The 1,148,438-nt window shown below is 45.5% G+C and overlaps 9 protein-coding genes, 6 long non-coding RNA genes and 2 other non-coding genes across 24 annotated transcripts; 8 read left to right on the forward strand and 9 right to left on the reverse strand.

Moving 5' to 3' along the window:
* Nucleotides 1-26,800: 26,800 nt before the first annotated feature.
* On the reverse strand, nt 26,801-385,649 carry LOC135387608 (uncharacterized). Its single transcript, XR_010421233.1, has 6 exons — nt 385,317-385,649; nt 267,589-267,683; nt 226,105-226,157; nt 134,639-134,705; nt 66,357-66,457; nt 26,801-26,847 (listed from the first exon to the last, which is right to left on the reverse strand). It is a non-coding gene; the product is annotated as an uncharacterized LOC135387608 (long non-coding RNA).
* LOC135387606 (uncharacterized) lies at nt 211,920-215,584 on the forward strand. The gene is made up of 3 exons (XM_064616720.1): nt 211,920-212,034; nt 212,843-213,097; nt 214,920-215,584. Exons 2-3 carry the CDS (start codon nt 212,854-212,856, stop codon nt 215,525-215,527), a joined length of 852 nt encoding a protein of 283 aa, XP_064472790.1. The 5' UTR covers nt 211,920-212,034; nt 212,843-212,853; the 3' UTR covers nt 215,528-215,584.
* LOC135387607 (uncharacterized) lies at nt 242,528-245,945 on the reverse strand. Its single transcript, XR_010421232.1, has 3 exons — nt 245,825-245,945; nt 245,685-245,724; nt 242,528-243,223 (listed from the first exon to the last, which is right to left on the reverse strand). It is a non-coding gene; the product is annotated as an uncharacterized LOC135387607 (long non-coding RNA).
* On the forward strand, nt 383,110-383,181 carry Trnas-gga (transfer RNA serine (anticodon GGA)). The gene has a single exon. It is a non-coding gene; the product is annotated as a tRNA-Ser (tRNA).
* A 2,232-nt stretch (nt 385,650-387,881) lies between the features above and the next one.
* Nucleotides 387,882-689,841, reverse strand: LOC135389091 (kin of IRRE-like protein 1). Of its 2 annotated transcripts, none has more exons than XM_064619056.1 (5): nt 689,487-689,841; nt 461,222-461,412; nt 399,144-399,354; nt 394,178-394,471; nt 387,882-388,939 (listed from the first exon to the last, which is right to left on the reverse strand). In XM_064619056.1, the coding sequence occupies exons 1-5, from the start codon at nt 689,605-689,607 to the stop codon at nt 388,812-388,814; spliced, it is 945 nt and encodes a 314-aa protein (XP_064475126.1). In that variant the 5' UTR covers nt 689,608-689,841; the 3' UTR covers nt 387,882-388,811. The 2 variants fall into 2 exon arrangements, with proteins under 2 accessions (XP_064475126.1, XP_064475127.1); XM_064619057.1 differs by lacking the exon at nt 387,882-388,939 and adding an exon at nt 393,098-393,289 and having other exon boundaries at nt 689,487-689,840.
* Nucleotides 416,411-416,483, forward strand: Trnat-ggu (transfer RNA threonine (anticodon GGU)). Its single transcript has one exon. It is a non-coding gene; the product is annotated as a tRNA-Thr (tRNA).
* LOC135387609 (uncharacterized) lies at nt 621,874-627,457 on the forward strand. 2 transcript variants are annotated; one of them, XM_064616723.1, is made up of 3 exons: nt 621,874-622,001; nt 623,370-625,250; nt 627,377-627,457. In XM_064616723.1, the coding sequence occupies exons 1-3, from the start codon at nt 621,927-621,929 to the stop codon at nt 627,392-627,394; spliced, it is 1,974 nt and encodes a 657-aa protein (XP_064472793.1). In that variant the 5' UTR covers nt 621,874-621,926; the 3' UTR covers nt 627,395-627,457. The 2 variants fall into 2 exon arrangements, with proteins under 2 accessions (XP_064472793.1, XP_064472791.1); XM_064616721.1 differs by lacking the exon at nt 627,377-627,457 and having other exon boundaries at nt 623,370-625,431.
* LOC135387610 (uncharacterized) lies at nt 632,523-633,654 on the forward strand. The gene is made up of 2 exons (XR_010421234.1): nt 632,523-632,665; nt 633,304-633,654. It is a non-coding gene; the product is annotated as an uncharacterized LOC135387610 (long non-coding RNA).
* A 24,267-nt stretch (nt 689,842-714,108) lies between the features above and the next one.
* LOC135387611 (uncharacterized) lies at nt 714,109-818,681 on the reverse strand. Its single transcript, XR_010421235.1, has 3 exons — nt 818,582-818,681; nt 817,829-817,895; nt 714,109-714,180 (listed from the first exon to the last, which is right to left on the reverse strand). It is a non-coding gene; the product is annotated as an uncharacterized LOC135387611 (long non-coding RNA).
* A 130,654-nt stretch (nt 818,682-949,335) lies between these two features.
* Nucleotides 949,336-951,185, reverse strand: LOC135387612 (uncharacterized). The gene is made up of 3 exons (XR_010421236.1): nt 950,682-951,185; nt 950,265-950,380; nt 949,336-949,696 (listed from the first exon to the last, which is right to left on the reverse strand). It is a non-coding gene; the product is annotated as an uncharacterized LOC135387612 (long non-coding RNA).
* On the forward strand, nt 950,138-952,288 carry LOC135387613 (uncharacterized). Its single transcript, XR_010421237.1, has 3 exons — nt 950,138-951,226; nt 951,709-951,796; nt 952,219-952,288. It is a non-coding gene; the product is annotated as an uncharacterized LOC135387613 (long non-coding RNA).
* Nucleotides 952,289-1,041,529: 89,241 nt separating this feature from the next.
* LOC135389781 (globin-like) lies at nt 1,041,530-1,042,225 on the reverse strand. The gene has a single exon (XM_064619811.1). The coding sequence runs from the start codon at nt 1,042,223-1,042,225 to the stop codon at nt 1,041,530-1,041,532; it is 696 nt and encodes a 231-aa protein (XP_064475881.1).
* Nucleotides 1,042,226-1,050,627: 8,402 nt separating this feature from the next.
* On the reverse strand, nt 1,050,628-1,086,429 carry LOC135389092 (angiogenic factor with G patch and FHA domains 1-like). 2 transcript variants are annotated; one of them, XM_064619059.1, is made up of 13 exons: nt 1,085,986-1,086,429; nt 1,085,766-1,085,812; nt 1,085,543-1,085,662; nt 1,083,529-1,083,669; nt 1,081,129-1,081,243; nt 1,080,176-1,080,330; nt 1,079,855-1,079,956; nt 1,079,606-1,079,747; nt 1,077,611-1,077,696; nt 1,077,366-1,077,493; nt 1,055,120-1,055,219; nt 1,054,121-1,054,242; nt 1,050,628-1,050,907 (listed from the first exon to the last, which is right to left on the reverse strand). In XM_064619059.1, the coding sequence occupies exons 1-12, from the start codon at nt 1,086,314-1,086,316 to the stop codon at nt 1,054,126-1,054,128; spliced, it is 1,584 nt and encodes a 527-aa protein (XP_064475129.1). In that variant the 5' UTR covers nt 1,086,317-1,086,429; the 3' UTR covers nt 1,050,628-1,050,907; nt 1,054,121-1,054,125. The 2 variants fall into 2 exon arrangements, with proteins under 2 accessions (XP_064475129.1, XP_064475130.1); XM_064619060.1 differs by lacking the exon at nt 1,081,129-1,081,243 and adding an exon at nt 1,081,300-1,081,396.
* On the reverse strand, nt 1,069,417-1,073,003 carry LOC135389093 (phospholipase ABHD3-like). The gene has a single exon (XM_064619061.1). It carries the CDS (start codon nt 1,072,966-1,072,968, stop codon nt 1,071,514-1,071,516), a length of 1,455 nt encoding a protein of 484 aa, XP_064475131.1. The 5' UTR covers nt 1,072,969-1,073,003; the 3' UTR covers nt 1,069,417-1,071,513.
* A 220-nt stretch (nt 1,086,430-1,086,649) lies between the features above and the next one.
* On the forward strand, nt 1,086,650-1,096,213 carry LOC135389095 (uncharacterized). Its single transcript, XM_064619063.1, has 6 exons — nt 1,086,650-1,086,947; nt 1,091,039-1,092,102; nt 1,093,090-1,093,240; nt 1,093,655-1,093,744; nt 1,093,808-1,093,888; nt 1,095,667-1,096,213. The coding sequence occupies exons 2-6, from the start codon at nt 1,091,056-1,091,058 to the stop codon at nt 1,095,777-1,095,779; spliced, it is 1,482 nt and encodes a 493-aa protein (XP_064475133.1). The 5' UTR covers nt 1,086,650-1,086,947; nt 1,091,039-1,091,055; the 3' UTR covers nt 1,095,780-1,096,213.
* On the forward strand, nt 1,087,375-1,090,737 carry LOC135389094 (myotubularin-related protein 12-like). Its single transcript, XM_064619062.1, has one exon. The coding sequence runs from the start codon at nt 1,087,642-1,087,644 to the stop codon at nt 1,089,802-1,089,804; it is 2,163 nt and encodes a 720-aa protein (XP_064475132.1). The 5' UTR covers nt 1,087,375-1,087,641; the 3' UTR covers nt 1,089,805-1,090,737.
* Nucleotides 1,096,214-1,096,691: 478 nt separating the features above from the next.
* On the reverse strand, nt 1,096,692-1,117,168 carry LOC135389096 (zinc transporter ZIP1-like). 5 transcript variants are annotated; one of them, XM_064619065.1, is made up of 6 exons: nt 1,117,070-1,117,168; nt 1,105,620-1,105,966; nt 1,100,992-1,101,330; nt 1,100,312-1,100,524; nt 1,099,006-1,099,180; nt 1,096,692-1,096,862 (listed from the first exon to the last, which is right to left on the reverse strand). In XM_064619065.1, the coding sequence occupies exons 2-5, from the start codon at nt 1,105,938-1,105,940 to the stop codon at nt 1,099,028-1,099,030; spliced, it is 1,026 nt and encodes a 341-aa protein (XP_064475135.1). In that variant the 5' UTR covers nt 1,105,941-1,105,966; nt 1,117,070-1,117,168; the 3' UTR covers nt 1,096,692-1,096,862; nt 1,099,006-1,099,027. The 5 variants fall into 5 exon arrangements, with proteins under 5 accessions (XP_064475135.1, XP_064475137.1, XP_064475134.1 ...); XM_064619067.1 differs by lacking the exon at nt 1,117,070-1,117,168 and adding an exon at nt 1,107,689-1,107,780; XM_064619064.1 differs by lacking the exon at nt 1,117,070-1,117,168 and adding an exon at nt 1,107,509-1,107,676.
* Nucleotides 1,117,169-1,148,438: the final 31,270 nt, after the last annotated feature.

The following is a 1,148,438-nucleotide window of genomic DNA, read 5'->3' on the forward strand; positions in this document are numbered from 1 at the left end:
GGAGTGTGCTATGTGGTGAAGTTCATTTCTAAGAGTGTAGTTTTTGAATGCGGTACTTCACCACATAGCACGCTCCTAGCCAACCATCATCCCGAATGACAACGTTCTCGCCCCTGGTTTTCTTGAATACGGGAGGCGGAGCCTATTCTGTGTCGTGCATAATGGCACAAAATAGGCTCCGCCTCCCGTTTTCAACAAATCAGGGACGAGAACGTTGTCATTCGGGATGATGGTTGGCTAGGAGTGGGCTATGTGGTGAAGTTTATTTCTAAGAGTGTATCTGTTAAAAGTGTTTTGATTGAAATGCATGAATCGAGGAACCGAGAGATAGAAACCGCTCATCGAATGGCCTGTTTCGAGATGCCTGATCAGGGTGCAGTCAAGCGGAAGGAGTGTATAAATCTTGACATATTTTACTTCTATTTTTGTCTGTATAAACAGAATGTTTGAAGAATGTTGAGTGCGGCGGACTGAGATCGTTCAAACCGAAGGTTGAACCAGTGCGACTTGTCGGCTGAGAATTAAACGCAGTTTGTTCGCGAAGTGCTTCACTGCATTTAGGATGGCAGCGTAATGCTGGCTGAGGATGAGAATTAAGTTTCACATCTGTGCGTTCGCTCAAGTGCTGTAAGAAATATATTTTGCGATTGTAACTGAAATACGTAGGTGCTACGTGCAGTTTAGAAATATAGGAGTAACTCGGGTATGTTTTACACCGTGTGTAATTTATGTTCGATTGAACCAAAACTGTGTTGCAGACAGTTTCGTGTCGAAGTAAAATGGGGAGCTGGCGCGACGTGCTGCTCAAAAGTTCAAGTGTCGTCGCAATCAATGATAATGCTACACTGGTATTTTGTTCATAGTGTGCGAAAGTCAAGCGCTTATCCCCTTGTTTATCTTCGAATGATTTGAAATGAGCCAAACGTTGTCGCTAAACGACTATAGTACCCCTGCCACAGAGTAAATCCAATACCATTTCCAGCGAATGATACTCACGCTGAATACCATTCGTTCGTTGCCACACGGGGAGACTATGATGACTATGACTGATGACTATGACTATGATGACTGATGACTACAGGAAAATCAGATTCGCTTACCGAATAAGTTTGGGGGCTCATTCGCTCTTGCTCTTGCATGAACTGTGTATTCTCGATGGCAGAGGTTCAGGGAAAAAAAGAGCAACGTCGAACTGACATAAGAAAAAGACGCAAATCATAAAATTCAATGTATCTGTACATTGAAAACGACCATTTTGCGCAGTTTACAAAGCACTACCCTTTTTCCCAGCCAACTTAATGGACCGAGCCCTTCTGCTGCTTTCAACTTAATTGACCGTCCGAGTTTCTTATTGGCATTATTTCTTTGTTGAGGATGCTTTGAACCTGCATGTATATCATCACGAACGAGTTATTGTAGACAATTTCGCTTCCACTCTGTTTTTGAACAAACAAGAAAAAAAAAAAGAAGAAGAAGAAGATACATGCATAAGAAATAGACGCATATACTCAGTATAATGCGTTCTTAATACCTCGTGTATCGTTGTCGCCACCATTTACGAATAACATCTTTGCCCCTGCGTAGCTCTACGCAGCAGAGATCAATGCCATTCAGTGTGAATGTAATTCCTTCGATATGACATTCGATTTGCCGTGTGACCGGGGGTGTAACACCAGGCTGACGAAATCAACGACCAAACTCAGTTGTAAATATAATGTAAATAAATCACTCGAACGATTATCTAAGTGTTGTCGTGTCTATCTGTTATGTATAAAAAATTATGCTGCGAGGCTGAACGGGAAAAGCTGTAGTTGTGGTCACGTGGATGCAACCGATACGCCAACATATAGTTGCACCCGAGTGGTTGCGCCCGGGTCCCTGGTCCAATGAGGAGACGCCAAGTGAAGACAAGACAAGCTTAATGTCTCAAGCAACGTCATACACTGATAGCATAAAAAAAAGAACAAGAAGAAGAAGGAGGAGCAGCAGCGACATCACATGGCACTAGAGATGCGAAGCCCCGAAAAAAAAAACTCTCAGAAATTTTGAAAAAAAAAAGTTTTTTCGGTTTTTTACTTCGTCTCCGGAAAAATTGCCCAAATTTCCTTGCGACAAAATTCAAAAATGTAAATTTTTTCGTGCCTTCGATGCCTTCCAACCCGCCAAGAGTGCCTTAGGTGCCTCTAATCCGCCAACAACCACAAACTTACAGCTCCGTCTGGCTGCTCCAAGCTATCGCCATCGCGTTCACACAATGTCGGAGTTCTAGTCGGAGGGAACGGGTTGTTCCAATTACCTATCGCTCAGTAGACAGCAGTCTCATGGGATGCTCTGCTCTGCATTTATGCCTAGAAGGTGAACACTACTGAAGTTTCTAGCTCATTGTATGCTGTGGCTTGGCCGGCAATGCTTCGAGTCTGCAGTAACCGCGTTTCTTTCCATTTTTTCCAATTTTTCGGAAAAAAAAACGCGAAGAAGAACCGTTTTTTTTTTCGAGCGATTCAAAATTTCAGGAAATTTTGCATCTGTAATGGCAACCCACCCTCGTGCCTTTTATACGTAACAATAGTGAGTATTAGTGCATTGTACGCTATCGCCATTGCGTACGCAAGGGGTAGCGTGGTGGTTCTGTCGCACTGCGCGAAGCTCTCTTTATGTTTTGCGCGTGCGCAGAACCACCAACGCTATCCCTTACATACGCAAAGGCGATAGCGAACGATGCACCAAAAGCCACTAATATGTACCGAAGTGCCGGTGTGTGAATGCCGGCATACCATTTTTAATACAAAAAATAGAAGATCCTCAACTCACGAACAATAGTGTGAAACAGAACTCCTCCAGATCAAGACCGCCCACAAATCTGAAAACGATACTCCTCGATTGGCTTAGGTAAGTGCGGGACGCTTCCGTCTCATTGATTTATTAATTTTTAGTGCGTGAGCATTTGAGTCCACTCTACGAGAGAATCGCTGCGTGGTGTGTCTGTAGCCACGGCGCGGCGCGCATGCGCGGTGAGTGGGAGGGAAGGAGGAAGGAGAGGGCGCATGGAGAGCGCGACGCGCCGCGTCGGCAGTGCAGTTGTGTGGGTCGACAGGTTCAGACGTGCCTGCATGGGCGCGCCAAGGGTTATGAAAGCTGTGCGGAGGACCGGCGTCGAAAGAAGGCTGAGGCTGCGAGACGGCGCCGCCAAGCTCAATCGGAGGAAGCCCGAAAGGCTCGTTTGGCTGCGGATGCTGTCTTGCGTTAGCGTTGTGTAGGGTCGTGTGCATGGGGGCTGTCACGGGGGGGGGAAGAGGGCCGTTGCCCCCCTGGCTTTCAGAAATGTAAGGTTTCTGCGTGAGTTTCTGAGACAATGTAGCTCAGTTGACAGTAGCGCAGTTGACATACTACCACCCCAAACGTTCTGCCCTGCCCCCCCCCCCCTGGAAAAAATCCTGGCTGCGCTCCTGGTCGTGTGAAGGGTTGTGTAACGCTTAAAGCGTTAATGCTGACGCATTTTTACGTTACTTTGGCTTATCGAAATGAGGCGTCAAGCAAGAATGTTTACGTGCAATGCCTTGTGTGGTAGAACACGAGCATCAGATTCATGAAACCGAAATCAGACTGGATAGCATGTATGCTTTGTTGAATGGGCAGATGAGTAAAGCACGACAAATATAGATCCTCGTGACTCATGGCGTATCGCTGGCAGCTGCACTGACCACCGCCTTCTAAAGCCGTCGAGAGTGAGGGAAACGCATGTATTTCCTCCTTTCCTTTCGCTCTGGTCCCCCTTAGATCTCAATGGTATTAGTGCAGAACCATACGCGAACTTGTCCCCTTACAGGCATGGTGCAGAACAATCACCTAGATATTAGCAATCATCCCGTTGTTATGTACGCAATATCAAATTTTCTACTCACTGTTCCTCCTTTCATGTTTCTCGACCCACTTTTTTTCTTAGTCACCGCTTTGCTCTCCCATTCTGTGGATGTCATTCCTGCAAATAGAGGCGCAATGAGGTGTTTCATAACTCATAAGCGATGGTCTGCGTTTATTCCACCTGAAACTCAACCTGCCGTTAAGCGCCAGTAAACAGAGAAAGATCTCCAGGGAATCCGCAGAAGGAAATATTGGAAGCGTCAACGTTACATAAATCGCACCGCGGGTCGTCAGCTCGCTATCCTCCGAATACAGCTTTTGTGTGAATACCGCCTTAGAACCTACTTCATAACATATCAGATTCAAGCTCGGCACGCGATGAACCAGAGAAAATACGCCTTTGCTTCTTCTGAACCCCAGGACCCCAGGTGGTCGAAATTATCCGCAGTCTTACCCTGCGGCACGTGCAACGTGTCGCCGCACAGCGCAGTCAAACCTCACCTGTAACATCACGGTACCATGATGATGATGATGATGATGATGATTACGCCTTTGCTTCCAAGGTACTGAAACAGTAACACAGTATCTTGAGAGGAGAAGCTTGAGAGAAGCTCTTTTTAACGTGGGAATTGAATCTTCAAAACCAAGTATTTGTCACTGAAATTCGCTTGGGCTGTGCGTACGAATCCATTGATAATATGGTATGAACAAGGGGACCCTTAACGAACATATTTTAATCGGTAGATACTAAACGGCACGGTGAATGTTGCCGAATGGAGGGGGGGATACGTTCAATGCTGATAAAGAAAGAAGGGAAAGGTTAGCTATGATGGAGGCTTGCCGCTTGCGCACTGCTCACACAGACGAAGTTCCGTCCTGTGTTATGTGAGCATTCACACGGCGCGGAATACTGGCAGTGGCGTACTGCGCGCATAACAGACGACACTTAGCAGACGACACCGTCAGCGTCTTTCCTGTCGTCTGCTACAGAATATCTTGTGACTGTGTTGCAGGATATTCCCCACGGTGAGCAGTGTACGTGAACACTGGACGTTGAGCGTTCGCGCTCAGAAGACTATGACGTTTTTCGTGTCTTCCGTTTATGCAAGGAATGTCGCTCGTGTGAATACACAGTGACACATGGCAAGAGCGAACTCCTTTTGGTGTTCCGTTTGAAATATATTCTCAAACATGTCGCGCGCTAGATATTTCCATTAGAACCAGCCTACACGCCCCGACATGGTGGTGGGAGTTGTGGTGACGAAAACATAGTAAACATAACAATACGACCAATGAATTCAAAATACGTACTGCAACTGCGTCTGCACGCGGACTTCAAGTACTTGAGAAATGAAAACACAGTCTGAGCTTCGTTCGAGAGTATTGTCGTCGTATCGCCCTTCGTTCGAGGCTACGCCATACGCCTTTACAAATGAAAAGGAGATCGCCGATCTCAGCTAACCGCTTCGTAAAAGGAGATTCTCCTTTGCCGTGTGCCACGTCACACATCGCCTTTCTGTTAGGTGTTCCTCTGTGTAAAGGAGTTTAAACGTGCCCGCGTGTCAGAGGTATTATTCTGATTCGCTTGTTCGGAAACGTGTCAACAGCCTCCGCCCTTGGCAACTGCTGGTATTGGCACTGTACCCAAGGGGTGTCGCTACCCTACTAAACCGTACTGCGGTTTGACACCGTTCTTGTAAGACGTCAGTCACTGGAGACTGATGTGGACAGGCAGTAGTGATAGCTAGAGCACTAGAACGAAAAAAATAGCTTTATTCTGAAACTTGTTTTTCTAGTCCCCTTGTGATGGCTCCCGAGAGGGGCAAATAAGAGGTGTCCAATTTCTACGCGTCTTATGCACAAAAGGTCTATATGCGGGCGTCGGCATTCCCAAGCACGGGAAAGCATTTTTAACCTCCAAGCCTGTGCTAAAGGTGACTGTTATATTGCAACGGTCTAGCTGGCTCAGAGTATACAGGATGTCCCAGAAAACGTGTCATTGAATTATAATAAAAAAACTACACCACCTAGAGTCATGTGGTCAATGGCATTTGTTCTTACTGGGTTTCTGCTACCTCCTCGTGTGAATGTCGTGTAACGTAAGTTTAATTATGTAAATTTTTGCGAGCTTAAGTCGGAAATTTGCCTAGTAAAGGTCACTTTTTTACCCCACCAATGTGAAGAGCGTGTCTAATTTAGTCAAATTAATGACAATTGACAGGGATATTCAGAAGCTATCCCATCGGAAAAAAATAGCCGAACATCATGCTGTACGGAGGTCGCACAGAATAGCGCACGATGAATTTTTCAGCGCAATCTTTGTCAGTCCGACGAAAGGAGGTTGGAAACCCAGCCCTCCCCGACATCGCAGAGGGAGATAAAACAGGCACGGATAAACCGGCTTATCACGTCCGACTTTCGCTGGGATGATGCTTTCTCTCTCCCAATTTAGGAACTCTTACTTTTTCTACTATCACTCTGTGGGCTGGCTTCGGAACCTCCTCTCGTCGCACTGAGAGCGATTGCGCTGAAAAAGTCATCGCGCGCTATGGTCCGGTGCTCCGAAAAGCATGATATTCGGCTATTTTTTCCGATGGGATAGCTTCTGAATATCCCTGTCAATTGTGAATTATCATGAATTTGAGTGAATTCGGCACGCTCTTCATATTGGTGGGGTAAAAAAAGTGACCTTTATTTGGCAAATTTCCGAGTTCAGTTCGCAAATATTTACATAATTAAACTTGGAGCACATGACATTGACATTAGGAGGTGGCAAAAACCTAATATGAACAAACGCTGTTGACCGCATGATTCTAGGTGGCATAGTTTTTTTATTATAATTCAATGACACGTTTTCTGGGACACCCTGTATAGCGCTAGTAGACCGTTAATAACGTGGCTTCTGGAGCACCGTATTTACGTATAAGATCGTATAAGATCCTCAGCCATGCGCTGTGCCATTGGTTCCGCCATACAGATAACTTCACGGTGATGTTATCAACGTTCCGACAGCTGCCCGGTTGCCGTCGGAACAATCATTTTGAAGGTCGAACGATTATGGCTGTTTCACGGCCTCCAATGCGTTCGGATTCGGCAAACGGGAATGGTGGGTATGCAGCAGTGCTGTGTATGCACACGCTTAGATGCAAGACTGGCTGAAATACCGGTACGATTGGTTCAACGCGCCAGTCCAGACTAAGCATTGTGCCTCGAAAACCATTTAATTGTTTTGCTCCGCGTTAGCGCCACGATGCAACTGTGGCTATGAAAGTCGTAAGGGCGTGGACAGGTGCAGAGATAACTGTAGAAAGGAGTGGGGGACAGGGGTCAGTGTGCATCCGGGGTCTCCGATGGAAGCAGAGGCTCTGGCGCTTGTTCTAAGCTTTTTGCGCAGGTTTGACATCCGCTGACTGTCTTGGCAAGATGCGCCGATATTCCTGGCCACCATACTCTCGCGCGCGCAAATGTCCTGCAGCTGACTGTGCCCTGATGTCCTTCGTGAAGAGACCTTAGAATTTGTCGCCTCATATTCTCAGGGACGGTTATTCGTGTGCCGAAGGCCAAAGTATCTTCATGGACAGTGATGGAGCCTTGGTCTTTCGAATACGATCGAAGTGCCAAGGGAGTTGACGACCCCCACGGCCACCCTGTTTCACAGTACCTTCTCGAGGTTCGAGAGATCTCGTCTTCTTATTGGACCGCCAGGATGCGCAGCAGTTGCGATGGTTGCGAAGAGATGCCCATCACTGCTCCGCTTGTAAAACTCTGTGCTTCGCCAACTGCGAGACACCTAGTGTCCAGGCCCTGCTGCTATGGCGCTATTGACAAAGTGTCTGCGATGACCATGTCCTTCCCAGGGACGTAGACAATGTCGTGGTGGAAACGCATCAGCCGGAGCCGGAGCCGCTGAATGCGTACGAGGAAGTAGGTCCACAGGAGTCATTCCTAGTTAAGATCGTTACGAGAGGACGATGGTCAGCCTGAAAAGTTGACTGTAGACCTCTCAGAAAGTCTTCGAAAGGCTCTGCTGCCCATGTCACAGCCAATGCCTCCTTCTCGATTTGTGCGTAATGCTTTTCAGTACCAGCAAGAGACGTAGATGCGAAGGAAATTGGCCTGCGCTTCCCAGACGACTGAACTTGCAATAGTACAGCACCCAGGCCGTACGATGAGGCGTCTGCAGAAACGATGATAGGAAACTTGGGATTGTATTTTGTCATAAATTTGGCTGAGCAAATCATCTCCTTCACCTCTTGGAGCGCGTTCACGAGTGAAGACTGTACTGCGTTTTCCTCGATACATTCCATTGCAAGGTTGGCTGTGGTTACAGATATTGATGCACCCATCGCTGTGGTTGGGTTGGGTTGGGTTGGTGGTAGGTGAAATAACCCAGGGAGATTGAATTCGCCCAAGCGAATTCTGCTACCCCAAAAAAACAAACAAAAAAAAAAACAGGAAAACTGTACAGTACGGTACGCATCGCCGTACAAGTGCTTTGTTTATAGTATTCTCCGTTGAACGAGAAGCACGTGGCGTTGAGGCAAAAGTCAAGAAGACGACGTAGTTCGTCAGTGCTAAGTTTTGCCCTAGAACTTTAAAGACTGAATGTTGCCACCAAGAACTCCTGTTTTCTTTTGAACTCGTCCGCGAGTTTGCCTTTCACGTATCCGAGCGTTAGATCTATATCCGGACATCCATCACGAGCTGCCACGAGCGCCTCGTACGTCTCAGACAGACAACTAAGGAGCAACGCAGCTACTTGCAAATCTGCAGACTCCTGTCCAACACCTCGGAGGCGTTCCACCAGTTCTAACGCACGCCGGATGCAACTACGCATATCCTCCTCTGTACCGAGATGTGTCTGATCAGCAGGTACAAGTTGTTGCTGAGGTCTACCCGCTCCCGTACGTACCTGCTTTCACTTCAGCTGTTGTTGTCGTGATAATGGTAGTGTGTATGACACGTAACGTTTGTCTGCCTGGCGTTCTTTCGACGTGCGACACACGGTGCTTGAAAACAATGTTTACCCCCATCCAAATACTAATCCCAAAGTCAATACTAACATATTGAGCTCCAACTTACAAATAGACAGCCTGTTAATCCTGAAAATACAACGGGAGGATAACGAATGGAGGTATACCTATCTGAATTGTGAGTACAGCATCGTCTATCTGCAGGCGAATCTCCATCTAACAACGCGGAATGCGACATCCCCGATGCAGGGAATTTATTCGACGTCAATTGGGCTCCTATTGTTGAAGTGAAGCGGCTCTTTGAGGACTGAAACGTACGTGTGGAATTTCACGGATTCAATACAGAGATATTTAACTGCAGCCGTAAGACGCGCGAAATGCGAAGACGTCAATTGAATTGCGCTTCGTAATGGAAAACGGGATTTGCCATCTCCTTCGGAGGAACTGATCGAAAGTTCCAGTTGGTTCGAATGTAAAGCATTCGGTTTCGCCATAACAGTGCGCGATGAAGCATGTCTATTGGATGGTCCGAAATTAATTGCTCTGAATGGTACATTCACTATTTTTCATATGTGTACGCGTACCCGGGTACCCGGGTTCGAATCCCGGTGCCGGCTGTGCTGTCTGGGGTTTTTCCTGGGTTTTCCTCAGACGCTTTCAAACATATGTCGGCACAGTTCCCTTAGAAGTCGGCCTAGGACGCACATTCCCCCAGGGCGTGAGTCGTGACGTTGCCCACATACGTGAGGCCGACAACAGCAAGCCCTATCACCACCACCAGCACCAGCACCACCACGCGTACCATTTCTTTTGGCTAACTATACAGGTACACCAGACCAGGCAACATCAAACTTCTTTTTTTATTCCGCGTTAGCCCCGCGAAGGAACTGTCGCTATGAGCGGCGTATAGATCTGGAGAGATGGAGAGAGGATAGCAGGAACGAGTGGGGAGAGGGGGTTAGTATTCGTCCTTGGCTGACTTCAGGGGGAACTGTGCCGACATTCGTCCTCAAAGTCTTCGGAAAACCCACGGAAAACCCTCAGACAGCACAGCCGGTGGTAGGATTCGAACCAGGGTCCCGGAGTTGCCACTCCGGAGTTGGAATGATTCCGGAATGATTCCAGATTTCTTTCTTTTTTATCACAGCTCAGAATGGAATTGGAATGGAATGGCGGAAACTGGTCCTAGGAATGGAATGGGAATGGAAGTATAGGCAGTTTTTTAGCAGGTATGGAATTGGAATGGAATGGTCTGGGCTCCCCGGTGGCTGCTGGGCTAGCCGGTACGGTTACCGGTCCCATTTCTTTTATTGATGGAATTAACGGAATGGAATGGGGTTGCCACGTCCATTCCAGGAGTGGGAATTGGCCAGACCTTTTCATTCCGAGGAACTGAAAGGAATGGAACTGTCACAAATATCCATGCTTCGGAATGGAATTGGAATGGAATGGCGGAAACTGGTCCTAGGAATGGAATGGGAATGGAAGTATAGGCAGTTTTTTAGCAGGTATGGAATTAGAATGGAATGGTCTGGGCGCCCCGGTGGCTGCTGGGCTAGCTGGTACGGTTACCGGTCCCATTTCTTTTATTGATGGAATTAACGGAATGGAATGGGGTTGCCACGTCCATTCCAGGAGTGGGAATTGGCCAGACCTTTTCATTCCGAGGAACTGAAAGGAATGGAACTGTCACAAATATCCATGCTTCGGAATGGAATTGGAATGGAATGGCGGAAACTGGTCCTAGGAATGGAATGGGAATGGAAGTATAGGCAGTTTTTTAGCAGGTATGGAATTAGAATGGAATGGTCTGGGCGCCCCGGTGGCTGCTGGGCTAGCTGGTACGGTTACCGGTCCCATTTCTTTTATTGATGGAATTAACGGAATGGAATGGGGTTGCCACGTCCATTCCAGGAGTGGGAATTGGCCAGACCTTTTCATTCCGAGGAACTGAAAGGAATGGAACTGTCACAAATATCCATGCTTCGGAATGGAATTGGAATGGAATGGCGGAAACTGGTCCTAGGAATGGAATGGGAATGGAAGTATAGGCAGTTTTTTAGCAGGTATGGAATTAGAATGGAATGGTCTGGGCGCCCCGGTGGCTGCTGGGCTAGCTGGTACGGTTACCGGTCCCATTTCTTTTATTGATGGAATTAACGGAATGGAATGGGGTTGCCACGTCCATTCCAGGAGTGGGAATTGGCCAGACCTTTTCATTCCGAGGAACTGAAAGGAATGGAACTGTCACAAATATCCATGCTTCGGAATGGAATTGGAATGGAATGGCGGAAACTGGTCCTAGGAATGGAATGGGAATGGAAGTATAGGCAGTTTTTTAGCAGGTATGGAATTAGAATGGAATGGTCTGGGCGCCCCGGTGGCTGCTGGGCTAGCTGGTACGGTTACCGGTCCCATTTCTTTTATTGATGGAATTAACGGAATGGAATGGGGTTGCCACGTCCATTCCAGGAGTGGGAATTGGCCAGACCTTTTCATTCCGAGGAACTGAAAGGAATGGAACTGTCACAAATATCCATGCTTCGGAATGGAATTGGAATGGAATGGCGGAAACTGGTCCTAGGAATGGAATGGGAATGGAAGTATAGGCAGTTTTTTAGCAGGTATGGAATTAGAATGGAATGGTCTGGGCGCCCCGGTGGCTGCTGGGCTAGCCGGTACGGTTACCGGTCCCATTTCTTTTATTGATGGAATTAACGGAATGGAATGGGGTTGCCACGTCCATTCCAGGAGTGGGAATTGGCCAGACCTTTTCATTCCGAGGAACTGAAAGGAATGGAACTGTCACAAATATCCATGCCTCGGAATGGAATTGGAATGGAATGGCGGAAACTGTCCTAGGAATGGAATGGGAATGGAAGTAGACAGTTTTTTTAGCAGGTATGGAATTGGAATGGAATGGTCTAGGCGCACCGCTGGCTGCTGGGCTAGCCGGTACGGCTACCGGTCCCACTTCTTTTATTGATGGAATTAACGGAATGGAATGGGGTTGCCACGCCCATTCCAGGAGTTGGAATTGGCCAGACCTTTTCATTCGGAGGAATTGAAAGGAATGGAACTGACACAAATATCCATGCCTCGGAATGGAATTGGAATGGAATTTGTGGCCCCATTCCGCATCCCTGATTCGAACCAACTTCACCAACGAGCGGGACGTCTTAACCCGGTCGGCCATGCCGCTGGTAACATCGAACTGAATGAAATGTTTGACGTAACCAACAACAACAACTTTATTTTTGACCTTGGAGGATGGGGAGTTTCATCGCCACAGGCGATACTCTACCCCACTGCTGGATGGAATAGGGGGAATAAAATAACGCGCCCCTTCACAATAACGGTCGAAGTCCGATGGTGTCCCGAAATGTCAGAAGAGCTTTGAGCGCAGAGCGTTGCTGGGCTGGATTGGGCCAGGGACCAAGCAATTTCGATAGGGAGAAAGGGCGAGAGTCCAGCTGACGAAGAGACTCGGAGAGTGTAGTTCGGGAAGGTTCGTAGTGAGGGCAATGAAGAAGAATGTGCTCCAGATCCTCAAGAGCACCACAGTGGCAGCAGGTGGGAGAGTCAACTTGTCTCAAGCGGTAACGCCACTGAGCTGTAAAGGCCACATCGAGGCGCATTCGGTGGATTAATGCAGCATCTTGACGAGAGGTGTTTCGTGGCATGCGGACCAACCACCAAACCAAACTATTACCAAACTATAGGAGAAAGTAATCTATTAAAGCCTTTTTACTAAAGTCGTCGGTCTTTTAAAGGGATCGTGACACTTCGCCCCATCTTAATGTTATTTACATGGCTGCGAATCTGCATTCCAGGTTTTCCAGCATAAGGCGTATAATAGACGGCTAGAGAATCGGCCCCGGCGAATATATGCCGAAAGTCATCCGACTTTGCCATCACCGAAGGCACCACCACCAATGGGGCGACAGAGGGAGAGGTGACTTGCTTACAAGAACCAATTGGAATAGCCGAGGCTCTCGCTGCTCTGACGTCAGAGTTGTACACCCAAGCTTGTTCGCGGAATTGCATCTCGCCAAGTACGAGATGTAGAACAATAATTCTTTCTTTTTTCTTTTTTTTTCGTCAATGCCCTGGTATGCACTACAATGCGATCACGATAACAATACGTGAATACAGGGTGTTCAAAAATGAAGCTTTCACGAGCGCTACGCAAACAGAGCAATGACAGGAAACCGGATGATAACTTTACGCTACTTGTGTAAGAACCAGGTGCTGCTAATTATGTAGCATCTGTTTCTTACTCAAGGAACAAAAAAAAGTAGCACCAGTTTTCTTTTGTTCGCCTATTTATAAAGTGATAGTGAAAACTTAATTTTGAACACCCTGTATATTCTTTTTCTTTTCTTTTTTTATGCAGGAGATATACATTTGCCTTATAGGTCATAAGTGGTGTGAACACTTTTCACTCCTTTTAAACACACATGTCCGTGAGTCGGCTATATTCGTGTGATTTGAATACAAATGACATATTCGCGCTTTAATTACAAATGATTGGTTAGGCCCAATTTATAATGACGCGGTACAGCTCCACCACACACGGGATGATGACGATGATGATGATGATAGGAGAGAAAATATGGAGAAATGAGCCCGGACATGCTACAAGGGAAATGGGACAAGCTACTTGAGATCTCAATAGAAAAAAAAGAAAAAAGAAAGAACAGGAGAACTTCTAAAAAGACGAGAGCTCTGCTATGCTCTTAACAAAGGCTATAAGTGAGCGCTCTGCACCCTGAGGATGAATCGCGGGCCATTCGCCCAGCACTTTCACGACGTCAAAGGGTCGGCTATCAAGACGGTCCAGGGATCTCTAAAGTTATCAACGGGCAGTGTGAAACCGGGCACATTCGAGAAGAATACGTTCCGAATATTCACGCACTCCACGTGTTGAGCACAACGGGGGAAAAACGTTTAACCCCAGCCGCTTCACATTCATTTTGCCGGCACTCAGCGTTCCTCATTCGCTGCCGCATCACCTGTTTACACGCCCTCTCGAGCGTGATCGCCTCACCACTAATTTCGCCGTCCCGTCATCTGACCGGAAATTGGGTTTACCATCTACCTTTTCCTCTCAGCGTGCACTGCAAGAGGGCGCTTTTAATAAAGGTGGCCTCTCCATTTGCATAGAAAGTCCGACACGGAGTTCCTGAATGTTTTTGAAAGTTTATTTTCATTTCCGCCGCGCGACAGGGTTTTCATTTAAACGCAAATTATTTGCAGGACTCCACAAGTCCCCTCCCTATCCTATGGGAGGAAGGATTGTCGTTCGTTGGCTGCGTGGACGCGTTGAGCGCGCCGCACTTTAAGCACCTCATTTCTGTAGCCTTCTCTGGGAAGAAGATAAGGCAGGCCGTTGAGTCCGTTCAAATGAAGGCTCCTGCCGTTCAGAATCGAACGCCCGCAAAAAAAAAAAAAAAAGTGTTCTAGATAAAAGTGACAAAGAGGGAGAGAGTGCAAGAGAAGTAAATAGAAGGAATGTTGGTGCGGAAAGCGAGATTTCGTATGTTTTCTTGCGCGGAATCAGTCGTGTGCTGCACGCCTATTGATGGAAAGGTCATTTTGGGCTGTGTTTCGGATACATTGTGTCTGGCTATTGTAAAATGAACAATAACGGATGACGGTGGTGAGTCTACAGCACGGATTTTTATGCAAATGCGTGTGTTTTTGTTATGTTTTTCTCGATATGGTTTCGTATCTGGACGACGAAAAAACACTGTTGTTCTTCGTTTGGGACCAATCAGACGGGTTCTATGGTGCATATAAATGCACGTTTTCCAAGTTGTTGCATATTTCGTACGAAAGTTCAAGAAAAGTGCATATTTTGTCATATTTTAAGGTACGAGACCTTACTTCTCTCTTACATCTTTTTTATTTATTTTTTTTTTCATGTATGGTATTGCTGGTGTCGTCACAGCGTTGGATCGTCTTTCGCGAATTTCCTCTGTGAAGTGGGGTAGGGTCCTGAGGCTGTCACAAGGAATCAACCCATGTCATCATCACTTCTCGGTCATTTATTGTTGTTGTTGTTCGCGAAATGCTCCGCGACTGAGGGATAATCTGATGAGCGCGTGACGTCAGATATTCCTTGAGGTCCATGGGCTGCTGCCAGGTGAACGTGATAAACACGACGAATTCGAAATAACGCCTCAAAAGTTTCGATTCGGAGATCTCGTGGAAGACTGAAGGCGATATCTCCGATGAGAGATGGATTCGTACCCTATGTTTCTTTTTCTTCTTCTTTTTTTCTTTTTTTTTTGCAGAGGGAGTCAGACGTACGCCGAAACGCCGAGTGGAGCTTGGAGATTTGTGCCTTCCATTTTCGCGAAAATACAGAAGAGACCGCTCCTGCTTTCAGCCTGATGTACTTCGTCGACAAGTCAAGGCTAACGAACACCTCCGTAGTTGTTTTGAACCATTCGTCAACAAAACGTGCTGCACACTACTCGTCCTGTTTCACCTGTTTCCAACTAGGCATAGACGGATTCGCGGATTCACGGCGAGGATAAGTTTCCCGTCTTTAGGAAACAATTGAAATATGACAGCCATCGAAAAATAATTTGAACTACGCATATATCGATCACTGGTCGAGCGCGCCGATTACCAATTCCATCACGGAAACAACGGCAGACTAGTAGAGCGTATAATGTTCTTCACCAGCTCGCTTGCTTCCTAGCCATTTTTTCATTGTAGTAGAGCGTGCTGGTTTTGAAACATATTCTGGCCGAACGCAAGGTGAAACAGCCAACGATGTGAGCAGAATGACTCTCACCCTTAGAGAGAGTAGAGTGGTCACCTTCCTTCGGAAAGATTTGGGGGCCAGAGTCGGTAAGGTTGTCTTTGCAATAGACGTCACTTGATGTCTGATGCCGTGTTAGTGCTTTCTGCCGGTGTGTCGTTCGTCCAAGTAACACTCAGACTCTGTCCTCGCGTTGCCGAAAGGAAGTCGGCATCACACATGAAACAGCTCACTAGCTTGTACAATTTCTTGTCCCGAAAATCACCCTCCTATTGCAAAATGAACATCAGGAACTCCAACAGGAGGAACAATATGCTTCACTTCCGCGGATTCGCGGCGAGAATAAGTTTCCCGTCTTTAGGAAACAATTGAAATATAACACGCGCAGTCTGCTACGGCGGCGCGGCGACGATCACCAGGGGCTCAGAGCGCGCCGCGGCAAGATTTTATATCGCGGTTATGGCGGCATTTCAACGAATATCCGGAAATCTCAGCCGAATTCCGCATTGTTCTGGTACACACCGCAATATGAGATAAACAGCTTTGTTGCTTATTTTCGCTTTCGTCGTCCTTTAACATGAAAACCAGAAGGTAAAACGCAACGTCGATACTGAAACCAAGGAGGAGGCAAGGCGTGTTGGTTATACGTAAACAGTAAAATACCTAGGTAGAGGAGTGAATGCTTTGCTGTCAGGGTGCGCATAAAACGCATTTCTTGCGCCCTGTTAGTGACCTCACGCGCATTGGTTGGTTTTTCATTATGTATGCCACCAGACCAATGCAATAAATTTGTTACTATATATTTGAGGTACCCCGTGTCTAGACAATACATGCGAAACAGTTTTTGTATTAAATAAATGCAGGCGTTTTCATGACGATCAAAGGTTTTTCTATAATCAGACTCAAACTCAAGATCAAAGATGGAGAAACTGTCGATCTTTGATCTTCATGAAAACGCAGGGCAGGGCTTGTTCAGCAAGCTGTCCAGTGCATCTGTGCAAAACACGGAACACATCGTTATGCATTGCACAAGATATGCATTCCAAAGAGCCATATTGAAGTCTGCTCTAGACCGGTTGGAGAATAGAACTTTCGATATAGCCAAGGTGCTGGGTGTATGGGAACCTAAGAAGAGAGATGCGGCGTTATCAGCGCTTGTCAACTTCATAGTGAGCAGTGATATGGAACCTGCATTTTAGGACCGCATTCTAGGCATGTGTCGTCGAGTTCCCCGTTCCTGTTAGTTTCTTGCAATTCAGTTCACTTGTAGGGGATGTAGCTACGCATGTACACGTGCAGTTCGGTGACTGGGGGTGGGGGGTGGGGTGGGGGTGGGGGGTGATGTTTTTCTATTTTTACCTTTTCATCTTTTCAGTTCTCTTTCTCCTTTCATTCATTTCATTTCCTTCGTAGCAGAAGCAGAATTCGCCAGGTGACGAATTCAATATCTTCCATGTTTTTTTATTGTTTTTTTCTATAATCAAAAAGTCAAACTCAAACTCTTAAGATCAAAGATGGACTAGCCAATCCTGACTGGGTCGGGACTAACATCCCCATATTTTTCTTTCATTTCCGGTTCCAATTCCGTATTTAAAAATGGGGTCCGCTTCATTTTAAAAGAAAGATAAATTCCTAAAATAAAAGCAATAGCCTAGAGCTCAGTCGGAAGATACGCACATGAGGGCTACAAAAACATGGCGGCGTCTGTCGCGTGTGTTGCAACACACACAGCCCGTGTGTATCTGGTAGGAGTGAAGACGGCTTCGGTAATTGCCTCGTGGATCCCATTTCGGAGGACAGATTCCCCGTCGTCCATCTTAGCATCGATTGCTGTCTGTTTCCTTTTCCCTGGAGGAAGACTGCAATGCGCTGTGGTCACAATGAATGTCGATAGAGTGACCACCCTTAGATACATCCAACCGTGAGCCATTGTGTCGACACTTGCTGGGTCCGCTGCCTTGCTGGCTCAGGATTTTTTTTTTTTTTTTGTATTACAGTGAACCCTCGTTAATATGACCCCCGATAATGTGACATAAGCGCTTTACGACCATACTCCTGGGGAACAATGCAGTAAAACCTCTGCAAATCCCCCCCGTTTATATGACAATTCCGCATTATGGCCAAAATTTTCGGGAACGACCATGGTCATAATAACGAGAGTTCACTGTATTATTATCAGGGGCTGTTTGTTACGTGTGGGTGGGTGGGATGATACCCTCTTGAAGGAGTGTATGTGTTCTGCTATTTTCAAGGGAGTGTCTCGGACTTTTCCAAGAAAACGTGCAGGGCATCGTCAAAGGCGGAGCCGTATACTAAACGAGAGTCTGGTTATTGGGAGGAGACTCAGAAAACGTTCGACCTCTCAGACAGAAAGTTGCGCGCCTCTCATTGGTTTGCTTTCTACCACCGGAGGGCTGCCATGACACCTGACTGACACCCAAAATGGCGACGAAGGCAAACACTGAGAAGCGGGAATTTCGTGATTTTTTTTTTTTTTTCACACACTACACGATTTTTTTAGGCTGCAGATATACATCCTCTTGTACTTTTCTCGAAATTCAGTCTCAACCTATACTCCGCCATCGATTTCTAGCAAAAAAAGAAAAGAAGAAAAGAGTGAGAGAGAGAGAATTGTCGTCGTTGTTAGGCGTAGTTAACGCAGCGATCACAACAAAATAATAAGAAAAACGGTGCTATGCTGTACAACAACAACAACAATAAAAGATGACGATGTGCTGTACAATATTGAATTTACGTACTGAATTTTGTGGATATAGGCATTCTTGCCCTTTTCACCTTTTTCACCTGATGAAGTGCAGGTTGTGCTCGAAAGCTTGTGGTTATTAAACATTAATTCCATAGAGTGCTTCATTCCCTGGGTGTTTTCACTACTATACCGGACTGGACTGTATATACAGTGTTGGACAAAAGTTTATGGAACACGCTCCGGTGCATTCCTCCCTCAGAGTGACACGCTAGCAGCGAATGGGACCGTACGAACTTACAGACATGTGCCTACGTAACCCAGTGACCTGTTTGCAAGTACGTACGGTACTATTGGCTGCTAGCGCGTCACACTGAGGAAGGAATGCGCCGGAGCGTGCTCCGCAAACTTTTGTCCGCCGCTGTACATTCTTTGCCTTCATCGCCCAAGTGCATTTTTTTTTCCAACTAGCTGCGTTGTTTAATTTCAAAAATCATACTGACGATATACCAGCAGGTGTGTATACAGTGAACCCTCGTTATTATGACCATGGTCGTTCCCGAAAATTTTGGTCATAATGCGGAATTGTCATATTAACGGGGGGGGGGGGGGGGATTTGCAGAGGTTTCACTGCATTGTTCCCCACGAGCATGGTCGTAAAGCGCGTATGTCAGATTATCGGGGGTCATATTAACGAGGGTTCACTGTACCAGCAGGTGGTTCTGCAGGCAGCGGAGCAACAACGGATTGGCACTTCCCGACGTGCCTTACGTTGACAAAAATCCACAAGCTTTGCAAATCGCAAGGGCTATCTATTTCAATCCTATCCGATCTACTTGTCACCCAAAATGGTGCTGCCCATGTAGGACAGGAGGACAGATAGTGAAGATAGGACTGATTCATAATATCCCGTATTTCAAGACGTACACTGGTGAGACGGCTGAGAAAGTGGGTGGAGCTTCATGTATGGGTAGCTCCTATGAATGGCCAGACTCCTTTTTTTTATATACACGGCTCTGCTTAAATGAGGAATGTCATCTCCCAGCATTTTTCTTTCTTTTTTTTTTTTTTTTTGTCTGCAACAGATAATGTGCGCTCTTGCTGGAGAACAATTCTCGTAGCTGAACTCCGGTGCGTTCAGAGGAGTCCTTGATCCGTACATCCAATGAAGCCGTGAACTGCTTCAGAGAACCCATAAGTGAATGAGTGACGTTGATGTCACATCTCGACTCGGAGACGGACGAGTGTTGCGCTGTTGAGAGGATACCGCCGTTCCATTCTTCGACGCCTCGTGACACCCACGGCTTCCCGCCAATGGACAACGGACATCCTCCTATGCTAAGACGAGTTGAGCCAACGCTCGCTTTCCGCATGCCACAAAACACTTCTGGTGAGGATGCTGCGTTATTTCATCTGATGCGGCTTGATGTGGCTTTTACAGCTCAGTGGCGTTACCGCCTGAGACAAGTTGACTCTCCTATAACTGCTCTCACTGTGGTGCTCTAGAAGATCTAGTGTAGAGCAGATCTAGAGTAGATCCAGCGCCGTAAACCTAGTGGTTGCGGGAAACTAAACACAAGCCCTCTTCCTAGTTTTGTGGCGACAAGTGAGAGCCTCAACTTCGTGACCCCTTTGATTACAGCGCCGCTTTTGTATGTACGGAAGCTTAATGTCTCCTCAACGTATACCACGTGAAACTTACCGTATTTCGTCTGCAACCATTAAAACCACCGTTTTTCTTTTTGCGTTATTCCAGTGCCAACCTTCCGTACTGGTCGAATTGTCGAGCGCAAATAAAATTTTCGAAAATGCCTTACAGGCATTCGGTCCCGTGAAAGCCATGATCCTCATATTTGGCGAAAAGAAAACCCCTCACGTTCCTGCGAGTGTTAGTGCTAATCTAATAATTTTAATCCGATAGCTTCTAAAAAAAGAAAAATAACTTCTAGAACTTGAGAAGCTTAATATCCCCCCACTGTGCACGTTCCATAACATCGAACTGCTATGCCCGATTTCCGCCCCACGTGCGACTCTTCACGTCAACAGCTCAGCGAGTAATCTCCCGCAGTCGAGAGCATAAAACGATCGTTATCAAACGCAAAACTAAGAGACGACGAACCCCTTTTAGTCAGCGATATGTAAATTCAGAACGCATCGCAGAGCACGGACGAATATTGGCATCAACCGGCGATGCTTCGCTAACGCAGGGACAGCCGCGCTGTTTCATCCGTGGTCCGATGAGCAAGTTCAACGAACGTCTGACACCGTAATGTTAAGCTCAAATATTTGATAGCACTGGCGTCGCTTCGATGAACAGAGAAAGTCCGCTGTCAGCACGTTTCATCGCTATAAACGGGTATCTAGGTGCGCTGAAAAAAAAAAAAAAGGTGTTTTTAAGCAATAACTTGGGATGTTTGCTGCATTATACGCAACACTGATATGCAACGAGCTATGTGAGACTGGAAAGAGAAAATGAACCGCTCAGGTAGACCAGTGGCCTTAGCCAGAGGGGGGAGGGGGGTTTAGGGGTTTCAAACCCTGTGCATTGCACATTGTGCAAGTGCACAGTACCGGAGAGGAAGTGCATTCCATTCCTCAGTGGTCCGCGGCAAAAAAAAGAAAAAAAAAGAATACTATCATGATACTGAAGCAAATATCAGTGGATGCTTTATGAGGAATGATTGGTTTTGAGTGATTGAATCTAATTGACTGGCGCACAGGTTGGTTAAGATAAGACGTAGGATCAATACCTAGGCAGCCATTGTACACTAAGTAGAAGAACATCAGCATGTACAATTTCCTTCGGACGTTCAATGGCTCTACACTCTTAAAAATGAGTTTCACCGCATAGCACGCTCCTAGCCAGCCATCATCTCGAATGATATTGTTATCTGCCCTGGTTTGTTGAAAACGGGAGGCGTACGCCTTTTTTGTGACACTTATGCTCGTCATAATTGTCACAAAAAAGGCGTACGCCCCCCCTTTTTAAGCGAACCAGGTCAGATAACGAAATCATTCGAAATAATGGTTGGCTAGGAGCGTACTATGCGGTGAAGTTCATTTTTAAGAGTGTAGGTTCGCCCTATTTCCCCATTCATTATCATTAATTTATTTGTTGTTATTAGATTCGCCCTTCGGAGAAGTTCCGAACAGCAGCTTCGATACAAGCTAACAATAACGATAGATGATATAACATTAATAGTAACAACCGCGTCAACGCTGACATGTCTCCCACCCACTGATTTGTAGGACGTTTCATGTACGATGTGACACCCTCGCGTCGAGACGCAATGTGCGTAGATTACATTAACCCTTCTCATTGATTCTCGAAAAGGCAATTCACAAATTCCACCCATCACTTTAAGGAAGCGCACAAACACCATGATAGAATCCATTCTCAAGCTGATGCCGATCTCACCCAGCATACAAGCCTATACATTCAGGATCTCCAGTACATGAATTGCGACACACGTCAGCACTCCCATTCGAGCTCCTGAATAACAGTAGTCGAATATTCACGCAGCAGCAGAAATCGTTCTGACACGGCTTGAGTATATTTCACGGCTCGCTCTCACAAGATGTCAATTCTGGACGTGAAAGAGGTTTCCTCCAGAGTCTCGAACTTCAGCAAACGCGCTTTGATGGGTGACGCAATGCAAGCAACGCATATGGTGTTCTCTTGTTGGTGGTGTGTTGTCAGATTCTGAAGTTCTCTCACTTGGAGCCGCTAGGCAGAAAAGGGGGCTCGTGTGTGTGTGATGCGCAGCTGCATGATTCAGACAGGATTGGTGACCGAGAAATGCCAGCGTAATACATGCATTGACGCATTCTCCGTCTCAATTCCTACTCAAAAGAGACACGTCACGATCCTTTAGCGTCCTTTTCATGCACCTGTTTTAGATGCAAAAAAAGAAAGAAAGAAACGCATATCGCGTGACATGGCAAAATATGTGACAATATCGCGTAAATTACCGTGTGGAAATATCCCATTTTGTGTGATACAGAATTACGAAAGAAACAAAGAATTACGAAAGAAAGGGACGGTTACGACTCGTGTAACGCGAAATTCAGCGTCAGTATTGATGAATATTGATGAGATTGAGTATGAGTATAGCTAGTATGAGCTAGAAACTTTAGTAGCGTTCACCCTCTGGGCATAAATGCAGAGCAGACCATCCCATGAGACTGCTGCCTAGTTAGCGATAGGTAATTGGAACAACTCGTCCACTTCGACCAGCACTCCGGCATTAAGTGAACGCGATGGAGATTGCTTGGAGCAGCCAGACGGAGCTCTAAGTTGGTGGTTGTTGGCGGATTAGAGGCACCTAAGTCACTGTTGGCGGGATTGGAACGCATCGAAGGCACGGAAATTTACATTTTTGAATTTTGTCGCCTGGAAATTTTGGACAATTTTTCCGGAGTCGAGGAAAAAAACGAAAAAAAAAACTCTTTTTCCCAAAATTTCCAGTTTTTTTTCGGGGCTTCGCATCTTTACAGAGAACAGGGAGGGTGTTTCGACAAATTCGCTTTGCCAAACCACCTATTTCGTGTGTTATCCCTATTCCTTCCCACTCTCCAGAAGAAGTTATCGCTATTCCTTCCCAGTCTCCAGAAGAAGTTATCCCTATTCCTTCCCAGTCTCCAGTAGAAGTTATCCCTATTCCTTCCCAGTCTCCAGAAGAAGTTATCCCTATTCCTTCCCACTCTCCAGAAGAAGTTATCCCTATTCCTTCGCAGTCGCTATAGTTAAATGGCAGACAAACCCGAGACATCCTCGCTGCCAGAGTCGTGGTCCGAGTAAAGACGATTCACGAGAGCGGGCAGTGGCGTCAAGAGTACTGAGAGAGTGGCGTTCCTGTTGTTGTTATTGTTTCTGTCTTCAGTGAGAAGTAGAACTTCAATGGGGAAAATGTGATGTAATCGACTCAAGCCTTAGAGCGGAGCAGGAAGCACATGGAAATGTAAAAGAGCGGTAGTGTGGATAATACAGAGAAACGAACGCTGATTATTTCCTAAAATGCAGAGTAATAGAAGCTACACGTCTCGATTGGCTGGTGAATATAAGGAACAATAGGATTCCATGATGATGATGATGATGATGACAGATAGAAGTACACAATGGGGAGGTTAGTCTCCTCGCTTCAGTCGGATGACTGGCTACCCCAATACACCGTAAAGCAAAAAGAGGAAGAAGAAAAGACGAAGGGAACGGCGGTAAGAAGAAAAGTTCCGTCGGTGAAAGAAGAAGACGAAGGGCCCTAGTCATAGCAGAGAGTCAAGCACCGCACTTATTTTCCCATTTTCCTTTTCTTTTCCTTCTCTTTTCTTCCCCATTTTTGGGATAGCAAGCGGACCTCCGTCTGGCTGACCTTTCCTTTTTTTATTTTTTTATTAATAAACATATCCCGCCCTCCCCCTGTGTGAGTCACAACACAGTGTCACAATCGTCGGTCACAATCACAAGGCAAAACGTACAGACGCAATAGTCCTGTAGTCCTAAGGTATATTCTTAGGGATCTTCGTTTTCAGGTTAAACCCGATTTTTCGCGATAGTTTCCCCCCGAAACAAGTTTTCAAGAGTTGGGGTAAAATCCGATATCTATACCCGAAATGTTTGCTGTCCTTCAACTTGTTGTTCTAGGTAAACCGTCTGTGAAGCGAATCACAATATCAGAAAAGAGCTATTTGTGACAACCTAGTTGTCCTCCTTTTACGATCCCCTCCTGCGGGAGTCAAAGACGAGCTTTTGTGCAGCTCGGAATTTGCTCGCTGTTTGAATACCGCGGTCACTCACTGCCCCAGTTTCGAACGGAAATTTAAAGGTTCCCGTTTCTCGTCTCAGTGTCACAGCAGTGGGTTCTTTAACGTGCCTGTCGTATCACTCAAAAATTCCCCCCCCCCATGACATATCAAACAGAGATCGTAGTGCCAGATTTCTGCACAAATTCTCGTGTGTAAACAGCACCCGATTCCCCCCCCCCTCGAATTTGAAAATATAATAAAGCCCGAAATCGAAGAACCCTACACTCTTAAAAATGAACTTCACCACATAGCACGCTCCTAGCCAACCATCACCCCGAATGACAACGTTCTCGCCCTAGATTTGTTGAAAACGGGAGGAGGAGCCTATTTTGTGCCGTGCATAATGGCCACAAAATAGGCTCCTCCTCCGGTTTTCAGCAAATCAGGGGCGAGAACGTTGTCATTCGGGATGATGGTTGGCTAGGAGCGTGCTATGTGGTGAAGTTCATTTCTAAGAGTGTAGGTATTCTGTCACATTAGACTAATCAATCAATCAATCAATCAATCAAACTAATCAACTTCCTTCCTTCGTAGGCTGTCCTTAGCCTTTCAGACTTGTTTTCTTTATTCCGCGTGCTTAGAGACACCTCCATTCAACCCCCGAGCAAAATACCCAATCACCATTCTAGCTACAACCTCCCAGGCGCTCCCCTTCAATAATATTATTCTGCTCTTGTTGAACAAACACCAACCAACCCTAATCAATGCTAATTAACCGAAACTTCCACTTATCTAACACACTAACTCTTCCCAACCCCACAAGGGCAACCTTGAACCCCAAAGCAGTCATGCCAATCACTATACGCACTCAAAACAAAAAGGCGTAGAAGCGCCGCTTCCTCAACGCCTCCTCGCGCCCCTATTAAACGCAGATAAAAAAAAAAAGCCCACACAGAGAACAGCGTGTCGACACCAGTGTGAACATTATTGTTGCTCTTCATTTCATGTAAACACATAATAACACAACTGAAAATCGATGCCCAACATCGCGTGTCAATAGGGTTGCTAGAAGAAAAACTTGGGTGTTAGTCGACGAGTTTCTATGTAGGTCATAGCCGGGAGGCGTTCTGGCGTCGGGCCCGATCGAAGGCCCGCCCGGCTGGATATCGGGATCGAAAGACGCGCCGACCATAGCGGCTGCCTTTTGTACTCATCCTCGCCCGACACGGGGACGCTTCGTTAAGTCTGTGACGTATTACGGAGCGCGCGCATAGCAGCAGGCGTACAACCACAAAATGTTGCGCTTCCGACGCCATATCTAAGCGAGGGTCCGACCTTCACGGCTTGTTGCAGTGGTCGGGATCGCACGCTCCTGCACAGGTCCAATGAGAAAGAGGCGGGTCCACAAAAATTCCGCTACGTAAAATGTGTGCCCCAAGACTATCATGACGGGCATCATTCATGACCACATCATGGAGAATCACGTAATGTTGAGTGGTTGGCTGTGACGCGATGTGACGTTGCGGCTCATGTTGAATGATGGGATGCGAGTCGATATCCAATTATGGTTTATGATTTTCAAGTCGAATGATGGGTTATGATGTTGATGTGATGTCATGGGCTGTAGTAAGCATGTGATATGGAATGAACATAAAGGCAGCGGCATAGGCATCATCACAGAGGACTTGACAGGACGAGCGCTTCCGCGATGTGGAATGAGTTTCTGGAAAAGTGCTGACCTATTTGTGGTACCATTGTGGTACCATATTGATACCACGTATCGCAGCTTTTTTCACTGGGTCTCCCACACTGTATTGCATCGTCATACAATGTGAATAAAAGCGTTCATCTCTATTCAAGTGATAGTGCCAAATGTAGTTATGGTTCCAAAGTAAGGAACTACCCGAACTGCACGTATGAGTTGACACGGCTGCGTTCCAGAACTTACTCGGGTCGACCCGAGAGTAGAGAATAGCTACTCACCGCGTTCTAGAACCTACTCGATGACGCCACGACCCCCGTTTCAAAAGCGGATCTCCTACTCGAGAGTAGCTACCCGAGATCGACTCGCTCTACTCCCTATCGGACGGGGGTATATAAGAGTAATGACGTCAAAGCTGTCGTCTGCATAGATATCGTTGGTCGTCTGCTTTTGCTGCTGCTCGTCTCAGCTGCATCATAGAGGACGCAGGAAAGTTCCAGCGCGGATTATGCGATCTGATGTTTTCTTCGGGGCATGCGCGGAACCATACATACAACACACATCAACTCGTTCCATGTGAAGGTCGAAAGCTACTTCTATGCGCTTTAAAGTTAGCTGCGGACCAGACATTCGAACATTCCCACCATCACGATCACGTTCAGCATCGCCATCGCCGCTCCGATCATTCCCATCATCTCTCATCGTCATCACTCATCATTGTTGCGGACCAGAACAGCGCTACCCTTTCTCGGAATGTGCGGTAGATACCCCTAATTCACGCCTTTATACTTTACGCATGAATACTTTATGAACTCACACCTATGTCAGCACTGTCACAGCAAAGTGAAGCAGCGGCCAGCGGTGCTGATATCCCGGAACCCAAATGTCACCGTCGTCTGCTGCAACCAACTCGAGGATCGCCTACTCTCTTGGTCACGTGGCACAGCTCTGTCACGTGACTCTACCCCACTCTGGGGTTTGTTTTGGAACGCAGCTTGGTAATGCTCTATAATTCTTACAGTGTTTCGGATCGTTACATCCTGGTTCCACTTGGCTCTAGGATTCCACATCGCATCGCACACTGGACAATCTGGAAAGATTCAGATGACGAGTCAAAAGATGCAAAGAGTGGAGGATTCCTTGTACATCATTATTCTATACTGCATTCTGCCCAGTGATATGGCCCTTTTTTGCCCCCCTCTCGTTTTACCCACCATTGACACACTATTACCAGAGTGAACGCAGAGCCGCTTTAATAAATCTCAGACGCCATTGCGCACGCATCGATCTCGACGAGATAATTGCAAACGAAACGCAGCGTGAAAAAAAAAAAGCTTGCGCATAAAATATTTATACCCCCGGCCTCGTGGTGCCATCCTATTATTTGTGGCCAACGCTAGGGCATCTGCATCACAAGCGAGAGGAGAACGAATATTGCTCCTGCCAGGATACATCTAGAGGGAAATGCGTAGGTAGACCTTCACGAGTGGTTGCAATGCTCCGGTACGTGGGTAGCCAGGGAATATTGCGAAAGGTCAAAAGAAGCTAAAATGATTGAACTAGACAACGCGTTCAATGAAGAGAACCCCGATCGGGTAGCGTTTTGTCAATGATTGAGAATGTTGCTTTGGCGATGTTCCTTTTTCTTTCTCTCTCTCTCTTTTCGAGGTCGAGAAATAAGTCTATGAAGATTCAAAATAACATACTTTAAAAGTATGTTTTGAAGCGTTGTTCTAGATTAACTATCGTCCAGGGTAGGTGCTGGCGGCGTCCTAGTCGGCTCCCTCAGACCAGGCGCTCATGACCTACGCTCACAGTGACCTGGTTCGCAATTGTGGGCAAAAAGATGCGAGGTAACACTGACAAAAGCTGTATAGCATTGTTACAACAACAACAACAACAACAACAAATAAGTGAATGATAATGAATGGGATAGCATTGTTACGTAGACGTCGAAAAGATACCATTATCGATTTAAACATCAGGAAAATCCCCAATTTTCAATCTAAAATGAGAGGGAGTCTCGGAATAAATATTTTCTGTGTGTGTGTATGTGCTTGTGTGTTTCTTTCTTTCTTTCTCTTTTTTTTTTTTTTTGCAAGTGTATCATGTAGTAAGATACAGCGACTGCGGGGATGGTGGGGCAGGCTTCTGTAAAGCGTGCTCTGCCGCAATAACGTAAAGCGTGCGGGGAAGCTCGCTTTACACTTCTTCCAATATTTGCGGGACAACAGCAACAACAACAACTTTATTTTCGACCTTGGAGAGTGGGGAGTTTCATTGCCACAGGCGATACTCTACCCCATTGCTGGATGGAATGGGGGGAATAAAATAACGAGCCCCTTCGCAATAACGATCGAAGTGCGATGGTGTCCAGAAATGTCAGAAGAGCTTTGAGCGCAGAGCGTTGCTGGGCTGGATTGGGCCAGGGACCAAGCAATTTCGATAGGGAGAAAGGGCGAGAGTCCAGCTGACGAAGAGACGCGGAGAGTGTGGCCTTTACAGCTCAGTGACGTTACCGCTTGAGGCAAGTTGACTCTATCACCTGCTGCCACTGTGGTGCTCTTGAGGATCTGGAGCACGTTCTTCTTCATTGCCCTCACTACGAACCTTCCCGGACAGCAACGGTTACTTGTAGCTTCGAATAACTGCTTTTGTCCTCCCTATCTTTTTCTCTTCCATAACACACACACACACACACACACACACACACACACACACACACACACACACACATACATTGGATGGTAACGCTTTCCATAACGCTTTCCGCACAAACCCGCAATGTTGATCCTGACCATCAGTAGGAGTTTTACGGTGCAAGAAAATATCTCACGCTTTATTGAGCTAAACAATAGTAAATTGATAAGTGAAAGCTCGTTTGCTCGTCAGCCATTCTTTCCGAGTGAATGAGTTTACAACAAAAATGGGCACACTGAACGTAAACGGTAAGCAAGATATATCTGAACTAAAACACCATGTAAAAGTGTGTAACGATTACATAGTTATAAGTCCCTAATGCCACAATGTAGATGGGTAGAAATCCAGCGAACCGGTAGAGATGGAAGGTACACTCTTAAAAATGAGCTTCACCTCATAGCACGCTCCTAGCCAACCATAATGTCGAATGATATTGTTATTTGCCCTGATTTGTTGAAAACGGGAGGCGTACGCCATTTTTGTGACACTTATGCTGTTCATAATTGTCACAGAAAAGGCGTACGCCCCCCGTTTTCAACAAATCAGGGCAAATAACAATATCATTCGACATTATGGTTGGCTAGGAGCGTGCTATGAGGTGAAGCTCATTTTTAAGAGTGTAGTTGCCTCAGGGCAGGAGCCACCGATATTTCGAACAGAGACTGTTCTTCTTCTCGAACAGTCTCTGTTCGAAATATCGGCGGCTCCTGTCCCGAGGCAACTCCCTTCCTAATGCCACCAGTATCATTAAAACTACACTCTTAGAAATGAACTTCACCACATAGCACGTTCCTAGCCAACCATCATCCCGAATGACAACGTTCTCGCCCCTGATTTGTTGAAAACGGGAGGAGGAGCCTATTTTGTGTCGTGCATAATGGACACAAAATAGGCTCCTCCTCCCGTTTTCAACAAATCAGGGGCGAGAACGTTGTCATTCGGGATGATGGTTGGCTAGGAACGTGCTATGTGGTGAAGTTCATTTTTAAGAGTGTAGGGATGTGCCAATAGAATTCGCGAATCCTCGAATCCTCAAATCCTAGGCAGGGATTCGAGATTCGGGAATCCTAATCCCAGTGGCCAAAACGGCGAATCGAATCTTTCGAATCCACCAAACACTTTTTATTCTTTCTTTTTCAAATTGCTGCCCCCCGGAGTCCGTCGAAAGCCTCATTGACCGACGGGTGTTTTCTTGTTTGTTTGTTTGCATTGCTCTATAGACTGAAAGCGTTCAGGCAGGAACAGTTACATTACAAGTTTAAAAGTAACATGGTTTTGTTTTTGATTGTTGCTTAGTTTTACGGAAATAATTCAGACTCGAGAAGTTATCTATGTATTTCTTGTAGACCTTGAACAAGTTACGTTACATTACGTTTAAGAAGAACGATACGGGTATATTTTCTCCTGAAACTGCACTATTATTTAATTTGTTTTTCATTAAAGAAATGTATCATATTCTGCTTCAAAACACTTTTCAGTAGAGGTGTGTTTTTTTTTCTTTTTTTCTGGCTTATTAAACTCTTTTTAAAGAAAGGATTCGAAAGATTCGAGATTCGTTAGATTCGTGGATTCGCAGAAACTTGCTTGGATCCGGATCCGGATCCGGATTCGGATCCGGATTCGTAAAATTCTGGATTCTTCCCATCTCTAATTAAAGGAGCTACACTCTTAAAAATGAACTTCACCTCATAGCACGCTCCTAGCCAACCATCATCTTGAATGATATCGTTATCTGCCCTGATTTGTTGAAAACGGGAGGCGTACGCCTTTTTGTGACACTTATGCTGTTCATAATTGTCACAGAAAAGGCGTACGCCTCCCGTTTTCAACAAATCAGGGCAGATAACGATATCATTCGAGATGATGGTTGGCTAGGAGCGTGCTATGAGGTGAAGTTCATTTTTAAGAGTGTATGAACTATACCAAGCGAGCCCGCCGACTGTGTCGGCTCCAAACGGCGGTTTCAACGTGTTGTCTGCGACACCTTTTTGTATAGGTGAATTTGATAGGTGCGTATCTTCAGCACATAACATGCTCCTAGCCAACCATCTTCCCGAATGACAACGTTCTCGCCCATGATTTGTTGATAACGAGAGGCAAAGCCTATTATGTATCGATTATGCGCGGCTACAAAATGGGCTACGCCTCCCGTTTTCAACAAATCAGAGACGAAAACGTTGTCATTCGGGATGATAGTTGGCTAGGAGCGCGCCATGTAGTGAAGTTCATCTTGAAGACATATGTCGGCACAGTTCCCCTAGAAGTCGGCCCAGGACGCACATTTCCCCAGGGCGTCAGTCGTGACGTTGCCCACATACGTGAGGCCGACAACGGCAAGCCCTTTCACCATCACCACCACCACCACCACCATCATCTTGAAGAGGGTAAAGCATAACGGTGTGTGTACCTACGCGTTGGCGTCTGATTGGGTGCTACAATTCTTCAGATGACGTAACGATGGATAGAGGTATCTGGACGGCGGTGCGTGTACTCGCCCGAATACGAAAGAGAGTGCGTTTTCGTATTAACGTTGCACAAGTTATGAAGGAGAAGAATTGAACAATAGATTGTAAATAGAATTACGAAGCGTAGAAGAACAATATTACATCTATTAAACCCGTAACTAAATACATGCAGATAGGAGTTCTTACCTCATTTAAAACAGTTGCACGCATACCCTCATCGTCCATACCTGCCGTCAAAAAAAACAAGACAAATTCTCCAATTATTCAGGGCCAGGAATCGGACTGACGCCGATTAACGGTGTGGCGTGCCAAAAACTCCACTTCGCGGTGAAACGCTGAGATATAGGGAAGGCAGTCATTATACGCCGCCTCAAAACGGGAGAGCCGGAACATCCGTCGCAGGAGCTCCTCGGCATGTTAATGCGGGCTCGCCGAGAATAGACAGCTGCCGTGCGTATAAATCAAACCCTTTCAGCAACGCCGCTGTTTAGCACCTAACGGGGGAACGCGTATTGCGCCGGTATACAAGAGGCCGCTGTTTTCAATGTGGGGATCAAAGAGTTTATTTTATTTATTTTTACAGCTTTCTGTGTTTCAACAACAACAACAACAACACAGATGAATTGTTGATGATGTGGGATGTTTCCCTGCGTTGAGCGCAGGACCCTAGCCCGCAGTGCGCCCCAACCTCGGTTTTGTCCGAGTCTCACACACTTAAAAATGAACTTCACCGCAAAGCACGCTCCTAGCCAACCATAATCTCGAATGATATCGTTATCTGCCTTGATTTGTTGAAAACGGGAGGCGTACGCCTTTTCTGTGACACTTATGCTGTTCATAATTGTCACAAAAAAGGCGTACGCCTCCCGTTTTCAGCGAATCACGGCAGATAACGGTATCATTAAAGATTATGGTTGGCTAGGAGCGTGCTTTGCGGTGAAGTTCATTTTTAAGAGTGCAGGACTCGTGAACGGCAGGTAACGTTGCGCTAGCGTTTATTCTCTTCTTTCTTCCCTTTTCCTTTCTTTTTGTTTGTTTTTGTTTTTCTTTCATTTTCCATTCTTTTCGTTCCTTTTTTCTTTCCTTCCTTGTTTTTTTTTATTCCCCCGTTTTTCTTTTTCCTTTCCTTCCTTTGTTTCGATTCCCCTTTTTCTTTTTCTTTCCTTTTCTTTTTCGTTTCCTCCTTCCCCCTTCGCTCCTTTTTTTTCGGAATAGCAAGCCGGCTCTTTGTCTGGCTAACCTTTCCTTCCTTTTTTTTCATATATTCATATATTCAACATATTCCCCCCTACCCCCACCAAAAAAAATCACATGAAAGGATGAAGGGGGAAGGAAAACAAAAGAAACCCCTACCTCTGTGTTTCAAGATTGCATGGAAGCCTACGAAATTTTCTTGGTTATTGCAAATTTGGTGTCTGATGACTTTATTTATTTTATGTTTACGATCTTCATTTAGCGTCTCGTGTATTTGCGTGTTCAATATTTTGATCTCTACTAAAGTATAGTGTCAATTTTCGATATAATTTCATTTTCAGCATCGATATTGCCGGGAACACCTTTATTTTTAAGTTCTCCACCGAAATAAAACAGGTCAAACCAGAGATAGTGATATAAAGACAAGTTAGATAGGAAAATACAGTGCAATGCGGCGATAATTTATTTCGCGTGAAGCTTTGTCCTTATCTTTAATGTAATTAATCCTGTTCGCTAGGCCAACTGCTACCTTACCACCATATGCGTATCTGCACAACCCTCAACCACAGAACTAGTCTGGTAGTCGTTCTTTTTTGTAACACGAGAGTGCCTATGCCAAAATAACGAATGATATGTGTGAAACAGAAGAAAAACAAAATAAAACAGGCACTCTCATTTCCGAGAAGAGGGCGGAACGTAGTGCATTAACGTTTCATGTATCAGCAATACAAATGAGAGTCTCTGCTTTTTTACTTTGTAATAATAATTATCATTATTGCTACTTCCGTTCGACGAAGCAAAGGTAACTCAATCTCCTCAACAATGCTGGCGCTAACGGTGTTCCAGAAACCACCGTTATTAATTTTCTGGAAATCAAAGCGGATATATATATATCTGATACTGCGTGACAGCATTAGACTTGTAAAACTAAACCACGCGCCGTCCTTTTAATAAGTTTGTTTTAAAAACTTTGCGAAGGATACCATGAACCTCAGATTGATGAACATTTGATCTCGAGTGCTGCGCAGAGAAGCCTGATATTTTTTAAAAATATGTTTCATGCATTTAGCGTAATTTCAGAGATTAACGCAGATTGGATGCGTCGTTCGGATAATGGACTGCACCGTCACCGTCGCCACCACCACCACCACCACCGTTGCATTTTGGAGTCCACTTCTGGTTGGGGTTTGTCGGTACGGTTCTAGGTTCACCTGTATTACAGCAGAAAAGTTTCGAACTGCTTTAGGGAAGCTAGGTTTTGAGTTTATCGATATCACCCCACCCCACCCCACCCCATCACCATCCAATGTATGTGTGTGTGTGTTATCCATATCTTTGAAATTATTTAATTTGAATGAATATATTGAAATTCTTATGATCTTGCTCGCATTGCCTAACAAAACAATATTTAAAAAAATCTATGTTACTAAAAGGTAATTGACAATTGTATACAAAATGATATTGGTTGGGGAAACCATCAGTGCGCATATACTGGACAGCGCGAGGATTTTACACACACACACACAAATAGAGATACGATGATGAGATGGTGCTGATGCCGGCCAGCAGGCTGGGCGCTGCCCCAGTGCCACTTGTACGTGATGAGAGATGATGATGGATATGATAAGGGGTGCGGTAATCAAAGCAGGGTGGAGAGGCCTGTTGATGACAAGAAGTCCCAGAGGTGACGAAGACGGTGAGGATTTTACGAGTTACATTCGGCTTGCCTTTTTCTGTTTCTATCAGGGATAATATACCTACGGGTATTTCTTAAAAGAAACAATACACTGGAAGGTATGCGATCCAAGGTCAGTATTTTTTATTAAGTGCTCTAAAAATGGCTTGGTCCCAGGCCAAATTCAGCCCAACAATGCTCTGCCCTCAAAGCTCTTTTGACCTTTTTGGACACCATGGGACTTAGATCCTTATTGTGAAGGGGCTCATTATCTCATTCCACACATCACCACCAGCAATGGGGTAGAGCATCGCCCCTGCCGATGAACCTCCCCATTAATCATATCATAATAAAGTTGTTGTTTAGGTGCTTTGATGGAAAGTAAAAATGTGCATGTTACCTAGATATTCCTGAAGTATCACTACGTAAAACTATATGCCAATCTCCATTCTTTCGACTGCATGGCCAGAAATAAAAAGAATAGGGGAATAAAATCTACCACCAATTCTTTTTTTTTTTCTGTGCGGCCGGGACAGAATAAAAATCAACGAAAGTAAGTTCTACTCACTGTAGTTAGCCACATCCTTGCTATTCCAAAACTATTCGAAAAACGAATTGCTGAGCGTCCGAGCTTCGTGTTGTTCCACCTTAATCTCCAATATTTATAAGAGTCTATGCAATGTCTATGCTGAACGATATTATTAAAATGCTGTCTCCAGAGCAATGTATAGAGGGAGGGCAACTTTGGGTAGGCAACAAGACTGCAGCCTCTGCTTTCCTGAACTGGAGGACGGCACGTTGCTCGTGGGAGAGGGAAGGCCGCGAAATGGGAAGGGATGGGCCGTTAACAAAATAAATAAATAAAAAGGACAATAAACAAATAAACGCATTCGCTTTTTAGCAGCGTAGCACGGTCTTGTGACTCTTATCCAACCTTGAGGGTGGACATCTTCAAACAGGTCAGTCTTTTTGGACGACCTTCTGACGTTGGACGTTGCCACAGCTGTAGACTACGAGTATCTCGTCGAGTTGCGGTTCGCGATCAGACATGCTGGTAGCCTGCAGAGCTTGGCCACCTCGCGTTTGCCTCGCCTGGAGCGTCCCTAAGAACCTCAGCGGCTGTGTGGTTATTCAGGATTGGTTATTCACGTTTACCACATTCTCTGCCCAAAAATGTGCACATTAGTATGTACGCCGACGAATATGCCTATGGTCTTCTGGAGTACAATTACCAGCGTTGTAGCATCGCCTCCAGAATGCGTTAGATTGCACATTTACCTTTTTAACCGAAAGGGTCATGGATGTATCCGCTGAGAAGACTGTTTTCCTTCGCTTTACTCGAAAAAAAAAAAAAGGCACAGTTTCAACTGAGACTTAGTGACCAGGCGAAGAAGAGGGTGTCCCATCAATCAGAGTGTGTGTGTGTGTGTGTGGGGGGGGGGTCAATCTCTTCATATTTTTTTTTTCGTCAACATCAACTATCGCATTGGCCTTTTCCTGGACGTTTTCTTCGTTATTTTCTAAATATTTTTTGTTGTTGTTTTGATGTGTTCGTTTCTCTCTTTTTTTTTCTTTTTTTGCGAAGCAACAGACACGTGGAATTTTGCACGCATAGACGCGCAAGGTAACACCTAATACCGTATTTTGGTCGTTCGCGGTATTTATTGGCTGAAAAAAAACGAAAAAGAAAAAAAAGAAAGGGGAAAGGTCAGCCATGCAGCACGCCGTCTTGCTATTCCCTAAACAAAAAGAAAAAAAAAGAATATAAACAAGGACAAAAAAGAAACAACGAAAAGACAAATAAATAAATAAATAAACAAATAAAAACAAGAAAAAAATGAAAAAGACACTCGGCTCACAGGGAGCCCAGGAGGCCCGTATCACGCAGAAAGCGGAGCACCGCTTTTGTGACACTCCACTGGCTATAGCTCGCTGCACAGGGCCAAGGAGTATTGCGAGGGAAACGTCTGTCCGTCCGTCCGTCCGTGCAACACGTCTGGCAACACCTGAGAGGTGTTGCCAGAGCACGGCCCGATGATGGTGGTGACGCTGGCAGTGGCTGTGCCTCGGGATTGACGCGACTCTTCGAGATATTTACTCCTCCCGCTTTCCTTTCAAAGAATGCATATGGCACCGGTAGTGGCGAACAGTTCCTCTCTTTTCGATGCCTCTCCAACATCAGAATGGGAATTTGAGAGAAAGGGAATCAAACCAGCAACACAGCCGAAACTTAGCAGGCGGAAAACGAGAAGGCGTTCTTTGGATACTGTTATCTTATTGGTGAAGTTGGGTGAAGCAAAAAACCGGCGTGATGAAAGTTCTGCTTGTCAAGCGTACAGTTGTGCAACGCGGGCTACGCCACAGTACTGTTCGCATAGAGCTTCGCTTCGCTTGTTTCTGTTTTTTTTTTCTTATTATTTTTCTTATTTCTCGGTATCTTAATTCCGATCCCCGTAATTTGTCAGGCAACTAAAATCAATGACAGCTTTTCAACGAGCCCTAACGCAGCTCCGCATATTTTTATTACGTGAAAAATAAAACACGATGATAATGATAGATGATGATAGATGATAGACAGACGATGCCCATCTTAGAATCAGCATGTTGGCTGGAAACCCCTGTTTGCAATGTTGACGTTGATAGCCTTTTCTTTTCTTTTTTGCACCATCACCACCAGCCTGCGTGATCATATTTGGTGGAGATCGCAGACGAAACCGACGGGCATCAGGAAAGCTCAGCATCTTTTGAGAATGGCGGTACGTGTTTTTTTTTTTCTTTTTTGCGTAGTTCTACTTGCACTCAAATGTTCTGATGTTCTTAGAAATGCTGTGATTGGTGCTGGATCTTATTTGTAAGACGTTTAGTCTTTCTGGAGCGAGTGTTGTAAAAGTATACGCTGTAATCTGTGTGGTTGTCACTGAGTTACCGAAGCCAATTCTTCATATACTCTTTACAAACCCACTTGCTTACTTTTCAAGCACCGACAAAGAGATGCGCAAGTTCGACGCTACAGAAAGTAAATTCAAAGCATGGCACTAAAAGATAAAGGTTGGTAAATTATTATCTGTGTCCTATGACTTTCTGCATTTCACTTTACGGCCCAAAAACGCCAAGAATATCTTAATTCCTTTTTACGAGGCTCATACACACGGTGTATAATTTCTGACTATTATCTGTCACCTTGGGTTACACATCGTCCACAGACTTTCTACAGGAAAACGCGTACCGGCTACACAAAGGGTGCACAAAATCTGTCTGCATCAAGAACAGGCGTGTAGTGTTCATTTCGAAATTCTGAGTATTTTCTGTCATCTTGGGTGACAATGGTATGTAGACAATCTATAGTAAAATGTGTACCAGTTGCCTACAGAAAAGATCAGGGGTGATAGAAAGGACATAGAAAGTATGTGCGTATTCTGTTCTGAAAATGGGAGGAGGCGCCTATCTGGAACACATTATCTTGTCCCAGATAGGCACCTCCCCCCTGTTTTGAACAAATCAGGACACAGAATGATATTATTTGGAATGATGGTTGGCTATGAGCGTGCTATGTGGTGAAGTTCTGTTTTAACAGTGTGCAGGGTAACAGGAGGTACACAGACCTTCTACAGAAAGCGTCAAACTTTCTTTTCTCTTTTTTTTTCTTTTTTTTTAACGTCCACGACTTTATCTTCTTCTCTTAAATGCAGAAGCTCGAGTACCCAGGGGAGGGGGGGGGGATATGTTTATTAAAGTAAGAAAAGAAAGGTTAGCCAGGCAAAGAGCTGGCTTGCAATTCAAAAGAAAAAATGGAAAAGAAACACACACACACACACACACACACAAAACGAAAAAGAAGAGAAGAGGAGACACTATAACAACGTGACAAAGTCACATACCGTATCCAGGTATCCAGTATCCAGGTTCAGCCGCCGAGTCTGCCTTTTGCTCTTATCGGACAACCCGGCCCATCTAAACGACACGAGCAATACGCAACTACAAAGAAAGTGAATTTGGAAGACTCAACATACGTAAGAGAAGCGCAACAACCACAGAGAGACGGCAAACAATGAGGAAGAAAACAAACACAGAAGGAGAAGAAGAAGAAGCAACACAGAGGTCAGGACTAGCCTGGCCAGCCGGCTTTAGTCGCTGCAGGTGCAAAGCCACAAACAGATTAATCCGTCATAGGTGACCATTAATCCTTCCTTCCCTTTCATTTACTTCTTCTGCCTCCAACAGGTGGCGCCCAGAACAGATTTGCTCTCTTTCATCTTTATTGGGCTTCCCATGGACGTCGTTACTCTTCCTGTTTATTAGTACGAGTTCTCCTATTACATTAGAGGGCGCTACCTGTGCGCACCGGTCGACTACTTTGTCAATAAGAGCGCGGAGGAAAGAAAGTGTGAGATCGGTACGTCGATTTCGTTTTGCTTCTGGAAGTATTGGAATGCAAAGGAACGCGGTAAGCTACACGGATTAGGGTATGTGCCAGAAACTGATGAAACTTGGAGTGTAGGGTGTTATGAAATTTAAATTATCAGATCCGTTAAATGAATTTAGAATATGCTAAAGCCGCAACACAGGGAAAGGATATATCGGAAATTTAGGGTGAGTTAGTTTAAAGCACAGGAGTGTCGGTGCTCTTCTGAAGCACGTGATACAGTGTTATACTCAAGTGCAAAAGCAATGGGGCAGAATTTTAGAACTGGCCTCAGTTGCCGACTTCTTTGGGGAAATAAAGCGAATCAGTAAATTAAGGGTATAGGGAATAGTACATAAAAACGATAAGGAAGATAGGCTCACTAATTCTGTGACCCACCTAATCGGTCAACAATACAAAAACTTATTTACGAAAAATTGAAGAAACGCGAACCAAATTTTGTTACAATTAAATACTTAGAGGCAGAAAATATGAAGCCAGTGAGAGATATAGAAAGGGGGCTATTCGTATCTTATATAATAACAGAAAATTACGAATTTGAAAAGGAAAAGTTATTCAATGTTAAATAATCTTAAAATTGCTTGCCCGCAGTGGCCTTCTGTAAGCCAACGTGAAATGTACGTACGCTGAGTCAAGGAGAAATTGAGTCCGTTTGGATTAAAAAAAAAAAAAGCTTTGAGAGTTTCTTTATTGCTTTTTGGGTCAAACCTGTAAATCATTTTGTTCTTTTTGCTGTTCCGACTACTGTTGTTTTCCTCCAAACATGAAAAAACGATTTGCTCAATACATCATGAATATAACGAAACCTCAACAACGAAAGGCCTTGAAAAGCCAGGCCTTCTGCTTGGGACTTCCACGATATCTCACGCAGAGATCCCTCTATTCCTATGTTTGGGCAACGCGCCACTATATCTGTTTCTGCTACTATAGCTGTTTCTTCTGTATTTTTTTTCAGAATTTTCTGTATCCCAGCTGTTTGTATCTTCTTTTGTTTGCTTGAAAGCTTTAGGGAATAGCAAGCCCACATCGTGGCTAACCTTTCCTCTTTTTTTTACTTTGCACTAAACATATCCCCTCCCCCTACTATATCAATATATTTAAGTACGCACGCAAAATAATAAAAAAATAAAAAGATTATTCTCTTGTTTCATTTCATTCCAGGCATTTTATCATTTTAACACCACCCTTGTATTACGGACACTCAAACTACCATTACAGCAGCTTGCGTAGACAATGATGATGTTTGCAAAAATCAGACTGGAAGGACCTACGATCCTACGATTGAGAATATGACAGACATACAGGCTGAGCTAACCTCGCGAACTTCCGTGTACACATCAGCAGGTGAACGTACACTCTAAGAAACAAAAACAGGAAACTTGCTTTCCTATAGCCATCGCGCAGGTCTGGGAAAATTGCCAGGTGGCCTATTCGGAAGAGATCCCAGAAGCGCCGAGATTTCAGATTCGTCTCGGGCAGGCTCTTCTGAGCAAGCCGCTTATAAAGCGGCTAGTTTCGCACAGGTTGATGGTATTCGAAGGACATACGGAGGAACGTCCTTGTTTGACCTTAAAGAAGTTGTAGAAGAAAGAGATTTGATGATAGGAAGTGATGGGTTAAGGAGGATTCTCTGCAGTATTTTTAGGTGCTCCACCCAACCGTTTTTAATTTCTTTAGTCTTTGTTTCATTTATTATTCGTGATGGAAGACGGGGATGCTGTTCAATAAATATGACATTGATTTGTTTCGGCTCAGTTCGTTTGGTGTCGCTTTTACCTAACTTTTTGTTGTTGTAGGAAAATTTAATACGACGTGGAACGGTCAGTACATGGACAGCGCATCAAAACAATATTTACAATGTATGAGCCATGAGGCTATGAGGAGCGATATACACATTGCTACGCTTCATGACACAAAAGGGATATGCACTATTTACATTCGATGGAACATGAGACGAGTGATGGGAGAGATGAGTGATGGGAGGGGTACTGTTCACGGAGGGACACCTCGGACAGATACGGAGCCCCCTTGCACCAAAAGCGAAGGGTGGAACCGCCACCGCTGCAGAAACTCGTCGCCGCCGAGTGCAAAGAGTTCTTGTTGCAAGCTATTGGTCACGAGAATACGCAGTTGACGGACCAGCAGGAAAACGGGGATGTTCCGCCGCCGTTGAGCGACAGCCTTGCAACGGGCCTTCCACAACACTGCAGCGCCACACGCAGTGAATAGCACACTCAGCCTGTTTGGGCGCCTTTGATCACACTGCACGGGACAAAGGACATGCGTGCAATGTCTAACCAAGTGCCAGAAGACGCGGGAAATGCGGCACTCGTATAGCACGTGCTAGTTTGTTTCTGCCCTGCCGCAGTGCGGGCAGGCCTCAGTCGATGACCTAACTTTTTGCCTCTCATATGGCAGCATGGAGGGAGGGGAATCGTAAGGCCCGGACAGTTTTCACGGGAAGCTGTGCCAACGTGTGCCTTGGAGCTTTCGAGGGAAACCCATGGAGACACCACAGCCGGTTCACCTCCCAGTGCTCTAGTCGATCGTTTCGTCGAGGGCGACACGACTATCCTGCATATCATGATTGGTTTGTTTTGGGTCGTATTCTTTATGACGTTGACTGATATCGTACACCGTATCGTAAACGTTGATATCATGACAGCTGCATGTTCTCAGGCCGTTTTGTGCACGGCACCATTAGCAGAAAATAACTACACAAGCAGAGGGAAGGGACACGATTTTGGGTTAGTACAAACAGTGTGTCTCAGCGAGACTTCAGTCCCTGCGCTGGGCTGACCAGTCCCAAGTATAGACGAAACAGCTGTACTCGGCTACGAGTGCATGATCAATTTATAAACATATTCTCCATGTGCAGTCACAGAGCTTCGGCTATTTTCCCTTCGTATCCGTACTTTCTGGCTTGCACTGCGGCCGTCACAGATGGTGCCGTCACTGTGGAACACTGATGACTCGTTGAGACATACTGTTTGTGCCGACCCAATATCGTGCCACTTCCCTGCGCCAGTCCCTGACCAGTCCCAAGTAAGACGAAACAGCTGTACTCAGCTACGAGTGCACGATCAACTTATATAATATATACAACGTATAGCTCCGGCTAATTTTTTACCTTATATACAACTTATATATGTATTATTTACTATTTAGCAGTTTGTAGCAAAACAATAAACAAACAGACAAACATTTAACACACTCGAGAAGACTACGGGGGCGTAATTTCTTTTCCTGCGAACGCGCAGTAAAAGAAACAAGACAGTCTCCGTAGGTGCAATACACGGGAGATTCCGCGCAATCCAAGTTCCTTGTCGGCTGCGAAAATGAAGGCGATTGGATCTCCACAGAGCTGGCGCAAACTTGCTTTATCATAGCAGTGACCAGACGTCTCTGTCGATGCGAATAACAGCGTGAATAGAATAGAATTCTGCCGAGGAGCTCGAAACACATTGAGGGTTTTCTTTCGACGACAGTAGCATACCTTGTGATTGAGGGAACGAGTGGACGCACCATTTCTCCACCTCGAATGACTTTCCAACTCAGCGATATGCCGACTGCGCATGCGCCGGTTAAGTCGGAGGTAGTGCTCGTGTGCGACGAGTTTCGGACGCCTACTCATTTGGGATCTATTTTGCCGGTTTCTTCGCCGCTTCCATATTCATGAAGATTAAAAAAAAATGTCGGTCGAGGCATGTAGTTTGCAAGTTCCGTGGTGCATGCAAAAAAGTTCTCCCCAATGTTCTCGATAACAGGACAACATCGTTTATTGTGCTTCCCATTGTGTACCAACACAAGGCAAATGCAAAGCCGTTTAGATGTTTTCTTTACATCCGAGCACTTGTACCCATATGTTGGAACCAAAGTGACGTGCAAGTGAATTGTTCGCTTTTTGCACAAACAAGTGAGTCATATTTAGCACTCGCACATACATTCAAACTTTCGTAACATTCGAAAGTTTTCTTCAGGGACATCGTGGGGACACGGATTTATGCGCTACTGCGATTCTAACGTCTACTTCGTAGCGAGGACTCCCCCGAAGTCCCGCAGAAAGATCCAGGCCATTCCCGCACCCCTGCCACAATTTTTCTTACACTCGGCCCACGAAGAGAACTTGAAACTCTCCCTCGAAGAGGAGCGGATCAATACCAATAAGACCGCCGCCAGAACTATACACACTCAAAATTCCTATACCTCCATTACGAGGGTATCCCACCCCTACATAAAATGACGAAATACCCATCAGAATCGTCATTAGGGTGACGATGTATGTCTGAAAGGTCTGACGCCTTCACGCATCCAGCCACTTCGATAGAACCGGGCGCGCGAATAACTTAATGGATAGATACACGCAACTGGCGTTCCTATACAAAATGGGGGCGCTCGCATTATCCTCGCTTTTGGATTCGTGGGCGGCTTCTTAGTCGTCTTTTGAAAAGCATTCCGCGGCAGAGCTATCTATTGAAGGTCAGCGGAGCGTGAAGAGGGGGAGGAAACCGATGTGGTGCACAGAGATGGAGATGGAAGAAAAATGGGGAAACCAGAAGATGGGATGTAGTTCGTTTGGATTGCCGCGTCGCTCATTTGCTCCTTGGCTGTGGAGGCACATTTCGTATTTCTCTTTTTCGACTTTTTTCGTGTGTAATCTTGCTTCAATATCGAGGGAGTGTGCGCACTCGCGCAAGATGTGATGCGGGCTGTGAGGCGGTGTACTCAAAGATAAGAGATAAAGTTGTAACGTGGCATAGGAAAAAAAAGTAACTTCGATGGGAGTGTTGTTTGAAAGCCTGGGGACTGAAATGTGTGGCATTTACCAGAAGATTGTCTCGAGATGATCCTAGTAGCGGTCCTACACTCTTAAAAATGAACTTCACCGCACAGCACGCTCCTAGCCAACCATAATCTCGAATGATATCGTTATCTGCCGTGATTTGTTGAAAACAGGAGGCGTACGCCTTTTCTGTGACACTTATGCTGTTCAAAATTGTCACAGAAAAGGCGTACGCCTCCCGTTTTCAACAAATCATGTAAGACAACGATATCATTCGAGATGATGGTTGGCTAGGAGCGTGCTATGAGGTGAAGTTCATTTTTAAGAGTGTAGTAGCGGTCCTAGAACGGGTGATGCTACACTGTTAAAACAGAACTTCACCACATGGCACGCTCCTAACCAACCATCATACCGAATGATATCATTCTGCGTCATTATTTGTTCAAAACAGGAGGGAGGCGCCTATCTGGGACAAGATAATCTGTCCCAGATAGGCACCTCCTCTCATTTTCAACAAATCAATGCACAGAATGATATCATTCGGAATGATGGTTGGCTAGGAGCGTGCTATGTGGTGAAGTTCTGTTTTAACAGTGTAGGTATCCATAATTTTCTTACCTATTCACTTTCGACCCTTCAGGTCCTCTGTCAGGGGTACTTCCCTTTAGCTCTTGGTCCTCATTTCCTATGGAAGTAGAATTAAATAAAGCAAACAACCCCCTGAAATCTCAATCCCGTGTTCGGACACGGCCGAGGATGGCAGCAGTCTTGGTGGTACACTCTTAAAAATGAACTTCACTGCATTGCACGCTCCCAACCAACCATCGTCTCGAATGATATCTTTATCTGCCCTGATTTGTTAAAAACGGGAGGCGCACGCCTTTTTTTGTGACACTTATGGTGTTCAAAATTGTCACAAAAAAGGCGTGCGCCTCTCGTTTTCAACAAATCAGGGCAGATAACGGTACCATTCGAGGTTATGGTTGGCTATGAGCGTGCTATGCGGTGAAGTTCGTTTCTGAGAGTGTATAGAGTGTATGTTGCTTAGTACCAGTTGCTTAGAAAAAGAACCCTCAAGTGGGTAAAATGCAACAACGAAAGTTCATTCTGCGTCACATGATCACACTTGTCTCGTGACGCAAATCCACCAATAATCAACCAACTACAAGGATTTCGAGCAGCTCAAAATGCTTCTTGAAAATGCGAGCTTCTTCCTTTCGGGTTAAAGCTCGTTCTCTGTCATGCACTCTTAGAAATGAACTTCACCACATAGCACGATCCTAGCCAACCATCATCCCGAATGACAGCGTTCTCGCCCCTGATTTGTTGAAAACGGGAGGAGGAGCCTATTTTGTGCCGTGCATAATGGCACAAAATAGGCTCCTCCTCCCGTTTTCAACAAATCTAGGGCGAGAACGTTGTCATTCGGGGTGATGGTTGGCTGGGAGCGTGCCATGTGGTGAAGTTTATTTTTAAGAGTGTGTGATATCATATCGCACGCGAGTTAATTATTCGACAACGTCTTCCAGCAGAGAGAACGGTTTCATTTTTGAGCAGAGATATTTCGCAGTGCTCCTTTTCGCGCAGCGCGATCACCCAGACGAGAAACAGTCTATGTGTGAAATATCGGCCGCTCTCGTCCTGAAGGGCTCCTCCCATAAGATTTCCTCATCAGTTCGCTGGATTTTCTATCATTTTAACATTAACAGATTATTCCGTTTATTACGAAACAGAGACGACGTAATTCCCCATTTAAAACATTGTAGCGAGCTGTGTACCCACAATTACAGATTCCAATGCCAATAAATACGATGTTCCTTCCTTTAAAATCGAGCAGGGATTTAATTACGCTTCCACTTAGCCGGGGCAAGAGAACGACATCTGGCCCTAATGCGCCGAAATGCATTGAAGCATTCCAATTAGTTCCGCTGTCTTTCTTTTTCAATGGTTACTCGTTTTTTTTATAAGTAATCCAGCTGCTTAGAAACATAAGACGGAGCCGTTTTTCTAATGAGGATCACTCTTTGGCAAGAAGCTCTTTTCTGCCCCGTGTGATGGTAGTTGAGCGTGGACAATCATTTAACTGATACGAAATTCACAAAGACTAAGCTTTGGCGTAAATATTTTTAGCGTTTCTTACACGCATATTTATTTCATTATACATCGAGGGTCCTTTCGTGCATTGCCTACGGGGTGAGAGTTTATTTATTTATTACACGATTTTAATACCAAAAACAGTTCAGGTAGGATTGTCGTGAGAGACTTCAATACGGATAAGACAAGCCCCAGCCCCAGCCCTTTCATCCCTTCGCCGAGCAACATGCCGCCAATTTAGGCAGGTAGATCGCTAGATTCTCCACGTAATCCCCCCCCCCCCGCGAGAACAGCTGGTTCGCGGACTTTATGAAGGAAAGCTTCGACTAATCAGTGACGATAAACAACAGCAACTTTATTACGGGACGATGCCAAAACCCGTACGAAGAGTGTTATTCAGGATGTTTCCTTTCATCTGCAACAAATTTTCATAAAAAGGGGAGTTGCCTTAGGGCGGATTTACTTTTGCCATTGGATTATTGAACGGGGCTGCAGCTAGGAAACCAATATGCCCGCTATGAGCTCCTAAATGCTATCGCATCTCAATGACAACCTGCACAGCGATTTCTGCCGTGTTTATTTATTTTTTTTATCACTGCTATGTTTCAATACCCATATAATATATGTGGCAAGTATCTCTGGTTTCGTCGTGCTAGAATATGAACGTGACAAATGAAAGTGATGAATGTGCAACGTAGTTGTTTTTTTTTTTAACTGCTATCCATACAGCGAACGCTCCGATCCCCGGATGTCTTCAAGCTGCGGACTAGCGACATTTTATCCGGGGCTGCCGCCATCTTTGTAGACGGACTCGGATTTCAATAAAAAATAAATACATATTGTGTATACATACAATAAACCATCTGCCTGCGGAATGAGTAACGACAATTTGCGATTCCAAGCGTTGTTTTAAGATTCGAATCGATGGCCTTGGAACGAAAGAACGATGGACGTGCAAAACGAGTTAATAGGGCATTAGGCAAACAGACACGACACGGACGCCACATGGGGACGCCGTCTCCGCCGCTGCCGCTGCCTCAACCAGCCTTGACTACAAGCCTGGATAGGGGCGGACACTGACAAAATATGTAGCCGATGGAAGGAGCAACCCAGTAAGAGTTGCAACAGTTTTTCGAACTATGGCTGCTTTCACGGGCTGGAAATACACGACGTTTCCTCGGCTGATTCAATATGGCTGCCTCCGAGAGAGGGAAGAGCCCCGTTCAAGTGCTTTGCTTTCCTCCGATCCCCCTCCCCAGCTTCCCTTCTAGCCTCTCTCCGTATGATTTCTATGCGTGGCAACACAACCCCAGAGGGATAAATTGGGCAGTAATCTGTGATTGGCATCGTTCGGTTATCGGCAGGTTATTAAACAGCTAACTCGCATAACGGTCGACACCTCAAATACCTTTGACATGTTGCTTACAAATGTCCCTGATACTGCGCAACAGATAACGGTAAGCGGTACGGTAAACGGTAAGTTATATTTGCGCAATTTCGTCCGTTACGATAGCGTTAAACAAAAAAGATATGCGTCTATACTCTCGGGCTGACTACCACTCGTTTAATTCTGAATTGCTGCAATATTACTATACTTTCAGTGAGGGTTTCCATGAAGGGACTGTAGACCGCAAATGGATGTTCTTCCGGACAAAAAGCGTCTATTTAGGGTTGCCTACAAAGCTAACAGTGAAGAAAGCTGGGCCAGGTATAATAGGTGCCAATTTGAATATAAATCGTAATTACGCCTGGCGAAAGCAAAGTTCTTTGGTCAAGAACTCGGCGAGATACTCAGAAGCAATCCATGCACGTTTTGACAGATCATCACTCCTGGATGTCGTAATAACACAGGAAGACAGAAAAAAAAATGCATTAACCTCCTGCTCTCTTTTACACTCATTTTTAGTAGGCCTCCCATAATCACGGTTGCTCCGCGGCTCCAACATCACATTCAAAAGAACAAAAACCTGAAAGTTATTCAAGCCAGAATTACAAAGTATGCCACAGGAGGAAAGAAGAAAAACAGAAGAAAAAAGAAACATGCCAATAATGCAAAAAGAAAAAAATTGAGACATACCAATAATGCTCCAGTTGCAACACGAAATAAAACACCTCACATGTCACTTTCTGAAGATTTTGCAAACCTCGTCGGTCCTACGGGAACCCTTCCCTCTGGCTCCCTCCTCCTGTACTGAATGTTGTCTAAATGTATTACTGCTACGAAATCGCACGAACTGAATGAAATAAACTTTGACAACTTGAATTTTTGTGTTCCCGAAGATGGCTCTAGTACCCGTATCTTTCAGCATGCGCACCAGAGAGGGGCAAAGCCTGCTTACCACTATTATTGCTTTCCAATGCGATCGTCATTCTGATACCTGAAACGTCACGTTTATTATTATTATTATTTTTTGTATCAAAATGACTATCGCATTGAATGTAGCAATGAGAAAGAAGAATGGAAAATGCGTTCCATATCTGTATGCAGCGAAAGCTGGGGATGCCATTAACAACGAGTCCATTTTCATCAGACGAGTGCACGTCGGAGCGCCCTTCAAAATGCAGGCCGCTTGACATTTTAGCTAATTGCGGCACACTTGAACTCGTAAAGAACTTCACACACATTAGGGCAGCACCGTTGCAGGAAAGTGTTATTACTCGTGCAGCACGTGCCGCTTGCGTTCATGCAGATGCTCGGAGACAGTTTCGAATTTATGGTTGTGTTTCATGTCACCCCCGTTACACCCACGGGGGTTTCCAGGAGATCCCTGGAGTGAAAAGTCAGAATTGCTTCTATTCACATTTTTAGTCTGGCAAGGACGGATTCGATGTGTGGCGGGGGGGGGGGGGGGGATATGTTTATTAAGAAAAAGAAAGAAAAGGTCAGCCAGACGAAGGTCGGCTTGCTATTCCAAACAAAAAAAAGGCAAAAGAAGGGGAAGGGGAAGGAAAGAAGAGGGGACGAAAAGAAAAATAAGAAAAGAAAAGGGAAGAAAGAAGGAGAAAAGGGGAAGAAAAGAAAAATAAGAAAAGAAAAGGGAAGAAAAGAAGAAGAAAAGTAGAAGTGTGGCGGGAATGTTATGGTACGATTGTGGGGTACGATGAGACAAGAGGAAACGGCATTCTTCACAGTAATGTGATGGAGGTATGCGGGAAGTTAAGCTCGAGCATTTTCAGGACATTGATGCGTCCTATAGGAGCTGAAATATAGTGTAGTAACGAATAGGCAATAACCTAAAAATATATACGCGGCGAGTCTCCTTTTATTTATTTTTTAATCAACAACAGCTTTATTTTTAAAAAAAATAAAGCTATGACAACAGCATGGATGCGGTTTCCGCAGCTTGGTTATACGACCAGACGGACATCCTAAAACAGAGCATGCAATTACTAAATAATTAATTACCCACAATTACTTAATTACCTTCGTAATTAGAGACTTTCTGGCAAAAGTGAGATATCAGAAAGGGGGATAATCCTCGTCGACGGCTATTCTATTTTCCCAAAATTCCGAAACAAGCACTATACGTTGAAATATTCGTGGCCGAATTTTGCGTTGCACATAAAGTCGAAACCGCGTGGATCAGAAGCGCAGGGGACGATCACAGGCGTTCATTCCAAATCAGAGGGACACGTGCTTTAAAGCGATAGAAATGATTGGATGGACTATAACGATCCATGCTATAGATATCAACGCTATAACGACGATCCCTGTGTGAAAGTTGAAGATTATCGCTACATTTAAAGTTCGCGCGCTTCAAAGCCGCTTTCGTTGGCTCGCGCAAGAGCTCATGGCGAATTCTCCCAGGGCGTCAGTCGTGACGTTGCTCACCTCTGTGAGTCCGACAACGGCGTGCCTCTTTCACCTACACCACCACCACCACCACGAGCCGAAGTGATGCATTTAACGCGCGTTCCCGGATAACGATATAAGATAACGGATAAGATATTTTTCGCCGGAAGTGCTTCATGGCGTGGCACGCGCGTTCATGAGCCGCATGGACAAAAAACACCCGATGCAGACCCAATGCTCGGGCTGAAGCGGCATTCACTGCGTAGTGCCTGCGTAGTTCTCCCTGGTTTTCTTTTAAATAATCAATCAATCAATCAGTCTGGCATAATTCTAATTGTAGCTTCGTAACGGAATCGAAGTTTTGAATTACGACAACAAGTGCGATTCTAACATAGCGTGAAACGTAATTTGGAGTGAACTTGTGGCGGCATTTTAGTGCCTCTTTAACATTAGAGAATTTTAGTACATCGTACGCTACCGCCTTTGCGTACGTAAGAGATAGCGTTGGTGGTCCTGCGCGAAGCGCTCTATCCCAACGCTATCCCTTACGTGCGCAAAGGCGATAGCGTACGGTACACTAAAACTATCTACTGTCGCAAGACAGCTACAGACTGCGCCCCGTCTTACTATTAACGTTGCAACAACTGGCAGACTTTTCAAGAAGATTTTTGTATGCTTGAATATTTTTTGTATGTATGAATTTATATGCTACCTGTGCTTCCTTGTCTATTTGAGGAGGAGAGTTAAGCATGATTCACAGGAAACGGTAAACTCTAGGCGTTGGATGTTTTCCAAGTACACTCTTAAAAATGAACTTCACCGCATAGCACGCTCCTAGCCAACCATCATCTCGAATGATATCGTTATCTGCCCTGATTTGTTGAAAACGGGAGGCGTACGCCTTTTCTGTGACAATTATGAACAGCATAAGTGTCACAAAAATGGCGTACGCCTTCCGTATTCAACAAATCAGGGCAGATAAAGATATCATTCAAGATGATGGTTGGCTAGGAGCGTGCAATGCGCTGAAGTTCATTTTTAAGAGTGTAGAACTGGAAAATGACTGAGTTGAGTCATGAAATAGGGTACCCTATTGAGGTGCCTCTAAGCAAGGATGAAGTTCATCTCGGATGAACTGGCATTACACAGATGATTCGCACACTGTTAAGTCAAAGACTGCTGCTGCGTATACTGGGAAGCGGAGTTTTGCGGACAAATCCGAATTGCTTTAAAGTTTGCCGGCCTAAATTTTTCGAAACTCCGATTGTAACCTACACTCTTAAAAATGAACTTCACCGCATAGCACGCTCCTAGCCAACCATCATCTCGAATGATATCGTTATCTGCCCTGATTTGTTGAAAACGGGAGGCGTACGCCTTTTTTTGTGACAATTATGAACAGCATAAGTGTCACAAAAAAGGCGTACGCCCCCTATTCATAAGTGTCACAAAAAGGCGTACGGCTCCCGTTTTCAACAAATCAGGTCAGATAACGATATCACTCGAGATAATGGTTGGCTAGGAGCAGGCTATGCGGTGAGGTTCACTTCTAAGAGTGTACACTCTTAAAAATGAACTTCATCTCATAGCATGCTCCTAGCCAACCATTATCTCGAATGATATCGTTATCTGCCCTGATTTGTTGAAAACGGGAGGCGTACGCCTTTCTGTGACAATTATGAACAGCATAAGTGTCACAGAAAAGGCGTACGCCCCCCGTTTTCAACAAATCACGGCAGATAACGATATCATTCGAAATGATGGTTGGCTAGGAGCGTGCTGTGCGGTGAAGTTCATTTTTAAGAGTGTAGGTTCTAATTCTGCGTCGTTCTGTTTCCAGCTAACTACCACCTACAAAACAAAGACGCAAGTCATCAGTATAATATTCAACGACAGTTGAATACAGGGAGAAAGGGTACGAATGCCGGGACAAGAAAAGCTCACCCGTACGGAAGAAATAAGAAAGGAAGTATACAAAACAAGGAAATCATTGCGCGTTTTTATATATCCTCTTTCTTTATTATCTATATTTATATCCCCGCGTCGCGGACAAGAATCCCTCGGGAAATCAGGCCCTGCTCCCGTCGGAGTGTTTAGGGCGAGAAAGGAAAAAAAAAAAAAAAAAAGAGGGAGCTCATAAGGAGTTCGGGACAGAAGTGTGTTTCTGAAGAGCGCCGGTGGTGGCGCTGGTGGTCTTAGGTCCTCGAGAAGAAAAAGGAAAAGAAAAAAAGTGAAGTTGCAAGCCACTTAGCACTATGTCAAGTCAATGAAGTGTGAAGTGCGTGAGGAATCAAAGGGGGCCATTGTTGCTGTCGGTGGGATTCTATGTTGTCGACAGGACGACAATTTAATCGCCTCGCTGCAACGCAGCTGTAATTGGCGGGAGGCAGACCTTGTTCGCGAGTGCTTGTATACATGCGTTTAGCTTCCTATTCAGTTAGGGACTGATAGTACGAGTGTGGTCGACCTTTGCAAGGAAACAAAAAACACCCTGTAGACCTTTTATGCATATACTGTTGAAGTCTGATGAAACCAACCCTGGATTTTAGTGCGATCTTTTGGCTACGAAACGCACATATTAAACTAAAGCTGGCTTCCAAAAACAGTTACTAAAAGAAATTTGAGCGGCGGTCATCATGTGTGACAGTACGCCTCAGTAGCGGGACAAGTTGTTGCACGGGCTGAGGCAGGTTGTCTCCGCTGAATTTTCTCCTAATGTCTATTGTGGAGGTGTACCGAATGAAATACCATTGCAAACGCACATGGAAAACAAGCTAACCGAGCAGAGAAGAACCTATTATCTTAAGCCTAACGTTTGATATTTCCACATCTGTCATAGCTGTACAGGATTCATGCAAGCTAGCCATTACTGGCTGGTAGACCTGCACTGTAAACGTAAAAAGCGGCACTAAATTATTACACGATCTCTAAGATGTACTAAAAAAGCTACTGAAGCACTTTCTCGCGGATATAGTTTGCGGTGTGAGTTGCTCTACCGGTTGAAACACGCGACAACTTACCCCGCCTCGTATGGGACACTGACCCCTGTGACACCTACAATGACTTTACCTCCGCAGTCGACTTCACTGTGGAGCGTATTCCGCTGAAAATTCGTGAAAAGATGTCCGAAAGTTGAATAAACATTACGAACTCGCGCATTCTTTAGAGCTTTAGTTTGTGTCGTGCAAAATTTGAAAATCGAAATGAAATGAAAGTTTCTTCAGGTATAGTGGTTGCTCCTGCCGCTAACAAACAGCGGGAAAATGGCTCAGCTGCTCTGCTTCGTTTTCTTTAAATGGCGAGTGTGACAACTGACCTGTGACAACTCTCCTCGGTCTCCCCTACCAATATTGCGTCGTTGTGTTAACTCAGAGTGACTGTCGCAAAATTCGCTAACACGCTTAATTTTTTTTTTAAATTCTGTGTTAGCACCGCGAAGCAACTGTGGCTATGAGCGACGTACAGACGTGGACAGATGGAGAGAGGACAGCAGGAAGAAGAGGGGAAGGGGGTGTTAGTATGCGTCGTGAGCCGACTTCAAGGGAAACTGTGCCGACATTCGTCTCGAAAGCCTGCCGGAAAAAGTCAGGGAAAACCTCAGACAGTTACAGCCAGTGGTAGGATTCGAACCCACTACTTCCCAGTCTTCAGGACGACCTTGGCTACTACCAAAGAGCGGACGCTTTTGCCAGCACGGCCACGCCGTTGATGTGTCGAAACAAAGATGGAGACACTATATTCACGGCGACAAAACCCGAGACTATCCGTGTATTCGCACGAGCGACATACTCACGGAAGATTCTAGCGGAAGAAAAAGCGAAAATACTACTTACAGACCCGAAGTTCCATCCCGTGTTGTGTTGAGCATTCGCACGGCGCGGACCACCGGGAGTGGCGTATTGCGCATTTAGCAGGCGACACTTAGCAGACGACACTTAGCAGACGACGCCGTCAGCGTCTTTTCCTGTCGTCTGCTACGGAATATTTTGTGGCTGTGGCGCAGGATATTCCCCATGGTTAGCAGTGTACGTAAAGACACGACGCTGAGCGCTCGCGCTCACGTGACAGCAGAAAGCTATGACGTTTTTCGCATCTTCCGCTTCTGGGAAAAATGTCGCTCGTGTGAATACACGGTATAGGGACGACTGTCTTCTGTTTTAAACATGTACAGGGTGTGTGCAGAAAAACATGACCCGCATTTTTACATGTAACTCGTTGTCTACTTAGCCGAGGAACTTCTGGCGGTTCACGACGGCGTATTTATGCGTGCGAAAGCTACAAAAAAATCCTGGAAGCCATACTCAGTGTAAAAAAATAAACAGAGCGCGAAAACATGGGCTTCCATGCATTAGAATAGGGCGGTCATGACAGTGCATGGTAATGTATTTCGGTCTCATGAGAGTTATGTGCAGGCACCGCTAGGGGTACTGCCGATGAGCATCCATGTGGGACATCGTTTCGATTTATGCACCGATAGCTCCCCTAGCGGTACTTGAACACAACTCTCCTACATGCACCATGTTGCCCTATTCTGATGCACGGAAGCCGACGTTTTCGTTGTTCGGTTTATTTTTTAAGCTGGGTATGGCTTCCACAATTTTTCTACAGATTTCGCACGCATAAATGCGCCATCGTGCGCCACCGGAAGTTCGTTAGTTAGGTAGGCAACAATCTATGTGCCTAAATGCGGGTCACGTTTTTCTGCACACACCCTGTATTACTTCAGAAGACGATCTTACTGGAAGTTGGAGTGTGCGTGCGTACCATCCTGGGTAAACTCTGTCTTACGGCATTTCCGCCTTGGTACCCCTATTCCGTTGAAACGATTTCAGGCAACGTACAGTGCTGTACAAATGTTTACCCTGAGTGTCCTGAACGCAGTGTTGTTATCTGAATCTGTTTACGAAGTTGTACACAGCTGTTTATTACACTGCGTGCCGGTACCTCACACCGGCGTTGTTCAATGTGCAAAGTAAACCTCAAAATGGCAATCACCTTTATGGAAGGAAAATGATGTGCACCCGTTTTTTCCAAGGCATCGTTCTTTCATTAGCGAAGCAGCAACATATGTTATCCGAACCTAGCGCCAATCTCGGAAAATAAACCAGTTCCCGTAACGTCTAAGTTTCAATTTCGACTCCGCAATTTCGCCTTCCGAAAATGATTTCCTCGCGACATTCCTTACGAGCGACTGACGGGTTTACTTTGAGCTTACGTGAAGTAACCACACATATTGTTTGCTCTGGACATGCTGAAGAAGTCGTATATGCTTTTTGCGTGTTTTTCGTTTTTTAGCTGAAAATGAAAAAAAAGAAAAAGAGGAAGGCTGTCGTATAGCGGTATAAAAAGGAAGTTCGTGTTCATTGCGGCTGCGAAATATAGTACACTTCAAAAGCGTCGTAGTATGAAATATCCAAGCTTAGCTTTATCGAAAGTGCGGGGTTGTTGTTGTTGTTGTTCCTGTTTGCATCGATTTCGTTATTTTCGATGTATAGCTTGAGACATGTATGTCTGTCATGTTTGTGAAAAAGAAAAAAAGGCAAATCTCTGTATGGCACAAACTACCGAGGCAGGCTTTCCCTTCATAAGATGCTTTGTGCGGCAGAGCACGCTTTACAGGAGGAAAGCTTCTTGCCGTCATAATATTCGCTTCGAAAAACGCTACGAAAATACGAAAAACACTGAAGCTCCCCCGATTTATTCGGGTTCACGATTTCGTGTAGCAGAGTACGCTTTATCGGGTAACTGATCACTCAAACAAGTATCAAGGCACTCAACTTTTGATATTCTTCCCATAATGCATCTCGAAACATAGGCAAGGCCGTGCCTTTGAGATGCAGTGCTTAGAACGGTAGCCACCTGTGCAGCTCAGCACTCATAACTATAACGTTTATTGGCAAAGTTTTGGGCAGGGTCGAAACCGTAACTAAACTGTAACCGAAAACAACAACAACAACAACAACAACAAAATAAACGTTATTTTTGCCGAAACGAGCCCGAACCGAACCGTTAACATTTTTATCTTCAATGGAACGAACCGGAAGTGACCTGAAAAAATATGACTCGGTAACCGGTTCGCCAGACGGCAAAAACGCCTATACCTTGCCACTCGACTGCCGCGGTGCAGTTTCTAGCATCGCTCGTAATCTTGCCGAATTTATAATGCGGACAAATTGATATACCAAGAAGTGGTGAGTTCATGCACCTGGAGACTGAACGGTGGACGACATCTCTGGCTCAATCGAGACAGACGTTAGTCGTTGTCTACACTCTTAAAAATGAACTTCACCGCATAGCACGCTCCTAGCCAACCATCATCTCCAATGATATCGTTATCTGCCCTGATTTGTTGAGAACGGGAGGCGTACGCCTTTTTTGTGACACTTATGCTGTTCATAATTGTCACAAAAAAGACGTACGCCTACCGTTTTAAACAAATCAGGGCAGATAACGATATCATTCGAGATTATGGTTGGCTAGGAGCGTGCTATGCGATGAAGTTCATTTTTAAGAGTGTAGGCGTAAGGCCGTCAACGGAAGACGTACACTCTTAAAAATGAACTTCACCACATAGCACGCTCCTAGCCAACCATCATCCCGAATGACAACGTCCCCGCCCCTGATTTGTTGAAAACGGGAGGAGGAGCCTATTTTGTGCCCATTATGCGCGGCACAAAATAGGCTCCTCCTTCCGTTTTCAACAAATCTAGGGCGAGAACGTTGTCATTCGGGGTGATGGTTGGCTAGGAACGTGCTATGTGGTGCGTGTGGTGTGGTGGAACGTTGGCGAGCCTATCCTGCCATCGCCCCCCCCCCCTCATTTTTAAGAGTGTAGCCACACACTGAACCTCGTCTGGAGGTGCTCTGTAGAACTCAGATTGATGGTCTTCTTGTACTTTGCTGTAACCAGTAGGATATCCAGTAGGAAGGAAGGCTTGACAGCAACCGGGTTCCACATTAACATCTGAGGATTGCGGTTCAACAGGATCCTACACTGGCTGAAGAGAGTGGATACCATCATCAGACGTAACAAACAGAGCGAATTCATCCTTGTGGTGGGATGGTGTGAGTTCACGAAGCTCTCTTGTACAGGGTGTGTGCAGAAAAACATGACCCGCATTTTTACATGTAACTCGTTGTCTACTTAGCCGAGGAACTTCCGGTGGCGCACGACGGCGTATTTATGCGTGCGAAAGCTACAAAAAAATCCTGGAAGCCACACTCAGTGTAAAAAAATAAACAGAGCGCGAAAACATGGGCTTCCATGCATTAGAATAGGGCGGTCATGACAGTGCATTGTAGTGCATTTCCGTCTCATGATAGTTATGTGCAGGCACCGCTAGGGGTACTGCCGATGAGCATCCATGTGGGACATCGTTTCGATTTATGCACCGATAGCTCCCCTAGCGGTACTTGAACACAACTCTCCTACGTGCATCATGTTGCCCTTTCACATACACCCTGTTGTCCACCATGTTGCCCTATTCTGATGCACGGAAGCCGACGTTTTCGTTGTTCCGTTTATTTTTTAAGCTGGGTATGGCTTCCACAATTTTTCTACAGATTTCGCACGCATAAATGCGCTATCGTGCGCCACCGGAAGTTCGTTAGTTAGGTAAGCAACAAGCTATGTGCCTAAATGCGGGTCATGTTTTTCTGCACACACCCTGTATGACGTGCACAGTTTCCATGAGCTTGCCATCGGATGTCCTTCTCAGAAAATGCTGCTTCCTCTCGATCTCACTCTCTATTCCCTGCAGATACAGCTTCAGTAATGAATGGGAATAGACTGCTCACAGTGTCTGCTATCATAGGTTCGTCATGCAGATGCATGCCTTGTAACGAAGCAGAATCCCGTGTTGCTGTGAAACCTTAGGACGAGGCGCAGGTTTTAACGTGTGTTGTCGGAATTTCCATCCTTTCATTAGGCGTTGTGCCTACCGTTCTGATGTCATACTGACTCCACTGACTATCCCTATTTAGCATCGTTCATCACCTCATTCACAGGACACATCACATCCTGCCCCATTGTGCCTTGGGGTAGTGGGCCGCACCTCAAGTGGCGAATTTCCCCATTGATTGTCATTAACTTATTTGTTGTTGTTGTTGTGCCTGTAAGTTCCAGAGTCGCACATGAGCTTGTCGAAAACGCATGATCCAAGCTTTGGTCGATTACTCCTTCTTTCGTCTCACATGTATCTTTTTCGTTCCCTCCTAACTCTGCAGAATTGAACTCCTCAAACTGGTTCTTTCCAGATCCTGCTTTCTCGTGTATTCCGGACGCCAAGTGATCCCGAAATGACTGCCGTGACGACAATTATTCAGAAGACGGTACAATATGCAGGCGTTCGCCTTTTTTGTGACAATTATGAACAGCATAAGTGTCACAAAATAGGCTCCGCCCCACGTTTTCAACAAATCAGGGACGAGAACGTTGTCATTCGGAATGATGGTTGGTTACACTCTTAAAAATGAACTTCACCGCATAGCACGGTCCTAGCCAACCATCATCTTTAATGATATCGTTATCTGCCCCCATTTATTGAAAACGGGAGGCGTACGCCTTTTCTGTGACAATTATGAACAGCATAAGTGTCACAAAAAAGGCGTACGCCCCCCGTTTTCAACAAATCAGGGCAAATAGCGATATCAGTAAAGATGATGGTTGGCTAGGAGCGTGCTATGCGGTGAAGTTCATTTTTAAGAGTTTAGGAGCGTGCTATGTGGTGAAACTCATTTTTTAAGAGTGTAAGACATATCCTTAATGCGACGCAACCCACTCGGCTAATTATTCCCTAACTCGCAATCTGATCCACCATAGTACGCAGGGTCGACCAAATCCTTTCCAACAGCATATATCCCGCGCAATCGCTCGAAGTCACGTCTTCCCTTCACCAAAATAGCCCATCCCGGAACAGTGACACGTTTGACCGCCACGGCATTTCTCTTCCCAGCGAAGGAGGCTTCCCTACAAAGCCTCTCGCATTAAGCCATTTCGTATTCATGCAACCTCGGCTTCCGCCACGCATTCGACGCCCACGTCTATGCCCCTCGTGACCGCCGTAAAGCCCAGACGTGACGGGCCTACAACGGCGGGGTTCATCCGTTATTTTCACGGTATCCAATGGACGGACGGCAAAATAAGAAACTAGGTCGGCGTCAGAGATAATGCGAAGACATGTGGGTGACTTCCCGACGGAAGGTCGCCAATACGTGGGCGTCAAGTAAGAACGCTATGCCAAGTGATTGTTCGAGATTTGTCTCTTTCGCTCGGTGTGTGTGTGTGTGTCGGTTTCGTGGTCCTGAAGATACTGCACTAGGATTGGTGGGTCGATGAATATCCTTAGACGTGGAAAGGGGAAGCTTTTCAAGGTTAAACAGGAAGCATCAGTATTATTTCTGCAATATACGAACGTAATTTATGATTCAAAAATTTAATCTTGCTTTGAACAAGAGTGAACTGATGTTCTGAGGATGGAACAACATAGAAGGGACAAATACATACAAAGCCTTAAATCCAGAAGATCCAGAATGAAGATCCGGAAAATCCAGAAATCCAGAAGACGTGGGTTCGAGTCCTACAGCTGGCTAACCTTTTCAGTGACTTTCATCTTTCTTCATCTTCTTTGCCGCAAACGAAGATTCAAAACTCGAAATTTATTAACAAATTGTATGGGGGGAGTGGTTACGTGCACATGGAAAAAGAACTGCAGAAAAAGACGAGGCCAACAGGTTAAAAACAGCGTAGACACAACGACTGCAGACGAGAGGAAGTAATTTACCTTTGATTAATTATATAAGTAAACCTGTCTGTCAAATAAAGTTTCAGTTTCGAGTCTGCTGTCGCCCTGTCTACGTTGTTTTGACCCTGTTGTCCTCGTGTTTTTGGTGCAATTCCTTCACCGTATATGCTCTAAATTTATTTTCTCTTTTCAGCGGATGGATGGGCCCGAACAGGACGTGAATGTGACTTCATGAAACAGAATCGAAAGAAAAAAAAAGAAAAGAAAAGACATGCATAGATACTCCTCCTTTCCCTTCTTTCTTTTTCTTTTGCTTTTCTAATAGCATTAAATATATCCCCCACTCCCACCCCCCATCCCGAAGAGATCCGTCGCATAGATTCGGGGGAAGAATAATCTTTCTACTTTTACCTTGGCATCAAAATATTAGTCCGCATCGCATCTTAAAAACCTCAACACAGTAAGCCTATTACTGTATAGATGTCATTTCATGATTACTTGTGCTATCCGTGGAGATGATAAAAATCAGAATAGAGACAGAAGTGATATATTGATAGATAACCGTTAAAGTGGAAGTATATAGAGATATGTCAGGCCTCGAAAAGAAGCGCATAACGGGCTTTTCTTTCTTCTCGTCGGCGTCACATCCACCTGCTGTGTCCTCTGAGATTTTCTCGATGTTTTCCATACATACAGTTTGTCAACTTGTTGCTTGTTCAACTCAGTGGTTGCTGTCACTGGATGTCCACTTCTTTGTTTGTCACCCAAGTCAGATTTCCCACCTCACCACTGCAAACTTGCTGCCCCAACGACGCACAATGCTCACATCAACACAATCACCATAAATGGCTTGCATTCTCTCATGAATTTTCTTGTGGGTGACACCTCCTGCCGTAAAGAATTCAGTGACAGCACGTTGCACAATCGCATTGACAGACCATCTGCGCAGGGTTCCATTCTTTACGCTGTCGCAACACAACCGTTGACTACTAAGGCTTCCTGCTTTCTGGATCTGAAGAGCAGAGTCTACAGAATACTCCTATACCTGCTGCACAGTGGTGCTGCCATCTGTTGGGGAGTTATGAAGGTGGAGGCATTACTTCTCAACCTACCCTCGTACTTTCCACCGGCTTAAGTACTCTGGGACACACACAAGTGACCGACACGTGCTTCTATTTTTCGGCGCGGCCCGGGCGGCAGACTTAAAAAGGACCGAATCCGGCCCGGAACCTCCAGAGAACGACTAGGCCCGCGCGTTACGCAGATGCAAATTGCCGAAGTCCGTCACAGCTAAAACTGCGAACAGCCAAAAGATCGTACCTCTCAAATATCACAAAACCCCGTGAGTTTATTCGGCTACACATTTCTGGTACATGTGGACAGATCCATAGATTAGTCTTTATTCGCTGCTAAAGATTATGACTGACTGACTGACTAATCTCCTCACTGTGTAGATAGATTTTATCATTGTCATTCCTGTGTGCATGCTATCGTTGTTCATCTGTATATATTTGCTCATACATGTGTGTTCTCACGTGTTTGTGTGGCGCTGGGAGTGTATGCGTGTGCGTTGCAGAGTTTATTGCGTCAAATAAATCTTCCCTTTACAAGATTATATTTAAGATTATTATGAAGATTACTATTGTGGAGAAAACCGTAAGGATACCGTCAACGGAAGGGAGACAGAACCTGGTTCGCAATACCTGAAGTATACATACCCAGCACCGACTTTTTTTCCTCCCCCCATTTTTTTTTCTTGTTCTAATAAATATATCCCCCCCCCCCCCAGCGGCGCAGAAGCTCATTTCGCTGTTCCTGCTCTTTGCAAGGCATTCTGTAAACACAATGCGAACCAGCTTTTCCTTGGCTTTTGGAATGTCATCGTCATCGGTCATGCTGGACTCCGTATCAGGATTATCAGGGCTCCATATCCTAGAAAAGCAGCATTTTTTAATCGGCGAAGTGCACAGCCCGTCTCTCATCTTCACCGAGAATCCGAAGCTAGCGTGGGCGACTCTCTGAAACCAGAGAAGGGGGGGGGGGTAATGACATGATCGGCTCGCCGTTGTTGACCACACAGAAGTGAGCGTCGTCACGACTATAGCAAAAAAAAAGGGGGGGTAGAGGATGAAGCGTGGAGATGAGTAGAGGGTGCGTGAGTTCGTCGGAGAGAGCAAAGTGTTAGAGCGGTCGTTGAGCAACACCCACCTCCTGCAGAAAGAGAACGAGGTTTCTTGCTTTAGCGGAACTCACTCTAAAACACACTCTAAAAATGGATGGTGGCGTTCTGAAAGAGCTCGTCGTTGTCGGCCTCACAGAAGTGGGCAACGTCACGAGTAACGCTCTGAGGGAATGTGCGCCCTGGGCCGACTTCTAAGGGAACTGTGCCGACATATGTCTGACAGCCTAAAACAGACTCTAAAAACAAAGGGGGGGGGGTGGCAGGATAGGTTCGCCGTTGTTGGCCACACAGAAGTGGACGTCGTCACGACTATAGCAAAAAAAAAGCAGGTAAGAAAAAGGACGCAAAGCAAAAAAAAAAAAAAAAACGCAAAGGAATGACGGACGGATGGAGGATAGAGGAGGTTGAAGGATGGGGATGCGGTGAGGGTGCACGAGCTCATCGAGGAGAGTAGAGTATTAGATGGGTCGACGAGCATGGCCTGTCTTCAGCAGGAAGAGAATGAGGTTTCTTGCTTTGGCTCTAAAAACAGAACTACACCACACGGCACACTCTTAGTCAATCACCATCCCGAGCGACATCGTTCTGCGCCCTGATTGGTTAAAAATGGGAGGCGTACGCCCTTTTTGGAACACTTATGCAGTTCGAAAAAAAAAGGCGTACGCCCAGCGCTTTCCACAAATCGGAAGTGGTAACGGTATCGTTCTGTGGAATGGTTGGCCTTCGGCGTGCTATGTGGTGAAGTTCCCTTTTTAGAGTGTACGTGACCTTACTGTTATTGGGTGTAGCAAATGTAATCGTAATAAAGGCTGGTGAGGTAGAACGCAGTACCGCCCGGGGTAGAAAGCTGTGGGTAGCCGGTCCACTCCCTAACGCGCACCAACCCTCAGCGGACCCTAAAACTCGTCTCTGTCGCGTAATACCGTCCTTATGCGAATGAAGTACTACACTCTAAAAACAGAACTTCACCGCATAGCACGCTGTGCTAGATCCATTGACAAGAATGATAGGGTTATCGCGCCTGATTGGAGGAGGCGTACGAAGGAGGCGTACGAAGAGGGCGTACGCCTTTTTGTGGCAATTTTCATATATCCAAATTGCCACAAAAAGGCGTACGCCCCCCTCTCTCGTTCAATCACAAGCGGGAACTCTATCACTCGTGGCAATGGTTGGCGCACAGCGTGCTATGCGGTGAAGTTCTGTTTTTAGAGTGTAGACTACCTGTCCAAGCACAGAAAACGGCTTCTGTTTCAAGCGGAGGCGTTTCACAGTACCACTGTCCAGGTGCCATTTCGTTTACGAGTATTACCAAACCAAATCGGGGTAGTCCCCAAATGGTAACCGATCTGCGTGTTTTGGAATATAACTTTCTCTGTCCCACCCTTGTATAACCAATCCAAACCAAAGAAAGCTTCTAATATTTATACTAAACACTCTGAAACAAAGCAATAAGTTGGGATAAAAAGAAATTGTTCGTCTATCGATAAAACGGTAAGAAAGACGCGAAACGGAACATCTGCCCTCAATTACGGGGTTTTCAACGTGCCTTACCAAGTGCCACAATTCGACTCTAGTGCAGACACAAAAGAAGAAAAATGTGATACGATGCGAAAGACACGTAATTATCAAGAAAAATTTAAAAGAGCGAAACGAAACAGAAGCTTGCGGACGCCAAACTACAAAAATCAACACAAAAGGTTTTTCTTTTCTTTTCTTTTTGTTCCTGGTGGTATCTCATTTTTCAACACTAATGTCGTGGCCACAAAACTTCCAGCATTCTACCATTTCCTTCCTACACACGCACAAATATATAGTAACGTTCCTCCTATAAAAAAAAATACGACTATTTTATTACAGAAACTTGCGTCTCAGGAAGAAAAGAAACATTGGAAATATTTGTCCGGTTAAGAACGCTCACAAGACGTCGCCCCTTTCTCATTTTTTTTTTCTCCTTCTTTTTAATGCAGACGTTAAAGAGGACTGTGGGAAGAAAAATAGGATCTGGAACGTGATCAGGAGGAGGAACATTTTTACGAAAGTAAACTCGCACAAACGAGATGTATGAAGGAAGGATAGAGAGGGAGAGTTAATGTCCTCGTTCGGGGCTATCGATCCTAATTTAAAAGGTGTCACATAGCTGTTCTCTTTCCTTTTCTTTTTTTTTTTGATAACGCCGAATGGAAGAAGAAGAAGGGAAAACGTGGTGAAATTCCATCCGCTTGCCGTGTCCTTAAACGCCAAATAGGACGCTATCCTAGTCAAGATAAGTCGTGAAAAATGGCGGGGGATCGCCTTCCAGACGAGCACGCAGGAGACGGCGATAGAAAAAAAAAAAGAAAAAGAAAAGAAATGAAGAGAGAACAGCGATAAAGCACGGAGATAAAAATAAAAGCGGAACCGGAAGCGCTACGATTACCCACTTAGCATGCCACCGTCGACACCAAACTTTTTTTTTTTTTCTGTTTTGCTATAGCTATAAAGGCTAGAAAGGGTTAGTAGTTGCATGGTTGGAAACAATACCATCGATAACGTACAATCGTTATAATGTCAGGTGTTTTCAACAACGTGCATGCGATTGCGATAGGTTTTAGTTCTTTACCAGTGACGCCATTTTCGGTGCGCAATGCATCCTACACTCTTAAAAATGAACTTCACCGCATAGCACGCTCCTAGCCAACCATCATCTGGAATGATATCGTTATCTGCCCCGATTTGTTGAAAACGGGAGGCGTACGCCTTTTTTGTGACAATTATGAACAGCATAAGTGTCACAAAAAAGGCGTACGCCTCCCGTTTTCAACAAATCGAGGCAGATAACGATATCATTCGAGATGATGGTTGGGTAGGAGCGTGCTATGCGGTGAAGTTCATTTTTTAGAGTGTATCCCTTCCTGAGAGATATAACAAGCGGCGATACAGCGAGATGGAACAGGACTTATCCAGAACGCTGTTCACTCTTTGGTTGGTCTCGATATTACACTGTTAAAACAGAACTTCACCACATAGCACGCTCCCAGCCAACCATCGTTCCGAATGATATCATTCTGTGCATTGATTTGTTGAAAAGGGGAAGGAGGCGCCTATCTGGGACAGATTATCCTGTCCCAGATAGGCGCCTCCCCCCTGTTTTGAACAAATCATGACACAGAATGATATCATTCGGCATGATGGTTGGCTAGGAGCGGGCTATGTGGTGAAGTTCTGTTTTAACAGTGTAGAAAAGAAAAAAAAAAGTGGACATGTAAGCTTCATTAATATAAATGCTTGCTACTCAATAACATTTATGGCTCGTGCTGCATGCTAATGAAAGGTAATGAAAGCAAATATGAAATGAGCCTAGAAAGGTGCGTGTTACGGTGGAGACAAACTGACTGTCAAAAGACTGAAAAATGTCACTGAAGGAAGAGAGAACCCAAGAACGCGGAGATAAAATGTCTGCCTCCTTATATTGCACAAAGGATACCAGGACATCCAGAGCATGCCGCCTTTGGGGTTAGGGCCCAAGTTTTCAGAACCGTCAAAATGTTAAAGGGACGGCTAGTGAGTGCGAGTGCCATACTAGTAACAGGCACATTTTATTCTGTAATTCATTGGTAGCATCTTTGAAGTTTTTGGTCGGCTTTTCAGTAGTTCGCGCGTTGCGATTCATTGTTTGGACTGACTTTTGCGTTTCAGTTGGTATAGCTTGTCCTCATACTGATCTCAGTGTTATGTTATGGAACATCAGCCGGTGAACGCCAGCAACGTGGTGGAGTAGTACAAATTGTTTAGAAATGGCATCGTCGATATCAGACAGCGTACCGTGTGCAGTAATTTCAGCAATATCAGATGAAAGAGCAACGGGAAACACCTACACTCTTAAAAATGAACTTCACCGCATAGCACGCTCCTAGCCAACCATTATCTCGAATGATATCGTTATCTGCCCTGATTTGTTGAAAACACGGGGCGTACGCCTTTACTGTGACAATTATGAACAGCATAAGTGTCACAGAAATGGCGTACGCCCCCCGTTTTCAACAAATCAGGGCAGATAACGATATCATTCAAGATAATGGTTGGCTAGGAGCGTGCTATGAGGTGAAGTTCATTTTTAAGAGCGTACGTAAGCTTTTCGTTTTGGTCAGCGGCGGGCTCTCCCACAAATATACCATGCGTTCTTGCACAAGAATTATGATCCTAGTTAATCTGAGACGAGTTTTTTTGTCTCGGTGACCTCTACCAAGCTAGCCCGCCGGCAGTGTCGGCACCAAACAGCGATTTTAACTTGCTGGCTGTGACATCTTTTGCATAGATGAATCTGATACGTCCGTATATTCACCACATACAGCATGCTGGTAGCCAACCATCATCCCCAATGACAACGTTCGCGCTCCTTATTTGTTGATGAAGGGAGACGGAGCCTATTATGTATCCATAATCTACGGCATTATGGCTACAAAAAATAAGCTCCGGCTCCCGTTTTCAACAAATCAGGGACGAGAACGTTGTCATTCGGGACGATGGTTGGCTAGGAGCGTGCTACGTGGTGAAGTTCATTTTTAAGAGTGCTGAGCAGTACCTCTGCGTTGGCGTCTGATTGGGTGCTACAATTCTTCAAATGACGTAACAATGGATAGAGGTTTCTGCGTCTACTCGCCCGTATCCGAAAAATAAGTGCGTTTTTGTAGTAGCGCTGCACACGTTTTGAAGGAAAAGCATTGGACAATGAATTGCAAATAGAATTACGAAGCGTAGAAGAACAATACTACACCTATTACACCCGTAACTATATACCTGCAGATACGAGTTCTTACCTTTCTTTAAACATTAGGCTCCTAGAGCATAAAAGGAATGCTGACAGCCTTTCATTGAATTCTGAATAGATTGAACACTTGAAAGAATGGCGCAATTGGATCCCGCTATTCAAAGATACGGCTGTTTTGGAAAAGGTGCGTGACCCGGTTGGACGAGTTTGAGCTGAATTTAAGGAGATTAAGTCCAAGGCCAACTGTGTTAGCTTTCCTTCTGGTTCCCCCTTTCCACCAATCAGGAGGTTATTGGGAGTGTAGGTGTTTTGCGTGATTGAATTGTTTGCCGCGCTTGACAACGTGTTGTGTGTGTTCCTTTTTGCTCCTTGTCTCACGTTTTCGTCGTTTTTCACAAGGCTCTTTGAGTGCCTAAGGCGCTAGGGCTTATTGGTTAGGATTTACGTAATATCTGACCACACGAGTACATACAAACATAATATGTACTGGTATTTTATTCTAAACTTAAATCTTATATATCGATTGTATTATTCATTCCTTAGAAAGCCGTTACAGTTACTAATCGATTTTATTTTGATTAAGTTTACCTTATAAAACAACACTGCCACCTGCGGTCAACTTTCGAAACACTTTCCTTTCGCTTTCTCTACACATGAGATTATATTAGATTTGATACACTAATCCCACTACCTCGCTACCAAAATGGCGACGGACGCAACAGAGCCTAGCTACGCCTGGAAAATTACTCCAGCCACACTATTTCCTAAATTAGAGCCACTGAAACAGGCGGCTGTTTTACCTTGGTATGTGCCGTTGGTGTTGCCAATTAGCCGCCGTTAAAGCAGGGTGTCAGCGTGGCGGAAGTGAACGCACTTCCACGGAGTACATTTCGGAATGGACCTGCGAGGAGAGGCGAGCTGCGATTAAACCAGAGAAGCTTATGGAACAGAAACGAGCAGACGTTGTTGCGCAATTCAACGAATACGATTAAGCTGTTAGGCTGAGTACTTTTCTTTTTTTTTTATTCCGTGGCCGCACAGCGAAGCAGCTGGGGCTATATGAGCAGTCCATAGGCATGGACATGTGGTGGGTGCACAGTAGAACGAAATGGATGAGTGGGGGTGTTAGCTTGCGTCCCGGTAAGACTTTCGGGGGAATTGTGGCCGAAATATTAGCGGTTATTAATACGTATTCGTCGCTAAGACGCTAGCAATGTTGTTGTCGATGTTGATATTGGCTAGCAATGTTTCTCCTGCCTCATCCATAGTTGCACTGACATTGGGGCTAGATCATCCTTTTAAGGCACAACCGTCTTACATCAGTCTTAACTCCTGCTTGCAATCTTTTTTTGCTTGTTTTGTTTTTCGAAACACTCATTCAATGCACGTGGCGACTGACCACAAGTTTTATTCGTATATATCACAGGAAAAAAAGTTTATGCCTTCCCGTGTTACATAATTTTTTGCTGTGTTTTCGCGATACGTGGCAATGCAAATATGCAAATCACAGCAATTTTTGCTGGACTGGAATTACCTTCCCAATTACATTGCTGCAGTAACACGCCCTCATGAATTTCATCGTATGTGTGTAATCAATTCATCCCTACACTCTTAAAAATGAACTTCACCACATAGCACGCTCCTAGCCAACCATCATCCCGAACGACAACGTCCTCGCCCCTGATTTGTTGAAAACGAGAGGCGGAGCCTATTTGTTTCATTATGTACGGCACAAAATAGGCTCCGCCTCTCGTTTTCCACCGCTTCCAATCTATTAGCTTTTACGTACTTGGTAATCGAAATATGCTTTCATTGCATATATATGTAGGTCCCTAAAAATTGTAACCCCACTCTTTGTCAGTGGTATCGTGGGGCACGCAGAAATTAAAAAAAAAATCAGCATTCATCATGTGTAGAAGGGTAGTATACAGCAGAGAAGAGGTACGGACAAGCAATGCACATAAGCTACCCTTCGAAAACATGCACAAGTGTCCCTTTCAACTCATTCAACGTCTTGCGAACCGTTTTAACGCAACATTTAAATTAGTCCACCATCCAACCTTCCCTTTTTCACATACGCGTCACATTCTAGCGGCTATCCAACGAACCATGTTCGGCGCACGTCAAAACAAATCCACGTGGATAGCACAAAGGACCAAAACCGGTCCGGAGTGGGACCGACAAGGTCGCGCCATTCGTGCGGTCTCCCCACCTGTCCCCACTTCTGTCGTCCCCGTAGTGCGCCATCTAGTGAATGCGGAGATAACCCTTTTCCGGCGCCTCAAGGTTATACGCATGCGCATAGGCCATTGTGAAAAAGGTCCACTGAGTGAGGCCTGCGCCCGGTTGCTGGCGTTGCTCCTCATCACATCCAGAGCCGTTTATAGAGAGGGTTTGGCCATTAGGAGGAGCCTAACGTGAACCGCGTCATGCGACGTCACGGCTGAACGACCTCCCTCGCCGCGCTCTATTGTTGTCCAGTCGTCAACCGGTAGCCCGACGCCATGTTGATGCAAAGCGTTGTTCGCGATGCAAGGGTGAAGACACGTGCGAACCGCGTCCTTCGAGACCCCTTCGTCCTTGAATCCTTTGAGTTTGATAACAAAGCCCCCATTTCACAGGCGCCTGTGCACTCTTAAAAATGAACTTCACCACATAGCACGCTCGTAGCCAACCATCACCCCGAATGACAACGTTCTCGCCTCTGATTTGTTGAAAACGGGAGGAGGAGCCTATTTTGTGCTCATTATGCAAGGCACAAAATAGGCTCCTCCCCCCGTTTTCAACAAATCTGGGGCGAGAACGTTGTCATTCGTGGTGATGGTTGGCTAGGAGGGTGCTGTGTGGTGAAGTTCATTTCTAAGAGTGTGGGTCATAAGCCGGCGACCCTGGTAAATCACATTGAGCGCGACAAAAGCACATGTCGATTGCATCAAGATGGCGCCTACCTGCTGGCTGAAAAGCGGATTTCGTTTGGATTCAGGCTTTTTGGGCTGTGCAACACGGACTCTGACGTCAAAACAGGCTCCGCCCGTGAAGCGGAAAACGGTCAAAAGATGGCCGAACCCTCTCTCTATATATACGGCTCTGATCACATCCTGTCTTGCTTAGCTGTTGCTCTTCGTCTGCCCAGTACATCTCTTTTATCGGGGAACGCTCTCGCAGACATGTAACACGAGAACTCGGCCGTGTAGCGACGCGAAATGATAAAATTTATGGAGGCTTACTCCGAAAGGCTTCCTGCATATTGGATTTCAAAATTGAGATAGAAAGCTTATTTCTTAAAGTATCTGATGCCCGCGTAGGTGTTTGTTTACAAATGTGGCAATTCTGGGTCATGTTTCCGACTCTGAAAAGCCTTCCTGCAACGTTACTTGATACGCCCATTTGTCGGACAGATTAACTCGATGAACGTTGTCGTCGTGGGCGGTTGTGTTGGTGTCCAAGAATCTGTGAGATCGCGTATAGCGTCGAGCGGCATAGAAAAAAAAAGAAAAAACGGTAAAGAAAGAAGAAAAATCAATCACTCACTGCCGAGGATGCTTTTGTAGTCACTGCTTTCGCCTTTAGTAGAGAAGAATATAAAACGAGGATAACAGATTTCACATTGGGTGTTACTTGACCCCGAGAGACTCAGTTATGCCTACAGTCCATTATTTATTCACTTATTGTTAGTACAGTGAAAAAAAAAAAAAAAAAACAGAAACGTTGCACAACGGAGGTCTGAGTACGAAACTAAAAATACAATAACATAGAGACTTGGGATTATAAAAAGGAAAAAGGTACTACTAGTTATAAATACACAGAGACAAATTACATGCACCGTTATGTGGCTCACTATCGCGCTGCCTCAAGATGGTTACAAAATAATAATAATAATAATAATAATAATAATAATAATAATAATAATAATAATAATAATAATAATAATAATAATAATAATAATAATAATAATAATAATAATAATAATAATAATAATAATAATAATAATAATAATAATAATAATAATAATAATAATAATAATAATAATAATAATAATTCGGGGCTTTACGTCGCAAGACAACTGGGATCATGAGCGACGCCACAGTGGTCGGGTCTAATTCGGGTCGGGTTAATTTTGCCCACCTGAGGGTTCTTCAACGTTCGCCGAAATCTCGACAAGGGCACACCACATTTAATGTCCTTCGAGGAAGACGGCGTGTCTGAGCAGAGCAATTTGTACCCTTCCACCAAGTTGCCACCCACCTCGGCTGGGTTCGAACCCGCGATCTTGGGATCAGCAGGCGGACACGTTACAACATACAGCTGCAAACACAGTTTCATGTGTGGCATTACGGACTGTAACAACAACAACAACAGGAACAGCAACAGCAACAACAACAACAAAATGCGATTGTGTTTAAATGAACGCGCATAACTGCTCAGGTTTAATGTGAAAGTCATTTTTTCCAATGTCCTTAGGTAGAATCGGTCACGGGCAAGTTACGCAAAAAGTAACTAGGTTACAGTTAACCTCGAAAACTAGTAACTGAGTCATAGTTACAGTTACTCTTCTTGAAATGTAACTATAAGTTATATGACTATATAATATAATATAACTATACAGTTATCACGTTAAAGTAACTTAATTATTCTGCAGTTACCTTTTAAAGAAAAATAAAGAGACGAATAAATGTAGCCTTCAAAGAATTTGTGCAAGCAGTTGGACCGTCCAAGCATAGTTATACCGGGTTATAAACAGAGGGTTTCCCATGGGCATGGTGGGAGCTAGTCAAAGGCCATCCTGGCCGTGTATGAGAATTCCTGGTTGGGAAAAATGGCGATGGAAAAACTGAAATTCCACCTTGCACGCACAATCTCGGGAACTGAAGCTGCAGTAATACGGAGTAGTCTTTAGTTGAGTCAGTCCATAATCGGCGCGTCATGCGGCACATCTCGCAGACTGTGGATAATTTCTACCCCTGAAACCTTCGACACGCCGTGCTGGAAGCAGACTTGTACGTATTTGGAGTATTGTATTTAAAATACTGTATTTTAAATACAGTTTGCGGTATTTTGGTACTCTACTCAATACTTTTTGTTTTGTGTATTTGTACTCTATTTAAAATACATTTTATGGTATTTTCTACTCAATACTCTAATTACATATTTTGGATCTCCCCCTCAAACACTCTGTGTCACGTCTTTCCATTATCTTGCTTGTTCAGTGGAAATTCCCTGAATCCCTCGGACTTGACCCGGACATTGGCCCTTCTTGAAAGTCTCCATTTAGAGATCTTGCCCCGTATGTACTAATCCTGGGCGGGTGAGGGTTCTATTATGTGTGCCCTGACGTGGTAACGCCGAATTCTGACTTCCCCAAGCAGGGACCTGCTAGAAGTTTGCTTTGTTCTGGGTCACATATACTTAGTGGAGTTATGTGGTATCTCTTTGTCATCTTTTTGGGACTTCTGTTTAGATGACTCCTATCACACAGCGGCGGCTAGCGTAGTGCGCGGGGTTTAGGTAATTCATGTGACATAGCGGGCGATTGCCGCATTGACCAGTGGCCGGTGACTTTTTGCGTTCAAGGATAAATAGTATCTTAATTGTATTTCAAATATTTTTTAAAGTATTTTGTACTCTATCTTAATTACTTTAATTTTCATGTATTTATACTCTATCTTAATTACATTCTAACGTTAGTATTTATTATCTTATCTTAAATATATTTTTGAGTATCTTGTACATGTCTGGCTGGAAGTCAACTTTACTCCTCCCACCGAAGGTAGACTTTTTGCGACTCCGTATCCAGTATTGCTTTTATAACAGAAATTAATTTATCAACAAACAAACACACAAAGACCTAAACTTGACTTTGCTACAAAATAACATTATACGTAATAAATTATACGTAATCCCGTAGCACCAGGAGGTGAGCCACCGTGGGACGTATGTCATTTTGCCAGGTTTGTACTCGTTGCGAATACCTCGTTGTATTCGAGACCAAAATGATCCTCCAGTCGGTTCGTGGCCTTCAGGAGGTCGTTGTGTAGGTTTCTCCTCTCCCGACTAGGTAGTGTGGAGGACCCCACCTGGCTCACAGTATTTGAGCTTGTTGTGTCAAGCCGACCGAATATTGAGTATTGGTCCTCAAATCACGTCCACACTTTTGTACATACTTCATCACAAGCGTGTATGTTCTTCTATCATTGAGTTAGTTGAGTTAATAAGAAAAAAAAATATGGAGAAATAGGCACTCATTACGAGAGCCTATTCCTACTCCAGACCACTCCAGGCTACTCCAGATCACTTAGGAAAACAAAAATGGAAAACAAAAGAAAGGAAAAAAAAACAAAGAAAAGGAAGACAAAAAAAAAAAAAAACCAGCAAAACCAATGAGTGACAAAGACACTCAGACACTCTTGTGTCATTCTTAATCACATACTGCATCTTGCAATGTTAGTGACATCTACGTCTTGAACTGTATGTGAAATAAAACGTTCTTGAAGAAGAAGAAGAAGAAGAAGAAGAAGAAGAAGAAGTGGCTGAGTATGTTACTCTCATACACTTTCACGTATACAGCCATCCTTTTGGCCCTGTATAGTCGCCACACGCATATTCCTACATACGGGCATATTCAGTTCCTGAATTAGTCATCACATGTCATATATGTCATAAGTTACTTGGATCCGACTTGGCCTTAGTCCCCATCATTACTGCACAGACATAAACAAACACCTCACGCCCCTTTTGTCCTGGCCAATCTCCCTTAGTGGCTCACGGCCATTATCTCATTGGTAGAAGAAGAAGAAGAGAGGGTAGCTAGCCACGCTATGATAGCCGATAGCATATCTGACTAGAAATAGGAGGGTGTGGGCTCAGATCGAGCTACTGGTTCCTGTCATTCTTTAATCTTGAAAATTTATTGTAGAACAGCGACAAGCCGCATGGCAGAGCCGGTTAAGCCGTCCCTCTCGTTGGTGGTATAGCCGATGTTTTCCCTGGGTTTTCCGCCGGCAGACGAATGTCGGCACAATTTTCCCCTGAAGTCGACCCAAGACGTACACGAATCCCCCTGTCCCCCAATCCTACCTGCTGTCCTCTCTCCATCTGCCCACGTCTGTACGCCGCTCGTAGCCATAGTTGGTTCGCCGGCGCTAATGCAGAATAAAATAATCCCACTTAGACTGGTACGTTATCGCTCACGTTCAAAAGAACAAAAACAAAAAGTGCGCCTGTCCAGCGCGATAAACCTATCGTCCATTCCAACTCCGATATCTTTTTCCACTCAGACTTTCCAATTTAAAATATTACTTAAGTCACCGTCAACCCTTTCACGTCGCTGCACTAATGCCTCCATTTTCCCGTTATTAACGACACTTTACGTAAATTCCCTTCATTTGATTTTAATTAAAAAAAAAAAAACGTTACAGCGCCGAAGAGATAGGACTCGGTTCGATTCAGACTCAGTATGGAAAGTAGATATCGGACGGTCGTCACTCTTGCAGAAGGTGAAGAAGTCAGCGTGAAAAGGAGATATCCCACCTAATTAAACGGTCCAATCCTCTCGCTATCCTCGCACATTTCGATTCTATTGACTGCCATCGTTTTTCAATTTCACGACCGCGATGTTGGTCCCGTGCGCGCTTCAAAGCCGACATTTGCAAATAAATTGAAACTCGAGTGAATTAGGAAAAGGCTTAAGGGTGTCCGTAGAGGTTCCTCGTAGATTTCTGCTGGAGTGTCTTCAGCAAAGAGTTACACTGTTTCAGAGCCTAACAGCGGGCGAGTGTGTGGAAATTGGTAGCTACGTCGACTGATTTAAAATGCGACAGACAGAAAGAAGTCTTTCATGGGCGCCACATTCTTCATTTTATTTTTTTCCCACTACAAACCAATCAGAAAGAAGTCTGTTTAAGAGAAAGACGGAGTTGTTCAGGCGACCTGTATAGGCTCGGACTTAACTTCGGATATATTTGCGTTGCGCGCAAACGTTTAACGAAAGTGCTCACAAAATTACGTCGAATCAGCAAATTACGTCCTTTCTATGTGTTCCAGCCTCAGAACATCAATTGTCTCACGATTGCGAATTTGGTGTTATTTAAAGGAACATTTATTTGCGCGTGCAAATGAACTGTCGTAACCCTAGCGTAACACATTTTGTTGCGCGCGCGAGAGAGAGAACCAGCGGACGCTTTACCTGGTCTGCACCCGCTTACCTTGACATGTAAGTTGGCAACAGTGATACGGTGTGAAGAATGCCGGATGGGTAGCGCTACGGTGCAGAAACACAGCAGGACGGCACAAGCAGTAGTGTCAACTATAAAGAAGGCTGTGCGATTGGCAACGTTATTTCGTGTCTTTAGTAGTGAAGAGGGAAAAAGTCATTGAGATTCATCGAGAGACAGAGCGCTTTTCTCCAGCGCCGCCATTTTTACACTGCTGCTGGGCCGCCTCGTCAATTGCAATCCACTTTTCAAACTCTAAGCACTGTTGCCGTCAGCGAACTTCTATTACGCTTCAGATGTTTTCGTGTAAATCTTCATTGCGCATGAAACAACAACAACAGCAACAACAACAAAAAATAGAAAAGGAGGATGAACGCAATCAAAACATCTACACATTAAGGCAGCAAGTCATCCACGAGCAATGACTGCTTCCTCTTGATCGCAACTTTTTACTTTCGCAGTCGTGCACTGCACACTCTGAAAGCTAACAGATGCACGCAATAAATATTGTTCAAAAACATCGTACTCATTCATATCGTACGGACGCAAATATGCTTCTGCTCTCTTCTACATAGCGAATCAAAGAGAGAGGAGGAAAACGATGAAGAAGAACCCTTTGAGACGAGACGACGCATTCAAATCTGAGATCGTCTATGCGTTGCAATGCAAATGAACCCCGTTTATGCTTGGCTGCGCTCGGTGGCCGGCATCACAGGGGAACGATTCCTGAGAAAGTGATTTGCTTTATAAGTTTTCTATTTCCGGGAAGTGTTTTAACCTGTCGCTCAACAATCGCGATGCGCATTCAAAAACTGCGAAGCCTGCATTTCCCTAAATTCGTGACGCACAGTGAGATGAAGTGCAACATGTACAGGGCATTCAAAAATAAATTCTACGCAGCGTTTACACAGACTGCGACGGTCAAATTCGATCGTCCCACTTTACTTTGAAGGAATGTGTTCTGGGTTGGCGTTATTTCCATGTAGCATTTCTATGACAAGTGTACTTCTGAGCTAACGCTGTTTCTGTTGGCAATATTGAGTTTTAGAATATCACAAGCCGCAACCGAATCGATCCGGTGAATAGTGCTGTGAAATCAAGGTTCAGCAGTGTGATGTCACTTGAAAGCAACAGTGCAATTGGTTTATCCCATTTTTCGGAACCGCTATCGTGAGCGTTCTCGAAAATTTCCGCCCATCGCGCCGTCCGGATGCATTTGTCGGACGCTACGCCACCTGCAGGATTTTTTCCCGCGAAAGTTAACCAGAAAGTGAAAGACTCTGTGTCGAGCTTGACAGTTGAGAGGCACATACACATTGAAGGGGGCGCTGGAGGAAGTGTACAGGTCATTTTCGGAGTACACTGCTTGATCACTGCTAGTACACTGCTTTTACCTTGTACTGCAAATTGATATTCGCAGTGCAGTCCAGGCAAATGCCAGTTTTATTTTCGCAATATAAATGGTTGCTGGCTTCGCGCCGCGAGATAATTATGATCATGAGCGACGCCATGATGGTTGTTCCCTTGATTAAGCTTTCCCACCTGTGGGTTCTTTAGGTTGCGGTGAAATCTCAGCACCAGTGATGGACAAAGTATCTCATAGTTGTACTTAAAGTAAAGTACTTCGCACTTCGCGTCGCTGGTACTTTAAGTACAGTACAAAGTACCGCAGTGCATATCTACTTAAAGTAAAGTTTAAAGTACGAGGTACGTCACTTTAAAGAACTCATAAAGTACATTAAAAATTAAATGTACATTACTTGGCGCCTCACCGTTTGGCGCCTCAACCTTTTCAGTGACTTCCATATTTCATCATTAATTTCTTAGGCACTCGAGGCTTTGTATGTATTTGTCCTTTCTATGTGTTCCAGCCTCCGAACATCAATTGCCTCGTGTACAAACATGTTTCTTTTCCTTCATATGCCGCGGCGACGAAAAAGGGAAGACCAACTGCTCTCCCAATGAATCCCATCTCGATCCCCCACTTAAAACGACCCATTTTCTGATATACAACAAAAAAGCCAGCTTGCAACTGCCCCGTGGGCAAAGGGAAAGAAATAAGTTGAATTAAGAAATAAAAGCTCGGGGGCCATCGTTGCCGTAACGACATGACCATTCCGGTTGTAACAAAGAGGTTATCTTTATGGCTACGGGGATATCTTTCTTCGTGAAACAAGCCATAAGCAGCGCCCTTCGAGGACTCCCCGGAGGATCATTTGGCAAATGCACCTACAGAAGTCTCGAAGAACGGTTGCGACGAGGCTTACGAGAACGTACGCCAGTTTGTTTTCTTTTCGCACGAGAAAGTGAGTTTCTCTTCGGCAAGCCATTTCTTTCTTGGTTCATTACGTACTTTTCACGCTTTTAATTGACTTACGTAAGACATGCCGCCTATACTACGTGCAAGTTGAACTTCTGTGCAGGAGAGGAGAAAATAGGGGGAGAAATCACATGGGCAGCGTTCCTCCACTCAGCGGTCGGCGCGCAGTAACCAACGTGCTCGATGTTGTGGTTGCGGTTACTTCGTTCCTTCCTTCCCATGTGAACCGACCCACGTGGGCTCTCCGCGTCCAGTTTGTTGTGTTGGGGGGCGGCCAATCATGTGCCGCGTTAGATTACGTCAGAGGCTGAGGGAAAGGGGGAACTGAGGAGCTGCGCGGAAGCGTGACCTACTTGCACAGCGTACACGCAGCTCAGTCGGCAGAGTGCGGACATACTGAACTCAAAATCGCCGCTGAAGACGGCAGAAATGTGGCGGAGGGAGGTCAACGTTACTTCCAGCGCCTTGTATAGAAGGAACTGTCCGCGTTCCAATCCTGCGGAACGTGCAACACGGTTGTTCTCTTCCAGCGCAACGTTGAGTATTCATGCTCCTCTATTACCGAGCGATCTGTCTGCCGGTACAACACGGTAACACACAGATCAGCAGGCCTACTTCCGTTACTCGTGAGAACTGTCCCTTTATCTGCTGTCTTAGACTCTGGTCTTTATCATCACGTATTAGAGTTACAAAAGGTAAAGCTTCAACCGGATGGAATCTTTAATGAATACAGTGGCCAGGAATTTTTTCATCTCTCTGTCCCCCTCACAACACACTATCCCGAAAACACTCCTATCCCGAAATTTTCAGTTATAGATTTCCAGCACTTCTTATGTACGTGCACGGCAGCATCCAGCGGGATACGGGGGGTTTCTACACCCATACTGACTTTTAACGCTCCACCCCCACCCCCGAAAATACTGCGCGAGCCTCTCATTGTGGTTGGTTGGCTTTGAAAAAGAAAAATATGGAGATGTAGGCCCGACTCTAAAGGGTGCCGGTTATTCCAGCCCGCTTAGGGTGGCGAGGTCTCGCTACCAAGGACGCAGACAAAACTAATCAGGAAGGAGATCACAGAGAGAGGTGACACTGATATAAACCATTGAAAAATAAATCTATCAAAAATCCAACTTCGAAAATAACCTTTTAAAAATAAATCACAACTTCACAAAAATCACAAACTTCACAAAACCAACATGCTGTTACATCCATTGTGCCGTTACATCCACACACACACACTAATCGCCTGCGGGTTGTAGTCGTCTTGAACACAGGCGGGTCACCGGTTCACTCTTCCTGTTCCTAATCCGGGCCTCTCCTTCCGTCGACCTTCTTACCTCCCATCGCCCCAATGACGACGCAGATTTTTTGGCCGTTACGTCCATCGTGTCGTTACATCCATTGTGTCATTACATCCACCATGCTGTTACGTCCAACGCGTCGTTACATCCATACCGTGCTATTACATCCAACGAGCTGTTACATCCATCGTGCCATTACGTCCATCGATGGATGTAACGACACGATGGATGTAACAGCTCGTTGGATGTACTGGCCCCGTACCGTCGGCGTGCTGCCTGGCTCACCTTTCACCTTTTATCTATCTTTTTTTCCCTTTTTCTGTCAATAGATCCCCCCCCCGTATTCATACGAGTCATATCCTATGCACTTTAAAACTGGATATTCCGATTTCCTCAGATATTATTGAAAGAAACATGCTTAATTATGGTAGTGGTATGATATGAATAAAAACGATAGTATTGCGGGTTTCATTGAACGGAACGTAGTGTCGACCATTAACTAACGTACGACAAAGAACAACCCTAGGCCTAACTATTATTTATTTTGACAGTACGGATTTTAAGGCCATGAATTCAAAAATGGTTTATTTCAGCGGATAGGTTTTCACGGGTGGGATTTTAAGCGTGCATTTTTAATGTTTTAATGTTTTACATTTAAGCGTTTATCTCAACGTACACCCGTCTGCGTGGTTCTCGCGGAAAAATTAGATATTCGGGGTTTTCATGGCATTCTTTTCTCCTCTAATCAGCACTCGACATCAGGGCAGCTTAACTTTCTAGACTGGTGCGGCAGCAACGCGCAAAATCGTTATTGGCGGTGAGACCGGCATGGGGGTATCGCTCGGTACTGAGGTCGCCTTCACCACTTGCCGAAGTGCAAGTCGCTCTGGGGAATGATTTTTTGTTTCCTTTTGTTTTCTGTTTTTGGGTGGAACAAACACAGAAAATATTTCGCGAGGTCTTAAATACATGAACCCCGTCAGCGCTAGTGTACCATTTTCAATTCACACCAGTTTAGAAGTCGAGGTAAGTGTTTCGTTCTATAGTGTGCTAACGCATTTGTGTTCACGTGAATCCGTTGATGTGGTGTGAACACATGATGTGTCTGTTTATAGCATTCGAATCATGGCAAAATGGACCAGATGTCGAGACGTCTGGGTCCTGCAAGGTTGGAACGCTTTCACAGACAAACATGACGTTTTTGAGTGCGTGATAAACAGCATCCAGGGGCATTCCGAGCTGTTTCTGTGTACCGATTTTTGACGCCCCTGCGGCGTCATCCGTTTACTATACGACCTTTTAACTCATAGAAGGACGAAGATAGAAAAACAAGGGACCATGATGCTGACTTGTACGTAGCCCGTGATGACAAGGGTCTATACTACGGTGCAAAACGCGAAGACAAGACAATGAAAGTATTTTTCATTTATTTTTTCTGTGACTTTTGTCTTGGCGTCAAAGTCGAATTTAGGCTACCCCTTTCAGCGTTAATACACCTGTCTCGTATGTTCCCCGCTGCAGAAATCTTCCGCAACTACCATGTTGAAAGAATCCACGAAGTACACATAGCTTTATATGGTATGCGAATTCAATTGTTCTACTTGTAAGAAAAGTACTACTGTTGTGTCGGAACAAGCTGCAATGAAACTTGTTTTCTGTAAGAAAAATGGAGCAGGAGGTTACCTACACAATATTAAAAACTATCGAATATTGTAAAGAATACACGTGGTTTTAGATTAAATCATGACGGCGCACGTATTCTTATTTCAAGTATTCAAGTGCCTATGCATCGTCTCTCCCGCAATCTTGGAAACATATTGGCGTGGAACACGGTACGTCGACGCCACGTGCTACATTTTAAATAAAAAATAAATAAAAATGAATCTGTTTTCATCACGGGGCATCTTCCTCAAACTTGTTCCAGTTCTTTCGTCTGCAATGGCGGGTTTCGCATTCCCCGAAAAGCGGTTCCCTTTGTCGTCGAGTTTTCCGCTACCGCGTGATTCCACGTGATTCCATCCACTTCCGCAAGGGGGCCGCCCGCGCATAACGACGACAGGGTTGTTGTTCGTTTTGATGCTCCTTCCGCTATGTCTCCCCATTTTGCAGTGAATTCCTCTGGCTCCAAACTCCGGGGGATGCCGGATGTTTTAATAGTCCGCTCAAATGTTTCTGTGCTTATCTTGGGGGCTGAAAATATTTTTGCAGACGGTACAGGTTGTGTGATAGCAGCGCTGGTTCCAAGATTTGTTAGGGTTTGTTTGCGTTCATCCTTGTGGCGCTCTGCAAGTGGCTCGTCCATTCCATTTTAGTGCTAAGTGTTAGGCGTTCATTATAAGGTAGAAAACAGACATAGAGGAAACAGAATTGTCTTATTTCTAGAAGCAAGCTTTCTCTACAAATTTTAGTTTCTGCGAATCTTCTTTGAGTGTGAGGTAGAATTTTTTAATTAAGTGCTTGGTTGTGTTACAGCTGGTACCAATGCCAATGTTAGCCGATATCTCTTTCCAGCGCCCATCAACTGTCCCTTACAGGAACACTAAGGTGACCGCCCCATTGCTTTTTTTTTTCGCTGCGGCGTGTTCTGCAACGAATGAAAAGAGCGCCTGCGAAAGAACGAGTGTAGGTTCGTTCTGTTCCGCACTCCTTTAAGAAATCTCCACTCACAAAAAGAGCGTATCGGAGAACGAGGGAAATTCGTGAGGCAACTTGGTCCCCGGGCACGTGACTCGTGATGAATAGAGCGGAACAGCTATACACTGTCCTCTCGTGGACGCCGCCATATTGAAAGCGCAGCACCGTCTAGCCGAGGGAGCAAGCTGAAAACAGTTGACCACACAAGCCAGAGAGAAGGAAAGCTTCCTCTCTGATATCGCTTTGCTCCTCTCTAGCATGTGCTGGCTGGAAAAGCGCTGTGTATGAGGCAGGATGGAAAACGATGTGTAAGTGTGGTGCGTGAGCTGAGAAGAAAGAAACAAAGAAAAATGGCGCGGGGACTTGCCTACGTCAAGCGAGGGTGGTGTCGCCCGTCCGCGGCAGCTTTTACCAATTTTTTTTGTAAATTTAATTGCGTAGTTATAATACACCACAGAGCGAAAATATTTTGCATGGTGGCTCCTCATGGACAGCTTGACGAATGAAACCGGGTTTCGAGCTCAGTTAAATCTAACCCCTGTTGCTGCTTAGATCTATAATACGACATAATAATAGCGTAAGCTTACGGTATAATATGCGAAAAAAAAAAGCGTTCGACTCACTTGGGCTAAGAAAGCTTGGATTAATTGAAGCTGAATCTCCAACTCATAATCCGTCAGGACCTGAGACATCTGCTTCAATCTACGTAAACTGGGGTTTGGCTCTTTTTTTTTTTGTTGTTGTTGTTTGAGGGGGGGGGGGGTACGTTAACCGAGTTGTTGAATTTTGAACTCTTTGATGAAATCTCAAGATAGCAGTGCAAGGTAAATCTCTGTCGCGTTATCTTTATCACGAACCAGCGTTCTCAAGTAGAAGGCAACCATTTTCTTCTTTATCCTTACTGCGGTAGGGGTGGTGGTGCGAGTAGGAGATGGTGGATGAATCTGGGGCCCATACAGATACAAACCAAAGAAGACGAATCAAGGCTAAAAAATTGCAGTTTCATTACCTGCTTACGTTACTAGAAAAGGGATCATAAAAGTGGCACGCAAGCACTCTTGTGTAAATTCGAAGAACGTAACATTTCCTTGACTCTCGATCGAGGGAAAGAGATTTAAAAACAATAAAGCTTATAACATGGTATTCAAAAATCCACGCTTAAAATTCCACCCCTCAAAATCCATCCGTTGAAGTTAACCGTTCAAGAATCTACGCCCTTGCTTTATTTTAAATGGTTTATATCAGCGTCACCCCGATGTTTCTGAGGACGCTTCAAGTTTATTTGCCGACTGATTTTGCTGATTCCGTCCGGCCCTTAGTGTATCGCCACCTTGCCACAATAAACTTTTAAGGGGCAGTCGCATCCCTTCCAGTCGATTTCAAAACTACAGTGTCATCTTATTCTTCGTGGATCACTGATGCGAAAATCCCAGACTATATAGTGGCGTAGTTTGACAGTTATTCGACGGAATACATGACAAGACCAGACGCCTGATGTTGAGAGTATTCCGGAATCCCCACTCTGGAAAAAACGAGAAAACGTCGCCTCCCAAGAACCAATGGGGGCGGAACATTGAGAAAAGGATTGACATGGGCGTGCGGCGTCTCATAGAGTTACGGGGCGCGTGGGAGGCGCCTTTCCTCCTCTGAATAACGCCCTCTCACTCCTTCGCTTAGAGAGTGACGTCACGCCACCGGAGCTTTTGCAGCGATTGTCTGCCGATGCCGAACATAGTGGTATCGGTTTCATAGATGGGTTTTCCGATGAGACCGTCCCTTTAATTGCTCGGTGATAAGACCTGTCCTATGCAGGTTCGTGTTCTGTTTTGTGTCTCTCTTTCCCCTTTTCTCTTCCCCTTTCTACTTACTTACAATTACATTTCGCGCAAGAAGCAGACGAATCACCTGAATCAAAAAGGTTTGTAAACGCGCCGATCTCTGGCAATGCAATCGAATCATAGTAACGCCATATCATTTCAACTTAACGGGAGCTGACAAATTCCCACAGAGAAGCCTTCGTAATTCAATTTGTTAAATCTCCGCTTTTAAAATTACATCACGGTTTTTGGGGGCAAATTAAATTATCAGACTGATCGGATGTTGAGCCTTCAAGAGCTGCTGAAGCTGCGCGGTGAGATATTGGAGGAGCTGCAAAATTCAGTTAGTCTTGGATCATAAGAGGCTAATTTGCATCTTTGGCTCTTCGCGGTTATTCGATTAAAGTTCCAACCTATTTGCCCGAAGGGTCGTGAAATGCGACGAAATCATTCTGCGAATGATGGACAGTTTTTATTGCTGTATTGCTTTTTTTAAATGTATCCGGGACTGTGAATAGATGATTATTCTATATTGTTATTCGGCGATAGCAGTGGTGAGCAGTATTAATTTGCACACAAGTGCACTCTTAGAAATGAACTTCACCACATAGCACGCTCCTAGCCAACCATCGTCCCGAATGACAACGTTCTCGCCCCTGATTTGTTGAAAACGGGAGGAGGAGCCTATTTTGTGCCATTATGCACGGCACAAAATAGGCTCCTCCTCGCGTTTTCAACAAATCAGGGGCGAGAACGTTGTCATTCGGGACGATGGTTGGCTAGGAGCGTGCTATGTGGTGAAGTTCATTTTTAAGAGTGTGCTACCTGACAGAAGTTGCACTCTTAAAAATGAACTTCACCACATAGCACGCTCCTAGAGCCAACCATCATCCAGAATGACAACGTTCTCACCCTAGATTTGTTGAAAACGGGAGGTGGAGCCTATTTTGTGCTCATTATGCATGGCACTGAATAGGCTCCGCCTCCCGTTTTCAACAAATCAGGGACGAGAACGTTGTCATTCGGGATGATGGTTGACTAGGAGCATGCTATGTGGTGAAGTTCATTTCTAAGAGTGTACAGTTGGCAATACAACGACTGTAAGGAATCTAGTTAGAACCTTAGGAACGAGTCCCCGCTGTGTTGCTCCAATACGCCATAACCCAGTCAAACTTTATCTACCTGTCTGTCTGTCCTGTCTTATCTTATCTCTGTTGCGTGTCTCCCCCCTTCCCCCTACTTCTCTTTAATCTCCTTCGTCCTCCTCGATACCCCACAATGATAACTAACAGGAACACGCAGTTTCTGTTACGCTTTTAGGCTTATAATATCTCAAATACAAGTAAAGTCGAATTGAATTGACGCAGTAGTGATATCCTGCGATGTGCCGTACTGCATTTTATAATACACGCTTAGAAATGAACTTCACCGCATAGCACGCCCCTAGCCAACCATAATCTCGAATGATATCGTTATCTTCCCTGATTTGCTAAAAATGGGAGGCGTACGCCTTTTTTGTGACAATTATGAACATCATAAGTGTCACAAAATAGGCTCCGCCCCACGTTTTCAACAAATCAGGGACGAGAACGTTGTCATTCGGAATGATGGCTGGCTACGAGTCTGCTATCTGGTGAAACTCATTTTTAAGAGTGTACTTCTAGAGGTACTTAATTTTTGATCACATTATATCGCACCAACGGTATTCGCTATAGGCACGTGTTACGTAGCATAGAAGCATTATTCAGCAATTCGCAACAATTTTCGGAGACGTAGAAAGTAATGATGATTCATAGGGATTACTACAGAGATTCTTAATAAACATACCCTCCCCCTCCCCAAAGAAAAACGCAAAAAGCCAGCAATTGCGCCGTGCTATTCAATGAACCGTGCGATTTTTGTTTGTTTGTCTATTCAATTCAGTTAAAACAATACACAACCACCGCGATAGGGGTCCAATAGCACGTCCAGGGACACCAATAATACGTGGTGTAAAAAAGGAGGTAAAAAGGAAAGCATGCAGGATTCAAGAGCCCTCATATCAACTGAAATACAACGACGAGGAAATAATGCAGCGTCTAATGTCTCTAGTAAAAAAAAAATCTACTATTTTTTAGCTCGATTGGCAAAACGTTCCAAGGCTTGGGGCCAAAAGACGCAATTAGTCGCGTACGTAAAAGCGTATACTGGTACAATACCACACTTCTATTGCTTCTAGTACACACCCGGAACATATCATTTTGTTATATGGTGCACGCCTGACGTGCTCATCAGAAATTCTGAAAATGGAGAAAGGAAACTCGAAAAAAAGTAGAGAAAAGAAAAGAGTGAACTGCTTCTGTCGGAGACGTTTTTAACGACTTCCTCATTGTAACACGTGGACACCTCGCCCAGGAATAAGAAAACCCATATGTTGAGCATAAGAAAACGAATTTATATTTGAATACTGAAGTACAACAAGGAGTGAAAAAGAACGGAAGCTATATACGTAAGGAAATCGTGTAACAGAGGAAGGAAGCTAAAGATAACTGACGAAGAGCCGGATTAGATAGGACAAAGAAAGATAAAGAAAATGAAATAGGGAATAGATATTGGTAAGTAGGGAAACGACAGATAGGAAGCAGAAAAACAGTGATAAACGAAATATAGAAACGATAAATAGGAAATAAGCACGTATGGAACAAGGACTAGAGAAACAGATAAGCGTATGATATAACTAGGAAAAATTGAAAATCTAGAATAATTGAAAAGTGATAGGAACCGTCGAAATTCTAGGTTGTCGAGCAGGCATTTGGAGGAACGTATCCTAGTCGAGAAGCTCCGTGTTAGTCATGTCGCTACGCTGAGTTACCAATTCCGTGATTTTCTCATTTTGAAAAACAAATCGAGGCGAAACGCCCCACGGAACGCTAAAATTCAGTTGAAATTGTTATTTATTGTTACTTTTCGGTACTGCACTATAATTTTGATTACTGGGTGTCATTAAGGAACAGAGAAGTTAATTATTCTACAGAACTAATGCCCTAAAGATATCCCACAAAAAAGAAAGAAAAAAAGAAAAACGCAATCAACTGAACTCGAACATAGACTCGACCTTGACGTCCATTGTTTTGGGACCTTGACATTAGACAACCTCTTCATAACATGTTTCTCCTCCCTCTACCCCTGAAAAGTCAGGTCTCCAATAATACCCCTATCACCCGGGCAGCTTTCAATGACCATCGAAACTAACGGCCATTGAACATACGCGTAGCGTCACCTAGCGTGTTACGTGTCAACTTCTCAAACAGCATTGGATTCAATGCTCTCTGACAGGTTGACGCATTACACTCTAGATGGCGCTACGCGGATGTTCAGTGGCCGTTGGTTTCGATGGTCGTTGAAGACTGCCCGTGTGACAGGGGTTTAAGCCAGCACTTCGAATCCCGCAGGCATGTCGTCCATGCAGGGTGGAGAAAGAACGGCGTTGAATGACCCCAATCATAACAACACAAGCAGAGGAGTCAGTTGGTGGAGCAATTTTTCACCCTGGACGGGTTGAAATTCCCCCGGCGTCCGCCAAACAAGCTACAGTTGCGTTGGAGGTCGGCAACTCTCGTTCGTTAGGCCTTTGTTCATTACTTGGCCGCGTTGGCCTACATAAACTAAATTAATGATGACCGCATTGATTGAGCTGAAAGTGCCCGTCCCAACCAATTACGTGTTCAACTTCCATAATTAATCATTCTTAACGCAGCCCAGGCTTTGATGGGGCTCCGTGAAAAGTTGTTTTGTATCCTTTAGTGGGAGTAGTAGTCGAAGAAAACTGTGTCTGTTGGGAGGCTTAACGAACGACAAAGGAAGACGACAGCTGTGTAACGCACCTACTTTCCCAAATTAAGTGATATGATACTTCGAAGTTCACAGTTATTTGTGAATGGGAATCGTTCAGAATAGTATGTAAGCAGTGCTTTGAACTTCAATGAATATGTTTCTTCTATTCTTTTCTACCGTTTCCCCTTCTAGAAAAAATTTATCGGCGAAGCCAAGGTGCTGTCTTCAAGTGTCTAATGAAAGTGAGGCCCAAGCTTCCTCCGTTCACCATCCACCCAACAGTTCCCACAACGCCTCCGTGGTCGTTTGCGCTCCCCTCACTCTTCCTATCTGTCCCTGGCCTCAAGGTGGTTCCAAAGCATCAAGTGCCACCTTAAGTTCTTCAGCAGTTGGCAGCGGACATGATGCACCTTAAATACCCTGACCACACTGCCGTCTTCACTGATGGTTCTTCCACGCGGGATGGTTCGTCGTGTGCTTTTGTTGTCCCATCTAATGCAGTCGCACGTGGGTATCGTCTGTCACATCGTACGTCATCAACATCGGCGGAGCTGTATGCAATTCTACTGTTTCTGCGGCAGACCTCCCAACTTCCTCCGCGTGCCTGGGTGGTCTACATCGATTCGCGGGCTGCTCTGCAATGTGTGGCAACCATGGGGTTCGTGGGTCTCTAGCCTCCATCGTAGTAGACATTCTCCACCAAGTTCAGCGTCTACATGATGAAGGTCATCATATATCCCTGCAGTGGATTCCAGGTCACTGCTGTCTAAGAGGCAATGAGGAGGCTGACAGAGTAGCAACATCTGCCCCGACAGCCGACAGCCTTGCCCATTGTGCTGTCGTGAGGTGACAGAAGGACCCTACTAACTGCGTGGTTTCAACCGTTGGCTCTGCGGCAATGGCGCCGGGACATCACGGCTCAATCTCTCATGTATTCGGTTGACCCAAATTTGTCGTTTTCTTTCCCTGCCCGTCTATTACGCCATTTTACCTCCCTCCGGCGTAGACTCCGGCTCAATGTGGCTTTCACCCCGCAATTCAAGTGCGTGATCAGAGGCTGTGACACGGGCCTCCGTTCCACCTGCGGTGTCGTGGCGACCGCCCAGCACATTCCTATGGCATGTTCACTCTACTGCCCGCAAAGGCGGATATTGTGTGATGAGTTTGCCCGTATCAGCAAGAGGCCGCTCACATTAGCTGCACTCATTGGCCCCTATGAAGATCCTGTGCTACATCGCCGGATTCTTCACCTGTTCATGGACTTCCTGTCGTCCACTGGATTGCTCCACACGCTTTAGTTCTTTCTTGTGTTTTCATCCTTCCTTCATCATCTTCACATAATGTTCCACGTGCAATGGGGTAGGGTACCGCACCACCGCGGTGAAACACCACATCCCATTGTCATCATTTATTGTTGTTGTTCTTGTGAATGGGAATCGTTCAGAATAGTTTGTAAGCAGTGCTTTGAACTTCAATGAATATGTTTCTTCTATTCCTTCCTACCGTTTCTTCGCCCATTGGTACAATCCAAGTGTAGCTTAATAGAATTTAAATGTGTCGAACTCTTGATATAATGTTGATTGAACAGTACGCATTGAACGTGCTCACTCTTGGGCGCACTGTTCATGTGCGAGTGGGCGGTGGTGATTTAAACAGCTTGCCCTTGTTGGTCTCGCGGCTGTGGGCATCGTCACGACTGTAGCTGAAGATCATGATGAGATCATGACGACGAGAAGTTGAGAGAGTGAAGTGTGCAGGCTCGGTGGTTTTGTGTTAATGCCCGAGTAATAAAGTAATGACCGTGACAAACACCAATCTGAGCAAGTAAGATCAGGAACAAACGCGAGAAAAGAGAAACGGAAGGAAAATCGCAACCAAATGTTAACTTAGCGCTGCCGCTATGAAACAAAAATGAGAGCTTCGAGCGTCGGAGGAAAGCTACACGAATAACTTGAACCCAACAACACCCTTCAAAAATCACCCAAAATAAGTTCACTCCCTACACGAAAGACGGCAATAATCTTCAATAAGGAACAGCCCAATAAATCTCCTTCCAAACTTTTTCCTTCGCAAGCACGCTAAGAAAAGAAAACGTACGAAAAGAAGGAAACAATGCAACACTTCACAATGCCTAACGCGCCGACAAACTGCACAGATATTAAGAAAAAAAAGGTTTCCCGTATTATTTATTAGTTTATTATTACTATCAGCTTCTGTGCCGAGCACATTTGAAGTAGAACCTCGCCTGCAGCCCAGAGAGCTGCATTTCGATGAGCTCTGTAGCTCCGACTGAACAAGTCATAAATTTCACCCCAGAAAATTGCCTTTGACCCTGGTGGTGGCTTCGGAATCATTCTTGGGCCGTTTCTTTTTCGATATACTGGTGCTTTGTTCGGAGCTCCTTTCTTCGTTCATCTCTAAAGGCGGAAATGAAGTGGCCACTGATGAACAGCTTCTCCCTGCTTCTTAAATAAGTCCGTTACTCTTAATAGCCATCTTTGTTCAACGGAGGAAGTTACGTGTTCTTGTTTCTCCTTACTTTCCTCAAGAATAGGTTAAGAGCGTGCGATGTGCCCTTTGTGCTTTGTTGATGGCCTATGCGCCATGATTCGCGATAAAGTAATGAACTCTGGGTGCGTGACGAAAGCTTCCGAGAGCCATAAAAAGTGAATACAGAGACGTGTACTCTTCCATAAAGTGTTATTTTAGAGCAATGCATAACGATTCCAAGCGCCACAATTACAGCGTTACAATGATTCACACAGAAAAGCCGAAGTTTCCAATCTGGTCATTTGGCCTGGAGGCACTTCGACGCTACCCTTGGCAGGAAAAGTCAGCCGGAAAAGATAGCTTGCTATTCCTTAGTAAAGAATTCCTTAGTGGGTAATCAAGCAAGTTGGAGTAGTTGCTGAAATGACCCCTTGAGGAGTATAGCACCACGAAGGAAACAACGGACGAAGAAGCAGGCACAACAGCATCGAATATGGTAACAGTAAAACGTTTGGGATATTAATGAATTACGGGAACAGAATAAAACGATAAGATAACTGTGCGACGAATGACTGGGTTAGATTAACAGCAACATGGGCAATTGACTGCGCGCTGCCCACCGAAATTTGAGTTGCAGAACCTTGGCTGTAATATTTCTATTGATATAACACAGTTGAAGCGATACTTTATTCGATCCACATCTTCCACATTCCACACATCGACCACACATCTTTCCATGCTCGTGCTGTATCAATGTTATGCTAACGTGCGGGAATATTTGCAAACAGGTACCTCCAACATGACCCGCGCGTATACTGATCTGCATATCGCGTGTGTGCAATTTCTATCTTATTGCGGACGGCATGTATATTTACGTAAACTGTTGAAAAGGAAACCAGATTTTCGTTCATTTCTCGGTGTGATGTGATGTAATGTGATAAAGAAAAAAATGGGGATGTGAGTTTCGAGTTTCTCGGTGTGATACCCAGCCGAACACATTGCCAGTATCGAATCACTGTTTCACTCCCGGCGAACGCATTCGTACATCCTGAGTGGAGCAGTATAGACGAAGCTGTAAACAGTCATCTGTTAGTGTACACTGACACGTAGCCAATTCCAATCGACCCAGTTATCCAACGTACATCCGTTCAATATGCGCTTTCCATCGCGGATATCGCTTCCAGGTAGGCTTCATCGAATAGCAGACGACGCACGCGCTCATGCAGGTAACGCGCCATCTGCTCATCATGTCGTCTGCTTTAGGTTGTCGGCATTGCGCGAGTCAATGATTCGAGTGCTTCGAGTGCTTATCTGCGTCAGCCGTGTCTTTTAGTCCTGTGTGTTTCATCCTGCATTCCAGCATGGCAACGTGCTGCATCAATACCACTTCTTGCACAAGGCACACAGTCTCTCCCCGTTTAACTAACAGTTTTTTGAACAGGTTTGAATCATAGAAACCACGCGAGCTCGTTCCTGTATTTGCTCTACCCGTCCGCAATATTCCGTCGCCAACCTAGTTTTAATTGGCTGCCCTTATTCCACTCTCTTTAATTGTCCCGCATCGCAGTAACACTGTGCTCATCGAAGCAGACGACTTTCTTTCTTCCTTATTGTTAACATTTTACGACCCTCATTAACCCGTAATTACCAATTTAAAGCGGGTGCATTCGAAGGTTATTCCCTAATGGCCACTTTAAATGTCACCCAGTTCAGGGAAGATTACCTTTTTTTTTTTCTTCAGGGGATCTAATCGTTATTTTCCCAATCCGTTGAATGGCAGTACACGAAATGTGGGCCTGTTTAGTTTCTGCTCTTTTTTTTTTTTTTAATCAATTGCGTAATGTTTCGGCGAAGGCAAAGTGGAGACTCTTCTACTGATGCGTTACGAGTGAATCGCGGTTCCTTCCAGAATACCGTTCTTTCCCAAATGATTCACGATCTCGTTTTATTGGGAATTTATTCGGAGGTTTCGCGTTCTGCGTATTTTCTTTTGGCCCTGTCTAAATCGGACAACACTGTACTCGAAACAACTTCGAATTCAGCGTCGTCGATTTCACTATATGAACTCAGAACGAGGATAACGTGCGAACTTACTAAACTAACAGAACTGTATCCATCGCGTACACTCTAAGGAGTAACAGGAGTAAAACGGGGAGTAATTGCATCTTCTACTCCCCTAGTCTGCCAATAACTCCCCATTTTAGTCCCCTAACCCGGCATTTAGTCCCGGCATTTACTCCCACTAAACTTCGCGCATGGGTCTCCTGAATGAAACAGTCTACGTATATACAGGGTGTCCCAGAAAACGTGTCACTGAATTATAATTAAAAAAAAACTACGCCACCTAGAATCATGCGGTCAACGGCATTTGTTCTTATTAGGTTTTTGCCACCTTGTAAAGTTAATGTCATGTACCCCAAGTTTAATTATGCAAATATTTGCGAACTGAACTCAAAAATGTCCAAGGGAAGGTCACTTTTTTGCCCCACCAATATGAAGGGCGTGCCGAATTGACTCAGATTCATGATAATTGACAGTGATATTCACGAGCTATCCCAACGGAAAAAATAGCCGAATATCATGCTTTTCGCAGCTCCGGACCATAACGCACGATGTCCTTCTGAACGCAGTCGCTCGCAGTCCGACGAAAGGAGGTTCCGAAGCCAGCCCACAGAGTGATAGTAGTTCCTAAGTGAATAGTTCCTAAAATTGGGAGAGGGAAAGCACTATCCCAGCGAAAGTCGGACGTGATAAGCCATGCCTGCGTTATCTCTTTCTGCGATGCCTGGGTGGGCTGGGTTTCCAGCCTCCTTTCGTCGGACTGACACCGACTGCGCTGAAAAATTCATCGTGCGCTATTCTGTGCGACCTCCGTAGAGCATGATGTTCGGCAATTTTCTCCGATGGGATAGCTCCTGAATATCCCTGTCAATTATCATTAATTTGAGTAAATTAGACACGCTCTTCACATTGGTGGGGTAAAAAAAGTGACCTTTACTAGGCAAATTTCCGACTTAAGCTCGCACAAATTTACATAATTAAACTTACGTTACACGACATTCACATGAGGAGGTGGCAAAAACCCAGTAAGAACAAATACCGTTGACCGCATGACTCTAGGTGGTGTAGTTTTTTTTATTATAATTCAATGACACGTTTTCTGGGACACCCTGTATGTGCCCTTGGTCAATCTGAGCTGCATAAGACTGTATAACGCAGACGACGTAGCCATTTTCCAGCCACACAGAGTAAGTAACAGTTAGAGCACCTTTCTCCGCAAATTGTGCCCTATGTAGGGCGCAAGATTTTATATCACGCGATATATCACGGTTGACGGTTTGCTTCAAAGTATTTTCATGCATGCACACGAATTGTGTACTTGGGACTCTTACAACAGCGCGGGAAATGCAGTCTCCACTCTCTAGCATTCATTTACTCGTGTGCATTTACTCCCGAAAGGGACTATTTTTTTGTGGCAGCGCATTTAGACCCCAAAAGGAGTAAAAGTACTCATTTTTTTCTTAGAGTGTACCAGCATGGCTCAATGCAGAGTTAGCAACAACAATGATTACAACGACATAAAAACACTACGTATCTTAGGCCTATTTCACCTTGTTTCACAGGTAAAGTAACCACATTTACTTTATGGTGTTGGATTCCCTGTGTTTTATGCAGACTCTGTAAGAGAGAAAGATAATTGTAGTGAAGAATGGTGGCGAAGAAAGACATTATTGCAAACCAGCCGAAAAACGTTTATCATCTCACGCGAGCTATAAGGTCAACATCCAAAAGCATCTAATAAAACGCGACTCGTTGGCATTTACTAAATTCGATATGCATGTTTTTCGTAATGTTCAGTGTGTCGCGCACTTTATCACTACGATATTGGGCAAATATCGAGAGGGCGCCACATTTTGAAGGTGGTGTTGGCGCCACGAAGTACCCGTGACTATGGACCGCATTCAGATGTGGAAAAATGAAGAGACAGCACGTGGAAGGAGTTGGAAACGGGGGTGTTACGACGCGTCCGGGGCAGACCCTAGAGGGAACTGGGCTGGTATCCGTCTTGAATGCCCGAAATATTCTACACCAGAGCAGAATCAACCGTTGCATTCACTCACCAAATAACCGTTGTTTTACAAATGTTTTACATCTTCATCGCTAACGTTGGATCAGACGCCTGTAAAGTTTCAGATTAGTATGAAGGACTTCCAGAACTTTTATGTGAGTGGATTATTTTACTTGCTATAAAATTAACGTTTTTTTTAGCGTAAACAATCTTCTCTCTCTCCACATGCGACAAAAAAACTGTATATTGCGCGTGTGATTAACAACTTAACGGTTGCTGTATTCCTCGATGTAAAGAGGGCATATGATACAAGAAGTCACAGCCGCATCCTGCATACCATGGTAATCACAGGGCGGGCAGTTCCTTCAGATAGCCAATGCCCCTCATTTTTATGTAAAAGTTTAAGAAGGGCAAACTAAAATTAGGTCTCTAGGTTGGTAATGGGCGGAAATAAAAGTTAATAGACGGTGTTAACTCGTCGACGATTCCCAATGAACTCCGCGGCACACTATAGTTGCTGCTTTGCTGCCACGATGGTCATGACGATTTGTCTGCCGAGGTGATGGTGATGACGCTATTGCTCACAGGGTACAGAGGTGAAAACTCTTAAAGGAGGGCTTACTACTAAGCATTCTAAGTACATTTTGGGTTCAGATATTTTCTGAAAATAGTACTAGGGATCTATCACTCTGTCATAAACCAGATTATAGCATACTACATGCAGGTGCTTCACAAACTTTCCGGCACCTGAGATCGTGCTTTCGAGACCATACTAACGAGGAGTGTTACATTGTATCCTGGCATCCCTACAACTGTGGTAATGAACGGTCTACAGACATCGACGGATGGGGAAAGAACAGTAAAGCTCTGCCGGAACATGAATTATTCGTAGCTCTACGTCGCGGGCCAACTATGATCATGAGCGACCCAACAGTGGGCAATCAGTGCCCACCTGTGTGGGCACTGAGTTAGGCACGGAGTTCCTTAACGTGCGGTGAAGGCTCAGCACACGGCACACCGTAGTTAACGTCCATCGCGGAAGACGGCGTGTCTAAGCAACTTGTAACTAGAGATGCAAAATTTTCGGAAATTTTGAATCGCTCAAAAAAAAAAAAAAATAAACTGTTTTCTTCGGGGGTTTTTTCCCCGAAAAATTGGAAAAAATCGAAACACACGCGGTTACTGCTGAGTCGAAGCATTGCCGGCCAAGCCACAGCATAAAATGAGCTAGAAACTTTAGTAGCGTTCACCCTCTAGGCATAAATGCAGAGCAGAGCATCTCATGAGACTGTTGTCTACTCAGCGATAGGTAATTGGAACAACCCGTCCACTCCGACCAGAACTCCGACATTGTGTGAACGAGATGGCGATCGCTTGAACGAGCCACACGCAGCTCTAAGTTGGTGGTTGAGGTGGTTGAGGTGGTTGAGCGCTAAGTTGGTTGGCGGATTAGAGGCACCTAAGGCACTGTAGGCGGGTTGGAACGTATCGAAGGCACGAAAATTTACATTTTTGAATTTTGTCGTCTGGAAATTTTGAGCTATTTTTCCGGAGACGATGAAAAAAACCGAAAAACAAACTTTTTTTATTTTTTATTTTTTTTCGGGGCCTCGCATCTCTACTTGTAACCTGCCACCAAGTTGCTGGTGTCCTCGACCGGGTTCGAACCCGCGATCTCGGGATCAGAAGGCGGACACGCTATCTGCAGGAACGTCCAGGGAAAACCTCAGGCAGCGGTAGCACACGAACCCACCTTCTCTCCTCGTTAGCGTGACCTTGGAGCCACCACTAACGAGTCATAACAAAGCAACGAACGACTGGTTCATGCGAGACTCTCCTTATTGATCGAACCTAATTTACCGGAAAGAACGCAATATGGATCTATGGGACTCTATGTTGTCCGTTTTGCTTCAAGTATACGAGCCCAACATGAGGATGTAGATTCTCGATCCCAGCAGAATCATCGGAAAACCGCTATGTGCTGCGGGCAATGTGCACACAAATGACGCTACTGCGCAAAGAACCTCGAAAGAACACATTGTACACAGTTTGATCTCGCTTCGGATCGATCTCGTCTTTCATTGTTAGGCAGCGCGTGCTATCTCAGTGTAACTTGGAAACAAAGTAGAAATCTGTTTCTGGGAAGATGCCGCGCAAATAGGAATCTCATCTATCATCCTCCTGGACGCACAATCAACCTGTCAGGGCGTCACGAAAAGAATGATATGGAAAGCGAAACGCAGACGACCCGTCAGCAGGGACCAAGTTGTATTTTCGTCTGCCGTACGTCAACAACCCTCCACCAGGTGGCACCACCTCACAGCTTGCCTTCTATGCTTTCCTCTCCCCTCCCCCCTTTTTCTCGCTTTGCCCCCTTTTTTTTTCGCCAAATCTGATGTCGACAGCTCGCGCAGTGTGTGCCTGCGTCTATTATCGCGATAAGAAGATTCAGGTGAAACTCATTGGAATGTCGAATAGGATAGTGTTGAATCCTGTAGCAGACATTTTTGCACCGTGAGCCGTCGTCTGGCGACGACCTCTGAGATTCTCACCTGATAAAGGACGATAGATGCAAGTAAGCGACGGAGCTAAAATATAATGATGAAAGCGATAGAACACGCTTCCGTGTCAATTTCTGTCGTGGTGGGACCGATAGCTTCAGCCATTGCTATTGGTCCTAAGATGCACGCGGGGACCGATCTTCAACTTGTCGTTATCCCATAACGACACTATAACGAAACATACGAAACATAACGAAACATAACGAACATACGAAACACTACGACAACATAACGAAATTATTTTATAGATTACACGAAAACAAGCATTATTTTTGGCAAAATGCCTGGCGTTGTTAACGATTTTTTTTTTGCATATTTGATTTTGGCGTACACTGCCACCTGACAGTTGACAACAGTTTCCCGACATAGTACAGATCATCTATTATGAAATAAAGCAAATTTTCTCATGTTGCGGATTATTATGGGTATTTTCAATCTTACTGAACACGTTTACGCTCTTCAAGTACCGCATCTCTTATACGTGGCTAGTGGGAGACCCACAATGTCGCTGCAATCTGACGCACGACCATCGTAAGAAATGGCATTCGGGACCGGACTGACATTACACGCTGCCATTTTTTTTTCTGCCCGTGTGGCAAGGGTATAGGTTTACTGTTTGTAAACAAATGACGTCATACTGTTCGACAGCTCCACAAATTTGGTAGAGTTGAACTACGCTCGAAGTTAGGGGCGAGCAGAGTTGCGCCGGAAAGCCTTTTATATTCATGTATATCGATCACCTTTACCTATTGTGTGTGTTCTTTCTGTGCGTCATTGAATCAGCTACTACTGCATTGGTGAAGAATTGAAACTTTTTTGTTTGTCTCTTTCGTTTCATTTTCGAGGTTTTACTTATGTTATGTCAGCTATACGTTAATAGTTACGTTAGTTTGTTGGCCTGCGTTACTCATAGCAGATAGAGACAGGTAACCTCCGTACCTCCCGGTAACTACCGTTCCTACCATGCAGAATGCCATAGCAGACGTCCAGTTTCGAGCGAATTGATATTACCATGCGAGTGGGCTAAGGCGTCCGCTCGCTGGTGGTAACCAAGGTCGTGCTGAAGACTGGGAGGTGGTGGGTTCGAATCATACCACAGGCTGTGCTGTCTGAGGTTTTCCTTGGGTTTTCCGAAGACTTTCCAGACGAATGTCGGCACAGTTCCCCCTGAAGTCGGCCCAGGACGCATACTAATCCCCCTGTCCCCCACTCCTTCCTGCTGTCCTCTCTCCATCTGCCCACCTCTGTACGCCGCTCATAGCCACAGTTGCTTCGCGGCGCTAACACGCAATCAAAAAAAAAATATTACCATGTCATGTGTATCAAAACCGAAATCAACCGAAACCGAAATCAACATGCCGGAATTGTATCCCGAAATAACCACTAAACCACAAGCAATATGTATCCCCCGTTACTCTGCAGTCCGCAGAATGCAAGGCACCGAGGAGTATAAATTTCGAAAGCAGTTATACGGGCCTTCCAACAAAAACTTCGCAGACGATAGCGCGCAGAAGACGTGGCAGAAACCAAATTGATCTTCTGACGGGGACGATGAGAAATACAACGAATTGGCTGCTTCCACAACAACACAAGGCTGGTAAGAAACGTGTTCCTTTCCATTTTCTAAACAAGAAGAAAGAGGAACACGGCAGATTTTTTTTTCCCTTCGTGCGCTGTGACACGAAAACGAAAGAGATGAAGTTGCGTCTGCCACACGGCACAATCGTTGTCTGCTGTCGAACTCGCAGTTCGCCCGTACGCAGCGCTGTTGTCTGCGAAAGTGAAACGACTTTGTCGCCCGTCCGCTCATCCATTTCTTTTATCGGCAAATGTTTAGCTTGTCTATTTTCTTCAAGTTTCAAAATAGTGACAGCGATGAAACGAATAAAAAGAAATCAAGGAAAACGAGATAAGTGAACCGGTGTTAAATAAGAGCCAGCCCTCTAACAGACTCTACATAAATATATATAGGGACCTGCTTAAATATTCTCTTTGTGCGACGATCGTTTTATTTCATTTTCATGTAGCGCTTGTGCCTTCGTTGACGTTCACGTCTTTTGCAGTGCATAATCGACAAGGAGACATTCACGGAAAGAGCAGGTGAATTTTTCTTTTTTGAAAGCTAAATTGTGTTGAAAATGAAAGGAGTGAACAGTAATAATTTATGAGTCTTCAGAATGATCACTGCTTAAACATTGATGGCAGGCTTCGCTTAGTCAAAACAGCAGAACAAGTATATGTATTATGCATTCCAGTGGAATACTATGGAATGGAATAGCGTACCAATTGTGAATTATTAGATTTATATACTGCACCGGAAGAAGGAGTAGGAGACGAAGTTGAAATTATAAAGGTACGTACTAGTATACGCGGGAAGGTTCCTGCAAATTTGATGCAATTTTGAAAGGATGTACATGCATAAACTATACGATATAGTCTCAAAAATAACAAGGAGTAGCACTACGTCGAAAAGTGCACACAATCAGCAGTAGGCTATCCCGAAAGTGGTTTCGAGTATAGTTGACGATTTTTAAAGTCGACCTACGACTTAGAAACTCACTTGCACTCGGAAGCAGACGAAAGCAACTCGGTGCACGTCTGAGTCGAGTTTGCGTAAAGTGATGTTATTGTAGCCACCGGATGCTTTTAGGGCCACTAATATTGACACCAGCTCCCGTGGCGGTTAGGATGGCCTCTTTCCAACGCCGAGGCTGGGAGGTGACATCCCCTGGGGGTTCGAATCCCCTCACCAGCTGTGCCGTCTCAGGTTTTCCCTGGGGTTTCCGGCAGACTTTCCTGACGAATGTCGACACAGTTCCCCTTGAAGTCGGCCCAGGACGCATACTAAACCCTCTGTCCCCCACTCCTTCCTGCTCCCCATCTGTACGCTGTTCATAGCGACAGTTGCTTCGCGGCGCTAACACGGGATTAAAAAAAAAATCTAATATTGATACTGAAAATGAAGTCAGTTGTGTGAACTCATGAAACTCAACAACAACGGACATGAACGTGAACATGCAGCGACCTGTGGCAGTGTATGGCGATGCAGCAGCAATATATAGCCTGGAAGCCCCGAGGCAGGTTCGGAAGGTTAGTGAATCTGTGACACGCGAAACCCACTGGCCGGGAATGGCGTCATTTCCGGAAAGGCGATAAGAAGGGATCGATCGCACGTTTGTTTCTCTTATTATGTCTTTTGTTCGGCCTTGTTGGCCTGATCTAAGGAACGGGACCAAATGAAATATGTATACGATTAATGAGTGTGACATGAAGGTCCATTTGAATGGAAACCATATTTTCCGTCGAAACAGTTGGAGACGTTGAAACAAACAAATCAATAAAAAAAAAAAAAAACTAACACTGATTTCTTTTCTGTCGGCAGCATGAATTTGCTTCGCATTATTTATTTCATTTCATGGTAGTTCCACCTTTTGCAATAACACAGGCATTTTTCGTGGTGCTCTCGAGCTCCTACACTGTTAAAACAGAACTTCGCCACATAGCATGCTCCTACACTCTTAAAAATGAACTTCACCGCATAGCACGCTCGTAGCCAACCATCATCTCGAATGATATCGTTATCTTCCCGGATTTGTTCAAAACGGGAGGCGTACGCCTTTTTTGTGACACTTATGCTGTTCATAATTGTCACAAAAAAGGCGTACGCCCCCAGTTTTCAACAAATCAGGGCAGATAACGATATCATTCGAGATGACGGTTGGTTAGGAGCGTGCTATGCGGTGAAGTTCATTTTTAAGGGTGTAGGCAGCCATCATACCGAATGATATCATTCTGTGTCGTGATCTGTTCAAAACAGGGGGGAGGCGCCTATCTGGGACAAGATAATCAGTCCCAGATAGGCGCCTCCTCCCATTTTCAACAAATCAATGCACAGAATGATACCATTCGGAATGATGGTTGGCTAGGAGCGTGCTATGCCGTGAAGTTCTGTTTTAACAGTGTATATTATCACGTACTATCAAACACAGCCCTCAAACTGTCTCTTGAAATACGATAAACCATAGATTACTGACCGCAATGAAACTTTCTTGCGCAACATGCTACATTCAATATTTGGACTAATGACGCTCATTGCAGCTGAACTGCATGCGACTTGTCTGAAATCTCCAACCCCTGGCACAGCCGTTCCCGTATCGACGGTGTCGCGCGCGAAGGAGCTGTAGTATCATTATCGCCTCCGAGGGGAAGCCGCGTATCAGACAATGCCACCAATCAGGAGAACTCATCTGTGATACTTGGGCGTCGTCTGCTAGCATTCTTCCCTCCATGCGACGGGCTCCCCTCGGAGGCGATAATGGGCATCATCCCGTGGGCATCTCGTTGTCCAATGTGTCTAAAGACGGTGCAATATCTATGTTCCCTCGCTGAGCCAGCATGAAACACAAAGTATACCACTACAGGCATTATACGGACATAGCCAAGTCATATTATTTCACATCGATCTCGACATTGAGACGATGCGTATTTAAGAGATAATTTAATGTATATAGCGCATGTGTGCATTTGATAATTATCTCGTCAGAATGTTTACGAGACTGTTTTTCAGCAATAACAGCATTTTGTTCGAGATATCCGCTAATCCCAACCTCAAACTTGCTGTCTGTCTGCTTACTGTTGACGGATTGGGCAGTTCTGCCTGCGGTCAAGCAGACTTGTGCCCGTTACCAAAAAATAGGAACTAAATACCGTTACCCGTTACTTCAGAAAAAAGTAACTAAATACGTTACTCGTTACCAACATAGAAAAGTAACGAGCTCTCGTTACTCAAAGGTAACGAGTTACTTTTACGTTACCACCGCATAGTTAAAGGAGCCAACAAACATCCCCTCACTTGCCTTCAACTCATTATTAATGAGAAATTGCACTTCGCAAGAAGCTGATACTCGAAATTTACATCAAGTGATCTTCGTTCTCTTTCGTGTGAAGACATCTGCTGCCGAAGTGGGGGTGATCGGAGGTTATGAAAACACAAGAAAAGGTTTTCGTGCCACCGATCACCAACGGTTCCAAAAAACAGACTAGGGCTGCACCATAATTTAAGGCGCTCAGAAGCTTAGCAAAGACAAGAAAATGCTAGAAGTCGAAAGGCGTTTTTTGTAGCCATAGCACAATTGGTGCCCATTCTTGGGAAGGAGTGATGGTCGAAGATTACGGAAACAAGAGAAAAGACAAGGGCCTTCGTTTAAGACGATTCAGCACGTCAACAACACATCCAATGAGGGACTGCAATGAGTCACACGTGGTCGTGGCTCGTGGGTGACGCAGGTCCACGCATTGCGCCACACGGAGTGCCAAAATGCGCTCCCCCGCGCTGAAGAAAAGGAACGAGTAACGTCAGTAACGAGTTACCAATTTTTGTAACTGATTCCGTTACTATTACTATTTTTTAAAAGGTAACTGAATCGTTACTTCGTTACCAAAAAAAGTAACCGTTACCAAGTAACGAGTTACTTGTAACGAGTTAGGCACAACTCTGCGGTCAAGTGGCGGCACTGCCATCATAACCGACCACTCATCGAGTCATCAGTAAGTAGCTACCAGGTGGTAAAAAGATAAAACGAATGGCATAATGTTTGCTCATGCTTTCGCCAGGGCCAATGTCCACATAAAGAATAGGCAGCCTTCTGAGTGCTAGAGATAAACTGATGTTCTGAGGCTGGAACAACATAGAGGGGACAGATACAAACAAAGCCTTCATCGTTGATTTCTGAGTGCTGTTTGCGTACCGCACCAATGACGTAGGTCTTACAGTAACTAGGAGTTACTGTTGCTGCCTAGTCCCTGCTTCCATTCGTCCAGCCACACGACAGGTTCTCTTTCAAAAACAACAACTTTATTTGAATGATGATGATGAGTGAGGAGCTTCATCGCCATCACTCCTCTTACAAAGCGACTGCTGTACGAAAACCCTCCTTTTCTTTCTATTAAACATATTCCCCCATTATTACACTTTTTCCGGGAGTATGCGTTCCTCAGGAAGAGTCTACCCGTGTGAGATTACCTCCGTAATGAATTTGCAGAAAAAAGATATGTAACTTGTTTCTGAACATGTCAAACGCTGTAAACAACCAATTACTTTAAAGTTAATCGCCTCTGTAACGCCACCAAGCAAGTGTGCAAAGAGCATTAATAAGCATGCTTGCATGCACTGACTCCCGAATTATATTATTATTTCTTCTGTAACGTATTTGATGTGAGAAAGTAAATATATCGCGTTCGGCAACCTGTGTGAGCTAAGGTAATTCTATCCCGCCAGAAATGCTTCGCCTGTAGGTGGCACTGAGACTTTGTCCGTGTGTGTCTGTTCCGTACTTCCCTAATCTCGGGACTTTTTAATATTATGAGTTCTAATTACCAGCTCGCTTGCTTTTTAGCCATTCTCGGTTAAAGGTTAAAGGTCACCCAAGGTTAAAGTGGGTCGAAACAGGAAATTGGCGGAACCTCCAATCTCCTGTTTCGATCCACTTTAACCTTCCTCTCATCACAACATAGATAACGACTTGAAAATTATATTATTAGAGTGTGGTTTCATTTCAGACATTAAACGTAGAAATCCGTGAGTCCTACCTGATAAGCAAATTCAAATTTCTGCACCCCCATGTTTTGAATGTAAGTCCTGGCTCCCTTTATCAACTCATCTGGTATACCACGGTGACATGTTTTATTACTTTTTTTGTTTATTTTTATTTTTTCATACCTCCCGTGGATCCCTTGCAGTCCGCTCATTCCCAGGGAGCCTTAGTTTGGTCTAGAGTCACTAAATAAGCTTCGCTTCAGGGTATCGACACTGAGTTCCAAGAGCGAGCATGCGCCATCTTGTTCCCGCGCCACTTTAGTTACGCGCACGTCAGGCGCATTTTAGCGGACGACGCCATCTGTCGTGCGCGGATGAAATGTTCCTTTCTCTTGGAAGCAGCTCATCAAAGCTGACGGCCTTGAGTTCACCTTGACATCCTCGGGACGTTCTAATGGACAATACATGGATTATCGCACATACAATCAAACACTCTCTACCCGACAGCGAGCATTATGTTAGCTGTCTTTGATCCTCAACTGGCGATGGTACCGGTGTGGTGCGGAAACAAGATGGCGCTTCTGCTCACCCTTGGACCTCAGTGTCGATACTCTGAAGCGAAGCTTATTTAGTGACTCTAGTTTGGTCACCACCGTAGGTCGGCGCGATAATGATCGCGGCAGCCTTGCCAGTGCTTCGTGATCGCACTCATGATCGCGATCATCAGGCTTTGATAAGGCATTGCGATCATGATTGCGCCGACCTATTGTCACCACTGTTTCACAGACGCCTTAAGAGGGTAAATCCGACTCCCAGCCACTTTGGCTGTCCGTCGTCCTCTTTGAGCCCGTCTTCCCCGAACTTCCTTGCAGGCAAAGGTCACACTGCGCGACAGAAGCTTCCTTTCTTGTCTTCCCTTCTTCTTTTCCTTTACTGTTTCTTTTTTTTCACAGTATCTCCTTCTCACATCGGTTCACTCTCACCACTTACAGGTCACATGGTATATATTCGTGTATCATATGTTTTACTTTTACACCTGATGAAATGTAGTCTGCTACATGAAAGCTAGTGTCCATTAAAGAAGAAGTCTTCATCGTTTGTTTTCTTTAGTATTGCCTCTACCTGGATGCTGACTGTTTCCCCTCATCTACATTCTTAAAGTACAAGTTCTGAGAAATGTACTTGTACTTATACTTGGTACAGCTTGGGACAAAAGTTTACGGAACACAGCACAGCCGTGTTTCTGCATCGGAGCGGCCTCGTGCAAGCTGTCACGAAGAGGTCGAATAAGAAACGCGTGACCGGCTATTCTATCTCTCTCTCAGTATACATGTCACCTCCTGTTTCCTGATGGTGTTTTGCTCCAATTGAGAAATGCGACACCCCGGTGTTCCGTAAACTTTTGTCCCAAGCGGTACTTCAAGTACTTCCCATCACTGCCCCACGCAGACTGCAAAACATCAAGGCTGGCTTGATAAACCTTAGTTTTCATGCCATTGAAGCGTCCGGACATCAACCTGCTGGGAGGCTAAGTTCGTTCATTGTAGAGATAACTTGATGCGTCGAGAAAAATTATCGGAACGCGTTTATTGGACAGCGGGCACCACCGCGCACAGCGCTGTGCAATACGCGCGTTCAGACTTCTTATCTCAACGCATCAAGTTATCTCTAAACTTAACGAACTTAGCCTCCCTGGCTGGGATAACAAACAGATAACGCGCAGACAACAGGTTTCAGAAACGTGATCCAAGGTACTCAAGGTGCAACGCAGTGTATGAAAAAAGAATGAAGTCCACCCTCTTCAGCTAATGGCACAGGAGCTGTCACGTGATCAGTAGTTCGGCAGAAATCCGCAAGAGGCGATTCAATCGCGTGCTGACCAGACGTAAGTGGCGCTATCTAGCGGCAGGAACATCGAGGGGCACCCCAGCAAGCCTCCGCTCCGCACACACCTCGCTCCAGTCCACCATACTCATGCAGTGCAGCCGACTGGAGGCTACGATTCCACCGCTCATCAGACTTTTGCGTAACCATGGTGCAACCAAAAACGAGCGGATAATGTAACTAACTAACTAGCTAACAGTAATTAGCATATCAGAAGACTTTGTTGGAGGTTTCGTGTGCAGTATTACTGTTTCTTTTCGCGAGATTCATTGCGGAATTAAGTATTCCTCGTTGCCACGGCGCACCCGCCATCGCGTTGCAAGCCACGCTTGTAGTTGTACAACGTTAATGCGACTAACACGACTAAACGCGCCGAATCAACAGAAAGATACAAGCTGGCGGAAAGTCAGATTGACAACAAAGTCGAGGCAATCGGCTCTGCAGGATAAATAATCCCAGAGTCAAGGCGTCGTGTGGCGTCAGAACCAAAAGCGAAAAGAAAAGGCAAAGCAAAGAGCGAACAGAAAAACGAGTACAACTAAAAGAAGGAAACATTGTGAAAAGAAAGCGGACTGTTTCATTAATCTTTAACTAAAAAAAAAAAAGGGTGAAGAAAGCAAGACAAGACGTGTGAGAAATTCAGCTTATCGTTCTCCGTCTTGTCGCCAAAGCCACGACCATTAATAGAACAGCTGCCATCGAACATGTCATCGGCGTCTCTATTCTTTCCATTGTTCGGACCTCCGAGCAGAAAAAAGTGTAATGTAGGGCTGAATTAACGATGAGCTTCAGTATTGCTGAAATGAGAAAATAGAGGGCCCATGTAGCACACTGCGCTTAAAGGACGGCGCGACATCCAGTCTCACGTCACACACTTGAGTCACAGATATGCTACCTTGCTAACTAGCCTTCAGCACACGATGTTACGTTCTGACGCGCAATGAGGCGCACTGACACTCTTGTATATACTCCATATTGCTCAATTGTACCCACAAGCGCGCTGACGGTGCAAGGCATCCGTCTCAACCAGTGATGGCCAGTAGTTAACTACATGTAGTTAAACTACTAGTTAAACTACCTGATTGGAGTTAAGAAGTAGTTATCAACTACTTGCAGAAATGTAGTGGCAACTACTAGTTAAACTACTATTTCGAGTAGTTAACTACAGTAGTTAGGTTACTGCAGGGGCCAACTACTTCCGATTTTGCCGCAAGCTTTACGGCACGATTGGGCTTCAGACTTTTACCTTGAGCTACTTGTGTGATGAGAACGGAGGTGCAGAGCAATTGTGCCGTGCATGTGTACTAAACCTTCACTTTTATCACTGCTTGTGATTCGTATTTAGGTGTCCAAGAACACTATAGAACGGGATTGATGTTGATGGACAACGTTAAGTAGTTATAAATGTACTTAAAATACATTGCAGTAGTTAAAGAAGTAGTTTTAACTACCTCCCCTGAAAAGTAGTTGAACTACTAGTTAAACTACTCCATCGCGAAGTAATTAGTAGTTATAGTTAAACTACTGTAGGAGTAGTTAGTGGCCATCACTGGTCTCAACTACCGTCGGTTAATCGTAACATGGAACTACAAGCGGCACTGACGAATGGATACAACATTTGCTCTTTTTTGGCTTCATGGTCATTCTGAAATCTGCTAGGTGGTGGGTTCGAATCCTACCACAGGCTCTGTTGTCTGACGTTTTTCCTGGAGTTTCCGGCAGAATTTTCAGAGGATGTCGGCAGAGTTCTCCCGTAAAGTCGCCTCAAGACGCATACTAACCCTCCAGTCTTCAGTCGACCTTGCTGTCCACTTTCTATCTGTTCCATCACAGCTAGGGTTGTTTCGATGCCAACACGGAATTAGAAACAAAAACAAAAAGAAACACGTAATTTTGAACTCCCGTTATAAAGGTTGGGTGTCGTGTCCCATTCTCTGCGTGCTCTGCTTTCCTGAAGCCAATGGGCTCAGAGCCTTCCACGTAAAACTATCCCTGAATTCTGCAACATATGTGCACTTCGTAGGTTCACGACAAATCCTGCCGTCGATCTACAGTACAGGTTGGGACAAAAGTTTACGGAACACGCGAGCGGCGTTTTTTTTTCGTCGGTACGACACCCTAGCGGCTGGCGGAAGCGGGTGAGTTCACTGCTTCGGGGGGGGGGGGGGGCGATGCCAGAGACACAGCGGTAGTTCCGGTATCGCCTGGTTGTGTTTGGGAAGTGGAAGCTACCGCTGTGTGTCGCTAACAGCGTACCCTTCCACCCCTCCGAAACAGTGAACTCACCCGCTTCCTGCAGCCGCTAGGGTGTCGCACCGAAGAAAAAGTACGCCGCTCGCGTGTTCTGTAAACTTTTGTCCCAACCTATACCATATAGTTTACAAAGATGGACCTGTAAGCACAATGCGCACGCATTTTTGACGCATCCCTATTAGTAGAGATGAGTGCGGGTATGAAAATTCGTACCCGCATTCGCACCGCACTCGCACCGCACTCGCACCCGCAGTAATGTCGTTGGTGCAACCCGCATCCGCACCCTCACATCCCGACGCGTACCCGCATACCCACAGATGTACCCGCAGCCCAATGCGTACGTCGGTATCAGTTATTTATGCCACATGATCGTCACAGCACGAAATGATTTATTGATGCTTGAGACACCGCCCGTTAGTGAGCCACTTTTCCAACGCGCCAGACGCTGTGGCGACTGCTGACAAGGTTGCCAGCTTACTAACGCGAAACGTAACAGTCGTGGTGCGGAAAGATAGCGAAAATTAGCCCGATGCGGCAAACATTTTCAAAGACTAAGCATAGAACGAGGTACCAGTAAATGACAAAGATATCATCATCTCACACACCACGGAAGGTCTGGATATGGGGCGAAAGCTAAGAACATATTTGAAAGTATTTTGGGCCAAATGTTCGCAATGAATCGGGTCGTGCACCAAAATTCGACGGGCTGGCTTTGCGCCTGCGGGTATTGCTGGTACACCCGCGTAATCCGAGGATGCGGTGCGGGTCTACACGCGAAGACTCGGAAACGTTTACCCGCGAATAACAAACTTGCGCGGGTATCAGCGGGTATACCCGCACCCATCTTTACCTATGAGCGAGTTTAGTGGGCGAACGCAATCGCCTTTGGTACGCGATGAAATAGCGTGTTCACAGAGCGCAAGCACTATGTCATATCAGGGACTATGCACCTGATATTTTCTTGCGCACGCAAAAGCGAATGCGTATGCAGTACTAAAGCTTTATATTGACAATGTCGTCTGTTACCGAAAACCTACTTTGTACTTTAACAGAATAACGTCCAAAACGTATCCCTGGAAGCCTACTTAATCCTCGGTTCTAGATCAGAAATAGCATTGGCGATATTGACTTCAGAGTGAAATTTAACCCGAAAGAGTCAGACTCTAACATGGAGGAAAGACGAGGAGGAGGCGCCCTAAACGTATTCAAGAGAAGAAGAATGCGTCGGACAACTGATGCATGGATAGGGAACAATTATTTTTAGTTTCTTCTTAGTGTCTTGCATGTTCCACGTTAGCTGAGAAGGCTTTGTACGCGCGGCTTCGGGTGGCGTTTTCACACGCTACGAGCACACTTATCCAGGAATCCGTCACTCCTTGAGTCGCTGTTAACTAACTGCTATGCAGATAACTGCAAAACTGAGACCGGATAAATAGCGGTGACGTCATATGGTAGCCACCGAATTCGTCGTCGTCCTTCCCTCATGGTCTCCAAGCAGGTGGAGTAACACAGACACGACAAAATCGTTTTGGATTACCGGCGACAATAGATATAACAATACCGGTTACATAGCAAATGATACTTCTGATACCATCGGGCGACCATAGATATAACAATACCGGTTACAGCAAATGATACTTCTGATACATCGTTTCACACAGCAGGGAAAAAGCAAGTGATGTAGCCGCAAACGAATTGTACGAAGAGCATTAGTGCCATCAAGACCAAGTAGGAGATGCCTGCTGGCTGGCTATGTGGCAGAAGAGATCTGCGGAAAGGGCGCCGGGAAAGGACGATTATTCAGAAGCGTTCCTGCCTGGCTTGATGGAGCCCTGGCGATCGAAGCATGCTTTGCTGGATCGCTAATGCATCCATGCCAGCGGCCTTGTGTTATTTGCACCGAACTGATTTTCCCTTCTCCCCTGTACTTGCGCTCTTTCGCCATGACGTAGAGCTAGATGAAGATGCCAGATATCGACTGTAACCGAAACTCAAACGACTGATTCACAGTGGACGTTAATGCGTATAGGGGTGGCTTCTAGATGGTAGGTGTCGATGTATATCTATTTCTCCTTTTCTCGTTGTTGTTGTTGTTGTTGTTGTTTTTGTTGTTTTGGGACCGTCAAGAGCAATGCTTGCACGTCATATATGTTCCACGTCGTCCCGCATGTGTTTGCGCAATTAATGACGGGTAATTTATATTAGTGACGTCATATTCAGCTTCCTATTACTTCACCATGGCAGTCGGCAACCTCAAACCGGTTACAATCACCTCTTACGATGACGGGACCAGAGATTTTCGCACCCCCCCCCCCCCCCACCGTCGGACATACCCCTAATATACCTCCAAAAATCTTGCAACACTCCCCCCTCCCAAATACCTGCCAAAAGGACAGAAATGTTTCCAATATTGATGAAAGGTGCCCCCCCCACCCAAGAAAAAACAAAGTAAATACTAGTCTCGCTGCCCCCCCCCCCCCCACCACACACACAAATCATTAGATGACGGACTGCGCGTCTCAGCATCGGAAATGGGGCGTGCACCCGCAAAGGCTCGTTCACTTGTGTGATGTCTTATGACTACAGGTTGAACACCTTTCACAGAGGACTGTGCAGAAGTGTCCTTGACACTTGCACCGACCGCAGATTTGTAGCCATAGAAGTTCACAGAAAGTTCGGAAACGGAGTTGTTTTCTCGCATGCGAATGATTACGATTCGGTGCTCTCCACTTCGTCGACTGCCACGTTTCAATTGTTCGATACCCGTTTCAGGTAAACCTTTTTAGACGATATCTGCCTCCTGCGGAAGAGCCCTGTCAAGGCGCCAAACAGCTTGCTGATATAGTGGTGGAAACTTCACCTCCGAAACTAAAATAGCTGCAGGATGGTCAATTACATGGTCCGTGCTGACAAGAGGTTTAACGTGTTCACACGAGATTACGGTGGAACACACTTTGTGTGAAACATAGGCTCGGTCTACACGGGTGAGCCTGACATCCACCGGCTTCGTGTAGCTTTTATATGAGCTAAAACTATTTCCGTCAGCTTCCCCATATCTTTTTTCGTTACTATTTCGCTTACCTTGTTCTTTCCCATGATGGCGTGGCGTGCATTTTGATGTAGCGCCCTTTACACTGACGGAAACTATGCTGCATATGGGTCACAACGCTCCCAAGAGGAGATTTCGTTTTGTACACGCCCATATCATGCGGACAATTCTACGAAGGTCAGGGTAATCCCCCCCACACAATACAGTCAGGTGACAAAGGCACTTGCCCAGTTTCTGCGGTCCTGTGGCCTTCTGGGTGAACTGTGACCAGTTTCATGTTCGTTTTCCCTCTTTGTTCTTTTGTTTTTCTATTTATTTATTTGTTTTCCTTTTTCTTTGTTTTTCTTTTTGTTTGCCTTTATTTTTCCCCTTTTTTACTGGGAATAGCAAGCCGCCATACCGGTGGCTAACCTTTCCCTCTTATTTTTTTTATATAATAAACATATTCCCCCCCCTCAGGGTAATCCTAGCGTGCTTACAAGAACTTCATTTGCCGCCCACCTTGATCACGATCAAAGAGCCGTGGCATGGCAGAAAGCAAAGATACGGCTATGGCCCCATACATATTACACATACCCTACTTATCTGTCTTTTATATATATATATATATAACCATCAATGCAGGCCAATCGGTAATATAAACTTGGCCAAAAACGACTTCACAATAATACTCACTCACTGCGCCATATATTTCCAGAAACGACCGACTTCTATTACTACATATAATTCTGCGCGGGATTCGTTGAAGGCTTTGCTGCCCGTCCAAACTTGGCGACGCGGCATTGTTGGGTGCAGGCTCGGAATGGGACTCGCAATCGCATATATCCCATCCCCGCATTTCGCCGATGGGAACCTTTTTTTTCCCCTAATACTTTTCTTCTTCTTCTTCTTCTTCTTCTTCTTGAGAACGAGGAAACGAAAAGGCTTAATGCGAAATTCCTGAGGATTTTCTTTCGGTAAAGCGTTAAAAGCTGAAGATAAACTGGGGGATGGACGTCCATATAAACTACTTAGCGAAATAATGATACGGGAGCGCATTTTCGGGAGCTAGCCTCCGCCATGTTTACTTTTCTTTTTCGTTTTGGAATGAGGTCAACTTTCTGGGCCGTTTGCGGTGATTTAGAAGCTTAGCCTTGCGGAATGTATGGGCGTTTTGAAGAGTCGTAGATAAATGGGCTTTCCGCGCTCCCGTGTTTCCGGGGAAAAGAGACGCTGTTTACAGGAGGGAGGGGGAGCCCAAATGAAGGGGGAATTTTATTCCTCCCTCTCTGTCAAGTGTAATGGACTCATACTGTCAATAATCGCTTTAATGGCTCCACAGAAAGGAAGAACCTGTGTGACGCGAAGCCAGCAAAAGAGAAGGGAAGGCCGGGTGGCATCCCCCCCCCCCCACACACACACACACATGGGGCCGATACTACTTAATCATATTTTGACGCGCTCGACTTGACGTCTCGTGTTTTTTTTTTTTAAATTTCACAACTTATTCGGTAAGCTTTTAATTTTATGAAGTATTTTATTTCACCATTTGCCTTACCCGGTATCTTAGTACATCCTTATTTCGCCATTTACCAACCCAAGCAGCAAAATGTACTGAAAGTCGAGTGCAATAGGGGTGGACGGGTAGGTGGAAGGCCTTGAACTACTAAAGAAAACTGAAACTAACTACTAAACTTGAAACTAAAGAACATTGATAAGACACATACCGCCCACCCCTATTGCACTCGACTTTCAGTACATTGTGCTGCTTGGGTTGTGCTGCTTGGGAGCATGGTGATGACGTGATGATGGTTTTAAAGCGATTGTCCTGTAGGACCAACCGAGGTCAACAGCTGTGTATATCTGTCCGCGACAGTTGTGTAGAGAGAAGAACTAAAGAAGAGAAGAAAGAAGAAACATTCCGAGTAGATGTGCCCTTTTGGTATGTACTCGCAGCTGAAATACAGCGACAGCTGTGTCGCTACGCACTGTGGCCAGACTTTAACACGATTCTTTCTCTGTGCTTGAGAGTTCTTAACATATACTATGTTAATATTTAGAAATCATCTCTTGCAAATGCGTTTCAACTCGAAGTAAGCAAGGAGAATTAGCCGAGGCAGGCTACAAACATAGACGACACAAACACGTAAGCCTCCAATCAGCATGAATCAACCCCGTAAGCCCAGAATCAACCTGAGTTGTTTGACTGCAACTCAAACGCTGTTCAGATGCTTAGGAAGCTTTACAATATTTTCTGAACGAGTCGTATTGCAAGTACTAGGGAGTACGAGGAGTACTGCAAGTAGCAAGAACCTTCACAAGGGACCTTTCTCGGCGGTCCCATCCAGGCGAAAGGCCGGGCGTCTTGGCTTTCCACTCCCGCCACCTGCATCACCACACCTCACGTGACACCCAACGTCACATCGCGCCACCTTCGCAGCGCGCTTCTTCCGTGACTCACCGCGCAGCGATACGTGGGACAGACGGCGCACGCACGCTACCCGATGCTTAACTCCACATATAGAGCGACACCTGACCCTAAAATACCCTATAAAGACCCTAAAAGACCCTATAAAGACCCTATAAAGTAATTGAATGCTTTTGGCAAAATACCCAAAGATGCGACCATTCATTTGTTGTTGTTGTTTTTTTGTGTTTTTGTTTTTTTTTTTGGGAAACGCATCTAATTTCCTACGCCAAGCACTTTATTTCCTCTGGTGCTCGATATTATGACTATCCGAGTAGATCAACGAAAACACGCACACCGAAACACGAAAACTATTGCGTTTACAGTATTTCACGAGTGAGTCAATACTCAAACGCACGTTCCCCTAGTAGCTAGCACAGCTATTACTTGGTGGAGTTCTTCGCAACCAAACATCGAGGTATGGGGTCCATACGTACAAATCTTTGTTGCTAAGCGCTAACAGCAGTCATAATTCCTACATAACCCACGCGGCCTTCGTCGCTTATGCGCCAGGAAAACCTGAATCATCATCATCATCATCACACCACGCATCACTGCACAAATTCGCCGAGCTGTTGAAATCCATCCACCAAAAATTATTATGGCGCTAACGATGACTGATGCTCGGCAGACAAACCAAAAAGTGAAAAGAAAAAATGCAAAGTGCAAGAAAAAGGGTGAGAGAAAAAAAAACTCTGTTTGTACATCAAAGCGTGCAAGGGTTCGTTAGTGTGTTCCCCGCAGAAACAGCGAAAAGAAGAAAAGTATCGGAATGACCTCCGTTTTCCGCCGGGTCAGGAAAGGGAAGAAATAGCAAGTAGGATTAACGAAAATCTATCAGCTGAAAATGAGGATAGTTGCATCGCCAAAAACGAACAAAAAAAAAAGTTGGATCAAATTGCACAAATACGCCGCATATAAAAAGTACAACATTACGCGAAGGAAAAAGAAACAGACAAATGTGTAGCTGAAAGTGAGTGGAAAAATCCCTATATGAGATACTGGTTATCCCTTTTCAGACTTTTTTTCTTCATTGGAGGGAAAGGGTGGCACAAGCAGATTGGAAGATCGGCAGGGTAGATTGCGGCCATCGGCAGAGGAAATGGTATTGACAGGCTGAATTAGTGTAGGCGGTTATGATGTATTGGGTCCGTTGAATTGCAATTTCTCTCTTGTGTTGCGTCAAAAGCACTTGTTACGGGAGAGAACCGAAAGTTTTGCGGATCCATGAGTATGCTTTCGACACGAAGTGTGGCGAGGGTTGTGAGGAGAGGTTGTCCTGAGACAAGTAGATGTTTCGAGGGATTATCTAGAAAGGGGGCATAATTGGAGGCTGAGGAGCGAAAGTGTGAAAGAAAGTAAGTGAGTGAAATATGAAAGTGAAAGACTTGAGACTGTTGCAAGCTGGTGAAGTTGTAACGGTGAATGTATATCGGAATGAATATGTATGTATGCTCTCGATTCTCATCACTTGAACTTCAACTACACGAACTGCAGAGACTACTTAAACTTTGAATTGTACATTGATAACTTGGTTATGATAACTGCCTCGGTAACTCAGTGCTTTACATCGCGAGACAATCATTATCCTGGACAACGTCCTGGTCGGTTTTCGGATTGATTTCGCTAAACTGCGGCCCTTGAAGCTTGAACAAACACTCTTTAACACAGCGCGATCGCGTCAGAACATTTCGACGTATGAATGCACAGGGTTCGCAAAGATAAACTCCGCGGTTTGTAACGGAGATGAAAGAAATATAAACAGTGTCGGGAAGCTAAAGTAGATGTTAGAGGACGTATGATGTCCCAAAACTTTATGTCAGTACTGCCACTCAGTCCGTTTCTCTGCGGATAAATCGTGAAAAATAAAAAAGCACCGCTGCCTAACCTTCCCCGTCGGCTATGGATGATTTTCAAGTTGAGAGGTGCCGCTACGCATGCTGGGTCTTCGAACTTCCGGTCCGAAATGTCGCTCATTTGGAGCAAAGCGAGACATTATAAACTCTGGCTTAAACGACAACCAAAATGAGTTCTTTGCGCGTTCTGAGCGCTTTGAAATCGAAATCTTTTGTTGTCCGAAATGTTCTGTTACAACGCGGTCAATTTGACGCTTAAGATAACAAAGATTACAACCAAGATTTGAGATATGACACAACAAAATGTCCAGGCAGTATTTCACGCAGAATCTTCCGCACTCAGAGGATCATACGCATGTAGTCGTTTCCCTTCAGTTTGGGACGAAGCCGTGACTTTAGTGATATTCTTTTCACATTATGAGTTGATGATGTTATCACAGCCACGTACAATTCAGCATGATATGTACACAGCACAGCTTTTGGTGGCAAGTGATGCCTACACCCCTTAGTTCAATTTTCGTTTACGCTGCCAACATTTTTCCGAAAGCGCCTGGATCCAGGGGTACGCGATACGTTTTATGTCCTTTCTCCGCAGAATTTCCGCAGTTAAGCGCTGAACATCCGCTAATGTTTGCATTGAAAATCCGCTGACGCAATACGACTCCAACAGAAGTTCGGACCGGAAGCGTACACTCATGTGACATTGCAACTTCAGAAACGTCATTTTGACAGGGAGTTGCAAAGCACCCATACCTGTGTTTCAGCTCCTTCCCCCAGATGGCAAAACGATCGATCGTGGTGTTGCAGACGACTTCGCACAGCAGTCGTTCAGTTCCACTTGTTCACTTGGTTTCGATATCGCCTGCAACACCGCGTTCGACCGTTTTGCCATCTGAGGGAAGGAGCTGAAACGCGTGTATAGCCGATTGGAAATGTTTTTGCAGCGGCGTTTTTTTTTAATATTTACGATTGTGGCATTCACGATTTTCGATTCACGATTTGAATTCACATTTCACGATTTTTGTCATTCTTTTTACGTTCATAACTACACCGATCACATAACGCAGCGGAGCTTACGGTACGTTATGTCGTCAATGAGGACAGGATAAAGAGGTACCAGCCCGTTACAATACTATACTGATATCAACAAAAGCATTAATACTTTGTCGTATGAGTGGTGCTACAGAATACCAGCATACCAATATACTTGTGTACGTCCCACGAGACGTCCACGAGAGGCACACGTGTACATTACACAAGAAAAGCGTGGTATCCCGAGGCCTGCATATAGGGAAAGTCCTAAGTCGCGTTTTCCATCATTTTCTTCCTCGGAGAGTCTCTTTTCTGCAATTCTTTCCTTCGTAATGTTCCCTCGGCGCTCTCATTGTATATGTGCTGCGCAAGCAGCATTTTAGAAATTCCGATCAGTTATCCTTCCATGGTAACTCCGGCTCTCCCAATGTGCATACAATGACTCTTGGGAGGTTTTACCGCAGAGGTTCCCATTTTGTCCTTCACGGAGGTTATGCTGCGGACATCACAATAACTTGCGCTCGCTTAGTTTCTGTGCTTTTCATGCCTTCCCCCCTCCGTGGATTCTCAAAAAGGAGGACGCCGTTATATCGTAGCTGCCAGGCAATAGAGAGACCTCGTAACTTTGTATAATTCTACTTGAAGTTAAAAAAGCAGTGAAATCCTCCCGAATTTTTTTCCTTTTTGACTGCTCCGACGACGATCGTAACTGAACTCTAGCGCGCGCGAGAGAGAGAGGCCCTTTCATCTGCACACCCTTTCCCCTTCAGACAGCCCGTGACGTCACTTCGGGACACATTGAGCCCGTCGCAGGTGGCGCCGCGCCCGTACAACGGAGGAATGTTCAGTGGTAAATGAGACATCGCGGCTGCTCATATGATCACGTCACCTCAGGAGATCGTGCTGAGCCTCCAAGTTTACGCCGCACTGCTCACGGCATGTTTTTGAGGGCGCCCTCTTGTATATTAATCTGCGCAGCGACGGGAAACAGTTCAGTGAAAATATTTTGCACCGGAAGCTCTTCGGGACCTGTACGCCCGTCCTTCCGGCGGCCCTCAAAGGGCGTTCCCTGATTGGACTTGTTCGTGTGACGTTTTCCCCGATTTCCAGAGAGGGAAACTCGGCAAACGTTCATCATCCGGCGTCTGTCTTGACATGCATTACATGAACCAGATGTCGACAATTGACCCTGGAAAAGCTACGTTTTTCTTTTTTTAAATTCACTGCTAGCGCCGTGAAGCAACTGTGGCATAAGCGGCGTACAGATGGACAGGAGGCAGCAAGAAGGACTGGGGGAAAGGGGGTTAGTATGCGTCCTGGGCCGACTTCAGGGGGAACTGTGCCGACATTCTTCTGGAAAATCTGCCGGAAAACCAAGGGAAAACCTCAGACAGCGCTGCTCGTGCCGTGATTCGAATCCGCATCATCCCCCAGGTGTACTGCACTGTAAAGCCCGGGCCCTCTTTTCCGGGCCCGACCCGCTGAGGGTGCATCGAAAAATGGCCCGGTCCGGCCCGGGGCCGGATCTTCACGTTTTTATGCGGCCTGGCCCGGCCCTGTGGCCCAGTGATTAGAGCTCGGCCCAGTCCGTGGGCTGGGTCGGGGGCCCAGGCCCGTGCAGGGCTCTAGGCTCTGGTGCTGGCGTGTATTTCAAAAAACCACAGTGAACTATATCGGATGCCTATAGAAAATCTACTGTGATACATCGAATATGCGAGGAAAAAGAAAACATAGTAAAAACTAAGTGGTCCGATACAGAAACGTATTTGAAGCTTCGCTTTGCCTATTGGAAAACACGGATATCGGTTCATTATGTCAACCGAAATTGAAACAAAAATTAAATAATCCTTTCTGGCTGTTAAACAGAGGACCCGAATATCACGCTGATGCGATATCTGCTTCCGCACCCATCTGCACCAAATTGAAGTCTGACATGTCCGAAATTAGCGTCCGCCTCAACCTTTCTAGCCGCAAAGTGGAGAATTGAATTTCTGAATAATGATTCTCCGCAGAGGTTCCTTATCTTCCTCTTTTACCATCACGAGGGAACGCGATTGTTCTGCACTGATTCCCGGAGCACGTCAGGGCGTATATCATCATTAGGAGAAATGCGTTCGCCGTTCCCATGTGCATAGCAACCCAGGCATAACAGCGACGGGAGCCATGTTTCAACCTTGCCAATAACCAACTCCATGGTATTCCGCCAGATCTTATGTATCGGTGTCGTTTATTAGGGAAATTTATTTATGACTCCTCATAACCCCTTTATTTTCTGGGTCCCACATTTTTCTGTTTTTCTCGATCTCGGTACCTGAATACAACCAACGGGTTCATAATTACTTGTCTGTTTTGGAAAGCATGATCACAACTGCCGTCTAAGGCTTCATTCGCAGGAGACAACAGCAAATTTTCATGTTTTATTTCAAACGCAAACGCAGGCAGGCAGCAGTCTTATCAGATGGTAATGTCGTTTGCAGAGGCTGAATAGACATGTCGTCATTTGTTTTTCCAACCCTCCGTCCTCGAATATCATTGCAATATGTACGTTCTTGAGGCTTAAAGGAGCACAGAAAGCTATCCCAAAGGTTTTTTGTTTCTGACACATTATGAAAGGACGTGACTTGATTTTACGACTAACAAAAAGAAAATCTCTTTACGATGTATTTTTTGTATAAAAAATACACCCGAATATCGACGCGCGCGTGCCCGCTAAACTGGCTCTGTAGGTTGAAACGAGGAGAAGGAGGAGGAGGAGGACGAAAACGTCACCAGTGATGTCATTACGGTTCGAAGGGCGACTGCACCACAATCGGGGTCGGCGTTTCCCGCCTTTCTGTTCGTTTCTCTCCCAGTTCTCTCTATACGCAGCAGACGACGTTTCTCGAAACCAGTTAGCGGGCTGTACCGTAGTGACGTCAAAGCGACACGGGCGGCTGGTTGCGGACATTCCCACCGTTGCGCACGGTCGCGATTTTAAAAATCGAATTCTGCGGTATTTATGCATCTGTGGAATGAATCACTTCGCATGGTGCATCTTAATTGGCAGGATAACCGTTTGGTTTACGAAAACGGTAGTGACTGAAGTTTTTTCTGTGCTTCTTTAAGTGTTGCGTTAGTCGTAATTGTCGTGTCAGCTTGTGCAGTTCACGTTAGTTCATCCCTCACTCTTAAAAATGAACTTCACCGCATAGCACGCTCCTAGCCAACCACCATTGCGAATGATATCGTTATCTGCCCTGATTGGCTGAAAACGGGAGGCGTACGCCTTTTTGTGACAATTATGAACAGCATAAGTGTCACAAAAAAGGCGTACGCCTCCCGTTTTCAACAAATCAAGGCAGATAACGATATCATTCGAGATTATGGTTGGCTAGGAGCGTGCTATGTGGTGAAGTTCATTTTTAAGAGTGCTGTATTTCTTCCTTTCCAACACAAAAGCCATAACATCAATTCCGCTCTCACTTCCACATTCAATGACTCGACTTATGACGTCACGTTCCCGCAGTGATTCAAAACGCCAGTCTTTGATTCACGTCAGTGATTCATGAACGCCAGTCATTCAATCCCAACGCTCCATATAGGGAAACATGACGATGCATATGCCGCGTGAGGGATAACGCCTTGTCTCTTTCTGTAAATATCGTTTGTAGGTAATGTCACTGCCCACTTAGCTGTAAAGCCTCTGCTGACGATGCCTGCATGCTTATAAGCGCGTGCATCAGTATTGCGCCTTGGTGGGAGATTTGCGTAACCTGACACGGGCATGATTGGCTGGGAAGGCAGGGCAGTGAGGTAAAGGTTATGACAGCTCCGAAGAAGAGTGAAGTGACGTGTAATAAAGTGAGTGCGGTGTCGAGAACATACTGTGAGGCAAGGCGTACCGCGAGGGAGGTGGAATTTCATACCCTGTCCCCGTGAGTCTGAAGGTAGTTCAGGAGCTGAATTAATGTTTACAATGACTAAACGACGAGTACTACCCTTAATAAGAAGCCCACATAAATAATAAACAGTGAAATACGACTACACAGTTTTGCATAAAAGTACATATATATAATTTGTTCATGCAATGCGATTAACGTCAATAACCTAAGCATTTACAAAATATGATTGCGAAACTTTTGAGCAGACAGAGCTTTCGTGAAACTATGTACACCTCCGTTCTTCAGTGAACCATTTCGATACCAAACGGCGTTGAAGTCCGCAAGCCAACTTGTAGACGAAGATGAGGTTTGGATGAATAGATATTCTTTAAAAAGTACTTAAATGCTTATATACTTTTAAAAAACCAGAGCTGGCAGCTCCCCAAAAGTAGGTTTAGCTGCTCCTCAACGCTTAAAGCTAACTTCTACGCGACAGCTTCTAGCATACACATTACTTCGCCTATAGATCCCTGTGCTGCGTACCCGCCATAGTGAAAAGTTCGTTCACAACGGCTATTCACAGTGACTTAAGCGTGAATGAAGTGCCTCAAAGCATCGCACCAGCTGAGATAACGCTGTAAAGAACCATAGTTTACCTTCATAGAGAATTATCGAGAATTTTGTTTTGACGGACACAAAAAACTTTGTTTTCGCCTCGCTGCCCCCGGAAACAGCACTCGAGTAGAACATTACGAAAACGCCGTGAACACCAGATGACGCCGTGCCCTCTAATCTATCAAATCCTGCCACTGTTATTAAGACGTCGGACATCCGGGTTACCAGAGAGTGCGGAGAGGAAAAAAAATCGCTTCTTCTCAGCTCGTAGTGACACGTGTCATTTTTCATAGACCTCGACATCTTTCAACTCACAGTTTGATTTTTGCTCATTTTTCATCTTATAAAGAGTAAAAAGGGGAAAGAGACAAATAATAAAAGATACGTTGTCGAAAGCGACGAAGCGCGGACAAAAACACGAGCAGTGAATGTCCCAGGATAACATTTATTCGTTATTTATTGCGGTTGCGACGTAACCTTTTGTCGGCTATACGGTCGAGGGTAAATTATGAGAACCGTTTACATGAAACCTCCGGTTGTGTTCCCCGTATTTTCCCTCCTTCCTTATCTATCTCCATATACCGATAGGCTTCGATACATTAAAAGAATGAAAAGAGAAAGAAAAGTACACTTTTTGTTTGTTTGTTTTAGAGTCAAGTTCAACCCGATTCCTTACTGAATTATTTTTCGACACCCACGGATACAGATATGATAAACTTGATGTCCGTCTCATCGCTGGCCGCTGCTGCAGAGCTGTCGGAGAGGCGATGGCACAATGATTACAAAGCGCACGGTTATGGGACCACAAGCACGGTGTGGAGACTAGTCTGTGCAAGGAATCATGCTACTATGGAGATAACGTGTACGTTCTTTGCCTTCGAAATTGAACCACGCTCCGTGAATCCGTGGATATAGTAAAAATCGAGTCGCTGATTATCGCTACCAAGAAGGGCCGCCTCACACTCTTCTGCTCATCTATGGTAACCTATGAGATTGTGATGTAGCTCGCGTTAAATGCTGCAGGTGTTAGGAAGCTTTGTCGCTCCAAAGCCGAGACGTTGTCCTTCTAGTGGAGTACATGGAACAGCATGCGGTTCAAGAAAATAATTTCCAAACACTCGCCGCAGCCCCCACTCCGGAGAGCGAGCGCTAAGGATAAACAAATGATGTGACGGGATGTCACTCTGCCATTCTCACAACATTTCCGAACAAGACTGGTTAAACCTCCATGACTTGAAAGCGTAAGTAGCAATCGGTTTCTTCTGAAGCTAAAGATCGATAGCACTCCTCAAAGTTTCCCTCCCAAAAACAAGATAGAAAATATTCCCCGTACACACATAGATCAAAGCCTAAAGTGAGAATACGTGCGCGCTCGTGGTGAGTATGTTATTTTATTTTTTATTTTTTTTTTCGCAGCAGAGCCATGGGGTCATTAAACTATGAATTAAACTCATCACCGCCCCTCAACCCAATCAAGCGATGAATGAAACATTTGGTTTTGGAGGAGCTAAGCACACGAGAGCGAAAACGAGAGAGACATTTGTCTCAGTGAGGCAGGCAAGAGTTCTTTATATTTATGTGTATTGAAGGCCGTTTGGAGAAACCGCGTTACTCGACGGGATCCTCTGGGGAAATCAACTGCTTTTCCCTGGGGAGTATTTAGGGAAAGAATGGAAGGGGGAAAGGACGGAAGAAGCGCCAAGATTTAGATGTGGGAGGATTCCTCCTTTTTCTCATGATGAATTCCTCCGCGGTTTATTGGGCCAAAGAACGAGAATTGAAGAACATCTTCCGATCGAAGTGCTCGCTAGTGTCTAGGCGAGTGCTGATGTCGCCATGTTCATTTCAAAGGATTGCAGCTGGTGAGAGTGAGGGTCCCTTTGTTTTTATCTATCTAAAGGCACCCTTATCTATCTTGTGTGAGAAAGCGAAATCAACCCCCCGTCGGCATAGCATGCGGCCGTCACACAGGGTGCATTCTTTTCAAAACCCCGCAACACATTTTTTGTTAAAGCTCCGAGAAAAGCATGGATGGCGTTTTTCCAGTTGAGTTATACGGTCAGGTGGATATCCTCTCCAATTAGCGATTATTACCTAATTACCTAAAATTCATTAATTAACTCTTCAATTACGGGCTTTCCGGCAAAAGGTGAGATAGCTGAATAGAAGATAATCCTCGTTGAAAGCCTTTCGAGCACGTACGTTGAAATTTCAATCGCCGAATTGTGGTACGCAGCGCAACAGTTCCAGAATTTCTATCTTCAGCGCAAAGTGCTGTAAGCTCCATTCATATCGTGCCCCTTTTTTTCCAACCGCCTGCCTGTATTCAAGCGCAGCAACACATTACAAAGAGGCTACGATAAAATTCGTGGATATTCGACTTCATTGAACGTGCTTTTTCACATTGCGCCGCAGTTCTGCAGGCAAAGCACGCTTTACAGGGCTTGTAGATTCCAACTGGGAGTAGATTCACGAGCACATTTACGCGAGGGAGCTTGGGTTCGTGTGGCGACATGCCGCTCGTGCCGCAGGGTAGGACTCCGGGTAATTTCGACCATCTCGGGTTCTTTGAGGGGGATATTCGAGATACCTTGCATGTCAGTGGGTTGCATTGATTACGCGTTCATCCTAATGTATCCTATGTTAATCATGTATCTTATGGAGTCACTTCACTGCGTGACGTCATAGCGATGCGGCGGCGCTAAGTCCTGTGTGGTGGACAAAAATCGTGCGGTCATCAAGTCACTGAGTGTTTTCGGTCGTTGTTAAAGGCACGCCGCGAAGTGCTGCAGCTGTTGGATGGGCTGCGCGGTACAGAAAGGCCAAATACGCCGTACACGTCATGCGGTTTCCCACTACCTTTTACCCACCAGCGACGTCTGCTCTATGCGCATGCGTAGATGCGCCCTTTTGTTTACAATCTGAAGTGAGTCTATAAGGTAAGGTTGAGTAGCTCCGTGGTGGCTTGCTCAGTCCAAGATCACCGTTTCGGTCCCGATCGAGGACGGTAACAGTGTGGGCGGAGATAAGCATTGCTTTTAGCCCCATGTGTCAGGGCATGGAACGACACGGAAAAAATATGAACGAGTAGAAATTATGACTAGAAGCTCTGGGATTTACAGGGCGTCTTTCTCCTTCTTCTTCTTCTTCTCAGAGATTTTCTTACGAAACAGCTGTGAGAGCAGCATATAGTTTTTGCAACTCTATTATACGGCCAGCCGGACGTCCTCTCGAAGAAAGTCTGTAACTAGAAGATGACTAATTACCTAAATTCATTAAGTAATTTAACTAACTAAGCAGAAAAGCAATCCGCGGCGACCGAGACGCAGGGAGCACAGCGCTCGTTTCACGTCAGAGGTCCACGTGCTTTGGGGCGAAGGAGATCATTGGAGTAGGTGCTGATCTGATCAACCGCTTTCCGGCCCAGAGAAGCCTCCGTCGGCGCAGGTGACGCACTCCCTGACCCCGCGGTTTCGGCTCATTTGCATACGACGATGGATATTTTAACGCACATGCACGTTGTAGGATTTTTTTAGAAATAAATGGCTTCCAAGAAGAATTGGGCTCTGCTGGCTCGCTTTTTTCGGAAATTCCCCGATTTAATTGTAAAATTTGAGGTAATTAGCCGTCTTGTAGTTACAGACTCTCTTCGCTAGGACGTGCGCTTGGTCATATAACTCGACTGAAAAAACGACATCTATGCCGCTCTCATAGCTTTTTTTTTATTAAAGAGTGTGTAAGGGATAAAAAATAAGCTCTGTGGCACAAAAGTATGACAGCAGCGTGCAGCTTTGTTGAGCAAGAGAGACCTTTAAAACTCGCGGGTCAGGAGAGTTCTTTCACTCTACGGTGACGTCATGTCAGTCACCCAATAGTGACCTTTCTTTTTCTTTCTTTCTTTCTGCTGCTTTTGCATTTCGCTGCGCCCCTTTCGCGGCTCGACTGGTTGTTCTCGCTAGCAGACATTTCCCTCCAGCTAATAAAAAGTGCTGTCTGACTTGATGTCACCAGTCACCACACGCCAAGAGTAGCATAAGCGAGATCGCCGTCGCTGCGCAAGTTCTTATCAACTGATTTTCTCAGGAAATTCGCACTTCCCAAGAGAGGTATCTTGCGTGATGGACCCTGAAGGTATTGCACTATGTTCATACTACGAGATTAAATATATATATACATATATGTTCCATATGCCTTTAAGTGGAACGGAGACAGAGCAGAACAATGAGAAGTTGCTGAAGGAATAATACTGCAGATTTCACATTATTTCTTAAGCGGTCCATTAACTATACAACTATAATGGAGCTCTGCAACCTAAAAGGCACTGTCACTGAAAAAAAAGAAAAAGAAAAGTATTTTTTTCCTTAAAACAAACAAAAAAAGAAGAGAAGAGAAAAGTCGCAGAAAATGAAGACTCTACAAACTGCACCGCTTGTCACAATACTTTTGTCTTTTGCAATCCTAAATCCGTTTAGATCTTCATGAGGGTACGTAAATGTAACGAAGAAGCATTTTCAATCTCCTTTCACGAAGGACGGATCCATCACTTCGAATCACCCTCTATGAGTCGGATTCGTAATGACACTTTCGTTTTCAACTTTTTAGTGCACGAGAGAAGGAAAATGTCGTCCTACACTACTGCAGCAAATATCTGCCTCTCGCAGGAACAGTTCAATTAGCAAAAACGCGAGAAGGAAGATCGTTTGCGTAACGGCCCTGCTGGCCATTTGAGTTTGCTCAAAGTGGTTATCTTTATGGCACTCTGAGTACAATGTGTCCTCCTCCTCCTTCTTCGTGACGTTATAAAGGCCCTGTGGTTGCCACAAGAGGTCTCTCGAGCCTAATTTTAGAACGAGGCTTTGGAGAGGAGCAGTTTTCCGCCAGATGAGCGCCATGCAGCGCTCCGATCGGCGCATCTGCTTCAGCGGAGTGTCTCGGGTACTTATGACCCTTCCCTTTCACAAGTACAATATCATTCTAAGCTTCTGTCGACGGTTCCATAAAGGTATTACCCAAAATTAGAGCAACAAAATAAATCAACTTGATGTGCGCCAAAGACACACGTGATTAGCACGGTGCACGTATAGCACAACGATCACACACGCTCCTCTATTCCACAGGGAGCATTATGTTATCCGTCTTTGATCCTCAAAGGTATTTCGTATCGTATATCGTAGTATGCCGGTGTGGAGCGGAAACAGGATGGCGCTTCTACTCTCCTTTGGACCTCAGTGTCGATACTCTGAAGCGAAGCTTATTTAATGACTCTATTGAGGGCTACATTTGAGAACTCTTTGTACTGACAATGAGTACAATGCGCTTTCACTCCTTCCGCATTCTTCTTTCATTCTTCTCTTGCTACTTTCCCACGCAACGTGCCAGTCCGGAAAGCGTCACCATGTTTATTGGGGGGGGGGGGGGAAGACACGTCGTTCGCCATTCCGCCGCCAGGGGCGACGCGAATATGAAAATGGTCCATTGGAGGCGACCACTATTTGAATCCACCCTCTTTCTCAAAAATCCTGAAACGAGCACGTGCTTCGAGATATGAATGGCCAAACTTTGGCATACAAATGAGGTGAAATCAGAACTACACACTTCTCGACCGCAAAAAGAGGGAAAGAGGGAGTTCGCGTCGGAGAGCCGCATGTTTCGTGGCGATCGAGCAGGTAAAAATTGAATAAACTGAAACTGAAGTGTCATCCCCCTTCATGCTGAGGATATCCGACGCCGACAGTAAGCAATCACGGTAGTACCGGTCCATCACGTCGCAATGAGATATCCCGTGACCCCAGCAGGATAGCGCTATGTGCTGAGGTTGTATGTGAGAACGGCAGGCGGAAAAACAGCGCAAGATTTCGAGGGCTATTTTCTAGCGCTATAAAACGAAGCGCTGTGGGAACTGGCCATAAGTCGGTAACCAAGAGAGAAACTGATGTTCTGAGGCTGGAACAACATACAAGGGACAGATACAAACAAAGCCTCAAATTGCCTAAGAAATCAATCCCTTCAGATGACGCACCCCGAAAGTCGCTGGAAAGGCGTGTTAGCTTAGCTCAATTGGTAGAGCCCTGGACCGGTAATCCAGAAGATGTGGGTTCGATCCCTACAGCTGGCTAACCTTTTCAGTGACTTTCATCTTTCATCGGTAACCTGTTTGCCTGCTGAGCTCAAGATTGCGGTTTGGGCCCAAGCTGAAGACGGTAGTAACGTGGGGGAGGTAAACATTGCTTCGAGCACCGTGTGCCGGAGATTTCAGGCGCCAGTCAAAAGAACACCAGGTGGTCCAAAGTATCCGCAGTCCCACCCTGCGGCACGTGCAGCATGTAACCACGCAATTGTGGCGTAATCATCAAGCGTGTAAATCCGCTCCCAATTATTACTAGGAAAGAGAGAGGTCGCCCCGTCGTCGTCCAAGGCTACGTGTTCTTCGTGCATCGCCATCGTATTCACCTAAGGGAGAAGGTGAACGCTCAAGAGCATGACCGAAGCTCAAGTGCTACGCGACCCGCAACCGACCTCAAGTGCTCCGCGTCCACATAAGAAAAGTCACGTCCACGTAGTCAGAGAGTACAGGCAGCGGAAAAAGACTCGAACATTAATCTATGTTTGTATTGAACGCCTGTCGTCCAATATGTTTTTACTACGGTCAACACACATTTACTTTACTAGGAATTGAGAGGTGCAGCCACCTGTCCAGGGGAGGATCTTACTTCGTAAGCATTGTATAACAAATTCGTTTTTCCTGCATTGTTGTTCTATGTCTTTCCTCCCGCTATTACACGCTGTAAAAGTGTGTTGCTCGTGTATGCAATACGATTTTGTGTTTTTCTTTTTGTTTCTCACTTGCCCTAAGTTGTATTACCGCCTGAACCAAGCTGCCGCCGTCCTCGGACGGGTTCGAACCCGCGATCTCGGAATCAGTAGGCGGACACGCTAGCGACTGAGCCACCGAGGGCCGCGCACACCAGGAAGGTGTGGGGGACAGATAATTCCACGTCAAGAGATCCAACGGGTCAAGAGATCCACCGAGTCAAGAGATCCACCGGTGGATCTCTGATGTGCTGATGTACATTAAGTATAAATATATCTACCAAGTGTTCAATGTATCGCACCTGAAGAAGGACGGACTCCGTCCGAAAGCTTGTTTTTCACTAAAATAAATGTTTCAATCTCTTTAAATACTTATTTTATGCAGTGCACATGAAGAGACGTAAGAGATAGACTTCCTTTTCTGTCGGGATCCCGACCAGTATGACGCTTTGACTAGTTGGATCTCTTGACTCGCCTGTTATGTGACCGGTTGAATCTCTTGACTCGATGGATCTCTTGATCAGGTTGGAACTCTTGACGCTTTGGATCTCGCGACTCGCCTGTCACGTGACCGGTTGGATCTCCTGACTCTACGGATCTCTTGACCGGAAGCGAAGCGGGGACAGATGGGGATCTGAGGAAGGAGGGAACACGGAACGAAGTGGACGACACGGGGCTGAAACCCGCAATGAGAGTTTATTCTTCAGACTGAAGGAAACGTTGCCGCTCTCATCGTTCTACTTGCCTGATCGATCTATTCTATGCTTAAAAAGGAGAGGGAGGAAAAAAAAAATGTAAGTGACCTATCCATATTTTTCTTTATCACGGTGTCAATGCTTAGAGTACGTGACGCATTTTACAGGCAGTGTGATCACATGGGTATAACACCGGTATTCTGCGTAGGAAAATCGTTGATAATGGAGCTCGGATTTTAGTTCAGTCACTGTGAAAGAGGGTTACAAATTTGACTGTTTGGTGTAATATTGTAAAAACGACAAAACCCCATGCCGGGGAAACACAAAAGACGAGAGTCAAGACGACAGCGTGTGATTGGCTGAGTGTGAGTAACGCCAGTGTTGTCTCGCCTTTTGTGTTTCCCCGGTACTGGGGTTTTATAGTTTTGAGACAGTCACTGTGTCCTGTCTCTCTCTCTCTCCTTCTCTCTCTCTCTCTCTCTCTCTCTGTTCGTGTATTCTGCTACTGCTTGCGTATTGTGACAATGACTCTCCTAATAACAATATTTATCCTTGGCTTTAACTGGCTTGTTTGTAAATCCCAGGCAGTGGCTATTGCGTTTGTGGCGGCCCGTGGACGACGTGCCGCGCGCCAATATGCAGGCTTTCTTCTATCGGCATCGGCATATTCTATCGGCAACGTCCTCCAGGGGACATTCCGGGACATTCCATCATTATCCCAAATTTTCATAACGACCGCCATCACCAGGCACCAAGATCCGCAGACCTGCTCAGGAAGCAGACAATGACGCGGCAGGGTCCGCCTCGTCGGCTATCGAGCACGTCTTTCCACTCGAAGTGGGAGGTCACACTCGCCTTATTCCGATCCGCCACACTTCGGCTTCGAATAAGCCCCGTACCGGTCGTCAGTCCTGCACTCTTCAGGCCTCTACCTACTTCACGATGTCACTCCCCGGCGTCATCATCAGCGTGTCGCTGAAGGGTCTGCAATGATCAACGCCGGTACCCGTCTCGGTACATCAGTGATGTAGCGCTATCGGTACATCGCTGACGTTTCGCCCTGACGCCGCGGATGTGTCAGCTCGGCTTCGCATTCTCGGAGACGCTCGCGGCCATGCCGTATCCTGCACTCACCTGACACGGTGCGACATTTTCATTGGCGTAGCATCACGATGCGCTGCACACTACATCGCCAAGAAACATCGACACCCGCTATCCCACTGCCACGACCACAGGCCGTAATGTCCAGCCATCGACGTGGACCACAATCGCAACCCGCCTCTGAGGTTGGGGGAGTGATGTGGCGGCCCATGGACGACGACTAAACAACAACTTTATTGTGAGATGATGAACGGGGAGTTTCATCGCCAGGGGCGATACCCTACCCCACTGCTGGTGGTGATGTGGGTGGGTGGTGGTGCGTGGTGACTACGTGCCTTTGCTGCCACGCTATACTACGCCAGCTCGTCAGTCATATCGGCAACGTCATGGAGTGAAGGCACGTGTTGAGGATCACCCCAGCACGTCTGGCACTCGGGGGCATTCCATCATTGCCAATCAAGACTCATATGTAGAGGGACACCGCTTTCTCTACGCAATCGCATTCCAACCAACAAGCCTGCATTCCTGCGTTAATGGCTACTTTCAGGTTGAAAATTTCACGCTTATAAACGCAGTAGTGCCTCGATATCACTTGCTTCCACTAGGGATTGCAGGCAACTTCAGTGCTTCTTGAAGGGCACTTCCTCAAATGCGCAAAACAGAACCTTCAATATTTCGCAGCACCATGAAGAAACTGACCCTGGCAAATGCTGCAATCCTTATTGAATTGCACACCCTGAAATCCCCTTCGCCTTGGAATAATTTACCTACGGGTTACGATATTCTCTTCAACGCGAACCCGAAATGCTTTACTTAGACCCGACATCTACGCGGGCTGCGAGTGTATTCCCGCGATCTGACTTGAGAGAATCAGCTCTGTGCAGGAAAATTGAATCGAGATCTTTCCAAATAGGTTTGGATCTCCGAGCTTTTTCCAGCATATTCGCTACTCGTTATCCCATAGTGTTCATTTTTTTTCCGTAAATATTTATGGCACCTCTCAGATTCTAGAACGGGATTCGAGAATAACACGCTGCCGTGTTCGTACCTTGCTGGGCGAGAAGAGGATGGCACTCTCTTTTGTTTTTCTTGCCCTTTCTTCTTGAAAATAAGACTTACGAAAGGGGAATAAATGGCAGCGTTAGGTTATACAACGCGCTGTTCGCGAACGATTTCTTTGTTGTGTCGTATTTCTTTTGAACACCATTGTTGGTATGGAAAACGTACAAGAAATGTACTGTGCCTGATGCAAACACATAAGCTAGCTGAAGAGCTGCGGTACACAAACTGGGGGAGGGGGGGGGCGATCATGTAAACACCGACACGAGAAAGCCGACAACTGAAAAAACAGATGGAATTATTCCAATCTTTGATGTCGGAAGGCACATAGAGCTTACGTTGTGTTTGTGAGTTTGTGTGTTCCAACCTCAGAATAGTTACTTTCGGTAATGAGAAACAAATATTCATGAATCAATATACTCTGGTACTTTTCTACTGTTTTCGTGCAAACGTAGTTTCACGGGTGAGTAAAAAAGCGTTTTGAATATTACGCATAGCATGTACTTCTAAGGGATTAAAAAAACAACCGAAAGAAGGGAAACGCGTCTTGAGAGGTATGTTTTTATATATAGTACAGGTTGGGACAAAAGTTTACGGAACACGAGAGCGACGTACTTTGTCTTCGGTGCGACACCCTAGCGGCTGCCGGAAGCGAGTGAGTTCACTGTTTCGGAGGGGTGGAAGGGTGAGCTGTTAGCGACACACAGTGGTAGTTCTGGCGTCGCTTGGGTGTGCCTGGGAGGGAAGCTATACCGCTGTGTGTCGCTAACAGCGCACCTTTCCACCCCTCCGAAACAGTGAACTCACCCGCTTCCGGCGGCCGCTAGGGTGTCGCGCCGAAGAAAAAGTAGCCCGCTCGCGTGTTCCGTAAACTTTTGTCCCAACCTGTACAAATACAGGGTGCCCGCCGTAACTATTGAAGTACGTTTTAAAAATAGAAAAATCGATTTTCCCAATTTTAAGGCGGACTCGGGCAATTAGGTTGAATAAATGGTACAGTGCCGTCACACGTAAGGTTTGTCTGCGCAGTGCGACGACATGTTGCACGTGTGGCAGGGTAGGACTGTGGATAATTTGGACCACCTCGGGTTCTTTTGACGTGCGCCGCAAATCTCCGACAGACGGTGCTAGAAGCAATGCTTACCCCCCCCCCCCACACACACACACATTGCTACCGACATCACGCTTCCGGAGACGGTTGGCTCTACCATCCCAAAATTGTTTTCTTCGCTTTGCTTTTCTCGCGCGCTATAAGGAAGTAATATAATCGGCGCCGGCGTGCAGAACACTATACAAACGACAAAGTCATTATTTTCGTTCGCAGGGATCTGGAAAACTGCAGGAAGCTTGTCGAATTTGTTGATTGTAAACAATTCCCAGACTGCTACTCTAGGGAATGACATCATTTTGGCCTAAATATCACGGGCCGGCCGGCCGAGAGAAGCGATTTTGTTGCATCTCCCATAGACTCCCATGTATTGAAAATTTGAGAAACTTTGATTCGCCAAAAAGCAGGCCTTCAAAAATGTGTCATTCCCTAGATAAACTCGAAGAGGACACACAGCTGCAATAATTAACTTCCGTTAGTTATCTTTTTAATTATCAAAAATAGGAAATTTGACCCAATCCGGTCATCGAATCCCTTGGGGTCACCGGTAACATTATCGTTTTCATAACAAAAATTGAGACAGTTCTAGCGCGAGTAAATAGGGCCTAGAAATAAGGCGATCTGGTGGTCAGTTTTCGACGCTCAAGCAGAAGCGCTCCCGTTTTCCTTTCCTCGGCATGCGGGAGAGGGAAAACGCTGTTGGGAGGGAAAACGCTCCTCTGCGACAGCGTTTTCCCTCCCCCGCATACAGAGGAACGGAAAACGCGAGCGATTCAAATTCAGCGTCGAAAACTGACAACCAGGTCGCCTTATGTTTAGGCCCTTTCCTGGCGCTAGAACTCTCTCCATTTTTGTTCTGGGAACGGCAATGTTACCGGTGACCCCAAGAGATTCGATGTCCTCATTGGGTCAAATCTCCTATTTTTCATAATTAAAAAGTTCATTGACGAAAGTTCATTACTATATCGACCCAGATGCTTATGTGCCCTCCAAGATGGAAGGAGGGGAAGGTGCCCTCCAAGGAGGAATCACGTGCTACGTGACCTTCTGACGCCATCTGCTCAAACGTTGCCTGCCTGCGTACAGCTGATGATGGCCGAATAAGGCCGAAACAGCTGTCCAGTACTGGCGTGGCGAAGTTCGAGCACTGGCAAACATATGCTATACGTGCAGCCAAAGAGCTCCGGCTATTTTTTCCCCTAATATACTTCACTGGCTTGGCACTGGGCTTTCAGTGGTGAGTTAGCGCACCCTGACGGGAGGAATCACGTGCTACGTGGCCCTCTGACGCCATCCGCTCAAAAGTTGCCTGCCTGCGTACAGCTGATGATGGCCGAATAAGGCCGAAACAGCTGTCCAGTACTGGCGTGGCGAACTTCGAGCACTGGCAAACATATGCGAGCAGCCAAAGCGCTCCGGCTACTTTGTTTCCTTATATATATATATGTGATGAACACTGGAACATCCGTCCCGAGCAATATCAGTTTAATGAATAATCCTGCCCATGCACGAGCGTGAGTTAGGTCTCTTCGTCGTTACGTCACACATATAAATATTGGTTCGAGAGGTTCATATATCATACGGTTGCGAAGTTGAATAAAAGTCAAATAATAAGACGTAGACGACAGATTACAGGAAAGTTAACAAAAACTAGTTTATTTAGTGGGTAATCTAATACAAAGACAATAATATACTACGAAACGTTGCAAACGTTTAAACGTTTCATAGTATATTATAATGTTTGTGTTAGATTACCTAGTCAATAAACTAGTTTTTGCTAACTTTCCTGTAATCTATCGTCTACGTCTTATTATTTTACTTTTATATATATATATATATATATATATATATATATATATATATATACATATACACATACATATATATTCAATAAGAATCAGAAGTGGAGACAGTGCTTCTACAGGAATAATATAAAGGGAGGACTTTATTGGAAACTAAAAGGGGGCGACGTTTCAACAGCAGCGCAATCTTCAACAGGAATGGGGTATTACAGTATTCCAAAGAATTAGAGGGGAGGGCAGCACACAAGTTTACACACGTATGTTGTGCTTGTTTTTTTCTTTGTTTTTTTTTTTTTTCGCGGTCAAGCGCGTTCCTCGGTTCTTGTACAGCTACATGCTATTTTATTTCCTCGGTTTGTAATTTTAATTTGCGAGATACAAATACGTACGAAAAACAAACTTGGCAGCCTTAGAGGTAAACGTCGCCCACTAATTGCGTATAACATGTTTCACAAAGCCCGTGAAAGAGGACTAAACTTCGTGCCTTCAGAAAACTACCTAATAACGGCACTGATATATTGTGCTCGCGACATACTTCTCTGAAATCCTCATTCAATGGTCCAACAGCCCGTATAGGGCTTTGTCGCCTTCGTGTGAGCTGTATGCCCGTATTGTGTAGTAATGTGGGCGTACACCACAGGATTCTATTAGTCGTGAGACGTAATCTTGCAACAGCTGGAGATTCTAGATAGGATAGGCCATGAGCTGTCGATCTCAGACAAGCAGTCTCATGTCGCAAGCAGCACATGTCTCGTGTTGTGCTCTCGCCGAATACTATCTTTGCGTGTAAAACAAAAACTAGACACAGTTTCCAGTTTCGATACAAAAGGTACGTAAAGGTACGTGTCATCTGGTTCTCGCTGACGATACCCTGAAAGTTCGTGCCAGAACTGCTGCTACTGCGAACGAGGGAAACAAAGACAGCTGTGCCCAGAGGGCAAATGCTCAGCACGCGTTCGTGGTGACATCACCTACCTCTTCGTCAAATCGAAACTGTTGAAAGCTTTCAACTTCCTTCAAAAATCGCTAGTACGTTCGCTAATAGTCCCGTTATTGATATTGCCTATACAGTCAGGGACAGTCAGGGAAAACCGGAAGTTGATTTTTTCCAACTGTCACGGAGGCTTACATGCTGCGTGGAAAGTTTCAGCTCATAAGATGGCATGGTTTTCGAGACACCGAATAAATACTATTCCTCTGAAGAGACCCGGTTTTGTTTTTCTCCCTCGCATACTCCTTGCCCCAAGGATTCTCATAGGTACGTCATCCGTCACGTCAGCATGACGTCCTCAATAGACACAGTGGGGCGCAGGACTGCGCCGTTGCTGGGAATGCAGAGAGGCGTTCTTTTCTTTTTTTCTTTGTGCGTGTACTGAACCGTAGGCGGCGGCGTGACACCTGTGTTTACATTGAGGCTGCTCGCATACTCTGCGTAACGTGTTACTGCTACTCAAAATCATCATAATGGGCAAAGGCTAGCACGCAACAACCAACTATCGCGCAAACAGGCATGCGCAAGTCATGTGCGGCTTTGCTCTTGAACACGTCACGCGAGAGCTCGCTGCGGTCTTTACTCAGGACCACCTGCGGCATAGAAAAAAATCGATTATAAATCGCGCGATACGATTTCTTCCGAAATATTTTTGCACTGTGGTTGTGAGGAGTATTAGAAATCATAAGAGGGTGTTTTCTCAGACCCATGTTTTCGACAGGACTGTCACGGACCGGACGTCGGTTTGTACAAATATACAAATGGTTATTGGTAAAAAACGCACACTGGCACTACAACATTAAAAACAAGTAAAAGCTTGACGTTTCGGGTCAGATAACCCGTACATTTTAGCACGTGAAGAACGATGGGGAGTAGGTAAACAACTCGAATCTTGGCTCATCAAAAAGATAAGCAATTCTGTCAACAAACACCCAGGTCCTCTTCCGGACTGCTACCTACCGTTAATAGATAAACTTAAAAAATAGATAAAATAGATAAACAACTCCGCCGATACACTTGTTTCTGATGATGGGAACAGTACTGTTCCCGAAACATCAAACTTTTGCTTGTTGTTAATGTTGTAGTGCCAGTGTGCGTTTTTTACCAATAACCATAACTCCCCCTGGCCTTTGGACTATAATCAAACATTTACAAATACCAAAAAATACAAATCGTTTCAGTCTATCTTGGCCGTTTAAAAATTTTGGAGCGACAATGGGGCCTAGGTTTTAAGGAAATGCCTTGGATGACCTTAGTGCACTTCCGTAATGAAGAGAAATTTAATTTTTCAAATTGAATTCTGGATTGCGCCGGTGGTGCTTTCTCGCCAGGAAGCGGAAGGGCGTGACGACGCACTTTATAGCACACACAAATGAGGCTGGAACTGGAAGCCCATGTCCTTATAACGCCGCAAAGTACACTCTGTATAGCGCCACGGTAATACCTTAGAAATATTTTTTTTGATTGCGTGTTAGCGCCGCGAAGCAACTGTGGCTATGAGCGGCGTACAGATGTGGACAGATGGAGAGAGGACAGCAGGAAGGAGTGGGGGACAGGGGGATTAGTATGCGTCCTGGGCCGACTTCAGGGGGAGCTGTGGCGACATTCGTCTGGAAAGTCTTCGGAAAACCCAGGGAAAACCTCAGACAGCACAGCCGGCGGTAGGATTCGAACCCACCACCTCCCAGTCTACAGCACGACCTTCTTAGAAATAATCATTCCTTCGAAGCTCTCAACTTTTGTAAGGCATGCTGCACAGCACGGCTGCACCGCACAAGTAAAAAGTGAGAACAAGTTTAAAGGAACTCCCATACCTCTCGGAACACGGTACACAAAAGGACACCCTGCTGAACTTCCTCAAGCGCTCACCAGTCTAATTATGCGTTCCTTGAACCCATTTGGCGATAGAGACCCCCCCTCCCGCAGACAGACTTCTTCTCACATACTCGCAAAGGGGCAATGAACTTGTGAACGTTGCTCTTCGCGAACCAACTCGTAATACGCGTTCAGCAATGTCATCTTTTTCTTCCCAACTCATTTTAGGAATTCGCAGTCCACTGTCTATATTACGGCAGTGTTACTCACTCTTAGAATAAGACCAGTTCTTTCTTAATAAACGTAACACTTCCTTCGCTTATCGACTTTGAAGGACGCGCTCTTCAGAAGCGTGATTTATGACACGACGCGTCGGCGGTCGGAGAGAGAGGCTCCGGCGCAGAGTGCAGCGGGAGGAGATGTTACATTGTGTTCGATGCGTAAGAATGGGGCCTTATTATTGGGGCTCGTTTGGCCCAAAAATCGATTTTATCATAAGGGGGAGGCCCTTTCTTTTGTATCTTTTGGCAGAAGAGTTTCACTTTTACGTTTTTCTCGTTTGTCGCCTCTATGATTAATAACATTCGATTGTCGATTATAGCGGTTATCATCGCCGACCATAGAGAATGAAATATGTTTTCTGATATTTCATGAGCTCTGATATAGGAAGAAATGACGCCGCGTTTAGGATGTTTCGCTGGGATTCTTGCCTCCGCAAAAGTGTTGACGGGACATAACTTTTCATTACCTCTTGTTTTTTGTTTGTTTGTTTTTTGTCTTTTTTGCTTTAGAGTGCTGCTCAAGGTTATTCCCTTTTCTCAGGGTTATTCGTTTTATTTTTGTACGCGAAGTGGTATTCCAAGTGATGCTATCTTTGGAACTTGCGTAGATGTGACAGTCATGTTCGTTATGAACTGATGATCTCGTTCTAATATTTACTCAAAACAGCCACGAACCCGCTGGTGACGCTCATCTTCACCCTGGTGGCGGTGATGAGAACCAGAAATCAGGGGTGTGTCCGTGCTGTGGGTGACACAAAATGAACGGCGAAATCAGCAGTTTGTCGATGGAAAACACACTCACGTAAAAAAAAGAAAAAAATCAAGATCGCATATACTCGAAATGCAGGCTTTATGCACAGTAAAAATTGATCGCTTTGCGGTATAGACCAAGGCACGCAATTTTCTGTACAGGACACGCTTAATGAGACCTTAACGTCGTTATTAACTAACCCATTCCTCACCCCATTAGCCACGTTCCTCAATCAATTCGATATCGATCCTATATCGCAATCATAGTCATCACACACACACACACACAGGTCCTAAAGCCACGAAAGCGTAAGAGGTTCCTGAATCAGTCACGTCCAGGATGCCGCGTATGTCACCTGTAGCGAAGACTGGCTTCTCTATCATTTATCTTGCACATCATTTTCGGGTGCAGGTGAGACTTTCCCGCAAGAAGCAATAAGCGATGCGGAAAAATCTCGATACGGACAATGCCCACGGTCAGGATGATAAGTGAGGCAATCGTGCGATTGGTTCAGTGAATAAGGATCTGAGTGGGGAGATTTATTGGTCGTGTTGGTGGGTTCCTGTTATGGCCTACTCACGTGGCACAAACTTACCAGCAGCTTTCTTCCAGCAACGGTTACGCGTAATTTAAGTTGTTTTATTATGCGTTTTCCTTTCACACAGCGCGCAATTCGGCGCATGCTTTGCACGCTGCTACACATGCAGTCGTGTTTCTTGAAGAGTAAAGAAAGGACTCTTCTCTGAACAACGGTTTGTCCGTCGAAAAACACTCCAAAACATCCGATTGACATGCTTCCCAAATAATGATGGTTTTCCACATTTTCAACTTTTGTTGCCATATAGCTTCCGTGCGTAGGGTTCAGTGACTAGCGTTCAAGTTACGCCCCAGACGCATGACACTGAAGCGGCTGTTATTGCAGAAGCGCGCACTACGATCCCAAACGCTTACTTTCCTCCCATTTTTTCCCTCTGTTCTAATAAATGTACCCCCCCCCCCACCCACCCACCCAGCCGCTTCAGTGTTGTGCGTCACGACGCCATCTGTAGAGCCGTGTCCCAACTGTTCCAACACTGCCATTCGTTCGTTTCGCATTAGAACTTTGCACTACTGTGTTCGGTCCCTTTGAAATATACCAGGACTGAATCGCCTTCAGAGCTTTATTTGTGGACAACCATTTGCGTTTGCTGAACACGGCAAAACTTTTACATGTCGCTACTCTGAGCTTTAGATTTTGTTGAATTTATTGTACCTCGGGGTCTACATAAAGCACTACTCCATAATTAGGGTACGCACGTATGGTAGTTCGCTCCCATATAGTTGTGGCAACTCGGGCTTTGGAGACACGCAGTTGAAATCGATCTCCAGGAAACCATAGCAGCCGTATTCGATTCAGTTAAACACCAATAAGTTAAAGGACAACGGAAGCGAAATTTGTCAGCTGCAAGAAAAGGTCCGAAAAAGGTGTAGATTACGTAGAATTATGGTGCAGTTGTGGCGCCAAAGAGCAGCTCTACATTGTCGCCTGCAGTCGATCACGGCCGCACCACTCACATTGGCAACCATTCTCGGCCCTGGGTCTAACCAGACTGACCATCGTCAAGTTCTTGAGTATTTCAAGATTTTTCTGCGGGACACTGGTCTCCTGTCTACCCTATGATCTGCCTGCGTACCTGTGTGCTGTGTGTGTAGTATTTTTGTGTGCTGTGGTTTTGCCTACCGTTCTGATGTCATACTGACTCCACTGACTATCCCTATTTAGCATCGTTCATCCCCTCATCATCAGGACACATCACATCCTGCCCCATTGTGCCTTGGGGTAGTGGGCCGCACCTCAAGTGGCGAATTTCCCCATTCATTGTCATTAACTTATTTGTTGTTGTTGTTGTTGTTATGGCGCCATTTCAACGAATACACTTAAATCTCAGTCGAATTCCGCATTTTTTGGGTACGTACCGCAATATGAGTTAAACAGCTTCGCAGCTTATTTTCGCTTCCGTCGTCCTTTAACTATGCAGCAGAATATGACGGAGTGTCTGGGAATGAAGTCCCATTAACAAAATAAAGACTACTTTCAAGTATAGGAGTGGTTTCATGTTTATAGTTTCATTTACTATACGTTAGCAGAAATGTATTTCTGTGTTAGAGAAATTTTTGTGCAAAAATTATTAAACCAGAAACTGCGCAGAGGCCGGGGCTAATCTTCTGCAAACGAAGTGTCGCGGCAGCGGAAACGTTTACCGGGTATTTGGGATTCTGCCTGAAAACCTTGAGGAACGAAAAGACGCCCTCGGCATCGTTGAGCCTCTATTGTCTGTGACATCATTTTATTTGTCAACCGAACATTAATCTCTAGTTCTCATTACGTGTTGAATCCGCGCTATCTATAGACTACTTCACCTAGAGGTCGTTTGCTGAACTAGGCTGCGTACATCCAGTACACCAACATCACCGTGTCTATAGAGGACTACGGAAGAAACGTTGTACTTTCACTATTATTCGTCCTGCAACGGACGGTAGCATCAGCCGACGGAGACATTTGTGTGCACATTTACGAATTTTTTTTTTTTCAAGCTACTTCTGCATTAGAACCGCTTTCTATTCACAGACGCTATAAGCCTTCACGCACAGCCAGCCAGAATATATTCTACTTCCCTCTTTACTATCTCGACCGCCATTGTGCGTACGGAGTGCAACGCGCCGTGGATGTCCGAAGACGGACCACGATACGAACTGTCTTGCACCGGGGGATATGGCGTAGCAGCGGTTTTCATTAGAGCACAATACGCGGCCGATATATCGGCACGACTCCCTCCATTGTTGGCTGGATGCTGCGGCCGGAAATGACGGGTCATTCTCAAGGCAGAAGAAGCATGGTGTATGTCTGTGTGTGGTGGTGGTGGCGGTGGGGGGGGGGGGGGAGAGATCGACGGACGAATGGGCAGTGGCACGATCCAGGGGATAACAAAAGGAAGCATATACGCGCTTGGATGCGATGCTCAGCTATTGAGAAGAAAAATCTGCGCGGAGGCTCCATGTCCCGATTCCATATAGCACGCGAGTTCTGGGAATGGGCGTTATTCACTGTTGAGAAAGATGTGAGGAGTAGCGGTCCTGCGATAAAGGACGCAAGCATTGAGAGGAGGCGGACAGAGGAGCCGGGAGACAGTCCAGACTTGTGCCCGTTGCTTGAAAAAAGTAATTGATTACCGTTACCGTTACTTCTACGGAAAAAGTAATTGATTACCGTTACCAATTACTCGACTCCAAACGTAACTGAGTAACGAGCAGAAAAGTAACGCGTTACTCCGGTCGTTACTTTGCAATCACGCAAATTATACCCGTCTTTGTACGCCTCAGAAAAGAAAGAAAGAAACAAAATAGAGGTTCAACAGCGTAACAGCCGAAATAACAGGAACAACAAAAACGTGTAGGACAAGTAGATCTTTAGGTCTACTGTATTTATCGCCCGTGAAGACGTTGACCCGATTGTGGAAGAGCATTGCGTGGAACTTCCCCATGACTCACTAAACCTCCAAAGCTTCAGGTACCACTAGGTACCACCTTCAGGTACCCCCACACTGATGTAGGAAGAGATTAGGGAGAGCGACCCTGAAATTCCAGAAAGTCAGCACAATGACCTCCGCTTGCTATTCTAGAACGGCCCAAGAAGGCTGACCGCATGAGGGGCTTGACTTGGGGCAGAGCATCTGAAAGATAGGTTAATCTCTGCCGGAAAAATAATCAGTTACTGAGTAATCGGTTACTCAGAAAGGTAATCGATTATTCAAAAAATTACTCAAAAGAGTAATTGATTACAAGTAACGCAATTACTAGTAACGCGTTGCGCACAAGTCTGGGAGACACGCACACACACATATAAATGGGATAATGATGTGGTGGGTAGATTTAAAGTTGCAGTTTTTGTGTGATAATGTGCGAGTGACGGATTTGTGATATAATATGGTCTTGTCTCGTCAATCGCATATTCCCTAAATTTACGCTCACAGGTGATAGAAAGCGCTGAAAAATTTTTAAAAAATGCTGTACTCTTTGGCTCACTGCGAAACGCGTATGAAATGCGATAGCATTGCAACAGACGAAGGATGACGGCTCCATTTCGGATGCGTAAGCTAGAAGCTCACTCTCGGGAGTTCAAGCAGATCGGCAGCGCTCTACGGAAACGACACGGTTAAGGAAGCTGTCAAATCAAAGATCAACAACATGATGTAAGCCACTTCAAAGGAATCATACCGAGCGGTTACTTGGCATGTGACCGTTTTTGATAGAAAAAACACGGGAAATAAAGTTTTGCACCAACGTTAGTTGTTTTTGCCACCCCGTCAAGTTAAACGGGCTGTCACACTTTGATAGACGTGGTTCATTACGTCATACACACGTTGTACTACACGTCGGAGTATTGAGAAAAACTAGTTAGTATTAGTTTTCACGCGTCGTATTTGGTGTCTCCCCACAGTTTACGCCTCACTTGTCACGTGTGCTTGTGTGTGTGCTCAATCCAAGTGAATGCCACATCACTCATGTAATAAACCACAATTAGAGTACCGCAACTACTGCAGTGAAACGCCTTATGTCATATCTGTTTCAATTGTCCATCATATTATATTTTCTTCGTCATCATGTCACCATCATTATATATGATACGCTGCCATTACCCCTCAATCTTTATATTAGTACCATTAACATCAGAATTTTTGTCACTATTTTATCAATTATTTTTCAACACGATAACTATCTAGACTAACATGAACCAACTAAAAAGAATACAACACTACTGGTTAACCGGCGCACCTACATAGAAACGCCTTCCTTTCACAAAAATTCCTTCCAGCAACGACTCTCCGTAATTCAAACCCGAAGACCTCTTATTCATAGGACCCGTGTAGCATTTTCAAAATGCGCGTGTACCGTCAGAGATATTTCAGCTCATGAAAGAGGCATAACATGGCTATTGGTTCCTCACGAAGTGCAGCTCACGAACCCAACCCCAGAGTGAAAAGCACTTGGACTACGATGCCCGTTGGTGCATGAAATGAAAAATGGCCGCTCTTAAAACCATCCGCTCGATTTGCGACGCTTGCGCAGTATATACACATCCTTATATGTGTTGCAGGAAAGGACTGACGACCAGCTTTACGGCTGAGTAAATTCGAAGACTGTTGAACGGTTCTGAATGAAACGCAGTGGAAAAAGATACTGTTCGCGGGAAACTTATATGCGGTCTCGAGTGCTTTACTTTGCGATAGCCGCCGGGGTGGTGTTCAACGCAATTGCTTGCACAGCGAAGGTTTTGGACTTCTGAGTAGCATAATCATAAAACGTCATAAAGCCAACAGAAGAGTCTCGTTGGAGTTCGTCTGGTATCAGGGCGCCCTCCTTTATCGGGTTGGAACGCGAAGAAAAAGATATGCAAGCATAAGTTCGAGCCTAAGCAAGTAATGACGTAATGTATTCGTATTGAACAACAGTGTTTATTATGCAGTTCCTGTAGTATGCATGTTACGCGTTCTAGGCGACTTTTAGTTACCATCAGAGGACCGGCCTCAGTGTCTCAGTCGGTAGTAACGTGTTCGCCTTCTGATCCCGAGATCACGGGTTCGAACCCGGCCGAGGACGCCAGCAACTTGGTGGCCGGGTACAATTTACTTAGACACGCCGTCTTCCGCGAGGGACGTTAAATACGGGGTGCCGTGTGGTGAGCTTTCATCGCACGTTAAAGAACCCTCAGGTGGGCAAAAGCAATCCACAGACCTACCGCTGTGGCGTAGCTCGTGACCTCAGTTGTCTTGCGACGTAAACCCCCAATTATCAATCAATCAGTACATCGGAGGAACGTTACGAAAACGATACGATAAAGGTAGTTATCAAATCCAAGCTTAGAAATGTGATGTCACTCGCATCAAAGAAGTAGGGCGATTGGAGTATCATATTTTCGGAACCGTGAACACCTTCCCATGTACACTACTAAAACTCGCTATTGTCGCTTAAATCGAGGCGCGCGTAGGTAGCGCTTCGTGTCACGTGGTACACTTTCGAATTTCGGGCGCGTTCTTTCTTACCAAGAGAAAAAATCCACGCAAGGCGTACACTGTAGGGTATACAATTGCGATGGGTGTTTCTCGACACGCTCAACAACTGTCCAATTCATATCTCGGCTCTATAAGACGTATAGCTAAAAATTTGGTTAGTTAGCTGCACCTAATTAATTTATCAACCACCATGAAAAATACGGGCGATTAGAATAGACGACTCCTCACGATATTCTGCATTTTTGGTTCTCTAATGACGCACCGTAATTTTTTTAGACACCGGTGCACATTAGCTTGGACATACATTGCAGTTCAAGTCAAAAATCAAGTGCTGTAACGGTTAGCGCACGATAGCGGTAATGAGGAAGTGTGAGTTCGAATCCCTCCGCTCACTGTCTTTTCCAGCACGTAATATCCACTTACAGTAGATCGGAGGCGAGCAACGAGAACAACACGATAAAGAAAGCTGTCATATCCTGGCTCAAGAGCGTGATGTCAGTCCCATCAAAGAATCAGCGCGACTGTCTCATTGCGTTTTCGGAACCTTTGTCGTGAACATCTTCTGATGTATATACTAAGACCCGCTAATAGGGAGCTTTAGTAGACGGCAAGCCATCTACGAAAACAATACAACGAAGGAAGCTGTCAAATCAAAGGCAAGCAGTGTAATGTCTCCAACTACAAAGGAATAAGGCAATTGGCAATGTTTTCAGAACCTCACTGGCTCATCATCTTATCGTGATAGCCTTCCAATCTACTAATAATGGTGCCGTGGTGTTACACACAGGGTTTGTCTGCCCAGTGCGGTGTTGCGATAGCGATAATCTACTGAAAGTTACTAATCCGCCTTGAACCTGTTCTGATACCTGGATCTTTGTGCTTCAGTGAATGGTGCGAGCATTGTAGGGCGAGGAACAAGGATTATTGTTCAAAGTGACGTAGGTAATATAGTACAACACCTGAGGAAGCTACAGTCACTAAGTACGACGTGAGAGACACGTCAGACTCATTGGTCAAAGATAGTTCTCAAATGCAGATATCGGAGATAAACTGTGTGTTCCGAGTAAATATGTAGCACATCGCTGTTTTCGTTTGTTTCTTTCTTGATTTTTTTTTCGTGTTAGCGCGGCGTACAGATGTGGGCAGAGGGAGAGAGGACAACAGGAAGGAGTGGGGGGTCTATGTCCACGTATGTACGTCACTCATAGCAACAGTTGTTTCGCGGCGCTAACACGAAACTATAAAAAAAAACACACACAGGTCAACACGCTCGTGGCAGGCGGTGTTCTCTCAAACGTCCCAAGACGCCTTGCGCCGCTCACTTGGGGGCGCGGGCGCTTTTCTCGACAGGTCTATTGCAGCTTCTACTCCCCTAGACTGCAATTACTCCCCATTCTAGTCCCCTAACCCGACATTTAGTCCAAACATTTACTCCCCAGGACTGAATATTGTCACTGAACTTCGTAAATGGTCTCCTGAAGGCAACAGTCGAAGTAAACATGTGCCCTTGGTCAATTTGATGGCATAAGGCTGTATAACTCAGCCAACGTAGCAATTTTCCAGCCACACATAGTAAAAAACGGTAGCGCATCTTTCCTCACAAATTGTGCACTATGTATGGCGCAAAATTTTATATAACTCGGCATATCACGGTTGACGGTTTGCTTCAACGTATTTTCATGCATGCGCACACGAATTATGTACCTGGGACTCTTACAACCACGCGTGAAATGCAGTGTCCACTCTGTGACATTCATTTACTCCCGTGCATTTACTCCCGAAAGGGACTATTTTTTGTGGCAATGCAATGCATTTAGTCCCCAAAAGGAGTAAAAGTACTCCTTTTTTTTCTTAGAGTGCAGATCTCTGTCGTGCGTCTCTACGGCGGCTGCCCTGGCGATGCCCTCACCTTGGCTGCTTCACACCCCACGCTCCGAAACACACGATCTTCCCCAAGTCTTGTAACAACGTAGGGTAGAATATCACTGCTGCCTCCTTCTCATCAATAACTATTCGTTAAACGAAGTATGCAATTGAGCGTTACGATCGTCTTTCTGCGTTTCATTGGCCCCCATGCAGCTACGAATACTACCGGTTTTCAGATTTCAAACCCAAAAATTCATCCTGGCCCCGAGAAGGAGGCACGGCCTCCCAACTACGGAAGCAGAGTTCATTCATCCTCCCTTCAGCGCCGAGTATTCCAAACTTTCACACTCACTCAACAACCACACAACAGAAAGGAAGCAGCTTTTTCGCCGTATACACTCAAGGGGTTGAAGATCAACGGCAGGCACTTCTTGCGATTACGGTTTCATTCCATTGAGCCCCGGGGAAGCTCTCTTTTGCATTATTCTTCCCTGATTGCACTGGCAATTGCATTTCGTATTCCAGAGAAAAATGAAATGGCGGTCGTTTCCAGAATGGCACGGGGGGAGAGAAGGTGCAACGGTGATACGGCTACGTTTTCCAGAAGTTTTGCCTGATGGACGACTACCATGCTTTGCGGTTATGCGTCTGCTGTTATGGGTAGTAGATGTACATAAAAGTAAGTGGAGTTGTAGATAAGATTACAGAACGACATGGCGGCTGCTATCAGTCGTAAAGAAGGGGACGAAGTGTCGGACAGAACGTGTTCTAATAAATTACATTATAGCATAAAGTGAATGGACGTGGCCCGCGTGAAAAGCTTTGTGTGTGTGTGTGTGTGTGTGTGCCTGCATGCATGATCCTTATTGGTCTTCTCGAAGAATGTTTTTGTACCCCGATCGTTGCTGTGAAATGATGTATTGAGGATCAATATGTAATATGCAACAATAGGCCACAACAACAGCAACAATAGGGCATTATTCTAATGATGATGACTGAGGGTTGGGGGGTGCGTCACAGTCAACGCAAGAGGGCGCAGGGACTGATGGGGTAGGAGCAGGGTTTCAGCTTCTAAGGGCTACGTTCACTACCACAAAAGCTGAGTTGAATTTAGTTGGTAAGAAAAGAAAAAAAAAAGGAGAAATAGGCACTCATTATGAGAGGCCGCTACTCCAGATCACTTAGGAACGCCCCTTATACAGAAGGCCTGTAATGCCTGCTCAATGCCTCCTCCCACTCCTTCGCACGTAGACGTATAAAGTCAGCCAATCGTCAGCCAATATCAACCATAACGCAATTAGTCGAAACAGTTCACCGTTTTACTGATACATTGAATGACAGAGGACAAGTCGACGCGTTCGACATTCAAAAGCGTTCGACAAAGTTTCCCACGCAAAACTACTAAGGAAGTTGTTCGCTATTACACAACACGATGGTCTCATACATTGGCGTACATTCTATCTTCAGAACAGATTGCAGTATGTTTCATTGGACAACTATGTATCCCCAAAAGTGTCTGTTACATCTGGAGTGCCCCAAGGGGTCCGTCCTGGGCCCGGTCCTTTTCCTTATATTTTTGAATGATATTGCGGAAATTGTGTCTGTACCATGTGGGCTATATGTTGATGATTGCATTATTTTTAACGTTGTGAACAACACAAATGATCAACTGCTATTAAATGAATCAGATGGAATTAAACGTTAAAAAGTGCGTGCAAATGACAATATCCCGAAAAAATAGGCCAGTTTCTTTCGCTTACTCATTGGACAACGTGCGCCTCCGCACCGTAGACGGATACAAGTACCTTGGAGTTACATTAACATCCGATCTCTGTTGGAGCTGTCACGTCGATGAAAGATGAAAGTCACTGAAAAGGTTAGCCAGCTGTAGGACTCGAACCCACATCTTCTGGATTGCCGGTCCAGGGCTCTACCAATTGAGCTAAGCTAACACACCTTCTCAGCGACTTCCAGGGTGCGTCCATCTGAAGGGACAAACCAGCCACTCTCTCTCACTCATCCTCCTTTCACTCTTACATTTTTGGTCACTCATACACACATTCATATGACGGGATCGACGCAGGCGGCAACTGTTGAACATGAAAGAACTGATGTTTCTTAGGCAAACTGAGGCTTTGTATGTATTTGTCCCTTCTATGTTGTTCATGTTCTTTCACATCGATGAAGTTACAAGAAAGGCCACCAGGAGGCTGTGGTTTTTGAGGCGTTTTATGCGCAATAGCACCCGTAAAACTAAGCTTGCAGCTTAACTTTCCCTTGTTCGCCCAATTCTTGATTATAGAGACGTAGTCTGGGACCCTCACACAGCATCCGACATAATTAAGTTAGAACGTGTTCAGAAACTAGCACTTCGCTTCATCTGTGGCGTCCGTGATTCATCCTCATCAGTATTAGCTCTCTTTAGCGAAGTCTGCGTTGAACGGCTCGTTCAGCTCTTCCAGAGGGAAGTGAGGATAGACTATAAACAATTATTTCGCTACTCTGGTCTGTGCGAGTCTAGGACACGACACAGCCGACACATTTATCTACCTACGCCTCGCATTAGAGCTTGTCAGCTTTCTTTCGTTCACAGAACCTCAGTTGAGTGGAATTTGCTTCCTGAATCAGTCATATCTTTACATGATACAGGCACGTTTGTTTCAACTATAACAAGTAAGCTTGCATAGTCTCTCGCACTCGTCGATATTACCATGTTGCCATGCGTATTGTTACCACCGAATGTTAACAATCTTGCTTGTTCATGCTTGTCGTGTTTATTGTACGGCCTAGTGTCTTTTTGCTTAGGCTGCCAAGACGATTTTGAAACACAATCTTTCTGTGGCGGCTATTCAAGTATCCATGCGGCTCATGGTGCGGCTGACCGGCATAGCTATACGGCCACTGAAAGCACGGTCTTGATTGGCGGACGTCAATTGTTACGTCACGTCGCTCAAGCGATCAGGCTTTGTCTCAAGGATGCTGATGATGACGATGATGAATTGGATTTTTCTGGCGCAAAAGCGCTTTGTCTCTAACAGATGTTGGCAGTGGTAGTGGGAGAGGTCACGTGCTTATGAGAGCCAATATGGATGACGGAGCTCGTGGCTCGTCATAACTCGAAGCGGTAGTGTGTTCAACGGTTCGCATCACGTATCGATACAACATACACAATAACAATTCATTGACTTTTTACGAGCCATATTTTTACAAAACATTTATATTTGCAAAACTTTTTTTCTGCGTTACACACACACACACACACATAAATGGGATGATGATGCTTTACAAGCAGTGCAGGATGCTATGAACAACAGCTATCGAAGTGTCAAAAACCCTTTAGGAGCCCCTGAACCCCAACACATTGTAACTTTCCGAATCGAATAAATAAATGGAAAATAACTGAGCTAATTGTAATTGTCGTCTACGACTATTTCGAATCAAATGCACAAAACAACCCTTATATTTCTATACGACTTTGTGCTTCCGATCTAATCGACACACAAGAGACTATATTCTAAAAGTGCCCGCAGTAGTTTGCAACACATGCTTTCATGGTTTCACGCGTTTTGCTTTCATGTAAGCCACTGGAATCCTCGAAGAGCTCTAAACAGAACTCCGACCTGTCCAGAACTTTTGCCAGAACTCCTCCTTTTGCCAGAACCCCGACCTGTCGTCGCTTCGCGTTCGCCATAATTCATCCTCTCATATTGATATCTGCGAAGCTACCAAGGGGAAACATTCCATGTCATCATCACTTTTCCTTCATTTACTGTTGTGGTTGCGACACATGTAGTGTAGCTCGTAACCTCCCCTCCCCCATTTCGAAACAACAGCGTTTCAAACCGTCCTTCAATTCACTTCGCAGAAGACACATGTGACCTTCCCGGTGTTATGTACCGTTACAGCCCTTCTTGTTTTTTTTTTCATTTTTTTTTCATTTTTTGATGTGATTGGACGGCGTGAATAATACGGCGTAAAAATCAAGATAAATTCATTTGCGGTGCGTATTCCTTCTGGGCGAAACGAAATTGCTTGGCTCACTCGAAGCGCGCTAGGGAAGCACTTGAGACCCCTTGAAAAAAAAAAAGAAAAAAAAAACAGGAGACGAGTGGTGATCCTCATTTTTACGGCCATGAGGGGTTTCGTCTCGGAATTTACCTTAACAGCGGATAAACAGTTTTTCTCCTTATTATTTCCGAGAATACAGACGCTTAGGAAAACATTGCGAAATTGTCTCCCTGTCTCTGTCTCGCACATCACAGGATTCAGTAGAGTGCTATTACAGAGCCAAGTCATTCCAATTTTTCTTTTGTCTCGATCTTGGTTGCGTATAGGTCTGGCAATGAATTAAACTCTGCAGGACGGCTGGTGAAGGCTCATGTTAGATGTAAAATAACTGCGGCTGTATTCTAATTCTGCCGCAAAATGATCCATTGTGCGAATGGCAGTTTACTACGGCACGTTTCTTCGTTATTTTATCTACCATCAGGGTGTGACAATGTGTGTGCACCCTGGCAGCACAATGTACTGAAAGTCGAGCGCAATAGGGGTGGACGTGTAGGTGCAATGCCTTGAACGCACTCATGAAGCTAAAGAACATTGATAAGACACATACCGTCCACCCCTATTGCACTCGACTTTCAGTACATTGTGCTGCTTAGGCAGCTCCCCTGGCATGTACCGGCACAATGAGCAGGAGACAGCTATCCTTCAAGTGGAACTCGAAGCAGCCATATCAAAGAAGCGTACAGCTTGACCATAGCACAATGAGACGCGTGCCAAGTCTCCACTTGTTTGTCACGCGCCGCGTCTTACGGCTACGGTCCCACTCATCACCTGAAAAGTGTCATTTTCAGTCAAAGGTTACACGGCTTCTCGGCAACTTACGTGAAATATGTTGGTACCGTTGGAAAGCTTGTTCTTTGGAAAAGCTAAGCCAAGAACTCGTTTTTTTTATGTGATGATCAGCTGTGGCGTTATAAAGCGAGAAGGACGCCCATATCTTCCATTTTTGGTGTTTTTCAGTCAAGGATGATGCGAACACGAAGACCGTAGCCTGGGGAACGTGAGACCATGGCCTGGGGAAACTGCGTTTGACTGTTGCCGGCGCATACGTTGCCCCAAGCGTCTGTGTTCAAGAGGGGAGAATGCAAGCCTTCTTCAGGGCATTTCGATGGATAGTCAGTTATCTAAGCGGACGAACGGTATTCGACGAAAGATGGAAGTCACTGAAATGGTTAGCCAGCTGTAGGCCTCGAACCCACATCTTCTGGATTTCCCGTCCCGGGCACTACCAATTGAGCTAACACACCTCCGGAGCGACTTCCAAGGGCGCGTCATCAGAAGGGACACGTCAACCACTCTCTCTCATTCATACCCCTTTCACTCATACATTTTTCTCACTCATACACACAATCATACGACGGGATCGACGCAAGCGGCAACTGTTGAACATGAGAGAACTGATGTTCTGAGGCTGGAACAACAGGGGAATGAACATCGCGTATGACAAGAGTATTGTTTTCATTTAGTAGGAAACGACTCTCGGATTTCCTTATTCACATCAACGGCCAACGCGTACGAAGAGCGTCTCGTCACCATTGGAGACAGATCCTGGTCAGCAGAAGGACGCCGTGTCAAAGAGAAATGCATGCGCGCCAGTGCGCTACCAGTGCTATGCGCTACCAGTGGCTACCAGTCATGCGCTATAGTGGCTATAGGTGGGGTGCATCATTGAAATATTTGCTGGGTCTATACTGTTCACTGATACGTCGATTGGTGGTGTATCACCTCCCAATTGTCTGAGAATGTGTGCCGGCGGAAAAACAATCAACAACAACAATAAATGACAGAGGAGTGTTGATGACATGGGATGTTTCCCAGTGGCATGGCCACATGACTAACATCAAACATCAAAATATGCTCATTACTATGCAAGGTCAAACAAGTTGGCGATTGCAGAGGCTAAAGAACCACCGGTGGCGGTGGCAGCCCTTCGTGTTCAAGAGTCGCCTTGGAATTCCATCCGCCTGTCCGCGTGGCACCACAGTCATCACCCAGTTGAAGCTGCATGTAGAAGGACTAGCTCCACTTTCCACCAGCCTGTCCCTCCATACCGCAGCTATATGCCCAGACGTAAAGTCCCTTTACGTCTCTGGAATATGGCGACTTCCAACTTGATGTTATGGTTCCAGGTCTATCGGCAGAGAAACATGTGCCTATACTTGTGTCCAACAGCAGCCTTATTGATTGATGGCTGCGTGTGTGTGTGTGTATGAAATGGTGAAGCCTCACCGAGGCAGAGGTATAAGTGGGCATGTGAAGGGGAGATAAGAGGGTAAATGCAAATGAAGTAGTTGAAGGTAACTAGGAGTAAGAGGTATGCGTAATTAAAGGTAATTAAGAGTAAGAGATAAGGGTAATCGAAGGTAATTAAAGCAAGAACGTTGAGTTTGAAGGTGATGAATGTAAGATAGAGGAAGATTAGATGAAATTAAAGGTTACCGAAGCTAACCGCAGGTTAGCGGAGATAATCAAATGTAAATAAAGGCAAATAACGTCAATTAAAGGAAAATTTAGAGTAATTAAAGCAAGTAAACGTAATTAAAGGGAATTAAATGAAATTCAAGATTACCGCAGGTAACCTGCGGTTACTTCAGTAATTAAAGAGTAACTGAAAGTAATTGAGGGTAATTAAAGGTTAATTAACTGGACTTACACATAGTAATTGTAAGTGTCGAAACGGAAGTCAAGTATAGACCGGAGGTGGGCAACCGGAAGTCGAGTTGGACCGGAAGTGGACAGCGGAAGTCTGGTTAGACCGGAAGTGGGCACCGGGAAGTCGAGTTTAGACCGGAAAACGCGCTTAATGCTAACGCATTTCTCTCGCATTTACCAGTAAAATGGCCACACTGATGAAATCCGAAAATGCGCTTGCAGAGATGGCAAATTTTCGGGTGTTAAGTAATTGGGGAATAGTTGAAGAAACTTTAAATGACGATTGGAATAACATGTTGTGGCCACGGCAAAATTTTGAGTTCGATTAAGATGATGAGCCCAATTAATGACGTGCACTCATGCGAACCGCCTGTTTGGGTGGCAAAAACCTTCAGAAGTGTCATGGAGAAGGTTTCCCATTTTTATCTCACGCATACTTTTTTTTTTAATAATTAGGGGTCACTCTCTCGCGCAACACCCTGTGCAGTATCGACGCGGCCACATATCAAGTAAGTAATATTGATATGAAAAGCACAGCGTATAGACAGGAGACGTGGTTTGTGTATGTCCATATTCAACTAAGCAGCAAGAGACAAGGAGCTTCGCTTCCAGGTACCTCCGTCGTTTCCTCGACAAGCAGCGTGTCTCCTGCATAGGCTACGGCCAGACTTGTACGTATTTGGAGTATTGTATTTAAAATACTGTATTTTAAATACAATTTGCGGTATTTTGGTACTCTACTCAATACCTTCTGTTTTGTGTATTTGTACTCTATTTAAAATACATTTTGTGGTATTTTGTACTCAATACTCTAATTACATATTTTGGATCTCCCTCTCGACTCTCTGTGTCTCGTCTTTCTATTATCTTGCTTGTTCAGTGGAAATTTCCGGAGTCCCTTGGACTTGACCCGGACATTGACCCTTCTTTGAAGTCCCCATTTAGAGATCTTGCCCCGTGTGTACTAATCCTTGGCCCGTTAGGGTTCTATTATGTGAGCCCTGACATGGTGGTGCCGAATTCTGAACTCGCCGCGAGCAGGGACCTGCTAGAAGCTTGCTTTGTTCTGGGTCACTGGAGTGGAGGGCTCTGAGTGGAGTTATGTGGTGTCTCTTTACCATCTTTTTGGGACTTGTGTTTAGATGACTCCTATCACACAGCGGTGGTTAGCGTAGTGCGCGGGGTTTAGATGATTCACGTCACGTAGTGGCGACTTGTCGCATTGACCAGTGACACTTTGCGATCAAGGATAAATAGTATCTTAATTGTATTTCAAATACTTTTTGGAGTATTTGGTACTCTATCTTAATTACATTAATTTTCGTGTATTTATACTCTATCTTAATTACATTAATTTTCGTGTATTTATACTCTATCTTAATTACATTCTAACGTTAGTATTTATTATCTTATCTTAAATACATTTTTGAGTATCTTGTACATGTCTGGCTACGGCTGAATGTCCTGCACAGCGCTCGGTTGCTCTACAAACTCGCCAAGTCATCATCTCCAAACTGCAGTGAATGGGATGTTGTCGAGGAAACAGAGCACAACCTCCTCAGGCGCTCCAAGTATGCCGACAGTCGCAGGACACTAGAAGCAAGTCTATCTCGCCTGGAGGCTCGGCCATTTGACCTAGTAAAGCTCCTGGGTCCTCAGCCATGCAATCATGAAGCAGCTGCATTGAAAGCGCTCCTACGTGTCCTTGAAGAATCGCATCTGAATGACATTTTGTGAGACTTTCTGGTCTCTCGTTTGTGACAAGTGTTCCCACTAGTTCGGGACGTTTGTCTCCCGTCCCCCACCTACTGAGTTTTCTCAGTTTTTTTTTATTTATTTCAACTAACTGCGGCTAAGTGGCCCGGGGTAGCCAGTCTGACTTTGTCGTGACTTAAATCCCCATCTTTCACATCACATCACAAGAAGACGAACATTTTAATTTGCAGGCACAATACAACACAAACCAATCAAAAGACGAACAAGAAAACAAAGAATAGAAAAGAAACAGGAAAAGAAGAGGAAAAAATATCAGGCTGCCAAAACAAGCACAAAAACAACGGTTCGGGGCATGCTGTGAGGGCGTCGTCTTCAAGATCCCCTTAGCATGTGAGAAGATGTACATCGGCCAAACTGGACGTTGTATAAATACGAGGCTTTGGGAACATTCTTATTCGGTAAAAAAAACAGCACTCCGTCCTGCAATTTGTTGTTGCACTGCCAGCCTCTGTTTGCCGATACGTCAGTTGAAGGTGGTTTCAGGGAGTAACAAGAGAAGTCAGGAAGTCCCAAGAGAAATTTGAGAGCCATTTTGAGTAGAACAATAGTGACTTTTAGTATATTGCACGCTATCGCTGTTGCGTACGTAAGCGATAGCGGTGGTGGTTCTGCGCACGCGCAATACATAAACAGAGATTTGCGCATTGCGCAGACCCACCACGCTATCCTTTACGTACAAAAAGGTCAAGAGGCCAAGGGGAGTTTATGTCGGATACATCTAACAGGCTTATTTCCTTTTCATATTTGACTTCGACACGAACCTACATTTGAAGTTTTACCGCAAAGAGGGTAATAGCCGCGTATACCGTAATTTCACGCGTATGAGCCGCAGGACCCGTTTTTAGGAACGGTTCGAAAAATTTCGGGCAGATAAGCCGCACTCGCAGATAAGCCGCGGGCAATACGAGACGACTGATTTGTGCGACAAAGGAGACCGTAGAGAAGGCCATAAACCCTGTGGCCCATACTCCGTGGTCGGCGTGGTGTACAACAAAGGAGGTCGGTTCCAGTGTTCTACCGTGATCGGATTGTGTCCTTGTTGTGTGTTTTTCATGGATCGATGAGTCAGTGGCCTTCGAGAAAACATGCATTACTGTCTCCATTGTCGTTAAAGCTGCTTGGGCGAAGGCACCGGGAAGGTCAGTCTACTCGAAGTTGAACGCGCCCCTGTCCACGCATTGTTCGTGCATTGGGAGGGCGGTGCTGTTCCTGAGACACTGTCGGCTCTTTCGTTAAAACCTGGGTATGAGGAAAATACCACGGCAAAAGACGGCCCAGGACGCACATTTCCCCAGGGCGTCAGTCGTGACGTTGCCCACATACGTGAGGCCGACAACGGCAAGCCCTTTCACCATCACCACCACCACCACCACGGCAAAATAGTCATCAGATAAGCCGCAGAGCGCCCGTGAGAAAACAAAAAACAAAAAACGAGAGACATCGCGCATAAGCCGCGGCTAATACGCGTGAAATTGTGGTAAATTCGGCACCGCCATTACTGAAACTGTACACTCTAAGAAAAAAAAGGTAGAATTTTCTACGCGTCTCGGTAGAGCTGTATTGCAACCACATTTCTACTAAAACCAATTTTACCTTTTGGGTATAACTGCAGAGTGGAAACAAACTACAGAGTAGAAACTGTCTTTCTACCAGCTTGGGATAGAAAATTCTACACTTTTTTCTTAGAGAAAACGTGACAGGCAAAGGGACGCCACTGCTTATACCCGCGGATGAGAAGGCGCGCGTGGATTGGTCCGAAATGGTAGAATTACTGTCGTTCTACTAGATTGGGTAGGAAATTCTACTTTTTTTTTCTTATACGTCGAAAAGGGGAAAAAAATAAAACACTGTCAAGGAGCCCGCGAAGAGGGAATCACACACGTAACATGAAAAACGGTTAGGAGCAACTAATATTTATTCGAACCATATTTGAACCGTTCGAATAAATATTAGTTGCTCCTAACCGTTTTTCATGCTACGTGTGTGATTTTTTTTTTCTTCTTAGAGTGTAGTCTGACTGTAGCATCTCTGCTAGTGAGACAAGTGAGGAGCTGCCGAAGAGAACACGTACGTACGAGAACCAATGGGTGTGGCGGGATGAAGTACAATGCGTGCACGATGCAGTTAATCGCATTTCTCAAAGTGTCACAACGTCTTTAAGCGCTCCACTCATAAGGTTAGGAAAAATCTTTCCCAGAGCAGCACTGCATGCAGTACTGCCCCGCGACTATTTGGCCGTATTCCAAGACTCACAAGATACAAGCTAGTCCAATGCACCTCAAGTTTCAGTACCTTGCTCTGCGTCCGTGTGCTACAGCAATTAAGGACACATTTATACGGTGTTTAAAGAACGCGACGAAAGATAAGGGTAAATTGCACAGAGACCGCGTCTCTGTCGTCTGTGTAGCCCGACCTTGTCTTCTCTGCGTTTAAACATGTTCCAGAATAAAAACAACAAATACATGAAATGACGAAGCATGAGGAAATTTTCCACTTAACCTACCAGAATAGCCAACGCGATCTTCTGGTCCTATCTTGACCAGGGACTGAAACCGGAGAGAATGACGAATGGGAAGGGGGGTGAGAAGTGGGGTAAGATAAAATTACGTGTTGCTTAAGAACATTCTGGGAGGGATCGGGCCAACAGAACCTGATTACCGGTAGGATGCCTACAATTTAGCAACTGCTAACATCTTCGATGATTGATTTTCGATGCACCGAAGTGAACATAAACGTCCAGGGTCACAATTTTTGAATAACTAGATGGCACCACGTTCGCCGTGCCTTGTCACGCCTTTCGCGTCCGACAAGGCAACTGCCAGGAGTAAAAGCAGAATAACACGCGTCACGTGACCGATCACTTTGTCCACCGTCCTTAATTGTTCAGCCAAAGTCGACTTCTTTCTGCAAGCACAACAGCGAGACGAGACACGAAAGAGAAAAGTCGTCTGGGCTAAATATAACAGTTTTCCATCTGTGAAAACGTGCAAGTTTGACATTGATCCAGGCTAGCCTCCAACATTATGAGTGGAGCTTTGGAGACAGTTCCACCCCGCTGTGAAGCCCTTTAAGGCGTGGTAATATTACGCGCGTACATGATAAAGCCAGGCAAAGCTAATGGACGAGGAAAAGTAATTAATCCTCCGGACATTTCCAAAACGACAGGAAGAACATAAGTAGAGGACCGTTATGAAATTTTGTCTACTTTCTCTTTTTTTTTTTTTTGCATCTCGTTGTTTGGGGGCTGAGGTTGCAGGGGAGTTAATAAGTGACTGAAGTGATGAATTAGCCTTGGAAGTTGGCTAGCGAAAGAACTGGCACATTGTTTTGCGAGCACTGCTTTCTGCTTTGTGGAAAGAAAAGATGACGCAGGGGTTGAAGTTCGTGTGGAGGTCAAGTCTAATGACGGTACAGAGTTTTGGCATGTTGACACGAATGTAAGAAGATAGACTGGCTTCTGGAAGGCGTAATTAATGTAAGCTAGATTTTGGTAATTAGGAGAGACTAGTAGCCTCTGACGTTGTCTCCTCCTTCCTTTTTTTACGGGACGGTTAAGCGTAAGTTCGGGGTAAGTTTGGGAATAGTGGTAAAGGAGAGTTGACGTGGTTTTCGTATTATTTCTTTCAGTCCCGTATTCACCCCACGAAGCAACTGGGGGTATGAGCGGTGGACACGACAAGACAAGTCCCCCAAACTCGCCTCGGAAAAGCGTGCAACGAAGATGGCCGCCACTAGATACCCCACTGTTGCCGTTCCGGATCACTTCAGCGCGCTAAGTTTAGCGGCAAAATGTTTTTGTTGTTTCTGCGAATGAATCTAGTCTTTATATGTCCAAATAAAACGCGTATAACAACTTTCTCTGTCGTGTTTCACTTTTTGGTCCCGTTTTTAAACGTGTTGAGCGATCGGAAGGATCTAGTGCACGGCTGCGTGCATCACATAGCGTACCTGTCGTACCAGGCGCCGCAGGCGCTGCAGTCGTCCATTTCTCCTTCGGTGACTTGGCCTGGCTTGGATTGTGCTTCAACTGGATCTTTAGCGCGCTACAATCCACGCAAGCCAACGTCTGGTAACAATGGGGTATCTAAGGGCGGCCTCCGGCATTGCACGCGTCGGGATAGGAACAAATACATGGGAAAATGGCGACCTTGGGGGACCTGCCACAAGACAATAGAGTCAATGTGCGTGCGTCCTGAGCCAATTTCATGGGGAACTGAGCCAGTGAACAAACTGTGAAGAAAAATGTAACCGGAAAATCACACAGAGTTCAATTACCATAGGAGAGGCGCCATATGAGAGGAATCGATGTGCATACCATGTTCTAGGGACCAACTTCCTAATTGGAAACGCACATCCGCACCGCGTCTACGACCTCAGAGTTTCGGATGAACACTACGCGCAGTCGATAGATAGCGCTCTTAGATACACGTATGGGGCCAACAACGACGAGTCCCCCTCCCCCGCCTCTGTTTTAAGAGTGCAGGGTATTCGGCAGCACTTAGATCCCCTAGCCGAGCCTATACACCGAGACTGTAACCGGAGCTGAACGTTTTGAGGTAAGCCCTGCCATCAATAAAACCTCGCAGTGATAGAGTCAAGGCCGCATAAACTTTGTCACGATGGGCAACGATAGAAGTCACTTGATAATCACTTGGCGTTCTCAGAGGTTGTCTGTTCTCGCAACGACGTCAGATAATGCCTTTTAGAAATAAACACGCAGTATTAAAACAGGGCGGGGGAATGTCGAAACTGGCCTGCCGTTGTTTACCACACGCGAGTGGGCATCGTCAAGACTATAGCAAAAAAAAGAAAAAAAAGGATGAAGATAGGGGGTTGAGGATGAGGTATGTACAGCATCAATGAAATCGATGAGGCCGAACTGCATTGTGAATGGGAGGTAAGCGTGAGGAGTCTTTGAGCAGGGCCCGTTTCTTGGAGAAAACGCACAAGGTTACGAGTTATTATTATTTTTTTAGATCGTTCTGGGCATAAGAACCTTCGGGGTATAGGATGTTCACCAATGTGCCACTCCTGGAGTGTGCAAAGTAGGTTTTCCGCATAGTGTTGTATGCGCGGCATTAGGATACGTTGGATGGTTTCAGGTCGATGACAGTGACCGCTGCTGGCATCATGCCTAGAGCCGGTTTTGCATAGTTGCGAGTTGGTGAACGCAGATCCCGTGCGTAACCGATGCAGCATGGTTTCTATGACTCGCGGAAGGCTTTTCATGGGGAGAAAGGGTCGGTCATCTTGTATGATGTCCCGTATCCCTGGATGACGCACTTCAAAAAGCTGTTTAACGGCCATTTGTCTGTCGGTGTCGTCCGGAGCTGGTAAGGAAGGGATGCAGTTAAGGTGTGTGCTCAGGATGGTAACTGGTCCGCTCTTTCGAATTGCCTCTGATGCCGACATGAGACGGGATCCACTGGAAAGTTCTCCATCCATTGAAAGATCACCCCCCATTATTATACGCTGGGCACACGATCTTCTTACAACGGACTAAGGTGCTGCCGCACATATATAGGGTTCATCACGTTAAACCGGGCACTTCTCGAGTCCGTGAGTAAAACAGAGGGGGGGGGGGGGGTCGAAGTAGACTACTTTAAAAGTAGACTTTACTGTTTGTCGAAGTTGCTTGCCGTCGTTGGCCGTTGGCATCGTTGGTGGGCATCGTCACGACTATAGCGAAAAAAAAGCGGGGGAGGGGGTAATGGCAAGATCGGTTCGCCGTTGTTGGACACACAGAGGTGGGCGTGGTCACGACTATAGCCAAAAAAGAAAAGAGAAAGACGGGTGGAGGATAGAGGATGAAGGGTGGAGATGCGTAGAGGGTGCATGAGTTCGTCGGGGAGAGCAAAGTGTTAGATGGGTGGTTGAGCAAGACCCGCCTCCTGCAGAAAGAGAATAAGGTTTCTTGCTGTAACGGAACGTTCAACGGCAGAATAACCACTGGGGTAGAGGATGTCCGCTAGCGCTCCCGAGCTGGGGCGAGGGAGATGGGCTTCGCGCGCAGAATGGTACGCTCGGCAGTCTCTCAGGATGTGGTCGATTGTTGCAGGCTGTTGACAGTGTCCACAGCAGGCGTCACCCCTAGAGCCGATCTCAAATAGCTGAGAGTTGGTGAACGCAGACCCAGTGCGGAGCCTATGGAGCATGGTCTGTATGCTTCGAGGAAGGTTTTTCATGGAAATTAAGGGGGGCGATGATGGTGCATGATGTCCCGTATCCCAGGGTAAAAAAATAAATAAAATAAAATAGAACAGAGGGGGGGGTTCGAGGTAGCTTGTGAACAGAACTTCACCACATAGCACGCTCCTAGCCAACCACCATTCTGAATTATATCGTTGTGTGTCCTGATTTGTTCAGACCAGGAGCAGGCATAATGCAGTCGTGACGATGCCCAACGGCAAACCTATCTCGACAGTCCCCCCTCCCCTCCCTGTTTTAACATTGCGCGGCTGCGTGCGTAACCTCAATGTAAAACATATTTTTTCCATGTTTTTTTTTATTTGCTTTTCTAGCTAAATGTAAGCTACAAGGGGAGAAAGGTGACGTTCACTTAGGCTGAAATCAGATCGTCACGTGTGCATATGATCTTTCTTCTATGTTTTTAGGATCACGTGGGTTCGGAATTATTGACGAAGGGTTATAAGAGGGTTGCAAATACTTCCGAGGTCGACTCTGGACATTTCGATCGTGTTGCAAGATTCAATGCCTCCTGGCTCTTGGCCTCCGGTGTTATCCTAGTCATCTTTAATGGACGATGTCTAGAAGAAAACCTCCGAAGACGGTGGCTTTGACGGGGTAGCCGGCGAAATTGGCAAACATCAGTTTACATTTTTGTTACCTCGTTCGAGTGAAAACTGCCGTCCGTCTGGTTGATTAGAGGAAGGAGACGTTGAATATTTCGTGAGGTGGATCGATGTTTCGGCATCGCGTGTTGAGTGCTAAGAGGGGTAGGGACAAAGACGATAAAAGAAGGGTGTGTCATCGTGGTTCTTTAAAGCATTCATAAATTGCCGTTACAGTTGAACTAAAATTTAAACTGATTTTAGTATGACTGATATAGCTGGATCCACTCCGTGAACGGGCACATGCACCAACGAGCCATCGATGCAGGTAAATTATAAACTATCAAACGAACTCGATGGCTGATTCGGTGCCATTGGGACCCTCATTATCAGCGCGTATGTAAGCAACGTTCGAGAAAGCGGCGCAAAGAGGTCACTTACCGTGTATTCACACGAGCGACGTCCTCACGGAATATTCTAGTGGAAGAAAAAGCGAAAACACTGCTCACAGAGCCGAAGTTCCATCCCGTGTTATGTTGAGCATTCACACGGTGCAGAATATCGGGAGTGGCGTACTGCGCATGTTAGCAGACGACACTTAGCAGACGACACCGTCGGCGTGTTTTCCTGTCGTCTGCTACGGAATACCTTGTGGCTGTGTAGCAGGATATTCCCCACGGTTAGCAGTGTACGTGAAGACTCGACGTTGAGCGCTTGCGCTAACGTGACAGCAGAAAGCTATGACGCTTTTCGCATCTTCCGCTTCTGGGGGAATGTCGCTAGTATCGGCTTAGAGGTGGTGAACTCACCCTGATGCGAGGACATCACTTTCCACGTGACCTTCTTACGCCATTTCCTCAAACGCTGCTTGTCTAAGCAGTAAGGATGATGCTCCAATAAGGCCTAAACAGCTAACAGGCGTCGTTTTATATCGCTGTTCAAGTCATAAATTCATTTAATATTTACAGCCATTACACTTCTGCATTCTTTTGACCGTATAGAATATAATTTGGAGTAGATTAACAGATAAGGTGAGCCTCCGTATAGTATTATTATGCTCCTACGCAGTTCACGCTCGTCGCACAAGACGGCACCCCCCTTCCTTAAAGTAAAGAAACACAAGTACACTGGCAGAAGACAACACATACAACTCGCAGGCAGGCAGACAGAGACAGTAATGCGTTAATTTCGCTTTTTACTTCACACACAAGTACCATCCCCGCCTCATCTCCACAAATGCTTTTCAACCTCCCAGATACAAACCGTAGCCTTCGCGACTTCCCCGAATTATTATTGCTCATTTCTTTCGCCGTATTTTCGCTTTATGTCTAGCTTCTCTGTAGCTATCCCCTGATACACCGAAGCCCTTGTATTGAACATCATTCCAGCGCAATACAAGGAATCCACTAAACTGCAACGACGGAAAGGTTTCCCCCCCCCCTCCCCCTTTTTTTATTGGTACCCCCCTCTTTACGTATCTCATTTTGGTGGAGAATCTTCTCTCATCCGAAGCCACGTTCTTCCGTGCCCTGGGTGTGTGTGTGTGTGTGCCGTTGCTCTTCGCGCACCGTTATTTATTGCATCGAACCAAGGTGGATTCATTGTGGAAGGCTTTATTGGGGGTTGTAAAATATATACGCGTTCTTTGAAAGGGTGAAACGTTGAGAGAATCTTCGGCACGATGTTGCTCAAGTGCGATGAGATATTGCGCGCAGTTGATGTGGGAATTGGAGAGATTGTGGTGTTATTTTCTGTGAGAATCAGGCTGGATGATGGTGATGGTGATGTTGGAAAAAGAATGAGGCTGGTGTTATATCACAGGCACGTGTTCGGTTTCTCCCAGAGAGCTCAGATTGCGCGCGAACTGATGTGCATCTCGTTAACAGAACAATGAAATTGCGCTCAGAATTGCTGGAAACGCTGTTTGGGTCATCATCGGTCAATCAGGATACATCATCCAAATATTTTCGATTTCAGGTGTCATAACACCGTGCAGTTTAATTTATAAGAATGCCGACGTACTTTGTACGTCACGGGATAATGACGTCAGCATTACTCACGGAATGAGTTGAGGGGGTTTCTGAAGGGTGAAACGCCTCTGCGGCACGGCACGAATCACAGATGATCGTTTTCTGCTCGAGAGAGTTTGCTATTTGTTGCGCAAAACCGTCGCTGCCGAAATCGAAAAATTTACGGAGGAGGTTTGCAATGCTCTTTTAATATATACACTCTTAGAAATGAACTTCACCACATAGCACGCTCCTAGCCAACCATCATCCCGAATGACAACGTTCTCGCCCCTGATTTGTTGAAAACGGGAGGAGGAGCCTATTTTGTGCCGTGCATAATGGACACAAAATAGGCTCCTCCTCCCGTTTTCAACAAATCTAGAGCGAGAACGTTGTCATTCGGGGTGGTGGTTGGCTAGGAGCGTGCTATGTGGTGAAGTTCATTTTTAAGAGTGTAGGGCTAGGTACTCGTAGCAGTTCATGCACGTAAAAAAAAAAAATCGTCGAAAACTCATTCACAACCTGTCACAAGCATGCAAGTAAGATATGTCTTTGAGGCTGTGACAAGGAATCGCATGTTAATTAATGGGAAGACAATGGATTGTTTGAAAATGTCACCCTTACCACTGCAACACTGGATCAGTGTACTGGCGACTGGAACAGCGATAGTTTCATGATTCTTTTCTTTTTTTTGCAGAGTCTGGCGTATTACGAAGTCTTCACGTTACCGCCCTGTAAAGTGTTGCAAAAGGAGTTTTACAGTTCTGGGAAGTATTGTCATAATAATTGGCAGTTGATTTACACGCAATGTGAGTCATCCTATATTTATGATATGCTGCACGTGGATAGGAATGTCAATAATTTCGACCACCTGGGGTACAATGTTTACCATCTCTATACTGCTACCGTCCTCGTCCTGGATCGAACCTGCGATCCTGACCTGCGTAACGGCTCAGCAGTATTCTCATGCTGTTGTCTTCGTCACTTGTCTGAAGTCTACAAAGAGGTCATTTTGTACGCGAAACAGTTAACAAGAAGCTTTCTTCGTCAGCGTCAATTCATAAAAAAAAGAAGAGAAATGGGTCGCTAGCACGACTTATACCCCTGTCACACGGGCAGTCTACAATGATCATTGAAACCAATCGTCATTGAAAATGCGTGTAGCGCCACCTTGCGTGTAACGTGTCAACCTGTCGGGGAACATTGAATCCAATACTCTTTGGGAAGTTGACACGTCACACGCTTGGTGTCACTACACGCATTTTCAATGGTCATTGGTTTCAATTATCATTGAAGACTGCCCGTGTGACAGGGGTATTAAATATTCTCTAGAGTGCTGAGCTTCCTTGCAGTGCTAACGTTCCAGCGAGCACTTTACTTCTTCGTCTTCTTTTTTTTTTTTTTTCGCTTTTGCTGAAGACTAATGAGCTCAAAATTTGCAGATCACGTGCCTTGTGTGGACACTATGTCAGTTGCAGCAATCGCCCCTAAGAGCATGTTTCGTCAAACAGAGCCATACGAAGCAATATCTTCGCTGTAAACCTACTGAGCAAACACTTCAGCGGAACCTCGATGTCTCAAGCCCACGAGAGTACCTACGACCAACCCCAAGATAAGCAATCCGGTCGTGCGCCTTGTATCCCGAAGGAATCAACGTGCATAATGAATGCCAGGATCCTCCGGATGACAAAGCGAAAGGAAAATGGCTACTTACCGATTCTACCGCCGAGAGTCTACAGCCCACAATAGGTGTGTTGACCTATGCCTTCAGTGCAGTGTGTGTACGCATCCAATAGGACAAGTTGTGTGCAGACAGCATGCATATTTAAATATGCGTGCTGTCTGCCGTGTACTCGGCTAACCATCTCGAAACAGATGGCATTCTCGGCAGATGACTCGTCTGCCATGCGACGGCAGGATGTCTCCGCGGCGTCTTGGGGACATCGATAATGCATTATCGCGGGTCAAACAGTGGCAGAGATAGCGTTAATTACACATTATTAATTGAATTTTGTTGGTTGTTACATCCACATTGTTCATTGAGTGTCACAGTTGACGGGATGTTAGCCGAGACATAATGAGGAGTATATAACATTTTTGCAATAGCGGTCCAGAAACCAAATGTGAAATTCGCATAGTGTTCGCGTAAGTTCGCGTAAAGTTCATTATTCATCTTTGAGCGTCTCTTTGCTGTTTATGCGGGTCAAAGTTTTTCCGATCGGTAATATTCCGTGGTGTATGCATTCCAGATGGCTTGATTTGCACTCGAATGATATATCCGTAGCTAGTGTTGAGTTGAGAGAGGCGAGTTTGAGAAGCAGGTTTTAATGCGGTTAAAGGATCGCCAAAGAATGAGTCCGCGAGGTATGTGGCGGAAGAGTAAGGTGAAGAATAGGATGACGATGATGTTGATGATGCAGTGAAGATGAGGCAATTCCCTCCTCACACTATAGTTGGTTGGATTGGATTGGAAAAGAAAGAAAAACACTATAGTTATAATTACCAATATTAGTGTAAATTATGTTAACATTAAAGCAGGTAGTAGGAGTATGCACACTGGCCTTACAAAGATAGCTACACTCTTAGAAATGAACTTCACCACATAGCACGCTCCTGGCCAACCTTCATCCCGAATGACAACGTTCTCGCCCCTGATTTGTTGAAAACGGGAGGCGGGCCCTAATCTGTGCCGTGCATAATGTGCACAAAATAGGCTCCGCCTCCCGTTGTCAACAAATCAGGGGCGAGAACTTTGTCATTCGGGATGATGGTTGGCAAGGAGCTTGCTATGTGGTGAAGTTCATTTTTAAGAGTGTATATTGGAAAGTTCAAGCAGTCACGATCAATTTTTCTACTTGCGTAACTTCCCCCTTACGTTTTATCAGGATAAATCAAATAATACATACACTGATATAACAAACTGCAGAACAAAAAAGCGGACATGCCGGTTAAAGAGAATAATCGAGTGCTGCAGTTTATTATATCAATATGTACATGCCCGACTACCCCGCTGCAATCCACCTGTTATTAAAGAATTCTACTAATCCACAAAATGATGTAACACATCAAAGGAAGGAAAGATAACTTACGCTTCCTCCAAATCGGCATAATAATTTATAAAATTCCCTTATTTCCTCGTGATCTTAAATACATAGTTGAACAAATGTCCGTCGGCAAATTGCGAATTCATAACTGACACACAGTGTCGGTTCGATACGGCAGTAGCATGAGATATTAGCTTACCTTGCCCTCTCCCTTCCTCTTTAACCTTAGCCTGCGAACCTACTCCTCTGGGAGCTCATTTGATACATATATATAAATACTGTAGGTTAAAGAAGTTTATATATCAGACGATAATTGAACCCAAAGATTTTAATATACTATGAGACGTTTAAAAGTACTGTCGACGTTTCGATAGCGGCACTGTCATCGTCAGGACTAAAAAAAAAGGACGCTTGAGGACATGTGTTCGGGCGACCGCGAAATTTTAAATAGGTAGTTGAAAAAAATTGGAGGCAGACAACGAAGGTGTAGGAAGTAAGAAAAGAGTGGGAGGTTATTTATTTACAGGTGGAAAGTTAAGGGGTAACGTCAACGTTGCGGCGGAAGCTCCGCCTTCGTCAAGACTAATGGGTGACAATGGTTCTTGGAGCTTTTGCACGTGTCTAAAATGGCGTCAAAATCTGACGTCATTCTGACGTCAGATTTTCCTGACGAAGGCGGAGCTTCCGCCGCAACGTTGGCGTTACCCCATAACTTTCCTCTCTTTCTCAATGACAGCTTGAACGAAAGGTAAAATGTTTCTACCTTCGCCTTCCGTGGGAATGAGGTTCGCTCATTCCTTCATTCATTCACCTATATGGGTGATGAGTACGGGAAGAAGCCTGTTATGATGAGACTTCAGTGTGTATATGGCACGAAATATTCGTGCCGCACAAAGAAATCCTTATGCCTTCGCGTCCTTCATAACGAATTTCATTTCGGTGCCCCTTGTTCGGGAAATATCGTGATAAAAATTAATGAGCACAAACTAGAAGAAACCTAATGAGGTAGAAGGCCCGTATTGTTGCGAGCTGAATATTCGTAAGAATTATGGAAAAAGAACCTTTGTGTTATTATCGCTTTATTGTGAAGAACGTCTCGTGCAAAATTCATTCAAACTTATCTAAAAAAAAATCACGAACCAAATGACGCTTTTGTAGAACTTTCTTTTAAAGTCCATTTCTCCGTCAACATGAAGAATCTTTTTTAGGGAAAAGAAAGTGATCTTCCTCATCATACGAAATCAGGCATTCAGAACATGCAGACATATGGGGCAAATATAGCGGCGGCGCACTAATTAGTTACACTTACATTTACATTGACAGTTACTTTCACCTAAAGTGGTAACTATAGTCTCATTGGAAGCAAGCGCGAGTTGTCCCACTACTGAAGACGGGAAAATTGCCCTCTCAGCCCTCTTCTTTCAGGCCATCACACAGAAAAATAACCGTTCTTCGAGAGTTCTTCGTAGTGCAAGAACCTTTTTCTGAGCCCTTCCTATATTCGAGAACAACAGAACGGCTAAGGATATCCAGCTGTCCTCCTTTTGAAGAACCTTTTAAAGGTGAAAAATAGCTGAAATAGCTGAATAGAAAAAAAAACAAGCTGAAGAACTTTAAAAAGTTCTTTCTCGAACGGTTATTTTTATATGTGCAGTGAGCTTGACTAGCTGCCTTGGCAAGTTGTTGGAGCGCATGATCCTCCACAGAATCGAGTGGTGGCTCGACAGGCACTCCTTCTTCCCGCAGGAAATGACTGGATTCCGCCAGCACAGGTCTTCCGTGGACTCTTTTCTTAACTTCGTTACGTCATGGAAGAAGCAAAGGCGCGTAAGAAGACAGTGGCGGCTGCGTTTCTTGATGCTAAACGCGCTTACGACACCCTGAGCCACGTCTCCGTTCTGCATCCCCTCACCCAAGCCAGTCTACCCTCCAGAGCTCTCGTATGGGTTAAGGACTTCCTCCATGGCAGGCAAGTATCTGTTCGCACCCGTGAAAGGGATACGGAGCGTGTATCGATGACTCATGGAATCCCACAGGGGGAGCGTGTTGAGTCCAATTCTGTTTAACGTGGCCATAGCGGGTCCTCGGGGCTGCATTGGAAAGAAACTGTCAATTTCGATCTACGCGGATGACATCTGCATTTGGACCAGCGGCGAATCCCGTCCGGCCATCCAGCGGCGCCTGCAACCCGCTTTGAACACAATTGAGCAGTACAGCTTACAACAGCTTACAACAGCTTACTAGAAAGAAATGGGAATAAGACGCGTTGTTGACGCGCTGTTCACGCTGGAAGCTATGTGTGTGTGTGTGTGTGGGGGGTATGTTTATTAAGAAAAAAGAAAGGAAAGGTTAGCCGTCTTCGGTGTCCGTGAACTATCCTACTAGCACCACTACAACATGTATCAAGTTGCTTCTAACTCAGTTACAACCCAAGACTGGCGAACGGCATCGACATGTTCATGCAGCGTTCCAAACATCTGCATGTTTGTATGAGTCAAGATGGAAAACATACGAGTCACTAGAAGAGAAAAAAATTCCTCGGAACATGGTTTCCATCAGGTAGCGTATACTGATGGGCCTCTCTTATTGCAACATCACAATGCCACAATGTCTCACGAAGACGGGGAATAATGGGTATAACGTCGCTCTCGGTTGATGCAACAGAGCCGTGTTGTTTCAGCGCTAATATACTGCACAAGGTACGGCCATTAGGCGGTTCATGTTAGAGATATCAGGATAACGTTATACCCTAAGAAATGATCCAATCCACTGTGCATAACCCGATCTGCCGTGTGCTGACGCTATAGTGCTCCGGCACGCTGTGTGCACAGAAAGTTCTACGTGCCTCCGTTTCGAGAAATAGTACACTGATAGGCGATATGTTGTATCGCGTCTACAAATACAGCACCGACGGTTTGAAGACTAATACCCTGGTCAGACGGCAAAGTTAAGGCCGTTAGCGGAACGGCCGTAACTTCACCTGTGGCCCCAAAAAGGTGTACGGTTTCCATTTTCAACAAATCAAGGCGGAGAACGATGTCATTCGAAATGATGGTTGGATTACAGGCGAAGTAACGGCCTTTCCGCTAACGGACTTAAGTTTGCCGTCTTACTAGAGTATTAATCTGCACGGAATCTGTAGGTATATGCCATGCATTATGAGTACCGTAAGCAAACGGGGGGGGGGGGGCATATATCTAATAGAGTGGGAAAAAAAGAAGAAAAGAGAAAAAGGGAAATGTCAGCCAGGCTATTGCCAGCTTGCTATTCCGAAAAAGATAAATAAAGAAAAAGATAAAGAGGGAAACTGAAAATAAATAAAAAGAAAGAAGGAAAAGGAAAAATGAAAGAAAAACAGGCACGCAGTGCAGTGCAGTACAGCACGAATGTCCAGTCAGAGGGCAGACGCAAGGCCCGAGTCTTTCAAGAAGCGGAGCAAGGGTTGTAGTTAGGGCCCACTGAGTAGGCCGAGTAGGCCGTGCACGCACACATACAGTTTTCTTTATTATTGCGTCCATTTACTTGCCGTTCAGGCGGCCCTGTCCTATATACGATGTCCTCAGATTTCGACTACTCTTGCGAGAGAGTTGAGTTGAGTTGATAAAAAAAAGAGAGAGAGAAAGAAATCACTCACAAAGAAGTCACTTATTCACTCCGTTCTCTGTTACTGTAACCTGGTGTGGTGTTCTACTGGTTTGGTTAACTTAAAAAAGATACTCATATTACAAAAGAGAGCCGTTAGGATCATAGAAGGTGTCTCCGTTTACACACACGCTGAGCCCCTATTTGAGAAGCTAAGGATTATGAAAATTGACATCCTCTCTAATTACACTCTCGTTAGGTCGTACCTAAGGGCCCTTCGCTAAAACAATAGCAGATGGTTGTCGCTGTGCAACCTTGACAGAACTACCAGTCGGCAGACACGCCAAGCACATCTGTGGCAGGTACCGCCAATAAGAACAAATTACGCCAAACAATCCTTAACTTACAGACTTACCATTGTTCTAAATAGCTTCTTGAATTCTAGTATTGATGTTTCACAGATGTCCTCAAGAAATCTGAGAAATATGTTTTCAAGTCAACTGAATTGATAAACTTGCATTTTGTCGTTCTGCATGTGTGTAATATTATTCCTTTTCCTTTTTCTAAGTGAATTTCATTGATAGCCTTGTATCGGTTATCTCTACTGCGCATGTTGTATCATGGCTTTCAAATATTTGCCTGTATTATTTTCTTTTGTTTGACTCCGCTGTTGTTTGCACCAAATGTAGGGTGGTACCGCCCTAGTCAAGCGGCTTCTGCTGCTTTTTGGCGTACCACCTTGTTTTGTGTTTGACACAAACAGAAATAAATGAAATGAAATGAAATGAAATAGGCACTCATTACGAGAGCCGGCTACTCCAGATCACTTAGGAAAACAAAAATGGCTATCTACAATAAAACCAATGAGTGACAAAGACTCTCAGTCAGTCACTCACACACGCTGTCCGCCTCCACACACACTGTCCAGAAGCATTCATAAGTTAAGCGTTTACTTGACATTCTCAAGATAAGCGGTGACGTAAACGTCATTTTGCAAAGACCAAAGACTGCTGCTAATTATGAGCGGGGTTTCCACTTTTAGCCGTGCACAAAGAGCCCAAGGTGCTGACGTGTGCAGCCTTTCCCGTGACAAGCGATAGCTTGCAGCGACAAAGCGAAATATCCTCCTTGCAATCTGAAACGCGGTTCGCCCTGGCAACACCGAATGTCACCGACGTGTCAACGAACGATGGCCAGGGAAGGGAAGAATCGAGAGAGAGGAGGACAATGTGGGAGTAAAGTTACCGGGCTGCGTGAAACGGGAACCCGCACGCGCCACTCTACCGAATGGCTTTCTCTTCTTCTGCTCCGTTTTCTCTTTGAACATTAAAACGCACTGCATGAAACGCAATATGAGACTGCATTAGAGAGCACACAAAAAAAAAAGTGAGTTATGAACGATAACATTCTATGCTTCCGTCAGATATTCGAAGACAGCACGCCATAAGTGGAGTGTTGCAATACGGCTTGGGATATTGAATGCAGGCGAGTACCGAGCTATACCCATACACAGTATTACTCTGCGCAGAAATGCCGGATGTTTTGAACGTGAATGTTGACGATCAAATCGAGGCGGTTTATGTGCGCGTTTTACTCTGTAATGTTGTCATTACTACGTACTGGTATATGCTTCGTGTTCATGAGATCATAGTCATGATCTATTTGTTGTTGTTGTTGTTGTGTTCATGTTCCATGGTTTGTGTTTTCTTTCCCACGCTCTAGTGGTGCTTTTAAATCGACAGCAGTGTGTATCAGACGAGCGATATACCGACGTTGCAAGATACAATAAAGTAAAAAACTCATAGAAATATATGTTCTTCAAAAGAAAGAAAGAAAAAAAAAAGAAGCGCGTGGTGGTAATGGAACTGCTTACAGTAATCGGCCACGCTCAAGCCGGCAACGTTACGGCTATCAGGGGCTATCGTGCGTCCTTGGCTGACTTCACAGAGAACTGCGCCCAGATTCCTCTTAATGCGTTTTGAGGAAAACCAAGTGGGAACACCCAGTACAGCTCAGCCGACGATCGGATTCAAACCCGGGTCACCTTCCAGACTGTTCACGCATCAACGAAATAAACGCATAGCCTACAAATAACAGAGTTCTTTACAAATGATAGATAGATAGGTAGATAGATGTAGAAATGAAAAAGAAATTGAGACATAGGACTCCGGTACTCCACAAACCATCTACAAACGAAGTATCCGTTCATTCATAGTAATGGTTATTTTGTTTGACACTCAATTATGGACGTTTTTAAAGGCATTCTTGATTCTCTACTTGGACTTTGTGTGTACTGGAAGCGTATAATAAGCACGCTTACTGTTTGTTGTACGTTGTCCCGTACATCCCACATCATCATCATCATCCATTCATCTATGTTGTTGTTGTACGTTCTCACGCGGCAACCACCAAAGTGTTAACATTGAAGTATTTTGCGTTACTGCGGAATTTGGTAAACTACGAAGATCTCCATCACGTCTCTGACATTCCCGGTATGAGCATTCGGAAAATTGCAACGAAATATGTCCTATTCCGGTTTTTACGGAGCGCGAACAATACGCCAGCGCTGTTTGATGAAGCGTATGCATTTCGGGGGCCACAAAAGCCGGCTGGTTCGACTACGGCGATTCTATCATGTTATTATGCCCCTGCTGCACGAATTCCCTTTAAGAGGTCCTAAAAACATACAAGATTAAACGGCGTCTTTCCCGCAGACGATTTCAAAGCCAGAAAGCTACGCTTTTACGGCAGAAAGGGGGCTCCCCTTCTGTATAGCTACGGTCTCCTAGCATCGTGTTTCTATAGCAACAACGCTAAAAGTGTAGTTCTGATCTGCGCGTCTGCTAACGACATGCCACGTTGAGAGGCGAGCAGGCCTCCTTAGCTGAGATGGCGTTGGTACCATTGTCAAGATTCGTCAGATGCAAAGCTCACTATAACACTTACGGGCGAACTGGAGTGCGTCGCTTCGTCGTTTTTCTGCGAAGTAGGCCAAGGACTCTATAATGTAAAAGCCTGAGTTTTGACTCAATTGAGTCGTGCGTTCCTGTCGTCCTTCTGTGTACCCAGGCACAGGCTTTTACATTATAGAGTCCATCCACCAGCTAGCGTGCATCTACGCCATTTTGTCAGAAAGGCACCAGGACGCATGCCGACATATCAAACTTCATTACTGAAGCGGCAGTTAAAAGAAAGTTTTAGTACAATATTTGAACGGAAGCGATGACCGACACCAATACCTACAGTTCACAACTTTAGGGCGATCGGGAAATCTCGAAACTGAGTCAAGTACCGTCAACACAAGTGATACGAGGATAAAAAAAGAAGCAGGCGATAACGAAAAGTGTTGCGATTTGCAGCGGCAGCTGTAAAGGCTGGTTTAGAGTCCGACGTAGTCTTCGTCCGTTGCCGCCCGCGTTCCGCTCCGACAGCTAGCGTTAGTTAGGCCACGCTTCCTCATTTTTACATGGGCGCATACGTCGACTGAAAGCAACAGTCGACTGATCGCAAAGATCGACTTGGGATGGTTTACATGGCAGGAAGCGATGCGCCTTAGTCCGCCGGGCAATTCAGTCGACTCAGTCAATGACAGCGCCATCAAGGCACTAAAGTGGTCACTTTGCAATTGCGTACTGTTTTATCAGTTTGTGACTTCCTTTACTGCTCCCATAAACATTAAAGCCTTCTACCAACGGCCCAGTCGATGCCCAATGCTGTTGGCTGGAAACGCTTTGCACCGGCGGGAACGTCAACCGTGTCCGTCGCCATGTTTATTTTCTGTGTTGCGGGCGGAGCACGGCGGCAGATGCGGTTGTGACGTAGCGGAAACCGTCGGCACGGGTCGACTTGCCCGGTTTACATGGCAAGGGCGAGACGACTCCAGTCGTCTGATCAACCCCAATGTAGCGACTTATTTCTGCTACGTCGACGTCCCCTTTAGGTCGATGTAGGCGGGTTTACACGGAGAGGGGAGATCGACCTATCTCGCCCAGTCGACTTATGTCGCCTTCATGTAAACGCGCCTATAGTCTGACGCGATTCGGCACAGTGCAGCGAAAATACTACCGGATGTTGTCACATTTCGTTGTGGGAAAGCAGTCATATCTGGCAACTGTACCCGCTTGTTGGAATCCGGTTAATGACAATCAGGTTCCCATTGTTTGTACTGCTATGTATATACTACTGTGGTACGGTTGGTACCCTGAAACGTGGACACTGAATTAAAGAAGAAAGTCGCACGTCTTCCCAGCTGTTCTCCTCCTTTTGCTTGTCTCTATAGTCCGTCCATCCATCCGTCGTGTATTATGTAGGTCGCGGATGTTCCTTAACAGCTCAGATCAAAAGCTCAATGGGCGGCGCCATGTTGGGAAATGCGAGTCCGCCGGTGCCCACGACGTGCACAGCTCGTTGGCCACCGCCAGATGTAGGGCATTGCTCTACTCTACTGACTGATGGCTGACGTATCGTGCGTCGCCGCCGCGCTGCGCTTCGCCGAGTGTCGTCGAACTATTAACTCACCAGCGGTGGCTCGCGATGCGCGGTGGTGTGCTGCGCGTCGTTACGCCCAGCTCCGCCGGTCTCTAAACCAGCGTTGACTTCAACAGCGACGAAGGACAATTCAATTCAATTCAATTTAACTTTATTGCAATGCAAGTGTAAGAGATACATAGGGGTGGCCAAAAAACAGCATCATGCTGTTTGACGAGGGCGCATCCCCCTGATTCGGTGCAGCAACAGCGAGCAATATATACTAATTGTGATCATCAATCTTAAGCGTGTCAAATACTACAATGAAACAAGGAAAAGAGATAAATATACGTATGTACGTCACAGAAAATTAGACATCATCGCAGACAAAAAAAAAAAAAAAAAGAAGAAGACATAATTAACCACTAAACATAAACATCGCCCGTAGCGCGACAGCTGACATGGATTCAAGATGAATTCCCTTCTTTAAATAGTAATCCAACAGCTTTACGATGTTGTGGGGGTAGCGACTGATCTCCGCATATTGTTCGCAATGATCGCACAATGATCGTACGTACAACGCAACAGAAGGTGCACAGAGCACGGCGCAAAACGGAGCGTACGGCTCTGATTGATTGATTGATTGATTTTAAAAGAAAAAAATGGAGATGGTAGTCTCGAGCCACTCGGGACTGGCTACTCCAGGACGCGTTATTAATAAAAGAAAGGGAAACTACACTAACCTCGACGCTTTGAAACGCTTTGAAAGAATAAATGAGAACATCATCACCGAGCTTGTCACCAAAAGCGAAGTCTCAAGGCACTAAAACCAAAGAGTGTCACAATGTGTCAACGAGGTCCGTCGAGACGAGAAATTGCACAAGGGCGCGCATGGCAGGTATGAGCTGATTTGCTGGCCAGCACCCAAGAACCTTTTCGGTGGAGTATGGCCGATTATCCAGGCGAGACAGGGACGACACGGCCGACGTACGGCTCTGAAGTTCGCACTTCTTCCGCACTTCTTCCATTTCTTATCTCCGACACCAACCCGACGTGTTTCGTGCAGATTCTGATGATCATTCGCGGCTTAGACCGACAAGCGCACAGCATTGTACTCGACGCTACCGCCGGCATCCCGCCACGTTTCGCTTCATACCGCCGAGCTACCATACCGCCGAACTATAAACTGAACGACGGCCGCTGGCGTCGCGCAGCGGCCCGCTGCGCGCGGTTCCGCGCCCAGTGCCGTCGGACTGTAAACCTTCCTTTAAGGAAAGAGATCGAAGCGCCTCCGATGCCTACAAGGTGTGCGACATACCAGCACCACTCTATTTACGCAGTAGCTATGATGACTTTACGTTCTCAGAAATGATTGCTAATGATGTTGATGTTAGCCGCTAGGGCCGTTAGGAAAGTTTAAAGACCATATTTTGTAGCGAACTGCCTGACGGCAACAGTAAGGCCCATTATAATAATGGCCCGTTGATAGTGCTTTAGCTTTCGAAATTCATGGAATTTGCTTTCCGTGTTCAGAATATTTCATTAACATAATTATGTAATTACTCAAGCAACAACAACAACAACAATAAATGAAGAAGTGATGATGACTGACCAAAGCAACTTACCAACTGACCAAATTACACTTTGCTTTTCACTAACACCATGACAACGTAAATGTTCTACGTACAAACTATCGTTACAAGTATGTACAAAGCGCTGTACTTATAAGCGCTCTGCCATGTGGTTATGTGGATGTAGTCTATTCTTCTATGGTATGGTGAAATTTGGAGCTGATGCTGATTTCTAAATAGTGCGGAGCGGAGTGCGATTTTGCCGGAAAAACGAATATCCTGCACGGGCGACGGTGTCGTCGAGAGTATCCCACTTCGTCTGATTTCCAGAGTAGACAGTTCGGAGGTTACGAAGTTTTTGGAACTCCGTTCCATTTGTATCTCATCTCCCTTTCTCGACTGCCGTCTAGCATGGTATTTTTAGATTTCTTTTTTATTATTTTATTTTACGACCACCGCATATTCAGCCGTTAAATCTTCGCGTCTTGCTAGGGTACCAGTTGTTCAAGACACTAATCTCTGAACCTTAATGCTAATACAGACGTCATTACACGTGACACAACACTTCTATGATGCTCCTGACAATATGTTTATTCGCACATAAGTCGGCAGCCTTTAATCCATAAAGCCCACATCTGAAGCACCCGACATGGTGGAACGCGACCTTGGAACTCGTTGCACAACAAGCATGAAGAATGACCCTGAAGGGTCATAGATAACCAGGCCGGATATCTGGCCAGCCCAAGAGGGCTTAACTGGGAACGGATTAATCTGTCACAGGTCAGCCGTTTATCCCCGGAGGCGCTCAATCTTGCTCATGAACACCAACAGGTGAGGCGGAAGTTTCTCTTGATCCCCCCCCCCCCCCCGTGACTAACTACGTGCTTCGTATAGCACCCGGTTCTTATAACGTTGGAGCTTTTCGAACGTCTCCTTCCTAAGGCCACATGGACCCCACGAGCAAGCCAAAGTGACAAATTGTCTTCATCCTAACCAAAACCACGTAACATTCAAGCGAAGCTAAAAGCATCGGGTTGTGCAATCGGACAGCCCCCCCCCCCCTACCTGACACGGACCGACCCACGCAAATCGTGCAAATCCGAGGAGAAAATAATATATGGGGGGGACCAGTGTGACGATCGCGAAAGTTCTTGCAGTTCCATGGCGTCTATCTAAGCAGCAGCCCTGAATGGTTGTCAAATTATATGAGCTTTTGCAACTACTTCCAATCTCGTGACACCGCCTCATTGCTCATGACAGGCTACATGTAATCGTATCGTGAACGTCCGAATCAATTTTTTTGTTCTTCCGCATTTTGCGGTGTGCACGAGTTGCGGTTTGTTGTCGTATCCCGGATCAGACTTGGGGGGGGGGGGGACTTTCCGTATCAAGCACCCTCTTCCCCCCAAACACACACACACACACACACCTTGGAAGTCTGGCTACGCCACTGCCTCGAGGACCCTCCGAATTACTTTGTAAATATTACAAATTCGCCAACTGTGTTTAGAAAGCGGACAGATAGACCTACGAAAAACGCGGGGAAGTAATTTTGCGTATTGAGAATGAAGGGTTGATTTGGTAGTTTGAGGTTCATTATTGGTTTGAGTGCCCGCGAACGGCTATGCAATAGCCTTCTGGATTAGGGCATAGCCACCAGGTTAGTAGAAAACGAAAAGATAGTAAAAAAAACTATTGCTGCTACTCCGTCTGCTGGTGGCTTTTCACCAAGTGCCATTACTTATCCCAGCACAGATCATTGGATCGGAGCCACCCTGAAACAACTCGTACCCGAGGAGACCGTAAGTCGACGTGTACCCACATGCAAAGAACGCGCGCGGAAAGGCGAACGCAGCGGGGTGAACTCTCGCCGCGGGCGGGAAAAGCCGCTTTTCGTCGACCGCGCAATACCAACGCCACCTAGATGCAGAAAGCCTGCTCATTGCCTCCCCTCCCTCCTTCGCTACGTAGACATTAAGAGTCAGAATATTCGTCCGTTACTGCGATTCACCATTCTGCGAATTCAAGAGCTCGCAAATGACTGCGCAGCTCACCTAGAACCTGCAGACCTAAATATTTAGACAAAAAGCGCAAGACGCGTTCCGGAAAATCCGTTTTGAAAAATATTGAGACCATTTTGCGCTTTATTTCCAAGTTTTCCCATTTAGCACGCGGGAACGTTCAATCACAACTCGCAGACGACGGTGGTTCGTCTTCATAGACACGACCGCTGATTGGCTGCCGCCGCTGAAACCACCGTCCTGATTTGCTGACTCTTAAGTGTTACGTCACGTCGACGAATACGCAGGCTTTCTCTATCTGGGTGGTGTTGGCAATACACGACTTTTAGCGGTACATTCTCGACCAATCAGGAAGTCAACGGAAGTTGCGTCACGCTATTGCTTCCTTCCGGCCTCCCACGCGGTCAGTAGCAGCATGTGACAGCAGCGAGAGGGCATGGCGCAGCGGGGATAAACGTTATTCAGTCGGCGAATTTAAAGCGGAAAGAAAAATGTCATTCCTGCCTATGTGATACTCGTTGTAGTCGTGCAAATACACTGCATTAGAACGGACTCTTCGGTCCGAAATTTGAATAAACTTCGGGAGTGCATGTAAGTAAAGTGCAACGCGATGATTGTCACAGTGTCCAGTGACCGGAAGGCGAATGCTAACAACACTTTAGTCACCTACTACATGCAATTGTACCAACCAACCCTGCACCTTCATCCATCGAACGCTAACGACGTGAGAATGTTTACCGCGGTTATTAACATGGGCTTCGCTGTCGTTCCCCATCTTCTCAGACGCGGTATACGAAGCTCTCGCGTTTACCGAGATCTTCCCTGTGGAGAGCGGCATGCATGAGCACAGCAAGCCGCCGACGGTTCCGCACATGTTTACCGTCACCCCAGTGGCGTATCTAGAGCTACCTGCGCCCATGGCAACATGGTTAACATGATGTCCTTGGGGATGCGTATTCGTGTGGTCCGCACTAGGTTTCACACTACAACCTCCCTAATGGCGGGTGCTTTAGATCATTTATGAATGTGCCAGGTTGAGTGCCCGACCTGGCACATTCACACCCGACCACATAATGGCGCCCCTGTTCACCTGGCGCCCATGGCACCTGTCCACACCTGCCACACCCTAGATACGCCACTGCGTCACCCTAAGACAAAAAGGAGTAAAACGGGGAGCAATTGCAGCTTCTACTCCCCTAGTCTGCAATTGCTCTCCATTTTAGTCCCCTAACCCGACATTTAGTCCCGCCATTTACTCCCCGGGGCTGCAAATCGTCACTAAACTTCGCGCATGGTCTGCTGAATGCAACAGTCTACGTAAATATGTGCCCTTAGTCAAATTGAGCTGCATAAGGCTGCATAACTCAGACAACGTAGCAATATTCCAACCACACAGAGTAAGAAACAGTTAGCGCATCTTTCTCCGCAAATTGTGTCCTATGTATGGCGCAAGGTTTTATATCACGCGATATATCACGGTTGACGGTTTGCTTCAAAGTATTTTCTGTGGTTCGTCTGCATGAAAGCACGTTCGTGATTGGCTACGGCCGTTGAAAACACGATCCTCATTGGCTGACTCTTCAACTCATTCACACATTCGCAGCCTCCTCCGCTTTGTCGAGGAACCTGGCCTCGTTCACAAAGTTATGAGCATAGCTCGGACTTCTCGCCAACTCTGCAGTGACTGCCCTAGGTCTTAACTTTCGGTCGTCATCATTCCTTCATCTGTTACCACACCATCTCATCTCATCCTGGTTACAGTCGTGATGTAGCCCACATACGTGAGGCCAACAACAGCAAGCCGGTTTTCGTCAACACCACCACGACCACCACCACCACCACCACCACCATTGGCAGACTCTTAATTGTTACGTCACGTCCTCGAGCAATCAGGCTTTCTCTGTCAAGATGGTTGTTTTCACTGAGGGCATCTATTATCAAGATGCGTGTCATGCCGCGTGACATGAGAGAGCCAATCGGACGGCTCCATGGATTCAGAAATGAGTGTAGAACCATATGGATACGGTTCCAAGCTGTTTCCGCAGCAACATAACGATGTCCCTGTCAGCGTATATCGTGCGCTGGTTGTCCAATCCGACCTAATTCGCTGGAAGTACATTTAAGCGTGTTTTCTGCGTCCGGAATATTCCTACGCGGCAGCATTCTGAAAGAAGGTTACGTGATAAATGCCTTTATAGGCTGTCGCTTCATGTTTCAGCTTTCTCCTACATTGTGGGGTATTACTGTGATTTCAATATACAGAACACACCCGCAAACCTAATTTCAATTTCTCTCATTACCCCGCCGTACATTTCGTCACTTGACAGCCCAGAGCGAAGGGCCGTTATTTTTTTCCCTTGTGATTTAACGGCGAGATTTTTAATTACGCCGCCACCCTATGCAAACCGCGTGTACAAGAACGCCAGCTGCTTCCGCGGGCGTCGATATCACTGCGCTACGCATTTCTTTCTCGTATTCTTCTCATTCTTCTAAACGAGATTTATTTGCACGATGTCATTCCAAAAGAAGGGAACTTGAACAATTGCACTAACATGCCCTGTGCGCTTCTATGACTTTTTTTTAATTGCCTCGGAATTATGCGTGTTTCTAGCTGAGCAAGGAGTATCGATTGAAATGCCGCGGACACCTAGAAATCCAAGGAAAGGAGAAAGTGACCACCCGTCACCCCAGCTAGTGGAGGACTGCAAACTGTTTCATTCATTACAATTTTTTTTTTTTTTTGTCGAGCACTCAGATACCGTACTTCAGACCCTGAAAACAAAAGAGAGAAACACGACAAGAATCTCAAACACAACCGCAGGTTACACAACACACAAATTACATACTCATAGTGGAGAGAGCGAAAATGAAAGTTTCTAACCGCCCAGTGTAGGCGACAGATGGTTTGCTAATATCTAGGCTAATTCTAAAGTCCTGCAGTTCTGAGAACCTTTATTAGTGTGTGTGTTGTCTCCCCTCCCCCCCCATACAATAAGGGGGGGGAGAGGACTCAATACCAATGATAAGCACTGCACATTTTCTCAAAGTATGTTTCGTGAGTGGGGAATGAGAATAAGCCCTGAGGTAGCGTCATCTGTAGTAAACACGGTGTTTGTGTGTTCTTCTTGCCGGCGTCCAAACTGGCGGTTTCATACGCTCCTGTAAAGCGTGCTCCCCTGCACGAAGTGTTACATTGAGGTAAAGCCTACTATACAAATGACCATGTGGAGCTCAGCAGGTCGATTTGTCACGTAAGCAGGGCCGGTGCTAGGGGTGTGCGGTGCCCGAGGCAGAGGCACATCGCGTGGCTCGTTTCACACCAGCAGTATTGAAAAGATAAGAAATGATAAGATTTTCGCAGTGGGAGATTTTAGCAGTACGGGAAATGGCAGCAGGAGAGAAGGGCGCGAAATCCTCGATGTAGCTTGCAGAGTTGGCGGATTTTTCTTAAAAGTGGAACTTTTTCTCATCGCATGACGGAATGACACATGACACATTCTTCTCTCATTTCTGTTTTAGTCGAAGATCCCGCGTGGGACTAAGCTCATGCTTGATATATATATATATATATATATATATATATATATATATATATATAAAAGTAATCCCTGGTCGAGGGCTGCGTGCGCGGGGCCTAAGGCGGTCGCCTTACTCCCTCTATCGCCGGCCCTGCACGTAAGCAAGATGTCGCTCTGCCCACGGGGGAAAACAAGCAGAATAATGAAGAGGGACTCAATTTTGAAGCAGTCGGCGTGTTATTCATCGCCACATCGCTTGTTTTCTCGCCGTTCTATGCGTAACATCGATTCGCGTGCACGCAACCTGATCAAAGTAATCGTAATAATTCAATATATAATTCGCGGTTTACGTTGCGAGACAGCTATGATCATGAGAGACGCCTCAGTGGTCGGGGTGAGGGTTCTTTAACGTGCGGCGACAACACAGCACAACGTCCTTCGCGGACGGCGACGTATCTGAGCAACTTGTACCCTGCCACTAGTGTCACTAAATAAGCTTCGCTTCAGAGTATCGACACTGAGGTCCGAGGGGGAGCAGGAGCGCCATTTTGTTTCCGCACCATACCGGTACCATCCCGAGTTGAGGATCAAAGACGGCTGACATAATACTTCCTGTACGATAGAGAAGCGTGTGTGATTGCTCTGCGATAATCCATGTATTGTCGACCACCATACCTGGCTAGTAATGTCATTACTGTCATGAAATTACAGTAATAAATTACTTTTTCTGGTAATTTGTAATGTAGTGCATTACTTTTGATAATATGTAATTTGTAATGTAATTTAATTACATTTTGTCAGTAAGTTTAATGATATTACTCATTACTTTTTACAAAAGAATCGACCGTGTGTTCTGTGTTGGCACTTGGCAGAAAGAGAGTTGCCGACTGGCGAGTTAAAAGAATTCCAACGCTCACTATGAACGGTGACGCACTCAATCGGCACAGAATAAGATATGTCTCGTTTTTACAACGTAGTGTTGTCTGACAATGCATTTCCACATTCTCAATATCATTACGATTATACTCGCAGTAATGACTTTGTAATGTCATTACTTTTTCGTAGTAATTCTAATGTAATTTCATTGCATATCAATTGCAGTAATGAGTAGTGTAATTTAATTAAATTCTAACTGGACTAATGCGTAACGTAATTTAATTACATTTTAGAAGTAATTTACCCAGGTATGTCAACCACAGCGTCCAGAGGATGCCAAGGTCAGCTCAAGGCCGTGAACCTTGATAAGCTACTTGTAAACGAAAGGAACATTTCACCCGCGCACGATAGATGGCATCGTGCGCTAACGAGCGCAGTGCGCGTGGGTAGCGTGGCGCGGAAACAATATGGCGCATGCTCGCTCTTGGAACTCAGTGTCGATACTCTGAAGCGCAGCTTAGTTACTGACTCTACACTCTTAAAAATGAACTTCACCACATAGCACGCTCCTAGCCAACCACCATCCCGAACGACAACGTTCTCGCCCCTGATTTGTTGAAAACGGGAGGAGGAGCCTATTTTGTGCCGTGCATAATGGCCACAAAATAGGCTCCTCCTCCGTTTTCAACAAATCTAGGGCGAGAACGTTGTCATTCGGGGTGATGGTTGGCTAGGAGCGTGCTATGTGGTGAAGTTCATTTTTAAGAGTGTACCTGCCACTAATTTGCTGGCGTCCTCGAACCCACAACCTTAGAATCAGTAGGCGAACGCGCTACCAACTAATCCACCGAAACCGTTGGAAATCATGGATAAGTAACCAAGCCGAAGCACGCACAAACGGACAAGGTGGTGGTGGTGATAGGGCTTGCCGTTGTCGGCCTCACGTATGTGGGCAACGTCACGACTCACGCCCTGGGGGAATGTGCGTCCTGGGCCGACTTCTAAGGGAACTGTGCCGACATATGTCTGAAAGCGTCTGAGGAAAACCCAGGAAAAACCCCAGACAGCACAGCCGGCACCGGGATTCGAACCCGGGTACCTCCCAGTCTCGACGTGACATGGCCAGCACGCTAACCACTGAGCCACGGGAGCTGGTCACAAACGGACAAGCACAACACTTAACAGCTTGTGTTTGGGCCACAGAGGTTCGAGTGTAGTGTTTCTCCAGCTGTGAGTGCTATAAGCCTTGTTTACCTGGGTACTAGGGTACCTGAATACGCCTCAATAGCGAAACAACTTCTTTTTGCATTTTATTCCAACTTAAAGTAAAGTAAAGAAGAAAGCGCCTGCCACATGTGGAATTCCCGCTCAGCACCGATGAATAAATGAAGGAAGTGCCAAGGGAGCTCTGGCTTAGTGAACACATATCGAGTCGTCCAGCACGTCTCACGTTTCGCGCTCTAGTCAAATACACCCGGGACTATTTTGGCAGGCATCAAGTTCTAAAGGGATCCCAGTGAAGCAAAGTGGCCATGTTGGACGCTTTATGGCCTAACGCTGACTTCAACATTTTCGTCCTTCATTTCTTCTTCAATCCCAAGTAGTCGCTAAGCACTTTTAAGTGTTATTGATTAGGAGAATTCACGTTTGCGGAGCTACCAGCGTCATATATTTCTTCAAGTTTCCACATTCATCTAGCGAAGTAAGAAATAAAATGAAGCTTGACAATGAATAATGTGAAACTTGACGCCGCGAGACATCTAGGATCATGTTCGTGGCCATAGTGGTCGGTGTAGGAATTAACGTTGCCCACCTGAGACTTCCTTAACGTTGAAAGGTGAAAGTCACTGAAAAGGTTAGCCAGCTGTAGGACTCGATCCCGTCGTATGAGTGTGTGTATGAGTGAGCAAAAATGTAAGAGTGGAAGGAGGATGAGTGAGAGAGTGCCTGGTTTGTCTCTTCAGATGTTCGCGCCCTTGGAAGTGGCTGGGGAAGTGTGTTATATTAGTTTAATTGGTTGAACTCTGGACCGGTAATCCAGAAGATTTGGGTTCGAGTCCTACAGCTGCCTAACCTTTTCAGTGACTGTCAACTTTTTCATCGTTAATTTCTTAGGCAATTTGAGGCTTTGTACGTATTTGTCCTTTCTACGTTGTTCCGGCCTCAGAACATCAGTTCTCTCATGCTCTTTAAAGTGCGGCGAAACCTCAGCAGAGGGCTACCGTATTTAATGTCCCTCGTGTATTACGACTTGTCCAAGCCACTTGTATACCAAGTTACTGACGTCCTCAGCAGGACACGAACCTGCATCCCTTGGGTCAGAAACTGCGAAGAATGCGCATCCTGAGGTGCGATTCGTATATGCAGCCCTTACTGGGACCCCTTAAAGTTTCCTGCCGGAAGAATGATGCCGTTATTTCTCTTTCCGGTATCCGTGTGTACCATCTATCTTTTCATACCGTATGCTATTAGAGAGGCTGACACACCGTCAGAAAAGGGTTGGTCATTTGTCTTTGTACACATGGCTGGTGACAATGTGACGCCGAGAGAAAGAGATCTTCTCTTTTCGCGTTACAATGAAATATTGTGCGAGTGATGCAAAAGTCCCTTCCTTATCTCTTTCTTTCGTGTAGAACAGTCATGTTTCCTTTCCTGCTTAGAGCAGACGACAAGCCACCTTGTTCCGATGCATGAAACGAAATATTTGAAATAGATGTCACTTCACATAGGTGCCTTGAACCAGTGAAACATTCGATGTAGCGGAATAGAGGGTTTAGTGGGATATTCGAACTACTGAACTGGTCGAACAAGTGGAATATTAGGTAGTGAGAATAGCGAACAAGTTGGTCGGGTGAAATTACGAACATAATTTCTTTCAATGGAAGGACGGCAGTTGAAGAAAACGCGTCAGCAGTAGGATTCGAACCTGCGCCCTCTGCAACTCGGTGTTGTGAGGCTTGTGTTGTGTTTGTCCTTCTATGTTTAATGGCCTCATACACTACAACATTATTTTCTCGAATCAATTCGAGTACAAATGAAGCGACGTGAAATTTAATTCGTGAAGGAGTAGACTTCTAACTGCGAGCGATTTGCGGGTATGTATTTACAGTGAACCCTCGTTATTATGACCATGGTCGTTCCCAAAAATGTTGGTCATAATGCGGAATTGTCATATTAACGGGGGAGATTTGCAGAGGTTTCACAGCATTGTTCCCCAAGACTATGGTCGTAAAGCGCGTATGTCAGATTATCGGGGGTCATATTAACGAGGGTTCACTGTATACAAGTATCACTCTCTGCCGTCAACTACAATACGCATTACAAAACACCGCGGTCACAATGGATTTTTCGTTTTCGTGTAACTTATTTTTTGATATGGCGATGCCTATTCGTACAAAAGAAATCGTCAGTGTTATCACGAGACTGATTGATTGCTTTGTAAAAGAAATAGCGTAGAAATAGCAGTAGCAATAGCAATAGCAACAAAAATAGCAGGGGACTGAAACAAACCAAATCAGCACAAAAGTCCGCGATGCAGCGTGGTGTTCCGGAACGGCTATAAATTTCCTAGACTACATATAATATCTTGTCTACGAAGAAAAATGAAATCAAACAGTACTAAGATGCGAGAAGTTATAGATGCCGATAAACAACACCCGGATAAGGGCCAAAATAGGTGCACGGAGATACTAAACACTACAAATAACAAGCAAGAAGATGGGTGCATATACTCCACACTATAACAAGCCAGAGCTAAATATACAACACACAACACATTGTTGTATATGGTACATGTTATCAGAGGCCGACAGCGCTGCTAAATGAATAAATAAAATAAATATTTCGTGCGTCCACGATCAGACATTAGATTAATATGAAGGAAGATGTTAACGTTCGCAACCGACGCAGCAACTGATTAGAAAAATCGTTGTCATAGTTACGGTTTGTAGCAAGAAGCTCGAAGATGTTGCAACGCGGCGGACGTCACTACATTTCGAACAAGCCGGCAACATCAAAAACACATTTACTAGTTTCCTCAGCGAAAGTGCCTGGTGGTAATCGATGCATGCATTCCTGGTAAGGAAGGTCGGCGATTTAGATGATGCTAAAACCTTTCCAATCAGGCTTATAAAAGTTGAAAGCTCAGACCGTGAAACAGTTGGCAAAGCTCTTTGGGAAGCATTTTATCACCAGCCTGCAGGGCAGACACTCCGAGCATGGCAGTTCACGAAATAGTTAATAGCGCTCTTTAGCTGGCAGTCTATCTCCATTCAGCGTGTCAAGGATTCAGTGCATGGCAGCAGTTTCTCCAAGCGGAGCTGAATCTTTATCTAATCAAAGATCGCTGAGATAAAAATTCTTCAAACGGAATTTTGTTCAAGTCTAAACATATGATTTTTTTTTTTTTGATTGGGTGTTAGCGCCGCGAAGCAACTGTGGCTATGAGCGACGTACAGATGTGGACAGACGGAGAGAGGATAGCAGGAAGGAGTGGGGGACAGGGGGGTTAGTATGCGTCCTGGGCCGACTTCAGGGGGAACTGTGCCGACATTCGTCTGGAAAGTCTTCGGAAAACCCAGGGAAAACCTCAGACAGCACAGCCGGCGGTAGGATTCGAACCCACCACCTCCCAGTCTTCAGCACGACCTTGGTTACCACCAACGAGCGGACGCCTTAGCCCACTCGGCCATGCCGCTGGTCATATGATATACGAAGCGATGAATTGAAAAAAACAAAACGAAACAAGCTTACTCTAAGTAGCATTATAGCGTTTTTGTGAACGGCTCCGGAAAAAGCTACTATAAGGTAATTTTATTCCATTTATAAAATATCGTTATAATGGTGCGACTATCATTGCACTTACATAAACATACACCATGCTTCCAAGTTCCAACTAGGTATCTCTCAACGCTACGCATACTGCTTATGCATTGAGCACACATAACGAAGACATTTCAGTTTTTTAAGCTTTTACACCGTCTTACTGCTTGTTATTTATGCCGCTTCGAAAGGTACCTGAAATACGGGCACTGTGAGAAAAACATAAAGCGAGTTGCGTTCAACTTGCTCCCCAAAAGTTGCGTGGTCTGAAAGTCAATGTCGTAATCCTGTTCGAAATGTGGTTTGTTATTACAACCTAGTTCGCGCTTGCTATGTATAGAGACACCAGGTGCGCTCCGAGAGAAACTCGTGCCCTTCAAGCTCCTGAGGATGGAAGAGGCCGGCAGCCATCTTCAGAAAGAGGGCTACTGAAAAGATAGGGATACCGGTATAATGGAGCAGAACAACAACAACAACTTTATTGTGAGATGATTAATGGGGAGTTACTCATCTACCCCACTGCTGGTTCGGTTTTTTTCTTCTTCTTTTTTTTCTGCTCCACCAGGGCGTAGCAAGCCGACATAGGTCTGGCTGACCTCTCCTTGCGTGGACGCCACCTCCTGTTTATTAAACTTATATATACCCCCCCCCCCCCCACTGCTGGTGGCAATGCGGGGAATGAAATAATGAGCCCCTTCACAATAAGGATCGAAGTCCTATACAGATTAAGACCTATGCAGAATAAGGCCATGCAACTAATAATACGTAAAGAATTTTAAAAAAAATCTGTGAATGAGAAGCCACATTTAAACGTCGCTTTCTCGTGACTTATTGATTTTTTTTTTTTTTTGCTTTTGTAGTTCCAGTTTACCAATTTGGCGGCGCTGTTGTACCATCTGACGTCATTTGTTCCTAAATAGGGATAGGTCTATTCAATAATCACAATTTAAAGCTCGTAAGACATTTCAAAACAAGTTTGCCTCGGAGTCGAGGTCGATATTCCTTCGACTATCTATCAAAGAGACATGAACGGATGACCTGTAATCCCGAAAATAAAGTTAAAGATTCCATAAATTACGTTGTCACGATGGCTCGCACTTAGCAGAAGGTCATAGCTCCACACGCTTCAGCGACTGTATCATCTTTGAGCGATGCAACAGGTTTCGAGCTCTGTCTGTGCCCTGCGTAATTTATTAAAACGTCAGTCTCCCTCCATACACAGCGCATAATACATATGCAAACTACTTCCGCTCTGCAGTTGGGAAATGTGGCTCTTTTTGCGATACGTATATATCAGTTTTAACAGTTTTAAACTTTCACCTGGAGAAATGTCAGAAATATTCTCGCCGGTAACTTTAAAAAATAATCAGCTGCTTTCAACGTAATGCTGGAGCTTCCTAATCCGGCCTGAGAATTCCAAATTGCCGTCTGGAAGCTGAGATAACTGTCGGTATTACTTCTGAAGAGGACGAACGTTGAGAGTGCAGTGTGTCTCACACATAGTTGAAGTCGTCTGTAACGTTAATGAAGTACAGTGTTATTCACTCTGGGCACACACATTCATCTTGCACGCTCGCAAGTTGCTAGACGTTATGCAGTAGGACGCACTCTTTGTGCATGAAAAGCGCGCCTCTTGTACTTTCATCGCGATAACGGTTTGCCTTACAAATGTAAAGCTTAAAATCTACGCAAAACCTTGAAGGCTAGAAGTAACAACAATGTTGCAAAACCTTGGGTTGTACACTGTAAACTTTTTCACACCTTTAAAGGTGTGCGCTATGCACATTCAATCTGGTAGCGTAACATTGCATCTCCAGGATGATATTTTACAAAATTCGGAAAGCATTACTAAAGATCAAGTGTCAGTGCAAATCTCGCTTTCATTATGTCTTGGATATAGTAGGTACGAGCTAATGCATATATGCATCGCTATCGATAATCGAGCACGCGCAAGTGTCTACAATACTGTTGAACAATGTTGAAATGTTGCAAGACTGAATTTTTGGAGGACAGACAACACTCGAGTAAAGAAAATTTGTGCGAAACTGTGCTCCATTATGATGTTACCGAAATTACACCTAAAAAGGCGTGCGCCATGCACGCTATTACACCTTTAAAGGCGTGAAAAGATTTAGAGTGTAGCGTAATTGCGCGAGGGGCTAACGAAATATTCAACTGGACAAAAAGTAAAACATGAAGTCATCCTTTGTTATTCGCACTAGCTTCGCACTATAATTGCTATACTGCCATTCCGTACTTTATAGCTGAATCAACTGCACCCTGGAGGGAGCGTCACTTGTTGGCAAACGACCTTGCGCGGATTGACAGCCGACCCCTTGACCTCAGACTCATTTTGGGACCATGGGACACACGAAAGCAGATGTCCGTCTTACGACCCTTCATCAAATTCCTGCAAACTACCGGCCTGATCGACTCTCTCTAAAACCCTGTCAGCGTCGTCAGCATCATCCTCATCACCATCCTCTCATTTTCCCCCAATAGCAATGGGGTAGCATTCTGCTCAATGAGCGGAAGTCATCCCCATATCCTCGTCATCATGTATTTCTCTCTCTCTCAACTGCACCCGTCTCAACCATTGCACGTGAAAACAAGATGGATTCTCATCGCTCTCAGATCCAAGCATCTTTTGAAGAATTCAGTAACACGCGTACAACACGGCAGTTTCTGTCGAAATCGCCGAACTCCCAGGAGAGAGATGCATATTTGAAACTCTCGTGTTGTGTTTTGGGGACACTACGCAGCAGCCGAACACACTCGTAGCAACTTATGCATTCTTTTGCGAAGGTGCTGTTACTCTCCAAGGAATTTCCCTTGTCTTACGAGTCTTCGTTAAATTTGCATAGCAGTTAGACTTTCCCGCGAAACGCGCATCACCTGGCAGTTTGTCCTCTCCGTTGCTTGCGTGATTTATCTGTGGCTCGGTTGATGGGTGCTATTTCGTGCTAGTGTTTGTGAGAAGTCAGAAAAGCGATTAGTATGGCAATCCGGACCCTGTTCTTGTCCGGTTTCCTGTCTACAGTTCACAGGTTCGAAAAAACGGGGCCAAAGTTACGACGCGGAGCAAATACGGAATACGTGTTTGTTGTGCACCATTGCTTCGGAATGACTTGGTTCATTACTTCGATATTGCATAACCTAAGAGACACGGCTTAAATGTTTTTGGTGCTTCGCTGGCTGCATTCAAGTCACCACAGCATATATCTTTTTGACGCTTAAGTCCTCTTGTGTTTTAGATCCCTCTTGAACCATCTTCACCGGTTTCGTGTTCTTTTTCATTTCCATTTCCCAATTTTTTTCTTCTATCTGTCATCATTATCAGCATCATCTGTTTCATTTTTTCCCCTATGATTTGTACTGCACCATTATACAGGCATGCGTGATTTATGAAACGTGCGCACAAAATACCTATCACATGATGGGCATGAAAGGTCGAGGCTTACACAGCTCGTCCAAACGCAGTCTTGTCATTTGTTTCAGTAAAGTATCAAACTTAAGAGTCGCTGTTTCTTGTGCATTGCCAATATCCTATCCCTTTATTTTTCTCGAGCTGTCTGGGCATCGGTGATGCTTTGAACTTAATTGTAGAACGCATATACGCTAGAAGTGTAATAACATAAGTGGCAGGTTATGCTTCTCATTCCCTTCCCATTCCCATTCGAATCCCTTCCCTATCCCGCAAGACTGCCGCCGGCACACTGCCAGATCCCTCATACAGACATCTCGTCCAGTCATCAGACGCGCAATATCCCCTCCCCCCCCCCCTCTGTTGTCGCCTAGCTTGATGTTGATTGTTGTTGTTTCGCAGCCATACAACTCTGCCGAAACAAAGGGTCACAACATCATCCAGTGGATCCCAGGGCACTGCACTCTTAAAAATGAACTTCACCGCATAGCACGCTCCTAGCCAACCATAATCTCGAATGATATCGTTATCTGCCCTGATTTCTTGAAAACGGGAGGCGTACGCCTTTTTTGTGACAATTATGAACAGCATAAGTGCCACAAAAAAGGCGTACGCCCCCCATTTATTTTCAACAAATCGGGGCAAATAACGATATCATTCGATATGATGGTTGGCTAAGAGCGTGCTATGCGGTGAAGTTCGTTTTTAAGAGTGTAGGAGCTGATCTGACAGCCAGACAGACAGCTTTCCGGCCTAGATAAGGCGAAGGTCGTGTCGTTTCTGCGCTCAAGAAGTGCGTAGTTGTGGTTTCGGCTCAATTGCATACCAAAGTTTATAGATTTATATATTGAAGACTGTATGTTTCTCTTCACTATGTTTCTCTTTGCTACTGTACAGCTACATACAATAAGAAATGATGGAGAAGTGATGATGACATCGGATGTTTCCCTGTGTTAGCCACAGGGCACTACCCCTCAATGATTAAATGGACACCATGTTGATCTCAGATTGCTACGTGGGATTGCTGCTGCATGCGCTCGCTGGGGATAATGCGGTTATCAAAAATCGTAATTATCGATCGGAGTAAGATTGCAACATTAGTGTAGATTGCGGGTATGTCGCGAGTGTAAGTGGTATGCGTGGCTAAGAGGACTATACTCGCAACGAGGAAAGCAATTACTTGAAGGAATGCAAAATGATGAAAAATGTACAGGCGAAGGGGTTGTACCTCTCGCACGTTTCAGTCGCTGACTGATGCCGCGAAGGTTGATTGGTGATGTAGTGACGATCGTAACTCGTGGGTTTACGTAGCGATACAGGATCATGAACATGATAATGGACATTGTAATTCCTCAAGTTTTTAACTAAATAAGCTCGAAATGCACTTGATATGTATTTCTTTTCTTTTATCGCATTCAAAATTGTTTCTTACGAAATCACCAAACTGCGCACGATAAAGAATTCTACACGGACCACTGTGGTGTCATCCATGACCATATACAGTGAGCCCTGACTGACCCTTTCTTTTTGTTTCTTTTCTTTTCCTTCCCTTTCGTTCTGTTTCTTGTTTTCTTTCCCTTTCCTTTCTTTCTGTTGCTGTTGTTTTTCTTTCTTTCCTCTGTTTCGATCCCCCTTTTTCTTTTTCCTTCCTTCTCTTTTTCGTTTGCCCCTTCCCCCTTTTTTTTCGGAATAGCAAGCCGGCTCTTTGCCTGGCTAACCTTTCCTTTCTTTTTTCTTAATAAACATATCCCCCCCCCCTGCCTGACCTTTCCTTTTTGCCTGCCTCTCTTTTTTTTTCGTAATAAACATATCCCCGCCCCCCTCCTCGTTAATATGACCACGGTCGTTCCCGAAAATTTTGGTCATAATGAGGAATTGTCATATTAACGGGGGGATTCGCAGAGGTTTCACTGCATTGTTCCCCAGGGGTACGGTCGTAAAGCGCGTATGTCAGATTATCGGGAGTCATATTAACGAGGGTTCACTGCACATCATCATGGGCGACACCACAGTGGTCCGTGCAGGATTCTTTCGGCGGCCCCCTCGCATTGTAGACGAATTTGGTGCTGTTCGTCATTTTCGCGAGACACTCTCGCCTGCTAAAGAGAGGGAGGGGGGGATGTAATGTTGGACAGACGAGCGACCCGCCTGCCTAGGCTGGCGGCACGTTGCTTGAATGGAGAGAGGGCAGTGGGATGGAGGGGAAAGGGGAGGACCGTCAGCTTATTTGGTGGTGAGCACAATCTCCTAGAGTTGGGGTTCAGATGTGCAGGGTGGGCTGTACAGCTCGCTGCCAGTCAGCCTCTTGCACCCGTCTTGCGTCGCCCGCTCAGACTGTCGCATTTCGGACAAACGCGCTTCGCTTTGGTCGGAAGTCTCCCAACAGACTTACGCTTGAACTGGAGAAGTTCCTCCGTCGACAACTGCTTTTAGCTGCCGTTCGTAGCGTCGAGTCGGCATCGGGTCGTCCTCAGCGTGACATCTGAAAGCGCGCCCTCCCTTATGGCAGTTTTATATCCGCGTTTGAGCACGTTTAGGGGAATTCCACCCGAAAATAACACGGCGACCTGTCTGATCGCTGCCCCCCCCCCCCCCAGGAAACACAGCGGCGTAAAACGTTAACGAAAAGCAAAGATGTTTATTTGCTTACATGCAATTCTGCCGTATGTGTTTGAGCTCTGTACTGTTTGTTTGTTTGTAAGAAAAAAAAACAAGGAGAAATTGAACTCGTCTTCCGACTTGTTCTGCTACTCCTAACAAAAATTCTCACCCCACCCCACCCCCACCCCCAAAAAAGTACTTCTCAGGTGCTCTACTCGCAAGTTCGCTATTCACTATTCAGGAGTCCACTCTGTACTGTTCTCTATGCGCTCAGTGCAATGCTCCTGTTGTGAATAGGCCACTCCCTTCACCTTCGTCTTGTATCTCCTTTCTCTCTCTGCTGCGTGCTGCTGGCATGCACTGCCGCATTTAACGGCTTCGCTGCCTCGGCACTGCGAGAGAGTTTTCCCACGTTTTGTGGCCACGTTTGTTATCGCCTGAGAACATTTCTGCGTCATCACAACACACGTGGTCTCCAAGCAACAGCCAATGATGCAAGTCTTACGCGGCGACATACCCTGCCTCAAGAAAACGGAGTGGGTTCGCTATCGGATTTAAAAACGGTACTAAAGGATTCAAAAGCACTGTGAATACTACTTGGACGTAATACAATTCCAGACGTTCCTAAATAGCACCTTTGTCGCCGCACTACTCTACGAAAACCACGTCTCAGCTGCGACCTCAGCGCCCCTAGCTGCAAACAGACGACAAAAATGCGCTACTGCCTAGGGCTGCCGATGGCGAAATTACACGCAACACAAAGAAACAAATGTCATTGCAGCAGTGGGGGGGCTGCAATGTCCATCTCACGGTGCTCTCTCAACTGTCCTGAACGGCTGGTCGGGTACAGCTGCAGTGTCATCATCTCTTCGCTTGACATCTCAATAGTGTGTCAGCGTGCTTTTCTTGTTCCGTTTCCCTCTGACACTGAGAGGGCGGCCAGCTGTTGAGATCAGATATCGGAAGAGACCCGTTTTGTCTCCGTGGAGGATCTTTTCTTACCATTTCCTTTTCTACCATAGTGGCGGTTTGCTTCGTGATGAGCTGTTCTGCAACTGACGCCAACAAAAAAAAAAAAAAAAAAGGAGGGGGAATGTGGGTAGTAGCTACTATTAAGTAAATGTGATTGCCATATTGGCATTTTAGTGTTGGAGTTTCGATGTCGTATATTAGATAGGTAAAACATACGCCCAACTGTTTTCCTAACGAGTGCTGATGACAAATGTTAATGTAAGCAATCGTTGGGTGAATCCTGCGTTGCTCTTTCTCACTTCTCGAAAAGGAGAAAATTTGACAGGAATGTGGCGATGCGATCGATGTTCCTCGTTTCGTTTGTCTCGTTGTTTTTCCAGAGCCCTCGACGTCCAGAAAGAAGCTGTCACGAAAGCGAATGAAATGCAATGTGCACAATTCTTCAAATAAAATGGCCGGACTGGACTGCGTCTCCTCGCCACTCCTCTACTCTTCCAAGCTCTCTCTCTCTCTCTCTATTTATTCCGTGTTATGCGCTCACAGACATGGATAGATTCAAAGGGGACAGCAGGAAAAAGTACGTTAGTATGCGTCCTGGGGGACGACTTCTTAGGGGACTGTGCCGAGATTAATCTCGAAAATCAACCAGAAAATCCAGGGAAAGCATCAGACAGCACAACTGGGCGGTATAAGATTCGAACACACCACCTCCTTCTCAGACAACAATAACAACTACTTGAATGACGATGGGTTGAGACGTTTCTGAGCCCTGCAAGCGTGTTATTTAAGTATCTAGTGAGCGGAAGGGCTTTCTTTGAAGAGGTATAAATCTAGTTTGCTGCTCGGACGCCAGGTGGATCTACGCTACAGAAATATTATCACTGCGAAACACCATTCGGAATGAAATCTACATCGTACATTTGCCGAAAATTCCCCCTTACACTCCCTGTACCGCTCCTTCGCGTGTATAAAAAAGTACCGACCGCGGAACAAGAAAAAAAAAAGCAAGAAAAGCAAACCGGGAGTCGGCAGAATCTGCTAGGTTAACACTTTCGGAGCAGAACTCCTTCCAGCGCTATAACGCAATCTTCAAACATCCGCTACCATTTTGTGACCAAATTCGATTACGAGGCAGACGAACGGGGCTTCTTACGGTCAAAGCGGAATACTTGGAATGAAAGAGACAAAAAAAGAAGTAAAGAAAGAAACAACCACGTGCGGGTAAAAGAGAGAGAGAGCACAGCCCGAAAAGAAAAGAATGGGAGGAACACACAGAACGCCGAAGTCCCTTGGGTTTCGCAACGCACAGAGTAGAAGCCACTATTTCCCTTTCTCTGGAGTGCTCGTCGGAATTCCCCGGTGAAGCCGCGCACTGCAAATCACTGCATGCAAAGAATAATTAGCAGCCAATGCTTAACACCAACTCTTTTGTGTGACGCTCTTGGACACAGACCGAGACAGGCGGGCGTAGAAGACCGAGTGATTTACTCTACTCTAATACTACTACTACTACTCTAACTGTGTAACACGCGAGTTTAGACGCGGGGGAATCGCACGAAGAGTTCCTCGTCAAGCTACGTATATTGTTTAGTTACCTGTCGTTCCTGTTGCACAGATTCTGTGCCATAGTTGCCTAACATGTTCCTGTTTCAGCTCCCTAGCACGAGGAAAAGTTTCAACTCCCTAATACACGTAGCACGAGAGAAAGTGGTGATGTAAGAGGCGCCCTGTTTGGCAATGGAAGAAATTCATTCCGCTCCTTCGCAGATGTATTGTGCGCCAAACAAACTTCGGTAGTTAAAGTGCTACGACACGCAATCTCGGCACAATGTAGCCCGCTTCACTAAACTAATCGATGTCGACTCTAATTCCTCCTCTGGGATATTTAACGTGCTTATTTGCGTATATATATATTCCTGTTCGCTCATGCCGGTCAATGTTGGTTGTCAATATTTGTTTTATATTTCTATTTATTTTTCAATACCGCTGATACATGCAGTGGATCGCTATTCGTTCGTTATGCTCTATTTATGCTATTATCACTGAAAAAAAGAAGAAGAAGAAGAAGAAGAAGAAGAAAAAGAAAGCGCTATTGCGCAACGGAGAGGTACATGCGGCCTTGCTCCGTGACACGTACATCATACGGGGAACAAAAGTGTTTCTGTTATCACGCAAACAACACTTTATTTGATGATGATGATGATGATGATGATTGTGGAGTTTTGAGGACAGAGCGTTGGTGGCAACAAGCAATTTTGACAAGGCGAGGGGGCGAGAGTTAAGCTGACTGAGAGACCCGGAAAGTGTAGTTCGGGAAGGTTGGTAGTGTTGGCAATGAAGAAGGATGTGATCTATGTAGATCTTCCAGGTCACTGTAGTGACGGAATCTGGGAGAGTCAACTTGTCTGAAGCGGTAACGCCACTGACCTGTAAAAGCCACATTGAGTCGCATCCGACGAATTAGTGCAGCGTCTTGACGAGAGGCGTGTCGTGGCGTCCGGAAAGCGAGCGTCGGATCAACTCTTCTTAGCATAGCTGGAGGAGAATGTCAGTCGTCCATTGGTGGGAAGCCAGGGGTTCGACTGGACGTCGGAGAATGGAACAGTGATCTCTTCTCAGAAGTGCAATACGTGTCCGCTTCCGATATGAGAGAGCTGCTGGCGCTGTCAGCCTGTCCATTCCCCACGACACCACAATGGGCAAGGACACAAGCTGGTAAGCCATTAACATATCCGTCACTATGGGCGCGGACGGGCCTTGTATGCCTGTTTTCGATAGCTTGCAGTGCAGATTTTGAATCAGTAAACACTGCCCATTTACGGGGGTGAAATCAACGACGTGCTGCAGAAAAAATAGGAAGGGAGTTGCCTCAGGATAGAAGCCGCCGATATTTCGAACAGAGACTGTTCTTCTTCTGTGCACCGTCCTCATCATTGGCATGGTATTTAAAGGGCATACCATGCCAATGATGAGGACGGTGCCCAGAAGAAGAACAGTCTCTGTTCGAAATATCGGCGGCTTCTGTCCTGAGGCAACTCCCTTCCTACATTCTACCGGTTCGCTGGATTTCTACCCATCTATGCAGAAAAAATAGAATGTCATGGCGTTCTGCACCTGCTGATGAGGTTAGATGCGAAAGGCGTCGTCTTTGCGCCATGCGCCTCCTTCTGATGGTATTACGAATGCCGAGGCAGACTTGCCATTTCTAGGAAGTGCCATCCGTGTATACTGCCGCAGCAGTGAAAAATTTCTCTTCTACCAGAGCATAAAAATGGCCCCGACGTATTTGAGGTGGAAGTTGGCTTGGGTTATCATGCCGTACGTCTGTTGAATGAATCTGGATGTTCAGTAAATGCTCCTACACCATTGAACATGAACTTGAAATCATTATTTTGGTAACAGGGGGATTGTAGTGTTACTTTGTTTTTGTCTTGCTTTATAGTACCGCTTTGAGATCCGTGCCCACGTTGCTATGTCTTTTACGGTACTTTCACTTCAGGTGCTAAAGTGCGTAATTATTGTTCCTGTATGTATGCTGCTTGTACTGTACGTGTCACGGGCGTTTGTCGAGCTCTACGTTAGCTGTTTGCTCGTGACATCACCACCGTAGTGGAACTAAAACATACATAAATACAATAAATGAGTGCACCATCTTTGACTTTGACTTTATTTTTTAAGTGCTCATAACAGCTGCCAGGCCTTTTGATGATGCACAAAATATAAGAATATCACAGTATAAAAGAATATATATATATATATATATACATATCACTGCCAATCTAGCATAATCCCGTAAATGCGAAATGGGCAACAACAGACCTCTTAAACGTCATAAATTAGCAGACAAGTCAACATCGCTTGATAATTTGTTAAACGCTATTTGTAACCTAGAAGATGGGGAAAAACGGGAGTGGGGAACTTTGAAACTTCGAAGGTGTTTATTTGAAAAGATAAGAGGGCTGCCCATATGTAGGTAAAGTGAAGCCATATAATGACATAACGCGACAGAGCTGCTGATGTGTGACCAGTATATGGTCTGCAAAGAAGCGAAAGGGACACAGTGCCACAGGTAACTCTTGAGCTCAATTCCATTATTAAGCACTGTACAGGGCGTTTCCCGTACGTGAAAAAAAAAATCGTGTTAAAAATCTATTTGTCTGAACATTATAGGGTCAACGCTCTATATCTCGGGGGAGATTTTGCCATTACTTCTGGGAGCTTTGATCAAATTTAAATTCGCGTGAAACTGAATTTTCCGAATTGATCTCCGAAATTTGCCAGTTTATCCTGTTTTCCGAGTTTATCGTACTGCGATGTAGCGTAGATGCATACCACACGAAGAGTACGGTTGGCGCGATCCGAACAATGCTATGCGACCAGCTGTCGCTCTCTCGCACCTCTTGCCCTTTCCACAGCTGTGCACGCACTTTTCTCTCTCTGCTTCCCTCCTCTTTGGCTCGGATAGGCGAGGGGGGTTTTGTTCCACAGACACGGCGTCTCCTGAAAAATTTCCAGTTAACAGTTACCGCTGTAAAAAAACTGCTCATCTCATACGTTCCTGTAAAGCGTACTACCCGGCATAAAGAGACACATTGAGGAAAAGCGGCCTTTATGGACGACCATCTGCACTACTGCAGGCCGATCTGTCGCCACAAATAAAACAAGAAAGTGTGTGTTCTGAAAATCGCGTTGTTTCTTTCTTGTTTATAACTAACGCATTTTTGCTGTAACTAATGCATTTTGAATAGTTTAAGTACGCATCGATTAGAAAACAATTGCGAGAACCGCTCCGTACCCGTCTTCGTACCTATACCATATTTTCATCGCGCCGGAACAAACGTGAACATAAACCAAACGCGTCTGCTCGGAGCGATCCCAAACCGGACGGCGCTTGGTTTACCAGCACGACTTGTCGGTTGTCTCTCTCTCCATTTCTTTTTTTCTTCTTTTTTGACGCCCTAAATTGTCTTTTAACGTGACGGGACGGAACGTAATCTTAGATGCAAAACACACTCTGCGAGTGCAGACATTTATTCCAGAAACGTACATGACTTCAATGGCTTTGCGCTCCGAATTTACGCGAAGTCGCTCCATTCCCAGACGGCCATAGCACAGAGGCAATGGCACGGCACCGGCTGTGTATCTGTACTTTAAACATTGTATACGACCGAAGTTATGAGGCTCCGTAAATTCCGCGAGAGGTACACGCCGAGAAATTATACCCTTAACGTCAGCGAAGATGCATTTTGTCTTTTCCGTCTTCGTTTTTTTTTCTTTTTTTCATTGTCTCCCAAGAGTGCCTTTAACGTCAACAACAGCGATGTGAAATTGCTATGCGATGCTAAAGTTAGAAAGTGACGCTCGCAGTATTTTGTTTGCTGCGTCCAGGTTCCGCAATGTCGCCTTTCGAGCGCGTATTCTTTTATACGTTTTATTTGTTCCTGGCGCTATACGCGAAAGCTTACTTGTTAAGTTTTGTTTTAGAATATTATGCGCGTTCCATTTTTCACTGTCCCGCATTCTTTGGTTAAATGGTGCAATGCTGCTCCTGGGAATATACGGGAGAATATTTGAAGCTGTATAAATAAAATAAGATACCATGGAGGCGCTTACGGTACACAAGGCCCTTATTTATTTTTCTTTTTTTCTTTTTTTTTACTGATTCTGAGGATCACCCAAATTCTACCCTGGCTTGGCTGAGTTATTGCATTTCGCAACTCTCTTAGAAACCAGAGAGAGAGAGGCAAACCAAAGGCATCGACGCCACTCTATCTAAAACTAAAGAGAGTTCACACTTCTGTCGAGGTTTCTAGAGCTAGAATGGACTAAGCGTCTGTACATAACGCGTGCATTTTACTGCACGTTCATTGGCCAGTTCACTAAGTACTTGTAAACAGTCACGTATTAGATTTCGTCGTACATATACTGTTACCAGTTCGCGTGGCTCAGTGGGTAGCGTGCTGGGAAGTAACCGGGTTCGAATCCCGGTACCTGGAACAGTTCCCTCAGAAGTCGGCCCAGGACTCACATTCCCCCAGGGCGTCAGTCGTGACGTTGCCCACCTCTGTGAGTCCGACAACGGGGAGCTCTTTCACCACCACCACCACCACCATTCTACGTATCGCAAAGAGCCATGAACGGGAACCACACATAGTTTGATAACTTATAATAAACACTGGCTGTACATAAAACATAAAAACCGCGTTAGTTGGTGTAAGCCTTGTATGATGGATGCAGTGCACAAACTAGTCTTACCATTGCGACACGGAAAGGATCTGGCAAAGCTGTCTCTTGTTTAGTTTGCATCTCAGCGCTCTGCACGTTCCCTGTCATAGTTTCTATTTTGTCATTAGCCTTTTAAAGGAGAGCGGTGATAACGTGCAGCCTATGGCGACGAGCGCGCGGCGCCGGGTGTGCAGCAGAAAAAAAGTTATTTCTTCATTTCAACAAAAAGTACTTTTCTGATTTTCTGATTTTTGGGTGTGTATTCTCAACGTGTTCCTCTACATTTCTGTGCAAGGCACAGCTTTCTAGCTTGATATCGCCACAACAAATGTGCACCCTGCACTCTAAAAACTGAACTTCACCGCATAGCACGCTCTGTGCCAACCAGTGCAAGGAATGATAGGGTTATCGCTTCTGATTCGAAGAGAGAAGGGGGCGTACGCCTTTTTGTGTCAATCTGGATATATGATAATTGACACAAAAAGGCGTACGCCTCCCTCTCTCCTCGAATCAGAAGCGATGACCCTATCATTCGTGGCAAATTCGTGTGCAACTGATTGTCTTCCTTGCCTTGTTCTCTGTAGATAACGAAATAGTTATCTACAATCAGCGTTTGTCCTCGTCGTTCTTCTCGATGTTTTCGTTTTAGTTTGTGCGCAGAAACCCATCATGCAACACTCACTGAACCACTCATAATTTCTAAAATGATTATTCATTACCAAAACAGCGTCGACTATGGTACGTATCGTTAGGACATCATCTGCTGGCGTCAGGAGTGTTGCAAGAACAAGATATGTCGTGTGGTGGGCATGGCATCGGTTTACAATGTCGCATGTTGTTCCCTGCGTTGCATAAGAATTTCCTTCTCAGCTGCGCTAACATGGCATTCTGAAGATAAGCAGCACAAGCAACGCAATTCCGGAAAGAACGCTCTTAAAGTTTCGCTTGAAACGAATAAAAGAGATCTCCCACTTCTAATGTGGGAAGACAATTAAAAACATGGTAGGTCAACCTTCTGCTGTCTCATCTTACACGTCAATAACACAAAGTTACACGATACTTCGGAGCCATATTATTCCGCGCTGATATTAGACACCCGTCCTGTCGACCAAGTAAGTTCGAGATGAAGACTTGCTGTTGCAGTGGAGCGCCACTCAAAACTTCAGCAATTTGTGTTGTTCGCAAAAAAAAAAAAAAGAAAAAAAAGAAAAAGTCTATTCCACTACTTATCTTCAGGATGTCAGGAGAATTCACTCGAAAAAGACAAAATTATTGCGTAAAGTAGGAACAAGACGCAATATTGAAACAAATACCAAATAACCGTTCGCGATGCTTCTTCTTCTGCCAGACTGATGACGTCAGAAAAATAGCGACGACGATCAAGTGGATCCAACATTTTGTTGTGTGTGAGAGAGGGGGGATATGTTTAATAAAAAGAAAAGAAAAGAAAGAGGAAGTGTCAGCCAGGCTGATGCCGGCTTGCTGTATAGGGTTCGTGCGCGGCAACGCGGCACGAAAACATAGGACTGCTTCACTTTTCGAAATTCCGTGTTAACACCGCGAAGCAACTGCAGCCATAAGCGGCGGACAGAGAACAGCAGGGAAAAAGTGGGAACAGGAGGGTTCGTATACGCGTCCTAGTCCGCGCTTCAGAGGAAACTGTACGACACCTATCTGGAAAGTCTGCCGGAAAAGCCGAGGAAAAGCTTAGAAAGCACAGCCCGGTAGAAGGATTCGAACCCACTACCTCTCAGTCCTCAGCGTGACTTCAAGGCTACCACGGACAAGCGTATACAGTATGCACTCTGCCACACCGATGGTAGATTTCACGCGACCTCAGACTGACATCACCACGGAGTGATTCGACTCTGATGAGTGTTTTAGGCCCGGTTAACACTTGGACCGAGCTCAACGGTCCCTTAACTTGAATTTAGCACATAACTCTGCTTAACTAAAGGGAGTTATTGTCACTGAAACATTCATCACGTCAAAAGAAGGACGCAAGCGTTTGTAAAAAATATTCTAGTGTTGACTTCAAGTTTTAGCAACCCTTGATCTCGGTTCAAGGTTAACCAGCGTTGGTGAAACCGGGCCTCAGACACCCAAATTATACAAGAAATCGTAAAACGTTCTGGGGTGCGTACTCCAAATATTAAAAAAAGGAAAACCTTTCGATTCGAAGCTTTTTATTCCACACACTTTCTCCGTAAAACTTATGGCATAGTTTGGTTCGCGCGATCCCGAAAACAAAGCAAGAATGAAACGATCCGGAGATCGGGTTTGACATTAAAAAATATCGTTTAGTTTCGAAAACCATCGTTAATACCCCCTTACTAGCTAAACCTTTAACAAGCAGAACCACAGAGCAAAGAAGTAAAAGCTCTACAGGCAACATTTATAAACGATAGGAAATCAAAGCCACACAGAGAAAAATATTTCGAGCGGAAATATTGTTTGCCTTTCCCATAGTTTATGTTGGGCATCTTCTGCGTGGAGCAATGAAATGCCGTTTGATGGGCGTCGACGGTTAGGAAATAAAATCTCGGCTATCTGCTTTTATTGCACTCTGGATTGAATGCATGGCTCTGATCCGCGAATAAAGCTTTTGGTAGGATATGAACGGAATCTGGTGGGGTCGTCATTCCTGCTTCAATGCTTCACTCTCGACAAACCGTTCGACCTACCGCAGGGGATTTCAATGACGAGTGGATATTTCCATAGGAGCCATCGTCAAGGTATGGCAGCGAGGAAACGGTTCAGACGGCGAAACAGTTTTTGCTCCTGTTCGTTCCTTTTCTCTCTCTCTCTCTCTCTTTTCTTGAAAATTTTTGTATGTGAAGCGGTCTTGCAAAAGACAAGGGTGAACGGTTTTTTTACTGGATTTGTGACGTCGTACTGAGAGGAAACGAGAGCTCAAAAAATGAAAAAGAACGGGAAAGCGTTGAGAAAAGTTCTTGTTCCACAATAAACTTAGCAGATGGCGTTTACTGCAGCGTTTATTGAAGGGTTTACTACATCGTCGTCTCGACAAAGCACGTATTTCAGGATCAGTTACGTCGGTTAAGGCTGCAGTTAGTGCAATGTCGAATGCTTCTTGTTCTTTGTTCTTCTTCTTCTTCTTCTTCTTCTTATCCTTCCGGTTTCGTACGGAAGAAATGCGTGAAAGGGACGAACGAGATTTTACGGCTCGGGGAACCGGTCGGTAAGTGTCATCAGGATTACGGTATTTTTTTCTACTTTACTTTTAACATGTACAACGTCAGTGTTCAATTAACGCTGTAACGTTGTTGTTGCTTCAGAAGACATCAATGCAAATCAATAAACAGCAAATACTGTAACACCAACCAGACATTAACAGCATTGTTGTTTTTCTTTGGTTTCCTTTCTTTTAAATGTAGTGGAGCAGATTTGCCTCTGTACTTCATGAGTATCAATTTTCCCATATTTCTATCAAGGCTGTATTTCGATGTCCGTAATTTAGTTTTTCTTTCTCTCCACCTTCCTACCGTAATGTTTTTCTCCTCTCTTTTCTTCTGCATGTAGGTAAAAAAAAGTGAAGAGGTTTCGAACCCCCCCCCCCCCCCCCCCCTATTATGCTCTGCAGAGATAGATACAGAAAACTGCCACGAAATATTTGCTGTTTAACATACCGAGCATTTCAGTTTCGACTAAGTTGCAGCAAATTACTGAGGGCTCAGCGTTTTTACTGCCTGACTGTGTCGTCCAATAGAGTTACCACAGTTCCTGTCATAATCACTTCTCCTTCAGTTATTGTTGTTGTTGTCACCTAAAGTGCCACGCGAATAAAGTGTGGCTCGCGAGTCATGGTAACGCCTCTAAAGACGTAAGCAGACCACAACTTATCGGTTGGTTGCGTCGCGCCTGAATACGTCAGAAACGAAGACAAAACTCGCCAGGCATCATTCACGCTTCCCGCAAACTCGCGAAATGAAACAGTGCATAATAAAAAGGATTTGCGTCGAAGGCGCTCAGTCAACTGTTCTTTCCTATGAAGAAAAGCAGATGAACAATATGAGTCATCATGGTCATGCCCGTTGAAGAACCGGTGGAAGGCCCCCCCCTCCCCCCCACACACGCACACGTTGCAGCTAAACGTAAAGCTACACGTCAAGGAAAGTAAGCTCACATTTTTGTCGTATATCTAATAAATAAGTTAACAACACCAAATAACAGGGAAAAGAAAGTGACCGAGAAGGAATTATCAAGCGCATACTGAATCATGTGCCGTTTCGTTACGAATTACTGTTACGTTACAAAAGTACTACAAATTTACAGTTACATTAAAATATTACTACAAAAATTACAGTTACACACACACCTACACTGGATGGTGTTGGGGTGGGCGATTCACCGCCGCTGAGGCGGTACACTGCCCTATTTCGCGTTGGGGGTTGGTTACACAGATTACAATGTACCTAGGGTATATCCGGGATGTTGCACTACTGTTATACTTGATCTGCATCGAAGGATGTCAGCGAATAATAAGTGCATATGCGTATGCAGTGCTCTATTCACGGTCAAATCAAATAATGAACTCGTGTTAAGTCGAGATTTAACGTCTTATAACTTATCTGGACGCGTGAATGAAGCTCCCTAACGCGTCGTCAAAGCGCGGAGAAATTTACGTATGTGCGAACGGAGGCTAGTTGAAAGACATCCGAAGCAATGCTGATAACTTTTAAGTACACGAACATGTTAAGTGCTGACGTTTACAGTTAACGTAATATTAAAGTTATACAACCTCAAGTTATTGAAGTAATCTTTTCCGAAAGAGTTTCTCTTTTTTTTTATCTTTTGTCGGCATTGTGGTTGAAATATAAAAGAGCCTAATGAGATTCCAGCAACAGCTGAGCAATTCATTTATTCATTTCATAATTTCATCATGCATTGTTCATTATGTATTATTTCATTACTCCTTATCGTCCTCTCCCTTGTCATTTTCCTTTTGCTGTCCTAATTGCAAGCTGCAAAATATTCACATTTATTTGTACAACATTAGAAAAATATGCGTTGAAGAGCAAGCCTTTTCAAATGAACGTTCCATAAAGGGACTCTCGAAAGAAGCGGAGCCGGTGCTGCCATCTTTGAGACCCCACCCAAACTAGCTCCGATCAGCAGTTATTAGTGTTCAGCGATGACTTGTCAGCTATGTAGTGTTCCACAGAAAAGATACATCGTCCCTTTTTGCGGAGACATAGGATGAACCTGGGCGGTTTGAACATGCGCGTATTGCGTGTAGCAGAAAGCACGCTTCTAGTTTCAGTCATGGGGTGGCGCTAGCAGCTCATGTCCAACTTTTTATTTTCGGGGAAAGACGAATATAGGGCAGAGGAAGCAGGTCGAAAAAAACTTTGTAAGCGGGCGGGTGGGTGGGTGTGACGCCCATATCAGCTGGCAACTGGTGACTTTCAAAATCTTGATGTTTTTTGTAGGGATGTCTAGTAAGGTTTTGGGGGTTCGGGGAATATTCCGGGTTCGCCAACACCAATATCGGAAGAGAAAAAAGAAAGGCGTTAACAGGCAGAGAGAAAGTTAAAAAAGTTGAAAATGTCTATTGTCACTCACATGATATCCATACTTGGAAATCTGATACAAATTTCAATTCGATCATCACATCATCGTATCTCTATGTGTATGTGTGTGTGTGTGTCAATTCGACGGTTCCATACGCTGCACAGGCAGCCCAAGCAGCACAATGTACTGAAAGTCGGGTGCAATAGGGGTGGACGGTATGTGTCTTATATCAATGTTCTTTAGTTTCACGGGTCTGTTTAAGGCCTTCCGCATACCCGTCCACCCCCATTGCACTCGACTTTCAGTACATTGTGCTGCTTGAGAAAGCTCTCTGAGTGTTTGTTAGTTTTGCACCAGTCTCTCTGTGATAAGAACGATAAAAACGATAAAAGTCTCTGTGATAAGGTTGGGAACACCGAGAGGTGAAACAAGAGCCCGGATCTTCACACCAGGGTCCCTGATCTTGAACTCGTACATAACGATTGATGTTCTTTTTTCTTTTTTTTTTTTTTTTTAAGGTTGGCGTGCTCCAAATGTCAAATGACTGCAAGTGAAAACCGTTTTGGTAGGCTAGGATTCGGAATAAAACGGCATTGGGTTCGCTCTTTACGCCTCGCTTTATGGTACTGACAAGCCCCCGTGGCCTTGGCTACGATGATGGCATTGCAGATGAGGCAAAGAGGCTTAGAGGTGACCTGGGTACGAATCCGGGCGCAGGCTATGCTGTCTTGGTCTTTTCCCTTGGCTTTCCTCAGACGTTTTAAGACACATGTCGGCACAGTTCCCTGGGAAGTCGGGTGAGCGGGTACCATGCAAGTCTGGGGTCCTATATTCGACACCTCTGACTCGTGGAAGGCAATACATATCGGCGAAACAGGTGGCTACATAAGGTAGCATGATAAGGGAGGATAAAAGAGCATGAGGTTAAGAATAAAGACCTATACGCTTCGCATTTTGCTTCCCATATTGGCATATGTGCTGTCAGAAGTAGTTCTCCTGCACTGAGGTATTATTTACATCGAACGACACCGACGTAAGACAGGTTGTGGAAGACTTGCCATATCACGCAGCAAGGGCAACGTTTTGTGTTAGCACACCCACTGCCGTTTTGTCTAGCAAAGCCGATGGCACTTGATTGCCAGAGGTACGCGGTTCGGTTAATTCTGGTAGAGGTCTCCCTATAGTCCCGTAGTGTAAAGTCGCCAACAGTGAGCCCTGTGAAGCCGGCCCAGGACGTACGATCCTCCTCGCGATGGTCGTGACGTTGCCCGTCTGAGCTTGGCGAACTACGGCAAGCAGTTCCATGCGGCGAATGTCGGCACAGCCCCCCCCCCCCCGAAATTGGCCCAGGACGCATACTAACCGCCCTGTCCCCCACTCCTTCCTGCTGTCCTCTCTCCTGCTGTCCACGTCTGTACGCCACTAAGAGCCACAGTTGCTTCGCGGCGGTAACATGGAATAAAAATAAACGAAACTAAATTACGGTTACGGGGTTCGTCCCAATATTAAGAGAGTGGTTTTGAAAGCATTACTTTTATTCAAAAACGTACAAGCGGACTGTATCACCTTCAAAATGCGTTCAATGCAACCGTACACAGCGATTCTAGCGAAGATGCTATTCTTCATAACAGTGGAGGAGGTCCTCAGTTGAGATGCTGTCCAGAGCCCTCGTCGCAGGTGACTGGGATGGTGCCAAAATGGTTTGATTTCAAGAGCTTTTTAGATTTTGAGGAACAAGAAGAAAAAAAAAAGAAAAACCCCACGCCAACAAGTCACGGCTCTGGGTTAGGTAATGAAGGGTAAGGAAGTTTTTCTGTGCGAAAAATTCCGTCACAGCCAATGATGGGTGACCGGGCGCATTGTCGTGGTTGGGGGCCCACGTGGTGGTAATGACAGGGTACGCTCCCAAAGCCATTCTCGAACACTCGAGGATCTGTATCTAAAATGTATCTGTCTGAAATTTAAACGTCATCTCGAGCCAGAGCATTTGTGACAGCTGCCACATTTTCATCGGTTCATTACGTTGAAAGCCACCCGGAGCGCTGTTCATTTTCAGCGACTTCCGTTCCATCTTGGAAGACCTTGTGCCACCTGGCAACTTAGGACAAAGAAGTTTCCCCTATGCCGTGTTCAACATTTCTAACGTTTCTGAAGGTTCTCCAAGTTTAACACATTTTTTTAAAATTAAAATTTAAAATTTAGTAATTGCATGACGCTGCTCGGCTCCACAGCATTTTCGTCCGTGACGTCGTTGAAAAACAAGAGTGCAGTTCCGTACCGTGCAGACCGTTCCGATGGCTCGGGCTCAACTGAGGAGGGCCGATACTGCGAAGCTCAACCGGATGTGACATCACGGCAGGCATCTCTGCCAATGAGGCAGCGGCAGAGAGGGCACGTGATTATGGACACCAACAGGAATGGCCGGAGCGCTGGCTTCTCGACCACGGAGTGTGTGTCAAAGGTCTGCATGTCGCTAATCGTGGCACGCAAAAAAAAAAAAAAAAAAAGATAATCACCTGAACACACTGGCGTGCATAGCGTATAATGAATCACGTACACGAAAGTCAATCAGTGATTTCATTGGCTGGGCCATGCTAATCACAGGAAGTGACAAGAGCTACTTCAAAAACTTAGCCTACTTAGTCTTGTGCGCGCAGTGATCGCGCAGGTATTGGAGGGCACCAATTTATAGCGTTACTAGCGAATACTCTCTCCCTCATTGCACGGTTCAATAAAACGCCATTTATAATCATGCGCAGCTGCATAATACATACACATAAAACAGACCACTGTGCGCGGGGAGTAGCCATAAAATGCGCGAGTATAGTATTCATAGCAGTACTTACTCTAGATTATAAGGTTATAAAAGGATCAGCGTCAATATCTGAAGGAAGCATTGGACGTGCTTCACGATCGCCGTTCACATGCGCTCGTAAAACGCGACTGGCGATTTCCTCGATGGGCGGTTGAGAAATTCCATTACATCGAAGAATGTCGGAAAAGGAACGAAAGTGAAACATTGGCCAATGTCAAGGGCACGTTTTATTTTATAGGCATTTAATTTGCTTCGAATATGCAGGCTATCTCAAGGTGTCCAGCGGTAGTATCCTGGAAAACTGTTTTTATTGTTGTCTCACCAAGACGCTTGGCCTCAACCAACCTTAGAGCTAGCATCGTTTCTTGGGTGACACTCAGGTTCCTATGGGCTTGTTTCACGACGTTTGGGGGCACTCCGAACCGCATTCTGCAGCGCCATTTGTGGTCGTGTAGCCGGTGGTTTTTCTGTACATAGGCATGTATCACCTACACTGCGGCTCTGAAAAATGGGCGCGCAAGGATTTCTAAGAGATGACGTTCCCGGTACGGCAGTAAGGCAGGGACCACGCAGACTTGTGCCCGTTACCAAAAAAAAAAAAAGGAACTAAATACGTTACTCGTTACCAACATACAAAAGTAACGAGTTCTCGTTACTCAAAGGTAACGAGTTACTTTTACGTTACCGCCGCATAGTTAAAGGAGCCAACAAACATGCGTCACTTGCCCTCAACTCATTATTAATGAGGAATTTCACTTCACAAGAAGCTGATACTCGTAATTTACATCAGTGATCTTCGTTCTCTTTCGTGTGAAGACATCTGCTGCCGAAGTGGGGGTGGTCGGATATTATGAAAACACAAGAGAAGGCACCGGTTTTCGCGCCACCGATCACCAACGGTTCCCCAAAACAGACGAGGGGCTGCGTCATAAGTTAGGGCGTTCAGAAGCTTAGCAAAGACAAGAAAAGGCTAGAAGTGGAAACGCGTTTTTTGTAGCCATAGCACAATTGGTGCCCCTTCTTGGGAAGGAGTGATAGTCGGAGATTACGGAAAGAAGAGAGCCAACAACACCTCCAGCGAGGGACTGCAATAATACTTTGAGTCACACGTGGTCGTGGGTCACGCAGGTCAAATCTGAACGCATTGCGCCACACGGAGGGCCGTAATGTGCTCCCCCGCGCTGAAGAAAAGGAACGAGTAACGCCAGTAACGAGTTACCAAGTTTTGTAACTGATTCTGTTACTATTACCATTTTTTAAAAAGTAACTGAATCGTTACTTCGTTACCAAAAAAAGTAACCGTTACTAAGTAACGTGTTACTTGCAACGAGTTAGGCACAACTCTGGGACCACGCCGCACACGACCGTCTAGTTAGGACACTCTACACTAGAGGAGGGCAGTTGGCGCTGCGGTCGCAGGACGAAGCTTTAGTGCAAGAAGCCCACAGACGACCTGAGCCCCTACGTCATTGATTACGTAACGCCACCGAGCAAAGCATGCTGGTGGGCACAATCAGCTTTATCGGCCCATCAGCCGATGCGTTTTTCCCGCTTCTAGCCCACCACAGCAGAATATAATCTCGAACCGGCCTTCTGTTGACGTCACATGTTTCTAAACAGAGGGTCGTCTATAGGCAGCACCTCCTTGATAGTAGAAGGCCTGCGCACTGCCCAACTCACGGAGGCCTGCGTGAGCTTTGCGAGCTGCTTCGATCTTTTCTCTTGTTCGCTCTTTCATTGACGTCATAGCAGCATCCACAGCAGGCCTTCGTGTGTGACGCAGTGTCACGTGGGGCGCAGGCCTGATGCTATCTAGGAGGTGTTGCTATAGGTTACTGTCCCTACGGTGCCATCACTAGTGTCTGATCTCCGTTTCTACTCAGACCGGCTACCATCCTTCTTGTCTAATAATCTTTCAAACGGACTATCGCATCCGGAAACGTGTGTGTGACACAAGAATGTTTGGCACTGCCTTCAGATTCTACTTGGCCAATAGACGACCTGCGCCCCTACGTCACTGATTACGTAACGGCGCCGCGCAAAACATGGTGGTGGGCACTAGCAGCTTTATCGGCGTATCAGCCGACGCGTTTTTCCCGCTTCTTGCCCGCCACAACAAAATATAACCTCGAACCAGTCTCCTCGTGACGTCACATGTTTGTAAACATAGTGTCGTCTATATTATATTCCGAAAACAGCTTACATATTAAATAAACGGGTTTTATAGATTCGCACTGCCTCTGCACCTGAGGGAGCCCCAGTGATAGTAACATCATGATAACGAAGGCCGGGCACACCAATGGGAGCGTAGCGCACGCGATTGTGTCCGAACTCATCGGCGTCGCGTTCGCACCGCAATATACTCCGAAAAGTGAAAAGTCATTTCTAAATACGCGACCATATCGCATGGACACGACGGAAATTGATGTTCTGAGGCTGGAACACAGAAGAAGGACAAACACACAAAGCATCAAGTGGTTAAGAACAATGTCCTTTCTTCCTTCTTCATGTCGCATGGAATGCGGTGTTTGTACAAACACGTCCTGCGCTAACCCAGAAACATCATTCTGACATTTCACAAGCCGATCCCAGATCTCCTCGACTTGCAGACGCTCGCGAGCCCGCCGGTCGTCAAAGGGCGCATCCTGATTGGACTTGCCCGTGTGACGTTTTCTCCTATTTCCGGAGAGGGAATGCCGGCGTGCCCTCAATATCCGTCGTTTGCTTCTGCCATGCATTACTACGCTAAATCGCCTCGGATTTTCGGCGTTATTGTCGGTGATGAACGAGGAGTAAAACGGCACAGTAGTTTCGGAATCGACCGCGGCGGATGCGATACACAGGGTGGATTTTGCCTTCAAGATTTGATTGGTTGCAGTATGGGAGAGGATTGTCAGCGACGAGATCGAAATATCAAGGAATTGAGTACTGTTATGTGTCGTTCAGAGAGGGAGAGAGAGAGAAATATGGCGAAATGAGCGGCTCTCGAATAACTGCAAAGACAGATAACGTGTGTGATGCGACCCACTATTTAATTTCGCCACGCCGCCGCCAGCAACGGGGCACAGTATCGCCCCTGGCGGTATGGAATTCGCCACTCATCATTGTTCACATAAAGTTGTTGTTGCGTGTCTATTTGTATTGGTGTTACAGAACAAAACGAAAACACACAGAATTCCATTTCCTTTCTTCTTTCTCCCTACACTTAGTAGATCGCAACTTCAAACGTGCATTCCTCCTTTTCTTGACTTGCGTTAATTGTGACGTTACTCATTTTGGACGCCAACTGCGGCAGGCAGTTTGGGCACTACCACCAGAGGTGGTTCCTTTTTATATTACGAATATTAGTGCTGCGTACTCAAACGTGCACCTGACCCGAATCTATTTTATGATATGCTCTTGTGATATGACGCAATGTAGACTCAATGAAAGTTGAACTGGTGGCCATTAATAGTAATAATTTGTATTATAATAATATCACTGTAATATTTTTGAGAATTTGTAGTAAGTGTTATAATACTCGTTCTCTAAATGTATTTGTATCTGTATTATAATACACAAAATCGAATTTCTGACAGGCTTTCAGGACAATGATGGCTATAGCTCAATGTCCTTGGCGACTTTATTTATTTATTTATTACAGGCATTACAGTAGGGGGGGGGGTGTTACAAGACAGTAGAAGGGAAAAATTTTATAAACGCAAAAAATGAATAAACAGAATTACCAGTAGGAGGGCATAAACGACAAGCGCAGCAATGCACCTTCTAATAAAACAAGTTAGCGTTCGGTGCAGAGACAACACCATTAGACAGACTTTTCCATTGCGATATAGTCTAGGAAGGATATTTAAAAAACATCTGTTGGACAAGCGTATTCACGAACTTGTTTTTGGCCGAGCGGGGGCGTCGCGCTCGTTGGTAGGTAGCCAAGGTCGTGCTGAAGGCTTGGAGGTGTTGGGTTCGATACCTACCACCGACTGTGCTGTCTGACGTTTTCCCTCGGTGTTCTGGCAGACTTTCCGGACGAACGTCGGCACAGTTCCCTTTGAAGTCGGCCCACGACGCATACTAACTCTCCCCCCCCCTGTCCCCCACTCTTTCCTGCTGTCCCCTCTCCGTCTGTCACCGTCTGTACGCCGCTCATGGCCACAGTTGCTTCGTGGCGCTAACACGGAATAAAAACGATTCCGTGTATACCTGTGCAACCTTTGGCACTCGCAACAGATATACAGCGACAGCTACTTGCAGCGGCGAAACGAGAAAGGAGATCCCGGAGGACCGAAGAGGAGAGGGCACGGCAGGCACAGGCAATGCAGCGTAGATAGTGTCCGAATGAGTGTAGAAAACAAGGCTCGACATGCAGAAGAGGAAAGAGAAAGCGAGCGAGAAAGGTGAGCGAAGAACAGAAAGCACACTTGCACTTGCAGAATGCACTTGTCCATGCATAGTCGTCATAAGCACATTCCTACATACATACATTCATGCATAGGCGTCATACGTCATGTATATGTCATTAGTAGGCGCGTCTAACCTGACCTTACATCCCATATCTATGACACAAACATAATTACGCTCCTTTGTCCTGGCCAATCTCCCTTAGTGGCGAACGGCCAGCGTTTGATTGGAAGAAGTAGAAGGAGAAGAATAAGAAAGCACAACTATCCACAATGACGAGAAGAGGAAAGCGATATCTGTGACGGACAGTGCACGCACGCTATCAGATGCTCAACTCCGCATACACAGCTGTCGCTGTAAAATTGACATTTATCGAATGATCCACTCTTGAAGATACGTAGCTAGGAAGTGATAAATCTCGGGAAGGATATCAATCACATTTACTTTAACATTCATTACGGCGCTAAGAAAAGCGCTTCAGCGAAGCCGAATGATACATGGCCAATTCAATTCTATTCAATCATTTATTTTTCCTCGGAAGGTTAGGAAGCCTTGGAAGGCTTTCCCGGAAGGCTACGCGAAACGGAATGTTGTTCAAGGTCTTTCCTATGTCTTCTGGTTAACTTCTGTCATTCCCACTTACAATGTCTCAACTCTAACGACGCACGCTAACCCCTCCATCCCAGCATCTGTCCCCACGTGCGCACCGCGCTGTTAAGCGCGCAGCTGCTTCACGGCGTTGACGCGATATAACGACGAGAGGCGCTTCTAAACAATGTTAATGAAACACCAGAGCAACACGAAACTTTGAAACGTCATTTGCTTGCTGTTTTGTAAACAAGAAGACGGTCGGCCGGGAAGAAAAGCCGTTCGCATTTTGAGTTCGTGGTTAGAATTCAGCACATCAGGACCAAAGCCCACGAAAGTATGTGAGACATTGGAAGCGAAAACTTAAGGCTTTTTCTTCCTGCCTTCCAATGAGACGGCCCGGGAAAAGCGAGTGCTACTGCGGGTGACAAGTTTAGACCCCTGTCGAGAAAAGTTCGAAACCATTCCTTTTCTTTTTTTCTTTTTTTGTCGTCCTGTCTTTGGCTGGGCTCCGGTGTCGAAAGAGAGTAAAATAGAAAAGGTGATTCTTTCCTTGGATAGATTTTTTTTTGATTGCGTGTTAGCGCCGCGAAGCAACTGTGGCTATGAGCGGCGTACAGATGTGGACAGACGGAGAGAGGACAGCAGGAAGGAGTGGGGGACAGGGGGATTAGTATGCGTCCTGGGCCGACTTCAGGGGGAACTGTGCCGACATTCGTCTGGAAAGTCTTCGGAAAACCCAGGGAAAACCTCAGACAGCACAGCCGGCGGTAGGATTCGAACCCACCACCTCCCAGTCTACAGCACGACCTTGGTTACCACCAACGAGCGGACGCCTTAGCCCACTCGGCCATGCCGCTGGTCCTTGGATAGATAGGCACGTTAGTGCAAATATCGACTCGTAATTTCTGTAATCCTTTTACCTCCCGCTTGCTAGAGCTGAGCGCGGGTGCGGGTATACCCGTTGGTACCCGCAGTTACCCGCACATCGTCACGATTTGCGGGTAGGAATTCGCGATCGCTGCGGGTAGCGGGTAAAATGCGGGTGCACCCGCAATGCGACCGCGAGTAATGCGGGTGTACCCGCATTACTCGCACTCCATGGCCAACTAAGTGATCCCTCTCTGTCACATGCGAGCTCAGCAGTGTCCTATGTCGTTGGCCGTATAAATCCAGGTGCCAGACCGCAGTAGGCAAGTGCTGGCGGGCGAGTTCGATTATTAATGCGGGTATATATGGCTCTCTGTTAAATTGCAGTTTTATTGGCATACGGTTGAAGCCGTCCGAGACACGTAGCCAACACTCAGAATTTCCATTGTTTTAAAATAGAAACAGCGGTAAAGTGGACGAGGAACACTTCCCCCTGCGTGTCCCAATGCGGGTATACAGACAGCACTGCGGGTGCGGGTCACACACGCGCGGGTACTGTGTGGTTGCGGGTCCAAGTTTGCTTAACCGCACTCACCTCTACCGCTCGCCTGGTATGTTTTGTGCGAGTTTCTGTTTACAGCGCTGTTGACGAAGGAAGTCAACGATACGCGAGATCACGTTCAGAGAAGAAGAAATCGTTCCGGTCAACGTTCCAACAATCTTCTCGGCTTGCAACAGACCCAGGTTGACAGCGCTATCATCCATCACTGTGACACAAATTTTGCTGTGAGTATTATAAGAACTGCCTTGCCAACATGGCGCTGCGATGCGTTTTATATCTAGCGTAATGTGTTATATCAACAAGTAAAACGCATGTCTGCAAAAGGGGAAATGACATCCTTTCAAAATACATATTTTTAAACTTTTTAGAGTAGAGTACAGTAGAGTACAGTATTCGCCCTCTAGGGATGGACATAAGTACGGTGTCACCATAGGCGGGGTTGTACTGGTTGAGTCTGTTCTGGCTTCTTCCTTGAACGCATTTGTCAATTATCTGTGGTTTCGCTGTCTAATTATTAGACGCACAATTACAGCATGTACGTTAACATGTAACCATTATAACATAAGAATATCGGATGTTTAGTATGCTCATCTTTGCACCTTCGAGGCACATGTAAGTAATTTTAGTCAAAGCAATGGCACGTATAAGCATGCTGGCGTAAATCCTGCTAACCTGCATCTTTCTGAAAGAAAAACAACAGACTTGGTCTTATAAAAAAAAAATTATAGTCGTTCCACTGATTCCATGTATACAGACTACAAATCGCGAGACGAGAAGGAATAGAAGTCTCATGCAAAGGCACAGCAGCCTCGAAATGTTAAACCCAATCTACTTCTGCGCACTAAGCACACCATAGTCAGAACGTAATGGTGATGATGCTCTTATCATGCCTCCCGTCAAAATGCTTTTTGATCGAAGGCAGGTATCCATATCTGGTGTTGCCCTCTCCTGATGACGTCTAGCTGATGACATCTAAGTGACTTGATGCACATGTATCAGCACAAAAGTGCGCAACATGCTATCCCTTTACAGGTTTCACGGGCATGACGTCCTGGCAACCGGCAGAGAAAGTAGAGTACGGAATATCCCGTACCAGTCGCGTTCTTCTGGCGTGCACCTTTTTCCTCTTCGTGCTGGGGGGCGTCCTATCCGTCGTGGGCGTGGCTGAGATGGAACCCATCAAAATCTACGGAGGACTCATCGTCACCGTCATCGCCCTCGGCATGTACACTCTCATCGTTATGTACACCAGGGTCTACGGTCCACCCTCAGGGTTCCAACTCAAAGGTAACGCAATTTGTCTGATTCAGTCTTTGTGTTACTGGAGCAAAGTTAGGTCAGCGTGATTCCCTCCCATGTCAGGAGAAGTTTCTTCAGTACCAGAACTGGAGCACCGCTGGACGTTTATAGAGTCCGTAGCGAGACATTCCAGAGACCTATTGCTGTTGGCTCGTTACCCTTTCATGATGTTCCCAGTGACCTTTCTTCCTCCTCGTTCTTCATCGTTACTCTCCGTGTGCAACGCGAAAGAGGAACTCTGTTCGTTGTTGTAGCGTAAAATTCGATCCTTCTGTAACTGCTGCACTAAAAAAAAATACCGCCCTAGCTCACCTGCTGAGAGCGCATGGTTAGGTGCGTCAAAATGAGACGCAGGGCCAAGACTCGACATTTGTTTACTTGATGTTATCTGTCTTAGAAATACGGTGGCTGATGAACTTCACACTTTACTTACTGAGTGGTGTGTATACGTGTACTCTTATTTTCTCACGGAAATGGTCGTGATTGGAGCATGCGCTGAAGAGAAAAAAATCGTCTCTGTATGCCTGGAGGGCGTAGGCTAGCCAACAAAGCGGAAATTTCTGTAGTTATTTTTAATTTCATGAGCCCAGCGGCTCTTTGCAAGCATACTACGCCAAAGTGAGTTCGCAATCTAATTATTTAGCTAGCTAGGTTTGCATAGAGTCACTAAATAAGCTACGCTTCAGAGTAGCGACACTGTGCCGCCATGTTGTTTCGGATGACCTCCAGCGCCATCCATTTAGCGCTCTTCGAAGTGTCGTCTTCTTCCACTGCTGAACTTCACCTTCATATATTTCTACTGCCAAAATAGAGGTGGGGCTGGAGGTCATCCGAAACAACATGGCGGCTCAGTGTCTCTACTCTGAAGCGTAGCTTGTTTAGTGACTCTAGGTTTGCAGACTTTGAGGAGGACGTGACTTTTAGTAAGGACGTGCAAGGGGGGGGGATAACATCAGAGTACTTTATTTAGACAATCATAGGCCAACAATCAAGTAGCGTTATGTCCTGATGTCGTCTCTCCTGTCCTGATATCGTTGTGTTCCTGATGCTTTTTATTTTCGCCCATTGCCTGGGATGCTTCGAACGTACGATAACAGAACAGATTTTGCGATTCAAGCTATGACGATGAAGCAAAACAAGAGGGCACCGAAAAGCAAACCACGTGCGCCACAATATACTGGCAGGGCCTTATTTGCAAAGGACCAGATTGCCGCATGTGAAGTATGGGCGCATAAATTTTGTATTGGGAAATGGGTCGATTGCGACTTTTGAACTCCACAGTACATTGCTTAGTGTTAGATCGCTTTAATATACCAGTACACAGATTGGAAGCTGAAGACCACTACGAACGCCCCCCTGATTTTTTTTTTTATATATACGCATAGAAGTACGTAGAAAATTATGCTTAATCAACAAAATTTTTATCATTTTGTTTCATCGTACCTTAATTCTCACCAGCGGCACAGCTGACGTCACAGGTCACATGCGAAAACGTCCCACTGTGACGAAGAACGTGAACAGAGGCGGTCACACGTAACCAGACCTAACGTAACGTAGCCTCAGGTCGTGAACCGCCGATATTTCCAACAGGTTTGTACTTCTACTGGACCTTAAAAGTACTCCCTAGAAGATCAATCTACGTTCAAAATATCGGTGGCTCACCTGGCGCTTCAGCTTCAATCGCTTGTGTGTATCCTATGGCAAATATTTTGCGCAGGATTGAATGATAGCTTGCTTCCGGCATGGTAGTTTTTGTTGAACCCTACGTGTGTTTCTCAGTCCTTAAACATCTTTCTTTCTATCCATCCAGGTCTAGAAACCTTGGCCAAAGTGAAACCCGCCACCTTCAAACCAGCACCCGAATCCCAGTGCCTCTTGATCCTGGCGTTCGGTCTCTTTACGTCTGGATGCATATGCGTCATCATGGGATTCAAATTAGCCGTTATTTACATGTGGATACCCGGATACTGCCTGTCCGTCGTCGGCTTTCTCGTCTACACCGCCGCAGTCGTGTACGGCCCGCTGACCATCAAGCCCGGCGCTCTCGTGGTCGCGTTTCCCGACGACAACCTTCCCATTCCCGGAAACGCGAGCGTTGAGACGCCGCCGGAAATGCGGAAACGACGGGAAGGACGCAAGGAGTCCTTGTACGAGACCTCCTTTATAGGAGACTCTAGGAAGAGCAGTAGGAGGAGCAGTATGATGACTTCCATGTTTGAGACCGAAACGTCGGTTTCGCCACCTCGCAAGAAATCCGACAAGAAGAGGAGTGTCGTGCCGGATGTTGTTGTCAGGCGGCCGAGTGAAGCGGTTAGAGGTCCGATGAAGCCACATGGTGTTCCACGGCCGACAGTGAAGCCGCTGCTCAAGAAGCCGCCACCGAAACCACAAGCAAAGAAATTCTTGGGGCTATTTTGAACGGACGTTGCTTATGTTTAGATAAATATAACAGGATTATTATATAATTGTGCGCAAGGCAAATGGATGGTGCGTGGATTTTCTGTCGCAATGGCTGGAAGGAAGGTAATGCTGCAGTTCAGCAGTGACCGCGAGCGTTTACACGCAGGTGACACGTGGTAGTAAGTCCTAAATGTATGGTATGTCCATAAGCGGAGTAATTAACGTAAGCGTGAACAGGAGAGACTGACATTGCGCTTGTGAAGAAGGGCGTGCGGTACATCCCATTTGCCTCGTTATGTGTGATATAATATGTATCAAAATTGTCTGGTTGCAGGTATCGAAGCGTTACCATGGCAGTAGGAGGTTGCGTGGCCACACGACAGGATTCACTGTGCCGAGGTTTTCGTGCACGATGAACCCTCACGTAGGAGGAAGCCACGGGTGGCCTTATAGGCCAGATCAGAGCCATTTATAGGGAGAGTTTGGCCATTCTCTGATCTTTTGCCGCCTCGTGGGTGGAGCCTATTTTGACGTCAGTGTCATCGTTGCGCCGCCCAAAAAGACTGAATCCAAGCAGAATCCGCTTATCAGCCATCTGATGCGCGTCATATTGATGCTGTCCGTCAGCTTTGTTGTCGCGATGAATTCAATCTACAAGAATAACCGACTTATGACCCACAGCCGCCTCTGATAAAGGGGGGTTTTGTTGCCAAACTGAAAGAGTTCAAGGACGAAGGGCTTTCGAAGGACAATGTACGCACGTGTCCTCCTTGCATCGTAAACAACGATCAGCATCAATATGGTGAGGGCGAGCGGCTGACAACGGGACAACAATAGAGCACGGCGGGGGAGGTGGCTTAGCCGTGACGTTGCATGACGCGCTTCAAGTTAGGCTCCTCCTAATGGCCAAACTCTCCCTATAAACGGTTCTGGGCCAGAATGTAATCAAGCGACTCCTATACGTTTCTAGTGCGGAAGTGAATTGCAGGGAGAAAGTTCATGGACTGCGCATTGCTGAACGAATGTAGTCACCCTTTCTACTTTGGTGTGAAGTGCGGTCGTAAAATTGTAGACTCCGGCTGTTAAAAAACAGACACGCAAAAATGCATGCTCCAAAGTAGTTCTTAATGAGCGTGCACTTGAGAGAAAAATATTGAATGGTTCTCGAACGCGCTTCAGAGTATTCCCCCAATCATAATGAGTTCGAACATTACGCCAATGAAAGTAGTCACCACGTCGACGGATACTCCTTGATTGAATGCCAACGAAAATGTGTTTGTGAAGTGTAATTCATGTCGACAGGGACCCTTCGGAAGATTAGCGGATTTCATTGTAGTGCGTTAACTGTGCACGTTATGTTACTTTTAGAGCGCAGGCCTTAGGAGTCGGTTACTGCGTTGAGCGGCGTCAGCGCTGCAACCGGCAGAGCGGACAAGGAGCGAAGCGAAGGATGAAAGTACGGGAGAGCGTGAGGAAAAACGACGATAAAACCAGAGACACGGAATAGAACACGTACCACCTCGCCTGCACCCTCGCACTTCTACCAGAGCGGAGCAAAGCCACCGGGAAGCGTACGACCAGAGGGAAGAGGGCGCGAGGAGGAAAACGAAGAATAAATGCACGCTTGGGATGCCGGAACGCGTTCGGTCAGTTTGGCTCCAAACTTGCGACAGAACAACAACATATATATTGTGATGATGAAGTGGGGAGATTTTCCACTCTAGGAGTGGAACGCTACCCCATAGCTAGGGGTCTAATATGAGTGGTGACAATGATAAGTGATGACGATGAGAGATGACGGGAATGATCGAAGTGGCGATGACGATGCTGGACGTGATCATGGTGGTGGGAGTGTCCGAGGGCGCTGCTGGGGTCATAGTGAGTCCTTTAGGCCTGTCGCCTCAAAGAAGTCAACCACGTGACGTAAGGCCGTCCTGGAGTCGGCCGCGGTGTCCCAAGGGCCGAGGATGGTCGACAAGTTGAAGGGGCGGCAGCCAAGGGTGGCAAGCTGCGACTGCAGTGCACGCCTCTCGTTGAGATAGGCCCGGCAGCTGAGGAGTATGTGCTCAACGTTGGCAAGTACGCCACACTCGTTGCACATAGGGCTAGCCTCACAGCCTAGCTGGTATCGATCTTGCGACAGAAACCGCGGCGGCCGCACAATCGCAGCTCAGTTACGCGCGCTCAACAGATACATTCAGCAAAACTGGATACCTATCGCGAGGCGCACAGTCACCTGGCGCATTATCGATTATAAGACGAAGATATCCGTGAGGTGATGCCAGCTACACGTTGTATACAGGCGAGTGCCATCACCATTGACAAATCGCAAGGAGGCACTCAAGAATAAGTCATGTACTCCTATGGCAAGAGTCATACGCAACAGTTGGTATACGTGGCACTGAGTCGCGCTATGGACATGTACCTCACCAACATGGGCAACGACTCTTGCAACAATTTCACAACGACTTCACGATGACTTCACGAACTGGGATAGGACTGCTACCCGAAGAAAGTACTATGTGTGGAAAATAAAAACAGTGGCGTATATAACTGAGCCTCAACAACTGCGCTGAAATTTCGCATTACCGACAACCGTAATGGTTCAGTGATGGTCCCATCGCTGATGTGATTAAACAAATAAATAAACTAATAATAAGTAGAATAACTAAAAAACTGTTAATAAAAAATTGCTACTAAAATACTAACGCACTCTGATGAAGAGGAGAAAAAAGAAAGAGAAGGCAAAATGAGAAAAAAAGTAGTGACTGGGCGGCATATAATGCAGGAAACGACGACAACGTGACCGCCCATACTACGGATACGTATAAGCAAAGCTTGGATATTGACCATTCCAAGCAAACTAAGTTATTCTTCTTTGTGTAACGAGAAGTGCTTTGCAGGAAACCGGCCGATTTCTTCCTCAAGAAATTTTATATTCTCTCTAAAACTAAGCCTTCGAAAGCCCTTTTTTAACTGTTAGTAACGACACGAGGCCATAAAATATCGCCCCATAAACCATGATCGCCTAAAACGGAAAGTAAAACTGGGAATAATGTGCAGTCTGCGAAACTGCGGCTCGTTTCAATGTCTGGAACATGACTGCTTTCTCTTCGAAGATGAATAGTTTAACGATTTGAAAAATAATTTGGAACGGTACTGTTGAACGGGCACTTGAACATCTCTTCAAGTGCGGTTTGCCTACAGAAGCTATCAGATTTTGTTTTAAAGCAAAGCAGTAGGAAACTAATAACGTGTATAAAAAGCCTTTGGCCATCAGTGTCTGCCTTGGGCAGACACAGATAATGACTCCCGCATAGGGGACGAAACGTCTGCAATAAGTTGTTTTGTATTGTTTCGTCAAGTCGGTGTATACCCCTTTTTTATGCTCGTGATGAATCCCGCTTTTGGAACATTTGGAGTCCGTCTAGTTCTTTTCCACAACGCTTGCTGTCTCAAAACATCTCGCAACATCGCGGGGCCTGTTCACTTTGAAGCGCGTTTAAGCACTGACGCAGTAAAATGGGTCTAGGAGAACTCGTCACAAGCCCGTAGGAAGGAATAGATCTTTTTACAAAAGCAAGCGCCACCTGTGGCACGCAAGGGCTCATGGGAACTTAGAGCGCCTTGGAGCATTACGAGACGGACAGAGGCGGAGGTAGAAGAAGAACAACAACATTCCCGTGAGCGCAGCAGCAGCGTCAGTCGGGGTAAACCATAACCCAAGCAGACGACGGAGCAGTGTCGCTCAAAGTTCCCGTGCTGCTTTGCGACGCGCGCTTGGTGGCGCGCGCATCTTTGTAAAATCGTCTATTGCCTCAGGACGAGAGCCTTCGATATTTCGAACAGAGACTCTTCTTCTTCTGGGCACCTTATGTTTTTCTTCTTGTGGGTCAACAGCCCAGGGGGTTGTTGACCCACTATTCGCATGAACCTTTATGGCGTCATACCTAATCCTTTCTACCCGTCTTCGTCACAAGCCCGGCCGTCACAAGCCAACTGGTCATAGGTGAACTCGTCAAGGCGGCCGACTCGTCCCAGGGTATCTCGTATGAAGAACTGTCGTCACGCCGGAATAATCGCCACAATGAACACTCGGGTCACCGCGTGCATGTTGACTGTAGAACTACGAATTTACTTTTGTTTATTCGTACGGATTATTCAATGCACCGTATAGCGCGACAGGCGAGTTAAAGAAAACAAATGACAACTGCGGTTTTATTGAGCTTGCACGGGCCTATACAACATGAGAACCTTCAGTAGTTTGGTCTCAGTTGGATCTCCAGCGTGTGTGTGAGTCCCAGTTACGGCCACTACAACACTAATGGACTCCTCAGTACTTGTCTATCTATCGGTTTTATATCGGTTATCTCGCCTGCCGCAAGGCTTCTGCCATGGCGCAGCAACCTAACCAACGGCTTCGCCGTCCGTTAGCCTAATCAACCTAACCTTCTAGCGTACGCGCGACTTCCGGTTGGCCCAGGATCCCAGGATCCCAGGATCCCAGGATCAAGATTGCGGCTTGCTCTATGTTGAATCTGTGTGATTTCCCCGTGCCCCAAGAGAAGACCTGAAACTTGTAGCCGGGGTGCAGCCTTTTTAGAACCCGCGTTCACCGGTCAGTCCTAACGGGATGAAATCCGGGTTCGCGGAAGCGCGGGTCTTGCACTGGACTAATCTTTTTGTGTAAAACAAGCTCTAACGCATTCCCTCAGAAACGGTGTCAACCTTATAACCAGTGTTCCGATGACGAAAGGGGACCTCGTACGAGAGGACCGGTGTGACCAGTCTTCTTGTGACGAGTTTTCCAGTGACGAATGGGATTGTGACGAGTCCCTCCTTGTCCGTCGTCTCAGTCGGTAGCGTGTTCGCGGGTTCGAACCCGGCCGAGGACGCCAGCAACTTGGTGGCAGGGTACAAGTTGCTTAGACACGCCGTCTTCCGCGAGAGACGTTAAATACGGGGTGCCGTGTGATGAGCTTTCATCGCACCTTAAAGAACCCTCAGGTGGGCAAAAGCAATCCACAGTCCGACCGCTGTGGCGTCGCTCATGATCTCAGTTGTCGCGCGGCGTAAACCCCCAATTATTATTATTATTATCCTTGTCCGTCGTCTTTCGCTATCATGGATGATAGGCATTCATACTTGCTCTCCCAAACACCCAAAACCACACATTGGGTTCTGAGCATCCGCAGCGACGACTCCCGACTTCATTGGGACCACAAGGCGCTTGGGCACATTGTTCTAGAACTCTTCATTGTCTTGTTTTACTTTCACTGTGCTTCGTAACTGCGTGTGTTCCTTTATTGGCCCCTAGGGGTGGGTTCGTAATATGTCTGAATAAATTCAAAAAAAAAAAAAAAAGAGTGTACCTAACTTATGATGGAACAAGGCTTCAACTTCATGAAATCAACATCCGAAATTGCGCTTTAGCGAAGGTGGCAAAGATTGGAAAAGCTAGAGTACCGCCGTTGCATGCGGTTACCGACCGCAGACGGTGCCTTTGCGGTGCCTTTTGTCTATCAAACATGTCACACACGTACAGAAAAATTCCTTGTTGTGCTTGCCGACATCTCTGATCCGACTTCTAAGCAGAAGGACGCGAGAATCCGCCGGATACGAAAACAAGGGGCGGCTAACAAGTCCCTTCGGATTCTGCGGAACAAAATGCATACCGTACTCTGAATACAAAGGAAGGTTGCTTTCCGAAGCATTCTCTTCCAAAGTTTGGAGGGAAAACGCCCAGCGTGTCTGGCACACAAAGTTACAGGAAATGGCAAGGTGCCTTTCGAGAAAGGTGGCGCTGCTGCGATTCCGGAAGCACGTAAGTCGGAAGCGCAGACGAACGCGCCTAATAGCCACCTCTTTTCGGCTAGTGGCTTCATCGGTTTGCTTTTGGATCGGTGCATTTTGTTTTGTTGTCGCGTTCCCCGGAACTGGTGGACTCGTGAACTAACTATATTGGAGCTTACCGGGCTTTAACGTAGACCTGCAATCGTGCCTAATGCCACGAGAAGATGGGCAACACAAATATCGCAGAAGCTGGAAGCGTAATAAGAGAGGCGAACAGGCGGGAGCACTGTTGAATGGCTGGAATGGACCACTCCATACCTGATGCGTGATTGTATACAGTAATTGCACTCGATGGCACAATATCCTCTGAGACCTGGTACTCAATACGCACATGTGCTCCCGCGTACCTTACATACAATCGCCGACTTTTTCCTTTTACATTTATTTCGCAAATTGGAGGGACGATAAAACTTCCAGCAATGTGTGTAATGTGAATAAATGTGGATGCCACTGCGTGAAGTTCGTTGCTGCCGGGTTCTATCGGTATCGCTGACGCGAAAATGTCGAATGTATAACGTTCGTTACGGTACTTTCGGGTCAAAATCTCGACAATCACACACGCAAGAGGCCATTAGTGGAAGAAGAGATGCAATGCGAACTTATCTCTTTCTTCTTACGGGTGACGTGCGGTGCCTTTACTGTCGGTACGATGTTACCGACGCGACGAATTGCGAGAGAAAAATAGACCCCCTTTTCTGCTCCTCCGGGGTTGACCGGAGTGCATGGGAATCGCGTATTCGCCCTCTACGAGTATAGCATGGGACAGAGAAGGAAAGACATTTCGGAGGAAAGAGGGAAGGGAGCGTCTGTAGTTGCATGACCATCACGTGGTGGGAAGGTACGGGGTCTCGTTTATTGGAAAGAGCGGGCTATGTTTGCTCGTCTTTGACGTGGTCTGGTATTGAGGTTAGGGGGATGTACAAGATCATTCCGACCCAAAAACGTATATATATATAGTGTGCATCTGTGCATCACTGACATATTTTTGTCCTGACGAAGGCGGAGCCTCCACCGTAACGTAGACATCCCTTTTACCATTTCAAGTGTCTTAAATGTAAATAAATTATTTCCCTTTTTTCATACTTCCCGTACCCCTTCGTAGTCTGTTCATTTTTCGTTTCAGCTACACATATTCGTGGTCGTCCGAACCCTTTCACCTTAGGGAAAAAATAGCCTTAGGGAGAAAATAGAATTTCGATAGCAAGTGATGAATTTAGGAAAACGAGAGCGTCAAGTTTAGCGTTCCCTGTCACATGTATAATGTTTTGTGCAGGGTTTACAAGCAATACGCTGTCAAACTACGTTGCCAACATAAATTTTCTGTCTGCTGCTTTAACTGCCACCATGGAATAAATCTCATGTCCTCAGGATCTTACCGAGCTTACGCCATCGCAACTCATGTGTCTCACACTGTATTCACAGAAAATATAGTTTCTGTATGTGAAGCGGAAGTACCGTAAAAATAATTTGCAGTTTGGATATGTATGACGTCAAAGGTTGCCCAATCTTCCAAGGCGTCTGGCAACAATGCTCCCCAAAGGCCGATTTCCGTGACCGTCTGCTCCCTGTAGCTATCACGCTAAGAAAAAAAAAGGGTGTGAAAAGGTGGTAACTTCTATAGTTACCACATAGATCAACATAGCGTCTGTTAAAGGGTGTAAAAGGCTGGTAAAAGCAATTATCATATATCGAAATTGCAGCAAAAAGGCGTACGCCCCCCTCCCTCACCGAATCAGAAGTGACAATCATATCATTAGAGGCAGAGAGTGATGTAGCAGGTAGAACTTTGCAACCTTTTAGGCACAACATATGCGACAAATATTACCTCTTAAAAGGTTGAACTGATTCACCCTTTTTCTGAGACTGTACTGGCAACAATGGAGGAAAGAAGAAATAGAGCCGTACTACGGGTATTCGAGAGGAAGGAAACGCGTCGGGAAAGGGGAGTGAGTTTTAGCTCTGTCGAAGCCCTGTGAGTGTCACGTTACCTGAGAACGCCAATGAGGAGGCTCCGCACACGCCACTTTGAGCAACACCTCCTAGAGACAAAGCCTGATCATTGGAGCGACGTGACGTAACCATTAAGAGTTCGCCAATCACGACGTTGCTCTCAGCGGCCGTATATACGGAAACGATTCGCCATGAGCCTTCTGTGTCTTGGTGGCGTTGGTTTGGTGACCACCTCGCCCCGTCTCGACACGCTCTACGATCACACCTCGTCACAGGGTTGGCTTCCAATTCCACCTATGCTCGCTCCTCCTACTCCTTCTTCCGCGCTTCCAACGTTGGATGAAAAGCGGATACGCTCCCGCTGTTGCTACAGAGACGCCAAGTCTCGATGACGTCACCTACTGTCCAACAGTCCGAAACTACGAAGTTTCGCCGGTGCTTTCGAAAATTCGTGGAAGCGTGCATTGTAAGTCCTTGAGTGGAGTTGATTGAAACGAATGAAAGAAAATAACGATGTTTTTTTTTTTTTCTTCTGCGTAGTGGTGCCTTAACGATATCTTTGTATTTATGTGCATATGTGTGTCAGTACATGTAATGTATCTCAAATGGAAAATATATAAATAAATAAAATAAAATAACAATATATGTGCGTTCCGCTGCATATCATCCACTCCACCGTGCAACATATTCTCTGTCACCGAAAGACAGGGTAGAGCAATGAAACAAGCTCACTGAAGACCGGTAAAAAAACAGAACTTTTGTAAGCAATGAGAATCCTCTATAACAGCACTATTCCGCTGTTCCTCAACATGTCATGTTAACGCTTTCTTCCATAACGTATTACGTATAGCCCCTTGGCTGTATGAGCCAAAATCTCCATATTTTTTCTTATTATACCTTACCTTATCCTACCTTCCATGTAGCCCGTGACATTAATGATAATATTCCTATATCGTCAGCATATTACTATGTCTCCTTGCATACTCTCTTCTCTTGGCATAACGTTGCACAGCTGAGTTATGCAACAGAGTGCAATAATGTTATGCGCATTCGAAAGCAGGCGAAGAGAGCTCGTTTTCTCTCGCTCGGATGTCTTTTCTTGCGTCGCATTCCAGCTGTCTGCTCGAAGGAGCCACGAGGTGACATTCAGCATGACTCAAATCCCTGTCTGATTCGTCAAGCTGCCCATCCGGAGACACCATGCAAAAGATTTTCGCTCTGCGGTGCACTGTCACTGCGTAATTAAATTTACCAAAACAGTCGCAGAAACCAGTCGCGGACGGCGGATACGATCAACACCACCTAGATTCAGCCAATGAGGATCGTGTTTTCAACGGCCGTAGCCAATCACGAACGTGCTTTCAGCGGTCGTGGCCATGGAGAAGAACCACTGTCGTCTGCTAGCTGCGATTGAACGTCCCCGCGTACTAAATGGGAAAACTTGGAAATAAAGCGGAAAACGGTCTCAATCTTTCTCAAAATTGATATTCTGGAAAGCGTCTTGCACTTTTTGTCTGAATATTATTTAGGTCTGCGAGTTCCAGGTGAGTTGCAATCATTTGCGGGTTCTTGAACTCGCAGAACGGTGTATAGCACTAGCAGAGGAATTCTGGCTCTTAATTGAAAGAGGGAGTGGAGGCAATGCGCATGCTTCATCTATCTAGGTGGTGTTGACACGATCCTCGTGTGACGTAAGGAAGTCGAATGATGACAGCAGGAAAAACAAGCACCAAGAATGAGATTCAAACCCACACCCTTTGATTGCTGGTCAGAGGTGCTACCCATTACAGTTTGTACAATTTGTAATTGCTCAGTTGTCTCGCGACGTAACCCTCAATTATTATTATTTGTAATTGACAACATCTCTGACCGGCCAATCAGAGGTTATGAGTTCGAACCCAACTGCTGGTGCCTTCTCGAAATATATTTCTAACGAACTATAGTATTTCTTTTTTCAAAAGCGCTCCAAAACATACCGTACCAATTAAACTGGACTTGATTTTAGCTCCCTATAACACAGCCGTTCGGACTAAAACGCTATAGTACGCTAAAATGGTTGCTACGAATAACGAACATATTCTACTGACAAGTTTATTAATTATATTCATTCTCTATGACAACTGCACAGATAAACGGCGGCGCTAACATTAAACGATGCAGAACGGTGCGCTCTATACCATTTAGCGTATTTAAATCAATCAAAAAAAAAATCAAAAATCAATCAATCAGCGTATCTAACAAAGTCCGAGGAGAAACCATAATAGCAGCCTACCGTTTTTATATAAACATATCCTATTAGAAACGAAGTTTAAAGTACAAACGACACTCCGACTTCAAAGCGAAACTAAAAGAACCGCTCTTACGCGGTTGCTCATGAAAGGTAGGGTCACCGTGCGGAATATTTCAATAAAGTAGTACAGCAGTCGATTACTGAACTGAATTTCAATTTCGCGCTCCGTGAAGGTCATTAATCTGCGTAACATTTAAGCCTCCAGTATGACACTAAACTTGCTGAATGTATTTAAAAAAAAAACGACCCCCTCTCTTACAGGCTTACAATATCCCTCGTCTTTATCGGTCGTTATACTAATCATTATATGTACTTGTAATAGTTTAGTGAATGGGAGTTGCTGGCCCTCTCCACAAGACCCATAGTTGTCATTTAATAAAAAGCGCTAAAAGCCCAGGTACTTTTAAGATGCACCAAGCAGTACAATTTTTAACTTTGTTGAACGTATTGTCCTTTCATTCTCTTTTAAACTAGACCGAGGAGCTAAGCTACGTTGGCCTACCTAGAGTAGATCCTGCGTGTCGTGCAGCACAGTCGGCTTTGTCCAGTGTATACCTGCAAACACCACAAAAGCAGTCTCGATTACTGTCGCATACGGTACATAGTTAGTGATATTTCATAATGACCGACTTACAGTTTAGGGAAAACAAACCAGAATGAACAAAGATGCAGCAGATACAGTCCCACTACAATAGGTCAGATAAAGCCTGGTTTACTAGGACAACACATGCCGACACAGCACATACCAACACATATGTCGTAAGACACTAGGGAACCAAATGATAGGAAAAATCAAAATATCGGTTTCTTTAAAAATATCACAAAAGCAACGCTACAAGATATAATAATTGTAGTGTATAATAATAATAATTTTTGGCTTTATATCGCGAGACAACCGTGCTCATGAGTGACGCCACAGTGGTTGCTTTGTTAGTTAATTTTTGCCCACCCGAGGATTCTCTTAACGTGCACAGGAAGCTCAGCAAACGGCACACCGTATTTATCGTCCATCGCGGAAGACGGCGCGTCAAAGCAACTGCCACCAAGTTGCCGGGTTCGAACCTTTTCAGATAAGTAGGCAAACACGCTACCAACTGAGTTGTGGGGACCATTTTTTCAGGGGCCATTTTTTCCTACACCCCCAGACCCGGAAAAAATGGTCCCGACGGCAAGAGTGGAAAAAATTGTCCCATTCCAGTCGCGCGCGGGAAACTGCCAACGGGGAACTGAGACTAACCTGAATATATAAATAACCTAATAATAAACTAACCAACATGCTGCGCTCTCTTTGAACTGGTTATGTCGCAAGCAAGAGAAACTCCGGACGCGGGACCATTTCTTCCCGGGCCATTTTTTCCGGAACCCGTTTTAACGGGCCGTCAGTGCATGCGCTTCCGTAAATGTTATTTGTGGGAGCCGTACACTTTTCTTCAGTATAAGTCGCACTCTGCGGCAATTTTTTTCTGAAAGGACGTTTCTCGGGGCGACTTGAATTGAAATTACTTCTGACAGGTACAGGTTGAACGCGGTATCTGTTGAGTGCGGTACGAGTTTGCATGGTATGAATTGTCCTGGTATGCGCTATCTCGGCATCAGTTGTCCCGGTACGACTTGCCCCCGTATGTTTCGTCCTGGTATGAGTTGTCTTTGTATGAACGGGGTGATCTCTTTGACCTCGCTGAATGAGGAGCCGCACTAATCACCCGAGGCGCCATTTGGGCATAAATTATCATTACAAATAAACAGATCGGTTGGAAATGTGTCCGCCCGCTGATAGGTGCCAAGGTTACGGACTCGAACCCGGCAGAGGATGCGAGTATTTCGGTGGTGTCGTACATGTAGCTTGAACACATGGTTCGATGCGAAGAACCTTGAGTACGGTGTGCCGAATGAGAGAGCCCATGCACTGAAGTATGCAAAATGAATCTGTTGTCCTTGTCGCACTAATCTCACGAGGTAACGCGTTCCTTATTCCCCGTCTTGGGGTCTTGGGGACGTGGGACGCCAACCAGAGAGACGCCGCATTCAAGGCTCTCGTAGGCTTCATCTCAAGTTGTTCTCTTGATGCGCAGTGCTAGTTCATCTGTACGTGACGCCCTGGTTCCTGTGTGGCGCGGTCCTCTAACGGTCATGTGCCCGTGAACACTGCGCCGTACAGCCTAGCCTAGTCATCTCTCTCTCTCTCTCTCTTTGTTTTTGTTTTGCTTTTTGTTTTGTTTTCTCGGGGTAGCAGAACTTGTCAGGTGACAAGTTCAACCTCTCCGTATTATTTTTAGCCCGTCCAACTCCAACTTATTCACCGCCTTTCTCCTTTCTCATGCGGTCACGCAACGCCACCATCCCCGATCCTCCTGCTCACATCGATTCAACCAAACTTCACCTGTCTTCTTGCACAACTGTTTTCTACATTGCTACAGAGAGCTGCTCCCTTCGACTGCAGCTACCCCTGTCAGACGTCCCAAGAAAGATTGCCGGACGTCGAGCCCTCGCAGAAGACGCTTGATGAATGATGTGCCACATAACGGGAAGGGGGCCCCCCGACTTCACTTCTTGGTTACGCAGTGACCATTTATTGAACGTGCGTTATACAATGTAATGGGTGTTCGTACGAGGTGATGCTATGGGAAGTTCAGAGACGGGTCATTTGTTCACGTCGACCAGGTTGGAAGCTATTATCCAGTTTGTTGATGTAAATAAAGAGAACAATATCGATATTAGTCTGAGACGGGCAGTAGGACTCATATTCTGTATTGTAAGACAAGTACGTCCATGGTATATTACGTAGTAAGGTTCGCAAATAAGCCTGTTTCAACGGGCTCAGTGGGACAGTATCATTTCGTACTGAGTAAAGACAGTTTTAACGGGGGAATAATTATGCAGCGTTGACAACGAAGCGCCTGTCGTTTGAGGCACTCAGCCACATGAAAATTCGCTTCGCTTTAAATTTTACTAGTAATACTTGGCCGTCTGGCACAAGGTATTACACGTTTTACAGTACCATGATGTAGGTAGTAGATCTATTTCATGTACTGTAATGAAGCTACGGGTGTGTTCAGGAGAATAGTTATTTTAACGCATAATACAACTGAACTGAAGTATTACGCCAATAGTATTACGTTACAACTCACAATGTAAAGACTTCGTGTTGTGTCTGTCCTTTCGTGCTCCCTAGTCTCGGGGTTTTACAGTATGCAACACGAGTACTGGTATGCCGTCTCTGAACTCCATCATTTTAACTCGCTCACCTATTTGTACTTTCTGTGTGTAAGCGGATTCCGTGCCACTACATCCATCGTGTCGTTACATCCATTGTGTCATTACATCTATCATGCTGTTACGTCCAACGCGTCGTTACATCCATACCGTGCTATTACATCCAACGAGCTGTTACATCCATCGAGCCATTACGTCCATCGATGGATGTAACGACACGATGGATGTAACAGCTCGTTGGATGTACTGGCCCCGTACCGTGTAAGCGCACTTTGGTAGCCAGTTCGACTTCGTCGAAACTCACATCCCCATTTTTGTCTTTATGACATCACCATCACCATCTCTGGCGCACATCATGACTTTGTCGCGTCTTCAAACTTGTCAGATGTAGTGTGACGCGAAGGTTATTTCGCTGCATGCCGCAAACCTTGGATTACGAATTGTAACCAGAGGTAGCAAATTGCCTCTCTGCGAGTAATAATGATGTATCGACCACACACAGAAGGCGCGGTCGTTTAATAGTTTTAATAGTTTTTCTATAATCAAACTCAAACTCTTTTGCGGGCCTACGATGGTCGCACGTCGGCACACTAGCGCATAGTTCGTATACGCCTAAACAGACTTGTGCCCGTTACTCGAAAAAAGTAATTGATTACCGTTACCGTTACTTCTACGGACAAAGTAATTGATTACCGTTACCAATTACTCGACCCCAAACGTAATTGAGTAACGAGCAGAAAAGTAACGCGTTATTCCGGTCGTTACTTTGCTATCACGCAAGTTATACCCGTCTTTGTATGCCTCAGAAAAGAAAGAAAGAAACAAAAAAGAGGTTCAACAGCGTAACAGCCGAAATAACAGGAACAACAAAAACGTGTAGGACAAGTAGATCTGTAGGTCTACTGTATTTATCGCCCGTGAAGACGTTGACCCGATTGTGGAAGAGCATTGCGTGGAACTTCCCCATGACACACTCCACTCCAAAGCTCATGACTCCAAAGCTTCAGGTACCACTAGGTACCACCTTCGGGTACGACCACACTTGTGTAGGAAGAGATTAGGGAGAGCGACCCTGAAATTCCAGAAAGTCAACACAATGACCTCCTCTTGCTATTCTAGAACGGCCCAAGAAAGGCTGACCGCATGAGGGGCTTGACTTAGTGCAGAGCATCTGAGAGATAGGTTAATCTCTGCCGGAAAAGTAATCAGTTACTGAGTAATCGATTACTCAGAAAAGTAATCGATTATTCGAAAAATTACTTTGACAGTAAAGTAACTGATTGCTCAAAAAATTACTCAAAAGAGTAATTGATTACAAGTAACGCAGTTACTAGTAACGCGTTACGCACAAGTCTGCGCCTAAAGCATGAACCGCATGGCCCGAAAAGCGTTCGAATTCTTTCGGAACCGAACTTTTTTCGGAGAATAGAATTCGGGGCCCCATTCGGCCCGATCTGGCCAAGCGAGATTTCTCCTCCGAAATGGGAAGTGACGCCAACCGAAAAAGTAGCAAGCATCCAACGGCTATTTAGCCGGAAGGAGAACCATAGCAACAGTGACGTAGCAATCGGGTCGACTGTTGCCGTGTGCTCGACTTGTAAACCCATGAATACAGGGATTATCTCATTGAGCTGGATGGTTGAAAGGCGATGTGCCCCAAGGTCAGGAGTTTTCGGCCTGTAGATTGGTGCCATGCGGTGATGATGCACGGAAAAAGTTGGATCCGTATTTCGGTTCGGAGAGTTTTTGGATCGGATAGTTTTTCGAGCCACGCGGTCCAGATATGAAACTCAAACTCAACTCAAATGAAATTCAAATATGAAACTCAACTAGTTCCCTCACACTTTTCTGGCTGGTACCTAGCTGTAAGCAGAAGCGACAGTACATTTCGCAGGCGTTTCCCGCGGGAGCCGCTAGGGGAGCACGGTAGAGTCTTGCGGCCTTTCCTGGGCACGAAATAAATAAAAAGGCGTTTGATAAATAAAACAAATCAATTTCGAAAGATGGCTCGCCGACGTTGCTTCAAAAGCCTGCACGTGGCAAAAGCACAAGTCTCACGGATAATATAAAACCGCCAAAGACGCATGTCGCGCAACAATTCCTACACAAAGGGAAAATACATTTCAACGAGACAACTCTGCAGACGAGAGGAAGCAGACGACGACCCCAGAGGCCTCTCACAATGGTCCTGTCTGCCATTCGCCAGTGAGGTTTGCGCAACTGCAGGAAATGGGTGCAGAATACGTATACAAACTATTGCTGGAAAGCCCTTCTGCTATCCCTTTGGTACTGTAGAGAAAAAATAACGTATCGAAACTTCCGGCTGCCCCTACTGGATTTTGTCAGACTCACGCTTTCAGAGCGCCTTGACAACGCCTTAGTGAGGGCGCAGGTGCAGAACGTTTAACAACGCTGCACACTTTTGACTTCAGTTCGCAAAGCCGAATGAGCCCAGACTGAAAGAAAGGGGTTCTTAAACAGGTCTACACACTTGGTCTCGTGTTTTTTTGTTAAATGTGCATTTTGCGCTAAAATAAACAACAAAAAAGATAGAAAACGTTCACAGCGCAGCACTGCGAGAAGTTCAATAGCACACAGCATTAAGACAGCTGTACAATCAAGTTCCTTAACTTGACGTGGACACTGACCTTCCTTCAATGCTGCACAGACCAACGCTTCCACTGCCACGGTTCAAACGGTTCCAAGTTGACTACGAGCCACGGTTACAGTCAGTGCACTTATGTATACCTAGTGCAATATCCACTAAGCGCTTGTCGTTCGTGCTTATCTACGTATCTTATCAGATCTTTCAGCAAAGGGGGGGGGGGTGCGACGAGTTCGAACCTTGTTTTTTTATTTATACACAGGGTGTTTTGTTTTAGGCGATACAGATTTTTCATTAAACAACTATAAGGGTTATAGACATGGTGTTTTCACGTCTCTGGGCCGGCGGACGCTCTTGGCCACATGTTACTCAACCGTCAAATCACTAATTACCTAAAGGTCGTTAATTAACTTTTTAATTATAAAAGCTACGAAGTTGTCCCAATGAGAACATCTGTTCCTTTCGATGACCCGATATCGTAGCCGTTTTCAGAACAAAAATCCGTTCGGTAGATCGTCCGCAAAAAATTCGTGAAGGAACACCATTTTTTCTTTCTTTTTTTTTTCTTCATTGCGCATTTTCCGAGACGCGTCTTTCCTTCACCCCCAACGTGAGATGGTGAAGGAGCCTCATGCATCGAAGATGAGCTTTAACTTGCGGAAAGAAAACAAAAACACATGTATCGTGCGACGCTATCGGAACTGCCCTTATCTTGGGCTGCATTTTCTGTTAATCTTTTTCCAGGACGCAAGAGGCGACCAGTGTGTTCTTTCCCCCTCTCACATTGGGGGTGAAGGAAAGACGGGTCTCCGAAGATGCGCATTGAACAAAATCAAGAACAAAATGGTGTTCCTTCACGATTTTTTTGCGGACGATCTACCGAACTGATTTTTGTTCTGAAAACGGCTACGATATCAGGTCACCGAAAGGAACATATGTTCTCATTGGGACAACTTCGTATCTCTTATAATTAAAAAGTGAATAAACGATTTTTAAGTAATTAGTCTTTTGACGGGCGAGCAACATTTGGCCAAGAACGTCCGCCGGCTCAGAGATGATGGAAATGAAAACAGGATGTGTATAGCCCTTATAGTTTTTTAATGAAAAATCTGTATTGCTTAAAAAAAAGACACCCTGTATATACATATATATATATGCTGATGATTCAGGGGGTACGGATGAACACGTAAGTATATAAGTACAGAAAAGGTAAAGAAGGGATTCAGAAGCCTTGACTCTCCCTCAAGGCTTCTGAATCCCTTCTTTACCTTTTCTGTACTTATATATATATATATTTGTTTCTTTTGGGGGTGCAACCCCTCCGACCCGCTTTGGGACCACCACTGATTCTTCCTCGACGCTTTCCACTTGTCCAAAAAAGACCGCGAAATGATTTGTGCAGCAATTGTACTAGACCGGTATGCTGAACGTCAACGACGCTTCTCATCGATCGGGTCTAAACGACGATGTGTCTCAATTTCTGTCCAACTTTTCCCGAAGCTTGTAGTTGCACAAACGTAGTGAATATTGATTTCAATGATTGTTGTAACTGATTGTGATATATGATACTTCTTTCCCGATCTTTCACATTATTTGTACAGTGAAGCGTAACTGTGCTCACATGTGATATATACCCCCTTTCAAAAGACCCTACGCATCTGATCTGTATTTTGCTGTATTATATTAGACTCAAACGCGGTTTCGTAGATAAACGGAGCCTATCATTTTAAAGTACACAATGATAGTTTTAGATATTGTGTTTCGTAAGGACTACGCATGAACGTTGAACAGGACTAACCTTATAGGGTTCTCGAACACATTACGGTCGGAAGAAAGGGTTCATGAAACGATGCTTGTGTAATGCATCATCGCCAAGGACAGCTTAGATAGGTTTGAGATTAATGGTGGAGGAGGGAAACGTAGTAAAAGTGAACGAGAGGAACAGTAAAAAAGGGGGAAGAAAATCGTGCACGTGGTTTATCAACTTGTGAAGGTACACGTCCTGTACAGCTCCGGTCAACCTTAATAATAACACTGGAAAAAAATGTGGTCTCGTTCCCGAGCGCGATTACAGAAACCCTTGGGGACACCAGGAAGTCTTAATTGAATAAAAATTATTCTGTTAGTTTAACGCAAGGATTTTGTTCACTTAACATTCCCCCCAGTGTCGGGGAAATGAGACCGGATTTCTTCCAGTGTTACTATTAAGGTTGACCAGAGCTGTACATCGGTCTCGACCAATACGAAAGAAAACGTGTACAAAGGTAGGGAACTGTGCTAGTTGGTAAATGTTACTCGTGACCAAGAAAAAAATCAGTGGAAAAATCAGTAAATGCGAGAGAAATGCGTTAGCATTAAGCCCCTTTTCCGGTCCATACTTGACATCCGGGTATGCACAAAACCCAACTTCCGGTAGACCCGACTTCCTTTTGTCCACCTCCGGTCCATATTTGACTTCCGGTTCGACACTTTCAATTACTATATGCAAGTCCATTTAATTAAGCCTCAATTTAGCCTCAATTACTTTCAATTATACTGTAATTACCCTTTAATTGCCAAATGTAACGGCAGGCTACCTGAGATAATCTTGAATTTCATATAATTCTCTTTAATTACGTTCGCTTCCCTTAATTACTCTCAATTCCCCTTAACTGACGTTAATTACCTTTAATTCCTCCCGGTATCCTGCGGTTACCTTCGGTTATCCTTAATTTCATTTGATCTGTCTCTTAATTACATATAACCTCCATTCATTACCTTTAAACACAACTGTCTTGCTTTAAATGCCTTTAATTATCCCTAATTACCTTCAATTACTCCTGCCTCTTACTCTTAATTATCTTCCACTACTTCAGTTTCAAATCATTTACCTCCATTTACATTTACCCTCTTATATCTCCTATACATGTCCACTTATACCTCAGCCTCGAGGGGGGGGGGGGATATGTTTATTGAGAAAAAAAAAGCAAGGAAAGGTTAGTCAGGCAAAGACCGACTTGCTATTCCTTTCATAAAAAGGGACGAAAAAAAAAGGAAAAGGAATGGAAAGATAGAAAGAAAACGAAAAAAGGAAAGAAACCAAAAAGGAAAGAAAACGAAAAAAAAGGAAAGAGAATGAAAAATAAAGAAAACGAAAAAACAGGAAAGAAAACGAAACAGAAAAGGAAAGAGAACGAAAAGAAAAAAGAAAACGGTGAGGCTTCACAATCTCATACACGGACGCAGTAAGCACGGACATATATACAGTAACAAAGACAACACAAACACGTAGTACATGTATATTGTACATGGTACATCACATGTGTTTTTTTTTTTGATTCCGTGTTAGCGCCACGAAGCAACTGTGGCTATGAGCGGCGTACAGATGTGGACAGATGGAGAGAGGACAGCAAGAAGGACATCACATGTAGTGCTCGTAAGAAAAACAAAGAGCAAAAAAAAAAAGAGAGGCGATCCCTCGGAACATCGTGTAACAGGGAAGGAAAGATAATTTCCACTGCTGAAGATCCGATTTCTCCCCTTTAGGTTCTGCGGCTGGAGAGAAAATCGTTCGGAACTCATCAGCAAATTGAAGTTGTGTTCAGCCGCCCGATAACGACTGCAACGGCGCGCAATTGTTCAACGAAGTGACTGCATTTCCGCGCCAGGTATGGAATATGTGGCTTGAAACAACGCAAGTGATTTCTCGCTCCGAAATGTGAGAGCTGCGTCCACAGTCTATAGAGTTTCTTTCAGCCATTAAACATATCCCCCCCCCACGCCCCCCGTACGGAGTGGTTTGAGAATGAACTGGCATTACATGTGTGTGCACCTATATGTGGTGAGGTGAAAGAACGGGTGATTATGCTGCAGACTAGTACAGCAAACAGTAAAATCGAATGTAATTAAGAGCCAAACTGCTTCGTAACCGAAGACTAATTACAAAACTAACTACGACGGCTGTCAGCATTGCGGCCGGATCTCCGCCTTCTCCAGAAAAAAAAACAAAAAAACAAAAGAGAAAAGAAAAAGAAACTCCGTTTGTTTTGAAACTATTCTTTTACTGAAGGCAGGGGAAATGAAGACGTCAAGCAAGCAACGTATTTCTTCATATATTTCTGTTACCCCCAAAGCCCGTCTCGGCAGGCAGACAGCTCTCGCGTTCTTCTTTTTTTTCTTTGTCTTTCTTTCGATAAACAATATCATATCATCGATAAACGATATCAGAGAGCAGTGAGGGAGAAGAAAAGTTATACAAAACCTTGTATACACGGTATATCCAGGCACGCTAGAAAATAAAATATATTTATATTACGAGTGCTGTGACAAATGAGAGTGGTCACACAATGCTTTTTTGAGCTGTGAAGTATTGGTAATGGATTAAATGTCGCTGAAAAGATGATTCTATTATAGAGGCATTGGGTAAAAATGACTCAAAGCATGATTTAGTCGCGCCAGGGGGAACGTTAACTCTCTGTCCACACGGTACAGTTGTGAATAAGTATGCGATGGGCTTGAAATTAAAGAACGCCGGTGATGGTCGTGGTGGTAATATATTTTTCGGAACAAAGGCGAGCAGCGCCGCGCCGTCATGTGGGATCAATTGCATAGTTTCAGAATAAAAATGGCGTACGCCATACGCTCTCACTCACCCACAAAACCAACCCATTCACTCAAACTCGAGAGACTGCTCTTTTCACACGACGAGAAAAAGAAAATGTTCCTCACCAAGGGACGCTGCATAATCACTTTTGGTGGGCCGTACAATTTAACGTTGCTCGCGATATTTTCTACTTCGAGCTCTTAAAAGCCGAATCTGCCCGTTAATCATGACCTAATATGCGATCAACATTCAGAAACTTTCAGTGTGGTATCCCTGAAAGATCTCACCCCATGTTTTTACAAAATAGAGCTCCCGGTTATGCGGATATGGCTTTCTTTTCAATTTAGAAACGCTAGGCAAAGAGTTAGTCCTCTTCAAAGCGTAGGTGAAACCACTATGGTAGTTTGCAGATGGGTGAAAAGCATCGACGGCTACAAAGACCTTTCATCCATCTTAAAGGGAAGCTTCTGTGGTAGTTTGGAGTGTGAAGAAGTATGCCGCAAAACCTTTCACGGTTTAAATTCAATGCCGTTATTTCCGTCCCCCCCCCCCATTTTTTTTTCTTGTATACTAGTAGAGGATATGAATGGATGTGGGCGAGAAAACCGAGCGAACGCGCCCCACTCCATCGACGTCTTTGTGGAGGAGACTTGCAGCAGGGTACGGAGACGAAAGGGAGACGCTGGAGGTATCGAGGGTCTGATGAAAGCTTTTTGTGTTGAATGTGGTGGGGTAACTGCTTTTTCGAAAATTGCAGTAATTTAGAAAAGTTGGGCTGGAAGGGCGGGAAGGATGGAGCTTTTCGTAAATTACAGCGAAATAAGTTTCACTTGAATGCCATTTTTTGTGTGAATGATATGAAAAGAACACGGAAAGGGTTTCAGGAAATCCTGGAGTACTGTGTTCAGTAGAAGTGTAAGTCGGGCTCGTGTCTTTTGGCTAGAAGAGGTAAAACATGGCCCGAGGTAGAACATGGCCCGAGGTAGAACATGGATTGTTGCGGCGACTAAAACTTCGATGCGTCAGAGACTCAAGTTACTGGGGGGACTTAAAAGGCTTTTGACACTTGCCCCAAAGTACAGGGTGTGTGCAGAAAAACATGACCCGCATTTTTACATATAACTCGTTGTCTACTTAGCCGAGGAACTTCCGGTGGCACACGACGGTGAATTTATGCGTGCGAAAGCTACAAAAAAAATCCTTGAAGCCATACTCAGTGTAAAAAAATAGACAGAGCGCGAAAACATGAGCTTCCATGCATTAGAATAGGGCGGTCATGACAGTGCATGGTAGTGAATTTCGGTCTCACGAGAGTTATGTGCAGGCACCGCTAGGGGTACTGCCGATGAGCATCCATGTGGGACATCGTTTCGATTTAGGCGCCGATAGCTCCCCTAGCGGTACTTGAACACAACTCTCCTACGTTCACCATGTTGCCCTTTCATATACACCCTGTTGTCCACCATGTTGTCCTATTCTGATGCACTGAAGCCGACGTTTTGGTTGTTCCGTTTATTTTTTAAGCTGAGTATGGCTTCCACAATTTTTCTGCAGATTTCGCACGCATAAATGCGCCATCGTGCGCCACCGGAAGTTCGTTAGTTAGGTAGGCAACAAGCCATGTGCCTAAATGCGGGTCATGTTTTTCTGCACACACCCTGTATATGTCGGATATATGCAGGTAGAGCGCAGTTATTCGTTCCAATATGAACTTGCAACGAAGGTTTTACAGAGGTGAACCTTTAAAAGCCTCAATCCTTTTTACCTCCAGACCTTTTTACCTCAATCTTTTGCGCATGTATCTATTGCTTTGGAGTTAATATGTGGGCAGGGGACGCTTTGATGAATGGCAAAAGGAGTGCATGAAGCAATAATGGTTGAGAACCACTGCCTTAGAGGTATTGGTGAACAAACACAAATTCGCTCGAGCACCGGTTTCATATTACCGAATTATGATCGAGTAGTAGTAGTAGCAGTAGTAGTAGTAGTAGTAATAGTAGTAAATACCTGCAAAACAAAAATCCACATGGGCTTACATTAAACATTACAGCGCCTAGAGAATTGGTAGTACGAAAACCGAACCTCATGCAGCTGTCAGCTCACGGCAGGCATTTCGGTCTGTTGGTTCCAGCCGGCAGCGGTTGCGCGAGAGACCACGTGCTTAGAAGAACCAATTGGAAAAAGATGGCCCCCTTCTCTGACCTCAGAGTCCGAAGCGGAAGTGTACCCCATTGTTTGTATCTCATAACTACGATAGAAAAATAAACCGTTGTAGGTGGTACTCTAACTTACAGTGGGATGCGAAAATAAACCACAAGTGTCGTGGTGTTACAAATCTGAACAAAAAATGGCAGACAAAGATTAGTTGTTGTCAACTTCTTTGTAGTTTTATCTTTTCCTACATAACTACAATACTTTCGGAGCGTCATTACACGAATGGTGTACTCATGAAAGACCAAAAGAGGAATTTCAACGGATCTTCCGCGCCAGCGGCTCGTTCTCTGCAATGAAGTTCAATGGACGATGATAAACGAGAAATGCGTCAACGGCAGAGGACGCCATAAGTTGTGGCCGCCCTAGGACGGGCGTTGAACATAAAAGTGTACCTTAACACAGAAGGCGTTTGCATGGATTTCAGAGGAGCATACTATCTCCCATTTATCATCTTTTCATTTTCTAGCGGCAGGGGGCGTCTCCAAACTCCGTGCTGCACGTACTCTCAGAAGCAGGTTGCGCGTAAAATGTTGCGCATGCGGCGGGTGGATTGTTTTGTACGCGAAACTCCTTTCGGAGAGTTTCCAGTAACTCGCCCTCAGGCAATGACCGTGACAACACTGAGCGTAGCTCGGGCCACTAAATATAGGGGAAGTGGTATGCACCTACATGAGTTCATATCGGCGGCGATAGGATACCCTAGACACGACCTAATATTACAAATAGAGACCTGGACGTACGCGGATCTTCCGACCTATCTTCTTCTGAGCTTCCAAGCTAGTAGTTCGCTCTGCCTCCGCTATGAATGACATTGAATTAGTTCACATTATTCGTTGTTAATTGATTTTTCGGGGTTGCGCGTGCATAGCAAACAGTAGATCAATGATGTCATTCGTTCTCCCAAATAACATGAAATATCGTTTCTAGCGACCACTGTCGTAACTAATCCTTAACCAGGATATCCAGTTCAGTGCAGGACTACAGTATGTTTAGGGATATATCAAGAGTAGTAGGTCGTGGTCCTGAAGACCGGATGTTCTAGGGAAGTTTTTCATCCGACCTCAAGAAGGGGCGATGCAGATGGAACTGAAGCCTGTGCGTTCCGGTGGTCCTCCGGTGGTTCCGGTGGGACATATGATAGGTGTCAGCAAAAGTAAAGGAGCGAAACTGTGAAATTGGTACTACATTCAAACCTTGAGGCACCCCATCAGCCACCCCACCTTGAGAGCCTTTGAGCCGCCCTATCAGCAACCCCATCGTCCCCTGCCACCTTTTTATTTTCCTTTTCCTGCTTCTTCTTTCTTTTTTCTCCTTTCTTTCTTTCTTTTTTTCTCTTTTCTCTTTTGGGAATAGCAAGTCGGCCTTGGCCTGTCTTACCTTTCCCCTTTCTTTATCTTTAATAAACATATCCCCCCCGGAAAACTCAGGGAAAGCCTAAGAGCACGTGGCAGGATTCTAACCCTACCAGCACGACGTTTTCGGCACGACTTTGGTCCGGGGTCACTGCAAACGAGCGGAGCTTTCACCCGCGCGACTGCGCCGCTGGCGCTCGTAAAGGTCATTTCTAGAGCCACGTTGAGAGGCACCACAGTAGCTCTGCCGTCCGGGTACACTCTTACAAAAATGGTGTAATTTAACTCTATTTTTAATCTTATCTATTATCTATTTTATCGGAGCTTATCTTTGCGCATGCATTGTCGCAATATTTTAATTGCCATCAACACCACACCACGAAGGAATAGCGATATATTCTACACTCTTACAAAAAGGGGTGTACTTTAACTCCTTTTTCTTGCCACATATATTACTCCGTTTTGGAGAGTAGAATTACTCTCAAAAAAGGTGTCTCCTCACTCTCTCAAGCGAGTAGCATAACACCTTTCTCTCTGCCGGATAGTAATATTACTCTCCAGTAGGGGGTTAGAGCGTAACCCCCTCTAGAGCGTGACCCTCGAGCGTGACTCCTTTTTTTTTTTTTTTTTTTTAGAGTAACTGTACTCTCCAAAAGGGAGTGATATATGTGACAAGGAAAGGAGTTAAAGTACACTTTTTTTTTTAAGAGTGTAGAATATGTCGCCATTCTTTCGTGGTGTGGTGTTGACGGCAATTAAAATATTGCGACAATGCATGCGCAGAGATAAACTCTGAAGTTGAGAGTTCAAGCATCGTGTACTACAAGGCAATGTGTACGACGACAATTGCAACGCGGAAGTGATGGCGCATAATAGATATTTTGTGACGTCGCTCATTGCTCATAACTGCAGAACAAACTTGAGCAGGGCGATTGATATATTTAATATTAAGAACGAAAGACTGTCCAGATGAGGGCTGGCTTGCTATTACAAGAAGTAGAATAAGAAGAAGAGTAAAAGAAAAGAAAATGAGCGTCAGGAACCAACTAGGAAACGCCTGGAAAAAAAAATCACACTGGCCTCCAAGATTTTCGTTTTCGTTACGATTAGGACACGAAGTCCAATTATTCGTCAATTAAACCGACACGCTACACCTACATAAAGAATAACGAATCTTTATTGTGGTGACGATATATGTATGCTCTTGAGGTGGCTTGCGGTAGTTTGGTTAGAATATATGATGAACCTCATAGAAAGGACGGAACAACAACAACAACAAAAGATGCTGACGATGACATAGGATGAGATGAGGTGGGGTGGGGTGGGGTAGGGTAGGGTAGGGTAGGGTAGGGTAGGGTCAGAGGACGGAAGTCCTGCATTGTCCATAAAGGTAAGCAGCGGTTTTAGGGCAATGTGTTGTGATGTAGAACGAGATTTCATTATGGCAAAGCAATTTGGACAACGAAGAACATGCTCCGAAGACAAACAACGTTGGGCTAGTTGGTAAGTGTACCGTAACGGAAGAAGTGCAAGGGCGCAGGCGAGCTGGTACATGATAATACGAAGGGAACTCAGAGACAGGGGAAAGAAACTTAAACTTAACTTAGTTTGTATGTTTTCGTGTTTTCTTTCCCCTGTCTCTGGGTTCCCTTCGTATTAAGTATACCGTGCTTTTTTGTTAATGTTGGTAAGTCCGTGTTTTTGTGCGCATTCTAACATGTCGTATGCTGCGAAGAGGAACGTGAAATAGAGAGAAAGAAATGTGAAGAAGAGTTTGCAGGTCGTCACAGTGACGGCAGCGAAATATTTATTATTAGTAATGACGTCATAAATATACTCACTCGTTTGTTGTGGCAGCTAGGTGGTGCCTTCGTATTGCCACTGCCGAGAAAAAGAATGGGCGTACAACGTTTAGCACCAAGCAATAGCAATAATCCGTTAGGCAGAGGGTAGCCTCTGTAAGTTAAACAGGTTACCTTACCTGTCAAAGGAAGACAGCACCACCAGAAGTTATTTAATTGTATTTTAATTGTAACACAATTGCGTGGAAGGGAGACATCATTTAGCCTTGTGCCTTCAGCGTTGTAGCAGGTTACTGAGCGTGACTATATAGTCTATAATGTATGCACAAATTTATACACCGCTCTTTAAAAAATAAAAAGAAAAAGAAAGGAACGCGGTTTGCACGAAAATTGAGTACTGTTAATCGATACGTGATACATGGCATATTTATAGTGTATCAGCATTACATCAACCAATATTAAATGCCACGCACAACGTAATGGAAGCAACAGCAACAATAAATGATGGAAAAGTGTTGATGACATGGGATGGCATGGATAGTTACACCCGTCTCCTTACGTTCATCTACACAATACATCTATAAAGGTCACCGCCCCTCTCATCTAGGAAAGTAAGCTGGTCTATCTCAAGATACATATGCAACACTTTCTTCGTTGCATGAGGGAATGGGCAAAAAAGGGGGGTTAACGATTGGTCTAGCGAAGGCCGGCTTGCTACTTCGCAAAAGCATATAAATAAATAAACAACATAAAAATAAAAGCAACAGTGAGGGGGGGGGGGCGAGGTAATGACAGAATCGGTAAGGATGAATGGAAGGGGCAAAAACACGATGAACCATAAACAGGGTGTTTCACTTAAGAGGACCCCTAATTAGTAAAAAAAAAGTTTTTGAGTTAAAAATTAGAAACCTTCTGCGTCATACTTGTGAAGGTTTTTGCCGCCCAAACTGGTGGTTTCCATCAGTGTACCTCATTAATTTGTCTAATTAGCTTAACTGAACTAAAAAAATTCACAGGGAAAGGTAACGTTTTTTTTTTTTGCACTAATTAGAAAGCCCATGGCTACAACACTCCATTTCAGTCACAATTATAGGATCTTTCACGATCTTTCCACAAAAATTTGACACTCTGTGCTGTACTTTTACTAACAAGCGCTATTGGCCACGTGCCATATATGCTTCGTATTTATTTGTTTATATTTTGATTTCAATAGAGAAATAAGTGTGGATGGTCAACAACTTTTTTCCCAACTTTATTTTCCGAGAACACGCGATTGACATTGGCCGTTGTAGTGTTAGGAGGAGCTCCCTATCGTTACCGAACATTACTTTTTGTTGAAGCAAAAGCCTTAAGTCGGAATCCGCCGATATTGTCGTCCATTACTTTTTATTTCTAAACATCCGAACAATCTCAGCTCCAAACATCTCAGTTGCAAATTATTTGTAACCGATAATTTCGAAATATTGACAAATTATACTTTAAGAACTCTCACACATACAGAATCAATCGTGTTAAAGTCTGGCCACAGTGCGTAGAGTCACAGCTGTCGCTGTATTTCAGCTGCGAGTACACACCAAAGGTGGCGCATCTACTCTTTTTTTTTTTTCAACTCTCGTGCGTTGTTATAAAGCTTTTTCTGTATAGTGCTGCAAAAATTCACGAACGTGTTGCGTCCTCCACCGATAGGGAAATGTTTTGTCGAAGGGCTGCTGTTGCCGTTGACCGCCGACCTTTCATCACGGTCTTCTTTTATCGTAGCATGTGTAGGAACGTTGGTTGAGCCAGTTGTATGATTCTACGCAGTCACATTCTGTTCCGCAAAACCCGGGTTCCTTTCTACCGCCAAATGAGCACTGGAAAGAAAAGATTGGGCACAAGTGGAAAAATATCGAACACACTCAAATGTCATGGTTGTTTTATTCTATTTTAGCGCCGCGAAGCAACTGTAGCTATGAGCGGCGTGCAGTCGTGGACGGATGGAGAGAGGACAGCAGGAATGATGGAGAGGGGGTTGGCGATAACGCTGTAACGCATCCAATGTGAATGTGTAACTGGACCATAGTGAGTGAAGAATGAGACAGACACGAAATCAGTACTGCTTGCGAAAAGTGTAATACCCCTGCCACTGGGCAGTTTTCAATGATCATTGAATTCAATGGTCATTGAACAAGCGCGTGGGGCCACCAAGCGTGTAACGTGTAAACTTCGCAAAAAGCACTGGATCCGATGCTCCCTGAAAGTTTGACGCTTACACCCTAGATGGCGCAACACGCGTGTTCAATGCTCATTGAAGAGTGCACGTATGGCATAGGTATAACATTTATTTCCGCATGGTTAGTACACGCACAATGAAGAAAGTAGACGAAGAAATCAGCACACACATATATAATATGGGTGCGTTTTCTTATTCAACTCTGGCAACTCCGAGTTACTCTCAGCCAGAGAAAAATAGCCAGAGTAGCCAGATTAGCGGAAATGACGTCATAACTCTGCGGCGCCAGAGTAGCCAGGGAGTGACATTCTGACGACACACACAAGCTAGCAGACGACGATGCGTCGTCTGCTACCAACCGTCCTGTTGACAGACAATATGGGTGGTGTTCAATTTCGCAATGTAGGACTCGTTAAAAACTGTCGAGCATTTCCAAAATCTGCTGGAGTGCACGCATCTGCGTTAAGTTGTTAAACAGAGTGTCTGCCAGGTGCCAGCACTTCCACATTGTCTCGCCCGTCAGGTCAGTCCGCCATTTTGAGCGCAGAGTAACTTTAGCCGTTCGAAAATTGCGGTCAAAGGTGACTACTCTGGAGTCACGTGATGATAAAGGCTCTGACGTCGTTACCCAACTCCAGGCTACTCGAGTTGAATAAGAAAACGCACCCTATGTTATATAAACGTCGTCCTAAAATACAATTTCAAACGTGTTTTCTCTACGTGTTGCGCGTTTGAATAACTCGTTTTCTACAGTATTCAAGTCGACTTCACGAGCAAGCTCATTTCGTAAACAAGTGAAATAAATATTCTATTCAGCTCTTGTGGCGATTATGTAACGCTGTATGGTTTGGTTGGCAATTGATGTTCTGGGGCTGGAACACATAAAAAGGACAAATGCATACAAAGTCTTAAGTGCCTAAGAAATTAATGATGCTGACGCACCCTTGGGGAAGTCGCTGGGGAGGTGAGTTAGCTCAGCTCAACTGGTATAAGAGCCCTCGGCCGGTAATTCAGAAGATGTGGGTTCGAGTCGTACAGCTGGCTAACCTCTTCAGTGACTTCCTACTTTCATCAGGTATATGGTTTAGTCTGGCCTGCCCCACTGTTGAGCGTAAGTAAGTTTTGACCCATCGGAGGTGTGATAAAGACGTGCAGGAGGTCACAGGTATTGTGAGTACAATTCGAAAATGTTTATTAACTTTTGGAGATAGCGTCCTTAGTAGTTCGCCTTAGGTGGACCTGGCGGGCTGGGAGTTTCAGACGCTTCAGCAAACAATCGTGATCTCTTGATGAGATATTTGTTCATTGCGGATGTCAGGCTGACTGTCCCTGCTCGTATAGACTGAAATGTCAGGCACAGGGTGTCTACAGCAGACCAGACGAGCATGCGTGTCTGCTTCCCTATGAATCGTCATCTCTAGAAGCTGAGCTGTATGCTATTCCAGCAGCCTTGAAGCTTGTGTCTGCTTCTCCGCCTAGTGCCTGGACGGTACTGACTGACAGCAAAGCGGCCCTTAGCTATCCTGGTATCTTTCTCTGTTAAGATAGTTCTGCGACGTGCATACCCTGATCCTCGTAATCTATAATGAGCTCCTGTCCTCGGACCACACTGTCTGGTTTCAATGGGTTCCGAGCCATGTGCACCGTTATTTAAATTATTTTTCATTCACACTGAATGTATCATACTCTGCTTCAAAACACTTCTCGGTAACTTTTTTTTTTTTTTCTGTTTAAACTTTTTTGAAAGAAAGGATTCGAAAGATCCGAGATTCGTAAGATTCGTGGATTCGTTGAACCGTCCTTGGATAAGGATCCGGATTCGAATTCCTAAAAATCTGGATTCGTCCCGTTTCTAAATATAATGATGAACCTCACACAGAGGACGGAATTCCTGCATTGTCTACAGAGGTAAGGAATGCTTTCGGGGCAATCTGTTGTGGAGCCGCATTTCCGTATGGCAAAGTAATTTGGACAACGAAGGACCCGCTCCGAAAAGGAACGTAAAAGGCAGAGGAAGAAACGTGAAGAAGATCTTTCAGGTCACCACAGTCACAGCAGCGACATAATTATTATTAATTAATGGACGTCATAAATATACTCACTGAATATCTGTGGCACCAAGCTTGTCTACGCGTATTGCCACTGGGGAGAAAAAGAATGGGAGTACAACGTTTAGCACCAAGCTACAACAATATTCCGTTATGCAGAATACAACTTCAGCGAATGCAGCACGTTATCTTACCTTTCAAAGGAAGACAGCACCACCAGAAGTAGCAGAATTACGTGGAAGCGAAACATGTTTTAGCCTTGCGCCTTCAGCGTTGTAGCAGGTTACTGAGCGTGAGTATTCTATAACGTGTGCTCAAAGTTATACACCGCTCTTTAAAAGAAAAACAGGAAAACGCGGTTTGCACGATATTTGAGCATTGTTTTTCGACATGTGATTGATGACATAATTACAGCATATCAGCGTCACATCGATCAATATTAATGGCCTGTACCACACAATGGAAAGCTAGAAACTGTTCACCCGTGAAGTTTAATACATTACAGAGATAACATTACATTACATATAACAATACATGAGTTTCATTTACTCGCTTCTCCAACGATCTACAGGTGGCGCACGGAACTTCGAAGAAGGCGGAGGAAAACAGGTCTTCCATGCGAATCGGCCGTATAGGGACTGCAGTGTCGGCCGCATTATGATCACCCTGGGGGCTCTGTTTCAGTTTTTAATACGCACAAATTGAGATGCTTCAGGAAAGCGAAATTAATTTTTGTCCGCGGGTCATCTTAAACTGTGCAGTTCAACTCAGAGAAGTAGGCAGAAAGCTTCCGGTCGTCGGAGTTTGTTTACATATGCCGGGAGTCGCGCGATATTTATCTTCTACAGCTGTCCATTGTTTGGTAGGTTATACCCATAATTTCCGATATGACGGCATGTTGTTCAGAGGTATCGTACGTCCAATGTCCGATCTCGGCCTTAAAACGTCCGAAGGAAAAAGACAGGGGGAACAGCCGGTGCCACGATTCGAGGACGTCTTTCGTGACGAGGACGTGACGAGGACGTGATTCGAGTCTCCTTCGAGCCAGCTTCGTCGGTAACCACTCAGCTGTGATTACACATCCACTTGAGTTTGTGAGCAAGACGGCGCATATGCGCATGCGCATGGGGCAGACATCCCTGGTGGGCAAAAGGGAGCAGGAAACCGCATGGCGTGTACGGCCTATTTGGCCTTTCTGTGCCGCGTAGCACATGCAATAGCTACACCACTTTGCCACATGCCTTTAATAACGACCGAGAACACGCAGTGACTCGATGATCGCGCAACTTTTGCCCAACAAACAGGTAAGCAGCGCCGCCGCATTGCTGTGACGTCACGCACTGAAGCCAGTCTCAAAAACACCGAGTACCAATCCTACAGTTTCGCGCTTGAAAACGGTTAGATACGAGACAGCCTCAACTGTTCTGCGCATGCGCACTGAGTCTGAATATTTCTCCCTGCTCGTTTTTATCGATGAAGAAGACATAAAATGACGAGACTAAATACCGCGTTTTCAGTGAGTCCCAAGGAGGTCTTTCAGGTCAAGGATGAACCAACGATTACGTGCGAAGTAGAAAAAAAAAAGAAAGAGAGAGAGAGAGAGAGACCAAAGCAGAAGTACGCCTGGAATGTTCATTTGCTGGGCGTCTCGATTTCCATAATAACCCTATTTCGACAGCGCACTTGCTAATGGAGCCTCCATGGGACAGATTACTTTCAGAGAGGAAAAGGAGGGCTCGGTCGATGAGGAAGAAACGTTGGCCCATGACAGTTACACATCCTAGTATCTGGGTCATATATGACGTTAACTGCTGTTTACACGAGAGACTTCCGCTCGTAACGTCGTCATGGTGCGTACGTATTCTGCGAATACGAACATTTGTATCAGGCAGCCAAAGAAGCGAGATTTCTGAGGTCATACGCCCACTCGTTTTCAGTGAGATTGTGATTACTGTGTCAACCTTTCTTTCTTTTCTTTTTTTTCAAGACATAGCGTCACTTTACCTGAATAACGATGTAGATTTACACGAAACAACGATGAGTGATAGTTAGAAGCGTGCGCGGTTGCGGTTCTAGCCGCGGATCCGAGCGGATATCTACGTGACATTCTGGATTGCAAATGGAAACGAGGGCTTTGAAACCAGCGCGGATAAAATACGGATGCAATCGCGCGACACTGCGGTACACGCGGATACCAGCGTAGTTACCGCGGATAAACTCTAGTGAGCGTCTTTGAGCGCTTGTCCGGTCCCCTCTCTCTGTGTCGTTACGTTCGTTTGCGAGGGGTGGGGGAAGGGTGTATATTTATTAGAACAGAGAGAGAGAGAAAAAAAAAGGAGGAAAGGTCAGCCCAACGTTATGTCGTCTTGCTATTCAAAAAATAAATACAGAAAAGAAAAGGATTAGGAAATAAACGCTAAACTAACAAAAAGTGAAAGAACGATGAGATATATTAAAGGGAAATAAGATTTAAAAAAAAAAGATGAGAGTAATGTGTATCAGGGTGAGATATGAGGCTGGTGCACTGACGAATGAGATGACAAGACTAGAGATGCGAAGCCCTTAAAAAAACCCGAAAATTTTCGAAAAAAAAACATTTTTTTCGTTTTTTTTTTCTAGTCTCCGGAAAAATAGCCCAAAATTTCCAGGCGACAAAATTCAAGAATGTAAATTTTCGTGCCTTTGATGCGTTCCAACCCGCCAACAGTGCCTTAGGTGCCTCTAATCCGCCAACCACCATCAACTTAGAGCTCAGTGTGGCCGCTCCAAGCGATCGCCATCGCGTTCACATAATGTCGGAGTTCTGGTCGGAGTGGACGGGTTGTTCTAATTACCTATCGCTGAGTAGACAGCAGTCTCATGGGCTGCTCTGCTCTGCACTTATGCCTAGAGGATGAACACTACTAAAGCTTCTAGCTCATTGTATGCTGTGGTTTGGCCGGCAATGCTTCGACTATGCAGTAACCACGTTTTTTTGTTCAATTTTTTACAAAAACCCGAAAAGAACCGTTTTTTTTTCTCGAGCGATTCAAATTTCCGGAAATTTTCCATCTCTAGACAATACTTGAGTCTGCGCTCGACGTTCTATTAAACGTCAGTGTTTCTGTCGACGTCCCTCACGTGCAATCACAATGAAGTGTAGTACCCAGTGGATCCAGAATGGCATGTCATCCATCCATTGCGTTGCTTGTGCAGTTAACGCCTTTGCTGGAAGTCGGTGGATGACACGACGTTCTTATAAACAGTTTGTGTGCTTACGGAAATAAAAACGTTCATTACGTACCAGCTTCAGTATGCGGATCCCCCCGCCCTACAGATGCAAAGATCACGGATGTGCAAATATACTCCGTACCGGCACGGACGCGGATGAGGTACCGCATCATACAAGAGTGAGCAATAAACGTTTTGCTGGGTTTGAGACTTTGTGTGGGGGAATCCGTTGTCTGTTAGCTCTCGCGGGGTTTTACTATCAAATATTCTTGTCAGCCAGTTCGCTTGCTTCGTAGCAGTTCTTTCAGTGGGCACCGTGTTGATACGGGCGACGTCAATGTTACCCGTGCTCACTTCTAGTCATTTTGTTCTTTTAATTCGCAGAAATTTTCCATAGCGACGCTACCGTCTTCATTTCGGAGACCTGCTATCGACCTGATACAGGACCCAGCAAATAAAGCGCACAAACGCAAGCCTCGTGTCCTTCATAAAAGAAGAAACTGGCCATCTGCAACGCGCAACTATGTTTGCCATGCTGTTTACATGTTTACATGGTGATACTATGTTTGCCTGCGTCCGCGCGGTCTCTGATATTATCCACCAATGAGTGTTTCTCAGTACACGTCTCCCCCTCTTTCCTTTCTCTTTTTCTTTCCTTTATGCATTCTTCTGCTTGACCCACTCTACCTCTTTCATCTTTGTTTGTTTTGTTTGTTTTACACTCTTTTTTTCTGGCTCTATTGTTCCACCCACAAACGCGTTTTGAGGTAGCCAGTCCTGACGGGGTCCTTTCCACATTTTTCTTCATATCCAGATAGAGACAGCCTGCGCTTTGCCTCCTCTCCCTCTTGGAATTAAGAATCAGAACTCGTCTGCTACTGCGATTCACCGCTCTACGAATTGAAGGACCCGCAAATGATTGCAGCTCACCCGGAACCTGAAGACCAAAATATTTAGACAAAAAGTATAGGACGCTTTCCAGAAAATCAGTTTTGAGAAAGGTTGATACCGTTTTGCGCTTAATTTCCAAGTTTTCCCATTAGTACGCGGGGACGTTCAATCAAAACTCGCAGACGACGGTGGTTCTTCTGCGGGGACACGACCGGCTGAAAGCACGTTCTTGATTGGCTACGGCCGTTGAAAACGCGATCCTGATTGGCTGACTTTTAGTTGTTGCGTCATGTCAACGAGCATGTCATCTTTGTTTGTTTTTTCTTCTCTCCTTTTTTCTGGCGGTCCAGCCACAAACACATTTTGGAGTAGCCAGTCCTGACGGGGTCCTTTCCATAGTTTTCTTCATATCCAATCCACTCCAATCCACTATGTTTGCCAAAAGACAATCTAGGTCTGTTTCGTACAGCGCTCGAAGCTTGAACATCTTTCTTTCAACGTGGCACTAGAACATAAAGCGGAACACGACCTACTCTCCTCAACCAAGCAAACGTACGAGGAATGACGAAAAAAAAAAAAAAGCTTCCATTCAAAGATTCAGCAGCAGACGCAGTGGAGAAAAACCTAGGCCAAGCTCGCAACGGCAAACATTTTGCGTACTCTCTACAAAGAGGAATCGCGGAGATCATTTCTGCTCAGCGCATTCACGAGGACATCTTTTTGAAATCGAAATATATGCGGAGCAGACGTTATGCATCTTGCGTTGTGACGAAGCGGAAGAAGTGAGGTAGAGAAAAAGTGCTGGAGAAAGGAAGAAAGGAAGAAGCGAAGCTGATGATACTGACGACGAAAAAAGGGGAGAGCCAATCTGAAATGCAAACGACCGTGGATTCTTCTCGTCTGTTCTGCAGGACTGGCTCCACTTCGAAGCAGACGCAATTTTGAGCAGAAGCCTCACTGAGTTAGAAGGAAAGGGGAAAGGAGAGTAACGAATGGGAAAATACGTGTGTGTGTGTGTTGTGAGGAAGGAGGAGATAGAGGTTGGCGCGGAGGGGAAACGTAAGGGAGAGGGAAACGGAGAGGAGAGGACGGGGTTCGAAGTATTTCATGGTGTCGTACACGAGGCTAATTTAAGTAAATCTTCCTTCGCCCATTTGTATTTCGTGGCGCAGAAGTTTGGGTAGTTCTGGGAACAGGCGTGGGAAATAACAGGTATTTACCATCTGTTACGTGGTGATAAACGCTAAGAAGACACGCTCTGCCTCTTCTCGCACCCATTTCATTCGTTACGTACATCACAGGGGTGGCATCCAATGTATTGCTACGAAAGCGTGCTAGGCGAACACAATGCATCCTGGACAGGTCCTGGACGCGCGTCACAGTAAACGTCAAGGCACACGTGACCTTAAAAATGGCGGCGCCCGTGATCGCCGGCCAAATCTTTTGTAAAGCAATGCGATTGTTGTTTCTGCACTCCGTTATGGATGTCTTTCGATCACAGTAATTCTTTTTATCCGATAATCTCGCAGTAAAACGTGCAGTTTTACACATAACGCCTAGTACGGTTGACGACTTCCAAAGATGTAATGGCGACCACGCTTTAAGACTCACTGAGCCGACGCGATTTACTTTAACTATGGCGAAATGGGCTACCATGTTGCGGAAGAAGCACCGCATAGTTTACGCTGGCAAAATGCGTTCATCTCTTGGCTTTATGACGACGAAAGCATGTCGGTAAGCGGCAAAACGGCATGTAAACGAAGTCACATAACCTCAAAATGACGTTCTCTACGACGTGCGACCAGGACAAGATGGCAGTTATGCCAAAGGCACCCGCTTGAGGGTAGTTACAAGAATGGCTGGTTTGGGTCATCTGTGTGACGTATACATGAGTGAACATGTTAGCGTCGAGTGAAGGATTTCATGAACTCTAACCTAAAGCACAAACAAAAAACACGAAGGCTGACATTGCATTTCAAATGAAGTTAGTTAATTAGTTAGCTAGTTAGTAAATTAGTAAAATAAAGTAAACCTTGGAGCTATCAGCAACCCTCCGTGGGTGCTGCCTGCTCCATTGCAAGATCTGTATAGCTATTACACCTTCTGATTCAAAATACACACAGATTTTCGGTAGCGGTTTCTGTTTCCGTTTCGTTTTAAGAATTTCGGTTCCGTTTCCGAGGTAATTTCGGTACTAGTTTCTGTTTCTCATCCGAAACTCGTACTGTCTGGTTTTGGCTTTTTCATGTCAGATATTCTAGTTACATAATGGATGCAAGAGCACAGCCACACTAAACACAAACACTAAAGATATTTATGCAAAGTTCGTCACGAATGTTATACACAGCAAGTATTTGCCTCTGTAGGTTACGGAAATACATTCCTTTAAGTTTCAAAAGTCTCCGCTCGTGCGCAAAAATAACATGCCATCCAAAACTTTCGCGTTCATCTTGCTGCGTAGTGGGCTCAACACGACAGAAAGTCCCGAAAATATACGAATTAATGAATGATAACTGAAAAAATAGTGCGGATATATACAATTTTCATATTAACGCGAAAACACTGCGCGAAACGTGCTGCGAATTTGGTTTCCGTTAACGTTACCATTTTTTAATTTCGTTCCCATTTGGGTTTCTGGTAGTGGAAACTAACTGATGAGACAGGACTAGAGTCAGACAAAAGGCATCGTTACCTAACAACGAGGATGGCAACACTAACAGAACAATTTTATTTCCTGTTCAATTTTATCTCCGTTCATTTTCGTTTCCTGTTGAACTTCGGTAATTACCGTTTCTCGTTTCGGTTTCCGGTAGCCAACCCTGGTTTTAGGAAATCGCAGAAGTTTCACGATAACGTATCCGACAACATCATAAGCCAATCGCATTCAATTCAATCCCACTCTCATGTAAAAAAGTGTATATCGGACAGACAGGTAGATGTGTCAATATTAGATTAAGAGAACACCAGTGTACCTTAAAAGGTACGCCTTCTGGGAACTTAGCGGTTCACTGTAGCAGATGTGGATGTAAGCCTGACTTTGGAAGCACCACTGTTTTGGGGAAATCTAGATTGCAGACTACTCGGGAAATTATTGAAGCTTACTGTATAGCTGAAGCTTTGATAATAGAGATAATCGTGTTAGCAAGCCCTCGATTACGTTATCTGAGCGGGAAATAGAATTTCTTCAAGGTGGGCACGGGTGAACCTTCATATCTTTTCACGTTTTTTCCTTGTATAAGATAAACAACCCAAGCAGCACACTGTACTGAAAGTCGAGTGCAATAGGGGTGGACGGTATGTGTCTTATCAATGTTCCTTAGTTTCACGAGTCTGTTCAAGGTCTTCCACCTACCCGTCCACCCCTATTGCACTCGACTTTCAGTACATTGTGCTGCTTGGGAATATTACTCGTGTACTTGAACCTGTGAGTTCTGTGGCGCTGTTTGTATTTTCCTTTCTTTTTGCCTACCTATTGTGTCAGTAAAGTTGGAAGTGACGCTCGTCCTGTTTGCTCCTCCGTCCTTCTGTCTTTTGCGTCGTGTTTACTTCATTACGCAAACTATACCCGTTTCTGTGTGCCTCAGAAAAGAAGAAGCATAGAAAAAGTTCAATAGCGGAACAGCTGAAATAAGAAACACGAAAACAAAAACGCATAGGACAGGCAGATGTAGATCTGTATTTAACTAAGGTCTATAAGGCTTAACTGTATTTATCGTCCGGGAAGACTTTGACCCGATCGCGGAAGAACATTTCCTGGAACTTCCCCATGACTCACTAAACCTCGAAAGCTTCAGGTACCACCAACACTGGTGTAGGAAGAGATCAGGAAGAGAGATCCTGAAATTCCAGAACGTTATTACAATGCTATAGTAGAACGGCAGAGCAAAGGCCGACGGCAGGAGTGGTTTGACTTGGTGCAGTACAGTCAACCCTCGATTTATGAACCTTCGATTTATGAATTCCCTCGTTTTATGAACAGGAGCACGAGGAACCAAACTTTTTACATGCATTTTTCCCTCGTTTTATGAACCTCGATATCTGAATAATGAATGAAATTTCTGGGAACCAACTATGAGTTGCCCACCGTTTTTGCCCTCAATTTATGAACAGATCGTTCTGAGGTCAACAGAAATCTTCAAAGTTATTATTTTGTGGTCTTATGAATGATGCCGGAACGGACGAATCTTTTTCCAGATATTGCACCCTCGGTTTTTATCCCCTCGAAATTCGAACACCAAATTGCTTTTCCGTGGACGCATTAGGGTCGACCAAGTGTACAGCAGAAGGCATGGTCGAAAGCAAAATTACACAATATATTGTATTATAAACACAATCCCAACTCGCAAGTATTGATTCGTCAGCTCGATAGTACTGACTTAACGGAATTTTCGGTTTATGAATCCCTCGATTTATGAACGATGTTTCCGGGAACCGAGGGTGTTCATAAATCGAGGGTTGACTGTATATGTGAAAGATAAGTTAATCTCTGCCTGAAAAGTAATCAATTACTGAGTAATCGATTACTCCGACAAGTAATTGATTGCTCCAAAATTACTTTCACAGTAAAGTAACTGATTACTCAAAAATTACTCTAGAAGTAATTGATTGCAAGTAACTCAATTACTAGTAACGCGTTACGCCCAAGTCTGTACTGCGGGTCAACGACTCCCTGTGCGTGAGGTGGAACCCCGTTTCCGAATCAGACTCGGGAAATCAATATGGCGACCTGAGCCGAGGCGAGCCGAGGCTCGACCACAGTTTCGGGAACCTCAGGAATTACATGCAAGCTCTTAACCTGCTATTGGTAAGTTACTACAAAAGCTGCTCAGCTACTAGTCAGGAGACAGGTTCAATTTCTCCCTGGTTTTCTTTTAAATAATCAATCAATCAATCACTACAAAAGCTAACTAAGTTACAGTTAGCCCTAGCAGCACGGTGGAATCCCGTCTAGAGGTCATCCCGGCTGCGTATGAGATGACAAAAATCATGAAATTCCTGGTTTGAAAAACGGTGACGTATATTTGAAGCCTCCGCAGAGCGACGTCAGGGGACTTACGCGTGGAAAATGCTGCGATACATGTGTAACTTAGTTACAGTTACATTTGGAGTTACTTAAACCAAAAGTGGTAACTAGTTACAATTAGAAGTTACCTTTCCAGAAAAGTAACTAGTTACTGCAAAAAGTAACTAGTTACAGTTATAAGTTCCTTCTAAGTCCACGTATGGGCATAAATGCATTTTTGATGTATTTAAATATAAATACAAAATACTTAGTTGAAAGAGGTATTTAAATGCTTAGCACAAATACTTCGCATTGTAGTATATTTAAATATGAAATATAAGTACAGTATTTAAGTACCCTAAATAGCTTTATAAGTACACTGAATGATCAAGCAATCAGACTAATATAAATATATAGAGTGAAATCCCACCGGAGTTCGCTGATTGGAGAACAGAAAAAAAAAAAGAAAGCCGTTAGCCCGATGTCTTGCATATTTTTAGTGGGACTGTGCAGTATGGGACGTCCTGGGAGCAAACATCATCACATGCACCAGAACTCTTGCTGGTATTTCACGGATTCACGTTATTATCACGACAAGCTGGGCCATGCGACTGGAGCGCAAATTAGCCGCTTTGCCGCAGAAAATTTCCGGTAAAAAATAATTCGCAATTTTTTCCTCGTCATTCCTGCACAATTTCCGCCCTTTCCATCAGGAAACGATTCGATTTTTTTTTTTTTGCGTATAACGAATAATAAGTAAAAGGGCCTAACACATAAAGAAGCTACAACACTCGAATCTCAAAGCGAAAAGTAAACAATAATTAGAAAAAATGCGGAGCAGGCGCGGAAAGTCGAATTGAAAGCCTACAGTTTGCCGGAGCTGAAGCATAGATCGGCTTGATGTCCCATAGTTCTGGAACGATGAGCCTTGTTACCAGTCCGTAATTGAGAAGGATGTGGAAGATTCGACGTCGCGAATTTCAAACAGGGGACCGATCCCGTGTGTGCGCATGTGCTTTCACGACTTTGTATGAGCTGCGCAGTGATTTTTGGTGATTAGGAGAACTCATTGGAGAATTTTCATGAAGTTGATAGGTAATGAAGAATATTATGGAGAACACTGAAGACTTCACGCGAGTCTGTATAACTTTCCGTGAACTGGTATCAGTTCTCATTACTTGGAGTTGGAGTTGGATGGACTAAAAATAAGTTCTCATTACTTGTTTATGATGTGTAGAACTCTTCATTAATTTTTATGACGTTGTATGGGTTCTCATGACCTTTTTTTTTAATTTTCATAACTTGTCATGGCTTTTTGTGACACTGTATGTGCGACTTGGTCATGACTACACAAAGTTATGTTGTACAAGAAAAATTTTTCAGTGTTTGCATCGCCCCCATGAAAACGCGAAGAAAGAAAATAACTAAAACCAAGCAATAAGAAAACACTTATTCCCATACTTATCACCACAGTCCTGACATCGCTTGTTATCGACTAGAACAACCGCGTCCAAACTGGTTAAAGCCCTTCCGAACAACAAATGAATATTTGTTGTCCACAACCGACGACGTGAAACGACAAACGCAACGTTACTGTGGAAAGTCGCTGGAGAGGCGTGTTAGCTTAGCTCAATTGGTAGAGCCCTGGACCGGTAATCCAGAAGGTGTGGGTTCGATCCCTACAGCTGGCTAAACTTTTCAGTGACTTTCATCTTTCAACATTACTATACAGGGTGGCCAAGCTGCAGTGCACCGTGGTCTAAAAAAAAAAAGAAGAGAGAGAGGGGAAAAAGAAACATCACGCGTCATAATGAAAACGGAAGTGAAAACTTCAGAATATAGTGAGCAGTCTCGTGTTCTATTAGCCTACACACTACATCCTGGATCGCCCCCGGCGCTGAAACTCCCCACCCATTATCCTGAAATAAAGTTGTTGTTGTTATTAGCCTGTATCTGTTCATAGTGGCTGATTAATTAATTAGGCGCAATTAATTAGCTAACTCCTTTTTAATTAAAAATAACAAAGACGGTTAAGAGCATCAGCTGTTTACTATATACACGTACAACTCCGACGTACAACTCCGACTCGTCTGTATGTCTGTCTGACCTTGTCGAGCCACCTCCTACTGATTGCGTTTTGTTTTTCATTTTCATTTTTTTTGTTGATATTTGTATCGCGTTTGTATTTCTCTTCACCCTTACCCTTTTCTCTTGTACCATGTGACTGGTTTTTGATATATGCTTCACCACTTGTAACAGGTCCTCAAACCTGAAGAAGTGCAGCCTACTGCACGAAAGTCTTGTTTTTAATGTATATAGTAAACAGCTGATGCTCTTAACCGTCTTTGTTATTTTTGATTCTGCATCGCCGGAAACTTGCACATTGTTTTTCTTCACGTTCTACGATGTCTTTTTTAATTATTCGTGTTAGGGGCGAGATGCGAATTGGAAAGTTGTACAGCCCATTGAGTAACGCCCATTGCAATTGTACCCTACAGCGTACACTCTGTGTGGAGCTTTTTTCCTGGTAAGAAAGAAGGCGCGCGAAATCAGAAAGCGTACCAGGTGACATAAGGCGAGCACAGCTACTCGGACGCGCGCCTCGATTTCAGAACTCTCAAGCGTACAGGAGAACTACTGCCGTCCGTTGCCTCTTCCGTATCATCTTCATTCTTATCACTATATCACGATCAAATTCTTATCATCTGTCAGCCCTGTCCTGAAGGTGGCTTCTCGGCAGATAACGGATGTAGTATAAGCAGGAACAGAAAAACTCCACGGAAGGTGTATAATGCTGTACAGGAAACAACTGCGATGGGTGTTTCTCCCCCGACATGCTCTTAAACTTTCCAATTTTACATCTCGGCCCTAAGACGAATAATGAAAAAATGGCTAATTAATTGCGCATAATTAATTAATCGGTCACTACTAAATAATAGAGGCGATTCAAAAAAGAAAGAAAACAGGAACCTACGGCAGGTTTGGTGGGCAAAAATCGCACGATCATCGGGCCACTGGGTGTTTTCGGTCGTTAATAAAGGCATGCCGCAAAGTGGTGTAGCTGTTGGATTTGCCGCGCGGTACAGAATGGCCACATAAGCCCGTACACACCATGCGGTTTCCTACTACCTTTTGCCCACCAGCGGTGCCCACCAACGCAGGAACACATCATAATGTTGGGTGTTCGGCTACATCGGGCGTCAGACGGGAACTCCAAAACTCAGTGCAGCACCCTGGAACATCAGAGCTGCAGATTGAGGGGATCGTCCATCCGCGCGGCAACCTCCAACGCCGCAAGGTCGTAGAGAAAGCCCTGCTGAACTTTCTGAAGGAAGCGGACCTTCACTGTCGGTTGTAGTGCAGGAAACTGTAGAACCAGACGTGTGAGCCTTCGTCTTCGTCGACCCCCTCCCCCCACCCCCTTTCATCCTTTCCCCGAGCAACGTGCCGCCAATCTAGGCAGGCCAGGTCCCCCAAGGTCGCCATTTTCCCATGTATTTGTTCCTATCCCTATGCGTGCAATGCCGGAGGCCGCCCTTAGATACCCCATTGTTACCAGACGTTGGCTTGCGTTTGATTGTAGCCCGCTAAAGATCCAGTTGAAGCACAATCCAAGCCAGGCCAAGTCACCGAAGGAGAAATGGACGACTGCGCCTGCGGCGCCTGGTACGACAGGTACGCCATGTGATGCACGCAGCCGTGCGCTAGATCCTTCCGATCGCTCAACACGTTTAAAACCGGGACCAAAAAGTGAAACACGACACATAAAGTTGTTATACGCGTTTTATTTGGACATATAAAGACTAGATTCATTCGCAGAAACAACAAAAACATTTTGCCGCTAAACTTAGCGCGCTGAAGTGATCCGGAACGGCAACAGTGGGGTATCTAGTGGCGGCCTTCTCAGTTGCACGATTTTCCGAGGTGAGTTTGGGGGACCTGAGGCAGGCAGACCGCTCGAAATCCCCCCCACCCCCCACCCCCACCCCTAGCGATGTCTGCTCCATACGCACGCGCAGATGCGCCGTTTTGCTTACAAATGCAAGTGGGTCTATATTCTATATCGTGTTTCGCGGTTTTCCCCCCTCTAGTTTTCAATATCAGTTTTTCTCCTTTTATGTACGTCGGTTTATGTACATCGTTTGTGTTCCTGTGCAGTACTTGTAAAAACGGAAAACATTTCCAAACACTCCGAAAACTACAGTTTCGTCCTAACAAACGGTCAAGCTTTCGCTCTAAACACACGAAGCTGGAATGCAGTCGTTCGCGCGCAGAATAATTCAACGGGATAAAGGGATTGAAGCCTCTAGTCAACATCGCACAGCAGGTTTTCCAAATAAACAGTTCAAAGTGCATGACGCGTTTCCTTTTTCGCATTGTCTATACTCCTTTCGTTTTGTGCAGTCGAATATTGTGGGCATCCAGGTTTTTCTCTCAAAATTCGCTGTTTTACACATGGCGTGGTTGAAATGGGGTTTATCGGGCCGTATGATCTGCAATACCGCTGTAAACTCAAACAAGGAGTCATGACGCTTGTTCCACGTCGCTTTCGAAGTGGCCTCGCAACGTAAAGTCACAAATTATTATAATTATTGTTATTATTATTATTACTACTACTACTACTGGTGGTGGTGGTATTGGTATTTATGGTGATGGTGGCGGCGGCGTTCCGACTTCACAGGGAAGTGTGACTGAATAAAGATCAAAGGGAACACAGTATTACCGAACTGAGGCACTAGATTTTACTTTAAAGTTAACACGATGAGTTTTATGGCGCAAGACCATCTCTTCCGTTCACGCACGGCTTTTCCTAGTCCTTTTTGATTGATAAGCGGTTGTACTAGTATTAGCATGCTCTTTCTAAATCCATAAATATGACGCCTTTCAAACACGCTTTTCAAAGCTTTTCAAGGAAACAGGGCTTCAAAAAGAGTAGTATACGGCGATTTTAGTTTATACGTTGACACACGCACACAACACAACACACGTGGACGCGCACACGCACGCACACACACACACAACACACGCACGCACGCACGCACAAGAGGGACGACGTGTGAGTGACGATGGTGATGGGTCATCCACCGCATACGTTGAAAAATGCAAAGACATAAGGAAAAACGATTGCAATGTACATACTTCAACGGATAAACCATCGGCATGTACAACTTTCACGGTGGACATATTTAAGCAATGAATACAAGATTGAACAAATAACGCAAACCAACATCGAAGTCCAACGAGGTCTCAAAACAGAGACTGAATCTCGCTGGAGACCAACTGGACTCAAAGTACTCGGTTTTTATTGTGTCTCATTTTATACAGCCTAGGAAATACGATACGGGCACACCAATATCACAACGTGATCGCAACACCGAAAAAGTCAACATATACGCGAAGGCGGAGCTAAAACCCGCAGACATCAACGAAAACAGTCCGGCAGACACTGAACCGAAGTTGAGCCTATTTCATGACATAGTGAGCGCCGATATGAAATGTTTGCTCAACCGGAAGGACGCAGAGTGCACGATACAAAAGATATGACCAGCACAGTGAACATCCCCCTTCAGTCAGCACTGTTATTTCCTCAAAGGTGCCTCACGGGGATCACAAAGTCTCTCTGCGCCGCCAGTGCAACATAGTAGAAGATTGCCTGGACGCCACCTTTTCTTTCAAAGGGAGGAGAAAACGCATTTGTGGTTAGAAACAGAATTGAAGTTTTGGTTGCGTCCGATAAAAAGAGCTTCAGAATGAAATGGAGTGGATATGCCTTCCCGAGGATAATGTCAAAGTCCCATAAGATTGCTAGAGTAGGTTTTTTTGTCAGATAGACAAGATCAATGTAAAGAAGACTAAGGCGGTATTATTTAGGGCCAAAAATAAGACAGTAACTCCAACCGCTGACATAATTATCAATTCTTTTTCCTTTCCAGGGGGAAAAAGCCTCAAGGCTTTTTCCCCCTCATTATAATTTACTGGCTTGCACTGTGGCATTGAGGAGTGCTCAGTCACCCTCCCAGGTGTATATCGCTCGCTGAGAGACCCCTGGTTTGCCAATTCCGAACGATGCGCAGCTACCCAGAGCTGACGAGCCGCAAACACGGCGAAACACGTGTCCTCTGGTGCTGTCGCATCGTTGCATGAGTATCTGTTTCTCTGCGTGCAGCCATAGAAGCCATCTTAATCTGTAATTTTGAATTTCAAACATGTCTAGTGTCATTTACTTGTTTCTTTAATGGCTTTTTTCCCCTCATTATAATTCACTGGCTTGCACTGTGGCATTGAGGAGTGCTCAGTCACCCTCCCAGGTGTATATCGCTCGCTGAGTGACCCCTGGTTTGCCAATTCCGAACGATGCGCAGCTACCCAGAGCTGACGAGCCGCAAACACGGCGAAACACGTGTCCTCTGGTGCTGTCGCATCGTTGCATGAGTATATATATATATATAAGCAGGAAAAATTAAGATGAGAATTAAATTCTAATGAATAAAAAAGAACACTCCGTATTTTAAAAATCTACCGGACCAAAAAGTAGAATAGGCTCTGCTCGAATTATCGGCGACTCTCTTCCTGAATCTCTGCCCTTAACGTTGCCTTACCCGTCCGCTGAATTTTCTACCTTTCTGCATAGTAAGTCGATTGTAAGTTAGTTCAAGTAGGTTGAATGAATTATTTCTAGTTAGGCTGAGAAGGTAACGATGCGCGACACAGAAGGGGCAGCTCTGACGACGCTGTGGCTGTAGAGTGTCGTAAACAGAGAAAGAGAGGCTGTTTTCAGAATTTTTTTTCCCCACGTCTCTGGTAAAGTGTTCTCCTTCCTCATTGGAAAGGATCGTGATTTCCACATGTTCTGAAGAGTTTCCCTGGAGTGCGTGGAAAGATTGCCGAGAGTTACAAATTACTCTTCTAACAATTTCAAATGAATTAAATGAAAACCGCGCTCGCTGCAACAAACACGCTACATCATGTAGCTCTTAGGTTCCCACAGGCTGTCGCTACAACGGCGAGATATATAATTCTATGTTTCTTCGCAGATTCCCACATTACCGCTTACAAGTGTTGTTAGGTGTGTCATGCACAGTAATTTAGCACCTGGCCATTTATCATTCTCGTTATAACGGTCGCGTGTTGCCTCGAAAACAAAAAATGGTAGCCGTTTACATATGACGTGAATGGCGCAGCAGTGAAAATTTAATGGCTACCGCCTTGTGAGGAGTATCCTGTACCTTTTCCGTCCCTTCTGCGTTGTTGCAACAACGTTGTAGTTCTGATAAATCGTGGTAGCTGCGAAAGCTACACGGACGAACCAGCTTGAAGAAATTTAATTATACGCTCAGCTCTCATTATTTTCGTTTCGCAGTGGTACATTGTAACTCTTATAAGCGTAGCAGCGTAGTACAGTACAAAATGTGTAAATAAAACACACGCGTATTGCAATACTTGCGCTTTCCACGCGGGTAAAGTTATGGCACCACAATGCGGCAATGGTCCTTCTGCTATATAACATGATTTAAGTTTCGTCTCTGTTATGTTTTACGATGCTCTATGACACTTTGCTTTCTTTTTGTATTGTTCGTCTGTAACGTTTTCTTAATTTCTTAATATTCTTCTTTAGGCTCGAGTTCTCGGCGGGCACCTGAACACAAATAAATACATAAATTATTTATTTATAACAAATAAATAAATAAATAACAATAATAATGAATGAGTGAGTGAGTGAGTGAGTGAGTGACACATTCAAAGTGAGAAATATCGAAAAAACCGGGAAATAAAATATGTTTCCGACGCAATTTGTCCAGATCACTTCTCCATTTGTGTTTCCCCAGCCCCCTTTTTTATCACATCACCATCATCTGGCAGTCTCCTGGATATTCGAGAACGAAGAGGCCAAATTTCCTCTTTACGTTCTTCACCACCATTTTTACACTCAAAGTGTAGAAGGTAAATTATCTGCTTCTGTAGCGGTGTTCGTGAATGGAGCTTCAAAAAAAAAAAAAAAGAAAGAAAAGAAAGGAAACGTTATGCTCTTTCGTTCTTTCTTGTCCAATACACAGTCAATCATATAGCCCCCATGTATGGACAGCGTGCACCAACACGAAGCCTGCGCAGCAAGCCATTGCTTATCGCAATCTTAAGACTTATCTAGCGTTATCTTATTTATCTGAAACCGTAAGTGGGAACTGCACGGGGAAACTGCCATAGCTGGGGAGACTCTCAAAGTACATCAATTGTTGTAGCTCTCCCTTCGAGGCAGTATTGATTCAATACGGGCAGTATTGACCACGTGTCGCAAGGCGCGGAGATTTTGAAGAAAAAGCGCAGTTTCGAAAGTCAGTAAGAATGACAATACATTGCTTTCCATTGGGAGTCAACAAATAAACATAAAACGACAAAAAAGGCAATCTCTAAAAGAAAATCGAGTTTAGAAAAGCAATGCTCAAATATTACTTGCTCTCCGCGCAGCGTCTTCAGTCCGTAGGGAATTAAAGTTAAAGAATGGAGTGGACGAGAAAGTACACATGAAACAGGTCAGAAGTTCCTTTCACACGCGTAATATTATTACCTTTGAGTACTGTTTACTTTGCACCAGTATCTAAAACCAATATGTACGGTCACAAAGATGAAAAAGCGAATAGCTGAGAGAAGGAGGGATGGAAAAACGAAGAGAAGATATTGATCTCGTCAACCAACGGCTTCTGCTGTTCCGCAAAGGAGCAAAGGGGCGAAAAAAAGAAAGGCTCGGCTGTCTTTCGTACTAATTTATGAAGATCTCATAACCCAATAGAACAGGATTGAAGCAGCGACCGGACTGGCAAACAACACGGGCGGGTAGCGAAATCATTACTTCTTTCTGCTAGGCGTAAAGGAATCGAATTTACGGTGAAAGCCCCGCGAATGGAAAGGAACCTCACGTATGTTCTCGCCTGCAAGGTCGATGCAGGGCGGGATTCTTCGTGAGATTAAAGCAGCAAAAGGCTCATAGCGGACGTAGTGATGCCTCCCATTCTTGAGAAGATGGAACCTCGACATTAAAAGAAAAGAAAACGCTAACCAAGGCAGAAGCACAGGGGCCGGCAAAGCGGAATATAGTTCGCGTGCAACAGCACAAAATTGATCAAAATGCCACTCATTAAATTGTCGACGACACAGTTGGCAGGATTTTCGGGGTTTTTTTACAGTTGATCCTTGGCAATGTGCATGCTGGTGCTGACCTCTTTCTCGAATAAAACCTCATTTTACTTAATATCCACACCATGAATCGATTTTCATCTCGATGGGGCTAGACCCGATGTTTCCTGAAAACACACTTTCGGTTTAGAAGACTAGTGCACCATAAGAGCACAAAATCGCAGCCTCCAACAGCACCTTGTGCTACGCGGAGCTGCGGAAACGCGGATGGTGATAGCAGAAGCCCGCGAAATACCCATTGAAGTCTTACGGCAGAGGGAGACCATTCGCCATTACTTGCGCCTCAGAGCTCACCACCGCCGCCATCCACTAATAGCAAAAGTTTGTCGCGCCGGAAGCAAAGTAATGCATAGAACTGTTTCATGGAAGTGAAACCTAAGGTTCCCCCGTTATCTGCAAAATCAGTGGTGTCCACGACGATTCCGTGGTCGCTTCCAGTACCATCGATCGCATTGTCAATTCCTGGTCTTAACGTCAAACGAAACCAAGTGCCTACATGAGTTCTGAAACAGCTTGCAGCGGATATGATGCATAGTCGATATACTGACCACACTGCAGTTTTCGCTGACAGATCCACCAGTCATGAATGTTCACCGTCTGCATTTGTTCTCCCAACTGACGGTGTGTCGCATGGATACCGTCTCTCACACCGCACATCATCAACGTCGGTTGAGCTATATGCTATCCTGTTGTTTCTGCGCAAGACGTCGTGTGACGATCCGCGGACCTGGGTCGTCTACTAAGATTCAAAGGCTGCTCTTCAATGTATAGCCAACATGGGGATACGTGGACAGCTCGCCCCAGTTGTCACTGATATACTCCATCAAATTCAGCGTCTAAGCGATCACGGTCATCATATATCACTGCAGTGGTTACGAAGAGGCCGACAGAGCGGCAACGGCTCCCGAACAGTCTCGGACGGTTGTATCAATAGAGTTATCAAGAGGAGACAAGAGATCACTTCTGAATGAGCTCATTCAGCCACTAGCTCGCCAGCAGTGGAGTCGGGACATCACTGACTTGTCTCTCATGTATTCGGTGGATCCAACTTTGTCCTTCTCAGTTCCAGACCGTTTGCCACGCTATTTTACGTCCCTCCTGCACAGGCTTCGTCTCAATGTAGCCTTCACTCCCCAATTCAAGTACCGGATCGGATACCGTGACAGCAGCCTATGCTCCACATGTGGCGTCGTAGCAAGCATTGAGCACGTCCTAATAGAATACAAGCTCTACGAAACGGAGAGACGGCAACTCCGTGCTCAGCTGAGTGGTGCTAGCCGACAGACGTTCAACCTGGCTGCAATTCTTCGCCCATGTCAGAACCATGTGCAACACCGTCGAGGTCTTCTGATGTTCTTGGAGTTCCTCTTGTCTTCTGGCTTGCTCCAGACGCTGTAGGGTCCTCCCCTGCATCTCAAGGACCACTGGCGCTTCTTTCATGTGTTTCTTTCTCCACCTTCCTTTTGTGCGACGTAGCGCTGCGCAGCCAGTGGAGGACAGTTCAAGTGTTGTACTTGCACGCAACTTCGTTTTCATATCTCACATGTCATGTTTCGCGTGTAATGGGGTAGTGTACTGCTCTCCAGCGGTGAATCCCCCCAGGCCATAGTCATGATCTATTTGTTGTTGTCGTCGTTTTTGTTGTTGTTGTTGTTGTTGTGCCACGCGCGTGCATCGCATCCGCTAAGGTCAAGTGCAGTAGCATCCCCACAGGACAATAAAGCTTGCCAACATTCACCCGCGCACGAACATACACGCATCTTTCCTCATGCAAGTATTGTTGGAATGCTCTAGCGCGACCATGTTGGACAATGATTTTTTTGTTTCAACCTATTGGCACACGAACAGCGCCCGAGCTAACTCTACAAGTGGCGAAATCCTACATAAAATGTATGACCAGAAATGACCAAAAAGGAGCACGTGCGTCAGAGACTTCCCCACTCTCTCCCCTCTGGTTTTTGGCAGCCCCCTGAAATATCTGAGATTCTCCAGTACAGCACGGTTACCCATGCATACACCCACAAACATGTGTCCACCTATACATATATCTCTTCCCCCTTGAAAGCTCGGTACTCCCCTATTCTTGGCTACCCTCACGTCACTTTGGCCACCCTGCTGGGCCGGGTGGATCGTTGGCAACAGTGGTTGGCAAAACAAGCGCACGCCATAATCGGAAACAACCATCAAAACAACGCGCGTGTCGTCGGTGGCCGCAAAACGCACATAGCTTTCTTCGGGTGTGCCTCGAAATCAAATGATCGAAACCCCCGTTTCAAAATAAACTATACTGTAAATAAATGTTATCTGACTATAAAATGCATAGTCACGCGCGGGAGACTGCCAACAGCGAACTTAGACTAACCTGGACATAAATATGGAAACACCGAACTTGGACTAACGTAATAATAAACTAACCAACGTGCTGTTCCGTCGTGTCTGCCCAGCTAAGCCTAACGGCCGCTAAAGTGTGGCTTTCGTTCGCAAAAAAGACTTGGACAGACATCGAAACCCTACCAACTGTCATACCAACTGGCCCACTCTTGCCCTTTCCCTACTTTTTTTAAAGATAATAATCATATCCCCCTCCCACTCTGCGTTAATTATCACACATCGAATGCCCGTGAATTTGAGTGGTTAAATAGTGATATCGTGTTTTTAAACACGGCATATCATCTTGCGAAGCAATGGAACATTCTCCTTGATTTTCCTTGTTTTGAGAACGTGAATTTTGAGACCAGGGATTTCGCAACCGGGAATATCGAGGTCCTTCCCTTTCTTTTGCCAGCGGCGGGTCGGGACATCTGCCGTTGTGACGTATATCGTTTGCAAACAGTCAGTCGTGTACTGAGAGTACATTGCGAGTCCGAAATGGCGCGTCGGACTGTGTCATCCGTAGCAGCATACCGGAAGAACCAGCAGCGTTTTGATTTTTTATTGTTCGTACTCTTGACCATTTCATTCGACACCTGCTCATCTCGGAAAAATAGAGAAATATATAGAGAAATAGATCTAGATATAGATATAGAGAAATATAACATATAGGAAAGAAATATATCTAGCCCAGTAACGAACAGGCGTCCCAAGCGGCAGGATCACGGCACTTAATTATCTTTCTCCGTTCGGTTCGTAAACGCATCAAATCCGATCTGCCAGAAACTGTTCTCGCGTCTCGGACGGCAAGCTTTTTTTTGTCGTTCGTGTTTCGTGGTGGCGCACAGAACTATGCATGCGCAAACATACACAACAACACATACACTCCAACAAAAGAGAACATGTCTTTCCTTTTCCCAACCAATACCGAGCTGCCTCGAGGATGGTGAGATGTGCTGCATGGCATTACTTGCGACGTTTCGTCGAGGTCAGTACATATACATATAACCTATATCTAAAGAAGAAAGAATAAGTATAGATAAACGAAACGGCGAAGAAAGAAGGCATGCGACGTCAGAAGGAACTGAGCAAGGTCGATGGACCGTTTAGACATCTCATTCGAGCGCAAAGATACGGGATCATCCCTTTCGCCTCTAGTCTGTTTCTCCCTCTCTTGCCGTCTCTCTTTTTCGCGTGTCTCGCAGTTTTCATAGTCACAGTCTCGCATTCATTCGTGCACGACTGTCACGCGACATTTGAGCAGCTTCCGATACATCCCTTTGTTAAGTCACTTACATTTTTCTTTCGTCCTGCCGTCCTGTTGGAAGCATGTTTCTTGCATGTCGCCTTCTATGCCAGCTGATGGTTAATCCGTATACTGAGTAAATTTCCTGCAATTAGGAAGAGCGGGGATTAGTGGGGTGCTACGACGTTTATGCAATTACATTTTATTGCGAATTAACGCACGTCGTGTGAACATTTCGTTATTAATTGTTAAAATGTTAAATTGTTTTAATCAACTGGTCACTTCAATTATGAACATTTATTGCCACCCTCGCTAACAATGACTCTATGCTCTCCCCTGGCTTCTATTGGCCACGAGCATCCACCAGCATTCCCTTCACGCCGACATATTGTCCTTCTGCCACTATGCACCTAAGCCGCAGCCCTCGCTTGTGCGGTCTATGCCGCAGAAGTGCAGAGGTACCCCGGCATATCTTAGATTAAATGCACGCGCATGTAAGTCACATAACGCCCAGCCAAAACAGGCAGTTAATATTCTTCTCGACCATCCTGTCTTCCGAAAAAAAGAGAGAGAGAGAGAGAGAGATGAAACTGCGTATCTGAGGAGTAAATGAAGAAATGAGTACAATTTACTGCCAAAAAGGATACCAAATACTGACTTTTTAAAAAGTATTTTAAGGTACCAAATTACTCCCAAAAAGTGTTTAAGATAGAGTAACTTGAGTAGAAATACCTTAGTCATATACAAGCCTGCTTGAGGGGCGACAATATTTCGCTCCACAAAGCATCCGTACCCATTTCACAGTGTTTTATCGAGTAAGGCCCAATGTTTTCGCGTGGATTGATCCAGTATGTACACCCGTTATTGATTTCGGTATCATCCGCGCTCGACATCACAAAAAGACACACACACACAAAAAAAAAAGAACAGGTGAACTGCATCTAATATATGCAGTATATACTTGCGAAAAAACGTCATGCTATCCTTCCCCTTCCCCCAACTTCCCTCTCCCCCGAGCAACCAGTCTACCCAACGTTACCCCCCCCCCCCCCCCCCCTCTATCGCAGGAGAACACTCTACGTTGTAGAACTGAAGTCATACACAGAGCACATGCGTATTTCACCCAGAATCCATGCATATGCTTATTATGGCGTTGTCTGCGGTGCGATGTTCACCAGAAACTTGTAATTGTTGTTGTGGTTGGTTAAATAACAAGGGGAGGTTGAATTCGCGCAAGGGAATTCTGCTACCCACGAAAAACCAGAAAAATAAAACAGAAACAAAAACAGAAAAAAAAACCCACAGAAAACAGGAACAAACACACACACACACAAAGAGAAGGTGCGAGCGCACCGCAAAAGTTTACCAAAAGAAACTTCTAATTACGGCCGATAACACTGATCCGTTAGTCCCGTAAATCGTGCAGGATTTCAAAACAATTTCCAATTCTTAAAAAAATAGCTCTCTATTCGCGTTCACATTTAATCATCAACGCATGAGACTACATTATGTGGATGTACCCACTTTTGTAAAGATATATTTTATTCCATTCTATTCACCGACCTTCTCGACGGCATGATCAATCCTTATCAGTTTTTCACTTAACCTCCGCCGTCTTCTAACGGCAGGTGGCGTCGCTGTCTCTCGTAGGAACCTTTGTCTCCCCCTTTCAACCTTTTTCTTTGGCCCGCATCTAATTGATGCCATTAGAGGGAGAGGCGCGAACACCGGATGTTCCTTGGCAAGGGGCTGTTAATTGATTTCGAAACGAGCGCCTGTTTTGTACGTGATTGTCTGGGCAAAAGGGCTTATCGGCTTGCCAGCCAGTGAGCCGTGAGATAAGGCAAAATGAGATGCAGCGAGGGATAGCTTCAAGCGTGTACAACGCGCTGACTCAAAGCGCTCATTGTGGGGAAGAAAGTCAGTGGAGGTCTCGCTGATTGGCTTGCATGATGAATTCGCCTAATGAACTCAGTAGTGACAGCCCCCTATATGCAGAGTGGAACCCTTCTGTGTCTTGTGTACCACTCAACAAGCTCGACGCGTTTCTTACGAAAACTGTTCGGTACAGAGTGACTTTATTTACTTTACACTTATTTTGAAATGGATGTTGTGCCCCGCCACATGGGAAATTAAATGAATTTCCAGCAAATACCGTTCATGAATGTCCCAGCTTACAACTTCGCAAAGTTGCCCCGTCCTCAGCCACGCCCGAATCTGCAGAATTGAGAAAAGTCAGCAGAGATGCTACCACATTTTTTTGGGTCAAAATGCCCATGTTTTACTTGGGGTTCATCTACAAATGGTGCTTCACGTAACCATACTACGTCCACCACACAGGTATTGTTTGGGACACGGTTGTTTAAAATCTCCAGCCCGTGGTCGAGCAGTCCCCTATAGGCGATGTCTCGCACGAAGGAACTATACCAATACAGTCTCCGAGGGGAGGCCACGCTCTGCTTCACGCCAGAGGCCAAAGGCGACTCCAAGAGCAACACCGACAGCGAACTCCAGCACAATACTCGGGAAAGCACCCATCACAACCACGCCACCAGCTCCGGTGGCGCAGCGGTAACGCGTGCGCTTGGAGACTGGGAGGTCCGCGGTTCGAATCCGCGGGCCGGCTGTGCCGTCTGGGGTTTTTCCTGGGTTTCCCTCAGATGTGTAATAGGCGTATGCCGGCACGGTTCCCCTGAAGTCGGCCCATGGACGCAGCTATCCTCCCCCCGAGCGGATTCCGCTCGGTCTTCCACTTCACCCTTTCCTCTCCTCCTCTCCACCAGCTTTCCCTTCCCGAGAAACATGCCGCCTAATCAGGCAGGCAGACCTCTCGGGTTCCTCCCAACGACACTCCTCCTCCTCCTCCACAACCACGCCATGACGCACGAGGCAGAGCCAGCAGCAGGGATCGGAACCGGTATTTTTTTCGGTCCGGTTCAGGTTCGGGTTCAGGCATATTGGTTCGGTTCGGGTTTAGCTATACTGAACCGAAATTATCAGCTTGAACCGGTTCAGGTATATCGGTTCGGTTCGGGTTCGGCTCAGGGAGAACACCCCTCGCACATACACAAACAAAAAAAAATCGGTCAGCGGTCGGGACATTTACAGGGATTGGAACCATTACTTTTTCGGTCCCGGTTTAACCGGTTCATGGGCAGTAATTTTGCTACATGAAAGCGAGATTACGCTCCCCGTACCCGGTTGAGAAAGGCGTGAGATACCCGTTTCAGGTGAGTCAAAAAAGGGTCGGTCAGTAGTACAATTATTTCACCTCGGAACCGATTCCATGAATCGGTAGCCGTATGAATTTTTTTTTGTTCAGTTCCGGTTCGGTTCGGGTTCGTCAGAAAATAACGTTTTTTTTCCGGTTTTCGGTTCGGGTTCAGTTCCGGTTCCGATCCCTGGCCAGCAGTGCCCAGGAGAGCGGAAACGGCGGAAGTGGAAATCACGAAGCGCCGCCTACTGGGTTGGAGAAGGCGCAAGGAGCGCAACGTGGAGCGCAACCAGTGAAAACAAGAAGAGATACAATTTTTTCTCGATTTTTTTTGTTTGTTTATGTTTTTCGTTTATTTTTGTCCGACTCCTGTGAAGGTGAAGTGCCAAAGCCCACCCTGACACAAAAGGGATAGGACGTGACAACTATAGCATACTCGACGTCATCTAAACAGGGAGAGCAGTTGAGCGCGGCCTCCCCTCGCGGAAGGTATTGGTATAGTTCCTTCGTGCGCGACGTCGCCGATAGGGCATCGCTCCGCCGCGGGCTGGAGATTTTAGACAACCGTGTCCTAAACAATATATTACCATCAGAATTCTTTCTCTACATTAACAACGCTTCCTTTTATTTTGTTCGCCAGCATCAACCATCTGAATTATGTGCACGTACGCAAATACGTTGCCACCTGAACCACCGAGATCGGTAGTAGGACTTTTTTTTTGCTTTGGACAGGTTAGGTTACACCATTACACTATTTAGTTGGATCTTCAGTACATCTATTTAGTACATCTTCAGTTTCTGCCTTAGTAATGACAGTATATATATATCTGGGTTTGACGCTACTTGCTGTTCTGACCAGAGTACCCGTATTTTCACGCGTATTAGCCGCGGCTTATGCGCGATTTTTTTTTCTCACGGGCGCCCTGCGGCTTATCCACCGGTGCGGCTTATCTGATGACTATTTTTTCCTGGTATTTTCCTCATACGGCGATTTTAACGAAAGGGCCGACAGTGTCTCTGGAACAGCACTGCCCTGCCGATGCACGAACAGTGCGTAACAGGGACGGGTCCACATTCGAGTAGATTGATCTTCCTGGTGCATTCCCCCAAGCAGCTTTAAGGAAAGTGGTGACAGTGATTCACGTCTTCTGGAAGATCACTGACCCATCAGTCCACGAAAAACACCCGACAAGGGCACAATCCGATCTTGGTAGAACTCCAGAACTGACCTCCTCTGTTGTACACTGTGCCGATCCCGGAGTATGGACCACAGGGTTTATGGCCTTCTCTATGGTCTCCTTTGTCGCACAAATCAGTCGTCTCGTATTGCCCGCGGCTTATCTGCGGGTGCGGCTTATCTGCCAGAAAATTTTCAAAACGTCCCAAAAAACGCGTCCTGCGGCTTATCTGCAGTGCGGCTTATACGCGTGAAATTACGGTACTAGTTTTTGTGTTCATTTTTTCTGTCACAGTTAGTACTGTGTGCACAAATACTAGGCAAGTGAGTATTTTGACCGCATCATTTTTATGCATATTTTCCAACTTCCGATAAGCAACTTCGACTTCGAACTCTATAAACCTGAATGCTTATCGGATTTAAGCTTATCAGGTGATGTGTATTTGTACAAGGGTGTGTGTGTGAGGGAGAGCGTGGCCTAAAGAGATGCACGTCTTATATGTCAAGGTGTGCACAACTTGTTCGCAGTGTGTTAGCTTCGCTCAATTGGTAGAGCCCTGGACCGGCAATCCAGAAGATGTGGGTTCGAGTCCTGCAGCTGGCTAACCTTTTCAGTGACTTTCATCTTTCTTCGTTAATTTCTTAGGCAATTTGAGGCTTTGTATGCATTTGTCCCTTCTATGTTGTTCCAGCCTCAGAACATCAGTTCTCTCATGTGCATAACTATTAGGCAGCTTCTTTTCTTCGGGCAAAATACACACACACACACACACACAAAAGAGATTTAACTGACTCTGAAAAGTCGAATATGGTTTGGTTTGGTTTTAAGAAAAAAGTAAGTCGAATATTCTAAAAAGCCTTTCATGGGGATGCAGCACTCTTGAAATTGCTAAGATATTCGGACGTAATCACAGAACCATCAAACATTTTGTTACAAATAGTCAACAGGATCGCAAGAAACGTATTGAGAAAAAATATGAAAATTAACTGCAGATCGAAGATTTGACTAGAATGAAACGTGAGGCTACCTGGAACCCATTATCCTCCAGTGTTGTAGTAGCTCAAAAATAGGACTTGACTAATAATTGTACACACAGTATTTCGAATAAAAAGATAGCCACGCACGTTCTTTGATCTTGCCTCGGCCCTTCACCCACACATGCATCCCACGAGCACTTAAATTCGATTTCAGCTGCAACTCATTCCCCGCTCATCGACTCAAGGAATGTCCAGCAAACAAAAACGAGAAAGAGAGAGAGAGAGAGAGAGAGAGAGAGAAAAAGAAACAAGAACCTAAAAAACCGCGGACTGCCAATTTCAACTCCGCGCACAACAATAGTACACGGTTCCCAAACTGGAAAAATAAAATATAAAATGACAACAGCGCTTTCCTTCAGTCCAGTAACACACAACAAAAAAACTAGCAAGAGTATGATTTATACTGAACCACAGCACGGCATGAACGAAGTTCAAAAACGGACACAACCATTTTTCTTTGCAGGGCAAAAAAATACCGTCCGTGTTTTAGCTCCCTCCTTATTTGTTTTATTCGTTTTTTTTTTCTTATTCTCCATGAAGGTTGGCTTTGAACCGTCCAGCCAGTTCAGTAGCGCTCGCTTCGCGCAGAACGGACATCTAACAAATGTTTGAGGCCCATCCATCCGCATGTGAGAGCGCAGCGGACGGCTACGCTGAAGCGGTTGTTTTGCACTGCGTGACATACAGGGTGTTTCACTTAACATTAAAAAAAAAAGTCATTAAAAACTACTTGTCAGAAAATTATGGAATCGGCGCTCTGTACCTCGGGGAAGCTTCTGCCAGACTTCGTTGCACTTCTGTCAATTTTAAGTGGCGATAAATTGAATTTTCTAAATCGAACTCCGAAATTTGCCCTCATCCTCACGTCTAATTTTTTTTTTAGAAACTGAAAGCACGTGTCGGATTTATCACCCTTGTATTGCAAAACAAAGTACACTTTCTACTACAATGGTAATAGGTAAAACAAAATGCGAAAACTGTCGTCTCGAGGCGCGCACAGTGTCGGCAGAGCTCGGCTCTGCGTGAATTTAATGCAAGATGAAGCAGAAGAAAACGGTGACTCGCCTCTTACTGTTTCCTTCTCATTGTTGTTTGTTTGTTTATAAACAGAAGGAGAAATTGAACCTGCCTCACTGTTGTGTGGGATAACTTTGCGTTATAACCATGCTATTGCTACTAGCAGAAGCCTGGAAAAGTAAAAGTGAAAGGGCATTTCCACGGCGTCCTCGCATCGCTCCCTTCGGAAATCCGAATGAGGCTGATAATTTGCGAGCCTCAAAACTATGGTGTTCGCTTCTTTCTTTTTTTCGTCAGCTACTACCATTCCAGTAGCGAATGTATTTTGCAACAAAATGGGGTAAATCCGTTAATTCGTTAATTCGTAAATCTGTTTCTGGCAAGAAAAAAAAAACGCGAGGTTGGCTTGACAAATTTCGGAGTTCTACTCAGAAAATCGAATTTCGTGACATAAAAATTTATTTAAAAAAGTGCTCAGAAGTCATGACCAAAGGTCCCTGGAGATGAGTAGCGTTGACCGCGTGATTTTCAGACAAACGTACTTTTCCATACTATTTTTCGAGGCGTTAGGTGAAACAACCGGTATAGAATGCCGCGAGACATCGCGAGATATAAATGCGAGGCAGGTGCGGAGCGGGTTCATCGCAGACCTGAACCGGAACCTTATTTCTTGGAGGCCAGGCTGAAAGAACGTTACGAATAAACCTGACAGACATAGGGGAAGGGAACTCTCCCATTAAAGAGGCACTAAAATGCAAAAACAACTTGCTCTCTAATGAAAGTTCGTGTTTCAATTAGTATAATACAAGCAATATTAGTTTACACAGCGCTACCGTTCAGAAGAAAAACGCAGTGAAAACAGAGCCGTCTTTGGCGTCAACGAATGGGATCCCCAGGAAGCAAAGATTGACGGCATCCAATGAGACAGCAGGATAAGCGCGCGCTTATCTATCTTGGCCGTGTGGATCTGGAACGGGTCCGATCGTAGTGTTCCGTATATGCGCGGCATGATGCGCACTGCTTCATTTTTCAATACCGATTCACTGAATTGTAGCCTACAACAGTTCTCGCGACAACATCTATTTTCACGTCCTTCGGACAGCGACGCCAGTCCGCTTCGCAACGCGCGCTATGTTTTTCACCGGGACTGCTCCATGGCGTGGTACGCGCGCGCGCGCGCGCAGCATTTACTAAAAACACCGATGCACAAGCTGTAACGATGTTCACTGCTTAGCGCCGAAGCAAGAAAGAGTCCGGTATAATTTCGATTGTAGCACCGTAACGGAACCAAAGTTTTGAATTATGATAACAAGCACGAAATTAACATAGCGTGGAACGTGATTTGAGGTGAACTTGTTTTTGCATTTTAGTGCCCCTTTAACACCTCACCGAGGAGGCCTGCTAAGGCTAAGGAGGCTAATAAGAAGCCTGCTTGCGCTGTTTCGGCTTAGCTACTTTCCGTGCCATTACGGCGACAGTCAAAGTCTCATCAGTCATCACTATACGACTATGCGTTTTAAAATCACGTCAAATATTTCTGTTTGGTTCCATAATCAATATACATATAGCAAAGATAGATTTCGTGCACTCCAATGCACTGTCCATACCCTACCCAGTTTCTTCAGCTATCGGGTAATAACTTCCGTTTTTTCGGAACTCGAACTCATACGCAATGAAAAAATGGCTAGGAAGCAAGCGAGCTGGTGAAGATGATGCATAATGTAAAAACCCAGAGAATAGGGAACACGAAGGGACAGACACAACACGAAGTCTCGAAAGAGACTTCGTGTTGTGTCTGTCCCTTCGTGTTTCCTAGTCTCGGGGTTTTTACATTATGCATCAAAGTACGCGCCCTGCTTGAAAATTGAAAAGCTGCAGAATAGAAATTTGCGTAACAATATACACGACGCTACGAAGCTCCAGGCTAATTATGGTGCGTATGCTACTTATAAATTCTAAAGAGCTCAACGGATTTCTGTTCTTTTTTTTTTTGCCTTTTCACGATTTGCTGGAAGTGAACTGATACATGGTGAAATTGTCGTGCCATTTTAAGGCCTCTAGTACGTCCTCCAATAAAAGTGGCTAGCAGCCTTCATATCATCATACCTATTGTCCCAACTGACATGCAGCAAGACGGAAAATAATTAAAAAGTAAAAGACACACAGAGCGCATCTTGTTGGAAGTACCTCTGTCGAAGTACCAATATCGACACCTGGGCCGTTGCACCAAGAATTCGATAATTAGACTTATCTAATTGGTTAGGAACAATGGGTAATGCGGAAATTGCGATACACAACTGCGAAGAACATACATGTTATGACAGCTTTTCATTTCTTTCGTATAACAGCTTTTCTTCTCGCTTTTTTCATTTAGAGAATTTTTATAATCAATCTATGAGTGGTACCTAGATGCCGTTGTCACAGTCATGAGGATTGTGCAGCCAGGCGACAATCCTGTGGGAAAGAGCATGTAAGTACTGGACCAATAATTAGCTAAAATTCATTAATTAACTTGTTAATTCGATGTTGTTGAGGTATGCGAGATAGCCGAATTCAAGCTAGCAGTTATTAAAATCAATCCTCTTTTTAAACATGCTGAAACGAGCACGTACTTTGAGATATAAGAGGTATCTTCGATTTGGCTGCACTCGTTGAACTAGTTCAGGCGGTGCAGCAGTTCTGTATTCGTTTTGTCAGTGCCGCTCGTGCCTTCTGCACTCTCGTACTCGTTTTGTAACGGTGCAGCACTATTTCTGTACGAGTTCACGGCCGAGCTGCACTTGCTCGATAGAAAGTGCACTACGAGCGCGCGCGGAGCAGACGACACGTCTGTAACGCTGACCGTTCCTTGATATGTGTGTTCCAGTTGCATTGTCGCGATAAACACGTGGGTAGCGATAATGCGGTCATATCTGAGACCTACCGAACGGATGATTCGAATTTTTGACTGCACGGAAAGCATATTACACTCGTCTTTACTGCGTTGGAAAAAGGCGCAAGCTTTGGAGCGGCCGAGAATCGTTCTTTTTTTTTTCCCCGCAAACAAATAGAATGCGATTTAACGGAAACATCTCCTTGAGTCTGAGGAGCAACGAAGGGGGCAACTAGACAGGACGGACACGGGATAAGAACCGACAACGACGACAGTTTCAACGGAAACATCTCCTTGAGTCCGAGAAGCAACGAAGGGGGGGAACTAGACGTCGTTGTCGGTTCTTGTCCCGTGTCCGTCCTGTCTAGTTCCCCCCTGCGTTCTTGTTCCTCATACTCAAGGAGATGTTTCCGTTGAATCGTATACACCCAGCTCGCTTGTCTCCTCTACTTACTCGTAATGTTCAAACAGAATGCATACGTCGTCAACTCGTTGTTACTGTCAGAACCAAGCAGCTCCAATTCTGCTTACAGGCATACAGAGCCATAACAAACGCTTATACCAATGACTAGTAAAGCGAATGAAACACAAGACAGACAAACAGTATACATGAAAGGAAAGACAAGCGTAAAGAACATGACAGTGACCGCGGTGCTGGCAGCAGACCACACCTGCACTCGCTTGTTCGATTTGGAAGTGCTAGTGCTGACCCTACGCTTGCACGGCGGCGCACGCGCTTGCACCACATCGGCACTCCACTGAACTAGTGCCGGAGGTGCAGGCCAAATGGAAGATACCTATACATCGCCAAATTTTGATATGGATATGAACCGAAACTGAAACCACGCGCTTCTCGAACGGAAAAAGAGAGAAAGGGCGTGCGCGTCGGACGGTCACGTGTTTTGTAGCGATCGAGCTGACTGGAATAAAACGCTGATCCGTTGGCTCCAGAGGGACCGCTTTCCGACCCAGGTAAGCCGAAGCGATATCGTTTCTGTGCTCAAGAACTGCGTAGTTCTGGTTTCGCCTCATTTATTTACTATTTTTTATTATTTATATATTTATTTATTTACTATTTGCATAGCAAAGGCTGGCGATTTATATCTCAAACTACGTCGTTGTTTCAGGAGTTTTGGGAGAGAGAGGATTTTTGAGAACTCAAATAATGGTCGCCTCCAATTCTGCTGTCTAGCATTTTCGCAAAAACATCTAATTGGAAAGTCAATTAATGCATTTTAGGTAATTATTGGTCCGGTACGTAGATGCTGTTTCCCACACGATGCCCGCCTGGTCGCGTAACCAGCCCGCAAACATGACGTCAGGTGCTGCTGTCACAGTTTTTCTTTTTTTAATCTGTTAAATATAAAATAAATAGCCCTGTAGAAAGTTGGTCTTTAACGATGAAACATCATCTTTAACATCAGTTCTTTAAAGTTGGTCTTATTCGCCATGGAGCTTTCAGTCTTCAGTTAAAATTTTCTCATCGCAAAATCCATTCCGGTTCTTAAAACGCACGGCACAATATATGAGAGGAATTTCATAAATCAAGCAAGCAGTGACCGATGCACCTCGCTGCAGTCATTCACCCCTAAAGAGAGGTATTCAGAAATTCTTTACCGCAGCCTTCTTACGTACCCATCGTATCTCCGCACCAGTTGTTAAAAGCCCCCATAAATTTGTTCCTATTCAAAATTCTCGGCGAAAGAGAAAGCCGTAAATTTTATCTCGCGCAACGGGCTACCTTTAGCGTTAATATGAGCCTATGGCGCTAAGATTTATTACGAGTTAAGCCTTACTTATGGCGTCGTAATACATTTAGAACACATATCGGGTGTTCTTTGCGTTACCTGTTCCGTCTAAAGGTACCACAAAAAAGGCAATCATAGCAGTTTCGCTTTATTTTGCAGCCGTATTACTTCGCGCCAGTTATAAATAGGGAGTGACTTTTTCGGGTTGAATGCCCTTCTCAGATTCGGGGGCTAAAAATCGGGCGCTATTTTTAAATCTGTAATTCGGGGAAAAATCGGGCGATAATTGTGCCTTCGGGTGTCATCGGGTGTTTTTGTTTCTCCTCTTGTCTATTAAGTCCTTTCCTAATCTCTCTTTTTTGTTTTTTGTTGTTGTTGTTGTTTTTGTTTGTTTTTTGCGGGATCGTGACCCTCCAGCGGTAATCCCCGAAGGCATAGACAGTGTTGACACACATGGGTGTATTGCTGGGAACGTAAGCGACCCATTCTTACATGTGTTCCACGTGGCGACCTTTGTTCGCCCTCAGTGGAAACGTCACTTGAGGATTTCATAGTCATTCCCTAGTTATAAATCCGAATGGACAAGAATATACTATGCGTGGGCGTTTCCCAAGCGTTCGATTGTGTACTACCTTGTTCAAACTCTTCTTCAAACCTTCTGCAATATGGCAAAATACTGAACAGGTTAAAAGATTTCTTTCGTGTGAGAAAACAGTAAATCTCAGATTAGAACCTTTCATCTGATGTATTACCTGTTATATCGGGTGTACCTCAAGGGACACCGCTTTTGTGTTCTCCGCCACGGGGCTTATCTCAGCTGCGAATTCAGCTGGTCGTTTTCGTGCAGTGTAGCCTAGAAACCAGGGATCGGAACCGTTTTTTTTTGTTCGGTTCGGTTCGGGTTCGCCCCACAGCAGCGCAAAAATATCGGTTCGAACCGGTTTAGGAAAGTGATTTTGAGCAGATTGCCATGGGTTAAAAAAAGCACATCCTTGCGATTCTCAAATATAACGCAGACGTACTTTCGTTGTTGTCGACACAGCAGTGGTCCACTGCAACACTGCGTGTTACAGATCTGCATTTCAGGTGCAACATTACGGTGGCATATTGTACTCTCTATGTTCCCTCATCGTATATACCCTGTTACGTCTTGCTCAGGGACTGGCCGTTATTTTCACAACCCAAAATCAAAAATGGGGGTTGCTGGACGACAGAAATCGCATACAAGGAAGCTAAGAACTGCCAAAAGGAAGACAAAACAAAACAAACTAACACGACTGAATGAACGCAATAGCTGCTAGAAGGAAATACCTCGAGCACTTGGGTTGCAGTTTTTTTGTTTCGTTCAGTTTCGGTTTCGAATTTGTTTGCAACGCGGCTCAATCCACTGTGTCAATTGTAGTTCCAATCTCTCACAGCGCACACTGAGTCTGAACCGTTTCGCGAATCGGTAACCGCCTAAAGTTATTTCGGTTCAGTTTCGGTTCGGCTCAACGCAAGAAAAAATATTTCGGTTCTGGTCCAGTTTCTGTTCCGATCCCTGCTAGAAGCGAACGAAGAGCGTACGGAAGGACCAATGAGACGCGACGCAGCCCAGGCAACACGCCAATATTGGCCCCAGACTGGGCCAATATTGCCAATTAGTAATGCCAATATTGGCCCAATTTTGTAAATGCAACCCGGCCCAATGTTGGATTCCCGTATTACCAGTGCGCTTCCCATATTGCCCATATTGTGCCAATTTTCTCGTGATAACGCCAATGATGAGTGCCGACCTTCCTATCTTCCAGACAATATGGGTTCGTTCTTGGCGGTACATGTTGGCCCAACATTACCCGTTTATAGCCAACATATGCTGCTAATTGGCAATGTTGGACAAATATTTTTATGCTGAAACCATTATTGGCTGGCTATTGGCAAAGCTGGTCCAAAATTCGACCAATCCTTCCAATGACCAACCAATATTGGTCCAAGATTCAGTGCTGCTTGGGAGGCTGAATTGAAGCGGCTGTGTGACATGTGCACTCGAGCCAGTGCAAGTTTTTCTGCACTACAACGACCAGATGAATTGGCTATTTTTCAAACAGCTCCTTTTGCGTTTACAGTGTTAACAGACTAGAGGATCCACCTCCTGAGCGTGAATGACCAACACATTTCGAAACGTCACATGCATAAACGGTGGACGCAAGGCTAATCGAACTTGGACTCGAAGCGTGATTAAATTAATGTGGTACCCTCCACACACACCCCCACACACTTTAGTTGCTATTTATTGGAAGCTCCGGCCAGTGCTGCAACCCCTTATCTTTGCTTTGCAGTCGAGGCTGCTGAGACGTTTTTAAAGATCATTTATCATGCGATACTCGTTATCTCGGCGTGCTTACGCGTAATTTACTTTATCTTCGTAATTTGATAGGGAGCATTTGAGCGGAAGAACGCTTATGCTAGAACAAAGAAAGGACGGCAGAAAGGTTTCACTAAAAAGAGAGGGAGAAAATATTCCAGGATCGCTTATGAAAATATTACAGGAACGCTTACTATTACAGGACGATTATTATTCAAGTAACGCGAAATTCAGCGTCAGTTGTGGGTGTGGTGAAATGAGGCCCGATGAAAGCGTGTAGACAAATTTATTTAAACGTGATGAGTGTGGATTTGTGGCCGCTGAAAGGGTTGGCAGATTGAGTGGTGGCGTCCTGAACGAGTGCTGTGATGTCACTGTTGCCAGGGTCTAAGGTGAAAGCTTAGTGAAGTCAGTTGCTCGAAAAAGTGCATTTCATGTCACAAATTTGCAACTAAATCCAACAACTGTCTGAAAAGATGTGCCCAGTAACGTACCGAAGGGCATATTCACTACTGCGAAAGGAAAACACGTTTCTTGGCGGAGAATGCCTCACGTTCTAACGATGCAGTTTGCGAAATAGCGAGCAGACGACAGCATCCAGTTGCAAGAAGAGGATGATTCTCGAGAGCAGACGACCACGTGCAGACGATCTGGCGTAGATTCGTAGCGGAAGAGCACTTTGATTGGTTCATCTGCAGTTGACGCTTCCGGAATCCAGTGTATTGCTCCGTAGACGAAAGCGTGCTGGGCGAACGCAATGCATCCTGGACAGGTCCTGGTCGCACGTCACAGCAAACTTCAAGGCACACGTGACCTTAAAGATGGCGGGGCCAGTGATCGGCGGCCAAACCGTTTGTAAACAATGCGGTTGTTGTTTCTGGACGACGTTTTGGATGTTTTTCGATTACGGTAATTATTTTTATCCGATAATCTCGCAATAAAACGCGCAGTTTTACATATAAAGCCTCGTATTGTTGACAACTTCCAAAGATGTGATGACGACCACGCGTTAAGACTTACCGAGCCGATGCGATGTACTTAAACTAAGGTGAAATGGACTACCATGTTGCGGAAGAAGCACCGCATAGTTTACAGCTGGCAAAATACGGTCATCCGTTGGTGTTATGACGGTGAAAATATGTCGATAAGCGGCAAAACGACATGTAAACAAAGTCACATGACCTCAAAATTACGTTTTCTATGACGTGCGACCAGGACAAGATGGCAGTTTTGCCAAAGGCACCCGCTTGAGGGTAGTTACAACAATGGCGGGTTTGTGTCACCCCTGTGATATCTGGCATGGGCAGATCGGCGGCGCGGACGCTCACATTTTTGACGCCTCGCTGAGCGAAGTTCGCGGATGCGTTCCGGCGCCGCGCGAAGTAGCACACCGACCACGGACGCGGCATCTGTCAGGGGCACGTCGGCTCTAGCCATGCAAGCTCGTGTAGAGAAGGACATGTTCATGCGCCAGGGAAAAAGCGGTATACATGAGGTACACATCTCTTCGGTGTGAAACTAGCAGGTACTCGCTCTTGCACGCGTTGTTCCAGCGGCTGAAGCTCGTTTCGCTTGTGGGCTGTACTATACCTGTCGCGAGAAGTTCGTAACACATGCGTACCGCTTGGGCGTAATGGGTGGCCTATTTCATGCGGTAGTGATCCGTTACAAGATGTTGAGTGATAATCACAGCCGCTTCGTGATGACAACGGTGCATAAAAAGGTTTCACTTTCCCTCACGCGGCGTTTCAAGTAATGGTGTAAGGATAAACTTATTGTTGCGGGTCCACGTACAACTATTTGAGAGGCACGTTTTGTTTATTTGCCGCGCGAGTCCTCTCTGATGCCCTGTACGGTGTCATCATTCCCTAAAAAAAGAATGCGTTTCCATCCAACAAAAACTTCACGCGCATCACAAGATAGATGTCGGTGCTACGAATGTTTTAATAGCATAGCAGGCCTAGAAGCATACGAAAGGGCCTCCAATGCGACATCCAGAGGAAACGCTCCGGGACCTTCCATTTAACGTGAATGGATAAAGCATTTCTCTGTCAACACGGTTTTGGCGGAACGTGAGGGAAAGGAGGAAGTGATGTTCGTAGTATGGCACAATGTCGGAGTAGAAAGGCCAATATGAAAGCGAGGAAAGATCAACGTTTGCATAGAGACTGGCCGCTTTATGGGAATAGAGAGTCCTTTAAACGTAACGTTAATGGCATCGCGGATGGGCCGTGTAGAAAGCAAGGCCTTGAGCCGCGAGGGTTGTTGATAATGGTGGGTTGACGGTGATGAGCCGTGACGGTAAGTTCTGACGGAGTACAATCATAACACATGGAAATGTCGCATATGTCCATACGGGTTACACGAATAGGATTACCTGAAATGGAACGTGTGCTTTTTGCTGTATTTTACTTCGTGAACGGAAGAAAGCATCAATCTTATGGTGCTCTGCTTATTCCTACACTGTTAAAACAGAACTTCACCACATAGCACGCTCCTAGCCAACCATCACCCCGAATGACAACGTTATCGCCCCTGATTTGTTGAAAACGGGAGGAGGAGCCTATTTTGTGTCCATTATGCACGGCACAAAATAGGCTCCTCCTCCCGTTTTCAACAAATCAGGGGCGAGAACGTTGTCATTTGGGATGGTGGTTGGCTAGGAGCGTGCTATGGGGTGAAGTTCATTTTTAAGAGTGTACACTGTTAAAACAGAACTTCACCACATAGCACGCTCCTAGCCAACCATCATACCGAATGATATCATTCTGTGTCATGATTTGTTCAAAGCAGGGGGAGGCGCCTACCTGAGACAGACTATCTTGTCCCAGATAGGCGCCTCCTCCTATTTTCAACAAATTAATGCACGGAATGATATCATTCGGAATGGTGGTTGGGTAGGAGTGTGCTATGTGGTGAAGTTCTGTTTTAACAGTGTAGTATACGGTAAATAATTTCTGTAGCCAGCCACGTGATGACAACTACTACTCTTCTTTCGCGACATGCAGCCACTGAATGGATATATAGAAAAATATGGGGATGGTGGTTACACAAATGCGGATTAGTCTAATTCAGGGCACTTAAAGCAGAGTGCTCAGCGACAGTGTGGGATTGTAGGAGGAATTAATCTAAAAACTTTAGGATATTAATCATTAAAATGTGAACCAGTAAGACCAAAGCAAAGGCAACGAAGGAGTAGAGTTACTGTCGCACGAGTGTGCGAAAATAAACAGTGAGGAAATCGGATATCACTATTTAACCAGTCAAGTTTTCGATATCTGTCCGAATAGTTTTAGAGAACAAAAGCCACATTTTAGCGGCCGTTAGGCTTAGCAGGGTGGCCACGACGAAACGGCATGTTGGTTAATTTATTAATAGGTTAGTCCAAGTTCGGTATTTGCATTCGTATGTCCAGGTTAGTCTAAGTTCGCTGTTGGCATTTTCCCGCGTGCGACTGTGCATTTTATAGGCGGATAACATTTATTTCCCGCAGCTTATTTTACATCGGGGATTTCGAACAGTTTATTTCCAGGTACACCCGAAGCCACAAAATATCAGATGATGCTATGAGTTCCACTGTTCTTCACTGGGTTCCGTAAGCTCTCTAACTTGGTGTCCGTCTCAAAACGTCCTGGGGATATTAGATAGGGCACGAAACGCCTCTTGCTTGAATTGTGGGCCGCACGGCCACGTCGAAGGGCAGCTCGTCCACCGCTGCCAACTCCGACACTAGGCGGCGATACGTGCTTCAACGTTCACACCACTGCCTACTTTATGATGACCCATTTTACACCCTTTCCCAGCGCCGCATTTGGAAGCTATAGCGGTGGCGCCACTCATCGACCCGTTTAATGCTTCCTCAGTTTCTACGAATACTTTGTACCTCAGCTTACCGTAGTATATTTGTAGTGGTGGTGGATGTCCCACGGGAGGTGCTTCTTTCTAAAATGGATTATCATCATCATTATACGCGTTTGTTGTTGTTGTCGTCTGCTACGGTAGTCGTATGGTGGTGGTGGTGGTGGTGCTAATGAAAGAGCTCGTCGCTGTCTGCCTCACAGAGGTGGGGCAACGTCACGACTAACGCCCTGGTGGAATGTGAGTCCTGGGCCTACTTCTAAGGGAACTGTGCCTACATATGCCTGAACACATATGACAGTAGTCGTATGTCCACTTCTGCACGTTCAAATTTCCATTATCCAATCATGATGTAGATCTCCTATGTGTAGCACGGCTAGCGGATCGTGCGAACGAGCTCCTCTATAGGACAGTTGCGACATGGTCGGTATAATCTGGTAGGCCGTGGTATGGTAAGCTATAGCCATAGTCGTGGTTCACACACGTGTAGGATGTCCTCGAAGACGGAATACTTCTAAGAACACTTGTTTCTCTCCACTGGACACTCGCCGAAAAAAAAAAAAAAATGAGGGCGATTAATGTAACTAATGCGAACACAATGCGTTAGCATTAGACGTTCGGCTTGCTTCTGATTGCTTCTCTTATTACTTTTTTTTCTGCTTCTTATATTTTTGTATACCTTGACTAGTATTTTGACTAGTAGAAGGTCCGGGAAGTTTAAACTGCCCACACGACATGATACACAAACTCAGCCTCTCACGAAACTATCGGAGAACGCACGACACACGTCTGAACACGTCCAGAGACGAGGCGCAACTGACGACGGCTCCAGCTGACGAGCTTCGCGCTTCCACGTGACGGAAAAGAGCGAATCAGCTTGCGGAACGCAGCCTGATTCGCTCTTCTCCGTCACGTGCCGCGCTGTACACGGACACCACAGCCACCCCGCTACGACGCTGGCTTTTCTTCAAAATGGGGCTTCTAGTGCTAACGCATTAAAAGAGAAGACGTAAAAACGGAAGATGTCGTTGTTTGTCGATGTACCGGGAAATTAAACCAGAAGGGGCAGCTGGCGCAAGGTCAGAAACTAAGCGATAAGGGCGATAAGAAGAGGAACTCAGGAAACACTGTGAGCGTTATATCTGCTCCTGTGTCTTCGTTCTTCCTTGTTTCTTCGTTCTTCCTTCGTTCTTCCTTGTTTTCTTCTTTGCGGCTCTTTTTCTTTCACTCAACTTACGGCCCCTCTGGAAGCTGTTGCATAACGCGCGAATTTCGTTTATTTCTTTATGCTTCTCTCCTTCACTTGCTGTTTTTGTTCGTCCCCAGGGGTATAAGGATTGGCGTGATCAGGCCTAACCCCGCAGCAGAAAGAGAGGTCGTATGTACACCACTCATTTGAGCGCTCAGTGGACCTCTCGAGGAAGGCAAACACGGAGAAGCAAGATGCCCGAAAGGAGTGACCAAGAAACGCTGACGTTAGCTGTTTCTTCCGTCTGAGGAAGAAGTAAGAAGTTGTTACGGGCTTGACTATAAGGAAGGTCGATTAGGAGAGGATGCCGAAGGAAGGAAGTCGATCCTGCAGCTAGGCTAGAAGCTACTCAATCCTTCTTGCTAGTATCCAGCCCAAAGACGCAAAACTCGAGCTCAATTAATTTACCGACCGCGCTGAGTGTCACGGTCTTCATCCAAATTTTCATTTTTGTAGATGGTGTTTGGGACATCCTTAATGTAGGAGGAGATGTATAGAGTGTGTTGGTTGAAACAGAACACGGTGGGAGTGCCAAGAAACTCCTCCTTTTCTTCTTTTCCTTTTCTTTTCTTCTCTGTCTTCCCTTTTCTTTTCTTTCCAGTTTTCTCCTTTTTTCTTCTTTCTCTTTTATTTTCTTCCCCATTTTCCTTTTTTGAATAGCAAGCCGACCTCCGTCTGACTGACCTCTCCTTTCTTCCCCCCTCCTCCTTCCTCTCCTATCTATCAATGTTTGGGTACGTCTCATATTTGCTCGCTTAGACGAATGTCGGCACAGTTCCCCCTGAAGTCGGCCCAGGACGCATACTAATCCCCCTGTTTCCCCACTCTTTAGTGCTGTCCTGTCTCCAGCTGTCCAGGCCTGTACGCCACTCATAGCCACAGTTGCTTCGCGGCGCTAACACGAAATAAATAAATAAATAAATACATAAAATAAAATAGTTCGCGTTCCCATCATGCTCAACCTCAACGAAGGGTACGAATTGTTTGGAATACGTATCTTCCACGAAGTTCGGGAGGGGACCGTTGGAATATTCCAGGAGAAATCAGCGTTTAGTGCGCATTCGGGTGAAAGCAAAAAGTAGGCCTCGTCAATATCGCTGCGGAGCACACGTACAAATCAGTGTGCGTTTTATGAAGAGCGTCAAACCGAAATTTTTTCCGGCTCGGTTCAGGTTCAGCTCCAACAGGACAGATATATCGTTTACGAACCGGTTCAAAATGCTCTAAACCGGATCCGAACCGGTTCATTGCAGAAGATATATGCGCTAAAATAAATGGTAGGAGAGTTCCGAAAGCTTTGTCTTCGCATGTCCTAGCGTGACAGCAAAGAGAGCTAGCAATAGACCTCTACCCGAGAAACGTCATCATGACGTTGGTAGACACTCTGAAACCGAAACAAATCGGAAGTGGAGGGCTGGGTTCCACGAATGGGGACTTGTTCGTCGCCTCTTTTTGAAGGAAAAGTAAGACCGAAGGTCGCGTCCCTTTCAGGGACCATCGTAATCCCCTCAAGATTCCCCCCCCCCCCCCCCTGGCTTTCGGGCGCGGCCTTGTTCGCCCCTAGCTCCGAGCGTAGTTCAAGTCTACCAAAGTGGTGGCGCTGTCGAACACCACGACGTCATTTGTTTACAAACAGGGAGATGTCTATCGTATCGTACAGTCTCTGTTATATCCCCAACTGGCCTTCAACGAATGGCCTTACTTTACAAACAGTTCAGGTATGAGCTTCCCTATCCTTCCAACGTGCTGGCCACAAAGCGATGCGGGCGTCCAGCTATGCATTTTCGGTTGTATTGGAGACTCGGGTTGCAAAAATATGTCGCATGAACACGTCACTTTTGGAACAGGTTGAGGAACATAAGGTAGGTATGATGTAAAACGGTCAGTCTCGAACTCTCGATGCTTTGAAACCGGTTCTGAAACGGTAACCGAAATTTTCTAAATCGGTCCGGTTCCGGTTCGGCTCCGAGATGGTGGCGACGTTTTCGGTTCGGTCCCGGTACGGTTCCGGCAAAAAATAACGGTTCTTTCCGGTTCGCGGTTCGGTTGGACGCTCTGGTTTTATGGACACATTCTATACTGCTTATTCTCGTGTATACAGCGAACGTAGGATTTGTTGCAAACATGTCATGCGGACGTGTCTTGCAGGAGGTGCAGCTGACAACTCCCTGTGCTTTCTTGTCTATCACGAACGAACGGCTAAGTCCTCCCCCCCTTTTTCTTGGGCCAACAACAAAACCGAAACCACAGTGTTATCGGCTGGCTGCAACCGGCCCTCTCTGCAGCCCGCGCTGTCCTTTTTCCTTTTTTTTTGGCTCCACCAGGGCGTAGCAAGCCGAGATAGGTCTGGCTGACCTCTCCCTGCGTGGACGCCACCTCCTGTTCATTAAACTTATATATACCCTCGCCCACCCCCCACCCCCCCCCACCGGACTGCAAACTGTTTTCTGCCCCACTGCGGCTCTGTGACTCCAGCAGTAACGTAAACAATTACACTGTTATCTCTCGTAAGCATTTTGCACACAGCTTCATCACCAAGGAGGAGACCAACACAAATCCCGCCACAAGCACGTCCTGCACATCTCATCTCATCCCCTCTTATCTTTCCTGAACAATGCCCAGTCTACTCCCACAATATTCTTTTTATCTAGCCCTTCTCACACCTATACCCGTCATCTATCATCGCAGAAATCCTCAAAACTTTCTTCGTCTCGACAAAGAAGCAAAGCGAAAAAAAATGTGGCTGTGAAGAACAACAAATTACTTCAAATAAAATGAAGAGAGTGAGAGAAAAAAAAGATATGGAAGATTTGAAGGCGCAATTTCACGGAAGACGAAAACCAGGATTTGTTTGGGATTGAGAGAATAGGGGGGATTTAAAACGTGCTGATAGAGCTCTAGGAAGAACGTACATGGAGTAGAGGTATATTTCTTTGCAGTGTTGCCAGACCAGAAATTTTTTTCCACCTTTGGTGTACGCAATATTTCTTGGACGGCACTTTCTGAATGTCAAAGGAACGTTCTCGCGTGAGACAGGGGTGGTTCGAAAATTGCACGAAAATTTTATTCTCGAGTACTGTGGATGCAACGAAGTAGGTTCCGAGAAATATGCAGAAATATTCCGTAATAGCAGACGCTGAGTATTGCTAGCGTTCAACAACTCTCCCACAATACCACGAAAAAGTCGCTTTGACGCTTGGCCGATTATGATTGGTATTGTGCTCTAGAATTACGCCGGAAGTACATCGCGTCAACAGATTGTGCTGCATTGCAATTCACGCGCTTACACATATGAAAGACACACCGTTCACAATCCATTTGCGTACAAAACCTGCCTCCCGCTCCCAAAGCATACAACGCTCCATCATCCACGTATACCTCGCCCCAACACCCGCATCATGTATTGCTTCCGCCCGCGCCAGTTTCCGTTTCCGAATCGCTGTACACATAGGATTACATTTCGATTACAAAAAAAAAAAAAAAGAATCAAGAAAAGCAGAAAGACGAGTTCACATACATCATAAAGCGTAGGCCCGTAACGGAGCCGGAAAAATGGTTTTCCCGAACGGAAGGCCATTTTTCGCGCTGCTTCCCGCCTGCCATTATCTGCGAGTTTACTTTGCTCTCGTATTCACCTTCGTTCTCTGCGATTTGGACTGCTGTGCCATTCGTCAAGCGCAACGCGAAATGCAGCAGTGTGGTGATTCACTGTTATAAACTGCTGCCTTCCATATTTGGCTCTCTATTCGTTCCTACCGGATTTCTACTTACGTAATAGAACCGTCGGTGTACGTATGAGCGTTGTGTAAGCGGCTATTCTTCCTTTAAAACGGGTTACATATTACGCGGCCCTTTGCTTGTTCCTTTGCTCCAACGGAGCAAGCAAAGGGCCGTGCGTACTACCTCGAGCGGGTCTTATGCCGAGAACGACACTATTACGCAAAACGAAACGGGCGTTCCAACCGTTCGATTATTTTTTTTTCTCGTATTCTGACGTTTCATACTTTTTATTATACAGTGAACCCTCGTTAATATGACCGCGTCCGTTCCCGCAGATTTTGGTCATAAAGCGAATTGTCATAATAACGAGAAAGCGGTCCAGTGGGGACCAGAGGGCATGCACGGCAGAACAAAACGTACGCATGATGCTGTACAGCAATTTATTTAAAAAAAATCTGTCAGCAATGACTGCTTGGAGTTGCTTGCAGTGATCAGCTTTTCTAACTGTACAAGAGTATTATTGATCACGCAAACATTATTAATGTCATTGTGTTGCTCAAAAAACAATAAGGCAACCTTCAGTGCTTCACTGCTTTAGCAATCCGAGAAGAGGTATGAGTAATCTTGAGGACAACAACGCCTCGAGTCACCCTAATCCTTTGAGCCCCACTTTAACTGTGTCACTTTGTTCCTGAGAAACTTAAGCAGCCACTCAAAGGGGTGCGTGACGCGGTCATAATAACGGGAGGATAATACGTGTCTTTGACCCCAGCTGTGCCCAAAAATCTCGGTCATAGTCCGATAAGCGGATTGTCATATTAACGGGAAGGATTTAAATGGGGAAAAAACCGTTCCCCACGAATTCGGTCATAAAGCGTGAATATCAGATTAACGGGGGTCATAATAACGAGGGTTCACTGTATATACTTATATCTTCTTTTATGTTTCGGGAACAAGCGATCGTCTAGAGATATGCAGGTTAAACTGTCGTTTCTTAAAGGCTTTTTTTTTTCAATAAGCGCGGGTGAAAATTAAAGGAAAAAGATATTTAGCTTTACGACTCTAATGGGATACACCGTACAACCATTTCATATGCGAACGCTACCGAGATTATAAAAAGATACTGAAGTTACTGATTCACTGATGAGGCTCTCATTCACCCATTTCGCCTCAACGTTCCCTATAGTGGTCGTCTGCTGTACAAGATAGGCAAGGCGGAGTCTCCAAATTGCGCGGAATGTGGTGTAGTGGAGGACACAGAGCAGATACCGGTGTCGTGTGTGCGCTATGCTGCTGCACGTAGTCGCCTACACGCCAGGCAGCACGCCAATATTGGTCCCAGATTGGGCCAATATTGACAATTTTTCATGCCAATATTGGCCCAATTTTTGTAAATGCAACCCGGCCCAATACTGGACCAATATTGGCATGTCAATATTGGATTCCCAAGCCTGCACACCAAAGTCGGAGTGCACTGCAGGCCCTGGTGACCTTTTTGAGGGACATTGGGCCGGGAGACAATTTCTAAAGTTCCGTGCTTCGCCGTAACGAGTGAGAGAGTGACGATTACTGTGACAGCCTTGTCTGTGTTGTGATTGTTTCTGAAAGAATTTTGGCGGCATTTGTGACTGTTATTGTGACAGCCTTGTCTGTGTTGTGACTGTTGGGTTGAAATTGTTTCTCAAACAATTTTGGCGGGGTTTCGTGACTGTTTTGATGGGTGGGTGCTTTTTCCTCTGGGTCTTTGTTTCCTGTATGTTTGTTTCCTCCTGTTTTTTTTTCTCTTTTCTACTACTTCCCCTATCCCCCTTTCATCATTACTATTGCTATCGTTTACTTTTCCGTTACGTCATGTGTATACATACACCGTAGTGTCTTTAAGAGAGTATGTGCCATGGGGTAGCTGGTCTTCATGTATGTGGAGCCAGTTTTCTCTTTTTCATTTTCATAATCAATCAATCAATTATCTTTTTCAGATTCACAATCTTCGCCGTGATCTATACTGCTATAGTATCACCACAATCTTTGGCATCGTTATGTACACGTCAATACTACACGCTACATCACACAAATACATTAAACAGGAAGGAGCCAAAGCGTATGCACAAGCGCATGCCACAATAGAGTACGGCAACATACAAACGCATGCCGCTGTTACCTACTGCACGTACTATTGTATGCTGCTGTAAAATTCCGTGTTAGCGCCGCGAAGCAACTGTGGCTATGAGCCATAGCTGTACAGACGTGGACAGCAGGAAGGAGTAGGGGACAGGGGGTTAGTATGCGTCCTGGGCCGACTTCAGGGGGCCGACTTCATTGTTGCGCGAGTGTTCCCGTAAACGGTCATTGAGGCCCTCAATGACCGTTTACGGGAACACTCGCGCAACAATGAACGGAGCTTTGTGTCGAGCGAACTCGTGCAGCATCTCCGTGAATGCAGAGGCTGTAAGCCGGTTTTCCCCGAGACCCAAGTTTTGTGCAAAGAAAAGAACACTTGGCGTAGGTTGCTCAGGGAGACCTGTGAGATTAGTACACGTGGCAACTGCGTAAGCAAGCCTTCCCTCCTTCCTCTTCCTCCTCTCCGGAGGTTTTTGAATATATAGAGCTCTGGTAAATAAAATTTTTGCTGTGTTCGAGAATTCTTGTTGTGTCGTCTCTCTCCCTCCCCGTCTCGGGTACCGCCTCTCTCATCATGCACCAGCTTGTCAGCGACCTGTCACTTCTTTCGAACTGATGATATTTCCCGCGTGAATTTGTTTGGACCTAATATGTTATGATATGGCTGTAGCTTTCAGCGAGAGGCACAAGTATATATAAGCTTTCGAAGTAATCTGACATTCTATTTATTTTGAGACCTAAGGACTTCGAGATCGAAATTTCGGGAGAATTCGAGCCCTCTCCTCCTGTCACTCTCTCCCTCTATTTCTCTCCTGAACTCCTCTCTAATTCCTTCATTCCTCCGCGACGTAGAACATCGACTCGTACGTTTCCTGCCGAAAAAGCAACGTCAGCAGCCTCGGTCGTTGCAACGCACAAGCCTTTCAGTCTTTCCGTTACGTTGGCGTAATGATAATCTTCAGACCTTGGGAGAAGACAGAAAAGGCGGGTCTAATCCCTTCATTTTGCACACAATACCCCGACCGAAGTAGTCGAAAGAATCATCTTGGGGGGACAGTCCAATTTCTCCGTGACATCTCTTTTCTGAAAAGAGAAGGTTTTATCACAAAATGGCTAACCCTAACAGTCTTGGCGAGAGCACAAAGGCGGCTCCTGGGGCCGACTTTTTTTCCTTCTCATTTTAGAGCTTTCTTTCGTGAGAAATTCATCACATTTTTTTTTCTTCTTGTAACATGTATTATGCATAGGGAAGACCAGGACGGAGTCGAAAATGCACGATGTCGACCGCGCATGCCATTTATCATTCAAACCAATAAAGTTGGTTTCGACCGAAATTGAACTAGCGTATAATATTTATGATATAGAGAGGCGACCAAAGTCTTTCCTATGTTGTTTAATAGGTTTTGGGATTGCGATACGTCTGGTTCAGCAAGACGCGTGCCATGTTTAAGCTGGAAACAAAAACAGCGGGTGTAAAACAGGGTGTCGAACCGAACCCGAACCGAAATTTTCATGACACAGTTGATCCAGAACCAGATCTGAACCTGAAAAAAATACCGGTAGCCGGTTCGCAACAAAACGGTTCGGACATAAAAGAAGTCAGCATAAGAGTCCAAGTGCCTCTCAATCCCGGAACTAGGACACGTTTGGTCTCCATATGATGGATTTCGCAAATTTTCACCTAGCAGTCAAACGAGGACGTATAGTAAGTATCCTTTCAGCGACTTTTTTTTAACACGTTCAAGCGCAGCTGTCCTTGTGAGCTCCGCGGCTAGCACCCCACGCACGCGCTGTGGCGTCGGCTCTTCAGAGAGGAGGCGCCACGCGGACGAATGGAGTAGGTCAGTTGTGTAGCTCTATAGGACGAATAAGTGATTAAGCAAACGCCCAACATTACCCTTTACAGTATTGAGCAGTAAAAATTAAACGAGTCAGAAACATGAGATGTGGAGAAGGAGCGTACGCACAACGGTGTCAGTTTGATTGAAATTGGTTTGAAAAGTAAATGTAGTTCTGTTTACTGGTAGTGAGATTGTGTCGTGACACATTGCCTTTTGTGTTGCGGATTAACTGGTACACTGCTGTGAGATCGGACAGAGCAATGGTGGCAGACTTATTTACGACTTGCTTCATTGCGGTTCCAGATCGATTCACCCTGCGAATGCAGTGTGCCGGAAAGTACCGTCCTTATGCCAAATGCTGTTCATCTTATTAGGCATCCTTTAAGTCTATCTTGCTGGCACCGTGGTGCGAAAAAAAAGAAACGAAGAAGAGAAGAGATTATGAGAACAGAAAGCAGGCAGGACTAGACCGCTTCCTCAGCGTGGACGCTACTTGCAAGTGTTCATCCATTTCTCCTTTCTCTCAGAAAAACATCAATGCAGACAACAGCGTGATGTGATGTGATGTGATGTGAATAAAGAAAAAAATGGGGATGTAAGTTTCGACGAAGTCAAACTGGCTACCCCAGTACACTTAATACAGAAAGTTCAATCTGATGATGAGATGATGAAAACGCAAAAGGATGATGTCCAGAGACGAACAGAGATGATAATTGAGTTCAACATGTAGGTCAAAAGTTCAAGAGCTGCGCCCAAGCAGACAACAGCAGTAAGATGTTAGCCATGCATTTCCTGATAAAAGCAGTTTTATGTGAGATATAAAATGAAAGCGTTGAGCCGGTTTGCGAACCGGTTCGATTTGTGGCGTGGCCAAACCGGAACTCAACCGGAACGGAAATCCAAGCAACGCGACCCGAACCGAACTCGCATTTTTTGCGGTTCGACACCTTGGTGTACAACTACGTGATCGCTTCTAGGGCGAGTGCCCGTAAAGGCAGAAAGGTCGTCTAGAGGACATCGAGGCCCGCTTTCCGATACGGTCCAAGAAGCAGCGCGTTGCGCGAATTGTGGTGCTGTTGGTATGTGGTGACGAGACCGGCTTGTCATTGTTGGTCTCACTCATGTGCCATGCGCGAGTGACGACCGCAGGACGGCAGTAACCGGCCAATCAGAGTGCAAGACAGAGTCATGACAAGTGCAGATTCATGATAGAGTGCAAAGACGACATGTCCCCTCACGAGCCTCTTTACACCAGTGGTTCACCGCGTGGTACACCAGTGGTAGGCTTTCTAGCTCACCGTATCCTACTTGTACAGATAGGACCTGGGACCCGATGCTTAACTTCGTTCGTTTTCGTCATTCTTTTCTTTTTTTAAGTTGGCGGTCTCCACGACGGCACGCGAAAACCGTTTCGTTAGGCTAGTATGCTGGGATTGGCTTTTCTTTTTTTTTTCATTTATCGTGCGTTACGGAATAATGAAATGTTCAGTATCGGTCCCTCATCCTACCATGTTTATTTCACACTAACTAAATTGCTGTTTACCCAAGCAGCACAATGTACTGGAAGTTGAGTGCAATAGGGGTGGACGGTATGTGTCTTATCAATTTACTTTAGTTTCACGAGTCTGTTCAAGGCCTTCCACCTACCCGTCCGCCCCTATTGCACTTGACTTTCAGGACTTCGCTTGGGTGCAGTCATTCTTTGCCCATTCGTTTGATGCTGGGACGCTAAAGAACTATGACCACCTTACATCATATCTTTTCAACGGCGTCGCCTCTGAAGATTTGAAACAATTTTTTTTATCGGATCTCTCGTGAATATATTCATACGTAACGAATGTTGTTGTAGGCAAACAAAGACCGTTTTATGGTATGGTGATGTTGTTAATGTAATTCGTTTATTGAATAACCGTGGCGTGTTGCGACGAGAAAATTCGCAGTGTTGCATTTTTTAAATTCCGTGTTAGCGCCACGAAGCAACTGTGGCTATGAGCGGCGTACACACATGGACAGATGGAGAGAGGACATCAGGAAGGCGTGGGTGACAGGGGGGTTAGTATGCGTCTTGGGCAGACTTCAGGGGGAACTGTGCCGACATTCGTCTGGAAAGTCTTCGGAAAACCCAGGGAAAACCTCAGACAGCACAGCCGGTGGTAGGATTCGAACCCAGCACCTCCCATTCTTCAGCACGACCTTGGCTACCCTAATCTAATCCCCTAAGCTAATCCCCTAAGCTAATCCCCTCGGCCACGCCGCTGCTAGTGTTGTATTATCGACGATCGAAAATAGGTACGCGTTCTGGATACGTCATGTGCTACAACACCGTCCTTCAAACGAGTGAGATTCTCTAGGCATGCTCTTCTGTGATCTTGAGAGCACAATTTCACTACCCCAATACTACACAACAACAACAACAACAAAAACAACAAACCCCCTCGCGCAGAAATGTGTAGGAAAATTGGTTTGGTTTGGTTTTAAGGAAAAAATAAAATGGAGATTTTGGCTTCACTAATGTGAGGTCCGCAACTCCACATCACTTGCACCAGTTACTTTCTTGTAGGTAAAGATAGCACCCCTAGGTAGAGGGCCTCTATACTTCTGTGACTTCCGGCCATTCGGTCGGTGTTGCGAAACCTTTGCAGTAGTTGCACTTCATAACTAGAGCCTGAAGTTTTCGGGAAATATTTTTTCCTACATTCGGGGGGTAAAAATCGGGTAAATAAACATGTGGACTAATTTCATACACATTCGGGTGAAAAAACTTCCAGTACGCTAAAATTGAGGAGAAATCGGGCTCAGTTATTCAAACTAATTGTAGCGGTTTGGTACAAATGGTGATGTAACTGCATTTTTCTGCCAAACAAGTAAGTTAGCGCATTCCTACAGACATCCCAGTGAGGGAAATTTGCCGGGTAAAAATCGGGTTTCACCCTAAAGAGGCAACCTTCAATTCGGGGTGCAAATTCGGGGAAGAATCGGGTAAAACCCTAAAACTTCAGGCTCTATTGATAACCTGGGGAATGGATTTGCTCTGTTCATTCGCTTGGTCATTACGTTCAACGTACATTTAAATGCCGTAAAGCACCCATATATTTATACTATACCCCTATATCATCCATTTTCCCAAGTGTATTTCGCCTTAAAGGAATTTGTGTCATTAACACAGCATGAGCTGTTTATATTTCGTTTTAAGAGCTGTCGATGTCCCTTTACAAATAAAGAAAATCCTATTTGATGCTTAGAGGTTAGCCCTAGCGGTGCAATCCCTTAAAATTCCTGCGTTTCAGCCTGCCACCGGCGTTATGCGAAATATACTGAACATTCGCTGCGCTGCACTGAAAACATATTATTCCACTTCATCACTATGCACTTGCTCGTGTAGCACTTGGCTGCTAATGTCTCCTCCTCACTCAGCATGCCGCGATTTTCCCACCATGCCAATATGGATCGACTGACTCGAAAGACTGCCACTGCGTGCCGCTATCATCACGCCATCACGGGCAACTTGCAAGGAGCGGTAGGCGCACCATGTATTCTCTTATGGCAGCGTGGGCGTCCTGCTGGGGTTGCGAACTGCTCATGCATAATTCGCCCCATTATGGCTTCACGGTTTTAAAACGGCGTTAAATGCAAATGCTTTCACCATAGTACGCCGCGGGGTGTCCTTCCGCAGAAGTCGCTTGGGGGCCGGACGGGTGCACGGTAAACTCCGGACAGTGAACATGAAAGAACTGATGTTCTGAGGCTGGAACAACATAGAAGGGACAAATACATACAAAGCCTCAATTTTGCCTAAGAAATTAACGATGAAAGATGAAAGTCACTGAAAAGGTTAGCCAGCTGTAGGACTCGAACCCACATCTTCTGGATTGCCGGTCCAGGGCTCTACCAATTGAGCTAAGCTAATACGCCTTTTCAGCGACTTCCAGGGAGCAAAAATGTAAGAGTGAAAGGAGGATGAGTGAGAGAGAGTGGCTGGTTTGTCCCTTCTTCTTTCCGCATTTCTGTCCACGCATCTGTACACCGCTCCATAGCTATACGCTTCAATACGATCTGGAAACAGTTGATGCACTCGTCGATGTCGCCATCCCGATTTGACGCGATTCGGGAATGACCTCCCTTTGAGGCCGCTTTCACACTCACGTTGTTCACTGAGCCAGAACAGACCTATTACAACCGGCCTACTAGATTATAACGACCATGTCACAATCAGCAAACCCTATGAGGAGCCTGTCCGCATGATCCGCCAGGGGCGCTACTGATCGGCACGCCACGATTGGACGATGGAAATTTGAATTCTGAACGCGCAGAAGCGTATGTACGACTACCGTAGCAGACGACAGCGATAGCTCCTATGAAAACGCGTTGAATGATGATGATAATCAACTTCAGAATAAAACATCTGTGGAACGTCCACCGCTTGTGCAGAAATACTAAGGTAAGCTGAAGTACAAAGTATTGTAGAAGTTGAGAAAGCAATAACTGGGACGATGAGAAGCGCCACCGCTACCTTCCAAAAATGCGGCGCAAGGAAGGGGTGCGCACGACATGGTCGTTATAATCTAGTAGGTCGTGATTACAACCTACGGGTCTTGATTGCCCTTAGCGTCTATTTTTGTAGCAAACGGACCAAAAATGCGCTCAGCTATTTCAGCTCAGCAAGCTCAACTCTGACTGGCTGATAGCGATATGGGACGCTCTATCCGGTACACTTCATGCAAAATAGGTTTTCCCCTCGCCCTGTAATAGGATGCGCAAAGGCCGCGATTTTCGCTATGTTTGTCATTTTTTTACCGAATTCATGTTAAGAATTCACCGGTAAAATAAACAGGATCTCATGCTGTATAGTGTTCCAGGTGTTCAGAAAAAAAAAAAAAGTTTCCTTTTTCTCTGAGCAGTACCACCCGCGCTAGTGAAACTTCAAAAACGAAAGCTTCGCAAATTTGGCAATTTGTGAACTTTATTTTCGGAATGTGGCGGTCCCAATAAAAATAGCGCCATTGTGTGATACGATTGTAGAATGTTGCTGCTATGTGCTCCCAAGAAAATAGAAGGCTACTATTCATGTTTGTATGTATGCATGCATGCATGTATATATGAATGTATGCGTGCGTGTGTGCGTTTGTGTTTCCGTACGCAAGCGATACCGTTGGTGGTACTGCGTACGCGCAAAACAGAAAGATAGTTCCGCGCATTGCGCAGAACGTCCTATTCCTTACGTACGCAAAGCCGACAGCGTACAATGCACTAAGACTCATTAATATCTATACCGCTTACTCTGCCCAACAACTTCCGCTGGAAAACAAAAATCACTATCAACCACTCAAGGTGGTACATGTTAACTTGAACGTCGAGTCGAATAAGTTTGAAGAATCTGAAGCTTCCGGCTGTAGCACTCTGAATGAATACACATCGATCAACGGAACGGTGATTGAGTCTGCTGTAATCAAGAATTCTATTGGTCAACGGAAGTTAAATCTGGGACTTGATTGGTTCGTCCTGCCGTCGTCGAAATTACTGCTTCCGACTTCGAAGAAGTACATTCTTGCTCAATTTGACTCAATTTGAACACTGTGATTATTTCCTCGAATGGGTTCCGCTTTATATTCTCGTCCTTTGCCTTAGGCGCCGTGAGTGTCTTTTTTCTTCTTACGAGCTGTCTTATCGCTGACATTCAGCGCAGTGGGCGAAACACTTATTTTACTTGGTGGATTCCGGAAGCAAGCACTACAGGTTGTGTTTACATTCAGCTTGAAAGAGTCTGTTTATTATTGTGTGTATATTAGAGTGTTCACTTGACCCAACGAGTCTTGACCCAATGTTCAAAAACTATTGGTGTACTGGCAAGGTTCCACTTCTTTTCGTTTCAGTAATTTTATTCAACGTCAACACTAGTACACTATTTTTACCGCAACAACAACAACAACAACAATAGGTGATGACGATGAGATGGGGTGTCTTACCTGCAAGGGTTAAACTACACATAAACAATTCTGTTTCTCTCGAAAATCTACTATTGCCTTTTCATATGGGGTAACACTACAGCAACAAACTTAAGGAAGTTGTGGATACTTAATTAAAATGCACGAAGTAGGCGCAGAATATAACGCACACACTGGACGACTTTTTAAACAATTCCATATAATTACTCTACAGAATCTTTATAGATACAACTTGGCAATAAGATATCCCTACGAATTAAAGACTCCCGAAAATATAATCTGCTCATTAGCATAATTAAAGAGGTATACTAGTGTTTACCCATCACGGTCAAACTTAGAATGGAAAGTTCCTGTCGGAAGGTCCACTTTCGGAAGGCAATTAATCATGTACACACTACCTTCACTATTAAAACTTTTAAACTAAAACAACGTAAATGAAGGCATCTTCACTTACGCGGAAAAAGTTCATCGTGTTAAACTGGTGCTTTATTGATGTATCGACAACTTGTACGTAGCTGTATGTAACCTGCCTGATAACATGTAACTTTCTTTCTACATGTATAAAGCCCATTCTTTTTTTCGTCATGTTTTCGTACATTTTGATTTATCTCTGTGTCTATTTAATTTTCACGCAGGATTGTGTTCCGTTGTAGAGCAAAGTTTTCCTGGCTAATTTCTCTCTTCGAACATTGTATAAAAATTACGTTGTTCTGGCTAGCTGCCTTGTCTCTCTCTGATCTCCTTTCAAATCCGCGTACGCGCTGGAGAGATGCAAAATGGAACCGGTTTTTCATATATTGGAGAAGGGCCCCTGGATAAGGCGGTACGCCTCTGGGCGGGTTGTGTCTTTGAATGCGCGGCCTATAAAACGGTCGTATGCATGTATGCATGTATGTATGCGTGCATGCATGTCTCTATGTGTGCATGTATGTATGTATGCATGTGTGCATGTGTGCATGTATGTATGTATGCATGTGTGCATGCATGTATGCATGTATGTGTGCATGCATGTATGCATGTATGTGTGTATGTATGTATGTATGTATGTGTATGTATGCATGTATGCATGTATGCATGCATGTATGCATGTATGCATGTATGCATGTATGCATGCATGTATGCATGTATGCATGTATGTATGCATGTATGTATGTATGTATGTATGTATGTATGTATGTAGCCACAGTTGCTTCGCGGCGCTAACACGAATGTTAATAAAAATAAATAGAATAAATAAAATGGGGGATATGTTAACAAAGAAGAGGAACGAGGGAAAGGTCAGCCAGACAGGGTGTCGGCTTGCTATTCCCCCCCCCCCAAAAAAAAATCAGAGGATGTATGTATGTATGTATCTATGTATGATGTATGTGTGCGTGTGTGTGGTGAATTCAATTTTCCCTTTTCCTTTTTAAACAATAAAATTAAATAAAAACTATAGAAGATGAATCTAATAAGAGTTTGAGGCTCTACATCGCAAGAAACGCAGGTGATTAACGATGCCATGGTGTTCTTACGCGAGATTTATTCACCGGATGAATGTGCTGGTTGTGGGTGTGCAGTACCCGTTTCATATTTTGTCAGTAAAACCCCCGGTGCTGTAATGACACCAGCGGATACTGTACTAAAGCACACACGAATAATGGCCGCAACAATCGTATTCTGTGAACCAGCATGGTAACGGAACCCCACCATCATTCAGCCTAAATATGTGTTGTTCTCTTTATTTCTCCGCATAGTTCATGATCTGAAAAACCGCAGCCAACTCTCCACAACGGCCCTTCATTCCATCAGGACGTGAAGGATGGGGAAAATCTCATCGGCACAGCGAGAGGATTAAGAGAAGTGGAACGTCACTAAACGAACTTTTAATTAAAATCGATGCCAGCCGCCACTTCGCTCTTGTTCAAGATGAGAACGTTGGCGACACACGCCATTAACGGCGAACGAATCCCAATTTAATTCGTCTTTGACTCTCACAAACTCTGAAAAGGATTATGGAATGACATCGGCTAGCCGGACGAACGTTTCCAGTGAGAAAATGCCTAACGGCAGGTATTAGCGAGGACCTTCCTGCAGTGCATGCGCCGTCTGCAGTTGTCCAAACGGTGAGTCAATAACCGCGTAGTGCCTCTTTTCATGCATGCAATATAGATTGGATTGGATTGGATATAAAAGTGATCTAGAGAAGCAACGGGCAACTGAGGGTTAACGAGATACCGACTTTTGTGACGACACACATTATTTCGGCAAAAAACTGCACCATTACTTCGGGGAAGCATGTAATATGGATTGGATTGGATTGGATTGGATACACAAATGATCTAGAGAAGCAATGAGCATCCAAGGGCTAGCAAGATACCGACTTTTGTGACGAGAATACCCTACCAGGCACATTCTTTCGGCAAATAATTACACCATTACTTCGGGGTATTAATCTCGCAAAAGCGCACTATGTATGTAAATAGCAAATTAAAAATCTTTGACTCCAAGTGCACCCTCATGAGTACTACATAGTAACAGTATTATGCAGTATCACTTCGTGAATGTTAATGAAGTCTATCTTGCCATAACTATATGCATATTTCATCACATCATATCCGTGTCTACGCCGGCGTTTGTCGGGCCCACTGACAATTTCATTCCAGTTTTTTTAATTGAATATCCACTAAAAGCTCAAAGGCCTACTTAAATGCCTACTACAATAAAGGGGAAAAATACTGCGTAGAATTTATCGTGAACACACAAAGGACAACTCGTAATATCATTGCGTGTAGCGTATCCGCACATCCACGGACCGCTTGTTAGAACATGAAAAAGCTAAATTTAACGTCCGTTAAGATCACACCCTTAGCGTCGCATCCTCCCATGGGATTCGACGGCAAGGAAAGCGCAGCGTTATCATCCGGGTTAATGCTTACTCTAACATAAACCATTGTTAACGCTAAGTTTAATTGCGTCCTGTGTAAGCAGCAAAGCAAGCGGTACGACAGAAGGTCATTTCATTTAAAGACATGAAACTTCGAGGGGGAAAAAAAATACAACAAGAAAGGGAACGGGCAGGTGCGGATTCGTTCGCTGCGCGGTTCAATTCCAGTTTAATTAGACGTGCTCGTGTGCTGCCGTCAGCTAGAATTAAAGAGTTTTTGCTACACGTTCCCGTTTCCTCAAGACATCCGACAGCAGTGATACCAGATGAAAAGCAGAAGGGCATCTGCTGCTTCGCCAAATGATACGGAACCGCTTCTGTCTGGAAGTCCAGCACGTCTTAAGCCAGGAACATGGCGCACGTGCCATGTTTTCACACGGTAGACGCAGCCTCATTGAGGCTTGTGGAGTGACGTCACGTTTGGTCACGTGACATGGGAAAACACATTGTCGCACCGGTGTCACAGTATATAGGAAGTTACGCCCTCAGTTGTTGCGGTATGCGTGTGCAATTACGGGAGGTAAATATAAAAACACACGCCGCCGCCTCATTCGGCCCGCAGTATAACGCCTGTGACGCATCCCCATGTTTTTCCGTGTCACGTGACTCCAGTGACGTCATATGCACGAGCCTCAATGACGACACCAGTGTGGCGGGCGAGGTTTTGTTTTCGCGGTTGTTACTGCTTCTGCCCGTCCTTCGTCCGTGTCGTCGCCTCTGACACGAGAATGGAATCGGCATTCTCAGACGACATCGCTGCGCGTGTGTCGTGTCTGCGTTCCCTTTTCTTCATGCCAAGACAACATGAAGAGACAACATGAGACAACATGAACATAGGCAGTGACAACAGACAACATGAACATAATTGTGAAAAGCACAAGGGCTACTAAAATCACGAACGGTGATCCATTTCCGTGTTCTAGCTAAGTTATCTTGAGCGTTACTTAGAGTTACATGAGTTCGCGCCAGGTCGGTTTTTGTAACACTTGTAATTTGTTGTTTATTCCGTGTTAGCGCCGCGAAGCAACTGTGGCTATGAGTGGCGTACAGTCGTAGGCACATGGAGAGAGGACAGCAGGAAGGAGTGGGGTGACAGAGGGGTTCGTATGCGTCTTGGGCCGCCTTCGTTAAGAATTGCGCTGACATTCGTCTGGAAAGTATGCGATAAAACCTCCACAACACGGCCGGTGAGAGGATTCGAACCCACTACCTCTCGGTCTTCAGCACGACCTTGGGTACCACAAACGAGCGGATGTTTGTCCTTGCTCGGTCACGCCGCTGCTAACACCTGTAATACTTTTGCATTGTGTGTAAAACACATCATGCCTTCCCAGGCAGCACAATGTACTGAAAGTCGAGTGCAATAGGGGTGGACGGGTAGCTGGAAGGCCTTGAACACACTCGTGAAACTAAAGAACATTGATAAGACACATACCGTCCACCCCTCCCAAGCAGCACAATGTACTGAAAGTCGAGTGCAATAGGGGTGGACGGGTAGGTGGAAGGCCTTGAACAGACGCGTGAAGCTGAAGAACCTTGATAAGACACATACCGTCCACCCCTATTGCACTCGACTTTCGGTACATTGTGCTGCTTGGGCTATTGCACTCGACTTTCAGTACATTGTGCTGCTTGGGTTCCTTCGTATTGAAGCCTGTCCCGTTCTTTTTATTTCCTTCCTTTCCTTTTTGATTCCCGCTTTTTGTTTTTTCTTTCTCCTTCCATTTCTTTTTCGTTTTCCCCTTCCCCCTTTCTCTTTTTTTTTTCGGAATAGTAAGCCGGCTTTTTGCCCGACTAACCTTTCCTTTCTTTTTTTCTTCATAAATATATCCCCCCCCCCTGTCCCGTTCCAGAGGTATCCTCTTGTAAGCAGTGTTGTTCAGGTTTAATAGTTTGTATAGGCCTTAACATCTACACTACTCAGAAATCGGAAACCGGAACATTTAAACTGTACCGGTGTTCCGATAACCTCATTCCACACAGAGCCACCACACTGCGAGAATGACTTACGAATGCAGATTGATTTCTTAAGAACAAAGACCCACGTTTCGAAAAGTTAGAGGACAAATTGCGAAAGAAACCGGCTGAGCCAATTACAAAGGGCGTGTTTCGACGTTTACCTAATTGGAAGCGCTGAACCTAATTAGTAGGCGCACACTTAAAGGTCTGCAAGCTCAGCCTAACAGACCGTTAATCACTGTGCATTCGTGCATCCGCTATATCTAATCGCTCTTCTTTGATGATACCTAGATTCTCTTATCACTTCCTTCGAACATTTCGGAAATTATTCGTTCTCGTATACAAGTGAGTGTCACTGCTCGTAAGTTTGCAATAAGGGTAGAGGGGAAGCTCCCCATTTAAATCGATAATTGATAATTGGGGGTTACGTCACGAGACAAATGAGGCATTTAAATTTGAGTTAAAATCAGGGTTGCCATCTTTGGTTTGACGTAAAGTTCGGCACGGAGCGATGTTTCGCGAGACGTCAAACATAGAGACGTCTCACTTATCAACATTTGACACTGTGCATTGCCGCATTTTTTGTAAAGCGCCGCCAGGTGGAGTGATCAGAAGCACAGGAGGCTTGAGAGTGAAAATGCTAACCACGACAAATAACGGATAACCTAAATCTCTTGGAAGGACTCAAAAAGTTGCACGGATGGTATACAAAAGGGTGTGTGTCCCTAACAAAATTTCCGAGAGCGGCAATACGGGCGGCCACGTCTATGGACGTCTACTCCTGTGGCACTACCAAACGGAGCTTTTCACAATCATTGTGCTGAATGCTGTTCGAACCAGCTTCTTCTGCTTCCAACTCATCTTTCACCTTGTTAAAGCGAAAACCCTCCTCATAGTTTCAGAAGTTGTTTACAAAATCGCGTTGTCCCACTTCCTTCTTTACAGGTTGTCGAATGAATTAACGTGAAAATTCAAAGGGAAGAAAACACTCGCCACGTTAACTTGACACGTGACACTTTCGCTTTAGCCGCACTGAGGATGTCGGGAGGACGGCGACGACAGAGCGGAGAGCATGTTTTTCGTTTTCCTTTCTGTGTTTTTTTTTTTTTTTGTAGGGTGCGCCTGTAAGTAGCGCACGTGCGTCGTAACGATCACGAGCGGACTCTGTGGACCAACTGGCAACGACGGTTTCGAACCTGGCCGAAGGCAGCAATATAGTACCTGTTGCTTGGACACGGCGCCTCCCCAAGGAACATTAAGTACACTTTGGCAGTGTGTTGAGAATTGAGATCGCATCGCGCGTTAAAGAACCCTGGGCTGGACAAGATTAATCAACAGAGACTGTGGAGTCACCCACAATGATCAGACCTGTCCATGGACATTATCATCCCCAGTGTTACTCGCGTCACGTGAACAGATTGTCCACTGGACGATGTTGATGATTATCCCCCATTGACGGATTGGTTCATGTGGCATTGGTTCATGTGTCATTGGTTCATGTGTCATTGGTTCATGTGTCATTGGTTCATGTGGCATTGGTTCATGTGGCAGTGGTTCATGTGGCAGTGGTTCATTTGGCATTGGTTCAAAAGCAGCAAACCTATTCCACTGAAAACTTCTTTGAGAACTGCATCGTACGTATCGTATCGAAACGTTCACGTGATGCGCACTCACACAAAATAAATGTGCGGACCATCGCTTTACAAGCTTTATACAAGAAAGCAAAACGCGCATATTTTAATACCATTTCCATCTGCTACGTTGATTTAAAAGACGGCCTATATCGAGTAAATTGCTTCCAAGATGGTTCTCTTCCTGAAACTCTATACTGGAAGATATTGGAACACATAATACAGGGCAGAGACAGACGCACGCAATATTCAAAATGAAACGGGACGAGAGACAAACAGGTGGTATGGGTCTGAAGAACAGAAATGCTGATCATGCAGGGAGATTATTTTCAGCAATACAACACCGTATCGGAGACGCGAGGTATATTGGAAGACTCATAACATGGTGGATATTGTGCGTTACGAAACTGATGCGGTGCCATGGAAGCCTCGCTACCATTTTATTTTATTTTACCAAGTCGGAAGACGACTCCAGAATCAAACCACGCGACGACGCAAAATTTTGAAAGGGAGACGGGATACGTAAGGAGACGGAGTATGGAGGATGTGGTCTGTGTGTGTGTGGGGGGGGGGTATCTTTTTTTTTCCTGGAGGAAAAGACAGCCAGAAATGTGGTGGGTTGATTTGTGCAGGCGTTGACGTGCTTTTCTGATCGCTTTTGATATTTTAAATTAAAATAGTAGCAAAATATTTAAAAGGCACACTGCCCATCTTCCAGACTATCTCATGACTCGCATGGGTATAGCGGCACTGGGAGAAGTCACGTGCTCTTATGAACCAATAGGAGTTATCAAATCTCTCGTTCTTCTGACAGCAGTGTTCGCAGCGCGCGTAAGAGTCAGCATCGCGTTGTTCACTAGTACTGAGAATAAGTATCTTCATTGCTCCGGCAACTTGAACAGTACATGTATGCTATTTCCTATAATGTCATAAACTTGAGCCTGATGCACCACAATAGAACAACAACTTTGTTTCGAGATGATGAATATGGATTTTGATCGCCAGGGACGATACCCTACACATGCACACAACGACTCAAAACCAACAAAAATGTTTAATGCTATGCGCAGACAACATTATAAAAGTAGCGGTTCAAGAAAGGAGGTTACATAGTGAACCATGAATGCAACAGACGGATTGCTGATACACTCTGGAATGCTCTTTATCGCTGCCGCGTCTAAAATCATGCGTGTGAATGCGTCACATGTTTGATGGATGCGTCTAGTTTGTTCAAAAACTGGGGTGCAGTCCTGACAGTGTTCGTATTTGTTTAAGTCAAAATATGGGAAACCGGCCCATGTGAACCTCTTAATAATAGAGGGTTTTAGTGCATCGTACACTATCGCCTTTGCGTACGTAGGGGATAGCGTCGGTGGTTCTGCGCACGCCCATAACAGAAAGAGAGCCTCGTGCAGTGCGCAACCGCGATAGCGTACGGTGCACTAAAACTCTCTAATGCCCTACGCGCTCCTACACGCTGCTGCCTGTAGAGTGGCGGAAAAGCAGAGAAGGAAAGAGATATCTATTAGTGTGGCATAAATTCAACGGACTTACTTTGCGCCAAAACTTCTATTTTTCGCATCAAAATGAATAACGTGGCTAGACCGCGATAGAACTGCAAGCGGAAGATCTGGGATGGGGTGGGGTAACATTATTCAAAAACCTTCCCGCGTTATCTTCATTTGCGCCCGCCGCATGCCCAGCTTCTTGGGTGGGTTCAAAGTGCTTCCCTGTTCTAAAACTCCGTATGAGCGTCGTCCAGATTAAACGTACACAGGTGTTCGAAAACCCTAACCACTCTAAACTACGTCGTCCGCAATGCCGAAAGAGAATCGAAGGAATTGCTTCCTCATTTCCTCGTTACCAACGTTGGCCCAGACTGTAGCACATTTCTACCAAATTTATCTCTGCCGTTGTTCTCTTCTAGCAGCGAATTTAATGGAGGCTCGCCCGTTCTCAGTGGCAGGCGTTAGTCCGGCACATTGTTTCACAAAGTCTGCTGCCGTTGGCAGACCCATACTTCACTTACGTTGCAAGGAGGCGTGCCGCTATTAAGGAGAGCATGCGCCAGTTTACGGCTACTAACAAGAAACTTGGCGAACGAACAAGATAGTGGCTCGTTTCGCGAATGATTTTTACGAAGCGCACAGTCCATAACTGCTCGCTCGCTCGAAGAAAATTGTACCTTCCTTAGACAGACAAAAGGTTAATGAAGAGTGGATTCGTAAATGGTTGTCGATTTTGCTTCACGGTTGATGAGATCATTTAATGTTTCCCTCAGGGCATTGTTCTTTGTATTGACGACATCAACGCGAACGTACTACGAATGATTTCCAGACAATGAGTTACTTTATATTTCTGCTTGAAATTAAATAAATATTTAGAGAGATTGAAACATTTATGTTACTGAAAGACAAGCTTTCGGACGGAGTCCGTCCTTCACCAGGTGCGATACATTTTTATTTATGTAATAATACTACTAGCACCCTAGGGTGCTGTCGTAGGAGTGGAACAAACAGAGCGTACAAGAGAAACTCGCACAACAAAGCATACAGAATTACAATCATTTACAATCATGAATTACATCAATAATCCAAAGTGTATTACGCTGGACTCATGCAATATCACCAAAATAATTTCTTACCGACAAACAAACAAAAAACAAAAAAGTTACATATTATTGGACTACTTCGTTTATTTTACCTAGGAAATCAGGTACATTGAACACTTGGTAGAGATATTTACACTAATGTACACCGACGAAGGGGGACAAAGAAAGTGGTGAGGGGCAAATACAAATTCTTATTAGAGAGGACCGAGGGTGCCAAAAAGAAAATACAAAAGAAACACTCACTCCTCTCTAATAAGAATTTGTATTTCCTCCTCACCACCTTCTTTTTCCCCTTTCTCTGATGTACATTAGTATAAGTATCTCTATCAAGTGTATAATGTATCGCACCTGATGAAGGACGGACTCCGTCCGAAAGCTTGTTTTTCAGTGAAATAAATGTTTCAATCTCTTTAAATACTTATTTTATTCACTTGCGAGTTCTAGACTTCTCCCTTTTTTTTTTTTTTGCTTGTTAATTTATGTTTGAGAATGATAATATTACTGCTGAAGACTCGAGCGCGAAACATGTGGAGTCTGTAAAATTGACATATTATTTGATTTGTTGCATCAGACGACGACCTGCCAACGTATGTAATTCCTGTCATTAAAGAAACAACCTGCCCCGAAGTGGTTATAACATTAAAGTGCAAAATGTTCACCTGGTGGAATGAAAGCTGTCGTTACCCTGACAGCGACGCAAAAGGAACATTATTCACCTGTCGCGTCGCTTGCGATTTAAGCGCAAAGCAATCTATTACTTCCCCCGTCTCTCCTTTTATTCCACTTTATAAATTTTACCACTTTAGTGCCCCGGGTCCTGATGTACGTTAAACACTCTAGAGCAGTGATGGCCAGTAGTTAACTACATGTAGTTAAACTACTAGTTAAACTACCTGATTGTAGTTAAAAAGTAGTTATTAACTACTTGCAGAAATGTAGTGGCAACTACTAGTTAAACTACTATTTTAAGTAGTTAACTACGGTAGTTAGGTTACTGAAGGCACCAACTACTTCCGCTTGTGCTGCACGCTTTATGGCACGATTGTGCTTCCGACTTTTACCTTGAGCTACTTGTTTGATGAGAACGGAGGTGCAGAGCAATTGTGTCGTGCATGTGTACTAAATCTTCACTTTTAATGCTTGTCTAGTGATGCCTCATTTGCTGTGAAATAATTCTGCAACTTAGTTTATCGCGTAGGCACAGAAACAATCCCGCCGCAAGCTTTGTATTTGACGATCGTAGCCATGGCTTGAGCCAAAGTTTATTATTGCTTGTGATTCATATTTAGGTGTCCAAGTGCCCTACAAGGGATTGGTGTTGGTGGAGAACGTTAAGTAGTTATAGATGCAGTTAAACTACATTGCAGTAGTTAAAAAAGTAGTTTTAACTACTCCCCTGAAAAGTAGTTGAACTGCTAGTTAAACTACTCAATCACAAAGTAGTTAGTTATAGTTAAACTACTGTAGAAGTAGTTAGTGGCCATCACCGCTCTAGAGAAAATGCTACTCCGCAAACCCTCGATATTTTCGAAGTAAACAAGCAAAGCAAACCGCACATGTGCATCCAGCTTCGGTTTCGGAGTAACGTAAGGTATTAGAAGAGGGATTTCGCCAAACGTCACAAAGGAATGTGACCGAAATAAAGGCAGTCAACCGCTAGAACATAAATGATAATTTTTGCCTATACGCAACAAAAAGAAAGTAGATGATAGTAGCAGTCAACCAGCACGAGTGACTCTAAGATCATGCTGCTCATAAGTAAATAAGTTCACGAGGCATCCCTTTCCTCCTTCCTTCTTCCTTCTACACCGAGCAACATGCCGCCGGTCTGGGCATGAAGATCCCTCGTCTAACCAACGTCAGCACACTCCAACCTCAGCTGATACTCAAATCTCGCTTGGGATAAAATTTTATTACAAAGCATTTTGTTCGGTATTATTATTTCTAGCATGCTAAAAATGTTGTGGTACAGCAGTTTTGTAGCCGTCGGTCGGATAAAAAGGACCATACAGAAAGTAATCCCTCTGACATTACCCGATCACACATCTCTGGTGTTGTTATCGTGCTTTCATTGTTTCCTTTTACCGCTACAACAATAATTTTACGCGAGCAAGTCTCATTTTAACGTTCCAGTCGAAACCTTGAACCGGCAAGGGATTTCGCCAATTACAAGCTGACATCCTGCGCGCAGTTCTGCTATTTCACTTCAAGAATCCGCCATGAATCCTGAAATTTCTTTGTGAGATGTACATCCTCATTCTTCTTCACGCCAATTTGATGCAAAGCAAAAAAGAAAAAGAAAAGTGTCGGCGAATCTGCGCCGCAGTGTTGCTAGAGTAGAGACGCCATAAAAAGCCGTAAGCGAGATCAGAGCGCGAACAGCGTGCGCTGCTTAATGGCACCTGGCAACCAGGAGGCCCGTTTTCTCGCGGGCTGTACATTACAGGTTAATTGGCGAGACCTCGGTCGGCGCTCGCTTGGTTAATGGTAAATCGAGTTTACTGCCACCCGTTCTAGCTGTACAGGAGTAATTTAACGCCTGCGCTGGAATGGCGTGATAAGAGCGTTACCCACGACGAAGTTGAGCAGTCCCATTGTTGCCTTTCCGCTACGTCTCGCACATAGGGTTTAGCTGTCACTAACATGCTTCATCGCGTCTATGAGAAGAAAAAAAGGTGCTTATGAAAAAAAAAACCTGATGGAAAAAAAATCAAACTCAAGTTGGTGTAAACGAGACAGTGTCAATAGACGATTTTAAAAAGATGCGCGCGCCACCAAGCGCGCGGCGCAAAGCAACATGGGAACTTGGAGGGGCACTCCCCTGTCGTCTGCTTCGGTTATGGTTTATCCGGCTGGGACACTACTGCTGCTGAGCACACCGGGAACGTTGTTGTTCTTCTACCTCCGCCTCTGGTCGGCTCGTAATGTTTTAAGGCGCTCTAAGTTCCCATGAGCCTTTGCGTGCCACCAGGTGGCGCTTGCTTTTCTAAAAAGGTCTATTGAAGCGGACACAGAAAGCTGATGCTGTGGACGAAGAAGACCTGACTGGAAGCAAGTCTGGAAGCACGAGCGCGAGACACCGCCCTTTCTGATCTCGAACAACGTGACAGGCGACAGATCATGCAATATGATAATGACTCAGCCACAACGTTAATGATGAGGATGTGTTGGAGTTATGAGCGACTATAGTCGTGATGCTCCAAACAATGGTGAGCAGTGAACGGAAGCGACGTGATGTGACACAGATCCCTTGAAAGCTAGACCTCATTACAGACTAGACCTATAGACTAGACCTCTTCAGAAAGTATGCCTGGCATAGGGGTTGCTACAACCGGGTGAAACCTTATCCAACAATAGCTCCTCACACATTCCAAGCGTTGCTTGCATTCCAAATGAAACTTCTATTGCGTAAAATAGAAGTTGTCTAAAATAAAAGTTGTATTAAAGTAGATAAAATAAAGTAGATAATAGATTACAGTAGATAAAATAAAGTAGAAGGGAGTTCAGTTACATGTTCCATTTCAAATGAACACATGTGCAGCAAGTTTTCTTTCTTACAGAACTCAGGTACTATGCAGACAAAGCACGCTTTACAGGAGCCACACTTATCGCTTCTGAGAAAACTGCAATTGAACCCGCCTTCGTCGTCTTTTCTTTTTAGTGCGTTACTCACTGCAATTTGTAACATTATATAGGATTTCATTCGAACTGTTCTGCACTACTTCTTTCTACACTTCTACTTACACCATGTTCGTTTTATCTATACCTGGTGCGTTACGTAGGAATAACCGGAATTTTCTTAAATTTGCACTTTGTTTTTCTTTCGGAAAAGTCCTTGAATGTATCTGTTCCGGATAGGGCCTGCTCAGAGGTGGTTGCGTATCAGTAATTAGTGCAGCCCCTAATGATCTTTCATAATTAATCTTCATAATTAGTGAAAATAGGTTGACCGCACAATTGCGCAGTTGTGGGGCAGAACCATGAGGAGTCTTGTCCGCTAGAATCAAAACCGCAGCTCTTTTCTGCACCATAGTAAAAACTATGCGAAAATGTACAATTTTATAGCTTTGCGCGAGTTTTGCGGCCGCTATTTCCTACCCCTCTCTCGCTGTCACCCTTTCACAGCTGACATCAGGCTGTTCCTCAAAGCATGGGGCACCCTCCGCTTTCTAGTGTCCCAGTCGATAGGGATATGCTTTGTTTTGTTAAAACCTGGGAAAACGTACCACACTTATTGAGCAGCGGAATCAGTGATTTTATTTTTGTTATCTGCGTGGTTTTTGGAAGTTATGGATTGCCAGCTTCATTGCGTGACATTATCAGATGAAATCGCGAACTGTGTCTTGGGGCGTGTTGAGCAGGTCAAACCAAATAATGGAGGGAACAAAATGAAAGGCGGCATTTTGGCACAACATAGGCTGAGAAACGGCATTGCTATTCCCCCTCCCCCACTCACCCCTGGAGACAAAGCGGGGTGATCGATGCTTTGAGGAACAGCCTGATGTCAGCTGAGAGAGGGTGACAGCAAGAGAGAGATAGGAAAAAGCGGCCACAAAACTCTCGCAACGCTCTAAAATTGTGCATTTTCGCATATTTTTTTACTAGGGTGCAGAAAAGAGCTGCGGTTTTGATTCTAGCGGACAAGACTCCTCAGGGCTGTTCCCTGAAACTCTGCAATTGCGCGGTCAACCTATTTTCACTAATTATAAATATTAATTATGAAAGTTAATTAACGGCTGCACTAATTACTGATATGCCACCACCTTTGAGTTGGCCCCATCCGGAGTAGATATATTCGAGGACTTTTCCCAAAGGAAACACAAACTGCAAATTTAAGAAAATCCCGGTCAGTCCTACATGACGCACCCTGTATATTAACATACTACAAAATAAAAATCAAAGCTCAACCAAGTTAACTAACAAAGCTACAGAGTAGCCCTCCACCTCAAGATGTATAAGCCTTCGTAGCTTCACGAAGCACTTGATCCTTTTCTGGTCAAAATAATACTAAATAACGAAGAGCATCTGTTGTGGGCATCACGCCAAAAATCCGGTACACTTAGTCAGGTGCAACTAAGTGCAGCTCACTCAATGATACATCATCCCCTCCCCATGTTCAAAAAAAAAAAAAAAAAGAAGAAGAAGTACGTTCCATTTCTGGCCCACGGACGCTATCATTCGTCCAACGCAATCTCGTTTTCCCCGCTATGTTGACAGCAGATTTACTCACGACTTCGATAAAAAGAACCGAAAAAATATAAAAAATGCACCCCAGCTGTCCTCAGTACACATTTACGCTTCTCTTGCTTCTGACGTAATGGCTCGCGTCTTCTCCGTCTGATTATGCGACGCTTCGTCCGCAGTCGTGGAAGTCCGCCAACTACAGCGGGAAAAAGCAATTTGAGTCGCGAACCCTGAACTGTCGTCTGCGAAGACTAGAGGGGACCGCCATTTTGTGGTCGGCTGCCCGCCTTTGTAGTCGCCGGCCAAAAGCTTCGTTTGTATTTGTAGCTGCGTCCCAAATGGATTTCTGCTTCCCGTGCATTTCTGTTGACATTTGCTTTTGTTGGTAGAAGTGTAGCTGCGGTCGCACTAAAAATAAATAAATAAGGGGCCTACGAATGTGATCAGCGTAGGTTAACCAAAGATGTAGGTAATCTTGGGAATACGTTGAGTGAGAGAGACCGAGGCTTCATATAACTACGTAACGTTAAGAAATTAGAATAGATGATAATGATTTTGATTCTTGGCGCATCAACAATATGCGTCACAATGCGCCATTTCTGCGATAGTAGATCTCTGTGGTCTTGTTAACGCTGTGGCTTTTGTTGTTAGATAGTTACGTTGGTGTTAGTAGGGTAAAAATGAAGTACATTCGTCGAGTACTGTAACGAACAAAACATTGGAGAGCCGCACCTGAGCTGTACTCAGCCTGTTCATACAGCAGTGTTTTTTTTTTTTTTTTCTCAATCTCTTGGTAAACCTTTCTGTAACTAACTGTAGCTGGGGATTGATGCGCTTGCTGATGTAATACTGAGATGGGACTTTGCGACAACCCCAGGTGAGGGAGTCGCCAATCCCCCTCTTTGAAATTAGAATAGGTAGAGTTTGCAAAAACAAGGATGGTATGTCAGAATCGAAATCTTTTTGTCAGGTGAGGTGACGAGAGGTAAAGCTGTTTTACTTTAGGTAGGAATAGCATACATTAGACGGCGCTGCAGAATAACGTCAGTACAGTTCTAATTAGATCATGTAACGTTACGTGAGGCGGCAATAAATCATATTAAGTTACGTTAGGGGAGATTAGATTAGGAATAATTAGGTCAAGTTAACATAGGCGTGAGTAGACATCCAAAATTATCGGAAATTTTGAATTGCTCGGAAAAACCGGGAAAAACCGGGGGGAAAACCGGAAAAACCGGGGGAAAAAACATGGAAACAAACGTGGTTACTGCTGAGCTGAAGTATTGCCGGCCAAACCGCAGCATACAATGATCTAGAAGCTTTAGTAGTGTTACTCCTCTAGCCATAAATGCAGAGCAGAGCATCCCATGAGACTGCTGTCTATTCAGCGATAGGTAATTAGAACAACCCGTCCACTTCGACCAGAACTCCGACATTATGTGAACGCGATGGCGATCGCTTGGAGCGACCAGACGGAGCTCTAAGTTGGTGGTTGTTGGCGGATTAGAGGCACCTAAGGCACTGTTGGCGGATTGAAACGCATCAAAGGAACGAAAATTTACATTTTTGAATTTTGTCGCCTAAGAATTTTGGGCTATTTTCCCGGAGACGAGGAGAAACAACAACGAGGAGAAACACCGAAAAAAGTTTTTTTCCCAAAATTTCCGGGTTTTTTTTCTGGGGCTTCGCATCTCTAAGCGTGAGGATACCATAGCGAAAAATGCACTGTACTGTTCGAGGCACAGCCAAACGCGTACGGAATGCTATAGCATTGCAGTGGACGAAGGGCGGTCCCATATGTCCGCACATGAGTTGCGTGCGGTGCAACGGCAAACCGGACCATAGGTTACCATGGGCCTCGTGCAGAAACATCTGCCAACTCCATACTTCCGCGAATGCTCCGCAGCCCACCGCCTACGCTGTAACGAGCTCGGAGACAGTCGCCTGCGCTGCACTCCCATTCGTGTACCTGGTTGACGTAATCGTGATGTTACTATCGCTGGGGCATCTGCAGAGGGAGTGTGAATCTTTAAAACGCGTTTACTATTTAATATGGAAGCTGCTTACGGACGAGAAACTTGGTCAAGTAAAGCGTAAAACCATGCCGAACATTACCGTATCAGCCTCGTACACACGTTTGGGGATGCGACAGTCACTTTAAAAACCCAAGATAGACGGGGAACTTCAATGAAATATGGTGTCTGATGTGAATGCTCCAGCAGTGGGATGCCAAACCACACTCTCCGAATCCCTTTATTGATTACTATCTGATTATTATCTGATTATTGGAGTATGCAACTGGGTGTTGTGAGGCTGTGTTCGTCCTTTATGTTTGATTTGTCCCAGCCGTACTATATGCTGCGTTAGACGAGGAACTATCGCGTTTGTGGCAAAATATAAGGCGCACCTCCTCGATCATAAAACTGCCTCCTTTGTAATGTTTCCTTTCACGAAACACACCTTCCTCCCTACACACACACAAAGGTCGAACTTGATCGAGCTTTACTGCCTCTGCCCCCAGAGTCCTCGTGAATGCACGATGATCAAAGGGCAGAATAAAGGACACCGTTAAAAGCCCCAACTTGGCTAACTCTACCTCGGCGACCCCTTATCCACATCATCAGCCAGCTTAATGCCTACTTTGGTGAGTCGTAAAGTCTAAGAAGGTTTTCGGTCCTTCCACAAACCAAAGACCGCGAGTAGCACGCCGCAGATGAAGGCGCTGGATGCCGAAATAAAGCGAGAAAAGTGGCAGAAAATATATACGGTCGGTAAATTGGCTTTGTGTTGGCTCCGTCAAAGACGACGCCGTCGACGTCAAAGCTCCTTTGTTGGACGCTCGAAAAAAAACTAAGTGAAGGCCGAGATGATTACCGTTGAGGTACGCAACGACACAATACTTTTGTACGGTGTCATCTCAACAGGATGGCGTGGGCGTTCAGAAATATGTCATTCCACACTTTTAAAACAGAGGTGGTGGTGGTGGTGGTTATGACGATTCCAGCTTGGCCGTCTCTTTTGAAACAGGGTGAGGGGGAGCGTAATGCCGAGACTAGCGTGTCGTAGCTGGCCACACACGAGTTGGCATCGTCAAGACTATACAAAAAAAAGTGAAGGATTTGACACAGGGGGGGGGGGGGGGGGAGGTAGCTTGCCGTTGTTGGCCGCACTCAAGTGGGCATCGTCACGACTATAACCAAAAAAAAGGAAAGGGGGAGAGGGGAGTTGAGGATTTCAAAGTGATGTGGGCAGAGCATAGGCAGGATGACCGACAAGGACTTCACCACATCACACGCTGAGGGCCAACCCTAGAACATTACCACACAGCCTACAAACCTAGTACATTGTTCTTTCCCGCTATGACTTTAGCTTATCTTCACATTCCTTCTTGAAACTCATGTCGGGTGTTATTTCAGGTTATCTTGGCAGAATACTTTCACTAAGCTTCCACTGAGGGCTCAGAGGGAACGGAAGACCTAGATCACAAAGCTGCACAGCCTTGCAAATAGGAACTTCTTTTGTGAATCCAGAAAGCCGAACAATCCCTGGTGAAAATGGCGGTACTTTGTGACCTTCCAGCAAGAAAAAGACAGCGAATACACGGGACACGAGAAACAACAAGACTAGTCGCATTTTCAACCAAAGACATATTCATCCTTCTGACCTCGATCTTCATTGATATATGAATTCTCTTTTCCTATACCCCTTATCCACACGCCTATATTCCCATTTCCCTCATCCCTATATTATCGTTTGCAGTATGTTCAAGAAACAGCCATGTCACGTTTGGCGAATATCCTTTAAAAAAAGAAAAAACCGCGCTGACTCTTCAATCGATCTATTTTCCTTTAAAGAAAACATACACAAAGCTAAAGCCTGCTCTCTGCAAGTGACATAAAACGCGTATCAAGTTATATACTCTACGCTTTGATCTATTTTATAAACCATTAATTAATACGCTTTCGTCCTTACACAAAGCTGGTACCGTAATTAAAACTCCCAGGGTGGCCAGCATGTGCCTTCGCGCAAACTTTAATTAATCGCATATGTTTTCTCGTTTGTGCAAAACTAAAACTTCGAACGCATGCAACGAAAAACCCCACGCAGAAATAACAACCCAGAAACCTGTGACAATTACAAGTCCCGCCTTTCTCTTTTGCTATTCGTCGCGATTCTCTGGAAGTAATTACAGCAGTTGTTACGATAACACGACGTGCCTTGTGCAGAGCACGGGGGATGTTTTGCTCAGATCCGCAGACACTGTTCGATGGAATCATGGAGACGTCGAAGGAGAAAAAGGGATACATATTTATGAATTGGGCGCACTTAGCTTGTTTGACGAGGGATTGGGTAACTTGCTTCCTGCGACGGAAGCATATAGTTTTTGGAGAGTGCGTTAAAAAAGAATGTCAATTAATTTCGCACGATTAAGTCGGGGTCACACGCACTCGACAATATAGAAAGGCGTAGCTATGTGGGACTTTACGGGCGAATAAGAGTTCGAACGTCGACGCATCAACAAAACACGACCAACTTTGCGGGTTAGCAAGCACGGCAGTTTATCACTAAATACACTATGTATAAATTATTAGAGGTAGAGCTAAAAACGTCACTACAAATCGTAAGGAATGAATGTCTTCAGAGTTAAGACCCCGAGCGTACTATCAACTTCTCACAGGGAAGTTTAGCCATTTCGTCGTTGTAACAGGTGATAGTCTACAAAGATTAAAATAGAGGGATTCCACTGGATGTCCTGGTCGTTAGAAGAAGCTCCTTAAAAAAAAAGGGCGGGGGTCATTAGAAGATACACAAATGGCGTTCCCAGCAAGAAAATAAGTTAACAGGAAAGTCTACATTTTAAGGTGAAGGTCAGAAGAGGTCAGAAAAACTAGAAGCCAAACACCCGCTAACTTGGGAGTAACGACAAGGAAAATGATTTATTGCAACGAGAAAAAGAAGCTTTTGGGTCTTGCTAGAGCAGGCAAAATGAAATCCCGCCGAAAAATAGGAACGGAACTCAGACAAAACACCGTAACTGCCTCGTTACGTTTCACGTTTCGTTTCGTTTGGCTAGCGCGCAGTCAGACCTAAATGCATGAAAAAGAACGTCAAACGCTGAACGTTCAAATATGGGTGAAACACTTTGTTCAGCCACCGCAAAAATTGTTCTGCAAAGACACTAAGATAATCTACTGTCCCTACATCACCGCGTGAATTCTCTCTTGCGCGAACGCAGTTCAGTTCTAGCCATGAAACTGCGCAGCACGCTTTTCATGAGTGTCTCGTTCCCGACATTTTGTGGCACAGAGTTGAGGAGCTGTATGGGGTTCCACGGATTCACTGGGGCACCATTCAAACGCTCCTTCAACCACCCGTTCCAATCCGGGATAGACGGCAGTTCATTCTCTTAGCCGTAGAGATAAATTACCAAGTGTGGATTGCGCGCTGCATAGCAGTACACGGCGGTCGCGCTCGGGGGCCGTGGGCTCGCGCCGGGGGCTCACACGTTCTAAGCCTCGTTCGAGCGGGTGTTCGCAGAGTTTTACAGAGGGAGAGAGCAGTCCTTGGTGCTATGGAGTTCGGAAGACGCTGGCTAACTTCGCCTGTGCTATTCGAAGAAACGCATGGAAGGTACGTTGTTCACTACTAAGCATTACTTTCCTTCGTGCCGTTATCTCGTAAGCAACTCTCCGCAGTCTTGGTCTGTTGCATGGCGACGACAAGCACGAACAGCAATCCTTACCGTGACGTGATTTCACAAGCAGGAGTTGGCATTGCCCTAGTTCTAGTTTTAGTCCTAGCTTGTTGAGATAGTTATATGGGAGCCAGTCCTTGTGACTGGTCTTCCGCCTCGATGTCAATGTGGCTGATGAAATACAGCAGAAAACAGCGAAATAACTGAAATAAATGCTGGAAATAACTTATCCTTGCCATTGCAGGTGGCACTGATGGCAGTGAGTGAGCGCGGCCCTGGGCAGCCGAAGGAGCCTATAGTCTGGGAAAAGAGAGCGATATGTGCACTGACACAAAGGAACATGTTGCTGACCTTGAGAAGGCTGTAGATTCGCAAAAGACAAAATAGACTTTCGGCCAACACCTCCTAGAGAGTAGAAGGCCTGCGCACTACGATCATATTCTCTTACATCGTTAATGATTTTAATCATTGTATTGGCGGATTATGGTCCTGGTTACCTCTGCGCCAATAAAACACGAATCATCATCGCCTGCGCACTACGTCGCACAGGGAGGCCTGCTCCTACAACGGCTGATGCTGCTATCACATCAATAGAGAGTTCTAGTAGACCGTTACGTAACGCACGGAATGTTAACGCAGACTACGTAATTCTCTACCGTGAAACGGATAGCAAGAGAGTTTTAGCAGATCGCCAGGCAACGCTACGAACGGTACGGTAAGAACTGTGTTGCCATCCAACGGCGATAACGTGAACCACCGTTCCCAAGTTGTCTAGGCATCTGTTTCTGAACGAATTGCCTAAGATAACTACGTGTTCATGCTCTGTTTTTGTTTTCTTTGCGTTCGAAAATTAATTTGTTGTTTCACCAACAAACGAAAGGACAACAGACACCCCCTGCCGGTCAGTTCATCGCTATCACTCTCCGTCAGACGCTGCTGCTCACTCGGACTTGGTTGGCAGCATCAAGAGATCAGAAGTTCGTGTTTTCGAATGGTACAAGGTATACGGCTTCTTATAAGAAGAAGATGTAGTCCCTCGTACTGAAGCGCAGTCTAGTGGCCACTGTACCTAGTGCTAGAAGAAGAAGCGCAGTCTCGTAGCCTTCACTTCGGACACAGTCGAGGAGGTGTTGCATGCAGCCATGTTGTTTTGTGCAACGAAAACAACGTAGAGGACGGAACGCAAAAAAGATGAGCGTGAAACGCGGAAGCTGAGTTTCCGTTCCCGCGCACGCGCTCTTGCTCACGTGCTCACAAAAGCGTTCCTTCCGTTCGCTGCGTAACGGTCTACTAAAACTCTCTATTGAAAGAGCGAACAAGAGAAAAGCTCGAAGCAGCTCGCAAAGCTCACACAGGTCTCCGTGCGTGCCGTAGGGTGCAGGCCTTCTGCCATCTAGGGGCTGTTGTTTCGGCACTGCCCCTAGTGTGCAAGATGTGGACCGAACACAATGGAACGATCTTGTCTTGAAAAACGATGAATCTCTTGATCGCGTCGACTGCTCCATGTCAGGCATAAACGGGATGACGACGTGGATCTGCTGGACACTGATGGCCGGCGATGGCGACAACGGTGGACCAGATGACGTAACCGTTTAGCCAGACGGAGGAGGAGGAGGAGGAGTGTCGTTGGGAGGAACCCGAGAGGTCTGCCTGCCTGATTAGGCGGCATGTTTCTCGGGAAGGGAAAGGTGGTGGAGAGGAGGAGAGGAGAGGGTGAAGTGGAAAACCGAGCGGAATCCGCTCGGGGGGAGGATAGCTGCGTCCATGGGCCGACTTCAGGGGAACTGTGCCGGCATACGCCTATTACACATCTGAGGGAAACCCAGGAAAAACCCCAGACGGCACAGCCGGCCCGCGGATTCGAACCGTAGCGCACGCCTCCGTAGCGCTCGAACCGTAGCGCTCCAAGCGCACGCGTTACCGCTGCGCCACCGGAGCTGGTCAACGCTGGTCAAGCCAGACGAGATGTTGAAATAGAGGATCGAACCAGAAGTCGAGTTTATGAAAAGAGAGAGAGAGAGAGAGTCTTACTAGAGTTTTTGCGTGGTAAAAGGTCGAATGAAGAGTCCATGAAATATTTTTAGTAGTCGACGACGCCCGATGAACTTGCTTGCGTGATGAAAGTGCTTGCGTGGCGCTCGTTGCTATTTACTCGTGGCTGCCACGATGTTGATGATGATGATGGGTCCGCGAAGGTGATGGTGACGACGCTGTCGCCCACACCATGGAGCCGATGGATAGAGGCAGGCGCGGGTGCGGTTGTACTGCGGATCCGCTCGCCAACCTGATTTCCGGATGGATGTTGAACGTTTTGAAATCCGCGCGAAAAGTGCGATGCAATCGCACTCCTCCGCGTGTCCAATAGCGTGTCCAGTTATGTCATCCGTTGCATGGCTGTGCGTGTAATTGCTATTCATGGAAGACTGTGGAAGAAGTAAAAACATCTTTCGCGTATCATTTTCTTCATGCAGATTTTATCCCCACGAATGCAATCATCGCGGATATGTGAATATACTCAGTATCCCCGCCCGGATGAAGATGCCCCTATATAAAGTCACGTGGCAGCGTGTTCGACAAACGGCCTATGGTGCTCCTAGAGTGACCATAAGGTCATCCAAGTAACCTAAAACATATCGTGATTTGTTTTAATTGGAAAAAGAAAGCCTGTATTTTTTTTTATATACAAAATTCTGTTCCTAGTTACCGCGGATGCCCCGTATTATTTCCTCGAAGGAAATAAGGTGACCTTCGCGAGAAAGACATCAGAGAAGCACGCATTATACGAGAGGATTCGCTCCGTGATTCCCATCTTGGATAGCTCCGTGTGCATCGAGGACTGGATGAGACTCCGGCGAGCACTGCAATTAATGAGATAGAGCACAAAGTGGAAGAACGTTTGCTCTGCGTGTTGTGCGATATCCAGAGTGGCGCTGGGTGATGACAGGCAGAGGTTCTTCGGGGATTTGAGGGAACGCGCATGCGCGTTATATGATCTCTTCACTTCTCCGAGGTGGTGATCGAATATCGCGGTTACAGTACGGGAGACTGTGACTCAAAAGGCAGTTGCATTATACATTCTTTTTTCGTCGTAATAGCAGAAAAAAACAAAACAGCGCTAATGGTATCTCAATCTGTATTACTTATCTCAAACTCATACTTTTTGTGATACTATTAGAATCTAGTGTATTGCGTTCGTCTTTGAGAAGAGAGAGTGAAGCAGGGTAAATACTTGAGATAGCATATATCGATCATATTTTAAGTTCATTGTGAGCACCGCGATGCAACTGTGGCTATGACCGACACGGAGGAGGGCAGAGACGGCTGAAAGACAGGGCTATAGTAAAGATGTATAGTGTGGTATGGTATAGTATAGTATAGTATAGCACAGTACAGTACTGTACTACAGTGTACTGTACTGTACAGTATAGTACAGTACAGTGCAGTACAGTATAGTATAGTATAGTATAGCACAGTACAGTACTGTACATTACAGTATAGTATGGTATAGTATAGTATAGCACAGTACAGTACTGTACTACAGTGTACTGTACTGTACAGTACAGTATAGTATAGTATAGGAAAGACGAGGATATAGTAAAGATGTATAGTGTGGTATAGTACAGTACAGTACAGTATAGTATAGTATAGTATAGTATAGTATAGGAAAGACGGGGATATAGTACGTGTCCTGGGCACCCCGTTTGGAAACTCTTCCCAGTGAGACCCTGGGATTGCACAGCCGGTTGCAGCACTCAACCCCACCCCCTTCCCCCTCTCAGTCTATATCATGACTTGGACGCTTCCAGCAGGCAGGTTCTGTTCCATTTGTGTCGCTATTGTCGGGAGAGCCTATTAGCATGCACCGTGACCAATTCAGCGAAGGCCAGCATACCCCGTATTCATCATCTCAGTCCAGCTCCCGTGAATTGGTGCCCGTGGCTTCTTTCGGATCGCCGACCCACCTCGTATTAGGCGTTTCCAATCTGCCTGGGTGCGTTTTAAATTACAGCGTAAAAGCGTGCTATTATGTTTCGCAATTTCGTCCCTGGGTGAGCTCTATTCACATCGCCAGTATTGAATGGCTCCTATTAAAATTTGGCACTTCGTTTACCGGAAACTATATGGTCCATTGTGAAGAGCGCGTCATTTGTATCTCAATTGTCTGGAAAGCAGCTCGTGCTATCCCAGTTTTGAAGCCAGAGAAGTCGCCAAGAGAGCTGACTTCATTTCGTCCCATTAGCCTCACCAGCTGCTTGGGCAAAGTAATGGAAAGGCTAATATTGAACCGCCTTGACTGGTTTCTGGAGTCCCGGACGCCCCTACACCTCGAGGCAGGAGGGTTTCAGGAGAGCTCGTTGCACAATGCATTGTGTCTTGAATGTGGTAACCCACGTGGAACAGTGTAGGTCTGAAGGTCTACTAACCGTGGCGGCATTCCTTGACATTAAGCGAGCCTATGACACTACAAGCCACGGTCATGTACTTCATGACCTTTCGGATGGTGAAACGTTCCATCACAGCACAACAGCATGTGTCCACAGGGCGGGGTCCTCAGCCCACTCCTCTTCAATGTCGTGATGGCCGCTCTTACAGCTCTCTTGCCACGGGGCGTCAACATCAGCTTGTACGCTGACGATATATGCATATGAACATCCGGCAAGCAGTGGCCGGCGCTACAGCGCCGCTTACAGTGTGCCTTTGAAGTTGTTGCTGCTTTCCTGGTAAACAGAGGCATGGACCTCTCTCATGAGAAGACTGTATTTTTGCCGTTCACTCGCCGTCATTCGAAGAACTTTCAGTTTTATAAGTGGGCATGTCGTGCGGCGTGTTACACACCATAAGTTCCTTGGTGTGGTTCTTGACCGCTGTCCGTCCTGGAGAGCGGAGGTTCCTTGTCTGAGAGGTAGAGCTGAGTCTCGGCTGAATGTCCTGAGATACCTCTGTGGTGCCAGCTGGGGACTTTCTACAAGGGCATTGCTTGGTCTACACCGGTCCCTCATACAACAGATGTTGATGTACCATCTTCCAATGTTGCATAACCTTTGTCCCCCGTCCGAACAAGTGTTGGAAACCGTCCTTGCAAAGAGCATGAAACAGTACCTTGGTGTCCACAAATCAACGCCAACTGCCCTTGTCATGGCTGAAGCCAAGGAGCCTTCGCTGGTCTTTATGCGGACGGCACAATCTCTGGGGCACTACTTGAGGCTCTCCACTCGCCATTACCGTCACAAGTTAGTGCGCGACATTCTTCAGCGACCAGCATCCGGCTACTGCCAAGCTGGTTTAGCTCACCGCAGCCTCATTCTCAAGTATAAGAAACTGACTCTACCCGCAGTTCCACCATGGGCCCTTCAGGCACCACCTGTGCATGTCAATGTCCCTGGCTTGGCTTCCAGAAAATCAGCTACAACAATTGTTCTTCGCCAACTCAGTCTGAGCCTGCTCCATCGCGATGAAGCCAGAATTAAAATATTTACTGATGGCTCATCGACACAGACCGGCTCTACCTGTGCATTCGTGATCCCTGAGCTGTCGATTGAAAGAAGCGCAAGGCTGTCTCACCCGACGTCGGTTGCTGCGGCCGAGCTACATTCAATTCTTATGGCGCTTTCCTTCATTGTATCCCGTCAACCACCGATGCACTGGACCATATACTGTGGCTCCAAAACCGCCCTCCAAGCTCTGCAGTGCACCATGGGCTCGAGCTCCCTCGCTCCACTGGTGCGTGACGTCCTCAGGGAGTATTCCTGTGCCGTCACACAGACGCACAACATCACTTTGCAGTGGATCCCAGGTCATTCTGGCGTCCCTAGGAATGAGGCTGCCCACCTACTTGCGAGACGGGCTCATGTGGCATGAGGCATGCCGATGCAACCTACGTATTTCACCCAAGCGGACGCGAAGCAAGCAGTTGGTACCCTTATGAGACGTCTGTGCAGTGAACACTGGCGACGAAGTGTCCCTTCTACGTCGTTCCTGCGCAACGTGGACCCAGATCTTCGTTTTTATATGCCGCCAGCGCTTCCTCCACCAATCACTTCGCTCATCTACAGGCTTCACCTCAACGTGTGGACGACATTTGTTTAAGCTCGGCGTGGTCCCGTCCCCCAACTGGGGTCTGTGTGATGTAGTTGAGGACGTGGATCATATGCTCCAAGGCTGCCCGAGGTACAGTGCACACCGTTGTACCCTTGTGTCGTCGCTGACCGCCTGGATAACCGCCCATACTCCACCGAAAAGGTTCTTGGGTGCTGGCCAGCAGATCATCTCATACCTGCCATGCGCGCCCTTGTGCAATTTCTCGTCTCGACGGACCTCTTTACCACATTGTGACGCTCTTTGTTTTTAGTGCATTGAGATTTCGTACGTGTACTCTTCTGCACTGTTGCTTTTGGTGCCAAGTATTGTGGTGATTTTTTCATCCATTTCGTTTCCACTTCATTTCAAATTGTATGATTGATTGATTGAAAAAAAATTGAAAAAGAGTTGTATGAATTTGGGTGGTTTCCCTCTCTTTTCTCAATAACGCGTCCTGGAGTAGCCAGTCCCGAGTAGCTCGAGACAAATATCTCAATTTTTTTTCTTTTAAAAATCAATCAATCAATTGTCTGACCAATGAAAACCGGGCGTTGATCGCACTGAGAAACGCCCAGGCAAAGTATGACTTCCACTTCCACTTGGTTTACACCCCGTTTATAACTGCTCGAACACCGTGAACGCAGGGAAAATTTACTTGTACAATACTGTGCGTGACCAATCAGACTGGAGCTGAATTTTGTTTAATTACCTTCTTGTTACGCGGTTGTACATGGATAACCATATCTACCTAACCCTAGACTCAGCCCTAACCCTTTAAATGCCATGCTAATGATGAGGACGGTGCCCAGAAGAAGAACAGTCTCTGTTCGAAATATCGGCAGCTCTCGTCCTGAGGCAACTCCCTTCATATTCAGTGTAAATGTCATTTGCTGGAAATAACCTCCAATTCTCCTGTGACCAGGGTGTCGAACCGAAACGTTTTCTTCCGGTTTGCGTACCGATTTTAGAACAATAGCTCAACTCCTGATTAAAACAAAAAATAACGTCTCATACCGGTTCGGACCTGCTCCACCTCTGACGTCAGCACTGGTGCCCCCTACGATAAGCTCTGTGAAGCGGTCTCGGATCGCCCTCTCTGCGCGTAACAAAAGTAGACGGGAAATGTGGGAGGCTTCTCTGAAATCGTCCATTTTTTTCTACACTCTAAAAACAGAGCTTCACCGCATAGCACGCTGTGCGCCTACCATTCCCAGGAATGATAGGGTTATCGCTTCTGATTCGAGGAGAGAGGGGGGCGTACGCCTTTTTGTGCCAATTTGGATATATGGTAATTGCCGCAAAAAGGCGTACGCCTCCATCTCTCCTCGAATCAAGAGCGATAACCCTATCATCCGCGGCAATGATTGGCGCACGACGTGCTATGCGGTGAAGTTCTGTTGTTAGAGTGTAGTACTCGCCTTCCAAAGGTGACACTAAACACCACACATAGCTGTGAATGGGTGATCTTTCCTCTGACTATTTGCTACTGATAAGATTTTCTGAGCAATCACATTGGGATCTTCATAACCTCGTGACATCATCATTCACCATTTAATTGGTGGCGTTGTGGGGTTCTCGATAAAAGGTTGTGCCGAATTTGGGGGTTTCTCCAAGAAAAAAAAGAACACGAAAAGAAGCTAGACTCTGAAGAAAGCAACCTGGTTGCGCTCTGGAGGAGCTTTACTTGGAAACCTGCAAATGGCAGAGTGAGGTAATACTTAAGAAGGTGATTATGCGGGTTTCTTCATCGAGTAAAATTTTGTGGTCGGTAAAACCATGACCATACTCCCCTAAGCGACGTGCCCCTCAACTCGTCGAATATATCGCTTCAGAACTTATCCTTAATCCGCTGTCTACACAAACAAGCTTCATGCAACCCCTACAAACGAAAATTGCGCCAATCTCCGCAAAAAGTGGAAACATCATGCCCACTGCGACATGCCTCGCGGCCCACAAAGCCTTTCCTAAATAACGACGGAGGAGAGCGGTCGGTAAACTTCCAGGGAACTAAACCCCTTTTCGTGCTTCGATACAAGTATTACAAGAAAAGAAGAAATGCCGTCCACTCATTTGTATTGAGGATTCCGGTCCCCCGAGGGAAGACTTTACTACCTGAGTTGTTGTTGTTGAGGGCCAATTTCGCGGCGCCTGAGTATCCCTCGGGAGCGGGAAACGACATGAGGCTGCCGACATCGGTTAGGCCTACTTTTCGGGAAACGACGAGCCTGCCGGAAAAAAAAAAGAACGGGGATTCCAAATTGACACCATTAGCACCTTGGCTTTCCTTTCCCATTCGGGAGAGAGACGTAGTGTGAATCAGAACCACGGAAATGATTAAGAAATGTGAAAGGGGCAAAAAAAAATTCTAGCCAGTTGGCGGTACTGATATAACGCAATAACGAGCTATAAAGATCGGTTCTGAATTTTGTATTTGGTGTTTTTTTTGTTTTTTTTTGTTTTTCAATGCAATCTAATCCCGTGGTATTTCCAGTTTCTTCGTTACGCGAAAGCAATGATCATCAGCGACGTCGCAGTTGCCTATGTTAATATTACCCATAATAAATAAATAAAGAAGAAGAGTACCACACCAATTTCAAAGTGAATACGTTCATGTGTGTTCATACAACATGGTGTTAGAAGCGCACCTTAACAGGGACAAAGGTAACACGATGTTAATGTACCAACAAGCCCAAATTGCTGCATTCATAAAAAACAACTACGCATTTTCTGGGGAGAAGCCAGTGTGGTGTAAACGACTTGACTGACAATCACGAGGTGTAGGTTCGTGACCCGCCGCTATCTGGGGGGGGGGGGGGGGGGGATATGTTTATTAAGAAAAAAAAAACGCTATGTGGCTTTGTCGAGGATTGCCTGCTCTCAATATATCAATGTTGCTAAGCGTTGGAGGCTTTGCGTTTTTTCTCCTCTAGTTGTGTTCCAGCTTCAGCTTCGTTAATTTCCATCATTTCATTTGCTACTTACGAAAAAATCTGCCGACGTCGAGGCCCCTGTTTATTTTATTTTCACGCTTTTCGCTCGTTACGAATTACAGCCGCCGTCCGTTTCTTTCTATCCGCATTTCACCTAACGCTTCTGAAATACGTTCGTATCTTTCTTGTCTCTCTCTCTTTTTCTTCTTTTCGTTTTCTTGTCTCGTCAAGCGCGAAACCTAAGTTAACTAGCCTCCGTTGCCAAAGGTAATCTCGCCGCGTCTCTCAGTTTGCCGTTCAGAGCGATCAACCTAGCAACCCTTTCCACCTAACCAGATTTACTATTCCTCCCTTCCACACCTAGGTGACCTTTCTCCTCGCCTGAGTTACGATTCTCGCATCGTTCGGCGAGGCAAGGCTATACAGAGCAAACACATAAAGCTTCCGAATCTCGCGCTATCCGATGCACACGGCGAATTAGCTTTTTTTCGCATGCGCGAAAACCGATATATGGAGGAGTACATTTTCACGGCGAGCCGGAAACGATCCTCCGAAGCAGGGAAGCACACACTTCCGGTCCTCGGGGCAATATTACGTGGTATATGATGACCATCCGACGCTCCCAGATAGCCGCGAAAGAAAATGCTTAATGCGAGAAAGAGCCAAGTGTCCTTTATTGGACCCGGAGGGATAATATCATGAGGCAAAAATTATCCTTCATAAATATTCGGCGCTCTCAGCTCTAGGGAACCGAGCTGCGATCCGGTACGAGTCGTTTGCGTCCAGCTAAGTTGGGCACCGAGGGAAATGGGCAGAGTGCACCGCATTCAATGTCGTGGCGTGCCCATACGTGTAATGCACCCGGTCCGTTCAGCATAGGCTGTCAATTAGCGGTCTGTTTGTTAGCCCGGAGAAAGGTTCTTGGCGTTCAAATATGGCGTGATTAGAGTTTGATAGGAGTTCGCGAGACGAATAATTCTTGAATGAGGTATAACGCTAAGACGCTAAGGGAAGACTTGAAAAAAAAAAAACGCTTATAATAGCAAGAACGTGCAAAACGTCAACGAGTAGTTCACGAAAAAGCCATGTAGAGTAGATTAGGGTAGAGTATTCGCTTCTAGTCCCCTTTTGATGCAGTGCAGTATTCGAGATGGAGACACAAGAGCTAGAAATAATATATGCACATAGATAAAAGAGGACATTGAGGAAGGAAAGAAAAACACACAGGTAAGGGAAAGAAATTGAAGTAATGCTTGCAAGAATATTGAGGAAAGAGAGAAAATAAAGGAGAAAAGGCGACGTTGAGTCATGCAGAGAAGAACGAAGGTGGCTTGTTCTGGGATATCTATCTTTTCCACTGCTTGTTGTTTTTCAGTCGTTCCCATGTCACCAGTCGGCGCTGTACTTGGTTGTGTTTGTCCCCAGATGGCGCTGGCCTCGGCTCGTTTGCCTAACACGACGATGAAACAGAGAAGACACACGGACCGACTCGAACACCTTCACTTGTCCCTCAGTCCTTAAGAAGCTCACGCTGGCACATATCACAAGGTACGCAGAAGGGACGATGATTTTCACGGATGCCTCTACCAATACCGCAGGATCTTCTTGTGCGTTCGTCGTCCTGGGTTCCAGTGTCCACCATGCTGTCCGCTTACCGCAACGAGACGACTTCTACGGCTGCAGAGCTGTACGATGTTCTCAATGCGGTCCAGTACATTGCCAACCAATCAACACCTGGTGACTTGTCAATCCTCTCTGATTCCAAGAGCGGCCTTCAAGCGCTACGCGCACCTGTGTCCTCCAGTGGTCTTGTGGCCATAGTGTACATCATCTTATCGTAGAATGCCGCCGTCGCAAAAGGGCACGCAAGCGTACTCCAGTGGATCCCCGGTCACATGGGCATTGCTGCGAATGATGCTGTTGACAGAGAAGCACGGGACGCTCACCAACGCGGTCCCACGCAAAAGATATATTTCACTTCTGAGGATGCAAAACGTATGTTGTGCGACATTCAGCGTTGTTCAGTTCGGAGCCAGTGATCGAGTTCCGCAGAGCCGACGTCGCTGCTGCGCAGAATTAACCCGAACCTGTCTTACATAACCACCCCGATGTCCCGGCCGCTCGAAATTTTGCTTCACAGACTTCGACTCAATGTCCCATTGGCCAACTCAATTCTGTTCAAGAAAAGGTGCTCAACCTTCGTCGTTGTATTCAACATGTGTCGTGCGTGAAGATTCGGAACATATTCTTCTCGAATGTGCGCGGTTTCACACTGCCAGTTTGCAACTTCAGAGGTCCCTGGACCATCTTGATAGCCGACCCTTTGACGTCGTGAAAGTGTTGGGCGAATGGCCTGCGATTCATCGTCAGGGTGCACAGCGCTGACTTATCGCCTTCGTTAAGAGCATAGCAGAGCTCTCGTCTTTTCAGACTTCTTTTTCCCTTTTTTATTTCTCTACAAGGTCTCTAATAGCTTGTCCCGCGGTGAGCGGGCTCACATCTCCATTTTTTTCTTCTCCTACCATCATCATCATCATCACTTTCACTACAAACACACGCACACATACATTGTATGCTGACGATGAGCCACCTTGACGAGAAGGTGGTAAGAACACAGCTATGTCTCAATGTTCGCCTTCGCCAACATACAAGTAGAATCGGGTTACCCTCGGACGATACGCTGCAGTCCCTTAATTGTGAACCTAATTTTGAGAACGCCATGGTCAGTTAGAGGCCTCTTTCTCGGCATCTGTAATGTCATCCTGGCACACCTCCCTTATCTTCTGCCCAAGCATATCCATATTACCATACATCGAGAAGTTACCCGTCAAAAAGAACCCGCTTCGAGTTAGGTGTGTCTTATCAATGCTTTTTAGTTTCGCGAGTATGTTCAAGGCCTTCCACCTACCCGTCCGCCCCTATTGCAATCGACTTTCAGTACACTGTGCTGCTTGGGAACGTACGCTGTCTCCTCTGCGTACGTAAGAGATAGCGTGGTGGTTCTTCGCAATGCGCAAAACTCAACTTGTGTCTTTTGCGTGCGCAGAACTACCAACGCTATCCCTTACGTACGCAAAGGCGAGAGCGTACATTTTACGAAAACTCAATATTGTCATTTGTCAGTATTCATTACGGGGTAAAGGCGCTAAAAGAAAGACGATCACAAAACGTAAAGACAGGGCGCTCACATTCCACGAAGTTTATCTCACAAAGCCGTCATTCCCTTTCCCTGTCTGATATATATCTTCTTTCACAGCTAACGCACGCTTCACCGTGCTTCCCCGTGAGATAAAGTTCTAGAATTTCTCTCTGCACCTCATCTGTGTATCTGCCTATCACCAATATCAGTATTCAACCGAGGAAGGCGAAGTTAATATGCAAAAGAAGCTATTTTTGCTTTCATATCCTAGCCTATCCCATGCTGTGCTATGCAAAAGAAGCAAACGTTTGAACGTTGAAGGCAAACTATGCAGGCAAACCTCAAAAGTATCTACGAAGGTCATGTTGGCAACATGGAACTTGAAATGGCTGCAAGAGGGCCCCCCGTCTCGAAATGGAGCCATATTCGTAGTTCACCGCGCGATAGTTGCGCATCGATTTCTCAGATGTGTTTGGGGTGACGATGAAGAGATACTGTGACCTCCATCCATCCATCTGGGACTGGGGGAGTTGCCGCAACCCATAGATTTCGGCGTTGCTACTCTCCCACAAAAGGCGGTGCACACTGCAGAGGCGTCTTCTGTCTACTTCTTGCACGCGTGGCACGAAAAGAAGGAAAAAGTGGTTCCTTTTGTATCTCTCCTTCTTTCAGAAGAACGGGTCGATGTCCCTCCTATGGCTGCGAATAGGAGCGGTAAACGTGCCGTTATTTCTGCTGTTAGCGCTTTTGTGTAGGACACAATGATGGAGCGCAAAGGCTAGACTGCACGCACACTGGGCCCTAATGTTCACACCGTCGTGTAACATGGTGCTCGCTCGTTAGTAGTCATTAGAGTATCTTTTTTTATTCCGTGTAAGCACAGCGAAGCAACTGTAGCTATGCGCGATGCACAGACAGAGGACAGACGAACAGAGCATATACAGCAAGGAAGAGTTCTGGGCATACTTCAGGAGGAACTCTGCCGGCATTGATCACTGCTATTGGCTCTCAGATGCACGTGACCTCTCCCAATACCGTTCGTTGGCAAGGTCTGCATGCAAACACACGGAACAACTCAGACACCATAGCCAGAGATAGGATTCGAACGGGTCACATCCACGTTTCTTCTGCATGAATTCGAAGCTACCACAAAAGCAGAAGTCAAAGTCCAAAAGGAGTCGTTGGTTTTTTTTCGACTGCTTTATATTTGATCATTCGATGTTCTTGTGAGCTTGAGGGCTTCTGTGACAGTGTCAGCTTGTTTTATTTGCAGCGGCAATATGGTGTCGCATATCAGGCTTTCGACCGCCAATGTTACAGCTTTAAACTGCTATCATCATCCCTTGATCCTCCCCCAACGCGAAATAGGGCAGTGTACCGCCTCAGCGGCGGTGGATCGCCCACCCCATCACCATCCAATGTGTGTTAAACTGCTATAAACAGCAAACGCACACATTCATGTGAATGAGGGCAAAAAATAAATGTGCCAATATCCACTGCTCGTAGCCGCTGATCAGAGACGCCAGCATATGCTTCACGGTTACGCCGCGTGGCGGCGCCACCTCTGAGTGATCCAACTAAACAATGATCATCCGCGAAGTTGAGCAATGTGACGACGTGGTACAAGATACTTGGGTGCTTATATTGATCTCACTGTAGTTATGTCTTTGCGAATGTTGCACGGAAGGGTTTATCTTTCTCGCTAATCACGCAAAGTCAGTGCCCACGATAGACGCAAATATGTAAAGGCTTCTGCTGTCAAAAGCGAACCTAACACGTCCGGAGATCGCGACGACAAGGACAACTTTCTCCAGAATAATTGTTGAAAACTCATAGTTCGTAGCTTTACATCTCGAGACGAGGCGACGCCCCAGGTGTCGGTGTCTAGGTGATATTGCCCACCTGATGATTCTTTCGTGCGGACAAGTCTCATCACGCGGCGCCGTATCTGACGTCATTAGCGACATGTATGACGTGTGTGAGCAACTTGCACCTTGCACCCAAAGAGTCACCTTCAGGGTTCGAACGCGCTACCAACCGATCCCTTCGGCGAACGGTTCTCGAACAGCGTAAAGACCAGAACGTAAAGCGTCCACATCCCTCCCACAGTTACCCCATGGCACGCGCCCCATATGTTAGACAAGGCAACTGGCAAACGTGATACAAACACACCAAAATGAAACGGCAGTCGGCGACGTGTTAGAAAAAACTAAACCCTTCCTCCCTTATTGTTAGTCTGGGCGTGTTTTCACCAAAATCCCGACGGCTGCGAAACTTCTCTGCTCTCCAGTCTTTTACAAAAAGGGTCGAAATCCCGGCGGTGAACGCAGCTGCCGCTGGCAGATCGGCCAACCCTAATTTCCCCATCTTCCCTCCTTTCGATCCTGTACACTCTGTTGCCTTTTGGCCCGCGCTTTTTTCTGCAAGACAAACTGCGATCGGTGCGCCAAGCAGCAAATAAGTAACCGAGCAAAACCTCCAAGTGCTGTTGCAGTTTGTTATGGGCACCACCTTTAATTTGTGACTTTCGCTTTATTCTTTTTTTCTTTTGTCTATTTCAGCACCATTCAGCGGGAAAATAGGTGGTAAGAAATACGCCGACAGTCTTTTCAATCGGGGGTCACCAAGCAGTTTTCCTTCTGGTGCTCTTTTTCGTTCGTAAGTTAGTAGTGTTCTTCTAGCAGTGCAGCTCTCAATTTATGAGTCAAGTGATAAACATTTCGTAGCTTTAGCAGCGGAGTGATTATCACATGGTTCGACAGAAGTTGGATTTGAGTTCAACGACTGATTTAAATCGCGGTGAGAACTGAAGAACGTTTTTCTGGCTGGCTTGGTTTTCTGGTTGGCTTGTTGGTAAAAAAACAACAACTTTATTGTAAGATGATGAATGGGGAGTTTCGTCGCCAGGGGGCGATACTCTACCCCATTGCTGGTGGTAATGTGGGGAATGAAATAATGAGCCCCTTCATAATAAGGATCGGTGTCCTATGATGTCCCAAAAAGGTCAAAAGAGCTTCGAGGGCAGAAGGTTGGTGGGCTGGATTTGACCAGGGACCAAGCAATTTTGAAAGACGGGGGGGGGGGGGGGGGGGGCGAGAGTCCAGCTGATTAAGAGACCATTAGAGTGTGGTTCGCGAAGGTTGGTATAGTGTGGGCAATGAAGAAAAATGTGCTCTAGATCTTCTAGAGCACCACAGTGACAGCAGCACGCTTCACCGTGAACGCACGCTTGTAAGTACGCTTGTTGGTATTTTTGTATCTGGTACTTAGCAATCTTTGTTACTATAGCTAGCGCTCGTTACTTTTTTTCAGTGAACAGTAACATTTCTATAGGAAAGTAACTTGAAAGTGTACCAAGTTACCACTTTTTATGAAAATAAACTGTACAATGTAACAGTTATTAATGAACTGAGGAAGTGCCACAGTTCTCTACGCAATCATTTCTCAGGCGTCGTTCCTGTCGTCCTTTAGAACCTTATGTGGAGAAAGCTCCTGTTGTGCGACTTTTGAGTGTGGGAAGGGATACAGTTGGGAACAAGTGATGGGAGCTTTCTGACGACAACTTGAAAAACGAGTACTGCTTAAATGTAACGAGCTTGAGATGTAATTGGTGTTGAATTGTAATTGCGGAAAGTGCTACATTGCTCTTGAGGACAGTTTTTCTGAGTCGCATTTACGTGGCTTTTGTTTCTAAAACGGCGATTGTAAATTATCTGACGTACTTCAACGTCCTCACTGTAGCTGTAGCTTGTTACATTAAAACACACACACACACACACATGTCTGTGACTCAACAACTACTTCCACAAGCTCGCTGTGACTGGAACTTAGTCATATTTTATGTAACTTGCTATAGCCGACTTGATACATGTGCGCGTTGAAAACTCTGTACGAGGGAGTTGCTCCCAGTCTATAGCTCTCCCCTTTATCCCAATCTCTTGTTCGTGTACAGCAACACGTCTTTCTGAAGGAATAACAGATTAAGTAGTTTTCAGAGCAACTTCACGCGCTGCCAACACACTCTGAAACAACAAATTCTCTTCAAGGCGTTCGCTAAACGGAGCGCTTTTTCGACGCTAAGTAGCACAGAAGATAATCCGCGTCTAAACAGCACGTGGTACCACAAGCTACAAACAACAGCAAGCGCTGTAGGCGGAGCTCGGAATTTTCAAAACGCAAAGAGCAGCACAGACATGCCACGAGTATACATCCCACATGGTATGGGCGTGCGCTTCGTCCATTTCATTTCCATCTCACTCATACATCTCTAGTCAGGGGTCGTTAATGTAAGTACGAGGGGGAATCAAAAGGTAATGCTTCCATGTCTGTACTCTCCTACGTACAGCAGCGTATGGAAGGGTTCATGTACAGATGGTATATATGGTTGCTCCTACCCTACAAACTCACGCTTCTGCTTTTCAAATTGTATGAGTGCAACCATGGATCGGACACTGAAACAAAGAGTCGCCATCGAATTTTTGGCAAAAGAGGCCTGTGCGCCTCAGGAATTCCATGGTCGGTTGAAGAACGTTTGTGGAGAGACCGTTGGGTTAAGAGGTTTGAACGCGAAGAAATCGAATTTGAGGATAAGCCGAGGAGTGACCGTCCACCAGCATCAGTGACAGGCGATAAGCGACAACCGTGTGACAACCAGGACATACAGGGCGTTATTCCCGTTGATTTTTCTGAACTGACCTTAGCAATCGATCCTCGGCAAAACCTACATCCTTAGAAAAAAGCGAACAGCGGGGGAGTAGCTTGCAACTCTTACTCTATTTTCACTCCTCCCCTGAGTCGCTTACTCCCTCTTTCTTGCTGCATTTGCCATTAACTCCATCAGTGTAAATAGTTACTCCCTCTTGCCGTCCAAGTTTTAGTCTACATGACGACATGTGACGTCACCCTCCTTCTCGTCGGGTGACTTTTGAGTTATAAACTTGTGCACTACAGTGCTGCCATTCAGGTGCTGTATCATTTTTGTTATGTATTCCTTGCTTAATACCTTTATATATTTAATTAATTTAATATGTGTCGATAAATATTTTGTTATATATTAATATTTCATTAAGACAATCAGTAGGTGAAGGGATCACCCTTACGTGAGGATATATCGTGACACGTGACCTCCTGACACACCAATTGCGTTGAATATACTTATCCAGGAGTTTACCCAGTTTGCTGGAGCTTCCCAGTTAAGGTTGCTGGGGTAAGCCCGGATGTTTTTCTTTTCTTTCTTTTTTTTTTGTTAGTAATTCTGGTGGACTACTATCCAAAGTTTAGACAAGGTGTCGCACCCCACCTCTTTCACGCACAACTTTTGCCATCTCCATCGAGTATGTACTACGACGTAACAATTGAGCTTCGGATTCGACTTGCTTATAAGCAGAAGTCAGAAATTTCATAGCGGATTCCAAAGCAGCTGCAGAGGTACTAGCATAAATACGTTTTATGGTGTATGCACCTATACAAGTAAGTCAAACTCCTTTACAACGAAACTCAGGGGACAGCAAAAAAAAATTTGTAGTAAAGGTATTTTCGTTAAAAAGGATGTCCATTATTGGACCTATAGGGCTCCAGCGGGACCGCAAAAAATTTGCTGTAGTGGTATTTTCGTTAAAAAAAGTGTTCGCTGTAAAGGAGTTTGACTGCCTATAACTGGTGTCATGGTTACTCCTGGGAAATGGAGTAAAGTGGAACTTCCTATTGGAGGTCGTAAGTTTTACTCCAAAAAGGAGTGTTCTACTGGACACGCAGTTTACTCCCCTAAAGGAGTTGTGACGGCAGCACTTTTTCTCAAAGTGTATGTCAGCACACTCTAGGAGCTGAAAGAGGCCTTTAGGAAGAAAGTACCACATAAAAATATCCATTCCACACAGATTCATCAGGACCAAACACTTCACTATTCACGATCCAGGCGATTGTCAAAGTGGGATGGTCCGTCGTGCCTCATCCACCAAACAACCTAGATTTGGCATCCTCAGACTCGTACTTATTTGGTCCGATGAAGGATAGCCTACGTGGTTCACCGTTTCAAGGCTTGGATCGAGTTAAATCAGCTGTAAAGTCGTGGGTCAGAATGCAACCTCCAGATTATTTCCAAGCTGGATCTGACACTTGGGTTCGACAGTGGGGTAAATGCATTGGAAGTAACGGTGATTATGTGAGCAGTAGCTTCATGTAGAGTTGCGTTGAGCAGTAGCTTCATTTTTGCCTTGATCCGTTTTTAAGTAAAGATGCAGAAAACGAGGAACCGTTATTTTTTTACTCCTCCTCGTAAATATGAATAACCCACGAGTCATGAGGCAGGGCACCGCGGCTCATGGGGTGAAACACCCTATGTCATAGTCATCATGTATGTGTTGTTGATCCATATAGGGTTTTGAGGACAGAACCCCAATCTTCTCATGCCGTGTGCGCGGTACGGTGTTGCTCGCAGCCGCCTTCAGATTACCTTAGCGGCGCTGGGTAGTCAAACATTGGTTTTGGGCGCTAGGGACTCACTCGTTAGGCGGTATGCACTGGACGCTCTGATATCATTTCTTGTAGATATCGTGTCGGAGAAACTAGTTTGACTGCTTGCGTTTGATTCGCTTTTCCGTATGTACTTCGATGTTCTCGGTTCGGTGTCTCTAAGTGATCACGGGAAAAAGAAATCACTAAGTAAATAAGTCAGAGTCCCTGACATATATACCTTCGCTCACTTATTTTGGCTGCTATTTTTCTATTATTTTTACTTCAGTAGCTTAGCATGCAGTCAGAAGCACTAAGCCTGATCCCTGTTGACGAAGCCTATAGAAGTACGTGTTTCTTTCCTTTTTATCTCAAGTTTTCCTTGTATGGTTGATAGCAGCATGCTTGCCGGCAGAAACCCCTCGTTAGCACACAGATGTCATACTTCCAAATCGGTTTAAATCTGTAATCTCATAATCTACAGAGACACAGTTTGACGTAGCCAAATCAAAAGAGGTGAAGCAGGAATCAGCTCATAGTCTGAACAAAACTTTATAGAGAAGCAGTCGAAGTGTGTGCTAAGTGCTCGGTCTAAAAGCAAGTTTCGACGTTGGAAACGTGCTTTTAGTCCTAGCACTTAGCACACACTTCGACTGCTTCTCTATAAAATTTTGTTCAGACGATGAGCTCTTGAGAAGACTAGCGCCGTTGGAGCACTTACTTCGAGCGTCGGATAAACCTGCGGCATGTTTCTCATTTTTGAAAAAGTCCCGGAGGGATATTTTTACTTGCAATAGTAACACGAGATTTCAGACACCGGAAAATAGTTCTCGGGGGTACCTTAATAAATTCTGCGTGCGCTAGTTTTATCATGAATAAACGGAACAACTTTACGAGAACAAAAGTTACTTGCTAAAACACAATTTTATAAGTGCAAGTTCGCACGGAGTCATCCCCATATCATCGTCATCATGTATTTCTCTCTCTCTCGCGCGCGCGCGGAGAACAGGATGAAGTACTGCTCAACACGAGCGCTTCGCGGCAAGTCGCGAAGTGTGACAGTGGTCATCGCATGTGAAGGAAATGTTCGGTGAACGTGATAGAAATTAACCGCGCTGTGGCTGGCACAGAAATGGATAAACACAAAGCGTTCATCGCCTAAGAATACTGTTCTGCCTTCGTGGCTATGTATCTCACCGTAACCAGAGCTACTGTTTGAACTCCGTCTCGGCCGTCCCTTACGCGGTGCCTCTTACGCGGTGCCTCTCCGAGGTGTAAGATGCCTTCATGGTCATGCTCCACCGTAACTGGAGCCACCTTTTGGACCCCGTCTCGTAGACAAGACCCCTTACACGGTGCCTCTCCGAGGTGTAAGGTGCAAAAATTTCAGTTGTGTTTTGTGAGGCGTGGCAGTAAACCGCTTCCGAATGCTACAGTCTTTTTACCGCGTTGCAACGCATTGCATCGCGTCGTACATCATATTGCATAGCTGGATATAATCACATGTACGTATGCTTACGTCCGTTTAAGCTGTCCGATTAAACGTGTGTTTTGCAACAAACCTGTGTTGAGATCGGAATAAACACTGAAGAACAATAATGACATTTTGCACGACAACTTTATTTCCGTCCTCCAGTATACTCGGCGAATGTCCTGCCGAGTATATTGGTAGGCCGTTTCTCACGGTATGGCTTTCTTTTTTAGGGCTATACCTGTGACAGATCTCCCAAGAAATACCTATAACAGCGCTCTAGAGCTTGTGAACCGAATCAGCGCTCACCAATTCGCACCTGCACAAAACCAGCTTCGTAGATGACGGCAGGTATAGTGTCTTCAGCAAAAGACCGTTCAACGATTCTACGGGGACCGCTGCTCCAATGATAGCGCGACCCCAAAACACCGGGTAAACTGCAAGAGAGCCCAGAATCTTATTTTGTCGAACAGGGCGAACATGGAGACCTCTATGGTATGCTAGGTGAAGTTTTTGGACTTCCCATAGCTTGAAGTAGCTTTGACTTTGACTCAATCATCGATAAATCCTTCCTACACTCATCTCCTCACATCGTTTATCTATGGTCGCGACACTGCACGCAATCCTGAACAGGAGCTCGATAAGCTTGTTCACACTACCACTGCCTTTTTTAGGACTCTCGTGGGACACCCATCTTTGTAAAAACCAATATCTCCATATTCTTCTTTTTTGCGACCAAATCAAACCAGCATGTCAAAAGGTGTGGCGATATTTAAGACAGCTATACCGCAATCATTTTAAACAATGTCAGTGATGATAGATTAAGCTACAGGGTGGAGGATAAACTCCGTGATCAACAAGCCTGAGGTGTAAAGCCGCATGCAAAATGATGAAGACTCGAAGTAGCGAGCCATCTAGGCCTGCGTGATCACTCAGTTAGTGGGCTGGGCCGTATGTTGAACATACCGCGACACTAGCATTCTGTCTTCTTTTTTTTTTCTGTTTTTTTATGAAGAACGTTCGCTCGGAACGTTAATTCTTATTTTTTCACACATACAGGGTGAATTTAGCAAAGGTTACACATCTCGATCGCGTCGTAAAAATAAAAGGTGACGTCTCTGGCGCTTCAAATATTGCACACTTTAGGCATTTGTCTCAAGGTCTATCGATATTTGTTTTTTCAAACGTTATCATTTTGTTGAAAAAAGTTCGAATTCAAGCAAGTTCTCACGTCATGCATTTCCTATGGTCTCCAGGCAGCGCCATCAATACGTGGTGATATGAACGTGAAGCAGACAGAGGAAAAATGGCGGTTTGCTGGCGGCATAGGCCATAGGAAATGCATGGGGGGAAAATTTGCTTTGCTTCCAAACTTTTTCCTACATAGTGATTGCATTGAAAAAAAAATACAGGTAAAACTTCGAGCGAATGACTATGAGTCTGCAAAGTTTGAAGCGCCAGAGACGTCACCTTATATTTTTACGACTCGATCAAAATGTGTAACCTTTGCTAAATCCACGATGTACATCGTTTTTCCCCTTCGAACACACCAGCCCGAGTTTTTGCTGAGAGTTTTTCATCATAAGGTTTCGTATGCCGCGTACATTTGAGTATAATTCCCGCTACCGATTCTGAAGAATAGATATGGTGATAATGTGGCAGACCATCACGCAGTCAAATAAAAATCGTATCTACGATTGTCATAAGGAAGAAAACAAAACGCAGACGAGGAAGAGGTGTGTCTAATAACGCTGGTTCCGTTGCCATGGCGCACATAGTGTGCATAAAGAGCACAGCTCGACCGGGTTACACTATACGGGAAGCTCTTGTTCTCCGCTATGGCATCAGACTATCGAGCACGAACGCTTATTCCTTGTTAGTGCTCCTGTCCCTTCCCCCTATCAAAGCAATCGTCCTTGCTCGTATGAAGGAGAACTGGAGTGTTTGCGGCTGCCTTCAGGAGGTAGAGCATCTCAATAGGAATCAATAGAAAACCTTTGAAAGGGTACGACGATCTATTGTAAGTACCCGGTTGGTAGCTGGAAAAAGGAGAAATGGAAGGAGCATCTGGTTGCCATGAGGTAATGAGGAACGATCTTGTACTACGTTGAGCTACAAATACATCGATAACCATCGATATCTGAAATATAATATCTATAAACATCGCTCGAAATATCAATTAAGAACGGCAAGGCCTTATCGATATTTCATCAACATGCATTGATCATTAACGATATTCGCGTAAAAAAAAACATCTGTTTTCTATTAATATTTACCTCGATATTTCAGACATTTTTTTAAAACCTCTATTTCACAAAATTTCGAGGATTATGCTATATCCAGCAATATCAACAACAGAATGCACTGATACGTAAAGAATTGATATTTCGCTTGAAAATGTTTATGTTCGCTCGTTTATGTTTCAATCCTTTCTATTGTTTTTCTTCAGTATAGTACAGCTCCTGTCAACGTTGATAATAACACTGGAAGAAAAAAATCTGTCTCATTTCCGAGCGCGATAACACGTTCCAGAGTTATTGAGGTTGACGTGAGCTGTACCAAGCGACACAGCAGTACTCGAGCTTTTCTATGTATGGACACCTTCGATAATTCACTATCATATCATCCAGGACCAGTTTACAGTTGTACCGCATCTGCAAGGTGGCGATGAACATTATTAATACGTCAACATTACGGAAACCTCGTCGCGAAAGATGTTGTATATACCCCAGCCCCACTGGGGCAGTAACACGCGTACACTCTTAGAACAAAAAGGAAGCTAAAAAGGAATCAAACGATGTTCGAACACCCTCGGGAACTGAGAGGGCGTTGCAGCGACACCCCTCTGTGACCGTATTTAATGCGGGGTGTATTGCGCGCACTCCCCTCATGGAGGGGTGTTAATAGCCTCACTCTCCAATGTTTATGACGAGGTTCTTCCAGACTATGCAGCAGTGCAGTCTCGTACTTTGATTCACTTGTTAAGATTATCGAGACACACCTGCACATAATGAAGAAAAGAGATGAACAAGCCTGTGTCTGACATGGCCAAAGTAGTTGTATCCCTGCAGAGGACATTTACTTTTCGCAACTCCTGGATGCACAAAAAAGAATGCGTTGGTGGCAGATATTCTTGGAAAGTACACAACATTACGCACTGAGGAACAGCTACTGCGACTTTCCAAGCATGCTGATGCCTACATGTTGCTTAGTTGTGCTTATAAAGATGCCGCCTCTATAATGCAGTCTTTCTTGTTACCATTGTAGTTGACTCTCGGATCGGTCGTTTCATTCGAGGGAAAATCTCCGTTGAAATATTCTCTAATGACAAGGGAAGCGGCAAGTCAAGTAAAAAAACGTAATGTCCGATAGAAAGGGATATCTGTTCTGTAACGCTAAGCGCCTTGAATTTGTCGCAGATGCACTGCGAGTTGATGAGGCGTATGTCCGTCATCGTTAGGAAAGTATTGAGCTCCTTTATACTCTAGGAGCGGGTTGTAAAGCTTGGGTATCGTGGGTAGTATAGCAATAAAAAGACGGAGGGACACTGCACCTGTTCGTGTTTTGGGGCGAGGGCATTCTTGTTTTTGTAACGTGATGCAACGAAGATCGGTATCTGCACAAAAGAAAAAAGAAAAAACTGAACGAAAAGAGACCAATGAAGTAACATCACTTAATGACAGAGTGGAAAACAGAGTGCTTAGTGTCCTCTGCAATGTGCTTGGGTAGGGCAATCAAGGGAACACGTGCAGGAAGGGTATCAGGGGGACACCCTCAGGGATGGGAGTCAAGAAAACACCCTCACAAGGGGGCATAGCCTAAACACCCCAAAGGGAGTCATATGTGTGACCAGCGTGAACACTCCCAAGGGAGTTTCCCATACTCCACTTTTTCTGAGGGTGCATGTGTAAAGGAGTGCATCGTTCGATAACAAATACGAGGCGCCCTCTCACCTATCGACGCACATCCGCCGAAGATATGCGCCGCAAATCAAACAATCAATCAATGAATAAATAAATAAATAAATGCGTGGATGAATGAATGAATGAATTTCCACATCATATTGGGGTGCGAGCTGTGAAAAAGAAAAGAAAAAATCGCAGTGACGAATGTTAGGAAAGTAGTGGTATCCAGTGCAGCAAGTGCAGCATCCAGTGCAGCAGTGGTAGCAAGTGCTGTTGTGGAGGTATCAATTTTTCAAGTAACCAATTATGAGTAGGTACATCTGAAGCCAATCCGCTACTTGGTCGCTCCAACCACTCATGCAGAACTTTCTAAAAAAAGTAACGAAATTACAGTTAGCCTACGAGTATAGTAACTGAGTCACAGTTAATATTTTTAAAATTAAACTAAGCTACAGTTACCACATTAAAGTAACTTGGTTACTAAGCTACTTAAGACACTTAAGAGACTTAAGTTACACTTAAGACAAACTGACACTATAGAGAACCGACGCTTGGAAACTATTGGAAACTATAAGAAAAACCCGAGTACTAACTTTGTTATAGTTACATTTTACTGTTACTTTAACCAATAGCGGTAACTAGTCGCAGTTACAAGTTACCTTCGTAGTAAACTAACAGTTACAAGATATTTGTAACCTACAGTTATGATCCAAGATTATTGGTCTCAATGAAATGATCAACTACCCCGTGTATCGCACATGCTCGCAGCAGCAACTAACAAAGGTACATTCCACCACACATCAGGAAGTACTCACATAGATCCTACAACATTTCGAAGCATGGCAGCCACTATTGAGGCTACGCGATACAACGATAAAGCATATTCATTTTCGGGCACAAAAACGTGAGGAATGCGACGGACGTGAAATTCGCGAAATATATCAACCCCCAAAGCAAAGCCTTCGCAATACAAACAGACGAAACGAAGAACACTGTGTGTGGATTTAATACCGGCGCACAATCTTTTTCTATTCCTTTTTTTTTTTTTTTTTTTTTTCTAAGGAGTCTTATTTCTTTGCCATCGATCTTTCGAAGATTTTGTAGTCCGCCCTGCATTCTATTGAAATGCACTCTTTTGTAATGTTGTGATAGAAAAAAAAAGAAATAAATAAGAAGAATAAGTTGCCCACTGTGTCGCGATGCGGGCGGGACGTGTGGTTGGTGACCGAAGCCTTGGCATGTGGGCGCATGTCTTTGAATGCAGAGTAGGTCTGCAGCGAGAAACAATCTGAAATGCAAACGATGCTGCCATTCTTCATTTTCTTCTCCTATTGGAAGAAGAAACCGAATTCCAAAGACGGGGTTATTGGAATCGCTGTGGGGACTTTAGGGAACCTCGACATCGATAGGAGAGAGAGAGAAGAACCCAGAGGAATCCCTACGGAATTCCTTTCGGAATTTTTCGAAGATGCCTTTCCACTTGCCTTTTTCGTTAGGTGTGCGTTCTTGCTTAAGCATGTGTCGGGATCGATGTTTGGCAGATTTCAAAGGGTTTCGAGGAATGTGGGCTCCTCTTGGTAGGGGGCAGGTGACTACTACTGATATTTAGATGGAAGAGGAATCGCGTGCAGTGTATAGTATGCATCATTTCCCCGATTGTTGGAAGTTTTGGTTCTCGTATCTTCTTAGATCAATGTCGCCGAGGGTTATCCCTCATAGACGATCTATATGCTGGCGATTTGAATGATCTGGTAAGGAGCTTGCCTATCTAAAACTGTAGCGTCATAAGGCATGCAAGCTAACCGCAAGACTGGTTTACTTGAAACGCACGTTTATCTTCTTCATTTTGTTGGAAGTAAGCGCGTGCGCGTTAATGATAATAATAATTATTGATTGAACCGCTACAAGCCACTGCTCGTGACTTGACGAGGTCCGGTTTTCTTCTTTTCTGCGTCGTCTGTTGTCAAAAGTTCTATGCTTTGTCACGATATTTCGATTGCGTGCTGTGTTTGTAGACTACTGTATTATGGTATCGTATTATTTGTTATTGCCCATCCGAACGACAAGATATCTACTTCCATATTGCACCTCCCACCATCTTTTTCGTTGTAATGCCTATCTATTTATTTCCACACTGATTGCCCACAAACAGCTGTTAGGCCTTAATCTATTTATAAATTAAATTATAGCTTGAGTATGTCTAATGAGTCTAATTCACGATCGTACGAAATGAGTTGCAAGAGAGAATATACATATAAATACAATTAATTCATAGCACTTGGAATTGCTATGACATATCCCTGCAAGTGAAAACGCCGATAATACGCAACATGAATTGCTATACGAGATTCTTCAACTATAGTACCGAGCCAAACGTAAAAGTTAAACCACATTAAAAACAAAAACTGGACAGTCATTGCACAGTACGGGCTTTCAAATCATAGGATCTACATTGGATTCTATCTGCCCCACTCTCACCCTCAACGCATTAACCTCATGCTTTTCTTTTAAAGTCATCTTCTGTAATCCATCTCATCCTTCTTTCACCGTTTGTTAGTTTATCCTTTATTTCCTAATAATTTTCTTTTTTATTTATCTTATTCTTTCATTATTTTCTTTCTTCGCGGAATAGCAAGCCGACGTCCCGTTTGGCTGACCTTTACCCCGTTTTTTTTTCCTTTCGTCTACTAAATATATCCCCCCCCCCTCTATCTCCTCATTCCCCACCTCCCCTTCCTCCTCCTCCTGTGACACATCTTTCCAGCCCTCTCTTACAGGACGCATATGTTTGGACCTCACCAAAAAAAAAAAAAAAAACTTTCCCAAACTTTATTACCTCTCGTGTTGACGCGCGCGGAGCTTAGCTTATAGCCATGCACTTAGCTTAGTTACGCACGAAGTTCTTCATTCGCCCAGGGCCAAGAACCGCTACAAGGAGTCGCTACCTTCGCAGGTAAACTTCCCGCGCTAGCTTTCACTTCAGTGTGCCGCGTGGTAAACATATTCTCCCGTGTCGTCTCATTAAATGAATGATGGAAGTTCTCCGAGGAGCCTAGTTCTATACGAATGAGCGTCGGTGCCTTCGGTTGGCTCGTTTGAAACATTGGGTCCCGGCAGATTTCATGAACGCCGTGTGTCTCGTGGCGTTGAGAGCACGGATCGTGGTTATTATAGTGTCTTGAATGGTGGATATAGCGAAGAATACATCAATTGAAGTACGAATGTGCTGGCTAGCGGAACAAACAAGTCAGTCGCGTTCCTGCAGCTATACAGGGTGTTCAAAATTTTTTTCACTTTATAAGCTTTCACTTTCACTAGCACTTTATAAATAGGCGAACAAAAGCAAAACTGGTGCTATTTTTCTGTTCCTTGAGTAAGAAACAGGTGCTACATAATTAGCAGCACCTGTTTCTTACACAAGTAGCGTAAAGTTATCATCCGGTTTCCTGTCATCGCTGTGTTTGCGTAGCGCTCGTGAAAGCTTAATTTTGAACACCCTGTATAGCTATACTTTAAAAACAGATGGTGGCTGGAGACTATGGTAACCGGCTCGCTATCCCGATCCATGAGACATTGGGGAGTTTCAAGAAACCGTGAGCATACTACGCTCCCTTTTCTTTTTACTATTCCGGTTTGCGTAACGACGACAGAAAGAAGTTTAGGAGAGCCACCGAACCACGTAGTCCATGTTCCCTTTCGCTCTACGACTCCGTAACATGAACGGCATGCATCGGCAGGAAAGTGGCTATTTCCGTCTATGCTGATGATGTCTGTCTCTGGACCAGCGGTAAATCCCGTCCTGCCCTCCAGCGATGCCTCCAACTCGCTCTCGACGCTATCCAGCAGTTGCCAGCCGTCCCTGGCAGGGTTGGACATCTCGACGGAAAAGACAGTACTACTCCCATTTAAAAGATGAAACATGCGGCCCTTCCAAACTTTCAGTTGCTGCCATTGAAGACATGCCATTTCAGTACGTGTCTCAACATAGGTTCCTCCGTTTTACTGTGGATGCAGGGCTGTCTTGGCGGAAGCATATTGCAAGCTTGGAGGTCAAGATCACCGTTGGATTGCGGTGATCAGTCGCTTGGCAGGCATGAGATCGGGCAGCGACACGAGATCTCTCTTGGCCGCCCACAGGGCTCTGGTGCGAGGATCGCTCCTGTATAGTTTGCCGATGCTTGATGGCCTCCCACCACACTTGGATCATAGGTTGCAGTGCTTCCTGGCGCGAAGCCTCCGTGTGTGCCTCGGAGTCCCGCGAGCAGCAGAGACCCGAGCAGTTTTTGCTGAAGCGTAGGAGACCCCACTGGACGTTCTTCGCTACGGTGAGATCTGCCGATTTTTCCTCCGCCTCTTATCTCGTCATTGGCGACGCCCGCTCGAACAAGCACTGCAAGGTCTACCCGGTGGTTGCTCAGCTGAAGCCAAGCGTTCTGCGTTTCGTGGTGACGACAGTGGCTCACAGTACCCCTGCATGGTCTCTGCGAAAAAGAGATACAGCCCCGTGTGTCGCCAAGCAGCTTACCCTGGCCTTTATAAATGATAGGTACACAACGTCAACGTCGGTTTTCAGTGACGGGAGATCTAATCGGGATGGCTCGTCCTCGGCGTTTTTCATTCCATCTCGGTCAGTCTCCTGTGATTACCATCTTTCGCACAGAACATCATATACATCTGCCGAGCCTTACGCCATTCTCTTTGCTGTGCAAAAAATATCAGCCAGTTCTACTCATTTCTGGGTCGTCTTTACAGACCCGAGACCCGCGCTCCAATGTGTAGCCAACTTGGGGATACGCAGCTCCCTCAGTCTTGTTGTCTTTGACGTCCTGCAAGTTTATAAGAAGGCGGCGGCGGTTGCAGGGCTCTCGCATTGCAGTGGGTCCCCGGACATGTCGGCATCAGCGGTAACGAAGAAGCAGACATAACCACCTTGAGCACCCATCAGCACGCAGCTCTTTCCCCTATAATTATGTCTCCGAGCGACCGTAGATACCTACTTTGGACACTCGCAGGCACCAGGATGCAGGCCCAATGGCAACACCACGTAACCCATTCCCTTCTCTCTGCTGTAGACCCCACGCTTTCTCTTGAAATTCCTCCGCGACTGCCGCGCCCATTTACTGCACTCTTCTACCGCATGAGGTTGAACGTTGCCTTTAAACACCGTCTCAGCTCCGTGTACTCTTTCTTCTGCCCCTCCTGTAGAGTGCATGGCGACCTCTGCCACGTCATCCTGGCTGGTGGGCAACATCACCAACATCCTGCATTCATGAAAATTGCCATGGACGTGTTGACTGTTCAGCCTCTCGAATATTCTTGGACCGTGGTCGAACGCTGCAACCAGATACAAGGCCGTCCTGTTCTTGCAGCGTCCTTGCGCTCCACCGGTTTGGCGACGGATCTCTAAAAGTGCTCGCCTCATCATCCCCTCATCCGTTCCCAATGAGTAATAGGGCAGTGTACCGGCACAGCGGCGGTGAATCGTCCACCTCATCATCATCTAACTGTATGTGTGTGTGTGCTATCTTTGTCATCCACCCGACGTGTTTCGTGCACGTTTTGAGGATCGTTTGCGGCTTCGAACGACAAGCATGGTGCATTGTAGTCTATGCTACCGCCGGCCGACACCAGAAGCAGCGACGTGCTCTACTCGTTGGACGACGGCTAGCGCCGTCGCGCGCCGCAGTCCCGCCACGTTTCGCTTGACACTATGAACTGAACGACGGACGCTGGCGTCGCGCAGCGGCCCGCCGCGCGCCCTTCCGCCCAGTGCCGTCGGACTGTAAACCAGCCTTTACGGGACAGTTCGGAGAAAATGCAGGTCTAATAGGGTTGAAACCAAAATGGATTCCGGGCATAAACAGAATCGTCTTTTAGTCATGAAAAATACAAACACTAATTACGAGGCAGCCTCAGATGAACTTTCGTGCCGTGCGGTCATGAGCGCATCAGATACGTGAGTATCCATAACGTACCATTTCTTTTTGTGTTTCCTTTGGACTGCGTCTCGTCCCACGACCTTAAAGTCATGATCACCAGAGGGAGACATGGCGCAGCTTCATCAGAAACCGTTTAAGAGAAACGACGACTCGAACTTTCCGAACGCAATTTTGAAAAATGCGCCTATTCCTAGACATCATTAGTTAAATGTTCGAGCGCACAGACGGATCGCGGGAACTGGAGGAAATCCCACCCAACCATTTTCAATTTGGCGGAAGCTATTTTCGGAGAAGTCATCGTTTAGGACTTGGTCCCCAAATTACCAATAGAATGCCTAAGCGACGCGAGCAATATAATATACTTTAATGGTAGAACGCGATGGTTACTTCGCCCCAAAAGCGCAGCAGATTCGAATTGCAAATGCTTTTAAAGAAAAGTATACGGAAACTTAAATTAGAAAGTGCGGTTATTTGTTTGTTTAATTTTTTTCAGAATGCTGAATCGCGCACAGGGCGTGGCTGTTACGGCACTCAGTTGGAAGACTCTAACATTGTTTTTTTCTTCATTTCTTTCAGGCTGGAGATAATGGTAATAATGTTAAGATTAGGAGGCAGTGGATTCAAATCCCACGACCGGATATGCTGTCTCAGGCTTCCCCTAAAGTTTTCTGCAAGCTTTCCGGACGGATGTTGGCGCAGTTCTTCTTGCCCGGGATGAACACTAACTCCCTCTGTCTCCCACTTCTTCCTGCTGTCGTCCTTCCATCCGTCCACGCATCTACACAGCTCATAACCACAGTTGATTCGCGGTGCTGACATGGAATTGAGTGTCACGGAAACACTTGGGCACATTTCATACGAAGACGTTTGACGTAAACACGTTTGATGATGACGATGATGAGTTGTACTATGGCGCACGATCGACTCTGATAATCATGATCCAAACATTTCAACAACTTTGGTGTAAAAAGCCAGATTCACCAACGGCTAAGTTAGGGTCTAATTTACACAGCGGAGGTTTAGGCGCAGCTGGTTCCAAACTGATACCCTCCTGCATTTCTTCATTCGTGTGTATAAGTCTGTACGCCACTCCTATTCACAGTTGCTTCGCAGTGCGACGCAGAATTTAAAAAAAAAATACGTTGTAGCAATTGTAATATTATTGGTAAGGAAAGACATCATCACGGCATTGTAACACTCGTGAGATCATTTGACCGATTAAGCCATAGTTCAGCTTACACTGGCATTCTCGGCTTCTTGTACAATTATATTTTCCAATAATCATTATTAAAATAAAGTTGCTGTTTATCTTTGCATGTGCGTTCTACAAAAAAGTCACACCATGTAACGCATTTTAAAATAACAGCGCTATTTTTTGTTCCCTTCTCCTATGCTTCTGTTCTCCTCGCCAATGTTCTCCCTTTGATACCTCATTTAAAAGTCCGCTGGTATCTCCACTACTTTTCATCGATCACACATCACCCGCCGCCGCCGTCGAAAGTAGAACGAAAAGCACGTGCAGAATGGCCCCATCAATATCGGAATGGCTCCCAGACTTCCACTTCGTCTAGGAGAGCGCAGTGGAGCGTGTTCTCGGCGAGTTCCAGTCAAGGGTTACACGGAGATGACGGACTCGCTTCAAGAGGGACGGAATTTATGGCAGCCAGTGGAAAGGGGGGCGAGGAAAATCACGGCCTCCAGTACCCATGAGGTAACGCTGCACGCTCACGACGCCAGGAGACGTTCACGCGAGGTTTCGCTGTGCAGAAAAGTCGAATCAGAAGTAGAAGTGTCGGGTCTTTGCCACAAACAAATGAACTCTGCCTGGAACTCGAGCGAAAAAGTTCGATTCTTCTGTCCGAGGACCGGTATTTTCTGTTTCTCGTTTCATCAAAATATCGATGAGTAATCAATAAAGAAATTGATTAAGGTATCACTCTAGCTGAGGCAATCCTGTGGTAGACAGATTACACAAAATGGTTTTTAAAAATCATTCGGGAGCAATAGCGGCAACATCGGCATCCCGTTAAGCAGAGTTCATGGAGGAGCTGCACAAGTGGAAAGCAGCGAACATCAAAGTAATCCATTGTTGCCTTCATCTTCACAAAGGACGCGTTGAAGCATAAGCCTTCTGTTTTTGTTTAGAGAAACAGTGCAGGGCCCCTGAACAACCCAAGTGTTGTTCTTTTTTTCTTTTTCGAATGCATGTTCGGTGAGTACAGAACTGTACAAAACATATGAGAGTTGTGCACCTGCATCGTGCAGAGTAGTAATCTGGGGAAAGTAAACAGTGCTTCCAGCACCGCGTGAAGTGTGAGTGCTTTTAGGAGGAGCCGCTCGGGAAACCTGAGTACTGTGTACTGGGGGATATAACAGCGAACGTCCTTGGGGAGTTTGTGTCGTTTTTGCTCTGAATGTACGCTGCGCTACGCTGGCATGCACGGCTGTAGGCCTTCCGTAATAAAGTATGTATGTTTGCACTTCAGGCTTCGGACTTCTCGACTGAATGAATCAATACGACAGCGCGTATCGGAGATTTCAGGCGCACGTTAGAGTAACCCCAAGTGGTTGAAATTATCCCTAGCACCACCCTGCGACACGTGCAGCATGTAGCCACGTACAAATATCGACAGGCTCACGTTATGTGTAAATCTACTTCCAATTATTATTGCTTATTATTAGTGCGGAGCATGGCGACTTGTCACCACTTTCCTTTCTTCGAACTGCTGACGTCACAGGTCACGAGTGGATACGTTACTACGCTACCAAGGACGCGAACACAGTAGATGACCTGCGCACAATTATTACGTCATGGTGGCCACAGCAGAGTCACCCATGACCTCAGGATGTCGCGGACGAGTGACCACGTTGACTGCAGCAGATACCTCGCTCAATACTCTTGTCGTCTCAATTTCGAGGTTCTCGCTAGAATTCTTAAAGCAGTTGTGACACTTTGATATATATTGTTCATTACATCATGCACACATTGTATTAAACTCTACAGTATCGGAGAAAAAAAATAATTATTTTTCTGCGCGTCGTGCTTGGCGAAATACACACCCCTGAACGCACGTGCTCGTCACCCTCTGACATTAGAGCTCCGGCCATTCCCGTTGGGATATTGTCGTAAGCACGTGACCTCTCTCGCGCTGCTTCATTGGCGGAGACGCCTGCCGTGACGTCAGAGCTGCATAAGCTGCACAGTTCCCCTAGAAGTCGGCCCAGGACGCACATTTCCCCAGGGCGTCAGTCGTGACGTTGCCCACATACGTGAGGCCGACAACGGCAAGCCCTTTCAACATCATCACCACCACCACCATAAGTTTCGGTATTCGCGGTGCCGGTTTTCTACGCTACGTCTAAGCCTTTGCAGTAAAACTTGGAATGCAGGTTTCCAGCGATGCAAATAATTGCAGTTTACATTTGTCCGGAATAACTTGAGACGAAAGCGTCGCAACCCCTTTAACAGTTGCGCACCTAAGTAAGGACAATGTTGGTTTGGGACTCGTAGCACCTTCAGGGCTCCTTTAAAGAAAGAGGGCATCCACAATCCTCTATTTCGAACGTACGCTTATCAACAACTCAAGCATGGCTTACGTTACAATAAGAGCAAGCAACTCAAAGCTAGGCGAAACCGCGAAAAATACATCGTAAGAAATATCTGCCGCCTCGTGATTAAATTTAAAGTAACTCAATATACGCTCGTATCACGAGGCGTGTTCCGAAAATTAGGAGATTCCCTTATCCAGTTTGTTCACTTGTTCATAACACACAACTCTGCATATTATCGTTCAAGACGTAATTAGCCGCTATCTTGTCGGCGCTGCCACGTGTCGTTAAGAGCGTTAATCATTCCCAGGTGCGGGACCGAAAATAGAAGAAAAAAAAAAAGCCACAAATCCTCCTCGCAGTTTCTAACTTCCCTGCAACGTCAAACAATAATTGCGACCTGCTCAGTTCAGCTTAGTTTAATCCGTCATTGTTCCTTATCTTACGCAGCAACGTCTTGCCTGCTAAGGCGCTGTGACAGAAACATTAATAACTGGCGCACTGCGCCTGGAACAAGGGGACGAAGAGTACTTAATTTGCTACTTCAATAAAGAAAAAAAGTATGTGTATAGGGAGTGCTTACGGTTCAAAAGAATATCTCTGGAGTTTTATCATACTCTACTGGATAATGCCCTCGGTATGTGCCAGTGAGGATCCGCGCCAGCGTGGTTGAATGGTAGCCATGCAGTGAATGTAGCAAGTAGCAACGTTTAACAAACTAATTCTAATCAGTTGGGAAACTGATGTAATGGTTGATGATAACGATGATGATTTTGTGTGACGCCAATAGAGTTATAATGCGTCGGGACTGTGACAAAATGTGGACAAAATATATGATTCACTCTGATTTTTCGCAGTTCATTTAACGACATAATGTGGTGACTTGTAATGTGCATTGGATCGTCAAGACACAATGCGTTCGCACGAGAAGAGAACGCGACGTTTGAGCTAAGCTCAAAGTTGTCCATATTGCAGGGAGTGTGCTGCTTAGTCGTCCTGGAAAAGCAGGTGAGGCTAACTAAAAAGCCGGCAGAAAGGCAGGACTTTCCAGGAGACCCCAGACAAGGGAGTCGAGAATCCTTCATTGTCATAAAGACTTCGGGAAAGCCCCAGGATACAGTACTTCTTCAGTACACTTCTACGCCCTCATATTCGCGCTCGAGACATATGGTATTTCCCCTGCATACTACGAATCTTAACCTCTTATTCTTGACCCAGGAACGAACCCTGACTAGTATTGTTCCTTTAGGCCCTCGGGACTGAAATCATGTATGCATTTTCTGTCTTTTCAATATTTAACGTAGTATGCCATTTCATTTTCTGAGATATAAAGTTGTTGCTCAACGTATGCATGTTTTTTTTTTTTTTTTCTGTACGTCAATATGGAGGTATCAGATACAGTAGCAGGGGCAGACAGAACAGGACGAAATGACAATTTCTACATGCATTTCTTACGTATATGATGTCCTTCGACGCATAGTACAACATTTAAATGGTTTTTGTAATCATTTTCGCTTGATTACATGCCCTGTACTCTAGATTCGAAAACCCTCTATAGACAAGAAGGAAAAATACACATCGTTATGTACTTTGAAACAATTTATGGTAACAAGCTAGCAACCACTTTCGTAGCAAATCCAAGGAGCCCCCCAATCCACTCAACTTAGTGTCTCCTTTACAATTCCGTATCCCGCGTGGGCTTTTTGTACTTCAGCGCAGCTCATACTTCTTGGCGAGGTCTCGCAAAAAAAAAAAAAAAAGAAAGAGAAAGAAAACAAAGGTACTTTATCCACGCCCGTTGGAAGCCAGGTGGCAGCACTGCCGAGCGTTATTCGCTTCAGATGCTCCTTAATTGACGCGATTAAGGGAAATCTTCCTCCTTTGGCCCACGTTAATTGTATGCAGGCTGCATGTCGTTATATTCGTCGCGCAAGGGAACGCGGAGGTCGAGATAACACGGGAGAAAATGACTCAAGAAAAGCTACTAGAGATTTGACCAAAGAGCACGCAAGCTGTGCGGCCTTTTCAGCCTTTTAGTTTTTTCTCATTTTTTTGTATTTCGCTTCCGTGTACTTTCTCCGTTTAATGAGGTTGTGAGTGGGAGAAAAACGTCGCTTAAAGGAATAGAGGGCCATAAAAAAACATGACATTAAGTCGTCTGATGAAAGTGTGTGTGTCAATTTACCGAATAGCGCGAAACGTTCTGATGTGTGCAATTTGTTTCCCAGAAAAAAAAAAAATAAACTCACATAAACATACCTCCGCGCGTTCACCCTTAACTCGTCACTCCGGGTATAACGAGGAGGAGAAGTATGATGCCACGTCATCGATGACGTTACGGTGTCCACGCGTTCTGGTTCGCTGGTCAGTGGGGGTCAGCGCCCTGCCCCTTTGCCGCCATAAACCAGTTTTGCCAGTTCCCCCAGAGAATTGGGGATAGAAGGAGGGGCCGAATCATGACCGAGCCAGGAGCAACGCTTTTTCAGAGCCCCGAACGGCCGAGTAGCAGACGACAGCTAAGTAGCAGACGACATTTCTCTGAACCAATCAGCGAGCGCGGACTCTCTTGCGTCAGCGCGAGGTCACAGGCAGATCACAGACGGGTACTCTCCACCACAGTCGCGCACAGTCGCTTTTTGCGGCGTTCTTTAAATTCAATTTCTGGGATAATTATGACTCTGTGGTGTGAATTACCTCTCATGGTGCATATTACTGGCCCACTTACTTAACAGTTTTATAGGAAGAAAACGGGGTGTCAAAAATGACTGTGCTACTTTAAAACACTTGAAGGAATATACGAACTGTCACCCGGCCGGCAACTCTGAAATGTGGGACTCCGCTCTTAATTTCTACTACCTTTTTTGGTCTTTGTAAAATGTGGTTGACTGCGTGACTTATCATGAGAACATCGAGAAAGTTCACTTGATAAATTATTATTCAAAACTTTAATAATGATGTTCTGTTTTTTTTTTGTTTTTTTGTTTTTTTTATGCGGAGCTAAATACACCAGCGACTACAGAGACATAAGGCCGGACACGGAGTGACGATCTTTACTAAGAACGAAGAAGACGCATGAGCAAGATCCGGAGGATCTTCCTCTTTCTGAATTCCGAATCTTCCAAATAATAATTTCAGATTATATAAATTCACAATTATTCGAGTAATTTCAAATATGAATTCAAAAGAAGGAACAGCACAACGCATTGAGGATCGCAAGCAACGAGCCTCTTTCGTGCGATTCGGGAAATATCTTATAAGAAAGTGTAAATATTGTTACACCTAACAGCGAAAATATAAAAACAAAGTGGCGAAAGTATTCAAAGCGTTTCGATTGGATGATTGATGACGGTGATGATGATGATGCATAGTAGAAGAAAAGGCATCGATTACAACGGATCAGCGATTATGATTCTTGTATGCTTTCAGCTGTAACCGACAACTGGATTAGCTCTTTCAATACATCGCATGGACACGATTATGCAAGCAAAAATTCACTTTACTTGCTTCCAATTTGCTTCGCTTTCTAAAAACTTGCCTAGACATTGACGTGAACATCAACAAATATACAGCAAAAGACAAGCAATATATTATTGCTAAGATATTTCGCGCACAACGATAATAATGGAGTTACCATTTAGTCGTTCGGTCGTAGCCTCCTTCGGCCGACCTTACTTCCTACGTCGATAAATTCGATTACGCGACATCTTTGCCAATCCTGCCATTGTTCCGGACGTATTGTTCACCCTAAGCGAAGCTTGGGGGACTTTTCTCGTCGTCTTCGCTGATGAAGTTGATGCACTCACTCAGAGAAGCGTCTGACAAGGCACGAAACAGAATTGTTTGCACAGTCAGGGTAAGAGTAGAAAGTTTCCCACGTTAGAGTAGATCGGGGTCACGTATAATTTGTGATGTCGACGTCGTGGCTCTTCGCCATGTCACAAGTTGAATATTTAGTTACAATTAAATTCTGCTTCCATGAGCTCACCTATTCCCATGACTTCTATTCTAAGCCACTGTGCTGCTTCTCAGTCGTACTGCGTGTCTCAACAACAACAGCATCAACTTTATTAAGAGATGATGAATGGGGAGTTTCATCGCCAGGGGCGATGCTCTACCCCATTTACTTTTCCCCATTACCCCATTTACAACCCCATTACTCCACCCCATTTACTACTGCGTGTCTCGAACGTCAATAAGCTCTTAATGCTCTGTGACCAGGAAATGGCGTTGCCGTCAGATGATCCCGTGCCCGCTCTGATCAATGTCGCAACCTCATCTAATCAAATCATCTAATATAATTCACACGATGTAACTTCGGAGGCGCGCACCTATTGGTTGCGCCCTGTGAACCGGTTGCGCAATCCGGTTGCTAGAGCAGCCCCAGCACGGATCGCCCCACGAGCGATTCTTCTCGCAAGGCTCGTTCCGACATACAGCGCTTTGCTCCACAGCGCTGCACCACAGCACTGCAAAACAGCGCTGTATTTCCACTGTGGGGCTCGCACTTGCAGCGCTTGTCCCAGCGCTGTACTTGGTGATCTCACGTGATCGCACGTGATCGTACCGTCACGTGAACGCGGCTCCGCGTTCTCATTGGTTCAGGGAGCCTATCGCTGGGAGACGGCGATGGGAAAGTTCACCAAAGCTCAACTTCGCCAAGCGCTGTTTTCCATCGAGTCGCAGCCGAGAGAGGAGGGAAAAACAGCGCTGTTTTTCAGTGCTCTGGGGCAAAGCGCTGTATGTCGGAACGGGCCTTCAGGCGCAACCTACCGATCACTTGGCTCGTCCTCCAAAGGCATCTTATCGCAATGGCTGGCTGTCGTGACGTCGCTGCCGAAAAGTAAATTCCGCAGCCCAGCCGGCGCTGGTTACGGAGGCCACGCTAGCAGAATGGCATCTTTTCCGGTGGTCATGTTTCACGAGAATGGGTTCTTGAGCACGCCCTTGCAAGCGTGTCAACCGTATTTTCAGTTCTCGCTCTTGCGCTATTGGACGATAGCCATGATGATGATATTTTATGCGCCATCTCACGAGTTCATTCAGCACTACGATGTGGTAAGTTGCTCATCCAACTCACCGTGTGAAAGGAGCTCACTTTGCTGGAACGAAGTTGCAGTACAAGTAGCATCGTGGGAATCGACCTGATGATTGATTGATTGATTGATTGAAAGAAAGAAAAAAATGGGGAATCGACCTGATCTGCGGTATCATTATCGGGTTCTTTTTTTTTTCTCCCCACACACGAGGAAAAAGAGCACGACGTTCCTTCACAATATCAAAAGACCTTAGTCCAATATCGATGTTAAACGTGGAAACATGAAGGGACGTGTGAATCTCTGACGGAATTTAATAGTGCAACCGGATAGCGCATGCGCTTAAATCGTGTTTACAAATTCGCAATCATTTAAGGTGTGCTTCGCGTGTGCATATTTCATTAATTGTTGTTTGCTAGTAAAGCGTGCTCCATTTTCAAAATATGTTTTTATGCGTCCCACGTTATGCTTTACATTCAGACATGCACGAGCCTGACAATATTAGTATTGAGTCTAGGACTCACGACACATGGCTCCCTCTGACGTTGCGTAATTCCCCTACAATGTATTGATATTAAATTAAAAAGTAAACAATTCCTAGAGTACATTCCAAGGATCCCATTTACGATTTTCTTCCCTTAACCATCTGCCCAAACATCATTTACTATCATCCTCATTTCCTCATCTCGTCGCCCCACATCGACGACAAAGGCCAAAATTTGCAATTCGGCGAAAACCACATTTCCAGAACCCTGATAACTTGGCATAAGCTCATTCGGCTGAGTCCCCAAACCCAACTCGCGCAATAACGCTGGGTAAACACAGATTCAGAGCCCTCGAGCGCAGATTAGGCTGAACTGGAAAGCAATTTTCGCAGCCGTACGTTCACCATAAGTAAAAAATTGTTATATATTGCGACTTTCATTCGGCGAGCGTATAGAGCCAAACGGAATAGGTATTATTATTACTTTTCCTTATTACGTTTTCCGCGTGGTACTCTTCTCAATGCGTTCTAAGCTCACTGAACATGACGACGGTGCAACGTAAGCGGAAATATTGTGGTCGGAGAGCAAAAGCTGTCGGGAGAGCTTAAACGTACTGTAAAGCAGTAGACAAGCATGATATGCCGGTGATGTGACTAGAGACTTTGTTGCTTCTAAATACCATATACGGAACCATAAGACCGACGACGCGCTATAAATATTTTTAATTTGCCATGAAAAATGCGGCGTAGTGGAGCGGTGCGACGTCTGGTGTCAAACAACACCCTGTACAGCGGGCAACACTGCAAATTGGTATTACACACTATTACATGGGAACTTTGTTATTCTAGTAACCATATTATTAGTTTCCCTGTTTACCTATGCATTCGGAAACCCCTGATAACAGTGTCTTTTGCTAAGTAACCCAGCGCTGGCCGCTGTTCGATGGAGGCTCTCCCTACTTCTCTGCTGCGCCTGCGCGCTCCTTCTGTTCGCGGCCTCTTTCGAACGAACAAACTCTCTCTGTGAACCTCTGTGAACAAACAAGTCCCGACGTCTGTCTGGCTTCTTGAACGTCTGACACATTTTTTTCAACGGCTCAGCATTTCATTTCAGTTCGCTTATCGGTTTATCCTCGGATGTGGATCGTTGTGTGGATTGCAAGGGCGGATTTTATGGTGGATTGTGGTGGATTGTTATGTCGGTCCCACACTCAGAGAAAAATCTATACCTTTAGAGGTATAGGTCGCCTGCTCAATAACTTAGCCCATCTTAGGTATTATTTTATACCTCGGTTACAGGTATAAAAATAGTCCTCAACAAAGGGCATTATGCCATACCTTTAGGGGTATAGCTCTATACCCCTGTGAAGGTCTGCACGAGTACCATCATGGTGTTACATCACACCTAGGCATAGGTATTTTTAGAGGAAGGAACTAGAAAAATCACCTTTGGAGGGAAGAAACGTTTTTGACACACACACACACACACACACATACTACAAACACACGCAAACTCATGGTTGGCACGCACGCAAACGCATATGGTTGTGAAGTAGGACGAAGACCTCGTGCACATTACTCGGCACCAAAAAAAAATAAAAAGATGTGGAGTTGAAATCTAAAGAAAATTTTCAAGGAGCAAGACGCTCTGCGCAGTCATCATGTGTGTATCACGATGTATCGTGAGACAGACATTTACAGAGCAACATATACTGATATACTAGTGGCGACTTGACAAACTGTGGAGCGGCTTTCGTCTGGTACGCAACCCTAAGGGTGAGGGCATCTAGATTCAACATTCCAGCAATGAAGATTTTATGCAGCCATAAACTAACTATGTGGATTTAGATAGTACTGTACTGATGTGTATGTTTCTTAGTTAAATATCCGTTTAACTTAGCTGATACCGTCTCAAGAAAAAATGATGATGTGATACAGCACGTTGCGGAAATAAATGTATAAAAAACCATAAAGGTATAAAGAAACAGAAGGAATAAGCAGCCTCATCGTATCCGTGAAAGGCATAGCCTGGTGATCTATTGCTGGTACTGGATATGAACGCATGGTGATGAGGTATAAATATGGTACGTTAGCTCTCCTTTATACCTCTTTCATACCCTCGAGAAGGGTTGGAGGTATAAATAGGAAATGTGTACCTCTTCTATACCCTCCAAAGGTATATATGTGAAGCAGAAGGTATAAAAGAGGTATAAGAGCACATTATTATACCTTATTAATACCTTTTTTTCTAACAGTGCAGTGTTATACGCATGCAATGTGGTTGCCGCCGTATGTGGCAGGAGTACGGCATCATTTCGAATACCTAGTACAGTGTTGCCCGTAATCTTCAAATTGTAATTTTCTAATTAATTGCACCGTCGATTGGAATGAAACTTGCGCAGTTTTTGTCCTGGTGGCTTGGACTATCGAATAGCCACACTAAATGACATTTGATCGGTGCTGCATTACAGTATACCTTTAAAGACGCAGTGAGATCCCCGACCACGTGATGTTTCCTGTTCTTCCTTTTCGTCTTTGACTGTGTGTCCTGGACTTTGAGATTGTGTAACGATTAACGTGCACTCTTCTGCAAGAAGGAGGTCCATGCATCCTTTTCGCCCCCTTCAATGAGCCCGGAAGTGACGTCACTCCGTGACGTATACAGAGTGCGCTGCAAGTACAGCATCGCGTCGTGTCCGTAGCAGATCAACTTTCAGTGGGCAATAAGAACTCGCAGCTGCTCACAACGCTGATACTACGTCACACTGATCTAATTACGTCCCTACAGGATGTCGGGCCTGCCTCCAAGTTAACGCCACTCACTTCGTGGCTAATTTTTTGAGGACGGTGCTGTAAATTGAAATGCGTCGTGACGGAGGCAACCGTTCGGAAAGAGGAATATTTTGCGTGGCGGCTTCTGATACGCTGCTTCATGGGTGAAGCAGGGCTTGGAGCAATAAGAACGTTCGGCCGAACGTTCCGCTATAGCAAGAAACCTTGGCTGCGTTCCAATACCTCGCGCCTGCGAAGCCGCCTGACTACGCAGCTGAGTAGACCCCTTAGTAGACCCCCACCATCGCACAATTCCGCGATATTCAAGTTGACGACGTCAAGATGTGCCTGTTACTTTACCGCCGTCGGCCGAGGAAGCGCTGTCGTCTGCTTTCGTACTCCATAACATACAAAGTATGGAAACAGTGCCGCATTTCTTTCTTTTCTTTCGTTCTTTTTGTTTTTGCCGTTCCACCACTTGCACCACATTGCACTGTACGGGACATTTCTGTGTGTTGTGTACGTATGTTCAACTCCGTTTTCTTTTAATTTTTTTTTTAGGGGGGGGAGGGGCAACTTGCCGCTCTTTCCGTCAGGCAGACCACCTTTTCCTTGTGTAAACAACACGATGCTGCCAAACAAGTAAGCAAGAAAGAAAGAGTGGAAGGAAAAAGGATACCGGCATTCAGAGGGTAGCGAGTCGCAAGGATATCAAACGACATATCTGCATGCGTAGACACACACCAATTCTGTTCTTTTACCGCGCACTAACTGTCGAAAACGAAAGAAAGTCTCCAAGAAAGGAGCACGAAACCGTTTGCTTCCTCGCACACATAGACCCTGGCGGCGCAATTGTACAAACTCTGATGATGTCGATAACACTACGGACGTGCGATTCTGTAGAATGGCTACATCTTTCTTTTATGGGACCGAATGAAAAGGAAGTCCATTGGTGACCCAATGCACGGGCGGTTTATCGCATATCCACATCTGAGCCACAGTTCGTCGTTGCCGATATAGGTGTCGCTTCTGCTCTATTGTCTGGGAGCTGCGATGGTCGCTGCGCTGCTGGTGGTGATAGAACTGTTTGCCGTAGTCGGCCACGCTCAGGCGGACAACACGACGACTACCGCAGGGGGACTGTGCGCCCTGGGCCGACTTCATACGAATATCAAACAAATTGAATAAGATATTCACTCACAGAACAACGCAGTAATCATTGAATTCAACGACGAGATCGATAATAAATTCGGGGCATCAGCAGGGAATCCATTAAACACAGGCGGTAGGTATGTACATGGTAATCTCGTTTACGTTTTCCATAGGAATATACCATTAATGTCTGAGGAGTTTGTATTTTAAGTGCCTTTCCTTGCACTACGTACAATCGCACTGACGTGATAGGCGAAGTTGATGTATTTTTGAGTAGGTAGACGTCTTATCGAACCATGTAGTCTGACGGGTAGATGGTCGATGTGTTACATCATCGCCCATGTTATTATTATTTCAGCGCACGTTAAAGGACCTTCAGGCGGGCAAAAATAATCCATCGATCACCGTGCCCTCGGACAAAATGGCATAAAGGCAAGCTGGTGGACCATATCCATGAGCTGTTGATGCAGTGTCGTCTTTTTTTTTTTTGTGCCCAAGCTCAGGCTTCCCCTCTCATGTACCATGACGTCGGTCATGATACTAATATTTGCAAGAAGCAAATTTATTTATTTTTTCACCAGGAAATTACTTCTTCACCCAATGTCACCTGATTTTACCTTATTTTACAGTTCCTGAAGTGAAATCTAATTTCTGCCCCCAGATTTACCAAACATCATTGCAGCAGAGAATGTAAGAATGAAAAAAAAAAAAAATTCTATACACAACTCAAATTCGCCAGCTAGTCGACACGAAATGAGCAAGCATAACGCAACATATGGGGCCGGTTTCGTACACGTGTCAGGATTGCGGCGTGAAAGTACTTAAGTACATTTCCAGTTGTATACGTTGTATAGAACTTCAAGTACTAAAAATTGCTCCTCTGTTGAACATTGAACTGTCCCTTCTCGGCTCGCACGGGCGCGCCCATGAAATCAGCAATAAGCTGTTCTCGCTTTGTGGAGCGTACACTAAGGGTGCGTTTTTTTATTCTACCCGGGTAACTCGGGGGTAACCCTTACTGGGCGAAAAATCGAGGGTGACGGAAGTGACGTCATAACCTACCGGCGAAAATTCAACTCTCGTCGCTCGATGGTTACTCTGGGTACCTACTCTCACTGACCCAGCTCAGCAGGTGGGTAGCAGAGGGTTATGACGTCACACGACGTCAAGGGAGAGTCCCGCGTCTTTTAACTTTCGGATTCCGAGCATATTTCGGTGGCTTAAACGGGCGTTCACACGGGCCAACTTTCTGCACCAACTCGGACCAACTTTGGAGTTGGTGGCAGTCGGCCGACATCACCGACCATGACCAACTCGAGTTGGTGGGAATCGGTCGCCGAGCGATAACTTCGGAGAGTTGGTGGTGGTCTAACCAATCAACGTGACGAGAATTGCCACGTGACCCTCGAGGGCGTCAAGCGATTTCGTTCCTGTCGTACTGCCTGGCATGGGTTCAAATCCTACAGGGGTACATTATAATTTTTAAATTTTTTTTGGTTGCTAGCGCCATATAAACATATCAATAGGCATTTTTTGAGATACTGGTGACCTTCTGGCGAAATAAAATGACTTCGTTTTGATTAATGACAGTTAAAAAAATGTCACCAGCGGTGGGACTTGAACCCATACACCCCGATTGCCGTAAGGTTGGTTGTGGGCGGAGCTAACGAGTTGGTACGTGTGAACGTGGAGACGGTACCGTCTTGAAGTTGGTCCAAAGACGTTGCTTCGAGTTGGTCTGAGTTGGTGCTGAAAATCGGCCCGTGTGCACGTCCCCTTAGCACGACTGTTGTTTCGTTGGATGCATGCCTTTTTCTTCCTTCGTCAAATGCGTCAAGCAGCACGAGTGCCGCAACTTCTACAATCATGTCCTCGTCAAAAACGTCGTCTGCCTCTGCCGCCATGTTCGCTGAGACGGGCGTAACTCGTAATGGGCGAAAACTTCTAAACGGGGGGTACCTACCCACAGGTCACGTGACATCTCACTCGGGTCACGTGGTGCGTAACCCGGGGGTTACCGGGGTAGAATAAAAAAACGCACCCTAAACTGGTTACAGTTCAAGGTACAGGTACTTAATGCGAGTGGGAAAGCCTCGGCAGTCATCCGTCTCGTGGTGCAAACTGCAAAATGGCTACATCATTTACTGTTATCCAAATTTACGATTACGACGTTTGTTTAATCAGAGTCCATGATGTGCTGCCCGACATATAGTGCATGAGCACCCGCACACGAGACACCATATCATGGCGGGGTGGATGTTTCATGATAGTTGTACATTGAATCGGAATTCGACATTCAGATATCAAACGACAAACAACGACAATCAACAGATATCAAAGCAACGCTCAACATATTTGGTACATGGAGGTGTATGGAGGTTTTCAAAACGGAGCGGTATACAGAAATTTAAAACGTTTATACTAGCCGCATCAGGCTCACAGGGGGGTAGACTTCTCCCGTAACGCTTCGGCTGATTGCACGCAGCAACCTGACCTTGAGAAGAAGTTTACATAAACCGAAGTGTCGGTAGCACGTGACAAAGTCGAAGATGTTCCAGACACTAATTCTACATCTTGATCTATCAGGCTATATATACTTGCAGCAAGACAAACGGGGCGAGGTCCCGCTATATAAATCGGCAAGGTCACTCATGATGACGCGATGGACATCATCACATGATGGAGAATGATCTGATGTTGGTTAATGTGTTGTCATGTGGTGTGATATTGAAATGCAACTCGTTTACGATGCTGATGGGAGTGAGGCCCACCATGACATTATATTGAAAGAGTTTCTATAAAACTGAGCACTATGTCTCTCGCGTCTCAACTTACGCAAATCCTGCACTCTCCTATGGACACCCTGTTTGCGGTCTATTCACATCTTTGCAAGCACGGTGACCTTATCGTTACCCCTTCCTACAACTCTCAATTAAATATCCGCCGTGAAATACGGCGGGAATCTATAGGACAGTAAATACGAATTAAACATCTCAAAAGGATGATAAAGGACGTCCGATATGGAGAAGTCATGTGTAACAAACGTATTAGCGCAATACGTAAGCCTGAAGCCAAATACCAGCGGTGGTGGACGATGTGGACATTCACTTTCAAACACGTGACGTCACAGAAATACTCTGCTTTGCACGAGACATTAGCAGTATGGTGAAAAATATCCAACCCTATTTATTTCGATGAAATAGGCACGCAAGTACCCTTTACTAAGAGAGAACTGATGTTCTGAGGCTGGAACAACATAGAAAGGACAAACACATACAAATTCAACAGTTGCCGCTTGCGTCGATCCCGTTGTATGTATGTGTGTATGAGTGAGCAAAAATGTAAGAGCGAAAGGAGGATGAGTGAGAGAGAGTGGCTGGTTTGTCCCTTCAGATGACGCACCCTTGGAACTCGCTGAGAAGGGGTGTTAGCTTAGCTCAATTGGTAGAGCCCTGGACCGGTAATCCAAAAGATGCGAAGATGTGGGTTCGAGTCCTACAGCTGGCTTACCTTTTCACTGACTTTTATCGTTCCCTTTACTACCCACTTCCATTTCTCACCACGGCGTCTCGACGTAGGAGTGGCGTACGAAGTCACTGCGACCACATGACAAGATGACAACAAGTTCACATAAAGTTTATATAGATTATCCGTTATGTTGCGCTCTAGCTCAGTTCATAAACGTTGTGTACCGCTACAATCTTTACTTCGAAACCCCTATACACTTCCGTCCGACTACTTGTAGCCTGTAAACCGATGTTCGAATAAACTGAGATGCTGAACAGGAACGAACATTGTAGGATGGGATCTTACCTCTCAGTAGATATCTGTTACTGCTCAGACACGGTTGAAACTGCAACTGAGTACTACAATGGAACGAAAGACAAAAATGACTAGAAACTCTATACTAGACGGAGCGTGGACATTGCTATGATCCTTGATGTGAACGGCGCGCTCGGTCCTGCGTTGTCGCGGTCGAGACGCTCACCCCGGTGAACTTTTGCGGTGCGCTCGCACATTCTGTGGTGCAATCGTACCGTTTCCTTTCTTTTCTTCTGCTTTGGGGTGTACCGTCTTTCTTTTTTTTTGGGGGGGGGGTAGCAGAATTCCCTTGCACGAATTCAACCTCCCCTTGTTATTTTACCTACCACCACCACCACCACAAAAATGATTATTATGACGCACTTATGTCTACACTTTTTAATTACAGCAATGAAATAGGGGACAGATAAATCGAGAGAATAATATACTTTTCAGAACATCACCCATCGCATTTTTTTCTTTTTTTTTCTTTTTTAAAGTCGATCAAGCCCACACCGATCTCCCGAGAGCCTTAATATCTGGTTGGCGTGAGAACACACTATCACAGCACGTTACTCCCTTCCGGCAGCGTAGAGTACATGATTGAGCTGCTACCGTCCATTTCTACCGCAGGCACATCTTGAGAAGAACGCCAGTCCATTCCCAGCTGTTCTGTCAGAGACATTGTTCAATCTTTTTTTTCCCTTCGAGCGCCGTTATGTCATAGCTTTGTTTCTTCTGGTACCGCGGCTGTGCGTGTTTGTCAGGATGGTGTGGGAGCTGGTCACGCCAGCTCTCGTTGCACCACGGGATATAAGGAAGTGCGAGATGGTTTCGAAACATGCACGTTTGCGGCGAAAAAAGGCGTTACGACTAGGTTTGGCGGGAAAGAGGCGGGTAATGGAGGTAACAATGGGGCACTCGAAACGAAACGTGTTTCCGCAGCTGCGCATGTGAACTCAGTAATGATATTCAAACCGCCGACGTTCATTTTTCCTTCTGTTGATTTTCATGACCAAGTATTATGCGCGGACATGCGCAAACATGTTTCTGGAGGGTTGTTCAGCTTGTGTTTATTGAAGGTTAGCTGAATTGCTCGTATTAAGTCGCGAGGCAACTGATAGCGTGTCATCTAAGCTCTTTTTTTTTCTCTCTTTCGTTAACATGTAAAAACTGGTACACGCAAGCTGACCGTCATTAACAGGTTGAACTAAAATGCAGGAATTCTGGCACGGTTCTCTTGCACTGATGGTCTACCGATCAATCCTTATGAAACTCATTACACGTGCGTTGCTTGCTTTTAATCTTATTCATTTTTCCCTATTTTATTGTATCAATTATTTTCGCAAACTATTTTCAGGTACGTGGGCATTCAAAACCGTGCCCACTTAATAACAGCAACAACCGCATAAACACGCCTTCTCCGCGTCAGTAAGTCGATGGCCATATACAAGACTGGAAGATGGTGCGTTCGAATGCTACCATCAGCAGTGCTGTCTGAGAATTTCCCTGGGTTTTCCTGTAGAATCTCCAGATGGATGGTAGCACAGTTCTACCTACAATCGGTACTTTGCACGCATACTAATCCACCTGTCGACGCACTGCACGCCGCGTCATGGCTACAGTTGTGGCTACACATGGCTACACGTGGTGCTAGCACTTGATTGCGTTCACTTAATTTCCTTAAACAACACTTGATCAAAAAGCAAAGAAATACACAATGAAATTTAAAACAAAATGGCTGCGTTTTTGTGCATTGTGTGAAACGTGTTCAAACGCGGTACCTTTGTGGCGCCCTCGTTGGCGGTAAATTTCTGGTCACGTGGTCCTATAAAGCTAAGGACCGACTTACACGCACTTGTCTCTACAAAGCTGTCGCTCCAATGGGCGTAGATTGCTCTTTCAATATCGAGCCCTCAAACTCTACCTAACAATTTTGGCTGAATTCACTCGACATGCTAAAGATAGGCTGCCCAGTTCCCTCGAGTTTGCACAGAACTCGGATTGTTTAAATTATGAGCGAAACTGAATAGAGCACCGAAGTCACTCTACAGCCCCAGTGGAAAATTTGAACGATACACAACTCTATCACGCTATTAAGTGCGGAACATTCCGTCTGAATTAACTATTTACAGGCGAGAAAACGATGGCATCAAAAGAGCACCACTTGCGCTGTCCTGAAGACTTGTGGCGTAGGATGTGCGTGCGCAGAGCGCGCGTCCGCCATTGAAGAAAGAGGAGGAGAATGTTTCAGAGAAAAGCGTAAATGGCAAGTCACTGCGCGCTGCGGAATAGTCCTAGCTTCTTTGAAGCCTTGTACCGGTCATGCTAAACGCCGAGAAGAAGGCTTTGCACACGCCACTTTGGGGGATCATTCTGACACACTTCGGGCAACGAATCGGAAAGCTAGCGGTGCCCATCACGTGGCTGAACCCAAGTTGAAGCAACACCACCTAGAGACAAAGCCTGATCGCTTGAGGCGACGTGATGTAGAATTAAGAGCTCGCCAATCACGACGTTGCTTTCAGCGGTTGTAGCTATGGAAACGATCCGCCATCAGCCACATGGGCAGCCACTGGTAGCCACAGAAAGCCCGTGTTTCAAAATCGTCTGCGGCGATTGGTTGACATCTTGACTGGCTGCCGTGATTGGAGGACTATGTCTCTTCGTGCGGAGGAGTGAGAGGAGGCATTAAGCAGGCCTTCTGTATCTAGGTGGCGCTGGCTGTAGCAAGGGAGCGTGGTTGTAGCCTCACATTTCCGGTGGAGCAAAGCGCCTCCTCTCATTCCTTCGTCACATCATGGTGTTCACACTTATCACACGTACGGGGGCGAGTGCGGTTCGTGCGCCCGTGGGGATCAAACGTCTGTTGCACGATGAAACATGAAAGTCACTGAAAAGGTTAGCCAGCTGTAGGACTCGAACCCACATCTTCTGGATTGCCGGCCCAGGGCTCTACCAATTGAGCTAAGCTAACACTCCTTCTCAGCGACTTCCAGGGTGCGTCATCTGAAGGGACAAACCAGCCACTCTCTCTCACTCATCCTCCTTTCACTCTTACATTTTTGCTCACTCACACGCACATTCATACGACGGGATCGACGCAGGCGGCAACTGATGAACATGAAAGAACTGATGTTCTGAGGCTGGAACAACATAGAAGGGACAAATACACACAAAGCCTCAATTTGTATGTATTTGTCCCTTTGTTCCAGCCTCAGAACATCAGTTCTTTCATGCTCGTCTGTTGCACGTTCAGCAGGAGCGCTGCGCTCCTATTCCTCGTGTGAAATGTAGTGATCGAACAATCGATCACAATAAAAAAAACACGTTTCTTTTCGCTTCAACGCGTGGGAGGGGGGGGGGGAGGGGGTTGTAAAGACTAACGAACTGCCAACAACGAATTACTTTGATGTTGGCTGCCCTTCGTTGATGCAGCTAATCCAAAGGCGCAGGTTAACAGGATGCCGTATTAGCCGCTGTTGCTCCAGGATGTGTTTTTACCGTGATGAGATGGGAAATCAATTATAAAAGAGCGGGCTGTTTGATATTCAGGTGGATCCATCAGAATAAATAACCCCAGGCTGTTTCGGTACTTTTGATGTTTGAGTTTTGCTGCTGCTCTTTGTCTGCGGAAGGGCAGGTTTAAAGAGGCTGAGAACTTTCAAATTTTACTCACATGCACTTCAATGAACGTTTGGCAGAGGAGCCTGCCTAGTCTTCTTGAGGTTTTTATGAATTACTATAAATATTTTGTGGATGACGTGTTCGGGACGATTTAAGCGTCCATGCATGACATATCTCGTATGTTGAATCTATAGTATTATTCGGGAAAGGGCCGCGGTTGGGGTCCTAAAACACACACTTTATTCTGATGACGATGGACGACGATGATGGGGATGAAATCCCATTTCAATCTCCCAGAATATACGCTTAAAAATAAACGCACAAAATTAATCGCCGAAATATCCCCGTTTAAATATAAACGCTAAGGAATCCACGGTTAAGAATATATCGTTAAAAATAAATCGTTTCAGAATCCCCCGAAATCCACCCTAGAGTTGCTAGAGTCATGTGGTATGGCCCAAATCAAGGGAACTGCAAGCAAGGGGCTTAACCTAACCTCACAGGGCCAAACTATCCCAAACTAACCGAAACCAAACTAAACTAACCTAACATAACATGATATAACCCGGCGTAAATTGCAATCAGTCCGCCTCCGTGCTAGATGGTGAGGGGATTTTGAAACAGTTTATTTTTAATGGTGAATTATTAAACGGTGATCTCTAAGCGGGGATAGTAAGCGGTTTATTTTAGGAGATATATTTTTAACCGTGTATTGTTGAAGCGAATTATTCTTGAATGTTTCATTCTTAAACGTTTATTTTTAATGGTGGATTTCGGGGACCCCCCAACCTACTCTCTATCCGCCACGTGGAGCTTCGTTATATGATCTTGGAACTAACCGACGGAACGGTCTTCATATACATCACGATATGGCGGCGGGTGCACAAACTGGCCGGGAGACCTTCCAGCCCAAAACGTTTTGCCGGTGCCAGCAGCCCACTGCCAGAAGCAGTTGACCCGTTATCGGTGATGGTCGGGCAAAGTCGTCGGCTTCGAAGTTCCGGATTCCTTGAGGAAAGGGATTCGTTTGCACATTCACGAACATATTATGGTTCAAAAACGCAAGCTTTATTGTGATGACGATGTGGATGACGATGATGAAGATGAAATCCGTCTCACAGCATTCATTGTGTTAGTTGTCACACGTTTAACTTATCAAACAAAGAAATAGGCTCTATTATTATCATTTCCAAGATAATCTTAGCGTCTGGATGAGGGTGGATCCCGGAGTCACCGTAGTAATGATTCGTGAAACGATAAAAAAAAAAAAAAAAACGAAATTAATAAGAAATTTGAAGCGTGACTGTGACGTAGTATTCGTTCGTAAATAATTAGCGTGGTTTCAACAATGGAAACTAACATTAACGGAGCAGTGAATGTATTCTTCATTTCTGTAAATTTTTTTCTGCGACATATTTGCACGATAAACGACGTACGTTCTTGCACAAAAACAATGATCGCAGCGGGCCTACAGCGCTCGAGAGAGCTAGAGGTCTTTGATATGTACGTACCCTGGAACCCATCAACTCCGGTTGACGACACCTCGTGACGCTATGGGAACTGGATCTCGACAGGAGCGCTGATTGGAGGGCACGATGACTGAGAGTATACGACCGTGTACTCCCCGAAAAGTGAAGCTGGAAATTGGGGGGCAGCCGTGTGACGTCACCACTAGACTTCCGGTTTCGGTTTTACAGTTACCTGGAGTGCATAATCTCGGAATTTCTGGATAGATGCGATCATAGCGTCTCGAGGTGGTTTCCGACGTGGCGCTGGTGATGCAAAAATATCCATAGTACTATCGGCACAATCGATAGTCGTATGAAAATCGATCTATCGAAAACTATCGATAGCACTATCGATAGTCGGCTATATAAAAACTATCGGGGAGCAGATGAGGAAAAAAAAAGAAAAAGGAAACTGCCTCACTCTCTATACAAGTTTTACAATACAAGTCAGAGCAGCTTTCCCTCCGACGCTGACATTGAGCTTCTCATGCTGCTCAAAGCAACAGCAAGGTCACGTGATACTCTCTGCACTGGACTGACTGGCATTGCAGTCTCATGAGTGCGTACGGTTTTATGATGAACATCTTCTTTCGCAGCTTGCAGTGCATCATTCATGTGTTACAGCTAAATTCACGGAAAGAACCCGTGTCGCACGTGATCCCGTTTTCGTTGTCGCAGTGCCCAATGCGAAAACGGAGACGGCAACGGAAGCATCGATAGTGAGAACCAAGCTATCGACAGTAAAGAAAAACAAATGAACAGTATTATCGGTAGTCAATTATCGTAAAACTATCTATAGCTTTTCAACACTATCGATAGTACTATCGATAGTCAACAATCAATAGTTTTTAGACTATAGATGGTTTTTGACACTATCGATAGTCAATTTATCGATAGTTTTGCATCACTAAAGTCTCGGAGAAAACCTCTCTCCTCCCTTCCTTCTGCGCGCGTGCTGCGCATGCGCACTGGTAGAGGGAAGGCCTCTCTCTCTCTCTCTCTCTCTCTCTTCGGCAGCGCGGCGAACGGGCAACTCACCGGGGAGCAAGAAGGCTTTCGCAGCTGTGGTGGCTGTGTAGCTAGTTAGTGATAGTTAGTAACAGTTAATGATAGTTAGTGATAGTTAGGGGTGGATAGAGGTTACGATAGATTCTTTCGAAGAATCGTGCTTAGCGGTGATACAGGAGCGACCATTCGCGCACTTGAACATGGATTTTTTATTATAGTTTTTTCGCCTTTTATCGAAATTCATCAATCAAAACCATGCCGAATACTTTTGCAAGTGTAAAACTCAGAATATATAGTAAAATATAGAACATGGAAAATTAAGCTGTTTATCTAGATAGTACGAGCGTTTTAACGACACGGCTGGCTACAGCAGCCAAGAAACAGGTCACTTTCATCTGTATCTAAAGAAAAGGAAAATAATGGTACCTGTTGTTCCATCCAGGTTAATAAGTGAGGGCTTATGCTTGGTGTATGTCATCCTGAGGACCAATACTACATGGTGGTACATAGGAACTGCTTTGTACTAATAATAATTGTGCTATAAAAGGTATAATAAACCATTTCAGGAGGCTGACATCATGTAGTACACACGATTTTTCCGCTGTTCAAACGAAAAAGGTTACTTTGCTGTGTCCGAAAAATGCTCAGACTTCTGCCAAGACGTCCTCGCTGATGATGACATAATGATACTCGATAATGGAGCTCAACCTAAGCCAATGGAACCTACGACACGGCTGGCTGCAGCAGCCAACAAACAGGTATCTTTCATCTGTTTATAAAGAAAAGGAAAGCAATGGAACCTACTGTTCTTTCATTAGAAACTTTCCTGCTTCTACAACGACGCTTCCTTGCACAGCTGCAATATTCTTTCGCGTTTTAGCGGAGCCCTGTTTGCGAGTGTACATCGTTAACAGAGTCGTAACCATAACGTCATTCCGTTTATAGCGTTCTTTGTTTCTACAGGTTCGATCGGAATGGCCGGAACATACACATGTTTGCGCTGCGTAAGCCGCGTTTGCTCTTTGCTCGTTGAAATGCAAACATCCTGTCGTCGTGAGCAGAGATATTTCAGTCTTGAGGAGGGCCATTCGTTGAAAAGCGCGTGCGAAAGCGTGAGAGTTTACACCTGTGTTATTGTAACGGCAAGAGAAGAAACAGATGACGGGATTGTTGGAGAATACGAGCCAAAGCAAGGGGGTGGGGGTGGGGGGGTATATGTTTATTCACGCAAAAAGAAGAATGCAAGGCAAGGCGAATTATCAGACTTCCGTCTTTTTTGACATCGTTTTTTATCAACATATAAAATATGGAGGATGGCTTTCACGGTTCCTTTAAAGACTTTCTGCACTAAATCGACCAATGTAATATGCACATTCAAGTCAGGGCAAGGTTCTCTGCACTAGGACGCCCAGCGGAATTCGCGTTGAATAGTTCAGAAAACGTTGCCTGCAGCAAACAATATTTGCGCAAATCCTATTACAGTCTGCCTCGCAGGACGGAATACCAGACACCCTGTCAAAACTTTGTGCCTGTAAGGGGCGATGTCCTATAGCAGCCTGATCTTACGGAGGACGCCCTGCTCCAAGCTTCCGACACGTAAATAGACTTGTGAACAGCAGTAAAAATGAGAGAGAGAATAGAAAAACGTCGGCAGCTCTGGCGAGAGTGTGCTTGCCTACGAAATTAGTGGGTTTGGTCGTCTTTGTGGGGACGATGGACAAATAGACCTCTACCCAAGAAACGTCACCGTGACGTTCAGATGACGTTGGCAGACATTGTGAAACCGAAACAACGTGGACGGAGAACGAGGCCTGCTTGCGTGGGCCTTGTTGCGCGAGTGAGCAGCAACGTCAGCGCCCAAAAATATGCAATGCGCGTTAGTTTAGCAGACGACGGCGGCACTTTCAAATACATAGTCTCGAGCTGTTCGCACTTGGCAAGATGCACCGTTTTCTCTGTGGATTTCCTACAGGTTTTGTAGCTTTCCTTGGCGCCATACCGCTTGAAACCCCATGCAGAACCTGCTGATGGCACTATACTGTTGGTTGGATCGGTGGCCGTTTGGGCCCGAAATGGCGCTACGATCGACCTCGCACACTTCCCAGCATGCGCTTCGCGCTCCCACGAAACTACCGCGGAAATAAAAGAAGGGTTGGTTGCATAGTCTCGAAAGTGATTGTCGTAATCCTGTGCGGAATGTAGTTTGTATAGTACGACTTAGTACGACGCTTGCTTTGTAGAGAAACACCACGTGTACTCCAAGAGAAACGCGTACTGCTCAGGCTCTTGAACATAGAACTGCCCGGTAGCCATATTTAGAAAGAGCTACCGAACAGATAAAAGTCCTATACAAGTAATAATATGTAAAAATTACTCAACATTCCTCAAATATCCGATGTTATAATGCGGCTTTCCTGTAATTTATTTATTTATTATTTATTTTGCTATAGTGGTTCCAGTCAACTACGAATTGGGGGTGGTGTTGTATCATTTGACGGCATTTGTTTGTAAACAGTGGCGGGTGAGTCCGTGGCGAAGAGGTAAACATTCCTCCCGACGATATGCGTCTCGAAATTCTCCTGCAGAACATCGTCGCATGTACACGCAGATTTGCTGCACGTGCAGAACTACCTCTTATTATTGCTGACAAAATGGCGTAGACGCAGGCTATAGTTGGTAGATGAGCTCCATAATGTAAAAGCCTGAGTCTGTGTGGTGTGTGTCGTCCCTGTGTATATGCCGAGACCCAGGCTTTTACATTACGTAGTTCCTATTATTTTTATTATGGTTACCTTAGTCTCTCGTCGCCGCTTCGGTACCTCGCAAAATATATGCTAGCCGAAGAAAGAAATGGAAGTAAAGACGTGCAAGTCGTGGACTCGAATAAAAATATCTTATTTGGACACCTTGCCGAGCATTACAGTAATGTCCCTCGGGGGACATTTAGAGGTATATTGAAATAAATAAATAAATTACAATGTTCACGATGAAAGTCACTGAAAAGGTTAACCAGCTGTCTGACTCGAACCCACATCTTCTGGACTACCGGTCCAGGGCTCTACCAATTGAGCTAAGCTAACACGCCTTCTCAGCGACTTCCAGGGTGCGTCCATCTGAAGGGACAAACCAGTCACTCTCTCTCACTCATCCTCCTTTCACTCTTACATTTTTGCACACTCATACATACGACAGGGGTCGACGCAAGCGGCAAATGTTGAACATGAGAGAGGCTGGAACAACATAGAAGGGATAAGCGGCGCGGTTCATCAACGTTATTTCTTACGCTGTTTGTCATTACAGGCGCCCAAACGACGGTCACAACAAAATCTTCCAATTCAAGGGACGCTTTATTCCATTTATCGATTCTCGCGACAACATGGCTGAAAACTGTTCGCAGTTGTGGCATGTTTCTCATCGATTCCGAAGTTTTAGATCGGATAATAAAAAAAAAAGAGAAAAAGAAAAGGAAAGAGTTGAATGCTGCGGAGTTTATTCGCGACAAGAGTGTGTTTCTTTCCTCAGTCACGAGTTTATCCCCCGAGTATGTATTGACGAATTGATCCGAAATGTTCGTTGCCCGAGTGGAGCACACTCCTTGTGGCTGCTGCTTCAAGTGTGCACTTTCAGTTGAGAAAATGGATTGAAGTGTGTTCGTGAATAGGGAGATGATAGCCGTGGACAGCATCGATTGATTTATTCCGCTACCCTTTTGCATCGACCAGTCATGGACCTGGCAATGTCCAGCGAACGGTATACTCCAACAACGATAAGCCAATTTCTGCGTTATCCTCTTTTTCGCCCAACACCCGCATCCGGGGCACGTTTGTAAAAAGAGGCGTTCATTCAGCTTCGGTCTCGGAAACACATCGACAGAAAGTGTAGCACAGACGCTGAGTCGCGGTTTCTTTCTCGCCATGTTTCAATGCACCGACACAGGTATTTTTGGAGTCCACCATTTATCTCAGCATTACACTCTGGTCACTGCTTTATCCAAGTTCTCCAATACTGTTCAATAGTGTTGACGTTTCCTGTTTTTTTTTTGTTTTTTTTTTTTTATTAGGATGTACCATGACTGACTAGTATTGCGGTCGCTCAAGGTACACGAGAAGTGCAAGCGTGCTGCAACCGATAATCAAACAATTCTCTCTACAAGGTGTTTTTTTTTCACCTGTACCAAATTTAAAAAAAAGAGGAATTGCATTAAGACATTTTTCAATTTTGTCATTAGCTTGCCCCACTTGGCGGCCATTAGGAACGAGGTTGCCTGTGCAGTGAGAGGGTGGGCAAACAAACAGCAATATCGTAATTATTTTTTTTTAAATTAGATAGTTTCAGGGAAATGTGAGATAAGTAAAATTGGAGGCAGTCATTAATGAAAGCGTCCCTGTTTCCTTAAAATTTTGAAACGCACATGAAGATTGCGACTGCAAAATTCTGCTATGCAAATGAGCCGCCACCGAAATCACGCACATCAGAAGCGCAGAAAAAGACTTCGCCTGGAGCTTATGTGGGCTACAGATCAGTTTATCTGGCCGGCAGATCAGCGCCTACTCCAATCAGATTTATTGCTCCAAAGCACGTGACCCTCACTCTGACGTAGAATGAACACTGCTTTCCCCGCGGCTGAGACGCTCTTCGTTTCGGTTTCGGCTCGTTTGCACAGCGGAACTTGGCAATTGATATCTCAATGTGAGGGGGGGCGTTTCAGGATTTCAAAGAAACAGAGTCTCTTTATTTAATGACTGCCTCCAATTTTGCTATCTCAGATTTTCATGAAAGCAGCTAATGGAAAAGTTAATTAAATATATATGTTAATTAGCCACCTCACTGCACAAGCAACCTTATTCCTAGTGGCCTCCAAACAAGGTGCAAAAGCTAATGACAAAATTGAAAGTGTGCTGATGCAATTATTCTTCCTCGGAAATTTTGGTGCAGCTTAAAAAAAAAAAGAACAAGAAAGAAGAAAGGAAAACAAATTGTATAACAACAGAACACTAGGAGGGCAATTTGTTCGATCCATTGCAAACAGCTTCGCAGTTGTATCTGGCCTCGAATCATCATCATCATCGGCATGCCACTGCAGGAAATACAATCAGATAAAACATTGCAAAACGGCTGATAGAGCAGCTGTTTCGTAAGACATCTCCCACAGTTCAGATACGCGCGTGTCACAAATTTGTGACGAATGCCGGCGGAACTCTCCAAGGAAAAATGATGTAGCCCCAACATGGGAAACCTCTCCGTTTCAACATGGACGGAGCCTTTTTTGACGGCTTGCATGCATCATTCGGGTCCCGGGAGTGCTGTGGAAAAGCAAATATATGTGACAGGGATATTATGCGCGACCTCTATACACAGTCTTGCAAGGTCGACTGGAGAAGAACATTTGTCAGAGTTAAAGTCAGGCGGAGAATATCGGGTTCCTCGCGTCTAAACGATGTCTTTATAGTACCCGCGCGCTATTATTGTAGAACAGTACGAGAGGGTCCCGAGACGAAGCATCGATGAAGTCGCTACACAGTAGATTCATTACGACTTTCTATCACTCGTTTGAAGCTTCTGGACGTCGTGTCATAGCGAGTTTAAGTTTCTGACACGTCCCTTGAAGCCGTCATAATCATAATCTGCTTTTTAGCTAACGTATTTCGCTGGTTCTGTAACTGTCCATGCGTCACCGGTCCCGCACACTAATTGCTATGCACAGTGTAAGCGGCAAATTCGGAAGCATTAATACTGGAGATAATGTGTACATACCGAACTGTGATGCAATACGCGAGACTTTGGAATGGATGGCACATTAAATTGCCGCGGGGAGCAAGGGGGCTGCATGAACGTGTTCATAAAAAATGCGGCTTTTACTAGCACGAATAATAACTGTCTTTAGGGACCGCCGCAGCGTACAGCGTTAGGTCCGTGAGTGAATTATGTTGTACTTGCGTATACTTATGTAATATACTGGTGGGGGCACGGTTAGTTAAAATCTCTTGTCAGTACTTAGCCGGCCCGTATTACCTCGATTGCGCTTGAAAGTGTTGCGATAATATTGTATTTGAAGGTAGACCATGGGTACTGCACGTGTTTCTTACTCAAAAGAAATAGTCTTGCAACACCTGGAGATTTGAGATGCGGTAAACCACGGGGTGCTGATGTTAGACAACCGTGTTCCCTACCGTACATTCAATGCAACCTAATTAGCTTTTGTAAGCTAATGTAAAACGCGAAGCTAATGTGTTAATGCGAAATGTATAACGTATTTAGCTTGAGTCGCGGAGGACCAAGTTATAAGATTCTCAACCGTACACGAAACCACAGACACGACACCAACCCAAACGTCGTGGCAGCAGAAATCCCGTTTGAGTGACCTTTCCTCCCTTCGTTTCTGTCTTCTAATAAATAGATGCCCCCCCCCCCCCCCCCGTGTACACACAGATCGCCTACGGATCTCATGTACCCCACACAGTTCTGCTTTATCACTGGGTACGCAGTTACCATAATAATAATATTGCGATATGCCAAATCACTAGGCGTACTATAAAATACCAGTCAATAACAATTTGAGTACCGTATCGACGTAGCAAAAGCCATCAAGCGCAGAACGCCACGCGCGCAATAAAAATCTACGTTTCCGCTTCCAGCTCATGGCTGGCCAGGCCCATAACAAAGCCCCCCCCAAAAGTAACCACCTTCTTCACTTGCCTCAGATAAAGACAGTCCCTATAACCTGGCACAAAGAACGATAGAGACACGATACCGTTTCCTTCGGAATGGTTGTGATCTTCCGAGACATAAAGAGCTTGCTTTGGTATTGCATCGTATCCGGGAAACTCTAACGGGTTTGGAACTTCTTATCCCCAGTAGGGCATCGTTATCTGGGGCTAATGTTTTCGCCTGAATAGCGACGCTGTTCAAAGCTCTGCGTTGATGTTCATTGAGGTGGAAAGGTTTAGGACCGTAGATGATGATTTTTGGTCGCAGCAAATAGTGCGGTCATTCCGTCTGGTTGGCCATCCCACCCTGGTTGGGTAGCACCGACTTACCTTAATCGTAGCCGTAATTTGTGAAATCGATGTTCGCGTGTACCTATGGAAAAGTGGCCGCTTCAAATACTCTTGTCCAAAGGTAGTATTCGAACCAACGGATAAGACGATAATTACGTTAGCTTTTGTCTTTCTTTCTTATGCCGTGTCATCATGACTAAATAGCTGTGGCTAGCCGTGAGCGGTGTAGAGACGTCAAGAGATGGAGAGAGAGAGAGAGAGAGAGAGAGAGTATAGGAAGAAGGAATGGGAGAAAGAGAGGACTACAACGCGTAGACGACTACTATTGTCTTGGAAGACAAGGGCACACACAAAAAAATAACGCTTCTTGCGTGTACCTGCATTCTGTTGCACATCTTTGTTTTAGCGCTTTTACCCTTGTCATTATACTCAAGCCAGCACAAAACCTGACACGAACAGCCTGAGACATTGTCACGTTGTTGCAGTCACATTACTTTGGTTGTGTTCTTGTAAGATTTCATTTTATTCTAAGGAATAGCAAGCCGGCTCTTTGCCCTGCTAACTTTTCCTTTTTTTTACCTTTCTTAATAAACATACCCCCCCCCCCCCAAAAAAAAAAAGCTTTTCTGCTCTGCAACGAGCAGTGGAATTCGCCATGAGTGTCATGCAGGTGATTCGATGTTTCAAACGAAATCTCTTTGTCATGAACAGACTCGAAACTACTTGATTTTTTCGATACGATCAACCATGTTTCAGCGCTTTTATTACTGTCGGTTGTTCTTTCTTTCGCTGTTCCGCATGGTATCCTATGCGGCGATGAGGTCACCGGTAATGCTCATGTGAGATGTTTTCGTCGCCATTTCTAGAAGTCACCACAGTGTCAGGGACAAGAAATTCCTCATATTTAAGCAAAATATGAGAAACAGCGAATTCGACATTATTTTCACGCAGAGGCGCATTTATAGGGGGGGGGGTCAGGATGTCCCGGCCCCCTCCGCAATTTCTGTCTTCACATGGTGTTTAATTTACCTAGATGGTGTATCTACGATGTTGGCCAAGGCTGAAACCTCCTCTCAGAAAAATCCTGGATCCGCCCCTGTTTTCACGTATCTCCATGTCACATCGCCATTATCTCCTGACCAGAGATCCTCCCGGAATCATTCTCAGAAAGTTTATGAACGCATCGTGTCGAAACATTGCGACGAAGGTGCTCAATTCTCGGTTCTGCTTTCGCTTTCGACAACAGTAACGCGTAATCTAAGTTCCAGCGCCCCGTCGGAGGAGAAACTGTCCCAAGGTAATGTACTGCAGCTGATATGATCTGAGCTAGCTGATTTCTAAACGAGGGCACGTCCAAAGTCCCGTCAACAACATTGGGGGACCGTCTGTTTACACAGACCAGTTCTGTCTTTTGGTTGGTGCAGCCCTCGCAGGGCTGGTTGTTCAAAGCAAACGGTTTGTACCAAGACGTGAGCTGGGTCAGGAAACGCGCCTGGGCTTTCCTTGGCCGAACGAAATTACGGTTTAGTTTCTGCTTCTCGCCTGCTGATCCTTTGGTTTTGCTTTCCACGCTTTTGTAACTGCTCTCTTCTTTGAGAAGTTACAGCGGTCGATGAGTCGGCTTTGGTCGCGATGTAAATCAAAGTGATTAGTAATACATATATGTAGATAATGTGATATTTTGACATTGAAACAGTAAGACATATATATTCCTCATGAACACAGAGTAGATATCGATTCATACTCGCATGTGGCAAATTCGATTGAAGGATTGAGACGTACACTCGTCATCATCTATTGTTGTTGTTGTACACTGGCTGAACATGACATAAGAACAAGTTTACTGCGACGTTTGGACGACCATGCGGGCGTCATCAATCTTGTTCTTGTTCATCAACTTTGTCCTCATGTTATGTTAAGCCAGTGTATGACTCAATCATTCATCATGTCTCCTGGCTTTTGGTCGATCTTCAGAAATTCGATTCTTAGCGCAAACTGGGAGAAGCAGAGAGTTCAGAGATAATTATCGCGAAGCAAGACCCGAGACAAGGAGTACAGACAAATTCTGTTTTTTTTTACTTCTTCTTACCCGGGTCTTATTTCGCAGTCATGCACCAGCGTGTCAGCACCATTTCGCTTTTGTCGAGATAAATATCGTTATATTTGTTTGTCTCTGCTAGACCTTTTAACGTACTGACAGTAAATATATAAATAAACGGAAGGATCACGCACAATGTAAAACCCCCGTGACTAGGGAACACGAAGGGACAGACACAACACGAAGTCTGTCTGTCATTCTCTGTTCCTTCGTGTTCCCTGGTGTCGAGGTTTTACATTGTGCGTGATCTTTCCGTTTATTTATTTATTTACTGTCAGTACATTAAAAGGTCTAGCAAAGACAAACAAATATAACAATATTTATCTCGATAAAAGCGAAATGGTGCTGACATGTTTAATGAACAGGAGGTGGCGTCCACGCAGGGAGAGGTCAGCCAGACCTATGTCGGCTTGCTACGCCCTTGTGGAGCCAAAAAAAGAAAAAGAAACAGCCAGCTTCGTCGCAGTGGAGGCGAGTGCCCAGGGTCGCAGTTCTCAGGTTACAGAGTAACCCTCAGCTGGGCGTCCTGTATAGGTATTGCAGGAAAGCCCTTGTAACGGCTCCCACAGGGTTCGGTACTAGGGCCGTTACTTTTCGTAATATTTTTAAACGATCTTTATATACAACTCAATATAGACAACTTTATAGACAACTCTATCCTACAATGTCGCTCTTCTGCAGACGATTGTATGGTGCACTCTAGAATTTTTGACGAGGGTGATCAGGTGAATATGAACATCTGTCTGCGTTTGATCTCCGCTTGGTGCGAGTGGCAGATGGTTTTAAACGTCGCTAAATGCGTCCAAATTAAAATCACGACCAAGAAAACACAATTTTTCTTTACATGTAAGATCAGTGATACAGCGCTCAAAGAAGTCCGAGAATATCCGAGTACCTTGGGGTTATTATTACGTCAAACCCCAAGTGATCCATGCATACTGAAGCAATTCTAAGGCATTGCGCAAGCTTTGGTACTTGCGTAGAACGATGAGACGTTCTACTCCTCAGACGAAGCTCACTGATTACATGCCATTGGTACGTCCTCTACTAGAGTACGAGGACGTCTTCTGCGATCCCCACCAACTTACATATATGTAAGTACTTACAGGGCATGTGCAGAGAAAACCTTAGTTAAGATTGACGCATAATTCGTATGCCAAAGACTCATCAGCGCTGTACGAATATGGAATTCCGTAAACAACGAGATTTGGCCCAGGCAGACCAACAATTAGGGACGACACAGACAAGTAAGCCTCAAACGCCCAGACATTAACGAATGCAAACAACTCAGGGAAAAGAGGTGCTGACGCCAGGAATCGAACCTGGGTCTTCTGATTGTTTACGTCGTTTACAATCGCCCTGCCTCGTGTCTGAATGAGAGAGTGAGTGAGAAAGATGTAAGAGAGAATGGGAATAGCGTGGTTGGTTGTCCCCCCCCCCCCCCCCCCGTACTTGAGGCACTCAATGGCTCAAGGGGAACGGCGTGCTGGTGTGGTGTAGCGGCTAGCATATCTGACCGGAAATCAGAAGACCCGGGTTCGATTCCTGGCGTCAGCACCTCTTTTCCCTGAGTTGTTTGCATTCGTTTTATGGATTTCCCTCGTTGGTTCTTCCGAGAAAACTCAAGCGACTGAAATTCTTGAATAGCATTGTTTACGATAAGGTGGGGATACATTTCGACGATCATTTGGCATATAACTCCAGTCGCTAGACAAGACAGAAACACGGCAAGTTCATCTGTGAGCTTCGTTCGAAGAAGAATGTACTGTATTTCTCATTTTTCCCTCGCACAGTGCAAGAGTGGAATGATTTGCGAGCAGATGTTACAGAAATTTCTTGTTGCATCCTCATTTTCATTGGCTATCGAACCTTATCTTAGTATTCTTGCTGAGTGAGTTTAGGTGTCCCGTTTTCGTTCTGCCCTGAATAGTATTCCTGTTGAGTGAACTTACGTGTCGTCTTATCACCATGCTAATGGTTCATTGTTAAGCTTTTTCTTATTTTTTTCCCCTGCAGAGTTGTCGTTGACTATGTCTATGTGCATATCTTGTTCTTACCTAGCTGCATTGGCTGTCAACTGACTGCCGGCAGTATTCACAAATAAAAATAAGCGTGATTGAGAATGGCTTTATGGTACAAAAGAAAGCAACTGGTAGCGCAACAATGTTCATTAGGTCTGTTCACAGACTATGGATTTTCATCCGGTTAATTGGTGGTATTTCATGAATTAGGGTGTTGCTAATTCTACTAATGATTCGATGTCCAAGGATTATGTCTTCTTCTTTGCATGAGCAGCCGAGATGGAGTTACAGCGGCGTAGAACATCCTCAAGCCCGTTCCAAGCATTAGGGAATAGCAAGCCCACACCGTGGCTAACCTTTCCCTTTCTCTTACTTTGTATTAAATATATCCCCCCCCCCCTCCATCAATATACACAGCGTAAAGCCCGAGCCCGTGCAGAACCTTACCGTATGACGCGTAAAATTCCGCTCAAAATCTTAGAGGGATATCATAAAACAAGCAGTATACTCAGTGCTCTTGATCTTTACGGCCGTAACGCCTAATGTTCTGGAACATGCACCGAAGGAACATTCAGGGTCACTGTATGTATAGGATTCTACTGCTTGAAGAAAACGACGGCAAACGGAGACACGCTGAAGCAGCGAGAAATGGTTTAGTTGAAATCAATAGTTTTATTTCGAAGGTCATTCCAGGGCCGTGAACCCCTATGTCTGCAACTGCTGTACACTGCCAAGTCGTTACTACGTCTGGTGCGTCAATACTTTCAGTATAGTGCATGTCTAGCTTTCGAGCATGCAAAGCCCCAATTATGCGATATGCGTGTGCAGTAATGAAGATTTCACACACGAAATCCGCATTTCAGAAATAGATGATGAACAACAATTACAGATGCACGGCCTATTTTGCTTTCGTGATGACGTACTAGTCTCGACACAAATTTATGGCACGCGCAAGCGGTATACGTCATCGTTGGCGAGCCCTAGCGCCAGGAGGAATTGCGCGAGCTCATGTGCTATACACGGAGAGGTGGACGCACGATATCGCACTCGTGCGATACCGAAACTACCACGATGCCCCGCGAGAGCTCACACTTCCACCCCTCCCGAAGCAGTAAGCTTTCGCTAGTTGAAGAAAAACGAAGACCGTTTCCGTAAGGGTTTTGCTCAGACCTGTACCATGAGGTGAGGCTCATTCATAAGGGTCGCAACAGATAGCTGCAATGAGCCTATCCCAAGCAGCAAAATGTACTGAAAGTCGAGTGCAATAGGGGTGGACGGGTAGGTTGAAGGTCTTGAACAGACTCGTGAAACTAAAGAACATTGATAAGACACATACCGTCCACCCATATTGCACTCGACTTTCAGTACATTGTGCTGCTTGGGTCTCGTACTTCGAGGACAGATAATACATGAAAGAGTGCGACGCTGAAGTTCTTACGAAGTTATCAACACGTTGTTGGAATAAGCAATCATATTTCGTAACACGAACAGCAGTAAAATAGCAGAAACGCAAGCAGGCCACCGAGCGTGCTTCAAAAGCCTGAGCATGGGAGAAGCCGGGCGGACGGCACAAGCGGCTTGTGTCATCCGTACCGATTCGCTGCCCCAGGTTCAGGCTTTTCTCCTCAGAAAGCGAGCGGCATGTGACGCATAATATAGGAATAACCTTACCTTATTCGAAACCATGATATCCGGAATAGATGAACCGCAACACTTTTACAATGCACTATCCAATCTCACTTTCAGGCACACACAATAAAGTTCCGGCGCAGGGATCCCACCCGTCGCACAACGTGACCTGAATGTCACCCAACATAGCGGCTCATGGATGGCAACACTGGCAAGAAAGACCTTGAGGAAGACGACATACATTCCTCTGGAAGCTACGTGACGACTATGAAGTTTCATATAATCCTTGAGCGCAATAGGCTCCTCAAAATTCAACACCAGACGCCACACACGCGCCGACATAACCGCTTCATAACTGCGAGACTGAACAACCAGTTCGAGTGCACGCTTCTTTCTGGACGCCACTGAACCAGAGATAAGCGAGTATTCATCGGGGAATGCCGTCTGGGGGGGAAATGGTTGCGATAAGATTTTGAGTTGATGCTGACTCAGGGAGTCTGCTGCTCGAGCCTACTCACAGCCTTCCAAAGTCGAAGAGGAGGAGAAATGTTTAGGAGAGAGACGTGCTGAATCATTGCTGGAATACCACCACGATAGGTAGTTTGTGGATATTGGTATAGCCTATAAGAGCATGGGGTATTGCTATCAGGTGCGTTCTTTTCGCTTGCAGCTCCTGCACCAAATCTGAACTGGGTCATTTGCGTGCTGCACTTCCCTGTTCAAAAGAAAGGCATTACTAAGGGTACATTTATGCTGCAGCATCGCTGCTCGCTGCAGCTTCAAGCACATCGCTGCTCGCATAACCGCTAGGGTGCGTTTACCCTGCAGATTGCTCAAGATGCTGCTCGCTTTCGCTATATCAGTCGCCTAGCAGCGTTCACTGTGGAAGGATGGAAACGAGGAAAAGTGGGAAGGAGGAAACCGACTTCATCACAACCAATCGCAGGTCGGATTTCAAGACGCCAGTCATCAATGATACCAGGAAGACAAACATGTTTACATTCCTAGGTGCAGCGAGCAGAGCGGCAAGCAGCGGCGAGGATAAGCGAGCAGCCAGGCTGCAGGGTAAATGCACCAACAGAAAGCTCTGTGTTTGACCTGTCATCGCCAGAAGTCAGGTAGTCCCCGGGCATGTTCAAACATGTTTGGCAGCATTGTTGTGGCGATGATCATGGCGTGCATCTTTGGCAAGCAGCGATGCTGCAGCATGAACGCGCCCACAGAGATACATGTGTTTGTTTCGTCATCGCCAAACAGCGATGTGCCATGTGCCAGCAGCGATGCTGCAGCATAAATGTACCCTTATAAAGTTCCTTTCAGCTGGAAAGTGCAGCTCCCGAAAACCCGTCTTGCGTGGAGTCCAAGAGAGTGCAGTCCAGTGCAAGTGAAAAGAATGCGCTTATCATTTATCGGAATACACCAGCGGGAAATTTGAAATGTGGCTGGAGCGTACTGTAGTAATAAAAGGCACTCCAGGTCGGGAAATCCTATTACGTGGGAGCGGCTCTCGCTGTTATGTCACTCTATACTACTGAACAGGAAGTATTCTAAGGATGAGACTTGGCTCATTTCCGAGTCCGTGGTTCAAATCCCTCCGCTGTCTGGCTTTTTCGTTAACTGCCATATTTCTGCTGCACACAGACCCTTGCATTTCTGGATCATGTTTCAAGTAAAACAACACGCTCTGCATCTCCTTTCACTTCCTTAATCTTCCACTTTCTTCTCTGATATCACAGAGCGTTCGCAGAATACCTTTTCTCTTATTTTTTATCTTAAATGTTATAGCAGTTGAATAACAGGATACTTTTGTGAAACATTCCACACTCTTTTCTTAGAACCCGCATGGTAAGTGTTAGCATAATGGCCACGTTATGCAACGTGTTGTTCGAAGGATCAGACTCCACTATTGCGGTTGTTTATGCAGCTGGATTAAGCTGAGATGGAGGTTTGAAAGTGGATAACAAGCCGTCTTTTTAATGTACTTACCTGTTGCGTAATTCCAGCGGTTCGTAACCGCAGTACGGTGATGTTACAGCCAAATCTGTAGCATGCTTGCTTTGCGTGCCATCTGCTGACTGTCGTCTGTTACCTGTCGTCTGCGCCAGACATCCTGCATTTACCACGATTTTAGCCGCAGCTGCGTAGTTTTGAAGCGGCTACGACGTTCGCTCGTCCTGTCTACTTCCCCCTTGCGTCATCGTCTCAAGTTTAGCGCGATTCGCATGTACTTAGATGTGTAACAACTACCCCAACAACGCGTTTTGTTAGAAAACGACGCGTAGAACGTCGTCACCTTCCACTAGAGTTGTTGATTCCCAACGTTGAAGGAGCAGTTTGTAGTTTTCTAGTGCACACATGACCAATTAACTTTACTCACCTTATTCCATTGATTCTTTGAGCAGCGTCGTGCACTTGTATCGTTGCCAGATGGTATCAGAGCAGATGTCGCAGGCTTCGTCTGTCACTGTGAAGACGAGTAGACACGCCGTGGTGCGCGCATGAGTTGTCTATCTGGTGTTTTAGCGGCCTCGAATGTAGTCCTGGCGCCAGTACAATTTGTTTCTCTCTTTTCGTTTTTCAGAACCAACAATGACAACGTGAGAGAAGAACGGTACCCCAAACATATTTTATTACTTACAGACTTTACGATCTCTCTTTATATATTACATGAACTACAATGTAGTTGCTCGCGCAGAAAGATGTGCACAGACTAGAAGTACGGAATCATAAAAATGGATCGCGGGCAACGTCGAACGAAGAACGATGAAGTTCACCTCAAGGTAGTAAACAAAATATTCTCTTCCTCATCTCTCCCTTAATGGTAGAACTGACCAGCAGTGTCGTGCCCTTGACACTCGCGTAGACAAAAAACGAAATCTCGAACGAATACCTTACATTGAAGATAAGAAACGCGTTGGAACGACAAGTCGAAATCTTCACATTCAACGAGGACAAAAAGATGTGGTCTTAAAAAAAGATATGACAGGTAATTGTCATAGAAAGTCATCTGACGCCGCGTACGTGAGGAACTATGGCATCGTCCTTTCTCGTTGGCTGTTTCTCAACAACAGTCTCTCTTTCCCCCAATCATAATCAACGCTACTACGCGTGTACTGGTAAACTACGGGTAACGTGTTCGATCACGTGATTCATGTCTTCCCTCCATTAGACAAACTCGCACTCTGCAGAAAGGAATGCCACGATGAGGGTCTGTCTCGACACACTTGATGAAGACTTGATGCACCTCTAGTGCACCCGATGCATTCACTGATGCTCATGTGACACACTCACGATGCACGCTGATGTTCCGTGATGCACTTGCAGCACGTATGATTCAGTTCATGGAACGTTGCTGAAGTCTTGTTCACACTATTGCACACTAAGTTATGTACAGTATCACACAAAGGTGATGAGAGTCACTGCTGAGTTTTATAGCGACACCTGGTGGTGGCTGTTCCAGCATGACGTCACTACAGCAATGATTGGCAACTGTTTATGTTGATCATGTGCCCCAGGAAGTGACGCTCACCCACCATGTCACCGTTGTTGCCAGACTCTTTGTAAAATCACGATGAAGACGGCTGAGTATAGAGCAAGAGGAGAGCAGGTGTTGAGCATGGCGTTTGATGTGCGTTTGCCATGTTGCATGGCGGCCGGATTCTCACCTGCGTAAGGCAAGGGTAAAGAGGGTGGAGGATAGAGCTATTTGATTAGATCATATAAAATATATGAACATCAGTCAGGGTTGCGAACAATTGTTTACGAGTCGGCGTTTTTTTACATGCCTATGCAATCCTTATACAGTGTACTTTCTATTCCTGTCTTATGGCGAAATCACTTCTTCAGAAATCTATGGGCGATTTTCGTTCGCACAAGACCCCTGAATGCTCTAAACGATCATCATGAGATTGGTACTGGCGTGTTCTCTTAGCTTTTCTCTAGCCAATGACGTATTTTTAGAGGACAGCGTTGAGCCATTGATTTTTAATAAATTAAAGTTTGGTGCGTCTCGAACATGTGCTGCCATCTCGATAGAATGTCGCACTCTAAAGTATTTGCGAATTCGGGCTCAATCCAAATCAAGACCCGGAATTCTACAAAATGTGTCATTGACAAGGGTAATACAAGGAAAACAGGCCAGTAATTCTGTTTTGACAATATTTTACGCCGTTTCTGAGCGCTGTGCGAACGAACTTACTCTATTGTCTCGCGAAGAAGTGATTCCCTATTTATTACTTATTATGCTGGAGCAGCTTCCTCATAATAGAGAGCTTTAGTGCATAGTACGCTATCTCCCTAGCGCACGTAAGAGATAGCGTTATGGTTTTGCGCAATGTGTCAAGCTCTCTTTATGTTCTGCGCGTGCGCAAAACAAGGAGATCCCTATCCCAAAGCGCGCAAAGGCGGTAGCGGACGATGCACTAAAAACACACTATTAGGTGTACAATAACTTCATTTCTCACCAAATAGTTGCGAGGGACATTTTCTTAGAAACCTTGACGCAAAGTTTGAGATCCCACGTTCACATATCTGCCGCCGCGCTAGAAGATTTTACGGGAGCATCTTGCAGGGTTTCGATTTCTTCGAGATTAAACATGGCGGCGGCAGAGCACAGCAGTTCTAAGTACAGAATAACCTCAAACATTACAAAAAATACATCCAGACATCTCGTTTAATAGCGTATAGCCAGTTCTCATTAGATATCGTCTGTCTGCGTCGTGCGACTGAGTTACAAAAAAACACCGCTTGGTGGCTCTTGCGTCGACAGCGTTCGCAGAAAAAGAGCTTGCGGACGGGAGCATGGTCCCGTTTGCATATTAAGGTTGAGTACGGAAATAATAATGGTGCCGTGATGTTACACGTAAGCTTTGTATCGACATGTCGCACGTACCGCAGGGTAGGACTGCGGATAATGGACCATTTCCATATTCGCGTCGCCCCTGGCGACGGAATGTCGAACGTCGTGTCTTTCCCACCAATAATGGGGACGCGCTTTTCGGACTGGCACGTTGCGTGGGAAAGTAGCAACGGAAGATTGGAAGAAAAATGCGGAAAGAGTGAAAGCGCATTGTACTCGTTACCAGACCTCAAACGTCCGCGTAACCTTGAAACCGATTATCTCCCCACAATGAACATGACAGTTCCATAGCGATGTTTTCCACTCAAAGATGTCGGAGTTCAAGGGCTGGGCATGCGCATACGCGTTGTCGGAAATGGTCCATTTGGACCACCTGGGGTTCTTTTGACCTGCGTGAACACGCTACGACAATAAGTCTCTGCGCATGAGAGAAAGAAAAGCTTCTTCTTCTTCCTTTTTTAACAGGATGAATGCCGGATCTATGTGGTGACTTCATATGTCGCCTGCAGCTCCATTTGTTGTAGGCGGTATAGGTGATACCCATGGAAAAGTCTTTAGCATGTGCCACTCTTCAGCGATGACCATGACACGTGACATCTTTGCTTTGGGTCTCACGTTCTTTTGGTTCAGGTTTAGAAGCGGTCTGCGATGCCGCTTCCTTTAATAAAAACGAAGAGGGCTTTCTCCGCTTTCTTTCGCAATTTTGAGCAGGGCCATTTACCTAGCAGCTTACATAAACGGAAGGGGGCGCGAGTCGAGCTCGCTTAGGACAGCTTCCAGCCTTTCTCGGTGCTGTTTGAAGGCGGAGCATTGGGTGATCACGTGGAGCGTATCTTTCCGCGTCTTACATGTTGCGCATAGTGGCGATACTGATCTCCTCATTCGGTATAAAGAGTCGCCTGAGTGTAGAGTTGTCCCAGGCGAATAGACGAGTTCAGAATATCCCAGAGTGCTTAGCGCCGCTTTGAACTGTGGGAGTTTACTAATACGAAAGAAACGACGGGTGGCCCGATTTCTTCCGTACCAGTCCATTGTCCACGACCTGTCAAGGTCAGCGAAGGCGAAATGTAAACGATTATTATTCGTTTCCCCGCTCAGCAAACGCCCAGAATGCAATGCGTGCGCAAAGAGCACTGGGATTTTCGGAGCTCGTCTATTCTGTGTCCACGTTGCTTCAACGTGAAGCAATGTGGACGTGAACGCAGCTTACGTGCTGTTGTTGTGGCACCTTATATTTTAGAGCGGATCCAATGAGACCGCTCTACGTGCACGACGCGAAAGTGTAAAGATGCGGGGCTGCGGACGAACATAATGCAGACAAGAGAAAAAAAGAAAAAAGAAGAAGGATGTACAATGCTTGTTACACATGAACCACTATAGACAGTAAAACATAAGTCAAAACAGAACATCGAGGAATATAAGGCGACAATGTACAGAAAAGAAAAAAAAAGAGGAAGGAGGTACAATACTTGTTAGACATGAACGACTAGTTAGTAAAACATAAGCGAAAACAGAACACGAAGGAATATAATGGGTATACGACGTATAGCCAACACCAACTAGACACAGAAGGCCTGCGTATTACCTCCCCTCCAGCCTTCGCTACGTGGATTTTTCTGCTACTAGGAATCGCCGTTCTGCGAATTGAAGAACTCGCAAAATGATTGCGACTAACTTGAAACCTGTGGACCTGAACCCGTAGACAAAAAAGTGCAAGACGCTTTCCAGAAAATCAGTCTTGAGAAAGATTTTTTGCGCTTTGTTTTAAAGATTTCTCATTTAGTACGCGGGGACGTTCAATCACCATACTCGCAGACGACAGTGGTTGATCTCCATGGCGACCTCTGAAAGCTCGTTCGTGATTGGCTACGGCCGTTGAGAACACGATCCCGATTGGCTGACACTAATACCCAAAACGCACCGATGCAGGATCCACATCGCGCGCAATCGTGACTACACTCTTAAAAATGAACTTCACCACATAGCACGCTGCTAGCCAACCATCATCCCGAATGACAACGTTCTCACCCCTGATTTGCTGAAAACGGGAGGAGGAGCCTATTTTGGGCTCATTATGCACGGCACAAAATAGGCTCCTCCTCCCGTTTTCAACAAATCTAGGGCGAGAACGTTGTCATGTCTGTGGATGGTAGCACGCTCCTAGCCAGCCATCATCGCGAATGATATCGTTATCTGTTCTGATATGTTGAAAACTAGGGGCCTACGCCTTTTTTTGTGACAATTATGAACAGTATAAGTGTCACAGAAAGGCGTACGTCTCCCGTTTTCAACAAATCGGGGCAGATAACGATATCATTCGAGATGATGGTTGGCTAGGAGCGTGCTATGCGGTGAAGTTCGTTTTTAAGAGTGTAGGCAGCGCTTGTGATCGTGCTCTCAGGTGCGGACAAAGCGCGTCTTGGCGACAGAGATCAACAACGCAGACACTTTGTCCCCCGTTCGCGAACATGATTACACACTTCGAGGATGGTTGGCGCAGGCGCAGTGACTTCCTTTCGCCCTCGCCTTCTCGTTACTCGCCCTGCCGGTTCCGGGTTGGCAAGATGGCGGCGATAACAGCGGCCCGCACGAAGAAAACAACGTCGACAAACTCCGAAACAGACGAAATCGCATTTGTATTAATGTAGACTTCTTTAAACTAGACATCCTGGACCAGTGTTTTCTTTTAATTTTTAATTTCTGAGGGCATTGTATAAATATTCCACCAGACGGCTGCAAATGAAAACCAAGATCACGAACGTGAAGTGCGGACGGTACGGCGTGCTCAGCGGGATCGCGCCGACTAGTGCGTTTTGGGTATTAGTTGTTATATATCACGTCGACGCGTACGCAAGCTTTCTGTATCTAGGGTTGTGTTAGTACAGCATACAGGTATAACTCAAGAAAACAGCAATAATTCTTACGACGTGTAGCACAACGAATGCAGTCAATGCTAGAAAGGACAGCCAGGGTTCATGCAAAAATTTATTTTCGATCATGCGTCGCAAGACAAACCCAAATAGCGGATCATGCAAAAAAAAAAATAAAAAAAGGCTCCAGATTCCAATGGGGTGCAGGACTGGGATCTGTTTCCCTCAGTTAATCTACTCCACAGGAAGACGTTCCTTGTTGTTGTTGTTATACTGTGGATCTGGATCTAAAACAAAACAAGCGCGAGCAAAGATTACTTGGACAGGTAAGAAACGCGATTGTTTTCTCCTTTAGAAATAAAGAAGCAAGAACGAGAACGCATAGAAAAGGAATACGGAGCAATGAATCTCATACATGCACGCGTAGGAAGTTTTGACACCAAACGGTACGAAGAAATCGTCACACGAACATGCTGGATAGAACTGGATTCTACATCATGCATAGCAAAGGATGCACTTTGTGCAAGAAATCACTAACGCACGCTTTATCACTGTTTCTTTTTGTGTGTTTTTTTTTAAAGGCATCTGCTGCAAATAGAGCGAACTGAACTGAGGACGAAAGCACATGAACACCACATACAAAACTAAAAAAAGAAAAGAAAGAAGAGAGAGTGAGAGAGAAAGAGGAAGATTTCAGACACACCACGTGAGGCTTAAGGAGGGATATGCTTATTATGCAAAAGAAAGGAAAAGGTCAGCCAGGCGAAGGTCGGCTTGCTATTCCAAATAAACAAAAAGAAAATGGAAGAAGGAAAGAAAGGGGACGAAAAGAAAAGGTAAAGAAGAAAAGGAGATGAAGAAAAGAAAATGAAAAACAGAGGAGATAAGGGGGAAATTATAACTGCTAAGCATGAACGCGCATCTCAATGCACGATTGCGTTGCCAACTGGCATGCACTCGATGACAACTAGAACAGCATCTGCAGGTATATACATGCGCTTACAAGAGTATTTGAATTCCGTAAGTAGCGATCAATTCGAAAAGTATAGATAGTATGTGCACACTACTCCGTATACGTAGTAGATTACTCTCTAAATAGCTAATGCTGATGACTGCTCGTACGTGCACCGTGCTGTTTGCGTTCGTACGAGGAACGTGAGGAACGCGATTCTTACCATTGAGTACATGTACCGAGATGTCGGCTGCGTCGGCGTTTGATGGAACGCACGAATAGTTTCCAGAATCGGTTGGCTGAGCGTTGCTGACTAGGAGCCTGCTGCGAGTGTGCGGGCTTTTCTCCGTGTGCACCGCGATGCCCCGGTTGACGTCGTAGTTGATCACCTTGCCGTTGTGGTACCAGAACACGTAGTCTGGTGCCATCGGGCTCTCCAGGACTTCGCACGTTAAGTTGAGCGTACTGCCACTGTTCAGATAGAGGGTTGGGCCGCCCGGAATCTCAGCCTTGCTTACTGTAATGCACAAGGTGAAAGATAGTTAAGTCTACTATGGAGTCTCTATTTGAAGCCGAAAGCAAGGAATGCTTCCTGGAAACAGACATGTGCGTGTGGCATTTTATGTTGATGACGTCATGTAAACCTTCCGCTGTATTCTCCCCGCCCGCAGGGGGCAATTAGGGATCCCTTAGGGATCCCTAAAGGCGGACCGAGAATATGACAACTTCTCACCTTATGTCTGCACGCGTTACTGCGAGAAATGTACGCTATTTGCCCTAAAAAGAAGTCAAATGTTACTGCGATATTTTTTTTTCCATTTTGTGTTAGCACCGCGATGCAACTGTGACTATGAGGAATGTACAGGAGTGGAGACGTGGAAACAGGGTAGCAGAAAAAGCGGAAGGCGTTGTAAGCGTCATGGATCAACTTAAGAGGAACTATGACGCAATCTATCTGGAAAGTCTGTGGGAAAACCCAGAGAAAATCTCCTTTGCTCAAGAAAACCTCAGTCGATTGTATAGGATCTGGTTCCGGCAAGCCTCAGCACGGCATTGGCTCTACCGCAGAAGAGGAGAAGCGTACCCACTGAGCAACGACGCTGGAGAATGGTATTGGGTATGGAACAAAAACGGCATGGTGTTAGTAGTCGCGAGAATAAAAGAGGACACTCGAAATTCGTTCAACAGTCGATAAAATTAATAGCGATGCCTCTCCTCACATTGTCTGTATTGCCTCATAAATTTTACTGACGCATTGCCAGCGCATCGAACACGTCCCCCCGCACTACAATTTCCTTTTTTTTTTTTCGTAAGTCAAGCTTGTTACTGCATCCCACTTCCACCGTTAACACCATCCCAACACAATAAAGCATTTTGTAAACAATACCACTATCCATTTTCGCGTCAGGAACAAAGACACATACACAAGTTGCCACATCGCTATACCAAACGCGAAGACGCGACCGAGCCAAGGCCGCAGTTGAAAACAACACTTTAACTACACCATTAAACTGCGTAAACATTCCCCAAACTTGCATTCCCCGATTTTCCTGAAGCCACAAACAAAAGCTACACTCGGTGCAGCAAATTTCCAATTCTATCGCCAGACTCCGCTGCTATTTCTGGTCGCTCGCACATCTAATGCCATACAGCGACTGTCTTCGCGCGAAACAAGCGCGCGCGCGCGCGTAGCAAATACCAAAGACGCGAGCGAAAAGCAGCGAAAGCATCGCGCGCACCGACTCGACCGTCTGGTAGTTGGCGCTCTGTCGTATAGCGAAAAAGGTTTTTGTTTCCAAGCTTTCGTGCTGCGTAAGCGCTTCGTTCGTTCCCGATGTTTTGCTGCCGTTTTTTTTTTCCCCCTGTCTACGAAAGGCGATCAGGCGAAAATGGGGAATCGGAGCGAAAAAGGGGAGAGGAACGAATTGGGGATCAAGCGTGCAGATATTAAGTAGGGCTCTGTGCTCGCTGCTGCTCAGAGGAAGTAGAACTAGCTGAGTTGTGTGTTTGCGATGATTTCAGGGTCCGTGTACTATTTGTGAGATACCGTGCTCGGCTTAGCGCTGTGTCGCAGCTTGTTTGTTTGCGCGCATCGCTTGAGAGGAAAAGACACCGCATCGTAATGAGGTGGGGGCATGCTAGAAACGCGCTTGTTAGCTGCAGGAAAATGTTTTTTTTTTGTTTGTTTTTTTTTGCGACTAAATGAGACTAGATATTCTGAGCAGACGATGCTCTCTAGCAATGATGGCCACTAACTTCTTCTTTAGTACTTTAACTACTAACTACTAATTACTTCGCGATGGAGTAATTCAACTAGTAGTTCAACTACTTTTCAGGAAATGTATTTAAAACTACTTCTTTAACTACTGCAACGTATTTTAACTACATCTATAACTACTTAGCGTTGTCCATCAACACCAATCCTATTCCATAGTGTTCTTGGACACCTAAATATGAATCACAAGCGGCGATAAAAGTCAAGATTTAGTACACATGCACGGCACAATTGCTCTGCACCTCCGTTCTCCTCAAACAAGTAGCTCAAGGTAAAAGGCGGAGGCACAATCGTGCCGTAAAGCTTGCGGCAAAATCGGAAGTAGTTGGCGCCTGCAGTAACCTAACTCTTGTAGTCAACTACTTAGCCACTACATTTCTGCAAGTAGTTGATAACTACTTTTTATCTACAATCAGGTAGTTTAACTAGTATTTTAACTACATGTAGTTTACTACTGGCCTTCACTGCTCTCCAGTACATGTTCGCCTCAGGGCTGTTGTGCCTGAGAGACTTGTCCCAATACACAAGCACCTTCCCAAGCAGCACAACATCTTGGTACAATACTGGGCCCATATTGCAGTCTACTAAGTTACTTCTCACTTATAAATGTAACTAGTTACTTTCGGGGGTAACTAGGTACAGTAGCTAGTTACATTTCCAGAGGACTAGCTTTTAACTGTAACTAGTTACTATTTCTGTGAATGTAACTGCAAAATGTAACTACTCACTCGAATAAATGTGGTTCCTTTTTTTCTTTACCCTGGCTTCCCCTACTTCCCCCTAACAGTGTCTTCCTTCCTTTTATCCGTAATTGGTATGTTCCCCCTTGCCTTGGGCTCTTGACCAAGCAACGGTATTCCAGCTTTGCGAACAGAAATTGGTGAAGTTAGTGACCCTTAGTTAGTTAGTGGAAGACAATTTTTACCGCATTTCAGTAAATGTAAATAAATGTATGTTCTTAACAATTGTATCAACTTCTCATGGTCATTTTTATAAAAAGTAGCTGTAATGTACCTAAGTTACTTTCTTTCAGTAACTGTAACTGTAACTAGTTACTCGACTAAGAAAGTAACTATAACTGTAAATTAGTTACTAAGTTAGTATTAGTTAGTTTTGGAGAGATAAACTGTAACTGTAACTGAGTTACTTTTTAGAAGTAACTTACCCATGACTGTGCTAACCCAAGCAACACAATATCTTGGTCCAATATTGGACCAATATTGGAAATACCGGACCAATATTAGTCCAATCTTGGTCCAGTATTCGTCCGATATTGCCAATATGGCAGTCTTGGGTAAGTTACTTCTAAAAAGTAACTGAGTTACAGTTACAGTTTATCTCTGCAAAATAGTGACTAAGTGACAGTTATAGTTACTTTCTTTGTCGAGTAACTAGTTACAGTTACTGAGCTAAAGTAACTTAGGTACATTACAGCTACTTTTTATAAAAATGACCATGAGAAGTTGATACAATTGTTAAGAAGATACATTTATTTACATTTACTGAAATGCGATAAAAATTGTCTTCCACTAACTAACTAAGGGACTCTAACTTCACCAAGTTCGGTTCGCAAGGCTGGAATACCCTTGTTTGGTCAAAAGCCCAAGGCAAGGGGGAACATACCGATTACGGATAAAAGGAAGGAAGACACTGTTAGGGGGAAGTAGGGGAAGGCAGGGTAAAGAAAAAAAGGAACGACATTTATTCGAGTAAGTAGTTACATTTTGCAGTTACATTCACAGAAATAGGAACTAGTTACAGTTAAAAGCTAGTTCTCAGGAAATGTAACTAGCTACCAGGGATGGGCAGTAATACTCATATTTTGTATTATAATACTAATACATAATACTTCCTAGAAATCGGTATTATAATACAGATACAAATACATTTCAAAAATGAGTATTATAATACATAATACTAATACTTCTGTGTATTACACGAGTAATACTTGTAATACGCTTGTAATATACTTAACTTGGGAAGAAAAAAGGAAAAGAACAGAAGAATTACTTAGATATATGCCCATTACTTATCGAGACAATCATTCTCCAATGACGTTTTATTCACGCTTACATTTTTGCACATGGCCTGATCTTTCTGAATAAGATCAGATAGCGCTGATCAATTCGATCGCAGTGAACAACTTGCTCTCACTGTGGCAGAGCCCTGATTTCATCCACTCTGGACGATAAAATGTGGGCCGTTCAAAAACCTGTGACTGCCCATAGTGCAACCACGTACAGGGGTGACTGGCTGCACTGGACGCACTCTTTCATAAGAAAAAGGGCTTTTACTGGTATGACTCATCCTTACGGATTCTGAAGTAGAAGGAATGCGAGGAAACCTCCAGTAACCTCTGGCCCCAAAGTCACTTGCTTTGGGATAATTTGGGGCAGGGGAACACTGTAATAGGAGCCTTGTTCGTGTTCAAATGTTTGTGGGACCCGAAAAATTACTGATAAAGTGCACGGGTGACACTTTGCAGGTCGAACTTACGACCTCTGGGAAAGTATTACACCTTCAAAAGTATTATAATACATGTAATACCTCGTTTTGTGTATTATAATACAGATACAAATACATTTCAAAAATGAGTATTATAATACATAATACAAATACTCAAAAGTATTACAGTAATAGTATTATAATACAAAGTATTACTATTACTGCCCATCCCTGCTAGCTACTGTACCTAGTTACCCCCGAAAGTAACTAGTTACAGTTATAAGTCAGAAGTAACTTAGTTACTACCCAAGACTGGCTAGCACTATGGCCACAAGTCGACACCCAGGTCTGGAGTAGCTTGTCCCGCGGTGCTGACATCTCCATATTTTTTCTTCTATCATCATCATCATCACCATCATCGACACCAGTAGCACCGGCATCTTACACACTATCACAAAGGTAAACTCACCAATGACGTTGAGCGTTATGAAGCGCGATATCTTGGGCAGCGTGCTGACCTGACACTCGTAGACGCCAGCGTCCCTCTTTTGCGGATACTGGATCTGGAGTGTCCACGCGTCAGTGGAGTCCAAGTGGATGGTCTGGAAACGCTGGTCGGAAGTGTATGTAAACCGACCGACAGTCAGAACGTGCAGGTCCCGACGACGTATCCACGACACCTGGAAGCATAAAAAATGAGAGGTTGATTGGATTTGAGAGCAGAAGAGAAGACAGAAATATGTTACATTACATCACGTGGTATGCCCATACGTCGCTCAGAGATATCCGATAGACAATTCCATTTCCTTGTCAAGAAGAAATAGAAGAAGTACAAAAAATAATAAGAAGAAGAACACGAAAGTCGTGTCATTCCGTTCTCTAAGTGTGCGTGAAGTTCAGCGTTATACTGTAAAACAAAAAAACAAAAAAAAACACCTTACATAGAATTAGAAATGAGGCAGGACACCAGACGTACAATAATAATTGCTAAGCCGCATGCGAAAAAAAAAAAAAAACAAACGTTTAAACAGGAGGCAGCAGAAATTAAAGGCGTGCCACCTGTCGCTTATTTTCCCCTATTAGCTTGGAAGAAGCCCCGCCATGGCTGACCTCTCCTTTCTTTTTTCTTAATAAACATATCCCCCCTCCCCCCGCCATGGGGATGTAAAAGTTTGGAACAAACGCGGCCGGCCTTTGGAAAAGCGAGTGTCATCACGAGTAGCAGCATAAAAATGCGCAACGTTGTAGCGTATACTCTCTGCGCACGCGATATGAAAATGGCATTTTTTTTTGTTGTAGATTTTTGGGGTGACTGCAGCTGATGATCCAGAGTCTGATGACATCTGCTGCTGCATCACCGTACGTGTAGCTTGCTGATTCTTCTGTTTGCTATTGCGAGTATTCTACCTCAGGTGAGCTGATGCTGAGGAACGAAGTGTATGACAGGCATAAGTGTTACCGGGAGCAGCTTGGTATACCTCCGAATCCGGTAATAAACCGGTCCTGGTGGTTGTTATGATATCATACACTTCATCCGTTGTCTTCAAAATAAAGCCTCGTTGTAGTGGTGCAGTGAGCACCATCCGTGTCCGTTGCTTTTAAAAGTCATGGAATATTTAATTTAATGTCCCATCTCATTGGGTAGAATCAGGTCCTGCTTCATATATCCCCCGATTATGGTAAGAGACGCTACAAGCCCAAACCAAACCAACCTAACACACCCCAACCCAAAACCAACTCAAATTCAAACCGTCCCAAGCTAATGTAATCCAACACAACTAACCAAACATATAAGCAGAAGGCGGTTTCACACGGAACCACAGAGAAAAAAAACGACTCGCGGTATATACCACAGAAGTTTGTGAAAAGCATTTATCGCGAAAAGGGACGATATTACACCTTATTGCGTGCCTCTGTAGTTCGGTTATAAAAGACTCTGATTAAAGAAAGCGTTCCTCTTGCAACTCTAACTGCTCTTCGTGACGAAATCCTAAATAGGGTTCGTTGAGGTATCCAAAATGGTGAACAATTTGCACAAACAAGGGGAACCCTTTGAAGTTATTTTCCAAACTTCTATTTCTTAAAGCATAAGGTGGCGCTCGTCCCACATCATCATCATTCATTCATCTATGTTGTTGTTGTTGTTGTTGTCGTCGTCGTTAAATGCTGTCTTATTGGTCTGTTATGAATGCTGAGTCGTAGTGATGGATACCATGGATAATAAATGTGTTTAATCAATCAATACGAAACGCAAAAGTCTGAAATGCGCGCGCTCGAACTAAAACGCGATGTTCCTAGAATAAAAATAAAAAAAGGAAAGGACACACATTCAACTACTGATTAGCCCACGCTCTGGACATATCCCAACCTCTTCAATCTTCTAAAATAAAAAAGCATCAACTGTTGAAGCGCCCTCGAGCGCATTATCGAAAAACTCATCAAAGTACAGACTGCATTAAACTGGCGCAACCCATTCGACTGTCGACCAAAAGAGAAAGCACAAAACGAAGAAAAGTGAGCAGTCGCAGCGACATCATTGATTTCATCGACATCACAGCGAGCGCCATCTATTATGGTCCCTTGTTTATATGCATTAATGCCGGGCCTCAGCATAAATATAAATAACTGAACACGGAGGGCAGCACGTATCGCGTCCAATGAGATCATCTGTCAAAAGCCATCTTTATTTCCCAAGGGTATCGTCCGCGATATTTTTTCTCTTATTTCCAAGTGTAGTGAAACTGATGTTGTTTTTTTGTTGCACCGTAAAGGAAGTGTACGGTTTTGCGTTTCGCTGGCAGAGCTCTTTAGGTTCATAATTTGTTGTCCTCGTTCGTTCGCTTTTGGGGTCGAACTGCCGTCGGCATGAGTTTGTCCAATGAAAAATTATCCTTTTGAATTACAGTACGCATATCCGTTTACCGGAACATTAAAATAATTATTCGAGCTTGCCATGTCAATTAGTCTCATGATGAAAGAATCAGGGGCAAAGCAACAGACTTGTGCCCGTTACCAAAAAATAGGAACTAAATACCGTTACCCGTTACTTCAGGAAAAAGTAACTAAATACGTTACTCGTTACCAACATACAAAAGTAACGAGCTCTCGTTACTCACAGATAACTAGTTACTTTTACGTTACCGCCGCATAGTTAAAGGAGCCAACAAACATGCCCTGACTTGCCTTCACCTCGTTATTAATGAGAAATTGCACTTCACAAGAAGCTGATACTCGAAATTTACATCAGTGATCTTCGTTCTCTTTCGTGCGAAGACATCTGCTGCCGAAGTGGGGGTGATCGGAGGTTATGAAAACACAAGAAAATACACCGGTTTTCGTGCCACCGATCACCAAAGGTTCCCAAAAACAGACGAGGGGCTGCACCATAATTTAAGTCGCTCAGAAGCTTAGCAAAGACAAGAAAATGCTAGAAGTCGAAAGGCGTTTTTTGTAGCCATAGCACAACTGGTGCCCATTCTTGGGAGGGAGTGATGGTCGGAGATTGCGGAAACAAGAGAAAAGACAAGGGCCTTCGTTTGAGACGATTCAGCACGTCAACAACACATCCAATGAGGGACTGCAATGAGTCACACGTGGTCGTGGGTCACGCAGGTCCACGCATTGCGCCACACGGAGTGCCAAAATGTGCTCCCCCGCGCTGAAGAAAAGGAACGAATAACGTCAGTAACGAGTTACCAATTTTTGTAACTGATTCCGTTACTATTACTATTTTTTAAAAAGTAACTGAATCGTTACTTCGTTACCAAAAAAAGTAACCTTACAAAGTAACGAGTTACGTGTAACGAGTTAGGCACAACTCTGCAAAGCAACAGTTCTAACAGGGGAACTATGCATCATAAGGCGTTTGCCGCTGCTTATTAATTGTCGTTTCGCGTTCAGTGTCGTATGCTCTTGCTCTTCAATGTGGTGTGACGCAGTCAGGCGAATATTTCCTTCTGTCAATACGCGGCATGTGTTTGTCTTTTTTTGGGGAACGCGCAGAATTAGCTCTGATTGGATTTTCTGACATCAATCGATTTACGAGACACCTCCAGACGGCCACTTGGAACAGTGATATAAATAGTGCGGGCTCGATTCTAGACCGGGACGTTAGCAAGTTAGAACGACAGACCAAGAAAGGAGCTCTGAAGACAACGAACAATTTGCTAATTAGGATTAAGAAATTTCAAACGAGAAGTGAGACCCCCATATTTTTTTCTTTCGCTTTTTGGCAGCTGCAGATTGTATGACAAATACCGTGCGTTGACCTGTTGACCTGTAGCGCGTGCAGGAGTGCAGGATCTGTATGATTCCTCGCCCTCCTTCCGTGCTCCTGTAAAAGAATGAGTGAGGTCGTCGTCACTCCGTGACGCGGCAGGAAGCCCGATGGGGTCGCCTATCGCGAGGCTCGCTACGCTACTGCCCCGCTGGTGTCGTCATGAGCTGACGCTGGACTAGCGTCGCTGGAGCGAGTCTTTTTTTTTTTTTTGTTCTTGAGATTACGCAGAGATAAACCAGCGTTGAACGAGAATATATTCCATGGTCGTTCCTCGTAGACTACCTGATAACCTAGGCTAGTTTTCAAACAATCGCAAATCTTATATATTTGCTCCCCAGAAGAACCGTTACGTCTGTGCACTTTCCGCCAAAGAATACGAGCATGCACGAAAATAATTATTTCCAGAGACTGCGTAGCGTTAATAACATCGCTTCGAAACTAACGCGAGTGAGGCGAACATACGTTCGCACGTAATAATTCATCAAAAATCAATTAGAGCCCTGCAGATATTAGCCCTTCTGCGCCTACAGACTACCTGTAATTACGTTCAAACAGAGCTTGCGCTCCAGGACTGATGTACCGGCCAATCAAGCATGTGTTAGTTAACTTCAGTACTGTTTGGCGAGCTGTAAGAACAGGAAGCCCTTCTCCTTCCTATTCCATGTAAACAGGTGCGTGTTCGCTAACAAGCGACAGTGCTGAATACCATTGCAACGCCCCCTATCCTCATTAGCGACTGCAGCGCCGCCGGCCATTCAATCTGCGGAAGAGAAGAGGGCGCCACGGAAGCTTTGTGTCGTCTGCTCTGTTTGACGAGGCGGAAGGAAGAGGGAACGAACTTCCGGTGACTCCGCTAACAAGAGTTACTTACTTCCTTTCGGCATTTCTCGCTTACCTACCAATGCGAAGGAACTAATATCGAGCGGCTGTAATTATATGCGGTTGAAGCACAAGGCGGTTCCTCTCTACGTTTGGTTTTGATTTTCCAAAAGAGAAAGCCTCGCATTCAGGAAGCGGTTTCCAAAAAGGGATGTAACCGGCAGTGACACTGGAAGCGATTCTTGAAGGGGTTGAACGGGGATCGATTTTGTCTTTATTTCTAACACGAGTTTTGAACTGGCGAGGAAGGAGGATTTATTGTACGACAGAAAGTTTCTGGTGGAAAAACCGGGAAGGTGAAATCGCAACTCCATGGTAACCAACCGTAGAAGGAAAGTGAGAAAAAGTAATGCATCAATTGCCTATTTTTGCTAAACTGCCTGTTTTGACAGTATGCCTTCAGTTATGCCGTCGGATAAATGGAAAACACGGTTACATGCGACCAAGCTGTATAGCAAATGGTGTAGCTCCGAACGTCGTCTGGCTCTGATATGAGGGCTCAGCCAGTGAGGGAGAGGTCACGTGCTAACGGGCATCAATAGGAATGGTAGATAGACCCTCCCAGAAAATAATGGTAGAAGACCTAGAGAGGCCGTCGCTTCTCTGGTTGGCCTCAGTTTGACGCCGCTGCTTGTTCGAAGGTCTGTATCTCACCAACTACCACACGTCGAAAAATAAATATTTTTTTTGCGCTTGCGTACACGTTTCAATGAACCACATACATATTTATGGTATCGCAGCCCCTTTAGGAATCGATTCAACCGTGACCCAGGTAATATCCACGTTAATATATTGCATATGGCCAGGCGATCTGTATTGCACTTGCAATATATTAGCGACTCTCTACTATAGCATAGTGACACATACGCCAAGTACGTGGATAGGTGTCTTTCATTATGATCTCGCGTGTAAAGATCTTACGGCATGCCCGTGAACACTCAGTGAATACAGTAGCAAAAATATTATATATTTCCGCGTGTATGAGACAAAAATGACTTGTCATAAAAGGATATATAGTTTATTGAGGGAGGTAGCAATAAACAAATAAATAGGCAAAAAGGGCAAAAAAGGTAAAAATAAATAGGTAGCAGCCAACATAGCAATAAAACAACAAGGAAGGTAATAAATGACTTTTTTTTTTCACCTGGTTCTCATGAAAATGCTCTTCAGCCCTGCCCGTTCTTCCCACAACGATCTACATCGCCTCGCTCTTCGTTTATTAACTGTATTAACGTTAATGCAGAGCCCTTAAGGTGGGCAAAATTAATCAAGAAACTATGGCACTGCCCATTATCATCGCGTAAAAACCAGAATTATTATTGGTAGCGTTAATACTTTGCTCAACCAACCATTATAAATGACTTCGAGTTCGACGTCTTCAGAGGAATCAGAAACCGTAAAGCTTAACGTTCCTTCGAAAATCCCACGGAAGTTTATAGGGGAAGCGAAAAAGGAAAGAGAGGTGAGGAGAAACGATAGCGACGCCTAGAGGAGAGTTGAAACGTGACCAGGATGACCGGAGGAAGAAGCGATTGATTTTGTAAGAGTTGCTCTCACTTTTAAACGTTTTGTTTTCGTGGTAAACGGACACGCACGGCTGCTGCCAAGTTGGATCTATTCGTTAGCGCGTCGTTCAAATTTGTCTTCCGTATGTCTTTTGGACCGCTGTTCGTATTTCTGGAACAAGCTACTTTGTGATGGAGCCGAAAGAAAGAACGTCTGGGGTTGGGGGCTGGACGCTGTTTAAATGTGTACAATGGAGAGCGCGAGATGCTTAGGTCTTCCGAAAGGGTACTGTTGAACATGAAACATTTAGGCGAGTTTATAAATCCTTTATTTGTAGCCTTTAGTGAGGAGCGTTTGCACGAGCAGTAAGCTGCAATTCGGGGCACACAGTGTGTATACCTGTGATTGTGTCCGTACCTTGCGCGTACCTCTGATTAGCTGTATAATTCGTAAACCTATAAGAATGTGAGCATGACTACGTCATCTGCTTTTCCAATTATACCCTGATATCCTCTCATTCACGAATATAGATCTTTCTACGGAGTAGATGTAATTTCGTCTGCTATACGCAAACAATGACTGCTGTCGATGGAGAGTTAAAAACTGCGCCATTCTTTCGGAGCTATTTATTTACAGAAACTCCACATTGGCACTCAGTGACGTATAAAAACATAACAAAAACAAGAAAAACATGTAGTGACCACGAGTGAGGAAATTTGCACACTTAATCTGTTCACGATAATTCGTGGTTTTACGTCGCGAGGCAACTAACTTAATTTCTGGCTCGCTACCCCTCCCCACACTTGTTGGTATGAAATGTGAAATGATAAGGTGATGGGGGGATAATGATATTACAAAGCACAGTCTTAGTAGAATGCATAAGACGAGGACCATCTTCCGAGATATAAAGTTTTTCATTATTAGTGAGTTTTGGTTCAGCCACGATAAGCCAATCGTGTTATTCGTTCCAAGTGGATGACATCATTTTGCTGATATATCATTTGATGGCTTCGTTTATCGTACCGTTTTCGTAGACTGCTACTGCACTCTTAAAGATGAACGTCACCGCATAGCACGCTCCCAGCCAACCATCATCTCGAACGATATCGTTAGATTCGTATATAGATTTGTTGAAAATGGGGGCGTACGCCTTTTTTGTGACACTTTCTGTTCATTCTTGATTGTTCTTGTTGTTGATTGTTCTTGTTCATAATTGTCACAAAAAAGGCGTACGTCCCTCATTTTCAACAAATCGGGGCACATAACGATACCATTCGAGATGATGGTTGGCTAGGAGGATGCTATGCGGTGAAGTTCATTTTTAAGAGTGTGCTCCCGACCTACTAAAATTCCCTATCCTTTATGATCGTTTTATTCCTGAAATCACCCTGACTTTGCATGATATGCCGCAACATCGAAATTATCCCTCCCTTGGAACCACAAAAAACAACACTCTTCGAATCGAATACTGAGGTAGAAACCCCGCTGCATTGGTCCATCTACCACTCCACGTCCATCTCCCACTACATCTCTCATCCATCAGAAAGTTGCGTGATCTCTTGACTGCGTGAGCACATAAGCTACACACAGCTTGAAAAGGTCTCCCAATATCGCCCGGTTGGCCCAATACACTCGTCGGCTCTTTCGCTCTTAGCCCTGCTGACTGCAAGGCCACATCCGGCGTCGCGTTGACATCGAAACGCTCTTTGCCTGGTCGCTAATGGAAGCGTTCATTGCAAAGGGTTCGAGAGGCAGCCTTTTGTGCAACCCGAATTTCAGGTCGCACTCTAATCCCTCGCTTTTGCGGCACTTTCTCTCCCTACATCAGTAACGAATTGTGCTCCCGTGCATGTTTGGGGCGGAAATAGTTGGGGCGGCAGAGAAAATAGTGTACGGTGGATATGTTACATGTCCATTTAGAATAATAATCATAATTCGGCGAATTACATCCGCGCTATAACTCTGATCATGAGCGACGGGTTATATTTCAATGCATCACGCGACAAGATAACAGCAAGATAGGACGAAGTCTAGTTTGGTATTCGTTGTAGACGTCAGAAATACGACAGCGGCGTGGAAACCACTATCATAGTTTTTATATGGCTAGAAGGCCTTCACCTGGGAATTACGAAAACTACACATGGAAGACATCAAAATAAAACGTATAAAGTGGAGAGGGAAATTACGAATCAAAGCTCCATGTCAGTCAATAAGGTATATGCACAGCGTAGAAAAAACTTCAGAGTACTCGTTATTCAATCAACTTCCTTTCAATTCTGTGCCGACACCGCAAGGCAACTGTGCACTTTTAAAAATGAACTTCACCACATAGCACGCTCCTAGCCAACCATCATCCCGAATGACAACGTTCTCACCCCTGATTTGTTGAAAACGGGAGGCGGAGCCTATTTTGTGCCATTATGCAAGGCACAGAATAGGCTCCGCCTCCCGTTTTCAACAAATCACGGGCGAGAACGTTGTCATTCGGGATGATGGTTGGCTAGGAGCGTGCTATGTGGCGAAGTTCATTTTTAAGAGTGTGGCTACGAGCGGTTAAAGACGGAGAGAGATGGATAGAGGACAGCAGAAAGGAGTGAGAAACAGCGAAGGGTTATTACGCATCCTTGGTCGACTTCAGAAGGAAATGCGTCTGTGCGAAAGAAACTGCTCAAAACCCAACGAAAACGTTGGAGAGCTTAGCTGGTGGTAAGAATCGCTTTCGGCCGCCTTATATCACGTAGTACGACCTCGGAGAGGATGCTGTGTCGACCGTCATGTTCAACCAAAGCAACATGTGTTTTAGGCATTTACCAAATCCTACAAAAATACACGAAAAACAGGCTGTCGGTAAGTGCTTTTAGATTCGATGTATAAGGTGTATTGTATCAAGCGTATCAAATGGGTAATGTATTAAATGCGCAAGGAACATACTGACGAGCATGCAGTCGGCATTCTGTTGGACCAAAAAGCGACGACACATCAGAACCGAACCGAAGGTGACCACCAGATGGCACAGCCACCGAACTTTGCGCTGAACGGATCATTGCTATGTGTCGTGTGTCTTGTTGGTGTGTCCCGTTTTGTCGTTTTTCCCTGTCGTTTCCCGATTTCCTCTTTTTTTTTTTTTCCTCTCTGTGGCAACTGCCCTCTCTTTCTTATTTTTTCTTGCTCCTTCTTGCTTTCGATAAACGATACCCCCCATCAGAGTTCTTCTCGCTCCGACATATTCGCACGAATCACGTAAGACAACAATTTGAAGATGGTCATCTGTATACGCACATGTCTGCGTTTCACTCCACACATGGAAGTTCTCCATAGAAATCATGGCGTCAATGCGCTCTATTTCGCAAAAGTAGTCACCCACAATTCAAAGCTGACGAAGTCGTTCATCCTCGCAAAAAATACATACTTCAAAGCGACAAGAATATCGTGCTTAAAAGTACCCAGCGAAAAAAAAAAAAAAAAAAAGAAGCGGCCAACTGTGAGCTAGATGAGAAGCGACAGGGAAAAGGATAGAGTAAGTGAAACCTTGACAGCGAGACTTCGCGAGCGGACGTCTCCCGTGAAGTTTCGCGAAAAATTCTCTAGTTCAATTATAAACGTCATACGTCACACGGGAAGGATTACGATGGAAATTGTATCTCACCTTTGATTCTATGTATCATTGTGTCCTAGATACCATTTTACTGGAGTTTGTTTCCGCGTGATGCGGTGGACTATGGAAGTTTTGCCTTCGCCCGTGACTGTAAAATTCTTATCGTGAGAAGTCACGTTTGTTTACTCGTAGCTGGTGCTAGGTAACGAGTACTGGCAGCTTTAGAAAAACAGTATTAGTGCTTGCTTTGTGATGCCGTCTGGTTATGACTTACCGGTGTCATGAACAACTAGAATTTGCATAGTCTCTCTCAGTCAAGATTACGCAAATATGTGCAACAATAACCACAGCCAGACATTATTCGGTGGACGAATACAGAGGCAGTATCAGTCTGCATCTCGGAAGACACAATAATGTTAGCTTCCTGTAAAGCGTGCTTTTGCTGCACAGCTACGCTGCATTGCAGAGAAATGTTGTTATTCAAATACGCGCCGGAGGAGTTTTTGCATGTAACGGCTATCAGGGGCAGATCCAGACCGTCGGTTTGGAGGTGGGGCAGCGGTTTCTTTGTCGGAGCGCGTAGTGGGGGAGGGGAGAGAGGGAAGTCCAATGTATATAAACTGACGTTGGGAGGGGGGGGGGGCGATTGCACAATTGCCCCCGCCCCCGCCCCTGGATCCGCTTCTCTGGCTATGGCTCTAGGAGATACGCACTAAAAACACGGAAGTAAGCCTGAGTCTTTGCTCCTGGTCTGTGGTAATGATGATAATTAATGATGATGATGATAATAATGATAATTAATCCTGTGGACTACAACGTTTCAAATTGGTAACACCACCATCAATCTATCTACATCTGTAAAGATCTTCGGTGTGAGGACCTCCGAAAATTTATCATGGAATGAACACGTTGGTGACGTATACGGAGATAAGTGTCGATGGAAATAGGGCTCTTGACAAAAAATGGGTACTTCCGACATCAACCAAAATTGTTCATATATAACTCAGTCGTTACGTCCAATGTAACCGATTGTCACTCTTTGGGGTAAAAACATCGCAAAAAAAAAACATCGCAAAAAAAAAAAACTATTCAATCATTGCTTGTGCATCAGAAAACAGCAGTTCGAGCTATCTCCAATGTTCGCTTTGACGCGCACACAAATCTACCTTTCAAAAAGTTTAACATAGTAAAAATGAACCACGTTTACCCGCTCTTATATATATACTTTGTAAGCCATACAGTAAAGCAATCAAGCAAAATACCATATATTTTCTCGATTTAATAAATCTAACCCAGTGTACCCATCCGTGTCCTACCCCGTGATACCCGGTTATACACCATCTCATCATTTCGTACATCTTACAGCATCTTACATCCCTAACTGTGACGCTCCGACTTATCATGAACGAACTCACTAAACAGGGTATCGATCCAAGTAATAGAACTTTTAATGTCATAAAAAGCTATTTTATTAGCACATATCGGTCTCCTCATATGAATTTGTTATTGCATTTTGTTGGTAGTCAGTGTATTACTGCCCTTTCATACTACATGGCCCAATATAAGTTGCCCGAAATGACCATGTTTCCGTAAGTGACGCTGCTTGATGGCAGAAGGGCAAGGGCGCATGCGAGTGGGTTTCACTGTTGTAATGACGCAGCTTGCTATGTGTGCGTGTGAAATTGTATATGAAAACGGCGGTCCCTATGTTAGTTGTTTTTAGTCCGTACGTGAAGTGAACTATATGTTTGTTTATATTACCTGTTTATGTTTTAGTTGTGTCTAGTAAGTAGTTTTCGTTTAGTGTTTTAGTACGAACAGTGTACTGCTACTGCATACCGGGGGTTTGTGGCCTACGTCAAGCAGCACAGCTGCTTTTTGCCAGGCCCTCGGCTGTCATGTACACCCATGGTAGAAAAAAAAAAAAAAGAAACACAACGTACTAAAAGCTTCCAAAATATGCATGTGCTTATGTTCTGTAAACAATTGAAACACAGTCAAAACTACATAATAATAATCAACTCCGGGTCTGAAAGGGGTCCTTCTTGGAAATCCACGATGATCTCGCGCAAATCACGCAGTCTGGCATCGAAATATGTACTTTTACTTAAGGGTAAGTAATATCCAGGGTCGTAGCGAGTGGGAGACTTGAGGAACTAGAGCCCCCCCCCCCCCCCCCCCCCTGTGGGAACAAATGTGGGAGCTAAGATCTATAGACTACTATAGACGACCCTCTGTTTACAAACACGTGACGTTACGAGAAGACCGGCTCGAGGATATATTTTGCTGTGGCGGGCAAGAAGCGCGAAAAACGCGTGGGCTGATAGGCTGATAAAGCTGATAGTGCCCACCAGCGTGCTTTGCGCGGCGGCGTTACGTAATCAATGACGTAGGGGTGCGGGTCGCCTATAAATAGATTTTACTTTGTGACACCCCAGCTCGCACCCCCCCCCTCCCCCCACAAAAAAAATATTTCCGGCTACGCCCCTGATAATATGACAACGTATGCCCAAGACGAGGGACACGATGGTAAACCCAATATCTAATTACATATTCGGAACGAAATTGTACCTTGTCACAATCGAAGTTCAGAACGCGATGTTGTTTAGTCCTCTCGGGTTCAGATTTCACCGTTGCAATTTCCTACTAGCCTTTCGTAGCTTTCCCGTCGCCCCGTATGACCTCTTTTGCTAACGTGAGGGGAAACTATATATTTTTGCCTGTCTGGCGGTGTCACATCAACCACGGAAGAAGCCAAGCTGCATAAATCTCTTACTTCACGACGTACGAAATACGTTCTTACACCAAGTTTCCAGAAATCTCCAATTTTCCGCGTCATGAACGAGCCCAGGGTGGGCGAGAATGCATTAACGCATTAACACAGCGCTCCGCGTGGAGCGACACTCTGTCTTCGCGTGCTATCAGCTATCCAGGCGCCAGGGTGATGAAGTATGACATCCAAAGTGACGACGGCCTTTGTTCTAATTCACAAGCGGAGGAAACAAAGCTGCTCTCTGTAATAAATGGCTGGTCCGACGCAGGCCTCCATTGAATTCCACTCCCGAGTTAATAAAGCCGTCTTTCAGGACGTCAAAAAGCTCGCCGAATGGTGTCACACTCTGAATGACACCCCCTTTCTGCGTTCCTTCCCTTTTTTGCTCTTAAATTTTATGTAAGGTGAAAATGGCACCTCGTGATCCAGATACGTAGTGCTTTGTGTTACGAGTGGCATACCCGGAAGTGTATAGATATATGAGCCTCGGGACAGTCGACTGCACTTAAGGGGTTTCCCCTTCCTGTTCAATCACACGCCCATCGTACAGTCTAGATTTATGGTCCGTAATTAATTACCAAACAGGTAGAATCTTTGAACTACGGAATAATCTGAGACGTAGGCAACATATCCGTAAGTACGGAGAATTAACAAAGGAAATGAACAGCACAAAAAAAAGAAAAAAGAACGAAAAAAACAAGTCAAGGCTGAATAACTCTCTGGTGCCTCTTGCACCAGCCAGAATGTTATTATGCATTAGTAGTTTTTATGTTCTTGGGTGTGTCTTAATGGGCGTGCAAATCAGGGGTGGACATTCTTAATCGACATAATCTTGAGTTCGCTCATGAAAAATTCCTATCAGGGTATTAGGGTATATAGTTATTGCATTTATATTTTTAGTTAACGTGTTTCGATTCTCAATTGCTGCTGAGCTATAGATATGCGGAATATTTCAAGCATGACTTTTGAAATATGGCAGACAGCGGACGCGGGGTATCGAACGTCCCGATTTCCGGTCCAGAGCCCTAACCAATTACGCTACGCTGAGACTTGTTTGTGTGCTTCAGCTCCGCAACAGTTATACTTTCCATTACTTTTGTATTTGTGTCTAAATAAACGTAGAGCATACCTTTCGTTATTCCTGTATGGGTTTTGACATTTTGCGCGATTACAGTGTATCTCTGATGTTTAGCTTTAAAATGGCACCGCGAAAGTAACGCATACAATGCTTTTCTTCTTCTTCTTCTTTTTTTCTTTTTTTTTTTGCAATTCGAGTTGTGAACAAAGAAACGCTCCGCAAATAGTGGAAATTGACGTGGGCTCCCTACGAAGGGAGTGTTGTGATGATGATGATTGCAGTTTTTATGGCGCATGAGCAACTAGACTATAATGCGCCAAAACTGTGATGTGTGTGGAAAGGTAAAACTAACTGTTCAATTAAAACCGAATTATCTCAGAATTTGAGATGTAAACTACGGTAAAAGAGAAAGTCATTCACACTATAGAACATTTAAATAGCCGATATCTCTAAAAAAGTTGAAAATTCTCATGTAGGGTAAAAGCGGCTCATCCCCAAGCAATAGAGCAGGGTGAAAAGGCACATGATATTGGTAAAATTCTTTAAAATGGCGACGACGGTGATTTTCCTGTAATGGGCATGTAATGAGTAGGTGGAGTACAGTCAGCTGTACCCCACAATGCATGCATTCTGGTGGCTCTTCGCCACGCAACAAAAAACCGTGTGTCAGATGTGTATGACCAAGCCTTAAACGACTTAAAATGATACCCTGTAAGCGGTTTTCGACACTACAATAGGAGTATTCGATTGACTGCTTAATGAGCCTAAGCTTATTTTGATGCTGGGTGTCCCAGTGTTGCTGCCATGTGCTGTTTATTTTCATCCTCAAGACCCTGCGAAGGTCCTGAGAAGGGACATCAAATGAGCTAATGTAAGAGGAAAGCGCGGCTGTCGCAGCAGCATCTGCATGTTCATTCCCGGGTATCCCAACAGAAGGGAGTGTTGTATAGTATACGGTACTGAGTAGACATTTTACGAAATTGAACGTCTCAAATGTGCAACACATAATGGCATAACAGAGTTTGGCCGTGGCTGAGTTTGGTTGTGACCTTACACGCGTCTCTTCGTTCTTACGTTCGGAATGCTCCAGGCGATTTTGCGTGGAACTCAGCTCTGAAGCTGTCGTGGGGGGCGAAATTTGAACAGCTTGGCTTCCATAAGAGTTAAAAAAAACAGTTATAATCCAACAGTGTAAATTTGGACGAGTTCGTGACGCAGTAGAAAATGTTCGCGTCTGTTTTCTGTACTTTTTTGCATTTATTGTTGGTTCAAGTAAAAAAATAAATAAAAAACTGCATTTACTCACCCGAGGAGTAACCGTTCCTCCATATATTCCGTGTCCTTTTTTTCACGCTTCCTAATCCGGCGCTCAACTAGCTCTATATTTCTACCCATATTTTCTTACAACCCTACCCATTCTTCTTATTTCCCACATATCATCCTGAGTTCAAGTCCAACGAACAGTTTTCCCAGACATTCCAGCAATCCTTTTCAGAAAAGGGGACCACAAAACTCTCCCCATTATTCCCTATTCATTAAAAGAATATATTCTCCGCGGCGTGGCGCTACTGCAACCGTACCGAAAAAATGCTCCATCGATTTTGGCGGCGAAGGTCGCAAGGGCCACAGCGCGAGCCCCTGCCGGAATTTCCGTCGTGCAGACGAGGAACCCTGGCTGGGTTTCAAAATTCTGAAGCGGGCTCGCATTATACGCGCGCTGCATTGTTAAACGCCATCAACGGTCGCTCTGTGCTCGAAGCTCGTGTTGGGAAGTAAGACTTAGTTTAATTACATGCCGTAGAATTTTGAGATGTTAGGGCATAGAACTTGGAGGTTGGCTTGTAGTCCAGCGCGCCCTAATGTCCAGGAACAATGCGTTGTATTCTCGTGAATTGCCTACAGATTGGGTTCCCATTTTCTGGTGGATACAGGCCGAGACAACGTTGTCATAACTATGCAGCAGGTTGGTAAGTCCATGCACACACACTGTATGGGCGCAGTCCTGTCCTAAGGCGAAACTGTCATCGAAGAGTGTCGAAATATTATAGGAATGTAGTTTGTCAAACGGATCGATAATTATTTGAACGCGGGTGCAGCAGGCAAGCGAGATGATGTAATGTACATTTCCTTTGAGCATGAAAAGAGACACCGAGATGAGGGGACGACACTCTAAAGGTTCGTTTCTCTCCGTGCGTACATCTCCCCATACTGAGGGTAATGTTTCCAACAACTAGCCTACATCAGTTTACATGCATTGTGTTTCTATGTTCTCAAAGAGTCCCATCGTACAGACCCCGTATTTCGCCTCCTACTCAAGGAAAGTGTGCACCTACAACGATATAGTATTTTGCAAGATGTTAGTACTCATTCGGGCGAATGAATTCAAAAAGTAAACAAAAAAATATCAAACAATAAATAAAATACAGTCCAGTCGAGTGGTAGTGAAATACAATGAATACAACGAATGAAGCACTCCGAAGAGTTTAAACCCATCTGAAACCCAACTGTGGCCGTTAAGCGCAATGTAAACATCATTTCACTGAACTAAAAAAATAATAATAATAATTCGTGTCAGCAGCTTGTACATCATGGCAATGAGCGGTGTACATGTTATGTATATATAGAGGAAAAACAAGCGGGAGAGAGTGGAAGAGAGGGTTAGCGTGGGTCCTGGGCCGACTTCATAGGGAATCGTGCCAACATTTGTTTGGCAAGTATGTCGCTAAAAGTGAGGGGAAATCTCAGCCAGAGCAGTCTGTGGCCACAATCGAACCCTCCCGGACTTTAGCGTGACTTTTATGTTACCACCCACGAGTAGATGTCGACCAAGCTGTTGCATTATAACTAGAGGTGTGCGTGCGTGCGGTTATAACTGCGTATCCGCGCGGATACCCGCACGACATCCTTGTTTGCGGATAGAAATATGACGTTTTGAAATCCGCGCAGGTAAAATTTCTTCCGTGAATAAGCATTAGTGTCTCTGGCGATCACTGCCCACGTCACCTACAGGGAGCCACAATTCAGAAAACGCAGTGAATTCGAAATGGCGTCGAAGTGTGCCTTTAACTAAATATTTGATAACTGTGGATGATATAGCGTTCCTTCAAAGGCAATAAATGCGGATCTGCGGTTATATTGGATATCCGCGCGGATGCGGTTATATAAGAGAGAAACTGATGTTCTGAGGCTGGAACAACATAGAAGGGACAGATACAAACAAAGCCTCAAATTGCCTAAGAAATCAACGATGAAAGATGACAGTCACTGAAAAGGTTAGCTAGCTGTAGGGATCGAACCCACATCTTCTGGATTACCGGATTCTGGATTACTTCTGGATGTGGGTTCGATCCCTACAGCTAGCTAACCTTTTCAGTGACTTTCATCTTTCATCGTTGATTTCTTAGGCAATTTGAGGCTTTGTTTGTATCTGTCCCTTCTATGTTGTTCCAGCCTCAGAACATCAGTTTCTCTCTTGTTCAACAGGTGCCGCTTGCGTCGATTTCCGTCGTATGAATGTGTGTATGAGTGAGCAAAAAATGTAAGAGTGAAAGGAGGGTGAGTGAGAGTGTGTGGCTGGTTTGTCGTCCCTTCAGATGACGCACCCCGAAAAGTCGCTGGAGAGGCGTGTTAGCTTAGCTCAATTGGTAGAGCCCTGGATCGGTAATCCAGATGATGTGGGTTCGATCCCTACAGCTAGCTAGCGGTTATATACCTGGGTTGATATAATAATTCGGGGCTTTACGTCGCCAGACAACTGCCTATACCTACCTGGTACGGTGGCGGATCTTACATGCCCGGGTACCGCGCAGATACAGATTCTGCCAAGCTTATCCCATGCTCACCTCTACTGATAACACTTCTGGGAGGTAAACTTTTTTTCTCATACTCTATGACAACGACATTTTTCAAACGCGACTCACACATCCCATAACGAGATATCGAACTCTACTCCAATACCTTTCCAATCCTATTTTCACAAAAAAATGATAAAGACGTCAGGACTCCCTAAACACTCTTACCCGTACATCTCTTCCCGGATCTCACCTCTAACGACAGCTACTAAAGCCCGGTTCAAAATGTGATCACGTGCCGGGTCAAAGCAGAGGGCATTGTCTCACCCGAGGGACAAAAGGCGCAAATGGGAATGAGACTGGGCCTAATCTCGTTGCCACGCAAAAGGGAGCGACGTGCATGCCCCTGGCGGACATTGCGGAAGTCATAGCACCTTCGGTTGATGCCATTATGGATGTGAGTGGCGTTATGGGTATAAGCTTAAATTAATTGGATGGAAATATCTCGTTATAACCTCCCGACGGGTGTTCACTCTTGGAGAGTGCATGACGGCTTATATTAGAAGAAGTTTTATGCAAATCCGCATATGCAACTGCAATAGTGTAACCTGGACGAGAGTTGACAGTGGCTTAAAGTGTCCGGACCCAAAACAAAGCGAAAAAAAGGCGTTTTCTTACAACGTACAGAGTCATCATGTAACACATTTGAATTAAATTCGCAGTCAATATGGACTCTGTTATATGCTTATGTTATGCGATATGGTAAATTGTAATTAGCAAACTGTCTCTTCAATCTGTGCTTAATTGCTTCACAGAACAGCAACCGGAAGCTGCAGGCAGTGAGGTCACAGCAGCGAAGCGCTGGCTATACAGTTCAATTAAATGTAATTTGCTACAAATTTAATTGAACTATTTTGCACCGCGAAGCGGAGCAACACTAGACAGCATACGACAACTTTGTTTGCCTAATGCTTGGGTTTGATCGTTGCTTTAAGTAACCGGTTCCATCTAAATTAACGCTCCGAAAGCCCCATTTCAATTATAATGAAATTCTATATAGTTTTTCCAGCCGTCTTTCGTCCCCGATAACTCCCTATCGTCCTCCCCTGCTGTCAACCTTGACAGTACGCGTGACACCCCACGTAGCTCACAACCCTTGGACAAGAATGATACCGTGTTATCAGACACTTTTAACAACCCTGCACGTCTTTCTGGGGGATTAGTGTGTCACTCAGAGCAAAAACAAGCTCTTTTCATTGCTAATCCCGTTATCTATTCTTCGACAGAGCTAGGATCAAAAAGATGGGTAATTAACGAGTCTTAAGATGATAAAGGGAGCAGTTCAGCGTAACGCGCCCTCCGTAATAGTGGCAAGCCGTGCCGAAGCGCTGCTCATGAATAAAGTGGCTTCGTGGAACTGTACATAAAAGACAAGTTTGTTTATACCTATGTGAGTTTTAAAGCAAACCGCAAGCAGGCAGCTCATTATGTTGTATTGAGATACGTGGCTTAGCATTACTTCCTTGATGCGCAGCTGAACAGCTCAGCGCCCACGCCCGCCTATAGATAAATGTCTTCCGAAAAACCTTCATCAGCAAAAGATCGCGCCTATACACCATTTTCTCGTGGACACCGCCATATTGAAAAGCCAGCGCCGGCTAGCGGGGTGAGCACGTTGAAAACTGTTTACCGCCCAAGCCCGAGTGAAGGAAAGCACACGGGATGTGTGCTTTTTCCCTGGTATAGCTTTCCTCCTCTCTGGCTTGTGCTGGCTCCAAAAAGCGTTGGGTGAAGGCTGCCTGGAAGACGGTTTACGCGGGTTGTTTGAAAGCGTGCGATTTTCCCAGTGTATGATGCGTATACAGTCAAACTCCTTTACAACGAAGCTCAGAGGACAGCAAAAAAAATTCGCAGTAAAGGTATTTTCGTTAAAAAGGATGTCCATTATTGGACCTATAGGCTCCAGCGGGACCGCAAAAAAAATTTGCTGTAGTGGTATTTTCGTTAAAAAGGTGTTCGCTATAAAGGAGTTTGACTGTATACGTATACTACAGCGTATACTACGATTTTCCCATCTAATAATCTAATACGCAGCAACAAACATTCATGACACGTTTACTCAATATGAGCATAGTGCCAAAGGCGTGTGTTTTGTGGCAGCGCAATGCAGTTATGCAGACTAATGCAGGATGTGCCTTTCACACAGCGCATTTAAGATCTGATCATTTCTACGCGGGGATCATTTTAGTTTCCAGGCAGTATCTAATGGTGAACTATCTAATCACCGACACCAGAATCTTCGGCGATGCGTTAGTCTACCATCTGCAACACCTCCTTAGGTTTGGTGGTGGTGGTGGTGGTGGTGGTGGTGTGGTGAAAGGGCTCGCCGTTGTCGGCCTCACGGATGTGGGCAGGCTTCACGACTAACGCCTTGGGGGAATGTGCGTCCTGGGCCGACTTCTAAGGGAACTGTGCCTTAGGTCCGGCGATGAGGCTAGATGCACGAGATAACACAACACAAGATATTGTACGAGTGTTGCGTAGTGTTGTCGAAATGTTGCGGCAGCGTTTTATCCACAAATGCAACGTTAACGCAATGTCCCTGTTCCAATGTTGGTGCAATATCTTTTTTTTCAATTCAGTGTTAGCGCCGCGAAGCAACTGTGGCTATATGAGCGGCGTCCAGACGTGGACAGATGGAGAGAGGACAGCAGGAAGGAGAGGGGGAAAGGTGGTTAGTATGCGTTTATGGATCGCCTTCAGGGGGAATTGTGCCGACATTCGTCTCAAGTGCCTGCCGAAAGACCCAGGGAAAACCTCAGACAGCACAGACGGTGACAAGATTCGAACCCGCGTCACCTCCCAGTCTCGGCGATCATCCTAGCCACTAGGGCACCACCGCTATACCCCTTGCGTACGCAAAGGCGATAGCGTTCGATGTACCAGAACTGATGCTAAAACAAACACGATGCAGAGACGGAACGTTGTAATTAGGCTGATGAAGCGATGCTCTTGAAGAAATATCGCGGCAATGCTATGACAACAACGCAGTCATTATTGTAAAGAAAAAAAGGAAAATATAAGACGCCTCAGAATGTTTAGTGCTGCCGTTAACTCGAAATTCATTAAAATGCATTCTTACGCACACGTGAAATCATGTTTCGGATCGTCGATATGGCGTGAAGAGAGCTGTCTGGCAGCATCGCCAGCGATTGCGGCAAAAGACCAATAAAAAAAAAATCCAATCCAATCCGGGTCCTTTGACTTTGCGAATGGAAACGCAATGGATCTACTGAACCTTCTGACCTACTGAACGGGAAGACCGTTTGTTTCCATGCGGTGATTGTCTCTGTGATCACTTTGTAAAGGTAATACAGCTTGCTGTTCACTATTGTAAGCGTGCACGGACTACTACGCTGGTGGAAATGGTCTGCAATCCCAAGTGGTTTATGAAACCTTTTCCATTTTAAACCACTTACGTACAACGCGGTTCAAAGTCGTTTCAAGTGGAAAAGGTTTCATAAACCACTTCGTATTGGAGACCGGTATGAGCATGCGTAATGAAAGGAGATGTCAGGCTCAGCGCAACACTTGCAGAAACGAACGACGGAGAGCCAACATATCGTTAATGTTGCATCGAAGCGTTCCTATATAGAATATTGCGTCTGCATGATTGCTGCTGCATAAGGCATATATCAGCAGCAGAACAACAACATGACAATGCAATGCTTCTGCAGTGTTGCTTTCGTAACATTGCTACACTAGCGGTCACTAGCAATGTAACATCAACATTGCAATGTAACATTTTTGCAGTGTGTTTCTGTAACATTGGTGCAACGTAACGGCAACATAACATCAATATTGCATGACGACATTGATGCAACGTTACTGGAACAATTTTTGCTGACTGAGATACAGTATCCACACAACCAACGGTGTTACCTCTAAGGCTATTTGGAAGATTGAGAGGTGGTGGGTTGGAATCCTACCCCCTAGCTGTGCTGCCTGGGTTTTTCACTGAATTTCCTGGCACCCTTTCCAGACAGATGTCAGCCGAGTTCCTCTTGAAGTCGGCCCGGGATGCATACTAACGCTTCCACTGTTTTCTACTTTTCTCTTCCCATCTGCTGTCCACGCCGGTATAGTGTTCATGGCCACAGTTGCTTCGCGGTGCTCGCACGAGGCAAACTTGCGCTCTTGCATGCATGATAAAAATGAAAACCCCGACACAGAGCAACTACACAGGGGACGACGCAACAAATTCGCCTTCCTCTTTGTCTCCACACTTTCCTTTCTATCATGGTTCTGCAGTCAGCCTGCATTTTGTGTCTTCTCCTCGTATTGCACGAGTGCTACGACAATGTTCCAAAATGACCACAAAATTGTCTCGGTTGCGATTAAGATGCTGGTTCAGTATTGCGTGATTGGAGCTGATAATCCTCGTGGCAGCCTTCGTCTTCGTGCGAACGACCGGAGACTTCGTCCACATGTTTTCAGATCCACTAACACAATCACTACGAAACGAAAGAAACATACGACGGGAAAAGGATTCCAAATTGCATTCCCTCTGCGTCGTGTCGTGTTCTTATGTTGGGACGACATCCCCGCTTATTCCATCTGTCTTGGGTACCTTTTTCTTTCTTTCTTTTTATTTTGCGACTTTGTTGCCGCGATTGTATCGTTTACCAGTTGTTTCTAATCGATTTCCCCCCGAAATGCGAGGCATCCAGCGAGCTGGGCACCTTCGTGGCAGCCGAAACACATCACTTTATTCATCTTTTTCTCCAAGACCTTGATGAAGCTCGTAAAGCTTCTCGAACGCGAGCGGCATGTGTACGGCCCTGGTGCACAACTCCTGCTCCAGAAGCGACAACGCAACGATCTGTATGCACTAATATTATGCGTAGTTCAACAGACTACGACGCAACAATGCTTCCAAAGGCGCACGACCACAATGCTATACGCGACTGGTTCACATTGCTGCATTTACGCTTGCGTGCAGCGGTTCACGTTTACGCACGTTTCCACTCTCGCGCACGCCACCCCGTTCACATTTCTGCCACATTTCGTTTCACATTTCTGCGTTCTGGCCGTTGTGGTCCTCCAATGAGCTCTTTCTCCGCTTCTCTGCTCGAAGCAGCCCGCTGCTAGCGTTAAGTGCGCATTTCTCGAATTCGATTGGGCAGATGCGTTGCGCTTGCGTTGCTTGCGTCAGTAAAGTTGAAGTTGGCTCAGTTGCTTACGGTGCCTCAACAAAGTGGGCTTGCGGAGAGCGTCTATCAGCTTCCATGGCAACGGTCCGTCATAAGCTGACAAAACACGTAAGCGCAAGTATCAACGCAGCAATGTGAACCACCGTGTGAACACTTCCTTCTCTCCCACTTTGTTCTGAAAATTGCCTTGGCTTGATCACTTCTCGGGCATTGGTGTGACCCAAGTGTTGTGCACGTGCGCAAGATGCTTACGGTTCGGGTTGCTGTAGAGAAACCCTATTTTAAAGGCGAATTCCATTGGGAGAGCAATTTTCGCCCCACGAGGGGTGAGCTCTAAGTTCATGCCTCCGGCGGTGTCGTACTGGTTTGCTTCGTTAATGGAATGCTAGCACACGTTCAAAGTGCTCTGTGCAGAGCGCGTGACCGGCGTGCTTTTTCCGAGTATTTGGCCACGTGGTGCTCAGCAGACTGTTTCGGAATCGCGCCATATAATTTGAAGTACACACAGTGGGGTGTAGGAAGGGAGTTGCCTCAGGACAGAAGCCGCCGATATTTCGAACAGAGACTGTTCTTCTTCTGGGCACCGTCCTCATCATTGGCATGGTATTTAAAGGGTTAGGTGTGACGTGTTTAAAGGGTCATGCGAATTGTGGGTCAACAGCCCGGAGGGAAGAAAGGTTCCGTACGGGTTTTTACGGCCGGAGTGAATGGCTGCTTTGTTAGAGTGTGGAGGGGATTATGTGAACGTAGTGATCTAGGCTACAGACCGGTCACAGAAAAATGGAAGGTTCACGAACACGTGGACGAAACGGGACAACAGGCAAGAATTGGCAAGCATAGCGAAAGATAAGGAGGTTAGTGGTTACGTGGGGAAAATTCCAGAACCAGCAAAGGTTTTTTTTTTTTTTTTTTTTTAATATTTGTAATGCAAAGTTGTGGCATGCAATAAAGAAAGTAGAGAGCAGTGGCCATGCATAACATAACAGATGATAATGGAGGTAGAAGGGAAAAGCATATTTTATTTGTGAAGTGTTTCTAGGGTGCCTTGTGATTTGTTGATACCGGACGGGTGAAGAGCGTTGAACTTGTATATGAGATAAGACTCCCTATCACGTCTGTCACGTGTGGATCTAAACCCGGTTTCTAGAATATATAGTTTAATGTTGTCAAAATTGTGACCAGGAACGTTAAAGTGTTCGGCGACTGCTTTGGGGAGTTTGTTGGACGTGTCGGTTCTGTGTCCGGTAAGGCGGTTGTTCATTTGTTGGCCGGTTTCACCAATGTATTGCATAGAGCAGTCGCCGCATTCAATGCAGTATATGACATTGGAGCTTGTGCATGTGAATGCGTGGTTAACGGGGTGGGTGTAATTGCTCGCAGTGCTTTTGATGGAGTTAGCGTGTTGAACGTGCTTGCATGTTTTGCAGCGCGGGAGGTTGCAGGGTCGTGTTCCCGTGTACGGGGTGCTTGTTTTGCTGATTTTGGCATTGACCAAGGAGTCTGCCAGGTTTTTTGCACGTCGGTATGTCACCTGTATATGATTTGTGAATATATTGCTAAGTCGGTCACTGCTTTGGAGGAGGGGCTCGTGCTTCTGTAGAATGGCTTTGATGTTTGGAAGTGCGTTGGAATATCTTGTGATGAAGCTTATTTGGCACGCGTCAGGATTTTTTCGGTTTTCCAGAACCTCGTCTCGATCGAGTGTAAGTGCCTTGCGACGGAATTCGGTTAGGAGGGAGTCTGGATAGTCCCTTTGGGCAAGTGTACTGCAGAGTTCGTCAAGCTTCTCAGCGTAATCTGTGTCGTTTGAACAAATTCTGCGTAGTCTTACACTCTGCCCATTAGGAATTCCAACCTTACAGTGACGCGGGTGGTGACTCTTGAAGTGAAGGTATTGTTGTTTGTCAGTTGGCTTTTTGTACAGGGTTGTGATGAGGTTGCCGTTGTCTAGTGATATTGTGGTGTCGAGGAAGTTAATTAAGTGAGTTGACTGTTGTGATGTGAACTTTATGTTGCTATGCGCGGTGTTCAGTAGATCTATGAACTTTTGAAATTCATGTTCCCCGTGTTCCCATATTATCAGTATATCATCGATGTATCGAAGGTACACCGTGGGTTTCAATGAGAGGGCGCTGAGAACTGTGTTTTCTAAGAACCCCATGAAGATATTTGCGTATGTGGGTGCAACAGGTGTGCCCATACTTGTACCGTGTACTTGTAGGTAGTGTTCGCCATTGAACTCGAAGTAGTTCAGTTTAAGGACCAAGTCCATTAGAGCGAGTATGGTTTCCGTGTCTTTTCTGGTGTTTGTTGTAGAAAGGGTATTGCAGAGGGCTGTGATTCCGTCGTTGTGTGGGATGTTAGTATACAGTGATGTCACATCCAGCGTGGCTAGTATTGTGTCCCTACCAAATGTACGAGTGTTGTTTATATCTCTGATTATTCTGAGGAGGTGGGGTGTGTCTTGTACATGCGATGGCAGTGTTGTCGGAATATGGTTTAAATAGTGGTCCAGGAATTTCGAGAGTCTTTCTGTTGGTGTGTTGTTATTAGATACAATTGGCCTGCCGGGGATGTCAGCCGTATAGAGCTCGTTGGCGTGTACCTTGTGGATTTTGGGCAGTAAATAGAAACGACCTGCGCCTGTGTTTGATGGGGTGAGATATCTGAGGTCATCACGTGTGATGAGCTTTCGTTCGTGGAGGTCCTGTATGGTATGGGTTATTAGCGCCGTGTACTCCTTTGTTGGGTCATGGTCCAGTTTGATGTAGTGTTGCGTATTGTTGAGTTGCCTCTGAGCTTCAGAAACATATTTATCTGTGGGCCAGATGACGATACTCCCACCCTTATCTGCGGGCTTGATAATGATATCATCTCTGTCAGCTAGCGCTTTGATGATGTCACGCTGTGTTTTAGTGAGGTTGTGACCACGCGAGCTTTGGGAAATACCGCGAAGGATGTCGTTGCTTACTTGTTTAATGTACAGGTCTAATGCGGGTTCTCGGCCGTGATTTGGTGTCCAGGTTGATGGTAGTCGGAGGTCGTTGTTGTTTTCTTGTGTTGTATGAGCGAAGAATTCTCTAAGGCGTAGCCGTCTCGCAAAGTCTGATATGTCTTTGTGGATTTCGTATTCGTTAACAGAATTGAGTGTAGGGCAGAATGTTAACCCCCTAGAGACGTAACCACGTAACCACTACCGTGTACCACGTAACCCCACGTAACCACTAACCTCCTTATCTTTCGCTATGCTTGCCAATTCTTGCCTGTTGTCCCGTTTCGTCCACGTGTTCGTGAACCTTCCATTTTTCTGTGACCGGTCTGTAGCCTAGATCACTACGTTCACATAATCCCCTCCACACTCTAACAAAGCAGCCATTCACTCCGGCCGTAAAAACCCGTACGGAACCTTTCTTCCCTCCGGGCTGTTGACCCACAATTCGCATGACCCTTTAAACACGTCACACCTAACCCTTTAAATACCATGCCAATGATGAGGACGGTGCCCAGAAGAAGAACAGTCTCTGTTCGAAATATCGGCGGCTTCTGTCCTGAGGCAACTCCCTTCCTACATTCTACCGGTTCGCTGGATTTCTACCCATCTACACAGTGGGGTGTGCCATGTTTCCAATGTTCAAGAGACGCACCACAATCTGCGCGACACACGAGAAAAAAGAAAACGAAACAAACTCCAACATCACTGGCCTCACTTATCGCGCGCATGCCTCTTCTCCTTTGTCATATTCCGCTAGCTTTGCCCCAAGGAAATCGCAGGATCAAATACTATTCTTCCTTGGAGCAATTGTTTTTTTCCCTCCTCTGTCAATGGAGCATTCAACGCCTCACCCGATTCTGCCAACACGCTACGACAGTACGTCTGTGCATGAGAGGAAGAAAAGGTTGGAGAAAGCACGTGACAAAGCGTCTGTCCTATCAGAAAGCAGCAATTAAGGGGGTATTCGCAGACTGGTCACAGCACTATTGTGAAAAAGATGAAGCAACTTGGACCTCACGTGCAGTTGTTGCGGTACCTTATTTGAGAGCAATCCGGTGAGACCTTTCTATGTGCACGAGGGGAAAGGGAAAAGCTGATGGACTGTGCGAAAGGCTGACCTACTTCCATAGCGCATTGAACAGTTTTTGCCCCTTCCCTGTGCAAAAGTTTGACCTACACTCTTAGAAATGAACTTCACCACATAGCACGCTCCTAGCCAACCATCATCCCGAATGACAACGTTCTCGCCCCTGATTTGTTGAAAACGGGAGGAGGAGCCTATTTTGTGCCGTGCATAATGGGCACAAAATAGGCTCCTCCTCCCGTTTTCAACAAATCTAGAGCGAGAACGTTGTCATTCGGGGTGATGGTTGGCTAGGAGCGTGCTATGTGGTGAAGTTCATTTTTAAGAGTGTAGCTCTGTCAGTGGAATGCGCCATCAAACTTTTGTTTTCGTCAGCCGTACACCTCGTTCATTGGGCACGGCATGATTGTCTCCCTTATTCTAAACTTTCCTATACTACGGAACATTACAGTTCCATCGCTGGAATCACTCACGCGACGCATAAGAGCGAAGGTAAATGGCTAAAACGCGCCGTTCGAAATCAGTGGCGTTGCCCAAACATTCCTCCCCAATAATTCACCGCAACCGCGACCAAATGAGCCATTTGACCCAAGAAGCAAGCGGGACTTTCCTCGATGAAGAAGCAGCTCCTGTGATCTATGGCAGCGACCTATTACGGGGGAAACGACTCCCAACTTGACAGCAGCAAAGGCAGCAACGCAAGTGTTTCCCAGTCTATTTCTCACGCTTTGTTCCTGCGTTGACAGCGCCGATGGAAGCCGAGCATTTGTTCCCGTCCCGCCTACCCGCTGCTACATGTACAACATCAACAAGAAGAATTACAGCTCGGAGCAAAGACCTGTTCTCGACAGGCAGAGTTGTCCATGGGAAGGCGAGGGAAGAGCATTACGCTGGAAGCCTTCGTCGTAAGACGTGTGGTAAAGTTAAAAGGTTAATATTGGCAGTTACTGTATTAACAGCCATTAACGGTTCACTTGGCTCTACCAAGAAAGTCGTACAAAGTTAGCTATTCTGATCGACACAGTCACTGACTAAGCGCATTACAGTTAAAACTATCATTTGAAAATAGCAAGTTCGTTGTAGTTACGTTTTCGAAATGTATAACTAGTTGCAGATACTGTTACCAAGCTAACGTAACCTAACGACTTCGGCGTTACCTTCAAGAAACGAAGGTGCAGGAAATTTAGCTCTCAAAAAGTTTATTTTAGCATTTGTACTGCCGGGTGGCAATTACACGACACGCTCGTTATACTCAGCATCAGCCGATTGAGAACGAAATTAGTCACAAACACGCTGCACGTTTCTCGAGGCTGGACACTTCGAAGCGTACAAATCAGTTGGTTGCTTGGCAGTCGCGCATTAAAGGAGCAATGAGGTAGCATTTAACATAGCTAAAATCCTATTTCGTTCGTCAAGGAGTCCATCAACAAAGTATTTTAGCTCTGCGCTGTATTATAACTACGCAATCAAATTTACAGAAACAGAGCAGCTGCGGACACGATCCTCGAGTGACGTAGGCAAGTCCCCGCGCCTATTTTCTTTGTTTCTTTCTGGTCAGCACACGCGCCGCTTATACCTGCTTGAGCTGTGCCGCTCTACGTCACGAGTCACGTGCCCGGGGTCCATTTCACGTCACGACATCCCCTCCTTCTCCGATACGCTCTTTTCACGAGTGGAGGATTTGTTACAGGCATCAGACGCTGGCCTCTGCGCAAGCCCACACGACAATGAGCTCAAGCACCTGCGTCAGCCACCCCTCCACATCTCTCAAGTTCGAAGCCTTTCCCGTTTTCAACTCTTCGCTCACCATCTGCTGCGACCCTTCAATGTCTCAACCCAGGCCTTTCGAAGCTCATTGCGGAACGTTTCGTTTTGGCCCTCCATCCGGGCTTGGGTCGGCGCTTGACTATATACCATGGCAGCGTTCGAATATACAGCGCAATACCCGTTCACACCACTCGGAAAAATTCCATCTCTCTGCCGCTCGTTTCGTCCAGCCGCTACCAGGGGGCTTAATCGCTTCATCGTCGTTACGGTCGTTACAAAGCTAACGAGTGGCGGGAAATTCAAAAAGGTGGGCACGTGACACATTGCGCGTGACGTGTACCACGGCTTTCGCGTATCGCGCGAAGAGCGCCGTGCACGTGTGTTATCACGTGCCCACCTTTTTAAATTTCCCGCCCGCCTTTTTGAATTTCCCGCCACTCGTTAGCTTGTAACGACCGTAACGACGATGAAGCGATTAAGCCCCCAGCTCCCGTGGCATAGTGGTTAGGATGATCACTTCCCACGGCGAGACTGGGACTTGACACGGGTTCGAATCCTGTCATCGGGCTGTGCTGTCTGAGGTTTTCTCTGGGTTTTCCGAAGGCTTTACAGACGAATGTCTGCACAGTTCCCCCTGAAGTAGGACCAGGACGCATACTAACCCCCGCTGTTCCCCACTCCTTCCTGCTGTCCTCTCTCCATCTGTCCACGTCTGTACGTCGCTCATATAGCCACAGTTGCTTCGCGGTGCTAACACGGAACTTAAAAAAAAAATTGTCCGGCCGCTCCCTTCCTATATTTCATACACCCTCTTCATTACGTTAAAATCGTCGTCATTGGCAAACGAGGACTTAAATTTAAAACTGTATTCGCAGTTAATAAGAACACCTTACATATACTTAAACATAAACGTTTTTTGGTAGTTTTTATGTTCGAATAAATAGATATTCTGCGCCTAGCTCAGCGAACTAACTCTTTTTTTTTATTCAGCGGACAGAATGAATCGAGAAAAAGGAACGCCTTTCGTCCCAACATTGCACTAACTATGTACTTTATTACTCTGGGACTGTAAAAGAAATCACCTAAAAAGGCTTGCCTTTGGTGAATGTCCCGCGTATCTTTCCTGTTTAATGACAATGGTATTTCCCCTTTGTGAATCCATGTTGTGCTGAATGTCCCTGATTCTGGAAAGCCATAAAATTGATTAACAAGCATGCATCCCTTACAATGGCGTTTTTCACGTCCTCGTTCTACGCGATTAATCGTGTAGTAAGGCAAACACAAGCAGATACGACACGCAGGCTCAAAATGCCATTGGTTTATTTTATTCCACTCATTTTCATTTTGCACGAACGAGTGAACGCAGTTCGTTAAACTTTGTTCAGATTAATGAGTTCAGTTCCATCATTAAGAAATAATTAGCTGCAAAAGTAAACAGCGCCTGAAAGCGAAGCCGTAAAAGCATCAATAAAACGATCAGGCTGATCAGAGTAAATAAAGTAAGAAAAGGTTGAAACTCGGCTACGAAAGTTGGTTGAGTGAAACGGGCAAACATCTATGAACACAGCCTCTCTAGTTTATGCCTGCACTGCCTTTTCGCTTTCCAACGGACGTTTGGATTGCATAATGAAGGTAGTGCCTAAAACGTACCCTAATTAAGATTTTCACAGTCGACTTACGCGGCATAAATTAAGAAATGAAGTTAGAGCAGCAAGTTGCAGTTTGACATTACAGTTTTACGTAGTGGAATACATACAGTGTATCCCAACTGACGTGCACGCAGTTAAGTAGCTTAAAAGACGTTGCACTTAACGCGAATGAAACCAACTTAATGTTGTCAGCAGTCGTGCATGCTAATCTCCAGTATTTTTCGTTATACCGAATTCATTAGTTAGATACGACTGATTAGTTAACTTTTACATGTCGTCGTAGAGCGTATTGAGTAAGGAACGATATCGGTCCCATAACAACGTACGCTTTGTGTGACCTTTTTAGATCGATAAAGAAAAAAAAAAAGAACGTTCGAACCCGCAACCTTGGGATCAGATAATGATGAGGCCAACTATTATTTCTTGTTTTTTCAAGGTGTTGTTAAAGGAAAATTTATTAAACTCAAGAACGGAATAAGAACTGCTACTTCACACGTTAGTTGACATACACCTTAGGTGTTCCTACTTACAACAACGCATTTAGTAATCACTAGGCCTGTGTTATTTGTGTTGCATAGGTTGGTTGCATGATTACTTTGCAATTGTACCGAAAACTTGGAAGAAACGCATAGCAGTAATGATCTATGCAAGACATAAATACTATGCATATTCTATGGTAAGTCGGAGTTTTTCAGGTTAAATCACGGGTTACTCCGTGGGTTAAATACGTCGTTCGCAAATTCTATGAATAAACGTTGTGCGCTGTCTTCTGCCGGGGGTCTGTTCCACACGCCCCTGCAGGCTTAGGCGGCCCTGCACAATTTTAAGTGATATGTCGAAAAAAAAAAAGAAACTGAAATCATCAACATTATTTCGTGTTATTATTACGTCTAGGACAAAATGATTCCTTGGAGAATGTCGAGACGAACCAAGTGTGTACACGTAAGAAAACATAAGACGCTCCTTATCGTTCTGAACGGTAAGTACGGTAGGGAGAGAGAGAGACATGACCCGCAAAAATAAAATTTCAGGTATCGCACTAATAACACTGACAAGAATACATGCCTTTCGCTTTGTACGCCTCACAACGAATTTCGGGAAAAAAAAAATAAAAAGAACTGAGACCTAACCCGGAGTCCAGTGTCAGAATCCTAGGTCCCCACATCCCGCACTTGCTCCTCTACTGCACTCGCTACCACCAACATCGTCTTCTCCTACGGTCGCGCATCGCTCGCCTGCCGGTTTCGGACTTATCTCTAGCTACGCTGCTTGGCCCCACACAATATAGTCAGGTGACAAAGGCACTTGCTCAGTTTCTGCGGTCCTGTGGCCTTCTGGGTGAACTGTGACCAGTCTTGTGTTTGTTTTCCTCTTTGTTCTTTTGTTTTTCTTTTTGTTTATTTGTTTTTCCTTTTGTTTATTTGTTTTCCTATGTTTGTTTGTTTCCCCTTTTCCTTTGTTTTTCTTTTTGTTTGCCTTTATTTTTTTTTATTTTTTTTCCTTCCTGGGAATAGCAAGCCGCCATAGCGGTGGCTAATCTTTCGCTCTTATTTTTTTTTATATAATAAACATATTCCCCCCCCCCCTAGGTGCCCAGATGATTTTCAACACTTCATCATTCCAAACAAGAAAGCCTCATCGCGCAATGCGTGTGACAAAAAGCAATAGAAGGCAAGAAACGACAGATCGCGAGTCAGACCAACCGAATTCGGAGCATATTATTGCAATCCTCCTGTCTCAAATTCCCTCCGAGATACGAGAAAAAATTTATATGTGCGATCAGTGAACCCGGAGAAAGGAATGACACACACACACACAAAAGGCGAGACGACAGAGACAAATAGAGGGGAAAAAAAAAAGGCGAAGCCAAGAAGAACGTAATAAATCATGACGTGCGAATCGCCAGTTTGCGACGACATTGCCGCTATGAAAATTGCCAGCAAGCTTTTCGTCGAAATGAACGTGATAGAAAAACCGACGCCGAATAAGATAAATAGCGGCGAAGACCGAAGAAGAAAAAAGAAACCGCGATAATAACAGACTGCATATCAAAAAGAGGTTAAAAATGGCGGCAAAAAAGTGTGTGCACTGAAGAACAGCGGTCTTCATCGAGTCACATGATTAATATTTCCGCGAGCAGAGTAAATTTAAGGTGAATGTAAATCAGAAGGAGAGACAGAAAGAGAGAGCGAGAAGGGTGAAATATGTTACTGCGGCGGCGGCGGTGGTGCTTACTCCCGCGCTGTGGGAGATTTGCGTCAAGCAGGTCACAGGCAGAGGTGGGCATCCTCACGAGGGCAAATGAGGGTGAGGGTGCCCTCACCCTCACATCACCCTCACCTCACGCACGTTGAGGTGAGGTGAGGCGAGGAAAATTTTCTAAAAGGGAAATTGAGGCGAGGTGAGGAGAGGAAAATTTTCCGAAATTGAGATTGAGGTGGGGTGAGGTGACGAAAAATTTTTGAGAGGGAGGTTGAGGAGAGGTGAAGCGGCTATTTTCAATTGCGCGATCTCTTAAAAGGGCACCGAGAGCCAGCTTTTTTTATTACCGATGTAGCAGAAATGTTTTTGTACTGTGAGCATAGGCTCTCTACCCTAAAATGTGTTCGCAGTAAGTCCGTCAGTTTCAGACTTTCAGTTGAGTCATATCCATGATAGACGTGTCAGATCAGATACTCGTACAAGTGAATATAGCTTATGTGTGTTTTATGTATTTAGCTTCGATTTCAATACAATCAAACTAGTCAGTTGAGTCACGTACATGATGTGAGACACATGAACAAGTCAATATAGTTCCGTGTGCTTTGAGTGTTTAGATTTAGAACAAAGCCAAACTAGTCAGTCTGTAAGCAGATGTCTTTCACGTATTATTTGGAACGATAATACATGACAATGACCTTATCAGACACTGATGTAAGAAATGGAGGCAACAACACGCGCTTTAAGTGCAATAAGCGCAAATACTGGCATATATTCCGTATTGCCACAAGTTGAGCCATTGAGCTTTTAATTCGGCAATGAAGTTAGGTGAAAAGGCACAAGACGTCTGTGTCTACATAAAGTAATATAATTAGTAAGTAAACACATAAGTCACTAGTAATCCGTACAGCACGTCTACCTGATTGCTTCAAAACAGGGGTCTTGAAGCAAAGGTCCCCGAATTCCGGCTACAAATGAATACGTAATCAATATTGATTGGTAATATAAAATCATAACAGACAACAAATTCGAACTAGAGCTGCATACCATCACGAAAACGACTTCCTCAGCTCCATTATCATTCTCGCTTCAGAGATACACTCGATAAAAGCTATTCCTGCCTTTCCAGTATGAAAAACAAGCAACTCAAAATTGCTTGTTTTTCATACTTTCACGCGAACGCCAGCCGCGGAGAAGGGCGGGGACAAGTCTTTAATGCGCGCCTGTAAAATAAATGGAGCAGCCGACCCCATATTCGGGCGTCATCAAGCTCCAAAACGTAGCTACATGTCTTTCTCTCTCTCTCTCTCTTTCTCCAAGCCATCAACTGACCAGGCACAGAACTGTTTGTTTGCTCGCTGCAAAGTGTTAGCCTCGAGAAACGCGCCTCGTATAGGTGCTGCTAGAGGAACCCCATCTCGCAGCGGGACCCTCTGGTTACGACGTTGTTGCGCAGAATTTGGATGCCACGAGGCTTTCTCCACACACCCTGTATATGGAAGTTAGTGCAGTACTTGGACCGTCATAACCTTCAGGGTCATTATTGAGCCCACGAACCTGGCACATTTGTGAAACGTTGTCTCCGACAGTCAAGTTTTTCGCGAACGCAGCACAGTTTATCGAAGTACTAAGTGAAATATAATAGTATTGGGTAGACGAGCAGTTTGCATGCCTGGACTGGACTGGACTGGACTGGACTGGACTGAACTGGACTGAACTGGACTGGACTGGCTCGGAGAGAAGGAAATGGGAGGGAGAGGAAACGATGGCCCGTTAAGCTATTGGTTTCGTAGCAGCACGGTTTTATAGCCGTCCTTGAGGTACGACGGTCTTCGAGAAGCTCAGCCGAGCTTCTTTGAAGGAAACTTCGACGGTGGAGGTTGCCAGAGGAATAGACTACCTCCTCCAGTTTAGAGCGAACAAAAACGTCAATTAGAAATTTTATTTTCTATCTTTTTATGTGTTACTTTTATAATTCAAGTTCCGAGATCCCACAAGGGCAATTTCGCGGCATTGATACGCTCTGCCCACGACTGAAGCTCAGACAAGCCCCTCAAGCGGGACTCTTTTTCGCTGTGCATGCGGAGCTTACACGAAATCTCCTTTCCAATTTCTAGACACTCAGCAATAGTTTCTTTATGCACAATGCATGAAAGAGATTATACGAGCGCGACAGAAGTGTGTACCGCATAATTTATCATTCAGAAGGATGCAGTACCGCGAAATGGAGCAGGGAATTGGGAGCTAAAACCTGTACGTGCCTATGGAGTACAGAATTCGAAAAACAAAACACGAGAAAGAAAGAAAAAAAAAAGAAGGAAAGAAAGTAAGTAAACAATGTACAGCGAAATCGTGCAACCCGCATGGGCATTCGTCGTCTCATATTTCCCTAAGGTCTATACGCAAAACAATATTAATGATAAAATGTGCTGAGGAAGGAAAACGTTTTCGAAAATGTGTTTTTCTAATACAGTAAATAAATAAATAAGTAAATAGTGGTTAATATATTGGGATTCCCGCTTTTCCTTGAAATGGAAACTTGAAAGGGTCGCGATACCTTTATTATATCCATTTATTACAGCACACTTGTATTTTATTACTCGTCTAGCTATTGAAAAGAATAGTCCGCAAGAATAGAGACGCAAGCCCTTATGAACACGCCTCCGCTTCTAGCTCTGACGTCAGAGGTGTCAGAGCCATTACCATTACCAGTACTTGTTTTGACGAGCACGTGACCTTTCCGTTTCCGTCTGCGGTTTTTCCTGGGTTTTCCTCAGACGCTCTCAGACACGTGTCGGCACAGTTCCCTTAGAAGTCGGCCCAGGACGCACATTCCCCCGGGGCGTCAGTCGTGAAGTTGCCCACCTCAGTGAGGCCGACAACGGCGGGCCCTTTCACCATCACCACCACCATAGGCGCCGACTGCGGGGGGGGCCTTGCCCCCCCGGAACATGAACTAGGGGGGGCCCAGGAAGTCCCGCTAAGAGACTGACTCCAACCCTTGGGGCTCGGCGCGCCCGGGTCGAAAGAGCGAAGAGGCACCAACCCCAAAAATGCATCTTGCAATTTGTAAAATATGTATTCGCTCCACCATACTCATTATCACAGTCGAAGGTGAGGCGAAGAAACACAGAGGATGACACAACACACAGCCTGAATTTCGCCCAAAGCAATCAGATCCATGAAACGAAGCAGTCGAAAAGGTACCAGCAGCTGCCAGTGAGGTGTAACGGTAGGATCTTCGGAACGCATATCCGTTGGAAGCGGGTTCAACTCCCGCTGCTCCATTTCATTGACCATATGCATATATTGCCCGCATTTCGGGTCAAACACCACTCTCTGCTATAAAACTTGGAATGCAGGTTCACGCAATGCAAACAACTGTTGTTTACATATATCTGCAGAACAAGGAGCCAAGTGCAAAAGCATTTACCTGTAATTACCGTGTTGGGCGTTACATCAGGAAGGGGCATTTATAACACAAAATGATGTGTTAAATAATAGTTAGTGGAGGGCATAAATATAACTATTCTTACAAGATAAGGTTTGCCAAAGCAGAGTCAAACTAATAGCCGTGCGCTTAAAGAGATACTTTTTCACAGGGGAGGCTGTTTCAGTCTTTTGTGGCCTTCTTGCGAAATAAACCCGAGACAAGGCGTACAGACAAATTCTCGGCGATCTTATAGGAATGAATTATTGGATTGGATTCGATACTCATGGAATATGTTGCCTACAAGAACAAAGCAATCCGTTTCACCTGTCACCATTCTCACGATCATCTACGTGAGAACGTGAGAATTATGACAGATGAAACGGATTTCTTTGTTCTTGTAGGCAACGTATTCCTTGAGTCCAATCCAATATTCCTTGAGTAGGCGGACCAACAGAAAAGATACACACACGATGGCACGAGATAATAAACTATCAAACCTCATTACCTTCATCAGTACAAATTCTAAGAGACATTGTGCTTTGAACAATTCAAAAATCTTTGTCCCATGCAAAAAGAAAAAAAAAAGATGATGTTTACAACATTTCATAAAAGCTGTGCTTCTTGTTATGTCGGCGACGAAACGTTGTATCAACGAACGCCTCCGCGAACGTTTCTCCAACGATGAAAAGAAAAAAAAAAAAAGGAAAGAAAAGAACACTCAGGCTTCGGAACTAAGCAGGTATGTACGATCTTTCCCTGGATGCACCCCCAATGTCGGTCTCAGTGTCGCTTTCTTCACTATTTAAAAGATGACACCTCCCGCATCCATCTAGAAGCCGCAGAAGTAACCCGCACTCTACATTGTATTAGCCAGACGTCGCCGGTAACCTTATCTCCCACTTTGAATGACGTGATCTTCCCTACCTAAGCATATGGAACTCTAGCTCCTTCATTTTATGTATTTTCTCCACAACACAGGGAGCCATGTGTGTTGTAAATAAGCGTTCATTGCTGGTTTGAGTCTCGTCCCGTCGTGTCTGTGTGCGCTAACGTGCGCAGTGCGCGTGCGCGTGGGAAGCGTGGCGCGGAAACAAAATGGCGCATGCTCCCGCTTGGAACTCAGTGTCGATACCCTGAAGCGTAGCTTATTTAGTGACTCTAGGACGAACATAGCCGGCACGATGATTAGTCTTTCATCTTCACATACTGTTATGCTAATAACGACCACGGACATAAGACTCCCCCAGTCGCCTTTCCCCATCTCTGCTTCGCGTCACGCAACCTCCTCTTCGGGCCTCGCGTTATCCCAGCGTGGTGTCTCTGAAGGGGAGCATTCTGCAGTAATCAGCTTTATTCCACATGTGGCTCTTTTACTAAGCCTAATTCTGACGCCACCTGGATGCTAGCAAGAACAGAGCTCGCGAGTGATGTGCCTAATGACCCGAAGCTTCAGTCCGATGTTGAGGAGAGGGCTCGGTAAGAAATTCTCTTGGGCCGGCCTTGTCCAGGGACTGACAACGTGTTTGTGAGTGCAGTGTAGTTGTTGTTCAATCATATTGACTAAACTAACCGTTTAACCGTTGCATGGAATGAATTGTAACCTTGCTAGCGTAATACAGGGCGCTTCGTTTAACCTGGGCCAAACCTAACAAAAGAAATCAACGGGATTTCGCTGGGAATCATCGTGCTAAAAGTAATTAATTAATTAATTAATATTATGCAATTTAATAGATACTGATTCTAGATCCGAAAAAAAATAGGCACACACACACAGGCACATAAAGAGACGATGAAGAGATGGGGCTGATGCCGGCCAGCAGGCTACGCGCTGGCCCAGTGCCATATGTAGATTGTGAGAGATGAGGATGATAGAGATGATGGAGATGAGGATTCAGGCGATCAAAGCAGGGTGGAGAGGCAACAGTAACAACAACATAGATGAATGGATGATGATGATGATGTGGGATGTTTCCCTTCGTTGTGTGCAGGACCCTACCCCATTCCAAAAAGGTTCACATGAAAGGATGACGAGGGAAGGAAATCCCGACAGTTCGTGAAGGAGGCCGGTGGCCCTCAGAAAGGAAAGGCAAGAGGCAAGTTCTAGAACGGCCTAGGAAAACCCGGATTCAGTTGTTTGGAATCAAGTAACTTTTATGTTCTTTTCTCCAGGCCCCTAAAACGTGCACGAAATTTGAAACATACCGCGTGAAAACGCGAATTTGGGACTTTTGTGCGTCGTGATACCTGCCCCTCAGTCGCGCTGAGAACGAGGACTCTTCCTTCATTGCGCTTCAACTACCAGCGTATGTCGTTAATTGATGGCGGACCAGAGAAAGGCAGTATTCTGGCGCATGAAAGCATTTTCTGTTTTCGCGCAACATTATCCATGGTACCATTGAATGTGTCGAGCTTCTGAATTACGTCTGTCTCCATGTGGCTCGCAGGCTATCGTACTGTTTTACCCTCCAGTCTTGAGTGTAACTTTTTCTTACAGCAGTGTTGACATTTATCCGCCCTTGAACACGTTTAAACGGCATCTGTGGACAGTTCTGGCTAACCTGGCTCGTCCTGCGAATCATTTGATTTTCAAACTGCGTACACTGTAAACTTTTTCACACCTTTAAAGGTGTGTGCTATGCACATTCAATCTGGTTGCGTAACATTGCATCTCCAGGATGATATTTTACAAAATTCGGAAAGCATTACTAAAGGTCAAGTGTCAGTGAAAAATCTTGCCTTCATTATGTCTTGGATATCGTAGGTACGAGCTAATGCATATATGCATCGCTATCGATAATCCAAGCACGCGCAAGTGTCTACAATACTGTTGAACAATGTTGAGATGTTGCAAGACTGAATTTTTGGAGGACCGACAACACTCGAGTAAAGAAAATTTGTGGGAAACCGTGCTCTATTATGATGTTACCAAAATTACACCTAAAAAGGCGTGCGCCATGCACGCTATTACACCTTTAAAGGTGTGAAAAGATTTAGAGTGTAGAACACTTCATTTCATTGTAGAACATTAGCCTAGGTGGCGTTGCGTGCACGCCATATTCGTGACGTAACGCGCACAGATTGAGCACGGAAGCATTCCGTTTGGGGAAGCGGTGAATATCCAGAATCATTAAATACGTCTGGCAACCCCTTTGGGGGCTGTATCTTGGAGACAGTTCGTTTCTACACCGTCTCAACATTTTTCGTATGAAATTGAAATGGCGTGACACTCAAAGGTGAGCGCGACTTCACTCTTATGCAAAGCGACCTTGAGGTCACCTTCCTCGTCGCGTTCTCTCTCTCTTCACTCTCCAGCGCAAAGACAATTACTCCGACTTCCTAGCTAAGTGGGGCGCTCACGTAGAGCTTTTTCTTCTTCTTCTTCTTCTTCTTCTTCCTTTCCGTCTGCGTAATCAGGAAGAGTCTTGATCATTCCTGGCGAACCTACAGATTTGCAAAGTAAGCGTGCGTTCTCTAATGACGAGGCCTTCGATAAGGCTTCACTATAGCAACACTGAAGGGACTTATGCATTATTCAAAGGCGCTTCCTGCGCAGGGCGCATATGAATGGGATTTCGATGGTAATGCAATGTGGTAGGACGCACCAGTCACCGAAGTAAAACGCATAAAGGTAAGAGTAAAAAAGAAAAAAAAAAAAAGAAAGGACAGGTTGCTGTTGACCTGCAGCGACAAATGATCCTGAGGTTGGATTCCACCTCATAACTCTTTTTTTTTATGCTTGTATTTTCGGACTTTCTTTTCAACCTCTACGCATATCAGATTACCTGATGGGTCTGATGTCCTTCCTGTCTTTCTTTCTTTTTTTTTTTCTTTTTTCGCGCAATGTCGCATTTATTAGAAAGCCTTCCTCGTTCAACTGTGTCTCCGCTAGCAAAGGTTTTGCTTGAACATATTTTTTTTTTTTTTGGCTAGCGTTTGCAATAGTCTAGGAACTCAGCTGCACCGTTATTACGCACTTACATTATACTGGAGGAGGGGGGGAGGCAGCTATCTCGTGAAGCGAGCGCTTTATTAAGCTATAATATAAACGGTAATTATGATAATGTGTACATCCTTGGAGAGAAATAAAGTAGGAAGGCGAAGCAAAATGTCCTCCAGGATTATGACTTTGTCGTGTAGTTGGGCCGACTCTGAATATGTCTCTTCGATCTGGCTGCACTCGCTGCAGTAGTTCATCACTTTCGTATTCGTTTCTCCAGTGCCGCGCGTGCACGCCCTAGGAACAGTTCTATTCGCCTTTGTAAAAATACGCGCCTAGTTCTGGACGAGTTCACGGCTAACTTGCGCTGGCAGGATAAGAAATGCAGCAACATGTGCGGACACGTCCAGCAGACGGTAATGGGAGTCCGCAGCAAAAGACGTCGCTGTCGTCTGCAAAGTTTTTGCAATAGTACCTTGGTGAAAAGACAGGCACCTAAAAACGAAATCCAACAGCATGAGCACATGGAGTAGGCGGCGACGAGGCCTCTGTACTCGGTCATCAGAGGTGGAAGTGTCGAAGCTGCACTTGAATGACACGCTCAATGCAGCCAAATCGAACAGGCGTAATAACGTAAACAACGAGAATTGGCCGAGGCTGACTACAACTAGGGACGACACAGACACGTAAGCCAAGCGTTTGAAGACAAGTTTGAATTTGAAGGCATAATAACAGGCGGAGAAAAACTTAACGACACCGACGGCCAGTTATACATTGGGGAGAGCATACTGCCATGATCGTGGACGTGGCTCTTTGACGTGATGATTTATAATGCTGCATACGGTAATGAACAAAGTTATCGTCTAGAGCCAAACATGTTTTAAAGCAAAACAGGATGCTCCGCATCATATGCGATGGTGCACAGAAGGAGAAGCATGCAATGGAGCTTCCTCAACAACACTCCGCAGCGCAAAGCAAAGCAGCGTCATAGAGTAAGGAACGCATAACGAGCAACATATACAGCTTTACTATATATATATGGGTAAAGTCGCATAACTCATGCACGCTTCGGAGACCGCCTACGAAAATGCATGGAAATGCTTGGATGCAAGGCCTATTTTCGTGAATGCAGCTCACGTTCGTGAACGATTTGCCGGAGTGTGCCGCAAATGTCCCCCTATTTTGTTCTCTAATAGAATATTCAACAACGGTGACGTCTTGCTATGGGCCCGGGTTCGGGTGCAAAGGGTGAACCTCCCTTTCGAGATAACCACGCACAGCGGTGCTGATACCGTGATTAGCTAGGCGGCGCCTGTCTACTTGAGAAGGATGATCGAGCATTCAGACACAGACGAAAACAGCACGTGACTGGAGACGTTTGCTGGAGACTGCGAGTTCTGTTAGCGCTAAAAAGATATTTTCTTTTCCGGATTTTGTCTAACTGTGATGTATCACGTGCTGTTAAGTGAGACTAATATCGTCCAGATCGGTTATTTTTCTTTAATTTTTTTCTGGTATGACTTCATAAACTGATCTTGGGCTGCCATTTGGCGGGAGCTCACAATAATTCCTCTCCTGCTTCTCAGCAGCAAGCGATGAACTAAACGAACTGAACCGCAAGGTAAATTGAACGTATTGCTTCCCCCCCCCCTTTTTTTTTTCTCCGTTTCCAAATTCGTTGTCTCCCACAATAACGACAATCGCCCGCCTGTCAGATCTCGCGCAAACATTATTCAGGCGACCTTCCCGTTCATCCTCCGATCTGTACCAAACGAGAAAAACCAATTTGCACACTTATTAGAGACTCTGATAACGTAACCTTGCTCCGAACACGAAAAGTACTCCACCCTTCTACCATTACCGAGTCAAGGAATGCCACGCGTGATTCCCTTTCGAGACGAGCTTCGGCACGGCTTCTAATAAATCATCTACAGTACGTATAAAAAAAAACGTTATGCGTATAGCGTAGGAAATTTGCGTCTCTAACGCAATTTAATGGACCTGGACGACGCAAAGGGTCATTATTTCCCGTCCGCTCCACTTTTGGATGGTCTTCTTTATACATGTCATTCTACTATGGAGTCAGCGAACGTCTCGACAGCACCCATATATCGACCGCGTAGGCAGATGAGTGAGTAATCCCCTTTGGCAGTCGCACTGTAATTGCTCTCGTGGTGCCATTTTGGGACGGTACGTCAAAGAATGGAAGGAGATGTCGGTTTCTACGGGGCAAGTCAGTGCATACGTAACTAACGTGCCAAAAATCTGAGGAATAGAAATTGATCACCCGCTAGCGTGCGATTACTGGTACATTACAGGCTGCACCTTTGCCGCCTTGTCATATTTGTTTCCGCCTATTTATTTATGACGGCACCTGAAGGACCCCATGCGGTGTTACATGAAGGATGAATGCATGCCAAGAGGCATGGTATTAGACTTGACGCGCAAAAGCGTTGCTTAATACCTGGCAGTCAGTAATGGTGAGTTGATGACCAGACCCTGGAGAAGAGCATTTAAATGAAGCAGAATCCACCGGGAAGAATACATCTGCAATAAATACTGTTGATTTTCAATTTTCAAGCGGAGGTAGACTCTGGGAAAAACGTATGTGGCACGACCTAAGCAGTTAAGACGTATGTCGGGATAATGAGAGAATTTAGAAAGCAACCAACGCCGAGCATCCGGTATGTCGAGAGAAACCTTAAGTTATGAAATAGCTGGTGGGTATTGTGGAGTACCAAATGCGACTGGCTCCGTTTTCTATTTGCTCGAGCAGAAAAATAAATTTGGTGTAATGTGGATCCGAACAGAAGCACAAGACTGAAATGGAACGAAATTGAAGCAGCTCTGCAAAACGCCAATGTGTACCGATGCCATGAGTCGACCCTTCTGAGATCCAGTCAAGGGTGCAACCGATTATGCTTGGCGTCGGCATACATTCACTTAATTCACTTTTCCTTGGGTTATTTGAATTTCATTGGCGTTCGAGGCTTATGTGTTTGTGTGCTCCCTGCAAGGAGCTCGCTTCGGCTAATTATTACAACTGAAAATGATTCAGATAACACTTACTTACTGAAAAGAAGGTAAGCAAGTGCTCCTGTAGAGCGTGCTTTGCCTGCATGACAACACTGTACGTCAGAGAAGCCAATTTCCAACCGGCGTACGACAACACGCCAGCAGTGACACTCGTGGTAAATATTGCCGCTCAACATCCACGACGCCCGAACAATGCCACGTAGGGCATCTAAGAAAAGATTATGCACGTGATATGCAAGAATACTATCTGATGTTAGTACGGATTTCGAAAATCAGAAAATGCATTTATTTTTATGCCGACAATTTCGGAAAAGTTTCACCAAACTAAGTTATGAATTATTATGAACCGAAAACGGGGTCCTCTGTGTGGGTGTATAGACAAAACTAAAACACCGCTGTTCTATGACCACTAGTTACAGCTCCACGTATCCACAAAATAGCCATATATTCTACGTGTATTTCTATAACGTTCGTTCGTATCAACTTAGTAGTGAAGTTTCTGAGCTGGGACACCTGTCTCAAGATGTCTCCGTGAGCACCTTCCGGTCATTGCTTTGTAAAACGCCGAACTCACAGATTTGAGACAAAAGTTAACAGTTGTGTTTCAACAACCCCCAACACAGTCCCCGGCCACCTCTCTTTCGGTCGCACTCGTTCGTGACGTCGGCAATGGTGCGCCTATTTACGTTTAGGTCAGATCGAAACGAAACCCAGAAGACATCATGACCGTTTTGCGTGTTTGTCTCTACAGCCTGGACAATACATTGATTTGATCAAGTTTTGCACCTTGCGTCAAACACACCTCGAAACACATTTGCGAGTTGAGTTACACTCAATGAGTTACATTCAATGAGTTACACCAGCACCACCTCGAAACACATGGCTAGACACCTCCCAAAAACTCCAGCAAACGTACGAACTCTCTACTGCATCTAATACCCGTGCATTATTTCGCCTTCAACCTGTAACGCAGACAAATATGTTCCTTGCAATGCATACCTAGAGTTAAAAGTATATTTTTACATCAGAGTGTAATCTCATGAAACCTGATTACCATCTGCCTTACTAGAAAGTATACGCTACAAATATTTCTGCACAAAACACGCAGTAGCCGACGGAGAATTCTACGTACCGTTGTGGGAGATGCGCTAGCAGGTACACTCTGCTATAGACGGAATTCCAAGTTTGAGCGAAACCCGAAACTGTGCAGGGAAATTTCGAAAGCTCCCAGCAATATTCACTAGATTGAGATCGATGCGAAATTACGCAAAGTACGGTCGTCCCTAGATGAAGAGGCAACGTTCGTTTCCACATTTGAGTCGCAAATTAGAAAACGGTAGTTTCGAGTTGCAGACGTTTGTCGGAGGAGACCCTCAGGGGATATCGCATTACCTCTTCATCCGCACGTAGTCAACTCGTGAGTCGACTCGAAGCAGCGTCATATCGCGCTACAATGTATACAGGGTGTTTCTTTTTAGCTACAACAAATTTTCATGAAAAGGGGAGTTGCCTTAGGACGCTTTTACTTTTGTCATTTGATTAGTCGACGGGCTTGCTACTATGAAACAGCATTTTTTCTCAATCAAGAGACTAATTAACGGAGATATTTCAGTTAACTTTTTTAATTATTGACTTTAGGGCGCACACTGCAATTGCGACATTAAAGCCTGATCTCCACACGAGGCGCTCGAACCCCTGATGAAGCACAAACGTAATCACAGCGCGCGCTACAGACCTAAGTATTTTACTTCCATCGTCTGCTGTGCACAGCAAGTAATCTGCAAAGGAGCGACAGTGACGTCGATATCTCCGCCCTCACCTAACGTCACAGAAAGACGTCCCACGCCATCCAGACAAACCCTTTTCGCGGTATGTTTCGCGATCTTTGTTTTCTCGTTTTATGTTTCACTCGCAATGAGCTTTGTGCATCACCGCTACATATCAGCGCTTGTCGCACCGGTGAAGGGTGAGAGCCGTGCCCACACTCTTAAAAATGAACTTCACCGCATAGCACGCTCCTAGCCAACTATAATCTAGAATGATATCGTTATCTGCCCTGATTTGTTGAAAACAGAGGGTGTACGCCTTTTTGTGACACTTATGCTGTTCATAATGGTCACAAAAAAGGCGTACGCCTCCCGTTTTCAACAAATCAGGGCAGTTAACGATATCATTCGAGATTATGGTTGGCTAGGAGCGTGCTATGCGGTGAAGTTCATTTTTAAGAGTGCAGCTGAATGAGACGAGTGATACGGCGAACGACTACGAACACGTGAAGGAAGAAAAGAAAGCGAAAAAGGAATACAAAACAAAGATCGTGAAACATACCGCGATAAGGGTTCCCTACATCGCGTATGACGTTTTTTTTGTGACGTTAAGTGAGGGCGGAGATATCAACGTCGCTGACGCTCTTTTGTCGGCCACTTGCGGTTTACACTACACTCTTAAAAATGGACTTCACCACATAGCACGCTCCTAGCCAACCATCATCTCAAATGATATCGTTATCTGCCCTGATTTGTCGAAAACGGGAGGCGTACGCCTTTTTTGTGACACTTATGCTGTTCATAATTGTCACAAAAAGGCGTACGCCTCCCGTTTTCAACAAATCCGGGGAGATAACGATATCATTTGAGATGATGGTTGGCTAGGAGCGTGCTATGCGGTGAAGTTCATTTTTAAGAGTGTAGGCGACAGCGGTCAAATACTTAGGTCCGTAGCGCGCGCCGACGAAATTCTCACATCTTATTTTCATTTTTTTTATTTTCTGCTATGACAATGCCACTCCTTTTCTATTCGTGTGCATTTCACTGTTGCGCATGAAAAGAAGGCGACTTCCGCAACACTTGGAGTCACGTGAAATATTACTTAATAATGTCTTCAAACTGTGTAAGATTCCACTGTGTAACAGCAACAAAAAAGACGAATGGAAAGAAACGAAACACTAAACAGTTTACAACACCGTCGCTGAGTGCTTACCACATTGTACAATGAATGACACACGACCTGAGAAAACACAGAGCACCGAGGGTGCTCTGTCTCATTCACTTCGGAGTGAACTTTTGTGAAAATACTGGCTGCCAAACTGAAGGTCCGTTCAGCTTCTGCGCTAGAAGAAACAACACTCAACAAATATCTGTACCTACGCGCAGGCAGCAGTCCTCATGCCTCCTGCAGTCATAAATAGTGCTATTTCCTTACTAAGGGGTGAGTCTCTGCCTGATGGCCTGCAGGTATTTGATTTTTCATTCATAGTTGCTCTCACGAAAATCCCGGGATTTTCTGGAAGAAATCCCGGGACTTCGGGACGTCAAAAATTGGCCGGGATCCCGGGATTTCGGGATATCCCGATTGACAACCCTAATCTTGGCACACAAAAAAATGCCTTATACTCATTTCGGTAGCGGTGGCGGTGCCGCTGCCGAAACCGCTCGCCATTGTCGGTCTCACAGACGTGGGCAACGTCGCGACTAATGCTCGGGTGGAATGAGCGCCCTTGGTCGACTTCTAAGGGAAACGTGCGGGCATATGTTTGAGAGCGTCTGAGCGAAAACCCACGAAGAACACCAGACGGCACAGCCGGCATCAGGATTCGAACCCGGGTACCTCCCAGTGTCGACGTACATGGCCCGACACGCTAATCACTCACCCACGTGAGCTGGTGTTACTCATCTCGAGCTCTTGCAGTCTTTCTAAAGATTTCGGAAGCCAGACAGTCCGCGCTCCCTCACACAGAAAAGGCGGAGCTTCAACTTTACAAATGACGTACGCTTGGTAACCCTTTCCCCTCTCTTCTCGATCATTCTACCATCCAGCGTTCAGCATAATATAGTTTTCTTCCTTTCTCCGCATCTCTTGACTCCTTTCATTAGGTACCGTCACCTCAAGTAGAACCTCACTCCCGGATAAAGGAAGAATACAAACATTACATTCCCATGTCTAGAGTGCATCTCCAAATCGAACTCAGCGTGTGCTAACGACGCGAAAAAGAAAAGTTGGACAGTGAAGAGAAAGAACAATTAAAAGAAATGAGCGGAAGAAATCCATTTCATTACCGAAACCTCGCGGTGAAAGGAAGTGAAGTTGCGGAAGAAAAACATTATTTCTAATTTTGGGTCTCATCCGTAACTCAAATGGACCCCGAGACAAAGTAAGAAATCCCGAGAAAGTTTTAACACGAAAAGATTGTTCCAGCTCGTGTGAGGAACAACCTGGGAATAAAAAAAGAAACAATAAAGCGCACTTCTTTTTCATCAAGGGAGTTATACAGTCGACGTAGAGAAATCGAATTCTCAGTACGCCCCGGGTTACGCGAAGGAAGGAGGTGGGGTCCAGGTGAGATTCATTGCGGTTTGAGAAAAACAAAACAAAAAAAGAACACATTCTACAGCTTCATGGAGAACATCATTCTGATAGTCTGCAAATGACAATGACGGTCGCCATTGTCATCTTATGGAGATCCTCTTTTAAAAATAAGACTTACATTTGCTCTATTTCAAAACCCGCGAAGGAACATAAAAAAATTAAATTCATTTTCTACTAGAGCTAGTTGTAGCATTTTTTTTCAGTTTTCCCCATCAAATATTATTTGATGAAATAAACATTCAATTCAATTCAATTCAATAGTCTCTCTCTCTCTCTTACCTTTTCCTTTTTTTTGTAGAAATTGGTAATTTTGGCATGTGGTCACTATACAATCCAGTCGTTCCGAATTCACTGCACAGATCAATAAGTGCTGATAGTGTTCTGCAGGGTAATGAGCGAAACGACGCAGCCTAAATATGAAAAAAAAAAAAACGCGCAATGTTTTTTTTTCATGTTTGTTATGGTTCATGGCGCTACGTATAAGAATGACATGAGTGAATGAATAACAATATTTACATTATGTACAACTCATTGAAAACTGGTGCTCATTAACATAATACGGCGACAAAATGAGATCAAACGCACCATGTAGAAAATACCTTTCATTTTATTGTCTAAACTCTTTCGCATTGTCTTCATTAGAAGTCAACTCGCAATTTTTCGGAAGAGAGAAAAAGGAGTTCCTAAAGTTGTTAGAAAATTCTCTTCGAAGCGGGGAAGAAAAGCAATCACGAGGAGCATCTGTAGTTAAAAAATACTTGTGGCGACAGCTATGATGCGATGTTAATAGTTCTCACATTACCATCGTGATCCGTGGTTTAAGTGGTAAGAACGACGAAGTGGAAAATAGTCCAAAGTGGGAAAATACGTTAAATAGAGTGCTCAGTGCTCGGAGAACGAAGAAAGACAAGACAAGGCGAAGAACGAAAGACAAGGCGCTGGATTGACAAACAGTGTTTATTCTAGAATACATGCTGATAAACATCGCCCACCAATGCCGTCTGCCGTTATCAATCCAAAGCCTGGTCCGAGGACACGAGTCAAAGCAGATAGGTGTTACGGCAACTATCATCACTACGATCTATCAACAACGCTAGAATCTGCCATCGATAAAAGCAAAAAAAGCAACCACCTACATATAAGTCGAGATCCTTATCTCCTAGATTAAGCTATAAAAACCTTTCTACCTCCAGTGCAAGACGAAAACACGTGTAAGCCAATGCAAGAACTCAACATTGACATCAGCCTGACGTATAATCACCAAGGCACGAAGACGACACTACTGATGAAATTGGGGAGCTATAAAACAAACTATTTATGTTAGTGATATTTAGGTTTAAAGAAATGTACAGGAAATATGTGCCACTATTATACTCGTCACAAGCCTGGTTGGGACTTCATCAACATGCACATGTATAGTTTACCTCACAGCACCAACAGAAACTAACTGAAGCAAAAAAAAAAAAAACCATGTGGATACCGAATCATGGTGTTAACTTTGACAGCCTGCTGGACTGGAGCACATTGTGCACGGAGGAAGAAGAGAATGCAATGGAGGAGAATTTATTGACAGAAAGAAAGAAGAAAAAGGGGAAAAAATAATGTGGACAGGTCTGCCAAGCAGCATGCCGGCTTGCTATCCCCCTTCAAAAAGAAAAGAAAAAGAAAAGAAGAAGTCCTCGTGACTGCCTGTCTCTTAGCATCCCCATAACTCAGAAGCGTTATCATCTGACATGATGAGAAGGATGCCAGGGATAATGAGCTAAGAGCAACGCTTTACAATATATGTTACAACTTTATTCTTCTTCGTTTCACGTTAGCGCCGCCCCATAGAGTGTCCGACAGGGGCAGAGACACGTACAGAGACGCGACCCATAAAATTTTTTTACGAGGCAATAAAAACTTAACATCGCGAGACCTCATTCACGCCGACACTGACATTTCCCAAAGTCCCAGACCTTCGACGTACGACATCAAACTTCGTTGTCCGAACTTGAGAAACCCCTGGCCCCCTCACTTCTTCTTGGTCATTTTTTTTTTTTTTTTACTCGAGGACAGAAAAAATAGAAGTGAGAACTTAGAAGAAAAATCACGGCTGATATAACCTCGGGCTTCCAGCAAAGACGAGACGTCAAACTTTTCAAAATGATAGTCTAGCAACCCTGAGGCGCTCTCAAGAGAATAGGGGGGGATGCCAGCGATGGATGAGATAGCCAAGTCGAGCCAGGATTGCAAGATGGCGAGAGGGCAGTGCAGTGTGTCAATATTTATTATGGAGTCAAGATGGGCCCTTGTGGGGGTTATATGTGACAAGCAGCGGGTTACGCTGTCACCGTGTGGAAAAAATGTGGGCAGCTGGTCCTCAGTATGATTGTGTGAGTCCGTTCAAAGAAAAGTTCGCTCCCCACCAGAACTGATGAGTCGAAAAATATAAAATATGAGGATATTTGGTGTTTTGGTGTTTTATGGCACGAGAGCGACTGAGGCCAAATAGTGCCAAGAATATGAAGATGTGAGTCGGGACATGCTACAATGGGGATCTATTTCTATTGGCAGGAAAAGTCAGCCAGAAATTACGGCTTGATATTCCTTAGCGGGCAATTAGGTTCCTGGAGTATTCAAACTTTCAGTGTGGAGGACTTCAAACTCTCTCTCTGTTTTCCCGCGCGCGGATTCCAGGATAGAGTTTTCATAACGCAAAGGCTGTGCGTGGGTTTCGCGTTCATCGCTTGCAGTGGCGCTATCGCTAACGAGATGAAAACATTGAAACAACTGCAGCTGCAACTCAGCTTTTGGACTGCATTTCATCAGGCACATCAGGTGGTACCTGATGAAATGCAGTCCACTGCGTGAGAGCTTGTACGATAATAGGCACAGTGGTTTTAAATGTTTCTATCTTCTAATCACTTGTCTTTACCGTACTTGACTCAGTTTGCATACTCCACGATTGCAAAAAAAAAAAAAAAAAACAAGTCAGAAATTGCTTGTCCTAAATATATTGCGTCGTTGAAATTAGTATCGTAAAAAAAATCTTTGCTTTGTTGTCAATTTTTTTCCGCCGCTCGTGGACGGCACACTATCAGGCGAATTCCCGGCGCCCCTGAAAGCGACGCAATCCAGCTTTGAGGCCCCACACCATTTTCGAAAAACAGCTTGCGCGCCTAAAAGCCAAAGCGCGGTTTGGAATCTGAGCATGCGTAGTGGAGACGACACCCCTAAAACACTTGCATCATATATAGTCTAAGACTTTCTTTTTATCGCACATAATCCATACGTTATTCGCTTTTCCTCTTTCTTCTTTTTCTTATTTTAACTCTTAGCTTATTTAAAGCTCGCTAACAAATAGATTATTGGGCCGGGACAATCGCGTTTCACGCTGATACTATGAGGTGATCAAAGTTCCAATCGCGACAACGGCTGTTCTGTCTGGGCCTCTTCGCCTGTGTTTAAATGGCACGCTGGAAAGCACAGTTCAATAGGAAGTCGGTCCAACATGTCAAACACTGATGGGCGCATTCGGGTGCTCGCTCTCCCTCATATCACGAGCAGAGCTAACAAAGAAATGTAACTAATTTCGTTATAGGATATATAACGACTTTCACAATCAGAAACATCGCCCCCCCCCCCTACTCTCCCCTTCAATATTTCAAAAATCCTGCGAAAAAAAAAGGCAAATTTCATGTTATCAGGAAAATGAGACCCACTTACGGGCCCCACTTTTTACGTGGCTTTATTCGTCTTCTCTTCGGCATTGAAACATCTCCCCCCAAAACTCCAAATCGAATGAGAACAGTTACAAAAACCCGAGGACAAATAAAAAAAAAAAAGACACGCGACGTAAATCGAATGGAGTAGCGATTCGAATTGCGATCCCAGGCGAAAGCCCGTAACTCGCAGTTCTGGCTACGACAGATAGTACGACTGGAAATCGATTTAAATATCGAGTTGCAAAGCCCGCTTCGATTTATCGACCACGTGAGAGCAGCTTATAAGTGGCGAACGCACGCGGCGGATGCAGAAAAGTAGAAAAGGGGTGCAAGATAAGAAAACAGGGAAAGGAATTGTCGTCGCCACTATATTCGAAAGGCGATTTTTGTCGGGGCAAGACAGCTTTATGTTTACCCATGGCTTTGAACTCACCTTAAAACGTGACAGCCCGTCCGCAAGTTGTTTTCTGAGAGTCGGGAAAGGGGCGCACGTAGCGAATGCATTACAAACACTTTGTCGCGTTGTAAAAAGAAAAACACGTAGATTTATGAAAATAGATAAAATGTGAGGGGAGAAAGATATCTGATGCTCTCTAGGTGTTGTTTACATTTTCTGTGGGAATATTTATGTTACGTTACACCAGTGTTATCACACTGCTCGATCAAAACTTTGCTAGGACGGCAAAAGAAGCCGCAGACGAGGAATATTTTTTTTTAAATTCCGCGTTAACGCCGCGAAGCAACTGTGGCTGTAAGCGGCGTACGGACGTGGACAGATGGAAAGAGGACAGCAGGAATGATGGAGGCAGGGATTAACATGCGTCCTGGGCCGACTTCAAGGGGAACTGTGTCGACATTCTTCTGGAAAGTCTGGCAGAAGACCCAGGAAAAAAATTACAGGACGGTTACGACTCGTGTAATAACGCGAAATTCAGCGTCAATTGCGCGTGCGGTGAAATGAGGTCGGATGAAAGTGCGTAGATAAATTTATTTCAGCGTGATGAGTATTGATTTGTGGTCGCTGAAATGGTTGGCGAGGTGAGTGGTGTCCCGAACGAGGGGGCTGTTCTGGAACACCAAGTCTATGCACGAACCATGTCCTGTTCTGGGTTGGCGGATGTCGGTGCACAGCGTAAGGTCCATATCACTTAGGAAAGTGGTGTTCTTGGCCAGTGAAACGCCCAGGTTGAAGTCTCCGACGACGAGAAGCTTGTGCGTGCGGTAAGGCGGGTGTACACGCACGTTAAAATTGTGGGTGCGTTCCGGCGCGGCGCGGGCCGAGAAGTAGTGCACAGCCACCACGAGCCCTGTGGGGAAGCTGCCTGGCACAGCTGAACGCTGTAAAACTGACGTACTTTGATTTTTATCCCACCTTCCATCGATAGCGGTTGTAAACTGGCGGGATTCTCCTCCTTTTCCTCAGCGCTGAGCGCACATGCGATAAGAGTTTTGTGCTCATCTCACTTTCCATCGATGGCGGTTGTAAACTGGTGGAACTCTCCTCCTTTTCCTCAACGCTGGGCGCACATGCGATAAGAGTTTTGCGCGGACATGCGCATGCCGACGACGCCGACGCGATCTAGGAAAAGTCTCCTCCACTATACAGCTTACGCTGTAAAATTCCAAGCAGCACAGCCGGTGCGGGAAGTCGAACCCGCGTCACCTCCCCTGTCTCGGCGTGGAAAACGGTCTTCTTAACAGCTATATCCACGGTAACGCGGTTCCGTAGACGGGCGAGGTTTAATTTTCGCAATTTACGATCTAGCAATCCCCATGCGAATAGTGGTTTGAAAACCGAAGCGAATACGAAGCGAATACCCGATCAGGAATACGAATACGAATGCAATAGTTCCAAAATCAAACGTTTGCACGCGTATGCTGAGTGGAAATAAAATGCAAGCGTAAAGGGAAACGTAAGCAGAGAACATATGTATTCTAATTTGCAGCGGTATAAAAGCGTCAACTCTCTGTGAGTATGCATTCAGAAGGTTGTGTTGCCGAGCAGAAACACTTTAGCTGCTCAACGTGATCCGGCAGAATACTCTCCCTTCTTGATGTCACGGTATATAAGGCCACAGACGGAGAATAGTCCTTCGCTTGCTACTTGGATATTTCTGTGCCCCGTTAGCAAGCTTGTTGGAGAGCTGGAACCCTGTTGGGCGACGCCATGATAGCGGACAATATGTGCGACATGCTAGAGAAATCGAGAACGAAGCCCACCTCGTTTTGACTGAAGGAAGTGCTCTTAAAAAGTGGCTCTGGCGGTTTCGCTGTAGATTCATTGTTTGTTCTTGCGTGTGTGTGTTTTTTTTTCTTTTTCTTTTTTGCGCGGTAACTATTCGAACATATTCGGTACGGAAGAGGTATCCGATTTGATTTGCAATTCGAATACCGAAGTTTGTATTAGGTTTGGAATTCGAATCGAACATATAAGTACTTTTCGCTTCGATATCACAAAAATTCGAATATTCGCACGGCGCTAGATATAGACGATACAGAGGGTGTCCCAACTGACCAGTATATTTTTCAAAAATGCGCTCTATGCGAATGACACCAGCTGAACGCTGTTATATAGCAATCGTATACGATATCGTAGTCGCCGGTGCTTTTTCATTCGTAGCTAGTTAATTAATTACGCAAGGCTTACTAGCTAACTTTAAATATAGAATTAAAAAAAGCAAGTCTCAAGGTATCTAAGAACATGAAATATTGTCCGGTTTTTCATCGACTGCCATTTTTCAACCCTGCAGGTACGTTTTGTGAGGATTTTTTTTTAGGGTTCCAAAAGCAAGCCATATGAATAAAAATATACGTATACGAAAGGGTGGTGGTGGTGGTGATGATGCTGGTGAGAGGGCTCGCCGTTGCGGCCTCACAGAGGTGGGCAAAGTCACGACTGACGCCCTGGGGGAATGTGAGTCCTGGGACGACTTCTAAGGGAACTGTGTAGACATATGTCTGAAAGGGTCTGAGGAAAACCCAGGAAAAGCCCCAGACAGCACACCCGGCACCGGGTTCCGAACCCGGGTACCTCGCAGTCGAATATGCGAAAAATACTTTACGTGACAATAAGCGCTGCAATCGGGATAGCCCGACGCATTGTGACGTGATATTTTTTAACTGCAATGCTTATTGAATGATTGATTTTTAAAAGAAAAAAAATGGAGATGTTAGTCTCGAGCAATGCTTATCTTTTGCACCTTGTCCATAATCCACGTGTGTAACACACTCGGTAAAAACGGCATCCAGGACAGGAACTGTTCCGAGCCATCAGCCTAACCTATAGCAAACCTATGCCTCGCATCTTCTAAGACTCCTTACTAATTGGAACAGAAAGTGGGCTAATCGTAGCTTGCATATCGAATGGTGAGGCTATTGATTCCTCGAGGGAATAATCGTTTGCATCTTGATCGAACAAACAACCAATACCGAGCGCTAATGGAACGTACACGTGCCTGAGGCTTTGGGACAGAGGGTAGTCCTGCGGTTGTCGATACTCTTTGTTACTTCGAGCATCTTCTTAATGATTCTCGCGGCATCGAGCACAGCTGCCGAGAAAGTTACCGTGAAGTTGTGGAAAACCACAGGCAGTGTTGTTTTACCAAACTGTACGCTTTTTCCCAATGGGACGCTTGCGTTGGGAAGCTAACTCGGGTAATTGTCTGGCGAAGCCAAGGGAAATGGGTTGATTGTAGAGTCTGTTACATTAGAGAACAGTACTAGACGGATGTTTTGAGTCGCTGTTACTTTTTCCTGTGCGCTGTTACTGCGAGCGCTGATACATCTGATGAACACCTGGTAAGAGTGATATATATATGCAGGAAAAAAAGCCATTAATGAAACAAATAAATGATACTAGACGTGTTTGAAATTCAAACTTACAGATTAATATGGCTTCTATGGCTGCACGCAGAGAAACAGATACTCATGGAACGATGCGGCAGCACCAGAGGACACGTGTTTCGCCGTGTTTGCGGCTCATCGGCCCTGGGTAGCTGCGCATCGTTCCGAATTGGCGGGTATCATGTATCTAGTATCGTTTCTAGTATCTAGTATCATATCTAGTATCATTTATTTGTTTCTTTAATGGCTTTTTTTCCTGCATTACAATTCACTGGCTTGCACTGTGGCATTGAGGAGTGCTCAGTCACCCTCCCAGGTGTATATCGCTCGCTGAGCGACCCCTGGTTTGCCAATTCGGAACGATGCGCAGCTACCCAGGGCCGATGAGCCGCAAACACGGCGAAACACGTGTCCTCTGGTGCTGCCGCATCGTTCCATGAGTATCTATATATATATATAGTGAACCCTCGTTAATATGACCCCCGGAATTATTTGTGTTATACTTCTATGTATTTAAGATTTTACGCCAAATTTTTCAAAGAGACGGGAGGTGTGTTCCCCGTAAGGCAAGTTGGCTACTGCACGTAAATATATATATATATTTTTTTTTTGTAATATAGCGAGTGCACTAGCAGTTTTGTTTTTCTTTTTCTTTTCCATTTCCCCAGATAAGGTGGCAGTAACGTAGATGCGACTCAAATAATGTGTTATATTATAGAATAATTTTCTGTTCTAGCGGCCAAAAATTGACACTGTCTAATTATTCCCATGACCTTACGTAATTTTGCCCGCAAAAAGTCACTGTGACTGTTCCGGCCACAACATCTGTTCGTGAATGAGATCCCCTAGTGTTTTAACGGTTGGAGACAAACCAAATTTGTGCACCATTTAACAGAAAAGCATTTTGCGAATCCTGTAAAACTTGCTTAGACCGAAAGGGGACAGCTTTTGTCTTGGTGCAATTTATTTCAAGTGAACTTTTTGGCGCCCACTCATTTAGCTCGCTCAAAATTCTGTTCGCAGTCATTGTGAGAACGTGTGCAGACGTACCAGACAGAAAAAAGCTCGTATCATCTGCATATATTATGTACCCCCGGTGCAGCCGATATACACTGAATCGTTTAGATAAGCATTGAATAGCAAAGGGCCCAGAATGTTAACCTAGGGTACGCCATTTTGAACCTTGTGAAAGAACGAGTGTTGCCTTTGAATATATACTTGTTGGAAGCGATTTGTGAGATAGCTTTTTATTAGGTTAAGCGCTATACCTCCAATTCCATAGCGAGACAGGTTTGTGATTAGGGTTTCGTGGTTGATTCCATGCATCGAAAGCTTACATCATGGCTAACCTTTCCCTTCCCTTCTTTTTTTTTTCTGTCGGCATTAAACATATCCCCCCCCCCCCCTTCGAGAAGTCTATGTCAAGTGTTAATTTCCTCTTCCCTTCCATGTTGTTCTATAGGAGTTCCTTCTGACGAAACAGTATTTCTGTAAATCAGAAACCATATTGTGAAGCTGTGATGACAGAATGAGCTTCGCGGAAGCTAGAGAGTGTTCTGAATATATTTTCCCGAGACTTTCGAGAAAATCGAAAATCTGGGTACTTATTGGCTTGTCGTTTTGAGGGTTACTGGTTGCATTTTGATTATGTAAATGTCATCACTTTTGCTGTTTTTCAAATCTGTGAGTATAGCGTATTTGCACTTCCGATTCGCTAGTTGGATTTAGAAATATTGACTCGGTTAGAGATGTGGACATTCAGATACAGTGTGGCATTTGCATCGTGAGTGCTCTTGACTAATGAGCTGATATATTTGTTAATTTTTTTCCGCCAACGCTTCCCCTGGGCAGGAGTGTCCATGTATCGTCAACTTTTTAAGCGGAGGGGTATGTTATTAAGAGAACGTATAACAGAATTTCGTTTTTTTTTTCGCATGATTTGGCGATCCGTTATTCCATCAAAGAGATGTGCGTAGTAGTTACATTTCGCTTTTTTTATGTTTGTGTTTTAGTAAGAACATTTCTGTAGCATTTAAATGCTTTTAGCGCTTCATGATGGCGATTATTTAGGAACGGCCGTTCATATACAACGCATTCTTTTGCCGTATAATTCTGAGTATTTATTTCACGCGTAACCAGCTCCCGTGGCATAGTGGTTGTAAGACGATCGCTTTCCACGCCGAGACTGGGAGGTGACACGGGTTCGAATCCTGTCACCGGCTGTGCCGTCTGAGGTTTTCCCTGGGTTTTCCCAAGACTTGCCAGACGAATGTCGGCACAGTTCCCCCTGAAGTCGGCCCAGGACGCATACTAACCCCTCCTTTCCCCCCACTCCTTCCTGCTGTCCTCTCTCCATCTGTCCACGTCTGTACGGCGCTCATACCCACAGTACAGGACAACTGCAGTTGTCCTGTCTACTTATACCCTGTCCTTGTCTTCTTGCTATTATGCGTCATCATGTATCAATGTTCATGTCGCCTCAAAGTACCATCGTGTACTTATACCCTCGTTGAAAAACCTTCACAAAACTCGTCTAAGCTATATACAGGGTGTTTGCTCTAACGTGTCCAGAAATTTTATTTAAAGCGAGCGATAAAAGAGAAACGAGCGCTACTTTTCAGCTACTTGACTAAGAAACAGATGCTACTGGTGAAGCAGTACCTGTTTCTTACTCAAGTAGCATAAAAGTACCACTTGCTTTTCTTTTATAGCTCGCTTTAAATATAACTTCTGGACACGTTAGAGCAAACATACTCTATAAGTGGAGACATGAAACGACTCGGAGTTCGGCCGATCTTGAAGACGTGGGGCTCGCGTATAGCTGCTGCGAGATCGCATGCGGAGGAGAGAAGCCGGTCTCGAAGAGACACAGAGTGGTGGGGTTGCTCACGTGTGGAATTGTGCGTATGGCGTGTTACGATGCTGACAGCCTGTCGTAAATAAACCAACGATACTGAACGATAAATTATGCAGTGAAACTTTTTTTCCGAGCCTTCTGCCTTAGCGTATCCAGACAACGCGTGGGCCACGAGGACATAGATATTTCCCTGCACCCACGAAGTATACAGAATTGCGCGTAAAGAGTTGCATCGTACGAGTCAAGCAAACCCCCGGAGGCTTCTTAGCGACAAAGATGGTAGCGTGGGAAGCTACTTGTGGAGGAACAATATGTTGAGTGCCGCCTTTGAGACGCTACCGTGTGTCTGCGAGTGGAAGTTTATACGTACGTTTCCAGGTTGCGTTTTAACCTCGAGAGCTAAATATACAGTCTGATCAATGTATGCAACAGGACACACTTATGTGGGAACGTTGAAGTGCATTGGTTAAGGATGGATTCCGCTCAGTTTTGAGTGCCACGCAAACAGTTCGATACCTTTCATATACAAAAGAAAAGAACAAAAAAAAAAAGGCTCGAAATCTCTTGAAAACATTTCTTTTTTATTCATGCAGCTGAACATGTGGATTTTACATTTGGAGACATTTTCCGTTGCTTTGAACGGAATGCAGACAAGGTGTATGTGCGCGTGACATCATGAATATGATGCACGCGCCGAAGTTTCGATTTCGAAATAAGAATCGTATGGATTGGAAAGAACTACTTCGGTCAGAAAATAAGGGGGGGGTATGTTTATTAAGAAAAAAAAAAGAAAGGAAAGGTCAGCCAGACGGAGGTCGGCTTGCTATTCCAAGACAATGGTAAATGGGGGAAGAAAAAGAGGCGAAGAAAAAGAAAAGAGAAGGAAAGGAAAAGACAAAGAAGAATGGAAAATGAAAAGAAAAGAAGAAAAGAAAGGAAAAAAGAAACGAAAAGCAAAAAGAAAAGGAAATGGGAAGACAAAGAAGAGAAGAAAAGGAAGAGACAAAGAAGAAAAGAAAAGGAAAAGACAAAGAGGAAAAGAAAGGGAAAGGAAGAACACAAAACTAAAACTGAAAAGTCACACACTGAAAATAGGGCGCTACTTTGACACCGTATGATGAATCGAACAGCAGTATAAGTATAAGAATGGGCAACAAAATGCAGGAAAAATTACCTGTCAACAGTTATACTACTCGCTACAAGCTTGTCATGAGCTTGATGTTTACACTTGACCATTGAGTTCATGACTTCGACTTTAGATATTCCTTCATAACGGTTGCTTATGAAATGCCATAACTTCGGAAAATGCCTACGGGCTGGGTCTGCATCACAACTCGGAAAGGCCGTCGAGGTTATCACTCCCATCACTCACGTTTATGTGCCGTAACGGAGGAAACGAGAAGCATAAAAATGGAAATGGTTCTCGGCATCAAAATTTGTCGGCCTTCTCCAGAACCCCATCGTCGTTAGAGCCAAAAATTGCGCTCGTCTCAAGGTCAGAGCTGGAGAGTTTCTAGCTCGATAGTTTTAGAAGGTTCTAGCTCGATAGTTTAGAAGTAGCAATTTGTCCTTGCACGGTGAACTAGGGGGATAGTTTGTAGGCAACCTTGAACAACCAAGTAGAGCTTCCAAACGCAGACATGCACTTGAACATTTCACAGCGGTCACCGCTAGGGCGGGAGCGTTTAAGACAACAGCCTAGACTCAGATTAATGGGGGAAATGTTGTCCGATTAGGTTGGATGGTGAAAACGAAAAAAAAAAAAAAAGTCAGTGATCTCAAACACGCAGCGAATTTCTAATTGAAAGAGTAAATTAGATTTGTAAATTAGAAGGATTTAAAATTGAGATAATTATATTGTTTTATTTCCTTTTTTCTTTTCTTTTTTTCCAGTGGTCCCTCTCTCGTACGTACCTCGTCAGCATGTTTCGGTCCTTGCTCTGTGAGGCTTTCAATACTCAGATTCACCACTCAAAAGTTGCTAGTTACAAAACACACGGTAATTATAGTAGTGTTCAACTTAAGAAGGAAAAGAAATCTAGTCCGTCAACTGCGTACGCCTTTGGAGATAAGGACACGCAATAGCACGCCAGGAGAAATACTGCAGCGCCACCTCGCGCCATCAGTAGGAGGCGCACCTTCTGTTGCAGCGTAGTGTCAAGCGGTCAGTCTTAGCAACCAATACGGAAGCAGGGTAAGTACGCTGGTTTGCATTATCTGCCGCATGGAGAGAGCGTGACCTCTCTACGTCCAGCCATCCTATCTGCGGCACAGTAATCCCAGGGAGCACGCCAATATTGGTCCCAGATTGGGCCAATATTGACAATTAGTGATGCCAATATTCGCCCAATTTTTTAAATGAAACCCTGCCCAATATTGGACCAATATTGGCATGCCAATATTGGATTCCCATATTACCAGCGCACTTCCCATATTGCGCCAATTCTCTCGTGATAACACCAATGATGAGTGGCGACCTTCCCAGCTTCCAGATAATATGGGTTCGTTGTTGGCAGTACATGTTGGCCCAACATTGTCCCGTTTATAGCCAACATATGCTGGTAATTGGCAATGTTGGACAAATATTTTTATGCAGAAGTCATTAATGGCTGGCTATTGGAAAAGCTGGTCCAAAATTGGACCAATCCTTCCAATGACCAACCAATATTGGGTCAAGATTCAGTGCTGCTTGGGATAGGTTGAGATCTGACGGACTAGATTTATTTTCCTACTTAAGTTGAACGCGACTGTTATAGACATATTGCAGTAATTCAACGAGGGACATAACAGAGAAGAAGACAAAAAACGATGACTAACACCGGTATAGTGCTAACGGGGTAAGTGCCTCTAAGTACACGCCAGTGCAACACGGTAATTGCGTTGGCTTTCACGTCTTGCCCGCGTACTCAACCCTTTCTTTTTTTTTTTTTTTTTTTTTTTGCTGTGTCGTTGTTTATGAGCGACCACAGGGTTATCTACGTCTTCGACGCCTACCACATCAAATGACACGGTCTAGGACACTATAATGAGCAGCCTTATCCCATCGCATCCCTTTACAGTAACGCTTCCACAGAACGAAGGCAAACATACTATTAACCTCTGGAGATGAATATGTTCCGTGTCGATCGTGTTGCTATTCTCGGTGAGAACTCTTAGCAAGATACCTACACGGTATGGCATAGCATCCATCCCACGCAAAGACGAAATGGCTTTTCCGTGTCTTCTCTCGCGGTATAGAAAACAGCTAACAGAGCGAAGTCTATACGGTGTAGTACATGGCGTGGCATCGTGTACTTTTCTTTCCTTTTTTTTCCCCTTGGGCTTATTTCCTTCTTCTTGCTTGTTCTTTTTTTTTTTTTTTGCCTTTATTAACCACTTAGTGTAACTGACATACATTCCTCTTGCGTTGCGATTATTTGTGGACGATTGTACTTTGTACAAAGACATTAATAGCATCAACGACATCATCATAATCACGTTTTTAATTTTTTTGGTTTTTCTTTTCCATTTTTTTTCTTTTTTGAGAATTAGTGCAGGCTAGCCTTTTCCTCCTTTTTTTTAAAGTAAACATATTCCCCTTAAATGTTGCACTGAACAAAATTCAATATTGTTGCATCTCCTGGCAAATGTGACTTAACCCTAACAAATGCGTTGATATGAAAGCTACCCAACGACAGAATTCCATTAGGTTGGATTACAATACAGGGGCAACAATATGAACTCCACGGTTTCTGAGATTAGGTATATGCAGGTTTATTTATTATGTCAGATTATTTATTATGTTCGCCTCGGAACGCCCATATAAATTATATCACATCTAAAGCTTTCAAGAAATAAAAAAATGAAATAAAATAAACTCTCGCCGAACAGCACTCGACATAGCATAACTAATTCACTTGGCAGCTTCTCGCACTTCAGCTAGACTTATTGTTCGTTATGCCGGCGTAATTTTTCTTTTCTTTTTTCGTAATAAAAATATATCTACCCTCCCACACATAAAGCGAAGTAATTCACACCACAGCGTCATAATTATCGCAAAGTGCGACCGTGCGCAACGGTGGTGAGGAGCAGTGCAAGCCCGCGATCTGCCTGGAACCTCGCGCTGACGCTATAACGAGAACGCCCTCTGATTGGCCTATAGAAACGTTGTCTGCTACTCCGCTGTCGTCTGCTACTCGGCTGTTCGGGCTTCTGAAAACGCATTTCTCCTGGCTCGGTAATGATTCGGCCGCTCCTTCTATCCCCGTCTCTCCTTGAGAACTGGCAAAAGTGGTTTACGGCTGCAAAGGGACAAGGCGCTGACCCCCACTGACCGGCGAACCAGAACGAGTTCTCCTTATAACGTCATCGGTGACGTGGCATCATACATTCTCTTCCTTATAATACTCGGAGTGGCGAATTAAGGGTGAAGGCGCGCACCCATATTTATGTGAGTTTTTTTTTTTTCTTCTGGGAAACACATTCCACACATCACAACGTTTAGCGCCCATTCGGTAAACTGACGTGTTAATCTGAAAATTTTTGGACGGCCCTCTGTACTCTTTTAAAGAGGTGTTGTACGCACCGTTCTGTCTCCAAGATGTCGCACTACGCAGGGCAGAAAGACGGCCTTTCCCGCACTCGTGGTGACATTCCGCGAGGTACTGTTGTCGAAGTAGGGTACTGGGTCCCCTTCAAGTGTCCTTGCGGCCCGTGAGTTGGAATTCCGGTAGTGGTGACCATAGTGCTTGGAACGTACGTATGCATCCGCTAGGCCTACGTAAGACAGAAAAAGAGAAAAAAAGGGTTAGCATAAAGTTTACGGCATGTCCTATATAGTTGTCGGAAATGAAAGGAATAACGAAGGCATAAAATATATCGGACGGTTTGAGGAGATCGTATGAAATGGGACTAGTGAGGCCCACCAAGAAATGACAGAAACCAACAATGACAGTGATGACTTGTGACGACTATGATAATTATGAGCAGCACAGACTATCTCTACAAGCTTCTTTAGCTCGGCTGACAGACCATTCGATGTTTAAGGTTCTGGGCCCTTGGACATCCGACCATCAGTTCCAAGTTGGCGGACACAGTGTGACTGACAGTGTGTGTGAGTGACTGACTGAGTGTCTTTGTCACTCATTGGTATTATTGTGATAGCCATTTGTGTTTTCCTAAGTGATCTGGAGTAGCCGGCTCTCGTAATGAATGCCTATTTCTCCACTTTTACCAGAGAGGATACGGCAAAAGAAGACGCCAGCCACTCCTCTTAAATTGGAAACGGAAACCTCATTGAATTTTGAACGAGACCAAAGCTTACACTCCTCGTTATATGCAGTGCCTTCCTTCAAGGTTTCTCCAACATTCATCATGGAAGAAGCATTAGACATGCATAAGATGGGCTCAAAAAAACTCCATTTTGCTCGGCCGAAAGACCTCTCCTATAGCAATATTAGTGCGGGGGTTCAAGACGCGCGCACAAAATGACATTGCATAGCCCTAGTTGGAATTGGGTTCGGGTTAAAGCCACTGCGGGGTCTAGTGGTCGCATTCGAGGGAGTACCCCGTGTCCTTTTAGGTTCATGAAGACAGGAGGCAGGAGTAGAGAGTTTTTCGAGGATTATACGCAATCACGTTCTGTATGGTATGAGATAAGATTTCCACCATTGCACAGGCGCAGCGGTAGCTTACGCTATAGGACGCCTCGTGAACGTACGCTATTTTTCAGGGATGGCATGCGCAATCTACGAGCTGTTGTGGGAGCATCTCGCTGGATCAGTAGATGAAACAAGAGCTTGATTGTTAATGTCATTACACGCGATACAACTTTTGCTGCAAGTTTCGTGCCAGCAACGGTGACGCGCAACTAGGGTTGCAGTATAATGGGCTCCTTTCACACGGTGAGCCACTCGCCGCATCGTAGTGTTGAGCGAACTCGTGAGAGGGTCCGAAAAAATTTCGTCATCATCATTATCCAATCGCGCGCGAGCGAGTACCGAAAATACTGTTGAGATTTTGCAATGGCGTATTCAAGAACAGATTCTCGTGAAATATTTTACATGAACCGCGGGGGGAGCTTCTATACTGCTAGCGTCATCATCGTAACCCACGCCGGCTGGCATGCGGGATTTACGTCCCGGAAGTGACGTCACGATAGACAGCTATTGCGATTGGATGTCTTCGGAGAAGGAGCCAAGTGGGGCGAATCGTGCTCCAACTCTGGCAACCGGGCTGCGCAACCCGTTCACGCGGCGAAACGGCAGATATGACGGCGCCTTTAATTGTTGGAAGGTTGTTTACTGTGACATTAATACATGTATTAAACAGCGAATGCCTAATATACTGCCACGTGGAACTCCCGATTTCACACATGCGAGGCCAGATGTGATATTATTTATTATAACAGCTTCCCTACGCAACCTTAAGCAGCATTCTATTAGATTTAGTGCAACAACGACAACTTTATTGCGAGATGATGAATGGGGAGTTTCATCGCCAGGGGCGATGCTCTACCCCATTGTTGGTGGTGATGCGGGGAATAAAATAATGAACCCCTTCACAATAAGGATCGAAGTCCTATGGTATCCAGAAAGGATGAGGAGAGCTTTGAGGGCAGAGCGTTGGTTTGCTGGATCTGGCCAGGGACCGAGCGATTTTGTGAGAGAGGGGGGGGGGCGAGAGTCTAGCTCGTTAAGGGATCCGGAGAGTACGGCTCGTGAAGGTTGGTAGTCTGAGCAATGGAGAAGGATGTGCTCTAGACCTTCTACAGCACCGCAGTGGCTGCACTGGGGAGAGTAAACTTGTCTCAAGCGGTAACGCCACTTTAAAAGCCACATCGAGGCGCATTCGATGAACTGATTGATTTAGTGCAATACCACGAATGCGGTACCATTCTAGCTTATTGGCCAATACCTTATTATTCACGCAGTCGAATGCTTTTCGGAAATCTACGAAGTAAGATAGGTCTTTTATTTCTAAATTTCTTATAATTCTTTTAATTATTTTATTTGTTTTTGTTTCATCAAAGCTATCTCTGTTTATTTATTTTTCCGGAAACCATATTTATGATCAATTCTTACACAATGCTTGTCTAAAAATTTCATCTAGATCGAATGCTTACGTCATTCCAAAACCGAAACAAGAATGTGACTCTGGTTTTTTCTCCCTCTTCTTTTTTGTCTACCTCCGAGACAGCGCAGCTTGGCCGAATAAAACTGCTGCATCGAACACATACCTGACAGCTGGACGTTAATATCGTAAATGTCTCCAGAGTATCCGCTTTAGCCTGTAAAGGTCGATTATTTCATCAGTAGCATCTATATGGAGCCACGTAAGGATGCTTCCGAGGTATATCCACCGTTCAAAGTGGAGTAGGCCCAGCTCCCTTTATGGGACAAAGGTAATCTCCTTGTAACCAATCCGTTCCTTCGGCCCTTTAATCATCCAAAATGTCCCCAACGACGAGGCCACATTTCTGGCCAGCCCTTTGGGGGACCTTTCTGTGCGCCTATGTACATTTGTCACCGATACAAACGCGCCGCGTTACCCCGCAGGGCGCTTTATGTGGCACCCGAGGAGGAGGTGCCCCAAGAAAGGTGCGTGGCAGTGATAAGTGGCTGGTGACAAACTGGGTAGGAGGAGGCAGATAAGACGTCGAGAGGAGTAACCGGAAGAGGATGAGATATTGGGGTTTTCTTTATTCCAGTACGTGGGTACCGCGAGGCAACTGTGGCCATGAAAGGTGTATACTGACGTAGGCATATGGACGGCAAGGATAATGACGGGGAGGGGGAGGTAGTGCTAGGCTATACAGTCAAACTCCTTTATAGCGAACACCTTTTTAACGAAAATACCACTACAGCAAATTTTTTTTGCGGTCCCGCTGGAGCCTATAGGTCCAATAATAGACATCCTTTTTAACGAAAATACCTTTACTGCGAATTTTTTTTTGCTGTCCCCTGAGTTTCGTTGTAAAGGGGTTTGACTGTAGTACGCGTCCTGGGCCGACTTACTGGGGGGATACAAAACCTAGGGAATAGTAAACGATTCGAAAGGATTCGAAAGCATTCGAACCCCACACCTCCCTGTCTTTACCGTGACCTTAGAGTTATACCACGACCAAGCGGATGTTGTATCCACTCAGCCACGTCACCGGTACATGCTGGTATGAGTAACATGAGAGTAGTCCACATACGACACTTTTGCGCATTCGTTTTTTTTTTCTTTTCTTTTTTCTTTTTTTGTTGAGACATCCAGTGAGCCTTCACGAGTAGAAATTTAGCAGCTCAAGCCACACGTCTCCGACGTCTCCGAAAAAAAAAAAGGATTGGAAAAGGATCACATCTAATACGTGCTTCCGAACACATAAGAGCGACACAAAGATTTGAGAGAAGCAGAAAATCTAGACTGGGATCCCAAAATCTCCTCCCGTCAGCTGCGATTCCGTTGCGTGTGCTGGATAATCCCCTCCAACCTGCATCGACTGCGCCAAACAGTAGGACACGCTGCGAAAGAGGTATACAGGTAAAAGATTACGCCCGATCCAAACGAAAAACAGAAATAAAGAAGAGAGAAAAGGCATAAGAAGTTCTCAACCGCAATTTATGGGGATACACGAAAGAGAAAAAAACTTTCGAAAAATCACGTGAAACAAGTTCGCCGACATTAATTTGATATCGGCTTAAACTAAGGTCGTTTTGTAACGTAGGATTATCAGAGCCCCCTCTACCACTGTGGGCTTGGAGCTTAGAAATACCGTGCAGTCATAGCGGTGGTTTGGACGAGCTTATGTTGCTAAGTGTGCAGCGTACTATAACGAACATCTGACGGAGACGAGTTGAATCCTGCGTCAAGGACTAGACAAGTGCGAATCGCGGTATTTTGAGCGAAGTGAGGGGTTTTGTAACCGAAGAAAAAAAAACGGAGCGAATAGTAAAACTGTGCGATGGGTACGCGTGGTGCGTGATGGCACCTTATTGTCGGGAGCTGCATGTTCCATAAGATACCAGAAGCAGGGCACTTCCACAATGGAATAACTGTCCAGGGATGATGCTACGAAGGCATCTGCCTTCTGCGTCACGTACAGCGACAGATTTGTACTTTTTGTTAACCTCAAAGAGCAGATGACCGTATACTGTGTCGTCAGCAGAGCACTGTAGGTTTTGGTAGCGCTTATAAACAGCCGGATGTCGCTTCAAGCGATTCACAAGTGTACTTGTAGTATTCGACGTCGTCTTACGTTCAACATACTTCGAAGCGCCTTCATTCCGTTTAAAGGTTCCTCAGACACTGCTGGCGTAGTGACGACTACATGCAGCAGAAACGAAGTGGCAGAAACGCGGTGTGGCCAGTGGTCGGGATTGTCTTTATTGTCTTTGTGTTCCTACAGTGATCACTGCTCAACCATTTCATGTATTATTTCGTCAATCTGAAAGTTTAGTAACGTAGTAAGTCAACGTAGTAGTACATGAGGAGACGAGGCAATTGAACAAGGACAAACACAAGGACAAACAAGGACAAACACAACACAGGCCTCACAACGCCCAGTTGCATATACTTCAATTGAATAAGGGTAGTTTCTCTTTTTCTTGTTTCAATAAAACGAATGTTGGAAAGCGCATTGTACCGCACACTCTCCATGCTGAGACTAAAGGAAGGATCGTGCACAGGGTTATCTGGAAAACAGAAAAAAAAAATGAAAACATGGAGTGAAACGAGAACAAATCAAGAAATTCTTTCTCACGAGGAGCACTGACCTTCGCGGCGGGTGGCATTAAAAACCATCTGCTGCATAAATGAAAGAGAAAAGAACTCCTGTTCCTTTTTTTTTCCTTGATTCCTTTCTTCCTCAAGCCATTTGCAGACTTTCACTTTTTCCGCGCGTTTAATCTTTCTGTACAGCAGCCGTTCTCCTCATGAGAAGCACTGAGGGCACGTCGTTACTTGGATGCGCATCAGCGAACTGGGACGGCGAAAGAAAATTTCTGTCTCATTTCTGCTCGTCAGTCTGTCTGTCCTGGTTCTCCCTTGATGACACCCGACGCGACGTCACGGCGACTACTGGTGACGCCGAAGGACGTCGACAGGGAGCAAATTTTTTTCGTGTTCTCACTGAGACGAAGAGCTCGCCGCTATGTGACCTGGTGGATATGACGTTTCGGGATATATTCTCGACTAGTTAACATTTCAATGAGTGCCATGGCACCTACTGCGCATTATATTCCACTTTTAATACTGTTAATGCTTCAAGCATCACGGAATCAGATAATCAGGAAGCAGAAGCACAGTGCCGAAACGGATGGAACGAAACGAATTCACGTGGTCATTTCCTGGCAGCTTTCTTTGCCGTTCCTATTGAAAAAAGGTATGAGGTAACCTCAGAAAATCTTCAGGTTACCCCAGAGATCATGAGGTTCTGCTGAGGTAACCCCAGCAACTCCTAGGGTTAATCCCAAGACGCCCTAGGGCTATCCAAAACGTCCTGGGGATACCCTATAGCTATGAAACCATGTGGTTAACTTAAAATGTTCTCTGGTTTACCCTGGGCTTTCTGGTATTACCCTAGGAACCCTTGGGGCCTTACCCCTAAAGTCCCTGTCCCTGTCGTCACCTCAAAATAGGCTGCCCTGGGGTAACCCCAAGACATCCTGGGGATACCCTAAGAGACCATGCGATTAACCTAATATGTTCTGTGATTTACCCAGAGCTTTCTGGGTTTACCCTAGGAAACCTTGGAGCCTTACCTCAAAAGTCCCTGGCGTCACCTCAACATATCACTATTGAAAAAAAAAGGTCTCAAGTAACCTTAGAAAATAACGAGGTCACCCCAGAAATCTTCAGGTTCTGCTGAGCTAACCTCAAGACGCCCTAAGGTTAACTACCCCAAGACGTACTGAGGATGTTATAAAAACCATGTAGTTATCCTAAAATGTTCTGTGGTTTACCCAGGACTTTCCGGAGTTACTCTAGGAACCCTCGTTGTCTTACTAGGCGCCACCTCAACATATTTTGGGGGCAATGACAAATGTCGCGGGGTGGCCTGCAAATAATCTGACGAACTGCTCACAGGAACACAACACTACAGCTGTACGTGCTGTCTGAGGATCTACTTGGGTCACGCCATAACAGGGACCGTTCGCATAAACATTGTGCTAGTATTCTTAGTGTCACGAATTTCGTATGGTGTAGCCTTGCCCGTCCTTTAAGCAAGCGCTGCTGCCCTGTGTATAAATTAAGAGTCTTTTCCTTTTTTTCTTTTCCTTTTTTCCTTTTTTTGAAAAGTAAGCAATTTATTGCTACACATATTAAGCTCACCCTATTGAAAATTTGTTTCTGGGGTGCCCCAGGAACAAATTTTCAACGGGACAGATTCCGAGGAATTGCGTTCTCTTGGTCAAACCATGGCAACCGCGCGTGTCTTTTCTTCTTCTGTGTTGTGTCCCTGCCCCTAGTTTGCTGCGCTATGTCTACACCATCACGTTACGAACCCCGCCCCCATATATCTACAGTGCTCGTGACACTTTCCTAGCGCCAGGAATTCGCCAGCTAGAGCATTTTTCGTCATTCCTCGACACAGCAGTACAGCGGGTTGCCCAACTATACCCGGTGTCGCCACGTCCGCATCGCGAGGGCCTGCATGTAAAAGTTAACATGGGCTAGCAGGCGACGGAACAAGACACGAGCGACCGCAATGCCCCTAGCGTGATTCAAGCGACTAAAACCGAGCTCTAGGCCGTGTCGCTACATTTTGACCACACGAATTCACCATTTGGAACCGGAAAACTAGAATACATGTACGCGGCTTGGAGGCACCTTCGTGGCTGCTCACAATGGCACAAGGGCGCCGAGCACTAACTCCAACACCAACGGGATTCATCCGTGACAGATAAAAGAATACAAGAAACGTTTGCATAGTGCACAATTTTCAGTTCTAGCGCTCGCTTTCCGCATGCCTCGACATACCTCGCGTCAAGATCAGTTCGTCGAATGCGCCTCGATGTGGCTTTTACAGCGCAGCGGCATTACCGCTGGAGACAAGTTGACTCTCCACCAATGCAGGCAAAGCGGGGCTGTAGAAGATCTAGGCCACATTCTTCTCCATTGCCCGCAGACTACCAACCTTCCCGAACCGTACTCTCCGGATCCCTTAACGAGCTAGACTCTCGCCCCCCCCCTCTCTCACCAAATTGATTGGTCCCTGGCCAGATCCAGCCCAACAACGCCCTGCCCTAAACGCTCTCTTCACCTTTCTGGATACCGTAGGATTTCGATCCTCATTGTGAAGGGGCTCATTATTTTATTCCCCGCATCACCACCAACAATGGGGTAGAGCATCGCCCCTGGCGATGAAACTCTCCATTCATGATCTCGCAATGAAGTTGTTGTTGTTGTTGTTCAACACGCCCGTGGATATTCCTTCCTATTAGCAGCATGACGAGTGTAAGACCGCATTTCAGCGGAGTACGCCTATACCGATGTAGAATGCGAGCAAACCGCGTTCGCAATGTCCCTTAAACGTCCGTACTGCTCGTTCAGCGAATTCCACTTCCAACTCGAAGATCGCTGTTGGTGTACAGACCAACCCTTCTCAAACCGCACAGATGTGAGTATGAGAAATACAGCTCCTCTGAAAAAAATGGCTAGGACAATGAAAAAATGGCTAGGAAGCAAGCGACCTGGTGAAGATGATGCATAATGTAAAACCCTGAGACAGTTCCTGTTCCCACCCACCGATATTACTGCGATGTACCTTCAGGCAATTTGTCTCAGCAAATGGGGCAGAAGATGAATATTTACCTGCGTTGCCAGTCCCTCGTGAGCCCATATTTTCAAAGTTATGCAGTGATCCAATCAACATGCAGGGTTAGCAAAGATAAACTACGGTGTGTTTCTTCCGCAAAACCGCAGGAACAGAAGACACTAAAAGTTTCGAGGCTAAGGTACGGTGTGTCAAAAAATGGCGTCAATTTTTCGGATGCCAGGTTTGTTTCAAAACCGTTAGGAATTATTAAAAAAAGCAGTATTTCCCATACGCTTGTTAATACCAATTTCCAATGCTTTCTTGAGCTGCCGCATTTTAGAAGGCACGTTTCCTGCAAGTGTAACAACAGAACTGTATGTGATGTTTCAAAATTTTAAAAACGAAGCAAGATAAATATCTTTCTATATACAGTTCGCTATAGGCCATTGGAAATGTCAAGAGTCTATAGTGTATTTTATTTGTCGCGATTTGCCCGCAAAGATCTGGACGAAACGGCAATTGATTCGAATTTTGAATAGCGCACACTGCGTCCGCGGATAGGGCGACGTCTGCGTATACGGGTTTAAAGGAGTACAGAGGGCCATCCAAAAAAATTTCAGATTAAGACATCTGATGAAAGTGTGTGTGTCATTATACCGAATAGCGCGAAAGGTTTTGATGTGTGCAATTTGTTTCCCAGAAAAAAACTCACATAAACATAGCTCCGCGCCTTCACCCTTAACTCGCCACTCCAGCTATAACGAGGATGAGGAGGTATGATGGCACGTCACCGATGACGGCATAAGGAGACTCGTTCTGGTTTGCCGGTCAGTGGGGGTCAGTGCCTTGTCCCTTTGCCGCCGTAAACCTGTTTTGCCAGTTTTCCCGGAGAATTGGGGAGAGAAGGAGCGGCCGAAGCATTACCGAGCAAGGAGAAAGGCTTTATCAGAACCCCGAACAGCCGAGTAGCAGACGACAGCGGAGTAGCAGACAACATTTCTCTACGCCAATCAGCGAGCGTTCTCCTTATAGCGTCAGCGCGCGGTTCCAGGCAGATCACAGGCTGGTACTGCTCTTCACCACCGTTGCGCACGGTCGCTTTTTGCGGCGTATTTCAGATCCAATTTCTGCGATAATTATGACTCCGTGGTGTAAATTATTTCGCATGGTGCATCTTACTGGTCTACTTAACAGTTTTATAGGAAGAAAACTGTGTGTTAAAAATGACTTCTGTGCTACTTTAAGATCGACAACCAGGGGTTTTCGGACACATTTTGCTGGATGTAATGTCTTCCTCCCCCATATTGATACCGTGCGACAACACAATACTTGCCCACACGTTACCCTGTTCCAGTAATTTCAATAAATATCCGCCGGTAATTGAAGCACGTGTTTGAACTTTCAAAGGCAATACGATCAGAAGCTGCAATATCCGACACGCGCCACATTGGCAAATGAGGGTACCGAGAAGAATTGGCCCATTTGCTTTCTTCAATCGAACGTCTCCTCCGTCCCAGTAATAGGAAAGGAACGAGCCATACATCTGGAAATGTCCATTAAACGTAGCTCAGGAAACATTTTCGTCTAAAACGGACATCAGAATCTCCGATTCGCAATGACAAGACTGAACGCAAACACTCTCACGGACGAAACTACAAAATTTTGAAGAGATTGCCAACATCGTCGAGGCAGTGTTCCATTTCTTAGTCTACATCGTACAGACGTGCACTCGGAGAAAATTACGGAACAGTGCAGAACGGGAATAAGATAGGGTGCTGAAATTGAGCGCGTAGAACACGTCTTTTGATGCGCAGAACAGACGCAGTACTAAGAAAACGCTTCGTCACAGAAATGAAGAGACGATGTTACGTATGACGAACGAAACTTTAAACCGCGCTAATGCATTATAGTCCTCCGTCAATATGTACACGTGCATGGAACTGTATAGACATGGAGGGACAAAGCGTCGCAATTATGTGTCACTGAGAATTCCTTGCTGACTCTGAGACGCCTTTAGCTGCCTAAGCTGGTGTCTCTTACACGAACCTCCATTCATTCAATTATCTATTTTTAACGTAGGATACGTCTTTATTACACCAGCACCGCTGCTTGAGGAGGCCTCAGCAGCTCCCAATCTGTTCGCCACGCTGCGGTACACCACTAAGGCATCAAGGATGCCGCTCATGATTTAAGCAATTCTTGTGCGTGGGCAAACTGTGTTTCCTGTCTTGCTCATGATCACATTCACTCGACGAATTTTCGTGCGAAAGGCTGCGCTATTATGTAAAAGAAGGAACAGAACGCAGCACCCACACCGAAGCCAGACTCATCCCTGAAGGGCTGTGCATCGTCCCTGCAATACTGGCAACGTCAGCAAGTCAGCATGGACGGTGAGTAAAGTGCATGCCTTTGTGCAGAATGAACAAAGAAAAGAAAGGAAAAGAGATATCTGGCATCTGTGCAGTGTGCGGTTTTCCCTGGGTTTTCCAGAGCAATTTAAAGACAGACTCATCATAGCTATCGTAGCTATCCCTGTCCAGCTGTCCAGTCGTCCTGCTATTCAGTTGTTGTAGCTATCAAGTCATCGTAGCTATCCCCTGATCAGTCGAGGAAGCGTACTAACGTCCTTTATCTCCATTTCCAAGATTTCATGTTAGCCCCACGACGCAGGAGTGGCCATGGGCGTTGCGTAGGCGTAGACAGTTGGAAGAGAGGACATTAGCAATGTATAATGGGCGGCAGTGTCTTTGGTATGCGTCCTGAGTCGACCTCAGGGGGAACCGTGCGAAATCCGTCGGGACGTTAAACCCACGGGTTAACTGAGGCAGCATAGTCGGCGGTAGGATGGGATTCACCACCCCAAAGTCTTCAGCATGACCTCGGCGTATGCTGCATTCGTTCGGCCACGCCGCAAGCATATAGCTCACTAGAAGAACTGGCAAATACCTGCCAGAGGAAGATAATTTCTCGAGCAAAAAAGAACAAAAAGAGGAGGGGGGCACTTTCTTTTTTACAAGGAGGCAGGGATTATTGATATGCAACGGAGGATCGTGTACATTTGCAAAGCGCATACATCTCGCAGCTTTCATGCGAAGGAAGTAGAAAGCATAGACCCAGACTGGGCAATCTGCCATCATTCGCTAGAATACAAAAAGGCATTGAAGGGGGCCGTCTTTTTTTTTTCTTTTTCTTTTGTGCACTCTATTTTTCAAAGACAGCATCCATCAAGTCGTTCTGGTACATTACGAACGTATACATATTTGCTCTCGTTTATCCAGTCAAGAGGACTATGTAAATGCATGATGCAAGCTCTATACACCAGGGTCTCAACGCTGCGTGAGATTTCGAGAAATGGACTACAATAACAAAAAAAAAAACGTCCTGATGACGTCTCTTACCTAAGCATGAAAAAGGCTAGCTTTCGTAACGTCAATGGCGCATCAATGAAAATGATGATGATGATGAGTGGATGTTTTATGTCGCAGAAGCAGCTGAGGCTATAGTGCGCTCAAATTACATGGTTTCATAGGTGCTGCCTCTAGTAATGTTTTTTTAATGTGCCACAATGCCGCCACAGTGCGTGCAGCCAGGCGGCGTCTCCCTGCGTAGTAAAAAATCAGCTTGGAATCATCAGTTAGGAATGTATAGCCAATCTGAGTCTGTACGATAAGACTTCGTGCAGATTTTCCATTTGAGCTATTGCACCTATTGTGCTTAACCAGTTGTAGTCGTTGTTCCAGTTTTAGTTTGTCGCAATTCCTTTTAATTCTAGGTGATGCAGATCTCCAATTGCATTTTCAGTTCGGGAATATGAAGGGGTGATGTCTCTATTTTTCCTTTCTGTGGGGTTAATTCATTTAGGGGTTCATTATGCAAGTAGCAGAATTCGTAGGGTGTCGAACAAAATTTCTCCCCCGGTTTCTTAATTCAAACTCAAACTCAGCAGCCCTGGAAGTTCGACTTTTGTTGTATTTTTATTAGTGAAACATTGCATCCTGCACGGAGGGTCCCTTACGAGATTCTAAAATTGGTTAGAGTGCCGTAGGAGGTAAAATTATAAGATCACATTTGTTGTGGGATTCGCAGGGCAAAGGGGGAATAACTGTGAGTTCGTTTAAGAAGAGCTGTTTCAACATGTCCCTCTCCGAGAAGCGAATCTGAACGAATACCGAGAATCTCTTTCGTTATAGAAAGACTTCACGGGTCAACACTACATGTGGCACATGCGGTTCATTATATGCTACACATATCGTGCCGCACACCGGAGCATTGAGAAAAAAAAAAGGTATTTATATATACGCGAAATGCAAATCATCCAAGAAATTTTGGCGTCGAGCACTGACTGACACGAGAGCTTCGGCTATTCCTATTGGTTCTGGTAAGCGCGTGACCCCTAAGGCTACCGCATCACTGGTGGAGATGTCTGCCATTATGTGTCAGACCCGAATAGGTTTCCGTATTTCCTGTACCGATTTTCTACGTCATGCTTATTAGTTACTCCCTTTGCAGTTTTGGAACTCGGAACGCAGGCTCACGCACGTACAGCTGGCATCACAGTTAACTAGAACGACATTATTCCTGCTTGCGCACCCTGGTGATGCTTTGTATAAATAACGGCGGAGGATGTTTAGGCCTACAGTTAGAGGGGGGCGACCCCCGTTATCTATATCTCGTTATATCCCCGTTATCTTGTTTTCTACTAGGCGTTGCCAGTGTTACTCTCTTCCCGCATCGCAGGCTGGAGCTGTGTTCAAGTTAACTTTGACGAGAGCCGTACATGCAAATAACCACGTTTCTACATTTTCATCTGGCAAAACTTGGGGCTAAATCTCGCAACCCACGCATTTAAAAGTTAGAAAAAACGAAAGTACCGCTCACAGCAGTAACCACCCGCCCCACGGCACTTACGTAACTTTGCTAGCCAGTGCCGTTTTAATGTATCCTCCTTCACGCATTGGTAACAACGCTAAATGCCTTCTGCCCCATAATGCCACTCATCGCGCATACGCGTACCTGAAAACATAACTGGCTAATTTGCATACGCACACTTGAAACAAACGTAACGCAGAAGGGAGACATTACGGAGAGCATGGAGAAGCCCGCGCGCATACATGAACAGAAAGCAAAAAGTACGGATAATACGGTTATGCAAATCGCTCTGTTTTCGCTCTTGCGAAGATGATTGTACTCTGCGAATAGCGTGATATAGAAAGATGATGCACATATTCTCTGTTTAAGGGTACGAAATGAAAAAAAAAAGAAAGGTTTCATCGCACTGCTCGCTCGTAGATTATTAGCCGAAGGCACAGCTGAAACGGAGCAGATCGGAAAATAAGAGAGGCATAATAAATACACTTCGAGGGAAACCGCAACGCTGATCGCTGGGCACGGCTGGTTAATATTCATAGCGAGGTTCAGAAATGCGCTGCTCGAGTCTTTGTTTTTTTGTAAGGGAAATTACTTGTAGCGTGCGGCGTTGCCTTTGCGTGCCGCGAGTTAGTGCAGACACCTTCGCGTTGTCTCGTTGCATTTTGTTACCTAGCATCGCGAAGCGCCTCTGGGTAGGAGTGGCGCACAACAACAACAAGAATTATATTTTGGTGATGTTGATTCGTTGTTGATGATGATGATACTGCACCTGTGCGCAACGAGGAGGAAGGAGTCAGGTAGTTAACGTGTTTCCTAGGCCGAAGCGAATGGACAACTGTGCTGATCTGTTTGTCCGAAAAAGAAATGCCGGAAAATCCAGGAAAAATGTAAGAGAACACATCCGGGTTGTGTTTGACATTGGACTCGGGCCTGGGAAGTAAGATGTCGGGCGATCGCCTTCTGCTGTGTATATGGCTGTTTCGTCGCGTCTAAAGTCACTGGATTGGACGTCGTGATGTTAAAAGACAACGGCAGGTGAACGGCCGACAACAGCAAGCCCTATCACCACCACCACCACCACCAGGTGAACGGCACGCTGTGTTATCTTTCTCGTGCTTCTGTTTATACTATACGTCGTTTATACTATACGTCGCTCAGTGCAACTGAGCGACGTCCTTTTCTTCGAGCACGTGCATCACCTAGCGATGTCCGTGCAAGAGTACGCTCTTAAAACAGATGGTGGTGGTGGTGATGGCGATAGGGCTTGCCGTTGTCGGCCTCACGTATGTGGGCAACGTCACGACTGACGCCATGGGGGAATGTGCGTCCTGGGCCGACTTCTAAGGGCACTGTGCCGACATATGTCTGAAAGCGTCTGAGGAAAACCCAGGAAAAACCCCAGACAGCACAGCCGGCACCGGGATTCGAACCCGGGTACCTCCCAGTCTCGACGTGACATGGCCAGCACGCTAACAGAACTTCACCTCATAGCACGCTCCTAGCCAACCGTTATCCTGACTAACCCCCCGATTTGTTGAAAACGAGAGGCGTACGACTTTTTGTCACACTTAGGGCCCGTTCACACGTCCGTTTTTGTCATCCGTTTGCTCCAAAAACAGAACCTATAAGGGCAATGGAGCCCCGTAGATTCCAAAGGGTCCGTTTTGCCTCGGTTAAAAACACGGACGAGGAAGACGTTCGTGTGAAACAGGCCTTCAGTTATGATAATTGCCACAGAAGCTGCTTCTTGCAGCTTTTTGGGTCTCCCACAATGTACTTGCTACGATGTGAAATAAAGTTTCAATTCATTCAATTCAGAACGACGAACGCCCCACGCTTTCCACAAATCAGGAGTGATAACGGTATAATTCTGTGCTATGGTTTACTTTCACTGTGCTATGTGGTGAAGCTCTGTTTTAAGCGTGAGAATGTTGTGCGAGCCCACCGACGCTGGTCCACGCCATACGTTATCTTGTACGCGAGTATAAAATGTAGACGAAAAGACTTCGTTTCAACTCGTTTTCAACTCGGGCTCGTTTTCGGTCAAAGAGGGGATTTAATTAGGAGTGGCGTGCCGGAACGTAGGACGCTTCGGCCTGCTTTTTCGTGCAACTCAGCTGACTCGTTCGTAACATAATAAAACCTTAGTGCTTGTCCAATTTACTGTTGCTGTGTCTTCCCTTGTGATACGGAACGGACGGGCCGCGCCCTGAGCGTGGGAATTTTACCCCAAAACGCTCAGCGAGTTGCGTACGGAAGTCAACGTCGTTGGGCGCGCTCGCTTGCTTGTCGGCGTCATACGACATAAACAGGCCGTGACATGAGCTCCATGAAAGAGGAAGAGCACTCCTCGCGCGCGTGGACGTCAAGTGGTTCTCTCGTATATGGCTTCTGTGAAAGCGGTTTGCAGTTATCCGATATTCTATACAAGAGTCAAATCTAAACATCTTTTTCAGGATCCTGTACTTGTCCTTTGAAGATTAATTAAAGCCAGTACACAAAGATCGCACATCAACAAGCTGCACAAAATTAAATAAAACAGCCCTGTCGCTGCCGTAGAAAAAGAAACACGAAGCTGCAGCGAAATAATAGCGAAAACAGCGGAAGTAAATGCCGCAACCGTTTCAATGCACCGGAGCGCAAAACGAAGGTGGTAGCTAGAGGGGCTCCTTCGCCGTCAGATCAATTTCGCAATCATTAGTCAGGCCTTGTCTTTTTGCCATTCAGCATTAATCATTCTTTTCCTCCGTGCTCCGGTAGTTCTTGATCGGGAGCTTTTTAAAAGAAGAAGGCTATAATCCCCGGCGAACTTCAATTGAAGAAACGAAAGGATCCAATTATGCTGAGAGGAAACGCAAAGAAGAAAATACGGTGGAAGAAGCTCCCATGGGCACCGAGCGGCTTTTAAAGAAATCGACGCAGCTAAGTCTGCCTTTTTCTTCACTTTTATTTGACACGGCACGCTGTGGTGTCAGCGTTAGGAGGTGTGCAGGTATATACATTATATTCCCTGCTTGGGCACTGAGAGTTTAGCTCTGCGGATAAAGCCTGTAGTGCTTGCCTCAGTAGCTGTACCCTTTTTTTATCAGACATGACATTGGTTTATCGAAGGACTGCAGTTGAAGAAAAGTCATGTGTGCCGTTGGGAGGTTGGTGGTGGTGGTGGTGGTGGTGATGTTGAAAGGGCTTGCCGTTGTCGGCCTCACGTATGTGGGCAACGTCACGACTGACGCCCTGGGGAAATGTGCGTCCTGGGCCGACTTCTAGGGGAACTGTGCCGACATATGTCTGAAAGCGTCTGAGGAAAACCCAGGAAAAACCCCAGACAGCACAGCCGGCACCGGGATTCGAACCCGGGTACCTCCCGGGAGGAGGAACCGAACCAACACCTTACTGACTGACCAATTATGCGTGCCACCATTACACTATGCCGACGCAGCGTTCTCTTCAACATACCAATGTCTCGTTCAGGGAAGATACGGACACGCGTTCACTGTGGCCACATTGTGTTTTACATTTTCTTCCACGCACTCTCACATTGACACACAGACATACAACATGAGATAGGCGGATTTTTTTTCAGATAATAATGAAAATTGTCGAGGCTGGATGGACATTTAGGATAAATGCAACATTTAAGCCACACAACATCGCCAAGGGGCGTAGCCAGTTTGACTTCGTCGAAACTCACATCCCCATTTTTTTCTTTATTCACATCACATCACATCGCCAAGGGCAAACGATTCAAGGATGTCCGCGGATCATTGGCGTCGGGGCATAAATGTTTTATTTGCCTAAATGTCGATTCAGCCTCCGCAATTTACGATACCGTTGCTATGTGACTACACATAATACTATTTTACATAGCATGCAACGTCAGTACGTCAACAACAAGAACTTTATTTTGAGGTTATGAATGAGGAGTTTCATCGCCACTGGCGATGCTCTACCCCATAAACTGGTGGTGATGTGGAAAATGAAATAATAAGCCCCTTCACAGCGCAACGTCATGCACGAACTTAGGTACAGCTTGGGACAAAAGTTTACGGAACACCAGGGTGCTGCATTTCTCCATTACAGCGACACCGTAGCAGCAAACAGGAGCGCACACATATACTGAGAGATGGATAAGATCATCCGTTTCTTATTCCATCTCTTCCTGATATCTAGCAGGGGGTCGCTCCGATGAAGAAATATACCAGTGCAGGTGTTCCGTAAACCTTTGTCCCAAGCTGTACGTATACGTGGCTTGTAATCTAAAATATGCGTTTGTATGACTGATTTTGTCAAGTCTCAAGGTAGGCTGACTAGGCATCAGTCGCTGCTTTCTCCCTGAAGACATCCATCTCTACGACCACAGTGCTGCGCGACTGATATAATTAAATGTACCGTAATTTCACGCGTATAAGCCGCACCGCAGATAAGCCGCAGGATTCGTTTTTAGGAACCTTTTGAAAACACTCTGGCAGATAAGCCGCACTCACAGATAAGCTGCGGGCAATACGACGCGACTGATTTGTGCGACAAGGGAGACCATAGAGAAGGCCATAAACCCTGTGGTCCATACTCCGGAGTCGGCATGGTGTACAAGAAGGGGTTCGGTGCTAGTGGTCTACCAAGATCGGATTCCCTTGTTGCGTGTTTTTCATGGATCGCTGGGTCAGTGGTCTTCCAGAAGACACCAGGAAGGTCAATCTACTCAAATGGGGACGCGCCCCTGCTATGTAATGTTCGTGCACCGGCAGAGCGGTGCTGTTCCAGAGACACTGTCGGCCCTTTCGTTAAAACCGGCAAATGGGGAAGATACCACGAAAAAATAGTCATCAGATAAGCCGCACCGGTGGATAAGCCGCAGAGCGCCCGTTAGAAAAAAAAATCGCGCATAAGCCGCGGCTAATACGCGTGAAATTACGGTACACAAATTATTAGCTCCGGACATTCTACGTATTATACGAACTATAAGCGTTACGCATGGCAGCAAATGCCTACTTTGCTCTTCCTTATTTCAGGTATTATTTTCCAGGAATAAAAGTGCATCACCTACCGACAGATGAAAAAAAGAAGATGAAAAAAAAGGAAGAAGAAGAAGAAAAGGTCCACCCCGTTAAGAACAGAAGGAACATGACACGTCCCCCTGATTGCCGCCCTCCCCATTTGCCCCTCGAGCATCGTTTCTAGAACAACGCCATCTTCTGTCATTTCTCTCCCAAACTATAACCCCATACGTTCGCACATATGCGCCTTGTCTGTCTCTTCCCTAGAGCACTTTTTTTTTTTTTTTGCTCTCGTCCCGAATCTCCCCTACACGATGCAGCGCGCTTGTTTTGCAAAATCTGCTCCTGGCACGTTCATCTGTCATCCTGCGTGCGAGGCTAGCATAGAGGGCGTGGTCGTCGCGAACGGGGAAGGCAGCAGTTTTATGCGCGCAAACGCATGGGAGCGCTACGATCGGACACGACGGGTACCCTGCTCGTTTTAGGGAAAGCGAAGGCGGAAGTAAATGACGGGTTTTCTGGCGAAGAGGCCTAGTTTAAAGATGTGGAATAAGCAAGGAATACGGGAGCGCAGTCGACCGAGGAAAAAGGAACGACTCAATGGAGTGTGGAGATGTTTGAAGTTTGAAGTACAGTCGGCCATTTTGGATGGGGAGGAAAAGCGCGCCACCTCGCGACAAGCAATGGATGGGGGGGGGGGGGGAAGAGGTACGCGTCGTTCCGCAATCATAGAAGACGGAGTGCAGATAGATTGTCGGGTAGGAGAAGAGAGAATATTCTTGCGTCGAAATGTGTGCCAGGAAAGGCGAGACGCTAAGTAAGCGAATGTCAGCAACCCAGGGTGCACTTGTGATGCGAAATGAGGTGTGGTGATAGCAGATGCGTAACGCGATTGGTGTATACGTCGCTCCGTTGGAAGGACGCGACCAATCTTGGTTTCGCTGATCAAGGCACCTAGAGCACATTCCACCAGCTCTAAATCGTAGCAAGAGCCATTAGAGCCTCCTCGTATCACATACAACGCAACCTATTGCGCTACTGAACGGCATTAGGTAGCGCAGTAGGTTGCGTTGGCGGCAACGGTGGCCATGACAATTTTCTTGCCTCATGATAAGTAAAGCACCGTCCATCAGCCGGTAACAGCCCTCTGCAATGAACAACGAAACAAGAGAAAAAAGCAGACGCGGTTGAAATGGCTTCCAGGCGAGGAAGAAAGCGAGCGGAAAGTCATAGCCGCAGCCATAGCCGTATGTCGCAGGTTAATTGCTCGGCCATCTACTACTAATTGACTCCAACGTCGCTGCTGGCGCTGTCCTGTGGCACCTTCATTTCCAGAGTGCGCGATCACAGGTGTCTGCGACGCGGAAGATAACGGTTCTACGGGGAAAATGGCGCTGAAAATATTACGGCAGTAAAGCTGACGTCTGCTACTTCGTACTTGGCAACTCTTTGCAGACGCCGGTCATTTGGTGCACGTGAAGGTTCTGTCTTCTGCAGTGAAGCAGTAAAAAGGAGGAGTACGCAATCCGACTGCGCTCTGTGTAATAGGTGACATTACGAGCGCAGCAAGGGGCACATAACGAAGCTATGTGAAAAAAGAAAAGTAGAAATTAAATGCAGCACCTCCTGAAAACTATGATTAATTTAATGCCGTTGTACTCCCCAATCCCCCTGCATCATATACACTTTCTCCGAGACGGCCGAAGTGTACTTTTCTCCCTGTCTTCCTTACACACTGTGTATTAAAGCTTCATTGCTGGTTCGTGGGCCCGTCCGTCGTGCGTTCTTCCCGTCCTGTGTTTCACCTCAAACTCAAGGCAATGTTAACGTCATCAAGCAGTATAATTATATCACACCAACGTGTGAAAGACGTTATTTGACGTCAGATCACGTCAATGGATTGGTGGAAACTTAAATCGAAAAGAAAAATTTGATGATTGATTGATTGATTATTTAAAAGAAAACCAGGGAGAAATTGAACTTGTCTCCTGACTAGTTTTGCTACTCCCAAAACAAAACAACAAACAAACAAACAACCCAAAAGAAACAAAAGTACATCCCCCATCCCCAACAATTAGTGTCTTAGTACACTAGGTGCAAGTGAATAAATATCACTAGAACATGCAGAGAAACAGATCCACACTAATGCAAAGATACACACTACAAATACACACTAACACACACTACAAAGGTACACCCTGATACGAGGCACTCACACAAAATAAGAAAAACATACGTGTCCTTACGATTGCAATGTGTTACGACCCTGGAAGTGAAAATACCATGGCTAAAGAACTGGAGTTGATAAAAACTACGCCGATGAAGATACATTAAGAAAAGAGCCTTAACCCAGCCGTCACCCTTATCGAGAAATAAACGATATCCTTCTCCCCACTGTTCTTCACCAAACCAACAACAACAACAACAACAACTAAATCATGACTATGTCACCAAACCAAACCACTGCCCGTTCTATCCAAACAGTTACACTAGCAGTTGGACACCTACATTCCAAAGTAGTTTTCGAGTATACATTATGCATACTTATGCGTACACGTACTGAAAACTCTGCACACAACATAGCGTGCTCCATTATTTAGCCCACTGGAATATTTGATCTTTTTTTTGATCTGATCTTTTTGTGATCTTTTTTTGATTTAGCCCACTGATCACACATGCAAAGTTGAGCATATCCATTGTCGTTCATCCCAGTTTCTCAATTCCTTCTTTCCACATGCTATTGACATTTGGAATGACCTTCCCCAATCCATTGCCACCATCTCTGATGTTTCTGCATTTCGCAGACAGTTGTGTTCCTTTTTTGAATTATAAAGTGTGTCTCATTTACTATTATTATGGTGTTTGTGTGTTACTGAACATATGTAACCTCGCGTACTAGTTATATTAATATATTCATTATGTGATAGTGCTTGTTGTATTATTAATTCACACCCCCCTCGTGTAACGCCCCTCGCGGGCATTTGAGGTATTCGCATAAATAAATAAAATAAAAATTTGCACACTTGCTTTTCAAATAACATCAGCTTTCATGAGAACGGCGCGCTAACAAAGACCATAGCCGCGTTTACATGAACACGACACAAGCGTATCGAATCGAGTCGAAACAATAAAGACGACGATACGACACGGTTATATGCGCATCCAGTCCAGGGCGAAGATTGCGCCATGCCGTGTCATATTGTAAAGTTAGAGACGTACTTCCGTAAACGATGCCGTTTCCGGTGTCCGCGCGCCCTCGCACGCTTCGCACCAAACGTGGAAACATCGAAAACGTATAAGTCTACGTCGCGTTATCACGCGTACTTCAGAATGAACTCTGTTGTGCAGCTGCGAGACCTGCTGGTCCTGTCAGATGTAGACGACTAACCTGCACGTCCAAAACGGAACGTGGCTGGGCACATTTTGTCAACCCCGACTAATAGTGTAAGTGTAGGGCGAACGCCCCTTCCCGTAATCCACCGTCCATTTAGCAGACTGAATACGATACGCCCTCCTAGCGAAGACGATTTTACGTGGGCGAATTCGATTCGACATCTGGATACGATACGCTTGTGTGGTGTGCATATAAACGCGGCTCACGCTTGTAACTCCGAGTCTGTTAACTCCGAGTCGTAACACTTCCGGTTTACGTAAGGCCTTAAGTCATGTGGTTCCGAGGGTGGTAGATTAAGCTGGAGGATTTACATAAAAGAACAAGTTTCGCGTTTATCGTTCCTTCAAGGGAGGCAGATGAACAATAAAAATAGGGATGGAAAAGAAACGACACGCCAGAGGAGTTCACAAAACCTGGGATAGGACCGCAAAGTGACCTTATATATCACGCAGGGTGATGACGGGTGAAAATCTCGTTGAAATCAACGGGTGCGTGTTATACATGATTCGTGTTATACACCGAAAATTACGGTAATTTACTATGACACGTCACATCCATAACCGTACCTTTAAATTTCTAATTAAGTTGTTAAAGGGAAAGTTCGCAGTATTGAAAATAAACGTATCTGGCAGGGGCGTCTCACTCCAAATAACGCTCCTGCGAGCTCTTGCACACGAAATTGTCCAGAGCGAAAGCAGTCGAGACCTGCACCCCCGGAGAGGAGCAAGCTATAGACCTCGTCGCGTTACTCTCAAACCACCAGTCTCCGTGCGCTCCTTAGCCTCACTCCCAGCGACGACACGATTGGGGTGGACTGCCAAAATCGCCTCTTCTCATTGGGATGAATACTGGTGGCAGCCGTCTTTAATGAGCATGACTCACGATAACGTCAACATTACGCATAACTAGTCATCCGGTAAATATCTGTGTAGCGTATCAACGTTCGAAAGATCGAGGAAAAAGAAGATTGCCTGCTTCCGCGTGCGATATGCACGTTTGCTTACGTTATGAGTGCTGGCTGATGCGATATCTTTTCTACACCGGTTCCCGAGCGGGAGAAAGTGAACGAACACGAAATGAACACGAAAATGAATGAACACACATCGGAAAATGATGGAACTCGGCAAACAGCAGTCCACACGTGCACAGTTCCTGTGACTACCACGAGGTGGCAGCACTAATGGCGGCGCTCATTCCTTGAATCGCGTTATTGTGTATATAGAGAATCTCCTTGTCAGCTCCCATGACGTCCCGCCAGGAGTGTGAGCGTAGGTCCAGCACATCTCAACTATTCTCCGTCGCCAGAACATCAGAAAATCCGCAGCAGGATTCCGCCCAAGCAAATCATTCGCAGAGTTGAGACCTGGTGAAAGGGAACGCCCCCTTATCGTCACGGTGTTGTCACACGACGTCGTGCATGCGTCTCTCCGCGCGGGGAATTCGAACCGTGTGCGTTCCAGAGATTTAAAATTTTTAGCATAAATCATACGGCACAAGTCTACAAAACGTGAAGCAGGATGCAGTAAAATAGGGAATTAGCTACCTGTGGAAAGAGAAATCTACGAATTAATGCTTCGAGGGTGAACTATCTCTTTAATCAGCACACACACACTAACTCCAACTATTACTGAGACCATCACACTAAATGACCATTCTTTCCGCTTCGCATAAACGCAGAAATAAAGGAGGCACGAGACTGGTTCCAACTTTTCACCCGTATCTTGCGTAACGAAAACTTTTCACCCTGCCTTCTTTCTTCTTAACGCGCCGAACCGTCCATTTGGTGATGGCGAGCCATTTATTTTTGGAAGCTGTTCCAACCCTGACGCCATTAAAAGACCGGTACTTAAACTGTTATTGTCCGCTGTGTAGCTCGCTCGTACATGCGCGTTCCCAAGTCAGTATAATGGTTAGCCATTAGTGACAATGAAAGGCACACTAGAGCATTGGCAGTGGCCAGGAGTGATAGGTTTAGAAGCATTACCTCCTTCCATTCGCGTCAACTGGCTCTTTTTCTACTGTCTCGTCTTTATTGGTAAGTTTCAGAACAGGGGGCGCAATAATTTCAGCGTAACACTGGAAACGCGACGTACGGAGCACGCAATTGAAAGCACAAGCAACTTGCGCTTGCAGCACCATCCAAAGGTATAGCCGCATGTATTCATTTCTCTGTACGAGATTCGTTTAATTTGAAAAATACAAGTTTACATCTGAGATATATCGTCATTAAACTTACGTTACACATAAACTACGCGTCTCTCTTCGACTTCTTTTCCGTGGCTCGCGCTCCGCGAGGGCGATGCAAGTTCCCTTGGAGGGGTGTTTGGGCACCCACGCTATTTTCGAAAAATTGCGCGGTCCCCCAAGACCCAGAGTACGGATTGTGTTCTTTGATTACACAGTGACGACCCCCAATTTTGTTGGGGACCCAAACCGCTTGGGTATACCCTAAAACAATTGCGTTGGATTTACGTCGCCAGAGAACTGTGAACATGGCGGACGCCACAACGCTTTTCTTAATTAAGCGGGCTTTCTTTTTACGCTGACACCCCACCCCACCCCACCCCCCGCACGCAGACATACATACACGCAAAAAAATTGCTGGAAACACACGGGTCAGTTACTTCCCCCCCCAAGGAGCTCTACAAATTTTCAGTTCGCACCTCAACCCTAAACACGAGACATGTAGTGTTATCTAATTAATTAGGTAACTTAGATTGTTTCCATAAGAATCTGTGTTCCTTAATTGCAGTAAATCCCTTACCCACACCACCACACAGACCCCGCTATAGAGTCTACCCTAACGTAAAATAGTGCAGTCGTTTCCTGACATTCTGTAGCGCAGCGTACGAGGTACAGTGGTATGCCAAGCGCTCCAGACACGTGAAACACTTCTGAGAGGCTCGCAAGATGGCGACATTATCGCGGAAGAGGCGCATTTTTGGTGGAAGTCTGCAGGCATTGCGTGTTCATAAAGCTTCGATTACTCGGCTTTATATCGAGAAGTATTTCGGTTAATAGTACAGATAATGCGCTTGGCACGGAGAACAACAACTAAGAATAACAGAAGCCGCAGGGCTATAATGTAGAGAACGGGGGACATTGTCCTTCGTTATATTTTCGCCAAATTACAACGATATAACGAACAGAAGCCGCAGGGCTGTGTATGGAATAGGGGACATCGCACATCGTTATATTTTCGCGAAATTATAACGATACAACGAACAGAAGTCGCAGGGCTATGAGAATAGTGGAAATCGGCCATCGTTATATTTTCGCCCAATTATAACGATATAACGAACAGAAGCCGGAGGGCTATGTAGAGAATGGGGGACATTGCCCACCGTTATATTTTCGCCAAATTATACGAATACAAACATAAGTTATGACACACACACACACACACAAATATATACGCGTTCACAACATGATACGACAATGCTGCAATTTTAATACTGCCGGCGCACAACTAAGAGGGAAATATTTTTTCCCGCTTTTCTAACGCAATGACAGGAGCCGACGAGCGCGATGACGACAGCATCTCCATGAGTTTGTGGAGTTCCGAACAAGGAAAATTTGGACGAAAAAAAACGGCTAAGAACAGAACGAGACGGACTCAGACCTCAGGTAGCTTGCATGCTATGACTATACCCTAAGATTGTGCTGGTAACCCTGGACCGATAAACCGCAAAACTTTTAGCGACCGTATGGTGATTCTTCAACCGGATGATCCCTTCTTTGCCCCGTATCTCCACGTGAACCATCGCATGAAAAGGTTCCTGCAGTAAATTTATTCCGGGATCAATTCAGTATCGCCGCACAACAAAAGGAAGACACGGCTGTAACGGGGGGTAATAACGTCGACCAACGCTTTATAACCTGCATTCCAGCGACAGTCCTTTTCATTCGCCCCCTTTCTTTTTCTTTTTTTTTTCTCTCTCTCTCTCTGTCTCTTTTAGGGTTTTCGGCGCCCAAGGCGAGCAGTATTTATTCGACGGAAGTTGGAAAATCAAAGAGCCCCCCCAAAAAGGAGGAGAAAACCGCGACTTTGTATCGGCCGACCATACGTAGGCGTCTCTCGAACGTTTCCAGAATGCTTCGCCTTATATTCCGTATCTGATTGTAGGAGCGAAGCACGAAAGTCGTTGCTTTCGGTAGCGCGACAGCCGGAAAAAGCAATTTGTGCTGCAAACGCTGGGCAGTCGTCTGCGTGCGAGCTGTGCCGGCGGCTATATTGTGGTCACCGCATTTCTGCGGTAGCATTCTCTTATGCGTCTGTTCCGGGAATATAAATGTAGCCCCCTCGGTATCGAGTGGTTGTGTTGCTTGTTTGCCTCGCTTTTTTTTGTGCCTATTATTATGCCATGCAGCCAGAGAGCGAAAATGCTTATGGCTGCCGTTGGCTATCTAGGCGTCTGGGTATCCGGCTTTGTACATGGAGTAGGAAACCCATATTGCCCACGGGTCTGCATTGGTTTATCTGCCGTCGTATCGATGTCGTTGCTACACGAGGGGTTTCTTTTGATTTATATAAAAAACTGTAGAACTAAAAAGAAAGGTGTAGCAAAAAGACAACTTGGAACCATAATCTCGTAAACCAGTGGCGCTGCCGAGAGGATGCAGTGTCCGCTCTTTCGTGGCAGCTTCAATAGAAAGTTTTAGCTGACCGTCTTGGCGTTCCGCTCCGCTTACGGTGATCCGCTGAGCGCGAGCGGAGCAGGGGTAAGAAAATTGGTTTTAGCAGGGCGATCATCCAGGTCCCCCAAGGTCGCCATTTTCCCATGTATTTGTTCCTATCCCGATGCGTGCAATGCCGGAGGCCGCCCTTAGATACCCCATTGTTACCAGACGTTGGCTTGCGTTTGATTGTAGCGCGCTAAAGATTCAATTGAAGCACAATCCAAGCCAGGCCAAGTCACCGAAGCAGAAATGGACGACTACGCCTGCGGCGCCTGGTACGACAGGTACGCTATGTGATGCACGCCGCCGTGCACTAGATCCTTCCGATCGCTCAACACGTTTAAAAACGGGACCAAAAAGTGAAACACGACACAGAAAGTTGTTATACGCGTTTTATTTGGACATATAAAGACAAGATTCATTCGCACAAACAACAAAAACATTTTGCCGCTAAACTTAGCGCGCTAAAGTGATCCGGAACGGCAACAGTGGGGTATCTAGTGGCAGCCTTCTTCGTTGCACGCTTTTCCGAGGTGAGTTTGGGGGACCTGCGATCATTCCTCAGCAGCAGCAAAAGACGACGAGGGCAGCGGCAGGTGCTCACCACTGGCGCCACCCAGCCATCTTGACACCCGGTAGTGCTGACCGTCTCGCGGCTAGCTCCGCTCAGACTGCGTGGCAGCGGAGCGGAAGCCACTCTCCGCTCACCCGTTAACGGCCAAATACCGCGCGCATGCGCAGTTGTGTGCTCGCTCCGTCGGACTCGGTAACTGTCAGCTAAAACTCTCTAATGTTACGTTAAGACTGTGAGGTGGTCGATTCGAATACCAGCAGCGGCTGTCTCAGGACTTCACTGCGTTTTCCGGCAGAGTAGTTCCTCCTGACCAGTCGGACCATGATGCGTACTAACCCCGCTGTCCCCTCTCGGTACTGCTGCTCTCCTCTCTGCATTAGTCCACGTCTGTACACCCCTTATGGTGACGGTTGTCTCGCGGTGGTAACGTGGGATAAAAAGAAATAAGATTCAAGTACAGCAATGTGCCTCGTGTTTTCACTGCAGCCCAGGTGTGCAGCGCTCATATGCTTGTCCCCCTATCTGTTGTGCTCAAACAATTTCGCTTGTTTTACATTGAGCGTTTTCATTCTCTTTTCAGGTCGGCAACAGATCAATACACTTTCGATACTGAGCTAAAGAAACTGGCAATAATAATTACACAAATGTCTTAAAAGACGCCGACGGACTGCTCCCACGCTACCACTACTACGTACGGAACACTACTCCCACGTGACTACGCTCAAGTTCTTTTTTTTTTTTCATTATAGAAAAAGCATATTCCTAAGTAGCAAAGCTACGTGAGTGCCAGTGCTCAAGCTAGCCGGAAACGTGCTGTGATCTTCCCATGTATAGTGGCCCTTCCTCTTTTCTCATTGGCTTTGGCATGTTTGACGTCAGGATTGCGGGCGTTATTCCAATATTATTGGTTTCAATCGATTGGAAATCGACAAAAGCTAATCTTTGGGGGTAAAAAGTAATTTTAAGGGACCCCCATCGGCACGTGTCATAACTCCCATGTTCGCCATTAATGAAGGATGGTGGTGGTGGTGGGTGGTGAAAGGGCTTGCCGTTGTCGGCCTCACGTAGGTGGGCAACGTCACGACTGACGCCCTGGGGGAATGTGCGTCCTGGGCCGACTTCTAAGGGAACTGTGCCGACATATGTCTGAAAGCGTCTGAGGAAAACCCAGGAGAAACCCCAGACAGCACAGCCGGCACCGGGATTCGAACCCGGGTACCTCCCAGTCTCGTTAATGAAGGAATTAATGAAGGAAATTAATGAAGGAATATCTTTCTTTCCTACTCCGTGTTACCACTGGGAAACCAACTGTGGCTTTGAGAGGTACATACATGCGATCAAATGGAAGAGGAGAGCAGGAAAGAGTGTTCCTTGCAGATTTCAAGAGGAACAGTGGCAACGTCCGTCTCGAAAGTAAGCCGAGAAGCCCAGGGGAAACCTCCAGGCAGCACTGCAGGCGGTAGGGTTCGATCCCGCGACCTCTCAGTCTCGAGCATGACCGAGGAGGACACAGTAGAAGGAATCGATACCACACCGTTTCTCCTAATTGCTCTCATCGTGAATGATTCACTCACATCATTAAATGGCCGGCACAATTAAGCGTCAAAAAAACAATGCTTGCCTCCTCCGTACTATCGCGACCCTAGTAACGTATCTGGTCAATGTCGGCTACGGCAGCACTCTCGGGTGTGATTTGGTTAGGTTCATTTTTGCGTCCCGGTTGGCGGCCAGTACCAGGGGTAATATTGATACGCTTTAATCTGAGGCCTGCTTTTATGCGGCGGGCGCTCGGCTTCCGTCCTTAATGGAGGGTGGCTTCGCTCGAGTGGTTTGTTTGGGCTCAGTTAAAGCGATTATGATCAGCCTCTGTGGTTCGATGAAATTGAGTTAATCGATTCCATAGTTGCTTGCTCCGCAGTTGGCAGAGCACGCCAAGTACGAGTAGCTGGTGCGAAGAATGGGCAGCTATACGCCGTGCTCCCCGAGGCACGCATTCTGAGCATCCACTTACGTATGGCCTCGTGTAATCGCATACAGACTGCCCTCTGGTATCGTTCAAAGTCAGGAATTAAATGCATTCTGTTGCTTTTACTTTTCTTTCTTTCTTTCTTTCTTTGAAATAAAAGTATTCTTTTTGAGTACTTTTAAAAGTACGTTAAAGGTATTCAAAAGAACGTTTAAGTAGAAAAAAGTGAGTAGCGTACTAAATATTCACAAAAAGTAACTCGTTGCTTTCAAGATACTATCACGTTATAATTTACGAAATTCGCTGTCACACAAATACGAACAAAGTTCGGGCACTGTTTTTTTTTCTTTCTTAATATCTTCCTGGTGCGTCCATTCCTCCTCATTCTCCTCCATGGACATCTCGGATGTGTGTGTGGCTATGAGGGGGGGAGGAGGATATGTTTTTTGCGAAGAATAATGAAGGGGAGAGGGTGAGCCATGCATGAGTCGGCTTGCTATTCGCTTAAGGAGAACGAGAATCTCCTGATGCGTAACCAGCTGTTGATGCAGCCATCATAGTCTGCCAAGAAGTTCAGTTAGCCTAAGGAACTTGAGTGGGGCTGCAGTCATGTCACTGCGTTGGGCAGGGCAAAGTAATGTCGATGCAGAGAGTTCATGATACCCCAGATGAACGTGGCGGTTCCGCAGTGAGGTCTCTCACGGCGTTGACAGTTGAAGAAGAAGAGGTGAAGCGTACCCTCCTCTACATTGCAGGTGCAACGATCAGGCGTAGCTAGTGGAGTACCGATTCTTCCTTCCGCGATGTACGTCTACGCAGAACATTTGGCCACCAGTGGATCAAAAGAATGCGTTAGTTCCGACAGCGTCCTCCAGAACGAGTAGTGTGCTACCGGTACAGTAACGGTGTATGTTGAGTTGGCAGGAAGAGGACGTAAGGGGGACGCCATTAATAGGTTCAGTTTCGTGGTCTCGTCTTATCACAGAGTCAGCGCGGTCATTTACATGTGTGCCTAAACGCCTTGGGGCCCATTGGAACCATACACAGTGACCCATGGATATGAGTTGATAGGGCGTGTCAAGTGTCATGGAATAGACATCGCTGGTCACTTGAGAAGCGTCAGCGCTTCTAACGCTTGTCCGCCAGGATAGTCCAGGCTCTGAGTGTCCACGAAGAGATGTATCTCAAAGCAGCTAGTATAACAAAGGCCTCGGCTTCTGTAGATGACATTGCGTAGGAGAGTTTCAACCCTCGTTCAACTTCCTCCTGTGCAATGTAACACACAGATGTCGGTCCGCCTAGATATGCAGAGCCGTCAGCATATATTTCAGTTAGGTGGGTGTGAAGGGCGTGGACGCGGTGCAAAGCAAGTTGACGTTGTGGTAAGTGTGGTAAGTGTGGTTAGTGTGGTTAGTATGCGGACATCCCGCGCGACAACGTTGCTCGCGTTGATATCTGAAGCCGTGCACAGAGATGGCGGAAAAGCCACAACGAATGTGAGCGAATAAGCCACCTTACACTACATCTATTGGTTTAATCGACTGTTCCATTCAAATGCGCGGATCTGTAGCAGACCTGTCCTCTCCCCTAGCTTCCACAGACCCCGTGCATTCAGCAACATGCCCTTCGGGGGTGCCCCTAATACGTTAGATGAAATGCACGCTGTCTTGCATTGGCCTGGACGCCAGCCCTTATACGCAGCGATGCAAAATGACAAGAAAGGAACGTCAGAATCGCCCCCGTTTTCCTGTCTATCGCTTCGCTTGGACTTTGCGCCGTGGCTTACTGCGCAGAAGTTGAGCGTGCTACCACGGGAGTTGTAATTTGTCCTAAACGCACGCAATAGCAGATGAAAAGTTGACATGCACATGTATTTGGTTTGCGCCTTAATGTGGCTTTTACACCGGCTTTCAAACACCTCCTCGGTGTCGGCGCATCCGACCTGTGTTCCACGTGTGGTGTGCGCGGTGACCTCCATCACGTCCTCCTGGTCTGCGGACAGTACGATCGCGAGCGCTCCCTCATGGAAACTGCTCTCCAACGCATCGATCAACGCCAGTTCGACTTAGCCAAAATTATCGGGCCGTGGTCGGTCCCCTCACATCTGATGCAAGGCCTGCGAGTTGTTGCTGAGTTCCCCTCCAGCACTGGACTAATGGACGAACTCTAATAGGACACCTTTCCATCATCATCACTTTCTCATCCCTTCCACAAGCGCAATGGGGCAGTGTACCGCCACAACGGCGAGAGAATGACCCACCACATCATCATCCCATTTATGTGTGCGTGTGTGTGTTTGCGCCCAACTAAAATAATCATAATTCGGGGCTTTACGTCGCTAGACGACTGCGATCATAAGCGACGCCACAGCGGTCGGGTCTATGGATTACAGTAGATATTGATCTTTATTATCCACAGAGAGTGGTGGAGCCAAGGTCAACAAGCCAGACTCTAGCTTGGCAATGCCCTCTATGGATTAATTTGTGCATTAATTTGGCCCACCTGAGGGTTCTTTCCACCATGTTGCCGCCGTCCTTAGCAGGGTTTGAACCCGCGATCTTGGGATCAGCAGGCGGATACGCTGCCGACTGAGCCACGGAGGGTGGCCCCAACTAAAATAGAAGACGTTCATCTTTTTTCTCTACCTTTTTTGCCTCCCGAAAAATAAATCGAATGGTGTATAATACTTAAAGGACGTAAGAACTCATACTGCAGATATTTAGTTACGGGTTTAATAGGTGTAATATTGTTCTTCTACGCTTCGTAATTCTATTTACAATTTATTGTTCAATACTTTCCCTTCATAACGTGTGCAGCGTTAATAAAAGATAAAAAAAACACTATTTTTCGGACACGGGCGATCCACAGACGCGCCATCCAGATACCTCAGTCCATTGTTACGTCATTTGAAGAACTGCAGCACCCAATTAGACGGCAACGCGGATATACACATAGCGTTCTGCTCTACACTCGTAAAAGTGAACTTCACCACATAGCACGCTCCTAGCCAACCATCATCCCAAATGAAAACGTTCTCGTTCCTGATTTGTTGAAAACGGGAGGCGGAGCCTATATTTTGTAGCCCTAATGCCGTACATAAGTGTTACGTATAGGTTCCGCCTCCCGTTATCAACAAATCAGGAGCGAGAACGTTGTTATTGGGGATGATGATTGGCTAGCAGCGTGCTATATGTGGTTAAGATACGGACCTCTCAGATTCATCTATGCAAACGGTGTCACAGCCAACAAGTTAAAATCGCCGTTTGGAGCCGACACAGTCGGCAGGCTAGCTTGGTACAGTTCATAGCCCCTTTACTAGGGTACTAAAGCTGGTTTTTACAAGTATTTGTGAGCTACCAAGTTACTCCCAAAAGTATTTAAAGTAGAGTAACTCGACTGGAATATCTACAAGTCTGGGGTAGAAAGATGGCGACCGGAAATGCGTTCCTTATGCACCGGCGATATTTTCGGTGCAGTGAGAGCTACACTAGCGTCACGCTTTTCAGTGTTGCTCTTCTTGAAAGAGAAGTGAAAAGTGAAGCTCGTTGCAGCGAAACGACCAGCGCAATACCAGCCAGTGCCAAGCCTCTTCTGCGCTAGGACGTCCAGTGAGATTCGTCGTAAGCAGCATACTTTTGAACCTTTCTTGATTTCCTCACTTCTCTTCCAGGTCTTAACAAAGTCCTGAAAGTGCCCTCATCACACGAAACGCGAAACCCCCCCCCCTCACCTTTCTTCCCTTCTTTTTTTACCACTCTCCCCCACTTTTTGCCCAATCATCTCAAGCAAGAAATGGCCAACAAGTCTACGTACCAGGTGCAGTTCGTTCATTTCCGAAACAGATATACAGAACAGCGGTACGGTTCTCGCCCAAGCTCATCGCTTTATCGCATTGCGCCCGTCCGATAATGAGGTGGGAGCCTGAAGACGAGGCTATAGACGGTGAAAGAGCGCCGCGTAGCGGATAGCGTCGGCATAAAACGTGAGATAAGTGGGTCCGGTGCCCCGTACAATGAGACGCTGTTCGGTAGCGTATCATTAAGCCAGTGTGTGTGTGTGTGTGTGTGTGTGTGAGCTGGGGGAAGAGAAGGTAAATAATGACGGGAGAGGAGGAAAACAAGGTAGCGAAAGAAGTATCCTGATTGGGTGTGTGGTTTGAAGGAGATAAGAGTGAAGTTGGTGTTCGCTGATTGCTTTTTGTGTTCCGCCGATAAGAGGCCTGCAAGGATTGAAAGCATTGTCCATTTTGTTTGTCTTGCGCTCGCTTGTTCTTTGCGCAAGGTTGTGGAAGTAGTTTAGTTTGGCAGGAGAAGAGTAACATTCAGTTAGCGGTAGCGGGAACTATCGCATTTTCCGGTGTATAACGCGCACCCCTAAAAACGGGCCGAATTTGAAAAAAGTTCAATGTATAACGCGCACCGCATTGTTGCTACAAGCTTCCGTACTGCCTCCAATATACACAATAAACCAAGGCGATGTATCATATGTGCATATGCTTCATTTGAAACACACTTACACTCTTAAAAATGAACTTCACCGCATAGCATGCTCCAAGCCAACCATCAACTCGAATGATATCGCTATGTGCCCTGATTTGTTCAAAACGGTAGGCGTACGCCTTTTTTGTGACACTTATGCTGTTCATAATTGTCACAAAAATGGCGTACGCCCCCAGTTTTCAGCAAATCAGGGCAGATAACGATATCATTCGAGATGATAGTTGGCTAGGAGCGTGCTATGCAGTGAAGTTCATTTTTAAGAGTGTAGTCAAAGCCGTTAAACTCCGATGCAACAGAGTCGGTGTCATATAGTATACTTGAGTCTCCTCTTGGCTTTCGGTTTCGCGTCCCTTCTGAATCACGCCAGCCTTCCGAAATGAATTCACGATTATTGATCTTAAGAAGCATCGTTAACTTTTTATGAAGCCCAGTGCCTTTCGTCGGTTTTGTCAACTGACCTTAAGAAATTTGGGAGAAAGTCACAGCATAGCCTGGAAGAGGCTAGAATTTGTATGTCACCGACCTGAGAAAGAACTCAGGAAAATATTCTCTGCAGGAAAATACATGCAGGAAAATATTTCCCTGTATAACGCGCACCGTTAGATAACGCGCAGGAACTCTTCAGAAGACTTTTTTACTGTATAAGGCGCGCGTTATACAACGGAAAGCACGGTACAAGTTGAGAAGAACTGCTCTGGAACTGCAGGGTCTTAAAGGGCCAGTATGGAGCCGCTCACCTGCCTTGAGATTAAAGTTGTGCCCGGTGGTAACGTCAGAGTGGGGGGTGCATGCAAAATTTCGTTCCGTGAAGCATCGTGGTTTCGGAGATAAAGGAGGAGAATGAATCACACAGGCTCATCTACTTTCTATCATGAGGTTCATTCAGATAAACGCGGCGTTTTTGCCCCCGAAAAACGAATGTGAAAGCGGTCGTGTGAATAAGCACCCGTGTACACTCACCTGCGCATCAATTAAAATTTTTGCTCAGTATCCCATGTGCATGGTGGGAGGGCAAACCTGGAAGTTGCCAGACGACAGCTTGACAGAGCCTCTTCCCCAACAACACCGAATATCTTCTGGATGTACGAATAATGTCCCAACGAATTCGTACGTCCGATGGATATCCTCAGAATATCCGTTGGACGTACGAATCCGTAGGGACATTATTCGTACATTCAGAGGATATTCGGTGTTGTTAGGGTTTCGCCTAATTTTCAACAGCAGCAACACGTAATGATATCATTGAAATAATTCAAAGCTCACCTACGATAATACAAACTTTAATAGTAAAACACTGAAACTCACTATACAACATGACAACGAGGAAAACAGAAATAGCAGAGGTAGTATGTGTGGTAGAATAGTATGTATTTGTCCTTTCTATATTGTTCCAGCCTTAGAACATCAGTTATCTCATGTTAGCAGAGACAGTTTCACTATTGTTCAATAAAGAAAAGCACGATTTTTTAACATATTCGTTCGTGTTACTGTCATTATATTGATTAATAATATACCTAATACTGATTAGGCGACACCTTCGAAGTGGCACCCTCTCTCTATAAATAAAGGAGCGACAGCAGCGTCCTCATGGGACGAGCAGTGACATTAGCCGTGTTGCTTACGACTCACGCAGCTCAAATAGCCAAGAAGGTCTTTATGAAAGAAGCAGGGGCATAAAAGGGTAATTTAAGGCGCAGCCGTCGTAAGCGACTATCCCGAGATCCGAAGGACATCCTAGCGTGCATCAATGGATACTGCTTAGGGAAGGTGTGTCATAAACACGTCCCGCGTTCCTTGTCTCGTCCTGAATGAGGGTTGGTCACGCGTCCCCTGTGACACAAAAAGGACGCCTTTCCTTTAGCTTATTATACACACTCTAAAAACAGGTGGTGGCAGTGGTGGTGGTGGTAGCGCACTCTAAAAACAGATGGTGATGGTGAAAGGGCTCGTCACCACACCGCATAGTACGGTTTTAGTCAACTCAATAGAACATATATTTCACTTGTTTACGAAATGTTCTTATCCAACTACCATCCCGAACGACATCGTTCTGGCGCCTTATTGGTTAAAAATCGGAGGTGTACGCCTTTTTTGGAACACTTATGCTGTTCCAAAAATGGCGTACGCCCCGCACTTTCCACAAACTGAGAGTGATAAAGGTATCATTCTGTGCAATGGTTGGCCTTCGCCGTTATATGTGGTGAAGTTATGCTTTTAGCGTGCAGGTTGACTTGTAATTGTAATGCAATTAATTAATAATTGTAATGCAATAAAACCCGCACCGCCCACGCAATCGGCGAGTCATTCTCAGCTACGTCACGTATACCCACGGGAACATTCAAGTGACCGGAAGCTGAGCGAGGGGAATGAGGGTGAGAGCATCGGAACCGGATGTGGATTGCTTTATTGACTTTCCCGGAAACAGGGAGCTCCGTGAAATTTCGTTTTCGATGTATAGTTTGCAGAGTGAAATTTCAACAGCTTAATTTTAAAGAATTCTGTTAATCAGTACTTTTTTTTTTTAATTTGAATTATTGTTCCTTCAGGGGGTTCTCTAAGGCCGTTGCGGAAAATGGGTGGGAAACACGTTGGTCACCCACAAAAAAAAAAAAAAAAAAAAAAGAAATACAAAAGCACAAAGAAAATAAGTATGGTCAGTACGAAGAACATAGCAGGTTGTATGTCGGCGTGACATGTGAGGTGATAGAGGCAATGGATTCTTCAATGATCGATGATCGATGAAGCAATCCCTTTCCCTACCCCCTCTAATCATACGTCGTTCTTTATCCGGACTCTCCCTTTTCCACAAAATATTTCATAACACATCTTTACACTCTTTAATGTTAAACTCTCCATCGTACGTCTCTGAACGTCTCGATCATCCATTCAAAGTCGTAGTTCATTCCTCGAGGACTAATTACTATTACGAATCCTTCATCCCTCGCATATCTCGACTCTGGAATGACCTCCCCGGCGACTGCGTTACCCTGACTGACCCAATTCATTTTAAGCAATCTGTAGCTGTCTTACTAGGTATTTCATTGCGCTAACCTGTATTGCGTATCCTTGTGTATATTTTATTGTGTCTTATATATTGCATTGTATGTATTGTATAACTCTTGTGTATTCTGTTTATATGTACATACCTTATAGCATATTGTACGTCTTGTTTTCTCCATCTCTCACTCTGTTCCTCTTAATTTTTTTTCTGTATCCTTACCGTGTGCCCACCTCCGTTATGTAATGCCCTCGGGCTTTTAACGTATTAACAATGAATAAATAAATGATCATTGAAATTTTATGTTTAAGACTTCATTCTGATGAGGTGATTTCGGAAGAATTAGATTGCGAAAGATGTTTTGCTGGATCGGAGCAACCTAATTTTATGACCAATTTTTTTTTTTCCGGTTAGGTTCGGGTTCGGGTCCCGAGATAATGGTTCGGTACCGGCTCAGCTCCAGGAGGACACGCATATCGGCTGCGAACCGGTACGAGATGCTCTAAACCGGTTCCGAACCGGTTCATTGCACACCGTATACGCCCTAAAATAAAAGGTAAGAAAGTTGCGAAAGCTTTATTTCTCTTCGCATGTCCTAGCTGGCCGCAAAGCTGTGACAAGAACGACTGTCCACAGGATAGTGAAACTACAGAGTGTAGGAGGAGCAGAAGAAGTGGGGAGACGTGATCAATTGCTCCTCTTTATTTACCTTACAAACAAACAAACAAATGCATTATGCAGCTTACGCGGTGGAGGGAGGCAAACGAGAGCCGGTCCCTCATATACTGGAGAGGGGCCCCTTGATAACGCGGTCTGCTCCCGGGTGGGCCGTGTCTTTGAACGCAGTGCCTATCAAATGGTCCTTGGGGCGGCATCGCTTGCGGCTTGCTGTTTCCGGGAAGCTTTTTTTATTTTTTTCCTAAAAGCTACGCACTTCCGCTTCCATTGGAGACTCGGGTTGCAAGAGACGTCTCATGGACCGGTCCCCTTTGGGACAGGTTGGGGTGCTTAAGGTATAGGTGAGATGAAAAACGGTCAGTCTCGAACTCTCGACGATTTGAAACCGCTTCTGAAACGGTAACCGAAATTTTCTAAATCGGTTCGGTTCCGGTTCAGCTCCAAGATGGCAGTGGCCTTTCCGGTTCGGTTCCGGAAAAAAATAACGGTCCTTTCCGGTTTTCGGTTCCGGTTTGGTTTGGCACTCTGCTCGAAACAAAGAAAATGCTCTATTGCTTGGTAAGATGATATGTCGTGTTTAAAAATCCGATATCACTATTTAACCTCGCAGCTTCACGAATTTTCGAAGCCTGTCGACGTCGTTCTCGCGAATGAAAGCCACTTAGATTAGCAGGGCGGGCACACCACGAAAAAAAATTGGGATGCAGGTTGACCATTCACGCAAATAACCGTTTTTTGCATACGAGAACTGCTGCGCAAACTGACAAACCATAAAACGAGACACTCTATCGCGACATCTATGCATCAAGCATAACACACTTCCTCCTGTATAGCGTGCGTGTGCGAAGGTCCAGTCAACTTGTACCTTAGTATCTAGCATACACGAGCACGGCGCCTGCAGCACCGTGTGCGCGATCACGGCCGAGGTGTAACGTAAATTTTGGCCTATGTGTACTTTGGGTCGGCGCCGCTGTTCCGCTAGAACAGAGTAACCGTTTTGCTTCTTCGATGAAAGAAACAAATCGAGAAAAAAAAAAAAGAGAGAGAAAGCAAACACACAGAAAACTGCATGGAACTGCATGGTGAACTCCATCATCATCTCTGTCGCTCTATGGTTCATCATCTCTTCGTTTTCTCATCATCTGTTTGTACTTTCTGCACTGACTCGACTGACTATCGACCCCTAGTCAACGTCGTTCATCACCTCATCAACAGCACACATCTCATCCTGCCCATTGTGCCTTGGGGTAGTGGGCCGCACCTCATGTGGCGAATTTCCCCATTGATCATCATTAATTTATCTGTTGTTGTTGTTGTACTTTCCGTCTGTAAGCGTACTGGGGTAGCCAGTTTGACTTCGTCGAAACTTACAACACCATTTCCCTCCCCGTTTTTTTCTTTATCACGTCCCCATCACCATCACAGGAAAAAAAAAAAGAGTGTGAAAGTGGCTTCCACGTCGTCACCTGGTTCGCTAAGAGGACAACAGGTCTCTCTAGTGTGATTGAATGCTAGCCCCCTCTACGTAAGGTGGAGTCACCCTTTGTAGAAGCGAATGCCGCTAAGCCGCCATGTTAACGCCCACGCTTACCATGCACGAATGCTGTGTACCGATTTCACCAACTTTTTCAAACCTCCTCTGCTACGTATTTACTCAACTCTAAAATGTAGTGTGTCGCTATACGTATAGCTGCACTTTTGTGAGCGCATCACGAGCTATGCATGGGAGTCAAGATGGCGGAAATTCGTAGCAGAAGACGCGGTTGTCTTCACCCTATGTAGAGGGAGCTAGTATTGAGGCACCCTAGGCCTCAGAATCTCTTGCGGACGTCTAGAAAGAATTTCGACATGCGGGATGTATTTCCTTCTTTCTTTTTGCTCGACGCCGCAGCTCGAAACGCGTGGAACGTTTTCTCAGCGTGCGAACGTCGCGTGCTCCGCCACGACGTCGCACGCGCGGCGAAGGAACACCCGCGAGCCGACCACCCGAAACGCATGGGACGCGTACAGGGCGAGTGACGAGCACCAATGTAGCCGTATTCGTCGACCCAAGCGTTTATTGAAATGTACCGATGCCGTTATTTTCTACGGTTTCTGCGTTCATTCGTTCCAGATATTGCTGAAATGCAAAAATACAGGGCTCGCCAAGATGAACTTCGGGGTTTGTAATGAAGATAAAACAAATAAGAGCAGTGTCGGAAAGCCAAAGTAGATGTTAGAGGACGTATTATGGCCCAAAATTTTATGTCAGTAATTTCGCTTGGTGTTTTACTCTACGGATAAATCGTGAAAATTAAAAAACCGCCGCTCCCTAATCGGCAGTACCTGTGTTTCAGCCTCTTTCCGTCAGATGGCGACACGGTCGAACGCGGCGTTGCAGACGACATCAAACCATCAAACCAAGTGAACAACTGGAACTGAATGCAGACTCGTATCTGCAACGCCGCGCTCGACCGTTCCGCCATCTGACGGGAAAGAGCTAAAACACAGGTATAGCCGATTAGACAACGGCGTTTTTTTTTTTAATTTTTACGATTTATCCGTAGAGAAACACACCAGGCGGAATACGTCCGGGGTGTTCGGGGCGTAATACGTCCTCTAACATCCACTTTGGCTTTGCGACACTGTTCTTGTTTGTGTTATCTTCATTCCAAACCCCGAAGTTTACATTGGCGAACCCTGTACATTTAGTGCAGTGAGTATATTGTCTCAAATATTTCTGCGAGCTACTCATACCATCGGGAAAACGCACCACGCGTTTCGGCCTTTCCTTCCTCACGACACGTGACTTGAACGTCTACTTTCGCCGCTCAACCCGATCGTCACCTCATTATCATTTTAGATCTCATGCGGTCCCGTCGGCATTCGGGTAGTGGGTCACAACTCGGGTGGCGAATTTCGCCATTCATCATTATCAGTGTATTCGTTGTTCGCCGCTCACAAGCGACGTCGCGTCGGACGTCATCAAGTTAGGTCACCTCAATACTAGCTCACTATGCGCAGAGGGAGCTAGTATTCAGGCAACCTACACTCTTAAAAATGAACTTCACCTCATAGCACGCTCCTAGCCAACCATTATCTCGAATGATATCGTTATCTGCCCTGATTTGTTGAAAACGGGGGCGTACGCCATTTCTGTGACACTTATGCTGTTCATAACTGTCACAGAAAAGGTGTACGCCCCGTGTTTTCAACAAATCAGGGCAGATAACGATATCATTCGAGATAATGGTTGGCTAGGAGCGTGCTATGCGGTGAAGTTCATTTTTAAGAGTGTACATAGGAACTGGGCGTCACAGTGTAGGATAAACAGCAGCACACACATTTCAAAGTCACGCTTTCAGCTCGTACACAAATGGCTCTTTCTCTGTCGAAATCACGGCGGCGAGACATCCCAGCCTGCGTCACTTTAATTACGTCTGGAGGACGTCCGTGTCGTATTATCTTCTCGCGAAAAAAAAAAAAAAAAAAAGGCGAAACAGGCGGCAATTTCACGCTGCCTTCTAACGAGTTGACAATTTGACATTCCCTTTGTTTCCGGGAAAGACGGTTTGAGATTTGCACGTAAATTAAGGAAGCGCAGCGTTGAACCGAGAAGAAGACACGTAAGTTGAAATTCTCACGAGACACCTTTATATATGTGTATATATATATACAGTGTATAGTAATTACGTCTGTCGTCGAGCTCGATAAGCGAGATACTGTAAAGAACGTTATACGCCTAGGGAAGGTTGTTCTTAGTTGACGTTTTAACACCGTGATATAAGATTGATTTCGAGAAACTGTGAATTTAACACTGAGATTGTTTTTGTACGGTTCTCTTTTCACCAAATTACTTCGACCTATTGGGCAGAGTATTGCCTCTTGCGATGAAATTCCCCAATCATCACCATTGGAATAAAGTGTCACTGTTTGAGAAGCTGATAAGTAAATAATTAAAAAATATATGGAGAAATTGAACTCGGCGCCCGACCAATTCGGCAACTCCAAAGAAAAAAAAATGAAGAACACAGGAAAACACGTATCAATTATGAAAAATAGAAAGAACAGAAACTCGCCTTAACACACTCCTCACTGTTTCTTTTGTTTGTTTGTTTGTGTGTGTGTGTGATTATGTGCTCACATACGACAAACTGTGACATTACGACCGGCGAGTTGAGTAGATAAGGCGAAGGTTCACTAGATGTTCCCTATTTTTTTCCTTCTGTTCATCGTCATCATAATGCCTCCAATGTGGAGGCTCCAAAGGCATGGAAAAAAAAAAAAAAAAAACAGAAGATAAACTGCCACCACAGCCTGTGCACTGTTGAACTTGAACTTTTCATTAGGTTATACCCTGAAGTCGACCCAGGACACCATACTCAGCCTCTGTATTCCCCTTCCCTCTGCCATCGCTTCTCCATGCGCAATAACCATATGTACAGCTCCCATCAACCTTAATAATAGCACTGGAAAAAATTTGGCATCGTTTCCGAGCGCGTTAACAGCCACCCTTGGGATGCTGGGGGAACGATAACTGAACAAAAGGCTTCCGTTAAAGTAACAGAATAATTTTGTTCAACTAAGATTTCCTCGTTTCCCCAAGGGTTGCTGTAATCGCGCTCGGGAATGAGACCACATCTTTTCGGGTGTTATTATTAAGGTTGACGGGAGCTGTACGTTACGGTCACCTGTTGCCGTTTTCTGGACATTCACGAAAGAAATGTACCGCGAAACTCTCAAATAATGGCACTGAGTCGCGTTCAACTTAAGAAGGAAAGGAAATGTAGTCCTTCAGGTACATACGCCGTCGGAGATAAGGAAACGCAATAGCGCGCCAGGAGAAATACTGCAGCGCCACCAGGGGGCCATCATTAGGGGAGCGCACTTTTTGCTGCAACGTAGTGTCAAGCGGCCAGTCTTAACAGCCAAGACGGAAGCAGACTGAGTATGATGGACTACATTATGTGGCGCAGAGAGGGAGCTTGTACGTCTCTGCGTCCAGTCATCCTAGCTACGGAGCAGTAATATTTTGACCGCTGACGGACTTGATTTCTTTTCCTTCTTACGTTGAGCACGACTATAGAAAATGCAATGACCACATAACACATACACACGAACTTACGTAGTGATTCCTGCATACAGCCTACCCCGTGTCTGCTTTCACTTCATTCTATTTCTTCATCCTTGATATTATGTGCATTCTGATTTATTCAGTGTCCTGCTATAAGGCATGAGTATGATGATGATGATGATGATGATGATGATGATGATGATGATGATTAAAAGAAAAAATGGGGATTGTAAAGGCATGAGTATCTTGAGAGGTTTCGGTGGTGTTTTGATTGACAGTGTGTTATGCTCGCATGTTGGTGTTTTTTTTTCTTTTCTTCTTATAACAATGTAATGTGTCTCTGCCTTGACGTGGGGGAGGGGGGTGCAGTCTTTCTTTTCAAAGATACATAAATCACACCAATAAAAACAGCCCGACAGTGCGGAATGCCCGCCATCGCTTCAGAGTTTCCATGTTCTTATGCGCTCGATGCTGTTTGTTTACCCCTTGTGTCATTCTGTACGTGCCAGCCTCCAAGGTTAATAATAATACCCCGCTGCCTAGTGTTTATAATACGTGGGACATGGCGCCAGCATTTGCAACGTTGCGATGCATGGAGTGCCTGTTGAAAGATAACACACGTGTACTGAGGCGAAGACATGTCGAACAGCCTATTTTTATGCGCATCAATACGAAAAAGAACGTCTTCCAAGAAGCTCTCTTCAGAATTAATCTAAAGGTCGTGGAAGATTATGTAGCAACGACTAACATCGTTTCCCGTTTCTCTACTCCATTCCTTAAACGACCTCATGTCCCTACTGCGCAAACAACCCGGGCCCGAGAGTGCACGGCATCCGCAACGCAAGGTAAACACAGCCCTCGGGATGTACTCATTTCTGAAATGAAAGGTTTGCGCCGCAAAAAGTAAAAGAGGAGCCCCTACCTGGTGGGGCGACGCACAATGTTTTCCAACCAGTCGGCGTAAGACGTAGCGGTGCTTTCTACTTTGTCACGAAAGGTTGAAGAGCAAGTATACGTATATTCTGGGTCTATATTCTGTGCCTGGAGAAGCGCTGGCGGCAGATGCGTCTGTTTGCTCAAGCTTTCACCTGCATCGCCTAACATTTACAGAAGGGGAATGTAGGTTCAACGACGGAAGGTTATCTTACCTTACGTGGCCTAACGCTCAAGAGGAAAATGAATTTTCTTTTTGTTGTGCAGCGAGTACGACAACAACGATAACGTCTTTACTTTTAATGATTGTGATTGAGGAGTTTCATCGCCAAGGGCGATATACTCTACCCTATGGCCGCTGGCCTCTCGACCAGCCTTTAAGGCCCCTTTTGTGTGTGTGTGTGTGTGTTTTTTTTCTTTTCTTTTTTCTTGAAGGAATAGCAAGTCGGCCTACGCCTGACTAACCTTTCCTCCCTTTCTTTTCTTATCAATAAACATATCCCCCCCCCCCCATTGCTGGCAGTAACGTGGGTATAAGAATGAGTCGCGTCACAGTGAGGACCGAAGTCGTACGCTGTCCAAAAAGTTTAGGCGCACTCTTAAAAGTGAACTTCACCACATAGCACGCTCCTAGCCAACCATCACCCCGAATGACAACGTTCTCGCCCTAGATTTGGTGAAAACGGGAGGAGGAGCCTATTTTGTGCCGTGCATAATGGCACAAAATAGGCTCCTCCTCCCATTTTCAACAAATCAGGGGCGAGAACGTTGTCATTCGGGATGATGGTTGGCTAGGAGCGTGCTATGTGGTGAAGTTCATTTTTAAGAGTGCGTGTGCTCTTAGGGCAGAGCATTGGTGGGATGGATTTGGCCAATAATTTTTGTTTATTTCCCTTTCCTTTTGCCGTTGGTGGAACCTGTCGAAAGGTACAGTCGGCAACTCTCTTATGGTTCACAACGACCACTCTCACATCCTATACGAAGGAGAAGAAGTTCTGCATATTCAAAACAGGATAGAACTGATCGAACCACTGAAACAAATCTAGCTATCTTGCAGCGAATGCAGAATAAGGCCTTGCGTGCTATAGGCTGTCTTCCCTTTGATGCATCTGTATTGCCAATTATGGTTACATATGGCGCTTTTAACATTATTACCACTTATAAACGTAAACTACTTTTAAAAATATTTGTGGAATCGACGTGCCACATGAACAATTTTCAACGTACTTTTAGTTTAGTAGGACAACATTATGCACTCTTAAAAATGAACTTCACCGCATAGCACGCTCCTAGCCAACCATCATCTCGAATGATATCGTTATCTGCCTTGATTTGTTGAAAACGGGAGGCGTACGCCATTTTTGTGACAATTATGAACCGCATAAGTGTCACAGAAAAGGCGTACGCCTACCGCTTTGAACAAATGAGGGCAGATAGCGATATCATTCGAGATAATGGTTGGCTAAGAGCGTGCTATGCGGTGAAGTTCATTTTTAAGAGTGCATAATGTTGTCCTACTAAACTAAAAGTACGTTGAAAATTGTTCATTGCTTGTGCGGAACGACTTTCAAAAACTCGCGGCCTCGTGCGCTTTCTCCAAGCAACGGGCCTAGCGGAGAGACCACTCTAGTGCACCTCTCACCTACAGTGTGCTTCTGTCCCATCAGTACCGGTCATCCTGCTTCTACATCACTTTGAAGTCCTCAACTCCCCTTTCTCCCACCTTCTTTTCCTTTTTTTTGGCTATAGTCGCGACGATGCCCACTTGAGTGCGGCCAACAACGGCAAGCTACCTCGACCCCCCCCCCCTCATTTTTAAGAGTGTGGGCGCCAACGTTTGAGGTTTTTAATTCGTGTTTTTTTTTTTTAATAATTTTCGTGACATTATGTTGAGTGCAGCATCTCCAGCAGATTTTAAACGTCGGTTGACTGTTGTACTTATGTGCTGATTAATTGGCCGCACTGTCATTGGTGACTATTATGTGATAGCCTTTTCCTCTTCCGGTGCTATTTGTTTGCACTCCTGTTGTATCCCCTTTCGAGTATATAATTATTTTTGTATTATTTCATCGCTTTTCTTCACCTTGTTATTGATGTGTTGACGCTGTTGGAGTGCTGCGGGCTGTGGACCTGCGTTACGGGGGTTTGGTCCCCTTTGTGGGAAAACATGTACTGCGCACTCTTAAAAATGAACTTCACCGCATAGCACGCTCCTAGCCAACCATCATCTCAAATGATATCGTTATCTGCCCTGATTTGTTGAAAACGGGGGCCGTACGCCTTTTTTGTGACAATTATGAACAGCATAAGTGTCACAGAAAAGGCGTACGCCCCCCGTTTTCAACAAATCAGGGCAGATAACGATATCATTTGAGATGATGGTTGGCTAGGAGCGTGCTATGCGGTGAAGTTCATTTTTAAGAGTGCGTGCTTTGATAAGGTATAATAACAACAACTTGATGAAAAAAAAAAAACTCTGGGTGGGACACAGCCGGTAAAAAATACATTTTGCGTCTCCGATACCGCTCGAGTCTTGTCGGCTGCGCGCCTGCTGTCAAAGCCGGACGTCATCCAAATATCTTAGATAACAGTTATCATCATAATGTAAAAATGATTGAGTTTGGGCAAAAAAGAAAAAAAAAGAACACGAAGAACAACAGACGACAGAGGAGGACCCTTGAGTCGTTCTCTATCGTCCGTTCTTTTTCTTTCTTTCTTTTTGCCCAACCTCAGGCTTTTTTACATTATGGAGTTCCTCAACGAGCTCGCCCCCATTTGTGCTATTTTATCCTATAAGATATCACACATTTAAGATATCTTTGAATACGGTCCCGTAATACAATTGGTCAGTTGATACAGTACAATACAATTGGTTGATTACATGGTCAGATTTCGTGTTGTTTCGTGATTGTGGTAATGAGAAAGGCTGACAGCCTGTTTCCTCTGTTTTGCAGAAGTATAAAGTAAATCCGCGTTACTCGAGTTAAAAGGGAAACGATAGTTCCGGGAATCCCTGTTGTTTCCAAAATTGCGTTTACTGCGCAACTTCTCTTCAGAGTATCAAGAAAACTCACTCGATATACTTCAAATTATTATGCAAAACAGAGAACACGCAGTACAACATTAAAGGGGTTGGGACACTTTCATAGATATGGTTCATTACATTGTTGACAAATGTACTGCATCCCAGAATACTGAAGCGAAAATAATTATTCCTCTAAGTGCCGTACTTCGCGAGATGCAAGCCCTCAAAAACACTCTCGAGCAAAGCGCAGACGTCAGAGAGCTCAGAGTTACGTCCATTCCCATTGGCTGCCGTAAGCACGTGACTTGCCGCGCGCTGCCTCAATGGCGGCGAGGGCTGTGACGTCAGAGCCGCATGAGTTTCGGTATTCGCGGTGCCCATTTTCTCCGCTTCTATTACCCACATCGATGTGAAACTTTCAATGCATGTTCACATCGGTCCAAGGAACCGTCTTTTACGTTTATTTGGATAACCTGGAGTGACCTGTCGCAACCCCTTTAAAGCCGACGTCTGGCAGTCACACTGATGACGTCAGCTAAATAGAGGTAGCAACGAGGTCGAGTGTATATGGTTTGCTGCGTACATGGAAATGGTCCATTGGGTGACACGCCCTTCGACTGGGGGAATCCGATTTTCTTCGATTAAACCTTTCGACTATGTCTGAGCATTGTGTTGCGTGCAAGCAGAGTTTTCCCTCAAGCTAAAGAAAACGTCTTCACTTCATACTAAGCACTGTTCGTGTGAATCGCATGGAATTACTGTTTCTGAAAAAGCGAGCGGAGTTCCGTTTTGAGCAAAGGCGCTTTGAGATGATTAGAAGACGAAAGAGATTAAACACGCACGCGAATTTGTTTTGCCGAAACCAAACACGAACACAATTGGCCGGGGGGGGGATATATTTCTTAGACGAAACTTTCTTTTCCTTCTTTTTTTTTTTGGCTATAGTCGTGACGATGCCCACTTGAGTGCGGCCAACATCGGCTAGCTACCTCGACCCCCCCCCCCCTTCTTAGACGACAGGGAAGAGAGATCAGCGAAACCGTATGTCGGCTTGCTATTCCGAAAAAAAAAAGAAAGAAAGAAAGAAAAGAAAGAGACCGGCCACTTGACCGGCTAAAACACGCATAGAACGCGTATATTGCATCCCTCCGCTAACATGTACCCACATTATAATTATTCTCGGCCATTTCATATTCACGTAAGATGGCGTGAGCTATAGCGATTAACTTCCAGGTTTCACTGTTTAAGCATAGTGATTAGCAAGGACTACACAACATAATGACCTCGCCTTCAGCAAGAAAAGGTAAGAAAAGAGAGAAGAAAAACAAAACAAACCTGTAAGGGTGACCCTATGGGAGAAGGTTCCGTGCGCAAAGCGCCTTAGCTGTCCAACACGATACCACTAATGTTTCTCGTAACAAGACGAAAGAGCTGACTTAGCTGTGTGTATAATTTGCTGGCACATTAGGAGTGCGCTAAAGGTGCAGGAATGTGCATAATCGTTTTGCCGTGCTATGTAGACACGGTACCACTAAAAGTGTTTGTTTTTTCCTTTTTGGTAGGATAAAAAAGGTCATTTTTCTACCCCATGAATGTGAAGAGCATGCCGAATTTACTCAAATTCATGATACTTGTGAGGAATATTGAGGAGCTATGCCATGGGGAAAAAATAGCCGAGCATCATTGTTTACGGTGCACCCAGAACACAGCGCGCGACGAATTTTTCAGCGCAATCGTTGTCAGTCCGACGAAAGGAGATTGGAAACCTACACTCTTAAAAATGAACTTCACCGCATAGCACGCTCCTAGCCAACCATTATCTCGAATGATATCGTTATCTGCCCTGATTTGTTGAAATCACTGGGCGTGCGCCTTTTCTGTGACAATTATGAACAGCATAAGTGTCACAGAAATGGCGTACGCCCCCCGTTTTCAACAAATCAGGGCAGATAACGATATCATTCGAGAGAATGGTTGGCTAGGAGCGTGCTATGAGGTGAAGTTCATTTTTAAGAGTGTAGCCTACACCAGGATTGTAGAAAGGGATGACGCAGGCATGACTTATCGCGTCCTGCTTCTGCACTCTAAAAACAGTACTTCACCGCATAGCACGCTGTGCGCCAATCATTGCCACGAATGACATGGTTATCGCGTCTGATGCGAAGGAAGAGGTGGGCGTACGCCTTTTTGTGGCAATTTGGATATATGAAAATCGGCACAAAAGGGCGTACGGCCCCATCTCTCTTCGAATCAGAAGCGATAACCCTGTCATTCTTGTCAATGGTTGGCGCACAGCGTGATGTGCGGTGAAGTTCTGCGGCCGTTGCCCGCATGACTCTACACTGTTAAAACAGAACTTCACCACATAGCACGCTCCTAGCCAACCATCATATCGAATGATATCATTTAGCGTCATGATTTGTTCAAAACTGAGGGGAGGCGCCTATCTGGGACAAGATAATCTGTCCCAGATAGGCGCCTCCTCCCATTTTCGCCAAATCACTGCACTGAATGATATCATTCGGAATGATGGTTGGCTAGGAGCGTGCTATGTGGTGAAGTTCTGTTTTAACAGTGTAGATGGCGTAGCCATTTTTTTTTTTTTTTTTAGAATTAAATGACACGTTTTCTGGGACACCCTGCATATGGCAAAAATACGGAAGAATTCATGATGAAGAAAGCTGAGGCACTCGAGGCTGTGTATGTCTTTGTCCTTTATATATGTGTTCCAGCCAATCAATTTATCAATTTATATCAATCAATTTATATCATGTTCGGCTATGTCCGCACTCCCAATTACAGTTACATCTGACAGTTACTTTAGCCAAACGTGGGAACTTGTTACAAATTACTGGTAACGCAGTTACTACACAAGAGTACTGTCTAAACCAGACGGCCGAAAGTCAGTATACCTCCTTCAGACAACCCAATTTCTTCGCCAGTTCAGTCTGTTTTCAATTCGCCGACTACGTCACATCGAGTCGTTCCCTTTTACAGCTACATACCCTTTCAGCGTGACACTAACACAGATCGCCCAGCCAATCCAATTCCATTATCCTTCACTATAACAAGCGCAGAACACAATCATACCCCGAGCGCTTCTGAAAACGTAAACATCAACAAGAACGACAAAACAATGACAGCCAACCTTAAACCCACGCCGAGGAAAGCACGCAAAAGGGGCAGAAAGCTAGGTTGTCAAATCATGCTCCAGCGCGCCTCTGAAGGGTCTTAGACGATCATTGATTTTGCTCTCGCAGTGCGCCAACTTATTTGGCGCTTGTGTATGAACTCAGAGCTGAGAAACATCGAAATACAGCTCCTTTAGAGTGGATTCAACAGTCAACCGTAGGCTGCATCACTGGAGCCTCGTAGCTATACTCAGAATCGCTAAGACTAAAGAACCGTGGCGACAGTAATGCTGGATTGCATTTGTTGGCCGCCGGGGGAAGCGTAGCAGTAATAATATTTTGCGATGCACAAGGCAACGACATTCATGTGCCGATACACTCTAAGAAAAAAAAAAGGTGTGAAAAGGTGGTAACTTCGATAGTTACCACAGGTCTACACTCTTAAAAATGAACTTCACCGCATAGCACGCTCCTAGCCAACCATTATCTCGAATGATATCGTTAGCTTCCCCGATTTGTTGAAAACGAGGGGCGTACGCCTTTTTTGTGACAATTATGAACAGCATAAGTGTCACAGAAAAGGCGTACGCCTCCCGTTTTAAACAAATCAGGGCAGACAACGATATCATTCGAGATAATGGTTGGCTAGGAGCGTGCTATGCGGTGAAGTTCATTTTTAAGAGTGTAGGTCAACATAGCGTCTGATAAAGGGTGTAAAAAGGTAGTAAAATCAATTATCATATATATTCAAATTGATACAACGAGGCGTACGCCCTTCTCGCTCTCCGAATCAGAAGTGGTAATCTTATCATTCATCGGACGCGACTCATTATTGCTTTCACTGCTTAGTCGCGTTATCGCCGTCGTCACTGATTTGGAAAATCTGGAATATACATCATTCTCCCTTACCCGCACTATCAACTTGTTGCTGCTGTTTTTAAGTGTTGAGAGAGGTCAGCCAATATTTGACTCGCTACTCCTCAAAAGAGAAAGAAAACAAAAAGAAAAGGTTCACCCGGAATAAACAGACGCAGGGAAATGAAGATGCGCGGAAGCACGTGTCACAGGTCCCGCAGGTTTGCGGTGTCGAGGAATTGTAGTCAGATAGCCTGCCGCCTTGCGGCAATTGTCGTCTATAGACCATGCACCCAGAATCTTTGCAATGGTAAGCGGCCGGCGGTCCGGTGTGGAGAGACGCTTTTCGAATATCTTTCTCTCTCGTCCTCATATTTCGTGCAGTGTAGTAGTATATGGATGTCGTCTTCGCTTGTGTGGCATTGTCTACATGTAGGGCCGTCGGTCATGTTTAGCTTATACCTACAAGCTCTTGTAAAAGCAGTACCAAGTCGGAGTCGATGAATGAGTGCTGCGTCCAGCTACCAACTTTTCAGAGCTATACACTTACGGTGCATTTGAACTGCCTATAGACGCTCGCCCTCTGACTATAACGAAATTGCTCGGTCCACGGTCAAATCACAGCTCGCCTTTCTGGTCACTATCAGACTTCGGTTCTCACTGCGAAGCTCATCCTCGTATTTTCATCAATTACCCAGACAAATGACATCATACTTCACAGGCTGGGAATGCCAAATACAGCACGCTGGAGTTCGTGCGTGGCGCGCACCATAATGGTCTGCCGCTAGCAAGATTTGTGAAACAATTACAACAAATTTGGTTATTTATCGGTCCTAGGGACATTCAGTAAGAGTATTATTGTCTTAGAATGGGGGGCTTTCACAAAAGTATCTGTAGATTTTGATTGGATTTGGATTTCCCCATTTTTGTCTTTATTGCATCGCATCGCATCACATCACATCTGTAGATTTGAAAATTCCTGCGAAAATATTAGATGTATTAGAATACCACTTGTCAAGTAAGTTCGGTCACACAAGGCAACAGGAGAAATCGGAACCGAAACGGTCTGTGCGCCCGTGTGACCATTAATTATACGTATTTTGCCAACAAGCCACGCTAAATAAAATTCTAAAATTATACAGGGACATTTTTGGTTCCCGTCCCCTACACTACTGCTCAAATTTATTTCCAAGTTCTATGTAATGGCCTTGCGGTCACTTGAGGTACTCTCATAAATAGACAAATAAATAAATAGCCTTCCATCACTCTTAAAAATGAACTTCACCACATAGCACGCTCCTACACTCTTAAAAATGAACTTCACTGCATAGCACACTCCTAGCCAACCATTATCTCGAATGATATCGTTATCTGCCCTGATTTGTTGAAAACGGGGGCGTACGCCATTTCTGTGACACTTATGCTGTTCATAATTGTCACAGAAAAGGCGTACGCCCCCGTTTTCAACAAATCAGGGCAGATAACGATATCATTCGAGATAATGGTTGGCTAAGAGCGTGCTATGCGGTGAAGTTCATTTTTAAGAGTGTAGCCAATCACCCCGAATGACAACGTTCTGGCAGCTGATTTGTTGAAAACGGGAGGAGGAGCCTATTTTGTGCCATTATGCACGGCACAAAATAGGCTCCTCCTCCCGTTTTCAACAAATCTAGGGCGAGAACGTTGTCATTCGGGGTGATGGTTGGCTAGGAGCGTGCTATGTGGTGAAGTTCATTTTTAAGAGTGCACATAAACGCCAAAAAAACAACTAAAATAACAATGTCCCTAAAACGTTCCTCCATCGTCCGTTCACTGTCTCTGTAGATGTCCGTCGGACGTCCCCGCGGACTCCTAGTTTCTCTCACTTGGGCCTGTGAGCGTATGCTTGTTATACAGGATATCCAAATATCCGGTTTCGGACATACATCAAATATCCACACACTCTTAAAAATGAACTTCACCGCATAGCACGCTCCTAGCCAACCATCATGTCGAATGATATCGTTATCTGCCCTAATTTGTTGAAAACGGGAGGCGTACGCCTTTTCTGTGACAATTATGAACAGCATAAGTGTCACAGAAAAGGCGTACGCCTCCCGTTTTCAACAAATCGGGGCAGATAACGATATCATTCCAGATGATGGTTGGCTAGGAGCGTGCTATGCGGTGAAGTTCATTTTTAAGAGTGCAGGACTGCTTTGTGTTGTTGGGGTAAAAGCACATTACACAGAGTTGGAAAAGACAAAAAAGAGAGAAAGAGAAAAAAAAACTCCGGGACTGAGTTGACCGAGTTATAACTGCATTCAGCACCGATATTGGGAGATACTCCTGAAGTTTTGAATCCCTCGTGCATTTTTTTATTGCTCGTCTCATATACGAAAACCACGTACACATAACATCTAAATTATTGCCCATTTCGACGCATGCAAGCAGACTACGTCGAAGTAATGATGCATGAATAAGACTCCTATACACGTAACGCTGCAACACGAATATCTGAATCCTGAAATATCCAGCAGCTATTAATATTCGAGTCCGTAGCAAAGACATACGGTTCAGTAAACATGCACGCGGTTCATCTTAGGAGTATGTTTATTTGCTACAGCCTCCAGTTAGAATCTATCCGCCATTCAAGCAGACGAGATCCATACTTTGATATATCATTCAGTGTCTCGGAACGAGGTATATCGTTACATACTCAGCCTAATAAGGCTTAAAGCTTGAGGTTATTGATGCGTCTGACTTATTGTCAATGCATTAAAGTGCCTGCCCGTGGACGGGTGGGTAGCGAAAAATACGTAGTAATAAAATATGAATAAAAAGGAAGCGTTCACCATTGCAATGTCAATGCTGGGCACACGAAGGGAATAAAGGCGTGGCGTATTGCGATTAAGGCAGTTGATAAAAATTATGCCGGTGGATTACACTCGTCGTTGTTGTGCAGAAAAGCTTGCTTACGCTTGAGTGAGTGTGCATGTTACTCTAATCATTGTTACTACCCAAACATAGCATTGTTCTGACACTATATTGTCCTATTGGGCCAACATCTACACATGGGGGAGGGGGTTGCCATATAATCATACAACCGCAGGACCGTTTAATGAGCAGTATAATCCTATTTCCATCCATCACATCTACCAATATAGATTATCACTGATCAATAGGATTATCCCGATTATCCTGGATTATCCCGGATTATCCCGAAACCGTATACGTACAGTTTCATCAACGCGATCTTTTGTTAGATACACACACAAAAAAAACGAACAACATGTACATGGAAAAGGCATCACTCCCTCTTCATAAATTTGGAAGAGCCGACACATCGAATAGTTCGGTTTGTGCAACCCTGGAGGATAGTGAGTATATTATTGTAGCGATCACCTTCAAAACACTAATGCGCTGCACTAGGTATGCATCACAAAGAGTTACGCTGAAAGCTACACTGAAAGCTACACTTGATCGTATAAGCAGCAGGGTCTTCGATATAGTAAGGTGTTTGGACTTCGGGCACCGAACACGAGGGATGCTGCCTTGGCGGCTCTTCGCGCCAAAGGCACATGATCTGACACGGGACGGCCGCTCGTGTGGCATGAAATCAGTCAAACGCAGTGGCGTAGCCAGACCTCCAAGGTAGGGGGGGGGGGGGCTCGATACAAAAACTCGCCCCCCCCCCCGCTGATCCTGTCAACAACACACACATACTTGTGCACACTGCAAACTGATGATTAAAAAAAGGAATGAAAATAGTTGATTTAGACGTTCACAGTAAGATTACATGTATAGGCTGTCATGACCAATGAGGTGGTGTCACGAGATTGGAAGTATTTTGAAAAGCTCATACTTTGAAAATTATTCAAGAGTGCTTCTTAGATGGACGCCATAAACTGCAAGAACTTTCGCGATCGTCACACTGGTCCCCCCCCCCCACACACACACATATACTGTATTATGTTCACGGATTTGCACGACTTGTGTAGGTCGGTCCGTGGCAGGTACGGGGGGGCTCGAGCCCCCCCCCCCTAGCCCCCCCGTGGCTACGCCACTGGTCAAACGACACATGGGTGCTAGCGGAAAACAGCTCACCTGAATTGCAAGACTGAAAAGCGGGTTCCAGAATATAGCGGTGGAATTACATTCAAGATTAGGTCGCTAGATCCCCATTTCCATGCAAGACGCAGAGACGAATACCAGACCGCTCAATCATTGCACCTGAAACCCATTCAAACCGTATACGCTGTGCAAGTGCGTCTCTGCGCATGAGAGGAGGCGGTGAGAGGGAAGAGGGAGGGCGCCGCCTTAGCCAATGGGGCTTCCCGAATGGAGTAACCGGGAGAGGAGATATGCGCAGAACGCTCGGTTACTTGCAGAGCGTATGGGCGCTTAGTCCGGATTTAGTGGAGCATAGCGAGCACAAGTTTCGTGCTCACGATATTTGCAAACATGAAATGTGTGCGCACACACATAGTAATAATGTCTATTCGTATTCCTGCATGCCGTATTGCAAAATAAAGAACAAACGACAAAAACTGAATCCACACTCTTAAAAATGAACTTCACCGCATAGCACGGTCTTAGCCAACCGTCATGTCGATTGACATCGTTATCTGCCCTGATTTGTTGAAAACGGGAGGCGTACGCCTTTTTTGTGACAATTATGAACAGCATAAGTGTCACAAAAAAGGCGTACGCCTCCCGTTTTCAACAAATCAGGGCAGATAACGATGTCAATCGACATGACGGTTGGCTAAGACCGTGCTATGCGGTGAAGTTCATTTTTAAGAGTGCAGCCCTCTACCACTACACTGTTAGAAATGAACTTCACCACATAGCACGCTCCTAGCCAACCATCATCCCGAATGACAACGTTCTCGCTCCTGATTTGCTGAAAACGGGAGGAGGAGCCTATTTTGTGCTCATTATGCACGGCACAAAATAGGCTCCTCCTCCCGTTTTCAAGAAATCTGGGGCGAGAACGTTGTCATTCGGGATGATGGTTGGCTAGGAGCGTGCTATGTGGTGAAGTTCATTTTTAAGAGTGTACGATTACAATTCAGAAACTATACTGAGATTACGCCCTGTGGCATCGTTTCGATTGCACAATGATTGCACTTCACAGTGCAACGTGCAACGACCGTGGCGACAACCGTCGACGCGGCGCAGGTGCATCCGTTTCCAGTCCTGGACGGATCATCGTCGGACACCCTGACCAGCCCTTGAAGGGTTTCATTATTTACATTCGTACGGGATTTCCGAAGCACATCTGCCCAGGATGCGGACATGGATGATCGATTTGGGAGTATTATGGGACAAAAAGTTCTGTCTTAGCAGTGAACAATCCCAGTGTGAACATTCATCATCATTCACCATCTTCTCGCCCTCAAGCAATGGGATAGGGTGCCGCCTTAGCGGCGAAACATCCCACTACATCATCATTACTTATTTGTTGTTGTTTCGTTGTTAGGATTCTCTGTGCATGATCTTGGATAATTGTGGACGGTGGACTTCTGAATAGCGAACATGTGTATAGTGAATAGCAAACTTGCGATTACAGCACCTGAGTTTTTTTTAGGGGTGGGGTGGGGGTGAGAACTTATGTTAGGTGTAGCAGAACAAGTCGGGAGAGGAGTTCAATTTCTCCTCTCTTGTTTTTCTCTTCTTCTTTTTTTTTTTTCATTACAAACAAACCTTGGATTTGAGGAAGTGCGCGCGCTATAAGACGGGTAACACAACAACAATTGATATTTGTTTTCGATTTTACGCTGACGTAAGCATGAGCCAACACATATTGACGGACGTCATCCGGGTGCGCGACCGAAGACAGCGAGTCAGTTGATGACAGTTTCGAAATAGCATGGAACGTCATCAAGCTGCTTTCCTCGAACCAGTTGCTCTATATTGACTGGCGACACTGAAACCTGACGGAGACGAAAAAATTCAATTATAAATAATTGGCTCCGAATTTAACCGTAGTATTTTGCCCGGTGTCTTTCAGCATAATGCGTTTTTTTCCTAAATTTTGTTTTTGTTGCGGGCTATCGCTTTCAACATTCATCAGGCCGTAAGGGGAAAAAAAAAGAAACGAAAGAAGAACGTAAAAATAAAATATTAACAACACATTCCAGTAAACACGGTCGTAATAAAGTTCTATACTGACGAAACGACCGAGGGCTTTTAAATTTTCTTGAAACGTTTTTCGAAAGCTTTCACGGCAGCCGCTCTCGGGTCTAAAATCTGAAAACGCATTCCACGCGCCATTGTGTCCAAACACAAGAAAAGCGATAACGGAAAACAACGCAGGAGCTGCGAAGCCCATAACCCGCATTTCTGTCGAACTGCACTTTGTTGGTGTGGTTTGTACACGCAATCGCAAACTGTTGTTCCAGACGACTATGTACTCTCTTAAAAAAAAAGGGTGTGCTTTCACTCCTTTTTCTTGCCACATATGTCACTCCCTTTTGGAGAGTACAATTACACTCAAAAAGGAGTCTCCTCACTCCCTCACATTACTCCCTCACTCCCCACCAGAGAGCAATATTACTCTCCAGCATAGGGAGTTAAAGCGTAACCCCACTCCCTATAGAGGGAGTAAGCAGACTCTTTTTTGAGAGTAATTGTACTCTTCAAAAGGGAGTGATATATGTGGCAAGAAAAAGGAGTTGAAGTACACCCTTTTTTTTAAAGAGTGTAGTTAAATGGTGAGAGAGTGACAACTAAAGATTTTTTTTTAAATCTATATGAGATAAAAATTGGAAACCTTCTGCACGACACTTGTGAAGGTATTTGCTACCCAAACAGGTGTTTTCTATGAGTGTACCTCATTAATTAGTCTAAATTTGCCAAAGAATGATAACTTTTTTGCGCTAATTAGAAAGCCCATGGCCTCAACACACCATTTCAGTCACAAATCCAGGATATTTCGCGATGTTTCCACAAAAATGTGACCTCCGAAAACACGTAACAACCGCCAGAAAAATCGTCGCTCGTCAAGACGCGCGCTCGGGCAAGTTGCCCCGCCTAAAGTATAGGGAGATGGGGAGGAGGAAAGGACAACACATACAACACCGATGAACATAGAACATCCGATGTCCGTGACTATCAGTACCTGATGGCCGCGAAAAGATAAGATTGCAAAGGCAAGATATGTGATTGCGCCCGGCCCCCGTCCTCCCTTTCTTTTCTGTTTTTCTCATGCTGTTTCTATGCGAATGGAAGTACACTCTTAAAAATGAACTTCACCGCACAGCACGGTCCTAGCCAACCATCATCTTTAATGATATCGTTATCTGCCCCCATTTGTTGAAAACGGGAGGCGTACGCCTTTTCTGTGACAATTATGAAAAGCATAAGTGTCACAAAAAAAGGCGTACGCCCCCCGTTTTCAACAAATCAGGGCAAATAGCGATATCAGTAAAGATGATGGTTGGCTAGGAGCGTGCCATGCGGTGAAGTTCATTTTTAAGAGTGTATGATGAAAATTCATATTCTGCACTCTTAAAAATGAACTTCACCGCATAGCATGCTCCTAGCCAACCATCAACTCGAATGACATCGCTATGTGCCCTGATTTGTTCAAAACGGTAGGCGTACGCCTTTGTTGTGACACTTATGCTGTTCATAATTGTCACAAAAATGGCGTACGCCCCCCCCCCCGTTTTCAGCAAACCAGGGCAGATAACGATATCATTCGAGATGATGGTTGGCTAGGAGCGTGCTATGCGGTGAAGTTCATTTCTAAGAGTGTGTTCTGGGACTATCTTCGTGCCGTGACGACAGTGTGCAGGAACTGCGAAATCCCAAAGCGCGCTTGGAGAGATGGCCAGTTTTCGGGTGTCAAATAACTGGTAATAGTTTATTGTAGTAAATAGAAATTGGGAAATAGGGAAAGAAACTTTACATTACGATTGGAATAGCATATTGCATCCACGGACTTTCTAATTATCGCAAAAAAAAAGAAGAAGAAAAGAAGAAAGCGTTACTTTTCCAGGGCAAAATTTTGAGTCCAATTAAGATAGCCTATTTAATAACGTACATTCATGCGAACCGCCTGTTTGGGTAGCAAAAATCTTCACAAGTGCCGTGCAGAAGGTTTCCCATTTTTATGTCACATAGATTTTTATTTATTTTTTAATAATTAGGGGTCACTCTCTCGTGCAACACCCTGTATAGAATGGCCGGTCAAAATGCTCAAACCGACTTGTTTCCAAGAACAACGTAGTACTGAATGTTAACTTCGCTCTTTATTGCACACTGTCAGATTTATACTGACGTCGTTGCAGAATTTCTCGGATACAATAAGAAAAGTCGAAACATTCTGATATTGTTGGGCAAGAGCCCAATAGACATGCATGATCCTTTTTTTCTGGTTACGGCAGGTGCTCTGAATGCCATCAGTCGCTCCTGTTACCTTTTGACTTTTTGTCGTGTGTGTGTGTGCTTGCGTAAGGGAGGCATTCACGAGAAATGTCTCTGCGAGAATGCGGGATATTCTTCTTATCACGTAATCTGGGACCATAAAATATTCGCACATTTTGTGACATTGTAGATATACTCCGTCCTGGCGAAAGTTGACGAAATCCCTTCAGTTTCCTTTTCCCAAGTCTGTTGTTCGTGACATCATTCCTTCAGATAACGTATTCCACTCGCGTTCGTAGAAATACATAAAATAACTCAAATGCTTTTCGACACACTTTCACTTTCACGACACTTTCAAGTGCAATGTGGACTTACTGACAGGCGATTTCAGACAACCGTATCCCCAACAGTAACACATGTGACTTCAATCAACCTTACACAAAAGAGCTTCTTATCTATATAAATGACAGGTAGCGAACGTAGAGTAACACCAAGCCCCAACTTCAACAAAGAGCGTAGGTATCGGTAAATTGATTAACTTACTCCTGAGCAGAAAAATTACAACAAAATAATGTCTCTGCAGTCGTACAGACAAGCAGGAAGCTGAAAAAGAGCTTATTAGCGACTGCACAAGACGACGTCAATTCCGACAATAATTCCGCGCGAGGTAGTTCGTTCTGCTTTCGTTCACATCTCCGCCCAGAGAGCGTCCACGTCGGATCCCTTCAGGCGTAACGTCCTGCGAATGTGTCAAAACGAGCTTCATGAACTGGCACGTGAGGCCATTTATGAAATATTCCATTTCACTTTTGTCATTGACAAAACCGTGTATTCACACGAGCGACATTCCCCCAGAAGTGGAAGATGCGAAAATCTGCTAACCGTGGGGAATATCCTGCTACACAGCCACAAGATATTCCGTAGCAGACGACAGGAAAACACGCTGACGGTGTCGTCTGCTAAGTGTCGTCTGCTAAATGCGCAATACGCCACTCCCGTTAGCCCGCACCGTGTAAATGCTCAACATAACACGAAACGGAACTTCGGCTCTGTGAGCAGTGTTGTCGCTTTTTCTTCCATTAGAATATTTCGCGAGGATGTCGCTCTTGTGAATACACGGAAACGGTCATCTTACACAACAATTATTGCAGTCGTTAGTTCCACTCTAAAAACCGAAGGGACTAGCGGCATGGCCGAGTGGTTAAAAGTATCCGCTGATTGGTGGTAGCCAGACTGTTAGGTGGCGGGTTCGAATCCTACCACCGGCTGAGTTTTCCTGGCAGACTTTACAGACGAATGCCGCCGCAGTTCCAACTGAAGTCGGCCCAGGAAGCACAATATCCCCCACTTCTTCCTGCTATCTTCTCTCCATCTGTCCACATCTGTACGCTGCTCACAGCCACAGTTGCTTCGCGGCGCTAACGCAGAATAACGAGAAACCAAAAGGGCCGAGAGGAACACGAAAAAATACCCCCGGCTGAACTGGAACAACAGATGAGAGCTTCACCGCGAAGTTCACAAACGCTCTGCTTTCAGTTTTTCAATTTTTGAATGCTTTTTTTTACAATCCAATCCGTGTGTGGCAGCTCCATGAGGACCGTCGTACAGGGACGCTGGGCAGCTCAAGCGGAAATTTATAGTATAGATGCGAGCTATTTAAGTTCAGCTGTAGAGAATGAACGAAAGAAAAATATTAGTGTCGTGGTCCCACCCAAGTGGAGCCCGCTATTCCAGATCCTCTGAAGCCAACCGCCTATACAGTTAAGGTGAGAAGGTGAACGAATAATGGGGAAAAGATGGGAAAGGGAAGACTAAAAAAAAACCACCAGTTAACAGCTGGTTAATGCTGGTAGCTGGTCATCAACCAGCTAGGTTCTGTAAGTCAGGTAAGTCGCGTGGTACTTAGCTATTTAGGAAGGCGACGCAAGTCGTCCTGCACGACTTTTTAGTAACGTCTGATTTTAGGGAGGCGCCCGCTATAGCGGGCGCTTCCCTATATATACTTATATATATAACTATATATATATATATATATAGTTGGCATTCTGCCAAAATGAAACCCTTTCGGGAAATCTGACGTGCGAAATGTACTTTATATTATTTTCTTTGTATGTTCGAGAGATCGGGACGTCGAAAAGAAATAATTATTATACGTGATCTAATTACGCTAGTTCTAAATTAAATTAAATCAATTCCAGCACGTAGGGAGATGTTGTAGTAAACGACTTGCCGAACTATGGCAGAAAAAAAATTAAATATCGTTGCCAAATTTTAAGAGCTACCCGTTGCCGACAAACATCAAAGAACCGATTTTTTTTTGCAAAAAAAAGAGATAGAGAGAGAGAGACAAAAAGCAAAATAGGGATGGGCGACAGCACGCAGAAATACAGACCCCGTGGTGAAGCAAGCCGTGAGCAGAAATCGACATCGCCGTTTTGGAAATCCACAAAGAGATGCAAATAGAATTTGGAAGTAAGACGTCACGGCTTCAACATCACTATGGTGACTTGGAGGACAGCCTTCCTTCGTCTTCTTTTGACTGGCGTACGTGGGTCACGCGACCATTCCATCAAAATATTGATCGATGACGAAGACGTGATATGACAGAAGTTATATATGATACTTATTCTGGAATAAAACCTGTTTGTCAGTCAGTGCTTCATCTCGTCGAGTCTTTTTTTTTTCTCTCCTCGACACTGGAGGTTATCGCTTTTAATTAAGGTGAGAGGTAATCACGTTCATGGAGGTGCTTGTGGCGTGTTATTGCCTAGCAGTCTGCGTGTTGGTGTGACGCGGCATGCAGCTCAGAGGGCTCGCTGTGTGTGTGTTCAGGGTCGACTTGACGGGTAATGTGACGTCATTTCCCTTACCGCGTCCAAAGAAAACCCAAAGAAAACTGCCAGAGCACAGCCGGTGCCGGGATACGTCCCTGTCTCGGCTTGGAAGGCGATTATCTTATCCTTTAAGGGGGGGAGGGATATTTTTATTAAAAAAAGAGAGAAAGGAAAGGTTAGCCAAGCAAAGAGCCGGCTTGCAACGGCTTGATGAAGAATGAAGAAGATGTTCTATTCTCATGTTCTGTTCTTCCTACGGCTTGCTTGCAACTAAGCCACGGCAGCGATGTACCGGGCACTGTGACGTCGTTCATGACGTCAAATGTCTCACAACGCAACACGAAGCGCGAGTGACCAATAGACCTTTTCAGAAAAGCAAGCGCCACCAGTGGCACGCAAAGGCTCGCGGAAACGGAGGTAGAAGAAGAACAACATTCCCGGTGTGCGCAGCAGCAGCGTCAGCAGTGATAAACCATAACCGTAGCAGACGTCAGAGCAGCGTTCCTCAAAGTTCCCATGCTGCTTTGCGCCGCGTGCTTGGTGGCGCGCGCATCTTTGTAAAACCGTCCATTATGAGCGAATCGATTCTCGGGTCAGTTGCGCTCAGGAAGGGCGAAAATAATGACTATACGAGAGCATGATTTCTTTCTAAAGGATCCAAAATAGCAGCACTGTGGTACAGTCTGCGCGTAACAGCTAACAGAAGACAGAATTATCCCTCACGCGGTTCGATTGATCAGCAGCACGGTCCGCAAAGCGGTAAGAGGGGGTGCTCTATTTTTAGTGCCACTTCTGCTTCTCGAAGCAAACGCACAAAGCACGTACGCTTATTAAGTAGAAGGAAATCCGCTGTAAAATATTAATGCAATCTCGACCTTGTGTGTACAACCCGCTAGGCGCTTTGGATCTCCCCAACGTTCTAGGAAAAAGTTATTTCCGTATTTATTTTACTGCATAATCCTCCGCTCGCTCTAATTAAATTGTAGGACACCAAAGGATCCTGCGCGATACACACACACGAAAAAATATTTAGCTATCTTTTGGGTACTTTTCTTTCCTGTTTTGTCTAACACAGAAAGAAAAAGAGAAATATGCTGCACACGTTAATGTCTTTTACGACGGAGATTTTTTTAACGATTTACCCCGTACTTAATAGACACTTAAGAAAATAACGAGGAAAGTTTGGAAAAAGAACCGGTTTCGGGGCAACTCCCTGTTGGAACACCAGACCGCAATGTCGCTCATGAACCAGAAACCGAAACATCTACTATTTTAGCGGCACCTGGGGTCAACCAGATTGAGATGCTGTCCGCGGCTGTTTACTGATTCTTCAGCGTGCATCCAACACTTGGCAGACGGCGCATCGTACTTATAGTCCCTCGTAAAGATGCGAAGCCCCACAAAAAAATTAAAAACGTAAATTAAAAAAAAAAACTTTTTTTTTTCGGAGACTAGGAAAACCCAAAAGAACTTTTTTTGGGGGGGTTTTCCTAGTCTCCGGAAAAATTGCCCAAAATTTCCAGGCGACAAAATTCAAAAATGTAAATTTTCGTGCCTTCGACGCATTCCAAAACGCCAACAGTGCCTTGGGTGCCTCTAATCCGCCACCAACCACCAACTTACAGCTCCATCTGGTCGCTCCAAGCGATCGCCATCGCGTTCACATAATGTCAGAGTTCTGGTCGGAGTGGTTGTTCCAATTACCTATAGCTGAGTAGACAGCAGTCTCATGGGATGCTCTGCTCTTCATTTATGCCTAGAGGGTGAACACTACTAAAGTTTCTAGCTCAGTGTATGCTGTGGCTTGGCCGGCAATGCATCGACTATGCAGTAACCGCGTTTGCTTCCATTTTTCCAATTTTTGGGGGAAAATATGTTTTTTTTCGAGCGATTCAAAATTTTCGGAAATTTTGCATCTCTAGTCCCTCGCGGAGGACGAAGTGTCTGAACAACTTGTACTGTGTCACCAAGCTGCTGGTGTCCTCGGCCAGTTTCGAACTCGTAACCTTGGTATCATTAGGCAGACACACTACTAACTTTGGTAGTGATATCAAATATTGTGTGGTGGCAATGCCGTTATGTATCGATATCTGCGTCAGACAATGAAGCGTGGCATCGCTGCGACATCAGCTGCACGGGGGCTATATCAACGTTTTCCTTGAAGCGACCAAAGAAGAAAAACTAAAGCAAAACCCATTGCTTCCTCCCCTTGCTCCAAAGGAGCAAGCAAAAGGGCGTGGTAAAACACCGGTGCATGCTGGGATTAAAAATCGTGTTACCTCTGAAGTTCGACGTGGAAGCCGGTTGCTCTTACCACTCAGATTGGCTAAACTCCGCACAGTGACGAGTTCAATATCACCCCCTTCTTTTTTCGCAATCCAATAAAATCGGGGACACTAACCTTACACAACATTTCAAGCACAACAAGCGCAGATAGCTGCAGCTTTTTTTCTTCTTTTTTTTTCTCTCTCTCTTTTGAACAGCTGAACTTTCAAAACAGAACAAAGTACCCCATAGCCGCTTCGCTATAGAAATATAGCTGCCCCGTAAACACCAATGAAAACTTCCACAGCTCCAATATCAAACTCCGAAACATGGCGGAAAATGCAGGCCACAAATATAGGAACGTCATTAATTACACCCTAGGTCCGCTTCCTGGCTAACGACGACGATTTGAACGAAAATGCGGCGCTAAAAGATGGGGAAAGTTTTCTGCTGCCAACTCCACGTCAAAATCTGAACCCTCGTCCTAATGGTTATTAATGGCACCTTTCAAGCAATGCTTTCGGGGCGGAACGACTTAATGGAAGGCAGAAGGTGCTTCTTTTGGACATGCAGGAATGAGGGAATAAAATGTGGGAAGGTGGACAGAGGCTCTGCGGTCACAAAAGAAAGCTATTGATTTATAATAGGAAATAGTCAGTTCAGACGTGCTTCGGAGGTGAACGCCCAAGAGTACTCAGGGTTCTTCCACGAAGTTCATTTGGCGCCAAGATTAATTTCTCTAGAGGATATCGTCTTCGTGGTTCAGACGGCCGCAGTATTTCTCTTTTTGTCTTCCCTTTAACGTATTTTCATCCGACTTTATTCGATTTGAGGTGGTCGCAAGGGGGAACACGCCTTGCTCGAGCTCAAAAAAAAAAAAACAGGAAAGAAAGAAAAGCGACACAGCTGCGAACTTAAAACTTGTGCAAACTTTTGGAGAAGCAGAGTTGCTGTAACGCCCCACGACAAACAAAAAGTGGCCAGTGGGAAAAGAAAGTGGAGTACATCGAAGCAACATTGATTGCGCCTTGACCAAGTGCGTGAGAAGTGGGTTCGAATCCTAGCATCAGCTGTGCCGTCTGAAGCTATTTCCGGGTTCTCTCCACACGGGTGTCGGCTTAGTTCACCATGAAGTCTGCCCAGGACGCATACCTAGAGAGGCAAAATTTCCGGAAATTTTGAATCGCTCGAAAAAAACCGTTTCTTTTAGAGTTTTTTTTTTTCCCGAAGTATTGGACATAATGGAAACAAACGCGGTTACTGCTGAGTCGAAGCATTGCCGGCCAAGCAACAGCATACAATGAGCTAGAAACTTTAGTAGTGTTCACCCTCTAGGCATAAATGCAGAGCAGAGCATCCCATGAGACTGCTGTCTACTCAGCGATAGGTAATTGGAACAACCCTTCCACTCCGACCAGGGCTCCGACATTACGTGAACGCGATGGCGATCGCTTGGAGCGGCCAGACGGAGCTCTATATTGGTGGTTGTTGGCGGATTAGAGGCACCTAAGGCACTGTTGGCGGGTTGGAACGCATCAAAGGCACGAAAATTTACATTTTTGAATTTTGTCGGAAATTGGAAAAATTTTGGAAATTTTGGGCTATTTTTCCGGAGACGTGGAAAAAACCGAAAAAAACTGTTTTTTTCCCCAAAATTTCCGGTTTTTTTCCGGGGCTTCGGATTTCTACGCATACCGCCCTTCCTTCTCTTCCTCTGTGCACTTCTTATAGCCACAGTTGCTAACAAGAAATCGAATCAAAGTACATTAAGAGGCGTGACCAGATGTCTTTAACGGCATAGTATATAGAAGACAAAAGCGGAATTTACTACACTACACTACATAACGTTTCCGCAAAAGAAATGCCAGCGTAACTCGTCTACCAATGCGCGCGATGACCACTTCTCTGTTCCCATATAGCTGACGTCACAGATCACAAGTTAAATCATCAGTATGCGATTAGAAGCACAGTAGAAAACCCTCCGCACAACATTCTATACGTCTCCAGAAAAATCGATAATTCACTCGTTGTCTAAGCTTCTCTCGCGTATGTACGCCGCACCGGCAGCAACGTTTTGCGATATCTTGCCAAAGTGATAGCATTGGAAAAAAATATGGATAAAACTTCAGGCGAATGGCTACTAGTCTGCAAAGTTTGTAGCACCAGGGATAAATGGTTAGGGAAAGCTTAGGAAGATGAGTACACAATCTTCTGTGGCTCATCTCATAGAGTCAACAATACAAAAAGAAAAGTTTGTAGCACCAGAGACATTATCTTGTATTTTTACGACTGGATCGAAATGTGTAACCTTTGCTAAATTCACCCTGTAGGTCTACCAGCCAGTAATGGCTAGCTTGCATGAATCCTGTACAGCAAGGACAGGCGTGGAAATATAAAATGTAAGGCTTAAGATAATAGGTTCTTCTCTGCAGGGTTAGTTCGTTTTCCATGTGCACTTCCCAATGGTATTTCATTCGTTACACCTCCACAAGAGAGATTGCGAGAAAATGCAGCTGAGCCAACCTGGCCCATCCCATGTGACAACCAGCCCCGCTACTGGGGCGTATTGTCACACTTGACGACCTCCGCGCGAATCTCTTTTATAAACTGTATTTGTAAGCCAACTTTAGTTTAATATGTGCGTTGTGTAGCCAAAAGATCGCACTAAAATCCAGCGTTGGTTTCATCAGCCTGACGAACGTGGTTTCGTCACAGTAGAGTCACAAATAAAAACTGTGACAACTCTCCTCGGTCCCCCCCCCCCCCCCCACAGAAAACGGCACTTAAGGTACAAATGAAACATCATCGGATGCTATAGCGTCGGCAGAAATGAAGCACCCTTTTCTACCCTTTCTTGGTTGCTTGGCCGTTGTGCTGAAGTACCGAAATCGATATGGGCCGAGCAGGGCCGGTAATTTGTCCCCAGGGATCAGCAAATGGTTATGTCACTGGCCTCATCCACGTGCCATCGTCCGACTCTCATAAACCCGTGGCACTCCCTGTTCTTCGTATCATGTACGTATAGAAGCAGTGCGCTGTTCAAAAAATCGGCCGCGTCCCATCTCCCACTTGCCCCTGCTGCGCCGTAGAAGACGACATCTCCCACGAGCTCCTCCACTGTCAGCGTCACCACCATCATCGGGCCGTGCTCTGGCAACACCTCTCAGAGCTTGCTTGGGTGCACGGACGGACGGACGGACGGACGGACGGACGGACGTTTTTCTGTGGCAACACTCGTTGGCCTCGTGCAGCGACCTATAGCCAGTGGAGAGTCACAAAAGCGGTGCTCCGCTTTCTGCGTGATACGGGCCTTCTGGGCTCCCTGTGAGCCGAGTGTCTTTTTCTTTTTTTTTAATTTACTTATTCATTTATTTATTTGTATTTTTGTTATTTCTTTTTCTTTCTTGTTTATATTTTTGTTTAGGGAATAGCAAGCCGGCGTGCTGCATGGCTGACACCTTTCCCCTTTCATTTTTTTTCCTTTTTTTTCTTTTCCTTCCCAGTGCGTGGCATTCACTGACTGATTTCAGCGCAGAAAGAATGGAGAAACGGAACTTGACCAGACAATTTTGGTGCTCGTAATGAGCTCCCTCTCTCACTACACACACACACACACACACAAAGAAAGAAAGAAGAAGAGAGAGAGAGAGAAAGAGAGAGAGAGAGGAAACACGAATACGACGGCTACTCCAACATCACACATTCCGCATAACGCCTCTCCGAACTGTATCCTGTCCGACTGCACACAAACGCTCTAAAGTTTCCAAGTTAACGTAGTGGTGCCTCCCCCTTCTTAGGTTCGCAACCACCCAGCGTCTTTTCCATATCGAAGTTTTCTATTGTTCAAGGGGTCGAGGGCAGATTTCAGTCGAGCCCTTTGGCATGCGTATCCTGTGCAGTGTGCCATTACGATATGCTCAGAGTCCTCCACCGATTAATTAGTCAAATTAATCAATGCTTGCAACATTGATTAATTTAAAGAATCAACTCTGTTGCAGTAAGGATGAGCGACTGTAGGCTTGTAACTATTACCTTCTGCGTATGTCTCCTATCAGCAATTTCAACATGTTTTTCACGTCTGACTCGGAATATCTGATCAGATGCTTCGTTGACGGCAGATTCGCTATATGGACTACCTTACCCGTACGTAGCACAGTTACTTCGTATATGCATGTACGTCAAGGAATCCACTGACTTAATATGTCACGGCCTACCATCTATCTGTAGATTTCCTATATTCCACGAAGATTTCCCATAGTACTGGCAAAAGTATCCGGCGTGGAGACAGGACTTTGAATCGTAGTACATGACCCACTACGTACGCAACTGGCGTGTGACCACATGCTGCATTGCCAACTGTTTAGGGCTATCACTTCCGCTATTGTCGGTGACATATAAGACTGGCTGCGGGAAGCTCCAACCCCACTATCAGCTGTGCTCTCTAAGGGTTTCCCGAAAGACAGTGCGGACTATGGAGACAGAGGTCGCCACAGTGCCCCGTGAAGTTGGCTCACGTCCTTTCACTCCTCTCTGCTCTCTACGTCTTCACTTCTTTACGCCTATCATAGCCACAGTTGCTTCGCGGCGCTAACAGAAATAAAGAAACGCATCTCTTTTAATATGTAACGCTTCCACTCGCGATAGTCTTTGACGTTGCAACGGCAATATCCGAGTCCTCTAGACTATACGTGAGGCGCCTAAATCGCACACTTACCACGCAGAAGAGCCAAGCCAAGTTGAGCCATACCGTTTCTTTCTTACAATTCCATCTGCCCATCCAAGTTAAGCCTTTCCCATGCTATCTCTTCGTTCACCCCAAAAAGACGTGACTGGCAGCCCAAAGCTTCGTTATAATATTTGTCCACTTCAGATGCACGTCAGTCAACACGCAATGCAGGCCACGCGTAATTTATTTTCGGAGTATCAATACACATTCTGAGAGAAGTCAATACGAAAGAGGAAGTGGCTTCTGTCTGCGCGCACATGCGAAAATATGCGACGCTATACATATGAGATCGCGTCCCGTCCCAAGGGTCATTTTGACCGTGTCCTGATTTTCAAAGAGCCACTCTCTCTTATTGCATGCGATATATGTCCATTCGTGTTCAAGGTCAGAACAATGTTTTGCTCAGATCCTTCCATTTTTTTTTTCTCGGAGGAAGGGGGGGAGGGGGATATGGCCCGATTATGTGACTACCGTTCGGGTCATTGTCAGGTATGGAGAGAGATGTGACATGAAAGAAGTGTTAGCGAAATTATGTGTCAGGGAAAATTGCATTAGCGGATAGGAAAGAATGGGGTGTCAAAGACGTGGAGGCGCAACCGAAGTGACCGATTTTACCAGGTTGTGAGGTAAGCACTCTCGAATGATGAGTTACTCCCTTGAGTAGCGGTAGAAAATGTTCGTAACCTTGTTGGAACTACAAGGTCGAAGAATGGCAGTTGATGAGAATGAACCAGCAATGGGGCTCATACCCGCAGATTTAGGATCGAAGATGCTATATGTTTATACAAATGATAGCCTTTTCCCAAAATAAATACAACGTGGCAATTGACGAAAGGTCAGTGAATGCCAATGACCAAAGTACCAGCCATGCGTAGTTTATTTTCGGAGTATCGATACCCAGTCTGCGAGAAGTCAATACTAAAAAGGAAGTGGCTTCTGCCTGTGCGCACCTGCGAAAATATGCGACGCTACATATCAGATCGCGTCCCGTCCCAAGGATCATTTGCGTGCGCATCTGCGCCCGGTGGTGGTGGTGGTGGTGGTGGTGGTGGTGACAAAAACCCGACTTACCGTTGTTGGCCTCACCAACGCCCGATAGGATCGCGAGCAACGAACCAATGATGGCACATGAATGGCTCTACACAGAATTGAAAGAGGTACAATTTTCTACGTCCGTTGTGAACGTTCGTAGCTTTATGCCTTTCGTACTTAATGAGTTACAAGATAAATAAAAAATAGAACCCTCGTTAGTTGAAGGACTGACAGAAGAACGCCTACGGGGGGGGGGGGGGGGAACTGTTTATGCGCAAAGACTTCCGAAAGCCAAACACTGTTCCAATATGAGCCACTCGGAGTACGACCCTTAATAATGAAAATCTCCCATCCTGTCCATTCAGGACGTCACACGTCTACCCGAATCATCTTTACGGCGCGCCTTTTTGCTGCCTACTTCGCAGGCATAGGCCCACTCGGTGTAGCACTTATGAATATGGGATTCCCCGGTCGATAAGCACTTCGCCAGTCGCACGCGTAGTAAACAACAAAGTTGCCAGACAGCTCTCATGGAATTGCCCGCAGAAATACCCAAGGGTTATAGGCAACACATGCGAGTCGATGGAGTTTCGCTAGAATGCTTGGCTGAAACTGCCGTTAAACAACAACTCAGATACTCGGGAATGCGGTTAACTACCGTTAAGCTCTTGTTCCGTAGCGTCGCACTGACGTACAAAGTGGTAAAAACGAGTTCGTAGATCCCCACAAAGTAAAAAGAAACGCCTCACGCCTATAAAGCTAGTCGTTAACTTCAACGCCACGTATTTTAACAACGTGGAACTTTTCCACGGTTTCGCCGTCACTAACAAGCTAGAAAAGAGAACAATATAAAAAATAGTGAAAACATCTCCTATTCCGTTTTTTTTTTTTTTTTCGATATCGACCTCATTCGACCAGGCCAAAAAGGCAGCTCAACAGCGCATCTGCGAAACTGAAATCCCACCAGTGGCAACAAAGGAGCAATATAGAGTGAGTGCGGAATTTAAACTCAGTTCCCCTCTTTCTTCGCTGCAACTCATGATCGTGACGCTGTCGTGACGCAAAAAGACGTAGCCAATAGCGAAGCGCGCTGGCTACGCATGATCATGCGCAGTGATCACGTCACGCGTCGTCCGCCTTCACAGTCACCTGCTAGATGCAGCGCTGTGAGACTAGTGTCGCTGTCTTTTTCTTCATCCCGCGTAGAAGACGTTTGTACGAGTACTGTAGAGTGACCTGACTCAGAACCAGCGATGCTTAATCCGCGAGGCTTAATACCGTTCCAGCGTTCATTCAAGTCACGTGCTCCAAGCACCACCGTGGCAAGATTCAACCTCCTCTCCCCTCTTGCGAAGAGCGGTTGTTGCGTCACATTCGCATTGTCCTCCTTCATAATCCAGGAGAAATTATTTCTATTTTAAGCGTGTAGTGTCTCATTATTACCCGCGTTTACCCAAAGAGCAGCACAAGGTAATTACCCTGTCTTCTCCGGTGTCCCTTCACTGTTTCTCTCAATCTCCAGTTTGCGTGGCTTGCTTTAATTAAAGGACCCGCTATGATACTCCGCTTTCAGTGGCGTACTTTTTTTGTGTGTCAATTAGTCATTCATTGGATGCGTTAGAGATGTGGCGTTTCATTTTACTAAAAGGAAGGCTTCTCAAAGAAGCCGCTCTTTGTCTCTTTGGTTCACATGGTTGCGAAATACGTGATGCGTACATGGTCTTATTAGATGGTTTTTGGGGGCATACAGAAAGACGTTCCAATAAAACCAATCAAATAAGCGATGCATATGAAAACAAGGTTAATGTACGTGTTGGAAAAAAAAAGAAATGGCAAAGATTGAATTCGCCACACGACAATTTCGGATACTCCCATAAACACCCCCCCCCCCCAGAAAAAAAAAAAAGACAAAAAAAAACGCCGTTTTCGCCTGCCCTACGTACAGGCGATAAAAATCGGCCAAAGGCCAAATAATCGGTTAGCGTAGTACACAATTAAGCACAGACCGTCTCCAACGCACTGCTCTGTATAAATGTCACAAGCGCTGACAAAGCAGCATCCCTCTTGTCAGGTGGTCAAGGACGCGGCACTTTTACGAGGTCAAAGTTACGGTTGTCCAGTCGGTCGACAACTGGTAACTAGGTAATGATTATAATTATGCAGATGACAGTAGAAACGTAGTGTTAATAGCGGTAGTTCAGTTGGAGCTGGCATTTTTTCTTTTGCACTTTTGCGTAATATTTTCGCGGCAATTTGGACGAGAATTTAAAGTGGTGCTTCTTCCTCAGTTCGTTCTTTTCCCCTATCCATAAGAAAAGCATCTAGATCTGCACAAAAGCACTTGTCTCACCCTCTCATTTTCTTTAACAAGGTCAGGGACGTGCACTACTGCTCCTCTCTTAACTTAATAATGCGACCACCCGAACTCTTCAACGCTGCCCCACCAGTTCCCACGTGAACCAAGTATGCGTGACTCACCAAGTGCTGGCGTGTTGAAATACATATACGAAGTGAATATGAAGCGACACTATATTGCTGTGCAGAACATGTAAAGTAAGTTTCACTGCATCATCATGTCTTATTTGTTGTTGTTGTTGTTGCTGTTCCAGTATCGTGCCAGGCGTGCTTTGCAAACACATAAGTAACAATGAAAAGATGGCTAAGAAGCAAGCGAGCTGGTGAAGTTGATGTCCTAGTCTCGGGTTTTTACATTATGCATTATACATGAAGCAACGTCAGTTATGCGGAAATACTGCAGGAATGCACAAATGTACTGACATGTTGTCAAGTAGTGTTTTACTCTATGGCATTTCTCGAAGGTTCTGATTTCTCTTATACGTAGTGCTTTTTTTTATATGCAGTAACAATAATAATAATAATAATAATACTTTATCTTGAACGGTGGCCATCAACAACGGTGATGTCTACCGGAGTTTTACCGTGATGCTTCATGATACTTTTTTTCTTTGCTCATCTTGCAGAAAAGCGTTTGAGTAATATTTCATGACATAGTTTCAAGACAATCACCGCTCGGCTCAATTCAGGTGACGCTGATCCGTGATGCCTGCCAAAACGCGCCGGCTCATGCGTATGTCAGTATAACACCGGAACTTCATGTTTATATCGAAGACAACGACGCTTTGCGGAATGACATTTTCGAGGCAACATCTGCAGACATATGACAGTCAGACAAGGTGTTAATCTCAGAAATACCGTATTTTCCGGTGTATAACCCGCGCGTTATATAGTAAAAAAAAGTGCTCTGAAGAGGTCCTGCGCGTTATCTAACTGTGTGCGTTATACACGGAAATATTTTCCTGCAGAGTTCTTTCTCAAGTCAGTGACGTACAAATTTTAGCCTCTTCAAGGGCGTGCTATGAGTTTCTCCCAAATCTATTAGGGCCAGTTGACAAAATCGTGGAAAAGGGCACTGGGCTTCATAAAAGGTTAATGATGCTGCTCAAGGTCAATAATCCTGAATTCATTTCGGAAGGATTGAGAAGGGACGCGAAACCGAAAGCGGAGAGGAGTCTGAAGTATACTGTATGACACCGACTCTGTTGCATCTAAATGTGTTTCAAATAAAGCATATGCATATATGATACACCGCCTTGCTTTATTATGCATACTGGTGGCAGTACAGAAGCTTGCAGCAACAATGCAGTGCGCGTTATACATGGAATTTTTTTTTGCAAATTCGGCCCGTTTTTAGGGGTGCGCGCTATACACGAGTGCGCGTTATACACCGGAAAATATGGTAGTTCAACAACTCGGCGCGACAGCCGAAACTCCAAAGCAGAAACAACCCTATCACGTGCTTTCTTATGCGGCCGCCGTGCCAAATATTTCAATTTAATTCATGGTCAATTATTTATACTTCAGCCAGCGCTTTCAGTGCCACGACGTAACTCTCTGTATGCCCTTTTGATAAAGGTGGTGGTGCTGGTCTCGCCGTTGTCGGTCTCACATAGGTGGGCAACGTGAAGCCTCTTTTGATGCCCTGATCACGACCTACTACAATACTATAGATCTGGAATAAATGGCAATCGCCTATGGGAGAGACGGGTCATGGGTTAGTTACGCCAGTGGCCGTTAGAAGCGCCACTTCGCAGTATTGGGAAGAGGAAATGACAACGGAAATGAGGTACGGTGTTATCGGTGTTACTGTATTATCGGTATATACGCTGAAATGAAATGAGGTACGGTATCATAGTGTCCGTCATCGTTCGTCTGCAACACAGCCTGTTTGCGATGAAAGATGAAAGTCACTGAAAAGGTTAGCCAGCTGTAGGCGTCGAACCCACATCTTTCTCAGGCAAATTGAGGCTTTGTATGTATTTGTCCCTTCTATGTTGTTCCAGCCTCAGAACATCAGTTCTCTGATGTTCAACAGCCTGTTTGTTGCTATGCACGCGCTGCTCTCTTGCATACCTCTTCTTCGTCGTCGTCGTCAACACGGCCCACCAGACATTGGCGCCGTTTCGGCAAACCACGTGATAACGAAGAGTGCTAGCTAGCGCCAAATCCCACAGCGAAACGGCGTTCGCCAGAGGTACCACGCCGGTACCGGTACCGGTACAGATATCCTTCCTTCAAGATACCGGGATGGGCTATGCATGTTCATTCTGCGTTCTCACCAACGCTGCTTAACTTTGAAGTTAACATTCAATTCTTCTTTACAGGCGTTGGTTGGTGACGTGATGAATATTTCACTGACAATACAGAGTTTTACTGCGTCGTACGCTATCGCCTTTGCGCACGTAAGGGATAGCGCCGGTGGTGCTGCGCATGCGCAACAAGACAGAGAGCACTAAGCACACATGCACTAAAACTCCCTAATAACTCCCTTTAGCGAAGCAGAGTTAACCGTTAAATTCAAGTTAATGGATCGTGGATCTCGGCTCAAATGTGAATCAGCGTTGGTGAAGCAGGACCTTTTTGTCAGTTTTATGACAGGGAGCTTGCTTCAGAGTCACATACATTGTTTGATTGCACTTCATGAGCATATCGTACGCACTTACAAGCGCTATGCAGTGGTCAGCATCCACGTTGATGGTGCTTCCATGTTGTTTTCTTTGTTCCGCAGTAAAACTCAACACAACGCAAAGCAAATCTGAGTAATCTCAAGTCTGTGTTCTGCCAAGCAACGAAGCCACAGATTCGAGTCAAAACTTATTGATTACGATTTTACGTATGTCAAAGTAGCACTCAACGATACCTGCCTCGGTTGTACACACCTGTGACATCCGCTGGGATACTGTAGGCCATGTTTACGTAAACGTAAAGCCGAAACAGGATGTCAACACGGTGTTAATTTTTCTTGTTTCTCTCAAGAAGTACGACGGTCCGAGGGATGAAATTTTACGTATGGCACACAGACACACGTAGCTCACCAGTGGAACACAACTTCACCCTTAAAACCGGTCGACAGCTCATGACTCCGCCTGCGTTCCATTCTGGGTCTACCCTTTCCCTTAAACAGTAACTAATTCTCCGCAAGAGCGCTGCTGGAAGAACAACACACCGTAAACGCCAAGAGCGGCGAGCTCGAAACGTCGAAGGAGAATAATCCCGAGTGATTTGGACAATCCTTGCAATCCTCTTGCTGCTTTTCTCCAACATCGCTTCGTGAAGGGGTAAATGCACGGGAGCGTTCCAAGGATTAGGAAAATTGGGAGCCTGTTCGCTGCACCGGGTTTCTCGTTTGTTTGCCAGCTCTGTTGCAAGTCGCGCAGATTCTTGCTAAGTCGGTGCCCTTGGTAGCTTCGTTCGTAATCGCTTAAAGAGGAGGCTTTTGGGGAAGCAGGATGACATTGCGTTTCCAGACAAATACGGGAGTCAGCCGAAAGTAGTGTGGGACATGGAGATTAGCGTGAGCAATTTAAGGTCTTTGGCCAGCGCGCCACCAAGCGGTCGCATTGCAGGCTCTGCTGAGGTTTCCTGGGTGAACCAAGTTGATCAGCGCTTTGTAACATGTGCCTTCTATACGTTGTAACTACGAGAGACGAGGGTGACTACGAGACTGTCTTTACGCGGTGTCTTGAGATTGTGACCCATGATTCTGGAACTGTGTTGTGACCGACACTGTGTCTGTCTTTCTGACCGTGGCTCTTGGTGTTCTTTCACCGACGGAGCTCTTCTTGTTGCCGCGGTACTTTTTCATTTTCTTTTTTCTTTTTTTTTTTTTTGCTACATACTGGGGTAGCCAGTTCGACTTACACCCCTGTCACACGGGCATTTCGATCCTTCTCGAATCCGATCTGCATCGAACTTCCCGAGCACGCTCGAGTTTTGACGCTGCTACACGGCCACTTTCAATGCACATTGAATGGTTGACTTGTGCAAATGAATAAACGGGACTCATTAATTTCGCGTTTCCTATATAACAGCGATATTAGTGGTAATTTATCGTATACCGATGTAAGCATCATTTGTAGCTTCGCGCGCATGTCCGTCTTAAGTTATGACAGTTCACCGGGGTCGAGGATGCAAATGGCGGCCGTCGAGCAGTCTTGAAATTCTCAATCCTGTTATGGGAACTGTCTTGAGTCAAGCAGGATCAAAGTTCGATCCTTCTTGGAAGCGGCCGTGTAGCACCATCCGATCTGCATTGGGTTCAAGCAGGTTCGGTCGAGCAGGATCGAAAATGCCCGTGTGACAGGGGTATTAGTCGCGACTCACCTCTCCATGTTTTGCTTCTGTTCGTCATTGTCATCATCATCGCAGAGAGCACAGCCGTTGCTGGGGTCCCATGCCGCTGCTCCCCCCCCCCCCCCCCCCCCAAGTCTCTGGCGATACCTTGGAGCTACAATTAACGAGCGGTCACGGTCTCAACTCGGCCAGGCCATTGGTATACAAGGAAAGAGAAGGAAGTGGAAGATGATGACAAAGTCTTTTTTTATTTCGTGTTAGCGCCGCGAAGCAACCGTGGCTATCAGCAGGACGACCAAGCCGGGCCCTGTTAGAGAGGAGGAACTTCGAGTGCCACGATACGGTACTTATCTGTTAAGATCGACCAGTAATCCGCGCTGCTACCTTACACAAGGAGTGACGTAAAATATTCACAGAAACGCACACGTCCTAAAAACTAGCGGATTACCGTTTCTAGGTCACCCTTTCTGGTTGTCGCGTTAATCGCCTGGCCTTGTACCTGTACCTTCTGTTTTAAAATAAACTCAGTTGTCTCAGTCTGAGCTCCGTCCTGTGCTGTTCGTGTCTTTTTGCTCGCTTATCGACAAGCACTTCGTAACATTTTTAATGCACACAACTTATTATGAAATACTGCAAGGTTTTGACAAGACTCACGGAGTTCGCGCTATACTGCACAAGAAGCAAACGCACGCACACACGGACGCAAACAGACACACACACACAAACACACGTGGCTTTTGTATTGTTACGCTCTAAATTCAGAACTTCACCGCATACGAGAACAGAATCACTGTCACTTAGAATGGTATGAGCCTCTTTCCTGACATGACGAAAAGGGGAGGCGTACGCCTTTTTGTGGAAATGTGGATGCACGAAAAGTCACACAAAAACGCGCACTCTCCTCTCCCGCCTAAAATTAAAAGTCATCACTCGGTGCAATGGTTCGCACAGAGCGTGTCATGCGGTGAAGCTGTGCGTTTAGAGTGCATACCTTAACACAAAACAAAGCGAAACAAACAAAAACATGTCTCCAGTGGCACGGCCAAGCATCCGGTCGTGCTGAAAACTGGGAGGTGTTGGGTTCGAATCCTACCACCGGTTGTGACGTCTGAGCCTTTCCCTGGGCTTTCAGACAGACCAGGGATGGGCATAAATACATTTTTTGAGTATTTAAATATAAATACAAAATACTTTGTTGAAAGAGGTATTTAAGTACTCTGCATAAATACTTTTCAACATGAGTATTTAAATACAAAATATAAATACAGTATTTAAATACCGTAACTACTACCATAAATACTGTGAGGAAAATGTCATCTGGAATTAGAGAAATAACGATGATCATAACAAATCAGCAACGAACAATATCATTTATTTGTTAGATTATCATGGCAATTTTAATATTAGAAGTTTCTCAAATATTGCATATTTAAGGCATCTTCTGTTCGGCCGTACAATCAGATTCGCAAAGGAGAAGAGCATCTCCACAGGTGCCGATGAACAAATGCTTTTATTAAATTTGACGAAGATGCTTCGTGCAACAAGGTAATTGGCTAGTCGCGACCGTTGTCCGCAACAACAGTGAAAAACTTGCCATCTAAAATTTTTTGTCGCATGCGCATGGTAGCGCAAACACAGCATAACTGTGCCCCAAACTCTCCCTTCTTCCCGAAAGGTCAAATGGAAGGCAACTTTATGATATGAGTCAGTATATACTGTATTTAGGAGTATTTACAAAGTATTTACAAGAATAAATACCCAAAAATTGGTATTTAAATATAATTATAAATACATTTTTCAGGTCTGTATTTAAATACAAAATATAAATACATGTATATATATTTTAAATAGTATTTTAATTACAATGTATTTAAATACTGCCCATCCCTGAGACAGACCAATGTCGACAAAGTTATCCTTGAAGTCGGCCCAGAATACACACTAATCTCCCTATCCGCCACTCCTTCATAGTGCCTTCTCTCCATCTGTCCACGTCTGTAACCGTTCACAGCTACAGCACATAGCACCGCACATAGCTTCGCGACGCTAACACTAAATTAAAAAAAGAAGAGAGAAAAAAAAAACAGCCTGTAAAGCGTGCTTTGGCTGCCGCATTGTACTGTAATGCAGTGAAGCAAACTTGCACCGGCAGTGCGTTCGAGCAAATGAAAAAAAAGGGGGCAGAAGAAGCCAAGTGTTGTAACGACAAGCACACACAGCCATTTCTTTTCGTCTTCTTTTTTTTTCTTTTTTCAGCAGTCTTTTTTTGTTGTTATTATTATCATTGAACGTCAGCCCCACCTAAGGTAGGTCGTCTGTTCAAACTCATCAGCGACCAAAGAAGTACACAACATTTCGAGCACGAGAACTATTCGTAGGTCTTCAGCGGTGACAGGGCGTCTTCCACCCTGTTCAGGTGTTAGCATCGAAATACTGATACTAACACCGGGTTACCCGACGTGGTTTTGCCATCCTTACATGACACGCTTATATGCTCTCCAGCCTATTCTCATTTTCTCACGTACAGATGTGCACAGATGGAGAGAGGACAGCAGAAAGAAGTGGGGGACAGGGGGATTAGTATGCGTCCAGGGCCGACTTCAGGGGGAACTGTGATTCGTCTGGAAAGTCTTCGGAAAGCCCAAGGAAAACTTCAGACAGCACAGCGGGTGGTAAGATTCGAACCCAGCACGACCTTGGCTAACCCCAACGACCGGGACGCCTTAATCCGCTCGGCTAGCTATGCCGCTGGTAAGAATAAATATACAAAAACGCAGTGTCAACATAATTTTCTGTTGTCACGTAGCAAACAGCATCATTTGCTGATCTTTCACATGTAGAACGTAAAAAGGCAAGATCAAAACCATAACATATCCCCTGATAACATATCCAATTATAACCCGTTGCGGGGAACAGCAATTACGGACCTCAGGTACGGTAATTATGACGTATTAAAGGCGGACGTGCGAGTGTCAATGCTTGTTGAAGCATTCCGCTTTGGGTTGCGCCTGTAACACGCGTATGCACGGTACATACGCGTTAATACCTGCCGCCTTCTCATACGCCGCTGTCGTGGGAACGAAAACGGAAGAGGCAATGCTTTTCATTCTCGTTTAGTCTGTCACTAAGGAGACCGGTCGGGATGGCACGCGCACAATTATATTAACAATTAGTGGTAATCTGACGTTATTTCATTTCACGTTCTTAAAGGATTCCCCGCGTCATTTTACGCGTGCAATAATCTCAGATTATTAGGAAGTGATGGAACTAGCGCTTGTTTATTCCGAGAGTGATCACGCGGTTACCGGTATGTGTTGCTATACGACTGTGATACTAATATGTGGTGTGATTACGTTATTACTACGCATTTATGATACATTATGACTAGAGCGCGGATAAATATGCACGGAAAATCTTCGAAATATGCGGTAAAAATACTTGTATATGCAATGATTGTCACTGTTCTTGGTACGAAAGCAATGTACCGAATGCATATATATATATATATATATATATATATATATATATATAATGTGTGTATTTTAATAGGGATAACACGGTAAAATAAATCTGCCTTCGTTGCAGCACATAACAGATAATACTTGCGCCACAGATATAAATCATGGAGCTTCCCCATTCTTTTTCTTTATCACATCACCATCACCATCACGGAGCTGAAGGCTTTGAGTTCGTCATTGACAAAATAGCGTAAACGCACGCTGGCTGGTGGACGAAACCCATGATGAAACAAGTCTGAAACATTGATAACATGAAAACACGATCATACACGTAAGCTCGTGCTTTTCATGCTACCCATGCTCAGGCTTGTTTCGTCATGGCTTTGCGTTTTGCACTACGGGCGTCGAAACGGTAATGTGACGAATGTAAAGTACGACCCATCAGTCATGCACGCAGTGGAGCGCGAGAGAAGCCAGAATATGGGCTGAACTACACCGCACCTCACCCCACCGGAACATGAAAAATACTCGATTTCGACCAGAATTTCCGCCAAAGGTGACCCAACTCGTCCAGAAAACACCAAAATCATCCATGAATAAAGAAGAAGTAAGTTCTCGCACCTGAAAATATGCCAAATATGCACTTTTCATGCACTTTCATATGAAATATGCCGCAACGTGCAAAACATGCATTTATATGAACCATAGAACCCTTCTGATCGAATCCAAACCTAGACCAAAAGTGTTTTTTCGCGGTCCAGATACGTAACCATATCGAGAGAGAGAGAGAGAGAGAGAGAGAAAAAAACATGCATTTGCATGAAAATTCGCGCTCTAATTATGCCGATATGCGTTGCGTTCCCATATCGCACAGGCAATAACCTATAACGGTATGACCATTTGAAATACGACCATATGACGTCCAGAGGACGTTAGTAGTATCTGCAAATAAATAAATAAATAAATAAATAAAATAAATACATGCCACCATCTGAACAGGGCATCGACACAAAACCATTCAAATAAGCGTGGATGAAGAATGTCCTTTCCTTAGGTGATCTGGGGTAGCCGGCCCTCGTGATGAGGGCTACAATCCCCATTTTTTTCTTTCTTTCAATCAATCAATCAATCAAGAATGTCCGATTTTCCGCGGGGCTTTCCTTTCACACGAAAGATAAAGACGCGCGCGGTGAGCTTATCCGCCTTTGTGAACGCGGCAGGACAAACATGACTCGGACGACACCGCGCGGATAACTCACTTGCAACGAGATGAGACCGCAGCATCAAAATCGCAGCCTCCGACGACACGGCCCCAAAAATTGCTTCTGGCTCGTTTTATGCCGGGAACGTGCTCGTAAGATGGGCCGTTGTGTAAACTTCGCTGGAAGACGGGAGAAAATAAGCTCCTTCCAAATGGCCATCTGCCGCCGTTAAAGTGTAAATATTTTACAAACTCCCCAGTATATGTGCGTTCGTCGGAACGATGTATGTATTGCTCCGCTCGCTTTCCAGCCATTTTAAAAGACGCTCCGCAGTAGAGCATTGTCACAGATGCCATTGCAGGCGACCGTCTGACAAATGGGCTTTGCGGACGGAAGCGGAGGTACCCTGTTGTGATAGCGGATTTAGGAGAAAGAAGAAAGGACGCGTAATCGACGTAGAATATCACTGTTTTTTTTTTTTCGTCCGAGTGCGTTGATTGTCTCTCCGTACATGTGTGCATACATAACACACCCACACGGGGTCTGCGTTATCTATGGAGATTATATTGTGAAACAGAGAAGCGCCTTCCCTCTTTTTTTTTTTTTAGTTGGCGGTGCATTCTAGATGAAGTGGAGTATGGTCGCACTATCGACATGCTGAGGCACATTCCCAATTAATTTCGACTAATGAGTTTGTAATTATAAGAAATAGAAGTTATCTTAGCTGTTGCCTTCTTTCCATTATGTCCAAGCCTAGCTAATACACCGCGCAAAGCCACAATTGTTTCTCGGTTATGAGCAGTCATTAAAAAACTTTTTTGTTTTCGAATAGCCACAAGTACGGGCCATGTAAAAAAAACGACGATAAAACCAGAGACACGGAACAGAAAAAAAAAAAAAAAAAACACGACACGTTTTCGAAACATGGACCATGTGACTACTCTCTCTTTCTCTCCCTCTTTTTGTTTGAGTTGAGTTGAGTTGATAAGAAAAGAAAAAAAAATGGAGAAAGAGGCACTCATTACGTGAGCCGGCTACTCCAGATCACTTATAGAAAAACACAAATGGCTATCAACAATAAAGCCAATGAGTGACAAAGACTCTAAGTCAGTCACTCACACACGCTGTCCACACACACTGTCAGTCACATTGTGTCCGCCACCAACTTGGAGTCTGCGCAAAACCGCACAAACGCCTGCGTGGCGTGAAACTGATGGTCGGGTGTCCAAGGGCCCAGAATCCTGGCCTTTTTCTTTCTTTCTATGTACGTGAATTGTACTGCGTACTATACTCCGGATGAAAAAAAAAAAAGTTCCATCTCCACTGAGGCGTGTACGATGTGTCTTTTCCTATTTAACCGTTCTTCGAGCTCGCGACAGGCACATAACCATGAAGCGCTGACATTCGTAATATTCTTCCCTGCCGAGAGCCTGTCCAAGTTTCCTACGCCTACATCATCCGGGTCGATAGGAGAGCGCGCGCGCACACGTCGAGGAGGTGCAGACACGTCAACGGCAATGCGTATTCCAGGTTCGTTTTAATGTCTTTATTGAGAAGCCTTCTTTCTTTCATTTTTTTCTTTTTCATTTCGCTGACTCGAGATTAGACCGCAAGAGAACGCTTAGGCTACAGTATTTGCGGGCGAGTTAATTCAAAGACGCGGCAATTCATTAGATGCTGCATGCATGTACGTTTGCTGAATAATGTAACACAGGGCTTGTGTAGCAAAAGACGGCGTTAATGTTATTCTTTTGGCGAGTTATGCGTGATTAATGGCAGGGATGTCCAAAGCAATTGGAGGTGTTGTCTCAGTTGCATTTAATATGACACGAAATATCCAGCATGGTAGTTTTATACTGGCGTATATCCTCTCATATCCTCAGTTGTTGTTTTTGAAGGTAGTATAACATTGAAACCACCCACGTTCTAGACTTTGTATGAAACTATGTAATGGGCTCAAAATTTGTGCCGAAATACTATGAGAAGATTTTAGAGCTGCAGTGCGAGCTTTCTTTTTTTCTTTCTTTCCTCTTTTTTTTTTTTTTTTCTTCTCAGATGCACTAGAAGGAACCCGAAAAACGTTTCCAGGCAGTCTTTATAAATTTAGACTTATCAGAAGGAAATTGAGCTTTCTATAGCATGAAGACTATAGCTATTAGTGATTTGTTGGCTTCAACTGCATCAGCAACTGCATCAACTGCAACAGCAATGCGACTGCAATCGAGATATGGTCCGAGAACCAATATCTATAGATACGCCCCCAAAGGATAGTGATAGAACGCATGCCAAAACCTAAATGTAATTGGTGCCAGGTTTTGTTTAAAAAAAAAAAAAGTCTAGACGTTAAAAAAAAAAAACGCATCACCTCCGTCGTCTTTCTTTATTTCTCAAACGCAAGACATTATCCCTTGCAAGACGCAATACGCTCTGGATTTTTCTTTCTTGCGCGTAATAATAATTTCGAGTAGATTTCCTCCTAAGTTGAGTTAGCCTTTGTGTGCGTACTTTCTAAAGGTTTCCCCGCTAAACTTCCCACTCTATTTTCTCTATTTTTTTTCTCCAGCTTCTTTTGCAAATATTCCGTTACTCCTGTTTTATGCAGCTCTAATCGTTTAGGAACCTGAGTACTTCATGTTCTGGAAATTGAAGAGGATATTCTTGCGCGACGCTAATCTCTATTTATATAAATAAAAAGGGTCGTCTTGATATTGCCCAGAGGCTGTGATTGCAAGCGTAATGCCCACATAATACAACCTCTAATTTGTCTGTAATCCATCTCATCCTAAAACTCGACGTTTTGTGTAATTTCCCTTTCTTTCCCCTTTCTTTCCCTTTCCTAATAACGCGTCCTGGAGTAGCCAGTCCCGAGTGACTCGAGACTAACATCTCCATTTTCTTCCTTTTAAAAATCAATCAATCATCTCATCCTTCTTTCACCGTTTGTTGGTCTATCCCCTTTTCTTCCCAGTTCTTTTCTTCTTTATGTATTTTATTCTTCTTTCTTCATCTCTATTCTTCTTCTTCTCTTTCTTCGTCATTCTTTTCTTTCAATCTTTCTTTTTCTTTATTTTATTTATTTCAGTGTTCTTCCTTCATCTGCATTCTTCTTCTTTTCTCATTTCTTTATTTCATTCGTCTTTCTTCAGCTTCATTCTTCTCCTTTTCTTTTCTATTTATTTCATTCTTTTTCAACTTCAGTAATTTTCTTTTTGTTGAGGAATAGCAAGCCGACGTCCCGTTTGGCTGACGTTTCCCCCGTTTTTTTTCCTTTCGTCTAATAAATATATCCCCTCTAATTTGTTTTACGTATTTTACGTTTAATGTAATTGACGTGCCCCCCCCCCACAAAAAAAAAAAAAAAAATAGAGCACAAGTGGCATTGTAGGTTACCACCAGTATTCATTTCATTTGATGTCTGACTGACTCCACTGGCTATCGACCCCTATTTAGTATCGTTCATCACCTCGTCACCAGGACACATTTCATCCTGTCCATTGTGCCTTGGGGTAGTGGGCCGCACCTCATGTGACGAATTTCCCCATTCGTTATCATTAATTTATCTGTCGTTATTGTGGTTGTTAAAAGCAATAACAACAACAAAAATTCGACGCTAATTCAAGTTCTTCTTAGAATAGACAGCAGAGCGTATGGTCTTTATTTACTATCCCATACCTCTCATTCCTCTATCTTCCCATCCCGTTATCATCGTCATCATGTATTTCTCTCTCTCTCTTCCCATCTGCAACCGAGGATTAAGGAAATGCCTAAGACAGAATTATTTCCAAGGCCTCGCAATTCGTTAGACAGATAATTCATTTTACGCCTGGACGATAGCTGAACGAAGCAGTGGGACGTTCCTCCCTACCTGTCATCCACTCGAATTAATTAGGTAAACTCTTAAAAAAAAAAACGTGCACAGTAACTCCTTTTTGGGGCGTACACCCTTGCCACATATATATCACTCCCTCTGGAGTGTATAATTACTCTCCAAAAGGGATATGTGGCAAGGAAAAGGAGTTCAACTACACCCTTTTTTTTTTGTTAAGAGTGTAAAGCAACACCAGGTTTCGGGTCTTTTGTCCCACTTAAAGCTCGGATGAATATTTTAGAGTACCAGTTTCGTGCAGGTATGACGGCATGTGTAACGTTGAATGAGTGTAGCCATGAATAGTTAAGTAGCACGCGTAAGACAATGTAGGAAAACTTTTATAAAGCGACCATATCTCATACAATTTGCGCGTGTTGCCGACGCTATACACGCTCTGACTTTATATAAAGTGTGATATGTGTGATTTTGCTCCGTGAGATTATTTTTTTGGTTCAGCGTTGCAAGTGTGGCTGTAGATTGTGTGTGTGGCAAGATTTTTCTCCGGGACACTGGTTTCCTCTCTACCCTACACTCTTAAAAATGAACTTCACCACATAGCACGCTCCTAGCCAACCATCACCCCGAATGACAACGTTCTCGCCCCTGATTTGTTGAAAACGGGAGGAGGAGCCTATTTTGTGCCGTGCATAATGCACAAAATAGGCTCCTCCTCCCGTTTTCAACAAATCTAGGGCGAGAACGTTGTCATTCGGGGTGATGGTTGGCTAGGAGCGTGCTATGTGGCGAAGTTCATTTTTAAGAGTGTATGATCTGCCTGCGTACCTGTGTGCTGTGTGTGTGTTTTTGTGTGCTGTGGTTTTGCCTACCGTTCTGATGTCTTACTGACTCCACTGACTATCCCTATTTAGCATCGTTCATCACCTCATCATCAGGACACATCACATCCTGCCCCATTGTGCCTTGGGGTAGTGGGCCGCACCTTACGTGGCGAATTTCCCCATTCATTATCATTAACTTATTTGTTGTTCTTGTTGTTGTTGTTGTGGCTGTACACGTGCTGTGCACACATCACTCTTAAAAATGAACTTCACCGCATTGCACGCTCCTAGCCAACCATCATCTCGAATGATATCTTTATCTGCCCTGATTTGTTGAAGACGGGAGGCGTACGCCATTTTTGTGACACTTATGCTGTTCATCATTGCCACAGAAAAGGCGTACGCCTCCCGTTTTCAACAAATCAGGGCAGATAACGATATCATTCGAGATGATGGTTGGCTAGGAGCGTGCTATGCGGTGAAGTTCATTTTTAAGAGTGCAGACGTGCACAGATGGAGACATGACAGCAAGGACGAGGAGGAGGTGAGAGGGTTAGTATCCGTCATGAGTCATCATCTCTTTATTCCGTGTTAGCGCCGCGAAGCAACTGTGGCTATCAGCGGCGTACACACGTGGATAGATGGAGAGAGGACAGTAAGAGAGAGAGGGGGGAACAGGGAGGTTTAGTGTGCGTCCTGGGCCGCCTTCAGTGGGAAGTGAAGGAGGCCCAGTGTGCCGACATTCGTCTGGAAAGTCTGCCGGAAAACCCAAGGAAAACCTCAGACGGCATAGCCGGCGGTCAAAACTTAAAAATGAACTTCACCACATAGCACGCTCCTAGCCAACCATCATCCCGAATGACAACGTTCTCGCCCCTGATTTGTTGAAAACGGGAGGCGGAGCCTATTCTGTGCCGTGCATAATGGCACAAAATAGGCTCCGCCTCCCGTTTTCAACAAATCAGGGGCGAGAACGTTGTCATTCGGGATGATGGTTGGCTAGGAGCGTGCTATGTGGTCCATTTTTTAGAGTGTAGGATTCGAACCAGCAACCTTGCAGTGTTCAACATGCCCTTTGATCTGCAACCAACAGCAGACCAGGGATGGGCAGTATTTAAATACATTGTAATTAAGATACTGTTTAAAATATAAATACATGTATTTAAATACAGGCTTGAAAATGTATGATGATGATGATTGGAGTTTTAATGGCGCATCGACAACACAGGTCATAACTTGAAAATGTATTTATAATTATATTTAAATACAAAATTTCGGGTATTTATTCTTGTAAATGCTTTATAAATACTCCTAAATACAGAATATATTGACTGATATCTTAAATTTGCCCTGCATTTGACCTTTCAGGAACAAGGGCAAGTTTGGGGCGCAGTCATGCCGTGTTTGCGCTAGGATGTGCATGCGACAAAGCGTTTTAGAAGGCGAGTTTTTTTACTGATGTTGCGACTACCCGATTATCTTGTTCTACCAAGCACCTTCGTCAAATTTAATACCGGCCTTCGTTCATCGGCACCTGTGGAGATGCTGCTCTCCTTTGCGAATCTGATGGTACGGTTAAACAGAAGATGCCTAAAAGTCTTCAAGAGACTTCTAATATTAAAATCGCAATGATAATCAAACAAATAAGTCCTGTTGTTCCTTGCTGATTTATGATCATCGTTATTTCTGTAATTCCGGATGACATCTTCCTCACACTATTTATGGTAGTAGTTACGGTATTTAAATACTGTATTTATATTTTGTCTTTGAATACTCATATTGAAAAGTATTTATGAAGATTATTTAAATATACCCCTTTCAACAAAGTATTTTGTATTTATACTTAAATACTCAAACAATATATTTATGCCCATCCCTGCAGGAGACGCCACGTCGCTGGTTTTGCCGTGTTCAACAGAACGCCGTCGCTACGAGCGTGGATGGGACTGGAGGGACGCCCAAAGACACGTCACTTTGGAGCTGAGCCTATAGGCGGCGATCGTTGTTGTCTTTATTCTGCTGACGTCACGAGTGTGGTGGGGCGGAATGTTCAATGAATTTCAATGTTGTCATTTCCTTTCCGCAATAATTCCTCCTTTCTCAGGTGACCGGACTTGGATGGGCACAATTGGAACACACGATGGACACAATTTTACGTAGGGTAAGGAATGCTGGAGTTATATGCGGGGTTCCACTTCATTTTCAATCCGTGGAAACCACAAAGTGAAAAAAAAAAAAAAAAAAAAAACTTGGCTGTTTAGTCGAATCTGTTACTTCAATCCTTAACTTCCTTACTTCAATCCCTCCTTACTTCAACTTCCTTTAATCCTTACTTCAACTACTCACTATCATTCTTTCCATGTAGGTTTGCTCGTGACGGCAGCATGGACGAATATTTGTCGGCGCGGTCAAAGACCTGATCATCCATTAGACAGAGACCGCATCGAATATGTGTACGTTCCTCAAATGATGTACCCTGTGCAGTTTCTCATCAGGAATAGTCGCAGGCGGGGACACGCTGTCTTGGTTAGCGCACCTTTAATTAATGAATCCTTGCGGGCGCAGCCGCTGGGATGATTTTGCGTTCCCGCTCCAATTCATGGCGAAAATGATTAATCACAAAAAGTGAAACACTTTTAGTACGAGACACACACGGCAAGGTTGACGGGGTCAACGGACCCAAAATGAGTTCGAAAGGAAGGTGTGGGTTTAGGCGCATGACTGCAGTACGCATTAATTTACTTTATTAAGTTACTATTTATTACTTTGTTAATTCTTCCTTTATTATTTGTTAATCTATTTATACTTGATTTAATTAATATAATCACATTCCTTGTAGACGTTGCAGCGCCTCTTAGTCGACGTACTATTATTTATTTTTAAATGTTTTGGGGGTAACCGGCTCCTGTGTTTTGTAGCAGTTCTTTTCTAACTCTAACTGCTGTACGCAACATTAACATTCAGGTGCAAGGCGGCATCATGCACCTTTGTAGCGGTAAGTAAACCTCGTGTGATTGCTACTCATTTCTGATTTTACCTCTTTGCACAGGCATGTACACATATGTACACATGTACATGTACACATATGTAGTATAGAGGGAACAGGAGTGCTATGCCTTCACGGACTGGCGGCACGTTCCTCTAGAGAGAGGGAAAACGAAAGACAATTCACTTATTTGCTTATTAATTAAACAGCAAGGTCTCATGTGGGAAGGCGCACAATATTTGATTTACTTGTCGTTATTTATCGTGCCGTTCGTTTATAATATATCGATTAGCATTAGCTACTAATTAATCATTTCTAAGTATTTTACGAGCAAATTGATATTTATCGACGCCGGTAGCCACGAACTAAGCGTTCGTGCACTTTCACACACACACACACAAAAAGAAAGGAGTGAAGAAAAGGTAACTTCTATAGTTACCAGCTAAGTCAATGTGGCGTCTGACGAAAGGGTGTAAAAGGGTGATAACCTTTGCCTGTTACCGCCTCTTTGCAGTGCAGCACAAAAGGTGTGTAAGAGCTGTTATTACAGTCACAGAAGAAATGGTTGCACCTTCAGGAAGTGTTGCTTTCTCAGCATTAACAATGCAGTGGACATTCAGCCCAACGAAGATAACCGGACCTGAAATTTGTTTTGGGATTTGCACCAATCTGTTGTGCCGACTTCAGGTAGAACTTTGCAACCTATTAGGCACGACATATGCGACAACTATTACCTATTAAAAGGTGTAACTGCTCCTCCCTTTTTTTCTGATAGTGTGCTGGGTGTAAAAAGTTTAGTGTGTATACCCCTCGGTTCGCCCTCGGCGCCTTACATCGCGAGCAACAGCCCTCATCCGTTTCTCCAAGTGGACGCCGACATATCGATAGTGTTGAGCGTCTTGAATGTGGAGATAACGCAGAACACACACTTCGTCGGTTTCGTGAAGGCCATGTTCAACATCGATAGCGCGACACGGGCGACGATGGGTACGACTCTGGGCAATACTTCTCTAAATCTCACTTTTACACTCAACTACTTACTCAATTACATTACAATTACAAACTCAATTACATCTCCTTCTCCTACCATCGTCACATGTTGAACAGAGTGGTGAGACGACTATCCGCCCCGCCGCAGATGATATACCATGCTTGGGCTGTAACGTCCAGTTACCGACTTGTTTCAGAAACAATAGTATAATATAAAACTATTAAATTGCTTACATTTACTGTAATAAATATGTACTAAACGCGAACAAAAGTAAAATTTTCATATTGAAATTATGCACATTTGCTTTTTTTTTCGTTTTTTTTCTTTCTAAGATTGCGGAGACACGATACAAGGGTTAACATTTCTAAAGAGGGCGACACATTCTCTAATCTTAGTGAGTGGACAATAAACATGCAGAGGAGGTTGGTTCTCACCCAGTCCGAGTCGCGACGAATGGATATCGTTTTGACTGACTCACCTGAAACGAATACGGAGAAAACATTAGCACGAGCAATCAAAACAGAATGTAAGAAATGTTCATTACAGCTGCAATACTTGTTTAAAAAATTTTGAACTGCAACCTTTTTTTGTGTGCGTGTTTTCTGTACTTGTTTTGTATCAATAGTGAATGTGCACGAAAATCACGTCTTCAATTTCAAATTACGGAAATCAGCAGGATTCTGCTCCGAAACGTCATAAAGAGGTTTAATTAGGCCTCTTACAATATTGCCGCCCCCCCACTCATAGAACCTTGATAGTATTTCTAACGTAAGGAACAGGAAAGAGACGTTTCGGCGGCAACGCAGCCGCCAGCACTTATTTACTACTAGGAAACTCAGAAACTACTACCGCTCGTACAGTTTTCATCGGCAGCATTTGAAGGTTTCAACGCTACTAAATTCTTCACTAACGTAAAGACAGTAATAATGAGTTGCACACAAGATATGTAACTTCCTTCAATTATTTTTATTTCTTTACTTCATCACGCAGCTTCAAGCGCTGTACATTACCAGGCATTCATGATGATGGAGCCTATACATCAAGTTTTTTTAACGCGGTAGCATTAGAAGCCCCGTTTTGTAGAAAAGCCGGCGTCGTAGCCGGGTGACTGTGGTGTCCGTGTACAGCGCAGCACGTGACGAAGAAGAGCGAATCAGGCAGCGTTCCGCAAGCTGATTCGCTCTTCGCCGTCACGTGGAAGCGCGGAGCTCATCAGCTGGGGCTGGAGCCGTCTCTAGTTGCGCCTCGTCTCTGGACGTGTTCAGGCGTGTCTCATGCGTTCTCCGAGAGTTTCGCGAAAGGCCGAGTTTGTGTCTCATGTCATGTGGAAAATTTATACTGCAACCCTCTACTAGTCAAAGTATATAAAAATATAAGAAGCATGAGAGAAGCAATTAGAAGCAAGACGTGCGTCTAGTGCCAAGGCATTGCCGTCGCATTAAGTACATTAATCGCCCTGAATATTTTTTTTTCCTTTTTTGCGTTTCCTTTTCCATTTCCACAAAGACTGCTCACAAACGGAGCCCGCGGAAAAAAAAAGGAAACAAATGATGAGCTGGACAAGATTAGATATCGGGACTGCGAAACGTTGCTGCTCCTTAATCGAAGTACGGCGACCTTAGCGGCGTAGGCATAGCCGCAGTCCTGGTGGTCGTACCCACCACGGCGGTTTCCGAACTCCTGTCAGAATGACGTAAGGGAAGTTGGAATGTCACGTGGGTTTGTGCGGTACGAAGTTCCGCTGGAGTCGCATAGCGTAAGCGTGTTTTCAACGTAAAAATGGGCGGACGTTCAGCGCTTAACTACATTAATTCTGCGAAAAAAGGTCATAAGATGTATCGCGTACACTGGGATCCTGCGCCTTTAGAAAAATGTCATCAGCGTACAAGAAAACTGAACTAAGGGGTGTATAAGCAATTGTCACCAAATGTCGTGCTGTGTACTTGCCACGCTGAATTGTGCTGGCTGTGATAACATGAAAAACTCCTTATATGTAAAAAGAAATGAATTAAAGTCACAACTTCCTCTCAAACTGAAAGGAAACCATTACACGGGTTTTCCGAAGGCTTTCCAGACGAATGTCAGCACAGTTCCCCGTGAAGTCGGCCCAGGACGCATACTAACCCCTCTGTCCCCCCTCCTTCCTGCTGTCCTCTCTCCACCTGTCCACGTCTGTACGCCGCTCATAGCCACAGTTGCTTCGCGGCGCTGACACGGAATTAAAAATAAATTTAAAAAAATGGTGCCAGTAAATTTTGTTGTACCGTATCTGAAACGCTGCTTGTTATCTTTGTTACCTAAAAACGTCAAATCGGTCGCCTTGTAACGTAACATTTCGCACAACGAAAGATTGCGATTTCAAAGCGCGCGTTTCAACCGAAACCGAAACGTGCACGAAGTGCACACGAAATCTATCAGAAAAGTGCTTGCGAAGTATCCGTTAGAGTAACTCCTTGTTTGGGGGGAAGGCATTCCCAGGCGCACTCTTCTTCGTTCTCATTTTATGCCAGAGTTTATAAACTTTTGCTTTGCTCCAGTCCAATCATTCGTAGCGCCTCCATTCAGCTTGAAAGCCACTCATTCCTTTGGCTTGCCCAATGTCCCTCTCTATTTTTTTTTTTTTTCTACTGGTACCCTCACCCTTTTTACTCTCTTTCTTTTTCAGCATTTTCCTCTTTGTTCCTCGCCCTTCTTTGCCAGTTTCTTTCGCTCCCTCTTTTCAATATCTCCGCGCGTCTTCTATCCTTTCTTTTCCGAATATTTTCCCTCTTTCCTAGCTTCTTCTCTCTCACTGCTCTTCCTCCAGTATTATTTTCTTTCCATCGTGTAAAGAGGTGATGTGACCAGTTTTTCTTTTTCTACTCATACAAACATTCCCAGGCTAAACAACACCTCCGAACAACTAAGAACGTGGACACCTCAATAGTAAATACGTATTCACAGAAGCATCTGCCCTACAGCCTTCCTTCATCACAAAGTTAATTGTACCAGTCTGAGTTTTCGACCTCGGCCTACATTTAAACCGTCATCTCCCCTCGTATAAACCATTATCCCTATCTTCCCGCTAGACTCCGCACACCAACTTAACCCTATACTCGCAGCCGATCTAACCGCGCATTAGTACCGCAGCCAAACACGCACCCCCCGTGCCTTATCTCAACCTTCAATCTCCCTCCCCTTTATTTGCGTATCCCCTAATCTAAACCGCGCAAGTCTCTCTTCAGCAAGCCCGCACTTGTTTTAGGGAGAGTGCTTTCCCGCGCCCAGAAGTTTATCCAAGCGTCAGATTGGAAGTCGCATATTCGCGGCGACTTCAAAGGGAGGCCAAAGATAAATGAGCTTACCTGCGTATGCGGCGAATTTTGAGGAGAATTACTCGCGTAATTATTGTTGATAGGAAGCGGGTGGTAGGTACAGTTTGGAAAACGCATCTTGCTTCAAACATAGCATTTTATACGACCCTGCATCTGTTGACTCAGGAGGTTCAGTCAAGTGCGAAATATGCGGGAGGTAATAGATTACAGGAATGAAGGAGACATTAGCGGCTAATTACAATTAACATTCGGTGCACCGTATACAGATATGTTATAATTACGACGAGCCTTCGGTGCATCGTGCAGGTACAGCTCTCATCGGAGTTAACTTGAACGTCATTCGGGCCTGCGGACTCTTGGTTGTGCTCAGTAGAAATAACGCGGAGGGTGTTTTGGTCATTTATTTGCAGTTAGAGGGGTGACCCTCATTATTAAAGCGTTGTTTTCTGCTAGGTTGCTGCAAGGGTTTCTTTCTTCCCGCTTCGCAGGCTGGCGCGGTGTTCAATTTAACTGTGACGCGAGCCGGACGTTACATAATTGCGTGCTTCTCAGGGTAAAGACTTTAGTACCGAAAGCAAAAAGAGCAGAACGCACGCACAAACTGCTGCTGCTGCTGGTGGTAGCGGTGGCAAAGGAAAGAAAGGACTACAGAGCCAATTAAAATTAAAAGAGCTGTTACAACCGCTCAGTGACATCGTTCGGAGAGTTGTCGGAATTGTAATTTGTTTTCTTTATTTTCGTAAATTCCACAACAGCAATACAAACTGCTGAAGACTTCCAGCAGATTCCAAGCCATTGTGGAATAACCGCCAACGACGAGGCTGCGGCTGTTCACAACTCTCTACCGGTCATATTTCCAAGAGAAGAGAACGGGCCATTTTGCGCACCACTGCGCACCACCCAACAGCGGCGACGTAATGTACCTTTCCATCCTGAATTCTGTGGAACCACGCCATCTGCTGACAGATCGCCTTGTGAACTCTAATGCGAACTCTCACCGTATTGTCGCTACAAAATAAGCGTCACAGAAAAGGCGTACGCCTCCCGTTTTCAACAAATCAGGACAGATAACGATATCATTCGAGATGATAGTTGGCTAGGAGCGTGCTATGCGGTGAAGTTCATTTTTGAAGAGTGTAAGGGACAGCGTGGTGATGCTGCGCACTGCGCGAAGTATCTTTCTGCTCTGATTGCGGTGTGCCAGCGAACAGAGACGACATACTACACTCTTAAAAATGAACTTCACCGCATAGCACGCTCCTAACCAACCATCATCTCAAATGATATCGTTATCTGCCTTGATTTGTTGAAAACGGGAGGCGTACGCCTTTTCTGTGAAAATTATGAACAGCATAAGTGTCACAAAAAGGCGTACGCCTCCCGTTTTCAACAAATCAGGGCAGATAACGGTATCATTCGAGATGATGGTTGGCTAGGAGCGTGCTATGCGGTGAAGTTCATTTTTGAAGAGTGTAAGGGACAGCGTGGTGATGCTGCGCACTGCGCGAAGTCTCTTTCTGCTCTGATCGCGGTGTGCCAGCGAACAGAGACGACATACTACACTCTTAAAAATGAACTTCACCGCATAGCACGCTCCTAACCAACCATCATCTCAAATGATATCGTTATCTGCCTTGATTTGTTGAAAACGGGAGGCGTACGCCTTTTCTGTGACAATTATGAACAGCATAAGTGTCACAAAAAGGCGTACGCCTCCCGTTTTCAACAAATCAGGGCAGATAACGATATCATTCGAGATGATGGTTGGCTAGGAGCGTGCTATGCGGTGAAGTTCATTTCTAAGAGTGTACTTCGTCACCGTAAACCAAAACCAGACGCGCGCTTTTCATGTTTATGTCGTACTCACTTCGCAAATGACATCTACGCGTCACCCCTAGTGAAATACAATCCTAATATCAAATTGTTGAAAAGACGATATAAAGCGGTCTAATTCAATTCAGCTACGAACAAGGCCTTATCGCCCCCCCCCTCCCCCCCACACACACACTTATGCTCCCTATTTATTCTCTGTACCTTCTTTAGCGTTCGAGCCATTAACTGTGCAAGAGAGAAACGTTAATTCATCAGAAGCATTCTGCTAACGACGTTTCTCACATTCACAGACTAAACAACAACAACAACAGTAAGTCAAAAATGTCTAACTCCACGGCACGTCGCACCTCATAAACAACAAACGTCTCATCAATCAACTAGGCGCCCGAACAGAGAGAGAGAGAGAGAAAAAAAAATTAATGCTCTTTCGGAACACCTGTCTCGTCCCGACGCAAAAGTCCGTTCTGCAGAAAGTAAACACAATTATGTGAAGAGAAAGTTCTTGCGCAAGGTGTCATTATGCTAGAAAAAAAAGAAAAAAGGAGAAGAAGAGTACGAAGCAGAGATTAATCTTTGAAGCTCATCGCCTCTGTTCCAGATAGCCACCCCATTGTTATCCAAACAATGAAGGCATCTTCTTTCTTCGCAACGCAGTGAGCCGACACTATCGATGCAGCCTTACTCAAAGCGCAGCCCTGATGAATACATCGTCCTGGGAATATGACTTCCGCCTTTAAGAAAGACTTCATTAAGCAGGGGAACAGCCTCCGGTGTGATTTTGGCTACGACGTGAAGCAGGTAACGCCGTTGAGTTCAATGATTCTGTTACAAGATATGGCTGGTGGCTGAAACTGTTTTTGAAATAGGCACGTTGAGCGTGCCGGATCAAATACCCTGATTATACGTACACTGAAAGGTTGCCTAAAAGTCGACTGAACTTATGAAACCACGGCAAATCATGTACGCGACGTTCGAGACGAGTGCGGTAAATGTTCACAATATCCGCATCCGCAGCGCTGTTTGGGGTCCCAACCACGTTTGAAGCCGTGTTGGTTGAACTAGCTCCACCCGGATCCCCTCCAACGCATACTGAGTACATCCGCAAGATAGTCTAGGAACAATATGCCACCCGGAGTTAGGAGTTAACTGCGCAACAAATTCCACACTTCGAGACGCCATTTTGGGTTTCCCCAGTAGTCGTAATTCCAGTTGCATCCTGGGAACGTCGGGAGACAAACTTACGATTTGCTAACTAGAGATTTCCAACTCGCAACATTGGTATCAGTCGATAGAAACGCCCTCAATAAAAATGAAAAATATTTAATCTGTTAATACGAGAGGTATTGGACATTGTTTTATGCGGGGATTTTCTTCCTTCGTTTCGAAATTACGGCGTTGGTTTTGGAACACGTTTGATAGAGCGAGGGCGCATGTCGAAACGTTAGGTCTTTCTTGAAAGGAACCAGCTACGACAGAGCGTTCAAAGAATAATGCGATTCTAACCAGGATATTTTCCGCGTCCTTGTTTCCAGGCTGGAATTATTTAGGGAATGCAGTGAGGGCAAGTAGGCCCGAGGCCAATCCCCCTAACAATCTTCCGCGCGTCGGAGGATCGGGTGACAGGCCTGTCAAGGGCAGCTTACAGATGTCGTCTTGCAACACGGTATCGCTTGGAGTAGAGGAAGATCTGCGTTGTGTTCTCCACCTTTCCGCACGCGAAGTATTTCAGCGTATCTAGAACTTATACGTTAAACGTATAGAACTTCTGTAGGAAGGCAGGGCTTACGTAAGCGGGTGGATTCGGTTTTCCTATGGGACACATTATGCGAGACGTGTTTAACTAAAGACACACCCACATAAATGGGATGATGATGTGGTGGGTTATTCACCCCCGTTATGGCGGTACACTGCCCCGTTGCTCTTGTGAAAGGAATGATGATGGAAATGCATCCTATTAGAGTTCGTCCATTAGTGCAGTGCTGGAGAGGAACTCAGCAACAACTCGTAGGCATTGCATCTGATGTGAGGGGTCCGACCATGGCCCGAGAATTCTCGCTAAGTCGAACTGGCGTTGATCGACGCGTTGCAGGCAGTTTCCATGAGGGCGCGCTCGCGATCGGACAGTCCGCAGACCAGGAGGATGTGATGGAGGTCACAGCGCACACCACACGTGGAACACAGGCTGGAAGCGCCGACACAGAGGAGATGCTTGAAAGCCGGTGTAAAAGCCACATTAAGTCTTATGAGGCGGAAGACAGTGGTAAACGAACGTGGCATTCGGTGGAAGAGAGTAAGGGACAATGTGGGAAGGTCAACGGAGTAAAGCAGAGGGTGGGTGGTGATGTCATGTTGCCATTGAGAGTGTATCTTGGGGGCTAGTGAGGCTTGGGACGAGGTAACGGCGATCCCTTCGAGACAAGATACGTGGGGACACGCCGGGTGTACTGATGCGCACCTGCAGCTGTTCGATCTGCGTCCTCCTTTCCACAAAGACGGCACCACTAACGAAGAGGATACCGCTCTTCCAGTTTACCGTTGTTTACAAACTATCCATGCTAAGGGTCATAACATTTCGGGTTGGTGTTCGTTTGTTGCTGTCTGCTTGTCGTTACTTTAATTACGTAGTAGCTTCTGAAAGCTACAAAAGCGCAATAATCTTTCCAATAACTTATTTGCACAATATATTGTTCCGACAGTTTATTGGATCCCTCACCCTCTTACGCGTCGTTTCTGTCCGACCGTGCCTATAGTTTGACCGCTTCACACGCCCCCTACGGAATTCCAGCAAGTTCAGAAATACCTACACTGCTGAAATATAATTGAACAAGATTTCTCTCACGTACTGAGAGTAAGCACCGCAAAAAAGAACGAGAGCTACGCATCACCGATCGGGAACGGACAATTTGCATTTGCTATTATCGGCTTATCCACAACGCTGAACCGCTCGGCAGGCAAAGCACGCTTTACAGGGACAATGAACGCCAATGTTATAGAGTGTACCATCTACCCTGCTGCGTTACACTCTACGATTTACGTCGAAACCTTCTGAACGAATCGACGAACTATCTAACCATTAAATAACAAACCGAAAGTAGCCAAATGCAGGTGTTAGTCGTCCGGTAATTATTGTTCACAGGAAAGTAGGTAGATAACGTATCGAAAGCCTTTCCAGAAATAAGCAGCACTCTATGCAATGTACAGGGTGTTACCCTATAAAAGTCTACCCGTGCCGCCATGTCGTACTCGCCAATTACTCAATGCAGGTGGCACATTGTGCGATCTTCATATAAAGCTCATAAGGACATTTAATCTTGGTGAATTTCGAAGTGATTAAGCGCCGCAACACGAAGTTATAACTCTCAACGTGAAATTCCCGTAGTCAAAACAATCAAGATGGCGGCGTTGAGAAGAGCACTTGCCATGCTGCTCCCCAGACGACGACGTGTCGCATATCCTGCCAGCCGGATGGAACTGCAGTTTTCATTTCGCTTTCGTGTAACTGTCGTATTTTGCTCAGAAGTAAGCAACGTGAGGTACGAAAAATGCCGACGTACTCAGCAGACGGATCCCTTTTGGGTGTCGTGTGCTTACTGAGAGGCGCCATCTTGGCTGTTTTGCCTACGGGAACCTCACATTTTGCGCTATAACTTTGCGTAACGGTGCTCAATCACTTCGATATTTGCCATGATGGAATGTCCTTATGAGGTTTATACGTAGGCAACACATTGTACCGCCTGCATTGAGTAATTGGCGAGCACGGCATGCCGACGCGGGTAGACTTTTATAGGGTAACACCCTGTATATCGCTCGACAAAACAATTTCAACATAAGTACCCATTAATGTGATAACGAACCAATCTCCAATGCAAGACACGTGTTGTTCCATATGACGGCACACGTGGCACATATTACGATCACCAAATATCCCACATCAACAACGCGGACATTCCTTTATTTCAGGAGGCCTATTTTGCGGAACGTTTCCTGCAGCGCCCCCAATCGGCACATTGTAAGTGAACAAAGCATGTCAGCCATTCCACGAAGAACCCCACACGGCCCTTTGGTGCGAAAGAATGTCACAGGCTCAACGAAATCTTATCTGGAATTTCATAATCATTACGTCAGGCGGGATGCCTCCAATAGAATTTCACAGGATGCTACCCTTAGGCCCTATAACCCATTGAAAGGATATAAGGAATGTCGGCCCCCATACTGTACGTTCCATAATTCTGCCATTCCCCGAAGAATGCGACGACGTCGGTGAATAGAGAGTGAGGAGGATAGTCATGTGGTCTATCGACAGAAGGAAGCAAGTTCTCCAAGCTGTTGCATTTTCATTATATACGCATGCCCATCAGAAGCTAGAAGTTTCTGCAAGTGTGGAAATCGAATCGTTCTGACAATATTTTACGAGCACTCGACGGATGGCACTAACTTTCCCAGTTTACTGAAGAAATCGCAATTAAGTTCCTTTCTAAAAAGCGGGGAGCAACACTGGTGCCATTTACTCCGCAGCGCTTAAAGCGTAATTTAGCAGGTCGGGGGCTGTAGCTCATGACGTAACATGGAAAGAAAATCTATCGACGGCTATGACCTTAAATTAGCAGTAACTTTACCTACGAAAAAGAACAGTTCTTCACAGAAGCGTAAGGAACAATCAAAAGCAATTCTTTTCTGGTTAGCGAGTCACACTTTAAAGAACATCGCCATCGGCTGCCTTTACACGCCTGGTTCAATACACGTCGTCATACCCTCATTCAGCTTAGCAAACGTAGCATGCAGCGCACGGGAAGACGAATTTGAGCCCGACGAAATGGACGGGAATATGGCAATGGCGAGGTCATTAGCTGGCCTCCCATTGTAACGGGCTTCGGCACACAAAGGCTCGAGCGGCGACCTGCTAGCGGTCGTCCGGGAGCAGGCGTAGTTAGGGAAAATGTTGCCTCGAAAGAATGCAGTCGGGGTTATTCCGAAAAAAAAAAAAACTGCTACAGACTTGCAACACATGATATGTCTGGTAGTGTACACGGCCCACGAGCTTTTGGGACGCGGGAGCGCGCTTTCAATACGTTACAAAATACGTTTCGATGGATTTTGCGAGTCATATTTCATTTTTCAAGAAAGCGTTCCCGGGAACTTGAGGAACGATGATTTGACAACGTTAAAAACTCCTGCTCTGATGATGATGATGAGAAGAAGGAGAAGAAAAAGAAGAAGAAAAAGATGAAGCAGAAGGAGAAGAAGAAGTGAAGCAGAAGGGGAAGAAAAAGGAGAAGGGGAAGAAAAAGAAGTAGAAGAAGTAGAAGTAGAAGAAGTAGAAGAAGAAGAAAAGAAAAAGGAAAAGGAGAAAGAAGAAGAAGAAGAGGGAGGACGGAGGAGAGGGAGGAGAGGGAGGAGGAGGACGAATCTGTGTGTGTGTGTTGGCACCGCGAACCAACTGTCGTCATGTGCGCTGTACAGACATGCGCAGACGAGGAGAGGACATCAGAAAGTATAGTGGAAGTCGGGAGGGTTCTATGTATTCTGGGTCGATGTCGTGGAGAACTGTCCCTACATCCGTCTGGAACGTCCATGAGCAAACCTCAGACAGTGCAGCCGGATGTAGGATTCGAACCCACTCTCTCCTGGTCTTTAGCGTTACCATGGGGTGACGTACCACGAAAAGGTAAAGGTAAAAAGGATACAGGATGGTGCAGTTAGATTATAGGACATTAAAGTACAATACCACATTCTGTTTCCCGTCACTGGGAGAACAAACCATTAGAGTTGAGGCAGCTGCAAACGCCTATTGCAAATGCGAAGACCCAACACCTATGCCTAACAGAGTTGTCTCGCGACGCGATGCCACGAATTATTAATATTGATAACAATCCATATATCTTTCTCAAAATCGTGCAGCGACAAACGTGGCTAGCACATTTAGCTGACCTTCCCAACTCATTGTCAGAATTGGAAAAAAAAAAATCTCGGTTGTCTCCTAAGGAACGATAAGAGAAATTGGAGCGCACAATCACGCACAAAGCGAAGAGGCACTTCCTGTTTCCGTTTTCCTTCCAATAACTTCCGCCTCCTTTCAGCACTTTGTTTCTCCTTGGGAACGAACAAACTCGTCCGCTTCTTGGCGGCTTCAAATTCCTGTCCTCTGTTTTCCGGCCAAACTATATATCGATGTTTTTTTTTTTTCCTCCTTTCTTCTTTCCATCCGTTATTAGGCTGAAATCGGAAACCCCGTTTCCCCTTCCTGGACCCCGACCTCTTTGTTCCTTTTCAGCTTCTTTTTCTGCCTTCCCTTTTGTTTCCATAAAGTCAACGGTGGACTGTATAATTAAATTTGAGAGCGGGAACAAAAACGGTTCCAGTGAACCGCAAATGGGGGTTTCCAGTTCTTTTCTTCTTCTTTTTTTTTTCTAAGCTGCCGTAATATTGAGTAAAACGTTTGGAATACAATACCGCTGGGTTAACGCCCGCCCCAAACTTAAGGCACTTCACTTCAGCTGTATAGAGCATTAGTCTTGGGTGTAGCTGTGCGTTCTATGCCCATATTTGCCGTACAAGGTCTGAAGGAAGCGCACGAAAAATATCGAAACATAACAGTCGGGGGGGCCTAGCCCAGATCACCTCACAGTTTCGGCGTGGAAAGCGACACCTGGTTTCGCGTACGTTATAATCGCGTACTACTGGGCGTCGACCACGACGTTAGGTCTCTTCGAGCGGAGCCTTCATTTTTGTTAGGTAGCAGCGAAATCGCTACTACCACTTGCACGCACAAATGCAAAGAGAGATAAAGATAAGAAGAGATAAGAAAGCAACATTATGATCCGCGTTACAGCCATCAGAGACAACTTCTACAACCTATATTTTCCCACCAGAATCGCACTGTGCCCGATGCATTACTAGTGCGGGAAGGCCCCCTCGCGCATGATGATTGCTTGCGCTGAGCGAGAATCAATACGAGACTGATCCGCGTAGCCGAAACGTCGCCAGCTCCATTTATGTGCATCCTGGAGTGAGAAGAAGGAATAGAAGTGTTCTCCTAAAACGTCTTCAAATGATCTTTTGCTATGTACGCAGTGTATTACGCGGAATGTTTCCACGGAGAGTGTTTGAAGCTGCTGAGCTGGAATCGATCAGACAAGCAAGGGATATACTGCAGATAAGAAGGAGGGGATGAAAATGGTACAAGTTTCATTGGAGCATCAGCTTAGAAGGTGCTGCAGCTATGTGTGGTGTCTAGCCTTCCTAGTGGAAATTTAGGTGAGAGCTCACTTTTAAAGGAAGACAGAACCCAGTCGAGCAGCTCGTGACGCAGACGCCACAGTACTGGCGTGTAATACACTGGCTCATTTCTCGACGACGTTTTCCAAGATTTCCGTATTTCAGTGTAACGTGTATCTATCTGAGTATCTATCTATCTAAGTCATGATTGTGGAATTGGCAGAGGCCCGTTCAGCAGTCTCATGTGCATCAAGCTACCTATGGAGGTAGACTCATTTACACATAACAACACTAAGCACCTAAGTTTGTTTTTGTTTCTTCCTTTCCGTTTTTTTATTTTTCTTGAAATAGCAACCCGGCTCTTTGCTTGGCTAACCTTTGCTTTCTCTTTTTTCAATAAAGATATCCCCCATCATCCTCCTCCATCTCAGAGTAGTGTCTGGTGCCAGCATTACATACCGGCAGTCTAACTAATCAGTCTCGTATTGCTACATAGAGGATGGCACAAGCAGTCTGTTCGTATAGCCATATGTATGATAGGACAAGCGCAATGCCCGCATCACATGACAAGCAGTTTATACAACCATCTGTAAGATGGGACAAGCTCAATACTTGCCCACAAGCAGTCTCATGCGAAGCAGAAAGATTCATGTATTGGCATCAAAGGTTAAAGACCAATCACAGGGCCCACGAAACAAAAATATATTTAGCGCATTTCCACGTCTACGCAATTTCCTAGGCATAAATATTAGTGACTCTTAGTATAACGTAACGCTGCCGCCTTTGCGTTCGATTCATTACAATTCATCAATAACAAAGGAGTTTGTTACTACGATACGGTGTCCACTCTGCATGCGTCGAACGCGACTTTACGCATAGCGCGCGCGCAGCGTCAGCACGTTGTTTCTCTGCGTGCGCAAGACAACTACGTGATCCACAATTTACAACCCTCTAATGATTTATGCACCAGAGCACTTTATAGAACAAAACTAAATTGCACAGTGAAGTGGCAACGGCATAGTACACTCTTAGAAAAAAAGGTGCCGCAGTTGCACCTTTTAGGAAGTAATAGTTCTCGCATATGTTGTGCCTAAAAGCAGTGATGGCCACTAACTACTTCTACAGTAGTTTAACTATAACTACGAACTACTTTGCGATTGAGTAGTTTAACTAGTAGTTCAACTACTTTTCAGGGGAATAGTTAACGCTACTTCTTTAACTACTGCAATGTAGTTTAACTACGTCGATAACTACTTAACGTTGTCCATCAACACCAATCACTTGTAGTGTTCTTGGACACCTAAAGATGAATTACAAGCAATAATAGACTTTGGCTCAAGCCATTGCTACGATCGTCAAATACAAAGCTTGTGGCGGGATTCTTTCTGTGCCTACGCGATAAACTAAGTTGCAGAATTATTTCGCAGCAAATGAGGCTTCACTACACAAGCATTAAAAGTGAAGATTTACTACACATGCACGACACAATTGCTCTGCACCTCCGTTCTCATCAAACAAGTAGCACAAGGTAAAAGTCGGAAGCACAATCGTGCCGTAAAGCTTGCGGCAAAATCGGAAGTAGTTGGCGTCTTCAGTAACCTAACTACTGTAGTTAACTACTTAAAATAGTAGTTTAACTAGTAGTTGCCACTACATTTCTGCAAGTAGTTGATAACTACTTTTTAACTACAATCAGGTAGTTTAACTAGTAGTTTAACTACATGTAGTTAACTACTGGCCATCACTGCCTAAAAGGTTGCAAAGTTCTACCTGCTACCTCCACTCTCAAAACAGAACTTCACCGCACAGCACGTTGTCCGCCAACCATTGCCACGAATGATAAGGTTACCACTTCTGATCGGCGAGCGATGGGGGCGTACGCCTTCTTGTAGCAATTTGAAAATATCATAATTGCTTTTACCACCATTTTAGACACTTTATCAGACGCTATGTTGACCTAGGTGGTAACTATAGAAGTTACCACCTTTTCGCACCATTTTTTTTTTTTTTCTTAAAGTGTACACGATTACTACACATATTATGCTGTCATCCATATCTAGTTCATAAAATGCGAAATATGACACTTTTAACTGAACTCCCAAGTTATCACTAGAAAGAGAAAAAAAACTACATTGCAAGCACTGTATCATTATCATTAAGACGCATATCAATCGTTGCGGTACGCAAACATAAAATGATGAGATAGCGGCCGGAGCCTTTCCTGGTCCTTAAAAAAAATAAAGGAAAACTTTTTGAGCCGACCACGCCTCCTTAGTAATACTGCGCACTTGAAATGAACACGCACAGAACACAACAGCGCGTGCGCACATATACATCGCCCCCTATGTTATGAATATATTAATTGACGCGTCATTCGAGGCATCCAACGCGCGCACATATATATATTTTTTTAACTTACCAGCAGCCGCCCTCCCTATTTTTCAACCCTAAACGAAATGACGAAAGCTAAAAAGAGCAACACAAGAATGTCGCAGAAGCGCTGCAGGAAAGCGAAGCTCTTTGGTTGAAAGATTAAACCTCACCATGCAACAAAAATCTCTCCTCTCCCGGAAGACCCCTTCCTCTTTAAGTGCAAGTGGAGCGAGCCTAAACGTCCCTTGATGCTCAGCCGCGCGTTCACTCTTTTCCCTCCTTTCCTTTCGGTCCCGTCCGGTCCTTAATTATATTCAGGTTTCCCTCTCCCCCGCGCCCTCATCACCCCAGTAGTAATTGCGGATGGATCTTAGTGTGTGTCCCTTCACCCTTCCTCCCTTTCGATGATTGCGTATCCGCTTAACAGCCCCTACTGCGATAGCGAGACCACCCTCTGCCCACTCTTCGATTGCTACCAGCACTGCGTCTTTTAGCGTTATAGTTTTGCGATGATTATAGGCGCTTCCTATCGCCCGTATAATCGAGTAAAGCGATGAGCTCCCTCTTGCTGCTTTTTTATATACATTTTTTTTATGGATGCTCCTTTTGAAAGTAATTTCAGTCAATGATTTACGAGTTTGCATAGCCATATCTTCTCCGTACAAATATTTCTCAAATCATTATCTCAAGCAATATTAGTTCTATAGCTTTCTGCCAGCAGATAGTAAAAGAGTTAACGATCAGCACGTAGAGGAAACGTTCGTTGTCCCGAAGGATTCAGCAGGACTATAAATCGTTTATTCCGTGTGCTGTGTACCGACGGAGCCCTTAAGCATGACATATAGTCACCGACGTCATGTTCCAATACCGTGCCTTAAAGTATGCCTATTGTGCATTAACCAAACGTCCCTTCATTTTGCCAAGCGTTTTGACTACGTTTAGTATACGTGCTATTATTGTCGAAACTCGTTTAAGGAACCCAATCTTCACTCCGCAATGCGAATGCGGAAATCTAGAAACAGCGTTAACACTAAAGGTGTTGTGACACGTGACCCAAAATTATACCCGATATGTACACATAAAACTTCGTTATTTGCACCGAAGTAAACCCCTATCCGAGTTTCATTGGTCGCTCCGTCAGTTTCTGCGCTGAAGTCACTACTACTCCGCATTGCACAAAAAACGCCCGGGGAACCCATCACATTAGAATGTTCTAAATCTGCGTAAGATTTATTTATTTATTTATTCGTTGTTAATACGTTAAGGGCCCGAAGGCATTACATAACGGAGTTAGGGCACATGACTACACATAAAGCTCATAAAGAAGAGATACATAAAATAAAAGATACTACACTACACTACGACTATACATAAAGTTACACGTAAAGTACGTTATACGTGCTGAAATATTTTTTTTAAATCATTCAGTGTTTTCACACGTCAAGCGTCCTGGAACAGCTGGTCGCACCAGTGAGACCTAAGTTTCCATTTTTTTTTTTCTATTTCTACGTACATAAAGCTCATAAAAAAGAGATACATAAACTAAACGATACAGGATAATACACAACACAGATATAGTAAAATAAATTGAGATTGAAAAAATTGAAAACAGTACAGATAACCAAGGCATGATAAAAATAAGAATGAATGAATGAATTCTTTGTACGATGACGCCTGCGATGTCACGGCGTGGTATAGACCTTCCTGACGCTAGTACTCTTCGTTTTCAAGAGAATGCATTTACCTTTTTCCCGCTTTGCTTATCTCTCCTAAAGCCGTATGGGAGCAATCCACGTCCGTGAAAAGGCGAACTCACTTAACAACACCTCAAGCTAACAATAAACAACCGCACGTGGGAAGCTATAGGAGTGGCAGCATGAAACGACATGGCGTCCACTGGCCAATCAGCGCAGCCGGCCAGATATAAAGAGAAAGCTATCTGGACCCCGGTCTTCTTCAAAGGCTTTTTTCGTCTTTCTCCGTCCATCCAATGTCTCCCCAAAGAGAAGAAAAAATGAGTGGAAGGGACAGGCAGTCCTATCAGAACCCAGACAAAGGCCGGGTAGTTAGGCTCCGCATACGAGAAGAGATCGAGAACACAGCTAGGGAAATTGTAGAGCCGAGCAAGAAAATGGGAAAGGTTCGAATGGATCTGGAGAGATATCAAATGCAGAGAGGGAAGTACGCGTTGCTCGAGGAAGCGATCAGATGTGGTTTGTTTGAGAGCTACAAACACTACCCTAATGTATCGCTTGTAGGTCGCTGTCATCACTCCTAATAAGTAAGGATGTTGTGGCTACACATAAAAAAGCAAAGGAAAGAAATTGGGGACGCAAAGACGGAAGATTTAGGAAGTAGATGGAGCCACATCAGGACAGAAAGCGACGACATTTTTTTTTTTTTTTTGAAGCATTCTTATAAAAATAAATCATTCGTGATGATGGAGACATGGAGACCTTGAGACAAGGAACGAAGAAGATGAAACCACCAGAAGATGAAACCAGTTCTCAGTGGTGTCGTCTGCTTCGTTCCGTGTCTCAGGGTATATTCCTCCATCATCATGCTTCGCCAGCCACCCTGAGCTTTGTTTTTTCTGTCCATGCAAGGTATTTGTATTTGTTGGGAGCCGTGGCAAAGCAGGCACACCTTATTGCACGATGTTATCTCGTGGCGGTGCAAACATCCTTCTTGTCGTAAAGTCGCAGCCGCTGGAAACTGCCGACAACACTGTATGTTTCTTATCCACAACAGAAGTATACAGTAATTGTACGCGAGCTGCGTTAGACGTTCCTCCTAGTGCAAAGTAGAATTGTTGAAGGCTGAAACGTTCAATCAATGTTGCAGCTACAACAGCTTTGATGTTTTCTGAAACCTAGGCTGTTGGAACTGTGAAGCTCACAGAGCGACTCAAACTTCCACGTCACGCTATCATCAACGTTCCAACAGTGGGTTCCATGTCTCCTCCAATTACGCATCACGTTTCTTAGCATATGAAACACACTTTGATCGTTCCCCGTAGATGCAGCGGTCAGAGCGCAACACTTCGTAAACCATCGCTACGAACACGCCTGCCCCACAAATAGGCCCGTTAATTTCTCCATAACGGACACGAAAAAATAAATAAAACGCATACCATCCCACACTCCCATCCACAGCATCGATTTATCTCGCATCCTCCCTTCCAAACTTTCCTCCTCGCTCATGAGGCCCACTCGCAGAACTGAGGCAGCGAAATAAGACCCTTGACACGCACCAGAAGGAAGCAGAGGTACCGCACCTAACGAATCGCCCAGGAATGAAACAAGGTTGCGTGACAAGTAACCACTCCTTGCGCACAGCTAGCACTTTCACACGGCAAGAGAAGAGGACGCTGCGCAGGGTCGATCAGCAGCTGAGAAAGCATTAATGGGCTTCTCCCGCATTCCCGAGATTAGGAGAAGGAAGGCGAGGAGCACAGTAAAGGGACAGTCTGGGATCGTCGACTGGTTTCGAAATTGATGCTCAGTTCCACCGTGGGTTACCTTTGTTGATGCCATACATAAATTTCCTTGAACAGGCTATCGTGGTCTTGGAGACAAACGAGAAAAACGAACCACATGTTCGCATCCAGTTTCGATTGTATGATGACGTAAGCATGGGCTGCTCCAGTTATGCGGACGACACAATTGTGCGTGAGAAAGATAAAGCTGATTGGAGATTGGTGTGAGATATGATAAGGTGTAATCAGCATGTTTTGTCTCGAATCGCACTCTTAAAACGGATAAAGTAATAATAGGTAATTGGAGTAGATGGTGGTGGTGGTGGTTGTGAAAGGGCTCGTCGTTGTCGGCCTCACAGATGTGGGCAACCTCACGACTGACGCCTTGGGGAATGTGCGTCGTGGGCCGACTTCTAAGGAAACTGTGCTGACATATATCTGAAAGTGTCTGAGGAAAGCCCAGGAAACACCTCAGACAGCACAGCCGGCACCGGGATTCGAACCCGGGTACCTCCCAGTCTCGAGTAGTCTCGATTGAAGTAGAGGTGGTGGTGATGGTGATAGGGCTTGCCGTTGTCGGCCTCACGTAGGTGGGCAACGTCACGACTGACGCCCTGGGGGAATATGCGTCCTGGGCCGACTTCTAGGGGAACTGTGCCGACATATGTCTGAAAGCGTCTGAGGAAAACCCAGGAAAAACCCCAGACAGCACAGCCGGCACCGGGATTAACCGCAGAGAGATGGTGGTGGTGATGGTGAAAGGGCTTGCCGTTGTCGGCCTCACGTATGTGGGCAACGTCACGACTGACGCCCTGGGGGAATGTGCGTCCTGGGCCGCCTTCTAAGGAGAGAGAGAGAGAACTTCACCGCATAGCACGCAGCTAGCCAACCATCATCCCGAATGACTTTGTTCTCTTCCCCGATTTGTTGAAAACTGGAGGCGTACGCCTACTATTTGTGACACTTATGCGGTTATGTTAATTCTTCACGAAATGCGTACGCCCCGTGCTTTCCACAAACCAGGAGTGATATCGGTATTCTGTGTAATGGTTGGCCTTCAGCGCGCTATGTGGTCAAGACTCTTAAAACAGGACAGGACTTAAAGCTTCTGGCTCGGATAACCGGAAGAACAGGAAAGATGAAGTCGGAGCATTTCGACGGTGACGTTCTTCTGGCTCACTGTCATGAAATACACGTGACAATTTTGGATAGAAATGCTGTAAAGAAGCTGAAAAACTTGCAGGCTGAAAATGCATGAACAAATATGCTGGGCGTGTTACGAAGTCGGTCCTGACGCTGTGACTCCCAATGTAGTTAAACAGACAAAACATTGTTTGATATACCTGGTATACATTACGACTGTCATCCTTTGTGCATCCTTACAAAGCCCCCGTTTTCAGCTTTCTTATCTTGAGAAAAAACTTACACACACTGGCTTCACGTAACAAGGAAACAAAATGTAATATGACGTTTCGATGCCTGTTCGGGCATCATCATCAGAATGAAACAAGGAACAGTACGCCATCCGTGTTCTACTTAGGAGTACTTTACTTTACTTTATACTTTAAGCAGAACTCGGATGGCGTGCTGTTTCTTGTATTATTCTGATGATGATGCCCGAACAGGCATCGAAACGTGATATTACATTTTGTTTCATTGTTACGTCAAGCCAGTGTGTGTAAGTTTTTTTCTCATGATGTCCCCTGGCTTTTGGTCTATCTTCAAGCTTTCTTATCTTATAAGACCCGTAAAGCGTACGTACGCGATCTTCGAAACCTTTCTGATATCGTAATCAAATCGTGGACACCGAAAAGGCCGGAGTAACGACGGCAACACAAGAGAAAAACATTCTCGAATCGTGCGAGAGATAGCGAGAAAGCGAAACCGAAACTAATTCAATCAATATTCTGGGACATCCAGCCAGACGCTTTCACTTCATTCCCGTGCTGCCAACGACTGATTTCATTTGGAGGACGACAACCCTGGGATTGGTTCTTCGAAGCCCGCGAGAAGTGCTTGTTTGTGTGCAGCTGTTTATTTGATGGCGTTACTTTTGTTTCGTGCTGTTAGAATTCGCGTTGTCGCAATAAGAGCCGCTCCCTATAGAAGAGAGAAAACGAGTTTGTCAGTTTCCAAATTAGACCAAATTAGTTTTCGCACTAGGCCCGTACTGCAAGAAATCTCGAGGACTGGTGTCTCCGAAACAGTTGTGCTATCAGATCATTCCGGAAGGAATGTGAAGTTCTTCCGTTTTCCAGTGAGGTCCCGAGGACACTGGTACTGCAAAAATGGCGTGCATTGGTCCCGCTGATTGATTTATTGATTGACTGGTAAAAGAAAACATGCCGTTGTCTGCGACACCTTCGCATCGCTTTTCTATTGGATTGGATATCACGTCACGCTGACTAAGGGACCTCTGATGACCAAGAAAAAAACAGGGCTTTTACACAACGAGAATTGGCCGAGGCTGACCACAATTAGGGACGACACAGACACGGTTCGACCCCCTGAGTTGTTTGAGAGGGTATTTATTTTATTTCGTATTATAAATCAACGTCACTCACAAAAACTCAACATTCGAAATAATAAGTCCTGTCAGTGAAACTTCCGTATCACTTTCTGAAAGAACCGGTAACCTTTCACAAGTTTCATCCCATTTTTATTTTTTATTTTTTGTTGTTGTTGTTTTTTTCCCCCAGAGCGACCCGATTCAACTTATATACTGGGCATTCGTTTGACGATCAGGTATTAGCACGATTTCGAGCAAAGCGTGAACGGACAATGACTGCTTCAGTTTAGAATTGGATGGCGGACGCTCTAACCTGGCAACAATGTGTCCCAACGTGGTTGCCACTCTATAACAGGACTAGAGGTGTGCGCCGAAGGCGATTCTGTCGGCGGCGGCGACGGCGGCATATCGTATATCTTGATGCCGGCGACAACGGCGCTATGCCGATCTGCCTCAGTCGGCGTGGCATCACCAGCATGTTGCTTCATCCCAAGAAATGGGACGTGCAGAGAGGGAAAAGTACTTGTGGGAAGTGCACACAGACACGAACGACGGATATGAAGTGATATCCTGCACAAGCTGTAGTTTTTTTTCCCCACACCTTTCCGTTTCCCATGCTTTCCCATTGCTACCTTTCCAGGATCCCTTGAACCCTCCAAAACCCGAAACCTTTCAACCGAAAACCATTTCTCACGCCTACACTCACGGCGGCGACGCGGCGACCTCTCGATGCCGGCGGCGGCGCACACCTCTAATACAGGACTGCATGATCTAAAGGCGATTAGGCCTAACAGATATCAAAAGACGTGGCGATCACTCGACCCAATGCAGATACATACGTATAGCGCGCCAAGATCAGCCAAACACAGCCTGCAATGAAATCAAACAACTCAGGAAAAGTACAATTTCTTACAGCAATGAAACGAAACTCTATCCCGCTCCGTTTTAATTGCAGTCGTTCGAACTTCGAAGACTGTAGTAAGTAAGCGAGTCAGCCCGAAGGTACCTTTCGAGAAATTTACCTTCGTTATACGCAGCTCGGAGATTCCTCCGTGCAGTTTGCAACAAGGAGTCATTGATGAGGCAGAGAAGCGGAGAACGTTCCCGATATGCAAGCTTCCTAATTCGAGGCCGCGCTATGCAAATGGAGCCAGCAGTTCCAGTTTAGGCGATTTTATCGACTGGCTGACACCGATTGCCGTCCAAGCGAGACTGGCGAGGCGGAACTCTCGAAAATCTCGCATTCTAGCCTCCAGCACAATCCCCTATCTCAATGGATTGCAAAACGCATGCGATTTAAGCAGTGCACCAAATTTGGAAAGAGGTAAGCATTACGCAGGTGCTGCTTCTACACTCTTAAAGATGAGTTTCACCGCATAGCACGCTCCTAGCCAACCATCATCTCGAATGATACCGTTATCTGCCCGGATTTGTTGAAAACGGGAGGCGTACGCCTTTTTTGTGAGACTTATGCTGTTCATAATTGTCACAAAAAAGGCGTACGCCTCCCGTTTTCAACAAATCAGGGCAGATAACGATATCATTCGAGATAACGGTTGGCTAGGAGCGTGCTATGCGGTGAAGTTCATTTTTTAGAGTGTAGGGCAGGATTCTGGAGTTCCCGATCGCGGTATGAAACCCTATACCAACGCTGTATCAAGTATAGTTGCTATCGGCACGCCCAACGTGTTCTTACCACGTGTTAGTCGATGGCAGAAGAGTGATAACGATCACGTCAGCGGAGTAGCGAAGGTTGTGGGTAGAGGACCAGCTATTTAAAGAAATTAATAATGTTTTAAGAATAATTAATGTTTTATTTACCCCCCATTATTGATGGTTAAAAGAAAAGACGCATGCTCTGTGCCATATCACGTTGGAGATTTTTACCAAGGCACAATTGCTACATGAAGACAGGATTCAACCGATTATTATCATCGTAATTATTATTTCATTTCATTTATTTAACCCTTAAAGGCACGAGGGCATTACATAAGGGGATTTTTATTTACATTTACATTATTTTCCAAAAACGTGTTATTCTGAAGAAATGGGTGCACTCCGCAGATCATATTATTAGTTCGGACGATCATTATAAAAGTTCTTGTGGGACATGTATTAAAACGTAATCGTCATTTATTTCCGTTTTCTTAGTGGCTTTTCAAGAGAGCGCATAATACACTGCCGCTGTATAAATAAATCGCCGACTAAACACATGCCCATATCTTTTCAGGTCATTACGAACTTTTCCTATGTTGTACGTCTCAAGTTACCAAGCGAAACAAGCAAATACCTGTGTCCTTAGGTTTACCTAAGATAAGGACCAACTACGGCTACTTTTCTTTTCAATATTACGCTGTCAAGTTATGGAATTCATTGCCAGTGCATATACAAAGCAGCACATCAATACATGTCCTTACGACACAACTTCATAATTACTTTATGCTTCAAGCTACAAATTAGCTGTTATCTTGGATTGACATTAACTGAATATTCTCATGTTACGGAATAGATCACGTTGTACTTACAAATTCATGTGTTTTCTCCTTTGTGTCTTGCATATATATTAGTTCTATTTATTTCTGCGCATGATTTGTTGGGTTGCAGCTTGTACTTCATGAGTTCATTGATGTGTAATCCCCAGTTACTGTTTGCCGCATATTTCAGCTATCAATTTGAGTACGGATCAGTTACACGCGAATAGCGTCTGATCCTTCAAGGTCATTCCTTATGTAAATGATGATGTTCATTTGTTGACGAAGAGTCGGAATTCCGTATGTAATGCCAATAAAAGAGCTTCTCTCTCAATACGTGTACTTATACACGTAAGAACAGCTCAAAATAAAGTCAGCGTCAAAACATCCGAATGGAGTGCAAAGGAAAACGTCGCTAGCCGTATCGTATCCAAAATGTTGAATATCCGCTGAGCCGCCTCATAATGGCAGAGTGCAATGAAGATATCGCGACGCGTCGACCTTCGACCTTTTCATCGTGGAACAGAAGGTAACGAGTGGAAATCACGGCCTGTGAGCGTTGCTTTTTCCAATTTCTGAACCCTAAAACAAAGAAGGCTCGGGCACCGCTTGGCCAGACGCACCATAACTCACGCGAAGGAGGGCCCAGCTATTAGCCAGTGATGGCCAGTAGTTAACTACAAATAGTTAAACTACTAGTTAAACTACCTGATTGTAGTTAAAAAGTAGTTATCAACTACTTGCAGAAATGTAGTGACAACTACTAGTTAAACTACTATTTCGAGTAGTTAACTACAGTAGTTAGGTTACTGCAGGCGCCAACTACGTCAGATTTTGCCGCAAGCTTTACGGCAGGATTGTGCTTCCGACTTTTTCCTCGAGCTACTTGTTTGATGAGAACGGAGGTGCTGAGCAATTGTGCCGTGCATGTGTACTAAATCTTCATTTTCATCGCTGCTCGTGATCCATATTTAGGTGTCCAAGAACACTATAGAATGTGATTGGTGTGAATCGACAACGTTAAGTAGTTATAGATGTAGTTAAAATACATTGCAGTAGTTAAAGAAGTAGTTTTAACTACCTCCCCTGAAAAGTAGTTGAACTACTAGTTAAACTACTCCATCGCGAAGTAGTTAGTAGTTATAGTTAAACTACTGTAGAAGTAGTTAGTGGCCATCACTGCTATTAGCTCCCTTGTATCACCAACTCCGACGTTAGCTAATATTACTCAGCGCTCAATCTGGGTTCTTGCGCATATTATCGAAGGCTCCGTTTATATGGTCATTCGTGCACACAAGAGAGGTACTACTTGCGACACATTTGTCAAGTGGAATCTCGAGCCACTCTGCGAGTGTCCTCTACTGGCAGTTTCTTTTAATTCCGTGTTAGCACCGCGAAGCAACAGTGGTTATGAGCGGTTAACCCTTCCCGTCAACCGTTTCAGTGGTTAACAGGCGTGGACAGAATGAAGAGAGGACAGCAGGAAGGAGTGGGAGACACACTCTTAAAAATGAACTTCACCGCAATACACGCTCTTAACCAACCATAATCTGGAATGATATCATTATCTGCCCTGATTTGTTGAAAACGGGGGGCGTATGCCTTTTTTGTGACAATTATGAACAGCATAAGTGTCACAAAAAAGGCGTACGCCTCCCGTTTTCAACGAATCAGGGCAGATAACGATATCATTCCAGATTACGGTTGGCTAAGAGCGTGCTATGCGGTGAAGTTCATTTTTAAGAGTGCAGGGTGGTTAATATGGCCCCTGAGCAGACATTCGTCTGAAAAATCTGCGGGAAAACCCAGGGAAAACCTTGGACAGAACAACCGGCGACGGGATCCCGCGTTCCTTCACAGACTCGGCGCGGAAGGTAATCATCCTAAGCACTACGCCACGCGAGCTGGTCCTCCATTGACAGTGTCGCGCACGATAAGACAAAACTGGAGTTGGACTTCCCGCTGGCGCGGGGAGGTGAGCACGGACCGCCGCAAGGCTTCGCCACCTGTCATATCATTGCATTTCTTCCGTGTGCATAGCGAGTTACATTATTAGCTACTTACTAGTTACTTTTATTCTTAATTGGAATGCGAAGCAGTATATCCCTTCGCTCCCTTCCCCAATTTTCGATTTTTTTTTTTTTTAATAGCAAGCCGACCTCCGTCTTGCTGACCTTTACTTTCTTTTTCTTAATAAAGATATCCCCCCCTTCGCTGCTGTAAGAGAGAAATGCGTATCATAACGTTCAGTATCATCAAAAACTAACAAACAACTTTATTTTCATGAATGAATGAATGGATGGGGATGATGAATGGGGAGTTGATGAATGGGGAGATGATGAATAGGGAGTTTCATCGCCAGGGGCGATACTCTACACGATTGCTAATGGCGGTGTGAGGAATGAAATAATAGGTCCCTTCTCAATAAGGTTCAAAGTCCTATGGGTCAAAAGAGTTTTGAGGGGAGAGCGTTGGTGGGCTGGATTTGGCCAGGGACCGAGCAATTTTGTCATTATTACCAATTTTCGGATTCCTTACCATAATCCTGACAACTTACCACCTAAGTCAAAATACCTTTTCGGACGAACATTATTTATACGCATTAGCACTGCACATGTATTATTCCGTTACTCTAAAAGGAATTCGCTATGCACGTTACGAGAAAACAAAGAGAAAAGAATGCCTCGCATCGCTTACGAATTCCAGGCGAGGCATTGCAAAAAGTAACAACGGCAGAGCATATTACTCATCATTTACGGAGGAAGATGAACTCAAGTGTGATTCCGTTGGAGGCACATTATTATGCTCCTAGTTGTCTGGCCTAGGCCTTCTACCCGAAAGGTTGGTGATGAACGACTGCGCTGTACGCCTGGGCTATCTACTCGGAAATAAAAGTAATTGGACCTTCTCGTCCTGTCAGGGACAACTGAAATTGATGGCGCAGCGATCTCCTTCTCAACCGACACGTTTGCAGCAAAAGACAACGAACAAAAGTCACGGATAGAGAGAAAGAAAGAAACACAAAAGGACGAGACGGTAAAAGAAAATGATCCCTCGTCGTTTTTCATCTTTTGCCCCGCTTTCAAAAGACTCAAAGACGAACCGGCACCGAATGACTCGCGAAAGAGACGCACGTCAAAGACAACGCGCTTCATTGCTTGTTTCATTAGGTGGCATGGTATGCAAGGAAGGTTTGATTGGCTGCGACATGGGAGAGGATAATAATTGACAACACCGCACTAGCAAGAAAATGAGAACAGGCGGGGACAGCCAAGTGGGTAAAGAAAGCAACCTCTCGTTGCTCGTAGCCAAGGTTCGTGCTGAAGACTGGGAGGTGCTGGGTTCGAATCCTACCACCGAGCGTGCTGTCTCAGGTTTTCCCTGGGTTTTCCGGCAGACTTTTCAACTGAATATCGGCACAGTTCCCGGTGAAGTCGGCCCAGGACGCACACAAACACTCTTGCCCCTACTTTTTTCTGCTGTCCTCTCTCCATTTGTGCACGTCTGTACGCCGCTCATACCCACAGTTGCTTCGCGGCGCTAACATGAAATAAAAAAAAGAAAAGGACAAGAAGATGAGGACGCAGCGAGCATGTTTCTGGCATTTGGAGGCAGATGAGTAGAGAATTAAACTTGCGACCCTCGAAGAAGGAAAGCACAAACAGCTTCGTTAGCGCTTCTTTTCGCGCTACCTTGCTATCCTTGTTGCGTACGAAAATGGAATCCGTCACGGCATTAAAGGGACAGTCCGCCCTATCTACGTGACGCCAAACATTCCCATTCATCAGTGCGTTACGTCCATCACCCGAATGAAGTGCTACGGTACCAGCGTCGTAGATGGTGATTGGACGAAAAACTAACTGGATGGGCGCGTACTGTACAGTCATGAAGTTTCTGAAAAGAAATGAGGCTATCGAAGCCATAAAAGCAGACAAATAAACACGTGACGATAAATAAACAAGTGTAGCGACGATACATTAACGATGAAGCCTATGGCTTGGCTCCGACAAGGAAAAGTCCCCGATATACCGACCTAGTTCTGTCATTATGGGAATTATCACCGAATATGACATTCAATAGCCGGAGAAAATGGTCATCTCTGCCTCCCGCTCGATGTATCGATGCCTTATCATCACATCTTCCCCAGCATTAAACTAAATGTCCATACTATTGCACTTTAAAAATGGAATATAATACGGGGAAACAAGAAAACGCAATCACAAAAGTTTATGCATATACATTCAGTAGTCCTCGTGCGCCTGCCCCCTTCGCCCTGTATAAGCTCGCTACACACATCATCCAACATATCTCCAAACTGAGAATCAGTATTTCGGATGCGTTCCATTTGAGTATCTCTCGAAATTGGATCGTCCTATCTTTTTTTTTTTTTTAAGTAATTATTAGCGCCACGGAGGCAATGATCATTCGCTACAGCCTTGGCATAGGCCTAGTAAAATCCAGTAGCTATCTCCATCGAGTGTATGGGGCGAAGGAGAATCGAATGATTCCCATAAAAACAAATCTCCCGAGCAATTCCCGAGGAGGATGAGATTGCAGGACGCGGTGCAGAATGATAACGCCCATCAGCGTGATTGGTCTAGATTTGAGCAATCTTCATCAGGCTGTTCTAAATTCGGAAATTCCTAATGAGGGAATAGGACTTGTGATAAGTCTCTTTGGAAGGAGCCGCTTACATCGTACGACGACAGTTCTCTCTCCCACGTCGGATTATGGCAGTCCCGTGCTTAAATTGCAAGTCGGCTGACTCTGGAGTGCCACCTAAGCAATTACATAGTTTTCACGAAAAGTGTTCGGTGTGTATACGTCGCCAGAGCCGTATATTAAAAGGGAGTCTGGCCATTGGGAGGAGTCACAAAAAGAGGCTCGACCTGTCAATCACAGTTTCGCTCCTCTGATTGGTTTGCTTTTCACCAAGGGGGTCGCCATGACACCATACTGCCACCCAAAATGGCGACGAAAACAAACACAGTGAAGCGGGGATTTCGTGACAAAAAATTTTCGCAGACTAACCTGATTTTACGCTGCAAATGTACATCCTAATATAAATTTCTCGGAAATCAGTTTTAACTTATGCTCATCCATCGATATCTACCTGAAAATAATACGTTTTGTCGCCGGTGTTAGGCCTAGTGAACACGGCGATCACAACGAAATCATAACAAAAACGGCGCTGTGCTGTACAATCTTATTTTTAACAGCTGGATTTCATGGATATAAACATTCTTGCCTCTTATATTCCAACTATTCATGTAGATTTGTTTAAAAATCATACCGACAACAGAATGTGTCCCAGCAGGTGGTTCTGACGGCAGCGGTACAACGACGGAAGCAGACGACAATTCCCGACGTGCCTTACGCTCCCTAGGTGGCGCTTATCAAATTTGCACCAACAATCCACTACTTTTGCAGATTGCGAGAGGTATCCATTTCAATCCCATCCAATCCACTTGCCACCCAAAATGGCGCTGCCCATGTTGGATAGGGGGGCAAATAGTGAGGATAGGCTGATTGATAGCGCCCCATATTTCAAGACTTCATTGGTCGGAAAGCTGAAAAAGTGGGTGGAGCTTCAGGTATAGCCATGACCCATTAATGGCCAGACTCCCTTTTAATATACGGCTCTGTACGTCGCCGTTCGGTAGCGCCGCGGCACAAAGTATAAGGGAAGAAATTGGGAGCCAACGCAGCGGTAACAACATAACAAGCGGATCTATTTACTTCTGTACAGACAGTTTTAAAGTTAGATGCAGCGTGCATATTTTGACCACCATGCAGGTCAACGCTGCGCCTATGGCCTGCGTCATCATCCGCAAATCATTGCCATTAGTCGAACGTAAATTTTGACACTACACCGCTTTTTGTTCGTTTGCTGCCCTACCGCACTACACTCATCACTTCCTCGTTGATCTTGTTTCTATAGTAACCTCACATTCCCCACCATCGCTTAGTAACCAGGCACAGCGCGCCGAGCAGACACCTGAAGAGTTTGCACGAGCTTCGACGTCCAGCCGTCGGTCCCGTCCAGCAGTTCCCCACAGTATCGTCTGCTACAACATATGACAGCGAGTCAGCGACAGACGTTAAAACAACGAGACCGCCAGCGGGTATGTCCAGTTGTGATTTCACGTGACCCCAGAGCAAATGGGACAGGATCGATAACTTGTGAATGGAATCTGCTGCGCCTGACGTCCGAAGCCCTCCAGTAAAACGCACGTCAGTGGCCTTATTAGAAGGTCCGAGGTACGATTGGATGTACTCGACTAGAAGAGAGACAGAATTTATGAAAACGGGTAAACGCACGTTGCACAACGGCTCCTCAGTCGGATCGTGCTATCTTACTTAGTTCGAGATCGCGGGTTCGTTTCCTGCAGAGGGCGGTAGCAATGCAAATGAGGTAAACATTGTTTCCACCACCGTGTGTCTCATACCTTCTACTCGTTAAAGAACCGTAGGTGGTCGAAATTATCCATCCACACCAGTCATATTTACATTGCTTTTAACCAGTATAATTCTTATTAACGTGACCGGACGATAGCAACAACATCAAACAATTCGTTGACGACAAAAGCGTTAAAAAGACGAACACACACGACACAACACTCACTTTCAACAATTTAATGGACTGTCAAGACATATATTTGTCACTGCAGCAGGAAGTCCCTTTCCTCCTCAGATATAGTATGATAATACTCTACACTCTTAATAATGAACTTCACCACATAGCACGCTCCTAGCCAACCATCACCTGCCTGGCTGACCTTTCCTTTTTACCTGCCTCTTTTTTTTTTCGCAATAAACATATTCCCCCCCCCCAACCATCACCCCGAATGACAACGTTCTCGCTCTAGATTTGCTGAAAACGGGAGGAGGAGCCTATTTTGTGCCGTGCATAATGGCACAAAATAGGCTCCTCCTCCCGTTTTCAACAAATCAGGGGCGAGAACGTTGTCATTCGGGATGATGGTTGGCTAGGAGCGTGCTATGTGGGGAAGTTCATTTCTAAGAGTGTATGTACTAACACATGTGTCACCACTTTTAGCAATCAGCAGGGCTTCTCAAATCTCTCTCTCTCTCTCCCTTTGCTTTTTATAACGCCCTTTTACTGTTGTAAATGGGGAGCCCAAGATGATAAGGCGACCCGTCTTATCATCTTGTGGTTGGTTTTGTCGCTACCCTCCAGTCATGCACCATCCGGCCCCATACTTCGTCAATCTTATTAACGTTGCCACAATATTTTACGGCTACATTACCAACTCTCGGAAAACATCTTTTGAAGTGCCATTCTTTCTTGAGCCTGCAGAGTAGACAATAATTATTATCAATCGCTTTCTTGCTATGAGGAAAACGGAAGGCGGAGCCTATTCTGTGCCGTGCATAATGGCACAAAATAGGCTCCGCCTCCCGTTTTCAACAAATCAGGGACGAGAACGTTGTCATTCGGGATGATGGTTGGCTAGGGGCGTGCTATGTGGTGAAGTTCATTTCTACCCTACCCTACCCTACCACCACCACCACCACCACCACCATTTCTAAGAATGTACCTTGCGGCACGTGCAGCATATCGCCACACTAAGCTGGCGCACCTTACGTGCAAATCTACTCCAATTACCATTTATTATTATTATTATTATTATTATTATTATCATTATTATTATCAGTATTACTATTATTATTATTACCGCTTTCTGGTCCAGGTGAGCCGAAGATCGTGTCGTTGCTGCGCTTGAGAAGTGCGTAGCTCTGGATTCGGCTTATTTGCATATCAAAATTTGACAATTTATATCGCGAAGAACGTGCTCATTTCAGGACTTTTATAAAAGAGGACTTAATGCATCTAAATAACGACTAGTTCCAATCCTGCTATCTCGCATTTTCCCGAAAACATATAAATAATAAGCGCATTAATAATTTTATGTAATTGGTCTTCCAGAAGTTTCCCATAGGATGTCTGCGTGGCCACATAACCCGCCTCAAAAAATGGCACCAGTGCTGTTCTCGCAGCTTTTTTTATAAGAAAAAAAAAAACTGTAAATGATAGTATAGAAAAGCACCCTGTATATGCACTAACTTTCACTTAAGTATTTCAGTCACACTTATGTTATGCTTCTTTTTTTTTTTTTTTCGTGTAATCGCTTGGAACAACAGACATTTTTGCATCCGATTAAAACGAAAGGACGTCATACCCAGAATAAATTTTCCCACGTTAACCAGCACCAATAAAATAACGCGTCAAATTAGGCCTCGAAGTTGGCGACGCCCAGAGATGCCCATGGTTCAAAGGGCACCCGACATGCGGTTCTACTATGCAGAAATGCAACGCGACGGTGGAGCAGTAGTGTAAAAAAGGCGAGCCCACTTGCAACATACAAAACGGCCGTACACTGTTCTCTCTTCTTTTTCTAAAAAAAGTATTCATGGGACTTTCGATGTCTTCACTCGGCTTTTTTCTGGCACCTTTTGATCTGGGCAAACAAGCAACGTGAAGTGCTTCTTTAAAGACCGAGCAAGCTACCATATTAATGATTTCTTGAGTGACACGTCGCAAACAATGTCAGCGATGCGGAAGGTCGCACCAGTAGAAACAGCTACGCCGGCACTTTAAAACACGCAACTATCGCGCAAAACGAAAAGAAGAAAAAGAAAGGGCCAGGAAAAGAGAGCGCAGGAAACTTTTCAGTGAGAAACTTTAATTCCGCTACAACGGCACATCACTGTCAAAACTTTGAAAGGGGGCCACCTATAAAGACGAGTGAGAGAGAAAGGAGGACAGAGTCCAACAAACATAAATTCTCAGAAAAGAAGACGAATAGCGGTTGTGCACCATGACGTCATGGCTAAATGCCTCGAAAAAGCCGCTTATGCGCGCACCCTGGCGGTGAAACGCGGAAACAACGCTCGTCTAACCCAGCTACACGACTTTAAAAAGAGAAACGCGCTTGTTCGTACCCCAAGAAAGGAAAAGAGAAAAAGCAGGAGCAGGGGGAAAACACAAGCGGTAGATAAAACCCAAAGCAACTATGCATAAGCGCTGATAGCGCAGAGAAAATATGACAGACTGGTTTCCTTTTTCGCTCACATGGTCCGCACTTCAGAACAGGATGAACCATCAGCGCTACCTTCACTACGTAAGCCTATTTTCTCCTAGCTGATTTTTTTTTTAAGTTTGTATTTTTAGGTTCCAGCTATCCTTGGCAATACTGGCGAAATCAACTTTTTCGATCAAAAACACGACGGTCTAAAGAGAAGCCAAAAGGAGGCATTCACACACGAAATCACGGGTTTTCGTCCAACCCGCTGAGCCTTTTCAAACACACGGATTAGAGGAAGTCCTGGACCTTAATGCAGGGGAGGCGGATTTAGATGGAGAGCGTGCGAGTGGAAGAGATGGAAAGCGTCGGAAATAGAATAAGAGGGGGAGCGAAGGAGGCGTTGGAGAGGGGGAGCAAATCGCAGTTCAATATTGGCCGAACGGACAATCGCATTACAAGCGGCAAAATAGATGACACGGACGGCAGGGGGCATCATGTTGGGTGGCATCATTTCTATATATATATATATAACTATATTGGGGGAGATAAAAATGGGAGACCGGGCTGAGAAAATATCGGAAGGAGTTGGTGGGAGAGGAAATCTAATTTCATGATGTCATCTGTTTTTGCTGCGGGGGCGATGACGATTTCATGAAAGAAAATACAGTTTTTCTTTGCTCGTTTCGTGTTGTTCACGATGGAGCGTTCATAGATGTTTGCGGCAGAATATGTGTAGGGCCTGATCTATTTAGGGTTAAACCCGTATCCGCCCGATATTTACCCCCCCGAACGAAATCTGTAAAATTCGGGTTGAACCCGAATCTACCCGAAAACATCCGGGTCGCGTGGCACACTCATAAGCGTGCATTAAAATAAAGTTTGATAACATTGCTAAACATTAGTTCCATGTTCAGACAAATTTTTATTAAACAAAAAAATCACCCGTATACACCCGAATTCCTGACGACAGAATATGCCGTAACGGGATTTAACCCGAATACACCCGAATTTTCGAATGAAAAATATCACCCGATATTTACCCCCGAATTTGGCCAAAAATAAAACCCGAAAAATCAGGCCCTAAATATGTGCGGTGAGGTTTTTGGTGGACTATGACGCAGCTAGTGTTTTCGTAGCACGGCTCCTGAAGTTCGCGTTCCGTCCGTAATATTAGGGGCAAAATTACCGAATGGTAAGAGCGTTGTGTTTGCTTGCGTGAGAAGCGTTGAAGAAGAAATGTAACGTTGTCTTTATATCTGTGCGAGCTTAGCTTTGCTGATGTTCTTGCATGTTGCAATGGCTGTATCCTTCTTCTTTCTTATGTAATGGTACAGACGTAACCTGCACTGAAGACACGAGGGACCTCGACATTCGTCTTCTCCCTTTGCCAGGCGGGCGTGATGCACAGTTTGTGCGCGTTAGTGCTCCGGTGGCGTAGTACATAAAATATATTTTTCGCGCCCGACGTTTGTCATACACCGAAGCAGTCAGGCCGCAAACTGGTAACGTTGAAGACGCAAAATTATCCTTACCAAATTTTGGTAGGTCTACTTTCGTTTACTTGTGCTTCACGAATTCTGGGTGCAAAAATCTGCCGCCGTATATAGGAACCCATAATTTAGGATGAAAGTATCGTATGTTGCTCATACATTGGGAGCGTTGCCCGAAAAGACACCCGGACTGCAGCACCGCGCACTTTTCGAAAGGCGCTTCCCTCTCCCGCCGAGGGCAGATGGCTTTCCATTAGGGACGCTATCCCGCACGACACCGCCGGGAGTAATCACTTGACCCACGACCGTCGCGGGGCGAGATTTGCTCTCTCAGTGGAATTCTCCATATGGAAAAATGCGTGAGCGTTGTGAGTATACAGGTACAGTGAAAACGTACTGCGTTTGTGAGATTTCTGACGATGTTTATGTGATACGCGTGTGGTGCGAAATGTGCAGCTTGCTACAGCGCGTTCCTGCATTTTTTAAGCCACATCCTTGTATACCGATACAACGTACAGGGTGTTACCCTATAAAAGTCTACCCGCGCCGGCATGCCGTGCTCGCCAATTACTCAATTCAGGCGGTACAATGTGTTGCCTACGTATAAAACTCATAAGGACATTCCATCATGGTAAATATCGAAGTGATTGAGCACCGTAACGCAAAGTTATAGCGCAAAACGTGAGGTTCCAGTAGTCAAAACAGCCAAGATGGCGCCTCTCAGTTAGCAGACGACATCCCTTTTGGGTGTCGTCTGCTTAGTATGCGTCAGCATTTTTCGTTCCTCACATTGCTTACTTCTGAGCAAAATACGACAGTTACACGAAAACGAAATGAAAACTGCAGTTCCATCCGGCTGGCAGGATATGCGACACGTTGTTGTGTGGGGAGCAGCATGTCAAGTGCTCTTCTCAACGCCGCCATCTTGTTTGTTTTGACTATGGGAATTGCACGTTTTGAGTTATAACTTCGTGCTGCGGCACTCAATCACTTTGAAATTTACCACGATTAAATGTCCTTATGAGCTTTGTATAAAGATCGCACAATGTGCCACCTGCTTTGAGTAATTGGCGAATACGGCGTGGCGGCACGGGTAGACTTCTATAGGGTAACACCCTGTAAATTCGGCATCAGGTCGATCGATATTCAGACCAAAATCTATGTTGTTTGGATGAAGAGGACGTTAATGATTAGGCGGGGATGGGTTATCGGATTTCACCCGAAAACGTCCCTTCGTGTCATAATGTAACGGATGGGAAGTGGAGAAAATGAGGAAAGAACATACGTGATCTGTAATTGGTTTTCTGCACACATTCTGTTACTATTTTCTGAGACACCCTAGCTCGTATCGAGCCGTCGTACACAGCTTCTAAGCAAACACCGCAGCATAAACCCAAAATGGAAGACGTAGCTCCGAGCCAATACTTCTCGTAATATACTTTGCTCAAAAAAAAGCGTCCTTCTAATGACCAGCGACAGCTGTTTCGAACAGCAGACTCCAATCATCGAACAGTAACGAAAACCAAAGATGAAAAAAAAAAAAGAAAAGAAACTAAACCGGAAGAAAGAGGTTGCAAGAAAACGCCGGGACACGAGGGAAGCCAAATACGTAACAGTATTGAAAAGGAGTATTGAATACAAACAGAGCAAACTTGCGAAGTGAATACAAACAACCGGAACTGTAGGAGTGGAAAAACTTGTTGCCCAGTTTAATAATGTACGGCGTTCTTCCGTCTAGCAGAAATAATATGCGGAATTGAGAAACGTCAGTTCAACGTGATCTAAACGATGTATTTTCTATTATCCTCATTCTTTCTTGTGTAGAATATTCCCCGTGCAGCCTGGTATGGAAAATAGCGCTGCGCCAGCAGTCTCGCAGTGGCTGCCGGGAAGTAAGAAGAAAACTGTCAAAGGCACGCAGTTATCGTCTGTCATCCTGTACGACATCGCCATGCTTTGTTCCTTGTTCTGCTGAAAAAAAAGCAGGAGACTTCACTAAAGGTCGTATTGCTTTGGCGAGCTTGTTGTATAAGATTTTTGAATGCTGCTTCGACATGCGTTCAATGGCAGCATTCGGTCACTTTCGGATGCGACATCGGGGTTTGCGGGTTTTTAAATGTGTGCGTCTTTTCAATGAGAGACATTTCTTGGGCGCGCCTGTCTAAAGGTAAGATGTAGCAAAGGTAAGATAAGGTATCAGTAAACATGAAGGAAGTGCCACACCTGGTGCTTATCACTCTTTGGTGCTATAAATAAGTTGAATGTAGTTAGCAATCCACCAATCGTAGTACATATACAACATACGAAGAATGTCAAAACCTGTCTAGCACAGATGGGCACAATGAATACTGACAAAAAAAAATAATAACAGTACAAAACACTTATCTTTAGTGGGTTTATTATTATTAGTGCTCATACACAGCACTACGAACTCTGGAGTTGGAAATGGAAATGGCTGGAAAAAAAACAGTGTTTGCTGATGTTCAAGCAAAACGCGAGTTTAATTTGGGAAATGTTAGTGCTGAGTTCAAAACCTATCTCTCCCTTGATGTCAGAATGAAAATGGCTAGGATTACTCGTATTACTAAAAGTTATCTGATTGCAAATGCCCAAGATCTTTTAATATATATATATTTATCACATTAAGTGAAACACACTGGGCTCATTTATTCCTGCGGCGTTGAAATAATATCAAATAGCAGCAGATTCCCAGCTGCTATTGAAGCAGCTGCCGCTCCGACACTCCAGCCTAACCTAACCCTTGGATTTACGTTGGGTTAACATTTTGGGAGGGTTTTAGGATCCCATAGAGGGGAGGGGATATAAACATATGTCTCAGCTGGCTAATGTCCTATATATTCGTATTTATATTTATATATATTATAATATATTTATATAAATAAAATTGGGCGTCGAAAAATCTTAGTGGCTGTCGAGGGCGTTAGAAAATATCTGATTTCACGTACCCAGTGGTGACGACTAGCCTAGCGTGCGTGACTTTTCTTTATTTTTCTTTCCTCGCCGAAACACCGGTGCTTTCCTGACACCCACACCTTTCAACCATACGCACTACAGATTAAGATACGGAGAGGGTAATGTGCAAACGTAGTAAATGCTTACTGAACCTAAAGAAAAAGCATTCAAAGTTAAAAAGAAAAAAAAAGAACGCTTCCGCTAGGAGGCAACTGAATCGTATTCGCGCTTCCTCACTAACGCAAAAAAGAAAAAAAAAGAGAAAAGAGAAATGGAGAAGTCGCGAAACAAATCACAACATGTTATATCATGCGCATCCAGTTGTAGCACTGTTTGCTCTTACTTGCTGCTGCTGTTGTTGTTGTTGGAGAGCTGCACAATCATTCTAAAAAAAAAGAGAGAAAAGAAGAAGAAGAAAAAAAGAACTGCCGAATATTTTCGGCAGAAAGAACAAGTCTCTTTCTCCGTTTCTTCTTTTTGCTTCGCTCCAAAATCAGCCTCGCTAAACAGAAAAAAAAACAAAAAAAAAACAAATAGAAAATGACTTAAAAGGACATAGAAAAGAAATGCTCACGCACGATATCTCTAAAGCGATCCACGTTCGCTAGGGCCCTCTAGCGTAAGAGACGTAGATGCAGCAATCGTATAGTACGAGGCAGGGAGTCTCCCCTCTGCCTATACTGGGCTGCCATGCGACCGCCGAGGTAATTTGTCAATCCCCGAAGACTAGCGGAAGGCAACGGCTTCTCCAAGCTGGGGAGGAGAACTGAGTGGGGTGGGCGGGTGGGTGCGCCGTTGAGACGCTCCTTCCAAGTTGCATTATCAAACAGGAAGCGCACAGTTTATGCTTCGTGTGATCCACTTTCCTGTTGGTTTGCATGGAGCGACAAAAGACGTGATTCGCATTCATCACAGCGGGATGGGCGGCAAACGGTACCGTTCGAGACGATGTGTGATATTGGCTCTCGTATTGTGCCTTCAGCTGTCGATGTTGGCCTAGACGGCCTAGTCGCCATGGGCTGAATAACAAAAATTGGGGTATACAAAGGTCCAAAGCTATGGAAAGCACTCCCATTACAATATAGACAAATGAATAATTTCCCACCTTTTAAAAAAACACTTGAAGGCCTTCCTTTTGTCGGAGATGTGATAGGATCGATGTCAGCCTTGTTCTATCTTTTTGTGTATTAATCGATATAGATGTAGATAGATAGATAGTGTCTCCCCCCTTTTGTGGTATCTCAAATTTATTTTTGCGTGTAACTGGTGCAGATATCACTTCTTTTTTCACTTTTTTTTCTTTTTTGTTATTATAGTTTATGTTTACAAACTGGTTATAACCCGGTAAGCCCACAAGACGTGCGTTTATTGCTGTGTTCTATCATGTTCGGGACAGCAGCACAGGCTTTGTCCTCGCTGTCCCACACCTATCATGTGTATATCTAAAGGTCCAAATAAAAATATTTTGATTTGATTTGATTTGAATACTGCTCGTTGAATACACAACTAATCGCCCAACAAAAGACTGAATTTATGATGTACCTATTTCTCCCGAAAGTGAACGGCTCTGCATTAGCAGGCGAGAGTGCGCAGTCACTCGACGAGCTTGAGACACATAAAACCACTGGCATACTCGGAGAAAATATTCATTCCGTAGAACTAAGCTATTATGAAGAAAGTTCTATTTGCAAATCGGTGACAGCAGCTCTAAGGCTTAGGCGTGCAGGCACAGTTCTTCTAATACCATACGTGAAAAAGAAGAATTGTTAGTAGAGTTACTTGTGATCTGGTTACAACAATGCGTCACCTCAAAACACTTTTGCATCGACTGAAATCGTCCCCAGCAGCAAAATGTACTGAAAGTCGGGTGCAATAGGGGTGGACGGGTAGGTGGAAGGCCTTGAACAGACTCGTGAAACTAAGGAACATCGATAAGACACATACCGGCCACCCCTATTGCACTCGACTTTCAGTACATTGAGCTGCTTGGGGTTGCTAAGCGTTTGTTGTTGTTCATTCGCTAAACTGCTATCGCAGGGAACAGTAACACAACGAATGCAACAAGTCTGCAAACAACGCGAGTGTTGCTGATGGGGTTCCACAGTACATTTATTTTATTCATTTATTTTATTTACAAGGAAAAACTAAAGATTTAAGAAGAAAATGAATGCTAGGAAAGAAAGAGAAGAAGGAAGTGGTAACCCATTGCCCACCCTCCGACCCACGAAAAGTATCTCCGGTGAAATGGAGGGGAAAAAATAAATTTAAAAAATCGGTTCCACAGTTCATTGCTGGTTCATATGACTTCACTGCTTAAGGGAAATATTCTGAAGCATTATGAAAGCATATGGCATTTTACTCGTGAAATTTATTTCGCCACTCAAGTTTCTTGCGCCCACCACTATACCAGGAACTGTAAGCCATGCCCTTCAAAACAAATCAAAACAATTTGCGGATGTCAATGTGGAATTAACACTGACAGCGCTAGTATCAATGGCGTCCTTCAACAGTCGCGACCCGTTATGTCCGTTATGCGGCTGCTATGCCCCTGTGCCTTATTTGGCCTCTTCAACGACGAGGGGACTGTAACGACCCTGATGTAAGGGTGTCTTATCTTGTAAGCTGTGAAGCGTCACTCGTCACTCTTTCTATAACATCAATCTTCCTCCACAAGGCTTTTATCTTTTTCTTCTACCTTCGGGTCATGCCCGCCACAAAGTTCGCGGTTTTTCTTATCTGTTCGCTGTTTTCTTATTCAAAGGGGAAAATGTTTTTCAATCGTTGTACATTAAGCTGTACACTGTAAGAATAAAGTAACGACATACGTATAAACGTGTCATTCGTGAAAGGATGATAAAAAACGAAAGTGATAAATTTTTTACCGCGAAAAGGAGATCTGCTTCAGCACCAAAGACATCGGAGACAGAACAGGGCTTACCTGAAATGAAAGAGGGAAACACCCGTTAAAAGAGGTATTCACAATTCACTCGATAACACTAATTTTGTTGTTAGGACACTTATCTATACATCATTTATCTGAGGACGTTCGTATATTCCCAAGAAATTAGCGGTGTGACTGTTCAAAGTAAGTGATTCCCAGCAAAACACATACAGGAATTACGTGGTGCCATGTGCTAAGAAGGGGGGGGGGGATATGTTTATTAAGAAAATGAAAGGAAAGGTCAGCCAGACGAGGGTCGGCTTGCTATTCCAAACAAAAAAGGATAGGGAAGGAAAGAAAAATAAGAAAAGAAAAGGGGAATGAAAGAAAAATAAGAAAAGAAAAGGGGAAGGAAAGCAAAAATAAGAAAAGAAAAGGGGAAGAAAAGAAAAATAAGAAAAGAAACGGGAAGAAAAGGAGAAGAACAAAGCAAAGGAAAAGGAAAGGAGAAGAAATGAAAAGAAAAGGAAAAGAAGAAAGAGAAAGAAGCGAAGAAAATGAAAAGAAGGAAGAAAAGGAAGAGAAGAAAAGGAAAAGAAGAAAGAAGGGTATTAAAACGTAATTGTGGTAAATGTTCATCCAGCAGGGATTGTTATTACGATACGAAACATGCGGGGAAACGCTACGAACATGAAACAACGTTGAGAGATGAACTCCCCCATTGCGCCTTATGCAATCTTTACGTAATTTTGAACGACAAAAAATAAAAAAATACAAACATATGTCCGGTGGTTCCTCCCTCTCTTATAAAGCTGATCCGAGTCCAATGCCCGAGCTACAGCATTCTGTCATCTTCTACTGTGTTAGTACCGCGAAGCAGCTGGGACCGTAACCGGTGTACAGGCGTCGACAGATGGGAGTTCAGACAGCAAGAACAAGTGGGAAGCAGGGGTGTTAGCGTTCGCTTTGGGACGACTTCTGGAGGACCTATTTCCTGATCTAAACTGTGGCGACGTCCATGTGCAAATCTGTAGGACACCCAGGGAAAGCCTCACACAGCACAGTCCGCTGTAACAGGCTTCGAACCCACCATCTACAAGTCTTCCACATGAGCTTGGAGCTGCCACCAACGACGCCCGGCCACTCGTCTGCTAGAGTTGCTTCCATGAGTGACGCCGTTTGGAACCGCACCGCTGTCTTCAAGACAGTGCTGTCTGAGTTGCTCATTAGAGGTAATTAAATTAGAGTTACAGTTACTGATGAAATGTAACTCACTTTACTTCAAGCGGTGATTGATTGATTGATTGAAAGAAAGAAAAAACGGGGATTGTAGCCCTCATCACGAGGGCCGGCTACCCCAGATCACCTAAGGAAAGGAATTCCAGACACATCCACCATCACCCACTGGAGATGTCGTGAAGCGGCGACGAACGCCACAGACAGGTCATAGCCCATCTAACAGCTTGGTGTCCCTTAAAAACTGTGTAACGGCTCGCAAAGCTGGCAGTTGAGTGCTCATTGGCCATGGGCCCAGCACCTTCTGCACTCCGAAGGGTCGATTGTCAACCCGGCCTAACGCGGCTACGAGTCTGTCACGACACTCAGAGTATCTTGGGCACGTAACTATAATATGTTCGACGTCTTCGATTGAGTCACAGACTGGACAATTAGGAGAGTCCGCCATCCCAAGCCTGTACAGGAGTCTTGTACTGTATGGTACATTGAGCCGGAGCCTGTGAAACAATGACGTAATCTGCCGTGGCATGGATGTTGGGAGTACCAGAGCTAGTTCGGGGTCAACCCGGTGCAGAAGGGAAGATCCAGCCTCGCCACAAAACCATTCAGGCGGTGTCCGTTTAAAATAGACACGTAATACAACAACAACAACAATAAATGAGGGAGAAGTGATGATGGCATGGGGTGTTTCCCCGTGGCAGCCACAGGACCTTATCCCACCTCACAGTGGTTAATATGAGAGGATGAAGTATGGTGAGAGTGAAGCGACGACAGACAGGTCGGAGATCTGTCCAGAGTTCTTCAAGGAGTCCAGTGGCTTGCATGAAAGCAAAAAGGGAGCGAAGAGCCCGCCCGGCACTGATGCGCCGGGGAGCTCCATGGGCCCAGTACTTTGGACAAGATGAATGGTCTATGGTCAAGGAGCTCAAGTTGGCGTCGAAACACCCGGCGTTCACACGTGCACCGGTCACAGTCCTCGATGATCGTAGCTGGGGTGTGGCAAGCTGGGCACAGCGCCGTGTTACTGTAACCCAGCTTAACCCGGAACACAGGGGTGAAGGCAACGTTGAGTCGTAAACGCCGCAGAAGTGACGTAAAGCTGCGAGGGAAGCCACCGGTGTTGCGAACCCTCCAGTTGGTAGCGTCGCCGGTCCCCAACACCCAGACAGGAATGTAGACAACAGCCAAAAGCAGGACGAAAGTGAACGTGTATTTTACATACTGTACAGCAAGAGTGAAAGTGACGAAAAGTGGGCCACACATGGCCGCTTAAGTAGCCGCTGGTCGGGGAAACCAGGCCGACGCGGAGTTGGTTCTCAGAAGACGACCTTGGTTAGGCTCGCAAATCCTCAAAGAATGGGCAGCTTGAAGGTGAGCTAAGATGGCTGCCCGAGCCCGGCGAGATGCCCAAAATGGCTAGTTGACAAATGGTTGACAAGTTGTTGATCTATGATGAACGAGTCATAACACCGGGCATCTTAAATGATAATGACGGGTCCGCTGCATGGAGGAGTGACCATTGAGTGCTGTCATGGAGCCATTGCTGGCGTCCCTGTTCCCACAAAACGGTGTCCCACAAAATATTTAAAAATAATATGGTTCATGACAGAAGTGCATAATTTACCAGTTTAACTATAGATGATACAAATATTTACGTTAACTAGCACATAATAGTTAACCGTCCCTGACGCATAGGGTATAGGATACACTCGCACTTCCCAGATTAAACCGACGATGTAACATAGCAACCGCACTGTAAACTGAAAAACACCCTTATGGGTGTAAATGGCTTGTCCTATAACTGACACCTCTTTTTACACCATATGGTCTTAGAACACCCTTTTCAGAGGGTGTATTCTGTGTAAGACACCCTTTGAAAGGGTGCTTTTCCTTGAAAATGCCTTCTTTTGCACCCTTTAAACACCCTTTTAGGAGGGTGTTTAACAACTTTACACCCTCCTAGAAGGGTGTTTAAAGGGTGCAAAAGAAAGCATTTTCAAGGAAAAGCACCCTTTCAAAGGGTGTCTTACACAGAATACACCCTCTGAAAAGGGTGTTCTAAGACCATATGGTGTAAAAAGAGGTGTCAGTTATAGGACAAGCCATTTACACCCATAAGGGTGTTTTTCAGTTTACAGTGCGCCTCACATAATTCGCTTTTGAATACTTATTCAGGCATCTCTCGCATACACGAGCTTTCCTCGACTGGTTGCAACATCTATCCTGCATCCCTCAACCACAAGGACGAGCCGATCGAAGACACGATATCCACTGACTAAGTGCACGTCACAATGCTTTCACTCGGAAAACGGGACCCTCTCCGGTAACGAACACCGGATTAGTACTAGAAGAGAACGGGTGGATCGTTCTATCTGTCCTGCGCAGCTGACGGCAAACCAACCCCAACTGCTGTATAAGGGTGGGTCGCATTCACAGACAACCATGTCTTTCCTCCTCGTTCGATGATGGGAAAGATCGAGGGGGGAGCTACTTGAGCAGACATCCGGCGTTAACGTAGTGGAAGATGCTACTGCAGGGGAGATTCTACATCGCTGAACAAACATTCTATTTGGGGCAGCGTGGAAAATTGCGATCCGGTGGAGGACAGAGGACGAAAGGGTTACCGAACAGATTTTAAATGAACGAAGTGTCCAGCTTTTATGTAAATTTCAACACGTGCATTACATCAACTGGATGGGACAAAAAAAAAAAAATGACAGGCTCCAGTATAGTTGTGGCGCATGCCGTGTTGCATTTGCAGAATACGTTGCTAGAGTTTTTAAATAGTGTTTGTGATCGATCACTATGTCGCTCCCCGAATATGTTCAGAATGTTGTTGATGATTAGGATTTTACTGGCGCGAAGGCAACTTAGGCCATACTCATGTTCAGAATGTATGATTCGCTTTCTCAATATTATTTAACCCAATGCCGACTTTGAATGCGGTTTATAATCTGCAGTTTGGTTTTGCGACGACAGAATAGACAAGGCGCAGACTAGCCGGTGCATAACGGATCGGGAGTTTTTTCGGTTTTTAGGGTTGCTTGATGCGATTAAACTTTTACTGTGTCTAAGAACTTTGTCGCGTTTGTCTCTTCGTTCCTCGTCTCTGCGTTTTTGTTCCTTATTGATTTCTGAAGACAACAACAACAACTTTATTTTGAGATAATGAATGGGGAGTTTGAAGACTTTTCATTTGCTCCAAAACGATCCGCTTTTTCAACACTGTTTAAGGCCAACATTCCATTAAAAAAAAAACTGTATACACGCAACATTTCGCTTTCTGAGCACTCGCATAATCAATTATCCATTTTTTTTAAACCTCCTTTCATATAGTCAGTGTGCTCCTACACTTGTTTGTGAAGTGTTAGTTGTCCACGTTGTGTCCACATCCACCATTTAATTCCCCTGTCCGGGATCTTTAACGTCAATAATATAAATACAACGTCGCCGGAGACAGAGTCATTCCCTAAGCGATGTCATTTGCGCTCAAACTTTTTGCAGCCAATTTGCAACTCGTCGTCGTCGTCTCCCGTCCGTCCCAGCAGGAACTATCACGCTGACATCACATGCGTCGTACAAATCGACCGTCATGCCGAAACTCATTACGAAGCGCCATAAATTATGCCATCTTCGGACGCAACAAACACAGAATTCGAGGAACGACCCTTCCTCAAAATAACGTCGTCGTCGTCGTCGTCATACCCTAACGACACCCAGCAAAGGCGTCGTATTCTCTATTTGCGCCGCCATCTATTTCTTTTTCTCTTCTTTCTTTTTTTTTCTTTTTGTCGATGCAACTTACTGCAACCGTGCAGGCAGGATCCACATCTTCGCGAGTCGTTTGTGCGGCGACGGGTCCCCCTCCCCCTTCCATTATTTTTTTTTTAACGTTCGCGGTTAATGCTGATAGAGGCATCAACACCCACGAAGAAGACATAGTGGAGAAAACAGAAAAAAAAAGCAGTACAAAGTTGCTTCTCTCGTACAAGAATGGTGCCATTATCTGCACCGCATTTTGTTTCTGTTCTATGTGTACAAGAAGGGGGGGGTATGTTTAATGTAAATAAAAAAAAGAAGGGAAAGGTTAGGGAAGGGAAAGGGAAGGTTAAGGTGTATACGGGAAATGGTAGTGGCTCATGACATTAGTGTATTGGAAGCTTCGTATTGTTACGTAAGGAATGAGCTGAAGTAAGGGATTCGTGGTTTGAGGTTTGAGGATTCACGGTATGCAGAATTATTACTGTCGCATCAGAACTGTCCGGAGGGCGCACGCCCCATACAGTGTACGAAGCTCCAGTGTAGGTACGCTGCACACTCAGGCCCGGTTTCCCCAACGCCGATTAGCATTTGAACCACGATCAACGGTCCCTTAACTTGAATTTAACGCTCAACTCTGCTTCACTAAAATGAGTTATTGTCACTGAAATATTCGTCACGTCACCAACTATGTAAAACAGAATTGAGTGTTACTTCAAGCAACCCTCGATCTCGGTTCAAAATTAACCACTGTACGTCGACCTTTTTATCAAAACGAAGAAAATGTCTCGAGCTTAACATGGACAACGGTGTTGTTCGAAAAAAATAAAGTGACTAAACAAGTCGCTTTATTTTCATTTTTTAAAGCTCTTTTTTTAACGACTCATATCGCGGGATTTGTTGAAACCACGCTCACTATAAGTTCTCCTACAACAAAGTAAGTGTAATGACATACGTGAACCTTTCCTCAACACAGGTGGCTTTTCTAGCCGGGAGCCTATACCAGGTTGTCAGCGCGTCTCGAATAAACCTGTTGCCAGTGTACTCTGCCTCATCCGTGTACCTTTTTCACGTTCATATTTCGTGCACGCATTAAACCAACACGCTCTGCACCTTCTTGAACCGCTAAGCAGCAGCTAGTGCCCCGTGCCCCAATCTCACCCTCAACGCACTAACCTCATGCTTTTCGTTTAAAGTCATCTTCTTCTGTAGTCCATCACATTCCTTCTTTCACCGTTTGTTAGTAATCTTTTTTTTTTTTGTCATCTTTGTCTTTAATCTATCTCAGCCTTGTTTCACCGTCCGTTTGTTATTTTATCCTTTGTTTCCTAGTTCTTTTCTTTTTTTATTTATTTTATTCTTCTTTCACTTACTTGTCTTTTTTCTTTGCGGAATAGCAAGCCGACGTCCCGCCGTTTGGCTGACATTTCCCCCCCCTTTTTTTTCCTTCGGTCTCATAAAAATACCCCCCCCCCCCCCACGCCCCGGCCGTGAGCGGTATCTATCAGTGTGTGCTAGCCGTCGCTGATTTCGGAGGGTCGCGTTATTCGAGGTGCAGGGCGTAAACTACACTCTCTAAAAACAGAACTTCATCGCATAGAACTTAGACGGGCAATCACTGCCGCGAACGATACGGTTATCTCCTTTGATTCGAGGAGAGCGGGAGGCGTACGCCTTTTTGTGGCAATTACCATATATCCAAATTGCCACAAAAAGACGCACTCCCCCCCCCCTCCCTTCTCATCGAATCAGAAGCGATAACCCAACCATTCTGCGGCAATGGTTGGCGCACAGCGTGTTATGCGGTGAAGCTCTGTTTTTACGGGGTAACGTTTCATCTGCTTCGCACCTCTTAGTACCTTGCGGTACTCAGAGTCCAGTATATAGCGCGTACCTCCCCACGCAGTGAAAGCGGAACTAGAATCCGCTTCCATTTGTCAACGCGGCAATTTTGCAGCGTGCAACACGAGAAACAGAGAGCCGAACGGAAGCTGGACGGTCATTTGTCGAGAACAGCGTCTCCTCCCATTTCGTGATGCCTCCTTCATTTGGCCGATCTTGTTAATTATAGTCTACCCGATGCTGCAACTGATATCCGCTGATAAAGGCGGTATATACTTGGGCCCATTCTTTCCTCCGGCCCTCGTTGGTTCCGTGATTACGGAGGACGCGTGGAAGGGGAAACAAAGAGAAATGGATGTGGAGCGCTTAATGCAGTCCCTGCTTCGGGTTCTCTCCCGCTATTGTGCTTTTTCCTGCGTGGGACCGTCTACGCGACATTAGCCCCGAATCAACGCATTTTTCGACGGAAACGAGGGACGACTCGAGGAAAGAGGATACTAATAATTCGAGACACAACTATACGATCATGAGCCAGACCACAGTTCGTTCCTTCTGCCCGCATGAGAGTTCTTTAACGTGTGTTCAAAGCTTAGCTTGGCGCACATCTCGTTTTTAGAGTTCTAAGCAACTTGCTCGTATCCTCGGCCGGGTTCGTTCTAGAGGTGCAAAATTTCCGAAAATTTTGAACCGCTCGAAAAGAACCGTTTGGTTTTTTTTGTGTTTTTTCCCGAAAAATTGGAAAACATGGAAGCTAACGTGGTTACTGCTGAGTCGAAGCATTGGCGGCCAAACCACAGCATACAATGAGCTAAAAGCTTTAGTAGTGTTCATGCTCTAGCCATAAATGCAGAGCAGCGCATTCCATGAGACTGATGTCTACTCAGCGATAGGTAATTAGAACAACCCGTCCACTCCTTTCTTTTTGTTGCTTTTTGTGTTTCTTTCCTTCCTTTTTTTTTTTTTTTTTGATTTGACGGGGAATTGACGGAAAAATTGAAAAAAAAAATCCCCGTTTTTCTTTTTTCTTTCCTTACTTTGTTTCGATTCCCCTTTTTTCTTTTTCTTCCTTTTCTTTTTTGATTCCCCTTTTTGTTTTTGTTTTTTTGTTTCTCCTTACTTTTCTTTTTCGTTTTCCCCTTCCCCCTTTCTACCTTTTTTTCGGAATAGCAAGCCGGCTCTTTGCCTGGCTAACCTTTTCTTTCTTTTTTATTTAATAAACATACAGAACACTGAAAAGTGCCTGAAATGAGAGAGATACAAAGCTCAGAAACGACGTGGAAAATGCCTTCTGATGTTCTTCATGAAAGTGCTTTATCCGTATTTCCTTTTCGTTCTTTGCTCGTTTCCGTTTACTTTTATAATATGCTTTCAGGCCGTTACTTTAGTAGTGAAGCACAATCCTCCGCAAATAGCGGAAACTGTTTCTTCTGCTCAACTCCAAATGCCTTCCGCTCAATGCAGAAGATCATTTCCAGCTGGCACTAACAATGTCGATACATCTTGCCGTGTACGCGACTCCCCTGTCTATGCTATGTGATCGGCTAGCATAAACAGCGGGATTCAGCTATATAGTTTTATGTGCGTAGAGAAAAGGAAAATACGTTACGTACCAGATGAAAACACACAAGAGGTTGCCGTCTTTTAACTCATTTGTAATGTACCGCGACAAAATAAGACAGCATCATTAAATTTTTGTCCCTGATTTTGTGTCTATACTGAGAGTGTCTGTTGTGTACTGTTGTGTCTAACCTAATAAAGGGAAAAATAGCAGAAAGCATTCACCCATCCGTGTGATAAGGAGTGTGTCCTGTGCCAGGCCGCTAACATTCGGGCACCTTAGCAGTATGAGAACTGTTGTGACATGTATGAACGATCCGCTGAAAACACGCGCGCGCGCACGCACGCACGGACACATAAAGAGATGGGGCTGATGCCGGCCAGCATTTTTTTTAAACTGAATGTTGCCAACTCAACTGAATGGCAGTATAATTTTTTAAAACTGAATAATATGTGGCAGATTACAGCTGAGCCCAGCGACTCGTGAACAAGCTCCCCCCCCCCCCCGCCCCCTTCTTTTTTATTTTCTTCTGTCTTACGCGATTATCAGTCAATGCATTTTAACGCGGATATGTTTACAAGCACATTTTGAGATGGGATTCAAAATACGTCCTCTCTATTTCCTGGCAACCTTCGGGCTGTTCTTTTTTTTTTTCTTTTCTGATGCATCGTGAATAGCTTCCTCCTCTATTCCTTTATTAGGTTTCTCTTTTCTCCGTCATGTCTCTATCACTCTAACTGTGATGGTGATATCAATGTCATGCTCCCCAGCCGGCAGGCCCAGACAGCTTCCTAAATGATAACACCACGACAACCACAGGGTCACGACTGAAACTGGGGTGGGGGTGGATCCCTACCACCTGCTTTGCTGTCTCATGTTTTCCATGAATTCTCCGGCAGACCTTTTAGAGATAATGCCAGCGCCCTGAATTCAGCTGTCGACTTTCACCATCTCCAGTTTACAACATCTCAGTATCGTATTAAAACACCGGCACTCTCGGCCTTTCTTTTTTCTTTTCTTTTTGTCTTTTTTTCCGTAACATCCCAAGAAGGCGACGGAAAAGCAAACTAAGAAGTCACTAAGAAATCGAAACTTTTTTATGCTCTATATTCTTCTCGGGCACCCGACGGGGTAATTTCTCAAGGAAGAAATTAGCCTTCGTCAGTTCTCCCGGTGCAAGCCAGGCAAGTTGGAAGTCTTTCCGATGGTGCTCCATCATCATCGGGTGATTTTAATCTTTGCGCATCGGAATAAAAATGACGCTCTGCGGGGATATTCGGGGACCGTTCATTATTTCTCATAAAGTTTCGCGCTCTTTTTATCCCTCCTAATTTGGCCTCCCGCGACATTATATACGCAATGCGGCAAGAGCAGGATACTAATATGATGAATAACAGGAAAGTGATGCATTATTCGAGTAATGAAGGATTGCTTAACCGATATTCAGAGTGCACCGCACGAGAATAGAACTTCCGTCAGGCAAGACTGTAAGGAGAAAAGCTGAGAGAGAGAGAGAGAAAGAGAGAGATAAATGGGGGGGGGGAGGATTTGCCTCTGTCACCGTCCAAGGTCAGAAGAAGACATCGTGGGTATGACCAACACTCCTGATTAGTCTCCGCCGTCGAATTTAAGGGAGCTAGGTGAAAAATCAGCATTCCTGATATCTAATCTAATCCAGTGTCTCAACCCAAGCAGCACAAAGTACTGAAAGTCGAGTGCAATAGGGATGGACGGTATGTGTCTTATCAATGTTCTTTAGTTTCACGAATCTGTTCAGGGACCTTCACCTACCCGTCCACCCCTATTGCACTCGACTTTCAGTGCATTTTGCTGCTTGGGAGTGCCATCTTGTGTGCTATCATAAAGAGATGCAAAATTTCCGGAAATTTTGAATCGCTCGAAAAAAAGCGTATTTCTTTTTCGGGTTTTTTTTTCGAAAAATTTTGGCAAAATGGAAACAAACGCGGTTACTGCTGAGTCGAAGCATTGCCGGCCAAGCCACAGCATACAATGAGCTAGAAATTTTAGTAGTGTTCACCCTCTAGGCATGAATGCAGAGCAGAGCATTCCATGAGACTGTTGTCTACTCAGCGATAGGTAATTGGAAGAACCCGTCCACTCCGACCAGGACTCCGACATTGTGTGAACGCGATGGCGATCGCTTGAAGCAGCTAGACGGAGCTCTAAGTTGGTGGTTGTTGGCGGATTAGAGGCACCTAAGGCACTGTTGGCGGGTTGGAACGCATCGAAGGCACGAAAATTTACATTTTTGAATTTTGTCGCCTAGAAATTTTGGGCTATTTTTCCGGAGACGAGGAAAAAACCGAAAAGAACTGTTTTTTTCCCTAAAATTTCCGGGTTTTTTTTTTTTTTTTTCTCTCCGGGGCTTCGCATCGCTAATCATAGATGAAAGATAGGTTGAGCTTGTGCTCGAACTTAAACCGACGAAGAGATTTAGATAATATTTCGAACGATTATGCAAAGAGCATCACCTGATTCCAGCAGTCACCTGCCTTGTAGAAGCCAAATAAATGAGATCGCGCAATCGATGAAGCCACCCTCGCAATTATGCGTTTACACAGAGCCCATGCACAATGGCCATTGGAAACCACATTGCATTGTGTGCGGGGCGCGGCTACATTGTGACGGGGGCCTTTCCTCCACGGAACCTCGGTCGCTCCCCCTTATTCCACGCTGATTGGATGCTTTGTAATTGAGCACTGAAGCAAACCCACGCCTACATTGATATCTACACCGCAGCAATTACGACGGGACATGGAACGGTGAAGCACAGGGCGCAAATGGATCGTCTATGTGTATAAGCTATTTATATAGCACTATACACATCACATTACAATATCGATAGGGTCCGGCTGTTTGGCGAAGAAAGCGCCGGCAAAGGCGCCTGTACAAAAGAGAGTCAAAAATCTGCGCAAGTATAAATGATGCATTTTGAAAGGGAAGATTAGGATCCGTCACGAGAGCAATAAAGAAAGGGAGAGGAGGATGTTCTTCATGCAATCAACCCACGTTGGCAGTTCAGTGCTTGTCGTCCCAAGACGGATTCGAACCCGCGCGCTGTCTGTGTGTTTTATCTGCGTCTTCCTCAGAAGCTTTAAAGGGAGTCCTTGCAACGATCGGAGGAAAAAAACTTTGCTGCATAGTGTACTTAGTGCGTAATAACGTACCCCAAGTACCTGCTATCACCTCTGTTTCCTCCTTACGTGGTTAATTCTACCTCGAATGTGAAATAATCAAACCGAAACTAGAACGTGGAGAGAGAGCGCGAAAGTTTCCCTCTCCCAAGGCAATTGCACCGGCGGCAGCGTGACGTCACTGTGCATGCAGCAATACTTGTCATTTATTGCGCAGCGTGATGCGATAATTGGAATCAAATACAAAATCGGCCTCCTAGAAAGCAAGGGACCAAAAAACTGTTCTGAACCTCACAATCAACAACGTTGAACGAACGTAGGTGATTCCATTCGTCCCGTAATGCAAGGCCAACAGCATGCACGTGTCAAACAGGGGAAATGCACGCTTATCGCAGCATGCGAGTTTCCGTTTGTGGACGAGCTGAACCGAACGACGGCCCGAAGCGGGTATGACTCGATCGTTAAATCGAAACACGGAATCCATTGAAGGGTTTAGGGAACACAATTCAGCAGCGTTCCCTGATACATTCAATGCATGTTGGATCAAAAAAGCAAAAAAAGAAAACTGGTGATTGACGTTCAAGGAAAGTGACGATCGATCAATACTCAGCAAAATTGTAGTTCCGTTTTCGAGACAGCAGTTGGAACGGAGTCACAAAACGATCAGTCAACGCAAAGACTGCGAGGTGGTCGGTTCGGTTCCTGCTACCTCCTTCCTAGTATTTTTTCAGAATTTTCCGGCATACTTCGCTTAACCGAAGTTAAATTATGTATGAATAAAAAAAAAAGTCGTGTGACGCGAAATTCAGCCTCAGCTGGGCGTGCGGTGAAATGAGGCCGGATGAAAGTGTATAGACAAATTTATTTAAGCGTGATGAGTATTGATTTGTGGTCGTAAAAAACGGTTGGCGAGGTGAGTGGTGTCCTGAACGAGGGGGCTGTCTGAAACACCAAGTCTATGCATGAGCCATGTCTAGTTCTGGGTTGGCGGATGTCGGTGCACAGCGTAAGGTCCAGTTGTTTCGGATATATCACTTAGGAAAGTGGTGTTCTTGGCCAGTGAAACGTCCACGTTGAAGTCTCCGACGACGAGAGGCTTGTGCGTGCGGTAAGGCGAGAGTACATACACGATAAAGTCGCGGATGCTTTCCGGCGCGGCGCGGGGCGAGAAGTAGCACACAGCCACCATGAGCCCTCTGGGAAGCTGCACGGCACAGCTGACGCTGAAAAAGCTGACGTACTTTGGCTTTTATCTCATGTTCCATCGATAGAGTTTGTAAGCTGGCGGGATTCTCCTTCTTACTCCCTTCGTTACCTCCTTTACTCTTACCATCGTCAAGGTCGCCTGCAGAGGCCCTGGGCCCTGCCCTGGGACGCGCTCGTGGGCGCGCGAGGCTTCTAGAAAAATTTTCCAGAAATAGGTTCCAGAAAAAATCTCTTGCGTCTCTTTCTACGGCGGGCGCGTCGAAAACGCTCGGTGTGATCCATAGCGGCCTTACAGAGGACCAACCTCACGGCTTCTGGAACTGCGCTGCCCGATGTCCCCCTGCTCAGTGTGCAAGAGCACGCCCATTTATCTTGAAGTGTCGGTTCTACATCTGTCATGCCGAAAGAATAGCCGCCGGCTTAGCCTGAGCAACGTAACCCATCTACAGCTCACAATCCACAACGGCCAACTAAGAAAATCAAGCCAGAAGCAAAGCCAGAGGCTACCGGGTAAGTACTGCAGTACCAAACGAAAAGCAACAGAAAAAAGCTTCAGGTTTACTCGTACACTCTTAGAAATGAACTTCACCACATAGCACGCTCCTAGCCAACCATCACCCCGAATGACAACGTTCTCGCCCCTTATTTGTTGAAAACGGGAGGAGGAGCCTATTTTGTGTCATTATGCACGGCACAAAATAGGCTCCTCCTCCCGTTTTCAACAAATCAGGGGCGAGAACGTTGTCATTCGGGATGATGGTTGGCTAGGAGCGTGCCATGTGGGGAAGTTCATTCTTAAGAGTGTAGGTATAGTCAAGTGCTCACAGACCGGTACACATGAAGAACATTATCTTGAAGTGTTGTTTTTTGCTCTAGGCTGCTTATTGAAGCGATCGTTTCAACGTACCCACGGTTTCATTCCAATCAAAAATTCTAACAAGACTAGCTGCTCAGACAGTGCAGTTTCATTAAATCCGTGCGGTCGGATACGTTTAAGCCCTTTCACAAAGTGTGCGCTATAAAAATACAGGAAGGTTCCAGAAGTAACAGAGATTTTTTTTTTTACTTCCCTAATCGTTGTACCAGCCTTATTATATTCGGGATTTCAGTGATGTATCGAAGTATCGACGATACAGTACCGATTATCTGTATCGAAAATCAATTTTGGTAGGGCATCTTGTATCGGCATCGGAAATACAATTTTTGAGGGTATCGAGCACCGGCATAGAACATACTTTTTTGAAGTATCGTGCCCAGCCCTGTGTTGTAGGTACTGATATGATAATGGTAAGGATGATGATGATGATGATTCAGGTTTTAATGGCGCATCAGCTACTCAGGCTGGTAAGGATGTTGATAATGCTCCAGATGATAGAACTGCATGCAACTCATCCATTGTTGGATTGCTTTAAATGATAAGGTTAAAGTTGTCTGGTTGCGACGGATCTTGTTCTAATTTTTAAATTTTTTATATGCTCGGAGCCTTGTGCATGTCTAGAAACTTTTGTCGCTGACGCCAGGTTCCTGTCAAACACGACCCTGGGCTTTAAGCGGACCCGTGCATCGTACTCGGGCTATTATTGTTTGAATAAATAATTATTACTTTTTTTTGCGTTCTTTTTCTCCCTCTGCCTCGCAGTTGTAACTTGCAGTCACAACTTCTCGGACAGCATATACATTTGTTGTTCTGTTAAGTATCGAGGTCATCCGTTGTAAAGGGATCGTCACATTTTGAGCAAGCTTCAAAACAGTCTTCGATAGCCCCTAATCTCGGTCACACAATCCTGCGAAGGCCACAGAAACGCTGCATAACTCCTGTTTACGTCACTTGAAACCACAACCACATCTACATATTCGGTTCCTTTCCGCTCTCGCTTATCTCGAAAACTAGGAGGTCTTGCTGGACGAGATTCTACATACAACGTATACGATATATACAAGTCATAAGTACGCACAATGTCGGTCCTGTAACTAATTCCAGCTACCATTGTGCCATTAAACACATAATCAATCAATCAACCATTGGGGACACAAGTATATCCCAAGGGTAAAACCGTGCTAGTGGATCAATCGCTATCAATATTGTACTGGCGCATAATAGGGTATGTTATGTTGCGAATGGTTCATAAGAAGTTACATAACCTACTCCATAATACATTATGTAGCCTACAGCACTGACTCTGCCTTTGGAAGAAAGAGCCGCAAGAACAAGACAAACCCACCCAGCAGGAATAAATCCGGGAATATCAAAGCGGCTTTCACGTGCTGCAGAGTGAGGTTTGAAGCACGCCAAGTTGACAAATAACGATGTTATCAACATGACTATTATTATGTCCGAGTCCAATTATTTTGAAGGCCTAGTGCACAAGAACAACGAACCACATCTTCTACAACATTCGTTCGGCTAACAGGTCGGCAACAAATATTACTGTCACTGTACAACGGTATGCTTAGCCTGTTCACGTAAGACAGATGCTTTTTGTTATTGTATATAGGCAGATGCACAATTTGGAGGTCGTGACACTGCCCAAGTTATGCTGGGCAAGTGCAATGGAACATGATGACGAATAGCAGCAAGAAGACAAGGACAGGGTAGAAGAACACTCTAAAAACTGAACTTCACCGCATAGCAAGCTCTGCGCCAACCATTGCTACAAATGATAGGGTTATCGCTTCTGATTCGAGGAGAGAGGGAGGCGTACGCCTTTTTGTGTCAATTATCATGTATCCAAATTCACACAAAAAGGCGTACGCCCCCTTGTCTCTTCGAATCACAAGCGATAACCCTATCATTCGCGGCAATGGTTGGCGCAGAGCGTGCTATGCGGTGAAGTTCAGTTTTTAGAGTGAAGGCAGGACAACTGCAGACTCTCAACTGAAGTTTAATCAAGGAACACAGCATCTTAAACGCTAACATCTACACTCTTAAACATGAACTTCACCGCATAGGACGCTCCTAGCCAACCATTATCTCGAATGATATCGTTATCTGCCATGATTTGTTGAAAACAGGGGGCGTACGCCTTTTCTGTGACAATTATGAACATCATAAGTGTCACAGAAATGGCGTACGCCCCCCGTTTCCAACAAATCAGGGCAGATAACGATATCATTCGAGATAATGGTTGGCTAGGAGCGTGCTATGCGGTGAAGTTCATTTTTAAGAGTGTAGGTCACTAACTATCACCAAAAAATGCACGGAGAGGACAAAGGTTTATGCTGCAGGCTGGGAGATAGCACTCAACACCTTGTCCATGCGTAGAAAATCTATTTCCACATCTGCCAACGTGACACCTAAATGTTAGCGTTTAAGATGCTGTGTTCCTTGATTAAACTTCAGTTGAGAGTCTGCAGTTGTCCTGTCTACTTCTACCCTGTCCTCGTCTTCTTGCTGCTATTCGTCATCATGTACCTATACCAACTACTCCGGATTGTTCCTATTGTGCAATGGAACAACCTACGCTCTTAAACATGAACTTCACCGCATAGCACGCTCCTAGCCAACCATAATCTCGAATGATATCGTTATCTGCCCTGATTTGTTGAAAACGGGAGGCGTACGCCTTTTTGTGACACTTATGCCGTTCATAATTGTCACAAAAAAGGCGTACGCCTACCGTTTTCAACAAATCAGGGCAGATAACGATATCATTCGAGATTATGGTTGGCTAGGAGCGTGCTATGCGGTGAAGTTCATTTTTAAGAGTGTATTTACGTCGATGCAAACCTGCATTCCAAGCAAATCAAAAGACAGGTGAAAACAGCGTATATCTTCTTTGGTGAATAAAGCAAGCAATAAAAATAGATACAAGGACCCGGTCCCACCCAATGTGTAATGTTGCACATAAGGATTGACTCGTGGAAAACTATGATCATTATTTTTTTTTAGTACTACCATCAACTTACTATTTATACACTCTTAAAAATGAACTTCACCGCATAGGACGCCCCTAGCCAACCATCATCTCGAATGATATCGTTATCTGCCCTGATTTGTTGAAAACGGGAGGCGTACGCCTTTTTTGTGACACTTATGCCGTTCATAATTGTCACAGGAAAGGCGTACGCATCCCGTTTTCAACAAATGAGGGCAGATAACGATATCATTTGAAGCGATGGTTGGCTAGGGGCGTGCTATGCGGTGAAGTTCATTTTTAAGAGTGTACTATTACTATTATTATTCGGTGGGAAGGAAAAGACGAATCACGCGTCAAAGTAAACATGCAAAGTGTACGGAAGCGACGTGAATATATCCGGAGAAAAAGAGGAGCCTTGCTAAGAAGAGTGACCACGCGAGCGACCACAGCGTCCAGAGAACAAAATGGACAGCGATTCTTTGAGTGAGTGCTTTGTTCTGCTAGACCTACACTCTTAAAAATGAACTTCACCGCATAGCACGCTCCTAGCCAACCATTATCTCGAATGATATCGTTATCTGCCCTGTTTTCAACAAATCAGGGCAGATAACGATATCATTCGAGATAATGGTTGGCTAGGAGCGTGCTATGCGGTGAAGTTCATTTTTAAGAGTGTACATTCATTTAACTGAGGCATGTGAGTGTTGTGTTGTCCGAACAACTTTTAACACGCGTACGAACGATGGAAACTTTTCGATCTCCAAAAAACGGCCCTCACAACTCTGCACGAAAGCAAAAACAAAGAAAACAATAAAAAAGCGAAACCACTGCACCCACGACGAGCTCTGTTCTAACACACGAAATATGAGATCTAAACTGTCACAATAACATACCCAACCCACCAATAGCTGGATTGCTAATGGTGGTCTATGCTCTCCGTATTAAATGCCCGTTCGAGGACGGACACAAATTAACGAGCTTTTGGTGCAGTCTATCTGGTTTCAAGATAATGGCAATGCGCTCGTATCTGGTGATCGTCCATTATACCTTCATTTCTGCATCGGAAATACGAGGCAGGTCACGGTTGGGCTTTTTTTTTTCAGTTTGCCTCTTTGCTCGACACAGATTTGGTTTCTACGATAGATTGAATGGTGGACGCATAATGGCTTGTTTTGCCCCAGTTCCAGTGGTCAACGTGGTTTGGTGTGCTGTTTTTACAAGCAAGTCGTGTACGATGACCTATTGAATTACGAAGATTTTGAGCGCAGTCATCGCGTGAATTATGGGCAGGCATAAAGGTAAATTACGTAACGTTTTTCAATTTTCGAAAGTAGTCATGTATGTTGCCTATTCATCCGTTTCCTTGGCACGCGTAGCAGATATTGATAATTCAACGCGTGTTGCCGCCTTTTACATGCACATAAATGCATATGATGCATTTTCAAGACGTGCAACAAGACATGTCTGCGCCGCATAACTAGTGACTACCAGCAGTCCAGTTTGGTGAAGGACATCGATTCGCTAATGCGTCGTTAATGTTAAAATTGTTCATGTGAATGTGGACAATCTACGTTTAGTGTTATGCTCCACTCTGTGTACGACATCCACTCCGAGAGATGTCGAAACCTGTGAGCAAGTTTGATTGACGGACACTGGTTCCAAGGATTGCCCAACGGTGCAGACCAGCAAGGGGAACAAGTTCAATTCTTCGAAGTCTTCCTGGTCCCGCCTTTCGGCACAGACTCACCCCGCGAAACTTGAGATCTTTACTTTCATCCAAGCCACATTTCATCTCTCAAGGGACGATATCAACCTCGCGGCAACGGCGTCTAAATAACAGCCGCACAGATATGCGGTCCGCTACACAACTGATATCAGATAACGTCGTGTCAACGTGGCCTTCTAGAATGTTACGATTTTCCACCAGTATAGCTGTCAAGCGACAGCGAGAGAAGATTTGCCTGCAAGTCGTTGGACAGGGTCACTTTGCAAAGTGTCTTTTTCAATCGATAAGGAAGCGTGCCGGCTTGGATGTGTAACGGCTGTCTGGTTTTGTAGGGCGCGTTGAGGTGTTTATGCGTTGCAATTAGGATTTCTCGTAGGAGGCGACGTGACCGTGTGACATGACCACCATAACGTGTCAATGACCTTGGAGCTTCCATCAATCCGCGGATGCTGTATCCACGCCCAGGGTTTTAAATAACTGCATCTCTTGCACGAAAGCAACCATTCATCAAATTTTCCTTCCCTCGGTGACTTTCTGACGTCCGTAATGTCAACGCTTAGGGTGCAGACGTTAGCGCCGTTAGTAATAATGTCGGACGAGAGGAGAGCGCCGACTAGCCCCGCTCGCCGCTTTGGCGTTCCTCGCTGCATTCATGGGCGAGCAATCGATTTTCTTTCCGTTCACGTGACCTCAATCCATCTGCCAGAGTAGGAAGTCTGCACCCGATTCTTGCCGCCAGCTGAACTCCAAGAAGGAAGGTGGCCTTTCTGTTTGCCCATGAGCTTTCTGCCTCTTTCTTTGACTTCCGAGCAAACAGAGCAAGCACAATGTCCTTCCGCAGTGTTCTCTTTATGGGCTGAAGATTGCTGAGTCACGCTCTCGTACGAGAGCTATCTGTGTCCGGAGACTCGGTGACTGATGTGCCAGTAATAAGGACTCAAGTTTGTTGCAACACGTCGTCGCTCGCTGAGATTCCGGCTTATCTGCAATCCGTTGCAGGTAAGGACAAAGTATATGGAAGCGACCACTACGGGTATGGGATTTCCGACCCACCGTATGCCGCGGATACACGAAGGACGGGATAGGAACGTTAGGGAAGACAGCCAGCTCAGTGGCTTAGAGACTAAGACTATCGCCTGCCCCGCTGATCCGGGTTCGTATCTTCTGCGTTTTGCTCGGACGGTGCAGCAAAAATGGCTGCACACTTCTCCATGAAGTCGGCCCTGGACGCCACATCGGCGAGCAGATTTCTTGGCAATCAAACGGCACCAACCAAGCAACGGGTAAACAGGAAGGGCAATGGTGCCACTTTGCACGAAGAATGAAGAAAAAGTGCACAGAGACTGGGTATTTGCTTTCGCAGAAGCAGCAGTTGTCATCCTCTGCGAAGAGACGTAAACTACAGCGTTCGGTGGTTTTGCCACAGCCCACTATGCTACACTCTAAAAACAGAACTTCACCGCACAGCACGTTGTGCGCCAACCATACATTCTTAAAAATGAACTTCACCGCATAGCACGCTCCTAGCCAACTATAATCTCGAATGATATCGTTATTTGCAGTGATTTGTTGAAAACGGGAGGCGTACGCCTTTCCTGTGACACTTATGCTGTTCATAATTGTCACAAAAAGGCGTACGCCTCCCGTTTTCATCAAATCAGGGCAGATAACGGTATCATTCGAGATTACGGTTGGCTGGGAGTGTGCTTTGCGGTGAAGTTCATTTCTAAGAGTGTAGCCGCGAATGATATGGTTATCGCATCTGATTCGAAGAGAGAGGTGGGCGTACGTCTTTTTGTGGCAATTTGGATATATGAAAATTGCCACAAAAAGGCGTACGCCCCCATCTGTCTTCCAATCACCAGCGATAACACAATCATTCGTGACAATGGTTGGAGCACAGCGTGCTATGCGGTAAAGTTCTGTCTTTCAGAGTGTATAGACGTTGGAGATAAAACATCTTGTCCGGCAAGTTTCCTCTAAAATGTCTCATCTGTCTGAATTAGTGAAAACGGGAGGAGGAGCCTATTTTGTGCCATTATGCACGGCACAAAATAGGCTCCTCCTCCCGTTTTCAACAAATCTAGGGCAAGAACGTTGTCATTCGGGGTGATGATTGGCTAGGTGCGTGCTATGTGGTGAAGTTCATTTTTAAGAGTGTGGCAGCGTGCTATGCGGTCAAGTTCATTTTTAAGAGTGTGGGTCAAACTATTTACGGGAATAATGTATCTGGTTCTGACGGGAATGTTCTGGAAAGGGCCTTTCTTCTGCCTGGCTTTTGTTCTGCAAAGTAGCCAAGCGGTAGTCAACCCCCCCTCCCCCCACGGCAATCGTACAAATACACCAGTAGTCTATTTGGGAGAGGGAAACAAAGGGAAATCCTCCTACCCGATATAAGGTCCAAAATATATGAAGTTACTTTGCTACCTGGTTTGTTACATAGTTCTTTGAGCTATGTTACTTTTAAGCTTGAAATATAAGAGTTCCTGGCTGAACTCTTCCAGAGGTGGTGGCGTGGTGGTGCTGCACTCTAAAAACAGAGCTTCACCGCATAGCACTCTGCACGCTAGGCATTGCCACGAATGATAGGCGTTATCGCCGCTGATTGGAATAAAGAGGGGGCCGTACGCCTTTTTGTGGCAATTTTCATATATCCGAATTGCCAGCAAAAAGGCGTACGCCCCCCTCGGTTTTCGAATCAGAAGCGATAACCCCATCATTCGTGGCAATGGTTGGCGCACAGGGTGTTATGCGGCGAAGTTCTGTTTTTAGACTGTGGTGAAAGGGCTCTTCGCGCGATACGTGAAGGCCGTGATACACGTCACGCGCAATGTGTCACGTGTCCACCTTTTTGAATTTCCCGCCACTCGTTAGCTCGTAACGACCGTAACGACGATGAAACGATTAAGCAAACAGACAAGCAAGAAAACGCCAGCCGGCCAATCAGGCTTTCGGAGGACTCCGGAGGCGCCAATTTTAAAAACAAACAAGCGAACGTCATTGGCGGATTCGAAAGATTCGATTCGCCGTTTCGTCCACTAGGATCCAGATTCCCGAATCTCGATTCTCGAATCCCTGCCTTGGATTCGAAAATTCACGGATAGGGTTGGCCAATCCCTACACTCTTAAAAATGAATTTCACCGCATAGCACGTTCTTAGCCAACCATAATCTCGAATGATATCGTTATGTGCCCTGATTTGTTGAAAACGGAGGGCGTACGCCTTTTCTGTGACAATTATGAACAGCATAAGTGTCACAGAAAAGGCGTGCGCCTACCGTTTTCAACAAATCAGGGCAGATAACGATGCCATTCGAGATAATGGTTGGACAGGAGCGTGCTATGCGGTGAAGTTCATTTTTAAGAGTGTACTATATATCCTCCTTACTTATAAGCTCCAGTTTGATACTTATTCATTTTAGTTTTACTTGTCCTCAATTAATTTTAATAATATTGTAATTGGAGTACACTCTTAAAAATGAACTTCACCGCATAGCACGCTCCTAGCCAACCATCATCTCGAATGATATCGTTATCTGCCGTGATTTGTTGAAAACAGGAGGCGTACGCCTTTTTTGTGACAATTATGAACAGCATAAGTGTCACAAAAAGGCGTACGCCTCCCGTTTTCAACAAATCAGGGCAGATAACGATATCATTCGAGATGATGGTTGGCTAGGAGCGTGCTATGCGGTGAAGTTCATTTTTAAGAGTGTAGATTTACAGGTAAGGTGAGTCTGCACACATTTGTGTGGCGACATGCTGCACGTGCTGCAGCGTTGGACTGCGGACAAGTTCGACGACCTGAGGTTCTTTCGACGCGAATTAATGTGAATTCAGCTCATTTTAGTTCGCTTCATTCAGGTTTATTTTAAGAATTTGTCTACGTGACACGGTAAAGAATTGTAACAATTCGGGTACCGCAGTACCCAAATTATTATACCGTAAATTATTCTCATTTCCGTTTCCCTTCCATGTTTTCTGAATTTGCAATATCCGTTCCCGTTTCTGTTATCGTTACCTGATATATTTCCGGTATCACACTGTTTCCGTTTCTGTTACCTCTCCCTGCAGGAAACACCACCGTCACGGGACACTGCCTCGCGCATTTCATCATCATGTTCATCGCACGTTCTCTACTGTTAGATGCTCGTGTCTGCTGGTCATTCTACATCTGCTTGTCTTCCAAGATGGTAAGCTCACATTGAATATGAGTGCTTTATTTATCATTCGGAAGTGTTCGAAATTGACAACATTGTATCTTGAAAGTTGATAACCTCGAAAAACCATCCTGAAATTGACATGACTTTTCGTGTTCTTCATTCGATGTCAGCTTTTCATTAGCAAGTTTTAGTGCATGGGAAGAATTCTACTAAAAAGATAATAATTCCTTCCAAGCTTGTAGCAATGTGATGTCACTCCCTCCAAAGAAATAGGGTGATGGGATTAGCATATTTTCGGAACTGTTATCGTGAAATCCTTCCGATGTACTAAAAACTCCATATTATCTCTATTCGCCGGCAGTGCGCCGATAACCAGGACCGCCCCAGAGGAAGCCAAACAGGTCAACTCCCCGAGACGGCACACGAACATCACGTGATCATCTACTGTGCCATCCTGTCAGGGATCATCGCCGCCATATTGGCTGCCGTAGTATCCATCAAGCTTCTGCTCCCAAAACACGAGACACCACATCAAGACACCTTCCTTACTTGTGACACCCCCGCCTGCCTCACATATGCCCACATGGTCACACGGTTACTGAACCGCTCTGCCGACCCATGCACGGACTTCAATAACTTCGTGTGTGGCAACGGTGGTTCCCTCCCCAAATGGAAGTCTGTGTTTCAGGAACACAAGCAGGCATTTGCTCTTCGTGTAGGGAACGCCTTGAACTCCATCGTTTTTCCACAGAGTCACCAAACGCCAGTTCAAAAAGCTGCTGGACTCTATCAGTCCTGCAAAGCGGGGGCAGACGGAAAGGTGGACGAGCTGGAAAACCTCAAGAGAATACTGACTCAACAAGGAATAGTGTGGCCCCGTTGCGTCAGTCGATCAGATACGCTCTCAACATCGCTGCATCTCCGAGAGACCTTGAAACTTACCACATTATTGAGTATACGCCAGTACACCACCATTGCTTTCTCGTCGGTCACCTTGTATCCTTCGCCGTCGTTAGCCCTGTACCGCAATCGTCGCGATACACTGGTAAAGATGGGGATGCACGAGAAGTTCTTTAAAGACATGCTTAACTTGTTCAAGAACCCAAATGACAATGAGACTGAGCTTCAGAAGTACGAAGTCTTCGCCACCACCGAGAACGTAATAATTCAAGATCTGCTACCCTACGTTGAAGGAACTGAGTTGCTGTTGGCAAACGTCGAAGATCTGGCGGAACTAACGCCGGAAGTCAGTGAGAAGAGGTGGGAAAAACTTCTGAAGGCCGGGTCCGATAACCTACCTCTGCTTATCGTCGTCAAGAGCCGAGCATTCCTTCAAGCGTTCACCAATCTCTTCAACAGCATGGGGGAAGACATGGTGGCCGACTTCATGGGCTGGATGGCAATAAATAGACTGGCTCCGCAGGTGAACTTGCAACTCGCCACACTGTTTAAAAGAACCTTCGGAATTGCCAACCAACTGCTGACGCGACGTTGTGTAACGTTTGCAGAGAAGTACATCGGTTGGCCCACATTCTTTCCCGTCGTCTCAGCCACCTTCACGGCAAGAACACTCCAGGATATTCACGGCATCATCGACGCCTTGGATGAAGCTCTGAAAGGGGAACTCTCGAAGAACAAATGGGCGATCGACAACGGAACCACCTTGGACTTCAAAGAGATTCACCGAACGATGAAGTTCGTGGACATGACGGAGGAGGAGCTAGAGACCTATTTCGCCGGCTTCAGTGACATGGGTATGTCTATCACTGCGAATATTATAAACGCCGCCCGGTCTGAAGAAGACGTGAACAGCGAGTTCGACACGACTTACATGCGCGACCGCAACTACAACCTGCTTGAAGGAGCAACCGTGCGACGTATACCGCCTTACATGGCCATGTTGCCAGCCTACGACGAAAACGTTACGGCTGCTGTCAAGTACAGCGGACTGGGCATGTCCTTGGCAGGAGCGCTCTTTGGCAAATTTGAGAAGAAATTCAGCGCGCGCGCCAAGGATTTAATTGCCTGTTACGATACCTCGCCACTTATTACTAACGAAATGCTCAGTTTCTACGTGGACCTCGCGGGATCTCTAAGTATCTCATGGGAGGCGTTCCAGTCTGCGAAAGGAGAACAAGACCATCGCCTACAAGGACTCACAGAATATTCCGAAGACGAGATGTTCTTCATCGCCTTCTGCCATTTGCAATGCAGCTCTGTTCGCTACAATAACGTCTGTAACGAGGTACTGCGCAATAGCGTGAAGTTTTCTCAAGTATTCCAATGCGAGCGAGGAAGTCGAATGAATCCCATAAAGAAGTGCATCTTTCTAAGTTGATGGATTATGCGGATATTCATCGCGCGCAGTACTGCGCAATATCAGCAAGATTTCGTGCAAATGTACAAAAACGCGTCCGATTATTCATGAATTATAGAATACGTTGTCTGTCGCAACATTCCTAGCTTTCATTACGTTGTTCTATTTTTAGTTGGACCAAGAAAACCGGGGCTTAACAAATGCCTAACTGACGACGATGTATTTATCTTAGTGTCACAAAAAAGGTGTACGCCCCAGTTTTCAACAAATGGGGGCAGGTAACGTTATTATTCGAGATGATGGTTATTTAGGATGGTTATTTTGTGCTATGCGGTGAAGTTCATTTGTAAGAGTGTAGACCTCTGCCCCTTCTATTTACTGTATAGAAATGGGACGAATTCAGAATTTTCCGAATCCGAAATTTGAATCCAATGACGGTTCTGTGAATTCACGAATCTTTCGAATCGTTTCTTCAAAAAGGATTCGAAAAGTCAGGGAGAAAAACTTTTACTGAAACGTGTTTTGAAGCAGAATTTGATATCTTTGTTTAATGAAAACCAAATTGAATACCACCACCTAGAGTCATGCGGTCCCCGGCAGTTGTTTTCGGGTTTTTGCCACCCCCTGATGTGAATGTCATGTAACGTAAGTTGAATTATGCAAATTTTTGCGAGCTTAAGTCTGAAATTTGCCAAGTAAAAGTCACTTTTTTACCCCACCAATATGAAGAGTCTAATTTACTGAAATTAATGATAATTGACGGATATATTCATGGGCTATCCCATCAGAAAAAAATAGCCTAAATCATGCTCTACGGAGCTCCCACAGGATAGCGCGCGATGAATTTTTCAGCGAAATCTTTGTCAGCCCCACGAAAAGAGGCCCATCCCAGCATGGCAGAAAAAGTCTTTCCCGCTGGGATAATGCTTCCCCTCTCCCAATTTTAGGAACTGCTACTTTTTCTACTATCACTCTGTGGGCTGGCTTTGGAACCTCCTTTCGTTGGACTGTGAACGAACGCGCAAAAAAGGTCATCGTGCGTTATGGTCCGGTGCTCCGAAAGGCAAGCTTATTAGGCATTTTTTTCCCCGATGGGATAGCTCGTGAATATCACTGTCGATTATCATGAATTTGAGTGAGTTCGCCACGCTCTTCATATTGGTGGTGTAAAAAGTGACCTTCACTCGGAAAATTTCAGAGTTCAGTTCGCAAATATTTACATAATTTAACTTATGATACATGACATTCACATCCGGAGGTGGCAAAATCCTAATAAGAAATGCCGTTAACCGCGTGATTCTAGGTTGGCGTGGTTGTTTTATTATAATTCAGTGACACGTTTTCTGGGACACCCTGTATACAGGGTGTTTCAAAAAACGTGTCATTCGGACTTTATAAAAAAACGGGGCGACGGAAAAATACGGGGTAACTGAATTTGCCATCTTGTAAAAATATTTTCATTTTATTTTAATTAAAAGAAATTTAATTTCTTTAATTGAACTTCAAAATTTCCCAAGTCAACCTCACGTTTTTTCTTACAGAATTAGAGAGCCCGTAGCGAACTTAGTCAGAACCACCAAGAAATCCGCTCGATATTACAAAGGGAAGTGCCAAAAAAAAAGTCCAGAAGTTGAGGCTTCAGAGTTTCGGATATTCAACAGCGCACCAAATCAGTCGCAAAGATGCGCAAGGACAGGACATGTTCCTGTCCCCATCGCCGCACCGGAGTGCAGCACAAGACGCTCCGATAACAAGGCGGGTGACATTTCACCATACGTTGATAAGCGGCAAACAAAAATGATTCCGCCTCTTTTTTCCCGCCCTGTTTTTTTTTTTTTTTTTCGACCTCCTATTTTTCATGGACCGGCCTCGGTGGCTCAGTCGGTAGCGTGTTCGCCTTCTGATCCCGAGATCGCGGGTTCGAACCCGGCCGAGGACGCCAGCAACTTGGTGGCAGGGTACAAGTTGCTTAGACACGCCGTCTTCCGCGAGGGACGTTAAATACGGGGTGCCGTGTGATGAGCTTTCATCACACGTTAAAGAACCCTCAGGTGGGCAAAAGCAATCCACAGACCGACCGCTGTGGCGTCGCTCATGATCTCAGTTGTCTCGCGACGTAAACACCCAATTATTATTATTAATACTATTTTTCATGGGGGCAGGAGCAAGTCCTCCTCTCCACGAATCTTAGCGTCTGATTTCGTGCGCCGTTGAATACCTGAAACTTTGAAGCCTCAATTTCGGGACTTTTCTTGGGCAGTTCCATTTGCAATATCGAGCGGATTTCTTGGTGGATCTGACTAAGTTCGGTACGGGCTCTCTAATTCGGTAAAAAAAACGTTAGGTTGACTTGGGAAATTTTGGAGTTCAATTAAAGAAATTCAATTTATTTTAATTAAAATCAAATGAAAATATTTTTGCAAGATGGCAAATACAGTTGCCACACAAGTGCCGTTTACCCCGTATTTTTCCGTCGCCCCGTTTTTTTTATAAAGTCCGAATGACACGTTTTTTGAAACACCCTGTCAATTATATTTCATGATATGGTAACTTATGGATTTACACGTAAGACCATCCCAGCCGAATACAGCTGTTTCGTCCAACTTGGGACTCGTCAGCCCGGCGTGACACGGTCTTGGGTCGGTACTAACAGTGCGTCTCGGCGAGACGTCAATGTTCCACGGTGACGGCGCCACCCGCGGAGGCCGCAGTGCAAGCTAGCAAGTACATATACAAAGGGTGCACATTCGTGTAGCTACACTCTTAAAAATGAACTTCACCGCATAGCACGCTCCTAGCCAACCACACTCTAAAAACTGAACTTCACTGCATAGCACGCTCTGTGCCAACCTTTGCAACGAATGATAGGATTATCGATTCTGATTCGAAGAGAGAAGCGGGCGTACGCCTTTTTGTGTCGATTTGGATACATGATAATTGACACAAAAAGGCGTACGCCTCCCTCTCTCCTCGAATCAGAAGCGAGAACCCTATCATTCGTGGCAATGGTTGGCGCAGAGCGTGCTATGCGGTGAAGTTCAGCTTTTAGAGTGCATCATCTCGAATGATATGGTTATCTGCCCTGATTTCTTGAAAACGGGAGGCGTAAGCCTTTTTTGTGAGAATTACGAACAGCATAAGTGTCACAAAAATGGCGTACGCCTCCAGTTTTCAACAAATCAGGGCAGACAACGATATCATTCGAGATGATGGTTGGCTAGGAGCGTGCTATGTGGTGAAGTTCATTTTTAAGAGTGGCTAACGCCCAATGCTCTGAGGTGGAAGAAGAAGAAGAAGAAGAAGTTTCCCTTCCATGTATTCTCAATGTGCAATGGCCATTTCCCCGAGGATGAAGAAGAAGAAGAATGTGCAATATCCGTTTCTGTTTCTGTTATCGACATGCTATAGTTCCTATAACATTGTATAACATTGCTTCCTTTTCTGATACCTCGCCCTGCAGGAAGCACCATCGTCATGAGACACTGGCTCGCGCATTGCATGATATTCATCGCACATTCTCTAGTGTTTGATGCTGGTACTTTCTTGTTGTTCTACATCTGCTTGTCTTCCAAAACGGTAAGCTCATACTGGATATTAGTAATCCACGTACCATTCAGTGTGTACTTTCGTATGGAGACCACTCTTTTTTCTTAAGAAATTAGCGAAAGCGTTTGGAAGGTAAATATTGCATAGAAGCGAAAGGTCATATACTGCATCAAAAAACATAAGAATTGCCTATCTGGGACAAGATAATTTGTCCCAGATAGGCGCCTCCTCCCGTTTTCAACAAATCAATACACAGAATGATATCATTCGGAATGATGGTTGGCTATGACCGTGCTATGTGGTGAAGTTCTGTTTTAACAGTGTAAAGCACTTCTAGCGCAGCAGAAACACAGCGACGCTAAGCCTAACGGATTCCGAAGGTGCCATCTCTCACTACACTCTTAAAAATGAACTTCACCTCATAGCATGCTCTTCGCCAACCATAATGTGGAATGATTTGTTGAAAACGAGAGGCGTACGCCTTTTTTTGTGACAATTATGAACATCATAAGTGTCACAAAAAAGGCGTACGCCTCCCGTTTCCAACAAATCAGGGCAGATACCGATATCATTCCAGAGTATGGTTGGCTAAGAGCGAGCTATGAGGTGAAGTTCATTTTGAACAGTGTAGGCGCCTTGCGCTGATGAGACTGTGCCGCTGTTTGATAAGAATGTCCTAATAAAGATGGCGGATCGCCTTCGAGACACAGCCGATAAAATTTAATTTTTATACGTTCCACGTAATATACGAGGACCATTTCTGTTTAATTTCGTTCCTAGTTAGGTACACTTTTGCGTAAAAGCGGTAGATTTTTTGTCTCTGCAGATTTTCTTTAATGGAAGTTACGGAATCCAAGCTTGTAGCAATGTGATATCACTCGCTCCAAAGGAAGGGTGGGATTGGATTATCATATTTTCGGAACTGTTATCGCGAACACCTTCTGATGTACTAAAAACTTCGTATTATCTGTTTTCGCCGGCGTGTGCGCTGCTAACCAGGACTGCCCCAGAGGACGCCAAACAGGTCAACTCCCAGAGAAGGCGTACGAACGTCACGTGATCATCTACTGTGCCATCCTGTCGGGGATCATCGCCGCCATATTGGCTGCCATAGTATCCATCAAGCTTCTACTTCCAAAACACGAGACACCACATCAAGACACCTTCCTTACTTGTGCCTGCCTCACATATGCCCACATGGTCACACGGTTACTCAACCGCTCTGCGGACCCATGCACGGACTTCAATATCTTCATCGCGCACAATACTACGCAATATCAACAAGTTTTCCTGTAAATGTACTAAAACGCGTCCGATTATTCATGAATTATAAAATACGTTGTCTCTCGCAACATTCATCGCTTTCTTTGCATCGTTCCACTTTTAGGTGGACCGAGAAAGCCAGGACTTAATAAATGCCTATCTGATGGCGATGCATTTCTGTCGTGACCAGTCTTGTCGGGAATGAAAAGGGTAGCATCACATAACATCAAAGGACACCATCATCACTAACACAACCTGGTTACACGATGACCTGAGCGCACTCTTAAAATTGAACTTCACCGCATAGCACGCTCCTAGCCAACAATGATCCCGAGTGACATCCCTCACTGTTCAGATTTGTTGAAAACTGGAAGCGTACGCCTTTTTGTGACACTTATGCCGTTCATAATTGCCACAAAAAAAGGCGTACGCTCAGCGCTTTTCACAAATCTCAGTCATAGAGTCATACACTCTTAAAAATGAACTTCACCGCATAGCACGCTCCTAGCCAACCATCATCTCGAATGATATCGTTATCTGCCCTGGTTTGTTGAAAACGAGACGCGTACGCCTTTCTGTGACAATTATGAACAGCATAAGTGTCACAAAAATGGCGTACGCCTCCCGTTTTCAAGAAATCAGGGCAGATAAAGATATCATTCAAGATGATGGTTGGCTAGGAGCGTGCTATGCGGTGAAGTTCATTTTTAAGAGTGTACGGGTATCAGTCTCTGCAATGGTTGGCCATCTGCGTGCTATGTGGTGAAGTTCACTTTTGAGAGTGTGCGTGGTAAGACGACTTTGATGAGAATAATTCCGCGACTAAAGACTCTCGGAACCAGGCACCATGCAGAATGATATCTTTCACTTTCTTCGCTTGTTGAAAATGGTAGGCGTACGCCTCTTTGTGGCAATTTGAATTACCGTACAAAGGCAGCAGCTATTCTCGAGTATATTTTGAGGGCTTCTGGGCTACATGCACACATGAGACAACGTTTGTTAGAACATATAGGTGCGCGGCTTTTTTGAAGAGCTACAATGAACACTGTTTTCGCGAATGTTACTCAGAGATTTGCAACCTGCATCTCACCCGAAGCGTAGACCCATGCCCCTTCTATTTACTGTATACTTGAGACCGGACGAATCCAGAATTTTCCGAATCGGGAATTTGGATCCAACGAAGGTTCTGTGAATCCACGAATCTTTCGAATCGTTCCTTCAAAAAGGATTCAAAAAGTTAGGGAGAAAACCACTTTTACTGAAACGTGTTTTGAAGCAGAATTTGATATTTTTGTTTAATGAAACCCAAATTGAATAGTTTACTTTCAGGAGAAAACATATATCTATATACTTCCTAAATGTAATTTGTTCAACACGTTATTCATCGACCACAGAAAGCTCATAAGCTCTCTAATCTGAATTCTTTCCCTAAAAATATGAAACGATGAAAGGCAAAACTAAGCTATTTTGTTACCCTGAGTTGTTTGAGCTATGTTACTTTTAAACGTGCAATGTAAGAATTCCTGGCTGAACTCTCCCAGTGGTGATGGTGTGGTGGTGCTGAAAGGTGAAAGTGAAGGGGCTCGCTCTTCCGGTCCAGAGCAATGCAAACAGACAAACAAGGAAACTCCAGCCGGCCAATCAGGCTTCCGGAGGACTCCCGAGGCGCCAATTTTAAAAAGAAACAAACGAACCTGGTTGGTGGATTCGAAAGATTCCATTCGCCGTTTCGGGCACTAGGACCGGGATTCTCGAATCCCTGCCTAGGATTCGAGGATTCATAGATTCGGTTGATCCATCCCTACACTCTTAAAAATGAACTTCACCGCATAGCACGCTCCTAGCCAACCGTCATCTCGAACGATATCGTTGTCTGCCCTGATTTGTTGAAAACGGGAGGCGTACGCCTTTTCTGTGACAATTATGAACAGCATAAGTCTCACAGAAAAGGCGTACGCCTCCCGTTTTCAACAAATCAGGGCAGATAACGATATCATTTGAAACTATGGTTGCCTACGAACGTGCTATGCGGTGAAGTCCATTTTTAAGAGTGTACTTCACACTATTTACTTATACGCACCACTTTGATAGTTATTCACTTTCGTTTTAGTAGTTGTTGTTTTAGTAGTAGATTTAGTTTTGTTTAGTGTAAATATATTTTATAATATGGTAATTAGAGTCGATTTACACGTAAGCCCACATTTGCGTGCTACATAGTAGTACTGCAGACAACTTCGTCGACCTGGGGCTCCTTGGACGTGAATTAATTTGAATTCAGTTCATTTTGATTCGCTTCATTCAGGTTTATTTCATAAATTTCTCTACGTGACACGGTTAAGAATTGTAATAATTAATGTCGTAATGCCGTAAATTATTGTCGCTCCCGTTTCCCTTCCATGTATTCTGAATGTGCAATATCCGTTTCTCTTTTTGTTATCGTTACCTGATATATTCGCGGCATGACACTGTTTCGTTTTCTGTTACCTCTTCCTGCAGGAAATACCATCGTCATGAGACACCGGCTCGCGCATTAGATCATGTTCATCGCACGTTCTCTACTGTTAGATGCTGGTGCCTGCTGGTCGTTCTACATCTGCTTGTCTTCCAAGATGGTAAGCTCATATTAATCCATGAATCATTCAGGGTGTACATCCGTGACGAGAGCACTAGTCCATTTCTTTTTTCTTTTCTTTTTTTTTTGAAGAAAGTAACGAAAGCCTTTGGAATAGAAGTGAAAGATCATATCCTAAATCGAAAAATGTAAGAATTGCGAATTGTTGCGCGGTCTAGAACCGTTTTTAAATGCACCTGAACAACCATCTGAAGCACTTCTAGCGCAGGAGAAACACAGCGACGCTAAGCCTAACGGATTCCGAAGGTGCGATCTTCCACTACACTCTTAAAAACGAACTTCACCACATAGCACGCACCTAGCCAATCATCACCCCGAATGACAACGTTCTCGCCCTAGATTTGTTGAAAACGGGAGGAGGAGCCTATTTTGTGCCGTGCATAATGGCAACAAAATAGGCTCCTCCTCCCGTTTTCAACAACTCTAGGGCGAGAACGTTCTCGTTCGGGGTGATGATTGGCTAGGTGCGTGCTATGTGGTGAAGTTCATTTTTAAGAGTGTAGGCGCGTTGCGCTCGTTAAACCGCACTCTTAAAAATGAACTAGAACACATAGCACGCTCCTAGCCAACCATCATCTCGGGTGATATCGTTCCCTTCCTTGATTTGTTGAAAACGGGAGACGTACGCCTTTTTTGTGACACTTATGCAGAAATGCTAATTGTCACAAAAAGGCCTACGCCTCCCGTTTTCCACAAATCATGTGAGAGAACGATATCACTCGGGATGTTGGTTGCCTTGGAGCGTGCTATGTGGTGAAGTTCATTTTTAAGAGTGTGTGCCGCTGTTAAACTCTCAGAAATGAACTCCACCGCATAGCACGCTCTCAGCCAACCATCATCCCGAATGACAACGTTCTCGCCCTTGATTTGTTGAGAACGGGAGGCGGAGCCTATTCTGTGCCGTGCATAATAGGCACAAAATATGCTCCGCCTCCAGTTTGCAACAAATCTAGGGCGAGAACGTTGTCATTCGGGATGATGGTTGGCTAGGAGCGTGCTATGTGGTGAACTTCATTTTTAAGAGCGCAGATAAGAATTTCCTGATAAAGAAGGGCGGATCGCCTTCAAGAAACAGGCGATAAAATTTAATTTTTATACGTTCCACGTAGTATACGAGGACCATTTCTATTTAATTTCGTTCCTAATTAGGTCCTTTTTTACGTAAAAGCGTTTCATTTGTTTCTATTGTTTTCCTTAAATGGAAGTTAACGGAACCCAACCTTCTAGCAATGTGATTTCACTCCCTCCAAAGAAAGGGGGTGACAGGATTATCATATTTTCGGAACTGTTATCGTGAACACCTTATCTACTTATGTACTAAAAACTCCATATCTGTATTCGCTGGCAGTTGGCTGATAACCAGGACTGTCCCAGAGGAAGCCAAACAGGTCAACGCCCCGAGAAGGCACACGAGCGTCACGTGATCATTTACTGTGCCATCCTGTCGGGGATCATCGCCGCCGTATTGGCTGTCGCAGTATCCATCAAGCTTCTACTTAGAAAACACGAGACATCACGTCAAGACACCTTCCTTACTTGTGACACCCCCGCCGGCCTCACATATGCCCACATGGTCACACGGCTACTCAACCGCTCTGCCGACCCATGCACGGACTTCAATAACTTCGTGTGTGGCAACGGTGGTTCCCTCCCCGCATGGAAGTCTGTGTTTCAGGAACACGTGGAGGAATTTGCTCTTCGTGTAGGGAACGCCTTGGATTCCATCGGTTTTCCACAGAGTCACCAAACGCCAGTTCAAAAAGCTGCTGGACTCTATCAGTCGTGCAAAGCGGGGGCAGACGGAAAGGTGGACGAGCTGGAAGACTTCAAGAGAATACTGACTCAGCAAGGAATCGTGTGGCCACGTCGCGTCATCCATGGAGATGCGCTCTCAACATCGCTGCATCTCCGAGGGACCTTGAAAGTTACCACATTATTGAGTATACGCCAGTACACCACGATTGCTTTCTCATCGGTCACCTTGTATCCTTCGCCGACGTTAGCCCAGTACGGCAGTCGTCGCGATATAATCATAGAGGCGGGGATGCAAGAGACGTACTTTAATGATTTGCTTAACTTGTTCAAGAGCCCAAATGACAATGAGACTGAGCTTCAGAAGTACGAAGTCTTCGCCAGCATCGAGAACGTAATAATTCAAGATCTGCTACCCTACATTGACGGAACTGAGTTGTTGTTGACAAACGTCGAAGATCTGGCAAAACTAACGCCGGAAGTCAGTGAGAAGAGGTGGGAAAAACTTCTGAAGGCCGGGTCTGACAACCTACCTCTGCTTATCGTCGTCAAAAGCCGAGCATTCCTTCAAGCGTTCACCAATCTCTTCAACAGCATAGGGGAAGACATGGTGGCCGACTTCATCGGCTGGATGGCAATAAATAGACTGGCTCCGCACGTGAACTTGCAACTCGCCACACTGTTTAAAAGAACCTTCGGAACTGCCAAGCAACTGCTGACGCGACGTTGTGTAGCGTTTACAGAGATGTACATCGGTTGGCCCACATTCCTTCCCGTCGTCTCAGCCACCTTCACGGCAAGAACACTCCAGGATATTCACGGCATCATCGACGCCTTGGATGAAGCTCTGAAAGGGGAACTCTCGAAGAACAAATGGGCGATAGACAACGGAACCACGTTGGACGTCAAAGAGATTCACCGAACGATGAAGTTCGTGGACATGACGGAGGAGGAGCTAGAGAGGTCTTTCGCTGGCTTCAGTGACATGGGTATGTCTATCACTGCGAATATTATAAACGCCGCCAGGTCTGAAGACGTGAACAGCGAGTTCGACACGACTTACATGCGCGACCGCAACTACAACCTGCTTGAAGGAGCAACCGTGCGACGTATACCGCCTTACATGGCCATGTTGCCTGCGTACGACGAAAACGTTACGGCTGCTGTCAAGTACAGCGGACTAGGCATGTCCTTGGCAGGAGCGGTCTTTGGCAAGTTTGAGAATAAATTCAGCGCGCGCGCCAAGGACTTAATTGCCTGCTACGATACCTCGCCACTTATTACTAACGAAATGCTCAGTTTCTACGTGGACCTCGCGGGCTCCCTAAGTGTCTCATGGGAGGCGTTCCAGTCTGCGAAAGGAGGACAAGACCACCGCCTACAAGGACTCGCGGAATATTCCGAAGACGAGATGTTCTTCATCGCCTTCTGCCATTCCCAATGCAGCTCTGCTCGCTACAATAACGTCTGTAACGAGGTGCTGCGCAATAGCGTGAAGTTTTCTCAAGTGTTCCAATGCGAGCGAGGAAGTCGAATGAATCCCGTAAAGAAGTGCATCTTTCTAAATTGATGGATTATCCGCACATTCATCGCGCGCAATACTGCGCAATATCAACAAGATTTCCTGGAAATGTACTAAAACTCTTCCGATTATTCCAGTCTGTCGCAACATTCATCCCTTTCATTACGTTGTTCTATTTATAGTTGGACCAAGAAAGCCAGGGCTTAATAAATGCCCAACTGACGACGATGTATTTATCTTAGTGTCACAAAAAAGGCGTACGCCCCCCGTTTTCAGCAAATCGGGGCAGATAACGTTATCATTCGAGATGGTTGGGTAGGAGTGTGCTATGCGGTGAAGTGCAGACCTATGCACCTTCTATTTACTGTGTAGAGATGGGACGAATCCGGAATTGTCCGAATCCGGAATTTCGATCCAACGAAGGTTCTGTGAATCTTTCGAATCCTTTCTTCAAAAAGGATTTAAAAAGTCTGGGAGAAAAGCACTTTCACTGAAACATTTTGTGAAGCAGAATTTGATATCTTCGTTTAATGAAAACCAAATTGAATAGTTTATTTTCAGGAGAAAACATATATCTACAAGGTGTTACCCTATAAAAGTCTACCCGCGCCGCCACTCCATGCTTGGCAAATGCGCAATGCAGACTCAACATTGTACTGCCTGCATGTAAACCTCTTAGGGACAATCAACCACGCTAAATTTCCACGCGATTTAGCCCCGCGATGCGAGGTTATTACGTGAAACCTGTTATTCCCGTATTCAAAACAACCAATATTGCGGTTTGTCAGAGGGCAGTTAAGATGCTGCTCCCCAGACGGTATACCTCAAAAAGGTTAATTTGCACATAACGCTTTCCAAACACGGAAGCAAAATTGAAACAAGCAGATTATGAGGAACCGCAGTTCCACGTGGCTGGCTGCGTGGTGTTGTGCGACTCATCGCCGTCTGGGGAGCAGCGTTGGCAACATCAGAAGTTTTCTTCGGAACACCGCCATCTTGGTGGTCTTGACTACGGGAATCGCCCATTTCGCGTTATAACTTCACACAGCGCAGCTCAATCACGCTGAAATTTAGCATGGTTGATTGTCCTTAAGATCTTTACATGTAGGCAACATAATGTTGCGCGTGCATTGAGTATTTGCAAAGCACGGCATGCCGGCGCTGGTAGACTTTTATTGGGTAACACCCTGGGTATAGTTTCTAAATGTAATTTATTCAACACGCTATTCATCGACTACATGAAGTACATAAGCTGTCGAATCCGAATTCTTTCCCTAAAAACATGAAACAATCAAAGTTGTTTGAGCTATGTTACTTTATAAGCACGCAATGTAGGAGTTCCTGGCTGAACTTTTCCAGTGCTGGTGGTGCTGAAAGTTGACAGTGAAAAGGCTCGCTCTTCCAGTCCAGAGCAATGCCAATAGACAAACAAGAAAACCCCAGCCGGCCAATCAGGCTTTCGGAGGACTCCGGAGGCGCCAATTTTAAAAAGAAACAAACGAACGTCGTTGGTGGATTCGAAAGATTCCATTCGCCGTTTTGGGCACTAGGATTTGGATTGTCGAATCCCTGCCTAAGATTCGAGGATTCATAAATTCGGTTGACCCATCCCTACCACATACTATTTACTTATATGCTCCAATTTCATAGTTATTCATTTTAGTTTTAGTTGTCGTCAATTATATTTAATAATATGGTAATTAGAATAGATTTACACGTAAGACCACATTTGTGTGACTACATCCTCCATGTGCAGGAGGGAACTGCTGACAGATTCGTCGATCTCGAGCTCCTTCGTCGTGAATTAATTTGAATTCAGTTAGTTTTCGTTATCTTCAGTCAGGTTTATTTCATAAATTTAATTACGTGATACAGTAAAGAATTGTAATAATTAGGGTACAACGGTACCCAAATTATTACCGTAAATTATTTTCGTTTCCGCTTCTATGTATCATTCAGGGTGTAGTTTCCCTTCCACGTATTCTGAATATGCAATATCCGTTTCTGTTTCTGTTATCGACCTGCTATAGTCCCGATAACACTGTATAACTTTGCTTCTTTTCTGTCACCTCTCCCTGCAGGAAACACCATCGTCATGAGACACTGGCTCGCGCATTTCATGATATGCATCGCACGTTCTCTACTGTTTGATGCTGGTGCCTGCATGTTGCTCTACATGTGCTTGTCTTCCAAAATGGTAAGCTCATATTAGTAATCCATGTATCATTCAGGGTGTACTTCCGTATCGAGACCACTCTTTCTTTTAAGAGATTAGCGAAAGCGTTTGGAAAGTAAATATTGCGTGCAAACGAAAGATCGTATACTGAATCGAAAAATGCAAGAATTGCGAATTGTTGTGCGGTCTAGAACCTTTTTTTAAAATGCACCTGAACACCACCATCTGAAGCACTTCTAGCGCAGGAGAAACACAGTGTCGCTAAGCCTAACGGATTCCGAAGGTGCCATCTTACACTAGGCGCGTTGCGCGCGTGAGACTGTGCCGCTGTTAGATAAGAATGTTCCCATAAAGATGGCGGATCGCCTTCAAGAAACAGCCGATAAAATTAAATTTTTATCCCTTTCACGTAATATACGAGGGCCATTTCTGTTTAATTTTGTTCCTAATTAGGTCCTCTTTTACATAAAAGCGTTTCATTTTTGTTTCTATTCTCCTATAAAGGAAGTTACGGAATCCAATTTCCTACCAATCTGATGTCACGCCCTCCAAAGGAAGAGGGTGATAGGATTATCATATTTTCCGAACTGTTATACACTGAACACCTGAACACTGAACACCTTCCGATGTACTAAAAACTCCGTATTATCTGCATTCGCTGGCAGTGCGCTGCTAACCAGGACTGTCCCAGAGGAAGCCAAACAGGTCAACTCCCGGAGACGGCACAGGAACATCACGTGATCATCTACTGTGCCATCCTATCAGGGATCATCGGCGCCATATTGGCTGCCATAGTATCCATCAAGCTTCTACTTCCAAAACACGAGACACCACATCAAGAAACCTTCCTTACTTGTGACACCCCCGCCTGCCTCACATATGCTCACATGGTCACACGGCTACTCAACCGCTCTGCCGACCCATGCACGGACTTCAATAACTTCGTGTGTGGCAACGGTGGTTCCCTCCCCACATGGAGGTCTGTGTTTCAGGAACACGTGGAGGAATTTGCCCTTCGTGTAGGGAACGCCTTGGATTCCATCGCTTTTCCACAGAGTCACCAAACGCCAGTTGAAAAAGCTGCTGGACTCTATCAGTCGTGCAAAGCGGGGGCAGACGGAAAGGTGGACGAGCTGGAAGACTTCAAGAGAATACTGACTCAACAAGGAATCGTATGGCCACGTTGCGTCAGTCGACCAGATGCGCTCTCAACATCCCTACATCTCCATGGGACCTTGAAAGTTACCACATTAATGGCTATACGCCAGTACAACACTATTCGTTTCTCGTTGATCAAGTTGTATCCATCACCGTCGTTAGCCCTGTACAGCAGGCGTCGTGATCTGCTCATAGAGACAGGGATGCACGAGAAGTACTTTAAAGATTTGCTTAACGTGTTCAAGAGTCCAAATGACAATGAGACTGAACTGCAGAACTACGAAGTCTTCGCCGCCACCGAGAAAGTAATATTGCAAGATCTGCTACCCTATGTTCACGGAACCGATTTGTATTTGAGAACCGTCGAAGCTCTGGCAAAACTAACACCGGAAGTCAGTCAGAAGAGGTGGGAAGACCTTCTGAAGGCCGGATCCGGCAGCCGACGTCTGCTTATAGTCGTCAAGAGCCGAGCATTCCTTCAAGCGTTCACCAATCTCTTCAACAGCACAGGGGAAGACATGGTGGCCGACTTCATCGGCTGGATGGCAATAAATAGACTGGCTCCGCGTATGAACTTTCAGCTCGCCACACTCTGGAAAACTACCTTCAGAACTACCCAGCAACAGTTGACGCTACGTTGTGTATCTTTTACAGAGAAGTACATCGGGTGGCCTACATTCTATCCGGTCGTATCTGCCACCTTCACGGCGAGAACAGTCGAAGACATTCACGGCATCATTGATGCCTTGCATGAAGCTCTGAAAGGAGAACTCTCGGAGAACAAATGGGCGATCGACAACAGAACCACCCTGAACTTCAAACTGATTCACCGAACGATGAAGTTAGTAGACATGACGGAAGAGGAATTAGAAACCTCTTTCGCCAGCTTCAGTGACATGGGTTTGTCTGTCTCTGCGAATATTATAAACGCCGCGCGGTCTGACGACAGCGGCGAGCTCTACACGACTTACATGCGTGACGGCAACTACAACCTGCTTCGGGGAAGAACTGTGCGACATATACCGCCTTACATGGCCATGTTGCCAGCGTACGACGAAAACGTTACGGCTGCTGTCAAGTACAGCGGACTAGGCATGTCCTTGGCAGGAGCGGTCTTTGGCAAGTTTGAGAATAAATTCAGCGCGCGCGCCAAGGACTTAATTGCCTGTTACGATACCTCGCCACTTATTACTAACGAAATGCTCAGTTTCTACGTGGACCTCGCAGGATCTCTAAGTATCTCATGGGAGGCGTTCCAGTCTGCGAAAGGAGGACAAGACCATCGCCTACAAGGACTCACAGAATATTCCGAAGACGAGATGTTCTTCATCGCCTTCTGCCATTCCCAATGCAGCTCTGCTCGCTACAATAACGTCTGTAACGAGGTGCTGCGCAATAGCGTGAAGTTTTCTCAAGTATTCCAATGCGAGCGAGGAAGTCGAATGAATCCCATAAAGAAGTGCATCTTTCTAAGTTGATGGATTATGCGGACATTCATCGCGCGCAGTACTGCGCAATATCAGCAAGATTTCGTGCAAATGTACTAAAACGCGTCCGATTATTCATGAATTATAGAATACGTTGTCTGTCGCAACATTCCTTGCTTTCATTACGTTGTTCTATTTTTAGTTGGACCAAGAAAGCCAGGGGTTAATAAATGCCTAACTGACGACGATGTATTTATCGTAGTGTCACAAAAAAGGTGTACGCCCCCCATTTTCAACAAATCGGGGCAGATAACGTTATCATTCGAGATGATGGTTGGCTAGGAGTGTGCTATGCGGTGAAGTTCATTTTTAAGAGTGCAGACCTATGCTTCTTCTATTTACTGTATAGACATGGGACGAACCCAGAATTTTCCGAATCCGGAATTTCGATCCAACGAAGGTTCTGTGAATCCACGAATCTTTCGAATCGTTTCTTCAAAAAAGATTCAAAAAGTCAGGGAGAAAAACACTTTTACTGGAACGTGTTTTGAAGCAGAATTTGATATCTTTGTTTAATGAAAACCAAATTGAATAGTTTACTTTCAGGAGAAAACATATCTACAGGGTGTCCTTGAAAACGTGCCATTGAATGATAATAAAAAAACTACACTTAGAGTCATGCGGTCCACGGCATTTGTTCTTGCTGGGTTTTTGCCACCCCCTGATGTGAATGTCATGTAACGTAAGTTTAATTATGCAAATTTTTGCGAGCTTAAGTCGGAAAGGTTACTTTTTTACCCCACCAATGTGAAGAGCGTGTCTAATTTACTCAAATTAATGGTAATTGACGGGGATATTCATGGGCTATCCCATGAGAAAAAATAGCCGAACGTCATGCTCTACGGAGCTCCCACAGGATTGCGCACGATGAATTTCTCAGGGAAATCTTTGTTAGTCCCAGGAAAGGAGGTTGGAAACCCATCCCATGCCGGCATCGCAGAAAGAGATAACACAGGCACGGCTTATCGCGTCCGACTTTCGCTGGGATAATGCTTTCCCTCTCCCAATTTTAGGAACTGCTACTTTTTCTACTATCACTCTGTGGGCTGGCTTTGGAACCTCCTTTCGTCGGACTGTGAACGAATGCTCTCAAAAAGCGCGTTATGGTCCGGTGCTCCGAAAGGCATGCTTATTAGGCTATTGTTTTTTCGATGAGGGAGCTCGTGAATATCACTGTCAATTATCATGAATTTGAATGAATTCGGCACGCTCTTCATATTGGTGGTGTAAAAAAGTGACCTTCACCTGGAAAATTTCAGAGTTCAGTTCGCAAATATTTACATAATTAAACTTACGATACATGACATTCACATCAGGAGGTGACAAAATCCTAATAAGAACAAATGCCGCTAACCGCATGATTCTAGGTGGCGTAGTTCTTTTGTTATAATTCAATGACACATTTTCTGGGACACACTATATATTCAACACGTTATTCATCGACTACAGAAAGCACATAAGCTCTCGAATCCGAATTCTTTCCCCAAATATGAAAAAATCAAAGGTAAAATTAAGTTATTTTGTTACCCTGAGTTGTTTGAGCTATGTTACTTTTAAACATGCAATATAAGAGTTCCTGGCTGAACTCTTCCAATGGTGGTGGTGCTGCTGAAAAGGCTCGCTCTTCCAGCCCAGAGCAATGCAAACAGACAAACGAGAAAACACCAGCCGGCCAATCAGGCTTTCGGAGGACTCCGGAGGGTCCGATTTAGAAAGAAACAAACGAAAGTGGTTGGTGGATTCGAAAGATTCGATCCGCCGTTTTGGACACTAGGATTCGGATTGTCGAATCCCTGCCTAGGATTCGAGGATTCATAAATTCGGTTGACCCATCCCTACTACATACTATTTACTTATACGCTCCAATTTCAGAGTTATTCATTTTAGTTTTAGTTGTCCTCAATTAGATTTAATAATATTGTAATTGGAGTAGATTTACACGTAAGACCCCATTTGTGTGGCTACATGCTGCATGTACTGCAGGGTAGAACTGCTGACAGCTTCGTCGACCCGCAGTTCCTGCGACGTGAATTAATTTGAATTGAGTTAATTTTCGTTCTCTTCAGTCAGGTTTATTCCATAAATTTAATTACGTGATACGGTAAAGAATTGTAAGAATTCGGGTACTGCAGTACCCAAATTAGTACCGTAAATTATTTTCGTTTCCGCTTCTATGTATCATTCCCCCTCTTAGAACTGAACTGACAATTATGAACAGCGTAAGTGTCACAAAAATGGCATACGCCTCCCGTTTTCAACAAATCAGGGCAGATAACGATATTATTCGAGATGATGGTTGGCTAGGAGCGTTCTGTGTGGTGAAGTTCATTTCCATGTATTCTCAATGTACAATATCCGTTTCTGTTATCGACCTGCTATAGTTCCTATAACATTGTATAACATTGCTTCCTTTTCTGATACCTCGCCCTGCAGGAAGCACCATCGTCATGACACACTGGCTCGCGCATTGCATGATATTCATCGCACGTTCTCTACTGTTTGATGCTGGTGCTTGCTCGCTGTTCTACATCTGCTTGTCTTCCAAGAAGGTAAGCTCATATTGGATATTAGTAATCCGTGTATCATTCAGAATGCACTTTCGTATCGAGACCACTCTTTTTATTAAGAAATTAGTCAAAGCATTTGGAAGGTAAATATTGCATAGAAGCGAAAGGTCATATACTCAATCGAAAAATGTAAGAATTGCGAATTGTTGTGCGGTCTAGATCTTTTTTTTTAATGCACCGGAATCAAACCATCTCAAGCACTTCTAGCACAGAAGAAACACGGTGACGCTAAGCCTAATGTACCCGAAGGTGCCATCTCGCACTATAGGTGCGTTCTGCTCATGAGACTGTGCCGCTGTTTGGTAAGAATTTCCTCATAAAGAGGGCGGATCGCCTTCAAGAAACATCCGATAAAATTTAATTTTTATACGTTCCACGTAATATACGAGGGCGATTTCTGTTTAATTTCGTTCCTAATTAGGTACTCTTTTGCGTAAAATCGGTTGATTTTTTGTTTCTGTAGATTTTCTTTAATGGAAGTTACGGAATCCAAGCTTGTAGCAACGTGATGTCACTCCCTCCAAAGAAAGGGGGTGATAGGATTATCATATTTTCGGAACTGTTATCGTGAACACCTTCCGATGTACTAAAAACTCCGTATTATCTGTATTCGCCTGCAGTGCGCTGCTAACCAGGACTGCCCCAGAGGACGCCAAACAGGCGCACGAACATCACGTGATGATCTACTGTGCCATCCTGTCGGGGATCATCGCCGCCATATTGGCTGCCGTAGTATCCATCAAGCTTCTACTTCCAAAACACGAGACACCACATCAAGACACCTTCCTTACTTGTGACACCCCCGCCTGCCTCACATATGCCCACATGGTCACAAGGTTACTCGACCACTCTGCGGACTCATGCACGGACTTCAATATCTTCATCGCGCGCAATACTGCGCAATATCAACAAGATTTCCTGTAAATGTATTATTCCTGAATTATAGAATACGTTGTCTGTCGCAACTTTCATCGCTTTCATTACGTTGTATTTTTAGGTGGACCAAGAAAGCCAGGGCTTAATAAATGCCTATCTGATGGCGATGCATTTCTGTCGTGACCAGTCTTGTCGGGAATGAAAAGGGTAGCCTTACACCCCTTGCCTTGCGAACACCACTTGGTTTCACGATGACCTGCGTGGTCAGACGACAATGATGAGAATAATGGGTAAGATGGGAAGGCAGTCTCTCGTTCATACAACTCTCAGTTTAAAAAAAAATAGGCTGATGAACGGCCACGGTGTCCTCTCGGGGTGCATGGCAGGTTCCCAGACTTGAACCACAGGCGGTCAATTCTCTCTAACCGCAATTTCGTCCTGCGTCGTAGGAAGGGTGGCGCCGAAATAAAGCATCGGCGACCACAGAAGCCCACCCTGAAACCCCTCATCGTAGGGGCGAAATCGACCGGGGAATTTCCGCTGCTCAAAGGCTCGGAATGGATGACGTTCACTTTTCCGCTGGACGCTGCGACGCTCGCCGGTCAGCACAGCACGCGGAATGTGCACTTGTCAGACAAGCACAGCAGTTACGACATGTGCAGTCCGCGTAATCCATGCGCGAAGAAAGGCACCGCTAGTGGGATTCGTCAATCTTCGAACAGATTTCAACTTCCATTCAATTCAAGTATGCAGCTGGGCGTTGAGACCTGGGTTGTGCTCGCCCCACGTTTAATTGCCTCATTTACTGGCACAGCTTGGAACAAAAGTGTAGGGAACGCGGTAGCGCCATGTTTCTTTCCACACACTGTAAGCTGAAACAATCTTACACACTCCTAAAAGGGTGTTTAAAGGGTGCAAAAGAAGGCATTTTCAAGGAAAAGCACGCTTTTGAAAGGGCGTTTTACGCAGAATACACCCTCTAAAAAGGGCGTTCCAGACCATACGGTGTAAAAAGTGGGGTGAGTTATAGGACAAGCCATTTGCACTCATAAGGGTCTTTTTCAGTTTACAGTGCACCCTGCTAGCTATCAGAAGAGGTCGAATAGGAAACGGGTGACCCGCTATTCTTTCTAGCTCTCAGTGGTGGGGGTGATGGTGATAGGGCTTGCCGTTATCGGCCTCACGTATGTGGGCAACGTCACGACTGACGCCCTGGGGAATGTGCGTCCTGGGCCGACTTCTAAGGGAACTGTGCCAACATATGTCTGAAAGCGTCTGAGGAAAACCCAGGAAAAACCCCAGACAGCACAGCCGGCACCGGGATTCGAACCCGGGTACCTCCCAGATACCCGGGAGGCGCGATCTAGCTCTCAGTATGTGTGTACGTGAGTCATTGAGTTGCACCCAATCCCCTTTTGACTCAGGGCAGACTGTCTTGCAACGGAGTCACACACTCTTAGAAATGAGCTTCACCGCAATAGCACGCTCCTAGCCAACCATCATGTCGAATGTATCGTTGCCTGCCTGTTCATTTGTAAGAGTGCAGGTGTGGCCATGCGGAGGTTCCCAGTAAGCACCAAATAAAAATTAGGGTGTAATGTCATTTTTCGATTTCTTGGGTAGATCCCATTTCGCCAGGCGGCCCTGCACCCGCTTGTACTTTGACCCAGTTGGTCCTATCTATGGTTTCGTATGCAGCGTCTTTTTCCTGAACTGTCGCGGCCGTTTGCTGTACGACGCACTCACGCAGGATATGGTGTAAAGTCTCGGCTGTCTTGCCGCACAGATCGCAGGTAGGGTGCACGTGCTCAAAGATATCGCCTCGTCGGTAATAGACCATTTTAGAAAAGCAAGCGCCACCTGTGGTACGCAAGGGCTCATGGAAACTTAGAGCGCCTTCAAGCATTGCGATACGGCCAGAGGTGGAGGTAGAAGCAGAACAACAACATTCCCGGTGTGCGCAGCATCAGCGTCAGACGATATAAACCATATCCGAAGCAGACGACGGAGCAGTGTCCCTCAAAGTTCCCATGCTGCCTTGCGCCACGCGCTTGATGGCGCGCGCATCTTTTTAAAATCGTCTATTTGTCAACTGGCAGCTCGTTCGCGCTTGGAAAAGCAGGCGCTCCTGTTTGCCGCTAGGGTGTCACTCCCTGGAGTTCCGTAATCTTTTGTCCCAAGCTGTACGTAATCCATAAGGCGTGGCTAAGACGCTAAGTGTAAACTAGCTCGACCCACCGCTACCGCAGTAAGATGTGCCATTACGAGGCCTCTTCGCGAATAGTTTGCCTCGACTATGATTTGAACTATTGCAGTAATCATCTTAGCTGCATTGCGATCCACCGACACGTTGGAGAAACGATTGAAGCAGGTCATTTACCGATCACAAGCAGATATGTCACGAAAATAAACGAGAGGCGGCATTTTGCACTGCGTCTATTATTTGTGATGATGATGATGATGATGATGATAATAATGATGATTCGGGGTTTGTTTTTTTTTGCGCACCGACAACAAAGGTCATGATGATGAAGGAACGAATAACCGAGAGACACGGGACACGAAGACAAGCACAAGAGTTCGTGTCCCGTGTCTCTCGGTTATTCGTTCCTTCATCATCATGCACCAGTTAGTCTGCGCCCTATCTCTTTTATCGAACAAAGGTCATAATTCGCCAAAGCATTGGTAGCGATGTGACTAGTTCAAATTAAATATAACCAGTGAGAAAAAATATGAAGATGTCTAAAACTCTCCATATGAAACTACAGAACGTTCAAAAATTCCAATATCTATCAATAAGTTCAAAACTCTCCTAAAGGGGATGATCGCATCATCGCCAAGCAATAGGGCTGGGTAAATATCGTGTGAATAAAACTGTCTAAAGTGATATTTACGACGAGTTATCTAATATAGTAGTAATAGGAGCCAGCAACTAGTGGCACGCGACAGAGCAATGTACTGGAACCAAATCACTTTCTAGGTAATTAGTGCACAATCGAACACAACGTCGACTTTATCAAAATTTGTTGGCGCTAGAGTCCAGAAATTTACCGAACAGCTAACGCAGAATATATGACGCAAGTGTCGGTGCACTTGTGCACGACGCCCTTGAAATATTACGCTCGACCCATATAAGCCTGGTTCGCGGTGATATCCCACTATACCCAGCGTGGATTTCTTTTACTGTTACTAATGGCCGTAAGACGTGAACACAAGTTGCTCCCGTTCAACCATTCGTCCTCCTCACAATGTTGCTGACATTGGAACGTAAGAAAAAAAGTCCGGAAATATTTGCCTCATACATCATCATTACTCTTCTAATACGGTATGGTTTCTTCGGTGGTCGTCCGAGCGGCGTCGTCATTCTGCTTTTCGTCGTCCTGCCCCCTCACTCCCCTTTAGAGAGTGGGGTTACGCTCTAACCCCTTACTGGAGAGTAATATTACTCTCCGGCAAGGACCAAGGGAGTAATGTTACTCCACTGCGGGAGTGAGGAGACTCCTTTGTTTAGAGTAATTGTACTCTCCAAAAGGGAGTTATATGTGCGGCAAGAAAAAGGAATTAAACTACACCCTTTTTTTAAGAGTGTAGGCGATGGAAAGTGACTATCCTGAGGTGAACGCATAAACTGACAAACGTAACACATGCAGAGATCGAAATGGACTATAGTACGCTAAGCGGTTACGCCCCACTGGCAGAGTTCGATTGATTGATTGATTGACTGATTGATTATTTAAAAAAAAACAGGGAAAATTTTTCTTTTAAATAATCAATCAATCAATCAATCGAACTCTGCCAGTGGGGCGTGTCTTGTTCGCAAGAGTTCGATGCCCGCAGCCACCTCGCTGTTTGCTGCCATACTGCTACAATGTTTATTTCTATTCCATTAGCGGGTGCAAGATAAAATGCCCCACGGTGCATTTCAAACCAATATTGTGAGCGTAAAGCGGTAACCGCATACGACGAATTCTCGACGGAAAACCGGCCACCGTCACCGTTTTTCCGGTGAGCCGGTGCGAGCAATGTTAACGTCACCGATTTCTCGACGACAGCGGTGGGCAGAAAAATCCGGGGAAGAGCGGAAGCGGTCGCTCGAAGGCAGCCAATAGGACCGCTCCACGCGCTATCGTTCCATAAGCGGCCGTTGCGGGCATTTCGGATGCCCGTACGACCAACCTGGGAACTGGGAGGCATGCTGTCGCCCGCCCGCAGCTGTCTGAGGGCACGTTTGTAGCGCTTGCTTCGCGCTATGCTTTGACCGCAAGAGTTTCTTCTGTGTGCCACTATAACTTTTCTATGTGTAGCGAAATATTTATCACTTAACTTGAAGTCAAAATTTAACACGGACTAACGAAACGGCCGCTAGGGCGCCAGCGTCCGCCGCAGTGGAAATCTGTGCATGCGGTTCGTCCCGCCGTTTTTCCGTGGAGTTGTCGTGCCGGTGGGAAAGTTGGCTGTTTTTCCGTCGAGAAATCGTCGTATGCGGTTACCGCTTAACGGACGAATTTTTTATCGGTGATTTTATTGGTCGATTCCGTCTTGGCACCGCGAAGCAACAAGAGACATACAGACGTGGCGAGAGGACAGCGGGAAGCAGCGAGAGGGAAGAGGTTAGAAAGGGTCCTTGACTTACTTCTACGGGAAGTGTGCCAACATCCATCTGGAAGAGGCTCAAACGGTACACTCAGTGGGTGGCCAGATTTGAACCCCCTACCTCCCATGCAGTCTTTTGGCGACCTTTGTTTGTCTCCAGTGGAAACGTCGCTGGAGGATTTCATAGTGACTGAAATTCGGGGCGGAATCGCGTTTAACCCGAAGAAGCCACTCCCTAACTATATAGTGTCCGGAATCCCGGGAAATTTTTAAATCCCGGGGTTGCTTAGATTTTGCAGACCAATCCTGGGATCCCGGGACGGGATTGAGATAAAACTGAGACATGAGCATACACAGCATTTGCGCAGTAACTCTGATGTTTCCTGCACGCTATTTTGTGTGCGGTTTTGTGTGCGCGCTCAGAGCTCTGTCTCTATATGTCGCTCAAAGCATTATGCTGTTCATTGTGTTTTAGTATATGGCATTTTTTTTATAAAACACTGACGAGGCCATTTTACGTCCCTCAAATAAGTCATGCGGTGGTTTTTGCGCAGTCCCCACGTGTAGGTGTCATCCGACCTATTTAATAGCGCACGAAACTAAGCTTCGACTCAAGTGCGCCCACTGACTGATCGAAGCATCAAAAGCTGACAAGTAAAAGCAAATGAATGCCCCCCCGGCTGTTAAGTGTCGAAGAAAACGTGGGCCGTCGTCATTCCAGTTGGTATATTTGCCCAGTGAGCGCTTCATGTTGCGTTGAAGGAGACTTTTCGTAGAGGCCCCGAGGGTTTTCCAATATTTTGCTATATCACCTGCACTTAGCGTCCTGCCTGCGTTCTTCTTGGGCACGATATAAGTAAAAGCCCACACACTGGTTGAATGGAACGACTTCCGCACGAAGCGCAACGCAAACGCACGCAGCTCCGGCGCGTGTGCCGCAGGCGTCAACACTCGGGGCTTTTTCTCTCTCTCCCCGCACCGCGCGAGGGAGAAAGTAGGCGTTCGCCGTGCTTCGAAGGCAGCTAAACACAAGGAACTGTAAATCATTTAAACCTGTGCTAGAAATTACGCGAGTATTTATTCCCCATTCGTATTTATTCAAAGTTTCGCGGTATTCCACTCGAGTCCTTATAGATCTTCGAATTTTTTCGAAAAAATTTCGTGATTACTCCCTGACACTACAAATGCCGAATGCGGGAAAAAAATCCCGATATTTTTGGCTGTCCAGGGGGCTTAATCGCTTCATCGTCGTTACAGTCGTTACAAGCTAACGAGTGGCGGGAAATTCAAAAAGGCGGGCGGGAAATTTAAAAAGGTGGGCACGTGATAAAACACGTGCACAGCGCTCTTCGCGCGATACGTGAAGGCCGTGGTATACATCACGCGCAATGTATCACGTGCCCACATTTTTGAATTTCCCGCCACTCGTTAGCTTGTAACGACCGTAACGACGATGAAGCGATTAAGCCCCCAGAACAGCTAGGATCCCGGGATTCAGGATATCCCGAATCCCAACACCGCATATCACTCCCTCTCTTTTACTCCCCCTTCTCCCCTTCCCCTTTCCCAAAGGAGTGAAACTTGCCGCCTTGTCTGAGCTGGCAGACCCTCACTCCTCTTCCTTATAACATCACACCACCACCACCACCACCACCACCATCACCACAATATCACGCTTAGACACAGTACAGATTTAGAACTTGGACGTTTGGAACTCGTTCACGCCACCGTCAAGGTGGCATTATCAGGTTTTCATCAAAAGCAAAGTAGTCCGAAGTTTTTGCCTAATCAACATTCCATACGGCGTGTGTTTACCACGAAGGCCGAAGTGACGCCTATAATACTAGCTGTCACTGTAATGACACGTTTCTCAAAGTGGGGTAATAACCGAAATCATTAGCCGCAAGAGCGCGTCCAAAAATGGGCACACATCGAGATAATGTTCCGCGTGGTTTCATATACAGAGGGGGTTAGCCTTTCACATTATCATGGACCTTGACTCAATGACCTCATAGATACGCTGAATGGCAATGTGCTTGAAGAAAACAAACCATATAGCACTCAAAGTAGTAGTAAAGTCATTGCCTAACATAATATTGCATAGCATGTGCACGGTTAAAGCTGAAGTTAAACCAAAACCTGAACCATCACGCTGAGCTTTCACGCTGAGCAACAATGGTGACGTCACGAGCGATACACTCTTAAAAATGAACTTCACCACATAGCACGCTCCTAGCCAACCATCACCCCAAATGACAACGTTCTCGCCTTAGATTTGTTGAAAACGGGAGGAGGAGCCTATTTTGTGCCGTGCATAATGGACACAAAATAGGCTCCTCCTCCCGTTTTCAGCAAGTCAGGGGCGAGAACGTTGTCATTCGGGATGATGGTTGGCTAGGAGCGTGCTATGTGGTGAAGTTCATTTCTAAGAGTGTATATCATACCACTGGCCGTCTTGTCTGATGTGTTCCCTGATCTTTGCTGCATAATTTCCAACAGAACATAATCCCCTGAAGTGGCCGCCTAATCACCCGCCCTCGTCATCCTCTCGTTCCTCCTGTCTTCTCTCCACCTGTTATGCCTGTACAGTCACAGTTGCTTCCTGGTGCTATCACGGAATCAATGAAACGAGGAACTTTTGACATCTCCAGGGAAGCGATAAGGACGAAGCGGAGTTATGAGTGATTTGCTACGCGTGTAAGATCACGTGCTCAATCTTGGTGACGTGACATTACCAGCACAGCGTGCCCAAGAAGGAATGGCATTTCGCTAAATGGCTGCCTGATCTCCCTCTCTTAAACACCACCACCTGGTCAGATAAAAAAAAAAAAAACTTGCAGCGTAAAATACGGTCTAGTTGGGGCATTGTGAAAGGAATTAATTTCACATCCCTGAAATAACCACGCCGAAACATTATTACGGAAAACGTAGTAGAATATTGCTCGTCGTTGTCGCTGTGTGCCGTTTCAGTGGAAAATACAAGAGGACGTTTCATTCTAAAGGTGCAATGAAACTTGAGTGAGATTTAGCATTGCTTGAAACCATGGACCAACGGTGTCTCATCACTGCGCAGTTTATTTGAGAAAAACGGCCTCAACAACCAGACGTGAGCAGTGCGGGGCCTTGCCTGATCTCCTGTCGTGTGACGTAGAATGAGCTTAGCGAGCAGCCGCCAGATATTATGTCTGCTACAGACACCGCGTGACGCTCCTTGCGCCGTATTCTCTATGTCACGGAGTGGCTTCAACATCATTAATTCACTTACGGGTCATGTGAAGCAGCTGAGGACCGCGGCCCAGCCTACAGACCAGCTACGATCTTGTCCTTGTTATTTGATTCACAATCCACTGCAGCGAAAACCGAACCACTAAATGGTGGGGACCTTTTACTGTTCGTTTAACTTCCGTTTCTACTGAGTCTGGTTGAAATTCCGCTCCAAAAACTGTCCATGTCCTTACCGACGACATAAATATCGGAAAGATATTTGCGTTCGAATAGTCCAACAAATGCAGCGACGCTGTATGCCATATATAGCACAAGTCATAATGTGATCGACGAGGACGATCCAAAAAATGAAGACGACCATAGACCATAGCGCATTAGGTGAACGTGACGCATTCTCCAGAGTTCCTGGTGACACGTCATTGCAAACGTCAGCATACACGACGCAGACGCTTCCACGATCAGCGGTCTAACAGTCTGTAAGCAACGCGATGGCTGTTTTCTGTTTTTCGTTTTGCGACTTTGTTCGACCTCTCTAATAGGTTTTATATGAGGCCACTCTGCGAAGAACTCCCGGAGCTCTGATAAGGACGCTGGCGCTCAGGCCCCAGCCCATAAGATGACTCTGGTGGAACAAGCTATTTGGCTTTATCTTGAAGGGTATTTACCAGCAAGCGCTGAAACGGAAAGTTACACGTCCACAAAATAATGTTGCCTATGATGTGTGACCACAGAAAGATTATGATTATGCTCAAAGCTAGTTACAAGAAATAACGGTTGTAGGGCACCCCTGCAGTGTCCAACACTCGATACCAAATGATCCGAAAGGTTGCAACCTCAACTACGTTCGGTTTACCGTCTAAGAGGGGGATTACTCACTAGCCAGGAGAAAACTCTCTCTAAGCCATCGTTGCCTGTTCACATGCATCGAACGAGGAGGGCTAGTTAGGAGAGATGTGTCCAACATGGGTTACAAAAGAAAAGCGTACATTGCTAAGACGACCGTTGGCCTTTAACGAGCAAAGGAACGGTATGTCCTTTTGTTCCTGAGTATTTTTCAGAAAGGCTTGGACAAGGCATTTACAAGGATGGCTTGTTTGTGCTTAAAATTTATTCAGATTAGGGTTCCGCAGCCATTAAAATGCCAAGCGCTTTGAAGTGGGAGCTACGCCCTAGTTTCAAATAAGGGTTGCCTGGCATCGCATATCGATGCTTGGAACGGTGCGCAGCCTTGATGTGACACATTAAAGATGGAATACCTGATAAACTTGCAACAACCGGAATATCTCCCGAAACCTTACTAAATTATTTGCTAGCATCGGCCCATGTTCTCCGGTATACCGTTGAAATATTAAATGTTTGAAGCGAAGACGTTGTCCGATTAAAACGGATTGCTGTGGAACCAGTGCAAATTCCACAGAGAAGACGAGGTGTCACTTGTTCCATTATAAACACGGAACATGTAATGGAATGTTCCGTCGCTAAACACACTCTTAAAAATGAACTTCGCCGCATAGCACGCTCCTAGCCAACCATAATCTCGAATGATATCGTTATCTGCTCTGATTTGTTGAAAACGGGAGGCGTACGCCTTTTCTGTGACACTTATGCTGTTCATAATTGTCACAAAAAAGGCGTACGCCTCCCGTTCTCAACAAATCAGGGCAGATAACGATATCACTAAACGCTATGGTTGGCTAGGAGCGTGCTATGTGGTGAAGTTCATTTTTAAGAGTGCACGCGCACGCACGCTCTCACGCTCTATCTCCCTCTCTCTCACACACGCACGCACACACACACACCGGTTATCGGCTTCAATGTATAATGTAACCAATAAAATGGAGAAGGTGGAAGCCGTGAGATTTGCCACAAGTCAAAATAGGCAAGCAATCGAACGACCAAACACAAAAAAAATTATAATAGAGTAGCGCGTAATGCGACATAAATACGTGATGCAATTGGTGCAATCTTTTTCGATAGCACGTTATTGGGGAAATGCGGAAAAAGCTGGCACGAGATGCATTGCACGAGGCAACAGTCGATGGGAGGAGATCAATCACGTAAGAATGAACGCGCGAGCGAGATTCCCGGGAGAATCAGATAACGGATCGCGCTAATTTGCTCGCTATTTCACTCAGTAAGAGCCAGGGTACGCAACGGAAGGCAATACAGTCGTTTCCGCCATCTGGTGCACTGCTTATGTACTTTTGACGCGAAAGAAACGTAAGGCTAGCAACACTGTTCTTGGCCAACATGGAGTAATGGATGAGACGTTGAGCCCTGCTCCACCGAACACCTAAAATTGGGGGCCGCGGCCACGGAACGCCACCGCTAGTTTTCCCGTTTCAGTTTTACAGTTGTCTAATTGTTGTAAGTCGTTAAGTAAAGGTGTCGCAGCCCCTGCGCCCGTGTCGTGTCAAGATGGCGCCGAAAACTGTAGTGTGCAAAGCCTTTTTATTGGCCTTCTCAGGTAGCGAGCGTGACCTTTAGAAGGATTCAAGGATTCAAAAGTGCAAAGTCTTATTCCTTATTCATACGTCACTTGCCCGACACTTTTCTCTTCTCTTGGGTACTCTTAGGGCTCCTCCTCATTTTCTTGACTCAATGTTGACCAAGAACCTTCGCGCTCGGTGGACAAGCGACGATGCCCGATCGAAAATATTTTGACCCGTTGTCCCGTCGAGCGACACCTATTAATTGTGCTTTCCCAAATGCGTGTGTGCGTACTGAAATGCACAGAAATGCATGTGCCTGTATGAGAAAGAAAGTGAAGCAAGTCACCCTTTACAGGTACTATGGCGGGCTAGAATCTTCTAGCCCGCCATACAGGTACCACATCTCAGCGCAGCCGTCTTGGAATCCGCAGGGTTTCCCAAGGTTTGATAAAGCCAATAGAAAGTGTGTCTGGGAGTTAAAGTATACATCACAGGACGTATTTCGCTCCGGCATATTATACAATATTTCCACTCCCGCTATTTCCTCGTGGACATTTCGTAAAAAAAAAAAAAAAAAGAAGAAGAAGAACAGTCGCCGTCTTAACATTTTCAAGGGGTTATGACTCCGCAGTAGTATAACACTTTGTCTCATCCTATTCCTTCTGTGTCAGGGTGAGCTACGCTCCACTTCTATTAAGAGGCTCGCAATAGCTGCGGGGACTAATAAAATAAGGAAAACAGAAAGAACCGAGCGCCTAAAAGTTTCAGCTCCTTCCTTCAGACGGCAGACACGGTCGTACGCGGCGGTGCGGGCGATATCGAAACTAATAGAATAACTCGAGCAGAATACAGATCAATGCTGCGTGAAGTGGTTTTATAAGTGTCAATACATATTATTACGGTACTTATTGCAGCAGGACACATAAAATCAAGAAGCAGACGGCTCTGTCTACAACGACCTTCCGCAAGTCCTACGTCCTACTGCGAGCTTTTCGATCTGAGCCAACTTTTTACATCTTCGTCTAGCTTTCCATTTCACTTTCTGTGAAATATTTTGTGCGTCGTATTTCCATTTACTGTTGAGACAGGTATACAATTTTCGTGTATAATAGGACCTCTAACATATACTTTAACTGCCAAACACCGTTTTTATTTGTTTTACCTCCATTACAAACCCCGAATTTTATCTTAGCGACCCCTGTATTATCCCGATCCTTTTCCGTACGTATTTCGTCAACAAATAACCGACAATATTGCACCTACACTCGGCATTATCTGCAGCCGAACAACACGAATAAAGACACCGAACAGAAGCCACAAGTCTTTGCATCGAAACCATAAACGCCGTAGTACAGCCAAAGCCATAGAAGCACAATGGCTACCGAGAAAAGCCAGTGTAGCGCACCAAGTGTGCGTCATTACCTCTGTGTATATCGGAATGAGGGATTGTAGCAATCATTCGGACAAGGGAACCTATAGAAGGAGGGGGACAGCAGGTGCGGTACCATGCTTTGGCAACAGCTGCTATTGGCCCAATTAAGGGCTAGCCTCGCTGCCAGTCGTCGTACGAAAGGACGCGTGCGTGCTATACCCGTCCAGGAATGACACCCCGATCGTGCACGGGACATGGTGTAATATACGGTTCTGAATGTCCTCACCGCGTGCCTTCACGTACACTGAATGTGCGCTTAGACGCCCTGCCCATTACTGGGAATAATGTGTGCATATATGTTTGTGTGACGTTCCGTCACCAATATGACGTTCAAATTAATTATACTGCACAGATTCCATAAAATATTGCGTGGTATTTTTTATATTTTTTTTGTGAAAGTATTACTATTGCACACAGGGACGCTGGTCGGTCCATAGCCCCTTCTTTGTTTTGTTATCTCTGGCCCACCCAATGGGTCTGTCGTCCTTGTATGAATTGATCTTTTGTATGGTTGTCATCTTTGCTGGGAAAGTGAGTTTCCTTGGGGCTGGAGTGCATCAACGGATTTTGACTGTTTATTCTTTTGTTTGTCCGTCGCGTTATGTGTACGCGTTAGTGCTGTCTGGTTTTGGAGCTCGTGACGTATGATTGGCCAGGACGTGTCACGAGGCTCGTGCGACAAAGGACGAACAGTAGCTTATAAGCCGCCGTGTGACGTCAAGGTAGCATGAGAGTCAGAGCCGGGCGCGGAGTCGAAGCCAGCAAGTACAGCCGCGAGCCAGGGGACGACCTCGAGGACGAGAGCGGGAGCCCGGGTGGAGGCCTGGAGGGAGATCGACAATGGCGGCCCATGGATCCAGCCTTGACCGGGATCGTAGCCGACGTCATCTTCCATCTGCGCTGAGCCGGGCTACCGAAGCTGAGGCTGGGAACACCCGGGTACCGTGAGTTCGTGACTGACCGACAAGAGGCGAGACGGGCAGACGAAGGCGGCTGCTGAACTCCAGGGACCCAGACTCCTTGTGCAGGACTGTAGGCCAGTCGCTCTAGTCAACCGTCGCCGCTGCCGCTAGACTCGGGTCGTGGACAACGAGCAGAAACTGTGGCTGAGGAAGATCGATGGAAGCGGCAACCGAATATTGAACCGGCAACCGAATATTGAACCAGGAGAGCCGGACTGTAAGCCTCCGCTCAAGTCATCTTCCGTGTCTACGGTCTGAGGAAGCGCGTCGGTGTCGTCAGGTCCTCGTGACGTCATGGTCAGTCTATTCTTCTCGAGGCGTAGGTCAAAGTTCTACAGACACTGGGCGCATTCGGTTATTTTTGGAGTGTGCGTTGCTGTTAATTCTGTATGTTTACCATTGCTAATATTCTGTTTGTTAACGTTAATTAGTTTATGAGACTGATTCCTTCTCACCCCTGCGGGTGCCCACGCAAACGTATCCCTGGTTTCGGCAGTTATCACATTTGCGCGTGTGAAAAACGTTTAGCTGCTAATCTCCGATGGCGCATATCAACAGTTGGAACGCGGTGCCTTGTCATCAGATCACATTTTAAGTTTATGAACAGTATATCACAAACATTGCCTATAGCCTAGTGTAACGTTATGAGCGTTACGGAGTAACGCTTATCTTGATCCTAATCATTCCAGGTATTTATGAAAGTATTTAGGGTATTTAAAGGAGCAATAAGGTGACATTTAACGTGGCCCGAAATCCTGTTTCGTTCGTCAAGCTGTCCATCAGGACCCACCATGCAAAATTTTCGTAATCCTTTAGTTCAGCCAGCTCCTGACGGTCCAAAACTACGTCAAGAGCGAGTACGGGATCACGGCTGTAGACGGGAAAGAACTGAGTCTGCTTGACGTCTGAGAGTTGTAACAAAAGACAAGGTAGGGCGGTGGCCCATTTCTCTCCTCCCGCTGTCATAAGCATCATCACCGGTTTGATCGTTTTGTTGGCGTACTCACAGTGTCCGTTGGCTGCAGGGTGATAGGCCGTTGTGGGAACGTGGTTTATTCCACGATGGTGAAGGAAGATCTCGGTAGACCTCACCACCATTTGCGTGGCACGATTAGTGATGAGTGCTGTTGGACAACCCTGTTCTATAGCACAGGTCGTCGTTCAATAAAGTTCTGAAGTGTGGTTGCCTCAATATTACTCACAGGATTCGCTTCAACAAACTTCGTCAAATAGTCTACAGCGACTATAGTCTACAGCGACTATTATTAGTATCGCCGAGGTGATTTAAACGGTCCAATGATGAACAGGCCCACTGTGTGGAAGGGGGCGTGTACCGGCACTTGTTACAGTAGGCCAGAGGAGAACGTAGAGAGCTTCTTTCTTTGACACAAGTCACAATGGGTTACAAGCTACTTTACGTCGCTGAATATATCTTTGGCCAGTAGTACTTCGGATGCCCATGTGCGCTCCATACCTCCCACCACGAAATTCACGAAGTACTTTGGGATAGGTATATCAAAAAGCGTTGATAGACACGTTCTTTACCACTCTGTCTTGCTCTGAGAGCCCCGTTCGGATGCCAAGTTGTAACTTTATGAGCGTTACGGTGTAAGGAACGGGGCCCCCAAGCAAGACGCTGACACCATGCAGGCCTGCGTTTCGAGGAAGCGTGTGAACAACCTTCTTCTCCACCTCGTCTTATAACTTTTATTATTCTCAAACGAACGTCAACGTCGTACTCGGCGCACCTAGCAAAGCAGAGCCTGGCCATATAACCTAGCCTAGGCAAGTAAAAGCTCAGCGAAAGTTCCCACAGCCTCTCTTTCCGGCACTGTCGTCATAAAGCCTCGTACAAAAAATAGTGTATCACCCTAATTTCTATTTCCGTGTGTTTTAGATGAGGTTACATTACGCAGACAAGGAGAAACACGGAGATGATATCGGGGCCTAGAGGCACTAAGACAGGGTCATTCCAATACAATACGCGTACTCTGAGGCAAGTTCCACATACATATACTTTGTAGTATAGTTTCTTATGCATACCCCCATGCGATTCGTTCGGCCATACGATTTGGCATGCGAAATCGTTAGTTCACATCGCCAGAGAACCATGACCATGAACGCCGCACCACGCCAGATCAATCACTTTTCCCTACCCCGGGCTTAATTCTTTGAAGAAACTTGCACCATGTTGCCGTACCACTGAAGCTCTTGGCCAGTTTCGAGCTTGCTACCCTGGCATCAGTGGGCAGACACGTTATCTCCCTGTACACCGTTCAAAATCTGTCCTCGATGAATGAAATAACTGAATGAATAAATGAAATTATTTTCACTCTCCAGAGCTAGATATCAAAAGATATCTAGCTCTGGAGAGTGAAAATAATTTCAAAGCCAACGAACCTGTTCATATTCAGTAACAGAAAATCCGTAGGTTAACCCTTCCCCACCCCCTCGCCGTATCAACCTTCGTGAAGCATAGTACAACAGGAACGAGACGTACTATACTCAATGGTATAAACGTAACCCCCTGCGGTACACAGATAAAGACGTCCAGAATCGTATGCAGAGTCGAAAGACGAATGGGTGCTTCAGCTCCCGTAAATGCTAACCTTTCCCTTCTCTTTTTTCTTACTTTGCATTAAACATACCCCCCCCCCCCCCCAGTAAAATGATGAATACTCATTCTGGCATTGGCCGAATCAGGACTTATTGATGGAGGCGCTTCGCTTTCAGCTGAACAATGAACGACCAAACAAGACGTATCCATTACACAAAAACGTTCGTCTGACACTTAGAAAGATGGATTCTTTCTCTGCAGGATCCTCGTCGGTGGTGGAACGCAAGGATGAGGTACCGCGTGGCTATACATACAGGATTGCAGCCGTCGTTCATGATGACTGCGCCTGAGGATGGTCATGATGCAAATCAATAAGTACGAACTTGTGTTCTTTTAGACATGTTATCGCGCTTCCTCGCCGTCGAGGCCACAAGACGCGATTTGGCTTTGTTTGCACAACATGATATTGGCAGCATCCGTCCGTCCTTTCTTTGTTTTTCTGTTTTTTTTGTTTTTTTTTTGTGTGTTGCTATAGTCGTGACGACGCCCACTTCTGTGTGGTCAACTACCGCGAGCCTATCCTGCCATTACCCTCCCCCCACCCTCACCCCGCAGCATCATGCGAGAGCGAGACCACAAAGTTTGAAAACAACTTACAGTCGTCAAAGTCCTTTGAAAATAGCGCTGTACACACGGTAGGCATGCTTACCTGTAAAAAGAGAAGGCATATTTTTAGAACAGACCCTTGCTACCGAACCCTCTTTCTTTTCTTCTTTTTTTTTCTTTTTTTTTTCTGAACGCCTGAACATATTGCAGTTCAGTCAGAGACCGCTTGGAAAGAGGCAGGCTTCAACGGAAAGTTCCTTCACAATATTTTAGTCCCCATAGAAGATACTTCCAATGGCAATAACATTGGGCTCAGTTTCCGATATAATCGAACAATCGATATTCGTTCATCATCAGTTAAAGGAGCAATGAGGTAACATTTAACGTCGCTCCAAATCCTGCCTCGTCTGTCAAACTTGCCACCAAGAATCGCCAAGCAAAATATTTTCGCTCTGCGGTGCGTTGTAGCTGTGCAATCAAATTTACAACAACAAAAAAAAAAAACTGTCAGAGAAAGCAGCCGCGGACGGCCGACACGATGCTCTCGTGACGAGGTGGAGACTCCGTGCCTTGAGCTGTTCCTGCTTGAGCTGTGTCGCCGTACGTCACTGGCCAGGTGAGGGGAATAGCGTTCGTCGCGACGTCCTCTGCTTCTGGGATGCGCTCTTTTCACCAGGAGAAGAATTTTTCAAAGGTTGCAGAGGATAAGCTTGCCGTTGTTAGCCGCACACGAGTGGGCAAATAATTTGTATTGTGTACTTTTCTGTATCTTTTACCAGCCAATTAATCTGTGTTATGTACTGTGGGTACCTAGCAGAGAACAGGGAACATAGGTCCGTGCTGTGCACCTGCCAGGTGACAACTGGCAGGCACGTTTATAAGCCTAAACCCGAGATACGTCATCATGACGTTGGTAGACAGACCGAAACCGAACGGAAGGCGAGAGCTGGGTTCCTTGTGGGAATGGGTACTTGTTCGCTGGCCTCCTATTGAAAGAAAAGTAGGACCGAAGGTCGCGTCCCTTTCAGAGACCATCGTAATCCCCTCAAGACCGTGACTTTCGGAAGCAACCTTGTTCGCTTCTAGCTTCGAGCGTAGTTCAACTCTACCAAAGTGGTGGCGCTGTCGAAGACTTTGACGTCATTTGTTAACAAACAGGGAGAGGTCTACTGTCGTCCTTTAAAAGAAATAAGCAAGTTGCCCTATAGCGTTCTATCGACAGTTAAGATGCCTTATACGTCTGTTACACGGACAGCCTTCAACGACCGTTGAAACAAACTGCCTTGAAAAACATAGGACTACGCATAGCACTAGCAAGCGTGTATCGTGCAAACCTACCAAGCAGTCTTTGAACGTAGTTCAACTCTACCACATTGGTGGCGCTGTCGAACACTATGACGTCATTTGTTTACAAACAGGGAGATGTCTGTTGTGTCGGCGTCCTCTTGATGGCGTCCACAGAGGGCGCTACAGTACCTTTGTTGCTCGGGCGGCTTGCCCGAGCTAGGGTGATTTATGTAGAACATATGCAACGACGGGCTTGTAGACTACAAGGTGCTGTGAAGAACCTCACAAGTTGAAGATTCCATCGAACTATTCTATGGTATACTGCGAATCGTAGGAATCGAAAGCATAGTGGTACGAATTTTGCTCTGAACAGAGTATTAAAACATAAGCAAGCTGGTCTAACGATGTTGATAGTATCCTTTTGTCCCAATACCACCGCATTCAAGCGCAAGGAAATGATGCAATGAATTTTTATTGTTCGTTTCCATGTTGTCCGTTTAAAGTGAAGGGCAGCAACATACACTCTAAGGAAAAACGAAGTAAACAGGGGGAGTAATTGCGGCTTCTAGTCCGCTAGAGTGCGATTACTCCCCATTTTTTGTCCCCTAACCCCGAAATTTACTCCACAGGACTGTAAATAGTCATTGAACTTCGCAAATGGTCTCCCGAATGCAATAGTCTACGTAAATACGCGCTCTTCGTGAGCTTGATGGAATAAGGCTATACAACTTAACTAACTGGGCAATTTTCCACCCACAGAGAGGGAAAAAATATTTTGAGTTGCAAAATTGCAAAACAGTGCCCTATGCATGTCGCAAGACTTTATATCACTCGACATATCACAGTTGACTGCTTAATTTAAAGTAGTTTCGTTCATGGCACATGAATTATGAACCTGTGATTTTTAGAGCAGAGCGTGAAATGCAGTCGGCCCTCTGTGACATTCATTTACTCCAGTGCATTTACTTTCGAAGGGGACTAATATCACTCGACATATCACGGTTGACTGCTTAATTTAAAGTAGTTTCGTTCATGGCACATGAATTATGTACCTGTGATTCTTAGAACAGTGCGTGAAATGCAGTCTGCCCTCTGTGACATTCATTTACTCCAGTGCATTTACTTTCGAAGGGGACTAATTTTGTGGCAATGCATTTGGTAGCAATGCATGGACTAATATTACTCTTTTCTTTTTCTTTCCTATAGTGTGGCATCACCACCAGATGCGTCACCACTCAGATAAGCCCTTGCCAACGGTCACTTCACGACCTGACCTTAGTAAAACGTAATAAGAAAACGAAACATGCGTGAGGAGCATTCGTTGACAATGGTTAATGGGGGAAGGGCAAGGAAAACGAAGGAACCCGCAGTACTGAGAACAACCGCTATGGCTTCGGAATTAATAATTAACGATAGTGTCAAGCCCTGCGGCAGAGGACGAGAAAAATGATCTGAGCTCGACTGTGCATTGGGGTGGCAACGCGGGGAACGTAGTACATAGTTGGGCATCACTCGGGCGGTGTCTGCACATGGAAGAAAAAAATCAACTGAGGATGGGGTAATGAGATATGTACGGCAATGTGACACACTGCTACGATGACGAAGCAATGATGAAACAAACGCTAAGATACGGTTAGCATCGCTCAGATGTTTTGTTAACTGTAATCACCTCAAAGAAGCAAAGAAGCATGCTGTGCACGGATTTCCACCTATCCAGTCATACTCGTGACGTAGTGTTGCTTAGGCTAAAAAAAAATTAGGAACAGAAAACTGTTTAAAAAACCATCAAAGACTGGAAAAACCATCAAACACTGGAATCAACTACCTTCTTACATTGTATCCATCAGTTCGAGACCTCACTTTGAAGCAGCCATTACAGAGTTTTTTTTCAGTTTGATTGTACACATCTCAGTTTGACTGCACCTGTATGTTTTTATATTTTGATTGTGTATGTTTCTTACGCAGAAGTGCTCATCCCATTTATGTGTGTGTATGTGTGTGTCTTTTCTTCTTGTTGGACTTCGTTGTTATTCCATGCCCTCCCCCTGATATAATGCCCCTTAGGGCGCCTTCAGGTGCAATAAAATGAAATGAAATGAAAAAAGCGGTTCATGCGGTATCTCTCTTTTTCATTTTAACCATTTCTATTCACGTCAGTAATCTCAAATAATAGCCAGTTTTAGTGAATCGTCTCCAGTCAAACAGTTATCGCGAATGGCCAATGAAAAGAGGGTCTGACTCAGAATGGAATCATGTGATTGGACAGGGGAAAAACCGTTCGTGAACCGTTTGAGCGAAAACGATTCACTAGAACTCGCTAATATTTCGTGTGGCCTCGCGAAATATCATGTATATATTGTATATGTATTATGTACCGCCGAATTTATGTACAGTGGCAATGGAAGAGGCAGCGTAATAAATGACAGGGACAGTGGGAAAAATAAGAGATTCTCGCTACACGATAGCGACTAACAAGCTTTAATGAACACACGCAGCTAGGGGAGGCGAGGAGGGTGAAGAAGGAGAAGGAAGTATTTGTGTCTTTAACCCTGTTTGTTCATTAAAATTTGTTAATTGCTAGTTCAGCGACTGTCGTGCTGTTGCTTCTGTGCGTATGCTGTTTCTATGACAGTGTTTATTGGCTCACTTCGTCAGCGCGACAAGGGACAATAGCTTCCTTTCTCGTTTACAACGAGGTACTGGGTTAATAAAGGTTCACCACGTGTAAGAGCACAAGGTACGTGGTCCTTCTAGTACTGTCGCAACTATTGCCCGTAAAAATGTCGCCGAAGTTGCTTTTTTTTTTTTTTTTTTTTCACAAGAGTCGTTCTGCGTGGATGTCGCCCTCCCGGCCCAGTGTAGCTTTCACTTGACGCAATGCTACCGACTGATATAATACATACATACTAAACGAAGTGCTATGCAGCTGCCCATGCGTGGATCTGCTTTTGTTTTTTCGTTATTTGTTCGCATTTGTTTTTTCGCTATACGATGTTCCCTGCTATGTACCACATGCGTACCAGAAGATACGGTACTGACTTCAACACGCGGCTCGCCTCAATGTATCCCTTTAGTAAATAGGACGAGACGTCGACCCTGCGTTCGCGTTTCGACGGGTCCCTCTCATTTGTGGAAAGCGGACACGAGTCATTCATCTGACTGATCGAAACGAATTGGCCTCCCGTCTCACCCTTCTGCTGACATCTTCAACGCGACGACATCATTGTCACTCTTCGAGGAAATGCGCGCTCACAAGTCAGAGCCTCCTTGCTGACAACGAAGGCAGGAACCCAAGCAGCACAATGTACTGAAAGTCGGGTGCAATAGGGGTGGACGGTATGTGTCTTATCAGTGTTCTTTAGTTTCACGAGTTTGTTCAAGGCCTTCCACCTACCCGTCCACCCCTATTGCACTCGACTTTCAGTACAATTTGCTGCTTGGGAAGCGTGCAGGGCTCAGGAGATATGATATCAGGGTAGCATTTTTTTTTTTTTTTTGTAAAACGACAAGGATACGAATTGCCTAAAGAAATGTGAACGACCAAGGGAGGCGTGCCGTAGTCGTTTTGAAAATTCACTGAAGTGACATCTAAAGCACGCACACACACACACACACACACACAAAAAAAAAAAAAAACGTCTCAAAAGCTATTATGTCTTGTGTCGTTGGGGGCGGCTAAAAACATAATCGGAATCAGAAACATGCATCATCTCGCATACCAGTGGTTGCATACGAAGACCCTTTATTAGTTTATCCTTTACATCCTTATTCTTTTCTGTTCCTTTTCTTTATGTTAATTTTACTTGTTTTATTTTCCCTTTTTTATTCGTCCCTTCTTTCTTTTCTTTTTTTCGGAATAGCAAGCCGACAGAACAGAAACAGAACAGCAAGATACAACAGAATACAACAACAGAATAGCAAGCCGACGTCCCGTTTGGCTGACCATTCCTCCATTTGTTTTTCTTCGATCTAATAAATATATCCCCCCTCGCACACAGACCAACTGCTACGACTGTTAATAAGTGATGAGCTTGTGCCGACTAAACAAATCAATAAAACCAGACCCAAGACTTCTGCTTTCTCGGCTTGCATTTATTCGATTTAGGTGTGAGAAAAGTGAATGACACTCGGCTCACTCGACAAGGTAATGCAATGTATGCTCTCTGAAGACAGAAGACTGGTGCGCATGCGTAACAGTGAAATTTCCATCAGTAAGAACTGCAGAGGATGAAGAAACTATTAAGCCTCACGAACGGCCAAGCAATGATCTCAAGGACGGCAGCTGGCGAAACTTCAACGATTGATTGATTGATTGATTTTTTTGACAGTTATATAGTGTTGAGGAGTGTTGAGGAGGAGACTGCTGGGAATCGAACCCATCGTGATCAGATTGAACTCCATCGCAATATGTCCTCACAACCATGACACACGAAACACTACCTGTTTCGTGTACTTCGTGGTACGTCTTCTCCTTGTCTCGAGGTCTAGCTTTTACCTCCACCCCCTACCAAGCATTTACGAAATGAACATTATTAATAAACAAACATTATTATAAGCATTATTATAAACAAATATTATTTTTATTACTATTATTTATTTTTTATTGTTGTTGTTTACAACCGGCTAGCCTGCATCTTCGCTTTCCCACAAGGTTATTAAAGACTGATCCCTTAATGCCGTATTGACCTGTGCCGTGCATGAGGGCATGATCGGGGCGCTGGATCCGCTCCTGACGTGGCGTCAATGTGTTCACCCCCGTTTGTTTATTATCGCGGCGCCGGTGCAGTAGGGAGGTTTAGAAGGTACACTCTTAAAAATGAACTTCACCTCATAGCACGCTCCTAGCCAACCATAATCTCGAATGATATCGTTATCTGCCCCGATTTGTTGAAAACGGGAGGCGTACGCCTTTTCTGTGACAATTATGAACAGCATAAGTGTCACAGAAAAGGCGTACGCCTCCCGCTTTCAACAAATCAAGGCAGATAACGATATCATTCGAGATGACGGTTGGCTAGGAGCGTGCTATGCGGTGAAGTTCATTTTTAAGAGTGTAGAAGTGCAAGGGTGCAGAAAAAAGACAACACGACACGTTCTCAACGTTGAGAACGTTGAGAACGTGTCGTGTTGTCTTGTTTCTGTTCCGTGTCTCAGGTTTTATCGTCGTCTTACAAGGTTTAGAAGGATTAGAAGAGATTTAGCAGATTGGAAGGTCTTTACGATAACGGTTCCGAAAATATAGTACGCCAAGCACCGATTCCTTCATACTTCATTTTCATATCTCACATCTCATGTTTCGCGTGTAATGGGGTAGTGTACTGCTCTCCAGCGGTGAATCACCCCAGGCCATATAGTCACGATCTATTTGTTGTTGTTGTTCCTTCGAAGTGACTGGCATCACGTTGTTGATCTTGTATTTGAAAGTTCCTTTTTGTTATCCGTGGAACGCTTCCGATGTGCTGAAACTCCCTAATGTGTGCTTCCTTTTGATTTCCCTGAACCGCACCCGTACGAACAGCTGCCGCACTCTCGCGCCGCTTGCCCTTCCCACACCTGCGCGCTCTCCTGGCATCCTCGGTTTTCCTCCTCTCTGGCGCGGAGAGGCGAGGAGGTTTTTGGTTTAACTGTCACGGCGATCTCCTGAACCCTTCCCGCTAACAACTACACTCTTAAAAATGAACTTCACCGCATAGCACGCTCCTAGCCAACCATCATCTTTACTGATATCGCTATTTGCCCTGATTTGCTGAAAACGGGGGGCGTACGCCTTTTTTGTGACGCTTATGCTGTTCATAATTGTCACAGAAAAGGCGTAGGCCTCCCGTTTTTCAACAAATGGGGGCAGATAACGATATCATTAAAGATGATGGTTGGCTAGGACCGTGCTGTGCGGTGAAGTTCATTTTTAAGAGTGTACCGCTGTAAAACAGCGCTGTTTTCTAACGCTGCGGAGCAAAGCGCTATATGTGAGAATAGGCCCTAAGCGTTGCTCGGCAGAACTCCAGATTGGAGAAAGCGCAACTATAATCATGCTCGCACTAGCTGATTACAAGCGAACTGCCCCATCACAAAACGACATCGCCAGCCCCTACAAGAAACAAACGTTTTGCCAACGGAGAATAACCTGCTCCCTAGCTCTCAATCACAGCAGCAATTGAAAAGAGAGAGGGAGAAAAAAAAAACAGCGCCAGCACAGAAGGCATCATATACGAATCTCTCATATCCCCAAAGAGATCCTGTCAGCAAGTACATGGCACGAGCACATCCGGCCGGCCTCAGATGCATGACACTAAAGGCCACCAACCCACTGTTATTCGCGTGACAGCTTGGCTTCGGGACACGTATAACGCAGGGCCATGTTTCTCGAGGGCGTCCACGCGCTATTCTGCAAAGCACGTTCGCTCCAATCATGAACGTGACGCGGGCGAAACGCAAGCGTAGCCAGCACGTTTTCTGTCAGCACAACCCCTTTTGTTTGCGTCGGCGAATACAAACGTGAATCCAATCCCCCAGTACTGGGAACTCTTTTTCTCACCACCTACTAGATTAGAACGGCCATGTCATAGGCACCCCGTTCCCGCGTCGCATTTGGAAGCTACCGGTGGCGCTCCTTGTTTTGCTTCTGCGCATTCAAAATTCAAATTTCCATTGTCCAATCATGATGTAGATCTCGCGGGCCGATGAATAGCGCCCCTAGCGGATCGTGCGGACAGGCTCGGTGTTGCCGATTATGACATGATCGTTATAATCTACACTCTTAAAAATGAACTTCACCGCACAGCACGCTCCTAGCCAACCATCATCTCAAATGATATCGTTATCTGCCCTGATTTGTTGAAAACGGGAGGCGTACGCCTTTTCTGTGACAATTATGAACAGCATAAGTGTAAAAAAAAGGTGTACGCCTCCCGTTTTCAACAAATCAGGGCAGATAACGATATCATTCGAGATGATGGTTGGCTAAGAGCGTGCTATGCGGTGAAGTTCATTTTTAAGAGTGTAGTCGGCCTTGCTTTTTCTTACGTTCGGTTTTTTTACGTTTTACTGGGCCCAGAAGGCGTAGCTGTCGCGATAATAGAAGGCTAACGTACCTTGCAAATCTTCGTGCAATTAGCTTGCATGAACAGCATCAACCTTGCAGACTGAAGATAATTATTATCACGGACGTCTCTTCTCCTGCTTTCTAGATAAGCTTCGCTATTGAAGCCGTTTAGTGTTAGATAACAGCTGTTGTCATACCATGCCAAAAATTTCTTACCACTTCCTAGGTCTTGTAATTTAAGGTCATGTCTTTGCTGAGCTCAAGGTCGCGGGTTGAATCCCTGCCTAGGGCGACAGCAATGTGGGGGAGATAAACATTGCTTATATAATTTAGAATTGGGTGTTTATGTCACGAGACAACTGCGACCAAACATTGCTTCTGCACGGTGTGTCGGAGATTTCTGGCGCACATCAAAAGAACCCCAGTTGATCGAAATTATCCGAATTCCTATACCCTGCGGCACGTGGAACATGTCGCCATACTAGGCAGACAAGCCTTACGTTTTACATCACGGCACCATTTTTATTATTAAGGTCATGTCTTTAAAGCGGATCGCGAGTCCTGATGTCCTTGTTTTCTGCAAGATGGTATTTGCTCACTTGAGAAACAACAAGTACACTCTTAGAAATGAACTTCACCACATAGCACGCTCCTACCCAACCATCATCCCGAATGACAACGTTCTCGCCCCAGATTTGTGGAAAACGGGAGGAGGAGCCTATTTTGTGCCGTGCATAATGGGCACAAAATAGGCTCCTCCTCCCGTTTTCAACAAATCAGGGGCGAGAACGTTGTCATTCGGGATGATGGTTGGCTAGGAGAGTGCTATGTGGTGAAGTTCATTTTTAAGAGTGTACATGCAGTGACGATGAGTGAGGAAATAAATTCACCACTTAATTTGTGACTCAGTACGACAGGGCGCGAGATATGGAATGATGAGCTGAGTAATGACACTATATATCCACGTCCTCGGTATGACATAAGAACATATGCCCATGCACGCCATTTCAAAGTAACGTACGCTGCGTCCATAACACGAACGCAGCAGTCACTGCATAAACCCGTCATAACCATACAGTATCAATGCACGAAAGCCACAAAGGTCACAAAAATGGGTTCAGTGCGGCTAAACCATATAGACCTGCCTTTTATGAACGTTGAGGAAATCCTTTAGTGGCATCTACACTGTATAGCTTTGGCGCTGCTCTACGTGCAAGCTGCGTTGACGATTCAATTGCGTGCCGGAAGCACTCGGAAGGTACTGAGGACACCACACAAAAATCTCCTCAGTGTTCATGGAAACGGACCATGAAGGAGACCAGTGTCGCTTAGAAAGTCCAGGAATGAGAACAGTGCTTGACGGTGCTGCATTATAATGGGCCAAGGATCTAACACTGATGCTAATGTAAAGGGTGCCTCAGTGATGTTGTTCACCCTGTTCACAATAGATACTACAATCTATAGATACTACTAGATACTACAACCCGCGTCACCTCCCAGTCTCCGCGTGAGAAGTTACCAGCACTACGCACTACCAGCACTACGCACTATCAGCACTACGCACGCGAGCTAGTATCCGTGCATCCAGGTACAAAGTGTCGAGGGATCATTGCAATATTTGTCCGTTGCATTATGTGCTGCAATTATGACCAACAACAATGGTCCACTGCACGCATGACGATCGTGGATGGAACATCAAAGATATATCTAAACATGTAGCGTAACTCCCATAGGCCCCTGCGTCTTCAGAATGGGGCATGATAGAGACCGTCAGCGCCATCCATCCGTTGCGCGGACCACTACGATTGTAAATAAATAACGTCAGAGACGACGTCAGCGGTATGAATAATACGGTGTGCATAACTAGCCATGGAACGTTTACATTCGCGTACTTCGTTTGCGTTGTATTCCCTTTCCCTTCTCCTGACCGCACCATTCTACTAACCCAAGGCAACAATACCAGATGAGAAGAGAAAAATAAATCATATCAGGTTTAATGACACATATGAATGCGAAATACGTACAGTGATCACAGATTTTGACAACTCCAAACGTAAGGGCATCCTGATGACCACACAGTAATTAGGAAAGTTCACTTAAGGTTCGTTTCTCACCTAGAGCTATACGTACACGTAGTGATTAGACGTTTGCATCTCTTCAGTGAGTGGCCATAATGGGTCCATTGCAAAAAAATCATGACATCGTTGGTGCACAGCTGATTCCTGCTAGCGCTCACGCTACCATGGCCAGTCGCGGCATGAAGAAACCTTTTTTTCGCGGGGCCAGCAACAGGGGATGCATTGCATTAATCTGTTCACACGTGTTAATCTTGGTCTACAGCTCCGAGGTGTGAAGGACGCTTTCTGTTTAACCCAAAAAGTGTACGGACTCCGTATTACAATGCACGGACACACGGCACGGACACAGAGATGCACTGATAAACAAGCCCACTGTGACACATGCGCAGGGGAGCAGGATACTGAAACGTACTCTGATGGTAGACGATTACGTATATGTGTACGAGTGGGGCAACAGAACAAATAGTTTTTCCCTATATTGAAATTATGAGTAAACTATTAGTACACACACAAAAAAAAACATGAGCATGTTGTAAATATTTTGTGTTTACGATTGTACTTCTACTACAAACACCCAGGACCGCTCGCACCTCATGATGATAGTCGTGTGGACAGGTCTTGATTTGGTATTCCCGCCAGCTTTCGCCACCAGTTTACATTTACCTTGGAACATCTTGGTGCCACTGCTGATGCAACAAGGACCTGACCATATCTGCAATGTGTTCTCCGGTCTCCGTTAGGTATGGTGATTGTGCCAAACAACGAACAGACCGTACAACAAACCGTAATCCTATCCCTGCAAGTTGCAGTTTTTGGTCAGCCACACTGGTGACATCAGCGACGTGTTACGTCACGGCACCTCATGATTGTTTCCACAAAGTCCACATCCACGTGGATTGTTTCCACAAAGTCAAGATCCACAAAGTGGAGTGCATGCTTTTCAGTGGGGCACAAGAGCAAACACGGCACGTACGACCATGCACGTAACCTAGCTTCACCCGCACCTTTTGCTCTCGGAGGCATTGCAGTCACAGTTAAAATCCGATAGATAAAATACATCTAATCATTTTAGCGTGATGGTGATGTGGTAACGAAAAAAAAAAGGGGATGTCACAAAGTCGTGATGGCTACACCAGGACGCCTACACACTGTCAACAGAAACAGACGAACGGGTTAGAGTGATGGAGTGCAACATTTTATCGTATAGAGACAACTTGTTCAGAGGTTGTGTATACAAAACAGTATTCGCACGAAACGCATGGAACTGTTTGCGTAATATAATATATGTCCCATATAATATAAAGCATAATATATATATATATATATATATATAATTAACATAATATATGTCCCACTTTGAGGTCCCAATGGCGTGACGTAAGTAACGAGTTTCGTTTTCCTCATGTGTTCCCTCCTACCTTATTTCACCTATGACATTTCCTCACAAGAAAAAAAAAAAGAGCTTTCCTTCGTGCACAATAGCTATAATTACGGTCGCTTCCGAAGGCGCACACATCAATCACATCCACCATTGCGTTAATAATACAAACTATTCCTTCCAGTACTTGCATCCAACATTCCAAACATACGGGAATATAAGCACATTTCATTCCAGATTAGTCGTCTTGCCATAATAAAAGAAGCGAGAAAGGGTCGTGCACTTTCACCTATATTATCTTTCACAGAGCCGTGAGATGTTTTCTCTACGCTCCAAGGGTTCCAAATCCTGGCTGTCATATGTTCCGTCTTAGAGCAAGCGGCGCAAAGCCTCGTAAAAACAGACGGGCGGTCGTCCACCTAATCCGCCTCGGTCGCCCCAAGTATTTGGTCACGGAGTTTGCGATCGCGACGACATGTGTTTGAAGGGGATTTCAATAGAGGGAAAGAAAAAAGAAAAAGACAACTGCGTAACAGAAACAGTCTCGGGACAAGACAGCATGTGGAAACGGAGATAGGAGAAATAGGAGATACGAGAAATTACATTTCGTATTATTCGTAGTATTGTGCTACATTTCATATTATAAAAAATAACGCCAGCGAAAGAAGAAATAAAGTAATTATAGACGCTTTATTCCGTATCAAAGGAACACTGAGGTGATCTCCATTTATTTATTTATTTATTTACCTATTTATTTATTACTTTTTCGCTCCGGAGTGTTCTGCAACGAATAAAATGAGCTCCGGAGAAATAACGATGAGCTCAAGTGATCTAAAGAGCGAACGCGAGGCCTTTGTTCCGCGCGCCTTTCAAAAATCCTCTCCTCGTGAAAACAGCGTATCGCAAACCAAGAGGACGTCATGACGTAACGTGATCCCCCGGGACGCGACCTATGACGTACAACGGCACATCTCGAACATGTATAAGCGGCGCGTGGGCTGAGAAGAAAAAAGAAAGAAAGAAAGAAAAGGCTCTGAGCTCTCTCCCCGTCACTTGAGTATCGTGTCGGCCGTCCGCGGCTGTTTTCTCCAATGGTTTTTCTGCATTCGATTTCCCTGCTATAATACACCGCAGAGCGAAAATATTTTGCATGGTGACTCATGGTTGACAGCCTGACAGATGAGGCAGGCTTTCGAACGACGTTAAATGCCACCTGATTGATCCTGTAAGCTCCACGAAGCAACTCTGGTTATGAATGGCGTTTCCACATAGAGAGAAAGGACAGCAGGAATGAGATTAATAAGCGCCCCTGTCCGACTTCATGAAAAACCGTGCCAACGTCCTCATGGGTGGCGCTGGTGACAAGTTACGATATAGATGATTTCAGTGAAGGTTATGGCAAGCCTTCGCGAGATTCGGTTTCGCGGAAGGTAGCTGACGTCATCGCAAGCGCCGAGTGTTCGGAGAGGCGTCTTTCCGGCCTCTCGGATCCGATCTGCGGTTACAGGATGGCTAGCAGTTCTCATCTGAAATCCGAAAGCAACCTGGCAGACGCTGTAGATAGCGAAGTGACAACGTTGCCATTGGAGGCACGGCGCGTGCATCTCTATCAGCCATATTTCTCCAATTTACTATTTTTTATTTCGTGTTAGCGCCGCTAAGCAACTGTTGCTATGAGCGGCGTACAGACGCGGACAGATGGAGAGAGGACAGCAGGACAGGAGGATTAGTATGCATGCGTCTCGGGCCGACTTCAGGGGGAACTGTGCGGACATTCGTCTGGAAAGCCTGACGGAAAACCCAGGGAAAAGCTCAGAGAGCACACGCGGTGCCGGGATTCGAACGCGTGTCACCTCCTAGTCTCGGCGTAGAAGGCGATCATCCTCATCATTCGGGTGCGGGTATACCGGCCGATACCCGCACTTACCCACACACATCGTCACGATTTGCGGGTAGGAATTCGCGATCGCTGCGGGTAGCGGGTAAAATGCGGGTGTACCCGCAATGCGACCGCGAGTCGGCCATGGCGAGTCGGCCTAGTTGGCCATGGAGTGCGGGTAATGCGGGTATACCCGCATTACCCGCACTCCATGGCCAACTAAATGATCCCTCTCTGTCACACGCGAGCTCAGCAGTGCCCTATGTCGTTGGCCTTATAAATCCATGTGAAAGACTGCAGCGGGCAAGTGCTGGCGTCCGAGTTCAATTATTAATGCATATATGTATTTATTGGCATACGATTGAAGCCGTCTGAGACACGTAGCCAACACTCAGAATTTCCGTTGTTTTAAAATAGAAACAGCGCTAAAGTGGACGCGTGTATACCGCTCACTTCCCTCTGCGGGTCCCAATGCGGGTATGCGGGTATACAGACAGCACTGCGTTTGCGGGTGCGGGTCGGCCACATTAAGTTATTGCGGGTGCGGGTCACACGCGCGCGGGTACTGTGCGGGTGCGGGTCCAAGTTTGTTTACTCGCACTCACCCTACTAATCATCACTATAACACGCGAGCTGGTAATCACAAATTAATAATACGCAACTGACCACGTCACAAAAGAAAACAATTTGCGAGAATACAACGCGAGTCATTAGTATTTTGAAGGCATTCAACTACAATTCAATTCGGTTTATCTTTATTTGTATGTATGGTAGTCCATGACCTAATAGATAGTTTTAGTACATCGTACGCTATCGCCTTTGCGTACGTAAGGGATAGCGTTGATGCTTCTGCGCACGCCCATAACAGAAAGAGGGCTTCGCGCTGTGCACGCGCACAACCACCAGCGCTATCTGTTACGTACGCTATCACCTTTGCGTACGATGTACTAAAACTCTCTAATCATACTGGATAGGGTCAAAAAGTGCAGCTTGACGAGGGCATGTCCTCCTAAGGGACGCAGTTGCGCTGCATTGGATTAAACATCCCAACGTTTCGCACAGTTGTCTTTATTATGTAGAAGCGACAAAACTAATCCAATCAGCATTAACCTGTTGTACTAATTAAGAGGGAAACTTAATGCCGCCCGTCCGAGGTACACACCGTGACGATGGCACGGGAGAACCACAGCAACAAGGACGGCGGCAAGCAAACAAAGGACGTGACCGAAACGAACCAATCACAGCTCATCGAGAGCGCCCTCTCGCGAGTAAGCCACCCAACTGTCAACACATGTGTCAGGCTTGTTGAAGGTCGAAGCCCGCGTTCAAGCGAGACCGCACAAGAAAGGCAACAGCACTGGTGACCTTCAAATGTTCTTTTCATCTCGCACTTCACATTAATTTTGGGAAGGAGTATAGGAATTATTCACGTAATCATATCTGTTGTTCTCGCCGACAGAGAACCTGCAGGACTGGAGTTCTTGTAGGGACGACATGGAAGCTAAGTTAGTTCAATGTATAGAGATAACGTGATGCGTAGAGATAAGCAATCGGAACAAGCTTATTGGACAGTGGTGCCCGCTGTCCAATAGACGCGCTCCGATTATTTTTCCCGACGTATCAAGTTATCTCTACACTGAACGATGCCTCCCAGCGTGATCTTTGTGATCGAATCGCTTTCCAAGGAGGTGGTGTGTGTTACCTTGGTCACACAGGGACATTTCTCACCTTAAAATTGGCTTCTGAGAGTAACGGAGATACAAAAGGAACGCAGTTCACCATAGCCTCCACACTCTTCTATTTTTAATTCCGTGTTAGCGCCGCGAAGCAACTGTGGCGATGAGTGGCGTACGCAGATGTGAACAGAGGACAGCAGGAAGGATCGCACAGGGCGGTAAGTGTGCGTCTTGGGTCGACTTCAGGGGGAACTGTGCAGACAATCGTTTGGAAAGTCTGCCGGAAAACCCACGAAAAACCACAGGCAGCCTGCGGTACGATTCGAACCCACCACCTGCCGGTCTTCAGCACGACCTTGGCTACTACCAAGCAGCGGATGCGGCGGATGCAGCGGATGCTTTATCCAGCTCGGCCATATGCCGCATTTCCTAACCTTCGTGCTGTCTGCTCTCGAACGCAAACGGGATACTCTCAAAAGCAGACAAAATCGCCGATGCATCATCAGGTTCGTCTTTCCTGCAGAACTCACCTCCACACCACGCTCATGCGGTGAATTTCCCCATTCATCGACATTAATTTATCCGCTGTTGTTGTCCACGCTTTTGAGGATTCAGATTTAAATTTTAACATACCGCGGATTCGAAGGGACGCTCATGTATTGGCATCAAAGTAGAGAATCACTGACGCACTCAACATTTGTGTGTGTGTGTAGATCCAGAAGTATCCAGAAAAGTGCATAGACATTCAATAAGCAAGTTTTATAGGTTGATATTGCCACCGTACAGCTAGGGAACCCCCAGCGGCGAAAACAACATGGTGGCGTAGTTTTGTAACGCCAATCAGAGGGCAGCGCGCAGTCGACTGCCTTCGCAGACGATTGTTTCCGAGCTCGTCTGCTCCGTGCTTTCCAGACGACCGCCGCCCAGGCGGCTCACCACTGTCATAGGAGCGCCGTGATTCGTCGGTTGCAGTATGACGTTTCCTCGTTTCTCCAGAGGGAATTCCGCCATACTCTCAACATCCGGCGTATGCTATAGCAGTTTGTTCCGTCAATGGTTGCACAAAAATTACTCCAGGAATTTGCATGGGACTTCCAGTAGAATGGTCAGTGAGAAACTAGGAATAAAATGCCACCATAGTTTCGGAATCGATGGGGGAGAGGGGGGCGGGAACGCGAAGGCGAATGTCGCTTTAAAGGAGCGCTTAGGTTATCCATTCTTCTTCTCTCTTTTTTTTTTTTTTTCGTTTTTCGGTGCAGTGTGTTCTCCAACGAATAAGACGAGTTCCTGTCAAAGAACGGGGAGCGTAGGTGACGTGCAGAGCGAGCGCGAGGCCTCTGTCCCGCACATCATTGAAAAATCCCTGTCCTCGTGAAAGGGGTGCATCGCAGAACGAGAGGACGCCGTGACGCACTACTTCTCTCACGTGACCAGTGACGTACGGCGACGCAGCTCAGGCATGTGTAAGCGTCGCGAAAGCTGCGAAGAAAAAAAAACAACAAAAGAAAAACAAGAAACAAGGCACGGAGCCTTCTCCACGTCACGAGAGTATCGTGTCGGCCGTCTGCGGCTGCTTGCTTTCTCCGACAGTTCGCTGTAAACTCGGACCCAGAGGTGCTGTAAACTCGATTGCACAGCTACAACGCACCGGAAAGCAAAAATATTTTGCGTGGTGATTCCTGGTGCTCAGCTTGACAGACGAGGCAGGATCTCGAGCGATGTTAAATGCTACCTCATTGCTCCTTCAAGGGTTCTCTAAGGCAATGTCAGCACGCGTCACCCCGATCGTCCAACGTGTGTAAGAACGGCGTGTCAAAGCAACTCGTATCAAGCCGTCGAACTACCGACGTACTCGGCTGCGATTGATTTGGCAACCCTATAGGACCATTATAGGCAGAGACGTTTCCAGCTCCGCCACCGAAGCCACATTCCGTGTTTGAAGTGATCCATTACAAATTAGGGAGTGACTTTTTCGGGTTAAATGCCTTTCTCAAATTCGGGGTGGGGTGGGGGGGGGTAAAAATCGGGCGCTATTTTTAAATCTGTATTTCGGGCAGAAATCGGGTGATAATTGTGCCTTCGTGCGTTATCGGGTGTTTTTGTTTCTGCTCTTGTCTATTAAGCCCTTTCCAAATCTCTCTTTTTTGTTTTTTGTTGTTGTTTATTGCGGGACCGTGATTTTGCAGCGGTAATCCCCCGAAGGGGTAGACAGTGTTGACACACATGGGTGTATTGCTGGGAACGTAAGGGACCCATTCTTACATGGCGACCTTACGTGGCGACCTACGCTCGTCTTCAGGGGAAACGTCACTTGAGTATTTCATAGTGACTGGAATTCATGGAGAAATCAGGTTTAACACGAATTGATCGGAGGTCAGTTCGGGGGGGAATAACCGAGCGGAATCAGGTTTAACCCGAAAAAGTCACTCTCTAAAATTTATAATACGAGGGCTTCAGCTTTCCACGCACACAAAAAGCCGGTAGTTTCGGTATAGATGTTCAAAATTGGGATACAAAATTACCTCTGATCAAACTCATGCCGCAACCCGACTGCGAATAGGTCCATTATTACTCGTCGTGTAGTGTATATGTACACAATTTAGATGCGAAGCTTCGGCATACGACCTGCATGCACCTCCCCTCCGAACTTCCGCAAACATTTACTCAATTCACCGCACAGAGAGGAAATATATCAGCGGAAACAAAAAAAAAAAAAAGTCCCCCAGTGAAACCCTCTTCGAACGCAAAGAACACAAGAGGAAATAAACGAACGGAACAGGCGTTTCCAATACACGTCCATTACGACGAGAACACATCCTATATCCAGACTGTTTGAGCATTCACCTGACTTTTCTGCTGCCATTCCCCGCATACAAAGCACACAGCGAATGACACACACGGGAGCCTTTCACATGCAAATTTCGGTACAATTCAGCTGCCGTGTCAGACGGTAAACAGCGAGGCTTCGCACTGCCACCGAGAGCCGAAAAACGACATCCATTCACCCTTCGTGGCTGATACAAATTACTTTATCTGCATCCTATTCGTACTCCCTGGCCCGTGGACACCTGCAAGCTGGTATAGACGGTCTTGCAATCGCATCCGCCGTACTGCAAGTAACGGCGTATTCCATTGGGAGAGCAGATTTTTTTCCCCGTGCTGGTTGGGTTTTGAGTGCATGCTGTCAGCGGGGTCACACGTGTTTGGTTTGTCAATGGAATGCTAGCATTCAAGATATATTCAAGGTACGACGTGCGCTCTGTGCATAGCTCGTGACCCGCGTGGTTTCTCGGGTTTGCTTCGGCCACGTGGGGTTCACCAAACTGCTTCCAAATCGCACAATATAATTACACAGAGCGGATAATGCGCAGTGTTTATACTGTTCACGAGACACACGATAAAAAGAAAGGAAAGTTCGAATATCGAGGTAATCTCTGGGACAAGAACTATTGCTCCTTGGAGCAAATTTTTTGCCCCTGCTCCGCCAGTCGAATATTCAACGTATGCCCCGCACTCTAAATCTTTTCACACCTTTAAAGGTGTAATAACGTGCATGGCGCACGCCTTTTTAGGTGTAATTTTGGTAACATCATAATGGAGCACGGTTTCGCACAAATTTTCTTTACTCGAGTGTTGTCTGTCCTCCAAAAATTCAGTCTTGCAACATCTCAACATTGTTCAACAGTATTGTAGACACTTGCGCGTGCTCGATTATCGATAGCGATGCATATATGCATTAGCTCGTACCTACGGTATCCAAGACATAATGAAACCAAGATTTGCACTGGCACTTGATCTTTAGTAATGCTTTCCAAATTTTGTAAAATATCATCCTGGAGATGCAATGTTACGCAACCAAGTTGAATGTGCATAGCGCACACCTTTAAAGGTGTGAAAAAGTTTACAGTGCGATTCTGCAAGTGGAACAGTTTTTACCACTTTGTCGTGCTTTGGCCCAGTGGCTTTGGCGGTCGCATGGGTAAAAACTGTTGCTCTTTCGAGCAAACGTTTTGGCCCTGCTCCACCAATGATACATTCAACGTGTGGCGTGACCCGGTTCTGCAAATGGCTTTTGACCCTTCCCGGGTCAAAACGTTGACCCAGCTCCGCCTATATGGAATGCGCCAAAATCATGTTCGTACACTGCAAACACTTGCGATAACCCTATTCTCAACAATTGGCCCTCTCCGTATACTACGAACGCAATCCATAGCAAACAGCCTTTCTCGTTTGCCGATGTGACGCATCGTTAGTATAATTCAGTCAATGAAATCCGTGTTTTTACCGGACGGAGCCATGGAAACGTGCCGCTCGTTAGCCGCGGACATTCGATGCTTGAAATCGCAGAATGCTGGAAATCGCACTCGAAGAAAAAAAAAAAAAAAGAGAGAGAGAGCAAAATCGGGAGTAATGGTAGTCTCCTACACTCTAAGGAAAAAAAGGAGTAATTTTACTCCTTTTGGGGAGTAAATGCATTGCCACAAAAAGTAGTCCCGTTCGGGAGTAAATGAATGTCACAGAGTGGAGACTGCATTTCACGCTCTGTTCTAAGAATCCCAGGAACAAAATTCGCGTGCATGCATGAAAATACTTCGAATCAAACAAACAACAGTGATATGTCGAGCGCTATAAATTCTTACGACATACATACGTCACAATTTGCGAAGAAAGAAGCGCTAACTGTTTCTTACTCTGTGGGGGTGGAAAATTGCTACGTTGGCTGAGTAATATACAGCCTTATGCCATCAAATTGACCACGAGCATATATTTACATAGACTATTGCATTAGGAAGACCATTTGTGAAGTTCAGCGACAATTTGTGGTCCTGGGGAGTAAATGTCGGGATTATGGGACCAAAATGGGGAGTAATTGCATTCCAGGGGACTAGAAGATGCAATTACTCCCCAGTTTACTCATTTTTTTCTTAGAGTGTAGGTTGCAATTACTCCCCATTTTACTCTTCTAACCCCGAATTTACTCCCCAAGACTTCAACCTTTCCCCCTCTCTCTATCTTTAATAAACATATCCCCCCCCAAAGCTTTCAAATAGACGAACTTCAGAAATGCTCTCCTGAATGCAACTGTCTGAACGTAAGTATGTGCTCCTCTTGAATTTGATGGAATAAGGCACATAACTTAGCTAACTTGTTTAACCCACGCAGAGGAAGAAATAGTTAGCGGTTCTTTCTCGCGAAATTGTGCCCTCTGCACGTCGCAAGATTTTACATCACTCGACATATCACGGTTGGCGCCCTAATGTTTGGCAACGCCGGGGTTGACGCCCTAACCCCCCCCCCCCCCAATGTCTTTTACCCGATGATACGCTAAGTTGTTACGACGTAATTGTAACAATGCCCCCCCCCCCCCCTCCACAGTGCGCAACTAATGTTCCCTTCAGGGTTCAGGCAGGCAGGCAGACAGAACGTTCCGCCCCCCCCCACCCACCCCCCTCCCGATATCAGGGTTGAAATCCGATTCATTCCTATCTCTCCCGAAATCGATCTTTCAGTGGGTTTAGATTTGATTTTTCTTCACAGTACGTTTCAAACTCGCTCGAGGAGTTGCTCATGATCACAGTTGTCTCGCGACATAGAGCCACAAATTATTACTATTAGTAGTATATATCAGGTGCAGCTACTTCAACCACCCGTGATCTTCGATTTCAATGTCTTCCACATCCGTCGTATTCGCATGACATCGCGACGTCGGACAGTCACATATTCGGCATTCTCAACGAGGACCTCGGCGGTCGGAAGATTGGTTTCGAGACGAAGACGTCAAGCAAGCACTGCATGAATGGCTACGCACACGACCTGGAAACTTCTCTGTTGGGATACAGGCGCCTGCTAAACGATGTCGTACCTACATTGAAAAGCCAGGGCGACTACGCAGAAAAATCATACATCGTTCATATTCATTGTTCATACATATTCATTTTCATGGTGGCATCATGCATTTTCGATGGTGAGTCTCTCACCCTGACGGGAGGATATCACGTCCCACGTGACCTTCTGACGTCACCTGCTCAAACGTTGCCTGCCTGCTCGCTGCTCAAGAGGTCCAAAAAGGTCTAAACAACTGTCCAGTGCTGGTATGGCAACGTTCGAGCGCTCGCAAACACATACGGTATACGTGCAGCCAAAGAGCTTCGGCTACCTTTTTTCCCGTCAATAAATTATTTAAGGTTACTTATTGAACCTCCGACGTACTTGGGACGGCCCTCGTCGCACGACACGAACGCGCGGTAGCGAAGCTCGCATGTCACAATAACTTCATCGTAGTAGCCATTTTCGTGGATGTTCGCCGAAGCACAGATAGCACGGCCACCTTTTCTTGGTCGTGGATCGCTTTTTCTTCGGTCTTCTTTTTGATGTACGTGCGCCATGTTGTACAGGGCGCGCCATGATCGATATATGCAGTATGCGTGTGTGTTACGAGAGCGGTTATGGAATATTTATGGCCCCTTTACTGCAGCGGCCTTGTTTATTTCTTTACTGCAAGTTTTCGGCCAGTTGCATTCAGAAGGAAGACGCACATCACAGAGAGCTCGATTTTGACGGCACACTTGCGAACCCGGTGCGAGCGCGAGTTGAGGCCAGAAAAATATAGGAGGAGGATCGCGTCGAATGCGTCCGTCTGTGTCATTGTGGTGCGTGGGTGCGTGGGTGTAATTGTGGGTGCGTGTGCTTGCGATGCACTCTAAGATGGGTAGTCCCCTTAAGGAGTAATTGCACGGGACTAAATGAATGTCCCAGAGTGGGGACTGCATCCCACGCTCTGTTCTGAGATTTTCAGGTATAAAATTCACATGCATGAATAAAAATTATTTGAACCGTCAACCGTGATATGTCGAGTGATACAAAATCTTGCGATATGCATAGGGCACAATTTCGAGAGAGAAAAACCCTACCCCTGGGTAAATTAGATAAGTAATATAGCCTTATTCCATCAAATTCACTAATAGCACATAATCATGTAGACTGTTACATTTGCAAAGTTCAGTGACTATTTACAGTTCTGGGGAGTGGGGAGTAAATTTCGGGGTTAGGGGACTAAAATGGGGAGTAATTACAATCTAGGGGACTGCAATTACTCCCTGTTTCACTCCTTTTCTTCTTAGACTGTGGAGGCATGCGGGACTGATGAGAAGGTAGGTGTGCCCGTCTACAACTTACGAACGGCACGAAAATGTAGTCTGTAAACAACAAGAATTGAATCACGGCGTCATGGGGTGTCTCCCCGCTTAGGTAGCGGGACGCTACCCTAAAAGACATCAACCCTAGCAACCCTATCCGAGTTCCTAACTACGACATCTCCTCCAGAGCGCACTCATAATCTTCGTTAAGAGCATAGCAGAGCTCTCGTCTTTCTATATGTTTTTTTTTTCGATCTTTACTAGACCTGGAGTAGCTTCCCGCAGTGAGCGGGCTCACATCTCCATTTTTTTTTTCATCCTATCATCATCATCATCCTTAAGGTAGAGCAGGAAGCCAAAGATACACAGAGCTGGACAAAACGAGACTCATAAACAGTATTGTACTGCTTTTTTTTTTAGCTACTTGGCCGGAGACTGTGTTATACTGCAGCGCCATTAGGCGTAGTTAGTTCCGTTGTCCCCGCACTACTTGTCGCGACGTAAGAGTAATGCGGCTACCTATTACTGCCAAGAAAAGCGAACGTATAGGGCGGGACTTCAAACATGCCCTTTCTAGGACGATAGCCTGTCTTACACCCTGTGTACTCTTTCATACTTCCCTGGTGACTGCCTGCAGAGCAACGCTGCAATGCCTGCACTGCAAGCATCCCCTCTGGCGACGAAACTCCCCATTCATCATTTTAAATAAAGTTGTTGTTGTTGTTGTTGTTTTTGTCTGTCTTCGTTTTTTGGGAATAGCAACCTCTAGTATGGCTAACGTTTCCATTTTTCGCCATTAAATATATCCCCCCTCTCTTATCAGAAATGGGAGGGTGTGGGTTCGAACCCCCTTCTGCTGGGTTTTAACCTACTGCGACTCCTTAATCGATCTATGCACATACGTGTCGAATCAGCAGAACTACTCGTTCTGTTTCTGTCTCAGCAAAACCTAGAAGAACAATCGCTACATTATACAAGCGATCGACACCCGTCTTCCTCAAGGACATTTCTCCGCACGGAGAAACAAATGCTAAAAAAAAGCCAGCGAGCTTAAAAGCTAAGAAAAACTAGGTCGAACGCGCAGCCGAGAACATTAGGAAGTGCTTCCTTCCCCCCCCCCCCCCCCCTTTATTTTTCTCTCGTTCCGAAAGACGAAATGATACGGCGGCATATTTCATCGAAATCCAGCGAGCAGCAAAGCGCAGCTGACATGTCAGGAAGCGCAATACTACGGGCGTCGGATTAGCATATTTTAGATATCATCTAGCAACCAACGGCGCATCTTTCCTCGCTCGCAAGACGACGGCTTTTTTCCGCGCTACACAAGCGGCGAACTGAAGTCTTTATGTACAAAGGGTTTGCAAGAAGGCTACATGGGAACCTTAGGATATGTTGCACTTCAAGTATGCAAAACGGAAACACACTGGGAGAGCAAAGAATATGTCTCCACAAGGGAAAAGTTTTACGAACGAGTCGTCCATTCCAGGAAGACGAGAGCTCACGGAGTAGAGCCGTTGTGTTTGACACGCAGTTTCGAGGGCTTTCTCGCTAGCATTCACCGAATAATGTTGTAGAATAGCATCAATGATTATGACAATGAGATCTAAGGTTTCTCTCACTCTTTAAGGGGGGGGGGGATCCTCAGCGTGCGGATCAGCCGCGAGGTTTCAATTTCTTCTGAACATTCGTCCGCTAAGGAGACGGCGTGGTGGTGCTTGGGGCTCTGGACAGAGTGCAGTTTCTAGAGGGTGTGCACAGCAAAAAAACTTGCGCGAGCAGCTTGGTCGAAGGACCAATAGGGGCCAACCATGAGTACACTCTTAAAACTGAACTTCACCACATAGCACGCTCCTAGCCAACCATCACCCCGAATGACAACGTTCTCGCCCCTGATTTGTTGAAAACGGGAGGAGGAGCCTATTTTGTGCCCATTATGCACGGCACAAAATAGGCTCCTCCTCCCGTTTTCAACAAATCAGGGGCGAGAACGTTGTCATTCGGGGTGATGGTTGGCTAGGAGCGTGCTATGTGGTGAAGTTCATTTCTAAGAGTGTAGAGCGTGATGGTTAAAAGGAGACATAATCAAGGAACGCGAACGGACGTACACGCACACTGACACAGCTTTCTTACAACACCATCGTTCTTGTACAAGAGCGCATTGTACTTGTTGTGCGATACGAAACATTTATGAAAGCGGCCTTTACACCTCCTTCAAGTTGTTTAACCTATAATGAACAGCTCCCTGTTTTATTATCTTCTCCACTTCTGTTGTCTGTATCTCCCGTACATTGCATACCGTCATGACCTATGTGCTGTCAACGTAAATAACGTGTGGTGTTACTGATAATGCCTCAAAAATACCCAAGCAGCACAATGTACTGAAAATCGAGTGCAATAGGGGTGGACGGTATGTGTCTTATCAATGTTCTTTAGTTTCACGAGCCTGTTCAAGGCCTTCCGCCTACCGGTCCACCCCTATTGCACTCGACTTTCAGTACGTTGTGCTGCTTGGGTAGGAAATGTGGCTCTCCCTCTACACGTCACCCCGTACTGACCCTATAAGCGGTATAACATTTAATTAACGCAACATTTGCGTTTTACTACCTTCATTAATGAGCAAGACGTTCGCGACATTCCTATGTCACCTGCGGCGTACCCCATCAACCATTTTGGTGATTTCCTGGCTACGCCGCAAGGCGACTTTGTTGCAACAACTCCATCTGGTTCTTTGTATATGGCTCACTCCGCCACATGAAAATTTCGGTAATGCTCCCTCATAAGCTTTTACGACTCGCGCAGCAAGTTGAGCACTCCGTTGCAGACGATGAAGCCTTATACGGCCGAAATACGTTGCAAAACTGCACAGGATAAAGCTTGCGCTAACACAAATGGCGAAATAACGTAAGCAGAGGGGTAGACATTTTATTTCCGGTAGCGAGACAAGCCTTACATCAACATACACCGGCAGTTAGTCTCTTTGACGAGCGAACCTGGAGAGGACAGGAAAACGCTTGCAACAAGAAGGACGAAATAAATAAAGAAAGACAGAGCGGAGATAATTAAAAGCAATTTGCCGCTTAACATGTTATTTCTGATCCAAGCATGCTTTGTGAATCCAATGAGATCGAATAGCGGATTCGCTTAATGAGGAAACTGCATTTTCGGTTTGATGAAATCTCTTTAAAAAAGTGACGTCATCAAGTATAGGGCCGTGTTCAACCAGAAATCGCAACCCCTGGCTCTGAGGAGGCGCCCCCTATAGTAGCCTTTATTACTGTTATACCGCATAAGAAACACTTACAGTGAGCAAGCACGACACAAAAGTATCGTGATTTATCGAATTTGTTTCATTATATCGACTTGATAGACGGCCTGATTTCAACCCTCAACTGGGCAAAATTGACGACCTGCCACCACGGGGTCTGTCATCATCACAGTTGTCTCGCGACGTAGCCTACGAGCTATAATTATTATCATAAAAAATCATGATATCGAAAAAAGATCTCGTATTATCATCATTCACAAAACAACACTCATTGCTTTTTGCTGCTCTCCCAACTGCAAGGAAATAAATTGAAATTGAATTGAATTGAACACAATAACGTCTCGTGAAGTCGCAGTTAAAAATCGTCGAATAAAAGTACTAAATGGACGGACTGCAGGCGACGGATTTTTTCCTACACTTAACCTTACTTTCCATACTACTATAATTATCTTCTATATCGAATGCACATAGTTTCTGCCTTTACTCTGAGCGGTTTTTAAGCAAAACGTTTCCATCGATTATCGAGTATGCCGTTTATAGCTGACTCCGCTAATGCGAGACAGCGCTGTACGTATAGGTTTGTGATGTTATCGCAAAGTTTCTTTCTAAACATGTAATCGCGTCGTTAATGGACATTGTCCGGACCTCGCTAAGCCTAATAAGATAGATTGCGGGAGGATTTATTAGTTATTATTTATTTCCTGAGTTTATTTTTATTTTTTCGTTAAATATCAAAATGTCAGTTTGAGTAACCCTCTGCTGTTAGAGTAAATACCAGAAAAGTTACTTCAACTAGCGAGCGAACAGGGATAGAAAGTAGGAGGTGACTAATGAGGTAATGACTTCGGAGCGAAAAATTCAATATAAAATACGGGCGTCATATAATTTACCACGGGCAGTCTGTGATATTTTCAGACGAGCCTTCAAGAGTTCCTGAAGTGTTTGTTTTATATGTGTTCCACTTTTTCTTCCAAGCAGGGCTAGGGCACTGAGCAGGCAGAAAAAGGAACGGTGAAAATGTTGAAGAGGTCTCTATAGGAATAAAGTTAAATACTGAAATAAAGTTAAAATCCGGACGTGTTGGTGATCCATTCTAAAAACGATAAAGACAGGGCACAACGAAAGAAGCCCGCAGTCAGTGCTGCGTTTGTCTTACTTTTCGTCGCTTTCGTTGTCCCCTTGCACTGGATTTTTTTAATCGTTTTTAGTCTCTATAGGAACCATCTAGAGGATGGTCGTTGGCAAGTTGTCGTTTTCTACGAATGTGCAACCACTATGTTGAATGAAATATGCACTACTAACCTTTCTGAACAGTGTAGGGCTTCGGTTCCCACTGTAAGTCTCATTATCATATTTCCACAAAATTACAGCTGGTAATGGGGTGCAGTACCGCCTGCAGTAATGAAGCACCTCAATCATCATCATCATCGTCGTCGTCGTCATCGCAACTAAGTTATTGTTGCTGTAATGTTGTTCAGATATGCGTACTACATCCTCCGGTAGGTGGCGATGACGTGACAATACGCTATCTACTATAACACGATCTACTTACACTGGCTACTATAACACAGGTCACAGATAAAACATGCGGTATATATGTGGGCAAGAAGAGGAAACCGCGTAGCATGTCATATTGGCATGCGAAGGTATTGGGCCGACGCAGGGTGAACTGACCGTATGGGAAGGACTGGGTTTCCGAAACGATAGGGGCGAAGTTAACTTTAAAATAGTACCAACATACAAAATACCGAATAAATGATTTGCGACATAGGAATAATGTAGTTATTCCCAATGCAAATAACCGGCAGCGTGAATACTTCTGGTCATCCGAAGTAATTTCAATCTCAGTAATGTGTCAATTCTAGGCTAGGTGGCGCAAGCTACCGCCCGTTCCAATCCAATAAACATCCAATTCCATATCCCGTAACATGGCGCCACTATATACGAAAGCCGAATAACCCGACGCAAACGCTGCTCCTTACAGCAGAGGCGCACGAGTTAACGAGATACGACAGCGGTTGAAGGAAGCCATTAAATAATGAGGAAAAAGAGGCAGGGCGGCAACGGTAGCATCTATCGACAGGAGGACACGGTGCACCGTCCGTTTCGCAGTTCCCGCGGGACCTATAAACGGGCGGAGGTAGCGCGCATAAAAGTTGGCCGGTCTCGTACAAGTTGCCCCACATTCTCCCAACGTATCAGGCAGTTTCAGCCGGTGCAGTGGCGGATGGGAAACGTAGTCGAGTACCGCGGCGGACGGAGAGCGAAACCGAAACGCAATTGTTTTTTTTTTTTTTTTTTTTTTTACCGGCACCTGTCAAAAGTATATTTTCGAAACTGGATCACGCATGTGTCCGTATTTCTTCGGATTTGCTGCGAAAAGGTGTGTTCATTTTTTTCTGGCTTATCAACAGGTATACAAAAGGACATACGCACAATTTCAATCAGGGTTCGGAAAAACCCGTTTTTTTTAAAAAAAAAAAGCCCGCCCCAGTGGGTTTTTTCGGGTGGGTTTTTCGGGTGCTGGGATTTTTTTTTTCGAACTGCTGCATATGACACGCAACAGCCGTTCTTCACCTATTTTTCATGTTTCTGGGAGAAATAATTGTTTGCCGCTGTAGAATTTACGGTAAAGTAACCTCCGAAGCAGTCGTCCCCTCGACAACGATTAGAAAAAAAAATACCATCAATGTAGGTTATGGAACGACTGCACGCGATAAAGCGCACGCTTGCATAGCAACGAAGAGGCAAATCCCGGAGACAGCGAGTTTCACCATATCACCTCACCACCTTCACCACCTTCACCACCTCATATTTCTCGATACGCGAAGGGAGATGAAACGTTTTCCTTCGTTTCTGTATTTCACCCGCGTGTGGGCTTTACTGGGTTTTTCAGCCCGGGTGGACCCAAAAAAACCCGGGTGGGTTTTTTTAAACTGGGTCCATTCGGCGAACCCTGATTTCAATACTATGACAATAACTCTCGACAATCCAACTACTTCATTAAACGGTTTGAGAGTTGTCTGATTGATTGATTGATTGATTGATAGAGAATGGGAAAATATGGATATGTGAGTCCCGTGAAGGTCAGGACAAGTTGCTCCAGTACACGTAAATAGAAGAGAAGGCCGGAAAAAGCGAAACGTTAAATGCAACCCAAAAGCTCCAGGGAACGTTACAAAACGAACCGGGGCCAATTAATGAATGAGTCCAGTTAATGAGACAATAACTGAAAATTCCGTAGTCCAAATACAACAATGGCCCTCCGTCCACATTGCACAATGTACCCGGCTCTTAGGACGGCAGCCTCGAGAGACAGCACGGAGACTCGAGACGGTATCCAGAAGGTCACACGATTTTGTCTGCTACCAAGTACACTACACCGACATCGCGCTCTCGTCGACAACATACCAATGCCTCGTTCATAAAGACAGGAGAAAGAAATACCGGGGATGGGGGGGGGGGGGGGGCTTTAACTGTTACAATAAAGTGCATACCCCTTCCAGCGCCGCGCTAATATGTATCCATGTTTCCCAGTACTGTCACCATCCATAACAACCTTTAAAGCCGACACAGTGTGTTTCATGAAGACCAAAAACCTATTCTCATTCTGTCTCCATTTATACTACAGCGTTACTCGTCCGTGCTGGTAACCCACACTCACTACATTCAAAAGCTATACGACACTAAACTGGATTTCTTGAGCCGACAGCGCTAAAAAGGAAAACCCATTACGAATTCATAGCATCGTCATAGCCCCGTTCCAAGTGCCCGGGTCTAAATCCGAGTGGGATCTGTTTCTCCGCACAGGCTGGCGTATCCATTTGCGTAGGACACTGAACAGTTGCCTGACTTGGATTGGATTCCCTAGTGTGCAATAAGCCAGCGCGCTGCCGTAATGGCTCCAGCCTGACACTCGGGGGCAGCAGCTCTGGTTAGATGGATTAAGGCTCTTCCATTACGTCACGTTCCCCTAACTCTCTAGAGGTGGCGGGTGACCTTAACGTGACAGATGCTGGGATTTTGAGTGAAGAGTGATGGGAACGGCGTACAGTTTGGTGATGGCAGTTCTGCTTGCGTTCTTTCGGGCTGCAATACGCGCATGTAGGAGATGGTCGTATTTGATGGCTATGTAACTGGTGTAACTATGTAACCAGCTCCCGTGGCTCAGTGGTTAGCGTGCTGGCCATGTCACGTCGAGACTGGGAGGTACCCGGGCTCGAATCCCGGTGCCGGCTGTGCTGTCTGGGGTTTTTCCTAGGTTTTCCTCAGACGCTTTCAGACATATGTCGGCACAGTTCCCTTAGAAGTCGGCCCAGGACGCACATTCCCCCAAGGCGTCAGTCGTGACGTTGCCCACATACGTGAGGCCGACAACGGCAAGCCCTTTCACCATCACCACCACCACCACTATGTAGGCGGGAGGATCACCCTATTGCCTCTGGGTGTCAGGATGTCCGCTGAGTGAACCGCCAAGGTTGCTGGTTCAAACCTAGCCGAGAATGCCAGCAACTTAATTGGTGGCGCAGTACAAGTTTCTTGGACATGTCGACGTCCGCGGGAGACTTTTAATATGTGTCGCACGCCGAGATTTCAGCTCCCGTTAAAGAAACCGCAGGTGGGAAAAATTAACGAGGCATCGCTCATGATCATACTTGTCTCATACGGCGTTCATCATTGATTTATCCGTTGCTGTCATACGACGTAAAGCCACGAACTTATCATTAACCTTTTCGCCGAGTGGATTTCCAGTCCGACTATTCCTCAGTATAGAAACGTGGCTAGACGAAACCTGGCTTTCATAAATCAGCCGGTCCATTCAACTCAGCAACAGTACAGTCTAAAGCACATTAAAGCTACTTCACGCTCGAGATATCGATTCACATAACAGACACTGTGACGTCACTCAGGATCACAGCTGTCTCGCTGGCTAAAATCTCAAATCTCAAGCTATCGCTCATCCACATCCGCTGAACCCGGTATCATTAAAAAGAAAGGAGCGGCTTCGTTCTCGCCTGTACCTCGCTCCTATAACCAGCTATAAACGATATAACCAGTGACGGCCAGTAGCTACTTCTACAGTAGTTTAACTATAACTACTATCTACTTCGCGATGGAGTAGTTTAACTAGTAGTTCAACTACTTTTCAGGGGAGGTAGTTAAAACTACCTCTTTAACTACTGCGACGTATTTTAGCTACATCTATAACTACTTATTAACGTTGTCCATCAACACCAATCCCATTCTGTAGTGTTCTCGGACACCTAAATATAAACCACAAGCAGTGATAATAGTGAAGATTTAGTACACATGCACGGCACAATTGCTCTGCACCTCCGTTCTCATCAAACATGTAGCTGAAGGTAATAGTCGGAAGGACAGTCGTGCCGTAAACCTTGCGGCAAAGTCGGAAGTCGTTGGCGCCTGCAGTAACCTCGAAATTGTAGTTTCATTTATAGTTGCACACTATATTTCTGCAAGTAGTTAACTATTTTTTAACTACAATGAGGTAGTTTAGCTACATGTAGTTAACTACTGGTCATCACTGAATATAATCCATCATCGTCACCATTCATTTGAGTAATTTCCCAATAGAGAAGAAATATCGGGACAAGAATCCATCACCAGAGTGCGTTCGGAACCATTTTGACATGACGTGCGAGAAAACCTCGAAGCCACGCGCCTTCAGGACGCAGTTAAAGGAGCCCCAGGCAGCACAATGTACTGAAAGTCGAGTACAATAAGGGTGGACGGGTAGGTGGAAGGCCTTGAACAGGCTCGTCAAACTAAAGAACATTGATAAGACACATACCGTCCACCCCTATTGCACTCGACTTTCAGTACATTGTGCTGCACCGGACATACACGTCGGTTCGAGGAAGAGATTATGGGCGGGCAATTTCGTTCGGTGATAAGCGAGCACCATTTCCGAGAGAACTGCAAGGGCTTTGCAAAACAGGAAATTGTAAAGTGTGGGAAGACACGTAGATTTCACTCGGAGTCCTCGTGACCGATATTAAAGGGAGGCTGAAGCGCTGTTCTCACTCTCGAATAAAAGCGACGTGTCGGGGTCCAGGAAGAAATGCCCCCGGAAAAAATGTCCCCCGGAAGAAATGTCCCCAGAAAAAATGTCCCCGGAAGAAATGTCCCCTGGAAAAAAATGTCCCCGGAAAACATGTCCCCTGAGAAACATGCACTTTTGGTACGTGTGGAATTTTTGCGAAATCCCCGGTTGCGATATTGCCGGCCTTGAAGTCCTCGGATTCAAAATAAATACGAAAATATCTAACCACTTATTAAGTGTTTTTACTTTGAAAGCTTGGGCCACTTTCCCGTTCTACTTTAGGCGTTATTTTGTTTTTCTGCCAAACATGAAATTTACCGTATTTCCTCATAGACACTCGGCAAAGTTTCCCCAGAAGTCAGCCCGGGACGCGTGCTAACCTCACTTGTTTCTGCTGTCCATCTCTTCATCTATCCACGTCTGTTCAGCGCTCACAGCCACAGTTGCGCCGCGGGGCTAACGTGGGATAGAGAAGACAACGCCGCAACCTGTGTAGTTGGATGTCCCTTCTTTTTCCCCTGGTTTGTGTTTTTCTTCTTTTTCTTTTTGGTGCAGACCTATTTTTTGCGTTTTTGTTCGTGCTGTACAATAACTGCAAGTATAACGAATATAACACATAGTGAATATGTCCGTTAATATAAAGGGGGGGGGGGTGAGAAGTGAAGATGAGCACTGTATCCGATGAGCACGGTATATACTCGTAGCTTTAGTAGATTGCCGGAAATCGTTCTCACATACACAAAAGTGACAACACGTAAATGCTGAATTAATACAGATTTGCCCAGAACTGTATTCGCTCAGAGACCCAACTCTCTTCACAGGAATTTATTGGAAGCTACAACAATCTCTGAGTCCCTTCCTTGTAGTATCCAGACATGCTTTATATTTAGACACTTCCAAGATGTACCCTCCGAAGTGTTGAGAGCTTAAAACCGAAACAGTGTCTCCCACACCTCTTTCGCGAATTCGAGTTTCCGCAAATTGCTTTTCCAGGCAATTCTACCCGAATACGCGAAAAATGTTTTCCACGCTGAAAAAGAAAGACAAAAAAAAAAAAAAAAAAAAACAATGAATGAAACTTGCGCACTATTTGCCACCCATGAACGAGGCTTCGTACCAACCTGGAACAATCGGTTCTTCAGAACGGATATCATCCATTGTCAACACAACGGAGTGGATTACAAAGCTGGTGCGACGGCACGCGTTTACTGATACGAGAACAGGTGGAAGTTTTTCCGCACCGCCTATTTCAGTCTATGGAGAGCGATCTATTTCGGGCAGTACGGGTCGTCTAAAAACCTCCCTTCGCTTTTCTTCTTCTTCTTTTTTTTTTTTTTGCATCCAGCGCATAGACACACAAGTGAAAAGAGAGAAAGGGATGTCGAGGCGTATACACATCCATGAGACAGGCAGAATACACTGAAGAGACGAAGAAAGATACTCGTGAAAGCGCTCGTTGAGTGCGAGCTGCGAGGCCAGCGACATATGCACGCCCCCAAGCTTTGCGGAGGTTAAGTCTATACTCTGCATGCTTGCAACTGTAGTCTTCATTATCGTTTTGGCCTTGCACTTTCACAGCCGACTTAATTGGTATATATTAAGCAGTGATGGCCAGTAACTACTTCTAGAGTAGTTTAACTATAACTACTAACTACCTTGCGATGTAGTAGTTTAACTTGTAGTTCAACTACTTTTCAGGGGAGGTAGTTAAAATTACTACTTTAACTACTGAAATGTATCTTAACTACATCTCTAAGTACTTAACGTTGTCCATCAACACCAATCCCATTCTATAGTGTTCTTGGACACCTAGATATGAATCCCAAGCACTGATAAAAGTGAAGATTTAGTACACATGCACGGGACAATTGCTCTGCACCTCCGTTCTCATCAAACAAGTACTCGGAAGCATAATCGCGCCGTAAAGCTTGCGGCAAAATCGGAAGTAGTTGGCGCCTGCAGTAACCTAACTATTGTAGTTAACTACTCGAAATAGTACTTTAACTAGTAGTTGCACACTGCATTTCTGAAAGTAGTTGATAACTACTTTTTAACTACAATCAAGTAGTTTAACTACGTGTAGTTAAGTACTGGCCATGACTGATATTAAGTTTCGTTTTATCAGTCTGCAGAAGATACGCACACTAAAGTGTTGAGGTCTGTCCTCGACCTCGATTTTGGTGCTGGGCCTTTGGGAATCCAAGCCCGGAAACAAGGCGTTTTCGTTCTTGTAAACTTTATAGTGAGTTGTGCTATGGAGACACCCGTCCTGCTTTCCGTGTTTTACTTCTCGTCGTCGCGTTTTCGCTGCAACTTGCAGCAGCTCAGGGAGTCGTGTGCGCGATGTGAGAAAGTGTAGGTTTGTGGCTTCTCGCGTACAATTTCTCCATTTTGCTCACAGTTGATTTAAATCAAATTCGGTTGATCGGGCTGAACGAGTTTCACAAAATTGTTCAGAAAACCGAATAATTCTGGATGACACAGTGTGTTACGGGACTATAAAATTATATAAAACTCTGTAAGCGTTACAAAAATGCAACATTTTCATTGCATGTATGTAGAAAAATGACGGCCATGTTTTCGCTTACAGATTCTGTTTTAGAATTGACAGTGTTGTGCAGTGACAGCAAGGATTGTTGCACACGTATCGTGTTGCAGCTGATTAGAGAGCTTTGCGGCGGTTTGTAAAGTAGGAAGACAATACCGAATGAAAACTGGGTTCAAACTGAAGTGGACCAAAATCGATTTGGGGTTAGGTTCTGGGCAAAAACCATTTATTTTAACGTATAGAGGCAGTCCACGGGCTCTGTCCACGAGGTAAAGAGGATTCTGCACGTAGCAGAGGGAATAACCTTCGCAGACGTTCTTGGATGGAAATATGCAACGGGGTGATGTTTATGCGCGTCCGTCTCATCTATTCTTCATGACGCACTGTTCTGGGATGAGCTATTTTTGCTGCAGAAAAGCTATTTTCATCTTACACCACACCAGCCCAGGTGTCAAATCGATGGAGAGTTTTACAGCGGGGTCCCCAAGCACCCAAATGATATTTCGGATTGCAATTTCGATTGTTAGTTTATTTTCATCATCGGAGAGAAGAAGAGCGTTGGGGTTACGTCACTGCGCATGCCCGGAACATTTTTGAGTTTTGAGGGGCACGCTAGCTCTCGAAAATAGCGCGGGTACGCAAACTTGCCCCAAAGTGAACGTGCGTGGGCCCCGCTCAGCGCGAGATGTTGCGTGAGAGCCACGGGGAATAACTAAATGATCGTTTAGTGCCGCATAAATTTTGCATCAACCATACTTGTACTTTCCAAGCTAAATACATTTCGTACACAAAATGTACACTGTGGCTACAGCTCGGTGGCAAGTCGTGGGGCTTGCGTTTTTGGGGGCAGCTAAGAGGAACCGCATTCCCGTGTCATATAGTCACGATTTATTTTTTGTTGTCGTTGAATTGTATTCGAAAACTACCTCGTCGCCTTCCTTTGCTTCCGCCCCGTTGTTTCGCGTACGCTAGAATTGGAAGAGGAAAATCGTAATTGACAACTTTTTGTTTTAAAATCTGATCATACAAACTGATTAGGAACACTGGTCTTCCATTAATAGCGGTTAAGCGCACAGCAACGCAACGGATCACACAGACGCCATTTTGAATTCACTAAGTGCACTCAGCTGTCGCTCCACCTAGGGTCGACAGAGACATTAATGGTGAGGCCTACTTGCTGATAGTAACCGGGGCTCCACTAAGGCCAGACTTCCAATTTTGCCCACCTGAGGGTCCTTTTTTTATGTCCCCGTGTTTAACGTCCTTCACGAGAGACGGAGACGCGACTTGGTATCGTGCTGAAGTCGCGCATTTTCGGCAGATACTCGTATAGTAGCAACCTTCAGATCAGTGTACCAGTGCGTCAAACACTGATTTGCCTAGGTTAGCGCGTTAAACCTCGGCTGTAAATTCGAAACCTACTAAGATACGGAACGGGCTCTGGGAAAACGAAGGAAAACATCCTGTCTGGGCGGTTTTAACCCATTAGCCACAGCAGAAAGGCAACCGCTGCTGCTTATATGCTTATGGAAGAATTCAAAAAGAGGCGACATTCCTTCAGCAAATGTATCGTTTACGATCGGCAACACAAGGCGCATTAACATCGACCCACACTGGAAGGCGACGAAAAAAATAGTTCCGAATACAGTCCAATTTATTGCGCGAGCGACTGATTTAAGCTCTAGAGAGAGGTGGAACCGTGCTGACGCATGGACGTCTCTCGGCATTAATAAATTATCCTCGAGCTGAGTCGTGGAGCGGAAATGTAGCGCGAAAGAAGTGAGAGTGAAACAGGCCTCATGATCATAATATTTATCGGAAGAAAGTCATTCACGCGCAACTGAGCGACCAGAGGAAGGGCGTCGAGTAGGGGGAAAAAATGCATACATTAAGGCTTACGAGTAGAGCCATTCACTCCAATAAACCACTGGCGACATCAAACAGATATATGTCGGAAAAATAGAAAACAGAGTGAAAAAAAACATAATATCTTGTTTACCACGCTACAAAGGGTGCAGCTATATCATCTTGATTTTTGCTTTTCCGTACGTAAGAGATAATAGTCATTTTTAGTATTACGTACGCCGTCGCCTTTGAGTACGTAAGGGAGAGCGTGTGGTTCTGAGCGATGCGCAAAGCCCTGCTTGTGGCTTGCGCGTGTGCAGAACCATCAACGCTATACCTTACGTACACAAAGGCGATAGCATACGATAAAATAAAACTCACTAGTTTCTTAGTCATTGTTTCTAGTCACTGTTTCTGCACACTGCGAGAAGCTATCTGTGGTTTGCGCGTGCGCAGAACAAAGAACGCTAGCCCTTAACTAAGGGGTATACGGTGCCCTAAGGGTGTAAAAAGGTGGTAACTTCTATAGTTACCACCTATAGGTCAACATAGCGTCTGATAATGGGTGTAACAGGGTGGCAAAAGCAATTATCATATACCCAAATTGCCACAAAAAGGCGTACGCCCCCCTCGCTCAGCGAATCAGAAACGGTAACCTGATCATTCGTGGCAGAGAGTGAGGTAGCAGGTAGAACTTTGCAACCTTTTAGGCACAACATTACGCGAGAACTATTACCTCCTAAAAAGTGTAACTGCCCCACCCTTTTTTCTGAGGGTGTAAAACTTGCTAGTGTGTGTGCCGACGTTCCTTAGATGCAGTCGCAGTTGAGAACACTCAGGGAATCGAAAGTGGCTTGGCCATGTTATGTCATTCGCTGGCTTGCTGTGTAGTTCACTGCTATTATTAGAAAGCTGTGGATGACATAATGCCCCTAAACATATGTTATGCTCAGAATGTCTGTCACGCAACATTTTCATCAAGTACACTTTTCCTGCCAGTGCAATGATTGCGGCAATTAATAATGCAGTGTAACGGTAGCACATCGGACCGGCAATCAGGGAGGTTCCATTCCCGCCAAAAGGCACTCGCTGCCTTTGACATTTCGTCAACTGCCGCTTCTGGATCATGTCTTGAAAGTGGTTACTTACAAGTACTTAGGAGCATATACCATGGAAAGGTAACAGAAACAGAAACGGAAACGAAAATATCTTACGGTAATCATTCGGTATTGCAGGACCCGAATTATTACAACCTTTTTGCCGTATTATTTAGATAAAGTTATGAAATAAGGGTGAATGAAGCGAAGTCAAATGTACCATATTAGAAGGCCAACGCGCCGTTTATGGACAAGCTAATAAAGCTATAAAAATAAGCTGAGGCACTGAAACTAAAATAAACTACCGAACTGGAGCATACAACAAAATAATATATATGGCAAATACCTAGAAGAAGCATAGCTCTTATGGTGACTTGCAAGTTGCAAGCGTGAAAACCATGTTCATATTAGTGAGTTTCAGTGCATATAAGCTTACGTAAGTAAAGAACACGCGCGTTGGTGTTTCTGCGCACGCGCAAGGCAAAGAGAGCTTTGCGCAGACCCACCGCGTTATCACTCACGTTAGCTGTTCCAAGAAACCACGTGTGTATAGTTTTGAAAAGAAAAAAAAAAGTCTGTTCTGCGCCCGTATCCCTATGACCTCAAAATTGATTTCAGAATACAGGGAACCCTCATTAATATGACCCCCGATAATCTGACATACGCGCTTTACGACCATACTCCAGGTCCAGACTGCATTTACAGTGAACCCTCGTTAATATGACCCCCGATAATCTGACATACGCGCTTTACGACCATACTCTTGGGGAACAATGCTGTGAAACCTCTGCAAATCCCCCCGTTAATATGACAATTCCGCATTATGACCAAAATTTTCGGGAACGACCATGGTCATAATAACGAGGGTTCACTGTGCCTGGAGGAAAATGCAGTGAAACCTCTGCACATCCCCCCATCCATATATCATCGTCATCATGTATCCCCCCCCCCCCCCGCCGTTAATATGACAATTCCGCGTTATGACCAAAATTTTCGGGAACGACCATGGCCATAATAATAAGGGTTCACTGTATGCACGTATACAGGTACAAAGTTTTGACAGGTCTCAAAACCTATAAAAAAATCATAAGGAAACCAACAAGGGGATATATGTCGGTGTTGGTCGGTACTGGAAACCGCAACGGAAGCGTAACGGAAACGGAAGCCGCAATGGTGGTGACGGAAACTGAAACAAATATGGCCATCGACGGAAGCAGTAACGGAAACGAAAAAAGATTACGTCACCGTTCCCTGGCATAATACCGTATACTTCGTCTGACATAAAATGCCATGTGTCTTCCAAAGCTTTTCAGAGGCCTGACTATCCAAACCGTATTCGAAGGTCGTGTTCCATGGACACCAAGTTTCTATAGCACATAAAAATCCTGGTGCAGCTAGTTCTGAACTATACGCTTCGGGCGTCTGGTTGCCTCACTTAAACAAAAATAAAACAAAAGATAACTACCGATATCGCGTTTACGACAGGCAATTTTCACCACCATTCCTTCTTAGTAGATTGAATCCACTTCGTCAGAGGTGTGCCTTATTAAGGGCTCAAGTATTGATTGATTCATTGGAACGAGAAAACTATGGAGATGGCTGAAGTATTCATATTCAGTAGTTCATTGAAATTTGAACAAATTATAAACTGCATCGCACGTATGCACAACCATCTTCGATGTGAAGTTGTAACCCTCAAACATTACACCCTTTCGTTCACGTATTGATGTGAATATTCAGTACAGATTCTTTCCACGTACTGAGTGGAAAGGAATGCACTTGCACAAAGGAACTATTCTTGCGTGACTTCCTGCAGAACATGCTAGCACTGCCGTAGATTCATCGAAGGTGATGTCCGTAGAAATAAGCACATTCACAGCACCTGCTACCATTGTGTGGTGCTTTATGCTAGATATTGTAGATGTGGTCTGTGGCTACATTTTAGTCCGATAATATCCGATTTAGTCCGATAATATCCGAATGCAGAAATAGCGCTTGATCTCACCTGGAAGTCGATATAGTATCAAGGACAACACGCAATTTTTACTTCCGGAACTCGCGAAAGACATTGTACCAGGGAGAATGGGACCCCGTACGAACACTACTATATCCGTACCTTTAGATATTCATCCGCCCATCCATCTATCATTTAACATCGATGTTGCATATAACACCATGCATTATGTCTCAGGTAAACAGATCCTTCGTTGCGATCACAGCTTCCCTCTTATTTCTGAGTAATACGTACGTTTAATATTAACGCAAAACACCGAGCCTTTATGACCACGACACACGCACCATTCGTGTAAGTAACTATTACCTGAACAAAAAAAAAAAAAGGAAAACAGTCTTGAAGCAAGGTGGCTGCCACTACACGACTGGCACCTGCGGCTTCATGTCATATGGTTTGGATTCTGTCTTTGAGACGCAGCGAAGGTGTTAAGGTGCACCTTTCCGGAATGACAGCTCAGTGGAACTCAGTGGAGCTCTTGGAGTCGCCCGCGAAACCGATTCGTCATGACTCTTTAACGTCAGAAGAAACCGTTAAAGTGCAAAACCTCGCAATCGAAAAAAAATAATAATAATAATAATAATAACTTGGGACACTTCCCATTCCCCCAAAGCGTGCCGTGAGGATTCATTCACCTCCGAGTACGTGCGGAGATGTCATGCCAAAATTCATCCCTTACAATGCTCACCCTGCATTAGTCGACAGATCCAGTTTTTGCTCCCCATCGCAAAACGTGTGAATGAAGCATATCCGAGTCAAGGGACAACCACTGACCCCGAAACCCCAGTCTGACCTGGCACACTCAAATACCCACCTTGGGAACTGAGCAGGGCCAAGCTGAGGAGAGTACCGAATAGGACAACGATATGGGACATCCGAGACGCGATAAGGTCAGTATGAAAGTAGGAAACACGTCGGCAATCCATCGCTTTCATGGCAGACGATCACATTCAGCCGAAACTGCAGCACATATTCGCGACAAGCACCGGCGACACACACAGCGGATATGACACCTCCTCTGTTTCCTCTCTCTTCACCACAACCCTTTCGTCACACGGGAGTAAGCAGGATATCCTCCAGAAAACGATATTTAGACTGATTTCACCGTGGATGCGGCCACAAGCTCAAACGACGTCCTTGCCTGCCCGGGTTCTCCAGATCAAATCGGTGCAAAAGAGCCGGCGCAAGCGAGACTAGCGCCACACTGCGACGCTGCGCAGCAACGGCGAGTGACGTCTCGGCGGTCACGTGAGCTCGGCGCGGCCAATGCAGAAGACGGGAGCGGAGCAGATGAGAGCTGCAGAACGGCGATGTTTTCCGAGGGAGTTGCAAATGATGCGGGCGTGCTCTTTTTCTTGCTCGATTCTGTGCTCGATTTGCTGATGTTAGACTGCGTGAGCAGATGCCTTAATTTTGTCGGGGAAGGAAATTTTTGCTGGGAAAAATAGAACTGGATGTAAAAGAGTAGGCGTCCGCTCATACTTGAAAGAAAGAAAGAAAGAACAGGAATATGTGTAGTTTCGCGGCATGGCACAAATCCTTGCTCTCCCACATCAACCGGCAAAAAAAAAAAAAAAAAGCGAGGTGTTGAAAGTTTTTGACGTGAAAGGTTTTGAGTCAACGAGAGATTTAGGAAAATGTAGAAGTTTCGCGATAACATTTCCGTTAACCTGATGAGCCAATCGTCTGATTCCTTTGGAGTGGCTGACATCACGTTGCTATATCTGATTGACTGACAGCGACACAGAGTCGGAATCAGAGGGACCATACGATTCCCTATAATTCCCTGGTGGCCGCTTTCAGGTTTGGACAGGCATTCAGTAATGAGAGAAGTTGGCTTAGAGACAGCCGTTCCCTTGACAATTGTCATGCATGACGTCTCCTTCATGTCTCCCACCCCATATAACGTCTTCATTTAGTTTATGTACATATCAGGGCATCACAATAGACAGGAGCGACAAAAAGTTCACAAAATACGCTGTGCAAAATCTGAAAACGCGCGTCACGAGACAGACCGGCTTACCCAGAAAAAAAAAAGGAAAAAAAACCTGAAAACCAAAGTTAAAACCAACCTGCATTCCCTAAAAGTAACCTTTCATGTTGAACGTCATAACCACAGCATAGCGTCATTTATTTCTTACGCTCGAGTAGTATATAAAAACCTTTCGAAGGACATCCTAATGGGATTTTGATAGGCTATACGGCATGCGCTGAAAGCTCAATTGCAAGCAATGGATATACGGCGAAATATATTACGTCTAGACAGAACTTCGCAGAAGCTATTGATGTGGGATTTGGACTTTTAACATTTGTCCGCTTTCTGCTTTTTGAAAACAAAACAAAACATGTTACATGATCGGCGACCTCTACTATATCGCGAAGGCAACTGGATGGACTGTGCTCGCAATGCGGCGCCGAAGAACGTTCTGCTACAGTTGTTGTTATTGTTCTTAAGCGTTGAGAGAGGTCAGCCAATATTTGGCTTGCTACTCTTCAAAAAAAAAGAAAGAAAAAAGGCTCACCCGGACAAAAAAAAAAAAGAAACGAGAAAAAGTTCCTTTTCGCACCCAACGCGACGAAGACCTTACAGAAACAAAAAAAACAAAAAACAAAAAAAAAACAGGCGACTACGCGATCATGAAAGTTAAGTTGATAAATAAATTAAAAAACAATATGGAGAAATTGAATTCGGCACCCGACCAATTCTGTAACTAAAAAAAATATACAAAATATAAACAAATAGAAAGAAAAGCGTCGTAACACACGCATCCACCAGGACGTAGTCTCGGTGCCCAATTACATACAAATCGATAACACGTGCGCAACGTCAACGACAGCCCAATAGCAACAACAATGATACGGTACAACATTCAACAATCACATCATCACACACCGACAGTGCACAGAGCCTAATACCTGTGCAAGAACCTAAGAACCTAACCTAACCTAACCTAAAGAACACAGTGCAATAAAATTCACAAACGCAGTCAGAGTTGCATCCCTCTTTGCTGGAGTGCCGGCGACACCTAACACCTTTGCAATGTCAAAGGGTCTATACCGTCCAGTTGGTCGAGAGCGGCCTTCAATGATGAACGTTGGGTGGCATATCTAGTACAACGGATAAGGATGTGTTCTGTATCCTCCGCAACGACGCATGTTAAGCAGCTCTTCTTCTTCTTCTTCTTCTTTCGCAGAGTTGGCCCTCCCGCTTTGTGAAGAAACTGACGCCCGCGCGGGACGTTTAATCGGAATCGGTGAAGAAGTGACTGCACCGGGCGTGTAACGCTTTGAGCGACACTGAACTTCAACTCCGGATCTATACGGCGAAGAAGACGAGTAGGCGAGGAGGAAGCAGGTTGAGCTTGACCATCTAGCGACTGTTGCCGGAGCATTATTGTTCGTGTGACGGATCTCGACACAGGTGTGTCGCATCTGCGTTTGATCAAAAAGTTATCACGAAAGTTATTCACAGAACTAAGGTAGCTTTGCATAATATCAGATGGTAGGGCTCCGAAGTAACGGTCATTAAACACTTGGAACACATATGAAGCATGCTGGCGTTGCATTTCTAAAAACAACTCCAGTTCTTGCAACATTTTCTGTGAAGGTTTGTTTTCGTTCTGAAAACTGAGCGTGATGCAGCTCAGTTTGAGTCTCGAAACGCCTATCTACAATGATATCGTCGGATCACTTGGTGTAATCATCTACGAGGCTCTCCTTCACAGTGAGGAATGTTCCAAGCTTTCATTTGCAAAGTTGATCGGCCGTATCGTTTTCCTCTTAAAAATGCAACGGACGAAACCAGATGTGCTGAAGACTTCGAACACTTCATGCCAAACTCGTAACTCCTTCGTACATACTGCGGCGTAACCGAGCGGCAGTATCTGCTTTTTGGCGGTGTCCTTGAGGTCGTGCTAAAGATCGCGAAGTCCAATAGACCAAATCCCCAAGTCGGCACACTACTTCCCACACTTCCCACTCCCCCGTGGTGTTCTCTTTCCCGCTCTACACTCTTAAAAATGAACTTCACCACATAGCACGCTCCTAGCCAACCATAATCTCAAATGATATCGTTATCTGCCCTGATTTGTTGAAAACGGGGGGCGTACGCCTTTTTTGTGATTGTCACAAAAAAGGCGTACGCCCCCCGTTTTCAACAAATCAGGGCAGATAACGGTATCATTTGAGATTATGGTTGGCTAGGAGCGTGCTATCAGGTGAAGTTCATTTTTAAGAGTGTACAAGCCTGTACACCGCTTACAGCCACAGTTACTCCGCGGTGTTAGCACGGGTAAAAAAAAAGAGTAAGAGTAGGTAAGAGTAACAGAGAGAAAAAAATTTCGTGCGCTGGCGAATGCTGTTTTCCCTGCACAAGAGAAATGGGCGCGCGAGAGAGAACGGAATGGAAAGGGAAATATGGAGTCCGTACTAGTGCGCTTAAGAGAAACGCAAGTTTTTTTTTTTTAATCAATCAATCAATCAATCAATCAAACGCAAGTTTCACGGCGACTTTACACTCTGAGAAAAAAAAAATGAGTAAAACGGGGAGTAATTGCAGCTTATACTCCCCTGGACTGCAATTACTCCACATTTTACTCCCCCGACCCGGCATTTAGTCCCGACATTTACTCCCCATGACTGCAAATTGCCACCGAACTTCGCGAATTGTCTTCTGAATGCAACAGTCTACGTAAATATGTGCCCTTGGTCAGTCTGATGGCATAAGGCTGTATAACTCGGCCAACAGAGCAATTTTCCGGCCACACAGAGTAAGAAACAGTTAGCGGATCTTTCTTCTCAAACTGCCCCCTATGTGTGGCGCAAGATTTTATGTAACTCGATATATCACGGTTGACGGTTTGCTTCAACATGTTTTCATGTATGCACACGAATTATGTACCTGGGACTCTTACAACAGCGCGTTAAATGCAGTCTCCACTCTGTGACATTCATTTACTCCCATGCATTTACTCTCGAAAGAGACTATTTTTTGTGGCAATGCATTTAGTCCCCAAAAGAAGTAAAAGTACTCTTATTTTTTTAGAGTGTAGCTGCCGTGTTGTTGACAACCCCGTGGTAGACGTCTCTCCGCTTAAGCTCACGTACGCGACTTTTCATGACATTCATCTTGCAGTTTTTGTTGCTCATCCGTATGGCTTGTCATCACAACAGCGTTTCTCGTGGCGAGACCTCCAGAAAAACCGCAAAATGCGGCGGTGACGTGTGTGTGTGTTCGGTGCTCGTCGTCATCTCGGTTTATTTACACTGCGAAATGACGCTCGTAGTAAATCTCTCGGTGAAAATATACGAGCCACAAAGGCTGTGAAATCATCGCAGTCGTAACACCTCAGGAAAATATGCGCATAAGACGCTCCGCGTGGTTTATTATCCGACCAGGAGCGTTTTCTTTCCCGCATTGCTGCTGCATTTCTGAAACACTGGTTGCACACCAGGTTTCCGTTAGAAGCTCTCTTGAGTGCTCCATAAAAAGTACGCGCTACCGTGTCCTGGTAATTTCCTGCTAAGGAAAAGCCTCCCCGAACAAATAAACTAGCAACGACACGCAGGAAAAGAGGATGGCAACCAACACAGGCCGGAGAAAACTGTGACGTCACAATGGAACGCCCTCCACCGGAATGATACCAAGTGCAGACTCCGATGGTTGCGTTGCTCGACGGTTCGGCGAATATAACTCCTCCACTGTTTGACGAACGAACGACGCAACGCTTAAGTCTCATGACGTCCAAAAAAATATTTCGATTAAACAACGGCGGTTTGTTAGTTTGTTAGCTAGTTAGTTTGCTAGTTAGTTTATTTGTTAGTTTATTTGTTAGCTAGTTTGTTTGTTTGTTTGTAAGGAAAAAAAAAGAGGAGAAATTTAACTAGTCTCCCGACTTCTTCTGCTACTGATAACATAAATTCCATTCCATTCCTAACGGCGTTGTGTTGTTTCTTCTGCATTTCATCGGCCTCGTGCCCTACTACGTTCCTAGAGAAAGATGTCGCCCGCCTATGTGTGAACGGGACGGAGTGTGACTGAGAAATATACAGGTGAGAAAAAGAGTGTGATCCCGTGAAGGTGATGGGGATCCAGCGTTAAAAGCAGCTGTGGTTATGAGCGGTGCACAGGCACGGAGAGATGGAGAGAGGACAGCAGCAGGAAAGGATGAGAGACAAATGGGGGGCTTAGTGTTTGTACTGGAAAGAGTTCAGGAAAGAAATGGGCCAACATCTGTCGGCAAAGTCTCCCAGAACTGGCCAAGGGGGAAACGTTAGACGGCATATGGCCGAAGGTACACTGTAAACTTTTTCACACCTTTAAAGGTGTGCGCTATGAACATTCAACCTGGTTGCGTAACATTGCATCTCCAGGATGATATTTTACAAAATTTGGAAAGCGTTACTAGAGATCAAGTGTCAGTGCAAATCTCGCTTTCATCATGTCTTGCATATCGTAGGTACGAGCTAATGCATATATGCATCGCTATCGATAATCGAGCACGCGCGAGTGTCTACAATACTGTTGAAAAATGTTGAGATGTTGCAAGACTGAATTTTTGGAGGACAGACAACACTCGAATAAAGAAAATTTGTGCGAAACCGTGCTCCATTATGGTGTTACGAAAATTACACCTAAAAAGGCGTGCGCCATGCACGTTATTACAACTTTAAAGGTGTGAAAAGATTTAGAGTGTAAGACTCGAACGTACCGCCGTCCAATTTTCAGCACGACCTTAGAGGTGCCGGCAACGAGCGAACGCTGCCTCCATGCGGCCGTGCTGCTGGTATAGCCACACTGGCACGGTATCCTAGCTCCTTTCACTCACCCGAGTGAATCGAAGCTGGGGGGCCAGAAACGCCGCGACGCGAATAAGACTTTCATCCCCGATACGCGCACGGAAAATACCGAAGCTGTGCACGGCACTGTATGCCACAGCGATCCGGACGACGAAGTGTCGGGCATGCAGAGGAAGCAGGAGCAAAAGTCCGAGAGAGAAGTGACACAGTGTATTACGAGGACTTGACGTCTATTATTAAATATGCTTGTATTCTCGTTCCTGCATTTCCGTCGACGTTGCTTTGGACGTAGGCCAGTTACGCTTGAGGTCACGGAAAATGGGTCCTGGGCTAAACAAACGGAACGGATTCATCTCAGCGAGTTTGCGTTCTAGGCCACACAAGATTTTTGCTGCTATCAAGGAAGACGAAGAAAAAATATTGTTAACGCCAAGGGGAACGGGAGCAGAAACAACGAAGTACAAGAGATAAGACGTAACAAACGTCTTCGCAGATAGCATGAAGTATTTTGTGTACGCTAGAAGAAAAAGAATATATCGAGGTCGGCTTGGATGAGTATTTGACAAAATGGAGGTTTCCGTTGCCGAGGGATGTGCGTGCATTTTTGATCCACTTGTACCGGCAACTGTATGGGCAACTTTGGAAGGACGAGTACTTCTCAAATGAAGGTCCACACATACGGCTGTTGATATGGCGACGTTCAATATGGAGTAACGTAGAGCAGCTTTGAAATATGCATAACACGAATAAAAGAGCCACGTTCCTTTAAAGCGTGCTTTCTCTGTATAGCTCTGGTGTACAGCGGAAATGCGAGCCTTACATTGCATGAGGACTTTAATACTTGGTGCAAGTACTCTGTCATCTGCAAGAGCGTAGCTCTGTTTCTTACTTAGTAGGAAGCGCATGTAATATTAGGGACGGGAAAGCGACAGCGACAGGAAAGAATTCCGTCTGACCTAAACAAAGCTTTTACAGTGCACGCTATTCCTGCGGACTACTGAAAAGACCAAAAGTTTGCATGACGACTTTCACTAAGAACTCAGAAGCATAGTCAACATATTGAAAGGAACAGAGCACTACTTTTGTAACTGCTATTCCTTCGACGCCAGTGTGGCTCTACCTCGAACTGTACAGCGCGCTTTCGTCAGCAATATAGAAACAGAGATATAAAAAACAAAAAAAGGAAAGAAACAAAGGAAGGAAGGAAGGAAGGAAGAAAGAGGGAACGATGGATTCCTCAGGAATTCAAAAAGAAGGACCCAACATCAAGGAGCACCTCTTCCGTTTGCTTGACGAAGATTAATCATCCACATGCGTTTTTTCTCTTCTTTCGGAGATTTTTAGAAGAGGTGGCTGAAAACGAATTCGGCTTCGCGGATTGTCAGAGTTTCCTCTGGCGATTACAAAATGAGAACCTTCGCATTTGCACGAGACGTCGTTACTTCCTTGTCGTATACGTAATCAGCACCTTCATACTTTCGAACGGAAGCACGTTCTTTCTATATCTAAAGACATAAAACCTGTACAGACCGCATAGTTTTCCCGCTGTCAGCTTATCCCAAGGATATCATCTTGTCCCTCATTCAATTTACGTCTTTTTTGATCTAACCAACGTGATTCAGACAAAGAAACAAAAAAAGCCCGATTTTTTTTAGTTTTCATCCTATGAAAGCACTGAGCAGTAAGTACTTGGCGTGACGTAGCGGTACCTGTCTCTTGTATTAAAGCCACGCTTTTACAAACTATCACCATGAAGAAGATCTCGCAAGCTTTCGTAGTATGACGCGTTGCATGTTCATAAACGTCTGGGACGGTTGGGTGAAGTACACGACACCGCGGTCTTGTTCCGAAAAAGGAGATCGTATTGGATTGGATTGGATTGTTAAAACAAAAAACGAAGAGCATGTGGAGTTCACCAGTTCCAGTCTAGTCTAAATGACGTTGGTCTGACCCACAAAGTGACGTCATGACTGTGTGGTACCGTGTGTGAAGTGTGAACTTCGGCAACTATACGAAGTTGTGCGTATGTGCGTCTTATGTGATCTATATTTCGATTTTATCTGATTTCCAGACTTCCTTAAGCTTCTTCCAGAACATTCTAAATTTATTTCGAAGGCAATGGTATAAAGGAAATTTGAATAAGAATACATTATAAATGGTGGTAATTCCCTCGGTGGCGAGTAAGTCATATATAGATACTCACCAAAGGTGACGCCCACGAAGATAAGAGCAATGTAAGCAATAGGGCCCTGAAGTAGAGGCGGAGTGGTCAGCGAGGAAAGCTCAGAGAAGCAAAGCGATCAAACGCCGACTCAAACACGAAGGAAAAGAAAAGAGAAGAGAAAAGGCGTAATATTTCACCGAAAAGTTAAGCCTAAGTTGTGGGCCACTCACTTGAAAATGCAGAGCTTGGCAGCGCCTAGTTGGGAAAGCCAGCTGGGAGACCAAAGAGAGAAAGCTGTGTGGATAAGGATGGTTTGAGGTGAGGACAAGTGAGCACGTGACGTATTCCGATAGCCCCCAAAGTGGCCCAATGGATTACGCACGGCTCATGTCATTAGTCCTTTGGGGTAACTTGTCTTTCACAGTGCGTTATCTGTCTATCTATCTGTCTACCAATCCCTATCTCCCTGTCTTAGCTTCATTTGAAAGCATGTCTGCTTGAGTGAGCGCCTCGATCGTCTCTTTCATTTCATTCCTTCCTCCGTGGACCCCACGTAGAGTCTCGCCCGTATTATTTCGAGTACGAAATTGCGCTCTGCTTTCAACGCTGGTACGCCCGTTAAAAACGCGATAAAAATTATAACAAGAGATAAACTGGTGTTCTGAGGCTGGAACAACATAGAAGGGACAGATACAAACAAAGCCTCCAATTGCCTAAGAAATCAACTAAGAAATCAATTCGTTGATTTCTTAGGCAATTTGAGGCTTTGTTTGTATCTGTCCCTTCTATGTTGTTCCAGCCTCAGAACACCAGTTTATCTCTCGTTCAACAGGTGCCGCTTGCGTCGATTTCCGTCGTATGAATGTGTGTATGAGTGAGCAAAAATGTAAGAGTGAAAGGAGGGTGAGTGAGAGTGAGTGGCTGGTTTGTCGTCCCTTCAGATGACGCACCCCGAAAGTCGCTGGAGAGGCGTGTTAGCTTTGCTCACTTGGTAGAGCCCTGGACCGGCAATGCAGAAGATGTGGGTTCGATCCCTACAGCTGGCTAACCTTTTCAGTGACTTTCATCTTTCATCAAAAAATTATAACGTTCGAGTAATTTCAGTGGCGTGGCTATAACTGTGCGGGATGACACTTCCCACGCTTTTTTCCAGTCACTTCCAATCCATTTCGTTAGGCTGTATCTTGCGAAGGCTTCGGAATCCACCTTTGAAATCGGAACGTCCCGTTACCGTACCTATCCTGCGTGCGTCAGTCAGTCCTTCAAATAGTTGCGAGCAACAGTGAACAGGAAACGCAAATTAAGGTCCCATGGCGTCTCTCCTCAACTTAGCCATAGGATGCAGACTTCATGGGGAAGTGCAACGTGCAGAATATATGACCACGACCGGGACATTTATAATGAGCGAGGCGTCGAAAGTCGTGAGGAATAGGAGCACCAGTAAATATTTACAGACGAGGGACTTCCTCCGAGGTCTGAGCTGTAATTTTCGGGCCGGGATATTTGGATTCAATGTGGTTCAACGAAGGAACGTTGACTAAAACTTAAATAAAGATCGAAACTTTTTTTTTTTTTTTGCATTGTTTACATTAACGGGGAGCTATGAATAGGTCATGACGAGGAGTTGAGGTTTTATGACGCATGAGCGACTGCGCTTTAAATAGGAGAAAGCCACCAGTGTCGCATCGAATCAGAGAAAACCAGGTTGAATTTCGTGAGCGCAACCATTACAATAAGACGAAGACAGAAAGGTGACATTTTTCATTTGTTCACTATACACCCTGCACTCTAAAAAATGAACTTCAGCGCATAGCACGCTCCTAGCCAACAATCAACTCGAATGATATCGCTATGTGCCCTGATTTGTTCAAGACGGTAGGCGTACGCCTTTTTTGTGACACTTATGCGGTTCATAATTGTCACAAATATGGCGTACGCCTCCCGTTTTCAGCAAATCAGGACAGATAACGATATCATTCGAGATTATGGTTGGCTAGGAGCGTGCTATGCGGTGAAGTCCATTTCTAAGAGTGTACAGCGCACACTGGCAAAATGAAAAGAGCTTTGTTTTAATTTGGGTACCGGGTGATAACAGAAATCTGGGTTAATTACGTAAACCTGACCAGGTTAAGGTGACATTCAATGAGCATCATGGGCGTACCGAGAGGGGGCAAGGAGGGCGTGTCTCTCCCCCCCCCTTCCTGAACGCCCATGATGAACATCAGTCGAGTACAGTGAACCCTCGTTGTTACGACCATTATCGTTCCTGAAAATTTTGGTCATAATGCGGAATTGTCATATTAGCGGGGGGTGGGGGTGGATTCCCAGGCTGGGATTCGAGATTCTGGAATCCGAATCCAAGTGCCCCAAACGGGGAATCGAATCTTTCGAATCCACCAATCACGTTTGTTTGTTTCTTTTTAAAGATTGGCGCCTCCTGAGTCTGCCCGAAGCCTGATGTGCTGGCGGGTGTTTTCATGTTTGTTTGCTTACATTGCTCTGGAATGAAAGAGGAAATCTTACATTACATGTTTAAAATTAACATGGTCTTATCATTATTGTTTCTTACTTTTATCGAAATAATTCAGACTCGAGAGTTTATTTATTTCCTGTAGTCGATGAAAAACACGTTAAATAAATTACATTTAAGAAGAATGAATGGGATATGTTTTGTCCCTGAAAGTGAACTATTAATTAAATTCAATTGGCTTTTCATCATGTCTTTTCCCATGTCCTTCACAAAGATACCAAATTTTGCTTCAAAGCATGTTTCAGTGGAAGTGCATGTGTTTTCCCCCTGGTTTTTTAAACTGTTTTTTAAGAAAGGATTCGAAAGATTCGAGATTCGTAAGACTCGTGGATTCGCAGAATCTTCCTTGGATTCAGATCCGGATACGGATTCGGCAAAATCTGGATTCGTCCCATCTCTAACGCTGACACAGATAAGAACAATAAAGGGAACGCCACTCTGCTAGAACGAGGAATGACGAGGGTCAAGCGCCTACGTCGGGACATCGTAGCATCATAATTTGCGCGCAACATACATCGAGTGATAGGTGCGGTCTTACTTTTTTCAGGCTACTTATATTCCACAAATTAAGGGGCGAAATTCGGCTGCGGGAATGCGGAAATTCGGCTACTTCACCGCATAGGACGCCCCTAGCCAACCATCATCCCAAATGATATCGTTATCTGCCCCGATTTGTTGAAAACAGGGGGGCGTACGCCCTTTCTGTGACAGTTATGAACAGCATACGTGTCACAAAAAAAAGGCGTACGCCTCCCGTTTTCAACGAATCGGGGCAGATAACGATATCACTCGAGATGATGGTTGGCTATGAGCGTGCTATGCAGTGAAGCTCATTTTTAAGAGTGCGCAATAATTCTGACACTCAATCACAAATTTAAAATGTCGGAATTTATGAAGGGGCTCATTATTTTATTCCCCACATCATCACCAGCAACGGAGGGGCGTATCGCAGCAGGCGATGAAACGCTCCCATTCATCATCTCCAAATAAATTTCTTGTTGTTGTTGTTGTTCAAAATTCGAAATTTCGCAAAGATACGGATGAAGTATGAAATATATGCAACGATTACGACGCCAGCAGAATAGAATCGTCGCTCGCTTCCGTGACGAAATCCAATTAGGGAAAATATCCTCTCAGCGTCTTTTCTCTAATCACACCGACCACCACGCTTACGTCGACAGATTTCGACCAATCTTACATGTAAGACGTCCCGCGAACGAATCCAACCGGGCGACCCACATCTCTTAACTTGTGTCCACGTATTGGGAGAAGTAATTAGAGTCTCACTCCAGGCTCCGTGGTCGGCGTTTGTAGGCCTACATGCGGGTATTCGGAGTTTGATCAATGTGTTCTCCCCACACTCTAAAAGCAGAAACTTCGCTCGCCGCATAGCAGGCCGTGCGCAAAGAGTTGCCCGGAATTACACGGTTTTCGTCTGTATTTATTTATTTATTGTCGTGCTACTAAGGTCAACGATGAAAGATGAAAGTCACTGAAAAGGTTAGCCAGCTGTAGGGATCGAACCCACATCTTCTGGATTGCCGGCAATCCAGAAGATGTGGGTTCGATCCCTACAGCTGGCTAACCTTTTCAGTGACTTTCATCTTTCATCGTTGATTTCTTAGGCAATTTGAGGCTTTGTTTGTATCTGTCCCTTCTATGTTGTTCCAGCCTCAGAACATAAGTTTATCTCTTGTACTAAGGTCCTTGCGGCATTACATGGAGAAAGCGCAACGAAAACGATAACGGAACAGTAGAAAAAAAATAAATAAATAAATAACGTTTCTGATTAGAAGAGAAACGGGGTTCTTGTGTCAATTTCCTCCATCCTTCATCATCCATCCGTTTTTAGCGAGCCGATTGAAACATTACCCCCCACCACCCCTCTCTCTCTCTGTCAATTACTCTTTCAAATTGACACAAGGTGGTGGTGGTTGGGGTGGTGACGAAGCGGGCTTGCTGCAAATCGACACAACAGGGCGTACGCCCCCTCTCTTTTGCAATCACAAGCGATAACCCTGTCATTCGTGGCAATGGTTGGCGCACAGCCTGCTATGCGGTTCTTGTTGTATCGAACCGAGTCAAACCCCGTCTTTACAGGACAGCATAAAAAAATAAATAAACGAATAAAAAATAGAATGTCCACAGTCTTCTCGCGCCCCACGTTCCTCCATCGTCTTCATCTCCTTCGTCGTCTCCGTTAACGTTGTTGAAAAACCCGGGGCAACAGAACAGTTCCGTTGCTACACTCGAAAAACAACACTTCACCGCATAGCACGCCGTTGTGCCAACCGTTGCCAAGAATGAGAGGGTTATCGCTTCTGATTCGAAGAGAGAGGGGGGCGTACGCCTTTTTGTGGCAATTTTCATATATCCAAACTGCCACAAAAAAGGCGACGGCCACCTCTCTTAAAACAGATTGGTGGTGGTGGTGCTGGTGAAAGGGGCCCGCCGTCGTCGGCCTCACAGAGGTGGGCGACGTCACGACTGACGCCCTGGGGGAATGTGCGTCTCGGGCCGGCTTCTAAGGGAACCGTGCCGACGTATGTCTGAAAGCGTCTGAGGAAATCCCAGGAAAAACCCCAGACAGCACAGCCGGCACGGGGATTCGAACTCGGGTACCTCTTAAAACGGAACTTCACCATACACTCTTAAAAATGAACTTCACCGCATAGCACGCTCCTAGCCAACCATTATCTCGAATGATATCGTTATCTGCCATGATTTGTTGAAAACAGGGGGCGTACGCCTTTTCTGTGACAATTATGAACAGCATAAGTGTCACAGAAATGGCGTACGCCCCCTGTTTTCAACAAATCAGGGCAGATAACGATATCATTCGAGATAATGGTTGGCTAGGAGCGTGCTATGCCGTGAAGTTCATTTTTAAGAGTGTACAGCACGCTGAGGGCGAACCAGAATGATACCGTTATCATACCCGATTCGTGGAAACCATGGGGCGTACACCCTTTTGTGACAATTTACATAATCGCATAAGTGTCACGAAAAGGCGTACGTCACCAGTCTTCAACGAATCGGGTAAGAGAAACGATGGCATTCGGGATGACGGTTGGCTAGGAGCGTGCTATGCGGTGAAGTTATGTTTCAAGAGTGTAGTTTTGTTCGAAAACGTGCACTCGCACTTTGGGGCGACAAAATAAAATGATTAAAAGAACGAAAAACCGAGTGACACGGGACAAGTAGAAAAACACGAAGAACTTCGTGTTTGTATACGTGTCCCGTGTCTCTCGGTCCGTCGTTCTTTTAATCATCATGCACCAGTTACGCTGCGCCTTCTGTCTTTTGTCGAACAATATAAGGATTTTTATTGGACTTCCATTACCCGATGCATCGGTCTTCAGCAATGTATTTCGATATTTTCTTTCTTGGTGCACTCCACTCTCGAAACGGCGCCGCTGAGCGCATGAACAGGACTTTGGTTGAAACAACGAGGGCCGAAGCAGTCAACACAGCCACTTACGTACGGAACCGTTCAAGCTGCAAAGCCATCAACGGGCGGCGTCCAGGGGAACTTTTCACCGGACGGAAACAATGCGTATCATATTTCAGAGTATTGGGATGCGTCACTTACCCATGGGTGCCGGCACCAAATCGCGGTAAGCTGGAACGTCGGACCACGGCCCAGACCACGCTGACCACATGATAACACGCTGGATGATTGCGTCTCCACCTCAGAATCCTCAGTAGAGCTCACGGTCAATCTGCAGGTTTGTCGAACCTGCACAGGTCCACACTTGTTACAAAGGTCCCTGACCGATTACAAGGTGACCCGTTCGAGAAGAGCTACTGCAACATCGCCGAGCTCCTCAAAGCTATATGCTGAAGCGCTCACCCCCCCCCCCCCTCAACCCCGAACCCGATATGAAAGTCATCAAATCAAAATGGTCGCATGAAAAGAGGTCCCACATGCCAAATAGAAAAGCACAAAGCACAACTTGTGGCGGTTGGAACATCTCAAGTACACGGCATTACTCCCTGCATTAACGATAACCAACGGTATGTTCAGTTCCGCATCGGGCCGTGAAGGATATCTTAATTTACTCCGGAAGTTGTGTGCATAGGCTTCAGGCCCACCCACCTACATGCCCTCCAGTAAATCAACGGATGCACACAACCTGTTCCTAATTGAAATGCGCAACATAAACATTGAAACATGAGACGCCATCGTTCCTAAACGAACGCAGGATAACGGCTGCTTTCTATGCCTACACACGGTTACTAGCGTTGGACTGAGGGCTAATATTATACCCGGATACGATAAAGTGCGTAGGAATGTTAGCTTTACGCACGGAAGAGGCCAATTTCTCGCGAGCGAAAACAAACGCGGAAGAAACGCATAATAAGGAGCCATTTCGCGGGCAATTCCCTGCACGTGCTGGAGCCAGAAATGCAGCAGCTGTTAAAATTCCCAGGCTCTTGCGAGTCGTGCGTTCAACTGCTGTTCATATGTCGCGGTTTGCATTCAAATTGTGTGGAACCCGCATTTATTTTAGGCGTTTTAAGCCGTAAGTGTTAGGGCCGTGTCGCCAAGTTTAGCGTATCGTTGTTCAGAACAACAACAACAACAATAATGACAATTAAATTATGAATGGGATTACGTTATGGGGTGCTTAGGACCTGTTTAGCTGCGTTACACTGAACTGAATAGAGACAGACTCTTTCTCGGCTAAATTCCTTTCGCAAATGGCGATGGTAAAAATCGGGTACTAGTTTTGTAATACTGTATAAGGAGCAATTTTCGCGAGCATTTAATTTTCTCAAATTTTGCGAACGCTATTTTTTCGCCACATTTAATGTCCCGCGAGGTTGGAGACAGCCCTAAGAACTCCGTGCCGCAGGATCAACATACAGCGAAATTAACTTCCTGCGAAATATTTATCAGCTCCCGTGACATAGTGGTTATAGGACGATCGCTTTCCACGTCCAGACTGGGAGGTGACACGGGTTCGAATCCCCGCACCAGCTGTGCTGTCTCAGGTTTTCTTCGGGTTTTCCGGCAGACTTTCCAGACGTATGTCGGCGCAGTTCCCTCTGAAGTCAGCCCAAGACGCATACTAACCCCCTTGTCCCACACTCCTTCCTGCTGTCCTATTTCCATGTGTGCACGTCTGTACACTGCTCATAGCCACGCTTGCTTCGCGGCGCTAACACGGAGTTGTTTTTTTTTTAATCCAAAACGTGGCTCTAGCCAAATTCGCGAATTATACTGTATGTAATTCAACCGGGGCCTGGATGGACACAGCCAACGCCACCTACATACAGAAGGCCTGCTTAATGCCTCCTCTCACACGTTCGCACGAAGGCATATAAAGTCCGCCAATCGCAGCGGCCAGCCAAGATATCGGCCAATCGCAGCAGACGATTTTGAAATAGAGTCTTTCTGTGGCTACCAGTGGCTGCCCATACGGCTGATGAGGGCTCGTTTCCATAGCAGCAGCTGCCGAACGCAACGTCGTGATTGGCCGACTCTTACTTGTTACGTCACTCACTCAAGCGATCAGGCTTCATCTCTAGGTGTTGTTGACACAACACCTTAGTGGTATAGCTCCAAGGCAAGAATGTGCACAGCACCCCAAACTTACAACTGCATGGCTGTGCTGTGTGAGGTTTCCCTGCACACCATCCGGTTATTGGCACCGAGAAGTTTGGGAGTCGCCCCCTGGTGTTCAGTGAACGAACCGTGTTTCGGGGGTATTCCTGGGCAGTATTCGCACACTGCATTGCGTATCAAGGCATTGCACGTGTAAGACGCTTTCCAGTGTTGATCTTTCCTGATAATGCATGACGAAAACGACATATGTGTTCCAAGTAAGTCGCATTTTCATTCCAACATGTCGGTCTTTACTGTAGGTAACAGAAACGAAACCGAAAACAGGATCCCCACCAAGAGGCGGCACAGTGGCGCCCCTAGTGAGGGTCTCGCCGCCATATGGCACAGTTTCTCCCAAGTAGGCGCAGGACGGAAATGAATCTCATTCTTGCTCCATGTTCTTATTTCCATGTAATGCGGAGTCAAGCAAATGAATAACTGTCAGGAAGTCGAGGTAGAAAGGTAGAAAATCCAACGAACTGGTAAGGAAATGTCCAGGGAAGTGCATCAAGACGAAAGCAGCTAATATTTCGAACACAGACTGTTCTTCTTCTGGGAACAAGAAGAACAGTCTCTGTTCCAAATACCGGTGGCTCCCGTTCCGAGGCACTTCCCTCGATATTTCAGGAAGTGACGTTTTTCTTCGTGTTGCGTTCGCTGTCAAAATGACGTAATGAAATTTGCAGTGTCACGTGGATTCACGCTTCAGGTCCGAACATAGAAATCCAACGGAGAGAGGCTAGAAGGAAAGGCGGGGAGGAGGATCGGAGGAGAGCAAATAACTTGAACGGGGCGCTTCCCTCTCTCAATGTATGCGCCCGGAGGCAGCCATATTGAATCAGCTGAATGAACGTCGCGTATTTTTAGCCCGTGACAGCGGGCGCAATTCCGAAATCAGTTGGCAACGCTTGCTCCACTGCTTCCGTTGGCTACGGATTTGGTCGCTATCCGCCCCTATCCAGGCTGGCCATTGCTGGTCTAGGCAGCGGCGGCGATCGCGTCCCCACGTTGCGTCCGTGGCGTGTCTCTTTTGCTGCGTGTTTATTTTTATTTTCGTATCTTAGGGTTTCATGGATTAGGGCTGTGTGTTACTGCTGTAGAAACCTCTTTTGCGTTATGTTTGGTACGTGCATTCTGGATTCTTTATCTTGCATGCGCCGCGGCAACGCAAGCTGATTCAATATGGCGCTCTCCTCCAGATTTCAATGGGTCCTAAGTACTGCTGAAGTCGCATAGTGTCAGCGTGTTTTCAACGTAAAAATGGGCGAACGTTCCGCTCTTAACTGCACTAACTCTGTGGAAAAAGGACATAAAATGTATCGCGTACACTGGGATCCTGGGATCCTTCGAAAAAAAAAAATGTCATGAAGCGTAAAAAAAAATTGAGCTAAGACGTGTAGGCACTTGTCACGAAATGCCGTGTTGTGTACATCCCATGGTGAATAGACGATTTCAGAAAATCCCAGTGATCTTTGCGCACGCATTGCATCCTGGGTACTTACTGAGTGGGGCACCGAAGAACAATCCTTCACATTTCGATCCCGCTGACCTTAACACGTCGTGGACAATGGATCGGTAGGGGAGAGATTGAAACAGTTTGGAGGCCACCCGTTTCTTTCGTATTAGTAAGCTCCCACAGTTTTGAACGGCGATAAGCACTCTGGGATCTTCTGAAGTGGTCTATTGTGCGTGGCTGTGATAACATTATAATCCCATAATGTGAAAAGAATTTCGTTAAAGTCACAACTTCGTCTCAAACTAAAAAGAAACGACTACATGCGTATAATCCCCAGGGTGCGGAAGATTGCTGCGTAAAATACTGCCTGTACATTTCGTTGTATCATATCCGAAATAGGCTCGTTATCTTTGTTATCTGGAACGTGAAATTGACCGCGTTGTAACGGAACATTTCGCGCAGGAAAAGATCGCGATTTCAATGCGCCTTCGAAAAGGAAACCGAAACATGCGGACGAAGTGTCACGAAATCTGAACTTTGCCATAGGAAATGTGCGTGCGAAAATATTTGTTAAAGTAACGTACTTGTTTGGTGAGCACACTCTTAGAAATGAACTTCACCACATAGCATGCTCCTAGCCAGTCATCATCCCGAATAACTACGTTCTCGCCCCTGATTTGTTGAAAACGGGAGGCAGAGCCTAATCTGTGCCGTGCATAATGGGCACAAAATAGGGTCCGCCTCCCGCTTTCAACAAATCTCTCTTCCCACGAAAGATGTTCCCCGTGGTATGCAGACAATGCTCCATCGATTACGCACGGGATCTGCGTTCACTAGCTCGCAACTGTTCAAGATCGGCTCCAGGGAGGACTCCAGTTGCGGTTACTGTAATCATCCGGAGACTATCGCGCATATCCTGACAGAATGCCGTGCATACCATACTATGCGGGAAACTCATCTTCCCCACACCACGCCTGGCATACTGACGGACGTCCTCTTCCCCGAAGGTTCTTGTGCGAAACGACTTTCAAAAACTCCCGGCCTCGTGCGCTTCCTTCAAGAAACGGGCCTAGCCGAAAGACCACTCTAGTGCACCTCTCATCTACAGTGTGCCTCCGTCCCATCAGTATCGGTCATCCTGCCTATGCATCACTTTGAAGTCCTCAACTCCCTCTCCCCCTTTCCTTTTTTTTTTTTTGCTATAGTAGTGACGATGCCCACTTGAGTGCGGCCAACAACGGCAAGCAACCTCGGCCGCCACCCCCCCCCCCCCCCATTTTTAAGAGTGCAGGCGTTCCCAGGCGAACTCATCTTGGTTGCCCTTTCAGTCAGAGCTTATACACAATTGCTTTGCTCCAGTTGAGTGAAAGGGAAATTTCGGACCGAAAGTTCGAAGTCCCAGTGTGCGTTTCACCATGATAATTCATGCAGATTTCCCGCAGATTTCGGTCATAAAGCGAATTGTCATACTAACAAGAAACGCACAATCCGCTGGCCTCAGAAACCGCTTCGTTGCGGCCATTCTAAGGTGCACAGCAGCACAGTGTGACCTGGTCTCGTGATCACTGCTGTTTTAAGCACTACAGTGCTTTGGGCAGTCCGAAAAGCGCTATGAGTAATTCCGAGGTCAACAACATCAGGAGTCATCCCAAACCTTGGTGCACTACTTGAACACGTGTCGCCCTCTGCCTGAGGTGTGTGTGTAGCCTCTCCCTGGGGCTACTCTGCGGGTCATGTGACGTGTTCATAATAACGAGAAGGTAAAACCCTGCGTTTGACCCTACTTTTGACAAAAATCTCGGTCATAGTCGGATAAGCGGATTGTCATACTAACGAGATGGATTTACATGGCGGCGGAACGGTTCCCAAGAAAAACGGTCATAAAGTGAGTATGTCATATTATCGGGGGTCATATTAACGAGGGTTCACATTTGTGTAAAGTAAACTGAGCACATATTCATATAAGACTTCGATTATTATTCGGTTTCTTATTCTCGCTGCTAGCTAACAGACGAGTTCAGAAAATCCCAGAGTGCTTAGCGTCGCTTTGAACTGTGGGAGTTTACTAATGCGAAAGGAACGGGTGGCCTCCAAACTCTCCCCTACCGGTCCATTGTCCACAACGTGTCAAGGTCGGCGAATGCGAAATGTGAAGGATTATTCTTTGTTCCCCCGCTCAGCAAGCGTCCAGGATGCAATGCGCGCGCAAAGAGCACTGGGGTTTTCTGAACTCGTCTATTCTGCTCAGCTCGCCAAATTGTGCATGGCGCCAGCAACGTCGCAGCAGACGCTCTCTCACGGGCACGGATTTCCGCCATTACGTTCCCACCCACTGTCGACTACGCTTCAATTGCAGAAGCTCAAGACCACGATGCTGCCATCCAAGACCTCATTGCCTGCCCTCAATCTCTGTCCATGCACAAAATTCCCTTCCCAGGGAACGCCTTACCATTTGGTATGCGACGTTTCCACCGGCAGCCCACGCCCCCTCATTCCGCAAGATTTTCGACGACACATCTTCGACGTTTTTCACTCCCTGCACCACCCAGGAATCAAGGCCACTCAAAAGCTCATTGCGACTCGCTTTGTCTGGCCCTCGCTGAACCGAGACGTCCGCGATTGGGCCGCCTATGTTTGGCCTGTCAACGCTCAAGAGTTCAGCGCCACACACTTTCGCCTCCATCACCGTTTCCTACACCCGATGCTCGTTTCCATCATGTTCATCTGGACCTGGTGGGTCCCCTTCCCGCATCTGCCGGCAAAGCCTACCTTTTCACCTGCATTGACCGTTTCACCCACTGGCCGGAGGCCATTCCCATCGCAGACATAACTGCTGACACGGTGGTGCGCGTCTTCTTCCTCGACACTTGGGTGGCCCGCTTCGGCGCGCCCGCTACGGTTACCACCGACAGACGCCGCCAGTTCACCTCCGGTCTGTTCGCAGAGATGTGCCGTTTTCTCGGTTCCCAACATCGACAGACGACGGCTTATCACCCCTGCGCCAACGGCCTCGTACACTCTTAAAAATGAACTTCACCGCATAGCACGCTCCTAGCCAACCATAATCTAGAATGATATGGTTATCGGCCCTGATTTGTTGAAAACGGGAGGCGTACGCCTTTTTGTGACACTTATGCTGTTCATAATTGTCACAAAAAAAGGCGTTTGCCTCCCGTTTTCAACAAATCAGGGCCGATAGCGATATCATTCGAGATTATGGTTGGCTAGGAGCGTGCTATGCGGTGAAGTTCATTTTTAAGAGTGTAGAACGACTCCACCGCACTCTGAAGACCGCCCTGCGCGCACATGACGACCCCAGCCACTAGATAGAACGCCTACCCCTAATTCTCCTTGGCGTCAGGGCCGCCATCATGACAGACGCGCCTGTCTCACCTGCTGAGCTCGTACATGGCGCGCCGTTAAGACTACCAGGAGAATTCTTTGACCACGCAACTCTTGCCCAACCCGCACCAGACCTTCTTGACTACGCCACCCGCCTGCAGTCGTACTGTGCTGACTTGACTTTCGTCCCGTTCCGTCTTCATTCATCCGGCTCTTCATTCCGCCACGCATGTGTTTCTGCGGCACGACGCAATTCGTAAACCGCTCCAACCCCCGTACGACGGCCCTTTTCCCGTCCACTCTCGTCAGGAGAAGACCATCACCATTAGGCTTCCTCATCGGCTCGAAGTGGTCTCGGTGGACCGTGTGAAGCCTGCCTTTTTGCCTGCCGTCACTCCGGTGCCCGAACTTTCTCGCGCCTCGTCCCACTGCCCGCCTGCACCGGTCCATCCGACACGTTCGGTGCATTGGGCAACCGGCCCACCTTCTGTCCGCCTCATTCCTCGCCGGCCTACGGTCCAGGAGGGTACCTGTAGCTGACGACGATGCTAGGCCACGCCCCTCGTGACCCGCCAAGCTCATCGGGCACGCATCATCATTCTACCACCCGCGTTCATTCTAGTCGCGCTCTTGTCCAGTAAACTGGCTACTCTTCCTGCTGCCTGGCCTCGACTTCTTTCTTCATGTCGCGACATAAGCCTATCGTTCAGTATCATCGTAGCAGTTCAGTGCAAACAAAGAGCTCCATTTAAAACACGACGGAAGGCGACGAAATCCAACGCGCTCTTAAGACTCACTAACGCGCTCCACACTCCGATTACAGACCATACAAGGTCTACAGCGAATTTTTCTGGATGTGTGCCGAAAATCAATTCAGATGGACGACTCTAGTAAGGAGATTAAAGAAGCGAGCGTTCGTTTAGAAAACATCCATCTCCCTCTCTCCGATCTCTTATTAAAGCGCTAATTATACGTTACATCCAGTTTCGCTCTAGACGGTGGCAAATTTAATAAGAAGGCTCCTTATCCCGTTCTTGACATTCGAAGGACCCATGCCAAATGAAGAACAGTGCTATGCAAATTTGATTCATTTTTAATCTCAAAAATGTTTCATAAGCATTTTCCGAAAGATAAATTCGGAGAGAATGAATGAATTTGACAATGCGACGTGGTGAAGTTTTTTTTTCTTTTTTTTTTTTTTTTTTGTTGGCATAAAAATGTTGGAATGCAATGGACGAAACGAGACTTGCTATTTGTGACTACAAACTTTTAGAAAACTAATTACTCAAAATTGAGTAGGGGGCGTATATCTCCGTGACAAATTTACACGAGCGCGCGCCAGAGGGAGGGATCCCTGTTCACACCAGCGGCGACAGTGTAGTAGTAGTAGTAGTAGATGAGACCAACGAAACACAAAAGGACGAGCACTTTTCGTGAACGCATACTGAACTGTACATTTTTCCGTGAATGCAACTTCGAGTGCGACTAAGAAACATCCAAGCAACGGTGCGTACAAAGTCATGGAACCAGTCCTTGATTATCGGAGCGAGCTCGATTTGCTTATTAGAGAGTAGACGGTGTTGTGCAACATCATTATCTACAACCAGAAATCGCAGAGTCGTGTTCGAATTCCATTTCTGGTTCCAGCAAGCCAACACGTTACCGACTGTGCTACCGAGGCTGGCATCACCAAGCACTGTAGTAATTTGGAGGAGATAGACATTGCTACGTCAGAAAGGACTCCATGGTGCTCGAAATCATCGGCAGTCCTACGCTGTGGCACGTGCAATATGTCGCCAACACTATGCAGACAAACGTTGCGTGTAGCATCATGGCACCACTGTTATTTTTTGGTTCCTCATGGTCGACAGACCTCTACCCGACAAACGTCATCATGACGTTGGTAGACAGACTGAAACCGAAACCAATCGGAATGGAAGGGCTGGGTTCCACGCTTGGCCATTTGTTCGCTGCCTCCTATTGAGACAAAAGTAGGACCGAAGGTCCTACTTTTTCAGGGACCATCCTAAGCCTTTTCAGGACCAGGGACCATCCAAGCCTTTTCAGGGACCTTTCAGGGCCCATCGTAATCCCCTCAAGACCGTGGCTTTCGGAAGCAACCTTGTTCGCTTCTAGCATCGAGCGTAGTTCAACTCTACCAAAGTGGTGGCGCTGTCGAAGACTTTGACGTCATTTGTTAACAAACAGGGAGAGGTCTACTGTCGTCCTTTAAAAGAAATAAGCGAGTTACCCTATAGCGTTCCATCGACAGTTAAGATGCCTTATACGTCTGTTACACGGACAGCCTTCAACGACCGTTGAAACAGACTGCCTTGAAAAACACAGCACTACGCATAGCACAAGCAAGCGTGTATCGTGCAAACCTACCAAGCAGTCTTGGATTCAATTCCCTTTTTTGAAGTTGAAGAACATTACACGCTTGCTGGTGCTACCCGCGTTTTTCAAGGCAGTTGGTTTCAACGGTCGGTGAAGGCTACCTGTGTAACAGGGGTATTACATTGCGGTTTTGAACGCTACCGTGCTTAACCGCGGCTGTGAACGCAACTGGAGGCGTAGGCCTAAAAATTACAATTCGGAATGGCAATCGGCGATGAAGATATTACGTGGGTAGATTCTGTCACTAAAGCGCGTAAGGGCACCTAAAACCGGAGAAAATCATTTCGCATCTTGTCAACATTGATTTCACTGTTCATGATAAGAAAGTCACACCGCCGTACTGTAGACACAGGCGTACGGGTTATCTTCTCTAATCATATAACTATAACCTCGCCACCTGAACTCAAGTTTCCGATATGAAAACGCCTACAATTATGCTTCGGTGGAAATTCAAAATATTTAAAATATGGCTTAAAAAACACGCCAGAACCGTGGCCAAGCGGACATAGCTATAGATAGCAGATAACATTGGAAGTATCCGCAGTGTACCCGCGCTTCTAAAATTCGCAGCTGCGCTGCTTGATACAGGTGTATCAGCATCCGTATCCGCACGGGATATTGAGCATATCCACGCATCTTGGATCCTCGTATTTGCAGGAAAAAGTCTACTTAATGAAAAAGTTACGTTTTAGGGCTTCTGAGCATACAAACTGCGGTAGAACATGATACCATCCTGGGTTTCTAATAATAGTATAGTTTACTGGAGAGCAAGGTAGAGGATCGCATACTTCGACAACACCCATTTCGAAAAAAAAATGGCTAGGAAGCAAGCGAGCTGGTGAGGATGATGCATAATATAAAAACCCCCGAGACCAGGGAACACGAAGGGACAGTTTGAGACTTCGTGTTGTGTCTGTCTCTTCGTGTTCCCTAGTCTCGGGTTTTTTACATTTTGCACCCATTTTGTATTCGCGAATTCTCTCAATGTCGGCTGCATCTACGTCGGTAGAGACACTAATAATGCTTGCTGTTGCATTTTATTCACGTACATCATTTCACCCACGCACATCTTAAGATCCACACATTCCTGGTACATCCAAAATGATGCTATAAAATGAGAGATGACAGAATCGAATCTCACCACTGGTCCAGCTGTCGGAGGTTTACCTCGGTTTCCCGGCATGCCGGCCCATTTGCTCTTAAAGGGGCACTAAAATGCAGAAACAAGTTCACTTCAAATTATGTTACTCGCTATGTCAATTTCGTACTTGTTATGATAATTCAAAACTTTGACTCCGTTACGAAACTACAATCAAAATTATACCGGACTCTTTTGTGCTTCGCCGCTAAGCAGTGAACGACGCTTCTGCGCGTGTATCGGCGTTTTTAGTCCAAGATGCGTGCGCAGTCGCGTGCCACGCCGCGGAGCAGTCCGGTGAAAAACATAGTGCGCGTTGCGAAGCGGGCTGGCATCGCTGTCCGAAGGACGTGAAGATAAATGTCGTTAGTGGAACATTCGCGAAAACTATTCTGCGCTAGAATGGACCATTTCCGACAACGCGTATGCGCATGCCCAGCCCTTGAGTCCGCCATTTTTGAGCGGAAAACATCGCCATGGACCCACCTGCGGGCGACTGTCATGTTCATTGTGGGGAGATAATCGGTTTCAAGGTTACGCGGACGTTTGAGGTCTGGTAATCAGTACAATGCGCTTTCACTCTTTCCGCATTCTTCTTCCAATCTTCTCTTGCTACTTTCTCACGCAACGCACGTGCCAGTTCGTAAAGCGTCACCATTATTGGGGGGAAAGACACGACGTTCGACATTCCGCCACCAGGGGCGACGCGAATATGGAAAAGGTCCATTCAGTGAATCGCTATTGAAAAATGCAGCAGTGCGCATCATGGCGCGCATATACGGAACACTACGATCGGACCCGTTCCAATCCACACACTCACGGGACAGGTACGCACTCGCTTCTCCGGTTGTCTCATTGGATGCCGCCAATCTTAGCCTCCTGGGGATCCCATTCGTTGACGCCAAACACAGCTCTGTTTTCATTGCATTTTTCTGGGAGGTACCCGGGTTCGAATCCCGGTGCCGGTTGTGCAGTCTGGGGTTTTTCCTGGGTTTTCCTCAGACGCTTTCAGACATATGTCGGCACAGTTCCCTTAGAAGTCGGCCCAGGACGCACATTCCCCCAGGGCGTGAGTCGTGACGTTGCCCATATACGTGAGGCCGACAACGGCAAGCCCTATCACAACCACCACCACCATTGCGTTTTTCTTCTAAACGGTAGCGTTGTATGAACTAATTTTGTTTGAACCGTGCTAATCGAAACACAGACTTCCATTTGAGAGCTAGTTGTTTTTTCCATCTTAGTGCCCCTTTAGATTCGACCAAACCACAGTTTTTTTTTTCGTTACCCCCTCTTCATCGATGCGCATCTGTACACCATTCATAGCTGCAATCGCTTCGCGGTGCTAAAGCGGAATGAATGCACCACTTCCTCTGTGCGGCTTGGAGATTATTATTCTCCCACTATAAATTTCACTCATTCCCCTATTGAAGCCGTGAAACGATTGAGTCGTTCACCTGTCGGGCCGTCACGAATACGGCATAATTAAGGCTGCCGTTCTTAACTTATTCCTGCATACCGAGGCTGCTATTTATATTCCGATGCCTCCGCACCAGTTCATTTTTCAAGAGCAAAGCTCCGCCTAGACCTCATCTATAACTAGGGACCATCGGCTGCTGGAAGCGATAAATCCTACACGTCAGGGCGCGAACAATTGCGTCTCCCCGGCTTTCCCCGCGGTCTGTGCCACTGTCTTGGAATCCAGGGCGCATCGCTTTTTCTTCGGCGGCTTTAAATCTAATTACTCGGACAACGTTTTGATGAATTATTTTCGAGAGGCAGTTCTACGCGAAAGGTCTGCGCGTAATGAGGAAAAAGAACAGTACAGTGTATTATGGAAAAACCGGAGAGTGCTCTAACAGGAGAGCGCGAAAGAACAGGGAGAGGTGCAAACCGATAACTAAGATCTCCAGGTTCTCCTTTCCCGACTAAGGGACCATTTCCATATTCGCGTCGCCCCTGGCGGCGGAATGTCGAACGTCGCGACTTTCCCCCCAATAAACATGGTGACGCTTTTCGGACTGGCACGTTGCGTGGCCGGAAAGTAGTAAGAGAAGATTGGAAGAAGAATGCGGAAAGAGTGAAAGCGCATTGTACTCCTTACCAGTACAAAGAGTTGTCAAATGTAGACCTCAAACGTCCGCGTAACCTTGAAACCGATTATCTCCCCCCAATGAACATGACAGTCGCCCGCAGGTGGCTGCGCTTACTCGGAAAAGGTCCATAGCGATGTTTTCCACTCAAAGATGGCGGACGCAAGGGCTGGGCATGCGCATACGCGTTGTCGGAAATGGTCCATTCATGTGATCTAGTCAATGGACCTTTTCCATGTACGTGTCCCCCCTGGCGTCAGAGTGCAAAACGTCGTGTTTTAACCCCAAATGGGCGAGGGGCACTTTTCGGACTGGCCCGTCGCCTTGGAAAGCAGCGAGAGAAGATTGCAAAAAGAATGCAGAAAGAGTGAAAGCGTACTGATTACGAGTACAAAGCGTCGTCAAGTAGTCAAGTAGTAGACGGCCTGCGGTCTGCGCAACCTTGACATCGATAGACGATTTTACAAAGATGCACGCGCCACCACGCGCGCAGCGCAAAGCAGCATGGGAACCTTGAGGGACACTGCCCCGTCGTCTGCTTCGGTTATGGTTTACCCCGCCTGACGCTGCTGCTGCGCACACCAGGAATGTTGTTGTTCTTCTTGCCCAGTTCTTCTTCTACCTCCGCTTCTGGTCGTCTCGTACTACTCTAAGGCGCTATAAGTTCCCATGAGCCCTTGCGTGCCACAGGTGGCGCTTGCTTTTGTAAAATGGTCTATTACCTACCCCAAAACACGGCAGCTGCGGCTGAGCATGCGCGTATGCTTGCACGAAAAAGGTCTATATGAAGCTCAAGCGGCGCTCGGCTTTCGCGTCTCTTATGGTACCAAATCCAAGATAGCGTCTATTTTTTCTACAACTCACACGAGAGCAATAAACGGAGAGTGGATTTCCCACCCGCTGCTTCGTCTAGAATTTCTCAGAGCGGACACCTGGAACAGTAGGGTAAAACAGCTGCGTTTCGCCTACGCTTAGTACCTACGTTTAGATCTCCTCGACTAGGCTTCACACGTGCCACATGCGTATTGTCATCAACTACGAAATCAACCTATGGAGGCGCCCTGCTTTAATGTATAGCGCAATGAATTGTGTGAATTTTCTCGATGCGACAGTTTTACTTAAAGAAGTTAGTAACTGACCTCTTCAAGAAACCCACATACCGTCGTCAATACTTTCATTTCGATAGTTATCATCCCCATACACAAAATAAAGATATCCCCTACGGTCAATTCTTGCGATCAAAACGTATTTCTTCCGATGAAAATAGTTTTTCCAAGCAATCCCGAAATATGTCTGTGGATTTCTTGAAACGAGGATACCCCCGCGCTTTAGTTAAAGATGCTCTACAAAAGTCATCCCAGAAACAGAGAGATTCTCCTTTCAAACCGATAATTAAAAGGGAGGGGTCAAACTTAATTTTCGCTACTCAATACAACAATGCTTTTAAAAAATGCAAAACAATTCTAGATCGTCATATTAACATTCTACGAGCAGACAGCAAATTAAAAGAAATATTCCCGCATGCACATACCGTAGCGTTTCGGCGCCACCGTAACATCCGCGACATACTTTGTTCCTCTAACGTACAAAAACAGCCCTCAGGCTGTACCCCTTGTAATCGGAAACGATGTCAAACTTGTAAACATATCTTTCCTTGCACCAGAATCAAAACTCACGCCAGCAATTTTGAGTTCAAAATTGAACAACGTTTAAACTGCTGCTCATATAACATTTGCTACACAATATTTTTCTCAAGATGTGGTTTACAGCAGCGTTTACCAAACTTTTGGCGGTGACGGACCCCCGGAAGCGATGAGAACCAATTCACGGACAGCCCCCCCCCCCCCCCCCCCCGGCTGCCAAATATAAAATGCGCTAAACACAGGAGGAACACTCTCAGTCAGTTCGAACTCGAAGCATAAACGATATGACGCACTGTATTTCCCATGCTAGCCAGTGCATAACCAACAACCTCGTCAGCTGCTGCGTGCTTTCGATACAGCTTCAGAAACGATTCCGGACTGGTTTCTTCTTCTTGTTAGTATGTGTATGACGCGGACAAACGTACATTGCAGGACTTTTCTATCAAGAATTAGAAGCTAGCCGTTGAAGCATGCTAGTAGCAATTTTGCAAGTTCTGGGTGTTTGGAAATCGGGCAGCATGTACGAGCGTGTGTTTGTGGGGACGAAAATCCTCACTGAAATGTGAGAGACGGTCGCGGACCCCCATGGACACTCTCGCGGACCCCCAGGGGTCCGCGGACCACACTTTGGGAAACACTGGTTTACAGTAGATTGGAGAGTCTTGTAATTCCATGCGCGAAAGGTTTTATGGACACAAAGGTGACATCGTTCATAAACGACAGACTCCCATATCTGTGCATTTCAATCTCCCTGGTCACGATTATAATGAAGATTTAAAGATTGTAATCTTAGAATCCGGCTTCACTAACGATTATAAGCGTAAGAATAGAGAATCTTGTTTAATTGCAAAGTTTCACAGTCTGGTTCCCCATGGTATAAATGTACATAGCGGCCCGCTTTACCACGATGAAAACGAACATTGATATTTTGTCACCTGTTCCAACAGTCAACTATACTGTGGTAAATGCTTGTCATTTGGTTAATTAATTTGATTTTGTGACTGATTCATTGATGCACAATAATGATTTATGCTTCCCCTATACCTTAGCATTGTAAATTGAAAAAAAAAAACTGTCCAATCCCTACCCTCATTATTTTGATGTGTATGCATTGTTTTTATAACATGTCACTCTCCAACTTTTGAATGTACAAGTAATTTTTTCGCGAAATTCACAATAGCTGTAAGCAACAACCGTTTTCTTCTTTTCAACGGACAAGCGTGGCCTGCAGAAATTCAAACAGAAAGAGTGCGGTGTACGTTTCTTCCAACGGTCTTGGCGTCAGATATCAATCAAATGTATAGCCTTCTGTTTTGTTCTTTGTGATTTCATCCTTGCGTTGCTTCTCTCTTGTTCTTTGATTCCTTCTCTCCCCGATCCCACTCCTTATATAAGCAATGTTTTAACTGCTTCTTCTGTCTGAAGAAGGGCAGGCTCTGCCGGAAAGCTCACGTATTAAATAGTTACTCTGACTCCGTGCTTCATTCTCTCGTTATTATTTTTCTTGGTACATTCCCAAACGAAGAGTATGGGCTTAGCTTAACTCCGTTGATGTACAACGGGTTCCTTTTATTTCCAGGAACTCCGAGAGTCGTCCTGCTGCTAGGTTCCTGTGTATTTGGACACGTCGTCAATTAACGCAAGCGGTGACGCTCTGGGGAGTTCGCGGGTTGACTAATTTAATTAGAACCCCCCCGGTTTTCCCCAGAGATAGCTCCGGTTAACTAGGGTTACGGGGGCGGCGACAGCTTTCAGGTGGGCAAGTAATTAGCAACAACTGCCGCATATCCTCCTTTCCACACCCATGCAAACACACATAGCCGAAGAGAAGGGTGAGGTGTGTTGGCGAGAGTATGAACGGAGGGGGATAACTTATCGTGTGGGATGTTAGACATGACAATAGATTCTGGCACAATATTGAACGCGACTCCAACAAGCCTTGTCCGGTAGTACTTTTCGTCACGACTGAAAGTGCTGTGCCTCATTTAACTTTCGGATGTGTAGTCACATTTCAAATTATGCGCACACGTCGTTATTAAAGTCGGCTTCTTACGTCGATACTGCAACATGTAAAAAAACATGATCACTAAATTTTGACAACTGCATTGTACGATTGTTAGTTTAGTACTCACGAGCATATAAAATTGTCGTTTACAATCTTTCTTTAATACACACACACACAAAAAAAAAAAAGATATCCTCACGTGATACCCATAGGAGGTTCTTTCACGTATTTACCTTCAACGCTGTGGTTTCCAATGTTTGTGACATCTACAGCGACACTACGGCCACCCCTTCAGAAGCATTGCTTATACCTGACAGAGTACCGTCTCAGATTTAGGGCGACCGTGTTTTCTGCAGCAGACGCGATTCCGGTTTTGTATTTATCTCTCCAAACGACACTTATTGTGGCTCTGCCAGAAATATATAGCTTCCGCACTCGTGCGCAACACGACGTCCATTGCATTTACCTTCTGCAATGGCCAGGTGCACGGTCGTAGTTTACGTTTTTATCGCGTATACAGCGCTATTACGAGGGAAGAGGAGAAACTAAGAGCTTGTGGAACTATCTGCAAACAACAGAGACGGAATGGCTCTTCGCTTAGACGACAATTTACGCGACTTCTCTACAGCGACGTCCAAAGCTGTTGGGATGGACGCCGAGCTAAAAGAGATTTATTAAACATATATGTCCGCTTAGAACGTTCAGGAGATATTTATATGGGCCATCGCAAGGATGGTTTCCACCAGGCCAACGACGGTTATGCTTGCTGTTCGTCCCAATGGGGACGAATGCGTTGTGAAAGGGGGAGAAATTCGGAAAAGGGAGCAGAATGAGGCGCAAAAAATATCTTAAATCATCGCAATCTTTTCTCCTTATTCTACGTGTGCTACCAGATTCGTAAAAACGCAAATTGGGGTTATATGTTGGTCATTCTCTTGTCTTTCTCGGCGTCATACACACACACACACACACAAAGAGACGATGATGAAATGGGGCTGATGCCGGCCAGCACGCGCTGCCCCAGTGCCATTTGTAGATAGTGAGAGATGATGATAGAGATAAGGATTCAGGTGATCAAAGCAGGGAGGAGAAGCCTGTTGATGATAGGAAATCCCAAAGGTATCGGCGTAATTTATTTCGTCGCACGGCAAAATACACGGAAAACCTCTATAGCGCTCGCGCATTGCTCTTCTTACTCTGTTTTAAAACATGTACGGGAAACTTATGGATTGACAAGAATGAGAGCATTTTAAAAAATCTGTGAAATTTGTACTGAAGTTTCACAAGGCGCAAAAAAATAAAAATATAAAAGACAGAGAGAGAAAGAAAGCAATACGACTAGTTCCTGTGAAGCGTGCTTTCACTGCCAAGCTTCACAGCAATGCAGTGGAGGAAATTCATGTTTTAGTGCGTTAGCATTAGGTGTGTCAAAATGGAAAAAGCTGTGTGTCTGTGTGTGTGAAATGGTGAAGCTTCACCAAGGCAGAGGTATAAGTGGACATGTAAAGGGGATATAAGAGGTTAAATGTATGTAAATGGAGGTGAATGATTGGAAACTGAAGTACGTACTTGAAGGTAATTAAGAGTAAGAAGTATGAGTAATTAAAGGTAATTAGAGGTAATTAAAGCAAGAAAGTTGAGTTTAAGGGTAATGAATGTAAGATATGTGTAATTAAGAGAGAGATTAAATGAAATTAACGATTACCGGAGGTAATTAAAAGTAATTAACGTCAATTAAAGCAAGCAAACATAATTATAGGGTATTAAATGAAATTCAAGATTACCTCAGGTAACTTGCGGTTGTCTTCGGTAATTAAAGGGTGACTGAAGATAACTGAGCCTAAAAGAAGGAATAATTAAATGGATTCACACATTGAAAGTGTCGTACAGGAAGTCAAGTATAGACCGGAGTTGGACAACCGGAAGTCGGGTTAGACAGGAAGTCGAGAACCGGAAGTCAAGTATAGACGAGGAGTGGACAACTGGAAGTTAGGTTTAGACCGGAAGTGGGTACCCGGAAGTCAAGTATAGACTGGAAAAGGAGCTTAATCGTAACGCATTTCTCTCGCATTTACCGCTAAATTGCCACTGATTTTTTGTTTATTCCATCTTAGCGCCGCGAAGTAGCTGTGGCTATGAGCTTCGTAACAGACGTGGACAGATGGAGAGAGGACAGCGGGAAGGAGTGGAGGGGGACAGGGGGAATAGAATGCGTGCTGGGCAGACTTCAGGGGGAACTGTGCCGACATTCGTCTTGAAATTATGCCATTAGGCTGTTTGAGGCTCTAAGTGTGGTACCACAAGAGGAATTAGCCGATGCAGGCTACACTTAATGGATAATTACGAACACGTAAGCCTCCAACGATTTCTATGTGTCGTGTTTGTCAGTAGATGGAGCTATCGGTTCGGTTCATTTACCTATTCTCGTCTCGAGAGTGTGCCGGAAACCCGAGGAAAACGCCAGGCGGCACAGCCGGTGGTAGGATTCGAACCCAACACCTCCCAGTCTACAGTACGACCTTGGGGCAACCATCCACGAGCGGATGCTCTTATAAACTCGGCCATGCTACTGGTCGGAGCAAATTCGCAAACCCCGTGAGTATGAAACGGACGCTTAAACCAATTTCTCTGACTGTCACCATTGACGCATCCACGCGTAACTCTCCAAAACTGTCACAACTCCCAAAACTCTGTCACGTTGACTCCCCCCCCCCCCTCAAAGTAGCAACGTATCCATCATCGATGGCGCTCGACTGCTGCAAAATATTTTTCCCATTAGTGCATTTCTCATTAAACCATTTTCCATAATAATGCGCCGCGATTGTCTCACGCAACAGAGGGGCCGCACATTAAGGTACGTCAGCGTACATTAAACTTCGACATATTGTGATGAGGCCGCATTTGAAACTCCAATCGTGGATAGTATCTGCTCAGAATCGTCTTTCAGAATTCATCATACGCATATTAGAAGCGCATACGAACGTATCGAACGCTGCGCTCGTCCGTGAGAGTAACGAAGGCGAACACGACATTATTCTTGCACATATGTGTGAGTTGGTATTAAGGCAGCACCCATCCCATTAAAAGGCGCTTTTGTACTGCTGTCGCTAACAACGCCGCCAGCCTGCATACGTAGCTAAAAGAACGCTTAGACATACGGATTCACTGCGGAACAGAACCTCTTTTACCATAATGCAGTGCGCCGTTCATGCACAATATCGAGTGTTGCCTGCTTGAATTGATCGGTGAGGGGCAGTGAGGCACATGCTACAGCATTGATGACATTGCACGCTAGCATATTTTTGTGTCGGCGTTCCGAGACACGCCATGCGCATCTTTTGATATTGTAAATGTCATCGGCGACATGCACAGTGCAGGGGGACGTAGGTATGAATGCATGATGCAGAGACTGGCAATAGCGATTTCTTTTTTCTTTTTTTCTACAGCGAGCACTTCTTTGTGCTGAACAAACAACCTGAGAAGTTATTGTGTGGAAGCAGGTAGAGGGTTGCTTGAATACCTCTCCATGATTCAGTACGGGTTCGATTCCAGCTGAGGACGGTAGCAATGTGAGGGAGGTAAACATTGCTTCCAGCAGCTTCCAAAACATCATTATTGGACAATGGAAGTTTGAATTTTGAACGCGCAGAAGCGGACGTGCGACTACCGTAGCAGACGACAACAACGGCTCCTATGAAAACGCGTAGAATGATGATGATGATGATCAACTTTAGAAAGAAGCCTTTCCCATGGGATATCCGCCTCTTTTACAAATATACTAAGGTAAGCTGAAGTACGAAGTATTGTAGAAATTCAGGAAGCAATAACCGGAAATAATGAGTAGCGTCACTACTATAGCCTTCAAATGCGGCGCTGGGAAGGGGTGCCTATGACATGGTCGGTATAACGTGTATTCACACGAGCTACATTCCCCCAGAAGCAGAAGATTTCGAAAAGCGTCATAGCTTTCTGCTGTCACGTGTGTCTTCATGCACACTACTACACAGCCACAAGATATTCCGTAGCAGACGACAGGAAAACACGGTGACGGTGTCGTCTGCTAAGTGTCGTCTGCTAAATGTGCAGTACGCCACTTCCGATATAATCCGCGCCGTGTGAGTGCTCAACGTAACAAGGGACGAAAGTTCGGCTCTGTTCTTCCACTAGAACATTACGCGAGGATGTCGGTCGTGTGAATACACGGATAATCTAGTAGGTCGTACCCCAGATAGTCGAAATTATACCCAGTCCGACCGTACGGCATGTCGCCACACAAATAGGCTGACACACCTTACGCGTCAATCTACTCCACCTCAGTGCCTCAGCTTCGCGAGTGTGGAGTTTCTCAGTAATGAACTGTGCACACACCGCCGACTGCGCAACAAGTACAGTGGTCCTTTTCCTGGTATATAAATGTTTATTGTGGAATTTTATAATTACCATAAAATTCCCCAATAAAACACAGGCTGAGCCAGCTTGAAGGACTACACAAAGACAGCGGGGAACCACTTAATATGGATGACTTGAACATTCCTTTGAAGACAATAGAAGAGTTTAACGACCTAGAGAACCCTCTATGCGACAAGACATGGCGTGAGGCACGGGTGAGGAACACTGAGGACTGATTTATCTGTCATTATTGGCACTTCTCTTTGGCTCTCCGCTACGGAGGTCGACTGGCACTCTGTATGCACTATAGTCACCCGCAGAAAGGATTCTACACAGAGTTCATAATTAGTGCTTATGTCTCTATTTATTTCGACTAACTGCGGCTAAGTGGTCTGGGGTAGCCAATCTGACATTGTCACGACTTAAATCCCCCCCCCTTTTTTTTTCTATCACATCACATCACATCACCTGCTTTCAGCTTACCAAAATATTCTCAACCAACCTGAAGAAATTTTTGGGGACTGTTCTCTGTTCTCAGGATGCATGTAGACGCCGCTCTCTTATTTTATTTTGTAATGCATTATTTTCAGAAACGATACTTGGCAGGTTATGGTGGGGCTGACCTTGATGCTGCAACGAGGGCCATCATGTCAAAGATGATACACCCAGTACTGCAGCTGAAGTTTAATATGAACGGCAAGAAAGGGAACGAGACGGCATTTAGAGGAACAAGCCTTTTTGATGTTGTAGTTGGTATGGATATCTTAAAGCTTCTCTTGCAACAGTCACTGTCCTCAAACTTGCATACGGTGCATGCCACTGGTGTGCAATATTGCAGCTTTTACGAACAGCTAGAGATGCAAAATTTCCGGAAATTTTGAATCGCTCGAAAAGAAGTTTTTTCTGTTTTTTTTTTCGAAAAATTGGAAAAAATGGAAACAAACGCGGTTACTGCTGAGTTGAAGCATTGCATGAACGCATTGAAGGCACGAAAATTAACATTTTTGAATTTTGTCGCCTGGAAATTTTGGGCAATTTTTACGGAGACTAGGAAAAAAGCCGAAAAGAACTGGGTGTTTTCCCCAAAATTTCCGTTTTTTTTTTCGGGGCTTCGCACCTCTACGAACAGCTACTACACAACTCAGAAGGTGGTTGGTGCTCTGTTAGATCAACTAGATTGTTGAACTTCGCTAGTATTGGTTCACTAGTTTGGTTCACTTCTGTCCTCAAACTATTCACTTCGCTACTATTCAGAGAGGGGGGGTCCCAGACATATTGTGCTCGAGCATGTCAGATTTATTTCGAATTGTGGTCGATTGTTGGGAAACCTGTAGAATTTCAAGAACTTTTGGTTTGTTTGTTTGTTTTGGAATTCCTGATATGTGGTATGTATTCTCCTATTAAGCAAATTGATCACGTTCTTAATTTATCCCAATGTCCAGGTGCAATCATCCAGAGGGCTCCACGTGGGGAAGAATTGACTGTACACAAGAAGACAGGTTCCTGGCCGGTTCGTCACTGATGAAAATTCAACCTAATTGGTAATTCAACTGTGTAAATTTAAATGTACGGTGTACAGCAGTTTCGTAGATGCCTAAAAGGGATCAGGAATTTTTTTTAGAAGTATCTGGGTTGCAGGTGTATCTTCCGCGAACGGCAAGAAATAAAATAAATAAAAAGTGACAAATAAAGCAAAAATTAAATATAGGCAATACTGGTTGGCCATAATGGGGACTGCATGGCAATATTGGTATGCCAATATTGGCCCCCAATATTGGACCGATATTGGTCCAGTCTTGGCGTGTTGCTTGGGTACGGTAATTCATTTCCTGTGTTTCCCGGAGCCTGATTTGTGTTTGAAGTCCCTTGCCTAGAGCATAGAAGTGACGTAAGCCATATCACAGACACCATTTGAGAAATTTCTAAAATTTTGTTTGCCTGGAAACTGAGTATCTGAAGCTTTACAGGACGGAATCAAGAAAAGAAAGTGTCTGACACTAAGGTTTAATCGTAAGGCAGAGTTTGTTGACAAAAGTCGATGCCGATTTTTAAGCGTCCAAACTAAATCATGCGAAAGCTGTTTGCGTTCAAACTATATGATGCGTCGAGGATGCGGCGAGCGTCGTGGAAAACGCGCTTCTCCAAGGTGTGCAGTTTTGTTAACACTTTTACACATCTGTACATACAGGGTGTCCCTGAAAACGTGTCATTGAATTATAATAAAAAAACTACACCACCTAGAAACATGCGGTCAATAGCATTTGTTCTTATTAAGTTTTTGCCACCTCCTAATGTGAATGTTATGTACTCCAAGTTTAATTATGTAAATATTTGCTAACTGAACTCGGAAATTTGCCAAGTAAAGGTCACTTTTTTACCCCACCAATATGAAGAGCGTGCCGAATTCACTCAAATTCATGATAATTCACAGTGATATTCACGAGCTGTCCCATCGGAAAAAAATAGCCGAATATGATGCTTTGCGGAGCACCGGACCATAGCGCGCGATGACTTTTTGAGCGCAATAGCTCTCAGTGCGACGAAAGGAGGTTCGGAAGCCAGCCCACAGAGTGATAGTAGAAAAAGTAACAGTTCCTAAAATTGGGTGAGGGAAAGCATTATCCCAGCGAAAGTCGGTCGTGATAAGCCGTACCTGTTTTATCTCTTTCTGCGATGTCGTGGAGGGCTGGCTTTCCAACCTCCTTTCGTCGGACTGACAAAGATTGCGCTGAAAAATTCATCGTGCGCTATTCTGTGCGACCTCCGTAGAGCATGAGGTTCGGCTATTTTTTTCCGATGGGATAGCTCCTGAATATGCCTGCCAATTATCATTAATTTGACTAAATTAGACATGATCTACAAATTGGTGGGGTAAAAAAGTGACCTTTACTAGGCAAGTTTCCGACTTAAGCTCGCAAAAATTTACATAATTAAACTTACGTTACACGACATTCGCATGAGGAGGTGGCAAAAACCCAGTAAGAACAAATGCCATTGACCGCATGACTCTAGGTGGTGTAGTTTTTTTATTATAATTCAATGACACGTTTTCTGGGACACCCTGTAGGTAACTGAAAGGAACAATATGTTGCTGCTATTGCAACCAGCTTCTATAAAAATAAGCTGTAGATCGATGAAATCATTAAACGGTTTTCCCCTTTTGTAATTGCATCCTACCGGAACAAATCTTGCGTTTTCTTTCATTTCATTCACTAAACCTTCAAGCTGGAAAAGAGCCACCCATTTCTCTACAGGCACACACCCTAACCTAGTTCCCATCGTACCGCGGGACGTGTAGAGATAGGAAGAAAGAACTGCAAAGTGATGATTCTTTCTTGTTCATCAGCGTACCTCGTGCACCAGTAAATTATCCTTCTACGCCAGTATACGTCGAAACCGTCCTGCAGACTAAGAAAAATTAGTGGAACTAACAAAAAAATCGACCTTCGTCAGCGGAAATTTTCTCTCGGTTTGGATTGTAAGCTCACTTGCTGTAACGGAACATTTCCCGTACTAATCAAATTATTCCGAACCGTACCTCGGTGTAGGAACAGGAAAGAACTTTGTTTTTTTAGTCGGTCGCGGTGGGGCTGTCTCGTGCAAAAGGATAAGAGCAAGCGAGGAAAGACGGAGACGAAGACCGAGCCTAACCACCGAAGCTGAGTAGAAAGCAAAGGGATTTGATATGTACACGAACCATTTGTGCTACAAACACAGGCCTCAAGTGCAAACAGAAAAGTTCCGACTAAGAAAAAGAGGAGGAAATCAGGAAATGTAATGTGCTGACGTGACCTTACCTAATGTGTCCTCGGGACATTGATGTTTGTTCGATGGAGTGGGGATTGTTTGGCTGAGAGCCGCCAGGCTATTGGTTGTGCGTTTGTGGTGATGGCGGTTCTGTGTGTCTGTGTGTGAGAGAGAGAAGGAATGCGCTGACGTCGGCGTAAAGGTGATGCTATTTTTCTGTTACTGTTTTGTTTACTATGAAAGAGGATGCGTCGGACAGTTTTCTTCCGGCTCTTTTAGCAGTATACAACCTCTCATTGAGTATTTTCTAGACTGTGAGCAGAGTGAGAGTTCTCCAGAACTCTCGATTACTTTTCATTCTGCGACGAGTTACAATTCAGTATGATGTGAGATATCTTGTATTGTTGACTGATTAGATGAGTCACAGAACTGACAGATATCTTGGCTTCCAAACAATACGAGTGCCGCGTAGTCGGTGGTCGACAAGGAGACCAGGGGGCTTAATCGCTTCATCGTCGTTACGGTCGTTACAAGCTAACGAGTGGCGGGCAATTCAAAAAGGCGGGCGGGAAATTTAAAAAGGTGGGCACGTGATAAAACACGTGCACGCCGCTCTTCGCTCGATACGTGAAGGCCGCGGTACACGTCACGCGCAATGTGTCACGTGTCCAACTTTTTGAATTTCCCGCCATTCGTTAGCTTCTAACGACCGTAACGACGATGAAGCGATTAAGCCCCCTGAGCAGAAAGGACGGAGGGCCAAGAACGTTTCGTCAAGAGCAGAATCTTTACTGCACGAAAGCTAGAACGCTCATAGCGCGAGACTGGACGTCACGGGCGTGACATCCAGTCACCGCCTCTCGCGTTAACTTCACTTCTTCACCATGCATACACGACACCGTCCCATACAGAAATCCCATAATGCATGACCAGACCCAAAGCCCCATATAGCTCATAAAGTTTCTTATGGCAGATAGCGAAAGCGTTCGGACTGTCTTACCACTCTACCAGAACGAGTTGTCACGAGTGCACGGTCAGGCATTGAGGTTGTGTACGTTCCCATGCACTGGTGACTGTCCCACTTGCAGATGGCAACTGGTTCGCCCGCTGTCGCATCTAGGTACGACCTCTGAGTCGACGCCTGGCTAAAGATATTTCGTAATGTCCTGTTCCTCATTTTAGCCATGACCATGGGCGTCCTCCAGACCGTTCCACTTTCTCTATCATCCAGAGTTTAGAGCTTTCACGCCGGGCAGTAGTGGAATTCGCACTCGAGGATATGCCAACACATGGGGCACTGTTCCAGGTACAAGCTTGATGCGATATAACGCTTTCATGTGGGCAAGTTTTCCAAAGAGTGCGTACTTGGATACAACGGGTTTGCCAGGTCTTCCACCGCACAAAGATGCGGGAGTACGTCCAGCGCTGGAATTTGCCGGTCATCCAAGAAGGACATGAAGCTTACCACGACAAATATTTCCTTTCGGGTACTCTTCCCGTTCCACGACATCTGAATTTCTTGGCTAACAGCTTGATTGATTGATTGATTTGTAAAAGAAATGGAGATGTTAGTCTCGAGCCAGTCGTGACTGCTCCAGGGCTACGCGTTATTCAGAAAAGAGAGGGAAACAGCTTGAACCTTGGACCTTCCGGTTCCAAACAGTACTTTAGTTGGCGGGCGTAGACAATCCTATGTGCGCTGAGCCAAGGCTGAATGCGGCACGACCCTAACGTCTGCCTTGAAAGTAACTGGTTTGTCGCCCACTTCAGCTGTGATGAACCAGTGTTCGTTCATAAACGGGCCGAAGAGCGTTTCCTCAAAGAAAGCATCTTCCAGAGCGGCATTGCTCTGGTTAAGAAAGCGGCGGCCCAACCGTCTGCCACGTCGAGTCTCCCTTTGACATGGGTCACATTTGAAGCTCACTAGCTGATCGACAAATTGAGGCCAAGGGCCCCATCTTGTGACACATACTGCATGTTTTAATTCCCTCGAGCTGGACATTCGCTCTCGTATTAGTCTGACTGTGTCCACACATTTGCACATCTCCCGTGGCATTGGTGTTTCCCCTCCTGCCTGGCGCTGACGTTGTGCTGTTTGAGACGGTTTATTTTGTGAAGTTGGAGATAAGTCACTACATCATCGACAAATAGTGCAAGCACGAAGTGAGCCTCCATTGTGAGGTTCTGACCGAAGGAGAAATTGCCGACCTTTGATTGCTTCCGATTTCCTGGACACGTTACCTGCTCTGTCCAACGCTAGGGAAGAACCCTGCTGAAGCTCTTCGCTCAGGTTCTTGTTTCGCGAGACTACGACCAGCTGGTTACAGATCAGGCCGTCCCTCAGCGGCCCGCAGTCACTAGTTTCGGCCAGCTTGTGTAGGCCCGGGATGAACTGTTAGCAGTTTCATGGTCCCGCTGACATCGTACATTGAGGCGCGCTCACTGCTAGCTAACGTTGACCCTCGGAACAAAGGGACGGGTGAAGTATTCCGTGAGTTTTTCGTAGCCGTTGACTACATCATCTGACATACGAAATGAGCCCAGGATGTCTTCGGCCACGCTACTCGTCGCATGCGTTTTATTTATTTATTTATTTACAATGCCCTACTGCTCCACCTAGGTGGCATTGTGTAGGGGAAAGGAGATAACTCGATGACGACACAATCACAAGAATCCAATCACTCTAACACACACACGTGCATAACTTTTCACAAAAAATGGCACTTGAAGAAGAAACAAGGTCACGAGGAAGTCTATTCCATTCTTCAACTGTTGTAGGAAAACAAAGAATTATTGAAAACGGACATATGCAAACGATAGGGCTCAACCTTACAATCATGGTCTACACGTTCTGAAGTGTAACTCGGTGGGAAAACATGGTGCCCTCGAAGAATGCCTGTAAGTCCGTGATATATGTGCGATAAAAAAGTTTAATCGAGATTGCCTCCTACGGCATTCTAGTGAAGGCCATCCCAGCATGGATCTCAGACGTGTTGATCTAACTTGAGGAGAGTAATTTTTACTAACAAATCTAGCGCATGGTTTTGTAGTTTTTCTGGTTTTCGCCGAAAATTTACTTCAGGAGGGTCCCACACCGCGCTACAATATTCTAAGGACGGTCGGACATATGCGTTGTAGAGAGTTTCTTTAATGTCTCCAGGAGCCCTTTTGAAATTTCTTTTAAGAAAAACCAATGTTTTACAGGCTTTGCTTACAATTCTGTTTATTTTGCGTCTTCAGACCCTGTGTGAGCAGCCCTGAAATCAGAGCCATCTATAGGGAGAGTTTGGCCATTCTCTGATCTTTTGCCGCCTCGTGGGTGGAGCCTATTTTGACGTCAGAGTCGTCGTTGCGCCGCCCAATAAGCCCTGAATCCAAGCGGAATCCGCTTATCATCCGCTCCATATTGATGCTGTCCGCCAGCTGGTCGACAGCTGCGTGGTCGCGCTGGATGTAATCTACAGGAATAACCGGCTTATTTATTTATGTAAATAAATAAGCCCCTTATGACCCACAGGTGCCAGTGATAAGGGGGCTTTGTTGCCAAACAGAAAGAGTTCAAGGACGAAAGGCTTTCGAAGCAAGAAGTACGCACGTGTCTTCTTCCCTTGGAGTGTAAAACAGCGAACAGCATCAATATGGCGTCGGCCACCGGTTGACGACTGGATAACAATAGAGAACCACGAGGGAGGTCGTTCAGCAGTGACGTCGCATGACGCGCTTTAAGTTAGGCTCCTCCAAATGGATAAACTCTCTCTATAAACGGCTCTGCCTGAAATGACGCGATAGCGCCCTTTCAACACCAGGACTCCTGCGGCCATTCTTGGGGCACAATAAATTCATTCATTCATCCATTCATTCATTCATTCATTCATTCATTCATTCATAATGATAAGCGCTCTTCGCGATAATTTCTTCCAGCTGTTTGGGTGCCGGAAATTTAACCTTTCCGGTAGTTGAACAGCGAAGGCGTTGGAGAAACGGGCAACTGTCTTAGGCCTTCGGTGCCGTTGCTGGCTCTCACTATTGGAGCCGTGGTTGCCACTATCCCGCTTCAGTAATCCAGGTTCCCCGTATACGCACAACACGACCACAGAGCTAAGCACGGTTCCTCATAAAGTCCCCGTCTCTACATCGTTCGGAGTCCCGAGAAAGTTACGGACAACGGTCATAACCACAACACAGCTTACAATTAATGAAGCCTGCAATACACATAGCCCGCTATAATAAACGCAGCTTCCTGGCCGCAGTTTTTGGCCGCTCGTATCACGTGGTGCAGTTTGAGGATATACCATTTTTACGACTTGCATTTCCGGTTTTATACGTCCCCTATCCGAAAAGAGGTGGTACGAGGCGTTTCTCCTTCACGGGCAGGCAATCGTAACCAAGGGTTATGCCGTGTACGGGTGCTACAGTGGATCTATAGTGTTCGAGACCGAGATGACGGTTTCTAAATGTCGTTGGGTTCTTGTCCGAATATGGGGTCATGACGGGTGCTGGTTAGATTGGTACTCTGTTAGTTTTGTATTGGATGCACGTTTGTCCGAGTGTGGAAGAGAGATAAGAATGAGTGAATCAGGCTCTCAGGAAAGTGCAGAAGGCAGGAAAGTCAAGTTGCGTCGCTTTGCTTGAAGGAGCTTACTCGACCCTACGCAATTTGTCCTCACCTTATGTTATGCGCGGAGTAATCCGTGCTTGCGCCAGCATGATTTCGGGGAATCTTCGTTACTAGTTTAGGCTGCCAAAGGGGGACAACGGACAAAGCAGAAGACACCGCAACAGAAACAGCTTACTCTCAACTGACGAATTTAATGCGAGGAAACAAAGATCTGAACTACAAGATATGATGACGTCAACAGCAATGACAGCAGGTTTAGCACACTCAAACGGCGATATCACGATCTGTGCGACTCTGAGTAAGATAATCAAATTCCGCAGAGGGACAAGGCAATGGACGGGGCACAGACGCGATCGGGGACCATGCTGAAAAATGTTGAAGGCCTCGTGTATCTCCCTCACTGTCTGAGCGGGATGCTTGGCAAGCGTGCACGTGCGGTCAAATAACGGCGTACATGCAGCACAAGTGCCGAATTATTGATTTTAATTTATTTATTTATTTATTATTTTGGAGTTAGACTCTCGGCAGATCCACTTGGTATTGAAGGGGGCTGCTGGCTGTACTGTGTACGACAAGGGACACCCGAGATCTCGGGGATATATTGATGACAGTCCCAATGCCAACGGTGAAAGCCTTCGGACGCACAAAAGTTTCACTCGCACGAGTTCGACAGAGTCATGTTCGTGAAACCCCAGGACAAGTATCGCGGAACCCTGGTGAGCACGCACGCACGCACCACTGGAGCTGGTCCACTCTTTCTTGCTGTCCACATCAGTCCACTGCTCATACACTCTTCAAAACAGGACCGTGCAACTACTTCCGAGCGATCTGCCCTGCCGGTGTGGCGGCATGTTGCTCGGGCGATAATGCGTCCTGGGCCGACTTCACGAATAACTGTGTCAACGTTTGTCTAAAAGCGCCCAGGGAAAACGAGTGTGCTGTTTATGGGGGTCTTCCCTAGATTCGAACCAGGGCCACCTCCCAGAACAGCAGCAGAAAACATAAACAGGACTTCACCGCATATCCCGCAGCTAGTCAACCATCATCCCGAATGACATCGTTGACATGAAAGTGGCGTACGCCTTTTTATTAATTGTCACCAAAGGGCGTGCGCCCCGCGCTTTCCACAAATCAAGAGTGATACAGGTGTCTCTCTGTACAATGGTTGCCTTCAGCGTGCTATGTGATGAAGCTCTGTTTTAAGAGTGGAGCCGCAGTTGTTTTACGATTCTAACACGCGCGCACGCACGCACACGCACACACGCGCACGCAGACAGACTGACAGACAGACAGACAGACAGACAGACAGACAGACAGAGTTGTATTCCAACAGAAAACAAAAACGAAAAAATGTTTCAGCGCTATTCACTGCAATCTTCTTGTACGAAGCTTATAGGACGGCTTTGGTGAACGAGGCAAAGTGAGTGACGGCTCCTCTTCCAATGACACTCGCAATGCATAACTGCATATAACATCACAAAGCTCCGGCGAGTCTTGGCGTACTACAACCTCACACCTGGCACCCCGTCCTGCCGGAAGGCAAAGTTCGAACGGTCGGAGTAATTGGGGCGAATATTTTCTCATTAAGCGGCAGAATTATACGTACACTAACCTTGGCTCCCGTGTTGTTCCGTTTTCTTTTTTTTATATATATCGTAACTCGCAGCGCACAATGTCTCATTAATTAAGCCGAGTAGAGAAATTAAGCCTCAGAGCGGAAGCGCCCCCTGTGTCAGACAAGACCTCAGGGCTTAGCACGTGCGATGCATGTTCGGGTGCACACTTCCAAATAGGCACTGTTCTTCTGTCGAGCTTCAGACGGTGTCACTAATTTGACGGGGAATTAGAAAGCAATATCGCAGTTGAGGGAATCATCAAGTGAAAGTTACCGGAAGGCGCGTTCCAAGAAAGTCATTCAATAAATGACTTCCAATCGTAGTGTAGTCACGATGTGAATTTACTATTCTGGAAAAGAAGCCACCCTTATTGGGGTATCCGACACCATGTGCAGTAGGCTTTTAACCGAATTGATTCGAAAATTCAATTTGGCAATGCACGCTTACAAAGAGGTGAGTCCGGACCCGAAAAATGTCACGCAAGCGCACCAGCCCGTTCAGAGCACTGTGCAATGCGGCATCTGACTTAAAAAAACGAGCACTTCTTTTACTTCCGAGCATACAAACTACAGGAACATTATGTTACTCGTGGCCTTTAGTTAATAGCAGTTAAACGCACATCAACGCAACTGTTGACCGAATTGGACACAACAATTTGGTTCGACCGAGTACTCTCAACCGCAGCTCCACCTCGGTGGCGGTGACACGAAATGCTTCCTTGCAGATAGTGACTATAATATCCGTGCGCTCTGCGATGATTTAATTTACACGCGTGTTAGTAACCACCTCAACACCGGGATATCCTGACATCCCAAGCCTAGTACATATGTACTTTTTGTGTGTGTTTTGTTGCGTGTGTGTTCCATAGCTGGGCGTCCTCACTCATGGGGACCCTCATGAAGACGCCTCACCCTCACCTCACGACGATGATGTGAGGGTGAGTGAGGACACACCACGCTGAATGTTCCTCACGAGGACAGTCGTGAGGCATTGTCCCTCATGAGGCCCACCGTGAGGGCCCTCATGAGGCCAGTCGTCGTGAGGCCATCAATACGTGAGGGTACAGCGAATTCCGTGAGGGGCCTCACGGATGAGGCCGTGAGGCCCTTTGTGAGGAACCTCACGGATGAGGCCATGAGCCCTTTCGTGAGGAACCTCATGGATGAGGCTGTGAAGCCTTTCGTGCCACGGATGAGGTGATGGGTTCGGGCTCCTCTTTGCTGATGCCAAACACTAACGTTAAATCTCACTGTGACAGTAAGAACTGTTACCAAATTTATCCAAGCACTCGACGAAACCCTTAAACAGTTGAATGCCGCGCAGTATCATTAGTACCAACTACTGACACAGTAGTTCAACGCCGACGTGTCATGTGAACATGACGGAAAGTTCTTTTGAGGCTTACGTGCCTACTAGTGACTTGAAGACACGTCACGCCATAACGGTATTCACGAGGCGAGACTCGTGAGGATGAGGGGTCGTGAGGCCATGAGGGTCCTCATGAGAAGAATGTACGTGAGGCCATGAGGGCCGTCATGAGGTGCAGATACGTGAGGATGAGTACTCGTGAGGCCATGTCGGTCCTCATTAGGCGAAAGTACGTCAGGACATGAGAGCCCTCATGAGGTGAGGACGCGTGAGGATGACGACCTCATGAGGTGAAGATAAGCGAGGCAATAAGGGTTGTGAATAGCCTCATGAGGTGAAGGCATGTGAGGATGAGGATGGTGAGGCCTCTCGGGATCCCGATGCCCTGAGATGAGGTTTGTGAGGGCAAAATTTAAAATGGAATGTGAGGGTGAGTGTGACTGAAGTTTAGTTACTGGTGAGGAAGATTTGGTGAGGGTGAGTGAGGCCAATAAAGTCCGTGCTTCGTGAGGTGAGGATGAGTGAGGCCGCTGGAAAATGCCCACCTATGGTGTGTTCTGTTTTGTATCTCTATTATTTCATCATTGCGTCATTGAGACGCTTCCAAGAAATGGAGAAACATGCCCGTGATGGGTGTGACCAGCTCCACTGTTTGTATGTAAACAGAGATTCCGCGGCGTCCTTCTCTGAGCGCTCTGCGGAGGCGCGCGCTGGTACACCACGTTTTATCAAACGTTCAATTTCAACCCGCCAATCAGGATGACGCGTAGGTATCCGCGCAGGTTCGCGGATATAACCCACGCACACCTCTATAGAAGCTCACATGCTTCGCGTACTATCCTTCCGAAATAACATATTCTTTCGAACGAAGTCTTTTAAAGGAACAGTGAGGTGACATTTAACATCGCTCGAAATCCGGCCTCGTCTGTCAAGCTGTCCACCAGGAGTCACCATGCAAAATATTTTCACTCAGCGGTACATATACAGTGAACCCTCGTTAATATGACCCCCGATAATCTGACATACGCGCTTTACGACCATACTCCTGGGGAACAATGCAGTGAAACCTCTGCAAATCCCCCCGTTAATATGACAATTCCGCCTTATGACCAAAATTTTCGGCAACGACCATGGTCATAATAACGAGGGTTCGCTGTAATAGGCAGCTGTGCAGACGAATTTACAAAAAAAAAGGGGGGGCGGAGCAAGCAGCCGCTGACGGCCGGCCGGCATGATCCTCGCGTGAAGGGGAGAATGCCCCGTTTTTTTGTTTTGTTTTTTTCCTTCGCAGCTCACGCGCCGCTTATAAATGCTTGAACTGTGTCGCCGTACGTCACTGGTCACGTGAGGGGAGTAGCATACGTCACGACGTCCTCCTCCTTTCTGCGATGCGCTGTTTTCACGAGGAGAAGGATATGTTTCAAAGATGCGCTGAACAGAGCCCTCGCGCTCGCATTGTAGGTCACCTTCGCCCATCATTCTTTGGCGGGAACTCATGTTGTGCGTTGGAGAACGCTCTGCACCGAAAAATGAAAAAAAAAAGGAAGATGGTGGTCACCTCGCTGCTCCTTTAACTTCCCGTCATATTGATTTTGAATCAATCCATTATTCTTCCTTGTTTACGAAATCAGGACCAGTACTAGAAAAACAGAAAGAACATGAAACCACAAATGGAATGGTTTGGATACCCCTACATGGAAATTGCACAGTCTCGGGCAGGTCATTTGGGCTAGGCTTAAACCTAATGGAGGGAACAAGCTTTCTCGAATGCGGAGCACGCACTCTGAAGCGAGCATTGATCGCTGCTTAAATTCCCAGGCTTGGCTACATTCTTCCAAAGCACAGAGTGGCAAACCCAGAACAGTTTGACCTTGCATGAGGAGCGTTCGCTCAACCGATACTGAATTTATAACTAGGGTTCGGGTTCTTTCGGAGTTTATTTCCGGTCATATTCGAAGGGGGCTTTTCTCCAAGTCCGTTATATCCCGCCGTTTTTTAGTCGTTTATTTTTTAAACCTGAGCTAATATCCGCAATTCGAAGAAGAAGAAAAGACGTCTGTAAAACGACATACAGAAAGAATGAGAAGCTACCTTGCATTAATGTTAGGCTACACAACTGGCAGACCATAACGTCCGTATCACCACAATCACCTGGCATCTCGGAAGCGGGACTTCATAATCTCGACCCCAATGACCTACAGGTGGCGTACCGAAACTCCAAGATGGCGGACGAAAACAAGTCTCCCGAGTCGGCTGCATTATGTTCGCTTCATGAAAGCGGAATTCATTTTGTCTGTGGGTCATCTCATACAGTGCAGTTCAACCCAGAGAAATAGGTAGAACGTTTCCTTTGTCGGAGTTTGTTAACAAACGTCGGAAGTCGAGTGAACAAATGGGGCATTGAGAATGAAAGAGAGAAGCAGGGATTAGCTGATGGAGAAGAGTCACACGGCATATGTTATATGGACTAGTAGTCTGCAAGCAATTGCATTTTTGGGACGTTCTTTCGATTGCCCCGTAGTATTTACATGTGAGTGTTGCAAAGGAACAAAAGCTCCGTTAGAAGTGTAGTGTCTCCAGAAGTTAAGATAGTTATTTTCGGAACTTTGAGCCACAAGTAATCATAAAAAAAAATGCCATGCACAACGTAATGTTCACATGGTCGTTTGCAAGAGCTCAATAGCACACTTTTGGTTTCGTGTAGTGATGACAAAACATATGCTCATAGGGGAGGGGGGATATTCGTTTATTACGGAAAGGTCAGCCTGACGAAAGGTTGGCTTGCTATTCCTAAAAAAAATAAGATCGTCTAATCCCTATGCGAGGATCAGCTAGGAACATTGATGTGATCATATTTTCAAGTTTTATGATCGATTGAACTTCCTCAAGAGCGGCACATTCAGGGCATGCATCTACGATGGCTTTGAGGACTGTAAACGGTACACGTATAACTACTATGGTCATGTCTGCATTGCGCGGTCGTTCCAGTGAAGCTGCCTCGGGGCATGGCTGTGGTGTGCCACTGCATGCCCTGTTGCTGTTCTGGATGAGCAAAGTAGTGCTACTTTGCTCATTTTGGTGGCCTTGCTGTGCCAGCAGAGCGAAGTCACGTTCTGTGAATACTGGTTGATGTTCTTTTTCAAGACCAACTATACCCAAGGGCTGGATTCCAGTCTTCTGCGGGTTCTTCTGTGTATGCCTTTGCCTAGGTTTTATTTGGCGCTCCTTCATTCAGACCTTTAGTTTCGCCTCCTTCTAGCTGGTATTGGACCTGGATCTTTCGCTGGTGATGCGGCATTGTTCCCGGAATTTCGGACAATCTCTTGAGGTTGCCAGGTGCTTTCCTTTGCGGCTGATACACAGGGGTTCGCAGGTGGACACGCAGGAGCCACGTGGTAAGCACCACAATTAGAGCATACTTTCCTACGGGTGCAACACGCCGCTACATGACCGTATCCGTGTATTCATACGAGCAACATACTCACGGAAGATTCTAGCGGAAGAAAAAGCGAAAACACTGCTTACAGAGCCGAAGTTCCGTCCCGTGTTGTGTTGAGTATTCACACGGTGCGGAATACCGGGCGTGGCGTACTGTGCATTTAGCAGACGACACTTAGCAGACGACTCCGTCAGCGTCTTTCCCTGTCGTCTGCTACGGAATATCTTGTGGCTGTGGCGCAGGATATTCCCCATGGTTAGCAGTGTACGTGAAGACACGACGCTGAGCGCTTGCCCTCACGTGACAGCAGAAAGCTATGACGTTTTTCGCATCTTCCGCTTCTGGGGAAATGTCGCTCGTGTGAATACACGGTATCTCATGCAGTTATTGCACTGCGTCGCACGCGGCAAGTAGTTCTTGATTTGCATTGTCAGGAGGTGAAGACTTCTTGGGAGGCATCTGGCCAAGGAACGTGAGACTGACCGCCCCGACGTCCTTTCGTATTCTTCCTGCTGCGAGAGTGGGCGGATCAGATTAAACTGATTTCATTATTTGGTCGTCAGTCAGTGATGTGTCTATACTCCCATGATGACCCCTATAACAGGAGTTAAATGGACGTGGCACGAAGGCGCGGACAGCGAATGAGCATATACGGTCAATCTTCAAGAGGAGTACCTTTGCAGAAGCGGCAAGAACGTCGACCGCAATTATATTCTTTGAGTAGTTTGGTCGTATCTCCTTGATTCTCCCAGGAAGTTAAGTGAGGCGAGGAACTGGGAGAGCTTCAGGTGATTCAACTTGGCCAGGTTTGAATTTCGGTCCACGATGGCGAATATTACTGTATAGTTCCTACCAAAGAATCGATTCGTGCGGAGCTGCGGTTGCTTCCTTTTCGGGCACGTTTCGGAACGTCGTGGAACGATTGTTCATCCTCCAAAGAGGAAATCAGATATGCGCCGGTTCTCACAGGTAAGGTCCTCCCCGACCTTACTCTACGATTGATCGCAGTGTCAAAGTGACTTGCTCTTCTGTGGAGGACGAAATGACCTCCATGGCTCGGAGGGATGAACCTGCCTTATGCTGCCGCCCTCCGTGTGCAGTGTCGCCAGAGCAAATATCTCATTACATAAAAGGAATATTCTTCTTCTTCTTCTACCAATGAGATAATGGCCGTGAGCCACTAAGGGAGATTGGCCAGGACAAGAGGGGCGTGAGATGTTTGTTTATGTCTGTGCAGTAATGATGGGAGCTAAGGCCAAGTCGGATCCAGGAATATTTCGCAGGAGCAGAAGAATCGTGCGTGCGTACAGGCAGCTTCTTCTTCTTCCATCGTGCTCATAGGATGTTAGCTATAACCCCGTCCTTTCCTTTCTTTTTTTTTTTTTTGTAATAAACATGTACCCCGTCACCCACCCCCCAGTAGCGTTTGCAGAACTTTGTGGTTGTATGTCAAAGGTCTACGAACAATACATATTTCACATGAAATGGAGAGATTGCAAAGAGGATAGCAGAGTCCTGGGTCGACTTCAGGGGGAAGTGTGGCGGCATCCGCCTGGAACGCCTACCAGACAACACCACAACACACCACCTCAGCATGACCTGGGAGCTGCCGCCAACGGGAAGACTCCGAATCCACTGGTCCATGCCAGTGGTAACGTGTCATTTTTTTTAGGAGGAAAGGAACCCACATGTCGATCCGGTCGATGCCGGTCAGAGACACGGCATCGAGGCATCCATACATTCATCGCTAACCAGTAGCACTTTAAACTCCTCCTGCAAATCTCCACTCTAATCTATATGCAAATCAGCAGTTACTAAAGTCCATCTACATAATGTAGTAGTGGTGTTTCGTTGTAAAACAAAGCAAACAACTATGAGGAAAAACTAACCTCCGAGCAGCCAATTCAAAACACAGCCTAACCACGTTACCGCACGAGTGTCGGATTCCCATAATTTCATTTTTCTCGGCACATCCATCACTAGACCATAATCGCATTTCTCTTACGGCGAATTAAAACTGGGGCCTGTCGAGGCTTTTGAATCTCATTCGCGTCAGATGGGTGCGTTTACCTCGCAGCCTTTGCTTCGTGACGTGTCAGAACATTTTCCTGCTTTAATATCATACGCAACCCGCGCGCCATCATCACTCTTGAAGCCACGGTGCGAAACACTCAAAACAGAAGAGCAAGAAGGACAGAAAACAAAAGGGGAAAAGTCATCTCATTACAGTCGAGATGGCAAGATAGATTAGTCAGCTTCTCTAATGATATTTTCCGCGAGATGAGTTGTTGTGCAACTCACTGTGGAGTGCCGAAGAAACATGTTTGGCCTAATCTCAAGCACTAATCTATGAATTGATGAGAGAGGCTTTGCAGTGTCCTTGGTTTTTGTGTAGGGTGATTGCTTCCATGCAGGATTCGTTGAGAGGATTAGCAGCATCCTACGTGTCATGATGAGTCGAAGAATACCTTTTTTTCTTTTTTCTCTCGGTACAGGGTGCTGTGTGCACTATTAAATTTGCATCGATGAGCTGCTGGGAATCAGAATCGAACGCCAGTCATGTGTTGTCCTCCAGAGACGAGCCAAGTCAAGTTCAGGACTCGTTCGAAAACGATAACAGTACGTAAGGTAGCCATCCCTGAATGCGATGTCGCCATATGAAGCTTTACAAAGTTGTAATGAAGTACTCGAAAAAAGTAGGTTATCGAGAAGGATTGAGTGATGCGGTTCAGCATCAGAGCAGCAGGCCCGCGGCGCCTGTGGCTCGACAGTCTACGAACTCTACTACGAACTTCAGGAACATCAGGGCTTATTGTCCTTTACACCAACCCGTGCGGCTGACATTGCAAACAATATATTATTTTCCGACTCGGTACTTCAAACGAAAATGTCACTTGTCTTCGCAGTGGAGCCAATGTCTAGTTGCCGTTTCGCGCAACTCTGCGGAGGTTGTAAGTGATCTGTAAGGTGTGGTCGCCCAGTGACCAGTGACCAGTAGACAAAATTCATTCCTTTTTCACGAAGCACGCCAATTTGTGCATATTAAAAACTGAAATAAATTAATATAATTCGACCGACACCGCAGTCCCTACACTCACTTTCCTCGGGAGACTCGTCCGCCATCTTGGACTTTCGGGGCGCCACCTGTAGTTCATTGGAGTCGCGGTATTCATCATCGGGTGACTCGTTGCGTGTGTATTGCAAGCAGCAGACGAACGACGGCAGCCATGATGACGATAATGTATGTCTCATTTCCCCTCTCTAGCAACGTGAAGTAACGCTTCTAGTGGCTACTGTCGTAACTAACCCTCAACCGGGCTCTCCTGGAGACAACCGACGTACGTTCAGATCCCTATCTGTAGTACTAGCAAGTGGCGAAAACCGACGGACAGCCAGAGCAAAAGAAAGCGCCAACAGTCAAGACGATGGTGACCACAGCCGATATGTTTCTGCTTACTACATGACACGCGCAGTCTATGTGAAAACACATCACATTCTTAGACAAACAACACATGACAAGCACATTGAACCAGGGGCAGGTTAAGACACTCGCTTTGAGGGGGATTTCTTTGTCGAAGTGCGTAGCGGGTTGTCCCCCCACCCTCCTCCCCCAGATGCGCCACTGCTTTGGACCTGACGCGTCAGATACCTCATCCTTTTATAGCATGCCCTAAAGACCAATGAGCACAATGGGAACAATCCGGGGTAGTAGGTATAGGTTCATGATGAGGAATAGCAGCAAGAAGAAGACACCCTGTCTACCCTGTCCTTGTCTTCTTGCTGCTATTCGTCATTATAGGACCAATGAGAAATTTCCATCAGTGTCGCGTTTTTAATGTTCCAGGATTTAGCTCACTGAGTCCCCTGGCCCGTGTGCAGTGTCTTTATAATAATGAAATTGGTGACATTGACGTTCTTGATTGTAAAATCTGTGACTAATTAATTTTCCACTGTTTTGTACTAACCATTGTATATTGTATACCATATTAGAAGGCAATCGCGCCGTTTATGAACAAGCTAATAAAAACTATATAACTATAAAAATTATTGACTCCTCTGCCGCATCGAGCCCTAAACTTGCAATCGGCGCACTGAATCTTGGACCCCGTGCGCACCAGTGAAGAGGCAGGGCAACCACAAAAAACGCCGCAGATGTTCTTCCTTCCTAACAATACCCAGTGCATGTATATCAAGCCACAAAATCAATGATTCGGATTTTAATGGCTGTATGCAACTGAAGCTAGTTATGATATTGAATTGAAGCGGGAAGCCTAACTAGTCAATAGGAGAAGTCGAACAAACACTGGCGTATAATTTTAATGACCCGAATGTAGCTTCGGACATGTAAAGCGCTATGCACATAACGGTTGAATAATGTGGTTCGATTGGAAGGATTAATGGTGCGCATTAATCTCTAGTGAGAGCCCTTTTTTAAGCGACAGCCCTAGGCCGTACCAAAAGCAGAAGAAAGAAAAAACGCAATTCCCACGATTTCTGATTACGTTTAAAAGCAAAACAATACTGCAATAGAGGGGGGGGGGGGGGATATGCAATTCGCAGTTAATTAGTTAAAAGTTTCTGCCGTGACGTCACAGTCAGAATTTTTTTTGGGTGTCTGCACTATCACGAACGCGGTAAATGCATTCAAGAGACGAGTTCTCAAAACAAACTACGGTCGTCTGTATCCCTGGGGGGCGGGGGCGAGGGATATGGAGGTTTATTAAATGAAAAGGAAAGGCCACAGACACAAAGGTCGGCTTGCTATTCCATAAGAAAAATAAAAAGGAACCAGATAAGTCACAGTCTAAGGGTGTTCACAATCAATCGTGAGCTGACGTGCCTGCTTATACCTACGTCGTTTCCAAATGGATACATAAAAATGATTTGCCGAACTCGAAACTACAAGGCTTTGCCAAATGAATGAGGCGTATGCGCCTGTGCGCACCTGGCCGTCGTACACAACATTAATCCCCTGCCCATTTACTGCTGCTTCATACTGTCCCTTTCAAGAAATAGTCTAGAGTTGTCGACTGATTTTGAGATTAAGTCACGTGTAGACGACAAATGCAATTTTTAATCTGGTAGGACTTCGTAGTCTTGTAGATAAACGAGTTTCAAGGAAACATAAGGATGAACCGTCGCAGCTTGGCGAGAGCATCTTCGAGAAAGCAGCTCAGTTAACAAATTACCAAACAAACTTACATGCATTGGCGCAAATTAGCTATAGCGATCTGATGCGTTTTCTTTGGAACCTCTGAAAAAACAACTAAGCTGCTAGGTTATAAACGTTATTTATGGGACGCGCTTTTGCCTACTTTATGTATGGTTGGTCAAGAAGCCTCTTAGGCTCTGGTGCAATATGGATCCGACATTGACATTCAAGATGCCAGGTAGCTTCCCTAGCAGCTTCGCTTCACATGTGCGTCGCCTACGGCTCAACGTCGCCTTCACCGCCTTCACCCCTGTGTTCCAATACGCACTCCCCCCCCCAAAAAAAACAAAAAAAAAAAACGTGTAGACGCGTACGTTACCTCCTCGCTCAAGACCGCAAGGGGGTGTAACTGGCCTCGTTACCACCTTCATGGTAGGGTGATAAAATCCTGCAAATCTCGCGACTGTGTTCATTTAAGACAAAAGTCGCGTCCCTTCAGCCATCCTCGGTGGCTCAGGGGTTCGAACCCGGCCGAGTTTCTTTCTTATTCTTATAGCGCTTCTTATATAGTCTTAGTGCGCAATTATCCGCACTTTACCCACCACACACGTTTTCGTTTCATAGTAAAGATTATTATATTATAGTAAGATTAATGCTCAGATTATTATTTTTTTTAATCTTCTCTGGCTAGTCTATTTCCGAGCACCAAATGCTGTGCATTCCAGTTATTTGATTTGTAATACAAGAGCCACAAAACTTTTTCAAATCTGCACCATCCTATTCAGTGATCATCCACTGATCACCCTGTGTCTCTTTTGCCTTTCCATTTTCAGCGTTCTGATTTTCGGTCTTTTGATAGGATCAATACTTACACTCAATCAGTCTTAATAAATGCATTGCAGTTAGCAACAGCTATTCAAAAAAAAAGAAAAAAAAAGAGGAGATGAAGGAAGCTCCTAAAACTCCTTGAACTTAATCTGTATGTATAAATGAACAAGATAAATTAAAGGAATTTGGCGCGCTAGAAGATCTCGGAGCAAAAATTCCGTCTCATGATGTGCTGATTATTACCCGGAAACTTCAGTACTATATTTTTAGACACTCCTTGATTTTCACAGGGTACTTCACATTACACCAAACCTTTCCAGCGTAGAGTCACTAGTTCAGCGGAGAATCCCCAGTGAACCGGAGCTTTTCCTTATCTTCGTTAGTAGGCCTCCCTTTCGCATTGCAAAAACAGACGGATACAGGTTTTGGGTCATCCGACGCGCAACAAGCAAGGAGTGCCTCGAAATAATGTGATCGAAATCCCCTTTGAAAAATACACTACTGTAAATAAATGTTATCTGCCTATAAAATGCACAGTTGTGTGCGGGAAACTGCCATAGCGCACTTAGACTAACCTAAACATGAAAATGCAAACGCCGAACTTTTACTAACCTAATAATAAGCTAACCAAAGTGCTGTTCCGTCGTGTCTGTCCCTCTAAGCCTAAGTCGCCAAAAACGTGGCTCTACATACATACTCGTCTCTCATCCCTAATCCCCAACCCTTTTTCAAGTAATAATTGATGTCAAATAATAAACATTTTCGACAAATAAATCAGTCAAATAAATAAATGACATCTTTGGATGACGCTCACTGGGTGGTGATCCTATATCGAATATCGTATCTCCTGTATGGTATTCTCCTATTGTAGGTCAGACACAGACTTTGCAGTTGATCTCTCATACTTTCGATGTCCATGAACCGTATCTTCAGCAGAAGCGGAGTTGTACGGCCATGAAACAATGAATAAATGGGTGTACAGCTTTCGTTGTGCATAAACATCGACACAGAAAAGTTGCAGGGGACAACTGCAAAACCCGTGGCTGGCCAACTGTAGAAAAATACTAGCATCCAGAGGACGATATCACTAGCGAACTAGTGCAGCGAATTATATCGATTTTATGTTACTCATTGAATTCAATTTCAAATCACGAGAGCGAATGGTAACACTTGGTCGGCTGTGATGTGCTCCATCGGCTATATCTGCAACTACCCCCCTGTATTTTTTGGCAGCGCAGGTGCTTGTGGGACCTTTTTTTCCGTCCACACAACCAGGGACCTTTTTTTTTCTCTTATACCCAGCGAATTTCGAGGTCGTGGATTTCGCAACCGGGAATATCGAGGTCCTTCCAACCAACTAGTCCGTCTTTCTATGCTGAATTTCACGAAATATCTTTCTAGCAACGCTGTGCCGTACAACGGCAGTGGTGTTCCCGTCGCAACGCGTCCAATCCAATCCAACATCAAATGTCTGCAGTTATAGCGTAATGGGTACGGAAGAAGGTGCTCTCGGGTGTTACAAATTCGGTTGTTTTCATTGTAATACTCATACATGAGAGGGCTTCCACTTTGGAGAGAGAAAGTGAGAGAGAAACAGCAGCCGATACAATCGTTCACATAAAAGCTGTGCACAGTGTTGTACCGTCGAGAGTGCACGCTTCTTTTGTTCCGAACGACCTTAACACGGAGCAAGGTCTGCTATTATCGCGGAGGCCCACAACCACACTTTTTCTTATCGTTTTAGCGTAATAAAAAATAAAATCCACCAGGCGGCGCACACGAGCTGAACAAACCAAAAGATCAACGAACCAAACCCAAACCAATAAACGCATTGCTTGAAACAAAAACGATACAAGGCTACATCAGTTCCCTAAAGAACAGAACATAGACTCGCATTCAAAATGCATAGGCATGCAACAAATGCTGCAACGATGCAATTCTATGGGCCAGACCCAAGTGACTTCGTCCGCTCGCATTTCTACCCGGTTTTGCCTTCGTGTAAATCGATAATGCGTACTGCCGTTGTCTGCGATAACATGGGATTTGCACCGCTGGTGGGAGAGAAAAATTAAAAATTCCGAGGTTTACGAATAATGCAACGGAATAACGGGAAAACTGGCTGCACCTGGCACTGAATTAAAATACAAAGATGCCCGTTAGTTTGCGCTCCGCCCGTATTCTGCTAATGAAGGAAGTTCATCAGAGACACATGCGAAGCTCGTTAACGGAGTTGAAAACATAATGAATTGTAAAGTTGCGAAAGGGGCTCAGATACACTATGCGAGGGAACGTCAACGACGACGAATGTTGCGGGAATAGGGGACGAATCGCGGCTGGTATTAGTTCTGACAGTCGGCAGAAGAGGGCATTATGGTCAGGAGTTGGATGAAGCATCAGAATATGCAACCTCTTTTATACCTTCACTTACTTTTATTGCCATTGTTACCTTTATATGGAAGTAACCGACGGCTGCGGAGACGATGCAACCCACAACCGCCTTGGATGCGATAATTTTAAAAGATGTTATTCTGTACCAAGAACGACGATCGAGACGGATAAAAACAACCACCGCTGATACAGCATCTATTCCTTGGTAATATCTTCGGTGCCTCATGACTGAGAGGTGCTCAGTTCGAATCCTACCACGCTGTGCGGTGTTTTGTCTCAAGTTTTCCTGGGGATTCTCCAGCAGAATTTTCAGACGAATGTCCGGAGTGTTCTCCCTGAAGTCGGCCCAAGAAGCATGCTAACGAAATCTGTCTCGCGCCCTTTCCCGCTTTTCTCTCTACATCTGACCGCGTCTATAGCCTACACCGCTCATAGCCATTGGTGCTTCGCGTTGATAACAGGGGATAATGAAAGATTCCAAGCATCACTGATATCATATATGACAGTGGTCACCCCCGCGTAAGACATTGCGTTCAACATGCCGTGTTCTGCCAACGATGGTTCTACGGATATAACAATACTTGTCAGTCAGAAAGGAGAACTGTATCTTGGGAGAACAGCGCCCATGGCGAAAACTTGCCAATGCGCCTGATAATTATTAATTAGATAATATTATCATACCATCAAATAACAAATAAGAATCCAGCTTGCAAATAATATAATTAACGAAGTAAATCACATAAAACATAAATTTAAAACACCATTACAAATGAATACGGCACTAAGAAATGACAGCTTAACCGTCTTTGCCTTCACTGCATCAAATTGGTGTGCTCGTTCTGACGAAAAACAAGCAACGAAGTCTTGATCTTTATTTCACACAAACTTTCACGTAGGAGGCATGTCAGGCTACATTTCTTTAGCCTCTTACATGAAAGCTTGTGTGAAATAAAGAAGAAGGCATCACTGTTTGTTTTTCATCAGCAGGGATTTCCTTCCCTCGTCATCCTCTCATACGAACCTCTTTAGAATGGGGTAGGGTCCTGCACTCAACGCAGGGAAACATCCCACATCATCATCATCCATTCATCTATGTTGTTGTTGTTGTTCATGAGCACCGTCAGCTTCTTGGACGTCGACTGCATCCTTCTATAATGTGACCAAAGATCTCTTTCTGCACTCAGGAAGGAAAGAGCACATAGTCTGCCTTGACCAATGGAGACCCTTACATACGAAATATTAAGTCTTAACTTTTCCGTATCATATATCACAGTTGGTGATGGACACTGCAATTGAATTGTTGCACTCGAAATTGGATTGCCCTTCAAGTACACTTGTCAAGCTTCAGAAGTCCAATGTCGCGGTGTTCAATCATCGTTACGAGTGATCGAGTCCAGTTCACTATGTTTACTTTCTATGTCTTCAGATTCAATCAACCTTCCCCCTCTAATGTTTTCATCGTCACCTACTCTCCTTTTAAATTTATTTCTTCCCATTATGTAAGCGAGCTCCTGCTCAAGTTGCGCCCAGGAAAAGTTGTCCCCACTTGCGACATCCTAGATACGCTTCTGAGTAACAGCATTGGGTTTCTTCTTTGATCGCTCAATCAATATGGTGCCGCACAGAAGGTACTGCTTCGGTAAACATACAAGAACGTTAAATTGCACAACGAGATCGATGTTATCAGAGGAATAAGTTGTGACCGCGCTATAATGGCAATACAAATACCGCAAAACCTTCAACTTATTCCCGTCGTAATAAATAAACAAACGAACATGTTATTCTGGTCAATAACACTCACAACCGCTACCTTAACCACTACGGGGAAACCACTACGATGCGAGGGACAACGATAACGATCACCCACATCTGGGCGCAACAAATTCGTGACATTCATCGATGAATACTTACCCTGATAAGTTCATTGACACTCGTCTGATTCGTGAGACAACTGGACATATAAGTCACTGGTGCGTCCAGTTTTTGTTACGTGTGTCGATCCACCCTTATACTATTACATGCATTTTGGGTATTGACGCGCTCCCTGGAACTGAATCCTACCGGCGACAAGTCCTAGTGTAACGTCAGTGTAGTCTAGTTAAGTCTAGTGTAAAGTGTACAGTCGCTAATACCACAAACGTGCAATGTTTTCACGTGCAACTCGAAGCAAAGTATACGCTCCACTTCGACGTTTGCGACCTGATGCGCCAATAAAACCCAAATCAAATCAAATCAAATCAAATCAAATCGTCGTCTGCGACGAAGTGGAAGTGGAATGTCAAGTACGCCGCTCATATATCCACAGTTGCTTCGCTGCGCTAACACGGAGTAAAAAAATGACATGAACGTATCGAGCACGTTGATCACGTGATGTGGATGTATAGATAAATCGTCATATTGACGGGAGGAAATCTGGTGACCTTCCGCAAGCGCTACCTGACGATGGGACCAAACAGTTGTCTAGTGTTGATAATGCACTGTTTAAGCCACAACCTCACGCATTACGTGCAGCTCCTGTTCCTTCCTACATAATATCAGCATATCACATAGACATTCTGTATACTCAGATGAAACAAGTTTACGACAATCGTCCCGGAAACACGATAAGCCAATCGTGTTATTAATTTCAAGTGGCCTCACATACGACATTGCTGGGCTTCGGTCAGCTTCCTTTATCGCACCGTTTCCGTAGAGTGCTTCCGATCTGCTAAAACCACGATATACCTACTTAGATACTAGAGACCTGGACATATGGCAATCGGCTATGGGAGAGCAGGGTCATGGGGTTACGCCAGTGGCCGCTAGAAGCGCCACTTGACATTATTAGGGAGAGGCCGTACGCTATCCGCTACACAGCCTGTTGCTATATGCACGCGTTAACATCTTCTTTGTCGTCCACACGGCCCACCATACATTGCCGCTGTTTCTGCATATCACGTGGTAACGAATAGTGCCATAGCGAAGCGGCGACCACCAGAACTACTACCCCGGTGCCGGGACCTTTGCGCATCGTCGTGGGTCGTGGCTAAAACTCCCTGATGTCTTATCTATAGCGGACCACTGTGTTCAGCCTTCCAGCTATCCTATACACATTTCTTCAACCTCAAGGCATCCTGAAATGTCCTGCCCTCGTATGGAATGTAAGCTGAGCACGCGATTGCGCCAAATGAAGGCCATCATGGTAAAGTCCAACACAACCCTGCAGGGCCGTCAACCGCTTGCGCCTTGGATCGACAAAGAAAACACACGAGACACTCGAATTTCAATTGCACCGGTCGTGTGTGTACGTTGCATTTCAAATGAGACATGGACGATCAATAACGGGGAAAGTTATTTCTTTCGGGAGGGAGAATTCTCATCGCAAGCTGTTCTATGTCGATGTTAAACGAACTCCCACATAAACGTAAATAATTATGGAGTGGATCGCCCAACTCTTTCTGGGAATGTTTTCCCCGAAATGGAGAGGTGATGAGAGGCGAGCGAAAACTGACGTGGGCACCTAACGGGTTTTCTTACCTAATATTTGAAAAAAAAAAGAAAAAAAAAAAGAAGAAGAAGGTACAGCTATCACTGACGAGATTTGCTGGTTATTTGTATTTGTGGCGAGGTTTCGCGTGTTCGATTGCTGCATGGAATTAAGACGTCCCACACAAGCGAGGCTACGTTGTAAATCAACCACGAAGTTGTTAGAACTTAGTATCGATTTGTTCCCAACCATGACGTCACCTGCCGTTATCTATTTTTTTATGCGCGATTGTTGTTCATAACAACAACTTTATTTATAGATGATGAGGAAGACGATGATGGAAGGACATGACACTCGTAAAAAAAACAAACAAACAAAAAAAAACATTGATAGACAACACGTGACTCGGCTTTTTCCTATCAGTAACTTACTCAAAACAATGGAGATGCGTAAATCAGGGTAAATAATGCACACTCAACTGAAATTATTCGTTCCCAACAGCAACTGTTTCCCTATGAAGCAAATCCACGAAAGGCAACATCTACCGTCTCCTTTTTTATCTTCTTTTTTCGTGTTCCACCGGCCTCAGTGGACTATTTATTAACATGTCCCCGTACTGATTTCTATGTTGCGGGCTCGAACCCGGCCCAAAACTTTAGCGTTCATTTCGAGCAGGGTACAGGTCGCTCAGATACGTCTTACGCGTTTTTCCGCGAGGGGTGTCAAATACGGTGTGCCGTGCGCTGAGATTTCGGGGTGGCAAAATTAATCTTAATAATTCATTGTGGCGCCGCTGATGATCGTAGTTGTCTCGTAACATTAAACCACGAATTGCTAATTGCAGTTTTTCTTCTGGCTGTACGGTGGCACTACCATCGCATTATCCAGAACAGCCAATCACTGGCGCTCTGCTCAGCTCCCCTCCACTTCCCCTCCTTCCTTTCCCGCGTTAGGCTTCGCAGTTCTCGTTACGTTTACAGAGTGCAGATAATGGAGCGCCTAGTAATTTCAAGTTTACCGACGGAGTCTCCCCCCAAACACCTGTTGTACTCATGCCCACCGCAAATAATTGCTACCGTTGCGAAAAAAAAACAAAAAAACAAAAAACGCATGTACAGTCACTACAGCACAGTATACGACACGACGAATAGGATAGGGGAGTCCCAAGCGGACTCACCCTCATCCCATCGTTTGTTTACACGAATTCCGCCAGAGGGCATGTTCAGCGCGTTCCGTCTGCTTATACTGCATATTAACTGCAGTGGCAGCTTCCCATAGTGAGAGGGAGTAACTAAGTTTGTTATTCAATGATGCAAATGATGATGGAAACCCTGGGTTTCATGTGTAAACACGAGTGCGCGGTAGGTTTTGATTGCTACTGAAGAGGGGATGACGCGAAGTTTCCAAAGCTTGGCGGCTCTGTTTAGGTCCAAATATGGAAAGCCCACGGCAAGCAGGAATACAGTATATGCACCACAGATGGCATATTACTGCTTATGCACATACGTGTTCGTACCAACATTTCCACACATAAACCAATAAGCAAATTTGAAAAAAAATAATAATAATAAACTATCGGATGCATTGTCGCATTGGTATTCGCGGGCCGGTATTCTTCGTTCGTTTACGCGTACGTGTCGATGTCACTGACGCTGATGTTTTCTTACAGATCTTTTCTTTCTGCACACACGACCAGGTAAAAAAAAAATATTTTAATCTCCATACGCTCGCTCGCTAGGATTGCAACAATACTCTGCTCTCTGTACCTCGATGGCATTTCCTCGGTCCAGCTGTATTACAGTATAAATTACATTATTCCCTGTTTTATCATTTATCTGTTAAGTACAATGTTATCGTGTCTCGTTGGTTATGCATACCTCGATAGGTAGCTCGTCAGTGACTTATTTCTTACCAAATTCACCGCTTCCCAAGAAATTTCAGGATCACAATTTTCCGAACAGTGCTGTGAACTGCAACAGTCGTATCTATCTGTACAGAGGCCATACTGCGTTCAGCATAACCTTCTACCCAACAACAGACAATGCTGTCTTTCCCTAACACGAACTTATTAAAAAGGACCAGATAATGAAGCGCACACACAAAAAAAAAGAAGAAGAAAAGAAAACAGACCACGAGGAAGCAGGGACGCTATCCTACTATACAACCAGCTGCACCTCTGTCAGATAAAGAGGAATAAGGGAACAATACACGGACTTCGATTCCAGAGCGAGACCGAATCATGTTCCTCATTCAAAAGAAAGTCGCGGCTCCCACAGAATGGGCCATCCGCAATGACGTGGACAACGCCATTGTTGGTAGAGTCTATATCGGACCTCTATCTTGGACATTCCATAGCGTAACTCCATTTGGAAGGACGGCGGAAGATAGCGAAGGATTCGTGCAGTGGGTATTTCGTGCACTTTGTTGTCCTCCGTCGAAAGGAAGAAAACGCGAGAGTGGATTGGCGGAAAACCTCCTCGAGATCTACCGCACGCGCGTGGGAGAATTTCCTAACTCAGACGTATGTGCTTCTATACGTAAAGAGACTTTACCAAAGTGAAACTGCAGTGATATACTGTATAAGGTTGCACAAAGACGTCTCAAAGGAAAATAATAAAAATAAAAATGATTTGATCGGAATGATTGATTTAATTGTGAGTGTGCATTCATTTTATTTCTTCTTGGGCTCTTTTCTGTTGCTTCCTTTGAAGCCGAAAAGCAAAATATACACCACGGTCCCAAGCACGCATATTCGACATTTTCGTTTCTTTTGGAATCGTTTTCATGGACGATATCATTTGGCACGCCCACCTTCGACATATTAAGTCGAGCGGAAAAATCCGAAAGGACAAAACGTGGAGAAAGAAGAAAGCAATCCTCTGTTCAGCGCGGCGGAAACATGACTTCCCGCCACTGACAGCTCGCAAACAGAGACTTTTCATCTCTGGAAACCCCTCCCAACATTGCGGAGGAAACTTGGCCGATTTTTCACCCGTCTTTCTAAAAAAAAAAAAAACACATCTTTCCTCCTTTCTCTCCGCGTGCCAATTGAGCTTGTGTTCGACACTGTCCGCGAGTTTATTGTTTCAATAAACAAGCCCCCGCATGTTTTTCCTGTCAACGCAAACAATACACGTTTTAAAATATCACTTATTTACGGCCTTCCGAAGGCATTCTTTTCAACGACCTTAAAAGCTGTATGTTGTAAAAGCGCTCGTGTACACGTACGAAAAAAAAAAAAAAGAATGAAAAAGAATTCGAGAAAATAAAACACGTTTTGAGACCGGGTGTCGGACCGTGTGTAGCTCGGTTGTTTTCGATTTTTTGCAAGTGTGCGAGATTGGTGGCGTTCGAAGGACCTCGACTGGACGTGTCGTCAGTGTATTTCCAAAAGCCATCGATTGTTCCTCTGCTTTTGTATGCGTATGTGTTAGCGCCGCGAAGCAATCCGGCTTTAATCATGAGCCCGGAAACTACCGGCGGCGATCGGAACGCTATGCGTATTCGGCTACGCTTTTGACCGTATAGACAGTTGCAAAGCAACCTAGTAGATACAGTTTCAGTAAAAGATTGAGCAAGAAATAATTGGTGCGCACATAAACGCTGTCGTGTTTGCATTTCGAATGTTGTCCATGGTTAGGAAACACAGTAATTAATGGACGATGAACGATGAAAGTCACTGAAAAGGTTAGCCAGCTGTAGGAGTCGAACCCATATCTTCTGGATTGCCGGTCCAGGGCTCTACCAATTGAGCTAAGCTAACACGCCTTCTCAGCGACTTCCAGGGTGCGTCATCTGAAGGGACAAACCAGCCACACTCTCTCACTCATCCTCCTTTCACTCTTATAATTAATGGACGTCTTCCTGCTCACACAAACATCTCTAGGGTTCCCAGACTACTCAACAAATGAACAAACAAGCTGCACAAAAAAAGTTTGAAAAGTGGAAGATCCAAGAATCTGATGAAGGTAGATTCAAGTGGAAGAACGGTCTCTGTTAAAAAGATAAAACTAATGTCTACTTTTATTTTTTCCCCTTCCGCTTTACTGTTTCAGTACTTCCTTTCTAAGCATTTCTTTCCACGTACCCTACTTTCATCACTGTTACCTGACGTGCGGTACGCATAAGTACCCCGTTATGCTGTAATTTGTTGTAGCTCAATTGTTGTGCTTGTGTACAGATCATTTAACGTCGTTCTCATATCTCACATCTAATGTTTCGCGTGTAATGGGGCACTGGTATACTGCTCTCCATAGGTGAATCACCCCCTGTCATGGTCACGATTTATTTGTCGTTGTTGTTGTTGTTGTAATTTTGTGAATGAGAACGAATTATTGTTGAAGAAAAATTAATCTAATTCCGGGGGATGTATTGGCTAGAGATGAAAGTGCACGCAATTAACTTAATGAAATTAACCAAATTTGCAGGCTCAATCGGATGGTCCCAATTAAAAGGAAGTCACTCAGGTTGATTGCAACGAGATGTCCTCTTGTGGTCTGTGGCCGGACAGGAACTGCCGGTAACGGGTGGAGGAGGAAGGAGAGGTGAATGTGGCCGCTCCTACACTTAAAGAAATTTCCCCCGTATTGGATCAAATGACTCTAAAACGACCGACCAGTCTAGCCAGAACTTTTCATTAAACTGTTCGCGTTCTACTGCAGTTTAAGGGTAAATACTAAGTACAGAAACAGCACTAGCTCCATTGAACGTTCAAATTTCGGAGAAACCGAATAGATATAACTGAAGAATTGCAGTTGACGAAACGCCACCATCGGTTAATCGAAATACGGCTATTGGGCTTTGTGAAGCTTTAGTATGGTTATGCCTACCTTATGGTCATAGTATGGTGTTTGTACTCCGGTGCTCCGTTCGCCTCATCTAACATTACAATCAAGTTTCGGTCTCTCAGCGCCTTCGTCTTCTAGTGCGATATACTTCGAAAAAGATAATATCAAATTAGGATACCAAACGAAAGTAAAAAAGGAATTAAGATGTACAGCGAGATCAAAGGCTATACCTCCAGAGGTAGTTTTCCTGCTTGATGACAATACACACATTAACTTCACAGCCCATCACAAAACAATTGTGATAGAAGAATGAGGGTCATCATGAGTGCATTTGTTGACCTATTGTAGTAGCACCAATCAAATGGGCGATGGCGATTCCTAGTACGACAGAATCCCTCGGGATCGAATGGCTCAAAATTTCAGCTCCAGAAGCGCAATACGATGGTTGGAAAGGAAAAAAAAAAAAAGCGCGGAATCGGGCCTGAACCTTCGCCATTGAGGCAAGAGAGGTGAGATAGAATAACTGCACCATCTCCAAGAGGATGTAAGAAAGTGAGCAAACACATCAAATTCTATTTTCGCGGTACTTCTCCCAGTCCCCCTATTTCTTTTTTGTTACACCTGCGTGAAGGTGGCAGTTTACGATTTGCTGCTTGGATTCGCAGCGGCATTTCCCCACATGGATAGGGCGGAAAAAGCGCGGAATCAAATTTGGTACCCGCGTTAAATCCCGTGGGGTTCTCGTAGGAAACCTCTCTTTGTTGGCACGCCAATACAATTTACATTTTGTCTCCGCGCTACGTAAAAAAAATTGCCCATCGGGGAGCCCTTCGTATATAGCAGGGCAGCCATACGTGACGGATGATTCGTACGGTTCGCATCGCAAACACACAGAAAGTGCACAACGGACGCACGCACGATGCACAGAGGGCGCCACCGGAGTGAGTATTTCGTCCCTGAAGTGGCGTCTCATTTCGTTCTACGACCCCACTTCGTGGAGATGAGGCGGAGCAAAGTATCCGGCTTATAGCATTGCGCTCTTTCGTCATAATATCATTGTGCTTAGCAAATGGGCCGAACACGATGCAGCACTCTAAAAACAGAACTTCACCGCATAGCACGCTGTAAGCCAACCACTGCAACGAATGATAGGGTTATCGCTTCTGATTCGAAGAGAGAGGGGGGCGTACGCTTTTTTTGTGGCAATTTGGATATATATGATCATTGCCACACAAAAGGCGTACGCCCCCTTCTCTCCTCGAATCGGAAGCGATAACCCTAACATTCGTGGCAATGGTTGGCGTACAGCGTGCTACACTCTTAAAAATGAACTTCACCACATAGCACGCTCCTAACCAACCATCACCCCGAATGACAACGTTCTCGCCCTAGATTTGTTGAAAACGGGAGGAGGAGCCTATTTTGTGCCGTGCATAATGACACAAAAAATGGCTCCTCCTCCCGTTTTCAGCAAATCAGAGGCGAGAACGTTGTCATTCGGGATGATGGTTGGCTAGGAGCGTGCTATGTGGTGAAGTTCATTTCTAAGAGTGTATGCGGTGAAGTTCTGTTTTTAGAGTGAAAATGAAGACAGGGGCCGGATGTGCGATATTTGAAGACGTTGAGGGAAGGTATTTCCGCATGCTGGTACAAAAAGTATTCGAAATACATCCCAGGAAACGAACCAAATACATTGCAACGAACGAGTGAATTAAAAAAGGAGCCCCCCCACAGACCGTCGGACTGAGGAATTCCTGAGAGTCTCTCTGAACACGCATTGCCCCCTAGATGTTATTGCTCGCCCAGAAGGTGGTCGTTATTGCTCAGCTGTTTGCCTGCTTACACTGCGCCAAGGCGCCCAGGAGGATTGGGGGATCGTCTTTCTTGGGTTTTCTTCTTAGGCAACTCCGCCGACATTTGCGTTCGTTGGAGGAAAACACTCAGATAGCACAGTCAGTGCAGCGGATGAGTTGCTCGCTTCCCCTGTCTCGGCGTGCAAGGCAGTTATCGAAGCCTCTCAGACACGCGTCCTTATCCCAGAAACATCGCTTGGCGAAATATGTACACTGTTAAAACAGAACTTCACCACAAAGCACGCTCCTAGCCAACCATCATTCTGAATGATATCATTCTGCGCATTGATTTGTTGAAAATGGGAGGAGGCGCCTATCTGGGACAGATTATCTTGTCCCAGATAGGCGCCTCCCCTCTGTTTTGAACAAATCATGACACAGAATGATATCATTCGGAATGATGGTTGGCTAGGAGCGTGCTTTGTGGTGAAGTTCATTTTTAAGAGTGTAGGCGACGAACCAGGCTCCCATATCCTGAATCACCCCATGTCATAGTCACGATTTATTTGTTGTTGTTGTTCTTGTTGTTCCCATATCCTGATTTTCCTCTTTTTGTTTTCGTTAATTTCGTGGTAAGATTTTCTACCCGACTAAAAATGGACTTTGTTGGTGAGAATGGCATAAACGCAAGCTGCACTCTTAAAAATGAACTTCACCGCATATCACGCTCCTAGCCAACCATCATCTCGAATGATATCGTTATCTGCCCTGATTTGTTGAAAACGAGAGGCGTACGCCTTTTTGTGACACTTATGCTGTTCATAATTGTCACAGAATAGGCGTACGCCCCCCGTTTTCAACAAATCAGGGCAGATAACGATATCATTCGAGACGATGGTTGGCTAGGAACGTGCTATGCGGTGAATGAACGAGTGATGGCGGACAAACTCCATGATGATAAACCTGGGCCATGGGCAAACTTACAGGACAAACACACAACCGCTCAAAAATTGCGTGCGCTTGTCCTGCATGTAAGTTTGCCCATCGCTCAGATGGCTTTCACCGCCTTTGATGGTGGATTATTCCTTGCGTCTTTCGCTCGTCGAATGACGCTTACACATATTTAATGACTTCGGCCCGCAATCAGTGCTAATGAATGCATAATGTCGTGGAAAAGACACCAAATAGAAAGTCGCTTGGGATGAAGTAACGACAATATTTCGTCGTATATATACACTCTAAATTAAATTTGACGTTACAAGAACAAGCTGTCAATTATACGTAGGAATTTCTTCTCTACAGTTTCAGTACGTGTGGTGCTAGTGCTAGCGAGTGACTTCCGCATTAATGAAGCATCTCCAGCAGTGAAAGAACGTGTGAACGGTGCACGTGAACAAAAACATTGCGACTGAAGAAAATTTTACATGTTCACATGAGTACTTCCAAAGCAGAGGAACGTATGTAACAAACGTGGTCGTGAAAGCGCAGCTGGGAATCGAAGACAACGCTTTGTTAACGGCAGCACGGGCAATTGTGCTAGGGCAAACGCACTTGTGCTGGGCCGGCTTCTAAGGGAACTGTGCCGACACATGTCTGAAAGCGTCTGAGGAAAACCCAGGAAAAACCCCAGACAGCACAGCCGGCACCGGGATTCGAATCCGGGTACCTCCCAGTCTGGACGTGACATGACCAGTACGCTAACCACGGAGCCACGGGAGGTGGTGCTTGAGTTTCCGAACGTCTTCGGGACCATTAAGTTCTTCAGATACTTTAGCGTGAACGTCATCAGCATACTGAAGCACGTGAGAGTGTTCAATACGCGTGGCTAAGTCGTTAACAAACATATTGGAAAGCAGGGACCCGACGATTGAACCCTGAGGTACGCAGGACGGAGGACAATACGACGAGGACAAAGCGGGTTTCTTAGCTATAGGAAACGTGCGGTTGTCTATAGAAACGAGCAAAAATATCGACCCCACTCCGAAGGTTTCCAGCTACCGTAATAGGATTAAGTGGTCCACAAGATCAAAAGCCTTAGATATGTCAAAATTTACGACATCCACTTCTCCCCGTCTAAAAACAGAGGGGGATACGACGGCCATAAATTATGAAAGATTGGTAACTGCATACAGGTTGTCGCAGCACGAACCCGTGCTGTTCATCAGATGTCTGGTGTAGACGGATAGAAAACGTGCGTTCGTGCATAACATGTTCCAAGGCTCTCGAGAATGCACGCAGTACACTGATACGGTGATAATTTGCAACATCACCTGGCTCGTGAACTGGAACCATAATACAAAATTAACAAATGAACTATGTTTGTTATACAGCATGTTTCACATAACGTGATAAAAAATTGCACTGAAAAAATCTACTTGTCAGAACATTATGGGGTGAATGATATTTACCTCGGGCGGGATTTTGCCATTACTACTGAGCGCGCTTATCAAATTTAATTTGCGAGAAACTGAATTTTCCCGATTGATCTCCGAAATTTGCGAAGTCAACCTCACGTTTCTTTTTGTCACCCACCCCTTCCCCAAAAATTGTCTCGAAAATTGTCACCCACCCCTTCCTGTTTCCTTTTCGCTCTTCTTTAAGATAACTTCGCGTTGCAACCATACTGCCGTTATCAACAAAAGCTTGGAAAAGAGAATGTGAGCCCGGCACGGGCACACAAAATACGGCCAGCACCGCGGGCCGGGCCGACACACATGTATGTTTCCGAGAGTCTGGCTCGGCCGGGTCACGTAGCTAATTCCACACAATGCAGGACTATTATTTGATATAATCACGTCATTCCTGCGCATATATTTGCCAAAACAAGTAAAGGAAACTGCATTATGTGTAGATCCGACCTTCTAGAACCTTCTCAAAGCCACTTGACATTGCTCCTGGCTCTTAACATCTTTCACGATCACGTTCCTAAAGCTTGGTGAGAAGGGCAGGCATCGGGAGGACTTTGTCGAGAACATCCTCTACCTCCACAAAAACTTGTATAGTGTAACGATAACGCGCTTGTCCCGCGTGCGTTCTTCATTAAATTTGGCCTCATGCCGTTGCGGTGTTAAGCCGCCAGTTCCTTTATGTTTGTCGCATTGTCTTTTCTTCTTATAAATGTACTTATCAATTTGTTTGATAAGGGCTAGAAACGTGCACGTCACGGCTGGAAATGCTTGGTAGGGTCACTTGGTCGGGCCGAGCTCTACTCAGTGTGGCCCCGGGTCAGGACGGAACGGGACGGGACGGGACGGGGAATTTTTCGATGTGCCCGGGCTGGGTCGGGCCTGTGCAGAGCTCTAAGGGCAGGTACATGTCCTCCTCGCATCGCATCTTTCCGAGAGCGCGGTTAGCAATCTGCGCGCATCGAAACGACGTTTTTCGCATCCCCCCGTGTTTACCTTTGTAGTAGTGAGTGTATTTTGCAATAGAATGAAGTAAATCCGGAGTGCGCTTTTTGTTTGTAAAAAAAAGAAAAAGGACATGGTTGACGTGTCCAATTTCAGTGTTGAATAGATGACTTCAGAAAATCCCAGTGCACTTTGCGCACGCATTGCATCCTGGGAGCTTACTGAGTGGGGGAACGAAGAATAATCCTTCACATTTCGCTTTCGCTGACCTTCACACGTCGTGGACAATGGACCGGTAGGGGAGAAATCGGAGAAGTTTTGAGGCCCACCCGTTTCTTTCGTATTAGTAAACTCCCACAGTTCAAAGCGGCGCTAAGCACTCTGGGATTTTCTGAACTCGTCTATTGGGAAAATTCAAGTCAAGTTCTCGCTAATTAAATTTTACAAAAGTGTTCAGAAGCAATGGCAAAATGTGCCGCTAAATAGACAGCGTTGATCCCATAATGTTCAGAAAAATAGATTTTTAAATACGATTTTTTATCACGTTAGATGAAACACCCCGTATAAATAAAACTATATTAAATATACGATAACAGATAAATCTCAATTTTGTATGATGTCCACGATTATAACTCTTATCATTTCTTTTAAGCACTAATGTAATATGAAAAACACTAAAGCTTCACTTGGTTTACTCGGGTACAAGCGCGTCTTCGTGTAGCACGCTACGCTTCTTTTAAGTAAACAACACTGGGCGGCTTTTGCTTACACGAGACGTGTCGGCGAACTAACGCCGCACGCAATCGTTTCATTTTGCACTAAGATTTCACTCTCTCGCGTAGCATCATTCCGGTGAGAGAATAAGAGGAGTGTGACACGTATCTAAAACGTCATGATTGGGATCGACTGGGATGTGCGGAATAGAGTCACTACTAGTGCGGAACGGGCCGCCACGATTTTCCTCGCGCTTCCAGGAGTGAAATCTGTACGTGCTTCAAATGGAATGATGCATCTTGCTATTGCGGGACGGTAAGAAGTTACTTGCTTTTTGAAAAAAGTTCAACCGAGACTCGAATAAAACGAGTACTCAGCTAACCGCGAGTGAACGTGATTGCCGATTTTTTTTTTTTTTTTTTGTAGCCTCGAAGCGGTCTAAGTGAAGTTATATTGAGCGGTATACCCAGACGCATAGTTCAAGGAGGTTGACTTAAATAGAGCACCCGCGATATGTCCAAAACGCGCTGTGTACATAATATATTATATAGACATAAAAAGCGGATAATGCTTTTTTGTCGAATATTTCTCGCTATGGTTTTCTGAGGGGTTCAAAAAAGTTTCGAGAGTCTGTTGGGAATACCCACGAATTAAAAAATAAGTGGCTTCGTATCGTAGCCGCATATTTAGAAAGCAAAAAAAAAATATATATATATGTTCGGCAGTCAGTGAACGAAAATGTGCTTCAACGGAGACCTATACGTTTAACGACCTGTGACACATGGAAATATCAGACGCAGTTCCTTTTATGCATTATATTTGTCTCGTGCAAATTTATTTCTAAGATTCGATAGTCACACAGTGGTCTTGTCGATCTCACATTTCACTTCTAACTGCGCCCAAAAAAGTCATATCCGACGCACGTAAAGAGTCTATAGACTACACGTGATGCTCTCACATATTCAGCAGGTTCGCAGATATCAGCGCCTGAGAAACAACCGAAAAAGGCACGAAAGTGTTGCCTATACCATTCGCCAGTGGTAATGAGAAATGATGACTGCTCCACGTCCAAGCGAAGAGTAGGTTGCAATATTGCTGTCACTTATATGGGCCTCCTATATGTGTGTCTGCACTATATGAGCTTTCTGCCTTTCTCATTGCGATATGTGAATCATCCGTAAGCTGGCAACCCAGATTCTCCCTATCATTGCCTAGTGTCATTTTCCACCAGAATGTGCGTCGTCTGTGTTTCTTCTCGTGTTTAGCTGCTTGATTAAAGGAGCAGTGAAAGCCCCCTTAGTAATGTTTTTTCTCTCTTTTTTTCTCCACCGGAGGACAATGCAGCATGTAACGCGTTTTTGTGCAAGAACGACGTCGTATCTAACATCTAGAGCGCACGGGAGAAAACTTTGATGTGCGCGCCCTCTACAAACCCCTCAACTCCTTCAGAGAGCTGGTAAGTGAATGAGGAATGTTGACGTCACTCCGTGACGTGCAGAGTCAACACCACCTAGATAGAAAAAGCCCGCTTACTCGTCGCCGTGACGTAAGAATTAAGAGTCAGCCAATGAGGATCATGTTTTCAACGGCCGTAGCCAATCACGAACGTGCATTCAGCGGTCGTGGCCATGAAGACGAACCACCGTCGTCTGCGAGTTGCGATTGAACGTCCTCGCGTACTAAATGGGAAAATCTTGGAAATAAAGCGCAAAAACGGTCTCAATCTTTCTCAAAACTGATTTTCTGGAAAGCGTCTCGCACTTTTTGTCTAAATATTTAGGTCTGCAGGTTCCAGGTGAGCTGGAATCGTTTGCGAGTTCCTGAATTCTCAGAACGGTGAATCGCAGTAGCAGACGAATTCTGACTCTTAATTGAAGGAGGGAGAGGAGGTAATGAGCAGGCCTTCTGTATCTAGGTGGCGCTGGTTCGCCGCGAGTAGTGCAACGCCGTGCACAGAGCAGACGAATTATTTTCCGTGGCGGATGACACCTGGCGGCTGCTCGCTATACGCTGATGCTACGTCACACAGATCGGATTACGTCACGGCGGCACATCGTGCCGGGTCTCCATGATCGCATCGCTCAGGGCTGGTTTTGATCGCTTTTCTGTAAATTACGAGGGTCATATTCAGCAGATTAAAACTTCAATGAAGATACCGAACTCTATCCCCTACTTAATATCCTTACTCCGGGTGGTAGTGAGTGCAGGTCTTCTCACTTTATATGTTGTGTTTCGACCTCCGCGCGGCGCGAGCAACCACGCGACAATTGATTATAAGTGGCTGCCCGCTTCAGGTTTGCAACCAGGAAGGTCAGCAACGGTCAGTCATCCATTTCCTTGCGAGCGAAGGTGTAAAAAATATCATGGACATCCACCGTCGCATGAAGCCACAGTACGGTAGCCTCTGTACATTACTGCATCAACTGCATGTTCACGCGCGAAGGTTCGCGGGAGGCAACAGAAATCTGTTGGACACGCCACGACATGGTAGCGCGTGCACATTGCTGTAACAGCCGTAGCTATCGAAGCACCTTTTTTGCTGGATCATTATACAATTGTTGAACACTAAATGCCCAGGGGATAAACAGTGAACAGCGAAACATTTAAATTATCCCCATTGTTTGAATGATGCAGGATTTCGGGTGTCATTATTGCTCCTTTATGAGCGAGTAGGAAGTTATAGTGTTGAATGGTACAATCAACACATAGTTATTGTGTGTGCGTTTATGGAAAGGGGTAGTACAGAGCCAGTAGGCCGTCCAAGATAGCTGAGAAGGATTTATATCGAGCGGGCCAATTTTCCTCTTTCTGAAGCAGCGATATCGCACATAGAATTAGCCTCAGTGAGGTTCTTGCTTTTGTGCACGTAATTTACGTTGAACTCTATGAACGTGACATAAATTAGTGAATTTATTTACTAAAATTTCATTTCTTTCTTTTTATGTTCCTGACTGTACGGCTAATAAATTGTATCTCCAATTAGAATGCAAATCATAGCGGTTTTCGTTTTTTCCCCAATGTTGTCTCTCGACTGTAGCCCAAGGTGAACGCAATAAAAGGCGTTTGGATTCCCAGCTCCCGAAAGAAACAAAAGCCTTCCCCTGTCAACTTTTCCGGGCTTCACCCTCCACGTTCGATACACTAGAAAACTGGACAGCTTCATTGTTGAACCACGCAAGCGCAACCGACCGTCTCAAGATAAAAAGAGAACGACAACGTAACACATAAATACCTGCCGAGCAAAAGCAGGATGAGGCTTCTTTTCGGCATCAAAAGAAGAACATATCCAAGCCGAGCCTCCTGTAAGCTCGATAAAAGAAGACATCCAAGATGGCATATCGTTCGACTGGGACAGAAGATCCCTGGGGCCAACTTGGGGGAAAAATAACAATGGCTCGGCTACCCCGGGTCTTATGGAAGGAGTAGATATAGCACCCTATACATATGCACCCGAGCTTATACCTTTTTACTTTGTCCCTATGCCCGCCAATATCAGAGATGCTATAGGAAGACGAGGAAGTTTCGGGTCCCGCATGACTGACTGCTCGGCTATGAGCTTGGCTTCCGGGTGACTTCAATAAGCACCTATGGTATGATGGAAAAGAGAGAAACACATAGTGTGTTGGTTGTCTCGTAATAGCGCTCAGATTTCTTCTATATAATACAGAATATAGGTAGGTGAATTTCGGTAGGTGGTGGTGGTGATAGGGCTTGCCGTTGTCGGCCTCACGTATGTGGGCAACGTCACGACTCACGCCCTGGGGGAATGTGCGTCCTGGGCCGACTTCTAAGGGAACTGTGCCGACTTATGTCTGAAAGCGTCTGAGGAAAACACCAACGCTCAAAAGACGAATGACGGTAAGATGAGAGAACTGATGTTCTGAGGCTGGAACAACATAGAAGGGACAATCACATACAAGGCCTCAAGTTGCCTAAGGCTAACTAAGGCTGGCTAACCTTTTCAGTGACTTTCATCTTTCAGACGGCAAAATGTTGAGCGTGAAACGTATGACATACAAACTGGCTGAATTTCTTTTTTTTTTCTTTTTTTTGGAGATTGGAGGATTCGACAGATTTCTGCGAGGAAATCGAATACCGAATAGAGGAGCAAGAAGGCAACGGCTATTCAACCAGAAAGGGATCTGCCTCTCTGGTCATTTCATAGAGTCAACAATACAAACCCCATATTGTAAAAAAAAAAAAAAAAAAGTCCTTCTGTGTCGTCCGTTATTCTTTCTTGCCCAAACTCGGGCTTTTTTTACATTATTTTTTACATTTTTTACATTTACCAGCTTGCTCGCATTTACGCTATTTTATCAAAACCGTAGTAACCATGACGGGCCCGCAGTTCATCAACGACTCCTCCTCCTATGAATACTGGAGCTATCCCATTGAGCGGCAAAAAGTCTTTCGGCCAAACTTCGACTTCCAGTTTAGTTGCACGCGGTGATGTATGAAAAAAAAAAAGAAAGGCTCGGTTCCGATATTACGGTTCGTGGAGAACTCGGATGTTTTTCTTTTTCTTTTCTTTTTTTTTTCCACGTGGTTCCCGCTTCAGTCTTTTCCGCATGTTGGAAGTAGGGCCGCTATCTTTACACTAGTTGTGCGACGCAGTGTTTCATTCCTGCATGATGCTGTCACCCGTGGCTTACCCTCGAAAGCTAGTGTATCACAGTCACGGCCTACTAGATTATAAGGACCATGTCATGATCGGCAGCACCTAACAGCAGCCCGTCCGCACGATGCGCTAGGAGCGCTACTGATCGGTCCGCAAAATCTACATCATGATTGGACAATGGAAATTTGAATTTTGAACGCGCAGAAGCGGAAGTACGACTACCGTAGCAGACGACAGCAACCGCTCCTATGAAAATGCCTAGAATGATGATGATAATCAACCTTCGGAAGAAGCACCTCCCGTGGGACATCCACCGCTTGTGCAAAAATACTAAGGTATGCTGAAGTATGAAGTATTGCAGAAATTCAGGAAGCAATAACCCGGCCGATGAGTAGCGCCACCGCTACCTTCCAAAAATGCGGCGCTGGGAAGGGGTGCCTATGACATGGTCGTTATAATCTAGTAGGTCGTGATCACAGTAGCAGCTTGCAGTGAGGAACCGGCGGCGCTTCAAACAACACAGTGGGTGCAGCATTCGAACCCTACACCTCCGTGTCTTGTATTGCTGCCTGGAGGATGGGACAAGTCGCAATGCTTGACCACATCGCGTTACAAAAATATTACTGCCCTCGCCCTAAAAACGAAGAGCAGGTGCTCATTGCCTGGTCTTCAGCGGAGGCTGTACTCACTCAGCCACCACCGCTGGTATTTCACTCTACAGTCAACTTGTCCGTCCCCCAAAAAAGAAAGAGAGAGAGAAAGAGAGAGTTTCTGTTTCTCCACCATAAGCGTACACAACGAAAGCAGTGTGCAACCTCAACACGTCTGAGGAGGTGCGAAAAGGTGTCTCACTAGAAGCCCATACATGCTGGCAATTTTTATCGAGCCAGCTCGAGGCAATTAAAACATGAGCGTCGTGACAGCAGCTTCTGCCGCATACTATGCATTATTAATGCCCCCTCAAGAATTTCCCCCCTAACTGCATCTTGCTATTCTACTCGAAGCCAAAGGCATGGTCTTGCAAAGCGGGTCAAACATGATAACATAACAGGGTCAATTCTGCTGTGTGCGTACGGGAATTGCAGGCTAGATTACGTGCATGTATTTGCTAGCACCGTTTAAAGTATACCATATAAGCGTGTTCTCGTTTTCAATCCGGTATATACAGGGTGATCCAGAAAACGTGCAATTAAATTGTAACTAAAAACCTATGCCACCTAGAATAACGCGGTCCACGGCATTTCTTCTAGTAGTGAGAAGATTTATTCGACGCAATAAACTCTGCAACGCACACACATACACACACATGAACACATATACAGATGAACAACGATAGCATACACCCCCATGCCACACACACACGTGAGTACACACATGAACACATATATACAGATGAACAACGATAGCATGCACACAGGAATGCATTTCTTCTTACTAGTAGTTTGCCACCTCCTGATGTGAATGTCATCTAAGTTAAATTTCACTATGTCAGTTTTTACGAACTGAACTTGGAAATTTGCCAAATAGATGTGGCTTTTTTACCCCACCAATGTGAAGCGCGTGCCGAATTTACTCAGGTTCATGATAATTGACACGCATATTGATAAAAACAGCTGAACAAAGCGTTTCGGAGCACCCAGAGCCTAGCGCTCGACTACCTTTTGAGCGCCGTCGCTCCAAGTCCGACGAAAGGAGGTCGCTAAACCCTTTGCAAGGAAAACGCTTTCCTACGCACCCCTACAGCAGCATATTAATAGGTTCCATCCACGTATTATTTATGGTGGAAACCAATTCTCTATTTTTTCACTAACGCAATATTTTCGCCTATATTATCTGCTTTGACTTTCAAAAGAGTATTAATTTGAAGAACCCAGTTCAAGCAGTCTCTCACGGGAGATCGTCTTATTAAAAGCGGCAACCCTTCAGTTGCCACTGGTTGCCTTGTTGCCGCAAAGTCGGTTATCTGCTACGACGCTTAGATGAACACAATTTCACTTACGAAATTAGGAAGCCGTCCAAAAAAAATTATAGGCACGTAGCTCGAACCCCAGCATCTTGACTGCCGGTCAGGTCTTTAACGATTAGCGCATTTCACCGATAATCCAAAAAATGGGGTTTCGAACTGCCCCACTGGCCTCTTCGACGACTGGTTAATTTCGTTCTTCTTAGGCAATTCACGTTGTGTTTTGCGATTTTTGTGGAGCTACGGCTTTCGTATAGTTTGTATCAAAATGTGACAGGTCACACAGGCCACACTTTTGGCGGGTCATATCCTCAGACGGGGACAGAAGTAATGAACACCCACCGCACGTGTAAACGCAGCATTTTCCTCAATTCCTGAAGTAACCGGTTCCTTTTTTGGTGGAATCACCATCTAAATTATTTTCTTTTTTCTTTCCTTTTCGATGTCACTCCCAGGGTTGTTCTGATCATGGCGGCCTCTCTGCATCCTTCGTCTGATACGGGCAGCTTATTAACCGGGCCTGCCTCGATGATGTAAGACATGCAGCCTCCAACCTCATCTAACAACGTCAACGGCAGTCCTTCGCGAGGCTCATCAGAAAATCTCTTCCTGTCCCACACCTTTCCGTCACGGCTCTCTTATTCTTGCAGACGTCGCTCGACGTGCAGAAAAATACGACAGCCCCGTCGATCACACGATTCTTGTCATTCACTATTCGCCCACACGGATTCCGTGCCACTACATCCAACGTGCCATTACATCCAACGCGCCGGCACATCCAAAAACGAGCCGTTACGTCCAACATGCTGTTACATCCATTGTGCCGTTACATCCAACGAGACGTTACATCCATTTTTGGCCACTACATCCACGGGTCATTACATCCAACGATCCAGTACATCCAACGAGTCATCACATCAATCGGGCCAGTACGTCCAACGAGCCATTACATCCACGGACACAGGATACTCGGTCAATGTTTTCGTCGCTGTTCTGTGCTCGTTACGCAGCGCCTTCCATCGACCATCTCAAATGCGGTTCATTCCAACATCGCTGTTCTGTACTTTTTTGTCGCACCTACGTCAGTGGCCAGGAAGTCTTGAGGTCGTTAATTCCTTAGTTGTTTTTGAAACTTAGGAAACTTAGTTGCTTTGAAACTGAGTGGTCCCCGTGCGAATGTCGCGGTTCAGCGCTTTATTGCCAATGATCTCCTTCACCTATGAGATAGCGTCCTGGGTGTGAATCTCGTGGTGTGAATACCAGATAGGGTTGGGAAGGTGCACACACCTGGTCACCTGAATCCGGGAAAAACCACGGGTTGACCCAGAAACGGGTTATTGTTGCTGCCTGGACGATTCCACGGAGAATTCCCCTGACACAGAGACTCCACACCGGACAGCGAAATGATCGTCTGGTGCGGAGATAGCGACTTGGAAGCGCTTTTGTCGGCCGAGTAAGTGTTTTGGGACGGAAACTTTAAGCATAACTCACCAGAATTCATGAATCCCGTTGTACACCCTCCATGCATCGATACGAGGAGAGTGTCACCCTGTGGTGTTTGCTCTCACCAGACGACGTGACACAGCCGCCCATGAATAAACCCATGGTGCAATTCGTGACACACTCCTACACCGTTTCAGCCACTTGGGAACACTACAGAGCTCAGGTTACTGGATGTTTCACTTCGAAGTTGCAGCTATGAATGCAGCAGTGACAGTGTTCAGCGCTGTACGTGTGAATCAGCCGATAAAAATAAGTGCGCCTTTCATTATGCGACGGCGATAAATGAAAAGCGGGACTACCTTTGCTTGAGAACCGTCTGCAGGACAATGAAGAAGTACGAGAGTGGTTCAGGACGGTAAGGCACCTGCCCTTCCTCCCCGAACATTTCCGTCTCCCGTTCAGCGACGATTTTATTTCCAATCCACCTCAGCAAGTATCACCTCTTCTGAGCGCTCTGCTGCGGCACTTCATATCCTACTTCCACAATTATGGCAGACATACGTTCCCGTCCGTGACGTATAGGACCACTTTGGCAACCCCGGAGCACGCACCGCGAATGTGGTTGAGGGATGGCACAATGGACTCCATGACCAACTCCCGAACCAGCACCCGAGTCTCGCTGAACTTTTTGTATTTTTCCAGAAGGTGCAGCACGCCGCAAAGTACCAGCTGTGGCTTCTGCTGTGCGACCCTGCAGCGCTGCCCAAGCCACAAACGTCACGAATCCGAGAGAGGAACGCCCGGCATGCCGAAGAGATGGAACTATTTCGCCACTATTTTTTGTGTGCCCCCGTTCAATATAAAGACGTCGCAACGTATCTGAAACGCGTGATAGATGTTGGGGTTTTGCCATGTACATAATGTTACAGTCCGTGAATGAAGCGCTGTTTGTACCTGATGTACCTACTAAAATATAATATGCACTTTGCTATTATCAATTATGGCGCGCTGCTCAAGAAACTGTGATCTTTTGCAGTTAAGTCACTGCTATACCTTTGGTAATGGTAGCGTTGCGCAACTATATAGCGAGAGCAGCACACAGATAAGATCATTAAAGACACGTTCATGCTTAATTCATTTGATGTATTTTATTTTCAATGTCTGCCACACGTTGTGGACGTGAGGCTGGCAGGTCAAGTTAGCGCTTGAGCAGCTTCCCGTCGTGACGGGCCATCTTATGCTTGTAAAAGCTTTATTGTGTGTGCGTGTTTCTTTTCTTTCTTTTTTGAGACTGTCTGCGGTTAGTATGTACTGGTTCACGTTTCAAGTTCGTCCGGGAAAGAATGAGGTGAAAATGAAAGCCACAATTTGATAAAGTTTTCGCATCGAATTTGGATGCAGACGTCCGCGCGTCCCATGCCAGCGTATGTTTATTGAAAAAAAAAAGCGGGAAAGGGTTAGTCAGTCATAGGCCGACTTGCTATTCCTTCCATAAAAAGAAAACGAAAAAAAAAGAAAGAAAGAAAACACACACACAGCAACCGCCTGCGGGTTGTAGTCGTCTTGAACACAGGCAGGTTACCTGTTCACTCCTGTCATTCCTAATCCGGGTTTCTCCTCCCGTCGACCTTCTTACCTCCCATCGCCCCCATGGCGACTCAGATTTTTTGGCCGTTACGTCCATCGTGTTGTTACATCCATCGTGTCATTACATCCATCATGCTGTTACGTCCAACGCGTCGTTACATCCATACCGTGCTATTACATCCAACGAGCTGTTACGTCCATCGTGCCATTACGTCCATCGATGGATGTAACGACACGATGGATGTAACAGCTCGTTGGATGTAATGGCCCCGTACCGCCCACACGATATCTTCCCCTTTAAGAAAATACGGTAGAGGGAACATTTTTTTTCTAAAAATTCTTTTTCCTAGAAATCTGTGGGCGAAAATGGCGTCAGAATGGCAGCGAGAGCCCCCACGCGTCAAGTGGGCTTCCAATGGAACGATGTACACCCGAGTGATTTTTCCTGGGAATTCACCCCGCCCACCCCAGCTCCCCTCGGAATATTGATGAGACTGGTGGAGATGGAAAGGTTCAACTGCAAAGACAGCGTCACCTGATATTGAACGTTATGCAACGAAACCACGGGAGGAGGAGGAGGAGGAACAGGGGGAAAAGGAGACGCCGATAAACAGTATCGGATACTATCTGCAAGGACAAGCGTCGTGCTTAGCTCAGTACGAACACCTTGTGTTCGTATATGTGAACGCATATGTGAATTGTGTCCAACTGTAGACAACTGAACCCAAGGCTGGTGTCTTGGTACTTCCTATTAATTATTAAGGGACGTGCCTCAGAAGGAGAACCGCCGATATTTCGAACAGAGTCCCTGTTCGAAATGTCGAGGGGTACCGTCCGAAGGAACTTCCCCTAACATTTCCTTAACGGCTCACTGGATTTTCTGCCTAACTGTATCCAACTGTAGACAGCTATATCTAACTGTAGACAACTGTAGATAACTGTACCCAAAGCTGGTGTCGAGGTACTTCCTATTAATTATTAAGCGAAGTGCCTCAGGATGAGAGCCGCCGATATTTCGAATAGAGTTCGAAATATTGGAGCCTCTCGTCCTGATTCACTTCCCTTGACATTTCCTTACCGGCTCACTGCATTTTCTGTCCTTCTACGTTTTCTATAAATTAATAATATTTGTGCATTGCAGGATCCTCAACAACGGCTTCAGAAGGGGATATTTTTAGCTGAAAATAAAGGTAGGTACATAGCTAACTCCACACTGCTGCAGCTGTCCCTCAGAAATTTGATAACTTGGAATAACGAATCGCATGAACCTTCTAACACCCCACAGTCATTCAGCTGTGCGATTTTACGAGAAGATTGCCCAAATTATGTAGAAGACCGTCTATACTGCAATACAAAATCATAGGTATGTTCGGACTTTGCAGCATAATAGAGGCTTATAGGTGGACCCTACAGCGCTGTCGAGTGAGTCAGTTTAAATCCGTAGGGTTTGACGCGATAGCCTCAGTCGCCGTCTCTATAGCAGATATTCGAAAAGTTTGCCAAACCATTTACTGGCTCAGTTACTCCGAATACGTGGAAGACAAAAAACGGGAACAGCTCAAGTCCAACATACCGTCCTTCAACTTTTCGCACTTTCTGCTCGAACAACTCCACTTCTTCCGTCTGGAAAGTTTACGCATCAAGGTCCCCAGACGTCGCTCTCGATGTTGCTCCGCACGGGGAACACTGTCCAGAGATCCCATGACAGCAGCAAGAAGCGATCCAACGATCGGAAATGTGATAAGGAAGAATGAAGACGCAAGGACACAGTCCGGTCTGTGATCTGTGTGGAACTGTTGTATTTCTCTTTTAAAAGGACAATTCTTGGTAGGAGAAAGGCATGAAATGTCCGGTCGACTGATGGAATATCCAAGACTAGGGAATCATCGAGCTGTGTCCGATCGTCGACGTTCCTTTGACAAGGAACGTTGCATGGACAGTTGGTTGAGACACGTCATCGTATTGATCCACGAACGAGAAGAATTATTTCTGCTTCTGCGTTACGTTCGTGAAGTGTGCTTTGAAATGACGCAGTGTCAAAGTAAGCGCGATCGACATTGTACGAAGGCGAGGACATTCCTCAATATTTGTTGCGCTTGTCATAGACAAAAGGAGTTTATTCCTATCATGCATAGTACGTGGAAAGAAAGAATACTTGAAGGAGTTTATTCGTTAATGGTTTGTTTTTTTAATATATCGATATGAAAGTTTCTCGTCGAACGCGGGTTAACAAGTTCTGCATAAGTCTGTGGGTCTATCCTGTGTACACCCTTACGAATTTGACAGAAGAATTGTAGTGTTTCAACCTGAAATCTACGCTGAAGTTTATCCATCTTAGCTTTATGGAGAAGTTCCTGTAATGAACGCCTATTACCGTAGGCGTTATGTAAATATACTGCTGTAAATATTTTTAAAAATGTTGTTGAGGAAAGAACCGTCACAGGTGGCGCTGCCGAGTGAATACGGCAACCGAGGAATCTTGAAAATAATGCTGGCGACTGTGAAGTGGTGGGTTCGAATTCCACCTTCGTCTGTGGTGCATCAGGTTTTCCTTTTGTTTTAGGAACACGTGCGAGAAAGATGCCGGCACAGTTCACTGTGAAGTCGGCGCATTTTGCAAACAGTCTTACTGCTGCGAGTCTGAGTACGTACACTGCTCATATAGGGGCCGTTGTTGCGCGGTTCATAAACGGAAGGATGTTTTTCAACATGTACCGCTAGAAGTTTTCCCCTTTGGTTCCGTGTTAGCTCCGCGGAACAACTGTGACTATGAGCGATGTACAGATGTGGAAAGATGGAGAGAGGACAGCAGGAAGCAGTGCAGTGGACAGGGGGCTACTTCGTCAAGACTTTGAAGTGAGGTAGTTGGTATTTCATGATCTAGAACACAGGGCAGCAACACGACAAAGACGCACAAGGAAGACAACGACATAACTGCGTTGTCTGCCTGCGCTGTCTACGCAGTTCTGCCGTTGTCTTCCTTGTGCGTCTTTGTCTTGTTGCTGTGTTGTGTTCTAGACAGGGGGTTAGTATGCGTCCTGGGCCGACTTCAGGGGAAACTGTGTCGACATTCGTCTGGAAAACCCAGGGAAAACCTCAGACAGCACAGCCGGTGGTAGGATTCGAACCGAATACCTCCCAGTCTTCTGCAGGACTTTGGCTACCACCAACGAGTGGGACGCCTTAACGTTCTCGGCCATGCCTCTGGAACCGATAGAAGTGATACAACAACAACAACAACAACAACAAATGATGGAGAAGTGATGATGACATGGGAGGTTTCTCCGTGGTAGCCCCGTGGAAGTGATAGACGTATACAGAACGTGTGCCATGTTGTGTTCTGCGGGCTAACCTCGTAATATGTTGCGATTGGAAAATGTGGTTTGTATGAAAATAATATAGTGAGAAATGTCCGGTTGTAGACCTAAAAGAGGCAAAAAAAGTCGAACAAACGAGCGACGCGATCGCACGACATTCGGTGCACTAGCATTCGACGCCATCTAACACATCGAGCTTCCACTGTCGCTGTTGATTCGCATATTTTCCGCATCTCCTACCAACGATGATGTCTAGGAGACGACTTCCTAATAAGATCGTGGAAATTTATGAGGGAAGGAAGTTATGAATGGTGGTGGTGGGTGACGTGATGAGTTCGGCTTGCAGTTCTTGGCTTCACTCGTGTGGCCAGCGTCACTCCCGTAGCCGAGATTAGATGAGATTAGATGATATGACATGATATGAGGTGAGGTCCAGAGATGATGACAGTTGAAAGTTAAGATGTAGGCCGGTCACTGCCAGGCTTGGCCCGTGAGCAAAAAGGAGCTTTATCTCGTAGTCTTTGGGCCAGTCCAGATTCATGGAGAAAGCAGACTATGTTGCAAGTTTTCGAGTGTCTTTCCGTGAAAAAGTCTCCGGGATGAAGGGCATATCCAGCTATAATGTCCATGGTCCCGCACCACAGCATATGTACTCTAATGAAGCAGGATGTGCGCCATGGTTTCGGTTTCTACGGCAAAGCAAGGGCAACTTGGTGACGGGACGCGGCCCATTTTGAACAGGTGCATGTGAACTAGTGAGGGCAACGTTCAGCTGAAGAGGATGAAGAAGGGACTCTTCATCGCGGGTACAGGCGGCAGGCGATGACAAACTCCAGTGAGGGGTTGATGCACTGCAGGAATGAATGAGGTCGCATAGCGTCTACAAGAAACTGACGGGTTCTGTCGCCGCAGAGACGTCGTATTAACAGGCGACACGCAGACACCGGGAGCTGCAATGGGGGCACCGGCGTGGCCGCGTCAGGCGCGGCGCGTCTCCCAGCCGCGTTGGCACAGGTGCTTTCGTGTAGCCCTGTATGCCCGGGTACCCACCGAAGACAGATACGGTGGCCAACCGAGGAGAGGTGGGCGTACTCCTGAACTACCATGGTACGCAGATCACTCATGATGCTCGGGTGGTATGCTATTAGGAGTGCCAAAGACGCCTTTCTGTCTGTGAGGACGACCCACGCATCGGGCACACATCCTGTGATGTGCCCCAGAGCAGCGAGCAGGCCGAGCAGCTCCGCATCCGTGGAGGGAAGTCGGAGGGAAGTCGGAGGGTGAGGTCACGGTTTTCCTGCGAGACGTAGAAGGCTGCCGTTGACGATCCATTCGCAATCGACCCATCAGTATGTATTGCGCGGCTCTGCGGATGGGCCAAACTGAGATGCTCGAGCGCGAGCAGGCAGGCTACTGCCACAGGCCACAGGCGTTCTTCCTCTGGAGGCCGGGGATACTGGTACAGACCTGGTCAGATACTGGTCTGACAAGCGTCCACATCACCGGTGCGTGCGAGGGCAGGGAGAACTGTACATGGTCGGACGCTTTCAGGCGAACGGAAGCACGACCGAAGTCAGAGTCCGGGCAGTCTTTGTCGACGTGCCGAAGGTAGTGAAGAGGGTGCCGAGTAAGGTACCGCTGGAGAACGCGAAGGGTTTCACCGTCTCGCAGTACGTCGACCGGCGGTTCGCGTGCCTCGTCTAGGACAGAGTATGACTCCCAAGTACACGCGGAGGCTCCTGGCTTGACTGAAGAGGAGATCTCGATTTCTGCTTCGACTGAGGTCATGCAAAATGGGAAAGTTGTACCGGAAGAACCGAACACGAGAGATTGGTGTACACGGCGGAGGTCGGAGCAGGACGGGCCCCGTCGCGACCAGTGAGGCAACGAAAAACCGCCACGTAGCTGTTGATCTTGGTGGTTAGAGCCTTAATGTGACAAGACCAGGAAAGGTCACGGTCGAGTACCATGCCCAGATACTTGCAGTACGAGACAAATGGCAGGGATGAGCCTTCAATGATGAGCGGGAACCTCTTGAATGATCGACGAGTGAATGCCATGGCCACAGTCTTTCTGGGTGAAACTGGAAGGCCGCGGTCGGTGAGGTACGTGACGATGATATATAGAGCTTCCTGCAGCCGACACTGAATGACGTCGCGGCGAGCGACAGATGTCCATAAGCAGATGATGTTCGGCATATAGCGTGAAACGCGTGTGGTGGGGCAGCAGTGCAGGAAGGGAGGCCATGATGACATTGAAGAGCACGGGATTGAACACACTTCCTTAAGGAACGCCGCGGCTAACAGGGTTAGGGTCAGTGTCCCACCTCAGTGGTCCCAGCAAACAAGAAGCGGTAAGTCAGGAAGCCCTGGATCCAAAGAAGGGGAGCGCTTGGCACACCAGTTTCTTGCAGGGTCGCGGTGGTTGCACTATGGCAAACGCTGTCGTACGCTTTCCTTACATCCAGAAAGACCGCGCCGGTCATGCGATCTTCAGCTCTGGCCTGCTGTGTCTCAGTCGATAACACTATCTATCGTCGACCGACCCCGCCGGAAGCCTTGCGTTACTTCGGGAAAGGATCGCACAGTTTCGAGGTACCAACTCAGGCGGCGAAAAACCCTGCTAGTAAGGGCAATCCGGCGGAAGAAGTCACTGCTGCGGGGCGATTGGCCAGGCTTGAGAAGGGGAACCACCATAGCGGTCTTCCAGACCTTAGGAGCGTCGCCCCTTTGCCAGCTGGCGTTGAGCATCCACAAGAGGCAAGCACGACCTGAATCCGGGGGGGGGGGGGGGGTTCCGGAGCGTTTTATACGTGACCTGGTCCAGCCCGGGGGGATGTGTGCTGAGGGGAGTCCCGCAGCGCATTATCTCACGCCATGGGGTAGCAGGTCGTGGGATACATTCGTCGTACGGTAGAGGGCAATTGGCGTGCGACCTAGTCAAGAGGACTAGGCACGTGGTGAGGCTGCGTTCGTTGAAGACCTGTGAGGAGTTGCTTCTTGCCCACAAGTGTTGCGTTGTCTATGTACCGGAGCCCTTTGAGTTCTGAATGGGTGCTGACTGGCTTTTCCTTTGACTCCAGGTATAGGTAACACTGGAGAAGCTGGGTAGGCCAAGCGCTGTTCGTACACCGACACGATGGAGCCACTGTATTGGCGGCAGGTCAAGTATGGCGTCGCATACAAAATCCGCGATATATTAAGAGATCTGTGCAGAGTCAGCATGGACCGTGTATTGCTTTACATGCGTTACATGCTTTACATCTTGGAACAGGGACGGTATTGATGCTGAGACGTGGGAAGTCCCTACCAACATGTTTCCTTGAGGGTATGCTGACAAGGCATTGGGACTTTTTCTGGTGATATTTCCAGCCCTCTCTCCAATAAGGTCTCGTTGATGGCGTTTAGTGCGATGTCGGCTGAGTCGCGAATTTTCTTCCTGTTCGTTCCTACTATACGTAGGCAGATGTTGTCAGCGCATATGGTCAGTTGGGGAGCATGCGGTGTAGGCCGTATTCGTTTGTAGAACCCAGCCATGATTAAGTTGAACAGAGGGGGTGGGGGACGGTACACTGCCCTGTGGGACACCACGCTGGAAATATTTTGTGGAACAAATCTGGCCACTAACAGAAACGTCGCATGCCCTGGCAGACAAAAAGTCTACAAGGTATCTCAGGACACGCCCAGTGGTTCTGGCTTCAGTTGGCGCTGCTAAACAGGCTGAGTGCTTTACGGTGAAGTATACGCTCTATTCACGTTTATAAGCGGTAACACATTGTCATACAGCAGAGCGAGCGGTTACATGCACCCGTAGCCTCTGGTGTCACGTGACATGCACCAGCGTGTGCCTTTAGGAGAGATTGCTTCCCACAGTCATTCTTTGTCAACAACTTATTAGTACACGAAAGAGACGTTAATGACAGGAATGCACGAAAGCAGCTAACATGTGAACTAAACAATTTAACGAATAACTCTAAACAAAATAATTCCAGACAAGCATACTAATATACTACAAAATAAAAGCAGAACTCACTTACGTAAACACTAGCAAATTCACTCAACAGCACAGACCAAAAATGCCTCCATCAGAAATCCCACCCCCCCACCCTGCGCATTTCCGGAATCTACTGGCAACATTGAGGTCAGGTCAAAAGAGAGATGGAATGAAGTTCCCCTGCTTCCGCTGGATAGCTAATAATACAACTGCTCGTACCACGCGAACGGCAGCAAAATATACGCCGCAGGTAAAGATGAACGCGCTTCTGCCGTTTGTGCCTGCAAAGGCAACGGAAACAAAAGCACAAGTGCTCTGCCACAGAAGCATGCCACTTAGGAGTATCGCTGACTGCGCTCGCCCGTCCATTATTGCTATTGCGCGCATGTGATTTCTTATTGAGCAGAATGTGTTACATCTCCTCGACGACTTCAATTATTCGGGGTTTCGTGACGTGCGCTCGCAGTGTTCGTGCCTTCCAGCCTCTGACAATCTTTCATACTGCCTTCGGGGATCTCTGACAGTGATGAGTAAATAAAGACGTACTCGCTTCCCTTTGTAGGACTGCTTGTGTCACGCTAGGGGAGGCAAATGTTTCAAATGTGGAAATACGATAAGACGTCGGGAATTTGATATTACGTTATGCTGCCTCTTCTCAGCGGAGGGATAAGGGTTTTTATGACTGTTGAGCACTAGTCAGATATTACTTAAAAATGCTACTTTACTTTGAAGAGTATAATGCGTAGCCACGCATAAAGAGTAACATCCTCACTCGAAATAGAGAAATTAAAAAAAATTATGACGGATAACGCACATCCATGTACACAGGAGTGTAAGAATTGACGAACAAAGAGTAACAGACTTTAAAAAAAAGTATTTGGAGATGGTAGTTCGGTAAATGCGGATCCTACTCCTCACTTAACTTCAGTTAATTCGCCTAGCTCACAGTTCTATTCACTTCAGTTAATTCACCTAACACTTAAAGCTGACTGCATGGGATTGAAGGAGAAATAAATGAGGAAAATTAACTGGAATGTAAAGAATATAAAGACAAGGCAAAGCAAAAATGAAATTACTCGAGCACCATTCCGCGCCAACGCCAGACAACTACAACAACTAAATAATGACATGGGGTGCTTCACCTTACTCCAATGCACGTGAGACATTTTATGAAGAAGATGAGCATAAAAAAAAAAATTGGTATTTGGGAGTAGAGTTTTTTTTTTTTTTTCATTTTGAACTTCTGAAAGTTAATTTCCCAAGGAAACAAGAATACAGCTAAAAAAAGCTGCTCAAGCAGTGTGTATAAATGCTAAAGTAAATGACCAGGCATTTACACGTAAAGGCTTCACTGATATCCTTAATATCTAGAGCTTTGTGTCCGACACAACGGCTACCAAACATACGGCTAATGTAATGTCGTTCCACGCGTGTAATGATTCCCAGCGTGTGTAACGCGCGCGTTATACACCGGAAAATAGGAAACTAATGAATAATGACAATTAACGAATTTCAGCACACGCAAATGTCGCTATCATATTTCATAAGGTTACGCGCTCAACAATACCCTGTATTCGTCGGACCATTGGTCAATACCCTCCCGTGTGTACATGACCGGAAATTCTCCGAAAGAGTCCGCGTTTCCGGCGATCGTACTTCTGTCAAACAATTCGACGCATGCATTACGCTCTCGCATTGAACGAACCTTGTGGCAGGATTAGAGGCAGACGATAATATTTCCCCGCGGTTCACCTAATGGCCCAGCATAATTGAGCTTTCGGACGTATGAGTGCACCCGAGAGAATCCACGGACGAGGGGGATAAAAAGAAAGAAAAATTGCACCGATGATGATTGGAAGAATTAAGCGTGCAATAGCATTCGTACGGTCATATTATGCGCTGCAAATTTGCCAGTTTGAGCAAACTTCCAGCACTGGAGTAACGAGGTAGAGTATAGTCTGTCGTAATGAAACAGCACTGGATCGTCATCCTCAAAGTAAATTGGGTTGATAATGACGCCCTAAAGATGAAGGGGTCCTAAAAGCTATAAAAGTCCGGTCCTTAAATAGCGTACAAAGAACGAAGTGACCGAGACACAGCACTGACTTGAAACAAAATCATTTTATTGACAAAATAGTTCCTCCTTTATACCCCAAAATTTCCCTATGTCGACTAGACCAGACACATATCAAGAACAACTTTATATATGTTAAAACAGATAAAAACCTCCAGTGCGAAAGGACAACAAAAAGGACGAAGGACAGACGAACACAGCGCTGTTACAACAACACTGTCACAACACCAGTGCTGTGTTCGTCTGTCCTTCGTTCTTTTTGTTGTCCCCTCGCACTAGGGTTTTTTATCGCTTTTAATAGGGATCACCAACCCGCCTGGATTTTAACTTTATTTCAGTATTTATATATGTATTGGCATCAAACTGTCAGATCAAGTCACATATCAAGATAAACTTATAAATTACGTACCTATACTTTTGCTTCTAAGTAAGTGTGAATTTTATATGAGTAGAACACCGAAGGTACGCTTACGCATTATTCGCTATGATATAGGTGATAAGTCTGCCCTCTTCAAATAATACAGCTCTGTTCCCTGACATGTTCTCTTTATTGTTGCTCTTTCACTATTTTGCCTACACACTGTGCATGTTCTTAAATGATCGGCTAGCGTGCTATTTTCCTTATTTTTCGCGTTATTATTCTCCCTCATGGTCTCGTACTCATACACCGTGAGGCGTTGTCCCATTCTTTTCTTTTCTTTTTATTTATTTCTTATTTCTTAATTTTATTTATTTATTTATTTCCGGAATAGCAAGCCGACGTCCCGTTTTGCTGACCTTTCCCCAGTTTTTTTTCCCTTTTCGTCTAATAAATATATCCTCCTCCCCCCACACGTATACGTTTCCGCATGTGAATGGATATCGTATGCGACCGACGTCCCTTCTGAGTGACGATGAATGTTCCAACTATTCGTTCCTTGATCGTTTCTCTCTATTTTTCCTGGAAGCAATCCTAGGCACTCTCCTCTGTTAACCTCCACACCTGTACATTAAATCTTTTTGAATGTCTTGTTTCAGCTTATGAGAAGCGGCATATACATAAATTATGACTCTTACATTGTTAGCACTATTTGTCGGAAAAATCGTTCGAGTGAGGCTCTTCGTATACAACTGTGCTTAAGGAAAATAGAAGGCGAATGGTATTTTCTCTCGACTGATTTTCGTATACTTCTCGTTTATGAAGCATCGGCATATGATATCAAAACTCAAAAAGTGGATCCAATATCGTGATTTTAGACGATATGGCTGAGAAGGTCAACTGAAAGTGGGGATTTCTAGATTCTGTTTTCTTGTTTCCACAATGAAATCTTCAATGTGCCCGGGTCTCCATGCGTAAAAAGTCCCCTTCAGACACAGCACAAACTTAGTATACTCAACACTTCTACCACATACTAACGACACTCCACACTCTTAAAAATGAACTTCACCGCATAGCACGCTCCTAGCCAACCATAATCTCGAATGATATCGTTATCTGCCCTGATTTGTTGAAAACGGTAGGCGTACGCCTTTTTTGTGACAATTATGAACAGCATAAGTGTCACAAAAAAGGCGTACGCCTCCCGTTTTCAACAAATCAGGGCAGATAACGATATCATTCGAGATTATGGTTGGCTAGGAGCGTGCTATGCGGTGAAGTTCATTTTTAAGAGTGCACGCCTACACTACTGCTCGCTACTACATTGCCAGCACTCCAAACCATTATAATTATTATTACTCAACTCTTGCCCACCTAGATAAAAAAAAAATATGCCCCTATAACGGGACATATTTAATTATACTCCTTTTGAAACACAACTTCAAACTACCACTCGAGAAAGTCCTCGTCTGAAGACAACTTTCACTTCCCGACTTCCGGTCAAGTGACTTCGAAGTATAAGAGCTTTCCTCAAGGGCTCCCCTTTTGAACGTTCGTCGATACGTGCAAAATGAAGCCTTCAACAGAGGCTTTGCACAAAGGCTTGGTCGTAAGTGCTTGATGACCCACCCAAGAAGCGCGTACTTTCTTCCCGCTCGTGTGCCCTCTTGACAGCTATGTAGGCTCGGCTGGTTCCGTTGCTTGGACTCAATTATGAAGGCGTCACGGACGACCTTGACGTCACTCTTTCGGGACATCGTCCGCGTGAGAACGACACAGATAGGGGAATTAAACCTGGGCGAGTCTAGCCGCACCAAAAACGTAGGCAGGATTAACTTTACCGAACTTTAACTGAATGTATTGCGAAATGGTTTACGTCGCATAGTATAGTACGAATTAGCGGACGCTAAATTACTGGGATTCTTACGGTACACTCTTAAAAATGAGGGGGTGTCGAGGTAGCTTGCCGTTGTTGGCCGCACTCAAGTGGGCATCGTCACGACTATAGCCAAAAAAAAAAAGGAAAAGAAAGTGGGAGAGGGGAGTTGAGGACTTCAAAGTGATGTAGAGGCAGGATGACCGGTACTGATGGGACGGAAGCACACTGTAGGTGAGAGGTGCACTCGAGTGGTCTCTCCGCTAGGCCCGTTTCTTGAAGAAAGCGCACGAGGCCGCGAGTTCACCACCACCACCACATAGCACGCTCCTAGCCAATCATCATCCACGAATGACGACGTTCTCACCCCCGATTAGTTGAAAACGAGAGGCGGATATTTTGTGCCGTACATAATGGGCACAGAATAGGCTCGCCGCTCGTTTTCAACTAATCGGGGGCGAGAACGTTGTCATTCGTGGATGATGATTGGCTAGGAGCGTGCTATGTGGTGAAGTTCATTTTTAAGAGTGTAGGAATGTCATGGGGATGGAGCAACGACGGCCCGCATGGCCGCTGAAATACGCGCGCCCGGTAGCTTGCGAGTCCGAAAATGGCGGTTTTTGCTTCTTTTTTTTTTTCTTCACTCTAAAAAAAAACTGAACGTAGCGCAACTAAGTGTGCCCAATGCTCTTTAGCCATAGCCGTTGTTAGTCACGCGTGTGTTTGCAATGGCCAATAAAGACTGTCAGCGTGACAGGGGTTTTCTGATCGTGTTCCCGTCAGTTGCACACGTGACTAGCCTATCAGAGAGGTGTGGGTTCGAAACTCGCTGTGAGGACTCCGAATGTCAAATGTACTTGTAGTTCGTAAACGTAGCCAATGATAGCGATAATTATTTGCAATTACAACGACATATTTTCTCAGTTGAAGGAACGTGCAATAAAATTACTTTTCGGCACCCATAGAATACCCGCCACATATACTTAGCGAAACTCGGCAGATTCGAAAAAGTCTTTGAATGCTAAGCTTATGCGCCGCTCAAGATTTCTCAGTTGCAAGAATGTGCAATAAAATTATGGCTGTGCCCTCGGCACCCACGGGATACCCGCCAAGTATACTTATTTAGCGAAATTCAGCAGCTTCGAAAAAAAGTCTTGGAATGCTGACCATATGCGCCCGTCAAAATTTTCGAAAACAAATCTATTTGTCACTAAACACGATCCGTGGTTACTTACGTGCATGTAGTACATCTATGTGTATTACGTATTCCTAAACAGCCCAAGTTGCGCACTCACCTCTTACTCTTCGTTTTCAATTAAGGGCCACATAAGTCTATCTGTTTCAAAAATTATAGCAGCAAGATACCGAAAGAATGGTTAGCGAGCGAGCTCGTGCACTCTAAGAAAAAAAGGAGTACTTTTACTCCTTTTGGGGAGTAATTGCATTGGCACAAAAAATAGTCCCTTTCGGGAGTAAATGCACGGGAGTAAATGAATGTCACAGAGTGAAGACCGCATTTCACGCGCTGTTGTAAGAGTCCCAGGTACATAATTGGTGCGCATGCATGAAAATACTTTGAAGCAAACCGTCAACGGTGATATATCGAGTGATATAAAATCTTGCGCCATACTAGGGCACAATTTGCGAAGAAAGATGCGCTAACTGTTTCTTGCACATAACTTCATTTTCATATTTCACATCTCATGCTTCTCGTGTAATGGGGTAGGGTACTGCTCTCAAGCGGTGAATCACCCCAGGCCATAGTCATGATTTAGTTGTTGTTGTTGTTGTTGTTGTTGTTTCTTACTCAGTGTGGCTGGAAAATTGCTACGTTGTCTGAGTTATACAGCCTTATGTCATTCAAATTGACCAAGGGCACATATTTACGTAGACTGTTGCATTCAGGAGACCATTCGCGAAGCTTAGTGACAATTTGCAGTCCTGGGGAGTAAACGTCGGGACTAAATGTTGGGTTAGGGGACTAAAATGGGGAGTAATTGCAGACTAGGGGAGTAGAAGCTGCAATTACTCCCCGTTTTACTCCTTTTTTTTCTTAGAGAGATGGTACTGTGCCATAACGAAAAACCCACGATGAAAATGCACACAGAAAAACACGCGCAAGGTCTTGAGATCTTGTTCGCGTGCGCTTTCCCTGTCGTCCCTATAGTCCAGGGTCTTTCTTTATTGCAGACACATGGGAGCCAAGAGCAGGTACTGAAAACGCGGACCACATAGCAATAACGGCTGTCGTGCAACACCGTGCACTGTCGAAGGTTCATTGTGGTTTCTGTGATTGTTTGAACCCGAGGTCGATACGCGAAACAACGCGTACCCCCCATACCCGCTGCACTGGCACAGAATCCATTGTTCGTGGCTGTGTCTGTAATCCCCCTAATGACTGTGGCCACAGTTAATGACCGTCGTTTTCTGGACCACAGGCGCAATGGGTGAGTGAGTTAATTCATTTGATGAATAGGTCATATTGCTTTGTGTGCTCATGAATGGATTATTGTTGCGACATTCTACAAAATATAATGAAACAGTTGCAGAAATAAATACGGAATACGGGAAATAAATGGATGAATACGGAACTGTATGATTTAATCTTTTAAATCATTCGGTGCTTTCACACGTCAAGCGTCCTGGAACAGTTGGTCGCACAAGTGCGACCTACATTTCCATTTTGTGCTTTCTATTTCTATTCTATTCTATTCTACGTATTCATCCGTCCTTATGTCATTCGTTTAAGGAGGAGTTTTCGATCTTTTCGCTTCCATCGTCTGATCTCAATTAAGCGAGGTAGAGAGAAAAAAAAAAAGGAGCAAAAACCTAACCGAACATTCCCATATGCACCTTTGTGGAGTTGTATAAATATAAATAAATATATAAATATATATATAAAATAAATAAATATATCCCCCCTTTTGCGGAGTTGTATGTTTTGTGATCTTCCGATATATCTCGAAACCAATACGACGCACGAATGAAAATAATGCCATAATAGTTAAATATAACACAAAGTCCAAGGTAAATTACCGTGAAAGCATGTTTGTGTCGTGCCCCGTTTTATAAAAGTTGCGTTGGGGTCAGACGACCTTTTGTGTAAAATTGAATAATACAACTACGGGAACATAAACCGAATCAGCCACGTATTTATTTACCACTTTGACTAATCCGGTGTCTGACCGGAAGTGGCCACAACTGCACGTCGACAGCGAACAGAAGCGAAAACAAGAGCAAGCAATCCCTGCGCACCGCTGTGGGAGGTCTGTGAATGGTGCATATTGGGTGCCGCTGACAAATTATATTCACGCAGTAATATGTTCTGTGTTCTAGACGTGATATCGTAGCTATCCCTCGCGTATGTAGTTGAGGCTCGTCAAGGCCAACCGCCATCGAGCGAATGTGCGGTGAAAAAGCGACGAATGTTGCCCGGCGTCGGACGCCCCGCGCAAGGTGTCAAAAACGTGAGCGTTCGCCGGTGACCTGACCCTGCCAATTATTTTCGCCCAGCGTCCGCGGATTCCGGAAGCGTCAGCAGCGGGAGAACGCGAGACCGGCCAATCAAAGCGCACTTCTGCTACGATAGTTCGCCACCTACGTCTCGTTGCCTTGTCGTCTGCTGTCGTCTTCTCGCTGCCTAGCCTATACTGTACCGCTAGAACGCAAGGCATTATCTGCAAAAAAAAAAAAAAAGAGAAAACATTTCGCTTTAGCAGTATCGAATATGCCTTTCGGTACATTACCAGGCACCGCTTTTTAGACAATTGTTAGACTTAGTTGTAAAATTTGCGGCATTAAGCGCGCGTTTTCGAACGACTGATTTCATTAAGTTCTCACTTTCTGCTCTAGCAACAGTGACGTCGGAGCAAGACGCTCCGACGCCGTCTGCTGGTTTTGCGTCGCATGGAGTTGGAGCTGGTGCCAGCGAACAGCTGGTGGTGGAGCGCGCATGGCAGCCTGCCGCGTGAGCTTTGTCGCAAAAAACAAAAAAGTAAGAAAAAATCCCTTCATGGAGGTTAGCCATTACACACAACGCCGCCGGGATTCTGGACGACAAGCATTCCACAAATTACCTTCCATAAATCCATGTCTACGATTGAGATTTTCCATTAGGCTGATGTCACGACCGCGGACGAAATGCAGCGGTTTTCCGTCGAGAAGACGAGCCGTATGCGATCCATCTGATACCTCCCATCCAGTGTGTGTTCTCCCCACGGCTCTCTCTCTCTTTCTTTCTCTCTCTCTAAATGAAGTACCTCTCTCTCTCTCTCTCTCGTGTGAGGGCACTTAACCACTTCACGCTGCGAGGCGTTTTCCACAACATTGACGTTGGCAGCGTCCGTAAACTCTGTTTTCTTCGACCCATCGAACCACGAGTGACTTGATGCAGCTTCGGTCAGATAGAAAGGCTCCTTCTTAATCTTCTTCATTGAGTCGAAGGTGATGGCACACGATCCCCATCACTATTGGGAAACAAATTTCTTCCATCCGACAGGGTTATATGACGAGATTGTTCTTCAAAATGGACGAAATTTGACAGGTAGGACCTGCGTGCACGTTTCTCTATTTTTCCACAAATTTCGCCGTTCGCGAATGACGGCAGAAAGTACGAGCTAACTTATGTCGAGTTATAAAACGGAACGCGTTAACACGTACAAAAGCGTTACACGTTCGCTTAGGAAAGCATTGAAGTGATTTCAAATTGAATTCAGTTCGAGTTTATTTCGTAATATTCACTATTGCAGTACTTCGCAGAAACCAACCAGCATAACTCTTCACGATACTGGCGCCAAACACAGTTCCTGGAGCGCCTGTTAGGCTGATACATCATCAGTCATCGTAAGACGCTGCGGCTAAAGCTCCACACTTGCGTCAGATATTGTTGGGCGACGGGTAATCTCGGTCCTAACTCCGTGACGTAGGACATGAGCCCTACTGTGTTTGAATCATTCGTCACATTGTGACGTAATCCCTCGTGGGTTGTGACGTCAGCTGTATGAAGGAAGCGAAGAGTGTACGCGTGGGAACCAACCGGACAACCGAAATCTAGCAGTCCCCGGAAAAAGCCAGACAGTGACAGTGTTCGTCTGTTTCTGTTGCAGCATCGGAACAGTTACTTTCTATCGGGAATCAACCGCCCGTTGAAACCGCCACAAGTGATTGTTGTGCGAAAACGTCATGTAGTGAGAGAGTACATTTACATTACAACAAAGACAATCTACTTGAACTTTTCTTCTGACAAGCTCTTGAACTTTTGACCTACATATTGAACTCAATTATCATCTCTGTTCGTCTCTAGACATCATCCTTTTGCGTTTTCATCATCTCATCATCGGATTGAACTTTCTGTATTAAGTGTACTGGGGTAGCCAGTTTGACTTCGTCGAAACTCACATCCCCATTTTTTTTTTCTTTATTCACATCACATCACATCACAATCTACTTAGTGACTCGCATTGCTTCGTTAATTTCTTTCTTAAGAAGACCCTAGTGGTTGCTTTGGGGAACCCAAAGTAAAATATAGCTATTATTATTATTATTATTATTATTATTATTATTATTATTATTAATGAGTAGTATGCCTTTGCCGCGCGGTAGGCGCCCATTCCATTTCTGCAAGATATGTACAGAAAACCGATAGCAATAATTTTGAAATAAGGTCTGTCAATAGTACTCCTACCTTGCCATATTGCGGGCAATGAAATGCTCATATCGTACACGTCGCGTGTACGTTCTTACAATCTCTTATCTTACAAGTCGCTTCATCGAACAATCGGTCTGGAAACGAAGTATTGGTTGTTAACCATTGTGTTCACCATTGTGTTAACCATTGGTTGTTATAACATATTGTTGGTTGATACCAGACCGGAGACGAGGCAATCACTTTGTACTGTGTTTGGTGAACCTTCAAAATCGCCTCCCCCCTATCCAGATGGAGAGCTCAGTGTAGTCAGAGTTCCAAGCGGTAGAGGATTATTTGAGAGCCTGAAGAATTCAAGAACATTCTTCTCCCCAACCTCCCACCCCCGCCCCTCTGTATCGTCAGTCTGCTTCTGATGAATCCGCGCACCTGACTCAACCGGCGTCATATCATGCAGCAACAACGTGCGGGGTACGTAGTAAGGATCCTGCAGATGGCGTGTAGTAGAACGGAGGGGAAAGGAACAGAGGGGAGGGGAAAGAGCACTAAAAAACAAGTTTCAGGTCCGTCGAGTCCGCCGTCTGCAGGATCCGTACTAAAGCACGTCCACGCATTCCAGTGTACAGTCACCGGCGACATCGGGACATCGAATATCCATCCATTGAAAACTGCTTCTGAATGCCTTTGAAAACGTCCCCTCGACGAAGTTCTCGACCCTGGCATAGAGGCTTCGTATTTCCTTAGCACCTCTGCTTAGAAGAATGATTTTGTTACGAAACGAACGCTATACCTATCTCGCTCTCCAAAAGGAACCCGTCACATGGTTTATGCCCCCAAGTTCATTAAACGATACACGATATTTTCTTTCACATTTTTTGCGGAACACGTTCTCTACCTTTTCAGATTGGTTCCCTTATTTTCTATCAAGTGCAGCGATGTCACGTGGTGTCACGTGACAGTGCCACTTTGTGGCACGCAAAGCTACGGACGGACGTACAGGGCTGGGCAAAAGTTCACGGAACGCGCTTCGGCGCAGTGACACGCTCGCATACAGACATGTGCCTATAGACAGGCATGTACAAGATACTGAAAAATGTATTTAAGATAAGATAATAAATACTAACGTTAGAATGTAATTAAGATAGAGTATAAATACATGAAAATTAAAGTAATTAAGATAGAGTACAAAATACTTCAAAAAGTATTTGAAATACAATTAAGATACTATGTATCCTTGAACGCAAAAAGTCACCGGTCACTGGTCAGTGCGGCAAGTCGCCGCTATGTGACATGAATCACCTAAACCCCGCGCGCTACGCTATTCGATGCCCTATCGGCTCGCCTAGTGCGCGGGGTTTAGGTGATTCATGTCCCATAGCGGCGAATTGCCGCATTGACCAGTGACCGGGGACTACGCTAGCCGCCACTGTGTGATAGGAATCATCTAAACACAAGTCCCAAAAAGATGACAAAGAGATACCACATAACTCCACTAAGTATATGTGACCCAGAACAAAGCAAACTTCTAGCAAGTCCCTGCTCGGCGAGGTCAGAATTCGGCGTCACCGCGTCAGGACACACATAATAGAACCCTCACTGGCCAGGGATTAGTACACACGGGGCAAGATGCCTAAATGGGTACTTCCAAGAAGGGCCAATGTCCTGGTCAAGTCCGAGGGACTCAGAAAATTCCCACTGAACAAGCAAGATAATGGAAAGACGAGACACAGAAAGTTTGAGAGGGAGATCCAAAATATGTAATTAGAGTATTGAGTAGAAAATACCATAAAATGTATTTTAAATAGAGTACAAATACACAAAACAAAAAGTACCCAGTAGAGTACCAAAATACCGCAAATTGTATTTAAAATACAGTATTTTAAATACAATACTCCAAATACGTACAAGTCTGCCTATAGATAACCCCCATAATCGGTTGATTGGCAACATGGTCCCACGCGAAAGACAATCGTAAAGTCGATTTAAAATTCTGGCCTATCAAAACAATTTGCGCGTGCCATCGCGTGAAACTTCGAGCGCGCCAACTTGATAATATTGACAACATTCGTCACCCGACTGTTTAATAATAAGAGGGACTTTTAAGGGAGAGGTTGTTGGTGGCAGGTTGCGATGTTGCGACACAGATCGTACATCATCGTTTGAAAGCCTTCCAGCGGCAAACATTGACTCATGCAAAGGAAATTCGATAATGGTTACTTTCTAACCCGTCCTTGCGAGATTAAAACAAAGGGAGCATGCGGTGATTCAACACCAGATGACTTTTATATTGGATCCTTTAGTCACACATGGGGCACTGAACTTTGAAGATAAAGTTGACGGCTCATATGTAAGAAGCCAGTGATCAAAAACAGTGGAGCATGGCCTGAGCAGATAGCGATTAATAATTTTAATAAGTCGGAATGACGATATACTGGATACGATGTACAATTTCTTTTCTGTTGTTGGTGGTGGTGGTGGATAAAGAACACGCAATGTTTCGTTGGCCGGTGGCGTGTTATTGGGGAGTATTCCTAAACCTTTGGTGCATTTTGACGGATAGAATAGTTTGTTTTGTATTGTAGAGATTATCCGTACCTCTCCTTTTATTAGTATGAGGGGAGAACTGCCTTGCAAGCTGCAAAAGTACGAGGTGGTGCACGAATATTCGCTTTAGTAAAATAAAAATACGAAAGCTTGAATGAGGCTGACGACCTACACACTGGACATAAAAATTCAAGGAGAAAGAAGGGAAGAGTGGGAAAAACCATGAACTTACACGCTGAACCTCCATGGCATCTATACCGTTTTGTGACGCTCTGAAAGCTTGAATGAGGCTGAGGACCTACACACTGGACATAAAAATTCAAGGAGAAAGAAGGGAAGAGTGGGAAAAACCATGAACTTACACGCTGAACCTCCATGGCATCTATACCGTTTTGTGACGCTCTGAAAGCTTGAATGAGGCTGAGGACCTACACACTGGACATAAAAATTCAAGGAGAAAGAAGGGAAGAGTGGGAAAAACCATGAACTTACACGCTGAACCTCCATGGCATCTATACCGTTTTGTGACGCTCTGAAAGCTTGAATGAGGCTGAGGACCTACACACTGGACATAAAAATTCAAGGAGAAAGAAGGGAAGAGTGGGAAAAACCATGAACTTACACGCTGAACCTCCATGGCATCTATACCGTTTTGTGACGCTCTGAAAGCTTGAATGAGGCTGAGGACCTACACACTGGACATAAAAATTCAAGGAGAAAGAAGGGAAGAGTGGGAAAAACCATGAACTTACACGCTGAACCTCCATGGCATCTATACCGTTTTGTGACGCTCTGAAAGCTTGAATGAGGCTGAGGACCTACACACTGGACATAAAAATTCAAGGAGAAAGAAGGGAAGAGTGGGAAAAACCATGAACTTACACGCTGAACCTCCATGGCATCTATACCGTTTTGTGACGCTCTGAAAGCTTGAATGAGGCTGAGGACCTACACACTGGACATAAAAATTCAAGGAGAAAGAAGGGAAGAGTGGGAAAAACCATGAACTTACACGCTGAACCTCCATGGCATCTATACCGTTTTGTGACGCTCTGAAAGCTTGAATGAGGCTGAGGACCTACACACTGGACATAAAAATTCAAGGAGAAAGAAGGGAAGAGTGGGAAAAACCATGAACTTACACGCTGAACCTCCATGGCATCTATACCGTTTTGTGACGCTCTGAAAGCTTGAATGAGGCTGAGGACCTACACACTGGACATAAAAATTCAAGGAGAAAGAAGGGAAGAGTGGGAAAAACCATGAACTTACACGCTGAACCTCCATGGCATCTATACCGTTTTGTGACGCTCTGAAAGCTTGAATGAGGCTGAGGACCTACACACTGGACATAAAAATTCAAGGAGAAAGAAGGGAAGAGTGGGAAAAACCATGAACTTACACGCTGAACCTCCATGGCATCTATACCGTTTTGTGACGCTCTGAAAGCTTGAATGAGGCTGAGGACCTACACACTGGACATAAAAATTCAAGGAGAAAGAAGGGAAGAGTGGGAAAAACCATGAACTTACACGCTGAACCTCCATGGCATCTATACCGTTTTGTGACGCTCTGAAAGCTTGAATGAGGCTGAGGACCTACACACTGGACATAAAAATTCAAGGAGAAAGAAGGGAAGAGTGGGAAAAACCATGAACTTACACGCTGAACCTCCATGGCATCTATACCGTTTTGTGACGCTCTGAAAGCTTGAATGAGGCTGAGGACCTACACACTGGACATAAAAATTCAAGGAGAAAGAAGGGAAGAGTGGGAAAAACCATGAACTTACACGCTGAACCTCCATGGCATCTATACCGTTTTGTGACGCTCTGAAAGCTTGAATGAGGCTGAGGACCTACACACTGGACATAAAAATTCAAGGAGAAAGAAGGGAAGAGTGGGAAAAACCATGAACTTACACGCTGAACCTCCATGGCATCTATACCGTTTTGTGACGCTCTGAAAGCTTGAATGAGGCTGAGGACCTACACACTGGACATAAAAATTCAAGGAGAAAGAAGGGAAGAGTGGGAAAAACCATGAACTTACACGCTGAACCTCCATGGCATCTATACCGTTTTGTGACGCTCTGAAAGCTTGAATGAGGCTGAGGACCTACACACTGGACATAAAAATTCAAGGACAAAAGAAGGGAAGAGTGGGAAAAACCATGAACTTACACGCTGAACCTCCATGGCATCTATACCGTTTTGTGACGCTCTGAAAGCTTGAATGAGGCTGAGGACCTACACACTGGACATAAAAATTCAACGAGAAAGAAGGGAAGAGTGGGAAAAACCATGAACTTACACGCTGAACCTCCATGGCATCTATACCGTTTTGTGACACTCTGCAACCATTTGCGACAATGTACGCATTCTCAGCAAACTGTAACAGTTGAAACACGGGATAAAAAAGGGATTCACGAAGCATCAATCGGGAATGCGCGCGACAAAGAGAGAGAGAGAGAGAGAGAGAGAAAGAGAACTCGGTCCAACGTTGGCAGAGGAATGAAACACTCAAGCTGTCATCATTCACTACTCGAACACACAAGCAGCAGACACGAATCAACTTTTTTGACAGAATTATGCTGACACTTCGCTACGTTGTAGCGTGTTCCTTAATAACCACGCGTCAACACGTTTTCCCTTACTCATACGCGAACGAGGATTACAGGAAACTGACATTCGCAGCAGATTTCCATACGACAGGAAGGAGGAGGGAAAGGAGAGACGATAGGGGACACTGGAGCTCGGGATAACAGGGAGATGGGGATGAAAAAGAATGGAATGCAAAGAGTAGATGAGAGGAGAAAATGGCGGTTCAATACTAAATCGATCAGACAATGGGATTAACGGCAGAGGAAGGACGTGTTCCGAGTGAAGAATCATGTTCACTGTTTTTTCCGTGAAAACATAATGCAGAAGGACAGGAATATAATCGAGTGAAGATAAAAAAAAAAAAAAGGTGACAGGGTGCGATTGTATCGTATGATAACACGTATTGCTGGTGGAAGCTAGGAAAAGAGAAGAATAGATCTTTGGATTTCGTTGGAAATAAAAATAACGAGAGGAGACGATATTATACACGCACTATGTGCGCCCTTGTGACCTATCTCAAGCGCATGCGGGGTGTCTATAGGGCCGGTGCTGTGGAGGTAATATTGGTTAGTATGGTGGCAGGGTTACGTGGCTGCCGGACGCTTTTTTCGGGGCTTGCTAGTGTCGATTGGACTATGCATTTTGATGGCTTTCGTACTTCCTCTACTCGCATAAAGATTTGGTAGCCATTTTTACACCAGGGTTGCGGAATGGGGCCACCAATTCAATTCCAATTCCATTCCATTCCGAGGAATGGAGATTTGTGATACTTCCATTCCTTTCAATTCTTCGGAATGAAAAGGTATGGCCAATTCCCACTCCTGGAATGGACTTCGCGACCCCATTCCACTCCGTTAATTCCGTCAATAAAAGAAAAGGGACCGGTAATAGTTACAGGCTAGCCCAGCAGCCACCTGGGCGCCCGGACCATTCCATTCCAATTCCATTCCTGCGAAAAACTGCATACTTTCATTCCATTCCAATTCCATTCCTGCGAAAAACTGCATACTTTCATTCCATTCCTATAGGACAATTTCCGCCATTCCATTCCATTCCGAGCTGTGATAAATCTGGAATCATTCCGGAATCATTCCAACTCCGGAGTGACAATTCCGCAACCCTGTCTTACGCTACTGCTGCGTAGTTGCGTCTCGTTTCTACAACACGCCTCCACCAATCGCTCACCACCAATCGCGTGCGTTACTGTTACTTCCTTACAGGACAGTCGGGCTATGATTCGAGGCTTTATTGCACTTTTAATTTTTGAGTTTGACTCTGGCGTATAGTAACACAGATATATCTCATAGGTTTGTGGGACTAGAGACGCATCTATACTCCTGCCCCTAATTTGTGAGACCGGCCTCCGTGAATAAGCATGTCCGATCTTCAGGTTGTGAGTTCGAATCCGGTCAATGACTCCAGGAATTAACTTGCTCGGAAATGTGGAGTGCTGAGATTTGAGCTAAGTTCAGAACCCGCGAGGAGGACAAAATCAGTTCGGCTGTGGCGTTGCTCGTGACTTGATTTGACTTATTGATCTGAAGATAATGCAAAGTATCATTCACGTGGGACTGCGATGTATTCGACTGTAACACTTAATTGTCTCGCTCTTTTTTTGGCTCCATGCTAGCGCTGCGAAGAACCTCTGGCTATGAGAAGCGCCCAGACGTTGACAGTAGAGTCACTAAATAAGCTACGCTTCAGAGTATCGACACTGAGTTCCAAGAGCGAGCGTGCGCCATCTTGTTTCGGCGCCACGCTACCCACGCGCACTGCGCACGTTAGCGCACGATGCCATCTATCGTGCGCGGGTGAAATGTTCCTTTCGTTTGCAAGCAGCAGTTGACGGCCTTGAGCTCACCTTGACGTCCTCGGGGCGCTCTGGTTGACAATACATGGATTATCGCACAATAATCATACACGCTTCTCTATCCCACAGGGAGCATTACGTTAGCCATCTTTGATCCTCAAATGGGGATGATACCGATGTGGTGCGGAAACAAGATGGCGCTCCTGCTCTCCCTTGGACCTCAGTGTCAATGGACCTTTTTCACAATGGCCTATGCGCATGCGTATGGCCTTGAGGCGCCGGAAATTATTATCTTAGTCTTCACTAGATGGCGCACTATGCGGACGACAGAGCTGGGGACCAGTGGGGGAGACCGCACGAATGGCGCGACCTTGTCGGCCCCACTCCAGACCGGTTTTGGTCCTTTGTGCTATTCATGTGGATTTGTTTTGACACGCGCCGAGCATGGTTCGTTGGAGAACCGCTAGGATACGACGCGTATGTGAAAGAGGTCCATACTCTGAAGCGAAGCTTATTTAGTGACTCTAGTTGAGAGATCGAGAGAGGACAACAGCGTGGAGTGAGAGACGGAGGGGGTTAGGATGAAATGCCATATCATTGGGCCTGGTGGTACTGCATGACTGAAGTAAAAACGCTAAACTACACAGGACGAAACTGACGGATCACATCACACGGGAGTTAGGATGCGTCCTGAGCATACTTCAGGGGAAACTGTCTGGACTGACATCTGTCTGGAAAGTTTGTCTGAAAGCCTCAGACAACACAGCTGGTGATGGGATTTGAACCCACCACCTTCCAGTCTTCAGTACGGCCTTAGAGGTACTATCAAGGTGCGAATAGAGTCACTGCTTCGCTCCAAAATTGCGACACTAAGTTCCAAGGGAGAGCAGGAGAGGCAAGGAGAGGCCATTTTGTTTCCGCGCCCTGCTAGCGCCACCTAGTGGCGCTCACGATGCCATCTATCGAGCGTGCCCCGAAATGTTGTTCCTGCTGCGGGCAGTTCACAACGGTAGATACTTGGACAGCCTTGAGCTCACCTTGACAATACATAGATAATGCTGCACGACAATCACGCACGCTTTCCGTAACCCACGGCCTCCACGGCGAGCGTTGTTATGTTTGCTGCCTCTGCTCCCGTACCCACATGCGGTATGCATGTGCGGAAACCGCCCGCGGGCTGCCGCTGTGCGGCAAGAAAGTGGGCTTTCCGCAGAGCAGCTGCTATCGCCTGCGGTTTTCCCCGGCGCTGTAAATATCGACGCTGATAACGCTGTCAACGTGCTGCAGACTGCGTCGGAGGTGAAAAAAAAAAGTGCGTGACGCAATCTCCGTTAACCACCTGCTGACGATGCGCGGCATGCCGTTAAAATCGTGCGTTGCGCGGTCGAGGAAAAGCGGAACGCGGAGGCGGCTTCTCCCGCACCGCAGCAGGAATATTCCGCTCCGCATACGCGTTACCGCGCGCTTTTGCCGCATGTGGGTACGCTTGTGCGGAGCGGAAACAGGATGGAAACAGGAGCTGAGTGTCGCTACAGTGAAGCGGAGTTTATTTAGTAATTCTGGGTGCGAGTGCTGTTACCCGCTTGGCAGTCGCGGTCCCGTTGAAAAAATTTTATATTTCTGTGGCAAAAAATAATTTAAGAAAAACACCTACCTACGTATGCCTACCTATGCCTACTTATGCACGGTCTTTCTTCACCTTCCCTGTTACATTACCCAGCGGCTTTGGATGGCTGTTGGCTGTGTTGTGACGCGGGTTCAACCGTATCAAAATCTACGTATTTACTATGAGCAACAGCTGGCAGTCAGTTATTTCCAAAGATCGGATTCATCCCGAAACATTAACCCGTCTTTACTGCATCCCATCTGCACACAGCGTTCATTCTATAAGCCCACTTTACGCAAGAACGCGTTCTCACAACATCTGTATCACACGCTCGGCAATTTAGAACACACATTATAACTGATACAACGGACAAAACGAAAAATAGTCCAGGGCAGGCTGCTGTGCTGAGCAACACCTCCCCCTAAACACCCCCACCCCCCCACCCCACCCAGTGGGTGGGTGATCACGACTGGTTGGAGACTCGGGCAATTTGTCAACCTACAACCCAGTGGGGTGGGGTGGTGTTGTGTTAGCCTGCGCATTATCAAATGGGAAAGACGCGATTGACGCTTGATTGGACTTAGCGCTGCTCAGTCACGTATGTGTGGTGGGGGCTGGGACGGGGGAACGGATAGCCGAAACGTCTTTATCCTTGTTGTACCGAGCGTTCAGAGAGTGGGATTGTGCCCGAGCTGAAATTGCACGCTTCATACTAGTATCACAGGAGTGGTAAATGTATAGGTTTGCGTGCGGAAATATTTGGGGGCTACAGGGCGTGATAGAGCTTTTTCCCTCTTTGAGAAAACAAGACATTCATAAGCAGAAGATGTTTCTTGTTACCGCAACATGCGGATAGGAAATAACGTTGAAATGTTTTACAAACACATTCTAAAAAAACTTTCCCGCATAACGCGCTCAACGAACCCCGACACACAATGATTCCCGATTCTTCAATTTGTTTTTTTATTGTGTTTTGTGTTTTTATTCTGTAATTTGTTGTAATTGACATATGCTTCGTTCTCTTTCGAAATATAAGGCAAAACATAGAGGCCAAGAATAGTTAAATCAATTAATTACTGGATGACTCGACGAATTATGCGTGGTGTCGTGCTAGACCCAAAAGTCGCTTCCTTTATTTTTCAGACGTTGAAACGCTCCTGTAAACGAGAAAAACCTAAAGGTAACATTTCACAGCTTCACATCAGCATTTTTTCCCTATCAACTCAACAACAACAACAACAACTAAATGATGACTATGACCTGGGGTGATTCACCGCTTGAGAGCAGTACCCTACCCCATTACACGAGAAGCATGGGATGTGAAATATGAAAATGAAGTTATGTGCAAGTACAACTCGAACTCCCGTCCTCTGGTTGCGCAACGCTATACGTCGCACAAAAGGAAGAAGCATATGAAAGAAGCGCCAATGGTCCTTGAGATGCAGGGGAGGACCCTACAGCGTCTGGAGCAAGCCGGTAGCCAAGAGGAACTCCAAGAACATCAGAAGCCCTCGACGATGTTGGACATGGCTCTGACATGGGCCAAGAATTGCAGCCAGGTTGAACGTCTGTCGGCTAGCACCACTCAGCTGAGCACAGAGTTGCCGCCTCTCCGTTTCGTAGAGCTTACATTCTAGTAGGACGTGCTCAATATTCGCTACAACGCCACATTTGGCGCATAGGCAGCTGTCACAGTATCCGATTCGGCACTTGAATTGGGGAGTGAAGGCAACGTTGAGACGAAGCCTGTGCAGGAGGGACGTAAAATAGCGTGGTAAACGGTCAGGAACTGAGAAGGACATAGTGGGATCCACCGAATACATGAGAGACCTGTCAGTGATGTCCCGACTCCACTGCTGGCGAGCTAGTGGCTGAATGAGCTCATTCAGAAGTGATCGCCTGTCTCCTCTTGATAACACCGTTGGTACAACAGTCCGAGACTGTTGGGCAGCCGTTGCCGCTCTGTCGGCTTCTTCGTTTCCGCTCAAACCACAGTGACCCGGGACCCACTGCAGGGATATATGATGACCGTGATCGCTTAGACGCTGAGCCTGATGGAGGATATCAGTGACAACTGGGGCGAGCGATCCACGTATTCCCATGTTGGCTATACATTGAAGAGCAGCCTTTGAATCTGAGTAGATGACCCAGGCCCGCGGATCGTCACAGGGCGTCTTACGTAGAAACAACAGGATAGCATATAACTCAGCCGACGTTGATGATGTGCGGTGTGAGAGACGGTATCCATGTGACACACCGTCAGTTGGAATAACAAATGCAGACGATGAACATTCATGACTGGAGGATCCGTCAGTGAAAACTGCAGTGTGGTCAGAATAGCGATTGTGCATCATATCCGCTGCAAGCTGTTTCAGAACTGATGTAGGCACTTGGTTTCGTTTGACATTAAGACCAGGAATTGACAGTGCGATCGAGGGCACTGGAAGCGACCACGGAGGCGTCGTGGGCACCACTGATCTTGCAGAAAACGGGGGAACCTTAGGTTTCACTTCCATGAAACAGTTGTATGCGTTACATTGCTTCCGGCGACAAACTTTTGCTATTAGTGGATGGCGGCGGTGGTGTGCTCTGAGGCGCAAGTAATGGCGAATGGTCTCCCTCTGCCGTAAGACTTCAATGGGTATTTCGCGAGCTTCTGCTATCACCATCCGCGTTTCCGCGGCTCTCGGGACGCCAAGACATACCCTTAAGCTCCGTGCTAGAATACACCGCAGTCGTTGTTCTTGCGTCTGTGAAATTCCGTGCAAGACTGGTAGGCTATATAGCAGAGTCCCTCGGACTAGGGCTTTGTGGATGGCCAGAAGAGACTTCTCATTCATTCCCCACTTCGGCCCAGCAAAGTGGCGAATGACGGAAATCCACTGGTGTACCTTTGTGTCCAGGTGATCGATGTGTTTCTTCCAGGACAAGTTGGAGTCTAGGATGACACCCAGGAATCTATGGTGTGCTACCAGCCTAAGGGGCGTATCGCCAAGGAAGAGCTGATACCGATGCATATGCTTCCGAGTAAAAGCCATGACTGCTGTTTTCTCAGTTGATATATCCATGCCTGCCTCCGTTAGGTACCGCAAAATGTTATCCAGGGAATGCTGAAGACGGCGTAGGATTGCAGGCCTCGATTTCCCAACAGTCCAAATGCAGACGTCATCAGCATAGATAGATATATTGACTTTAGGGGCGATACAGGACTTTAGGCCTGCCATTACAAGGTTGAAAAGGATAGGACTTAAAACGCTGCCTTGTGGTACGCCCTGAGTCAAGACAACTTTCGAAGTGACTCCTTCTTTTGTGCGAAGAGAGAGTGTTCTGTGGCGCAAAAAATCAGCCAGCCACAAGAACATTCTGTCGGGAACGCCTGCTTGCAACAAAAGATGCAGAACGTTGGCATGACTGACGGTGTCGTAGGCTCTCTTGACGTCCAGGAACACTGCCATGACTATTTTCTTCTGGCTCCTCGCTTGCTCGACGGTGGTGACGAGATCGAGAACAGAGTCTATGGAGCTACGGTTCCGACGGAAGCCTGCCATCTCTTCGGGGAAGGTACGATGACCCTCAAGCCACCACTCCAGTCTATGCAAGACCATTCGCTCCAAGACTTTACCAAGACAACTCGTCAGGCTAACTGGACGAAAGGATGACAGGTCCGATGGGTGCTTTCCAGGCTTTAACAGCGGGACTACTACGGCATCTTTCCAAGACTGCGGCACTTCACCGCTTCTCCATGATGTATTGAAGACATGGATCACACAGGAAACACAGCCGTCGCTAAGGTTTCGGATGGCTCGATAGGAGATTCCGTCTCCACCTGGCGTCGAGTGTACTCGTGACAGGCACACCGCGGCTCTGAATTCACCCAATGTGAAGTCCATATCCATCTGTTCGTTCACCACTGGTTCTCTTCGTGAGATCGCCTCCTGTATCTCGGAAGTGGAAGCGCGGAATATGTCAGTGTTTGAAGCTTGCGAATTTGCGGATATAATCTTGCAGAAGTCCACCGCAACAGAGTTCTCGGACCGCATGAGAGACAGCGCTAGCACTCCCAAAGGATTTTTGGGCGGGAGGGTCTCTCTCAGACTCCGGGCCACGCTCCACACTCTGGCAGCGCGAGTAAAAGGCGACAGCGTTGCGCAGAATTGACGCCAGCGCTCTCTGTCAACATTCTTTAGTTCCTTCTGTACTACCCTGGCAGCATGACGGGCTTCTATGATGTCTTGAAACAGCCCCGATCGTCTAGCCTTTCGTTCAGCTCTCCGCCTTTGCGCTCGTAGTTGTTCCACGCGAGGATTTGTTCCCATATGTCCTGTCGCGACCTTTACGGTTCGCGAACAGCATCGAAGAGAAGTAGTCAGCGTTTCGGTTAGCTGCTCTGCTGACATGTTCGGCTGCGCCAATTCTGAACAAGACGTTCGAAAGTCCTTCCAGTTAATTAACCTAACAAATTTGGTCCTGGGTTGGCCAGTATACCTGTCGCATGAAATGTAGATGGGCAAATGGTCACTTCCTTTCCCATCGACATCAGTCGACCACGAGAGACTCCTGGAAACATCTTTTGAGCAGATGGACACGTCCAGGACGTCAGTTGAGAAATCTCTACGCAGGAACGTTGGTGAACCATCAATGAGCAGACACAGGTCCATTTCGTCGATGACGTCAACCCATCGTATTCCCCTCCTGTCTGTACGTGCACTTCCCCACCGTGGATGGTGGGCATTGATGTCCCCCCCTACCAGGAACGGCGGTGGTAGCCCAAGAAATATGTCCCGTATGCTCTGCTGCGACAAGGTAATAGAGGGTGGGAGATACAAACTTACAACAGTAAGTACAATGTTGCCCAGTCGAACCTTGCATCTCACTTGGTCAGCGGAAGAAATATGCGGCTCCTGTAACCGGGCAGCCGTTAGGTCCTTCCGAACACAAAGCACAGTCCTTGATACGCCTTGGCTACCAGATGTAAATACGTTGTACCCGCTGAGTCTAAAGTCGTCCTTAGTGTACGCTTCGCTTATGGCAAGTATGGGAATGGGATATTTTAGAAGAAACAACTTGAGGTCGGGGAGCTTATTGCGAATGCCCCTCGCGTTCCACTGCAGCACTGTGGCTCTCCTATAAAGACTGTCCATGCAGGGATGTTAGCACTCCTTCCGCAGCAAGAAGGTGCTGAACTTCGGGTAAGGACGCAGCAGCAGGGAAAGAGGACACAATCGCATTGAGTGCGGCCAGAACTAGAGGGAGGAGGACAGAAATTGTGGTACTGTCACTCGATACTGCGGTGTGTGCGTGCTTCGATCGTCGGGAAACCACTGGCTTCGGCGTAGCGCATTTCCAAGGCCTTCGTATAGCCTCAGCATAAGTTGCCCGTGAAAGCTGGGGTGTATCGGCGTCAGGTGTAGGTGGCATTAGCGTCTTTTTGCCATTACTACTGTGGAAGACGCGAGCTGCGTCGCCATCAAGCTGACGAGGGGACTTCTGTCCAATTCGAGAAGGCCGCGGTGACATAGCGGGGCCCTCAGACACATGGGGGCGGTGATGTTGCACACGAGTATCGGACGCATGATGGTCTCTTACAGGTTGGGATATGCTGATAACAGACTCTTGAAAACGCTTGATAGCTTGGCGCTTATAAGGGCTTTGGGAATGCGAGACAACGTGGGGTCCTCTACAGTTAGCACATTTCGGCTGACGCCGAGCCGTGCATTCCTTGAAATTATGTGGGCCGGCGCAAATTTTGCAGCGTTGGGGCCAGCGACAGTTGCGTGCGAGGTGACCAAACCTTTGGCAGTGAAAGCACTGTAGCGGGCCTTCTACGTACTCATGTACCTTATGGATTGAGAATCCCAAGTGAACTTCCATAGGTAACTTTTGACTGGACTGAAACGTCAGGATCACACTTCTCAAAGGGACGTAGCGATCCGAGCCGTCGTCATTGGAGACGTACCGCATTTGCCGACGAGCCGCTATGACGCCTTCGCCTTCTAAGTAGGAGGTGAGATCCTCATTGGTATAAGCAAGCGGAACGTCATTGATTTTTCCTTGGTTCTTCACATATGACGAAGGGATGCTGACTTCGACGTCAATACCAGCGACATTTCGAAGTGAAAGGAGGTTGGAGACTGCGCCCTCCGTGGTGACGAAGATGCACATCGAGCCGTCCTTATTTACACGATGGTGCGCTATTAGCTCCTGCGCAGCAGACCGAATGTCTTTCGCAATCATGTTGGGGTTCACCTTCCAGAAGGACTTGTCCGGTTGCACCGGCTTGAACAGAACTGGAATGCCCTGAGGCCTGTTCTTTTTGTACGTGACAAGGGTAAAAGGATCCCCAATGTCCTGCTCCTCTTTCTGATCATTCGCGGGATCAGTGACAACGGTGGTGTACATTTGGGTCGTCTCGGACCAATCATTGTGCAACAGCTGACCTTTCAACGTCAACACGCTTGTCAATCCTCCATCGCCAGAACACGGTGGTAGAGATAGGCTGGATCGGGGTGATACAGGTGGTCTGGCGGTGGCGGAAGACGGAGGTGACGGCGGTTCCGCTGCTGGGTCTCGAACCATCGGAGAGCGACTACGCTCACGTAGAGGCGGATGATGAATCGTGGAAGGATCATCTCCGTCGGGTGGCCGGTCCATGGCCGGCATGCGACCGTCCCGTCCTCGCTCCATTGGCACAAAGGCCTACAGAGCTGAAGCCGAGGAGGGCCACAAATATGAAAGCAATAGGCTTAGGCTTAGCAGGGAAAGCAGGAGCAACAGAATAAGCGTCCTATCAACTCAATTGACTCCACAGTTACAGCATTTAGGGAATTAGCGATTAGTCATTTGGGTGAGTATTTAAACGAATGTGTGGGTAAAGACCCACACATCCTTGGATCAACGCTATATTCTAGTAAATAACGAGAATTAGCCGAGGCAAGCTACAAACATAGACGACACCCACACACATGTACCTCGAACGCCCAAGAAACTATGAAATTCAAATACCTCAGGAAAAAGGCAGTAAGGCACTGCAACTCAAAAGAGAGCCGTGCTGGCATGGTGTAACTGTACATCACTGATTGGGCCGAAATCTGAAGGTTCTAGGTTCGATCCCCTGGCGTCACTGCCGTTGAAATAATCTTCTCTCCCCTTTTCTTGCCCTTGTGAGAGACTACTACGAACAGTCGTTACTTCTTCTAGTAATATAAAGTAAGTACCAGGTACTTACTTTGCGTGCGCCCAGGTACGACTTTTACTAACAGTAAAAGTCGTTAGTCGAAGAGTCAACTTCTCCTCTTTCCTAGTGATAGTGATGTGCGTGGTAGGATGTGAAACTGTGTAAGCTTTCTCGACGAAGACAATTTACCGTTTTGCATAATGGTCTTTCAAAATTAGATTTTCCGCGCGGGTCTTGAGTACGCTTTCTGAACGGTACGCGAAACAAAGTTAACATTTACAAGGACTACACATTTGGTTATTGTCTTTAGGAGCGATAAGACAGCGCCTTGAGAAGTACTGCATTTACGCAGGCGTAAATGCATCTACTTAATATAGTTTCGTACGTAATACGTGATCTACGTAATATAGTTTGCGATATGTGCTGTAGCAATAAGGGTGATGATTTCATTTCGGCCCCAGGCACCGGGTCCCTTTGGGGTCTTCAATTCTTGTGATAACTTTTTATGCGAAAACACCTCCTCTCTCATAAAGGATATCACTCATCTCGGAGCCTAGTGGTTGCCAAGAAGAGGTTTAGCAGACCGTTGATAACATGGCTTGCGTCGAACCGTATCAACCAGAACCACTCAATTGATAAGATTCTGAGCCACACACGACTGTTATTGGTTCTGATAGGCAAGGTAACCCTACAAGCGATATACTAAAACTCGCTAAAATGAAAAGCGCAGAGCATGGCTGCCTTAATACTCATCCGCTTTGTCTGTAAGCAATAGATGTAAGAGATTTGTATGTATTCCACATGTACAGAACTAGAACTTGACCTCGAAAGTGATAAGCATATCGTTAGAACGATTTTGCAAGAATGCTCGAGAGCGGAATTTTGTCCAAACTTTGAAGTCTCGTTTCGAGGAGCGGGTACATCGCACCGAAATTCTTTTCAAACCGACCGAAACGTTATTAAAAGCCCTTTTCACGAAAGCCGTACCGAAGTGAAATTCAATCTCAACAGCGATGCTTATGTGGAGCCCCTGGACTTTACATAGACATCACTGTAGAGATTAAACTTCCATCTATACACAGGAAGCCTTCCAGGTCGCCGTCAGCTATCATTACTTATCTTATACGAGGGGCGTTCAAGTCAAACCGGGACTTTCGGTCTCCTGGGTGTACAAATGGCTCCCGCTACTTCTTTTTCATCAATTTCACACGCGACAGGCCTCCGCGTTCACCACGTAGTGGTCCAAAGTTTGTGCAAAACAGAAGACACGTGCTAGACAAGATGGCCGACAACGAGATGAGCGCGCACATCGAACAGCGAATTGTCATGAAGTTTCTCGTGAATGAAGGCGTAAAGTCATCTGAGATTCACAGAAGACTTCAGGCTCAGAATGGCCACGATACACTTAGCCGCACAATGCGTTTGAGTGGTGCAAACGGTTGCGAGACGGCCGTACATCAGTGCAGGACGATCCCGGCCGGGGCGGCTCAAAGCCCAGTATCAGAGTTCCTGAGAACATCCAACTTGTGGAGCTCCTGATCCTCAAAGACCGACGGATAAGATGTCTCGGACTGGCTCGAAAGACGAACCTTTCTGTGGGAACGTTGAACACTATCATTCATGAACACATCCAGTTTCGGAAAGCCGGGCCTCATCACAAAAAAGTCCTCCTCTTACAGGACAATGCACGCCCGCATACCGCGCATCTCACGACACGCACCTTACAGGAACTTGGCTGGGAGTTGCTGCCACATCCCTCTTACAGCCCAGACCTCGCCCCCAGCCATTTCCATCTCTTCGGGCCACTGAAGGCGTTCCTTGGGGGCCGCCACTTCAGCTGCGACGACGAGGTCAAGAATGCGGTCCGATCATGGCTGCTACGCGTCGGTAATGACTTCTACGCTGCTGGCATCCAAGCCCTCGTGAAACGCTGGGACAAGTGCATTAGTGCCCAGCTGGAGATTACGTTGAAAAATAAAACTAATTTCTCGCCTGTAAGTTCATTTTACTTTTGCGAAAAATGAAAAATCCCGGTTTGACTTGAACGCCCCTCGTATATAAAAAAAATGTTTTCGAGCATCTGGCGTCAACATTCATTTGATACTATAGGGACTGAGGGGACAGTTCCGTACCGCTGGTGGACTTATCGGCTGAACTACAATTGGAGGTAGTCACTGTGCCCTGCACACGTACGTGTAGTGTGTATGACACCAACTGCTTACAGCGTGTGCCTCACCTTTAATGTGTGCGTAGTGTGCTCAATCCATTCCCAATTTACTCATATAATAACCTACATCTAATAATCATAATAATAGTAATGCTCAATTCACGAAAGCGTGAGATGTAGGTGAACAAAAAGCCGCAGGCTGCGACTTGACGATAATAATAATAATAATAATAATAATAATTGGGTGTTTACGTCGCGAGACAACTGAGATCGCGACTTGACGAGGCTTACCTCCCAGCATACAGGAGTGCAGCAGCAGAAAGCAACTGGTGAGCACATTAATGTAATCGATCTGTAACTTACACTAGCTAATAATAATAAAACGTAAAAAATGACTCAAAAACACGAAGCACACTTACACTAAACACTTACTCAAAAACATAAAGCTTACACTAGTAAATGGTAATAAAACGTAATTAAAAAGACACAAAAACACAAAAAGTAATCGACAATGTCATACTTCTTACTATACACAACGTCCATACCTACATCTTCAGTTGAATTAAGAAGCACAGGAACAGCAAATTCTAACATATTTTTGTCATAATTGCTTCGGGGTCGGGGAATAACCTAGCCGCGGCCAAGACGAAGAGGGTAGGGTAATAAGGCGGTGAGCGCGAAAGCTTAAATAACGACAAAAAATAATTTGTTATTTATTTTAATTGTTGCGCAATATGTTAAAGGCAACCTGTAATTGTATAGTTTCCAATATATTAATAATTCTATATTTTTCAAATAGACCTTTTGTAGTGTGGCGGAATGGAATATCTTCTAGTATTTATTTATTCATTTATTTTTGGGCGAGGAACAGGCTGCCAGATGAGCCCCGCTTTCTAACCACTTCACCCGTAAGCCGTAAGGGTACATTTATGCTGCAGCATCGCTGCTCGCTGCTCGCTGCAGCTTCAAGCACATCGCTGCTCGCATAACCGCTAGGGTGCGTTTACCCTGCAGATTGCTCAAGATGCTGCTCGCTTTCGCTATATCAGTCGCCTAGCAGCGTTCACTGTGGAAGGATGGAAACGAGGAAAAGTGGGAAGGAGGAAACCGACTTCATCACAACCAATCGCAGGTCGGATTTCAAGACGCCAGTCATCAATGATACCAGGAAGACAAACATGTTTACATTCCTAGGTGCAGCGAGCAGAGCGGCAAGCAGCGGCGAGGATAAGCGAGCAGCCAGGCTGCAGGGTAAATGCACCAACAGAAAGCTCTGTGTTTGACCTGTCATCGCCAGAAGTCAGGTAGTCCCCGGGCATGTTCAAACATGTTTGGCAGCATTGTTGTGGCGATGATCATGGCGTGCATCTTTGGCAAGCAGCGATGCTGCAGCATGAACGCGCCCACAGAGATACATGTGTTTGTTTCGTCATCGCCAAACAGCGATGTGCCATGTGCCAGCAGCGATGCTGCAGCATAAATGTACCCTAACGCGCGCATAACGTCAGGCAGTTTACGCGATATTCCGTGACGAGAAACATCGGCCCACAGTGATAACCAGAGACGCGAAACCAGACCTACTTGGCATGTAGCGAGACCGTAAAGATTCTGGCTATCGAGAATAAGGTAAAAAAAAAAAAAAAGACGGCAGAAACGAAGGAACAAAAAATGAGAAAAAGCGTAAAGACTGTTGGACGCATTTCTTCCCTGCCTGCACGTTGCAGAGAGCTTTGAGTTGCACGGTGCTACAAAGTAGCGGCTGCACAATAAATGGAAACATAACCGTTGAGTCTTTCTCGAGAGGGTGGTTCTTTTATGACAGTACGGGGAAAATATGTTTATCAAAACAAAAACAAACAAAAAAAACGTATGGGAGTCTGGCATCAATAAAGGGTAAGAAGAAAGTGGTTACTTCCTCGTCTAACCTTAACCACGACAATAAGGTCGTCATATTAAGAAGTTGCGCAGAAATGATGACGTATTAAGAGCTTCCGATGCTTTTCTTTAGGATACTTGTACAGAAAGAAATTAGTCCCAGCTCTGTTGCTACACCTGAAGTCGTACGTGTTCGTGTCCTGTATCCAGTTTCAGTGAGCGAAGTCGTAGATGCTTATTCATCGGAAGCGGAGGAATTAGCCTGAAGGTAAGTTAGCGCCTTCTCTGTGCTCCGGAATGGATTCAAAATTTATAGGCTTAGGCTTATTTGGCGCCAACAGATTTTTGAGAGGAGGAATCTAACATCTGAATGACCTCTCGTCGTGTTTTGCCTGGGATGTACTATGTTTATGTGACGGTTCCTAGAGGTCAACATGTTCACGCCAGCCCTGCCAAACGACCACGGGTTAAAAGCCTTGGCTCGGGTGAAGACGAGCAATCGGAAGACAGGGATGTGCTTGGAAACGACATGGACATTTGTCTCTGTACAGCGCCTACCACGCCGGACAGAAGAGATGAATAATGCCAACAACTATAATACTTGATGGCCCATTCAGCACAGTCGCGTACAGGAAGAACTGATCCGGTGATATTGACACAATATTTCGGCCAGCATTTTTCGAATACTCCTTCTGGAAGGCGGTATATCCCAATGCAGTCGCGAGTGAGATACGCATGCTAGCCCAAGAACAAGTTATGGATCACCGTTTCCATCGAGATGGTTCTCTTCGTCTCCACACAGTCCGAAACGGCTGCCCGCAACTTTTTGTCAGCTATGGGTGTAGAGCTAGAATTCCACTGCTATAATCAATACTGAAATCGTACGCGAGAAATATGGGCAAGATTTATGATCGACCTCGTGCTCTATCTCAACGCTGCAACGGTCATTACTGCAAGACGTCAGATCCGGCATTCCATGGCAGAAAATGGCGGTAATGTGTTTACTCATTACGCGATGTGATATACCTATTATCCGTCTCCCCCAGGGAATTCCCCTATGTTTTCACACCTTCACAGTTCATGAGTACATCGAAGGCCCCATGCAGTGCTATGTAACTGCCAAAGCTGGTCATATGGCTGGAAATTGCCGAGGTGCTACAGAATGTGGAATATGTGCTGGGTCTCATTGAAGATCAGTCTTCAACGCTAAACGGGAGCCAAAGTGTGTCGACTGTAAGTTCAGCCGTCTGCATGTCTTTCCTTGTGCCCTGTGACCTAAGACTGACACTCCCAAGAGTGGTAATGTCAATTTCACGCCTGCTACGAAGGCGCAAGAATTTCCTGGAATACTACCTGGAGCTGCACCAGGCGAGCGGAGATCGCAAAATGTATATTCTGCACGTGTCCTGTATATATGTACACGTCCTGACCCATTAGGACAAATTCCACACGCTTACGCTAACGTGACGGATCCATGCAGGCGTGAGAAAATAGTTAACATCATCAGCCACGGAAGAAGTTCCATTTCACCGAAAGCGCTAAAAACAGGACAACACACGACACCGAAGTGCCACTGAAGAAATGCCTTCTTTGGGGCTCTTCTCTGCGGCATTCACAGCACTGAAACCACTGTGAAGTGGGCTAGGGTCCTGTGGCTACCACGGGGAAACATCCCATTGTTGTTGTTGTTGTTGTTGTCACAGCACTGAAGGCAAGTGCGTCTACATTTGCTGGAGCGTCGGAACAGCCCGAGGGTCAAGTACTTTTGGCACTGGTGGGATTATGGTTTCCTCAACAACAACAACAACAACAACAATAAATGATGGAAAAGTGATGATGACATGGGATGTTTCCCCGTGGTAGCCACAGGACCCTACCCCACTTCACACAGGTTAATATGAGAGGATGGATTAATGGTGAGCACGAAGCGAAGACAGGTCGGAGTTCTGTTAGGGCTCTGCTTTTTCTTTGCGGAATAGCAAGCCGGCGTCCCGTTTGGCTAACATTTCCCCCATTTCCCCCTTTCTTCTTAGTCACGTGACAGCCGTATACGGTCAGACGAACATCCATATACGGTCACCTCGTGTCACTTCACTGCGATGTGCTGAAGAACCTCAGAAAATGATGCGGCCGTTCGCAGCTGAGACACACTTATACACGGATAAACATTTAAGCTATTTAGACCGTCTAAACGTAGAGTTTAGCGACAGTATTTGCGTTTTAATGATGATGCTTCATGCCGTGTCACTTCGGGCACTACGGTGAAAAAGTCATACTGTCGCCTGAAATTACATTGCAACTTTAGAGTGTTCGTGTCATCGACACCTATGTCATTCGTATGCACGAGATATATGAGGGGATTTCCCTAGCTGAAGTAACATATGTCTTGCACCTTACCCTCACGTGAAACACATTCAAATGCATTTCCATTTCTATAACACGAACAATGTTTCGTACGTCCTAGGTATAATGACACATTTGGCACGGCACAGTAAATACGAAAGAACAGCACCACTCAGATGGAAGAAGTCGGTCCGAAGAAAGGAAAGCCGATCTCCTATAACCGAAGCAACCGAGACCCAGAGTGGAATGTGGTGTATATGCTGACAAGCGACGACTATCATTGATGTTAAATGTTGTATCTACTCGCAGAGCAAAGGGGAGTACGGCACAGGGAACACGACTAAATATTAGCGTTGACTCTCGAATGAAACGATGTTGAAAGCCTTTAATATGTACACGTCTTTCTGTGGAAGCATTAAAGCATTCGGATCGATCCTTTTACTTGGACCTTTTGCGTCCAACTAAGAAACAAAAAGGTTAACAGGGCGAGATAGTTCGGATAAAAGATGCGGGATATATGAGGGAGACATTCGACGTTCCCAAACGTTGCCAACAGTTTCCTTTTTTCACCTCAGATGCGTTTTGCTTGTACTAACATTGAGTTAATTAGAAATTTCATGTCGAAATCAGGCATAGCTAAAAATTACCCGATATCAGCCTAATGCACGAGTGGCGCCGAATTTAAAGATAGCTCCAAATTTCTAACAACCTGGAATTGCGAGAGGCACTTAGACTGCAAAAGTTGTATGGTCTCTTCATGCAACACTTACACGCCGTCTCACATTGCTCAAAGATTCGAGAGCACACCTCAATTTTTTTACCCCCCGCGAAATCACAGTTTATTTAAAAACCCCAATACTCGCAAGCTACTCTGCAAAGACACGAGTACTGTATTCATATATTGCCACGCTCTGAAAGACCAGAGCCAAAGTGAAAGCACGAATTGGGCAGTTTGTCTCGCAACGAAGGTACTTTCACGCTCTCATTAGCGCAGGGAATGTCGGGAACGGAAGAAGACATTAATCGGGAGTCCCTTCCACAGGGGAGAAACAGCTGTCCAGGTTGTTTCCCCCTTTTAGAGGTGTTCCCAGGGGAGTCTTATCCTCGGCAAGCTGGGATCCTAAACGGGACACGCTCATTTTAGGGGATTATTGGCAGGAAAGGAAGTGGCACCCAGTATCCGTACAGCCAATTTATAGCTCTGCAGTGGCTTAGTAGTAGTAGTAGTAGTAGTAGTAGTATCTTAGTTGTTACGTACGAAATTCAGCGCCGTGTTTTTTTTTTTTCAGCCAAATGTTTTATGCGTTCTATGGTTTCGTTGGCTGGAATGAAATGAATATATGAAAAGAAGAAAATAGGAAGATGGTGGTTCCGCAGGTGTGGATACGTCTACACCACGACCCATAAAGCTGACTGCTCAAAATTAATATGTAACAAGTAAGATGAAAGCAAAGGAGTGGAATTGCTGCCGCACGGGTGTGCGAAAATAAAAAGGTCAGGAATGTGTCGTGATAAGTTACAATTTTCTTCCATGAGGTGTCGCTGACGTTGGTGGTGGTGGTGGTGGTGGTGGTGACGAACCGGCTTGCCGTTGTTGGCCTCATGTATGTGGGCTGCGTCACGACTGTAGCCAGGATGAGATGATATGGTGTGATAACAGATGAAGGAATGATGACGACCGAAATATAAGATTTAGGGCTGTCACTGCAGAGTTGCCGAGAAGTCCGAGCAGTACTTATAGCCTTTGAGCGAGGCCAGATTCCTGGAGAAAGTAGACGAGGCTGCGAATTGATTGATTGATTGATTCATTCGTTCATTCTCACCCAATGGTCATTGAAGAATATAAGTATTCAAAACACATAACGAGATTATGTCAAGCTATTATTCGATGAAGCTGAAATGCATTGAACTTGAACAGCACAGCGGTCGTGGCTTGTTTCGAATGTATTTGCTTCGTTTCATGTACTTTATGGTTAATATCACGTAGGGCTGAACAACATAATATATTAGAGTTTGAAACGTATGAGTCTTACTCCCAAGTTCGTGGTAAGCACATATATCGGAAGAGCCAAACATATATCACATGTACTATAGCACAAAATCTATAAAAAATAATATCTATAATATAACAAAATATATAAGTGTCAAGCTCGTCACTCTCTAAGGACAAGTTAGTTAACCCCCGTACGCTTCAACTAGCCAATCATTGTTCCGTAGGAGAACAACATACATGTGACGATGATGATGACATGAGGTGTTACCTGATTATTACGTGGGTTATTACGTGAGTCAAATAGGAAGCAGATGCATGGAGCGCACGCAAGGACATACACACGGGACAGCTGAGATGCATACACCAGAACCGGTTATGGGGAGGGTTTGGCCATTCGGCGGAGCCTATTTCAAGGCGCGTCATTTGACGTCACACGATCAGCGGCGCAAAGGCCGGTGCCGCCATTTTGGAGCTGAGCTACTGCTTTGAAACCTTCCCGGTCAGTTGGGCGGAGCGATATCATGTCTCACGTCACTGCGAGGCCAGGTAGCAAAATGGCAAAACTCTTCCCATAAATTACTCTGGTACACACTGTAGGCGGAGGCCACCTTGCGTATATGTGCTATACAGGGTGTAGTGATGAGTCTGTGTTCCAGCACTCAATGACCAAGCGCCAAGTGGTGACCAAACCAGTTTGATCATAAAAAAACAGCGTAATTCGCTTTTAAAGAAACTGCAAGAATAGTTTCCTTTACATGAATACAGCAGAAGGCGACTTAGCCACAGAAGGCGACATACAGCTAGCATGTATACGGTTGCAAGACGACTTAAATAAGCCGTCGATTGAACGACGCTGAATCGACAACGTTGGGTAGTTTAGGCAACAGCTGTCGACTGCCATCTGCCGGCTGTCGACTGCCATTTAAACCGGAAAGGACGACTTTGCAAGTCGTATCCGCTACGTCACTTCCTCCCCGCCAGTCATTTCCCCTCTCGCAAGAAGCAACGTGGCGGAAACGGGAGCTCCTCGGAATCAGCAGAGGTGCATTTGGAATAAAGAGATCACGAATTTCATGCTATGTATCATCCTGGAAATGAATATTGCATCATATCTTGACTCCAAACCGTCGAATGTTTGTTGACGGACTTGAAGAGGCCGCTTCTATCAGACAGGTTACTCGTAAGTCGCTTGGCGCGCGGGATTCTTCCAGTCGCCCCAGCCTCCCACATGTAAACGAGTACAAGTCGACTGGGCGAGAAAAGTCGACTAACACGTTTAGTCGACCTATGTGTGCATGTAAACGCGGCTATAGTTCACACGTGCTAGACATCACGTGGCACGCCACCCTCGTGCCCTTTCAGCGTCGTCTCCTTGGCCCAGGCAAACGACGACGACGGTACATACGTAGCAGTGTCTAACGTGCAGAATAATGTGCTGGGTCGCCTGTTCTAATCGCCTGTATTTTTCATGGTGGCTGATGAATTAAAGCTCTCAAGAGTACGGAAGAACTACTATACATCCGTTATCTGCTGAGACCCGACTTTTAGGTCATATAGCTCACCTGAAGGTATGTAGTAGTTCTCGTGTACGCTTGAGAACTCTGAAATGGAAGGCCGCGCTCACCTCGTGTCACGTGGTATACTTTCGGATGATGCGCGCGTTCTTTCTTACCAGGAAAAAAACTCCACGCAAGGCGTACGCTGTAGGAAACAATTGTGATGCGTGTTTCTCAACACGCTCTACAACTTTCCAGTTCGCATCATGGCCCTATAAGACGAATAATTAAAAAACTGCAAATTAATTACGCCCGATTAATTAATTAACCACCATGAAAAATACGGGTCATTAGAACAGACGACTCCTCACAGTATTCTGCAGCCTTCGTTCACTAATGACGCACCGTAATTTTTTTTTAGACGCCGATGCACGTTAGCTTGGACACTCTGTATAAGACACAATGACTGCCGACAACTACAGTTCCGCTTAGCTAGCAAGTCCACTAGCCGAAACTCCCCATTGAAACGTTTCCAGGTGTTCAGGAAGTAAAAAGTGGTGTCACAAGAGCCTCAATATTGGAATGTCTAAAGCCTATAGCGCAAGCTGGTGGTAGTCAAGAACTTCAGAAATGATGGACGACCCTGTCGGTGTTGCACAAGATTATGTGAAGGGTCCATAACTGCAAAAAGCCCGAACGCTTCCATGATGTCCAGCACGTTCAAACGGCTAAACTTCAATTCAGTTATCAGTACTTCCTAGTAAAGCGAAGTCACAAAACTCTCTAGTTGCGAGTCTTCAATCTACCAGTACTATCAGGCAGAAACCTCGCAACGTAGACAGGACAAACATATTTACAACTTAACGATCCCAGTGACGAGGTCTCGGAAGAAGATGGGTGTCACTACCAAACATAGAACTCGTGGACACAAGTGGGAATTTTGAGGAGCAACTCGTAAAAAGGAGGACTTTACCCATTCGGTTGCTGCCATGTTTCCAGCTCTGTTTGCGGGCTGCGTTTTGTATTCTTTATCTTCGCGCAGCATTGCTGCGATAGAAAAACTGCGCGCGACATGGCGAAAAGTTGGAATTCCGTCCTCCACTTCTTCCGCTCTTGCCAGGCATCGGCTGTCGTGTCCAGAGGACGTGCATGGAGGCGGCAGAAGACTTGTCATCATGACCGAATTAGTAAGGGAAGGCGGTAGCTGGCTAGCTTCGCCACTTCCACTGTCCATTTTTAGAATGGAACGTCCACCTCGGTGTCCGAGCTTCTGACAGCTAATATGAACAGACTGCATGCTAGGAAAAACAAAACGAGGCTCCAGCGAAAGAACCAGCACGAACCACTGTAAACACATCAGTTGCAATTGTGTGTGAGTACCGCGAAGCACTTGAGGCTATATATGCGCGGGCGATATGTGGAAAGGGGATAAGAGAGAATGTAAGGGAGATAGCGAGCGACCACCTTCCCACGTGTAGTTTCACCGCCTTTGTGCAACGCATGCACATCCCCAGGCAGCACAATGTACTGAAAGTCGAGTGCAACAGGGGTGGGCGGGTAGATGGAAGGCCTTGAACGCACTCGTGAAGCTAAAGAACATCGATAAGACACATACCGTCCACCCCTATTGCACTCGACTTTCAGTACATTCTGCTGCCTGGGTCGGTGACATGGGGGCTGCATCCAGTCTGCCGGCTTTGCCGATTTTACGCGGTGCTCTAACAAAAAAAAAAGCTGTCAATGTTCTATTTCTTCTTCGTTCGTGGTTATTCACATTATGAGCAGGGTTGCGGAGTTGCCACTCCGGAGTTGGAATGATTCCGGAATGATTCCAGATTTATCGCAGCTCGGAATGGAATGGCGGAAACTGTTCTAGGAATGGAATGGGGTTGCCAAGCCCATTCCAGGAGTGGGAACTGGCCATACCTTTTCATTCCGAGGAATTGAAAGGAATGGAATTATCACAAATCGCCACTCCTCGGAATGGAATTGGTGGCCCCATTCCGCAACCCTGATTGAGAGGTTCAGCCACGATGTTGTTTGTAACGTGACGCCTGCGGTCGTGGTGGCGATGAAGGAACTGCTTGCATGTAGTCGGCCACGCTTAGGCAGGCAACGTTACGACTATCGCGGGGGAAGGGGGGGGGACCGTGCGTCCTGGGCCGACTTCACAGGGAACTGTGGTGCCAACATTTGTCTTGGAGCGTCTGATGCACACCCAGGGAAAACACCCAGGTAGCACGCCCCGCGCCCGGATTTGTACCCAGGTCACCTCCCGGTCTCGGCCCTGTTATGACTCAAGGTCAAGTTCCGAGAATTGGCATCGTGGGACGACCTAGTTGAGACGTCTTTTGGGAGCAGCTACGCCAGGGAAGAAAAGGAACCATCCCGAAAACAGACCTGCGGTCTCCTTCGTACAATAAAGCTAGGACGCAGCGAAGAAGTGGAACAAAGCAGGGGATGTATTCCTGGAATAGAGAAAGCGGGACACTCTCGCCTTCGTTGGTTTTAAAAGCATCCGACATCGGGTGCTCATGGCCTTTTTCTGTACTTTGGACGTATGTCCGTCACCAGTCTGTACAAATGATGTAAATATATTCTGTGTCGCCTTCCCCCGTATTCTGCCTACCGGCGTCTGTCTCCATTTCCCTGCATAGTTTGTTGGAGTCCGTCTTCACGCTACCCAAATGGCGGAGTTACAATAGCCCCAGCTCCAGCGCCCTGGTGGTTACGGTGATGGCATTCCACTGTCATGCGGTCTTCAAACTGTCCTGCTCACTCTAGCATTTACACGCTCACCAATTGGCGTCTCAAGTGAGCGTGACATGCTAAAACGTCACAGTATAGCATATAGCCAATCATTTCGATTGAAAGGCAGTCGACAAGAAGAAGAAGAACGTTTTAGTCATTTACTGAGTCAGAACTCAATGCAGCGGTAGATAGAACAGATTCTTATTCTTTCACGGACTTGTTTTTCATGCGTCCTCATAGTCCAGGACAATTATCACCCAACGAAAGCCATATAACAGAGCTAAAACAAGAACAACAAATAAATGAAGTGACGATGAATGAGGATATCTGCCACTTAATGTGTGCTAAAAGCTATATTGATGGGAACACAAAAGTAGTTCAGAGAGTACAGAAAAAAAGGGGCCTTTGTTCAGGGGCTCACCATCGATTGCAGAAATACGCGGGTCTCGTTGTTTGGAACCAAGGGCGTTCGATGGCATTAGCCGAATGCTGTCCCCTCATTGTTCCAAAGCGACTGCTTGTTGTTCATTATGACATTTTGCTCTAAATGGCGCTTTTCCTCGTTGTTCCACAGCACCCTCCCCTCTTCCGTTTGTGTACGGACGATAAAGAAAAACGAAAGAAGTTGTTGTTCTCGCGTTCTTTCTTCCTTTCATTCGGCCAGTTTTTCTCCGAGCAGAAATAGGGCAACTTCTTTAGAGTCCGGCTTCAAACCACCGGAAATACGACGAAAGGAAGAAAAAGAATGAATGAATGAATGAATCGCTTTTTCCGGGAAGTTTCACTGGCACGTTTGTCGATATTTTTTATGCGTGATAACTTCAAGTGTAGCTCCGCTCGTTATTAAGTGTCACGGGGATGGCTCGATACGATTCACAGAAAAAGGTGTCTCATACGACGACTTTGAAATAATCTTTGAACGGCGTCGCGAATGGCTTCGCAAGAGGTTATATAGGATTCTTATAGGACCTATAGGACCTCATACCTCTAATTGTTTTATGTATTAATCAAAACTATGTTTATATGTTCATTATATTTTTATATTTTGTGTTTACTATTTATTTTATTAATCTAAATGACGATACTTACCCGCAACGGCAGTCGTAGAGGGTTTTCTGACTGGTCTCTGCACGATTCAGGAATGCTTCCAAGAAATCTGCATAGAGAACACACAGAAATTACGTAAACACAAACACGTTAAAAACAAAAAGAAACGTAAATATGTAGCAATCTGCTTTGTAGCGACGAAAATAAAACTCGCTAATTCGTTGAATTATATTTTCTTTTTATTGTTTTGTCATATGTCCCTATACTCTTTTCAATCAATCAATCAATCAATCAATGTGACTTCATTCGTGTCGTCTAAAGTGTTGTGACTTCTGTATAAGCGGTCAAGAAGGACTTTCCAGGCGCCATTGGGTGAGTTAAGTTGGTAGCTCGGGATCGCGAGTGTTTCAGACTCCACTCACTTAACGCGCCACAAGCTTCACTTATCCACCCGGGAGTGGAAGACTCCGAGCTGCTTTCCGCTCTCCCGTTTCATTTGGGGCCACATTGAAGCAGGCGACAAGCGCCCAGGTGATTGAGATTTTCTGTGACTTGCTTCCTGTTGAGCGCCGGCAGGACGACCTTCGAAGTTTGGGCTCGGAAGCAAAATACAGATCTCCTATGTTACCGAATGGTGTGATTTCAGGACAGTGTAATATTTTTGTAACTGTCATCATGCTTTTCTATTAGACAACAACCTCCACGCGAATATCGGCGGTTATTCGCGGGAAATGTCACGCCATGCAGCCATCTTCAGAGTAAACATCTCCTATGGCGTCTGTTACAAATTCTCACCTTTTCCATTTCATTCGCTGTTACAAGGAATAGTCTTCACAACCGCCGTCGTCTCTTCCAACGTTGCTATAGGTTCAAACTAAGCCCACGTGTCCTCCGTCTGTGCACTGCATGAACAGGAAGCGGCATCAACTAGCGAGCAGTTGCGCTCCAAAGTTGATTTTCGCCGTTTAGCGGCCGCTCCGGGTGTCTCATACTCACGATTTGAGTGCGCCATAACTGGGGCGCCTACTTAACGCACCCCTTGTTCGGAGCGATAGGAGAAGAACAAAAATGTAAAAAAAGCACCGCCAGCACTGCGCAAAGCACGTGTTGAAGAGACAAGAACGACGTAATCGAGGCGATCTACGCCTTCGTCCATCGTGGCATATATTTCGTGGTGTCGAAATTTTTGCTGTTTCGTGCCTGTGGTGGTGGTGGTGGTGATGGCGATAGGGCTTGCCGTTGTCGGCCTCACGTATGTGGGCAACGTCGTGCCTGTGGTGGTGGCGATAGGGCTTGCCGTTGTCGGCCTCACGTATGTGGGCAACGTCACGACTGACGCCCTGGGGAATGTGCGTCCTGGGCCGACTTCTAAGGGAACTGTGCCGACATATGTCTGAAAGCGTCTGAGGAAAACCCAGGAAAAACCCCAGACAGCACAGCCGGCACCGGGATTCGAACCCGGGTACCTCCCAGTCTCGACGTGACATGGCCAGCACGCTAACCACTGAGCCACGGGAGCTGGTCGTGCCTGCGTCTTCTGTATGTCGCCTCACAATCGCGCACCAATCATGTAGCACGCCTGCTCATTCAAAGCATCGCTGCGTTCTTGCACACACGTCGCTTCCTGTCAACGGTGCCTCGTCTTGTGCTTTCTTGCCGTGTCATGTAATCTTTTCCTGGTTCCGCCTCTGTTCTACCTGCGGTGTCGTGGCGAAGACCCAGCACATTCTTATGGAATGTGCACTCTACTGCCCGCAAAGGCGGATACTGTGTGATGAGCTTGCCCGTATCGGCAAGAGACCGCTCAACTTAGCTGCACTCCTTGGCCCCTATGAAGATCCTGTGCTCCGTCGTCGGGTTCTTCTCCTGTTCATGGACTTCCTCCCGTCCACTGGATAGCTCCAGACGCTTCAATTTTTTATCGTATTTTCATCCTTCCTTCGTCATCCTCATATAATGTTCCTCGTGCAATGGGGTAGGGTACCGCACCACTACGGTGAAGAACCCCTTCTCATCGTCATCATCTATTGTTGTTGTTGTTTTCCTGGTAAGTTTTTTTTTTTTTTTTTTTGAGTTGGACGACGATAACTGATGTATAATAGGGGAGTGAAACTGTCATTTCCATATCAATAATCAGTTGTTCTAGTATTCGGAGTAAGTTCGCAATCTTTCATCAGCGTGTGGAGAGTTCGTGTTAGAGAATTATAATGAATATCTCTCACGTAGAATCCACGTCCAATCCTCTGTGTGCAGCATTCTCAGTTCACCGAGCTAGTCATGGCGGTACGTATAGCGATACAAGCTAATGGCGTACTTCGCGTATTTATTACGTTGTAGAGTGCAATAGCACATTCACATGGGGTGTGCTTTTCGGACTTGTACGTCTCTCTATGCTGTGTCTGTTATCTTCAAGCTTTATCAGCCAGCGTTATTCCTCTGGCGTCAATGCGTTGTACCAATTTGTTGTTCAAGCTTTTTCATCAGTTTGAAACAAGTAATATGTGTGTTCATTAACGTTGTAGTTAGTAATGCATAACGTTTTCTGCAGACTGTCTTCGCTCCGCAACTGCTGTAACACCTCGATCTTCACCGCGGAATTCTTCTTCTTCCACCACTAGGAACAGTGGCCACCAGCCACACAGGGCCGTATTCTATCCAAAGGAGTTTGGTGCTTCTTCATTCTTCATCCTTCTTTTCTTTTCTTTTTATTTCTTTCTTCTTCTTCATTAATTTTCTCTTTGTTGCGGAATATCAAGCCCACGTCCCGTTTTTTTTTCGTCTAATAAATATATCCCCCTCTCCCCCCCTCGCCCCTTGCATGAAGCGGGTAGAGATCACGAATTTGCAGTTATCAGTAGCAATTAGGTATATGCGTGTGACAAATAGGTCGAGCTAGTGGACAAGAAGCTTTGCTACTATGTTCACATAATATCAAACGGTACCTGAACCCTCTGCACAGGCACGGTATCTACTGCTGCCACCACTGTCGGTGCGCTTGTATTTGTAGCTCGCTCTTTCTTTGTTGTTGTCAGTCACTCATAGTGCGTCAGAATTAAACCTTACTTTCTCTTCCGCAGGCAACGGCTGAACAGTTTCAGGCAACGGATATTCTTCTGGTGACACATCACACCTTGTAGCTCCAGGAAGTTCTCTTCTGGCACAACCTTCTTTCTCACTCCAGCACGACTCAATACGCAGCAGAGACAATATCAGCAGTACGTTCACTCTAGAGTCATTGTATGCTTCTCTTAGTTCTCTTCTACTCATCTCACCTCTTTCTTCTCATCTACTGCTATATGATTTCAGCCATTTATCAAAATGCCCAAAAATATTTTTCCACCTTGTGCTTAATTGGTTATCTATTCATCCTATGCTTCTCTTGTGCATGCTAGTATGTTTGTCGTCCTAGTCGCATGTTGCTATTGGCATATTAACGTACTTAGATATTGCTATTTGGACTACTACTACGGCTACTCTGTGTTGTTGTGAACTGAATGCCTGAAATAAAGTACATTCCTTTCACAGAACAACAACAACAACAACAAATAAATCGTAACTATGACGTGAGGTGATTCATCGCTGGGGAGCAGTGCGCTACCCCATTACACGCGAAACATTATAGATGTGAGATATGAGAATGAAGTTAAATGAGCTATGTATAAGCACAACAATTGAGCTGAACTTTTGCGCTTAGTCTGGCTTTCGTGATTGCGCAAGGCCGGAGCAAACCGAGGGGAGGGAGAGATGAGGAGGCTGGCGAGGGTAGAGTTCTGAAAGAGGGAAGTTGGCTAAAATCGACCCCACGCAAAGAGCAGCCGCGTGGCGTCTACCGAGCTCTGCTATGACGTCACGCTTCAGGTTACATCACGCGTGAACTTCTAAACGTGGTGTCTAACCAGAGGCCCTAGTGTGGGGCCCCCATGTTGGGTGCCATGGTAAAATACATAGATACTCATCAAATATATAAAATACGTATGAGTACGATCAAATATGCGCGATTCGCCCAGTTTTAGACAACATCAAGCACGGAAATGAGGAACATGAATTTTTCGGGCGAGTCCAGCGAAGAAAGAGAAAAAAATGTGCTAAATGGAGAAGTTACGCCATTTTAAAAAGAATCTCCACAGTGTCTATTGAGACAAAAAAAAGACAACCACTGCACTATGGGACTCTTCTGTGGAATACAGTAACGTCTCTTCTGCCATGACACGTCATACATTCTTGCACATCTACGACTAAAGGACTGGAAGGGAAAACCTATGATAGGCATCCTCGCAAAATACATTACCGCAGACGGCAAATAAAGCGAAATTACACACGCTGTACGTGAAAGAGAGCCAAGCTTGCCAAAACAAACATGGGACCGGAAACCTAATCAGTTCGCAGGCCAGACGGTAAATGCCATCCGGAATCCATTAGAGCACATTTGAACCGCCAGAGGGAAGAAAAATCCATCCGCCGCCTTAGATATGACGCCATCCTTATTGATATTCCTCTCCCTCTCTTACTGGTTCCACGTCCGAAAACGAAGCCTATCTACGTGTTTCGCGATTGTTCAGTAATACATATTAATAAAGCGTTTTGTATAAACATTACAGTTATGCAGTATGTATATGTATTGCGTGAGAACGACTAAAAATATTCATTATAGTGGAGGGACGAGTAAGCAACAAGAATCGGAGATGTGATGAAAAGAATGCGTCCCGGGCCGATATCGGGAGAAACTGATTTCCATATCTGTCTAGAAAGCCTGCCGGAAAATCTAAGGAATCTCTGACAACGCAGTCGGTGGTGGGATTCGAGTCCATCACTTACCACTATACAGTGAACGCTCGTTAATATGACCCCCGATAACCTGACAAACGTGCTTTATGACCGTACAACCTGGGGAACAATGCAGTGAAACCTCTGCAAATCCCCCCTCCCGTTAATATGACAATTCCGCATTATGACCAAGATTTTCGGGAACGACCATGGTCATAATAACGAGGGTTCACTATATAGCCCCCACCCACGAGAGGCGTTGTTGCGCTCGGCCACGTCGTGGTTATATTAATACTATGATACTGATTATTTTTCAGTTACTACGTGCTTATATTATACTACAAAATCTGAGTATTACTGCCCAACCTGTTGGGGAGTCCATGAAAGCAATTACAGCGCTTGCGTATTCAACATTATTGGTTGTGCACCGCTGTTGAACGGATGATGTTCCTCTACAAGCGCATGAGCCACCTGGCGATGAAACTTCCCATTCATCATCTCACAATAAAGTTGTTGGTGTCGTTTTACGCTCCCAATCGCCTTGTGAGTTTGCAGCTCTTAGCGGTAGGATGCGCCTGTAAAGAGTACTTTGCCGTAAGAAGCCTCTTAATGAGGGGAAGCCCACATTAAGGCAAGAGTATGTCATGTAACGCTCTTGCATACTTGCATGTCGATTTTCTTATCGTTTATGCGGGTGATACTTACGAAATTTAATGTACCGTTTTGGCGCCACGGTTTGATGCAGGATGAAATTAATTAAATTGATGCGATTAATTTTAGCCTATAACAATTATTTAGTTAATTGGGTAAATAAAATAAATTAGTAAGTTGAATTACGTAAAGAGGCACCACAATAAATTCTGCACATAAAACCTCGCTAACATCTTTCTTTCTTTTTTCCTTGTTTCGCGTTTATAACACGAATCGCAATGTTTCGCTGTGTGACAGGTGTGGCGGCAGCTCAACTGTCTCCGTTTTTGTATTCAATCTACGTATGAGATAAATTAGTGTCAGATCCCGGACTTGTTGGTAATGATTTACCGCTTTTAATGAGGAATCTACTGCACTGCAAAACTCTTACAACAAATACTGTTTTTTTTAAGCTTATAAACTTTGTGCGGAACGTGTATTTTATCGTGATTAAGACCGTACATCGCGTTATCTGCCCCACTGCGTGAAAGTACCCGAGAGAAAAGATTTCCAAATAGTGTGCCACACTCTGAGAAAAGAAATTCACTACATAGCAGGCTCCTAGCCAGCCATCATCCCGAATGACAACGTTCTCGTCCCTGATTTGTTGAAAACGGGAGGGAGGCGGAGCCTATTCTATGCCGTGCATAATGGGCACAAAATAGGCTCCACCTCCCGTTTTCAACAAATCTAGGGCGAGAACGTTGTCATTCGGGAAGATGGTTGGCTAGGAGCCTGCTATGTGGTGAAGTTCATTTTTAAGAGTGTACCTTCGTCACATTCGACTTCACAGTAAACGTACCATTTTACGGATCTAAACTCAACTCCCTCTTTTCTTTTCTTTTTTTTTCTTATCTAGGGCATCATTAGAATATTTCATCACTTTCAGTCCAACTATCACCACGTCCTATGTTTACGACTCGAGTACACTCTTAAAAATGAACTTCACCGCATAGCACGCTCCTAGCCAACCATAATCTCGAATGCTATCGTTATCTGCCCTGATTTGTTGAAAACAGGAGGCGTACGCCTTTTTTGTGACACTTATGCTGTTCATAATTGTCACAAAAAAGGCGTACGCCTACCGTTTTCAACAAATCAGGGCAGATAACGATAGCATTCGAGATTGTGGTTGGCTAGGAGCGTGCTATGCGGTGAAGTTCATTTTTAAGAGTGTAGCCTTCAGAAAACATTACCCATACACTGTTAAAACAGAACTTCACCACATAGCACGCTCCTAGCCTACCATCATTCCGAATAATATCATTCTGTGTCCTGATTTGTTCAAAACAAGGGGGAGGCGCCAATCTGGGACAAGATAATCTGTCCCAGATAGGCGCCTCCTCCCATTTTCAACAAATCAATACGCAGAATGATATCGTACGGAATGATGGTTGGCTAGGAGCGTGCTATGTGGTGAAGTTCTGTTTTAACAGTGTAGTGCTAATCCGAAGCACTTCAAAAAAATAATCGAACCCCCCAAAAATAATAATAATAATAATAATAGAATAGAACCCCACCTACACCAATTAGCGTACGAAATAAACCCTTCCCGACCGCTCTCACCCGGGTCCTTTCAAAGCCATTATACGCATGTACGACTCTCCGAGCACTCACCGTTTTACGCTCGTGCATTCCACCGTGCTGCGCTAAAGTCGCAGGAAGTATCGGATTGAGACTCATTATCCACAGGTCAACGGGCTGGACAGAAATGGCTTTCATAGCGAAAGTTTCATTTACGGAAGATTTTCAGTAGTTCCTTTCATTTGATATGAATTGCTGAAAAACGGTTGCGCAATTTCGTAATTGTGGCTGTCGCCTACACTCTTAAAAATGAACTTCACAGCACAGCACGCTCCTAGCCAACCATTATCTTGAATGATATCGTTATCTGCCCTGATTTGTTGAAAACGGGAGGCGTACGCCTTTTCTGACAATTATGAACAGCATAAGTGTCACAGAAAAGGCGTACGCCTCCCGTTTTCAACAAATCAGGGCAGATAACGATATCATTCGAGATAATGGTTGGCTAGGAGCGTGCTGTGCGGTGAAGTTCATTTTTAAGAGTGTACCTGAAAGAGCTCCGATCGTTACGTTGCAGCGGTAGCTCAGACTCTGTGCTCAGACTATATCGTTCACGGCGTCAGCACTCTCCATATTGTTGACCGAACTGCATGCTCTTCACTGCTACGTCGTTTCCGCACTAGAAAGAAATTCTTTACTGTTTTACTGGCTAAGGAAGATCTTTCGCCGTCCTGTGATACAAGGAAACCAGATCTACATGCTGACGACCATGACGAGTTTATTCTCTCGAAAATAGTTTGAAAAAAAAAATCGATACCCATTTGCCCCTCCATAACCTCACAGCCCTAAATTATCCGCCTTACGCAGACTCTCCCCCATATTTTTACGCGCTCACTGTATCTCGGGCATTATTATAGTCTCCCCACTTTTGCACTTTCGGCCTTACGACGAACTCCATCCTCCTTCGCAACAAATTCACGTCCAACGAAAACCTATAGCACTTTCCTCGCCACACGATTTCACATTATTATACTACTCACTTTCCATTTTTCCCGGCACTTCCCCTTACTTCCTATAGGAATATCCTTCCTTACATAAAAAAACGAGAGAAAAGGGGAAAAAAAAAACGGCGTCAAGCGTTTCCATTCGCCCAGCTCACACATCTCCATGAGGCATAACGCACATGAAATCGAAACGAGCGAAAATAAACGAGCGGTGGAGAGAGTTTATATCGCCAGTTGGTCGTTAGTGTCTACTTTTTGGCAGCAAGTTTCCGCTTCGAACTGTCTGAGAAGCGAGTCAGCATATATATATTCGAGTAGCGTATACCGATAATCATCAAATTTTTCATCCCCGCTTTCAAGGTTAGCTGAAATATTTTCCACGCTATACCTTCTCTTAGCTTTCCGCGCTATTACAGTGCGACTGAATGCGAATATTGGGATCAAAACGCTGAGAAAACGAATTTTGTTGCACTATACATCGCGACATGAAAATAAAGACACGCAACGTTACTCAACAGAGCTCAGACATCAAAGGGCCGTGAAAACCCGCTCTAACTCGGTTAGGTAGATGTATAATACGGTTCTTGCATCGACACGAACCTGTACTGATATGCTGCTGTGACTTCTCTCAAGTTATAACTCGCGTTTACTGGCTGTTCTCGCGCGCAGTAGAACCCGTACATGATATAATGAGCTACCAACCTCAGAGCTGAGAGCCTCGGTAGCTCTGTCGGTAACGCGCTAGCTTGCTGAACTTAATATCTCGGGTTCACCGGGAGGTCAATGTGGGGGAGGTGAACATTTCCAGCACCGTTGTCTCGGAGACTTCCGGCGCACGTCACAAGAATCCTAGGTGGTCCAAATTATTTGCAGTCTTACCCCGCGGCATGTGCAGCATGTCGCCACACACATAGGCTTACCCAAGCAGCACAACATGTTGACCCATTATTGGTCCAAGATTGGACCGATATCGGCCCGGTATTGCCAATATTGGTCCAATAATGGGCCAACATGTTGTGGTGCTTGGGTACTTTACGTGTGTCTCTACTCCAATTACATTACTAATTACATTACTCAACATCAACGCGTCACAATGGCTCCTACCACTGGTTTCCAAAAATTGTCTATTATAAGGACCGTCCGCATATGCTTTTTTTTTTCTCGTTACGATTTCTCTTTTTTAGATTTCCATTACGCTGGTTGTTTTCTTATACACAGGGTGTTGAACCGAACCGAAACCGCAAACCGAAAAAAAAAAACTTCTATTTCGGGCGAACGGGAATTAAACTAAATAACATGGTAGCGCGCTAAACAGTACACGTGGAACAAGAACGACGAGAAGGGGACAAGCGCACTTACGGTATTAAACGAAATTAAACGGAATTAAACGAAAAACTTCATTTTGTTCTTCGTTCCGGAGCGAAACCGAAAATAATTTTAAATAAAAGTCAGGGCATCTTGAACTCGAAGACGTACGTTCCGAAAAGCAGTGTGACGTATGGTCATGAAAGCCGTGCTTAGATTCACACGCCGTCAGCGTGCTTACGTCGCCGTTAGGTGTTCTAGAGTTGTCAGTTTTGTTTTACCGATCTGAAGGGTTGAGAAACCGTATCAATCCACTAAATGTACGGCTCCGTTTCGTACGTTGTAGTCCACGGATTCGACACCCAAAGTCCCACATTCCTCATATGAACGATTTCGTGCCTGTTGGACTTTTAAAACTACAATATTTTCAAACCACAGCTGACGGTGGCGCCGAGCAGCGCTAAGAAGCGTCGACAGACAGACGGGAAGTGACGTTTTAGCTGTGCAAGCTTGCCGGAAGTACCCGGAGGTCACCATAACGAAGGTCTGGTGGCCAGCCCCTTTTACCGGCTGCGTCGTCATGGAAACGGAAAAGTATGCACTTTCTTTCTCCACTCTGAAACGTCACTCCGAAAACGGGCGAGGAGGTGACAAGTTGAGAGCGACGGAGGACCTCGCCCAGCGTGCGATCTTCCGAGTGTAATAGCTTGGTAACGCGGGATTGCAGAAACGCAGCGTTTTGATGTGCGTGTTTAGCAGGTATAAATAAATATTTACAACGCTAGTTCTTTAAAAGTTTTGAAATGGTTTCACAACCCCTTTAAGATGAACAATGACCAACAAGCCCACATGACCACCTCCAATCCTATCATCTCTGCCATTTTCATGTTGCCAAAATATATATATATATGTCATTCTCGCTTAAGATCAATAAGTCTTGCGCAACTATACATCCAATATTTCATTCGCTGACAGAGGGGGAACTTTCCTCAGACTACCTTCGCGGAAGAAATCTGTCCTCTTTTTGATGCTCTGTGACTGCTCCATATTTCTTGGCCGCAGAAGAGATGAACATTCTTTAACCTAACGCAGAGGCGGACGGTACGTGGAGAGAAAAGGATAAATGAAGTGAACCGAGTCTGAATTCGCAATCCCGGATCGAGGAATGGATGTTGGGGATATGACAAATATTGTGGGGGAAACCTAACTAAACTGAGAGATGGGAAAGAGAGGATGGCAGAACGTGAAATATGGAGGCATCGCGGTACGAATTATTTCCGCCTTCGATTCTACTTCGTAGAATATTATCTTCAAGAAGCAATGCGGAGAAGCGACGAATTGGGGCGAGTGCACGAACTATTAACTGCATACAGAGGATAATGGGAGTGAAAGAAAAGTAACAATATACTGTATGTTAATGCACATTACGCAACAACCATGCCTTAAAGGACTCCCGAAGCCGAGACCGAGAACATCAGTAAAAGCCACACTGTAAATTTCAGAACACCTTTTTTGGTGTGTTTGAGGTGTAATTAGGGTGTAACATTGCATATACTCCCCTATTACACCTTCTATGGAAAAAACAGTCAACAGAAGTGGTGTTAATGGGGTGTTAGTGTTTCGAAACACCCTCTTTCCAACGTGTTATCACATTTTGGTGTAAATATGGTGTAAATGAATAACATATATACTAATGAGACTTTTATTTGGGGGACATCCACAGTGGGTGAAACATGTGTTCCAGTTTGACATTTTCTTAAGAAAAGGCAATGAATGGATATGTGGCGAATAACGAATTACCTTCTTGTGCTAATATTTACGACCTGACTTCGTCATTAACTAATACCATAAAGTAAAAAATACTTGTCCTGCCCAATGTTTTTGTGGACATTATTTCAGATGTCAGCCCAATACAGTGTGGTAAGCAAGTGCAGTGCATATTCAGCAAAAAAGAATTACGATAAAGGATTGGCAGAGCAAGAAGTTATGTATTCACAGAACAGATGAAGAGAGCATTTGCATAACGAATACAAGGGTACAAACTGCACTAACAAACAGGAAACCATGAAGAACTGTATGTTCAAGTGAACAAAATTTGTACTAATATCTGTATTTATTTATTATATTTTTATTATATTTTACGATATTTTATTTTATTTATTTATATGTATTCATCTGTATCATCCGTATCATTTATGTATCTGTATCAGTTTGGCTTACAGTGGTTGCTGGAATTAGATTGCTGGGATTGCAAAGCCCAGCCATGGCATCTTCAGACATTCCTCAGACGCATTCGCGGACTTCATTTCGCCGTGTCTCATATACGACACATGGTGCACTCCATTTACACCCTTTCCAGAAGGGTGTACAGATTCCACTGGGTGTAGGATTACACCAAAAAGGGAGTCAGTTATGATACCGTTGAAATACACCAATTTGGGTGTAAGGAATACACCTTTTCTGAGGGGTGTAACTTTTCCAAAGTGTGTTGATATACACCAAAAAGGGAGTCAGTTATGATACCGCCGAATTACACCAAAAAGGGTGTTTTGAAATTTAGTGTACACCTTTATCGACGTGCGCCAAATATCCTAGTGTGGAAAGCTGATTATAAAAACGAGAGAACAAATCATAAAGCAGTTGCCCGAAGGCCTTAGCCAAGGCTTTATCAGGGGTCACGTTAGTCACGTAGGTGAAAGCCATGCACGCTGGAAGTCAGCGCCATATTTTTATGGGGGACCGCCTGGTGCAAACCTGCTGTTTTATAACATCTAGGTGCTTCCCTTTGCTTAGAAAGCTAAAACGAAAGGTATCGCTTACGAAATACAGTGTACGACGCATATGCGACAGATTAAATGAAAAAGCTGGCAAGCTATATATATATATATATATATATATATATATATATATACTCGCAAGGGTACACAATAATCACCTTTTGCAGCTCATAGAACATGTCTATGAATGCTATACCTTTGTAAGAGCCAGGAAGTAATGGCAACTGATTGACTAGGCAAGTGGGCGTTGAGTTCTTCAATCTCCAAGAGTTTCTGAAAGTACAACGGCATATAATTTCTTTGAGCTGAAAGCTTCTTGTGCAGACGAAGACATACTGTTTCGTATGTGCTCGAAAGGGTGCATGCTTTGGAGGTTGCTCAATTCACAGAAAGTATAGTTCGTAACATTTCTACCTGATACACACATATTGGTACATTACTAGAGAAACGACGTTGCCATCGGAACACGTCCAACCGCTCTGACCACATGTCCGACATTATAATCTGCTGCAGATAATCAACCCCGAGAAACATTCGAACACCCTGGCGATCGGCAGGCACATCGCTCGGCAACAAGAAAAGCGCCACCACCCTGCTAAAAAGGGAACACATGTTCAAAATTACTTTTCCCCAGCACGTATTCTCAGTCACGGCGCCTTGCGGTAACCTGACTCTTCAACCCACCAGCAGGGGGTGCTTCAGCGCACCGCCACCCCTGGTGTCGTTATTAGGGACTAAGCACCGCTTCCTCATTGTGTGCCATCTGGCCCGTTTGGGGGGCGTGTCGCAACCCTGGCCGAATACATGATTTGACGCGATCGTTACTTGCAGGCTCACGAGGGAAGCAAAAATGAAGACGAGGGAGATCTCTTGTTTTGTTTCTCCGTCCGATGGGGAGAAGAGGAACCTCCGGCGCAAAAAGGGATTATCGGGGATTTACTCGGGAGGTTAAGACCGAATCGACCCATCATACTCTTAATAGAAAAAGATTGGATGAGGGTGATAAACTTAAACGTGTTCAACTCAAATGACACCGAATGGTGTCATCGTTATATACAAAGTGTGGTGTAATCGAGTGTCGAGTGAGAGGGCATCAGTCCCTTCGGGCATCATATTTCTCTTCGTTGTAACGTACAATAAACCTTCCCCGATTAAATAAAATTCAAATTAGCGAAGGTTTTTCTTTTACTAGAAGGGAAGCGATATTAATTATATGCACAAAGAGAGGCTCGCGTATGTGACTTACGCTGGATGCCTACGTAAACTCCGCCTCAGTGTGGCTTTCACCGCACAATTCAAATGTATGATCAGATGCTGTGAAACAAGTGTCTGCTCCACCTGCGGTGTCGTGGCGAACACCCAGCACATTCTTATGGAATGTGCACTCTACTGCCCGCAAAGTCGGATACTCTGTCATGAACTTGCTCGTATCAGCAAGAGACCACTCATCTTAGCTGCACTCATAGGCCCCGAGGAAGATCCTGTGCCGCATCGTTCACCTGTTCATGGACTTCCTGTTGTCCACTAGGTTGCTCCAGACGCTTTAGTTTGTTCTTGTGTTTTTATCCCTCCCTCAAGATCCTGGGTATGGTACCTCACCGCCGCGGTGAAACACCCCATCTCATCTTTCATCCCATTTTTTTTTCTTCAATAAACATACCCCCTCCCCCCATCTCATCGTCAGCATCTGTGTTGTTGCGCTGCATGCAAAATGGGCACAAAACTAACCGGTCAGCGCTCATCACCTCGGTGCCGCACAAAATGGGCTCCGTGAATGACGCAAATTGCGAACACTATCGTCAGCCTGAGTCTCCTGAACGCATTCTGTGACGATGCCGCGTGTACAATGGCGAACGGTGCACTGAAGAACGTTCTCCGCAATGTGCGAGAATGAAAGCTTCAGCGGCACCACATTTCCTGATTTTGTGCTTTTTAATTGATCATACAGCTGGACTGTATTACGGGGGCCTTACTCCGCAGATGCTGATGTGTAGCCTGACCACCGTCTCTCACCCATCGTCACCTCATTGTCATTTTCCATCTCATGCAGTCCCGTCAGCATTGGGGTAGTTGGCGACAACTCAGGTGGCGAATTTCCCCATTCATCATCATCAATGTATTTGTTGTTGTCGTTCTGGTATTATTTTATACATTCACATTTTATCTTATTACGTTATTACATTATAACCTTAAAGCTGTTCACACCAACTGACAAAAAAGGTTATCGGGGAAGGTTCGTTTTAATACCCTTCGAATACATTTCATACACTACTGCGATTTTTAAGTACAATCACCATCACTCGAATTACATCGCTTAAGCCCCCACAAACTGGTGACGCCGAGCCCCTATAGCCAAGCACATATAGCCAACTTGAGAAACTTGGTAGAGTGTGTTACCGTTAGATCGTTGCGAAGAAGCTTTTGAAGAGCACTTAAGACATCCACACGAAGGACAGCAGAGCCAATGAAGAAAAATTACGTCGTGCTCCATTATATGCGCGCGCATACTCGCAGAATGAAGAAAGTGGTCCAACTTCCTTATGTCCTTGTGTGCATTCCTATCGACCCACAACTGGTTGCTTCGAGATGGAAGTGGCCTTTTTCGGGCCATTTGCGACAGATGCCATTCATCACGCGATATGCATCTGTTAAGTGACGAAGCACGAAAGAAAAGTGGCTAATGTGCCACCGCCGTATTCCATTTCGTAGTACGTATCAACCAAAAAACAAAAAAAAAAAGAAGAAGAAGAAGAAAGGCAGAAAGAATGAACGCGAGAAAGAACTGAGAAAGAGTGACCAACAACGCTGAAATTCAAGGGTGCTAGCTTACGAGAAGTCAGCGAGTGCCGGTGAAGTGCAAGTGGGTGAGTGAGGGGTGGAGAGGGGAAGCCGCCGCAGAGGCCTCCCCCATGGGGCTGCGACGGACGGTAGGGCACAGAGCCGTTTATAGGGAGAGTTTGGCCATTAGGAGGAGCCTAACTTAAAGCGCGTCATGCGACGTCACGGCTGAACGACCTCCCTCGTCGTGGTCTATTGTTGTCCCGTCGTCAGCTGGTCGCCGACGCCATATTGATGCTGACCGTTGTTTACAATCCACGGAGAGAAGACACGTGCGAACTTCTTGCTTCGAAAGCCTTTCGTCCTTGAACTCTTTCAGTTCGGCAACAAAGCCCCCCTTATCACTGGCGCGAGTGGGTCATAAGCCGGTTATTCCCGTAGATTACATTCAGCGCGACCACGAAGCTGTGGACTAGCTGGAGGACAGCATCAATATGGCGCGGACTAGACGGCTGATAAGCGGATTCCGCTCGGATTCAGGCTTTTTGGGCGGTGCAACAATGACTCTGACGTCAAAATAGGCTCCACCCATGAGGCGGCAAAAGATCAAAGATTGGCCAAACTCTCCCTATAAATGGCTCTGGTAGGGCAGAGCTATTTTAGTTAATAAAGCGAGAATCAAGAGACTATATTCGAGCTCGGAAGTGCGGATTGGCTCTTGGCTTCTCTCTCTCTCTTTTTTTCCTTTTGTTTTACAGGGCTTAACGGCTCTGGTGGAGTTGTTTCATGTCGCCAATATTGCGCTCTCGACAAGATGCGACGGCTTCTTTCAGAGAGACACAGCTACATATTAACTCTGGCCTCGTTCTATACTATACATTTTGTTCCATGCACTACCAAGTTCACACCCAGACGCAAAAACCGATTGCAATGCGTCCGTGCAATGGGCAAAGCTGATGCAAGCATGCAGTGAAATGGAAGCTATTTGACGAGACAGCAGAAGAGCCCTTACGGGTATCTGTTTGAGGTTTGATGTTTAATGGCGCAGCAACATCTGAGGTCATAATGCACCAAAGCTCTGATAAATTCTCTAAGTAGCATAATAAGTTATATTTCATTTAATACATAGATGAATTTGTAATACGCCCTATCGCACGTGTCAGGAAAAGCTGTAGTTTGCAGCAGGGATACAGTGACTAATGCAGTCACAAAAGAGAAGCATTTGAGCTCATGCAGCTCGAGCAATGTATTGCAACGTATGCGTCTCTGTGTGTCCTCTTGGCAAGTCTAATTTTTTTCTCTCTCTCCCTTTTTAGTAGTACAAAACACAATGTAACAACACACAGTAATACAAAGTAATACACAATGGTAACAACGCAGTGTGCAACACGTGGTATGGTGCAGTTGCAGAGTAAAACAGTTAAGCACGGTACAGATATACATACGGTTGTTATACAGCGGCACGTATGTGCTAGTAGGGGTTCGAGGGCGAGGGAGGCTTCGGGGAAGCCCCTGGCGAAGGGAATCACCTTGCATCCTACCTAAGGGTATTTGTACACCATGGCGTTTTAGCAGGAGTTCGTTGTAAACCTGCCGTTTTGCAACGTCTAGTTGCTTTCGTTGACATTCCGAACTTTCGTTGCTTACAATATTCTAAAACGAAAGCTAATACCGGCAACATATTAATTGGCACCATCGTGGACTACGCATATTCGACAGTAAATTTAAAAAATGTTCCAAGCTACTCGCCAATGTACACAGTAATTACCTTTTGCAGCACATAAAAGCTGTCTATGAGTGCCATACCTTCGTGAGAGCCAGGAAGTAATACATATAGTAATAAATATATCCCCCCAACTGATTCGATGACAGAAATTATGAATAGGAGTAACTCAGCCTAACTTCATTCTTATCGGCACATTTTAGCACGTGAAGGGTTGACAGCAAGTTACCTCTGTATCACGCTCTGCGATTTACTTTACGACGCGAGGGTTAATTTTCCTCAACCGATCCAATAGAAGGACGCGTGAATATTTGAGAAATTTCGACGATGTCATGACGATAGAGCGCCTTTCCAATGTCATCATAAATCATCGCTTCATAAGGGATACAGACAATGATCCACCAAAAAAACTAAAAACAGACAAGCCTGTAAAGTGTGTCTTGTCTGCACGGCACCAACGCTACATTGAAGCAGTCCTTATGTAAAGAAGTGTCAGCATTGAACTGTTCCGATCCATCGTTATGTATTCTAGTATTACTTTGGTTTTCCTTTCAAAAGAATTGTGTTGGTACATACTCGATGAGATGGACACATGTAATTTTATGGCAAAAAGTGCGTGTTTAATATTTATAAACACACGCTTGGAAAAGCAACATAAACTTGGCATACAGCTTTCACAGGAAAAATTAGTCCTGTAGGTACATCCAGATATCAGTCTAATTGCTTCGAAAGTGATTTACAATTAATTTAATCAGGCTCCAAATATGTCAAAAGATACCAGAAAGCCATCAGTACCAATGTACAGTCGATATCAAAACGGTGCAAAGGACTTTGTTCCAGAAAGCCTAACGAACCTTTTAAAGCTAATCTTATAAATAGCTCCAAAAACACGCAAAAACTACAACATGCACTCCAAATTTAATGTATTACCGCTTACTGAGCTGTCGCTTCTGTAGTTATACGTAGTGTTATGTTTACAGTATACTCTAAGCGATTACAAGCACTTTGTTTTAGTACCTAAACTCAGTAACTAAAATGCATTCCCTTTGAACTCAATTGCTGAAAACGATCGTAGGTACGAAAAAAAGAAACAAAAACAATTTTGAAAATATGAGAGAACATATTGCAAAAATACTTATAGGGAACAAACAAATAATGAAATATTTCGTTTGCCCTGGTGTTGTCTTCTTCTAGTCCGTGTTTTTTGTGCGCATTCTACCATGTCGTATGCTTACCAACCAGCCCAACGTTGTTTGTTATAGCAGAATAAAGCCGTTCAGTGCATTCATTCTGTTTCACAACTACATATCCGATATCGTAGCTTCTAACATCGCCCCGTGGGAGGGAACAACACCGACGTTGAGGGTTGAGAAGAAAAGCGAGGGAACGTCAGACATAGAAACGCCGCCATTTCCATTAGCAACCCTGCCCAGAAAGAGATTTTTTTTTTTTCTTTCTTTGCGGACGATTCCTTTGTGTTGTGGCCAAGGGAAACATCGCCCGGAAGCAACTGTGGTTGCCTGTCTGTCACACGCTATGAATGTTGCCTTTTCAATTCTCTGTCTTGCCTTTCTTCCAACGAAGATACGTAGTTCACGTTGTTCAACGGGATCCTTGGACGGGAGGAAATATGTTTTACGGAAAGGAAGTTCGACCGGTTGACGTAAATATGCGAGAAGTTTCGTTGAATGCAGGAGGGGGGATTTGTATTTTGATGTCACGTGCCTTTCCCGACAGATACGCGGATGCAAGACAGTTTGGGTACATTTATGCTGCAGCATCGCTGCTGGCACATGGCACATCGCTGTTTGGCGATGACGAAACAAACACATGTATCTCTGTGGGCGCGTTCATGCTGCAGCATCGCTGCTTGCCAAAGATGCACGCCATGATCATCGCCACAACAATGCTGCCAAACATGTTTGAACATGCCCGGGGACTACCTGACTTCTGGCGATGACAGGTCAAACACAGAGCTTTCTGTTGGTGCATTTACCCTGCAGCCTGGCTGCTCGCTTATCCTCGCCGCTGCTTGCCGCTCTGCTCGCTGCACCTAGGAATGTAAACATGTTTGTCTTCCTGGTATCATTGATGACTGGCGTCTTGAAATCCGACCTGCGATTGGTTGTGATGAAGTCGGTTTCCTCCTTCCCACTTTTCCTCGTTTCCATCCTTCCACAGTGAACGCTGCTAGGCGACTGATATAGCGAAAGCGAGCAGCATCTTGAGCAATCTGCAGGGTAAACGCACCCTAGCGGTTATGCGAGCAGCGATGTGCTTGAAGCTGCAGCGAGCAGCGATGCTGCAGCATAAATGTACTCTTATGCTCGCACTGTTTAGGATAAACTTTGATTTCACGCGGGGCTCCACGGACAGTCTTCGTGCTGGACAGGCAAAAATGTAGTGCATGAAAAGTGTGTGGAAACGTTCCGAGAGCAGGACCTTCTGCGATACACGTGCGCTAGAGAGATCTGCAGGAAATACCACAGTGGGGCCACACAGAAGAACCTACGGTCCATCAGTGAACGAAAGCCGTAGATCGTAGTGTTTCGATTTGATTTCAAATAGACCTCTCCTTCTTTGTAAGCAAATGACGTCATAGTGTTCGACAGCGCCACGAGTTTGGTAGAGTTGAACTACGCTCGAAGCTAGAGACGAACAAGGTCGCGTCCGAAAGCCACGGTCTTGAGGGGATTACGATAATCCCTGAAAGGGTCGCGACCTTCGGTCCTACTTTTCTTTCAATAGGAGGCAACGAACAAGTGTCCATTCGTGGAACCCAGGCCTCCCCTTCCGATTTGTTTCGGTTTCAGTCTGTCTACCAACGTCATGATGACGTTTCTCGGGTAGAGGTTTATTGCTTCCGCGTTTCTGTCACGCATTGGCTACGATAATGGCGTTCCACGGAGAGACTGGGAGGCAACCCGTGTTCGAATCCGGGGTCGCCTGTGCTGTCTGGGTGTTTCCCCATAGGTTTTCCTCGGACGCTTAAAGACAAATGTCGGCACAGTTCCCAATGAAGTCGGCCCACGACGCACGATCCCGCCTGCGATAGTGATGACGTGTTCCGCCTAAGCGTGGCCAATTGCTGCAGGTAGTTTCATCATCACCAACAATATCGACAACAAACAACAGTAGATACGAGATGTGCACCGATGAACAGCAGAAGGGGACAGGAAACACAGGGAGCTAGTATACGCCCCGGGACGCTAAGTTCACTCAGTGTCGAGATAAGTGATCGGAACGCGCCTATTCGACAGCGCTGCGCACGGTGCTGCCCTCTATCCAATAGACGCGTCCCGATTATTTTTTCTCGACCGCATCGAGTTATCTGTACACTGAACGAACTTAAGCCCTCCTGAGCAGACTTCATGTTGAACTGTGTCAACACTCTTCTCGAAAGTCTGCCACAAGATCCAGGGAAACCTTAAGACAGCAGAGACGGTGGTAAGGCTTGAGACAAAAGTTTACGGAACACCGACAACCTAGCGGCAAACAGGAGTGGACACAAATGCTGAGAGGCGTACATAAATGCCGGACACCCGCTTCTTATTCCACGTCTTTCTGATATCTAGTAGGGGGCGGCTCTGGTGATGAAATACGCCAGAGTCGTGTTCCGTAAACTTTTGTCCCAAACTGCTACAATTCGAACCAACCACTTCGCACTCTTTAGACTATTGTTTGTTTTATTCGACACCTGTTTGCACCGCGAAGCGACTGCGGCTACGAGTGAGCGCTTAACAAGTCGGAGCTTCCATGAACGGGCGGGTGCGGCAGAATAAATCGAAAGGAGGCTCGTGAAATTTGAAAAAGGGAGTAATAATACAAATGAGCTTTGAAATGAATGTGATGAACTTTGAACGAAAATTGGACACCATTACTTACGCGTTGTTTTAGCTTGCACGTGCAGCCAACGACGGCGGTCAATATGTTAGGGGGAACGAGACAGTAAACACAGAAATTCCTCTCGCGCCCGAACCCATTCAAAGACCTCCATGCAACGTATTTCGATAAGATAGGAATATTTCGACATATACCCCACCTACTCGATAGGACATCTGTCAACGAAAGCACAAGTTTTCACCCTCCAAAGTCCAAACTACATTCGTCGTTGAAGTGGAACACACGTAGAAAAAGTCCCCCGAGTGTTCTTGAATAAACATCCACTGCGGGTTGCTTTGGACACAAATTCTATGTTTAGCCTGGACGCGGCAAGCACTTCACGTTTCGTTGCATTTCCAAACCTTCTTGCCAATTCGCAGCACGTCATTTGAAAAGCACACCTTCGGTAGTGTCAACGAAAAGATTCCATCCCAATAGAGCACACATGCCCCCCCCCCCCCCCCCCCACTGCGTATGGGTTATAACCCCGGAGTGTTTGCTCAACATGCTCTACAAATAAGTTCCTTTTGGATTACATACACCGGTCGCTGTTTACCTATACCACTGTATTGTGTGCAGCGGACGTCGCACGGTGCCTGAAACCCTTCCTACGTATGGTATCGATATGACAAGAGTGCGAACTGTACATAGACCGTAACGAGTTTTCTTTATTATAATGTGAGAAATTGGGTATATAATTCTAATAATGAGTACATTTACATGTAGTGCGATGCGATGTGAGAAACTGAGTTGTTTGGTGATGCATAGTAAGCATTGCAAAACCCAGTGCTTGGTTCCTCCCTTTTTTTTCCTTTGTTCTAATAAATACACGTGTTCAAAATTAAACTTTCACGAGCGCTACGCAAACACAGCGATGACTGGAAACCGGATGATAACTTTACGCTACTTGTGTAAGAAACAGGTGCTGCTAATTATGTAGCACTGTTTCTTACTCAAGGAATAGAAAAATAGCAGCCAGTTTTCTTTTGTTCGCCTATTTATAAAGTGCTAGTGAAAGCTTAATTTTCAACACCCTGTATATCCTCCCCCCTCCCCCCACCCCCCATTGCTTGGGCTACACGATTTTGGGCGCAAGTATGTCTCGATTAAAATCATTGTTTGTCAGTCAGTGCGTCGTCGTGTGCGTCCTTTTTGTGTTGCCCAAGCACTGGTGTTTTCGATGCTTTCTTTATTGTTATTCTGACATCTTTATCTTTGTTAGTCACTAACTAATGTGACTGAACTGGCGAGACGAGACGGGTTGCCATGTATCCTAGCGCGAGCCACGACCCTGACGGGGTGACGTTCAATAAAAAAAAAGGAGTGAGGTTTGCCTGCCCAGCTTATTGATAACATATCGTCCGTATTTATTTATTTAAGTTAGCGCGCTCCAAAAGTACAAGCGCGACTACACGCGCAAACCGTTTTGGTAGGCCGGGATTCTAAATAAGCCTTACGATTGGCCTTCGCGCGGGAACTTGGGACCAATCACGGAGAGGCGATGTATACAATCAATCAATCAATCAACCTCTATTGATCACATTTATCGCGTATTTCACATTATTTATTGCGCGTTACAGAATAGCGAAAAGTCGAGCTTCGAGCCCGTGGGTTAGCTTTGACAGTTCCTCCAGCACGGGCAGCGAGCGCGTGCACTCCTAAGGCTGAGTTTGAGTTTGATTATAGAAAAAAAAGGTTATTTAGGCACTCCTAAGGCTATTTGAAATCGTACTTAATGGAAATGGGCCCTGGACATACTGCAACCGTCTACAGGTGAGCGGGGTTAAAGGTTAGTTACGACAGCGGCCGCCAGACGCGCTGTTTCATGTTTTTGTAGACAGGAAGTGACATGTACGTTGTCACCATCGTGGCTATACCGTTGTTCGTCTGCTGCATGGTCTGCTCATAGTGCGGTTAGTGCAACACAGTCTGGTGCATAGCCGCTTGCTTGTGCACGCACATCAATCTTCTTCGTCGTCTACATTTAGGTGGTTACGAAAATTCACTTAGTCGTCAGTCAGGCCATTAGTCGTGACGTTGCGCGTCAATCGCAATAAACTCTTGACCTCTGCCCAAGCTTAACCAGTTGTGAAAGTAATGACACCGTGAGGCGGGCACTGTTCAGGTTGTAAAAGAACTGAACTTCGAACAAGGCCGTAGAGGCGTGAGGGCTTTCCCACATGCAGCATGCAGTCGTGACTGGCGTTTCCAAAGCGTACGTGACGTCCCGCTCGTTCGATCGTCCTGAGATCATCCTGAGATCGTCTTGAGATCGTCCTGAAGACCGGGAGATGGTGGGTTCGAATCCATGTACGAATCCTACCACCGGCTGTGCTGTTTGAGGTTTTCCCTCGGTTTTCCGAAGACTTTCTAGACGAATGTTGGCACAGTTCCCCCTGATGTCGACCAAGGAGGCATACTAATACTCCAGTCCCCCACTCCTCACGGCTGTCCTCTCTTCACTTGTCCACGTCTCTACGCTGTTCATAGCGACAGTTGCTTCAGCGGCGCTAACACAGAAAAAAAAAAGCGTACGTGTAAGAGAGTAGGCGAAGGAATTATGGACGAGGGAACGTTATAAATTATGAACGAGGACGAGGGACCGCTAAGGAACGTTATTTCATAGAAGCGTGAACCAAAATAAATTTTTAGCGGAATACTAACATTTTTTCTCGGCGCTCTAAAGTATTAACCCAGTACCTCCTTTGTACTCGCATTTTATCAGCTGCTGTCGAGAGTAGCCTGTTTTCCTCCGAATGCAGTAAATGAGGGGGTGTTTATAAAACAAAACAAAAAAAGAAAACCACTTCACCTCTGCCACGGGTTGGCCCAGTATTGCAGTAAATGGGTTTCGTGAACACCTTTTCCTCTGTAACACCATTTCCTCTCGAACGGCTCGTCGCTACCATACGGCATGACTTCAGTCTTCGTTCCCGTTTGCTGCCTTCTTATTCTAATGCCTTAAATAGACCCGTCAGACGAAACCTGTATAAAAGGCATCTCGGACGAGAATCCCGTCTGCAGTTCTCACCATTAATGTCATACGGGACGTAAAGGAATTACTATTCATATCTCTTCGTTGGAGGTCACTTTTACCACCACAGTCTGCCTGACAATGCCCGCGAAGAATGAGGAGTTATGAGCTACTATCGACGCCATTGTTGATCCATCTCCGTAATGTTGGATTCCTAAGTGACTACGAGAAAGATAAGAATGGGAAGTATGCCCGTACGTGCTGCGTGAACGAAAAGGACACAATGATGCGCCCGTTTATGACGGGTGTTTCATTTTGTGCGTGGTCAACGTTTACGATATGCTCTGTTACACAGAGGAAGGCACTGCATTCCGTGTGTACTCGTATACCGCATTGAATTCCTGGGTTTTCCTCACACGTTCCAAGTCAAATGTCCAAGTTAATTTCAGTAACGTCGTCGTGAGATTAAAGGAGGGGGGACGAGATAAAGGCACACGTGTATGCTGACCCTGAAAGTTTTATTCTGCTGCGATACTGTTGAACACTATGTTGGAGACACTACATAAATGAGCAAGGCAACGTCTGACAAGATAAAAAGCAACGGTAAGTTTTTACCACCACCACCACAACGAGATAAAAAGATACCGCGACATTTATTAGACATGTTTGGGACATTTCTTATTGATTGGAAGCTAATGACACGACGTGGGTGACCAACGCGAACCTTCAGATCGTTAGATGAGTCTACACTTTTTTGCCTCCCCCAAAAAATAAGTTCTAAGAACCAATGCGTCTCACAGGTAATTATTGTTCAAATTCACAGGTTTTAGTATGGTGTTTCAGTGCACTTGAACCGATGTTGTCGTAGTGACTGCCATCAACCTTGTCGAGCCTTCTTTTTCTTAATTTCTCTCTTCTTCTGAGCTCAGTCTCACCGACAGCTACCATCTCTGCATCTGCATTTCTTTTCTTTTTCTTTTTGAGGTGGTGTGCGTGTGTGTGTGTGTGGGGTTAATGCTGAAACTGGCGTACCGTTGTTGGCCACAAGCGAGTGGGCATTGTCACGACCATTATCACCTTGTGGGGAAGATGCCCCTGCCAAGGACTCCCGTCCAATTAGCACCATCTACGACGAAGCATCCTCTGTGACAGCATCAATTATGGCTGAAATGTTATCAGCCGCACGGTTGCCAGCATTGCGCTAAGTAAACCCAATATCGTGAAGGAGCGGCAGCTTCCAAGAAACCCTATATCCTCTACTGATCATCTAGACTGCAGGGGAAGTGGTGGACAGGGGAAGCAATATTAACGAGCGCGACAGAAAGATAGTAGATATCTAGAAGTAAAGCGAATGAAGTTCCGTAAAAACAAATTTCTCATTTCCTGCTTGGCCATTTTGTGACCCTCTAGCATTTTTAATTTGAGGTAATTTTCCGTTCCTCCGAGCCATAGATGTGCCCTGACGTTTGGTCGTCCCTCTTAGAAATTAAAACAGATACTGACGTTGCTGCCCAGGATGAGTCACTCGACGTGACATCCCTCTCGTACACTGCACTCTTAAAAATGAACTTCACCGCATAGCACGCTCCTAGCCAGCCATAATCTCGAATGATATCGTTATCTGCCCTGATTTGCTGAAAACGGGGGGCGTACGCCTTTTCTGTGACACTTATGCTGTTCATAATTGTCACAAAAAAGGCGTACGGCTTCAGTTTTCAACAAATCAGGGCAGATAACGATATCGTTCGAGATAATGGTTGGCTAGGAGCGTGCTATGCGGTGAAGTTCATTTTTAAGAGTGTGCCTCCTTGCTTGCTCTCGCCCATTCTAGAAAAAATATCTTTTCGTTAATCGATCTGAGAAGCACTAATACCCATGTCACACGGCAAATTGAATGGCATTCTCATGACAGTTGCACCGAATGCCATCCGTATATGCATTGCATCGAACTGTACGAAGAAACAGAATGTCATTCGCGAATGATGTCACTGCCAATAATTAATAAGACACCAGGGCCGAACATATGAAGCACTATACGGGTACATTAGTGATATATTCATTTATTTTTTTCTCGTAACTAGCGAAACATTAGATTATTTCACAAACTGACTGCATTTTTCGACGACGCTTCGTAAGTATCACCATTATCAGAGACAAGTGCCTATCTGCCTATCTGCACCAGCCTATCTGCCGTTTCTTTCCCTTTTCTTTTCGTTTCTTTCTTTTTTTTCTTTTTTTCTTTTTTTTTCGTTTTATCTCTATTTTTTCGTTTTCTTTCCTCTATTTCGTTTTCTCCCTTTTTTCGCTTTCTTTCTTTCGTTTTTTTTCGTTTTCTTTCTTGCCGCCTTCTTTCCTTTTTTCGTTTTCTTCCTATCTTTTCGTCCCCTTTCCTTTTCCGTTCCTCTTTACGAAAGGAATAGCAAGTCGGCCTTTGCCTGACTAACCTTTCCTTGTTTTTTTTCTCAATAAACATACCCCCCCCCCCCTATCTGCACCACACTCGGCAACATGGCGACTGGGAACGAGGGTAGGTTCCCGAAAAACAGTGTTAAGCCTTCCTTCCTTCGTGTCAAAAGTTATAAATTCGTGAGAAAATATTGGAGTAGAACTTTTCATTCGTGAGAGGGGTTGAGGATTAATTGGGCTAGTTGGTATATTGAGACATCTGAGCTTCTTCGTCCGTGTTTCTTGCGCACTCAGCTTAGATGTTTTCATTCGTGTTTGGTTTCTTCAAACGGTTTATCGTTGTTGTCGCCACCTCTCTACTGCGAGAGTATGCAGCCGGTGCGAGAGGGAAAAGTTCCCGGAACTCATTCGCTTGGCGAACGCCGTTTCACGTGTATTGCCATTTGGTTTCACCGTGCGACACGGAACGAATGTCGTTCAGTTTGCCGTGTGACAGGGGTATTAGAAACACACTTTAATTTAACTTATTTATTTATTTATTTATTTGTCATCACTAAAAAAAAAACAAGAAACAAGGAAACCGTGGGGCGTGTCCAATAGCTTTCGCTAGTACAGGCTCATGCCCCGCGGGGTAAACGGAACAGAAAAACAGGTTAGATAAATAATGCAACAAACAGTTAACATTCATGGGTTCAAAAGAGGCTGACGTGTCCGTAAGGTAACGTCGTAGCATGTTGCGGAATGACTGGCTGTTTTTAACCTCAAGAGGCATAGAGTTCCAGAGCGGCGGCCCAAAACACACTGTCAATCTCGTACCATACACATTTTTTGGCCGATATAACAAAAAGTCATTCGACATGACGCTTCGGTTACCTCTTGGACATTTTTGAAATATGTTGTTATTGAAAGGAACGTTATTCTTTACAACTGACTCTACAAGTATAGCGCAACGCTCACAAATAAGGTCAGGCAGTTGGAGATGGCAATATTGGCAATATTGGCAATTGACAATTGGCAATATTTAAAGAATTAAAAAGCTCAATACAAGTTACGGAATTACAATACGGAGTTACAATACGGAAGTTCTGCTGCCAGAACAAGTAATTAATCTTAATCAATTGGCTTCAGATCAGCGGCATGACCGACTGGGTAAAAGCGTCCGTTAGGTGGTGGTAATGAATGCTGAAGCTGGGCAGGTGGCGGCTTCGAATCAGGGTTGCGGGATGGGGTCTCTCATTCCGTTCCAATTCCATTACGAGGAATGGAGATTTGCGATAATTCCATTCCTTTCAGTTCCTCGGAATGAAAACGTATGGTCAGTTCCCACTCCTGGAATGGCTTGGCAACCCAATTCCCATACCGTTAATTCCCTCAATAAAAGAAAAGGTACCGGTAAAAGGTTTCCGTTAATTACCGTTAATTTCCCATACCGGTAAAAGGACCGGTAACCATACTGGCAAGTCCAGCAGTGCTAGAGGAGATTGACATTACCAAAGCACGGAAAAAGCACAAAGACAAGGTCATTTCACTCTTGACCGTGTGCAGGTGCGGCGCAAAGGGTGCGAGGCAGAAACCCAGCACGTTGAAACCAAAACTGCCACCCAGACCATTCCATACCCATTCCATTCCGAGCTCTGCTAATTCTGGAATGATTCCGGAATCATTCCAACTCCGGAGTGGCAATTTCCGCAACTCTGATTCGAATCCTAACTACCTACGGCTGTGCTCTCTGAGGTTTCCCCTGAGTTTTCCGGCAGACTCTCCAGACGAGTAAATCTTTGGGCCTGTTGGTACTCCATGACACAACGGTAAAGAGCAAATGGGGACGACAATGACTGACTGAGAGACCAGGACGAACGCCGTCCCGTTTCTCTGTCAGTCCTTGTCCACACTTGTACTTTACCGAGGTCTTTTCCGGACGAATATCGGCACAGTTACCTCCTGAAGCCTGCCCGGGGTGCATACTAACCTCCCTGTTCCCCTCTCCTTCCTTCTGTCCTCTCTCCATCCATGCGCGCCTGTACGTCGCTCATAGCCACAGCTGCTTCGCGGCGTTAACGCGTAATTGAAAAAAAAAAAGAAAAGGATACACATAATTTTTGATTGTACGGATAAAGTCAGGAACAGAAAGTCCCGCATTTTTGAACTCCTCATAAATCCACAATTTCATCCACCTCTGCAGTTTTTGTTGTTGTTTTTTTTTTTTCATATTTTTATTTTCACTCACGCACGTTTCAGACAGTGATGTATCTCAGTTGGGGGACGAATGGCGCGGTCAGCTGAAACAAATAATAATCTCTGCGGGATTACGAGCATGTCACATAACGCAATTTCCCCTCGTTCGTTATCTGTCTCATTAGGCTGACTGGAACCTGGGTTGCATTTGGTCATCGAATCCCACTTATCCAAAATTGGGTTCGCATGACAGGCTCGTTACTTGCACCCTAAGCTTCTAACTACATTCATTCGAATAGGTTAATCACGACCGTATACCTGAGCTATCTCCTAGCCTACCATACCTGAGCTGTGCCTCGGACAGTGACCTCGTGTTCTCTATCTCGCTTGTTAATGCGTTAGCACTAGAAGTCCCATTTTGAAGAAAAGTCGGCATCGTAGTGGAGTGGCTGTGGTGTGCGTATACAGCGCGGCACGTGACACAGCAGAGCGAATCAGGCTGCGCTCCTCAAGCTGATTCGCTCTTCTCCGTCACGTGGAAGCGCGCAGCTCGCCAGCTGGAGCCGTCGTCAGTTGCGCCTCGTCTCTGGACGTATTCAGACGTGTCTCATGCGTTCTTCAAGAGTTTCGCGAACGACTGAGTTTGTGTCTAATTTCGTATGGCAGTTGAAACCGCAACGCTCTCCAATGGATTCCGGACAGTCTACTAGTCAAAATACTAGTCAAAGTATATGAAAATATAAGAAGCAGGAAAGAAGCATAAGAGAAGCAATTACAAGCAAGCCTAACCTCTAATGCTCACGCATTGTCATCGCATGAATCGCATTAATCGCCCTCATTTCAAAATAATAATGTTTCTTTCCACTTGTGGCTGTCGCAAAGCAAAAAATCCCGTATACAGACGTTTTTTGCAGGCGCCGTGCAAACGATTTATTCTTCATTCCATTGAACCTGTAGAGAAGATGGCGTTCCTCCATATGAGCCATAAATGACGATGATGGAACACCATTGAAGGTCCAGAGCAGCAGGGGGATTTCTCGACCGGTGGCCTCTGTCACAGGAGACGGAGGGGCGTGGCGGATTAAATCAATAATGATGATCAGACTCGAAAATGCGTCGCGCTGACAACACTCATATCACATACCAACGGGCTTAAGTTGCTACACAGAAATGACGCACCCTGCTGTGTCCCGTATCTCTGCATTCCCTGCATTTTCCTCATAGAGGTACTAATATTTTCAAGAACAACACGCTCATATCCTACATTTGAAAGCGTCGTACCTTACTTCAATAAGTGCGGTTTCCCACTTCAGAATCATGATGTTCATCAACCACAGAAGAGCCCCAACAATCCAATCCCTTTGTGGCAGCCGCCGCCGATGAAGTTTGCAGCGCGCTTCCATAACTTCTTGTTTAGCCATAACTTCTTCTCCACGAGGATAACAACATACGCTATGTCCCTGGTTTCGTCGGCTTGCTCGTACGAACGAGCCCTCTAGCGGCTATACCACTCTCCCCCACCCCCACAGCCCCGTCCCACGCTCTCACCAAACTACCGGCTCGACAATCTTTCCAGCCCCGAAGACAGTATTATCCCACGGCTCATCAGACGCAGTACCGTCCCCCCATCGCAACTGGAAACGAAGAAAAGGGACCACACCTCTTTCCGGAGAGCCATTTTTCGCATCCGATTTCCCCGACATGCAACGCGAGTCCGAACACAAGACAGTGGAAACAGTGGATTGTCGTCCATTTGTCGTCGGGAGAGCTCTTTTCGATACCTCCATTTGATGATCTCGTTAATTACTGGCCATGCGATACCGCCGTGAACTGCCCAAGAGATATCGGCTGATAAAGCGTCTTTCATTCCGTCTTCTCTGAGAGCCAATGGCGGAGGTAAGGGGATGGAAACAATAGGGGAATACTCAGCGACAAGGAACAGGATTGTGCCGTAACTGCACTGGTGCGAATAACAGAGACTCTTTCATGTTTCAAATGCGCCTCATATGACCCACGCAGCAATACAACTCATACTCGTAAGATAACACGCCAAAACATGAGCTGAAAGACCGGAAAATGCGGAGAGGCCGGATTGGTGACGAGATAGCGTATATGATGTAAGGAGTGACATCACCGGATTGGCCGATAGACATTGACATCACAAGGGCTACCGGTTACGCTGAACATCGCGTTACAATTGCGTAACCGTCCCTTCAACTTTTTGTTGTTCTCGTTACTCAGAGAAGTAGTGGGACAGTCTCCAGCAGCCAGTAGAATAGAAGAACTGCTACAGTGTGCAGGTCTAAGATTCCCTACCGAAACCTGTAGCCTATTACTAATAAGATATCAGAATAAGAAATATCATCGCCAAGCGACAACTCTCGCCGGCCAGTAAAGAGCAACGGAGACACACGATCGCGTCAGAGTGACGCACATGCAAGAACAGAAAGGGTCACCCTCAGCCGCAGCACTGACGTAGTGGCGTCTCGCAAAGTCGTTTTCTGAGACGATCTCAGTGAAGGTAAGGGAGCGTGACCCACTGAAAGATGCCTGGCTTCCGTGCCACGTTTACCCGGATTCAAATCCTAGCACCGCCTATATATATATATATTTTTTTTTTCTAGGACACTTTATGAAAATCTTTCACTTCCAGTGAAAGTCTTCCACTCCTTTGCTCTCCTGACAGCATGTCTGCACGGCGATCGTAGCCAAACTTGTTTCGTGGTGGTACGAAAAAAATGCAAGGCCCATAAACTATTTCGAATGCAAAGGGAGGTGTTAACATTCAGTGCGTGTCATGTGAACAAACGACGTGGTAATGGCCGTAGAGGAGGAACCCTTAAATTATCCAAATGGATGCCGCTCATCTCGTCGCTCGTCCTGCATGTTTTTAACTTTTCTCTTTTTATTTACATGTTTTTGTTTGTTTGTTTGTTTTACTTCACGTGCGCGTTGAAATTATGAGTGAAAGAAGTGGCTGCATTTTATTAGTTGGTAACACAGTTTTCCACTAGATCGGCTAATATTAGTTCGGCTATAATTATCGTTCCGAAATCACAAAGTCGTAGGCCGTAGCTCTCATTTTGTAGTTTTGAATGTACTCTGTGTTTGAAAGCAAATGAACCGAACAGCTAAAATAGTCCCTGCGCGAGTGGCAAGAAAGGAATTAAAGGTATTACCGCTCTGGTCGCATCCTTTTATTGCATCCCCAATATTTTTCCTCTTCTCTAATTGAAAACTTGAAGTACTTCAAAAAGTGCCAAAGAGACACAGCCGGAGCCATCGCACGAGGCCTGTAATTGACCTATGATAAAACAGAATGACGATTAACCGGTTAGAAGCAGATGAACAATTTAATTAGGAGACTTTCGTGCAGTAGTCTGCAACTAGTCTGCAAACTACTGCACGAAGGTCTCGTAATTAAATCATTCGTGCTTCTAACCGGTTAATCATCATTCTTTTCACCTTACCTGGCCTGCTTGTCATTTACTTTTTATCTAAGCTTATGGTCAAACACAAAAGTACGACTCCCTACTGCGAGGTTCGCAGCATTTTTACTCTTGTATCTTCAGGAACGCACGTTCGTCACTCAAATTCTATATTCTAGAACACCCGGTGGTTCGAATTCCGATGCATAACAGTCGCAACCCCGTCGCAACACAGGCAGACATGTGACGAACACACAAGCAAAAGTTTATTACCGTGCATATAGAGCAGTATCGCAACGAACACCCACGCAGTCCGTACTCCCACTCCGTAAGCGCACAGCACGAACCAATGCTAGCATCCACCAAATTGACACTCGTCGAGCTTAAAGGGACTATGAAATTTCCCGAACCCCCATACTTTTTTTCGATGGAAACTGTTCTTCCCGCAGAGAAACTAATATGCCACAAATTTTTCCGGACGAAATCGCTCCACTCTGCGAGAAGCGCGCGCTGGAAATGTCTCTTCCGCGTTCCTCCTCTCCCGCGCATATTTCCCTGCCGATGGTGTAACTGTACGGACCGCACTTCGGTTCCCCGTTACGTCACCGGTGTTGCACAATGGCAAGTAATGCCGCGAGCTCGCGCTGTGGCTGCCGCCACTGCCGAAATCTGCCGATCACGCGGAAGCTGCTGTCATGGAGATTTCCACTCCCGATGAACGCATACGCGGGATCCTACGGCGCATGCTCCTGGCGGGATTCCTCGGCTCGGCGACACGTCACGATGACATGTTGCTGAGCCGGCCGTGGTCGCGTCAAGTTGCCCGTTGTGTCTCCGCTCGGCAGCTCGCCACGGCGCGGCGCTAGCTGTCCTCCCTTCGCCGCTCCGTTTAAATTCGCTCCCGAGAAATCCGCTCGCGCGACGAAAGTAAAATTTCGGTTCTAGACTCAGAAAAATGTCTTCTTTCGAACGAAACGTAGAAAAAATCGTTTCATAGTCCCTTTAAGGGCCGAGCTCTGAATGAATCCAGAGTCCCCTGCTTCGCTAACATGTGTCCCTTTAGCTTGTCACAGCGAGAGAACGAAAAGAGGAAAAGCGATAGAAATTGATGTTTCAACACCTCCAGTCCGGCGTATCTGTCTGCAATCTGCATCACATGCGTGCACATCGTATCGCGAGGGTACCAGACTTGAGCTGGCGATTACCGTGGTACAGGGAGCATTCCAATGAAGACTGCTGAGGGATGCTCGCGTGTTTTCTGGGGTGGGTAGACCTCTTGGACTACCCTAATCCCAGAGCAAGAGGGTTTGCACACCTCTCCCTTTCCTGTGCCACCATCATCTCTCACCTCTCCTCTTTCACCCTCCCCTCCCCTCTCTTCTCCTTCCCCTGGGTGCACCGAGCCGCCACTTCAGAGCAGGCTGACTGCACCTTTCCCCCTACGCTCTTAAAAATGAACTTCCCCACATAGCACGCTCCTAGCCAACCATCACCCCGAATGACAACGTTCTCGCCCCTGATTTGTTGAAAACGGGAGGAGGAGCCTATGTTGTGCCATTATGCACGGCACAAAATAGGCTCCTCCTCCCGTTTTCAACAAATCAGGGGCGAGAACGTTGTCATTCGGGGTGATGGTTGGCTAGGAGCGTGCTATGTGGGGAACTTCATTTCTAAGAGTGTACATCACCATCCCCCCTTCCCAGACTTGAGGCCGCTTTGATGATGGTGATGTGGTAAAGAAGAAAAAAATGGGGATGCGACTTCACGACGAAGTCAAACTGGCTACCCCCCCAGGACGCTTACACACAGAAAATACCAACAGATGGACGAGTTAAAGTTCAACATGTAGTTCAAAAGTTTCAACCAAGTGAGTGTAAAATGTCGGAAACGCGGGGGGCACACACAGCACGCATTCAGCGAGTCATAGTCGTCCGAGGACGTGATGTGGAAGGCTCGGGAGTACACACGTCTCGGGTCCGCCTCTAAAAACCTTCGAGGGAGGTGGGGGGAAAGGGGGGTATATTTATTAGACGAAAGGGAAAAAAAACGGGGGAAAGGTCAGCCTAACGGGACGTCGGCTTGCTATTCCGCAAAGAAAGAAAATAAATGAAAGAAGAATGAAATAAATCAAAAAGAAAAGAATCAGGAAACAAAGGATAAACTAACAAACGGTGATAGAAGGATGAGGTGGATTTCAGAAGATGACTTTAAAAAGGAAAGCATGAGGTTAATGCGTTGAGGGTGAGAATGGAGCACTCAAGAATGACATTGCACGACTGGAGTTCACGGGATACTTCGAGGGCTGCTTTGATAAGTAGGTATCTGCATAACCAATTTTGTTGCTGGCTACCAAAACGCAGTGAACGCCACGAATATAAAACAATTTTGCGCCACACGATACACTCTGGCTAGAATCAAGCAAGCGATGTGTTGACTACTTTTTTTTCTATCTCGATAAATGCTAACCCACCTCTGGAGCCGGGTGTGTTTTTTGTTTTTTTATATTTTTTTAGGGAATAGCAAGCCGGCGTGCTGCCTGGCTGACGTTTCCCCGTTTATCTTTCCTTTTCCTTTTGTTTCATTTTCTGTCAATTAATGCCCTCCCCTCACCTCTGGACATTGTGAGCAATAAGTAGCCATGATTTACACTATCTTACAACATACTGCAAGTGTGTATTAACAGGAAAAAAACTGATGCAAAGGTAGGTTAAGTGTAGAGAAGCCGTGAATTAGTAATGCAGTTTGAAATCATTGTAGAAGAAGCTTGAGAACAGCGTGTGTAGCTATGTACGCAGTCTGCTTGACAGGTAAGCTAACGTTTACCGAATGCCGAGGCCCACACTGAATGCGGTCGCCATGGTTCTGCATTGAAGATGAGAAACACAAAGAAAATGTTACAGGGAAAGAAGAAGCGCCTGTGCAAATGCAGTGGAGCTTGACGTCATCCAGTCCACTTTAATTAATTTGGGACCCAATTTACTGGCTAAGAAGAGGAGTTTGGAAGCAATATGAGAGAAACAAACTTCATTAATTACCTTTAGACCCCCTTTCTCTTTTTCTATTCGTCGTACACGTTCTCATTTTCGATCATACGCGACGTAGGCGATGTAAAAGATCCGCCCACATTAATTAAAGCGGGCCATTGGAGTTGTACTTCACTTATGTGCTAAGTAACTACTGCAATCCCCTATGCAAGAGCATAGCGGATGATGCCACCAATTGCAAAAAACTGCAAGACCAACAATTTTCTTCTTTTAGCGTTTATTGTATCGTTGCAGCTTCAACTATAGATGTTAGGATCCTTCCTCACTATCGCTTGTACTGCCGTAAATGAACCACACAAATAAGAGCCTTATCGGCCAACAACGACGTTCCAAGGCAAGAGAGAGGGAACCAGAATAGAAGATACAAATTGAGATTAAGATCTGGATTAGGGAGGTGGATGGCCACAGATACGTGACCAATCCCTCTGTGACATCAGAAGGGATTAACTCAGCTAAGGATTGGATGAATCCCTTTTCGACAAAGTGCAGCACGTTTGTTATACCATTGCGCTCTTCGTACAAACGGAGGTTTTCTTGTTAACCTTCGCTGCGGTTTCGATTACTGGTTTAGTGTCCCTGCGGGTGCTAGCGCGGTATCTGCGGGCTTTTATTCGGTAAATGTTTTCATGGGTTGCGCTCCGAAGCCTATCTGCGGTTATGTCACGTACCTATGGTTAAACCACCTTTACCCAATACAGAGTCTACCAACATACATGCACTGAGATTTTAAAATGACAGAACCAATCATATGTTGTAAGCAGTCGTGCATCAGCCTCCAAAAATATTGGTTTATGGGCCAGTGTGATAACAGTTGAGTCCTTCGAGAAGGACCTTAGCAGGGTACGCTCTGTGTGGGCTTTTCTTTTTGCCTAAAAAAAAGTGCCAGCGGAACACAAAAAAATACCGAGTGGCAACGATTACAGCCGAATTCGTCCTATAGTCCAGCTTCTGGATATTCGTTTGGAAGGTCTGCCGGAGAACTCCCACATATAGCAAACGCGGATATACGATTGGAACCCACCACCATCAACATTTCAGTACGGCCTTGAAGCTGTCACCAAATCGCTGTATCCACACGTCCACGCCGCTGGTGCAGAATAGAATAGAAATAGAAAGAAAAAAATGGAAACGTAGGTCGCACTAGTGCGACCAGCTGTTCCAGGACGCTTGACGTCTGGAAGCACTGAATGAATTAAAAGATTATATCAGCACGAATGGCCTTGAGGTAGGTCGTCAGAGCACACAGCGCATGTTGCTAGTGCTGCCTCGGCCAGCTCCCCAGTACCTTCTCAACACTAAATGATCGGTTGTCAAGTTTCGCGAGGGCGTTCTTCAGTGTTCGCCGACTAGAGTCGAAGCGTCGGCAGGTGACCAGCAAGTGCTCCGTGTTCTCCACGGTTCCGCAAGTTGAACAGTTCGGCGATCCAACGACACTTATCTTATATGAAGGAATGCTGCTGCGAACGAGACGTTGAGTCGCAGGCGATGGATGACGGACTGTAACTGCTTTGGCATCTTCGATGGGATGCAGTAGGTGCAGTTGGGGTCGATTCGCTCGAGGAACGAGTAATTCATGACGTCGCCTGTCCACATGGTTTTAGGGAGGCGATTACGTAAGGAGGCCAGCAAGTACTTCGCATCGGATTGCGTGAAGTAGATTTTATGAGTAGTTCTTTTATGGTGAGCAATTCGGGCAGCCTGGTCCGCCTTCTCATTTCCACTGATACCGCAGTGCCCTGGGATCCACTGGTGCAATCGAACAGAAAGTTAATGAGAAGCAACGTCGACGAGGTCTAAGAGTCCCATCAGTTTAAAGAAACGGCGAAGCTATGACGTTATTTGTTTACTTATGTCATTACCATAGAGTATACTGCAATGGTAAGGCGGCACGCTGGTGTGCCACTAACTGTACGCGAAAAAGTAAAAGAGAAAGAAAAAAACGGAAGCGCAATCTATTAGTGACACAGTCCTGCAAGAAGCGTACTTTCCGTTGCTAACCAGAGTAACGCCATGAGCGCCGACCAGCAGATCGCTCAGAAATAACACACACCAAACACCACCACCACCACCAACAGAGTAATGACCATTTCGCGAGGTGCGTCCCAAAATCAGAGCAAGGTTAGGACGGGGCCACCCTAGAGACCGATCCCCTCGACGACCTGCATGCGCTATACCGCAGATACAACGCTCCGTGTTGGTATTTTGCGTGCAGTTGGTGCTTTTTGTTTCGTAGTGTAAATATTATAACGAATGGTAGGCATATGCCAGTCACGTTCCCCACCAGGGAAGGGGAAGAAAATCGAGAACCAAACTTCGACTGCGAGTCAGTGCACGACTCTCGCACTTGAGAAGATACGGTATCCAACGAGAAAGGGGATAGGAATAGAGAAGCATAGGTGCTTCCTCCAGGCGAAGCCGTAGAGTTAGGTTGGAACCGCTGATTGGGGCGTTCTTTTCTCGCGTGGAAATATTTAATAAATAGTTAGTTTGAAGATGCAACATAAGGGTGACGATAATTAAAGGGCATATAAGCATGTGACGCGTTACATCATCACAGCCTGGACCGTTCCAATAAGTTCTCGTGAGCGTGCGACCTTTCCCGTGGCTTCCTCATTGGCAAATTTTGCTACGCGTCGACGCGAAAGACCGTTCTTTCTTTTTTTATTCGCTTTTTTTGTTACATTTATCGGGCGCAGCTTTCAACGAAGTGTCACAATCCCACTCTATATAGTTTCGCAAAGTGAGATTCAAAAATGACCGCTCTTGTTAGAGGTCGGTTCAACAGATCAGGTTAATGAGGCATCTCATATTTACATAACGCGCAGCGCCATCTGTTGAGTGGTCAGACAATGGTGTACCTGAACCTGAAATTTATGTTCCGCGGCGCCTTCGTGGTCACAGGCGCCGCGCACATGAGCATAAGCGATTGAGAGAGATTCATTATTCTGAACGGAGTAAGTGTTGTCCGCTGGTGCAACATGTGTGCTTTGGTTTTGAAAAAGTGCTGCGACCCCCTTGCATAGGCTTACTTCTCAATTTATCCTTATGGTAATTCGTAGCTTCGTAGCGAGAAAACTGATTATGAGCCCTCACAATCATAATAATATGCATAGTTGGCTGTGATTGTCTGATCCTTTTTGTCCTCGTTGTTGCGCTGTATCGTTTTGAGTGTGTACCAACTCAACATCTGTACGCATTAAATGAACATAATTATAATAATTGGGAGTAGAGCGCGCACAGTGGTCGGTCTATTGATTAATTTTGCCCATCTCTTTTTTTATTGTTGTTTTTTTAACGTGCTCTGAAATCTCAAAACGCAGGGCACCGTATTTAACGTCCCCCCGTCACAGCAACTTGTATCATGCCAGCGAGCTGCTGGTGTCCTCGGGTGATATCGCACCAGCAACCTTGGGATCAGTAGGCGACCACGGCACCAACTTAGCAGCCAAGGCCAGTTTTTATGGTTTAGTACAGTAATCTACTAGGCCGCAAGCTGCGCGTGTGAGCGTTGCATTTGTGCGTACCTAATTCTTAGCAGTGAATAGAGGATTTCAGAAATTGCATGAATGGCCCACCAGAGAGCGCCGTGTTGCGAAAGCCCCGCAGCACCTTGGGATTTAGTTTTCATGAGTCAGAGAGAAGAGCGCAAACGGTTTCGGTTTTCTCTCTCATCCACCTCCCGCACCTTCGAGCAACAGGCAGACGAGCACGAATGTAAACCATTTCCCACAACGCATTGCGCGATGCGCGTGACTTGGGCGACGGAGGGCCCCCGTGCGGAGCACAAGGGCAATATCTGAAATCGCCTATTACGGCGTTCATAGTCACAGAGACGGTTCACTGCAAGTTGTGCGCTTGCGCACTTACAGTAACCTGCAAACACTTGCGCATAATTCAATTGGTACGCCAAAAGCCATGAAAGGATGCTCACAGTTTCGTAGCTTGGTAAAGTCGTGCGCACATATTGTAGGCCTCTGTCACCGAAATGCTGGAATGAGAAATTTTCAACTTCAGGGCGTTAATTAACATGGCGAGTCTAATACCCCTGCTGCACGGGCAGTCTTCGACGGCTGTTGAAACCAACTGCGTTGAAAAACGCGCGTATCGTGTCAACCTGTCAAGCAACATTGGATTCAATGCCCTTTTAGAAGTTGACACATTACACTCTGGCTGGCGCTACGCGCGTTTTTCAAGGCAGTTGGTTTCAACGGTCGTCGAAGGCTGCCCGTGTAACAAGGGTATTACAATAGCATGAATTATGACAGTTACTCAAGTACAGTCTACACTCGTTAATATGACTCACTTTGTGACCGTTTTTCTAGGGAACCGTTTCTTCCTCATAGATTAGTATTGTTATGGCGCAGCAGCGACGAAGACTTTCTTCCCCATAGAAGAACCATGTATTTCTCCCTGGTTATTACGACAACTCGTTAATCCGACTATGACCGAACTTCTGAGGACGGATCGGGTAGAACACGCGAACTCTGCCCCCGTTATTATGACCACCGGCCTTGCAACCCTTCTGTTCCACAAAGTACACTTGTTCCAGATGACGCATGCACGGACGATGTCGTCCAAAGCGCAACCCCGTTTTCGGGTGAATTCATTGTGAGGTACAGTTCTTGCACTTTTGACTGATTTCTATAAAATAGATATATAGAAATATGAAATAAATTGTAACTAAGGCTCCAAATCCTCTGCTTCGCAGAATATGTAATAGATCCGCACGCGGTGTGTGTGTGTGGGGAGAGGAATCATGTTTTCGGAATGTTTCTCGTTAGTGTGACAATTCCCTTTATGACCAAAAACCGGACCAAAGATGGAACGAACTTGGTCATATTAACGAGTTTAGACTGTATATGAAATGGCTGCTTAACCAGCTCCGCGTCGTAAAATACATTATCTATAGTTTGACCGTAAAACTGACCGAATTTCTCCTCACAAATACATCCGTGTGTATTATTATCAACGAAACAGAGAGCACAATATGCACTCGTCTAGTGAGACCGTACACAGGAGAGACAATATGAAGAGCTTAGCAGTGAAAATGCGCACTGCAGCTTTATGGAGTAAATTGTACTTGCACAACACTCGTTAGTACACGATCTATAGCTACAGGGAATCTATGACCAGATGAGCTTCGTGTGTGAAGCCCATTGGAAGCGAACACGCTGCAGGGCCCTTCACTTCCGTCTCGTTATTTCTTCCGCAGTCAGTTTATTTTCTTTGGTACACTACATCAATTCCTTTTCTTCCGAAGTAAAATGCTAGAAAGTCATTTAAGAAGCAGCCATTGCTCGCAAGATCCATTACTAACCATTAAGGTTGGGCTAGGCTTACAGTTCTGTTTGAGACTTTCACTTTCTCCATAGACAGACTTCAAAAGAGCTGGTGAAATAGCTTCAGCCTTATTACTTTTCTTATTTACCGCGAGAGCTGAGCTGTCAGAGGAGTAACTCACGATGTTACCGCCACACAGTGTTGGGCTTTGTGGTGGCTTTGCAGCTATAAATCAGAGTACAGGTTCATTTCAAACTGAGCTTTCGACAGTTGAGCTCAAAATCGTTAATGAACTTATTTTCTTTATGAACTTATATTCTCTCACTCTTATTTTCTTTATGTATTTGAAATGTGTCGTTCTTCTCTTCCACACTCTGCCGAGGCCAACTAAGGTTGGATGAAATAAAGTTTTATAGGATACCTCTAAGATGAAAATCACGCTTCGAAATGGGGATTAATGAGAATCTGCTCTTTTCTTAGTACAGAACGAATACCGGTATACTCAAGGACTGCGACTGAAAGGTGAAACAAGTGCCCGCGGTTCCTCTGAAGTACACGTTGCCAACATGGTGTTTGTTCGCTTTCACCGGGTATATATTTTTCTTTTCTTTTTCCTTTTTTTAGTTTCACCCTGTTTCGCAGTTTCGTCACTATGCACTGTGCGAGACACGGTTTCGGTTGCGGCTAGGGACGACCTCTTACTTGTTTGGGGCCCCAGGGCGATTGGGTTTCCTATTCTAAAACGCTCTAAAAACTTTTAGGTAGCGCAACGCACGCGCAATCTCCCACGCACACCACTAACGAGATTGCGAGAAAAGCACTTCCAAAGATTGCCGCCTAGCGCTTTTTCGGTGCCATCAGGAAGTGTATGGCCTCACTGAACCACCATGGATTCGTGATATGCGAGGCGGGAAAGCCCATATAGATCACCGATGCTCTGTGTCACAAAACCGAAAGTTACAAAAGGTAGGACAAACGATAGAAGCATTAACCGGCTTTCCACAGACCTGATCAAAATAATCCTCTCATCGTTCTGTGTTTCTCTGTGTTCAGCGCATTTCAAGTGGAAGCAAACACTGGTCTCTTTCGTATTTTACGATGGGCGTCTATACAGTATATGAACTCTGCAGTGAATGTCGTCGCATGCGTCAATGCAAAAAAAAAAAAAAAAATGAAAAGCTCGCAGCCATACGGCTTGAAGTTTGATAGAATCAACGCGAATGCTGCTATATGAACAGACCGATCAAGTGCAGACTCTGCACGAATGCTCGTCCCTCGTTCAAATCGCTTTGAGATGCTTCATTCTTCGTGCTTTCGTGTCGTTTGTACACTCTAAAAACATAACTTCACCGCTAAACAGGTTGTGCACCAACCATTGTCACGAATGATACGGTTATCGCTTCGGATTCCATGCGGTGCCATGCGGTGAGGTTCTGTTTCTAGAGTGCATAACCTCATACGGTTGAACTGAACGATGGTTCTTACGAAATAAAGAGTTATTCCGCTATAAAGAAAGAGAAAATAAAATTGCCCGGAAAGGACGGGAAAAACAGGGAGACTTTAGCCGATACCGATAGCGTCATTTCTCCAGGACGCTTAGGCAGATCAAAACACAAACGAGAGAACAAAAAAAAAAGCCACAATATTAACACGATAATTGTACGCGCAACGTCTCTAACATGTGCGTGGCGAACGCCGGTCGCAATGTAAAGTTTTCTTCGTTGCACTACACTGAGGTTTAACAGGCAAAGCACGCTTTACAAGAGGCACACACGTAGGTTGAGTCTGCCCACGTGTGACTGCACATGACCCTGCACATGACCCTGCACATGACCCTGCACATGACCGTGCGACATGCTGCACATGCCGCAGGGTAGGACTGCGGATAATTTCAACCACCTGGTGCGGTGGAGGTGGGGGTGGCGTTCGGTAACGTGCGCCCGAAATCTCCGATACACGGTTGCTAGAAGCTAGAAGGCTACAAGAGACTAACCGAGCTCTTTCTCGAAGAGCACGACGGGATAACTACTTCTAGGGGGATGCCTACAGTGCATTTTTCTTCTTTCTGTCAGTAGAGCGGCCTCTTCCAGGTAGAGCGCAGCCTTCTCTCGCATCGAGAGTGCGCGGTCAGAAGCCTCGGGGTAGCGTCAAGTAATCTTCATCTGAACTGACGTACGCTGATAAGCTGGCTGATTTAGAATGACAAGATAATAAGGAGGCTACAATATACTCCCTTAGTGCAGCCGTTGCGATATATTGGCTTTCTTTCTGCACACTGGGGCTCTCTATGCACTCGAGGGAATATTGAAACTGACGAGTGCAGATTCGGTGAGAAGGGTCACCCAGGAAAAAGGAATGAATGTCATCGTGAGAAGTCCATCACCGGTGGATTGTCCTATTAGACCTCAGGAATATTACACAAACTGTCTGCCTTCTCCGTTTGCTTACCCGTTACCTGAGACTCTTTTTTTTTTCTTTTTCACTCCGTGTTCGCACCGCGAAACAAGTGTGGCTACAGGCGGTGAACAGACGCGCACAGATGGAGAGATGACTGCAAGAAGGAATGGGACACTGGGGTTACGAGATATTTAAATGGACTGTAAACGTGGCTCGTAAAGTTCTGCAAACCACATTTCAAGGTGCGGTATTACGTTTCCTGCGCCAAATAGGCGCCCAACGTGTCTCACGAAGATGTTTCATTTTTACGGTGTTTGATTTTTTGTAGCACAAATAAAAGATGAAATGACACGAAAGATACTTCATAAAGCCCAGGAGAACATCGATAATAATAGCTGGTGTTTTTCGTCGCGAGACAACGACCATCATGACCGCTTCTTCTTCACTCGCATTTAGGAGCACCCCCAATGATATTTCGCTGAACGGAAAGTACTTTTGGATAATGGACTAACTTCACTGAACCGGCGTGTCTGGAGCTTAAGCCACTTGACCTTCGCATAACCTCGCTTCGTTTTCGCCAAGTATCTATTGGCTGCGTCGAGCGAACCATGAACCAGAGTGAGTTCAGTTTTGAAACAAGAAAACTTCCCACATACCGGTGGGCGAGCAACTGTGTGCGTGATCACAGCGCCACTGTCGTGCGTACAACTCGAAAGAAAATTCGATCGTTTCGTCTTCTAATTCGAAGACTACATGTTCTTCGTGCTTTCAGGTGCAAGCTTAAAAGCATGACCGAAGCTCAAATGGTACTCGCCCAGCAATCAAGCATATGCACTGGCCCTCCAACAAAGAAAGAGGCCAGCTCTGCCCATCATACCGAGTCTGAACACGCATTATCATATTTAATTTCCAAACTAACTTATATACGTATTTTGCGTGTACCAATTTTAAACGTGATGCCAGAAGTATTTTTTTTTACTCACTGCTAGTACCACGGCACACTGTGGCTATAAGCGGTGTACAAACGTGGGCAGATGGTGAGAGCACAGCAGGAAGGAATTGGTGATGGTGGGTTGACTGACGCTGCCACTGGGAAGGACACCGTGTATTCAGCTCTATCGTAAAAGACTAAATGGACCTTTTATACCGTCCAGTCTGCTGACCTTCACACGTAGCATATACCTTTCAGTTCCCCACATATGCAAGCATATTAGACGTAAACATGAAAAAGGGTTGGTTGGTAATTCATGTGAATTAACAGAAAGCCTCATTGACTAGATATACCAGGAAAAACGGTTAAAAACTTGGGCTGGTTGGTGACCACGGGAAAAAATTTGTAGAATGGGACGACTTTAGGGGGAACTGTGGTGACATACCCCTGGGAAGTCTGTCAAAAAAACTCGTAGAGCGCTGGCGGTGGAAGGACTCGAACTCGTCACCACCTGGTGTTCGCCATGACAATGGAGAAACCATCAACGAGCGAATATTCTATCCTCCCGGTCATGTCGCTGAGAGATCAAGTCGCGAACGTTTTGTTTATTATTATTATGGCTTCACAACATACCATCCTGAGCTTAAGACAGGCGTCAAAGCGAAAATTTCCCTATGCACCATCCATCTCGGAGAAGCCTCAGCATTGATTCTAAGAGGATGAATCGTTTCCAGCTTCGTACTCTACTGACGCATCTCGTTCCTGGGTCTGGAAAGTGTTCGGACAAAGTTCTCGAAACGGGCATCTCATTAGGAAAGGCGCTCTCAAGGATGAAGCAACCGAGTTGGAGAATCATTTCCGTTAATGGAGCTCAGATCTCAAGTGGGTCACAACAGCCCTGCAGGAAATGGGGCTAAAGTATTTTTTTTTAATTGCGGCGCGATCACGCCTTTAATGTGCGCAAGTTATGCACCTAATTAAATGTGGAAACGTCTTAATCGCGAACATGTCTCAACTGCTATTTGCTGTTTGGAACACCAATTGTTATTCAGCGTTACAGAGCCCCAGGTACGCTCTCAGTTTGGTAAGCCTCAATGTTACATGCAAAATGCTGTAGCAGTTAATTCTAAGTTACTCGCCCCTTTTATAGACATTACATACTTATTACACGGTACCCATTTCGTTATCACTTCTCCTTCATTTATTGTTGTTGTTGTTGTTGTTGTTGTTACACGCTTATACACACTGAGGCCAAGTCCAGTATTTGGAAAGCGACGAAGCGAGTGAGTGAAGAGCGCAACTTTTAGGATTTACCGTTACAATTAATTACACCCTCTAAAAGTCATTGGTAGCATGCTTGTGCTGCAAGACCTTGATACCGCGTGCTTGCTGCACGTGCCTTGTCCTCGACCTTATGTTGCTGAGCGCTTCGAAACCTCTTTCTGCCGTTAGGAAGAACGGAGAACGAGCAGACGGCGTGGATGGTGAAGATTTACACATAACAATCGGTAAGCTGCTTCATTTCAAATTGTGTTGTCTAAGAATATAAAGAAAGGATATATATAAAGACGATGGACAACATTTACTGGACACCTATGCCTATACGACGAAGAACAACAATGAACGAGACCCTCTCACGAGTTGGTGATGCCGATGACCGTCCGACGTGGAGCAGGGGTGACATAATCTGACGGGGTATGTCATTCTCTTGTATATCGGAAATCATAGGTGGCCCTGAACTTGTGGCCTGTCATTGCAATCCTTCATTTGAGAAAAGATTGGCGCCGCCGTGCGGTCAACCCGCAAAATAAAGTGGTACACTCTAAATATTTTCACACCTTTAAGGGTGTAACAACGTGCATGGCGCACGCCTTTTTAGGTGTAATTTTGGTAACATCATAATGGAGCACGGTTTCGTACAAATTTTCTTTACTCGACTGTTGTCTGTCCTCCAAAAATTGCAACATCTTGCATTATCTCAACATTGTTCAGCAGTACTGTAGACACTCGCCCGTGCTCGATTATCGGTAGCGATGCATATATGCATTAGCTCGTACCTACGATATCCAAGACATCATGAAAGCAAGATTTGCACTGACACTTGATCTTTAGTAATGCTTTCCGAATTTTGTAAAATATCATCCTGGAGATGCAATGTTACGCAACCAGGTTGAATGTGCATAGCGCACACCTTTAAAGGTGTGAAAAAATTTACAGTGTAGGCATCAACGTGGTGGTGCGTGAGCATGTTCTCTTCGTCCCCACGATGGACATGGAAGGCTGTTTTGGTTCTAACACCAAGACCGTGTAGCCCCAGGAAGCAAACATCGTCCACTTAGGACACTCATTCTTTCATCGCAACCTCGAGGAAGATCGTAAGCACTTTTCTATGCCCCTCAGCACCGAGCAAATACAGGACTTCTTGCGTGTGCCGAATCTGCCACTTTCACGGTAAGCGAAGAAACGATTTCTACTCGAGATGCCAAATAACACTAATGTCGGACTTTTTCTTTTAAAGCACTTGCCACTTTTTAGGCCTGTCATCGATGAGGAACTGCATAAACCGTGTCTTGCCATTGAGATGTGAAGCAGTGACGTAGACAGCGCACGACGATTTTTACGGTGCTGCTAGGTTATACAATTAACTATACAGTTTACCAACGTTGGGGACAGGAAATGTTGTTCGACCTTCTGCAGTTTCACAAGATTGTAGTTGTACCCGTCAGTTTTCAATCCCATGAAGAAAAAAAAAGGGACGGGTCAGCAGGTAAACAAAGGTGGGAAGAAAAGGCTAGCTTGTCTGTTTTGTTGTGATATCGTCTGAGGTATCATATAATATGCGTGTGCCGTCAGGAAATAACAGTGAAGAAGTCCGCATTGCATTTGTGTTGCTGAATTAATTCAGGCGAGCAAAGTACCACAGAAATTGAACAAAATTTGTTTCAAAAGCTGTTTCACGCGCACCCCTTGTGTACCAGGTTGCGGATCAAAAATGTGCAACAAAGAAAAGTTCAGGTCAAAGTTGAGGAACGGCGTGGGTCTAGACCGGAGCCCGGTCCACGACCAAAGAAAAAAAGAACTGTGGGATTCTTTTTTTTTTTTGATTGCGTGTTAGCGCCGCGAAGCAACTGTGGCTATGAGCGACGTACAGATGTGGACAGACGGAGAGAGGACAGCAGGAAGGAGTGGGGGACAGGGGGATTAGTATGTGTCCTGGGCCGACTTCAGGGGGAACTGTGCCGACATTCGTCTGGAAAGTCTTCGGAAAACCCAGGGAAAACCTCAGACAGCACAGCCGGCGGTAGGATTCGAACCCACCACCTCCCAGTCTACAGCACGACCTTGGTTACCACCAACGAGCGGACGCCTTAGCCCACTCGGCCATGCCGCTGGTACTGTGGGATTCGAATCCAGCCTTCATGCTCCGGTCTTTTGGTGTGGGGTACGTTCCCAGACTTGAAAGAAAATCAGTGCCTGACTCGGATCGGATCGGGTTTTCGGGCCAGTGCTGTCCGTTGCAGCGCCCTATTGGTCCTACTTCGAATGCGAGCGTCTGCTTCACGTGCATAGCAATTTGCTTCGGCAAATTCCCGCTAAGACCCGTCACCGTCTCGCGCATGCGTCGTCACCTTTTATTCAAATTGCGGATTCACGTGCAACGTTTACGACCATCGCATTCAGGGCAGAATTAGAGTCACTAAATAAGCTACGCGTAGCTTATTTGGTGACTCTAGGCAGAATGGTCTCGGGCGCGATGACTGAGGCTCACCTGCCGTCTCAGAAACTCATGCCGGAAACAAGGATCTTCACGGCATCCGCCGCGGGAGATGTATCAATCACACAATCAATCAATCAATCACAATACTTTATTATACATACCAAACACACAAAGTTAAATGTGGGACTGCGAGGGAAAGCCTGTGATGCAGTCCCAAACAGATGAAAGGTGACCACGGCTGGGCGGAATATAGAGGGAGTTTCCCGAAGGTCCTGGGGACGAATAATTCGTAAACAGATAGCTTTCCTCTTAGTCGTCATACTTGAGACATCGGCCAAGGACTGAGCAGTGATTGGCTCATTTGCATACGCTCATTACGTACTTTTTACCCAACTTTTAAATTTTACTTCGGACGCTTTCGAAACGTCTGTTTTACCCATAGATTGAAAAGTTACCCGTCAAAAAGAACTCGTTACAAGTTAAGTTACCGTGTGCAAAATGTAACTAAGTTAATAACGAAGTTCTTCAGCCTGAAATGTAACTCGCAGTTACTGAGTTACTTTAAAAAAAGAACGAGTTACTTCCAAGTTACTTCGGACAAAAAATAGCATTACGCAGGTGCAGCGCGCGTGAGCAGTTGAGTTAGACCTTGAGTTGCCTGCGGAGGAGTGCAACACGCTTAGATCGTTTTCGTTTATGTCCAACAATAGACCTCTCCCTGTTTGTAAACAAATGACGACATAGTGTTCGACAGTGCCAAAATTTTGTGGAATTGAAATACGCTCGAAGCTAGAGATGAATAAGGTCGCGCCCGAAAGCCACGCTCTTGAGGGGATCACGATATGGCCCCTTAAAGGGACGCGACCCTAGGTCCTACTTTTCTTTCAATGTGAGGCAGCGACCAAGTGCCCGTTCGTGGAACCCAACCCTCTCACTCCGATTTGTTTCGGTTTCAGACTGCCTACCAATGTCATGATGACGTTCCTCTGGTAGAGGTATATTTGAACGCTTTACATCTTTACTCCCTGTGGGCGCACAATGATTCAGCTTCATTGCAATGGCAGCGGTTCTTACTTCTTGAATAAAATACTGTCATTAATTGAATATCACGTTTTATGGTAAAAAATGCCATGGAGGAACCGGAGAGAAAGCGAGAAAATATGTGGATGTGAGTGAAAAGCGAGTTAAAAGTAACTTGGAACTTAACTTAAGTTACCTTGGCAAAGTTACCTGAAAAAGGAACGAGTTCCTCTGAAAGTTACCATGGCGCAAAAGTATCGAGTTAAGTTACAAGTTACCAAAAAAAGGAACTTAGTTACAGTGACGAGTTACTTGTAACGAGTTACCTCGAACTCTGGTTTTACCTACCGAGACCTTCAGCAAAAATATTCAAAAAAAAAAACACGTCGACATTTGGTGATTTTTAGAGTAATTAATTGATTTCGGTTTCGGTAATACATGGTTTACATATTTTTTTGCGCGAAGCAACGTACCAATGCTCTTTCGCTCAGCTATCAGTTACGTGTTCATCCTCCTGGTTCACGCGCGGGGATGGCGGAAGACACGGAACAGACGGAAGAGACAATCTACCTTGGAATAGACGCTTCGGTGCATTCGTCATCATCAGAGTAAAGGCAAGCTCTGCGCAGGTTCCTTACCTTCCGTCACCCCCGTGTGTGAACACGTAATTCGCAGCCGGATTGCTGAGAGAAAGAGCGCACTGGTACGCCGCTCCGCGCAAGAAATATGTAAACCGAAACCAATTAATTACTCTAAAAATCACCAAATGTCGACGCGGGACTTTTACTGGAACATTTCTCGCTGAAGACAAATAAAAGCAAAACGGGTTTCCGGTCGGTAAAAACAGATTCCGAAAGCGTCCGAAGTAAAATTTGAAAGTTACGAGTTTTATTTAATTAATGAGCATATACAATGGAGTCGCTCACTGCCCAATTCTTGGTCGATGTCTCAGAGATGCTCAAAGCTAGGTTGCCTGAATACTAGCTCCCTCTGTGCAGAGGGAGCTGGTATTGAGGCACTCTAAAGGAAGCTTTTCGATAGCGCCACCTGTTTACGAATTATGCAGTCGCGGGGCCATCGTGAAACACTCGGAATATGCAAATGCAACGAAGCGGGAATGCCTCAATGAATGCTGTGCTGTAATGGTCAGGAATGGGAAGCACACACAACTGTATGAAACAGTTAATGTAAAACGTCAGCTTGTTTGGGGCAGATAACTATGGCATGAAGTGAATATGGGTATACATTACATGAAGTTTCTTCATTTTATGGGACAATAAGGAGGGATAATTATGTTGACGCGTGGTCTCACTGAGGTTAAGAGGCACTTGGAGAAACGGTAAGTTTGAAAAACACTCTAAGAAAAAAGTGCGCGAAAAGGTGGTAACTTCTATAGTTACCACCTAGGTCAACATAGCGTCTGATAGAGGGTGTAAAAGGGTGGTAAAAGCAATTATATATCCAAATTGCTACAAAAAGGCGTACGCCCCCCTGGCTCACCGAATCAGAAGCGGTCTTCGTCAGGATAAAAAAAAAACTTTTTTTTTTAAGTTTTTCAACGTTTTATTTTTAAGTGTTTATTTCAGCATACACCCGTGTTACCAAGTGTCCAGATAGGCTTCTTATCTTGGCTTGTGATACTTGGCAAACTGAGCATCGTCCAAAACGCAACGGTTTTGTGAAATTATCATTCTTTCTCTGGTACCTGTATAAAGCTTCATATGTGGGCATTGGTGTCTTAATCATCAACAGTGACGTCAATTTCGAATTACATTGTTTTTTTTCGTGTAGCTCGATGCAATACCAAACGGATGACATTCGGTGCGAATATCATTCGCTGGGAATGCCATTCAATTGTCGTGTGACGCGGGTATTACACCTAAGGTGAGTCAGCCTATATTGATGTGTGGCTACATGCTGCACGGGCCGCAGGGTAGCTATGACTCCGGATAATTTCAACCACCCGGAGTCCTTTAACGTGTGCCGAAAATCTCCGACACCGATGTCTACCTCCCCCACATTGCTACCGTCCCGGCCGGGATCCAACTCGCTATCTCGACCTCAGCAAGCCAGCGTAATCCAGTCTCCAACTACACCGCGTAAGCGTACGCGACCGAGGTATGGCTCGCCGCACAGTCGCACTGCTTCAAGCATTGGATCATAAGCAAACCTTTTCGCAGAGCGCGTCTTCTCCTCTTTGCAAGAGCGAGTTTGAGTACGAATAAATAATAAAAAAGATAATGAATTCGTTACCTGACTAATTCTGCTAATTCCACAAAGATCCCCTAAATGAACATCAAAAACGAAAACGAAGATAAAAAATAGAAAAACATCACCCCTCCCTGTCACCGAACTGTATATGCACATGTGTAGCTGCATCCCTTAGAAGTGAAATTAATAGACCACCCGTCGCGCCACGTCACATGAAGATACCATGAGATTGGGAAAGAGTGGATCGTTGGCAAAACAAGCGCACGTAGTTGTCGCCGTCGTGTAACTTGGTGGTTTTCGCGTTTTGGTGAGGTGAGGTCAGGGTAGTATTTGCCTCGCACGTGAAGGTTTCCTTCGTGTCTCCTTCGCGCAATGGCATCCATCATCGGAAACAAGCATCGAAACAACGCATGCCAACGCACGTGGCTTTATTTTGCCAACGACGGGTCGCGACAGCTGGCGTTGTGACGTAGACTGTTTGCAAACAGCGGGTGGTCTATTGCAAGAAACTAACAGGAACGGGGAACTCGACGACACATGCCTAGAATGCGGTCCTAAAAGACAGATTCCACATCATTGCTCACTATGAAATTGACAAGTGCTGATAACGTCGCATCTCTCTTCTTGGGTTCCCATACACGTAGCACCTTGACTATATCGAAGGTTCTATTGTCCAAGCGGTCTAGAGCAGACCTCAGTGTAGGTCTTTCGGATGCATAGTACCTTGTGTAGTGCATAACGATGTGTTCCGTGTTCTCCACAGATGCACACACTGGACAGTTTGCTGAACTATAGCCCTGCCGACTTTATGGAGAAACTGTTGATAATCGGGAACGTTAAGGCGACACCGATGCAAAAGTGTTTGTATAGGTCGCGGTATGCTGGACGGAACACGAAATTTCAGCTTCGGGAACAACCGATGCGTTCTTCACACGTCGCACGCTTCTCTGATAGCAACGCATCATTTAGTGCCATATTCCAAACGATCCCTTCCTTCCTAACTGCAACAACATCCATCTGGAAACGGTCACGCCTTCCTCGCTGTAACCTCACGCACTCGGAGTGACGGATTGAGCTGCCACTGCAAAGTTTCTCAAAATAAGTGGCGTTTCGATAAACAAAAACAAAAAAAAAACATGGTCGATCCATTGATGGATCCAACGGAAGTGTATTAGCATTAAAACTTGAAAACCCGTTTGAAACTTCTCTTCATATAGCGCTACACATTCCTTCAACGACCCTCCACAGACGTTACACAACCCTTCATACGGCCCTACACAACGCTAACGCAAAACAGCATCCGCGGCCAAACCAGTCTTTCGGGCTTCCTCCGACTCAGCTTGGCGGCACCGTCTCGGAGCCTCTGCCTTCTTTGGCCGGTGCTCCTACGCACAGCTTTCATAACCCATCGCGCGACCACGCTGACACGTCTGAACCTGTAACCACCACAGCTGCATTGGCCGGTGCGCAACGTCGCGTTGGTCGCGCGTACTCCACGCGCCCTCTCCTTCCCTCTCCACTCACCGCGCATGCGCGCCGATGTGTGTTCTGTCTGTAGCCACGGCGCGGCGCGCACCGAGCGTTCTTGCGTACCGAGGACTCTAACGCTAACGCATTAATAAGAAAACAATTGACGGTGTTGAGGTTGACATGAAAGAGAAAGGCAACAAATGAACTGCACGGAAAGTTGAGAACGCGGGACACCCTCTTATGCACATTTTCGCCAGGCGTCCCCTTCGCCAGGACTCTCTTACCGTGTGTTCACACGTACGAAGATCATGCGGAATTTACTGGGGGGAATATGTGAAAACATGGTGAGTTTCGCTTCATCAGGTGACCTCGTGCTACTTACACGGTATTATCCGCTATGGGGAATATTTGGAATGTTCTGTGGAAGACGAAGACGACGCTCACCTGTCCTTACTGGCAGTAAACCCTTGGGGTAGTACAAGTAAGAGGGGGTTCTTCGGAAGTAGTTACGGCCAGATGATGTTAGGGGAGAAAGGCGAAAGATGGAAGAGGACGGGACAAATCTCACGCCCAACTATGGCAAGCAGTTCCACCACCCTTAGAGAAGAAGAAACCTATTCTCACGTTCAAAAACGATATCCTCAATTGCGTCATCTTTTTCTCATTCTATAATAGAACACGAGGATAGCCTCAGGCGTTCAATGTCCCTCGTCGATTTTTTTTTTTTTCCTTTTCTGTTCTAAGCCTGTTGACCGAATGCAAGGTGGCATAACCGACGTAGGATAAATCGATGTAGGCTTTAGAGCTGGCTTTTTAAAGCGACTGCAACGGGGCTTTCCCTAAAGGCACGCGTGGTCCTGCCTCATACCCATTGGACCTCGAGGCATCCCTTCGGAATTGGCGTTCTTTCTCGCCTTCTACTCCAAGCATGTTATACGAACTTTTATGGCATTGATCCCTCGGTTCCTTTCCTTTGTGAGTGAGCCGCTTCTTTTTCCTTCTTTTTTTTTTTTTATCGCAGTGCTTCTCTGTTTTTGTCGAAGGTTTCAGCAGTGTCAGAAAAATGCCCAAAAATTCGATGACAACGTGAAAGCACAAGAAAGAGTTGTAGATAAAACGGCGAAGAAGCACGCGAGCTGGTGATTGCGGTAATCCATTGCGGAAACCCTGAGATTGGAAGAAGAACGCAGACACGGAAGAAACGAAGGCACGACACAGACAAGATGTCAAGATTCGAGAAGATCGAGTCATTGTCCGTGTCGTGTCTGTATTCTTCCCCAATCTCAGGGTTTCGGTAATGGTTTAAGAAAGAGTTAGTTCTGTAGAGTCAGTCGTCTAGTAAGACCATTCGTTCTTCGAGACAATTTTTCTAGTCCCAATTTTCGGTTTTGTAATTTTTTCGAATGCGGATACGCGTTACATTTGAATGCGCATTCTTCTATGTCAGTTTTTACGTTCTACTTCACAAACTACCTGAAATCATAAATGAGCTTGTCCATACTGTAGATGAGCGCCATACAGTCTGTACGATCAAATTATTTCACTAGGTATCCTTCGCGCACGCAACTTCAGAGAGCCGTTGGAAAACCAAAGACGTTCATCGCCTTAAAGAAGTAATGCGCTTAGCATTATCAGAAACCCTGCTTCAACATCAAGCAGTATTATCGGGAGACACCACGAAAAATTGTCGCTCAACGGTGCCTCGTCACTGCGTAATTGCGTCACATTGTTGGCGTCACTGGGCCTAAGGTCCATTTCACACTACCGTATTTTTCGTCCGTTTGCCTCAAAAATAGAACGTAAGGAAAATCGAGCCCCGGTTCCAATGGGTCCGCGTTGGCTCCTGCGAAAAACACGGACGAGAAAAACGTTAGTGTGAAACCGGCCTAATGCGATGTCTCCGTAGCACAGCTCACTATAACGCAGGGATCAGCATAAATATATTTTTGAGTAGTTAAATATAAATACAAAATACTTTGTTGAAAGGGGGACTTAAATACACTTCATAAATACTTTTCAATATGAGTGTTTAAACGCAAAATATAAATAAAGTATGTAAGTAAAGTATAAAGTATTTAAATACCGTAACCATAACCGTAACCATAAATACTGTGAGGAAAATGTCATCTGGAATTACAGAAATAACGATGATCATACCAACAGATCAGCAAGGTACAGTACCATTTATTTGTTAGATTATCATGCCGGTTTTAATATTAGAAGTTAATAGAAGTAATTATTAGAAGTAATAATTGAAGACTGCAACTTTTAGGCATCTTCTGTTCGGCCATATAATAAAGATGTTTATAAAGGTAGGTTATATATATAAATGTATTTTAATGTATTTAAATACTGCCCATCCCTGTTACAAAGTTTACAAGTGCCGTCCGTCCTCCTTGTTGAGATCCCAAACGCCCTGAAGCTTGAACAGAGTCAGCGAATGCAGTAGCGTAGTAACCGAGTTAGAAGTAATTCGTGGATATAGTTATATACTTTTTCCAGTAACTAGCTCCACTTTCGTGAAAGTAACGATACAGTATGACTGTAATTACGCTGCGGGTCGGGTGTCCTATACTTTATCGGACTAGTACCATATTTTTTAGCCACATGTTTTCTTGCTCTGACTTTCGACTTTCTCATCATGAAGATCATGCGGTCAGACTCTCCATCGCTTTTTGAACAAGTTTTTAGCGTGAGAACGGATGTGTTTGGACTGAAGAGAAGCTTGCTGACGATAACTTGGAAATGTAACTACGTCTTATTTACTACTATATACTATATATATATATATATATATATATATATATACTACGTCAATAGGCATGTGACGTAATTGCCGGTGGGCAGTACAAAACCTAGGATGAAGTATTTGAGAGTTGCATTTATTCGTATTACATTTCTTAAAAGGTAACTGTAAGCGTGAAAACTGTAGATGCGACTAATTACAGTTTGAGAAAAGTAACTGGGACTGGCACTCAGTTAGTATTTTTTCACTGTAACTGTGACTTCGTTACTGGGCGTTAGTTTTGGGCGTATTCGGCGTATGTTTTTCGGTGCTTATTGATTTTCACCAAATCGGCGTTTTTCGACGTCTTTCCTGGTGTGTGCACGGTTTACCCGACAGTTATCGGCGAATAGAAATCCCAATGTAATTTCCGTACGACGCTCATTCAACATGGCGTTGTTCGCTGCGGTGGCGTTTTACGGCTAACGAGACAGTAAACGGACATCTTTCACAACCATCGTATTTCTGTACGTTTTTCTGATCTGCATGAACAACTTGCAGGGCATGTGCAGCAATTTATCTCTGTCATGTCCCGGAATGTCCCTCTGTATTCGGTGTTTTTCGATTAATACCGAATGAGGAAAAATCTACCCGGCGTATGTTTTTCGGTGTTTTTCGGTTAAAACCGAAAACGCGGAACCCTACAGTAAGTTATCCAACGACTGGACCAATGCAAATCGTTTTCGGCAACGAAATGCGCAAGGTTTGAGAGGATAGGAACGGCATAGGTATTAGAACCTCCACAGAAAGGTGATTAACGGGATGCTATGAAGTTAAAACCCGACAGGAAACAAAAAAAATCACGAGACGACACTCTTTGTAGTGTGCCGCCGTACACAGGCGAGTAAAGCCTCTAACGCACGACTCGCTCCGTGACAAAGGGATCCGTTAACGTGATTGAACTCAGCGGCGCCTATTTATGCATTAGCGACGCCCGAAGACTTTTCGCCTATTCTATCGGAGCAGCAGGAAAAGAGCCCTTCTTGTAGTGAATAATCCGGAATTGAATTTTCACCCATCGCCTGCGGCTTCATCTGATGAGGCGGGAGTCCTCTTTTTCTTTTTCTTTTTCTTTTTTTTTTCTTTCTTGCTCTTCCTTTTAGTTCGAATTGCGCAGGAAGTATTGGCTTTTGTCATTCGTCTATTTCTTCCCACCTTCACGAGTAGCTACCCGTGTAATCGGAAATAATGTTTCTTTATACTAATTTTTACTTCTTTCCCACTCTCCGTCCGAAATTTAGGTAATGAAATAACTCTTTGGTGCTGCTGCTTTCTCTTTTCCGGCGCGAAGCCTATACGTTCCCGGATGATAGGATTAACGGCGCCCACACAGGTGATATTCACGCTTATCCCGCTCGTACTTTAGGATGACGCAGATGAGGAATTATGACGTATTTATTCCACTAACTGTTCAACGAGCCTTGATCTAGGTATTGTTGCTGCGAGGCCGTTGAAAAAGTGGAGGTAGATAAGCGTTTTGTATCGAATTCCAATCCTCGCAACGTTCGAGACAATCCTCTCGAATCAAGCGATCGAGTGCCGGCCAAGAAATGCCCTGTGCAGAGGAGCAGGGAAAGGTCTTTGCATCAGCACGCTTACTGCTCCTGTTGGAGCCTCATGTTTAGCGAATATAGCCTGAGAATGTACCACACAAGTGATGCCAGCTTGGGGATTCCCTGTAAAGGGCAGAGCTAGGGTACCATAGCTAGAGGTGTGCACTGGTGCGGTTCTATATATGCACCGGTTTGCCAGTGGAACGTTTTGAAATCCGCGAGGTTAAAATGTGAATACCACCGCGCCTCCACGGAGCAGGCAGATATTGACATCACTATAACCACAAATAAGTATTAGTGTCAGTGCCGGATTTAGGAGAGGGCAGCAACGGGACCCCCACCACAAAGGGGCCCCCACCAGTAAAGATCTTGTCCAAGGGAAATCTGTTTTGCAAGCCTGAAACGCATCCCTGAAACGGAAACTTGGTAAAAATCTGTCCTCCGTCCACGCATATCGACCCCGAATAACACATTGGATAGACATGAATAGAATATTTATTTCACTTGTCTACGAAATGTTCAAAATATGACAAAACCTGACTGCTGAAAAATCTCGGACTAGTGTGCCACACGGCCGTCGTCCTTTAGTTACAAAACGATGTCATCTATAGACATATAATACACGAAGACATAGAATAATACATAGAATATACGAGGGAGCCCCCACAGCACAGTGCCCCGGGGCCCCCGCCACTGTAAATCCGGCACTGATTAGTGTCTCTGGCGACGTCCACTAGGTGTAGCCACAACTGAGTGTACTTAGTGAATGCATGGCGTGTCGAAGCCCACGCCATGTCGACCTAGCACCTACGGGATTGTCATTATCCCGCAGGTCCTTCTCGCCTCTTCAAATCCCTCAACGGAGATTCGAATCCCAAACGCTTTCTTTTTCCGCGGAGCAGCTGTGCTACCGCGTGCTGTCTTTTCTTCCGGGACGCAACTGTACCACGAGTGGTGCACCAACATAGACATAGACAATATAGGGAGAAGTGAGAAGCGGACGAAGTGCTGAAGACGTCTGAAGCACGTCCGCTGCAGGGTTCGAACTCGCCACCTCCCAATCTTTAGCATGACCTTGGAGATACCACAGCATCAAAGACGCCGTGCCTTTTTCTATTTAGCACTGCGAAGCAACTACGTCAATAAGCCATGGACAGGCGTGGCCAGATGGAAGGACGCAAGCGTGAACGAGTGGGAGGCAGGGGGTTAGCATGCGTCTAGGGCCAACTTCGAGAGGAAATGTGCCGAATCGTCCAATGATATTGTGCACGATTGTTACATGTGTGACTTTACCCTCTTTGAGAGCCTCAGCTGCCACTGACCTACACCCGTGCCGCCTAAGCGAGCGTCACCAGATCAGTTCATCGACACTCGTATAGGAATAAAGACTGGCCGAGCGTACGAAAGAATAGTGTATTGGGAAGGGCCCCAGCTATTAACCCAGCGGGAGGCCCGACACAGGGGATATCGAGGGTGAACCCTCGATCACCCCTTGCCGCATGTCAGAGGGTTGTTGGGAACGTAAGAGCACGGTGGAAAGTAACTGTTCTGAGGCTGGAATACACAAACAGACGAACACAACACAAGCCTAAATGCCTTAGATGGCAGTCGTCATGTTCGTGTCTGCCCTTCTTCCCTACCTTTCTTGGGTTACCCAGTCCATGTACCAGCTCGGCTGCAATATAGCCCTTTGCCGATACTCGCCGTCAACAAACCTCGATCATTTTTTTAAAATTTCGTTTTAGTCCCAAGAAGCAACTGTGGCTATACGAACGGCGTGCAGATGTGGACAGATGGAGAGAGGACATCAGGAAGGGGGACAGGGGGAGGGGGGTTAATAGACAGGGCGACCGACTACAGGGAGAACTGTGTGTTGACATTCGTCTGTAAAGTCTGCCGAAAATCCCAGGGAAAACCTCAAGGGGAAAACAGCACTGACGGTGCAGGGATTCCAACCCGCGTCACCTCCCAGTCTCGGAGTGGACAGCGGTCACCCTAACCACTATGCCACGGGAGCTGGTATATTGCGATCAAGAGAAGAAGCTACTACTCAACCAACCAACGCAAGCAACTACGGTGAACGACGACAGCGCGACCACCTTTATTTCATAGTTCCGTAGCGGCATTTTGAAGCCATTGGAGAAATAATAACCAGATTTGGAATGGGGCCCGAAACAGTAAGCACGCCAGTACGCATGCCGAGAACCCACATAATGTTTTGCACAATGTGCAGTGACGACCCCGTACTCATTGGCGGTCCAAAACCGCTTGGGTACCCTATCTTAAAACTCTAATAACGAAGACGCGCCAATCTAACAGTTCATCAATAGACGATTTCAAGGAATATCATAGCTCCTTTTGCAAGCGTTCTTCAGTTGGGAAAGGGAGATTTACCTTTCACGTTTAGTTTTCGCTGATCGTGACACCTCGTGGATTTAGGGAGGAGAAATCGAAAGAATATAGGGATTTTTAGGAAAATGTAAAAGTTTCACAATTTAACGTTCCCGAAAAACTTGATAAGCCAATCTCCCGATTTCTTTGCACTGGCCGACATCACGTTGCTCATATCTGATTGACTGGCAGCGATACGAAGTCGGCATCGAAGGGCGCTTTCGATTTCCTAAAACTCCCTAATAATGAGGCTCATCACTTCCTTTCTGATAACAAAGTTCCCACAGTTTCCGCAGTCCCAAGCGGCGGTATGTTATCCGAGATAGATTTTCGGAAGTCGCCTACTATGACAGACCTTCTGAATGGAAGCATCAAGGAAGAGCAACTAAACCCTGTGCCAGTTGTTCCATAGATACTGGAGTTGACGAAGACGGATCTCCACGCATGACCTGTGCATTTTAACTTCTCTATGCAAGACGTGTGGTAAAGCTGTTCATTTGTCATTGTGTTTGCAACCCTCCCGGGAGGAAAGTCATCATCTTCCTTTCGCCGTCCAACCTTGGATCCCCCGTGTCTTCCTGTATTTTCCTTTTCTCTCTCAGCGCGAGCATTATGCAAATTACCACATATATGATGCCACACTTTCTTTCCCGTAATAGTCTCAAGCGGTCTCCGTTGCAGTTAATTACGTTATTCAGGATTACCTCGTAACGCGTGGAGCGACTTTTACGGGTCTTAATGACCACCCCACGCTGGCTTCATTTTCGAGCAATCTAGCCAGTTACATATAACTGGTTAAACGCTTGGGAGCATTAAATTTATTAACAACGAGCTTTCGTGCATCAGCGTATTCACTCACTTTCGGGAACTTGGCGTTCTTGTGCAGTTACACAAGCACGCGCACGCCTACAAAGGTAAGTGTAGAAGATAAGATAGGAATGGTGAGAACAGCGAACCAAATCAAATATAGCAGTTCTCTTACAACGTATACATAGGATCTGATTTTGTCGGGTCAAATGCCTGTACCGGATTCGGATGGAGTGGTGGCGCTGTTCTGAAACCTCTTATTCGAGGGAAAATCGGGTGCTAGTGATAAACTGGGGTGTTATCGGGTTTTTTTTTTTTTTTCCGTTCAACAAGCGGCCCGCAGTGAAAGCTGCATGTATTGGTCGAACATGCATTCCTCGACCAGTGTAACATGCACACTCAAGCAAGTGTAGGAATTTCTGCTCTACACTCTTAAAAATGAACTTCACCGCATAGCACGCTCCTAGCCAACCATTATCTCGAATGATATCGTTATCTGCCCTAATTTGTTGAAAACGGGGGGCGTACGCCATTTCTGTGACACATATGCAGTTCATAATTGTCACAGAAAAGGCGTACGCCTCCTGTTTTCAACAAATCAGGGCAGATAACGATATCATTCGAGATAATGGTTGGCTAGGAGCGTGCTATGCGGTGAAGTTCATTTTTAAGAGTGTACAACGATAAGTGGAATTCGCCAATAGTCACAAGCAGTACAAGTGTGCTTCGCAAAGCTCACAGTTGCACTCAAATAATACTGATATCAGCTATGCGCATAGATTGCACATGATATTTGATACAACGTGATATGTGTTTAGAATTCTGGGAGAAATCTGGTGTAACCCGAAAAGTTCGTACCTTACATATGCATAATCGCGTACGTTTATTTCCACACGGTACCTGATCACATGAGCTTCCCAAAGCTCTCAAGCTGGAACCGCATGAGGCGTATTTGAGCGCGGAAAGCGCGCCGTGTAGTACGCTCGAAGCAAAATTTCTGTCGGAGAACCGGTTTCTAGAGCGTACTCGAGCGCGTCAGGAGCCTCTTGATATTTCACGCGGCCGGCTGCGTGTCAATCACAGTTTTCGCTTCCGCACCCCATGGAAGCCGCTGCGTTTTGATTTTGACGCTGTATGCACCTGTTGTATGGTTGTAATGGCAGGCCTCTCGAAAACGCTTGTCATCCTTCAAATTAGCGAAAGGTTGAGGGAAGGCCCTTGCTCTTTGTAATATTGGAACTAAATAAATGCAGAAACGTCCTATTGAAGTCGGCCATGTGAGAAGAAAGCAGAACGACAATTAGTTGATGAGCGTTCTGTGACAGCGGCAGCTTGTCTGCACTTGGTTGAAGCAGTTCAATGTTTAGCCATCTTGCTTCCTAGTCGCTTCTTCTGAAACCGAAAGCCATTTTGTGTAGCAAATAAATGTTCGTTTGTTTACTGTGTGATTTACTATATTTTGCATCAGTGAATGCTGCACATGTTCTAGCAGCACTGCCTTTTTTTTTCTCTCTCTCTCTGGCCGAGCTCCCCATTTCCCAGAGTGCACTTGATCCATTCAGTTTGTCCCGCGTGTTTTCACCTATGCGTTTTACGCGCTGCCGGTTTTATGCACTGTCGCACCCGCTACCAAAACGAAGTGACGAAATACCGCTGCCAGCTACTCCACAAAAAAAGTAGCGCAATATTAGCGTCGCTACAAATTTGAAAAAGTAAAACGATACCGCTACCAAATAGAAGTAACGTAAATAATATGGCGCTATATATATAGACGTTTCCGCTACCGTACCCGTCTCTAGGCAACACCTTACCGTAGGCACTCCTTTGCCGAATTTGTCTGAAGACGATTCAGTGTTCATGTTCCCTCACATAGCAAGCATGCAGCATAAAGTATACCACTACTTACAGCCAAGATATATTATTTCACAGTGATCTTGATCCTGAGATGATATCATCTCAGGATCAAGATCACTGTGAAATATTATTATTATTAATTAATTATGTTTTAAATGCGCATATGCGCATTTAAAACATAAATTAACGCACATAGCGCCCCCCCCCCCCAACTATATGTGCATTTAATAATTTTTCCGTCAGAATGATTCGAACACAATTCTGTTTTTGTGCAATAACAATATTTTGTTCGAGATACCCGCCAAACCCAACCTCAACCTTTTCTGTCTCCTTACAGTCAACGGGCTGAATAGTTTTCCCTGTGGTCAAGTGCTACAACTGTCACCATAACTGACCACTCATCGAGTCATCAGTAAGTAGCTACCTGGTGGTAAAAAAGATTAAATGAATGGCATAATGTTTGCTCATGCTTTAGCCAGGCCCATCGCCTCCACGAAAAGTAGGCAGCCTTCTGAGTGCTGTTAGCATACTGCACCAAAACTTAGGTCTCACAGAAATTAGAAGTTGTTGCCTGCCTCCAGTCAGACGACGGCTTCTCTTACAAAGCCTTTGACTATACGAAAACTAAGTTTAATACGCTTTATCCAAGGGTATGAGTTCCCCAGGAAGGATCTACTCGTGTGAGATTAAATCCGTAATGAAGCATTTGTAGAAAAAAGAATATCATGTGCATTTTCCCTAAACATGTCAAGTTAATTCTATCTTGCATGTCGGCGGTACGTTTGAAGTGCAATGACTATGGCAATATCTCATTGCGTTTCCGATATATTTACGCCTTCCTGTTCCCAAACGGCACGATGCTCTGTACTGATCTTCCGTTTGTAATGTAAAAGTTTGAAATGTGCTATCAACGCGCTCGCAGTAGTTTTGCAACCGACTGTATGACGGAATCGTATAGTTTTATTCAGAGTTCGAGGTAACTCGTTACAAGTAACTCGTTACTGTAACTAAGTTCCTTTTTCTTGCAACTTAGAAGTTAACTCGGTACTTTTGCGACGTTGTAACTTTAAGAGGAACTCGTTTCTTTTTCAGGTAACTGTGCCAAAGTAACTTAAGCTAAGTTCCAAGTTACTTTTAATTCGCTTTTCACTCACGTCCACATATTTCGTTGCTTTCTCTCCGGTTCTTTCATGGCAGTTTATGCCATAAAACGTGATATTCAATCAATGACAGTATTCCATTCAGCGAGTAAAAACCGCTGCCATTGAAATGAAGCTGAACCATTGTGCGCCCACAGGGAGTAAGATGCAAAGCGTTCGAACTGTTGGACATAAACGAAAACGATCTAAGCATGCTGCACTCCTCCGCAGGCAACTTAAGGTCTCAAAACTCAACTGCTCACGCGCGCTGCACCTGTGTAGTGCTATTTTGTGTCCGAAGTAAGTTGGAAGTAACTCGTTCTTTTTTTTTTAAAGTAACTCCGCAACTGCGAGTTACATTTCAGGCTGAAGAACTTCGTTGTTAACTTCGTTACATTTTTCACACGATAACTTAACTCGTAGCGAGTTCTTTTTGGCGGGGAATTTGCCGACCTATGGTTTTGATGATGATTGATTGATTATTTTTTTAAAAATGATTGATTTTATTTCCTGGTTCCAACAGTGGTTTTATTCCCTGAAATGCGCCCCATGCGGTTCTAGCTTTACTCTTGTCACAAATTGTTACTCCTTCTCGGAATGTAACGCTGTATCAAGCGCAGAACAACATTCGCGTAACAAATGGACGGTCACTTTCAACACGTGTGTATTATCCGCCGAAGAACGATGTGAAAAAAATTCTCGTCCGATAGAAATACGGAATGGCTAGAAATGTTCGGCCAACTCACGGGTCGCTTTCACTACGCATGTGCGGAACCCGTTTGTATACTGTTGCGAATTTCGAATGCGGAAGAACTATTGGTCATTCGAGGCTCGCATTCATAATCACTTGTCCGAGAGACGCGAAAAATGTGTCCTGGAGCACAATATTTACCCTGACCTTTCGAAACGACGGCTTCAAGAATGGTGGATGGGTTTGAGCGGAACTGTTGTACCATGTAAACACACGAAGCTGTATTTTTTACGAAGAACACTTGAAGATGCTAATTCCAATACGAAATTAATTGCGTATAAGGCTTTAGTACGCTCGGTGTAACAATATGGTTCTGTGGTTTGGTTTCTAGCATCAACGACAAAACTTAAAGACTGAGAGCAAATTCAGCGCAAAGCTATATTAAGACATTTTCGAGCTATGATTCACAACTGTTGCAATCAGCAGAAGATTCCCACACTATCTCATCGAGTGCAAGTGCAGCAACAACCACAATAAATGGACAAGTGACGACGACATAGGATGTCTCCTTGTGGAAGCCACAGGACCCTACCCCACTTCACGGATGTTAATATGAGAGGATGAATTAATGATGAGCGCGACGGCGAAGACAGGTCGAAGGTCTGTTTAGAGCCCTTCGAGGAGGCCAGTGGCTGAATGGTTTATGGTCATGGAGCTCAAGCTGGTGTCGAAACATCCTGCGTTCACACGTGCATCGAATACACGACTAAAAACTCTCTGGCTAATTTTGAATAGTCAAACATGCACCCATGCTTCAGAGGATACGTTTACTGACCCAACTGGTGTAATCCGTTTCAAGCAAAACTCGGCTGATAGTTCCTCCTTTCCTGATAAGTTCCTCAGCGGCGAAACATCCCACTACATTATCATTACTTATTTGTTGTTGTTTTGCTAAATTGTGTTTACTCTTACAGGGAAATGTTCTCACTGGGTCCTCCCCATCTTGTATATTTATGTATGTGCAATTTTTTATAATGAATAACAAGCAACATTAGACATTAGGCGCTTTCCAATTATACTTAGGATTTGGAGTGAATCTATACGAGAAAGGCGACATTATTGCGCAAAACAGGGAACAGGACATGCCATTGACATCTCTAAACCTGTACCGCCGCACAGCGGACGTCAGCGATACAGTGACGACGAAGGCAAAGTGCAAGCTTTTCTGTATGGCGCACAAACGTTTTGCATGGAAAGCGGGGGGGGGGGGTATATCTATTCTCACAGAGGGGGAAAAACTAGGATAGCTCAGCCAAACGGCGTGTCTGCTTACTATTCCGCAAGCAAATAAAAATAAAAGAGCAAAAATACTGCGAGAAGAGGAATAAATTAAATGCGATAGGCTTTACAGGGCCATCACGTGACCACGTGGTCATAGTGCCACGAATCATCTTCGAGAAACTTCCAGGGCGGGCACGAAACGGTACATCTCATCCCGGCGCATGCTGAAGAAGAAGAAGAAAGAAGCTTCCAGACACATCGCCTGCTGCACGTGCTGTTTCTAGACTTTTCGGCGTGACGCATAAATGCTTGTGCGCTCCAGGCTGGAGCGTTCTTTCTTCGGACTCAGTTGTGTTCAGAGAGCTATCATTCTTGTGCTTTTGCTACCAAGTAGTTTAATAAACCGTTTGCTGTTTATTCGACGACTCGCCGACCCATTTCGCTTCGTGACATTTCTGGTGGAGGTGCGGGCCAATCCCTGCTCAACGGCCTGGAAGAACAGAAACGACTGAGTCGAAGACAGCCTACATTCGGAAGTCTACATTCGGAATTCAGGCCATTGGGACCCCCAACCCGCAAGAAGATGAATACGACAGCCACCATCGGCAGTGCGGCACGGCAACAGCTGGGCGCATTCGCGACCCGCCCAACCTGCACCACTCAGCTACCAGCCACGCGCACAAGGAACTCGCAAGACGGACGTACGGCGGACGTCATACTTGAGGCCGCTCTGCTACCACTGTGAAGAATCCACCCGGGTCCACCGCCGTTTCCCGTACCGACGACTGGGTCTACCCGGATTTTCGCCTGACGCCTCCCGCCTTCAGCGCGTAGTCATCCCGCCGCAACTGAAGGCTCTCTACGGCAGCAGCATGCTTCTGCTGACTCACGACGCGACCAATCTCCGAGCTCGACGAACAGGAATACAGACCGCCGCGACGCTCAAAACCTTACAAGTGACCTGCAAATACTCATCGACGACCACGAGACAACTGCATTAATCGATAACGGCGCCGACGACAATGTTAAAGGCGACGACGTTGGCTACGAGGCTTCGCAGGGTGCAAACGAAATGCGATGAGCCGACACAGGTTCTGGCATCGGGACGATGCCCCGTCTACGGAGGGGGCAATGCCACGAATCATCTTCGAGAAACTTCCAGGGCGGACACGAAACGGTACATCTCATCCCGGCGCATGCTGAAGAAGAAGGAAGCTTCCATACAGACACCATACATACATAACCACCCGCCATACAGACACATCGCCTGCTGCACGACGTGCTGTTTCTAGACTTTTCGGCGCGACGCATAAATGCTTGTGCGCTCCAGGCTGGAGCGTTCTTTCTTTGGACTCAGTTGTGTTCAGAGAGCTATCACTGTTGTGCTTTTGCTACCAAGTAGTTTAATAAACCGTTTGCTGTTTATTCGACGACTCGCCGGCCCATTTCGCTTCGTGACAATAGGGTGTCACTCGATGTTTGGCCCACAAAGTCACGGACGGCTGTGGACGGTGGCTGACTGACCTTATGGAACTATCGCAATAAAAATCCGTTCAAATGTCTTCCACATGCAGTTGTATTGCGGACGAAGCATGCACGTAATCTCTTCGTGCCATATGTATCCAGCCGTTGGCGTCGCACTAAAAAGCAAGCGGACTTGGAATTGATGTCCCTTCGAAAAAGGAACGGAGAAATGCACGCAACTAAATCGCCCACCGCTCAAAACGGAGCCAAAATTGTGCACCTCGTTAGTATCCTCGTAGCGACGACACCAATCTTCGAAGACCCAAAACACACGAATGACTACAAAAGACAACCTTACTGAAAAACACAACATAAATTTACCTTCGTTGTAACTTCCCACGTGAAGCGCACACACATTATTCCGATAAGTGATGAAGTCCGTAAAAGAAAGACACTTCAAGCTCACACACACTTTCTGCCCAACACTTTCACAACTGCAACAGACACCTATACTCGCAACCTGCTTGAGCGGGAAAAACTTCACCACCAAGATGTTTAGCGCAGTCACGAACTGTGATTTGGCCGTCAGCGCTTATCACCAGCGAGGCGTTCCTACTGATAGACCGGTTTCATTCGGTGCAACTCATACTTCTCAGCGCGTCCGGAATGTTATCAACTACGGCAGAAGATAAGTATGCCGTTGCACGTGGTTACCTCTTAACATTTCCTCCAATACCCATTAGTGTGTTTTGTATACCTTGGATACGGTTATCGTGCCTATCGGAACCAATAGCAGTTGTGCGTGACTCAGAATCTTATCCACTGATTGGTTCCGGTTGACACGGTTCGACGCAAGCCAAGTTATCAACGGTCTGCTAAAACTCTCTATTACTTCGTACAGCTAGACAGTATGTGAAGTGGAACATTGCTTCTCATGCAGCTCGCTGTGTTTCTGCAAGCTTTTGTCGCTGTATCGTCCATTATTACGTGTACAATCCTAAAAAGTACAATATTTTGTACTAAATATGAAGTGGACTAAATCACGACGCCGTGGTTTCGCGACCAATCGTGTCGTGTTCATTTTTCACTTCGTATTGCTCCGAACCCGCTTGCACTGAACTTGCAGGGATTTACGCGGCAACACGCCCGTTATTACAAGTTTATATAATGAAAGACGCATTCATCATAATATAAAAATATGGCCCGCTAAACTTGAACGCCATATAATTTGTTGGGATCTTATCGATCAGTAAGGTTTTCGATATTTAGATACGTAGTCGTGTTTAGACAGTCGTACAATCTAGGCTTTCACATCCAATGAAGAATTCAATTCGTAACAACGAGATTGGGAGTGTTCACTGATGGTAATTCCTACGGGGCTCATCTCAAGTTGCATCGCGATGATGAGTTTTGAAATGTTCATTGACGACGACAACTATGGCGTTGCTTAACCGGAACAGCCTCATTTATGGAGTGAAAAGCGGGCATTGCACCAAACATCACGGGGACTTTACTGGGAGGTCACCCGGGTTCGAATCCGTTCGAATCATAAAGGTAGGCCTATTTCGTCGTGTAAGATACCGGTACAATCTTCATGGAGCAAATGTATGATAAAACTTCTTGCAACACCTATTGTGACATTAAACCTGAATTAATTATAAAAAGGTCAAAAAGTGAAATGTATATATTACGTAGCAAGTAACTTGAAGGTAACTCGTTATTTTTCCGTAAGTTATATAGGAACTTCAGGTTAATTTTCATTACCTGTAACTTCGTTAGTAACTTTTTGAATACATTAGTAACATTTACACATTCGTTAGTTACGTTTTGAACAGAACAACTTAACTTGTAACGAGTTCCTTTTATCGAGGAACTTCCTCAAATCTGCATTTCATTATCTCTCAATCTAAGCTAATAGGTTACTTTGCGACTAAGGAGGGATAGATAAGATAGTCAAGAAAACGCGTTGAAATATCTAGTAAAATACGAAATTGTAATTGAATTCCGGACTTTCTCAGTATCGTTCAGATTTCTAGTTCAAGGTACACAAACAAAAGACCAAATACATATAAAATACTTCGGTCGCCATTTCACTTACTGTGTGTGTACTGTGATTGTAACGCCACTTTCCGAAACATGTCTGCAGTATTTTCCTGCTGAGATTATGGTCGTTTTCTAGAGTTTCTCTGGTGAGAATGCATGCGTAGTTATGGTATTGACACATATGTTTCTGACCTTGGAATAGACGATTCTTGAAAATACACCACTGACTGACAGAGAGGACAATGATGTTGTGGGATCTTCGTAAACCCTCTGCCATAACGGCAAAAAAATTATTAAAAAAATCGTTTTTGTTCCTTGTTCCATTCGAGCATACATAACGCGGCCCGGGTTTGGAACAGAACTACTGCTTCTACTACTTTATTTGAATCATGATGATTTGGGAGTTTCATCGCTAGGGGTGATACTCTACCCAATTTCTGGCGGTAGTGTGGTGAAATGGAATAATGAGCATACCTCACCCTATAGGACCGAAGTCCTATGCGGTGTCCGGAATTTGGAATAGCAACATTCCTAATAGCCATTGTACATGGTTTTTACATTATGCATCATCTTGACCAGCTCGCTTGCTTCCTAGCCATTTTTTTCATTGTATGGAATATGTTCCTGACACGCCCGACGCTGTCGCAGTACGTGCCACAGACCGTATAATTCGTTTATCTGTAATAGAGATGGTTGTTTTATGGAACTGAACCAACTTATTATGTCTGTAATTCGGCTACTGACTGATGCATTCGGGTGTTATTAGGATTTTTTTTTTCTGTCCTTCAACAACAACAACAACAATAAATAAGTAATGACGATGTAGTGGGATGTTTCGCCGCTAAGGCGGCACCCTATCCCATTTTTTTTCTTTTTTTTTTTTGGGCGGGGGATCTTCAAGTCGCCCACAATAAAGATGCATATATGTTGGCGAAACATACATACCTCGCGATTAATAGTGACAAGCACGACATGCTGTAACATCAAATGTGATTGGCATAGGTTATTGTTGCATATAGTTACTCAAATAATATCTACATCATACATGCGTACAAAGTTCTACTAAGTAGTGTACGTGATACAACGTTATACGTGATTGGAATTCGGGGAGGAATCTGATTTAACCCGAAAGAGTCAGACCGTAATGCAAACACATATGAATGACAACACACGAAGAAAACCCTGGCTCACTTTCACCAAAATGTTATTTCCGAGCACAAAGACACAAGCAAAAAAAGAAAAAGAAATCTGTAGCTCACGCAATTAGACGTCAAGGTGACTCCGCGTGGTCGCCCTGATACAATTCAATTTCTCTTTTCTCGAATAAGTGCAGACAGGCGGTAACGAGACTGAAGAGCCCATCTGGATGTATACGTAGCGGTGGCCTTCCCACTCGGACAGCACCAGGCTAACCCGCATAACAGCATCCACACAATTTTCCTAATGGATCTTTCCTCATGCTACAGCAAACTTCATAACGGCGACTTAAGTGAACGAGAAAACACCTTCACTGCTGTTTTTCTGAGTGTCGTAAAGACTGATTTTTGTTTGTTAGAGGCGAGCAAATAATATTAGCTTTCGCAGTAGAAATGACTTAACTCCATCTTTGCAAAACGAAACAAGAAGTAATACTGGGAAATGATGATATTGTCCCCAACTAACGTGCACCAACATGTAAAACAAAAATAATGAAGCTGCCCGAGACTGAATGTTGACGGCGATGGATAGAAGAAATAAATGGGGAGCGGAGTTACGACTAAATGGGACTAACTACCCCTAGTACAAAAAGGAAAAGGGGAATGGCGGTAAAGTGGGGGTAACAACTGAATGTTGTTATTCGTAGTCGCCAGTATTTTATTCGTTGTCTGATTAATTAATCAGATAAGACTACCAGCTCGCGTGACGTAGTGGATACGATAATCGCCTTCCACGCCGAGACTGGGAGGTGACGCGGTTTCGAATCGCGACACCGGCTGTGCCGTCTGAGGTTTTCTCTGGGTTTTCCGGCAGACTTTCCACGTTAATGTCGGCGCAGTTTCCTTCGAAGTCGGCCCAGGACACCTGCGGTCCTCTCTCCGTCTACCCACGTCTGTACGGCGCTTAGCCACAGTTGCTTCGCGGCGATATCACGGAATTAAACAAATAAGTCTAACAAGCGGTACAAGTGCTGCTCCTTCTTTTTTTTTTTTTAGAGTGTGACACGTAGCCGTCGTGTGTGTGTGTGGACGTGCCGAGACCAGCGGATACTTGCTGGGTCATGGCAGAAGCGAGAGAGACTCCGCTTGTTATCCAGCGTTTTAATGAGACGAGCCGTCACTGTCTCCGTTTGTTGGCCAATCACCGGCGGCATCCTTTATTATTGAAGCTTCCCCGCCGCAAGAATAACAAGTTCTGGTACTGCATTCAACAGCTGAAGCCTGACCTACCACGTTTTCAAGATGAGCCCTAGGCGCGTTCACCTCCACCTTGGACCCTCGCTTTATCATACGCTTCGCAATTCATTCCCGGGCTGCAGAGGAATAATGATGTTGCTGCCTTCGTGTCCAAGGCGCTCACATTGGATATGATGAGCGACCTGTATGCAGACTTTTCTCCTGTTTTTACGGATGGCTCATCCACAAAAACCAGCTCCGCATGCGCCTATGTTATTCCCTCCGAAGACATAACTGGTATCTCCCCCGTCTCATGCATCCGACGTTGTCAACATGTGCTGAGCTGCATGCTTTGCTCTTTGCCATGCGCAAGATTCTGCAGTGTTCGGTTCGACCATGGGTCTTCTACACAGTCTCAAAGGCTGCTCTCCAATGCCTCGCAACAATGGTCCTACAAGGAGCTGCTGGACCTGTGCCGCTGCATAATATTACAGTGGATACCTGGTCATGTGGGCATAGCAGGCAATGAAGAGGCTGACCAGGCCGCCCTACGGGGTACACCACATACCTTCAGCCCACTCCATCATCTTGCCAAAAGGTGACCGCCGGGCCCTTGTCTGTGCTATCTGTGCAGACAAGATGAGATCACAGTGGCTGCATAACATCATGACACTCTACTCTCTGCTCCAGGCAGTGCATCCGCCTCTCTCTCTCTCTCTCTCTCTCTCTCTCTCTCTTTCTCTGTCGCTTCCTCATCGCCTTCCGCGACACTACGCATCTAGTCTTCACCGTATACGGCTGAATGTTACATTTACCCCAGTTATGAGGCAGCGCCTTGGCCGTGAGCCATCGAACGTTTGTGCATCATGCAATGTGTGCGCTGACCTGCATTGACTGCCCTGTCTACCAGCGGGAGCGCGAGATCTTGCAGCACGGAATGCATCCAATCGACCACTGCCCCTTTACCATAGGCAAGGTGCTGGGCCCCTGGTCGAGTAACGTCCATATGCACCAAGGTCTTCGTCTCCTTTGGGATTTCGTGTCATCAACAGGCCTCTCCACCCTGCTTTCATCGCCTGAATCCTCATCTCCATCATCATCTCTCACTATCTACAAATGACACTGGGGCAGCGCCCATCAGCGGCATCAGCCCCATCTCATCATCGTCTCGTTGTGTGTGTGTGTGTGTAGGAATTGAATGACATCCTCTCGTGGGACACCCTTTATACCGGGTGTTTCACGAAGGTTCCCCGGCTGAATAATTCGTAAACAGGTGGCGCCATCGAAGAACTTTCTTTTCGGTAACGACCCTAGGGGCATCGGCCATGAACTGAGTAGTGAGCGGTTCATTTGCATACACTCACTAATTAAATAAACATCCTAACTTTTAAATTTTACTTCGCACGCTTTCTTTACCACTGTTTTACGTATCGGGATGTTCAGCGAGAGATATTCAAAGAAAAAAAAAACGCGTCAACACTTAGTGCTTTTTTTATTTTTATTCGTTTTTTTCCACTCAGCATACTTCACCCAGCGACGGATTTTCGACTGTCAATTTTTTTATCTTTATCATATCATCATCATCATCGACATCCTCTCGTGGAACACACTATATGTATTTCTACTCGACGGCTCTCACGAAGGGGAACAAAAAAACGTACGCCTTGATATTGAAGGGGTTGAGAGACCATGTGCTACGTAGCCACCAAATATTCGGCTTCGTTTCATACGTTGTAGCTAATGGACTTCCCCTATCGTGTTTCTCTCTTTCACGAATTAGGGAAATAGATCAATCTTATCAAATCCGCCTGCCATTTTTCTAGGTTTTCCGCGAATGCTTTGAGAGAGGCGGCGGCTGAATACGCCAAGACGTCCGTCTAGGGAGACCATGCTAGCGTGCAACAATGTGATATGTTGTCATAGTCATTATCTCACATCGAAACATTGCGTCATATAACCGCTGATAGGGAGAATATCGCGTGTGTATTTCATCATCTTTCCGAGGTCGTCCAAATGTGCATTTTCTGGTACGTCAACACAAGAAACGCTCTTACCATGGGAGAACACCATGTTATGCATGAATGCACACAGACACGTTGCACGCAATGAGGCAGTGTGTGTTTGTATGGCGTGCGTGAATTCTACGAGAGTTCGTGCTCCGTCGAACAGTCATATCTATCACATGACGGCTCTTATTCTATAATTGATGAGTGGATTTATATTGCGTGTGTGCTTTGAAAACTGCACGCGATCAGGATGGATGTCATCGAAATGGACACGCCATATGCACGTCTATTGACGGTGCATCGATAATCGACTCAAAGCGACTCCGTGTGAGTGATGACGCGGCGTTTGCGGTTCAAATAGGGAAGTTTATAACGTACAGGGTTACCCAAGGTAAAATGCGGACTTTTTAATGAAGATCGAATGAATAAAAATGAGTGCTTCGGAGCTAAACGATGGTTTTGAGGTATATTATGCGCCAAAATTTGATATGAAGACTGACACATGGTCCAGTTCTCGTCGATAAACCGCGAAAACTAAAAAGAAAACGCTGTCCTTTTACATTTCTCGTGGCGAGTACCACTTGCGAAGCCTCGTGTGTATGCGGGATTGCATAGCTTCGCACAGGTATAGAAGGTGCCCCATCAAATGAAAAGCTGGGCAAGAACTATAGAGGGACATGACAAACACGCGACTCAACAGTCACTATAGCTCCCGTGGTTAGGATGATCGCTTTCCACGGCGAGACTACACTCTTAAAAATGAATTTCACCGCATAGCACGCTCCTAGCCAACCATCATTTCGAATGATATCGTTATCTGTCCTCATTTGCTGAGAACGGGAGGCGTACGCCTTTTTTGTGACACTTATGCTGTTCATAATTGTCACAAAAAAAGGCGTACGCCTCCCGTTCTCAGAAAATGAGGACAGATAACGATATCATCCGAGATTATGGTTGGCTAGGAGCGTGCTATGCGGTGAAGTTCATTTTTAAGAGTGTAGGAGATGACACGGGTTCGAATCCTGTCACCGGCTGCGCTATCTGATGCTTTTGCCCTGGGTTTTCCGAAGACTTTCCAGTCGAATGTCCGCACAGTTCCCCCCTGAAGTCAGCCCAGGACGCATACTAACCCCCCTGTCCCCCACTCATTCCTGCTGTCCTCTCTCCACCTGTCCACGTCTGCACGCTGCTCATAGCCACAGTTGCTTCGCGGCGCTAGCACGGAATTTAAAAAAAAAGTTAAAAAGAAGACTTCAACAATCGTTTGTGGAGTCTTGTGTTCGTCCTGTCCCTCTAGTTGTTCGCCAGATTCAGGCTGACCAGCATATATGTCATACTCTCCGGTTGAAGGTATGTTTAACAACAGTTGTTTTTAAACTGTCGAGTCATCACATGGAGTTCTGCAGTTACACTTCTGTGTGTAACAACACTCATCAACTGTCACCGATGCACTGACTGCTCAAGAAAACCTCAGAATACGGTATTGACAATGGATATCAAGCTCCTTTAAACTCCTTCTGGGGTATCACGAACTCTCTCTATCAACACTACTTGGCCATGCCCACCACAGTGACGCGACTGCAGCCCTATTCATGTTCCTCAGGGAAAGCTGAACTTCTTGGCAGGCTGTCATTGTTCCATTGATAGCGAACGGGGAGGGAAGAGTAATAATTATGGTTATGCATCAGGCTGTTTTCATTCACGGAGCACAGAGGACAGTCCTCTGGCAAGCAATACTAACTGTCACTTCCTTCCGTATTGCCGCTTGTACCCAGACATATCAGAATCGCTGCGCTCTGCTCCACGACGTTATCCTGCCTCTTGGCCATCCCCAAACACATAAACACAGCGGTGCATAGCTTCTCCTCTTTTCCTACTCGTTTACATTAAGAGGATATACAGGGTGTTTCAGTTAAATCCCCGGGCTAAATAATTCGCGAACGGGTGCACCAATCCACGAACTTTCTTTTTTACAAGTATCTGTCCGATACCACCTACAAGCTGCACACCGTGTGAATGAGTGGGAGGCGCTCATTATTAAAATAAAAATGCAAATGAGTTTCGTCAAAAAGCGTATCTTCTAAAGCAGGGCGCTGTCGGCATTAAAATGGGTACTACCCCTTTTGGGACCTTCAGTGGACACCTTTTAGAGAAAAATCTGCCACCGAAGCGGGTCATTTGTTGCAGTAATTAATTGGTTTCGGTTTACGTATTTTTGTCGCGGCTGGTCGCGGCGAAGCGCAAAAGGGCGTATTTCATTGGTGTAATTGATTGGTGTAATTCATTAATGTAAGGACGTAATTTATTGATGGATAAGGGAGTGAAAGAGCGTCCTTTTGCGCTGCGCCGCGACCAGCCGCGACAAAAATACGTAAACCGAAACCAATTAATTACTGCAACAAATGACCCGCTTCGGTGGCAGATTTTTCTCTAAAAGGTGTCCATTGAAGGTCTCAAAAGGGGTAGTACCCATTTTAATGCCGACAGCGCCCTGCTTCAGAAGATACGCTTTTTTACGAAACTCGTTTGCATTTTTATTTTAATAATGAGCGCCTCCCACTCATTCACACGGTGTGCAGCTTGTAGGTGGTATCGGACAGATACTTGTAAAAAAGAAAGTTCGTGGATTGGTGCACCCGTTCGCGAATTATTTAGCCCGGGGATTTAACTGAAACACCCGGTATACTCTCTTCCCGGTGAAACACAATAAATTATCTTACGTAAAAAAAGAAAAGAAAAGAAAGCAATGGATAACATCCGACGTTTAGCGCTTCCAATTTCGGAACAAAATATATCTAGAGATGACGAGCTTCCCCTCGTAAGTGGTGCCGTCCAACCTTCCAATCTTGTTCCCAATTTGAAGAGGCGTGCTTGTTAGTGCGTCCGTATAGAATGCCCCTGGGGAGCCCTCCTTCGGAACAGATTTGTGTTCAGTAGACCCAGCTGGTCTTATTTTCCTTTCCTCGGGGAGCGGCACAAAACTCGGTGCACCGTTCTTCCCTAGTTCCGCAGCTCTCAAGCTTTAAAGACGCAGAAGAGTTTCGCTGTTCGTTGGTTGGTGTCGTCGTTTTACTGCCAACATGGTGCAGGGGTGGTCCCCGAGGGGGATCGGGTGCGCCATTGTCCTTAGCGATACGAAATTTAAACGCGTCTTATCCACTGTGACTAACTAAGGCTAACCCTTTTAACTTCGAACACGTGGGGCCGGGTAGGAATACCGCGCACTCCAAAAACTGAACTTCGCCGCATAGCAGGCTCTGCGCCAACCATTGCCACGAATGATATACTCTTAGAAAGGAACTTCACCACATAGCACGCTCCTACACTCTTAAAAATGAACTTCACCACATAGCACGCTCCTAGCCAACCATCATCCCGTGTGACATCGTTCCCTTCCCTGATTTGTTGAAAAAGGGAGGCGTCCGCCTTTTTGTGACACTTATTCAGAAATGTTAATTGTCACAAAAAGGCGTACGCCTCCCGTTTTCAACAAATCATGTCAGAGAACGATGTCACTTGGGATGATGGTTGGCTTGGAGCGTGCTAGTGGTGAAGTTCATTTTTAAGAGTGTAGCCAACCATCATCTGCATGATATCGTTATCGGCCCTGATTTGTTGAAAACAGGAGGCGTACGCCTTTTTTGTGACAATTATGAACAGCATGAGTGTCACAAAAAAGGCGTACGCCCCCCGTTTAACAAATAAGGGCAAATAACCATATCATTCGAGATGATGGTTGGCTAGGAGCGTGCTATGTGGTGGAGTTCATTTTTAAGAGTGTAGGATTATCGCCTCTGATTCGAGGAGAGAGGGAGGCGTACGCCTTTTTGTGTCAATTATCATGTATCCAAATTGACATAAAAGGGCGTACGCCCCCCCCCCCTCCTCCTCTCTCTTCGAATCAGAAGCGATAACAATATCAATCGTGACAGTGATTGGCACAGAGCGTGCTATGCGGTGAAGTTCAGTTTTTAGAGTGCGCGTCTAGAGTTCATCTATTGGTTCAGTCTTCGTTTTCCGTGCCAATGAACAACATTAGTCACAACAAAGACGCACCTATGGGTATCGGTATATGGTGATGTGTCTATAAAAGTGATGAACCGGGAATGTTATCATCTGTCTAAAAATTACAGAAGCATAATACGTGATAATGGGCATAGAAGAGAAGCTCAGAGGGACACCTTTAGTTGAGTTGATTGCAGTCAGGCTTACCGTGTAAACACGTGAGAAAAAAAAAGTCTAACACCAAAAATAACGGACGTAGTCATGCTAAAGACGGTAAAGATAAATGGAAACACCAAAATTGACAAAATTGTATTAACCTTCGCGTTAATATAGTCTGGACACTAACTATACGCAGGTCACGAAAGAGTTACAGAATCTGCATTAAGTGTAATTATTCAGCACTGTACCCATGTGACAGACAAATAAAAGGCGCTTAATCTTCATGACTTGCTGCACCAATGGCATTGCTGCGGATGCAGCCGTGCGTCCGCGGGTGCGGTGCAGGTGCCGGTACGAATTTTCATACCCGCACTCATATCTAGTTACCAATTCTCGAAAGACAAAAAGAAAAAAAAAGAGTACCCTGAATAGACCGGTAAATGTCGCTTCTTTGATCAAATCAATAATTGATCCAATTATAATAAACCGGATTGCTAGTGTGTGGTCGAGACGTCCACATGATATAACCAGCGCAACTCAACTCCGAGACAGTCAGAGGAACGGGGACGGCGTATTATATCGTGTGTAATAGCCACGACCTACTAGATTATAACGACCATGTCATAATCGGCAACTCCTATGCGAGGAGCCCGTCTGCGCGATCCGCTAGGGGCGCTACTCATCGGCCCGCGAGATCTGCATCATGATTGGACAATGGAAATTTGAATTTTGAACGCGCAGAAGCAGACGTACGACTACCGTTGCAGACGACAGCAACAGCTCTTATGAAAACGCGTAGAATGATGATGATAATCAGCGTAAGAAAGAAGCATCTCCCGTGGGACATGCACCGCTTGTACAAAAATACTAAGGTAAGCTCAAGTACAAAGTATTGCAGGACTCGAGGAAGCAATAACCGGGCCAATGAGTAGCGCTACCGCTAGCCTCCAAAAGCGGCGCTGGGAAGGGGTGCCTATGACATGGTCGTTATAATCTAGTAGGTCGTGGTACTAGCTACCAACTGCCCCATTTTTGTTCTTGTTCTCGATACGTCGTCATGAAAATGGACGAGATGTAAAAAAAAAAAAAAAAAGGTGGCGTACAGCTCCGAGTTTACATCGATATCGCCTCACCTGGTCCTACGCGCTCTCAGAACACTCCAAGCAACATTTCATGACCACTTTCCTGAAACATGTCCACAGTGATGTAAACATCTGCCACCAATAGAAAATTTCGACCGGCACCAATGATGTATGAAGGAGAGGACATTAAGAAGCGGCCTTATTATTGAGTCCACTTCGCGGCTGCCATCCGTGGAACATAAACGGAACCTTCGTTCGTGAATACTGCTGTACTGTAGCAGACGCGCGCTATATATTCGTCCCGCAGTTAATGTTCCACGAGAACACATCACCAGCTCCAACGCTTGAACAAAGTGTTACGGTTAGGTGTCTTCTGCTTCTATGATATCGTTATCATCCTGTAATTGTGTGTCGCTTCTCTTCCAAAACAGAACACAGAACGGATTCTGAGGAAAAAAGTGAATGTGGATGAATTTTTTTTTTTTTTTTGCAAGCTGGACAAATTATGCATCCTGCTACGCACGTTTCAGAATATTCCGTGCTACGTTTTTAGGAACCCATCGCAACCAGATGATTGCATTCCTACGCTAGACGGCGCTGAGTGAAATCGAGTCCATTAGCCAGAAACTGTATTTCCGAGAGAAATGCGTAAAAAAAATGATTTGCTGGATCCTGCTATTGACGTAGACACAATGGTTTCCTCTTTTTTTTTTTTTTTTCCATCCCGCATTTTCTCGCTTCTTTTACTCGGCGCACATCTCATTTTCATCTGGAGTCTAAGCGTTTCTTTGTGTGTCGTTCAAACACTGTCATGGAAAATGTGGTGCAGGGCTCGCGAATTGCAACTCTCGTCGCGACTGTCAGGTGGAAGTGCTAGAATTTCTAGGCTAGAATTATCTGAGTTATGAGAGCTATTCGGAATAGTTTCTCGGACAAATAGTATCGAGCTGTATTTACGTACTTTTTCCTTTTTTTACCTAAATGATTTGGTGCCACGATTATAGCGTTTGCACGCTTCTTAGATGTCCAAGTAAAGTTAACAAACGGGATCTTGTCAACAATCCTGTTCCGTAAACCTACGCACTCTCAAAAGTAGCATTTAACAGTTGTCACCCGCGTCATACTAAACTTGCCATCCCTTACAGTCAGGCGCATCTGTTCCAGCGACGATAACCTGCACGCTTAGAAATGAACTTCACCGCATAGCACGCTCCTAACCAACTATCATCTCGAATGATATCGTTATCTGCCCTGATTTGCTGAAAACGGGAGGCGTACGCCTTTTTTGTGACACTTATGAACAGCATAAGTGTCGTACGCCTCCCGTTTTCAGCAAATCAGGGAAGATAACGATATCATTTGAGATGATGGTTTGCTATGATCGTGCTATGCGGTGAAGCTCATTTTTAAGAGTGTGGGAAGAAATCTAGCCGAACTTAAGCAAACATTCACCAGTCGCCACTTTCCACCTAATTTAGCTGAGGATGCACTAGACAAAGCCCGCAAAGCATTCCGCAACGCCCTGTTCCAAAACCGCAAACGCATGTCGGGTAATAGTTCCGTAAACCTCATCCTTCTCCAATCAGAGCGCGTGGGACAAGTTTTTCCTCAACCACCGCAAGTAACCTCCAGGCGCGCACGCAACCTGCACGATGATCTGGTTAGTTCTATAAGGTTAGCCGACCAGCAAAAATCCAGGAAGCGGTTGCCACCCGTGCGATGGCCGCAGGTGTCAAATATGCAGATTAATACAAAGCACCCAAATACTTAAAAGCACTAACTCTGATTTTTTTCCGTCAAAATTAAAAGCGACTTGGTCTGTAACTCCTCTAATGTCATTTATGTCATTCAGTGCAACATGTGCAAGGCACAATACATGGGCCAGACGAAAACATCATTTCAGATCAGATTCAACAACCACCAGTCTGACGTTATAAAGAATCCAAACCTCACGGTCTCTTGCCCTCTTGCCATTTCAAACAGCCACACTCTTAAAAATGAACTTCACCGCATAGCACGCTCCAAGCCAACCATCATCTGGAATGATATCGTTATCTGCCCTGATTTGTTGAAAACGGGAGGCGTACGCCTCCCGTTTTCAACAAATCAGGGCAGATAACGATATCATTCCAGATGATGGTTGGCTTGGAGCGTGCTATGCGGTGAAGTTCATTTTTAAGAGTCCAGGACACTCAACAAATGATATGTGTCACTTTTTATTCTTCAGTCAAATTTTAGCTCGGATCGATACAAGCTTTGCAGTGGGTTAGAGGACGCTGTCTGACATGCCAACTACAGTCCACCGGACTAAGGACTTCAGCAGAGCACTCGCAGATGTGCCGCTTTAAAGTTTCTTATTGTGTAGTAGACGTTCTTCATATTGTATCTCATCGCTATTAACTGCAGAAACTGCATAGCTAAAGAAAGTGCATAGTAATAAGAAGGGGTCGGCCCAGGTCGCACCCTAACCCCCCCTGTCTTCCCTTTCTTCTTGCTGTCCTTTCTCCATCTGTCCACATCTGGACGCCGCTCATAGCCCCAGTTGCTTCGCGCCGCTAACATGGAATAAAAATAACAAAAGAAGGTACTACGTGTAAAGCCCGAATCCCATAACAAGCGACACGCGGCAGATACATGCGAGAAGCGACAAAATCGACGTCACTGCCGCCACACGAGCGTCAAAAAAGCTTTGTCGCGGCTGAATATTTCTGCATCTACTCCCAGTAGATATTTGTAGCATGTCGCTGAGTTCGTTGCCTGTTGTTTGACAAAACCAGCTAGATTTGGCGGCATGAAACAAGAACTGAACGCGTGGGCAAGGGAAACGGTGGAGAGGGCAACCAACAAAAGTAGCAGACGAAGAAGTGGGCGGGGCGTTGGGAACTTCAACCGCAGCGCCACTGCGTTACGGCGAATATTACATAGCACCTTTATTACAAGTTCTCCTCGTTTTGATCAATGAAATACTATTTTTGGTATATTTATGGCAATTTACAACTTAGCTAGAATAAAATAAGCATTGCTTCTCCAAAAAAATCATTTCTCGGCGACGAAATGTCGCTGCTCAAATGGACCAGGAAGTCGCGCCATGACCAGACGCGACAGCGACAAATTCTGCAGCGCGTCGCGTGTCGCTTGTTATGGGGTCCGCGCTTAAAGCCTATCCAGAAAACGTCCGCAAAGCGTCCCAGGGACATTATGTGAAAAGTCCAGAGGACTATGTAGAAAGTATGCAGATGATGTACAAGTGCAAACGAAGAAACAAGGACAGAGACGACAGACCCGGAAACGCACTTAGAAACAACAACAGATAAATTAATGATTATGAATGGGGAAATTCGCCACATGAGGTGCGACCCACTGCCCCAAGACACACTTAGAAAGTATCCAATGATCCTATAGTACACGCACTGTAGAAAATGTCCTATCTACGTGGGCCAGAATGTCCCAGAGACCGGAGCAGGCAGTAACATATTATCCCACGTTTGTTCCAATTTCATAACAGGGAAATTTCCGGACTATCTGAGGACGCCCAAATAACCGAACTTGTGGCTCCATGGGACATCCGAAGGTTGCCTATGGCTGACTAGGAAGTCTCCAGATGAGCTCGGGGTTAGCACTTGGTCATGCCTGTGGTTCATTTTCTGTGTTAGATTGATTCTGTTCTAATAAGGGTAGGAAACTCCCCATTCATCAACTTAAAAATAAAGTTGTTGTTGTTTAATAAGGGTAAACCGGCCACCTTGTTTCGAACTCCTGAATAATTTGCGATGGGAAAGATTGACCGCGCAAAAGCTATACTCTCAACAGGTAAGTAATAAATCAAAACAGAAATGAAGTCCTCGTTATATGTAGATAGGGCACTTTTGCTTCTGTTAGTATCAGGCTCTAAAAGATTATCTCCAGCAATGTAGGTGACCGAGCGTATGGATTATGAATTTAATCGCTAACCGCTCCATTAGACACACGTGACAGGAGTAAAGGTGCGCGCCGCCGCGACCACTTTTATGCGGACCGCCGCCGCCACTGCCGAGCAATAACGGTCGGCGCGTGCGTCAAAAACCGTCAAAAGCTGTGTCTGCGTGTCTGTGGTTTTCTGTCGGTGCTCGTGTGTGTTCGCAAGATTTTTCCAAGGGGGGAGGGGCAAAGCGTGCAATCCCCTCACCTCCTTTCCTGCAGACGCACGTTGCGGGCTGTGCGGGTGTTCAGAGGTTCATATTATTATGACATCTGAGAAAAATCGTGACGATCTATGAATAAAGAGTGCACAGTCTTCACAAATAACCTTGAAGCTCCACGTGGTGGTGGTGGTGGGGGGCACGCCCCGCCGTGCCCCCTCTCGGTACGCCTACGGTACGAATTAGTGTTGGGGGTAACGTTAACGAAGGTAAGCCATTTTTTCGGTAACTTCTGACTTAACGCGTTGCTTTTGAACTCCGGTAACTTCTCGTGGAACCCGTTCCTTTTTAAGGGAACTTTGTCAAAACAACTTGAAATTAGTTCCAAGTTACTTTTCTTGAATTCTAGTCTACCAATAACGGAAACGGCGTCCTCCAATGATACGGCAGTCATGTGTGCGCCGGTTGTCTCAGTCCGCGCGGTGCATTCTGCAAATTGTGTTCCGGCCATATGCTCAGGTCTTTGGTCTTAGCCGCCTTTGCGTCATTAAGCCATCAAACGCACACAGACGCGTATACTCAGGTGACGTTCATGGTGTGTTCACTGTGTAACAAGATTAGATGACACACCTGGCGCTGTTCTACGAAATATGCTCAGGCTTCTTCAACTATGGAATTTATCCGCCAGCTTGCCTGTACCAGAGTTGTACGTAACGCGTTACTAGTAATTGCGTTACTAGTAATCAATTACTTTTATCAGTAATTTTTAACGTAATCAATTAATTTTTTGAGCAAGTAATTTTCCAAGTAATTTGATTACAATTTTCGGTAATCAATTACTGAGTAATCGATTACTTTTTTAACCTGCTTTCAACAATGGCAACCCTTTTCAGCAAACAAATCTGTAATAAACGCGTGTATGTGTTTTGTATGTTGCTTTCAAATGTATTTGCGAATTTCACTTACCATATACGGTGGTGTCTCATTTTAGAATTTGCAACAAGAGCTGCATAGTTGCATTCACTGCAGGCTTGTCGGCTTTGCTATGGCCCACAATTTAAAAGTAACGGAAAAAAGTAACGCGTTACATTTCTAATCGGTAACGTATTACATTTTCGATGAAGTAATTTGTAACGGTAAAGAATTACTTTTCGCGCAGTAGTAACAGTAATTGTAATCAATTACTTTTTCCGAGTAACGTGTACAACTCTGGCCTGTACTTATGCTTAACGGTGGTGAACAGGGCAAGTTCGTACGCTAGTTTACCTCGATGCACTTAAGCTGTATGATCAGTGCGCAGAAAACAACCACCCCTAGAACCTAAAATTCCGAACCCCGCTTTCTGTTCAGTGGAATAATTTTATTACGTACACAAAATCAAACAAAAGCACATAAAGGTATGCTTATTTCGTTATATCACATATCGGTACAATCTTCATGCAGCAACAGTATTGTAAAACGTCTTGCGCCACCCATTGTTGTTGACATTTAGATCTGAATCAATTATAGAAATGTGAAGTACTAAAAAGTGTACATATAGGCAACAAGTAACTCGAAAGTAGCTCGTTATTTTCTTAAAGTAACTTAGGAACTTCAAGTTCATTGTTATTACCGGCAACTACGTCAGCAACTTGGTTACATTCTGCACACAGTAACATAACTTGTAAGGAGTTCCTTTTGTCGTGTAACTTCCTAAACTCTTGCATGGATACGCGGTTCTGAACGCTTTCAAAAGTAGGATGACGACGCAACCACTGTGACTGGTATACAGGCAAGTTTTTCCAAGTGAGAAATTTTTAAGTAACGCTTCATTCGAGAGCAAGCCAAGCTTCGTGTGGCGTTATTCTGGAACTTGGGAAAGGGTGCGTCGATGGAAAATGGAGACGCGTTGCGGACGAGTACTTATGTTGCGAATCCATGCGTCTTTGCAAGGAAGCGGGCACATCAAAGCCGTTTTGAAGGGTATGTTCGTTTACGTAGAAACTTCAAAAGCAACTTTGTTGCTGCGTTTGACGCCCCGTTTGACGCCCACAAAGTTTAAGGTGATCCTAAAATTACGATATACGAGATACATCGTTCTCTGCGCCGCCGCCGTGCCTAAATACGTGCCGCGCCGCCGCCGCCGCCGCCGCCGACGCCCCGAAAGACAATTTGGCTTGCGCGCCGCGCCGGCAAAAAGGGCCTCGGCGCACACGGCACACCTCTAGACAGAAACGGCATGCAGATGGATCGCGCTGCCGGTATACCTGGCGGCATCTACCGGACGTCGTCGCCAACAGTTATTTTGTTTTCATCATGCGAAGGCCTTTGAAGCATCAGAAGCGATGTATCGAGAACGCTGCCGAACAAAGCTGAAAAAAAATAGTTTTTATTCCCTCCTTCTTCCTCTTTGTATGTTACCTAAGGAGGGGGTGCAAAAACTGATGGGGACAAAAAGGGAGCACAAAACGCAAGCGCAACAACCAACACTGTAATGACACCGAGCTACATTAAGAATAAACTAAATTACTTTAGTATACAGGGCGGTCCACCAACCATGATAGAAATTCACAGTAAAAAACGTAGGCCCCGGAGAGACACGCGGTCAGGGGATCTTTTTTCTGCAAATAACTTTTGCCACATATTGGTAACATTTTTATTTCATTTCAATTGACGGAAAGTTAATTTCTTGAATTGAACTCCCTAATTTCCCAAGGCAGCCTAACGTTTTCTTTGCGCAAATGGGTTCCCCGTGGTCATTTTACTCAGTATAGCGCATAATCCCACTCGTAAGGCAATGGCAATTGCCGAAACAAATTCGCAGAAAATCCATAGAAATGAGCCCTTGGCTCCGCCTCTTTTTGACGGCTCGTACACTCTTAAAAATGAACTTCACCACATAGCCCGCTCCTAGCCAACCATCATCCCGAATGACAACGTTCTCGCCCCTGATTTGTTGAAAACGGGAGGAGGAGCCTATTTTGTGCCGTGCATAATGGCCACAAAATAGGCTCCTCCTCCCGTTTTCAACAAATCAGGGGCGAGAACGTTGTCATTCGGGATGATGGTTGGCTAGGAGCGGGCTATGTGGTGAAGTTCATTTCTAAGAGTGTAGTTTGAGTGCAAAGCTGCCAAGGAAGCACGTTACGTTGACACGCCACTCGAGGAGGGAAAGGGTTACAAGCCTTACCCACGGAACAAACACGCGCGGTGAGTGCGGGAATCAGAACTATCTTATCAAGAGTGAGGTCACCCGACGGCTTGTACCCTTTCCCCCCTCGTGTGGTGTGTCAGTGTAACCTCCTTTCTTCGCAGCTTTGCGTTCGAACCACCAGCCCCCAAAAAAGAAGCGGAGCCAAGGGCTCATTTCCACGGATTTACGGCGAATTTATTTCGGCAATTGCCACTGCATTACGAGTAGGATTATGTGCTATACTGAGTAAAATGACCACGGGGAACCCATTTCCGCAAAGAAGACGTTAGGTTGCCTTGGGAAATTTCGGAGTTCAATTCAAGAAATTAACTTTCTGCCAACTGAAATCAAATAAAAATGTTGCAACATGTGGCAAAAGTTATTGGCAGAAAAAAATCCCTTGACCGCATGTCTCTCCGGGGCCTACGTTTTTTACGATGAATTTCTATCATAGTTGGTGGACCGCCCTGTACATTGATGGTGTCCTGTAAGTCCTCAAGTATATTTTACCTCTCTTACAGTAAGGCCGATAGATGGGGTGCGAACGCGCCTCCTAATTTATCAATGGACCGCCTTCACGCTCGCGTCGTATCCTATAGCGGCTGTCCAGCGAAACGCGATGGGCGGGCGCCAAAGAACAGCTCATCTATTGAATATGTACACTCTTAAAAACTGAATTCCAAGGCATTGCATGCTCTTAGCCAGCCATCACCCCAAATGACATCGTTATCTCCCCTGATTTGTTGAAAACGGCGGGCATACGCCTTTTTTTTTGTGACACTTATGCTGCTCATAACGGTGAAGTTCATTTCTAAGAGTGCAGAGAACGTTCTTCGGCGCCGTTAGGGTCACAGAGCATGCGCAGAAGCCTTGCGGAAAAGGTGGTGCTGCTTCTGAAAGAGCTCGCCGTTTGTCGGCCTCATAGAGGTGGGCAACGTCACGACTAACGGTTCTGTGGGAATGTGCGCCCTGGGCCGACTTCTCCGGGAACTGTGATGACATATGTCTGACAGCATCTGTCAAAACCCGGCACCGGGATTCGAACCCGGGTACCTCCCAGTCTCGACGTAACATGGCCAGCACGCTAACCACTGAGCCACGCGAGCTGTGGCACGCTCCTGAAACAGTGGTACACACTTGCATTTCCTACAATGGATAGCCTCCACGCCGAGAGCCTCTTCGCACCTGTTTTGGAACGCGAAAACGCGCATTGCAGCCCTTTCGCGAAGTGGGATTTGCTTTTATCTGCTTGTAAATGCACGGAAACTATTCAAATTTAAAAGCACGAAGTATAATACATCTCACTCACGGTCACGCACGTATTCGCCGATTTATACTGACGACTCGCACTGCAGGGTCTTCGCGTCTATGTTGTTTCGCTTCGGCTTCGGCGGCAAAGCTTGTGCGTCACCAGGACCCGGCATCTCTATGGCGGCTCTAGCAGAATCACTAAGGGTGTTTTCTTTTTTTCTTTTTTTTACACTAGCTACCATCATAAACTAGCGCCATGCTAACATTGTCCTCCTCCTCCTCGTCGTCACTAATGATGTGTTCGCTTTTCCTTCTGCGGACGAGGCCGACGCCGCGATCTCGGGAAACAAGGCACGAACCGCTGTCGCTGTAAAAAAAAAAAAAATAGGTGAAAGAAAAACTCTAGCAGTGTCCATTAATTACAGTCTTGACAAACACAGCCCTTTTCCTTGATGCTAGTGGCTGATAGACATGTGCGCCGCCGCGCCACGCCGCCGGTAATTTTCGGTACGCCGACGCCGGTTCCAAACGGGCGCGCAGAGAGCCTCTTGCCACGCGCTTTCGAACGCGAAAACCCGCATTGCAGCCCTCTCGCGAAGTCGGATTTGCTTTTATCTGCTTCTAAAGGCACGGAAACTATTGAAATTTAAAAGCACGATGTAAATACATCTCGCTCACGCACGTATTCGCCGATTTACTGATCGCGATGACTGTAGCTTCTGGTTTTGTGCTGTTTTAGACTTGTGTTTGTTCGCGCCGCTGACGCCGTCGGTCAGAGTTCCATCGGCGCAGTGGAAGTGGAGTCTAGTGGCTGAGAGAGCGTGTTACTGCCTCCACAGCTGACGTCACTGTACATAGAGTCCTTCAGTGATCGCGCGGCAGATCTCTGTGACACCGTTCAGAATTAGTTCGCAGCACACATCTTTGACTTCTACAACACGCCAAGCAAGCACCTATCACCGGATTCTACTAAAACGACGCGTCAGCGAAAGCACTGCTACCGTAAGCGACCGTCGTCATCGTAATACCGGTGGTCATAATTCAGTGGTAAACTCCGGTGGAAAGAAGCAGTGTGAACACCGTGCCCTCTATACCATAACGAAGAACAGCTCGAAACTAGGTTGCTGCGATTAAGTGACACGCTAGACAAGTGCAGAAACATCGCCTAGTGATTGTGAACAAAGGGGGTAAGGTAGCTTGTAATAGACAAGTTCGCGATAGAAGTCGAGAGAAAATGGCAAACGGTTCGTACCACCTTATTCGTTGACGTCACCTGCATGACACCTATAGCACGAAGAGTTTATACGACTTTTAAAATTCGTTATTCTCGATCTTAGCTTAGGCAACTTTCCGACGGTTACTTCGGGCTCTTCGGCGATGATGCGCCCGACGTCGGCGACTGCATTCCAGTCGGGTAAATAGGAGTGTCTGGAGACATAGGAGGCGTACAAGACTCAGGAGACATGGCAGCCATAGTTGACTTGGAAGACATAGCTGACTTGGAAGACATTGCTGTCTTGGAAGACGTAGCTCTCTTGGGAGACGTAGCTGTCTTGGGAGACGTAGCTGTCTTTGGAGACGTAGCTGTCTTTGGAGACGTAGCTGTCTTTGGAGACGTAGCTGTCTTTGGAGACGTAGCTGTCTTTGGAGACGTAGCTGTCTTGGGAGACGTAGCTGTCTTGGGAGACACAGCTGACTTGGAAGACACAGCTGACTTGGAAGACATAGCTGACTTTGGAGACATGGCCAGCTCTGGCGTCATACACATCTGAGAAGACATGGCCAGCTCTTGCGACATATTCAGCTCAGGAGACATTGGCGTTCCTGGAGACATGGCTGACTGTGCAGACATAGCCGTTCCTGGAGACATGGCTGACTCTACAGACATAGGTGACTTAGGACAAGTAAGAGACTTTCTGGAACCGCCATTTGGGGACTGAGCAGTGGGTAATGCGCACTTACTAAGAACTCCGCTGAACGCGGTTTCCACCGTGCAAAGACCGGCATCGACATATACCTGGGCAGTTTCAGTCACGACAAAATGCAGAAATTTATCCCATCCAGTATCGGCGTCCTTGTTCATTTTCTCCCGAGCTAATTTTCTCACGGTTTCTTTGAGCAACCTGGCAAAGTTCTGGAAGTGCAAGGGTGTGACTCCTTTGCGATGTGTGTGGTCCACCCCGTTCTTCCTGATGAGTTCCTGCAAGATGTCGGGGCGATCCATCGTGTCGACGAAAGTGGTCAACGCGAGCACAATTGCCGTTGCGTGGCTCTTCAGCTTTGAGCTGACATACATGTGCGCCGTGTCCATGCGACGCAAGTGCTTGAAAAGGTTCTTGTACTCGGGATATTCGGTAAACAAGTCGACGAAGAGCATTTGAGCGTGCGCTGAATGGTTCTCCTGGAATACGGCCCATGTATCCCTGATCGCAGCCATTTCTTTCTTGGTAAGCTTCGTACGAGGATCACCCTCGTCCCGGTTGAGGCACTGGCCCATCCAAGAGACGGAGCTGAACAACGATGTGGTTCAAAAGCAATCTGGAGACCGAACAGAAAGTCAAGCACGAGCTGATTTGTTCACATCAGCCTAGAAGTTGATCTGCTTGAACGCGCGATATTGCCGTAGCCCTGGCAACCACTGGTAATTGATTGGGAATTGATCTGTAATTGGATGTCACCGCTTCTACGTGGGTCTAGGTTCCTGCTTCTTCTTTATTGATGTAATTCTCCTTCAATAAAAATACTTTGTATACTAAAAGGGACCTGCTTTGTGCTTCTTTTTCTTCCTCACGCTATACCTGCCACGTTTCAAATGCAGTCAGCATCTTCAAAACGTTTAACAAAGTAACTCAAGACAAACATAATCGTGTGGGTACAATAGAGATTGCAGAAAAGGGCATGAGTAAAGAACAGCGCTTGGACGATAAAACTGTAAAAGTATACAGAGACTTTCAATTATGTGATGACCATAAAAGCCTTTACTTCTTCGTGAAAAAAAAAATGATATTTTACGGTCCACAGTGGCGCAATCGGCACCCGCCACAATATCTGTGCGTGGCGCATTGATCTGTGACGAAGGAGCCTGAGTGCAAATCTCGTACATGATCCGTCGTCTGTCGTACGTACCTTTATAGCGGAAGCTTTCACTCCATAGAAAATATTTCAGCAGCAAGTTGTCAGCGCATAATATACAAGAGACAGGCAGTGGATTTTACGACAGTATGTGCATTAAGCGACGTACGTAGGTACAAGAGTATATTTTAAATAACATTATCACTGCTTGTGATTCATACTTAGGTGTAGTGCAAGAGATTGGTGTTGATGGATGACGGTAAGTTGTTTTAGATGTAGTTAAAATACATTGCAGTAGTTAAAAAAGTGGTTTTAACTACTCCCCTGAAAAGTAGTTGAACCACTAGTTAAACTACTCCATCGCGAAGTAGTTAGTAGTTATAGCTAAACTACTGTAGTAGTAGTTAATGGCCATCACTGCTTGTCACCGCTACTGATCATACCAAGCCACACGCTTGGGGATGGTGAGGGTGGAAGTCCCCGGTGTGACCACAGTATCAGCAGCATAAACCGAGGGACAGGATGCTGCGACGTGGGCTAGTTTTAACCGGTTGATCGTCACGGTCTTGTTGCGTCCAATGACCTCAATGACAAAAGTCTTGTCAGCAGGACCTTGTGCGGGCCGGAGTAGGGAGGAAGCAGGGTCGGTTGCATCGCGTCGGTTCGCAAAAAAACATGCTTGGCCTGCTTGGCACTGCCGAGGTCCGGGGAGGCGTATGACTTGGCCAAGTGGTGTTTCCGCGTTGGCGTTGCCTGCAGACCGGCGAAAGAGTGCTTGAGGCGCTGGACATAATCGATCGGGTCCAGAATTGGCTCTTTATGAGGAATGAATACGGCAGCGGGAGGCTGAAGTGTCGCTCCATATACACCAGTTCAGCTGATGAGCATGCGACTGCAGCTCGAATACCCAAAAGGACGAGAGGCAAGTGGTCAGACCACTCAGTGCGGTCTTCATGTGCCATGAGCGCCTGCTTGAGATGGCGGTGAGGTCGCTCCCACAATACCATTGCAAAGAGGGTGATAGGCTGTCGTACGAACACGGGTGGAACCCAAGAGCTTCGTAAAGGCCGTGAAGAACCGACTTTCAAAGTGCGGGCCTCGATCTGTGTCGATTTCTTCTGGCACGCCAAAACGAGCAACCCATGTAGCCAGAGAAGTAGCAGCTACCGTCGAGGCAGCGCTGTCTTTTTCCTTGGATTTTCAAGGTGGCGGCTGTCGGTCAACACATCATCGGCACGGACCTCCTCCAGCACTTCGGCCGATCGGTTGACTTTAACCAGAAACTCCTGATGCACAGACCTGATCAGACTCCACATTGCACGCCTTGGGACGACGCACCAATGTGCAATATTTTCATGGGGATACTCTGATTCTTCTCTAAAGTAAGTAATTTTCATCCCTCTGATTTGGGATCCCAGCTGAGAGACCAAAAGTAAATCGGAGTATGTAGTTTGTCCTTCTGGTAATGCGATCGTGATAAATCTTACTGCTTGCTGTATTTGTGGTATCGCCAAAGATGCCAGAAATCGACGGTATTCATGGATGAGACACCTTCGCAACAGGCGTGAAGCCTTTCCCGAGCTTATTGAGGTGATGCTCTTATCATGATCGCAGCATGTGCGCAGCCTAGTCTCTCATATGGAGTACGGAAGTACAAGCCGCTTTACGTGAACTCGACAGAGCGGGTTGAGTTGACTGTCGAGTCGAGTTCAACTCGACCCGACGCTGTTTACATGAACTCGCTCCAACGGGAGTGCTCGCAGCGACGTCCCGCGTCGATTCGAGCCGCGCAAGCGAAGAGACTGCCCAACTCGACACCACCGCGTTTACATGCACATACATGTGGAGTCGAGCGAGTCAACCCACCCTATGCTGTCGGGTTAACTCGACTCGACTCGACGCATAGTCAACTCGACCCGATAGCGTTTAGCGAGTTGACTCGACAGCTCAACTCGACCCGCTCCTGTCGAGTTCATGTAAACGCGGCTATACACTGAATCTAAGTGAACAAAACTGACTCTATGCAGTAAATATATGGGATGACATTTGTATTCTTATTGAGGAATTGAAAGATGCAGTAGTTCCCTCAGCAAAACGGTTTATTCCGTCTTCGGCAAGGGTCAGACGAACCAAAAACCCGGAGCCGTCAGCCCGTGATATCCTACCATTTGCGTGAGATGTGGCGCCCTCTCGAATGTCGTCTGCTACTGGCTGAAAACAAATGCACGTGGCGCGGTTCCGTTTTAATGTACTTCGTTCTAGAGCACTGCGTGTGTTCACTTTTATTTTGTTCACTTTTAGTATCCATCTCAGGTTTCGGGCCCTTTTTTGCTGCATCTCTCTGTGCGAAGTTTCGGTGTCCATTTGGTGCACGCAACATGACCCTGGTGGTGGTGGTGGTGATAGGGCTTGCCGTTGTCGGCCTCACGTATGTGGGCAACGTCACGACTCACGCCCTGGGGGAATGTGCGTCCTGGGTCGACTTCTAAGGGAACTGCCTAAGGGAACCTGGAGCCCGCCGTGTGGCATTCCATGCCAGACCAATGATCTGAGTCCCACTGTTTTGGATAAGAGGAAGAAGAAGATGCTTGTGCTTTTTGAGTGTAGTGCAGCCATTCTGCATTAAAGCTTCTCGTTATCGTTTCCCTCCTTTTTGGGTGCCAAAACCCGGGAAGCGTAGCCTCACTCATTGACGGAAGGATTCCAGGATCGGGAAAATGGTATACACTAGCGTTAGCGTAGTAATAGTTCCGGTTGTTTTCAGAAAGAACGAGAGCCGCGCATGCGCTGTGCATTCTGATGCAAATGGTGGATACGAAAAAGACGGTATAGACAGCATAAATAACCTCCACTATCTAAGTTGACCCGGAAATTTCGTCCCTGTTAACGAGAAGCTCTTGCAATGTTTCATTCTGATTATCTATCACTCTTAAAAATGAACTTCACCACATAGCACGCTCCGAGCCAACCATCATTCCGAGTGACATCGTTCTCTCCCCTGATTTGTTGAAAACGGGAGGCGTAAGCCTTTTTGTGACACTTATGCAGAAATGTTAATTGTCACAAAAAGGCGGACGCCTCCCGTTTTCAACAAATCAGGGGAGAGAACGATGTCACTCGGGATGATGGTTGGCTAGGAGCGTGCTATGTGGTGAAGTTCATTTTTAAGAGTGTAGTTACATCCTAGACGCGATAACGGCAGTGTGAAAGTCAGGAAACACGGGGGCAATCCATCACTTTCATCGCAGATGATCACATTGGGCCGAAACTGCAGCACAGCATTCGCGCGAAACATCGACGGCACGCGCGGCAGATATGACACTTGCTCTGCTTGCCCCCTTTGCACTCTTTCGTCGCACGAGGGTATGGAGAATATCCCCGAGAGAACGATACGTAGACCCTCTTCACCATGGATACGACCACAAGCTATAGAGCAACGTCCTCGTCCCTTCGGATCCTCCACATCAAATTGATGCAAACGGCGCAAGCGAGACTAGCGCCACGCTCGGAAGATGTATCGCAACGGCGGGTGACGTCTCGACGGTCACGTGAACATAGCGCTGCCAATGCAGAGGAGCAGACGACGGCTGCTGAAGAGCGTTTTCCTCATCGGGAGAGAACTTTTTTTTTTCTCTCTCTCTCTCTCTTCTTCTTCTTTAGTTCGGTGTTCGATTCGCTAATGTTGCTGTGTCTGTAGGGTGATCGTTTTAATTTTGGTGAGGGATGGTGTGCTTGTTGAGAAGAAGAGATTTTTGGATGAGAGATGAGAGCGGGGAGAGATGCCGTTTTTGGGCAGGTACACATGCAAGCTCGTTGGCGCAAGTTTCTGTACCAGTAACAGAAACTTTTACGTAATCAAAAGTAGATATAAAATTGGCATTGGTATTTTGGTTGCAGCTAAAATCTTGTAGTATACGATGTCGATGCCACATAGCTGTCAGTTTTTCTAAAGTTCTGTCAGTTCTGTCACTAAAAAGTGTACATGACGGAAATTAGCAGTTCTGAGGCTGAAACAAACAACAGACTTTTCGACGACTGCCGTTTTTAAAAGGTGTGCCCGCAATTTCTTACGTCGCTAAAAAAAACTAACGAAAGCGGGCAACCACATTCTGTTCATTGTTCTCTTTTATGCACCCTATATGTAGAGCACCTGCACACACATATCTTGCGATTAGGCACAACTTCAAGCTTCCGCCTATAGTGGAAATTCGGGAATGTCAGTTTGATATTATTCTCCTTTGAATATAATTCTGTATGTCATCTTAGCTCAAGAGAATGGACGAGTTCCTCTGGAGGCTTAGTTGTTGAGTAGCTTCGTTATATCCGTTTCTCGTCTCACTGTTCTCACGTTCTCAGTGGACGGAGGCATTCATCTTGCACTCTTTTTGTAGCTCAATGGCTTGTCCTCTCAACAGCGTTTCACGTGGCGCCTGGGAGATGTGGGTTCGTCGCCATCTCGGTTTATTTACACTGCGAAATGACGCGCTCCTAGTAAATCCTCTCGGTGAGAATATACGAGCCACAAAAGCTGTGAGATCTTCCCTGTCGTAATGTCTGAGGAAAACACGCGCATCAAACGTTATGCGTGGTTTATTATCCGACCAGGAACGTTTTTCCCGCATTGCTACTGCATTTCCGAGACGCTGGCTCCACTACGGATCACTCTCGAGTTTGCCACAAAAAGTACATGTGTCACCGCCACATTGTAATTCCGTATACTAACGTAAAGCGAATACAAATCCTCTACGAAGAAATAAAGCACCAACGGCACGAAGGGACAGAAAGGTGGAAAACCATCGCAGGCAACGAGAGCGCAGTACCTGCGACGTCATAGTGTATTCATGGAGAGCCGACAAATATAATATAAAGTAACAACTTCCAAGAAAAATCGCGCGCAAGACTGAAGTTCTTGGGAGCGCGTCTTGAGCAGATCATCAGAATTTCTATAAGAGTCCGAGCTGCTGAACTCGACATCAAATCGCAGCACTTTCGTCACAGAGATTATGTATGTAACAGTAACCGACACCCTGATTGGAACAGACAAGTCTAGAGTTACAAAACAGGAACAGTATAGGCTGTCACGGATATGCAGTCTGGATACTGTGAAAATGCTGACGTCGTCACGTCGTCTGAAGGGGATTTTTGGGATTCCACGTCAGAAGAACACTCATCTACTAAGTTTCACCGCTCAAAGTTTCACCTCGGAGATCTACTCGAGTAACGAAAGTTCCCGAACTTCTACATCTTCTTCTCGATATTCTATTCGGTGAAGCTCTGTCTTTAGCGTGAAGGAGGGAAAATGGATAATGTTCCTGCATGAACTCGATTTCGGAAAATACAGCTCTGGCGGACTACGGTTCAACTGTGACGGCCAATCTGCCATGAAACTCATAAGAAAACCCTGTCCAGCACCAGCCATCGGAGCACATCTCTCTGAAATTCCTGTACGAAAGGAATGAATTGGAACGCAAGGAATCCTACACTCTTAAAAATGAACTTCACCGCATAGCACGCTCCTAGCCAACCATCATCTCGAATGATATCGTTATCTGCCCTGATTTGTTGAAAACGAGAGGCGTACGCCTTTTTGTGACACTTATGCTGTTCATAATTGTCACAGAATAGGCGTACGCCCCCCGTTTTCAACAAATCAGGGCAGATAACGATATCACTCGAGACGATGGTTGGCTAGGAACGTGCTATGCGGTGAAGTTCATTTTTAAGAGTGTAGCTGTATACATTTCAACGAACGATATGACACTGTGGCTGAACCACACCCTAAAAAATGAACTTCACCGCACAGCGCGCTCCTAGCCAACTTCGAATAATCTCGAATGATATCGTTATCTGCCCTGATTTGTTGAAAACGGCAGGCGTACGACTTTTTGTGACTATTATGAAGCGCATAAATGTCACACAAAAGGCGCATGCCTACCGTTTTCAACAAATCAGGGCAGATTACGATATCATCATTCGAGATTGTGGTTGGCTAGGAGAGTGCTCGTATTGCCAACTGTAGGATGGGACAAACGAAAGCTTGCCCACATCACAATTCAAAAATAGTACTGCTCTCGCCCTAAAAACGAAGAGCAGGATCAACTACACTCTTAAAAACGAACTTCACCACATAGCACGCTTCTAGCCAACCACCATCCCGAATGACAACGTTCTCGCCCTAGATTTGTTGAAAACGGGAGGAGGAGCCTATTTTGTGCCGTGCATAATGCCACAAAATAGGCTCCTCCTCCCGTTTTCAACAAATCTGGGGCAAGAACGTTGTCATTCGGGGTGATGGTTGGCTAGGAGCGTGCTATGTGGTGAAGTTCATTTCTAAGAGTGTAGTGCTAGGCCAAATGTAACCCGTTTGGCCTAATGCCAAACATCCCACAGGAGCCTTCATTGGGATCGCAAGGCGTGCTATGCGGTGAGGTTCATTTTTAAGAGTGCAGTTTGCTACACACAGAACGTCATGTGCGCAATAGATTTTGGACTCTGTTTTCTCCAGGATGATTAGCTAACGCGTCGGGGATTTGCTGGTGTGCGTCATGCTAATCCTCATCATCATCGTCATTACGCGGTCGCGTGTCTTTCGTCTTTTCGTTTTCTTCTAGCTAACTGATAATAAAGCGCCTCGTCCCGTAGTGTTTCCTGTTGTTTACCGGACGCGAACGACGAAGGTTGTCGTTGTTTTGAGTAGTTTCAGTACCGTATATAGTTTCAGTCCTTGGCTCTGACACACAGATACGAGCTTAGTAAGAAACAATGCTCATCTGAGGAATATGGATGACAGAGCACCTAAACTCTTCCTTTGGAGAAAAAAGTACCACAATGTACTGTGAGGCCAAACATCTCGATGTCATTTGTCAAATATATTCTTATTCTCGTTTTCTTTTTCTTTTTTTTTGCCTCCTCGGTGCTTTGGACGTAAGCCAGTTACGCATGAGGACACCGAAAATGGACCGAAAGAATAAACGGAACGCACTTATCTCGGTGACCCTGAATCAAGCCAGATCTTCCCTACTATCTTTGAAAATAAGCAAATAATATTACAAATTACAGGATGGGTTACACTCTTAAAAATGAACTTCACCTCATAGCACGCTCCTAGCCAACCATTATCTCGAATGATATCGTTATCTACCCTGATTTGTTGAAAACACGGGGCGTACGCCTTTTCTGTGACAATTATGAACAGCATAAGTGTCACAGAAATGGCGTACGCCCCCCGTTTTCAACAAATTAGGGCAGATAACGATATCATTCGAGATAATGGTTGGCCAGGAGCGTGCTATGAGGTGAAGTTCATTTTTAAGAGTGTACGACTCGTGTAACGCGAAATTCGGCGTCAGCTGTGCGTGTGGTGAAATGAGGCCGGATGAAAGTGTGTAGACAAATTTATTTAAGCGTCATGAGTATTGATTTGTGGTCGCTGAAATGGTTGGCGAGGTGAGTGGTGTCCTGAACGAGGGGGCTGTTCTGGAGTACCAAGTCATGCATGAGCCATGCACACTGCGGGCTCTCGTACTGTGGGATCTTGACGACGCCGTTCAGGTTTCGCTGCTGCCTCGGCGGCACGAAGAGTTTCATCGTCACGCCGACGCTTATTCCTGGCCTGCACGGCGGGATCTTGTCGATGGGCACGGCTAGCACCAACCTGGTTTGCGCGGAACTATGACTTCTGCCGAGAAAGCCATTGCAGCGTGTAGATAACAGTACCTTTGTGCCGAGACAAAATAGCAAAGCAATACTAAAACAGCGTACATGGACGTGAGTATTTTCTGTGCACGATGTACCTGACAGGTCCTGAGAACGTCCCCGTTGCAATTGCTATGCCTTCGACACCAGTCTATCTCTCCCTGATACCGTACAGACAGCTTTCGTAAAAACAAACACATCAGAACACATTTGGGGTAGAAAGAAACCGAGTCAGCAAGAGCAAACTCTTGAGCAATTCAAAATGAAGAGCCCAACATCAGCGAGCACCCCTTCCGTTCTGCATGACGAAGATTAATGCGCTTTCCTGTTCTTTCGTGGATTTGTAATAGAGGAGGCGGGAAACAAATTCATCGGTACAGACAAGCATGGACGGATTAAAAGAAGACAAAGAGTTTTGTGTCCATCCTGGACTGATTTCAGGAGGAAAGAGCCAACAACCTCTTGGAAAGTCTACCGGGTCTCCCATATGACGTGTTATCCTTTTCCGTCTTCTCCGTCTTCTTCTTACACGCGCACCCACTTATTTATTGTCACACATAAATGAATGCGAGGAGCCCATATATCCATGTTTTTCTTCCGACGCCAAAATATGGACCAATCTTTCCATGATACAAGCCTGAGCGATGGGCAAGACAAGTAAACAAACATCGTGTTTGTGTTTGTTTACGTGTCTTGCCCATCGCTAAGGCTTGCCTATCATGGAATTTATCCACCAGCTAGCCTGCATTCTGTCAATGACCAATCTTTCCTGCTGTACATACCACAAACGAACCGGACTGGTGCACCCCCATGATCGCGTCCACGAGTTGGGCGATTTAATTAGCGCCCGGTCTCTGTAGTTAGGGTTGGTACTCCTGCACGCTAGCGCACGCTGTTTCATCAACTTGTAACTTCGTAGAGCTAGATACATTCGCTGTTTGAGACGACGAAAATATAATGGAACGTGTTGGAATTCAAGTGCTTTTGTGTGCGTTGGGTCCAACTTGAATCGGGCAAGTGTGTGTTTCTTTATTTATAGCAAAGGGAGCAATAGACGCGTTGAAAATCAGCACCGCGAATACCGAAAGTCAGTTCTTCAATGATAACTGAAATCAATGCGTGAACCTGTCAGGGAGCATTGGTTCCAATCATCATTGAAGACTGTCCTCCTGTATGGCCTTAGGGTATTAGAGAGGCCGTGTTCCTAAACAATGCAGGACAACGACCGCTACTACGCCTACGCATTATGATTAGCGTGTTAGCAGATTAGAAGTGTTAGCAGATATCGAAGCAAATCGCTCGCGACCGAAAACAAACGCGATAGAGATGTGGAAAAGGGAGCCATTTCGCAAGTACGCGGTATGCTTCTTAAAACATGGGGGTTTCATTTATTACAGGAAATGGAGACACACGCGTCAACCAAGCTTAGCGTATATCGCTGTTGAGAAGGAGCTCCATTTTATTTCATTATAAGCACCAAATAAAACGCTAATGCAAAGCAGCCCGGTACCTCATTCGTCTGCTCCAGCCACGCATGTTTATCTTAAAAAGAGGTTTCTAGCTCACCTCCCTGCTTTCGCAAAACACTACAACCTGATGAAATTTAACTGAACCCCGAGACAAGGAAAACACAGACGATCACAAACACATTCTCTTTCGTCTGTGTTTTCCTTGTCTCGGGGTTCAGTCAAATTTTATCATTTATCACCGGTTAGCCTGCATTTTGACTGGAAATTGGAATTGGAAATGAAAGAAAAATATGGAGATGTTAGTCCCGACCCAGTCAGGACTGGCTACTCCAAAACGCGTTTGTGAGCGGAAAAATACTACGACTTGTTGCATTCGTTCAAATACCGCACATATTATTATCCACTTCCTCGTTAGGTCTAAAAGCTAAAAATCAATATTCTGCTCTGTCCCCCAAATTATCACTCCACGATACCAACTGTAATTCTCGGGCATAGTGAGCACATTTGGCACAAGAAGTCGCGAATTGTCGCCGTATTCTTGCTCCTACCTCCCTTCCTCTCTTGTCTTCTCTACCTTCTTACACCTCGATCTAACGATATTCGTGGTCGGCTATTGCCTGTATCATGTGGTCAATATTTAAAAATTTAGTGCGGATTTCGTGCTCGATACTGCAGTTGCGCACACGATACGGTTGGCAGAGGCAGACGGCCGCCTATCGTTGACGTACACTCCATCTCGTATCTCTAAAGAGACTGTCACATCTCTTTCAGTCGCTTTCGAAACTAAAGAGTGTCGTAGTTTGACTGTTATTCGACGAAATACATGACAAGAGCAGATGCCGGATGTTGAGAGTATGCCGAAATTCCCTCTCTGGAAAAACGAGAAAACGTCACTCTCTAAGAACCAATGAGGGTGAGACCTTGCCGCGACCGAACGCTCATAGTCTCATACAGTTACAGGGCGTTTGGACAGCGCCTTTACTCCTCTGAGCGCCGCGCCCTCCCTCTTCGCTTGGGGAGTGACGTCACGGCGCTTCTGCGGCCACTGAAGCAGCGCTCATTTTTAGAATCCGTTTATTTAATACGAAAGCACTTTTCCGGCGAAAAAATTAGCCCGCCGATGCAAAACATAGTTCCACCAGATTCACAGATGGGTTTCCGGATTCCACCGACCCTTTAATGTCCCTCGCGGATGGCGACACGCCTAAGAAACTTGCATCCTGCCTAACTGTGCGTGTGAACGTCTTTGAGTCGCCACTGTACATATTTCATTTATGAGGGACTACATACAACAGCAACAAAACAAAAAAAAAGTCCGCACTATTGCTTTGCTATACTTTTACCACAATAACTTTGCAAATCTTTTTATCGCATTTCATTGTCACATGCATTCATTCATTCACCCACTTTCTCCCAGAAAGAGCTTACGAAACATTTTTTTTTTAGATTAAAGATGAATCAAATTTGCATAGTGCTGTTCTTCATCGCGCGTGGAACGTTCGAATGTCAAGAGCGGGATCCGCAGGAGCCTCTTATTAAATTTGCCACCGTCTAGAGCGAGATGGATGTAACGTGTAATTAGTACTTTAATAAGGGATGGAAAAGAGATGAGTGTTTTCTAAACGAACGCTAGCTTCTTTAATGCCCTTAGTGGAGTCATCCAACAGGATTCGTTTGAGCCGCGTGTCCAGAAATATTCGCTGTAGACGTTGTTTGATCTGCAGCCACTGCAAATGAAACAACGTCTACAGCGAATATTCCTGGCCATATTGTGATAAACTTGCCTCTGCTGCCGCGCGCCACTGCGCCTAGCAGCCAGTTCTACCGCCACCGTCCTAGCGTGGGACCACGCACATCTGCCCGCTCGGACATTCCATGATCGCCGGTAAGGACTCGTGTATGGGAACACCACCTCCTCTACATTTGGTTAACCGAATAACGAACAGCATGTTTGGCGTAATTCGGCTATTCATCATCCTTACTTTTTAGGTAAACAAGCAGCGGACCACCTTCTGGCAGGCAAGTCGCACCGGGACCCCAGTTCCACCGGGGATCCGCAAGGAGATCACAATAAGTTCAGTTTCCGGCTTCCACCTCCATCGCGATGGTCCTCCCCGGCACTTCTATGGCGACAACCAGCATTTACGCTCTTGTACTGGTCGCGGTACTGTCGGCCACTCAGCAACAATCACTCAACGCAACTCAACGCACTCACTCAGCAAGTCAACGCTTAGCAATGATCATTCAACGCAACTCACCTCACTCAACGGAATCAGCAGCCATTGAACCCAATTAGCAACCACTCAGCACTCACACCTCATCTCTGGAACCCGCCCGAATCACAGCGCGCTTGTTCATGCTATACCGCTGCTGCTGCATCAACTCACACGATCACAAGTCGTGTGCTCAGCCGTCCAACACCCACGAGTCGTCCTCATTCTCCTCTTCGCGGTATCGACGCGGACATCAACCGCATGCACCGCTCCGCGTCTGAGGGGGGAGTGATGTGGCGGCCCGTGGACAACGACGACGACGACGCGCCACTGCGCCTGGCAGCCAGTTCTACCGGCACCGTCCTAGCGTGAGGCCACACACATCTGCCCGTTGAGACATTCCATCATCGCCGGTCAGGACCCGTGTACGGGAACACCACCTCCTCTACAGGCGTGTCACCCTCCGCGATAGACATTAAAGATACGAGGTGTCGCGTGCATCTACGATATGTGGCCGTCTACCACTCGTATCATGTGCACAACCGCAGTATGAAGCACCAAATCCGCACTAAAGTTATAAATATTGACCCCATGATGCAGGCGATAGCCGGCCACGTATCGCTGATGTTTGGTATCGTTACATTGCGATATAATAAGGTAGATAAGGAAGTGTCCAAGAGGGGTATAAGAGGGGAAGGTAGATAGGAGCAAGAATACGCAGATGATTGACGAAGTCCTTGTGCCGAATGTACTCGCCATCATTAGCCTATCATAATACTAACTCATACTCATAACACATGCCATTCAAGAAGTATTTCCGCTATGTTCCACTCCGTTCTGTGAAGAGAAGAGAGAAATAAATCACCCGAAGCGATGAAGTCGTTCGAACGTCAGGCCATTACGAATACGGCATAATTAAAGGGACGTTCGCGTCCGAAAACCCATCTCTGAAACCGATACCACTATATTCGGAATCGGTCGACAATCTACACGGCAATTTTTTTTCGTACGAAAAGTTCTTAGATATTAAATAAACGAATTTTAAAGATCAGCGCAGTTTCCGCTGCCGCAGAAGCTCCTGCGGCATGACGTCATCCTCTAAGCCGTGGAGTGAGAGCGCGGCTCTCAGAGGAGGAAAGGCGCCGTCCAGACCCCGTAACTCTATGAATAGAGTCACTAAATAAGCTTCGGTTCAGAGTATCGACACTGAGGTCCAAGGGAGAGCAGGGGCGCCATCTTGTGTCCGCACCGCACTGGAACCATCCCGAGTTGAGGATCAAACACGGCTAACATAATGCTCACTGTAGGACGGAGAAGTGTGTGTTTGTTATACGATAATACATGTATTGTCCACCAAGTCCGTAAACCTTGATGAGCTGCTTGCTAGAGAAAGGAACATTTCACCCGCGCACGATAGATGGCATGCCCTGCTGTCGTGCACCAGATCCGTTTATAGCGAGAGTTTGGCCATTAGGAGGAGCCTAAGTTAAAGTGCGTCATACGACGTCACGGCTGAACGACCTCCCTCGTCGTGCTCTATTGTTGTCCCGTCGTCAGCTGGTCGCCGACGCCATATTGATGCTGATCGTTGTTTACAATCCACGGAGAGGAGACACGTGCGAACTTCTTGCTTCGAAAGCCTTTCGTCCTTGAAATCTTTCAGTTCGGCAACAAAGCCCCCCTTATCACTAGGGCGAGTGGGTCATAAGCCGGTTATTCCTGTAGATTACATTCAGCGCGACCACGAAGCTGTGGACCAGCTGGAGGACAGCATCAATATGGCGCGGACTAGACGGCTGATAAGCGGATTCCGCTCGGATTCAGGCTTTTTGGGCGGCGCAACGATGACTCTGACGTCAAAATAGGCTCCACCCATGAGGCGGCAAAAGATCAAAGAATGGCCAAACTCTCCCTATAAATGGCTCTGTCGTGCCCTAAAGTGAAGTGCGCGTACCCGTGGCTAACGTGGCGTGGAAACAAGATGGCGCATGCTAGCTCTTGGAACTCAGTGTCGATACTCTGAAGCGAAGCGTATTTAGTGACTCTATCTATGAGATGCCCGCACGGCTGCAGCATTCCTTTTCTCAAGGCCGCGCCTTCATAGGTTCCTAGCATGTGACGTTTTCCCGTTTTTCCAAACAGGGAATTCCAGAATACTCTCAACGTCAGTCGTCTGCTCTTGTCATGTATTTCATGGAATAACAATCAAACTACGCCACTATTTCGCCTGGGATTTTCGATACCATGATCAGTGGTGCAGGCGGTATAAAATGACACTATTTTTTTCGAAATCGACTTCAACAGATGCGACGCGTTTTTAACTTATTCCCTGCATACCAAACCTGTTCTTTACTTTCCAATGCCTCCGTACCAGTTCATCTCTCAAGGACAAATATATGGGAAGACCTAACCCATGCCTAGGGAATATCGGCTTCTGGAAGTGATAAATCTTACCCGTCACAGCGTGAATAATCGCGGCTTCCCAGCATTCCTCGGAGCGCATCCGTCTCGCAATCGATGACGCATCTCTTTTTCTACAGCAGTAAATCTAATTACCCGGGCAGTGCTTCGATCCATTATATTCGAGAGTTCACAATATACGGACCGCCTGTGCGTGGTGCGGCGAAGAACAGTTTATGCCAAACTATTGCGTGTCTGAAGGGCACTGTCTCGTGAAATATGAATGACGTGCTCCAGAAGTGGTACCGATATGCAAATATTGCTCGACCATATAAAGAACTCCTACACGCAGCTCTCAAGCTGTGGAAACGACATCTATGTCACAATTTTTTCTCTTTTCTTTATGAAGAAACATATTAACTTCATATATATATCACTTCATATAACTTCGTCTGTGTGTGTCTGTTGTCGTCGTCCCTAGTCGCTGAGTTTTACCGTCAGATCCCCCACCCCACCCGTTAGCGGCGATTCGACCCTTCTTAACCTAGAATACTTTTTGCTATCTGGAAGCTATGTCATAGGATTTGTGGTATCTGTCTTATCCAACCCCCTCCCCCGTCACGTCCTCAGTGCAAAACAAACTCCCAGACCGCTGTCCGTGACGCAGCCGCACCGCAGTCGGCGCCAGTGGCGAATCTCCCTTAGTGATTCTTACGACGGTGGAGGTGGTCTCGTGAATCGTAAGGCAACAACTCACGGCATGCCCTCCTACTGTAACTCCGGTATGGCAATATGTTTTCCAATGTCACGTGACGTCATGTTTGGTCACGTGACATTGGAAAACATATTGCCATACCGGAGCTACAGTAGGAGGGCATGCCGTGAGTTGTTGCGGTATGCATGCAATTACGAGAAAAAATAGCAAAAACACATGCTGCTGCCCCATTCGGCCCGCAGTAAGACGCCTGTGACGCATCCCCATGCTTTCCCATGTCACGTGGCTCCAAGGCGTGCAAGGGCTGCGCGTGACGTCACGTGCACAAGCCTCATTGCGTCATCGTCGACAAGGGTATATGCTATTCGATCCAACGTTAGAGATGTCAAAAAGACCAAGGCCTATACGTGACGATATCGACGACCCAGCAAATCAATCGTGAAGTATCGCTAACACGATCGCATATAAAATGCACCGGCGATTTCGAGCGATGCAAACATATTATCTAAAGATTTTCTGAACCCCTGATAAAAGCTGCTGGCATCTTTGTAGGAAGGGCGGTTCTCGGAGTGTACGGCATCATTTACCTGGGAAGGACCTTACGCTGGCAGGCATCCACCAGGACATGATGGCGACGTTGAGGGCAGGATTCCCGATCCTACGCCACGGTCGAATTGGGCCACGGAATTCAAGGATGGGACAGCCTCAAAAATGCCTCTTGTCCTAGCAAGCCTGCGGAACTGGCCGCACAAGTAACATCCACCATGTAAACGATAAGGACACGGAAGGACTACACTTACAGTGTCTTTAAAGCAGCAACGTTCTCGTCCTGTCACTACAACAAAATTGATCGATCCATGGTCAAATCCAGCTGGCTAACGCCATGCCCTAAAAACACTGCTTATACCTTTCAGGACAACGCATAGGACTAGGATCCTTCAATGTGAAGCTCATCGTCAGATTTTCATCAAATCGCCGCGAGCAGGGGGGTAGAATATCGCCACCTCCGGCGATGAAATACCCACACGTTATCGTTAAAACAAAGTTGTTCTTGTTGTTGATGTCATAGCAGAGAGCCGGACCACCGCTCAAGTGACACGCATATCCAAGAGCACAGATGAGCTGTTATCTTTACATGCACATGATGTCTCTCTATATGCGTTACGCGTTGTCATTCACATGAGATAACAACAACGAGCGTTTCAAGAAGAAATATTAGGTACATCTGCGAGGAGCTGTACGACGGTACCCCTAACGCTGCTTCTCTCTTATATTATCTCCCTTTATATGTACCTACTTTTGTCGACACTCTAGAACAACATAATGAAAATACGAAAATTAATGTAAGAGATTCAAGGCAACAAAGCAATTCTATCATGTGCGTTAAGTGTTTGACGTCACATAACGGCATGTCATAGTGATCATTTATCTTTTCTTATTGTTTGACGACAGAATGATTGTCCTTTATTTGAAGGAACATCGAGAACCGTCCTGTATCACCTCAGTGCTGTGTATTGAACGACGTCGTCGACAAACAGAACCGTCGATGCTCTGGGCAGTTCGCGGGTTTGCCCCCCTTAATCTAATTAGAACCCACAGCTTTGCCCACGCACGGCTCCGATCAACTAAAGTTACGGGAGCGGAGACCGCATACAGGTGGTGTAGTAATTAGCATTAAATTCCAGCGTATCCTCCTCTCCATAGGGCTGAGCAAAGCGAGGAAGGGTGAAAGACAGGAATAAGAGGGAAATAACTTATCGTATAGGGGCGAGATTTACGACAACTGTATATTTTCTGCATCAGACGCGATTCTGGTATTGTATTTATCTCTGCAAATAACACTTATTGTGGCTCTGCAAGCAATATATCCAGCTTCCGCACTCGCTCAACACGACGTCCAATACGTTTACCTTCTGCAACGACCAGGTGCACGGTTGTACCTTATTCCTACAGCGCATATGGCGCTGTATGTGGTGCGACAAGAGGACAAACTAAGCGCTTGCCGGGACTATCTGCAAACAACAGAGACGGCTCTTCGTTTGGACGGCAATTTAAGCGACGGCTCGGCAGCGACGTCCAAAGCCACTGCGATGGACGTCGGGCTAAAAGAGATTTATTAAGCATATGTATGCCTCCACTGAAAGAGCTCACGAGATGTATGGCCACGGGTTATTTCAAGGATTCTTATTCCGGGTCACTACGCGCTATCCTTGCTGTTCGTCTCAAAAAGGACCGATGTATTCTGATGGAATATGATCGAGACAGTCGAATAGGTCGAGCTAAATGGTTCTAGTGGGATACTTTTCATTTACACTGAGTGTCGTGCAAGTTCCATAGATAAGCAGGGGGCTTAATCGCTTCATCGTCGTTACGGTCGTATCAAGCTAACGAGTGGCGGGAAATTCAAAACGGTGGGCACGTGACACATTGCGCGTGACGTGTACACTCTTAACTCCGTACCCTTTAGTAAAGGGTAAAAAATCGCAATATTTTACCCTCTATTTCAGAAGCTACCAGGTACCCTCTGAGTGACCCCTTTTATAAAAGTTACAAGGAAACCCACTAATTAGAGGTTACGGCCTTCAATCCAGCACCTGCCCGTAAAGGTTACGCCAACGTGCGGCTTTTTATACAGGATGTTCATTTTTATTCGCAACAGAGTAGCGCTCATTTGGCAGGCGGGCTATGTGAATCTTTGCTAATTAGTCGATCCGTAGTTACAAACACATGCGTCAGGAAATGTCGGAAATGTTTGTAACTACGGATGGGTTAATTTGCGAAAATTAACATAACCCACCTGTCAAATGAGCGCTGGTGTGATGCGAATAAAAACAAACACCCTGTGCGTGGGATATGGACAGACATTTACAGAACACACCAAGGTACCAAAATGAACCAGCAGAAAAGGAGATCTTGAACATATGGATATTACAAAAACAGAAGTCTGTCGAGAGGTGACACATTGTGCACAAGTGCGATTCTGATGTGAGGAGGAACCATGATCGCTTTACCAAAGGTATGTGGAAAAAAGAACTATCTTCTAAGTGAGAAGCAATGCATAAAAGTGCGAGGAAGCTAGCGAGTCAAAACAACTGACCTATGTTTGCTAAGCTGAACACACCCAACGAAATGGAGAACTGCAGCAGAAAAAAATTTATTCCACATTCGTGTTGCAGAGGCGAGCGCAAATGGCAATACAGTATTACATAAAACGCACACAACCTTGAGGAATATGAGTGTACAGTAACGCAGGAGAGACTACATTACTGCGTTATCAGCGTTGGAGGCGCTCTGGGACGAGTTTGTGAGGTACTGCATTGCGCTGGTGACGGTATGTGAACCTGCATGTGGGATCCTGGGAACAAAAGTTTGGGCAATGAGAGTAACATTTACGGAACCATTCAAATCCGTACAAAGCACAAGGTACAAAGCAGCATAAATGCGGGAAGGCGTTCACTCCGCGATTGAGTCTTAGAATATCGTAAGAATACAACAAGTAGGAAGCTGCGAATTATATATCTCGATGCATATATCCGCAGCTCGCAAATTGCACGCCGGTGTATTGACTTGGCGACCAAGTAAGAGCAGAAAAGTAGCAAGCGTAAGTGGCGTTCATATGCAGGACCGCAAAACGCTTGCCATAATCACAACAAACATGCGCTAAGAGCTCTTGCTATCAAAATAACGCACGTACCTAGCACAAAATGTACACTTACCCAGTGTATGAAGTGTGTGAATTAGGGCTGCGGTGGTGACGTTCGTTTTCGGTTATATATTCTTTGCAATCTTCGCACTCACTACACTTTCCACTGAGAACACCGAAAATATACTTGTTTGTTAGCGACATCTAGCTTTTCCGTTGTTCCTGACGACACTATGATAAACGCGAGGAAAACCACTGATTAAAACAGTTTACACTTGTTAACGGACGGACGACGAGCGTTAAGCGTTTCAAGGAAACCGCTCTCAGTGTGGATAGACCTAGACCAGGCTCGGCTACGCAGCGAAATCGGAAATCTTTGTGGTTGCGGCATTGACAATTGTTTCCCACCCTTTAGAAAGAAACATACTATCAGTATTTCAGACTGCGAACTTATAATCTGTGTTCATACAGCATTGATAACATGTAGTTGACATATTGGTGACGCTGAAACAGATAAAAAATAACAGCGTAGATTCGCAACTGTCGTCTCGAATGGGAGGCTGAAACGCGGCATTATGCTGAAAAACAAAAGGAAAACGAACGATAAGAAACTAACAAAGAGATTATCGTTGGAGATTTCGCTTAGAAGTTACAGTGTCGGAGTAGAGGGTACATTTATAAGTTACAACAAGCTGTTTTTGTTTTTTCCGAGATGTAACTTCTATTCGTGTTGTAAAGACATGACCTTGGTCGCTTTTAACCTCTAAATATACGTTACAGTGGTGTAACCTATACGAAATCTCGAAATCTACGTCTATACAGAAGTTACATGTTTCTAAAAGTTACAATAAAAGGTACGGGTTTAAGAGTGTACCACGGCCTTCACGTATCGCGCGAAGGGCGCCGTGCACGTGTTTTATCACGTGCCCACATTTTTAAATTTCCCACACGCCTTTTTTTAATTTCCCGCCACTCGTTAGGTTGTAACGACCGTAACGACGATGAAGCGATTAAGCCCCCAGGTTAGGTCTGGGTGCAGGAAAATATGTTGCTTTTTTGTGACACTGTTGTTCAAGATCTCCTTCTGTACTCAGTAGTGGTTTGGTCAACGTTTTCTCAAACTAAATTAATGTCTATAATTCGTTGCATTGCCGCGTAAAATTCATCCGTAACTGCTACTGAACCTAGGGACTGCGGCTTTAGTATTTTTTCTATCATCAACGTACAACGGACAACGAAGCAGTCGTCGAAAATTCCAGACACCGGCGAACGCGAAGACCTGACGGCAAAGTGTGATGCCTAACGCACTTGACCGGCGATCAAGAAGTGTGATTTCGAATGCCGTTGCAGTGTGGCTTTTTCGACGACCGCCTCATTTCAATCTTGGAGTTGGAGTTGGACGGACTAAAAATCAATCAATCAATCAATCAATTTCAATCTTTCCAGCCCTTAGTGCCCTTAGTCGTAGGATTTGTGTTTGTTTGCATGCCAGTCTCATCTAGAGATGCAAAATTTCCGGAAATTTTGAATCGCTCGAAAAAAAAAAAAACAGTTTCTTTCCGAAAAATTGGAAGAAATGGAAACAAACGTGGTTAACGCTGAGTCGAAGCATTGCAGGCCAAACCACAGCATACAATGAGCTAGAGGCTTTAGTAGTGTCGATCCTCTAGGCATTAGTGCAGAGCAGAGCATTCTATGAGACTGTTGTCTACTCAGCGATAGGTAATTAGAACAACCCGTCCACTCCAGGCAGAACTCAGACATTTTGTGAACGCGATGACGATCGCTTGGAGCGGCCAGATGGAGCTCTAAGTTGGTGGTTGTTGGCGGATTAGAGGCACCTAAGGCACTGTTGGCAGGTTGGAACGCAACAAAGACACGAAAATTTATATTTTTGAATTTTGTAGCCTGGAAATTTTGGGCTATTTTTGCGGAGACAAGGAAAAAAACGAAAATAACTAGTTTTTTCCGAAAAATTTCCGTTTTTTTCCCGGGGCTTCGCATCTCTCTCATCTTGGTCAATTTCATCATGCTCATCCATGCAGAAAACATTGACAAACACACACACACACAATGACCAGTGCTAATGAATTTCCAACGCAGCAGGATGTCATGCCAAAACCACTTAAGCAAAAAAAGAAAGAGAGAGAAAGAAGCTCCTATAAAGTGTGCTGTGCCTGGTATACTTCACGGCATAGAGGGGAAGCAGACTTTACACCCGACCCTCTGTGTGCAAGACAGTAACTTAAAATAATCGTTCTATCTCACACACACTTATGATACCCAAAAAAAGACATCAACCAATCACATCGATACTGGTCGGGCGCTCGAAATCTTTCGCAAAATTTCATCAATAAACCTGCGTGTAGCTACTTATCAGCTATGAAACCATTCCGTCAAAGAGAGGCTACCGCAACAGAAATATGTTTTACGCTTTTGTCCCTAAGAGAGCCGCGAAATACTTTCATTCCGTACAGTAATTGCGGCGCCCAAAACTTCAAGACATTTAGTTGCAGCGCTCGCCGACTACAGACGGTCACTTTCAACTTGGAGAATGGGAACAATTCGGCGAGAGAACTTGAAAAGTTAGTGGTACGAGATGCCACACATGTATTAGAATCATTCTTGCACTACTTTTTGTCGCCATCATGTTACATTTCTGAATTCAAGTTTACTAGCTGAAGACACCAGGATGTTACACTGCTATTGTAACCATCTCCTATACCAAAACCATCTCGCGCTAAACAGCGATCTTTATTCTCTTCGCACCCCCATCTAGCCTTCTTTTTTTTTTCTCTCTCTTCTTTTTCTTTTTTTTTTTCTTTCGTTCCCACTTCTAAGTTACAAGTCGTAAAGGAACCGTCCGTCTCCTTACAGGCGAAGAGATGGACAAGTGATTATTCTTTTTTGCCCAACAACGTAATTCCCTTCCTACTAAATTAACTGTCCACACCAAGCCATATCGAAAGGCTTCTTTGGACGAAAAAAAAAAATAATTAGCTGGAGCAACGAAACAAATTTAATCTTCGACAGCGAAAATTTTCCCTCGGTTCGGATTGTATGCTCGTTTACTGTAACGGAAAGTTTCCCGTTGTAATCAAATTATCCTATTATCCTAACTATCCTAATTATCCAAATTATCCTAACTATCCTATCCAGTTACGAAAACCATTACCCTAGCCACACGGCAAACTTAACGCATTAAACGGAATGGCAGTAACTTCACCTCCTAACCAACCACCAAGGGGGAGAACGATGTCATTTGAGGTGATGCTTGGTTAGGAGGTGAAGTTACTGCCATTCCGTTTAATGCATTAACTTTGCCGTGTGGCTAGGCTGTAAGACGGAAGGTGAGACGCAATCGCGAGACGTTACGGGGTTTATATGTACTGAGTCATTTGTGCTACGAGAATGGTCCCGAAGTGCAAACAGAAAAGCTTTTGGCTGAAACGGTCAAAGGAAAGCGAGAGCAAATCCGGAAAAGGAACGTGCTCACGTGACCTCCCCTAATTCCTTCTCGGGCCACTGATGTTTGTTCAATAGAGTAAGGATTGTTTGATTCCTTTGATTGTTCGTGGGAAGGAACACAAGGAGACAGCCTGAGTGGAACTCCGGTTGATGTTCCAGAAACGACTGTCATATACGCATAGAGGGATTTTTCTTTCATTCTTTTTCTTTTTTTTTTTTCATTTACATAATTTTTATGCAAAAGTTATGAGAGAAACATGAATGTCGTTTTTCGCTGTTGAGTTATACGGGCAGGCGGACGTACTCTGGAAGAAAGCATGTAAGTACAAGATGACTAATTACCTAAAATTTATTAATGAACTTTAATTATGAAATTTCGTGCATAAACGAGATAGCAGAATGCGAAACAATCCCCGTTGAAGGCCATTCTATCGTTTTTATTTTTTTTAATCGCGAATCGGACGCATGCCCTGAAATATCAACCGCTGGATTTCGCTATGCAAATGAGACGAAACCAAAACAGAGAGGCCTGAGGGGTGTATAGCCTTCGCCGACGGACTCTAATCTGGTGGTGGTAATGAAACTGCTTGCCGTTGTCGGCCACGCTTGTGCGTCCTGGGTCGACTTCAGAGGGATCTGTGCCGACATTCGTCTTAAAACGTCTGACGAAAAGCCAGGGAAAACACCCGGACAGCGCAGCCGGGTGTTTTCCCCCAACCAGCCTCGGCCTCGAATGCCACCATTGGAGCCACTATAGGCCACGTGAGCTGGTGAAGCTTTTATCTGGACCGCAAAGCGACTGGTGTGGCCAGCAGATCAGCCCCTACACCAATCATTTCCATCGCTCCAAATCACGTGGCCCTCTGACGTGGAATGAGCGCTGTGCTCCCTGCGCTCCCGGTCACCGCGGTTGCGGCTCATCTGCGTATCAAATTTCGGCGATGGATATTCTTCAACGCACGTGCGGGTTTCAGGATTTTTTAAACATAGAACGACTTTCAGCGAGGATTGTCTTCCCCCATTCTGCTATCTCGTTCTTACTCCAAATTCCATAATTAAAGAGTTACGTCATGTTACAGAATTAATGAATTTTAGGTAATTAGCCATATTGTAGTTACACACTTTCTTCGAGAGGATGTCTGCCCTGCCGCATAACTCTACTGCAAAGACAACATCTATGCTACTCTCATATCTATTTAAACAAAACAAAAATTTTAAAGGATAAAAAAACGCCCCCTATAATATTCTCTACACTCTCTAAATTCTCTCACACTTTCTTCATTGCCTAGCGTACTACATGAAATTCGGTAGCAAATCAATACTAAAAAGCTTTGTCGTTAAAATTAAAATTAAAAAAAAATCAATATTCGATAAGGTACTCTGTGACACCGATACGCCAAAACCAGTAAGTACAACGATGAAAGATGAAAGTCACTGAAAAGGCTAGCTAGCTGTAGGGATCGAACCCACATCTTCTGGATTACCGGTTCAGGGTTCTACCAATTGAGCTAAGCTAACACGCCTCTCCAGTGACTTTCGGGGTGCGTCATCTGTAGGGACGACAAACCAGCCACTCACTCTCCCTCCTTTCACTCTTACATTTTTTGCTCACTCATACACACATTCATACGACGGAAATCGACGCAAGCGGCACCTGTTGAACAAGAAGAGAAACTGATGTTCTGAGGCTGGAACAACATAGAAGGGACAGATACAAACAAAGCCTCAAGCCTTTGTCTTTTTTGTCTTTTGTCTTTGCCTGTTTTGTCTTTTTCAAGCCTCAAAGCCTCAAGCCTTTTTGAGGCTTTGTTTGTATCTGTCCCTTCTATGTTGTTCCAGCCTCAGAACATCAGTTTCTCTCTTGAACAAGTACAGTTCCGAATATAAGGTAAATAAAGGTCCCTTCTCGTAGACCGCATCTGTTTCATTCAACTCAAATTCCCGTTTCCGTAGTATACACACAACTGTCACAACGCAGTCGACGACCACCTTCCTTATAAAGCCTCCACACCAGTCTAGAATCCTGAGGCGGTTACATGAAACGGCCATAACCATGACTGAGCTTACAAATAATGAAGACTGCGCTACACGCCCACATAACCCACTGTCATAAAACGCAGTTTCCTGTCCTCCGTTTGTGGTCGCACGCACCACCTTTACGACTGGCCTGGCGCTTTTATTTGTCCTCTATCGGATAGGAGATAACACGACTGTTCGGGTTTAGCGTGGAAGCAATCTGGGAGCAACGGATACGGCAGCTAGTGCAGAAGTACTCGGGGTGATGGGGATCAGAGTTCGAAAGCGCGTGTGGATTATTGACGGCAAATGGGGTCATAATGGGTGGTGGACAAGATTGGGTGCTGCGTTGGTTTTGTGCTGTTGATATACGCGTGTGTGAGTGTGAAGAAGAGATAAGAAAAAGGAAATGTGACTGTGGTGGCAGGATGGTCAATTCGCATACAGAAAGCACGAAATCTGGGAGATGCGTTTCATTTTGTTATTCCTTGTCTTTGGCTCGGTGTAAACGGTAGTTCGTCGTTTCCTCCTCGTGAAGCTTTCGAGTAAGTTGACTGACAGGGACAGAGAAAGTTTTTTTTTTTGTTTTTGCGAAGTTTCCACTAGCATTCCTGATATGTAGATTTATTATTATATCATCATTGTCATTATTATATTACATTATTATTATTATTACGTGCTAGATATGCGATGTGTGCCAGGCGCGGTGTGCGGGCGTATAGACAGAGAGGACAGCAGGAAAGATTGTAAGGGAGGGAGGACGACATCCGTCCGGGACAGCCTGCCAGAAACACGGAGAACACCTCCGAGCGCACAGCTCGTGGTAGGACTCGAACCGACCACCTCTCACTCTTCAGCATGACCTTGAAGCTGTGACCGGCATGACCGGATGCTGCGTCGACGCCTCTGAACCATGCTTCACACTAGTGCGTTCTGCTGCGTGCGGATGTGCGCGGGCGCTGGTTACCGTGGCAACAGATACGTGCGCGACCTCCCGCAGCAGAACGCAAGGAGTTCGCCCGAGCTCAACTTTTTCCGACGCACGCAGCAGCCCGCAAGCGGAGAACGAATCGCGAGGCCGCCTTCCGAGCGTGCGCAGTAGGTTTCTCTCTGCGAGACTATTTTCAATATGGCGGCCACCGGAGTGGAAATCCCGCTCTGCGCTAATTGGCTTACGGTTTGGTGACGCACGCATTCGGACGCAGGTATGTGAACAGCGAAACGGATGGCTTACGACGCACGCATACGCATGCTGGTGCCCGTACGCGGCAGAATGCACTAGTGTGAATCGTGCTTGATGCTGAAGAAGAGAGCGCAAAAGTGGTAGCTACAAAAATAAGTTTCCCAATATGTAGTGATTCGCTGTTCTTTGCCGTACATCGAAGTTTACCAGGATTTGCTACGCTCACACACAAACACCATCTCAACAACAACAATGAAAGATGAAAGTCATTGAAAAGGTTAGCCAGCTGTAGGACTCGAACCCACATCTTCTGGATTGCCGACAACTACTACATGAATGAAGACGGGATGGAGTGATTCACCGCAACAATTGCGGTACCATACCTCAGTGCATGTAGGTTAGTATATATGAGTGGGATGACGATTAAAAAGATGAGGCACATACACTCGCACATACACATGACTCACGCAAAATGAGATGTGACACACGCAGGTGCGTCGAAACTGATGGGGATAGCAGTTCATCATTGTCGGCCACCGGAGATGAAATGCTGTGAAGATCACATCTCCGCATTCATGGCAACAGCTCTGAGGTCAGAGGAGTTCATGCAGGTTAGAAGACGTCAGGTCATCTCAAGCTACACAGGTTAACATAGCTTTTCTGTAGGTTTCAAAGTAAGCACACGCTTGCACCGCTGGAAAAACGCGCCATCCCGTTCCCCAAATTCGAACTAAGTAACGAGGTTATCAAGCTGGATAAATGCGATAAAGAATTCGTCGAGTGGCTCTTGTAACATGCACGTGGAAAAACAATTTCTGTGTGATGGAAATTATTGCGAATAACTTAACGGCCAATGAATTAACGCGGCATTTTGACGAGGCATATAACCTGTCATCCGGAGAGCGACCCTTGGGTCAATTCTTGCAAGCATTGATGCCCGAAGGAGTGTACGCCGATAAAACATCATAAAGCTGTAGCAGGTATCGACGTGCTACAGCGTTGCACCTGCCATCTCATCCTGCCGGAAGGCAAAGTTCCCTGTCGAAAGGTCGGAGTAATTGGAGCGAATATTTTCTCATTAAGCGACAGAATTGTACGTACACTAATTTTGGCTCCCCTGTTGTTCTGTTTGTTTCTGTATCGTGCCTTGTAGCGCAGGATGTCTCATTAATTAAGCCCAGTAGAGAAATTAAGCCTCGGAAGCGGAAACACCCTCCGTATTACAAAAGCCCTCAGGAATGAATAGGTGCGACGCATGCATGTTCGGGTGTACAATTCCACATACCGTGTATTCACACGAGCGACATCGTCACGGAATCTTCTAGTAGAAGAAAAAGCGAAAACACTCCTTGCAGAGACCAAGTTCCGTCCCGTGTTATGTTGAGCATTCACACGGAGCCGAATGTCGACAGTGGCCATGCTGCGGATTTAGCAGACGACACTTAGCAGACGACACCGTCAGCGTGTTTTCCTGTCGTCTGCTACGGAATATCTTGGTGGTGGTGTGACGTTGGATAAGCGAGGCCTGCCTGCTCAGGTTGTACTGAATATCTTGTGGCTCTGTAGCAGGATATTTCCCACGGTTAGCAGTGTACGTGAAGACACCACGTTGAGCGCTCGCGCTCACGTGAATAGCAGAAAGCTATGACGCTTTTCGCATCTTCCGCTTCTGGGGAAATGTCGCTCGTGTCAATACACGGATAAGCACTGTTCTTTTATCGAGCTTGAGATCGAGAAATAGACCGCAATGTGGGAGTTGAAGTCTAATGCTGGTTGAATCCTCGAACGATCAAAAGGTACCGGAAGAAAGATAACAAGCGCAATAAACGTATTCCAACCTTAATCCCGTAACTGTATATCTATATTTCCACTATAACTCTTTATTCCGTGTTAGCAGCGGGCTGCGGACAGTGTACTGACAAGCACGAATGCAGAAAGGAGAGCGGAAAGAGAGAGGCCACCCATCCCTAGCATTGTGAAACCTCTGTAAAAGGTATTTAGGCTTAGCCGGCTTCGATGGATAAACAAATGCCCTTTGAATCGTCGGTATACTCGTGCAAGAAAGACAAGGAAAGAGAGCTCCGAACAAATTCCTTTAACCCCGCATCATTTTCATTCCATATAGATTGCGGATTCCAGGTCAGTACGAGAAAAACGACGGGAAAATATCAAATCACAAATGGTCTGGATACTGCTGGAAGGGAGCTGCACGGACTTGACTTAAACCTAATGGGGTTTCTAGAATGTGGAGCACGCACTCTGTAGCCGCGCAGCATTGATCGCTGCTTAAATTCCGAGCCTGCGTGGCCAACAGAAAACAGGCTGATTACGAATGTCTGGAATTTCGAAGTTGTTATCTTTCTGTTAACGCACATTCAATACTGCTCGAACCACGCCACCAAAATCGGACATCCGTAATTTTAAAGGTATGAGTCATACACTCTAAACGCGGAACTTGACAGCATAGCACGCTGAGCGCCATGAATGATGGGCTTATCGCCTCTGATTCCAAGAGAGAGGGGATCGTACGCCTTTTTGTGCCAATTTGGATACATGGTAATTGACACCAAAAGGCGTACGCCCCTCTCTCTTCGATTCCGAAGCGATCATTCACTCTTAAAAATGGTGGGGGGGGGGGCGGTTAATGACAGAATCGGCCCGCCATTGTTGGCCACACAGAAGTGGGCATCGTCACGACTATAGATAACCAGAAAAAAAAAAGACGGATGGAGGATGAAGTGTGAAGATTAGAGGGTGCGTGAGTCCGTCGGGGGAGTACAAAGGGCTAGAAGGGTCGCAAGACCCGCCTCCTGCAGAAAGAGACCAAGGTGTCTTGCTTTAGCGGAACGTTCGGCATAAGAACCAATCGGGGTAGAGGATGTGCGCTAGCGTGCCAGACCTGGAGTGGAGGGAGGTCGGCTTCGCGCGCAGAATGGTATGCTCGGCATTCTCGCCGAGCTCGAGGATGTGCTCGATTGTTTCAGGTTGTTGACAGTGGCCACAGCCGGCGTCACCCCTAGAGACGATCTTGAATAGTTGAGAGTTGGTGAACGCAACTCTCTTAAAAATGAACTTCACCGCATAGCACGCTTCTAACCAACCATCGAGTTCTCGCTCCTGATTCGTTGAAACAAATCAGGAGCTAGAACGATGTCATTCGCGATGATTGTTGGCTAGGAGCGTGCTATGCGGTGAAGTTCATTTCTAAGAGTGTTCGAGGCAATGGTTGTCGCGCGATGCGGTGAAGTTCTGCTTTTAGAGATACAGTCTTCAATGATCATTGAAATCAATGGTCATTCAGCATGCGCCCCCAAGTGTGTAACGTCTCAACTTTTCAAAAAGCATTAGATCCAAAGCTAACGTTCAAGAGACATTCTCTCTTACATTGTTGCCAGCCACACCCACATTCACACAGACGGACACACTCGTGGCGGGCAGCATCTCTGACCGGCTATCAGGAGGAGTGCGTTGGATTTCCACTGCTAGTGCATTTTCTTCAACTGCCATCATTCAGTTGAGGATCCAATGCTGTTTGAGATGTTACGCGCTTGGTGGCGCTACACACATGTGCAATGGCCATTGGTTGCAATGATCATTGAAGGCTGCCAGTCTGGGTATAACAGCCTGAGAACAACTATTCGGATGTCAACCAACTGAATAATCTAGTTGCTTCAGGTAAGTAATCAGCAGGTATCCACTGCAATGTCCCGTACTGTTCTCGCCGGCTCTCGAGGATGAACGCGGACAAAGAACGAAGACAGGACGACTGCTAACTCTCAGCTGACAGTCTTTACTAATCGAAGCATGTTTATATACACGAAAAAAAAATGCGATGTTCACTACGATGTTCACTGGCGTGACTGCAGTCGGCGAACGTGTTCATGTGGTTCATTCGTCACCATATCCCGTCCTTCGCCAAGCTGTCTACACGATTTGTACACTCTTCCGTTTGAGATCGTTTGTTCCCCATACTGTGCGAGTAATCTTGGCAAAATCTCAGTTGGTTTGACGCTCTCCCTTCATAAGGACCTTGATTATGCATCGCTGTTCCCACACTGCTCGTCGCCACGATAGCTGCACGTGCTGCTGGCCCGAGGGGATTGCACTTCGTCCTCCTAAAGTTTTATTCATTTACATTTACAATGACGGTGTCGTCCTTGTCCTGTGTTTCGTCGCACTCGTTTATCATGCACAATTACATGTACTCTACCCTCTACCATGTTCTACCCTATATAGGAATCGTAAAGATCTTAAAATCGTATCGTAGATCGTAAATCGTAGATCGTAAATCTTAGATCGTAAAAATCTTTCTCAACACATCCATCAACAATTGCAATGATGTCCCTCGGTTTTGCAGAACCCGGGTCCTGCTAGGACTTGTGAACTCCACTCGTGTTACCTTCAGGATAGAAATTTTTATTAACCTCGAGAGCTTTGCTTCATAACGTGCCAGAACATAAGCCTGTTTTGATATTGCACACAGCCCGCGCTATCATCACTCTTGACGCCACGAAGCAGCGGACTCAAAACAAAGAGGCAAAATCCATCTCGTTACAACCGAGATGGCAAGATAGATTACTCCGCTTCTGGTAATCACGTTTTCCCTGAAATGAGTTGTTGTATGGCTCATTGTCGAGCGCGGGAAAACGTGATTGGCTTAATCTCGAACACTAATCTATGAGTTGATGAGAGAAGTTCGCGTACCCTTTGCTTGTGTGTGCGGTGACGGCTCCTCGACAAGAGCGTGTTCAGACCATTACCACCGTCCTATCGACTGTGATGTCAAGATGAAAACCATTTCTATCTAATTCACGAAAGAGCGCAACACTGTGTCTTACGTCGACTGGGTTGTCTTTGTCGCTGTGCTACGAGCAGCAGAAAAAAACTCTGCCTACCGGAATCAATAGAGAATTTTAGCAGACCGTTGATAACGTGACTTGCGTCGAACCGTATCAACCGGAACCAATCAGTGGATAAGATTCTGAGTCACGCACAACTGTCATTGGTTCCGATAAGCAGGATAACCTTATCAACGGTATACTAAAACTCACTAATGGCAGTGTACATGACTCAAAATCTTATCGGTTGATTGGGTGCGGTAAATACGGTACTTTGGAAGTACGTTATCAACGGTTAGCGTTGATAACGTCATCGTGTAGTTGTCGTACCTACCGGAACCAATGGGTGTCTGTGCAGAGCGCGCTCCGTCCGCTCAGGGGCCTTCGCTCAGGGGCCGCCGCTAAACGGCCTTTTTGAACGTTGCGTGTGCACGTGATCCTGTGACGCCTCTAGGCCTCTGAATGTTATTTCCCGGTAGAGCCATGTTCCGATCCGGCTAACTGCAGCCATAAAATGATTAATTAATATGCAGGGGGGGTTAACCGGAGACTTCGACTTGTGGGTATATAGGAGAGCGGGAATGGCACGCTCCGCGAAAGGAGATGTCCCGTTTAGTGAAACGGAGCGCGCTCCATGCGCTCCGCGGAGCCGCTACATAGCGCGCCCAATGGCTGCGTGAGTGTCTTATTGGTTGCGTTAGGCACGGTGCTTCGGAAGCCACGTCATCAACAGTATACTAACACTCCCTATTGAGTGTTAGTAGACCGTTGAAAACCTGGCTTCGGAAGTACCGTATCTACCGCATTCAATCATCGGATAAGATTATGAGATTAACGGTCTACTCACGCTCTCTCTTGTCTAAGTCAAGGTGCGATGACACGGGATTTGCCAAACCGCTGGAAGGGAAAGACGGCGGACAATTATGAGTAACGTAAGAGGATAACAGAAAATGAAATCGCTTTCGCTCGGTTGGGATTAAAACAATGACCATCCGCGCTAGTGCTTGTGGACCACGCGTATTCTGCTGATGAATGAAGTTCATGACAGATACAAGCGAGGCTTGTTACTGATTTCCGCCCCTAATGAACCGTAAAGCTGTACCGAGAGTGGAATACGCTTCACCTAATGCCCGTTTCTCCCAGTAGTTCGGGATGTTTGGCTGCCGCCCCCGAACCACTGGGTTTTCTCCATTTTTCTATTTATTACAACTAACTGCGGCTAAGTGGTCTTGGGTAGCCGGTCTGATTTTGTAGTGACTTAAATCCTCACCGTTTTCTTTTTCTTTTTTCTTTTTTATCACATCACATCATAAGGCCTGTTTCACACGTTGTTTTTTGTCGTCCGTGTTTTTAACTGCGAGGCAAAACGGACCCTTTGGAACCTACGGGGCTCGATTGGCCTTAGCTGCTATTTTTGGAGCGAACGGACGACGAAAACGGACGTGTCAAAGAGCCCTTATACGAATGACACAGACCTGCGAGAACGGCGAGAAATTTCGGGCGGCATGGGTTATGACACTTGGAACAGAAAGGCTGGTGACAGTGTTGAACGTCTGATTGAGCGTCTGATTGAACGTCTGATTGAACTCGGGTAGAGGGTTCCGATAAATAGATATCTTTAGACAATTCTCTCTCATCTTCGTTTCGAACCTGGTCCCGGAAAAAGAAGTGAATCACTAGCTCAGCTATACTAAGGATTCGGTACGTCGGCAGAGAATATTCGTAGTTTGGGAGTGCAAAAGCAGACACGGGACAAAGGGAGTCCTGGCCCATTATCTCCCTCTGTCCCATGTCTGCTTTTGCAGTTCCAAATCATAGCTGATGTTTGGTGGTTGAGTCGTTACTCCGAGGCCATTTGCCTATCAGATGTTATTTTTCGATCCAGGATCACCTCTCGCTCTCTAGTCATGGCAGCACCGAACATATCTGTACAAATTAACACCTGTGACGTGCTTCTCTGTTGCACTGCCCCCTGCGACAGTTATTTACCTTTCTCCCTAGCGCTTTTCCAGCATTGTTCTATCAGTGTTTGTGGTTCAGTGTAAGCAGTCCTTCCGAAAGTCAGTTTGGGTCTGTTGGTATTGTCTGTTATTGTAGCGCGACAACGGAGACGTGAAATGATATACAACAACAACGGATAAACCGAGATAAAGCGTCATAATGCAACGAGACCCCTTCGAAATGGCGGAATACGCTGCACCATATCGGAGTTTCACTCTATAATACCGAAGGCTTTAGTGTTTCAATCGACATTTTTAACAACTGCTTATGCGCATGCGCTGCAGCGCCGATGACCCTTGGATGCGCCGGACATGGTTATCTCCGTGTTCAATAGATTGCGCTAGATGGCTAGGTGCCAGACGCGAGCGGGGACCAGTGGGGACACCGCGCGAACTCGTCGGCACCACTCCAAGACCGGTTTTGGTCTTTTATGTACACTGTTGCCCGTTGCGCGACGATAAATTCCAAACAACAACATTACTTGGTACCCACAGCGGTGCTATAGGCGCAGCGCCTTTCAACTACCTGGGTTATACCCAAGCAGCACAACATGTTGACCCAATATTGGTTCATGATTGGGCCAATATTGGGCCGATATTGCCAATATTGGTCGAATATTGGGCTAACATGTTGTGCTGCTTGGGTATACCTGTCTTCCCAGCAGCCTGTGACGTCGTGGGTGAGACGGCGGAAGACCTCTGACACCACATCGCAGACTCTGACTACCCCAAGAATTTGACTACCCACTAGGGAATTTTTTACACAGGAATAGCAAGCAGTCCTTTCTGACGGACTTTTCCTGCAAAAATAAATAGATTCCCCCCCCCCCCAAAAAAATAAAAGAAAAAACTCAAAATCACCTACACCCTCTACGTCGGTCATCCCTCTTTTGACAAAGTGCCTTTCCATGATAATCTCTTACCGTTTCGACAGTAACAGCGTGTTACCGCCCCGCATATGACGTTGCGTTCGATATACCATGTTTTATGTAACTACATTTCTGAGTCAAAAGGAAGACAAATGTCTCTTTAATATCTGCATTGCGCGGAAATAAAGAAAAGGGAGGGACTGCCAGCCAGATTTTTCTCTCCCAGCAAACGAGGACAAACAACGCGATCAATGTAGTCACGCAAATAAATGGCGATCGCGCTCTGACGGCAATACAAGTACTACGCAACTCCCAGCACCAGATATGCGCGCCACTCCTTTTCGTTGTAACATGTCGCTCAAAAATCAATAGGGCCTAACATGTTCGGGTAGAACCCGATTCCACACTCATTATTTAGACCCCGTGTCGGTTTTGATCTTCCACTGAGAACCGATTCAACGTGATTTCAGAAACTCTTCCGTAAGCGTCTTGCGCCATATTTTCAACGCGCTCATAAATGAACATAGGGCTCCTTATCGATGGCATACCCGCACCGTACCATGTTGTCCAGTCTTCCAGCTGTCCTACGCACTGCGTCAACTCGATGCACACGTGCGCAATTTCAGAAACATATCATCAAAAACGATCCGCCCTCATAAACGATCCAAACTAAGCACGTGATTACGCTAAGTGAAAGCCATAATCGTAAACTTCAGCCAGCTACCCACACATCCTCTTTTCAGTTGAATCCCACATCTTCGGCCTTCAACAGGCGAAGGAAATACGGAGCGCCCATAGGAACGCGGACGACACTAATTTCGGTTGCGTGCAAGAAGCAGGAATGGACGATCACTAAAGCACCGTGGGTTATCTGTTTTGGGAGAGGAAAATTTCGATTAAAATGCTTCTGTGTGCCGATGCTACAGGAACGTCATGAGGTAAATAAATATAGAGCGGATCGCCCCCCCCCCCTTTTTTTTCTTGAGTCTGTTCGCGGTACGAGGCAGTTAGCGTAAAAATACCACGTGACAAAGCTCTCGTGCGTTAGCCGTTAATCGTACGAATCCCGCGTGGCAGTTCGCAGTTCTTATTACATTTAAGAGTGCACAGAAAATGATTTCAAGTTTGCGGGTGGAAGGCTCCTGACCGCAAGCGCCTGTTGCACTCATCCCCAGTTCCCCACCTTACCGAGGGGGAATGTTTCGAAACTACATACGGCAACATGAATCAGGAATTCCCAAGGGTACACACACACACTTCTCCCGACCGTTTAATTGTTCCAGTATGTTCCTGTATGTCACGCATAAACCGCATTTTCCGATTGTTACAAGATGGTGTATATGCAGGCCAGCTGGTGGATGAACTCCATGATGTAAAAGCCTCAGTCTGGGCACACAGAGGGGCGACACGAACACACGACTGAGAAACACGACTTGAGTCGTATGTTCGTGTCGTCCCTCAGACTCAGGCTTTTACATTATGGATTTCCCATTGTGGTACAGAGCATCGCGTTATTTAGGCTGTAGTGCAAGTGGTGATGAAAACATCGTGTTTCGCGTGTAAACATAGGAACCTCGCATAGGTGGTTATTGCCCCTGAAGAAGCCGAGCTGAAGTGAAGCTACTGAAAGTTATCGCTTTTTGTGGTTATTTGTTGCTCGTTAGACAGCTTCTTTCAAGCTCGGTCGCAACTAAGCTGACCAAGGACTTTTAAAGTTACAGTTTTTTCCGAGTAGCTTGAGGAATTCTACTTCTTTCAACAGTAGAGGATATGCATATACATACACAGAACCCTAATGGCATCCCCATTGTTTTCTTTATCACATCACCATTACTCTAATCGCTCTCAGTATATAACTTTCATCGTATAACAATCATTGCGGATAGTTAAAAAAGAAAAAAAGGAAAGCTAACCATGTTACACGCACGAAACGGTGACGTATCTTAAATACACCCTGCTGCTGCACCTCAGTCAGACGCAGGGTTCCGATAAAAATGGGTTAGGGAACAATACAGGGACATCTTTGTTGTTCGGTGGCGTTTTATTGAATAGCAGCGTACCTGCCTATATGCAGGCGTAGTGGATAGTGCGTCATGGGCCGACTTCACACGGATCTGTGCCGAAGCGTCTGAGGGAACTTCATTCCAAACAAAGTCGATGCTCCCACAGAATGGGCCGTCCGCAGCGACGTGGACAATAGCATTGTATAGGTGAAATCTATATACTAGACCTCTGCCTTTGACATTGCACGGCGCATTTTGGAGGACAGGGGAAGGTGGGGAAGGATTCGTGTGGTGATCATTTCCTGGTTGTGCTCCGTCCAATGAGAGAATCGGATTTGCGCGCGTGGATTGACGTAAGTGTCCGGGAGCTTCGTGGTCTACCCCATATGTATTTATGAGCTCACATGTTTGCATTCGGAAAGGGGTCAGATCAACAATACTTTTTTGATGATGATGATGATGATGGTTCGATCGTTTCGTCCCGACTGAACATATACTCTAACCCAGTGTTCGCAGTAATAAGCCAGACCATCTGGGAAGTGAATCAATATACAGTGGAGTAAAGATTAATCAGGTTGAAGGAAGTACAGACAGGCTGTGAATCTCTAGACAACCTACTGAAGGGATCGTTGGGGAGTTCCACAATGTGTGTCGCGTACGATACGCTTTACTTAGAATGTCATATTACTTGAAAAGTATTGGCTTATATGTCGAAGGTGAACCTCGTATAATTATTTCGGCGTCCCCCTTTCGTGATTGTGTAAGGCCGTTATAGGAAATCGCTGCAATATGCATATTTCCCTCCGTGTGTTCATTCTGTGTTTTATGTAAATTTGTCACATAGACAACCATTCCTTTGAACATTTAAGGCACGTTCGAATAATTAAGTAACGGGAGGCAAACAGCGCAAATGAAGCACGAAGCGCTGACCACACAAAACGGCAGAAACTCACAAAAAATTTTCCGTCTCGAAAACTATACCAGTTCCATTCATCCTTTGCAGAGGAAAAGTGACCGTATTCTGCACCCGTTTTTCAGCCGTCAGAGAAACATCCCCATATTTTTCCCTCTTCGATACTGGCCCAAGTTTACTGTTTCAACAGCCAGCGACCCGGCCTGTCAACCATCGAAGAATGTCAGTTGATGAAAACCACATTTTTCCTGTCAACGCAAACAACGCCAGTCTTGTCTTAAAATATCCCTTATTTGCAGCATTCGAGAGGCGTTCTTTTCACTCAACTTAAAAGTTTCAAGATGTAAAAGCGCACGTACGAAGAAGAGAAGAACACGTTCAAACCATGGTTGCGGAGTTGTCACTTCGGAGTTGGAATGATTCCGGAATGATTCCAGATTTATCAGAGCCCGGAATGGAATATGGAATTGGAATGGAATGGCGGAAACAGTCCTAGGAATGGAATGGGAATGGAAGTATAGGCAGTTTCTCGCAGGAATGGAATGGGTGTAGCCAGCCCATTCCAGGAGTGGGAATTGGCCATACCTTTTCATTCCGAGGAAATGAAAGGAATGGAATTATCACAAATATCCATTCCTCGGAATGGAATTGGAATGGAATTGGAATGGAATTGGTGGCCCCATTCCGCAACCGTGGTTCAAATGCTCCTAGACTCAGAGTTCGGTTTAGTTTGATGGTGGTGACGATGGAACACTTTGTCGTAGTCTGCCACGCTCAGGCGGGCAGCGTCACGGCTATCGCAGACGGGATCGTGCGTCTTGGGACGACTTCACAGGGAACTGTGCCGACATTTGTCTTTATTAAATCGTCTGAGGCAAACCCAAGGAAAACATCCAGACAGCAGAGCCGGTGCCTGGGTTCGAACCCAGTCTCGGCGTGGAATGCCATCATCGTAGCCAGTAGGACACGGGAGCTTGCTTTTGCGCGAACAATAAAATTAATATGGAGATGCTGGTCCAATAAGATAAGCTAGAGATAAGTTAACTCGCAGCACGCATAATTAAGCACTTTTTTATACGTGTGCAAGTGTAAGATGTTGAAAAGGATGTCGCTGCGTACGTAGAAACCATCGTATAGTTTTCAAAGCAATGTGAACAAGGAAACTTTGCTGGGGAGTTGTTTAGCTTTCTTTCGCACAACATTATGTTAAGAAGAGAACAACAACAACTTTATTTTAAGATGATGAATGGGGAGTTTCCTCGCCAGGGGCGATGCTCTACCCCATTGCTGGTCTACCCCATTGCTGGGCTTTCACAACAAGGATCGAAGTCCTGCGGTGTCCAAAAAGGGTCAAACGAGCTTTGAGGGGAGAGCGTTGGTGGGCTGGATTTGACCAGGGACAAAGCAGTTTTGAGAGAGAGAGAGAGAGAGAGAGAGAGGAGAGGCGAGAGTCCAGCTGATTAAGACACCCGATGAGTGCGGTTCGGGACGGTTGAATTCTCCCCACATGGAGTCGCATTCGATGAATTGATGCAGCATCTTGACGAGGGGGAGGGAGGGATATGTTTATTAAGAAAAAAGAAGGAAAGGTCAGCCAGACGGAGATCGGCTTGCTATTCCAAAGAAAAAAGGAAAAGGGGGAAGAAAAGAAAAGAAAAGAAAGAGAAGAAAAGACGAGACGAGACGAGAGATGTTTCGTGGCATGCGGAAAGCGAGCGTTGGATCAACTCTTCCGAGCATAGATGGAGGGATAATGTCAGTTGTCCATTGGCGGGAAGCCAGGGGTGTCACTAGGCGTCGAAGAATGGAACGACTGTCTCCTCTCAGCAGCGCAATACTCGTCCGTCCCCGAGAAGAGAGAGCTGCTTCTGTGGCGCTGTCGGCCTGTTCATTTCCCAGGGCACCACAATGAGCTGGAACCCACTGAAGAACCAGCCTGTACCCTGCTTCGTACACAAGGTGGTATGCCATTAACACATCCGTCACTAGGGGTGCGGATGAGCCTCGTATGCCAGAATTTTCGGTAGCTTGCAGTGCAGATTTTGAGTCAGTGAACACTGCCCATTCCCGCGGGGTAAAATCAACGATGCGCTGCAGAAACGATGTGCTGCGATTCATTGAGACAGGATTGCTGAGATAGAATGAGTGCATCATCTTCAAGAGTTGGTAGCTTTTTGTTGTCTTCCAGATGACGTGAAAAATTGACCGAACACATAGCACTCCATCTTCGTGGTACTTTTCCTTTGCCCCCTTGTTTCCTTTTTCGTACACCTATGTCCGATTGGCAGTGGCATGCATTCCCTACATAAGACTGGGCGAAAAAGGCGCTGAATCAAATTTTGCACCCGGCTTTAATCCCTGGGGTTCTCGTGCAGTTGGAAACCGCTCCTAGGTGGCACGCCAAAACAATTTACATTTTGTCTCAGCGTTACGCGAAAAAAACAAAAGCAAAAAAGCCCATGGGGAAGCACTTTGTAGTATAGGGCATCCACACGTGACGGATGGTTCCTACGCCTATAGTACATGTATCACATAGTATTACACGTATTACATTTTTACATATAGCAAACATGTAGAAGATTTATCAGTGGACCACCCACGGGGTGTGACCAGAAGTTCAGAATACGGTTCTAGCCGTATATTCCAAGAATATCCATTGTGGACTCACTATATTACGTGTACCCGTTATTACTCACTATTACGTGTACCCGTTGAGAAGCAAGGCATAAAGGAAAGGATATATAGTAAGAAAACCACACGCGGTGAGTCGGGTTCTTATTAATCAGCTTCTCCGTATCAAAACGTTTCTCATTAATATCACCAATGCACCTAAATAACCCTCTTAACTTTAAATGATAACTTTAAATCACACTCACTATTGACCTGCTACTTCGAATTGCACTCGAAACAGTCTACACGAGGACAAGAAGGAAATATCTCTTTGGAAATCGAGGTTTGATAGAACTATCCGCACTGCAAATGTCAGTGCAGCCGACCAGCTTCCGTCAGAATATACTGCAGCAAAACATATAGGAAAGCACGGAAGTGTCTGCGCACGTGAAATTGCACTTTTGGTTTATCAAACACACACACTTGATTGATGTGGTGGGTCATTCACCGCCGCTATGGCGTTGCACGACCCTATTGCTGTTGCGGAAGAGATTAGAAAGGGATGATGATGGAAAAGTGTCCCATTAGAGTTCGTCCATTAGCCCGGTGCTAGAGAGGAACTCAGCAACAACTCGGAGGCCTTGATGTGAGGGGTCCGACCGTGGCCCGATAATTCTCGCTAAGTCGAACTGGCGTTGATCGACGCGTTGGAGAGCAGGTTCCATGAGGGCTCGCTCCCGCTCGTATACTGTCCGCAGACCAGGAGGACGTGGTGGAGGTCACCGCGCACACCACATGTGGAACACAGGCTGGATGCGCCGACACCGAGGAGGTGTTTGAAAGCCGGCGTAAAAGCCACATTAAGTCTCATGCGGTGGAAGACTGTGGTAAAGGAACGTGGCATTCGGCGGGAGAGAGTAAGGGACAATGTGGGGTCAACGGAGTAAAACAGAGAGTGTGGTGATGTCATGTTGCCATTGAGAGTGCATCTCGGGGCCAGTGAGGCTTGAAACGAGGTAACGGCGATCCCCCCGAGACAAGATGATGAGGACACGCCGGGTGTACTGGTACGCGCCTGCGGCTGTTCGATCTGCGTCCCCGTTTCCACCTACACTCTTAAAAATGAACTTCACCACATAGCACGCTCCTAGCCAACCATCACCCCGAATGACAACGTTTTCAACAAATCAGGGGCGAGAACGTTGTCATTCGGGATGGTGGTTGGCTAGGAGCGTGCTATGTGGTGAAGTTCGTTTTTAAGAGTGTACGCCCACGTGACCCGGGATCCACTGGAAGACGATAGAGTGACCCTGTGTGCTTACTTTCTTATAGACTTGCCGAATTTCAATGACCACAGGTCTGAGGAAGCCGCGAAGTCCCATAGTTGCCACACACTGCAGCGTAGATCTGCATGGAATCCGTAAAAACGATCCAAGAGGGCGAACGGGGCTGGCAGTAATTTTCCGCAGGGTGAAAAGAATAGCATAAAGCTCCTGCGCATGTTGACCACGTTTTATGCATCCCCTCGTGGTTGAACCGTCCGTGAATACGGCTGTAGAGGTCGCTTCGTCGCGCATGCTGGCAACGTCGCCTTTCTTCCTTGATAGCCGCGGCAGGGAGATGTCGGGTGCCGGAAAAGTCGAAGGAGGAGTGCTGGGAGCTGTGGGAGTGACCACGGAGTCAGGTACACTACACTCTTAAAAATGAACTTCACCACATAGCACGCCCCAAGCCAACCATCATCCCAAGTGACATCGTTCTCTCACATGACTTGTGGAAAACGGGAGGCGTACGCCTTTTTGTTGTACGCACATTTCTGCATAAGTGTCACAAAAAGGCGTACGCCTCCCGTTTTCAACAAATCAAGGAAGGGAACGATATCACCCGGGATGATGGTTGGCTAGGAGCGTGCTATGCGGTGAAGTTCATTTTTAAGAGCGTGCTGGCCATGTCACGTCGAGACTGGGAGGTACCCGGGTTCGAATCCCGGTGCCGGCTGTGCTGTCTGGGGTTTTTCCTGGGTTTTCCTCAGACGCTTTCAGACATATGTCGGCACAGTTCCCTTAGAAGTCGGCCCAGGACGCACATTCCCCCAGGGCGTGAGTCGTGACGTTGCCCACATACGTGAGGCCGACAACGGCAAGCCCTATCACCACCACCACCACCACCACCATCATTTTTAAGAGTGTAGGCTTCAGTGATTGCGTCTCCGGAGCTTCGTAACGAGCGCGTGCCGCCGATGCTGAGCCAGAAGGCGGAGGTTCTGCCGACACGCCTCTCCATAGCGAAGAACTTCCAGTGGGTTTTCCTTCGCCTCAGGTTTACGAGAACAGATTATTGAAATGGCAGCTCGACGACCAATATGCTCTTTTGTCGAACAAGAAAGGACAGAAAGAGAGACACAAGAAACAGGTGTGTGCTCTAACCAATCGACGAAGTTCATCCGATTAATCGAGAGGTCGGCAGTCTTATCTATTCATCTCTCAAGTTTGACATTAGCCGGTAACACCTCCTAGTTCTTCATGTTTTTCTACTTACTGTACTTTACAATAGGCTTTATGAGCATGCTACGAATGCACGAATTTATTCACTGAAGCTAACCAAAGTGGGAGAAGGCAGCTAACTGGTATATGCTCAATTAAGGAAGTATTGTCCTTTTCATTCACTGTTTAGTGAAATTTCTTTAGTTTCTATTGCAGCTTGGAAATTGCTGCACTAAATATAACTTCGAACGATGTATCTTTCCCCTTAACACATAATTTTTAGTTGCACTTGGTCTCAAGACCGATTACCAGAATCCAGAGTGAAGGCAACTAAATATGTTCGTCTCACTTATCAACTTATCAACGATCGCTTTCTCAGCACGTGAACTAAACAGAAATGAAAACCGGGTCAGCTCCACATTACCTACACCAGAACAGCCTCATTGTTGAATCACGGAAACGCAACTACCCGTCTCGACAATGTACAAATAAATACCTGCCCAGCAAAAACATGAAGAATTTTTTGTGCGACCAAAAAGAAAACAAAAGCAACAAAGAACCTATCCAAGCCAAGCCTCCTGTAAGGCCGACAATAGAATGCGCCCTATAAGATGCCATATAGTGCGACTGGGACAGAAGATCATTGGAACCAACTTGGGGGAAAATAACAATAGCTCTGCTACCCTGGGTCTTATGGAAGGGGCAGATCTATGCACTCCATGTGTGTGCACCCAAGCTCATCCTTCTGCCCGCGGATATGAGAAACGCTACGAAAGACGAGAAAGGTTGGGGTCGCGCATGGCTGACTGTTTGGTTCCGGTAGACTTCCATCTGTTGGTAAGATCTTGTTTGGTTGGGAATGGACAAATACATGTAGTGTGTTGGCGCGTTTCTCTTCCCTTTTATTCTGTGTTAGCGCCGCGATGCAACTGCGACTATAAGCGACGTACAGACGTACGCAGCAGAAAGGAGTTTGAGACAGCGGGATTAGCGTTCGTCCTGGCCAACATCCGTCTGGAAAGTGAACCGGTAGGCTCAGGGGAACAGTACAGCCGGTAGTAGGATTGCAACCCACAACCACCCATTCTTCATAGGGGGGTATGGCTATTAAGAAAAAGGAAAGGAAAGGTCACCCAGACGGGGGTCGGCTTGCTATTCCAAATAAATGGAAAATGGGGGAAGAAAAGAAAGGAAAAGAGAAAGAAGAAAATAAAAGGAGAAGAAAAAAGAAGAAAAGGGGAAGGGGACTACCCTAGGGATGGCGCAAACGAGCATACGCTCTACCGATTTGTACTTAACCTCTGTACTGATCTGTACTCTACTCTACTCAAGGTACTCTATCCTAAATACTTCTGGAAGTAACTTGGTAGCTAACAAATCTTCTTGAAATTCATTATTTACTACCGAACTGAAAACCCTTTGTAACTGGAGTAGATTGACACCTAAGGTGAATCAGCCCTTTTCACCTGTACTCATTTGTACCTGTTCCCTTGTATTTGTACGCAACTGGTACTCATTTAGTAAGTCACTCCTAAGACGCTTGTTTCCTCCTATTTCCAAACATCGCTCGATCGTCGGTGGTGGTTATGGTTGGGCCGACGGGGACCGTGTCACTACGACGGCGCAGTAGTAGTGTACAGATGACGGACTAACATGCGTCCATCCAAACTGGTAGTGTGCGTGTGTGTGTGGGGGGGGGGGGGGGGATGTGTTTATTGAAAATAGAAAGGGAGGAAAGGTTAGTCAGGCGTAGGCCAGCTTAGTATTCCTACACTGGTAGTGGCTTACCTTAATTGCGTCATCAATAGGCAACTAAGAAACGTCAGCGGCGTGATGGTATGTTACACCGCACGCTGTGCATTCTTATAACTCCCCCCAGGGTGTCTTACTATTCCACTCGAAGGCAACTATTTCGCGATGCTCTTTCAAAATGAGACAAGGATGGGGTCATGTGTTTTTGGAATCGGAGTACCCCCACCCTCCCTCCCCGTGATGTGTCCGTGTTATTCGTGGTTATTTAGTTATGTTGTGCACGGCCTCGGTACTATGATAGAGACTGGGGTGATGCCCTTTAACCACGGAGTCGGTCAAGCACTTTATGGGGATGCTCTTTCCGGATTCTGAAGGCGCTAAGTAGGGTAACATCTCATTACGGCCCGAGTCTCATTACGGCCGAAAATCCTTTAATCCCCAAGTGTCTCGTTACGGCCAAAGTCTCAATACGGCCGAAGGTAGTCTCATTACGGCCGAAGATGTCTCATAACGGCCAAAAAGAAAAAAGAAGCATCCACCATAGTAGCTCTGTATATACTGTGTTTTATGCTTCCCAAAATGTGTCCGAGGCGGTGTGCCCCCACGGCTTGTGTCACACACAATGGTTCATGCACACAATATTGCGACAGTGTTTCATGCATCCCTCGTGAAAAATGTTTTTATTGTCATATGTGTCACACGATATTTGTATGTGTTACGCCATTTTCTCTCAGTATTCAAGCAACATCCTACTCGTTGGTTCTGTGAGCAAACTGTATGTGTGTGTGTTCTGAAAAGTACTCCACAAGGGAGCCCACTGGGAGCTCCAGGAGTCACATGACCTATGACCATGATCTTCTCCCCCACTAGCTGCCTTCTACAATTTACGTCCACCTGAAATTTACAAAAAAGTACATAAGCCACTGTACAAAATGACATATGCTCTTGTTTGATGATGACTATAAGACATATGCTGTCAAGCAGACTTTTTTTTTTTCATATATTCAAAACATATTCAAGAATTATGGACAACAATGACAATTACGTCATAATAATGCAGCTGCATAGCCAGGAAACTATTTCAGGAGGTGTTTTATGAGGCTTGACATGGGGTGGAGGAGTCCCCCTCGTCAGTGCTTTATCCAGACCCCCCCTAACTTTTTTGCCTGTGCACCCCCTACAGGGGGTGCCCTTGCGATTTCAGCTTCAGATACGTCTGTAATGATATGTTAAGCTGTAATGACCTAACTATTCCAACAATTTTTTTCCAACACCCTTCTCGTGCTTGGGATTCTGGATAAACCACTACCCCTTGTTCATTTTTGTGGGGCACTACATTAGAGCTTATGCCACTGCACTGATGTCACAATGTTAAAAGTGTGTGTCACTCTGGGCATTCGGAATTCCTCTAAGCTACAATATGTAAATTCAGAATATCCGAAGGGTAAACATCAGATGTTACCTGCAGGCTTCATGCTGAAACGCGTGTACGCAAAACACTTCCGCCGTGGTGGGCGACGCCGTTAGTGTAATCATACACGCAAGACAATTGCGGGCACATGGAGTAGTGGCAGCAACCTGAAAACGATACATTTTCTTGTTACATATGAGTAATCAAAAATATACATTCCCACATGTTTCGTTTTGTCGTTTGTAGGAAGCGCTAGTAAGGGAACAGCACTTGGTTGGTCACATGCAAGCCACAATGCGAGAGGTGCCGATATTTCGATTACGCGATCAAGAATTAAAAGTCTAGAACCATGCACACTTCCCCATGCAACTACTTCCCCAGCATCGTGAGACATGACACCCATGACATGACACCATGTATTCACGTATAGTGTAATGATATGCAGGAATGAAAAAGATGCCAACATACCTGTAATCCAGTGTCCCATAAGTTTGATTCGATTTTTTGGCAGCTACCATGAAGAGCAAATGCACGATTCACAAGTTTCGTTTCGCCATTTTCATTGTTGATTTCGCAAGCGTCGAGCAATCCCACGTGACCTCCTTTGGATCAGTGAAAAGTGAAAATTACTCGCGTCATGAACATATATGTTCATCTCAGCGCAAATCACGTTTTGCATGCTATAGAAGGAGGGGGGATCAATACTCTTCCTTTCGTGTTTTGATATCTTGTTGTTTTGCTACTCTCACTTCGGAGTTCGGATGGTGTCTAGCAACGTTGGGTACCTCGTTTCTTGTGTGTGTGAGCGAGTGGTTGCTGTTTACGATGTGTTCATATATCGCTTTGTAGTGCTGTAATGTGCAAATTAGCGGACTTTATAGCGGCTCTCTATTTTCCGTCGTTGTCTTTCGAGCAGCGCCTGTTGTTCCGGTAAAAATCGAGTTGAATGAATCGCCACAGCCCCAACGTATATCGCGCAGTGTTGACCAAGACCAAGTCAAGCAGGAATTCTGGTGAGTAATGCTTTCGTAGATTGCCTGTCTTAGTAGCTTAGTAGTGTGCTGTCCACACATAGTTGGATTCTCATAAGAGTAATTTAAATTAATCAAAACAGCTGAAGTGCCTGTAATAGATGTAACTCGGTATCCGTTCGTAGGTTTGCGCCGTTTCTAGTTGGTTGCGCGTTTAGGAACAACAAATTTATTCGAAGACGATAAGATACCGATAATGCATCACCGTACAGCAGCATTTACTCGTATCATTGTGAGCCATATTTCATTTGTTAAAATTTGTCGTCGTATTTCTTCAAAAATAAAAGCGCAAGTCGGCGTACTTGAATTGATCTCCAAGAACTGGTTACGTCGAACGTCTGCAAATGTTGTACTTATGTGCCTTCGCGCACCATAGTAGGCACAAAGCATATCTGATTAGAATAAATACTTCAAGAGGAAGTCATTCAAATACATTGTTATTTATAGCTGGTTTTCCATTCCAGGCATGGTATGTGGCTGCACGAAGGATTCCGAAAAAGAAAAACAACATGGCTAATAGGATGTTGCTGCCCAGGGAGTCCTGGCGAAGAGGTGAGCTGTTAAGATCATCATAAGGTTCTGTTGTGAAGTGAGAAATTTTGTAGTAGTGCACGAATGTTAATTCGTGCACTACTTTTATAAAAAAGAAACCAGAAATGGAAAGTTATGCATGCATCATTTCATGAATTGTAATGTATTACTATTTGATATTCACATGTTTCCATTAAGGGAATGAACCACTGAACCTATATTCATATCATGGTCATGCTCTGTGTTTACCTGGAAGTCACATTTTTAAGGCTTGTCATTCTTTTGTCTAAATGAATATTTATGTTAACCTTGTATGAAATAGCAGACACGTATCAACACGTGTGCAGCTTGTGCACATTAAAACGAGCCATGTAGAGACAAATGCTTGTTGTTGTTTTTTTTAATATTCTAGCCTATTCATGGTTGCTCATCGCTTCTTGCAGGTTTACTCATTCCAGAAGCAAGAATTGTATCATTGTAAGGCGAATGGAAATAAACTGACATCGACTGAGATAGCTGCTCTGTCATGGCCAATGACTGTAGGATGGCTCCAAAAGCGTCACAACAAAGCCAATATTCATCTAGCTCTCTACAAGTAGCTAACTCCACATAGTAGCCTGCTTCACAGCCTACACTACCTTGTGGGAGTACACATTACACAATATGTTGCATTGTGCTGTGGTATGATAACATACCGTTTGTCTCGCAATATGTGTATATAAATATGATAAGGGCCCTAAGGGCACAGTGCATGGCTTATACCCTGCTGAATATATATCCATACCTGGCTGCGACATTGCATATCAATGCAGGTTACAATACACATTTTGACATTTGGCCGTTATGAGACATCTTCGGCCGTAATGAGACTGCCTTCGGCCGTATTGAGACTTTGGCCGTAATGAGACACTTGGGGATTAAAGGATTATCGGCCGTATTGAGACTTTCGGCCGTATTGAGACATCGGCCGTAATGAGACTTCGGCCGTAATGAGATACAATCGCTAAGTAGAGGGTGGGTGCAGATAAAGTAGACCCACAACGCCATACGTGCATGAATGAGGGGCTACTTTATCTGCACCCAACCTGTATATATATAAACCTCTTAGCATCCGTCTAAAGAATTGAACGCGCTTGCCCAAATAGACCGTTTTAGCGCGAAACCCACTTCAAGAGTGGGCGTCACGGGCTGTGCTGTTTGATAGGTAAGAATTGTATCTTTTCCACCCGCCATCACTGATGAGCTCAATTCGCGGACATTTTCTATTACCGAAATGAACTATGCCCAATCGCTCGTATCGAACGTATCGTCAAATCATGTTATTTCTGTTTCCATTCCGCGCTCCTCCCTCCCTCCTCCTCCCTCCTCCTCCCTCCTACGTCGTCTGACTACCGAAGCCTCTGCTGGCACGACATGCTTTTTAGCTGAAATTCCTCGGTACGCAAAGTCGACATATTCCTCTAACAACTATGAGCTGTGAGCCCGTGAACTTCGACCATCTGCTAGGCATAAGGAAGAGGAGGGGACGGAAGTCAGAACAAAGTGTTACGTGCATTTGCTTCTTCTTCTTTCTTTTTCATTCTTTTTTTGTCATTGTAAATGGTTTGCTTTCGATTACTATGAGCTCCGAAGAAATGTAATGGCATCTGATTGTCCCGACGTTATTAATTAGCAGAGTTGCGTAGACGCGACGCCCCCTCGTCTGCGTGCAGTGTTAACGTTCGAACGAAGTAGCCGTGTCCGTTCCTTTTTCTTTTTTTTTTTTATGAATCCACCACATCTACGTTTATCTGCATCGTCAGCGTCACACGCGCAACCACTCACACTCATTCGCCTTTTCTGCCCCAATGATATTGTAGTGGACGACGATGACTAGGCTCGCGCCACGCCCCCGCTTTCCATCGGTGGCTCATGCCACGAAATAAATCAGTTTCCTTCCGGCATTCGTTGTGGTAGCTTGCGTTCTTTTGGCTCCCACAATTCAACGCATGCAGCCTCCAACATGATCGAGCAACGTGAACGAATGTGCTCGAAAGCTCCACCAGGAAATCTCGCACCTATCGTCACTGCTTTCCCTTTTCTTCTTCTTCTTTTTTTCTAGGCGTCGTTTGTCGTGGACTAAAGAACGAAAGCCCCGTCGATCGCACGATTGCTGGTTTCTCACTCACTATACCCCCGCATAATATCTTCTCCTCCACCCCCTCAAAAGAAAAATAGAAAAACATAAGGGAGAAGTCTTTTTTTTTTTTTTCAAACTTCCTCTTCTCTGAACTCTACGGGTATAAAAGTGGCGCTATAACAATGGCAGCCAGAACCCCCCCACGCGTCAAGTGGGCCTCCAGCGGAACGATGTACACCCGAGTGATTTTTCCTGGGAATTCACCCCGCCTACCCCAGCTCCCTTCGGAATATTGATGAGACTGGTGGAGATGGAAAGGTTCAACTGCAAAGAGAGCACCACCTGATATCGAACGTTTTGCGACGGCACCACGGGAGGAGGAAGAAAACGAACAGGAGAGGAGGGGATGACGTTCAGTGAGAAAAGGAGTGAACTCTGCCTGCTCAAGCTTAGACGGCAATCTTCACCCCTGTGAAAAAAAAAACAAAAAAATTAGGACAGTCGGACAGACGAGGCGAACGCAGGAAAAGCGTCTCGAGCTCTCTTACGCATGTGGGTGCCTTCCGGGTACAACGTGCCTCCCACTGTGTGACAAGGGTCGAATAACCGGAACGACTAAAGGGCAACCTCCATGGAGCGAATGTACAGCGAAAAAGCTGCGAACTTCGCTCAGCGTCGGACGCCCTGCGCGAGGCGTCAAAAATGTGAGCGTCCGCCGCCGATCTGCCCATGCCAGATATTTTCGCCCAGCGTCCGCGATTCCGGAAGCGTCAACTGCAGATGAACCAATCAAAGTGCTCTTCCGCTACGAAGCTACGCCAGATAGCCAGATCGCCTGCACGTGGTCGTCTGCTCTCGTGATCGTCGTCGTCGTCCTCCTCTTGCAACTGGATGCTGTCGTCTGCTCGCTGTTTCGCCAACTGCATCGTTAGAACGTGAGGCATTCTCTGCCAAGAAACATGTTTTCTTTTCGCAGTAGTGAATATGCTTTTCGGTACGTTACTGGGCGCATCTTTTCAGACAGATGTTGGATTTAGTTGCAAAATTTGTTACATTAAATGCACTTTTTCGAGCAATTGATTTCACTAAGCTTTCACCTTATACCCTGGCAACAGTGACATCACAGCATGACTTCCCGACGCCGTCCGCTGGTTTTTCGCTCCATGGAGCTGGTGCCGGCGAACAACTGGCGGCGGAACGCGCGTGGCAGTCTGCCGCGCGAACTTCGTTGCAAAAATTCGCTCCATGAAGGTTGCCCTTAATGCCTGGTTCGCTCAATGTCGCGCGACGCGATCACTATACCTGAGGCGTCGAGAGAGCTCTAGAGCATGTTTTTCGTCTTGTCATTTTCTTTTTTTTTTTTTAGTTCCGTGTTAGCACCGCCAGGCAACTGCGGCTATGAGCGGCGTACAGACGTGGAAAGGAGGATATAGGGGACAGCAGGAAGGAGCTGGGGACAGGGGGGTTAGTACGTGTCCTGGGCCGACTTCAATGGAACTGTGCCGACATTCGTCTGTTATAAGTCTGCGGGAAAACCTGAGACAGCGTAGCCGGTGCCGGGATTTCGAACCCGTGTCACCTCCAAGTTTCGGCGTGAAAGGCGATCATCCTAACCCACTAATTTTGTCATTAAAAAACGAAGCATTCGCGGTCATTGGCTCCTCGGGGTTATTTCCTTGGTGTCACTTCACCTTTCCTTTTTTTTTTTTTTTTTTGTGTCATGGCACCTACTGTCGCGTTAAATCAGGTTATCACTTGAATCACGCTGTAAGTCAACAATGTCCTTCGGAACCTTATCATTTTATTGAACTCCGCCGCGTCCCTCAGAGTGTAGCATCTTGTGAACAATACTAATCCCCCAATGCTGGAGACAAGCATACCGTCTTTCCGCTCGAACAAACTCCACTTCTTCAGTCTGCAAAGTTTACGCCCCAAAGTCCCCAGACGTCGCTCTCGATGTTGCTCCGCACGGAGAACACTGTCCAGAGATTCTATCACGACAACGCCCTATACAGCTACAAGGAATTCAACGATCGGAAATGCGATAAAGAAGAACGAAGGAGCGAGACCGGTCGGTGATGTGAATGGAACTGTTGTGTTTCGCTCTTTTCAAGGGGCCGTTCTTGGTAGGAGAAAGGCGCGAAATGTCTGGTTGGCTGAAAGATTATCTAAGACTACAGAATCATCGCCCTGTGTCCGATCGTCGACGTTTCTATGACAAGGAACATTGCATGGACAGTTGGTTGAGACACGACGAGAGAACTGCTACCCTGTTATATAAATTCAATTAAGAATTATTTCGCTCGGCTGTTCTGCTTCTCAAGTGTATTTCGAAACAGCCCTCTACAAGCTAAAGGGGGACTGAAGCAGCGGGCAGGGAAAGTCAGCCGTAACTCGATGCACACTTCTCCCCTTTCATTTCTAAGGGTACATTTATGCTGCAGCATCGCTGCTCGCTGCTCGCTGCAGCTTCAAGCACATCGCTGCTCGCATAACCGCTAGGGTGCGTTTACCCTGCAGATTGCTCAAGATGCTGCTCGCTTTCGCTATATCAGTCGCCTAGCAGCGTTCACTGTGGAAGGATGGAAACGAGGAAAAGTGGGAAGGAGGAAACCGACTTCATCACAACCAATCGCAGGTCGGATTTCAAGACGCCAGTCATCGATGATACCAGGAAGACAAACATGTTTACATTCCTAGGTGCAGCGAGCAGAGCGGCAAGCAGCGGCGAGGATAAGCGAGCAGCCAGGCTGCAGGGTAAATGCACCAACAGAAAGCTCTGTGTTTGACCTGTCATCGCCAGAAGTCAGGTAGTCCCCGGGCATGTTCAAACATGTTTGGCAGCATTGTTGTGGCGATGATCATGGCGTGCATCTTTGGCAAGCAGCGATGCTGCAGCATGAACGCGCCCACAGAGATACATGTGTTTGTTTCGTCATCGCCAAACAGCGATGTGCCATGTGCCAGCAGCGATGCTGCAGCATAAATGTACCCTAATATTCTTCCCTTTTTTTATCCTCGAGCTCTGTAGGCTGTTGCAAGAGGCGCCAACCAGAAGCTGAAGGCCGGGATAACCGAGAAAAAGAAGAACAAGGCCGAGTAGTTCACTTTTACGCGTGCTGAAGGAGAACGGAGGAGTCAGCACTTCTAGTTTCCGGCGTAGCGTTGCTTTGCTTTGCTGCGTACATGTTGGATCCTTCGTCCCCCGCTGCCACATATCGCTTACAATACAGCAATACTGCCCATTCGGTAACCCAATAGCGCAAAATTTCCCGACTGGTCATCATTCAATACACTGGATACGGAGTTCACGACTTCCAGAGAAACATAAAGGAAATATAAAGGGGGAGGAAAACATCCCCTATTTTTCGTCGCTGTAACGCCTGTCTCACCACATCTAGCGACTCCATCGCCTTTCAAAGGCGGTAGACCTTACTAATTTCCTTCTTCATATACTCTACGACACCACAATGTTGACGAAGGCGTTGATAAATGCGGCTTTGTGAAACTCCCCACAGCGTTCGTTACTGTCCATTCATTCAATCCACGCGCGTGAAAGGATAACCGTGAAAGGATATTGGGACATGTGACGCACAATGATTCGTTCTACTGAGTTCATTTACATTGCCATTTGGCAATGTGTGTGACGAAACGGCAAGACAAAAGCGACCCGTACGCAGGAAGCTGTCATGTGATTTTACGCGCTAAAATGGCAGGGTTGTGTTTATTATTTTTTGTAAAAGGAGGGTCCTGTGCATTAAATAGAGGAGTAAATGAGAGATGGAACCAGCGAAGGGATGCAAACAGAAGGAAAAGGAAGTCGACAGGACAACCGCTGGACTTACAACTGACGTTTCGTCACAAAACGCTTTCCAACAGTTGTCGTCTTTTTTTTTTTTTCTTACAAACAAACAAACTTTCCAACAACTTGGTGCGGATGTGCTGGGAAAACATATGCTACAGTAGAAACAAGACATGAAAGGGAGCTATCCGACGCATTTCGTATCATGAAACTTGGCACAGAGAAATGATTAGCGGTTGCTCCTTACAGATAAGATGTTGATGTTTTTGAACATGTCCGGATAAGCACGTGTCTTCACTATATTCTCGCTGGTAAGGCCCATTTCTATTTGTAAACATGAGTGCGCATGCGCATAGAGCAGACTTCACTGGTGGGCAAAAATGGAGTAGGAAACCGCATGGTGTGTACCGCATGTTTGGCCTCTCTGTACCACGTAGCACATCAAATAGCTACAGCACTTTGCGACATGCCTTTAGTAACGACCGAAAACACCAAGTGACTCGATCGCGCGAATTTTTCCCCACCAAACCAGCACCAAACAGAACAGTAGCGCCGCCGCATCGCTATGACGTCACGAAATGAAGTAAGACTATTGTTGTATTGACGTAACAGCACATGTGCACGACGTTCTGTTCGAAAGGGAGTTGTAATTAAACGTTATTTGTAAGTCCAGCGGTTCTCCTGTAAGCTTGTTTCTCGTTGTACTCGCGTCCCTTCGCTGGTTCTATCTCTCAGTTATGTGCCAACCGGCCCAGCACCTAGGAAATTTGAACATTCGATTACTGTGGTACTCTTGTGATATTGCTCTCGAAGCCTGGGTTCTGGCACACCACCGTAGCCCTGGTGAAGGATCTACAAATATGGCAGCGTCAAATTTCTGCCCAACGAAAGGTCTACCGTTCAACGCCAGGGCACCTGTAGAAGCGTCCCTGATCGATGTCACTGATGCTGCTGCTGAAGTAGTTGGCTTAGATGAGATCGACATGAGGCGAAAACCTCTTCCAGGTAACCGTTCTCAAGCCAGCTGCCCTGAGTTAGCTCTTTGATCGGGGTGGCATTGTTGTTTGCGGCAAAGAGTAACCTCTGGAGTCGCTTGGTCCCCGTCTAGTTCGTGTCGTTTGCACGCGCTTACCAGGATTCGTCTCGGATCAGTACCTGCTGCGCGCCCTTGCTCCGTATGGAGAAGTTATCAAATTGGAACGTGCATTCACGGCAGACAGACCGACTGTGAGAAACGGTAACTGCATCGTTCAAAAGTGTGAAAGAAGAGTCACAACAACAACAATAAACGGAGAAGTGATGATGGCATGGGATGTTTCCCCGTGGTAGCCACGGGACCCTACCCCACTTCACAGCGGTTATTATTAGGGATGAATTATAATGAACCAGAAGTGACGACAGGTCGGAGTTCCGTTTAGAGTTCTTCGAGGAGAAGAGTTACGAAAACACAGTCACTCCTAAAAGTGTGGAAGATGCTAGCCAACAACATCCTCCGGCATCGGACTCGTCTGATGAGACTGATATTGAAACCGAGCTTACTGAGGCTCAGGCAATGACTAAGGATGGTTCAGAGCACCAGATGCAGACCTGAGTCGTAGGGTACACTGTCTGAGGTAGACAGTAATGCCGTCAGTACTGTATCTCCTGCGGATGCAGTGGAGCAGTGGAGATGCCCAAGAGGAAGAAACAGCAACGTTGACGAGCGAACCATGAAATGAAGTAATCTACTGATAATTGCTATCACCCCTATGCCTGCGAACTTCCAGCACGTTTACAGATATGAAGAGACTACTGCTCCTCTGAAATCTCCAGCGCTACCGTTCGTTCGTCAATATAGAGTGTTAGTAGGCCGTTGAGAACGTGGCTTCTGAAGAACCCTATCTAGGGCACCCAATCATCGGATAAGGTATTAGAGAGTGTTAGTAGACATATGATAACGTGGCTTCCGAAGTACCGTATCTACCGTACCCAATCGACGGACAAGATACTAGAGCGTGTTATAAGACCGATGATAACGTGGCTTCCAAAGTACCGTATCTACCGCACTCAATCAACGGACAAATACTAAAGCGTCTTAGTAGACCGATGGTAACGGTGGCTTCCAAAGTACCGTATCTACCGCACTCAATCAAGGGATAAGATATTAGGGAGTGTTAGTAGACCAATGATAACGTGGCTTCCGAAGTACCGTATCGACCGCACTCAATCAACGAACAAATGCTAGAGAGTGTTAGTAGACCGATGGTAACGGTGGCTTCCGAAGTACCGTATCTACCGCACTCAATCAAGGGATAAGATATTAGGGAGTGTTAGTAGACCGTCGATAACGTGGCTTCCGAAGTACCGTATCTACCGCACTCAATCAACGGACAAATACTAAAGAGTCTTAGTAGACCGATGGTAACGGTGGCTTCCGAAGTACCGTATCTACCGCACTCAATCAAGGGATAAGATATTAATGAGTGTTAGTAGACCAATGATAACGTGGCTTCCGAAGTACCGTATCGACCGCACTCAATCAACGAACAAATGCTAGAGAGTGTTAGTGGACCGATGGTAACGGTGGCTTCCGAAGTACCGTATCTACCGCACTCAATCAAGGGATAAGGTATTAGGGTGTGTTAGTAGACCAATGATAACGTGGCTTCCGAAGTACCGTATCGACCACACTCAATCAACGAACAAATGCTAGAAAGTGTTAGTAGACCGATGGTAACGGTGGCTTCCAAAGTACCGTATCTACCGCACTCAATCAAGGGATAAGATATTAGGGAGTGTTAGTAGACCAATGATAACGTGGCTTCCGAAGTACCGTATCGACCACACTCAATCAAGGGATAAGATATTAGAGAGTGTTAATAGACCGTCGATAACATGGCTTCCGAAGTACCGTATCTACCGCACTCAATCAACGGACAAATGCTAGAGAGTGTTAGTAGACCAATGGTAACGGTGGCTTCCAAAGTACCGTATCTACCGCACTCAATCAAGGGATAAGATATTAGGGTGTGTTAGTAGACCAATGATAACGTGGCTTCCGAAGTACCGTATCGACCACACTCAATCAACGAACAAATGCTAGAAAGTGTTAGTAGACCGATGGTAACGGTGGCTTCCAAAGTACCGTATCTACCGCACTCAATCAAGGGATAAGATATTAGGGTGTGTTAGTAGACCAATGATAACGTGGCTTCCGAAGTACCGTATCGACCACACTCAATCAACGAACAAATGCTAGAAAGTGTTAGTAGACCGATGGTAATGGTGGCTTCCGAAGTACCGTATCGACCGCACTCAATCAAGGGATAAGATATTAGAGAGTGTTAGTAGACCGATGATAACGGTGGCTTCCGAAGTACCGTATCTACCGCACTCAATCAACGAACAAATGCTAGAGAGTGTTAGTAGACCGATGGTAACGGTGGCTTCCGAAGTACCGTATCTACCGCACTCAATCAAGGGATAGGATATTAGGGAGTGTTAGTAGACCGTCGATAACGTGGCTTCCGAAGTACCGTATCGACCGCACTCAATCAACGAACAAATGCTAGAGAGTGTTAGTAGACCGATGGTAACGGTGGCTTCCGAAGTACCGTATCTACCGCACTCAATCAAGGGATAAGATATTAGAGAGTGTTAGTAGACCGATGATAACGGTGGCTTCCGAAGTACCGTATCTACCGCACTCAATCAACGAACAAATGCTAGAGAGTCTTAGTAGACCGATGGTAACGGTGGCTTCCGAAGTACCGTATCTACCGCACTCAATCAAGGGATAGGATATTAGGGAGTGTTAGTAGACCGTCGATAACGTGGCTTCCGAAGTACCGTATCGACCGCACTCAATCAACGAACAAATGCTAGAGAGTGTTAGTAGACCGATGGTAACGGTGGCTTCCGAAGTACCGTATCTACCGCACTCAATCAAGGGATAAGATATTAATGAGTGTTAGTAGACCAATGATAACGTGGCTTTTGAAGTACCGTATCGACCGCACTCAATCAGCGGACAAATATTAGAGAGTGTTAGTAGACCGATGGTAACGGTGGTTTCCGAAGTACCGTATCTACGCATTTAATCAACGGACAAATATTAAAGAGTGTTACTAGACTGATGGTAACGTGGCATCCGAAATACCGTATGTACCGCACCCAATCAACGAACAAGATACCAGAGCGTGTTAAGACCGATGATAACGTGGCTTCCGAAGTACCGTATCTATCGCACCCAATCGACGGACAAGATACCAGAGCGTGTTAAGACCGATAATAACATGGCTTCTTAAGTACCGTATCACCGCAACCAATCAACACATTCTGAGTCATGCACGCTGCCATTGGTTCCCGTACGTGTGATAACTTCACGGTGACGTTATCAATGGTCTACTAACACTTCCTATAATGCCATAAAGCACCAACAAATACCGCAGCAAAGTGTGCAGAAAGTAAACAATGAAAACATTTGCGCCTTTCGACAAACAATAACGAAAAGAAAACCAAGGAATCACACAAGTGCGACATGCACGATCCACACATCCATTATCCCTATTGCGCGCATGAAATTTCTTATTGAGCAGAATGTGCTAGCAGCGCTACTACGTGACGTGGGATTGCTGTCTCCCAGACTACAGCAATCTTTCATATCGCATTCAGGTAACCCTGACAGTGATGCTTCGGTCTTCGACTGGCCGCTCCCATACGCGCCATTTCAGATTCGTGTCAGCGGGGCTGACCCTGACGGGTCAGGCACAACGACGACAACGTCGGACACTCATCATCACAACCGGCTCAAAGGGTAGCCCCTTCTCTGGCTGGCACCGAACGGATCCGGTGGTCGCTCGAAATCTGAGCTGAAGTAGGCGTATGGTAAATAGTGGGCGTGCACAAGCCGAACGCGTGACCCTGGTTTCGGAGCTGAACTACATGCCCACGTATCTCATCCCCTATGAGGAGGAAGGAAGAAGACTGCCAGTTGGACGTTGTGCGCCACACAAAATGGGACGTACGCGTACATTAGACGCTGGGCGGCCGTCGAAAATTCAATGGTAACTCAGCTCTACACTCTTAGAAATGAACTTCACCACATAGCACGCTCCTAGCCAACCATCACCCCGAATGACAACGTTCTCGCTCTAGATTTGCTGAAAACGGGAGGAGGAGCCTATTTTGTGCCGTGCATAATGACACAAAATAGGCTCCTCCTCCCGTTTTCAACAAATCTAGAGCGAGAACGTTGTCGTTCGGGGTGATGGTTGGCTAGGAGCGTGCTATGTGGTGAAGTTCATTTTTAAGAGTGTACTGCTTGTCTCTGTTCTTGGCGGTACACTCTTAAAAATGAACTTCACTGCATAGCAGACTGCTAGCCAACCATCATCTCGAATGATATCGTTATCTGCCCTGATTTGTTGAAAACAGGAGGCGTACGCCATTTTTGTGACACTTATGCCGTTCATAATTGTCACAGAAAAGGCGTACGCCTCCCGTTTTCAACAAATCAGGGCAGATAAGGATATCGTTCGAGATAATGGTTGGCTAGCAGTGTGCTATGCGGTGAAGTTCATTTTTAAGAGTGTAAGTACTGTTCTCTTCCGTGCAGCACGCAGGGAATGTTAGCGGCAACACGGGTTTATCTTTCTTTTCTTTTTTTTTTCATTTCTACAGGGCTACTCTCATTAAGACAAGGTGGTTCCTGACGCAATGCAACGGATGTCCTACTTTTTCCAAGAAATGAGAAAAATAAGAAGATGAAAAGAATTGAGAGAGCCTCTAGCTCTGGGATTTTAGTAGTACAAGAAGACTACCCACCACAGAAAACATGCGAGCATCCCTCAGTAGTCTTCATTGGGATGCTCCCCGTGCCACGGCAACAGCCAGGATTATTGGGGAAGTTACCCCATCAATATGTATGTCGAAGCAGTGGGAATACATTTCAAGAGGCATATTTCATACTACGCTATAAAAACCAGACTAGGCCTGGTTTTTATAACGTAGTATGAAATATTTTGAAATAAAGTTGTTGTTGTTGTAAGACTAAAGCCTATTTTGTAAATAATAGGCAAGCAACGAAGAACAATAACAACAATTTTATTTTGAGATGATGAATGTGGAGTTTCCTCGATAGGGGGCGATACTCTACCCCAACGAAGAACTAACCTTGTCCTCGTGGAAAAGCAAACCAACTATCATCCGCTCTCGCGATATGCTAAATGAGTGCAAGCGAATATTAACAATTAATTAATTAGTCCAAATGTAATGTGTCTGCCATACTTCATAATTTTTCGCGCTCAACAATCCCATATATTCGTCGGACTATTGGTTAATTCCCTCCCGTGTCTAGATAGCCGGAAATTCTCCGAAAGAGTCCGCGTTTCCGGCAATCGTTCTTCTGTCAAACAATTCGACGCATGCATTTCCAGCCCCGGCATTGAATGAAACTTGCGCGAGGATTATAGAGACGGACGATAATATTTCCCCGCGGTTCACCTAATGGCCCGGCATAATTGAGTTTTCGGACGAACGAGTGCACCGCCCTAGAGAATCCACAGGCAAGAGCGACAAAAAGAAAGAAAATACAAACGCTAAATTACGATGGTTGGGAGAATTAAGCGTGCAATAGCATTTGCATGTTCATATTGTGCGCTGCAAATGGCCGAGTTAGGCTTAGAAAAGTTGAACATATTTACTAATCGATTCATTGCTGTAAAGACATAGCGAACCATTAGCCTGTTGTATTCGTGTTCAACTGGCTTCAAGCTGCCTCGTTTGCCTCATGGTCTTCCAAGACGTCTTTATACCGCTGACATACAAAAGGAACGTTTATCGCCTTTTCTTTTGTATATGTATATATATATATATATATTAAGTCTCCTCAATTGTTAAACATTGTTAAGCGAATGACTGTTGTCGACGTCATTCTGTGACGTATAGTGTATGCGGCATACCGCTGGTGTACCGTCGGCTGATGCTATTTCGCGCTCATCTGACTCCGTCATGCCAGAAGGTTGAGACGGGCATTCGATGCCACAACTGTTTTTAGGGCGTTTTTGTAAATTAAATATTTTTCGCAGTGACAAAATACCGTTCAGCGAAAATATTTTACATGGTGGCTCCCGATAGACAGATGGCTGAATGAATTAGAGTTTGCATAATGCCATGTCATGTGATCGTTCCTTTAACAGGGATGTTGGCGCTGTTAATAGGATATGTTTAGTGTTTGTGATTTTCGGCATTTGCCGAAAAATGCCGAAAAAACACCCCCTAATGATTTTTCCAAATTCGGAATATTTGCCCCCCAAAATTTAAATATGCAGTACCATGCCAGGTGCTATACTTTGAGTAGGAAAGGGAGATCCCCGTTGGAAGGCCTCACTTGTGGACCGTAGATAGTGTTTTAGTGCACCGTACGCTATCGCCTTTGCTTACATAAAGCCCGAAACGCATCGGACTTTTTCCCAGCGTCAAAAACGTCGCGCGGACGCCGTGGCCGTGCACGCGCAGCGAAGAAACGCCCGCGAGGCGACCACGCGAAACGCATGGGACGCGTATGGAGCGAGTGACGCGCGCGCTACTGCTGTTATATTTGTCGACCACAAACGTCTGTTAGAACGTGCCAAATGCTCTTCTTTCCTGTGGTTCCTGCGTTCGTTCATTCCACGTATCATTAAAAAGTAAAAGTAAATTTAATGTGGTGGATAATGTCCCAAAAATGTATGCGAGCTACTCATACGCAACCTTGTCTCCGGCACGGCGGCCATCGTTCTGTCTACTTCTCTGAAAACGCGCCCAGACGCGCGCGAATGTCTGTAGCCGACAGATTCCGACGTACACCCTCCGCGCGTGTTGAACAACTGGTTTTCCCGAGGTCACACGCAAGCCGAGCGCGCGCGAGTTCTGAAAACGTCGGAAAAACGCTCCATGCGCCATCCAAAAAAATTTCAGATCAAGACATCTGATGAAAGTGTGTGTGTCATTATACCGATTAGCGCGAAAGGTTTTGATGTGTGCAGTTTGTTTCCCAGAAAAAAAAACTCACATAAACATAGCTCTTGGCGTTCCCCCTTAACTCGCCACTCCAGCTATAACGAGGATGAGGAGGTATGAGGCCACGTCACCGATGACGGTATATGGAGAACTCGTTCTGGTTCGCCGGTCAGTGGGGGTTACGCGCCTTGTCCCTTTGCCGCCGTAAACCTGTTTTGCCATGAAAGATGGAAATCAGTTTCTCTCCTGTTTTGCCAGTTCTCTCAGAGAATTGGGGATAGAATGAGCTGCCGAAGCATTACCGAGCAAGGAGAAAGGCTTTAACAGAACCCCGAACAGCCCAGTAGCAGACGACAGCGGAGTAGCACACAACATTTCTCTAGGCCAATCAGCGAGCGTTCTCCTTATAGCGTCAGCGCGAGGTTCCAGGCAGATCACAGGCTGGTACTGCTCTTCACCACCGTTGCGCACGGTCGCTTTTTGCGGCGTATTTTAAATTCAATTTCTGCGATAATTATTTATTTATTTATCTATTTATTTATTAATACTACCTCAAGGGCCCTTGCGGGCAGATTACATTATGACTCTGCGGTGTAATTACTTCGCATGGTGCATCTTACTGGCCTACTTAAAAGTTTTATAGGAAGAAAACTGGATGTTAAAAATGACTTCTGTGCTACTTTAAGGGATAGTGTTGGTGGTACCGTGCACGCGCAAAACATAAAGAGAGATTCGCGCAGAACCACCACGCTATTCCTTACGTACTACGCTCAGGCGATAGCGTTCGATGCACCAGACTCACTATTTTCTTCGAACGGTGTGTATGTTCCATTGTGCTTCAGTGCTTATAAAAGGATGCGCTGGTTGCGAGGTCGCTTATCGCCAGCAAATGTTCCGAATTCCCAAACGGTTCTAAAAGCCCATCGCTTTTACTCCCTAACCTTCTAATTCGAGTTTTTTACTCTTTGAACTCTTCTGGTTACACACCCGTCCAATAACGACTAATACTCACCCTCGTTACCGTTTCTGAGGTCCGTTGAAACACGGTGAAGCTAGCAAGACCTTCGTGTGGAATTGAACAGATGCCCGCATTCGGGCATTTATTTTCGGGGCTGAATATATAGCTATCGAAAGAATCCGATTTTTACGGAACCATATAAATGCCGATAAACAGCCCCTGACTTAGCTTGGAACCAGCTCCGGTGGCGCAGCGGTAACACGTGCGCTTGGAGACTGGGACGTCCGCGGTTCGAATCCGCGGGCCGGCTGTGCCGCCTGGGGTTTTTCCTGGGTTTCCCTCAGATGTGTAATAGGCGTATGCCGGCACAGTTCCCGTGAAGTCGGCCCATGGACGCAGCTATCCTCCCCCCGAGCGGATTCCGCTCGGTCTTCCACTTCACCCTTTCCTCTCCTCCTCTCCACCGCCTTTCCCTTCCCGAGAAACATGCCGCCTAATCAGGCAGGCAGACCTCTCGGGTTCCTCCCAACGACACTCCTCCTCCTCCTCCTCCACTTAGCTTGAAAGAAAACAACAAACCCTAGATATGTTTTACATGTCCAAGTTTACCTTGAAAATCTACTAGGCACCAGACTCGACACACCAAGGCGTGAATACGGCGTTACGCACGAAATCGCCACGGATGTCGCTGTCAATCGAGCGACCACAGCACCCTCCAACTATACTGCACCGTGCCTATAATAAGGCGTGTTCGATTGCTCTCCCTTTTAAAGACGGCTTCAAACTCCCACTCGAGAAACTCCTTGACTGAAGACAACTTACCATGTCCCGACTTTCGGTCAAGTGACTTCGAAGTCAGGGCCTTCCTCAAGAGCACCCCTTTGAGCGTTCGCCGATACGTGCAAAATGAAGTCTTCAACGGAGACACAAAGGACACAAAAGGAGGCTGAAGTGTTTGGTGACCACGCTGGTATTTTCTTCCCGCTCGTGTGCCCACTTGACAACTATGTACGCTCGGTTGGTTCCGTTGCTTGGACTCAATTACGAAGACGTCACGGACGACCTAGACATCATTCACTCGGGATATGGGATGTTATAGTTTGCGAACTCTTACAAATTTGTATTGTTTTACTCGGTATTAGCGCCGCATAGCAACTGTGGCTATGAGAGGCGAACAGATCAAGTGGACAGATGAAGATAGAACTGCACGGGTCTGAATGGACCTTTTCCATATTCGCGTCGCCCCTGGCGACGGAATGTCGAACGTCGTGTCTTTCCCCCCAATAATGGTGACGCTTTACGAACTGGCACGTACGTTGCGTGGGAAAGTGGCAAGGGAAGATTGGAAGAAGAATGCGGAAAGAGTGAAAGCGCATTGTACTCATTACCAGACCTCAAACGTCCGCGTAACCTTGAGGCCGATTATCTCCCCACAATGAACATGACAGTCTCCCGCAGGTGGGTCCATGGCGATGTTTTCCGCTCAAAAATGGCGGACTCAAGGGCTGGGCATGCGCATACGCGTTGTCGGAAATGGTTCATTTATGGGCGGGACGCGGCCCGTACCTGAAGACACGGAGTCTTACCCTACCGTAGCCTGGCCCGACTCCACCACGCACTCCATACGATAGAGGATAGAGGCTCATAATAAAGCGTAAACCACACACGCGTACGTGGAACGCGCACGCGGAGCTACTTGTAGGAACACGTTGGGAAAGTCAAGGATGACGCGATGCCTATATGTTGTAGCATTTTAGCAGAAAGACGGAAGAAGGGCACTTTGTTGCTTTGTTTTCGTAACGAATGTTGAGGCTTAAATAATGTGAAAGAATGGCTCACAAAAGCTCGGCCCGGCTCAGGCCCGAGAACTTTCGGACTCGACCCGAGCCCAGCCCGATCCCACAGTCAAAATAACCATGAGGCCCGATTTCGGCCCGCGGGCGCGGTCGGACTCGGGTTTTTGTGCATGCTCGGCCCTTTGCAGTGCTTCTAGAAAGGACAGCAGGAAGGAGTGGATTAACTCTTAGAAAGGCACTCTTAGAAACCAGCCAAGTTCTCGTTCGCCAGTACTACACACGGGCTAGAGCATCAATTTCATGAACACGTCGCGAAAGAATGGTATTAACGGACGGTTGTCAGACATGCAGAAAAGATATAAACGAACGATGTCCCTATTGTAATATTTTCCTGTGCCGCGGCTTCCAAGCTCAGAAAAGTGAGTTTTGCAAATATAAAAAGGAAGACTGCAATTTCAATCAGGGCACGGACGCAAGAAAGAGAAAACCGTAAAAAGGAGTATCCGTAACTACCAGCTCTTGTTTGCTCATTGTTACTGTATTACTCTTACGATATTATTGTACGTTCTCGGGAACGTTTCCGGGTTTTATGCATGCTTTGCTCGCTGCGGAGATATAAGATCAAGAATTGAGAATCTCCGAGGGCCGGATCGTACAGAGCATCGTAAACAGAACAATGCCAATGTAACAAAAGGCACAATTGCAGATATCATAAGAACTACTTTAAATAAAAGCATGAAAGGGATATGTAGGTAGATGAGTTATGGATGTAACTGTACCGGCATTTTTATATCGATATTTTAAAGATATATTCTTGGATATTGATAAGTATCTTTAGACTACGAATATTTTTTGTTATCGCCGATATCGATATACGGGGCGCTTATTTTTATTGGCAACATGTTTTTTATAAGAAAAACTAGCAGAGCAATCCACGCGTAGATGCCGTTTTTGCTGTTCAATTCTACGGCCAGGCTGACATCCTGTCGAAGAAAGTATGCAACGACAAGATGACTAATTACCTAAAACTCATTAGTGAACTCTTTAATTAGAGATTTCGGGGAAAAGTGGAAGATCAGAATGAGAGACCATCCTAGTTGAAAGCCATTCCACGTTTAAAAATCGAATGAAAATAATAAAAAATAAAAATTCGGGGGCGGATGTCTTCACGCACGTGCGTGTTTCAGGATTTCTTTAAAATCTGAATCTTGTTAATCGATATTTCGCAGTACGTACTCACACTCTCCCCGTCTTTCGATGGCAATCTTATCTAATAGCAACACATATCATACAGCCCTACGGCACTAATTACTAATATTGACCCCCGCACGAAAGCCTGTATACTTGTTTGTAAGCCAATATCTCGGTCCAATGTTTTCCCCAACCCTTGCTCTTATGTAAGGATGCTTAACGCTGCAAAGCGTTTTCCGCCACATTGACGTCGGCAGCGTCCGTAAACTCTGCTTTCTTCGACCCATCGAACCGCGCGCGAGAGACCTGGAGCCCAACAAGCATGGCTGCTTCGGCTAGATAGACTCATTCTCTCGTAATCCTCTTTATTGAAGCGAAAGTGACAATCTGACAGGGTACTCCGTAAATTGGACAAAATTTCAAGGCACGGGTACAGTTTCTATCTGTATATCTGTACTGACTACTAATTTTATCGTTTCGAAATAAGGTTGGAGGGCCTCTTTTTTGTTTGTTTGTTTGTTTTTGTTTTCGTTCGATATATACCGCTCGAGCTAAGGAATGTGCTTGCTCGAAAGGAGAGGTGGATGGAAAAATGGCACTAGTATTGTATGCGGCCATTCTTATGCAGTCTTTCTTTAAAAGTAGTCTACGATGAGATTGCAGTTTGGGGGATACATATATGAAACGTGAATCCCGAAAGATTAGCCACATGACAGAAACCTTGGAAAATAAAGTGAACAAAATCCGGAGCTCACTTCATATTTTGCCCAAAACATCTCGCATACAGTACGCCTTCGCGGATTGCACTATGCAATATTGGCCGAGAGACCGCATCGCACAATCTTATTATTGCAATCACGTTTGCGATCGTTGTCGGTTGCAGCAGACACTGCAGCGACTTTCCGCACGAAGTTCACGTTGGGGTTAGTTCGATTAGCGACGGTATTTTCGATGAATAGCGCACTCCCCAAAATCCAAAAATATCGATTTGGTTATCGGTATGCGCTTTGACGACGCCTATTTTTGGGGTGTCCCCAACGCTCTTGGGTACCCTATTCTATGGGGTATCTTATTATCACCCACCCCCTCATGCGCTAGAACCAACGTGGTAGCATTCTGCTCTGGGGTATGCTGGTCTCGCACTGTAGTGAAGCCGAAATCTCCATATTATTTTTTTGCTTCGAATCAATCAATCAGTCTTGGATCGGAGAATGTCCCCGCATCATCGTTATCATTTACTCGTACTTGTTCGGTGCATAAATCATAAATAAATTAAACGTAAACCAGGGAACACGTCGGAATAGAACGTCACCAATAAGTCTTCGGAAAGCGTTGCCGTCTCGTTCGGTGCCTTCTCCACTCCACACGAAGTGAAGTATTCAAGAGGCTGGTTTAAAGAAGATGCATTATTCGCATATCCCCTTCGTCCAGCTCCACACCAAAGGCTTCATTCCAAACCTGCCCCGCAAACCGGGAGCTCTAAATTAATGCCAGGACAAGCGGCGATACACTTTCGTCTGCGTGCAAACTTCATGGGCGTCATCGGGACATGAATATTCATTCCAAACTCATCTGTAAACTCCTTTGCCAACTCGGAGTTCTCGTCTCGACGTGAACTCCAACAGCCTTTATGGCCTCGACTTAGAGGAGCGCCTTTGTTATGGAAATAATCTTCGCACACTATATAGTCAATCACGAAAGGATCCTTCACGGCGTTTCGAATAATAAGGGCCGCTTTTGCTGCTTATGCTAGTCGTATGTTGTGTTTGTCCTTAGGTAAGTGAGTAACATACTTTCAGCGCATTCCGAATGAAGGGGTGACTAAATAGAGCCGTGTTACCTAGCTTATTTCATATTATGCGCGTTTTAGTGAACGTATGCTTCTCTTTTCTTCATCATTGTCAAAATAAACTGTCGACTGACTGATTTGAGGGGTAACGCCAGGCAGTAATTGAATTCGTGACCGAACTAATCCTGCTACTCCTGCCACTACAAAATGAAGAAGAAGAAAAGGCAAGGGGGAAAGGGCTAGGACGCTACCCTACATCGTCCCCTCCTCCCAACTGCATCTCATACGACAGTACAGAAATGTGATAACGCAGCAAATTCAAAACAAGCATTCGAAAGGATTCGACACCATACACAACGCACACCAGGCAACAAAGTATGGTGTTGTTCTTCACGTAATGAATCTCATTCCATTTCTGTACTTTTCGAGCCCGTGCGCGTAGTCACGTATTCCAACGGCTACAGATAAGTAATCGCGATATAGTATCAAAAATAGTAGCCCACAGAATGCCGATATGGAACTGTAGGAGGGAATCGGTTTTAGTATTAAAGGAGCATTGAAACGCAAAAATTACTCGTTCTCAGTTGATAGTTGAAGTTTCAATAAGCATTACGCAATCAAATTTACTCTGCGCTACTGTTTGTCACGTAAGTGTTATCAAAGCATCCACGAAATTCAGCATCCTTTTCGGCACTTTGCCTTAAACTACGAATCTTCGCAGAGTGAAACTGTGGACGGATTCCATAGGTTCACACATAGATAGTTCTGCTTGCTGTCAACAGGTCCACGGTTCCAGACTGCTTCTTTACGAATAATTCTTATTAATCTAATATTGGAATAGGCACTCGCGATGGAGATAACGCCCATGATGGTGGCAAGTACTCTCCAAACATACTTTGCGAGTTGTTACTTTGTAACGTTTTCTGACAAGCAAAGGGGTCACAAAATGATGAGGATGTTTCTCGGTGCCTCCACCTTTACTTACCCTCTGTTTCTCAGGGATGGGCAGTAATAGTAATACTTTGTATTATAATACTATTACTGTAATACTTTTGAGTATTTGTATTATGTATTATAATACTCATTTTTTAAATGTATTTGTATCTGTATTATACTACACAAAACGAGGTATTACATGTATTATAATACTTTTGAAGGTGTAATACTTTCCCAGAGGTCGTAAGTTCGACCTGCAAAGTGTCACCCGTGCACTTTATCAGTAATTTTTCGGGTCCCACAAACATTTGAACACGAACAAGGCTCCTATTACAGTGTTCCCCTGCCCCAAATTATCCCAAAGCAAGTGACTTTGGGGCCAGAGGTTACTGGAGGTTTCCTCGCATTCCTTCTACTTCAGAATCCGTAACGATGAGTCATGAGTCATACCAGTACAAGCCCTTTGTCTTATGAAAGAGTGCGTCCAGTGCAGCCAGTCACCCCTGTACGTGGTTGCACTATGGGCAGTCACAGGTTTTTGAACGGCCCACATTTTATCGTCCAGAGTGAATGAAATCAGGGCTCTGCCACAGTGAGAGCAAGTTGTTCACTGCGATCGAATTGATCAGCGCTATCTGATCTTATTCGGAAAGATCAGTCCATGTGCAAAAATGTAAGCGTGAATAAAACGTCATTGGAGAATGATTGTCTCGATAAGTAATGGGCATATATCTAAGTAATTCTTCTGTTCTTTTCCTTTTTTTCTTCCCAAGTTAAGTATATTACAAGCGTATTACAAGTATTACTCGTGTAATACACAGAAGTATTAGTATTATGTATTATAATACTCATTTTTGAAATGTATTTGTATCTGTATTATAATACCGATTTCTAGGAAGTATTATGTATTAGTATTATAATACAAAATATGAGTATTACTGCCCATCCCTGCTGTTTCTTTTATGCTTTCTGACCCACTCTTCCTGTTTCCTGTCTGTTTTCTTGTCTTGTCTTGTTTCGTCTCGTCTCGTTTCGTTTCGTTTCTTTTTGTTGTGTTTTGTTTTGTTTGTTTGTTTTTCGCTTTTTTCTGGCTCTATTGTTCCGCCCACAAACGCGTTTTGGAGTAGCCAGTCCTGACTGGGTCGGGACTAACGTTTCCATATTTTTCTTTCATTTTCAATTTCAATTCCAATGAGGAGCGGTATCTCAATTATTGAGATATTATCTCAATATCAATTAGGAGCGGTTTTGAGAAAGGTATGGATAACGAGTGGTTTTTATATATTATAATGAGTTGAGAGGCTTTCGTTTCAAATTTCCTGCTGAAGTGGGGGGGGGGGATATGTTTATTAAGAGAAAAAAGAAAGGAAAGGTTAGCCAGGCAAAGAGCCGGCTTGCTATTCCGAAAAAGAAAGGAAAAAAGCGGGAAGGGGAAAACGAAAAAGATTATGATTATATGGACTGAATACCACGTACCCCTTTTTCGGTTGCTGGACAAAAAGCACACACGCAGAAAATGTTTGGGACGTGTACGATAGGCTCACGATACGTATAAAATAATTCGTGTCGTTTTTTATTTAGTACACACATGTACAAAATACTGCGCAAAGTTATTTAAAATAAGATACTAAACGCGCCGCGTAAAAAGTATTTTAAATAGAGCACAACATACTCAAAACGAAGTAATTTGAGTAGACTACTAAATACTCTAAGAAGTATTCAAGTTAATCTTTCAAGTACTTTAGTATTAGCAGTAAATGAAACGCCTATTCTGAACCGGCGGCCGTACAAATGAAAGGAATGAACTTCGTCCGCCGTACTTAAAGGTACTGTAAAGCAGCACCGATCAAATGCCATTTAGTGTGGCTATTCGATAGTCCAAGCCACCAGGACAAAAACTGTGCAAGTTTCATTCTAATCGACGGTGCAGTTAATTAGAAAATTACAATTAAAGATTACGGGCAACACTGTACTAGGTATTCGAAATGAATCCGTACTTCTGACACATACGGCGGCAACCACATTGCATGCGTATAACACTGGGCACGACATAACAATCCACCGTAAAATCCGCCCCTGCAATCCACACAACGCAAATCCACGGTTAGCAAAGACAGGGGTTAACAGGTTAAACTGTTAACAGGGGTTTCAGAATGCATAGGTAAACAGGAAAACTAATAATATGGTTACTAAAATAACGTCCCGATGTCATAGTGTGTAATACCAATTTGCAGTGTTGCCCGCTGTACAGGGGATTGTTTGACACCAGACGTCGCACCTCTCCACTACGCCGCATCGTTCATGGCAAATTAAAAATATTTAGAGCGCGTTGTCGGTCGTATGGTTCCGCATATGGTATTTAGAAGCAACAAAGTCTCTAGTCACATCACCGGCATATCATGCTTGTCTACTGCTTTACAGTACCTTTAAGCATATAGTTTATTTGCAAGGTCTCGATGTCAAGTAATGTTTGGTGAACTTTGGTGAACTCAAGTAATAAACTTTGGTGATACGTTCTGACCCAAAACTTCGTCATCCCTCCTGCTCGGGCCTTTCAACCTCTTCGCGTGGTTATTGCTTTGGTGACCGAGGGAGGAGGAGGGAGGAGGAGTGTCGTTGGGAGGAACCCGAGAGGTCTGCCTGCCTGATTAGGCGGCATGTTTCTCGGGAAGGGAAAGGTGGTGGAGAGGAGGAGAGGAAAGGGTGAAGTGGAAGACCGAGCGGAATCCGCTCGGGGGGAGGATAGCTGCGTCCATGGGCCGACTTCAGGGGAACTGTGCCGGCATACGCCTATTACACATCTGAGGGAAACCCAGGAAAAACCCCAGACGGCACAGCCGGCCCGCGGATTCGAACCGCGGACCTCCCAGTCTCCAGGCGCACGCGTTACCGCTGCGCCACCGGAGCTGGTCTTTGGTGACCAAAGAAACAAACGCGGGGATTCTCATGTACCTAATCCCCAGGGGATTCACCTGGCAATATGACTATAGGAATCGTTTTCTTGCGAAGGGGTCGGGCTATTGACAAGCAAGACAAAGTGCGGAACCAACCCCTATTGTACGGAAGCACAAAGGACAGATGCGCGAATTCAAAAAAAAAAAAAAAAGAAAGGAAAAACGGGAAGTTCCAGTGAGCTGAAAATCTGGACACGATGGGGAAGTGTGCTAGATACGGCTTGACGAGCGAGGAAATTATTTTGAGCACTGAATAGCAAATACTAAAAAAAAGTATTTTAAATCTACAAAAATATTTGTCGCCAAAAGTATTGAGTAGATTACTAAAATACTGGAAAAAGTATTTCAAATACTGTACTGTATTTTGACTACGTGTTCAAGATACGTACAAGTCTGCATTTAGATCGTCTTTTGGAGATGGTGTTAGGAAATAAGTTAGTTAGGAAATGTAGGGAATTAGGAAATAAAAATATGGAGATGGTGGCTCCATCTCCATATCGTCTTTTACCCCTCTGATACTCTGTAGTTTTACATATTTGCAGGTTCGTAGCATCTTTGCGTTGTTTCTGAGAAACGCCGATATATGGAAGGCTCAGGACGTTTCATAAATGAGGTGATAATATCGGCCATCCCTCCTTTTTTTTAGATCTCATACTCTTGTGCTTGTTTCTTCATCACTTTTCAAACGCTCTAACTCTGTTTAACAGTTTAGTGTTTGCTCTTTTTTTTTTAAGTGCGTTTAGTTGATGGGTTCAACACTCCTTCTGAAGCTTTAAAAAAGCTGCTTACCACGAAGCTCATCTGGGTCAAAGTGCTACAGGTCTGAGGCTTCACAGGGACATCGCGAATTATCAGTGCTTCCACGACAACCCCATGGAACAAAACTTTTCCTCGATTAATTTCACGTCGACGGTGAAGCACAGGTTCTAGGGCTGTGGACGAGGGTGAAGCGGCGAAACGATGTTAGGATGAGTGTGGAATCAATGTCCATAGTGGTGTAAAGGTTGCTATAGTGCTATACATGTCCCCTAAAACACTGCTACAATATATTGTACTCTACACTTTAAATCTTTTCACACCTTTAAAGGTGTAATAACGTGCATGGCGCACGCCTTTTTAGGTGTAATTTTGGTAACATCATAATGAAGCACGGTTTCGCACAAATTTTCTTTACTCGAGTGTTGCCTGTCCTCCAAAAATTCACTCTTGCAACATCTCAACATTCTTCAACAGTATTGTAGACACTTGCGCGTGCTCGATTATCGATAGCGATGCATATATGCATTAGCTCGTACCTACGATATCCAAGACATAATGAAAGCAAGATTTGCACTGACACTTGATCTTTAGTAATGCTTTCCAAATTGTGTAAAATATCATCCTGGAGATGCAGTGTTACGCAACCAGGTTGAATGTGCATAGCGCACACCTTTGAAGGTGTGAAAAAGTTTACAGTGTAGCGGGTGAGTACGCCGTAGTGGAACCCACTCGTTGCAAATTACAATTCCTCTACCGTCTCTCCCCCCTCGTCCTCTCATTTTCATTTTACATCTCATACAGTCCCGTTGGCATTGGGGTAGTGGGCCACAACCCAGGTGGTGAATTTCTCCATTCATCATCATCAGTGTATTTGTTGTTGTTGCTAAGAATATTTCGCGGTTCCTCAAATTTGCGAATGTTACGCCTCTTACATCACCGGTGAATGCGTGGCGTCAGACGTGATTGGACATAAAACTGGGAAAGGGTAAAAGCGGGAATTACTAATTTAGGCTGCCAAGGGGACGACGGACAAAGAAGCCGACACACAACAAAAACAGCTTATACTCTCAACTGACGAATTTAATGTAAGGAAACAAAAAAAAAAAACATCATGTCTTGTCATGTTGACGTCGTCATATATTGTAGGTCAGATTGTTTTTCGTTTCCTTACACTCAATTCGTCTGTTGAGCGTAAGCTGTTTCTGTTGTGTGTCGCCTTCTTTGTCCGTCGTCCCCTTGGCAGCCTAAATTAGTAATGTTACACCAACTACCCCAACTTTGCACTTTGGTAAAAGCGGGAAGCCACACGCTGAACATACAATTCTATCGTATGTACCCGTTTGTGACACCTTTTTGTGTCTGCGACAATTGTAAATAAAGATATCGAGTGTCAATAAAGATATCACTTTTTTTTCTTTCTTTTTTTTTCTTTTTTTACCAAACTAATATATACGCGAGATATTTCCTTTTCATGGCGCGAAAGCCGAATTCGAGGAATCGGTATAGCGAGTTACAAAAGGAAAGTTCGTCTACATATGAGAAGCTCAATCTGTCATCGTCCACGCTCCTTACACAAACGACATCGCGTGAATCATCCGAGAAATGTGCTCCGAGAGAGCGAAATGTGCTCCCACTGGGCTACGTTGTGTCAACGCGTTTTTCCTTTCGCATAGGCGGATGAGGATTACAGGAAACTGGCATTCCAAGCCAAGGAAGAGGGAGTTAAAGGATAGACGATGCTTGGGATAACATAAAGGGAGAGATAAGAGAGAACGAGGGAGAAAATAGCGCTCCAATACTCGTGATCAGACAAACGGATTAACGTTAGAGAGATGACGCGTTCCGAGTGAAGAATCATGTTCACTGTTTCTTCGTCAAAACATAATGCAGAAGGACAGAGATATTATCCAGAAAAGACAAAACGATGGTGACATGCCATTGCATCGCATGATTGCATCGCATGTTAGCAGATCTCGGAGAGGAAGCCAAATTCGAAGAGCGATTCCGTTTCTCTTTTCTTTTTTTCTTTCTTTTTTTTTCTTTTTCATGTGTCGTTTCGCTACCAGGACCGTTATTGCTGCTGGACGCGGTCTCACCTTTCTGAAGCATCACAGCTGTTATTATAACACGCCTCCGTGAAATAGCTTACACAGCTGGCCGTATAGGTAACGCAGTGCGCTTTATCGATGAGAGCACCCAACAAATTGAGAAATCCACTCCATACACTTGCTGCAGTATGAGACATATAAGTGATAATAAATTCTGAACTTTGAAAACCCACTCTTTTATCCTTGCCGTCGTTCACCACGTTTTCTATTGAGCGCGAAAGCACTTATTCCGTAACATTCGGCCCAGGAAGGCACTATGAAGTCGGTCCAGGACCTACGAACCTCCCTTTCCCTCCCCACCCTGAGCACCATGCAGAAACGCCGGCAGACAGAGAGCTAGGACACAGCACACCACCACCGTCTCGGTCAAGGGCGTAGCGCCTGAACGCTGGGAGGTGGAGTGCGCGAATCCTGCCAGAGGCCGGTTTTCGGACCGATGTCGGCAACCCTGAAGTCGGCCCAGGACGGATACCAAACGCCCTGTCACGTTCTGAATAGAATATTTATTTCACAAAACATGACTGCTGAAAAATCTCGGACTTGTGTGCCACGCGGCCGCCGTCTCTTAGAAACAAAACGATGCCACTTAACTTATCCAGTCCCAGTATACAAGAAATACAAGGTACGTACTATAAGTGCGTTAACTTGTGGCTCCCTAACTAAGAGAATTAGACTATGTATAGACGAGGCGTTAGGCGTACATGTCCGTTGTGAAGAGCAACATGGCAACTGTCGCGAGAACTCCTTGTCGCCCAACGAAAAAAGTATATGCCGGTATAAGGGCTCGCCGTGGTCGGCCTCACAGAGGTGGGCAACGTCACGACTTACGGGGAATGTGCGTCCTGGGCCGACTTCTAAAGGAACTGTGCCGACATATGTCTGAAAGCGTCTGAGGAAAACCCAGGTCTGTATTCTAAGTAGTCTGTTACCAGTTGAGTGACCATAGAGAGCCTAAGATGCATCAGCCTGTCACATTCTTGGATTGGATTGGATTGGAAAAGAAAGAAAAATATGGAGAGGTTAGTCCCGACCCTGTCACATTCTTACTCTCCACCTGTACACTACTTGCAGCTACGGTGGCTTTGCGGTGCTAACGCAGCATCGACAGAAAGAAATTTGAAATTGCCGGCAATGAGAGCGGAACGCCGGTCGCTCTATATATAGACTGCCGCAATGGCTGGCCTGCCGTTGTTCCCAACAGTCAAATTCATCAGGACACATTAGGCCCCCTTATTGCATCCCACCTTCACGGCGCCTTCATTCCAAACTTACTTCACGGTAGAATGCATTCTCACAATAGTCTCTGTGTCGCACACATTACAACTGAGAGTGCGCACTCTAAACGCGTCGTACGAAACTATACAGAAGCGACACGTTACCCCTAATGCAGGTCCCCTCCATCTAGGTGGGCGATGACGACTAGCTGGGGTCTCCTGCAATTTATCAATCTGAAACGGAGCCGTGGGGGAGTGTTGGAGGGAGAAATATCAAATATAGGAAAGACGCAATTGACGCTTGATTAGGCTCAGATCTCATCGGTCGTGTACGCACTACATGTCGTAGGGTGCTTAGGGATTGGGTTTGAGATCGGACTGAAATGGTACGCATGCTGCTCGCATCGCAACAGTTTTATTCGTTCAATTCATATTCGAAAAAGGAATGGAAGTACGTTCAAAGAAAGAGCCCTGTTATATCAAGAACGCGAACTATCTCAAAAAAGAACTCAAGAACTCGACAATAACCACCAGAACCATCGCGAAGCGAGTTTGCGCCCGGGGCAGGGTAAAAACGTGAAGTGCCCCCCCCCCCCTTTCCTCTCTCACTGCCGTCAGAAGCTCTGTAAACAACGAAAAGAAAAGGCGTATTTGCCCAGCCGAGATCGTAAATTCAAATGCTCTTCATTCCCACTTTGTACTGTCTAACCACCCTGCCAGGGCCTGCCACTCGGTGCCTTTTCTGGCGAGATCGCCCGTGGCGGCTGCCACTCTCGCCCCCTCTCCCCCAACCCACCCCATCGCTATGGCTCTGATAACCACACACTCTTAGTAGCAAAAAGGGTTTGAAAGTGTGGTAACCTCCTCGTTTACGGCCTCGATGATGTCGCCCTCTCGTGTTCGGGTTTAACGCGGCTCGTTAACTCATCGAGTGCAGAGCGCCCTCTGGGCTCGCAACGTCTGGGTGGTAAGTCCGCAATGGCTGCTGTCGTTGAGGGTGTAATGTTGTAGTGTTATACCCTGCCAACATGGTTTAGTATGGCCACCCTTTCAAGGGGTTTAACCTTACCACCTTGACCTTGACTAACGTATATGTGACAGCCAGTTACCACTTCAACGGAATAAGTACTAGACTTTTTTTTTTTTTCTAAGAGTGCAGTATCGAAATTATTTACAGTCCTACTCTGCAGCACGTGCAGCGTGTCACCACACTAGGTGGTGGTGGTGGTGGTGGTGATGTTGAAAGGGCTTGCCGTTGTCGGCCTCACGTATGTGGGCAACGTCACGACTGACGCCCTGGGGAAATGTGCGTCCTGGGCCGACTTCTAGGGGAACTGTGCCGACATATGTCTGAAAGCGTCTGAGGAAAACCCAGGAAAAACCCCAGACAGCACAGCCGGCATCGGGATTCGAACCCGGGTACCTCCCAGTCTCGACGTGTCACCACACTAGGCCAGCACATGTTACGTGTAAATCTACTCCAATTACCTACCACAGTGTCGCCCGTAAGCTCTAAATTTTATAACAATGCGCCAAAATGTTTCCGTGAGCGCACAGCAGGTAAGTTAGCACTCACTGCTGCTTCCACCAGCTATACTGCCATTTGTCCGATATAATTCAATAATTTCTCCTCTTGGCGTAATGGAAGACGCCGTTGCCTTGACAACGACACAAACGGAACGTTCTTTCTCGTTCCTTCCGAAGAAGGTCGGCAATGCGGAGCTGGCTTTCATTCGGTCGTCTCCTCAACCGGTTTCTCCAATCTTAGTGGGAGATCGTTTATTTGACACCGCTACTACTTCCAACTTCCGCTAAGGTCTAGCTGAGTACAACAGACGTCACAGTATACAGTCGTGTAGCTTGACTGGGTAGTCTCTGCAGGTAACTCACACGAGTGGCGCCATTGGCAACGTTGATTACCTCGACTTTCAGTCGACTCAAAGTTGAGCTTTAAGTTTTTAAAGACTAGAGTTTAACGGTGTCTTCCTTCTGTGGCTAATGACCCGTATGTTGAAGGATAGAGAGGTTTCTAATCAACTAAGCCTTCTCGTGTCTTCTTTTTTATTTTCCTTTTATTTTTATTTTTATTTTATTTTTTATTTTTTTGCACTGTGCATCAAACGGGGGCATTTAGCAACTTTTAAGCTTAACGTACACCCACATGGCCGGATGGCTCCTCTTTAAAAACCTGTCGTCTTTTACGTATTTCTTTTTCCGTAAAAGCAGGCCCCGTAAGTATTCGAACCAGGCCGAGGACGCCAGGAAATTTGTGCCACGGTTCGAGTTGCTCAGTCACGTCGTACTCGTGCGAAGGACTTTAAATAAAGGGCGCCAACGAATGATATTTCAGTGCGCGTTAAAGAACCCCTATGTATGCAAAATGAACCGTGACGAACCGCGACGTCGCTCATGAGGTCACGCCACGAGTCGTCGTCATTATCATCAGTGCTCCTTGCCAGTGATATTGCAGCTGTCATCATTCACGTCATTATGATCTTCTCAAGTGCTTTGGCAGCGCCCCTTGAAGGGCACTAGACTCTAGCGATCCATGAAGCCAAAGTGGGAGTACAGCGGTAAACCTGTTGTTATTGTGAATTTGTCTGGCTGTTCTCTTGGCTGAGTGACACACGGATGAGCCCAAAACCCCTATGTTGAAGAACGAACGCCCAGGGATCAACTGTTTATTGTCCTAGAACACTTGCTCGATCATACCTTCACGCGCAAGCCCTCAAAGGGCCCTGAAAGGGCCCTCATCGTCTCTAATCTGTAACAGGATCCCCGGCCACACCTTCCGGGGTGTCTACTTCAAGACGGCAAACTCTCTCTATAGGACGGGTGATTGACGATCCGTTCGGAAGGCGCAGAGAACAGGCCCGTATAACAATGTCTCTTCCCCGTATAACCTTGGAGATGCGGCCGAGCTTCCAAAATAGAGGTCGGATGTTGTCCTCTTGTACTTGTACAACGTCTCCTTCATTTAGAAGCGTTTAGCAGCTTGCGACGCTAGGCGAGCTTATCGTAGAATAGTATTCGTGCCTTCAACGATTCCAACACCGCTCCCTCGCCTTTGCCGTGATTTTGAAGTTGTTATTTCAAGTCTGCAACGCCTCAGCGGGCGACTGCAGACGGATTGTTCGGTACGGAGACTGCTCGTCTGCCCAGCAGGAAATGGCTTGGTGTAAGCAGTTGCAACTCTCCAGGATCGGTGTTGGTGTGCATGAGGAGACGGGAGTTAACGAGTGATTCTACCTCGCATAAGGTAGTCGTGAGCTCTTCGAAAGTGAGGCAGCTTCTCCCGAGTCTTCGCCTCAGTGCTTCTTAGACGGACTGTATCAGCCGCTCCCACCAACCTCCCCACCGCAGGGAGCTCGCTCGACGACGAACCGCCCTTCAATACGACGTCCAGTGGCAAAATCTTGAACGTCTGCTGCGCTGAGTATGTAAAGGGTAGACGAGCACCTGTGAAAAGTTCGCGCATTGTCCGAGTAGATAAGTGTCGGGACGCCGCGCCTCGCAATGCAACGTCGGAAAGCTAATAATAAGTTTGAGGCATTCACGGATGATACGAGCTCTAAGTGTACCGCCCTGGTGACGCTGCACGATAACAAGACGATATCATCTTTCCGAGGAGCAGAACCACTCACGTACATGGGTCCGGCAAAGTCGACGCCGACAATGGGTCCGCTTCGCTGATCGTTTCACGAGGCAACGCTGCTATCCGTGCGGTATAGCAAGTTTGGTCGCGACGTTTGCGGCAGCTCAGGTATGCGGAACACACGCCAACCTGTTTGCCACGTTCGTATGATCCAGAATCTGTTCCAGACTTGGGTAACCGTGTCTTGAACCCCGGAGTGCAGAACCCGTGCGTGCGCATCGAAGACGAGTGCTTAATGGTACGCCCGTCGTACCATTACCGTCGGTACCATACCGTCGGTGTGGTCGTGCGGGAAGGGCTCTTTCTGAACGCGACCTATCCACTTATTCTCGGCGCAGATGTTCTCGTCAAGCGGGAGTGGACCCGAAGTAGACTGCTTGGCCGGACTGCAGTTCTTGGCGAATCTGAAGACCCATGTGGTAACGCGAAGAACCCTTGACAACGTGCAGTAGGCGAGATGGTCCGTACAACTTTCAAATGATGCTCCAAGAAGAACTGGAACGGCAGACGGTTCATGCATAGGGCGCTGAGGTTGTTCGAGTTCAGCATTGCTAGGACGCTGGTCCGCAGTTGAATGCAAGCAAGCTGGGTCTCGAAATTGAATGCAGAAACTCGGACTGAAGAAAAACGGACTGCAGCTCTGGTCGCCTTCCTAAAGGAAACGCGGCTTATCACGCCTATAGTGTAGTGTAGTGTAGTTTCTTTTTTTTCTTTTTGCTGCGTCTTAGTCGTGACGCTGCCCGCTTCCAGCGTGGCAGCGAGCGGGCAACCACGGCGAGCAGTTTTCATCTTCACCACCACCACCACCACCAAGCAAGGAGCTCAACTCGAGGCAATGACACGGGTTCAGGGGTGCGAGACGAGCTCGTGTTATCGCTAGATGCACCTGCGGAGATGCATCCTCAGAATAGCTTCGCAGGCACATATTGCAGCATCATAGGCCTTAGGACTGGCGTCTGCAAAACAGTGAACGTCCCGTAGTGAGCTTCCCTGTGGGAGAGCACAGCGTGGCAATCTAAGATGATTGACCTCAGGTAGGTCCTTCTTCCACTTTTCCCACGTTGCGTGCTCAGTGTAGTTTATAGTGTCGTAGCGCCCTCGGACATTCCCACCATCAGGATCGCCATCCCCACTCCGATCATGATCGTCATCACTCATATTAGACCCTTTAGCTATGGGGTAGCGTTCTACTCCTAGAGTGGAAAACCTCCCCACTTCATCGTCAAAATATAATTGTTGTTGTTGTTGTCGTTGATAGGCGCATCCCATGGTAACTCCCTGCGCCAAAAGTTTTGAAAAAGAATCTTAGTCGTGACGACGAACGGCGCTAAATACCCTAGGGGATCACACACCTCTTAGCACAGTGCGCTTTGTGGCGGGTTGCGTTGCTCCGAACTCAAATGCTCGAGTTGTGCATTCCTAGAACTTTGATTATGTGGTCGCCGTTGGACGCGTTGTCGTAGAAAGTACCGTCCTCCAGAAACTTCTTCTGGAACGCTGGTGAATTGGAGGTCCACTTTCGAATATCCGTGCCGGCATCTGGAAGTATAGCTTCGGTATCTCTGTACAAATGAAGGGCGTCATCATCTGATGTGCAGCCGACAACTAAGTGGTTGACGTAGAACCCCGTTTGTAGATGGGACACTGTCGAGGGATATTCTGCGCGTACTGACTCAAGGTGGTGCTGCAAAGTTGCCACCAGGAGGAAGGGTGCTAGAAGTAGCCCCCAAATGGCACTCCTCGTCACTAATCTGTAACAGCCACTGTGTTGGGAGTCCCACAACATCTAACACTCAAGTGTTGTGCCGAAGAGTCCCTAGCCCCTAGTCTCGGTCCCTAGTGTTTTAGTAATATGAATTCTGATCACCAGCTCGCTTGTTGTTTAGCAATTTTCTTAAAGAAAGGTCGTGGCTATCAGGGGTGAATAAGGCGTGGACAGCAGGATGGAATAGAGGCATGGTACTTAGAAAGCGTCCTGTGCCGACTCTAGAAGGAGCTGTTCCGACATGTGCCTGGAAAGCCTTCTGGGAAAACCCAAGGGAAGCCTCAGACATGCTTGACATTCGAACCTACCTCCCAGTGTTTAGCGTGACCTTGAGCCATCACCAACGAGCCATAATGTATCCATTCGGCCACGCCGCAGACCGGCGGCGGCGGCGGCTCTCGTCGTCGGCGGCGGCTCTTGTGGTACCAGATGTATCCAACTTTATCCCTACTTGACATAACATTAGGTACGCCTAGTACAATAAGATACGAACATGTACATGGCACAGATGTGCCTCGCTTTCCCATCCATTGCCCTGTAACGTGTGGGCGTCATATCTTCACAGACACGCGATGTTCCGTGATTAGAAACATCTGCCGACAGTGAGAACCAAAGCTGCGAAACCAGACCTACTTTGCATATAGCGAGGCTGTAAAGATACTAGCTATCGCGAACAAGGTAGACAAAGAGGAGGAGGAGGAAATAAAGGGTAAAAAGTGGTGGGCGCGTTACGCCCCCTGCTTGCGTACTGAGGAGACCGTTTAAAGAGCTTTGTGCTGTGCTCTGTTACAAAGTTGCGGCGCGGAATAAATGGAAACAGCTAGGATCGTTGAAGATCCGTCGCAACAAGTACAATCGTCTTGTAAGTGCAAAGGTTACCTAAAAACGAGGTTACTTTCCATCTCACTCTATGTACGAATGAAAGGGAACTGTATATAAAGAAGGGAAGGCACTTTGGCAGCTTCTCGGGGACTTCTGTTCGTTATTTGGATCGTTTAAACTGCAATCGTCAACTGTGACAATCCTACAGGGTTAGTCTATAGCAAACGTTACACATTTCGATCGCATCGGAAAAATAGAAGACGGCCGGTTTAGCCAACCCCAAACTTTGCAGACTGGTAGCCATTTCTTTGTTGGAATTTTTTGTGAGCGTTATGGTCCTGTAGAAGAAAAATTAAAAATCCAGCAAAATCTCACTCTATGCATTTTCTATGGCCCATCTCACTCAAAAGTCGCCATTTTCTCCTGTGGGCGCTTCATTTTCATTTCACCGAACACAGGTGGCGCCAACGTACAGATCAAAAACTGGAACATGAGGATTAGTGCATAATGTCAGAACAGGCATGCCACATCGTTGTAGGCAGCGCCGCCTGTATGAAGTGATGTGAATGTGAAGCAGACACAAGAAAAAAATGGCCATTATGAAATGTATGGTGCGGGATTTTGCATTTACTTTTTTTTTTCTACATGACCTTACATGACGCTTACAAAAAATTCTCATAAAACTTCAGACAAATGGCTATCAGTCGGCAAAGTTTGGGATGGCTAAACCCAGTCCTTTATTTTTATAATGCGCTCGAAATGTGCAACGTTTGCTAGGATAGCCCTGCACTTATATCTCGTGTTGTGTTCTTCCGCACTGAAAAAGTCCCACAGCGAGCTCGTACTACTTCGACATAGTTAAGACTCACGCACTCGTCATTTCTGTTCTACACTAGAATGGGGGATTCCTCTGGTGGATCCGCTACACATGTTGAATTCCAATGGCAGATTCGGAGCGTTTCCAGAGCAAGATTTGTTGCTCCGCCGAGAGCAAGTCTGTTCGATTGGCAGATTGGGAACAGTTCTGGAGTCTTCCAATGGGAGCTTCGGAGCGGCATTCGAGCCAAGGTCGTTCCAGGGAGCAACCCAGAGTGCTCCGCCAAAATAGGCAGATTCAACCGGAACTCTACGTGACGTGTCACTTGTCGCCCGTGCTTCCTATTTCCTGTCTCTGCTCCGGCAACATGGCCGCTTCCCGACGCGTCTTCGCCGTGACTAGTATTTCACGTCGTACGTTAGCAATTTTGTTTCTTGAAGAAAGCAATAAGCCAGACATCACCAGGGCAACGTTAGGAGATTAGGAGGACCTTGATGTTGCAAAACATGGCGTTGTATCTATGAGTACAATCTTTTTCTTCTTCTTCCTCCGTCTCTGGCCGCCATCCACAAAGGAAGATTGGCCAGGGCTAAACTCCATGTTGGGCGCAAGTGTTCCAGTCGCAGATTCGGATCACTTGCTCTAGGCCAGATCAAGCCGCTCCACTGCGGAGTGTGTCACTTGCTCCGACTCTGCCACTGGAATTCAACAACAGTAACAAAACAGAGCACGGAGGGACGTACCATCGAAAAACGATCGTGCTCCAGCTGCATGAAGCATAGAGGAAATCGTTGCGTACATCCGGCAAACTCGGCGAGTCGGGCCAACGATGCTGCCTCACTTTGGAGTACCAGTAGAATACCAGCTTTCTCGGCGGAACGATGAAGAATGTGCTCTGTCGTGGAGCGAGCTCATCTGAAACGACTAGCGTAATAAACAAATCTGCTTTGGGTCGACCAGTGAAACACACATTCTTCGCCATAGAGCATGAAAATCCACTCTTGCTCGATAAGTGGAATCGGCCGTAACACGTTGCACACGTGTGGTGGAGAGAGAGTGTTAGGATGTAAAGTTTTCTTCTCCGGACGAATAGTGCATGGGAGGGAAAACACCTCTAGACCGCTTGGACAGTAGAACCCTCGATGTAGACAAGGTGCTGGGTGTATGGGAGCCCAATAAGACAGATGCGGCGTTATCAGCGCTTGTCAACTTCATAGTGAGCAGTGGTATGAAATCTGTATTTCGAGACCGCATTTTAGGCATATGTCGTTCCTGTTAGTTTCTCGCAATTCATTTCACTTTTGGAGGGGAGGGGATGTAGCTATGCATGTGCACGTACAGCTCGGTGACCGCGAGGGGTGATGTTTTCCTTTTTTTTTATCTTTTCGTCGTTTCATTTTTTTTTTTTCATTTAGGGTATCTTTGTGGGATTAGCAGAATTCGTCAGGTGACGAATTAATATCATCCCTTTATATATATATATATATATATATAGTTGAAATAAATGGGAGACAGAAGACGAAAGTAGGGGAAGTAACAAAAAAGGGGGTTTATTAAAACTTACAAATTATAAAAGTTAGGGAGGATGTCTACGTTACGGCGGAAGCTCCGCCTTCTTCGGGACAAAAGAGCTAAAGCTTTAGTTCTTTTGTCCCGAAGAAGGCGGAGCTTCCGCCGTAACGTAGACATCCTCCCTAACTTTTATAATTTGTAAGTTTTAATAAACCCCCTTTTTTGTTACTTCCCCTACTTTCGTCTTCTGTCTCCCATTTATTTCAACTATAATTACTTAGCCGTCCGATCCAACTCCAACTTTTCAAGATATATATATATATATATATATATATATATATAATCAAACTCAAACTCAACCTTTATTGTCCACATTTGCTGTTTGCTTTTTCGAGCAGTTCAAAATATGTTGTGTCAGTTCGTACAACGACTAAAAATTGTAGGGTTTAATGTGATCTACATTTTTTACGTCCGACACGTGTCAGATTCGCGGTGCTTGACCAAGTATTTTACCTACACGAATGCAATGCTCTGATATTCAACTAAACGTCACTGAAATCCAGGCGTATAAAAAGTAGCGTGTAGTATCTATTCAACTTTATTTTTCGTTTTATTATGAGGACACTACAATTTAAATATTGCAGTGCGGGGTCAATATCCTTAGCTAAGTGACACTTTCCAATATGCCGTACGCCTGTTTCCGCGCCTCCTAAAAATACTCAAATACTGCAGAATACAGAAACCGTTTCTTTTTTGTTGTTGTTGTTGTTGTTTTTTTATTATGTCGAAAATGTCGGTTTGCATTCGCTGAAAAACACAGGATTAGCGGGACGCCGTGGAAAATCGCCCACGTCCATATCGAGTCGTGCCTTGAAATACGTGAAGGGTCATTTTGAAAGGACGAATTGTGCGGTTCGTCTTGCAACAACGGCACTTTCACGCCCTCATTAGCTGCTATAGGAACACGGAGCAGAAGACATTAATCGTGAGTCCCTGCCTTCTCCCAATGGGGATGTACCATTTGGTGGTGTTCCCAGGGGAAGAGAGTCTTGTCCTGAGCAAGCTGTAGTCTTAAAGAGTTACACACTCATTTGGGGGATTATTGACAATGCTGAAAGCGGATATATAGCTGTATTGGCCCAGCGTGCACGTTTCAAGCTTAGCGCTTGAAAAGTTGTTTGTCGTGCTTTTAGAAAAGTTCTTTCACCACCAACAATGGGGTAGGGTATCGCCCCTGACGATGAAACTCGCTAATCATTTCTTTTCCTTATTATCCTTCTTTGTCTTCCCATTTTCTCCTATTTTTCTTCTCCTTTTCTTTCCTTCTTTTTCTTTTCCTTTTCTTTTCTTCCCCCATTTTCCTATTTTTTAATAGCAAGCCGACTTCCGTCTGGCTGACCTTTCTTTTTTCTTAATAAACATATTCACCCCCCCCCGTAATCATCATCATCATCAAATAAAGTTGTTGTCGTTGTTGTTTTCGCGGCTGCCTGTATCTGATTACGATTTGAAAGCCCTTCCTACACTCTTAGAAATGAACTTCACCGCATAGCACGCTCCTAGCCAACCATCATCTCGAATGATATCGCTATCTGTCTTGATTTGTTGAAAACGGGAGGCGTACGCCTTTTTTGTGACAATTATGAACAGCATAAGTGTCACAAAAAGGCGTACGCCTCCCGTTTTCAACAAATCAGGGCAGATAACGATATCATTCGAGATGACGGTTGGCTAGGAGCGTGCTATGCGGTGAAGTTCATTTTTAAGAGTGTAAGGTACAAGAACGTTCACCTTCAATACAGTCCTCTCAACGGTTCAACAAACGTCACCCATTATCGAGTGTGCGTTACAGCCTCTACTGTACTCTATATTAATCTTATTCCTGGCATCAGCTGGGCTCTCACTATGTCAAGATTGCTTGGTCCATGCCAAATCCGGCTCAGCAGCAACGCTCTGCCATAAAGGCACTTCTAAACTTTTTAGACACCTTAGGACTTGGGTCCTCACTGTGACGAGACTCATTCCATTTAACCACATTACCGCCAGCAATGGGGTATAGAGTATTGCCTCTGGCGATAGAACTCCACAATCATCATCATTCAAATAATGTCGTTTGTGTCGTTTGTATTGCTGGAATTTGGGACTCCACTCATGGGGCACGCCGGGTGTGGCCTCGTACGACGTTAAAGAAAATCATCTTTATATTTAAGCCGGTTTACATCGATTTCGCAACTACAGCCTCATTTTACCCCGGTGTACTAGTTAAAAGTAGTACCGATTTATTTTTGTCCCTCGAATTAGTGAAAGGCATTTAAACCGCAACAACAACAACAAATACAGGGTGTTCAAAATTAAGCTTTCACGAGTGCTACGCAAACACAGCGATGACAGGAAACCGGATGATAACTTTACGCTACTTGTGTAAGAAACAGGTGCTGCTAATTATGTAGCACATGTTTCTTACTCAAGGAACGGAAAAATAGCACCAGTTTTGCTTTTGTTCGCCTATTTATAAAGTGCTAGTGAAAGCCTAATTTTGAACACCCTGTAGATCAAGACTATGGCCTGGGGTGCTCCACCGCTGTAGAACAGTCCACTACCCCATTACACGCGAAACATGAGATGTGAGATATGAAAATGAAGTTATGTGCAAGTACAACACTATAGTACACGACCGAAACCCGTCATTCTTCGAGAACACCTGAACAACATCCTATGCACCTCAACAGACCAAGCATTTTCGGTAATACGCAATAGGTGCAAATGGCCAAACTTCAATTCGGTGAACAGTTATCAATACGCCCTAGCAAAGTGAGGCCAGAAAGGCGAAGTCCTCTAGTTGTACACTCTTAAGAAAAACAAATGAGTAGAACGGGGAGTAATTGCAGCTCTTAGTCCCCTAGATTGCAATTACTCCCCATTTTAGTTCCCTTATCCCGAAATTACTCCCCAGGACTTCAAGTAGTCACTGAACTTCGGAAATGGTCTCCTGAATGCGACAGTCTACGTAAATATGCGCTCTACGTGAATCTGACGGAGATAAGAGTTTATATAACTTCGCTAATACGGCAATTTTCCACCCACACAGAGGAAAAAATAGTTAAAGGTTCTTTCTTGCGAAATTGTGCCCTTTGCATGTCGGAGGACTTTATATCACCCGACATATCACAGTTGGCGGTTTAATTCAAAGTACAGGGTGTATGCTATAAAAGGTCAGTCACATTTTCGTGCGAGAAGTGATACCTCCTTGATGCTATACCTCTATCACGAAGAGACTTCCTCTGCCTCAAAGTGAATAATTTATGCTAGAGGAACCTACGAAACGATTGTGGTTACCTAGCACTGTGTAACAAAATAAATATGACCATGCAAACTTCAACCTCCATCCATCGGTATTGCGCATAGGAAACACATGAAGACGAAAGTTTCCGTGGCCGTGTTTATTTTATTACGCAGTGAATGGTAACCACAATTTTTTGTAGGTTTCTCTGGCATAAGTGATTCACTGTATGGCAGCACAAGGCCGTCTCTCGAATAGATATAATGTCACGCGCGAAAATGTCACAGACCTTTTATAGCATACACCCTGTATTTTCATTCATGCACATGAATTATGTACCCGGGACTGTTAGAACAGAGCGTGAAATGCCGTCCCCACTCTGTGACATTCATTTACTCCCGTGCTTTTACTCTCGAAAGGGACTATTTTTTGTGGCCATGCATTTAAAATGCAATTTATTCCTCAAAAGGACTAAAATTACTCTCCTTTCTCTCCTTTTCTTTTTTTCTTCTTAGAGACCAAGCCTTCAATCTAGCTGTTACTATCAGACAGAAACTTGGCAATATGGACATTCGAAGCATATATTAACGACTTCAAATGAATAAACTCAAACTTAACGATCTCAGTGACGAGTTCTCGTAAACACGTTGGCGTCCTTACCAAACGTATGGAGTTCGTAGGTGCAGCGAGCATTTTGAGAAACAACTCGTAAAAACGAGGACTTTACCGTTCGGTTACCACACCGTTTTTAGCCGCGTCTGCTGGTAGCGTTTCCTACTTCTTATCTTTGCGCAGCAATGCTGAGACAGTTACATAACTTTGTAACTTCTTCAGCCAGGAAGACAACATCGAGAACAGCTGAGTTTCGCAAGTTGGCATATTCACGACGCGTCCCAAATGATAATAAAAATCCACATGACGAGAGGTACAGCCAGGTACACTGGAATGCAATAACGCAACGGTGGCGAGCAGAGTAGACCCGAAGTTATACCCCAGTCAGACGGCATGCTCGAAGGACTTCGGGGAATTTTCATTTGCAAAAAATGACCTCTGACAGCAGTGTCAGACGGCAGCTCAAAGGACCTTTCTAAGAAATGACCATCAACGCGAAAGGAGGCCCCCAACGACATTTGAGGAGCAGAAAGGAGCAATCTCGACAACAGTGTTATGCCATTGTACCCTCGCTACCTTCGCAGCTGAATGTAGGAACACCTATAAAACGCGGATAATGGAGTGAAACTGTGTAAACGTATTTAGATCCTATTTAGAGAAGTGCATATGGCTTATGCATCTTGATTTGTGGCGCACAGACCAACTTCAAATTTCCACAGCAGACAGGGAAAACGAAACCGAAAAAGGGAGCCGGTGAGGGCAGTCAGTTGAGGAGCACTCCTTTCCCGCCTGTCTGGCAGGCGCCCCCGAACAAAGGTCATTTGAGAGTCCGAAGGCCATTTCTCGCAATTGACATTTGAAATGCTGTCTGACTAGGGTATTACTCTGCAACTTCGTAGGCTTGTTTTCTTTTTACTGATTAGATGAACTGAGAACGAAAACGAGGACATCAGAGGCCAACCTATTCAGGAGCGCACAATTATCACCCATCTACTTTGCAACGTCGCGAAATGCGGAGCTAAAAGCACTGTGAAAGAGCCCACAGAATCGGTTCAGACTTCAGAGAGTACATTACAAAAAAGAAAAAAAAAAGGCCTTTTGTAAGAGGGCTCGCCATCGATTTGAGAGATGTAGAGGTTTAGTTGTTTGGAACCTATGCCCTCTTTGTTCTAAAGTGTGTTGTCCATTCTGGCATTTTGCTCTAAATCGCGCTTTCCCTTTTGTTCCTAGTTGTATACGGACGATAAGGATAACAAATGAACTGTTGTTGTTCCTTCCCTTTTTTCTTCGGACAAAAAGGCGATTTTTTCGAGCAGAAAGACAGCGATTTTTTTTTTTTTTTTGTCTGACTTGATCGTTGGAGAAACGAGGAAGAATCCTTTCTTCCGGGAGATTTCACCTTGCAACTCCAGTTAAAGACACGCGTCTTTCGCTTACGTGCTTCATTGGTCCAATAAAATCGATGCATTTTAAAATTTCTCGAGGGACATACACGAACTGCCTTATACCAGATAGTCGAAAAAATAGCCTCGCAGACTTCTACGAGGAAGATTGAGCACCGTAATCTGTATCAGCCAACCTTCTGTATCCACAAAAGAAATTGTATTCCTAACTAACGTCGGAATACGGGCATGTTAGTAAGCAATGATGGAGCATGAAGGATAGAAACGGCACATGGCAACTAAAATTGCACATTCGTATAGATTAGTAAGTTCCAGTAAGAACAGTAAGGATTCACAGTCCTATAAAAAGTAAGTTACATTGGCTACCACGTTACATGAGAAAGATGCTGCCGGCCACGAGTGTGTCCGTCTGTATGGATGTGGGAGTGACTGGCAACAATGTAAGGGAGAATGTGTTGAGGGTAAGTGCGTGTCCCCCTTGTTTCCTAGCGTGGCCTGGTACGTTCAAAAGAGGGCAGCTAGCATCTCTGACCGACTACCAGAAGGTGTCGGTTCGAATCTCACTGCTGGTGGCTTTTCTCATTCAATTGAAGCATAAGTGGGGAAGTTACTTTTATTTTGTAGTGCACTACCGTTACTCACTACTTTTTCGAAAAGTAACGCGTTACGTTATTCGTTACTGTTGCGGTAGTAGGTAACGCGTTACTAACGCCGTTACTTCTGATAAGTAATGCCGTTACTTTTGCATTACTTCACCGCTTGTGCTGATAACATGTACCATTTTTGGTTGCGTCACATAAGTGCATTCCACAAATCAATACAAGCAATGTTGGGCACAAACAAGGGTCACGCATGAATACAACTTACATGTACGATTTATTGCAACGCAGAAGTAGTTGATGTTCAAAATTTTCATCGGTGAGCTTCGCCCGTTGGGCTGAGAGGACGCCTAATGACCAGTGATAGAGGCAGTGATCTCATACAGTACAAATCCAAACAGCCAATTCCTTGGTACTTTGTTACTTGTTCAGAGGGTAGAGGCTATTTTTCTGCCGCTTTTGCCCCATTCGTCCGAAAAATACCAGAGGGAGTGAAAAACAGAGGTGGTAAACAAAGGTGACACCTCAACCAGGGTAGGTCAACAACCCTTCTTTTGCGTTCTTCGTGGGTGTGGACGTGACCTTCTTGTCATTGTTGAAGATGAATAGAAAAAACGGGGATTTTCCCGTATTCTGCAGGCAATGTCCTCGCTCAAGCTTTCAAGTTCCCGAACACGCAGTAACGCATAACGCCGTTACGCGTTAGTTGTTAAAAATGTAATGACGTTACGTTACTCATTACTTTTCTCCCAAATGTAATGCTTTATCATATTTCACTACTCGAATGTAACGCGTTACCGGTAATGCACTACTTTGTAACGCGTTATTCCCCACCTATGAATTGAAGTATGCAACTGGGCGTTGTGATGCCTGTGTTATGTTTGTCCTTACGTTTAATTGCGTCATCCACTACAACGTTAGGTTGTTTATTTATTTGTTTATTTGTTTATTGCTCATTTATTCGCTCATTTCATCTATCAAATTTAATGGGCCAGGCTATCACGACGGAAGAGGTCGAACGCCCCAGAGCATCGTCATCATGCAGTTGTTTTCTGTCTGTACTTCTGGTAACGAACCCATCACGAAACATCACTCGGCACAATGCTAGTCATGTAATGACACAAATCTAATCTAATCAAATCTAATCAATTGTTTACTGTCTCGTCACATTTCGCATCGCGCACCACCCACCTCTTCTGCTCTACTGATATAAACGATAACACGATACTTACTTGTGACGTCAGAAGGTTTTCTGATTGGCAACTGGCGCCATGCCTGAACAACTCCACAAATCCTGCGTAAAAGAAGAGAGTGAAGAAAGACGATAGTGTTGGACGAACTCTTTAAGTTGTATCACTTATCACAGGGGTACAAGAGAAAGCTGGACCTAAGCATAGAAAAACAAAGTGTAATTTGCAGTCTAAGAGAGTACATGGAAATATGAGATGTTGATAATGCGAACATCCCTGCGTAATTCGGAATGCAGGTAGATTTTAATGCTTTCGTGGTTCCCGACTGCTTCCCCTTGAAGTGCATGATTTTAACGGGTATACTACTATATGCGCTGCCATAGACTAATATAACACCATGGACTACATGTGGAATATGGAGACATCTTCTATGCCTGGACTAACCAGCGTACAACGGTACAAGACATCCCACTCCTGAACACTTTCACGAGCACTCCGTCAAAACTATTGTACTTGGGGTGTACCGTCTTTCTTTTTTGGGGGGTAGCAGAATTCGCTTGCGCGAATTCAACCTCCCCTTGTTATTTTACCAACCACCACCACCACTATTGTACTCAACACGCGCAACCGCTTTATGTGCGTTCGCTCCGCTGTGCTCAGTTCAAGACGCCGCATCATTTTTCTTTTGGTATCGGTCTCATTAGCTGCGATTCAACGGGCGACTCTGCCTTATGTGAACCCGCCATTATTCCAGGGAAAAGAACCCTTCCAGTTAAAAAAGACTAGGAAAATGAAGAAATCATTGAGAGAAGGAGGGAACAACGAAGCGAACCTAAATTACTTCCCTCGGGCGGAAGTTTCATTTAAGAAGCATTTTCGGTAGTTCCTTTCATTCGATAAGGCTACTCGGAGAGGTCATCATTATACCTCAAGTCAAAGGACTCCTACCGTTACTTTATAGTGGTTGCCTAGACTATCATCCACGGCTCGCTAGGACGTCTCCGCTCCCGTTATTGTGAACTTTATCCCGTGCTGTTTCTCTACTGCGTTGTTTGTTTGTTTTGCTAAAAATTATATTTTGCTACCTTAAAGGGGGCTGTTCACTCAGGTATAGTGCAAGAATGAAAAGTCATCTCTGTGTTGGTCAACTGGATCAGTGTGTTAATGAAGTTTGCGATCACTGCCTCCACTCCATGACTTTCGTTGACGAAGTAACAATTGTCAATTTTGTTTCAATCTTTTCATCAACTGCCATTCTTTAATCAGGGTGCACTGTGGGGACGTGATAATTAACGTAATAATTAACGTGATAATTAACATAACGTGATGTGATAATTTTTCTGAGAGTACGGATCGCTTACTTGTTCGTGTGAGATATGCCAGGAAGTTTAGGGCAATGTCAGTGTTACTTCAGGGACGAAGTTGACCTATTAAACTGCATGCGGTCTCCGTTCTGGATGTTGCACCGTGTGCAAGTTTAGACTGAAAGCACCAAACGCTACATCTAGGAACCAATAATACAGTTCCTGTCCTCGCGAACCCTTTGTTTTCCCAGCTTAATGCCACCTGTTGTTGTCGGTCTGATGAAAACGAATACCCCAATCTTCTTCCTTCATGTATTTCACTTCCTCGCTTTTTCGGGGAACGTCCTATTTTCTGTTCGACTGGGTTCTGTTCGTCTTTTTCCTGTGTAGTTAGGGCATTCGTGTCTTCCTCTTTATTTCTTCCCTTGTTCTTTCCACAAAACTTTATTTCGCGCGTTATTATTGTTTCCCGATCCCACTTTCACACTTTAAGCCTCCTAATGAGAGCATCACTCACTCACAATTCACGTACCACGTAAACCCGTATCGCACTCTTTCGAACGCCGCCTCCACATGCGTGTTATACTCTATGTTTCACATTACTGGAAGCCGCTTCAAATTGGAATATCCTTCGTTGTTGTAAAAAAAAATATATTATTAAAAAAAATTATATAGGTCATTCATAACACTCACGGCAGAGCGGGATTGAGCGACACAAATACGAAAGAGGAAAGAAAAGTTTAACAGTGAAGATTTCTACCATCTGCAGTGCTAAAGCAATACTGCCTGTCTATAATGGAGAGTAACCAGAATAGGGCGGCAATTTTTTCCTGCTGGGTCGGCGACAGCTTCCGGATCTTTGTCCGCATTTGTGATTGCACAGCAGAACAGCACAGCAAAGACGGAATGGCAGAGCCAGTGGCGTCACTAGGTGGTGCCAGGGGTGGGATGCGCATCTTTTCTTTACATGTACAGCTCGGGACAAAAGTTTATGGAACACGGCACTTGCATATTTCTTCATCGGAGCGGTCTCGTGCTAGCTGTCAGGACGAGTTCAAGTAAGAAACAGGTGACGGGCTCTTCTGTCCATCTCCTAGTATGTGTGTCCGCTCCTGTTTGCTGCTAGGGTGTCACCCCAATGCAAAAATGCGACACCCCGGTGTTCCGTAAACTTTTGTCCCAAGCTGTACTACCTGAATGCGCATCTACCGTCTCGATCCATCTCTGTTTAGCTCTCCTAGCGAATCGAGACGTTTACGCGGGCGGATTCTATTCGACAACTGGCCTCCATTCGCTTGTGTCGCATTCATCTAAACGCGGCTGGGAATGTTTGACAATGGCCCGAGAATGATGAACTGACGTCGATGGTCGACTTGTCGTAGTTAATTTTTCATTATAATGCGCTCTCGCTCATACTGCCGACAGACCGGAAGGATTCACGTGATGGCGGTCATCACGCTCTCCACAGGTGGAACAGAGGACAGTGCATCCCTGGACATAAAGGGGATGCCATATAACGAGATAGAGAATATAAATAATGAGATAGCGGATATAGCACACTTATCGTCAACGAAACGTGCTGATATATTCCGAGTGAGCTGTGAAGAACTTGATAGAGGGCACACGGAAGAAAGCAGTTGTGAGTAGCTGACTGTCGCTCATCCTAGATACACAAGATGGAACAAGAACTGATATGCAAGCGAGTAGAAAGTATTTTCTCTTTTCAACCCGCTGTGCACGCTCTATATTTCTATGCCATATAAAAGATGAACATTATCTATCCTAATGCATAGGCAGACGATTCGAAAAGCCTAAGCAGAAAAGGATCTACGAAGTGAACCGCGTTTGAACTCGCAATCCGATTTGAGGAATGCATCTTCGGGGACAGAACAAATATTTTCGGGAAAAGCTGTCCGGGAACTATGATGCTGCTGGGAAACTACGACAGATCGTGAAATATGGAGGAAATGCGATTGAATTTATTTCTGTCGAGCATAAAAGTTAAATGCAAGCAACCTGGTGTAGTTGCGAATAAGGTACGGTTCCTTGAGATTTTGGCAAAAGAACTGGTTTCCCCATTCGGCCTCAAGGAAAGGCCACCCCATTCGAATTATTTTGGTGTCCTCCTCGTATTCTATGCAACTGCATTAGACCCGCGGTTCTAAGATTCGCAACTGCGTTACCTGAAATATGTGATCGGCATCCCCACGGATGTTAAGTACGTCTGCAAGTCCAGGATCATTGCATTCGTTGGGGAAGAAACATGCATATGATGAAAATGTTTCGTGGGAAACGCTTTTTGCGGCATCCCCAAGGATGTTAAGTAGTCTGCAAGTCCAGGATCATTGCATTCGTTGGGCATTCGTTGCACGCTTTTTGCTTCTGAGCGCACAAACTATTTAGGAACAAACTGCTTTGCATTATGTCAACACCAGTTATCCAATAATAGCGGAAGTGTTCCGTAGGACAGAAACGCAATAGATGGCACACTTCGACACGCCATTTTGGATTCACTATGTACCTGCAATTGCGACCGCATCTTGGAAACGTCGGCGAAGACACATGTGCTTACTGTGATAGTGACGCGGATTTGAAAATGTTTAGCTTCGACCCGCGAAACATGAAATGGGGATCAGCGAGCGGAAACTGCGCACAATATATGTAACAATATCTGTACGAAGCAATGCAGAAAAGCGACCGCGTGGGAATTGAGGACAGTCGGGAGTGCGGCAGATAGCAAAGATGTCTGTGTGTTGCTGCATAGTGTTAAAGCAAGCAGGGCTTAATGAATGCGCGTACCTGGCTGTTGACACGATTACTTGTTCCAAAAACTCTTACATTCGTTTCATGTAATCACCCGTGTAATATAATTGTCATAATCGACATATTTCCTGTATGAGCAGATTTTATGACTTGAACTCCTGTGGCAATAGACATGTTGCTCAATACATGTTTAGAAGGGTTCGTTGTTCAACGCGTCCCATTCTCCGGACACTTGCCTATGACCCCTGCATATGTTTTCATACACTGACCCTGGGGACTGATTTTCCAAAAGCAATACGCCATTTGTGGCTCGCCCCCAATCAAGACGGAAGTCACCCGGGGTTCTCCTTAGCCATAGACCTGTTTCTCTGGGCCAGGTGGCGCGAGCGAGCAGCAACGTCAGCGCCGCAAATTGTGCAACACGAGGTCGTTTAGCAGACGACGCGGCCCTTTCAAATACACAGTCTCGAGTTGTTCGCACTTTTCAAGAAGCACCTTTCAAAGCACTTTTTCTGTGGATTTCCTACCGGTTTTGTAGCTTCCTTGGCACCATACCGTTTGAAACACCATGCAAAACACGCTGATGAAACGACCTACTGTTGGAATCTGTGGCCGTTTGGGCCCGAAATGGCGCTGTGCAAACTTCACTGCAACAGCCCTATTGGCTCTGCTTGGAACGCGACTCATTTGTGCATTCGTTGGCTCTTTTTCTCATCCTTCTTCTTCTTTTTCTCTTCCGTCATCTTTTTTTTTTGTCCTCTGGTACAGATCCACGCGAGTTTTTATCGCTTTCACCATTTCTCTCCATGCATTTCGTGCGTTATTGCACATCTGGGGCCCCTCTGAAGTTTTTTCGCGAGCAACGTATGCGATCATCAAATTTTGATACACAATCGCTTTATTTATTTATAGTCAATAACGTTGATCTTCTTGATGGCGGTCGTAGCCGACTCTATACTCTGTGATGATACCGAACCACGTACTCGTGTCCTTATCTCCTATCACGTTACGACCTCAGACGCATATCATGGTAAACAACTTTTTCGCGGCAGACATTCTCAGTCGGGAAGCCTCGCTGTAACCTGACTCTTCAACCCACCAGTAGGGGGTGCTTCCGCGCACAGCCCACCCCTGGTGTCGTTATTGGGAACTAAGCACCTCTCCCCATTGTGAGCCATCTGACACCGTACGGGGGCGTGTCGCAACTCTGGCCGAATACGTGATTTGACTCGATCGTTACTTGCAGGCTCACGAGGGAAGCAAAAATGAAGACGAGGGAATTTCTTGTTCTGTTTCTCCGTCCGATGGGGATAAGAGGAACCTCCGGTGCAAAAGGGATTATCGGGGATTTACCCGGGGGTTGAGAACGAGTCTACCCAGCGTTATGACGATCATCCTCTTAATAGAAAAGTCTGAAAGAAGGTGATAAACTAAACGGGTCAGCTCAAATGATCTCAAGCGAATGACGTCATCGTTGTATTAAGGGTGGGTAATTGGGGGTTGAATGAGGAAGAGAAAGTGAAGTCGAATTAGCGAACGCCTTGCTTCTCTTCTCTTTTTCCTAGAAGGGTTGGATATTAATAGTGCTGAAATGCCACTCATGTGAGTCACTGGCAACACTGCTCACAATTAGCGGCTGCTAAGAAGCTAAGATGTGAATTATGTGTGACGTACACAAAATAACAATATCCACTGACGCGTGTCGTCACTTCTGGCGAGAGAATAAATGCCAATAAACAAGGTGCACTTGTGTTCGTCTTTCTCTGTCTTCTTCGTCTGTTTAGCTCTATACAGTAATGTGTTCTCGTACCAACAAGCCCAGAGTGCTTCCCTCCTCAACTATAGTGCACTTGAACTTCTGAACTGGCCCTGCACGCTCACGCGCGCCACCACAACGGAACTTTCCAGAACTAGTGCAGAGAGTGTAACCAAACCGAAGAGGACTCATGGCGATGGAGCAGCTTTTCAATGTCGTCATCAGTCATGCGATGTGCGCTTCATAAGAGCTCGCCTTCCATACGTGGCCATGATCCATCAATAAACCGCGAAGCGCCTGTAAAGCGTGCTTTGACTGCATAGCAGTAGTGTGATACAGTCAAGCACACTTTGCTAACACTTCACGCGAGAAATCCCCGGCCATGAACTTTTCTCTCCGATTAAGCGTTACGCGTACAAGAGTCCCCATAGCCACACACAACTACATGTAACTAACTAGGCATGCACTTATAAATACAGAGTTAGCCTAGCAAACATTACACATTTCGATCGTATCGTAAAAATATAAGACGGGATCTATATCGCCCCAAACTTTGCAGATGCATAGACATTTGTCTGAAGTTTTAATGGATTTGTAGCAACTGTTATAGTCCTGCAGAAAACAAATTTAAAATCCTACAAAATCTCACCCCATGCATTTCCTATGGCGTATCTCACTCAAAACCCGCCATCTTTTCCTGTGTGCGTTTCATTTTCATATCGCCACACAAAGGTGGCGCCGTCATCTAGAAGAAGCTGTTTAGTGCATGGCGTCAACATGTCGCATTGTTGGAGGCAGCGCCACCTGTGTGTGGTGTTGTGAACGAGAAGCAGACACGAGAAAAAGTGGCTGTGTTTGAGTGAGATAGGCCATTGAAAATGCATGGGGTAAGATTTTGCTTGATTTTTAATTTGTTTGCTACATGACCATTAGCGGTTACAAACAATTACAAGAAAACTTTAGACAAATCTATGTAACTGCAAAGTCTGGGCGAGATAAACTCCGTCTTATATTTTTCCAATGCGAATGAACTGAACTGATCTCAGATTTCCAAGGCGCCAGCAGAGGGATGTGAAAATTGAAGTCACCTTGGAGTTGGAGTTAGGAAAGAAAAATATGAAGTCCCGTCTTCAATGACGCTTCCTATGTTTGTCCTGCACAAGCTTTCATGTAGCAATGTACATTTCTTCATGCGCACATGTACACTGCTACACGGAAGCTTAGAAAGCAGAGAACAATTTATTGGTTTTATATTCATCGTGCCCATTTCCTAGGCGTCAAAGAACATGAATGATCCATGAGAACGAATACAATGCCCATACGAAGTCATTACGAGTGACTTGGCTCCCACGACGAATTCAGTTACGGGTGTTATTCTTTGCTGCAGTTCAGCGTCGTGTTATGAGCAGGCTTCACTAAATTAAATGAAAAAAAGTGAAGGTGGTACTACGGGCGTTATTCTTTACTGCAGTTCAGCGTCGTGCTCTGAGCAGCTTCACTGAATGAAATGAAAAAAAATGATGATGGTACTACGGGCGTTATTCTTTACTGCAGTTCAGCGTCGTGCTCTGAGCAGCTTCACTGAATGAAATGAAAAAAAATGATGGTGGTACTACGGGCGTTATTCTTTATTGCAGTTCAGCGTCGTGCTCTGAGCAGCTTCACTGAATGAAATGAAAAAAATGATGGTGGTACTACGGGCCTTATTCTTTACTGCAGTTCAGCGTCGTGTTATGAGCATGCTTCACTGAACGAAATAAAAAAATGATGGTTGTAGTAAGAGCGTTATTCTTTACTGCAGTTCAGCGTCGTGCTATGAGCAGCTTCACAGAATGAAATGAAAAAAATGATGGTGGTACTACGGGCGTTATTCTTTATTGCAGTTCAGCGTCGTGTTATGAGCAGCTTCACTGAATGAAATGAAAAAAATGATGGTGGTACTACGGGCCTTATTCTTTACTGCAGTTCAGCGTCGTGCTCTGAGCAGCTTCACTGAATGAAATGAAAAAAATGATGGTGGTACTACGGGCGTTATTCTTTATTGCAGTTCAGCGTCGTGCTCTGAGCAGCTTCACTGAATGAAATGAAAAAAATGATGGTGGTACTACGGGCCTTATTCTTTACTGCAGTTCAGCGTCGTGTTATGAGCATGCTTCACTGAACGAAATAAAAAAATGATGGTTGTAGTAAGAGCGTTATTCTTTACTGCAGTTCAGCGTCGTGCTATGAGCAGCTTCACAGAATGAAATAAAAAAAATGATGGTGGTACTACGGGCCTTATTCTTTACTGCAGTTCAGCGTCGTGTTATGAGCATGCTTCACTGAACGAAATAAAAAAATGATGGTTGTAGTAAGAGCGTTATTCTTTACTGCAGTTCAGCGTCGTGCTATGAGCAGCTTCACAGAATGAAATGAAAAAAAATGATGCTGGTACTACGGGCGTTATTCTTTACTGCAGTTCAGCGTCGTGTTATGAGCACGCTTCACTGAATGAAATGGGAAAAGATGATGGTGGTACTACGGGCGTTATTCTTTACTGCAGTTCAGCCTCGTGTTATGAGCAACTTCACAGAATTAAATGAAAAAAAATGATGGTGGTACTACGGGCGTTATTCTTTACTGCAGTTCAGCGTCGTGTTATGAGCAGCTTCACAGAATTAAATGAAAAAAAATGATGGTGGTACTACGGGCGTTATTCTTTACTGCAGTTCAGCGTCGTGTTATGAGCAGCTTCACTGAATCAAATGAAAAAATCAGTGATGGTGGTACTACGAGCGTTATTCTTTACTACAGTTCAGCCTCGTGTTATGAAAGTGCTTCACTGAATGAAATGGGAAAAGATGATGGTGGTACTACGGGCGTTATTCTTTACTGCAGTTCAGCGTCGTGTTATGAGCAGCTTCACTGAATCAAATGAAAAAACAGTGATGGTGGTACTACGGGCGTTATTCTTTACTGCAGTTCAGCGTCGTGTATGAGCAGCTTCACTGAATCAAATGAAAAAACAGTGATGGTGGTACTACGAGTGTTATTCTTTACTGCAGTTCAGCCTCGTGTTATGAGCATGCTTCACTGAATGAAATGGGAAAAAGAAGATGGTGGTACTACGGGCGTTATTCTTTACTGCAGTTCAGCGTCGTGCTATGAGCAGCTTCACAGAATGAAATGAAAAAAAAATGATGGTGGTACTACGGGCGTTATTCTTTACTGCAGTTCAGCCACGTCTCAGCCACGAGCAGCTTCACTGAATGCAGAAAGTACATTTCACTACAGACGGCAATACGCGCATACGATTAGGAGTCGAATGAAAATTACCAAAGTGCAACGAAAATTGGAAACGCTCCTCGACTGCTTTGTGATTTGGAAGCAATGATATTCACGATTCGAAGAGCTTACAGCTACGTCAACATCTTACAAGAAAGACAGTAAATGTAACGAAGAAAGCCACGCTCCTCGAGACCCACTTCGAGGCTTCCATATTGCGTATTTCGATAATACTGAGAAGGAAAATATTTCATATAAAATCGATTACACGCATCCGCCACTCAGAAGAGAATTTGTTTACCTTCAGAATTCAAACTGGATCTAGATATTGAAAGAAAACGCGCGCGACAGAGCTCCTAGCGCCACTAAATAAACAACCGGTGTGGTTTCGACAGAAAGCCTATACCTCCTCCGCAAGCACCAACTACATTTCACTACATTACGCCACTCGTGGTGTCAATGCGCGCGTTAAGTAGGCTCCCGGGCGCCCTTTCCCGGGTTCTCAGGGGAACGTATCCTTGGGTCTCCACTTAACGGTGTTTGTGAGGCTCTACGGAAGCCCGGCGCCACGCACGCGCGCCACTGCTCCAGTTTCCTTCTGTCGTCTGCTTTCTGTAAAACAAGCCGCCCGCCAATCCCGCGAAACGTCATCTCTATGGCCAAACGGCACATACACCAAAAAATGTGTCACGGGTCGGAAGTCGTACCGCTTTTCCCTGGCATGAGACAAGGAGAGCTCAGGGTGCACGCGGGAACGCGCACCGGAAGTCACTTTGGAGGTGTTAAGTAATCCCCTGAAAGAGGGAACGTTCCCAGAGCACCAACTTAACACGCTCAATAAAACGATTCTACTGCGTGTCACCACCCCGTACCCATAACCTCTGCTGTACGTGATAACCCCGGAGTGTTTGCTAAACAGGTTCTGCGAAGAAGCTCCTTTTGGAGTACTTACATGCGTCTGTAGCTGTTTGCTTAGAAAGCATTGTGTCTCTCCTTTTTTTTTTTTCTTTTTCTTCTCAATTCAACTCAACTCAACTGAACGTTTAAAAATAAGTTTAAATCCCTTAAGAAATGTTGTTAATGCGAAGCAGTGGGAGCTCTGCTTACTTACTTCTTCACCCTCGCCGTGTCCGAATTGATATAGCAGCGCCTTTGTTGGTTGTGGCTCTAAGGTAGTCCTATACAGACTGGAAGGTGGTGCCCCATAGCGGATTTATCGTCTACTTCACAGCTTTTCAATAGGCTTGTCCAGCTCTCGTGAACCGTCCAAGTACCCTGTAGGTATCAGGATTATAGCGACAGGTCGTTGCTTAGCTGTTGTGGTGAGGACTCATAGAAACAGCCGCTCACTGGATTTTTCAGGGCGCTGTGTTTCGTTTCGAGTCCCAGCTGGAACCCACCCGGAGGTTTCCATAAACCCATATCTCTATCAAACGTCAGAAGCACGCCTCAGGCGGTGATGAATCTCAGCTGGCGTGCAAATGGCATCATTGGATTGGACATAATACTAATATCCGCGGGATTATGTGGATGTGGCATAACGCAATTTCTTCTCATCTGTCTCGTTAGGCTGATCAGAACCTCCGTTGCATTCGGTCATCCAATCCAAAATTTTGTTCGCATGCTATGCTTCTGGCTACCTACAGGGTGCTTCTCGGGCAGTGGGCAAAAATTTCCCTGAATTTATGGTTCTATTTTCCTTCGAAAACTGCGTCGCACTACCTATTTACGGTATGGCCTACTCCGACGTAACAGTTCTTTAGCGGGCAGCGCAAGCATTAATGAGCCTTCATGATTCATTTCGTTGTTTCATAAAAATGGTACAGTAGTTTAAATTAAACACTTGTAGTAGTAGACAGTGTGGTCTGAAATCCATAAAAACAGAAACCGCAAGGAGCTGTTGTGCTGCAGTATGGAAGGGGCAAAAACGCGAAATCTGCGTGCGTCAGACGGAGTTCCGTTTTGCATAAGGGAGCTTTTTCGTTTTCACCACGCCGTGCCCAGCTCTCTCAGTCTGCTGTCCCTCAAGTGGTGGTGCAACGCCACTATGTGGTACTATGATAAAAGTGTCGCTAGCGCACTTCGTTCTATTTCGTTGCTGTCTCGCCCTACTCTGCACAATTTGTCCACCCTATTGCACATATAGTGCACATAGCACATATAGTGCATCGTGCACATAGTGACATAGTGCATTCTCTCAGAGTGCACCAGATGAACGCACTGCAGTTTCACTTTCCATAGGGGCAAAGGCAAAACACATTTGGCCCCTGGCTGGCCCCCGTCACACTTCCCCCTCCATGCTCCCATAAATATCCAGAACAGCTGGTTTTATCCGAAAGACCACTGGAGAGGGCTTTTTGAAAATGTCTGTCTGTCTGTCTGTCTGTCTGTCTGTCTGTCTGTCTGTTTGTTTGTTTGTTTGTTTGTTTGTTTGTTTGTTTGTTTGTTTGTTTTTCGCGACCCTAATTTATGTACTTAGCCACGACCATTTACTTGAGCGAGGCCCACAGGGTGACCCCGTTCCATTCTATCTCGCCTATTATAGTCACGCTTCTTTCGTTCTCTGGTTGTCGCAAAAAGGGATCCGTGTACACATGTTCTTGCATGTGGTGCGCAAATGATTTAGTATTCTTCATTCCCTCGAACCTATAGAGAATATAGTGTTCCTAATATATGACTTACATCCCCATTTTTTTTCTTCATCACATCGCCATCACCTCTAGATGAACCTTACTAGCGATTATAGAATGCCACGGAGGACAGAATGTGCCACGGACGGTGATTACGTGTTCCCTTTACAAATTTACACTCTTTCTTTCTCTTTTCCGTTGTTGCGGAAGAAAACACGCACTCTAGTGAGCCGCAGTACACGCGTTGTCACCACCCTGACCACCATCCATTGCAATTCACGCACATCGTCAGTCAGAGCTCGGCGGGGAATTAAAACGAGGCACGTATGACACGTTGCCCACGGCCGAGTCAGTGAAGTTATATATAAGGCCTCTTTAACCTCGAAGAAAGAAAAGAAAGAGAAACTACAGACGTTATCTGCCTTTTCGTTTCGAGACGTTAGTCGTCGAAAAAGCCGTACAGAATCGAACCTCTGGATTACCGGTCGAGTACGCTAATCACTACGCTGTGCTGGCACGGCTTGATGATCATCATAGAATGTAACTGTTTTGAGGCTAGAATACATGAACCGACGAGCAGAGCACAATAAGTCAAGGTGCCTAAAAACATGAAAGACTGAAATATGGCAGTCCAGAAGAAAATGATAAACAAAAGACGTACGATCTCTTCTGTAGAATTACCAACCACCCCACCACTTCATCCCACATCATCTCACCCTCACACCAAATTCCTCTCTGAAACGAAGCAAGAGAATGCCACACGTCTTTCCCCGAGTGCCATTTTTCGCCTTCAATTTCCCGACACCGGAAAGGGATTTTTCATCAGGAGAGCTTCTTCCGAAGCCTTCATTTGGTGATCCCGTTAATAACGGGCAAGTCGGTACTGTTTGGAACTGCCCTGCAGATATGGGCTGCAGATAAAACGTCTTTCATTACGTCTTCCTCTGATCGCCAACGCAATAAGTGAGAAGATCAGACGAGAAACAGGATTCTGTAGTAACTGGTTGACTCATGGGGAGACTTAACCGAGTTACTTGCAAGTATGCCTGTGCCAAAAGCTAACTACTATAGTGGCCGAATAATCATGATTAGGACCCATACTGAAGAACCCCGAGACGAGGGACACGGGAAAAGGGGACAGACACAACGAAGTCAACGCAGTTGCACGAAACAAACACAGTTGAGACTTCGTTGTGTTTGTCCCCTTTTTCCGTGTCCCTCGTCTCGGGGTTCTTCAATATAGATCTATATCATCAGCTCGCTTGCTTCCTAACTATTATATCAGTATAATTAGAACATCGACTCCTCAATGGTTCGGAACTAATTCCTGAAACAGCAATAACGCGCGAGGCAAGCTCAATAGTTCTAGATTACATAAGAAATGTACTCCGCCGAGGCTGTCGCTATCCTTAATTCGCGTTTCTGCGTCTCTTCAAAATGCCAGAAACACGCGTCGCATTAAACATATTTTCATCATTACACGTGCACCGTCCATAAACTGGGTACTCTACGAACACAAAGGGGGACATGCAGTACGTGCCATCTCGAATATGTGGAACCTTGGAAATTACCCAAATTGGATGATACACGTATATGCCTCCGATCCAAAGACGTTTGCCTCTCATCTCAACGTTTTCGTACTCCACATTCTCTATCGGCTAGGCTGAGTACTTGAGTGGTCGATTAAATAGGGGTCCCGGGAGCGTCCAATGATAGTCCGCCTATAATTAACATTGAGGTAACGAGAACTTTATACACTTGAAACTCTGAGATTGGTGAAAATCAGAAAAATCTCATATCTTGAGCAAGCTGAGATTTTGTCGTTCCCCAGTCCAAATTCCCCAATCTCGACGTTTCCACTATGGAAATTCGTCACCAGTTCATTCCTTGCCGTTTTAACTTGCGAAAAATTTATGTTTGCGCAAAATGGTAGGCGCAGATTCTCACACTAAGGGTCAAGCAGAGAGACGTCAAAAGTGACATCCTCAGACCAACAGGCAGAACGAATATAAAAAGATGAAGTTTTTTATTCCGCACAACCTTTCATGTAGCAGTCTACATTTTTTTAGGTGCGACCCGAAGGTACGTAGATATTAAATCAAAACGCAAAGTGTAATGGTTGTGGTTGTTTTATAGGTTCCTTGCTAGGTAGCTGGGAAGTTGGGAGCAACGAAAACGGAACAGGCAGATCCTCCTCGCAAAATGAAACCAAAGCAGGACCATTTTTCCGTTTTCCATTTCATCAATACTGGTTGGTTACTGCGTCTAGAACGGTACAGAACTTTCTGTAGTGTCACAGCTCACCAAATTTAACCAGACAAAAGAATTGCAACGAGAAAGTTTGCCTGCTGCTCAGAAGTTTCAATCTGACGAAGCATTTCTTTCCACGATTTGACCACGACGTCATTTTATCGTACAATGCCAGTGTCGCAAAAGGGGCGGCACACGATCGAGCTCCAGTGGATCCCCGGTCACATCGGTATTGCTGGGAATGATGCTGCTGACAGAGAAGCCCGTGATGCTCACCAACGAGGTCCCACGCAAAAGATATCTTTCACCTCTGAGGATGCGAAACGTATGTTGTGCGCCATCCAGCGTGGTTCAGTTCTGAGTCAATGGTCGAGCTCCGCCGAGCCGACGTCGCTGCTGCGCAAAATTCACCCGGACCTGTCTTACCGAATCCTTCCGACGCTGTCCCGGTCGCCCGGAAGCTTTACTTCACAGACTCGGACTCAATGTCCCATTGGCCAACGCATTTCTGTTCAAGATATGCGCCCAACCTTCGTCGTTGAATTCAACATGTGTTGTGAGTGAAGATTTGGAACATATTGCAACGTATCATCTTTGAAGCGACCACACGGAACAGCGGCAGCGGGCGGGGAGCCGTCGCGCTGATTCGCGAGCCATGATTCCATCCTTCGCTCGCATCAATCTCATGGACGGACCGAAGACCTTGGAGAAGCTTCTCTACTTCCTCTTCTTCACCGACGCGCGCTTTCTACAATGTTCGCAGCCGTGTATAAAAGCTTGTGAGCTGCCAGCCGGAGCATTCTTTACCTTAGTTCTGTCTAAGAGCTACCGCTCTTGTGTAAGGCAGCTAAGCAGCTAGAATAAAGCGTTCGCCGATTATTCGCCGTCTCGCTCGTCTGTTTTCATCCGTGACAATATTCTTCTCGAATGTGCGCAGTTTCGCACTGCCAGTTTGCAACTTCAGCCCTGGAGCGACCGTCTTCATAGCCGACCCTTTGACGTCGTGAAAGTGATGGGCGAACGGCCTGGGATTCATCGTCAGGGTGCACACCGCTGTCTCATCACCTTCGTTAAGAGCACAGCAGAGCTGTCGTCTTTTTAGACTTTTTCCCCCTTTTTGTTTTTTCTCTAATAGACCTGGAGTAGCTTGTCCCGCGGTGAGCGGGCTCACATCTCCTTTTTTTTTTTTCTCCTACCATCATCATCATCATCTTGGCCTGGACAGACACCTAATAAAGACGATGCGTTTGAAGAAAATACAAGAAAGTAGGGAATCGCAGATGGTGAAAATGAAGTCTTCTTTTTCTTTCTTCGAACTTATAAGACGTTCCATAATAAACTACTCGCACAGTAACTGCTAGATTCCTAATTTTGAGTATGAGACTTTCCTATTGCCGGGTAATCCAATTGAAAGAGTTGAAATCGCGCGCACAAGTAATTCATAACTATATTTTCTGAACAACTTTGTTAGTTGTGCATTTCTGACAATGCTCCCACAACTTGAGGGGAAACAAAATCCGGGCAAAATTTATTTAATAAATTGTGACGCGAAAAGAAGCAGAACAAGAGATCCATCATAATGATGATGATGATGACATGAGCTGTTCCGTGGCAGGAGTTGCGTGGTACCCTACCAGATTGTATTATTATGTGAGTGAGATGGGAATGGATGAAGCGTACGCAGATGACAGTTCAGGCGTACATAGTAGGTACAGAGGCCACCGATTGACGTAAAACGACGACGCGAAAAGAAGAACCACGTAGATGCTCTTCTTATGTCGAGCGACGAAGATATGGTTCCAAAAGGACGTCGTTAAGGGGGACAAGAAAATATGTGTCTGACATCGCTGGGGAATCAACGCGGAAAAGAAAACGTGATGCCTCAAAGGCCCTAAGGAATGGTAAATCTTAAATACTGAATGTCAATGACTGTGTGCATAATTAATATGTACATATCATTGAGTCGTAAGTGCGAGCTAATGCTGTCAGACTGAGTGTGGCGGGCCCTACTTTGAAGGTCCTCTCATCATTGAAGCATTACTGCCGATATTTTCATTGCTGCTGTACTGAGTAAATTGGGAGAGTGGTAAATTAGGAGAATCGAGCCCATTCGAATTTTAGCTACTCTTCCAATCGAGAGAGAAAATAAAGATTGAATTGAATTGAATTGAATTATAGGGGAAAGAAGGAAATTGTGAGAATTCAATGGCAGAATCGTGAGATCCACAGTAATTCCATTCACACCTTTCCTACGGCCTGGAGGTATACGGTCTTACGTATTGCAGCAACTTACAGCCTTTGCTGGTGGCTCAGAAAAGGGCGCTCCGTATTATACTCAATTTACGTCCTCGAGAATCCGTAAGGTTTGCTTTTCCACTTCTTGGTGTCCTTAACATTTTCGACCTTCTGAAGTACAAAGTGTCTCTGATCATGCACGATCTCTTTCACACACCTGCTAACAGGCACCAGATTCCCGTACAAAATCCTGCTCGGCCTTACCCGCTTAGGCACGACACCAATACACTGCATTTTCCCACGCCTCGAACTAATTATGGCTCACTATCATTAGCATGTTTTGACAGCCAGACCTGGAATAATCTGCCCCGAAACTTGCGCACAATTACCAACTCCACCGCTTTTAAGCGCAGTATTAAATACTACTTCCGCTCATCTCAATAGATCGCAACATGTTATTGTCATTTTTCCTGTCTTTGTCTTCCCTCACTCTCCCCATCGACTCGGATGTGTTAATGCATTTTTTTTTGTATCCTAGTTTCCAACTGTACTCATGACAGTGCTCCTCGCCCAGTGTGTTTCATTGAATTGTGTTCCTGCCTGGACTGCATCACAGGGCTTGCCCTCGCAGTCCTGTTTATTATTGTATGTTGTTTTTCGTTGTTTGAGAGCAATAAAAGAAAGAAAGAAAGATAAAAAAAATTAGCCTAATTCCTGTTTAGGCACTCACGGGAGAACGAATGGACTAAAACAAGAGCGAAGAGCTCCACTCTATATTGCCTCTACTATTGCCTCTATATTGCCTTACTACTTTTCTTTTCTGGGCGTTACTCATGCTGCTAGCATTTTCAGCCGTATACTTGATGTACGTGAGGAGAAAAAAATGGCCCCACATTAATTAAACGCTAGAAACCTCGCACCTCATTTTCTGTGCCAAGGAGAAGCTAGGACAATCGCCGGAAGTTTAACGCTCACATTTGTTGGAGAAAAGAACGGAACCAATATATTATTGTCACAACAGTTTATCCGACACTCAAGTCACGGTTACACGAACACAACAGAAGCGTTATCGTGTCCCCTTATCTTAACCTCCTCGTGCAAATTGTCTTCAGCGTATTGGTTGACATGGCCTGGCGGGAGAGCATTCACTGGGCTACTGCGTACGATGCGCTTCTATCACATTCATGTAGCCGTGGTTACAAATAACAGCCAAATAGTAGATATAACTGAAGAAGTCATGCTATGGAGAGTCTACACCTTCATTACCACTGTCATCCTACACGCTCAGCAGTTAGCGCAGCTAGAAATTCAATAAGCAACTTCTTCTTTTTTTTCTCTTAGTTTAGCGTTTACATCATACGGTTGGGGCCACTGTTGCATCTTGAACGGAAAGCTGTTCTGACCGTTTGTGAATATAATAATCGCAATAATAATTATTTTATTTTCCACACATTGTGTTGGAAGCAGGGCCAAAAAGCTCTAGCGAGCTTGACGAAAGCCCCTGGAAACTGCAGTACGGACAGCATTACACACATCCCCACTTTCCATCTTTATAATCAAAGACACGACAGCATTTTCACACACCATACGCATTTGTTTCAATTCATTCTCTAGTTCCTATCGTTCTCTCATAACATACCTCTCATACCATACCTCTGATATCATACCTGCACTCTAGGAATTCACCAAAATAACATTTTCAAATTCCTGTTTGACGGCGCGCATATATCTGGAAAAAAGGTCAAATTTATTTAGTAGTCGTAGCATCTGATAAGTTATACTTGTATATAATTTGTAGAGCGGCTAATGAAGCACCAAGATCAGAGCCTTAAAAAAACGTCCCGAGGAAAGAAGTCAAATGACACCACTAAAGAGTAAACGGATTGAGATTAAGATCTGGATTAGGGAAGTGAATCCCCAAAGACACGTGACCAACTCCTCTATGGGGATTAGCTCGGATTAGAAGAAAGTCCCTGTTCGACGACATACAACACGTCTGTGAGATACATTCCGTTCTTATGGTGTCTTCGAGCAGGAGGAGTTGGAGGAATCGTGCAGAAGACGCACACGGGAGATTCGAGCAGAGGAGCGGAGAGGGAACGTCAACTCACGTGACTTCCGGTGTTTCTCTCGTAGTCGCAACGACGACGACGCAAAATGCGGAACAAGGGAGGCATGGCGGAACAGAAGCACTACTCAGCGGAAGCTGGCGCAGTCATGTGACCAAAACGCAACCCGATTCCGCAACCGCTCCGACAGCGTTGGCGAGAGCACTCTAGAGCGCTCCGAGTTGCAGGAAAAGAGCTGCAGATGAACCAATCGAATGCGGTGAGAGTGCTTTGTATCGACCAATTGGGGATGAAACGGCGCCCCAGAGCGCTCTAGAGGGATCGGAACCAACCAATCGAAGACAGCATTACTGTTCGTGCAGTCTTTTCTCTTTCGTGTCCGTTGTTAGTTTTGTTTACTGTAACGAATTTCCTGTGCCCCTGCGAAGGTAAAGTCAGGGATGCTGGCCGAAGCCTCGTGCGCGTTATCCGTGGAATGTTTTTTAAAATGTCACAAATATAGGGAGGGCTGTACAACACCAAATGTGGTAATTCCTCGTTATGTACAGCCGCTATCACACTAAACCGTAACGCGCTTGGCCCATGAGGACGCCAGCGATGCGGGGGTTTATGACCGAGGTCCCGGCGCGCATCGCGGGACTAATTCACCTTTGTGCCGTTAATTCACCTGCAATCGTTCTTAGTTGCGCACTATTGCTCATTCACACGGATCATTTCTGTGCACTCGCCAATGGTGCACGGTGTCTCAAACCCAGAGGACAACGTTGCTCGGGGCTAGTGTCCTCGTGGACCACGCGCTCGCGTGTTACGGTTAAGTCTGGTGGCGGGTGTACGTCCAAGGTGCGTTTGAACAGAAGGCCCTCGAGGAGCTACACTATAAAAGATGAACAAGCTATCCGTATGGACGACAACAGAAGTACTCGCTTCGCCCGTAGCTAAAGGCTTAGCAAATGGTTTGGGCAAAAAAGGGTAACATACTGTAAACGTATTTTTATTCGCGATCTATTAATTTTCGCGAATCGTGCATTCAGTTATTTGCGAATTTATTCGCGAGTATCTAATTTCGCGATTCCAGGGCCTGTTTCCTTTCGCGGGATAATCGTCAGGCTGCATCCACGAGTACAATTTTTCGGGATCTTTTAGCAGTCGCGAAATTCGCGAAAATTAACACATCGCGAATAAAAATACGTGTGCAGTATATGGGTATATCACGTGACACATTCCTGCGGGAAGACAGTTGGCTCTTTAGCCGTAATAAGAAGCCCGCGTGTTGAACTCCAAAATCAGGACAGGGTCAGAACAGGACCCCACCTGTCTCCACCCTTGGGACCAATCCACGCAGTGTACGCGCTATCGCAGATACAACGCTCTTTACGTATAGGTTACCTATTTTGCCTGCAGTTGGTGCTTTTGTTTGGGAGAGCAAATATTATACCGAAAGAGGGGTGGACGCATATGCGAGTCACGTTGACCTGTAAGAGAACGTCAGAAAGTCACGTTCACCTGAGAGGGAGTCAGGGCACGTTTCCCTCACTTGCTATGCAATACCAAGGACAGGAATGAAGGAGGAGAGTTCTTTGTTTTCGGAGAATAGTTACGTTATAATCCCGTTGCCTACGTTATTTCCTCACGAGGAACTGTTCTTGAACAGCAGACGCGCCTTTTGAGCGATGGCTTTTTTTTTTTTTGTGCTAAACGCATGTACACTGCACTGTCGGTGGTTTGCAGAATAGATGTTGTCCCTGACGTAGCTGCGGTACACGACGTCTCTTTTTTTCTTTTTTTTTCTGTCTCTCTCTTGCTCGTATATTCGAATCGAAGGAATCTCTCCCAGAAGCCGAATATATTAGAGTTCCCGAGTTTGACGCGCACGCCCAAAAATGCAGGAAAAAGTGCACACAGCAGGTCACCTCGAGTTTTCGTTGCAGAGCCTCAGGCAGAGATTACAAGATAACGCTGGACAGAGAGACTCTTTTTCAATTTCAGAATACAACGTACTTTGACGTCACCTGGCTCAACAGGAAGCATAATTTACGACGGTCGAACAATAACGAAAAATATAGGGACGGTTGGTGCATGAATGACTGTTGGCTAATGTTGGACTTTAATTTCACGCGTATAAGCCGCACCGCAGATAAGCCGCAGGACCCGTTTTTATGAACATTTTGAAAATTTTCGGGCAGATAAGCCGCACTCGCAGATAAGCCGCGGGCATTACGACGCGACCAATTTGTGGGACAAAGGAGACCAGAGAAGACGGCCATAAACCCTGTTGTCGATACTCCGGGGTCGGCATGGTGTACAACAAAGGAGGTCAGTCCTAGTGTTCTACCAAGATCGAACTGCCCTTGTTGGGTGTTTTTCATGGATCGACGGATCAGTGGCCTTTCAGAAGACATGAATCACTGTCACCACTTTCGTTAAAGCTGCTTGGGGGAAGGCACCAGGATGGTCAGTGTACTCGAATGTTGACACGGCCCCTGTTACACATTGATTGTGCATTGGAAGGGCGGTGCTGCTCCACAGACACTGTCGGCCCTTTCGTTAAAACCAGCGTATGGAAAAAATGCCAGAGAAAAACAGTCATCAGATAAGCCGCACCGGTGGATAAACCGCAGAGTGCCCGTGAGAAAAAGCAAATCGCGCATAAGCCGCGGCTAATACGCGTGAAATTACACAGCACGCAAGAACGACAGAGCACAAGGTCCCTAGTTTTCTCACTGTTACCGTCGCCAACAGTCAGTTACGAGGGTCGATTTGTAATACGATACACGAGACGTTTTTGTGGCCCAATATATATTCAGCCGAGTTACGCCTTACGCTACTCTGAACGTTGGATCGTAAGCGAATCAACAACTCAAAGAGCGTGTCTTCCTTCCCCTTCTGGGAGGGGTAATAACCGGCGCATTCGTTCTTTTGTACGATGTCTGCATGTTTCATAGTAACCCCTCATTTGCTGCCATCTTCCAGACGAGCAAGTCTCTTCTTTCATTCCCGCAACATCCCTGTCCACGCCTTCTTCGCTATAACCTCACTCCTACTCGAAATGACGGATTGAGCTGCCACTGCCGGGTGTGTCAGAATAACTGCTGCTTGGTAAACGAGAAAAAACCAAAAAAAAAAAAACTGCGGGAATAGTTCTAGAGAAACGTGCATTTTTTAAAGGTAGAGGTCTCTTAGTTTTCCTTCTGCACGCGTCCTCTTCGTTGTGAACATAGTTTCTGTACCGGTCTTCAGACGCAGAATATCATACGTAATACATTAGGGGGATATACGGTACAGTGAAAGAGTCTGCGTGGTACGCCTCATCGCGCGATTAGAAGTATCATCCACTCCATGCAACATCCTTCCACCGTCCTTGGTGGATCATTTGCTAGCGTGTTCGCCTATGCTGGTCTCAAGGTTATCGGTCCCATCCTGGCATAAGACGCCAGCAACTTGGTGGCAGCAAAAAAGCTGCTTAGACAGACTGGCGTTAAATACGGTGTGTCGTGTGCTGAGCTTTCGGCGTACGATAAACAGAGTGATGGGCAAAAACTTAGGTCGGCAAAATGAATCCGCAGAGCGAACACTGTGGAGTCACTCGTGAACATACACTTTCAGAACTGGACTTCACGCTCTTAGCCAATCACTACCCCGAATGACATCGTTCTGCCCTCTGATTGGTTAAAAACGGGCGGCGTACGCCTTTTCTGGTACGCTTGTCGGACAATCGAACACATCCTCCGAGACTGCCGAGCATACCATTGTGCGCGCGAAGTCTATCTCCCTCGCTCCAGCTCGGGCACGCTAGCGGACATCGTCTACCCCGGTGGTTCTTCTGCCGAGCGTTCGGCTAAAGCGAGAAACCTTATTCTCTTTCTGCAGGTCTTGCTCAACGACCCATCGAACACTTTGCTCTCCCCGGCGAACTCATGCACCCTCTACGCATCTCCACCTTTCATCCTCTATCCTCCAATCGTCTTTCTTTTTTTTCTTTTTTTTTTACAATAGTCCTGACGACGCCCACTTCTGTGTGGCCAACAACTGCGAACCGATCCTGCCATTACCCGCCCCCCCCAACCCCTCTGGAACGCTTGTGTAGTATGCACGTGTTTCGTTTACTTATTCACTTACAACTTTCACCTTCCGTCCACGTCGGCAAAAGCACACTGCTGCCGGCAGGCACCGACACGTCAAGACAGACGCGTCACATCCGCCGTCCGCCTCAAGTATCTGCTCACTCCAGACGACATTTTCCTCGCCAAGAACGCCTCCACGGTGTGTCATAGCCCATGACACACCGTGAGTCATGGAAAGAGGTGTCCGCCGTGAGCATTTTTTCTGGCGGCGGCGTAGAGCGGGTTGAAGCACCGGCGGCGTCACGCCCATGCCGTCTAATCGGCTTGGGCCCGTGGGCTGCCCTCTTCTCGGGCGGGGACGCGCGGACACCTCAGAGCGGGAGTATTTTCTCCATAATAGGCACCGAGACCGTAGCAATATTTATTGTACCTTGCGCTAAGCAAGTACACCAGGACTGGATAAGCGTTTATTATGAAAGAAAGCCAGAACACACAAAGGAATATTAGGGGGAGAAGTAAAGCACTTCAAGAAGGTCGTCGTCAAAGAACTTCAACGGGGCCGGTTTTGCTGGAGAAAACAACATAGCTAGACAATTAGAATGATGAAGCGTCCCGTTAATTGTAACCACACGTAACAGGTATAGCGAGTGCCGCACGTTCACAGGACGCCGACGCTTCAAAGATCTGTCCATTGATCCAGTGGCTCTGTTTGAGAAACTATAGTAGATATGTTGCTAGACGAGGGAAAGACCAGGACAGCTGTTCGCTGGATGTTCGTCAGAGAGCAACTGAACGAGCGACGACTTTCCTACGCGCGCCTTGGCAGGCTGCGAGCTGACGATGATAATGGCGCTACAGATATACGTAAATATGCAAACGTAAGAAAACGATGTGACATAAGGTGCCACGACAACGTCACTGAATAGCATTTTCGCAAAAAGCTGTTGTTATCATGAATAAGAACGCTGCACAACCCTTCACACGACCCTACACAACACGAACGCTAGATAGCATTCCCAGCCAAATTCGGGCTTCCTCCGACTCAGCTTGGCGGTGCCGTCCTCCACCCTCAGCTTTCGTTCGCCGCCGCTCCTTCGCACAGCTTTCATTACCCATTGCGCGCCCACGCCGACACGCTCGAACCAGTCGACCTAAAGTCCCTGGATCGCTCTTTGGGAAGTAGCGACAACCCTTCCCTCGCCCTCTTTATTTTTCTCCCTTTCACTCCTCCGCCCGCCATGTTCTTCCCAGGTATCGACGCCGGTTCGGTTCGCTGATACATTGTCTTGCTAGCCGCCTGCTAATTTCACTTCAGCAGACCGAAATTTTGTGTATGTGCGTGCGTTTTGAATGCTAAACGTCCTTGACTTGTTTTTGAACTCCCAAATCAGAAGTAGGAGCATACCGCTTAGTGTTACAGCATGACGAAGAACCATTTGGCTGTGCAGTGAAACGCTTGAATGAAAACCAAACGAAAACGTCTTCGAAGGAAGACTTCTCATCTATTTCTCGGAAGTGCTGTTTGCCAGTCCTGCACGACTCCGTTTGCTTGTTAGGAAGATAAAAAGACAAAACATCTGCACAAGCATGACCGATAGTGACTCTCTGTAATGCATCTGCTAGGGAATTGCAACTTAGCCTTTTCGTTCGTTTCTTTTTTTCCAGAATCAAACAAACTTCAACCTCAACTACACCAAACTTTTTTCATTTTCTGCACAGCGTCTTGTAAGGAGGTAACTGTTCCAAGTAATGCCTCGGTTTACCGTAATTTTTCCCACTAATGTCCCTATGCCCTGGCTACTATAATTTTCCCACCCTCAAGTATAAGGGAAAAAACACACAATTTGGATTTCCTGCTAACACAGCTGCAAGCCTCATGCTGACTAATTGGAACGGCTCTTTTTTTCAGCGCGTGTTGTCATGTCAGGTTGTTCTTGTCAGGTTGTCACAATCGGGTTGTCTTCATAGGTAATCTTAACCATCTATAGGTGTTCTTATTAGGTTTTTGCCACCTCCTCATGTGAATGTCGTGTAACGTTAGTTTAATTATGTTAATTTTTGCGAGCTTAAGTCGGAAATTTGCCTAGTAAAGGTCACTTTTTTACCCCACCAATGTGAAGAGCGTGTCTAATTTAGTCAAATTAACAGGCACGGCTTATCACGTCCGACTTTCGCTGGGATAATGCTTTCCCTCTCTCAATTTTAGGAACTGTTACTTTTTCTACTATCACTCTGTGGGCTGGCTTCGGAACCTCCTTTCGTCGCGCTCAGAGCGATTGCGCTCAAAAAGCCATCGCGCGCTATGGTCCGGTGCTCCGAAAAGCATGATATTCGGCTATTTTTTCCGATGGGATAGCTCGTGAATATCATTGTGAATTATCATGATTTTGAGTGAATTTGGCACGCTCTTCATATTGGTGAGTTAAAAAAGTGACCTTTACTTGGCAAATTTCCGAGTTCAGTTCACAAATATTTACATCATTAAACTTGGAGTACATGACATTCACATTAGGAGGTGACAAAAACCTAATAAGAACAAATGCTGTTGACCGCATGACTCTAGGTGGTGTAGTTTTTTTATCATAATTCAATGACACGTTTTCTGGGACACCCTGTATATATCTGTTGGCCGTGTGATAAATGGTTTCTCGAATTCTTTAACACGTGGGGAACGTCAGCAGAGAAGTAGAGACGGCGGCTTGGGTCACAAGGATGAAGACTATGACACTTGTGCTTTTCGTTGGCTTGAAGTTTTTTCCTCCAATCTTGTGCAGCCACGCCTTCCGCCTTGCTACTTCTTTGCTGCTTTTCCCCATTGGAACGGCAAACATTGCCTGTCCTGTTTCAGGACGACTATTGCACCCGAAGGCACAGCAGCCAGTCATTTTCAGTCGGTTATGATAGGCGATTCAACGCGATAGTTCGGCCTTCAAAAACTACGCGCAAAGAGCACAAACGCACGAACTGAGCGAGGAGCGAACTTGGGAAGATCATGGCGGACGGAAGCAAAGCGACACGGCGGAAGTGGCGCAAACTACCACGTGAGCACCTTTGACCAACGAACGCTCCCTGTCGGCGCCGCAAGGGTTGTCGCTACTTCTCAAAGAGCGATCGAGGGACTTTAAGTCGACCACCACAGCTGCACTGCCTAGTAGTGATGGGCGATACTATCGAAACATTCGATACTATCGATACTTTTTGACTATCGATTGTCCAACTACCGAGTGAACCGGAATATCGATAGTATCGCGATAGCTTTTCGGACTATCGATAGTATGGTGACTGGTGCGCCTGGTGCGTCGGTGGTGCACTTCACTGAGCTTCACGTAGCTTAAGCCAAGCCAGTCCAGCACTTCGCTTCTGCCTGCAAACTTTTCATACTTTTTTGAGTCCGAAGTTAAAGTTTTAGCTTGTTCCTTTTGAAAATGACACTTTATGCGAAATTTCCGTTTCGCTCCTGCAAACAATCAATAGTTTGTTCACTCAGAATTTAAAATTTTAGCATGTTCCTCTTCAAAACGAAACCTTTTGAATTCGCGTTTCGCTCCTGCAAACTATCAATAGTTCGCTCAATCCGAAATTATATTTTAGTTTTTCTCTAGGAAACTATCTGCACTTCGAATTTAAAATTTGAGCAGGTAACGAAACTTTCTGAATTCGCGTTTCGCTCCTGCAAATTATCCATAGTTTATTTATTTCTAATTTATGATTTCAGTATGTTTCTTTTGAAAACGAAACCTTCTGAATTCGCTTTTGCTCCTGGAAACTCTCAATAGTTTGTTCACTCAAAATTTAAAATTTGAGGAGGTTTCTATTGAAAACTAAACTTTCTGACTTCGCGTTTCACTCCTGCAAACTCTCAATAGTTTGTTGACTACGAATTTAAAAATTTACTCATGCTTCTTTAAAAAAGCGTGTGAGTTCGCGTTTCACTCATGCAAAGTATCGTTTAGTCACTCGCAATTTAAAAGTGAACATATTTCCATCGGAAACAAAACCGTATGAATTCTTGTTTTTCGCATGCAGTTTGACGATCGCGTTTCGCTCGTGATTGATAATTACCTCTCGGGGGGGGGGGGGGGGGAGAAAGAAACATGATCATGAAAATAAAATATGAAGTTCCCGAAATATGAACTATCGGAGTATACATCTACACACTGCTATAAAGTTGGCATTTCTGAGGAGGAATTAGTGGCCCTTAATTGTCACAAACCCGTATTACTGTGACAGTAACATAAACTAGTATCAGTTTGACAGCGTATGCGGCTGCTCTGAATAATATTAACCATACGCATAGCGCACAACAACCCACGAAATCTCTTTTTCTGCTTTGTTGGCTTAAGCAGAGCAGAAGTTCCCGTCCGTTTTTCGGCTCCTTATATAATCGTTTTTTTTTTTTTCGTGCTAACGGTGCGAAACTATTTGAAAGATATCTGCTGTGTAACTATAAATAAAGGTATTTGATTAGATTGATAAATAACTCGAAGCAGTGACTTCTACATTTTTGCAGCAAGCGGGTTTGGTATGTGTCCAGCTTACTATCGATAGGTGAAACCATCGATAGTTTTGAACAAAACTATCGATACTTAAATGAGTAGTCATCTCAACCATCGATAGTACTATCGATAGTGTTTGGATGACTATCGCCCATCACTACTGCCTAGCACCGTCGACGCGTCGACGCCATGTCGCGCCCTCTCCTTCTCTCCTTTCCTCTTCACTCATCGCGCATGCGCGCCGCGCCGTGGCTACAGGCAGACAACGCCACGATTCTTGCCTAGCGAGGAATTGAATTACAAGTTTCCCGGGAGTTGTGCCTCCAGGGCCGTCTGTGAAACGAAACTGTGAAGCATAAACAGCACATCAGTGACGAAATTCTTACTGCTAAAAACACAACAAATGAAGCCTGGGACATGCATCCTAGAAGAACGCTACAAGAAAGGTCTACAATTCCGTCTACCGTCCTTTTTTGTTTTTTCGCTGTTTTTCTTGTTTTCTTTCTTTCTTTTTTTCTACACACATTCACTTTTAGGCACAATTTTTGCAACGATAACTGACCCTGACCTGACGCTGACCGCGCGCTCCGTCGTGCAACCAATATGAACTACATAGGGAATCAAAGCATCTCAATCAACCTCCCTGGCTAATTTTAACTTCTTTTTATATTGCAAAAGCAATGGCTTCTCCCGGCTGTCAATAGACAAGCTCGCACTTTCCAGCTTGTGGCCAATAGGTTATTTATGTGTTTATAGCGCAGTCTAAAATGAGAACAGATTCGCAAGTCTCACGTACACATAGTTGCGGGGCTAAAGAAGCACTAAAGCGTAAACATTATTCCTCACGAGATGAAAGATGTCGCCGTTACTCTGACAGTAATACACAAGGAACGACATTGTATCGTTCATGATTTATGGGCGGAGTGAATTTCCCGCGGGAATCGTTTGCAAGGCCAAACTGCACTGTCGCTCCTTTGGAAAGGAGAGAAGAAGTAAAACGTAAGTTGCATTACATGCAGTCTTGGGAAGTAACTTAGAAGTAAATAATTACAGAAACTAGTTACTGGAAAAGTAAGTAGTAACGGTAACGAATTACTCCTCCTAAGAAAGTAACGTGCAGCTGTAACTAGATACCGTTTTTTTTTGTTTTTTTTCAGTAGCTAGCTACAGTAACTTGTTACTTTCAGAATCGTACATTTTTCGCATTCATTTCGGAAGCTTTTTGCGTGTTATTCGTGGCTCACTCAGCTTCCGGTAGCTCTGAAAGAATGCATGTAAGAATGTATGTCAAAAGGGTGCAAGTATCGCCACCACGCAGAAACTAGCACGTGCACTGCATATGGAGGGGGCTTTCGACTCTTCAACTCTGTGGTCAGCGCTCCCAAGTGCAATATGGAAGAAAGCATCTAGCTGCCCAGCTAAGCGGCTGTTCGGCATTGGTAAGGGTGCCTTGGAATAAAGATGGGCAGACCTACAAAGACAGACCTCGAGCAGTTGCTGTCGCTTAAGCGCAATCTGCACAGTAGTTTAGATTGCACCAATGGAAAAGTTTAACTGGAGCCCTTATTCCTGCCACTACGAAAAATTAAGTTACTTTTACTGTGACTTTGTATTGCGAACTGTAGGATGGGACAAGCGCAATGCACGCTCACTATAACTTAACTAGTTACTGTTTGTGGAGAGTAACTTGTTGTGTTGTTGACTGATTAGATGAGTCACAGAATTAGTGAGCCCATCTTCCTTGTCGTTTTAGCCTACCATTCCCTATATAACTACTACTACTGCTACTAGCTACTAACTTAGCTACTTTATTCGCGTACTGACTGTAACTGTAACGCAGTTACTTTTGCAAGTAACTTTTCCCAGGATTTGTTACATGAAATACAAAGACAACGGTGAGCATTGGTCAGGACAGACAGATACTCCAGTTCATTTGCCGATATCTGGATGCTATTTCTTTTTCGAGCGTAATTAAATACAAACATCTCGAATATCCGACACATCCGCATGCCAATTACTCGAAGTCGCCCTTGAAGCCTGCAACGATACATCGAGTAATTATCGCTTCGTCGTCCTCAAAGAGCTGCGTCGCCAATACGACCTAATTCCCCTCTTTTCTTCTCCGAACAGACTAAATTGAATGCAAAAAGGAGGCGCGATCAATTCATCAATACTGGTCGTGGAAGAAAGGCTGGCGGAGCGTACAAAATAATTATCTTACTCGTGGAGCGGAATTTTCTGTCACTGCCAAACTGGCCCATCGATTAGCACTTGACACAGCTGAGAGGAAACCGGCTCAAAACGAAATAATAGCCAAATAGATTGATGGTATGAAAGAACTCCATGGAGAGAATATTGAGAAGAGTGGCAGCTGCTCGCACCACTCATTTTCCGGTGATATCGTTCCGAACTGCATAGAAGCGACAGCTGAAATCATGCTGGAACGCAGCTTCCAAGGACAGCTTCCATCACCCTAACCGTGTATTCACAGGAGCGGCATTCCCCCAGAAGCGGAAGATGCGAAAAGTATCGTACCTTTCTGCTGTCACCTGAGCGCTCAACGTCGTGTCTTCAGGTACACTGCTAACCGCCGGGAACATCCTGCTACACAGTCACAAGATATTCCGTAGCAGACGACAGGAAAACACGCTGACGGTGTCGTCTGCTAAGTGTCGTCTGCTAACATGCGCAGTACGCCACTCCCGGTATCACGACCTACTAGATTATAACGACCATGTCAGGCGCACCCCTTCTATGCGCCGCATTTTTGGAAGGTAGCGGTGGCGCTTCTGATCGTCCCAGTTATTGCTTCCTCAACTTCTACAATACTTTGTACTTCAGCTTACCTTAGTATTTCTGTACAAGCGGTGGACGTTCCATAGATGTTTCATTCTGAGGTTGATTATCATCGTCATTCTACGCGTTTCATAGGGGCTATCGCTGTCGTCTGCTACGGTAGTCGTACACACGCTTCTGCGCGTTGAGAATTCAAATTTCCATCGTCCAATCGTGTTGTGCCGATCAGTAGCGCCCCTGGCGGATCGTGCGGACAGGCTCCTCATAGGGTTTTCTGATTGTGACGTGGTCGTTATAATCTAGTAGGTCGTGCCCGGTATTCTGCACCGTGTGAATGATCAACATAACACGGGACGGAACTTCGGCTCTGTGAGCAGTGTTTTCGCTTTCTCTTCCACTAGAATATTCCGTGAGGATGTCGCACGCGTGAATACAAAGTAAAGGCAACCGAAGAAGACCGAAAAATCACTCGGACTCACTCTTCTTAGTTATCGGTTACGTGAGCTATCCAATTACACCACGCTGGCTTTCCCGACGACTTCCCTTAAGGTGCACTGGACAGGCGCTGACCCTTTTCATATTCTCTCCCATATCCTGCATAGCGTCCCTTTAGTTATCCGACATCGTATTATACATTCACAAATTCCACTCCAAAGAGTGTTCAAAGCGAGAGTTGATCCAACGCTCGCTTTCCGCATGCCACGAAACACCTCTCGTCGAGAGGCTGCATTAATTCACCGGATGAGACTCGATGTGGCTTTTGCAGTCCAGTGGCGTTACCCCTTGTCTCTCCTAGCTGCTGTCACTGCGGTGCTCTAGCACATTCTTCTTCATTGCTCACGCTACCAACCTTCCCAAACCACTCTCTCCAGGTCTCTTGATCAGCTGGATTCTCTCTCTCTCTCTATCTCTCTCTCAAAAGAGCTTGGTCCTTGGCCAAATCCAGCCCACCAACGCTCTGCCCTCAAAGCTCTTTTGACCTTTTTGGACACCATTGGACTTGGATCCTTTTTGTGAAGAGGCTCATTATTCCTCACATCACCACCAGCAATGGGATGGAGTATCGCCCCTGGCGGTGAAACTCCACATTCATCATCTCACGATAAAGCTGTTTTTGTTCTTGTTCAAAGCGAGAAGAAGCGGCCAAGATGCTCAAAACAATTTGTTTGGTTGCCTCGTAAAGGGTGCTTTCTTTGCACAGCTCATGAGCTGCGTAACGAAACCTTCCTCTCTTTTTTTAATTCCGTGTTAACGCCGCGAAGCAACTGTGGCTATGGGCCTGTTGCTCTGGGCCAGGTGGCGCGAGTGAGCAGCAACATCAGCGCCCCAAATCATGCAGCACTCCCCAGTTTAGCAGACGACGTGGCACTTTCAAGTACACGGTTTCGAGTTGTTCGCGCTTTTCAAGAAGCACCGCTTTTTCTGTTGATTTCCTACAGGTTTTGTAGCTTCCTTGGCACCATACCGTTTGACACACCATACAAAACCCGCTGATGGAACTCCTCACTGTTGGGATCCGCGGCCGTTTGGGCCCGAAATGGCGCTGTGCAAACTTCACTGCAACAGCCCTATAAGCGGCGTACAGACGCGGACAGATGGAGAGAGGGCAGAAGAAGGAGTGGGCGACAGAGGGGTAAGCATTGCCTCCAGGGCCGACTTCAGAGGGAACTGTGCCAACATTCGTCTGGAACGTCTTCAGAAAACCCAGGGAAAACCTGAGACAGCACAGCCCGATGACAGGATTCGAACCCGTGTCACGTCCCAGTCTCGGCGTGAAAAGCGGCATCCCTAACCACTATGCCACGGGAGCTGGTCCTTCCTCTATGTGGAGCTGAATTTGCCACACGAAAGTCATTCTCAGTTACAGTGAAAAAAAAAAAAAATATCGCGCATAAGCCGCGGCTAATACGCGTGAAATTACGGTAATTTGATTTGATAGCTCGTTAGTAATCGATCCAACTATATCGACCAATAACACTTCATTTGCCTCGCACAATACTCTCGGGGCATGGTGAGGCTGTTACGGATGACATCAGGTTGTACGTGACCTTCTGACGCCATCGACTCAAAGGTGGCTTGCCTGCGCACTATACATAGGGCCTGACTTTTTAGGGTTAAACCCGTATCCGCCCGATATTTACCCCCCGAACGAAATCTGTAAAATTCGGGTTTAACCCGAATCTACCCGAAAACATCCGGGTCGCGTGGCACACTCATAAGCGTGCATTAAAATAAAGTTTGATAACATTGCTAAACATTAGTTCCACGTTAAGACAAATTTTTATTAAACAATAAAAAATCACCCGAATACACCCGAATTCCTGACGACAGAATATGCCGTAACGGGATTTAACCCGAATACACCCGAATTTTCCAATGAAAATTACCCCCCGAATTTGGCCAAAAATAAAACCCGAAAAAGTCAGGCCCTAACTATACAGCGCTGGTATGGCGACGTTTGAGCACTAGCTCCCCGGCAATGCGGGTTTTTAGCTATTTTAATGTATGACCCGTTCCTGCTAGCCGGTTTTGTGGTGTCATTCAGAAGTGCAAGTCATACCTCTGCTCGCCAGGAACATTGCTAACCAAAGCAGGAAAAAAATTTAAGGACGGGTACGACACGTGTAACGCAAAATTCAGCGTCAGCTGCGCGTGTGGTGAAATGAGGCCAGATGAAAGTGTGTAGACAAATTTATTTAAGCGTGATGAGCATTGATTTGTGGTCGCTGAAATGGTTGGCGAGGTGAGTGGTGTCCCGAACGATGGGGCTGTTCTGGAACATCAAGTCTATGTATGAGCCGTGTCTAGCTCTGGGTTGGCGGATGTTGGTGCACAGCGTAAGGACATATCACTTAGGAAAGTGGTGTTCTTGGCCAGTGAAACGTCCACGTTGAAGTCTCCGACGACGAGAAGCTTGTGCGTGCGGTACGGCGCCAGTACATACACGATAAAGTGACGCGTTCCGTTGCGGCGCGAGGCGAGAAGTAGCACACAGCCACCACGAGCCGTGTGGGGAAGCTGCACGGTGCAAATTTCTCCGACGTCGTCTCCAGGAAGGGTGACTTCAAGTGGTGTAGCCAGTACTCCGAGACGCGGGTACATGGCAACTCCGGCCGCTCGGTTACCCTTGCCGCTGCGAGGCGCCCCGCAGCAGCACTTGAAGCCGTCGACTTGTATCGGTCTCTCCGTCTTCATCCACGTCCCGGGAAAGACGCAGAAGCGATGTCTTAGTGAGGACATAGTCGTGTGCAACGTCTTCTGCGTGGAGGTGTACGGAGCGTACATTTATGGCTGCGAGTGTCAACCAGTGGGGCTTGTCTATAGTTGTTCCACGCACTGCGTAATGACGGTGCGTGGGCGATGCTTTTGCAGTCGACGAAATTCGTCCGCCAAAGTTCTGTCGATATTCGTTTTTCCGTGATCGAAGTTCAAGTCATTTCCGGCTCACTCAGCTATATCTCACTTTCCTTCGATAGCGGTTGTAAATTGGCGGCATTCTCTTCCTTACTCCCAAGCGCTGAGCGCACATGCGATAAGAGTTTTGTGCGGACATGCGAATACCGACGACGACGACGACGACACATCTCGGGAAAGTGTCCACTAAAACTGTACATGCTGTAAATCCTCAAACATGTTCATCGAAATATGAAATTCTGTTCTAGAAAGCACATGGTGACGAAACACGACCATAACGGTAACGATATTCTCACCGGATGAGTGAGTATCCGAAAGCATAAATGAAGAAGTACAAATATTCCACTGTCCCGAGCAAAAAAATAAAAAATGATAAAAGGACCCAGTGCACAGTAACAGAGACACATGGGAATGGAGACGACACGTGTCGCATTTTCAAGCACCACACGCACACAAATGTTGCGCAATGCCCTTCATAACGCTCTTGTGATATTGCAATAAACAAAATAAATAGACGCCACAATCGCGTGTTCTGACCGTGTGCATTTCATCATCTTTGCGAGGTCATTCATTCCGACAGCGGATCTTGTGGTATATCAATAAAAGAAACACTCTTACAACAGGCCATGTTATGTACGAATGTACACTAAACGCTACGCATGAGACACTGTTGTGTATACATGGCGTGCGTGGGTTCTTGGAGCGTTCGTGCTCCGCTGTAAACTAAGTGTGCCACATGAAAGGTCCTATTCTGAAATTTATGAGTGGCTCTATCTCGTTTGTGGGACCCTGAAAACTGCACGCGATCTACATGCACGTCTATTGACGTCCCATCGATAATCGACTCAAAGCGAGCCTGTGTAAGTAATGATGCCATGTCTGGTGTGTCCTGTCAACGCGACTCTTACTATTCAAATTCGGAAGCTTAGAAAGTGCGAGGACGAATAGAACAAGCACGCACCGTACAACCAAATTGCGCAGTATGATAAGACAACACACGTGAGTCTAAATCGGTCATTCGCCCCAAGTTCTCGTGATTAGATGTAGATGTAGATGCAGATGATTAGATGTAAGAGATGGTGAATCTACAATTGAGCTTTTAGAGAGAAAAAAAAACAGCTATAGATGAGCAGAAATTTAGCGCGACGTATATCGGAACTACCAATTCAATTCAATTCAATTTTATTATTAGTTATGCCATACACAGTATACAGTGGGGGCCCTGTAGCATATAGCTAGAGGTGGGGGCCTCCGGGAAACAATCTGAATATCATACGTGGCGACAACACCAGAACAAGTCATGAAATATAAGGATGCACATTATATGGAAGGTCAAGGAAATATACTGTCGCAGTAAGGGAGAAAGCACAAGAGGGCGAAAGAAAGAAAAACAAACAAAATAAATAAATATAAGAAACAAAAACAACTGAGAATCAGCAAAATCGGCTATATCGGCGGAATATCGGCTGTTGCATGCCGAAGTATCCCTCTGCGAGTGAAGGTCCCGCAGGGGAAAATGTGATGATATTTGTTGTGAAAGATATACTTCTATCGCATGTATCGGACGATCTCTGTTGTCTACCCCCATGATATCGAAGACCAGAAAACCGAGTGAACGCCCGGAACATTGTTTGGAAGTGCTACGTGTTGCTACATGTTCAGCGTGGCTGTAGAATAGAAGCACATCCAGGCACGTGGCCAACATACACAAGAGCAAAATGCGTGAGAACTAAGCGCGACAACAACTTTAATTTATGGTCCCCTCCTCCCCAAAATACCAACACACACGGACAGAGTCCGCGGCATTCGCTTTCAAGGTCACGCATCTACCGCACGCTCAGAGCGCACATCCCAAAGTTTCACTTAGCGCCATCTAAGGAGACGACCATGCACTAACATTTCGCAAGGGGATATACTACTCCTCCCCCATTTTCCCGTCTAGGGAGTCTTGTCACCTTCTCTCCAGCATTCCCCTCATGAGAGCCTGGTTTACCCTCTCTCCCCTGGAGACAGCCTGGGGAGAAGGCTTGCGCGAGGAGGAAAGCGACCAATCACCGGAAGAACGTTTCAGTGTAAATAAAAGCTGAATGCCGCAATAAACTATGTGGAGCACACATGTCATTGTAAATCGCGAGCTATGCATGTTTCACCGATGCATGCAATTGCCCTTTGCCGGACAGAGAGAATTAAAAAAAAAAAAGATAACCCGGATAACACTGTAGCCTCTGGTCTCACCCTGAATGACGGATTTCAAAATAGAACCCGATTTCTCCCTCCGGGATTGGGGAAAGGCATTCAACCCGAAAAGGCAGGGCTCTAATATCGTCAACCTATTCTCGGTTCAGCTCATTAGAGAGTTTTAGTATATCGTCCGCTATCGCCTTTGCGTACGGAAGGGATAGCATTTGTGGTTCTGCGCGCTGCGCGAGGCTCTTTTTCTGTTCTGGGCACACGCAGAACAATCAACGCTATCCCTTACGTACGCAAAGGCGATAGTGTACGATCTACTAAAACTCTCTGTTATCTAACAGGTACACTCTTAAAAATGAACTTCACCGCATAGCACGCTCCTAGCCAACCATAATCTCGAATGATATCGTTATCTTCCCTGATTTGTTGAAAACGGGAGGTGTACGCCTTTTTTGTGACAATTATGAACAGCATAAGTGTCACAAAAAAGGCGTACGCCTCCCGTTTTCAACAAATCAGGGAAGATAACGATATCATTCGAGATGATGGTTGGCTTGGAGCCTGCTATGCGGTGAAGTTCATTTTTAAGAGTGTAGGAGATAAAAGATAAAAGCCAGGAGGGATCACCAACGCAATAGTTGCGCACATCGCAAATTTTCCGACCCCCCCCCCCCCCGCACGGACACACCCTTTGTCTGACGTCACAGTCTAGTTGCAGAATGCATTCTCATTGTATTTAAAAGCTATATTATTTTAAATGGTGAAGCCCCGAAAAGGAGCATGGCACAGTTGCACTCAGGTGAAGGTAGACAGAAAGTATGATGTCACTGTAGGCATCATACGTCATAAAGCATACCGTATCGACGTATCACAACATATCCTCTCTGACAGGGCCACGTCAACCAATCCACTGTTCGCAATAATAGGTGCGATAACTCGATATGATGCTCTTTTGTCGCATTCATGTAACCGCGGCTCATGTCAAATTAAGTACTGCAAGCATAATGATATCTTACCTATGCAAAACCAGAATACACTCTTGTACGTTGCACCACAACGAATAAATGGACGAGACAGGCAATTCTTTTTTTTGTTTCGTATCTCGTCAGCTTGACAAGTGCCGAATTACTGGTGACGTCGATAGAAGTAAATGTGCCACAATTCCCAGGAGTGACAACGCCAGTACTACTACATTTCCAGACCTATTTTCTAAGAAGCTTCCGTTTTGAAATGACTAACTTGACGTAACTCTCGTGGGCACTGTTGCTTTGAAGTTAAATTGTTTATTTGCTGATTACATGATGTTTGTCCGTTGTCGGTCGTACCTCTCTCTCGAGGGCTATGTCACCGTGTCCAAGTGCAGCAGTCGGCAAAACGTCAGGCACTATTTATGCTTATGTTCGTGCATGTATCAATTTGTGTTGTTGCTTTTCTCCTCGCGAATGCCTTTTTAGATACTGCTGATTTGAATATTCGCGAAAAAAAAAAACGTTTACAGTACCTGGGGAGTGCTTATTTTTTCACTTGATAAGTAAATGGACGTATGTAATCCGGTCCTAGTACTTTACAGATCGTCATTGCCATCATTTGGGAATGACATTTTTTTCCGCTTAGTATGTGATGCAGTTAGAATGTCATTAGCTAGAAATGGCACTCCATTTCCCCTTTAACGAGGCGTCGAACTAACGGTGTCGAACTATTTTGTGTCATACTAGTGATGGGGTGTGGATTTTTTGTGACAAGCCGCGAAATATTTCGTTCGGAGCTCCCGTGCTGTTCCAGTGTAAAGTCACTGGATTGGGGAAAGTAACACCATCCTTTCCCTTTCCCGCCTCGACTTTAGAGCAACAATATGGCGGCCTCAGCATGTGATAACACCCAGCTACGGCCGCCATTGTTGTTCCAATGTCGCGGCGGCAAAGATCAGAGAATGGCAGTACTTTCCCCAATCCAGTGACTTCACTTCAGTGGTGCACCTGGCGACATCTACCTGACGCCTATGTAAGAATTTTCCAGGCACGCGTGGCGGATGTTTTCAAAGCAGGCTGGAACGCAGAATCGAGGCCAACAGCAAAAATGCAAGCGCTGAGGATGTGAGTGAAATAAAAGAAAGACGAAACGAATTTTTGTATTTTGTCTTTTTTTGTTTTTCTGCCTGATACAAAGCGTTGCTTTTTTTAGCTGCACTACATCTGTCTTTCTTTTTCTCAAAAGGCTACGAGGCAACGAGCATATAGCATAGATACCGTTTTTGCAGTTGAGTTACACGGTTCACATGATTTACACATCCTCTTGAAGAGAGTAAAGTGATGGGGAGATGGATCTACACGGGACCATGAAACTCTGAAGGCACTTGGTGCCTTCCTAAAAGATCCGTTATATCGATCTCAATATCTTCCGTTTCTTTGTTGTTGTTGGTTTTTCTATAATGAAACTCAAACTTCCTAAACGATCGCGGCATACACTTCCACGTTTCACACCTTCGCCGTATCTTTATAGCCAAACCCTAATGATATGGAGCTGCAGGCGCCTGCAGTGGCAGCCACCCTGCTCCAAGAGTGTTTTCCTGTTGTTGTTTTTCCTTTTTTAGATATTACTTATTAGGTGACTAATTGCGTAAATTAATTTTATGTAGTCATCTTCCTACATATTTTCTTCGAGAGGATGACCTCCTGGCCGTATGACTCACGATAAACAAAATGCAAAAATGGAATCTATGCTGTTCTCATAGCTTTAAAAAAAACAAAGAAAACTGGCGTTGCTAAAAAAAGCACGCTCTATCGGGAGTATTACGTGCCTCTGCCACGTTAGGGAACCATTAGAGGGACCAAACAGAAAAATATGGATTGCACGAGACTATATAGCGAAAAGACCTCGTTTTTCTGCCCGCTCCCGGACTTTCTCCGGGAAGTAGGCTCACACTTCATAGGGTCCCCCAATCACTAAAAAGATTTTGGGGGCTCTGTTGCGAAGACAAATAATGCACCCATAACTATACATACGGAGAGATTCTGTTTCAATATAAAAACATATAAAAACAGCACATAAAAGGGCATCAAGAATGAAGACAAGTCGATGGAAAGCAAGACGTCGAAACGTCATCAACTGTTCCATCAACTTTTGCGTTGTTTATTGGCTGACGATTTCGGCCGCTTCTGAGATGGAACGCCCTGCCTAGGAGACGTCGCTCCAGACGAGGCTGACCACGGAGAACCAAGTTCAGGCGTAGGTGACGTCATAGGCGACCCTATACCTGGGGAACGAGTACTGTCCGTTGCGCCCTTGTTGAGGACTCCTGTAAACGCCGTATCCAGAGTGCAAACGCCAGCGTCAACGTACGCCTGTGCGGTCGCGTTTACGAAGAGAGTGACGAATTTCTGCCAACCCGTTCGCGCATCTTCGTCCATCTTTTCTGCGGCGATTTTCTCGACTCTTTCTCGCAGCAGGTTCGTGAAGTTACGGATATGCAGCGGTGTCACCCCTTTGCGATTGATGTGGTCCGACGCATTTTTCTTTATCAAGTCCGTCATAACGTCAGGACGGTCCGTGGTTTCGATGAAGGTGGTCAACGTGTACACTATAGCGGTGGCGTGTTTGATCAACTTGGGGCTACTTGCCATGGAAACTGCATCCATGTGCCGGAACTCCTTGAAAAGGATCTTGTAGGCCGGGTATTCGGTGAACATATCGACGAAGACCATAGCACCTTGCTCTGAATGGTTCGCCTGGAATATGGCCCACGTTGCCTTGATAGCGGCCCTCTCTTTCCCGGTGAGCCCGGTGCGAGGATCTTCCACGTCGCGACCCATACATTGACCCATACATTGACCCAGATATTGACCCATATGGGCGAACTTGGAGCGGAATGGTAACAACGGTCAGTTAGAGATCGAAGGGCACGAGCTCAACTTCTACTGCCTCGTTCACGAAGATGAACGGGCCGTGTGTAACCGTGGTGGTAGGAATCGGTACTACCTAGTTACAGCTTCAATGGAATTATGGTTATAGTATGGTGAAAAAGAAAAAAATGCAATGTCTTTTATATATCCGTGTCTTTCATTTTGTGGACTCAGGGGTTGCATTGAATCGATGCTCTGGCTGAAGCTACGGCACACGAGCGAGTCATAACTTCATATATGCTAAGCTGGCTAGTGATAGTATAGCTTGTTGTTCCCGAGTAAAGTGATCGGTTTCACTCGTCCTATTCCCAACGAAGGTGGGATATGTTTACTAAGATTAAGACTTAACAAATTCCCAAAGAGCTACACGTTGGCCTCGATGGACTAGTGTCCGCCTACTCATCTTAAAGGAACGGGTTCGAAACCGGCAGCCAGCAACTTGGTGGCAGCATACAAGCTAGTTAGGCAGGTCGTCCGCAAGTGGTTAAGACAATGGACTGTTGTGACGTCACTTATGATAATCGTTGTCACGCGACGTAAAAACGATTTATTAGGGTTATGAGCTTGTGGTAGTTCTAATAGTGCCCCTTCAAGGTTCACAGAATAGGATGTGACCGTTAAGTACTCAGCATGTTTCCGCTAGTTGTGTCCTTTTTTTATTGTTTTCCTTTTTGTTTTTCAATTCCAACTACAGTGAACCCTCGTTAATATGACCCCCGATAATCTGACATACGCCCTTTACGACCATGCTCCTGGGGAACAATGCAGTGAAACCTCTGCAAATACTCCCCGTTAATATGACAGTTCCGCATTATGACCAAAATTTTCGGGAACGACCATGGTCATAATAACGAGGGTTCACTGTATAAGCAGTATTGTTGCTTGGACGAGTGTCGCTGCATGTTAGGCGTATGTAAACTCGTATTGCTAACTGTAGGATGGGACAAGCGTAAGCTTGCCCGCAGCTTGTAAGCTTGTAAACTCATGGTGTCTTACAGTGGTGTATGCATCGACAATGACACTTGAAAGGTGTACGACAGGCCATCCCGGATTATCCCAAGTAAACGTCAATGACACGAATGTGAACCTGCATTGGCGTCACCACCTTTTTCCTGAGTTGTTTGACTTCACTACAAGTGAAAGTTCCACAACTCATGCGGCTCTGACGTCACAGCCCGCGCTGCCGCCAGTGATGCAGCGCAGAAGTCACGTGCTTAGGGCTGCCGATGGCGATGGACGTAGCCCTGAGCTCTCTGACGTATGTGCTTTGCACGGGAGTGTGTTCGATGGCCTTGTGTCTCGCTTTCTCCTCTGTATTCTGGCGGGCGGTACAATGTGTTAATGATGTATTGAACCACTCCTATAAGGGTGTCCCAACCATTTAATGCGGGTGATAGTCAATTGCATCACCAACGATATAACACGTAACTTCTTCCGTACGATTATGCACAACTCTTGTTGATATGACACCCGACTGCTGACATGCTGCTGAACGCTTCAGTACCGTACATACATATGTACCACACATAGGCGTGCATATGGACAGCGTCTATGTGTACCCAGCGTCCAGACTTCAGCTTTTTACGCATGTTGGAAGAAATTAGATATAGACCTCTCCCTGTTTGAAACAAATGACGTCACAGTGTTTGTGAGCGCCACCAATTTGGTAGAGTTGAACTACGCTCGAAGCTAGGGGGCGAACAAGGTCGCGCCCGAAAGCCACGGTCTTGAGGGGATTACGATGGTCCCTGAAAGGGACGCGACCTTCGGCCCTACTTTTCTTTCAATAGGAGGCAGCGAACAAGTGCAAATTCGTGGAACCCAGCCCTCCCCTTCAGATTTCAGTCTGTCTACCAACGTCATGATGGCGTTTCTCGGGTAGAGGTCTATTCGAGGCAGCGAAGAAGTGTCAATTATTGGAACCCAGCTCTCCCCTTCCGGTTTGTTTCGGTTTCAGTCTGTCTACCAACGTCATGATGACGTTTCTCGGGTAGAGCACGCCTGGCCGCTAAGTCATTTTTCGTGTCATGATTGAGGCGTCTTTTTATTTGATTTTTTTTTTTTTTTTCATCTCGCTGACCATTTGTATCGCGTTCTGCTTCGAGAAGTTCATTCTGGGTGCGCTAGTCGTCTTAGCCGAACCCACTGATTGTGTCGCACGACGCAGCTTGGTGGTTATGGTGATGGATAGAAGAGAAAAAAAATGGGGAAGCAGCTTAAAAGAAGCGTAGTAGCTTAATTAGGTGCGTAGCAGGAACAAGCCCCTGGTCCATGACCTCCCCTCTGGAATAACGTGAGCAGAGGGAGGAGGGTGGGAGGTAATAAGAGAGGGAGGAAACCGCAAACGTGAAAAATTATTCAAGTGGCGTCGAAGTATGATATCATATGGAACAGTCATATATATGACGATTGGGAAGAAATATGCCGAAATATGGCACACGAAACGTCGCAGAATTGTATCGTTGTGATTAGTAATGTGTGGAGAAAAGTTGGAATATCCGTTAGAACGCATTCATCTCCCGGGCATATAGTCATAATAACCAGTCATATCAACAGAAATCGAACTCTTTAGAGAGGGGGGGGGGGGCGTACTTGTACATGGATACATGTTTGTGGGTATACGCATTGGAAGCCGGGCTGTATTGGACAATTTGAGATATTTCAGGGAGGGTGATGTTGCAAAAGCCAGGGGGCGACCCCTGCGGTCATAACCATCTGGGATTTCATCTGTAGCATCATGGAGGAAGGGAACACAGGAGCGGCCCTTCTAGCATTTTGCCATTGGGAGGGGCGTGCCAGCTTCGCACTGCATTCTGGGATGCTCCTGTCTACCATGTGACCGCTCACGTGACCCCAAGAGCATGCGCAGGCCAGCTACCAAAGCAGACGACGGGAGTCGTGATTGTCTTGCAGTTCAGGCATCTGCGTTGTGATGAACGCCGCTCGCGTCCAGCTTTATTTGCCTGTGTTCGTAGGTTTACTCTTGGTTTACCCTTCCACTACAACACCGGTCAGAGTCTGCGGGACAACCACGCAAGACTAGAAACATCATTCGTGGCAGCGATGTTTGTGCGCTTGTTGCTGAAGTGGTAACGCATGCCAGTAATCAAATTTGTACAACGATGGAGGGAATCAAATGAAGCTGTAGCACAGCGCAGGCTTGTAAAGGAACGATTCAAGATGACTCTCACCGACAGGGGGACGAAACAACCGGTTAAGTACGTGCTTACGAATGAAACGCTATTCCCGTGACAGAGTTGCTTTCTGTTGAACGACATCCACAACCGCGGTAAGAACACGTTAACACGACGACTACACGACTTTGGAAGAGCATAAAAGCACGAAAAGCAGCGTGAGCAACAAAGCGTTGCCAAACCGAAACTTTAGAGAGGATCACGTAGTGGAGAGGAAGTAATGGCGGTTTTGACAGAAGCGACCGCCAGAGGGGTCCCACGGAAATCTGTTCGAAACGGCCGCTGCTGTGTTTCCTTTCTCCATGTGTCGCATAGAAACAAAGGGCTCGCTCGTCCCGATCACAGCGCTTGGGAGAACTCTGGACGGACGGTTGGTATAACGATTAGGAGACAAGTACAGCTCTTGAGCATGGGCACTCCAAATATGCGTAGTATATATTTCATGCACATTCCTAATGCAACAAAGCTACGTAATAGTGTACAGATTGGAAAGAAACGACAATGAAGCAAGTTATAAGTAAAGCAGAGACCACTTCTTTAGCTGATGTCGACTAAAAATAGTCAATAGGTGTCGTTCACCTCGTGCGTGTCTTCGGTGACGCAACCGATTTTCGAGACTTCGGGGACGGCCCAGTTCTCAGTGCCATGAATCCCGACGGGTGCGACTTGGGAGTCGTCACCCCGGAAGGAGAAGCCACGGGGGATTGAGATCCAGAGGCTGGCGACTGGGGACTCCGGGGTGACCTTGGAGAGCCAGCGTGGGGCGTTCCTTTATCCAAAACTCCGGTAAACGCGGTGTCCAGCGTGCAGACACCAGCCTCCACGAACGCTTGGGCGGTGCCATTGACGATGAAGGAGATAAGTTTTTCCCAGCCTGCATCGGCGTCTGCGTCCATTTTGTCTCCAGACACCTTGGCCACCGATTCCTTGAGTAATCTGGTGAAGTTTCGAAAATGCAGCGGTGTCACCCCCTTGCGGTTTGTGTGCTCCAAGCCGTTCTTCGTCACTAGTCCTATCAGGGTATCTGGATTGTGCATGGTTTCCACGAAGGCCGTCATCCTGTACACGATGGCGGTTGCATGGTTGACCAGTTTCGGGCTCATGGCCAAGCTGGTCGCATCGAGGTGGCGTAATTCCTTAAAGAGGATCTTGTAGGCCGGGTATTGGGTGAACAGATCAACGAAGATCAAGGGTGCGTACTTGCTATGGTTCTCCTGGAACATAGACCAAGTGACCTTGATGGCTTTCATCTCTTTCTTCGTAAGCAGGGTGCGAGGATCTGGTTCGTCCTCCTCTTGTCCGAAGCATTGGCCCATCTTTCTTGGGTGGAACAAGTATGCGACGAGTGGACAGCAAGATCGAACGGCTACGCACAACACGAGCAGTCAATGAGCGTGCCTTTTGCGCGAGGTCGGTCGTTACATCGGGCTTAGAGTCACTAAATAAGCTACGCTTCAGAGTAGCGACACTGAGCCGCCATGTTGTTTCGGATGACCTCCAGCCCCACCTCTATTTTGGCAGTAGAAATAGATGAAGGTGAAGTTCAGCAGTGGAAGAAGACGACACTTCGAAGAGCGCTAAATGGATGGCGCTGGAGGTCATCCGAAACAACATGGCGGCACAGTGTCGCTACTCTGAAGCGTAGCTTATTTAGTGACTCTAATCGGGCTCTGCCAAAAATTCAATCAAGTACATTTACATACGTCGACTCATTTTTCATAAATTCAGTGGCAAACAAATGGCGCTACTTAGGCACTTTCAGGCAAGAATGGATTTGTGGAATTTGTATCCGGTTGAACATAAAAGTAAGATGCAAGCGAGCTGGTGATAATCTGGATGAGTTGACATTCCCTGAGATTGATGAGGGACGACAGCAACATGAGGTTAAATTGTTTATTTGCTGATTACATGATGTTTGTCCGTTGTCGGTCGTACCTCACTCTCGAGGGCTATGTCACCGTGTCCAAGTGCAGCAGTCGGCAAAACGTTAGGCACTATTTATGCTTATGTTCATGCATGTATCAATTTGTGTTGTTGCTTTTCTCCTCGCGAATGCCTTTTTAGATACTGCTTATTTGAATATTGGCGAAAAAAATACGTTTACAGTACCTGGGGAGTACTTATTTGTCGACTTGATAAATAAATGGACGTATGTAATGCGGTCCTAGTACTTTACAGATCGTCATTGACATCATTTGGGAATGACATCCTTTTCCGCTTAGTATGTGATGCAGTTAGAATGTCATTAGCTAGAAATGGCACTCCATTTCCCCTTTAACGAGGCTATCACTACTAACGTGGAACGGTGTCGAACTATTTTGGGTCATGCTAGTGACGGGGTGTGTATTTTTTTTGTGGCAAGCCGCGAAACATTTCGTTCGGAGCTCCAGTGCTGTTCCAGTGTAAAGTCACTGGATTGGGGAAAGTAACACCATCCTTTCCCTTTCCCTCCTCGACTTTGGAGCAACAATATGGCGGCCGCAGCATGTGATGACACGCAGCTACGGCCGCCATTGTTGTTCCAATGTCGCGGCGGCAAAGATCAGAGAAGATCCAGTGACATTACTTTAGTGCAGAGCCATTTATAGGGAGAGTTTGGCCATTCTTTGATCTTTTGCCGCCTCATGGGAGGAGCTTATTTTGACGTCAGAGTCGTCGTTGCGCCGCCCAAAAAGCCTGAATCCGAGCGGAATCCGCTTATCAGGCATCTAGTCCGCGCCATATTGATGCTGTCCGCCAGCTGGTCGACACCTTCGTGGCCGTGTTGAATGTAATCTACAGGAATAACCGGCTTATGACCCACTGGCGCAAGTGATAAGGGGGGCTTTGTTGCCGAACAGAAAGAGTTCAAGGACGAAAGGCTTTCGAAGCAAGAAGTACGCACGTGTCTTCTCTCCTTGGATTGTAAACAACGATCAGCATCAATATGGCGTCTGCGACCGGTTGATGACTGGATAACAATAGAGCACGACGAGGGAGGTCGTTCGGCCGTGACGCGCTTTAAGTTAGGCTCCTCCCAATGGCCAAACTCTCTCTATAAACGGCTCTGCTTTAGTGGTGCACCTGGCGACATCTATCTGACGCCTATGTAAGAATTTTCCAGGCGAGCGTGGCGGTTGTTTTCAAAGCAGGCTGGAACGCAGAATCAAGGTCAACACGCAACAAAGCAAGTGCTGAGGATGTGAGTGAAATAAAAGAAAGGCAAAACGAATTTTTCTATTTTATCTTTTTTTGTTTTCTGCCTGATACAGAACGTTGCTTTTTTTAGCTGCACTACATCTGTCTTTCTTTTTCTCAAATAGGCTACGAGGCAACGAGCAGTTGAGTTACACGGTTCACATGAGTTACACATCCTCTTGAAGAGAGTAGAGTGATGGGGAGATCGACTACACAGGACCATGAAACTCAGAAAAGCTCTAAATGCACTTTGTGCCTTCCTAAAAGATCCGTTCAATCAATCTCAATATCTTCCGTTTCTTTGCTGCTGTTGTTTTTTCTATAATGAAACTCAAACTCCCTAAAAGATCACGGCATACACAACCACTTTTCACACCTTCGCCGTATCTTTATAGCCAAACCCTAATGACATGGAGCTGCAGGCGCCCGAGTGGCAGCCACCCTGCTCAAGACTGTTTTCCTGCTGTTGTTGTTTACTTACTTACCTATTAGGTGACTAATTACGTAAATTAATTTTATGTACTCATCTCGTTATATATTTTCTTCGAGAGAATGCACTCCTTGCCGTATGACTCAAACGATATACAAAACGCAAATCTATGCTGTTCTCATAGCTTAAAAAAAACTGGTGTAGCTAAATAAAAACACCCTGTATCGGGAGTATTACGTGACCCTGCCACGTTAGGGAACCATTCGGTTTTAGTGGGACCAAACATAGAAAAATATGGATTGCACGAGACTATATAGCGAAAAGACCTCGTTTTTCTGCCCGCTCCCGGACTTTCTCCGGGAAGTAGCTCACACTTCATAGGGTTCCCCAATCACTAAAAAGATTTTGGGGGCTCTGTTGCGAAGACAAATAACGCACCCATAACGATACATACGGAGAGATTCTGTTTCAATATAAAAACATATAAAAGCAGCACATAAAAGGGCATCAAGAATGAAGACAAGTCGATGGAAAGCAAGATGTCGAAACGTCATCAACTGTTCCATCAACTTTTGCGTTGTTTATTGGCTGACGATTTCGGCCGCTTCTGAGATGAAACGCCCTGCCTAGGAGACGTCGCTCCAGACGGGGCTGACCATGGAGATCCAAGTTCAGGCGTAGGTGACCTCGTAGGCGACCCTATACCTGGGGAACGAGTACTGTCCGTTGCGCCCTTGTCGAGGACTCCTGTAAACGCTGTATCCAGAGTGCAAACGCCAGCGTCAACGTACGTCTGTGCGGTCGCGTTTATGAAGAGAGTGACGAATTTCTCCCAACCCGTTCGCGCATCTTCGTCCATCTTTTCTGCGGCGACTTTCTCGACTCTTTCTCGCAGCAGTTTCGTGAAGTTACGGATATGCAGCGGTGTCACCCCTTTGCGATTTATGTGGTCCGACGCGTTTTTCTTTATCAGGTCCGTCATAACGTCAGGACGGTCCATGGTTTCGATGAAGGTGGTCAACGTGTACACTATAGCGGTGGCGTGTTTGATCAACTTGGGGCTACTCGCCATGGAAACTGCATCCATGTGCCGGAACTCCTTGAAGATGATCTTGTATTCTGGGTATTCGGTGAACATGTCGACGAAGACCACAGCAGCTTGCTCTGAATGGTTCGCCTGGAATATGGCCCACGTTGCCTTGATAGCGGCCCTCTCTTTCCCGGTGAGTCCGGTGCGAGGATCTTCCACGTCGCGACCCATACATTGACCCATACATTGACCCAGATATTGACCCATATAGACGAACTTGAACCGGAATGGTAACAACGGCCAGTTAGAGATCGAAGGGCACGAGCTCAACTTCTACTGCCTCGTTCACGAAGATGAATGGGCCGTTTGTGACCGTGGTGGTAGGAATCGGTACTACCTATAGGTACAGCCGTTTACATGGCGCGTCGTTTACATGGGCGCATACGTCGACTGAAAGCAACAGTCGACTGATCGCAAAGATCGACTTGGGACGGTTTACATGGCAGGAAGCGATGCGCCTTAGTCCGCAGGGCAATAAACCTCTACCCGAGAAACGTCATCATGACGTTGGTAGACACACCGAAACCAAAACAGATCGGAAGGGGAGAGCTGGGTTCCACGAATGGTCAGTTGTTCCCTGCCTCCTATTGAAAGAAAAGTAGGACCGAAGGACGTGTCCCTTTCAGGGACCATCCCTCAAGGGGAACCCCTCAAGACCGTAGCTTTCGGGCGCGACCTTGTTCGCCACTAGCTTTGAACGTAGTTCAACTCTACCAAACTCGTGGCGCTGTCGGACATTATGACGTCATTTGTTTACAAACAGGTAGAGGTCTATTCAGTCGATGACAGCGCCGCCAAGGCACTAAAGTGGTCACTTTGCAATTGCATACTGTTTAATCAGTGTGTGACTTCCTCTACTGCGCCCACAAACATTAAAGCTTTTTACCAACGGCCCAGTCAATAAATGCACACCAGGAACGAGTCTTGTTTTGGCTGCATTGCGTGCCAACCAACGTCAACCGTGTCCGTCGCCATGTTTATCATCTGTGTTGCGGGCGGAGCACGGCGGCAGATGCGTTTGTGACGTAGCGGAAACCGTCGGCACAGTCGACTTGCCCGGTTTACATGGCAAAAGCGAGACGACTCCAGTCGTCTGATCTACCCCAATGTAGCGACTTATATCTGCTGCGTCGACGTCCCCTTTAGGTCGATGTAGGCGGGTTTACGTGGAGAGGGGAGATCGATCTATCTCGCCCAGTCGACTTATGTCGCCTTCATGTAAACGTTATAGTATGGTTATAGTATGGTGAAAACGAAAAAAAAAAATGCGCGAGCCGGAACGAGGTTCAGTGCTTAGCGCCGAAGCAAGAAAGATAATTTCGATTGTAGCTCCGTAACGAAATAGTTTTGAAGTTTGAATAGTTGAATAGTGAAGTTTTGAATTATGATAACAAGTGCGAAATTTACATAGCGTGGAACTTGTTTTTGCATTTTAGTGCCCCTTTAATTCGGCCCTAACAAACCTCTGTATTGTCTTTCTTCGACTCGCATGCTGATTCGTTCCTTCATCTCAACATCTCGTTTGGGTAAACCGGAACGTCATCTGGGCCACCACTTTTACGTACCATCACCGGCCGTCAGCGACCAGCGGGATCACGTGGTCTTCGCATTTATGACTGACATTTTACGCGCATTTTTTCGTGCCACGATTAAAAACTTCTCCTTCTGCCAGTTAAGAAAGCCATGTACCGCGCAAATGTGCGCTCTCTATATGTCACTGGACGTTATTCCGGTGAATTCGCTGTTGTAGCTACCTAGCAAGTCCGCGCTACGTGCAGAGTGTTCTTCGTTACGCTGTTCATTGTCTTCGAGAACTGCAGTGCACTACTGTAAGTCCCTTATTTTATCAAAGACAAATTCAAGCATCCCCAACAGACAAGTTTGCAGACGTCAGCTTTTTACGCAGGTATAGGAGGAAATTTGAAATAGGCCTCTCCCGGTTTCTACACAAACGACATCATAGTGTTCGACAGCGCCACCAATTTGGTAGAGTTGAACTACGCTTGAAGCTAGGGGCGAACAAGGTTGCGCCCGAAAGCCACGGTCTTGAGGGGATTACGATGGTCCCTGCACTGGACGCGACCTTTACTCCTACCTTTCTTTCAATAGACCTCTCCCTGTTTGTAAACAAATGACGTCATAGTGTTCGACAGCGCCACCAATTTGGTAGAGCTGAACTACGCTCGAAGCTAGGGGCGAACAAGGTCGCGCCCGAAAGCCACGGTCTTGAGGGGATCACGACGGTCCCTGAAATGGACGCGACCTTTAGTCCTACCTTTCTTTCAATAGACCTCTCCCTGTTTGTAAACAAATGACGTCATAGTGTTCGACAGCGCCACCAATTTGGTAGAGCTGAACTACGCTCAAAGCTAGGGGCGAACAAGGTCGCGCCCGAAAGCCACGGTCTTGAGGGGATCACGATGGTCCCTGAAAGGGACGTGACCTTTAGTCCTACTTTTCTTTCAATAGACTTCTCCCTGTTTGTAAACAAATGGCGTTATAGTGTTCGACAACGCCACCGATTTTGTAGAGTTGAACTACGCTCAAAGCTAGGGGGCGAACAAGGTCGCGCCCGAAAGCCACGGTCTTGAGGGGATCACGATGGTCCCTGAAAGGGACGCGGCCTTTAGTCCTACCTTTCTTTCAATAGACCTCTCCCTGTTTGTAAACAAATGACGTCATAGTGTTCGACAGCGCCACCAATTTGGTAGAGCTGAACTACGCTCAAAGCTAGGGGCGAACAAGGTCGCGCCCGAAAGCCACGGTCTTGAGGGGATCACGATGGTCCCTGAAAGGGACGCGACCTTTAGTCCTACTTTTCTTTCAATAGACTTCTCCCTGTTTGTAAACAAATGGTGTTATAGTGTTCGACAGCGCCACCGATTTGGTAGAGTTGAATTACGCTCAAAGCTAGGGGCGAACAAGGTCGCGCCCGAAAGCCACGGTCTTGAGGGGATCACGATGGTCCCTGAAATGGACGCGACCTTTAGTCCTACCTTTCTTTCAATAGGCCTCTCCCTGTTTGTAAACAAATGACGTCATAGTGTTCGACAGCGCCACCAATTTGGTAGAGCTGAACTACGCTCAAAGCTAGGGGCGAACAAGGTCGCGCCCGAAAGCCACGGTCTTGAGGGGATCACGATGGTCCCTGAAAGGGACGCGACCTTTAGTCCTACTTTTCTTTCAATAGACTTCTCCCTGTTTGTAAACAAACGGCGTTATAGTGTTCGACAGCGCCACCAATTTGGTAGAGTTGAACTACGCTCGAAGCTAGGGGCGAACAAGGTCGCGCCCGAAAGCCACGGTCTTGAGGGGATTACGATGGTCCCTGCACTGGACGCGACCTTTACTCCTACCTTTCTTTCAATAGACCTCTCCCTGTTTGTAAACAAATGACGTCATAGTGTTCGACAGCGCCACCAATTTGGTAGAGCTGAACTACGCTCAAAGCTAGGGGCGAACAAGGTCGCGCCCGAAAGCCACGGTCTTGAGGGGATCACGATGGTCCCTGAAAGGGACGCGACCTTTAGTCCTACTTTTCTTTCAATAGACTTCTCCCTGTTTGTAAACAAATGGCGTTATAGTGTTCGACAGCGCCACCAATTTGGTAGAGTTGAACTACGCTCGAAGCTAGGGGCAAACAAGGTCGCGCCCGAAAACCACGGTCTTGAGGGGATTACGATGGTCCCTGAAAGGGACGCGACCTTTAGTCCTACCTTTCTTTCAATAGACCTCTCCCTGTTTGTAAACAAATGACGTCATAGTGTTCGGCAGCGCCACCAATTTGGTAGAGCTGAACTACGCTCAAAGCTAGGGGCGAACAAGGTCGCGCCCGAAAGCCACGGTCTTGAGGGGATCACGATGGTCCCTGAAAGGGACGCGACCTTTAGTCCTACTTTTCTTTCAATAGACCTCTCCCTGTTTGTAAACAAATGACGTCATAGTGTTTGACAGCGCCACTGATTTGGCAGAGTTGAACTACGCTTGAAGCTAGGGGCGAACAAGGTTGCGCCCGAAAGCCACGGTCTTGAGGGGATTACGATGGTCCCTGAAAGGAACGCGACCTTCGGCCCTACTCTTCTTTCAATAGGAGGTAGCGACCAAGTGCCCATACGTGGAACCCAGCCCTCCCCTTCCGATTTGTTTCGGTTTCTACCAACGTCATGGCGGCGTTTCTCGGATAGAGGCCTATAGGAGGCAGCGAACAAGTGTCCATTCTTGGAACCCAGCTCTCCCCTTCCGATTTCAGTCTGTCTACCAACGTCATAATGACGTTTCTTGGTTAAAGCACGCCTGGCCGCTAGGTCATACTTCGTGTCATGATATGATTGATGATTTGATCATATATGATCAAATCAATTTGATATATATGATATGATTATGATTTGATGATTTGATTCATGATCTTTTTATTTTTTCAACTCGCTGACCATTTGTAGCGCGTTCTGCTTTTGAGAAGTTCATTCTGGGTGCGAACCCTCTGTGTCGCACGAAGCAGCTTGATGGTGATGGTGATGGTGATGGACACAAGAAAAAATGGGGAAGCAAATGGAGACGTGTAGTGGGAACAGGGCCCACGGTCCATGACCGCCCCTCTGGAATAACGTGAGCAGCGAGTAAGAGAGAGACGGAACGTGAAAAATTATTCAAAGTATGACATCATATGGAACAGTCATATTATATGACGATTAAGAAATATGCCGAAATATGACACACGAAATATTTCAGAATTGTATCGTTGTGATTAGTTTAATGTGCGGAGAAAAGTTGGGATATCCGGTAGAACGCATCCATCTCCCGGGCATATACTCATAACCAGTAATATCGATCGGAGGGGGGCGTGCTTGTATACGGATACATATCTGTGGGTATATGCATTGGTAGCCGGGCTGTATAGTGCAATTTGAGATATTTCAGGGAGGGTGATGTTGCAAAAACCAGGGGGGCGGGGGGAATCCCTGCAGTCGGAACCACCTGTAGGATAAAAACAAAGCACTCGCATGCCCCGATCACAGTGCTTGGGAGAACGCTGGACGAACGGTTTCTAAGGTATAATGATTACATAGTAGACAAGTACAGGTCTTGAGCATGAGCCAATGGGCACTCCAAATATGCGTAGTATATATTTCATGCACATTCCTAATGCAACAAAGCTACGTAATAGTGTACAGATTGGAAAGAAACGACAATGAAGCAAGTTATAAGTAAAGCAGAGACCACTTCTTTAGCTGACGTCGATTCAAAGTCGTCAATAGGTGTCGTTCACCTCGTGCGTGTCTTCGGTGACGCAACCGATTTTCGAGACTTCGGGGACGGCCCAGTTCTCAGTGCCATGAATCCCGACGGGTGCGACTTGGGAGTCGTCACCCCGGAAGGAGAAGCCACGGGGGATTGAGATCCAGAGGCTGGCGACTGGGGACTCCGGGGTGACCCCGGAGAGCCAGCGTGGGGCGTTCCTTTATCCAAAACTCCGGTAAACGCTGTGTCCAGCGTGCAGACACCAGCCTCCACGAACGCTTGGGCGGTGCCATTAACGATTAGGCCGATAAGTTTATCCCAGCCCGTATCGGCGTCTTCGTCCATTTTATCTCCAGACACCTTGGCCACCGATTCCTTGAGTAATCTGGTAAAGTTTCGAAAATGCAGCGGTGTCACCCCCTTGCGGTTTGTGTGCTCCAGGCCGTTCTTCGTCACTAGTCCCATAAGGGCGTCTGGTTTGTGCATGGTTTCCACGAAGGCCGTCATCCTGTACACGATGGCGGTTGCATGGTTGATCAGCTTCGGGCTCATGGCCAAGCTGGTCGCATCGAGGTGGCGTAATTCCTTAAAGAGGATCTTGTAGGCCGGGTATTGGGTGAACAGCTCAACGAAGATCAAGGGTGCGTACTTGTTATGGTTCTCCTGGAACATAGACCAGGTGACCTTGATGGCTTTCATCTCTTTCTTCGTAAGCAGGGTGCGAGGATCTGGTTCGTCCTCGTCTTGTCCGAAGCATTGGCCCATCTTCCTTGGGTGAAACAATTGCGACTAGTGGACAGCAAGACCGAACGGCTACGCACAACACGAGCAGTCGGTCACGAAGGCGCAATGACCGTGCGTTTTGCGCGAGATCGGTCGTTACATCGGGCTGTGCCAAAAATTCAATCAAATACAGTTACAAACGTGGGTTCATTTTTCACAAATTCGATGGCAAACAAATGGCGCTACTTAGACAGTTTCAGGCAAGAATGGATTTGTGGAATTGGTATCCGGCTAAGCATAAAAGCAAGATGCGAGCGAGCTGGTGATAATCTGGACGAGGTGACTATTCCTTGAGATTGATGAGGGACGACAGCGGTCAAACATGAAGTTAGATTATTTGCTGGTTACGTCGTGTTTGTACGTTGTCGATCGTACCTCAATCTCGAGGAATGTCACAGCGTCCAAGTGCATTAGTCGGCAAAAAGTCAGGCCCTATATTTACGCTTACGTTCGTGCATGTGTTAATTTTTGTTCACGCCGGTTTCGACCCATCCTGCTTTTGCTTTTGCGCGAGTGAGCGAGTGAAGTATAGTTTAGTCTATTTCCATTTTCGCGTATGTGAGCCGAACTTTTACCTGTGTGCTTACCCAGACAACACATGCGGACATATACATCATATCCATGCGGACAGACACATATCCATGCGGAAAATGCGAGATATCCAGAGGACATCCCACAATATCCCGCCGAGATCCATGAGACATCCCGGTGACTCCCAAAAGACGTCCCACGGTAATCCTTCATACGACGAGCACAGGTAAAAGACTTAGGGGGTGTCGCCAAGCATTTGAGGGGATGGTTAGGAGGCGAGGGGCCTGGATAAATCACTGTGTGCAGGTGTATCAGAATGAACCAGTTTTAGCCGAGAGACTTCCCATTTGGATTGTTTACGGCGCTATGATGCTGGACAAGCAATCGTTTTCCAGTGTGGAACCGACGACTCGAGAGCGTCCCCGGGCAAAGCCCCTTTCGTCCCACGCGCTAACTTATTGAATACTTACGTTTGGAATCAACTGTCGTACTCGCCGCAACCCAACAAAATTTCACGAAAAATTAAAAAAAAAATTGAGTGAAACTGGAGGTCGTACATCTTCACAAAAGACTGTACAGTAATGAACAGTTGTGGCAGTCATATACAGGATGTCGCAGCCAGGTCGGACGAAGCGCTCTACGGAACTGGAAAACGGAAATCCAGCTGGGAGTTGTTTACACTTGTATTTCCCGTTCGCGAGTATTTTTTATTTTTTTTCATTCAGCTTGAATAATTCATTAACTTCTTAATCATTGCTCTGGGAGCGAAGGTGTAAATTGGAAAGTTGTACAGCATGGCGAGAAACATCTAAACCAGGTGCTCTACCTCACTCTCTCTCTTTTCTTATCCTGAAGAAAGAAGGTGCAAAGTTCGTTCCTAGATGCCCGATGATGCGTCAACATCTGAGTGTTCATTCCAATGCCCGCGCTGTGCAGATCAGCTGAGCACGGTTCCTTGAGCGTACTCCTGTGGCCAGTGCGGTCGAGGCGCAGTCGAGGTTGCGCGCGAAGGTAGTCACGTGATACTTTTCTTCTTCTTTTTTGCGAGTAAAACAGCCCACGCAACAGGCACGTTGCCTGGAGCACTTGAGTTAGATATTTGTCGCCGTGCTGTACAACTTCTCAATTTACACCTTTGCTCCAGAAGCAATAGTTAAAAGTTAACTAACTATTCAATTCAAACTATTCAATTGAACTGACTAATTAGGAGAAACGAAAAATTACTCGCAGACGAGGAATAAGAGTGCAAACAACTTCCTGTCGACTTCGCTCCCGTAGAGCGCTTTGAGTAGAGCGCGTAGAGAGTCTTTCCTGAAAGCTAGATCCAATTTAGCTGGAACACCCGTATATCACGTGCCTTATATATGGCACCGTATGTAGTCATGTTCAAGCGATGAGCGGTATCGCCGGTGCCCTTTTCCAGCGACGCCCAATATTCATATAAGATTGTTATATAATTTATTTATTATATTATATTATTTAATTAAATAAATATTAAACAGTAATGAAAATATTAAATAATATACAATTATATTATTAAATTCGTATAATATTCATATTCAGAATTCACTAAACTGAAATATTTTGGGGCCGTCTTCCATTCCAGGCTATCCTGTTTCAGTTCACATTCAATCCACCCAAGTCCAAAACTATTTTTCTTTCCTTTCAGCAGTAAAAATGGTAGAATTAGGTTCAAGGCACAAAGGTAATTCGGTAAATCTTTCAGCGCTACAGGCAAAGCACACCTGCCTGTGCAACAGCTATTTTGTATTCCATCCATGTGCTGCATGTTATATGCTGTGCAATTAAAAAGACAAATCCACATTGTTACTTCAGCATGCAAATAATGTGTAACAAAGAAACACAAGAGTCCTACCTTTGTATAGACGATAACAGAAATGCAGGGAGCGTGGAGAGAGAACTGTGTATTGACAAATCAAGATGTCCGCTGTTCCCTCCATGCCGCTATCGGATTGGCCCTGCCAAGAGGAGGAACTTACAGAGTACACAGCTTCATGAGAGTGGCTTGCAAACAACACTTTATTTTGACGATTATGTATCATCTTCAATTGTCTGCGCCTTAGACCTTGATGTCGATTGCAAAGGTAGATCTATCTCTGCCGTCGGTTGGTACTTACCAACCCAGCATAATCGAATATCGTGAAAACGTGATGATATGAGAGGACTTAATGATCTCGTCAATGTACCATGTCAATGCCAAATGGGACGAAGTTTATGGTACTGCCTATTTCCCGTGATCTCCGTGCAGCAACTTCACAAGGGACCTAACCATGTCAGGAGCTAGAAAGATACAGAAGTAAGTTTCAACCAACAATTTTTCTCCCACTGAAAGAGCCATAAAAAAAAACACAAACTTGACAATGCAAACAAAGAATGAACACAAAATAACAGAAAATGTTATAGCTGGGGGTAGGCACCACTCCAGGAATAAACCTCTCTCTCTACCTATTCCAATAATGGCAGTATTTGAAAATTTATGTTTCACTCTGCTACTTGTCTTTAGTATGCCAAGCAACTCACCCACGAAAGGCAAAGCTGGTATGCAAAACAAGGTACACAATAGACAACTTTATTTCTTGGATGGCGAACGGGGACTTTAATCGCCAGGGGAGATGCTCTACCCCATTGCTGATGGTGATGCGAGGAATGATATAATGAGCCCCTTCACAATACGGTTCAAAGTCCTATGATGTCCAAAAATGTCAAAAGAGCTTTCGGGGCACAGCATTGGTGGGCTGGATGTGGCCAGGGACCAAGCAATTTTGAGAGAGGGGAGGGGGCGAGAGTCCAGCTGGTGAGGAGACACGGAGAGTGTGGTTCAGGAAGGTTGGAAGTGTGGGCGATTAAGAAGAATGTGCTCTACATCTTCTAGAGCACCGCAGTGACAGCATCTGGGAGAGTCAACTTGTCTCAAGTGGTAAGGCCACTGAGCTCTAAAGGCCACATCGAGTCGCATACGATGAATCAATGCAGCATCTTGACAAGAGGTGTTTCGTGGCATGCGGAAAGCAAGCATTGGATCAACTCTTCTCAGCATAGATGGGGGGAGAATATCAGTTGTCCACTGGCGGGAAGCCACCAGTGTCGGGTGTCCATTGCGTAGCGTCGGCGATGGAGAGGTGGTAGAGTTTGACGTCGTCACCGGAGAGAAAGGTCGCGAAGCAACCAATGTAACTGACCGCAATGGAGAAGCTGTTCAGGGAAGTTTGTACACCGCAGACAGGAATCGCTTACGTAAACGTTGGTTTCCCAGTCCCCCACTTCAGCGTCAAGGACCCATACAGAGATCTTTCAACCAAAGGTTCTACCATCGCCGTAGAGGTTTTGATGTAGAAGACCCTTCAAGATGACTTTAGTAGGGCGTACGAGTATGAAGAGCTTGACAACATCAGTGACCAGCAAGTAAAGCCTAGAAGGTACTCTGGCATGAACTTTAAGCATAATTGCAGACGATCAAGGAGCGAGCATGACGACGCAGAGATCTACGTATAGGAATAACGAACCACGTCTATGACACAGGACGGCAAGGTTGGCATTTAGACCGCGTCCGCATCTCAGCGGGGCAGAGTCACTGAGAGAAAGCACTGTCGAGGCTAAAGAGGCTATACGCAAGAAGCGACGAAAAAGGCTGGCGAGGAGCCCAGAAATGAAGTGGCAGCATGACCACATTGTGATGTTCCCCTCATTTCATCATTTGCAGCACACCGTCCTGCACAAATGTTCTACCAGTAGGTCGTGTGATGCTGCAACCCTCATCCAGTTTCCATGCACCTCAAGGGAGACTGCCTCTTGCTCGCGGATCGCGACTTGGAGCCAGAACGTGTCGGCAATATTCGAGCATGCGAGGTGACGCTTCCAAACGAAACAATCCTTCGTAGGCCTGTCCAGCATTTACGCAAGCTGGAGCAGTGATGGTGCATCTGGCGTATTAATTTTCACCGCATACCACCTCCGCCCCCGAGAATGCAAGAAATTGAAGACAAGGAAGAAAACAGGGAGCAAAATGCAACAATGGAACTGGAACCTGACATTCTACATGAAGCTTGCCATTCCTCCTGTAATGTATGTCACTGGTGATGTAAGAAGAGTCAGTGACTATTCCACGATGTCACATAATGTACGATACATAATGCATGCCACACCAATAGTCACAGGGTATGAATATATGGACAGATGGGACGTGAGGCAGTTGAGGCAGTAGCGACGCTGTCACTCCAGAATACGTGCTTGGGTCGTCTCACAGAAGAGTCAGGGTTAGGGCTGACAGTGTCGGCCAGGGGAAGACGGGGTGGACAACTCAGTGAAGGCGGGCTTAAGCCTGTCGATGCCAATGGTTTCGTGGCGCCCGTTGTAGTTGAGAACGTAGAACTTCTGACGGCATTCCAAGCCGTGGTAGGGGCCACTGTAAGGGGGTTGTAGGGACTTCCGTAGGGTGTCTGTCCGGACGAAAACTTTGGAGGCGGACGAAAGGTGTGAGGAGACAAACGTTTTGTACGGCTGATGCGCTCTGGTGGGAGTTGGTTTGACATGAGAGAAGTGCCTGCAGAGGTGGTCAATGTAGTCAGCGGGCGCAACATGAGTAGGGGCGTCGAAGAACTGCGTGGAAGTCACCACATGGTCTCCAGTCCCCAGTCTTCTTGGGAACCATATGAAGAAGCGGATGCACAGGTACTGGAGGATGGTTGAACGATATCAACAGCGAGCATGTGGTCAAACTCGTGGTGTGCTATGGCTCGTTTTTCTGGACTGAGGCGGCGTGCTTTGGCGAAAACGGGTTGGCCGTGTGTGTCTATGCGGAAATGTGTCTATGCTCTAGGGAGAAAATTTTGCTTTGCACAACGGTTTTTGATGAAGAGCAGGTGACTCTGATGTCTGGTGGACTGGGGCATTGTTGGTCTCTGCTAGTAATCCCCTCTGGCGTTCCCCTGCCAAAGCAGGGCGGTTCACAGTGAAGCGCTCGGTGAACCGAACCGATTGTAAAACCAACAGGGCTGGTGACTCAGAGATGGTTGCGGGGTCGGAGAGAGGTTTGCACAAAGGCGTTCAAGCAACGGAGAGAGGCCTGGTCATGGGAGAGGGAACGCTCTCGGTGCATCTCGGTACGCAGCTTTGCGAGGACAGCACTGTCCGACGGCAGCGTGTATGCCTGCTGAGCATGCATGGAACAGCTTGTGGGGATCTCCATTGTCTACAGTTGGCAGGTTGATAGACGAGCGGACTTCCTCGTTCTATGTAAACCCCACAATACAAAATGTAAAATGAATCTAGGGAATTTATATCGGATAACAACAGGCAAAAGCCTCAGCTCAGGACCTGATGATATTTCAAATTAGTGCAGCTCTTCAGAGATTGTTACATGTCTCATGGCACACAAAATGATAAGCCTTTTGAAGTTGCATGGATGAGTCTGTGCCCTGTGTTGCTATACAGATCTCCACAAGTACATTTTACTGCTTGAAAGAATAAACATCCTCCAATGTGAGTTACACCAACCTCAATTAAGTGAGGGCATCGTATCGTTCCTTCGTCCTTCTCCACACTTCCGACTTGGGATTCAAACTGGAGCTGTCTTCAGCACCCAAGCCTGCGTGCGCTTTCCTCTGTTCAACTACTACCTGGAATAACATTGGATGAAGTTTAATTTACAAACAAATTTCTATTTAGATGCCTAGGCACTAGACAAGTGCAAAAGACAAGACCACAGCAAACTTCAGCACTGTGCTCTTTGTGGAGACATTAAACATTTTACATGTACATCCCACCAAACACGAGAGATTGAACAATGATGGTGCGGCAGAAAATTGACAAATTACAACACTCTCTTTGCTTGTTCTGTTAGTAGGTCATTGCTGTTCATCGGTGCATTCAAAGCCCTTGCTTAGGGATGAACCTTATTTATGGCATTTAGCATACAAGCCACTCCCACGCTTGAAATTGTGTAAACAAAATTTACTTGTATTACTTTTTTTTCTGGAGAACCTTCATTTTGTTTCTGCCAAAGAGCCACAGGATAGTTTCCAGCTGGCACTTCACTAATTGTAAAATTGGATTGCTCATTTCCGAGGCATTTGGGCCATCACAAGTGGCAATGTGACCGATTCCTATGATGCATGCAGACTAGGCTAGACTGGGCTAGCTGACTCACACAGCCTACACAACCTGAGGGTCGCTGCCTGAGAATTTTCGTCACCACTTGAGCCCTAACATGTCACCTAGTCCCCCAGATTTAAGCCTCCTGAGCTCTGCAGGAGCGTTGAGGAGAAAGCCAATCATCCTCACAGTATCAAAGATTCATCGAAGACAATTGAAAAAACCCCAGTGCTGGGTAGGACGAGGACGGAGAATAAAAACGACGAGGATCTTTATACCCCATGGCTTCTTCTCCATCAAGATGTGCAGGGACAATCTAGTGCTGTTCCTCACAAGTTACTACCTTGGGTTACTTATCTTGTAGGTCAGGACTTTTTTGTACAACAGGAAACAGGAACTCACAGGTTCTGTAGTTCCCTGATTCTGCTTTCCCAAGCCTTCTCCTTCCTTCCACCCCATCTTCTGAAGCATTTGGAATCCTTTGTTTTCTGTGGGAAGGACCCTGAAAGTGGTACATCAACTGTAAGTACCCGAAGTAGGTCAAAAGGAACGACGATGTCAGTCACACTACCTGACATATGAGAGTGCGGCATTAAAAAAGAAAAACGAATATACAGTTCATCGTGAAGATACTTGAAGTGAAGAAGTTTATGTCGAAATAAAAGAAACAGTCAGAATGGGGAAGTAACAGACAGGGATGTTCCTCAGTTGACAGAAGCTGCAAGGCATGTACTATAAGCTCCATCAATGTTGGCACTGCTAACCAGCAGTGTAGCCAGAAAAATATTTTGGGAGGGTTTCTGTGGGTACTTTACATGGGGGAGGAGGATTTCCCCTCGTTACCCTCTCCCAAAGGGATATGATTTGAGGGGGAGGGGGGCAGGGAACCCCTTGACTCTGCCACTGCTGCTAACTAAAGGGGTTGCACTATTTCCATACAAGTGTTGCGAGTTAAGGACATCACACGCATCACTGAACCGTATGCAAGAGCAATGAGTTAAAAATTATTTTTTTGTCATAGCTAATAAAACAGACTTTTGACTGGCATAAAGGAGAAAGCTTCCGTTATTTCTACTGGTCCTCAAAAGCACGCAACCCCTTTCTGCCACACTAGTAACGTCAACACAACTGTGGCTATGGCCAAGGTGCTTTATTCGCTACAAGTGTGAAAACACGGGAAGTGCAGTACATCTGTGATTTTCCATGTTGTGGAGCGGTCTCACTCAGAAGAAGAACAACCACAGGGACTTTATTTGAGTGATGATGTACCCAAGGAATTATACCAAAGATGTAAAATTGATTAAATAAACTCTGGGTGGTTGCAGTTCTAACATCTGACTGTGTGCGGATGACTGTGTCATTTATGGGCCGATAACTCGTGACAAAGATCATTAATTACTTCGAAATTACCTAAACATTTTTCATGAATGGTGCTCCAACTGCATTATGGTATCCAACCACACTTCTAAATGAAAGTCTATGCCATTTACTAGGTCGTCCCATCCCGCCAACTTCATGTATGCTCTGGAAACTAACAAGGAAGTTAAGTGTGCTAGCAGTGCACAAAAATATAAGGACACAGAGAAGAGAGAAGGACAATTCTAATGTGACGCCTTGTCCTTGTCGTTTTGTGCGCTGCCTACACGCATAACTGAAGTGTTCACGAACTACACCAGACTAGCCCAGAACTACCAAAGAACTAGCCCAGAATCGTGCAGTCAGGTTTATCATAAATAACTACAGCACACAGACTAGCATAACCAAAATAAAAAGATTGTTTCAACTAGATACTTTACATCATACCAAATCATCTTCTGTTTAAATGTATCGAATGGTTTTCCTGACATTCCAACATGAAGAGCACTGAAGTGCACAGTCAAGAGCTATTGGGAAAGCATGACAAGTACAAGTGACACCTGAAATCCCCAATCTGAACTGTTTACCTTGCTCTTTCCTGATTGTGAATCACGTTGACTTTGGAAGGCATTTTTTCGGCCACCATACACTTCTATGACTCACACATGACAACATATGGATAAGAGCATTCACCTTGGGTCAAACATCCTATAATAAGATGATAATGGCCTCGAAAGCCACAGATAAACAGAGGAAGTCCTTGAGATACATAGGCTGGCAGTGGGAGCTATCCAGAGATAAGAATACTGCTTTATAAATGTCGAGCCTATCTTGATAAGATAAAGAAAAATAGAGGCCAATTAATTAACACAAACACACACAAAAAAAAAATGCTGCACTTGTTTATTGAAATATGGCGGTCATCGAAAAAAGGCAGACAGTGACGAGAATCCAACCCTGCACCTCTCGAGGGCAGCGGAGCCTTGTCAAGTTGCCAGCTGGCAGCTTTTTGCTCCTTTGCCCAACCATGTATATGGTAAATTCAATGAATTGAATTGAATTGACTTGACTTGACTGCTGGGCAAGTGCACTACCCACTAGAATACGCTGGCAATGGCTTGGGGGCCTGAGCCCCCCTTACCTCACCGGAGCTTTCCTAGGGAAGGGAAAGGGGGCAGGCCCCCTCCAAGAAGTCTTCCCAGATGACATTCAAGATGAACATTTTGAGGAATATCCTAAGTTTCATACAAGCACAGTGATGCAAGCGAATATGAAAATCCTGTAAAAATTTGTTCCACAATTGCTAACTGTCCCACCTAAGCACACCTCCAACTCACTTTCCATCATGTTCCTACATTTGTGGTAATGCCACATACTCACATGTTGATCTAAAAAAAAAAAGTTGCATAGTCATGCCGTATCAACACGAGTTCCTTCGAAGGGCAGATACAGACCCTCAATTTGGGGTGGGATGGGGTCCTCTTAAAGCACATAGTGGGGAGGGGGAAACCTAACTCTTAAACTAATGTTTTGAGAGGTTCCACCACTGGTTCCTTCCAGAGGGGAAGTTTCATGTTTCAAAAGCACTAAAAATTAAGTTTCGGCATGCAAACCCAGAAGAAAAGCAGTCCCTGATTGAAATGTTGATGGCTCTCGTCCTGAGGCAATTCCCTTCATACTACCTTACCGGTTCGCTCGATTTCTACCTGTCTATACTCTGCATAGAGGTTGTCGAACTGGTTTCGAGTGGAACTTCTTTCATCAACGATGCTGAAGACCAGAGACGCGGACAAAAAAAAAACATGATTCAGTTCAAGCTTGCCCACACCCTGTCTCTTCTCGATCTCCCACAAACCAGTAGCAATTGCGAACACTTTTTACCTGTATCTGTACCAGTGGCGTAGCCAGACCTCCAATGTAGGGGGGGCTCGATACGAAAACTCCCCCACCCCCACTGATCCTGGATGCGACAACAAACATATACTTGTGCACACCGCAAAATGCGGTTGAAAAAAAAAAGAACGAAAATAATTTATTTGGACGTTCACAGTACGATTACATATATAGGCTGTCATGTCCAATGAGGTGGTGTCACGAGATTGTAAGTACTTTGAAAAGCTCATACTTTGAAAACCATTCACGAGTGCTGCTTAGATAGCCGTCATGAACTGCAAGAACTTTCGCGATCGTCACACTGGTCCCCCCCCCCACCATATATTATTTTCTTATCGGATTTGCACGATTTACGTGGGTCGGGTCGTGGCAGGTAGGGGGGGCTCGAGCCCCCCCTACCTGCCCCCCCTACTAGGGGGGGCTCGAGCCCCCCCTAGCCCCCCCGTGGCTACGCCACTGATCTGTACCGTATACCTTAAATATATATTTGTCCTAGTTTCAACTGCGGTTTTTGAGTCACGTCGAGCCGTTGTGTTTTACCGACACAAAAAAATCTGGCGGTTGCATGGCCGTCTCCGATGTATCGGTGTCATCTTCGCTCGCTATGTCTATCGGCTCAGGGACAGCGGCTGTAGAGGTGCTCGCGCCTTCGTTCACAGCGCGCGTGCCGCGTCAAATTTGCGACGCTGTCTCGCTCGCTGGGCGCCGGACATTGGGTACCGGTGGCCAGAGCCTCCTCTTTCGAACGACAGGCGCAATCCGTCTGGCTCCGCGTCGGGCTGCGGCCGAAATTTTTTCCACACTTTTAAGTTTCTCGCGAACAAATATCGTCCAAGCCACCTATTATTACTTAAGCCGATTGGTCTCGACAATCTCTACCCGAAAACACCCGAATCACCGCGCCACCGCATGTGGATCGCCAGCTACATTGAACGGAAAGTTCCGCGAGCGTCCGTTTCGAATATATATAACGCGGTTAAATTTAAAGTTAATTCACAGTTAACCGGTAAATTTAACGCAGTTTAACGAAGTTATTTAGGCAAGTTTACCGTATATTTCGGTCCGATTTTAAAGACGTTTCGCGTCAAAAATATTATCGTCGCTTAAAAAGTGACATTCCCATGCTCTTTGGAAGCATGATATATGATGCCTAAAACGGAGTTCATTAAAGCGGAGTCGAGTCAGATGCTGTAACAGAACACGGACTCAACGCGAACGGGGGAGCGGACAGTGACAGCAGTGGGCACGCCATCACTGTAACGCCGTGTATTCTAGAAACGTGTATCGAGTTTCAATTCTCTCCCTCTTTGTACAGTCTTTTCTATTTGTAAATAAAGATAGTCCTAACCCAGACCCCGACTGGTGAAGCCGCTTCTTGCTTCTGTGCTTCGCGACATTTAACGAGGCTGCGAGTTTGCAACACACGTGCATCACACGCAGCAAACACGCAACAGACCGGTATTTGTTGTTGTAAAGGCTATCTAGCGTTGTGGGATCCAATGCAGTGCCAAGTCAAGATACGGAAATCCTCGACGTCAAGTACACTCCATTGAAAATACGCATCATGCAAGACGACTTTGAAATAGAACACGCTCTCGCAAGAAACACGTGACTGCGGTGTGACGTCCCTGTGGGGTGCTTTATCTTTATTGTAGCTCCAAAGAAATAAGATCTCTGTACATCGCGTAAGAATGAAAAAACGCCAAACGGTTTACTCCCATTACGAAGGGTAGTAAAGCTCTTTCAGGTAAATCGAACCCGATGTCTAGCGATGTCTACCCTCCCAATCAATTTCCGGATAACACCAGATTAAGTATTCCCTTTCTCACTTTGCAAATGTAGCGCAGAAAGAAAAAAAAAGCTCAAAAGAACCAACAGGACGTTTTGTGGGATACGTACACATAGTTGGCTCGCAACAAATCCTGCTATCGCTGAACTGAACATCGACACATATATTCGTATGTGCAGGTCCCGACAAAAGTTTATGGAACACCGGAGTGGTGTATATACACATATCATCTGAGCGATACCGTTGCTGCAAACAGGAGCAGATAGACTTACAAACAGGTGACCGGGTACTCGACGCACCTCTCAGTAAGTGTGTCCACTCCCGTTCGCCGCTAGGGTGGCGCTGAGATCAAGAAATCAGAGATCGGAACCGCAACTGAACCCGAGCCGAAAACCGAAAAAAAAAAAAAACGTTATTTTCTGACGAACCTGAATCGAACCGAACCGGAACTGGATCGAAAAAAATTCATACGGTTACCGGTCCGGGAATCGGTTCAGAGGTAAAATAATTGTACAACTGACAGACCTTTTTTTTTTTTTACTCGCCTGAAACGGTTATCTCACACCTTTCTATTACAACCGTGCACGGTGAGCATGAACTCGCTTTCATAGAGCAAAATTACTGCCCATGAACCGGTTAAACCGGGACCGAAAAAAGTAACGGTTCCAATCCCTGTAAATGTCCCGACCGCTGACCGTCTTTCTTTCTTTTCTTTTCTTTTTCTTTTTTTTTTGTCTGTGTGTGTGCGGGGGGTGTTCTCCCTGAGCCAAACCCGAACCGAACTACCAGAACCGGTTCAAGCTGATAATTTCGGTTCAGCGGAGCTAAACTCGAACCTGAACGGGACCGAAAAAAATACCGGTTCCGATCCCTGCAAGAAATACGTCGTTCTGGTGTTCCGTAAACTTTTGTCGGGATCTGTACTACACGTGAAAATATGGTATACATATTAGAGAGTTTTAGTACATCGTACGCTATCGCCTTTGCATACGGAAGGGATAGCGCTGGTGATTATGCGCGAAGCTCTCTTTCTGTTATGGGCGTGCGCAGAACCACCAACGCTATCCCTTACGTACGCAAAGGCGATAGCGTATGATGTACTAGAACTAGATTCGTTCTCGCATTGTAAGTGTGATCTGGACCCCGATCTTGAACTTTCACATAGCGATCGCTATCGTTATATTTAAAGTCAGCGCGCTCCAGAGCTGCTTTGGTATAGGCTCACGCAAAAACTCGTGGCGAATCACGAACCGAAGTGATGCCGTGCGTTATCTTATGGGATAACGCCAAGTCGAAGATAAAAGCGATAAGCTGAAGCGATAAAAGGCTTCGTTTTGGAAATTTAGCCGGAAAACAGCATAAGTAGCCCACCCGGAATCAGATGAAAAATGAAAAGCCTATTTTGCTCCCCCGGGTTTGTAAGAGGCACTCAACCTGAAAAAGTCAGAAACAAAAATCCATCCTACCGTACATCCACAGGCCTTCCATGAGTGGCGTTTTAACCCTATTTTGTCGTCCTACGTGCAAGCAACGCATCTAATGACTTTGGAAACCCAGTTAACTCCTATACACTCGGCGGATATTACCAATATAGTCAAACTTCGTTATAGGGAAACGTGGTACAACGAAATAATTGGCATTCCCCGTCACGCGGCGCCATAGGAGGGAACAATGCATTTCAGCTCCCGATAGAACGAAAGTTTTAAGCCGGCATCTCGATACACGCGTCCATACAAGCAAAAGGCTTCTGCAGTGCTTCTATTCCGTTTCTCTCCTCAGCTATCCTTTGTTGGCAAGCCAAAAGATTGTCGCTTACGGTGATCGCATATGATCGGGCTCACGTTGCCCGCGCTGCGTAACGTCGGCTAGCGGGCGACGGTGTACCCGGAGGGAGAGGGAGGCGGCCGACGAGCTCAGCAGATTCGTGAAATGTAGTTTCCGGTGAAAGTACGAGTACGGTGGCTTTCCTGTACGCATCCTTCACAGCGACCGGCAAAAGTGTTCGCACTGCACATCCCGAGATAGGGCGCTCCGGCGCGGACATAAAAAAAAATCCTTTACCATACTATATTCTACTGCACATACACGTTTATGTTGCTTGCACGTTCACAATTCGAGGCATAAACGTTTCAGGTGTCATCAATTTCGGTACAACGAAAGGAATCGCGATCCCCGTTAATTTCGTTATATCGAGGTACAAATGTATTTCATTTCAAAGGTATAGCTATGGAGAAGGAACGCAATTTTTCTACACCCAACGGGACGGTATGACTATCTCACTTCCTTTGGAGGAATGCAGTAGAGGCCTGTGACCGTCACGCTCCACCGATCATGTCGGGTCCTCATCAAAGTGATTTCATATCCGTTCAGTCATTCAAGACCTGCCCATATAGAGCGCTCTTTTCGTTTCCGTTTTCTATCGTAAACAGCGAACGCGGTGAATAGAGTGTGCTAGTAGACCTTTTGATAACGTGGCTTCCGAAGCATAATATCTGCCGGACCCAATAAGATACTGTATTAAAGAGTTTTAGTGTATCGTACGCTATCGCCTTTGCGTACGTAAGTGATAGCGTTTATGGCTCTGCGCACGCCCATAACAGGAAGAGAGCTTCGCGCATTGCGCAGAACCGCCAACGCTATCTGTTACGTACGCAAAGGCGACAGCGTACAATGCACTATAAAAATTCATGTTTTCGGAACCGTTATCTTGAACACCTTCCGAACAAGTAAATCTTCTGATTCCTGCAACATCGACATGGAGGAAGCCAAGGTTGAAACCGATCAAAGTAATCCAGCGGTAGTGCGAAAGCATAGCGTAGCTTTATGGTAACGTGAAAAGCAGAACGACAATTTGGGCTCCAGAATGCTTCAGCTCTGCTGGAGGTTTTATCCATAGTTTAGAATGACACACTCTCTTTCCAGTTATCATTCTATCGTGATAGCGAGCTGATACAAAATTGTAAAAATAGCATTTCCCACATCAGCACGCCATGCCAAACGTTTCCTTTTTGGTCATTACCAAATGGAGCCACTAACTGACAAAAATTTTATGCCACCTGGCCAGGTTAAACCCAGCTCTGCCTCCGCGAAATACGATAAACAACGTTAACGTAACAACGACAGAAGATTCCTGGCGTCAGCGCCTCTTTTCCCTGAGTTGTTTGGATACGTTAAGCAACTTTCTATCAATGACAGTCATAATATTGGTTAATTAAAATCTTAATCTTATTGGTTAATTCAAATTGGTTAACCCGTTACCATCCTACTTAACCCCGATTTATGGGTGGAAAAGTTCAGGTTCTTCGATGTAACACGAAGTCAAAGCTTCGCTTGGGAGCCATAAAACCCCAATGCTGGATGAAAGGAACAATAACAGCGATGTCCGTAGGCAGCTTTTACACAGCACTGGGGTAAAAACGAATTATACCCCGATAGTTTTTTCCACACAAAGGTGAGGCTCTACGCATACAGTCTTTCTCCACTGACAACAGTGACGACATAATTCTGTTCCATTGTATACGTACGGGAAAAATAAAAATAAAAAAAAACCTGACCCCAAAATAGCGATGGGAAAGGGAGGAGGAAACGTAAATCGATACGAAAATGGCTATAATGTGTTCGCCTACATTTTGAAGCGGCCTTCCATGTAGTACCTTTGCATGGCTAGGCGGCCCAGCCAATTCAATTTTAATTCTGGACACTGAGCAGTCGTGGGTAAGTCACTCGAAAAATGTAAGGTACAGTTAACCTGCAAAAATAGTAACTGGATTGCAGTGCATGTAACTAGTTACAGCTACAGTTACCGCATCAAAGTTATTTGACACCTACTTTTTTTAAGGGGGAAAAAAAGTAGAAGGGATACAACTCAAAAGTTTGTTTTGGCACTTGTACTTAGTCCAAGCATAGCTACATATACCGTGTTATGAACAGAAGATCTCCCATGGACCCTCACAGCACGGTGGGAGTTAATCTTAGGCCGTCCTGACTGCGTTATGTAAGAATTAGTGATGCATAACTATCGATAAAGTGACTATCGATACTATCGATAGTTTTACGATAATCGACTACCGATAGTACTGTTCATTTGTTTTTCTTTACTATCGATAGCTAGATTTGGTTCTCACTATCGATCCGTTCGTTCCCGTCTCCGTTTTCGCACTGGCACAATAACAACGATAACAGAATCAAGTGCGACACAAGTTCTTTCCGTAAATTTAGCTGTAACGTATGGGCGATGCACTGCAAGCGCAAAAGAAGATGCTCATAAAACCATACGCCACGAACCATGGGTTCCACGAACGGGCACTTGTTCGCTGCCTCCCACTGAAAGAAAAGTAGAACCGAAGGTCGCGTCCCTTTAAGGGACCATATCGTAATCCCCTCAAGATCGTGGCTTTCGGGCGCGACCTTGTTCACCTCTAGCTTCGAGCGTAGTTCAATTCTACCAAATTTTGGCGCTGTCGAACACTATGACGTCATTTGTTTACAAACAGGGAGAGGTCTATTGTTGGACGTAAACGAAAGCGATCTAAGCGTGTTGCACTCCTCCGCAGGCAACTCAAGGTCTAACTCAACTGCTCACGCGCGCTGCACCTGCGTAATGCAATTTTTGTGCCCGAAGTAACTTGGAAGTAACTCGTTCTTTTTTTAAGTAACTCAGTAACTGCGAGTTACATTTCAGGCTGAAGAACTTCGTTATTAACTTAGTTACATTTTGCACACGGTAACTTAACTTGTAACGAGTTCTTTTTGACGGGTAACTTCTCAATCTATGGAAGGGACAAACCAGTCACTCTCTCTCTCATTCATCCTCCTTTCACTCTTACATTTTTGCCCACTCATACACACATTCACACGACAGGGATCGACGCTAGCGGCAAATGTTGAACATGAGGGAACTGATGTCCTGAGGCTGGAACACAGCTGGTCCTACAGCTGGCTAACCTTTTCAGTGACTTTCATCATTAATTTCTTAGGCAACTTGAGGCCTTGTATGTGATTGTCCCATTTTATTTGCAGTTACAAGGAGAAGTCTTCACAACCGTTGTCGTCTATTCCAACGTTCAAGCTAAGCTAACGTGTCCTCCGCCTGTGCACTGCATGAGCGGACAACAGGAATCACCGAGCGAGTAGTGTAGCCCTCCAATGTTCCTTTTCGCCGTTTAGTGGCCGCTCCGGGTGTGCCAAAAGAGGTGCGCTGAACATTCGCTCACGTGCCCGTGTAAACACACCGCGAGGATGTGGCTGTATTCATTATCTGGAAAACGCGTCGGGTTTGCTTTATCGCTGTATGGCAAAGTTCATGTACCGCCCTAAGATTCTGAAATATCGGGTTGCAGAATTGCGTTTGAGCCTCTTGCGCACACCACAAACAGAGAGCTTTGCAATCTGTCGTCCCACCGGTTCTCCCAGGCAACGCAAACGATAAAGGCGACGCGATTGCTGCTTCCGCCTCGAAGCGAGCAAATTACGGCCAGGCAAACGCGTTGATCTGGGCACGCTGGTATAATGCATCCGTGGGTATACTACCGCGCGCAAGAAACGCGGGGCAATGAGAGAAGCACAGGACACAAGCCGGGTGCCTGTCATGCGTATTAAACCTGTCTACGTTGCCAGTCAACACTTGTGTCCTGTGCTTCTCTCCTTGTCCCGTGGGTGTTTTTTTTTTCTTTTTTTTTTTGCGCACCTGCGTTTTTTTTTACCTCCAGAGTCGCGCACGTGCCACGCAAAGTAAGGTGTTTTCCCATGACGTCAAACGAACGCGTTTGGCCGCCATGACGGTGGTCACTTTTCCGGCGCAGTTGCCTGATTATCTAGCACTTGTTCGAAAACGAAGCCTAGAATGATGTTTTGAAATCCGGTCGCGTCCATTCTCTTCTTTTATCCCGAAGACACTAATGGCGAATTCGGGTGGTCATTTCGGAGCAACCTTTTTTGCCAGATCTCGAGCAGTCATGTTCGCTTGGTCAAAATGAAGCAAATCTCGCATGTTCGCGTGGCGCTTTCCGAGCGCTCGGAATTTGCTAGCTAGCACTTTTTTTGCCCGGTCTCAAAACGATCGAGCAGCAGATTGCTCAACTGTATCCGGTGTCGTCACGTCCGCACTGCAAGTCTGCAACGGTGGCGAGTGCCCTCATTGGCCCGCATGTTGAAATCACGTGGTTTAGCAGACGACAGAACTCGAAGACTTGCGACCGCGACGCCCCTAGCGTGATCCAAGTACCTAAAACGCCTAAAACCGCTAGATTCCTAGCGATCATGTTCGGGTGGCAACGGTCACGTGATCCAGCTCGGTCGCCGACCTAGCAATTTCCGAGCGCTCGGCCGTTTTGCTACGAAATGACCACCCGAATTCGCTATTAGCCGTTGTCGTTTCCACGTTTTCTGTTACGAAAACTATGGTTGCCGCATCGAAAAATCGCACAGTTTGTCATCTTTCAATACCGCTATCACGAAAAGTGATCGCCAGTGGGAAGAGCTTACGCACACGCACGTCACAATCAACCAGATGCCGTTTGCGTCGATAAATCCGTCGTATAAATGCGTGTATGAGTGAGAAACCATGTAAGGGTGAAAGTGGGATGAGTGAGAGAGTGGTTGGTTTGACATTTCCTCGAGTCTAACGAAGGACAAATTACAGAAGGAACACACGTGTCGTCCACTCCGTTCCGTGTTCCTTCTGTGTTTTGTCGTCCTTCCTCAGACTCAAGGAAGTGTTGCCGCTCTCACCACACCCTATTTGTTTGTCGCGCGCAAACTTCCGCACAAACTTTGCGTTCGGCGCACCCGTTTTGCCTCGCGCACCCAAAGTTCCGACTTTAGCTGCGTCCACCCTGAGCGTAAAGTCTGCTACACTTTGATGTTTGCGGTTCATCGCATGGTGCACGTCGGAATACTGAGCCAAAAATAAATATTTTTCCCCGCATCAAAGTATGACATCAGAGGAGCTCTACTGACGCAATCACGAGAGTGACGTCAGAGCGACCCGTGCCCATTATCTGCGTTACATCTATTACTCCCTTTGTTGCAAAACTTGAAATGCAGGTTCGCGTACGTATTTGCAAATAACCATCTCTCACATTTATCCTGCACAACTCCGTACCGTATAGGAAGTCGTCGGACGGCATAACGAGGGCTTGAAAAGCGAGTGGTCTGCGGTGACGATATAACACGGGGCGTCCTTCTCACCATGGACGAGTGGACCGATAACGTTATTTGTCGCAGTCTACAACGCCTTATCATTCCTTCTTTCTTCTTTCGCTGCACGGCAACGCACGCGGACGTTAGCTTTGCGTGACGTCACCGTTGTGACTACTATAGGGCTACCTGCGAATTCATAGAAATTTCACGGCGCTCCGCAAGACTATGATGACGGTATAACGGTTCTGGTTACTGATGATGCAGCTGCTTTCGCTGTTGTCGACAGATTACACCTGTTAGTCCACGAATAAGATTGAGAGACACGCACAACTATAGCGTGGCCAAACTAGGGTATTGCGATGAAAGTCACTGAAAATGTTAGCCAGCTGTAGGACTCGAACCCTTTTCAGTGACTTTTATCTTTCATCGTTAATTTCTTAGGCAAATTGAGGCCTTGTATGTATTTGTCCCTTCTATGTTGTTCCAGCCTCCGAACATCAATTATTTCATGTAGGGTATTGCCTTCTCCGGCTATACAAGCTCTGCAATTCTGAGAATAGTATGAGCTATTTTCTATCCGTAACTGGGAATCAAATTCATAGCTGTTTATACAGGATGTCCCAGGAAACGTGTCATTGAATTATAATAAAAAAAACTGCGCGACCTAGAATCATGCGGTCAACAGCATTTGTTCTTATTAGGTTTTTGCCACCTCCTAATGTGAATGTCATGTACTCCAAGTTTAATTATGTAAATATTTGCGAACGGAACTCGGAAATTTCCCAAGTAAAGGTCACTTTTGTGCCCCACCAATATGAAGAGCGTGCCGAATTCACTCAAATTCATGATAATTCACAGTGATATTCGCTAGCTATCCCATCGGAAAAAATAGCTGAATATCATGCTTTTCGGAGCACCGGACCATAACGCGCGATGACTTTTTGAGCGCAATCGCTCTCAGTGCGACGAAAGGAGGTTCCGAAGCCAGCCCACAGAGTGATAGTAGAAAAAGTAACAGTTCCTAAAATTGGGAGAGGGAAAGCATTATTCCAGCGAAAGTCGGACGTGGTAAGCCGTGCCTGTTTTATCTCTTTCTGCGGTGTCGGGGAGGGCTGGGTTTTCAACCTCCTTTCGTCAGACTGATTGCGCTGAAAAATTAATCGTGCGCTATTCTGTGCGACCTCCGTAGAGCATGATGTTCGGCTATTTTTTTTTTTTTTTTCCCGATGGAATAGCTCCTGAATATCCCTGTCAATTATCATTAATTTGACTAAATTAGACACGCTCTTCACATTGGTGGGGTAAAAAAGTGACCTTTACTGGGCAAATTTCCGACTTAAGCTCGCAAATATTTACATATAAACTTACGTTACACGACATTCACACGAGGAGGTGGCAAAAACCCAGTAAGAACAAATGCCATTGACTCTAGGTCGCGTCGTTTTTTTATTATAATCCAATGACACGTTTTCTGGGACACCCTGTATATTGAGGTGTAATCAGGACAGGGATTTTCCCAGCACTGCCTGGTGACACCCCTCCAAATTGTCTGCCAGAAAGGCGACGAAAGCTGCAGATATGGGTGTCACCTCTCCCACCACCACTACAGACGACAGACTCCCCCCCCCCCCCCCCCCGAGACGAAAATCCTAGGGATATCCATGAATCGAGTTACAGCAAAAAAGCTTTTTTTCTTTTTTTGTCGGTACTGGGCAAGACTATACCTAAAGAGATCATATGTGGGAAGGTAGTACAGGTGTGTTTAGCGCACAGGTTCAGTTACATAGCTGTTCAGGTTCAATATTGCAATTAACACTGCAGAAGCTGAATGAACAACAAGGACTAACAAGTCTCACAAATGCCTGGTAGCATTTCGAGGATGGCAGTGTGCCTGACCAGTCAGACACATGTGGGATCTCTTCCTGACCTCTCATCACCTGCAGTCTTTGGATCACTGCTTACTGCAAAACTGTCCAGTGCGTATATGTGGTGCTGGCTATACTGTTTTCGTGCCTGTCTTGTCTCATAAAAGTGTGAACCCAAAAAATAACCAGAGGATGAAAAATTTGGCTTAGCCATACAGAAGAAAATCGATTAAAATGGTAGATGTGAGGCAGGATCCTGTCTTCCCCAAGAGGCGAGGCCCTAGCCATATTCGTTCGCAATTATTTCGAGCATACATTTTGCTCAAAGTGCGTACATTCAAGCCTCCAAAATCATATAGCCCCGACAGTTTCAGAGCAACACTGACCTCTCACTAAAAACGGTGACGCTTGTTTGAGATTTAAAAATTTACGCAAAGGCTTGCTTTTCCGCTGAGCCCCACGACTGATGATGACCCGATATTTCATGGCACCACGAGCTACTTCCCATACCAACGAAAGCCTCGAGCTGCAAATGGCGAGCAGATGGCAACTGACGCTCTTCCATCACTTCACAGATGAACTGGCACAGAACATCGTGTCAGCCATCTTACTGAGACAAAACATATCAGAGAAAAATGTACACATAAATGCAAATAATTGAGTCACAATCGCTAATTTATTCCATATTATCAGCGATAGATGACACACAGCAGCGTGCACATGCCATGTGGAAACACATGCGCTGTAGCCACCCACATTAGCATATTCTTAAATAATCTCAGTTTTGCGTCCAGCACAGAGAGAGAGAGAATCGAACAGGTGAATCTCAGGAGTACATCCCGTGTCAGTTGCTTGCATGATTTTCGAAACCAAATCATCACAGAGCATGGAGGCATGTTTTGAATTACGAGCACGAATTACTTAGAATAGATAGATAAATGAACATGAGAAACGTGAGAAATCAGTCACTGTTTCTTCACTTGCAATACTGAGGCAGGATAGTGGTCAGAGCATTTACCAACAGCCTGTGGGACACATTTGATATCATTTTGTCAAAAAGAATGACTCTTCACTGTCTTCAGTTATTACTTTTTGCTAGAATTAGAAGTTAAGTTTTAGCCCTTGTAGCCTTGGATAAGGTGGCCAAAATCTTATTTTATTAAAGGCTAAAGTTGCAGACAAGTATGCACTACCTGACATGATCCAGCCATTACACATATTCCATATGCATGCTTAACTGTCTTGATACCAATGTATTAGCATTAACTATATAAAACATTAATATTATCTTTTTCTTTTTCAGTCAATGTCACTTAACTTAAGAATGTTGGGTATAAACACATCAAAAGTTCAGCAGTAATGTGACCTATCCAGGACCAACGTGAAGAAATTGTAACACGTAAAAAAAAAAAATGTACAAAACAGCCTCTGTATGTGGGCATCACTGCACACATGGGAGCAGACCTTCAAGAAACGCATGCTTTGGCCATCACAGATATTTGGCAGTTTGCCAAGCGTCGCTTGCATATGAACGCACATATTTAATGCCCACAAACACAAACAAAATAAATGCGAAGCAGATACTTCTCTTATTGGGAGCACTACAGTCTCAACCGGATTACCTGCACACACAAGCTGCAATCGCATAAACATTGTCTCCTCGCACGGAATCAGCTATATATTGAATCAACTCTATGTGGAATGCACTCTGCGTCTTCCTGCAGCTATACCACGTCTTCCCGGCACGCATGCATGAGTTATTGACCCCTCACTGTCCGCAGGCATGGATAGACAACAATACCTATATAAAGGTCCTCGCAGGTGCTTAAAAAATAATGGAGCTTTCACTTTCAATGTGGACAACGTACAAAAATAACCTATCACAACCGTAGCCTGTCCAACCGTTCCTTGTCCTTCGATGTAAGTTCGCAACGTGTGCCTACCTACCTACCTACAAATGACACTGTCTGCCCTGGATAAATCTAGACCTACCTAAGTCGTAGAATGGACTAGACTTGTGTGAACCTCTACTCTGAAGATCCCCACGAAATGAGCAGCACATTGTGTTTCGAAGTGCACAGCTTGTACGTAAACAACATGGCTTGTCACGCGTGAAAAACAAAAAGAAAACCGTGTGAAATGTCAACACTGTGCTGAAACTTCTGCACAGCAATTGTGACATAAAATCTGCTTCGCATAAAACCTATACTCCAACCTACCTATACTCCGTTGGCTTGCGTAAACAATCAAAGTTGACACGTTAACCAAAAAAGCTGCTCATTTTTTTTCTTAACATCAGGAAGAATGACATGATCTGGAATGTTTGAGCATGACAGCATCATCAACAGAAACTAAAGGAATGAAGATAACTTAGCTGTGCCATGGAAAGGAGTGAACAGATTTTCACGTCATACAAACGTGCAAGTTATTTATGTATAAACATGCACAGTTGGTTTCCAAAATGAAGCGTATACATGTGCATGACAAACCACATTATTTGACAATTTTTCACTCTTGCAATGAAAGATATACATTTTTAACTTTAAGTTGGGCACCTTTGCAGGGCTATATTGTATTCCTGCCCATAAATTTTGCCATAAATGTCACTTGCTGCTTGGTCAGTTTTGGGCCCAGTGACTGGCAGATGTAAGATTTGTGAGAAAAATCTGTCGACAACTTTACCAGGCACACCATTTAAAGCAGAGATTCAGTCTCTAAAGGGACCACGTCCCTCTCGGTGTCCCCCCCAGCTCTCATTCTTTGATCTGTAGCGCCAACTTTCCCCCATCGAGCTTCCCGATCAGAGCTCCTACATATTGTTCGTAGAGCCTTTCTGTAAAGAAGGGCAACTGCGGCAGTAGCCCCTCCATGAAGCCGATATGACCCCCTCTAGATGTGACCACCAGTGCAAGATAATCACTTTCTGCAGCCTCTGCTTCGGGCAGTGCATCCGCGGGGGCCATCATATCGTCCGCCGCGGCAACACACAGCGTTGGGACTTTCACCCCCGACCCCAACTTTCCGAGGAGGGAGGCATCGGTGTAGTACTTCTCAGCCGTGCCGAATCCAAACAGCTTGCTCGTGAAGTGCTCATCAAATTCTCTTATCGTGCGGCTCTGGAGTACGCGGTCCATGTTGAGTCCGTTGATGAAGAGGTGCTTGTGAGGTTCGACCACTCCGCACAAGCTTCGAGCGAGATGCCGGTTTAAAATCATGTTCAATCCTGTGGTTTCCATGCTTGTCGTGCCACGGTGGACGTCATACACCGTCGAAATGAGCATAACCGCACTGACGAGTGCCTGATCCTTGGTTTCGCAGAGATAATGTCCCATAATCATGCCTCCCAACGATATTCCCGTTGCAATGATGGGCGACTCTGGGTACTTTCGCTTGACGTGCTCGAGGACTTCTCTTAGATCGCCCGTGCTGAGAGCGCAATACATTTTGGGCGTCCGCAGTCCAAGGCCACCGCGGCCGCGGTTATTGAAAACGACACACCGGCAACCTAAGCGTGCGGCAACGGGAACGATAGATCTAATATATTCAGCTTGACTACATCCCGTGAGACCCGGCATAAAAAACGCGATCGGCTGGTGCCCGCTGCCCCCGTCCAGCCAGTCGAGCGATACGACACCTCCGTCAGAGAGTTCGACAATTTCACGCTGGTAGGGCAGTTTCGGCACTCTGCTTCTCATGAAGTTGGCAGCCGCTGTCATCATATGAGTGCTCAGGCACCATGGCGTTGGCCAGTAACGTTCGTGGAGGGTGGGACAGTTCTCGAGTAAGAACCTCTGGAACTTCCCATTTTCTTTCGCAACCAAGGTAGGCTTACGAGTAACCGTGGTGAGGTAGTAAAGCAGGAATGCAACGCCTAGACTCAGGAAAAGGGCTACTCGCGGGTTGGAGTAGTAGAAGAGAGTCGCAGACTCCACGATCCAGTGGGATGAAAGGTCCAAGCTGTATTCGGCAGCCATATTCCCGGCTTCGAAGAAATCCGTGTTTTCCCCCGGCGACAAGAGGTACGGCCGCGCTCGGTGGGATGAGCGTGACAGTGTCCTTGCAAAGACGCGATCCGGCGTTCTTACTTCAAACTTCGATGAATGGGTTGTACCGTACGCGTAGAAACTACAGAACACCGGCTGAATGGAGAAACACTGCAGTGAAACCCATGCGAGCAACCACAGCGAACTGCCGATGAAAACTGACATGCGCCGCTGGCGCCGCCAGCGGAAGTCAATTTCTAGCAGACGAAAATGACGTTCGCTTCCGCTTATGGCGCTCACGGCGAGACAAGTTGCCGTCGCCGCAGCCGCCGTTGCCAAGGCGCGTGAAAACACAATTTTCTCGATCAAAGTTCGATTATGTGCGAATGCTACACTTCGATTTTGTTCTATTCGCAAATTCTTGACGCCTTCGGCGCTCCCCGTGACACGCCGTACGCGCCATGACAGTATCTCGTTGCAACGCTTGCACCGTAAATACAGGGTGTGTGCAGAAAAACATGACCCGCATTTTTACATGTAACTCGTTGTCTACTTAGCCGAGGAACTTCCGGTGGCGCACGACGGCGCATTTATGCGTGCGAAATCAGTAGAAAAATTGTGGAAGCCATACCCAGCTTAAAAAATAACGGAACAACGAAAATGTCGGCTTCCGTGCATCAGAATAGGGCAACATGGTGGACAATAGGGTGTATGTGAAAGGGCAACGTGGTCCACGTAGGAGAGTTGTGTTCAAGTACCGCTAGGGGAGCTATCGGTGCATAAATCGAAACGATGTCCCACATCCCACATGTATGCTTATCGGCAGTACCCCTAGCGGTGCCTGCACATAACTCTCATGAGACCAAAATGCACTACCATGCACTGTCATGACCGCCCTATTCTAATGCATGGAAGCCCATGTTTTCGCGCTCTGTTTATTTTTTTACACTGAGTATGGCTTCCAGGATTTTTTTGTAGCTTTCGCACGCATAAATACGCCGTCGTGCGCCACCGGAAGTTCCTCGGCTAAGTAGACAACAAGTTACATGTAAAAATGCGGGTCATGTTTTTCTGCACACACCCTGTATATCACCGTCAGCTGCTTTGTCAGTTAAGAGATCAGCTCAGACCAAGCTGGCAAATTGTCGCATGATTTTTTCAACATAGGACTTATTTTTTCCGTAACTGCCGACCTTCCTTCGATATCAAACCGAAACACTTGCACCAACGAACAAGAAAAAGAAAAAAAAGAAAAGAAAACAGAGCAAGAAAGACGACAGAATTTAAAATTCTTATTACAACTAAGCCAAAGCCAATTCCTGTTTCAAGAGTATTGACAAAAACAAAACACACAAAATCGTCTTTCTCTACATTCAAAGATCCAGTTATATCGAAGCAAACAATGTTATTATTCCATCTAGTTTGACATCATAGCTCACATGAAAAAACGGTTTCAGTAATTATGTTTGGTTCTTCTTAATTGAGTTACTTCAGGATGGGCGCATTTGAAGTGCCCATATGTTACATACATTGTCTCTCACAAAACAATTAAAATTGTGCTGTTCTTAGTTTTCACATGAAATGCCCATTATTTACTTAACGGATTGCATGCATAAATGCTTATGAGAACAGCAGGATTGGGATATAGAAAATAGAGTACCCAAACACAAGCAAGGAAGCACATCTAGTACTGATGTTCGATTAGGTGTTCCATGGCACTAGACACAGAACTCACCATTAAAGTGGCACACACATGCATCCAAAAATTAAATTTATACAAGCAAAAGTTAAAACCTTCATCCTTAACTATGTGTGATTATGTCTGCACAAACAGTACTGTTTGTTTATAGTAGGTAGAACACTTGAATTCAGTAGAAAAGCCTCAGTCTGTAGGAAAAAGATAGTACTGCCAACAGAAATTAACAACAAACTTGTTTAAGCTACATAAAGTACATGTCCTTCATGCCATGCATTACACTACTCCACTAATTCGCGTTGGATTTTCAGCATTATTGTCGGTGATGAGCGAAGAGTCAAACAGCAGTTTCAGAATCGACTACGATGGATGCAACAGTCTCTTTAATGCCTGTGGCATCTCACTGGCAGGTGCATTTCTACATTGTGCTTAGCATGAACGTTGATAAAGAACGTTACTTTAGTAATTTACAATGAACAGGATGTTTAATGTGCTAGTTCAAACTTGTAAGCTATTGATATCTCAAGTCTTCCTTGTCACAGGTAGTCACACATTCAATCCGTGCCAGCAAATCACACACACGGTTGGCTTTGAGATTCAGGCTTTTTTGTGTGTGTGTTCCGCTTCAAAAAATAAATACAGTTGTGCAGCTGTTTCAGATTCCAGAAAGAGCCCAACATTGCGCAACAGATGCAGAACTGAGCACAGCGAGAGGTAGGTATCGAAGGCGGGATCTGGGTGTCTAACCCCCTCCCCAAAATGGTATCTTTAGTAGTGTACTATTTCGGAGAGGGAAATGAAGGGGAATCCTCCTCACCCTTGTAAAGTCCCAATAGAACCACCCAGAAATATTTTTCTGGCTACACCGCCGATTGAAGGCACAATCTAAGGTACTAGTATACCGAATGAACCAGTACATTATAACACAGAAAATGTCAGTCATCCGATGTAGCAGATTTGAAACTATGTGCCACTTAAAGGAGCGAGGAAGGGATAAAAAAATGAATGTCAAATTGGGGGGGGGGGAATTAAAAAACTGCCGCTGCCTAATCGGCAATACCTGCCTTTCAGCACCTTTCCGTCAGATGGCGAAACAGTCGAACGCGGCGTTGCAGACGACATCGAAACCAAGCGAACAAGTGGAACTGAATGCAAAGTCGTACTCTGCAACGCCACGTTCGATCGTTTCGCCATCTGACGGAAAGAAGCTGAAACACAGGTAATAGCCGTTTAGGCAGCGGCAGTTTTTTAATTTTCACGATTTATCCGCAGAGAAACAGACCAAGTCGCATTATCGACATAAATGTTCGGGCATAATACGTCCTCTACATCTACTTTGGCTTTCCAACACTGTTCTTATTTGTTTTACCTTCGTTACAAACCCTGAAGTTTATCTTGGCGAACCCTGTACGTATTGCAAAGTACTCAAAATACACCAATTTTCGGTTATGAGTGAGAGTTCCGACCCGACCGTGTTGTGTGCAACACGGCGTTACCTTCCTGGCTGTACAAACAGGTCCTGCACCGACCCAGAACCAACGTTCCACAAGCCGATCTTAGATCTCTGCAACTTGGACATGCCCACCCACCAGTCACCAAACGCGCTCCCCGACTGGACTTGTCCGAGTGACATTTCCCCAAATTTCCAGAGAGGGAATTCCGTCATGCATAGGGTTGCCACCTTTCGGAGTGAAAAATACCGGCTGAGGGAGAGGAGGTGGAATAGAGGGAAAGGAGGAAAGGCTCGTGGGAAAGGGGAAGTGGGTGAGGAACGTTCTAGCTGGCTCGACACAACCACAAACAGCTTTGCACAACCACTGCTCTTGTCCCCTCCGAACACGAGACGTAATGAATAACAATGGTAATAATAATAACAATGAATAATCATAATAATGAATAACTAAGAAAACGACTGGTGACTGCGGAGTTGGGTCTGTGCTCCAGATTTATTCAAGCTGTAGTGGAATGTTGAAGGAAAAACCGCGTAAAAGCCCTTATGAAAGGTCTTGAGCCACAAATACCGGCAACCGGCAGAGCGCGCAAATAACCGGCCGTGCTGGTATAATACCGGCCTGGTGGCAACCCTAGTCATACTCTCAACATCAGTCTTCTGCTCCAGCAGGGCATTACATCAAATTGCACAGAAACTACTCGCCTAAGTGTTTTATGGGGCTCAAGACCCTTCCTGTTGACCACACGGCCAAGAAAGAGACAGCAATTTGATATTTCCTCAAATTGGGTTGGGATATTTGCACTCCCAGAGCTCACGATTGGGTTTGCGCATCAAGCCCTCATTCGGAACGGCTCCCTTTAGTTCGAACTCCGTTTTATTCAAACGAATGTATTTAATTTTGAAATTTTAACTTTTCAAAATTAATCTTATTTTATTTGTCCAACAAATGGTCAGTCCCCTTTGAGTTCGAATTAATGGGATTGCATTGTAGTCCTTATATACAATAAGTAAAGCTTATTTGTAAGTAGGACTTACAAATAAGCTACGGTACTTTACTTATACTTTGAGCTTTAATACTTTAAGCTACTTACTTAATTTGTCTCCACGGCATTTTTGTTTTAGTGATAGCATTTACAAAATAATGTGCCACAGAGATTAACAGATGCGACACCAAATGGCAAATTCTCCTGAGGAGGAGCCGTTGGTTACCATGGATACAACTCGCAGCTTCCCCCAAGCGGTGTCGAACCCTATGATGACACATATTATGTGGCTGATGCCTTAGAGGATTCCTTGCAGATTTTTTGTTATGACTACCTAATGTGGGATCGTGGGTGATGGAAGACATGTATTAGCACGTAGAGGAGATTAAACGTTTTCTCACGATTCCTCGAAAGGGAGGAGGGTTGTTTCACGACCCTTTTAATTTGGTTGAAAATCCTGGAAACCCAGACACATTCTGAACTGACTCACCGATCTACAGAAGAAGGATCAGCATCCCGCTCATGAGGAAACTTGCTTCCCACCGTATCCCTGCGCACTTGAGCTCTGTCCGTGTAGCCCTTGGTTGAAGATGACTTAGCTTCCACATAGTCCACATTCTTTAAGGAACAATAAAACGCAATTTTCACAGGACGCAAATCCACCGATGTGGAAAAGCTACGTTTGCACGTCTTGATCGTGTTTTCTTTTTTCGTAACGGATGTGTCACTCCTCACCTCTAAGCTGTATTTCTTTTTTATCCTCTTCAATTCTGCACGTCGTTGCTTCTCCCTGTCTTGTTTGCTTGTAACAGCGTGTGGCTCTTGAGAAAAAATGAAAACGAAATGCACGGAATAACTTTCTAAGTAAAGACAGAGTTTAAACTTAGGTAACTGGCCACACTTCCCATCATGGTCAAAGAGCTCTTTTTCAAGGACAGTCCATCTAACAGAGGCTGTGCAAAATAGTGCAGCCCACTGCTATCACAAGCACGATATGCTATCACTAGGGCCCGGAAATTTAGTCACTAAAAACGGCGGAAATAGGCAGGCATTTAGGCTCTCGAAATTACCAAAATAGGCAACAAAATACAAAAATAGGCGCGTTAATCTGATGCACTTTTTGGCTTTGTTGCCGTTTCAGAATGCCGCATCACGGAAAACTAGCTCGTTTCAAGGCTACTGGACCGTACAAGCTTTGACGTCTGGTACACGAATGCTGAAGCGGCCTGGAACCATGCTATGTCGAATACTTTTAGTTCTCTGCCCTGGATGATCTTGAAAGATTCAGAGAAGTCACACCTTTTGATCAAACGTACATGAACCCCTTCTAGCAAACCAAGGTACTGAAGGAAACCAAAAGCAAAGAAGGAACAAAAGGCGCAAACATGCAAAAAGAAAAAGCAGCACTCGGCACAACCCTGAAAGGCGCACTCATACTTCCGCCTCTAAAAAAAAGGCTGTTATGGCGTCTAAAAATGTTAAAAAAGGCTACAATTCAACAGAGTCGATAAAAAGGCAGGCAACCCCGAAAATTTCGCATTTAGGCGATTATAGCCATTTCTAGGCAAATGCCTAAAAATCCGGGCCCTAGCTATCACACAAACAACTCCGTATGGCTTTTATTGGCTATTGACTGAGCTATCGCAGTTTTCACTCAAACATTGTGGACCCACAAACGCATGCAGCATTTACGATATAAGTTTTTTTTTTTTCTCGCTCATCCAACAGTGATATGGTGACGTTTATCAATCAGAAGCAGGCATTGCAAAAATGGATGCTGTGATCAAAGAACTTTCTGACAGTGTCCTATATCGAGTAGACAGAGAAGCTTCGCAAAATGAAAGAGATATGGCCGCTTTCATTTTGCATGCTGCCTATTCTCGATTACATTTTCCGTGTTGTGTTGTACTGTACTGTATTGTACTATCTTCTACCACAGGCAGAATTTAATTAATTCCTTCAAGCAAGAAAAGGGAAGAGTATTAGCCTGTCGGTACGGCGGCACTATTGAGAAGTGAAACACGTTCATTGACTCTAGATTCACTGTACAATGCTTCCCCCCCAAGATGGGATTTGAAATGAAACAAAAATGAATAAAACTGCTTTCATGTGTTACACTATGCACTGGACGACATAATATGCGCTAAAAATTCACATAAAATTTGTCCAATTCTATGTCGATAAACTGTGAAAATCAATCCACTTCCCTCTTAACATTTCCAATGGCTTACACCAACTGCTAAGCTTCGTTTCTTATTATTATTATTATTATTATTTCACCTGACATAATTCACTGAAAACAAATCAGGAAGCTTGAGAATTCTCGACATGTCTCCATACGTTGTTGACAAAAGCTTCAGAGTCTGCCAGTACCTCTGCAGTAGGGGAAAAAATACCCAACTGTATCTCGCAAAATCCTGTATTATAGTGTATGCTCTCTTTAACGCAGTAGATGACAGGCCTGTGAGACACATTTACTGTGCACGAGGTCTAACCTGTTCAGGTATTTGAGGTATATGTTTTTCTTGTGTGCCTCTCAACAACAGTATGCCTAGGTAATGGTACAAAGTACAAAGGTAATGGTGCACCCAGCATAGCACAATAAGCGCAATAACGTTGGTGAGACATGTGACGGGTTACTTCCAACCGGGATACGTGACAATTCTGTCTGAAGTGCTTAAATGTGCCATGAGTCCTAAGTCAACATGGTTTTGATGTGAAGACACAAACCGGCATTGGCTGCCGCCACATCAGCTTGCAACAGGCCAGGTTCACAATGGCCGCACGTCAGCATTCGTTCGTGAATGTGGGCTTGGAGGACACAGGTACCAAACTTCACAGTGTCCAAGTGTCCCAACGGATACGTTGCGTCCTGATAAACGGAATATAGGTCTCATTTACAAAGCATAAGTTATAAACTCAGAGAGAAAAAGAAAATCGTCCGAGTTTGTCAAAAGAATGTAGCCGATTTAAACTTACTTTTTCAATGTCTACATTGTTGATGAAGGTGTGGTTTCGACTCCCAACATCACGTAATTCGTAAGTGGCAGTTGTCTCGTTAAATGTGATTTCTGCGTGATTCTGATAAAGAAATGTTCAGAGAATAAGTTTACTGTAATGTGAAAGGAAAAAAACAACTTCATTATCCCTTTATCGTCTGTCCCCACTTTCTAGAGAAACCATTAGCACAAAATATTCAGACTGTCCCAGAGCACTAAACTTTTACACATGTAAACTATGGTAAAATTTTCAAATTCTCCCCGGTTGAATGCCACGTTTCATGACACAAGAGGAACAAACCTTGCTGACGCTGGTATCAGGAATACACAATCCGCAACTCTGCAGCTGTCCAACTGTGGCTCCAGGATAAGTGACCATCACTATGGAGCCTAGTTGGAGTTGGTCCGACTCTTTCACCACGAACCGTATGCATGGTGGGTAGGACTTTGAATGTTCTGGAGAGGAAAAGTTGTACTCAATTGTGCATGTTGCTATACTTGTGTCTTACGGTTAAACACAATAAAACCTGCACTAACCCTACCCCCCCCCCTTTTAAATTCAAATTGTCAGTTTCTAAAACACATCCTGAAAATGTTGAAAACTGAACTCATCCTCTCATGCAGGCACGGGAGAGCAACACATACTACATTCTCATTATGTCACACGTTCTCTTTTTTGCTTTTTTTTTTCTTTTTCCACATGAAAACCTGCTCTTTGACATGACGTCACCCGATTTCATCGTTTTGTAGCTCTTGACATAAAACCTCACATTTATCCCAGATTTAAAAACAAACAAATATAAAACACAAAAATGCGAGTACCTAAATAAATTAGGCAATTTTTCCAAAAGGGATAGACCGCCACGCACAAAAGTATCTGTGATCCCGGTCCCATATTGTACACATACATAGTCGTACATAGTTATGTGTTCAACATTGTTCCTGTGACTACTGTTTTGGTACATGCTGCCTCCTTCTAATGCCGGTCGGGGTTGGCGGGCCCATCAAGCTGCCTCTGCGGCTTTTTTCCGCGACCCCGCCCATTGTACTGAATGGGAAATAAAGTAAATAAAATTAAATGAAATATCGTCGAAGAAAAATGGCGGCCACATGTGCGTGGCAGCTGACAGGAATATGACTCAATGTCTAAGATAAATGATTACAATAATGGCGATTCCTCATTTCTATACCCATCCAAAAGCCACCTTGCCTAGAACATGGCTCTCTAAACACTCTGCTGGGCACATGTCGTACCTTCCTCGGGTTCAGACTCGCTCTCATTCGACGCACAGCCCGAACTATCCACTTCGCCTTCCTCTAACGAGTCTATTTCATCATCGTCCTCAGACCAAGATCGATACCTTTTCCTCTACAAGAAAGATCCACAAGGAAGAACAGTTAGAGCATGGAGAACAGTATAGTTACCCAAAGCAAGATGGGGCGTGGTCACTCGAAGGGAGGACAGTTGGGACGTCAGGTGCGAAATGTCCGAGCTGGTGTGCAAGGAAGCACCACTTGAAAGCTGAGCATAAAAATGGAATACTACTAAAATATTGCTATAGGGGTGAATGACACTTTGCACCTAGCCATGACGGATGAATGGGAGAGATATGGCTAATTGCATGCTTGCGGACCTGCATTTCAGGTTTTCCAGAAGGGGGGGTAATAGGTAGAGGCCAGTGCGGGCAAGCAAACTTCGACCCGCAGTGCTGTCTGTATACCCGCATTGGGACCCGCAGGGGGGAGTGTTCCTCGTCCACTTTGCCACTGTTCCTATTTTAAAACGATGGAAATTCTGAGTGTTGGCTACATGTCTCGGATGCCTTCATTCGTATGCCAATAAAACTGCAATTCAACAGAGAGCCATATATGCCTGCATTAATAATGGAACTCCCGCCAGCACTTGCCTGCTGCAGTCTGGCACATGGATTTATACGGCCAACGACATAGGTCACTGCTGAGCTCGCGTGTGACAGAGAGGGATCACTTAGTTGGCCATGGAGTGCGGGTAAAATGCTGGTGTACCCGCATTACCCGCGGCCGCATTGCGGGTACACCCGCATTTTACCCGCAGCGATCGCGAATTCCTACCCGCAAATCATGACGTCGTGCGGGTAACTGCGGGTAGACCCGCACCCGCGCTCAGCTCTAGTAATAGGGGCATAGAAAAGCAGCACCACAAATGCTGCAACTGTTTCAGCTGCAAACATCACGCTTATTAGAACCAATAGGAATGGCTGATGCTCCCGCTCCTCCGATGTCAGAGCTTGGCGCGGAAATGTGTACCGGGGTCCGTCTCTTGCCAACAATGTGTAGAAAAATAATATTTGCTCCTTCAATACCACGGTGTGCAGTACGCCGTACAATGCATGCATGACACAATGAACCACAGCCACTTAAGCACCATTAAAAGCGTAGTTTTCTGCGGTAAGAGGAAATTATTTCCGCAAACAGAATCTGAAACAGTAATGAAATGCCACTTCACCCCTTTTGCAGCCAAAACTAACTGCTACATTAGGTGCACAAGATGGGGAGCCGGGCACAAGTCAATATGACTGCTATACTCCAAAGTAAACTAACAAAATCATCTGACGCCTGATTGATCAACGGTGGAGGGTATGTACTAGTTGACAGCTGCGTGCTATTCTTGAGGATAAACAACTTCGAGAAAACAAGAAAAAACGTGAGAACTGAGAAACTGTAAGAAGAAACGCGAAATAAGGTATGCAGACTGTAGGGTAGAGACCCGTATATACGACACCTCCATCATGAGCGGCAAGCTCTAACTTGGTCAGACAGGACGATGCATTCACGATGGTATCCAGGAACAAAAAAATTCTGTCAGGAATAATCTTCAACACCACTGAGTGCTCACAGAAAGAAATATGGATGCCAGACGCGACTACATGAGGTTCGGTGCATCGCATTTCACAAGCACAAAAAGGGCGTACAGATAGCAGAGGCTAGTCGGAACAAGGGGAAAAGCTCAATCGGCATCAGCTCTGCGTGGGTCGAGCTGGCAAAAAAAAAAAAAAAAGAGTCAAATTTCTAGGTGAAGACGAAGAACCGGGTAAAGTAGGTCGCACTACCATATATATTCACATAGGCTTGTTTCGAACCAAATGTACCGGTTGCTAGAAGGCGGTTCTGTTGTCTTTCGTTTTTTTTTTATGCCATGACTAACAAAGGTTGTCTGATATTAAACCAGAAGTTTCGTTAGGTTGATTTTTTTTTCTAACGAGCACTAGTTCAGTTTTTCTCTGCCTATCTGCCTACAGCTGCTTGCAAACATAGAAAAAGACTTCCAGGTTGGCACGATAATAGAATGCAACAGGGAACATGGATGGACACAGACAGTATCCATGTTTCCTGCTGCATTTGTTTGTAAGGCTTACAGTAAACTAACATGTTCTGCATCTTCATAAAAGCTGGCATTCCTTTTGCTTTCCGATGTCTTACAGTGTCACATTGACTGCACTCTGGGCCAAAGTATTGGATTAAAATGTGCACAGTTATTTCAAAGTCTGCAAGGTACACATAGAAGTAGCAGGTTGTCTAGGGTCATACTACTCAAGGCAGGTTCATTCGAGTTTCATTGTATTGTTAATAATTTTTAATACTGAGACTTGGTAAGTCTGGAAGAGAACTGAAAACCTTTTTTGGTTTCTTCGGTCGTTTCTTCCTCTTGTTCGCATCCGTTGTTGGTTCCACACGGGAGTGAAATTGATAGGTCTGCGACTCTGCGTCATAGCTGTAGTAGGTCCCAGAATGGGGCTCGTAAAAAAGGTGCGATACCTGACAAGGAGAAAGCAGTCGTGTCAACTCACAGGAGATTGCACGTAAAACCGTATCGCGGCACATGTTTTCACCGCGAATTTGTCATCGTCGTTGCGGAAAATGTTTGACTGCGTGCGCGGCACTCTCAGATTAGGAGACAGCCCACACAATTTTTGTATCACCCTGCCAAGCGACGTGGTACTCAATGCCAATTTACTGACGTGAGAGCAGATGGCAACTAGGAACAGTGACCGACACAACGTGCTTAAATAAACAAAATATAGAAACTCTGCCAAGTCTACAAAGGAGGTACCGTAATTTCACGCGTATTAGCCGCGGCTTATGCATGATTCTCTTTTCTTGCGGGCGCTCTGCGGCTTATCCACCGGTGCGGCTTATCTGATGACTACTTTTTCCTGGTATTTCTCCCATATGCCCGTTTTAACGAAAGGGCCGACGGTGTCTCTGGAATAGCACTGCCCTGCTGATACACAGATAGCGTGTAACAGGGACGGGTGTGGACAGGGACCACATTTGAGTAGATTGATGCATTCCCCCAAGCAGCTTTAACGAAAGTGATGACAGTGATTCACATCTTCTGGAAGACCACTGACCCATCAATCCATGAAAACACCCAACAAGGGCACAGCCCGATCTTGGTAGAACTCTATGGAGCTGACCTCTTTGCTGTACACTATGCCAACCCTGTAGTATGAACCACAGGGTTTATGGCCTTCTCTACGGTCTCCTTTGTCGCACAAATCAGACATCTCGTATTGCCCGCGGCTTATCTGTCAGAAAATTTTCAAAACGTTCCTAAAAACGCGTCCTGCGGCTTATCTGTGGTGTGGCTTACACGCGTGAAATCACGGTAGTCAGAATAGAGTTCAAACAGCTAGGAGTACATTATCTTATTGGCAAGCTTCGTGCAGAATATGCACCCCATGATGAAGCGCAGACTGTGCATGAAAGATTGACAATAAGTCTAGTTGCTCCTAATTGTTTGAGCTCTACTCTGATGGCAGTTGCTCTGCTCTGTGCTTAGGTAGTTACAATTCAATTTTTTTCTACATAACACGCTCTAGACAGGAAACTACTGGTCGTGCATGTGCCAAATTTGCTGCATCCTATCTAAATTATGTGTTCCAAAACAATGTGGGAGGTTATAGTCAATACACTGAGGGTTTGCACCATTTACCATCATTGCTGCGGTAAAGCTACATGCACTGACATGTGACAGCACACACTGCAGCAGGTTAGATAGAGTTGGCAGTGACTCTAATGGCTTCCACATGTTCCCCCGCACTTGTACCACCAAGCTACACATTTTTCCGGATGTGAGTTTTCTGTCTAGAACTCGTTCCCGTTTGCATCTTTAATTATAGCCATTTATGAATGACAGGGCAGCTCCAATGTGCCTTTGCACTGTATAGTTAGGGAGCGACTTTTTCTCAGATTCAGGGGGGTAAAAATTGGGCACTATTTTTAAATCTGTAATTCGGGTAGAAATCGGGCTATAATTGCGCCTTCGGGTGTTATCGGGTGTTTTTATTTCTCCTCTGGTCTGTCAAGACCTTCCTAATCTTTTATTTTTTCTTTCTTTTTGTGGGTGACATACCAGTGGTAATCCCCGAAGGCATAGACAGTGCTGACACACATGGGTGTATTGCTGGTGAAGTAAGTGACCCATTCTTACATGTGTTACACGTGGAAACCTTTGTTCGTTTTCAGTGGAAACGTCACTTGTGGATTTTATTGTGACTGGAATCCGGGGAGAAATCGGGTTTAACCCGAATTGGTCGGAGGTCAGTTCGGGGGGGAATAACCAGGCGGAACGGGGTTTAACCCAAAAACGTCACTCCCTATGTATGGTGTAAAATCTTCAACCTACAGGGTCATAATAGTAGCCCGAGGATAAACTGTAGTACATCTGGTACTCCTCATTGTAAACGTAGTCTGTGTTAGCAAGGGCATCTTCTGCTGCCTGTTTGACGAGGTCGGCAACTGTTACCTATAGAACAAACAAGTATATTAGGAACAGGTGCGTGTCTGCCGGATAACTTTCCAGTGTCCTAATACAGGTTGCAAGTAACAAATGGAAAAATATCCATTACGTCTGAGCCTTCCGGTGGTTGCCAGTCTGCGGTCGTCCCTGATTGTTCTGTAAGGGAAGGGGAAAAAACAGGAAACAGTTGGTACGCTCATAATGAATGTACCACACTTCGGAGCCGCAGCAGATCCGACCGGAAATCTAAGAGAATACTAACAATGTGTCAGCCAATCTATCATATACTAGGCCACCTATGTAGTGGTATCTGGAAAAAACTAAAGCACCTGTTTCTTGCAGTGTTTGGCTCTCAAGATTATCTGTCTGTGTCGCACGTTCACACTTTTCTGCAGTGCCGCGACAACCATTTTTGATGAGCTCGTAGTCGAGTTTTACACTACCGTCTTGACCTGCACTTCCTTTCACTTCACACAAAAGTGCTTTCAAATCTGCAAGCAGCTGTTGAAAGTCGGCGTCAAATTTCGTTGCGATGTCACAGAGCGACTTCATTAGCGACAGATGACACGAAAGTGACACTCGAGGGTCTGCTTCGTGTAGTTTATTCTCTATACTGTTTATGCGTTCAACAAAGTGCTGTATGCAGTCTACGCTTGCCATGTCATTCAACGAGTAGAAAGAACAGTATCACTTTAGAAAATACAAACACAGGCAAACGGCACGACACACAAAGCAGAAGCGAACTTAAAAACTTAGCGGGAATGCTAGACGATAGTCCTATTGAACCAATTCCTTGTATTCTTCCGCGTCGAAAAATTTGCAGACGCGTTTATCAAATAATATGTAATTAATTGTAACACTTGCAAACTTCCTTTTCGTCATTCGTTGTTATTTTTGTATTTTGCACTTTTGTATATTAGTGTTATAGTGATCTTTGAGGTACATTTTTACTGCGCTAAGGATGTTATGCGATAACTGTGACCTCTAAACGAGCATGGTCTCAGTTTCAGTGGTCTCTCATCCTCGAGATTGCTCGAGACGGTGGCCATGTGGTGGTGAAGTGTGAACGACGTTAGGTGCCTTGTTCAGTTTCGGCCACTTTTTTCGATGAAACAATCCAGAACAATATATTAATGCAGGCGTAGCCGGTACCAGCGAAACAGAACGAAAGCTCGACAGCACAGGCCGGCACTTCGGTCCGACTGATTCTGAGAGCTTATTGCATACTGTGTTCGCCGCGGTTTCAAGTCCGTTTCATGCACTTGCTAACACGAAATCAACCAGATTAAAGGTAAATACAGCATTGATTGACTGATGACTCCCTGAGTGTTTCTAAACATGTCCACAATGTGATGCCCATGTTCTTGTCGACGCTGCCAGTTTGTTGATTCTGCTTTTAAACCATGTTTTAAACTGTTGCCCTTGGGAGTACATTTACAAGACACAGACGAGCACCCATTGTACTATTGTGAAAAATCGTTTCAGTGCCAAATAAACTTCAATGTGCGCAAGCATGAATTAACTGTACATCGTCCAACTACGATAATGTGTTGTCGGTTCGTTCCAGTGGTATTTGCTAGGCATTATCGGCAGACTGGCTGTCTTTGCACGTATAGATGTCGATCGTATTCGTAGCTATCATGACCAAACGTGATTATTGATAGTGCTGACAGCAACATAATAGCGAAAGCGAAACCGCACGTGGCGCCATCTGTGAATCAATTACGAAAGCTGCTAATCCAATTGAGCCTCGCCTACTCGCTGGTGTCACGCTGGTCACGCGCAGTTTTGTACGCTTTTGATGGCCATAAAGTGCCAGTTGACCGACAATACGGTCTCGTCCAAACATTGGAGGTGTGTATCACACAATGGATTGGACAATTAGATAATGACGTGCCCGTCTGTGCGAAAGCAACCGCTTCAAAGAGAGTGATGTGGATGAGCTTGCCGACAAAGTAGGCTTAGAAGTGCGCATCGCAACCACCATGCAGCAACTCGGCAATGATTCCTTCCCATTCCGACTGACGGCCCGTCGAAACGTACTTCAAGTGAGCCCAGCAACTGAAGAAAGCAACAACATGAGCTCGAGTCTTCGTCTGCGACGAACGGGTGGTTCGTTTGTGTCTTACATCGACCTCGATGACTCGCCGACTGCTCAGCGGGCGTCATCACAAACAGAAGTGTGGGAGTCCCCGGTATCGCTCACGCCGGAACTTCTAGAAGACGAAGTCGTCGTCAGTGAAGTGAATAACGTGCTAAAATTCAACACCCTCAGTGACCTCCGCAACGGTGTATCTGGCGTGCTCTTTTGTACAAGTTTCCGGTTAAGTTTTGTGACCATGCAGCAGATTGCTCCGACGCGATCGCTAAACCTTTGTGCTAACAGAATGTTGAATGAGAACGACATTTCCTTATTAAACATTGACACTGTTTACCAAATATCCGGGGGACGTCGAAAAAGACTGTCATCAGGAGGATCACCACCGGAGATTGTGCAGATCCACTGCAAGGATCTGCGAGTTTTTACGTTTTCTTTCAAATTCTGCGCGCAAGAACAAAGCGCTAAAGCTGTTCAATACCTCTTTCGTTATGCTTTTGTGTCAAACACGGACTTGCTGTTTAGCTTTAGGGGCAAGGCGGGACCTCGTGAACCGCTCTCCGTTTTCGAGTCAACCGCCGAATGGGAAGCCGAAATTAACAGGTGTCAGTGCACACGATTCCGAGTGACGGACATAAACAAGAAATATGGGTTTTCGCATTCCCTTCCACGGCGGTTTGTGGTACCAAAGCAATTACTGGACTGCCAACTGCAGTCCTTATCACCTCATTTCTTTCATCATCGTGTCGTTATGTGGTGTTGGAGTTCCCACAAAGGTGCTGCGTTGCTCAAAGCGTCCGCATCGGACACGACGTCGGACACCGGCGAATCGGACCGTTACAGTCACTTCGTGCGCTGCCTCGGCCCCGAAATACAGCTGGTGAATCTGGACCTTGAATGCCCGGTGGTCAAAGAGATCGGATCGAGTTTTTCGAGACTGCAAGCGTTGTGTGTTCCGACGACGGAGTCGGAGTTCAAGGACCAAGAGACGCACTTCCACGGCAACCTGGAAGCAACTCGGTGGCTGGAGTGCCTGTCGGGCTGCCTGCGAGTGGCGGTGACCGCGGCAAAAGGCATATCGCATTACAGCAGGCACGTGATAGTCAAGGAACGGACAGGTTACGACATGACGTGCGTCGTCACCAGTCTCGTGCAGGTACTGTTAGATCCACACTGCAGAACGCAACAGGGTTTCCAGACGTTAATCGACAAGGAATGGGTCGCCGGCGGACACCCGTTTGCCGAACGACACGCGCACCTTCGCACGATGGATCCAAAGTCGGAGTCTGCACCACGGTCCGAGATGGTCCCGATATTCCTCTTCTTCCTCGACTGCGTGTGGCAGTTACAAGCACAATTCCCGACCATGTTCGAGTTCTCCGAGACGTACCTCACGACGCTCTGGGACTGTGCGCACGTCGGTGTGTACGACGCGTTCCTCTTCAACTGCAACAGGGAGCGGAATAAGGCGAAGAAGTCTCGCGTGTTCCGAAACGTTTGGGACTGGACGGGGCCGACGAGCCGTCTCACGGTGCAAGATTTGGAGTTGTTCAAGAACCCTCTGTACATATTGAACAAGGCGGAAGAGTATCTAAACCACGGGACAACGGCGGAGCACGCGGGTGCAGGAGACGCGATTGGAGCGTCCGACGACCTTCTCTCCGCGGACTACACCATAAAAGCGCTCTCCGTCTGGACCCAGTGCTACTTCCGGTGGATTCCCAAGGCCGAGGTCGTCAACGGCGATCCGGCGACGCTGTTCCTGCACAACGTGAGAGTCTCCCGCGATATCCAGTTCTTGGCCTCGAAGATTCGGGCGCTGCAGGAGGGCATGAAGGGAGTGCAGCTTCGGCATCGCAGGATGCCGTCCGACGAGTACATCTTCGCGGCACAGCGCAACTCCGTGCGCGCAGTGTCGCAGGAGGGACATGTCATCACGTCGTCCTTTCCGTTTGCACCGTCCGGCCCCGTCGACTGGGGGACGGCACACATTCCTTCGATCGCACCGCTGCCAAATTTCGGGGAAGGGTATGACGACCTCGACGACTGAGATTGTTGCCAAAGACCTAGTAACGATTGCGTGAAATGAGTGTGTGAGGAAGGTCTCTATTAGACCTTGGGTTGGGGTTGCACGTTGTTGATTTTTTTTTGTTTTGAAGCCCTAGGCACATCGCATAATTATTTCAGCCTTTTTCACAGTTTTTTTCCGACAACACTGCTCGGACGCTCGCCACCTCTCGTTCGACGACATTGTGCTGCGTCGTCGTTCTATAATAGGGTAATAGTATTAATACTACCTTCAGTATTCTCCAGCTTTCTCAGGCCGCGCGCAATAGCGACACGTTGTTTCAACACGAATGAGCCGTTTTTATCCGCAGCAGTGATGCGAGATTGTTTTGTAAATTTCATTTTTACTTTTTTCTTTTTTTTTAAGATACCCCAAAGGGGTGGGGAATAGCATTTAGTTGTTAGTGCAACATGCACGCTGTTATGCATCTGTGGAAGTTGTACGTTATGCCGACAAGTTATACGAACACTAATTGTCTTTGTGTACACATTCGTTGCGACATTTCGCTTGCTTTTCCACTTACGGAATATATGTTTCATATATACACTGTAGTTTTCTAACCAGTTTTGTATAATTATGCAGGTCAAACACTGTAAACCTATAAGTATATAAATATACATATATATATATATATATAAAATTCTGTATAGGAGGAATGTGTCTTCTAGTGTCATAAATTATTCCCAGTCCTGCGCTCTAAAAGAAGGACTATAGGTTCCCACTCACACTATGAAGGAAGTGTGGCATTATGCTCCATCTACTGCTCAACATGAAAATAATGTTTTGTAAAATATGTGTATCGCAGTAGCGTTTTGTATGTGGGCAGTTTTTTTTGCCACAAGTTTGTAACACAACTGTAGTAGTAGAGCAATAAATGTCGCTTCTTATAAATTCGAGACAATTTTGGGTCTGAAGTACATATTTGCAGGGTTTTATCTCTTGAAAACTTAGTACTGTGAGAATCTCGTAAAATTTACATTTTAAACCGTAAATTGCTTTATATATGCCAAATATTGCTTTATTGTGCACAAGAGTAAGATCTATTCCTCAAATTTAATAGATTACGTACATTTCATTTCGTTAATGATCCGCAACTTTGTTTTCAGTCGTGTCGATTTCTAGAATCTTGTGATCTGAACGTATCTTCAGCGTCAGTCATGCTGCTTGTCGTACAAATCCAATACACGATAACCTGATCAAGCTTATCTCTTTTTAGTGATATACAGGTTCATCATGACACGCTGGGCTCGGAGTAAGAATCCACTGAAGCACACGCGTCAGCCAGAAGAAGCCACCTCGTGGACAGAATTCCATGCGCAGCGGCAGAGAGAAGATTCACAAGGTCTGTCGAAGGCCGTATCATTGAGCGCGCAGGGTCAAAGGGGAATCTACCGGACTCGATGCCACCGTATTCCAGCAGGTGACTTGAAAGCAGTAGAAACAGGGGATGCAGCAAATATGAAGGGGTCTGTCGAAACAGAGGGAGGCGATTGCGCGCAGGAGTGCAAGGGTGTAGAGAATGAAAAAAAGGAGATACACGAAGACACCATATTTCAATATGCAGGAGGAGAGACAGAATGGAAACCTGAACAGGAAAAGCATTCTCATGTTTCAGACAGCAAAGCTATTTCTTCGAGAAACCTGTCGGGTAATCGGAGAAAGGGTACGTCGGGCATCAAACGGGGACCCCAGAGTGATGTTGCCGAAGCGCCGGCGAATAAGGTTAAGCGTGATAAGATAACGGTGTCAAAAAATGGCGGTGTGAAAAGTGAGCGAGTGAAGTGCACTAGACGTAATAAGCTGAAAAGAAATTTGAAGAAGGACGTAATTAGACCAGCCAGCGGCTGGACGGTGACAGAGATACGTGAGATGCCTCTGAAAGTGAAGCAAACTGAGAAGAACTTGAAGGAAGGGGAAGAATCCGTGGCGGAACAGAAACGGAGGGTTTGCGCGAAAGAAAATGAGAAACGGAAACAGAACAAGTGCATAAAGGAAGACGAGTACGGAACTTGCGATAGCACGGATGAGTTTGCGGAGAAACGTGACCACGAAACGAACAGTACTGTGGGTGGTGCTGCGAAGAAGAAAAAGTTTATGGATCAATTAAGGAAGGAGCGTGAGAGGAAAGGCATAATCCTGCTGCCCGAGAAGGTAGAGAAACGCATCTATGCAATGAAGAAAGCCATGCGGCAGAAAGGAATCTCTGGCGAAGAGATTAAAACGGCCGTTCGGAAGGTCAGGCGAAAAGAAGAGTTGCTCTTTCGAAGGCAGCTGGAAAAGGTGAGAGTTTTCATAGTCTTTCTGCATAGTCATAGTCTACACTGAGTTGTAGTCCAGGAACTTGCCTCTCTCTTAAAGGAGTACAGAGGGCCATCCAAAAAAGTTTCAGATTAAGACGTCTGATGAAAGTGTGCTTGTCATTTTACCGAATAGCGTGAAAGGTTTTTGGTGTGTGCAATTTGTTTCCCAGAAAAAAACTCTCATAAACATGGCTCCGCGCATTCACCCTAATTCGCCACTTCAGGTATAATGAGGATGAGGAGGTATGATGCCACGTCACCGATGACGGTATAAGGAGAACTCGTTCTGGTTCGCTGGTCAGTGGGGGTCAGCGCCTTGTCCCTTTGCCGCATTAAACCAGTTTTGCCAGTTCTCCCAGAGAATTGGGGATAGAAGGAGCGGCCAAATCATTACCAAGGCAGGAGAAAAGCTTTTTCAGAACCCTGAGTAGCAGACATTTCTCTAGACCAATCAGCGAGCGTTCTCCTTATAGCGTCAGCGCGAGGTTCCAGGCAGATCACAGGCTGGTACTGCTCTTCACCGTCGTTGCGCACGGTCGCTTTTTGTGGCGTATTTTAAATTCAATTTCTGCAATAATTATGACTGTGGTGTGAATTACATCATATGGTGCATCTTACTGGCCTACTTAACAGTTTTATAGGAAGAAAACAGGGAGTTAAAAATGACTTCTATGCTACTTTAATACCCTGTGGGACCTTGTGGAAACACCATTTTCTGCATATGCAACTTTGTCATCATATTTGAACTAGAAATGTACTGACTTCATTTATTGCCTTAGCACCTTCTAATGAAGCAGTTGCTACATTACTCTTTGCACAGTGCCTAAGGACAAGACTCGAATTTTCTTGAAGTCAGGTTCCAGAATTTACGTTCACTAAAAAAGGGTTTCACCAAATGTGATCATTTTGATAGTTTAAATGAGTGTTTGTGAGAAGTGTATCAGTCTCACTGTTTCACAATATGCAGAGGTGCTTCAAATGCCGGCAACCTGGCCACAAGGTATCGGACTGCCCAATGATGGAGGAAGAAATCGACGAGGCTGTCGGAATATGTTTCAAGTGTGGATCGACTGAGCACTTTTCGTCGAAGTGCCACGTTGAGACAAGTTTGGAAAATGGTACTGTAGTGGCCATTATAATGCATTAATAGGGTCAGACTTTTTCGGGTTGGAACCACCTCCCCCTCGATTACTCCTTCCCAAATCAGTATAGGACCAGGCCGCATTAAACCTGGTTTCTCCCCCAATTCCAGTCATGTATCACGTGCACTATTTAATAGTAATTTATACGAATGTGTGATATTATGTGAAGCACATTTGGTGTTATAGCATGTGGTGCTAGTGCCTATAAATCGAGAGGTATGTATGTTTGACCGATATGTGCACTTTAATCATGGGTACTGGACAGAAAGCACCCAATAATACCCCAATGTATCAGTACCCCAATTTTTCCCTTCCGAATCCAGTAGAGGCACTTAAGCCACAAAAGTGAGACCCTACGCATTGACGACATCATGCACAATTGCTTTTCAGAGTTTCCGTACGCAAAGTGCTTCATCTGCAAACAGGGAGGTCACCTAAGCAGAAAATGCCCTCGAAACGATAAAGGGGTCTACCCGAAAGGTAGGCTTCTTAACGGATTAGTTTATGTGCACAATTTTTAAATGTGACCCGCATCTGACTCAGGGGGACATTGTAACTTCTGTGGAGCCATAGACCATTTCAAGAAGGACTGTCCTCAAATGGAGAGAAACAAGAAAAAGGACGGTAAGGGCTCAAATTGAAATTAAAATGTGAGAGTCATAACGGGTCAAGCTAACAATTGTTAATTATGGTACAGTGGAATTTCCACCACTGTTTGAGCCTAGAACATGTTTCACCAAATGTCCCACTGCTTATGTGCTAAAGGCAAGAAACAAGCCGAGAGGCTGGCACTTTGCTTCTTCTTGTACCCCAGCTTTGTGAGACACAGTTTTGCCTTGTTCATCTTTTCGCATGCCCATCTTTCCTCCCTATTATGTGCAGTGCAAGCATGCATGATCATTAGGGTCAAGTTGTCTGGTGTCAACTGCTTACACGTTTGAATCAACATTTAACCAACAAAATGTACAGATGCTCACCAGAACCTCCGGAAACTTTGATCATATTAATAAAATCAAATTACATATTAGGCTAGGTTCACGGAAATGCATTGCGTTTTACACTGTTCATATTGTGACAACTACAGGTTTTCCCGGCGATTTTAATCCAAGCGCCATCGAAATTAATCCATGTGCCATGCAAACTTTATGGGGCATGGATTAATTTAGCTGGCACTTGGATTAAAATCGCCGGGAAAACCTGTAGTCGGCATCTTTATAAAGCCATTTGTCCCATTCAAGGATTAAAGCTAGGAAATACACCAGTCCCCAAAAACACCTCGTTCGCACGAGTATCCAAATGTTGTCCTCTTTACGTCACTACACACATGAGCTGTGTATCACATGGTGAGAGCTGCATGCAGGTTCAGTTGTATTCGACATTTTGACTTGCAGGTGGAAATTGGAGGTTTTTAAATCTGCACAGGTAAAATGCGGCTCTCTGTCTGCAAGTAAGCAGTAGTATATCTGTCGACATTCCCTAGATGCAGAGTGCTGATACTGTACTATTGAGTACTCGATACTACATCGAGAGAGTACTCAGTGAATCCAGAATGATGTGTCAAACTGTGTTATCAATATGTGTTACATTGCTGAGCAGCTAATTGGTATTAAACTTTGTATGCTCAGAAGCAAAAGGGTTACATAAACATAAGGCTAAATGTAACACTTTTGTGGTGTAGATTTTTTTCCTGTGAATGCAGAGATCGCAAGTGTGTGGATTTACTCCATATCTGCATGGATGTGGATCCCAGAAGCGCAAGTACCATGTGGATACTCTCAATGTTATCTGCGCCTACATCTACGCATTAATTTATGAAAATCCACTGTATTTGCACGCGTTTTATGCATATGAGCTGTGTATCATGTAGCCCGGTGTATCTCTCTAACAAGAGGTACCACATAGACAGCATTTGCAGGCTCTATGCACTGATCAGGGAGATGAACTGTAATGAGGTAAACAAGGTTTGAACTTGAACACATCAGAATGAAATTGCAGTTTTTGTGTCCGCTAAAAAGCAGCTGCAGCAGTGAAGCACAACAGAGAGCGACATAACAAAAGTACAAACAGAGATATGAATGAGAATCAAAATGCAGAAACAAGTCAAGAATACTCAGTGAAGTAATACTGACAAAATATTCTTTGTTATTGAAGGATGCATGACACATTGGAAGATATCTGTACCATTCAGTTAGCCATTGTGTGGCAACAAGGCTTTAGCAGTTTTGAGGGCATTCAGTTGCTGTCATTCTGTCGCTGTCTGCCAAGAAGCTAATGGTCTAACCATCTGACTTTTGGCTTAGCCCGCTTTGCTACTCAACCCCATGGATCCCATGCATCTTTTTATGCCCCTGTAACTGCCGATTACTGATGCGATATGCAATCGATTCCTTTTACCTTTTCAGAGGAACCAGAGATAACAGGAGACATGATGGACATCCATGGAAGCGCAGACGCTGAACCTGTGACACCAGACATGTTTACAAAACAGAGAAAATCCAAAATTGTCACTTTCTGATCCTTGTAACCCTTACGTAACTGGAACGAATACACAGCCTCACCTGCTTCAACTAGTTCTACAGTGCTGTCAGCCAGCAAAACACTAGGGAGTTTTACTACTACGGTGAAGAGGTCCGGCTGGAGTTGGTTTCCCTTGGCGATGGCGGGGAGGAAAAACGTTAAAATTGTCTGCTGCTTCCCAGTGTTGCCAGTTTCAAGTGCAGCAATATTTCTTGTGCACAGGGATAAATGGGGGCTATTGAGGGAATTTGGTTTTGTATTCAACTATGCTAGTATTTTGAATTCAACAAAAACGCTATTGCGACAGCATGTACAAAGTTTTTTTCTGTTGTTGTTTTCAGCTTTTTCTTTTTCTGCTTGGGAAACTGCTGTTACTGCATATTTTTGTATCCCTCATTTTGATGTTTACCATAAAAGCACAACTGCACCCACTTCACTGACAACTGGCGTGCTCGGAATATGCACTACTACACCAGGTATCAGTTTGCGAAATCTCCACTACCACGTGCAATATACACGCACACGACAAGTTCGCACACAGCTGTGAACCTATATAAAAACAAACATGCATTTTCTTGTGATAGTATCTAAAAAGCAGTATCGAGAGTTTATTAAATATCTGTACAAGTAGTCAAAGATGATGATGATGATGATGATGAAATGTGTAAGAGTATACACACAGTGCTGACAAATGCGGAAATAACTTATTTTCATGCATTTTGACGTAAAGATATGCTATGAAACGAATTGACTTAAAGAGCTCATTTGGCAGTACAGTTGTAGCATTCGATGTCTTCCACAGAGCATAAGTAGGCATTTGCACCATCGTATTTTGAACTGAATAGTGCCAGAAAAATTGCCCATGGGCTGTTTTTGCTGGCCACAAACTAAATGGGGTACTCTACAAAAGTACTGTGCTCAAAAATGCACTTTTATTGTTACCCGACAAGACTCCCCTGTGCGTGTTTGTTTTGTTGGTGCATAATTTTATTGAAAAATGGTGTAATGCTATTTACGTATTATGCTGTTCAATTTAAGTAAGGAAGCATCCATCCGTGAGTCCCTTTGTTCAACTTTCCTCCTGGAAAATAAAGAATCATAAGGCTTGGCACCCTTTACAATGAAATCTGTTTCGTATTATGTCCCATTTATACAAACAAGGGTGTAGTTCTTAACCTTTCCAAGGGTGCAAAGGTGGATAAAAATTACAACTGTGTGCCAAAAAGAGTAATGCTTCACAAACTTATCGAGTATTCCGATGAATGTATTCCAGAAGCCTTTAGCTGTTACACTGGTTATATTTAGAGAATTGGCTCTTAAAACCTGTTCTTTCCATCACAATCGTCCACATTTTGTGGAGTATTCAATATCTTACAGAATTATGCAAGGGTTTAAAACGATCTGCACCATTTTTGCGGGTTAAACCTGATCAGTGGTGACTGCAATGCCTCACACAACTGATGGTGGTGGCACTTACACAGCCGAATGTGCTGTGACGAAGGGTAATGTAACGGTGAGAATGTAAAGGTAATGTAGCAACACCCGGTGAGAGATTGACAGAGTTGAGTCTAGTTTTCTTTGCGCATTGAAAACTTACGAAAGGCGCAAAAAATGTGCAGGGTTAGTCGATGTGCAATCTTGGGAGAATACTGCTTTTTTTCTTTTTTCGCTCGTTTGCTCTTAACCGCGGAATCGCGCGGATTTGTAAAAGTAAATTTCCCACCTCAGAAAGCTAGGGGCTTTAGTTATGTTTTTGCCTTGGTTACAAGATACAGGAGATGTTATGTGTCCTTTTACTTTTCTTCAAAAGTCTACGAGTGTATGGTACTGTTTAAAGCATAGCCATATGCGGAGACCTTTGTGGCACTTAACACCAGGGAAGGATAACGGACGTATCTTGGTTACCATTTCCATTTTCGTTACTGCTATATTTTCGTTTCCGTTATCCGTTTCTGATACAGGCCTTTCAATTTCGTTTCCGTTTCGTTTCCGGTAATGAACGGTTATTACAGAGCGGGAGGACAGCCCGTCCGGTTCCATCAACACCCTGTTTTGCCCAAGTGCTGCTTCGGTGTCATGCGTACATACTACACAAGTAATTTTACGTCGTTGTGATGTGCACATCTTGCAAGATAAAAAAAAAATGTATGTGGGAACATGTTTTTGGTCTTCAGTCGCTCGGAGTCCAGCAACTCAAGACGGGCGTAACTTTCATCCAACGTCGCATTCATAAGCGGACGCTCTCAATAGTAAAGAATACTGCGATGGCCACAGTGAAAAGGAAAAAAAAAGTACAAGATAAGTAACTAAAAATCATAGGCTGGCATCCTCGTGCTATGGTGGAGTATAGTCATGTGTCGATTTTATGGAGTTATGAGGACTGGGGCGTGGTAAGTGAGGGATACACCCTCGAGATCCAATTTGCGCTTTCTTCCCATGCTTTCGTGTAGTATTTAGAGCATTACAGGGAATGGAGTCATCAAAATACAAAAGCAAAAAATGAAGTCACTCAAAGCCATTACCCGAATTCAATACCGGACGATAAATTTGTTTCCGTTTCCGGTAATCGAGGACCGTGGTATGCATTTCCGTTATCGTTACCATCTCCAATTTCGATAATATACCGTTTCTGTTTCTGTTACCATTACCGTTACCCTTCCCTGCTTAACACATATTAAAGATATGTCTTTCTGTAGCTGAAGATGACATGTTGCTTGTTGGTGCAGGCAAAACACAACCTGCGCCTCTGTCTGTAATACGGGTAATGCTTACACTCCCAAGATATTCCCAGTATATAACTGAAATCTCAAATTTCCAGCAATTCCATTTTAATCCCCACCCATGACATCTCCATCAGCTTCTTTCCCGGTTTACCACCTCAGAGCCTTACCAGACAAAAAGCTAGACTTCTGTCAGCACCCGGAGCAGGCGTCAATCAGCTTTATTTTGGTCACACAACCCTGTGACGCGTACAAAATTTGCGTACTAAATGGCTCTTGGTAAAATGTGCAGCTGAGTATTGTGAGGCATAGTACTGTAATTGCTCTTTTTGTGTTGCCTTATCTTCAGCTACTACTACGCAATTTCCTCGGTGAATTTGAAAACTATATATATTTGGTCTTGCAGAGCAAAATTCTGCGTACAAAGCCTAGTAAAATTCTGTGTACATCGTAAGATAGCAGCAGCAGTAGATAGAGAGAGAGGGAGAAGCTAGTGTATCCTACCTGAGCTCAATGACGAAGAGTTCTACTTGGACGGAAAGGCAACTAGGAGGCCAGCTATGATGCTAACCCCTATCACCAGGGAAATCAGCTTTCCCAGTCGATTGTCTGCTACATTCATCTCGTGTGGGAGGACCTCAAAGAACGTTACGTAGAGGAAGGTTCCACAGGAAATTCCCTAGAACATAAAATGTAAAGGGAAACTGAGGGTGATAAGAGCAGGATATCCACATAACTGGAAAGAGAAGAGTAACTAAAACTAACTAAACTAAACTAACTAACTAACTAAAGAATAACTAAAAGTTCTTAACAACTAAATAACAATAACTAGAAGCACAGGAGACGCAACATGCATGCTCAGGTTGGATTTCCAGTGGAGGATGCTTCCATATTCCAATGGAAGCATAGGGAGCATAAACTCTTCAGCCACGATTCCCTTGCATGCAAAACAATAGTTCCCCAAAAGTCTACTGCATTTCTCTATAGTACCCTCACGCAGTGGCGTATCTAGAGCTACCTGCGCCCATGGCAACATGGTTAACATGATCTCCTTGGGGATGCGTTTTCGTGTGGTCCGCACTAGGTTTCACACTACAACCTTTCTAATGGCGGGTGCTTTAGATCATTTATGAATGTGCCAGGTTGAGTACCCGACCTGGCACATTCACACCCGACCACATAATGGCGCCCCTGTTCACCTGGCGCCCATGGCACCTGTCCACACCGTAGATACGCCACCGCCCTCACGACGTATCAGTAGAGCGTGAAGTTTTCGGGAAATTTTTTTTCTAAATTCGGGGAGTAAAAATCTGGTAAATAAACATATCTGCTCTAAATTCACGCAAATTCGGGTGGAAAAAACTTCCAGTATGCTAAATTTGGGGAGAAATGGGGCTCAGTTACTCAAATTAACTGTACTGGATAGGTATAAACGGTGGTTTAACTGCACTTGCTGCCGAACAAGTTAGTGTGCATTCCTACAGGCGTCTCAGTGAGGGCAATTTGCCGGGTAAAAATCGGGTTTCACCCTAAAGAGAGAGAGAACAAAAAGGGGGGGGGGGGTATCGAAGAGGGGAGCAACGAAAAAGGGTGACGTTTCGAGTGAAAGCTCTTCTTCAGACTAGAGGAATAACGGAGCGTGGGAAATGTCGGGGAAACACGTTGTACATATCGCCCAGCCCAGCCCAGAAAGGGGGATTTTCACCCTAAAGAGGCAACCTTCTATTAGGGGTGCAAATTTGGGGAAGAATCGGGTCAAACCCCAAAACTTCAGGTTCTACACATCAGTTCCAACAGAAGTATCGCTCACCTGTAAAACACCAGTGGCGAGAATGGCTCCCTGTCCCCCTTCCTCGATGATGACGATACCAATAGCTATGCCAATAGGTGCCATGGCAGAAAATAGGACACTACAGGCAACCACAGCACACCTCTTCAGGCGACTGGGACGGAGGTTTAGACCAAGGGTAAATGCCAGGATGCACTTGTGGATTGCCACTGCTGCCAGCAGTTGAACTGTAGACTGCACAGTGGGTTTAAAATTCATTCCATCGGACAGGAGTCATACAACTTTGTAAGATATTGGGGGGGATCTGTCGTAGAAAAATTTGAAAGCTTCCACGACCAAATATCACTTTATAAGCTTTTCCATTCAGCCCGACATAGGTTTTGCTATCGTAGAGTTGCTGACCATTCCGCGAAAGCTATTCTCCTGTCAGGGAGATGTCGTTGTGATGCTGTGGCAATGCAATATAGTGAATAATTATGGAAGATAAAACGCACGCAATCTTTGGCTCTCAAATTTAAAGCGCTTTTTCTTGCGCCTACGATTTCCAATGCTCTGGTGTTACTTGACCACATATCTCAACATACAGATTATACTGACAGCTGACAAGTAGATTGGGATACACCACCAAATGGACCATCCCACTGGGACCACCACTGCTGCTATAACCACTACAGTCCCATCAAATCTTGAACTGGACCAACCTGCAGGTCTTGTTGCACTCCTATGGCCATGCCCTCAAACACAGAGTGCACAGAAAGTGAGAGGACCAAGATAAAAGTACGCAGGGCCGAGTGGGAACTGGGGTCCTCGTGAACGGAGTGGTAATCTGGATCTTCTTCTTCTTCTTCGTCATCCTGTGGGAAGTTCTCGGGTCTCGAGAGGGAGCCCGGCGGAAAATCTCCGTGGACGTGGAAGGGGCCGTTGGGGAGGGTGCCATAGTGAGAGGCTAGAGGCTGCCCATTAAGGTGTGTGGTCGGATTCCCTGCTGCCAGAGCAGCCAATCTGAGAGCGTCATCGTGTTCTTTCCACGTTAGAGCCAGCTGGAACAAGTTTTTTTTTTATTTCCATTATTATTTGTGCGGTTATTTCGAGTGCAGACTGTGGAATGCACCTGTTACTCACTCAGCTTACTCAAAATGGTTTTGCACTACTGCTTTTGGTTAACGCCAAACGTTATAAAAAGTAAAGAGTATTAATAGTGTCATTTATGGCACTTTTAGAAATCAGAATTGTAAACACAAATATTGAGTAATGCCACAAATTTCGGTGCAGCACTACCTGTATTGCCAATAATGCCATCCGTATTGCCGTTAAAGCACAATATATCGAGTACTACCAGTGCTGTATTTACTACCATAATTAACGCAACTGCGTGAGTAATATACCCCAAGTCCCGGTGCTCAGTTACACGGGTCTGGGAGAAACTTGAAAACATCACATTGACACGGCTGTGACACAGGGAGGGTTAATATCCATGTACGACGCAACCACTGGGTGTTTCCGCCAACAACCCTTTCGGAGAGAACGTGGAGCACGATTTTACAAAAAAATGGCAGAGTGATGCAGCTGGAGGTGTGCCCAGGTGCGATTAGATCCGTGCATCCACACAGATATCCGCATGCCATCCTGGTTTGCGGGTAGAAATACAACGTTTGGAATTCTGCACGGATAAAATGTGGTTAAAACCGCACGACAAGAATTGTGAGTCTGTCAGGGTCTCCCGGGGAGCCATATTTGGCAGCATGCAGAGAGTCCAAAATGGTGTCTTAGTGTGCCATCGCTTGCATTGCTGTGCCTCTAACTCACTTATTACGGCGTTAACATTAGGAGCGTCAAACTGGGAAAAGCTGTGTGTGTGTGTGTGTGTGTCCGTGTATGAGATGTTGAAGCCTCATAAAGGCAGCTGTATAAGTGGACATATAAAGGGGATATAAGAGGGTAAATTTAAATGGAGGTAAACGATATGAAATTGAAGTAGTCAAATGTAATTAAAAGTAAGAAGTAAGAGTAACTGAAGGTAATTAGAAGTAATTAAAGGCAATTAAAGCAAGAAAGTTGAGATTAAAGCGATGAATCTAAGGTATACATTGTTTTTTCTTCACTTTCTATGATGTATATATGTAATTAAGGGAAAGATTAAATGAGGGAAAGATTAAATGAAATAAAGATTACGGCAGGTAACTAAATGTAATTAAAATGAATTAGAGGGGAATTCATAATGATTAAAGCAAGTAGACGTAATCAATGAGAATGAAATGAAATTCAAGATTACCTCGAGTAACCTGTGGTTACTTTTGGTAATTAAAGGGTAATTACAGTGTAACTGAAAGTAATTGAGGGTAACTAAAGGTTAATTAATTGGGCTTACATATAGTAATTGAAAGTGTCGAACCGGAAGTCAAGTATATACCGGAGGTGGACAACCGGAAGTGGATTTTCCCGCAAGTCAAGTATGGACCGGAAAAGGTGCATAATGCTAACGCATTCGTCTCACATTTACTGCTGAATCGCCACTGAATTTTTACTGAACAATTGTGGCGTACTGCTTCAACTGTGGATAGCATAAGATTCCTGGGAAAGTTTGTAAAAACATTAGTAACATTTCAATTTCAGTTCCAGTTTATTTTCTTCATCGGTGGGAAGAAGAGCAAAAAGCTAGTGAGGCTTGACAACGACATCAACCTGTAGATCATTGACAATGACACTGTCATGCTGACGCTTTCCTACAAATGCAACGACAGCGGATGTGCGGATACACTCGGTATCAGCACAAGTGTGGATGCGGTCGCATACCTGACATGTGTGGATACTGTGTGGACGCAGATACCGTCAATCTTATCCACGTTTACTTCTCAGTTTGTTCCACTGCGTCATTCTGGCGCTGTACCTGACGCCATGCGATATCACTGAAAAATTTTAACTACCTATAACTAGGGTTCCGGGTTTTCAGAGTTTGGTTTTTTCAAAAAATTGAGTTTTTCAGAGTGTATGATTTACAGCTCAGTTAATATCCGAAATTCGGAGGAAACTTGACGATGAACGCAGTGTTGTACAGCGAAAAAGCAGTCTTCACATTTATTGCTTTCACACTAAAGAGACACATGCTTAACAATACATTTCGTGCGACGCACACTGAGGTGTTCCGCAATTCCAAATGCACCCTTTCCGTGTGCAGTGCTCACTGTTATGCGGCAGTACTTATATACGACAACCTCTGCATCGCGATCGCGGGATGATGTGAACTCCTCGAAATCGGGGTACTCATTGACGTGGTTGCAGCGCAGCTTTCGCTTGTGTCCCGTCTTGTCGTCAGCACTCCAACCAGTTGCCCTTTCAAGGAGACCACCCCGTATGACCTCGGTTGGAGCTTACTTTAGTGCTTAGGTCACGTGTCGGACAAAGAAATCGAGAAACATACTGGGTGAAAACCCGTGCGGTGAATCCTCACTTGGTCAAGATAACCGCAGAAGAAAACAGTAGGTCAAGGAAACTATTATTACGTTGCGGTGGAACGTCAGAAGGAACCCAGGACACAAAAGGAGGTCAAGAACAATAGCCCGGTTATCAGGGAAAACATATGCCAAGCGGAGTTTTTCGGATTAATCCGAATTGGTTAAAAATTTACCGGAGTACGTTTTTCGGATTTTTATGGATAAATCCAAAAACCCAGAACCCTACCTATAACTACACGATCATCTTTTATGGAAAGATGGTATATTCGAGCAACGACAAGGAAGTGCCTGCCTGCTCAGGGAACAGTGGCTCAAACATTCTATTTCCAGTCTATTTCAAGCGTCTATTTTAATGCACGATGCATTCTCACGCAATTTAACGCAGAATTTTCGCGGCACGATTTACGTGTAAGGGCATCTACTGCTAGGCATTGATACACTGAGAAACTCTTCCATGTCCCCAAGCAGAGGCTGAACCAGGGTCTTTCGATTTTTGTAATGTTTCCCCTTCTTCAATTTGCACTGGTGCTAATGTCATTTGCCAGATGTAGGCAAGATCGGTACTGAAATTTGATATTTTTTATAAGCTCACTGAGCCTTGATGTTATGTTGATGCTGTTACTGACATAGTTCCAGTGCCAATGTCACAGTGATCTAGACAGCCAATGCTCTATTATCACATACAGAATTCCAACATCCCTTTAGATGAAAATCCTGTTAGTCATCATCCACACATTTGATGCAACGACTTATTTCGAAGCAATACTGTTGGAACATGTTTCAAGCACAGTGATTGAGCACTCTCATATTGAGCTCGTTGAGCACTAACAAACAGTTTAACATATTGAGCTAGATTCTGCAATCCCTCTAGTTTTCGGGAGATAGTGTTGTGCGGGAAACATCTATCATTTGCTCGGAGCTCGCAAAGAGCCGACTTTTTCGTGTGTTTTTTTTTTGCATAATTAACGCACCCCCTATACAACATTTTAGGTTGAAGAGTGGGTTAGTTATGTGAGTTAGAGCACTGCACGGGCCGACTTTTCCGGGCCCGACCCGGCCCGGGCGCATCGAAAAATGGCCCGGCCCGGTGACCCAGTGACTAGAGCCCGGCCCGGCGTCTAAGCAAATAGAGCCCGGCCCGGTGACCCGGCGAGTAGATCCCGGCCTAGTATTTCCAGCCGCGACGTACGCGGTTCTGGCGATTATCAAACAAATTTATAAGTAAATTTATAAGGAGAGAAGACAAACATACAAGTGATGGCGGTTTAACACCGTAACCGCACGAGGCCAAATTAAATCCAGAACGCACAGGGCGTTATCGTTACACTGTCAAGATTTTGCGGAGATAGAGCATGCTGTCGACAAACTGCTTCTCCCAGTCCCTATCCCTCTCACCAAGCTTTGCTAAAGTGATTGTGAAATATGTGAGGAGTGAGGAGCAATGTAAAGTGGCTTGGGGAATGTTCTAGAGGGTCGAATCATATGCATAATGCAGTACCCTTTCCTTGTCTTTGCAAAATATGCACAGGAATGACGCAAGCGCATGATGATATGAACTAATGCATCTCCAATGTGTGGAATTAGCTGCGTGGCCCGGCCGGGCCTGACTCTCGGGAACATATTTGTCGGCCCGGGCCCGGCCCGCGGTGGTGGCGTATTTTAACGGCCCGGGCCCGGCCGGGCCCGTGGTGCTGGCGTATTTTGTCGGCCCGGGCTCGGCCCGGAGCACACAGCCAATAACAAGCCCAGCCCGGCCCGCGGGCCGGGTCGGGTCGGGGGCCCGGGCCCGTGCAGTGCTCTAATGTGAGTACCATTGCTGGGAGCACAGCCTTTGAAGACTAAGTGTCAACAGAGTGCCTACTACGTTCACTACCTACCTGTTCTAAAGTGAGCACTAGAAGGAAGCCTATAATACAGATGAGCTCGAGCACAGGGAATGTGGTCTTGATGTGATGCATTTCCAGCCCTTTGTTGAGCTGCAAACGGGACTCTGGCAACAGGTGCAGAAAGATGGTGGACAGGAAGACCCCACCTCCCAAGCAGCTCACGTAACTGATGGCTGCCTCGTACTTCTGCCGCTTCCTGGGGTCCCGCACACCCCGAATTTTGTCCCAGATCAGCATGGGTAACGACACCATGGTGATGGTGACCATAAGAAACAGTACCAGTGTCAGCACCTTTAGCACCAGTAAATCCATGGTGTGCAGCTGTTGTCACCTCATTACTGCAAATCAAAGACAAGCTATCAGCTTACAGTGAGATTGGATCAATTTTTCAGGAAGAGCTAAGTAGGATAAAAGTGGGGAAAAGATAGATTGATAGCGATAGAAGGAAAGAAACCCGAAGGGAATGTCACGTTCACAGAATGTATCATTATGCTCACGTTGTTCAGCATCTACATAAGTGTGCTTGCAAGCCACATATTAAGTTGTTCATGTTGGCGGAAATCATGCGAACTGAGGCAAACAAACACAACGTCAATCATGCGTTGATTTGAGTACCGCTGGCTTCTTCGGCTTTTTTTTTTTTTTTTCTTTGAAACACCCATTTCATCGGGAAGCTCGAAGGATGGCATGCTACGATCTCGTGCCAGCATCAGTTTCTGTACTATTTTCTACATGATTATTGAGCCCTGTGCTGTAAAAATTAGCAGAGAATAAGGTCCATATTAATACAAATAATTGCAACCTTGTACACGTGTACACCAAATGGCCTCTATAGCTCACTAGCCATTCTGGTAAAATTACCAGATGATTCAGGAAAGCTTGTAAACTTATTTGCTGTGGTACACAATAACGTGCAATCACTCGTGGCTCGCGAAACAACTATGCTGTTCACAATTTTGCCGTCCACCTGAGGGTTCTGTGCAGCGAAATCTCGGCAGCACAACTTTCACGGAGGGCAACATTCCTGAGCAGCTTGTCCCGTGCCACAACGTTGTTAACGTCCTTGGCTGGGTCGAACTCGCAACCTTGAGGTCTGAAAACAGACACATTACTAACTGATCCTTTCAGGCCAGCATTATGGTGCACTGGGTGATCTGCACGCCAAACAACGGTGTCCAGAAAGTTGCCGACATGTAGCAACCTCCATTGGCACCATTTCAGCTATTATTTTATAAATTCGCACTGGTGCCCCTGCGTTTTTCTTTTGCGAACGTTTGACATTACAATGAAATTTGTCGCTTCCAATTTATGGCTGAATATTATGAAGTGCGTCGGATACATTTTTGCAGTATTTCGCTTCATTCTCGTTTCTAAACGTGTTTATTTGTTTATTCTTTCCTTCTCGTGGAAATTATGATCCCCGTGCCTCTGTACACAACTTCTCACGACGCGTCAAACCACCAGCTGTTCGCCGCGTGACAGCATTTTCTCTTCGCGAATTGCGTATTCGATTTGTCATTGCAAAATGGATATGTTGTCTGTCGTGGCTGCGGCAGTGCTGATGGCTCACAAAGCAGCTTCTCTGCTTCTCTTTTCAAGCATCACATGACAAGCATTTCGGACCACCCCTATTAAACGGATGCCCGGGGTCTCCCGTACAAGCCTCATTTTTTGCCTGCACTACACCCTCACGATAAATAACGACAACTGATATGCTTTGGCCATTCAGCTGGCACACTGATAACACACATACGTAACATGGGACAGCGTTCTGACTCATGTTCCACGGAGTAGATCTTATGTTCCTTTGAGTAGAGCGATGCAGAGTTTGTTTTACTGTGATGTGTATTACGCTCGCCAAAGAGAAAGCGTGTTCTTACCTGACAAAGGCACAAAATAGTTGAATTGCATTAAGAAATGTGTGTTAATAAAAGCAATACATCCCGACAGCTCAAATTTCGTACTGATGCAGAAAGGTTACGCTTGTGCAAATAACACCTTACGCAATTTAACTCATGTTTTCGGCATCCCCGTAATAAACATTACTGCGATTACGTAACTGCAGTGGATATCTTTCGATGTCATGAATGTTTCGCAAATATTATCCGAAAGCACGACAGTACTACATTTCATCGCGCATCCCCGCAAAGCAACCATAGAGAAATCAACTGCGCGCATTAATATGTACGAGATAGTTGCAAGTTCCGATGCCTAGCGGCGCCACATGGTCAAGTTAAATCATGGCGGGAAATTTAAACCTATTCTCAACAGCTCATTTATGGGAAGAGGGTTTCCTTTCTTTCCCCAAAGACCAGAGTTTTTCTGAAGGAAAAGAAATCAGATGCCAACAATGCTGTGTGGTGTTTGATTCCTTTGTCATACTTTTCCTACAATGTTTCTACCAGCTTGCCTGCACCTTGGTGACATTGGTAGACAGACTCAAACCGATAATATGTGGGGGTGGGCTTGGTTCCACGAATGGGCACTTGTTCGCTTCCTCCTACTGAAAGAAAAGTAAGAGTGAAGGTCGCCTCCCTTTCAGGGACCATCGTAATCCCTTCAAGACCATGGCTTTCGGGCGCGACCTTGTTTGCCCCTACCTTCCAGAGTATTTCAACTCTACCAAATTGGTGGCGCTGTCGAACACTATGACGTCATTTATTTACAAACAGGGAGTGGTTTATATGCACGATCACCCATATCCCCTCCTCCACCCCTACATTACACAGATGTGCAGGGTTGCTGTTCAAACGATGCGATGGGCTGCCTGCCTCTGCACTTTTTTTTTCTCCCTGCTACCGAGCACAAACTATCCCGCTCGAATCAATAAAAGCGATGGTAAGCGTTAGCACAAGCGTGATTCCTTCTTTTGCTTCCTCCTTTCGGTTCACTGGAGCATTTCTTGCATTTCTGGTGTCCAAATGCCGTCTACGACTTCTTTTGGGGGAGGGTCCTCATGGAGAGACACCAGAAGGGCTTTGTCATCGGTGGAGCGGCACCCCATGTACAGTAGCTTGTCCACCAGAGGTGTCGTCTGGTAGACGTGGTCCACACACGTTCCTCAGTCAGTGGAGGTAGAACTTTTGGGGACGGCAGAACGGACAAAGCACAGAGAACTCCATGATAGGCAAGCCTGAGTGATGGGCAAGACTCGTAAACAAATACAAACACGAAGGGTCAAAAAGGCTACCTAGCATGGAATTTATTCACCAGCTAGCCTGCATTTACGCCATTTTATCACAGAGAACGCATATGTAACGTGAAATGCAAGACTTTCACATCGTCCTGGTTGAAGTCTCCCACCATGACGACCCATTCCTGAGTAAGCATAACGCAGCCCATCATGTCCTTTACAGCGGTTGCCGCTTGCTTGTGTGTAATCCCTGGCAACGACGTTGAGATCTGTGGGAAGGCGCACGGCACAGGACTCACCGTATTCGTGAACGTTGCTGCGAATCTCTCGAGGTGTAACGCTGATGCCATCCTAGCGTAGATGGCAACTGCGGCCTTTCGGTTTCCAGGGAGTTTAGCTCCAGTGACGTAGGAGAAGCTCCAGCTTCGGATGGGCACATCACGATCCATCGCAGTCTCTGAGAGGTAGAGGAGGGAAGCGTTTGTCTGCCTTCACCGACTGCACGCACGTGCTTGGCACGTCGCGGCCTGGGAACGCGCTCTGAAGCAGGGATCGGAACCGAAACTGAACCCGAACCGAAAACCGGAAAAAACCGTTATTTTCTGACGAACCCGAACCGAACCCGAACGATTTTTTTGCTTGTCCTGAGCCGAACCGGAACTGAACCGAAAAAATTGATACGGTTACCGGTTCGGGAATCGGTTCAGAGGTGAATTAATTTTACTACTGACCGACCTTTTTTTTGCTCACCTGAACGGTTATCTCATACCATTCTCTTGCAATCGTGTACGGTGAGCGTAAGCTTGCTTGCATGTAGCAAAATTACTGCCCGTGGACCGGTTAAACCGAGGCCGAAAAAAGTAACTGTTCCAATCCCTATAAATGCCCCGACCGCTGACAGATTTTTTTTGTCTGTGTATGTGCGGGGGTGGGGGGGTTCTCCCTGAGCCGAACCCGAACCGAACCGATATACCTGAACCGGTTCAAGCTGATAATTTCGGTTCAGCGGAGCTAAACCCGAACCGAACCAATATGCGTGAACCCGAACCCGAAAAAATACCGGTTCCGATCCCTGCTCTGAAGCAGGGAAGGGTAACGGTAATGGTAACGGAAACAGAAACGGTATATTACCGAAATTGGAGATGGTAACGATAACGGAAACGCATACCACGGTCCTCCATTACCGGAAACAGAAACGAATTTATCGTGCGGTATTGAATTCAGGCAACGGCTATTCCTGTTGTGCGATGACATTCGAAAGACTTTTCATTTTTTGTTTTTGTATTTTGATGACTCCATTCCCTGTAATGCTCTAAATACTACACGAAAGCATGGAAAGAAAGCACAAATTGGATCTCGAGGGTGTATCCCTCACTTACCGCGCGCCAGTCCTCATAACTCCATGACATCAACGCATCACTATACTCCATCATAGCACGAGGATGCCAGCCAACTTCGTTTCTTTTCAGCTATGGCCTCAGTACAGCTCACCGTGAGCTGGCTCCCCAAGAAAGATGACATCACCACCGGGACTTGACCTTGCGGAATGTTCGAGAATTGACTCAGACAACTGCCACGTGGCATACTTGCACCGATTGTGACGTCACCCAGGGAACCTATTTAAGCAATAGGCAAGCCTTGTACCTCTTTTGTCCTGACGAAGACAGTGTCATTGTCGAAACGTCCACCATTCTTTTTTTAATCTATGTGTTAAATTGCCCATTAAATAAATTAGTTTTTTTAACGTTCCCGTAATCTGTAGTCCACGTCTTATTATTTCACTTTTATTCAACTTCGTAGCCGTCTGATATATTAACCTATTTGTCCTATATATATTTTTTATCTTGCAAGATGTGCGCATCCCAACGACGTAAAATTACTTGTGTCGTGTGTACGCGTGACACCGAAGCAGTATTTGTGCAAAACATGGTGCTGAGCGAGCCCGAAGGGCCGTCCTCCCGCAGCTCTGTAACCGTTCCATTACCGGAAACAGAAACGTAACGGAAACGAAATTGAAAGGCCGGTATCAGAAACGGATAACGAAAACGAAAATATAGCAGTAACGAAAATGGAAACAGTAACCAAAATACGTCCGTTATCCTTCCCAGCTCTGAAGTACTCGCTCTTTGCCTGCAGGAAACGCTTTCAAGTCGTTCTTGTGCCAGAGGCGTGCGCACACGGAGCATTCAAACTCGAAGGGATTTTCAACGAAGTGTTTGACGAACGCTTTGTTTGCGCCGTTGAAACGTACCCGCTGTCGTTCCATCTCCGCCTCCCTCTCTGCCTGTCGCTTAGCCCTCTTGGCTGTTGCCTCCGCCTCTCGAAGTGCTGGGTTTGCATCCTGTCGAGCTCGTTTTGCCCCTGCGTCCGTCGCGCGAAGTTCGGTGTCTGCTTGACGCTTCTCGCGGCGCATTTCAGCTCGCCGTGTAAGCCGCTGCTTTCGTTCTTCTTCGATCTCGTTTGCGCGCTTTCGGCGTTGAGCCGTGGCGTCCGCAAACAGGGTTGCTTACGTTGCTGTTCAGTCCCGGCAGCGGGTCGCCGTCGATCGCATTCTGTTTTCCTTTGCCGCCTATACTTGGCCCGGCACTCGTACTTCGTTCGCACTCCATTGTATACTACTACTTCTTCATGACGCTCCTCTTTTGGCGCACTCGAACCGGGTGTATGGCACACCCGGAGTGGCTACTAAGCAGCGAAAAGCAACTTTGGAGCGCTGCACTGCTCGCTCGCTGATGCCGTTTCCTGTTGTCTGCTCATGCAGTGTACAGTCGGAGGACACGTTGACTTAGTTTGAATCTATGAGACGTTGGAATACACGACTACTGCTGTGAAGACTTCTCCTTGTAACAGCAAATGAAATGGAAGAGATGGGAATTTGTAACAGTCGTCACAGGAGCTGTGAAGACGACTGCATATGGCGTAAAGATATCTTCATTAAAACACCACATTTCACGCGAATAACCGCCGATATCCGCGTGAGAGACGTCCACTAATACAAAAGCATGAAAACCGTTATAAAAATAGTACAGTTTACTGAATTCAGAACATAGGGCAACGTAGAAAGTGCGTACTTTGCTTCCGAGCCCACACGTCGAATCGTGCCGCCGGCGTTCAACAGGAAGTACATCACGGAAAGTCTCAAACAACCCGGCGATTGTCGTCTGCTTCCATGCACCGAAATGAAACGGGAGCTGGAGAAGTGGCACAGAGTCTCCTACTCTCAGGTGCGCGAGGGGCGCTAGTGTCGCGTTAAAGTGCCACTCCGAGCTCGGGAAACAGCGTTTATTTCTATTTAGTCCATGAAAAGAATGTGCCTCAAGGATTCTATACGCGAAATTTTAGTCCCGTTTACGAACGCTGTGCATTTCTGTCAAATTCTGAAGACCTGCTGAGCCTCCACAAGGTTCGACGACGCGAGGAACGGGTGACGTAATTATAAGCCCATAGATTGCAATGATGTCATGTTCTGGAGAGGGCACTCGTCTCCTAGGAACGACACCGGCGTCCGGGGGAGGGTCACGTGGTGAAGAAGTCACGTGACACTGATCGAAAGAGGGGAAAATGGGAGAGATGTCTTCTCCCTCCTTTATGTTTTCTCGAAAGTCGGAGCGGTCGGATGATATGTCACGTGGGGCTCTGCTAACCGAATGCAAAAGGTGAGCCCCCCGGAAGACGCCAAGGGCAACAACGTTGCCAGATGAGAACCGAGCGCTCCGTCGGAGCCTAACATGACGTCACAGTTCTCAAAAATAAAAATTAATTTTCTCCAGCTTTCGCGTCACGTAGAGCCAAAATATTTTTCAGGAATGTAACGTGAGACAAGAAGATTTCAGTAACATAACTTCGGTAGGATTCTGACGGCACGAGATGTATTCCATAGTGGCGCTTCAAGTGGGGGGAGTATGAAACACTCGTACTCAGCGTTGCCTAGAGAACGCACCCAATGCTAGCACACTAAGACTCGCATGTCGTTTCCCGCTGTCTTCGTGGTTTTCGTTCAAGCTGCTCCTTCCTTCCTTTTCCTTTCTTTCTCGTGCGCGCAGATGGACACCGACGTCTTCCCTTTGACATGAGCCTTATGCTAGCGCATTAAAAAGAAAAAGGCCGTGCAGTATCCCAAAGGAATGATTCCATACCTTTCGGTACAGAGCATGAAGCAAACTTTCCGCATTCCTTTCAATACACTAACGGAGCAAAGACACAATTTTTGCGCCTCAAGGTGAAAACGTTGCGCCAATTTTTTGCGCCAATGTATTTCGCTCTCGATCCGAAAGCTACATCTTTTCGTCCCTCCTTGTATCTAGCATGTGCCGTATCTGCTTCTTGCCTTTCTTCTCACAACAGCAGCACCACACCTCAATCTGTGGGCATCCTTTACTTTGTAAATGGGAGCAATTAGAAGGAAACGAAAGTGCTACTACGACAGCCGCGAAATGTTTCGTCACAGCAGCTAAAACTGTAGGCGAAAACTGTACCCTCAGTACTCCCATATTTCCCATGTTCGTACTCTTTATACCACAGCAGTTTGCAAGCCACGAAAAAAAAAAAGTGCGAAACTGCACCAACTACTCCACAAAAGACGCGCCTTCGTTAAAAACAAAGAAAAAAACAAACAAAGAAAAGGTCGGAAGGAGCCCATAACAAAAGCTTTAGCTGAAATGTCCTCTCCACATCACACGAGAAAACAAACAAGGGGGACATGAAATCTTCCTTGCCTCCTGTGTACTCAGATCTAAATTCGTTTAACACCAGCAATCTTCCACCAGTACTACACTACTATGCCCCCTCTAATGTAATTGGCCGCCATCAAGCACGTGGTCTTCAATGCCATTGACAACAATCCAATTGACTCGATGCCCCGCTGCTGATACGTGATGTTCTCCATAAACTTTCGCGACCGTCCCTAATAGGGAAAAAGCAGAAGAGACCGTCTGTGCCCCTTTTATACTTGGCGCGCGCACGCGCGTTAAGCTTCGTTAGCGATAATTGCAGTTCGTTAGGCCTTTTCTCTACAGTCAGAAATGGTGTGCCCCCTAGCGAACGTTGGGAGAACTAATGATGTCTCTTTATTGCTGCGTGCCCGTCTGGGACAGAGAATATTGTTCTCGTTGTGGGACGTTTGTTTTAATATATACATTGGAAGGTCGTGAGAGATATTTGCGATGTGCTTTTGTGCTGTGGCAGTACCCTGTAGTAGGTGCTAATGGAGTTATTGGCTAGGACTTTAGTGTGTCCGTCAATTGAATGTTGGGAGTGGGATTCAGGGCTTGGAGGAGGTTGCTCTATGGATGTAAGGACCTGTCGCTTTTAACGAGATGTGTATCCAATAAGGTCATGCCGATGCACAAAGCACAACGCCAGAAATGAGCAAAATTTTAAAACACAAGTCATTCGATAATGCACATGAGGCAGGCTCTCGCAGCAACGCGCATTGCTTTGATTACATTATGTATAGGGTTCGTGGTTTACGGCATTTTCCGAAAAATGCCGGAAAACACCCCCCGAATGATTTTTTTCTGATTCGGAATATTCCGAAAAATTCCGAATTTCTCGTATCCTGACAGCTGCCATTCCTGGAACGGCAAAGAGAAATCCCCTCGGAATCTCCCTTTGTCGACTATTTCTCAAGCGTGGCATTATCTTCGGGCTGTGCTCTTGTTTCGGTTTGCGTTTGTGTGTGTCGGTCGGTGTGTGTTTGTGCGGTCGGTGACCGCCTTTTGGCAGCAGACGTACTTAGTGACACACCTACCTTTAGTGAATTTACTATTCAGAACCTTTATGGTATGTTGTTGTCGGGTTAAAAAGAGATCACGAGTGTACGGAGCTCCCAAACAGTTTCAAAAGCCGATCGCTCATCCCCTGCCCTAGCCTTCTAGTTAATTTTTGTGTTTTTTCTATTCCTCTATCTACTCCCCTCCAGTTACTAGTTGGAGTGACCCCTGTTTCCGTTCCTGAGACACTTCAAGGCACTTCACTGTATGAGGACTTATTCTTATTTGTTCTACGAGATGAATCTCGTATGGATGATATAAAGCGCGAGTTTTTCGAATATGCTGTATGCCCTTCCCCTCAGGTGGATATATCTGCTATTCAGTTTTGGACGACCCGTTCCAGCACATGGCCTTTGTTACCCCATTCTCCAAGGTCGAAAATAAAGTTGTTGTTTGGCCTTTGTTATCGCAGTGCGCCTCAAGCATACTGGCTATTCCTGTTTCTAGCACTAATGTTGAGCGCGCGTTCTCTAAACTGCGTGTTATTAATCGCAAGGAGCGAGCCGCTATGACAGATGCGAGCATGATGATGTGCGCTTGCATCTATCACAACAAGAGGCAGTCTCCTTGTTTGCTGGTTTGGCACAGGCAATAAAAGAAATTGGTAATGAAGCCATGAATCGATTCACTTCTTTTCGGTTCGTTGTCACTTCACGCGCAAAATAGGCTTTCCTTCATGCGAAATAAATAGATGCCCGTATTCGGGCATTTATTTTTTGGGCGGAATATAGATGCCGAAAAAATCCGATTTATAGTCCCCCATATAAATGCCGATAAACACCCCCCGAATTGGGTTGAAAATAAATGCCGAAAACCACAAACCCTAATTATGTACGAAAAAAAAAAGAAAAATAAACTCCGATACACGCTGCTCAACATCTATCTACAAAACTGTGTTAGTGTTTCGTCTTGACGCAGGAGTAGACAGACCTCGGTTCTACTGACCAAGTGAGTGAACTACCATGTAAAACAGACCACGAAAAGGGAGAGAGAAGGCACAAAGTGATCAGTGACACGAATGATGTCCTAACGAATCCGCGGTCATCCTGCCCATCACGTGTTACATTTTCATAGAATCTCTGCATACCACAAAATATGGACGTGCTAAGTATTAAAAGAAGTGATAAACACTAACTGGATAAGCTGGGTAAGGGCTTGATGGCAGCCAAGTACATAAGATGTGGCTTGGGAGTGTATAGTATGAGGGGAGATCGCCGGTGTAAAAAAAAAAAAAAAGTAACAGTAACGCAGGGTAATGAGTTACCGATTTTTGGAATGAAATTGCGCTACTATTTATACATTTGTAGGCAACATGTTTCTCCTGATACTCACAACGAACATAACATGTGGCCATCCGTTACACGAACTCGCTTTCCTCCTATATACTCTGGTGTTCAACGTTACTATTTGCATATTCGCGAGGTAACAAAATTGTTACTTCGTTACCAAAAAGCAAAGTCTTATCTAGTTAACGAAGTACCTGGAACGAGTTTCGTACAACTCTCTAACGGTGAAAAACGTTCACTGACGCGGCACTCTATAGGGTATAAGTTCATGAGGGCCCCAAAAATGATTTTCCATAATTTTGCATTGGACGCCTGAAACTGGACAGACAAATGACGTTTCTCAATATACATTTGACGCATGTGTACACTCGGTGGATACGTTGACCAAAGAGCAGAAAACAGCATGAGCTTAAGAGAGTTTCATCAACCATCTGCTACGTTTTTATTATCTGCTACTAAATATAGTTTCTTCAAGGTGATTCGCCATGTTTACTCAGGAGGGAAGGCGGCAGAGTCTGAGGCCGGCACCGCCTATAGAGCGCGGCAACCCATTATTTCACTTTTCAAGACACTCACTAAAATCCATAAGTTTCACTGCTCGGCTGTAGTTCGTTACCGGAACCACTGGTTTTTAAAAATTATTGAAAGCGTTTGAAAGGTAAATATCACATACAAGTGAAAGAATATACTGAATCTAACAATATAAAAATTATTAAAGTTGTGTGGTCTAGAACCTTATTTTATATGCACTTCAACAATAACAACACCTGAAGCACTTCTATAGCGCAGGAGAAACACGGCAACGCTAAGCCTAACGGATTCCGAAGGTGCCATCTTTCAATAGGTACGGTCGTTGGGTTCGGTTAAAGTCCTCACTTTAGTGAGGTTGGGTCAGTTTGGGTTTCACAGATTGGGGGGGGGGGTCTAGCCCCCCCCCCTCCCCCCCCCGCCCCAGGCATGCACTAGGCGGTGCGGGCACGAGACTGCCTCGGGTTGGGTCTGAAGGTCCTCAGTAAAGATGGCGGATCATCTCCAAGAAACGGGCGATGCAATTTAATTTTTATACGTTTCACACAATATATGAAGGTCATTCTTGTTTAATTTTGTTCCTAATTTGCTCCTGCTTCAGGCAAAAACATATAGTTTACCTGGTTATTTTCTTTGGTTACAAAAACGCAGTGGTCCCGGTAACGAACTACATTCCATTGCGCAATGGTACAGGCAATATTTCTTCAGAGAATGAAGGCTTACGGAATGTTATCGCCGAGCAATGGAAAGGGTGGCAGAAGTAGCAGAACCGTCCGTGTTGGGGGGCAGCACCAAGCAAGGGAACGTGGGGGGATGTCACGCGGGCGTGTATCTCCTCCAAGTGGTACGAAACAGAAAAAGAAAAAGACGATGAGAAGTCTGGCATAGTAATGTCACAATATCTTCCACTACTCAAATAGACCCTAAAACAAAAGAGAGCCCGCTGAAGATAAAGTACAGTTTTAATTTTTCTGAAGGGACTGTAAAATCAATGGTAAACCTATAGAAACTGTGTGTAGATTTTCTTTTTAAGGGACTGTAAAGTCAATGGTATACCTATAGAAACTGTGTGCTATTCTGAAAGCTTGTAACTTGGACGCTTCAGATACGTAATAGCTCTGCTGTACATTGAGCATTTTTAGCAACTGAATTTCAAAGATTGTTTCGTCAAGCAAAATTTGCTAACTCAAAGACGTGGCAACCATGAGGAGACTTGCGTGCCATCTATTGAGAACGCAGGCAACTAGGCTAGCCACCTGGCAGATCGTGGCCATCTGCAATGTGCACTTCGTCATTGAGGGTGCATGCACGGTTGGTGCATCTCAGAATCCTAACAACGTAAACTAGACATCCGTATAAATCGCCTGGATGCGAGGTTTTGCATACAGCAGCGATACCAAGCGACTTTCATAGCTTCTGGTCATTCTGCTCACCCCGGAATCGTGGGTAATGGCCAAAGAGCAGTCCAGCGCAGACGGCACGCAGATGCGTAGAGAAAGGCCAACAGATGGCGTACATCGCGCATACATTCGCAGATCGGTTACAACAGCTTAAGCCGAACTGCTCCAGAGTTGTTCAGAACAGGTCTGATGGTAATTGGTATCCTGTCTCAAATGGTTACGTAGTACCGTATTTTCACGCGTATTAGCCGCACCGCAGATAAGCCGCAGGACTCGTTTTTAGATACATTTTGAAAATTTTTTTGCAGATAAGCCGCACTCGCAGATAAGCCGCGGGTAATACGACGCGACTGCTTTGTGCGCTAAACCAGTGATGCACATGCAAAATCAATAGAGACTTTATCGCTATGAAAACGGGTATCATTTATTCCACAGAAAAAGGCTAACATCAGAAATATTACAGAGCGGCTCACTACGACATGTTCCAGAAGACATGATTCACTGTCACCCCTTTTGTTAAAGCTGCGTAAGGGGAATGTATCCGGAAGGTCAGACCACTCGAATATGGACTCGTCCCTGTTCGGTATTGTTCGTGCAATGGCAGGGCGGTCCTGTTCCGAAAAACATGACGCACTGTCTGCTCTTTCGTTTCATCCAGGGTATTGCGAAAATACCAGGGAAAGATAGTCATCAGATAAGCCGCACCCGCGCATAAGCCGCAGAGCGTCCGCGAAAACAAAAAATCTCGCATAAGCCGCGGCTAATACGCGTGAAAATACGGTACTTCAGTATCACGTGACACCTATCCACCAATCCTGGGCGGTCTACAACGTTTATCGTGCACGGACGTCTGTGGACGCTGCGATCGCGAAGTTATCGGTCTTCGAAATTCGTTAGTGTGAAAAATGCCAAGGATTGAAACGTGACGGCTTGTGTGTGCTATCACAAAGCCAAGTTCTACCTGCTGGAAAACAAAAACATGGTGGTTGCGTTTCACTTTAGAGCCCCTTTAAATTCCACGCTAGCATCGCGAAGCAAATAATGTGACTGCAAGCAGCGTACTGGGAAGATGGAGAGAACACAACAAGAATTTCACAGTCAGGACCCAGGTTCGAATCCCTGGGTTTTCCTCAGGCGCCGCAAGGCAAATGTTGGCACTGTGACCTGTGAAGCCTGCAAAGGACGCACGATCCAGCAGCATGTATATCGCTGCAGGCAGATCACTCGGCCAAGAAACATCACGAACCAACCAACCGAGCCCGATCTTCAACTTGCCCTTATCCCATAACGCGCGATATATTGCTCGTTTTTGTTTTGCATTTTGTGCAGGGCCCTCCACAGACACAAGTGGTGGCTTCCGAGACGGGTCTGCTGCCTATACAAGCAGCGCCTAGCTGGCGATGTTTCACAGCAGTGAATTGTAAGTCATGCATATCTGTAGTCAGTAGGGCATCACGTCTCACAGGAAGCGGACAACGCCAGAAAGAAGTACGCGGCGAGGATAACCCTGGTGTTCTCCAAATTTTCATTTGTCGACGGATGTGGCGGCCCGTGGACGACGACGACGACGCGCCTCTGCTGCCGCGCGCTATTGCGGATGGTCGTGGCGTGGGGCCACGACCATCTGCCCGCTGGGACATTACATCGTCGCCGGTCAGGACTCATGTAGAGGGACACCATCTCCTCTACGTAAATTGAATATTTAATCTTCTTTCACGCTTCCTTTGCTCTTTATTTAAAAAAAAAACTCATTGCTAGCACTGTGAAGCAGCTGTGACTATGGTCGCCGTGCAGGCGTGGAGAGATTGAGAGAGGACAGCTGGAAGAAGTAGGAAGACCGCTTAGTATGCGTCCTGGACCGACATCCATCTTGAGAGGCAGAAAGCCCAAGCAAAGATAGGATTCGAACGCACAACCTCGCAGTCTTCAGCACGACCTTGGAGATCCCACTCGGCCACGTCCCTGGCGCTTACTTCTTTACACTACTTCGCACGCACGTGCACTGCCGAAAGATGGCGCCAGGCCTAACTTTCCAACTACTATTTCGAATTGCTCCTGGGAGACTCCAAAAAAATAAAATCCTCCCTCGCACATCGAAAGAACAAAGCAGCAACCAATCAGCAGCACGACTGTCCGTTTGTAGTCACCAATTAGAACGAAACGACGGCAAGGGCTTTACGGAACGGCCATCTTTTCGCTTCCGTCGTGCGCGCCCCTAGCGGCAGTTGTCGTAAAGAGGTAATCCAGCCCACTTGGAAACAATGGGCCGCCGGGCGTAAAATACACAAAGGCCAGGTCCGGCGGCAGATTGTGCTTCTTTATATGCGGTCCTTGCTACTTTATGGGCCTCCGTGCGAGGGCGCTGTATGCTTGCCAATTTGGTTTAAGCACATTTGTTTGGTGCGACGAGCGCCAGAAACGGCGATCGTCCAATTCTTTCGGCCCTTTATTGGCCTTTTTGTCTTCCGTGTTCAACGTATGTGACTCCGTATACTGCGACACTCCTTTCCTTTCTGTCGCCAGAGTTCCGTCTTGTGTCCACAGATTTTGAGTTTAGAGTCGTATTCAACCGTAAGTTATGTGTAGATGACACGTGCAAAATTCTGTCCAGTAAAGCGCCGTACTTCTTTAGATAAACAAGAGACACGAGCAGCATGCGCCCGTCAGGTTTCGGTTTTACGCTGGCATACCGTACGTATGAGCTATAGCACCTTGGCTAACATCAAAGTGGTATATATGCAGCCGAGATAAAGGTAACTGAGAACTGCGTATTGATATAACAAAACGCAAATTTCCTCTAGAATATCTCGAAGCTGCTGACGTCTAGTGACGTAGCGGCTGGCTGCAAAATTCCAGCTATAAATAATTGGCGGCGAATTTAATTGAAATATTTTGCACAGTGTCAGACGAGAGATAGGCGAGAATTTCCAAGCAAAAATTGGTATTGCCCATCTCTTTTTACTGTGTCCAAGACCTTAGTGTTCATTCTCTTCGCTTTTTTTTAAGTGTTACGTTCACTTGTGCCTGTAGAGAGACACCACCACAACGCTTCTACCCAAAATAAAAGTAACGTTAAAAATACAGATTTAACGTCATAACCATCAGTTTCGTACCTCTGTTTATCGTATCCCTGATTTTAAATGCGAAGTTAAAGGCTATATGACTTTCACTACCAAATATATTTTATCTGCGTACAGTCTTGGAATTCTAGTGATCATCAACGTCATCAACATGATCGTCATCACTGCCATCATCATCATCCAGTATTCGATTGCTGCCCTAGGAACATCCAGTAACGTGCAACAAGTAACGTGGAACAGTAAAATGATGCAATGAATACCGACCTGAATAGCAATATTAGAATTCAGCTGCTATTTCAGAACTATTCAGCTTCGATGCTAGTTAATAAAATTTATTTCGCTCTTCCGCTTCTATCTGTTTTATTATTATTGTTCTGCAACGCAGGTTCTGGTGTTTCATTAAACGACAGTGTCGCTATAAAAAGGGAGTGATCCGAAAGGAGGTCTCCTTATCGGCGGTATAATGCAATCGTCGTTCAAACCCATTTGGGGATGATCAAGAAGAAATTATTGTTATCGTCCTGGGAAATCCAAAGCCAGTATATATGCAACGTGTTCCTCGGGGGGGATCTTTATTGAGAGAGCTTTACTCCAAAACAACCGGTACGTGTGTATAGCTTTCCGATTCCCTCGCTTTTATATTCTTCGGCTCTCGGAAGGGGGCTCGCACTGCTTGGGAGGGTCATGTGGTTGAGGATGGACCAATGGGAGCCGAGTGAAGCACTGTATATAGCTGATGTAATGCAGTACGAATGAATGCAGGGAGAAGCTCGAATAGTTGATGCCACGGACATCTGTAGCCATTACCGCGTACACCCGTCTACAGGCCACAGTTTTTTTTATTTTTTTATTTTCAAATGGTTTGGGTTGAAATCGAGGGATGCGACCATCACACGGAGAAGAACGCGACTAATTTTTGTGTTCTCCTTTTTTACACGGGGTCTACTCCCGTGTGTTCACAGAAAAGAGGAAATACCTTTTTTTTTTTTTTGCTTCATGGGCATTCGAAGACGTCATCGCTCCGATAATTTGTTCCAATAATAATAATAATAATAATAATAATAATTTATTTTTCCCATTCTATACACAATTGCAAAATACAGCAGGCCCGTCTAAGCCGAAAGGCTTGTGACAATAATTAATATAATAAGTAATAATAATTATAAATAGTAATAATAATAATAATTGGAATTGGAAGTTTTATTATCGAAGTTATATTATTTATTATTGGATATTTTATTATTAAGTTATATTATGAATCATAATAATAACAATCTTTATTTCACCAGTTACTGTGAGAAGAATGGGCAAAAAGCTACAAGTACCTAGCTTGACATTAACATTTTGGAGTCCTTGTTCCAAAAGAGTGTCAGAGATGCGGCTTATGCACGGGGAGTATCGGAATACATATTTTAACGACTTGCGGTTTTCCTAAGGTTTAAAGGCTGTAAACTCCTAAAAGCAGATGTGGACCGCTAAACACGCTCTGAAGAAACCGTCCAGATTCAGAACCTTGGTTCGCTGGGGCGTACGTGCAAAGCGTTACATTCGTGCGCTTTTTCTTAAATGGGTCACAGGTGGCCATGGCCTTGGAACTACACTGTTAAAATAGAACTTCACCAACATAGCACGCTCCTAGCCAACCACCATTCTGAATGATATCATTCTGAGTCATGGTTCGTTCAAAACAGGGGGAGGAGTCTATCTGGAACATGCACAATGTGTCCCAGATAGGCGCCTCCTCCCATTTTCAGCAAATATGGACACAGAGTGATATCATTCGGAATGATGGTTGGCTAGGAACGTGCTATGTGGTGAAGTTCTGTTTTAACAGTGTACGACAAGCGAGCAGGTTTCTTATCCACCGGGTCACGCCGCTGCTCCAATCATCAACCAGAAATGTCAAAGAGCCTTTCGCCCACCACAACACACGCTTGTTTATTGATTGATTGGTGACACATTATCTTCGTGTCTTAAGGATTAATAACGGTGCTTCGTAGCCAGCGGAACAACTCTTTCTACTGCGTAATCTCGTGCGTTGATATTTTAATAGGCCCATAGTAGGAGGGTTACATAATCTGCATACTTGAGTAATTGGACACGTAGCGATGCTAATCGAAGAGAACGTTCATCGGGCACCAGATGATCATCACCAACCCATCTCCGAATCCCAGCGAATGTGAAAGCAATGTACACAACCAGCCCCCATAGTAACCATCACACCTCAACCGCTTAACAAATATTCCACACGCAACAAACTTTTTCCGACCAATGGGAACGGTGGCTCCGCCCCTCCTCCAATGAAAAGCTTCTCCCCCATTCCTTCCCCATCCGCCAGCAAAGTGTCATCCAAAACACCGACAGCCAGCCGAAAAACAGAGGAAAGCCCGCCAGGCATTTCCGACCTCGCTCGCTACACAATCCATCATCTGCCTGATCCGCCATCAATTAATTTTCTCCCCGAAACTTTTCCCGACTCGCTTCCTTCCTCTCACACCTTCGTTGACGCTTCTTTCGGGAAATAAGGAAAACAAAGAGAAAGAGCGAAATCCGTTTTCTGTGTAATCACTTTTCGCCGGGCGCACTAGACCGTCGAATCTCGCGATGCGCGAATTCAATTTCTCCGAGCGTTCTTTCCCGCTTCATTTTTATTCTCGCGTTTTTTTCTCCTTTCCGCTTGTCTTTGTTCTCTTGAAAACCGAGAAAGAAGACTGGTTGCGTTGCGCTGTCAAACGCCGGAGGCTGTTATTTCGTGTCAGGTTTTGAGTCGCAGTTTGAGAAATTGTCAGCCGCGCCTGTTTCTGATGCTTGCGCATTATTATCTTCTTTGGAATAGAGTAGGGTATAAGTAGAAGAGGAGGGATATCTGTATGGGGTGCAGGTTGAGAAATGATGCGTCGAAAAGCCAAAATGGGCGTTGCGTTTGTTTCTGCAAGTTTACGTACGAGCTTTCGTTTTCCCAAAGTGGCGCTTCTCAGATGTGGAAAATAAGACGAATAAACTAGTAATCCCTCAAACATTTCCTGGACAGTCTTTATATCAACTGCGATTTGAATACAAACATTTTCCCACGTAGGAATGAATAAGAAGAGTCGTCCATCGGAAAGTGAAGCTGAAATTGAGGACCAGCCGTGTGACGTCATTCCTAGCTTTCGAGTTTTCAGTTTTACAGCTATTTAAGCGGTACATACGAAATTCCGAGATAGATGCGTCAGCATACGCGCCAAAGTGGCATGTGGAAAGCCTTCTCATTGGCTTTTTCGGGTAATGTGATGTGACCACTGCGAGGCTTCAAAGAAGCTATACCTAATCCCTTACTCATACGTCGCTCTTCTCTCGAACCTCCTTCTCTTCTTTCCTCCATGTTCTCCTTTTTTGCCCCATCAAGTCAATGTACAACTTGCCCGGAAAGCGTGCTTTGCCTGCGCAACACGAAAGCCATGCAGTGAAGAGTCACTCAAAATATTGTCTTTCTTTTTAATTTCCCGTTAGCACCGCGTCGCAAATGTGGCTATGGGCAGCGTACAGACGTGGACACGTCGAGAATGGACAGCACGAAGGAGTGCGGGACAGAGGAGGCTAGTATTCGTCCTGGGCAGACTTCAGGGGGAACTGTACCGGCATTCTTGTGGAAAGACAGCCGGAAAACTCGGCGAAAACGCTCAAAGGACATTAACGAGAAAAGAAATCAGGAGACATACAATCAGCTTCCTTGGCAATGTCAAACTCGAACTGAGTAGTGGTTTGTTCGAGAACGTTGACGCTACAGCGCACATACCACGTGGCGCTTTCTGATTTGTACAACAACTGTTACCCAGTCATCTGAAGCTAAATTACCATCAGCAACGGTGCCGAGATGTTATAGGTAGCACCCACTCGTCATTGATAACAACAATGTCATGTCTTTTCTTCTCTTGTCCCGTTCCTTGTTACGCCATCAGTTGCTGTAGGACACTAACCAACTAGCTCGCTATACTGCGCAATCACGGAAAAGTCCCTCCCTGCACTTGAAATTTTCTCGAATGGATAGGCCATTTATCGTAGCGTTAGATCCGACCCAGTAAATGCATAAGGCGCAGAATCTTACGCAACGATTATCTAATGCCACACAAGGGCCTCGCACAAAACAGGCTTTTGTGTCCGATGGCTTGTGTGTGGAGATTTTCCTTCGGAGGGAATTGTTTGCGTCTGCTTTTTTTTTTTTTTTTTCGGTTCATAGACGATCAGACGGACAGAAGAAACCGCCGTAGGCTCTGTTTAGGGCTCCAGGTTTACGCAGTTTATATATTTTATTCCCTTTTCCCTCTTTTTTCGTATCCGTACAGTATTCCCGAATATTTCTAGTTTCCGGCGTATTACCTTTACGACTGACGTGTTCGACTTAGGTAGGTGAAAATTAAAATTCGTGATACGAGGTGCACTTGACCGTATATAAGACGCTCTGTGCCAACCACTGCACCGAATGATACAGTCGTCGCTTGTGGTTTTAGAAGAGACAATTAACGTGTATCTAAAAAAGCGTACGTCTCCTATTTTCAACGATTTTCAACGATTCAGTAAAGACAAGCGAATGGCGGTAGATTTTTATGCTGCTGTGGAAGTTCTGCGCATATATAAAACATCTTCTTTGCGGGATTCATTTTTCTTATTTTTACGTTTATTTATTTTGGCCACCGGTTACGTTTCCTTATGTTGGTGATTCTTAATTTTCTTTATTTTTTCGTGTTACGCTTTTTTCTTCCTTTTTTTTTTTTCAAACGCGCAACAGCAGTGAAAAGGGGACACACTTCATTTGTGACTCGGTTTTCTCCTTTTCTGTCTGTTCACTACTTACAGTCAGACTTGTATCGCGGTGCTACCACACGGATCTTTTTGTTTGAAAGAAAGCTAATCTCAACTACAGTGCTTGTAAGTATGGATGAAATTGCTAGACTCCCTCGACAAAACCTAAATATTAATATCCGCAGTAAATACGCCGCATTGATTCCGCTTTGTAGTCCACGTAAAGATTGGAAGCACCATCTGCGCGCTACGTGGTTTAACAGACCGTTATGGTGGACGGAGGATTAAGTTGGACCGGGGTGAACCTGTGCCGGATTAAACGATTAATGCGTGCCGCGGATTAACGGGGCTGATGGAAACGTACCCCCAAGTGGTGGGGGGTAGGATTGGTTGATGGCTGTCATGTGACCCCGAATAGGGGTTACGGTGTGAGGCGTGATGTGTCTCATGATATACATTGGTGGGATATCGTTTTGACAGGGCGGTTTGTGATACCAGGCGTAATCCGGGCGAATCCTCCCTCGTTTTTTGTCCGCGCGTATATAGCGATTAGAGAGTCAGTACGGACCTATTTGGGTGTTCCTGATGACAACGTCAGATGGCGCCACCGCCACATGCTGTTAGGCACCATTTCACCGGTATCCGTCGATTGAATAATTCTAAATGCTTCGCGCAGCAGTCTTGGAATAGTGTAGGTATCCTAGCTCACGTCTTGGGTAGTGCGTTAGTTACAAGTAAATGTAACCATACTTACAGAAACGATGTGATGTGATGTGATAGAAGTACGTACAGAGACGAATTTTTGGGGAAAAAACTTGTAAATAAATAAATTATTCACCATTTTTGGTGAAAGGAGCTGTAAAAAGTAAAGGGCAGGGCCGTATTTTCCCACGCATCAGTTTCCAAGCGTCGATTTGTCGTTCTTTCGAACCTTGCACCAAGAAAGCTCCATGCAGCGCTCCTTGTAGAATGACATTCGTGGCAAAGTATGGTCCGAGAATACAATTTAGTGACGATAAATAAATATGCATATTTGAACAAATGCGGGCTTGTTTTGTGTACAATGCAGTTCTGCAATTCATTGTACCGTACAGGGGGAGTAGGATTTCTTTTTTTCTTCTTCTTTTTTTTCTATTATTTTTTTTCGCATCTACGAGATGCGCGTTTGTTGCATAAGTTGCTGCTGGCTACAGTGTACAGTGTATTTGCACAGAAGGTATCTGGTTTAACCGACATATGTTCAACGTGCAGCCAAAGAGCCTATGCTATTTTTCTTCACTATATATATATATATATATATATAAGAGTAACAAGCATGTGGTGTAATTGCTGTTGGATAGTATAATTTATGAAGTAAAGTTTTTTAGAATATTTACTCCGCTTTCGTTTCTTCATGTGCAGCTATAAAGTAACGAAAGTACTTTGACGTGCTAACTGTTGGTGTGATTCAGTTACTATTTGCACAAGTTACAGTCAAAGAAAAAATACAGTATGCCAAACTCTTCTGCCAGTGTACGATCTTTGTCACTGCTATCATTTTTGTATAGTGTCCGCGGCGTCCCGGGGTATAACTTACCTCTTTAAGTGAACAAAAATTACTATGTTTTTTTGTTTTGTTTTTGCTTTGGTGGGGGGGGGGGGCTAATTTATTCTACTGTGCTTCACTGAAGTCGTTGCTTTATTTATTCATTTTGCTTATTAAGAGTGCTGCTTGGTGCTCAAGCCCTATGCCTGACGTCATCGTGGGCGCGTACCGCAATGAGGCGTATGATCACTTGAACAGACAAAGTGGACTAGTAGAAAACTAGAGACTGGTAGCGACTGAGCACATGCTCGAGCAGTCCTTATGTCCGAGTTGGAATGTATTTGTGACATCCATTCACAAGCTGCTGTTTCAGAGGGGCCAACGGACGAAAACCGCGCCGTATTCAGCATCATATGGCGGCATTATACCATTTCTACCACCATTGTCATGTCATGACATGACAATAACTAAACTGCAAAAACGGCATCTCCTGCTCTCATAGCTTTTTAAATCTGAAACGTATCAACAAAAACACACTGTATATCCGTGCAATGCATTGCACAGCTTAAAGAAATCTTCGAAATCGCAGACTAAGAATCCTAGAAGAGTAAGTTAGGGCAATACGTATAAAAGAATAGTACCGACAAGAAAAATGCAAAGAAAAAAAAAAGAAAAAAGAGCAACGGCACTTTTGTCACACCCTTTGACGGGAGTCTTGGTAAAGTAAAGCGAATCTCGGAAGACGAGGTCGAGATGATCAGAGGAAAGAGTTTAAGGTGAGTGAAGATTTATACTTACCCTTTCTTTTTTTTTTCTTCTTTTTTTTCTTTTTTTTGCATTTGCTTCGCATTACAGCTAGCGCATCAGAATCGACAGAATCTCAGTAGGGCGCCACGTTGAAAATCTCGCTCAAACGATTTCATAAACCAAACTGCAGCTGTGTATGGTCGCAATCAGACCAACGAATGACGTGCTATGCGCATTCTTGATAGACGATGATAGATGAATGCCCCCGAAAAAGCCGACCAAACGTTAGATAGATTGCATGGATGGATATTTACAGAAAAGTAGGTAGACAGTATACTTCCACAAATGTGGATCCTGCTCCTCCATAACACGTGAGATTTAGGCTTAGATGTTACAACTGCGGAGAAGCAACACTGCGGGTCAAAGCGGAAACAAAGAAAATATGGATTGTGAAAGCATATACGGTTGTTCCGAACGATGCATCAACCTGGGTTAATTGCCCGGTTCATACATGATGGATTACAAAACAATCCGCTTAGAACAATGCCAACCATTACGAGTTGAATTTCCCGAGAATTTTGGCCCGAAACAAAAGCCCCTTTTGTCGATCCTACTGTCACGGGACTTGACGTTAGACCCGGTGTGTTCCAGGTGCACTCTTTGTCAACGCTATGCGCACGGTGCATTTTGTATGGCGAAGACGAATTGGTGACAGTAGTGGATATTTGCGTTGTGTGTCTGCGAGCTCAGAGTTTAGACAACTGGCCTATGATGAATCACTATAGCGTGTCCGTACATAAAGCGGCACAATTTACGTACATGTGTTAGCGCGAGCTGCGCACATGTTGCACTCGAATTATTTTGGTCATTGGGCTTTAATGTTGCGTCACTTGCGGTTAGATGCACCTGAGAAGCCGTCGTCGGACAACACGTGATTAATTATGCATAGAAATCGTAAGGAAAGAGAAATGGGAGAAAGTGAATGATTTAAAAGGATGCCGCGCCTTCATAAACAACCCCGGTGTGGTAAACGCCTTTGTGGTCAACGTCTGCCTCGGCGCGAACAAATAAGAGTCAGTAATACGCGAGCATTACCGTTCTATATATGATGATAAGAAAATGGAGAAACAAATTTATTATCGAGTTATGTCCAGTGACAGTAACGGCACGGGGTCTTTGAAATCCGGAGAGAAAAGCTCGTGGCTCATGGTCCCTCCTGCTGCGTCCACGGTACCCCCCATGGACGTTTTCGTATTGGGAATTGGGTCATAGAACCGGAACTTGTAACAAATGCAACATATTTACACAGTTTATTGGAGAAGTAAGTTTTTCTTGATTCACAGTTTGATTAAAATTTGATGGACGGGTCAGGCGGGTACAAGGAATGTGAGAGTGGAACTAACAACAACAACAACTTTAGTTTTAAGATGATGAATGGGGAGTTTCATCGTTCATGGGGAGTTTCAGGGGAGATACTTTATCCCATTGCTGATGGTGATGTGGGGAATGAAACAATGAGCCGCCTTCACAATAAGGTTCGAAGTGAGCAACAACAGTGGAGCTTCTGATATTAGCAGGGAGTGTTGCGGCGTTGTCCCGTATCTGCACTATAGAGCTCTGCACGGACAAACCTCTTTGAGCCTTGCCCGGCCCGGGCGCATCAAAAAATGGCCCGGTCCGGCCCGGCATCTCCAGGTGTGACTTACTCATAACAGAACACAAGGTTACAAAGTCGAGAACACCAAAGTCCAGAACGCACGCGAGCAAGTGCGTTATCGTTGCACTACAGTTTCTTTTTTCTTTTTTTTTTGTGGAAGTACAATAGAATAGAAGTAGAAACAAAAAATGGGAACGTAGGTCGCACTGCTGTGACCAGCTGTTCCATGACGCTTGACGTGTGAAACCACCGAATGCTTGAAAACATTATTTCAGCACGTATGTCGTGGAGGTACTTCGCGAGGGCACACAGAGTATAGAGGATATTGTGGACGGACTGCTTCTTCCAATTACTACCCAAGCTTTGCGAGCGTGATGATGGAAGATGTGAGAGGTCATGAGCAATGCGAAATGGCTTTGGGAAGGTTCTATAGAGGGTCAAACCTTGCGCATAATGCAGTGCCCTTTGTTTGTTTTTGAAAATATATGCAAAGGAATCACGCAAGCACGTCATCATATGATCTAATAGTCCTGCGTTGTATGGAATTAGCTACGTTACCCGGTTCGACCGGGCTCACGGAGGCGTATTTGTCGGGGTGCTGACATATTTTGTCGGCTCTTGATCTGAACTTTGTGATCAGTTGAGTATTGAGAGTATATAGACAGGCATTCAACCTGGCTTCAATTATTGTCCCATGTCAAAAGTCAGAACTATGGGCAACACCGTTGATGTCTTGTAATATTCTTGGAGTCCCTCGTGTCCACCGGTTGGCTCCAGACGCCGTAGTGTCATACCCTGTATAACAATGACCACTGGTGCTCCTTTTGTGTGTGTGTGTGTGTTTTTCGTCATCAGCCGGCACAGGAATTCGAACCTAGAAGGTACCCAGGTTCGAATCCCGGTGCCAGCTGTGCTGTCTGGGGTTTTTCCTACGTTTCCCCTCTGTCACTGTCAGACATACGTCGGCACAGTTCCCTTAGAAGTCGGCCCAGGACGCACATTCCCCGCAGAGCGTTAATTGGCCGTGATGTTACCCACCTCTCTGTGAGGCCGACAATGGCGAGCTCCTTCAACACTATACCACCACTCTTTTTTCGGCATCTTCCTTTTGAGCGGCGTAGCACAGCCAGTGGAGGGCATCAGTTTATCTTCATTCTCATATCTCACATCTAATGTTTCGCGTGTAATGGGCTAGTGTACTGCTTTCCAGCGGTGAATCGTCCCATGTCATACTCATGATTGAGTATGATATGATCATACGATGATGATGTTTTCGTTGTTGATACAGTCAAGCGTGTATTCGGTACTTGCCGAGCTCCACATTATGGGTCTAGCGGAGATGAATTAGGTAGAAGCTAGCACCTTGTTTCGGTTCACCGGAAAGGCCGGCAACGTGTGTCATAGTTTTAGTGGAAAACGATGTTCACCTCCAATGATAACGTGATGTCAAATCTGCGGAAGAATTGCACTTTAACTATAAAAACGTGCTTCAACGGGCAAGCGTGAGCTTTTACTGTGTACGTATTGCGCAGTGTATAGCAGAAACAGTTTTTGACCCGTGATTTGTAACAATATTTAATCGCGTCTGGAAGCAACAAGCCGAGCCCCAAACAGCTATGCAACACGCTAATGCCCCCATGACCGCAGTCAGCTTAGTCGTGAATGTATACAAGCAAGCTACCACCCGCCACCTGCTCACCAACCCTCATCCATTCTTTACCCATTTCAAAAACCAAGCAATCCGTGTAAAGTGTTGGCCACCACTACCATGACGCATACTCTCTTAACCTTGCTTCCCCCTAAACAGCGCCTAATCCTTCCTCCTCTCCCTTGAATCCAGCGAGAAGAGCGCTCTTTTTAATTCGCATCTCATTTGCATGAAGCGCGGGCTCGCAGATGGGACGAGGTACTTGATCCTACCCATAATCCTTCACGCACTCTGCCACCTGAGGTCGCTTTGAGTCAAACCCTGCGCATAGACGGAATACCCCGTGCTGCTTCGTTTTGCTGATGGCTCCCTGGGGACCCGTTTTCTCGGAATAATAGCAAACGCTCTCTCAGAACACTTGGGAGAGGGCTGTGGGGTTTCGGTTTTCGGGCCCCCTGGCGGCGGAAACTCAAAATGGCGACCTCCGGTTGCTAAGAACTTTTATTCCTTCTCTTTTCTTCCCATTACAATAAACAAACTATACTTCCCTACTTCCTATTTGAAAAAGTCCGGATATTCAAAACTACATCTCACGAGGAAAGGTTTTTCAGTTGAAAAAAGTCTGTTTATAAACAATGTTTGCGATTTCATTTCAGATAATATTCCCACCCGTTCATTATATTCGCAGAAGAAAGAAATTATCGGGATAATGTGCATATTTTTTACACGTTTACGCGCTCGTTCGACGTTCTATCCGATAATACGGACATAGCTCACCAAATGGCGAAAACGAAATCATGGATCATATGCGTGACAATTAATCAGCTAAGTTACCTAATATGTCGTGTATCTCTTTTTCATAATTACTTACAGTATTTTACGAGTGTGGAACAACGCGCCTCACTTGTCGCCTCCGTCACCAAAGTATGAAAAAAAGAACAAACGCCGCACGTTCCCATTCAATCAAACCCACCCACAAACCCCCGCGTACGAAACAATAGAACTAAATACGCTAAAGAGAACACTTGACAGCAGCGAGGCCTATATAGCAATATCCCTAAAAAAAAAGAAAACGATCTTCTATTTCTCGTCTAACAGCGCTTCAATCGCCATGGAAAGAAGATAGCGGAAAATCAATTAGCGTTTCGCAGCAGGGGAAAGAAATGGGATGCAAATAGCAGGGATTACTGGTCGGAGGGATCCTTGATCGGATACGAGGATTATCTCCCCTTCCCTTTTGGAACATTGCATAGGAGAAGGAAGAGGTTTGGGGAGGATTATGCAGCGGAGGAAGTGTCGCTCCGCTGTCATTTTGGAACCGCGGCGTGAAGAGTTAGTTGGGACTGTAACCGAAATACATAACGCGTTACCGCATGTTATCTTGACCATATACGGAGTTTTCATCTACGTCACATTGTGACGTGGCATGCTCGCAAGCTCCTCCCACTGGTGGTCACTTTTCGCCCTAGCGGCATTGAAAGATGACAAACTGCAATGAAACAGCCATAGTTTTCATAAAAGAAAATGTGAGAACGAAAATGACGAAGTGTCTTCGGGATAAAAGAAGGGAAGGGACGCGACAGGACTTCAAAACACCATTCGAGGCTTCGTTTTCGAGCAAACGCTAGATAATCTCGACAGCTGCGCCGAAAAAGTGACCACAACAATGGCGGCCAAACGCGTTCGTTTGACGTCATGTGAAGACACCCTATATGGCACAACATTTCTGCTTCAGGCGTAGAAAAGAGGGCTTCACGTCGTTGTACGTCAAGCAGACTGTACTAAAAGCAAAAAAAAAAAAAGAAAAAGAAAGAAATAATAAAGAGCTGTAGCCCCCGATTTTCACTTTTAACACCGCTGTTAAACTCCTTCCACGCAGAATTCGTTTTCAAGTTGGTTGGTGCATTCAGAGTGTCTGGGGTGAGCTGGACGCCACTTTTCCTTCGTCGACGCGTAAGCCTTGCTTGCGGGTCCACGGTGGTGCTGTGATACTGCAACACGTTCATAGTTGAGACATCTTGGCGCAGAGCATAAAGCACGCGCTCGCTGCGCTTGCTGGAAGCACTGCCACGGCTTTTTGTCGTACTTGGCTTTTATGCGAATGGACCCTGCTTCCCGCTCACCTAAGCCAAGTCCCGAGTAAAAACGTATGCAACGTTAAAATTTCTTTGGATGGGATTATATTGGCGAAGCTATGCTGTGGTACTGGAATCAACACTGTATATATCCTGTGTCTTCAGATTTATCTTTATTTGGAGTTGCCTGGAATTTTATCGAGTCTCGTATTATTAAACACTTCTTATCAGCTCCCCAATGTTTTGCAGCTGTAATTCCATTTGTTCTCTGTAATCTTTCCCTTTTTTCTTTTCCGCATTTTTTAATCAATCAATCAATCAATCAATCTCCTTTTTTTTCGTGCACAATTACGTAGACGTTCGCATCGTTCATGGTCACTAATAAATAAACATCTAAACACCTTCCATTGGTGGTCAGAACCTTGATACGACCACCTTTCCAGTGAAACCACTGCAAATCCCCCAATTCCGCATTATGACCAACATTTTCGGGAACGAGCATGGTCATAATAACGAGGGTTCACTGTACACCCACTCAGCCTTTATATATTCTTCCAAACACATCCACACAAACGAACATGTAGAATCGAGACATATTTATACCACACTCTAAAAGCACAAGTTGACTTCCCGCATAAACATTCTCAGAACATTCAGATTATCATCATTATACTTCCTGATTTATTGAAAATTGGACGCCTATTTGTGACTGATGGGCGTACACCCCACTCTCCTCAAATAAAAAACGATAACTGTATCATTCGTCGCAATTGTCTTATGCAGTCAGTTTTTTTAAAGTGCACGTAGTACCAGTAGATGAGATGAATAAGACGAACGCAAGCCTCACAACAGCCACATGCATTGACCTCGTCGCCACCTATCTAACCGATTGAGAGACTTCCCATATGATAGGCAACTTCTTCCGCAGTGTTGTCCCCCTATGGCGCAACGCTTGCGTCACTGTGACGTAACGAATAAAGCGGCTTTCATTGTTATCCTGGTGGTCGACACGCGACCCTTTCTGTTATTACAGCCCCTCCAACGTAACTACGCACAAATGATCCGCTCTAATGAAAACACGCTGCTGACAGATGCACGCTGCCTCGTCACACGGAGGTGTCAGGAGAGACACGTCCTTCTTTTTTGGAAAATGATTTTATCTCGCTCAACATTTGATGGGCTTTGATGGGAGCTTCGCAAACTGGGTGAGACTATGTACAGTCAACTGCGCGCGTATTTGTCCCTTTTGAAGTTTTTCTGCTACGCTGCATCGTACCTTTAAAGTATGTTTTGACGGTTTATGTGGTGTTCTCATTGAATAAAATGTTTCGTGAGTTCATCTTTTCCTTTTCGGCGATCATATTTTTCGAAATTCGACAGGAAGAAACGCCCTTTTCTTTTTTCTTTTTTGGTGGGGGGGGGGGGGATATACTTATTAGACGAAAAGAAAGAAAAACGGGGAAAAGGTCTGCCAAACGGGACGGCGGCTTGCTATTCCGCCACAAAAAGAAAATTAATGAAGATGAAGAAAGAAACTAGGGAGAAACTAGAAACTGTGGTTTTCGGCGAAAATATTTTGAATCATGTCTGACACGGCTAAAGCAGGCAAAACAAAAAAAAAACAAAAAAAAACGCAGTAACGTTACTTTCGTACACACGGTACACATACAGAAATTGATTTTGTTGTCGGTAACATACTGAGGATCTCTCCGCACCACATCTCGTGTGAGCAGGCATCACCTCCTCCTCCTTTGAATACCACCACCACACACCACATTTTTTTCCCACGTCGTTTCCTAATTCTCTCTCTTTCGCCGAATGCATGAAAAAACTGTCAGCGGACGGTTATCGGCGCTTTTCAATAAACACCGAAGACGAGAGGCTCTTAAAAATTGACGAAAATATAAATCAATATACAGCGTGTCCCATCTAACTGCGAACAGATTTTTTAGACATATATATATCACTTTTGTCGAGATGAAATCAATTGCAATATAGTGTATGCTGAAGGGCGCTCTTTAGGAAGACACCAGCAAACTCATAAGGCAATGTCCTAATTAACTTTTAATTATAAAAGCTACGAAGTTGTCCCAATGAGAACGTCTGGTCCCTTCGGTCACCTGATACCGTAGCCGTTTTCAGGACAAATATCCGTTCGATAGATCGCCCGCAAAAAATTTGTGAAGGAGCACCATTTTTTTTTCTTTATTTTGTTCATTGCGCATCTGCAGAGACGCGTCTTCCCTTCACTCCCATTGTGAGAGGGTGAGGGAGCACAGTGCCGCCTCATGCGTCGAAGATGAGCTTTAACTTGCGGAAACAAAACAAAACAAATGTATCGGGTCACTCTATAAGAACTGCCCTTATCTTGGGTTGCATTTTCTGTTTTCTTTTAATCATTTTCCAGGACGCAAGATGCGATAGTGTGCTCTTTCACCCTCTCACATTGGAGGAGAAGGAAAGACACGTCTCCGAAGATGCGCAATGAACAAAATAAAGAAAAAAGTGGTGTTCCTTCACGAATTTTTTGCGGACGATATATCGAACGAATTTTTGTTCTGAAAACGACAGCGGTACCACGGGGCCTAAGGGACCAGATATTTTCATTGAGACAACCTCGAGTGTAGACCAGCGTCGTGGTGAAGTGCAGGATGCAACATTCGCTCGCTGGTGGTATAGTTCTAAGGTCACGATGAAGTATGCGAGGTGGTGGGTTGTGCTGGCTGAGACCTTCCCTGGGTATCCCGACAGACGTTTGAGACAGCACAGATGCCTCTGGAGTCGACCCAGGACACATACTAACTCCCTTTCCTGCCATCCTCTCTCCATCTGCCCACCTATGTATCTCTCTCACGCCCACAGCTGCTTCGCGCTGCCAACGTGACATATATAAAAATAACGCGCAATAAAATAATAAAATAATTGCGCAACTTGCGAGTTTACTGTAAAAAACGGACGTTACGTCCGATGTAACAGTGTGATTACGTAGTTACTACAGCGTGCGCAAACAGCTTAAAATACCCGAAGAATCTATATTTCTTCAGCCTCGGAAATTTGCTAAAATAGCTTGGCTCCGTTTCACAAACTTGGGCCGCCTTACGTAATTCCCACAAAGCCCAAGTCTCCGTTCCTTTCAACGAACGCCCGTATGTTATGGAAACCATCCCGGGACCTTCCGGTTCTCTCTGTGCTTTTGTCGTCGCCGACTGGGATGTATTGTTCATTGGCCGGTTGAGCTTCGTGACGCCTTACATGTGCCCCGCTATTACCTGTTGCGCACTCACACGTAATCTTCGCAATCGTCCATATAAGCGCGCGTGGTTGGAAACACAGCTATAGGTAAGACCGAGTTAAATAACGACTACGGGGAATATACTTGCGCTGTCGAGAGGTTGCGGTTTGTAATTTATTCGCGTAGATAAAGTACTAACGAATATTTAGGACCTGCTCCGCTACTTAGCAGCTACTCACATACATGAATATAGGGTTTGACATTTCCGGGTAGAATGCAACCCAACCTGGAGTTTCTTCCGATCTGAATCGGGCTGAACACGATATTTCCCTAATTGCGTTTTGCGTTTACAACAACGCCGTAGAAGAACAAAAACAGCGTAGCCACCTTTCTGGAACATACGTGCACCTGGTGATTTGCAGCGAGTCCTAATGTCGCCGAACAACATTCTAAGTTGGAAGTCTACTCCTTTTTTTTTTTTTTTTTTTTTTAAGTTGCACTTGTACAAAACACGCACTGTGGTTTGGCGCGATGTGGAACATACACTAATCTCGAATGATATCATTATCTGCCGTGACTTGTTGAAAACGGGAGGCGTACGCCTTTTCTGTGACACTTATGCTGTTCATAATTGTCACAAAAAAGGCGTACTCCTCCCGTTTTCAACAAATCACGGCAGATAACGATATCATTCGAGATTATGGTTGGCTAGGAGCGTGCTATGAGGCGAAGTTCATTTTTAAGAGTGTACGCTTCCTTTTTAGGTAGCATCGGTAACCACCAAAAAGCAAATATTCATGTAACGGTGTTTCCAACAAAATCGGTTATAAAGTATTGAAACGTACACTTTCTTATCTTCTTCTATCCCAGCATTGTACAATCTATACAGCCGCGCAGTCCACGATGATGAATTCCGACACGAAATTCTTCAAAATGCGTCGTTCCACAAAGCAGCTCCGACGCATGCATCGATCAATACCGCATTTAAAGTTCACCGTGTCGTCAACCCAAGATTGAGCGGAAATAATTTTCCTGGCGCGAACACAGCGTTAAAAAGCTGAGTGAGAACAAATTAAGCAGCGACACCTTTCGGTGACAGTCGCGTCAAAGCAGTGCCCCGTAGAGAACCTGACTGGATTGCTGTTGACACAGGGATCGGAATTATGGGGTGTATAATAGAGTGGAGACCATACCGAGCAGCATAGAGGGCCGTATTGCGCGTAAAATTATTGCCGAGTGAAATGGAGTCCCCCGTTGAGTATGTAGTGTTGTGTGAGCTGTAGGAAAAACATGCGCTGTGAGTATATGTTGGAAGTGAACCTCACGATTCGGTAGGCGCCGAGAACGAGCAGGCAGGTGCGGCTGGTGTTAGGACCCGGGGGTATTTCGAAATCTCGTGATTTCGGGACTTCTTGCGCATTCGTCATTTGCGGTACTGGAGTACCGCTACATGTTCTACTCCATTTTCATCTCTGTTCTCTGGACATCATCTCTGTTTTTTCATCATCTCATCATCTGTTTAAACGTTCTGTGTGGACTGGGGTAGCAAGCTCGACGTCGTCGAAACTCACGTCCCCATTTTTTTCTTTGTCACATCACATCACAGGTACTGGAGTAATACAGAGATTTTCTCGAAAAATTCCGGGATTTCAGGCCCGCCGAGCGGAATTCTGCAACTATTGGCGCAGTGGGGACTCAGAACTCTGGAATAATTTCGAGTTGTTTAAGTTCTAGCACTTGTTTTATACTATAGAACGACGTGTGCTCGCAAACAACAGAAAAACGAGAAAAGGAAGCACGCATGACATGCACTTATCTGACTTGTTGAAAACACTCACATGACATGTAATTGCACTTACTCTGACTTGTTAAAAGACCCACATGACATACATCTGCACTTACTCTGACTCTTTGAAAATACTCACATGACACACATTTGCACTTACTCTGACTTGTTGAAAACACTCACATGACATGCAATTTTACTTACTCTGACTTGTTAAAAGACTCACATGACATACATCTGCACTTACTCTTTGAAGACACTCACATGACACACATTTGCACTTACTCTGACTTGTTGAAAACACTCACATGACATACACTTACTCTGACTTGTTGGAAACACTCACATGACATATAGTTGCACTTGCTCTTACTTGTTGAAAACACTCACATGACGAACTTGCACTTACTCTGACTTGTTGAAAACCCTGATATGACATATATTCGCACTTACTCTGACCTGTTGAAAACACTGACATGACGTACACTTGCTCATACTCTGACTTGTTCAAAATACTCACATTACATACACTTGCACTACTGTGACGTGTTGAAATCAGGAGGTTCTGCGCCCTGTCTGTTGGCATTCAAAATATGGAGTAACCAAAAAAATGCGCAGCCCATTCTCAACAAAAGCAGTTTAGGAATGTTACAGAATATTGATGCCTGCCGAAGTAACCGAGGTGCAGCCTGAGTCAAAACCAATAACCTTTATTGCAAGTCCCAGAGCAGAACTGCCTGTCGAACGATCAGTCCTAGCATTTCCCTAGTATTTCCCTAGTATTTTCAACATCAACATCAACACCAACGATCAGTCATGCACACGCGCCGGTGCACTCACTCACGCGTAGTTTAGCGCGGAATATTCAAGCACACACATACACGTAACACCTGTATGCGGTGATATTCTAATTTCGTTCCTGACTTGCGGAAAGCGCACACTCTTAGAAATGAACTTCACCGCACAGCACGCTCCTAGCCAACCATCATCTATAGAATGATATCGTTATCTTCCCCGATTTGTTGGAACCGGGAGGAGTACGCCTTTTTTGTGACAATTATGAACAACATAAGTGTCACACAAAAGGCGTACTCCTCCCGTTTTCAACAAATCAGATAACGACATAATTTGAGATGATGGTTGGTTAGCAGCGTGCTATGTGGTGAAGTACATTTTTAAGAGTGCACACTCTTAAAAATGAATTTCACCGCATAGCACGCTCCTAGCCAACCATAATCTCGAATGATATTGTTATCTGCCCTGATTTGTTGAAAACGGCAGGCGTATGCCGTTTTTGTGACAATTATGAACAGCATAAGTGTCACAAAAAAGGCGTACGCCTCCCGTTTTCAACAAATCAGGGCAGACAACGATATCATTCGAGATTATGGTTGGCTAGGAGCGTGCTATGCGGTGAAGTTCATTTTTAAGAGTGCAGGACGTGCATCTTTCCATGGGTGCCACAAAGGGGCGTTGTCCTCCAATTTTCAGCATGTCAGAGGAAATCATCCGGAAAAATGCGTGGATCGTGTTACGCGGCGAAGTTTGTCTTAAGAGCGTGCTCAGTTGTTCGAGTCCAACGGATGACGCACCACTTTTCCATCCCAAACGCTTTGCCTCTAAGTTGTCCTTGTGCAATTTTCCAGAGGCTAATGGTACGGCAAGGTACCGCAATAGTAAAGTAAATGGATTTTTCGAGCCAGGACTAGTGCACTTTGATTGGATGCTTCGATCCCCACGCCCTCTGAAGGGGATATCCAATACGGGAGCAGACATCAGAGAGCGCGACAGCCTCCCCTCCCTTCGATGTTGAGCTATTTTAGCGGCGCTTTTTGGCTCGATATTATCCTGGATATTTTAGGGGGAGTGCACTTCCTTTCCTCCGCATGTGCAGGGAAGAGGCTCTATGATGCTTCCGGAAACGGTTTCCCGCTCAAGCGGAGACACTCAGATGGGCATCGTCACGCGGACACACAACTTGCGCTCCTACACTCTAAAAACAGAACTTCACCGCATAGCACGTAGTGCGCCAATCATTGCCGCGAACGATAGGGTTATCGCTTTTCATTCGAGGAGAGAGGGAGGCGCACGCCTTTTTGTGGCAATTACCATATACCCAAATTGCCACAAAAAGGCGTACGCCCCCTTCTCTCCTCGAATCAGAAGCGATAACCCTATCACTCGTTGCAATGGTTGGCGCACAGCGTTCTATGCGGTGAAGTTCCGTTTTTAGAGTGTAGCCGGAATGACATCGTTCTCTTCCAGATGATTTGTCCAAAACGCGATACCTTTTTGTGACACATATATTGACCTTCAATGTGTTATGTGATCACTGATCATTGTCTCTTTCGTGTGTACCGTTTGTTTATTGCACCGAAGGAGTATAGAACCGAAAGAACTGTAGCCCTATCGCCATTTGCGGAAAGCAAAAGAGTGACAGGATGTGGGAAAGATTCCACTGGATTATGTAACATCTTGTCCGGATTCAGGGCGGGCACGAGAGGTTACCTAAACGGGAATTTTGTAACAAACTCGCCTCCACTGAGCAATTGAAGTTTTAAACGGTTTTTGTTTCGTAAGTGCCGCTTCCTTTTTATCTCTTAGTGTCACACAAATCGTATCCATTGCGTTTCATGCGTTGTAGTTTCGTAACATTTCCTCCGCCTTTACATAACCCATCGACCTGCAGCCTCGTGTGCGATGGGCAGCCGACTTCGTGAATGCCCACCGGGGGGTCACATGTAGCGTCTCGTGTCACCGTGACGTCAGTGCTTGATAATCTACCCGGATGATATTCAATGGAGTTCCGTCTCTCAACGAAAATATGACACTCCTCCATTCTCTTTCGTACGGACACGTCTTCTGCGTGCGCGTTCATCTATACGGAAACCTCGATGAACCGGAAATCTCGTCTACATTTTTTAAATTATGTGTTAGCGCCGCGAGTCAACTGCTGCCCTGAGCGGCGTATAGGCGCACTCTTAGAAATGAACTTCACCGCATAGCACGCTCCTAGCCAACCATCATCTCGAATGGTATCGTTATCTGCCCTGATTTGCTGAAAACGGGAGGCGTACGCCATTTTTGTGACAATTATGAACAGCATAAGTGTCACAAAAAAGGCGTACGCCTACTGTTTTGGACAAATCAGGGCACACAGCGATATCATTCAACTAGGTGGTTGGCTAGGAGCGTGCTATCCGGTGAAGTTGATTTTTAAGAGTGCGTGTATGGGCAGATGGAGTGGACACAAGGAAGCGTGACAGGGAGTTAGTTTGCGTCATGGGCCCGCTTCACAGTCTTAAAGGAGGGGGCGGATAATGCCGATATATATTCTTAGAAATGAACTTCATCGCGTAGAACGCTCCTAGCCAACTATCAACTCGAATGATATCGTTATCTGCCCTATTTGTTGAAAACGGGAGGCGTACGCCATTTTTGTGGCATATATGAACAGCATGAGTGTCACAAATAGGCGTACGCCTCCCGTTGCAGATAACGATATCATTTGATATGATGGTTGGTTAGGAGCGTGCAAAGCAGTGAAATTCATTTTTAAGAGTGTAGGCTCGCCGTTGCTGGCCATCACGCGAGTGCGCATCGTCACGACTATAGCAAAAAAAGAAAAAAAAAGAAACAGAACAGAAATTCACTGCATAGCACGCTTTAAGCCATCGCGAATGACATCGCTCTGCCCACTGATTGGTTAAAAACGGGAGGCGTGCTCCTTTTTGTGACACTTATGCAGTTATGTTAATTGTTACAGGTGGTGGTGGTGGTGGTACTGCTGAAAGAGCTCGCCGTTGTCGGCCTCACAAAGGTGCGCAACGTCACAACTAACGCGCTGGGGAAATGTGAAAGGACCCAAGCAGCACAACGTCTTGGCCCATTAGTGGTCCAATTTTGGACCAATATTGGACCGGTATTGCCAATATTTGGCCAATATTGGGCCAAGATGTTGTGCTGCTTGGGGAAGTGCCTCAGGACGAGAGCCGCCGATATTTCGAGCAGAGACTGTCCTTCTTCGGGGAAATGTGCGTCCTGGGACTACCTCTAAGGGTAAAGGTCCATCCTTACCCGTGCCGACATATGTCTGACAGTGTCAGAGGAAAACCCACAATTGTCACACAAAGGAGTACGCCCCGCCCTTTTCACAAATCGGCTAGAAGTGATAAGGGTACTTTCACCATGCTATGGGGTGAAGTTCTGTTTTAAGAGTGCAGGTGCCCTTGAAGGTATACCCCCAATGAGCGGATGCGACTGGGCCAGGCCGCCCGTTAAAAATATTAAAAAAAATCGAAAAGAGTTAATGAGGTTAGCTTCCGTTCGGTTGCACACACAAGCAGGGAGAAGAAAAGACAACATGTTACTCGGGCGAGTCGGGGTGATCATTGCAATCTAAAAATAAACAGAAATACCTATCGTACATGGAAAAAAAAATTGAAAAAGAAGTGAGTGATAATCCCAGTCTAGCTTGATAGTCTGCAAGTCTTTATAGTCTGCAGTCTTGATAGCTTCATAGTCTGCAAAACTGTAAAATATTAATTCTCGTAACGTAATTTTCTGCACCGATACGAGCGGATAACCTTACAATCGACGTAAAGTGCATGAAGAACATTTCCACCGGTCATGGTGTCTCGTGATATCTGCTGATTTTCGATATTTCTCTCATATGGTGGCAAATAAAACGATCCTGCATGTACGATGCATTACGGATCATGCGTTCTCCAGTGCGCAATAAATATGCAGGATAATAGAACGGTCATCGGCGGTATAGCTCCAAGGTCACGTTTAAGGCTGAAAGGTGGTGGGTTTCGACCCCACCACCGGCTGTGCTATATCAGGTGTAGCACAGTTCCCCCTGAAGTCGTCCCAGCACGCATATACTAACACTTGCTAAAACGGCATCATCACCAATTTTGGGAGTTGTTAGTATCATGTCTGAACGGGATGTACGACACGTAACATGTGACATACGTAATACACGCATACGTTCGTATAAGACACATAACATGTGACATACGTAATACACACATACGTTCGTAAGACACACCCCGTGCTTTGATTTCTTTTATAATGTTCTCCGACGGAAGATAGTTAGCTAACGGACGGGCATAACAGAACAACGGTGGGGTGTATAACTGCTTGACGTGGTTCGCCTCGCAAGGCAGGCAACGTCACTAACGTGTAGGCTCAAATTTGCAAGTCATGTAACATCAGGAAATGAAAAGGTGTGTCTGGGGGTATTGGACAAAGAAAAGTGTTGAAAGGTACTCGGAGGAAAGGCCACTTATAGGATCTGTCCTGTAGACATTGAGGGCGATTCAGACTGCACGTGAATGCCATGAAGTTGCGCTGCCCATCTTGCATTGGGACAACTTTCTCCCGCAGTCCCCAACGCCGTACGTGGATGCGGGTGGTGCGCTGTGTCGAGAATAAGGGCATATGGAGGCGTATACGGGAGGCGTACGCCTTTTCTGTGACAATTATAAGCAGAGGCGGAGAGTTTTCATTTTCCCGGAGGGGGCAAGGGCGCACCGCGAAGTAAGTACTCTGGCGGGGGGGGGGGGGGATATGTTTATTAAGAAAAAAAAAGAAAGGAAAGGTAAGCCAGATGGCTTGTTATTCCAAAAAAAAGTGAAAGGGAGAAGTCAAAAAAGCAAAGAAAATAAGAAAACAGAAAAAGGAAAGGAAAGGAAAAGAAAAATGAAGAACACAAAACTAAAGCTGAAGAATCACGCACTCTGGCGGGATCCTATGGTGTATGCGGAACTGGTATAGAAATAAGAGGAAGGAAGAACAGAAAAAAACAACACAAAAGAAAAAACAGAGAGAACGTAAACAGTGAAGATGTGCACAACTGAAGGCATTACGCCTTTGAAAACTGAGTGCAAAAGGAGCAAAATGCATTGAATCCTCGGTGTTTGACCCGAAATGCGCGCAATATAATGAATATGGTCAATGAAATGGAGCAGCGGGAGTTGTCAGTCTCTTAGCGGGACTTCCCGGGGGAGGCGGCGCCCCCCCTAGTTCCTGCTCCGGGGGGGCAAGGGCCCCCGCGCCCCCCCGTAGTCGGCGCCTATGATTATAAGTGTCACAGAAAAGGCGTACGCCTCCTGTTTTCAACAAATCACTGCAGATAACGATATCATACATTCGAGATTATGGTTGGCTAGGAGCGTGCTATGCGGTGAAGTTCATTTTTAAGAGTGTAGGCGTGCGCCTTTTTGTAACAGTTAACATAACTGCATAAGCGTCACAACAACGGCGTAGGCCTCCAGTTTTTAACCAATCAGGGCGTCATCAAACAACAACAACTTCATATTCGGGTTGGCTAAGCGTGCGACACGGTGAGTGAGGCCAACAACGGGCGAGCTCTTTCAGCATTATACCACCACCTGTTTCAAGAGTGCAAAACAGATTTGTTCGTAGCTTTTTAGCATCTCTCCCCCTGTCTTTCGGTGCTGTCCTTTCTTCATCCCTGTGTACGCTGCTCATGGTATCGGTTGCTTCGCAGCGCTAATATGAAACACAAAAAATAGTTACGATGTGATGCCTATACCTAAACATAGGGAGCGGTGTTGCTATAGGTCCCAGTCGTAATGGTGGATGAAGGCATCGACATTATAGAGAAGTGTCGCGCGTCTGTTACATAATAAGGAGCAAACACTTCGAGAAACCGAGGATCGCAGACATAAATAATGGCCAGTTCACGGGCGTCACGGCCAGACACGGCTTTTACGCAATACAACGGCAGAAAGAAAACAGGGGGATCTTACTGCAAATAAATCGCTCTGCTCTCGGCGTGTTCTACGAAAAGGAGTGTTCTCCCGAGTGTCCGCTCGCGGTCGCTAAAGTATAAATGAGGGGGGAAAGAAACAAATGAAGATAATTTTTATATATACGCTCCTAAAAGGGCTGCAAAGAAGGTCTTGGACTAATTCTCACATAGAGTCCCTATGGCACTGCCCTCCGGCCAAACATAGATATTTCCGACCTATAGAAGGCATAGTGAAGCACAAAGGACAGGACGACAGACCGCAACGACACAACTGCTATGTTGTTGCTGTCCGTCGATCCGTCCTGTTCTTGGCTGCTTGCGCTTCACTGCGTCTACCAGACACCAACTACCCCATTTCAACACCGTAGTGACCCATAGAAGACCTGTTACACAAAAGTGAGGAAAATATAAACAATAATACGTAGCTTTCGCGTCTCGATGTCCAGCATGTGCATGGTGTGTGTAATTTTCTTCGACTCCACCTTGCAGGAGTGACGGCAGGTCACTGGAACTTCACCTTCTGGGTTTGGGCCTATATACCATGCACAAGCAGCCGGGGATGGCGTCCCGGGGCCCGCACGATCCAAAGGACCGTCGTAATCATATAAAGTATATAAATACTTAGAGTATATGTTATCGAGACGTGAAGAGGGGGCCCGGGCATGACCTATTCCCGGGGCCCGTAATTTTTCTCGTCGGCCCCGCTAGCAGCGTGTGACGAGCGATGATAGCGTATATCATCGCTTTCGTGAGCGCAGTTTTTGATAGAGCCCAGCAGTGAGAGTGTGCGAAGCGGGACGCCTGATCTCAAGCTGCGCACCGCGTTCTCACTGAAAGAAGTCCCGCTGAGTAGGGACAGCTGGTGGCACAGGGGGCGCTAATTGGAAGTGCAATACCACATGAAACAAGAGGCTGTTCAACGGTAAACACCACGAGAAGTATTTTTTCGTGATTAGATGAGAAAGCGCGTTATGAACTAAACTCTCAGAAAAAAGGGTGGAGCAGTTACACCTTTTAGGAGGTCCTACACTCTTAAAAATGAACTTCACCGCATAGCACGCTCCTAGCCAACCATCATCTCGAATGATATCGTTATCTGCCCTGATTTGCTGAAAACGGGAGGAGTACGCCTTTTTTGTGACAATTATGAACAGCATAAGTGTCACAAAAAAGACGTACGCCTCCCGTTTTTAACAAATCAGGGCAGACAACGATATCATTCGAGATGATGGTTGCTTAGGAGCGTGCTATGCGGTGAAGTTCATTTTTAAGAGTGTACTGACTCCACTGACTATCCCTATTTAGCATCGTTCATCGCCTCATCATCAGGACACATGACATCCTGCCCCATTGTGCCTTGGGGTAGTGGGCCGCACCTTACGTGGCGAATTTCCCCATTCATTATCATTAACTTATTTGTTGTTGTTGTTTTAGGAGGTATTCATTATCATTAACTTATTTGTTGTTGTTGTTTTGGGAGGTAATCGTTGACGCATATGTTGTGCCGAAAAGGTTGCAAAGTTCTACCTGCTACCTCACTCTCTGCCACGAATGATAGGGTTACCGTTTCTGATTCGGTGAGTGAGGGGGGCGTACGCCTTGTAGCAATTTGAGTATATGATAATTCCTATTGCCCCCCCCCCCCTGTTACACCCTTTATCAGACGCTATGTTGACCTAAGTGGTAACTAAAGAAGTTACCACCTTTACACACCCTTTTTTCTTAGAGTGTACGCTTCCCGTGCACGGCGAAGGAAGGAACTTCTCTGGTAATCCATCGGCACGCGCGTTATCTATACTGGCTATTTCGGGGAGTGCACGCTAAGCATTGCATACCTGTAAGCACACAAATACACTCTAAAAACAGAACTTCACCGCGTAGCACGCTGTGCGCCAACCATTGCCACGAATGATATGGTTATCGCATCTGATTCGAAGAGAGAGGTGGGCGTACGCCTTTTTGTGGCAATTTGGATACATGAAAATTGCCACAAAAAGGCGTACGCCCCCCTCTCTTCGAATCAAAAGCGGTAACCCTATCATTCTTGGCAATGGTTGGAGCTCAGCGTGCTATGCGGTGAAGTTCTGTTTTTAGAGTGTAGACTCAGTGGCAGTTGTGCTCCAAGAGCTGATGATAATTGGTGGTAACTTTGATTAGTTCTGATAAATTGAGATCCACCGAAATCTCGACAGCCTGCATTTAACCTCCCTCGCGTATCACAGGGTTCCACCAAATTATTCACGTCCTCGGTGGGGTTCGAACCCGCTATACTGGACACCCCTGAATAGAACTTGACCGCGGAACACTATCCTAGCCACCCATCATCCCGAAAGGCATCGCTTACTCCTCCGATTTCTTGAAAACGGGAAACCTTTTTGTGACACTTATGCATTTACGTTAATTGTCGCAAAAAGGCCCGCGCTTTCCACAAATCAAGAGTGATAGGGGTATCATTCTGTGTAACGGTTGGCCTTCAGCGTGCTACGCAAAAAAAAAAAAAAAAGAAAACAAATTAAATTGCGGAGTAATTGCAGCTTTTTGTCCCCCAGATTGCCAATCACTCCCCATTTTAGTCCCCTGACACTGAAGTTTACTCCCCAGGACGGCAAATATTCACTAAACTTAGCAAATGATAATCTGAATGCAACGGTCTATACGTAAATATGTGCATTGAACAATTTCTGCCCACAGAGTAAGAAATAGTGAAGGGCTCTTTCTTGGCAAATTGTGCACTATATATGCACATCGCAAGATGTTATTAATCGTCATATCACGGTTTAATTCAAAGTAGTTTGATTCATGCACATCGATTTTCTATACCTGGGGCTGTGAGGACAGAGCGGGTCCCGCAGTACCGGTCACATTAATTTAGACCTATGAAATTACTCCCGGAAGGGTCAAATTTTCGTGGCAACACATTTAGTCCCCAAAAGGATTAAAATCACTCCCTTTTCTCTCTCAGAGTGTATGTGGTGAAGTTCTGTTTTAAGAGTACAACAAGTAAGGGCATACGTGACCCCACCGTGGCTCCACACTGTAAAAACTGAACTTCATCGCATAGCACGCTCTGCGCCAACCATTGCCACGAATGATAGGGTTATCGCTTGTGATTGGAAGACAGAGGGGAGCGTAAGCCGTTTTGTGGCAATTTGTATACACGATAATTGCCACAAAAAGGCGTACGCCCCCCTCTCTCTTCGGGTCAGAAGCGATAACACTATCATACGTGGCAATGGTTGGCGCAGAGGGTGCTATGCGGTGAAGCTCCGTTTTTGCAGTGTAGAGTTACCGCTTCCGATTCGAAGAGAGAGGGGTGCGTACGCCTTTTCTCGTCAATTTGGATATATGATAATTGACACACAAAACGGCGTACGCCTCC

This window comes from Ornithodoros turicata, chromosome 3 (assembly GCF_037126465.1).
Source record: "Ornithodoros turicata isolate Travis chromosome 3, ASM3712646v1, whole genome shotgun sequence".
NCBI classification, from domain to species: domain Eukaryota; kingdom Metazoa; phylum Arthropoda; class Arachnida; order Ixodida; family Argasidae; genus Ornithodoros; species Ornithodoros turicata.

Bases quoted from the DNA above. Each gene is read 5' to 3' on its own strand.
- LOC135387606 (XM_064616720.1), top strand. From the start codon at position 212,854: ATGACGTCCTGGCAACCGGCAGAGAAAGTAGAGTACGGAATATCCCGT. The intron at 213,098-214,919 runs GTAACGCAATTT...CTATCCATCCAG, and splicing joins CTCAGGGTTCCAACTCAAAG to GTCTAGAAACCTTGGCCAAA.
- LOC135387609 (XM_064616721.1), top strand. From the start codon at position 621,927: ATGTTCATCGCACGTTCTCTACTGTTAGATGCTGGTGCCTGCTGGTCG. The intron at 622,002-623,369 runs GTAAGCTCATAT...ATTCGCTGGCAG, and splicing joins TCTGCTTGTCTTCCAAGATG to TTGGCTGATAACCAGGACTG.
- LOC135389091 (XM_064619056.1), bottom strand. From the start codon at position 689,607: ATGAAAGCGATGGATTGCCGACGTGTTTCCTACTTTCATACTGACCTT. The intron at 461,413-689,486 runs GTGGGTATTTGA...TGTCTTACGTAG, and splicing joins GGCCCTGCTCAGTTCCCAAG to GCCTAGCGGATGCATACGTA. The intron at 399,355-461,221 runs GTGCGTACAACA...TTATGCTTCCAG, and splicing joins GACATCTTGGAGACAGAACG to GTGTCGTGGATACGTCGTCG.
- LOC135389781 (XM_064619811.1), bottom strand. From the start codon at position 1,042,225: ATGGGTCGCGACGTGGAAGATCCTCGCACCGGACTCACCGGGAAAGAG.
- LOC135389093 (XM_064619061.1), bottom strand. From the start codon at position 1,072,968: ATGTCAGTTTTCATCGGCAGTTCGCTGTGGTTGCTCGCATGGGTTTCA.
- LOC135389092 (XM_064619059.1), bottom strand. From the start codon at position 1,086,316: ATGGCAAGCGTAGACTGCATACAGCACTTTGTTGAACGCATAAACAGT. The intron at 1,085,813-1,085,985 runs GTGCTTTAGTTT...CTTCCCTTACAG, and splicing joins CCAAACACTGCAAGAAACAG to AACAATCAGGGACGACCGCA. The intron at 1,079,957-1,080,175 runs GTTTGTTCCTCT...TTTCTTTATCAG, and splicing joins CTGATACCAGCGTCAGCAAG to AATCACGCAGAAATCACATT.
- LOC135389094 (XM_064619062.1), top strand. From the start codon at position 1,087,642: ATGCAGCAACTCGGCAATGATTCCTTCCCATTCCGACTGACGGCCCGT.
- LOC135389095 (XM_064619063.1), top strand. From the start codon at position 1,091,056: ATGACACGCTGGGCTCGGAGTAAGAATCCACTGAAGCACACGCGTCAG. The intron at 1,093,241-1,093,654 runs GTACTGTAGTGG...ATTGCTTTTCAG, and splicing joins TGAGACAAGTTTGGAAAATG to AGTTTCCGTACGCAAAGTGC. The intron at 1,093,745-1,093,807 runs GTAGGCTTCTTA...CATCTGACTCAG, and splicing joins TAAAGGGGTCTACCCGAAAG to GGGGACATTGTAACTTCTGT.
- LOC135389096 (XM_064619065.1), bottom strand. From the start codon at position 1,105,940: ATGGATTTACTGGTGCTAAAGGTGCTGACACTGGTACTGTTTCTTATG. The intron at 1,101,331-1,105,619 runs GTAGGTAGTGAA...AACTTGTTCCAG, and splicing joins TAGTGCTCACTTTAGAACAG to CTGGCTCTAACGTGGAAAGA. The intron at 1,099,181-1,100,311 runs GTGAGCGATACT...TTTATGTTCTAG, and splicing joins TCGCCACTGGTGTTTTACAG to GGAATTTCCTGTGGAACCTT.